This window comes from Ambystoma mexicanum, chromosome 11, assembly GCF_040938575.1.
Source record: "Ambystoma mexicanum isolate Mex_15411 chromosome 11, UKY_AmexF1_1, whole genome shotgun sequence".
NCBI lineage: Eukaryota > Metazoa > Chordata > Amphibia > Caudata > Ambystomatidae > Ambystoma > Ambystoma mexicanum.
Genome location: NC_090934.1, coordinates 910,570,768 through 911,724,200, shown reverse-complemented (window position 1 = coordinate 911,724,200; position 1,153,433 = coordinate 910,570,768). Strand labels below are relative to the sequence as shown.

Here is a 1,153,433-nt window from a genome sequence, read left to right as displayed (position 1 = left end):
CACGCTATGAAAAGCTATTAGTCTCAACATCCACCGGCATAGCTAAACGAAACATAGCGCAACTATGGAGTTCTGAGATCACTCCACAGTATGAACAATGGAAATCAGACATAGACGCAATTATCCCAATGGAACGACGGGTTTACCAAGCAAGAGGATGCCCGGGCAAAGCAGACAAAGTATGGGGGAAGTGGGAAGAGATGATGTGAAACCGGTACAATTTGAAATAATCCAGCTTGTAGTTTAACATCCTTGCCGCCTCTGGGCATGATAGCTAGGTCATTAAATCCTCTAGTCATCTGTAAGAACTGAACGTGAAATGTCAATGGACACTTGATATGGTTACTATCTACTGTATTCCTAACCTCACTTGTGTTTCTACATTGGTCCGCATATAGGCAGAGGTCCCTCATGTAGCTCTACCACATGTATGCACAGTTGTATGTTTGTACGTTTCTATGTTATTGTATTGTAACACGAAAAGACAATAAAACATGTTATCAAAAAACAATGCCAGTATAATTTCACTACCCCATTGGTTTGTAGCTCACACAGCATGTTAAAGCATGTCCCATTGAACTCTGAGGCATATAATTGCTTTGGCTTTTGTCTGCCACCCATCGGAGCCCATGCCATAGCCTGACACTCGATCGAAACACTAGAGGCAACCTTCACAGCATACCCCACTGCAGTGAATGCCTCAGTCCTTCTGGGTACATTTAACCACTTTGCCAAAGAACTATTGGATGACCGCAAACCCCTACATTCTAGTTGCACCAAAGTCAAGAGGTCTGCATCATGGTAGAAACCTGCACTTTCTGCCAACAAACGCAGAAGCAGATCCTCTGAAAAGCAGTGGCGCATGGACCGCAGACCAGAGGATCTTTCATCCCTCCATACCTGCACACCCAATGCAGACACATGATCTCTAAGGCTAAGTCAGATTACTACATTGCCACCATTTAGACAGCTTCTAACAGGAGAAACAACCTAATTTGAAGTAATTAAGCACTGTGACAAGCATATAATTCTCTCTAAAGTGCCAGATTCACACAAAAGAAAATTCAACCGTTTCAGTAACTTGTTCATTAACAAACTTGAAAAGATCAGAGGTCTCATTGATGCTTCTAAACCAGAAAGAGCCTCGCTATCCATCCCTGGGGCACAGACCTTCTGGACTGACTTCACCCTCCTTTTTCCTAAGGATCTCTCAGACACACCCTTTTCACTTTAACCTACCACTTACATGGACAACTTCCTACCTGTCCCTCATCATTTACTAACTCACTGTCCCAGCCCACAACACACTCCTTAGTGTAGTGAATGCCCCACTGAGCAAAGGTGCATGCACACCAGTCCAGCTTCCACCCCAAATGCAATACTCAGACTGCTTCCATCCAAGTGGATGAACGATGTGCTGCAAATCACTGACACAGTCTCTTAGTCCTCTTTTTCCCTGTTTGGGCTGTACCCCGGGGTGTCCCCATCCTCGATGTGTTTACTGAATCCAGCGCAGTGGCCTCCAACGAGGATAGACTGTAAGTGATTTCAATCCGGCACACACCCAAGTCACGCCCAGCATGTAGTGCACAAATGAAACCCTTATTTATTTGTATCTATAAGTTCAATATTCTGAACAATATAACACTCATTTCACACCCTTCCGCTGAGACCCCCGGTCACACTGAACCAGGAATCAGCCTACTTTGCAAAGGTAAATATTTATTTATGTATTTAGAATTTTAATCACAATATATTTTAATAGGTAAACAACAATCACCAATGGGGTGACAGAACACTGAATAATAACTTTAATGCACTAGGAATCAAGTAATGAGCACAAAAACAAATGCAGCACAGAAAAGAATATTTGTGGGTTGGTTTGGAACAGATGGCACTATGGTTAGGTGTTCCCCCTGCAAAACCCCTCAACCCCCCAATAGGCAATTAAATAGATGCGAGGAAAGAGCAAGTATTCAGGAATAGCACAAATCAAACAGAATATCACTCCCACCTTCCCCATTCAAACACAAGAGAAAAACAGAATTAACTTTTCAGCTGTCAGAATGGCTTTTAAATTGTCTGTGGAATTGGGTGAGCAAAAACACCAAATGTGGTCAAAAATACTTCAATTATTATAAATTCCTATGGGAGCCGCTTTGAACAGTTGCACACAATCCCAAACAATGATTTAGTCAAAAAAACCATTTGAAATCTCAAAGTCCAAGTGGGAAGCAGGTTAAAGCTAATTCACACGTGTAAAAACCTTTCAGAATTTCAATTTGCGGCAAACTTTTCCTTGTGCGATATTCGCTATAACGGGTGAATCGCACTGTTTTGTACTGCCGTTTTGGGTTCTATGGATAGCTAAGGATATTAGGTACAAGTAGGAGTTATAGAGGTTTTAGTAAAAGACGTTTTTGAAGAATAGGCGCGAGAATTCAAAACAGAAATGCACTTAGAAAATGAGAGATGGGTCGAATTACACTAGATTATGACTATGAAAAAGCGAATGCCACAGATGGATCTTACAGTCACGTGATCAGCGTAACCCGCCTGTTGTGGATAATCTACTTCTTTCTGGGATTTACTTTTCTTAAACAAATCAATAAGAAGTTAAGGTTTAATAACACAGATGAGAAAAGAGTCAGCGCAAAGACAGTTCTAGCAATAGTATGGTTCTGAATTAAAGATGGGATGGGTTTGAGATTGGGATCATACAATGCAGGTATATTATGGGTCACGGTTCTTCCTATTAATACTCACAGAATAAGTTATTAAATTGGACCGTCAGTTCTGGTCATGGATTGGATCTGTCAAGGAAGGACAGCACATCAGGCGCAGGACTGGATCAGCTAGGCCGGTCACCAAATTTGCACAGGATCTGCCCTTCTTGTTTGTGAGTATTTCTATCAACTGGATAGCGAGTTCCTCAGGCAAGCCTTGTGGTAGCAAGCCAGAGAGTTTCAGGATATTGGTTCAAAAGGCCTTCTCACACCACAGCAGTTCACTTGGTTGCAAGGATAAGTTTGAGATTCAGGCCTTGCTGAAAATCAATAGTTCTCTACTGCTGGCAAGAGTCTTGGCATCAAGATCTGGAAGGATGTTAAAGCTGGATGTAGAATGCGGGATCAGAGTGCTACGCCAAAATCAGGAAAGTGAGTGGATCAGTCAGTCCCTATGTGTTGTCAGCTGTCTCTATGTATCCTTTCAAATGACATCACAAAATGGGTGTATGGGCTGGCTTAACTAAGCTTGCCCCTGTGAGCTGGGATTGGATCCATACCTCATCTCCGCCTTGCATTTGAATGATTGGATCAAGGCCGGATGATGTCACATTTTATGGTTTGCTTTACAGTCCTTAGAAACCTCCCTTAGCCACTGGTCTCAAAATCGGATTTGATCCTAAATACATATTTCTACATTGGTCACTTCTACAAAAATCACACACAAAGATTCCATATTTTATGTAGTAGCTGTTCCTCAAAATCCCGCAGATGTTTGATCTTGTTTCACCTTTCTACAGAATGTTGTCCTTTTCGCCATGAACACAATTTCCAAACTTTCTGCAACTTTCCACAAATGTGTTTGTTTACCATAGGGATGTGTGTGTAAAGTTTTACAATTTTAGAATTAACACAGTTCACATAAAACCACATATATTGCGATTCCTGTCCACAATATGTTACACAGTACTACCACCTCTTAAAATTTACAGACAAAAATTAGACTAACAGATCTGTCCTTGGTATATTTTTCACCACTTTGAATCACAAGTTATGAGTCTTTAAAAATGATTCATTGCTCATGCTTAAAAGCAAATGGTCCTGCCCCTTTGTCTCTTCCTGCATTCCAGGAGCAGCCCCCTCACTTGGGGATTTCCTTGCAGGATATGTTTATGACCCCTTTCACACCTCCATTTCCTGGGCAGAAGCTCTGCCATTGTTCATTCTCTTTCTGTAGACAAAAGTCTGGGCTAACCCACAACTATCATCTACCAGTGAGTTTCTGCTGAGAGGATTTCCCCTCCCCTTGGAAGAAACCTGTTTTTCCACTTCCAAATGGTTGCAGCTCAGCCAGGCTAATTTATTCTTAATTCAAAATCCAGCAAAAACCAAACTTGTTGCATCAAACATGAATACATTACTTTCTGAGCTTTGAAATTGTGGGATCACAAACACAACTGAGATCTGTATTCCTTTTAGCAACAATCCTTTTATGTTTGCTAATCTGGCAGACTTTTAGTTTAAATACTTTGAAGTTTCCTCAGGAGCTCATCTGACAGCTGTCATTCACAGGTAGCCCAGGGTACTGCACACAGATTTTGACAGGGGCTGTCAGTTTACAGACAATCCAGTTTATCTGAGGGAATGTTTTGCTCTTTACACTTTAGAACTTTGTATATTCGCCATGCTTCATTAGATCACATGAATTTTAGCGCCAACAAGATTTTGAATGTTTGAGAAGTGTTGTGTAAAGGCATTTTGAGGTTTTTAGCAACAAAGCAAATGTCATTCATAGGCACATTTTGGAGTTTCATTTGCAAAGCGCTGCTTCTCTCTCTGCACTCTGTTTGCTGGTCATGGAGCCCACTGGCACATTTTCTGCAGGGTGTGCTCTATTCCGCCACATATGCACCATGGGTGGCAGGTTGTGCATCCATCTTTTTGTGCGTTTAAGATGCGGTTTTTGTAGGTTTTTGGCACCGCCATTGTTGCAGTTTCTTGCACCATAACTATCAGAGTGATGCTGCATAGACCTCATCTCCACTCCATCAGGAGGACTGCAAAAGAGAAAAAGAAAAACAAGAAGACAAAAGACATCTCATCCGACTCAGAAGGTGAGGACGTTAAATAGTCTAGGGTCAAAAGTGAGAACAACAGAAGATTCACAAGCACTCCTTTTCCTGCCACTCCCAGACCATCTAAAACTCAATTCCAACAGAGGATCAACATGCCCTCACAATCCTCCAGTGCATCAAAACACTAAAAATGTGGCTCTTTAAACAATATTTGTTAGATGAATAAAAATGACTGTCCCCCTACAAACAACAGTACAGTGTTACAGTATAAAATGCCAATCTGAAAGCTGGCACCCTCTTGCTGTAAAGCACTCTGCACTTTTCAAGCTACAGTCACACTGTAAGTAATAAAATAAAATACACCCATATAGGGATATGGCTTAGCAGGCAGATAGGCACAATGCCGGTATCCTGCAGATGGGGATGAGGTAAGTAATGTGCTTTCTATAAGCGCGGACACTGTCCAAGTGTGTCTGACATTAGAAAAATGAAAACCAAGCCAGATCTTCATAGACTTCACTTTTGTCTGGAGTGAGGGGTGCTCCTGTGATAAGGACCGGTAGTTATAGTTCAACACACAGCTTTCCCAAAAAAAGCTCCAGACTTGATCCGTCCCATGCAACCTCTCCTCTCATATACAGCACTTGCCCTTTCTCTTCGATTGCTATCCAAATGCACTGGTCTGGTATGCAGACCATCCTGAATGGGGCTATTTCTTGCCCAAGCTTGGCAGGCCAGACTTATCTCTCCAGGATCTCATGTTGGATAAGGATAAACTAAATCCAGATCAAGACCTTGTCTTTCCAATTGGCGGCTTGATCACAGTTAAGGCCCATCATGCATCCAATCACCTCTGGTCTCAACTTGTTTTACAATCAAAATGGCAATCATTAGACCAATTATTATACAAACACATTGAGACACCTAATTCCTCAAGAACTGACATACTGCACACTCATTGAACCAACATGCACCCACTCTACCCCAAAAATACCTTTTTCTGGCTAAACCCCTATCACCCTTCATACGATCTGTCTAATACTTTACCCGATGTTCCATCCCTTTTCTTATCCTTGCTCTTGCACTCTGAATGGAATGAGGTCTTATCATCCCTGGCGGGTATCCAATACACCTACTTTTGGACAAACAGGGCACTGTGACACTGTGTAAAAGCCCCATAACATAACATCATAGCATAACACTGTAATTATTTTTTAATATCAAATTTGTCTCCATGTTTCTACACTGCATTTTTTAACATTGGGCGGCATTACAAGTTCGGCAGTGCAGTAAAAATGTGCCAATTATTTTGCTACAACCTTTTTTATGGTGGTAATGGAATTACCATCACTTTTACAGTACCTCTGAATTACTAGTTTGACCTTGAAGTGGAGGAATTACTAACATCATGACGCTGGAGGTAAATCCTCCTGTCGGTGTGCCCCTATGCCCCCCGAGAGTGTCTGTGTTCCCCTATACCCCCCGAGAGTGTCTGTGTTCCCCTATACCCCCCGAGAGTGTCTGTTGTGCCCCCAATGCCCCCCAAGAGTGTCTGTGTGCCCCCATGCACCCCGAGAGTGTCTGTGTGCCCCCATGCCCACCCATGAGTGTCTGTGTGCCCCCTTGCCCCCCGTGAGTCTCTGTGCGCCCCTATGCCCCCGTGAGTGTCTGTGTGCCCCACTGCCCCCCCGTGAGTGTCTGTGTGCCCCTATGCCCCCCGTGAGGGTATTTGTGCCCCCATGCCCCCCATTAGGACTGTGGACCCCCTCTGCTCCCCCTGCACTGCCCTCTGCCCCCTCCACATATCCCTCTTCTTCTTTTGCCACCTTCCTACTCCTCTCCCCACTATATTTCTCCCTCCTCTCATACTTCCCCCCACTAGCACTTACTCTTATCATCTGTTCTTGTGACTTTTGATAGCAGCTTGTCAGTCTCTCCTCCTTCCCTCCTTGTCTTCTCCTCCCCCCACCCCTGCTCTATCAAATTGTCACTGACAAATTTGCACAGTAGTGTGTCTGTTCATCTCCCTCTCCCCACTCCTATTCCCCCTATCCCCACCTCCTACCCCTCCTCTTGTATACCTCTTGCACTACATCAATTGTCGTCAGGCATAGTAATGTTACTGCTTGTTTTGTTCTCCTTCTTTTCCCCTCCCTCTTTGCCTCATTTGTTCTATGCACTTGCACTATCAGAAATGTCAACAGGCCTATTGCGATAGTTATTTTTCACATTCTGTATTGTTTCAAGGACTTTAATCGAATGTAACTGTATTTTCCTATGTCTCCCTCCCTCCTTAAAGCGCTTTGAAACACATTGTGTATAGGCGCTATATAAATAAACAATCAATCAATCAATCAATCAAAAGGCTGAAAATTGGCAGTTTTATTACAGGGAATTATCACTCACAGTGTATCCACGAAAAATGGGGATTTACACTGGTATACTGTATATTTGTAATCCTGTGGAAATGCCAGAGGGCTGAGTGGCAGTAACTGTTATCAATTTTGGTGGTAAATAAGCTCTCAGGAGACCCATTATTTTCTCATTCAAGTGGAGGTGTGTATCTCGATGTTCTCGACATTATCATCATTTATTATTGTGGAAAGAGGATTATGCACGAGAGTTCATACACAGGCATATTTGAGGGCCTGTTGGGGTAAATGTCCCTGTTATGAGTCTCCACATAACAAAGAGAAAAGGGTGTTGTTCTATATCTTTTCATGGCTATTCGTTTGAAAAGAGAAAAAAAATGAAAACGTTGGCGAGAAGCATTTAAATGAGCATGTCTCTTTATTACAGATTTCCCTTAATGATTTGGTGTTTAAATGTTGCTCCCTTAGCCATGCACATTATTCCTGGATGTTCCAGGTATGTTGACACCCATTCATTGAAAGAGTGTTTTAAATGCTGACTCAGAGGCTCAGGATCAAACCCCCATGAAAAGTCAGGAGTGCCGTCACAGGGTCAGTGCCTCATTAATGTTTGGTGGTATCTCAGTGGTAACACCACTGAGATATCACCAAAAGGCATTACCGTTACCACCACTTGGTCTGGCAGTATTACAACCAGCAGTATTACTGCTGGTCGTATTACTGCTGGATTACAAGCGGTGGTAGGCAGTGTTAGTCCCCATTAATTGCAGTCCATAGGACTCCATGTGGATTTCGATGGTATTGCAATGAGCTGTAATACTGCCAAAATGGGTGCATTTTGGCAGTAAATTGGCAGAATTACCTCTAGGTTTTTCCTCCCCTTCCCCGCCAAAACCTGTAATTTGGCAGTGCGGTAATGCAGTGGTATTGCGATGGCAACAGAGTTACCTCTGCATTACTGCCACTTTTTCACACACTTCCAAACTTGCTTGAAGTGCTGGTTCCTCAGTGGCAATCTACTTTCTATGGGTTTTGCCAAGAAATTAGAATGTATGTTATCTATATGGAAGAGAAAAATATCTGATAGACTACAGCGCTCTGGGTCTGGTTATTCACTAATTTGGGAGTGTGACAGGGCTAAAGAGGAGATCTTAGTCATGGTTCAGTTACTGTTGACGTGCTACGGTCTGGACGTGTGGAATTCATATATTGTGGGTTTGTGTGAGTAGTGTCAGGAAGTAGGAGATCTTAGAGGGGAGTCAGTTAGCCTGAAAATGGGAGGAGTAGACATTACAAGGCAAAAAAAACACAACCTGCAATCCTACCCCTGGCCATTAGCATCTCTCTCTCTCTCTCTCTCTCTCTCTCTCTCTCTCTCTCTCTCTCTCTCTCTCTCTCTCTCTCTCTCTCTCTCTCTCTCTCCTCTCTCTCTCTCTCTCTCTCTCTCTCTCTCTCTCTCTCTCTCTCTCTCTCTCTCTCTCTCTCTCTCTCTCTCTCTCTCTCTCTCTCTCTCTCTCTCTCTCTCTCTCTCTCTCTCTCTCTCTCTCTCTCTCTCTCTCTCTCTCTCTCTCTCTCTCTCTCTCTCTCTCTCTCTCTCTCTCTCTCTCTCTCTCTCTCTCTCTCTCTCTCTCTCTCTCTCTCTCTCTCTCTCTCTCTCTCTCTCTCTCTCTCTCTCTCTCTCTCTCTCTCTCTCTCTCTCCAGGCTATGGGAGGCAATAACATTTGGTTCAGAGGAAGGTCTGCTTGAAATATGAGGACCGCAGTCACCCATTTCTCCTTCTGAAGTATCTTGCCTGGCAGGCTGAGAGATGCCTTAAACCTCACTCTGACATGTTCAGGTGCTATGCTCAGTGGCTGACTAGGACATTTGCCCCTCGAGGTCAGAGCCTGGCTTTTTGCCAGGCATTGATGGAGGAAGAAGGGGTACACATCCCTCCTCATTTCTCCAAAAGTGTGACCTGTTCTCTTCCACAAACCCCACGTTCTTCATACACAGTCCAAAATGAAATGTTCAGGCTTACTGAATGTCTGGCTCCACAGCGTCCTACATCCGTTTGGCTGCATTCTGCTTTGTTTCCATTATGCTCTTCTGCAAGGGATGTATGTGATTTTTACAAAACCGAAAATAACAAAAACATTTACAGTGAAGAAATTTTGTAAAAGAAATACTGTTCTTTTTGTTGGCCCCCAAGCCCACTGATTCCTTATATTAACAACCCCTCCACAATCACCTCCCCATCCGTTTTAACCCTTACCTCACCCTCATATGTATTTAAATAATATTAATTCTTTTTTTCAACCACATTGTTTCTCTGTAATTGTTTTTTGTTATTTTGTGTTCGCTAAAATCACTGGGTACCTTCTGTGGGCTGTGGGAATGTGAGCTCCATCTGTTGTCAGAATGTTGATTTTTTCTTTGATACACATACTCCAGACACTGACAAGGAATGCACTTTCTTTCCACCATGATTTTCCACGTATTATATTTTGTGTCCTCTCTTTTTGGGCACTTGGGAGGCTCACACATTAGAAACCCCCACTCCAGGGAGGTGTCAAAAAGGTTCACATGCAGTAAGCAAAGCATTGCATTTTCCCATATCATATTTGATGCACTCCCCACTCTGGCAGGTATCACTTAACTCCCCCAGGTTGCACGGGGCACGGTGAGGGCCCCTGAAGCGACACATAGCACTGAAGGACTATGGCTTTTTCTCTTTCTGAAGAAGCGCTGGTGCTCTCACTGGAAAGGGGATATGAGCAGTTTATTTTTTTTATCACCACACCTGATGTAGGCGATAAATGCTTTCAGCCTCTGCTCTGGGGTGAGGGCTGACTCTCTCTTCCTTTCCCACAGGGCGCACGGTTTCCTACTTACTTGGCACTGAGGCTATCAGATGAAGCGACCAGTGGTCTTCTGTGTGGTTCATTGCACCGGCTGCATGGATCTGGGCATTGGCCCACGGCTTAAGTGATCATTTCTCATTTTTTCCTTAGGGCAGCAGAGGAATGTTGTGTTCCCACAGAACACTGGGGCACTGCAGTGGGCAGCATAATATCGATGTCTATATTAGGTTTACTTTTTCTGATGGGCACAAGAAGGTCCTCTCCCCCCAGGTGGGAGGACAAGGCAACACCCTGGACAATGGCATTGGGCAGCAGAGACGTTTTCATGTGTCAGCAAATGGGGAACATGCCGAGGGCCCCATCCTAGGTTGTGGGCCCCATGGGTCCCCCACCTTAACGGAGGTCCCACACACCTGCCTACCATGGCTGCTTCGTTTTTCGTTTTGCATATAATTCATTGCTACGTTCCAGGAAAATATTGATTTGAAATCTGTATGCGTTTCCTGTCTCAGACAGTGTGCTTGGGTCCAGGGGAATGAAGATGTGTTCCTTCAGGCACGGGAGTGGCACCCTCACAAAAAAAATATGATGGATAGAACAGTATGATTGGTGATGGGCACCATCTACAAGTCAAAAAATACTAGTATGTTGCCTTTTTGAATTCATGGTGTAGAACAAGTTCTATGTTAGAAGGATTTAAACTCTGGCTGTCAAGATGCCAGGTGAGGACTTTTCCCACTAGACTACATGAACCATTCGTATCTGAATGTCTCATATTTGGATGTTGCTCTGCAAGTAAAATTTTAATACAAACTGTTTTTGTATAAATGTACATTTTATGTTTGAATGCAAAGTTACAGCAAAATCTCCCCTCTCGTTTTTCTTTTAGCTGTTGATAACTTTTGTGAAAGTCAAAGTATCAATTGTACTGTGTGCTTTTTTTTCGATTAGGAGAAACCAATTCAATGAATTTTACCTTTGCATGATATGAAACTTTAGATATGTCTGTTTCCTTCCTGTGACACTTCCCACTGCATACATTGGGGGTCATTCGGAGTTTGGAGGCAAGTAACGTCCCTTACCGGCATGGCGCAAATAGCGTGTCCATGCTGGCATCAGTCCGCTAATAAAGGACTATTACGACTTCGCGGGCACGAACTTTGCGCCATGCCGGTAAGGTACCTAGCGCCATGCCGTAAAAGGCTCCCAAAAAGCCCTTACCGGCATCAAGCTAGGCGCAGATTACACTACCGACATAGTCCAATGCGCCATTAGCGGTGACCGTAATTAGCAGACACTGCTATTTACGAACACCGCTAAATAGCAGAACTGGAAATAGCGTCATCGCACAGGAACGGGAAGGAGCACGGCGGCCATCTTTAAAAACACAATCCATTGCTATCCTCAGCACACAGGACCCCTGGGACACTGCTGATCGACTGAAAAGTACCTCTTACAAAACAAGAATGCCTAAAGCTCTGAAGAAGGGATCTGCCCCGCTAAGAAAGGAAAGATTCAATCAGGACGAACTCCAGATGCTAATGGACACTTTGCATGGGCATGCAGGCACAGTCTTCAGCAGCAACATGAGGAGAGAGGTAGTGCTGCGTAAAAAAGAGATCTGGGCATTTGTTGCCCAGAAGGTTAGTGCAGTGGGCAACACACCCCGCACGGTGAAAGACTGCTGTAAGCGGTGGGATGATCTGCGTCTAACAGTGCGCAACATATTATCGGTCAATCGCACCCAGGCCATGGAAACTGGAGGAGGACCTAGTTCACCCATAAAACTCACCCCGTGGGAGTATACATGTGCAAGCATGATTGGGTCTGAATCAATTGAAGGCATAGGTGAGGTGGAGTGTGGCGCCACAACATCTGCTGATGGAGGTGAGTGTCACAGTAAGCACTGCTAAGCCAAATCTGATGGAAGTCAATGCCAATGTCTGTCCAAAGAGTCATGCCATGGTCGGCCACACACACAAACTCCCTGTAAAGTAGGCTGAAGCAGCTGAGACACATGCTGATGCCTGCTGCAAGGCTATATCGTATATGACACATACCACACAAAGTAGGAAATTCCACGAGGCACACAGCGTGCATTACCAAAACAGTGAGCATGTCAGACAGCACTGTTCCTGGCCAACATGATTGACGCGGACATATGGCTGCATTTACCACCCATGTATGAAATGAGGTGCCCTTCCCAACACAAATGCCTATTACCCACAATTGTGTGCATGAGCAATTATCCCAATGTATGTATGATGCCTATCCAAACATCACTCATGCCGTCCCTCTCTTCCACCCCCACAGACAGTGAGCATGGCAGCGAAGAGCAGGACACCACCTCTGCACAGGCCACACCCATTAAGAGGTCTCAGGAGGACAGCAACCGCCCGTCAATCTCCAGGGGACAAGCCAGGGGGTGCCGTGTCCCAGAAACCAAGCCACTGCAGGTACACATTGCACCTGTACCACCAAGGCCCGTGGAGGGCACAACACCACCACCCCCCCACCCACTGTACTGCCTGCTTACACCTGTGAGACACCCCATTCAGAGGAGTCCAGTGTGGCTGGGGAGGTGGCAGCCACAGCACTCCTCACAGTGGAAGACAGCCAGGAGGACATCTGGGGCACCATGGAGGATGATACAATGGATGTGGTCCATACCGCAACCCAAATTCCATCCCCCCAGGTATCTACGAGCGATACCGTGAACACCAACACTCCAGAGCAGTTTGTCCATGACCACACCCAGGGACATATCAGTCCAGTATTCAGTGTTGGGGAGGATGAGCAGGCTGGGCATGCCAGCCAGATTCCCAGCACACCCACAGGTGCAGCTGCAGGACCACAGCGGGCTGACGTACTCACTGCACTCATCTGAGAATTTGTACAAGACAACCGTCAGGCCAGGGATGAGTAGCGTACAGAGTTGTCAGCACTGGGCCGTTCCTTTACAGACAACACCACCGCCTCTGCGAGGAGGTCTCAGCCCTTCCGGCAGGTGCTAGGGCGCATCGCTGATGCCTTGGAGGCAGGTCGTCCCACCCCACAACCTCAACAGGAGGCCGCACCATCCTCCAGCAGTTCAACCCAAACCAGCCCGCTCCGCCGGTCAGTCTGTGCACTGTGCCGACGGGACATGCCACCCCCTGGCTCTGGGAGTGCCAAGTGAATGTTATGGGAGCCTCATGTAGGCTTTGTGGACTCAAAGGAACTTGTGTGGGGGAGGGGGAGACGGGGAGGGTGTGTGGGGGAGTTGTGGGGGGAGGGGGGTGATGGTGTTTGGGGGAGTTGGGGGGAGGGGAAGGGGGAGAGGGTATGTGGGGGAGTTGGGGGGAGGGCGAGGGGGCTGAGGGTGGTGGAGGGTTTTGTCACTTACGTTAATATTGTTACATTCAATACACACCAGTTGTGTGAAAAAGAAGACCGAGTGGACATTCATCATTGCGCATGTGTCATTTAATCATTCACAGTGCATTGTGTACATTTACCCCCACACCCAGTGCCCTATGTCCAAACGTTATGTCACCCTCTGTTGACATGTGTGTCAGAAATATTGTGCAATCACTGACTGTCGCACAGCATGTCCCTCCTGTGAATCGGCACCGCGATGATGTCCTGCCACATCTGCCTCCTCCCCTTCATCATCATCAGGTGGTAGCAGTTCCATTTCAGAGGGCAGGGGCATGTTCCAGCAGATGCACATATTGTGCAGCATTACACATGCCATGGTGATCTTGGCCACCTTCTCGTGGCTGTAGAGGAGTGCCCCACCCGACCGGCTGAGGCAGCGAAATCGTGCCTTTAACAGACCAAAGGTCTGCTTGATGACCACACGTGTACGGGTATGGGAACGATTGTAGTCCTCCTCATGCCTGTTCTGTGGGATTCAGACAGGGGTGAGGAGCCACGGCTTCAAGGGATAGCCACTATCACCTGTATGAGAGAAAAATGAAGGTAAATGTCAGGGGAATCATGAAGGACAGCTGTACTAGTCAAACATGCCCGCAGGTTATGGTTGCCCATAGGCACTTGTCCCTGGATGCATTGCTGCCATTTACTGTCCCTCCATGTGTCCTGTGCCATGGTCTAATGGTGTGGGTTTCATCTTCAAGATGATGGTGTGCACTAAAGTCTAGTTGCACATGCATGGTGTATGCATACAGCTGTGTAAGTGTCAAAATAGTGAGGTGTTGTGTCCTGTGAGATTTGGCAGTAGTCTGTGCAATATTGGGCAATCAGCATTGGCATTCCCATGGTGACATGCAGCACTCCCGTGATTGTGACGTTTTGTGCCGGACAGTGGATTGCCTAGTAGGTTCAGTATGATGCACTCCCAGGGATGCTTGTCCTGTGTGATGATATGCTGGAGACATCAACATCACTGCATAGTGCAGGATGGCGTTATGGAGGGTCTGGGTCGCTAAGGTTTGATGTTAGTCATGTCATGATAGGTGTGGACCTTACTTCATTCATATGGGATTTTTTGTGTCTTGTACGGTATGTGATGGTTTGGGGCACAATGTTTGGTGATGTGCACATCGTGCAGTCTCATCAACATTGGCAGCATGGTGGTGTGTGCATCTCTCCCCCCTTTTCAATGCCATGTGCCAGTCCTGCTACTTACCAAGCAACCAGGCACGTCGTCCAGCATGTCGCTCCATGAAGCGTGGTGGCGTGGATTTCCGCTGGACCAAAGAGTCATGAGTTGATCCGGGATATCAGGCACAACAATGTGTGATGATCTTGCTGGCGTCACATACCATCTGCACATTGATGGAGTGGTATTGCTTGCGGTTGCGGTACACCACCTCCATGGCATGCGGGACCACCAACTCCACGTGGTTGCAGTCGACTGCACCTACACAATTTGGCATGCCTGCCAGTGCATGGAAGGCAACTTTTGTATCAAATATCTCCTGGGGAGTCCGCGGTAGGGATATGTAGTCCCTTGTGTGCTTGAGGAGGGCATCCAGCACTTGATTCAGGATCCGGGAAAATAAGGGTTGTGATATGCCTTGCATGTGCCCCACTGTGTGCTGGTAGGTGTCTGTGGCAAGGAAGTGCAGCACATACACTACCTTCAGTAGAGGGGGGATGGCGGTGCATATTTCAATGAGGCTCACTATGTCATCATGTATCAGGTCCACTATGGTGGTGATGGTTTCCCGGTCCAGACGGTACAGGGTGTGGATCTGCTCAGCGGTTAGGTTGAAGGGAGTGGCTCTGATGCGAGGGATTGGGGGCTGCCGGCGTGGTAACTGTGGCTGCACTGGTGGGGCCAGCTGGGCCTGTCTCACCCTCCTTCTCCTCCTGCGTCTCCTCTGTGGTGGCGGCTGTTGTTGTTGTTGATGTTGAGGCAATGCAAGCAAGTCCTCCAGCTCCAGTAATGCTACTACTATTGGAATCATCTTGGTGTGGGAGGGGGTGTGGGTGAGCTCCTTTTGTACTGGGCCTGACTCCATTGCCTCCACCTGTGCTGATTGTGCGCACCTGTGGCAGTTGGAAACACTGCTCAGGGCTCTTTAGGGCAGGTCAGCGATGCTGGTAATTACAGCATGCCGGTAGGCACTTTTTCCACCTTCATGAGGGCGTTATTTGCATGTCCGCCTCACTTGTGATCTACCCCGGTTTACAGCATGCCGCTAATGCCAGCATGGTGGGTCGCATGCGTGCGCCCGGCCCGCTATTAACGGCATCATACGTTATGGTGCCGTTAATAGCGGTCTGGTTGGTCAGAATAGCACGTAGCAGTAAGCGATGCCGGTAATCCTTTACCGGCATCGTTTTTCCCTTACCTCCAAACTCGGAATGACCCCCATTGAGTCCTTCCACTGTTTTTAGGAGTTTAGGACATTTTCCCTGGCTCTGTGAGTGGTTTTGGGTGAGCGTGGCTCCATGCACAACCCCTTGTGACAGGCAGAGCAGCAGTACCACATAAGACAAACCTACTCCCTCATCTGTGACCTGCCAAAGTCCCACCCTATTAAACTTCACTCAAGATGAGTGCTAACGGGAAATCCATACTATAGGAGAAAGGATATCTTGCATGTCTCCACTCCCGAAAAATCCCATTCTGGATAGCCTCTCCCATAATACATGACGTAACAATTTCGAGAAGGAATCCCAGCCCACAAGCATTCTCTAATCTAGAGTTTGGTATCAGTCACTGAATAGACAATAGCAAGAATGTCAGTCTTCTCAATATGTATGGGTCAGCAGCTGCACAGCAGGTATTTGATGAATGATATTACATATCTGCAGTACTCCGGTGAGAGCACGGCAAGAATCAGGGGATGCAGAAGCCCGGCCGGACTGAAGAAGCAGCCTGACGGGCATTTTTGAAGTTGAGCACGATGGTTGGATGGCAGGGTTAGGTACACAGTGTAACACATGGCAGGATCAGGTTATAGGGAGCACGTGTGACGTGGTGGGTCAGGCAGAGTAAAATTAAGTGCACAGTGGGAAATTACATTCCGGGGACGCAGCAGCAGTGTCTTTCAAATTTGTTGGTGTAGGGTGCCTTTGTAAGATGTGGGGCTTGCTTCAGGCATTGGTATTGGCATGTGGAAGGCCAGCATCATTGTGTGGGTGATTTCATGCATATGTAAGGTGTGGGAGCTAAGCCCAGGGCTGAGCGTGCTTCAAGGGCAACTAGGGAAGGTCTGCAGTGCAGCACTGCATGCACTGTGTAGAGATTACAGTCCTTTAACACACAAATCAGTCAGTGGGCTTTGCAAGCGTGTGCATCTGTGTGCCTGTACTTCATTATCAAAGGGTTCCAGGACAGCAGTAGCCACGAGTTTGCAATGGGCCTTTTACATTGCTTTCTCTTTTGATTGCCTGAATCATTAGTTTGGAGGAAGCATCACGGGCTTCACTGGGGTGCGATGGAGTGTACAAGCAGCACAAACACACATGCACTAGCACTCACACATACCATGCACACGTCTGTTCCCCTATACTAACACACCACACCTTGACTGACACTTTCTCCCTGAGGTGTGAAGGTTGCAGCATGCAAGCAGCACACACTTACAACCTCACACATGCTTGCACATCCACTTAACTCTCATATATAGACGCAGTCTACCTTCACTGACACACTCTTGCACCTAACACCACACTTCAATTCACACCTGCACTCATATCCACACTGTTTCCTACCTCCATGAGTGTGAATGTCCTTGCTCTGCCTGCTAAAAAGGCCAGTGTTGAACCTGGGCCACTTGAGTGGTCTGCTGCCGGCTGCATGATTTCAACAAGACAAACTTAACAGCACCATGTGATGTGCAGCATGTCGACCCTTAGTCATGCACGTTGCGTCCGGAATCCATTCTTGGCAACCCTACTGATTTAGGCGGTAGGATACTGCTTTTTAAGCAGTCCTACCGCCTACCGCTTTAGTGGCAACAAATACCGATTTAAAAAATATATATATATTTTTTTTAACATTTTCTTTTTGGCCTGGCTGCCTGAGGCCCGGCACAGCATGATCAGCATCCTCAGGTATAGGGGGGGCGAGCAGGGCGACCACCCGGGAACCATTAGCCCCCACCACGCCAGCTCGGGGGAGTCTTTCAAGGGCTCCCCCGAGCTGGCGTAGCGGGAGAAGGTGCGGCATGCAGGCTTTTGATGTAAAAGGTGCCCATGGCGGTGGTCTAAATGAGCCCCCCCCACTGCGGGTGCCTTTGACAAAAGGCGCCATTAGCCCCCCACCATGCACGCTTGGGGAGTCTTTCAAGGGCTCCCCCGAGGTGGCCTGGTGGCAGGCACCTCATTCAATGACAATGGGCTGCTGACGCGCCCTATTCCAATCATTACCTCCTCGCTGGACTATTTTTGAAACTTTAAGATTCCTACAGATTTTTGGTCACAGAATGTTGGCTTGGAATGTAGGTGGGCATCCACACACACAACCACTTTTACTGAGGCTGTACATTCAGTCATTTGCTGTGCGTGTTGACAAAAGCCCTTTATTCGTGCCCAAAGAAAAGAACTAGGACATGTTTGAGTTTCCTCAGACAAATGCTTCCTATATTTTACAAGTGCGAGTCAGTACAGACCACCATTCTTCGCAGGCCAATAAATGGAGTACCATTAACTTGGGTAGTAGCACGTATTTTAGTACAGCTGGGAAATCAGGTATGAAGCGGCATCACCATTACTTAAAAATGTGGTATTGTTACTGACATGGAAGCACTTTCAATTGATGTAACCTTTGGCCTGTACATAAATAATATTATTCTCCACCTTTTAGGTCATAAAGACATAGGAATTGTATGTAAAAGAAAACAATATAGATGTGTTATATCCTTATGTATTTCACGGTTCTTGGGTTTCTGTCTTTTTAGCTGGCACAACTTTTGATTCTGTTACCAATAGCTTAACTGTTTTCATTATGAAAATAGGAGTCACAACACGTACCAGAATGCAAACAGGAGGGAGCTCAAAAGTCAGTACTGTGTGAACATGTAACCCATGACATTCCTAGAACTCTGGAGATAGAGTTATCAATTCCTAAACAAGTGTGGACAGAATGCATGCTATACAGCTTGCCCCTTCTCTGGGCAAAGCCTCCTCTCACAAAAGGCCATGTGTTTATAAATTCTTTCAAGCAGTGATATTGAGCTCCTTGACCCTTGTTATATGGTCTCCATGATCTGGAAGAGTTATTATTGGACTAATGAAGTATCATGTGAGTGGGAGGAACGGGTGGACTAGGAACCAAAAGTGGCCCGGGAAATGATTTTCAAAGTGGCCCCCATTTTCCACCGAGCAAGAATAGCAAGTTAACCCAACTCACACTACTAGTACAACATGAACATAATGGTTCAAAAAAGTGAACTTTAAAGCAAATGTTTCCATGGCAGATATCGTGCCTCCTCATTCCAACATAAATCAGATACCTGATGTGGCAATTCTTTATAGATATGGCACAGTGAGGTCAAGTAATTTGCCCCGGATCACACAAAATGATAGGGTGGAGCTACGATTTAACCCCTTCTGCACTTCAGACAGTTAACCATATATCTTCACAGCTCTGGCTGACAAATATGTCACTGATTCCCAATGTTTACACAATGCATATAGAAAATAAAAATGCCTGGACCACCTCTCTCAGTCCCTGAAGGCCACCCTATCCGTATCCCTTACCCTCTGCAGTCCAGAACTGGAGATCATGCATGTGGCCAGGATTGGTGGCCGTCATCTCTTTGAGGTACTTACTTCCCCTTCCCCTCATCCTCTCAGCCTAGTTGCCCCTGGGACAACCAGAGGCTGAATGTTTTTAGAAGTGGCTCAGGGTCTCAGCTAGAGGCAGAGGCAACTATTGGTGTTGGTGGACGAGGTGGTTCCTGGAGGTGGAATGGCATTTTAAATGATTCAAAGTTAGTGGTGGCTGGTTAATAATTTAATTGGAGGCGCATTAACAGCTCCCCCAAATTAACATTAGCACCCAAGCATAGCAATGTATAGAAAATGCTAAATTTACTGCACCATTTTTCAAAATGAATTGGGGTATATAACTCACATGTGAATAACACAAATGCAAAAACATTGAATAGATGCCTGGTAACCAAGAGCATACAGAAGCATTTTGGAACATTTGATAGTGGGGATGAAAGTGTGAATTGATAATCTGCATACCCACCAAAGTGAAACATTAAAAGGAAATGCATGTTTATGGAAATTCAGTAGCAGAGCAGCTCTAAGTACCTTGTTATAACCAGGTGGTGGCAGGAAACCAGAGAGCTGCACTTTTCATACAGGACAGGTGCACTGCAGTGTGCTGCCATGACCTTGTTTCTCTTTGCAGCACTTTCCACAGAGTGTAAAACATTTAAATGTTTACACCTGTAGCTTATCTGGCACAGCAGAGGGTTGGATCCTTAAATCCTGCCTTAAAAACAATGCCAGCCTTTAGATGAGAGTCTCTCATTTTGTGCCATACCAAGTGTTTGTCTATGCCTACTGGGAATTCGGGGACATTTTGCTTGGCTCTTGAATTAAAGGCACCAATGATTTTTGGAGGGTGTGGTGACTTGAATGGCACTGGTAAAAAGCAGCAGTGCGGCATAAAGCATCTAGTAGTGTATTTCCACAACCCAAGTGTGCAGTTATTGCCCTAGGTTCAAGGATCCAACTATGACCACAGAGGTTGGGTAGTAAACTCACTGGCTATTTGCAGCCTTCGAACCAGCTTTGGTGACCAGTAGGCTTACACTATGTCGTAAAGCTGCTGCTCCCACTGAGCACTGCATAATGTAGGCTGTAAAATGTAGCTTGTTCCCAGTGAGTATCTGTTTTCTTCAAGTTAGGAACAGTGACGGTGCTAGGGGGGCAGAATGTGGCCCCCATGCCATCCAATTGCCTAAAAGCCAGGGGCTCTTGTGAATCCAATCTATTATACATCCTCCCTTTTCCAAGTGGAAACCTGTAGTAAATTCACTGAAAAGAGCAATAGGCATGATGGGAAGTAACTGAAATTACTAGGGGGAAAGTTGAAAGAAGAAAATGCACCATGCAAGCAAACCAAACTAGACTCAGGGATTGTGAAAATACTTTTTTATTGCTTTGAGCTTTCCTTATCTCTCACTTTCATTTATTTCGCCTAGTGCTCGCTGTGCAGTAAGATAGGGCAATAAGTTACGCATTCACCTGGGGCGTTTGTGTTCACCCTACAGGACGCAGGTTTGATTCCAGGCAGGGCTCTCTAAGGTCATGTGTGCTAAGACCACATGCTTATAGTCACTGTTTGTCAGTCTTGCAGATTGTCAATAAAAATGTGAAGAACAACGTGAAATTGTAGAAAACAAGCAAACTGATTTTTTTGTTCAATAACTGATGCTATGTTCTTTTTTTATACACGATTTCTGGTGCAGGTAAGTGGTTTTGTGGCACAGTAGATGTTACTAGCACTGACGTTAACTTACACAAGCTATCAACCTCAGAAGGAGAGGTCCTCTTGCTGGCTTTTGGTACTTTAATCTGGCATGTGAACTCAGATCTCTGCAACAAGTGATTAAGACACTGAACCAGGACCCAAAATGAGCACTTGCATGTAGTCATTGTCTACTGGTAAATGAAGCATGGAAAGTAAGAAATTATGTGTTTGTGTATGTGTATGTGGTGTGTAAGCTAGTAGCTTCCAACTTATAATGTTTACCCTTGCTCACAACTACATTGTAATCCATTGTGCCACATTCATTTTAACTTTGGTTATTTCACGTGATCAATGCAGTCGCCCAGGAAAGGAGAAAATGCTACTCAAGTTGTGATATAGCAAATTAACAAAGTATATCTGCAAGAGGCAGCCCACCTCATTTTGGACTACGACTCCCATGAGTACTCATCATTGGCAATTTACTCTATGGCAGATAGGAGTTGTAGTCCCAAACATCTGAAGAGCAACACTTGCAGATCCATGTACATTGAACACGTTATTAGGTTTAAAAGATAAGATTGGAATTTAGCTCCCAACAGTGGCCAGGAAGAAGGCGATGGCCTCAGTGCACTATGTATTATGACATGTGTAATTTATGTTTTGTAAAACATGTACAATGATGAATATCTTTCAAATAGCCAATTATCCCCAGGGCGGCACTCCATTGTAGGAGCCCCTTTTGTCCTCCCATAAAGACGTCACTGCGTATACTTCCCCTACCTTATTTGCACGTAGTTATGCTCTTACCTGTGCCCTTCTCCAAGACCCAACTCTTTTCTGCATACTAATCCATTGTTTACACTGCTGTGTGCCTCATTCCTCTGAACTAAATGATGATATGATGTAGATTTCCCCTTATATGCCAGCTATTGCCAAAGTAAGTTTGTCACTTTGATTTGGGGAGTGATGACTAAGTTTCATTGTGTTACAGGTTTTTCTGTATGGTCTAGTCTTAGTCGATCTGCTGACCCAATACCGCTGAAGGATATATTGCACTTTTCAGACTCCAACTACATAAACACATACATACATTCAGAATAACCTAACACCAGGCATTTGGGTCTTTCGGGTGGGTGGCCCCTTCATTTAGCCACTTAATACCCTCATATGCTAAATATTGACATGATATCCAGAGGACCTCCCATCATATGAACAGTAGCATCAAAGACATCATGAGGGCTGACAAATGGTTAAGACTCTGAAAGCAGGATGATGACAATCCAGGAATTCAACAACCATGAACAATTACGGTTCTCACCCATACCATTGTTATTTTTGACCAGAGTAATTGTAATTGGTTATTTATAATGCGCTTAATACCCAGAGGTTTCTAAGCATGGACCGGAGGATCGAACCTGTGTTTCTCCACTGTGACTTGTTTCTAAGGCAAGCGCGTTGCCCATGAGCTATCCTCCTGAGATGTTGGTGGTAATATTCACCTAGCTGGCATCGTCAACACCTTTGTCCGAACCTCTGGATATACTACATGACAGGAAATACAATACACAGATTGGGCCCTATGTCACCCAGTCTACTATAGCCAGAGCTCTTCACCCCTGAAGCCTATTACTTTGACTTGTAATTAGAGACCGATATAGCCGGACATTATTGGGTGAATGTTCCTCTGTTATTCACTGGCAACAGATGAACAGACTCTATGTTCAAACTGTAAACCAATGAAATATAACATATGGATAATTTTTCCAAAGGCCTGATTCTTCAAAGAAATGGAAAGCTCTGTAGGGAGTTTGAACATTCTTCAAATAACCAGGATAGGCACAAAAACTAGCACTGAAATAATATCCCCAGGGAAAAGGATGGAAGGCACTTTTCTTGGAGTGTGGAGCATTGTATCAAAAATATAAGCAAAACTTCCAGGCTGCATTTGCTGTTAAACACCAACCCACAGCTGTTAGGATGATTCTCTTTGCATTGTCCTTCAGGGTATGAAAGAATATTCCAATCTCAGGTAAATAGATAACTGGAAGTTTTCATTGGCTTAACTAATGGTTGCTCTGATTGAACAGTCAATGTCCAGGTCAACTTGGGGTGGATAACTATACAGTGTAACACAATATAACTTTGAGTAATGGAAGGTATACCCAAAGATATTAGGAGAATATATACGTTGTCTACAGTTTCTGGAAAATTAAGTTTGTAAAGATATAGAATGAGATGACTAGAAAGTCACGTTGAGGGTCTTGTTCGCATTAACCACGAAGGTACAGTTATCCAGAGGGCCTTGCTCGATGACCTGTTGATGAACCAACAATGGTCTCTAAGAAATGTATGTATATACATGTATGTATATCTGGAATTCATAAAGCACAATCGTAGCTGGGAAGTAATGAAGGGGTGTAGATAGGGTACAAACCCAGATGGTTACAAGTAAGGTGCAGGGGACGTAGAGGGGCTGTGATGTGTAGGGGGAGCAGGGTAGCTCTGGAGGTGGAAAGGCATAGGTGAGTGGAGAGATCAGCGATTGGTAAGGTGTTCTTTGAAGATTAGTGCCTTTAGGAACTTCATAGGATGTAGGATGCAGGGTGCCAATGCATTGGTAACAAGTTTCAGAAATGGGGTGAGTAGCAGGAAAATTAGAGGGTCATGGTGTTTTTCCTCTCATATTCTGTGTCTCCAGTCTAAGGATATCATGGCTTGTGGTGGTGTACTGGCCTTCATCCGAGGATGGTGATGTTCTTGGCCAGGTAGATTGCCGTTTTGGTTTTGTCTTCTTTGTAGGTGACCACATGATGCCGATTGAAGTGGTCGCCAGATCCGCCCCTTGATGATGGAGAAGATGTGGTTCAATTTTCTTAGTCCCATGATGTAGGGTGCTGAGCATGCTAGATGGGCATCAAAGGGGCCAAGTTAACACCTGGATCTCGTGTGAATAGGGTGTGAATAGAGCTTTGCTACCATGCAGGGGGAGATGATGAGAGCTTGTACGATAGTTATGAAATCTGCAACAGGGATAAAAGGCTTAACTTTGTAGAGGAGTGCAAGCTGATACCATGCTGCTTGGGACGCCTTGGCGATGTGTAGCTTGAAATTTCTTGGAGGTGATGGCACCAGTCCTGGTGTCTTTGCAGGCTCCACTCTGAATGTGCAATGTAAGATCAATGTACATAAGTGGCTAATTATTAAGTGTCTTTGTACAAATGCTCTTATCTGTTCATCATCAGGGCCAGTGCAGTGAAGAAGGCAATCAAGGCTCCAAGAGTGCACATGATTTAGATGCCCCAACTTGGGTTCTCTTATCCTTTTGTGATCACAAGCTGCACACTTTGCTGGTTTCGAGCACTCTTGGTTTCGGGTGCTTCTGCCTCTTAGTGACATATACATGCAGCAAAAAGCAGCAGGCCGTTGGGAAGCTAAGGTTCCTTGAGTTTGTGACTCACTGTTATTGCCAGGTCAATGGAAGTGAGTCTAACAATTTGGCCTCTTAGTCAAATAAAGAAGCCCAGTGTTTGCAAAGACGGGTACAGCTTTGTTGTCAGAAATGGTGTTCAAATGAATTGTTCTGTAAGAACTCCCACACAGTTTGTCTTTGGGTGGCTTCTTCATTCTTAACCATTCATCTCCAGGACTGGCAAATTATCAGTGAAGAAGCGTGGCTTAAGAAAGTGTGCGCCATCAAATAAAGATTTAGCTGGCTTCTTGATGGTTTTTGCTCAGGCCTGGATTAATGACTGAATCCAGGCACTATTGAACTAACAGCTATATTTGCCTCTGGCAACTGCAACCCTGACTCCTAAGGCAGGGCAAGATCATGATATGATATGATATGGCATTTATAATGTGCCTACACACAAGTGTTTTAAGGCGCAACGAGGCAAGGGAGGGAGAACAGAGGGAAGACATAGACAACAATCTTACTAGGCCAGGAGACATTGAGATTGCGCAAGTGCAGAGGAAGGGAGAAGGGGAAAAGTGCAGTACCTGGGATTAACAGTACAAATAAATAGAATAAATAAAAGCAATAAGTAAAAAGTGTGGCCAGCTGGTGGCAAGTGCAAATATAAGTGCAGATATCAGGTGTCAAGTGCTGGTAGGGGACTGTGGGGGTACAGAAAACAGTTGCCAAGTGCAGGGGTTGCCAGGGAGGCAGTGTAGGGGTGCAACTGGTGGGGGAGGGGACCTGGGCCAGAGAGCAGATGGTGGACAGGTGACAAGTGCAGTTTAAGTTTCAGCCAGGAGTTCAGCAGGGGAGAGGAGGAGAGAAAGCAGAAGCAAAGAGGAAGGTTTTAAGGTGGTTCCGGAACCGGAGATGGTTCTCCTCATGTTTCAGGGAGGCAGGGAGGCTGTTCCAGAGGGAGGCTCCAGCCAAAGAAAGAGATCTACCACCAACTCATTGCTTGGAGAAGCGACTGACCCTGAGGCAGTTGGAGGCAGATGAGTGAAGCGCTCAAGAAGGAAGATATTTAGGAAGAAATTGTTGAAGGTATTGAGGCTCCCGGGCCTCAGAAGGCCTGAGGAGGTGCAGCTGTCAGTGTGACTTCTTAGAGACGTCAGAGATGTGGGGAGAGAATGAGAGTGTGGAGTCAAAGATGACCCCAAGGTTTTTAGCCTCACAGGTGAGAGCAGGAAGAGGGCCAAGAGAGGCCGGCCAGAGAGTGACAGGAAAGGAGGGAGCAAGTGTGCCGATGAGGAGAATGTTGGTCTTGCTGGCATTAAGGCAGAGATCATTGGGAGCACACCACTCCTGGATAGCAGGCAGACAGTCAGAGATGTGAGAAGGAGAAGAAGTGGGGGAATGGAGCCTGAAAATGAGTTGAGTGTCATCCGCATAGCACAGAAAGTTGGGTCAGAGAGCGGCAATGCAGTGGGCAAGAAGTGCCAGGTATTAGTTGAAAAGCCAGGGAGTGAGGTTAGACCACTGTGGAGCACCACAGGTAGAGACAGAGATAGAGGAGAGGAAGGACCCAAGTTGATCATGATAATATATTGCAACAGCCTTTTCCCACTGTCTCTTTCTCGCAGGACACAGCACTGGGTTCCCTTCAGGAACATTTTCAGTATAAAGCCTGCACATACCTAATGTAATTATACAAAAAACCTGCCACCAATAGTGGAGTTTATTCAGTCACCTGTGCAAGGAGAGTCCTAAACGGAACAGGCTCATTCTGGACACTTTAACAGTCAATTGTATCAACGCAGGGCTTGAGAGGCAATATTGTGATATTGTTCTGTACAAACCAGGATAAAAGCAAAAAGTGAAACCAAGGTATTTGTATTTGTATTTGTTTAATATTTATATCGTGTACCAAACCCTGAGGTAGCTGGGCGCTTGAAAGCTTAGGTTACATACACTGCCCCATAGATACAGCAAGAAGAATGCAACTGATAATTGCAGAGAATGTTTCTTAGATTCAAAGCTAGTCTCTTTTGGGGTCATCACCTGTAGGCAACAAGTTAAACAACACTTTGCAAGTGAAGTGTTGAAGACAAAGTTACTCACAGTGCTCGCAAAGGCTGTCTTCCCCTAGGTAAACAGAACCATGTCCTTCCCAGTGCCAGTGGAGGTGGTTGTATAGTGGAGCACAATTTCTTCCCGAAACCTGAGGGACAGTGTGCAGCCAAGTAGCATGGTCTGTGTTCTGGAGTAACAATAGTGTTTATTGCTGGCAGCCATTTTAGTGTGGGCTATGCAAACATTTAATAGTTTGCCTCGACGTAAGTGGCTAACATGCACAATTGGTGAGAGTGACTGTGCCCAGTTCCCTATATTCACACCTTCTGTTTCTGCCACATCGCCACCATCAGAGGGTGGCCAGACTTTCACCAATATGTTCCCACATGTCACTCCTGCACACTTCTGAATACACTTGTGTGAAGGTTGTATTATGAGTATCTTCTGTGTCATGCCCATTTCAGACCTGCACTGCAGCTGTCTCCTGTGTCAGGCTCATGCTATTATACTCCTGCATTGATTCCCTCAGAAATTATATGTTATTTCTTCATTCATCAGGTACGAAAAAGAAACCAAACCAAGAGGATCCTCTGAATTCCATTAACCTCCACCCCCGCCCTCTTGACATGTATGAAGCATATACATTGTGTCTCAAATGGGAAATGTGGATTTGTTGTTATAAATTCTAAGGGTACCTGTTCTAATCAAAAGAACGGTGCCTTGGGGGAAGGCGCAGTGCTGTGACCACAAGGGGAGCGAAGCGGATGGTGGGAATAGCCAAGCAGCCTGTTCCCAAGATACCCGAGCCTGTGGTGGCGACAAGACACTGATGAGAGCAGAAACGCTCATACAGTGCCCTGCTTGTGGATCTAGGATACCCGCTTGCAGCCGCTTGCAGCCCAGAGCCTCCTATCCTACAGGCATGGCGGGAGGCGCTCACACGTGCCAGTGGCCCTGTTGGCACACTGCAGGAGTAGGCGCATCTGCTGCACCACGTGGACACCAGCTGTCAAGATGAGGGAGCCTGATAATAGAAGAAAATCTTTTTTGAACATTTAACAATTCACAAGACCACATAACAAAATACAGGCAAAATAACGCAGCGCTGCGCAGGATCTGGTTCTCAGTCATTCCAGGGCCAGGGGAAGAGACTTCACTCACAAAGATATGACCTAGCTTTCTGGACACACAGACTGTCTAACATTGCAGCATGTTGGAGGAAGATGTGCCAGCGACAGTGGACCTGATCACGGGTTGGGCGGTAGCCCTTAAATGCGGTGGTAACATTATTACCACTGCATTTAAGGGTCTGCCCAATCCTGAGTATGGACACATTTACCCCCAGCTCAGAGCTGGAGGTAAATGCATCAGCGGAATGGGCATTTTCTGCACTATTACCACCCCCTGCCCCATGGGTCCACTGGACGAATGGGGAATGGGCAGTAACCATTACCCTGCTACTTGTGATCTAACGCTAATAGCGCTGGACCAAGTAGGCTATTTGCCCTGGTAGTATCCCAGTGGTATTACCACCCGGATACCGCAAGACCCATGATCAGGCCCAGAGTAAAGTATGCTGATACGCCGAAATGGGCGCAATTATGACAAGGAATATGGGTGAGAATGAAGATCCTGTTGCTTATATTCAGGAGATTCAAGAATGTTGGCATCTTGAGATGAGGGAAGTATGGCATAAAACCGTAGCATTATTTTATCATATTTTATGTCATAGACTGCCCGAGCCAGTGCAAAGGCAGATGAAAAAATAGGCAGGGATGGAAACGAAGCCATGGCCAGAAAAACCATTTGACCATTGTAATTCATTGTCGGCTGTTACAAGAGAAGACTATGAAAAAAGCTGAGAATAGGAAGCTTGAGGAAGCAAAACTTGTCCAGAAACAGTTGTCACTATTTTTTACAGAAGGAGCAGTATTGACAAGCGTCAAATGAGTGGTTACACACAAGTTACAGCCTACACAGCCAATCAATGTAGGGTACCCCATACATCAGGGTGGGTACAATTTTTGGCCAGGAGTGTGGGGCGGGGGGGTGGGAGGGGTTAATGGAGGACAACCACAGCAGTGCTAGAATGGTGGGTGGATGGGACATTTTTACCAAGCATGTAGAATTAGAGGAGGTATTCAGCAGAATTGAGGGGGGACATGCCATTTTTCACTGTATAATAAATAACCACCAGAGTATTATGCCCAAGATCACAAGAGGTATCAGACAGGGGTTCTGCAAATGCAGCAAATGCAGCAGAATCTGCTGCAATCACATTTTCCATAAGGACAGCGACAGCAAGCACCTATGCAAACACAACAAGCACAGACACAAAAGGTAAGGATACCAAAATGGAATACGAATACGGGAGCCGCACAAACACCTTCCCCTCAGGATAGGGAGTGTGACAGTATTGGAAGGAAATCCTCTTATGGGTACAGGGATGAATTTATGTCCACAATAGGAGAGCCCGCAGAGTGACCTAATGTGTTCAGTACTATCAGTAATGCCAGACCCCCAAGATAAGCCGAGGGTAGGAGCAACGATAGGAGGCAAGAGATTTTTGTTTCTTGTAGACATAGGAGCGATTCTTTCCCGTGTTTAAGGGGGAAAGTATCCAGTGTCCAGCATCACCATGAATGCACAGAGATTCTCTGGGGCTATGTGTTTGGCTCGTTTTACCGATGAAATTCTAATTTCAAAAGGGGAACATAACATGTCTATGCCACTATTGTATTCTCAGCAGACAGTGACTTGATGACAAAACTTAACATGATGATAACTTTTACTGACAAGGGGATAATATGTTCCAGTCTAGGAATACATTATATGAATGTAAGAGAATGTATATTAGTATTTAGAGGCCAAAAGACATTACCAGGAGTTCCTTTAGACATAGAAGTATTTTTGTATGAAGTGAACATTTTGTTGACATGGCTTCCTGGATTGATAAGAAAATTACTGAGGATAACTGACGAATCTTTGTTTAGACCACAAATACCTATGGATGACGAGGAAGGACAGGTTATTCTCATAAAACTAGAGGCAGCAGTAGTAAGAGAGAAAAGGGTGGTTATTAATGGTACGAATGATGAAGGAAGAGCACAGAGAACAGTACAGGCTCTTTACGAAGGACATAGACTAACAGACTTGACAGACGAAGAGCTGTTCAGCTTTGAGAAGTCAGATGATGAACTAGTATTTTCAATACGCCTTACATATTGGATTACAACTGAGAATAGGGAAATATCACAGAGAATGGAGTTGGTCAAAATTAAACCATATTTTTTTCAGGAACATTTAGAAAAGGTGTCAAGCATTTTATGGACCAACAGTCCATATTACATGGGTCTATTGAGCAGGTGAAAAGGATTTCAATCAGGCAACGTACACCTTAGTCTCGGCCCAGTATGCAGCGCGTAATTGAAATGCTTATTTTAGATTATATTCAATATTGAGATGATATACCACTCATATCACACCCCTTTTCAAATACCCCCGGTCACAATGGACCATGAACCAGGCTGGTTGATAAAATATAATATTTATTTATTTATTTATTTGAAAATTAAAAGAAATCATAACATTTTTTATATGGGGCAGCAATCACCAATGGGGTGATAAGAACAATATGAATGTAAGCAATGCACTTAGTTTAACCTTCTATTGACACAACTATAAAACATCAGGAAATAGGAGCACTTTTTGATTTTAGGTAAGATAGCACTTGAGTTAGAATTTCCCCTGTCAAGGTTCCCTCAACCCACAAATAATACATTTTAAGTGGATAAACCTAATCAGCAGGTAATCAGGAATGACAGACAAGAAAAATAATTTAAATCCGTCCTTCCCTCCCCAAACAAGAGAGAGAGATTTTAAACCCTGGCAATGCTAAAAGGACACTCGGAAATGGATGAATAAATGAATGAATGTGTATAAAACTCTTGAAACAAAAACAATTCTTTACTGGAGCAACACTGGAAATATACCAGTAATCACGAGCAATGGATTGAGCAAAAGCATACAAATCGAAATGGAATGGACAATTGAAAACAGTTTATAATCAAAACGAGACGTTGGAAATTTAACACACTTTTGCAACTCCCGCCTGAATTTACCAAAATCATAAAAACGGGTGAAATATTGTGTTAGGGTGTAGCTATGGATCATAGGTACAATATGAAAGGGAAATTAGGTCTCTAGCTGTTAAATTGAGTGAGTTATGCAAGATCTAGTGAGGTGTGTTTTTGAGAAAATGAAGGTGCAAAAAAGGAAAAGAAATCAATTTTGACAAGGACAGTTTTACTCTACACTAGAGCTTTCAGACTAGGCTACCAGATTGAGACACAGTAATCTCCGGGTTGACTCGCGAGTTCAACCCTAGCACCTCCGCGCCAGCCCTGGCAGACCCAGTCCAATCTTTCCAAACAGGATTAATAGTTTAGGATTCTACAAGACAAAATTATTAACGATGTTGGCGCTAGCACAAGGAATCAAAGCAGGGTTTCAAGAATGTTTTTTGACAATATTACAGTTATCAGGATAAGGATGGGATGACTTAGAGATGGAGATGGAACAAAGCAAGGCAATAAAGGCTATGGTTTTCTATGATTCCTATTGATACTCACAGTCCACTTTTAGTTTTTGGATTTTTGACAGTCAGCACTCTGGATAACCACACAGATCTGGTCTAACACAGGGCAGCCAGACCAAATCAGCAGGCATGGACAGCTGGGCAGGACTGGATACCAAAGGATAGTTCTTCTGGACTGGCAATTCTGGTTACTGGGTACCATAGGTCACCAGGGTAGCAGGATGGCGGCAGCATGCAGTGAGTGGCAAGCCAGGTTAGTTCAGGATGCTTCCCAAAACACCACAGCATTTCCCTTGGTTATTGGGATTATTTTAGAATGGAAGCCTGGCCGAATCAGGATCAGCAATGCTAAGCCTTGTGGTTGTGATCTGGAATGTAGATGGATAAATGCAAGATGAAGACAGGAACATACAGGAACAGGATGCCGGCGTAGAAAATCAGGAATCAGTGTGTGTCTGTGTCTTGTCAGGGACCCTTATTTATAATACAAATTGACATCATCAAGGTAGAGGCTGGGCAGGATTAACTACGCCCCCCCCTAAACTACTTGGATTGGGCAGGGGAGCTAGTCTCCACCTCGCTCTCAGTTGGTTGGATTTCTAAGGGGATGATGTCCGCTTTATGAGGTGAGGTTTACAATCTCCCAACACTCCCACATTTACTTTATTTAAAATCCGATTTTGCCAAAAACATACATTTCTTCACTTGCAATCTCTTGGCAAATTATACACACAGCTCACCATTCTGGGGGTAATTCATAGAATTTAGCACACAAGTGGCGCACGCGGCTGGCGCACAGTGTGCGCGTGCGAATCCCTGCGCCAGCCGCGTGCGCTAAAATCCATTTCCGTGCACAGCATATTCATGGATTCCAGCTACCAAAACCAGCCGTGGCGCACAGTGGCGCAGCGACCCTGCAGCAGCGCCAGTTACGCCCCCAAGAACGCCTACCGCGCAGGGAAAAGCCATCAAAATCCCCAATCCAGCGCAAAGGGCTGCGCTAACCCTGTACCAGCACGGCAAGCGGGCTACGTGTATCACTGGGGTGCGCAGGAAGTACCTCACATCATTTCAGCTGGGTACGTGTATTTCAGGTGTGCGCTGGAAGTTCCACGCGCGATTCCATCAGGGTACGTGTACATCAGGGGTGCGCGGGAAGTTTCACATGTGAATTCAGCAGGGTACGTGTATATCAGGGGTGCGCGGGAAGTTCCACACGCGAATGTCCTGGCTACGTGTATCTTGGGGTGCGCGGAAAGTTTCACACGTGAATTCAGCAGGGTACGTGTATATCAGGGGTGCGCGGGAAGTTCCACACGCGAATGTCCTGGCTACGTGTATTTCGGGGTGCGCGGGAAGTTTCACACGCAATATCAGCAGGGTACGTGTATTCCGAGGGTGCGCTGGAAGTTCCACACGCGAATGTCCTGGCTACGTGTATCTTGGGGTGCGCGGGAAGTTTCACACGTGAATTCAGCAGGGTACGTGTATATCAGGGGTGCGCGGGAAGTTCCACACGCGAATGTCCTGGCTACGTGTATTTCGGGGTGCGCCGGAAGTATCACACGCAAAAACAGCAGGGTACGTGTATTCCAGGGGTGCACGGGAAGTATCACACGCAAAATCAGCAGGGTACGTGTATTTCAGCGGTGCGCGGAAAGTATCACACGCGATTCCATCAGGGTACGTGTATTCCAGGGGTGCGCGGGAAGTATCACACGCAAAAACAGCAGGGTACGTGTATTCCAGGGGTGCACGGGAAGTATCACATGCAAAATCAGCAGGGTACGTGTATTTCAGGGGTGCGCGGAAAGCATCACACGCGATTCCATCAGGGTACGTGTATTACAGGGGTGCGCGGGGAGCACCACACGTGAATTGCACATGTGGGTCCTCCCAGGTGTTCCCTCTACACCCTCCACGGCCCCTGCAGGTGGCCCACACCACAGGGGCCTAACCTGCACATGTCCTGCAGGCATCCCATCCACCATGGCCATGCCCCCCAGCCAACCCACATGTCACCTTGCACTACTGCCCACCAACGCATGTCCCCCTGCACCCCCAGCCACCAGGGGCAGCCTCCACCAGGCCCCCACCCATGTCTCCCATCACCCCCACCCCCCAGCCACCAGGGGCAGCCTCCACCAGGCCCCCACCCATGTCTACGACCACCCCCACCCCCCAGAAGTGCAGGGGCAGCCTCCACCAGGCCCCCAATCATGTCTCCCATCACTCCCACCCCCCAGCCACCAGGGGCATCCTCCACCAGGCCCCCACTCATGTCCCCTATCACCCCCACCCCCCAGCAGTGCAGGGGCAGCCTCCACCAGGCCCCCACCCATGTCTACCACCACCCCCACCCCCCAGCACTGTGGGGCACCTGCCAGCAGGCCCCCACTCATGTCCAACTCATGTTCCCCTGCACCCCCACCCCCCAACACTGTGGGGCACCTGCCAGCAGGCCCCAACTCATGTCCAACTCATGTTCCCCTGCACCCCCACCCCCAGCACTGTGGTGCACCCTCCACCAGGCCCCCGCCCATGTCTACCACCACCCCACCACCCAGCACTGTGGGGCACCTGCCAGCAGGCGCCCACTCATGTCCAACTCATGTTCCCCTGCACCCCCACCCCCCAGCACTGTGGTGCACCCTCCACCAGGCCCCCACCATGTCTCCCATCACCCCCACCCCCCATCAGTGCAGGGGCAGCCTCCACCAGGCCCCCACCCATGTCTACCCCCACCCCCCAGCAGTGCAGGGGCAGCCTCCACCAGGCCCCCACTCATGTCTCCCATCACCCCCACCCCCCAGCAGTGCAGGGGCAGCCTCCACCAGGCCCCCACCCATGTATACCACCACCCCCACCCCCCAGCACTGTGGTGCACCCTCCACCAGGCCCCAACTCATGTTCCCCAGCCAACATGTCATCACAATCTAGATCCCTGGTCCCTATGGTCAGCCTCCAAATGCAAAACACCCACCCGAGTATTGCATCCACCCACTTAGAAATGGCAATAACATGATAGAACACCAATTGCAAGTTTGGAAACGAACACATGTCCCTCACATACACTACACATTGAAGTTTGATCAAAAAATATGTATTAAATGAAACATAAATTGAATCAAAAATAAACAAACAGAAATGGGAATGTAAATAAATGAAAAGAAGCATGTCCGTGAAAAAAAGCAAAACCAAAAATCATAATCCAAAGGAATGGTGTCCAATGTCACAGTCCACAAAAGAAAATCCAATGGAAAATTATAATTGAAAGCCATTGCTCCATGGGTAAATTGTTAAATAAAAAGAAAATCCAACAGTGAACTATGTACAGATGAACAAGCCAGGGTCCATTATCCCAACAAAAGAAATGAAACCTATCTAACAACACTAACTAATAAAAAAAAACTATATACAAAAATGTGGCCCATTGTCCAAAAGGTCCAAAAAAAATTCAAAAACAAAGGAAACCTAACACTAACTACAGAACTAGTACAAGGGCAGCGGGCTAGTCCGACGGCTCACTTTTGGATGTCCCGGGCCAGGGCATCATCGAACTCCTGCTCAATGTCCCGGAGGCGGTCCTCCTCCATGGCCCCGAGGGTCCGCAGGGCCATCCACGTGTCCACCTCCAACCCCCTGCGGATTGCCTCGAGACACTCAGCCCACCTCAGGGCCCTCCGCATGGAGTTCTCCGCCCTGACCATCGTGAGCCGTGCCTCTTCCGCCCGCTGCCGCTCCGCATCTATGGCGTGGCCCAACCGCTGCCACACGGAAGACACTTTCTGTCCTGGGTCCTCCTGCCCTCCGGCCGATGCCTGCCCCTCCGATGTCGAAGGCCCAGAGCCTTCATGGCTCCCACCACGTTGCTGCTGCTGCTGTGCCTCTGCCCGTGCACTGCCTCCTGCTGCCTGCACATCCTCCCTGGCTGGGGTGCAATCGTTGATGTGGCCACCCCTGCTGGACGTCCGACTCCCGACTGTGGCAGGGATGCCTCCTCCACCAGCCTGGCCGCACCGTCAGAGGCAGCTCCACAGGGCACCCAGGTGACTGATGGGTGGGAAGATGCCACGGAGGACGACTGGCGCATAGGGGGTTCAGTTGAGGAGGGGGTTGCAGCAAGCCCCATCAAACGGAGGAATCCGGCCTGGGTGACCTGTCCCAGTAGGCCGACGCGGTCAACGAGCCATTCGAGATGACGTGCAGTCTCCTCATGAAAAGACTGCAGGTCACCTCCCATGGCCCGTTGACGCAATGCCACACCAGTCAGAACAGGCTCAACCCGGACCTGGATAGCCACGTCCGCAGGCAGAGGAAGGCCAGTTGTCGTGAGCTCATCCCCTGCCTGAAAACGGGTCTGGACGTAGGCATCCCTGCTGGTGCAAGATGATGCAGGGACAGGATCAGGGACAGGATTGCACACAGGCACCTCCGTGGAGGCCTGTTCTGCCTCCTGTCCCTGGTCCTGCACTGCACCACTAGCACCAGTGGAATCCCCACCTCCAGACCCCGTCTCTGTTGCTTGCATGGCCTCCTCCTTCACCAAACCCCCCACCAACCTGGATGACTCCGTGCCATCTTCCCCCGTTGGGCCCTGTGGGGTCCCAGCTGCCCCTTCTGCCGAGGAGTCCAACTCCAATCTCCGCCTCTTGGACCTCCCCCCGGCAGCTGCGGCCTGGGACGCGGCACCGGACTCCTCACTCCCCGACGCGATCACAACATGGGAGGGGAGCCGGGCCTTGCGTCTCCGGCTGGCGGTGGGATCCCCGCCTCTGTGCTCCACAGCACCTTCTCTGCCCTCTTCATCAGTTGACGCTGCAGACAGGGAGAAATAAAACACAGGCATCAGGGCACTGTACAATGGACACATACACACATGACAGTTGTACATGAGTGGCATTGGCAAACCTCAGACATGCCATCACAATCCCCAACACACATGTCATTTCAACTCGCACACATGAGCCATACCACAGCCATATCGCAACTGCCAGCACCATCCATACACATACAACAGCATGAGCAGGCAAAGCTGAGCCAGACATCACATGCAACACAGGAAGTGCACTACACATGTACACACACCACCACACTTGCATGCATGTGTACACCTCTGCCAAGTGTCGCAGTGTTCAGATGGGCATCCATGTCACATCTGCCAATCAGGCTTTCACATCCCGCTGTCACATGCATCCATGTTGCATCACTGTTGCACCCTTGTCAAATACACACAAATGCACATGTACACAGTGCTGATACATGCAGCTGAAAACAACATACATGCGTGACATCACAAACATGTCTACTTACATACACATTCATCCAAACATGTGTGCCCACACAACTGCATTTGGCATGCAAGCCTACACACACAAGCACCATCCATGTCTCACACATTACAGCCCTCGCATGTGTTAGCCTCATGGCCCTGTACACCCCCACCCATACTCGACCCCATACAAACAGATGTGCAACCTGCACACTACTGAAACATCACCACACGCACAGCTCACAATCATGATGCATGTACACTTACCGCTCGACTCCAGACGGGTCTGCCTCTCAAGGACCTGGATGTGGAGCGCTGGGGATATGCGTTCCAGGACCCTCATCTGATCTTCCGACAAGTGTCCCCGGCGCCCCTTAGCATCCGCTGCCTTCAAGAGGCGCCGGGCCTTGTTCAGGGTCCTGGACCTGAAGTCCTCCCAGCGCTTCTTGACATGTTGTAAGTCACGGACTGCCACCCCCTCCGCGTTGATGGCAGTCACGATGTCAGTCCAGATCCGAGTCCATCCTTCCTTGTCGGCGCAGGAACCTCCGAAGAGGGCATCATACTGCCCCAGGACTTGCTCCACCAGGACACCAACTTCCCTGGCACTGAAGCTGGTGCCCCTCTGCCTCTCTGGCCGGGGGTTGTCAGTGGTGCCAGATGTTGCAGTGCCTGACATGACAACCCCAGAGGCAGGAGTGGGTGGGCAACTGGGTCCTGGGGCTGGGCTGTGGAGCGATGGAATCCCAGTCGGGAGTCTTCGGTTCCTGCAGGGGTGGTCACAGCAACAGCACCCCTGGCTGATGTGCAGGCAGCAAATGGCAGGGCACGTGGGCAGCAGGCAGTCAGGCAGCAGCAGATGGCAGGTGGGAGCATGCTCGGGGCTCTGGGGGGCAGTAATTCGGCCTTCTGGGCAGGAGCGTGGTCTTCCGTGTGCTTACGCGTGGCCAGCTTGATACGGAGTGATTTGGCACGTGAAAATTCTGCACGTCAGCGTGTAATTCGAGGAAAGGCCCTTAGCGTGTAAGCGTGTCTGCACGCATACGCAATTTCATTGGACAGAAGGCCCCTCAAGCGCAAGCGCCCCTGTGACGTGACGCGCACAGGCGTGCATGGGCATTTGAGCGCACGTGAAAATCTGCACGTCCGCGTGTAATCCGAGGAAAGGGCCCATGCGCATAAGTGACGTGACGCGCGCGGGCGTTTCCCTCAGCACGGTTTAAAAGTGAGCGGGCCCAGCAGTTCGCTGTACGTGCCTTTCGTGGAGACCGACGTGTGTTGCTGCTTCCTGTTGTTTCGCGCGCCATCACAACTTCACAGCTATCAAGGACGTATCTCTTCTTTTGGTGGGGGTATTGGTTACGCATGTTTTTCTGCATCGCGCTAGTCAGACGGTGAGTCGCACACGCTCTTTTTCCCACTGCAGGTGCCCCTGTGTATCGCACCCATTTTCGATGTCATAGTAGCCTGCGTGTCCCACGCGTACGTGTTATTCGTGTTACTGGGTGCCACTGCGTACTGCGGGAGGTTGAATCCACACACGTAGGCTGCAGGGTTGCGTGCACGGTTTTACTGCAGTTTTGGGGTGCCTGAGCATTGCGTGACCCGTCACTACATCACCGGGGTCACATACAGCCTTGCAGGTGCAGGGGGGCTGTTAACATCTTGCTTCCCACCCCCTTCACCCCAATTGCCCAGGTCAATTGTGGTGTACACCTCCCATTGGCACCACTCCATCTGTGCCGGAACTACTACATCTGTACCATGGTTGAGAGGCCACCAAAGGTGAGGGGCGCCTCAGCTGGGCGTCCTCCTCGTGGCGGGCGTGGTCGGGGACGTGGCCGTGGTGACCAGGGAGTAGGGGGACTCCAGGGTGTCCAGGGCGGCCACAGAGGGGGAAGAGGCAGGGGTGCGCCACTTGAGCACAATGTTGTGCCATGTGTCGGTACAGTCATGCCACCACCCCCTGTGGTTCCGGGGGATGCAGCTTCTGCATCTGGCACTGGCGCCCGTGTGACCCGGCAGTCCGTTCCATCGACTGCCACGGGCCCAAGGGTAGTGGTAGCTGCAGGTGCAGCTGTGGACACCGCCACCCAGGCTCAGGCTCTGCCAGCACAGGCTGCGTTGGCACTTGAGGAGCCCTTGTTAGATCTCCAACAGGCCAGGAGGGAAACCATAGGGGCAGGCCGGGCTGCTCAGACCAAGACACGTGTCCCTGGGGCAGTCATGTCATCTGCTGCCCCGAACAGCCGGGTGTTGGCAAGTGCAGGGGCAGATGCACCCAACAACACCCCAGTTGTGAGTCTGCCAACCAGGACCGTTGCGGTAAATGACCCTGCCACAGCTGATGTTGCTGCGCAGGGTCCATTAGTGGGCACCCAGCTGCCACTGACACAAGTCAGGCCTTTGGTCATCCCTCCATCTGCCACTCCCTTGGCTCAATCCACCGAACCCACTGGCCATACTGGTCAGGGCGGCATTAGCCAGCCAGGGTCTGCGCCAAAGTCCAAGAGGAGGAAGGTTGCACCTGCAGCACAGGCTGGGACCCCACACACAGCCACGACCTCCTGCACGTCGAGGACGAAGCCTTTCTGCAAGCAGGAACTGGACTTCCTCGTGGACTACGTGCGGGGCCACAGCCGTGACATGCTAGTGGGTGCCAATAGTCAGACTACGGCTGCCCAACATGACACCCACTGGAAGCATGTTGCGGAACATGTCAGTTCATTCGGCCATGAGGTGCGCACGGCGCAAGAGTGCAAAAAGCGTTGGAATGACATCAAACGCAGCACTAAGGCTAAGCGTGCCTCTAATTACAACTTGACTCTGGTGACTGGCAGTGGGCCTGCACCAGAGGAGGAAGAGCTCACTCCGCATGAGGCACTCGTTGCGGAGTTCATACCACCTGAATTGGTCAAAGGAGTGGGAGAGATGCTGGACTTTGATGCCCAGTCCAGTGAGTGTTGATGCGTGTTTGTTGAGGACGTGTGTGTTTCACTTGTGGGATGTGTTGTGCATGATTGCCACTACATGTGACGTGTACATGGTTCTGATGTGTCAGTAATGCAATGCTTCCGTCATGCATGTCTCCTCTGCCTGCATGCGGGGACTCCATGTAGGCATGCTCCCTTGCCCCTCCTCCGCCACTCTGCACCCCAGTTCCACCTTTGCACTGGTGTTCTTCAATCTTGCCAATGTGTACTTTCTTGTTCATGCGTCCTGTGTAGATGCAAACTTCCAGCGTAGAATCTGCCAGACATATGCCGTGTGGTACAGCCTTAGTACTTGATGCAGGGTATCTCACTTGTACTGTGCATAGGTCAGATGTCCCGCAGGGACATGAGTGCCCATTCATGCTCCATGTGCATTGCACGCATGCCCCTATGTGTCCTTGACTGGATGATCACTGTAATACAAGTCCTTGGTTACATACATTGCCTGCCATCTCATCAGCCTTCCCATGTCAACTGTGGATCAGTCCTGCGTTGCACACATGTTTAGGGTCTGACAATCTGTGTGGCTCACAGGCCTCAGCCTGTTCAATGGCCAATGACTCTGTCCAACTGTTGTTGTGTCTTCTTCACACATGGGCGGAATCCAGAGTTTTCATAATGTGTCCTGCTTACTGTCCCAGCATCATTTGCATTGTTGTCACTTGAATCACATTAGGCTGTTGATGCCAGTCAACACTTCCTGTCAATACACAGGTGTATGGTCAGCCTTTTGATACCATGCTAGGCATCCCTGCTTTTGCACTTGGGTGGAGGGGTGCTTTTCTTGTAGATATGCTACCCATTGGATGCACATTGCACGTGATGCCTGAATTTGACCTTGCACTGCCTTCACATTTCCTGACAGACACCATGGAGTCCTTGTACATGTAGGTAGTGAGTGGCGTACACATTTTCTGCACTGCATAGACCCACTTCCATGGAAACTGCCACCTTTCAACAGGTCTGATCACAGAAGCAATTCAAAGTTGACCCAGCATGCATGCCAGGTTATATGTTGTGTGTCACATGTCTGCCTGATGCGTTTGCTGTCGGTGTGTGTGTGTGTTGTGTGCTTCTGACATGTGTAGTGACCTTTTTTCTCTCTATTTATCAGGTGATGGCGCAATGGAGGCGGAGGATGGTGTTGTCATGCCAGACACAGGGTTGTTACCACTACATCAACCCGGTACTAGTGGGGGTCGTGGGGTGGTAGGCCACGAAAACCCCCAAGTGCTACAGTCCATCTTGTCTCTGGCTGCCTATGAGTCCAGGCTTGATGACGACTCTGACGTCCATGTTGAGTTGGATGAGCATCAAGTCCATGTGTCAGGGGTGAGTGATTCTGATGTGGACACTCCTCTGTCTGCGACACCTGCACTGAGGGATCAGACAGTCTTGGTTCCTCCGCCCATGGTGGATCGGGACGCAGGGTCACCCTCCACACCAGTCACTGATGTGCCTGGGACATCACCTCGACGGGGGCATGTAGTCGTGCAGCCGCGGGCGGTGCCAACACAGTAAGGACCCCCGGTCCTTGGGTCCCGCAGGGGTCAAGCCCGGCAATGCGGTCGCCGCGTGCAACAGCAGTATACTGAGTGGGAGCAAGAAATGACTGCCAATTCAGAACAGCAGGGGGCAGCAATGGAGAACATCGCTGAGAGCATGGAGCATGTGGCCCGATCTGTGCTCCCCCCTGCTAGGCAGGTTCTTCTCCAGCAGCAGGCGGCACGGTCCACGGCCCGCTCGCTCAGGCTGGGCATGGCGGCCTCAGACAGGGCACGCCAGGCTGAAATGTCGTCTCTGCGTCAACAATTGCTGCTCACGCAGAGGCGCACATGGATGCCCTGAGGGAGGAGTATGCTTCCCTCAGATCCACTCTGGGTGTCCTTATGATGTCCCAGAGGCAGCAGGCAGAGGAGAGGTTTGCACAGCTTGAGCGTACCATCTCGGCTGAGCTACAGGCTTGCCGGGAGGTGCAGCGGTTGTCCAGCCAGGCCTTGCAGGAGGAACTCCGTGTTACACGTGCTACCTTGCAAGAGGAAGCACGTGTATCACGTGAGGTTCTGCATGCAGACCTACGTCACATCGCCACACAGAACCAGGCTCACCCGTCCGGCAGACTTGCTGCCAACGAGGGGCAAGCTGTGGCTAGGCGTGGCCAGGCTACTGTGCCACGTCCTCCTTTACAGGATGAGCCAGACTAGGACGACCATCTATCTCCCACATAGGTCGGGCTGTGCAGGCGTTGAGCCCATGGAGGTTTTTTTTTTTTGGCTCAGCATCATCGCATGTGGATGTTGAGCAGCACCCTGTACCTCCCCCCTCCTGGGTGCCTCCCCTCCCCCCCAGGTCATATGTGGCCATTTTTGATTTTTCTTTTAGTTTAGTTAGTTAAGTTTCTGTTTGATAGTTAGTTTAATTAGGTAATGTAGGTTTTTCATAGTTAGTGTAATTAGTTAATATAGTTTAAAATTGCTTGTCTATTGTGCTTTCATGTGACGGTGCGGTGCTTTGTGGCTTTTGACGGCATCCACTGTCTGTTCCAGCTGGGCCCTTCAGGCTTGTCTTGTGTATGTGTTTGCTGCTTGGGGTCCTTGACTCACATATGCCACTCCTGCCTCCCTTATCGATGGGCTCGCAAGGATGGTTCGGTGTCACAACCTTTTACACAAGGGCTTTGGACTGTCATATCTGTGGCATGTCTGGTGCTGTGTGACTTGTGTTTACACCCCTAGTGGGGATGATTTTGGTGTTATTGTCCACTGTTCAGCTTTTGCTAGATGGGGCGTTTCATGATTAATGTGTACATTCATTGCTATGCATTGTGTAGTATGTTTCTTATCTTTACTGTACATGTGCTTGTTGCAATTCATGCTGTAGATAGTGTCACACACTTTGGATGTGAAAGAGGGACTGATGGTGTGATTTATGATGTGACTCTCTGACATGGTCAAGTAATGAGATGCCTGAAGAGACACACACAGATGACTTTGAAGCATTAATCATGTGTTTCATGCCCTTTCTGCAGGGGGATGAGCCTCCAGAGCATCTTTGCCAGCAGACATGGCCCATTGGACGACGGAATTCTGGACACGTTTGTTGGTGCCCACATGCACATGTGTGCACAAGCAGAGGCACAAGGATTGCAGACCTACATCCTAGAACTGCTGACGTGTTCCAAGGAACTCCAGGCAAGGTGAGCAGCACAGGGGGGCCACAACACAGCAAAGCTTGCACCAGGCGAGTTGCACATGCAGGCTTAGTCACAGCACTGAGGGTGAGCTTGGACGAATATTGGTGTTGAAGCACACAATGCAGCTCAGATGTGTTGGTGGACTGATGGCTGTTGATTGTAAGGTTGTCTGGGACACCTGCAGGGGCAGTGGCACATACCCTCCGGTACACCAAGGTCCATCGAGGCACTTGTATCAACCAGGTAGCCTTCCGAGACATGGAAAGGGGCAGCTCACAGGGACATACAGCAAGGGACATACTCGGGTGCAGTGCATTTCATTTCCATGTACATTATGATAAATGCACTGCCAACTTTGTTTCGGTCATGGTGGTACACAACTTGCTCTGAAGTCATGGCTTGCTATATGGGTATGTCTGCTTACCCAGGGAACATTGCATGGTGTGTGAATTGTGACACATTGGTGTTCCATTTGCCACGCACCTACCGGCGGCTGACTTACTGCCTTGACTGTGTATGACCCATCACAGGGGTAATGTTATATATGGGTACGAAGCATCTACACCAGATTGTCTGTTTGTAGAGTAGTTTGTTGCTATGGGACATGTTTGGTGGTGTTTTTTGTGTAATTGGCACGTACAGGTTGTTGACTGTGGCTCTCTTTGCAGCAGTGCTCCTGTAACCGGACCTGAGAGTGCGCAGGCAGAAGGCCAGCACTCAAAACCAGAGCTAAGTGTCTTGTTGTTTTTCTTTCAAACTGCTCTGCATAGGCTTGCTGGGGGGTGCACTAATGCATGGATGTATGTGTAATTCAATTTGGTATGTTTTTTTCCCCCTAATCACCCGGACTCCTATGCAATTTTGAACCCTGTTCCCTCTACCCAGTGTTCCTGCTTCCCGTACCTATCCAAGCAACGTTCCCTAACCCTCTTTCCCCGCTGGGGTTGCAGATGCCTGTGTAAGCCCCAAACTTGCAGGCGCCAAAACCTTAGAGGGAGTGGTTGGTTTGTGCCACTCCTAAGCCTGGACTACAGAAGGCCATGACAATGATGTCCAAGTTTGTTTAGATTGTGTATGTGTTCATGCAGGTGGTACATTACGTGCATTCCTTACTTTCATGTGTCATTCCTCCTCCCCTCTCCTGCCACTCATTCCAGTTATCCAGTGTGCCAACACCTGTCCCGACTGCATATCCCTGAACCTCCTTCCCCACCAGGGTCTCAGGGACCTGTGTGAGTTTGACCTTGCAGGCACCCGGGACACGGTGGGGGTGGTTGTTTCGTGACACTCCCGCGCCTGTACACGGGACCTGTGACAGTACACATCCGTTCATGGTGCATCATTCTATGTTATGCACCACACATGGTTCACATCCTGTTGTGACATTGTTTTACTGTGCTACCTTGGTTGTTTCATCATTGTGGTAGTACTTGGCCTTTGTGAGGTACTGCTATGTCAAGTCACTACTGGAGGGTGTTCTGGTTCGTTGTTATGCCTTCGATTTTGTGATTTTGGAAATGAGTGTGGATTCTGAGGGTGCAGGCACCTTTTTACACACAAGGTGGGCTATGGTGACGAAGGGTAAAGGTGATCCTGTGGCCAGGTGGAATTGAGGGTTGAAGGCTCCATGACCCAGGTGCAGTTGTTCAGTGGGTCATGGTCATTTGTGAGGGAGGAGGGGGGTTGTTGTTGATAGTTGCCTTGCCCTGCAGTGTGATGGGAACCCTGACATTGTAATGGTGGTATCCTATGTACATGTTGTGTTCTGCTGATCAATTCCTGTTCATGTGTTGTGTTTACCTTTCAGGTGCGAGGGGATAGTTGTGGTTTGACATGCTGGGGTGTACACATGGTGAATGTTCACATGTGATGTGTAGAGAACACTGATGGTTACTTGATTGCACATGCATATGTTGAGTGCATGTCCTTGCTGACCCACACATTTGCACTCTGATGCACTACATGTACTACCACCCTTGCATATCCAAGTGTAAACTGTTTGCCTTCTGGTGCCCACTGTGTCCCTGCAGCACATGTTCTGTGACCAATTATGGATCCTGTACATGCCTAATTTGCTTTTTGATGTGGTCTGTCGCTTAGATGTGATGCTCAGGGTGTGCATCACACACAATGGCTGTTCACTGTGCTGTGCGCTGAGCAGTGTGTTGCAGGAGTAGGACACAGCACACAGAAGCTGCAGTGTTGATTTTGCAATGCACAATGTGCATGTAGACAGGCATTCATTGTTATGTTAAGTCTACAATTCTTGTATTGCATTTGGAAATGACTTTTTGTGGGTGGGAGGTTGTTGGTCAGTCATTTCATCTGATTCCAGGTCAGGCATCATTGTCTGATGCCACTGTACATTTTGGACATGGCAATGTGTACCTTATTGTTACTGTGTTGGTGTATGGGTATTGCTTGCCATGTCATGTTGTGGTTTGGGAGGGTTTGAGTGACATAACAGTGATGGCCATGGCCTGTTTTGCAGGTGTGTGTGATTCACACCTTGCATGTCAGGGTCATCCGCTTCTCAAAGAACTAGCTGGGGGTAGATCTCTCTCCGCGGCAGGGCCCTCCCTCTGGAACAGCCTTCCTGCCTCACTGGAACTTGAGGAGAACCATCTCTGGTTCGGGAAGCACCTCAAGACCTTCCTCTTTGCTTCTGCTTTCTCTCTGCCTCTCCCTTGCAAAATTCTTCACTGGAACTGCACTGGATCTGCAACTGGGCCACTCTCACCAACCTCGGTCCCTGGCCCAGCCACTCTCCACTTGCACTGCCTCCCTGGCATCCCCTGCACTGCGGTACTGTCTCTCTATCCCTACAGCCTCCCCTTCCCAGCACTTGTCTGCACTTACCTTTGCAGTTGCCACCAGCTGGCCTATGTATTTGTTTTTTGGTCTACTTACCCTGTACTGCACTCCCCCCCTACCCTTCCCCTTGTACTTTTCCCTTCCCCCTACCCCTGCACTTGCACAATCTAAATGACACCTGGCCTAGTAGTACCGTTGTCTGTCTTCCCTTGTTCCCCCCTCCCTGCCTCATCGCACCTTGAAATACTTGTGTCTAGGCCATATCATGTCATGTCATATGTGTGCCTTTTGGTCACACAGGATAGCTTGTGTTTAAGTAGCTAGGGATGCAGACAATGTGGCACTTCCATGGCAACTATCTCAGGGTGGTAGGGTTGTGACAGTTGACTGTCTCTTTGTCATCATCGATTGTCACCTGGTATGTGCCAGGCCTGTGTGCACTCCGCAGGGGTGGGAGTTTAGGTGAAAAATGTGGCCACAAGCTGGGTCCGGGCTTCCTCGCCACGTGCCCTGTCCCCTCCCATGGGCAGCGCCTGTGCCTGTGGTTGGGGATGTGGGGGCACCACCATGTCCACCGGGACGCCCTGCCGTGTTGCAACATTGTGCAGGACACATGCTGCCACAATGATCCTGCACACTACTGGTGGTGCATAGAGTAGCTGCCCGCCAGAGCAGTCAAGGGAGCGGAAACGTGACTTGAGCACTCCGAATGTGCGCTCCACTATGGCCCTGGTTGCAATATGGGCGGCGTTGTATCTTACCTGGGGTGGTGTGGTGGGGTTCCGGATTGGCGTCATCATGTTGTTGCTCAGAGGGTAGGCACTGTCCCCTGGGGAGGTGTAAATGGTTGTGATTATTGGGGTTTGTTTATTTGTGTGTGTGTGTGTGTGTGTGTGTGTGACATGCATGCATGTGCAAGGGCATTTGTACTCACCTAGGAGCCATGTGTCGCCATGCTGCCCAGCTTCCAGTGCCCGGCTCAGGGCGGACATTCTGTATATGAAACTGTCATGGGTGGAGCCAGGGTAGTTTGCATAGACAGAGGTGATGATTCCCTTTGCATCGCATACCACCTGTACATTGATGGAATGCCAGTGCTTGCGGTTTCGGTAGATGTGCTCAGTGGCCCTAGGTGGACGTAGGGCCACATGGGTGCAATCTATGGCACCGAGCACTTTGGGGAAGTGTGCCACCCTGAAAAAATCCAGGACAACGGCCTGCCTTTCTGCGGGTGTTCTGGGCATGTATATGTCCCTGCGGACTGAGGGGGGCGCTGTCATGATTGCCAGTACCTGGTATAGGCAGCGTGACTGCGTGGCCTGTGAGACCCCCCCCACTATGGCAGTAGTCCGCTGAAATGACCCAGTGGCCACAAAATGCAGGACATTGAGCAGTTTCTCCAAGGGGCTCAATGCTTGGGAGCAAAGGGTTTGGGATGTAAGGTCATCTTCCCACTCCCTGACCAGGTCTAGGATGATGTGGGGTGAAAACCTATACCTGCCATAGACCTGGTCGTCAGGCATCCCAAAAAGGCTTGTCCATGGTGCGAAAATGCGTGCCCTGGCTATTCTCCTCCTCATGCGGTGTCCCACGATCAGTGCTGCGACAAATGGGGCATTCATTGTAGCTGTATATACGTGTTTGTTGTTTGCGTGCACTTTTATACTGTGCGCGGGGGCGCTTCCGCCTGCCTTCGTGTGGCGGACGCATTGACGCCTGTGTGCGTCTTTTGCCATGCACGGGTTTCCCATATTCGAATCCATGAATACGTGTGGTTCACGTGCGTGTGGGCGTTCCGTCTGCTTCCCAGCAGTACATCCCAGTTATGCCCTTATTTTCGCGCGTTGTTCCCCATTCCGCGCGTTACGCCCCGTGTTCCGCCCCCTTTGTGGTGTGTGCGCCGAGGTTGTGCGCTTTCACTGTGCGTGTCGCGCACGCCGTTCGGGATGTTTCAGTGACGTGTGCGCCATGCACGGGTTTGGCGCACATCCCGAGGAAAACACGCGCAGGGACTTCCATGAATCGCACGTGTGCGCCTGTTTTTTTGCGCTTGCGCCTGCTTGCACCTGCTTGCGCATAGATTTTCGGCGCACGTTTGTTCCATGAATCGGCCCCTCTGTGTCTTCCATTGCAGCCCAATCCTCAGGTCTGTGCGACCTTGTTTCGCCTTTCTAATACATTTTGGTGGTTTTACAAATGAAAGATTTGGCCTAGAAATTACACAATTATAAACACAAATGTGAATTGTCCCCATGGATGTATGTACAAAATCTTATGTTTGCCACATTAATACTTTCCTTAGAATCTATCATATTTCAAAACTTCTGTTCCCCATGCAGCAATAAGTTCTACCAAGTTTTAAAAGATAGCCCGCAAAATTAGATTTAAAAACTGTGAACTTATAAATTTCTGCTAGTTCTTGCTACAGAAATAAAAGTCTGTTCTTTGTAACATAGTCTCTGGCACCAAATAACAGTCCCTTTGTTACTTGATCCTGTTTTTTTTTCTTCCTCCAGCTGCAAGCACCTGTCATTTCCTTCTGGGCAAGGGGTATCCAATCTTAATTGAAGGTATTGTTGCCCCTTCACACTTGACACGTGAGTGTCCCAGGACTGCTATTGTCCCAGCCTGGAGCACAGACGAATGTCTGATGAGCATGTGAACTTTCATTGTCCTGTCCCATACAAAGTTTTTCAAGCTGCCACTTTGCACCTATGTGTCCTGGATGTAGGGTGTATCCCCCTTCCTTGGAGGAGTTATATAGCTGGCAACTGGAATAACAGGTTTTCCTGATAGCTTACAACTCCAGCCTCTGTGTTTTAAACTGTTTAATTTCTTACTTTGGGTCTTGAATTAGACAAACCTATGACAGAAGATATCCTATGTGTGTATTATTACCCCTAATTTAATTCCTTTACATTGCTAAGTAAACAGGCTTTCATCAACAATTGAGATTTAAACAGGTCATTTTTTTTCTCTTCAGTCAGCACAGCCCATTTTTCCACATGTGTTAAAAACTGCTAGCATTTCTTTCTTTAATTCAGTTTGCAGCTCCTCAGATTGCCACTGTTTTAATAGCTGTAGTCATTTTCCTTTCAGCAAGACTCTTATCTAAACCATAGATACATTTATCCTTGACCTGGCTCAGTGAGTAAAAAGTCTCTTTGAACTGCTGCACCTCGATACATTTTGGCAAGAAACAAACACGTGTTTCCCGTGTGGGTGAAAAGAAAGTTGCTTGTTGATTTCGTTCAAATCTACTTTGACAGAACCTGTCATTCAGGAATTATGCCTCGTTTTTCTGAGGCACAGTGACTTATCCTAGGCCTGGCAGGGCCGTTTCCAACACAGTGGTTTCAGAATGCACATATGGAAATAGCATAACACAGCATTTTGAAAGGGTGAAAAAGGGTTTAATTTTGAAGGAGAATATTTGGCTTTTGCAGCAATACAGTGCTGCCGGTTCACTTGATTCCATGTATATGTCTCAGAACACACCACTGGTATACTTTTTCAATGTGTCCTTTTGTTCCATTTTGCCTGAAGTGTGTGAGGTCAGATGGTGCAATATATCCCACACAGGGCAGGAGCAGTTCAAATCAAGCTTATGCCAGGAGAACATTTACCACGAGCAAAATAGTACCCCAGTCCAGAGAAGCAGATGAAGGTATATTTGAGACTCTTTGCATTTTAGTGCAGCAGGGAATACTGGTACAATCAGACTACACATTTTACACGGGTGTGCCCAGTTAAGTAATCAATGGGGGGTCGTGGAGATTTATTCAGGATCTACACTCCCTAAAAAATATTGTCAAAGCAGAGTTTCCACTGGTTCTGAATCCTGCTATGGTATTATGTCAGACTCCACATTTTACACGGGTGTGCCCAGTTAAGAAATCAATGGGGTGTTCATGGGGATTTATTCAGGATCCACACTCCCTAAATAATATTGTCAAAGCAGAGTTTCCACTGGTTCTGAATCCTGCTATGGTATTATGTATATGATATTATGTAACATCCCAGCTACAGCTAAAGATTTTATAGGAGTAGATTTAAAAAATACTTTATTTTCAATTCCCCTTCATGAAGACTCTGAAGATTTGACCTCCTTTTCGTACAGAAATCAGCATTGGAAACATACAATATTACCATAGGGTTACTGTGAGTCCCTATCGATCTTTAATAGGGTCCTGCAGATGGACTCAGATAACGTACAACTTGAGAGCACAATAATTCAGTATGTAGATGTTAATGTGCAGAGGGACAGAAGAAAAATGCAGAGAAGATTCAGTCCAGTTAATGACAGTATTGGCAGAGAAAGGATTCAGGGTGGGCAGAGAAACTACAGTATTGCCAGGAGGAGGTACTGTTCATAGGACAGCTAATCCGTCAAGAGGGGAGAAAAGTGACACATGAGAGAGCAGAAGCAATCATGAAAACTCTAAGGCCTGAGAAAGTGAGAGACATGCCTATGTAATTATTGTAGGGCCTGGGTTTTTGACTACAGTACCTGTATTAGACCACTTTTGAAAGGAACTCAGGGAAGTACAGATACGTAAAGGTGCGATAATATGGACAGGCAAGATGACAGAAGGATTAGAAAAGTTAGAAAGGGCAATTTCTATAGACCCTGTGCTAGGGATTCCAAATTATAATGAGGAATTTTACTTTTTTCCGCATTCAAATGGAATGTGATGGCAGCAGTCCTTATGCAGAAGACAGCATTAGGACATGACCATAAACTATTGGCTAGCTTCCCCATAATTTTGCCTGGTGTGTCTAGTAGAGCAATTGATCTATAATTGCAAGGATTGTGGTGGTTACTTTTTTTACATATTGGAACAATTATGGATTGCCCATATTATCTTTTCCATACCAACTTGGGCTTTCTTTAGTGATTGCAGAAGTAGCTTAGTATATGTGGTTTAATTGAATACCCAGGCCCTGCATTAATGCATAAGCCTAGAAACTACCACTTTTGCCTCACTGTGTTTGGCTTTGGTGTCTTAATAATAGCCTCAGCTCTTCCAGGTGTCACTTTCTTTCCTTCATGCAAAATTAACTGATCTATGTACAACACTTCTTCCTGACAATAATGTAATTTCTTTTTGTCTACCTTCTATCCTTTGTATGCCAGTATAGTCATTAACTAAATAGAGTCTTCTTTACATTCATCCTCGGTTTTGCTGCAGACTAGTATCTCATCTACGTATTGAATTACTGCACTCTAGAGTTCAATGTTACCTAGATCCATCTGTAGGACCCTATTAAAGATCAATGGGGACTCACAATACCCCTAAGGTACATGAGTATGCTTAATCTCTTCTGTCTGAACGTAAAGGAAGTAAGGTCTTGTGAGCAACGGGATCGAGAAAAATGTGTTTTTCTATCACTGTGAATACTTAGCTTCAACTGGGATACTACACAATATTGTTGCAGGATTAGGAACAAATGGAAACTCTGCTTCTACAATCTGGTTAAGAGGCACAAATACAGGATAAATCTCCAGGACCCCCCTTTAGATTTTTTTATCGAATACACTGCAGTATTACACAGGTTTTCGATGGCACTAGGATTCCCTGATTCATGAGTGCTGAAATAGTCTTGAATATGCTTTCGTCAGCTTCTCAGGACATGTTTTGCTCGGGGTACTATCGCTCCTGGCTTAAGTTTTATTTTGACCTCTCCTATTCCCTTCAATAGGCCTATGTCATATGGGCCTGTAGTCCAAAGGACACTTGGCACTTTTTCTAGGTCTACCTGAAAGAATGCGGGATGTTGCTGCATTATTGCCATTCGCTGTGGGACTTCTCTTTTCTCAATCTTTATCCAGTATGTAATGCTTATAAAAAACACTACCTCATCATTGATACGTGCTTCTCTGAACATATCTTCATCTGTTATGTCAGTCAATCTGTATTCCTCTTCAAGAGCTATCACTGCTCTAAATGACCTGCCTTCGTCATTTACCACTTCAAGCATTGCTGTTTCTCCTCATACTATAGCTACTTCTTATTCTATAGGAATAGTTTGTCCTCCTTCCTCATCCAAAGGTATGTGTGGTCTAAATAAAATCTCATCAGGTATCCTCATACTCTTCCCTACCAGTCCAGGTAGCCATGTCAATAAAATTCTCATCCCATACGTTCCCCTATAGAAACAGGTAACTTATCAGTAAAATGAACTAAATTCGTAGCTCCTGAGAACCCTTGAGCATTTATGGCAATACCTGACATTGGATATTTTCCTTCCCATATACAAGAGCGAGTCGCCCCAGTATCTACTAGAAAAGAAATGGATTTTCCTCCTATCGTTACATCGAACCTTGGTTCTTCGTGGGGGTCTGGTGTCACAGATAGTACTGAAAATATGAAGTCACCCTGTGAGCTGTCCTATTGAGGTTATAAATTCACCTCTGTCCCTGTGAAAGGGTTTTCTCCTACCACTGTGACACCCCCTATCCTAGGTGTCAGTATCTGCCTTGTATTCACATTCTGTTCTGTTTGCATAGGTGCTTGTTGAGACTGCCCTTGCGGTGGGTGAATTTGCACCGGCCCCTGCTGTTGTGCCTGCTGTACTTGCAGCGCCTCTGCCTGATAGGATATGTGATTCTGGTCAACCCCCTCTCGTATTTGTGTACTGTATGGTGGTGGATACACTGTCCCCCCCTCTTGAAGGTTGTCTATTTTGTTGTGTGTTTCCTCGGCTTCTACATATGCGCACAATATGCCCTGTCATTCCACAATTCCAACATACTGGGGCTGGCCCTCTGGCAAACCCTCCTTTATTATATCCTTCCTGTGCATTCTGACTCCCATTCTGAGTGTTCTGAAATCGACCTTGGGTATTCTCAAATCCACATTGGGTGTTCTGAAATCTGCCTCCTCTTCCTCTAAAGCCTATACCTCTTCCTCGTGGCCAAAATCCATACCCACTTTGATCCATCGGGTGTGCTTTATTCACCTGTGTCGCACCCATTATTTCTTGCGTTCCTACTCCTTCTCCACTTGTCAATACTGCCCCTTCTATGGCAAACTTGTAAATTTTTGTTCTGAACTAACTTCGCTTCCTCAGTCTTTCTATTCTCATCCTTCTTTTTATTCTGCTCTTGTAGCAACCGACAATGATGCACAATAGTTAACTGTATCTCAGTCCATGGTTTCGCTTCCATCCCCACTTATTTTTTTATTTGTCTCTGGACCAGTTCTGGTAATCCCTGACACAAAATATGATAAAATAGTGTCACTGTTTTATCCGACGGCTCACACGTTTCAAGCTGCCATTTCTCTTGAATATCTTGATTATAAGCAATAGGGTCTTCATCTTCCTTCATTTTACGTGTCACAATTGTTCCCATATCTGATGTATCAGGATACTGTACCCTGAGAGCCTTCCAAACATCATCCCTGCAGTTATTAAATGGTGCTCCATCATGTCCAATGTTTTGTGCTGTCACACCCACATATCCCACTCATCTCCAAATGTCGTCAGCTCTCTCCCCAAGACTAGCTGCCAATAGACTCTTTATGTCTCCTATGGCAGGCATATTTCCTCGGGTCATCTTTTCTAGTTCATATATCAATTTCCTAGCCCCCGAAGGCAAACTAGGGAGTTTGCATTTTAATTTCGCCTTATCCATCTGGGGACATGGAACAATTGTGGCCTTGCTCCCGCCTTCACTAGCAAAGGGAATTGTGAGAACCCCATCCCATAATCAGATCCCAGTATTTGTTTACCTAAGACAGAAGTGATTGTTCCTATTTGTCTTTGTGCTGGTAATGACCTTAACCTATTCACATAAGGTGGAGATTCTTCTCTCAAACCACACAATCTTCTTCGGGGAATCTTAGGCTATGGTACAGGATATGGTGTTCTTTCCTTAAGGTGTTTCAGATCCGACCATCTTACCTATACACCCATCTGTAGACTTCCTAGGGGGATGCACATTGCCTCTCTCTCTGCTCCATGACTTGACCCTCTTTCTTCGTCTGACATTGCTAGACCCCAACTAGTGTGACTATCATCCTCCTCTTCCCTATCAAAATGTAATCTATTCAAGGATAATGCTCTGCATACAACACTAAACGTGTTTTCCTCCTCATCCCGTGGTTTAGGTACCGGGGATCAGTTCCATTCTCGCTATTCTGCCATAGATGCTGATATATTTTATCATTCCTTTCTCCAATATTTTTTGTGTCATATCTCTCAACTTCTAGTGCTACTCTAGGTGTTTCTAGCCTTATTCCTTTCAACAGGAGAATCTCTCTTATTTTATCCCATTGTTATTTCCTTGCCCTGCCTCATTTGTTCCTTAAGAGTAAGACTGGCATCTAGACCTCTCTGCTTCCTATTCTGTTTTATCTCTTCGTCCAATTCCCTTCGTTTTCTAGCATCCCTTCTTGCCCTCTCTTCTTCTTTCCTTTGTTCCTCCCTTCTTATTTCCTGTCTTCATTATTCTTCTTCTCTCCCTCTCTGTAATCTTGTGTCCTTCACTCTTTGTGCTTCTTCTGCTCTCTTTCTTTCCTTCCTGTTTCTTTCTTCTATCTCATTTTTTCTATTGTCATACTTCCTTTGTTCCTCTGCCCACTTTTCGTCATTTTCTCTATATATCTGTTCCCGTCTTTCCCTGATTTTTCTTCCTTGCTCATCCTCCCTTAATTCTTTTCTCGTTCTTGGTCCTTCTTTTCTTGTTTGTCCTTGTCTTCTCTCTGCCTAACCTCCTCAATGCTTTTCCTATCTATCTTGAGTAATATCTGTTCTACCATACATTTTTTCTGTATGAGTGTTACCTCATCAGCCCTATCATTCTCTCCTTTCCATTGTTTGATTTCTCTGTCTATATCTTATCTGTCGGTAGGTTTGATCTCTCATCCCTTTCTTCCTTATCTCATAAAGACTTAGAAGCATCTTCCTTCTGCTCTCTTCTGGGCTATCGTCACTACTGTAAGTGGAGGGTTCATACGTTGGATTACTATACCCCACCACTGCTTTTAATCCCTTTAAGGGATAAACTCCTATGTCTTCTATATTTATGCTTTTACTCTCAGACAAGGTAAGAGGAGCCGAGGACTAAATGCCCTCCCCTTTATGCAGATTAAGCATCCACTCCTCTGGGGGCCGGTCCTCTTTCTCCTCTTGGTACATTTTTCAAAGTTCTAAAACTGCCAATCTTTTCTTTAACTTCTTTCCTGTGTATGCAGCGTGCACATATGTGGTCATGTGTTGTAATACTGCTTTTGATAATGATACCCCTTGTGGCCATATCAGATGTACCCTTTACCCATTCCGCACTATACTGTTTGAGTTAGTCACATGTCTTGGTAGTATTTGGAAAGGTGCACAAGAGGAGTGTCCTCCATGATGAAAAGTCGCAATTGACTGTCGATACTTACCGGGTTGTTAATAAAATCTCTATTAAGACTAATCAGCCCTCACTTTTAATCTTAAAACAACAAATAAGGACAAGCACCATCAATCTGCGCTCAATCTTCTTTGGTTTCAACAACCTATCTGTCTTCTGATTGGCGCAAATCGTTTACTACACCTTTACTTCAAACAATGTCACTTCCTATCTTCTCAACTTATTGCTTCTTAACTCTGCACACAACAAATAAAACTGAAAACAATGACACAATACACATTAATAGCCCCTGTGATCACATTCAATTTTTTTATAACCATTTATAATAAGAGGTATGCTTCCAAAACCTGCAATTATATTACCTTACAAAGGGTTTAAGACCTCACCTTTCACAGTCCTAACTGTGCCTATTCTCTTTCTTAATATTCTGATTGGAGTTTGAGACGTCGTCTTCGATCTCCCTTGAAATAGGATTATTTAGGTGTTCCTTTATCTACACAAAATTTCCGGTTACTCAAAATATCACAATCACACCCCTTTATGTTGACATTACCCTTAGTCTACTTACATCCGTTAATCAGCTCGAGGCCTTCGGTATCGACTCCGCCTCCAATCCAACTACTTGGCCTTCCATCTGCAAAGCGCCTGTAGAAACCGAGCAGGGATTTCTTTAAAGAGGAACCTGTCCACCATCTCAGCTCTTCTTGCAAGTATATTTCTATTGACCACTCTCCACAGGAAACACTTGCAGCTAATGGCTGAGGATGCCCGATCATCCGTAACTCTGGAGATGAACTTGTTTGGATCTGAAACCATCCACACTGCTACCACGTGAGCTTATGACCCTTTTGACAGAATAATTTCAAGTCCAAATAACTGGACAAACTCAAGAATATGGCATGTTACTGTTTTATTAGCAATTGTCTAAAACAGGAAAAGTACAACGAACATCAACGGGTGGATGCTTACTCTCTCAATGATCTCCACATAAAATGTGATCCTGATACTCAAATATGCATCAGAGTGATGTCACACACCATGGCAATAGCACAAAACCTATCAAGGGTCGGGATTGGTTAAAGGAAACATCTAGATATACATTTCTATATGAGCTAGGATTGTTATTGACTGTCCAATATCAGGTGGACAACTTATGCCTACCTCTCAAAATATGCAATTTCAGAAACATTAGATATATAGTTTCTCATTGGTCTACAAACTATAAGGTCCTTCATTATACAGACTAATACAATTGGTTGGCATACTTGTGCCATGTCTGGAACATTTGGTTCATTTAGCAGCACCAAGGTGCAGAGAGATAGGACATGAAACTACCTCACCATCTAATTAGCCTTGCATCTCTCATCACTGATGCGTTCTGCCATGAAATTGTCTTTGTACTTGGCCTTGCAGAGTATTCTTGTCTTTGAGAATGCACTGGAGTGAGGGCACTCGCTATTGTTTCTGGAACTTCAAGTTCAAACTCTATTTCCATCCTTGGCTCACGTAACAGGAGACCACAATCTGGTCCATTTTGCAGCTTTTTAATGCTCTAAATGAATTACAACTTGTCATCTTTTGTGCTATTTCTTGCACCTTAACGTGAGAAGGTTCATCCTCTGCACACTTGTTCTTCTTCAGAGTAGATAGCTGACCTTAATTTCTAGGATTTTGACTTCAGGCCAGGCAGCCACGCTCGCAGCTCCATGAGCCGGCTATTCTGCTGTGACACAACTTTCCATTCTCCCGTCATGGTTTCTGGCTTACTTAATTCATGATACCAATGTCCAGTTACTATATAATGGCAACTTTGCCTGCATTCTATTTACTACTCATAGCTAGCTTCTATGATGACTTAATCTACCTTGCGTTTCAGCGTTTGTACATGTATTTGAACGTTTGTTTTCTGCAGCACTTTGTTAATGTGTAATCTACTTCTTTTACATTTGAGAATCCACTCGATCCCTTACTTCGTCATTAGCCCTCTAGGATCTATACATAATTTTCTGCCAATATCTTGAGACGCTGTGCACACTTTCTTTTGACGTCCATAATGAATTTTCTTTGCTCCTTTTCATATTCCTTCAGAGAGTTCCTCCTGTAGGCTGTCATCACTCCGAGATACATTCGATAGGGCTCTCTCAATGGATATCCCCTTCCAACTACTCATGGCGGTATTGGCACGACGGCTGGTGTCAGACACAGCATGGTCTGATGTCTTCAATACAGGGGAGGTAGGGGTGTGGGATCTCCTGCAGATGTATACAGTTGCTCCCCTACAATAGCACCTGGCAGTTTGTAGCTTAGAGGAGTAAGTAGAAGGGTATTGGCTCACTGCATTTTCTTGGGCATTGTTTCTACATGCCTTCACCAATAAGACACTGTGGAAGGCTCAAATTCCGAACACCACTGAGCCATAGACTTGCTTTGTTTCATTAAGCACTTTGCACAGAAGCACAATTGTAGGGTTTTGGTGTGCATGACAGGAACACACCCATAAAGAAATAAAAATAAAATGAGGTTGTTTTTAGTTGCTTGTTTTTCAGAGAGATGTTTTCAAATTTGGATTTCTGACATGACACCCCTCCTAAATGTTTTTCGGTGCCTATGAAAGTAAGTAAGTAGAAGGGCTTTGCTGTTCATGTTTTCTTGGGTATGGCTTTAACATGCCTTGGCTCACTATGAGATGAGTAAATTTCAGACATGCCCCATGGCATGGCAAGAACCTCTCTCCAACTGTCTCTCAATTCTGCAATTCTCCCCACAAAACACAGTTGAGTCGCACGATAAATGTGGTTCAATTGTATACATAGCTCCGCCACCTTTTCCTTCTCATGCCTTCCTGAGCCTCTTATCTGTCCTCTGCCCTCATCCCAACTATCTACCCCACTTTGCTCCTCCCAACCAATTCTGATTCATTATATTGTTGACTGTCCTATGTAAAGCGCTTTGTACAAAGGCGCTATATAAAACACAATAAATACAAATACAAAATACAAACCAATATGTTCTATCATAATCCTCCTTTGCCTTTCTGACATGCAATGCTCCTTTGATGCCATAACCCATGGCAGAAGTTGCTATACAAATGCAAGACAACATAACATATGCATGTGATACTTGCCATATAATGTGAGTATCTAGACATAAAATGGGATTAGATGGAAATTAGTGGGAGTACCTGCACATATGATTGGAATACCTGGCATGTTATGGCAATATATGGCAATTGATGCTGTTATCTGGGTAGTAGATTTCATAATCATCATCATGAAAGCTTAGATGATGATGATGGTAGTAGATTCCAAAATATGGCACGTGGTTTAAACACATAGGCATGTGATGCCACAAACCTGGTATACAGTGGAAGTACCTGGATGTATGATTTACATATGTGGCACATAGGGCCTCATTACGACCCAGGCGGTAAGGGGTTTACGGCGCCGTAAACAGCGCCGACCCTTACCGCCTGAGTACGAGGTCCCTTAGCGCCATGGCGAATTTAACACCTGCTTTTAGCAGGTGTTAAAATCCATGGCGCTAAGGGACCATGGAGTTAATTACGCCACCGTAATTTAGGTGGCGTAATTAACGCCTTCCCCACTCCCATTATGCCCTATGGGGCAAAAATGGGAACGGGGAAGGGTAAATGGGGATTGGGGACTTACCGCCCCGACAAGGTCCGAATGGGGCGGTAAGTCCGCCAACCACCATGGCGTAAACATAGTTTACGCCATGGTGGTAAAGTCACGGCCCAGGCGGTAACTTACCGCCTGGGTCGTGATGAGGCCCATAGTGTATACAGGCATGTGAGACAAATGCTATATGAGATGAGTACCAGAGAATGTGTTGGTGATCCTGGCAAATGATGATGATACCCAGGCATTTTATGGTAAAAGCTGGCAATTGGGGTGAATATCTATGAATATGCCACCAATGCATGGCCCATGATGTATCTGTTCATAACATTGTAATACCAGATCTAAGCAAAATTCCAAAATATTGGCTTTGCCACTGCTTGTTGAATATAGTATACATTTCCTGGAAGCGTAATGAACTTCAAAAAAAATTGATTTTTCTTTTGTCCAGCCCACCTGGGAACGCATCCTTCTAAAAGCAGGGTAGAGGTGCAAACTGGGCTATGCAAGTCGTATTCCGTTGGGTAACAAAAGCTGTAAATAAAAAAATAATTTACTTGGGCGAAAGATCTAGACAGGTAACAAACACATGAGATTGCAAATGTTGTTAAACAGCCCGTGTAAAAAGTGGAGTGCTCTAAGTGCAAACTTTCTTAATTATGTGTTTACGTTTAAAGGTTTCCGGTCCATCGAAAACAGGTGGTGCTTCTTTCAGATTGCGAGGTCACAGCTACTTTCCACTGGTGGCACAACACTGATATGATCGATTTGTTCTATGATAGAAACAACAACCTCACGGTTCACAGATATGCATTCGGCGACATTTCTTGGGGATAAACGTAAAGACGCCTGCACAAAAGCCGGTTTCACTGAATTCCAAAGAAAGAACATTTTCATAAAAAGGCACTGCAGATAGTAATCACACCCCCACCCGGGTAACCCAGAAGAAGGAAGATGGTTTACGAATTTGCATGTTGATATGTTCACTTGCACACGTCTCAGCGGGCCAAGTACTTTTGCCACAAGATATAAAAGGTTGGAACACGGCACGGGTGATGCGAACTTTTCCTCTTACTCCACTACGGTAACTACGAAGATGGAAGCGGGCAAGGGGGTCCGGATGCCCCCATGGCACCTCCTGACACTGGCGATCGCAGCTTTCCTGCAGAATGGTATGAGCCTCCTCACACGCCTCTGTCCCTTTAATAGCTGTGTTTGGCTATTGTTACTGAAGCAGACATGTGCTCCAACCCGTATTCGTTTATATGGTTAAATGTTTTAATTTCTCTGATGTGGGAAGCGGCACTTGGGCAGGGGCGCATTTTTGTTACTCGGACGTTGGATAAGGTCGTATGCTAGGGAGATGGGGCCTCATTACACGGTAGGCAGTAAGGGTTTACCGGTACCGGTATTTTACCGGTATCGGTAAATCCTTACCGCCTTACTACGAGGTCCCTTTGCGGGTTGGGGTATTTAACGCCTGCTTTTTGCAGGCGTTAAAAACCAACCCGCAAAGGGACCCAGGGAGCTAATTACGGTACCGCAATTTGCAGTGCCGTAATTAGCGCCTTCCCCATTCCCATTATGCCCTATGGGGCAAAAATGGGAATGGGGAAGGGCAATGGTGGAAGGGGGAATTACCGCCCCTCCAGCCTTGGAATGGGGCGGTAATTCCCCTTTCCACCAAGGCGGTGCCGGTATTTCACCGGCATGAACCATGGCGCTAATTACGCCATGGTCTCTAAATATTCTTAAAACCGGCTCATGCGGTAAGCGAATATGCTGGATGAGAGCGCTAGCGTAGAGGAAACACCCAAAGGTGCCAGAGCCGTTTTTTACTGACTGGTCTGGATGGGCACCGGGTAGAAGCAGATACGCAGAAAGATCTCGTTATCACAGGTTTGATTCCCCATGGGACCTCCTTGTTTTGGAGTTGATACAGCGGGTACCAATTAAGCTGAGCGTTAGGCACAGTTAATGAAGGGCGCTGTTTCCATCATCCCCGCTCAATCCAAGGGGATGCAGACAACTGTCTGTCCATGCGTTCACTCACTTATTGGGGGTCATTACGAGTCGGGCGGTAAGGGATACAGGGCACCGGTAAGGAGACCAGTGCCGGTAATCCTTTACCGCCCGATTCTGAGGTCCCTTGGAGGGAACCGTAAGGAACGTGTGGTCTGACCATTCGCGAGCCTGTTATTAGCGCCCTCCCCATTCCCATTGAGCCCTATGGGGGCTGTAATGGGAATGGGGAATGGTTTGTTCAATGGGGACTTACCAGTCCTGCCAGGGTCGGACTGCCCCGGTAAGTCCCCATTGAACAACACCGGTGCCGGACCCGGTATTGGAGGCAGCCATGGTGCAAATAGCACCATGGCTACCTCCAATCTCGGAATGAGGCCCATTCTCTTCAATTCGAACGCCATCTTGTAATCCTCTCACAATGGCCATATACCTAAAGCTGGATGCTGAAAGCAGGGGGTTATTTCAGTCGCAGAACCGAATGAAGACTGCAAGACATAGGAGCAATCACGTAGGGAAGGAGGGCTGGGTTTTTGCTTAGTTTCCCCTGTCGTCAGTAGCTTTGAACGTGTGTTCCTGTCCCATTTTCTGACCTCTGGCTCCAGAAGGACAATGGGCCTCATTACGAGTTTGACGGTAACCCCCGGTGCTGCGAGTGAGTTGTCGCCGAACTTGTAACACCGTTTCGGAACCTGATATCCCGGGGACCCGGGATGTCAGGCAGCGGAAAGTGTAAGTCCCCATTCCTGTTGAGTCCCGGGACTCCACAGGAATGGGAACATGGAAGCACCAGCACCGTTGCTAGCAGTGCCGGTGCTTCAGTGAAAACCATGTCCGCAGGGGCCGATGCCCCAGGCAGGTCAGACGTGCTGGGAGCAGCGGACCCTGCAGGTCCAGTTGTAGTTTGGCGGTCCGGAAAGGGGTCCCGGTACGTTGCTACCAGTACGCCTATTTCCGGACCACCAGACTTAGGGTGAGTCCCATTGTAATGAACCTCAGCTGCTTACATAATTCAGTAACACTATAAGGGTTATGCAAGGGTTGCAGCAACATGCAGTTTTCAATAGTGAGAACTACTCCCTTCCTCTCCTGATCCTGAGTGGGAATGTATTTTATTTGTTTAATTTTATGATAGAGTAGAGAGGTGAAAAAAGCATGATTCACATCATTCAATGGCCAGTTCTTCAAAGGCTGCTCAATAACCTACACATATTTATTTACACAAGGGATCACAAGATTAACAGAAGTTAAGGAAAGGTTATGAGTTTTACTCATAAATGGTGGACAGCTTACAACTGTTATAGTAGCATTATATGGAGAGGACCCTAGGTCCTTGACCACTTCACTAGAGTCAAACAGGCTAGAGCGCAATCTGTGAAGCAGAGCCATTGGCCTGAGAAATGGTAACCCAATTTAATTTCTTTATTCTGAATTAGGCAGTGATTCCTAGGCTTCTAAAGCTAGAACAAGAGCATTAGTTTCAGACAAATTAATAGGGGAACATTTTGCAGCTTCTGAAATGCCTCAGAGAAGGGAGTCAGTGCGAAGATATTATTATTAAGATCAATTACAATACACTTTTAGCTGACATTCTCCATTTAGATGAAATACTATTGACTCAAGATGGTGCTGCTTTGCCATCTAAAGGGAAATTAAGATTATCATGTTAGAGTTGATCAGAGATAAGTGTAGTGCCACAGGATTCACCACCGTGTATCCACTGGAACATGGGCTGACTCCCAATCTGATATCATTCCCAGTCAACTTTAGACAGCATATATTCTTACATTCTTTTGTCTGAAATAATTATATTCAGCACAGGTGTTTAGTGGGACCCTGCACATTCCAATAATTGTAAGAGTTTGTAGATTGTGAAAGGATAAGCGAATATTTGAGTCATTAAGACAACTGTATATTTAATCTAGTGCTCAAAGAGGGCATTCATGTGGTGGGGAACTTTGTTAATAAAGAGTGGGATTTGAAAAATGTAAAGTTTGTTTCAGAGTTTTAATGGGAGAAGAGAGAAGGCATTCATTTTGTCAGTGCTATCATTCTTGATAAGATTTGAGACCTCATGAATTAACTGAATGGAAAATTGACAGATTATTAATTTAAACAATTTTAAGTAACTTCAATCGGCATCCCCATTTACCTCCCTTAGAAAAAGCTTCCCCTACACTTACTGAGTCTAAATTCACTTTCAGCTGATAACCGCTTCTCGATTATCGGGTACAGCTTCGATGTACCCCCGTGATTTTATCTCTTAACTGCATTGGCGGGTTTGTAATCCAGATTTTGGATGAAATATCATTTGGATTTTATATGTTTATCCATTTGGAAGGACAGATGACTGTTTTTATGTTTATTCTTCTGTTTGTATATGATTCATATGTTCAATACAAGAAAGCTTGCACAGATTCAGCCCTGTTGGCAGACTTATGTCAGAAATGCATTGGCATCACAATATGAATCTGTTTGCCTTGCCTTCTTCTGTTGTTTTCAATACAATGTAATATAAATCATCGGTTATGTGGCCAGCATTTCTTTGGGTCAGGCCTTGGTTCAATGATCGTTAAATGTATATTATTATTATTGAGACCTATCGATTAACTTGAGTGTACAGCCTTTTATGACTTATTAGTTGAGTATGCAGCGCTAAGGGGGGCCATTTGGTGGCATTAGTATAGTTATAGAGCGTCCTTGAACCAGTGACGCATTCTCTGTAGCATTCCAAATTCTTAGCACTTATCAGGGTTTGTTGCAATACTTTATTAAGAATTGTGATCTTTTGTAAAATTCCATTTGTGGTGCTCACCCTTTGTCTCATTTTCTACCTTCACTTTTGACATACATTTGCTTTGTCATACATTTACTTCTCCATGCCTTTACTTCATCTGCATCTTCATATTGTGAAGAAGGCAATAGATGTAATTAAGGTTAGCTAAAGGTTAGGGTGAAGTTGATGCAGTGGGTAGAATATGGGGTAAACTAGAAGGGGAGGGTACAGGGTTCTCACCCCTGTAATTACAAAGTGAATGATGGGTGAAGTGAAAGAAAGGAGAAGTAAAGGTATGGAGAAGCAAATGTGACTAAGTGAATGTATGGCGAGGTGAATGCAGCCAAAGCAAAGACATACATCCCTTAAATCGCTCTGAGGAGGCTCTTTAAAAGTAATGAATAATCACATTAGGTTACGGGAATAGAATGCAGAAAAATGACTTGCAGGCCTTATAGTAACTCCAAACTTCTGTAATACATCAAAACTACTACGGGACAACAGTACTTGAAGGACTTGCCAGACTGAAATAGGGGAATGTCTTGACTTAATCTATAACCAACATGGGAAACAGACAGATGATGTAAGAAAACCTCTAGAGCTTAATGAGTGTGCCAGTTCGGCAAAGAAATCCTGGAAATTCAGGAACATCTAAGCTTTACTCTGTACCGTAAAATAGCATTTGGTTCCCTTTTCAAAATATGGTGCATGATATTCCACCAGCTAGATACATTCACAGGCTTTGGGCTAATCGCTGGTCTTTTCTATAGCAGGGACCTCTTGCAATGAATGGTAAGGGGGCGGGGTGATCAATACACCCTTGACAAAGCTGTTTGAATTTACCGGAGCAAAGGCTAATTTCCTTGTTCCTCTTAGAATGTATCAAGAGATTCTTTTGACCACCTTCTACAGAATGGGCCTCATACTAAGTGCCGGTATTCATGGATACGAGCAATTCACCGGACCGGCCGACTGTGGGTTTTCCAGGGGGGTACCTGAGTTACCTTCAGCTAAAGCCTGGAGGTAAGGCAGGCGCCCTACCGGCAACAAAGTCATCATTGGGCCGGTGCTGGTAATGACAGCAAATTACCTCATCGAGTCCTATGGGACTTCATGAATGAGGATTAAAACCGTCACTGCACCACTCGCAATCTGGCGGCAGTTCCACCAGACCGAGTGCCGGAAACGGTAATAGCCTTCATCTCGGAGAAGCACACATTATTTGCTTCTATGGGATTTCAAATTCTACACATTTTGTACCTTATTTTCAGATAAGGTTGGGTCGGTAAAACAAAGTAAATGCTGTCCATACCAAAATCGTTCTATCTCTCTATCCCTCTTTCTATCTCTGTATCCATCCATTTATCTAATCTGTCATAATCTGTCTACCTGCTTATCTGTGTACCTTTTTTCCCCCAGTCTCTGCCTTCCAGTTTATCTACCTATTGTTTAATCTGCCTTCAGCTGCATAGTTTAATAATTATTGAATACCCATATTACATAGCGGGCGATATAAATGCTGCTGCCTTAACTGTCAAAAAATACAACTAGTAGTAATGGCATTGCTATTACAGAAGAGCAAAATCATGTCCCCAACACAAATCTGTTCCACCCCGTCACTGGGACAGTAAATACTACCATGTGTAAATATGCAGCTGGCAGGATTTTGTTACCACCAGCAATTCTCATTATGGAACAAAATACAGCCAGGTGTTGATTACATGTATTCCTCAAAATAAGATCAGCGCTAAGCACATGTGATAATGTAGGAGGATTTTGGGCATTGGGAGTCATATGCCATGCATTCAAATGTAACTATCTGACCAGCTTGATATTTCCAACCAGCAGTCATAACCACTGGTGGTATTTACCCCAGCTGTATTTTTTTCGAACTGCTAGAAAAGATTCAAAATAAGTGTTCCACTGCATTTCTAAGATTATAACTATTTACCCCCAGCAGTATTTACCTCTAGTGGTAATGTGTAATTTCAAACTGCTAACAGTATTTACCAGCAGGCACTGATGGCAGTGGAGGGGTAATTTCCACTGGCTGTATTTTTAATGTAATATGGCCCTAAATATGTAATGTGTTTGTTCATAATGTATGTCAGCAAGGTCTTTGAAATGCATTTCTATCAGTCATATCAATACTCATTCAAATTTCAATTATTTGTGGACACGTGGTCCATTGATTGCACCAAGGTTGAGTGCAAGCTTATAGTGTTTCCTCTTTGGCTAGGTTCTCTGTTGGCGAATTTCTGGAGGTTTTTGGTTTTACTTATAGCCATAACAGCCCTTTAGCAAAGTTTTGTCATGAAATTTCATAGGTTTTTATTAGTGAAACCCAACCATTATGTCCCTTTAACAATGTTTTTTCACAGAATTCTCATATTTGTAAGAGTGCAATTTAACCATAACGCTGCTTTAAACATTTTTCTGTGAATTTCATAGGTTTTTATTAGTGAAACCCAACCATTATGTCCCTTTAACAATGTTTTTTCACAGAATTCTCATATTTGTAAGAGTGCAATTTAACCATAACGCTGCTTTAAACATTTTTCTGTGAATTTCATAGGTTTTTATGAGTGAAAATGTTTCATGATGTTACATAACTGTATGTAAGTTATTAATAATTCCTCTTTTAACATATATGAAAGAACTGTAAACCTCCTTTAACAAACCTAGTTTTGTAACGCATACTGATGTGTGTTGTTATCAGCAGCACATGATGGGGATGCAAGTAATGGTTTAATTGCCTAGGGCATGAGGCTCGAACATGACCCCAGTCCCATCAAACCACCCCGTTATCCACTGCACCAACCCTGCATCCTAGTTCAGTGTCCACTATAGCCTCATAATGTGATCAGTGAGCAGTGCTCATGGCTTGGAGCCATGGCCAGCCTCCACAATCTGCTGCATTCACCAATAGGCAAATCAGAGTAGACATTTGTCCTTGATGAGAGCCAGGCCCACTGCCCAGGCCGCAGTTATATCACTATTTCTTGTACTTATTTTTTGACACTTTCAAAAAAGTAAAACACAGGACAGATTGCAAAAGCATGCTTTCAGGTACTTGCTGATGATGCTCCTCACGCAAGTTTGCTACAATCCCGTCAAGCACTTCGGGCTGCAGCTGAAAGCAAATTTCTTTCCCCATTGAAACCTAGGGCTTTGCCCATGCCGCATGCCACGATAAGTAAATCAGAGCAGGCATTTGTCTTCGCCAAGAGTCAATCCCACTGTCAATTCACTAAAGTTACATCACTATTTCTTATATGTAGACACTTTGGAAAAATAAAACTCAAGACAAATGTGCAAAAGCATGCTTTCAGGTCCTTACTGATACTCCTTGTGCAACTTCACTCCAACATTTCAAGCTGGAACTACAAGCAGAAATCTTTTTTGCCAATTCAAACCTAGTGCTTCAGCCCTGCTGTACTCCCCAATAAGCAAATCAGAGTACACATTTGTCCTTGCTCAGGGCCAGGCACCAAGTTATATCACAATTTATTGTGCTTAAATTGTGACTCTTTAGAAAAAATAAAACACAGGGCAGATTTGCAAAACCATGCTTTGAAGTCTTTGCTGATGCTCCTTGCAAATGTTTTCTGTTATCCTGTCCAGCACTTCGGTCTTTAGCCACAAGCTGACATTTTTTGCCATTCGAACCTATCCCGATTTTGAAATCCCATTGCCACTTTAACCACATTGCCGGTCCCTTGTGTTCATGGCCAGTAGCCAGATTGTCCGGGTTATGACCAGAGACCTTGACCCAAACAATCTGGCCCCTGCCCATGGCCACAGGCTATACCGTCATTACGAGAAAGAATCAGGATGAGAGAACCACACAGTGGGAATCAGGGATTTACAAATTTAATCTCAAAATTTGAAGGTATTAGCCTCATAAAAGTGCAAAATCTCTCGATAACAGTTAAACATAGACTAACAAAACAAGAGTGACTGCTGCCCAGGACCACTGTTGGTCCGTGGGTATTGTCATAGATAACACAACAACAAGTGTGAATAGCTAAGTGTTCAATGGAGTTGTGTCATTGATCTGTTATCGAGAGATTTCGCACTTTTATGAGGCAAATACCCTCTACACCTAAGAGGGAGGTACATAGAGGTACCCCTAAGAAGCTAAATCTGTTATCTGACAAATAAGTGATTTGTACTATCACTATAATTTTGAGATTACATTTGTAAATCCCTAATTCCCGCTATGGTTCTCTCATCCTGATTCTTTCTCTTAATGACTATATACCCTCCTGGGCATATCAGGACTTAGCCAGGCGCCCTTTATTATTTATCCTCAAAGGCTACCTCAGTCACCAAAGATATATCACTATTTCTTGTACCTATATTATGACACTTTTCAAAAATTAAAACACAGACTAATTTGCGAAACCATTCTTTTGGGTCCTTGCCATTGCTCCTTGCACGTATTTGCTACAAATCTGTCCATGTTTTATTTTGTTTTAAGTGTCAAATGTATGTAAAAAATATAGTCAAATAACGTAGCCTACACCTGACAAAATCAATTCAGACTTTGCACAAACATTCAAGGTTGGGTCCACAATATTTCTGAAAACTTTTGTGCAGATTCGTCAAACAGCAACAAAGTTATAAACCCAACCACCCTCTAATTGGTCCCCTTCTTGACAAAATTCCACCACACATTCACATCTGGGTCTAAAATCATTTTTCAAACAGTACCAAATTTATAAGCTTTTCAAATACCCCCCCCCCTCTAATGTTGCCCCCTCTTAGTGAAACATCACCAAACTTTGCAAAACCATTCATGGTCATGTTGTCAATGGTATTGCCAATTTGCATGCAGTTTCATTGAGTGGAGCTAAATGCTATAAGCCATCCAAACACAGCTTTTCACAGACCCTGTAATGCAGAAATATGCATAGATGTCCCCGAACATCTGGGATGTTCACAGAATTCATAGAATAAAAAACACCCGGTTTTTGGCTTTTATGGCAATTTCCTATCCCATCCTCATCTCCCCTCATCTCCCCAGAGATTATTTTATACATTTTGACAAGTGCAATATTGTGTTTTTTTATATGTTTTTACCACAATGTCTGCGGACAGCGGCCAAAGTCCACAAATCCAAGATGGCAGACGTTTCCAAAAATCTGACGCACTTCACGCTTTTCACCATCCAATCAGTGGGGGTGTCCAATGTCCACAGACAGCACGTTGCCTTCTAAGCTAATCAGAGTCCGGTCGATTGACCGAACAGGGAAATGAGTCAGCGGACCGGACACAGATATCACTAATTTTATGGAACTACTTTTTGGTCATTTAAAAAAAAACTACTGGACGGATTTCCACCAAATTTATAAAAGCACGCTTTCGGGAACAAGCCGCTGCATCTGCCGCAAATCTGGTCAAAATCAGTCCAGCAGTTTGGCTGTAGGCGTGAGCAAAGGTTTTCTCCATTCAGTCTATGGAAAAAAAAAATTGGGACGCTCCCGATAACGGAGCGAAAATATAAGTCGCACAAATAGTGGTTTTCCTATGGGTTTAGCAACTTAACCATAACTACACGGCCAATACTGCAGCCGTGTAATTACATGGCCTGCAGTAGTGGCCATGTAGTTATGGTTAAGTTTCTAAACCCCTAGGAAGAGCGCTTTTTGGGTGGATTATAACTTTGCTAAAAATAGTCATATACCTTTGGTGACTGAGGTATAGCCTGTGGCCGTGGGCAGTAGCCAGATTGTCTGGGTCATGGCACAAGGTCATGACGTGGACAATCTGGCTACTGGCCATGACTGCTAGGGACAAAAAATGGTGTTAAAGTGGCTATGTCTATCTGGGACTTGCTATGTGGTAAAGTTATTCAAAGGTAGGATAGGTTTGAAAGGGAAAAAAGTGATGTCATCAATGACATTTGTGATGTCATCTTTTTTTTAACACTTTTTTTATTAGTGGTCCAGAAGATATATAACACAGTTACAACTTTACCTTACAGCTAGAAATAAACATGACAAAATAGAAGATCGGTACACATATCATACATCTCACCGAGGTGGTAAGTTTACATAGCTTCATCTTCGTCGGAGATCATATCACACAAAAACATTCTGAAGGGCCCCCAAATGTCTTTAGGTCTGCTCGCCGATGGGCGGGTGAGGACAAACTGTTCTTCAGCCTCATTTACATATGTCAATTCCAGGAGGAACTGCTTTACAGTGGGTGGCGCAGCATTCTTCCATTGTTGTAGAATACATTTTTTGGCAACTGCGCACGAGACATTAAACAGTCTTCTGATTTTATTCGGAGCACTTGCCTATATCTCCGAATAAATATTTCTGTGGGGTCAATGTCGGGGGGATTTGTGTAATTTCTTCAAGGATATCCGCCACCTCCCTCCAGAAGCCAGCCACCATCGGACAACTCTAGTACATGTGGAACGAATCCACCTGATCCGCCTTGCATTTGGGACATTTGCCCGGATTATCTGGAACAAAATTGGCTATTTTGGCCGGAGTGTAATGCAATTTGTTTATCATTTTAAACTGTATTAGGCGCAGTCCAGCTTTCAGGGAAACCCTCTTGGTAAGGGAACATTACTTGTCCCAGGTCTTGTCGTCTATAGGGATTCGGAGATCATTTTCCCATTTATCTTTGATAAGGTTAGTCGAGGGCGAGTGTGCCTGTATTACAGTGTACAGACTGGACACCCCCAACCGATCGCCAGCCGTTATCATCTGCACGCAGGGGTGCGTAGGGGGTTCATCGGGGAAAGACGCCCAGCACCTCTGGAAGGCTGATCTCATACGATAGTACTGCAGTGTCCTAAGTGGGCCCCTGCCAAACGCCCCCATAATCAGCTGAAGGGTCACAAACTTCCCATCAATAAACATATCTCCCAGTCTCATCTCTCCATCGGGATCCCAGGCCTCACTTAGGCTGGTGTCGTGTGTTGGTGGCATGTCATGGTAATTCCAAAGGGAAACCTCAGGATTATAGGGGGCCAGTACTCCCAGTCTTTTAAATATAGCTTTCCATGCACCAATCGTACCGCTCACCGGGTTGAAGTCGCATGTGTCCCTGTAGTGTGCATCAAAGATTACGGACTGTATGTTCGTGGGGGAAGTGGCGCGCTCCTCTACCTCCACATGGGGGGGACCCTCGTCTTTGGAATACCAATATTTCGAGAATTGGCCCTGTGAAACATAATATAGTTCAAAGTTAGGTGCTGCTAAGCCGCCTGAGGAGTATGGTTAAGTCAGTTTTTCCCACCCTATTCTGGGAGTCTTCCCATTCCAAAGAAAGGTCGTCGCCATTGACCTAAGTTTATTAAAGAAGGGTCTTCCCGGCCATATTGGGATGTTCAGGAATAGGTATAATAGCTTGGGCAGGACTATCATTTTAAGGACTGCTATCCTACCATGCAATGACATCGGCAGGCGGTCCCATAACAGCAATTTAGTCTTCAAGGCCTGTAGTGTGGAATTTAATTGTCTGTGTACAGCGTGTATTTCCCACGTGAGACAAGTATCCCCAGATATCGGATGGACTCCCCAGACCACTTCAGACCACACAGGGAGCCGGGGCTGCTGGCTGACGGGGAGAGGGGGAAAACCTCCAACTAGTCTCTGTTTATGGAAAACCCTGAGTGTGCATTGAATTCTTGAATCTCCGCCATAATATGTGCTGAGTTGTTTTCTGGTTCACGGATATATAAAAGCGTGTCGTCCGCGTATAGAGAGATTAGCTGAGTAGCTGGTTTATGGTTGATGCCCCTGTTGGAGTGTCGCAGTCGGACCGCTATAGCCATTGGCTCTATTGTCAAGGCAAATAGTATGGGCGAGAATGGGCAGCCTTGCCTAGTGCCCCTTCCCAATAGAAACAGATCCGAAATTGACTGGTTGGTCAATACCCGTGCCCCAGGTTCCGTGTAGAGTAGTTCCACGTATCTAATGAAGTTAGGGCCAACACCAAATGCCTCCAGTACTGCCAGCAAGTAGGCCCACGACACAGAATCGAAGGCCTTCTCCGCGTCTAATGATACGGCTACCACGTTTCTGCCCGGGTCTATTTGGGCCATAATACCAAAGAGCCTTCGCAGGTTAAGAGCCGTAGATCTAGTGGGGATAAACCCATTCTAGTCAGGGTGAACAAGTGTAGGAACTGCCGGCAGAAGCCTACTGGCCAGTACTTTGGCAAATATCTTAGCATCTGTGTTAATAAGAGATAGTGGCCTATATGACGACATGTCTTGGGGCGGGCGGCGCGGTTTAGGGAGAACAGTTATCAGGGCCTCTCTCATGGACGGGGGCAGTATTTTTCATTGGAGGGATTCCTCCCAAACGCGCAATAGCAATGGAACGAGTTCCGCACTAAAGTCCTTGTAAAACTCAGCACCCAGGCCATCTAGCCCTGGAGCTTTATTGGATGCCAAGTCCTTAATCGCCTCAGCAAGCTCGTCAGTAGTGGGAGGTTGGTCCATTGCCAGGCGGGTCTCTTCAGGGAGTTTCGGCATTGTCAGTGTCTCCAAGTATGCCCTGATTTCCGTGATCGTCTTAGTGTCTCTATTGCTATATAGCTGTTGATAAAATTTAGCAAACTCAACATTGATCTCACTCTCATTCAGTAAACTCTCTCCGCCAGACGTTTGTATGCTAGTAATTCGATTAGGGTGCCTGTCCTGTTTCAGCAAATTAGACAGAGTCCTTCCCGCTTTGTTGCCCTCACCATATTTACGAGCTTGGACCGGGGCCGCCATGTACTGTACTTCCCTAGCAGCTAGTTTGCCAAATTCCTGGAGATGTTGCTGTATTCCAGCTAGTATGGCCTTATCATGTGTACGAGTTTACTCGTCCTCCAGTTTCCCCAGTTTGTCTTCAGTCTGGGTCAGGTCAGCTCTAACCCCTTTCAGGAGACCCACTGATTTGGATAGCAGCGTTCCCCTAGCCCAGACCTTAATGGATTCCCATACCGTGGAACATCTATCAACTGAGCCCATGTTAATTTCGAGGAACTCTGCGATTTCAGTGTGTAGCCCCTCTACCACCCCAGGATCACTCAGCTCCATCTTCTGGGAGATGTAGGGCATTTTTGAAATGTAACCTCAAGTGTTATCGGGGAGTAGTCAGACAGTGTATGGGACAGTATCTCACACGACTTTGTTACAGCAAGCATAGCAGGGGAAACAAACCAATAGTCAATTCTGGACTCCGAATCGTGAACCGAAGAGTAGTATGTGTAGGCCTTTCCTCTCGGATGCATCACCCGCCAGGCATCTTCAAGGGAGAGCTGAGAAAGGACATGTCGCAAAGTGAGAACAGCCCTACTCGGTGATCTAACAACCTTGCTGGATCTGTCCAATCTAGGGTCCATAGCAATGTTGAAGTCCCGACCCCAGACTATAGTAGGAATATCAATGGCAGATAGCAATTGGTATATATTTGTATAAAAGGCGGGGTCATCAATGTTCGGGCCATATGTGTTAACCAGTAGCATCTGCTGTCCTGCAATCGAGCCCCACACCAGAGCATACCTACCAAGGGGATCTAATTTATGGCCATCGGGCCGGAATCCCAGATTTGGATGTATGAGCATGGCGACACCCCTGGACTGAGATGAATAGTTTGTACAGAACCTAGATTTGCCCCAGCCGGGCAGTATGCACTCATTACTAGTATCAACAGTATGCATTTCTTGTAGCATAACAATTTGAACGCCATGCCTGACAATATAATTTCCAACCTTCTTAGTCTTCAACTGATTATTCAGACCCCTTACATTCCATGACAATAGTTTAACCCTCAATGCGTGGTCCAAGTCTTACATCGAAATGTTCGAATAGCATCTCTAACCTCTTGGATGTATCTTTCAAATATCATGGATCGTGTCAGAATCTCACAGACCACTTGTTTAAACAGTAACCTATAACCAATTCCCCCGATAGCCCCCTCAGGACAAAGTGCCATAAGGTGGGGGGCCTTTCCCAATTCAAACCATGGGATATTATATTGACAACAACCCCATAACAAACCCACCTACCCCACCCACCACCCTCATCGTCACCCCCAACTTGATGATGTCTGTCCCTTAACTTGTGGAATATTCCCGGGGCTCCCAACCACCACCAAACACAGAAGATGGCCATCTTTTGTATCAGTTTACCAGGGACCCTGAAGTAAGGCCCATACTCGCTGCAACCAGATCAGAAAAGCATGTACATCTTAGTCTGCCGGCCGGGGTCTATTGTTCGGCACATGTCGTTCCCCTCTTGGAGGGAGGGGTATAGAGGACTCAATATAAGATAGAGCTTCAGGTGGGTTTTCAAAAAAGTGTGCCCTTCCTGCATGCTGAATTCTCATTTTGCCCGGGATCATCAAGGCGTACGTGATCTGCCGTGATCTAAGGAGTTTCTTAACCGGTTCATAAGAGCGTCTGCTTGCCTGGACAGAGGCGGAGAAATCTGGGTATATATGTATACGGTTTCCCTCATATTGCAATGTACCGGCCTCCCTTGCCAACCAAAGGATTGTATCCCTGTCTCTGTTGATGTCATCTTTGATGTCCTGGGTGTTAGTCTTAGCAGTGCACTGTGGTGGCGCGAGTAATGGTTGCTTAGCTTACCATAACTGGCACATTTCTGAGGTTTTTTGGTTTTACCTGTAACCATAACGTCCCTGTAACAATGTTTTTCCATTGAATTTCATAGGTTTTTATTAATGCAAATAAACCATAACATCCCCTTAACTAAGTTTTTTCAATGAATTTCACAGGTTTTATTAGTGCAACTTAACCATAACGTCCCTTTAACAAAATGTTTTCATTGAGTATATATATATATATATATATATATATATATATATATATATATATATATATATATATATATATATATTATTGTGCATTAGTCATTATCTCATATAAAACATCAAGACAAAGCAGAACAAAACTTGTCAATATATATAAAACACATAAAGCCAAAATTAATAACAAAACAAAAACACATAGGAAAGATCAATATAACTATCATCTTAACAACATTTTCAATCACAGTGATATTTTAATAAAATGCAGTTCATTTAAAAACTTTAGTAGAGCTATTGAGAGCAGAATCTCCTTCCCAGATGAGATTCAATGCCAAAAAGCTTGAGTGTAAAGCCATGAGGGATCATGAACGAAATGAATGAAATAGTTGACTCTCAGGGGGTAGGTAGCAGAACAAGATGTTAGCAGATGATGGCAATCTTGTTTGAAACCCTCACAGCAGAGAGAACATTCGGCAGCAGAGGGATGCAATTTCTTCCAAGTGCATTTCATTTGATTGGTGTTGATTATCGCACCAAGGATGTATTTGGAAAGCATCTGATACACGGGAGAACATAGTTACTGGGTTTCTTGCCTGGTGTATAGCTTTTGGTATATTTGGTATATTTCAGGGTACAAATGTGAATCCAATCTACATGCAATAATGCGTGTTTCACTTCATCTGGATTGTCTTTTAAGGATTAAGGTCTATACAATGCAAGAATCTTCCAGTGATAATATGACTTTAGGGAATAAAGACCCAACTCGTACCTTCATTTTGCGATTGGTAAAGACATAGGTAAAGATAACATTGTCTACCAAATATAGCCCTCTAAAGGATCCCAATATATTTTGTGAGCACATGGGTTACATTCCATGCCATACAAAATTGAGGGGAGAGTCTTACCTTTATAAAATCTTATGAGGGGCATGAGGGAGAATCTGGAAAATGATGAGAAATGTGTTTTCATCTGACAAGTAAATTGCAGGGCCTTGCTGTCCAATTCAATCATAAGATCTAACACTGATTGGTTTGTATGAATATTAAATCCTAGATACTTGGTCTTCTTCACTATCATAATTGTTTGCTAGATTAATGACCATTGTAGCTTTGGAGTTTTCCTACACGCTTTATCAAATAGCATGATAGCGGATTTAGTCAGATTAAAAACAAGCTCATTATTGCTTATGTACGACTCAAGGGCCAGGATATGGATTTTACTTTTGTCTATAAGAGGAGACACAAAGCTGAAGTTTTGAAGAAACGAAACCAAATCGGATAAGTACAAATTAAAAAGAAGGGCGGACAAGAGACAAACTTGCCTAACTGCTTTGGTTATGAGAATGGACGAAGAAAGTTCACCTGCTTCATTTAAATGGATCCTAATTGTTGTATTCGTATGTAATGCAATGATAATTTGGAACAGGTTTTCAGGGATTCTCCAGGAACTCAGTTTGAACCAAAGTTTGGACCTATTGACAAGGTTGAAAGTCTTAGATAGGTCAATTAGTGCAACAAAAGTAGGTTTCGCATTGTTCTTTCGTGATTGAGCCTTTAAAGTGTTAAATATTATACCATTAAGTAGCGTTGAGAGTCCTTTGCGAAAGCCAACCTAATATGTGCATCGTATTCCCTTATTGTGAAACCAAGCTTCAAGATCCTGCAATACGAACCTGGCAAAGATCTTACTATTGTAATCCATTAAAGCGATGGGTCGGTAGTTTGCAGGATCTGATCTGAGTCCCTTCTTATAAATTGGAACAATTATTGCTTGCTTACAAGAAGCTGGAATGTTTGAGTTTTAATTATCTGTCTGAATAGATTACCTAATATAACAGCCCAATTATCAGGTTCTGTTCTTGTTATTTGTTAGTCCGTTAGGAACAGCCGCACGAGATTTAGATACATGTACAATTATGCTCAGCAAATCTTCCTCACAAATCTTTAAGGACCATGATGTTTTATCGTAAAGAATGAGGACCGGAAATGTGACTACATGATCTTCATCAGCAAAATATGTTCCCATGTAGGTGAAGAGATGATGGATGTTTGCTGTGAACTTTGGGATTCATTTTTATCAAAGCCCAAAAGTTCTTTACATGTGATGGTAAAAGGGAGTCTAGCATATTTTGTCCATCATGAATATTCTGCAAAATTCTATGCCCACATGACCAATGTTTATAACTATTGGTTAGTTTAGACTTTCGTGCAAGAAAAGTCTTCCGATCAAGGTGTACTAATTTAAGGGCATGCACATTTTGCATTTTACATTACAATGTAATTTTCATGAGTCAGTTCATCAAAAGTATGTATATGAGTTTTTACATTGCTTCTTGGATTAAACCGAGAAGGATTTAAATGCCAGATAAAGTTCACAAATTCTTCTAGGGAACACAACCTCTCCAGATCGCGTTTATGACCATGAGTCACAATGGAGTCTAACTTGCCGTTCAACAACTGGCCATATTTTGCAAAAGAAACAAGGCGATTCCCTTGCACATTGACAGACAATTTAGAATCATGTAAGTCCATAGGTTCATGAGCAATAGTTGAAAAGGCATATTGTAAGGAAAAGTTGTCACTATGTGACATTGACACCACATGTAACCATTGACAATATTGATACAGTTGATTGCAGACAATTATGTAGTCTATTGTGGAAAAACTTGTGTTATTCAACCATGTCCAAGTAGGAGGGCAATGGACAATCAGATGGAATATTGCAATTAATGACAGTTACATTCCTTAAACAGCTGGTCCCACGTCTCCATGATGGTTGTTGAGCTTGGATTTAGAAGCACGTCTAACAAGAGTAGAACAGCAACATTTGATTTTAGAATTAATTCCACAATGTGTGTGTATGTTTCACATGGAAATTACAATCTGTCAATGTCTTTGGAGGAGAACAAGTAATGATCTGAAATGTGTTTGCTGTAAGAAAGAATGGCACTGTGATTTAATGCAGATTGCCCTTTTTTATTTAGTTGTTTAAGCCATAATCTTGGGGCAGCAAATGGCTTGCCCAATAGGAATGAATCGGTTTAAGAGTTTCTTGAGAAGGTGGTGAAAGACCATTTGAAGGTACTTCTGACACTGATGGAGTAGACGACAAAGGTATAGAGTCTGATGTTTTTGGGTCCTTTGTAGATTTGTCTGATGCCTTGCTTTATTTGGAAGAATATAGGAGATAATTCGATGGGTTTCACAACTGGAATAGGGTGAAATGATGGAAGATCAGTTTGAGAAGCAGTTGTGGATTTAGATCTCATATTGCTTGAGTCTGATTCTTTGGATGGGCTAATGTCCGATGCTGATAACTCGAAACACTGTACTTCAGCCACAGCCTTTTGAGAGGCTTTCTTCGTAGACATTTTTTTGCCTTGTGACTTTTTAGATTCTTTTGCAGTCTCTTGTGAAATGTGGTCAAGAGCTTTAAAAAAAATATTTTTTCCATTTGTTTTGCTTGCTGTTCTTAGAAGGGATTTAAGAATTTTGTAAAGGAGTTGCTTCCTCATTTTTTTTAACTTGTACTTGATTGGAATTTTTCTTTTTCGTCTTCCTTTTTTTCTGCATATTGGCATTAGAAGAAGGCTGCTCCTCTATTGGTGTCAAAACAGGTTGACCTAGAGAAGAGGAGCGAGAGATATCAGTGCTAGAGTCACCTATTTTCTCTTTTGGTTTGGCAGGGGCTTTAGAGATATGCAGTGATTCAGATAGACAGTCAATTTGAGCTCCATCAGATAGAGTTTGTTGGCCAACTGTTTGAGCCAAATGAATGAACTCCTCCATCACCGATGTGGACAAAGGTGTATCATCGTCAAAGGATGGTGATTGTGAGGGACAGAGCAACTGGAGAGGTTATTTCACAATTACTTTTGGGCAATAGTGAAGTTTTAATTTCAGCTCTTACAAGGTCATTGTTTTGTTTATAGGAGTTGTATACATTAGTCATATTGCTCATGGGTTCTGTGCGCGATTTTTCATGTGCTAAAACATGTGATGTAAGCTGCTAGAACTGATGAAATATAGCACTATTTAGACCAGTAAGTGCTGAATCAAAGTTACTAACCTATTTAGTGAGTTCCATGATGATACCTGAATAAGTATGTACTTCGCCTTTCAATGAGTTGAAGACATTCACTAAAGAGTTTAGCACAAAACTCAGAGCAGTCAATGTTGAATTGTGGGTGTTCAGAGAGTCGAATGCACTGTTTTTCTCTGACAAATTGACTCTAAAGCTGGAAATTACCTGAAGACTGAAGCTACAGACACCCTGACCTGAATCAGGTCAAGAACCAAGAAGTAGAGTTGGTGGAGTGGAGGAAGGAAGAGCATTAAGTTGTTCATCCACATGTTCTGGCTGCAGTATCTCTTGGTACTGATCAGTGGGATTTTGAAGTTCACAAGACAGATCCAAACATCTCTGAAGTTTATTAGAGTTTGGTTCGGGTAATAAGTTGGGCTGAATAGGACTCAATGTCCACGACATATTTGCCACTTCGTTCAAACTGCAGGACCATTGTTTTTTTTCCCGTACGATTTGGTTGATGTGGCTCTTCATAGAAGCGGGGGAAATAGTATAGTCCATAGACTATGGTAGTATGTTCTTTACAAGATGATTGTTTAATTGAGATTTATGGAGAGGGGCCACCAACACCCTCAAATCTGATGTAGAGGGAATGTTTATGCAAGGTTCAAACACATCACTTTGTGTGTGCACTATATCATCTGAAGTCGAGTGACCAGAGAATCGTCCATTTCAGGAGCCTGTAAATCGTCTCTGTGAATGGCACTCATTATACATGAATACGGCGGGAACAAAACACCAAAGCACCAGATGTAGTAGGCGCTTATGATTCTATATGAGGCTAAAGGCATCAAATACGGCCCTCAGTCGGCTAACCAATGCTCCAAAGCTCACTCAAGTTGCAAAATGGGAAGAAGATGAAGGTGTCAGTTTGCACGTTCCCGCGTAGCAGGAATAGTTTTTAAGTCATGTAACAATTCCTAATGAAAAACACAGTGGAGGCTCAAAGGCTAAGTAAGCATACATTTACCTCAACTGTTTTGAATATAAGCACTGTGCTGTAGACCCAAAAATAAGAACAGGCGACGCTCAAAGGCGATGAAGGCCCACAGTTACCTCGACTGTTCTGCTTACAAAGCAATGCTTTGTTAAAGCGACTGCAGCCGGCGCAGAAGGCAATGTTGACACGCACAAGAGTCAAAAGTGTTTAGTTTACTTGAAGGCGAAGTTTCTCTCCTACCTCGACGTCCTCGCCGAATGCAGCCAAACACTGCAAAACATTTCAACAATCAGGTCCTCATTACGCTCACTGGGAACTATGAGGAAGATGTAAAAAAAATTAAACGAGATATACCTTGAAATCCAAGCCTGGATGGCTACCCACAGCCTTTGTTTAAATGACGACAAGACAGAACTGCACATCGTTGGCTCCCAGTCCCATCTTAATAAACTTGACCCCAGGTATCAATCATTCATCATTGACGGTAACGTCATAAAAGTCTCAAAAGAAGTCAAAACACTGGGTGTGTATCTTGATTCCCCACTATCGCTCAAAAAACAAATAAATGCTACCATCTCATCCGCTGCCTATACGAATAAACTTATCAATGCTTGTAAGCCATTTTTATCGACGGCCAGTTGCCTTAACTTGGCCAGGGCCTTGGTACTATCTGGACTGGACTATTGCAACACTCACTTCATAGGCTCGACTAACCACAACTTAAACAGTCTACAGATTCTACAGAACAACGCCCTTAGATGTGCGCTTAACCTCACCCGCAAGGCCCACATCTCCACAATCAGAAAGGAGGTTCACTGGCTATCTATCCGCGATAGAATCAAACTACTCGCACTAGTCATTACTTATAAGTGCCTCTCCTTGACGGCCCCTCGCTACCTATCAGATAAATTCTCCAGACATAGCTCCTCTAGACCAACCAGATCCCTATATCTACACCAACTTAACATCCCAAAGTTCAACCTCAAAACAGCGGGGGGATCAAGCTTCCCTGTACTCACAGCTAAATGCTGGAATGCTCTTCCCTTGACAATCAGACCTCGTTTTGGTCGTTCAGAGCTAAGGTGAAAAATCTGCTCTTAACCCAGCATTAGCGAGCTGTTTACCCGCAGCATACTCTCTCACTCCTTAATACTGTACTATCTACAACTGCGGACCATTCTGTAACCTGTCAACTTCTTGCTTCCCTATTGTTATGGACCATACTGTAACCCGGTTCCACATGCTATTTATTTTATTGTACTGTCCTTGTTGTGCAACCTTCTGTAACCTATGCTGTTCTAAAAGACTAATGCGCCCAGTTACCTGAGGGTTTGGCTGCGCTATATAAATAAACAAACTAAACATTTTGCATATAAAATGCCTCAATATGCTTTAAAAATCTTCATTGTTCGCAGTTCTCTCTGAGAGACCATTTCTTTGCCTTTTTCAGAATTGCATTCTGGTATTTGTAGTCTCCCAGTCAAGATGGGGGTACTAATGCCACAACTGTACATTTTTTGCCTAACAGTTCTATAAAGTTTCATGTATTTGAATGACACTATACTATGTGTAGTTTTCAAGTTATCTTTATAAAGCAGAGTATTGGTGAACGCCAGACGTTGGGGTGAGGAGGGGAAATGATGAGGGAAATGATGAGAGGGAAAGTAAGTCATGAGTATTTGTCCATGATGTGGCAAGAGAGGTTGCAATCCTGGACACTGGTGCAGTTATTCTCCCCCGATTGTGGCTGCTTTTCAGGGCACAAGTAAAGGACATATGTGGGTGGACAGATTTTCAGAGGGCAGACGCGACCAGTTATTTATTTTTTGAGTTTGGGAAGCTTGCTCAAGTATTGGTCTGGTAGTATTCTAAAATATACAGTGGCCAGTAGTGCAGACAAAATCTATGCAATAACAAAACCCTTGAAATTCAAAGAAGAAATCTTCAGTTGTAGGGACGTTAAGGTGAGAACTTAACACAACAAAACCCCTGACCTACCTTAACTTCATGGCCCCTTTTTTACTGCCTTTGACCACAATGATGACATCACAGTTCACATCCCTCATGACATCAATTTTGACATCACTAATTACATCATCTATGTGATAGTATCAGACATAACATCACTTATGATTTAGCTAATGAATTTAACTAAATACTTTTAGGCCGTGGCCGTGGCCGTGGCCGTGGCCATGGCCTTTTCCATGGCCAGGGCTGTGGCCACTGGCCATGGCTGAAAGTCATGGATAGTGGCCCCTTAATAAGATAAAATATACAGTGGGCATGGCCAAAGGCTGTGACCCCTGGCTATGGCTGAAAGCCACAGCTAGAGACCAGTTAGTGTTGCAAAAAATATAGTGGGCATGGCCAAAGACCATGGCCACTGACAATGGCTGAAAGACATTGTTAGGGGTCTGTTAGTGTCTGAAAACATACAGTGAGCACGGCCAAAGGCCATGGCTATTGGTCCCTTAATTTGTTAAAATATACAGTGGGCATGGCCAAAGTCTGTATCCACTGGCCATGGACAGTTAGTATTATAATATCATCAGTGATTCAACTATGATTTCATCAATGATGTCTAAGATGAGGTAATTAGTGAAGTCACCAGTGATGTCACCATAAAGGGGAGAAAGCTGAAGTGTGTGTTGCCACTGACCAGGGCCAAGAGCGATGGCTAGTGGTTGGTTGATGTTGTGAAATATACAGAGGCCATGGATGAATGCAATGGCTAGTGGCACCTTATGTGTTAAAATATACAGTCGGCTTAGCAGAAGGACATGGACCGTGTTCAGTTACTGTTGTAAAATATACAGTGCCAATGAAAGGTGCATAGGCATCCTGCAAGTGAACTCCCCAACCTCGTCAAAAATCAAAGGAGCGAGCACATTCAAGTTTGTAGGTAGAGTACTTTAATACAAAATCCCCATGCCAAGGAATAACAAGTAAGCAGAGGTATAACGCACAAGTTGCTTGATCACATACCATATATATGTGTGTCGGATCAGATGTGAATTTAATGTTCTCAAAAGATTTCTAGCACATGCATCTCTAAGCTAGACATTTTTGCAAAAATGTGTCAAGTTAATAACACAAGCAAGCTGTTTCTGGTCTGCTCCCATTTGGTTTTGAGCAGAGAAAAGGGTGCTTCCATTGATGGCGAATGTGGTAGCCCCATGTAAAATAAATGTTCATTAATCTCCCATCGTGCATTGCCATCTTGTCTATTTCGTTGGGGCGAGCAATTTTCACAGTAGTTTTGTGGTAAACTTGCTTTAATTTTACTGTAGTATTGCAGTAAACTTACACATGATCGAAGGGAAACTCCCAAAAAACTATTTCTAAAATGTATGCTAAAACACCAAGCGAGTAATTTTATACAAAACTATGTTAATTGCATGCAGAGTACCACCAACTTTTGTAATCATGTGCTATTGCCTCCCCTGCTTGCAGTTGTAAACATTTAAAAAACAAGTTTAAAAATGCTTGCTGTGTTTTAACAAAAATGCAAATTCCACTTATTCTATGCAGACAACGTTTACAATGGAATCCTATGGAATCTGTATGCTTTTATCAGGTGATACATTTTAAATTTTACATGGAAATCCAGTGGTTCTTGTAGAAGATATAGCATAACATGTGTCATCTTTGATGTCCTGGGTGTTAGTCTTCAAAGTGCACGGTGGTGGCGCGAGTTATGGTTGCTTAGCTCACTATAACTGGCGAATTTCTGAGGTTTTTCGGTTTTACTTGCAACCATACCGTCCCTTTAACAAAGTTTTTTCATTGAATTTCATATGTTTTTATTAGTGCAACTTAACCATAATGCCACTTTAACAACGTTTTTTTCAGTGAATTGTATAGGTTTTTGTTAGTGCAACTTAACCAAAACGTCCCTAAAACAAAGGTTTTTCAGTGAATATAGATATATATACTTGCACACACTAGCAGGGCTTTGAACCCATTTTTTCAACTCATACTCTCAACAATGTGAGCCGTTACGTTTTAGTTCACTTACTGTTTCTTCCATATAGTGGCCTACCTTCATACCTTGGCATCACCTACCAACATGTTTACGTAGATCTGGACTTCTAGACCCTAGTTTACCAGTTCACCTGTTATCTCTTTACAGCCTGTGCACTGACCCATTACGTAGAAGAATATCCCAGCGGCTATGGCATCACCATGGACACGAACGTTCTGCAGGAACATCCGGGTAGGTGGCTCCTTTTTTCTACTCTGAATCTGAACCTGGTGTGACCTTATAAATCATGATTTGATAAGAACTCTAGCTGTTAGTGTATACCTAAAATACTCTTAAGATCATTCAATCGGGCACTATCATAAAACAATTGATCTTCACTGCTGTTAGAGACCCATGCCTTTCGTTTGGAGACGCTACTTTGGTCAGTAGTCAGTTATCAAATGATAGTGCACTTTAAAATGTTCATTTACATATTTCTAATTGCTCTAATAAAGGCTTACTTGTATAAGGTGAAAACATGGGAGGGAAAGAAGAAGTGTGAGTGAAGCACATGGCTATCACTGCTATTGGTATGGCCAATTTTACAAATAATGCCAGGTATGGAGATTATGGGGCAACGGGCGTGCAAGTCACCAGGGATGTGAAGGGAACATTGATCTTCTCACAACCTCTTTTGGGGAGGCCTCTTTCCCATACTTCCTGTCCTCGGGCTCTCCGCTATTCACAGCTTGCTGGTTTAGCTCCTTTTGGTCTCGAATGATATTGGCGAATGTGGGAAACTTGTGGACACAGCATGGCAGTTCAGCATGCCGGATGCCCATACCATGGCCACTATCTGATGATCCCCTAGTAAGGTGTTCACTTACACATCTGAAACAGAGCCACCGTCAGGACTGAGAATACTGAGAATGCTCAAATTATGTTTCTGTGGTCTATGTTGGCGAGAGTTTCTCTCGATCTGTGACAGAGTAAGTGAGTAATGGAGTGGTAATTTCACATTCGGTTGACAGCCCCTATCTTTAAACCTGTTTTCCCGCTAGCCCAACATATGGGTATGTGGATCTAATGAGTTATCAGGCATTATGTGTCCATCAGATAGGCATCCAACATGGGAGGGTGGCTGGTTTTGTTGTGTCCTTTTAGTGGCGGATCAGAAATGGGCAGCTGTGGCCTGTCCCGGCGGCCTCGTTTTCAACTTTGGAAACCTAGAATTGAGAGCATAGTCTGCAGGATGGGATGGGGCTCACAGCTGAGCCATCTTGGCAGACATCTTTCCTCCTTCCACAGTGGGAGAAATGGAATCTGGAGCTGATTTCCCCTGGAGTGTGGCCTTTATTGAGAAGCACAAGCAACTCTAATAAGAATGATAATTGAAATACATTGAGAGGCAATAGCTGTGCTACACCCAGAGCCAAGAAGCAGCCAGATGTATGTGCCAGGTTTTCATTATGCTGATGATTGTAAAATGGTGCACTATAAAATCTCAACGGCATTAGATTAAAAGTATAATAACCACTAGCTACGCATTCTCTGACACTGCTGCCAATAACTCATCACCCTGATGTAGGGACATTGTTGGATATGTTGGATATGATCAGTCTTTCCAGGAAAGAGGGGAGAGGCCGGGGAGAGGCAGGGAAGATGGCAGGCAAATAGATCACCTGCCCTGCTCTTCATCCCACTGTTATCCCACTGTTATTCATTGTGACCTGTGTAGAAGCCACTCATGTATACGTGTAAACCCTTGTTCATATCCATCACCTCGATCGACACAAACCCACAGTCCAAAAAGCGCTCAATCGTTTTGCTCAGGATGAGGAGTTCTAATTTGTGGGAGGATATTTACAAGGAAAGGGTGGTAAGAAGGAAAACTCCCCTTCAAGTTACTTCTCTTTGGCAGCCCAACCGAAGTGCACTAGTAAGAGTGAGTGGAATGTGGTTGTGTTACTGTAAGCAAGCATTGGCTGTTCTTGGAGCGTTTCACCCTTTCGCTGACTGGTGCAGTTTTCTTTCTGTCTCCTCCCAATAGGTCTTGTTGATTCAGAGACCCCTGCACCTGCCCAGAAAATACTGCTCATGCAAAGCACACCAATGACGCCAATAATGAGGTGTAAGTATGACCCATGAAATAATTAGATATCTATTTCTGCAGAAGTCAGTGACAAAATGGTTACTCTCAACACAGGACCGACCTTGAATGGCTCAGAGATCTAAATTGATTTCCCAACTAAGCACAGCCAAGGCATTGCTAAATGTTGAGGGAGCACATTTGACGTCAAAACAAACGTCAGAGAACAAATTACTAGGTCTACAGTGTAGATTTGTAATTGTAGGTAAACTCATTCAATTGCATTCAATTGCATATTCATTTATATGGCAAAACTTTGCAAACACATTTGTTAAAAGGTAAAATTTGGGAAACATACATTGGAAGTACATTTTCCTGCAAAAGTCATATTTCGCTGTATGCAAAAGAGTGATGATGAGAAGTAAAGGAACAGAAATCCGTGATAGTGAAAAAGACGAAAACAGTGACATTTTTGATGAGCAGGGGAGTATATGCAGCTTCCTATGCTTTGAATGAAGTACGAATGCTGCAGTAATGGTAACAGAAGTGATATGCGATGATCTAAGCCATTGAGGAACGCGTGCTTAGGACGGTAAACAATAAGACCAATGAGAAACTCCAGCAAAGTATAACTACGCCGAAACAGTAGGCGGAGCAATCTGGTCACAGGATAACAGTCTGCATTTCAATTCCAGCCATCAACACTCCTCACAATGGCCGCGTGTGCAGCACCTGGGGGAACTTCCACTTCAAAACCTTTGATGGGACTGTCTTCCACTTCCCGGGAACCTGCACCTATTTGCTCTCTGCCCACTGCAAGGGCAGCTACATGGACTTCGACATCCAGATGAGAAGAACCGTGGAGAACGGGGTGCCCACCATCAGCCACATCACCATGAAGATTGAAGGACTGGTCATTAAAATCAACAGCTCTGTATATTTTGAAGATACCATGTAAGTATTCTCCCATGTGGGGCTGATACTCCTACTGGATTCCACTGGCTTATAAATCACTCCAGAACAACACATGCATAATATCAAATTGTCTAATCCTGTCTTCTGTGAAGCCACTACATGGCATGGCCCATCTTTTCTTTATGTTGCTGTTCTAAGAACAACATTGGCAAATCCACACTTTTCATGGGCAGGGGGTGATGAGGAATAGCTGCATGCCAGGGTTTGAATCTACCTTATAATCCTGAAGGTTGTGTCCTGTAGAAGTAGTAGCATTAGCAGAAATGCTACTGTATGTTTGATTTTAGGGACCAGACAAGATGTATTTATTTGCATTTATAAAAGTGCTCATCCTGCCCAGGGGCATCGAGGCGCTGTTATATGAATATGTCTTAGTTGCAGAAGCGAGGTGGGCGATTGGTTACATTAGCCCGCATACATGTGATAATACAGTTTTGGTGAATTGCAAGGTTACAGTAGCCTTTCATCTTTCAAGAGTGGTTAACTCCTTGCAGTGTAGGTTTGGAAGAAGTAGATTCTGAAGAGGCACGGGTGGCTGATTTCTAAAGCGTTTTCCAGTGGGATTGTGCCGTTGTAACATGCTGTTGTAAATCAGGCCCATGGTCTCTTGACTGGCACCTTGTAGAGCGGTGAGTAAAGTGAATCACTGTCAAAATGTTGCTTTGGTACTCCAAAAAGCCCCGCATCCCAGTAGCGCAGTGGAACAGTTTTCTATGGTGCATGTGGCCACAATGCCCAATAGGTCCTATAGTTAAGTGCCTGGTATTTCACCCCATGCTCCAGAGGCATCGTTTTTTGCGTGTCTTTTACAGTTCAGAGATTGTTCAGTGGCTCTAAGGGACAGCTTCACAAAGCATCAGATATGTGCGTGCACTTTGATCTCACACCTCTGAAATCGGAGTTGTCGTATCGGAAGTCTCTGATGTATTTAGAGGATGCCGGCACAATGGACGTGGAGCCAGACTGTCCACGAAATGTTAAGCTTTGGGAGTGGTCTCGACACACGTGGCACCTGGAAACAGTTGTGTATAGGCGCCATACAAATGCCCAATACATTAAGAATACAATAAAAGTGTGTATGGATTGACTGACGTCACATTGGTGGGGAACTGGGATCAGTTACCCCCTGACATTTGATTAGTAACCACATTTCAGGTGATTTGCCGTACAAGGCAGATCAATGCAAATGCATCATTGTGCATGTTCACCTCTGCCTGAGATGGATACCCTCATATAAAGCATTCATTATTTATTTGGGGCATCTCAGTGCTTCTAGGGGTCTTTTTAGAACCCTGGCAGCAATGCTGTTTTCTCTTCTCTTTACCTGTGGCATACAATCCGTGCACGGCAGATAAGATGCATCACATTGTGAATCAGAGTGTGCTTGGGCTAATCGACCACAGTGAATCTGAATGCACAACTGTATTATAAGTGGTGTGATGAGTGCATTCTGAAGTGTCTATGGAGAGGGCCAGGGGAGCTATGGGGGCTGGTTATCCCATGCGCTATGTGGTAAGATCCCTGACGGTGGTATATGGGGGGATTCCCCAGAGTTCAACCACCCTCCTCTCTCCAGATCCATGGCAAGCCCTGCAGGCAGAAGAACAGGGAATCTCCCCCATTTTTAGACCATCAGATGTATGGAATGACAAGTTCAGAAGTGACCCCCATAATAGAGTATCAAGGATGGAATGCGGGTAGCGGGCCTAGTGACATTGTACCACAGCATGAGGGAGGAGTAGGAAGCATGGTCTGCTGCCCTCTTCTGATACAGTCCAAAGGACCACTCCTGAACCAGTTACATTCTCCTCAGCCCACTAAACATGTGAAGAAGGACGCGAGTTGAGCTCGGAGGGGAGTCTGGGCAGAGGCCGATGCTCGTGAACATGTGATAGTGAGGGAGACAGATGCGAGCAGCATAGTGAGCAGGTGTCAGAGTGAGTGACCCCAAAATGATGGCAACAGCATTTAAGTCTTTATACAGCATTATACGGAGCTGAGATCATGGATCCTATGTTTGATTGGGCTAAGATCGAAGCGTTATTGTGGCAGAAGTCCTTGTCCCTCCCTCAGGACATGCCTGCGGTGGTGTTTCGGCATGACTTTGGCCTATCATCCTACAGACCCGTGCTGATTGGAAGCTTTTGCAACTTAATGGCAAAGTACTCCCTCCACCTTCTGACAGTCTGTTTAAAAATGTGCATGGCGAATTGGGGCATAACTCCTGTAAGGTGCTGCAGTTATGGTGGATTAAATGTGATTCTCTATTTCTCTCTGTTAATTCCTCTCAGGAGGAATTCAGTTCTCTTCCAATAAAGGAAAACAAAATATTCTTTTTGATGTAGACTGGCTAGCTAACAGAGCATCACTAATAACATATATTTTTGTATCAATTTAGAAATGAAATTAAGCCTTTTAATATGAGTCCAAAGTATTTAGCAAAACATCCTTCGCGGACATTTAGAAATGAAGTTTTCAGAATGAAGTTTAATTTGTGTTCCACAAGAGAATTGTTAGGGGCAAGAGCTAACATAGTTAGTGCTGAGAGACTGAAGATATTGTGCATATAACACTTATTTATTGAATGTGCTCTTTTGATGAACTTTTACACCATAATGTTTGGAAATTGCTATATAATGTAGACACGTCATTCACAGAGTTTTAGTTTGGGCTATTGTATAGTAAATGGTCTAGCGATTTCGTTAAATATTGCTGCTATTATATTTTGAAAGACTGTTTGAATTTGACCTTTTTAATTTGATTATTATTCGATGGTAATTATTGTTAATTATGTTTTGTTGTGTGTCAAAAGTTTGTTTTAGCTATTGCATCCAATAAATAAATATATAATAAAACGTTTTAAACAGTTAAGTCATTAGCTCACTGAGCCATGATCAGTGAAGCCCTGAGTAAACATGACATTTAGGGAATGCTGAACACCTGAATCCAGTGTAAAAGAGAGAAGAAACACATGCACAATACGTGGGCCCACGAAGCACAAGCAAATAGCAAGGCACAAAGTAAAGGAGGAAAGGGCCCAGGCAATCCCTATCATTATTGAAAGTTTTGAATCCAGGAACACAGTATAAAAGAGGGGAGAAGGAAGCCATCGCTGAGGGAATGAGGATGGCGCACCTGAGGGTTGATGTGTTTTCAGAGAGAGTAGCAGTAGGAGACCAAAGTAGGCAACTAAGCCAGCTAGCACAGTCCCAGAAGCACCTTATAAGAGCAATTGATACAACAAGCCTACTGGGGGTTGTAACCTAGATCCTCCAGGCCAATGAGCATGTGATGGAACAGTATTAGCCTGCTGGGGACTATAGCACAGATCCTAGTGGTACTCCTAAGAACATCAGAGGAGAGAGTAAGAGATAAAAGCATTGGGGGGGCCGGTTCTGTGAACCGCGAGAGAGCCAATGGTTTGCTTAAGCCCAAGAGGGTGACCCTCGTCGTGCAGCTGATAATAACTGCATTAAGAAAATGACCCAGGTGTGGGGAGAAATACCTGCCCATACCGGCTGAGGCTGTCTGTAGGGCGAGATGGTGGAAGGACCTGGTCTTGCCCTGGTGGGAGTCCCTGGGACTTCTACTACAGAGTCCAGGAAGACAACTCATCGCTGGGGCTGGAGTCTGCCAGGACCTGCAGACCTTGTGAGAGCTTGTCGTGGGCTCAAGACCAAGAGGGCGACCCTTGACAGGAAGGTAATAATTACTGCATTTATTTAAAAATCACCCAGACAAGAAGGGAGAGTTTCCTGTGCATACCAATTGATTCTGACCTTAGGGCAACAGGGTGGAAGGTCAAGATCGTTCCCAGATGCGTGTGTGTGGGGACGTCAACCACGTGGTCCAGGAGGACAACCTATCCTTTGAAGCGACTGCCAAAGCAAAGAAAGAGGACGGTGGCAACAGGCAGATTCACTTTTCTGAAACACAGAATGCAGCCGTGTCGTTCACTTGTGTGTCAGCAAGGCACACACACGTGGATGCAACGTGTTCTTCATTGTGCCTGTAGAGTAAACATGTTGTTGTAACGTCTTCCAAAATGATACACAAGACGTTGTACCTTTTCATACGTTTATTTGTGAGAGAGAGTCCCCCACAGCCAATCGCGCCAACGGCAGCTACTTCTCGTATGGCTCCGAACATAGAACCATACAAGAAGAACACTCCAGAATAGAACTACAGCATCAAGTACACTAAGAAACGAAATCTACATCTGTAACATCTTCCCCCCTAAAACATTAATACATTGTATATAATAAATTAAATACAGTTAAAACACATTAACAGTTCCTTTTAGTATATTGCACCATAAAAGGATATGTACTGAGACCACTCAGCATTGTCGACAATGGAGTTATCTTATGATGGAGTGCCGCTGCACTTGAGTCTCAATAGTAAATAAAATCCTTTTTGAAATTACGTATGATTCTTCTGGGCCACATGGAAGACGCCTTATTATTACAAAATAATCTAGATGTTTCCAAATTATGAGGATTCTCCGCTATATCAACATCACTGGTTGAAGCGGATGTAGTGTGCCCATTAACATCACTGTTGATCACATCTCTACACCTCCACTTCCCTTGTGGAGTATGCATACTGGAACTGTTCTCAATACATCCTCCTCCTCTTTCTCTAGCAAAAATGACATCATCACATGACCACCTACCACCATCTTCCAAAATCAACGACTTCTTTGAGCATTTAACCACTCTTTGTGGAGAGCGAAATCTAGATTCACCCTTTTGAACTCTTCTGGGTTCTCTTACTTTGACCCAATCTCCACACTCAATGTTACTTTCTCTTACATGCTTCTGCCTATCATAATATCTATTATATTCTTCCTGTTTCCTTTTCACTTTCCTTACAATTTCCTCCATGTCAATATCCTTTCTTCTCTTAAGAATCATCCAAGCCGGTCTAAGTCTATTCGTAGCAACTCTCCCTCTCATCAGAGTAAATGGTTCCACTTCTGTCAATGAGTGTGGGGTAACCTTATGCGTATTTAATGCCTCCTTTAGCGTCTCTTTCCACGGGAGACTGTTGGCTACAGCTAACTGAATTGTGTCTTTTATAAAGCGATTCAATCTCACCACAAGACCATTACTCATAGGGTCATATAAGGCCGTTGTGCTATGTTTGATGGCTCTCTCCTTCAAAAAACATTGAATTTCTTGCGAAATGAATTGAGATCCATTGTCCGATATTAGCTCCTGTGGCTCACCTTCCCTACTGAAAATTTCCTCCAAAAATGTCTTCACTTTCACCGCTGAAACAGATTCCTCAACAATACCACACTCCACCAACTTAGATGTGTAGTCAATTAAAACAATGAAATACTTTTTCGTGGTTAATAAATGTCATACGGACCAGCAATGTCAATGGCTAATTTCGACCAAACTGATTCAGGTATGGTTACCGGTTGTAATGGCGTGTTCCTGTTAATCTTTCCTTTATCGCTCACTGCACATGCGGAGCAATCCTTAACCATGGTCTCCAACTCGCTCCACATATTGGGCCACCAGTAAACCTCTCTCACTCTTCCTTTGGTCAGACTTCTCCCTAGATGGCCCTCATGTGCAATCTCCATAATCCTTTCTCTTAGAGACTCAGGTGGAACAATACGATCTCCGCGGTAAATGCACACATTGTCACATGAAATCTCATCTTTTAAATGTTCCCACAATCCAGTGTTATTACCACATTTATCCTTCCAACCACTCTCTGCTCTTCTCAATTGCCCTTGTTCTTCATCTAGATTGGCAGCTACTATCCATTCTTCTTTGCTAAACCCAGGATGCACTTGAGCAATAATGCAATCAGTATCTTGCTCTTCAATCATTTCATCTCCTTCACTTGACTCTTTGTCCCCACAGGTGCAAGGTAGGCGGGAGAAACAATCTGCCACTTTATTCGTTTTTCCCGGAGTATACTTTATGTTCACATTATATTGCATGATGATGAGAATCCACCTCCTAATACGCAGAGATGTCAGATGTGGATTTTTCGTGTTCAGAATGTGTATGAGTGGCTTGTGATCCGTTCGGAGCTCAACAGGAATTCCCCAAATAAGCCCCTTAAAATTTTCTAGTATCCATTTGACCACTAGGGCTTCTTTTTCAATTGTCGAGTAATTTCTTTCAGCTCCCTTTAAAGTCCTAGAAGCAAAAACGATTGGAACTATGTATCCATTTTGAACTTGTTCCAAAACTCCTCCTAACCCCATGTTGCTAGCATCAACAGACACTATGGTCTTAGCATTACAATAAAACATTTTGACGGCAGGTGCTTTATTTATCAGGCTCTTGATCCTCTCCAATTCCTCTTTGCATCCTTCAGACCATTCAAATTTTGTGCCTTTATTCATCAGACCCCTCATTTGAGCTGTTCTATCTGCATAGTGATCCACGAATTTGGAATAGTACTCTGTGAGGCCCAACAAGCTCCGAAGATGATCTTTGTTGGTAGGATTGGGAAGTTTAAGAATGGTGTCCACCAAGGTTTCTTTAGGTCTTATCCCTTCCGCAATTAATACAATGGCCTAGGTATGTCATCTCTTTTTGCTTTATCCTGCACTTTTCTATTTTGAGAGTGAGGCCTTTTTGTTGTATTACCTGCAACACTCCCAGCAATTTGGCGCCGTGATCCTCTTCAGATTCAGCAGACACTAGTATGTCATCCTGAAAATAATAAACCCCATGTAGGCCGCTAAAAAGATGTTGCATTAGTCTCTGAAAAACAGAAGCAGCCGACTCCAGGCCAAAAGGCATCCTTTTGTATCTAAATGCCCCCAATGGAGTTATGAATGATGTACGATGTCTGGACTCTTCCTCCAACAGTATCTGATGATATGCAGAGGATAAATCTAAGGTAATGAAACATTTTGCAGGCTCCATGGTAGTAAGCATCTCCCCAATATTGGGTAGAGGATGGCGATCTATCCAAATGTTATTATTTAAGACTCTGAGATCAACGCACATCCTAATTGATCCTTCTGGCTTCCGTACAATCACTATCGGAGAGAGCCACTCTGAGCTCTCTATGGGCTCAATAATGTCCTGTGAACACAACTTCTCTAATTCTTTTTGTAGTGCCTCTCGAGTGCCAATCGGAATGTTTCTTACTTTGTGCACTACTGGTTTGGCACCTCTCTTAAGTATTATGCAATGCTTAAAGCCCTTTAAACTCCAATGCTATCATTAAAAACTTTAGGCAAGCTTCTAGCTAGGTTCATAGCAGAGTCACAACTGTTGTCTATGATGCTCAGGGTGGGCACATTTTCTCCTGGGTGAGTTTTAATCCTTAACGATGCTTGTTCCCACCAACCTACTATCGAGAATCCATTACGAGCCACATACAATTTGCAATAGGTTTTCCTCCCTTCAAAGTCCAAATGCACCCATGTATACCCCACAATGTCAATTGGCGTTTTACCATAGCCGTTCGCCTTAACTTTGGTCATATGTAGATCTTCCATTTTCTTTCTGAGTACTTTAAGGTATGTCTCCATGTCCACCATCGTATATGGAGAACCTGTATCAACCATAACACGTAGAGAAATGCCATTGATAGCCATGGACACCCATGGACCAGCAGCGCCCTCCTTTGAAGTGAGAGCCAATATCTGCACCTCCTCCTTATCAAATCCACTTGTGATTGCCACAAATTCATCTGAGCCTCTGATCTCTTCCAAAGCCCTTATACTGTTTGTAGCACCCCTTCCAAACTGAGTACTAGCCCTCGTCGTGTTGTACCGTGAATTGAATCTTCCTCTGCCTCTGAAGGTGCAACATACTTTACCAAAATGACCAAGTTGTCCACATTTGTAACATTCGGCTGAAACAGCAGGGCAATCTTTTTCTGGATTAACATTCTTATACCACCCACACTTGTAACATTTGCCTTGTGGCCTTTGGAATGCTTCCTTCTGTTGTCTAGTGTTAATGGCAAGGTCTGATTTTACTATTCTTTTCACCATGGCAACTAAAGCCTCTTCGTCTTTGCTAAATTCACCTTAGTTTACATTTTGAATTGACTTGATTTCAACCTGTTCTGGTTTATTCTGAACCTCCCTCATGCACTTCCCCAAGTTCAATTGATCTAGCTATTTCCAGTGCTTGATCCAGCGTTGGATTTTTGGCTTGCCACAATCATTGTTGGATCCTGGAGTCTGCCACATGTAGGACAAGCTGGTCCCTTAAATACTCGTCTGCCACACCTGTAAACTCACACGTGGAAATGAGACCTCTCAATGCAGCAATATAAGCGTCAATAGACTCACCGTTGTTTTGTTTCCTTGAGAAGAATCTATACCGTTCAAGAACAATATTCATTTTATTTCCAAAATGTTCAACTTGGACAATGCAGACTCATACTTCCTGGCGCTACCAGTGGAATCCCCAGAGCCTCCCTCAGTATCACTAGAGTCTGGTAATGTTCTGAATATTCGTAGTGCCTCAGATCCAATACAGTTTAACAAAGTGGCCTTCTTCAAGTCATTATTATACTTGGCGCCTCCTATTGCCCTCAAGTAGACCTGAAAATTGTCTAACCATTGTTCCCACGAACAAACTGGAATCCCAGGCTGTGCCAAGAATTTCACCGGTGCTAAAATATTCTGCATTTCTGTAATTTTTAGTTTTGTGTTTCACACTTTACATACAAAAAGTCCATATGTCTTCCTTTCACTATTTTCATATGGTGGTTGTGTTATGGTGTGAGGCCAGACATAAATTCTTTGCGTTAACATTTTTCATTCATATGACTTTTTTCACTTGCATTATATGTTGGCTGTGCCCTGTGTGTGGCCAGATTTAAATTCTTTACTTTAAAACTATTACGCATATTGAAGATCACCACATTGTATGTGAACGTGTGCTGTGTCTTTAATTATCCATTCCCTTTTCTACTTGTTGTGATAATACAACATGTATCATTGCAGTCTCTATTGTTTTCATCTGTTGCTGAGAGGTGAAAACACTTAATCTGTACACACGGCAAACTGTTCGTGTTGCTTCTACACTTAATCGTAACGTATTATCGGTGACACTGTTACAATGCGTAGCTTCGGCAACCATCAATCATCAAGATGGCGGCACGCAACACACGTCGCAGGGTGCACTACTCTAGTAACCCATTCATATCCTTGTATCCTGGTCATAGCGTGCTTATGCATAGGGTGCTTTCCTCTGACCTTTTCCCGTTGCGAAGGAGGCTCGCGCTGCTTTCATACAATGCACCTTCACACACGGCACAGTTTCTTTAACATATTCTTCCCTCGTCGGGCTCACGAAACATGTTGAACACACCTTCACTGTTGCTGAGGCCACAGCTTTATAAGACTCTCCTCGCAGCGGTGGGTTCAAATCGCCTGCCTCTCCCTTCATGCATCCCCAAACTTCCTCATGTCGGAGTCCTGGCAGTCAGACCCTCGGGGACTCTCTCAGATCCTCTTTGCCATTTGTTGTAACATCTTCCAAAATGATACAAAAGACGTTGTACCTTTTCATACGTTTATTTGTGAGAGTCCCCCACAGCCAATCACGGCAACGGCAGCTTCTTCTCGTATGGCTCCAAACAGGGGTTTGGAACCATACGAGAAGAACACTCCAGAATAGAACTACAGCATCAAGTACACTAAGAAACGAAATTTACATCTATAACACATGTCAAACGCTCCTTCAATAAGAAACATCATTCTGTTAACTCCTTTTAATATTCCATCTTCTTGTGTGTGACGCCCTTGCATACGTTTTCAACTGGCCTGATACTTGCTTCGAGCAGTATATGTATTCATTAAAAAATGTGCTTCTTCAACGGACACTGCCCTCACACAAACACAACCCTTAAATACATGCGGTCACACTTACATGATTTTTAAATACATCCGGTTATTTATACTAAAAAGCTCAAAAATGGCCTTCTTACAAATAGGTTCTATTTCTTGTTTTTACCAGTGTTTTACAGAGTTATGGCATGTTGCTTCAGAGCACCAGGTTGCTTGAGAGATGATGGAATGGGTCATTATCTGGCCCGCGTGCGTACATTCTATACTCTCCAGCACTGTACGTGTTCATTCTTCGAATGGTATTGAAGATCCATATGGAAGGCTCTGTCAAGTGCATTCTAGCTTTGATACCCCAGTAGTATATTGGAAGTGTAACCGAAGAGTAAAGAATTGACTTAAAAAACAAAATGTCTGCTGTCTTCCAGGGTTCAGCTTCCTTTCATTCAGCCGGCATTTCAGGTGGAGGAAAATGGCATCTATGTGAAAGTGACGGCAAAGGTCGGCCTGGTCATGATGTGGAACAAAGCTGACAACCTCTTAGTAAGTAGAGCCCATAGTACTCTGTCGCGATATCTAACCGTGGCGGCATGCTCTTTGACTCCATGATTATCCGCCCCCACCCATCTACAGGTAAGGCAACCATTTAAACTAAAGCCAACACGTCAGTGGGCATGTGCTATTACCCGAAATGTGCTCTTGATGTGTTTCATGAGCCAGGCAAATGGCACAGTCATTTGGTCAGAGTGCATCAACATGACAGCAACACTAGGGTGCTTCCCCCAAAAGAAGAAAAGCCATACTGTTTGATGCTCCTCTGCCACGCATGCTGATCTGCAGTGATGCACCAAGACACACAAGAAAGATAGGGCAGCTTTCTTCTCAAGCAAGATCGCAGAGCATACCTGTGAAGTGTAGCAAAAATGTCACTTCTGTTGCTTTCTTTAGCAACAAATTGTATGGAAATTGGTAGCAGAACGTATCATGTCAACATGTTGAAAAGATGATTCAATGACACCAGTGACCCAACCTAAGCTGGTATTTCTGACATTTGCATCAATGCATGTTTGGTATGTTCGTGATTTAAATGAATCAACTTCACCTAAAGGGGAAATCTTTGAATTGTTTTGTCTTCAATTCTTTTTTTTATTATGCGGGATAGACCCTCCACCCCATCTATGTTTTAAATTGTACCTGCTTACCTCACTAATCCTAAAAAAAGAATTAGGATTAGGTGAAATTGGATTCGGTAAAATGTACGGTTCCTGAAAGGACATGTTCTTGGCAATAGTATCATATTTGCCCAAATGATATTTCAACTTGCACCATTGCATTGCTTCCGATATGTGGACCGTAATATGCTTGCTCCAATCCTTCTCTACAAAAAACGTGAGGTTTGATTGGCTCGCCTCTCTTTCCTTTACAGTTGGAGATGGATGCAAAATACGCCAACCAAACCTGTGGCCTCTGTGCAAACTACAACGGAATTTCTGACGACGATTTGATCTATAATGGTGAATATGATTTACTCGAAGGTTTTAGCCAATTTCTGTGCAGTGACTCTTACCCCGCCCACAGAGGGCACGCCCATCAGTATGTTCCACATTATTAGCCCTGTAAGTGCTAAGGACGTATATTTTCGTCCTAAATTCCCATAGGAAATCTTTGTATGCTCCGCCCCCCCCCCCCCCACCATTATGATGACTGAAGATCTTGCTTTCATACACGCCCCAATGCCATGGGGACAGGGCTATGAATAGCTATGGGCCAACATGATAGTTTTGGAAACAACATGTTGGCACGCAACATCAGTTCAATCCCCCTAGAAGCTTGCAGGTTTGTTTGTTTGTTTGTTTTATTACTTGTATTGCGCACCAGACCCATAGGTATCAGGGCGCATTGCATAAGAGAACGTTCAGCTTAGTTACACAGAGCATAATCACATTTACAAATACAGTTAATTATACAACAAAAGAATCTAGATACATCAGATCTTATATGTGACATTATTGAGGATGTCATCCGTCAATATACTAGGGACACAGATAATGTAGACACAAATATGTACAAGAGTGTGAGGGTAGTCCAGGGTCATCCAGATCATGGCCTTACTAGTAAAGTATCTTACTTGTCAGAGTCTTTAAACCATTTTATGAGATTCTGACAGAACTTTAGGTAAGACTGCTCCTCTCGCATAGGAGGGGGTAGTGAGTTTCATAGTTGGGCCGCCTTGACCATGAAGCTACGGCTCCCCACTCTAGAGAGTTTCAATCTCTGGATTAGTAGGCAATTAGTGCTAGAAAGTCTGGTGGGTCTTGTGGGAACTTTCCTGGTAAATCTCTCGGTCAGATAACAGGGAGCAGCATTGTTCAAGCATGTATAAGTGAGAGAGGCGTCTTTAAGTTGTATTTTATCATGTGTTGTCAGCCAATTATTTAGTCTTCTGGTTTCAGAGAAAAGTTCTCTCCTGACAATACCAATGGCGGCTCTAAGAGCATTGTTCTGGAGGGATTGGATTTTTTTGATGATCTCCATATTTTCTCTGATGTACAGAGAATTACAATAATCCAATTTCGACAGAACGAGTGCTCTGGCCAGTGTCAAGCAGCTGTTGATTGACAGGAAGGGTTTGCTTGCTCTAATCAATTTGCAAGTGTATGCAGCGGCGGATGCCATCGCATTAAACTGCTTCTTTAAGCAGCGGGTGGAATCCAGGTAGAAACCCAGTGGGTTCACCTCACTAGCAACCGTGATAGGGTTATTATCAATGTTGAAGGTAGAATATGTAGGTCCCAGTTTTTTTAGGGTTGCAGGGGTCCCCAGGATGATGATCTAAGTATTATCGTCATTCAGGCATAGTCCATGGGTGGCTATCCATTCCTGGATGATGAGATAGACCTTGTTCACCAAGGCCAAATTCTTTCGTAATCCCCAGTAAGTGGAATGATAATCTGGGTATCATCGGCATAATTAGTGTAGGGGATACCAAGATTGTCCAGAGGGTCGAACAGGGGCTTCGTGAAAATATTATATAAGGTGGATGAGACATATAATCCTTGAGGCACCCCGCAAGTGATAGGGATGGGGTCTGCAGCCGCAGTAGTGGAGAAGACCCTCATAGTCCTGTTGTTGAGAAAAGAATGTAGCCAAATTATGGCTTCCTCAGAGAAGTGAAGAGCCAAGTCCAAGTGGCTGCAAAGGACCTTGTGGTTCACAAGGTCAAATGCAGCTGATAGGTCCAGAAGGAGGAGTAAGGCTGAGTTCCCCTTATCCCTAAGCTCATCAATCTGGGCCTTAAGGTCTATTAAGGCTGTTTTAGTACCATGCTGTGGTCGAAAGCCAGATTGGCGGGCTCCTAGCAAAAGGTTGGATTCCAGATGTTTCTTTATTTGGAGGTAGGCCATTTTATCTATGATTTTCAGGAGAAATGGCACTGTTGTGGTTGGTCGGTAGTTGGTGGGTATGGCCAGGTCTAGGGTCTGTTTTTTTAAGTAAGGGGAGCACCCATGATTCTTTGAGGTTGCTTGGTATAATGCCCGAAGAGAGTGAGGCATTAATGAGTTTGTAAATGAAGGGGGATAGATCTCTGGCTGCATCCTTTATCAGTTGGGCTGGGCATCGTTCACCCTGACAGTTGGATGGTTTGAGCGGGAGTATAATCTTTTCAGTCTCACTGATAGAGACTTTAGTGAACTTTAATCGGGGTGAGCAAGCAGTATTGTTAGGTAGATTGGTATTGTTGGAGATGTTAGGGGAAGTAGTTTTGGATAGTGATATTTTTTTGTGGCAATTGTATCTTGGAAATTTATGACTTTGTTAGTTAATGCTTGCTGTATATTAGCACACAAAGGTCTATCTCATACACTGTTGTCTGGCACTGGGATGGGAGCTTCTAATTCTTTTAAGATGACAAAGAGTTCCTGGGTACTTGAGTTGGCTTGTGCTATTCTATTATTATAGGTTTCACATTTGGCCAGGAGTATTTCATGCTTATAAAGTGCATTTATAGTCTTGAGGTTGATTTTGTCTTCCTCCGATGTTCGTAATCTCCAGGATACCTCGCATTGTCTTTTTTTGGTACAGATTGTTTTCAGGTGTGGTGTGTACCAAGAGTTAAAATGGGCTTTGGGTTTACTTTGTATGGCCCGATTAGGTCAAGGGAGGTGGATATAATTTTATTATATTCATTCACTAGTGTCTCTGGACCCAGGTTTTCCGGCAGAGAATTGAGTGTGGGGAGAATCAGGGGGAGTAATTTGTCAGGTGTAATATTGTTTTTATTTCTAGTTTGTATAGGTGGAGCCAACTGACTGGGTATAGCGGCATGTTTGTTAGTTGCTAAGGAGAATGCCCAAGGTGGTGGTCTGTCCAGAGCTGGAGGTAGATTGATGAGATAGAGGTGTTACAATTATAATCTGTCACCCATTCAAGTATTCTCCCTTTGATGTGGGTTGGGTGGAGCACTCTCTGAGTAAACCAGAGTTCAGTGACAGTATTGGCCACATTAGAGGCATGCAAATATCACGTGCTGAGGACATTAGAATAGGCTATTTCAAAATATACGAGGCAACAGTGAATAGGCCGGTTCAATATGAAAATACAGTAGTGAGTCAGGTATCGGGTGCAGGAAACAGTAAATTAGGCTGTTTTGAATTGCACGTGGCAGCAGTGAGTAGGCTAGTTCAATACACAAGGCAACATTGAGACAAGTATCAAGTTCAAGGAACAATGGAATAGGATATTTCGAAATACAAAGGCATCAGTAAATAGGCTAGTTCAATATGCAGGAAACAGGTTAAGTTCCAGGGTTAAGAAGCAGCAGATAAAGCTGTTTGAGATGCAAGGATCAGTGAGACTACGAAATCAATGTGCAAGGCAGCAGTAGGTTGGACCTAACCTGAGCAGCAACAAAATAAGTTGTTTCAATATTTGCGGCCAGTGAAAGGCAGTGTGGCAAATGGATTACAGAGAGCCACAAATACAGTGGTTTACTTTGTAGGACAAAAGTTGCAACGAGGAGAGGGAGCAAGTATCAAACTGTCATTAGAGGGCTCTGGAGTCTGAATTATAGAGATAGATGTTCGGTAAGTGGGTGAATAGCGTAGGCGCCAATAGTGATGTCCTGAAAGTTAATGGTTGGAGTATCTCGCTGAGCGACTCTATGTAGCCCTCAAGTCGGCGCGATCGAGGTGGTGGCCAGTTGTACACATACGCTAGTTCAATAAGGGATCCAAGTGTGATTCTCCCATGTAGGTACAATGGTAGGTGAAAGACTAGTTGATTGTGATGTGTGAGGGTTAGTCTTACCAGATAGTATTGGACTTTGGCTAGAGCATGTTGCGCACCAGCGTCACACAGAGCGCCAACAGGGGTGCTAACAGGGGCCTTTTCTCGCCGGGACATCGCGCGCCGGCGTCCGCCTGCCGGCGGAAGTGAGCAAATGAAACAATTACGCGTTGCTTGGCAACGGGATGCGAACCTCGCTTTGGTTCTTGGTAGCCGCCATTTTCAGGGCAGGCAAAACTGCACAAAAGGGCTGTGGGAGTAGGCGGATCCGATTCATCGGATCAGGGTCGGTGACTAGTAGTAAACTGCCCGGAGAGCATGAGATGAGGTAGATTGCCTCAGCCACTTGTATGAGAGAGCACCGTTGTGTGCTCTTCCGACGTTCTTTGGTGTGTGGCATTAAGCACCATGGGAATCGTCAATACAATGGTGCCTCTCTGCACTCGCCTCTCATAGGTTTTTTGTGAGTAAAAAGAATGGAACTCAGGGAAAATGTGTGTTGACAGATGAACACAGGACTGACATCAGGATTACAGGTACTTCTTACTCACATCGTTTTCACACTGACGTCAATGCAAGGAGGGGATTTTGTATAGATTCTTACATTTGCTTACCTGGGCTCAGAGATCTTCCTACATTCTAAACGTGGTTTCGACAATTGAATGAACATAGTATCTATAGTTCGATGAAAACAGACATGCAGAATCCTGAATCATCAAATGCATTTCTAATGCAAACACGTCTGTAAAAAGTGCAGTTTGATCATGTACAAACGACAGTGATTTCCAACAAGGGGGCGGGAAGCGAATGCACTTGTATTCTGTGTGTGCAGATTGTGCCACCAGCTTACACACAAATAGTTAAGACTCAATGGGCGTGATATACAGAATTATTAGCGCAGTGCAAGTTGTACTGCAGCAAATACCCTGATTTACAGAACAGTGCAAAGTGTATTTTTGCAGTGCAAAGTCACTATGCACCAAAAAAATCTGTAAATCAGGCCCAAAAAGTGTAAAGAATATCAACCGCCACTTACTCAAATTTGCATGTAGAAAATGGGAATGGTTTGGGACGTTAACATGGACATGTAATGTAACAGATGGGCACAACCCATTTTCTTCCATTTTCTTTCATAGATGCCCAGTAAAAAAATGACACGCCTGTCCCCTGGGTCCCGAGCTTCTCTCACACACACACACAATCAATGTGGTTATGTGTGCATGCCAGGCACTGGGGAACCAGGGGGCAGGGATGGTATTTTTTATTGGACAACTATAATAGATGTCCAGTAAAACAAAATACCATGACTTTCCTCTGGGCCCCACAGCACCAAGCACATGCACACAATCAACATTATTATGTGTGTATGCGAGGTGCGGGGGTGCCCTGTGGCCAGGCATGGTATTTTTGACTACACATCTATGAAAGATGTACAGTAAAAAAATGCCATCCCTGTCCCCTGGGCCCTTGAGCACCTTAGATGGAGAGCTGATTTTGGCCATTGTGGAGGGGGATTGTGCAGAAAAGGCATTTTAAAATGCTTTACCAAAGATGCCCAATATAAAATGTCATACCACAATAATAAATGGTGAAGGTGGGCACCCAACACGTGTCCTCACAATATGCAAAAATAAGATAACACACCCGGTCAGGGAATGAGACCAAAAGATAAGTTGCAAAGATAACAAAATTTAAATTAAATAAAGTATGCACGCAAAGAATTCTGCTGCCCGAGAGCACTCTGCCAAAAGGTACACTGGCAGCACATTATAAGAAACATTTTTGTCATTACTGACATCATCATATAATGTACAACATCATCGTGCGGATTTGAGGGGCCGTATAGCACCGCCTGTGCCATAGGGGTTGCAAGGCTGCGTTTGGCAGCTGCTTCCCAGTCGATCTGGTGGCACGTGGGTCAGCTGAACTCATCTCTGTGGTGAAGGTCAGGATAAATATGGCACATTTCTAACTGTCTAAGCTAAACAACAGGAACCGATAATAAGAGAATAATGTTGAACATAAAATTCTTGCATGAATGGGGGTACTTAGAGAAAATTGGTTAATATATTGGCATTCTGACTTCTACATTCAGGGCTTAATTGATACCGGGGTCCCGCTCCCAGGTGTCTCCCTCTGGGGGTTTGATCTACTATTTATGTTCCCTGATGCCTCATGACACTAACAGCCATGTTTTGATTTTAAGAGAATATACTGCTTCACAGGATTAAGTCTATGGTGGGTGTTCTGGAATGGTGAGTACGAGGGGGTCAGATGGGTATCAACATGAAAGAGAGTGGAGGGTCTATCATAGATGCCCAGTAACAAAATGACGCGTCTGTCCCTTGGGTCCCGAGCTTCTGACACAAACAATCAACGTGGTTATGTGTGCATGCCAGGCACTGGAGGTTCAGGGGGCGGGGACAGTATTTTTTACAGGACATCTATTATAGATGTCCAGGAAAAAAATACCATGCCTGTCCCCTGGGCCCCACAGCGCCAGGCACACGCACACAATCAGCATTATTACGTGTGCATGCAAGGTGTCGGGGTGCCCACTGGGTAGGCATGGTATTTTTTACTACACATCTATGAAAGATGTCCTGTAAAAAAAAATGCCATCCCTGTCCACTGGGACCCACAGCACCAAACACAGATACACAATGAAAGTGATTATCTGTGTATGCAAGGCAATGAACCAGGGGGGCAGGTATGGTGTTTTGTACTAGACAGCTATCAAAGATATCCAGTAATAAAATAGCATCCGTGTCCCCTAGGCCCCTGATCACCTCAGACGGAGAGCTGATTTTGGCCAGTGTGGATGGGGATTGGGCAACAAAGGCATTTTTAAAATGCCTTTGTTAAACAAACCTCCTACCCCCATTCGCCAAAATCAGCTCAGACCTACACAAACAACACACATACACACACACTCTTACATAACATACACACAGAAAGCACTTGCTGTCTCGGTCACACGAGCATCCATCATGACTTTTCTCATAACACAAACATACACGCATATATACACATATTTAAATAAATAAATGAACATACAAATGCACACAGTTAGACAATTTACACTCTGCAAGCACTCTCTGTCTCATTCACACGTGCAACCCTCATGCACTCACTCATAACCCAAGCATACACGCATCCATGCACATATTTAAATACTAAATAAATGAACATACAAACACACACACATTTACACACCATGCACACAGCAATCATGCTCTCATTCACACCAGCATCCATCACCATACATTCATTCTCCTAACAAAACAAGTATGCAGGAATCTGTACACATAATTTAAATTAAAAGAACATGAACTTAAAACAAATGTACCTTCTGCCGTGGGTCTTTCTTCTCCAGGCTCAGGCCTCTGCTAGCATGAACAGAAATCAGGAAGCTTCCTGGTTTATGCACATGCATGCAGGGGCCTGAGCATGGGGGACGAGGCGCCCCACTCCAGCCTGCTCTGTCTGTATGTGTGAGGAGGCACACAAGCGCGCTTTTTACATACAGGCATGCAGTTCCCCAATGAGCCTTGCAAGGCTGGGGAAGCAAAACACGACCCAGCCGTGTGTGGCTCATTGAGCTTGCATGGCAAAGGGAAACAGTGTTCCCCTTTAACAGTTAAGAGCGCTGCCTCAGCTCAAAGAAACAGCTGAGGGACTGTTCATATTTCACTAGGCTGGGTCCTCCATAATGGGTGAGAGGGGGACATGAACCGGTGCGTCGACGCCCCCTGGCACATTATGGGTGAGCCGCCCCTGGATTTGCTTCTTCTTTATGAATTATATTCAGCTGTGATTTGGTGCAGTGGTAATTCATCACTGTTCGTTTGGGATTCTTTGTAAATCTTGATATGTCTGCATCTGTGAGCTGACATAAGCGCGAATTGCGCTGGTAAAAGTTTGCTTTGTTCCTGCAGAACCCTTTCTGGATTGGGTCCACAGGGTGCTGTCTAATACTGCCCCAATCATGTGCCACTTGCCGTTCACTCTTTGTCACATCCTGATTTCTTTAACTCACGTTGGCCCAGTGCCTTTACAGTTCTGTATTCAACACGATATGCTGCTTGCTTGGTAACATCAACATACCACACACAACTTACCACTTCAAGTGGGGCTTGCTGACTGGCTAGCAAGGTTTGGATGCAGGTAAGGCGTATCAGGGCGCTCCAAGGGATTCATGGCTGTATCTCCAGAACGATTTCAGGATTCAGTGAAGGTTCATAAAAACAAGAAATCACTGGTTGCCCATTGAAAAATAAAAAAAAATGAAGAATTATTTCGTAATGACAAACTCAATTGTAATATGTAAATCTATGAAGGTAGGATATGTATGCCAGACTGAAGGACTCCCTGGACAGAAAACAATTCTATTGCCTCGTTTCAGGCATTCCAGTGAATGAGATCCAGTTTGGGAATCGACAGAAGGTCGAGGAGCCAACCGACCTGTGTGCAGACACAGACCTGAGCCTCCTGAACAACTGCACCATCTTTGTAAGTATCGGTCATTCCCCCAGAGGTAGTCTTCCACCTCGCCAGGGGGCGCCAAGTTAGACAGAAGAAAAACAGGGAAGGAGATTTCATATGAGACGGATGAAAGGGTGGCATTCATTGGAATCTACAGTACACAAAGAAACTCCGGAGCACACCGTCCAAATAGGGATGTGTAGCAGTCCGACCTATGCCCGGAAGAGCTATAATATATCAAAGAAGGATTTGGATTACAATCAGTCTCTTTTTGGCAGTATTGTGGGAGGAAAACCTACTATCGATGTATTCTGGTTTGGAGGAACAGCACAATAACGTCACTGCTTTTGCAATAAAAAAATCAATCACATTTTATTAGTTAATAACACAAAACTTGCTCTTAATTCATTTCACATAAAACCAACTTAAAAACAACATATCACAATTACAATTGCCTGTCTTGTGATCCCATGATTTGCATCCAAAGACTCGGGAACCTTATGGGCCCCTTTTGGTTCCCATGTATCACTGTTGTTATTGTTATTATTATTATTATTATTATTACTATAATTATTAATATAATTTAGGTATTTATTGAGCATGGACCTAGCTCAGGTTGCAACTGAGAACTTTACAATCATAAGCAGAAGAACACAGTGAGGGAAGCAGTGAAAAAGGGAGTGGGGCACTAAAAACGGAGGGCAAGGGGGTATCCAGTCAACTTATCTAAAACATTACAGAGTGGTACATTTCAGAGGGTATCAGGTAATATTATCCCCACCAATAATATCGCCATATATATGGTCCCCGGGAACAGCCATTAGTGATATTATTAGTGGGGATAATTTTTGAGCGTGGGCCCCCTGCCCATAAACAGAGAGTCTCTCTGTAACGTGCAGATAACAATGTCACGTGGCAGGACCTCACCCCCAAATGCTCAAACAGACAATGCGACACAAAGCCATGTTCAGGCAACTGAGGTTATTATACCAGCATGAGGTACATTATCAGATCCAGGAAAGAGCAAACGGAACCCCTCTGAAAATTGAATGCTTTTTTCGACACTGTGCTGGGAATACTAACATTTATCCTGGGCCTTTTTGTCTTGGCACAGAGAAGTGATTGTGAGGTCTTTCTGACTGCCCATGCGTTCGAAAACTGCAACTCGGTTCTTAACGTCGACGCCTATGTTGAAGCCTGTGTGCACGACCTGTGCCACTGCAACAGCTCTGACCCCTACAACTGCTTGTGCGAAACAATGGCAGAGTACTCAAGACAGTGCTCTCATGCCGGTGGAGCGCCTTCCAACTGGCGGACCCAAGAGTTCTGCCGTGAGTATCTACGAGTGAAACATGTGTAAACATCTATCAGAGGGAAATCCAAATGGTCCTGCCTGGGTATCTTTAGTCACGAGTAGGAGGGAAGGATAGCCCCGAGCTATTGCGTTGTTGTAGTCTTTGAAGTGTAGAGTGGCTCATCTGGAGCCAGAAATAGACCATACACTCACAGATGCACTACGGAGAGATGCACATTCAGGCAGGGGCTCATTAACACAGCAAATGTGCTAGAACTTGCATGAACCATATGGGGAATTGTGACAGGGAAAATGAGTGGACTACTCTTTAACGCGCTAAGCAATTTACACAAGTGGAATGCTGCACAATATTTAAATTATAGATTAAAAATATACACAAATGAAACATGTCTGTATTCTTTGGCAAGCATCTCAAGCTCATTCTTGTCATTGCGATTCAGAATTGCAGGCCCTCGGGATTTTGAGAGACTATGGGCCTCATTACGACCCCGGCGCTAAACCATGGTGCTTTTAGCACCATGGTCCATGCCGGGGTCCGCCATGGTGAATGGCGGAATTACCGCCCCATTCCAAGGTTGGCGGGGCGGTAATTCCCCATTCACCATGGGCCCTTCCCCATTCCCATTTTTGCCCCATAGGGCTCAATGGGAATGGGGAAGGCGCTAAGTACGGTGCCGCAAATTGCGGCACCGTACTTAGCACCAAGGTCCCTTTGCGGGTTGGATTTTAACGCCTGCAAAAAGCAGGCGTTAAAATCGCCAACCCGCAAAGGGACCTCGTAATCAGGCGTTAAGGGGTTAACGGCGCCGCCAACTTTGGTGGCGCCGTTAACGCCTTAACGCCAGGGTTGTAATGAGGCCCTATGTGTTATATTCAAGTCTGCACTCATTAGGTTAGGCTTTTATTGTGCTGTTAATTTGGATGGAACTCCTGGGTATGTACCTAAAAATGACGAATTGATGTTGCCATCCAATGCCAGTGACAGTGCACCCGCACTTTGGAATTAGTATCGGTCCAGATGCCATCCTGTCTTATTGGGTACAATGGTTGACATTCCACTGGATCAGAGAAGCCGTTACCTGCCATCTAATCAGGGCAGGTGAAATGTTCAGCCAATCGGGTTCCAGAACACATTGAAAGCCCTCATTGATCAGCATGCCCCGGATTCTAGGCAATCAGTTGGCTAGACTTTTTTGGCTCCTCTGATTGGGTGGAATGTTGGGCATTTCAATTATTCCATACACATCTGGGCCCCTACAAAATTGGCCAAAATATGCAGTCGGATTCTAGGAATTCCACTTCGCCCAGTGAGCCAGCATGCGGTGCATAATCCACTAATTCCTTCCTGCATGCAACATTTTGAATAACGCCTCTCCTGGGATGGCAGCCTTCAATAGGTAAAAGTAGTGTTTATCACTGAAGCTTCCACTAGGCCCCATAACAATACGCAGCTGCATGAGTGGTCTGGCCATTTTGGCTAGCTTAACAACATGGAGTATTTGTTCCAGAGAAAAATATACCTCCCTGATGTTTTTATTCCCCTCCCCCTTTGCACTGTTTGTCTAAGTGTGTTTTTAAGCTTCTTCTATTAATTTCACCTGAAGTTAGATTGTTTGATGGTTCCATTGGGAAACATGGCTTCATAATTTGCCCTGCTGTTATTTAAAAAAAAGAAGAAAAGAAGCTTCACCATGCAGTACAAAATATGCATCCCGTTCTAATCTGGAGTGACCGCAAACTTCAATGGATTGTGTATAGAGTGCCTAATATTATGATATAATCAATGCTATTATCCTGTCTCTTTTAACCGTTAGCCAAGGAGTGCCCTTTCAACATGGAGTACCAGGAGTGCGGATCATACTGCGTAAACACGTGTTCGAACCCCAGGGCTACTGAGACCTGTGAGGAGCACTGCATGGATGGCTGCTTCTGCCCCCCAGGTTAGCTCACACCTCCATCCACTGTCAACTATCTCCAGACCTCTGTCAATCACTGCTTTAATATTGAAATAATCTACCAGCGGACCCATGCTTTCATGGATCAAACCCTATCGATCAAAGGATAAGCTCTGAGCCAGGCTTCTGAGCATCATGATAATAAGCACAGCCGTATATAGAACACTTGATTGAAGATATTGGGGGTCATTACGACCCTGGCGTTAAGGGTTTAACAGCGCCGTAAAAAGGTGGTGGTGCCGTTAAACCCTTAACGCCTGATTACGAGGTCCCTTTGCGGGACCCGACCTTAACGGCTGGTCTAGACCAGCCGTTAAAGTAGGGACCCGCAAAGGGACCTTGGTGCTAAGTACGGTACCGCAATTTGCGGTACCGTACTTCGTGCCTTCCCCAGTCCCATTGAGCCCTATGGGGCGAAAATGGGAATGGGGAAGGGCCATGGTTCAATGGGGAATTAGCGCCCCGCCAACCTTGGAATAGGGTGGTATTTCCCCATTGAACCATGGCAGACCCGTTACAACACCGGCACCAACCATGGTGCTAATAGCGCCATGGTTTAGCGCCGGTGTTGTAATGAGGGCCATTGACCATCATTATCGTCATGGTCAATTTCACAGACAGCCCATTGTTCCATTGTTATTCACACTGCCTACAATGTCTAAGTCTCTGTTTCAAGCAATGTCAAAAGACTCATTGAGCGCTGCATGCCACTCTGGGCAGCTCTGTCAAGCCACTAGACATGATTGGAAGGGCTGACATGTTCTCCACCATGACCTTAGGTGCATAGTATCTGGCTGTTGCTGATAGCCATGACTATCCACACCTCTGTAATTTTGAACTCTAACTCAAAGATGCTGCCTTAGCATGGGCTTCTATGGGTCACTGAGAGCTGTGCCAATGCTTTGGCAGCATCATTCCACTTTCAACTGGTTACATGTGCATCAGAGTCAGCAGAGGCTCCGGCACTCTTTAGCAGTTTAAAGCCATACTATACCAATCTTAGATAAAACTACCGCGAACCAATTCCTCACCTGTCTCATTTTCTGCCATAGGGAATGTGCTGGATAACATCATGGCCAATGGCTGCATCCCTGTCGAAAAATGTGCCTGCCCCTACAAAGGAAAAGTATATGCTACGGGCGAATCATATTCAACTCCCTGTGGCTCTTGGTAAATCCAATTAATGCATTGAAATACCTCACGCTCAGTATGTCACTTGTTTGCAAAGGCGCTCTGAAAATACTACTACAGTGTTGAAAAAAACAACACTACCAATTAACTAAATTAACTCTTTGCAGTGTGTGTGTATGTCATTAGACTTTCTGTGTGGTTCCTTTTAGTTCTGCTCTAATTTTAAGCAATTGTTACACTACTAGTTGTCTCTGCTCCTTCCGGGAAGGATTTTGGGGATCTGCTCAATGTTTTGTTCACAATATTCTGCCAAAATGCGTTTTTGCTTATTCAAAAATGTCTGATGAATTCTGATGAAATAATATGATAAACAGGAATTTTTGAATGGGAATGAAGTAGATACTACAAGAATGCTGACGCTACATGTGCTTTCAGTACATGACATCCACGATCTGGATGACCTGTACACTCCCTGCGATTTCTTATTGTTGTTACTTTTCACAATGTTAGCATGTTGGGGGTTTGCTTTGGGGTACTAATAGCAATAATGCCTGCAATGGTGGGCAGGATCGTCCAGTAGCTTCACTACGGACCATCGCTACCAAACTATCCACCCTGCAGTGCTGTGTATTATTGTATTGTATTGTATGGGTATTTATAAAGCACAACAAAGACCTGGTGGCATCAAGGCACTAAGAAAACCAGAGAGGAGAGGGTAGCATCCCACATTTATTTTTTAAAAAAACAGTGTTTTGAGCTATTTGAGAAAAGATGAATAAAACAAGATTGCTCCTGTTATGAAAGGGAAGGGCATTTCACAAAGATGGGGCCAGCACAGAGAAAGCTCTGCCTCCCGCACAGGCACACCGAAAGCGGGGGACAGGCAGCAGAAACTGGTTGGAAGAACAAGGAGACCTCTTAGGTTGGTAAAGAGAGCTTAGCTTGGAGGAATTCTGCTCCACCAGAGTGAATAGCACGCTGAACCGTGCATGAGATCTTAAAGTTCACCCGGGCTCTGGCGGGCTGCCAATGAAGGCGCTGAAGAAGGTCATAAGAGTGGGACTGTCTTGGAGGGTTGAGAGCGAGCTTAGCTGCCGCCTTCTGAAGGTTCTGAAGGATCTGCAGGCGCTTCAGTAGTGCCTCTGGTTAACCAAGAAAAATGCTGTTGCAATAATCTATGACCCCGCTAATGGAGGTCTGTGCGGTCTGGGTGGGGGGTTATTCCATAGGGGCGTTAAGAAGGAAGAGAATCTAGGTGTCGTCGGCGTATATAAAGAAGTGTACACCAAAGCTAGAGATAAGTTTGGCCAGCGCAACCATGTATAGATTAAAAAGCACCGTAGAGAGAGCTTAGCCTTGCGGAACTCCGCAATAAAACACCATAGGAGGAGAGGTAAAAGAAGGAAGAGACACCACCTGAGTGCGATCAGAAAGGAAATATGAAAACCATTTTAAATGAACACCTGAAACTCCAGCATCTGAAAGGTACTTTAAAAGTCTCTGTTGGTTAATCGTGTCAAAGGCCGCGGAGAGATCGAGTAGAATGAGAATACTCGTCTCTCCGCAGTCCTGTAACATTGCAATATCGCCATGAAGTGCGTTTATTACTGATTCCGTGCCCATCCCTGGCCGGAAGCCAGCCTGAAGGGGGTGAAGAATGTTGTTGGCCTCAAAGTACGCCAAAAGTTGAGGGGTGATAAACTTCTTACTGGCAGGAAGGAGAGAGATAGGATGATAGTTTTCAGCCATTGCCTGGTCAAGATGGGGTTTATTGAGCAACAGAGAGACCATGGCATGTTTGAGGGGCTTAGCGGTGAATCCGGTGACGCACGAATATTCAAGTGCCTCTATAAAAGAGAAAACAAATTCATAGAGAGATCCTGATGAATATGAAGAGGAATAGGGTCAACAGGGTAGGCAGATTTCAGTTTAGATAAAGCACCAGTGACCAAAGTTTCAGTGACTGTTACAAAGTGAAAAGTACTAGAGCAGTGTTCCATCGAACGGATTGGGGAGAAGTAGATCTTTCCACACATATCTTCTCACATATAGTGCAAATCTTTTCTTGAAAAAAAGAAGCAATATCGTCACAGTGAGCTTGGGTGTGGATAGTCATATTGGGTGTGTTCAAGGGCAGTAACTAATGCGTTACAAATATTCATGCCATTATTTCTATTATGTTGAGTTATTGTTACAACAGAGTTACAAATTACATCAGTAGGGACCTTAGACCAACGTCGTAGAAAGGAGAGGGGGTTTGACTTGGGAAAAGCACAGGGAAAAGCAAACAGAATAAAAAAATGATCAGAAAGGGGTTGAGGGCTAGGAGGTGAGAGATGTTAGAGAAAATCATATCAAGCTGATTACCACCTTCATGCGTGGGACTGTGATTGCAGAGAGGGAAGCCATAGTCTGCAAGAGAGGTAACAAGTGTATGTGCTTGGGAATCAGAAGGCTGCTGAAGATGAAGGTTAAAGTCTCGCCAGTACAACTATCTTAGAGTAGATGAGAGCTAGGTCGGCTGTGGTTTGCACAAAATCAGCCTCAAACTGATTGGTGACATAACCCAGGGGGGCGATACACAATGAGAAAGTAAACAGAATTTTCTGAAGATACCTGCAATTTAATAAGAAGTAGCTCACATCCATGATTATGAACATATTGTATTAACGGACAATTGTATGCTTTCTCAACTACTACAAAGGCAACTCCACCGACAGTTTTGGGGGATGGCCGATCTAGTTGTAATATATCATAATTAGCAGGAAGTAGTTGAACAATGTCAGGGCTGGAGTGGATTGCTTAAAAACATTTAAAAGTACAGGGCTTCTTCTGTAAGATCCAATATCTAGGAGACTTGGTAGGTTGTCCAGGCCTTGTCAGCTCCCTTTAATATTTAATTTCCATACCGGACAAAAAGATGGCAAGGTTTGCATCCAGATCAGGCATCATTTGCTGTTTCCCACAGATGTGTGGTTTTGGGGACTCCACCTTCATCTAACTTCCTTCTCAGGAAATGTTGAGCGACCCTCTAAACATGGAGTAACACACACCATTCTGTGGAGTTCGGGTGAGCCATCCCGAAGGGATTGAACATCTGTTCCCCATATGGTCCACTACCTCGGAGGTCGCTGGATCTTCCTCTGCCAGATCTACCAGTCTTCACTGGGGTTCGTTCTAGGACTAACACTCAACATGGGAGAATCTGCTTTCCACCACTCACCCCCAGACAGAGAGCCTAGGGCTTAGAATCTGGCCCGCTTATGTGGAATTAAGTCTCCCCCACCACCCAGGGGCCAAACAGTGGCCTCAGTCACCCGCCACCGATGCTTCTCATAGCGTCACAGTCCTGAGGATGCTGGACTGACTGTCCCTAGACATGAAAGTTGATTGGCCATCTGGGACATAGCTATGTTTTTGCACCATCGTGTTTTGCCTGGAGTGTATCCCCACATCGTCATGCTGTCTAAAAGTACCCTCTTCAATAGATCCATCAGGCCTTGTACCGCCATAGACACAAAATCCTCAAAGCTAGCAACCAGGTCTGCTATTGCTTCCCTAATGACTGTGCCCACATTTGGCCCGAATGTCTCTTTACATGCCTGGGAAACAGATTAACTTATGATTAAAGGCAGCTGAGACTGCCACTCAGCAGATTCTACAGGCAGCTGCGTCTGAAAAGGGAGCGACTTGCCCATTTGTTTGTCCTTTCTCAAAAGCATCCTTCCTCTTTTAGTTACAAAAAGAAACACAAGTCCTCTGTCTATGATTATGAGGAATTCAACTACCTGTAGGGTAATTTCCTCTAAAACGGTAATGGGACGGTATCCTCAGCTCATCTACGCTATGCCTGAAAATAGAAGCTATTAACGAAGTCTCTGCAATGCTGACAATCCGGGCTGCTCCAGGTGTTTGGTATGGGCAAAAATGTACTTAGGTCCAAAGAACTACCGAAGGGTAGGTGGGGGAAGGGTGGTGCAATGCAGGTAAAAATGAACCACAATAATACCAACAGGGAAACAAGCACCGCCAAAAAGACAGCATTAAGATCCACTGCGCTACACACGCAGACCCCAATCCTCTCCAGCCAAAGTACAAGCCCAGAAACATCCCCTCAAAAACACTGTAAACAAAGCACTTATCCTGTTGGGAGTGGAAAGACTTGTGGACGTCAGTGCAGTAACAGGAGTCCCAAGTTAGCAGGTGATGTGGTGATTCGAGGAAGCAGAGAAGGTTGACAATACCTAAGCATGAGGGGAGCAGTAGTTATTTTCATTGTTTTTCTGTCTGCTTACAAAAAAAAAAGATAAGTGCATTATAGGAGCGTCAGTGCTGTGCCTTAGAATGACTGGCAACCGAGAGTCAAAGTTGGCCGCAGACACTCGTCAGGCTTAAGCACTGAAACCTTTTGTGAACTTATAGTGGAAACTCTTCAAAGTTCCAAAGTCAAGTAATGTTCACCTCCAACCGGGTGCACCCTTCAGCATACTACAATCACACTGATATTCAATTGAAATACATTGCAAGGCAATGCTTAGTCATAGCACGCCTAAACAACATGGAACCCAGAAGACGTTTAAGTGTAGCTCAGCAAACCAAACACTAGAAAAGGTTGATGGCATGAATAATCTGTGACTTGGGGATGGTATCATGGTTGGGGAAAACAAATAATGAGCATTCTTTATCTCCATGAAATAGATGCAGACATTCACCCCAAACCTCTCCCCTTCATATCTTTCAAGATTCTCCTCTTGAATCCCATATATCAAATGGTGATAAATCATCACAATGCTGAACGGAAGATACCTGAAAATAATGCCAGTACTTGTCATTTATATGACAATCATTCGACAAAATAATGCATTGAGTACCCCTATTGTACGTTAAAAGGTATTGCTATTCACCAAGGAATTTTGTGAGCAAATTGTGGGAAAAGGCTATAAACGGAGTTTCTCTTTAGGTTTGTTCCTTATGCTACATGGCTGAGATCATCATGTCCTGTAAGTCTACAGGCCCGATCACGAGTCTGGCAGTGTTTCCTCTGAAAGTACCACAAACTGGTAAAACTGTTTCCACACGTGGTAGACATGTGATTATTTGAATTGTCTGCAGGATTCGGATTCATGCAGATCCTTCAGGTATTACGAATGTTGGAGGCCTATAGCACTCTGTGGGCATAGGTAATTACCACTTGCAGTAAATACTGTATGTGGTACCACATATGGTATTTTTTTGTGGTAGTTATTTCCTCTTCTGGTAGAAATGAGTTAGGATTGAAACGTGTGGTTTGCCCGAGTGGTAAAACATCTGGCATTCAAAAGTACTGAATGCTTTACCACTACTTCTAAACGTTAAGCAATTTTCCAGTTGTTAAAAAATGTGGCCTCATTATGGGTCTGCTGGTAACCCGCCAGTAGTACTCGCGGGTTACTGGCAGACTCGCCGTACCGTTACCGGCGCCTGATTTCCTGGTGTTACTGGGATATTACGGGTCCCGGCAACGGCAGTAAGTTCCCATTCCATGGAGTTCCATAGTACTGCATGGGATGGGAACTACTGGAGCACCGGCACCGTTTTTAACGGTGCCGGTGCTTCAGTGATTACTCTGGCAGTAGGGGCCTGAACTCCCAGCAGGTCAGGCCTGCCGGTAGTTCACTGCCCCTACCGACAGACTCAGAGCATGCTAGTCTGGGAAAAATACCAGAGCCGGTAGTACCGCCCATTTCACTAGCATTATTCCAGGACCGGCTTCCTCCTAAAGACCCCCATAACCTATGTAGATTTTGTTCTGCAATAAAAAAAAATCTAATATGCAGTCACGTGTTGCACAAAATAATGTCCAGAAGTTCAATGCATTTAAAAGCTAAAAGCTGTGGGGTAAAACAAGTGATAGCTTGCTGTAAGTGATTTCAATCCGGCACACACCTAAGTCAATGCCTAGCGTGTAATGCACAACTGGAATCCTTATGTATTTGTGTCTAAAAGTTATTTTATTCGGAACGATGTATTACTCATATCACGCCCCTCTCCTGGAACCCCCCCACCCCCCGGTCACACTGAACCAGGAACCAGGCTGGTTGCAAAGTTAAAATATTTATTGATGTATTTACAAATGTATCAGAATATGTTTAATGGGTACACAATAATCACCAATGGGGTGATGTGACACTAAATAATCTCTTTAATACACAAGGAGTAATAGTGAGCAAAACAGTTCAGCACAGAAATAGTACTTTTGTGTGTGTTTTCAGATCAAATAACAGTGTGGTTACTAGTTCCCCCTGCACACCCCTCAACCCCCCAACAGGTAAAGTAAAGAGATAGGAGGAGAGACAAGACAAGAGAAAAACAGAATGAGAAAAACAGAATGGATTGGCAAGTGAGTGGTCAGAATGGTTTTAAAGTTATCTTGAGAATGGATTGGGTAAAAACACTAAATATGGTTTAAATTGCTGAAATTGTTTAAATTCTTATGGGAAGCGTTTGTATAGTTGCACACAAACACTAGTAATGATTTGATACTAAGTAACAATGTGAAATCTTAAAATTAAGGTTGGAAGCAATCAAAAAGCTGTTTTACACGTGTCAGAATTTCCCTAAACAAAATTTGCGTCAAACTTTTCAGTGCGCGATAATCGCGATTACGGGAGAACCGTATGGATTTGGGATGCGGTTTTAGATGCGAATTAAAGCTCTGGATGGTAGCTACAATCAGACGTTGGAATTTTGCAAGTTATGCACGTTTTAGTGGAGGTCGTTTTTTCAAGATAGGTGCAAGAATGGGAAAACAGGAATGTGCTTTTAAAATGACCAATGGGATTTCTTACACTAGGGGATGACTATGAAGAAACGAATACCACACAGAAGCAAAGCCACTTGATCATGGCGACTGCCTGCGGAGGAGCTAGCCTTCTCCAGATGAAATATATCAGCGCAAAGATAGTTTTAACAATACTAGTACAGGAGGAAGATAGGAGGAATAAGATAGAGAGTTTAGACAATTGAAAAATACTCCTAACAATGCAGGTTCTGAAGACAAGATAGGATGGATTTAAGATAGGGATTGACTATGGACAGTACATATGCTAGTGACACAGTCTATCTATACATACTGACGAGATATGTTTTTAAACGGAACCGTCAGGATTTTGGTCGGTCAAGATTTCTGGTCAGGGATTCTGTTTCTGGGACAGATTGCTGGGCAACTCGGACTGGACTGGGTCTGTTCACAGCACGACACAGGACTGGATCGGATCTGCAATGGTTCTGGTCACAGCACGGCACGGAACTGGGTTGGGTCTTTTGGTTCTGATGATAATTATTTTCAGCAGGCAAGCAGTACAGCACAGCCCAGCTGTCTTTTGGTTCCCCGTAGGTTTCTGGGGTTGGTTCTGGTTCTGGAAATTTAAGGCCTAGCTGAAAATGGTTCAGCTATGCAATGGGCCTTTCTGCTTTGCCAAGTTCCTGTAGTCTGGAGCAAGTAAGATGGATGGTTCTGCGACAGGGTGCTCCACCAGCAATCGAATACCGGGTGAATCTGTCTGGCTTTGCTGAGTGCTGAGCTGTCTCTATTTATGCTTATGATAAAGGGGTGTGTATGCTGGTTTAGCCTAAGCTTGCCCCTTTGACAGGGATTTGGCAAGGTCTCCCCCCTTCCTTGATAGGAGGAGAAAAACAGGATGTCACCTTTATGGTGTGGGTTTATGAGGCGCCTCTTGAACACAAAATCTATTATTTATACAATACATATTTTCAAATGTGCAACCTCTATAACAGGCATATATAAAGATTACATTTTGTTTAGCAGATACTCCTCCAAGTCCCATCGCCGTGAGATCTTGTGTCTGCTTTTGGCAGAATTTTGCCCTTTTCATCCAGAACACAATGTCCAATTTAGGAGCACATTTCTACAAATATGCACGTTGAACATGGGCATACGTGTATAAAGTCTCATACTTCTATCAGAAATACATTTTGTGTAATATCACTTTTCCTGCCGTTTCTTCCCAGAACATGTCACAGAGTTCTGGCACCTTTTCACCTGTGCATCCGAAAATTACTTTAACAATGCTGTTAATTATATATTTTGCACAATGTTACATAGGGAGTTATCAATCTTTTTAAAATGTGTCTTTTGTCCTTTTTAAGCAACAAATGGTAGTTTAGCTCCACTACTTTGGTCTTTTCCTGGGACCCAGGGACATCTCCTCCCTGTTTCTCCTGGGCAGAGGCCATTTATGACTCTTCACACTTCGGATTTCCTTTTAGCTGGAGGATGTCCATGTCTCCTTCCCCTGGCAGACCAAATTCTTCCCCCACCCTATAATCATCACATAGATGTGATTTCCTTCTGGAGAAGACTGGAGAGAGAGCTGTTATTCCAGTTTGGGTGGCTTTTAGCCAGGCTTACATTTAAATGTTACTTCTGTTGCATTTTCTTCTTGGTTTAAAACACTTGTGATTTCAAACTTGCAGCTAGAACACTTATTACAGATTCTAAACCATGGGCTCAAACAATTACAACATAGATTACTCTCAAGAACAGTTTGTACAAGTTTACAGTTTTAATGCAGGCTTTTGACAGCTGTCATTCAGGCGGCCGAGGGTACTGCGCCCAGATTTTTGACAGATTTCACAGGCAGGCAACTTTTGCAGTGGATGATTCTTCGATACTTTCAGCTTTTCCAGACATTGTGAGTTCACAATGATTTCTTAAACTAAGTGAATTGTAGCACCCAGTAAGAATTTTGGATGTTTAAGAGTGTTTTGTACTGGCATTCTGCAGTTTCAGCAACAAAGAAAAAGATTTAAAGCAAGATTTTGGGGTTTCCTTTGGCAGAGCACTGCTTTTCCATCTGTACTCCATTTTCACTTGTGGTGGAGCCCAGCGACATGTTTCAGGAGCGAGATCTCTGGTCCACCAGTGACAACATGCATGGCAGATTGGGCAACAATCTTTTTATGCTTTGCAGAGCGTGAATTTCAGAGGTTTTGGCGCGCACAAGGGTTTTGCTGCCATTTTGATGTTTCTGGCACCATCAGAAGACAGTGATGCCGCATGGCAGAGCAAAGTGGGTTGAACCATCCCAGATTGAAAATAGATGCTTTCTCTTCTGTGTTAAACTATACACACAAATAACAATATCAGTAAACGCCCCTTGCCAATTAGTGGTTGCAAAGTGTCCAATGAAATTATTTTAGAAAAAGGTATTCTGAAAAGCTGGCCATGACTTAAATTCAGTGTGCCAGTGGAGCTGGAACTCTGCTGAGCTGGCTCAAGCAGCAGCTATTGTGGCACCACAACCACCTGTAATATTTGCAGTATAATTGTCACATTATTTGTACTGTCTTCGATACAATGACTGTAGTCTGCCCTGTATCACGAATATTATAAAGCAATCCATACTAACAGATGTCTTACAGTAAGTAAAACTGTCTTAAATTGATCAACAATCTAAGCAATGAAAGAAATGAAACCGTCTGATTCATTGAGAATCCAGCTTAACATACTTTGATTGGGCTCTATTCCAAGAATAAACTAATGGTGTCTTCTCTGTTCAGCACTTGCACTGGAGGTGATTGGAGCTGCAAAAAACACCCATGCGCCGGAACGTGCTCTGTGGAAGGAGGTTCTCACATTACCACCTATGATGAGTCCCGCTACACCATCCATGGAGACTGTAACTATGTTCTGTCGAAGGTAAACTTGAGTGGTAGAAGTGTACCTAAATAAGTAGTGGAACTGTAACCCTGGCATGGGACAGAGTAGGCAGGAAGGGAGCACCATGCAACACATTTTCAAGGGTTGCAGACATGATGGTTGACAGCCAGTTGAGTGGAAACAGATTTAATTTTAGCTGTAACTGTTATCGGGTGGTAAAGTGGAGAAGTGTGCTTTAATTTCACAAAGAACAGTGCCGAAATGATGAAAATGGTTGCAAAAAGTAGTGGAACAGCTAAATGTAAAAAATACAAGTAGTGGAACACTGCTCCCGACGATTCCCGCTCACTTCGACCACTGGTAAACTTCAAGGCTACCATAACTAAGGGCAATGGATGCACTCAGTCCATTTAACCCACGTCACAGTGCAGACGAATCCTGACCAGTGTCACATATTCACTATTTGGTTAACATGCAGTGGAAACAAAGTGCTCATACAACATCTTTGGGGGCCTGCCTGAAGCCTTGAAACGCTACTAGATCTTCAGCAGTCTCTCTATCTAATACATGTTCATCGTTTGTACTACAGGACTGTGGAAGTGACCTGTTCACTGTTTTGGGAGAATTGCGCACATGCGGCCTGACAGACAGCGAGACTTGCCTGGAAGAGGTTGTCCTCCACCTGGACAAAGGGACAAACGTAAGTTCTTTTTTTTTTAGTTTAATACGTTTTTATTGAAATATCAGCAATAGTACCATTTGATGGCAACGCAGAGAACCATTAGAACAGGAAAAAGAAGAAAAGAATATCAAGATAAAATTCAGACCAATTCTAGATAAATTCTCAAACAGTGGTAATAAAATAGGGATCTGCGAAATGTTTCCGTCGTGGAAAAATCAGCGATGAAAAAGTTTGCAGGAGAAATGTGCGAACCACAAAAGGTTTGCACATATCCCATACGAACACGCATTCGAAACCCCTACATACCCACACCTCCACCCACACCCAAAACATACCCACAACACTCCCTCACCCACACCCTCAACACACCCCCAACATAAACAAGCCCTACTAACCTTTTTTACACGCTGAGTCCCAGCAGCACCAGTTCCCTTTCACTTCCATGATCGGGAACCGGCGCGACAGAAACCTCTTCTTTTTTTTTTTTGGGTGTGCTGCAGGGTTGTCCCCCGCAACACCAGGCTCACTATACCACACAGTAAAGTGAGTGGGGTGTTGCGGGGGACACCCCTGTAGTCTTTTTAAATTTTTTCATACTTACCTACAATGCTACCACCAAAGGTTCTAACTTTTGGTGTTCGAACCTTTGGTGGTAGCATTTTTCTGACTTTTTGTATGGTCGGACCTTTTTTTTCGGTCCGATCGTACAATTCCATAAAATAGATACATTAGCAGCAATTAATAATGAGAAGAGAAAAACATGACACAAACAGTTCAACCTGCAAAGAGAATATTAATGATTTGCTGACACAAACAAGGGGGACAGACAAAACACATACATGAAAAAAGAGGGAAGGAGATGGGGTGGTATATCAAAAAAAGAAACCCCAATATAATGTTCAATACAATTAGAATATAATAACAATGACAAAAAAAACATTCATAGCATTAGGTATAAGTCGAGTATACCTAGACAAGCTCAAGTACCGTCCGAAGATACATTAAAACAGTCCAAATAGTGAATGAAAAAAGACCACTTAGCATTATACTTGGGAATAGAGTCTTGATGATTAGCCATGCATAGTTCCAGTCTCAAACAGTTAAAAATGGTGGGGATACAAATTACACAGTAGGTGCTGGTTGAAGGTTGAGAGCGATGTATGGGAAGGAAGACAGAAGGCGAAAGGCATTATGGAATAACTGTATGCTGGTATTAGAAAAAATATGAGGCCTCATTACGAGTTTGAAGGTATTTTCATTGGGGCCAATAGAAGGTGCAACCTGCGGTGATATCATCTGGGTTTTTGGAAGATTGATCTAACTGCTCTCTCTCTTGCCTCTACAAGGTCATAAGGATTGCGGCCAGCGGCAGTGTGTTTGTGAATGGAATGAAAACACAAGTACCTTTCTCTGTCGGTAAGTATCCCATTAAGTGTCGCCACCGTGTCACTCCAAGAGGTCACGCCTCCCACCTTTTCCTTTATCTTCTCAGTAAGAAAAGAATTCAAATCTAAAGAGATTTTGGCCAACACGTGCTCACAGTTTTGCAAAAAAACTATGAACATTTAAGCTAACAGCCTGCAAACTGCAAGGAATGCCCTACTGTTTTGAAGCAGTAGTGACAGTGTAAACACGGGGACAGCTTTTACGGTTAATGGTGTAAGCTATATAATGCTCACATTTGGAACAGAAACTATATTAAATTCATATATATCCTTACATCACTGTATATCGCTAAATCCATATGTATGCCTGCATCAAAACAATGGCACTCAATATACTGGCAACATGTAAAGAAGCTGAGATTCTTGTGAGTAATGGTGAGAGTGAGGTGAGTGGGATCCTGGAAACTGGTATGCGGCAGATGCTGTGTCTTGTTGAAAGGAAACTCGATGGAGTGGTATTGAAATCTGGTGGATATCTTGCAAAACTTCATGAATATAATTAAGAGGAGCAGATGTGAGTGTAGCCGTGTCATATTTGCCCGAAAGTTCATTGGACAGATTGATTGAGTGACACAACATGTCAAGGACTCGAATGACTCACTAAGGAAGAGGTGTGTGAGAACGTGTTATTACCCAATTGTAAGCAACGTGAGATCTGAATAGTGCATAGGACTCAAAGTAAGGGAGTTGAACGCATAAAGTGATGAAGTTATAATTATGGTAAGCCTATATCTTGGGGGCACACATTGCAGAATGCGGGTCACCAAGGATGGACAATTTGGTGTACTTTTGTACCATTTTGTAATGCTGGGGCTGATTTCTCATAAAAGGTATGCTCTACTGTGTTTGCAGTGTTCTAAAACCTGATATGCTCTTTCTATTACCAGCCCAAGTCACCATCTTCAGTCCATCATCCTTCTTCATCATAGTGCAGGCTGAGGTGGGTCTCCAGCTGCAGGTCCAGATTGCACCCACTATGCAGGTCTACATGCATCTAGAGCCGGTCTACCGAGGGAAAACTTGTGGTAAGTAGTGTTAGCACCCAGTTGAAGCACTCTAGCCGGTCAGGTGGACAGGGAAGAGGGTGGAATGCCATAGTGACTGCTTGCATTCACATGATTAAGGCTATTAAGGTTGAAATGGTGTGGAGCATTGCATGCAGCATTCTAACATCTGTCGCATTGCAAGCTTGACTGATATCATTATCAATGAATTGTTTATTCCAGATTATTAGGCTGCATAGAATTTAGAATCTTGCACGCAGCATTTTTACATTTCCAATTTTGGTTGAAAACATTTATTTAGAACTCATTGGAACACTTTATGCATACTAAGATTTTAATCTTGGACTGTGTATGTACCAACCTACTAGGATGATTAATGGTATTTATTAAGGGACTTTCCTTTGATGCAATCCTTCCCCTTTTTTCTCCTTTTTGAACAGCAGCAGATTTTTCTTATGCTGCTCTTACCCCCAACTGCAGTGGGGGCTATTGGTTGACATGCACTTTAGTCTTGTGCATCTTATATGAGCTGTGAATTGATATGCAGTTTTATTATGTATTTTGTACTATTTTTCATGCGTTTTGATATGTGACTTATAAAATATGCTATTTTTGTACTATCCTTGATCTGGCCTATCCACTCTTTGGTTTCACTAATTGATGTCTAATTAACCCGCTTGATTCTTCTAGTTGGTTGTGCCGTGTGACCCACCCTTTCCTCCTTGCTTACTGCACTCACATGATTACACAAGGTTATTTCCCTGATGACTGCCATTTATTTTTGGCTGCCCCTGCCCACCTCCTTCTTTCCCCTTGTGGCCCAGATGGAATCCTGCAACCCAAATGCTCCCTACACATCCACACTTACCTGCTCTACTCTAGCCTGGTGTTGTCTCAGAGGCCCAACTCCCGCCATGAAAATGGATAAGAGACGTACTCCTTTTTATACTTTCCATGCTGGTGAACATCTTTGTTTTTTTTCCAAAGGAGATTGGGCATGTGCAATAGTGCAGAGAACCTCGTCAAATGAAATAAACAACTTGGAAGCTATTAGCACCACAGTTGAAGATAGGATGCTACTAGCCATAGACCCCACCATGGAAGGTTGCCAGAGCGGGAAAAGGCCAGCAATCACTTGCGAGGCCCTCGCTTCGCTCAGCCTTAACTCGCTCGGGCTGGTGATTACATGCTCTGCCCATCTCTATAGAAACCTTTTCCTATATTAACCTTCCTACCAGTGTTGGTGCCTTCCTTGCAAACAATGGAATGACTGAACCCAATATCTGCACAATTGACTTGTGGCTCCTTCTGTTTCCCCAAACAAGGTCTTTGTGGAAATTTCAACAGCAACCAGGCAGATGACTTCACAGCTATCAGTGGGCTCGTGGAAGAAAGTGCAGCCACCTTTGCCAATACCTGGAAGACTGCTGCCTACTGCAACAATGTAAAGAACACCTTTGACAAGCCGTGCACCCTAAGCGTTGAGAACGGTATGGCTCTCATCAGCAACAGTGCAATACTGTGCTATTTCAAGAAGTTAATTATGTTAGTGTATCATTTCCCCCACATCCTTCATTTGAAGATTAACAAACGCTGTAAATCATACAGCATTGTGATAGGAATGTGTGCATGGCCAGATAGACTCTGATCCGCCCACTAGCATGATGTGATATGATATTTTATTCATAGCGCGCCCATGCACACGTGTTTCAAAGAGCGACGAGGCATGGGAAGGGAACAAGGTGGAACAAGACAACGATCTTACTAGGCCCAGTGACATTGTGATTGCGCAAGTGCAGGGAGGGGAAAAGGGGAGAAGTGCCAGGGGAAGGGAAGGGGGAGAAGTGCAGGATATATGATCAACAAAACACAACCAAAGCAATAATAAAAACATAAAATAATAAGGAAGTGTGGACAGCAAGTGGCAGTGCAAAGGTTAAGTGCAGGCATCAGGTAATTGAAAGTGCCGGTAAGGGAACTATAGGGGAACAGATACAGCAACCAAAGTGCGATGTTGCCCGGCGGCAGTGCAGGTGTGCAACTGGGGGGCAGGGATTCATAAATAAATTGGGTAACAATGACTCCTGTCACTAAAGAACTCATACGCTTGAGGAATCCAGCAAGAAGCACTATATGAGTTCACAATTTGTTATAAGGACCAATATGTTGCAAGTCTAATGTAGGCGTATAGACCGAAGAAGGAGCCATGATTGCGGTATTCTCCTCTGCCCATAACTTGTAGGCAGTTCAATGTCCAAAGCAATAATGACCCCTGCCGAGGTCTAGAGGGCTATTTGCACAAAGGGGTAACAGCAATCATTGTTCTGGTGTTTTGGTGGTGAAGTTAAACACAGTGTAATAGTAACTGACATAATTAGAAAACAGTAAATTAAATTTTAGCTTTTAAATAACAATGTTTTCCTCAAAAAATGCAGCATTTAAATCACAAACCTGGTTGAACTGGAACTGCTTTAACGTGAGAATGCTTTAGGTGTAGTGTAAAATGAAACCGTTTCTATTCAAGAAGCTAAAAGCAGTTTCCCATTTTTAACTTTCTCTGTGGTCCATTAAATTGGATGTTGCATTGCAATATAGATCCTCCAGCTGGATTAGTGTCTTCTTGAAAGAATTCTTGCCTGGAAATTGCATTGTTGTTTCCCTGTCAGCTTTTAAAGTCAGAACGTTCAGAATGTAGCCAATGCCAGTAGTTTTTGATTGCAATCCAAATATTTTCTTTGGCTGAGACGATATCAATAACGGTCTCCATGTGCTAATAAGGCATATTGCTTTAAACCTTAACTGTTTTCCAATACACCACTTCCATATCATCCAACGAAGGCCATGTGGGCAGTCAGGGGTGTCCTATTCATTGTATCTGTTAGGTTATATATACTATACATGAGCACACTGGGTTATGGTATGTGAGGATTCTATTTTCTTGAAAAGGACTACAGGACTGGGATGGACTAAGATGGAAAGTTGTCTCCCTAAATCATTAATTTGGTGTCCAAGCATTAAACATTTTCAACGAGGCCTCATTTTCAGAAGAACATACCAGGATGTGTGTTTTAGACCACTCCTGTTGACTCTGCCATAGAAATATTGAATTGCATTTTGGGTGAGAGTAGGAAGAATGTTCTTGATGCAGCCATCCTAGAACATTGTGTCCACGACAGAGTTCCTCACATCTTCTATATTTCACAGTCTCAGTTGCAGAGTACATGCTGATCCTCATCTAAAGTTCTTATCGGTGATCCTGAATCTCCGGCCAGGACAGCATGAGATGAGAGGAAACATTCCCTGCACAAATCCTTGCTGTAGGTGCAGGATTTCACTAGAAGGAAATCATGCTACTTTTGCACTGTGTTCATGAGAGCTGTCCCCAAATCAGCATTTTAATTGCAATTGGTTCTCATAGTAGCAATTGCAGGATCCATTCAGGGGTGTTTCCCATTCTGTTTAAGGAACCGTGGACTTGTCGGAAGGAGAAGTCAGAATATGCGTAAGGTGGCCCAACCTAGACACAAGAAAATACTAAAAAATGCATAATTGCTCACATTATTTGCAACCATGTTGGCTAACATAAAAGTGGGCTTCACTTGTGTGCAACATGTGCGATTGATTTATGAAACTTCCTTAACTCATTCACCAACTAAGGGCGACATGATATGTCTCAATCTATTATTTCAGAGGACTACGCGAAGCACTGGTGTGGTTTGCTGACAGACCCAGCGGAAGCCTTTGCTAACTGTCACGGTGTGGTGTCGCCTGGCCCTTATCATACGGTAAGAATGACTTTTTAGAGCCCTGCATATCTAGAAGTCTTTCGAACACCCTACTGGAATGATGATGTCACATTGCTGCGTTTTAGACAGAGCTGCTTCCCAATTACTACTGATTGTGTTATGAAGTTAATTGAATTCTAGTAGCTCATCTGTTTTAATGTCTTCTTTGGAGACAGCCTGAGTTGCAGCCTGAGTTGCAGAGAACGTGGTGGGGGCTGCGTCACAGGACATTGTACAGAATATTGGAAGAGAGTCAGTATGTTAGCTAAAGGCAAAGACATGTATTACTTTATTGGTTGTATCCTGCTGGCTCTGGGTGTCAGAGAGCCTGGGAGCCTGAAAGTTAAGCAGAATTGGCTTGCAGGAGGGGCACGGATTTAACATCCAAATTAATGGTATTTAGTTTTTAGTTTTTTTAAAGCCTCTGTACTGTGCACAACCAGCTGACATTTCAAAAGCCTTAATTTTGGAAATGTCAATTGTTTGTGATATAATATGCTGAGTGTTGTATATGCTGAAAGCATGTGAGAATGTAACATTGTACATGTTGTGCTGCAAAAAGCTGCAAAACCAAAGGACCACAGTTTTTTTTTTGTTAAGTGCATTCCATTCCTGTAGGAGTGAAATTACTCCTTCTTCTGCAAGCATGTTTTGCTTAACTTCCAGGCTCTCAGCCATCTTGAGCCAGCAGAAGGGTAAGTGCCTTAGAAAGAATACCGAGATTCCGTCTTTTTTGTTTGTTTGTTGCAAACACACTATCTTTTTTATATTCTGTACAATTTGCTTTCAACAACCCCCATTTTCTCTCCAATTAATGTTGAAGCCTTGTCCTTGGTGTTGCAGCCTACAAATCATACATATGTTCCAATTCAACCTTCATATTATCTCAAATACTCAGCAAATACATTTCTGATTTCTATGTTTGCCATTCAGTGAAACGGGTGTATATTCAAAAATTATTATAACAAAAAGATGTTTTACTCTTCCTCCGAAAACAGATAAGCAAACTGGTTAAGATACAAAGACAATATACAATGTTCGTTCCTATCATTGCTTCGAAAAGCGTTTCATACAAATCATGCTGTTGGAATGTTTTTTTGTCGGGTTGCGTTGAGCATTATTGACAATGACTTTTGTCCCTTTCTGTATCCCTAGAACTGTATGTTTGATACCTGTAACTGCAAAAACAGTGAGGATTGCTTGTGTGCGGTCTTCTCTTCCTATGTCTGGGCTTGTGCGGCAAGAGGCGTCTCCATAACCGGATGGAGGACCACTATCTGTGGTAAATCAAGTCACCGGAAAACGTTTTTACCGTATTACATTGTTTGGGACTTTTTTTTACTTGTGAAAGTAAATGAATATAGTGGCTAGTAATTTATCAGAAGGCAGTATGCATTCGTTTAATATTCTTGATATCACAGTCTAGCATGTCGTTTAGTGTATCATTTAACGCGCAGTACATGTTATCCCCCCTTGCTTGTCCCATTTCAATGTTTTTATTGGGACATTCCAAAAAAACGAAAGCTCAAGGAAAGTCTAGCATACTGCTAAGCGAGTTACATTGAGCAATGATATGATATTATATGATATGATATGGCATTTATAACGCGCTTATACACAAGTGTTTCAAGGCGCGACGAGGCAAGGGAGGGGAATAGAGGGAAGATAGAGACAATGATCTTACTAGGCCAGGTGACATTGAGATCGTGCAAGTGCAGGGGAGGGGGGAAGGGGAAAAGTGTAGGGGGACAATACAATTGCCTCTTGCAGATCTTTTGATAGACATTTACATTCTTTATGTTGTAACATTAAAATGTCAGACCGTCACCGAGTGATGACTGGTGATGAGCCATGATGGCATTATGCCTGAGGATTTACAGGGTCTGACTGCTTGCTGCTCACTGTTATAAGGTGCTTATGCATCTCTTCTGATTAATGGACTATATAGCCTGATAAAAAAGTGGTCATGCAATATGCTTTCCTTGTAGACAAATACACCAAACAATGCCCCGGTTCCATGACGTACAGCTACTCCGTCACCTCGTGCCAGCCCACCTGCCGCTCGCTGAGTCAGCCGGATTTTGCCTGCAACATCACGTTCGTACCTGTGGATGGCTGCATATGCCAAACAGGGACGTACCTGAATGACGCTGGCACATGCGTTCCTGCTTCTGCTTGTCCCTGTCACTGGAAAGGCACCACTGTGCAATCTGGACAGAGTGTAAAAGATAATGGCGCCGAATGGTAAGCTGATTTAAGGTTTCTAATTGGGGCTGGACCCATCTAATCTCTGCATGAAGCAAACACTTTAGAATAACAGTCTTTGGCCAAGATGGACAATCTGTTTAGAATTAGCACTTCCACAAAAGATGTTCTAATGTCTGGTCAGGTTTACAGTCATTCCATCGAATTCTTACCATCGACAGACCATTCCATTGAAAAAAATTCATTGAAAAAATGTGCATCGAATGCATTTCTTTAATGGGGGATCCCCCTAACCTCCCTTTTTTACTCTTAAAAACCCATTAAAATTAAACTAAACCATTTACCTTCAAAAAAACATGCATTCAATGCTTTTTTCAATGCAATTTTTTAGATGGAAAGGCATTCAATGGTATTGCATTTGAGGCAATGACCAGATACGTTCTGGTCATACAGTAATTAAAATAAATCTATAGTTGTGTTAGCCATGAGCCCCAGCAGTGAATCCAAGTGGCTGTTGATCCTGTAATCCACAGGCTCCAGAATATGCCTCCGTCTTTCTTTCTAAGTGATCTCAATTTCTTCTATGCCTGGGAGATCAAACAGTTAGATCTCTAGCTATGTAATAAATAGCCCGTTCCTTTCTTCTACTTTTCTGGAATAGGGCGGCATACATGAATGAAGAGTGCAAAACATGCACAGAATTTTATATCACCGTTATCACATCATGCTCATTTGGTTCCCAATACATTGTTGGAGATGTTTGGGTTTTTCTTTCGTTCTTAATGCAGCTTAAATCACAACCTTGAATGTCAAGTACTGTCACATTCAAATATTAAGAGTATTCCCCCATCATTGTCTTATAGAGCAGGGATGCAGAGACAGATAATACTGGGATATGAAGCACCTGTATAAGCACTACATGATATCATTGTTCTAATATTCAAACACACATGTTGAGATAACAATGTCCTATCCATTGATTTCAAATGCATGTAAGTAGCATCTATCCTCTGCTTTATAATCATTTGCATAATTATTTTTAGCAGCAGGTATTATTGACACAATTACCTTTTAAAATGACTATGCAGAGTGACTACCTCTGGCAATCATAGAATCCCAATAAGAAAAGGGGAAGGGAGTTTTGTAAATGCCTCAGCTTATTAATATAGGAAAGGTTGTGCGTGGAGTGTAACAAGTATTTCTTTCCCGAAGGCTATATAACTCATTAAGATGGCTCGTGTCCCAGAGGCTGCCAATGCCAGCTTTTGCAGGTGCCCATCACTTCAGGGAACTAAGCACATGCTAGCTCTGGCTTTATGACGTTGTCTGGCAAAAGACAATTGCAGTAACAATATTACACTCGGGATAGGATCAGCCGCAACATGGCTCTTTGACAGTATTAAGACAATATTTATGAAGCAAAGCAAAGCCAGAATCACATTACTTTAACTTCAAAGAATCAAAATCAAAGCCACAGCAAGAGTTACCATTCTTTAACACTCAAAAGCATATAATTATTATACTGGTGGTGCCGTCTCATCTCAGGGGAAAAAACCTGCTGGGCTTTAGCCACATCCAAACTGATGGAAGTCGCGTTTATTAAAATCAACGCCCTCGGGCTTGGTTCAACTTTGCCCAACTCTTTGCCTTAATTGCCTCCTCTTGCTATGAGGCCAGCAATGGAAGTTCTTCACAAACATGACATCCGATGTCTACCTGACAGTAGACTGGAATTTTGATAACCAGAATCTGCACGTCATCTCTATGGACGATGTTAACCTTGTAAAAATCATTTATTTTAATTGTGCACAAGTAAATAAAAACAAATATAATAATAATAACTGGTTGTTTATAACTCACTTAATATCAAAGAGGTTTCTAAGTGCTTATCCTGGATTTGAACCTGTGTTGCTCTGCGTCCTTTTGCTTCCAGGACAAGTGAGGTATCAATGAGCTATCCTAGCCATGTCAAAGGGGCCTTTTCTGGCATAGTCTTGCATTAATGAGCATCAGTATTGCTGGTATTTATATTTCAAAATATTAAATGAGTGTGGTAAAAACTTTTGATACAATTCCAATGGGTCTCATTCCGTGTTTGGAGGTAATTCACCAGTAAATTTGCTGAATGACCTCCAAAATCAGTTACTGTGACCGTCACTTGGTCCTGTGCGTTTACCATGGTATTGCAAGTGGTGGTAGAGCAGTGTAATTCCCAAATTCTGGACTCCATCAGACAGCCATGGAGATTTTAGGTTATTTACCGCCGGTGAAATGACCATGTGCCAAATCTGCAGATTGTTTGTGGGAAGGTGCAAAATTACAGCGAACAACAAGCTGGCTGTGAATCCAAAGTTTTTCTCCAAAAATCAAATTATAGTTCTGTGATGAAGGAAAAACAGCAGTATTTCCGTTAACCTCCTAAGAAATGACAGTAAGGCAATTAACGTTATTGCCATGTTAACCAGACATTTTAGTATGATACATTACTACCACTGTATCACCAGCACCACAGTGCTAAGTTTACTTGTTTTGTTGTATTGTAACATGATGTGAAAAAGTGTGCAATCTATCTTGCAGGAGACATGCACCCAGCAACACAAGGAATGAATGGGACATGAAGGTTTTATATGAACAAGAAACTAAATGATGTGTAAGATACATATGTTGAGCACAGATCTAATAACTCACTTTCTTCTCCCAGCACGTGCATACTGGGGAAACTGAAGTGCATTGGATCTTCAAAGCTGGGTAAGGAAACCCTTTGGTTGCCTTCTTTGACTACATATTTGACATTGTTCCCATAGCATCCTTGCAGGATCTGATACCATCAGCAATGCAACAAGGCACTTTCCAGGCCTCAGTATAAGAAGGGAACTCACATGATTTACGCAACTAAGACAAAAAAACAATTACGCAACTAAAAGAATAACAAACAAAATAAAAATAAAAATTCTTGTAACAGCTCCTCGATGCCCGCGGGCTGTGGCAGTGCTTTGAAAAATGCAAAAATAAATAAAAAATGAATAAAATTAGTTGCAAAAATGGCTTGAATTTGCATTGGAAGGGGCAGGTGCATCACAGGAGCAGGTCAGACATCTGCCCCCATGTTTCGCCAACTCTTGCAGATTCTGAATCATCTTGGTGAGAGAGGGAGGTGGCCCCTCTGCAAATGGGCCTTTCAGGAAGTTCCCTGTACCAGAGCCGTCCGAATCTCAGGCTTCCAGCATGCAAAGATGTCTGTCTCATCCGCCATCTCTCCTTTCCTCCTTCTCAGATTGTGCTGAACCCATGGTCTACTTTGACTGCGCCAATGCCACTGTAGGGTCTACTGGGGCGGAGTGCCAGAAAAGCTGTCAAACACTTGACATGACATGTGTAAGTATCAAATGTTTTATTTTTTACAGTTGAAAGAGCTGAGGGATTCACCGGATGGCATGAAGACGCCACAGTGGTGAAGCTGCTGAGTTTTGGGAATACCCACTCAATTTAATGGTAGAACTTGTATATACATACACGATGGTGAAAGATGGGTTACGAAATGAACAGAACATTCTTGGGACGCTTTTGAGTAGCGAAAATGTAATATAGGTAGCCACAGTGTAGTACCTTAGTGCAGAAAGATCGTTTGAAAATGGAGCATTACATTGCATCTTAATATTCTGCAATCATTATTTTCAGTTGTGTGCCATATGAGCACATGTATTTAACTGAAAAAACATTTCAATGAAACAATGATAATGATTTGTTATTTATATACTACTTTCACCAAAATGCTATACATGTAAAAAAATAAAGCTCAATGGAGGGTACACAGTTACATTAAAAAATACACATTCACATTCGAATTTAAATGATAATACGGCGTAAGGTGGACATGAGGATGAAAGGGAAAAAAACAAAGAAATACAGCAAACACTCACTAAAGTAGGATAAGGTAAAGGCATGCAAGGAGTTAGATGTGGAAGAAAGGAGAGTCCTGGTGTTTCTGATGAATAATTACAGAAGAAAAACTATTTTAAAAATTAGGTGAAGTGGACTGATCTGAAATCTACATGAAAATACATTTTATTTTACCAAAGCACAGCGAAAGTAGTACATTGAGATTCATTTTGTTGGGGTATCCTGAGTTGACATGACCTAGGTGCATTTTATATTCCAAACAAAATGTAATTTTTTACTGTTCCTGTTGTGGGTGGCACAACATTTAAGATACAAGGTTCACCGTTTAGACCTTGGCCCACTGCAGGGCTTTTCAGTACAGAAATAAATGTGGGCCCATCACCTTAAGTATATTTTAAGTAGTAGGAACACTTGGTGCCAAAGCAGTCTCTTCACCCTGCAATCTTCACTCATGCACAATCCTTCTGCTATCCCTGTACAGTATAAAACCCAATGCATCTCTGGCTGTGTGTGCCCTGAAGCTCAGGTGTATGATGGAAATGGCGGCTGCATCGATAAGGAGGCTTGCCCATGCATGCACAATGGTGACATCTACAAACCTGGAGAAATCATCAAATCCAAATGCAGGACCTGGTAAGTGGGAATACTAGTTTTCCTTGAATTGTTGTTTTTCCCAAATGATCCTCTTCCCATTGCAATGTACAATTTCCCAATGTATTTGATTGGTAAGTGTTAGGATATTCTGTGGACCCCAGAGCCACAGGACTACCTGAAATTGTTCTTATATTGGGATCTTGAGCGGCAAGCAAAACAAACAGACTTGGTGTGCACTAGGATCACTTTTTCCATGTTGGTGATACATTATTTCATTGATGGTATTTTGATTGGTGGTATGAAATTCAGCATAGACTTACCAGGTCACTTGAAGACTGTAATATGGGAAATCAACTTTTTAGGATTTGCACCAGTTCACAGTGTTTTGGTGAATCTTGCTTTTTACTGCATGCGTTAAAAACAAATACCTCCTTAGCTTTATACTTATCTATATGCCCTCACAAGTAATAAGAATATGTAGACCAAAGCTGATGTAATTATTTTCAGTCACTTTATAAGTATAAGTTTATTATGGCATTATACAGAAATGAAAGCACACATCTTAAACTTGTGTTTCTCTTTTGCAGTGATAACAGATTATATGCTTCAGGCTAAACCATAACCACAAGCACATTTCATAGTAACTCCTTCCTCTCGATAAAAACCCCTCCACCATGAGCTTTAATCACACTTCTAGTGATAACTTTGTTATCTATTGACCTTGAAACATATCATTCAATTTAGCAGAGCCTTGAGCTTTTAATTTATATATTTGAGCACTGCTTCTTGGACAGAAGAGAAAACACCTGAAAATAGCTATGTACATTTGTACTTGTAAAAATACACACACCTCAATTGTACTTTATGCTCACCTAAAGAATGTTCAAAATATTCACAGCAGCGAAGTCAGTGGTGCATTGGTTCAGCCTGCCCTTGATCTCAGCACGGCTGTCTCCCCCTTGGCGCACCCTCCTTTCTCCTCTGATGCTCTTCCTTTCAGCAGGAAACTCGGTCAACACTCTTCCAAGAGACAGCCAGCCTGCTCACCCTCAGCAAATGCAGCACACTCCAAGAGACAGCCCTCTTGCTTTTTACAGCATTTCCCTTTTTAAGGTCTCACGCTGATCTGCCCATAAATGTATGCTTGCCTACAGAAAATGTGTGACATTGCCTGCCCCAGATTCGGATGTCATGTGCCAAACTAAACCACAGGCCAGTTGGCCAACCCGCTAGAAAGTTCCAGAGAGCATGTGTTTAGCCTGTCAACTTCGGACAGAGATTCAGGCAGCAAACGGATGTCAAAATGTTACATATCTATGCACTTCACATTCCTCAGCTCACATCTTCTCACATATTCCCAGGAAAATTATCTTAATTCTTCATGTTTATTTCTTGCATTTTTCTGTGCACATATTAGCCTCTGTTGGTACAATTTCATAAACTGAGCCAGCCTGTACCATTGTTCTGCAGCAATAGTTTACATCAAAGAGCTATGGACTGAGTTGCACTCCAGATTAGTGTCGGGATAAATTTGTAATTTGGGGGTGTTAGTGAGTAAGTGAATTGGTAGTCTTATATTTTAGCAATTCAGTCCATATTGAACCATGGTGAGGTGTCCAAATGACAACATCAGCTTGTATGTAATGTCAAATTCAAACCCCCTTTTACCTTGTATGTTGTCCATGCATTCACAGTACTGACTCACACCAGAATCACATCAGAGTCTCAAACAATATTCTCACACCAGAGTCTGAGTTTGCTAACATTCTGCCCCTGCTGAAATTCGGAGCCCCATTTTCCCTACATAAGGTAAGGGAAAATAGTCTTGAAAGCAGCCTTCTGACAATAATGTTAATTATATTCCCATCTAAGCAATGAATTATCTTGGAATTGGACACTTAAGGAGAATTATTGCAGACTGATTTGATTCGAGGATTGCATTATGGCCAGCAAGCATGCATACCTCAATATTTTCCAGATTATAAAAAAGAAGGAAGGCGAGTGGGTAGAGCTTTGTAGCTAGTTAAATTGGCTTAAATTTGCTTTTGTTTGCTGAGTATTGTAAATACAAATTCAAATAGTAATATATGGCTGAAGCAAATGCTGTAATCTTTAGACGAGGAAAACCCCTTAACTGTCAAAGAGATCCTATTATTTCGTCAAACACTCGCTGTTATTATGCTCCTAAAATGCAATCATGGTATTACATCAACAATAAACATCTGCAGATTGAAAACCCTGAATATGTACGCGACATGTTAGATGATCTTTAGACTTGAATTCTAGGCCAAAGGTCACATTACAGATATAACAAACTGTGGGGAACACAAAAATGAAGAAGACTGAGAAGATTCATCAGGCTGTGAGTGTCATGTTAGTAACCACTGATCCCCATGGTGGATTTTGGCTTCCATAGTAGAAAAACCCCACAGGCAACTGGAATGGCTTTGTTTAAATGAATTATAAGGTGAACTCACGGAATATTTTATGACAGTGAAATTGTTTTCATGGAAGTCAACATTAGAAACAGAGCATTTTCTATCTTCACTGACACTGTTTTGCTTGCCAAATTATATCAAGGAATTTCACCCTAGAGTCAAATACACTGGCAGATGTTTTCTTGTATTCAACAGCTCTTGTCTGAAACTAAGTTAGTGCTATTTTAAAAGTGACTATATAAGTCAAGAGTTGATATACCCAATAGATGTCCAATAATCATGTTTTAACCTGTTTACAGTCGTCAAATGGAAAAGTGCGCATTGTTCAATATTACAAGGCATTTTTGGACTGTTTAATCGATTTAATACAAGCAATAACGAATCAAAAACATAAGATGCGGTTGCAAACATTACATGTGATGTCTTCCTTTATAGCTCCTGTAAAAACCGCCATTGGGAGTGCAGTAATGACGTCTGCCTTGAGACGTGTGCAGTGTATGGTGACGGGCACTACATGACGTTTGATGGCAAGCAATACAGCTTCAATGGGAATTGTAGATATACACTGGCCCAGGTGAAGAACTGCGTTAAGAAGCTCTCCTAGTTTACTTTGAAGTGAACAAGGGCACTAGAGAAGCACATACCATGTCATTGCCAAGATACTCAATGTGCTTTCATTCCTCAGGACAACTGCGGCAAGGAGAACACAAGCAAGACCTTCCTTGTGATCACAGAGAACATCCCCTGTGGATCTACCGGAGCCACTTGTTCAAAAGCCATTAGAATCTTCCTAGGGGTGAGTAGACTCAGTCATCATCCTGTCCTACAGATGCTTTGAACACATCCCCTTTACTTTCTTTATTTCTCACGAGAAGCTCCAACTGAGCTGTTTTAACAGTCAGAGCAAACAATGATGCAAGCAGGCATGGGAATAATGCACTGTAAAAGTTTTCTAGTTATGAAAATTCAACAAGCAAATGCATGGCATAAGGAAATCACACAATAAAGTTGGATTGTACGCATTTGTGCAAGGCTCTTCCAAAGCTTTTCGATAACAGTAAGGAAGTTACATAGTGGAGGAAGAAGCTATGCCTTAAGCAGGAAGTTCTCTCAAGAATTGTATTCTTTTGAAAGATGGGTCATAATAAAAAATATACATACAAATATTTTTTACAAAAAGTTCATATGTAAAATGTTCGACAGATGAGCCTCAAAGTAATACATTTCAAGCACTAGGAGGCATCCATTTTGAATGCCGTTTTAACAGTCAGAGCAAACAATGATGCAAGCAGGCATGGGAATAATGCACTGTAAAAGTTTTCTAGTTATGAAAATTCAACAAGCAAATGCATGACATAAGGAATTCACACAATAAAGTTGGATTGTACACATTTGTGCAAGGCTCTTTGAAGATATTCTGGGAATTACTCAAGGTAGACTAATTTCTAAACTCAATCATCAGTCAATTAATCGGTTGATGACATACGGCTACAGCCAAGCAATTCTTAAGCAGAATCATGCAGCTGGTGTGAGTAAGGGATCTTCCAAAGCTTTTAGATAACAGTGAGGAAGTAACATAGTGGAGGAAGAAGCTATGCCTTAAGCAGGAAGTTCTCTCAATAATTGTATTCTTTTGAAAGATGGGTCATAATAAAAAATATACATACAAATATTTTTTACAAAAAGTTCATATGTAAAATGTTCGACAGATGAGCTTCAAAGTCATACATTTCAAGCACTAGGAGGCATCCATTTTGTGAAATGAATGAGCCTCCTGTGCTTATGTTAACGCTGCTTCACAGCAATAATCAAGCAAAAGCCCCCTACTGGGAGCTTTTGCTTATTGCTGAAGGAGAGCAGAGAATGCTGGAAGTCTGTATTGATAACTGCCAGTACTTTCTTTTTAAGTTTCCAGAGCTCCCTCTCCCCCCACGGGGGAGCCTTGGAAACTTAAAAAGAAAGTAACTGCAATTATTATTTTTCCGCCGCCCGCCACAATCACCTGGCAGCTTAGTCTTCATAATAGCCGATACTTTCTTTTTAAGTTTCCAAGGCTCCCCCAAGACACGGGAGCCCTAGAAACTTAAAAAGAAATTAACTGCAATTACCAATAAAATGCTGCCAGACTGCAGGCTGCCAGAATTCTCTGCTCTCTTGCAGCAATCAGCAAAAGCTCCCAGTAGGGTACTTTGCTTGATTATTGCCACAAGAGCAGAGTTAATATAAGCACAGGAGGCTCATTCATTTCACAAAATGGATGCCTCCTACTGCTGACTTTGAAGCTCATTTGCCGAAAGGTTTACACAGGAACCTTTTGCAAAAAATGTTTTTTATGTATATTTTTTATTATCTCCCATCATTTAAAAGAATGCCATTTTGAATGAACTCCCCCTTTAAGTGGGATGTATACTGCCAGGGACCCTTACATATTAAAATAAATATATATTTTATTTGGTGTGTGGCATAAATAGTGAAGGCTGAGCCCTAGTAAATGCGATTGATTTACAAATAAATCCTGACAATCCAATGTTCATGATTGTCTGATATTTATACAGCAGTCTGAATAAAACGTTTTTCTTCTAATTGCATAGCTGCCTTAATAACACATTTTCCTGCTGTTTGTCCTAGTGCCTTATAAATAACATGTGTTTTCTTCCATTTGCTGGCTTCCTAATAAGTAGCCCTCTGCCTCTTCTTTGTACTCATGCATTATAACTGCCAATGGTTTTCGCTATTTATTCAGCCTTTTCCAGCTTGAAATGCTACCAGTTGTTTAAAAAGAATATCAAGGACTCAAATATCTTTTTAAAAATTAAATAAGTTAAATATTAAAGTTGCGCTGTGCAGATAACAAAGTGGATAGACTCCATTTAGAGAACCAGTTAGGGAGTTTCAGGCTCAGGTTTTAATTATCTCGTGAATATCTCTATTGTTCTTCAGAGCCAATTAAATTAACAATTAAGTTAACTATGTCCTGGCTCCAACTGTCTGTCAGGCTCTGAATTGAAATGCAAATCAGCCCAGGTGCATTGTTTTCCTGTGACTCAAAGGCACTAGCCATGCAAAACAAATGTTCCCAGGAATGTCTGTGGTCCATGGGCTGGGTCTCACATTTCCAGCCAGGTGCAGACCCACCTGTGTTGCCATGCCTGGCTAAAAATGTGCATGCACTGAAGAAATCAAATCTGCCCAAAGCGTACTAGTCTGGGAAGCTCAGGGGAGCCGGGGAAGAGTCCCAGCTCCCGGGCAACTTTCAGAAACAGCCAGGTCTGTGCCCGGCTAGTACTGACTCATTTAAAGCACTAGGTTGATGGCACAGTGTCTGATTTACAAAAGCGTTTTAATATGGAAAAAACACATTAAAAAAGCTTTGTAATACAGGCCCGCAAAGTGCTAAAAATAGATATTAGTGAATCAAGAGGCTTTAATATACCTTTGGCTAAGTATTCAGTAGCCGAGCCTAGGCAAAGGTGCAGTGTGGAACGACGTTATGAGAAATGAACGAAACAACATAGTTAAAATTGTTTAATGAGATAAAGAGCATAACATTTAGTCAAAGGTATTTCTAAAATAATTTCCTAATCATTACCTACTGTTCTGTTTGAGTCATCTACAAATATGATAGAATTGGAATAACTATGCAATAGAATTGTAAGGATAATGTGGCCTAGACTATGTAGTGTAAAAAAAGGGAGTTGCTATGTTAGACCGGTTTAAAAAAACACAAATGTTTCAGTTTTATATCTTTTATTGAACTGGCTAAACCTATTTGGCTGAGAAGAAGTAATGCAGTAGCACAAATTCTGTGAGATTTCGAAAGCTAATGCATATTCTATCTCAGCATAATATGTTCCGCTAGTCCAATAAAAGGAATCCAAATCTCAGTTTAAAAGTATGTGGTATTAGAAAAAAATTGATGCTGTGATATTTTTCAGCGAGAGATGCTCAGAGTAACGCCAAGAAAGGATAGTTTACGAGGTCAGTGGGGACTATTGTACTGGCCAGTAGAATCAAGTTTCCATTACATTTAGCCGTGTTCATGGTGCTCGGTTTTCACATGTAGGATGAGGTCATAGGGGAGGTTTGAATTAGTCTTCATGTCCTTGCTTCTGCGCAACTGTACTCTGTCAGGTACAGGGGTTTCATCTTATGCTCTCTTTCCATCCCTGTGCTCCATTGAATGCTGTCATTCAGTGTTCACAATTCATATGGACATTTAATTTTCATAGGTTTCTGAGGTTCTTCCTTTTCAGCGTGCCCAAGGCACCAGAACAAGATCAGCGTCCTCACCCACTTTTGAATATGTTGCTAGGTTTCAGAAGCATTTATCTCCCGGCTTCTGGAGTTAAACTCTATGGTCATTCTGCCCGCAAATCCCCATTCATCAAACATTCGTCAAACATGGATTTGTGGGCAAAAGGGCATGTAAACCCCTGTTTTACACATGAATAATTCCATGAATCAGGACCTATGTCATCAAATGATAGAGCTGCATTCTGAAGTGGCCCTATGCCAACAATGGCATGCCGCACACTTCTCGTTTTCTGGATTTCTTTTGGAAGCTCTTAATGAAGGGCACCATGTAGCTTTGCCTCAGTCTTTTAATTATTATGAAATGCTAACCTTGACAGCCCCTTAACTGGAAGGACAGCTAAAATGCATCTAGAAGAAACATGCTGAAACTTTGCTGAAGGGGCAGTCCAAATGTTTCTGGAAACCATCCCACTGGCAAGTCTGTGGTTCTTACAAGGACTCTTACTATATGAGTGGAATTACGAGCCCAATGAAAGGTTCCAATAGAAGTATATGCCCTATCTAATTTAGTGCCATCAGTCAGACGTTTTTGAAAAGAAGCCAGGATCAACCCCTTTTCTGAATTTGTATAATGAGCAGATTCAAAATGGCTGCTTATGTGTACGCAAACTACTGAAGGCCTCAATCGTGTTCAAAGGGATTGCTGTATGCTAGCTCTGGTCAGTCGCTTTTGTTTTCTCCAGGAGCTGAAAGCCTTTGCTGTACATCACAATATAGCTATTTTTGCCTGCAGCTAAAGACTGAAAGTAGGGTGGACATGGGCATTAGCACAAACCCTCACCTAGCATTTCTTGTGTTGGGGTGTTATCAGATAGTATGCTTTGGACACCAGTTTCGGGTCACAGTTATTTGACATTTAAAGAAGCAGACCACGCATGACACAGACGCACATGACACAGAGGTCGACATTTCCCAGGTAGGTGCGTGTAGCCATGTCTTCACTGTAAGCTTTTAATTCGGTCTCAGAGAGCGTTCAGGAGGTTTTCTAAGCTCTGGGAAAAATCCAACAGGAGGCTATTGCTTTCAGGCTACTGAAGGAGTAATCTTGTCTCCATGAACATCTCGTTCTCTCTCAGCCAACCATTGTGTTTGTGATTGGTTGGACATCTACCCATAAAACGTTGGGTCACTCAAAACAACATCCATCTTAATCATACTCTGAAAAAGAATAGAGAAAATAAAAATCCCCAAACTCCAGAAAAACCTTTTGTCTGATACTTTGCATGAGATTGGTATAGCAGAGCTGCCATACATCACTCTGGAATTTTCCCTGTGTAAAATGTGATTGGACAGTGTTGAGCTGTGACCTCCCTGCACCATGCTGCATCTAAACTGGTGCAGCCTGCATGAGACAGAAGCATGATTCCCAAGGGTGATCCTATCACTATTGCCCATGTGATTGACACTGGAGTACCTTTATTAACAGTAGTATAATCTTCACTGCTATCAGGGGTTGGCAAACACAAAATTAGCACATATTCCACAGCTTTAGTAAAAACTAGCAAAAGTACCTGTTCTCTGAACGGGTTCTGTGGACAGACATGATAGCACTCTCATCAATGGTTGAAAATGAATGATCCTGTAGGTCGCTGTTCCGCCTCAACCTGGCGTGGTGCCGTTTGTTGTGCTGCATTGCGGTGCAAATATCTCAGAAACCATGCATTCTAGGGCTTCAAACTTGGGACTTCGGGTTTTGTTCCTTGTGTCGGGACCAGTTAAGAAACAACATTTCTTTTCCCTTCCCATTGCACATAGTTTACGGCTTCGTCGGCAGGCACCATCTTGCAAAAATCCTCTGGAAAACTAATTCACCTGATGCGGCAAACATTTTTACTTCCCTTCCCAGTGAACATGGTTTATGGCTTCATCAGGAGGCACCATCTCAGGTCCTTTTGCCTCTCATATATTGTTTGTTTCCCTTCCTGGTGAACAAGGTTTACGGATTCGTTTGCAGACTACAAAACCACAAGTTTGGACTTTTGTTTAAAGCCAGGGAAAGGGGTGAGGTGTCCAAATGTCATGTAGCCAGTAATGTCCAGATTGTCCTAACAGGTAAGTATGCAAAATATGGTGCAGATTAGTGAAAATGTGTGGAATTGTATAAGGAACAATGCTTCGCCAAGCCACAAACCCACAAACAAATTTTGACTTTTGCTGAAATCTGGAGAAAAGGGTGGGGTGTTCAAATGTCAAGTAGCCAGTAATGTCTGAGGTTCCTAACAGGTAACTATGCAAAATATGATTCAGATTGGTGAAATGGTGTGTAAATTGTATATGGAACAATGTTCTGTGCCACAAATCCACACACAACTTTTGGCCTTTATATATATAGATAGATAATCGCTAACATATTCTTCGGTGAAACAAGTGTATGGGCTATGATGACAAACTGTATGTAGATGTGGAAGTCTACAAAACCTACTTAAAACCAGAATTTGCAGTGACAGGTCATACAACACATCAGATGCGGACTAGCAAAACAAAGTAACATTGATAAGAACTGAAGTGCAGGAATGTTTCCCAACCTGGACCAGGCATCTTCTGTTTCACGTAGTTTGGAAGTGGGCAAATTCCTATCTTACCATTGTGCTTGTGTATCCTCTTTCAGAACAAGGAGTTGATCCTCAGCGATGAGAAATTTGAATCAGTCGAGTGGGGTGACGGAGTTGATGTGCCATACAAAGTCCACTACATGGGCATCTACCTGGTGATTGAGGCCAACAACGGACTGATATTCATGTGGGACAAGAAGACCAGCATCTTTATCAAACTCAGCTCAGACTTCAAGGTGAGAAATAAAAGAAGCCGGCCCTACTACCTGGCGAAAACGTGTTCTGCATTGCTGGACATTAACATGATATTATTTAGGTATCACTATTATTGTATGTGATTATATAGTGGTTAGTACTCTGCATTGTGCATAAAATTTGCATGACATCGGCTTTATACACCCAGCCCCACACACCGTGGGCTAGCTATCATGATACGTCCATACATTACCATCATGTTTCATTAAATACCCAGGTTACTCAAACCATATGACAGACATTGGGGGTCATTCCGAGTTTGGAGGCAGCCATGGTGCTATTAGCACCTTGGCTGCCTCCAAACCCGGGTCCGTGTCCAGTCTGGCTGAATGTGGATTTACCGGGTCATTCTGACCTTGGAGGACCCGCTAAGTCCCAATCAGTAAACCATTGCCCATTCCCATTTGAGCCCCGATAGGGCACAATGGGAATGGGGAAGGCACTAATTACGGGCCCACAAATAGCCGCCCCGTTATTAGAGCCCTGGTCCCTTAGCAGGACCCGCAAAGGACATTTGGTCAGACCACACGTCCTTTGCGGGTCCCGCTGATGGAACTCGGAATTGGGCAGTGAGGGTTTACCGGCACCGGCATCCTTACCGGTGCCCGTAAACCCTTACCGCCCAACTCGGAATGAGGCCCATTGTCATGATATTCCAGTGTTGGGCATAATATGCCCCAGTATTTACGTCATGGGTCAGCTACTGCTACCACAGACCATACTCTGGAAAATAACATTCATTGCATTCACAATGACAGGGTAGTTACAGTATAAAGAAACAGTCCACAGGCAGTCCAATAATTTTAGCAATAGGCCATAGGCCATAGAAGCTATATGTGGGATTGTGGTGTAAATCTGTGGTTAATGTTGGTATCATGGGGGTTTGAAATGGAGCATGACACCAGCGAGGTATTACGTAAGGATGTGCATGATGTTCAAAATGAATTTAAGTTGAACCTGTGATGACACTGACATGTATTGCAAGCATGCACTAGAAATTGCCATCATACACCCATATAAGGCCCTCATTTAACAGAGGCTGATATTGTAGGCCCATCTACTCAAATGATATGCCAGGTATTGGCATTATATGCCCAAGCACTTTCTGACTTTGGGATGTTCTTTCATTAATGCCAAGAAACTGACAGTCTTTCATACTTTTCTCAGGTGTTGTCATTATCATAGGAACTAACACTATTTGTTAGATATTGCTTTCATTAGGGCTTCTAGAAAACTGCCTCTCCTTAAAGGGACCTGCGAATATTTGCTGAGCACCACTTTAAAAAGTCTTTCAGACCCTATTTTTCACTGGTCACTTAAAGAGGGGAAAGGGGGGGGTCAACTTTGCTTAAACCATCATAAAAAGCAATGGAAACACCCTGCCCGCAATATGTTTGCCCATCCCAACTTGTCAACACTTTGCGTATGGGAAAAAGTTGCCATTTTCTCCAAAGCATATTGCAGTGTTAATTTCTAGTGTGGATTGGCCTGCCCGTGTCAGAACTGGAACCCAAAATGTGATGGGTGGGGGGTTGTGAATGCTGGACTCGTAACCTGAGGCATTACTTCTTTATTCTTTATTTAGCTTGTCTAAGAAGGGGTCCACCCATATGAAAGTCAGTCTTGACTCCGCAAATGTGCTAGAACTGGAAAATAAAGATATATTTGGATGGGCAACTACATTAGTACATACAATAGAAAACCTATTCTGACCTCCAGTCTGAGCGTGTCTGTTCACATTAGAAATAAAACCTTTGTTTCAATTTCTAGCAAAAGCAAGCCCGGTAGCCCTGAAAATAGGAACAGGCTGTTTCCATTCTCTTTCGTGCAGAGGGGCGTCCATGTTGGATCTAGAAATCCTGCACGAGTGTGATGGAAGTAGAACAAACAAGTTAGCATGCTCTGCTCCTGACAGAGCAGATGATATGTTTTAAGGCCCTGTCTGGAATGGCAGCTTACCCCCCTCCCACCCCCCATTTACAGGGTTCAGTCGTTAGTAACACAGAAACTATTTTGTCTGTAAACAACAGAATGTTGCAGGGACATCGAGCCACTAAAAATTGTTGTTGTTGAAATACTTTATTTCAGACAAGAGTTTTGTCCATATAAATACACGCATCTGCGTAAAAAAAACAATAACATGCAACACATTATCAACAATAATTAGCAAATAAAAAATACAGTCCATTGATCCAAGTAAACTAGTTATTACCACCAGATACTCAGGTGCTGACACCATGTGCAAAGTATTGCCATTATTTGTATGGGCAAAGTGCTGTTATCATATGCACACACACACACACACCCATTTACCAACTATTGTCATCACTGTGCACCCAATATTCGCCTGGTTTGACACCATGTGGTCTGTTACTCAGATCACATGGATGTTTTGACATCATTTACCCAGGTACTCACAATATATGCTCAAGTTTGCTAACAAATTAGCAGGGATGCATACAATTTGCCATGTATTTGCCATGTATGAACCTCCAGACAACTTCAAACAACTCTCATCTGGCTAAAATAATAGAAAAAAGTGGAACCCCCCAATTCACTAACTATAGTGAGAAGAATAACCACTCCCATGAGAATCAACCAGATGTCGGAGCTAGGAACCAGGGAGAGCATGTGTATGTTCATGAAACAACTCACACTAAAAACTCTCCTGTTGTGATAATACTACTTGACTTAATTGGTATCCTATGACACAGTAGACTACAAGCTATATTAAAATGCTTGCACACTTTAAGGGAACAGACTCAAACGTTTGTTATCTGCCTAAGCGGCCAATCAGCCAAAGTCGAACTTGACAACTTTGTGTTATTCGGGCAAGGATGAGTTTTAACAACCACTAAGAAGACAGGAAATACAATACTAAAATAATCTTCTTTTGCATTGCATCCCAATTAATCATTCACGTGTCCAAGTTCAATCCTCACCCTCCCTACATCTATCACACTGATGGAGAAAACCTGGGTGCTTTATTAATCAGGAATATGTCCCTTACTTGCAATGTAATGACGTCTCCCACAAATTCCACTTCGAACATCTCCTGCAAAGAATGATCCTCTTCCTTGAGTTAACCGACCATTTTTTTTATTAAAAAACTGGAGTCTTATTCTTATTCACTTTATACTATTGCAAAAGATTTTCACACAGCCGTGTGAAAGCAAGGCCTCAAACCCCACAACCATCTCTTCCAGACTTGAAGCCCCCAAATGGCTCCACATAGATGCCAAGATAACCCGGAAATGATGTGCCTTATAGATAAAAGGCTCCAATGAAAGAGACCCAATCTGGCCCATTCTTAAACCCACACCACCCAGAAAGAATGCTCACATGTTTCGATCTGAACACATTCACACCACCCAGATTTAAGAAGCAATGATTCAAAGACAGGACCTTCTCAGATATTCCCCCTAATGGCAGGAGTAACATCTCAAAAGACCTAAGACAGAAAGCTAACGACCCTAGATTGATGGCACATTTTAAACAATTTGTTTTTTAGATGAAGCTCTGCCTGTTTAATTGCTGAGAATTACTTCCCAGGCTCTGCCCCCCCCTCCCCCCCGGAATCACTTTTAGCATCCCCTGTGTCCCTCTGACTGTCCCGCCCTTCCTTCATTGTTGGATGTTTCAACACCTCAAGAGGTCATCTTCTCACCCATCCCCTTTATACATTGCCTAGTCCAATAGGCAGGCATAAGGGATAATTATGCCCTTTTACAAGCCTTTGCATTCATCTATTGTTAAATAAATTGTATCTCATAAATGTACTCCCTTTGAGCTATGCACTACCACTGTTTCGATTTTCCTTTCATTATCCATGTATCTTTACCAACGCTTTCCAACCTATTGAAACCCTGGCACTAAAGAAAACAACAATACCTTTTAAAAAACGTGGGTTGCCATAGGTTTCTTAGGTACTGGCCCCATGTTCCCTGTATTGTCATTTGTCACCCAGTTTCATACATCATTGCCAAGGCATTTTCATCATATATGAAAGTACTCAGACACCTGATCAGATATTGCCATTATGTGCCCAGGTACTCACACCATTTGCCAGCTATGGCCATGAAACTCACAGGGACTAAGACCATTTGCCAAGCATTTCCATAATTTACCCAGGTACTCACATCATTTCCAGTTATTTCCAACATGTTTCTCATGGACTCATACAATGTGTCATATATTGTCAGCATTTGCCCATGTCTACCACCATTTTATAGATATGTCCATCAATTGCCCAGTTATGCATATCTGCGGCTGTGCGCATGAGGGTAGCCCCCGCAAGAGTGAAGGTGGGCAACACAAAATGAGAATACACAAGAGAGAGAAACAAGAGAGATGCTGTGGTCATTTCCCTTTGCCAGCTCTGTTCCCTCGCTACCCGGCCCACCTCTCGGCCCCCACTGCAGAGGCAGTGTCGCCAAGCAGGCACTCATGGCAGAAGGGCAGCAGTACTTTTACTCGTGCCCCCTCTATGCCTCTTCACTGCCCGCACTGCCCATCCACCCGGCTGAAAGGAGCATGAAGTGCAGTGGAAAGCGATCACTGCAAATGCACTCCCATTGGTAGAACACTCTGATAGGTATTGTTTTCTCCAGCTGCAAAGGCCCACAGTAGCTTTTAGCAGTTGGGGAAACACTCTGTACAGGAAACTGGAATGAGTACCGGTCTATCAATCACTTCTTTCACAGAGAGGTTCTTGTAGGGCACAGACTATAAGACAGTAAAGAGAGCAAGTAAAACAGAAGACTGATTGAAATATTTCTGAAAGATAGCTAAGAGAAGTGGCACTCAGAGGATATGACACCAGGTACAGAGTAGGAATACCATGGCATTGCGTTTTCAATTGTGAGATAACATACTGGCAAACTCAGCATTGGTTAATAGAAATATTGACCATTCGCATATCTCGACATGATGCAAAATCCATCTTTTGATACCATATAACTGAAAATATTATGCTGAGATGGTAAAGTGCATTCGTTTTCAAAGTTCCATGGACGTCTTCATCTCAAGATGGTCATATAACTGAATGATCACCAACAAAACACACAGGACCGACCATCAATATTTAACTAGCATGGTGAGCTGAGGGATGTTTTCAAGGAAACCTCCTTTGTTGTAAAGAAGCAATCAAAATATCTAGCATTGTCCATGACCAGAATTGCATGCCTACCAGACCACGAAAAAATGTGTCAGCCAACATACTTGCGCATTGCTAGGAGGTGCAAAACCTTGCAACACATAAACCGACTCTGCTGCAACAAACCCACATATATGTTGTATAGATTCTGGCCTCCTGAGACTTCGAGCAGATGCTCATATATACTGTCTACTAAGTTCCGGATAATGTGCTAATACTCTGATGCCTGACTCTGCTGCTGGCAGTCACCACGCAGGCGGGGGCTGCACTCTGGGATGGGGATCGTGGCTTACCCCATTCTTGTTACTTGTAGAAACACTAACTCTATCCCAGGCTCAACTGAGCAGATTGAATGTCAGCCATGCCACATAAAAAAACATCGCTTTAAATAACTATTCTACTTGTGGCAGGTCTGCTGCAGACCATTCTGCTTATCCATTAGTAAGGCAGCTGTTAGTAGTTGGGTGAACTGCAGTCTAACATCAACATTTTCATTGTATCTTTTGCCTTAGGTTATTCATTGTGAGGCCATCTGTTGGTTATTTAGTGAAGTTCTGTCTTCATTATAATGATAAATATATCCCTTTGCTTTATGTGAGCTACTGTGAAGACATCTGTTAGCTATTTGGTAAACTGCTGACTATTCCCAGTGCTGCATCTTATCCATTGTGAAGAGATCTGCTTGCTGATTGGTGAACTTCAGCCCTCACTAGCCATTTACTTCATGAATGCATCCGTTCTTTGCACAAGTCAGCTGCGAGTAAAGACTCTGAGATCTTTTAAAAATGGAGCCCATTTTAAATTCTTTTTCAATTATGACTGCAACTGTACCTCTTTTCTTTGGGTCTATTTTATCCATTGAGCGGGACATCTGCTGGCTCTTTTGTGAACTGCAGCCTTCAATATCCATGTAATCTGTACATGCAGTGTCACTGTTTGTATGTGAGTCAGCTGCTGAAGGTACAGGTTTTAGGCATGTGTGACCATTTTAGAAGGCACCCAAGGGCCTATACTGCTTTAATGGAATCCTATGCATTGGGAGACTAGCTATTTTGTTATTAAACCACCTTCTAATGCAGCATGACAGTGAAAAACACCATCAATATACAAACAGCACAAAAACAAAACATTCCCTTAAGAGCATCATTCAACAATTCTCCCTGCAATATGTATTGCTCCATTCTCAGCCCAAAAGTGAAATAAATCTGTGTACAAAGATCAGGCATAGAAAACAAGCTCTTTAAAGCATGCATGATGCAGTGAATTTCTCCCAAGTGTAAATGGCTCAACTAGCCCTTTACAGAATGGCCACTGCTGTAACACAGATAGAGACATGATGCACTGAACAGGCATGACTGTGCAATACCTACCTTTATGTATCTTCATTAGCTGTTCCTGGTAGCAAGAAAAGCTATCCCTGGCCAGACCTAAATATAGCATCTGGTGCACTGTCTACTGGGGTGATGTGCCACTCGGCGGTGGGGGGCGACCCTGTTGGTAATGGCCTGCTTTTCAAGTTAAGGGGCGAATGAAGCGACAGGGTCGTACAGCCACCGAGGGGCATATTGCCATTAGCACCCGTGTTGTTTTCTACACGGGGTGCTAATGGTGTGTCTTAAAACATTTTTTAAAGAAACATACCTTTGCTGTGCTGTGCGGCACAGTGTCATGCCGTGGTTCTTAAGTCTGTTCAACGTTGATGATTGTGACGTCATCAACATTGAAAGCAGACTCGGAAAAGCACTGCGCAGCCTGGCGCTGACAGCAAAGGTGCGGTTCTTAAAAAAATAAAACACTCTTAGCACCCGCGTAGGAAACTACACAGGTGCTAAGAGGCAGGAGGCAGGTGAGGGAGGACAATGGCAGCACCCATGGTGCTCGGAAGGTGGTCTTGTACCAGGCAATGCAGCCCTCGTTCTGAGCATCCCGATTAACCAGCACCCCTTATAACCCACTAACTCCTATAGCCAAAATCGTGCCCAAATTCCATAGGCACTAATGCATAATTAAAGTGCCACTTGCAGCATAATATGTCACCGTGTGCCCTGGGCTTATACTCAGAACCTAGTTGAGATCCAGCAGCACGTGCATTACTAATGTGTACCCTACAAAAGACCCTGCATGGGCCCAACTACTACGTGTAGATCGATAAACATTTCAAAAGCAGACCGTTTATGTAAATATGATGAATATTTCAGGAATAGATATAATGTGTTAATGTAGAGGAAGATGATGTGGGACTAGAGATGAGCAAACTAGTTTGGACACAGCTTGTACCACCCTACTTTTGGATGTTTCAAGTCCTCAAACATTTAGAACTTTTCCTGAGATTCCTCTAGAGATTCCTCCAAAAAGGTTCAGTTCACTGAAGAATGTAAAGATGTATGGCCCTAAGAGGAAGGGCAGGCTACTGCCATCCCCTATGGAGCTCTGTAAAAAGTGTAACTGCCCTACCAGGGCTTGGGGGGCTCCTGAATCACATTGGGGCATGATACATTGTCTTTCTATTGCCACATTCATCCTCATAAAAGAGAAAACAGAATGTAACATTTTGTAAACTATGTGTACACCTTTCCTTGATGCTGGATGTGGTGTCCATAGGGAGCAGTCTGAGGGTCCGGTGGTGCTGGTCCACACTCCAAAATTGTCTTTGAAATTGTGTAGGTTATCAAACATTTTAATCAGTTAATCATATAACTTCATGGGTCACTTCTGGGGAGGTTTGCCCACTCTACAACAGACTTTAGGGTCCTAATGTTAGAGATATGGTCAGAGTTTTCACATGATATCTTATGCATTGGTGCCCACAACAGAAAATGTGTGACCATGCACCCCATCTCAAGCAGGTATGTGTTGAAGAGGCATGCTCCCTGATGTTACACGCACCTTCTTTCATCGACCTGCGTCAACATATCCATTGCTTTCTTCTTCTACAGGGCAATATCTGTGGACTCTGCGGTAACTTTGATGGGAACAGTAACAACGACTTTACCACACGGAGCCAGTCTGTGGTGACGGATGTGCTAGAATTTGGAAACAGCTGGAAGTCCGTTTACACCTGCCCAGATGCCATCGAGACAAGAAACCCATGTTCTGCCAACCCTTACAGGATGTCTTGGTCTCAGAAGAAGTGCAGCATCATCACCAGCGATGTATTCGCTGCGTGCCACGCTCGGGTACGAGGCACTGATACTGTGGGCGTTAGGTCATTGGCTGTGCGTTTACTTGTATTGAATAGAAAGACTCGTTTATGCTGCGTCACAACTCAGCGCATGCTCCTGACATTGCTGCAACTCTCAGTCTGTTTGGCAGAAATGCAGCAGTAGATTGGTCAGTAATCCCATGGCCCATGTGCCCAGCCAATCTGCTGCGGGCAAAACTCCAGCGTCGGGTCACGTCATGTGATCACCATCCTTTATCGCTCTTGCTGTCATGACTAAGGGTAGCCATTTTGACACTGCATTCTCTTCAGCATCGCTCTCACACAGCCACCTATGGAAACAAATGGCCGGACACCTAGACAGCCCTTGTTTCTATGTATGTCAGATTATCGTGCCACTCCATTTAAGCTACAAGGGGGTCAAGTCGTTTTTGTATACTTTTAAAATTGACGTGCTGAGTCCCGTCAAATGAGATAACTTTCACAGGTGTAAACATGTGTTATAAATCTCCTGATCGTCACCATCCCAGCATGCCCTTTATTGAAGAAGCAGTATTCTAGAAATGGAGAACTACTGGAGACATGTTTTTCCATATATGTATAGGCACACATAATGCAAAACCAAACATTCCATGCTCTTAAAGCAGCAAGAAAGAGGGCATACTGCCAGCCCTAGCAGATCATATATTGACAATACAGACACAAATGGTGGCGGTGGAAGATAAAACGCAGGGATTATCAGGGAACATGGGAGATGTAGTGTTTTCCATGTTTTTTTCTCCATGATTAAAGAAGACAAGATAAGTGCATAATAGGAGCCTCTGTGCCAGGCCACCGAATTTTTCTAAATGCCTAAAAACGTTATTATCGTAAGTGTTTTACGACCATTGTCTTACAGTAAAACATTGAATCAAGGAGGCCTGGAAGTGCTTTGAGAAGTCCAACTTTGCAGCTCGTCAAAGAGATTTCAGGGATGGCATTCAAAGTCAAAAGCATGTCTTCGTTGAACTTCCAAGGAAGCGTCACGTGAGAAATAGCGGTAGATGTCAACCAAGGGCCTGATTCATGGAATATTTGCCCGGTTCAAGGCACTTTGCACTGCTGAAAAGTGACTTTGCACTGATGACACAAACCCTGATTCATAGAACCGCGCAAAGAATATTTTTGCCATGCAAAGTCCGGGCAAAGTAATTTTGTACTGCAAAAATGACTATGTGCTGAATTTGCCTGGACTTTGCATGGCAAAAATACACTTTGAACGGTTCCATGAATCCGGGTTTGTGTTGGCAGTGCAAAGTCACTTTTCAGCAGTGCAAAGTCACTTTGAACCGTGCAGAAAATTCCATGAATCGGACCCTATGTTGATATCTATGATCATAGAGTTATTAGGTATTTCCAAATAGAAATGATGCTGTGTAAAACAGATTATTTGCACTAAAACGTAAATTGTGTTAAGGAAAATGTCACCTTTAGAAAAAATAACAGGATTAGTAAGGTGTAGGTGGTTGAGAATACTCAATTTCAGGTGTGCTTTTTTTCATTAAGCAGATAAATGGAAGAGGGCAATTGCTTTGCTCACTGTACATGGTAGTATTTACATTTTTCTGAAAATGGAAGACCAAGTTGTTTCCCCATTAGTTGCACAATTGACACTTGATGCATCATCAAATGTTTGCGTGCACAATAGCTACACTCCACTTCCAAGCACAAAACATACATATGGGTAACCCAGGATACTGCACACTTGGAAAGGAAAAGCAATCCCCTCTCATAAACACCTGGCCATGTTATGACTGGCTGCAGCGAACTAGGGTCGATTTATATGACCCACTTGGAAAAATGTGTCTGCCATTATGAGGTCATTCAGAGCAAAGACTTTTGGCGTAATTGTTTAAACTCTGGTCAGACCTCGTTACACATGGCTCTTTATTGAATATGAGTTGCGGAGGAAAAAAGGTTGAGTCTAGCAGAGAAATCTAATCCCATAGTTTCTTCATATTGCACTTTATTTGTCTAATTGATGAAGTTTTAGATGTTTTTTATGACATTGTAGAATTTGCTTTGTGTGATTAATGTTTGGTAAAATATAAATAATTCATGTGTATTTTTCTACTGCTGAAGTATATTTATGTATGTGAAAAGTTCCCTGTGAACTGAACACATTAAAATGAAAAATAAAATAAACTATTGAACCCTGAATGTAGGTGACGATGAAAAGACAGGTGGAAAAGTTGACTGTATATTTTCTTATTGAAATATACAAATTCACCCAATTTCTTCCCTCTCATTCCAAACCTAAAGCCTTAGAAGAAATACTCACTTCAGAACATTTTAAAAATAGTTTCCCCCCACTGAGTATCTCGGCTAAAGTGGCCGAATGATTGAGAGTCAGGAAAGAGGGACTCAGGGTGAGGCGCACCCGTTAGTCCCCTTCAGCGACGCGCCACACAATCTACAGTTTGGGTTGCACCAGTGTTATTCCAATGGCCTACACGTGGATGCCCAAGGTTGACATTCGCTGTAGCACACTCAGGGATTGCCAATAGCTGTTCATGTGGAGGGGTTGATCTCTACGGTATGATGGTTAGCTAGGTGCCCTGATTGGATGACAGTGTGAGTGGAAGCCTGCCTAGCTGTCAGGCTTTGCAGGCTTACCATAATGCTTTATCGCATGTCTATGCCCCAACAGGTCAATCCAATTCAATATTATGACGCCTGCGTGAGTGACTCCTGCGCCTGTGATGCTGGTGGGGACTGTGAATGTTTCTGCACAGCGGTGGCTGCCTACGCTCAGGCCTGCAGTGAATCCGGCACCTGTATTTCCTGGAGAACCCCAGCAATCTGCCGTGAGTATTACTCAAAGTGGAATGAGGATGGAAAAGGGACAAATAAATAGGGGTGCACTCGTAATGCCCATCTCTTCATGAAACACAGATTGTATCATTTAAAAATGCACTCCATCATTTTTGGAGTTAAACAGGCTGTACTGTGTTACAGCAAAATTCTCAGAGATCATGTCGGGGAATCCACAGGTTTTTACATCAACCATAATTGGTTACCACGACCTTGACTGTAGCAGGGCTGCCGGCCTGCCAGCTGCCTGTTTGGCCTAGTAGCTTTCCGAGCTTTCCAGGAGGGTTAATTGCAGAGTCCAATGTCCAGCCGGACGGTCCAACTCACATGCCTGGGCTTTATTTCCACCCAACGGGCAACCAGAAGAGCCACAAGCACCATCCTCGCCTGCTTGGCCTATTGGACATGCGTGGACCCCTCAACTCACAACCGGGGAAGCAACATCATAATGAATCTAGTTCGACGTTTGGAATTGCTTCGAACATTTCCATAATCCATTGTGTAGGCCCCCGTTAATAGTGCCAATAAATGTGGCGTGCTAATAATACACAATATAATTGCACATACAGTCTTCAAAACATGATTGTAAAATGATGGATAAACCAGTACATGGCTAAATCAACAATGTCACCATAAGGGGTTGGGAGGGTGGGTAAACGTCTTTTGGGTGCAGGCGGCGGGAAAGAGAATGACACCACGGCTCAGCACCTTTTTATGTGGTGGCCCAATGAATGCAGGTAAGGGCAACCACTCACCTTCCATCGCCATGCCCCATCCCTTTGTCCCCCTGGAAGTTCCAACTAACAGCAACAAAGGCCCCACCATGGCCCAGGAGCAGCCCCTAATGGCGCCGCTCTTGTATGACCATGGTGGTGCCTCCATAGGCATACACTCATGATGCCCATGTCTTCATGAAACACGCAATCTATTATACAAACATTCACTACATCATTTTTGGAGGTAAAGAGGCCACACTTTCTTACAGCAAAATTCTCAGTGATCATGACAGGGAACTCATGGGTTTTTACATCAACCATAAACGGTTACCATGACCTTGACCTTAGCAGTCGTGCCAACCCGCCATCTGCCTGTTTGGCCTACTAGCTGTCTGAGCTGTTCCAGGAATAATTGCAGAATCAAATGTCGAGCCAGACAGTGCAATGCCCACACCTGGGCTACATTGCCAATCAATGGGGAACCTGAGGGGCCACCAACCACTGCCCTGCCTGCCTAGCCTATTGGAAGAAAGTGGACCCCTCAACCCACAAACCGGGTATCAAAATCATAGTTCATCTAGTTCGGTATTTGGTCATGGTCCGAACATTTCCATAATCCATTGTATAAGTCCCGAGCAACAGCGCTGCAGGGCTGATTGGTCTACTGTCCCCCTCACCTCTTGTCCCCCCGGAAGTTCTAACTAACAGAAACAAAGGCCCGCCATGGCCCACGAGGCAGCCCCTAATGGCCCCTCATCGAGTCCCCGCTGAATCCGAGGCACTTTAGAAATGTCCTCTGATCCAGATCTGCTCAAGGTTTGATGTTTGGGAATGTTTACTTAGGTGACAATTCTCTACCTTTCAAAATGGGTTTCACCACTAGTGCAGTATGATCCCACCCACACTCTTGCCAAGGATTATCTCGTATGATTCGGAGCATTCTCTGATTGGCTTGTCACAGCCTTCTCTACACTGGAACTCTTTCTTCTCGTTAACACTACATTGTGCACACAACCTTATTTGTCTAATTCCTAACAGACCATCACACAATTGTGTTACCATTTAGATTTGGACAAGCCATAAACGCTATACAAGAAAGGCCTACAAAAACAATTATTAAATCATTTTGCACATGAACCTGCAGCACCATTCGATACTGAGTACCTGTATACATTTCCAACATCTACTAAAAAAATCCATCTCATAAATGGTTATGATTTGGCTACAATAAAATGAGCGACACCTGTCAAAAACAATTAGTACGTTTGTCCATTAATTGGCATTGACGTTTTTGGAAAACGATCTTTCGTTTCTCCCAAAAAATACACGTTTCTTTCAAACCTAAGCACACTGTTTCGAAGGCACTATTGAAATAAAACTGTTATTTGACTCCTTCGCTCTTCTTGGCCTATTCAACAAAAAGCCATAGTGCCTGATTTACAAAAATGTTTTAGCATGGGAAAATCCCATTGAAAACATTGTTGCATGTCAGGCCCATAATCTGCATTCACAATAGTAATGCAAATAAAATTACTTAAAAATAAATAAACAAGGGTATAGGGATACAATGTGCTCAGTTTCTTCGAGGGACAAGCCCACAAATATACCATGTTATTCCATCAAAAGGGGTTCGTGTCTGTTCATATCTGTTCCACAATGAATATGTTGATTTCTGACAATTCTTCAAGACCTTTTCATGGTGTTTTCATTATTGACATGCTCTCTGAAATAACTGCGAGGATTGAGCTCACTTAGACTCTAGAAGTACGCGTCTAAGGTGCAGTTACAATGCATTGATGAATGCAGAACTAATGTGCAGCTAAGTCTAGCATGTGTTTAGTAATTAGTACCCAACTGCCAGCTATTGCATAACATACACTGCTGGCTCTGAGGTGATAGTGTACTAAAAGTGTGACACACCAGTGATTGCCCAACAAAAAAGATGGAGTCTCATGCAGTTCAATAGAGACCAAGCTGTTAGGACCCAACATGAGCCCCCATTCATGGGCATTATGTACAGCCCTGCATTCCACATTTGGGCAATATTCAAGATTTAACAGACACAGTGAAAGGGGTCATTCCTGCGTCTCAACAGTTTCCAGTAGACTCAGCACACTGTTGACCCACGCGTTCTGAGTAACCAAAGGCAGTCGTGATGTTTATGTTACAAAATAATTACTAATTAGCTGTGAATCTGTGTGTTACACCTTTATTTGTGTTTGCTCATTAGTAAGCAGGTCTTACACAGTTTTGTTGCATATTCATTGTACATTCTTTCATAAGTGCACTCTGGCTGTAACTTTTTATAAAGTGATACCAACTTTATTGAGCAACAGTGCCCCTCAGTGGTTGGAAAAAGTTGATGTACTATTGAATTTTGCAAAGGCACAGAGCAATAGCAAAAGGAACAGAATTATATTGTTACCCTTGAATTTTCAACACAGTGCAGACAAGAAGATCCTAATCAAATCCAAAGCAATATTGGACCAGATGTAACCAATTTGTACATTTTACTTAAGCAATAAACCCCGAGCAAGGGGGTGGGGGGCATTACCAATCAAGGTAATGCCCCAGGGCCCATAGTTAGAGGCCAGAGAGAGGGGCTTATTGCTACTAGTACCCTGGCCCATAAGACCAGGTTACTAAAAGCATTTGTTTTCTGTTCTGAACCGCTCTGGCGTTTCGAAGCAGAAAAAAAAAGCCACAAAAATGCCTACCAGGGAAGGAAAAACGAAGTCTGTTTTCCCTTTCCATGGTGGCCATTGAAAACAATTTAAAAAAGTAAACAAACAAAATGGCAGCCATGGAAAGCCCCTTTCCATGGCGGCCATAAAAAAAAGGAAAAAAGGAAACAAAAAAATGGCTGCCTTGAAAAGGAGAGAAGGGACTACTAATAGACCCTTCTTCCTTTCCATGCTGGCCTGTCGCAGATCGGGAGAGGACGCGCTTTAGACAGAAGTGTTTCCAGCGTGTTCACTCCCGAAAAGCAGGTAATTGTGGGGGGGGGGGGTAGGGAGGGAAAATGTGGGGAAGCGGGAGGAGGGAGGGGCAAGAACGTGGTTAGAAGACTTACCTCATTCCCAGGCGAGGGGAGATGGCTGCAGCTATCCCTGAGGAGGCTCGGAGCGGTGGGATTACCATCTGGAAATGCCCACGTTCTGAGTCTTCCCATTGACTGGGAGGCTGCCACCACCCCCTCGCCAGGTACTAATATGAAATATACACTCTGTGACACAGACAGTACTAGACACATTTGCAAAGGACAGGGGAGGTTCCCAGAAGGTAGATAAAAGCTTTAGACAAGTAATCTCTTAGGTCCTTTGTCAGTGAAGGATTAAACACAAGCGATGGTTATAGACTAGATGAAGGGCAAATTCTCAAGGATGTAGCATGGATGGCCCGCAGTCTAGCGTTTTGACCCACAGAGACATTTGTTCAACAGTTTGTTCCTTGTTGAACTCACATTGCATCCCCTGCAGCCATTACTTTTTCACCTCTCAAAACCTTGCCTCACAATTGCCAAAACCCTGTATGATCTTTTCTACTTACCTTCACTAGTAATCAGTCCAACCATCTGTTTCCTTATGAAATGTTACTTTGTTCTCAAATCGTGCTTTAGACGACCTATTTTCACTAGCAGGCACTCCGTGCATTCGCCTTATATTTTTGCCATTTCTATGTCCAGGAATCTAGCATTTCTGTATGTTTGGGTTCTGCAACCCAGTTCATGACCGACTCACTTTTCCCCCATTTTCGTCTTTGTACATTCAAGAAAATGTTCCCCGATTTCACAATTGTGTCTCAACATATCCATCTTCCCATTTTGTGTTTCGATGTTCTCCATCGAGAAAACATGCAATTTTGTTCTCAATCTTGCCTAGTAGTTAAACCCACATATTTAGGTCCTCCCTCCCACTTTTCTCTTCAGCTGTGTGAATTGTGTGTTTCTCTTTTTCTTTGTGTGTTTTTTTTCTGCGTAGAAACACATCAAGAGTTCAACTGGAAGAGATTGAGAAAGGATCTAGGCTATCTAGAGCATGGCCACTCACTGTCCTGCTTTTCTTTCCACAGCTCTGTTCTGCGATTACTATAACCCCTCTGGACAGTGTGAGTGGCACTACAAGCCCTGTGGTACCTGCGTTAAGACTTGCAGGAACCCCAGTGGTAACTGCAGCAAAGATGTTCTGCCTGGACTGGAAGGTAAGGCACACGATGATCCGAGCTCCCTGATCTCCTACACTGGCAGCTTTTCTGCCCCTTTGCTTGACTGGGTATTGAACAATATTTGAATTGAGAAGCTACTTGAGGCCTTTTGTTTTAGGTTCATCTTCTGCCAACAAACCTGTATTCGTTGGTTTGTGCTTCATTATATCAAACTGCATAGTAATATCACAGAGAAGCAGACTGGGCCTCACCCTCCAGCCTGCAGGCGACCCCTTCCTGTCTGCAGTAGCTGTCAGTGTGGCGCCCACCTAGTGCTTCTCCTCTACAAGAACAGTATCGATGGAAGATGGCCCTAGCCACACGAAGCTCTGTGGCGATCAAGTTCTCTCTCTGTCCTGTCTGTCGTTTTGAGAAGAATGACAGGCTGGCTGGTGCCCTGATATTTCCTGGTGGCTTTAGCGCAGGGGTCTGCAACCTTTGGCTCCCCAGGTGTTTTGGACAACAACTCCCATCAGCTCTGGTCAACAAAGTAAATGGGGGGGGCGGTCATGGGAGTGGTAGTCCAAAACATCTGGAGAGCCGTAGATTACAGCCCCCTGGATTAGCGGATTATTAGCTTTGTGTCGCTTCCCAGATTCCAGCAAGTAGCCTCCATGACAGGGATTGTGTAGCGTCATTATTGTTCTTGTTCAATTTTGAATAACATGTCTGAATGTATATTATTCTGGGTTAAAAAAAAGCACTACAAAAGATGAGAATATAAAAAATTATATTGCGTGCCAGGAACAATCTATGTTGACATTTTTGCATAACTTGGTCTTGGCAGATCTACTTAGAATGAGTGCGAGGAGATATTCTCTCTTGACCTGGTCTTTGTGGATCTTCCCGCTTGCTCACACTGGATTCCCTCTAATGATTTCTCCCTCTGATGTAGGCTGCTACCCCAGCTGCCCTGATGACAAGCCCTACCTTGATGAGTTTACCATGACATGCACCGAGCACGTTTGCTGCGATGAGAATGGAGCACACTATGAGCTAGGAGAAAAAGTTACGACGTCGGAAATCTGCAAATCCTGGTAAGGCATCATTTCTTTACTTTATTCGATTTGTAGTGCAGAGCCACAAACCCGTAGGTGTGAGGGCGCAGACAAGCCAGACTAGACATAAAACATTCAAGGTCCTGTAAAGGCAGGTGATGGAAATCTCCACCAAGACCAAAGGTCCAAGGAAAAAGGTCTAATAGGCGAATTCCCGAGCAAATCGGAATGAAATCAAAGTTCCCGAGTGACATGTTGAGCTGATTACAAGCCCTTTCAACATAAGATGCGATTACATTTAAAGAGATCTTGCACACTTTAGCCTTTTACCTTTGACGTCCTTCAGTGCTTAGATGATCAGGCCATCGCAAGCAATAGACAGGTTGTTGGGTTTGTTAATGCATGAAGGTTCATCTTGGCCGACAATAAAGAAAGCCCTTGATGTACCTATTGCTCCTGTTTCAAAGGGCGGGCTGTGTGTCATTTCGCCTCTGCTCCTGCTATACGGTTGTGTTTCACTTTTTGCTTGTGGTGCTGCACACCGATGCACAGCACACAATGGAAACACTGACATTCGATATTAAGGGCACTGCCCCTAGGGAAGTAGTGTTGCACTTGTGCTCTGTGTTTGGCCCAATAATGCCATTTAAACGCCCTCAATGCGAGTTGGCACCGCAGAGAAAAATCTGCAGATTTGTAATTCTAGGCCGGCCTATGGTTTCCTAATAGCCTTGTCCAGCCAATAAGCAGTCATACCAGATCTTAAGCATAGCAAATCCAAATGACAAATATCTGCCATGCGCCCCAAAGTCCCCACCCTCCAAAGTCCAATATGTGCAAGTGGTTCTATAGGGACGGTTTGCAGAGTGTGTGTGTGTGTGTGTGTGTTCGCGCGCGCGTGTGTGTGTGCGCCGGCGCGCGCCCGGACGCGCGTTGCTCATTTTGCATTGTGCAAGCATGCCCACGAGCTCTTTGGCAGCAGAAAAGCTGTTTTCTCAAGTAAGATGTAATCTCTTTACTCATTTTTCAGCAATTGCACCATCGAAGGCATCCAGTGCACCGATGACGAAGGTAAGGCGCGTGTTTGTGAGTAATTTATGAATATTGATCCCACCCAATGTTTGCACATGTGCACAGCCTGCTCTGTTGGTCAATTGCAACCTTCTGCCCCTTTGTTAAATCCAGACTGCTGTGTATACGAAGGAAAGAAGTATCGGTACCTGGAAGAAATTCCCTACTCAAGTGGTGATCATCTCTGCCGCAAACGCTTATGTGGAGCCCATAAATATCCAGTCTGGAAAGATGTGTGTACACCAACAACCACTCCCTTCTATTCCAGCACCATAACCAGACCGACAGGTAGGGAAGAGCACTTTTGCAGCAGCCGTTGATGTTGTAATTTTTGCCACTAGATGCTGTTGCTGGGCTTCTGACAAGCGTCTCTTCATCCCGATAGGACACTTACAAATTTAGCCCACAGAGATTTCATAAAAGAAAGGGAGAATACTGTGGAATGTCCACCTAACTTCCAACAGGCTGGAGAGATGACAATGCAGTTCCTTAAGTGAATGCTGAAAGTGTGTGTAGGCATGCAGGATTGCTTTGCACTCACCTAGAGTGCCCCGCCAGAAGCGGCACGGGCGTTCCGTCCCTAACACCTAGTCCATTCCGTAACATGAGATGTTCCCACTGTCACATTTCTCTTGCTCTCATACCACAAACGGACAGAACCTTTACTCACTGTAAATACAATTCAGGGACTGGGGCCTAGGGTGGCACGTGCTACCCCAGGAATCTGATTGGCCACCACTGGTGCCACCCCATTATCCTAAACTATAATCTGTGTGTGTGTGTGTGTGTGTGTGCGCGCACGCACGCGCTCGCGCGCACCGTCGTACTTCATGCCACACCTGCATAAGGCCTGCATAAGGCAGTGCTCCAATTGGGCCACCCCAGTAAAAAGAGTCTGCACACGCCATTTTTCAGGGACCACCTCTGCCATGTTAGAGAGTGCCACAATCATTCGCTAGTTGTTACTCCTGTCATTCCAGGGTCATTTGGTTCCCTCCCTCTGCGGTCATGACAGAAGCAGCAGGTAGCCATTCTGACTGCAGCAAGGGGATAGCAGCTGCCCAAATCCCTTGCATGACTGTGTCAGCCCTTGCCAATTATTCAAAAATGCACAGTGCCAGTGGACCTTTTTATGATGGAATCCTAAGGCAGTAGCCAATACTCTTCGGAGTTCAACATTCTACGCAAGAATAGCAAGAAAAGAACGCCACAACTTTATTTAAATATTTAAGTTACATCCCAGGTCAAAATTACATGAACCTAGGTTTAAGATATTTTTCCTGTGTACTGAGATGGCAGTGCCCAACCTGTAAAGAGTGTGATAGTGGTAGTTAACACAGAGAAGCACCCAGCTGACACATAGTGTACATGGCTCATTAAAATAATTCCTCTACTGAAAGGCCTTCTGTTGCCCCACGAAGCTGGTATATCCGGAGAGGACCGATGTGTGCTCTAAACAGCTAGGATGTCTCCAGACTCTGGAGTCTAGAGGCAGCTGCATTGCTGCACTCTAAATAAATATAGAGTGGTTATCACTGTAAACATTTAAGTATAATGCTTTTTCAAGACAAAAATAACACTCTTTCCATATTTAGGTTACCTATTGTACCTGTCTTCTCTGCTGCCATCTGCCGATTACTATCGTGTAGGGTATTTATCTTACTATCGGTAAAGTGCTCTCATTTATCGTGGCTACTCCCACACATGCTCTAACTTGTAATAAGAAAAAAACAGGCAGACATTCTGTTCAAATGCTGCATGTTTAATGTACAATCGCCCATTATGGCTAATCTTTTGTTGCCGGGCAACGGCCCTAGTCATACAATCAATACTGTTCCACTATCGGTGCCTTCATGCCCTCTAATACATCAAAATCCGGACTCGGCCCGAGTCACAGAGCATTTTTCAATGGGGTTGCAACATTATAAAACGCTTCTTTGAATCAGGCCCTAAATATCTGTCGCATCCCCACTGAAATCATGTTGCATCAGGTCGGTTCCATGGACTCTGGTTTCCATCAGCTAATGGGCACTCCCATGGTCTCTGACCCTGACCGTGACATGCAGAAGGCCACTGATGCATACTCTAACGCATCAAATGGCTTATGTCAATCCTCCATTACCTCCCCTTTTGAGCCTGATCTCTGGATGGAACAGCCCATTGGATTGCTTCGTTGAGCTTCTCCCTACTCAATACACGCTAGCTGTTGCGGCATGGGGTGGAAATCCATGACTTTCTTACAGACTTTACCACAGACTTTCTTGCCATAAGTGAATCATGGTTGAACTAGGCAACTCCCTCTAACGCTACTCTGGCTATTGCCTCAGCGTACCAAATCATTCGTGCTGATCGTGCTATCTCAAGAGGTGGGGGAGTTTCCATTCTGTTTAATAAACAGGTTAATTTGCATGTTATTCTTCTTGAATGCCGCGATGATTGTGAAAACCTTCTGGCCAAAATAAAAATCAATGAAAATGTATCCTTAACCATTATTGTCATCTATTGACTGCCAAGAAATATGTCTTTCTTTGAGGAACAACTCCTCATTCTACTCAATAGCATTACAAAACTAAGCTCCTCTGTGATCGTTGTTTGTGATTTTAACCTTTGGGCTAATCAACCTCAGGATAGACCCGCATTGCCCCTTTTAACTGCCTTAGGGTCCATTGGGTTCTCGCAAAGAATTAGTGACCCAACCCATATATGAGGACACAAAATCAATTGGGTCCTGACGGTTCTACATTATTTCGCCGAGGTATTTTTCATCGCGCTTTTTGCATTGCCGTTTTGTTTCGAAAAACTCATTGGGTTTTTTTTTGGTTTTTTTTGGGGGGGTTACCCCTCCAAGCCCCCCTATTTTTTTTTTTTTATTCCCTTACACTCACAACCATATATTTAATTGTTTAGCCCCCCCAACAAAAAAAAAAACGCGATGAAAAATACCATGGTGAAATGCGTGTATACCGGTCCTAACACACCATTTAGTGCTTTTAGTGCTACTATTATGCCATGTCTCTAGTCTGATCACTCTACAGTTAACACTGTTGTCCTGCCCCCAGCTCTCCCTTTCAGGCGGGATGCTATTTCTAGACAGTTTAAAGTGACCAGAAATGTTATCATGCCTCAGAAATTGTCCAATGTCTCCTTGGACTTGTTAGCCCCTCTTCATTCTTTTGATAATTCTGATGATCTTGCCCTTCATCTGACTTTGGCCCTTAATCTTGCCATTGAAGTGCTTGCTCCCAAAAAATCTAAGCTAGTAAACCCCGGATCTCATAAAAACTTGTGGTTCAATGAAAATATTTTGAAATTTAAACACTCAAAAGGGACTGCAGAAAGAGACTGGCAGAAACATCCCTCTTCCCAGACGTTATCGCTATAAAAACAGTCTGTTAAAAAAATATAAATCAGCAATCATTGAAGCAAAATCAACTAGCTTCAACAATAGGATTACTCTTGCTAAGTCTAGCTCTCAGGAGCTTTTTTCTATTTTGAAGGAATTTGAGTGTAAATCTGCAAACAAACCAGCACCTAATAAAGACTCTGCATGGTGCCAAATGATTCATGATGAATTGTCCTCTAAAGTTATTAGCCACCAACAAGCTATCCAAACCCAAAAAGGGATGCTTCTGAATAGCAGGAACCTCCTTCATCACCTACCGGTCCCCAAGTCACCCACGAAAAAACATCACCTGCAAAATTTGAATTTAATAATTTTACTGAAGCACAAATTCGTAACACCATAGCTGGAATGAAACCAACCTCTTGCTTCAGTGACAGCTGCCTCTCTAATGTCTTTAAGGAGTGTATGGATGTTTTGGCACTGTGGGTCACTAAGCTGGCCAACCTTTCATTCACAGAAGGTAATGTTCCTCTTCTACTAACAGGAGCCTGGATTACTTCTCTTCATAAGAAGAACAATCTTGATCCATCAATAGCCACATTTTATCGCTTATTACAAATGTTCACTTTCTACTGAAGATCATGGACTGTGTAGCATATTTTCAATTTTCAAGAATGTATCAAAAGTAATGACATTCTCAGTTCTTGGAGTCAGGTTTCAGAGCCAATCATGGCACTGAGGCCACCATGCTGGACCTCAAATCTAATATTTCCAATATTGTCTACCAAGGTCAGCCTCATGTTACTTGATCTATCAGGGCCTTTGACCTGGTCGACCACTTGTTGCTGCTGACCAGGTTAGATGATCAGGTTCACTGTACCAGCGTAACCACACAATGGAGCTGGTCCTTCCTGGGTCCTTGGAATGCCAGAGTGGCTGTTGAGGGTGCCAGCGCTTTACCAACTGCCACTACCTGTTGGGTTGCTCATGGGTCATGTATGTCTCCAATGCTTTTCAACATCTATGTCATGTCCTTCCGCTCTCTTTTGGATGATCTGGGAGTTTAGTTCACCAAATATGCCTATGACAATATGATCATCCTTGAGTTGTCTGGCATTTAAGCCCAGGATGCTATTAAATCAATTAATGAGTCAATCCAGGCATGGATGATTACCAATTACCTTGCTCATAGCACAGATAAAACAGAACTGTTTATCATCCCCTCAGGGCAAAAACTTAAAAAACTCCATAGTAACTATGAAAGTTTTATCATCCCAGGCAGTACATTTCAGTGGATAAGTGTAAACTGTTACTTCATGTTGTGTTGCTCAAACTCAATAAACAGAGTTAAAAAAAAAAGAGTGTCAAGGCACTTGGCGTCATCCTTGATGCCAAACACACAATGGGATCACGGGTTGCTCATGTTCGTGCCACCTGTGAGTATGTTACAAAGCTCCTAAACCACATTCACCCTCACATCTCTTTTTGCAACAGATCTCTGCTCGGCCACATCTCTGGTGAACTCTCACCTAGATTATTGTAACAGTCTGCTGCTAGGCATCTCGCAAGCCAACATCAAGCCTCTTCAAGTTACTCAGAATGGAGCTGTTAGGGCAGTCTATGGGTTATCCCGCAGAGACCGTATCAGCAATGCCAGAAGGGAGCTCCACAAACTTCCCGTAAAACACATAATTACCCACAAACATGTGTCCCTGACAGATGTGTCAGAAAAACAAGGCACCCCAATAGCTTGCAGATCACCTTACAGTCTTTCAATCCACTCACAACCCATGATCCTTAAACTGACATAAGTTGGCACAGCCCACATTTGATGTCCAGGCTCCTTCAGCCTGCAATACGTTGCCTCTAGACTTGAGATCTGCAAAAACTCTGTAAGAATTTAAGAAATTGACAAAATCGCATCTTTTTAACCTTAAACCGGTCTAGATTATTTTCATAGGCACGTTTCAATCTCCTGGATACTCTCCCCCTTTTTGTGTTCGTTATTCCTGATTTTTGTTTCTTTATTGTGCTCTCTAAGGCCCATGGTCGTGTGGCGTGGTATAAAAATGATTAATATTAATAATAATAATTAGTAATATTATATGAACAAGAATAATACAAATCTGGACAGCGTTAATCAGAATACAACAATCATTGATCACAATGATAATAAGTAATACACAAGTGAATGCAAACTAAACACACTATAACCGGTTGGTTTTTGCTCAGATTAATGTGAGGCATTGTGGCCATATTTAAGAGATACTGCAAAGATTTATGAAACAATCTAATATATAAAATGCTACAGAACACAAATGTTTATAAGATTATGAATGTATTCATTTACAGTTATGATCAGGAACATGGGCACAGTGCTATAATTCCTGTGATGCATATGCAAGCTAGACAATGCAATAACAGGCACATTGTCAATTCAAATAAGGATGACATATTTCTCAAGCAATAGTGTTCTGATCGCTGCAGAGGTTCAGTGGGATTAACAAGTGAGATTAATGTTTGATCAATGTCAGGAATGGTGAATATATGAAGTGGAACGTTTGATCTGGCAAGGACAGGTCTATACAACAATGGGGAAGATCAGGGGTGGACTGGAAACCAAAAGAGTCCCTGCAAATAATGCCCAAAGTGGCCTCATACTACTCATTTACAACAAGCCCAACCTATGTCTTATAAGAATATATAAAAATTGTGCAGAGCCTTCCATGAAATCTCCAGAGTTCCCTTTAGGCCAGTCCACCCCTGGTGAAGATCAGGATAGGCATGTCAATTTCGGATGCAACATTGGGCAAGTTTGAGGGCACTAGGCAGCTTGTAACTTTCACCAATGCCCCTAGCCCAATGCCCTTTGCATTGGGCATATGCCACAGATGTTCACAAAAAGTCACATTATGGGTAATGCTGAACAGTTTTTAATGAAAAGTCACAGATTTCAGTTACTAAAAAGTATGGTACATTTTTTTGTGTATGGGCCTATATGATGTCTGGGGTCAACCCTGCCTTTTTGGAAAAACAGTGCAGCTAGTACGATAAAGGATTCAAAATGGTTGATAAAAACAACAAAAGGACTGGAATGGTTTAGGTATTTTGCTGCATTCCACAGAGGTAAATTAAGATTAATAAACATTTTAAATAGCAATTATGTGATCATGCATGTAAAATGTGGGTTTTCAAATGCTTCCATTAGGTGAAAATCTAACATCAGCAAATGTGCTATGTGTAAAGAAGTTGAATTTCTTCAAAATCATAATTGTGGTGCAAATGCATTCATAGAAACTATCAGAAAATGCTTGCGTTTCTTGGAGAGTTTTAGAACTATTGATCAGAGCATACATGTAGGTCTTGATTTACGAGAAATAATGAGTATGGCTTGTACGTAAAAGGCAAATTATATATTAATTATCACTTCTGTTTCCTGTACAGCGCCCACCACAACAGTATGTGTTCATCAGAAATGCAAATGGACAGAGTGGTACAATGTGAGCTACCCACAGGAGGGACTGGAAAATGGTGATAATGAAACCTTTGAGAATTTAAGAAATAAAGGAAAACAACTTTGTGAAATGCCAAACGGCATTGAGTGCAGAGCTCATCAATACCCCACACAGTCACTTTCCACGTTGAAACAAAAGGTGATATGTGAAAAATCAATTGGGCTGGAATGTAAGAATAAGGACCAGAGTCCGGTAGCAAAATGTTATGACTATGAAATAAGGATCCAGTGTTGTACATATGTGCATTGTGAACCCTCAACCACAACTCCTCAATCCACAACCACTACAGAAACTACAACAATTACACATCCAACAACCACTACACCACCTACATCTACTACAGAAATAACATCAACTACTGAGGTCACTACAACTGTTACTCCAACTTCTCCAGTTTCCACACAGACCTCTGCCACTTCCATCACAACTGTCTCTTCAACAACTGAAACTTCGACAGCATCAACATCCACACCAACCACAACACAATGTGTCCCAGAGATGAAATGCCTGTGGACAGAGTGGTACAATGTCGGCTACCCACAGGACGGACAGGAAAATGGCGATAATGAAACCTTTGAGAATTTAAGAGACAACAGAAAACAAATTTGTGAAAAGCCAAACGACATTGAGTGCAGAGCTCAGAAATACCCCACACAGTCACTTTCCATGCTGAAACAAAAAGTGACATGTGATAAATCAATCGGGCTGGAATGTAGGAATAAGGACCAGCGTCCGGTACCAAAATGTTACGACTATGAAATAAGGGTCCAGTGTTGTACATATGTGCACTGTGAACCCTCAACCACAACTCCACAATCGACAACCACTACAGAAACTACAACAATTACACATCCAACAACCACTACACCACCTACATCTACTACAGAAATAACATCAACTACTGAGGTCACTACAACTGTTACTCCAACTTCTCCAGTTTCCACACAGACCTCTGCCACTTCCATCACAACTGTCTCTTCAACAACTGAAACTTCAACAGTATCAACATCCACACCAACCACAACACAATGTGTCCCAGAGATGAAATGCCTGTGGACAGAGTGGTACAATGTCGGCTACCCACAGGACGGACAGGAAAATGGTGATAATGAAACCTTTGAGAATTTAAGAGACAACAGAAAACAAATTTGTGAAAAGCCAAACGACATTGAGTGCAGAGCTCAGAAATACCCCACACAGTCACTTTCCATGCTGAAACAAAAAGTGACATGTGATAAATCAATCGGGCTGGAATGTAGGAATAAGGACCAGCGTCCGGTACCAAAATGTTACGACTATGAAATAAGGGTCCAGTGTTGTACATATGTGCATTGTGAGCCCTCAACCACAACTCCCCAATCTACAACCACTATGGAAAGTACAACAATTACACATCCAACAACCACTACACAACCTACATCTACTACAGAAGTAACATCAACTACTGAGGTCACTACAACTGTTACTCCAACTTCTCCAGTTTCCACACAGACCTCTGCCACTTCCATCACAACTGTCTCTTCAACAACTGAAACTTCGACAGCATCAACATCCACACCAACCACAACACAATGTGTCCCAGAGATGAAATGCCTGTGGACAGAGTGGTACAATGTTGGCTACCCACAGGACGGACAGGAAAATGGCGATAATGAAACCTTTGAGAATTTAAGAGACAACAGAAAACAAATTTGTGAAAAGCCAAACGACATTGAGTGCAGAGCTCAGAAATACCCCACACAGTCACTTTCCATGCTGAAACAAAAAGTGACATGTGATAAATCAATCGGGCTGGAATGTAGGAATAAGGACCAGCGTCCGGTACCAAAATGTTACGACTATGAAATAAGGGTCCAGTGTTGTACATATGTGCATTGTGAACCCTCAACCACAACTCCACAATCGACAACCACTACAGAAACTACAACAATTACACACCCAACAACCACTACACCACCTACATCTACTACAGAAATAACATCAACTACTGAGGTCACTACAACTGTTACTCCAACTTCTCCAGTTTCCACACAGACCTCTGCCACTTCCATCACAACTGTCTCTTCAACAACTGAAACTTCAACAGTATCAACATCCACACCAACCACAACACAATGTGTCCCAGAGATGAAATGCCTGTGGACAGAGTGGTACAATGTCGGCTACCCACAGGACGGACAGGAAAATGGTGATAATGAAACCTTTCAGAATTTAAGAGACAACAGAAAACAAATTTGTGAAAAGCCAAACGACATTGAGTGCAGAGCTCAGAAATACCCCACACAGTCACTTTCCATGCTGAAACAAAAAGTGACATGTGATAAATCAATCGGGCTGGAATGTAGGAATAAGGACCAGCGTCCGGTACCAAAATGTTACGACTATGAAATAAGGGTCCAGTGTTGTACATATGTGCATTGTGAACCCTCAACCACAACTCCACAATCGACAACCACTACAGAAACTACAACAATTACACACCCAACAACCACTACACCACCTACATCTACTACAGAAATAACATCAACTACTGAGGTCACTACAACTGTTACTCCAACTTCTCCAGTTTCCACACAGACCTCTGCCACTTCCATCACAACTGTCTCTTCAACAACTGAAACTTCAACAGTATCAACATCCACACCAACCACAACACAATGTGTCCCAGAGATGAAATGCCTGTGGACAGAGTGGTACAATGTCGGCTACCCACAGGACGGACAGGAAAATGGTGATAATGAAACCTTTCAGAATTTAAGAGACAACAGAAAACAAATTTGTGAAAAGCCAAACGACATTGAGTGCAGAGCTCAGAAATACCCCACACAGTCACTTTCCGTGCTGAAACAAAAAGTGACATGTGATAAATCAATTGGGCTGGAATGTATGAATAAGGACCAGCGTCCGGTACCAAAATGTTACGACTATGAAATAAGGATCCAGTGTTGTACATATGTGCATTGTGAGCCCTCAACCACAACTCCACAATCTACAACCACTACGGAAACTACAACAATTACACATCCAACAACCACTACACAACCTACATCTACTACAGAAATAACATCAACTACTGAGGTCACTACAACTTTTACTCCAACTTCTCCAGTTTCCACACAGACCTCTGCCACTTCCACCACAACTGTTACTTCAACAACTGAAACTTCCACAGCATCAACATCCACACCAACCACAACACAATGTGTCCCAGAGATGAAATGCCTGTGGACAGAGTGGTACAATGTCGGCTACCCACAGGACGGACAGGAAAATGGCGATAATGAAACCTTTGAGAATTTAAGAGACAACAGAAAACAAATTTGTGAAAAGCCAAACGACATTGAGTGCAGAGCTCAGAAATACCCCACACAGTCACTTTCCATGCTGAAACAAAAAGTGACATGTGATAAATCAATCGGGCTGGAATGTAGGAATAAGGACCAGCGTCCGGTACCAAAATGTTACGACTATGAAATAAGGGTCCAGTGTTGTACCTATGTGCACTGTGAACCCTCAACCACAACTCCACAATCGACAACCACTACAGAAACTACAACAATTACACATCCAACAACCACTACACCACCTACATCTACTACAGAAATAACATCAACTACTGAGGTCACTACAACTGTTACTCCAACTTCTCCAGTTTCCACACAGACCTCTGCCACTTCCATCACAACTGTCTCTTCAACAACTGAAACTTCGACAGCATCAACATCCACACCAACCACAACACAATGTGTCCCAGAGATGAAATGCCTGTGGACAGAGTGGTACAATGTTGGCTACCCACAGGACGGACAGGAAAATGGCGATAATGAAACCTTTGAGAATTTAAGAGACAACGGAAAACAAATTTGTGAAAAGCCAAACGACATTGAGTGCAGAGCTCAGAAATACCCCACACAGTCACTTTCCATGCTGAAACAAAAAGTGACATGTGATAAATCAATCGGGCTGGAATGTATGAATAAGGACCAGCGTCCGGTACCAAAATGTTACGACTATGAAATAAGGATCCAGTGTTGTACATATGTGCATTGTGAGCCCTCAACCACAACTCCACAATCTACAACCACTACGGAAACTACAACAATTACACATCCAACAACCACTACACAACCTACATCTACTACAGAAATAACATCAACTACTGAGGTCACTACAACTTTTACTCCAACTTCTCCAGTTTCCACACAGACCTCTGCCACTTCCATCACAACTGTTACTTCAACAACTGAAACTTCCACAGCATCAACATCCACACCAACCACAACACAATGTGTCCCAGAGATGAAATGCCTGTGGACAGAGTGGTACAATGTCGGCTACCCACATGACGGACCGGAAAATGGCGATAATGAAACTTTTGAGAATTTAAGAGACAACAGCAAACAAATTTGTGAAAAGCCAATCGACATTGAGTGCAGAGCTCATAAATACCCCACACAGTCACTTTCCATGCTGAAACAAAAAGTGACATGTGATAAATCAATTGGGCTGGAATGTAAGAATAAGGACCAGCGTCCGGTACCAAAATGTTACGACTATGAAATAAGGATCCAGTGTTGTACATATGTGCACTGTGAACCCTCAACCACAACTCCACAAACGACAACCACTACAGAAACTACAACAATTACACATCCAACAACCACTACACCACCTACATCTACTACAGAAATAACATCAACTACTGAGGTCACTACAACTGTTACTCCAACTTCTCCAGTTTCCACACAGACCTCTGCCACTTCCATCACAACTGTCTCTTCAACAACTGAAACTTCAACAGCATCAACAACCACACCAACCACAACACAATGTGTCCCAGAGAAGAAATGCCTGTGGACAGAGTGGTACAATGTCGGCTACCCACATGACGGACCGGAAAATGGCGATAATGAAACTTTTGAGAATTTAAGAGACAACAGCAAACAAATTTGTGAAAAGCCAATCGACATTGAGTGCAGAGCTCATAAATACCCCACACAGTCACTTTCCATGCTGAAACAAAAAGTGACATGTGATAAATCAATTGGGCTGGAATGTAAGAATAAGGACCAGCGTCCGGTACCAAAATGTTACGACTATGAAATAAGGATCCAGTGTTGTACATATGTGCATTGTGAGCCCTCAACCACAACTCCCCAATCTACAACCACTATGGAAAGTACAACAATTACAAATCCAACAACAACTACACAACCTACATCTACTACAGAAATAACATCAACTACTGAGGTCACTACAACTGTTACTCCAACTTCTCCAGTTTCCACACAGACCTCTGCCACTTCCATCACAACTGTCTCTTCAACAACTGAAACTTCAACAGCATCAACATCCACACCAAGCACAACACAATGTATCCCAGAGAAGAAATGCCTGTGGACAGAGTGGTACAATGTCGGCTACCCACAGGACGGACAGGAAAATGGCGATAATGAAACCTTTGAGAATTTAAGAGACCAAAGAAAACAAATTTGTGAAAAGCCAAACAACATTGAGTGCAGAGCTCAGAAATACCCCACACTGTCACTTTCCATGCTGAAACAAAATGTGACATGTGATAAATCAATTGGGCTGGAATGTAAGAATAAGGACCAGAGTCCGGTACCAAAATGTTACGACTATGAAATAAGGATCCAGTGTTGTACATATGTGCATTGTGAGCCCTCAACCACAACTCCACAATCTACAACCACCACAGAACCAACAACCACTATGGAATCTACAACTACATATCCAACAACCACTACAGAACCTACAACCACCACACAACCTACATCAACTACAGAATTCTCATCTACTATGCAACCTACAACCACCTCTCAATCTACAATGCCTACATTATCTACAACCACTACTCTACCTACAACTACTACTGAGCAAACATCAACTACTGAGGTCACAACAAGTGTTACTCCAAGTTCAACAGTTACTACACAGACCTCTGCTTCCTCAACAACTGTATTTTCAACAACTGAAAGTTCAACATTGACATCTTGTATGCCAATTTGTAAGTGGACAACTTGGTTTGATATTGATAAGCCTGGTATTGGAAGTACAGAAGGAGACTATGAAACATTTAACAATATCAGAGCAGCTGGGCATACATTCTGTGCTAGACCTGTGGATATTGAATGCATTGCAGAAAAAAACTTGAATCAATCTATAAAACAGAATGATCCAACAGTGCAATGCGATGTTACATTTGGGCTTGTGTGTGAGAATGAAAAACAAACTGGAGACTTTAAGATGTGCCCAAACTATAAAGTCAGAGTGCATTGTTGTGACTGCGTCCCTGATACCAGTCCTACAACCACAATGAAATATTCTACCTCACCCCAAACTACTACAAATTTGCCAACATCCACAACTGCCATGAGTACCACTCCAAATTCAACCTTAACTCCAGCAACAACGCATACAATTCCTTGCTACTGCCTCCTCAATAACACAGTCTTCCACCCTAGTAAGTATACAGTACCTATTTATAAAAATGTGTGTTAGATTATTATGTATTGTATTTATTTGTATGTAATTGTATGTAATTTAAAGCACAGAAATTGCATAGGCTAAAGAAATCACTTACTTAAAAAGTCACACAGGCTAACATAATACTCACATACATATACCTTATGTTTTCCTCCTAAAATACACAGAGCTCAGAGACATTTCTAATTTAAAATACAAAGTTTGATCCTAAAATACACATAATTCTGAGACATTTCAAGTTTAACATTATTGAGCTATATACATTGCATACATTTCCCAAGAAATTCAAGACCGCCAACTTCAAGGACACTGATTTCTCACAGACCATGTTCAGCCAGATATAGTCCAACTGCACCAAATCAGTGTTAACTACAAACTTTTTAAAATGTGAGGTATGTTCGACCAGGAGAGCCGGGCACATTAATAGTAGATGATGAAGGGTTTCCTTTTCAGTGGTCACACGGCAATATCTACAAACTGAGGTCTCCTTCCCATCATGGTTTCTGATAGAAATAATCTCCTTAGTGAGGAGGACATTCAACGAAAACCGCATAAAGTTGTTTCTAAATGCTTTGAAGGGAAACAGGCTTAAATATGATTCGACAGCACCCAAGCTTTTGTGATGTAGACAAAGGTGCTTATACAGTGTGCACTTCACAACCTATTCCCTTGTTCTAATCCAGTCACTCAAGAGCATATTTTTCTTCACCTTGAAAGGGTTTGTAATTAACATTTCTAAACTACAATCTACGGAGAGCAACACGCTTGCGCACTGGGAAACAAAGGTTTTCATAGCATTGTTATTCAACCTCTCCAAATCCCTATAGATAGCATAAAATTGTTGATTGTCAGCAGTATGGAATTTCCTATAAAGTGCCAATTGTTTCCATCATGCAATGCTTTCCAGAGAGCTGATGCCTAATTCCAAGCGAAAGACTGACATGGAGGTACTGCTTGGTTGAAAGTAAAACGTTTTCCGCCATAGCATAATTTCATAATAACATAACTCTACAATCAGCCACTCTGGGAACAATTCCACTCCATAACTCAGCTTTTGAATCACGTTTCCATAACTGAATTTTAAAACTGGAAGTAGGGAACACCATCAGTATTTTTTGTCAATTCTGCACATTTGTGTCACCAACAAAAGTGCTTTCTGGTGGAGGTAGTTCTCATAAAAGGCCTTCGAGGGGTGGGAAACAATTGGGTAGCCTGCATTTTGCATGCTGTTACATAAGCTGACTTTACTCTTCTTTATATAATAATTGTAATTACATTTCTTTTTATTCCTTCAACATTTTAAGACTTCTGTCTTTTTAGGGTTAACCCTGAGCTTTATAAAGTTAATATAGTTAAAGAGGACAAAGTGGTCAGCGTAAGCCAACAAAGAGACATTTGCATTCCCAATCTTCAGTGGGACAAAAGACGCGTCCATAAGGCACCCCCCAGTGTCGGAGACGTACATTTCAAAAAGCCATGGGGCCAAGTTACAGCCTTGTCTTAGACCCATAGATGTTGGTATGGGAGAGGACATAGATCCCTAATTATTTAGTCGGACTTGCACAGAAGTCCCTTCGGGCAAATATACCATAATATTAAGTAAAACCTCTAAGAAGTAAAAATTCTAAAGTATCTCCTGATCAGAGCTAAGGATAGATCCATAGACATGGCATATACAAGCAGGGAATCTTCCCTCCATGCAAGGTTCTGTACATATGACATTAAAAAGGCCCCACAGTCAATGCAGACTTGTTTCTGGAAGCCTATGTGGGGTGTCTGCAGTATTTTCAATATGCGACCCCGATCCTCCAGTTTCTCTAAAATAAGGGATGCAAAGATTTTAGAGTCTGAGTCTAGAAGTGTTATTGGACGATATGATATGACATTTATAACGTGCCCATACACATGTGTTTCTTGGATCATGTGTCCCCTTTTTCATAAATAGCTATGATGTGGGCATGTTTCCAGGATGGAGGAGTGGATCTGGTGGTCATTGTATCCTGACACAACATGGAAAGATTACGAGCCCATAACTCTATATCACTCTTAAAAATGTTGTTGACCAGAGAGTTTGGCCTGCATGCGCTCGAGGCACTGGCCCTGTGTATAAGCCCTTCAATGTACTCTATTGGGCCCAGTTGGCAGTAGGGGCCCAACCTATTGCATTCATTTTGTCCCCACCATACAACTCCACAAAATGGGCAGTCCAGGTTACTTCAGAGATTGGGTTGTTTTGTGGGCCACCAGTATCCCCTCTCCATACTGTTGGTACAATCAATGTCTTTGACTTTTTAATTGATTTTTCAAATTTTGTTTAATTAGCCTAACTCTGCCAAAATGAACCTCAATATCCAAGTTTTAATCCTTTATTAACCCTCGTATCTTTTGGTGTGCAATTCTCTTTAGTGCACGCACATGCTCATCAATGTATATGGCTCCTCTTGATCTTATTACTCGAGCTACTTTGACAAACAGAGGCCATAATAGCTTCAATGTACTGTTTAAAAGATACTGATGAAAAAAATGACAGCTTGGACTCATAGGACAGCTTCATATTACATTTTACAATATTTCCCTCGTGCCAGCTTAATCTAGTACATTGTGTATTCACTGACAACAGTTGGAGGCTAGATTGGGGGACATGAACCATTGTTGGGCAAGTAAAATGAGCAACTAACATACTGTAAACACTGACGAGTTCAGTGTTATTTCAAACATCTTGCAAGTGTCCTAAAGGGCAGATGTGACAAAGATAAAGTCTATAACTGGTGTACAGTACCTCCAATACCATATCGGATTACCAATTCCCTTTTTCTCCAATATATCCTTCAGGACACGCAGGCCCAACAACTACAAAGTTCAGCACCATTTTTTTCCTTTTTCCTATTTTTCTACCTACAGCTTGCTTATTAGTACTTAGACAATGATCCATGTCAGGGAGCGGACAGTCCACATTAAAATTCCCACCAACTATGGCTTGCCCATTGGGGTAGGTAGTGAACCATTCTTCTAATACAAGGTTTACTTGCTGAAGGAAGCATGCAAGATCCGTTATGGGGTTCCAATATATATTCAGCAATAGAAGGTGTCGATAGGGGCAATCATTTGGTCCCTCAATAAAGACTGTTAATATGCCTCTTAGAGAGGCAACGTGCTGAGTAATGGAATACCCCAGATCATTTCGAACAAGAGACCCCCTGCTGGGCACCCCTGAGTCTCTCCCCTTTCCAAAGAGCCCTCACACAAATCCTACAACAATCTACACCTCAAGCCACGCTTGTGGGTTAGCTTACAGCGTAATAGTGCTTCAGTTTAATAAACAAACACTATAGTCAAGAAGATGTGAGGAAGCCAGATGGGCATCCTGTCCTGCATGTATCCTAGGCAAAGCATGAGCACAAATAAATGGCAACTTATTGGCTTCGTTCTAATAATGATGGATGAAACACAAATTAGACACACACATAACACGGAACATTCACAAACCACAAAACCCGTTGAGATGATTTCCCTGTTTAGAAATGTGATACTCACACACGTAGTAACTTCCGTTCAGTTAGGTATGACTATTTTTCTTGCTACAATATTTTTTTTGTTTTGTTTAAATGTTTTGTGTTATGTGTGTGTCTAATTTGTGTTTTGTCCATATTTGTTAGAAAGAAGCCTGCCCATCCCATATTTTGCTTGTATCCATGCTTGCACTGACGAAGGCTCAGCCCTTGTAATCATCCAGGTCTTACGCAGCTGAAACTCGAGTTGGCATTATTTTGTGCTCATGCTTTGCCCAGGAGGAATGTAAGACCAGAAAGTGCACAAAAGTACACAGGACCATTTGCCAAGGTAGTTTTACGGCAAGGGAAAGCAACAAGCAAGCAGTGACAGGAGGAAGGGAGGGCATAGGGTGTTTAAATGGGAGCTCCTCAGGATGACCTTGTGGGAGAGATTATAAACTCCCGTAGACGCCAGCCTATGGTGACAATCATGGACATGCCTCTCTACCATAATCCATACCATTCTAAGCTTTCTGCCTCCAGAATTTGGTGTGCCACTCCTATATTGCGCAAGTGTCCTAGAGTAAGAAGTGGACTAGACACTAAGGCGCAAGCTCATATCACAGAGCTGAGTTGTGAGAATGTATGTGTTGTTCCCTCAGCACATCTACACACTATCTGATTTTTAAACTGCTGTCAATCAAGCCTTCAGTGAAAATTGTGCACGTTAAATAATGTTATATCAAAGCTGAAAGGGATAGTTGTAAAATGAAATCCCCTCACTTTCAACCACTCATTTATGATATCAAATCAGTCACTGTACCTTCCTGTAATGTGAAAATTAATTGTTGCCACTGACTGCATACCCCAACATTGTGGTCAGCTCCCTGGGCTATCATTGAACTGTGTATGGTCCAGGTGCAGGCCTCTCTAACTCCTAGGTGGGGATTGTACTTCCTACCGGCACACCTCAAGATTGAGGTGAACCCTCTGGACCATTGCTGCAATCTGAACGATATTAAAACATGACTCACACCTAGCCACTCCAAGAAACTGATCCCTGCTGTTTAGTTGAGCACCCTGGACCTCTACTCACCATGTACCATCCAGGTATAGGGCTCCCCTTTTCTAAGTGCTGATTACTCTGCCTTCGACCACAGGTTCGAGGTGAGCCAACTGAATAATCGCTCATGTGCTCCGGCCAGATACAAGGCTGCCACGCCCCCCACTCCTAGATGTTGATTGCACTCCCTGCAGAGCATTGTGTGACGCGTGCTCCCTGAACCATTGCTATGTCGTACACCAACCAGGCATGGGGATCATTCTCCTCCCTCCAAGATGGTAATTGCACTGCCTACATACCCAGAGATTGAGATGGTCCCCCACAATAATTGCAGCTCTATCTACCCTCTGGGCATGGGGCTCCCTCCCTCCTCAAAAACAGTATTGTCCTACCTGCACACCGCACAATTGAAGTGAGCCGCATGGACCATGTTCCAGACAGGCACTGGGGTCCCCACATCAAAGATGCAGAATGCATTGTCCACACACCCCAAGGTTGAGGTGAGCACCCTTGACCGTCTCTGAACCATGTACGTTCCAGATAGTGGGCTCCTCCCTTCCCCCAAGACACTGATTACACTCTCTGCATGCCCCAAGATGGGCGTGATTCCCTTGGATCGCTGCTCTGTGATGTGCCATCTCGGCATGTTGCTCCATACCTTCTACATTCAATGATGTGACTGCCAGTTAGGAAGGGGCCAGGCTACAGTCATATCATCCCCAATCCAGCCCATGATGGTACTCCAATTGGCATGCAAAGAGTCAAATGATGCCCACAGTTGGCCAGGATAGGAATCACCCCATGCTGGTCAACAAACAACAAAGGGCTCCACTGGCTACATACTTCACCTGCTTGGCTCTGTATGAACCTGTTAGAGTCTATGGCTCTCTTCTCCTGCTCTTACCCGTATCCCCACCATCCTGGCATACTGGTGTTTCTCGTTTCCCCTTCATGCCCCCTTCCCATTCGATCTATTCCCTGACACCATAAACAGCAACCTGGTAATTCGCTTTGACCCCCCTCCACCCAATCCATACCAACCTTTGCTGCCTTACTCAGTCCCCATCCTCTTGTTCTCCTACCACAGTCATTCAGGGCCTCTGGACACTCTTTCCCACTGACCACGTTGACTCACATCTTCCCAAAGGTGAAGTTATGGATGCAACTGAAACATTGATATCCCCACATGACTCTTCCACTCTGGCTGCCCTAGGTAGAGACTTCACTATCTTCTCCAACTCCCCTTGATTGACTAATACAAGTGACGGTATTAGTCTGATGATAATTCAAGACAAATCATCTGCTCTTATTACCCTGTCGATATCTCCCTGTCCTTATTTGAACACAGTCTGCTAACCTTCATGCTCCCACCACCTCTAAATTCTTCCCATGTACTGAGTATCAGGAACAGTGAATCGCCTCTGCTGTGATCTTGCCATATGGCTTGAAACCATCTGAGATACCCTGCATTTATCACGGGCGAGTGCAGCGTGACAAAGTTGTCCAAGGCCCATCAAATACAGCTGGAACCCCCTCTGTCTGAACACAATCTAGTCAACCTTCACAACTCAAGACAACTCACTTGACCCCATATTCATTTCTCCCTCAAACTTGCATTCCATGTTCAGTACTGCACTGGCTCAACTCTTTGACATTACACTGTCTTGCTAGCTGGTTCACCCTCCTCTGGCATCGCCCCAACCATGGATCACCCTAACAATCTAACAGCTGGCGCCTCCACAAATCGCCACTTTTGTCAGTGGTGTAAAACGCACCCCCTGCCCTCCTCACAGCATGCAGAGACTCTGCTTGCCTTTACCACCGCTTTCAACTCAGCCAAATCCTCATATTACATCAAACATGCACTCTCCACTCACATCCAATCTGTACTTGTCCACACACTCTGCTCCGTGTCCTCCTCCTGGTCATTCGATCACTTCCCCTCAAAGATCGCAAAAACACATGACACTGTGCCCACCCTCTTATCTTTCTCCCTCTCTCCTCCTCTACCCACTCCCACTCTGTCTTCTCTGTCTACTTCATAGCATCTTGTCTTGCTAAACTGATTCCGATGCTCTGCTTTTGCAAACCATCCGTTGCCCTGTTGATCTCATTGCACTCCAAGCGATAAGGTATCTTGCTCCTGTTAATTGTCATCACTTCTTTCTCTTCAAACAACTTCGATGTTCTGGCATCTTTCTAGCGTGCTTTGTGTGTTACGTTTTTGCAATCTGTAAGGAGCATGGCCATCACGAGTGGTATCCTAGTGCCATTTGCACGAGGACTGTTTACACGTGGGGGAAAGCAACCAGATTTCCTAGTATGACATAACGCCTGCAACGTAGGGATAAATTTAAAAGAGGATGGGCGTGGTGGCGCGCGCCTGTAATCCCAGCATGAGTGGGGAGGCTGAGGTTGTGGATGGGGGTTCGCGGCTGCTGTTCGCATCCACTGGTGATCTGAGCTAGAGCTATCTTCAGTATATTCTGTGTAAAAGAGGAAGGCAGAGAACCCAATAGGGAGGAAGCAAGATCGGAGTAGGAGCAGCTTTGCGAAATCGCTACCACTTCATATTGCTGCTCCTTGTATTCAAATCGCATATGGGCATTGCTCCCAATACATTGCCGACTTCACCTCTCCCTTCTTTCCCTCTGGAGCACTGTGCTCTTCAACTCGCAACAATACATGTGTTCCTGTGCCACTGCAATGCTTTCCACCAAACCATGACAGAAATCCCATTTACGGAAACTACTCAAGAATAGGCTTGCATTCCATGTGCTATCATGTCCAACGATTCCTTTCCCATCCGACCGTCTGGCGTATTTTACCTGGATATGATACAAATAAATAAATATATATATATATATATATATATATATATATATATGCTGCGGCTCTAGTAAGACTGTCACAACGCATAAATATGCATCATATGTAAGTATTGTCTCTCTTTTACCAAATATCCCCTATCCCATTGCATACACTCCTCCACCGCCAAGCTCGTATTTACCTATACAATCAATGTAACTTTGTAATGACACACTGTCTAGGGACTGCCTTTCCTAGCTGTACTCTTGTCTTATGTGGAGAATTTCTAGTATGTCTGCAAAAATACAAATAGAAATCTAAAATCTGTAGGTTTTGGACCTCAAACATAGCCCATTGTTATTGCGCAGATTGCTTGTTCTTGGTTAATTTGTTTGAATTCTGCCTTCTATAGCTGAGCAAATGCATCAGGAAAATGACACGAATGGATGCACTGTTTACTGGGTTTGTAGTGACAGTTGTGGAGTTGACAGAATCGCAACAAACTGCACAACTGTAACAACGCCTCCCACAACGTCTCCCACAACGCCTCCCACAACGTCTCCCACAACGCCTCAGCACTTGGACTGTGATCCCTACAAGGTAAAAGAAAGTCGTGACAGGTCTATACTTTCTGAAACATGGAGAGTTTGAGTCTATCAGTGCAAAATTCTACATTGTATTTCATCTTGAGTTGATCTAAAAGGTATTGGCATTTTCTCTAAATGCAGGCCAGAATTAGGCTGAAGACACACGTCCATTGACCATAGATGAACATGGGTAATGCTGCCTGCTACGGAAAAGGAAGCACAAGGCTCCAGAGCAACTTACTGCACACCTAAACTAGGTCCATTGTGGCAAAGTGACCACCAGTATTTGCAGGGTAGTTTTGGTGCCCCTCACATTAAGCTTACATTTTCATTCAGTGACTTAAATCATCAGAGATCTGATGCTCGGAAAAGAGACCAACAACATAGCTTTTTCTGCATATGCCAAACGTCAAACAACATAGCTCTTTCTGCATATGCCAAACAACAAACAACATAGCTCTTTCTGCATATGCCAAACAACAAACAACATAGCTCTTTGTTCATATGCCAAACAACAACATACCTCTTTGTGCACATGCCAAACACCCTTCGAAGGAGTAAACCCGTTACAGAGAGTCCATCATAAGTCAATGTTCTTAATGTAACACATATCCAAAAGTATGTGTTCCTTAATAAACATGGCAACGACCCCTCCATTTGTGATGCTACTGCACAGAGGAGGAAACAGTTGTGAAAATAGTTGAAACGTGCATCCCTCTTTGAAACGATAGTGGGCCTCATTATAAGGGTGGCGCTCCCGTAATGAAGGGGGCCGGTACGGGACCGGCCGCCTTCCCATTGCGGGATCCGGATCGCACGCCTGGTAAAACCAGGCATGCTTCCCGGGTCCCGCGAGGGGAAGAGTGAGGCAATAACGGGCCAGATGTAATCTGCCCGTTATTATCACCCTCCCCATTCCCATTGAGCCCTATAGGGGCTCAATGGGAATGGGGATGGGTACCTGCAAGGAGGACTTACCGGGTCCTCCTATGTCGGAGTAACCCGGTAAGTCCCCATTGCAGGAACCCGGTAATGGAATCCGGAACGGAGGCAGCCATGGAGCTAATAGCTCCATGGCTATTTCCATTCTCGTATTGACCCCCAGTGTCTTCATAAGGTTAAGGGGATGTACTCAACTGCAAAGCAAGGCTGAAATATTCCATATTTCTGTGTTGTAAATGAAATAGCAGGTTATCAAGAGTGATAACCAATATAAAATGGTTTCAAACATTTAAGCAATCCCAAACTCAACAAGCACATGATTAGTTATTTTCAGTTGTAAGGGAAATGTAGTTAACAGTGAAAGCTTACAGAAAAAAAGAGAAACATAGCATTGGCTTGCTATTTACCATCACTTCAAAACAGTTACCTTACTTATGAAATTTGTTGATACAAAGTTTAAGAAAAAACACCTAACTATGCTACTCCATGTGCTGCCTGTTCACAAAATTGATTACGTGTTGAAAAATGTATCTATTGCTGCATTTGAAGTAATGATGCTCTTTCTCAAGATAATGTCACCATTATTAAATTAAGAAAAACACGGACCATTATAAAAGTGATATTTGAACCACATACATCTAAGTACTGTACATTGGTAAAATGAATACAAAAAGCTCTATTTCTGACTATTGAGTTATCAGTTATTATGTTTGAGTAGATGGTAGACTTTAAATAACAAAAAGATGTAATCCCGCACAAATATTGATTGCGGCATTTGTACATGCAATGTGCCTGTTACATCCCACAATAAAATCAGCCCTTGCTCAACATTCAGCCACATATTCAGTTTGGTATTGATATTTGAATGATATGAAATTGACTGTAGAATAGTAAGTCTTCATTTTATTGCGCAATTGTGTTGCAAGTAACTTGACAAGTGCCAAGGACGAGGTATCTCGTCCTTGGCACTTAAGGGGTTAATGAAGGAGAAAATGTTAGAAGGCTTTGCATGGTGAAATACTGAAATCACCAAAAAAGGCCTTGGCACTGGGGGGAAACCTTGACATTGTCAAATAGCCAAATCAACTAGGAGTATACTGGTACTCAAAAAAATATCATTATTAATACAAAAAGGTATTATTCATGGGAAAATGAAAGATTGGTTCCTTGTTGAAAGTAAAGGTTGACGCTTTCGTATTTTTAGTCATTTTGTGAGTTGATGTAGAATGTAAACACATTTGATTTATGTTGATAATGTTAACTTCAGAAACCAAATTGATTGCAAATACTGCATTAATCATCGTCAAATAAAGGAATCTAAAAATAATATTGATACAATGAATTAATTACCTTGAAGAATAAGAAAACATGGATGCAGTATGGCATTCCATGTGCCTCTAAATGGTACACACATTTGTTGGAAGTCTAGCAATGACTATGGAGGTCAACGTCACGCTTTTTCATGCACTTTACAATTGAAGGTATATGTTTTCCCCACTCTCCTCCATCCCTTGCCCCCTCTCTCTTGAGACGTACAATGAGACAGATATCCAGATTTGGGAACATACATTAAAAGGATCGTACCATGTTTTTAATTATTTATTTACAAATGGATAATGAACATGAAATGCACATTTTGGAATGATGTTACATTTTCCAATGTATTAAATGACTGAGGTGACAGTATTAATGCTTTTCCTTTTAAATACTGCAACTCACAATGGGATCGTGTTCATTTTCCCTCAGTGAACTGTTGGGAGAGGGTTCGATTCTGTGTCACCAGTTTCATCTGCCATTTTTAGAAGACGGTATAAAGAGCATTTCTTTGTTAAACATTGGATAAGTACAACTAGGTCCCTTTGTCTAGCTAACATGAAGCAGTGCTGACAATGTGCAAGTATAAGAATGCATATCCTCATGTTCATGTTTAGTTTATTGGTCATTGGCTGAGTGAGCTGCACTGCATCCTTATTGCAAATATGCAATAGTATTTTAACAATTCGTTAAAAAAACAGTAAGGGCATGTTTGTTTCAGCAATTTGTCATAAATTACAGCAGAACTCTCTAAAGTGTTTTGTTTAATTTGTCATGCTGCTGCAAGCATGCACTACATTTCATTCCATGCCTGATGCAAATTGATGTTACAGCCACGCCCCTCTTTTTCATTCCAGTCCTAATGTTGTTGTGAGGGCTGAAACGAATGCGAGTAACACTTGTGGCAATCGAGGTGCCCATGTCCTTCTTCCTCATCATAGTCATTACAATTACTGGTGGGGATGAGTGAGACTAGTGGAAATGAAGATTGACAGATGTACGTGAGGAAATCCTGGCCATCTGACAGATTATGGGATCCTGACTATGTATATGTTCTCCCCTTAACAGGAAAATGAAACTTGGAATGCTGGGAATTGCACTCTGGGAACCTGTCGTGGCAACAACATCGTCATCTTTGAGAAGGTGAAATGCCCAGAGGTGAAGCAATTAACCTGTGCAAACGGACTGGATCCCATCAAGATCACCAGTGACGATGGCTGCTGTTATCACTATGAATGTGAATGTAAGTTCTTCAGCCTAACAGCTGCCCCAGACAATATAGCCCTAAACATTTCTTCATCGTGTTCAGTAATGATAGCATAATATTAACATAACGTATGTGCATTTGATTAAAGCCTACGGTCTTACCAGAATTTCACAAGAAGAACATTGAGTATATATGGCATATAGAAGCTAGTTGAATGTCAATATTCTGGTTGATTTTCACACACAAGCAATTATTTTGAGGCGTATCTGGACAACAGTTTGAGCAAAGATTCACAAACCAGACCTTGGTAGGACAGAGTGAACTATCACAGACTTTTTCCAATGAGACGAATCCTGAGGTAGTGGCAATATCCCATGACTGAATAGCTGTCTACTGGCTTAGATCCACGATATTCTTCTTCTTCTCTCCAAAGGCAAGGACGAGGTAGGAGCTGATTGGTTAAGAGAATACAGGCTGTTAACGATGCTTGCTCTATATCAGCCAACCCACTTCAAATGCTGATGATGGAAAAAGTGTAAAAACTGTGCTCGTAAATGCTTTTTGCTCCATTGAATGCTAAGGCATCTGGCAGTGAAACTTATCGTGACCGGTGAACACCATGGATCAATAACGTGATTAAAAGGTGACACACAATACGGACCTCACTCCGTGTTTGGTGGTAGTTTGGTTGTAATTTCGCCAAATTACTGCCCAAATCATATACTGTAACTGCCACTTGGGATTATAAGTGGTGGGGTAGAGTGGTGTCATTCCCCATTTATACTCCATTGGGAATTTTGGGGGGAATTCCCCCCCTGCCGAATTACTGAGTGGTAGTTCTGCCAATATTTGGGTTGCTGGATGTAAATCCTCCAATTTTCTTCCAGAAATAGGCAGCATTATTACTCGGTAAATCCGCCAGTAGTAATTCCCCTAAAGCTTGTAATTTGGCAGTGCATGAAAAATCGAAGTTATACCGTTACAGCAAAAAAAATTGGTGGCAATGGAATAACCTCCACTTTTTTCCTGCACCACCAAACTCGGAATGCGGACCTAGTATTTATGCATGCAATATGAAGTCATCATTGTGTTCTCCAACTTCATACATTCTACGCTCTCTTTATGCCAGGTATGTGCTACGGGTGGGGGGATCCTCACTATACCACCTTTGATGGAACCTACTATACTTTCCTGGACAACTGTACTTACACCCTGGTGAAGCAGATCATTCCTCGTTATGGGAACTTCAGCATTCTCATTGACAACTACTTCTGTGGGGCAAGCGATGGAGTTTCCTGTCCACGTTCCCTTTACGTTTACTACGGCTCCGACGAGGTCATGCTGACCTGGATCGATTCTGATGGCAGGCAGGCTAACCAGGTGAGCTGTTCTCCCTTCTTCTTCAAAAGGATTCATATAGGAAAATGCTCGGCCTTAAACAGTGCTTTTAAAATATGTACACATGCACCTTGTCAAGAACACATTTAAGCAGAGGTCTTGCAAGCACCTTTCAATTAAAGAGACCGTTTAAGAAAACAGTCCAGGTATATTGGGCAGGAGTGAAAACTCAATGCTGAGCTTTGGGTCAATGCTTTTAGGTAGACAGATACAGTAGACCAAAAGGAAGAGGTCGAGTAGACCAAAAGGAAGAGGTCGAGGAGCACAGGGTGGTGCAAACTGGCATGGGTCAATATGCCACAAGGGCAAACAATAAAAAAGATAAGGACGAGGAAAAGCAAAACGAGCAAAGAATAGCAAACACAGAAACAACAGTGAGAATGTATGGAATCAACGTTTCAGGTAAACATTTAGCTAGGGATACAAATAGGGTTTTAACAATAGGCATGTGCTTTGCCCCTGCAGAGATTTTGATCTTGGTGCTACAAGAACAGATTTATTTAAACGAATTTGCAAGATTAGTTCAAAGAAGTAATTTTCAACCAGAGTGACAAGTGTCTATGCGCCCACTGTGCTAAAACTCCTAGTATTTTGACTATCATTTGTGCCAGTCCACTTGTCTGCTTTCAATAACTCTGAGTTAGTGGTAAACAGAGCAGTTGGTAGAGCCACTGATCATATGGAATCTAGTTCCTTTAATAATACATCCCTATTTTTCCACACATCATCGGCTGACCTGTGGATAGCTTCCATGAAAAATAGAGGCACAATCTATAGCATTACTGGCAGATAATGCTTCAAAACCAGTTAGATTGGAACTTAAGAGTTTCTAGAATACTAGAAGATGCCAAGATCACCATTTAAGTAGCAGCCAAGATGGTAACAGTTGTTGCTATGAATACTAAGCAATGATTAGAGAAGGCTTATCCACAACTACTGAATCTCAGTTTCTATGAAACTCTGCATACTAATCCTCATATATATTGCCTACCAAGGTAGACAAGAACATGAAGGTGCCACCAGGCATGATCAATACTGTTCCTATTGATTCTTTGTTTGATAAAACCATCACATATTTTGATAGATATTTTCAACCATTTGTTCCAAACCTGAGCAGTTATGTACATTATACCATACATGTACTTACCAAACTAGAGCATATTCCTTTGGAAAGGGAATATAACCATGTACCTTTGGATGTGATCCCCCATTATATATGAGTCATTCATGGAAACAGGTTGAAAGCGTGCTTCCACTTGCTAGCTGCAACATCCATACGCCACATGCAATGCTCAGAAATGGTCTTAGAAGTGCTAAAGGTCTGCCTACACAATAACACCTTTGTATTTAACCAAGACATGTTCAGGCAGATACAAGGCAGATTCAGAGGCGCCTTCATCAGCCCCTCCGTGTGCCAATCTTTTGTTTGGTTGGTGGAAGGAGAGCACATATTAGGATGAAACGCATTGTACGTTTGCCGGTATCCCGACAGTAATTCCATCAGGAACCAGTAAAGGGACCTACTGTTACCAGTGCCTGATATGCCAGAATTACCAGCATATTACAGGTGCCACCAATGGTAGGTAAATCCCCATTCCAGCGAGTCGTCAAGACTCCATGAGGGGATTGCTGGTATTACCGCCACTGGTAATGCCGGTGCCAGTAATAACGGCTGTTTTTTGCTGTTGTGGTGCCTGAGTGTCCTCCAGTTCTTGGGTGGAGGTAAATCAGGCAACCCCACTGGCAAACGATTACTCCGCCGGTAAATGTGATTACTGGCACATTAATTCTGGACTGGCAGAGTTGTAATGAGGCCCAATGTTTCCTAAAACCACTAGTGTTAACTCGGTAGGCTGTGCCCAAAGTTGTCATCATAAATAGCTCTAGCAAAGCATTGCTTACTGGGAGTTTATGAGAGGTAAGACACGTTTCTTAAATGACAGGGAGTTTAAAGAAGAGGCCTGCAATAAAGGTTATAGATTCGAACAAAGAGGTTATACCAGACTTGTGAGCAACAAGTGCTATGACAAAGCGATAGAGAAACCAAGACCATAGCGGCTCGCTGTGGTCAATATACCAAACATTAAAAGCAACACTGAGAGGAAATGACCTGAGGTCTAAGAAATCATTAGGATTTACCATAGTAAAACAAACGAATTTGACAGATAAGATCTATTCTGAAAATGTACAGGTCTACTTTGAGGTTGGAACTTGACATAGGGCATAGTATGGGTACAAACTCTACAGCGAATGTTTCCCAACTGCCTTCAACAAAAGAGTTCCTATTGCTCAGTCATTTCAAAGAGAGAGAACAAACCAATTTGCAGACATAAAACATTGACAGCGGAGGTCGTCTATACCTGTTACAAATGCAAATCCTGTTCAGTGTGTATAAACATGAAACAATTAACCTGTGGTTGTTTGAAGAACAGGAAATAGTGTATTACAAAGTTATTACCAGAACGACGATGTGTGTGTTTATGCCTTGTCCTGTCCATGTGGTTTGTCATACATTGGATCAAATATCTGTATGCCCAAGACAAGGATGTTACAGAATTTCAGAGCCATAAAGAAGAAAGACACACACTACCCAATTGTGGTGTATTTTGCAGAAAATCATAATAAAGACACATCATTATTACAATTCATTTCTATTGACCATGTGGTCATACCACCAAGAGGTGGACACTGGATTAGAATGCTTGGTAAACTGGAGGAATGGCACATCGCTGGGGTGAACACATCCCAGCTCAATGAGCACGACAGAGATAATAACTGCCTGTCATTATTGATAAAATGCAGCTCAATGTTTTAATGTATTTTCTAACCCTTTCTCCCTTGAAGGCATTAGGTGGCCCATGGACCCTGGCTATAAATCCAACTGGTTAAAAATAGGAATAAACCATCACTTGTATTCAGGGAGAGATATGCAAGTCACATAAAGCTCAATATTGTATCATTAAGGAGAATATTTACAGTTGGTGGCTCTCATACATTAGTGCTTTGTACATTGATATTGTGATACACTTACCATGATTGTGCATCATGCATATTTTGAAACAATTGTGGATACTAAGACCCTAAATGTTCCTTTTGATCTACCATCTAGCTTACACAATCTTATAAGGGTTAGAGTGTCACGCCAGATACAGCTAGACTAATTTATGTTTATGTTTATTGAATTTATATAGCGCTTACTAAACCCTTTATTGTATGCCACTGACTATCAGTTCAAAATTTCACTGGTTATAGAATGCCTAAGGATATAGTCTATGCATCACAAATTGGTGATGGCAGCTTAAACATGACTAATAAAAAGTAATTACTTTTTCATTAATTAACGTGTCGTATGTCTTAACACAAAACTTTTCACACAACCAAACAAAACAGATGATTCACCAATAAACAATTCAGTAATAAACAATTAAAACAAATCATGCGAATTTCATTTAAAATCACAGAAAAACACTGACAGCACCCTTGTGTACATCAACTATACTAAAAGATCAATACATTAGACGACAGAGCTTTTACGCTGGCCCATTACTCTATGACTCCCTCCTTTACAAAAATCACAGCAGGAATTCAGGAAAATGAACAAAACTAACCTTGTGCAGAAATACGCCAAACACATTATACCACAAGGTCTGACACCTGAACACAGGTAAAGGTGCTTCAAATGTTTCATTATCGTTTCATCTTTACATAACCTGCAGGCTCACCATTTTCATGGACCGCCCTGTTGTGGGGCCCCAATTTCAAGTTGTTCAGCTGGTTAAATTTGAATTGCATATAAATACTCCTGTTACACCTGTCACTAAAACGTTTTACATACTGCTGCGTAGACATCTAGAGTGGAACACTCTGATGCATTCTATGTCCAAGGCTTGGTAGTCTTAATTAAGAGCGTTGTTAAACAGGCCATGTAATAATTCTTTTTTCTTGCCATCTTTCAAAATGTGTTATTTATTTGATGTCCACTCACCGTGAGTACCGATATCCTGAATAATTAGGTGCTTTGGGGAATTGTATATATTCAGATAAAATACAAACCTCCTGAAAAAGTTATTAGGCCAGAATCTGACCAAACATATCGAATGGGTAGTCCTGAATAGAGATCAAAAATTGGTCTACAAAAATGTACCTGCAAGCAAGTAAACCAGGTGCTAACATTGTCAAGTCTAGTCTCAATCACAAACAAAACAGATGAGACCAATATTTGTTTGTAGGCATTGATTATTGAGCTAAAGAGAAACCTTTGATTGGAAGTCAGAGACCCTTAAAGCGTGCATTGTTCTTAGGGTGCCTGCTTGATGTATATTGTAAAGCTATTTAATATCAAAAAGGTTCCATGACAACACAAATGATGTATTATTTCCAAGGAAGCATTATCTAGTATCCATTATTTAAAAGCAATGTGTTCTCTGGCAGTAGAAAAACACATGATTCTTGAATTGTTGCATGTATCTACTAAGTGAGCTGCAGCGTAATCATTAAATGACATTCAGCTTCTCTGGTGATGAATGGGCATATGATCCAATAGACCTAAGTCACCAGCATAGGCCACAAAAGAAATATGATGATGTATTTATCCTACCTACTACACCCACATTGGCCACCTACAGGATGAACAACACAGGCACGAGAAAGTACTCCTGTTTTTACCCCCTTTGCATCCCAATGCTGTAAGTGTATAACTCTTGTACATCTTATGTAAATCTTACAAATGTAAGAGTTAGAACAGACAGGCGTTGGTCCACCATGTAACCTGTCTCCTCTGTGTAAACTATCTATTGACTAATCAAATGCCAATATAAAGGCCTTTCCAGCTAATGAAGACATTTAAAGAACATTGTGGTAGGTGGAAATAGAGTATCAAAAAACAGTTTTTCTCAATGGGATCTTAAAAACAAGCCCCAAATAAAATGTTGTCCAATTTGGTCCCAACATTTCCATTTGGCTTATATTAATGAACAACTGGTTTAGCAGGGACATCAAAAAGTCTGGAGTCTTTTTAAAAACAATATTGATCAGCTCTCATGGCCCAGGCACATGAGATGATATCAAATTAACTATCACTTTGCTAGCATCATCCACTGAAAATGCCCCTGGTCAGGTGTACTCTGGACTGACCATTGTATCATGATGTTTCATGTATCATCCCAAAAATGCTGATAATAATCTCTCCCAAACCTGTCCATGAATTGGGTTATGGTGGGACACATTTGACATAATGTCCGAATTATCTAACAGAGACCACCATATCTTGGAATCATGTTTCCCCCCAATACTTTGAGAAGGTTTTCTCATTGAAGCAGTAAATCCTTCTCTTTGTCCACCTTAAAGCCGATTCATGGAATTATCTGTGCAGACGGAAAAAAGGGTACTTGCACGAGCAAGTGCACGCAAATCTGACCTTCGTTGATTCATTGAACCGAATGCGCTGTACTTTCACTGGACTTGCATGGATTTTGCGCTAGCTATGCACGTCTGTGCGAGCCGTCGAGGGCCTTGCACAAGACTCCAAGCAGAAGGTGGGCGTGGCCTGCGCAGCGGGCTGGGAAGGGTGCAGAACACCAAAAATGGGGAAGAACTTGCGAAAAAGTCGGCATTCCAAGGGATGGCCTGCAGGCAGTCCCTTGCACACCCACTATTGCGCAGAATGCAACATATTCATGGATTTGATCGTGCAATGTCTCGGCTTGCAAATGGCCATGCAAGTCCTTCATACTGTAGGCTAGTGTAAGTACATTTGCGGGTAGGATTTTCTGCACGCAAGTGGGGGTGCATGTCGGATTTCGGGGTGCGTGTACTCAATCTGGGTTCAGATGTAACTTAGGGGGTGCCCCTTGTTTTTCTGAAGTTTCCTTTGTGACTGTTACTGGAGGGTAGCATGACTTTCATTCATTTGCTCTAATTCAATTATGGACCCTGTATCCAACTCCTAGTGCCAAGAGTAATTGTGAATACTAACACCGATTATAATATACAGTACGTGAACATGACCTTCTGTCCCAACTACATCTACATCTTGATTTGAGGAACCAAGCAAAGCTGGCCAAGCAGGGCCTTCGGAGGTGAGAGTACCAAATCAAAGCTTTTTTGGGGGGATACCTCTGCAGAAAAGGCCTTGTAATTTTATATTCCACCCAACTACATGTGTTATTAATACTATCTAAAGTACATCCATGTCCGCTAATTTCATTAACGAGCTGGTCAGAAAGCTTTACCAGTGATTTTTAAATGAGCTGTAAGGCTTGAAGGGAAGAAGGAGATGAAGTAGGTGACGTAGTTCCATCTTTTAAACCTTGTTCTCTGGAATCCAGAATTCTTGTATTTCCAAACAAGAAGCCATTTTTAGCTATGGACCCACCATACCTGGCTTTATTGACCACCAACCTCTCCTTCAACTCAACCTCCTCAGTGTTAGTTACTCCTACACAATCACCAAGTGAAATTATTCAATAATGTTTATTTCATTCTCAAGACTTACACATAAACTTAAGAGCACATTTTCATTTAATGTTTTGATGGTAAATCCATGCTCAAATCCAGTCTGCTCACTGTTCGGGAACTATTGAACAGACGTGGAGACATTGATAGTGAAGAACATATATGTGGTTGACTGGGCATATCTTATATAACGCAATTAATTGTGTTCCCAGCGTCGATAAAACAATGTCTTTGTTATTAAAAGGTGATCTGTTATCTTCGTGCTACCACTTGGTAATTTTAAAAGACTATTCACTTACTCAGACACTTTTTTGTATCAGGATGAGACAGCAACACTGCTACCCAAGAGCGAGAAGCCAGGCCTACTGTTAGAGATGTATTAATATCACAAGTTGACTTCAAGTGCACATTCTCTAATGAAATGAAGGATTTCTGGGGCAAATATTTTGATTCTTTTACTGGGCAGGTATTATTTGCTTCCTTTCCCAGTAAACAGAGGGATAGGATGGCAAACCAAGATTCTGCAAGGCTCTTAAATCCCTCCTCCACCAAAGAAAAAAGAACTGCATGTTATGAGATGGTGAATAATTTCTGAACACGGTACTCACTTGAACACCCCAGTGGCCCCGCAGTCAGACTGCACCTGGCGTAGAGGGACCGGGGACACAAAGCCTGTGTAACAACCTTTAAAAACAGTGGAAAAAACATAATCAAAGGAGCCAGAAAAAAAAAAAGTATCCAGAGGATTGGAATTCCTTTCATCCGCGAACTGGCCAGAAATACCCTGCGGATGCCGAGGCGCGAGCTGATAGGAGGAAGCACTGTTTTAGGCTGCGCAGAACATGTAACATCTATCACACTGTCTCAGCTGCATGCTCTGTAAGCCTTCTACTTCTAACCACATCCTCTGTCCCAACTGCTCGCTGCTGCAGTTTCATGCCCTGACACGTGGCAGTGATGTTTTTAACCATGTACCTGTAAAGCGTAGAACAACATCTCAGTTTCAGGCTCCTCTTGCCTCCAGCTTCTCACTACAACCACGCCGAAACTGCCTTGCTGCTGCGGCCCTTTATTTTCATTCCACTGAGTAGTGCCAGAGACCAATGGTTATGGGCCACACCATGCAAGTTCATTCACAACCTAGAGGGGCCCAGGCTTTTGAAATTAGCTCAAACGACCCTCAGGGATACATTCCTGGAAAAGCTATCGGCCACTATGTAAACATACCCTTCAGTAACAGCTACATTGGTACCAATAAATGTAATATGATTCAGTATTATCAGATCATGCTGTAACATGTGAATGCTCTACTATGTTAATTGATTTTTGAGGCATCTAACTGCATCTGAAGATTTACAGGGCAAGGTTGATGCAAAACCTGCAATTCTCTATGTGTTTCTTGTAGGCTTGGATGATGAGAGCAGTCCACAATCCTCAGATAGCCTGATGTTTTACCCTCCCCAGCTATGTTTAATTCTTTCAACGTACCGGAACATTCTGTATTTTTTCAGTTGTTCCTCAAATTGAGTCAACATAAACATACATGCCAGGTTGGAGCTTCCATTTAAAGTTGAACTTGATGCATAAGTAACTAGCAGAATTACCCGTCCGGATTTGCTTATCGTTTGATGTGCTTTTCACCCTGAAGTAAGCTGCACTGAGAATGGGTGTGTGTGGCTGGCTAACATACCCCAGAGCAGACATTGGGGAGAGGCGAGAGTTGGTGTGCTGCTGCATACTGGGGCCTTTGGTGCTCTCTCCCCACCTATCATCTCACCCTTGCGTGGCGCAGTTCATTGCGGTGCATTGCAGTGCAAATATCTTGGAAGCCATGCATCCTAGGGCATGGAGCTTGAGTTTTGTTCCTTGTGTCGGGACCGGTCATTCTACGACCACATTCATGTTTTGCGGATTTCAGGGAACCGTCTCATGTGTGAAGGTGCTGAAATCTGATGAAAGTGGTGGGGTGTCCAAATGTCATGTAGCTACTAATGTCTGGAGGGTCCTAACAGGTAACTATGCAACATTAGGTGCATATTGGTGAAACGTTGTGGAATTGTATAAGGAACAACGCTTCTCCAAGCCACAAACCCACAAACAAATTTTGACATGGGCTGAAATCTCGGGAATGGGGTGGGGTGGCCAAATGTCATGTAGCCAGAAATGTCTGCACGGTCCTGACAGGTAACTGTGCAAAATCTAGTGCAAATCAGTGAAACAGTGTGGAACTGTATGAGGAACAATGCTTCACTAAGCCACAAACCCACAAAAAAATGTTGACTTTAGGCTGAAATCCGGGGAAAGGGGTGGGGTGTCCAACTCTCATGTACCAGTAATGTCCGGAGGGTCCTAACCGTTAACTATGCAAACTTTGGGGCAGATTAGTGAAACGGTGTGGAATTGTATAAGGAATAATGCTTTGTCAAAAACCCACAAACGCATTTTGACTTTTGCTGAAATCTGGAGAAAGGGGTGTGGTGTCCATATTTCATGTAGTCAATAATGTCCGGATGGTCCTAACAGGCAAATATGCAAAATGTGGTACAGATTGGTGAAACATAAAGCACAATGCTTCGCCACAAATCCCACCACAAACAAACATATTTTGACTTTTATATATATATGGAAGATAGATTAAGATGTTATTGAGACAATGGGCCTCATTACACAGAAGGCGGAGAGGGTTAATGGCGCCGGTAGAGCTGCCAGTGCCGTTATCCCTCTACCGCCTCATTACGCGGTCAGCTCGCGGGTCCCGCAAAGGACGCCTGGTAAAACCAGGCATCCTTAGCGGGACCGGCAAGCAGACCAGGATGCTAACAACGGGCCCGTCATTAACGGGCCATTTTTAGCATCCTCCCCATTCACCTTGAGCCCTATGGGGGCTCAAATGGGAATGATGATGTACCGGGTCCGGGCTCCAGGAAAGGTAATTTCCAAGGCCGGAATGGGCCGGTAATTCCCCATTGCTGGAACCAGGACCCGGTACCCGGTTTGGGGTTAGCAATGCTGCTAAAAGTGGCATGGCTACCTCCATACTCGTAATGAGGCCCAATGTAAATATCAGTAAAGCTGGTGATGGATATTGAAGTTTTGTTTAGTATTAAAACACATCTCTGAAATGGGAAATCTAATCTGATTTATGTTTGTTGCGTTTACTACTGAAACAATTGTTTTCATTAAACACTTCAGGGTGGCGTTTGTTTAGGGGTTTGGGTTATATTGGCCTTTATCTGTGTTCATGGTTGAATCTATCCTTGAGAAAGTCTTACAAGGTTGAACGACAGCTGCAGCATCTTCTATGGCAACCATGTGGTGTCTAAGCGACCAGCCCATTCTTTCACGCCAATCTTCTCAGTGCATGAGTCTTTCGTTTGCTGTCATCTTAGTTTGGGGCCATGCAAAGTCAATCAGAAATACAGACGTAGAAATCATGAGCTCGGGCTGCTTTAAAAACAAAAGCACATTTACATTTGAAATCCATGTTCCAGTTTCAGAGGTTGTGGCCATCGACACAGGGGTTCGATGTATTTTAGAGACTGTCAACTATTTGCACCAGGCACTTGTCCAGAATGTTTTTGAACTGATCCTGAGGTATTTATCAGGCGTGTCTACTGTTCAAAGAGTTTCACATCATATTGACACGAATTTTGCACTCATAACTAGGCTTCAACCTGAAAGTCAACCACCCTTGCAGTCCAATTATATTTCTGTGAGAGTGGTGATGTGTTCTTAGCTAACAAAAGAGGCTAAGTGGGTTCTGTTGAAAATGTGTATGGTTATATGTACACATCATGTTACTCCAAATCATTGAAGGGGGAGATATAAAAATACTGTAGCCTGTCATCCTCAACGCATGGGCAATGGCGGCAGAAAATGTTTTTATAATGACTTGTCACATTCACAATAAGACTGTTGGTTCCACTTTGTTGTGTTATCTGTGCAGATAAAGTTCAACAATGAGTTGACGATCCCAAGCTTTACCAAAAATGGCATCACCGTTACCACGGATGGCATCGACATGACTGTTACAATTGCTGACATCAACGCCTACATTGTCTTCAGTGGCTTGCAGTTTTACGTGAAGCTCCCATTCAGCAAGTTCGGGTACAACACGGAAGGGCAGTGCGGTAAGTGTCAGAAGCCTGATAGCTGCACCCCCTAACATGGCTCCTCCTGGTGCCTTGTTTTGAATGTTGAATTTCTGCACTTATGATGCACGGTAGGCGAAGAACCAAGGCTGAAACACTGACATAGACATTCAAATTCAACGGATAGGAAATCGGGCTCAATGCCATCGATATTGAAATCCAAAAAGAATCCAAGCTTAGCTGGACGTATGTTTTCTTCATCAGTGTTTAATGCGCAATGGCATGCAGCAATTCATGAACACAATTCCTTACATGTAAAGATTGTGTTTTCCCTTCTGTCATTCAAGGATCACCAGATTTGATGGCTTGCTTGGATTTGCTCAGTATGCACAATTCCTTGGTGGTTTTCTTTCTAACAGAGCGATCACTCGGGAGTCTCCTTCTCAGCAGATCCTTCCAATCCACCGGACCCAAGAGATGCTTGGACTGCTCGCAGAACACAGGCTCAATTCCTTTTTGCATGAGTTTCATTTATCCTTTTTGGCCTAGATGCCAGTGTTCCCCCTTGCTTTCCTTATGGCCAGAGATATCCTCCTGCATAGAATGTAACGCTGCATGTCTCACTAACTAGTTTATTGATCGATAAGCCCTACTTAGGCCCAGGCCGATCTTGAAACAAACTATTTACACATAGGCACCTTCACGGCCACTAGTTGTCCAAGTAAATACTAGAATGTGTGTTTCCTGAAATATTATTCTAGTTGTGTTTCATCTACCTAGAAGGACTATCAGCAAGGTCATACTTGAGTTCTTCCTCCTTTCTGCCTTTCTAGGTACCTGCACCAACAATAGAATAGATGACTGTCGCATGCCCAACGGGACTGTTGTTGCCGACTGTTCGAAGATGGCACCTGAGTGGAAGGTCAACACGACGGGCCAGCTTTACTGCAAACAGACCACAATGCCTCCCAAAAACTGCACAGCAACTGCGCTCTGCCAAGTCATTCAGAGCAAGTACGTTGCGTGTGCTGCATGCCTAGGTTGGGAACCCAGGATGTATGGTACAGATATACGGCACAATTTAACACTGTCTCCTGAGTTTTTAAAATGATCGCTTTCCTCATTGCAGTATGCAAGGCCAATTTTCCTGCCTGTCTGTTTGGCTGTGTTTACGTTAGAACATTCAAGGGGAGCCACGTGGCTTACATTGTTTATTAATGGGGCTAGAGTGGGGAAACAAGGGGCCAAATAGAGATCGTATCATTGTGTGCAGTTTCATACTTGATGGTAATGGAGGGGATGAGTTCTGGCTGTCCCGGCTGGTAGTAATTCATCTCCGTTCTTGTGATACATGCAGAGTGTTTGCAGCCTGCCATGCCGTGGTGCCTTATAGAGACTACTATGAAGGCTGTGTTTTCGATGGCTGCCACGTGAGCAACGTGTCGGTGCAGTGTTCCAGCCTGGAGGCGTATGCCTCACGCTGTAGATCAAAGGGTGTCTGCATCGACTGGAGAAGCCAAGTGAAAGGCCAATGCCGTAAGTCTGTCAGAAGAATAACACCATTTTGTTTTCAATGTTCAAATACATTTTCGTATGATCTTGTTTCAGAAATACAAAACTACAGTCATGTTCATGCAGCCCCTGTTTTCTGTTCATAACCCAAGCCCGGGACCCTCCAATCCTGGCCTAGGTTAGGGACAGTCCCCATGGATAGCACCACCCCATCCCCTGGGCCCACAGGCAGGGTAGGGAGGAATTCTCCCAAGCCCGGCACCCTCCAATCCTGGCCTAGGTTAGGGACAGTCCCCATGGATAGCACCACCCCATCCCCTGGGCCCACAGGGTAGGGAGGAATTCTCCCAAGCCCGGGACCCTCCAATCTTGGCCTAGGTTAGGGACAGTCCCCATGGATAGCACCACCCCATTCCCTGGGCCCACAGGGTAGGGAGGAATTCTCGCAAGCCCGGGACCCTCCAATCCTGGCCTAGGTTAGGGACAGTCCCCATGGATAGCACCACCCCATTCCCTGGGCCCACAGGGTAGGGAGGAATTCTCCTGCCAAATAAAATCGCTATTAACAGGAGATGGGCTACACCCTGAGTTCTTAAATTACAGATGGACACAGACACCGGAGTGAATTGTATAGGGACCCCAAAGGGGTCCCCTCTTTATAAAAATACCTAAACTGCCTTTCCCTTTACAATTCCCTACGATTCCCCTGGTGTAAGCACCAACTAAATAGGGACTTGGTATGCCATCTCACCATTCCTTGGCAGGGTTGCGAGGACACTGAGTGGGACCCCGATGCAACAGACCCCTTACCTAAACTCAAGTACCACCCACATGGAGTGTGAGGTCAGAGGATGGCCTCTGTCGGTGTTCCCATCTCGTTAGGCGGCCTCAGGCAGACTGCCACACCACCCAGTGACCTCACGCTAGGGCACCCCCCTCTCTTATCTATTTAAAATCATTACATATACTTATCATCTTACCCCTACTTACCTTTTAAACCAACATACCATTTCCCTTCTATATAACCCCCATTCTACTTTTCCATACTTTAACATCCGAAAGCACCTCAAGACCTTCCTCTTCGCTTCTGCCTTTGCCCCTCTTCTCCCCTGTTGGTCTGTTCTCTCTCTCGGAACTGTGCACCTGGCCAACCTCTGTCCTTCAGGCACAGGTACCTGCTCACCCTGACACCCTCCTGCACTGCCTCTGGGCCACCCCTTGCACTGGGGTCTGTATCTGTACCCATACAGTCCCCCACCCACTTTTCTTCTGCACTTATCAGATATACCTTATCTGCTTAACCTAGCACTTACCATTTGCTGGCTGCACTACCACTGTTTATCGTCTTTATTTATTTATGTTACTTATGATTATTTATTTAGTTCTCTCCTCTGTTTCGCACTTTCTACCTCTCACCCCTTCCTTGCACTTTCCTCCTTTTCCCTTTCCCATGCACTTGCACGTTCTCAATTTCACTGGGCCTAGTAAGATTGTTGTTTTTGTTCTCCCCTGTTCACTTCACTTCACTTGGTCGCGCTCTGAAACACTTGTGTATGAGCGCGATATAAATAAAATATAATTTGTTTTCATCCTACTTAACATTTAATAATTAAATGCATACACATACATATAAACTTTAACATACAACAGCCCTCATTACAAGTCAGGCGTTAAGGGGTTAACGGCGCCATAAAGAGAGTTGGAGCCGTTAAACCCTTAACGCCTGATTACGTTAAAAATCCAACACGCAAAGGGACTTTGGAGCTAATTACGGCACCGTAATTTACGGTGCCGTAATTAGCGCCTTCCCCACTCCCATTATGCCCTATGGGGCAAAATGGGAATGGGTAAGGGCAAATGGTGAATGGGGAATTACCGCCCCCGCCAACTATGTGATGGGGCGGTAATTCCGCCATACACCATGCCGGAATCCGGCATGGACCATGGTGCTAATAGCACCATGGTCCACCGCCTGACTTGTAATGAGGGCCAACATATATACTACAAATAAACACTATGGCCCTCATTAGGACCCTGGCGGAGGACCATGGTGCAATTTGCACCATGGTCCATGGCGCTAAGCTGCCAACTCCGCCAAGGTCGTTGGCGGACTTACCGCCCCATGCCGACCTTAGCGGGGCGGTAAGTCCCCAATCCCCATTTTACCCTTCCCCATTCCCATTCTTGCCCCATAGGGTATAATGGGAGTGGGGAAGGCGTTAATTACGCCACCGTAAATTACGGTGGCGTAATTAACTACAAGTCCCGTAGCGCCATGGATTTTTCCGCCTGCAAAAAGCAGGCGTAAAAATCATCCATGGCGCTACGGGAACTCGTAGTCTGGCTGAGAGGTACGCCATGCACTACGCTGGCGTAAAACCCTCTCCGCCAGGGTCCTAATGAGGGCCTATGTCACAATGGGGTGCCTACTACAGTCAGTCACCCCATTCACAGTACCTTCCATGGATCTGTCTCTGGGGGTTCTGCGGGATTGGCTCCAGGGTTGGTTGCAGTGCTGTCTATGGCCTGGTTGTTTTTGTACCTTATTTATTTAGCCCTTGATTCCAAAGCTCTGCACAAAATTAGGCGGTGCAAATATACGAATAAAGTAACAGTTACATGAACTGTAAGATAACTGCATTGCCAGCAGAATACAATCAACACAAAGGAGACAAAATCAAGAGTAAAAGCAGTCTGCAAAAGATAAAGCAGGAGGCATTTCTTGAACTATTGATATTGATATTTTATTTCTATCGTGCTCATACACAAGTGTACACAACTGAATTAGGTTTCAACAAAAACTAATATTCAGAGCAAGGGAATTCCATATTTTGGGAGACAGAGGTGGAAAAGACTTAAAACAAGAAGATGCACATAGAAGAAGAGAAACCAAAAGCATCAAAAAGAGCACTAGGCAGATGGCATGAAGAAACCATCTCACAAAGATAACAAGGAACCAAGATATAAACACTTTTAAAGACAATGCAGAGAAAGTGAAACTGAAATCTACAGGAGCCGTGCAATCAATGGAAAGAGGCCAAAATCAGAGAGATCCAGAAGAGTTTAAGAAGAGCAGAATCCTCATCCTCACAGCCAAACGTAAATGCAAGCAAACTGGGAGAAGTGCATAATTAGGAAGGCCCGCTTAGAGAGAACAGCAATAATTGAAGCTTTATAAGACAATAGTCTGAAGCAAATATTTCTTGAAATTATAAAGATCAACCTGACATGACTGGACGATAGATGTAGTCTGGGCCTGTAAAACAAACAAAGTCAAAAATAATGCCTAGATTACGTGATTGATACCCATCTGGAATTTGAAGCAGAGGAATAGAAATTGAGCAAGGGGAATGCATATAAGGGGTGGCAGGAAAAAATGAAATGTCAGCCTTTTCAGGATTGAAATTGAAACAGAAACAAAGAAAAGACATCCATGACCTAGCAGCCATACGGCACTCAAATACATATTGATTACACTATGGATATCCTAAACCCTTAGCAGGGATATGGCAGTTCCAAGAACTAGTGTTAATAAAAGAATGTATGTGATCTGGCTGCAAACGTGTTGTTCGTGGGCAGATTGCCCGCAATAAAACTGCTCGGGCCCCTGTTTTGACCGTTCATTGAAAACGGGAGCCCAAGCACTTTTTGTCCCCCGTCTCCATTGTTAAGGATGCAGGGGTCACCCCTGCAACCCCTGAGGCGGCAGATTCTGAACATGGGGAGTGAGGGACACCTCCGCCATCCCCGCTCCTCACGTTCAGGTAAGAAGGTCACAAATGCAGAAGGTAAAAAAGTACATGTAAAAGTAGGTTAAAAAGGCAAAATGACCAAAAGAAAATGACCAAATTGGGTAATACCATAATGAAGTACAGGCAGGGCCTTTGCCCTATCTCTGGAGCTCACATTTCCAGAATGGTGAAGGGCTTAACAACCTGCACAGCGGAAGACTAATCAAATTGTGAAGGATGGCTCCAAATGTTCATCAATAAAATAATCAATATATCAAATTCATACTATATTGTGTATTGTCGAAGAAAAGGAATATAGGAAAAATGTAGGTTCTAAGATAATTGGCCAGACCCAAAGATTAGACCAGGTCATTATCGTCAATTTGCCTTCACAGAATGTGTAGAGAATATTTGGTATGGCCTTCAAAGACAAAAAAGCAGAATTAGAAAGCATCATAAAGAAAAAAGAGAAAGATTGTTGCATTAAAGCACACAGAAACGCGTAGTGCAAGTTAGTGAATTTCCTTATTCACAATTTGCTTGTGCCCTGTATCAAGACTATAATGGCAGACTGTTTTCAGGTGCTGTGTCGTTAATTGAATGCCAGGCTACAATGATTGCACAAACACACCAGCCAAATCCAGAACCATGGTGGAGAGGTTACGCACACAAACCTAACAATAAAGCAAGCCGTTGTGTCACAATGCTAGAGAAAGCAACGTGTTGAGCTGTACAAGTGGAAGTATAGCAGGTAAGGCAATGCTGAGAATACAAGCCACCAATCATACAGAGTTAATCTTCCAGCCTGTCCCCAAAACCCAGTAAGAGTCTTCCTGTCTGTTTGAACAACTGGGCATCTATATTGTCAATAAGGATTCGCTCATTCATTATGACCTGAGGAATTCCAAACAAGGATATGCATGTCATTTCATGGTGCACTAGGCTTTGTTATGTTGTCTTCCATCATGCAATGCAGTGCTGTGTTTTGCTATTAGGTCTCGTGCAGTGCAGCTTCTGCCATGATCGTGGTCTCTTTGCAATTCCACTCTTACAGCGGAATCGGTTGGGTTGGGGGTGTAGAATAAGAGGTTGAATTGGAAGATTCCTTTGCTCATGTGTTGATGCATGAGGATCAGACAGAACTGGGCTCTGTGTGCAGAAAAGGTTTCTAATTGTTCTAGGCATATTGCCCAGAGTGGCAGACCACGTGTGTTCACTCAGGTGGGGAGCAGGTTTGGTGTTTAAGGTACTGCTCTGGGGTGTCTGGTGAGACGAATTCGAGTTTAATAGTGATGGAGAGTGGTCAGTGTGTATTGGCATTAAGTGTGTGTTTGTGTGTTTTCTATATGCAGAATAAAGGCTTTGCAGTGATATAGGTCACTACCATTCCATAGCGTATTTGTGTGTTAGTGGTAGTAATAGCTTAGGACAAGGTAGCATCAAAGGGTAACTTTCAGAGTTGAGTTGACAGTTTGTGTGCTGATGTTCTTGCAGGTAGATCTGGTACCGGATATTTGCCCCATTACGAATATTGCGGTAAGGCAACAGCGGTGCCGGTAGTGCTACCGGCGCCGTTGTTGCCATGCCGCACCATTACGAGTTTGCTCGCGAGGGCTGCTCTGCACGCCTGGTCAGCACCCGCGAGCAGACCAGGATGGTAGCAACGGTACTGTTATGAATGATACCGCTGCTACCATCCACCATCCTCCCCCTTCCCTATGGGGGCTCAAATGTGAATGGAGACATACCAGGTCTGGGTCTCGTGAAAGGTAATTACCGGGCCCTCCAAGGTCGGAATGGCCCGGTAAATCCCCTTTTACTGGACCCAAACACGAGTTTGGGGGTAGCCATGCCCTTATTAAAGCCATGGCTACCTCCAAAATTTTAATAAGGCCCAGTGTCTGTTCTACAGCTTTGTAGTTGTTTTATTGGCCTTTTGTTTTGTTTAGACACTTGGGCCTCATTACAAGTATGGCGGTAAGGCAACAACCCCGCCGGTATTGATACCGACACCGTTGCTACCGTACCGCTATACTATGGGCATCATTACAAGCATGGCGGTCGGGGAACTACGGTACCAGTAAGCATGCCGGTACTGTAGTTCCTGGGCTGCCATACTACGGGCTGTGCTCACGGGTGCCTGACGGCCCGCCAGGTTTTTCCTGGAGGGCTAACCGGCACCCGCGAGCACAGCACGCCGGACACACCGGCAAAAATCTGGATGTGCCGGTGCATCTGACGTCCCCATCCCCATTCAGTCCTATGGGGCAGAATGGGGATGAGAAGGCCCTTGATTCTTGCACCCGAAAAAGTACTGGGTCCGCCTAACTCTTCATGACTCGGTTCTTGCCCATTCACGGGTGCCGGAAAAAATGCAACTCCGGCGGCAGCCGTGGCATTTTTAATGGCACGGCTACCGCCAGAGTTGTAATGAGGCCCTATGAGTTCTGCTCATGGGTGACCTTGTAGCCACCAGGTCTGACCTGGTGGCCATACCGGCACCGGCGAGCAGAGCACCGGTACCGTTATTAACGGTACCGGTGCTACCACCCTCCCCATTCCCATTCAGCCCATGGGGCCGAATGGGGATGGGGAGTCCATTATTACCGGCACCCGTGACTGGGCAATTACCAGGTCTGCCAAACTCGCCATGACCCGTTAATTGCCCATTCGCGGATGGCAGATTTTTTCGCAAGTTTGGAGGTAGCCTGCCTGTATTACAGGCAGGCTACCTCCAAACTTGTAATGAGACCCACTCTATCATTTTTTACTAATGGTCTACACAATCAGGAATTCACTGGTTCAACTGGGAACAATATATTGTAGTGTTAATATTAATGGGATGTTTCACACAAAAATGACACAGATTAAGGGCCTGATTCACAAAAGGGTTTTATAATGGTGCAACACGAATCAGGCCCTAAGTCTTATTTAATTTAAACGGGCTGTATTAACCTTTCAACTTTGTTTTTGATTCTGCATAATAAGATGGCCTGCATGATCCACTGGCGGGTAGCCCGTACCACCACAGACAAATACCAGGGCACTTCATGAAGTGCGCATTTGCTTCACCAAACAAAGATCATAAATTGCCACTCGGCATCAATGATAAGAGAAGTTTGTTTGTTTGTTTGTTTGTTTGTTTTATTTAGTATAGCGCTCCAGACCCAGGGGTAAATGGGCGCTTAAGGACAGGTTACATAGTTACAGTAAATAATCAGTTATACAATTGTGGCGTTAAGATGCCAAATATAATATGTACAGGCAGGTAGTATGAACATTTCAAAGTATGTACAATATATACAGTTGGTACTAATCTTAGTCAATCTATTCAAAGTATGTATAATAAATGCAGTAGGGACTGAGCTTAGTTTAGCTGAGGATTTCCTTCTCCAGAAGCCAACTAATGACTAATCTTCTGAACAATTGGAAGGATTTGGTCAATTTAATACTCAGTGGCAGGGTGTTCCAGAGTTGAGGGGCGAGGACAGTAAAGCTTGAGCCCCCCGCTCTTTTGGCGGAGAATCTGGGCACGGTGAGGCATAGAGTATTGGATGATCTGGTGCATCTTGTGTTGGGCTTGAGGGAGAGTTTGTTGGTGAGGTACTGGGGGGCACGGTGATTTAAGGCTTTATAGGTGAGGCAGAGGGTTTTCAGGTCGATTTTTTGTTGGATAGATAACCATTTACAAGATATTCTTATGTGGGAGATGTGCTCTCTCCTGGGAATATTTAGTGCTGCTCTCAGCGCATTATTCTGGAGGATCTTAAGTTTCTTGATTATAGCTTGGCTGGCACCAAGGTAGAGGCTGTTGCAATAATCAAGCTTCGATTGTATGAGGGCCCTCGCCAGAATGAGGGAGCTGTTTGTAGATAGAAAGGGTCTACAAGCCCTAATTAATTTTCCCATGTAGGCGGTAGCTGAGGCGGTCATATTAACTTGTTTGGAGAGGTTGGTATTGGCGTGAAGGTAGAAGCCTAAGGTTTTCACATGATTCACAACTGGAATGATGTTGCCATCTATGATGAATTTGGAGTAGTCAGGGCTGAGTTTCTGTAGGTTATTGGGGGACCCGACCAGGAGGAGCTCGGTCTTCTCATCATTCAGGCAGAGGCCGTGTGTGGCCATCCATGCCTGAATGATGGCGAAGATTTTGTTGATCCTGGTGGCGTCAGTGTTGTAGTTGCCAGTGATGGTGAGGAGTATCTGGGTGTCATCTGCGTAGTTGGTGTAGGTGACACCCAGATGGTCCAGTTTGTCAAAGAGGGGTTTAGTAAAGATATTGTAGAGGGTAGGGGAGACACAGGACCCTTGTGGGACACCGCATGTGATGGGGATGGGGTCTGCTGCAGCCACAGATGAGAAAACCCTCATGGTTCTGTTGGCTAGGAAGGATTGTATCCAAGTGACAGCAGAGGGTGAGAAGTGGGCAGCAGAAGAGAGGTGGTTGCAGAGTATTTTATGGTCAACCAGGTCAAAGGCTGCTGAGAGGTCTAGGAGGAGTAGGATGGCTGCTTTGTTTTTGTCCTTGATGTCATCAATCTGACTTTTGAGGTCAACAAGGGCCGTTTCTGTTCCGTGTTGAGGACGAAAGCCAGATTGACGCAGGCCTAACAGTTGATTGTTCTCCAGGTAATCTTGGATTTGCAGGTAGGCGACTCTGTCGAGGATTTTTAGCAGGAAAGGGACCGTAGTGATGGGCCTGTAATTGGTGGGTATGGCCGGGTCGAGAGATTGTTTTTTTAGGAGGGGGAGAACCCAGGACTGTTTCAGGTTGTTAGGTACAGAATTGGTTGAGAAAGATAGGTTTATTAGTTTGGAGATGAAGGGGGCTAGGTCTCGTGCAGCATCTTTGATGATCTGGGCGGGGCAGCTGTCCCCTTTACAGTTAAAAGGTTTAAGGGATGCTATGATTTTTTGGATTTCAGGTATAGTAACCGGTTTGAATGTAAAGCCGGAGGTGTTACTGGTCCGGGTGGGTGCGCTAGGAATGAGGGCATTGCTGTTTGAGAGTTGTAGTCTTTTGGCCTCAATTTTGTTTTGGAGACCAGTAATTTTGTTGGCCAGGGCATTTTGGATACTGGTGCACCAGGGCTTGTCCTTCACGCAGGTATCGGTAGGAGGGTTAGGGTTTTCTAATTCCTTCAGGATGGTGAAGAGTTCTTTAGCCGAAGATTGGGCATTATTTATTCTAGTATTGTAGGTTTCTTTTTTAGTGCGGATTATCTCTTTCTTATAGAAGGAGGAAATGGTTTTGAGATTAGATTTATTTTCTGCAGTGGGGTTGGATTTCCATAAGGTTTCCATCTTGGCTTTCTTTTTTCTTATAGGTTTGAGTTCTGGTGTGAACCAAGGGTTCAAGTGGGCTATGGGTTTACCTTTGCGTTCCTTTAGGGGTGCAACAGCATCAATGGCGCTGGTGAGGGCATCATTGTAGGTGTTGACTAGAAGGTTAAGGTCGGCGGTGGCAGGGAGTGTGTTTAGAGAGGGGAGGATCAGAGGTGTGAGGGTCTCCGCAGAGATATTGCGCTTGTTTCTAGACAGGCAGGCTGGTGCATAGGGGCGCTGCTTGGGGTTGGGATTATTTAGGTTGATTTCAAATGATATGAGGGAGTGGTCAGTCCATACAAGGGGTTGTGGGGCTTTGCAGGTGATATTGCAGTTGTGGGCTGCGACCCAATCTATAGTTCTACCTTTCTGGTGGGTGGGTAGTGTAACGACTTGAATGAAGTCGTGCTCGGATAAGGCGTTGGCCAGGGAAGCAGCTGGAGAGTCGTTAGGGTCATTGAATCCTAAATTGAAGTCTCCTAGAATGATATTTTGGGAGTGGGGTTTGGAGTTCTCTGCTATGAGAGTGGTAATGTCTTCCTCAAAGGATCCTGTGAGGCCTGGGGGCCTATATATTAGTGCATGGTAATGGTACTCTTAGGGTGGTTTGTACTTTGAAGGTGAGGTGCTCGCAGGACTTTAGCCGGGGGGAGGTGATATGTCTGAAGTCGAGTGAGAATTTGAAAATGATAGCTACACCTCCTCTGCGAGCATTAGGTCTGTCTGCTCTGAGGATAGAGTAGTTGTCGGGGACGGCAAGAGTGAGGTAGGGTCCTGCTGCTTCATGTAACCAGGTTTCTGTAGTAGCAAGGAAGTCGAGGTCTCCTGAGAGAATAATGTCAGCGATTTCGGTGGGGTGGGCTACTAGAGATCTAACATTGAGTAGTACACCTTTTAGAGAAGTTGCGTTAGTGGTCTTAGCGCTATCCTTAGTGGTTGAGGTCTTAGTCATAGGTTTGGTAGGCAATTTGCTAGATGTGGTGGGGAGTCTAGCGCCGAGTCTATTATTGCGGTCTTGGAGGGTGGGGTAGGTTGTGGGGCAGTGATCTAATGGGTTGGGAAGGAGAGGGTTGGAGGCAGTGTGGTTGGCATTTGTTGAGTTGGTACTGCTAGGTAGGATGTTGGCTGGTGTGGCCTTGCTTTTAGCGATGAGTTGTTGGTGAGGGGTGTGTGTAAGTTGTAGACATGAAATGCACAATATTTATACTCACGATACTGGATATTCACTCTGTGGGTATTGGAAGGATAAAACGTCAAGTTAGCCCATGCAGGGTTTAAATCTGCTAAGCAGCCATATTTCATGTTTCTTTTGTATTATGATGCCCCTTTTACACACTTCCTCATCCATGTGGGTGCAGAGTGTGGGAGTGGGCTTTTAGACGAGTTCTTGATGGCCCATTAACACCGGATGTTAGAATCTTGTATGGATCTACATGAATACTATGCATCCATGACCATGAAGGCGAAAATATAAAATTTTGTGCAACTATACAAAGATAAATGCGTCGGGCGGCGACCCACGCAGGCCCCCTGACCCCTACTTTAATGAGTACCCCAACAGGCCCCATCTAAATTTTCGCATGCATTTGTAGCTACCGATTCTATGTTTTCGGATTCACAGTAATGGTCTGTGAACTAATGGGGTAATGCCAAACACATTCCATGTACAACTGTTATCTATACGCCACAGAAGAAGTTGTGTCTTGCCATTTAAATAATAGATGCCATTTTTGCATGGCATTGGTAATAATTTCATCGACATCTGGAAAATGGGTGACTGAGTCAGCCATTGTTGCGATTGGAAACTGCGTGACCATCAGGCTACAGCTAGATCACAGCAGTGAAGACTGCAATCCTGTGCCATGTCACAGGCCCTCAAAAAAATGACAATGCGCCTCATTACGAGTCCGCCGGTAGCCGTGCTGGTGAAACCGGCAGGCTGCCGCCGGACTCATGATGATTTACTGCTGCCTGACTTCCCGGAAACACCGGTGCATTACAGCACCGGCGGTCCGGTAAGGCAGCGGTAATTGTTAGTCCCCATTCAATTTGAGTCCCATATGACTCACTGGGAATAGGGACCATGGAAGCTCCGGCAGCGTTAAAAACGGTGCCGGTGCTTCCATAAAAGTCTGCAGGCAAGGTGCCGTTCCGCCCGCCAGAGCAGACATGGCGGGCGGAAAGGCAACCCGCCCGCAGTCTTGTACTTTGCCGCGGTAAGCTTACTAGCACTGTTGTTTCCGGACCGGCAAAGTTGTAATGAGGGCCAATGACTTACACGCAAATTTGTCAGGTGTATTTACACAATTCCTAATGGGTGGGGGTTTGCACCAGGTCAGGTGCAATGGCATTTATTAAAAGGAATTTATAAAGTGACTGAATGAAGCACAATTCTATCCAGCATCTGAGCAGCCTCTCTTTTGTCCACTCTTACGCAGCATTCATTTGTAAAGAAGGCATGAAGTACAATGCATGTGGACCTGCTCAACCTTCCACCTGCGACCTCAGGTAAATGGAGCTTAACAACACCATAGCCACTATTATTCGATGCGCGTGTAGTTATCTAGCACTTGTTCATTCCTTCCTCAACAATATTCCTTTTTGCTTAGCATGTTCACTCATTCTTTCTCTTACCTTTTCCGCCAGAGTGCCGCCACTTACCTTCTCCCACTCAACCGCTTTTTCCATTTCAACTCTCACTGTCGTCCCCTTTTTTACAGTCTTCCGCTTCTTACCCTTTTCTCTGACTTCACTTCTACCTCCTATGAAGCACTTCAGATATTAGCTCTGGGATGTTACACTCCTCTATATGTAGGGCTGTACCCCATCACACCTTTGCCACCCTTCTTCTGAATAGCCTCTTCGGATCCAGTGAAATTCATTAACGTTTATATTCTCTACAATACATTTTCTGCACTCACCCTCCAATCCTTTCTCTTCATACCACCTCGTCCACTGCGTCCCAATATTTCTTCATCTCTTTCACTAACTCAGCTGCTATACATTTTAACCATGTCACTGCTGCCCATTTTCTGCCATTTAGCCTCTTCCCCCTCTGCATATGTTGCCTTTCCAAGTCCCCGTTCTGCAGTTATCCCTTATGCCCCTCCACATGTTCCCCACCAGACCTCTTTGCCTGTTTACTCCTTACACATCTTCCCTTTCCACCTACTGCACCGCTTCATATACGTTTCTATTACACATCTGCAGCTTTCTCCCATCACTCTCTCCAGTTCCTCCTATCAACTTCTTTTTTCTTCAATCTTCAGAATTCATGCTGCATTTGTGGAATTCTACAAGACTTCGCCCAAAACATCTAAAACTATGTTAACTTAATCATCAATGAAACAAGAAATGACCATGTCTCTCATTCTCTCTCTACAAAAGGGCTCCGGCTTCGCCCACCAAATTTTCCAAAGAAGGATGCTTCTGCCCGAACGGAACCATGCTCTTCAATTCATACACTAACCTCTGCGTTGCTAAATGCTGTAAGTGGCTAGTTATCTGTACTCCATTTCTATGTTAGTGGCTGTAGATGTTTGCTGCCATGGGCACAAATGTCACCACCACAAAAGTTATCATTTGGATAATAATATACAACTTGTATAAATAATGAAGACCAGGAGTAGCATTTATTTCACAAATAACCAAAGGAAACTATTTATCTAACACAGTCTGATCAGTGAAATGGAAGCAACATAGGTGAGCACTTTGCTAATTAACATAAGGACAATCCATTCCTGTCCAAAACAAGTGTGTGTTGAATATAAAACAATGAAGTATCATTTGTGAGTGCTAACATCAGGAGCTGAATCCCCTTCCATGCTACATGATTGGTACATGGAGCAGAAGTACCCAACTAAAGGATGCAGCAGCAATTCACTGTTCCCAATGCACCGGAGTCACTGAGGTTATCCTCCACTTCCGGGACAGTCTCTGTGAGATCATGGAGTGGATGTACTCTCTCGCATTCACATTGAATCCTTCGAGAAACTAAATGTCTCTTGGTTTGATCTGCCTCTCCCTCCACTGCACTTTTCCAAGAGTGGCTTGCACTAGACTTGTCTCTTGTGATTTCAGGCTCACTGGTGTCTTCCATTAAATCTCTTGGTGTTACTCTTTGTTCTAGTCTACATTTTAAATCACATATTTTCCATCTATCCCCGTTCTGGTTTATCAGTTGTCGCTAATTAGTAGAAATGAAAGGTTCTATTCCTCACTCAGACCTTCACCTAGCTGTGCAGGCATTAGTTCTTTCCTGCCTCAATGATGGTCATGCTGTTTTTATCGGACTGCCAGCTACCACTCTGATCCCTCAGGAGATTGTTTTATACTCTACCACCAATTTAATTTCTGGCGTACAATGGTTTGAGCACACAACTCCACACTAATTTCTCTCCATTGGCTCCAACTCAGACATAGAAACCTTTTGGAGGTGTTAACACAGCTGGCCTGTTTGGCAAATAAGTTGAACATTGCTGGTTGATCTAGAAATACCAGCAGTCGTGACCTCTTGGTTCCATATCATTTAATTGCTGGATGTTTTTTTCGCAGGTTTTTCTACAGCTGATTTTTTTCACGAAAAAACTTTTTTTGGGGGGGTTACCTCCCCAAACTCCCATCCACTTCATTTATTTTTATATCCCCATACACCCACACCCAATTTATATATTTTTCTAACCCCCTCCCCCAAAAGAAATTGGATGAGTTTTTTCGGCTAAAAATTTGCAGTAAAAAACCCAGCCAAAAAACATCCCGCGGTGAAAGGACTTTGTACCAACCTCTTATGCCAGGACATATCCTCTTGTAGGCTTTCCGGCCTCTCTGCTCAGGCATTTTTCACTGCTGTTCCTCCGGCTTGGAAGGTTCTGCCTCTCTCCATTCATTATTCGTGTTCAGGAAGACTTTAAAATCTCACTTGTTTAAATTAGCTTATACATCATTATGTGTTATTCTCTTTTCACTGAGCATTTTATAGGTTATTTTTTGTACTGAATTGATTGTAATGTTGCTCCATTGTGCAGTGCACTGCTACCTTCAGCTCAGGGGCATTGCACTCTATCAATAATAAAATAAATACATAAATAATATTATGCATTTCCACATGTCTGTGGGGCGTTTGTGGATGCACTGCAGTTTGAAAGTGCAGAAAATGTGTCAATGTTCAAACTAATATTGAACTGAACTTAGTTTGAACAAAGAGTGAGTGCAATCCCATGGAAAAGCGCTTTGTAAATCAGTCCCCGGCTCTCCATCAGAGGTTCCTAGTGGGTGAAATAAAAACAATACATGCAACCTTTGACCTCCTAACCCTCCTTGGGGCAATTATGGTACCTTCTGGTGCAGTTTTCATGCAGATCAGAGAGAGTAATGTCCTGCTCTTCTTTTTGTGATTTCAGCTTGTGTTGGGCCTGACGGACTGCCTAAAATGGTGAGTGTTGTGTAGTCCATGTATGTCTCTATCACTTTTTGTATATGACTTTTGAGCTGCACTCACTCCTACTCGCCACTGCTCAAATTCATTTCACATTTTGGGGAGCACAAACGAAAGAAGGGCAGAATTTAGTAACACTCACTAGGTGATGTGGACTAACTGTGTCCCATGAAATAACATTTGCATCGCAATGTGTGTGCTGACCAGTGTGTGTGTCGGCCAGTGTGTGATTTGCATCAGGACAAGGAAATACACTGGATGCTCCTGTGGAATAACTAGCGAATGTAAACACAATGCCATCAGAAATTACATTCTTTTAAATAGTTTAGGAGGAAGGTTAATGCTCAAAATAAACATTATATTCGACTCTATCGTCCAAAGCAAGACCATCAAATTTGCTGGCATCATTTGCCATGGTGATGCTTCTAAAGCCACTCTTGGGGTATCATCTGCCAGGGTTTTGACAATCTATAGCTTGTCATGTCACATGTTTTAGAGTGCCTCCAATACATGCAGAATGCTGTTCAATATGCCAGGGGCCTGTCAGTAAAATCGAGGTGCTCCTGAAATATATGAGAGTAAGAGAATGAGAGTGCTGCCAGGGTGCTCTCAGAAAGATGAGATTTGATAGTCATCCTAGTTGCCATCACTGAGGACCCTCAAATGTTGCCTCCTGACATCATTTACGTTTGCGTGCGCTTCAAGCTTTAGAAAAAAAGGCCTTGGCTTCCAGAGGCCTCACCTTGTTAACCTTAATGGTGCTGATGCACCTCGTAAAATGCCTGGCGAGGGATAGTGCCACCATTAAGGCTGAAAATATGTGGCACCGTCCCCTGCTAGGCATCCTTTCCAATAATAGATGCAGAGATCAGCACCCTCTCCTCACTGGGGGAGAGGGTGCTGATGTCTACAAAGGACTGCCTGGTGGAGGGCCTGTAGGGCATTAAGCAGGGACTTGTCAAGGGCGCGCGGCCTAACAAGCCGGCGGGCTACATCCGCCGTTAAGCCAATCCCCCTTGATGGGACCCCAGCTTGCTTTGTCATGGCACTTAAGCCACTGAGTGTAACTGATCTCTTTTGATACCAAAAGCCTCTACTATTCAGCAGAACAATTTGTTTCCTGTATATATTTTGATTTGTTCCATTTGCTAACTTCTGGACGTTGTTCCAATTCTTGCATGCTGCCTTGCAATGGCCTTGAGCGGTGTTTGCGCATTAGAACATCTTGTAAAATAAAAATAACTGGTTTGATTGTAGTGATGTCAGAGCACTCAGAATGTGGCACCTGTAAACATGTCGGGTTGGTAAGGTTTTTCAGTGCGGTTTCCAAAGCGACGCCTCTTTCCCATGCATGGTCTAGCAGCTCATGAAATGCCACACCATGTGACTAGAACATCAGAGAAAATGTGTGGCTTCCATAATGTGTGTGTCACAAAGATAGACATGGCAATTTTTCAAAAGGTGTAGCTTAGAACCTGGAAAAGCACAGTGAATGTGGATGCAGTACAGACAGAAGGTCTGTTTCATTTTTCAGCCTGGGGAGACGTGGTGGAGCAACTGTCAGTTTTGCACCTGTGAGAAGAATACCTTGATTGTCCAATGTGTGCCGGTCTCCAGAAGATCGCCATCTACTGTCACCTGCGATAAAGAAGGCTTTGAGCCAGTCCTTCTACCGAATGCAACAAACAACGGGTGCATGGATATGCAATGCCGTGAGTATCCTACTGCTCGCTCTGGTACAATGTATGCCTCTTTAGTGTAGTTGGCTTCAAGTCTAGATTCCTAAAAAGGATTACTACACTATGGCCCTCATTACGACCCTGGCGGAAATCGTGGTGCAATATGCACCATGGAGCACGGCGGAAAGCTGCCGATAGCGCCATGGGGGTTGGCGGATTTACCGCCCCATTCCGACCTTGGCGGGGCGGTAAATCCCCATTCCCCATTTTACCCTTCCCCATTCCCATTTTTGCCCCATAGGGTATAATGGGAGTGGGGAAGGCGTTAATTACGCCACCGTAAAATACGGTGGCGTAATTAACAACAAGGTCCCGTAGCGCAATGGATTTCTCCGCCCGGAAAAACCAGGCGGAAAACGCTCCATGGCGCTACGGGAACTCGTAGTAGGGCGGACGGGTCCGCCGCGAATACCGCTGGCGTAAACCCACTCCGCCAGGGTCGTAATGAGGGCCTATGTATTTTATTTCTTTATTTATTACATTTATCAGTCGCCCAGACCCGCAGTTATCACGGCGAAATTACAGGCATGTTATCACTTATTATACAGCGTTACAGTTATAGTCAAGAATTCAAGTAAAACCATTCTACACCGCGGTACAGTTGCATTCAAATAATTACTTTCTTATACTATGTTACAATGTGTCAATAGGGCAGGAATGGGACTAGCAGAGGTTAGTTAATATTTGTTGAATAACCAAGTTTTCAATGCTTTTTTAAAACCTAATAAGGTATCCTCATTTCTGATACTGAGAGGTAGTGCATTCCAGGGCAACGGAGCTAGGACCTTGAAACTGCTTCCTCCGGCTCTGCTGTATTTGTATTGTGGTACTTCCAAGAGGGCCAATGTATTGGATCTACGTGTCCTACGGGAGATTTCTTTCTTGATGGTATTGTTAAGGTAGATGGGCGCTTTGTTTGAGATGCATTTATAAACTACACTAAGTGTTTTGAAAATGATTCTGGCTTCAGTTGGCAGCCAGTGTTTTTCTGACCTGATGTTGGATATGTGATCGGATTTCTTTATACCTAGAGCCGCTCTAAGAGCTTTGTTCTGAAGTAATTGAATCTTATTTATGTTAGATTTGGATGTTCCTAGAAATAGGATATTGCAATAGTCCAATTTTGTTAAAATCAGCGCTCTGGCCAATGTAATACAGTTTTTGGGAGTAAGGAATTGGCGGCTGAGTGCAATAAGCTTAGCTGTGTAAGCTGTAGAAGAGGAGAGGGCTGATATTTGTTTGTGCATAGTGAGGTTGACATCAATGTATACCCCAAGAGTTTTGACTTGTTTGAGTACTGGGATCTGTGTGCCGTCAATGTTGATATGGGAGTAGTCAGGATGGAGGGCGCTTAATCTTTTTTGAGAGCCCGCAATGAGAACCTCTGTTTTCTCATCATTGAGGCAAAGGCTATTTAGGGCTATCCAGTTTTGAATTATGGCATATACTCTGTTGATGGTATATGTGTCATGGGCGTAATACCCTGTAATGCGGATGAGGATCTGGGTGTCATCTGCAAAGTTAGTGTAAATGACACCCATATCGTCAAGGGCTGAGCATAGGAGTTTAGTATATGCATTATAAAGGGTGGGGGACTCCTATGGGAACTGCAATAGGGTCAGCTGCATAGTTTCCGATGATAAATCTGGAAGTGCGGTCCGTTAAAAAGGATTTGATCCATATTGTGGTGTTATTTGAAAAAATAAAGTCTTTTTTTAGTGTGTCGCATAGTTTGTCATGGTCTACCAGGTCGAATACTGCTGATAGGTCCAACAGCAGTAGGGTAGCCAGTTTTCCTGAGTCTCTGATGGTGTCTAGTTGGATTTTCAGGTCCAAGAGGGCCGTCTCCGTACTGTGGTTGGGCCTAAAGCCGGATTGTCTAGCTCAGAGTAGGTTATTTTGTTCAAGGTGGGTTTGTAGTTTATTGTAGGCTATCTTGTCAATGATTTTTAGTAAGAAGGGGACTGTCGTTATGGGCCGGTAATTTGTAGGGGCTAGTGGATCTGATGTAGGTTTTTTAGTAGTGGGGTAGCCCATGCCTCTTTGATGCTAACTGGGACCAGATTGGAATTGAAAGAGGCATTCACAAAATTAGTAATTATAGGAGTAAGGGTGGGTGTGCGTAGTTTAACTAGGCGTGCTGGGAAATCTCCTTTACAGTTTGATGCTTTGAGTTTGGTTATGGTACTATGTACTATATCATGAGAAGTTGAAGGGAGGAGTAGTGTCTTCTTTGTAATTGGTGATTTGGTTAGACGCAGGATGTTTGTCAGACAGGAGATTTCTTTTGGAGATAATTTTGTTTTGTAGCAGTTTCATTTTTGTAGCAAGAGCATCTTGAATGGTGGTACACCATTCTTTACTTGGTTGGACCGGGTTAATAATAGGGATCGAATTCTCCAACTCCTTGAGAATGGTGAATAGCTCTTTAGTATCAGAGGAGGCATTTATGATTCTGCTATTAAGGGCATCTGCTTTGTGGGCAGTGATGGCTGCTTTGTATGTTTTATTTGCGATGTTGAATGCTTCCATGGCTTCTGGTGAGTGGGTTTTGTTTAGCCGGTGTTCAAGCGATCGTTTGATCTGTCTAAGAGAGACTAGTTTCTCATTAAACCAGAAGGAGGATTTTTTGTCCTTGCGTTTGGTTTTGTTGACACAGGGTGCTAGGGTATCAATTGTGGTGGTAAGTCATTCATGGTAGTTGTCAGCCAAGGTACAGGGGTTCTCATTATTGATACTTTTGTTATTGAGGGTGCTAGCTAACGATGGGTTCAGGATTTCTGTTGAGAGTTTATGGATATTTCTAGTTACATAAGATTCTGCTGTGATAATTTTAGGTGGGTCTGGTTCATTGCACAGGATAGAGAAGTTTATACTGTGATGGTCTGACCAGGGTACTATATCAATGGAATCTATGGATACTATGGTATTGAGTGGTAGTATCCAATCTAATTTTCTCCCTTTTGTATGGGTAGGGGCATTCACAAGTTGTGTGAATGACATGTCTTTGAGTGCACTGTGTAATACTTCTGCTTTATGGTCTTGGGTATCATTGAATCCAAGATTCAGATCACCAAGGACTATACATTTTGTGTTAGATTTAATGAATGGCGTTAGTAGTAATGGTATATCTAATTCTGACTGGGATTTGGTATTCGGTGCTCTATAGATAGTTATTATGTTTATAGTAGTCTTATGGTTGGTAGCTAGTTTAGCTAGCAGGATTTTGTAACCGTCTGGGTTCTCTATGGGGCAGGTTCTTATTTTGAGATGGTTTTTAGCGATAATAGCTACTCCCCCACCTAAAGACTTCCTTCTGTCCGTCCTAAGGATGGTGTAGTCTGGAGGAATGGCAATAGAAAGTGATGGTCCGGAGGCTTGGTGGAGCCAGGTTTCAGTCACTATAAGTAGGTCAAGTTGTTGCTCAGTAATGTAGTCATGTATCTCTGTGGCATGAGCAGGTATGGAGCGTGCATTAATGAGGGCTGCTTTGAGGTCTATAGGAGGTGGTAAAGCTAGGACTAGAAGAAGGGGCATGTGTTAGTGGTCCCTGTGACAATGGTTTGTTGTTTAGCTGTGGTGCTCCTCTTGGCGGATTTAGTTTGGGTCGCTGGTGGAGGTGTTCTCCCTAAGGTGGCAAAGGTGGCAGAGTCACGTGGACTAGTGCGGTTTATGAATCGGGATCCAAGTCTTTGGGTTCTTGTGAGGCCTTGTAGTGGGATCTGTATGATTTGTTTAACTTTAATAAGGTCCTTGATCGGGCACCAAGGAATGGTATGGGTCCGTGATCTAAGTCTGGAGTGTCTGAGTGCACTGAGGACTGGAGTAGTCATTTTATGCTATTTATTGGTAATGGATAAGTGTGGTTTGCTGGCACTATGTGGCTTTTGGGTCGCTATATAATCTGTTTGAGTGTTGATCAGATGGTGACACTGGGGAAAGGGGTTGGGAGTTGGCAGAAAGGGCGTGTGACAGGGGATGGGGTGGTGACGGGGGCATGCTGCTCTAGCTAGGCCATCATCCTGGATAATAAAGTGGGAGCCTGTACAAGGCAAGTCGTGAGGAACAATGCAGTAAGGAAACATTGTGAGTAGTAACCAACCTGCCATGTTTTAATTGAGTTTAGAGGGCTAGGCGCCTACTATCCTACTACCTAGAGGTAGCTCGAATGCAACACCTAATGAGAGGGTCTTGGGCAATGTTAAAGCAAGTAGGCTATTGAGTACTTTGGAAGATTGCAGGTGCAGATCTAGGCAGTGGCAGAGCAATAGTACTTACAGGCATGTATGTATTGCTCGGCGACTAAGCAACTATGGGCTAAAATAGGCTGGCAGAGGCAATGGGCTTAATACATTTTCAGGCAATCTAGATACGACTAAGCAACTATGGACTAAAATAGGTTGGCAGAGGCAATGGGCTTAATCCATTTTCAGGCAATCTAGATACGACTAAGCAACTATGGACTAAAATAGGTTGGCAGAGGCAATGGGCTTAATACATTTTCAGGCAATCTAGATATGACTAAGGAACTATGGACTAGAATAGGTTGTCAGAGGCAATGGGCATAATATATTTTAAGGCAATCTAGATACAACTAGGCAACTATGGACTAAAATAGTTTGGCAGAGGCAATGGGCTTAATACATTTTAGGCAATCTAGATATGACTAAGGAACTATGGACTAGAATAGGTTGTCAGAGGCAATGGGCTTAATACATTGTCAGGCAATCTAGATACAACTAGGCAACTATGGACTAAAATAGGTTGGCAGAGGCAATGGGCTTAATACATTTTCGGCAATCTAGATGTGACTAAGCACCTATGGACTAGAATAGGTTAGAAGAGGCAATGGGCTTATTACATTTTCAGGCAATCTAGATGCACCTAAGTAGCTATGGACTAAAACAGGTTGGCAGAGGCAATGGGCTTAATACATTTTCGGGCAATCTAGATGCAACTAAGCAACTATGGACTAAAATAGGTTGACAGAGGCAATGGGCTTAACACATTTTCGTGCAATCTAGATGCGACTGAGCACGTATGGACTAGAATAGGTTACCAGAGGCAATGAGCTTAATACCGTTTTCAGGCAATCTAGATACAACTAAGCAACTATGGACTAAAATAGGTTGGCAGAGGCAATGGGCTTAACACATTTTCCAACAGACTCAAAGTAATTATGCAATTCTGTGATAAAATGACTGTGCAGTGGCAGATTATTAAACATAGCAATGCAGTAGTACTCTATGGTGTGTAAGGCTGTTAGGAGCAAGTTGTGGGTTGTGGGCCATTGTGCACTCGGGTTTGTTTATTTGTTTGTTTGTTTGTTTATTTGTTATGCGCACCAAACCCGTAGGTAAGAGGGTGCAGCAGAATGAAGATGCAAGGCTTACACAGTTACAAAAATACACAGGTTGCAGAAATTGCATAATGGGTTATTAAACAGTTCAACACGTGGCGTGGAGCACAATGGGAAACCAGAAGGACGAGAATACAGTGCAAATAGTGTGCCGGGCTTAGCTAAAATGCATTGTGCGTAACAAGAAAATAAATGCTAAAGGTGCGGTTGAGACAACAGCTGGTGTAAGAGTACAAAGCTTGTAGCCAGGATATGCAAATATGAACAATTAGCATTGTCTCTAGAGAGAGTCTCACCGTAATGGCACAGGTGTTAGGAGAGATCGGAAGGGCCAGGCACGACCAAGGAGCTCAGATCTAGAGCATCCCGCAGCACGGCACGTTCGGTCAGCTCAGTCAGGTGCCTTTTTTCCTGTGCCTTCGTTCGTGGGCCGGCGCTCGCCTGCCAGCGCTATGGGATTGGCTAGTTGTGGATGCTAGCAACCAATCCTGGAGCTTCCTGGCTCAATGGCACCAGTGGGGAGGCTGCAGGAGGCAAGGGCGGTCATTGTTAAGTGTGCAGGGTCCTCGTGGTGATCAATGGCGGATGCCACTCGTTTTCAGCAAATAACTGAAAATCAGTGTTTCTTTGCGAAATGCTGTAAAAATGTTGCAGTGTAGCCAGGGATAAGAAAAAACATGTAGAAAGGTCGCGGGATGCAGTTGCGTCCACAATATTAGCTTGGGCTCTGTAAAATGCCCCAAGCCTTACCTTACCGAGCCTTACCTTACACAGTTTGTGGCATCTACCTAGACCCCGCAGGTACAGGAGTTCTCTAATATGTGTTACTGAATTCCCCCGATGTCCCATCAGCCTTTTCGGTGCAACCCTCACTCTGTCTGCCATCGAGGAGGACCGTCAACTTTCCTCAATAAAAGATCTTGTGCACAAGCACCTCCAGCATCATGTGACAATGGAAGTGGGCATGCACAGGCACTCAACAGTGGTGAGCCAGTGCCCAGCCTTCTGGTGCATCTTCATTGAAAAGTCACGGACGGCATGGTGTTTACTGGGGCAGAACAAAATGTGTTATGTAAAGTGCATGCACTACTTTGGCCTGTCTCCATGACATTGTACTTGCTCGGGGGTCTCTAGTCCTACCCTCAGAAGTCAAATCAAGATATTCACTTGAAATCCATGTGAATGGCGTGAATTAAATCAGAGAGTTATTTAAGTTGTCAGCCGGACCTGGTGTGTGTGGAGCTCTCGCAGACAGGACAACGCGGCCTCTGCCCCAGCTGGACTTTCACCTTAACTGCCAACATACAAAATGTATTTTCCCAGCTTGTGGTAGCCGTGCAGGAGACTAGTATTTTCTATAAGCACAAAGTAAAGCAGACGTGTACAAATATTGAGTGTCAGAAGCCAGCTTCGAGTATTTTACTTCTAAGGAGCCCTCTCTGCTGACCGGATGCTTACAGCCACTACTGCCCATCTGCCTCCTACACAGTCGATCAGCATCCCTGGATGATTTCCCTAACTCTGGTATGCATACAGCAGACATGGAACCCAAAGGGAAACCAGGTAACCAATCAGGAGCTCATGTTGGTCAATGGCGTAGCGTAATTGAGAGGTGTAAAAGCCTTGAGTAGGGAGTTAGCTTCTTTCAGTCTCACGATGCCACATTTTCAAGCATTTGATTGACGGAGAGGAGGGGCAAAACACAACTTGCGTTTCCACCACCTCCCTTCCTCTGCACCATACAAATGCTGCATTGCGGCGAAAATGCTGGAGATCCCTATGGGGTCCACCTGCTTTATGCACCGCCATAAAGAAGACAGGCCCCCATAGGGATCCATTGTACATGCAGGCATGCATGTTAGGCATCGTGTACAATTACAATTAAACCCTGCTTGCATGCCAGGCAGCATTTACACAGCGGAGTGCAAAAATGCAGAGCAAGAGGCCGCGTTTGCAGCTTTTTTTTTTACCTTGCACTTTTTCACTCTGCCGTGAGAATGACAAGAATTAGGCGGTGGGCAGCCGCCTCCGTGTATGTCAACACGTAATGGCTCCCTGCTGCCTAATTGCACTTTTGACAAACATGACCTCTTTAAAGTGCATGATCCCCACCCGGCACTTAGTTTGTCCATTCACGACCTTGCAGTTTTTCTTCAAGTGCTGTACTCCTTCACTACCACAGAAATAGTATACATCCAGAAGACACAGGTTTGAATACCTGACTGGGCATAACCAGCTCGGCCTCCTTAGGAGGTTTCTGAACTGAGTACCATGAGACACAGCAATAATAACCCCGTCCATTAAATCCCCTATAAGTGGGTGGTGCACAGCATGCAGTGCTACACAAACATGGGATTTTATTATTACATGTGTGGCTTCTTCTTTGTGTGTCATGTGGATAGAACTGGGATTGAACGAACTGGGAGAGAATGAACTGGTAGTGAATGAACAGGGAGTGAATAGACTGGGAGTGAATGAACTGGGAGTGAATTTTAGACAGTGGCATTGCTTTGTGTTGTGCTATTTCCAGGTACACAGTGGTGCCTCACCAGTTCATACACACTTGCCTTCTGTAACCTTTGAAGAATGGAAATCACTGCACTGTTCATGAAGTATTGCTTGTCTTACCCACCGTCTGTGTAATTCCTTTTTTCTTTCTTCGCTACAGGGTGCAACACCAGCCTCTGCTCCAAGAAAACGCTGACGTGCCCTCTGGGGTTCAAGAGCACACCATTCAAGCTGGCGGGAGATTGCTGTTTCAATTTCACCTGCGGTAAGTTTTCGGCACTGTACAGACTCTTTCTGGGTGAAACCGTTGCCTACTGGGCCAACAACTCCAAAGCATTTGAAGGCATGAGAGGGCCATGCATATGTTGGCGCATCAACATGATTGGGGTTTTAATCTATTATTTTATGACCTGGTTATCAATTGAGGTCAGCTCTCTTGGTGTGAGACTGTTTCTGAATGAAGTGGGTGATGTAGACAATCACCTGCCACGCTCTTCTTTGGCGCATAGGACAATGATCTATGTTATTTTCCCCACAGAGCCCCTACCTGTGTGCGTGTACAATGGTGCCATGTACGAGGTAAGAATGGTGGTTGTCTATAACTTGGGAAAAAATGCTCTCAAGCTGTCAGGGGGGCACAGCCTGAGGCGCTGCAGATGTTTTGGACTAAGACGCCAATAATCCCTCAGCATTGACTATGCTGGCTAGGGCCAATGGGGCACACAGCCTGAGTCATTTGGGGGGGCTGAAGATTTTGGACCCCTGTCCTGATCAATTCCAATGACCAACGAAGAAGAGGTTCACCCAGATGCTCAGAAATCAATTTCAATGACTTGTGATTTTAGCTGCACTACCTAAAGACTTGTCATAGTTTCTTGCAGTTGTACATGGATCAAATGTTTTCTTTAAAATGCTTACATATTTCCATTCTGCTTTGGGGTGACCTTACCCGTTTTTTAACAGTTAGAGACGTTGAATCATTTAGTTAAATTGTTAAATCACGCAGATTGATCTAGTTACACAATTCCGGTGGGCCCACATACCAATGCACAGACCTCAACTCAAAATACTGTTAAAATATTCCGTCCCAACTGCTGGCTATACACACTCTGTATAGCGCTCTGCTGCTCTCGAGTTAGGTTCTCACTTTAAATAATAGAATAAAATAAAAAAATAAATCTGCATTATAAAGGTAGATTACTTGCAGGTTTGCTGGACCACCGTCGCAGCGTTGCGTGCACTCTTCCCTTGATTCTCAATCGTGCCCCTCATGCACGTAGTTGCCTCGGTACAAGTTATCACCTCTTGTCTGGGACACTCACATGACACCTCCTCACCTAGGCTAGTCTTTTCTATAGTCTGTGGTGAAATGCATATTTAGTGTCAGTCAAGAGACTGGATTGAAAATATATTTGTAATGAAAATCAAGGTGTTTTCCTTTCTCTTCCCTCAGCCAGGAGCAATAATCCCACCGTTACCAGGTGTGTGTCAAAACTGCACCTGTGCAGTGAAGATAAACACAACTTCAGCGTTGCACCAGGTGGCGTGTGTTGACGCTGCCCCCAGCAAAGACTGTCCATTGGTGAGACCCTTAAACCTGCCGCTTCTCAGCGTCTCCCGTATGTTTGGTGATGCCAAAGATGCCCCCCTCATGCTCTAACCCTTTTCTCGTGTCCTCTGCAGGGTTACGCGTACAAGGACACACAAGGGAAATGCTGTGGTACCTGCGTCCAGGTGTCATGTACAGTGACGACAAAAGACAACATCACGCACGAAATAATGGTAAGTGGCCCTGGCAAACCCTCCAAAAGTGAAATCAATTGATGTGACTAAATGCTAAGCCTAGAGCAGCATGCAGGTATGTCAACATACCCCTCCCTGCAATTACAGCAGATTGCCAGTTGGATTTAATCTTTGACTAAATAGTCATTATTATTGTGCCAATGTAGTTTCCATTGTGTCGCCGGCATATGATATGATATGATATGATATGGCATTTGTAACGCACCTATGCACAAGTATTTCAAGGTGCAACGAGGCAAGGAAGGGGGAACAGAGGGAGAACAAAAACAACGATCTTACTGGGCCAAGTGACATTGAGATCACTTAAGTGCAGGGGAGGGGGAGGTGAAAAGTGCCAGGAGAAAGGGGAGAGGTCACTGCTGTACATGGGATCAAAACAATAACAAGAAGTGTGGCCAGCAGGTGGCAGGTGCAATGGTAAGTGCAGACAGCAGGTGTCCAAAATGGCAGGTAGGGGACTGTAGGGTTACAGATACAGACCAAAGTGCAAGGGTTGCTGGGAGGCAGTGCGGGTGTTCAACTAGGCGGGCAGGGACCTGGGCCCGAAATCAAAGGGTAGCCAGGTGACCAGTGGAGTATCAGACAGGAAATCAGCAGGGGAGAGGAAGAGAGGAGGCAGAAGCCTCCCATTGTGGAGTGAGAGCAGATCTCAGTTCATACACTGGGTCTTCTCTGTGCCCCTCTGTGCCCCTGTCTCCCCTTTCTAGGGCGGACACAGGAAATTAACTGTCTTGGCTCTGAACGACCCTCTAGCTATCTGTCAATAATACAAAGTATGTTAAGCATCAGGGTCTTTGCATCAGTGCAGAGCTATTTGGCACTGCATGTTCACCAGTGTAAACATTTCCCTGGTTTAACAATGAAATGAAACAGTACAGCATTTGCAGTTCTGCAATTGTTGCCTTTGGACTTGCATCTGTGCAAAGTGTATCTAACGCGCCCCGGTGATGGATCGCATAACGTCAGAGCAGGACTGGGCATTTAACGCTGCAGTCTTTATTCACAATATGTAGACCGGGATCATAGAGAATGTGGCAAATAAGTGTTGTCCCTATCCACATAATCTAAAAAGGTTTGCACAAGAGCAAAAGCGAATCAGATTTTCTTAACTGTGTTTGCTGTAAACACTGGCGTGTCGAGGGAGCGGCCTCTGGTGGCACATGCTACCCCTGGAATCTGATTGGTCACCCCAGATGCCACCCAATTATCCAAAATTTTGATCATTAAACTTTAAGCGCAGGAAAGTAAGACACTAATGTTCGTAATTGAAGTAGATATGGGTAGTGGAGACAAATAGTAAATGAATGTTATTCATACGTGTGTGTGTGTGTGTGTGTACATATATATATATATAAAAATATATATATATACTTCATGCCACTCCTGCATAAGTCAGTGCCCCACTTCGGCCACCCCAGTCAGAAGAGTCTGGACACGCCATTGGCTGAAAAACAACTACATTTTTTTCAAGTTAAGCAACAAACACAGTGAATCAAATTGCCTGCTTATTCTGGCCCAACCGCAAACATTTTCAGGTAATACAAATTGGGGATAAACCCGGGGCTGAACTGCCCGGCCCAACACCGGGACATCCCCCGGTAGGCGTTGGGGCATAGGGCCTCTTTGGCACATAGCGGAAGGATACAAAATTAAAGGGCGCAAAAGCCAGCCCTGGTGGTTCGCATTGAATTGCCCGCCATGCCTGGCTGTGCATTGCTATACACACATTGCTTTTCTGCAGGGCTGGGCTGATGGTGATGCTGGGTCACACCTGCACGCATGATGAGGGGCACTGGCCCGGGGAACTGCACGTGCCTGCAGTCAAGACTATTCTAACTTCTACACAATCTGGGCAGGCAGCAGGCAGCAGCCAAGCCTGTCTGCTTTCTGTATTCCAACAAGAAGCGATGAACGACCAGGTGAGAACAGAGCTGACTTGGAGTTGGTGGTGGTTCCATAATGGGGTTGTGAAAAAATGCATTTATTATACGTATCGACGTATAATAAATGCATTTTTTCACACCTTGCTTTCACATTGACACAAAAGAAGAATAAGAAAAAGATTGCATGCTGGTGGCGGTCATTCCGGTGGGTGGAGTCTGGGGGGGTGGATAGTGTAGTGTACTGTTGTTGGCTGGCTGGCTGCTGGGTTGGCCTGGGCTGGAGGCAGCAGCGGGCTGCCCAGATAGCTCCGAGCTGCTCGCTCGCCCCAGACTGCTGCAGTCACATTAATCAGGGGGAGCTCAGACTCCCGCTCAAAACCCCATTCCTCCTCTTTAGTAGATCACCAGTTTATCACGGGCTGCGCACACAGGGCTGCCCTGGTATGCTGCTTCTGCTGTTATAAATGTCCAGCGGCTCTGAAATAGCAGAAGGCTTGTGCGCTTCTGCTTCGTCCATAGTGAGGGACAGTGCTGCCTCCCAGAATGCCAGCCCCTTTTCATTGCACAGGTGCCAGCTATTTGCACTGAAGTCCCTCAGCGGGTCCTGTCCTTAACGTGTGGTCTAACCACACGTTAAGGACAGGACCCGCTGAGGTACCTCGTAGTAGGGCGGTGGGGATTACCAGCACCGGTGCCCTTACCGGTGCCGGTAATCCCCTATTGCCTTCTGTGTAATGAGGCCCAGTATCTGCTACAATGGTAGAACAGAGGCCATGGACCACGCACATATTCTTATCCCGAATCAGTCACAATGCACTAGGATTCAGGAACACACATCGCTGATATCTGCTGCACTCCTCTGCCTTAATGGCCCAACAGCAGTTCTCAAAAAGATATCCCTGGGCTGGAACTGTTACCGCATGACAAGAACCCAAGATGTTCAACCTTCTTGCATTGCTTTCTGTCCAGCTTCTAAAGCTGCCCATGCTGACCCACACATTTTCAATAATGTATCGCAACAGGACTGCCAGTGATGAAAGGCCAGTTCCTACATGTGATCACATCCACGTGACTCTGCATATCCCAATAACAACCAAACCCATAATCCCCAGCCCAAGATCTCTATTGGATGCCTAAACCCAATTATAGTGCTTTGTTTATGTTGTTGGCACATTCATTGGTGGTTTCTGTCCAGCCTGGGAGATGTCATCGGACACTGCCTCATCCACTGACAGGACCAGACTGCAGTCTTCCTTGGCCCACCCACACAACTATAAGTAATAACCACAAATCATCTCTGTGGGATGAAAACCATGGCACAGTGCAAATCCACCTTCAACCATCCATGGCCTCTGACACTGAAACTCTGCTAACTCCCCTATGGTGCAGCCCATGCCAGCATGAATAGAAAACAGGTAGCCTCCAGGCAGCCTCCAATATACGACGACTGGCAAGAAAACTATCACCCTGCAACCTAGAATGACACAACCTCTATAAGACTCAGCCCCACCACAACCGTATCTCTATGCACATAGCATCAGGGCATTACACAATACCTATCCCAGCTCACATCAGTGAGCACCTTTTGCCCAAGGGGAGTAAGAACAGCATTACCTATTTCACACAGACGACCACAGATAAGTCCAAAGCATTATAGATTCTGACTTCACTTACCACATCTAGTGCTCATCACTCACATCTCCTCTTCCAAATCCCTATCTGAGCCCCATATGTTAATGCCAGCCAGCATACAGCAAAGCCCTCCTCTTCTTCTTCTAATGGAAAACTGCCTTAAGTTATGAGACAACATCCAGCAGCCCTGCACTCTCCTCATACTGCCACCTGATCAGGGGTGGACTGCCCTATAGGGAACTCTGGAGATTTACTGTTAGGCCTCTGCACCTTTGGACCCTTTTGTGTGGTATTTCCAAATGTTCCCGTAAGAAGATGTCTGGGCTTACTGAAAATGTCAATATGGGGCCACTTTGAAAAATATTTCCAGGGCCTCTCTTGGTTCCCAGTCCAACCCTGGCTAAACCGGTTTGCTCCATTCTTTATTATCTAAGCAAGAAAATTGGTAGGGAATTCATTTGCTCCAAACTTTGATGATCTGGTCCTTAGTGCTGTCAGCAATACCGCTATTAATCTCTCGGAACTTTGATGCACATCTTTTGGCTTCTATACGCGCTCTTTGGAGTAACCCAGATCAGCATTAAGTGCACACATCGAAAAAACACCCGAGTGAAACAATAGGCATCACATGTCTATGCAGGGTTCCATGTCATTTAATCATGGATGTTTTTTCACAGGGTTTTGAACCGCGAATTCTTTATCGAAAAAACCCATCAAATTTTTTAACATTTATTTTTGGGGGGTCCCCCCAAACCCCATTCCCTTTCAGTTTTTATCTATTACCAAAAACCCACATCCCATATATATATTTTTAACCCTCCCCCAAAAAAAATTGAAGGACGTTGTACCCTGTGCAGATGGTGCCTGCCCAAGAAGAGTTAATGCTCGGATAGGAACAGCGCCCTGCGAAAGTGAGTGCCCGCCCCCACATGCACCAATCAGCTCCAAAAGAGTGTTCTGTCTCTTTAGGGCATGCCTTTCCTTCCAAGTAACATCTTCTAATGCCTGAACTCGATACGTATGGCTTTTTTAATAACTGTGTCGATAAGATTGGCCCCGCAGAGGCTGTCATTGCTGGCTGCAAAACACAATGAATCACTACCTTCAGTGGCATTGCACACGCCTTGCTTGTTGCACATCACAGAAGCAGTATAATCCTGTGTACCTATGCCACATAACAAAGGCTTGCTGCTGTTGTTTATGAAGGATGGGGCACGACAAAGCTGTGCCATCAATCAGTCCCCCAAGTGGAAACCAGATGAAACATGTTCTCTCTTTCAGATTAAAATGAAGGGGGCTGAATGCATAGAGTAACAATATAGTGTGAAATGACGAAAGTACAACTCAGTTGGTAAATGATCCATTGAAACGTATTGTGATGCAGGCCCATTGTGTTTAAAATGTAGATACAAAGTGTGAGTCGGGCCTGATTCACAGAAACGTTAAATGATGGCACAATCCCATAGGCAAATGTTCTGTGAATCAGGCCCTGTTTCAATGGAGTGTCTCCCCCTGAAAAACGCCTTGAGTCAAGAACTCCACTTATACTCTGACCACCAGAACCGCACCTTTCACTGACTTCTTATTCTTAATTATGCTTTTTAAATGAGCCACTTCTCCATTCCTGAATATGCTTTTTTGTAGGTTAGTTTTATTAGCAAACACGTGTTTCAAAAGGAATTTTCACCTACTACTTTGGAGCCGATTCTGCCGTTTATGCTCCCCAAAAGTTGATACAAAATATCTTTTATTTGACTGTGTAACAAATACATCTTTCATTTTCCACACTTTTCAAATGTGGTTCTTTGATGGCAAGTACTATATAAAACGAAATGATTTCACATTTTCCGATATTTAGCCACCCATGCTTGAGGAACAAAAAACACTTTTACTATAAATTGTATTTTATTGGTCATTTATTATGCGCCTATACACGTGTGTACGTTATTTCTAACGCATTTAATGCCGAGATCGCTTTTAAGCACGGATTCGGGATTCGAACCTGTGTTGCTCTGCGTGGTCTTGTTTCCAAGACTGGTACGTTGCCACGGAGCTATCCTCCCTTACAGATTATGTAATATTCGACTTCATGCTGTGTAGGAAAAAGGCTCAGAGACGTGCTGTGCTGCTCATAAGCTCAATATTAGGGGATTGGTGCTGCAACCTGTATTATGCACGCCTGTGTGCTCTGTGAGCTACACTGGCGTACTAACTCTTTGTCTTAGTACTTGGGGTGCTTCCTACCCCAGAGGGTTGCCTTCAGACCGGCGTTCACGGATGTACCATTCATTGGGCCTCATCACAGCAGGCGGCAGTAGTTCCGTTACTGCCACATTATCACCACACTGGCATACTGCACGCTTTTCGCGTTAAGGTGGAGGATATTCCTCCAGCAAATAGCTGCAGGTAAATCATCCACCCTACTTTCAAACTTGATAAGTATTACCACAGCAGAATTGCGGCTCGTGTTAATTCTGAAAAATTATAGGACTCCAAATATGGGCACTTACACCACCGTGCCACCACTTGTAACCGCAGGATAAGTCCATGGGACAGAAGGGAGGTAACGGTAGTTGATTTTGGTGGTAAATCGATGGATATGCCATCGATTTACTTTCAAACTTGTCATAAGGCCCATTGTATGGTAAGTGGCAAGCTCTGAGCTGCCTGACCCTCAATCATCCTTTAGGAGCGCGATGGATGAGTATGTAGCCCAATGCCTGTGGTTTGCGAGCTCTGCTGTAGAACTTTATAGAGGTTTTGGTGGATGCCTCCTTTTGAATAGAGTAGTGTGGTCTTTATCAATGAGGGGACAATTCTAGCTGTTTATAAAATTGTGTGTTTAATGACAGTCACAACAATTCACCAAAGCATCATGTACATGGACGAGTGCTGAGGGGATCGGATGTATTATTGAGCAAAGCATCCCAAAGATGTTGTGGTGTATGTATGCTTCTGTCTACAATGTGTTGCAATGCAAGAGGGTGTATGCAATGGGGGGAGAGAATGGATACCATGCAGGGGGGAGCATGTAGGGGATGCCACTCTCTTAGAGAACGTAGCAGTCCAAATACGCAGAAAGTAACAGGAAAGGGGCAAAACACCCCAGGTCTCTGCAAATATGAGCAACAGGCCTGTTGTGAAAAGGTGCCATGCACATAGATTCATAAAAACCCAAGGGGCACCCCACCCTGTTACAGTAGGTGGCATGGTTTCTTATAGCCACTGCACATGGTGTATAGTCAGCATACTGCCAGCATACTACCCTAACTGTATGTGTGTCTGTGATGAATTGCCATCTGTCAAGAATGTGAATGACCTGGCTTTTTTATTTTTATTAATGTTAATATGATGTGGGTAATTCCATCTCTGAAAGGGTAATCTGCTGATCAGAATCCCCTTTCATAAACTTCATGCCAAAGGCACAGTGTGTATCTTTGTCCTGCTGCATCCATATCTTAATTTGCAGTGCCTGCTCTACCATTGGCACATAGTAGGTTCAGAGGTCACAGCAGCCTATTTGACAGCTGCAGTGACAGCCAAGTCTCTGCAGCGCAGGGTCTGCATTTAAGATATATACCCCTGCACTAAAAGCATGATGATCATAAGTAGCCCAAGCTGGTGGCAGGGTAGACTCTAAATATAAGCTATGCCTGAGTTAAGGTCAGCTCCTTGTCAGCTCAGCTGTGGAAGCTAACATGTATTCTGGCCAGATGGGCTGAGCCTGCCAAATGACAGTACAGGAACCAGAATGGCCATGCCTCAGCTGCACAACAGGCGGATAGAACTTTGATTGGGCGTTCCTATTTTCTTTGCTGTTTGGATCACTACTGAATCACGTTTATACCCCTCTAAGGAGCATAGCCTCCACTCGGCCCACATTACCACAAAAGGAAAAACTGCCAAATCTTTTAACTGTGCCTGTTTTACCTTTATGATTGGATTGGCTCTCGGTTTATAGGAGTGTGATGGCAGAGTAGGAGATTTCGCCTCTACACATCCTTGTACTCCCACAGGGCAGAGTCCAATTTGTCACAGTCTCTTTTATACATAGTTAAGTCGCTCTACAGATTGGATCAATACAGTTTCAGAGACAATCATTCTTTGCACCAGGTTGGACCTCAGTACAATCTGTAACCAGCGTAATGGGAGACTTGATACGCAAGATATTGGAACTTGTAGTGTGTTACCCCTCTAGTTCTGGCCAAGCTGCAGCCATTGATCCACTGGCCTTGACACTTAGTGAATCCAGACAATATCGCATTATACCACACCGCATATGAGAGTCTTCAGGTCTTTACCATGAATGCCAGACAACATGAACGTATCGGTTGTAGGTGCAATTATATAAATTATTATTACTACCACGTAGCATACGGAAAGTATTTAACAAAGTGTAGCACTCTGATCAGATGGCACAGCCACCAGGCTATCAAATGTGCTGCATTTAGATGTTTTACTAAGTAGCCTGCCTCGGATGCTCTTCGTTACAGGGATTGTCATGCCAAACTGACAGCAAGTCACAGAACACCCAGCTGCAGTCACTCTGCTTGACCTCGACACTGCCTAGGGCATGGGATTCCCACCAGGGTATATTTCTATGATCCCAGGAGATATAAGAGTTTTAGAAAACCCTAGCAACTCTATTCCATTGAACACTGGCTGGTCGCTTTGGGGATTCCACGTGATTGGTCACCTCACTGAGGTCCCTCCTGATAAAGGTCTGCCATGGATAGCTTTCCTATCTCCATGGGCAGCACATTACTTGTGAATGTGTCGCTTAAGAACGTATATTCAACATCATTTGAACATCTTGTGGAGCTCCCTTCGATCAGGCTTATATTTTATATTGATTTAATGCTGAAATAGAGCACCCCTTTACTCTGGAGCTTGAGGACGAGAACGGATCCACACTCTGTAATGTGTATTTGAGTTGTTCAACAGTGAAGACAGGTGGAATTAAACATGCTTAATTAATTAAATAATTAAATCACAGCCTCCTTTGAATTCCTTTTTCAGGCTGGAGTCACCTGGACCTCACCGAATGACCAGTGTGCCTCTTATAACTGTAAAGAGAACAACGGTCACTTTGAGCTCATCACAGTGATGAAATCATGCCCTGCCCTTAATGAAGACGACTGTGTACAGGTACTTTTTTTCTAAATCTCTGGTGTACTCATTGCAAGAACAGCAGGAGCAGTAGTCGAAGTGGAGAAAAGGAACTAGTGGTACTCTGGCTGCATCCAAAATGGAATGTTTGAAATGGTGGGACGGGTGAGTAGAGAGGTTGTGGAGTGAAAGGGCGGGGTACGATGGGACTTGGTTGCCCATGAAAAGATTGAATAGAAATCACAGAGGCAGCACATGCCACATTTATTTATTTGAATTTTCGACTTGAAATGCAAGGGACACCCCCTGCAGCAACCCCCAACTCCCTGGATCATTCCCCCTACCAAAATATAAACCCTTACCCCAGTACGCATATATTCATTTGCTAAAAATTCAAAAAAATCAAGTACAAAAATTCAACATTTTTTTCCTCACTTCTTTTCGTTTGAATTTTTCTGCTGACACCACAGGACTTAGCCTTTGGTGGGCGATCTTGGCTTTTTGCATTGTAGCTAGAATAGACATTGCCTGGAATAATGAAACCAATGGCATTAGATTCGTCCTCAACAAAAGTGTTAAAAATGATATTTTAATGAATAGAATCCTTTGAATCAAATGTGCATTCAAATTAAACAAAACAATATTTGAGTGGCACACATATCTCTTTACAACATGTTTATTAGTGTTATCTGTAAATCATCGTTCACATTAAAACACACAATTACAAAAATAGCTTAAACATATTGTTATTGGCATTGAATTAGAGCTGCCTATGCTCTAAACTGGGTCAGTAGGTAAACATGTCATTTTAATGCATGCATAGTATTCCTTTATATTGACTATATTTTATTACGGTATCCCATTCTCTTCATACATATTCATAAGTAAACATTAATTGAGCGAAACTGACATTCAATACTCAGGGCAAGTCCACTTTATAGTTGCCAGTAACCTTCTGGCTGCAGTCACTTCCATTGAATGCAAGCTTTAACAAAGACAACACTTTGGGCTTTTGTGTAGGCATGGGATATGCATTTGCCAGCACTGCTATAGCGATATTACCTGGTCGTAGGGTGGCAACAGATGTAACTTGATGTGAATACCTGGCCATATACAAGGAGTGCCTGGCATTTGCCTACATAATACCTGTACACAAAACAAAACTGTTGACTTTGTCAGTGGTCGAAGTGTATGACAATAGGTAGTAAAACTATGTTCCCTGCTGGCCTGTCCCTGCTCCCTGAAAACACCATCATGACGCTTCCACCTCCCCATCCCAACATGCCATACAAACCCCTAAATAAATGTGTCTGCTGTTTAAGGGAACGTTCAGTGCAAGTTTCAACATCTTCCTACACTTTTATTTTAAAATGAAACCATTCCTGAACGTGTTCTTTTAAAAATTAAAGTATTGCAACAGTAAAACATAATTTCGAAAAATAGCGGAGCACCGCTCCCAACTTCCCACACCCGCTTCGACCACTTGACTTTGTCAAGGCTTATTTAAACCAGACCACATAGCAAGAAACAAATATAAATCAAGTGTCTGAAGGCACACTTTTTAAAGGCATTTTTATTATAGCAGTAACACATGTTCAGCTGCAATTCAGCCATTAGCACACTGCATAATATTTAGAAATAACAATAGCAGGGCAAGCCTTGATATTACTGCTTGATAGAGCCAGCTCAAAGAGAATCCGTCCACAGAGATGTGCTTGGCATTGCACAGTCAATGGTAAATGACCAAACAAATGCTCAAAGTTCGAATCTCCCTCCTCGCATTACTTCTCCCACCTGGCTGTGCTCCAGTGCAATCGTTTCAGAGTATAGGCAGCACTAAATCATCTAAGAAATAGAAGGAAATAAAACTAAGGTAAAAGCAATGCTTTCTGGTCTGTTGCCTCACTGGACCTGTGCTGTTCTGGTGAGTCACTCTCCTCTGCTCCTTAGCTGCCCTATGAATTGCTCCACTTGTCTATCACTCCTCCGGTCTTTGGCTCCCAGCTGAGTCACGGGCAATAACAAGTGGAAGCAAAACACTTCCTTTTTCTGTCTGCTGTTGCTGGCTAAAACGCACTTTAATATCCACACATTCACACGGTTGTCTGGTGGGTCTATGTAATCAAATTCAGCACTGAATGGAGAAAGCTATGGTAACAATAACCACTTCAAAATCATTTAACCACTTTACCTGACAACGCAGGTTACACAATGAACCACACACCATCGCAAGGCACATGTCTCCACTACATTTCCCTAAACTCCAAACTGACCCACCACAGGTACACCAAAACAACACGCACACTCCTTAGGCAAAGCACTTCTCACAGACCTGCATACAACCAAACAATCGCCTTAGCAACCTGGTGCAAGCATTGACCAATGCTCCAGGCAACTCACAAAATATATAAAATTTACACTGGCAGAAAGCCTTACCTTTGCAGATCTGCACACGTCAACACTGTAACAAAGCAACCTTGCATGCTCCCCCTGCGAGTACAATAATCCATTTCTCTGGCTTTTGCAGCTCCTGAAGGTCCCAAAATCTGTGAAAATGGCAGAAGGTGTGCTATAACAAAATGCACTAACATAGCATAATAAGGCATAGTGAAGTGTTTCACGCATTCTCGAGTGGGGCAGTACTCCAGATGGCCCAAGAAGCTTTGGTGAATGGCAGCCAAAGAGGAGGACATGAATGTCAGTTCTGCTGCAGTTAGTCTGCAAGACTAGAATCTCTGGGACACTGACTAGCTGGTGAGACTACGGATCTGCCAATCAAATCAAGTGATATTGGACTGTTCCAGGTGTTGGACTTGGGGGCCACTAATGTAGGCGCACAAGGATACACCATTTTGTAACTTCAATCATAACATTTTCCCCATTCTATGGGTGTCTTTTTTCAAAAAGTGTGCACTTAATTACTTATTATAAGGACTCCAAGTTGTACAGTTAAATCAGTGTAAGATTACATTGTTTGCCAAGGATCAGACAGTGAAAATGTGATTTTAACACTTGGAATCTGTGCGTCTTTCTTAACCTGGCTGTGGCTAGGGATATGGCCAATGCTTCATCATCAGAGCTTGACTATACATTTTGATCAGAAAAGGGAAGTGCATCAAAGACACTTTCCGTAACGCTTTCAGCTAAATGTAAGCACTTTATAAAACAAATGAACTAGTGATATACCATGCCATTGACTTATATTACAGTTCCATCTCTGGGCAGTAGCGACTACTAATCTCAAGGGAGGCTGGAGCCACGTGTGTCTCTTTTCCTCCCATCATTCACGTCTGCAGTTGCACTGGCCAAAGCATGCTTTTGGCACAAGTCATTGCCCAATATGTTCTTACTCCTACACCATGCATTCCATCGTGTATACTATTTCAACTTACATGAATATATGACTGTTAGTCACCAGATGTAAAATACACCTCATTTTGTGTTGCTTATGAAATGGAGTTAAGGCGCAGAGTCCCCACGTGTTGTACCCTGCTGTCAAGCCTCTGAGAAGACTGAGCAGGCCTTCTTCGTGCACAGCTGTTTAGTTTGAGCTATTAATTGGTGCTTTAGCTCCACCTATGTGCTGAAACTCTTAAATTAGAGTACAGCTAGGGAGAAATGGCATACGAAGAGGAACTCAAAACCTGTAGGTGTTGTTTGCTTACCCTCCCCTCCCCAATTGACTGGCCATGGCCATGCTAAACTCTATGGCCATTCCCCCCCAGTTCCTGCCCCTCCCATCCCAAAACACCTCCCTCTTTGTGCTCGCTTTATTCAAGCCTTACCATTAAACTTTGCACTGAAAATGCCTGCCAGTATTTTCTCAAAGCTGTCTTCTGAGAGGTAATGACTAAATTGGAGTAGTAAATGAGCCACTCATGTAATAAAAATGTCTTAACCAAGTATACCTCCAGCCAGTCAATTTATAAGCACTATGCATATCCTTTAATGAAGTCCCGTTAAAAACAAGCACTGGCAAAGCAGACAGTTTTAGCTTGTGTATAGGTATTACTGTAATTTGTCATTTGTATAGCGACTTTTCCCATTGGTATGCTCTCAAAGTGCTGTAGGTGAATGACCTCGGGGGACTGAAGTCCAAGGAGTGGGAACATTGTTCAGAGGAGTTTAGTATGTGTGTGCATTTTAGCCAAAGCGAAGTTGGGTAGGGGTGGTAAAGTCCCTACTAGCTCCCATATCGAGCTTGGAAATGGATGGGTGCTTTGAAGTCCTCTGGAGAGCATGCAAGAGTAGGAGACTCAATTATGGGTCCAGCTAGACTGAATTTTTGGCATGGGGGATAGCTGCATTCTGATGGCAGAGATGCTGTGCGATGTATCCTTGAGAATGGTGCATGATTGCAGGTGCGTGCGGGCCGGTGGCCTTGCCATTGGCTTTTCTCCATAAGCACGGAGTGTGATGTTAGATATTTGCCAGACACTGCTATTATATGCCCAAGTGCTCCCATCGTTTATCACCTGCTACCATCAATGGCAATTAATACCACTACTGCAGGGCCTGGCAAGTGCCTTTCCCATGCCTACACAAAAGCCCAACCTGTTGGCATTGCCAGTGGTTTTTCCATTTAATGTGATTTTCCAATCCCATTTCGAATTTGTACATGCTGATCACTTACTGCGTGCAAGATAGGGTACTGAGGAATAAATTGGCTGTAAAATGTGTGTGATATCTGCGGGTAACAGTTTGAAGTCTCAGCAGGGGGAACCCAGTGGTTTCTCTCTCATACAGCACTATCACAGTATCAAAGTGTTTGGGAAGTACAGTCTGAACTTTGGATGTTAAGCTCACTGTAAAGCAGTAGACAATGCACTCTTCCACATCTCACACACACACTTGCAAAAGTCTAGGCAAGAATTGGTACTTTATGCAAATGATGTTCTCGGTGAGCCAGGCAGAGGCTCTGCTGTAGATCTGCAGTCTCAAGTACCTGCCCTTTCCCAATCATAGTCCACGAGGGGCTGTGTTACAGTTTTCCTAGTCACAAGGGCGTGCCCTTTCATAATGTAACCCCTCCCATTCATAGTCTACCAAGGGCTGTGCTTGCAAAGATTAATCTGCACCCCGAACAAAGATCCACGTGAGCGCCTGAAGAGGAATGGTCGCCCCTGCAGAATGATGGATGGTTTCCGAGCTCATCCTAGGGTAGTCAGATGACAACAGCTGATTCCTCCCTTTTTTAAGAAACAACTGTATGAGGACCCTCACACTTAGGACTCAAGATAGCAGTGCAGTCTGATCTTCTCACCCCTGTCCTCATTCCTGGGTACCAATGCAGGCCGCTCCGACAAGCTTGCAGCCTACTAGGCTTCGCGCTCAGGCTTAGCTAATCGTTGAAACAAGTATAGTTCGTTTGGGTTGGTTCCCGAGGGCATTCAACCTACCAGCGCTTTGAGATCATACCAATGATACATAAGGCGCTATATAACTGCCAAATAACATAACCAAACATAACATATCCCCAGGCTTGTGTTGTAATGTCAGTGCCAGACACATGCAGTACTAGTGTCCAGGAAGAACACTCTTGGACCACCACCACTTGGGATCATCACACATTGTAACTCTTCAGCCAGTGAAAAGAACTCGTCGGAATCCAAAACTCATCATATTTTAGATCTCCCGGTATAAACACTGCCATCCACACATTGCTTCTCCGTCGCAGCATTACAATTATCACTTGGTCTTCTCCCGGGCTACTTTTCTCACCTCTCATTCTATGCATGTGGTCATCGTATGATGCAGTTTGCAAGCAAATGGCTAACCCACCCTACTCTGCATCTGTTCGAAAAATAACCCCACTCATTGTCATGTCTTCGTGCATTGTAGGGATCCATTCAACGCACCCCCGATGGCTGCTGTCAGACTTGCAAAGGTAAGTACGGGTACTCCGACACTGAGGGCTTATGACGACCATCGTGATATCAGTAAGTCAAATGTGAAATTCCTTTTCTTTTCACATTTAGCCAAGGAAGCCTGCGACCTTCGTAAGAATTCCACTATTCTCAACATCGGCGCATGCCGTTCAACCGCACCCGTGGAGCTGTCCTACTGTGATGGAACCTGCAACACCAACTCCATGTAAGTTTACCATGGGGGGGCTGAAGGTGTCAAACAGTTCTACCTAGCGCGGTCCTACACGGACAATGCTCTTCCATTTTCAGGCCATGCTCTTGAGTGGCATTCATTTCAGGGATAAAAAGTGTAGATCCAAGAGAGGTGACCTCTTCCTTTGCACATACAAAAGGAAATGGATTAACGGAGGGGGACGAATTATTATGCAATTTGAACGAAAGGTGCGGGGAGAGGTAACCGGTCAAATTATCCGATGGAAATTGAAGAGGAGCCGCTAAGAGGGGCAAACATCCACTATGTGATATTGCAGAGTAGATACAGATTTTTATTTTTAAGCAAAACTAAACTCATTTAATAACGTATGGTGTGGAAGAAGGAGAGCTGTGGAGAGGTTGCCAAGGACAAAAACATTGGCCCTCATTAGGAGGTTGGAGGTAACCATGCCGCATTTAGCGGCATGGTTGCCTCCTTACTGCATACCGGGCCCGGGTTCCTCAAATGAGGACTTACCGGGCCATCCCAACCTTGGCAGACCCGGTAAATCCTCGTCCGAGGAACGCGGACCCGGTATGCGGTAAGGAGGCAACCATCGGGCTCAATGGGAATGGGGAGGGGGCTAACAACGGGCCCGTTTATAATGGGCCCGTTGTTAGCTCCCTGGTCTCCTCGGGGGAAACGGTAAGGACGCCTGGTTTTACCAGGCGCCCTTTTCGGGTCCCGCGAGAGACCTTGTAATAGGGCGGAATGGGTTTACCGGCACCAGCACCATTACCGGTAAACCCATTCTGCCAAGCTCGTAATGAGGGCCATTGTCCCTTTGTCTCATTGAGGTAGGGAGTCAGTTCCAGAGATGGCCCACCTACACAGAGAAGGAGCTGCCACCAACGTAATTAATAGGAGGTGGATATGTGTGCACACTAATATTCTGGTGCTTCTTCTTTTGCTGTGAGACGCTTTGACATGTACATCACATTAGAGAATGCATGTAATAAATGGTGTATGATTAGTGACTATGTACTGGGGGCAACACATGGAAAGCTACCAGGCTGAGACTCTAGGCTGGGCCAAGGTGCTTTGCTGATGCCGCGCATGCTGCTTTCACCAGAGTGCGCGGAACCACACTGAAGTTGCCACCATTACACATGGATGTCGGAGCAGCTACTCCTGATGAACTCTAAAGACTGAAAGCAGGCCACAACCTGTCAGGAATCATGCAAAGTAACTCCTGCATGTTCATGTATAGCTTTTCCCCCTATTCATCCTTCATGTGATGTTCCACCTGAACATGGTTGAGGGTATCTAGCGTTTGCAAGTTCCTCCCACTTTTAGGCACTGTAGCAATGGGTATGTTTTTTTTATTGCCCAGTGTTAGGAGCACTCTTCCTTTTTAATGTAGTGGTCAAAAATCCTCTTTGCATTTTTAACATATAATTATTGTAACGATGGCCTGCGGCGACTGATATGGTGTGTGGGGAACCTTCGCATGTCGATGACTTTTCGGAGTGCGATAGGGCAATTCTCCTGTGTTGTATGAGCAGACTTGGTCGAAGGGGGCGGGGGGCTGCACAGCTCCCGCTGTATCTGCAACTCACATAACATGGGGGCTTCTCCGTTACTCACTGCGCTAAGACCCGACAAGTGGTGGACTGGGAAGTTAAGAGGCTCTGGAAATGTTGTTCAAAGTGGCCCCCTAATGTACCTTTTCAGCAAGCCCAGTCCTTTTGTTACCTTCCCTATAGGCCAGTCCACCCCTTGACCCGACACTCCCTGTCTCAGCATTGTATAGCTATGAGAACATGGACTCGCAAGTGAACGACATGACTAGCTACTATAGGCTTTAATGGTTGTCCCCTTTGAATGTTTGTCCTGGCAGGTATTCCACCGAGGCGAACACAATGACGCAGAAGTGCAGCTGCTGCAAGGAGCAGAAGACCATCCCGAAACAGGTGGACCTCACGTGCTTTAATGCAAGCAGCGTTGTCTACACCTATCCCTATGTGCTGACGTGTGGCTGCAGCAGCACAGCGTGTGGAGAGGAAGGAGGAGATTAAAATGTGCAGAACACCTGAGGAAAAACGATTGTCAAGCACCCAGCAGAAAGCCCAAGTCCCCATCAATACATACCAGTAGCCTAATGCAGGGCTGGACCGCCCCCTGCTTTTTTCCACCTCATCGGGGTGGAAATGTCACTGCCGCCGGCCGCATCTATACCTTTGGGACTGGGGCTGAACACGTGACTGACTCAATTGCTCGCCTATTCAGTCCACACTCCAGAGTGCCCGCACCCTGGGCATCCTTCTCTACGGTCTCCAGTTCCAAGGGCGCTTTCTCTTTCCATGTGGTTCCTGTTGTAATATCACGGCTCATTCTTTATTTGTCACCATGTCCCTGTCTTCTTTCTGCAACCCATCACACTTTTTCTCTGGCTGCTGTCCATCCTGCCATCAAGCAGGCCTGCATAGTCTTATTACCATCTTGCAGCTCAATGTTCACTTTCAATCTTGCCACTTACGTCAGTGTATTCTCCACGTCTTTGCAACCTTCGGCTTGTCCTGTCATTTTGATGCGGATGACACAGATGTGTGTGGCCTTTTTCACTTTCACTGACTCACTTCATTCAGTCATCTCTTCCTGTCTGTTATCTACTCAGCCTTGCATAGATTCACATTTTCTTCATCTGAATGTATCCAATACTGAAATCCTATTCTTCCTGCTTCCTCTGTTTCTCCTCGTTATTGTTCTGCTCCTATCTTTTTCCTGCCTCCCGCCAGTGCAATTCGTCATTTGGCTTGCAACCTTCTTTCCAGGACAGTATTTCTTATTGTCTTGCTCATGTCACTATCCTGTCTACAATATTCCTAAAGCTTGGCCCTTTATCTCTTTCTCTTCTCTTTCTGAACTACGGAACTCTTACTTACTTCTCCGGTCCTATCGGTATCTGGTCATTGCATCTAATGCCATTCCATCGAATGCCATTCCATCAAATTTTTTCCATCTACAAAATGTGCATCAAATGCATGCTTTTGGGCGGTAAAGGGTTAATTTTAGTTCAGGTGGATTTTAAAGGGTAAAAAATGTGGGTTTGGCGGTGGACCCCCCAAAAAGAATGCATTTGATGCACATTTTTTAGATGGAAAAAATGTGATGCAATGACCATATACCGTCCTATCTTGTTGCGATTACTGCTCAGTAATACTAATTGGTCTTCCTCACTCCAGACTCGCACCTCTAAAATCTATTTTCATTGTTGCTGTGTGCGCTCTTTTTTGTCTCTCTAATTGTACATCTATCCACTCTCCAATCCATTCTTACCTCGTAGTCATGCTTATGTTATCATGATTTCTTGTGCACCTTTTCCAAATGCATCCATCTCCTGGCCCCCTCTTACCTTGTGTCCCTTACCCCTATCCAGCTTATTCTCTCCGCTCTGAATTTCTTCATCTTCTCTCTGTCCCTAAGCGACCTTGTGCCTCCTCTCGCTTTTGTGCTTTCTCTTTATTGTACTCAAGCATTAGAGTTCTCTACCTTTATCTATTCAGTCCTTAACCACACTCTCTTAATGTTGTACTTCTCTTAAAACTTATCATCTCTCTTTGAATCGATAAGCATTGTTGTTTTCCAATGTTTTATTCCGTACCATTGTTTTCTTGTCAAGCGATTTGGCGCAAAGCACTATATACATTAATAAACACAATACCATACACGTGTATTAAACTTGCAGCGAAGTGTGAACATCTTTGGGGTATGCTACTTAAATATGTGATCACATGCAATTTGGTTAAGTGCAGTAGCTGGAACATACACGCACTTTAATGTCTTGCCAAATGTGACAGCACACATTGAGGGAAGAACAGACGTTTTAGCAACATGCTGGTTCAATGAATGAGGGCTGGTACATGACTTAGCTGAGCTCATAAAAATGACCACATAAACTTTGTTTCATTCTTATTATGACATCTTGAGGGCATGGCAAATGTCTTTGGGGACATGCACTTGAATGTCATCTGTAACAGCATCCTTTAAGAAAAGAGCAAATGTCTTTGGCTAAGTTTAGTGGATGGAACTCATGCTCAAGCCCAATAGCTGAGATGAGCATTTGATCTCTTTACAAATGTATTAGCACACTTTAAGGAAAGGGCATATATGTTTCGCCACACTGGTTAAGGGCATATATGTTTCACCACACTGGTTAATGGAGCCCATGTTCACTCACACATGACTTGGTTGATTGCAGTAGCAGACACACATGAGCACTTTATAATTATCATTGGTTATTTATACCACGCTTAATACCCTGAGGTTTCTAAGCGCAGACCCAGGGATCGAACCTGTGTTGCTCCGCATCGTCTTGCTTCCATGGCGAGTACGTTGTCCTTGAGCTATCCTCCCAAGACAACTTGAATAACTTGTCAAGTTTATTATCACACATTCAGGGTAGGAGGAAATGTCTTGGTAGACTGTATGATCACAACAAACTTGGCTAAGGTAGTAGGTGACACACGCAAACCCTTGCATTTCTTGTCAAAGCACACTGGTCAGGTTTAATAATCAATCTTACCCAGCATGCGCTCTGCAGAAGCGGCGTGTAATGTCCTCAGCTTCCCCTTTTGCCCTTCTCCCAGTCTAGAATGCTCTGCTTCTAAACTGAAAAGAAAGGGGCCAAAGTGAAAAGAGGAACTGGAACTTTGCCGCTGTCTTTTCCCAAATAGACTCTGAGACCTTCTGTGCTTTACTTCCTCTTATGCAAAATAAACACCCATACTCTAATGAACACACACATATAAAGATATCTTGCATTATTCAATATTCCCAGATGTTCAACAAATAAGAAAAACGGTACCCATTAATGTACCTACAAGAGTAAATCAAGGCGCCTTGCCATCCTCTAATCTTCAGCACAGGATCACAGCTTAAGAACGTTTTGTCACTTCCTCTGCAAAGCAGTTTGTTAATTTCGTTTCATGACCTTATTCTGCCCCATGTCTGTTAGAAACGCATTTAGTCAATAATAATTCCTTAGCAGGTTCTGAATAGGATGTGTCTCAGATCAATGCCTATTTTTAGAATGTCCAGGAATAGCTCCCTTGTGTTGGCTTTCGGTAAATACAAGTTCTCTGAGATGCCTGATAGCGTGATCTGTGTTCACACTGACTTGGTGCTAGGGTGCAAGGCCCTAGAGCACGACCATAAATCACGGAGCTTTGCCCTGCATTCATACAGAGCTGCAAGTACTAACGCATTGCCCATAGAGGCAGAGGCAGGCTGGATATCCCTCAGCCTGCTTCTGTTCGCACTGGAGCTGATTGCTTAAGAAGGGAGCACCCGATTGTTCTCTTGTTGTTCTCGTGAGATGTCCATTCAGGAGCAAGAATCAGAAAGCAAAGATGCTTTGCAGGTCTAGCTTGCCATGCTTCCCTTTTCTTAGTGTACATGTCTGATGTGGGAGCAGCTGTACGTGACTCTGAGCATGTTTCGTGTTCTCTCCATTTTGACTAGAACTCTGTAGCCATGGCAAACACTTTGAGGGAAGAGCAAACGTTTTTGGTCCATGTTGATTGAATGAAGGATACCACATACATTGGCTGATCTCATAAACATGAGCACATGAATTTATTTTCAAAAATATGAACACATTTTGGGGGAAAAGGCAAATGTCTTTGTGCGCTTGATTGATTGCAGTAGCTGACAAACATGAGCAATTGAACTACGTGTCAAATGTATAAGCATACATTCAGGGATGGCAAACATGGTTTGGGCATATTTGTTGAATGTGAAATGACACACACATTGGTTTAGAGCCGTTGCAGACATGCACAAGCATTTGTATTTCTTGTCAACCGTCACAGCATACTTTGACAGAAGCACAACATGTTTCAGGGTAAGCTGGTTGATTGAAAGCACACTCACACTCGACATGGTCAAGCTCATACACATGGCCACATTCATTTCTTTTTAAACTTCTAGAACATTTCGAGGGATGGTCAAATGTCATGTGGGCATACTGGTTGACTGAACACATTCTCACACATATCTCGATTGAGTGTGGTAGCTGACACACATGAGCAATTGAATGTCTTGCCAATGCGCAAGCACGTTTTGGTGGAAGAGCAGCCATCTTTGGAGAATGTTGATCGATTGAACGCTTGATCACTCACAACTTGGTTGAGTGCAGTAGCTGCCACATGGACACTTGAGTTTCTCAAATTTCGTAGCACATTTTGAGGTGAGGCAAAATGTCTTTGGAATGCACTGGTCGACTGAAGGATCAAACAATCCTGAATTTGCTTAGCGCAATAGCTGACACGCATACTTGAATTTGTTGTAAAATTGATTGGGGGTCATTCTGAGGTTGGAGGTAAGGGATTACCGGCGCCTGTAAGGGCACCGATGGCGGTAATCCCTTACCTCCGTATTCCGAGTTCCCTTTGCGGGTCCCTCTTTAACTCCTGCTTTTCGCAGGAGTAAATTACGGGACCCGCAAAGTGACCTTGGAGTAAATTACGGCACCGTAATTTACGGTGCCGTAATTACCTCCTTCCCCATTCCCATTGAGCCCTATGGGGGCAGAAATGGGGATGGGGAAGGGCTATGGTGAATGGGGAATTACCAGTCCATCCAACCTTGGAATGGACCGGAAATTACTCCATTCACCATGCCGGTATTCCATGGAGTAAATAGCTCCATGGTTACCAACCATGGAGCTATTTACTCCATGGTGTAGTCCTAACTCAGAATGAGGGCCATTAACATACCTGGAAGGAAGGACACATGACCTATGCACTCTGATTGATTGAACTTTCTCATGCATGATTTGGTTGAGCAAAGCTGACACATATGAGCCATTGAATTGCACAGCTTGGTTAAGGGCAGTAGAAGACACACATGAGCGTTTACATTTCTTGTAAAATGTATAGCAGACTTTGATGGAAGGGCAAACATCTGTAGCACATGTTGGTTGACATGACTTGGTTCAGCAAATGAGTATTTGAATCTCTATTAACATTTCTTAGCACATTATGAGGGAAAGGGAAATGTGTGCTCTCACAGTAATTGAGTGGATGCAGTATTTAACATCCATGAGCACATAAATGACCTGCCAAATTTATTAGCACACTTGGTTGGAAGGGTTAACGTATTGGCGAGCACTAGTTAATGGAACATGTGCTGAAGCACGATTTGGTTGTGCATAGAAGCTGACCTACATGAACACTTACATGTCTTGTCAATTCTATTAGAGCTGATTGAGGGAAAGGCAACAGGCCGCATTACGATGGAAATTCCACTGAATTTCCACCAAAATTGTTTACTGTTACCGTCACTTGGTCCTGTGGGCTTACCACAGGATTACAAGTGGCAGCAAGGTGGCAAAGTTCCCCATTTCTGAGTCCATCGTACACATGGGGATTTTTGGCATAGTTACAGCCGGCAGTATTACGGCATGGTAAAACTGCTGATATTTGGAGGTAAAGTAGAGGATTTAACTCCAGCAATGAGCTGGTGTATCTGCCACTTTTCCTCCAAAAATCAGCATATTGACAGCATGGTGTTAGTGCCAGTGGTAAATCCACCAAAACCTATAAATTGCTAGTACAGGGAAAACAGTGATATTTCCGTTCCCGCCCAAAATAGCGGACGAAACAGAATTACTGCCACTGATTTCTGCACTGCCAAACTTGTGATTAGTTTCAATGTCTTTTGGGAATGCTGATTACTGGCAGCGTGCTCAAGCATGACTTTGTTGAGTGCAATAGCTCAGATGAGCATGTCCATTTCTTTTCAAATATTTGACTACAATATAAGGGAAGACAAAACATTTTTAGGGCATGCTAGTTGATTGAACTCCTCCCCACACATATGACTTGGTTGAGAACAGTAATTGACATACATGAGCACTTGCATTTCTTGTTAACTTTACTACCTCACTTTGAGGGAAGGGCAGACATCACTGGGGTGCACTGTTTGAATGTACAATAGTAGATGACTTGTTTGAGCACAGTAGCTGGCACACATATATACACAATAGCTTGAATGTCTGGTGAACTGTAAGAGCACACTTTGAGTGGAGACCAAATATTTTGGGGGCATTCTGGTAATTAAACCCATGACTCACACACTACTCAGTTGATTGCAGCAGCTGACACACATGAGCACTTGAATTTCGTATCAAATGTATTACCAAACTTTAAGAGTAGAACACACCTCTTTGGGGCATGCTGTTTGATTGAATGTACACTCAAGCACGACTTTGTTGAGCTCAATTGATGACATGGGCACGTCACTTTCTTGGCACATTTATTAGCACACTTTTTGGGAAGGGAGAATATCTTTGATGCACACTGTTTGATTGAGTGTACAACCATACATGACTTGGTTATGTGCAGTAATTGACAAAGAAGAGGACTTCAATGTATTGTCAAATGTATTAGCACGCTTCAAGAGATGGGCACTTGGAGTGCCCTTAGTTGAACACAGTTGCTGATACATGCAAGCATTTGAATTTCTGGTCAAAGGTATCAATACATTTTGAAGACATGCCAAAGTTATTTGGGGCATGCTCATTGATTTAATGCATCCTCAATCAGGACTTGGTTGAGCAGAGGAACTGAAACACACAAGCAATTGATCTTCTTGTCAAATGTATGAGCACATTTAGTGGGACGGAGAAACTAATTTGTGATTTGCTGCTTGAATCAATGTGTTCTTACTCACATTCATTAGCACCTTTTGAGGGAAAGGCTAATGCCTTTTGGGTGTATTGTTTGACTGAATGTGCAATCATGCATGACTTTGCTGAGCGCAGTGATTGACACACATGAGCACTTGACATTCTTGTCAAATTTATTATGACATTTCTTTGGGGCATGCTGGTTGCTTAAACGCATGATCACACATCACTTGGATGAGTTTGATGCATGACAACCATGAGCACAAGAGTTTCATGTTAAATGTATTAGCATGTTTTGAGAGAAGAGCAAATGTCCATGAGACCTCCTTGTTGATAGAACCCATGTTCAAACATTACTGAGTTGAGAAATGTATCTGGCACATATGACCACTTTTCAAATTTCAAAGCACACTTTAATGGAGGAGTAAATATCCTTGATGCGCACTGATTAGATTAAAGTGTGAGCATGCACAATGCTTGAGCACTGCTGCTGGCATAGACGGGCACTTGGATTTCTTGCCAGATGTATTAGTGCACTTTGAAGGAAGGCCAAACATCTTTCATTATAAACATGCGTTTGATTCAACTTGCACTCGCACGTGACTTAAATGAGCTAAGTAGCTGACCCTCATGAGCACATGAATTTCTATTCAAACTTATTGGCTCATTTTGCAGGAAAGGTGAACATACTTGGTCATGCCGGTAGATTGAAGGCATACCCACACATGATTGGATTGAGCGAACTAGCCAACACACATGAACGCTTTAATTTCTTGTAAACTATGTATGCACACTTGACTGAAGGGCACGTTACTTTGTGCTCACTGCTTCATTGAGCGTGTGCTCACAGCTTTTACCATTAATGAAAGAGAAAATCTCCTTAAGGCACGCTGCTTGAATGCATGTGTGTGCATGCGCGACGTGGTTGAGCCGACAGTCAACACAAGCTTTATTTGGTAATGTACCATAAATACATACAAACTATATACAAAATAAAAAAATAACTGTGAAACAGATTTTTAAATAGTAATATGGCAAACAGTTACTTTCAGGAACATTCTGTGATAAAATCTACTATATAAAATCCCACCGCATCACAGAAAAGTAAGGTAATTCACATAATAAAGTGCAGATGCATAAGGGAAATACATTATATTTACGGAGCATAAATCACACCCCAATGTTATTTGCGTCACCTAAACCACATCCTCTTCTAGACAGCAAGTTCCCCAAATTAATTCTGGTGGTGTAAGTTCCTCATCAGCAATCGTCAGTCACAATCACCCCACTTATAATTCAACTATATATAACATAAACATATCATTCCTACTAGGGGGTAATCAAATTAAATACATTAAACAATCACATATAGCATCATTAATGAGACCTTGAAAGGGGATATTAAAAATACATATCATACTAAACACAGAGACATCTCGAATGAGCACCAAATTGTACCTCGTAATCCTCGCCCGATGTAGTTATTTAGAGACAAAAAAGACAGCATTTAAGTTTCCGGTGCTTTTGCAAAATCCCATCGCCAGTACTGTCTGTGGAATGTTATTCAGTCTAATATCGGGAGGTGGTACCTCATTCTGAAATCCCCATAACGTTTGCAGTAGGAAATGGATAAGTATTTCACCCGGAGCCCCACAGACTTGACACATAGAGCCATTCGAGTGTTTCCAGTTCACTCTGGTGGATGCCACTCTCACGGTATTAGTGCGAAGTTGAAAATAAAGGGCATGTGTAAACACAGGAAATAAACCATCTAGATGCGATTCAGAACCAGGGACATGCTTCGTTCTTATACACCGACGTCCAGTACTTAGAGACATGCATCCTGCTACCATTCATCATTGTGATGCCTATAAACTAGTGCTCTTAATGATTTCCTTTCATCTTGGATTCATTGCCTCAGGACATTCCCAAAAAGTATCCAACTGCAGCCTCATTAGCTCAGTGCACACGTGGTTAAAACCCCTTAAGTGCCGGGCTATTGTGCAAGTCTATGCAAAAAGGACGAGCATACTCGTCGTTGGCACTTACGGTTAAGCCAAAGAAGCGATCTTGATCCTGCCATATTTAATAAGTGTGTTGATGAATTTCTGTATCCGTATATATACATTTGGATTTGTCCAAATTCGTGCCCAATACCATAGGGGTTTTAAACTGACGGTGTCCGTAATGGGGCGTTGATTACATTTCCAGCATGTACTAGCTGAGGGAGCACCTGGGGTTGCATAAGCAGTGAGTTAATAAGTGTGTTATCTGATACACCTAATGAAGGAGCTCTCAAATGACCCCATATCTCTCCTTCGTAAATAGCAGAGGAGAGAGCCTGCATCCTGCATAAATGTACCGCAGGGTTATTGCGCCCAGCCATGAATGGAAAAGAACTTCCAGATCCCATTGGTACATTTATCAATGGTTACTGTAGCTTTCATCTGTTGCTGAGACCATAAGCAGTTCTGGGAGAATCCAACCCCCAGATAACCATATGTAAATACCAAAACAAAGGGGGGTCTGGGAATCTCTCTACCAGCACGAACACAGCCCAATGACTTGTTCTTGGGTGAATAACCCCTCGGAGAGACTCTACCAAGTCTTTAGCTCACTGTCCCTTTCACAGAGAAGAAATTTCCCTGCATATCAGCCTTTGTCCTGCCCAGGGGCAGTCCAGAGCCAAAATGCTAGGCAATTCTCCTCTGAACAAGAGTACCATCAGTAACCCCATACACGTGTTTCAGCCTTGTTGGGCATCATCAGTGAGGTGAAACTGTTGCCTCTCTAAGAACAGTGAGCAAGGGGTCCACGTCTGGATCGCCCTGTTAACTTACGGTGAAACCCAAAGTTAATTTATTCAAAACAAAGGGGGGTCTGGGAACCTCTCTACCAGCACGAACACAGCCCAATGACTTGTTCTTGGGTGAATAACCCCTGGGAGAGACTATACCAAGTCTTTAGCTCACTGCCCCTTTCACAGAGAAGAAATTTCCCTGCATATCAGCCTTTGGCCTGCCCAGGGGCAGTCCAGCGCCGAAATGCTAGGCAATTCTCCTCTGAACAAGAGTACCATCAGTAACCCCATACACGTGTTTCAGCCTTGTTGGGCATCATCAGTTAGGTGAAACTGTTGCCTCTCTAAGAACACCCTAAGTTACCAGGGGAATCCAGACATGGACCCCTTGCTCACTGTTCTTAGAGGGGCGCAGCTTCACCTCACTGATGATGCCCAACAAGGTTGAAACACGTGTATGGGGTTGCTGTGGTACTCTTGTTCAGAGGAGAATTGCCTAGCATTTCGGTGCTGGACTGCCCCTGGGCAGGACAAAGACTGATATGTGGGGAAATTTCTTCTCTGTGAAAAGAACAGTGAGCTAAAGACTTGGTTGGGACTCTCCCAGGGGCCATCCACCCAAGAACAAGTCAATGGGCTGTGTTCGTGCTGGTAGAGAGTTTCCCAGACCCCCCTCTGTTTTGCATATGTAAATACCTGCTCCAATTTAACACTGTCAATTTCAATGTCAAATTTAGTCCGCTAAGATAACCTGTGCCTAAATACCATCGTTTTAGTTTTTAGGTGTTTAACACAACTTACAATTATTAGCACGTCTTCTTAAAAATTGACAAATTATGATTTAGACCCACTGGAGTTGTTGACAAAATCACTGAATCATCAGTGATAAACAATGCTGTCGTTTTCTGAAGACCAAGTCTTGGTGAATCCAAACAGTGCTGCAGAAGATCTTCAATTATCTCATTAATATAAATACAAAAAAGGACGGAGGGCAGTACACACCCTTATCGTAGCCCTGTCTTCTCGTCAATATGGCGCCTGGAAACACTATTTGTTGTATAGGCGCCTTACAAATACACAATATATAAAATAAATAGGTTGTATTGTTACCCCACCCAACCCCGATCTAACTGAAGCCTTATTGTCCATATGAAGTAGCAAGAACGTGCCACAGTTGATGTCTAGGTACACAGTCAAATGCAGTTCTAAGGTCAACGAAGATTGCGTATAACTTCACCCGATTTAAGGAGATGTACTTCTCCAGGATCAAGTACAATCTAAAACTCTGGTCTATTGTGCTGATGCCCAGTTGGAATCCGGATGGAAAATTATTGATAATCTCGTGCTCATGAACCCAAGCCTGCAAATGACCCAGTAGCACCTTACCAAAAGATTTCCTGGCTGCATCCAGCAGGGTTATTGGTCTCTAGTTCCCCGGATGGCTCCTTTCACCCTTTTTGAAGATGGGTATAATTTCTGCTTCTTGCCAGGACTGCGTAATTATTCTGGTAGTTGTAACTGAATTAAATACACAACACAATACTGGCGCCCATGCTAGCTTCTTGTCCTTATAGAGGTCAATGGGATTTTATCTGGGCCGGGTGCCTTCTTGGTCCCTAATGCCTCAAGTGCTTTGTCGAACTCCTTGACAGATATCACATGTAGGCTTACACAAGTTGGGTATGCATCTGGGTAACTATCTTGTTGCTCTCTATAGAGCCCCCCAAAATGGGCTTTCCAGGTATCTGGTGCTATTCAGCATTGCAGAGCATTGGACTCGTTCAAATCCTTCCCCTCTATAAGCTTCCAGAAGGAGTGTGCATTTCCTTCTTTACCTGCATTCAACAAATCATCCCATCTATTTTTAACATAAGGGGCCTTTTGCTTCCGAATTATATCTTTATATGTTTATCTTAATGATCTCATAGACTGCTTGTCGACACGGGATCCATTCTTCAGGAGTAGCACCAATCTTTCTTTGGTTAGTTTGCAGTCTTCACTGTACCATCCCTTTGTCTCAAGAGAGACCCTTTTCACCCTTTTTGTTAGTTTGGTGAAGAAAGGAAATCCTTTTTCACTTTTTAATAATCCAGAATACACTGATCACGAGGCACTTCATTGCATATTGCAGCTATGTTGCTTTCCATTGCTCCATATATGTTAGCTTTTTGAATGGGAAGATCCTAAACTAGTGAATCAGATAAACTCCTGAAGATCCACTGGAGAAACAGTGGTGAAAAACCTTTAGACGTTTAAAAATTGTACTTGGGCGTTTGAGAACTGCACTCAGACGTTACTAAGAATAGGATGTTTTTAAGAATTGTACTCAAGAGGCTAAGAAGTATACTCAAGAGAACACACCAGCAGCAATCAGACTGGAAATATATATATTGAACTATTTATTTTTAAATTTGTTTATTGGCATTTATAAGCAATCAGTATTTCATTAATCACATTACAACAGGTATCAGTATGCCTTCCACCTACTAGGCACATCCTGCCACAATAAACAAACAATCAAACAAACATATTAAACAACAAAACGCATGACAACTAGGTCTTATCATTATCGACATCTCGATCAGGTCACATACGAAAATCAGTAACAGTCATCTTTTATGGTGGGCCCCAAAAATAAAAAAGAACTGAGTTGCACATAGTCTGACAACACCGGAGCCAGTGGCGGGGCAGAGTTCATAACGCAGCTTGCCAGTCTTATGATGCCTTGGATTGTGATGGGGTGTTCATGGTGGCATATCATCTGAGGGGTGAAACATATCCCATGAGTTGTAGGTAACCCCTGTAATCGCATCTAGGCACTGTGCCGACCATGCACACACTCTTGTCTCTGTCTCGGCCCATGTTTCAAAATCCCTTAGCCAACGTGTATATTGTGGCCCCCAAGTCGACTTCCATGCCATGCCAGGTCCATAAACCTAAAGATGTGTTTATGTTTACTGTTCCTCGGGTATGCACCCAGCAGACACTCCACTGGTTTCCAGGAGTACCTCATGCCCCAGCCCTCCTACATGCTTGTTCCACCAGGACCAGAGATTGCGCACCATAACACAATAACAAACATGTGCACCAGGTAAGCTCCATCATCCCGACACAAGCGGCATATTGGCTGTTTACCTTTATCAAATTTGGCCACTCTACTAGGAGTCATATAGATGCGGTATTGCACATTTAACTGTATCAATTGAAAGAGGGCATTCCTGAACACATACTTGGGAAACCTGAGAATGCCTTCTCACGCATGCACCCCAATTTCCACTCCCAAGTCTGATTCCCAACAAGCCTTTAGTGCAAGACTTTGGGGATTAGGTTGATCCGCAAAGGCACCATACAGTCGGGAAAACGGGAGCCAGCCATCCTCCAGAGAGAACCTCAAAACCGGCAGTGCGGTTGCCTCCGGTTCCTACGGTCAACCAGCCCATTTATGTTTAGCCAACCCCATTTTCAAACATATCACCCCAGGTAGATATCCCCCAGCATCTTGCCACCGTAAGCCCCTCTCTATTCCTGCACACAACGGTCACAATCGGGAGGTCAGGTGAGTACGGGCAGTCTAGTTTAATCAATTTCTAAGCTCTATGCCATACATTCCTGCTCAAGCTAATTAATAACGGTGTAGTCCCAAGGCAGTTTGATGGCAGCCATAATGCTTCTCTGAGGTGGGCAGGGGCCACCAGCCTCTGTAACGATACCAACTCAGATGTGACCTCATCTGACAGCCATTTTGATACGTAACTAAGTTGTGTCACCAAATAGTAACCCTGCAGGTTTGGGAGCTGTACACCACCTATATGGCAAACGCAGAGTTGCCAGGGCAATCCTATGCCGAGCTGTGCCCCAAAGGAAACCCCTCACCAGAGAATCCAATAATCGAAAGAAGAAGGCATTGAAGTAGAAATGAACATTGGTAAAAACGTACAAAAATCTAGGTAGAACAATCATCTTTACAATTGCCACCCTGCCCATTAATGAGAGTGGAACCTAAGACCAAAAGGACATTGACCTCCTCATCCCTGGCAATACCCTGTGTTATGTGTGTGCATGCCTTCAGGCGTGTGCATAATGTGTACTCCTAGATAGCGAAAGGCCACCACCTCCCAAGGGAGTCCCATATTAGGCAAAGCCCCAGTTTCGACCCTGCTGAGACCGGCCAGCGGGAAAATGTACAACTTCTACCTATTAAAGGATATCCCAGAGAATTTAGAGGTTATCCAGCATTTCCATGATTATTGGTAGGTTATGTTGCGGGTGCCCTATATACAGCAGGACATCATCCATGTACAGCGAAATTAAGTGACTAGTGCGCCAACCCAAAATACCTGCCCCCAGAAATTCTTGGCGTAGGTAGACTGCAAGCGGCTCCAGCGCCAGCACATACAACATGGGCGATAGCGGGCATCCCTGCTATGTTGAAATTAGCCCTGCATCTAATTTTGGGGACAGTGCATCACATGCAGATACGTTCTGTTGCCCAAAACCACATGAGCAGCCTGGCAAAACGATTCTGAAAACACAACACCTGAAAAAACAACATAACATCTTGCACAAGAAATTTGAGAGAGTTGGGACAAGGCGGGAGCATATGCACCCCAGGAAGAAGAGCATACACTCGAACAATAATTGTAGTGTCTTCTTGTACAATGTCCCAAGATTATCCAAGGGACAATATGAAAACAATGACTCACTAGCTAATAAAGTAGCAAGGTTCTGGATTAGAAGTGCCAGGGGCTCTGTTTCACTTATCAGAGAAGATATACTTACATGTACCAGAATCCAGATGCCCTTGGGTAGTACTAAATCCATCGAGCTGAGCTTGAGAGTAAATACCTGACTGATAGCCTCCTGTCAATTGAATAATGCTCGGATCCACCCAAAGCCTCAAATATCACATCTTTGATGTCTCTAAAAAGTAAAACTTCCTACTGCACCTCCTCAGAGGTACTCTGCCTTTCCTCTCCTTCCCCAGAAGCTCACTGTCTCCCGAGTCCTGGTTCGCTCTAGGTTGGACTATTGTAACAGCCTCTTTCTAAATCTACCTTCCTCTACTCTCTGCCCTTTACAACTCATCCAGAACAGGACTGCAAGACTTTTCCTTGACCTCAAGCCCTGGGATCGTATCTATCCAGCCTTGAAAGCTCTCCACTGGCTCCCAGTGGATGCAAGGATTACATTCAAAACCCTATGCATTGTCCACAAGGCGTTCTGGAACCTGGGTCCAAAATACCTTCAGCTATCCCTCCGTAAATACTTCCCCTCTCAAGCTCTTTGCTCCTCTACCTCTAACACCCTCAGTGTCAGTGGTTTTTCAAGGAAACAAGCTGGGGGTAGATCTCTGTCTTTGACTGGGGACAACCTCTGGAACAGCCTTCCTGCCACTCTGAAACTCGAGGAGAACCATCTCCGGTTCCGGAAGCACCTCAAGACTTTCCTCTTTGCTTATGCCTTCGCCCCGCCTCTCCCCTGCAGAACTTCTCTCTCTCGGCACCGTGAACCCGGCCTACCCTCTGTCTTCCAGGGCCAGGTACCTGCTCACCCTACCCCTCACCTGCACTGCCTCTGGGCAATCCCTTGCACTGGGGTCTGTATCTGTAACCATAAAGTCCACCCGTTTTTCTGCACTTATCAGCCATACTCTGTCTGCTGCCTTAAACCCAGCACTTGCCACTGGCATTTGTTGCCTTTTCTTATTTTTTGATTTTATTATTTATCTGTTTTTCCTTTGCTCTGCACTTTCACTTCTTCCCCCTTCCACGCACTTTTCCCCTTTCCCTTTTCCAATGCACTTGCGCATTCTCAAAGTCACTGGGCCTAGTAAGAGCATTGTTTTTGTTCTCCCTTGTTCCCCTCCCTTGCCTTGTCGTACTCTGAAGCACTTGTGTATGAGCGTGATACAAATAAAATATCAATATCAGGCCGGATCATATGCCCCCCAAGAAGAAGAGCATGCATTTGAACAATGATTGTGTTGTCTTCTTGTACAATGTCCCAAAATTATCCAAGGGACAATATGAAAACAATGACTCACTAGCTAATAAAGTAACACATTGGATTAGAAGTACTAGGGGCTGTGTACCCCTTATCAGAGAAGATATATTTATATGTCCCAGAGTCCAGATGCCCTTGGATGGCCTCCTGTCAATTGAATCGCGCTTGTATCCACCCAAAGGCTTTAATATCACAATAAGATCAACCCCAACAGAAGAATTACTGGAAACGCCCCAGTGAAGCAGACGGCTTCAACTAGTCAAGCACAAGCAGATTCTGGTCTGGATGAAGTGGATTGACTTTTACTGCCCAGAGTGCACTAGAAGTCCAAGTCCTCCATGTCATCAAAGTCCTTTTGTGAAAAATCGCAGGAGTAGGCAAACATAGGGTAGACCCCAGGGGAGAAACTTCATTCAGGGATTTGATCTAATTTGTCTGTAGGAGATATGGGTCTCTGAGCCTATTGATTTACAAGGTTATTTGGTCTACACAATACCCGTGACTAAGGGCGTAAGAGGCTGTCCAAGTGGAGGTCTGTTGACCTGAGTTAGCTCATCCCTTAGCTCGAAGCTGACCAAGTCTCCACTGATTAGTGGTCTTAAAACATATCAAATTCACCACCAAGAGGGGAACCAGAGTTCAATTGTTCAACATCTATCACAGAACTACGGGGATGTCACCACTACATAGCTTGGTATGGATGAATAAGATTATTGCAGTATGTGAGCCACCAGAGTGTTCTTCTGTTCTTCGCTACTAACTTTGGCATTTGGTGATTTGAACCTTCAATATGGGCCTCTTTGACTTGTCAATAATATGTGAGATGAACAGCACACTGCTTTCTGTCAAAAATGGCCGACTACCCCCCAAAAATCACATCCAATGGCCATTGAGGTGGCACGACTCCTAAATGACCTTACTTTCAGGGCATGCAGTGGCCGTGGTGTAATGGATCAACCCGCAAAGAACACCTTTCATGGGAACGGCTTGAGCAGAATAGACTATGCCATCAATGGAGCCAAAGACTATTATTGTTATAATTATTATTATAATTGTTCTTTTATAATGCACTTAATACCAGAAATTGGCTTCTAAGCGTGGGATTGGGATTCGGACCTGCGTTGCTCTGCGTTGTCTTGCTTCCAAGAAAAATGCATTGGCTCCTGAGCTATCCCCACTACCCGACGACTAGAGCCAGATCACATCATTTGAGGTACTGGGCCGCAGAGAGAGCAACCATAGACCAATTATTTGCTGTATCTCATCTGTTCTTGGTAATCTGGCTAAGGATGAATCCCTAAGAGCAGTCCCTATAGATATTTGTGGTCACTCAAGAAGGGTGGTGAAGTGGGCAGAGGTACTTAGCAAAGGTACGCTACCGTGCATCTACTACACTATTATTGGGTGTATCACACACATCCGTGATTTGACTGTTGGAATGCAAAAAGTAATGGATGACTATCTTGAAATAGTCACAGTCTTAGACTCCTCATTCACAAAACCATGCAAAAAGTGTACGCTTTGTGAACAAACTAGCCAGGGATGGTATGACAAGGAATGTCAATTGTGCAAGGAATATATCTCGACATGTCTCAAAGAGGGTTTAAGTGTAGATGTTTCTAACTTGAGGCTGATTAGAGCTATTCACAAATCTACTATTGAGAATAAGAAAAAGGTTTTCTATCAGGCAAGATGGGACACCATGCAGGAGGCTTGTAAAGTCAATGACGCACACACTTTTTACAAGCTCCTATTGGCCATGTCACCTAATGCCTCTCGTGACTTGCAATCTAGTATTGCACTGAATATCTGGTGCACCCACTTCTTGAATTTGTATGAGGACTCTGAGGGCCTTAACAATATACTGAATTTGGTTGCACCTAATGCACCACATGGGGACCTTGTAGTAAGTGTGGAAGAGGATGAGAAGGCTATGTGTGCTCTTGGGAGTGGGAAAGCTCTGGGCACGGTTTGCATACCTGTAGACTTCATTAAAAATGAACCAACAATATGGGGCCCGGTCTTAACACAAATGTTTAATGCTGTTATATAAATATGGGCTGTGTTCCCCCCACCTGGTGGGAGGCTATAAGCATACCCATATTCAAGAAGGGATCAAAAGACTCCTCAGAAAACTATCACCCCATCTCTTTGTTAGATGGGGCAGGGAAGTTATATGAGAAAGTTATACATGGCCGTCTTCAAGAATGGGTAGACTCAAGAGGGATAATTGGCCTCCTAGAGGTGAGATTCCAATAGGGAATGGTGATGCTGAAAGTCTAGACCTCATTGTCAAAAAATATACAAGCCTGAATGATAACAAACTATGCTGTGTTTTCTGATTTAAAATCTGCTTTTGACTCCATGCCCAGAAATCAGCTTTTGAGTGGCTATAATATCCCAGCTCACCTTTTGCCCATAATACAGGCCTTATATTCTAATAACAGGGCCTCTGTACGCTGGGGGCTTAGTGAAGAAGACACAGAGAAATACGAGGTGCAGCGCACAGTAAGACAGGGATCCTGTTTTGCATCTACATTAACACCTTTATAAAGGAGTTGGAGGCCAATAGCATGGACACACTAAAGATAAGCCATCTGCGCTTCCCTACCTTGTTTTTCTCAGACGATCTGGTGATGTTATCAACTGCTCCAATGGGCATAAAGCACACTATGGCTATTTTTGTGAATAAATGTGGTGACCTTTGCCTGGAAATCCACAAAAGCAAAACCAAAACCCTAGAACAGCCAAAACTGTTATTCGTAGCATAGAGGTAGAAGGTGTTACACTGAAGCAGGTTTCTGATTATAACTACCTAGGCTTGTGTTTTACTGAAAATGGTTCCTGGTGTGAAAAGGTATCTAAAGCAACCATGACTGTGAGGAAATATAACAGGGGTATTGGAAATTGTTTCAATCACACAGGAGGGCTGCCCTCGTACCCGCTCTTGATTACATGCTATCCCAGCAGCAATGTATGGAGCAGAGATTTGGGCATTCTCTAAATCAGTGGCTATGGGCGTGGCTCAAAACAATTTCTAAAAACCTTACTGATGCAGCCCAATAGCGTGTCTAATGCTATATTGCATCTTGAATGCGATTTATGTACCATTGAGCACTCTATATTAACTAAACTGCTCCTTTTTTTGGGTCAGCTTATGGCTACATATGTTTAAAGTAAAAGTGATTTTCATTTTTTAGTGCTGGAAGGCAGCCAAGGCTGAACAATTTAAAATTCTGTATCAAGAAATTAGGTCTTGGCTCATGTTGGGACCAACCAACTATTTCTACCTGTTACCTCTGTGTGTGACTTCGGCAAACACATGTGGTGCTTCAGTACTTCTATCGTAGCCTCCCCGTTTGAAGATGGCAGCCGTCCTCTTTGGCATCGGGTGCCCCTGAGGTCGACATTGACAACGGCACAGCGTGCGCCTGGTCGCTGGCCTGCCCTACTCACCCCTTCTTCAAACCAATGTGCTGCTGTTCTCTAGAGGCCTGTTGCCCCCCACCACAGAAGTAAGTCCCTCTGGCATCATCGTGCAGAGAATACGCTCAAGAATAATGTCTACTTCTGGTAGAAGATAGCCAGCATCTGCAGGGTATGGAAGACCGCATTGCCTGCACAACACCTGATGAGCACACATGATGCTTCATTACTTCCATCGTAGCGTCCCAGTTTGAAAATGACTGCCCTCCTCATCAGCATCGGGTGCCTCTGAGGTTGTCTTGACAACGGCAGAGCTTGTGTCTGATTCGTGGTGTGCAGCTTTTTCTGGACCTATCAGGAGCCAGCAGGCTTGAGATGGCCCCGACATGAAGGCCCACACAAAGGCCCCTGTCTGGCTGCCCTTATTTCTTTCTACCTGCGACATCTGTGTGTGCTGGTTGCTGGCCTGTCCCACTCCCCTCTCTTCTTCAAACTAACAGGCTGCTGTTCTCTGTTGTCATGCACGGCAGCCGCGGCCACTGGCGGCTGTGGAGACGCTGGCGCTGGAGCGGCCATTGTTAAGGCCGCTACGCAGCTGCACGTTCTCCAGCCGCAGTCTAGCCGCTGCCGCGGCCGCTGGCGGTGTTGGAGACGCTGGTGCGGAGCGGCCATTGCTACGGCCGCTACGCAGCTGCTCGTTCTCCCGCCGCGGTCTAGCTCTCCGCCGTCGGATCAGCGGCGCACTTTATTACGAGCGCCAACCCGGAAGCCCGCGCGTTGCAACCTATTCGCGTTAGGCTTCCGGGTTGGTACGCTCTAGTGTCTTTCTCCGTGCTTCTGTTCCTCTCTCGTTCTCTCTCCTGAGAACGTTCTGCTTTGCCATTTCATCCTCTTCCTTACCTCTCCGGCTCCCCTTCTCTCTGCAGTCCTTCTGTTTTGACAATCAACTAGGCATCAGCAGTTTTCCTGTTCTTTTCTACCTGTCGAGTTCCATCACCCCCATCCTACCTTCGTTCTGGAAGGAAGTTCGTTCCGTGTGGAATCCTTCACATCATTGCTGACCTGGCATCCTGTTATCCGATCCCATCGGAAGGGGTTTTTTGTGCCTTGTGGCTTTTTCCCCTTCATTGGTCTGCCCCGGTTCGGGGGCCCCCCTAGGCCCCGAGTCAAAGGGGCAGGGTGGCTTCCTCTCAAGGCAGACCCCATCTGCATTCCCGAGAAGAGGCCCTGAGAAGAAGGAGATTTGGACTCCAAACAGAAGAAGAGACAGCAGGTGAGCAGGAGGGCATAAGGGTCACGGTCACGGTGGATAGTGGTGAGGAGTCGAGTAAACCAGGGAGCCATTGTGACATCTGTAGGCCTGCCTACCCACATCATAGAAGTAAGCCCCTCGGGCATCATCGTGCAGTGAATGCGCTTGAAAATCATTTCTACTTCTGGCAGAAGATTGCCAGCATATGCAGGGCATGGAAGACCGGATTGTCTGCACAACACCTGATGAGCACACGTGGAGCTTCAATACTTCCATTGTAGTATCCCCGTTTGAAGATGTCAGCCCTCCTCATCGCCATCAGGTGCCTCCAAGGTCTCATTGACAACAGCACAGCTTGCGCCTGATTGGTGGTGTGGAGCTTGTTCTGAGCCTATCAGGAGCCGGCAGGCTTGAGCCGGCCCCCGACATAAAAGCCCACACAAAGACCCCTGTCTGGCTGCCCTTATTTCTTTCTACCTGCAACCTCTGTGTGTGCTGGGTGCTGGTCTGCCCCACTCCATACCCCTTCTTCAAACCAATGTGCTGCTGTTCTTTGGAGGCTTGCCGACACCCATCATGGAAGTAAGCCGCAAGAGCATCATCGCACAGTGAATGCGCTCAAAAATTAATTCTACTTCTGGCAGAAGATCGCCAGCATCTGCTGGGCGCAGAAGACCAAATTGCCACACAACACCTGATGAGCACACATAGTGCTTCATTACTTCAATCATAGTGTCCCTGTTTGAAGATGGTGGCTATCCTCATCAGCATTGTGTGCCTCTGATGTCATCATGACAACAGCACACCTTGCACCTGATTGGTGGTGTTGAGCTTCTGCTGGACCTATCAGGAGCCTGCAGGCTTGAGCCAGCCCCGAACATGAAGGCCCACACAAAGGTCCCGGTTTGGCCCTGTCCGACGCTCAAAGGCTCCCCCCATGCTGCCGCACATCAGATCCACCCATCAGAGCGTAAACTAACTGTTTCCTGCACCCAAGACCACGGACAATGTGCCATCACCATGCCCCGGTAAGCACACCGGATCACCTGCCTTGGGCATTAATCTCTCCACCTGTCTGCCCACTGACTCCTGACTCCTTTGGCTTACAGCCACACATCTAACAATGTCCTCCCCAAACTTGCAATGGTTACTTACTGAACATATTTTTTTTAGCTGCTTCTGTTCCCTAGTGTGCCTAACCCTTTTTAATGCTGCACTGCACTCTTTCCCTAAGTCAGTAAAATGTCGCAACATCCACTTTTTTGCTTTTTTAGTGCTTTTGTGCATGGTCAAATCTAGAAGTGTTTTTTAAATTGTCGCAAACTCCCCTTTTGTACCACCTCCTAACAAACACAAACAAAAAAGAAATAGTTAAGTTTCAAAACACATCTGGTGAAATACCAGATCAAGTATGTGTCTGTTGTTCGGGAACCTTTAATAAAAAGAGCACAAAACAGCAGATATGGCCTATAAAATAGAAGACAATGAAGATTTGCAATGGTTCCAATTAGCTTTCTATCTAACAGCAGAAAATAAATACAAAATAACTGACCCCTCAATACTTTGCAAATGCTGCAACACAAAGCTTGGCAATGACCAAATGCCATCACATGCTGTCACTAATAACTTCCACTTCCAAAGGCTCTCCAACAATTTAACTTGTATGAGAGCATTATAATCCAAGCAGTACACCCATTTCAAGCTATAATACGCCTTCAGCTGAAAACAGCCAAATTACCTCCATCTGAGTTACTAAAGTCCATCCATGGCAAAGTAGTATATTTGCCATTAAATCTTAAAGAAAATGTAGAAACTCTAGGAGTACAAAGACCAATAGACTAGTTAATGGTGTACCAACAAAAGACAAAACAATTTGGCAATAACTAGTTGACTTGAACAAAGTTAGACAGGCCCTACAATATCTAAAAGAAAACAATGAATACTACAAAGATATGAACATAGAGCAAAACTTAAATGAAACACCCAGCTAACAGAACATTCACCAGCAACTGGCCAATTTCAACGTGTAGATCCTGTTACTATAGCCAACTTTTAGACCAGCATACAATTTGCCCATTACACTCCAAAGATACAATTGACAATAAATGTGTCAAGCCAAAGCAACCCCAATGAGCATATGGGAAAAAAGTGTAAACGCACGTTTGTTTCATCTACTCTTTTCGACAGGAAAAGGAGGAAGATATGATGAAAGGTCCGTACAAATTAGTCCATCAGAATATCACTCTTTACAAATGTATTCTGAAGACCCCAGTTTCACACAAAATGTAGAATAGATTTTCCAACTCCTGTTTGAAAGTAAACTAGCAACTCTATGTTATGGAGTGGCATACACATTAAAAACAGGTTCACATTTTTTAAACCTGTCCGCTACCCAACTACTTCCAAAAATAAAAGACAAAGATAAAGTTTTTCAGTCAAGTATCACAAATATGTTGGCAAACATGCATGGTACAAAAGAATACTGGCTGCGACATCATGCTAATGTCAATTGTATGCTAAGGAACCCAGGCCCACTAAACATGATTTGTTACTTTAAGCTGTGCAGAGTACGCATAGGATGACTTGCACGACTTGTTACTCAATGCAGACCAAAATAAAGATGTAATAGATCTAAAAACACAAGGAGAATTCTTCTATCTTGACCCTTTCAATATATCAAGGTACTTTCACCATCGTTTCATTGCCATGCTGCACTTCATCTGCAATAAAAATACCCCTACGCTTGGAGAAGTGCAACACTTATTTTGGAGAAAAGAATATCTATATAATAATAATAATAATAATATTTATTATACATTTTAGTTCATAGAACATTTCCCTATACATATTTCCAATACACACATAATACACAAATAAAATGAGATACAATATAATACAATTAAATAAGTGTTTTACAATTCAGATTTGGTAACCTTCTTACATAATACATTTGTACAAATCTGAAATCTAAAATTTCCTAAATAATACAAACAATTTCAAGAGTTGTCCCTTTTTGTTTAAAGTGTTTTAATACTACAGGTCAGAAAAATGTCTTAATATTTAGCCAGATTTTGTATAGAGCAATATGCACTGATGTTGAGTTTGTATTCAGGCAAGCGACGCAAAAATCTTCATCCAAAATTGTCTCGTAGTTATGTACCACATGACCAAGGTGTGGCATATAAAGGTGGCCTTGTTTCTGACATTCTGTGAAGATGTGTTTCACTGTTTCTTTATTACTAGGATTTTTACAAATCCTACAAAACCGACTTTCCTGACTTAGTTTCAAGCGACCGCCCATTTATGTGCGTACCAGGAGTTGGTTTATCCTCGTCAGGAGTCGTAATCGTCTCACTTTGGAGTCAGAGTAAATCAAAAGATATAAATGAGGGCGCATAAACCAGTGGACCACTTTTGATACTTCAGTATATCTGTGCAATGTTTCCAAATGGATATAATTACACAACCAGTGTTGGGTTAATTTCCTTGAAAACACTGCTGCCTCGAGTAAAATCTATTTGCCAGCTTATTTTAATGAACAATTCCTTCACTGTTTTTATGTATTTGTCATGTTTATTAATCCCATCCGGGATGTACCCGGCTGCTCGGGCCATGAAAGAATCCTTGGAAGACATCTGTGTACAGATATACAATTCCCCTCTACGTTTCATAACCATTGCTTGAAGGGATAATAATCCCAACTCCAAATGCAGGTATTCTATGGGGGTACTTTGTGGTAACCCTAACATTTTGCGCCAGAAAAAATCCTCAACCCGCTTCAGCCATTCCCATCTGTATATCTCCAGGCCTTCCAGTCCATCCAGTCCATACAAAATGGTGGGGCGAAACCACTGTTTATATAACATTATATAACATTAGCGTCCCACTCAATGAAAATCCTACATTCCCCTTTGAGAATCAATTTATCAAATAGGTCAGCTGTTTCGCTTTTGAGACCTTAGTATTTATTATGTTTACATAATTGCCATTTTCTATCAGGTTTAATCCCAGATATTTGTAATGGGGGGCATATTCGATCTGTCCTATACTAAGATCAATACTTACCCTATTTATTTTTTTGTGGGTTACTTACATTACCTTTGTTTTAATGAGGTTTATTCTAACTCATTTGCCTTTGCATAGTCCACCAAATTCTTTAAGTGTTTTTATTCCTGTTACTGTATGACTCAAGAGCACCATGTCATATGCATATGAGATTGCTGTAATATACTTGTGACCAATCTTGGGGGACCAAATTCCGAGTGCCTCTAAGCAACGGATCAGGTCAGCAAGGTATAAGTTAAAAAGGATGGGTGCCAACATGCACCCCTGTTTAACGCCTCTGTCTATGCTGATCTCCCCCGAAAGATGGTTACTGCAACCCAGATGGAGCCTAGCAGTGGTTTTATTATGAAGAGCTATAACAATTTCGAGCAACCAGCCTGGGCATCCCCACTCTTGCATTTTGTCCCATAGGCGTTCCCTGTTAACTAAATCAAACGCGGATTTAAAATTCACGAGCGCTAACTACAGAGAAGGGTTTACTTTATCCTTTGCCAAATTGATTAGGCAGTCTACCACTCGCAGGTTTAAATTAGTGCTGCCACCTGACCGGAAACCAGTTTGCAATGGATGGAGAAGCTCATTTTCATCGGCCCATGCGTCTTGATGTTTTAACATGCAGGTGGCAAATACCTTACCCGTAGTGTCCAATAAGGACAGTAGTCGATAATTTTTCAGGCTCAGCCTGTCTCTGGCTTTATAAACTGGTACCAATATAGAACTTGTCCAGGATTGGGGTATCTTTTTATGAATACATACCTTAGCATTTAGATTACAAAGCAATCTGGCCCACCTTGTTGGATCTGCCTTCATCACTATGACGGATAGCCCATTTGGGCTGGGGGCCTTCAAGTTCTTGGCCTTTTTAATTATTTTCATGATGCAATCGCAATTGAAATGTAAAGCCCAAGGACCCATACCCTGCACTGTGGGACTGTCACTGTATCCCTACAGCCCCCTTCCCAGCACTTGCTCTGCACTTACCTCGCACTTGCCACCAGCTGGCCCTTTTATTTATTATTTATTATTTTATTACGCTACTTACCTTGTACTGCACTTCCCCCCCTCCTCCTCCCCCTGCACTTTCTCCTTTTCCCCTTACCTCTGCACTTGCGCGATCTGAATGACACCTGGCCTAGTAGGATCGTTTGTCTGTCTTCCCCTTGTTTCCCTCCCTCCCTGCCTCGTCGCGCCTTGAAACACTTGTGTATAGGCGCGTTACAAATACCATATCATATCATATCATATCATATCATATCATATCATATCATATGGTATTTATTAACTTTTTTGTTCACCATCATTTTGGATTCGATAAACCTTCGCCACATGTGCTCAGGGATGGGGTTAATCATGCGCTTTTCATTTTTGGGGTCTTTGGCGAGCGCCAAGGTCCGCCACATAGTTTTTGGGTTATGCGACAACATGGATTTCAATAGTTGTTGCCAATTTTTGTTCAAGTCTTGCAACTTTTGTTGCTTATGCCAGTTACGGTTCTGTATATTTGTCAATAGAACCAATATGGGGAGTACAGATATTTTTATAGCTTACCTTTCGCCAAAAGACCTCCCTATGAAATGCTTTTGTTTTTGTCCTCACCTAGCAATACCTTGGGCTTTACCAACATGGTCCCCACCCTGCTAATCATTTCTGTAATCCACAGTTCGATACAGTCACCATCCAAGTTTCCCAAAAGATCATCCTCATCCAACATGGTCTTCACCAGTAATCTACCTGCCCTTCTAATGTTGCTATCAGACCAGTGAATTCTATTACCTCCTTGGTTGAGCTCGATGTCAACCCGGACCCAATACAATCTTCTTTCTCCCCTTTACCTTAATATATGCTTCTAGTTTACGATGATCACTATATATCGTGGGCATCGTGCAAAACGATGTTACATGTTCAAGCAAGGGTCCATTCATACACACATAATCAATGGTGCTTTTCTTACTGGCCACAGACCAGGTTAGTTGCCCTGCAATGTCACTAGAAAGTCTCAGATTTAAAAGGGTCAATTCCCAACCTGCCCAGACTTTTTCCCATTCCCCTCCTTTCACATTCCTAGCTTTCGGTGTCATCTTATTTTTTTTGGGGTATGTGGTTGACAAGTGATTTTGCTGAAAAGTCCCAACACTTTGCGTTCACGTCCCCAAACAGGAGGATCATGTCATTCTCAGAATCTTCCAACCAGCTCACAAACAGACTGGGCATCATTCCGAGTAGGGCGGTAAGGGTTAACGGTCACCGGTAACGAGACCGGTGCCGCTAAACCCTTACGGCCCTACTAAGAGTTCCCTTTGCGGGTCCTTTCTTAACACCTGCTTTTAGCAGGCGTTAAGGACGGGACCCGCAAAGGGACTCCATGGTTAATAACGGTACCGTAATTTACGGTGCCGTTATTGCCGCCTTCCCCTTCCCATTGAGCCCTATGGTGGCTCAAATGGGAATGGGGAATGGCCCTGGTGAATGGGGAATTACCGGTCCCTCCGACCTCGGAATGGACGGGTAATTACTCCATTCACCAGGCTGGAGTTTGGACGAGTTCGGAGGCAGCCTTGCCGCAAATAGCAGCGTGGTTACCTCCGAACTCGGAATGAGGCCCACTGTCTAAATATCCAAAAATATTGTCAGATTTGTCATTTCCAGGGGGTCATATATGCATAAAACCAAGAGCTGTGTATTATCAAACACCTGACACAAACGGGTTTCCACCGCAATCACGTTCCTATAAAGGAATTACAATTGAAGAGAGTAGATTGTGCGAAATTCCTATAAGTAGAACCCCAGAGGGTCTTGCCATTGGTCCCTTTACAGCCATTGTTTGGTAAATTGCATACCCGTCCAAAGCAAAACTCTTCAACATCCATGTTTCTTGGAGTGTAAATATGTCCGATTTTATTATTAATGGCAGTGACCCCCCTCTAAGCAGAAGTGTGAGTGACCCCGAGTATCCCATGACAAAATTGTATTCAGTCATGCAAGACCACCATACCCGGGATCATGCTCTGTAAACACTTCCACCGCTGCATATTATCCAGGACTTGAATAGCAACCTTTTCTGAGGGCATGGACGGTACTTGTTTGTCATTTTTATTACAGTTTTTGCATTTATCACAAACACCATCGCCGGGGTTCAATTCCGGTTCACTGTCCAACTTATATGCCAAGAATTCCAGCGATTCACATTGTGCTCTAATTAAAGATGCCGTAGCAGGGAGAGCACAATGGATCCTGGACATGTCATTGTACCATGGGACAAAATCTAAATCGCTAGACTCCAGGATATGTAAAGAAGACACCTTTGTGAACAGTTTAAGAAGAGCTGGTCGATTTATAACAGTCCTTTTTATAATAGATGATGTTTGACACAGCGTCACTATCCGTTTATCAAGTTCCACCTTTGGCGGCCGCCCCAGTGCTAATGCAGTCCTCAATGGTGTGGGGCACACGATTTTTATAGGTTAGGCACATCTATCTACCAATGGATTTTCTGAAGATGAAATTCTGCTTAAACCCTCATTGGTATGTTCAGGGCCTGCTATCATTTCCACAGACTCTTGTAAGAGGGGTTTTTCTTTTAATAGCCAGCTTGTTAATGTGCCCTCACTTTGTAGTCTGCATTTTTTCCTTCTCGTTTCTTTCTGTTTAGATTTTTTTGTTATTTGAGGTCGAGGGAATGCTTTATCAATCATGGGGCCTCATTCCGAGTTGGGCGGTAGCTGCCTCCCATACCGGGTCCGGGTCCGGTCTGGTGGAATGGGGACTTACTGGGACATTCCGACCTAGGTGGACCCGGTAAGTCCCCATTCCAAATGCCATTCCCCATTCCCATTTTAGCCCCTATTGGGCTCAATGGGAAGGCACTAATAACAGGCCCGCTAATTGCGGGCCCGTTATTAGCTCCAAGGTCCCTTAACAGATCCTGTAAAGAACGTGTGGTCAAACCACACGTCCTTTACGGTTCCTGCTAAGGGACCCAGGAATTGGGCGGTAAGGGATTACTGGCACCGGCCTCCTTAACGGTGCCCGGTATCCCTTACGCCCAACTCAGAATGAGGTCCATGGAGTTCAAAGGTAAATCAGGCTCATTTGGCTGCACTTTACACAATGTATTCCTAGCCCTCTCAAATTTTGTAGACGCTTTCTTCTACATCTATCACGATGAGTGGGGTATCTCAGTGGGGATAGCTCTTCCTGAGGCATTTCCCAACTTACACCCTCCTGTGATTCAAGAATGATAGGTGGTGGTAACAGATGTTCTGGGGATGACCCAAGGATCTCTTCAGGCATGGTTGGGAGATGCAATTTCCTCAGGATCACCCCCAGTATGTTACCATGTTTACCCACCTCTTCATGGATGCGGCCATAGAGTTTCAAAATAACCTTCACTGCAAAATGTAGGACATTCTCTGCTGTTTGATTTAGAGATGTCTCATTCTGTGGGCTATTAGGTTGACACCCCAAGCAGCAGCGTGCCTACCGATGGATGCGTATCATCCATTACTATATTGGGTGTTCCGGATAACTATGGTAATGGGATTGAACCACTAGACCCCAACTGATTTCCACTTCCAGTGCCATCCTGCCTGCTTGGGGCCCTACAGTTTCATTAGCTTTATTATCGGACACCTTTGCAGGTCTCATGGAATTGCTTACAAGATAGCATACCTCCAATGATGAATTATTGTCAATTCCATCAAAAGTATAATTCCGGAGGGTTTTGTTGAGCACGGGTTCTTCTTGCCCTGCTACATCAGGCTCTGTTTGTCCAGCAGGTGAAATAGGCAACATATCCATTGTTTTTTCGGGAAAAAAAGGAACTCATTTCTTTATTTTTAACTGAGCCCCTTTTTGGTGGGGCCACTGGTGCTGATGTGTTTGTGGCCAGTGCTATGCTGATGACACTCAACTAATTTTCAGGCTGCCCTCTGCCACCTCCCCTCCCTCTCTCATCTCTGATTGCCTAACTGTCATTCAAGACTGGTGTGCCGCCAATGATCTTTTTCTGAATGCCAGCAAGACGGAACTCCTCCTTATCGGCACTCCTTCACCATCCTTTCCCCTCACTCTCTGGCCAGCCTCCCTTGGCCCTCCTCCTACCCCCACCTGCGAGGCTAAGAACCTCAGGGTCATCTTTGACTCCACACTTTCCTTCTCTGCCCAAATCTCTTAGGTCTCTAAAAAGTCAAATTTCCTACTGCACCTCCTCAGAGGTACTCTGCCTTTCCTCTCCTTCCCCCAGAAGCTCATGGTATCCCAAGCTCTGGTTCTCTCTAGCTTGGACTATTGTAACAGCCTCTTTCTAAATCTACCTGCCTCTACTCTCCGCGCTCTGCAACTAATCCAGAACAGGACTGCAAGACTTGTCCTTGGTCTCAAGCCCTGGGATCGTATCTCTCCAGCTGCGAAATCTCTCCATTGGCTCCCAGTGGATGCAAGGATTAAATTCAAAACCTTCTGCATTGTCGCCAGGGCTTTCTGGAGCCTGGGTCCAAAATACCTTCAGCTATCCCTCCACAAATACCTCCCCTCTTGAGCTCTTCGCTCCTCTACCTCCAACTCCCTCAATGTCAGTCCTTTTTCAAAGAAACGAGCTGGGAGTAGATCTCTGTCTTCGGCTGGGGCCTCCCTCTGGAACAGCCCCCTTGCCACTCCAAAACTTGAGGAGAACCATCTCTGGTTCCGGAAGCACCTAAAGACCTTCCTCTTTTCTTCTGCCTTCGCTCCCCCTCTCCCCTGCTGATCTGTTCTCTCTTGGCACCGTGCACCTGGCCACCCTCTGTCGTCTGGGCCCAGGTACCTGCTCACCCTGCCACCCTCCCGCACTTCCTCCGGGCCACCCCTTGCACTGTGGTCTGTATCTGTACCCATACAGCCCCCCTTTTTTCTTCCTGCACTTATCATACCATTTTCAGGCCTTAAACCTTAAACTTGCAAATTGCTGGCTGCACTACCACTGTTTTGTGCCTTTATTATTTATTTATTGTTATTTATCTGTTTCTCCTCTGCTTCTCACTTTCCACTTCTCCCCCTTCCATGCACTTTTCCCCTCCCCCTCTCCCATGCACTTGCACATTCTCAATGTCACTGGGCCTAGTAAGATCGCTGTTTTGTTCTCCCCTGTTCCCCTCCCTTGCCTTATCGTGCTCTGAAACACTTGTATACGAGCGCGATAGAAATAAAATATCAATATCAATATCAATGTTGAATTCAGCAAGGGTTCACAAGCTACCTCCTCTGTAATCCCCACAGTTGGAGCACGTCAATAGCCATTACTTTTCCCATATGGCTTCTGTTTCCTAAGATTGTAAATCCTAGGTTTAGGTGTAGATTTTCCCGGCATTTGTTTGTAGTATGCAATAGTAACAGTCTAACAAAGTCCTATCACAAATGAACCAGAGGGATTTGCACACCAACGAAGCTCTAAAAGGTTAACAGTGATCAAATAAATTGGGTAAATATTTCTGCCACTACCTTTGCCAACAAATTCCGTTACCAATTTTTACTTTAATCCACAGCCTCAAAGGGGTGCGTCCCCTACAATCCACAACGCAGATTAACAGGCTTCATCAGTTGCTCAGAGTTTTCCTTCTAGGCCAGTCGCCCTTTCAATTGCCGGTACATCAATTCAACATTAATCGATACTGCGGGCTCAAAGAGCAATATCCCCCACAATCGCTGCACGGATTCAAGTCAGGTATGTAAGTAGCTCCCGTCCAATGCTGCAAGCAGGATACAACTTGTTGATTTCACAGCGCAATAACTGATAGTATCAGCAGTGGACACACTGTGCACTTACTTGTGTTCCAATGGCTAATGGCTCTGTTCGGTTGGCCGCGCTGTCCTGGGGGTCAGCTCAACGCCACACAAAACACTCTGTTCATTCCGCTCGCTCTGTGGACACAGACTACCCAAACAGAAGTACTGCTTTGGAAAACATGTGCTTGTACGACATAGCCCAAAACTACCCCTACAAAAACAATGTCACATCAGATGAGACAACTAGCAAATATTCAGTCTCAACTTGCGAAGGAAGCCTAGAAAAATTTACCAAAACCAGCCTAATTAATCATATAAAGTTATTATTTAAACCTCTGCAACATAGCAAACTGTATTACATGGCCCTACTACAACCTTTTAAACCTTGTAGAAAAGAAGCATTATTAGGTGACTGTGGGCCTCATTAGACGGACGGCGGTGGACCAAGGTGCTATAGCACCTTGGTCCATGCCGGTAAAAGACCGGCACCGCCTTGGAGGAAAGGGGAATTACCGCCCTATTCCAAGGTTGTGGGGCGGTAATTCCCCCTTCCCCCATTGCCCTTTCCCATTCCCATTTTTGCCCCATAGGGCATAATGGGAATGGGGAAGGTGCTAATTACGGCACCGCAAATTGCGGTACCGTAATTAGCTCCCTGGTCCGTTTGCGGGTTGGTTTTTAACGTCTGCAAAAAGCAGGCGTTAAAGTCTCCAACCCGCAAAGAGACCTCGTAGTAAGGCGGTAAGGGTTAACGGTCACCGGTACCATTAACGGTGACCGTTAACCCTTACCGCCATCCGTGTAATTAGGTCCATATGACTCATTTGAAACTGCATGCAAAGCAAATGAAAGCAGTATAACAAATGCCAATTTTAAACAATACAATGAAATGTTGGACAATCAAATCCAACAAGAGGAGGAAATTGAAGCTCAACTAGATAAAGACACTCCTGAGGGCAGTCAACCTTCCCTTACATGAAGCTAAGAACAACTTGAAGAACCACTAATTCTAAATGAAGCAGAAATAGCCATGACTGAGTTAGAACATACCATGTGTCAATATAAACAATCTGAAGAAGACTTGTCAGTGCTCAAATCACAGTTAAATGATGAATAACTTACCATTTATCTAGAAGTCACAAAAGAAATTGGACATGGTTTTAAACATGCAACAAAAACATGTAGCTGTAAAAATTATAAACCTCTGCTCCTGTATGTAAGTGGTGAAGCTGGTTCTGGTAAAACATTCTTACAAGGTTTAGCTGTGTAACTTTACACCTACTCCTCCTCCTTCTAGTAGAACACCAATATAGATTAGAATACTCAAAATTATCAGCAGAAGTTGCTACTGAAGTGTGCAGAATTCTGAATCAAATTAAAGTGCTCCTAATAGATTAGGTCAGCATGGTTTCCAACCTCATGTTGGCTTTAATTTACTTCAGAGTGAAAGAAGTCCTAAAAACTGACTACGAAGAATAATTTGGACGAAAACATGTTGTTTTTGGAGAGCTCCTACAGTTGACACTAGTGAAGGATCAACCTATTTCCAGGACACAAACAATGTCACAACACACGCTGCAGCATTGGAAATATAAATCTCTGGCAACATTTTCAGTACAGAGAATTAACTCAAAACATGAGTCATTCTGCCGACCTCACCTATGCTAACATTTTTAAAATAATTAGAACTGGCTTGCTTACAAAAGATGCAAAATCCATCTTAAATGCTAGACAAATCCATGAGCTAAATGGGCAAAACACATCTGCTCCTGAGGTCAGGGAAAAATTAACTCGACAAAATCAAACATGCATGTCCTTAATGTCAACCCTTGCTGCTGCAGTCAATTCAACAAGACAATGTTAAAAAAGTAATGCAACCCATAATGCGTATCAGCCCCACAGACAAACTTAGAAGTGCATGGCATGACACTCTATGTGTCAACAAGCAAATGCACAACTAAATACCTTAGAAAAATCTAACCCCAACAAAGCTGAATTGGAGATTATATTAACTTTGTGCCTAAACAGTAGAGTAATTTTAAAATATAACCTTGATGTAGAACAAGGTATAGTTAATGGAGCAATTGGTACATTTGTTTGCTTCCAAACATATCCACATGACAACAGTATTCCACTTTGACAAACATGCAGAAGTTTAAAAAAATGGCCACACAATAGCATATTTCCTTCTTTTCAAATACATGTACATATGCAGAGAACTAGTTTCTCTATCTCTTGCATGCTGTCATGATGCATACCCACGGGCATCCAGACCACGTCCATCAGCCCCTGGAGCAGGCATCATGTCGCCTTGAGAAAAGCCAGCAACCCCTGCTAGGGGCTGTCTGGGATCAGTCCTGGCACCTATGGCGCCAGGCTCATATGGGACATCAGTCCTGGCGCCATAGGCGCCAGGCTCATAAGTGCACACTTACCTGATGTAGACCATACTGCAAGAAGATCCAAGCCCATGTGAGGCCTGGAAGGGACTACTTTACCTTAGGGACTATTTTGTTACTCGTATGTGGCCGGGGAGGAATACCTACCTGGGACTACTTTGGAGGCTATTTAAACCACGCCCGAAGAGCAGCACATGCTTCGCGTTATTCTGCATCCATCAGCGTAACGCTCACCGTGCCAGCAGCAGCATCCACCATTCTGCCACGCCCGCCTCGAACCTGGAGCACCTAGAAAGAAGGAAAGAAGCAAAGGTCAGAACAAGAGTATTACCTGATTTCTTACCTGATTCCGGATTCATCGCATCTTCAAACCAGAGGAAAGACTTTGTTTTAAACGCGTCGCATTGCCAGCAGTAATGCCGCGCCATACTCACCGTTCCACGCAGCATCTTTTTGATCCGGCGCTGTCTCCATCTTTACATCGACGAATCCCGGCACCTAAGAGGGACAAGAAACAACAAGGTGAGCAGAGAGAACAGACAGAGGCAATCTCTTTAGAGAACAGACAGAGACAATCTCTTTAGCCGCCATATGCTTACCTGATTTTACCGCCGGAGGTATAAATCATCAGCACACCACATCTTCTTATGCCGCACCTGTAAGATAAGGAGAAAGCCTCAAGTTTAACCCTTGGCATTATTTACCTGACAGTGTTGGGTAACACAGACTTTTACCGGAGCACTTTCAGCTGTCAATCTTCTTATTGGGTCAAAGCTGCAAGATAGAAGAGGAATTGGACAGGAGTGAATTCCAGACATTTTGAACTCTTACGAACTATATACTTACGGCTCTTCGCCAGGACCTTTTGGAGTCAGGATTCGCCTACAACTCTTCCAATATCTTCAGGCCATCGAAGTAACTGGTCATCAACGCGCCCCTGCGTGCTTCGCAGGATGAAGGGCTCATCCTTCAAGAATATAAGGTGAGATTGCTGAGAGGGCGCTTCAGAGGTGATTAGTGGGGAGGACAGTGGGGGTGCTATCACTTGAATCCACAAGTGGCTAAATCCATCTCTCCACTTGTAGGAGAATATTTCTACGGGCCAAGCAGACAAGATTAGGTCCAGATCCAGTCAGTCATCGCTGAACTACGCATCACGTGGGTGGAGGCCGCAGCAGTCCGGGTCCGACCAACGCCCCTGTGGGAGCCAGGTGAGCGTAACACATATGCTGTCACTATTCACAAATCGCAAGGTCTAACCGTAGATCATACATTGATTGATATTGGCAGCAGAGTCTTTAAAGAAGTTATGAGTTATGTAGCATGTTCACGTCTGCGTACACTCAATGGTCTATTCCTAGTTAACTTTGATGCAAAATCCTCCCACTCGATATGTACCCTGTACCTCAAAAAAGAAAACATTTAAAAAGAAAAGTAATGCAAACAGAATCTACAACAGATCTCCCAACAATACTGCGAAAGAAAGACCAACCAACTCCTTCTCCATCAAATAATACAATTGCAAAACTGTATACTACAAACTCAACTGTGCATCCATCAGAAAAGAAAGAAACAAATATCTCTTCTCCCAAAAAATCTGCAGGCCCATCAAACGATGCAGACACGCAACCCTCTGGTCCATTTAAATTCAGCAACAGAACGGGAGTAAATAGCCAAATATAACAATCAACATTCTGTTACAATTGCCACCAATTTTTCACAACATTTACTTAAACGGCTCGGACCAGTTGTGTTTGCAAATGCTCATCCTTCATAAAAATGCCACAAAAATCCTGACAACACTTACAGTGTCTCGAGTATAAGGCAAGAATTGAACTACTCGGCAGGAATGTCAAATTGACCATAAACACACAGGAAGATCCCCAAGAACTCCTAATATACTATTGCAAGTACTGGAATCAAAAAACATCCCTATAAATGAAATCTTCCATATTTCATACACGTGGAAACATACATGCACTCTCTGAAACCATATTTCACAAGAGCACATCCCCAATGAACGATTTGTATATGTATCCATAGTAATTTGTGAATTCAATCCGTTTCACCAGCTTCTATAGAATGCAAATCATGGCATATTATGCCATTTTTAAATTCAGACAATTGTTCCAGTATGCAAATCAACTCACATAGCCAATATGTCATATTAATGCTTCTTAGGTACAATGCAGATGGTACCAAAAAAACCTGTAAACTTACTGGCTTCACACACAACCAAGTATCTCTTGGCAAGAAAACCTTCATAACTGTAGGTGTGATATACCACACTGGTGGCACAACCACTTCAGGGCACTATACTGCATATGTAAAAACAATAAATGGTTGGTTTGAATGTAACAACAACTCTGTTACTCCAAAACATAGATTATCAGCCAATCTAACAAATGCCTACTTAATATTCCTTAAACCCAAATTTACTCACTAACCTGTAGCACAATAAACAGTTAGAATATGCTAACAATTATCTAACTACATCCATAATACTACAATAGTATTTTTAAAAGTCAAAATAATTAGAATATACCAACAGGCATCTAACTACTTTAAAAAAAAACTTCATTGCAATGCACTTGAAATACGCCATCATAATTCTTGTTACTACAAAAAGTAGTCTAAAGTCTAATGTAGCTAGAGCACGCCAACAAGTATCTAACTACTTTATACATTCCCTTAATAACAACACACTTCACACACAAATACTATTACACTTACACTCACATCATTGTAGCAGTTTTATTTAATCCTCTATGGATCTTTTTTTCTCACAATGACCCAATGATTATTGAAATCAATACAACAATGTACCACACATTAATGTTGTAACAAACACAGTGGGCCTCATTACGACCCTGGCGGTAAGGGGTTTACGCCAGCGTTAGCTGCGCCGACCCCTTACCGCCAATTACGAGGTCCCTTAGCGCCATGGCGCTTTTAACACCTGCTTTTAGCAGGTGTTAAAATCCATGGCGCTAAGGGACCATGGAGTTAATTACGCCACCGTAATTTACGGTGGCGTAATTAACGCCTTCCCCACTCCCATTATGCCCTATGGGGCAAAAATGGGAATGGGGAAGGGTAAATGGGGATTGGGGACTTACCGCCCCGCCTAGGTCGGAATGGGGCGGTAAGTCCGCCTACCACCATGGCGTAAACGTAGTTTACGCCATGGTGGTAAAGTCACGGCCCAGGCGGTAACTTACGGCCTGGGTCGTAATGAGGCCCAGTACATAGAATGTACTGTTTATGAGGGTCAGAAAAAGAGAATACATAAGTAAAATTCTATGCTATTAAACATTTTCAACTATCCTGATTAACATATTTTCTGTTCTTTTCTCACAGGAAACCACACCAACTGGAAACAAATACATATTCCATAAGCACTATCCTCAATTCTACTACAATCATAAATACTACATACTTTCTACTCACCCTACAGTCCCTATATTTACTATACACATATTACTATAATGGTTCTGGCGAGTGGTCAGATTCTTCAGGTCATGGCCTAAGGCCATACCCCCAAGAATCTGACCCCTGGCCACGACCACCACAATATAATTAAACCATACAACAAGTATATAAAATACACCTGCAAATAACAAAACTCTCCCTGAACCCCCAGCCAATGATTTGGTGCCCACGATCTCCGAAAGTTACCACAGACTCAGCGGCATCTGAAAAACTTATTTTCATCTATAAAAAAGCTACATATTGTACCTGGGACCAAAGAGAAGAGAAGAGGAAAGAGAAAAAAGCAGCCAGCTCTAAAACAAAAAGTTGTTTGCGGAAGCTTGATAATATGTGGTTGCTCCTAATATGGTACGGAAGAGCATTCCATAGTGACGGGGACAGCATGGAGAACGATCTACCTCCATCCCGAGCACGCTTAAAGCGGGGACAGAAAGCAGGAGTTGGTTGGAGGAGCGCATTGATCTTTTAGGTTTGCAGAGGGAAACCTTAGTTAGAAAAAATTTGGCTCCCATAGAGTGAATACCACGATGGACCATGCATCAGATCTTAAAATTCACCCGGGCTTTAACTGGCAACCAATGAAGGCATTGGAGAAAGTCATGTAAGTGGGATAGTCTAGGAGCATTGAGGGCAAGCCTTGCGGCCGCATTTTGCACAGTCTGGCACCTCTGAATTTTCATCTCTGGTTGGCCGAGATAGATGCCATTACAGTTATCTATTGCTCCCATGATGGAAGCAGTCACTGTCTTGACCCTAGCCTCATCAGGAAGAAAGGGGAGAACCTTCTTTTGAATCTTCAGTTTGACAAACCCAGTTAGGAAAACTGCAGAGATTTGAGCTTCTCGGGAGCCAGAGGCCATGACCTTAATGCCAAGGCTCTTGAGTACAGCAGAAGGAGTCGGGCACAGCCCCAGGCAGACTGGCCAGTAGTCAGAGGCCCAACAGGGATTGGCAGACTCCTGGCCAATCTCCAGTACCTCTGTCTTCTCTCTGTTCAGTTTTAACCAGTTTTCAGTCACCCACATCCCTACTGCCAATATCCAGTCTCTCAGAAGCTGGGTGGGCTTTCTTTAGGGGCATTAATACGAAAAAGAATTTTGTATTTTGTATTTGTATTTTATTGAAGTTACATAGCCTTATAATCCAAAGTGCTTTACATAAGAACAGGTAAAATACAACAAGCATAAGATGGTAAATGAATCATAAGATGAAAACAGTTTAAAGAACAATTTACAACATTGCAGAGGTGAGGAGGGAGTAGGGAGGGGCAGGGTGAGTGAGGGAAAGGAAGGAGTTAGTGGGGGTAGGAGCGGGAGAAGAGGGAATGTAAGGGTGAATGAGGAAGAGGAGAGGAAAAGAGTGGGACTATATGAGAGCAAGGGATGGGGAGGAGGGGGTAGAGAGGGAAGGGAAGAGCAGTGGTGTCATGATGCCTGCCCCCGGGAAACCAGACCAGGCCCAGCAACCCCAGAAGCAGCCATCATGCCATTTGGAGCAAGCCAAAAAACCCCAGCTAGGGGCTGTTTGGGTGCAGTCTCATAAGAATAGAGTCAGTCCTGGCGCCATGGGCGCCAGGCTCATAGTAGAAAACTTACCTGATGCAGACCATGCTGCAAACTTACCTGATGCAGACCATGCTGCAAGAAGCCACAAGCCAAATGAGGCTTAGGAGGGACTATTTTACCTAAGGGACTACTTTTTACTTGGGTGGGGCTGTGGAAGAATACTTACCTGGGACTACTTCCAAGGCTATTTAAACCACGCCCGGACAGCAGCACACTCTTCGCGTTATTCTGCATCCAGCAGCGTAACGCTCACCATGCCTGCAGCAGCTTCCAGTCTTCAGCCATGCCCGCCTCGAGTCCGGAGCTCCTGGAAACAAGAAGAAAGAAGGAGGAAAGGTCAGAACAGGAGTTTTACCTGTAATCCTTACCTGAATCCTGATCCATCACGCCACGGAGCTGGAGAAGAAGTCTTTAAAAACGCCTTACTTTGCATCCTGCAGCGCCGCGCTGTACTCACCTGCCTTGCAGCATTTCAATATTCCATCACGCTCTTCTCCATCTCGCGGCCGCTCTCCGACACCTAAGGAGACAAAAACAGCAATGTGAGCCAAGGGGATACTCTAAGACTGTACAAGCTACCCCCCAAGACTGACCTGATTTATCACAGGGGGTACTTACCTCATTTCGGGTCGACGCTGCCTCCGCTGCATCTCCGCCATGCCCCGGCCCTTATGGGGAAACAACAGAACAGAAAGGCGCAATAAGGGGAAACTGATTTTTTCCCAATAGACTTACCTGGTTTTACCACTGAAGGCATCAATCCCCAAGACCTCATACCACATAAGCGCCTAAATGGGGGAAAAGCCACATGTTATACATTGATACCATTTTATCGAACTGAGCCGGATAATATAAACCCTTACCTGCATCTTACCGATTGCCACGTGGAACTCTTCATAAGGGCAATACAGCAACCTAAAAGGAATTGGACAGAGTGAAGGTCAGACGTGTTTTGAACTCTTACGAACTACAGACTTACAGCGTCTTGCTGGCATTCTTTGAGTCAATACCATTCTGGAACTCCCCAACTCCTCCACGCCAATGAAGAAACTGGTCATCTACGCGTCCCTGCTCTCGAAGCAGGATGGAGAGCTCATCTTTCCAAACCATCAGGTGAGAGCATAGAGGGAATCCAAAAGTGACCTGTGGGAATAACTACGGGAGAGGGGAAGGTGGGGTTAGCGCTCGAACTCCACAGGTGGTTAATTCCCTTTCTCCATTACAGAAGGATATTCCTACGAGTCAAACAAACGAAGCTGGGTGGGCCAGCCCAGTCCATCATCTCGGCACTACGCATCTCACTGGTGGAATCAACAGCTGGCCAGTTCAGATCGACGCCCCCGTGGGAGCCAGGTGAGCGTAACAAGTGGTAGGAGGTGAGGAATGAAGGTGAGGGAGAAGGACGAGAAGAAACGAAGGGTGCTAGGGAGGTGAGTGAAAAAGGTAAGATTTGAGAGAAGAGCGAAAGGAAGGGAAGGAGGGCTGAGAGCGGATGTGAAGGGGGAGGCGGTTCCAGTGGAAGGGAGCAAGGAGTTGGAAAGATCGGAAGCGGGAGGAGGCACAGGGAGGTGGAAGAGGAGAGAGTAGGAAAGGATTAGCAGAACGGAGAGAACGAGAAGGGGTATAGAACATTAAAAGGGAGTAGAGATGGGGGGGCAAGACCATAGAGGGATTTGAAGACAAGACAGAGGAACTTGAATTTGAGATGAGAGTGAAATGGGAGCCAACCTAAAGAGTAGAGAACAGAGGAGATGGAATTGAGAGGTGAGAGAAGGCAGAGGGAGCAGATGGCAGAGTAGTAGATGGATTTGAGTGGGGAGAGATGAGAGGAGGGGAGTCCAAAGAGAAGGGAGGAACAGTCGAAGAGTCTGGAGAAGATGAGGGAGGTAATTAAAAGTTTAGTAGCATGAAAGGTAAGGAGGGGTCGAATTTTACGTATGTTGTAGCAGTGAAAGCGACAAGATTTGGCAGTAAGAGAAATGTGGTGGGATAGAGAGAGGTGAGAGTCAATATGGAGACCAAGGTTACGGGCATGGGGAGAGAAGGAGAGGTGGGAGGGGGGAAACAGAATGGATGCAGGAGGGGAGGGTGGAGGAAGAGAATTGGCAGGGAAGAAGAGGAGTTCAGTTTTTTCAGTATTAAGAGTAAGGAAGTGAGAGGACATCCAGGATTTGATAGCAGAAAGGCAAGAAGATAGTTTATCATGAATGTCGGGAGAGAAAGAGAAGGAGAAGAAAAGCTGGGTATCACCCGCATAGAAATGGTACGAGATGCCAAAGGAGGAGATGATAGGAGCTAAGAATGAAGTGTAGAGAGAGAAGTGAAAGGGGCCCAAGACAGAACCTTGGGGAACTCTGTGGTTAAGAGGATAGGAGGGGGAGGAAGAGCCACCCCAGGAGACTGAAAAAGAGTGGTTGGAGAGATAAGAGGAGAGCCAGTTAAGAACAGAGTCCTTGAAGCCAAATGAGGAGAGGGAGTTGAGAAGAAGAGGATGGTCAACATTATCAAAAGCGGCAGAAAGATCAAGGAGAATAAGAATGGAGGAGTGTTTTCAATAACGTGCAGAGAAGAGAGTTAAGAACAGAGGTGAGAGCAGTTTCAGTGGGAGTGCAGTGGGCAGAAGCCAGATTGGGTAGCGGGAAGGAGGGAGTGGTTAGAGATGAAGGAAGAGAGTTAAGAATAGACAATGTGTTCAAGAAGTTTGGGGAGGAATGGTAGGAGAGAGATGGGCCGATAGGTGGAAGCAAGATTGGGATTAGCAGAAGGTTGTTTGAGAATAGGGATGATGGTCGCATGTTTAAAAGGGGTAGGAAAACTGGAAGTTGAGAGACAGATGTTGAAGAAGGAGGTAAGGTAAGGTACCAGGAGGGGGTACATTTTAGGGATGAGGGGGGTAGGAATGGGGTCAGCAGGGGAAGCAGTGGGATGAGTATTGGTGAGGAGGAGGGTAACATCAGAATGAGTGACGGGAGAGAAGGAGGACATAGAAAAGGTCAGAGAGAAGAAGGAGGAGGAGGAGAGTAAGAGGGGGAAGAGAGAATAGTTTGACGAAGGTTGAGGACTTTGTTGGAAAAGAAGGAGGCATGATCAGTAGCAGAGAGAGAAGAAGGCGGTGGAGGGATCAGGAGTAGATGGAGAGAGAAGACGGGCTAAGGTTTGAAAAATGCGACAAGGGTGTCATCTGCATATATGATGAAATGCACACCAAAACTAAAAATAAGCTTGGCCAGTTCAACCATATACAGATTGAAGTGTAGTGGAGAAAGTACCAACCCTGTGGAACTTCGCAATCAATCACCATAGGTGGAAAGGGGGGAAAAGACATCACTGAACACCAGAAAGAAAAGATGAAAACCACTTCACGGGGACACCCCAGATACCCGAGTCTGAGAGACACTGCAGAAGTCTTTGATGGTCAATGGTGTCGAAGGCTGCAGAAAGATGGAGTAAGATAAGCGCACTTGTCTCTCCGCAGTCTTGTAACCCTGCTATGTCATCATGAAGGGCAATCATAATTGACTCTGTGTCCATCCCTGGGCGGAAACCTGCATGGAGAGGATGGATAATATTATTGGCCTAGAAGTAGTCATAGAGCTGGGGAATGATAATGGATTCCAGCAGTTTTGCCATTGCAAGAATTAAAGAGATTGGGTGATAATGTTCTGCCACTGCTGGATTGAGCTGGGATTTTTTCAGCAGTGGCGAGACAACAGCATGTTTAAGTGCTTTTGGAATGAATGTCGTGGTACAAGAATGATCAAGTGCTTCTGTGAGGAGGGGAACAAAACTCCCAGAAAGATCCTGGAGGATGTGAAGAGGGATAGGATCAATCGGAGAGGCAGATTTCAGTTTAGATAGTTCCTTAGTAACCAACGTTTCGGTGACTGTCACAAAATTAAAGATAATAGGACAGTGTTTGGCCGAGCAGTTCAGAGAATTCAGGATATTAAGTGAGGCAGATTTTTCCACACTGATCTTATCTCGGATAGTGCAAATATTGTTTCTTAGAAGAAAGAACCAATGAGATCACATTGGGCTTGGGTACGGATTATCGTAGAGGGAGATTGAGAAGGGGAAGACAGCTCTTTAGCTACCAGAAAAAGCTCCTTGGAGGAACATGGCACATTTAAAATACGATTGCATAATACTGGACTTTGGATGTTTTATAGATCATTGATAGTAAATCCTTGCTTTAATATAAGCCAATTTGGTAATGGGATCAGGTGAGAGACACCATATCATCTTCATTCTATCCAGTTACCCTTTCTATGCCATCTTTCATCAATCAAATAACCTCACATGTGTTTTCCAAGCTGCTAGTTCAGGGGGTTGTCCACGTCCACATTTTTCACCTAGCAAAACAGCCCCATATCACCTCTATTCCACTCTGCCACCCTTTCCAGGCCCTATTTCGGCCATCACAGAGAAACATGGCCTAAGGGGATTGGATCCTTCCTAGCTTTGAAACTAAGCAGGGCCGGTTCTGGTTACTGCATGTATGGGAGAAAGTCCACAGTCCTGAATGCTGTGTGCTTTCTTAGTTTTAAATATCTCATAACACACGGAATCCCCATTATTTCTATAGTCTTTTAAAGTTTTGCACTCAGAAACCATTTGTTTGCCGATTGCTGAATTGCATTCTGGTATTTGTAGTCTCACAGTCAAGATGGGGGGAATAATTTATTTATTTCTTTATTTTATTTATTTGGATTTATAAAGCGCCCATCGGCCCGGAGGCACCGTGGCGCTGTTACGGAATATTCACTTAACGCATGTTATGACTGTTGTTACAGAGGCAAATATAGACATTCAATGACAGTGTTGAAGATGTGTTCCGAGGTTACAGAGGAACAATGTAGGAGGCAGTGCAGTATGGTAATGGTTTAGTTAAACAGCTTTGTTTTTAATAATTTTCTGAACATTGTGAGGGATTCTGCCTTTCTTAAACTGAGCAGCAGCGAGTTCCAAGCTTTAGGGGTTAGTACTTCAAAGTTGGTTCCTCCAGCTTTGGCTCTGTTGAATGTTGGGACTGAGAGTTGGTGTGAGTATTGGTCATGTTTTGGTCTGTGGGTAGGAGCCTGGTGAATTCTTTCCACTAGATAGGCTGGGGCGGTCTGGGGAAGGCATCTGTGTGTGATTTTGAGGGCTTTAAATGTTATGCACTCTTTGATCGGAAGCCAGTGGGCATCTTTTCTTGCCTGGGAGATGTGCTCTCGCCTGGGGATACTGAGTGCAGCTCTAAGGGCGCTGTTTTGTGCAATTTGCAGTCTGTTGATGTTGTTTGCAGAGGTGCCTAGGAGTAGGATGTTACAGTAATCCAACTTTGCGCAGATTGTGGCTCTAGCGATGTTGAGGCAGTTCTTTGGTGATAGGTAGGTGTTTCACTGCCTCTTAAACACTCCCTTGTGCATCCTCTCCTCAAGAAATCCACTGCTGATCCGTCATGTCCGGCAAACTACCGCCCAATTTCCATTACTCCCTTTTTGGGCAAGCTCCTGGAAAAGCTGGCCATCTCTCAGCTTAATCTCCATTCTAACTCTGTTGGCTCCCTCCATGACCACCAATCTGGCTTCAGAGCTGCCAGAAGTACGGAAACTGATCTCCTGAACATCCGTGAAAACCTGCTCTCCAACCTCAACTCTAACATTCCTCTGTCCTCATCCTACTTGACCTCTCCTCTGCGTTTGACACGGTCAACCATTCCACCCTGCTCAATCGTCTTCGTGACAATCTCGGTATCACTGATCAGGCTCTGGCCCGGCTGACCTCTTTTCTCTCTGATCGACCCTCCCAGGTACAACTTGGGTCCTTCCTATCTTCTATCTCCCTCTCCACACGTGGTGTTCCCCAGGCGTCTATCCTCTCGCCTGGGCTTTTCAATCAATACCTGGCAACTCTCGCTTACTGCATCTCAATGTTCTGCTCAACTTTCCAGTGTTATGCTGACGACACCCAACTCATTTTCAGGCTTCCCTCAGCCTCCTCCACTCTTTGCCTCATCTCAGATTGTCTAATCGCCATTCAAAATTGGTGTGCCGCCAATGATCTATGTCTAAATGCCAACAAGACTGAGATCCTCCTTATTGATACACCATCTCCATCCTTTCCTCTCATTCTCTGGCCGGCCTCCCTTGGCCCTCCTCCCACCCCCACTTGCACGTCTAAGAACCTTGGGGTTATCTTTGACTCTATACTTTCCTTCTCCACACCATCTCTGATGTCTCCAAAAAATCTAACTTTTTACTTCACCTCCTTAGAGGTACTCTACCTTTCCTCACCTTCCCTCAAAAGCTCACGGTCTCCCAAGCTCTGGTTCTTTCCAAACTGGATTACTGCAACAGCCTCTTCCTAAATCTACCTGCCTCCACTCTCCGCCCTCTACAGCTAATCCAGAACAGGACTGCGAGACTTGTCCTTGGCCTCAAGCCCTGGGATCGTATCTCTCCAGCCTTGAAATCCCTTCATTGGCTCCCAGTGAATGCAAGGATTAAATTTAAAACCCTATGCATTGTCCACAAGGCTTTCTGGGGCCTGGGTCCAATATACCTTCAACTATCCCTCTGTAAATACCTCCCCTCTCGAGCCCTTCGCTCCTCTACTTCTAACTCCCTCAGGGTTAGTCGTTTTGCAAAAAAACGAGCTGGGGTAGATCTCTGTCTTCGGCTGGTGCCTCCCTTTGGAACAGCGTCCCGGCCACCTTGAAACTTGAGGAAAAACATCTTCAGTTCCGGAAACTTCTCAAGACCTTCCTCTTTGCCTCTGCCTTTGCCCCCCCCCTTCTCCCCTGCTGATCTGTTTCTTCTCATGGCATTGTGCACCTGGCCACCCTCTGTTCTTTCGGGCCCAGGTATCTGCTCACCCTGTCACCCTCCTGCACTGCCTCCAGGCCACCATCTGCACTAGGGTTCTGTATCTGTGCCCATACAGCCTCCCTTCCACGTTTCATCTGAACTTATCAGATATACCTTTCTGACTAACTTTCACCTGCCACTTACTGGCTGCACTACAATGGTTTAAAGCCCTTATTTATTATTTATTCTATTTAATATGTATTTGTTTTTCTCTCCTCTGCTTCGCACTTTTCCCCCATTTTCCTTTCCCATGCACTTGCGCTTTCTTAAATGTCACTGGGCCTAGTAAGATCGCTGTTTTTTCTGTTTTTTCTCTCCCTTGTTCCCCTCCCTTTTTGCCTAGTCACGCTCTGAAACACTTGTGTGCGAGCGCGATATAAATAAATATCATTTCATTTCATTTATAATTTTTGAGGTATATTGCCATAATTGTACACTTTTTGCCTAACATATTTTTATAAGGATTTATAGTTTTATAGAGTATTGTTGAAAGCCAGACATGGGGGTGAGGAGGGGAAATGATGAGAGGCCAAGTACGTCATGAGTATTTGACCACAATGTGGCAAGATAATTGGCAATTCTGGACACTGGTGCAGTTATATTCCCCTGATTGCGGCTCCTTTTCAGTGCACCAGTAAAGGACATTTGTGGGTGGACAGCATAACTTTTTTCAGAGGGTAGACGCAAAATGGGTTTTTTGAAGTTGGCAAGCTTGCTCAAGTATTTGAATACCAGGATTCTACTGATGTTGTCATGTTCCCACTGCAGACGCTTACCCACACAAGCACTTGTTTTGTAGTGGGATTTAATTTTCCATGCAATATTTCGCTACAGATTGCTGGGTTTAAAAGGTGAGCACCTTTTATAATTTGTCAGCAAATTTATTGGAAGATTTGCTCTCTCAGGTTATTTTTCTGCTGTTCACTACTTTTTTTTAAAAAAGTTCAATGCGCACTTTCTTCTAAGGAGGTCAATTGAACTAGATTTGCATATTTCACTTTATGATATATTCAGTGAAAAAACGTTGTTATAGGGACATTATGGTACAGTTACACTCGTAAAAACATGAAATTCAACGCAACTACGTTGTTACAGGGACGTTATGGTTACAGGTAAAACCAAAAAAAAACCAGAAATTCACCAGTTACGGTAACCTAAGCAACCCTAACTCATGCTACCACTGTGCACTGCAAGGACTAACACCCATGACATCAAAGATTACATCACAAATGTCATTGATGCCATCACTGTTCAATGAAAGTTCAGTAAAACTATGCAAGATTTCTGCATCCACACACATCCACATGGCCACCCATCACCACAAAGTAGAGGTATGAATAATTGTTCTGCAGTATGTTTACAACTCTGTTATAAGTGCCTCTGAGCACGGTATCTGCCACTGAACGTCCATCACATACTTAAAAAACATACTGTTTTTTCTCCCATCACCTACCATCAAGTGGAACTTTGATGGTATGTGCTTTCAAAGTTTTCATTTACCCATATCACCCCTTGTAATATCGAAACAGGGACTCTCTTCTTTCCTTCTGAAAATGCTAACCCATCTCCTACATAAATCGTAAAAATATTTCACCACTGAATGTATCTTACCATCCTAAACCAAGTTCCCAGAAGTTCACTGTCTCCACAGCTGTGGTTCTGTCTAGGCTGCATTATTGCAATAGCCTCTTTCTAAATCTGCATGCTTCTACTCTCCGCCCTCTGCAACTGATCCAGAACAGGACTGCACAACTTGTCCTTGGCCTCAAGGCCAGGGATCGTATCACTCTGGGACTGAAAAGTGTCCACTGGCTCCCAGTGGCCGTGAGGATGAAGGTCAACACCCTCTGCATTATCCACATGGCCCTCAATACATTCAAATCTCACTTCCAAAATGTCTCCCTGCTCAGGTTCTTCGCTCATCTGCCTCCAACTCCCTCATGGTCAGTCTGTTCTCCAAGTAACCAGTTGGTGGTAGATCTCTTTCTTAGGCTAGGGCTTCCCTCTGGAACAGCCTCCCTGCCTCCCTGAACCTTGAGGAGAACTTTCTCTGGTTCCAGAAGCAACTCAAACCTTTCTCTTTGCTTCTGCTTGTTCTCCTCCTCTCCCCTGCTGACTTCCTGGCTAAAACTGATTCTGCACTGGTTAATCAGCCACCCTGTGATCTTGGGCCCAGGCCACCTACCCCCACCAGTTGCACCCCTGCACTGCCTTTCTAGCAACCCCCGAAGTTGGGGACTGTTTTCTGTATCCCTAACAGTCCCACCACAACCTAATATCTGCACTTACCCTTGCCACCAGCGGGCCGTATTTTAACTTATTGTTATTTATTCTTCTTCCCATGTACTACACTTCTCCTTCCCCTACCCATGCACTTGCACAATCTGAGTGACACCTGGCCTAGAAGGATTGTTGTCTCTGTCTCCCCTCTGTTCCCCTCCCTTGCCTCATCGCGACATGAAACAGCATTATAAATGCCATATCATACCATATCATATAATATCATATCATACACACATTGCATGCATAACAGGATGCCTGCCACTTACCTTACACACTGCACTAATCCATTTCCTACAAAATTCGCAAAAATATTGCACAAAAGCAGCACTGAATGTATTTTAGCAACTTTAAACAAGTACATAAAATGCATGCATTCAAACAGGATGCCTTCCCCTTACCTTGTACACTTCAACCATAGCCTTCTACAGTTCTCTGTAGAAATAGACCTTCTGCCACATATTTTGCATACACACCACAACCAGAAACATTATTGAGCAATGCGTTAGCCTCCACAGTCCCATTTCTGTGCCTGCCATCCTGAAAAGGCACAGATGTGGCACGTGTAATCCTGAAACTACCACGCAATCCGCACAGGTATCGTGCTAGGAAGGGGAGAGGGAGAAAGACATTTGAAACAGGGTAGGGGATTGGGTCTGTAGTGGTGGCTCTGAAAAGATTTTCGTGTTTTTTTACATACTTGCAAACAACCTTTTTTTCTCTTTATATGAGTTTCTGTTTGCTTGTCCTCCTTACATTTTTAACGAATTCTGATCAACGCTTCTTACACAGTGTAAAAGAAAATAGCATTGCCAATGGCGATCAAAGAAATGCAATTTCTTGGAACCAGTGCATATTTTGCAACCTCATGATCTCATAGTGTGTGGAGAACATCCCAGCAGTGCGCATAAAATCACACATGCTTCTCTTTATAAGACACCTTCCAAGCTCTGGCTGGGCAAACATTACACCGAAATGGTTCCATAATCCTCTTGGTGTCATGCATGAGAAAACAACCGTGGCAGTGAGAGAAATCTTCATCACTGCATTCAGCAACTTCTTCAGGTGACGGAGCAAATGTCCACACAACATGTGACCCAAATATAGACTTCCATAACGCACCACAACAACATTAACGGTAGCCACAGATGCCACATATCTGCAAAGGCGAACCATCCCGTGGAAACTGCACTCATAGAGACTGCGCCACAAAGCGTCCACTCCTTCCAACCCAAAATGAGCAACAACGCCTCTTTGCACGGCACACCTGTGTAGATGTTGCACAAAGGTATCACCCACTGTCATGGTCATCGGGAATGAACGCAAACATTAAAGGGCCACATACACAGGGGGCCAGGATGGACACAGTCCTGGCACATTGGTCGCCAGTCTCATGAATAACAGTAAGCAAGAACATTCATTTGGGACAAGAATGCTTTTATTATGTACATAGCACCTCATTTTGGGTGCAAAGTGCATTTAACATGGGAACTGCTGCTATTGGGGTGCCTTGCATGTTCTGACTCTATAGGAGTGGCAGGGTGTGGCAGGCAAGCCAGGCCTAGTGGGTATGCCCATGATCGCAGCTATATAAACTGCTCCGATCCCTAAGGCAGACGCTTTGCGTTATTCTGCACTTCCATGCAGTGTAACGCTCACCACCGCCTGGGATCAGACCTACCTTTGGAAATCCTGCTTCGTGCCATCATACTTACAGCCTGGGGAAACCTGCTCTCATCTGTGTGCGTCTTTGTTGATCCTGGCATTCATCTTCAAGTCTCCTTGAACGCTGACATCTTCACCTTGGCACTGCAGTTCATCTTCAAGTGTTCCGGAATGCTGACATCTTCATCTTGGCACGGCAGCTCATCTTCAAATCTTCTGGAACGCTGAAATGTTCATCTTGGCACCGCAGCACGACGCGCTCTATCCACAACAGCAAGACCTGCAAAGTAAAAACAGAAGTCAAGTTTAGACACTTAAAAGACATTGGGCCTCATTCCGAGTCATGCCGGTAAGTATCGAAATTTTCCGGCATGGCGTAAAGTCCGACACCGTGCTGGTTGTAGGTCGAAAATTACGACCCATTCCGAGCTCTCGGAGACACGCTTTCCGCCATGCCGGAATAGGACCGCGCGACCTGCCGCAAAAACCCCCGAAAAGCCCCTACCGGCATGCAGCGACACGTAAAGTACAACACCGCCCTGTAAGCAAGTATAACGGTGACCGTAAATTACGGTGACCGTAATTTACGTTGACCGTAAATTACGGTAACTGAAAAAAAAAGGAACCGGAAATTACGACATCGCACAGGAACGGGAAGGGGAGCGGCGGCCATCTTTAAAAACACAATCCATTGCCATCCGCAGCTGCCAGCAGACCTGTGAGGGAAACAAAGTTGGGAACCGGACCAGGCACCGCAGGACATGTCGAAAGCACCAAAAAAGGCGGCGGATCGCATCCGCAAGCAGAGATTCTGCCCCGATGAACTCCAGGCCATGGTAGACCACCTGGCAGAGCATGCTGATGTAGTCTTCAGTGGCGACATGCGGAGGGAATCGACCCTCCGCAAGAAGACCATCTGGGCGGAACTGGCACAGAGGGTGAGCGCTGTTGGCAACACCCCCGCACCCTCCGGGACTGCCGCAAGCGGTGCGACGACCTGCGGGTGCGGGTGCGAGGCCTCCTATCCAGCAACCGCAGCTAGGCCCTGAAGACGGGAGGTGGGCCAAGCACCGCAGTACAACTCGAGCCCTGGGAGGAGACCTGTGCGGAGCTCATTGGCACAGAATCCATTGAGGGCGTGGGGACCATGGCGTGCGGGGGAACGACTTCTGGAGAAGGAGGTGAGTGTCGACAGTGTACACTGCCAATGTCCATTGCATGATGTAAACTGACCCAGGGGCCATCGAAGGCACCCTCTCGTGTTGCCCTCCTCCCATCCAACAAATGCTGAGGCAAGTGCCGCCTAATGCTGGGCCAAGTGCGAGTACATAACGCACATCTACCATAGTGCATTGACTTGCACAGGCCATCATGCACATTGTCCAGCGTGGTAGGCATAGTAGCAGCCAAAATGTACATGAACAGGGCACAATGAATCACTCCCAGACATGTGTATATGTCATCACCATGCACATGTACCACTGCTATAGCTACCCCCAAACAGAACAAACCGCAAATGACCGAAATGTCCATGCACCTATGTATGCAAATAGGACATTGCACATACACTAATGTTGTCCCTCTCTCCTACCCCCACAGGCACAGACCATGACAGCACAGAGCCCCAAGGAAGCCGCCCAAGCACCTCCGCGGGTACTGGCAGGGCCAGGCCAAAGCCAGCAGCCAAAAAAACCACCCCCCAGCCTACGGAAAGGCCACTTGAAGCTGGCAGACCAGCAACCCACACAGCATCGGCGGCAGAAACTGTGCAAACCCCTAGCTCAGCACAGTCGAGCGTCTCAGGGGAGGCTGCTGCTACCGCACCGGATGAGTGGGAGCCCAGCCCGCCACCCATCCAGGGGCCCATGTTGGAGGACGACCAGGACAGCATGCACATGCCGGATCCATGCCCTGTGACCCTTGCGTCATGCAGTGACTCCGGGGATGCACAATCACCTGTGCACAGTGTTGAACTTGACCCGCAGGGGTATGACGTCGTTCCCCCAAGTCCACCCATACCACCCCCTGCAGGGCATGCTGGTGCCAGTGGATCCTCAGATGGTCCCCCTTCCCATGACCAGCACCAAGTGCGCCAGTTGATCGATCTCATTGAGAACTATATTGAGGACAATCGCCAGGCCCAGGCTGAACTACATGAGGAACTAAATCAAATGCGACAGTCCCTCACTGACTGCACCACCAGATTGTGCGACTCCCTGACGGACAACACGACCCGGCTATGTGTCACGCTCACCTGATTCCCACGGAGGCGCAGGTCTGGCTTCGAGTGTTGATGCTTCTTCAATGGTGAAGCGCAGGACTCTGATGATGGACAGGAAGGGCCCCTCTACTCTGGCTTTTCTGGCTCGCAGGAATATTCCCCTGTGCGTGAAAAGGGAGTATTACCTACTGACGGAATAATGCTCAAGCCTCCCACTCCCTTCCAACCCTCCTCGATACCCTTCCATGATTCCCCGTGAAGTCTCACCTAGGGTCTGGAAGGATGAGTTCTCCATCCTGCTTCTGATGCAGGGGCGCGTTGAAACCCAGTTACTTCACTGGATTGAGGTTTGATGGGAGTTCAAAATAAGCTTGACTATTCAGGTGAAGCGCTGTAAGAGTTATGTTGCAAGTTCAAAAGTTCAAGCTTAGTAATAATGTTCATTGTCTTATTGCAGCAAGCGCTAATGCTTATGTCTTTTTCCCCTTAGGGGCCGGGGTTCGGAATGCCAGAGATATGGCGCCGACCCGAAGCGTAAGTTCTGGATGAGCGTTCAGGTAATGTCTTTGCATTCGCTCATTCAATGTCTTTGTCTTTTTTCCCCATTGGGGCCGGGGTCCGGAATTCCAGGAAGCAGCAGGACCCGAAATGAAATGGGAATGACCCAACAGGTAAGTCTTAGAAGGAAACTGAGCGTTTTCTATTTCCCTTCCTTCTCTCACCTTGTTTTCTTGTCTTTTCTCTCTAGGCTCTGGGAAGTGGGTGCGGATCCGGATGATCGCTGCTGAAGATGGAGGTGCCCCGGAAAGGTGAGTGAATTGCAGCACTGCAGCGATCGAAGCGAAATGCTTTTAAAATGATGTCTTCCCTTTCAGGATCGTCGGTGTGATGTCCCCGTGATGCAGCTTTAGCAGGTAAGGTCTTCTTTCTCCCCAATTCTCTCTTATCTCCCTTTGCAGGCAATCCAGGATGCTGACAGGCGTGGCTGAAGTCCAGGTGCAGGAGCTGACACGGTGAGCATCCAGCTGCGAGGAGCAGAACAACGCGAAGCGTGAGTTGCTGATCGGGCGTGGTTTAAATAGCTTTGGAAGAAGTTCCAGGGATGTATCCTTCCACCGATCAGGTATGTATCCTTCCCCGACCACACCCAGGTGGAAAGTAGTCCCACAGGTAAAGTAGTTCCATTCAGGCCTCAAGAGGGCCTGGATGTAGCAGCATGGTCTGCATCAGGTAAGTGCACATTAAAACACTTGAACACATGTCTAGCTTTATGAGCCTGGCGCCTAAGGCGCCAGGACAGGGGTCCAACATGAGCCTGGCGCCTAAGGTGCCAAGACTGTGTCCAAAGGGCCCCAGCTTGGGCCCGCTGGCACTTCCCTGGGGGGAATGATGCCTGCCTGTGGGGTTGCTGGGTCGGACCTGGCTCCTTGGAGGTAGGCATCATGACAGTACCCCCCTCAAGGCCCCTCCCAAGGTTGTTCCCTCCGGGGGTTTTGGCTTGTTCGGAAATCTCCGGTGGAACCTTTGTATTAATCGAGGTGCGTGAACATGGTTACTAGGCTCCCACGATCTCTCCTGAGGTCCATATCCCTTCCGGTCAACAAGATAGAAGAGTTTTGACTTTAACACCTTGGAGTCTAAAATGTCTTTAACTTCGAATTCTAATTCCCCTTCAATTTGAACTGGGTCTGGAGGCTTGGACATTCGGGTCCCTGGTTGTACTGGCTTCAAAAGTGATGCATGAAAAACTGGATGAATACGCATGTTAGACGGTAAATCCAGTTTAAAGGCCACGGGATTGATTATAGCCTTGCTGGGATAAGGTCCTATGAATCTGGGATTGAAGGTTCGCGGGCCCTTGAGGGGTAAATGTTTCGTTGCTAGCCATACCTGGTCTCCTACTTGGTAAGGAGGAGTTTTACTTCGGTGCAAATCAGCATTTTCTTTATACTTTTTCTTGGCTTGCTGTAAATGAGTTGCAGCTTCTTTGAAGGCTCGGGTTATTGTGGAATGCAGATGATTTACTGCGGGCATTTCCAGGGTCAGAGGTGGATCTAGGTCAGAGGTCCCAGGATGGTGACCATACAAAGTATAAAAAGGAGTTTGTCCGGTTCCAGAATGCACTGAATTGTTGTAAGCATATTCTGCGATCCAAAGGATGTCTTTCCAATTTAACTCGGATTGGTGTAACATGCACCGAAGATATTGCTCGAGAGTCTGATTGGTTCTCTCGGTTTGTCCGTCGGTCTGGGGGTGGTGGCTGGTGGATAACCGCACATCTATTTGTGCTAGTTGGCAACATTTCTTCCAAAAATGGGAGATAAATTGACTTCCACGATCCAAGACTAATATGGAAGGAAAACCATGTATGCGAACTATATTCTCCAGAAATTCCTTGGCCAAGGTGGAAGCTGAAGGCAAACCTTTTGAAGGGATAAAGTGGGCCATTTTGGAGAATAGATCCACAATTACAAGGATAGTGTTGTAACCAGCACAAGGAGGCAGGTCAGTTATAAAGTCCATTGACAAGGTGTGCCATGGTGCCGGTGGAATATCCAAGGGTTGAAGTAGGCCGGCTGGCCTTTTCTTTTGACCCTTGTTTTGGGCACAAATTCCGCAAGACAATACAAAAAACTTTATGTCTTTTCTCCAAGAAGGCCACCAGAAGTGGCGTTTGATTTTTTCCTCCGTTTTAGCGATACCAGGGTGTCCTTCCATTAATGATTCATGATGATGGGCAATAACAAGTTCTTGCAATTCTTTACTTGGCAGAAACAACCGCTCCTGGAAGTAGGCTAAATCATCCTTAACGGTGTAATGAGGACCCTTTTGACTCCATTCCAGTAAGGCTGAAGAGTCTAGAAGTTGTTTTACTTGCATTTGGATGTCCTCAATAGTTTGCAATGAAGTTAGGCCTAAGATTCTTTGTTCAGGTATGATTGGCACAGGTTCTAAACTCGAATTGGGTTCTTCCATGCCAATCCGGGATAAGGCGTCCGCTTTACCATTCTTGCAGACAGGGCGATAGGTAATTACAAAATCAAATTCCGCAAAGAATAGAGCCCATCGGAGTTGTCGTGAAGATTGAGCTTTGGCCGTCTTTAAATATTGTAAATTTCTGTGGTCCGTAATTACGGTGATGGTGTGTTTTGCCCCGAGAAGGTAGTGACGCCAAGCCTTGAAAGCAGATTTAATAGCCAGTAACTCCTTGTCGGTAATTGCGTAGTTGATTTCAGGAGGAGAAAATTTCCTGGACCAAAAGGCCACAGGGTGTAGTTGGTTAGTTTCTGGGTCTCTTTGCGACAGGACAGCTCCCATGGCCGAACTGGATGCGTCGGTTTCCACAATGTAAGGGAGATCTGGGTGCGGGTGCTTCAATACAGGTGCAGAGGTGAATTTGGTTTTCAGGTCCTGAAAGGCTTGTTCGGCCTCAAGAGTCCATTCAAAGCGTTTGTTTTTCTTTAGGAGAGCTGTGATGGGTTGGACTGTTCAGGAAAATTCCGGAATGAATCTTCGATAGAAATTGGCGAAGCCGAGCATGCTCTGAACTCCCTTCACCGAGCTAGGAGATGGCCATTTGAGGATGGCGTCCACCTTTCGCGAGTCCATTCGGACTCCTTGAGGTGTCAGGATGAATCCGAGAAACTCAACTTCTGTGGTATGAAAAACGCATTTTTCGAGCTTTGCAAATAGTCTGTGCTGGCGCAATTTCTCAAGAACTGCCCTAACATGTTTTCTGTGATCGGATTCTGAAGAAGAGTACACCAGGATGTCGTCAATATAAACAATGACACAGACATCGATAATTTCCCGAAGAACATCATTCATAAAGTACTGAAAGGCGGCAGGTGCATTGCACAAACCGAAGGGCATCACCTGATATTCGAAGAGCCCAAATTTGGTGCGGAATGCAGTCTTCCATTCGTCGCCTTCTTTTATACGCACCAGGTGATAAGCTCCTCGGTGATCTAACTTGGTGTACACACAAGCGTCTTTCACCTGGTTGATAAGCTCAGGGATCAGGGGCAGAGGATAACGATTCTTAATCGTTATTTGATTTAGGGCGCGATAGTCTATACATGTTCTAAGGTCGCCCTCTTTTTTCGGCACGAAGAACAGAGCTGAGGAGACAGGAGACTTGGACGGGCGAATAAAACCATTGGCTAGGTACTGATCTACATACTGACGCAAATGCAGGTTCTCAGGTTCCGTAAGAGCATAAATCCTACTACAAGGTAGTTGAGCATTGGGTACCAGATCGATTTGGCAATCATAAGACCGATGGGGAGGTAACGTGTTAGCCTGTTCCTTCTGAAAAACGTCTTGGAATTCTTGGTATTCTGACGGTAGCTGTACAGGGGTGGAAGTTGCTGAGGCTAGACCCATAACTGGATTTCTTGGATAACAAGTTGGTTCACAATCAGGAAAACTTATCTTCTTTGCTCGCCAGTCGATTCTGGGATTATATGTGTTTCTAACCAAGGAATTCCAAGAATTACTTGAAATTGTGGGGCCTTGATCACATCAAACACGATTGCTTCCCGATGTCCATCCTGACCCACCAGTGTCATTTCAACAGTGGAATGCGTTACAGGCCCTGAGGCTATTTCGGTTCCATCTACTGTAGTAATGACATCTTGGGTTACTTTCGGGCGGAGAGGGAGCTTAAACCTGGAAGCCAATTCACAGTCTATGTAGTTTCCAATAGCTCCACTGTCGATGTATGCTTTTACAGCATGCAACTGCTGAGGCTGTTTTGGGTCCACGAGCACCATTGGCATGACAAAATGCGAGGTCAAAGAGTTTGTTTTCAAGCTCGGCAAGCGGACCCCTACGCTTGTCGGGCTAGGTCGTTTCCCGAATCAGGTGTCAATAAATCGTTATCAGTGGCTCCAAGCACCTTCTTAGGTGGTTTAACCGGACAATTTCGAAGAAAGTGACCGGAAGTCCCGCAATACAGACAAAGTTGCATTTGCCGCCTTCTCTCTCGTTCCTTCTGGTATATTGGTCCTTTAACACCGCCAATTTGCATAGGTTCGGATACGTCGGTACTCTTGGAGTTAGCGTGGGTTTTGATCGGTACTCGGGTTTCGTACTTGAACCGATCTGCTTTTCTATTTTGAAGTCTGTGATCAAGTTGAACCACCAAGTCTATGTAGTCTGCGCAGACCTGGGGTGGATCTACTATCTGAGCTAGAACATCCTTAAGCTCTACGCGCAGTCCTCGATGAAACAATGTGATCCTTTTGTTTTCTGGCCATCCAGTTTCCACAACCAGTCTATTAAAGGTGGCAACGAAGGACAGGAGATCCTGATTACCTTGTCATAAGGATAGCAGTTCGTTATCAAGGGCCTGTCCTTGAGAGTGTCGAGCAAACAATCATTCCATGCTGGCCTGGAAACTCTGAAAATCCTGGAGAATGGGATCATCCTGATTTACCAATGGAATAGACCAATCGGCAGCACTGCCACTGAGTTAAGGTAGTATAAAGGCTACCTTGGTCTGGTCGTTAGGGAAGGCCCCGGGTCTGCATAGAAAGTGTAAACGACATTGGTTCATAAAGACGGCATATTTCTTGGGATCCCCCGCAAAACGTTCAGGCGGGGCCAAAGGCATGTGTCCCGGTAGATTGATTTGTACCTGGTTATTCAAACCCATTGATGTGGAAGTACCTCCGGAATTAGGTAAAGGAGTGTGCCCTGCCTGGGCCTGCAATAACCTTTTGGCCAGGTCATCAGTTCTTTCCTTGGATAGGATCAGTTCTATTTTGAGAGCGTTGGTCTCCTGGCAGGCTGAGTGCGCTTCTGCCCGTAATTCCCCCAAAAGCTGGGCCAGCTGATCTGTCTCGGAAGTCTCCATAGCGCCCGGGTGGGAAATTGTGGGTAGGCTTCGCGTTCTGTCACGCTCACCTGATTCCCACGGAGGCGCAGGTCTGGCTTCGTGTGCTGATGCTTCTTCAATGGTGAAGCGCAGGACTCTGATGATGGACAGGAAGGGCCCCTCTACTCTGGCTTTTCTGGCTCGCAGGAATATTCCCCTGTGCGTGAAAAGGGAGTATTACCTACTGACATAATAATGCTCAAGCCTCCCACTCCCTTCCAACCCTCCTCGATACCCTTCCACGATTCCCCGTGAAGTCTCACCTTAGGGTCTGGAAGGATGAGTTCTCCATCCTGCTTCTGATGCAGGGGCGCGTTGAAACCCAGTTACTTCACTGGATTGAGGTTTGATGGGAGTTCAAAATAAGCTTGACTATTCAGGTGAAGCGCTGTAAGAGTTCTTTTGCAAGTTCAAAAGTTCAAGCTTAATAATAATGTTCATTGTCTTATTGCAGCAAGCGCTAATGCTTATGTCTTTTTCCCCTTAGGGGCCGGGGTTCGGAATGCCGGAGATATGGCGCCGACCCGAAGTGTAAATTCTGGATGAGCGTTCAGGTAATGTCTTTGCATTCGCTCATTCAATGTCTTTGTCTTTTTTCCCCATTGGGGCCGGGGTCCGGAATGCCAGGAAGCGGCAGGACCCGAAATGAAATGGGAATGACCCAACAGATAAGTCTTAGAAGGAAACTGAGCTTTTCCTATTTCCCTTCCTTCTCTCACCTTGTTTTCTTGTCTTTTCTCTCTAGGCTCTGGGAAGTGGGTGCGGATCCGGATGTTCGCTGCTGAAGATGGAGGCGCCCCGGAAAGGTGAGTGAAATGCAGCGCTGCAGCGATCGAAGCAAAATGCTTTTAAAATGATGCCTTCCCTTTCAGGATCGTCGGTGTGATGTCCCCGTGATGCAGCTTTAGCAGGTAAGGTCTTCTTTCTCCCCAATTCTCTCTTATCTCCCTTTGCAGGCAACCCAGGATGCTGACAGGCGTGGCTGAAGTCCAGATGCAGGAGCTGACACGGTGAGCGTCCAGCTGCGAGGAGCAGAACAACGCGAAGCGGGAGTTGCTGATCGGGCGTGGTTTAAATAGCTTTGGAAGAAGTTCCAGGCATGTATCCTTCCACCGATCAGGTATGTATCCTTCCCCGACCACACCCAGGTGGAAAGTAGTCCCACAGGTAAAGTAGTTCCATTCAGGCCTCAAGAGGGCCTGGATGTAGCAGCATGGTCTGCATCAGGTAAGTGCACATTAAAACACTTAAACACATGTCTAGCTTTATGAGCCTGGCGCCTAAGGCGCCAGGACAGGGGTCCAACATGAGCCTGGCGCCTAAGGCGCCAGGGCTGTGTACAAAGGGCCCCAGCTTGGGCCCGCTGGCACTTCCCTGGGGGGAATGATGCCTGCCTCTGGGGTTGCTGGGTCGGACCTGGCTCCTTGGAGGTAGGCATCCTGACACTATGCCATGTCCTGAATCGCATAGCAAATGCCCTTGAGGCAGGCCAAAACAATACTGAGGAGGGCACATCCGCGACAAGTGAGGCCACGCAATTCAGCCCGGAGAGACGCACTCAGCGTTCCTTGCGTCACCACGATTTGCCTCCCCCAGACAAGGGGGGCAAGAGACATTAGCCATTCTCCAATCCTGCCACATGTGGGCCCCACACCCTACATGGGACGACTGCACTGGAGTTGGGGGGGAGGGGGGAGGTGGGTGATGGTTTGTTCTGGAGTTGGGGGGAGGGGGGAAGTGGGTGATGGTTTGTTCTGGAGTTGGGGGGAGGGGGGAGGGGGCATGGACAGTTGCTGATGGAAGCACTATTTTGTTTTCCTTTTTTTATCACAATACACAATTGGTGTTGCAAAGTTCAACCGTTGTGGACATTCATCATTGCACATTTGTTCATTGACTACTGCCAGTGCATGGTGTACAAGTATGCACGAATCCGTTGCCCTGTGTGCCCATGTCATCACACCCTCTACTGACTTGTATCCTGGAGACCTTGTCCACTGTAAGTACAGAGCATTACATGGCCCTCAAGTACACAGCCTCAATGGACCTTTGTTGGCACTTCACCCTCCGCCTTCACCGTATCGTCCTGTGGTTATAGCAGTACCATGTCAGGGGCGATAGCCACTCACGCAGGGATGCACTTTTTGTTCATCTGTACATATGGCATGGGCCCATTTGACACCAAATATCATTGGAGGGGTCAGCCACCAGTCCTGGTACGCCGGCATATATGTGCATCACGCAAGCCTGGTGACTGCTTCATCTACAAGCATGCACGTGTATGTCCATAGTCTGGTTGCCCCATGGCCCTGTTCAGGGGGTTCATGACAGGGGTCATGTGGCTTGCTGTCAAGGGACAGCCAACAACAGCTGCATGTGTCGCCAAATGAGGTTGGTGTGTGGACTGTCATGGTGGAGGACAGTACTCGGATGTAATGGCAGGGTTTCTATGATGTCCATCTGGACATGTCCATGGATGTATTGGGCACGGTCAGGGACACAAATATGTGTACGATGAAATGTAATACAGTGGGGTGTTGTCTCTACATGATGGTCCGTGAACGATGGTGTGGACATCGTGAGGTACATGTTCCTTTGTTGCATGTGTCAGGAATGGCACTCTGTCAAGAGTGGCACAGGGTACCCAGGTAGGGTTTGGGTGGCTGTGCTGAGGTAAGGGAGCAGATAAGCACAAACAGCAGGAAGTTCAACAAGAAAGAAGAGTAGGAAACAGTAGCTATGAGCCAAAAGGGGCAAAAGATACAAAGGTACAAACAAACTGGATTCCCTCTTGGGGTGTATGCTGAAATGGGAAAGAGTGTTCCACGAACCTTAGGAAAATCCAGCCTTCTGCACTGATTGCTATAACAGAGGCCCACGCTGTATGCTCATGGCTGGGAACAACTGCAGTGGGTGTCTGTAACACTGAAAACGGGACAAGGGAAGGGGCAGAGGTTGCCTGCCGGAAACCAACAGGCAAGCTCTGTACAAAGGGATTACATAAGACACATGAGAAGACAAGAACAGATATATCCAGTGAAAAGGAAGTCAATGAGCAATCTAGCAGAAGGAAATGAAGGAAAGGCAGTTAGACTAAAATACATAACCTAAGGTGGAGTACAGCGGACTCAAGGAAGAGAACAAGGAGCAGCAGTCAGGAAAACAGAAGGCTGCAAAGTAGGAAGCAGGTCTGCAGTCAAGAGTGGCACTAGGTGCAGGCAAACTGTATTGGACTGCAGAGGACTGTAGTAGGCTGAAAGGCAGGGAGTCCAGAAGAACAGGACAGAGAGAGATTAGTAGTAGGCGACAGACAGAGAGCCCAAAAGAATAGGGCCACTAGGTAGGGAGCCCAGAGGAGCAGGGCTTTAGGCAGCGAAGAGGTGCAGCTTGCAAGGCAGGAAGCCCAGAGGACAAGGGCTGTAGGTAGAAGGCAGCAGAGCGTGATCGGCTGCATGGCAAGGAGCCTGGAAAGGGCACTGGAACAAAACAGAATAAAGCAGCAACAGGAACAGCATACAAAGTAAAGGGTCAAGGCAAACAGGAGCGGGGAGAACTCAAGATGCAAGACACTGTGCTCCTGCAGGCAGCTGCTTCTATACAGCCCTGCCCTGTTCTGAGGCAGGCTAATTGACAGCACCTGTAGCAGCACACCTGAAGACAATCTGCCTCCTCCCTCTCTGGTCCTGAGCAGGTGGAAGCAGCACTGGCCGCTAGGGCTTCTGGGGATTGTGGTCCCAATAACGATGAATGAGAATAGCCAGGAATTGAGGACTGCATCCAGATGCATTATGGTAAATGTAGTTAATTGAATAAAATAAGGAAGAACCAAAGTTGAGCAAATGGAAATAAAAGATCAAGGCGTGAAAAGGAGTTGTTCAAGGAGTATTAGGAGGATAAATGAGTACCAAGTAGTCCATGATGGTTTCCAATGGTGCGCCAGCGGCGCGGGCATGACAGCATGCTGCTGTCCTGACGTCGGATCATTGTGGTGCTGTGTATTGTGTTTATTCTTATTTTGGTGTGATGGCTGTAGTCTGTGGAGCATGGTATTCATCCTGCTCTGATCCATTCTATGTTGATTCCCAACACTCCTATGGGGGTGCCATGCCAGTGACGTGTTATCATACCCCTGCTGCCCTCCGTGAATTCCACTCCCAGGGATGGGTGCAAGGATGGGGGATGCCACATTGTGCATGTGCAGTGTGTCCTCCGATATGCGCTTACGGTTGTGGTGTCCGCCAATGAGTGGTGCTGGTGTAGTGTGCTTAGCCCTTGTCAGTTGGTGGAGATGTAGTGTGATGTGGGTGCCCTGTTCTGGCAAAGTGGGAATCTGTTCACATGTGCCGTTGCACTGGTTCTGTAGCAGGTTTGTTGTCGGGGTGAACACCGTACAATGACTTTATCGTTTCAACGCAGTTGGTTCATTCAGGCACCCACCCCGTGGCACCAGTGCACTTGCATGACACAGTCAGACGACTCAACAGCCAGCCAGACATGTCGTCCTGCATGTTGGGCCATGTTGCGCGACGGCGTGGTGATCAGCTGGCCTTTTGAGTCATGTGTAGTTGTTTGGTGTCGGGCGCACCCATGTGTGCGGTTCTTGGTAGCGTTGCATTTCAACTGCACGTAGGGGGAGTGGTATTGTTTGCAGTTGCTGTCTGCAACGTGCATGCCAAGCTGGTCCACATACGACCTATGGGTGCTGTCAGGGGCACCATTGTCATTTGGCATGCCTCCATTTGCATTAGGTCCAGCTTTACTGTTGCGTATCTCATGGGTGGTCCATGCTGGGGATTGGTGGACCCTTGTGTGCTTGGGGAGGTGTAACGTCACTTGTATATGTGGCTGCATGAAGGACGGTTGTGACATGCCACTGTGTGCTGGTGGGTGCCTTTGGCATGGGTGTGGGGCACAGGCAACACCATCACTTGTGCCGGATTGGCACCTTACATTTGTATAGTGCTCGCTTTTCTTGTGTCTGTGGCGCAATATGGTGGTGACGGTGTCACAGTCTAGGTGGTCAGGGGTGTCTATCTGGTAGGACTTCTCCTAGAGCGACCGGACATGCTGCGTGTGCATGGGGGCTGCTGGAGTGGTAACGGAGGCTGCACTGGTGCTGCATGCAGGGTCTGTCTCCCCCTCCTTCTATTCCCTGTGTCTCCTCAGTGGGGGGGCGTGGTGTTGTTGTAGGGGTTTGTGTGGTTGTGGCCTTGCTTGTTCGATTGGTGTCGTCTTGGTGAGGGAGGGGGGTGGTGTGTGGGTGTGTTCCTTTTCTGCTGTGGCAGACTCCTGGCCTCTGTCTGTGTTGCATGTGTGCACCTGTGGCTCTGGATCCCACTGCTCAGGGTTCTTTACTCCTTCTCTGAGATGCCTGTATGTACTCCATGCCGGTAAGGTACTTTACGGCCTTGAGGAGGCCGTAATTTACGTGTGCTCCTTACATGGAATCAGCTCCGGTTTACGCCATGCCGTTAATTTCGCCATGGTGGGGCGCGTGCGCGACCCAGGAACGTAAATTACGGCATTGTAATTTACGGTGCCGTAATTTACGGTCTGTGGGGTTGGAATGGCATGGAGCGGAAAACCATGCCGGTAAATCATTACCGGCATGGTTTGGACCTTACCTCCATGCTCGGAATGACCCCCATTCAGTTTAAGGTCGCGCTACCACCAAATCTCGTGCTTTTCCTTAAACCATCACTTAAATGCTATCGAACATTGTGGTTTCATCCCTCTTCCAGCCGGCCGCATTCTGTGCCCCCGCAGCTGCTTTTGGGCTGCATTTCCACCTATTGGGAATAAAACAGAAGAGAAACATTATTCAGGAATTAACAACAATATTTAGAGCAATAATACAAAGACATAAAACGAGAAGAGCAAAGAGAAAACAGAAAGGGAAAGAGACAAGAGACATTGAGAGACACTTACTACCAACCAGGAGAAGCATAGTTGCAGCTGGACTGGACTATTACTTACCGGGGATCAGTGAAGGAACTAGGTCACATCGAAAAGCACCCCAGCCAGAAATAGCAGGACGGAGAGCTTGTCATCAATATTTAACAGGAGAAGTGTCACCAATTGCCGCCACTCACAGTTTATCCGCAGAGGGAGAGACCTTACGAGGGTGATCTAACTCCTTGGAGAGCTGCAGCAGTGCCCCAACGCCTCCGCAGGGACGAGGTGAGCGTAACACCCATGATCAGCACTGTGCGTCTCTCCATCTCTACCAACCTCACTGCACAGAGTATTGGAAAAAATGGTACCGCCCCTTCCTTTCAACCACACCCTGAACACCTGATTGGATTATCCCCACAGTTCCATTTCCATGCCCACCATGCTCAGAATGGCAGGATGTGGCACGTGCGCTTTCCCAGCTACAGCGAAGGACATGCCCCAGTAAAGCAGGGACAGTACTTCTTCCCTTTCCACTGTTCTTTTTCTAGGACTCCCTCATTGGGTACTCTGGAATATTCAGACACGCATGCACCAATGACATCCAAGACCTCTGCATCCAACACTATAATTTCTGTACACCACTCCATATTTACTGTTAAACTTTCTGAGTGCACGTCACGTGTGCTTCCAAAGCATTTCCAGTAGAAAGTTCTGCAAAAGAATCTGCGATTTCAGCATCCAAAATCATCCAGAGCCGCACCCATCATGACTTTGGCCATGCACACAAGAGTCTAGGCCTTGCACACACCCAGCAAAACATAATGGAGCCATGAATGCGAGCATGTGGCCAAATACCACAATCCACAGATGTAACATTGCCATCAGCACTTCTATCCAACCCCTGCACCATAACACAGCGATGCATGGAAACATGTAACAGTTAGCAGAATCTACAAACATAACACAGCCTCTGGCACCTCTATCCACTTTCATTCACATACTATGTTGTTACTGCCAACCAAACCAAAACATTCCACAACAGTAGACCTGCTCCCAACACTCTATTCACAAAACCAATACTTCACAGTGCAGTACAGTAGTCAGCACTCCGTGCAATGGGCAATACCCAAGCCCATAAAATATGCAGTTCTAACCTATCCACTTCTATGCACACACTATTAGAACATTGCATCCAGTTGCCACACTGCAGTATCCAATATAGAAGATGCACTTCAACTCTACCCTTTTCTATACTGACAGTATTCGACACTGCACCAAGTGGGCACACTGCAGGACTTGTCACTGCACCATCTCCAACCATACACCGAAAACTGTAGGATGTTCTAACAATGACCACACCCATGTTACCAACAATATACGCATGTCAGCTCACTTCTGGTGCTCCCATCAAAGCAACAAGGTATGCAATGCTGACAAACCACACACACAAGGCAACAATGTCAAACCTACTTGCAACCAGGGACCATAGTTGTCGATGCAAGGCCTCCAGCCATGCATGGAAGGGGCTACGGGTTTATCACACACAACACAACATAGCACACACTATGTTACCATGTTTATGTCATGTGTAATGCGATTCCCTTCTGCAATTGAGCTGCCACTAGTCACCACGGTAAGAGGTTGCGGCATGAGCTATCATTCCATAATGAAGGCGGCCTGCATTCTCCACACATGGTAGTCACCTTTGGAGGGACCTGTGAATTGGCGCAGTACACACAGATACTGCAGGCCCACCACCGTCTTCTTCCACCTAACAACATATCTCAGATGAACCACGTCTCACTCCCTCAACCTTTCCATCCCTTCTTCCCACCAGCACATAGCGTAAAGTATGTTTGCCAGACCCATTCGGTGCCACACTGTACTCTGATACACCATGGCAGCGTTCTCCAAAAATGTTGATGCCCAGCACGCTTCCCTTCAGCCAACCACTGGCCACGTGCAATGTTCGCCGACATCACGGTGTACTGCAAGCCAATGAGACTTTTGTTCGTGGAGCGAACAGGGAAATGGGTCAGCGCAGCCAGAAATCACACATTTTTTTAGACGTACATTTCAGTTCTTTGCAACAAAAGTACTGGTCGGATTTTCACCAATCACACAATAGCACGGTTTCGGAACCAAGCTCCCGCTCCTGCCGCAAATTTGGTTAAAAGTTCAGCAGCCTCCATATACTTTTTTGGCAAAGTTGTATCCAAATTTGTCCACAGGGAGCAACGTTATAAGCCGCCCAAAAAGTGGTCTTCTTGGGTTTAGCAACTTAACCATAACTACGCGGCCGCCACCGGTTAAGTTGCTCAACTCATATGAAGAGCACTTTTTGGGCAGCTTATATCTTTGCTCCCTGTGGACGAAACCTCAACAAACTTTGCAAAGAAAGTAGTTGGCCCACTCTGAATTTATTTGTCAAGTTTGGTGAGGTTTCATCAAGGGGAAAAAGTAGCAGGGAGGTCCCAAAATTGTTTTTTTTCCATAGACATAATGGGAAAAAACTTTGCTCACGCCTACAGCCCAAACCTCTGGTTGGAAGCGTGCTTTTGATAATTTGGTGTAAATCCATCCAGTAGTTTTTTAAAAAATGACCAAAATGTAAGTCAAAACAATTAGTGATATCTGTGTCCTGTCCGCAGACCCATTTCCCTGTTCGGTCCAAGGACAGGACTCTGATTGGCTTATAGGGCAATGTGGTGTCTGCAGACATCGGACGCGGCCACTGATTGGATGGTGAAAAGGGTGAAGTGCGTCAGGTTTTCTATATATCAATGAAAAATCTTAATTATGTTTGTACTAGCACACGTGTGTAGTAAGTCTTACATTGTTAGCTATTTATGACATGTTTAACATTACACAATCATCCCTGACATCTTGTTACCAACATAATAAAAACAACCCCTTGTAGGGACTTTTCATCAAAATTAATGTCACATGTGATGTCATCAGTGATGTCATCAATGATATTTGTGATGTCATCTTTGATGTCCTGGGTGTTAGTCTTAGCAGTGCAGGGTGGTGGCGTGAGTTATGGTTGCTTAGCTTGCCATAAATGGCGAATTTCTGAGGTTTTTCGGTTTTACCTGTAACCATAAGGTCCATTTAACAAAGATTATTAATTGAATTTCATAGGTTTTTACTAGTGCAACTTAACCATAACATCCCTTTAACAAACTTTTTTCATTGAATTGTATAGGTTTTTATTGGTGCAACTTAACCATAACATCTCTTTTACAAGGTTTTTTTCTCAGAGAATTCCATGGGTTTTTACCAGTGCATGCTATTTTCCTACAACTTACTAATATCATACTTACCCCATTATAGCAACATTTGTGTCCAATTTACCACATTTCAACTTAAAACCCTGCCATTTCCCACCATCTAGCATCATTTTTAAACTTATATACTTTTTCAAATGTGTTTGCTTTTGTCGGCATCCACGAACGTCTGACGTCACTGTGGACCTTCCGGACAGTGCCACATGACCATACATAGACTTAATACATTTTTCCAACATTTCCATTAGCATTTTTTGTTATGCAAATGGGAATAATGTGGCTTTCATCCCACGTTCCAGGGACTGCAACTTGGGATAACGGCCCGGCAGCCCAAGTGATTGGCCCAAGCGAAGTATGTCTGTGTGCACCCTGATGCCTAAGGGCTTTGGCGCATTATGAATCAATAAATAAATAACAAGCGCTCCAGACCATTATCCTCCATTGCTGCCCCTGCAATGGCAGATAAAGGCCATTAGCACCCCTGGTTCCGAAAGAGAGAACCCCTGGTGCTAAAAAATAGATTTTTCATCCTAAAGCGGGACGCCTTTAGCGTCCCGCTGTAGGAAGGAAAATCCTTTTTTCAAGATGGCCACCATGGAAAGAGAAGGTGGGTCTCAGTACAGAGCCCCTCTTCCCTATCCATGGCAGCATGCACAAGGCGAAGTCAGAACCTATGACCATATTACCACAAGCACATTTTTTTCACTTTCAAATCTATCCTACTATTGAATACCTTTATCACATAGCCGGTCCCAGATGGACATGGCCACTTTAACTCAATGTTTTAACCATCGCCGTCAAGCCCAGTAGCCAGATTGTCCTGGTCATGACCTTATATTATGACCCAGACAACCTGGCCACTGCCCATGGCCACAGGCTATACCTCAGCCACCAAAGGTATATCACCATTTTATGTCCCTACATTATGACACTTGTCAAAAAATAAAACACAAGCACGTTTGCAAAACCATGCTTTCAGGTCCTTGCCAATCCTCTTACATGAATTTGCTTGAAATCTGCCCATGCGTTTTTTTTTTCAAAAGTGTGAAAATGTATGTACATATATTAGTCATATAACTTAGCCCCCAACTTGACAAAATCCATTCAGACTTTACACAAACATTCAGGGTTGGGACTATAATCATTCTGAAAACGTATGTCCACATTCATCAAACAGCAACAAAGTTATAAACCATCTAAAAATGTTGAGACCCCCTCTAATTTAGCCTCCTCTTGAGAAAATCCCACCCAACTTTACAAAAACATTTATATCTAGATTTAAAATCTTTTTGCAAACTTTTGTGCAGCCTCGTCAAATGGCAACACATTTATAAGCCTTCAGAATATTTTGGGACCCCCATCTAATTTTTCCCCCTCTGTATGAACATATATATCTAGATTTAGATTTGTGATGCAATCTTTTGTGCAGATTAGTCAAATGGCACCACATTTATAAGCCTTTACATTATTTTGGGACCCCACCTCTAATTTTGCCCCCACTTTACTGAATCCCACCAAACTTTGCAAAGCCTTTCAGTATTAGGTCTAGAAGAGAATTCAAATTTCATGCAGTTTCATTGAGTGGCGCCAAAGTTATAAGCCATCCAAAAACTGCCAAAAAAATCTGAAGTGTTCACAGGACTTTCGCGGCAAAACTGTTTTTTTGCTTCTTGCAGCCATATCCCATCCTATCCTCATCACCCCTCACCTCCCCAAAGATTATTTGATAAGTTTGACAAGTAAATGTGTTTTTTTAATATGGTTTTACCGGTATGTCCACAGACATCAACCACTGCCCGCAAATCCAAGATGGTGGGTGCTTCAAAGATGATTTTCTATCATCTTTGATGTCCTGGGTGTAGTCTTAGCAGTGCACAGTGGTGGCGTGAGTTATGGTTGCTTAGCTTACCATAACTGGAGAATTTCAGGGGGTTTTTGGTTTTACTTGTAACCATAGCGTCCCTTTAACAATGGTTTTTCACTGAATATCATAGGTTTTTAGTAACGCAACTTAACCATAATGTCCCATTCACAATGTTTTTTCACTGGATTTCATAGGTTTTTTGGAGCGCAACCTAACGATAACATCCCTTTAACAATGTTTTTTCACTGAATTTCATAGGTTTTTTGGAGCGCAACTTAACCATAAGATCCATTTTTTCACTGAATATAGATATAGATAGCATGAATTTGATAGGTTTTTAGAAGGATTCCCTTATATACATGTAAAATAGAACATACTGAATCCCCTGTCCTACGCTAGTGGTTCTGATGCGCATGTCCACGGACGGACTCGGTTAACATCAACACTATCCAAAAACTAAGGGGGTATCTTACATTGTTGTATCATGCAATAAAAACACTAAACATGTTCAAAGAGCAGCATATAAATAAATTACATAAAAAAATAAATAAGAAGTGCAAACTGTATATGTAAGACACCAACTGTCAAATTACATAGCATATGGAACATAATGGAACATACCAAAAAAAATAACATATGCCTCCAGCAGAATTACCTCACAGAAACTGCACAGCAAAAATCAACAGCATACCTACGAAGCAGTAACAGCAAATCTAAAAAAAAAAAAACTGGTAAGAACACTACATTAATTCCTATATTTATAAACTTTCTGTAGTAGGGTACACTGAAAAATATATATATTTTTTTTTTTACACAGAAATGTCTAGTACTTTGGAATGGCTAGAAGAAAACGTTCCTCGGGACAAAATGAGTGAAAACAGTGATACTAATGGTAGACACTACACTTCTCTAAAAAAAACAATTAATAACCATTATTTTATGTGTACTTAACATATTTTCTTTAACAGAACATACAGACAATAAGAATAATACTGAAACAGACACCTTGGAAAATCATCTGCAGCGTTTAGAGCAAAAAATTGATCTATTAATGACCAATTTCATTATTTTGAAAAACTTTGTAGAGGACCATATAAAGGAAAAAATTAAATATCACTGTCCCACATGTACCTGTACCCCTTCTCCATGTCCCGGCCAACCATCCCCAAAAAATCCCCATCACGAAAAACGTTATGATGAGACTTCAATCCCTTCCTCCCCTAACATCCAACATGTACAAACCCCTAATTCCCCTGTATTTGTATCAATTTCTGCTTCCCCCTCTCTTTCATAATTTGTATATTTATATACAATATCAAAATATTATGTCTGCTGTTACTACATTCCTATGTGTCTTGTTTTTTTAAAAAGGCCTTTAGGGTGTCCGCGGACATTGCTTGTGTCCAGAATGTCCGCAATTAACCAAAATGGGGGTGTCCTAAGGAAATTACACCTGTTTGCACTGTCTGCAATCAAAAGGGAGGTGTTCGCAGGACACTAAATCCATCCGCATGTCCACGGCTATTCAAAATAAGGTGTCCTTAGGACATAACCCCTTTTGGCATTGTCCGCAACCAGAATGAATATGTCCGTAGAACGCATAGCCCGACCGCCTGTCCGCAAAGTTGTGACACACATTTAATTTGTTCGGGGACCTGAACACTGTCCGTAGAACACCCGCACACATGCGTATTACACCCCTCGGTCCTACGAACATCGTGCCTGTCCGTAATTGTCCGCCGCACATGTGTCACACTTTTAATTAATTCGGGGACACGAACACTGTCCGTAGAACACCCACACGCATATGTACACCCGACCCTGTGCATTTGGTGTCCTACGGACACCCGTCCCGTTTGCGAATGTGTCTGCGACGTCATCATGTGACCGCACCCACGCTAAGCGTGGGTCCTTGTTCGCGAACACAGTCAGGGCCCCTGGACACCTGAAAATAGCTTTTTTGAGCAATCCAAGGTATTTTCCTGTGAAAGTTCACCCTTGCACATGTCCCAGACAATGTCCCTAGTGATCTACATATTTTCTGGAACTTTCAGAGCCCTTTTTGGGTGTTCGAAGTGTTCACGGACAGCACAGGTGTCCGCAAAGCGCACCCCAGCAGCCCTATAAAAGGCCACACGCGAGAGCTGATCCTCATTCTGCTTTTGGATTTCCAAGCAAGACAGAGCATTGCTGGACATTGATCCTCTGTGGACCTGCTTTTGCTACTGCATTAATTCCTTTTGGAAAAATCCTGACAGCTGTCCTGGTGGCATCCATGGCTGCTGCTGGTGCTACCACTGTCTCAGCACCATCCCGAACCCCTCCACCACCATCACCTCCCCAAATGCCTGCAGAGGGGAACAGGCGTGAGGATGCAGTGGAGGATGAAGAGAATGACGAAGATTAGGTAGTGGAAGACCCTACTACTAGCACTCCCCATGCATCTTGGGTGTGGAGGTTGTTTGCCACTCTTGATGGAGTACCGAAAGCTCGTGCAAACAAGGTGTGCTGCACTCAGAGCCAGTTGGTACTGAGTCATGGCAAACCATGTTTGTACAGCTACGGTACCTCAATGAAGGGACACCTAAGGTTGTTCCATGGTGGGGCTATTTGTAAGGTTTTACTTTGCGATAAGCGTAGTAGGTTGAGTTCCTCTGCAACATCCTCCGTTTCTGCTCCTGCCACCACAAGAGGTACTCCTGTGGGGCAGCGCATCCCTCCAGCTGCCTCGCTGGCCATACGTGATGCTGTAGACCCTTGCCTTTCAAACGTCTCAGTATTGTATTTGTATTTGTATTTATTTTATTTGTATAGCGCAAACCAGGCCCAGAGGCTACCGGGTGCATATCTTCAAGCAGTGGTTACATAACAGTATGACATTACAAGTAGCATTTAAATTAAGCAGTGGTTACATAGCAGTATGACATTGCACAGAACAGTAAGTAAAGCAGTGGAATATGCTCGCAATACAGGTTAGGCATGCAGTACCACATAATCAGGTTTTCAGTGTCGATTAGTCGGCTAAGGTGACTAGCCAAAGTTTGGCTTTGTGTTTGAATAGTTTCAGGGAGGGCAAGTTTCTGATGGTGAGAGGCACAGAGTTCCACAATTTGGCTGCCAGAACTGGGAAGCTAACTCCTCCGGCTGTTTGGAGCTTGTATCGAGGGATAGGTAGGCTCTGGCATGTGGCAGACCTAAGTGACCGAGGTGGACTATATTGGGTGAACCGTGAAGAAAGGTAGGTAGGTGCCTGGTTATTCATACATTTATAGGTCAGGGTGAGCGATTTTAATGATATCCTTTGGGGGACTGACAGCCAGTGTAGATTCTTTCTAGTTTCAGAGATGTGAGCTGATCTGGGGATGTTAAGGGCTGCTCTGATAGCGTTATTTTGTATGATCTGGAGTTTGTCGAGATTACATTGGTTAGTGCCTTGGTACAGTGCGTTGCAGTAGTCCAGTTTGGACATGACCTGGGTCCTAGCAAGGGTTATGCAGTTTTGAGTAGAGAGGAACGGGCGACATGCTGTAATCAGCTTGCATGTGTAGGGAGATGCAGCTGCAACTGCATTTGTTTGTCTGTGTAGGGAGAGAGTAGAGTCAGGGTAGATTCGGAGGGTTTTAGTATCTTTGGAGACTTTTATGGAGTTTCCGTCGATATTGAAGGAGCTGAACAAAGGGGTCAGCTTATTAAGTCGTTGCTGTGTGCCTAGGATGAGGAGCTCTGTCTTGTCATCATTAAGACAGAGCTCATGTTGTGCCATCCAGGCTTGAATGACATAGTAAATGTCATTTAGGGATTTGGAGTCTACCGTGTAATCACCCGTGATGGGGATAAGTATCTGGGTGTCATCGGCATAATTGGTGTAGGTGACACCCAGATCATCAAGCACATCAAACAAAGGTTTAGTGAAAACATTATAGAGGGTAGGGGATACACACAAACCTTGGGGGACCCCACAAGGTACTGGTGCAGGGTCGGCTGAGGAGGTTGGGGAGAATAATCTCATATGTGTGTTGTCCAGGAATGATTTAATCCAGTTGGTAGCATTGTCAGAGAAGTGGGCTGCTGATTTCAGATGCTGACAGAGGATTTGGTGGTTGACCAGGTCAAAGGCAGCGGATAAGTCTAATAGTAGTAGCAAGGCTACTTTACCTTTGTCTTTAAGATCCTCAATTTGGGTTTTGAGGTCTAAAAGAGCTGTCTGCGTGCCGTGCTTGGGTCTGAAGCCAGATTGTCTAGTGCCTAAAAGGTTGTTTGTTTCCAAATAGTTCTGTATTTGTAAGTCTAAGATTTTTAGGAGAAACTGGACAGTGGTGATGGGCCTATAGTTGGTTGGGACCTCAGGATCTAGGGTGGTTTTTTTTAGAAGAGGGATGACCCAAGCATCCTTCAGATTGTTGGGGACCACTCCCGATTGGAATGAGGAGTTGATAAAGGTTGTTATGAAAGGAGCAAGGTTGTGGGCCAATTCCTTAATGATCGGGCTGGGCAAGAGTCCCCTTGGCAGTTGGAGGGTTTTAAGTTACAAATGATTTTTTCAACCTCAAGGATGGTGAGCGGCGTGAAGCTAAAAGACGATGGAGGGTCTGAGGTGGTTGTTTTTGGTGGCAAGGTTTTGCTTAGGAGGGAAGTGTGGAGAGAGATTGCAAAGTGGTTATTTTGTTGAGAAGAGCATTTTGTATGTTGTTACACCAGGTGCTGTCTTTAATGCATGTGTCCGGGGCAGGTGAAGGAGATTCTAATTCTTTGAGAATTCTGAATAATTCTTTAGTGTTAGATTCTGCTTGCGTAATGCGGAGGTTATACACCTCTTTTTTGGCTTGAAGGATGGCTTCCTTATAGTTGAGTGAAGTAATCAGGAGGGATGCTTTGTTAGTCATGCTAGGATGACTTTTCCAAAGAGCTTCGGCCTTGCGCTTTTCTTTACGCAGAGCGTTGAGCTGAGGGGTGAACCAAGAGTTCAGGTGGGAGTGTTGTTTGGCTTTTTTACAAATGTTTTGTGGGGCTAAGATCTCGATGGCTTTGAGCAAAGTGCTGTTGTAGATGTCAACTAGGACAGTAGGGTCCGTGTGCTGCACGGCACAAGTGTTTAACATAGGAAGGATGAGAGGAAGCAATTTCTCCCTGGTAATATCCTTTTTATTTCTAGTGGGTATAGCAGGTGCTAAAGTAGGCATAGTCTGAGGGTTAGTGGCTGGCAGGAGGAAGGTAATAACGTGGTGGTCAGACCAAGCACAGGTAGTGTTAGAGCAGACAGTGGTGTTGTAATTGAGGTCTGCTACCCAGTCGAGCGTTCTGCCCTTGTTGTGGGTAGGATCGCGAATGCGTTGCTGGAAGCCTAGGTTGGTGAGGATGGAGGCAACTTCGGTGGCCATGTGATCCTTCAGTTCGGAGAGGCCAAGGTTGAAGTCACCTAATAGCAGTACCTGGGAGTTAGGCTTAGTATTGGTAGACAAAGTAGCTGTAACCTCATCAGTGAATGAGCCCAGTGGTCCTGGGGGTCTATATATAAGGTGGATAGTTGCTGTGTTAGTCGGTGAGAGGGATAGTTTGACTGATAGGGATTCTGCAGAGCTGAATTGGGCATTAGCAATAGTTCTCATGGTGATCTTGTCACTATGTATGAAAGCGACTCCTCCTCCTTTTGACAAGTTGGATTGATGATCATTTCTGATGATGGTGTATCCCTTAGGTAGGGATAGGGCGAGAAGTGGGCCAGAAGCATCATGTAACCAAGTTTCCCGTAATGGCTAGGAAGTCTCAGTTTTGGTCGGTGATTAGGTCTGAGATGTCAAGGACGTGAGCCGTGAGTGATCTGGCATTGATGAGGGCGCCCTTGAGTGAGGAGATGGGTGTGGTGGAAGGGGGAGGGGTAGGTAGCGATGGTGGGATGAGTTGTGGATGGGCAGTGTGGCTGTGCTGAATGCAGGGAGGTCGGGGCAGTTTAGATCTAAGTCTGGAGTTCCTGGATTGTATTGAGCATGGGCGGTTTGGTGTGGGTTTAGTGGCAAAGTGCTTAAGCCACAGAGCTGGGTCATTGAGGTATGGATTAGAAGGGGGGATAATGGAGTGGAGCATGGTAGAGGGATGGGTGGAGTGAAGATCGTGAGTGTAGGTGTGGTGTGTCTTGGGAATGCTGGAAGGGGGAGTGCCTACAGTAAAGGATAGGAATCCTAAAACGGCTATGTGGTAGAGGCTGGTACAGGGCAACGACCACATGACGTGGCCTGGTATTTAACGAAATAGGTGTGGTGCCAAGGTGCAGGATTATGAATAGGGCGAGCAGAGGCAAGTTAAATAAGTCCCACAGAGTGGATCTGCATGTGCAAGATAGCAGATCCGTTAGTATCAAGGTTAAGCGGGAGTCTGAGTGCAGCTAGTACAGCAGGCTAAGTGCAGCTTTCAATGATAGGCTAGATGCAGTTTTCAAAGGCAGTTTTCAGAGGCAGGATGAATACAGCTAACACTTGCAGGCTAAACGCAACTTTCAAAGGCAGGCTTAGTATAGCTAAACGACAGGCTAGATGCAGTTTCCAAAGGCAGGCAAAGTATATGTACTGCCACACAGAACTCTGCAGGTGGCAGACCATTTGAAGTGTTTTTGAGGCTCCGGTCCGAAAGCATGAGAAGGACTGCGACCTACCCAATTAAGGCCCACCCTGCATCTTCCTCTCTCCATCTGACCTTTTTTATCCCAGTGGTTGGTGCCCCTTCCTTACCCTCCCTTCCCTTCCTTTCCTTATGTGTCATGTCTGAAAAACCAAAAAAAACAAACAAAACAACAAAAACCAAAAAAAAGGCTCTTTTCAGAGCCGCCTTTCACAGTTCAAAAATAGAAGTGCCAATGAAATTCTGTAGGGCCCTGTGCATTTTTAGAAGTCTGCGGACATTTAACATTTTTGGGGTGCTGCCCTATCAAAACCATTGCACTCTTCTCCGGAAGGAAGTGGTGGCTCTGAAAAGAGCCTTTTTTGGTGTTTTTTGAGTGTTTTTCGAAAACTTAAAGTGATCAACACCTACTGGAAAAAGGATTGCTATAATTACCAAAAGGGTTGCAATGCATTTTGTATATTTCGCAGAAAAATCTGATTGCCAGCATAAGTAAAATGTACTCCATCTCTGCGAAAAATGTGTGTTCTACGAAACATAATATTTTCATCATGAAAAGAGGACATGCCAACATCTCTCAAAAAGGCATAAACAGACTTGTTGACATTGCGGCTCACTTTTCTCCATTTGTGGACCAATTGAAGAAGAACACAGCCACATTTGTCTCTGCGCAATACGAGAACAAATTACTCGGGACTTTGGAAACATGTCCATGACTTTCCCAAGTCCTTCTTTCATTGCAAATTGCACAGAGATTCCAGAGACATGTCCTAAACTGTTCCCTCCACAATGAATAATAATAATGTCTGGATGACGCTGTGTCACAAAGAGGTACCAAATCCAGCCACTTCATTCCATGCACTCCATGCCAGTGCACTTCCACATGAGGGAATCCAAGATGTGCAGCCACTCCACAGCGATCTGCATGCACCTCCAACCAATTTATCCACGAGTCTCCAAAATCCAGACAATATGCCTTCTGAAAGACACAGCCATAGCTATATGCTCTCCTCTCAGGAAAAAGACTTTCTGACAAAGTCTCTTTTTACACATCACATCCAGTAAACCTTGATGACTAATACCTTGCCCTGCTAAGTCTCATTTGCATGCCACTCAGCCTCAAAATCCCTGCATGTAATACGCGCTGTCCGCTGACAAATTGTAAAATCTGAGAATGGGGAATGAACATTTAATAGTGTGCACCATTTCCCCTTTGAGGTTGGCTCTAAAAAGGGCATTTATTTAGGTTTTTTTTAAGATGCTCCTGAAACACCTTTTATTTTGTACTTTCTTTGTTTTTTCCTTATTTTCCTCCAAATTTTTTCAAAGCAATCCTTATATTTCAAAATGGCATGGCATTTCCCATGAAAGATAAAGGGGGTCATTATGAGTTGGGCGGTACGGGATACCGGGCACCGGTAAGGAGACCGGTGCCGGTAATCCCTTACCGCCAATTCTGAGGTCCCTTAGCGGGAACCGTAAAGGACGTGTGGTCTGACCACACCCCCTTTATGGCTCCTGCTAAGGGACCAGACAGGTAATAACGGGCCTGATACTCGGGGGCCCATTAATAGCGCCTTCCCCATTCACATTGAGCCCTATGGGGGCTCAAATGGGAATGTGGAATGGTAGGTTGAATGGGGATTTACCGGGTCTGCACAGGTCGTAATGTCCCGGTAAGCCCCCATTGAACCAGACCGGTGCCGGACCCGGTATTGGAGGCAGCCATGGATCTCGGAATGAGGGCCAAAGACATGCCATCTGCTTTAAAGTAAACAAAATTACCAGATTCAATGTTGTCATTATTGCAAAAGAACATCCCAGCTCTAATCATAAAAGCAAACATGCCTTGGTTAATTAAACACCTAGCAACATTTTGCTGAGGACAAAAAACAGAAGTATTGTCCCATACTGCCCTAAGACAAAGCAGAACAAATAACCTTGGCATTTGGAAGGGCTTCCATGACTGCCTGAACCAAGTTTTGCAGATCTTGCAACAAAGTAGGGGCACTGACATAGCCCAAATGCACAGCACCACAATGCAGAACAACAACATCTGGACTATTGAACCTATCTATATCCTGACAAACTTCCAGCATTGCCTGCAAATTAAAACCAGTCATAGTGCAACACATCACCTCCACTCCTTTTATGTCAAAATTGTTAGCCACATTCCTGGATTTAGCATACTTCTCCAAACCATTGACAAATATATCTCAAACCACCAACACCCTGACTTTCTCCACCTCTGCCATCTTCACTACACACAGCCTTTCTCATACAAAGCAGAACCTCAACACCTGATTGGCTAATCCCCAAAATACACTCCAATTTCATGCTCAGAAGCCCAAGATATGGCTCGCCCTGTCTGCGAACATCTGAAGTGTCCGCAGAACGTGTAACACTAGGGAAGCCCTTCTACCCTTTCCACTTCACTCTCTGCCCATTCCCCCATTGGCTACTGTTAAACAGTCACACAACCATCCACCAATCACACCCAAGCACTCTACATCTAACTCCATCACCATAGTTCATCACTTTAGATGTACTGTTGATCACTCTGAGTAAAATGGGGCTGTGATTGCAAAGCACCTACAGCAACAACTACTGTAAAACTACTGTAAAACTCTCCAAGATTTCTGCTTGCAGATTCATGCACATCCACATGCATGAACACAAACTACAGGTATGAATATTTTCTGCACAGTATATGTACAGCTCTTGTATAATATAAGCAGGGCAATTGCCACTTACCCTGTATAACCTGTAAAAAAGCTTACTGTCATTTCTCCCGCCTGCTATGATCAAGTGTCACTTGCAAGGCTGTCTGCTCTCCACATTTTTATTTACCCATATTACTAACTGTAATGTGCAAACTGTTATTCTCCTCATCAATTCTCATCAATTCTACCATTTGTGTAACCACTGTCACCTATTTATCCACATTTCAACCATAATAGCATTTAATGCCTTATAGTGCATAGGATGTACATACAATTTCCTTTCTATACAATATGGATACTCTACATTCAATCTATAATTTGAATTATCTTCTGGAATGATTTTAATTTAATAGTAATCACACATAACACACACAGCTGTCTAACAAAGTGTAATTTCATGGTAAAAGATAGTACAAATAACAGTATAATTGCGGGAAGAAGGCTTTGTATGGTGTTATAAAGTAACAAACAGCCAGGATGAGTACATGCATCTTTATTTGTGCACACAGATAGCCAATATCATTGGAAAGATTCCCAACCGAAACAGCACCACTGTGTCTGCAAATGTTCTTCCAATCTAGACAGCTCTCCCATTCCAGCTGGTTGCCCATCCCGTTCTAGAATTTACAACAGCATTCTACTATACACAGGTGCAGTCATGTCTATCACATCATGTACAACTATGTACAAACAGTGTAGTAAACCAACACATGTAACATCTCCCCCCTTTCCTTCAGTCTACAACGCAAGCACCAGAGCCTTCATTGAAACCCTTACTTTATTTCAGACTCTCCCATCTCCAAGCACCACAGGATCACCCAGTAGTTTGCTAATCACCTGCAATCTGGTAAACTTGCTTTGTCCCTTTGCCACTTTTCCAGGTTTTCTTATTTGAACCTTCTCCCCTACAACTATCCTGGAGAGTAATAAGCTGCTGAACCCATCCCATCCTTCTGCTTTATTTCCCACACCTTCACAAATGTATACATTGCATGCTTTTCCCCACAGTTCCTACTATTTACCCTGCATAAATAGCAAGAAAAGCATACGGTTATTTCTCCTATCTCCTAACATCCAATGACAGCGCCTTAAAATGCCAAGTGTGCTCTGTGTGCTTACTATTGTAATCATTTCTAAGGCAAGTTGAACTGACAGATTCTAAGTAAAACATACAGAATGCACATAGACAAAGGAAACTGCATCTACATGCTATGCACAGTTATCAGAAAGCACTACTACTGCAAAAACAAATTCATGTCTACATTAAGAACAGTGCTATGAACACACATATTTACTAACTTCTTCCTTTCACAATTGTAGTGAAGACCACTCTCCTGAAAACCAGCAGCGTCTGAAGTACGAACCAGAACTCAGAAGAAGAATGTGCAATACTGCTAACTGTTACTCAAACACTGTAGAATTCTAGTATTGTAGAACAAACAATTGTAGTAACCCTGCAGCATTAGATTCAATATTACTTCTTGCCCCTCAGCAGGTGCATACTTTGTATTGTCATTTGAACACCAGTATAGTAACACACAAATAAGGGAATAGCCTCTCCAACCTGAAGTAACAGCCCATTGCACAATCACACACCTTTACATACATGCATCATACTCAGATACTCATGGACAAAACACACATACACTGCACAACATCCCTACCCACACTTTCTTTTTTTCTCCAACAGACCCCAAAGAATACCTACCAAAAAGCAACTCTGTAGAAAGCAATGCAGAAGTAGACAAAATCAAACTAAAAGTGTCCAAAATAAGCATCCACCTCTAGCAGAATGTGTACAAAAAGTTCAAACAAAACAGTTAATACAGTCCGTAAGTGAAACAAAACCAGCTTCCAGCAAAGAAACGTTGCCTCCTCTTTCAAAATGTAAAACAAAACAGAAAATGATTAACAAGACTGCAGCTACCACTAGTGCTAACACTGCACCTATAAATCCCGATGTAGCCACAAGTAAGCATACCGAAAAAATTATTTTACAAATAAAATTCCACACAGAGTCCTTCAGAACCTTATAAAAACAGGAGAGAAATCACCCACAACCCTTAAAGCCTACCGTAGAAAATGTATCCTAGAAGCACTCATGGAAAGTGCAATCCTTCTCAAAAGGAAATTATTTATTTTAGTTTTAAACAGAATGAAACCACTAACAAACTAACTACTAAACTACAAAAAAGACTTCTCAATTAACAGAATATCAACAAAGATAGCTTTTCAAACATCTGTGGAGGTGAATAGAGTCACACTACCAGCACAGAACCATATTTCAATGAAGAAGCATACAAACAAAAGCAAAGAAACCCAATTGCCATACATAGCAGTGAACGAGGGTATAAAAAATGTAACAATGCCATTATGGAACAAGAAACACTGCTTACAAAAATATCCCCAGAAAACGTAGTATCAACTCTCCATTCCACTGAACCAATGCGTCGAGTCTACAAATGGCTGTGCACATCAATGTGTAACATAGGCAAAAAATCTTTCACATCTTTACGCCAGATCCTCAATCAGTATGTGAAAGGCAAAGACAAATTGAAAATAAAACTATTATCAACTCCTGTCCAGTGCGCAAATACACAGGACTACAAGGACATTCATTAGCCTGCATTTCAGGATCTATTTGCAAAAGGACCTTCCACCATATCAAAATGATATCAACACACCATTCAGCTATAAGAAATCTGGTTCATAAACTGTACTATGCCAAAAATCCTGCTTTAGCATTAGCCAATTTAAATAACAATTGTCTACATGGTACAGCTAAAGAACTACTCAAAGAAATAGAGCATATCCAGAGAAAATATTTTGGAAGTGAAAGCCACTTACAAAATGCCATAGCTTTACAACAGACTAGCAATAACTTTACAGATGGCAACATTCTAGTACAGACATACAAAAAAGAAATACTAAAGTTTAAAAGTACATCTGCTGAACTACCAAACCATGTGTGTGTGTGTGTTGCCGCAGGACTTCTTATAAGAATAGCACAAAAACTGTAAACATAATGTACAAAATAGAAGGCAATGAAGATTCCAAGTGGTTCCAATTAGCTCTCTATCTTATAGGCGAAAACAAATACGAAATTATTGACCCCTTAATACTTTGCAGTTACTGCACTGCAAAATTTGACCACAACCAAACACCTTCACGTGCTATCAGAAATAACTTGGAATTTTTCCCACTACCAAAACCCCTGCAACAATTTAGCTTGTATGAGAGCATCATAATTCAAACAGTGCACCCATTTCAAGCAATAATACACCTTCTACCAAAAACAGCAAAACTACCTCCCTCTGAATTACTGAAAGGCATTTGTGGCAAAGTAGTTTATTTGCCATTGGATCTCAAAGAAAATGTACATACTCTGGGAGTGCAACGTCCACTAGATCAATCTTTAATTATCTTAGTAAATGGCGTACCTACAAAAGACAAAAAAAATTGCCAACAACTCGTGGACTTACATAAAGTTAGACAAGCCCTGCAATATCTAAAAGACAACAATGAATACTACAAAGAAATAAAAATTGAAGAAAACCTGAGGGAAACCACCAAAACAATTCAAGACTCATCAGAAACTGGTCAGTTTCAACTTCTAGATCCTGCTACAGAATTCAATATTTTAGACCATTATACAATTCACCCATTACACTCTAAAGACACCATAGATGATGCACTGCAAACCTACCAAATGCGACAAGCCATAGGATCTCCAATCATCATATGGGAAAAATGTATAGAAGCACGTGTCTTTCCTCTACTCTTTCCTACTGGAAAAGGAGGAAGGTGCGATGAAATACCCATACAAATAACAGCATCAGAATACCGCTCTTTACAAATGTATTCTGAAGACCCCAGACTCAGAGAAAACGAGGAATACATGTTCCATCTTCTCTTTGAAAGTGAACTAGCCACTCTATGCTACAGAGTTCAAAACACATTAAAATCAGGTACCGATTTTCAAAATATGTCAGCTGTGCAATTACTACAAAAAGTGCAAGAAAAAGATGAGGTTTTACAGTCAAGCATTACAAATCTTTTAGCAAACATGCATGGTACAAAAAATACTGCTTACGACATCACAGAGATGTAGGCTATATGATAAAAAACCTTGGTCCACCCACTTGGTTTGTGACATTAAGTTGTGCAGAATATGCATGGGAAGATTTACATGATTTCCTATGCATTGCAAACAAAAACAAAACAAATATAGATATAAAAACACAAGGAGAACTCTGCTCTCTAGATCCTGTAAATGTATCAAGATATTTCCATCATCGCTTCATTTATTCGCTCCTTACCCCACAAGCTCATGGTATCCCAAGCTCTGGTTCTCTCTAGGATGGACTATTGTAACAGCCTCTTTCTAAATCTACCTGCCTCTACTCTCCGCCCTCTGCAACTAATCCAGAACAGGACTGTGAGACTTGTCATTGGCCTCAAGCCCTAGGATCATATCTCTCCAGCTCTGAAAGCTCTCAATTGGCTCCCAGTGGATGCAGGGATTCAATTCAAACCCCTCTGCATTGTCCACAAGGCTTTCTGGGGCCTGGGTCCAAAATACCTTCAGCTATCCCTCCGCAAATGCCTCCCCTCTCAAGCTCTTCACTCCTCTACCTCTAACTCCCTCAGAGTCAGTCATTTTTCAAAGAAACGAGGTGGGGTAGATCTCTGTCTTCGGCTGGGGCCTCCATCTGGAACAGCCTCCCTGCCACTCTAAAACTTTAGGAGAACCATCTCCGGTTCCGGAAGCACCTCAAGACCTTCGTCTTTTCTTCTGCCTTCGCTCCCCCTCTTCCCTGCTGATCTGTTCTCTCTTGGCACTGTGCACCTGGCCACCCTCTGTCCTCCGGGCACAGGTACCTGCTCACCGTGCCACCCTCCTGCACTGCCTCCGGGCCACCCCTTGCACTGGGGTCTATATCTGTACCCATACAGTCCCCCATTTTTCTTCCTGCACTTATCAGACTTACCCTGTCCGCTGCCTTAAACCTAGCACTTGCAAATTGCTTGCTGCATTACCACTGTTTGTTGCCTTTATTATTTGTTTATCACTATTTATCTGTTTCTCCTCTGCTTCACACTTTCCACTTCTCCCCACTTCCATGCACTTTTCCCCTCCCCCTCTCCCATGCACTTGCGTGTTTTCAATGTCACTGGGCCTAGTAAGGTCGCTGTTTTGTTCTCCCCTTTTCCCCTCCCATGCCTTGTCATGCTCTGAAACACTTGTGTACGAGCGCGATAGAAATAAAATATCAATATCAATATCAATTGCTATGCTACACTTCATTTGTAATAAAACTGTTCCTCCCCTTGGAGAAGTGCAACACTTCTTTTGGAGAAAAGAATGCCAAGCCAGAGAAGCACCACACATCCACATGCTTTTTGTGGATTAAAGATGCTCCGTAATTTGGTCAGGACAGTGATGCCACTGTTTTGCAGTTCATCCAAAAATATGTCACTTGTGAAATCCCTTCACAAATGACACATGGAGACCTTCATGCACACATTTTACAATTTCAAAGACACAAATGTGGGAAGTATTGTCGTTGCAAATAAAAAAACAAAGGGAAATACAAGACCAAATGCTGCTTTGGTTTCCCTAGACCAGTTTCAACATCAGGTCAAGTTAACAACTTCATGTCTTCAGTTAGACATAGTGTCAAAGGTAAATAACCTAAGAACACATATTACATAAAAAGAACAGAAGGATCAAAATACATCAATGCAATCATTGCCCTCCTGTGGAATGCAAATATAGATGTGCAGTACATTGCAGACAAATCCACTGCAGTTCCACGACATGTCACAGCCTACTTAACCGAAGCAGAAAAAACAGAGCTCCAAGACCTCTGGGATGACATATCATCTGACAAAACACTATCACAGAAACTGTACAGTTTAGGCAAATAAAATGCTCTCCTATAGATATGTGGCTGCTATGAAGCTGCAGACTGTTTAACTGGTACTGCCTTGTATGGAAAATCTGAAAATATAGTATGGCTAAGCCTTGGTCCTGATAAATCTAATCTAAATCTAAATAGGTCTCCAATCATATGAAGACATAGAAACAATAGACAAAAAATATCCCAACAGCCAAGACATTTTGAAAAACAACTTACCAGACAGATACTACCCAAACAGAAGTACCACTTTGGAAACCATGTGTCTATACCACATAGCCCAAAACCTCACATACAAAAATAATGTTAAACCAGATGAGAAGAAAGGTAGACACAGAATGGACAATTGTGAAGGCAGCTTAGTGAAACTTACCAAACGAAGCTTAATTAATCATATCAAATTGTCATTAAAAACTCATCAACATAAAGAACTGTATTACATGTCCCTGCTAAAACTTTTTAAACCATGGAGAAAAGAAGATTTGCTAGTTACCCATGAATCCTATGAAGACGCTTTCAAATCAAATGAAAGCACTATAACAGACGTAAACTTTACACAGCACAAAACAATGTTGCACAATGAACAGCAACAAGAAGAAGAACTCCAGTCGCAACTAGATGTGGACGCTCCTGACAGTAGTCAACCTTCTGTAACAGGAAGCAAAGAACCACTTGGACAGCCACTAATTTCAAATGAGGCAGAATTAGCCATGACTGAAGTAGAAAACACCATGTGTCAGTATGAGCAATCTCTTTGTGCTACTAAAATCACAACTAAACAATGAGCAGCGTAGCATTTTTCAAGAAATAACAAAACAATTTGAATATGGTATGCAGCATGAAAGTAAAAATTGTACTTGCCAAGACTACAAACCTATACTGCTATACGTGAGCGGTCAACCTGGTTCAAAATCAAAATCATCAGCAAGTTTCACCAACAATTGACAAACAACAAACTGCCAGCTGTTGTAACTGCCCCAAAGATGTAGCTAGCTGCCTACAACATAGGTGGTGTCACGTTACACCGATTACTACTCCTTCCAGTAGAACACCAAAACAAATTAGACTGTTACAAACTTTCTCCAGAAGCTGCAATGGAACTATGCAGAGTTTTCAAACAAATGAATAAGTGGCTAATAGATGAGGTAAGTATGGTTTCCAATCTCATGTTAGCCTTCATCCACCTCAGATAACAAGAGGTCCTGAAAACATACTATGAAGAACTCTTTGAAGGAAAACACATTATAGTTTTCGGAGATCTTCTTTAATTAACACCAGTTAAAGGTGAACCTATTTTTAAAACCTTAGGGCACAAACTATGCTGTAAAACTCTTGGCAGCATAGGAAATGTCAACCTTTGGCAACATTTCCAACACAAAGGATTAACTGAAAACATGTGTCAGTCTGCAGACCTCAAATACGCCAACATTTTAAAAATGATTAGCGTTGGTGTACTATCTCAAGAAGCACAATTTATATTGCACACAAAAATGTAAACTGTATGTCCTTGATGCCAACTCTTGCAAGCTGTTCAAAATTTAATGAAACAATGTTAAAAAAAGAAATGCTAAAATACTTCAAATTTGCTCAACAGACAAACTGGACGTACATGTTATGACACTACCCATGTGTCAACAAGCCACAACAAGGCTAAATACCTTAGAAAACTCTATCTCTAACACAGCTGGTTTGGAGAAAATATTAAACTTATCTTTAAACTGTAGAGTAATGCTTAAACGTAACCTTGACGTGGACCAAGGACTAGTCAGTGGAGTACTTGGTACAGTTGTTGGCTTTCAAACATACCCAAGTGAGAACAACATTCAGTTTGTCAATATTCTCTTTGACAAACTATCAGAAGTTAAAAGAATAGGAAGCTCAACAGCCTGCTTCCTTCTTTTCAAAGACATATATGTACGCAGAGAACACATTTCTCTAACTCTTAGCATACGCAGTCACCATTCACAAATCACAAGGTCTTACCCTAGGTAAAGCATTGATAGATATTAGTAGCACAGTGTTTAAAGAACGAATGAGCTATGTAGCACTATCACGCTTATGTACACTTGGCGGACTATTTCTAATCAACTTTGATGCAAGTAAAGTAAATGCTGATATTCCTTGCATTCTAGAATACAATAGACTCCATTCACTCTACACCCCATCTAAAAACCTATCCTGTTCCGTAAAAAGCAAGACTTTTTAAAAGAAAACTACTTCAGACTCAAATTATGCAGGATCTCACAGCAACTCCTCCAAAGAAATTAAGAGAAGCTAATACTTCATCAAGGACCACAACCAAAGAAGAATCTACTGCACAAACAAAGTCAACAAACTCTTCAAAGAAACAACGCGCACTCCGATCAAATGACTTGGACACAGAACTGTCAAGTCCATTCAAATTTTCAAATACAACTGGTATAAATTGCTATGCAAATGTACAATCAATATTCTATTCCAATTGCCCCTAATTATTGACAATATTTACTTACACGGGACAGACCAATTGTGTATGCAAATGTTAGTCCTTCACAGAAATGCAACCAACAATCCTGACAACACTTACAGTGTTTCTGGAATAAGGCAGTAATTGGACTACTGTGCTGGAATGGTCAAATTCATTATAAGATCCACAAGAACTTCTAATGTACGTACTGCAAGTACTAGAAAACAAATCATAGCTATAAATGAATTCTTCCAGATTTCCTACATGTGGAAACATACATGCACTCTTTGCAGCCATGTCGCACAAGAAGAAGTTCCTAATGAACGCTTTGTGTATGTATCCATACCTAACTGTGAATCCATTCCATTTCAGCAACTTGTACAAAATGCAAACCATGGCAGATTATGTACTACCTGTAATTCAGATAATCGCTCCACCTTACAAATACAAACACATAGTACATACGTAATAGTAATGCTTTTACTTTACAATGAGAATGGTACCAAAAACAACTGCAAGCTGACTAGATTGACACATGGACAAGTATCACTTGGTAAGAAAACCTTCACAACAATAGGTATAATCTACCACGCAGGAGACACAACCAATGCAGGTCACTACACTGCATATATAAAAAAGAATAGTGTATGGTTCAAATGTAATGATACTACCATTACTCTAAAACAGAGATTACCAGCAAATCTTGTAAATGCTTACTTAATATTCTTAAAACCAAAATTGAACAACTAACCTGTGTATGAACACCAACAAAACTTCAACTTCAAAACTATAATTAGAATACACCAACAGGTATTTAACTGCCCCAAGATTCTGCAACAAGTAAACAGATAAATGGATACCACTAAAATGAAACAAGAAATAAACAGTTAGAATACGCCAACAGCTATCTAACTGCCCCAAAATTCTCAACAAGCAAACACATAAAAAATACTGCAAAAAAGCAAAAAAAAAGAAACAGTTAGAATACGCCAACAGGTATCTAACTGCCCCAAAAATCTGCAACAAGCAAACAAATAGATGAATACCACTAAAATGGAAAAAGAAATAAACAATGAGAATACACCAACTGCTATCTAATTGCAATACTACCACCACTTTCAAATCAAAAACCATACACCCATTAAATTCCTCCTATTGAAATCAATGAAAGAAATACATTCTACCACAGCGTAGAACGTTTTTTTTTAATCCAGCATGGATTTTTTTTCCCACTGACCCAATGATTTAATGAACAAACACAGGAACTGAGAAAATTGCACAGTACACTGGTTTGAACTATAGTACTTCTAAAGTGCTAACTATGAGGGTCGACAAAATACAGAAATGCTACTATGCAATGCAATACTCATTATAAACTACCTACACTAACATGTGATCTTTTCTTTTATCACAGTGATTGAAAAAAAAATGGCTGCTCCAACTACCCATGTCATGAAAAAACTGCATATGCCCACATATAGTCAAACAGTAAGCATATAATGATTGGACTCACAAACACCACAGCATAACACACCCTTTCAAGCAAACACCTGACCATAGACCACAATCCAAAATGTTTGCTTCCATGGGTATTTTATGCTGCAGTGCTTTTTGCCAAACACTACAATCTTGACCGCATGGCTTGGCCAAAACTGTACATACAGCCTCAACAAAGGAAACAGTAAGTATATAATAATTAAACTTACGAACACCGCAACATAACACAGCCATGCAAACAAACAACCTCACTAATAAATACAACCCAAAATGCGTACAGTCTTCAATACCAACATTCTGAACACAATCCAACAAACAAACAAACAAACACACATCATCTCACTATCCTATAAACAGTATTACACTACTGTCAATCAGTACTCACATTTTTGAAAACATATCCCCTAAGCAGCCCACATATCACAGTCAAAATTTTTGGTAGCATTGGTATGTTATGCTGCAGTGGTTGTGGCCAGGGCCTAGAGTCTTAGGCCATGCACCCAAGACTCTAGGCCCTAGCCACAACCACTGCAGCATAACACACCCATAGAAGCAAACACCTACCAAATGATCACAACCCAAAAGCATAACACATCCACCTCAAAACCTATCCACTTCGATTAAAATTCTAAAATAATAACTACAACCAACGCACAAACTCTTCAATACATACCCTCTTCACCCACTGCTCTACTAAAGACCCAAAACCAACATCATAGTAAAGTAAAATAGCCAGTAGTGCGCCCAGTGTTTAGTATGTCGGCGGACAACCACGATGACCGCGGACACCGCGAAAACATCACAGCCTTCTCCCACCTAAAAAAATACAGCATTTGACCCATCTCTTACTCCCCCACCCTCTCCAAGCACTCTTACACAGCAACACAGTCCCCAAATTTGGATTTATGCTCACTTCCACGCCGCGCAGTAAATCCAATATGGCGGGTGCATCAAAAGAATGTGACACACCTCATGCTTCACCCCAACCAATCAGCGAACACATCATATCTCCGCAGACATGACGCAAGCCGATTATCCAATCATTGTCCTGTCCGCGGAGCGAACAGGGAAGTGTGTCAGTGGAACGGACATATATATCACTAATTTTTTTAGACCTACTTTTTGGTCATTTAAAAAAGAACTACTGGATGGATTTTCACCAAATTTACAAAAGCACGATTTTGGGACCAAGCGGCCGCTCCTGCTGCAAATTTGGTGAAAATCTATCCAGTGGTTTGAGCTGTATGCGTGATCAATTTTTTCTCCATTCAGTCTATGGGAAAAAAATGGGACTCTCCCTATAACTTTGCCCCCCCCCTTGATCACACCTCACCAAACTTTGCAAATAAATTCAGATGCGCCATATAATTTTTTTGCAAAGTTTGGTGGGATTCGTCCATGGGGGGCCAAGTTATAAGCCACCCAAAAAGTGCTCTTCCTATGGATTTAACAATTTAACCATAACTACATGGCCGCTACTGCAGACCATCCAACCATCCAATATATATATATATATATATATATATATATATATATATATATAGAGAGAGAGAGAGAGAGAGAGAGAGAGAGAGAGAGAGAGAGAGAGAGAGAGAGAGATTTGCCCAGATTAAATGAATTGTAAGTGATGTTTATAAATTACAATTGTTTTTTATATATAAAAATGTCATGAGTGTGTGTGTGTGTGTTATTATACCCATTATTTTTAAACCTGAGGTAGAGATATGGCAATGGCAGAATGTTTAATACCTAGGAGCGATATTAGGTGTATGCCACAAATAAAGGTAAAAAAAGTTATGATTTATGGCATTTTTTGTGAAATTAAATTTTAGCCATACATAATTATTTTTTTAGTTTAATAATGCAGATTGCTTTTTTAAAAAAATGAGTATAGGAAAGTTACAAACATAACTGCTAGCATGATTTTTTTCTTTCCCCTTGCTATTGTTATACAGTTTTCAAATCTATGAAAGGGGATTGTCAAGGGGTGGGGCTTCTAAAAAAATGTGCATGTGGCTGAAAGTCTGGCTTTTGCTTCAAACAAAGAGGTGCACCCTGACTTCATGCGCCCACACAAATATATCATGATTATGCTGATGTTGCAGGGTTTAGACTCAGGATTTCCGTTTTAGACACTGAAAAATCCGGGAATCTGAACCGAAAAAAAAGGCGAAGTAGATTTTACAAGGCAGATTTCCACCACTTTTTTCCCATTCGTTTCTGTGGTCTTGTTTTTGCAATTTCTCCAAGTCGAAAGGTCGATTGTAAACGACTCCAGTGCAATGTTCAGAAAAGCCGCCAGAGGGCACTTCAGCGTTACATATACTTGTACATTAAAACACTTGCGGGTTGTATTGTTTCAACCGAAAAATGAAACCATTTTTAACAGAGACACCAGCCACCATACGGACCTGATAGCAGCCATAAACGTCCGAGGTGTAGGGTAATGTAAGAAGAGTATAGCCGTATTCTTTAGAATAATCAACGGTATTTCTTGAAAGCGGGACTTCCACAATATTTTTTTTTTACTAAAAGAAGTAATGGTATTCAGCAAGCTCACTTTCGAGATTAAAGGAACATTTACTTTTGTTTTAGAGAGAATAAAAATCTGCTTCTTATTCACATAAGGGCTCATGTTCCATGGGGGCGTGGTGTTCATGTAAAGCGTAAAAGCTATAGGTACGGCTTTTACGCATTCCATTCATTTTCAGTCATTTGTATGGTGGAGAGGAGGTGTGGAATGCACATGCTGGAGATCCCTATGGGGTCCGCCTGCTTTATGAACCAGCATAAAGCAGGCAGATCTGAAGATGATCCATTTTACACTTTCGTGGTGCGGAGCTTGTACAGTTACAATTAAACCCTGCCCGGCATGATGGCGTGTCAGGGAGGGTTTAATTTCAAATGGATGGAAACACTGCTTACCGTGCGCGCATGGTAAGCAGTGCTCCCAGTTTAAATGAAACCCTTCCCGATGTGCAAGCATGTCGGGGAGGGTTTCATTTAATTTGTGAGCACCACTTTCCATGCGAGCATGGCAAGCAATGCTCCCAATGAAAACTAAACGCTGCCTGTCATGCCTGCATGCCACGCAGTGTTTACTCACGTTGCAGTGCAGAGTGCAAAACTGCAGGGCAAAATGCAGCGTACACACTTGTACACCGCCTTTTGCCCTCTACTGCAAAAGCTCCCCTCCTTCAAATTACGTTTTTATAGAAAATAAGCCCCATAGAATTTTCCTCAGATTCAACTTTGCATTGCAAAAATACACTTTGGCAGTGCAAAGTCACTTTGCACCGCGCAAAAGAATTCCATGAATCAGGTCCCAAGTGCAGTGTGTGCCCCTGTCGCTGCCTTAGAGAAGACCTCCATGGTGACCTGTGTTTGAATGTGCAACAGTATCTTAAAATATGTGGACAGTGCCAATGCATATCCAGCCTGTTAAGGTGATGCAATAAACAATGGGCCTCATTACGACCCGGGCGGTAAGGGATTACCGGTACCGGTAAGGGCACTGGTGCCGGTAATCTCTTACCGCCCAATTACGAGGTCCCTTTGCGGGTCCCTACCATAACGGCTGGCTTTACCAGCCGTTAAGGAAGGGACCCGCAAAGGGACCTTGGAGGTAATTACGGTACCGCAATTTGTGGTGCCGTAATTACCACCTTCCCCATTCCCATATCGGGGCAAGAATGGGAATGGGGAAGGGCCAATGGTGAATGGGGAATTACCGCCCAGCCAACCTTGGAATGGGGCGGTAATTCCGCCATTCATCATGGCGGAATCCGGCGTCAATCATGGCGCTAATAGCGCCATGGTTAACGCCTGGGTCGTAATGAGGCCCAATGTTGTCAAAATGGGGCTTTTTACAAATATGCCATATTCGTTCAAAATTAACCCCATTCCTATAGGTGTTAAAACAGAAAGATTACGAGTCGCAGGTTGGCAGCGTCAATCTTCATTCCTGAGGTTCCACAGGGATTTAGAGATGTATAGCAGATTGTAATTCTGCCTGCAAAGGGAGAACTGCCACCTTTTTTACCTGGGGGCCAGTACAAAATATGGCCCAATGATGAGGGACTCCAGCCCTAGGTTGGCAGCACAAAATCAACATTCAGTTTGTATGTTTCTTATTAAAGAAATACATGCAAAGTATAGAACCTAGGAAAAAATGGTTTAGTGCACTTTAACATAGCAAACTATTTTTAAGGAAAACAACACAGACAGATATCAGAGAAGACAGAACTTGTTACCTTTTACAAGCATGCAGGGGATTTTATCAGGGGTTTCCCTGAGCAGTAAACACATGACATATTTGTAACTGCACTAATTCACTACATTACAACTCGCCTACACTCCCCGATCCCTTGCACTCAGCCACATACAGAAAGGCCAACCCTCGCTAAAAGCCTGTATGTGTTAATGCAGTGCAACCACCAGCCATGCTCTTCCTGAACTGTGGCTGACACTCATACCAAGCGGCACCCCTGTGTCTGTGTCTATTTGATTTGTTCCGGCCCTGCTCCAGGCCCACAACACTCTTGCAACTAGGCGGGATCCTTGACGAAGTGTCCAAGAAAAGCAAAGAACAGCAGGTGACCGTCCTCCCCCGGCAGCCCCGAGTTAACTGAGTTCCTTGTGCATGTTATCATGGGCTGGGGAGCAAGAAAAAGAAAAGGAAAAAAAAGTCAACCACCTCGGACTCAGAAGTAAATGTGCTGCGCACCGCTGCGCCCCGTTCACATGGCAGGCACCCACACCAGCTGCCTCAATCAAGCTGGGCCCCTAGGCAACACTCCAACACCTGCACGACACATGGACAAAATAAAACAAAATATTTTTTTTCTTATTTGTCTTCTCAAAATAAGACCTGCTTCATAAACAACAGCACACGCTGGATCCAGACTGCGCATGGCACCACACAAACAGGCCTAATAGCGTGCATCCTCTAGCCGTGGCACAGGCAGAGCTGCCATTACATCAAGCAACCAACACAGGTGCCACACAATGCCATCCAAAAGGAAAAAGGGCGCCAGAATCGCCTACCACCCACCAACTCCCGGTGCACCCCACAAGTGGCTTCCAGGTAAACACTCTGCAAGAACAACCAAGCGCCAGCATGTGAATAGCACCACAGTGCCAAAGAACACACAAGCCACACAGGAAAAAAGCAGACACATCAGCAGCAGCCAAAAGACTCTCTCTCACACAGACCCAGCGACCACAAACCAGGCTGCACCCACCGGCAAGAGCATGTGCAAAGCCAAAGTCGACATGACAGACAACATCACTATGCCGCAGAGACTGCAGGGCTGCAACCCTGACACTAGCACGTGGCTAGACACCACACAAGGCATGTTCATGCAACCCTTCCAGCCATTCAGAGCTCGAACCGGTCTCTGGTGCGAACTGTGGATACAACAGTTTGAACTATCCCTCCACGCTTGCAAGATCAATGACGAAGAAATGAAGAGAGCATTCCTTATGCTCAACCTAGGCTCGATTGCCCTTCTCATCTTCAATGCCTTAGCAAACCGAGGCACTGACGACAATTATGCAACAGCCAAAGACGTTCTCACAAGGAAATTCAAGCCAAAAGCCAGCCACGATTTTGAGAGGTTCAAGATGAGACAGGAAAGACAACGCCCGCGGGAAAACATAGATGACTTTCACAGCCGCCTGAGGGAAATGGCACTGTCATGCGACTTTCTGGACGCAGAATTTTCGGTGAGGCAAAAAGTCATATATGGGCTGTCCTCAGAGAAACTAAGACGCGCCATCCTCACAGAGACAGACCTCCCGCTCGACACCATCCTGTCCATGGGACGACTACGAGAGAGAACGGATGAGTATGCAACGGAAATGGAGCAGATCATAAACCGCTTACCACTAGACACTGACCTTTCAAAAAAACAACGCCTCGACGATCAATGCCCTGAGACAACAGAAGCCACAGGCAGGACCACCTACCACTAGATCGAATTACTGCATATGGTGCGGAGGACAACACAGCAGAAAGGACCCATGCCTGGCATATGGCACCACGTGCCACAAATGTGGAAAAGAGAATCATTATGCGTCAGTGTGCCTAAGCTCCATACAACCCAAAGACGCTACTCACAGGGAGAATACCCCGTGACACAGAGACGATGCAGGAGCCCGAAGACCTCACAAAGGCACCCAGCGAGACAAGTTCATCATCAGAAGAGACAACTAGGCAGGACACGATACAGCAGAAATGGGCGCGCCAACGCTATCGATGGCGAAAACACAGACAGCTCCAGTATCAACAAAGACCAATGTCAAGAGAGCCATCTCCTGACCACAACAGGCGGCCCACACCCACAGGAAGGAGAGAGTGCACATGATCTCGGCTGTGAAACCAGGAAACAGCAACAACCATAGTGGAACCAGGTCACAACGATGCACCATATTAGCAGGAGATATTCCGCTGACCATGATTGATATACACAGGGGCCACCATGAACATCATGCCGGTCTCCAGAATTGCCAAACTCGATCCCAAGCCAACGTTTCGACAGCGATCAGTTCTACTATACGCCTACAGGTGCAAAAAGCCTCTCCCCGTAGCAGGGTACTTTAAAACAAAACTCTCGCACTGCGGCATCAGCTGCAAGACACAAATTCATGTTGTTGACGCCGGGACTGAAACTTTGTTCAGTTGCACAGCGGAACACCTAGAGGTCATCCAATTCAACCTCGCCATCCAGCCCGAAGACATCGAGCATCTGCTCAAGAAACACAAGAAACTCTTCACCGGCATTAGATGCCTCAAAGGCCGGTCAGTGAAACTCCACATCGACCAGGCCGTTGAACCCGGGGCAGTAAAGCCGAACTCAGCAAATTGGAAGACCTCAAAATCATTGAGAAGACGTCGGGACCCACCCCGTGGGTCTCCCCCATGGTAGTCACAGCCAAACCTAAACAACCAAATGCAGTTCGCATATGCATTGACATGCGTCTCCCCAATGCAGTGATAAGACGAGAAAGACATATCACACGAACAACAGACAAACTGATCGTTGTTCTAACAGGCGCAACTGTCTTCAGCAAGATTCAGCTCCGGTCAGGTTACCACCAGATCCGCCTTGCCAAGTAATCATGTTACCACCTTATCCTCACACCTGGGCCTTCGACGCTATGTTCGCCTCAACTTCGGCATCTCCTCTGCAGCAGAGGTTTTTCAGAATGAGATACACAGGGTGCTCCAGGATCTACCAGGAGTGACCAACGTCAGCGATGACAGCCTGGTCTATGGAAAAACAGAAGCTGAATATACTGCACGGCTAGCGGCGACCCTCCAGCAACTAGAAAAATCCGGGCTCACACTCTGCAAAGAGAAATGTGAGTTTGAAATCACTCAGTTGTTTTGGCTATGGATTCAACGAGCATGGAGTCTTCCCGACCACAGCAAAGTCAACGACATCAAAAATGCACAAGCTCCATCCACGGCGTCAGAAGTCAGAAGCATCCTAGGAATGGCCAACTACTGTGGTAGCTTCATTCCTGATCTAGCCACCACCGCTGCCCCTTTACGTGAACTCACAAAAGCGAAAGCTCCATGGCAGTGGGGCGTCAATCAAGAAAAGGCGTTCAGGAAGATCAAAGACTCCCTTTCAAGTGACGCCACCATGGTGTTCTTCGACATCAACCGCACCACTGAATTACTCGGCGACGCTAGCCCTATAGGATAAGGGGCTGCGTTGACACAGAGAGACAGTGAAGGAACAATATTCACTGTCGCATTCGCGAGCAGAGCACTCACACCAACGGAGAAAAACTACACCCATATCAAAAACGAGATGTTGGCAATCATTTGGGGGTGTAAACACTTCTATGTGTACATCTTGGGACACCCAGCGAAGGTGCTAACCGACCACAAACCGCTCATCCCTATCTTGGGAGGCTCAGCACCACACCCCCCCCCCCCCGCCAGGATTGAGCGCTGGCTACTACAAGTACAACAGTTCGACCTAGACGTCCAATACCAGGCAGCCGCTGACAACCCAGTGGACTTCCTGTCCCGCCACCCCCGCCCAGCCACCACGACTGAACACGAGGCAGCAAAAATCACAGAGGAACATGTCTGCCAGATAGTTGAATGTGCCAGACCAAAAACCATGACACTGGAGGAGATACATCTGTCAGGAGAATGGAAGACATTCCTGACAGCTGTCACCCGAAGAATGGCCCCAGCCCAGGAACACATACACGCACTTTTTGGGATACGCCATGAGTTGTCCATGTCAGTGGATGGCCTAAAAGGACACAGAATCGTGCTACCAATGTCTCTACACGGGAGGGCCCTCCAACTGACGCATGAGGGGCACCAAGGTATCGTAAAACCAGAAGCATACCTCAAATCACACTTATGGTTTCCCCAAATGCAGCGGAAAGTCATGGCCATCGTGGAAACCTGCTCTGCATGCCTGTCCACACGCCGACCAGGACCGCCGGAGCCCATGAAATGCCCACCCCGGAGCAACCGTCAGCATTGACTTTTGTACGATTGCAAACTAAACATACCTGCTCGTAGCGATTGATGAGCACACCAGGTATCCTGAGGTCAAACCTGTTTCCTCCACAGACACCACGTCTGTCACCACAGCGCTAGAAAAAATGTTCATGACACACGCATCCCGTCAGTGTCCGGAGAGACAACGGACTACCCTTCACAAGCAGGGGCTTCGGACGCTTCATGGACGACCTGGGAATGCGCCACCATCACGTGACCCCATACTGGCCACAAGCCAACAGAGACGCCGAAATTATTATTGGCATCTATTAACAAAACAGTGAGAATTGCCAAGGACAAAGGTCGCATGTGGCTCCCAGAGCTCTAAAGATTCCTACGCGCCTATCGGTTGACACCCCACTCCTCAACCCGGGTCAGCCCAGTGAACATGATGTTCCGTGTCCCCATCCAAGGGAGCCTACCTCTATACCACTCCTGGAGACCGGCCCCTGTTGACTTGGAAAGTGTGGAAGCCAGAAGGCGCAAGCACAATGCCAAAGAGGACCAAGTCAGAAGAGCAACACCCAATGATCTCCAAATCGGGGACACGGTACTGGTGAAGACCAGATTCCAGAAAGGAAAGATGTCATCCCCATACGAGTCAGCACCGTGCACAGTCTCCCATCGAGAGCACGGGCCTGGTGTCAGCCACCCGAGGGCACGAATCAGTGACCCAAAATGTCTCACACTTCCGGAAAGTCCTGCCGACCCTATGGGAAGAAGAGAAGGCAAGCAGCAGTCCCGCAGAGGACCAACTGCCACAGACATGTAGCCCAAGGGCGAGAGAAAGACTCGAAGAACTAACCCAGAGGCCTTCAGACCAAAATGAAGCAGAGAGAAACATGGCCACATCTCAAACTCCCCACCGAGAACGAGGAGAACACTACGTACTCCGGAAACGACCAGTGCCAACCACGAGGCTAAAAGGCTATGTCCTCAATGGCATCTACGTGCGCCCGAGAAACTGTGTGTTCCAGTTGTGATGACTTGAATATTGCTAATGTCCGTTAATGTTCCACATGTTGAATGTATATCTAAAGGTGATATGGGATGTGATGTCCACGTGACAGAGATCACTTGGGCAAAGGAATAAAGGGAAGTGAGAGCCGCCAAACGGCAGTTCCTGCTCCAGCCACTAACTATCCTGTGTCTGTGTCTATTTTATTTGTTCCGGCCCTGCTCCAGGCCCACACCACACCCAGATAGGAAGCATCCCAAACTGCTCCCCTCTCTTACCCAATTTTTGTTTTAAATACAGTTTCATGTTGTTTAGCAAACTACAAAGGCCCAAAGAATCAATATAGTTCAAACAGATAATGTGTGCAACATGAACCACTCCAAAAGACAATGAAAAAAATTAATTCTGCAGCATAAATCCTGGTAAATTATATTCCAACCTGAAGCTCATTTGGATAACTGTTGGTTTTGCTATTCATTATTTCAGTAGCGTGCCACAGTTCCAAAACTGAAATTCTCAGTCCACTGTTGTAAATCGTTATGAATGTTCAATGTTCTGTTATATTACTGTGATTTATACAGTGCGCTGACACCCTTTGTTCAGTCTTCTGGCGCTCTGTCGGGTCTGCCTGCCATGCTTTGATTGCAATCCAAAAAGCCTTGTCTTCCTTGCAATTTATAGCAGCAGCGCCACCATTCGTTAAGCCCGAACATTGCTGTAGACCAAACTGCCTGTGGGAGTTTTGTTTGAACCTGGGGATAAGCATCAGAGCTTGTGATACATCCTTTTGCGTTACATGCACCCTGGTCAGCATGCACGGCGTGCCCGAGACGTGCACCTGCTGCGCGTCGGCGTAGGAAAAGGGGGAGACAGGGGGAATAAATCCCCCCGCAACAGGGGGGATACAATAGGATTAATCCCCCCCCCCCCAGAATCTGGAGCAAATGAAAAGAAAGGCTGCTTAATTTTTCAATGGGGAAGCATTGCCTTTTTGTTAAAAACCTGCATTTCTTTTCCCAAGTGCTAGAAATGTAAAGAGGCTGTGCTTTCCTCCCTTTGAATTGCCCTGTAAGGTTAGCGTTCTGTAGAGTAGGGGGTAAGTGGTCACATAGCTGGGTGCTGTCGTACCCTCTTCCGCCTCCGTGTCAGAGGCTGGGGGGCAAATTCGAGAAATCAAAGTCATTCTTCGGAGCATCTTTTCAAAGATAGTGACACGATTTTAATGTTAAGCCCACAAAGTCACTAAGTAATACTTTTTCTTTTTTTCATTCAGGTTTTAAAAGATATTAATATTTAAATAGAATGGCTTTCATTTTGTAATGTATTAAAAGCGAATAAAAGCCATTTAACCCCTCCTCGTCCCACCGCATCCACTTGTCTGTGGCAAACGCACAGGTGGGGCATATTTGGAGTGTCAAATGATTTCAGATTGGCGTGCCCCCATTTACTGTTAAATTGCTTTATTTAGATTTAGCCAGGTGAGAATTGCTCTCCTGTGAAACACTTACTGATTATTTTTTGCATGTGATCAGTTGGAGAGGCCACCTGTGATTTTGCACCAGCAGGATGTAAAAACGTCATCTTGAAGAAAGAGGGTGCTTTACTAGCACTTCATGCTGAGAGCCTGATCAAAAATCTGTTGTAAAACTGATTTGTCACAGTTTGCCACAGAAGGAAGATGTGACAATTGTTACCAGAAGACACATATTTCCAAGAGGGCTGACTTTTCCTGACCATTTTGGTTGGGAGGGCAACATTTCCTCAACAAATCATAACCCAGGTACAGAAGGAAAGAACAGATAAAAGACTGATGCTTGAGTAAAACATCATTCACCACCTGAACAAGAGGAGTCTTGGCTGAGCTGCAGTTTCCCAACCTGGACCTGAAGGAGCGTTTCAGTCCCCAGCCCTGGAAACACTACTTATTGGTTTCATTTCCTACTGGGCCTACTTGCTTGCCCCTGGAGGAGAGATGCTGCCTGCTGACTTTGCGATTCACACGAGAGCATGGATGGCATCAGACCCTTTACATATTTTTCAGTTGAAATGTGCCATGGAGCTTTAGGGGCTGGGAGCAGGTGCCTAGAGTTGGAAGTCTTATGAAACAGAAAAAAACCTTTAATTTTGGACCTTAAGTGTGTGCAGTGTGCACATTGAAGACTGTCACCTCCTTCTGGCAATCTCTAGGAATGTTCTTAGCACCTTGTTGCCTTTTTATGCAGAATTTCCCTTCATTCACATCCTGCTGGCAAAGAGCATTTAATAGCTTGTCAGAGGACTTTTAGTGTTTCAGCCCCCTGCTGGCTGCCTTTCCTGTGATAATATGCAGCTATTAAACACCTCACTGCATTCTTTTAACTCTATTATAATTAAACACCCCACGTGTGCCTCTGACTGTTTTTACCAGTTGTAAGACAAAGGGGGCTCCCAAACATCATGCTGAAAATCCCCATATTCGTTGATACATCTTCAGCTGGCCCTGCCCCACAGACACCTGCCAGACTGACCCAAATTCTACAGAACGCAGCTTTGCTACTTTTCTCATAAACACATGTAAATGCACTCAGTAAATGTTTGTGTGCACAGTTTTGCTGGACATTTACTACATTGACATGATGTAGGTGGTACAAATAGATTAGTGGGTTGATGCACCAACTTTATCGCATTCCAAAGTGCTAGAAAGGCTTTTCTTTTCGATTTCTTTTAGGTAAACCGAAAGGAAATATGCTCTGAGATGTGTTCACCATTATAGACCAGCTTTAATTATAAAGCATGAAACAGGTACACAATTTGCCCAAGTATGCTTTGGCAATAAAAATTCCAGAACTGACTAGGGAGATCATAGCACTGCATATTCGCATGCACACACCAAACCCAGCTAACACAAGCCCCTAGCCACATACACACACAAACCTCCCCAGCATGTTGTATACACCAACCCACTACACTGCACATCCACATTGCCCCGCACTGCACATACACCCTACTCCATGGCACACCTGCACCACTTAGCACTGTGCATACACACCTCTCCAGTGCACTGCACACTCCACTGCCAAGCACAGTTCATACACACCAGCCACAAAGCACTGCCCATGCACACCGCTCTGACACTGACACATCCACTGCACTTCACACATGCACACAGCCCCACCACTGCTCTACATTCACATCACCCACATACATTCACATCATCCACACAATGAATTAATGTACACCGCCCCAACTCTGCTCGTCACACACTTCCTCCAACCATGCACTCACACCATCCCCAAACTGCATGCAGTCTTAAAGCCACAAAACTGCTTTGCGCACACTGACACACTATCTCCAGCACTCACATACAGGCTATTTCACTGTCAACATTATTGCATTGTCCACACAACTCAACCTCACCACCTCACACATTGTCCCCAGCTCTTCATTGTAGTGCACAAATACACTCTTACCCCAGCACTGTACACACACTGCCTCAGCACTGCACACAAAAACTGCTCCAGCATTGATTGCACACACACCAGTGCTTCAACATGGCCTAAGCACTAACAGGCATCCGCACACCACCAGCCCAGCACGTCACACACACACACACACACACACACACTGCCCGAGTACTGCACCAGCACCACTCACCGCCAAGGCTCTGTGCACACACCACCCTTAGAACTGCAGTGTGCACAGACACACACAACCTTCCAGCAGTGCACTCCACACATGTCTCCCTGCAGCTCACTCTGCCCCAGCACAACACATATTCATCCCACCGCACCAAACACGCACCTACAGGATATGTCTTTGACATACTAAGGCTTGGGCTTACTGTACTGGTGGTCATAATGGCATATTGTTTTATTGTGACAAATGCAAATAATCAGATTTGGCCTCACTGTGCTAACTTGGTTCATTTAAATCCACCATGGCTTTTGATAACTTGGCATTTTGATATCTGGCCGTTCGATGCAAAGTGGGCATAATGGAAGCTGCCATTGATGTCCAGGTTTAGTGCAATGGCATCTTTCACTGCTGTGCTATCTAGACATCAGGGAACCTGGCACTGCCTCCTAATTGGAATCATGGAGCTTGGCTCTGTTATACTTATTGTGCATAGTCTTGACAATCGGTTGGGTACCTGGGTAATGAAACTAACGGTGCATGAACTTGGTTTATTGAATGCTGTACCTGGTAATGGTATGCGCACCTTGCATTGTGATAAGGGCTCATGATGGAAATAGCTGGTAATAAGCATTAGTACCTAGAGTTATGATGACAATGCCTATACAATGGTTAAATATACTTGTTCTAAGTGGTATCTAATGTGTTACAGCAGGCATGGTAATAGGCAGATTAGGAATTGTATATGATATGATATGATATAAGTCATTTATAACGCGCCTGTACACAAGTGTTTCTAGGCGTGACAAGACAAGGGAGGGAAGACAGAGGGAGGACAAAACAAATGATCTTACTAGGCCTTGTGTCATTCAGATTGTGCAAGTGCGAACACAAAGTGCAGCGGGAAATGGGGAGGGGAAGTGCAAGGTGTCAGGAAGGGGTAAGTACAATCAGTACAGCATTGCTCTGAGTAAGTGCAGCCAGGGCAGCACAGCTGTGGGTAAGTGCAAGGAAGCAGGGGACTATAGGGTTCCAGATAAAGGCCCTAAGTGCATGGTAGGCCCAGAGGCAGTGCAGGGGCTACTGGTCATGGAGGAGCCTGGTACCCAGTGAGACTCTGAGGGTAGCCATGCAACCAGTCAGTGCAGCAGACAGGTAGGTCAGTAGGGGAGAGAGAGAAAGCAGAAGTGACAAGGAAGGTCTTGAGTTGCTTTTGGAACTTCAGGCGGTCCGGTTCAAGATTGAGAGGGCCAGGGAGGCCATTTCAGGGGGAGGCCCCTGCAGAAGAGAGAGATATTCCACCCACTCTCTGCCTGGAGAAGCGTAGGATCCTCAGAGCGTTGGAGGTGGCTGTTCGAAGGGCTTGAGAAGGAAGGTGTTTAGGAAGAGAGAGTTGGATGGAGTACGGGCCCTGGCCCCAGAATGCCTTGTGGACGATGCAGCGGGTCTTGAACTTGATCCTTGCCAGTGGAGAGATTTCAGGGCAGGATAGATATGGTCCCGGGGCTTGAGACCAAGGACAATTCTCCCAGACCTGTTCTGGATTAGTCTCAGAGGGTGGAGAGTAGAGGAAATCAGATTGAGAAAGAGGCTGTTGCAGTAGACCAGCCTCGAGAGAACCAGGGCTCTGTAGACAGTGAGCTTCTGGTGGAAAGTGATAAAAGGAAGAATAGCTCCGAGGAGGTGCAGCTGGTAGTGTGCCTTCCTGGTAAGGTCTGTGATTTCAGGAGAGAAGGAGAGAGTGGAGTCTAAGATGACCCCAAGATGTATTGCTTCACAGGAAGGCGAAGAAAGAGGACCCAAGGAGGACAGCCAGAGTGAGAGAGTGAAAGCGGGAGCCGGCATCCCAATGAGAAGGATTTAAGTCTTACTGTCACTAAGGGAGAGAGACTTGGAGGGGCACCACTCCTGAATCGTGGATAGACAGTCAGAAATGAGCAAGAGAGGAGAGGAGGCTGAGGGGAGGCTGAAGGAGAGCTGAGTGTCATCCGCATAACGCTGAAAGTTAGAAGAGAAGGTAGAAATAAGGTGAACCATGGGGAGAGGTAACTTGGGCCTGGTCCTGGGAGGGTTGGTCCAGGGAGAGGGTCAGCCAAGCCAGAGCATGATCAGTGATGCCCAGGTTCTCACAGAGAGGTTTGATCAAAATGGCATGATTGACTGTGTCAAAGCAGAGGATTGATCAAGGAGGATGAAGACAGAAGGAAGGATAGAATCGAGATTAGTGAGCAGATCTTCACGGGTGGTCAGGAGAGCATTTTCCGTGCCTTTGGCTGCTCTGAAGCCAGACCTATGGTCATGGAGACAACCAATAGATTCATTTTGGAGAGTAAGCTGGGAGATGGCCAGCTTTTCCAGGAGTTTGCCCAGGAAAGGAGCGATAGAGATCGGGCGGTAGTTTGCCAGACAGGAAGTATTGGCAGAAGACATTTTCAGGAGGGGGTGCACAAGGGAGTGCTTGAGGGGAGAGGGGAAAGTTCCAGTGGCAAAAGAGTGATTGCAGAAATTAGCCAAGGCTGGAGTGAGAGTTTCAATAAGGTCCTTAATGGTTCTGGAGGAGCACGGGAGCACCTGCTTGGGTGACATTTTCATAGATCGGACTTCTATAGAAACATCATCAAGTGTGGTTGGAGAGAAAGAGGAGAAAGGAGGAGGAGGAGAGGGAGAGGTGGTGCGAGGGAGAGGTGGCCAGAGGGGGGCCAAGAGAGGTAGAGGTAGAGAAAGAGGAGAGAGATGACAGGATGCCCTGAGTTTTAGTGGTGAAGTGAGAAGCAAGAGCCATACAGAGGGCGTGGGACAAAACAGGAGAGGTGGAGACTGCAGAAGGATAAGCCAGGTCCTTGCAGATTTTAGAAAATTTGGCTATCTTGTTAGAGGCCGCAGAGATGCAGGCTTGGATGTGGGCTCTCTTCTTGGACCAGACAGAGAGTCTGTGTTGCTGTTATGCTCACCTGGTCTCTGCGTGGACGTTGGGGCAAGGTTGCAGCCCTCCATGGAACTGGCTCCCCTGGGTCGGACTTCTTCCCCTGCTCCGGTGTTCTGAACTGCGCTGGTTGTTGGTACTGTCCCTGCAAGAATACGAGAGGCTGTGAGAATGCTCTGATATGGCTGTGGTCTCCCTCGAACTCTTCTTCCCAGAATGTGGTGAGCATGCGCCTACCTGTATAGTCTCACCTGTTAAATTATGATGGTGAGCTCTCCGTCCTACTTCTCACTGCAGGGGCGCCTTTAGATAGACCTAGTTTCTTCACTGGTCCATGTGCATGGCAGCCCAGACCGGCTGTGGATGAACCACTTTGAAGGTAAGTATCCTTCGATAATGATTATTGTCCGTATTATTTTGCAGTCTTTTTCCTTGATTAGTATCCCTATCTCTTGTAATATCTTTCCTTCTCCCCAGTAGGTCTTGTGAGGCCCAGCGGAATAGCGGTGCAAGAAGCAAGCCCCAATGGAGAAAAGAGGAGTTCACGATGTCCCAATAGGTGGTAAGTTTGGTTCTTAGGTCAAGCGCGAGGATTGGTTTGCGCGCAACCTTTGAGTAATGTCTTTATAGTTTTTCTAACCTTGCTTGTCCTTTTCTCTTGCAGGGATGGCCTGGTGAAGTCAGACTGGAGTGCTGTCATCCGAAGATCTTCCAGCGGGTGAAGAATACCTGGATCCGCGATGATGCTGGCCGAAGATGGACTCCCGAGTAAGTGTTGAGGCTGGCAGCCGGGATCAGGTAAGGATGCGCTCCGACTGCGGTTTCTGCTGGAATCAGGTAAGGATGTGCTCCGACTGCGGTTGCTGCTGGAATCAGGTAAGGGTGCGCTCCAACTGCGGTTGCTGCTGGAGTCAGGTAAGCATGCACTTCAGGCGATGGTTATTGCTGGAATCAGGTAAGATGCGCTTCAGGCGGCGGTGATTGCTGGGATCAGGTAAGATGTGCTTCAGGCGGCGGTGAGAGTTACGCTGCTATAAGCAGACAAACGCGAAGCACTTGCATGTGAGCGGGGCAGGCTTAAATAGCCTGGTCCCAGCCACGCCCACTTGTTCTGACTTGTGGCCCCACCCTGCCATTCCCAGAAGATGCTGCACGTGCAGCCCAATACACTCCTATGGCCACACCTGACCTGGAGGCACGTGGAGGCCCTGCAGGGGAGAAAATAGCACGTGCACCCGAATAAAAGTGTGCAGAGCACACTTTCTCATGAGCCTGGCGCCTAAGGTGCCCAGACTGGGTCCAACTTTATGTAGTGAAGCTTGTGGTTCTTGGCATGTGGCCATGACAGCTGCCTATGGAGCCAGTTTGTCAGAGGATGCGCCTGATGCCAACTTCCTCTCAGCCACCCTACTCTTGCATTTCAGGGTGGTGGGGTTGGAGTCATACCAAGTGTTGCACTTGGAGGTAGGCTTCAGACGGATTATAATGGCAGGGGCAAGGACATCCAGAATGTAGGAGAAAGAAAGATGCAGGTTAGAGAGGGGTGTGTCAGAGTGTGAGACAGCTGCAGGCATAGCAGGTGCAGAGAAAGTAGCAGCAAAGGCCTCCACTGACACATGCTTCATGAGCCGAATGACTGAGAAGGTAGGTGGCAGAGCTGGAGTTGGCTTCACCTGGGGGAGAGAGAGCTTCAGGTGAGAGGAAAGCAGAAAGTGGTCAGTCCACAAAGGAGGAGTGGTGAGATGGTTTGAGAGGGGATGTCTGAAGAGATGAGTGTAAAGACTGGACGGGGTGTCTGTACTCCTGCTCTCTATATGGCAGAGTGGAAGCACAGATTACCCCAGCCAACATTCTCTATTGGGGTAGCTATGGATGAGCAATCAAGGCTTTATCTCTCAGGAGGTGATGCAGTCTGGTTCTTAAGTACAGTGTAGTCCCCAAGCACCCACAAAGGAATGTCCACATACTATGTTAGTGAAAACACAGTTTCTTATATAAATAGGCTCAAGTTATGTACACAATCACAATATCACACTTTATGCTCAAGTTAATCTAAAATCATACATATATACCATTTCTATGTGGTACCACAATTACTCTTTGATTCCATTAAAATGCATTAACTGTACTTGGTTCAAATGTCATACAAATCAGTTAATAATGTGAATCAACAGTAGACATAGGAGGAAAGCAGGTTGGTTAAAACAATAGGCAGAACACTGGCCCCCTTAACCAAGACACAGTTCTGTGTAAGGATCCCCCCAACTGGGCAATCTGTAACCAAAGTTTTAATACATGCCCAGTCTTTATAGTGTTCAATATGTGTCTTATTTCCTTCTAAATAGTTCTACCACCCCAATGTACCTGGAATAGCAGAGTTCAACGTCGGGTCGTTGACGGATCCTTCTTGAGCGGCTCCCTTTAAAGCAGGAGTCACAGATTGTTGAGATCCCTTGAAGAAATGGTGAACAACGGTGTTGAGGCAGCAGCTGCGGTCCTGGCGGTGCTCGTCGATGATCGGTCATGGATGTCCTGCGAAGAGGAGGCGTGCGGTGCACCTCAACGACAGTAGTTCATTGCCGCAAAGAGTCACTGAAGAACTTAGGCCCAGCAAGGGCGCTGAGTCGTCGACATCTTCTGCGGTCTTCGGGTGGTGGGAAACCCACTGGCGGATGTTCCTCGGTGCGTCGGCGGCCTTGACTTTCTCCGGCATGACAAAGCGGTCAGCGATGCTGGCCAGAGCGTCCTTGAATTCAAAGTGTCTTAATCAATGTAGCGTTGCGGCTCTGGTCGTCGGCGGCTGAGCGTCAAGCGGTTCCCGCTTCTGGGCAACGCAGCTCCGATGGGCCTCCAGCGGTTAAAGCAAACCTGCAAACCCTGGTCTATGATGTTGGATAGCTGTCCAGTGCTTCTCTTCATTCTCCTCGGCGGTCCCCGTCTCCAGTTGACAGTCTTTCGAAGGCTGACTTCCAGGGCGCTTAGGCGAAAGTTAGCGGTGCACGATGATCCCTTGTAGCTAAGGAAGAGGTCTCCTAGCCAGGTCCTCTCTTGGATCAGTTTTGACGGCACGGCAGCTTTCGGATTGCGTTGAAGGTAACAGCGGTCAACTTTCTTCTTCGGGCTCGGCTTTGAGATTAAGCATCAGCTTTGACTTCAGCTTCTGAACTATTTTCATCAGTGAGCGGTCTCCAGATATATGGTTTGGTCTCTTAGTCACTCTGCTGGGTCACACTCAGGCAACCAATCACCCAGAAGGGTATTCATGCAGGCAGGCAGCCAATCAGGCTCACAGTGCATTCAGGCTATTCTCCTCCCTCCAGACACTCACAACAAGGAATGTGCATTGGGATAAGTACCCAGCCATTCAGCACTCCACACTGCATTCATACCAGTTTTCGGGCAGGGCTGTCTGAGTCTTTGTGTCACATACCAGAACCAGACAACCATAACAAGAAGTGCATATTGGTCATACACTCCATTCACCCAGGTCCCACCACAAGGGTGTACCCACGACATACAGTCACTGGGAAGGCTCCAGCCATTCTGACCTGGACTTCCCCACAATACCATATATGGAACTTCAACCCAACAGCCAGTCAGGGGAAAGTCACAGAGTGAGTACCTCCCAGGACTTTGGAAAAAACAAGTTAACAGACAATAGAAAGAAAGAGGCCACAGGGGCCACCTTGTCTCCTATTAGGAATCAACTGATTCCAATGGCAAGGCCTGGGTATCCCAAAATGGAGGATTCTCAGAGCATCTGTCAAATTCAGCATGGAGCTGCCACCAGCCCATACTCTGCTCTGTGGGCCACGCACAGGTGCCCCAAAATATTCACTAGGGGTACAGGGTTGTACCCCCACCCATGGGTGCCATAAGGGTATGCCAAGGGTCTGTACACCAAACCAAAAAGAGGAAGGGCTGCACTGCCAGGAGTCCCACGTGGACTCCTGGGCAGAAAATAACACAGAACATACACGAAAAAGCAATAAAGGACAATGGTACAGAGGCCTTGTCCCTCCAATGCATTTCTAGGATCACAGTCGCCCACCCCACCAGACTGAGGTTAGGGCATCTAATCTCCCACAAGATTGACACCCTTATCCAGATGGTCAACATAACCTTCTGGAAAGGACATCTGCATTATCATGACTATTCCCTGGTCTATGCTCTATGGTGAATTCTAGCCCTTGCAGGCTTATGGACCACCTGAGCAGTTTCGGGTTTTCACCCTTCATCTGCATAAGCCACTTCAGGTAGACCCTGTAAGGTAGGGCCTAAAATGCCTAACGCTCCAAACTATACTGAGTAGAACAAGAGAAAAGGTCCACCACTAACTCGGTGGACAAACACAGGAAACACTTATGTCGGACAGACGTCAGTGAATGTTACATCAATTTTAAAGCAAAAATAATATTTTATTTTATTTTAGTTGCTTTCCTTCAAGACAACTATTTCTACTAAATTTGACATTTCTAACCTAAAATGGTTAACATTTAAAGTACACTTTGTATGAAGTAAATACATTGTGCATAACAAAAGCAAAGAAATTCAGCAATTTATAATCATTATGAACAAACATAAAGATTTATGACATTAACAATATCTCAGTAAAAAACATGAGATTCAAATTCTCGCAAAGCAAATGTACGACGCGTTTCGGGACTAGCCCTTCTTCAGGTACAATTTTCAAGCTTTACTTTTCCTGTAGTTTAGAATAAAGATAAGAAAATATAGGGCTTGTGGTCAGTTGAGGAGTATATGTTGGATTTCGACAACAACCATTAAAGAATTCAAAAAATACACAACTGACCTGTGTTCATGGGGTGCCAATGATAACTGGACCAAATTAAGCGGGATCTAATGGCTGATAACGTCTTCTAGATGTTAGTTTATGTATCAGACTGATACCTAGTAGAGAAATACATATTTACAAAAACTAATCATGAGTCTTATATGTACAAAAACGGCGAGTGGGACCAAGTCGCTCTACAAAAGCGCTGGGTCCCACTCCATGGTTATTTCATCTGTTTTTTTAAAAACATAACATTCGGCTCACTGTGTTCCTATGTGATAGTTGATTCAGTATGAAGATTTCAGTGCAAAAAGCATCATTTGCAAATTTCGGCTACATATCAATGATGGTAATGTCCACGTTTGCCTTCCGATATTATCCACAACACCGCTCTGTAAATGGTGACAGTGAATATTGATTACAATATTATCTCAACCGATCCTAGCTTGTATTAAGGCTACTTTGCCGTGCAGTTGTAACCGTTTGATATACGGCCAACTTACTTGTGTTTCTTGATATTCCACAGACGACTAGGAGTTAAAATCGTCTTTGTGGCGCGTTCGCGATGTAACAGTAGATGTTTCACTGTCTACTCAAGCCCAGAGGGACCCCGTTCATTCTTCCTTGTTACCGCACTCTTTCTCGTAATTCTTTCGTATCCGGAGAAGACGCGTGAGTGTTTTCGCTGTCAATTCGAGTAACGCTGTTGGCTGGGCAACCGTGAGGGTTGTTGGGTAATTAGAACCTAACTGCAAACCCTGTCGATGCAGGGCGCCATTTTGGAGTGTCATGCCCCATAACGAAACTCAATGTGTTGTAGATGTTCGATTGCATTAATCTTAATAAGTCTCTCATAACCAGGACTAATGTCTGGCAGAGGGACTCCCAGGACCCCCCTTGTTAATTTGCATATTTAAGTAACTTTGGGTCTCACCCTAAGTTACTAGGGGAATCCAGACGTGGGCCCCTTGCTCACTATTCTTAGAGAGGCACAGCTCCTCCCTACTGATGAGGTCCAACCAGACCGAAACACGTGTCTGGGGATGCTGTTGATACTCTTGTTCAGAGGAGAATTGCCTAGCATTTCGGTGCTGGACTGCCCCAGGGCAGGACAAAGACTGATATGTTTGGGATATTTCTTCTCTGTGAAAGATAGTGAGCTAAAGACTCTGGGTAAGTCTCTCGTAACCAGGACTAATGTCTGGCAGAGGGACTCCCAGGACCCCCCTTGTTAATTTTGATAATTTGGGAGGCCCACCAGCTAACCTGGTAGTTCTCAGAGGAGCACCTACATAGAACCCTGGCTTAATCAGGGTCCTGTCCACCACTGTCATGCTTGCCCCAGTGTCTCTCTAACCAGTAGAAGGCTGGCCATTCAGGAGGACACTTCTAAAAAACCTACGGGTCTTCTGTGGGATTGTTGCCCGTACTTTTGTGTACTGGTCCCAGGCCCCAAGGGACACTAGGGACATTTCTACAGGAGCACCAAAGGTGATTCCTGTGGAGGAGGGGAGGACAGTGGTAAGGGTGGTCAGGCTGACAGTCTGGACTCCAAGTGCCTTACCTTTACACCTTGGGTCACCCTTCTTGTGGTGCAGAGCCACACAGTCACAACAAGTGCCAGGAATGTGGGGTATGGTACTGGGACTACTGAGAGCCTGCTTTGTAGCAGGTGGAACACTGCTCTTACTCATACCCACATAGGACTTATCCCCACTAGATTTTTGGGTCTTAGGAGAGGAGGGTTTTGGTTTACCCAACTGTGATTGCTTCTGGGACTCCTCAGATTTCTGAGAAGTCACATTTTCTTTGTCCTTGTCCTTCCCACTGGAGTCCTTAGGGGACTCACGTGGGAGACCCACTTGTCAGCCAGCCCTGCCAGTTTTAAAGGATCTAAAATGTTCTGGTCAGCAACATACTGATGCAATTCTGGTGAACAGGCTTCAGAAAAATGCTCAAAAAACAAAAGGTGGGACAATTAAACAAATGTTTTCACCTTGTATCCATTAATCCACCCCATCATGTTCACATGTGCAGCACTTACCCAGTCAACCCATGACACATTCTCTATTTTCTTAAATTCCCTGAACCTTTTAAGGTATTGGCTAGGTGTCTTGCCAAACATGGCAATCAAAGTAGACTTTGTGCACTCATACTGACCCCTTTCTTCCACACTCAGTTTCCGACTACAGCCCTATCCAGTCTGAGGCACTCTGCTTAACAAACACTTAGCCCAATCTCTTTTATCAACATCATGTATTCCACAAGCCATCTCAAATGCTTCAATCCATTGGAGGATATCAGAACCCTCCACATACACACCGACCAAATCCTTCATAAACTTGGGGGCTGGGGACCTGACAATCTCAAATGGTTTTGCTGAAGTCTCCACTCTAACTTTCTCTAGCTGGATTTTCTGACATTCAGTGTCCTTGTTTTTAAGTTCAAGATCCTTATCTTTGAGTATCACTTGTTGTGCCAACTCCTCTTTCTCAAGTTCAGCTTCAGGCATGCAATAACAACCCCAGGGGCAGGGGCCTCAATGGTTGAATCCCCTCCTTCAACAAAAGCTTCACCATCCTTCTGGTAGTCCGCCAGGGCAGCTATCAGATCAGCCATAGACTTATCCTCAAAGTCTACCTCCCTGGCTTCACAAGTACTCTGGAGAGCCTCTAAGCTCAAGATCAATTTACCATTTGCAATAGATTCCACTGCTTGTAATGTAATTATCTAGTACACAACTAATCCTTAATTTAATAAAGTGTAAATATTTTGTAAGTGGCAAGGTTGCACAGTGTTTCTTAAAATCATAAGCATTCCACTGCTGCCACCAGTGTAAAGGCTGGATGGGGTGGCTGTACTCCTGCTCTCTATATGGCAGAGTGAAAGCACAGAGTACCACAGCCAAGATTCTCTATACAGTAGCTATGGACGAGCAATCAAGGCTTAAGCTCTCAGGAGGTGATGCAGGCTGGTTCTTAAGTACAATGTAGTCCCAAAGCACCCACAAAGGAATGTCCACACACTTTGTTAGTGAAAACACAGTTATTTATATAAATAGGTTCAAGTTATGTACACAAACACAATAACAAACTTTGTGCTCAAGTTAATCTAAAATGGTAAATATATACAGTTTCTATATGATACCTCAATTACTCTTTGATTCCATTAAAATGCATTAACTTTACTGAGTTCAAATGTCATACAAATCAGATAATAATGTGAACCAACAATAGACATAGGAGGAAAGCAGGTTGGTTAAAACAATAGGCAGAATACTGGCCCTGTTACCTAGCACAGTTCTGTGCGAGGATCCCCCCCACCTGGGCAACCTGTAACCAAATATATAATACAAGCCCAGGCCATATATTGTTCAATATGAGACTTTTTCTACCACAAAATAACACAGTGCATACACACAAAAGCAATAAAGGACAATGAAACGGAGGCCCTGTCCCTCCAATGCATTTCCAGCATCACAATGAGAGCATGCAAGGTGTGCGCGGCTGAGTGTGATGGACCAGAGGGTAGAAAGGAAACAGAGAGAGTGTCATAGAGGTTGCAGAAGAGCCCCGAGGAGAGATCAGAAGCATCCAGGTAGATGTTGAAGTCCCAGAGGAGGAGAAGTTGAGAGGTAGAGGCAAGGAAAAAACAGGAGAGGCCAGCCCACTCTGAGAGGACGAGGGTGACCTGGCCAAGTGGCCTGCAAATGGTTGTTAGGAGAGATATAAGCCTGTAGACCAGGCATTCAAAGGAGGAATAGGCCTACCTAGGAATGACAGAAGCAAGGACCCACTCTGGAAATATCAGGGCTACTCCACCTCCGGGGTGGTTGGTTCTGGGTTCAGGGAGGATCTTGTAGCCATCAGGGAGGAAAGTGTCAAAACCTGTGACAGAGCTGGCCTGTGAACCATGTCTCGGTGAGCGAGGACATCCAGGTCAAGTTCTTCAAGGAGGTATCAGATGTCAGAGATGCGTTTGACAGCAGAGCGAGAGTTGAGAGTTGCCACATTTGAAAGACTTCCGTGGAGGGGTCCAGGCTTGAGTTACGCCCTGCAGAGGTGGTAGGGGGGCCCGAGAGTGGGCAGAAGAGGCAGCAGGAGGTGGCAAGGTCGCCAGAGAAGATTAGGAGGGTGGCAGAGAGTTTGCAGAAGAAGGAGGTGGTGGAGGAGCCAAAGAGGTGCTGTTTGGAGAGGTGTTGGTAGGAGAAGCAGGAGAAGGAAGGAAGTTGATAAGCCGTGGGAGAAGCCTACGAAAAGGAGGAGATATTGCTGAGGGCCCTGGACCTGGACGGTGCCATTCAGATAGACATTAATGATGGTCTTATAGGAGTGGAAGCAGGCCAAGAGGACCTCCCACCGAGTGCCACCATTAATGGGAGAGGGGGAGAAAGGAAATAGGACAGAAACCATAGGAGCGGTCCATAGGTCTAGAGAGCGAATGACAAAGAGGATGTTGGTAAGAGTCTGTCTGGAGGAAGCACCGGTGTAGGTATCAGCGATATGGAGGCCTGAATTGGAGACCAGGACATCCCTCTTGTACTTCTGACTTCCTGACTTAGTGAAAGGGATTGGATATGAGCTAAAGTAGCAGTTAGAGAAGATAGGGGAGATGGAAAGCACCATAGAGGGTGTGAGGAGGAAGTAGGAGGAGGGGGGAGTGGAAGAGAGAGAGGAGAGTTGCACTGCACAAGCCGCACAACACCGAATGCGCAGAGTGGGGAGGGGGTTCACAAAGTAAGGAATACACAGAAGGGGCAGACCATTATTGTGCTCATTACACAAAATTGGGTTTTTATATTGTGCTTCATGTTGGAGTTTAGCCTCTAAGCACAAGACCAGAGTTTGAACCTGAGCTGCTCGCCGGTGTCTTCCTTCCAAAACAATGCATTACCCCTGAGCTATCATCCCAACCCTAGCATCTGTGACTCCTCTCCCTCTCTCAAATGCTCCTCCACCCAGATCCTCTTCTTTTACCACCACTCTCACTCTAATTGCTTAACAACTCTCCTCCTATCTACTCCCTTCTTTCACTCTCCCCCACCCTCAACCTAACATTCTCTTCCATTCATTTCTTCCACCAACCTGTGAGAGGCTCTGAAATGATCAAATATTTCCTTCTCTCTGGACAATTAACAACCTTATCCAGCATCAACAAGTATTGTTCCGTCTCAAAACCGGTAGACCTTTTTCGGAAGGATCCTTCTGATTGATAGACCTTCCTTTGCACATTTGAAGCCACTGCAGATCTTCTTAACTGCTCCAGCTTTATCCAGCTAGGCTGATGGAAACTTCAGTGCTTGGTAACAAATGAAACCCTTGCTACATTCAACAATGTCTCAGACAAGACTGATTCATGTTGCTCTGTGCAATATGCATAAAGATAACATGGATCTGGAAGAAATAAAAGCAATCGCAAAAGAATTTGCCATGCATACTGAATGCCACAAAAAAATGTAACAAATATTCATGATCCTCACTGACTATGAAATAACTTTCCCTCTTTACTATGTGGCTATTCTTCCAAAGAGAGATGGTGAAGGAGAAGGCAAACAGCAGTCAAGGAGATGGGGCTGATCAGTCTAGATGGAATTTCATATTTATCCTATTTTTCATATTGAATGTATTTTATATAATTGTATTTCTGACTTATGTTTCTATATACCCTTGTAAATGAACCAGTGTGTGTTATGTAGTACATATGTATGAACAAAATATATATATTGTGAAACACAATCTATGTTGTGATTCAGGATTTTGTATATGGATGGGCGATATTTTATCAATGGGCAGATCAGCACACACCACCCGCTTAATGCTGCCTGTGAATGTTGGTGACGTCAATGGTGTATACATGTGAATGGTGTGAGGATGGGTCTGCCTTGAACTCCTCTCACTCACTATATGTTATCGCCAGCATTCTGAGTGAGCTTCCATCAGTAGTGTCCTGTTAGTTCTCTGGGGGCCTAAGACTCTGAAACTCCCCCAGAAGGGTCACCCCATGCAACAGAAATCAGACTATGTGCGTTCCTTCCAACTATGCCACCTTAGTGCTATAGGACACCAGCAGTGTGGCTTTCTCCACCAATGTATTGTCAGTGATATAAGGCTTCAAAGTAGTTTTTGTAGCAACAGCTCAAAGGCACATTACATAAAAACGCACCTGGCTTATTTGATTGTTGAATCTAATATAGCTTCTCCCTCCTGTGCCCAATGTTGCATCAGTGCAGAAACATATCTCTGAACTTTATTTTCTCATTTGGAGGAACCTCATTGGACTATTGATGTTTACCTTTTTTTTGCATAAAAGACAACCAATTATTGTGACCCTCTATAAAATATTATTCAAGTCCAACACATCAGTTTAACAATATAACAATATCAAATCCCCTCACCACAACTATGCTGAGATAGTCAAAGAGATTTAGAGAACTGTGTTTCCTTAAAATCGCTGTTGTTAGATTTGAACATTTGTTTTAGCAATGCACACATACTTTATTTCTTTTTGACACAAATTACAATCATCTTTACATTTTGTGCCATAGATGAGAAATATACAACGTATTTGAAGTGTATCTGTGTTCTTAAAACTGCCATTATTTGGTGTTCTTTCTTAAAATAAATCAGACACATACGTTTCTAGGGGCTTAACACTCCAGCACTTAGCCCTATGGCAGTTTTGGTTGCATCTGTAGCAAAGTACCCAAGGTGTCCCCTGTCCCCCCCAGATTTTGAGTGTCTCCTATGCTCCTGCTGCTGCTGCGTCAGCACGCACAGGTTATCAAACATAAAGAAAGTCCAGCACAAAATTTGTGTTGTATGCCTGATTTCTAAGCTCTCTCTGGCCACCTCACCCTACTTCCCCAAGGCGCCCCCACAAACACTGGCACTGCCCCTCATGAACTAGCCGTACGTTGTTCTGAAATCTCCACATCCTGCAAGGCTAGCATGGAACCCTACAGAGGAGCCTGACCCCAGGAAAGAGTAAGCTAAAACAAGTTTTGACAATGGCAACCATTTGGGATTTTTTGTAGCCATGGGAAAGGCACTTGCCAGGCACTGCCGTACTGGCATTAACTTGCCATTAATGATAGCAGGTGCAAAAAGGTGCGAGTACCTGGGGATCAAATTGCTGTGCCTGGCAAATTCCTATTACTTATGCACAAACCAAAACGGTTGGCTTTGCCAATGTTTGTTTTGCACACGACTTCAGTGAATGACACGCATAGTGGTTATACATCAAGTGGCTGAATGCAGACCTGGTTTAGCTATTTTAATTACACCAGTAGCTGTTCAAAGCTCCAATTAGGTCATGAACTCTCAGACGACCACTTTGAAATAATACCAGCAAGCTCTTCCACTTCAAATTTTGATGAAATGGTTTGATTAAAGCAAGCTGAAAGAGTTCCCAGGAGGAGGTGCATTGTGCGGGAGGGGAAATGACTGGGTGGGAAGGCCACAGGGATAGAATGAGACAATGGGGTGTGGGCAGGTACCACTCCAGTAATGCAGTTACAATATTTGATAGATCATTCATAGTGTCCTCCAGAAAACGGAGTGCTGCATTCTCTGAGAAAACCATGTACAAAACTAAGGGCCTAATTCACAGAAGGATTTGCGTAGCTGAAAGGGAAACGGTACACTTTATGCCGTACAAAACCTATGCTGCCAATTCATGGATCAGACTTCACACTGGTCTTTACCTACTTTGTACTGTGCTTAGCACTTTGCGCGACACACAGCGCAAAGTGTGGGAATGGCCAGAGTCGGAAAGTAAAAAAGCATAAAGAAAGCCAAAGTATCAAAGCACGCAATGCAACGCCATTCAATATATGACTACAACTGATGACGGACCCCACTTTAGTGGCACTGATCACACATCATGGAATAAGGAGGAGGAGGATGATAGGGAGGGCCCGAATCTTTCATCCTTGAACATCATTATTTGGAATGGCAGACACGCAGGTGTATTCAAGATACATATTTCCTCCCCATGTCATCCTTGACCACCTGGTCAGGGAGTAGAAGAATATACCTTGCATCACCCACCATCAGCTCTAATGCAATGACAACTCTGGAGAAGGTGCTAACAGCCCTACCTTTCCTGGCTACAGGATCATTCCAGCACACCTCAGCCATTGCCGGTGGCATATTACAGCCCAAGCAATCACAGTGCCTTCACCAGGTAGTTCCTGAATAATGGCATGTGTGAATAAACCCATATACATGCCAAAAGGGGAGATAGGTAAAGAACAACAACTGCCTACTGTGCCTGTCTGTATTAGTATACGTTAAGAGACCCGGCTGCTGGCATATGGAAAGTGGGTGGATAATGGGTGGATAATTGCCATTATCCACCAAGATTTAAGTGAAGCAAAGAGTATTCCAAATTATATATCTATATCTTATGTTTGGTCCAAACTTATCACAGTCGATAAATATTGTGACCTTGGCACTTTTGGTATTTCGGGTACTCTTAGCTTCACATAGGCAAGACACACACTGCAGGCAAGGCAGAGAGTGTGCCAGGAGTTTATGAGCACAGTTACCACGGATCCTGGTGGCCATCAACTGCACCCATGTAGCACTGCAGCTCCCTGAGAGATCAAGCACATCTTCCGCAACAGAAAACATTGGCAGTCCATCAATGCACAGGTCATTTGTGATACCAAGGGCAATATTATGCATGTGAATGCCAATTACCCCGGAAGCATGCATGATAGTTGCATTTGCCGCTGTTCCCTCCTATACCAGACCTGGCATCGGGAACCTTTGGGAACACCTCGCTCACCTGTGATTATCAACTATCATGCACATGCAAACATTCACATAACATACAGAAAAACAAGCCATGGCAATCAATTCTAACAGCAACCATTTCCACCTTTGCAGGGGACAGTGCCTAACCACTCTCACCATCGCAAACATTCCTGCTCACACCCTTCAAGAATCCTACCAACCCAGGTGAGATAAGGTATAACAAAGCACACATAGCCACTATGGGCATAGTGGATTGCATGTTCGGGTTGCTTAAGTCATGCTTCCGCTCCCTTGACCACTCAGGTGGCCTATTGCTATATGCCCTGCCAGTAGTATGCCAGAGAATCATGGCTTGTTCCTTCCCGCACAATATTGCCACATGTCGTGGCATATCAGTAGAGCTGCAGGAGGAACAATTCCCTCAATCACACACACACACCACCCATCCCCTTGGCAGGGCAAAGGGCACAGGGGCAGGAGGCATGCAATCAGGTCATACAAACATGCTTCACCTAAATTGCAGCCCCTGTGGAGCACACACAGTGAACGCACATCTCTGATGCCCTTCAATGATGGTTAATCCACCTTGCCCATAACAACACCATGAGAATGTGCATCTGGGAGAGGCAAACTGTGTGTGTCCATATCCAACAAATCAAGTGCACAACCCACTGACCTAGTCATAGCAAGAGGAAGCCACAGTATCCTTGTCGCTGACACAAAATCATACAAAACAATCAAAACATCCTGTTACCAGTTTGTCCTGCTCTCCACCAATTATTGTGCACTCAGACACCCAATAAGACACAGGAGACCTGCAGTTGAAAGGCACAGCATATAATGTAACCAGGAACCAATGCCTGGGAGAACTGCATTGCCGAACCTAGTCATATCTCACCCTAATATACAGGCTGAGCTACTCATTGTTCGCCAATAAAAGATCTCATAAAACAGACCTCCATATGAGGAGCGATACAGACATAGCAAAGTGCAAGTTGCGTTTAACAATAATGTCCTTGTCGCATGGCAGCTTTTGCCCTTGAGAGCCTCCTCCAGCTGTCCTCAGTCATACAGCAATGTACTTCTATGGAGGGACCGAAACCAGCACAGACTGCTTGAGGAGTGGTGTGCAGGCATTACACAGCCCTGTGACCTCGCTCAGCAGCAACCATATCCCCTTGTAGAATGCCCCAGAAGAAAGGAAAACACAAGGTTAGAGCATGTAACACACCCCTGCACACAATCATACCATACCATGTGCTCCCCTGCGTGCCATGCAACAACTGCAAGACATGACACACCTGCCTACCATCTTCATCAGGTCTTCCTTCGCACCATTGCAGCTGGACCTGCTCACCTCAGGCCAACCCACATGAATTCACCCAACACAGTGAACACATCCCGGCCACCAATGACACTGTACCCTGTGCTCCGTTGAGTGCCATGCAACAAGTCCAAGCAATGTCTCAACTGCCTCTTGTCATCATCAGATCTTCCTCCACACCATTGCAGCTGGACCTGCTCACCTCAGGCCAATGCACATTAATTCCCCCAACAAAGTAAACACATCCCGCCACCAATGGCACTGTACCCTGTGCTCCCATAAGTCCCATGCAGCAAGTCCAAGACAGGACTCACCTGCCTTCCATCTTCATCAGGTATTCCTTTGCACAATTTCAGATGGACCTGCTCACCATGTCCAATGCACTGAAAAATACCCCACACAGTGACTACATCCCTGCCCGAAAACATCACCATACCATGTGCTCTCCTGATTGCCATGCAACAAGTGGAAGAAATGTCTCACCTGGCTCACATCACTATCGGGGCTAAATCACCTTATCAGCTCGTATAGACAAGCAGTGCATGAAACAAAAACAATTGGACAGTCCTGAGGTATCTCATATGGAACAAGGAAACTTGACAGCTATGGTCTACCCGATGGGACCCAAGGGTGGGGTTGCACCCCTGGCCATCCGGGGCCCGGCTCTCGAAGCCTTTGAGTTTTGCCTTCCAGAGCAGGCTGGGACCCCCGTGAGGAACACTGCTGAGTAATGAGGCTGGTTCACTGCCTTATAGTCTGGTGCACAATGGCTAGGTCAGCACCCGTGAACACTTGGGGAACTGGCTGGGACACCTTTGAGCCAAGCCCTCTGAAGAAGCATGGGGCCCCTCACCACCTGGCTGAGCCCCAGTTGCATGTCCTTGGGACACCTACCCGAACCTGGTTCCCACCTGAGCCTTGAGCTGCTGGGCTTGCTTAGCCTTTCCCTCTGTGGCCAGGCCCATTGGTCCACACCTGCCCTGGGGACCCTGTACAAACTTGGAGGAACCTGTTCAGATCCTGTGACATATGTCTGTCTCACAGGGAGAACCTACCCACCTACTATCATGTACCCCGGCCATAGACACACATAGGAGACAGCTGCGACTCTGGCTATCTGGTCCAACCACTGCAGCCATATAGCAAGTTGGATCCTGTGGAAAGCCCAGATGGCCCAGGATTGTTCTCCCTGACCACATGGATATGTTACCATGAGGTCCTGCCTGCCTTAAGGCCACTGTGTAGGGTCTGGGGATAAAGCTGCTATCCGCAACTAAGGCCCAGCCTCTCTTCCCTGATTCCCATGGGCTGGATCCTGCCACTCTGCCACTGACTGGGCCAAGGACATCTGGTCTGCTAGACTCACCGCCCAGTCTGCATCCCCACCGGTGCACCCAGGGTGTGTGGGTGTTTCCCATGCATACAGTGGCACAGCTGGAGGAAGGATACAGACCCTTGTGGCACCAGAACCGCTGCAGCACCTTTTACAAAATTGGGCCTAAAATGATGACTCCCAATACATTGCAGCAAGGCGGTTACCCTGCTAAATACAAACCCCTGACCGAGAAGCAGGTCATCTACAAATGATTATGCACCACATTCCCCACAAACCTGTGGTGCACTATGAGTGTGAGAGGTTGCCCCCTTATGTCCACACTTGAGTCCTGAGGCAAACAGCTCTATACACAGGCACACAGGCTGGCTATCTGCATCCAACCAAGGCTCCATAGTGCTGTGTTGTCATCACAGTTTAGTGGGGCATACTGACTTGAAGGCCTTCAATCATAATCCCACAGATGGCTGCTTTGACCAATTGGCTGCTCAGCCATGTAAAGACTGAGAATAGTTTGAGATTGATTTGGCCCCAAGACCTCTAACCATTTGTCTCACCAGATTAAACTGGGGTATCAGAGCGCCATACTAAGTGAAATGTCAGAGAGAAACAGACACCTTATGGTTCGATTGGTCATCTGACCCTAAACCCAGATCGGACAAACAATTAGCATGACAGGACTGCTATGGACCTCCAACACAATGCCCTCTGGTTTCACCCTACACAGGCATACTGCACCATGTCTCTGGTCCTATCACACCCGCTCATGCAACACATTCCCAACAGAATGGACGAAAGGCGCTGGTGGTGTTCACAGTGCAATGGGACCACACCTCAACTGGCCCTCATCTCCATAGTGCCACAGAATTTGGCAGACTTCTGGCATCCTTTGTGGGTCTGCCACCTGGTGGTGCAACGTGGTTGGTCAGGGTACATGGAAGACAGCCCACCCCAGTTGACAGTCACACTGGGAGCAGGGGATTATGTTCCCTATCTCTGCCCCGGTAATTCTAGAGAGATGCTGAAACGGTTGATAGAGGAGGATGCACTTGTGGTAAATCTCTCTCTAACATGTGGACATGTTGAAAATGTAGCCTGGGGTCCTTAACACTTGCCCACTGTGTAACATTCCTACCCATTTAGCTCTTGATAGTCTCAATCCCTCTTTAACTCACTATTCAAAGTACACTTCATCTTTCACTTACGGTACTTGTTGACTATCAGTCTCACCACCATACTCATCCATGTGGTGTGCCCTCAACAGAAGAACTTGGGCCCCCTAAGTGATGCTGGGGAGTCAGTCTTCTGTTTTCCACATTTCCTGCACCCATCGCTGGATTCAGATGCAGCTCTGGGAGTGAAAGTGTGTTCTATCAGAATCCAAGGTGCATCCCAGGTTATTTACTGGGATAGATGCTGTGCATGGGGGAGACTAGGGAGGACGTCCAGGGTTAGATCGGTGGAAGAGGGCTGTTTTACTGCAGAACAGGATTTCAGTTTTACCAGGATTGAGGGGGCTGTGGTTACCTGTCATGAAGTGGTTTATTTCTGTGAGGCACAAGGTGAGGTCAGGATAGGGATAAGCCAGGGTCCTGGGGATCGTGAAGATAATCTGGGTGTCATCTGCGTAGTTGTAGCAGGTTAGGTCATGTGAATGGATAAGGGTAGGTGGCTCAGGTAGAGGTCAAAGAGTAGGGGGGATATGGAGTCACTCAGTGGGACCCCATTGGAGACAGGGTGGGGTAGGGGAAAGGTGGTAAAATGGTGATTTATGAACAGTCAGCGAAGTAAGTGGAGATACATCATTATACAGAGTCTGTGAGGATGCTGTGCTCGATAGTTTAATAGGTTAATAGGCCGCTGGTAGGTCAAAGAGGATAAGTGTGGCACAGACTTCTGAGTCTGCAGTTCTTTGTGGATGTGTAACCAGAAATCCAAAGCACATGCATGGCTGCTCAAGGAGACAAGCACACACATAGACATGTAGGCCAACTCACATCTTCAGGGACAGTAACCAAAACCCAAACATCACCAAATCACATCATCCATGCAAACCCTACATGTGCCACTGCATGCCACTTGTGCTACCTCCAACTAACACAGTACCTCTACAGTGTGGCATGAAGGGTCAGTGTCCAGCAGAGGGAATGTGGACTAGGGTGGAAAAAGGGTACTTGGTGGACCTCTCTGGGAGTACAGGCACTGGATGAGGCAAGATGCCTGTAACAACATAGGACACATACAGACTGCACATATGAGAATCAATGTAGAGTGTAATCTGCACCTGTATGTTGGAGGCTGTAGCAGTCCACAAAACTGAGGCTCTTAACTCCACTGTGCATGGCCACATGTCCAGTCCTCAAACTCAAAATGGCTCCAAGAGGGAAATGTTCCATGATATGAGGTAACCAAAAAAAAAGGAAAAAGAGTCCATCTTGGATGGGGATACAAATCAAATAAAGCCCACTCTGGACGAGGACAAAAAAAAAATAAGAAAAAATGTCCATCTTGAACGAGGTAAATAATAAAAAAAAGGTCCACCCTCAAGAGATGTGGGGGTGTCCTTATATGTGAACCAAAACATTACAAAAATAACAAATCATACCCACTCCACAGGCTCATGGGTACCAGGGCACAGGTAGAAGATGTAGTGTGGTTCACCTGGGACCGCCATCCTGTGGTGGATCCTGAGATGTTACACTCTGACCGCGCAGTGCTAAAACCTGGCCTTCATTGGCTACAGCCACTCATGAGACAGATGCATGAAGGAGGGTCTCAATTGTGATGAGGTCCTGATGCTCACTCATGAAGTCTCCAACTGTAGGGTAAGAGTTTGGGTTACTGTGTCTCTATGAAGGGATTCCTTCCAAGACACCATATCTGCCTGCAGGCTTTTGATGTGGGCTTCCTTGTCTTGACCGTGGGAGAGCCCTGAGGACTACATCTCTGCATGCAGTGTTTCCTTCAAGGTGTCCATCAACTTCCGCTGATGATCCCTGGAGGCAAAATACGGTGCATCCTATGCAGCTGTTGAGGAGATGACATGATCATTCAGGCGATGGAGATCCCTAGCTATCTCCTCTTGGACCTTGCCATGTTGGGTACTTGTTTGCAGAATCTGATGCTCCCACTCTGAGCATCCGGCAAGCACACATCCACCACACGTGCAGGGCCTATCAAGCTGGAATGTTGTAGCCCAGGACTGTCACAGTGAGTGAACGGTCATTGGCTTGTGGTTTGCAACCCTACATTGGACACCAGCCTCTGCTGCTATTTCTATCATGGGTGAAGACAATCTTGCAGACAAAGTATCCACCGTTAAAGCGAGGCTTCACACTGCCAGGCCCACGCTCTCCTGGTTCTCCTCCGCTGACGTAGCGGCCTCAAGTAACTCTTTGAGCTCCATGGCATCCAGACTACCGATTGGCAAACCCCCTCATGTCCCTCAGTATGTCCTCCACATCAGATTCAGCAGCATCATCTGAAGAGTGTGCAGTCCTGCTGAGGATTGACTGCAGCAGAAGGGAATTCTCACCCGGCACAGCACCCCAGGCTGCACACCCATCTGCTGCATCATCACCTGCACAAAGACAGACAACAACATACACAGGAATGAGTACCTGGCAGAGCACGCATAGGTGCATTACAATGCGTACAGACACAAAATGTCCAAACACACACACATCACACATTGTAAATGAGCACACTGGTACTTGTAAGGCACAGATGAATAGCATTCAATGACCTGTAAAATCATGTCAGGACATATTAGGCCATGCGACACGCCATGGTTTGTAAGATCAGGAGAACATACATAGACACAGACATGATTGAGAGCATGATTCCCACAAATGGATAGATGAAGGTCCAGGCATAAACAGTGTCTTCTTGCAACATGTGGAAGTCTGACCTGCATATCTGCTGACCTCAACTGCATGCAGGCATATGTGTTGCCATAATCTCCCTAGCGGCCATTGCCACATTTCTCTAGGCCAGATATGTGGTTAGTTAAGGTCACATGCATCTCAACCATGTATGAGGAGAGGGCAACTTGGAAATGACCAGTGCACGCTTGCATGGCCACTACTCCATTGACACTCCAAATGTAGAATGTACACCACTCAAACATCTATTGGCCATCCACTTCTACTTCTGCTTGGAAGACAGCCTCATACATTTTTGTACCAACATTGTCTTTCATCCATGTTCCCCCGGCAGCCAGAGACAGGGAATGGATGACAATGACATCATCCACACCTTGCTGTTATTCCCTGTGTGTCATGATTTGCACTCATAATGAACTATCATCGTGCATTACATTGTGAACATGTCCAATGAGATGTGTCTTGCATGCTATTGCCACACATAGGTGTATTGGCACAGCAGTGAAATCCTGTATACAGTGATGTGTACTGAGATCAGTGTGACCCGCATATAGACCCCTTGAATCCACCTCTCTGAATGCAAATCATGTGATGGAAGTGCACACAGTAGCAATTCTGCAGTACCCATGGATGGCTGAGGACAACTCCAGTCATCTCTACCACAACATTTGTGAGTGTATCATGTGAAAATGGAAGCACATATGAAATGCACACATGGGACTCACCTGATGTAGCTGCATGAGGGTCCACGCCTGCCATGCCAACCACCTGCTCGCTGCTGAGAGGTCCACTGGTGACCTTTTCAATTGGAGTCAGCTCCTCCTCCTGTGGTGAACCTCCTCCTCTTGTCTGGTCAGAGGCCAGATTCCCACCAAGCTTATCCTTGGTCCATAGCTAGAGGTCCCCCAACCTCTTTCTGGACCTGTCTTGCAGTGGGCCTCTCTACGCCACAGGCATTGATGAGGTCTGTGACCTGCCATATTCTCGTACGCTGGGTTGGAGTAGGGGTACAGCCAGCCGAAGAGTACAGCTCCACATAGTGCTCCTCCACAAAATCTGTGAGGATTTGAAGCTCCTCATTGGTGAAGGCCCCTTCACCTGTGCCTCTTCCCCATCTTGGCCCTAGTGGACCTGGTGGTCTAGGGGCACCTGCAGGCTCTGGCTATCAGGGGGCAGGTAGTTCGGCGAGTGAGGCTGGATGGACGGCTGCAGGCTGGACTACACGGAGGCTGGGGGTCAGGAATCATTGTCTCAGTGCTGGTTAGCATGTCAGAGCACTGGTCGAGAGGTCTCAGACACTATTAGCGACTGCATCATAACACATAACAACAGTCAGCGGTGCAGTCAGTTGCAGCTCGAGGGGCTCGAGTGGCTCAAAAGTGTCCTTTAAGGCAGAGGCTGGTTGATGCTTGTCAATGCACTCCTCCTAGCTTCTTCAGTGGGCATGTTCTGTCCTTTAAGGCAGACTGGCCAAATCTGAGGAGAGTGTTGCAGGCACCGGCCTTGTCTTGGGTTTGGTTCAGAGACTCTCTGGCACTTCCTACACTGGAAGCTTGCTTGCAGAGCCAAGCAGGGCATGTCGTGAGCTGGCTGGATGCCGGTTCTGGAGCTGCTGGAGGGTCCTCTGGATTCAGAATCTTCCTCTGTTCCCTGGGAGATGTTTAGGGGAGGTATCTTGCTTCCCTCTTTGGAAATCCTGGCCTTCCTTCAATGGCTGAAGCTGTAAGGCAGTCTGTACCTTCAGCCAGGGTCCAAATGAGTTATTATTGTTACTCCTTGCAAAGTCTTCAGACGATCTGCCCAAACGAGGATCTCGACCCTCTTTTAAAGCCAAATGGCCACAGTGATTGGTGTAGGCTAACTCTACCTTAATGAATCAATCCTGGGTCCCCACCAACAATCTTGTGTATGCATGAGGTCATAACCAGAGTGCTTTGCAAAAGAAAAGGTAAAGGGGTGAAAACCTGTAAAACTAAGTCCCACCCATCTTCCTGTCTGTTGTGGATCCGAGGGTCTCTCTGGTTAATTGAACTCTCTGTGGTTCCTGAATACAGCAGAGGTCTCCCTTGAAGCTTTGGCGAGACCAGACTTTTGGTCACTGCCAAACCACATACTGGTACCTTCTGAATGCAGGAATGACTACTGTAAATACATAGTCCCAGACATGACTGGTCACTGCCCTTGATACTGAGAGGCAGGACCTGGATTCAGGTTGACAGAGTGCATTTGAAAGGTTGTTGGGGATTTCTTGTCTTTTTTTTAACCTCTATAGCCAGGCCTCATGTGGGCCCATTTGAAGGATACTCCATTAGTATGTTAATTGCAGCCACCATCTGCAGAGGGTAGACAAATGGACAGGGCAGATAGATGAAGCCATTGATAGTTAATTTGGCAGGCTATGGCAGGAGGATGGTTTTAGCCCTCCAACTTCTGAGATGCATCAGGTACACGACCTGTTAGATCCCAACTAAATATGACAGGGAGGACTGCACCTGTAGGCGGTGTCCACCTAGAGTACACGGGTATATGTGTAAGTCATGCGGCGAGCATAGGAAAATGTGTGCGGGTTAGCACCACACATTGTCCAGAGCTTGATCTACCATCATTCAATTGCATATAACATTTCTGAAAAAGCAAAGGTGAGCACACACCAACCGTGCGGATGCTCGAATTCCTCACACAGGTGCTGTCAGCTGCTCTATCCTGGATAGCCAGATGGAGAATGACTAAAAGTAATGGTTGGGTCCCTTAAGAGGAACTGTCTGTGGACCGTGCACCTGTCTGCGGACTATTGAGTTGAAAATAGGCCATGAAAAATTGTAAAACTTTGACAGATCAACTAAGAATGGGTCTAGAAGCTTAGGAAGGGTACACTTTCTACTTGAAATGCCCTAGATTGGCTGAAATTGGTGACTTAACCATAGAGTCCCTTTAACAAAGTTATTTCACTGAATATGGTGAAAAATCTTTGTTAAAGGGACATTATGGTTAAGTTGCACTTATAAAAACCTATGAAATTCAGTGAAAAAACTTTATTAAAGGGAAATTATGGTTAAGTTGCACTAATAAAAAATTGTAAAACTTTGACAGATCAACTAAGAATGGGTCTAGAAGCTTAGGAAGGGTACACTTTCTACTTGAAATGCCCTAGATTGGCTGAAATTGGTGACTTAACCATAGCGTCCCTTTAACAAAGTTATTTCACTGAATATGGTGAAAAATCTTTGTTAAAGGGACATTATGGTTAAGTTGCACTAATAAAAACCTATGAAATTCAGTGAAAAAATATTGTTAGAGGGACTTTGTGGTTACGAGTAAAACCTAAAAAAAAGCAGAAATTCGCCAGTTATGGCAAGCTAATTAACCATAGCTCGCACCACCACCATACACTGCTACGACTAACACCCAGGACATCAAAGATGACATCACAAATGTCATTGATGACATCACTGATAACATCACATTTGAAATTAATTTTGATGATAAGCCCTTACAAGTGGTTTTGTTTATAATGTTGATAACAAGATTGTCCGCGGACATTGTGGCGCAGGTCAGCCCTTCTACCCTTTCTACGTTTATGTTTGTAACACTCCCTCATTGGCTGCTTTCAAAGTGTCACACATCCATCCACCAATCAAATCCAAAAACTCTAAACTTAATCCTTGCATCTCAGTTCAACACTTCAGATGTACACTTAAACTCTCAGAGGACATATCTCCTGTTAATCACAGCGATCTGCATCAAAGACTACTCTGTAACTCTCAAAGATGTCTATTTCCAGTTTCAACTACATCTTCATCTAATAATACATAGTACAGTTATGCTTCATTTCTAAAGTATGTTCTGCAACTCTTTTAATATATATATATACATATATATATATATATTACATGGACGCGGCATAGTACCTTTTCAATTTTTACTTCCTGACTGCTACTGAAGAAAACTATATGGCTTAGATATGTCAGTAAGTCAGTAAAGTAAAAAAAAGGAGAGCCAGCCATGTGATGTCATCAGTGATGTCATCAATGACATGTGTGATGTCATCTTTGATGTCCTGGGTGTTAGTGTTAGCAGTGCATGGTGGCGCAAGTTATGGTTGCTTATCTTACCATAACTGCCGAATTTCAGGGGTTTTCCGGTTTTACTTTGAACCATAACGTCCCTTTACCAAAGTTTTTTTACTGAATTTGATAGGTTTTTAGAAGCGCAATTTAACCATAACGTCCCTTTTAACAAAGTTTTTTCACTGAATATATATATATATATATATATATATATATATATATATATATATATATATATATATATATATATATATATATATATATATATATTACACAGCCACAATAGTGGCTGTGTAGTTATGCTAATAGGAAGAGCACTTTTTTGGGTGGCTTATAACTTCGCTCCCATGGACGAATCTTCACCAAATTTTGCAAAAAAAAGTATATGGCCCACTCTGAATTTTTTTGCAAATTTTAGTGAGGTTTGGTTCGGGGGGGGCAAAGTTATAGAGGGGGTCCAAAAATGTCTTTTTTTCCCAAAAACATAATAGGAAAACACTTTACGCATGCCTACAGCTCAAACCGCTGTATGGATTTCCACCAAATTTGCGGCAGGAGCAGTGGCTTAGTCCCAAAAGCTTTTGGTCATTTGGTGTAAATCCGTCCAGTAGTTTTTTTTAAAAAATGGACAAAACGTATAAGGCAAAAAAATTATTGATATCTATGTCTGCTCCGCGGACACACTTCCATGTTCGCTCCGTGGACAGGACACTGATTGGCTAACCAGCTTGCGTCATGTCCGCGGACATGCAACGTGTCCGCCCATTGGCTGGGGTGAGGCGTGAGGCGCGTCACATTGTTTCGATGCGCCCGCCATCTTGGATCCGCCGACAGCGCTGCGGCAAAGAGAGGCAAAATGCAATTTTGGGGAGTGTGTTGGTGTGCAGGAGTGCTTGGGGAGGGTTGAAGAGTAAGAGATGGGTCAAATACTGTATTTGTTTAGGTGGCAGGTGCCCTTGATGTGTTTGCCATGCCCGCGGTCATATCGGCTGTCCATGGACATAATGAATGCACTACTAGCTATTTTACTTTAGTATGATGTTGGTTTTGGGTTGTTAGTACAGCATTGATTATAATTAATATGATCTATAAACTGCCCACATACCACAGTCAAAATGTTTGGTATTATAGGTGTGTCATGCTGTGGTGGTTGTGGCCAGGGCCTACAGTCTTGGGTGCATTGCTGAAGTTTGTGTACTATTTCGTTTGTAGAGTTTGTATGTGAAGTTTTGGCTAGGTTATGCAGCTAAGATTGTAGAGTTTGTAACAAGGAGTGCAGTGTTTCTGAGTTTATTTATTGGATACTTACTGGTTGAGTTTTTTCTGGTTGTATGTTTTTTCATGACATGGGTAACTGGACCAGACATACGTTTTCGATCTCTATGATAAATGAAAAGATCATATGTTAGAGCAGGTAGTTCATAATTAGTTATTTCATTGCATAATAGACATTTCTGTATTTTTTTGACCCTCATATTTATTACTTTACAAGTAATATAGTTCAAACCAGTGTACTGCACAAAATGCTCTGTTTCTGTGTTTGATTTCTAAATCATTGGGAGTGTCGGAAAAAAAATCCATGCTGGATTAAAAAAAAAAAACTTCTATGGTGTGGTACAATACATTTCTTTCATTGGTTTACTGTTTATTTCTTGTTTCTTGCTAATCTTCTATCTTTGGCTTGTTGTAGATTTGTGGGGCAATTAGATACCTGTTGGCATATTCTAATTGTCTATTTTTACTTTTATGCTATTCATCTATCTGTTGGGTTGTTGCAGATTTTTTTGGGGTAGTTAGGTACCTGTTGGCGTATTCTAACTGTATATTTCTTGTTTGATTTTAGTAGTATTTGTTTATCTGTTTGCTTGTTGCAGATTTTTGGGGCAGTTAGATACCTACTGGCTTATTCTGACTGTATATTCCTCGTTTAATTTTAGTGGTATTTATTTATGTGTTTGCTTGTTGCAGAATCTTGGGGCAGTTAGATAGCTGTTGGTGTATTCTAACTGTTAATTCCTTGTTACATTTTAGTGGTATTTATTTATCTATTTGCTTGTTGCAGAATCTTGGGGCAGTTAGATACATGTTAGCGTATTCTAATTGTGCATAGTTTTGAAGTTGAAGTTTTGCTTATGTTCATATACAGATTACGTATTAAATTTTGGTTTTAAAAATATTAAGTAAGTGTTTACAAGATTTTCTGGTAATCTCTGCTTTAGAGTAATAGTACTATCATTACATTAAAATCATCCACAATTCTTTTTTATATATGCAGTGTAGTGACCTGCATTGGTTGTGGCTCCTGCGTGGTAGATTATACCTATTGTTGTGAAGGTTTTCTTACCAAGTGATACTTGACCATGACAATCCAGTCAGCTTACAGTTGTTTTTGGTACCATCTGCATTGTACCGTAAAAGCATTACTATTACGTATCTACTATGTATCTGTGTTTATAAGGTGGAGCGATTATCTGAATTGCAGGTAGTACATAATCTGCCATGGTTTGCATTTTGTACAAGTTGCTGAAATGGAAAGGATTCACAGTTAAGTATGGATACATACACAAAGCGTCCATTAGGGACTTCTTCCTGTGACACATGGTTGCAGAGAGTGCATGTGTGTTTCCACATGTATGAAATCTGAAAGATTACATTTATAGGTATGTTTTTGTTTTCCAGTACTTTTAGTAAGTACATTAGAAATCCTTGTGGATCTTCTTGTCAGATTTTTAGTGAATTTGACAATTCCAGCACAGTAGTCCAAGTGTTGTCAGGATTGTTGGTTGCATTTCTATGAAGGACTAACATTTCCAAATACAATTGGTCTGTACTGTCTAAGTACATGTTCTCAATAATTGGTGGCAATTGGAATAGAATATTTATTGCTACATTTGCATAGAAATTTACAGCAGTTATATTTGAAAATTTGAATGGATCTGATAGTTCTGTGTGGAAGTAATTTGTTTGGAGTTTGTGTTGCTTCTTTGAAGAAGTAGTTGAGTTACTTTGACCACTAGATTCTTGTTTAATTGTGGTACTTGATAAAGTATTAGTTTCTTTTTTTTTTCCTTTGGGGGAATTGTAGTGATATCCTGTATCGTTTCAGTTTGAAGTACTTTTCTTTTACAACGTTTTGCTTGTTGTGGAACATGATAGATTTTCAAATAAGGGGTGTGGAGTGAACATAGCCTATTGTATTCTAGAATGCAAGGAATATCAGCATTTACTTTACTTGCATCAAAGTTGATTAGAAATAGCCCGTCAAGTGTATGTAAGTGTGATAGTGCTATGTAGCTCATGCCTTCTTTAAAGACTGTGCTACCAATATCTATTAATGCTTTATCTAGGGTAAGACTTTGTGATTTGTGAATGGTCACTGCGTATGCTGGAGTGAAAATTGTTCTCTGCATACATATATGTCTTTGAAAAGAATGAAGCGTGCTGTTGAGCGTCCTATCCTTTTAACTTCTGATCGTTTATCAAAGAAAATATTGACAAACTGAATGTTGTTGTCACGTGGGTATGTTTGAAAGTCAACAACTGTAGCAAGTTCTGTTATGCTCACCTGGCTCCCTCAGGGGCGTCGGTCGGACCCGGACTGCTGCGGTCTCCACCAACGTGATGCGTAGTGCAGAGATGACTGACTGGACTGGCCCTCCTAATCTTGTCTGCTTGACCCGTAGAAGTATTCTATTGCAAGTGGAGGGATGGATTTAGCCACCCGTGGATTCAAGTGATGGCACCCCCCACAGTCCTCCCACTAATCACCTCCGAAGTGCCCTCTCAGCAATCTCACCTTATAATCTTGAAAGATGAGCTCTCCATCCTGCATGGATTGCAGGGGCGCGTCAATGCCAGTTACTTGACTGGTTTAAAGGCGTGGGAGAGTTCTGGAGAGTATTGACTCTGAGGTTCCTGGCGAGGAGCAGTAAGTATCAAGTTCATAGAGTTCAATATGTCCGATGTTCACTCTTGTTCCGCCCTTCCTTCCTTGTCTTGCAGTTGAGTTTGTGAGAAGATGCTCTAGTGGTAGATGGTGGCGCTCAGGTAAGAGTCTGTATTACCCGACACTGTCCGGTAAATGTTGCACGTATTTAACGTGTTGTTTTTCTCTCTCTTTGCAGGTGCGGCGCATGAAGATGTGGAGAGTTATAGAATAATGCCTCCGGTAGTAAATCAGGTAAGTCTATGGTGATAAGAGTTATATTTTTTGGTTTTCTCGGTTCACCTTGTTGTTTTCTTTTGTCCCCCAGTTGCCGGAGTTCGGCGAAGAAATGATGGAGGCAGTGCCGAATCGAAAGATGCTGCGAGGACTGGTGAGTATGGCGCGGCGCTGCAGCTGGAGATGCGACACGTACTGAAATGATGTTCTTTCCCGGTCCGGAGGCGAGATGGATCCGGAATCAGGTGAGGAATTTGAAAATAGTTTGTTTTCTAACCTTGTCCTTTTCTTTCTACTTTGTTTTAGGAGCTCCAGATTCGAGGCGGGCGTGGCAGAAGACTGGATGCTGACTGCAGGCACGGTGAGCGTTACGCTGCTGGATGCAGAATAACGCGAAGCGTGCGCTGCTGTTCGCTGTTTAAATAGCCTCCAAAGTAGTTCAAGGTAAGAAGTTCCCCAGAATCACGCCCGAGTAAAAAATAGTCCCTGCAATAAAATAGTCCCATCCAGGCCTCACATTGGCTTGGACTCACTTGCAGCATGGTCTGCATCAGGTAAGTAAAGTCTATGAGCCTGGCGCCTATGCCGCCAGGACTGATTTCTATGATGAGCCTGGCGCCTAAGGCGCCAGGACTGAACCCAAACAGCCCCCAGCCGGGGCTGTTGGGGTTTTGATAAATATCTGGATTCCTGCTTCTGGAGCTGATGGGCTTGGTCCTGAAGCCGGGGGTAGGCATCATGACAGCGCTCCATTAACTAGTCCTTGCTCCACGTCAAGGTTACGTTTAAGCATTCCTCTACAGTTTAAAGATAATTTTAATATGTTCTACAAACCAGCTGTGTTGGAGATACAGTTTTCTAGGGTATTAAGTCTTGTTGTGGCTTGTTGACACATGGGTAGTGTCATACCATGTACGTCCAGTTTATCTGTGGAGCAAATTTCAATTATTGGTTGCATTTCTTTTTTTAACATTGTTTCATTGAATTTGGAACAGCTTGCAAGAGTTGGTATCAAGGACATACAATTGACATTTTTGTGTGCTAATTGTTGCATGACATCAGTAGCACAAGAGTTATGGCCATAGAGTGCATGGATGTGCCTGGTTTTTAATATTGATTGTGTTTCTTGAGATAGTACACCAACTTTAATACTTTAAAAAATGTTGGCGTATGTGAGGTCTGCAGACTGGCACATGTTTTCAGTTAATTCTCTGTACTGGAAATGTTGCCAAAGGTTGACATTTCCTATGGTGTCATGAGTTCTACGGCACAGTTTGTGCCCTAAGGTTTTAAAAATAGGTTCAGCTTTCACTGGTGTTAATTGAAGAAGATATCTGAAAACAATAATGTGTTTTCCTGCAAAGAGCTGGTCGTAGTCTGTTTTGAAGATCTCTTGTAATCTGAGGTGAATCAAAGCCAAAATTCGTTTGGAGACCATGCTCACCTCATCTATTAGCAGCATTTTCATTTGTTTGAAAACTCTGCGTAGTTCCATTCCAGCTTCTTTGGAAAGTTTGTAATAGTCTAATTTGTTTTGGTGTTCTACTGGAAGGAGTAGTAATCGGTGTAAAGTGACACCGCATATGTTGTAGGCAGCTAAACCTTTGGGACAGTTACAACGCTGACAGTTTGTTGTTTGTCAATTGTTGAAGGAACTTGCTGATGATTTTGATTAAGAATGTTTTGCCTGAACCAGCATCACCACTCACGTATAGCAGTATAGGTGTGTAGTCTTGGCAGGTACAGTTTTTATTTTCATGTTCCACACCATGTTCAATTTGTTTTGTTATTTCTTGGAGAATGCTACGCTGCTCATTGTTCAGTTGTGATTTCAGTACAGTGAAGTCTTCTGTAGCTTGTTCATACTGACACATGGTGTTTTCTACTTCTGTCATGGCTAATTCTGCCTCATTTGCTATTAGTGGCTGTCCAAGTGGTTCTTGGCTTCCTGTTACAGAAGGTTGACTAGTGTCGGGAGTGTCCACTTGTAGTTGGGCCTGGAGTTCTTCTTGGTGCTGCTGTTCATTGTGCAACATTGGTACTGTGTAAAGTATCGTTCTGTTATAGTGCTTTCATTTGCTTCGAAAGCGTCTTCATAGGAGTCATATGTATCCAGTAACTCTTCTTCTTTTCTCCATGGTTTAAAAAGTTGTAACACGGACATGTAATACAGTTATTTATGTTGAGGAGTTTTTAATGACAATTTGATATGATTAATTAAGCTGCGTTTGATAAGTTTCACTAGGCTGCCTTCACAATTTACCACTCTGTATCTACCTTTCTTTTCATCTGGTTTAGCATTAATTTTGTATGTGAAGTTTTGGGCTACGTGGTAGAGACACATGGTTTCCAAAGTGGTACTCCTGTTTGGGTAGTATGTGTCTAGTAGACAGTTTTTCAAACTGTCTTGGCTGTTGGGATCATTTTTGGCTATTGTTTCTATGTCCTCATATGATTTGAGAACTCTTTTTCTAGAATTAGGAGGACCAAGACTTACACATACTATATTGCCAGATTTTCCATACAAGGCAGTACCCGTTAAACAGTCTGCAGCTTCATAGCAGCCACATTCTCTATGAGAGAGCATTTTTATGCCTAAGCTGTACAATTTCTGTGATAGTGTTTTGTCAGATGATATGCCATCCCAGAGGTCCTGAAGCTCTGTTTTCTCTGCTTTGGTTAAGTAGGCTGTGGCATATCGTGCAACTGCAGTGGAATTGTCTGCAATGTACTGCACATGTATGTTTGCATTCCATAGGAGGGCAATGATTGCATTGTAATCATTGATGTATTTAGTTTCTTCTGTTCTTTTAATGTAATATGTGTTCTTAGGTGATTTACCTTTGACACTATGGGCCTCATTACGACCCGGGCAGTAAGGGGTTAACGGTGCCGGTAGAGTTTCCGGCGCTGTTAACCCCCTACCGCCCCATTACGAGGTCTGCTTGCGGGACCAGCTAAGGATGCCTGGTAAAACCAGGCATCCATAGCAGGTCCCACGAGCAGACCAGGATGCTAACAACGAGCCTGTCATTAACGGGCCCGTTGTTAGCATCCTCTCCATTCCCATTGGCCCTATGGGGGCTCAAATGGGAATGGGGATGCATGGGCCTGGGTTCCCTGAATGGGGAAATACCGGGCCCTCCAAAGTCGGAATGGCCCGGTATTTCCCCAATCAAAGAACCCGGACCCGGTACCCGGTATGGTGGTAGCCATGTCGCTAAAAGCGGCATGCCTACGTCCATACTTGGAATGAGGCCCTATGTCTGACTGAAGACATGAAGTTGTTTACTTGACCTATTGCTGAAACTAGTCTAGGGAAACCAAATCGGCATTTGGTGTAGTATTTCCCTTTTTTTTATATTTGCGACGTCAATATTTCCCACATTTGTGTCTTTGAAATTGTAAAATTTGTGCATGAAGGTCACTCTGGGCCTCATTACATGGTAGGCGCTAAGAGATTACCGGTACCGTTAAGGTCACCGGTGCCGGTAATCCCTTAGCGCCCTACTACGAGGTCCCTCAGCGGGTCCCGTCCTTCAGAGCTAATAACGGTACTGCAAATTGCGGCACCGTTATTAGCTCCTTCCCCATTCCCATTGAGCCCTATGGGGGCTCGAATGGGAATGGGGAATGGTATTTGGCATGGGGACTTACCGGGTCCTCCAGGGTCGGAATGACCCGGTAAATCCGCATACTGCCTACCCGGACCCGGTATGCGGTAAGGGAGTAGCCATGCCGCTGATAGCGGCATGGTTACCTCCTACCGTGTAATGAGGCCCCATGTGTTGTTTGTGAAGGGATTTCACAAGTGACATATTTTTGGATGAACTGCAAAACAGTGGCATCACTGTCCTGACCAAATTTAGGAGCATCTTTAATCCATAATAGCATGTGGATGTGTGGTGCTCCTCTGGCTTGGTATTCTTTTCTCCAAAAGAAGTGTTCAACTTCTCCAAGGGGAGGAACAGTCTTATTACAAATAAAGTGTAGCATGGCAATGGAGCGATGATGGAAATATCTTGATACATTTACATGATCTAGAGAGCAGAGTTCTCCTGGTGTTTTTATATCTATGTTTGTTTTATTTTTGTTTGTTATGTTATGCGTAGGAAATCGTGTAAATCTTCCCATGCATATTCTGCACAACTTAATGTAACAAAACAAGTGGGTGGGACAAGGTTTCTTATCATACAGCGTGCATCTCCGTGACGTTGGAACCAGTATTTTTTTGTACCACGCATGTTTGCTAAAAGATTTGTAATACTTGACTGTAAAACCTCATCTTTTTCTTGAACTTTTTGTAATAATTGCATAGCTGACATATTTATTGAAAATGGGTACCTGATTTTAATGTGTGTGCAACTCCGTAGCATAGAGTTGCTAGTTCACTTTCAAAGAGAAGGTGGAATATGTATTCCACGTTTTGTCTGAATCTGGGGTCATCAGAATACATTTGTAGAGAGCAATATTCTGATGCTGTTATTTGAGTGGGTCTATCATGGTACTTTCCTCCTTTTCCAGTAGGAAAGAAAAGCGGAAAGGCCCTTGCTTCTATACTTTTTTCCCATATGCTGATTGGAGATCCTTTGGCTTGTCGCATTTGGTACATTTCCAATGCATCATCTATAGCGTCTTTAGAGTGTAGAGGATGAATTGTATAATGGTCTAAAATATTGGATTCTGTATCAGGATTTAGAAGTTCAAATTGACCAGTTTCTAGTTTCTGGTGACTCTTGAATAATTTCAATGGTTTCTCTCAGGTTTTCTTCAATATGAATTTCTTTGTAGTATTCATTGTTGTTTTTTAGATATTGCAGGGCTTGTCTAACTTTATGTAATTCCACGAGTTATTGCCAATTTCTTTTGTCTTGTGTAGGTATGCCATTTACTAAGACAATTAAAGATTGATCTATTGGCCGTTGCACTCCTAGAGTGTGTACATTTTCTGTGAAATCTAATGGTAAATAAACTACTTTGCCACAAATACCTTTGACCAATTCAGAGGGAGGTAATTTTGCTGTTTTTGGCTGGAGGCGTATTATTCCTTGAAATGGGAGCACTCTTTGAATTATGATGCTCTCATATAAATTTAGTTGTTGCAGTGGTTTTTGTAGTGGGAATAATTCCAAGTTATTTGTGATAGCACGTGAAGGCATTTGGTTGTTGTCAAATTTTGCAGTGCAGTAATTGCAAAGTATTAGGGGGTCAGTAATGTCGTATTTGTTTTCTGCTATAAGGTAGAGAGCTAATTGGAACCATTTCAAATCTTCATTGTCTTCTATTTTGTACGTTATGTCTATAGTTTTTGTGGTACTTTTATAAGAAATCCTACGGCAACACACGCACACATGATTTGGTATTTCAGCGGAGGTACTTTTAAACTTTAGTATTTCTTTTTTGCGTGTGTTTAATAGAAGGTTGCTATTTGTACAGTAATTGCTAGTTTGTGTATATGGTCTATTTCTTCAAGTAGTTGTTTGGCTGTACCATGCAGAAGATTGTTATTTAAGTTGGCTAGTGCTAAAGCTACTTTTAGCATAGTAGAGTTTTTGAACTGGATTTCTTATATGAATGATGTGTTGATATCATTTTGATATGATGGAAGGTGCTTTTGCAAATAGGTCCTGAAATGCCGGCTAATGAATGTCCTTGTAGCCCTATGTATTTGGGCATTGGACAGGCATCCATAGTTTGTAGTAATTTCATTTTGAATTTGTCTTTGCTTTTTACATACTGATTTCAGGAACTGGCGTAAAGATTTGAAAGATTTTTTGGCAATGTTACACATTGATGTGCACAGCCATTTATAGACTGGACATTTTGGTTCAGTAGATTGGGGAGGTAATACTGTGTTTTCTGGGGATATTTTTGTGAGCAGAGTTTCTTGTTTCATAATGGTCTTATTAAGTTTTTCATACCCTTGTCCACTGCTATGTATGGCAATAGGGTTTGTTTGCTTTTGTTTATATGCATCTTCATTAAAATATGGTTCTATGGTCGTGGTGTGACTCCATTCACCTCCACAGATGTTTAAGAAGCTATTTTTGGTGATATTCTGTTTATTGAGAAGTCTTTTTTGTAGTTTAGTAGTTAGTTTTTTTAGTGTTTTCATCCTGTTTAAAACTAAAATAAATAACTTCCTTTTGAGAAGGATTGCACTGTCTATCAGAGCTTCTAGGATACATTTTCTACGGTAGGTTTTAAGGGCTGTGTTTTTACAAGGTTCTGAAGGACTCTGTGGCGGAACATTTTTTGTAAAACATTTTTTTTTTTGTTGGTATGCTTACTTCCCACTAAATCAAGATTTAAAGGTCCAGTGTTAGCAGTAGTGGTAGTTGAAGTCTTGTTAATCACTTTCTGTTTGGTTTTACAATTTGTTAGAGGAGGGAAAGTTTCTGTACTGGAAGCTTGTTTTGTTTCGCTTAATGACTGTATTAGCTGTTTTGTTTGAACTTTTTGTACAAAATCTGCTGAATGCTTATTTTGGACACTTTTATTTTGATTTTTGGTAGGCATTCTTTGGGGTCTGTTGGAGAAAAAAAGAAAGTATGTGTTGCGCTGTTGTGCAGTGTATGCGTGCTTTGTGCATGAGTGTCAGAGTATGATGGTAAGTATGATTGTGGAGGTGAGTGATTGTGCAATGGGCAGGTACATCAAGTTGGAAGGCTATTCTTGTATTTGTGTGTTACTATACTGGGCATCAGATGACAATGTAAAGTATGTAGCTGGCAAGGGGAAGCACTAATACTACATCTAATGGTAAAGGGTTAATACATTTGTTTCTTCTACAACACTAAAAGGCTAGAGTGTTTGAGTAACAGTAAGAACATTATGTTAGTTTTGTACTTACTTTTTTGTATGGAAAGAGTAGGTTTCTTCTAAGTCCTTATTCGTACTTCAGACACTGCTGCTTTTCAGGAGAGTGGTGTTCACTAAAAGTGTAAAAGAAAGAAGTTAGTGTCATGAAGCACCGGACGCGTCCCTTCTGGACTTCGTGGTCCCTGACCCATAGGGGACTGAACTCAGCAGTACTCCCAACATGGCAGCTGAACGTGAAACGCTGTTTGCCAGTCTCCGCGTTGTACGCTCTGCGTTCTACAAAGCAGAGACACCCCCGCGGCTCGTACAGCGATTTCCACTGATTCCTGGTTCCCGGTCCCCAAATTTCCTCCTCCTTCATCCTCCCCTTTTTTGTCCTCACCTTGCATTCCTGGATCTCCTTCATACTCGACTTCCGAGTGCGCTCCTCACCATTTCCTGGACTTTTTTCCCGGACATCTGAATGCTCCCTGGAGACGGGACACGAACCGCACGCTGGAACCCAAGGACCCACGCACAGGATTATACAAGACCCGAACTGTGCTAAAGAAGACTTCATCGAAGAACTCAAACAAACAACACAGACATGTGAGAAGGGGGGAAACCTGTGACAGTTAGTGCATATGTGTGTTTATAGCACTTTTGTTAATGTAGACATTGGTTTGCACTTTCCTTTGCCTCTGTGCATCCTGTATATTTTGTTTAGAACCTGTTAGTTGAATATGTTTTTCGAATGAGTATAATAGTAAACGTAAAGAACACACTTGTTTTTTTAATGTTATGTTAATGGATGTTAAAAGATAAAAGAAATAATCATATGTATTTTGTGCTATTTTTACAGGGTAAATGGCAGAGATTGTACATAAAAGCATTCAATGTATGCCTTTGTGAAGGTGTGGGTAATAAAGCAGAAGAATTTGATATAGAGGCAGAGTTGTTGGATCTGGGAGCCTTTCTAATGATATTGTCTGTGTGTGGGCTTGAAAGAAGATGTATGTACTCATCCTGGCTGTGTGTAATTTTATAACACACGGGACAGTATTTTTCATAATTATACTGTTATTTTTCACATCTTATAATATGAAACAATATTGTTTTAGATAGGTGTGTGTGTGTAAACAAAAATGTGGGATTGGTCAATAAGGTTTACTGGGTGTGTTGTGTAAGGAGAGAGTTTGTCAGTAGTTATTTTTCCTGATCGAAGAGCAGATAGCTATGGCTTTGTGTTTCAGAGAGCAGATTGTTTGGATTTTGGGAGATTCATGGATAAATTGGTTGGAGGTGCATGCAGATCGCTGTGGAGTGGCTGTACATCTTGGATTCTCTCAAGTGGAAGTGCACTGGCATGGAATGCGTAGAATGAAGTGGGTGGATTTGGTACCTCTCTGTCCTTCTTTGGTGTCACAGCGTCATCCAAACATTATTATTATTCATTGTGGAGGCAACAGTTTAGGACATGTGTCTGGAATCTCTTTGCAATTTGCAATGAAAGAAGGACTTGGGAAAGTCACGGACATGTATCCAAACTCCAGAGTAATTTTTTCCCGTATTGCGCAGCGACAAATGTGGATGCGTTCTTTTTCATTTGGTCCACAAATGGAGAAAGCAAGGCACAATGTTAACAAGCCTGTTTGTACCTTTTTGAGAGATGTTAGTATGTCCTCTTTTCAGAATGAAAACATTATGTTTTGTAGCACACACATTTTTCGCAGAGATGGAGTACATCTTATTTATGCCGGCAATCAGATTTTTCTGCGAAATATACAAAATGCATTACAACCTTTTTTGGAATTAGAGCAACCATTTTGCAGTAGGTGTTGACCATTTGAAGTTTTCGAAACACCACAAAAAGGCTCTTTTCAGAGCCACCACTTCCTCCCAGAGAAAAGTGCAATGGTTGTGACAGGGCAGCACTGCACAGATTTTAGATGTCCGTGGACTTCTAAAAAATGCACAGGGCCCTGCACTATTCATTTGTCACTTCTGTTTTTAAACTGTGAAAGGTGGCTCTGAAAAGAGCCCTTTTTTTTAACACGACACACAAGGAAAGGAGGGGAAAGGAGGGTAAGGAAGGGACACCAACCACGTGGATAAGAAAGGGCAGGTGGAGAGAGAAAGATATAGGGTGGGCCTTATTCAGGTATGTCGCAGACCTTCTCATGCTCCTTGACCGCAGTCTCGAAAGCAGTCTGAAGGTTCTTCCCCCTGCAGAGTACTGCATCACAGTACATGCACAATATTGTTACCCTCGAAAGGTAAGAGTCAACAGCATCATGAATGGCCTGTGAGGCAGCTGGAGGGATGCACTGTCCCACAGGAGTGTCTTTTGTGGTGACAGGAGTAGAAATGGAGGATGATGCAGAGGAACTCAACCTACTATGTTTATCGCAAGGTTGTTACGAATAGTCCCAACGTGGAGTGACTTTAGGTGTCTCTTCATTGATGTAGTACCAAAGCTATACGAACCAGCCTTGCCACGACTCAGCACCATGTGGCACTGAGTGCAGATCACCTTGTTCACTTGAGCTTTTGACTTTCCATCAACGGTGGTAAATAACCGCCACACAATGAGTGCTAGTAGTAGGGACTTCCACTACCACATCCTCTTCATCCTCTTCATCTGTCTCCTCTGCATCCTCACGCCTGTTCTCCTCTGCAGGCCCTTGGGGATGTGGTGGTGGTGGAGGGGGTGGGGTTGCTGATGCCGAGGCAGGAGCAGCAGAAGCAATTTGGGATGCCATCTGGAAGGTTAATAACCAGGAACTAGGAACTAGGATCCAAGAACAGCAACTTGCACAATTGTCCTGTTGTAAATCTTGGAAATCCAAAAGCAGAATGAGGATTAGCTCTGGGGTGTGGCCTTTTATAGGGGTGCTGGGGAGTGCTTCGCGGACACCCACGCCGTCCCTGAACACTTTGAACACTAAGAACGGGTTCAAAAAGTACCAAAAAGTATGTAGATCAGTTGGCACATTGTCTGTAACATGTGCATTGGTGGAATTTTACTGTAAAATACCTTGGATTGATCAAAAAGCACTTTTTTAAATGTTCGGGGACCCAGACAGTGTCCTGAAATAAGGACAGATGCTCAGCGTGGGTGCGGTCACATGATGACATTGCAGACACGTTCGCAAATGGGACGGCTGTCCGCAGGACACCAAATGCGCAGTGCCAGTTTTGCGCATGTGTGCAGGTGTTCTACGGACAGATTTCGGGTCCCCGAACTAATTAAAAGTGCGACACACGTGCGGCGGACCGTTGCGGAGAGGCACAAAGTTTGTAGGACCCAAGTGTATGATGCACATGTGCGTGGGTGTTCTACTAACAATGTTGAACTCCCCAAATAAAATAAATGTGCGTCAAAACTTTGCGGACAGGTGGATGGGATATGTGTCCTACGGATATATTAATTCCGGTTGCGGACATTTCGAACTGCTAGTGTTATTAGGACACCCCTATTTTGGATGATTGCAGACAGGCAGACATCTTGTGCGTTCTAAGGACACCTCCATTTTAATTATGGACAGTACGAACATGTACTATGTCCTTAGGACACCCCCATGTTGGTTAATTGAGAACACCCCGGACAGCTGCGCTGTCTGCGGACACCCTGACTGCCTTTAAAAAAAAAAATGAGACACGGGAATATACTAATAACAGTAGAAAAATTAGGAAAGAGAGGGGGAAGCAGAAGCTGAAATAAATACAGGGGAATTAGGGGTTTGGACATGATGTATGGGAGGCGAGGAAGGGATAGAAGTTTCATTGTACTGTTTTTCTTGGTGGGAAGGGTTTGGGGATAGTTGGCTGGGACATGGAGAGGGGGAACAGGTACATGTGGGACAGTGGTATTTAATGTTTTCTTTAATGTGGGCCAAAATGCACTCTTTTAGTTGATTGAAGTGTTGTAGTAATAAATCCATTTTCAGTTCCATTCGTTTGAGAGGATCTTTATTATCTCTTTTGGTTTATTAGTTTTATTGGTTGTCTGGTCTGTTATAAAAAAAATGTGTTAAGTACATATAAAGTAATGGTTATTAATGGCTTATATAGAGAAATGTTGTGTCTTCCATTATTATCACTCTCTTCACTCATTTAATCTCGTGGGAAATTCTCTTCCAGCCATTCCAAAGTACTGGACATTTCTGTGTTAAATAAAAAATAATCATCACCATATTAAGTTTATTCGGAAGAAAATTATCCATAAACCATACACAAAATAGAACTGCATAGTAATGCAAAATCCAATTCAACATTTTGTTTTAAAAGTCCACGGTATAAGCTTACAAACATCACATATATAAAGAAAAAAATATTAAAATGTGCATGTGTGTAAATCAAGATAAAATCCACACGAAGCGTCCAAACGATTCAATAAACTTTTCAGGGTTCAATCATATTTTGGGCAGTGAATTTAGTTCTCCGATACCAGGCCCTTCTCAAGTAGTCCACCATGCCCCAGGCCACTAGCATCGTAGCGGCTGAAAGCAGAAAACATAAAGCAGGCCTAGCCTGAGACAAGCCAGCAGACCTAAGTAGTGGCAAAAGTGTTTTCCGTCTTAGGTCTGCGTAATGTGGGCAAAACAACACAAAATGTAGAAGGTCCTCCACTGGCCACAGACAGCAGGGGCAAGCTGTAGGTTGCACATTATGAGTCCAGCTTTTTGTTCATGCCCCTAGCCATAAGCAATCAAACTGGGCTCGGGTCAAGGCCCAGCGGTCTGCAGGATTATCACTGTGGAGCAAGTACGGCTGAATAGCGTCCGTAGATGTTAACACAATATGCCTTCTGTTTGCAAAAATGCCCAGGGCAGCGGGCTCCCTATTTGCCACCAAAATGGAATTAAACATTTGCTTGTATGCCCTGACCGCACAGGGGATCAAGAAGATTGAGGGGCAGACAAGATTAGCACAATTTAATTGTCTAATGCATTTCTGGATGTACATAAGCCAGGAGATTTTCTTTACAGCTGCGCTACTCACCAGGGCTCTTATGGTCTTATGTGAGAGAGTGGCTTTCTGGTTAGGCCATAGTGCCAGCCAGTGCGAGACTGGAGCCAATAGCCACTCATCGGCAATGTGTGGACATCCCAATTCCAAATGTGTCCCATAGTTTGGAGCAGACGGTGGTAGCCCAAGCAGTTTTTTAACAAAGGAGTTCTCCACATTTTCGATTTTTGGATATTAGTTTTAGTGTACATAATACAGAAAATGTATAAGTATATGAAATAAATGTAGTGTACTTACTACTTTTTTACAAACTTTTGCTGTTATTGGTGTGTAAGTATGCTCTTGCTTCTTGCTGTGCAGTTTCTGTGAGGTAATTCAGTTGGAGGCATATTTATTTTGTTTTGGTACATTCCATTATATTCCATTTGTGATGTCATCTTTGATGTCTTGGGTTTTAGTCTTAGCAATGCATGGTGGTGGCGCGAGTTATGGTTGCTTAGCATACAATAACCTGCGAATTTCAGGAGTTTTTCGGTTTTACTTCGAACCATAATGTCCCTTTAACAAAGTTTTTTACTGATTTTCATAGGTTTTTAGTAGCGCAACTTAACCATAATGTCCCTTTAACTAAGTTCTTTTCACTGAATAAATATATATATATATATATATAGGGTTCCTGCTACTTACACAAGCATATTCTCTTTTTTAAACACTCCAGCAAAATTCATACATACATAGCAGCTTTCAGCAACTGCTCACATCAAGCAACACATGCTTACAATGCTGTACATTTAAACATGTTTCTTTTTATGTGATCAAAGTAGAAAAATGAATATGTCCCTTTATAGCAGCATGTGTGTAACCTTTTTCTAACAGAAAGAAAATGCAGATGCAAAACATTTGTAAAACATTTAGTACTTAGTCTGTGTAAGTTTAATATGTTGGCAGTACCTGCCTACCTACCAGCATGGCCCATTCCGATCTATAATTGCAAACTTTGCATTATTTGACTTGTAATTCCATTTCTGCCACTACAAAACTCAGACTAAGTCCCAGAAAGCAAAGAAAAAAAGAGGACTGTAATGCAATATTCGAAAGTGTGACATTTATATGAAATGAAAAATATAAAACGCTGTGCGTTTTAAAATGTTTTTTAAGAGAATTTTCATGTAAGTTAAAAAATTCATATATGCATTTATGGTAGCAATGTATGTAACTTTTTCCCTAAAATAAAGACAGAGCAGATGCAAAACTTTTCTACAACATTTTTCAGTGGCACTTGATATGTGGAAGCGTCATATGTTGGCAGTGCCATCATACTTGCTAACATAACCCATTCCAATGTGTAGGTGCTATCCAGTCCCGTTTTTTTGTGCAATCTGGAACTTGCAGTCCAAGTTTTATAATGGTAAATGTGGAACTACAAGTGTAACGCTCAACTGATTCCCGCAGAGGCGCCGGTCTTGACTGGGTGAATGCTGTATCTTCAAAGGTGATGTGTAACACACGGTTGGCTCTTTGGGCTGGACCTCTGTGCACTGTATGTCTGACTCGAAGAGTAAGATGTCTGCAGATAGAAAATATGGGATTAATGGACTGGGGTTATTGGGTGCCTCTCTCCTCTTCCCTTTCTCTTCTCCTGTAGAACCCCAAAGGTTAACGCCCTCACCTTAGGTAAGTGAACGCCGAGCTCTCCATCTGCCTCGGGGCAGGGTGCCGTAACCAGTTTCTTCACTGGATAAGGGTGCAGGCCTCTTGACCTCAGAGGACTGCTGTCCGTCGTTAACTGCACGAACGGTAAGTTCTGGGCACTTCAAATGTCTTAAAAGTCTTTTGTAATGATATCTCTTGTTTTGCAGGGTTCCGGTGATGGCGGATGGCGGGCTGATGAGAGTTGAGGATCGAACCCGCGTGAGGAATAGAAGCGCCTGGAAGCACGTAAGTAAGCGCTTGTAGCCTGCTTCACGATGCGCACTGACTGTCCCTTTTATCTTGCAGGTACAAGTTCGGAGCTTTAGAGAAGCTGAAGGGTGCTGGAATACCCACTGGATTCGGCGTGGGAAGGAGTAATGGCACGTGAGTAATAAAGTTGCCCAATGTCTTTAAACGCACCTTCTTTTGTCTTTCAGATGCGGGATGCAGCGCCGAAGGCCTCCGGAGCGTGCGAAGAGCTGGTAAGCTTTTGTCTTTCAGATGCCGGAATGCAGTGCGAAGACCTCCGGAGCATGCGAAGAGTAGGTAAGCCTTTGTCTTTCAGATGCCGGAATGCAGCGCGAGGCGTTGGTGACAGCCGATGGACCAGGTAAGAGATGCGCTGCCACTGAAGACCGTAGTGCTAACCTGTTCTTTCTTTGTCTTTACAGGTGCTGCTGAAAACTGGATTCCAGGATGGTAAGCCTTTGTTCCCTTAGGCCCAGGATCAGAAGCAGAAGACACGATGAGCGTTCTGCTGCAGAGAATGCAGAATAACGCAAAGCAAGATTCATCCATCGGGTGTGGTTTAAATAGCCTCCTGTAGTGCTTAGGTGTCTCCTTCCACAGCCACGCCTAGGTAAGAAAAGAGTTCCTGCTTTCCAGAAGAGTTCCAGTGTTCTGAATCTAGGGAGTGGCTCCTGCCCCACCCACAAGGAAAAGTAGTCCCAAACAGAAGAGGATCAGGGGTTCAACTGGCAGGTAAGTAAGCAGCATGGTCTGCTGCAGGTAAGTCCACCCAAACATTATGAGCCCGGCGCTTCCAGCACTGGGACTGGGCATCTTTATGAGCCTGGTGCCACTGGCGCCAGGACAGGGTCCAAAAGGTCCCAATTGGGACTGGCTGGCACTCGGAACCGGGGTTATGGGTCTGCTTCCAAGGGAGTCGGACAAGTCCTGATCTTTTGGAAGCAGAGATCATGACAGCACCCCCTCTCAAGGCCCCTCCCAAACCGGGCTTCTCCGGGGGTTTGGGCTTGTTAGGAAATGTTCGATGAAATCTTTTGATTAGACGAGGCGCGTGGACATATTCTGCAGGTTCCCAGGATCTTTCTTGGGGACCGTAGCCTTTCCAGTCAATCAGGTAAAATAGTTTAGATTTGGAGATCTTGGAATCCAGGATGCTTTTGACTTCAAACTCGAGTTCTCCATCAACTAGAATAGGTTTTGCAGATGTAGTTAGTCGGGTTTGAGGTTGCACGGGTTTTAATAGAGAGACGTGGAAGACCGGATGTATCTTCATGTGAGGGGGCAAGTCCAACTTGACCGCTACTGGATTTACTATGGTAGTGATGGAATAGGGACCAAGGTGGGTTGAATATGCGTGGTCCTTTTAGAGGTAGATATTTGGTGGATAACCAGACTTGATCTCCTACTTGATATTGGGGGGCTTCCTTCCGATGTTGGTCTGCTCCTTTCTTGTATTGTTCTTTAGCCCTTTGAAGGTGAGAAACGGCTTCCTTAAAGGCTTGGGTGATTGTAGAATGCAGGTGGTCTACTGCTGGTGTTCCAAGATCTTGGAGTGGATCCAACTCCGAGGTTCGAGGGTGACTACCGTATAAAAGAAAAAACGGGGTCTTCCCAGTTCCTGAGTGGACAGAGTTATTGTAGGCATATTCGGCTATCCAAAGGATATCTTTCCAAGTTTTTTCAGTTTGTTGTAGCATGCAGCGCAAATACTGTTCCAGAGTTTGATTGGTCTTCTCGGTTTGTCCGTCGGTTTGAGGGTGGTGGCTGGTCGAAAGTCTCACATCAATTTGAGCCGACCGACAGCAACTTCGCCAAAAATGAGAAATAAATTGACTACCTCGATCCGACATTAGAACTGAAGGAAAACCGTGCGGTCAGACGATGTTTTCGAGAAATTCTCGGGCCAGAGTTGCTGCTGTTGGTAAGCCTTTGAGTGGAATGAAATGCGCCATCTTGGAGAATAGGTCCACGATTACTAGGATCGTATTGTATCCGGAGCATGGAGGTAGATCGGTGATGAAGTCCATAGAAAGCATATGCCAAGGGCGAGGCGGGATGTCAATAGGGCGTAAGAGGCCGGCTGGTTTTTCCTTTTGACTCTTGTTTTGGGCGCATACTCCACAGGACATTATAAAGTCTCTGATATCTTTTTTCCAAGACGGCCACCAGAAGTAGCGCTTGATCTTTTCCGAGGTCTTGGTCATACCGGGATGTCCTTCCATTAAAGAATCGTGATAACAAGAGATTACCTTTTTCTGTAAATCTGTGTTGGCCAGGTATAACCGTTCTTGGAAATATAATAGGTTGTCCTTCACCGTAAAGTCCTTTCCCTGCAGATGCCAATTCTGTATGTCTGCTGGAGTTACCAGTAGCCTGGCTTTATCCTTAACTTCCTCTATGGATTGTGTGGCGATTACACCTAGAATGCTTTGTTCGGGAATGATAGGTACAGGTTTAGGATTGATCAAATGTTCTTCCACTCCCATCCGAGAAAGGGCATCAGCTTTACCGTTTTTTGTACCAGGTCGATAGGTAATTATGAAGTCAAACTCGGCAAAGAATAGTGCCCAACGGAGTTGCCTAGAGGATTGAGCTTTTGCGTTTTCAAATATTGCAGGTTTCGGTGATCTGTAATCACAGTAACGGTGTGTCGGGCCCCCAGAAGATAATGCCGCCAAGCCTTAAAGGCGGACTTGATAGCTAGAAGTTCCTTATCAGTAATAGTGTAATTGATTTCAGGAGGCGAGAATTTGCGGGACCAAAATGCCACGGGATGCAACTGATTGGTTACTGGGTCCTTTTGTGATAGAACTGCCCCCATGGCAAGGCTCGAAGCATCAGTTTCAACGATGTAGGGGAGTTCTGGGCGAGGATGTTTTAAGATCGGTGTAGAGATAAATCTAGTCTTCAAATTCTGGAAAGCTTGTTCCGCCTCGGTAGACCATTCAAAACGTTTGTTTTTCTTTAACAAGGCGGTGATGGGCTGGACTATTCGAGAGAATTCGGGGATAAACCTGCGGTAAAAGTTAGCGAAGCCTAACATGCTTTGAACACCTTTTACGGAGGATGGCGATGGCCATTTGAGAATTGCATCGACCTTCTTTGAATCCATACGCACTCCGCTAGGTGATAATACGAATCCCAAGAATTCAACTTCAGTCACGTTGAAAACACATTTTTCCAACTTAGCGAAAAGTTTGTGTTGATGCAATCTCTCGAGGACCAATTTCACGTGTTTCCGATGTTCAGTTTCCGATGAAGAATAAACGAGCATGTCGTCAATGTAAACAACAACACACACATCTATGAGCTCTCTGAGGACATCGTTCATAAAATATTGAAAGGAGGCCGGGGCATTGCAAAGTCCGAAGGGCACGACCTGATATTCAAATAGCCCGTACTTGGTGCGGAAGGCCGTCTTCCATTCATCGCCCTCTTTTACTCGTACCAAGTGGTAGTCTCCTCTAAGATCCAGCTTTGTATATATGCATGCTTTTCTGACTTGGTCCAGGAGTTCAGGGATCAAAGGTAACGGATATCTATTCTCAACGGTGATCTGGTTCAGGGCGCGATATTCTATACAAGTTCTAAGGTCCCCTTCTTTTTTTGGAACGAAGAACAAAGCTGAGGAAGCAGGGGACTTGGAAGGACGAATAAACCCATTCGCTAGGTATTGATCCAGGTATTGTCGGAGGTGAAGATTCTCAGGCTCGGTGAAGGCATAAATTCTACTACAAGGAGGAGTAGATCCAGGTATCAGGTCTATCTGGCAGTCATAAGACCTATGAAGAGGTAGAGAGTTAGCCTGATCCTTCCGGAAAACATCCTGGAATTCTAGGTATTCAGGAGGTAACTGGGGAGCCTCCGAGGAAATTGCTGCCAGTGCAACACCAGGTCGAGGGTGACAAGTAGAGACACATTCTGGAAACTGAACCGTTCTTGCTCGCCAATCGATCTGAGGATTGTGCTTCTCTAACCAAGGAAATCCTAGAATAATCTGGAACTGAGGGGCCTTGATCACATCGAACACGATCTTCTCATGGTGTCCATCTTGACTTACTAGCGTCACTTCTTGGGTGGTATGCGTTACTGGTCCGGAGGCTATCTCCGTACCATCCACCGTAGTAATGACGTCCTTTACAGCCTTTGGACAAAGAGTCAGATTCATCCTCAAAACCATTTCATGATCCACATAATTGCCGATGGCACTGCTGTCGACGTAAGCTTCAATCGCATGTAATCGATCCGGATGTTCAGGGCTAATGAGGACCATAGGTATCACGAAATGCGAGGTCACGGAACTGGTTTTAACGCTCGGCAAGAGGACCTCTATTCTTGTCGGGCGAGGTTGTTTCCCTGCTCAGAGTTTGTGACCCTGGTAACTGCAGCTCCTACTGCCTTCTTGGCTGGTTTCACCGGACAGTCTCGAAGAAAGTGCCCCGTGTTTCCGCAATAGAGGCATAATTGCAGCTGTTTTCTCCTTTCCCGCTCCTTTTGTGTTAGTGGTCCTTTCAGGCCCCCTATTTGCATGGGTTCCCCGGAGTCTACTCCTTTGGTAGGAGTTGGTGGTTTGGAAAATACTCGAGCATCAAACTTGGAACGATCGGCCTTCCTGTTCTGCAGTCTGTGGTCAATTTGAACGACTAAGTCAATATAGTCCGAACAGTCTTGCGGGGGATTCACTACTTGGGCTAACACATCTTTGAGCTCTCCACTTAGACCTCTATAAAACAGCGTAATCCTTTTGTCCTCAGGCCATCGAGTTTCCACTATCAGTCTGTTGAAAGACACAATATAAGCCAAAAGGTCTTGATTACCCTGTCGCAATGAAAGGAGCTCATTGTCCAAGGCCTGCCCCTGTGAATGTCTTGCAAACAGTTTTTCCATACTGAGCTGAAAAGCTTGAAAATCATGGAGAACCGGATCATCTTGATTAACGAGAGGGATCGACCAGTCTGCCGCATTGCCACTAAGGTACGAAAGCACGAAAGCTACCTTAGCTTGATCAGTTGGAAAGGCTGCTGGCCGGCATAAGAAGTGCAACCGGCACTGATTAATAAATACTGCAAACCTCTTTGGGTCACCAGAAAATCGTTCGGGCGGAGCCAGAGGTACATTCCCAGGTAGGTTGATCTGCACTGGGTTCGTAGAGGATTTTGAAGGAAGATTTGCCCCTGATGCGGGTAACGGAGTTTGTCCGGCTTGTGACTGTAGCAATTGTCTAGCGAGATCGTCTGTTCGCTCCTTGGAAATAATCAGTTCCCTTCTTAGAGCATTCGTTTCCTAACGGGCTGCATGCACTTCTGCTCTTAGTTCCCCAAGTAACTGGGCTAGCTGGTCGGTATCCGAGGTTTCCATAGCGCCTGGGTGGGAGTTTTGCAGTAGGCTTTGCGTTCTGTAACGCTCACCTGATTCCCGCAGAGGCGCCGGTCTTGACTGGGTGAATGCTGTATCTTCAAAGGTGATGTGTAACACACGGTTGGCTCTTTGGGCTGGACCTCTGTGCACTGTATGTCTGACTCGAAGAGTAAGATGTCTGCAGATAGAAAATATGGGATTAATGGACTGGGGTTATTGGGTGCCTCTCTCCTCTTCCCTTTCTCTTCTCCTGTAGAACCCCAAAGGTTAACGCCCTCACCTTAGGTAAGTGAACGCCAAGCTCTCCATCTGCCTCGGGGCAGGGTGCCGTAACCAGTTTCTTCACTGGATAAGGGTGCAGGCCTCTTGACCTCAGAGGACTGCTGTCCGTCTTTAACTGCACGAACTGTAAGTTCTGGGCACTTCAAATGTCTTAAAAGTCTTTTGTAATGATATCTCTTGTTTTGTAGGGTTCTGGCGATGGCGGATGGCGGGCTGATGAGAGTTGAGGATCGAACCCGCGTGAGGAATAGAAGCGCCTGGAAGCACGTAAGTAAGCGCTTGTAGCCTGCTTCACGATGCGCACTGACTGTCCCTTTTATCTTGCAGGTACAAGTTCGGAGCTTTAGAGAAGCTGAAGGGTGCTGGAATACCCACTGGATTCGGCGTGGGAAGGAGTAATGGCACGTGAGTAATAAAGTTGCCCAATGTCTTTAAACGCACCTTCTTTTGTCTTTCAGATGCGGGATGCAGCGCCGAAGGCCTCCGGAGCGTGCGAAGAGCTGGTAAGCTTTTGTCTTTCAGATGCCGGAATGCAGTGCGAAGACCTCCGGAGCATGCGAAGAGTAGGTAAGCCTTTGTCTTTCAGATGCCGGAATGCAGCGCGAGGCGTTGGTGACAGCCGATGGACCAGGTAAGAGATGCGCTGCCACTGAAGACCATAGTGCTAACCTGTTCTTTCTTTGTCTTTACAGGTGCTGCTGAAAACTGGATTCCAGGATGGTAAGCCTTTGTTCCCTTAGGCCCAGGATCAGAAGCAGAAGACATGATGAGCGTTCTGCTGCAGAGAATGCAGAATAACGCAAAGCAAGATTCATCCATCGGGTGTGGTTTAAATAGCCTCCTGTAGTGCTTAGGTGTCTCCTTCCACAGCCACGCCTAGGTAAGAAAAGAGTTCCTGCTTTCCAGAAGAGTTCCAGTGTTCTGAACCTAGGGAGTGGCTCCTGCCCCACCCACAAGGAAAAGTAGTCCCCAACAGAAGAGGATCAGGGGTTCAACTGGCAGGTAAGTAAGCAGCATGGTCTGCTGCAGGTAAGTCCACCCAAACATTATGAGCCCGGCAATTCCAGCGCTGGGACTGGGCATCTTTATGAGCCTGGTGCCACTGGCGCCAGGACAGGGTCCAAAAGGTCCCAATTGGGACTGACTGGCACTCGGAACCGGGGTTATGGGTCTGCTTCCAAGGGAGTCGGGCAAGTCCTGATCTTTTGGAAGCAGAGATCATGACAGCAAGTCCCAAAAGACAAACAAAAAAACTACTAGGACTATATAAGTACCTACAGGTTGTAATAGATTATTGCTGGCAAGTATGCATGTGCAGCCAACATATTAAACTTACACACACCAAGTGCTACACATATTTTTCCATCTGCTTTTATTTTCTTTTACAAAACAAGTTGCACACAGAGCTCCTACAAATGCACATATGCATTTTATAACTTTCATGAAAATGCTCCTAAAAAGAAACATATGAAAACACTCAGCATTTTCCATTTTCCCTTCCATAAACTTGTCACAGTTTCCAACCTCACTAATTACATCCCTTGCACTGCCACCATTGTCCGCCTGCTCACAAATATGTGTATACCTCCAAAGTATCTATATAAAACACTTCACCTTACATATAAAGCACTCTTCTTTTGCAACCTCTACTATAAGGCACCAAATACTGCTGCAACAACAATCCACCATAGCATTACCACTAGGCCAAACTTTCCTTATTCTTTAAAAAACACTGCAACACATTACAAATAAATTGCCCCACAAGCACAGCTCTTCTTTCATTAAATTCAGCAGCACTAAAGAAACCTACACATGCACCTTTTTCTTACAACCATTTCTGCTGTCTTCTTTCTAATACCCCAAACACCAATACTTATATTCCAATTGTCCTAACAACATACGTAACATACTTAAGTATACCATGCATAACATAACTTTATTAACTCTTTTTCCCAACATCTCCTACCTCCATGAACAACAACCTCTCTTATTAAAAGTACTTGACCATTACAATATACCTACTTTTACAAGTACAGGAAAGAAGAATATTCCCAAACACAGCTAGCAAAAAAAAGAACACACTTCACATCCTACAAAGTAAGTACATTAATATAGTATTAGTATTCATCTCTCTATTATTGTAACAATGTAGTGTCACTATATATTAGCCTAGAATATTCTTTTCAAATCAACATTTATTTCAATCTTACTCATTATATTGTAACATTCACATCTCAACACCACCGGTCTAACACCTACTGTTCTCCTGAAAACATCACAATGTCCCTACTTATTCATTCGCACCACCACTCTCTTACTCACTAACCCAAGCCCATCACACCTGTACACCACAACTATCATCCCACTACACAATCACCCAACACACTATTCATCTCTACAATCACACCCATGCACAATAGATCAATATACATACCACAACCTTCATACCCAAACTGTTTGTTTTCCCAACGGACAAAACAAAATGCCTACTAAAAAGCAACTCTGTAGAAAAGAAAAAAATAAAGCAGATAAGAATGAAAGCAAGCCATATATTCATCCACCTCTAAAACAATTTATAGAAAACATTAAAACAAAACAGCTAGTAACCTCACTGAGAAATGTAAACCAACCACGACTAAAAAAAGTATAGCCCCCAAAAACTGAAAGTAAAAAAGATATACAGAGAAAAGCAGACCTACTAATGAACCTAACACTATTGTAATTGTAATTGGTTATTTGTAAAGCTCTTATATACAGGTGAAGTGCTTCAAAGCGCTTGTTAATATAACCACTATAAATCAATCCAAAAAATGAACGTTACAAGAAATGGTCCACTGTAGAGTTCTTCACAATCTTATAAAGAAACAGCTGGGAAGCCACGATCTAACCTTAAAAACTACCACAGGAGACTAATCCTTGAAGCTCTAATTGACAGCGCATTTCTACTAAAGAGAACATTGTTTATATTAATTTCAAACAGAATGAAACCACTAATTAAATTAATCAATACATTACAAAAAGTACTTCTAAACATGCACAATGTCAATATAGATACCTTTTCAAACTTCTGGGAAGGTGAATGGATTCACACAAGCAGAAAAGAACCATTTTTCCATAAAGAGACAAGAACAAAAAAAAATTGCCATAGACAATAATGGCATAAGGAATGAAATGGTAGGCGACAGCATTATGGAAAAAGAAACCCTTTTATAAAAAAAACTACCACAACAAACTTTCAACCAAATGTTCCTTTCGCCCAAAGAAATCATCCAGTGTACAAATGGACAAGCAGCTCAGTGTGTAACATATGGCAAAAATCCATCAAATATTTTGGACAATTCCTCAATCACTATGTCAAACTAAAAGACAAAAGTGCAATGAAAACTTTACAACCCATGGACTTCTTTCCACTGCGCAGCCACACTGGTCTACAAGGACATTTATTAGTCTACATTTCGGGAACTGCTTGCAAAATGACCTTCCACCAAATCAAAATGTTAGCAACACATCATTTCGCTATACGGAATATTGTACATAGACTATATATAATTAAGCAATATGCCCCAACGGCGGGAGCATTACCGACTAATGCGCCGGGGCCATAGTTATAGGCCCTGAGTGAAGCGAGGGCATTAACGAAGGCCCCGGGGCATTACCAGAGTCGGTAATGCCCCCACCGCGAGGGGCATATAGCTATTAGTACCCCGGCCTGCAAAAACTGCCTGACCGGGCACTAAAAGCTTTTTTTTCCATGGAGGCCATTGGGAGCGGACGCGCTGGGAACACAAGTGTCCCCAGCGCATCCGCTCCTGAAAAAGGATCAAAAAGAAGGTAAGTGGGGTTGGGAGGGCGGGAGCGGGATGGGGGAAGAAAAACTCATGTTGGGAACAACGCAGGAACAAGAAGGTAAGTTGGGGGGCGGGTGGGAGGGAGGGAAGGGAATAATAAAAATTTAAAAAGACTTACCCGAGTCCCCGGCGGGGGGCGAAGGCAGCCTCTCAGCCGCAGGGAGGCTCGGAGCGGGGATGGCCCCGCTTCGAGCCTCCTCATTGGCTGAGGGGCTGCCACGCCCACCACCGGGGACAAAGGCTGTGGAATCCCGACGGAGGGATTCCCGGCCTGGTATTGACTCGGCGAGGGCCAATCAGAATGGTTCTTTCATTCTTATTGCGCCCTCGCCGGGTACTAATGAGTAAAAAGTCCTACTCTAGAACTTCAAAATTTAAATAACTTCCTCCTACATTGAACAGCCAAATAACTCATTCAAAAAATAGACCATATCCAAAACAAGTACTTTGGCACTGAAGTTCAATGGGACAATTCAGTAACTACAGAAAACATTACATAAAACTTCACACACACCAGCACTTACAAAAAAGAAATTGGTAAGTTTCAAAACACATCTGATGAAATACCAAACCAGATATGTCTCTGTTGTCAGAGAACCTTTTATAAAAAGAGCACAAAAACAGTAGATATAGCCTTATAGAGTAGAGGACAATGAAGAATCCCAATGGTTACAATTAGCTTCATATCTAAAAGCAGAAAGTAAATGCAAAATATCTGACCTCTCAATAATTTGCACGTACTGCGACATGAAGCTTGACAATAACCAAATGCCACCACGGGCTATCACTAATAAATTAGAAATATTCCCACTTCCAAAGGCTCTCCAACTACTTACCTTGTATGAGAGCCTTATAATCTAAACAGTGCACTAATTTCAAGCTATAACATGCCTTCAGCCAAAAACAGTCAAATGACCTCCATCTGAGTTCCTAAAGGGCATGCATGGAAAATGAGTATATTTGCCATTAAATCGTAAAGAAAATGTAGAAACTCTAGGAGTACAACGACCAATAGATGAATGTTTGATTGTACTAGTTAATGGTGTACCAATAAAAGACACAAACGTTTTGCAACAACTAGTTGGCTTAAACAAAGTTAGACAAGCTCTACAACATCTAAAAGAAAACAATGAATACTACAAAGATATAAACATAGAGGAAAACTTTAAAAAACACACACAAATAATTCAAGATTCACCAGCAACTGGCCAATTTGAACATGTAGATCCTGTTACTGCAGTCAACATTTTAGACCAGTATACAATTCACCCACTACACTCCAAAGACACCATTAAAGATGCATCAGAAACATATGTTTATGTTTATTTAGTTTATATAGCGCTTTAAGCCAAAGCGCTTTACAATATAACAACAAAATACAATACTGATAGAAGCTGATTGGCAATCATGATACAAACCATTTAATATGTAGAACAGTTTCCTTGGAAGTGGAGGTGAGGGAACGGAGAGAAGGAAGGGAGAGGAGGTAAAAAGGAAGAGGGGCAATAAATTCAGATATGAGATAAAAGGTCAAGTGGATGTGAGAAGGGAGGGGAAGGGAAGGTATGAGGGACAGGGAGATGGAGAGGAGAAATGGTAGAAGATCAAGGGGGAGTGAAGAAGAAGGACTTTCAAGGAGGTGCGTAAGGAGGTGTAGGTGGGGATAGAGCAGATAGAGAGAGGTAAGGAGTTCCAGTGTAGGGGGGCCAAGAGCTGAAAGGAACGGAAGCGAGAGGCTACACATGGTGACGGGGGTACAGCGAGTAAGAAGAGGTCAGCAGAGCGGAGAGGACGAGAGATCAAGGAATTTATTAACTGTAAAACATTGTATGTTGTGTATGCATCGTTATGTATTTGTAATAAAATATATGTTGATAGTTCCATAAAGCCACTGAGAGTAAGAATAAGGGAACATATCTCTGCTATTGATAGCCAAGACCCCAGATCACCTTTGGTCGTTCATTGGCAGAAGGAACATCAAATGCAGGACTGATATGGAGAATTCTCAGAATGTGCTTATTTCCCTTCACCTTAGAGACCCCCAGCCACTTTGCTGGATTTTGAGGGCTTGTTTCTTGTCTCCCTGGAGAGTGTGTGAGCCATTTTCACCCTCTCCCAGGTATTTTTATGTGTGTTTTACTCATGTGTACTTTGGTTAGGAAGTTTCTGATAACCCCATAAGGCATCATCTTTTTATTGTTGTGTCACACAGCACTTTAAGTGCAGTGGCACAGGGGTGTCCCTTGGACTCCTCAAGGTTTAAATACCTTCTCTGGGATGAACTACTGTTCCCCAGAGAATGTAAAGTTAAATTGACTTTACTCGTTTTTTTAAATTGACAGACCCAGCACAAACTATCTTCCTATAGAGTGCTGGAGGGCCTGCCTAGTTCCCTATGTCTAAACACTCTTATAGCTGTCAAAAGCTACCCTTTTTCATTGAAATGGCTGGTGGCAGTGGTTTTATAACAAACTACCATGATTTCTCCCGGCGAACACCGGTAGCTAAAACTCAGGGGCGCTATGTTTTTTCAACATTGCGCCCAAGATCTCTCTGTAAAAACAGACTCCGGTCATCTTTTTTTGCCATTTCTTTGTGGAAAGGTCCTTCTGGTGTTTAACTCTCTGCGCCAAACCAGGTTTGGTCCCTTTGTTTGTGAGCCTTTGACGGGCTTCTGGACTGAAGTCCGGCCATGGTGTCTGAGTTTCTGGGGGGGGCAGAAAGTGAGGGAGGTGCCCGAAACTCCCTGTTCTTAGTCTCCTAGGAGACCCAAATGCACTCTGGCATGATTGGCTGGCTGACTGTCCGGCAAGGACAGCACTGCTGGGTGAGTGGCAGCTAGGCTGGAATGAATGGGAGAAAACTGTTTAAAAGGCGAGTGTCCAGGACTGCAAGGCAGAGTCGACCACTGGAACGAAAGAACCAAAGACGAGCTGGAAGAGGACGGCTGCTGGACCGTTGGTTTGCCTGTTGAAGCCCTGCTGCAAACCTGAATTGTCAGATCTCCAATCAACAGAGAAGCTCCTTCAAGGAAGGCTTCTCCCTTTGAGTTGGTGGGACCAATCAACTCAGCAAACGCCTCAATACCATTCTCCGAGCTGGTTAAGGTTAACCAGGGGGAAGGACACCAGTTTGTGTTTGGAAGCCACAGCTACTTGAGCAGAAGTGACTCCATTTTGTTTACTCCGATGACGATCCCATGCAGTGCAGGAGTCCCCAGACGTCCTCCCGGAAGCCTTGCCGGTAAAAGCGGCAAGCTGCCGCCAAACCTCCGAACATTTCCCAGCGCCCGCGAATGGGCAATTACCGGGTCATTACGCCCCTGCCAGACCCGGTAATTGCCCATTTGCAGGCGCTTGGACAAAGATGATCCCCATTGCCATTCGGCCCATTCGGCCATTATAACTGGTGCTGGTACATCTGACATGCTGTGCTCGTTGGTGCCTTTCAACCCGCCAGGTCCGACCTGGTGGGCAGAAAGGCACCCGCGAGCACAACTCTTAGTTTGCCAGTCCGGGAACTACAGTAGCGGCAAGTTTACTGGTACCGTAGTTCCTGGATCGGCAAACTTATAATGAGGCCCAATATCTGTGTTCATTCTCCTGCCATTTATCCAGCTTGGTTTACTTTTCTGCCAAGCGTTTGTCCTCTTGTGGACTCTCTTTATATCTCTCGGAGGCCCAGACCCTTATTCTTCGGCTTTCATATGGATGCAGGGCCCAGACTCACAATGTGCTCTAGCAATAGTTTGGTTTACTCTCCTGCCAAGCATGTGGTCCTTTCTGTAGTATTTCTGCTTTATTCAGGGTCACAGACATCCTTTCTCTCTCTCTCCTATGTGGGTGTGGGTCCCAGACTCGCAGTCCGCTGTTGCAATAACTTGATTTACTCTCCTACCAAGCATGTGCTACCTTCTGCACTTTGCCATCTTCCCTTAGGGTCCCAGACCCTCTCACTTTCTGATCTTCATATGGGTGCGGATCCCAGACTTGCACTGTATGGGTGCAACAGCTTGGTTTACTCTCCTGGCAAGCATATGCCCCCTTCTGTCCTCTCTCAGCTCCTCCCAGGTTCCCAGACCCCCTCACTAGCTCGTCCCTATTGCTCCCAGACACCTCCCGGATCCTCTGTACCTTCAGCTCTGCCCGGTTTCTCATTGGAGTCCACTCATGCAGTCCCCTCTAGCTTTGCGGGACAGGGATTCTCTTCCTGATGGATTCCCAGGCTTAGGGACAGCTGGTGGTTCATTCGGGCAGAATACAAAGGAGTTCATCCTACTTTGCCTGCTTTCACTCTCTGACTCAACTTCGTACACAGCACTCCTGCTTCAGTTATTGTTACACCGGGTCGATGTCTGCCCAACTTCCTCGCTCGAGAACTGCTCTCTCCATTGGCTTTTCCCTATACCTTTAGTATTTCTTTGGACCAGTCAAAAACGATGAAAAGCTAGACCACTCATTCCAGTTCACTGGAGTAATCATCATACGCCTGATCCTCTTCTTCGTCACAGTAGTCATGGTAGAGTTGCATGGGAAGCATTTGGTCTGTAGAGGATGAGTCAAGTTCCCCCACTAAAACTGCCCCACCTACATTACCTGAAACGTTTGAAACAAAATATGTGACGTATGCTGATCAGTTAAACCAACAAAGAAAAGAGAGAGGGCTCTGCGCAGTACCCATAAGAATACTGATACCTAAGAGAATATGGGAAGTAAAGTACCGAATGAGGAAACCTTACTTGCATCCAAGACAATATGATGGCCATTTGAAGGAGATTCCTGATGAAACAAAGAAACAGAATGACCTGGATGAATGGTAACGTCATACAAAATTGAATCTATACCTAAATAGAAAGATAACCAGACCAGAGAGGCCGACGATTATAAAGAACAAAGAAGTACCAATGATAAGTGACATCTTGGGATCAAGATGAAGAAACTTATGCCACAAACGTGATAAAGATATTTAGTTAGTTTAAACGTGTATAGATGCAATGAAGTGCAAGCAGCAAAGCAATCATGGAGCTAGCCACATGCTTAAATAGATTAGACTGCGGCAAGCGCCAACATATACATATGTAACTCATAGATACATATGGATTAAGTGAAGAATGAATGTTTCCACTAAGTATAAAGCAGTACTGAACAAATGCGAGAAGGCCTCATTTCAGTGTCACAGTTACAAAAAGCAATTGAATCCATGGTCTTATCAAACTAGAAGTTGGCTGACATTGGATACAAATAACGTGAAAGAACAGAAGCTCCTGTTCCAAAAGGTCAAGCAAAAACAAAAGACGTCAGAGGACTATTGAAGAATAAAATCAAATACACGAAAAGGCTCAATTCATGGTGTCCAGTCACGTGATGGAAGAAAGTTGGACGGACGAGATGGTCACACCCACGCACTTAAGCCGGATAGTCCCATACTCCTTAAAAATTCTCAGAGAATAGTACAGACGCAAGGCCAACTTCAAAAGTACTAATTGACACTGGACCACTGAGGTGATGATGGATCCCATTTTAATTGGAGGGAAGCTGGTATCAAGATGAGCTTATCTGCACCTAGTTGATACCATCGGCCATCGACATAAGTAATTTTAGAGTCTCTTCAATAACGCACAGTCTTAGCCATTCCGCTGACAGGATGTGAAGCTCCCCGTAGATAGTGGTTAGTATAGGAACAATCCCCGCAGGAAAAGTTTTGATGTGACCCCTATTTTGACATAGAAACCCCTCCCACATCTACGATAAGCGAATCAGAAAGTGGCTCGAAGAGGCGGCAATGAAGGCACTGATCCCGAGGGTACAAAGATGAAAAACATGTGAACAGTGAATAGACCAAAAAGTATGGCAAAGGGATGCATGCGTAGTAAATGACAGAGAGTAACGGAGAGAAGCGGGATAAAATATAATGCACGAGTAAGAGTGTAATATATATGTATATGGGAAATGAGATATTTATTGACTTGAGTATGATCAAGTAATATATGAAGAAAAATAGTTGTGAGTGTTGCCACACTGTCAAGGATGGCACTCTGTCAAGAGTGGCACAGGGCCCCCAGGTAGGGTTTGGGTGGCTGTGCTGATGTAAGGTGACAGATAAGTACACACAGCAGGAAACTCAACAAGAAAGAAAGTAGACAACTGTAGTTGTGAACAGAAAGGGGCAGGAAATACAAAGATACAAACAAACTGGATTCCCTCATGGGGTGTATGCAGAAATGGAAAAGAGTGGTCCACGGACCTTTGGAAACTCCAGCCTTCTGCACAGATTACTATTACAGGGGCCCACTCTGTCTGCTCAGCTGTGTGTGTCTGTAACACTGAAAATGCGACAAGGGAAGGGGCAGAGGTTGCCTGCTGGAAACCAACAGTCAAGCTCTGTACAAAGGATCAACATAAGACAGAAGAGAGACAAGAACAGAAATAACCATGGAAAAGGAAGTCTAAGAGAAATCTAGCAGAAGGGAATGAAGGGAAAAACAGTACAATAGAAATGGCTAAACTAAAGGGGAGGACAGAGGACTCAAGTAAGAGAAGGACATGGATCAAGAACAAGGGGTTGCAAACAAGGAAGAGAGCAAGGGAGCAGCAGCCAGGAAATAGTAGGCTGCAAACAAGGAAGCAGGGCTGCAGTAACGGATGGCACAAGGTGCAGAAAAACTGTAGTGGATTGCAGAGGACTGTAGTAGGCTGCAAGGCAGAGAGTCCAGAGGAGCAGGACTGAGAGCTGTAGTAGGCGGCAGACAGAGAGCCCAGAGGAGTAGGGCAGCAAGGAGTGAACCCAAAGGAACAGGGCGTCGAGGCAGGGAGACCAGAGGGTCAGGGCTGAAAGCAGAAGAGAGTAGCAGGCTGCAAAGCAGGGAGCCCAGAGGACCTGGGCTGTAGGCAGCAGAGGATTGCAGGCTGCAAGGCAGGGAGCCCAGAGGAGCAGGGCAGCGAGGCAGGGAGCCCGGAAGGCTATGGCTGTAGGCAGCGGAGTGTAACAGGCTGCAAGGCAGGGAGCCCAGAGGAGAAGGGCTGTGAGGCAGGGAGCCCAGAAGGCTAGGGCTGAAGGCAGCGGAGTGTAACAGGCTGCAAGACAGGGAGCCCAGAGGACCAGGGCTGTAGGCAGCGGAGGGTTGCAGGCTGCAAGGCTGGGAGCCCAGAGGAGCAGGGCTGTGAGGCAAGGAACCCAGAAGGCTAGGGCTGTAGGCAGCAGAGTGTAGCAGGCTTCAAGGCAGGCAGCCCCGAAAGAGCACTAGATCAAAGCAGGAAAATTCAGCAACAGGAACAGCATACATATTCGAGCCACAAGGCAAAAAGGGGCTGGGAGGACTCTTGATGCAAGAGACTGAGCTCCTGCAGGCAGCTGCTTAAATACAGCCCTGCCCTGTACTGAGGCAGGCTAATTGGCAGCACCTGGAGTAGCACACCTGAAGATAATCTGCCTCCTCCCTCTCTGGTCCTGAGATGGTGGAAGCAGAACTGATCGCTAGGGCTTCTGGGGATTGTGGTTCCAATACTGACGAATGGGAATGGCCAGGAATTGATAGCTGTAACAAGGTGCATTATGGTACATGTAGTTAGCTGAATAAAATAGGAAAGTACCAATGTCGTACAAATGGAAATTAAGGACCAAAATGTGAATAGGGGTTGTTGAAAGAGTATTATGAAGATAAACGAGTACCATATCGTCCATGATGGTTGCCAATGTGTGCGCCAGCGGCACAGGCATGACACACGCTATGATGAAACGCCCTGTTCCTAGACTTTAAAGAGTGCTAGCAGAAGCTTTAATTCAGAGACCCTTAGGCAGGACATATAGACGACACGACTACTTAAAGACAATCTTAAAGGAATTAGCTTAAGTTCCAATCGGAGCAGATCTGGAGGGTAAGACGAGTCTTAGAAGAAGATCGTAAGCAGTACGTACATGCGGCCGGTCAAGTGTGTATGTTTTGATTTATGTGGTTGTAAGGTGTGATGATGTCAGAGTTGAAAAAATAAATGTTTAAGTGATTAATGAACGCGAAGTTGAGACGCGAAAAGTGATTGTTTTAAGATTAAACATTGATGGTTGTTTTTTAGCAAGATTAAAGTAAAAAAATTGTATTGTGACGGGATTGGAGCTTGCAACTATTGGTGCTTGCTCATAAGTGTATGTTGAGTAAGACGTAAAATTGAAAATCTGTAACTAAAGCATAAGCAACTGGTAGCAAAGAGAAAAGTTAAGGTTACGAAATGGAAGAAGTTACGCCTTTAGTGCGTCTATGCAAACAGCTACCAAAGCATGTGCTTAAACAATACAGTGCAGAATGGGTTAAGTAACCACATATAAAATGGTTATGCCATGGCCACACGGTGGGTCATTATCAAGAGCAGTTCTGCAGCATATGACGACAAATTTGCATGCTGCGCACACAGGAAAAAAGTTAGAAAAGCGCCAAGAGAGTCTAGAGCTTTGGAAAATGTATGAACACGAGAAGGAGGAAGAGCCTCCTTTAGATTGGATTCTCAATATATGCACAGAGGGGGGTAAAGAGCCTTCTGCTCCGCCCACCCCATCTGAAATGGAAGACAAAATTAAGAAAGACGAAGGATTATACCCATTAAGAGAACTTAAAGCAGCGACGGGATATAGCAATCCGTCATATGAATCACTTACGCAAAGTAGTGACGAGGGCCCAGAAAAAGACACAGAGAAAGATATAACCTCCAAAGTCCCAAGGGACAAGGAGAGACGCGATAAGGAGAGAAATGATCGAGCAAGCACATCCCTAGACATAAGGAGAGAAATAAAGAGATGGAAAGGAGATAAGGATAACACTGATGAGATAGCGCTCTTATGGAACAAATGGTTAGGAGGTCAGATTCTACTTAAACTTGATGGCAAGAGTATTGAAGAGGTAAGACAAAGGGGACATCAAGACTACCAAGACAGAAAATACAAAGAGAGGGAGGAACGATTGAAAGATGAAGGAGCAAAAAGAAAAGATAGACAAAGACAAGAACGATTATGTCAAGATGAGCAAGCTAAAAAACAAGAGAGCAAAGAAAACGTGATAATAAAAGGAGAACAGCCGATGAACAGAAAAGGCTAGAAGGAAAAAGGATAGAAGATGATGAACTGAAAAGAATAAGAGAGAAAATAATACAAAGACGATGAGGTCAGGAAATACAAAGGGCATATGAATGAAGGAATATCAAAAAAGAGAAAGATCGAGTAACAGAAGAAGCGAGACAGCGCAGAGAATTCGATGATGACATGGAACGTAAAAGAAGACAAAGAGCACGAGATCTCAAGTATTTGGAAAGGGAAGTAAGAAATCCCAATCCACGGGTAGCATGGGAAGACATGCAGGAATTTTTTCCTGAGTCCGAGTCATTACCAGGCATGTCTAGAGCAAATCTAGAAGACGAGTTTGACTCAAGAAGCACTAGGACGCAATTGATAAAGTATACCATGAAATGCAAGCCCAGAAAGAATCACAAGGAAAAGGAAAAAAATATTGTCTCGAGAGCACTCATTTGTATGACACACAGGAAGCCTCCTGTATTGCAAGACATAAGGAGCTGTCTTTAGACAGACTATCGTTAAATAGAGATGATGAGGAGAGAAGTTGCACGAGTTGGGCACAAGAAGTATCAGACGAAGAAAGGGAAATCTTCCAGAGGGAAAAGAGAAGTGACATATGTGGTCCAGAGGGATGTTCGCCTATGGATAAGGGAGTAAGATGGTCAGATTCAGAAATACCTATGTCTAAGGCGCCAGAGCCACTGACACAGTCGGATTGACATATGAGGCAACCCCATGGACAGAGGGGGTAGTGCCCCAGCCTTATGTAAGCAGGCTAAAATCACTGCCAGGTAGACAGTGATGTGGGAATATTACCCCAACGGTAGATAGACAAATGATGAGAGATGAGAATGAGTTGGAGCGTCACAGTTCCCCTTGTTGGAAAAGGGAGGGACCAGGCCGCAATATATACCATGGCCCCGGATGGACAGAGAAAATTTAAAATGTTAACTCCCAAATGGATACATGAGTTAGAAAAAATGACAAGAGGGAACACATTAGCTATAGGGGATATTAAAAGGTCTTCTTATCGCCATACTTGGTGAGAGTGCTGATGACATGTGAACACGGGCAGGTTACCCTGGTGTGACTACAGTCAACACTGCGTATGATGGAGCGCTGTTTAATTACTATAGAGCAGAGATTTGGAAAGCGTTTCAAGTGCTATATCCAGACAAGTCCGATATTGGAGCTATAATGACGAGAAAAATGAGGGAAGGAGAGGATCTGTTGCTTTACATTGAAATTTTTCAAGACGCATGAGCGCTTGAAACACGGAAGGCTTGGGGGAAGTCCATACCTGTATTTTATCATATATTATGCCAAGGGCTGCCAGAGCAGGTACAGAAACAGCTCAAGAAATAAGTGGGGATTGAAGCTAAACCATGGTTGGAAATCCAGTTAACCATTGCAAATTATTGCAGACTCCTGCAGGAAAAGAATAGCAAAAAGGACAATGCACGAAAAGGTGAAGAAGCAAAATTAGTTCAGAAAAAGCTATCTAAGTATGCCATTGAAGGGGCAATGTTAACTAACGTAGGTGGATCAAATTTGCAGATTGCAGTGCACATGCCACAAGTAAATCACCAAAGACAGTTTGATCAGACAAATAATGGATTTGCACCACGACGAAGGGCATATCGAGGGAGAGGTTGGCAAGGAAACCAGTGTATGGGTAGAATAATCAGGGAGGGTTCCAGAATATGCAAAATGGTAATCAGAACATGAAATATGGGTAGATGGGGAGACAGCCGCTTGTATGTTGGACATGTGGAATGACAGGGCACAATACTTGTATGTGTAGACGCCAAGGGATGATACAGAATGATCAATTTTCAAGAGAGGGAATGCCAAATCCTCCTGCATATTCGCAGCTGGGCAGAAATGGATTTGCGCAAAATCAAACCGTGCAGCAGCAAGCGCCGAGAGTGCAGCAAGGCTTGCAATCACAGCAAGTAACAGGTAATCAACCGCAAGGACAATCGCAGCAATCTCCCATGCAACTTCAGCAGAACACAAACATAGAACCGTCTATGGCACATAGAATAGGAGGTGTTACTATTGATGGAGGAAATCCATTCACGGGTGATGGAGTGAGACTGTACCCGAAATAGGACAGCTCACTGGGAGACTTGATGTGTTCAGTTCTATCTATTACGCCGAATCCTCATGAGGAGCCAAGGGTAGACGCAATTATAGGTGGCAAAACTTTTTCCATTTTAGTGGACACAGGTGCCATGTGCTTGTGCATACGTGAGAGTAAATTTTGAATGTCTGGAGATGCGACGAATACTCAGGGTTTTACAGGAGCAACGAGTCGTGTTCCTTTTACAAAAGAATTACCATTCTCCATAGGAGAATGCGATATGACAGTGCCACTGCTTTATTCGAGCAAACACCTGTCAATATATTAGGACAAGATTTAATGACGAAAATGAATATGACCATTTCGTTAACAGATGATGGCATAGTATGCTCAACACAGGGAATGCATTATTTAAATGTATGCAAAATGATCAAGGCATATGCAGGGCAAGTAGCGCCTAGAGCGATACTGTTGGAACCCGAAGTGTTCCATTATGGGACATGTTTTGTTAACATGGATGCCAGGTCTAGTAGGCAGAACCATGAGAATACCAGATGAGTTTCTATTTAGACCTCAGCTACCAATGGACAAAGAGGAGGGGCACATTTTCCCCTTAGGCATAGAAGCAGCTATAGTTCAGGAAATATGGCTTTGCTTGATGCAACTGATGATAAAGGTAGACGATGGAGCACAAAAATTGCCATTGAGGAAGGTTGCAGAGTGACTGACGTCACTGATGAGAATTTGTTTGAAGATGACACATCTGACGATTTTGTGATATTTGAAATGTGCATTACTTATTGGATAAAGGCAATTAAGAGAGTAGTTCCGCAGAGAATGATGCTAGCAAAAAAGTGTCCTGAATATTGTGATGAAGATATGGCGAAAGTGGCAATTTCATTATGGACCACTGGCCCCTATGATGTAGGCTTAATAAAAGGAGTTGGGGAAGTAAAGATTAAATTGAAACCTGGAGCGATTTTACCTTGAGCACAACAATATCCCATGTCTCGAGAGACAGATGAAGGTATTTTCAAAACAATTTCTGCCATGATGGACCAAGGTATCTTAGTGACGTCAGAGTCACCATATAATACGTCAGTTTATCCTATCAAGAAATATAAGGAGGGATCATGGTGTTTAATACAAGACCTTCACCCAATAAACCAAATTGAAGAGGCTGAGTTCCCTCTAGTCCCTAACCCGTCTGAGATTTTATGTAATATACCTGTTGATTAACAATATTAGATGGTGATTGATTTGAAAAATGCATTTTTCTCAATCCCACAGCACAAAGACTAACACGATTTGACATTGTTTACTTTTAGACAAGTGCGATTAAAAAGCACAAGGCTGCCTCAGGCGGTACTTTGAGTCCCCATCAATTTTTAACAGAGTCCTCTAGATGGACTTGAGCAATATTGCTTTAGAGAGTGTTGTGCTGCAATACGTAGATGACATTCTAGTTTGCAGCACCACAGAGGAAGAGTGCAGACGCAATTCTGTTTTGCTGATTATTATACTTGCTGACAAAGGATATAAGGTTGACAAGGAAAAGTTACAATATTATCAACAAGAAGTGTTGTACATAGGCCAATTGATTTCACATGAGGGAAAGAAGGTCACCCCTGAAATAGCTGAGGCCATTTTAAAAACAGCCAAGTCACACACGATAAAACAAATGCAGAGTTTTCTAGGACTGTGTAATTATGTCAGAGCATGGGTCTTCGACTACAGCTCATATACGAGGCCCCTTTTACCTTGAAAAAAGCACAGGCATCAAAAGAATAAATTGTGTGAACTGAAGCAATGGAAGAAGGGTTTGATGAATTGAAAAAAGCAATCTGCACAGCCCCAGTTCTAGGGATCCCCAATCATGCAGATGAATTATTTTTATTTCCGCATACAGTTGGTACTTTTATGACCGGAGTACTCACACAGAGAACCACGTTGGGGTACAAGCCCCTTGTATATTACAGTGGAATTTTGGACCCAGTAATGAGAATTCCCTTTCTATGAGAACAAAGTTTGGCAGCTGCCGCATTCGCCATAGAAAAGGCTCCAAGCATAGTGTTGGGATGCTCCATGATGTTATTTGTTGAACACGCATTATTTGCCATTTTAGAAAAACCAAAAGGCACGTTGACTTCTCAAAGGGCTTCTGCCTATGAGGTTATCATATCAACTCCAGCGATTAAAATAGTTTGATGTAAAATAGTGAATCCAGCCATGTTTATAGCTGAGCCAATTACCGAAGGAGAGCCTATACACGATTGTGCAAAATATGAAGAATTCTGTGATGAGCTCCCTAGAGTAAAAGAGAATGCACTCGGAGGGGGAGACATTGGCCCTCATTACGACCCTGGCGGAATCCGGAAAACGATGGCGGAAATGCAATACCGCCATCGAATAGCGCTCGGTGCGACTATGACCCGTCACCGCAAAGTACGATGCCATTAGCGACACCGTAGTGAACGCCAACGCCAACTGCACCAAGCACGCGCGCGCCATGCCAAACCGTAAACACCACCATGGCGCAAGGGTACGCCAATTCCGACCCTAGCGGACATGTACCTAACGCCATCAAGCATGGCGGAATGCACCATTCCGCCATGGTGAGAAGTACGGCATCGCGAATCAACCGTAAACGGCCCCACTGAGTGCCCGTACACCGCTCCCTGCCCACAAAGTACAACTCCCCGTAGGTGCAATGAAGTCACAATGCAACCATTGAAATGTACAAGTCACCCATGCATGCCAACGAACAAAAGAAACACAACAGGGGCCAATGGGAGCTGCAGGGCACAGATGGCACGAATACAGAAGCCATCCCAATGGACATGACCACAGTCCCCCACCAAGAAACGCACGCAAACACAGGCACCTGTGACCAGCAATATTCCGAAAATCACATCATTCCACCAGTCCACCTGGCTGACCGGCATCTGGCACACAAAACCCAATCCCCCGCCCCTGAGCATGACAACATTCAAACTGTCATATTGGCAGCCCCCATCCCTGACCTCACGGGCTTCGTAGGCAAACGCGCCCAGTACAGTACCACGCAACTAAACTCCGAAGCTGGAACCCAGTGCAGATCTCCTCACAATACATCGCCCCCCAAATAGGCATATGCCACATCACTTGCAAAGAAGAACGCTACACGGGCCAAATCAGAATAGAAATTTAATGCACATCAAAATCACCAAGCCCATACAGCCATCAGGCCATGAACTCCAAAACACATTTCTCCATTGTGGGCTGCATCCGCAAGAAATGACCAGCCACTACTTGTGTGACGCCCTGTTCCCTCATGGTACACAGAGCCACATTCACGTACGAAAAGGCAACATGGAAGCGCACAGAACCGCAGGGCCGTCCCAATGGGGAGGCACTAGTCCAGCTGAAAGGCCGAAATGTTGCTCCGAGCCACCAGTACTGCGTAAGGGCATGTGGCCCATTGGCGACCGTCCCATAAGATCGTAATGCTGCTCCACTGATTAACACGAAGCAGCAGGTGTCGGGAGTAAAACCGATCTGCAGGAGTGGCATACAGATGGCAGTGGCAAAAGGGGAGGAGATACCTGTCAACCAAAAGAAAAGAAAAAGAACAGAATGGCCATCAGTACTACATTCCAACAACTCACTGCAATGATCACACTAAATCCACAGCCATATGCATGCTAGCCCACTCCAAAGGATCATCATCACCCCAAAACCACTTGCGACTCATAACTATCTATATCGAGGTGTAAACACCATCACAAACGAGTGTACCTGTGCATGCGTCTGTGAATACAGAATCCATCTGATGGGATTGGTAACGTGCATGGACACAAGTGTCTGAAGGCGCGTCGAGACAGGGAGGGCTCAACAAGGCCAGATAGACGATGGTCCCACTATGGCAGCCCTGCATCACATAGCGCAGGGGAGGCGGACAGATTCCAAGAAGCCCTGTACATGGCAAACTCTGTATCAAATCATCTGCCCATGCATCCATTCATCATTCCCTCATCCCGGTATAAAAACGCCTGAATATTTACTCACATAACATTAGAAATATCCATTGAGTCTGTGCGTTATGCAGCCTGCAAAATCCACAGTGCCCCAGCCCGTAATTCCAGTGTAGTGAAGTAACATGTATTTGGGAACGTCCGGCCTCATCGCCCACGTCGCTATTGCGCATCCCAAACCATTCATATCAATCATTGCATTCTCGCCATGGCCCCTGTCTCAAGGACATTGTACAATAGTACGTTATATTTGCAGTCAGACCTGTGGGCATTTCCTCGCCGCTAGCTGAAAACCGAAAGCGCCGCCCTCCGAATTCCTCATTTGCAACATCACGTCGAAAAGGCATCTGTGGCCGCTTGAAATCACAAATTAATCCATCTAGTGCGGCTGTGTGTGAAAATGGCAACTGCCTTCACTCACAAATGGCACGCCCCGCCCGTCGGTGAACCTCGGTACAGTGATGCATGAGGGTCCACCGTTACTCGAGTACTACGTTCCACTGACCCTTCACAACTCTGTTCGCGACTGCACAGATAGTATGTGAAACAATGGGACCACAGCAGAATGAACATATCAACCAATGTTACACGGCCATCGGGTACAAATACATGATTGCAATAGCAAGATGCCATTCCACGAATTGCAGCGTTGTGCGCGGGACGTGCTCGGCCAAAGGGGAGAGCAGTTTGCACAGGTGGAATGAATCACCACAGGTGGAGGCCATTCAGCCTGAAAACACATAAATTGCACAGCCAGTCTCCTCCCACAACCACACCGAAATGCTACCGCAGGACTCGCGATGTTGGCCCTGGGGGACCTGATAGCACTGCAAGTACTCCAACTCCAAGAAGAAGACGAACACCAACTACAACCGGCCGCACGGAGGAGACGCAGGAGGAGGAGGAGGCCAAGGCAGGGCCAGCAAGGGCCGCCAGCACAGCCACTACCACCACGCAGGCAGCCCGCAATCCCACGCCTCCGAGCACATCCGTTCAACCTCACTGATGAGCAGATCCACACCCTCTACCGTCTGGACCGGGACACCATAGCCGCCATTGTGGACATGACACAGGCTGACCTTGTCAGCATGATAGACAGCCCAACCGCCATCCCACCCCTACTGAAGGTGGTGTCTGTACTCCACTTCCTGGCCACAGGCACCTACCAGCACACAGTCGGACAGTTGCATGGCATTTCTCAGCCACTGTTCTCACGGACACTATTGCAAGTGCTCGATGCCCTCCTGCAGCACGCAGACGACTACATCTCCCTACCACGCTCGGAGCAGGAAATTACCAACACAAAAGTGGGATTCCATGCACTTGCCGGCATACCTGGTTGCATTGGTGCCATCGACTGCACCCATGTGGAATTGGTCGTCCCACATGCCATGGAGGCCCAGTACCGCAACCGAAAACAATTTCATTCTCTGAATGTACAAATGGTGTGTGACTCCAACAGGATCATTACACATTGTTGTGCCAGATTCCCTGGATCAACCCATGATTCTATGGTCTTGAGGAACTCTACAATACCACGCTACATGGAGCGACATGCAGGGAACAGATCCTGGCTACTCGGTGAGTCTCATTACATGCATGATAATGTGGGGTATGTGATTCGGCAATGACCTGGCAGGAAGGGGGGGGGGTGTGCGTACGTAGCAATGGCATTCCACATCATACGTTTCTCGTCCACATACAGGTGATGCTGGATATCCACTGAAGAGATGGCTCCTCACACCAGTCCGGAACCCACGGGACCAGCATGAGGAGGACTACAACCATGCCCACTCACGTACCCGTGTAGTCATTGAACAGGCATTCGGCCTACTGAAGACCCGTTTCCGGTGCCTCAGCAGGTCTGGCGGGGCACTCCTGTACCACCATGAGAAGGTTGCAAAGATGGTGATGGCATGTGTCATGCTCCACAACATGTGCGTACGTAGAAATGTGCCCATGCCCCCTGACGCAGAACTGCAAGCACCTGATGATGGTCATGATGAGGGTGGGGATGTGGCAGCACCTCAAGGAGTCTGCGAGGCACCGGAGGGCCGTGACATTCGTCAGCATCTCATTGATGTATGCTTCTAGCACTCACGCCTGGTGGCTGATACATGGACACGGGACTCGTGGCACTGTGTGTGTCTGGGACATGCACAATATGGACTGTATGCCTATGATGGCCTAGTACACAAAGATCAATGTCCACACATCTCATTGGTTGATCGTGCACTTTTTATGGCATATGTGATATCATGTTGTACACCCTATCGACCCGCCACCCAAGTGAGCCCAACACACCCCCTCCACCCTCCTACCTCCCCCCCGAACACCAGTGTCCGCAGATGCTCATTGTCAGTGGGCAGTCGCTATTGCAAGCCCCCTCTGCGGGTATCAGGGGCACCCCTGCCTGTGGAGCGCAGGTTCCTCCCAGATCTACGTTGGGGGCTGCCCTGGACGGAACTTGCAACGGATGATGTCTCTGCCTGCTCACGTCCATGCATGTCCCTAAGGGTTTGCGAGAGCTCAGTGAGCACACGGCGCACTGCGGCAAGTTCGGCACATACGTCCTTGGACGTCGCATGCAGTTCCCCCCTCAGGCTCTCGGTGCTTCTCTCCATTTGGACTCTCAAGCTCTCGGTGCTACTCTCCATTTGTGCCCTTAGTGTCTCTGTACTCCTCTCCATTTCTGCCCTAAGTGTCTCAGTTGATGTTTCTATGTCTGCCTTTGTGCCCCCACATTCATCGGCATGGTCCTTGAGGAGCGTGGCCAGTTGCTGCTGTTGCACGATTAACTGGTCGAGGGACTGTTGCCTCTGCTGGGCCATGGCCATTTGCGGTGGTGTCACAGAGGGGCTGTTGTCCTCATGTTGCCCTGCCACAGGGCTTGTGGGGGATGGCCAGTCGTCGTCTTGTGGGTGCCCCTGCGTGGTATCCTCATGTTGTACGGGATTGAAAAGACAGGGGGATTGGGACAGGTCATGGATGGATCTGACTTCGACATCCCCGTCTTCTGTGTCGGAGCATGCTGCCATCAATGGGGTGTCACCTATGGTGCTGCTGCCACCGGAGGCAGTGCCTTCTGTGGCATCCGTTGGGGGGACCTGTGGTGGTGGTGTTGTGGGCATGCTGGCTGCTGGGGTGCCTGTTGATGTTCCCTCCTCTGTGCTGCCACCTGATTTGTGCTGCTGCCGTGTCTTGATGCGTGCAGCTGAGGTGGAGGGTCTTTGGCCGTCGGTCTTGGCCCTCTTTGCAGGTGTGCTGGTAGGGGTGTCCTGGAGCTCGTCGTTTGGATCGGACCCTGTGGTGGAGTAAAGGAGGGCGAGGGTTATTGATGGGTCTGTGGGAATTGGAATGGCATTGTATCACATGCATTGGGGTGGTACCTGAGGGTGATTTGGGTCGGGGCCTTGGAGGTGCTCTCATTTGTGTGTGGAGTGAGGGTGCAGTTGTTTGGCAGCCTGCAGTTGGGGTGTGCCTGCTGCACGTGTAGTGCGTGTTTTAGGGGGTTTTAATTATTTATGTATTTATTGTGGGTTTTAACGTGCGCTATCAGGCCGATGTGTGTGGCCGTTCTCCTGGACATGTGTTTCTGTTGCACTATGTGGACGCATGGTACTTCACATGGATGGACTTTGTGGATTTGGCATTGTTTTATTTGGGCCACCTACCTGAATCTTCGGATGTCTGCACTCCTTTCTCCATCCCTCCGACTCCCTCTATGCTCTCCATTCCGATGGTGGAGGCACAGATTTCTTCCCAGGGGGTCAACTTGATGGGTGATTCAGGACCTCCCCCGGTGGCTGTGGCAATGTTGCGGTTGGCAGAGAGTATGCTGCGGACGCGTATCCGCAGGTCGTCCCATCGCTTACGCCATTGCTGTGGGGTGCGGGGTGCGGTCCCCACCGCACTTACCCGCTGTGCCACCAGAGCCCATATGGCCTTCTTGTTTGCAAGTGCCGTCCTGGTCATTTGCGTGCAGAAGACGACGGCAGCATTCTCCTGGAGGGTCTCTGTTAGCACGGTGAGTTCCTCACTGGAGAAGTGGACCTGCCGCTTGCGGTCGCACGCTTTCTTCGCTACTTTTCCCATTTTTCTTGGTTTCGCTAGGGTGGATGACGGGTTGGGGTGTGTCTCAGGGTAGTGATTTTAGTGGTTGTGTGGTTTTAGTGGTTTTATAGGTGTACGGCGGGATGTTTCCCGTTCCGGGCCCATGTTTTAACTTCCGTTTCCGTATATTTCCGGTCACCGTACTTTCCGGTAGGCGCACACTGCGGTGTCCGCTGTGATGGGTGGCGGTATTGCACCTAGGGCGCCGTACGGCGGCGGTGTGGGCCGTTTTGGGGTCATTTCCGCCATCGCGGACTTTGCACTTCCGCCATGCCGTGGTGCTCGTGCCCGATGGGTCGGAATGGGCCGCACTTTGCTCCTTCGTGCAATGGCGGAAACGCTATTTACGCTGTGGCGGTCCGGTCAGTCACTTTCCGCCAGGGTCGTAATGAGGGCCATTGTCTTCATTGACGGGTCTTCGAGAATCGATCAAAATGATGGGCAAAGATATACAGGCGCTGCAGTAGTGAAACATTTGCCAAATTGAGAATTTCAAGTGCTTGTGAGTACTCGATTGCCATCTCATTATTCAGTGCAAGCTACACAATTATTGGCATTGATACTCGCAATTGAGAATCACGCAGACCAGGAAATAACAGTGTGGAAATAACAGTGTACAGCGACTCCACTTATGTGACGTTGACGGTAAACGCAGGATTAGCACGCTGGAAACGTAGTGGGCTACCTCCGAGCGGGCGGCATGTCAGTGCAGCATGCAGCCTTATTGGATAGGCTCATTAAGGCACTAAAACTCCCGGTGGGCATAGCAGTTGTTAAAAGCGCAGCTCACACAAAAGGAACAGATTTTATCTCCTGCGGAAATCAAGCAGCAGACGCTGAGGCCAAGAGCATAGCAAATACAGATACAAGGAGAATGATATTGAAACCATTAACGTGAATAAAAGGATGACTGCGATGATGAGTGTTGATGAGGGATATAATCATATGTCTAAAACACAGATAGTGGAGCTTCAAAGAGAGGCACCGCAGAGGAAAAGTGTGGAAGCGAAGAGGGTGTTCTTTAAACCCCTCGGAAGCATTGTGGCGACAAGACAGCACTAGTAAACCAGTGATGCCTATAGCCTTATTAAGGGTGGGGCTAGAACAGCTACACTACCCAGCGCATACAACTAGGGAGAAACTTGCTGTAACCATTGCTGAGGATTGGTTCGAACTGAACCTAATGGAGCATGTTGCATTTTTTATGGTAAATTGTATTGTTTGCCAACAATTCATGGCTGGGCATACACTGCGCATAGTGAGGGGAGTCATCCCAAGACCTAATGGATCCTTTTCAGCACTTGCATATCGACTATGTCGACATGGTACAAGTTTTTAATGGATATAGATACCTATTTGTTGTAATATGTCCTTTCTCTAGATTGATAGAGGCAGGTCCATGCATGCACCCAGACTCTACCTGTGCAGCCAAGTTCTTAGTGCACAAAGTATTTCCCATATGTGAAGCGTGCGAAGAAATGAGATCAGATAATGGACCTCACTTTGTTAATACAGTTTTCGAGCCGATCACCTCGCTGCTTGATATAAAACAGAGGTTTTCTTCGGCTTATCATCTGCAAGGAAATGGTATCTGTGAAAAGCTCAATGGCCTATTAAAAGAAATAATAGCCAAGTTGAAGCTTACTTTGAAAAAAGGGTGGTTGCACTGCCTACCACTTGCATTGTATACATTGAGGAACCAACCAGGTTCTGACCACCATCTTATGACGCACGAGATTGTGACAGGCAGGTGAATGAGGATACCTTTAATGCCTCCATCCCGAGTTAGAAGTGATGCTCAGCCAATGTCAGAAATTCTAGGACTTGAATTGCAAAACTACTTGAACTGTTTAACATCTAGTTTTTCTGTGATTTCAGGACAGTTGCGGAGACAAGGGCGCAAGGCAGTACAGAACACAGAAGGAGATGCTTCAACAACCCAAACTCCCAAATTTCTATGTGCAAGAATCTACCCAGGAGATAAAATCCTAATTTGTAACCATACAAGGAAAAAGTGGGACGAGCCCCGTTTCAACTGACCTTTTGTCATTGAGGACGTGACACCATCTGCTGTCAAATTGCAGGGTAGACGAGCTTAGATTTTCCTGGGAGATACAAAGATCTACTCCAGAGAGACCCATCTGCCTGCACCCCACCACGATGAAACTACAAACATTGGGGAAGAACTCTGCACGTGCAGACGAGATCTATGACGAAGAAGAAGGACACATAACCCGACAAGTGGAAAGAAAGGAACCTACTAGTGGACTGTGGCTTAATTTGGACACTCCATTTTCAGATACAAATAAATGTGCATCTTAGTTGCAGGGTTAAGGGAAGATCTGCATTCTTGAAAGCCACAGTAGCTTATTGACTTTGGACTAAGGCAGACTTAAGCCTTGATAAGAATAAGGATATGCCAAATTTTGATCGTGGACACAGCAATTGAAAGAGGGTACAATACTCTGATTCATTTTACACAGAGTTCTTGTTTGGCTCTACTCATGGTGTTACCCGGTGATGACCTTTCTAGGTTCATACTCACGTATCTTGAGTGGGTGTTGCATTCTTATCCTACGTCGGTGTGGAGAACTTGCCGTATTCCAGCATACATCAAGGATCCTGACAATGAGGAACATATTAGAAGATTGCTCATAATCATCACTGAAGAGTTTTTAAAGTTGCCTGAGTTCAGTGAGGAAATTACAAATGCCCCTATCAACCGACGCAGCACATAGACTGGTCAGTGTGGTGTTCTTTCATCTAATTGAAGAATACCAGCATCTCGCTGAAAGACACACAGATGTAGTAACCTTCTTGAGAGATCCAAGAAATACTGCGAACTCGAATGTGATCCTGGAAGGAATTATCATCCAGGTGGCAATCTATTCTGAAAGAAATCACAGAGCTGTGTGGAAACTTTCCTCTGAGGGACAGATCAAGGAATTGAATGAAGGACAAAACTAATTGTTCATGCTGACAGGGAAGCAACATGTCATCTGGACTGAAGCAGATTCGAGGCATTGATTGGGAACTAATAAATGAAGCAGATTTCATAGAGGCTCACCGAGGACATGTTACTTCACGATAAAGGAACATTTGCATCCTGATTGGTAAATAACTGGTTCAAGAGAGAAAGATAAAGTCACTTCTTAAAGGCATCTAGAAAGCAGACAATTGATGAAGGATGAATGCTGAATGAAGACAACAGCTTCCAGAAACAATCTAAAGATGCAGAGCCATTAAAAAAATGTTCTCCTTCCTTAGCATCAAATGATCAAGATGGGGAATTTAAACAGCAACGTTGTGTTGCCTCATGACGACAGACATACAAATTGTCCAAGAAGTAGATGCTGTTGCATCACCTACAATTGTATTATTTACACATGCATTATATTCATACTCATATTACTTTCTCTGACAGTGAGAACTGCTTTCTATATAGGAGCACATGATGCAAAGATTCCTGTATATGCTTCTGAGCAGAAGGAAACAGTGAGTGTAGCAACTACAAAGCAGCCTAGACCCTATGTATTCTTGTCCCAAAAAAATGGGAAGATATCTGAGCTTGAGACGGATGTTGTCAGTAATAAATCACACACAACACTTGTTTCAAACACTGCCTTTAAATGCGGGAGACAGTGTCGGCGGGTTAGGCAAAATAAGGGATTGACAAAGGTTGGACCTACACAAATAATAAATACGGACACACCTAGTCCAGCAACGAAAGGCCCAAGCCCAGGTCCCACAGAAAGATCACGAGCAGAGATTATAGCAGAATTTATATAGCCTTTTTTTAGCTATTGCCAGAAAAAGACAGATGGATAAAGAAAGACTTTCTGAACTTTCTTCTACGCAGGGAACCCGGATGGATGATCCTTCAAATCGAGCAGTCAGAAGAAGCTATGCTGATGCATTCAAAGATGTAGTTATAAGTAACTACATGAAAACTTTGAAGACCAAAAGAAGCACTCAAGAAGATAATTATGAACTGAATGATTATTTGGACAGGACAGGACAATTGGGAAATAACATATGGTACCAACACATGAATGAAGTTGGAAGAAGGACGCCAGATGAAGAATGCTTTGTATGTGCACTCATGCCATACAGCATGGGGAAGTCAAAGATCTTCATAGCTATTGAAATAGATGTCCTAACTGCACACTGCATAGTGGACCTAGCTTTCTGTAGTCCCAGAGGCCAATTCATGGGTCAAACAACCTCTCTCAAATGGGCACCTGAAGTAACAGATCCAAATGAAGATGACTATGTTCAAGACGTAAAGACAAGAAACAATGGCGAAACAAAGTATATTGTGATCAGATATGAGAAACCTGGAGTAAAAGGAACTGGAGTAAGAAGAGAACTAAATAAATAACAGAATGTTCCAGGACACCCTACAGAAGACATCCGCAGATGGAAGAACAGAGGCCAGATACAGATTTGGGGAACTGTCTTATCACCAGATTGCTGGGAAGATGGAGTAGTGATCTGCAGAGACTAGGTAATAATGGGTCACTACCAACCAACAATCGAGAATGCACAAATGTTGTGTAAACCATTATGGCCAAAACTTGCTAAACTACTAACATGGGTCGAAGACAGAGCAGAAGCCCTGCAGATAGTACCATTGAATAGTTCTAATGTGTGCTTCAGGAACATTGGTCCAAGAAAACTGGGAGAAAATCAGAACTGTGGTTGAATCTTCGATGCACCAGGAATTAATATCGGGACAGCAGTAATCATGGATTATTATTGGGCATGTGGATCTAAGGCCTACATCAGACTGCCTAAAGACTGGGGAGGAATCTGGTGAATGTCCATGTTCCTGCATTAGTGATTCCTAAAGGTGACCTGAACATTGATAGTTTCCCGAAAGCAGATGCTCATCTAAGAAAGAAGAGATCTGTGGAACTAATACATCAAATAAAGAGGGAGAACTACTTTTCAGCTAAATCAATAGAAGCCTTTGATGCTATTCCATATGAACATAGACTGTTCAGCCAGACTTCTTCAGTGTTCACGTTGATTTTCATGGCAAGGATCGAGGTTGGAGCAAATATCAAGTGGCTTCAGATCACCAGATGGGAACTGCTACAGACGATTAATACTACCATGAAGTGATTCAATGCAACCAGAGAAGTGCTGAGATCTGTAAGATTGATGACCCTCCAGAACAGATATGTCCTGGATATGATCACAGCTATGGACGGAGGTATTTGTGCCAAAATTGGAGAATCATGTTGCACATTTATACCTTCTTATGATGACGAGAACATTGACAGAGGTGATAGATATGCTAACAAAGCTACATGGCCAGCTGATAGAAGATGTCGAAGACATTGCTGATGACAGCTGGTTTGGATCGCTCTTCTCATGGGTTCCACAATGGATGGCAGATATGTTCAAGTTTTCAGGAGCTTTATTATTAGTAGTAATGCTTGGATTCTGTGTGATCAAGATAATAATCTCACAATGCTAGAAAACAGCAAAGAAAGCCATAGGGATGAAGACCATGATTGGTGGTGAACCAGGATGGAAGCCTAAAGATCTGACTGATGAAGAAATCAGAGACTTTGTGAAGGCCAGTATCCATGCACCTGAGGGAACAAAGTTCCTGTGTCCAAAGGACCATAAGAAGTATGTGGGGAGATGGATCTACTGTAGTCCAAGTGGACAGTGCATGCTCATGACATGGAACAAGGATGAGCATGTGAAATCAGCTGGATGCTTGAAGGGGGTCATAAAGATATAGATCCCTAAAAAGCTTTTTTTCTGACCAGGATGTGTAGATACAGAATAAGATGTGAGAGTGGTCAATAAATCGCCCAGAGGGGGTAGTGTAGAGGAGGAGTCAAGTACCCCCACTTCGACTGCCCCGCCTACATTACCTGAAACGTATGAACCAAAATATGTGATGTATACTGAACAGTTAAACCAACAAAGAGAAGAGAGAGGGCTCTGTGCGGTTCCCATAACAATACAAATACCTAAGAGAATATGGGAAGTAAAGTACCCATTGAGGAAATCTTACTTGCAGCCAAGACAATATGATGACCATTTGAACAAGATTCCTGATGAAACAAAGAAACTGAATTACCTGGATGAATGGTGAGGTCATACAAAATTGAATCGACACCCAGATAGAAAGATAACCAGACCAAGAGGCAGACAATTATAAAGAACAAAGAAGTACCAAGGATAAGTGACATTTTGGGATCAAGATGAAGAAACTTATGCCACAAACGTGATGAAGATATTTAGTTAGTTTAAACGTAGATGCAATGAAATGCAAGCAGCAAAGCAATCATGAAGCTAGTCACATGCTTAAATAGATTAGACCGCGGCAAGCACCAACATATACCTATATACCTCATAGATACGTATGGATTAAGTGAAGAATGAATGTTTCCACTACTTAAAAAGCAATACTGAACAAACGCAAGAAGGCCTCATTTCAGTGTCACAGTTACAAAAAGAAATTGAATTAAACAGAATCCATTTCAGCTAAGGAGTTCACTGAGCCAAGAAAGCCATGGTCTTATCAAACTAGAAGTTGGCTGACATTGGATACAAATAACGTGAAAGAACAGAAGCTCCTGTTCCAAAAGGTCAAGCAAAAACAAAAGACGTCAGAGGACTATTGAAGAATAAAATCAAATACACGAAAATGCTCAATTCATGTTGTCCAGTCACAAGATGGAAGAAAGGTGGACGGACGAGATGGTCACACCTACGCACGGAAGCCGGATAGTACCCATACTGCTTCAAAATTCTCAGAGAACAGTAAAGACTCAAGGCCAACTTCAAAAGTACTAATTGACACTGGACCATTGAGGTGATGATGGATCCCATTTTAATTGGAGGATAGCTGGTATCAAGACGAGCATATCCGCACCTGGTTGTTCAGTCTGCGTGTTGGTCATGCGGATGGAAAAGTACTGATGGGGTTAGAAGCCAACCAATTGTAGGGGACCACGTAGTTGGGGGTCCTATAGTGTGTATAACCAGTGGGACATTGTACATTTAGTGACGTTCATAGTAGCCATCTTGGAGTGAGGAATTAGTTGCCCCGCTTGATGTTAGCTATCCTATTATCTTTCTCCGTTACTCCATACAGATAATTTACCTATGCTTAGTTATTCACTTTGACCCAATCCTGCTTCCCGATAAATTTCTAAAGTTTGCCACGTAGGATGACGTTGGTAATGACGCAGGTCAACACATCAGCTATGACCAATTATGGGTATACGTATCCAGCAATTGCTGATGTTCATTGTACTCCCTGTTTTAAGACTTGCATTAAAACAGATTAACTTTTGCCAAACTATTTGTGTCATCTTGATTATTGATGTATGAGTAGAATCTACATCCCCACCCATCTCCAGGGTATTGCTACTCATCCTAAAGGGCTGGAAATCTCCAGTTCAGGTCTTTCCAGGGTTGTTAGTCAGTTCTATCATATTAAGTGCTTTTGCCTTACCATAATAGATATTAACACTGCCTTGAGGAAGTTAGTGAAAACTTGATTTGGGGAAGGAGGGAGGATATGCTAAGGTTTTGGGATACCACATTCTCTAGGAAGGGTTGTCACAGTCCCATAAGGGGTTTCCTCTCCCATGTGATCTTCCTCTGATGCGCCACCCCCAGGGGGACTATTGTACTGTGGACGCATCACCCTCGCCTCATGGGAAAGGTCTCCCCGTAGGGGAGAATGGACAACATCCTCAGATTCATCACACAGCATTAACGCTGATGTATTAGTTGGAGTTGTAGTCATTTTCAATCGGCAGTCCTCAGGGATTGCTGCTGCGCCTCCCTCGATCGGGAATAGTACTGATTTACCCCAATTCATCTTTATTCTCCTCTGTTCCCCAAAGTCACAAATCAGTTCCATCTCGCTGGGACTGGAGTTCTTCGGGCCTCCAAGGTAGGTTAAAATGTCTTTGGCATACAGTGATATGCGGTCTTCTTCCCCCCTTGCACCCCGGAAGCCCTTTAATCTTTGGTCCTCTCTAATTCTCTCTGCCAACTGTGCAATCGCTAACAGGAACAACAGTGGTGAGCGTGGGCCCCCTTGGTGCATGCCCCTCTCTAGTGGAAATTCACCTGACATATACCCATTTACCCTGGCTTTAGCCAAGGGTTGAGCGTATAGAAGCTTAATGCATGAGTTATAATGTGGTCCAAACCCCGTTTTCCCCAGGACCGCCCAGAATCAAATGCCTTTTCTGAGCCTAGGGCTATGAGGGCATGAGGGCCATGCAAGCGGGAGCGCTTCCCCAGTGTGTTATACACTCTCCGTAGGTTCATTCTAGTTGACTTCCTGGGGACAAAACCACATTGGTCTGAGTGCATCAACTGACCAAATATTCTTATCAACCTGTTTGCCAGTATTTTGGTCTGCCAATTCAGGAGGGATATAGAGCAATATGCTGAATATGAAATTGGGAGTTTTCCTTCTTTTTAAATGACCACTATCGTGGCCAATCTCAAATCTTAAGGGCAATTCCCCCTTTTGGGAGCATTCTTGAATTTTTTTAACATAATGTTAATGTTAATGTTAAAGGTCATTTGTACCGCGCACTATCACCACCGGAGTGGTCCCCTGGCGCTCTGGCGGCTCTGAAAGAGGGGGGGGATGGTGGGTTAGTGGGTGGAGGCTGGAAAAGTGCAAGATTGCAGTGATGTGCTGTTGGCAGCCTCAGCCCGGTGGTTCCGTCGGCTGGGCCTGGGGTGTATGCGGCCGGTAGTCGTCGTGTGCTGATGTGCGAGTCTATGTGTTTTTTTTGTTTTGTTGTTGCAGTGTAGTGAAGTTCGTGCGGTTTGCTGCGCTAGAGGTTTGTGGTTGTGTTTGGTTTGGAGTTTGAGAGGTGTATGCAGAGAAGGAAATTGTTAGTGGTATTCGTTAGTCATCTCTATCCTGGACTGAACCGTGTAATCTTACCCGACGGGATGCTTGTACACCCTGAGCCTCATGAGGTATGTGCCCGATTTTCCATTCGAGGCCGTTTGAGGATCTAGCTGCCCCCTCCGCCCGCTCCCTTAATAACCTTGCATGCTCCTCCCCCCCTCCACATGACTAGCGCCGCTGCTAGTGTCCATACACCCGGTTGTGTGGTGATTGGTGGTATATTGTCTGTTCCACAGCCTCGTGGGACCTAGTTGTGGCTGTAAGGGCGGTGGGGGATGGTAAGGGTTGGCTGGAGTAGTTGTATCCATTTCTCTGTGTCTCGCGGGTGGACCCCTGTGTCCAGCGTCAGCCCTGTTGAGAAATACCTTCTCTCCTGCCTTTTTCCAGAGATCAGTTGGGAAGCAGTTTGGGCCAGAGGTGTTCCTTGATTAGATTTTTTTTTGGCCAGTCACAGTTTGTTATTCTTCTATGTTAATCGCAGCTTCTAATTCTGGTCTTGCCTCCTCCCCTACACTGAGCAGCTGGATTGCATCCAGATATTGTGTGCTACACTCTATGCTGCACCACCCCCCTGCCCTTGTAGAGTTTGCAGTAATACTGGGCATATGTCCCTGCAATCCTATCCCACTTCTGCAGTTCTTCTTATCCATATTGATTACATCTTTTTTTTCAACCATGCTAGCATTTTCCTCCTAGTTCGTATATTCTCGCTCTCCGTTCCCAATAGGCCCACTTTACCTCGTCTATAGCCAGAATCTTGTATTGAGTTGTTTCTTTTACTAACTCCCTTGTAGAATTCTCAGTATTATCCCTTATGTGGTCTTCTTCTTTCCTTCGGACTTCTCTTTCCAATTTGGCTAACTGCATTTGTCTCTCCTTTTGGTGTTGTCCTACTACTGTTTCCCCTCTTATCACTGTTTTATATGCTCCCCAAATAGTAGTGTGACTAGCACCATAACCTTGTGCAGTGAAAAATACTCCTCCGTCCGTGCCATTCGCATATCTATAATGTTGGGGTTTATTTTATTTATGTATTTATTTATTTATTGGATATTTATAAGGTGAACAATGCAGCAAAAAGGTGTTTCCAGGTGCCGTGCCACAAGACAAAAGAGCGGGGTACAAGGGAGATAGCAACAATAACGGTCGTACTAGGCCTTGTGACATTTGGATCATGCAAGTGCAGTAACAGGCCTGCAGAGGGAGGGAGAGGCGAGTGGGGTGGGAATGGCGGGGGGGGGGCAGGAGATAAGAGATGGACAGGGGAAGGGGAAAATTCCGGGTTGGAGGGGAGAAAGGGATATTCAACTGCTGGGTGGAGCCATAGGGAGCAAGTGCCAGGGGTAAGCCAGTGGAGGGTAACCGTCTAAGTGTGAGGACGGGGTGGACCATACTCAGGAGGGATGCCCAACCCACCATGTTGGTGTGCCGGGGATCACCTTGTAGAACTCACCAAAAATTACAAAAGTAGTCAAATAGGAGTGTACTCCAGTGCAAGAAGTAACACAAGTTCATTCAGGGCCCCAGACGCAGCTGGGACAGTAATTTCAAACAGACCGCAGAACAGAACTGCATGAAAGTGTGCTGTCAAAGAACCGCCTTCAAGATGAAAACTTTTCTAGAAAGAAAAATAATTTGCATTTTCATAGCAAAATTCTCCCCACACAAAAATGATTGTTCCGTGCACTTTGGACCCATAGAGAACTTCATATGTTACGATAGATCATTGGGTGCATGAACCTTGCCACACTGCCTTCAATTACAATGATGTGACATCACAATCCACCCCCAATTCCCACAACACAAATGTATATGATTGAAACATTTGAGACGACCAGTGCCTGGTCGCCTCTTACTGATTCTCATGGGAACAGCTACCATCACGACACCATCCGAGCCTTTACTTGTGGACATACTATTAAATCATTGTTGCATATTGGGAACATTCTAACCCTCTTCCCAGCGAAAATGGTCTGCAGGCGATTTGAAAACTGCCGTGGGTTTTGCCGGCTTCACTAGAAAATCACATTTCATAAATGATTTTGAATAAAAAAATGGTGATATATTCCTCTTTCACTGGCAGACCCTGTGCACACTATTCAGTTGACCTCGAAAAATAACAACCTCTGTGGGCTTCTCTGAATGCTTGCCTGGGGATTGCATGCTCTCTACTAATGAAATGGTGGCAGTGGCCTTTGCTGCGAACAAAATGCTTGCACACGTTTAAAGCAGAAGCAGTCTTTTGGGGCCTATTTTACTGCGCTTCATTCCACCAGTAGGCTTGATTATACTTACCTGTGCCCCAGGATTAATGGATTAATTTAATTAAGCTTTTAATTTCGAAAAAATCAGAAAGAGCCCCCATCCCCTTTTAGAGTGCTACTCTCTCAGCTGGTAAGTGTGTTCCTTCATATTGCGCTGGACTTGCATTTTGATTACACCGGTCGGGAAGGGTGGGCCAGAAGGGCAGTGCTGGTGCTGGTAAAAGACTGGCCAAAGAGGGCCTGGTACTCTGTAAGGCTCATAAGGGATAGGCGCCAGTCACAGTGACAGGTGAGGCATTAGCAAGGGAGGGGACATAATAGATGTTAAGCCTCCAAACCGTTTCCCCCTTCAGTGCCTGTCCTGCAAGTCTCATCTATAAGTGCACATGGTCTGAAATACCTCTTGTTAAATACTCCACCACAATCACTCTCGCAATTCATGTGCCGGGAATAAAAAGATAGTCTGACTGTAAGCATGATCTGTGGGCATGTGAAGCACCCTCCTTACGTTCCGGGAGGATAGCTCAGGGGCAACGTGTCTGTCTTGAAAGCAAAACGAAGCAGAGCAACACAGGTTCGATCCCAGGGTCCGCGCTTACAAACCTCTGGGTATTAAGCATGTTATAAACAACCTATCATATCCCTATTGCCTCTACACATGTTTTTAGATTTGTGTTTGTGGAGACCAGCCTTCCTTTATGTGTGGATCTATCGGTGTTAGGGAGAATTCTCCAGAATGGCAAATTTCCCTTACCTACTGAGTCCCTCAGCAGCTTTGCTGGATATCTAGGATTTATTTTTTTCACCTGATAACAGTATGAGCTTTTTTTTCCCACTCTTACATGTGTTTTGCTGTGTGTGTTTAACAGTTTTTTGTGTTCATGGACTGTGGAGCCTCACCTACTCCACAGGCATCATCTTTTCACTGTGTGTTACACAGCACCTTTGGTGCAGGGACACATGGTTGTCTTTTATTCTTCCCAACTCAGACTCCATTTTCTGGGACTGACTACTGTCTACCAGAACAGGAAAAGTTGCCATTGACTTTATTAGTCTCTTTAAATCCACAGACCCAGTACAAACTATCTTACATAGAGTACTGGAAAGGGTTAATACTTATCCCTTTTTGTCTGTATCTCTTGGAGCATTGTTTCGCTCTCTTTTCATTAAGACTTGGCTGGTGGCAGTGGTAACTACCCTATTTTTTCTACCGCGGTTATCTTAAATAACCCTTGTATTGTTTTAGGCTATCTTGGTAGCCTCGAACTTAAACCCGCTAGACCATATACCTTTTTATACGGTTCCTGCTGGGTTTATTTGCCATTTCTTTTTGAAAATGTCTTTCTCGTGTTTTACTCTGCACACCAAATCAAGTTTGGTTCCTTTGTTTGCCGACACAGAAGCCCTCCTTAGGCACCTGTATGTCTGGGGGGACAGGATGTGAGGGAGGGGTTTAGGGCTCCCTGCAGTGGGTCTCCTTGGAGACCCATGTCGCACTCTGATCTAATTGGCTGTGGTGACTGTCCCGGCGTGTGTGATTGACAGCTAGGCTGTGTGAATGGGGGAAAACTGCTTAAAAAGCAGGTCTCTGGAAAGGCAGAGTCGCCACTGGAACCCTACCACGACTGAACCGCCCGGTGAAGCCCTGCTGCAGGTTCGAAATTTCAGACTCCAACGACAGAGAAGATCTACCAGGAATCTTCTTCCCCTGAGCTGGTGGGACCAACCAGTTCACCCAACTCCAAGCCAGGCCTCCCTCCTCTGGTCGAATTTGCTGTACAGAACAACAGTGAAACGGATAGCCAGGAAGGTCGGACCCTGCTTGGGTTTTAAGCAGCGCACCTTTTATGGAGCGCACCTTTTATTTGTTGCTTTGCTCTGCTGCTGGTTTCTTCCCTGGGCAGTGCAGGACGCTCCAGTCTTCCTACTTCGTGTCAGTCCGACAGTCGCTTGAGGAACCGTGAGCCTGCAGGACCTGCCCGGAACGTCCGCCTCAGCTACAGCTGCTTCTCCATTTTAAGGTACTGTTCGAATACGGTTGTTTGTTTCGTCCAGCCGCGGTGAAGGTGTGTGAAACCTTTCTCCAATCCGAGGCCTTGTCCTTCTCTACTCTTTAAACTAACTTTTCTGCTGACCAACCCTGTCCGGAACTCTTGGCAAAGACTTTACCGTGAACTACCCTGAACTGTATGATCTTGAGCAAAAGACTTTTGTCCTATTGACTTTGGCCCTAAGCCTTTTTGATTTGATTCCCTCACTGTAGTTCCTTTTTCTAGATTGCCCTGCTTACTTACCTGTTGGTACTGCTCAATTTGTGTCTAACTTTGTCTTTCCCTCCCTTTTAAATTATTGGAGTGCCATTTTGCTCACACTTCATTTTTGAGCTTAACTCCAAAATCTATTGGGATTGGTGTGTATTAAGAGTGTGATTTCGCAACTGCTTTACTTTAGTGAAATGTTATACAACTGATGTGTAAATAAATGTATATTCTTTTACTCAGAAACCTTGAGTCAGTGTTTGTTTGAATCATAGTAATTGCTGTCCTTTGTGTAACTATTGAAACTGCTCACTTGCTCTTGAAATAAGTCTGGCTGCTCAGCCATCGCTACCACTTTACTGTGTAGTACAGGCTTGTACCAAAGGTGAATTTGTACTGTCACTTGTAGTCTTAATTGTGTGTGGCGTTCCCAAAGGGTACTGCATATAATTCTGCCTAACATTCGAGTTGCATGGTGTCGTTAAAATCACCCCCACCACTGTTATATCCTCCCCATGGTTTGTCAGTAGAGATGGTATTGTGTGTAGAATAGCCCCCTGCAGTGAGGGGGGCGTCTACATGTTTCGGATAGCCACTGATTCACCCCACAGTTCCCCAGTGACCAGGGTGCATCTCCCTGCCACATGGATTTTAACCTTAGCGATCTTCAGTGGCAGTGTGCATTTGATCATTATGGGCACCCCCTTGATCCACTGTAATACCCTGCATGTTCTACCACATTGTACAGTGTTCTCTCCAGAAAGCTTCACGCTGTCATATGAGTCTCTTGTAACATCATTATATCTGCCTTTCGTCTGCTGACGAATTTAATGACCAGGCCCCTCTTAATTGTATTATTAAGCCCATTCACATTCCAGGTCAGGCATTTTAGGGAAATCTTATCTCTGTTTTCCATTTCTATATCTGCTATGTATATTCCTACCCAGGGTTTTACCCCTGTTGTTAACCCTCCTTGCTGTGAAGTATACCTTTGGGGGCTCCTTAGGCCGATGGCTAGGGATATGCAAAAACGGAACTTTCAATGTTACACTACGAACACTATCCTCCCCATACTCCCCCCCCAACTAGAAGCCTGTAAAAAAAACTGAAAACCTTCACCATCACACATCGGTGAGAGTCTTGGGGGGTGGCGGCTAGAAACAGTCTGCCCTGCTACGACAGTCACTGGATTTCTTGACAACAAATGACAAAATGAGTGAATGAATGAATGAGTTTGCCTTCGTTGTATAAAGTGGTTGTCAGATTGTATGTTTCTTGATGTTTCCTACTGTTTATGTTTGTTCCATCGTAGTCACTATTCATCTCTGTGTGGCTTTGTCCCCGTCTCTCCTGCAGAGTCTTCTCTTCGTGATTCCAGGCCGTTGTCCCCAGCGTTCATGGGTTCTAAGGGGTGTATTTTGGTCGTTATTGCCCTTCTTATGTCGCAGTAAATCAGTTCAGTCCCATACCTCCACCAGATCAGTGAAAAATGGTTCTCCGCTTCGGCCTATCACCCCCAGCATAGCTGGGTACAGCATTGTGAACTGCAGTTCTCTATTTTGTAACTTCTGTTTCACCATTTTGCACGATTGACATACTTTCTGAACCACTTTTGTAAAGTCAGGGTAAATGGGTACCCTTGCGCCATTCACTTTCAGAACTCCTTTCTTCCATGCCGTCTGGATCTCTGTAGTTCAGTAGTTCAGCTATTATCGGCCTTGGAGAGCTCCCCAATGGTGATGCCTTGTCTGGTACTCTCTGCTCTCTCTCCACCGAGTAGAAGTTGGAAAGGCCATTCGGGCCCAACCAGTCCTTTATCCAGCCTTCCGGGCACAGTTCCACTGAGGGTCATACTGTGTTTTCAGCGAGGCCAGTTGTCCTTATGTTGCTGTGCCTACCCATAACTTCTGCATCCTCCATTCTGTCTTTCAGGAGCTGCGTTTTGAAGCGTACGCTTTGTACCTTCTGTTTTAGCAGACCTAGGTATCCTTTACTTCAGAAATACTCATCTCGCCTTCTCCCACTCTGGCAGATACCTAGTGCAGGTCTTGCCTTAGGAGGGCCATATCCAGTCCTATCACGTCTATTTTTTTTTCCAGTCTCTTCTTGGATTCCTGAATAGCTTTCAGGATTTCCTGTAGCGAGTGGTTAGGGAGAGGGCCTTCATGCAGGGCTGTTAGGGAGAATTCTCAATATGTGCTAATTTCCCTTACATTTTGAGACCACCAGCAACTTTGCTGGATTTCCAGGATTTTATTTTGTTACCTGGAAAGAGCGTGAGCCTTTTTTCCCCACTCTTTCATGGATTTTGATGTGTGTTTTACTTTTTTATTCTTTGGTTATGGAGTTTTAAAACAACTCCATAGGCATTGTATTTTTCTGTGTGTCACACAGCACCTTCAGTGCAGTGGCACAGGATTGTCTTTCAGACTTCCCAAGGTTTAAATACCTTCTCTGGGATTGACTACCTTCTCACAGAGCATGTAAAGTTATATTGACTTTACTAGTCTCTTTAAATTTACTGACCCAGCACACACTATCTTCCTATAGAGTGCTGGAAGGGTTGCCTAGCTTCCCCTGATTCAAAACACTCATGTAACAGTAAAATGTTACCCTTTCCTACTTTAAATGGCTGGTGGCAGTGGTTTAGATCAAACTACCATGGTGTTTCCCGACTGCTAACAACGGTAACTAAAAATCGGGTCAGCCATGTTTTTCAATATGGCGCCCAAGATCTATCTGTAAAAACAGACTCTGGTCATCTTTTTTCGCCATTTCTTTTAGGCAAGGTCCTTCTTGTGTTTTTCTCTGTACGCCAAACGAGATTTGGTCCCTTTGTTCATTGGCCTTTGGTGGGCTTCAATGCTGAAGCCCTCTTCTGGCGCCTGAGTGTCTGGGGTGGACAGGATGTGAGGGAGGTGCCCGAAACTCCCTGTGCTTAGTCTCCTAGGAGAACTGAATGCACTGTGGTGTGATGGGCCGGCTGGCTGTCCGGCAAGGACAGCCACCCTGCTGTGTGAGTGACAGCCAGGCTGGAATGAATGGGGGGAAAACTGTTTAAAAGCAGGTCTCTGGGACTTGAAAAGCAGAGTTGACCACTGAAAAGAAAGAACCGAAGAGGAGAGGAAGGAAGAGCACTGCTGCAACTCCTGGATGACCGGTGAAGCCCTGCTGCAGGTCCGAATTTCCTGAAACTCCAACGACAGAGAAGCCCTTCAAGGTTAACTTCTTCCCTTGAGTTTGGTGGGTAGAACCAACTCGCAAGCCACTTGGACACGGTCCCCATCTGGTCGAATTTTCATCAGAGTGCTGTTGAAAACCGGATAGCCAGAGGGAAGGAAACCAGCTCGTGGACTTTAAGGCACTCACACCTTAAACCGACATCTTGCTACAGCTTTTGGCCTCTTCCCTGGGCAGTGCAGGAACCTCACAACGTCCTCCTTCTTGTCCCCACGACTGAAGCTCAGGAACAGCGAGATCTGCTCGAACTGCCAGGAACAACTGCTTCAGCTACAGCTTTCTTCATTGATAAGATACTATGCAAACGCAGTCCGGAAATCTTTTCGGCCATCGAGAAAGTGCGTGAAACTTTCCTCAACTACGAAGGATTGTCCTTCCCATAACATTCGTCAAAATGGTCCTTTGCACAGGCCCTCGATGTGGGTGGTGTGCTGAACTAATCAATTTAGACTTGTAGCCTTGTCTATCTGTTCTTCTCTCTTTCTTTGGCCATTGAGCTGCGGTCTTCCTGCTGTCTCTCAGTTGTTCCGTGCACTGAAACACTTTTGCTAGAGCTCCATTTTGCGTCACTGGGGTATTTATGCATGAATATTCCTTCTATCTACACACATTATTCTTTCTTTTCAAAATTTGGGGATCCTGTAACCACTACTTTCTTTGTTATTCCTACTACTGTAGGGCCTTCCTTACTTTCCTGTACATGGGCTGGAATTTGTCCCCCGAATTCTTCTCTGGCTCAGTGATCTCTACTTGACCCCTTGTCCCCCTCCTTCTCCATGCACCGTTTCCTCTCCCACAGTGCAGCTGGTGCCGCTATTGTCCCAGGAGGCTCGGTAAAGGATCCAAGCCTTGTTATCCCCTCAAGCTTGTCAGGGAGGGCGACCTAGTCTCACTCCCCTTCTGCCTCTTGTCCCAGCAGTGATCCATGAAGCGTGGTACAGGCCGAGTGTCTGCCCGCCGCCCCCTATTCCTCAGAAAACCGCTCCAAGCTACATCCCTCCCCTCATCACCCCTCTGCTCTCACCTCCTCTTCCACTGGAGCCGTTTTCTCTCCTCTGCGTCTGGCTTTCAGTGTCCCATCCTCGGCAGGGGGTGGAGAGGGAGATGGCCCCCATACAGTCTGCCTCTGTCCCAAGAGTCGGGGGCCCTCAGAGATACCCCACCCCTCAACTGTACCACAGCCCAGGGTTCGTCTCTGCAACCCACCTCCCCATCCCTCTGACCCTCTAAACGGGTGGTCGAGATCAAGAGCCTCTTGATCATTTCGTTCGTCATTCATGAGAGTTTTTATTTTATTTTTTTTAATCTGTTTCTGCATTTTACACGTTTACTCGTTTGGTACAGCTCAGTTCGATATGGCCACGAGACACTCAGAAGCACTCACCCACCGCGTTCTCTCCCCCAAGGTGTTCAAACAACAGAACCCATTCCAAAATTCGTCCAGCATACACACAGGTGCATTGCACTACACAAGAAGTCCCCAGGAGGATATTTATGTTTCTGCATTTCATATTTGTCTTACTTTCATAAACTGTTCTTCTTAACAGAAAATTCAATTTCAAGTTTGCTTCACCTTAAACATGTATTTGTTTTATTAAAAAAAAGAAAAAAAGAAAGGATAGTCAGTAAACATCCTCTATTATTTTTGGCCAGAGTTTCATTGTGACCAAATGCCACCGTTTTTTTGTTCTACTTCCTTTTGCAACAGAGTATCAAGGAAGCCATCCTGTTGGCTCACTGCAAGTTTGATTGGACTATAGATTGATATCTTTTAGTTTTAAATTAGGTTGTTGGAAGGGAAGCACGAGAATCCTGTTTCCTGGTTTCGTTATGCATTTGCTCATGTAATCAATCTTTTCTTGTAAGTGTTAACCATACATCTTTCTGTCTTAGCTATAAGCTGTTAATGTTTTATGACAACGTAAATACGACAACTGGTCTTAAAGTACAGTCTATGGCCCTCATTACGACCCTGGCGGAAAGTGACTGACCGGACCGCCACAGCGTAAATAGCGTTTCCGCCATTGCACGATGGAGCAAAGTGCGGCCCATTCCGACCCATCGGGCACGAGCACCACGCCATGGCGGAAGTGCAAAGTCCGCGATGGCGGAAATGACCCCAAAACGGCCCACACCGCCGCCGTACGGCGCCCTAGGTGCAATACCGCCACCCATCATAGCGGACACCGCAGTGAGCGCCAACCGGAAAGTACGGCGACCGTAAATATACGGAAACGGAAGTAAAAACATGGGCCCGGAACGGGAAACAACACCCCGTACACCTATAAAACCACAAAATACACACAACCACTAAAAACACCACCCTGAGACACATCCCAACCCGTCATCCACCCTAGTGAAACCAAGAAAAATGGGAAAAGTAGCGAAGAAAGCGTGCGACCGCAAGCGGCAGGTCCACTTCTCCCGTGAGGAACTCACCGTGCTAACAGAGACCCTCCAGGAGAATGCCGCCGCCGTCTTCTCCACGCAAATGACCAGGACGGCACTTGCGAACAAGAAGGCCATATGGGCCCTGGTGGCACAGCGGGTAAGTGCGGTGGGGACCGCACCCCGCAACCCACAGCAATGCAGGAAGCGGTGGGACGACCTGCGGATACGCGTCCGTAGCATACTTTCTGCCAACCGCAACATTGCCACAGCCACCGGGGGAGGGTCGGAATCACCCATCAAGCTGACCCCCTGGGAAGAAATCTGTGCCTCCACCATCGGAATGGAGAGCATAGAGGGAGTCGGAGGGATGGAGAAAGGAGTGCAGACATCCGGAGAATCAGGTAGGTGGCCCAAATAAAACAATGCCAAAACCACAATGTACAATCATGTGAAGTACCACGTGCCCACATAGTGCAACAGAAACACATGGCCAGGAGAACGTCCACACACATTGGCCTGATAGCGCACTTTAAAACCACAATAAATACATAAATAATTAAAAACCCAAATAACACCCACTACACGTGCAGCAGGCACACCCTAACTGCAGGCTGCCAAACAACTGCACCCTCACTCCACACACAAATGAAAGCACCTCCAAGGCCCCGACGCAAATCACCCTCAGGTACCACCCCAATGCATGTGATACATTGCCATTCCAATTCCCACAGACCCATCAATAACGCTCGCCCTCCTTTACTCCACCACAGGGTCCGATCCAAACGACGAGCTCCAGGACACCCCTACCAGCACACCTGCAAAGAGGGCCAAGACCGACGGCCAAAGACCCTCCACCTCAGCTGCACGCATCAAGACACGGCAGCAGCACATATCAAGTGGCAGCACACAGGAGGGAACATCAACAGGCACCCCAGCAGCCAGCATGCCCACAACACCACCACCACAGGTCCCCCCAATGGATGCCACAGAAGGTACTGCCTCTGGTGGCAGCAGCACCATAGGTGACACCCCATTAATGGCAGCATGCTCCGACACAGAAGACGGGGATGTCGAAGTCAGATCCATCCATGACCTGTCCCAATCCCCCTGTCTGTTCCATCCCGTACACCATGAGGATACCACGCAGGGGCACCCACAAGACGACGACTGGCCATCCCCCACAAGCCCTGTGGCAGGGCAACATGAGGCGAACAGCCCCTCTGTGACACCACCGCAAATGGCCATGGCCCAGCAGAGGCAACAGTCCCTCGACCAGTTAATCGTGCAACAGCAGCAACTGGCCACGCTCCTCAAGGACCATGCCGATGGATGTGGGGGCACTAAGGCAGACATAGAAACATCAACTGAGACACTTAGGGCACAAATGGAGAGTAGCACCGAGAGCCTGAGAGTCCAAATGGAGAGTAGCACCGAGAGCCTGAGAGTCCAAATGGAGAGTAGCACCGAGAGCCTGAGAGTCCAAATGGAGAGAAGCACCGAGAGCCTGAGGGGGGAACTGCATGCGACGTCCAAAGACGTATGTGCCGAACTTGCCGCAGTGCGCCGTGTGCTCACTGAGCTCTCACAAACCCTTAGGGACATGCATGGACGTGAGCAGGCAGAGACATCATCCGTTGCAAGTTCCGTCCAGGGCAGCCCCCAATGTAGATCTGGGAGGAACCTGCGCTCCACAGGCAGGGGTGCCCCTGATACCCGCAGAGGGGGCTTGCAATAGCGACTGCCCACTGACAATGAGCATCTTTGGACACTGGTGTTCGGGGGGGAGGTAGGAGGGTGGAGGGGGTGTGTTGGGCTCACTTGGGTGGCGGGTCGATAGGGTATTCCACATGATATCACATATGCCATAAACAATGCACGATCAAACAATGAGATGTGTGGACAATGATCTTTGTGTACTAGGCCATCATAGGCGTACAGTCCATATTGTGCATGTACCAGACACACACAGTGCCACGAGTCCCGTGTCCATGTATCAGCCACCAGGCGTGAGTGCTAGAAGCATGCATCTATGAGATGCTGACGAATTTCACGGCCCTCCTGTGCCTCACAGACTCCTTGAGGTGCTGCCACATCCCCACCCTCATCATGACCATCTTCAGGTGCTTGCAGTTCTGCGTCAGGGGGCATGGGCACATTTCTACGTACGCACATGTTGTGGAGCATGACACATCCCATCACCATCTTTGCAACCTTCTCATGGCGGTACAGGAGTGCCCCGCCAGACCTGCTGAGGCACCGGAAACGGGTCTTCAGTAGGCCGAATGCCTGTTCAATGACTACACGGGTACGTGAGTGGGCATGGTTGTAGTCCTCCTCATGCTGGTCCCGTGGGTTCCGGACTGGTGTGAGGAGCCATCTCTTCAGTGGATATCCGGCATCACCTGTATGTGGACGATAAACGAATTATGTGGAATGCCATTGCTACGTACGCACCCCCCCCCCTTCCTGCCAGGTCATTGCCGCATCACATACCCCACATCATCATGCATGAAATGAGACTCACCGAGTAGCCAGGATCTGTTCCCTGCGTGTCGCTCCATGTAGCGTGGTATTGTAGAATTCCTCAAGACCATAGAATCATGGGTTGATCCAGGGAATCGGGCACAACAATGTGTAATGATCCTGTTGGAGTCACACACCATTTGTACATTCAGTGAATGAAATTGTTTTCGGTTGAGGTACTTGGCCTCCATGGCATGTGGGACGACCAATTCCACATGGGTGCAGTCGATGGCACCAATGCAACACGGTATGCCGCCAAGTGCATGGAATCCCACTTTTGTTTTGGTAATTTCCTGCTCCGAGCGTGGTAGAGAGATGTAGTCGTCTGCGTGCTGCAGGAGGGCATCGAGCACTTGCAATAGTGTCCGTGAGAACAGTGGCTGAGAAATGCCATGCAACTGTCCGACTGTGTGCTGGTAGGTGCCTGTGGCCAGGAAGTGGAGTACAGACACCACCTTCAGTAGGGGTGGGATGGCGGTTGGGCTATCTATCATGCTGACAAGGTCAGCCTGTGTCATGTCCACAATGGCGGCTATGGTGTCCCGGTCCAAACGGTAGAGGGTGTGGATCTGCTCATCAGTGAGGTTGAACGGATGTGCTCGGAGGCGTGGGATTGCGGGCTGCCTGCGTGGTGGTAGTGGCTGTGCTGGCGGCCCTTGCTGGCCATGCCTTGCCCTCCTCCTCCTCCTGCGTCTCCTCCGTGCGGCCGGTTGTAGTTGGTGTTCGTCTTCTTCTTGGAGTTGGAGTACTTGCAGTGCTATCAGGTCCCCCAGGGCCAACATCGCGAGTCCGGCCGGTAGCATTTCGGAGTGGTTGTGGGAGGAGACTGGGCGTGCAATTTATGTGTTTTCAGGCTGTATGGCCTCCACCTGTGGTGATTCATTCCACCTGTGCAAGCTGCTCTCCCCTTTGGGCGAGCACGTCCCGCACACAACGCTGCAATTCGAGGAATGGCATCTTGCTATTACAATCATGTATTAGTACCCGATGGCCGTGTAACATTGGTTGATATGTTCATTCGTCTATGGTCCCATTGTTTCACGTGCATTCTTTGCAGTCGCGAACAGACTTGTGAAGGGTCAGTGGAACGTAGTACTTGAGTAACGGTGGGCCCTCATGCATCACTGTACCGAGTTGCACCGACGGGCGGGGCGTTCCATTTGTGAGTGAAGGCAGTTGCCATTTTCACACACAGCCGCACTAGATGGATTAATTTGTGGTTTCAAGTGGCCACAGATGCCTTTTCGACGTGATGTTGCAAATGAGGAATTCGGAGGGCGGCGCTTTCGGTTTTCAGCTAGCGGCGAGGAGATGCCCACAGGTCTGACTGCAAATATAACGTTCTATTGTTCAGTGTCCTTGGGACAGGGGCCATGGCGAGGATGCAATGATTGATATGAATAGTTTGGGATGCGCAATAGCGAAGTGGATGATGAGGCCGGACGTTCCCAAATACATGTTACTTCACAACACTGGAATTACGGGCTGGGGCACAGTGGATTTTGCAGGCTGCATAACGCACAGACTCAATGGAATTCTCACATGTTATGTGAGTATGGAAACAGGCGTTATCATTACGGGATGAGGGAATGATGAATGGATGCATGGGCAGATGATTTGATACGGTGTTTGCCATGTACAGGGCTTCTTGGAATCTGTCCGCCTCCCCTGCGCTATGTGATGCAGGGCTGCCATAGTGGGACCATCGTCTATCTGGCCTTGTTGAGCCCTCCCTGTCTCGACGCGCCTTCAGACACTTGTGTCCATGCACGTTACCAATCCCATCTGATGGATTCTGTTTTCACAGACGCATGCACAGGTACACTCGTTTGTGATGGTGTTTTCACCTCGATATGGATAGTTATGAGTCGCAAGTGGTTTTGGGGTGGTGATGATCCTTTGGAGTGGGCTAGCATGCATATGGCTGTGGATCTAGTGTGATCATTGAAGTGAGTTGTTCGAATGTAGTTCTGATGGCCATTCTTTTCTTTTTCTTTTCTTTTGGTTGACAGGTATCTCCTCCCCTTTTGCCACTGCCATCTGTATGCCACTCCTGCAGATGGGTTTTACTCCCGACACCTGCTGCTTCGTGTTAATCAGTGGAGCAGCATTACGATCTTATGGGACGATCGCCAATGGGCCACATGCCCTTACGCAGTACTAGTGGCTCGGAGCAACATTTCGGCCTTTCAGCTGGACTAGTGCCTCCCTATTGGGACGGCCCTGCGGTTCTAGGCGCTTCCATGTTGCCTTTTCGTACGGAATGTAGCCCCTGTGTACCATGAGGGAACAGGGCGTCACACAGGAAGTAGCTGGTCATTTCTTGCGGATGCAGCCCACAATGGTGAAATGTGTTTTGGAGTTCATGGCCTAATGGCTGTATGGGCTTGGTGAATCTGTTGTGCATTAAATTTCTATTCTGATATGGGCCGTGTAGCGTTCTTCTTTGCAAGTGATGTGGCATATTCCTATTTGGGGAGCGATGTATTGTGAGGAGATCTGCATTGGGTTCCAGCTTCGGAGTATAGTTGCGTGGTACTGTGCTGGGCGCGTTTGCCTACGAAGCCCAGTGAGGTCAGGGGTGAGGGCTGCCAATATGACTGTTTGGATGATGTCATGCTCAGGGGCGGGGGGTAGGTTTTGTGTAACAGATGCCGGTCAGCCAGGTGGATTGGTGGAATGATGTGATTATCGGAATTATGCTGCCTGTGTTTGCGTGCGTTTCTTGGTGGGAGACTGAGGTCATGTCCATTGGTATAGCTTCTGTATTCGTGCCATCTGTGCCCTGCAGCTCCCATTGGCCCCTCTTGTGATTCTTTTGTTCGTTGGCATGCATGGGTGACTTGTACATTTCACTGGTTGCCTTGTGACTTCGTTGCACCTACGGGGAGTTGTACTATGTGGCCAGGAAGCGGTGTACAGGCACTCAGTGGGGCCGTTTACGGTTGATTCGCGATGCCGTACTTCTCACCATGGCGGAATGGTACTTTCCGCCGTGCTTGATGGCGTTAGGTACATGTCCGCTAGGGTCGGAATTCGCGTACCCTTGCGCCATGGTGCTAATTACGGTTTGGCATGGCGCGCGCGCGCGTACTTGGTGCAGTTAGCGTTGGCGTTCACTACGGTGTCGCTAATGGCATCGTACTTTACGGTGACGGGTCATAGTCGCACCGAGCGCTATTCGATGGCGGTATTGCATTTCCGCCATCGTTTTTCGCTTTCCGCCAGGGTCGTAATGAGGGCCTATGTGTTTTGGTCACTGCAATGCTGGTTGCAAATTCTGTGCATGGTATTATGCCCGTAAAGCCAGCCAACACCATGGGCAATCGCTAGAAATATTTTCTTCCATGCCCATTCACATGTGTATTTTCTACATTTTATTCAAGAATCGTAGATGTAATCCTTTCCTAGCTGCCATTTAGATGTGCAATACTGTAGATGTATAGTGGCCCTTGTCTGTTGGTGTGGCTGGGAGCCATCCTTCACCTTTTCGAACCTTTATGACCTTGCCATTCACAATGCACTGCCCCTTTTCCGTCGTTGCCAACCCTGATTTTCATTAGATTTGTTCCCCTTCTACATCACTCAGCAGGCTGGAAATCCTGGCAGGGAGCCTTTCCCAATAGGCTCTTAGAGGCACATTACTGTATACATCCGATGGACCTTGCCTGCTGTGAGACGCACATTACTGTATACTTCCGATGGACCTTGCCTGCTGTGAGACGCACATTACTGTATACATCCGATGGACCTTGCCTGCTATGAGACGCACATTACTGTATACATCCGATGGACCTTGCCTGCTGTGAGACGCACATTACTGTATACTTCCGATGGACCTTGCCTGCTGTGAGACGCACATTACTGTATACATCCGATGGACCTTGCCTGCTGTGAGACGCACATTACTGTATACATCCGATGGACCTTGCCTGCTATGAGCAGCCAGGAGCTGCCTGCCCTCTTTTCCGGGCCTTCATAACCTAGCTATTCAGGCTGGAATGCCCCTTTTGGATTGTGCCCAAGCATCGTTTTCCTTGTTTTTCCCCTTCAATAATCATGCATCAGGATAAAAAACGGTGGTTTGGGGGGTTGCCCAGAACATTTCTAGTGGTTATGATTACTTTATAACGTTCCCTCCACCAGCCAACATTAAACTTGCTTTCTTGCAGTAACATACTGGACAATAACAGCATGAAGTGGTGTCCTTACAGTGGCACGACTGACACGTATTGAGCACAGTTAGCATTACAATAGAGTGACAATACTAGCCTAGAATAGTCAGATACAAGCAACAAATGTTATTGACTGGCAATCCTGACCCACAATGGGCACGGTAAGCTTGAAAAAGTGATTTAAAGTGTCATTCTGGCATATACTGGGAACAGACAGCATGAACATGTCTTCTTACAGTGACAGAAGTGCAAATATTGGGTGTAGCAGTATGAACATGTGTTCTTATAGTAGCAACATTGGTATATATTGGGCCAAGCAAGGATGAAAATGTGTTCTTACCATTTTATTTGGCCTATTTTGAGCACAGCAAGCATGGATATATTAGACACATGAAGCATGAATATGTGTTATTAGAATGGCAATACAGGCATATGTTAGAGACAGTAAGCATGGAAATGTTGTCTTAGATGTCACACAGGTAAGTAGTGGGGCAGGAAGCATTGAATTTAACTGTGTTTTATTAAACTGAAATTATTTTATATAGTGAGCACAGATAGCAATAGCATGGCTTTTTTTCATTGACATGTCTGTCTATATTAATATGAAATACCATCATCATGAACTTGCATCCATACAGTGACAGGTTTGCCTATGTTGGAGACAAGCAGCATGAAAATTAGGGGTGCACCGAAATTCGGCTTTGAGTAAGTATTCAGCCTAATCCTGGCTGAAAATGAGATATTCGGCTTCGCTCGAATACTTAATTAAGTATCATTTGGAGCCGAATAGTTTGCCCTACAAAATACATTAAGCTATGCGTTGACTGCTGCCTAGAACCATTCAGCCGTCTCATGTTTATCCTTTAAAAGGATAATTAAACAAATAATGCTGTCACTTTTTTGACTGAGTACAGGCAGAGCAGAGGTGTGGAAGTGCAAACAAAGTCCCTGCCCTTCATGGGCTGGACAGACTCATCTTGGTGTTTGCTGTTTATGGGTGAGCTGAAGCAAAAATCTCCATATTTTGAATTTATCTCTGTTCCGCCCTCTATTTTGCATTTGAAAACCATTGAGCTGGAACAATAGTTAATGAAGTCGCAATTGGAAAAAGTTATTTTATGTAGGCGCTTATTGATTTGCTGATGACCTGTGTGCGAAATTGGAAAGTTACAGGTTCTAATCGCTCCAATTCCCAATCCAAATACTATAATTAAGTGGATTAATATTGATGTTGCAGACATCCCAGCAAATCCAAACTCTGAGTAAAATAGCTCAGGAGGTACTGTGCCATCTGCAAAGTACTGTATTAAGCGTGCAGGGCAAGGTTATAAAGCTAGTGAAATAGCTCAATGGAAATTGTGCCAGCTGCAGAGATGTGCTTGTATAATACAAATACATAGGTTACAATTCCTACCCTCCAACTTTCTCATGTTGCCAAAATCAGTCCCTTTGAATGGAGTAAAAGTGACAGATGTTAGTAAAGAAAGTGTCTATGTTTTTTTGTAACCAGCATGCCCCAATCTGTAGCTGCAGAAATATGCCCCACAACATTAGAGAGTTAGAAAAGATGTATTTGTGTGTAATAAATACAAGAAAATACAATTTTACAATTTAAAAACATTGGACCAAATGGATGTACAAGTGAACCAAATAAGTAAAATAAACATGCACATGCCAATTAAAGATCTGAAAATCAGCTCTGCCCCTTCCCTATAGGGTCACACGAGAAACATGGAGGAGTCAGCATTCCCTATATAGTTTTGTCTGGTGTCTTTTACCATGCCCCAAAACACCACAAAAATATCCCACCCGAAAAAGAAAGAAAAATACTATATATTAATGAAAAGACACTTTTCAAATGCCTCATCCCCACTCAGTACCACAGGTGGAAAGGACGGCTTTCGAATCCCAAAGGTTTGTATTCAGTAGCACTTCAGCAGTCTGCTAATTAATGTAATAACTCCTTTTGTGTTTCAGTGCTTTGCTGGAGCCAGACGGCTAAAGATGAGCAGGCCCAAAAGGAACATTGGAAAGCATTAGTAGACACATCCAAGTCTCCCCCCATAGTCATTGCATACATGCATACTATACGTTTGCGATAGCCTTAGTTACTTGAGCCCTGCTCAACAAGCTACATCTATGAATGCACAAATAAAAACAGTGCTGTCATTAAACAGTTTATTTTCTAATAATGTATTCCTTTCAAGATTTACACAAACATCTTCCGTAGACAGGCAAAGAAAAGAAATGCACAAATAAAATGATATACTTAAGCGTGTTTTTAATTTACAAAGGCGGTCATTCATAGAATTCGGTGCAGAAGCAGCACATGTGCCTGGCGCAGAGAGGGAGCGTGCGCCAGCCATGTGCGCTAAACAGCATTCTGGCACACCACGTATTCATGGATTTCCTAAGCCATTTTCAGCCATGGTGCAGCGAACATCCTGCAGCGCCAGTTATGCCCCCAAGAACACCCCTTGTGCAAGGGAAAGCCATCCAAATCCCCAATACGAGGCAAAGGGCCGCGCTAACCCTGGGCCAGCTAACAGGCCCGCTATACTGTAATTGCATGAAAAACTATGCGTACTCCGCTCACTGCAGCCAAAACGTGTGAAAATGTACTCGCGCACCCCCTTGAATATGGGTAACCCGCTCACGGCAGCGAAATTGCGTGTAAAAGTTCCCCGCCCCCTGGGAATACGCGAACCCGCTCGCACCAGCGAAATCGAGGGTAAAACTCCCTGCGCACCCCCGGAATACGCATACCCCGCTCGTGCCAGAAAAATCTCATATAAAAGTCCATGCGCACCCCTCGGAATACGCGTACCCCGCTCACGTCGATGCCTGCATGTCCTCCTCTTGCTGGGGTTCATTTGTTGGAGTGGCCACCCCTGCTGGACCTCCGACTCCTGACTGTGGCAGGGATTTGTCCTCCACCAGCCTGGCCGCTGGGTCAGGGGCAGCTCCACAGAGTGCCCAGGTGATACTTGGGCAGGAAGATGGCACAGAGGACGACTGGCGCATAGGGGGTTCAGTTGAGGAGGGGGTCGCTAGAAGATCCATCCTAGTAGGCTGACGCAGTCAATGAGGTATTCGAAATGATATGCATTGTCCACACAAGAACTCTGCACGTCATCCCGAGTACCACATTGATGCATCACCACCCCAGCTGGGACAAGCTCAATCTGGTCATGGATTTCCATGTCCGCAGGGAGAGGAAGGCCAGTTGTTGTTCGCGCATCCCCTCCCTGAAAACGGATCTGGAAGAAGGCATCCCTTTTGGTGCAGGTTGATGCAGTCACTGGATCGGTGACAGGATTACACACAGGCACCTCTGCGGCAGTCTGTGCTGCCTCCTGTCCCTGTCCCACACCACTAGCACCAGTGGAATCCCCCCCTCCAGGCCCTGTGCGTGTGCCTTCCACGGCCTCCTCCTCAACCAAACCTCCCACCAACCCGGATGACTCCGTGCCATCTTCCTTCATAGGCCCCTGTGGGGGCTCAGCTGCCCCTACTGCTGCTGAGGAGTCCACTTCCAACCTTCACCTCTTGGACCTTCCGTCAGCAGCTGCGGCCATGGACGCGGCACCAGACTCCTCACTCCCGGAAGAGATGACAACATGGGAGGAGAGCTGGGCCTTGCGTCTCTGGCTGGCGGTGGGGTCCCTGCCTCTGTGCTCCACAGCACCCTTTCCGCCCTCTTCATCAGTCGATGCTGCAGACAGGGAGAGACAGAACACAGGCATGAGGGCACTGTACAATGGTCAGATACACACATGACAATTGCACGAGTGGCATTGTTAAACTTCACACTCCCCAACACACATATCATTTGAACCCACACATATGCACAAATTGACAGGAATCGTGCAGCAGGCAGCAGCATCCATACACACACACCAGCATGAACACCTGAAGGATGGCATGATGTCACAAGCAACATGGGGTGTGCCGAACACATGCACACACGCCAACAGACAGACATGCATCTGTACATCTCCACTACCTGTCACAGTGCAATCATCAGCAACTATGTCAAATCTGCCAATCGGGTTCCTACATGTCCGTGTCACATGCATCCATGTTGTATCACTGTTGCACACGTGCAACCCACACATGCACACGTATGCCTTGCACATACATGAAGGTGGAACCAGCATCCATGTGCCACAACCCAACCATGCCATAGTACATACACAGAAATATCAACATGTGTGCATCTCCACATGCAGTTGTGCATCATGATTTAGAACACATACACCATCGATGTGCATCATTCATGACAGGACTCACATGCAGCATGGTCATGTCCCTGCACATACACATCCATACCTGGACCTTTTCAGACATATGTCCAAGCTCCTGGCACACTCCTGGCACACCTCAACATGCACTGCGTCCAACAGGTACGCATGGACACTTCCCGCTCGACTCCGGAACGGTCTCCCTCTCAAGGACCGGGCGGTGAAGCGTTGGGTTAATGTGTTCCAGGACCCTCATGTTGTTGGTGGTAAGGTGCTAACTGCATCTGCTGCTTCCAAAAGGCGCCGGGCCTTCCTGAGGGCCCTGGACCTCAAGTCATCCCAGCGCTTACAGACGTGTTGTATGTTGCGGGTTGCCACCCTCTCCCCATTGATAGCAACCATGATGTCCAGCCAGATCCTCTCCCGTCCATCCTTGTCGGCACGTCTTCTTCCGTAGAGGGCATCATAATGCACCACGACTTGCTCCACCAGGATGCCAACCTCTCCTGCTGTGAAGCTGGCAGCCCTCTGCCTCTCTGGCTGGGGGTTGCCAGTGGTGTCTTATGGTGTTTTCCCCGACATGGCAACCCCTGAGGCAGGTGTGGGTGGGCAACTGGGTCCTGGTGCTGGGCTGTGGAGCGATGGAACTTCAGTCGGGTGTCTTCTGTTCCAGCAGGGGTGGTCACTGCAACTAGACACCTGCAGATGGGTGACGTGCAGGCACCAAATGGCAGGGCATGTGGCTAGCAGGCAGGCACCAGCAGATGGCAGGTGGGAGTCTGCTCAGGGCTCTGGGTGCAGGAAAATGGCCTTCTGGGCAGGAGCGTGGTCTTCTGAGTATTGTCACGTGGCCAGCTTGATACGGAGTGATTTAGCACATGAAAAAACAGCACGTCAGCGTCTAATTCGAGGAAAGGCCCTTAGCACGTAAGCGCGTAAGTGACGTGATGCACTTGGGCATTTCCCTTGGCACGGGTGCATAGTGAATCCGCACGTGCAAAAACTGCACGTCCGGGTGTCACTGCGTGTAATTGGAGGAAAGGCCCTTAGTGCATAAGCGCGTAAGTGACATGACGCGCACAGGCGTTTCTGTAGGCAGGGTTAAAAAGTATGCGTAGGATGCCATTTTCTTGTACGTGCTTTTTGTGGAGAGCAAGCGGGTGATTCTTGTACTTCTTGTCGATTCACACGCGATTACTTCACAAAGGTTGCAGTTCGTACTCCTTGTTTACTCAGACAGCGTTCAATTATTCTTTTGGCGGGGGTGTTGCCAACGCGCACACATGTGTCTTTTTCATGTTCTTTTTCCAGGCAGACGGTGAGTCACGCATGTATTTTTCCACTGTGGTTGCCCCATGTGTCGCGTACCCCTTCAGAGGTCATTGTAGCCTGCATGTACCAAGCGCACGCTTATTTTTGTGTTTCTGGGTGACACAGCGTAGTGCGGGTCTTTTATTGCACGCACATGGGCTACCAGGGGTCACGTGCACATTAAATATTGTTTTCAGGGTGCCTGAGCATTTCGTGACCGTCATCTTCCCCCAGGGGTCACAGACAGCCTTGCTAGAGCACAGGGGTACGTATTCCATCTAGTACCCTGCCCCCTTCACCCCAATTGCCCAGGACAATTGTTTACTGCACCTTCCATTCACACAAGAACATCAGTGCCATGGTTGGGCGGCAACCAAGTGGTAAGGGAGGCAAAGGTGGCCGACCTCCAAGAGATGTCCGCGGTAGGGGACGTGGCCAGGAGGAGCAGGGTGGCCCAAGAGGCCAGTGTGTGGACGACAAATCAGGGACACCTATGCCCCCCCTCCCAATGGGAGGGGGAGATGCAGCTGACACCATCCCAGCTCAGGACCTGTTAACGCGGCCTGGATTGGTCACAGAACTGGCATGGGATGACTCACAGGCCAACTTCCGTGTCACAAAGTCAAAGCCACGTGTGGCGGTAAAAGTTGCTGTCACCAGGCCACGTGGATCTGGGGCAGTAATGTCATCTGCTGCCCCAAGTAGCCAGGGTGAGGAGGCTGCAGGGGCAGCTGCAGCTCAATTCACCCCGGCTCTGAGTCACCCAGTCGGGACAGTGTTGGTCCCAGACCATCACACCAAGGCAGTTGTGCCACTTGGTCCTGGCAACAGCACCCAGCAGCCAATCCCTGCCGTGAGACCTTTGGTCATCGTACCATTGCCTGCTTCCAGTGCCCAGTCGACCTGCGCTTCAGCCCCTACCGACCACAGCGGCGTAAGCCACTCTGGGTCCGCACCACCTCTGAAGAGGAAGAAGGATACTCTTGCAGAACAGTCTGGGACCCCCGAAACGGCTCGCCCCTCCGGCACGTCAAGGAAGCAGATTTCAATGATGTGGAACTAGACGCACTTGTGGGCTACGTGTCGGCCCATGGCCGCAAAATGCTGGTGACTGCAGGGTGCAAGACTACGACTGCTCAACATAGGGCCCACTGGCAGTGCATCGCGGACCAGATTAGTTCCCTTGGATTTGTGAGGCGCACAGCTGATGATTGCTCAAAGCGGTGGAATGACCTCAAACGCTGAGCAAAAAGCAAGCTGGCTTCCAATTATGCCTCTACTCTGGTGACTGGCAGTGGGTCTCCACCAGAGGAGGATGAACTGACAGAACATGAAGTAATCGCTGGAGAGTTCATCACAGAGGATCAGATCCAAGGCGTGGGAGACCTACCGGATCTTGAGGCAATGTCCGGTGAGTGGCCATGCATGTGTGTGCAAGCCATGTGTATGTTGCTTGTGTTCTGATTGAGTGCCAGGTCAGGCTGTGTAGTCATGACTGCTATAGGTCACCCATGTGGTTCCTCCAAGCCATCCCCTGCCCTTGGGTTTGGGTTTCCCAGTATCCCTTCTGACCGCAATATACACTTAGCACCTGATTACTGCACTTGCCCTTCAACTGGCATCATGCCACAACATTGTTAATACTGTTTTTCAGTTCATTCTGCCTGATTGATTGGATCATTTGTAAAACTGCATCTGGGCCACTCTCAGCAACCTCGGTCCAGGGCCCAGCCACTCTCCACTTGCACTGCCTCCCTGGCTCCCCCTGCACTGTGGGACTGTCACTGTATCCCTACAGCCCCCTTCCCAGCACTTGCTCTGCACTTACCTCGCACTTGCCACCAGCTGGCCCTTTTTATTTATTATTTATTATTTTTGACGCTACTTACCTTGTACTGCACTTCCCCCCCACCTCCTCCCCCTGCACTTCCTCCTTTTCCCCTTACCTCTGCACTTGCGCGATCTGAATGACACCTGGCCTAGTAGGATCGTTTGTCTGTCTTCCCCTTGTTTCCCTCCCTCCCTGCCTCGTCGCGCCTTGAAACACTTGTGTATAGGCGCGTTACAAATACCATATCATGTCATATCATATCATGATGAACACATTTTTGTGCTGTTCTGCCCCAAATTCACCCTACTTCAGACATAGATTTTACCCCACAATGCCCCAAAATTGTTTCCTTTTTATGGGAATGATTTCATCGACTTTTGTGCACCTACACATGCGGTGCACACAATCACTTTGGAGCCCTGTTTGAATGTTCAACATGACAACTGACTTGTGTCATGTCCAAGTGACCTACCTTTGATGTATCCATGTGCCTACCATCACTGAATTAGCAAACACTGGCTTTGCTGCAGCGTCTGACACATGTGTCTTTTGTCAGACTCTTTTGCATGTTCTATTTCATGATGTGCGTCTCACATGGATGGGGGACAGTACTAATTTACTACCATCTGGATGTCCTTGTCAATTCCGCCATGGCTATGCTATGTGCCATCTGTGTTCTGTAATGTGTCATGTTTGTGGATTGTCCATGCCACTCACAGGCTAGTGTGTGATGCAGGTGCTATGCACCTTGCAGCCCATGTGTTGATTTTCCATTTTGGAGTCCTCAGTGTCTGCTTTAAGGGTCAGCTTCCACTTCATTGCCAGTGCATGCATGCCACAGTTAGTGTCATGTGTCACATGTGTCATTAATGTATTCAATGTGTAAATTGTGATGTCTATGTGTGTAGGCTATGCTGTTCATGCCTGTCTTCATTTCTTTTTTTAATGTTTGTGCAGGTGATGAGGCACTAGATGCTGTTGAGGAGGAGGAGATGGCGCAGGGGCAGGGGTACTCAGAGCCCCAACTAGGCACCATTGTAGGAAGTGGGGTGCTGGTGCAGGAAAATCCATTAGTCCTATAGACCATCCTGTCCACGGGTGTCTCTGGTTACACCTCTGAAGACCTCTATGGCTCAGGTGCTGAATCTGACATTGAGACAAATGTCCCGTTGCAGGTGAGTGTTTCAGGCAGGGATGCTGATCTGTCCAACCCACCTGCACTAGGGGTAGGCCCCTCATTGGGGCATTCAGTGTTGGAATGCCCGCCTGTGGCAGTTACAGATGCAGGGTCACACTCCACTATATTTGCTCCTGTTCCTGGGCCAGCAGATCAAAGGAGGAATGCAGTCCTGCAGCCTCAGGCAGTGCCAGCACAGCAAGGTGCACATCACCTTGGTCCAAACAGGTGCGGTGCCCGCCAACGCGGTGGCCATGCGTCACCAGGCAATACTGTGTGGGAGAACTCCATGTATACTCTTGCAGCACAACAGGGGGCATCGTGTGAGATGATGGCTCAGGCCATGGATAGGGTGGCCACTTCCATTCTCCCCCCTGAAAGGCAGGTGGAGCTCCAGCAGCAGGCAACAGAGTCCATGTGCCACTCACACAGGGAGGACCTGTTGGCGTCCAACAGGACCGACGGGCTGAACTATAGACTCTGCGCACAGCCATATCTGCAGAGTCACAGGCCCACAGGGATGCCCTGAGGTTAGAACACAGGTCCCTTAGAGATACTCTGGGTGCACTTGAGGTGTCCCAGTGTACAAGGTCAGAACAGCAGCTGGAGCAGCTAACATGCACAATCTCAGCTGAGCTCCAGGCAACCCACGAGGAGATCCAGGCATCACGCGAGGCCTTGCAGGCCGAAGTCCGTGCTACCCGTGAGGTGCTGCATGGGAATCTCCGGACCATCATCCTGCAGAACCAAACCTTTCAGACCTGCATGCTTGCTGCCATGGAGGAGCATGCCAGGGCTTTGCGTGGTCTGCCTCCCATACCACGCACACCTTCTAATGTACCACCAGAGGGTGATGACAGTGATGGCAGTTCTCCCACTATAGGGTAGCCGTGCAGGCCATGAGCCCATGGAGGGTTTTTTGTTGGGGTGCACCCCTGTACCTCTTCCCTCCTGTGGCCCCCCCTGGTCAACACATGGCCATTTTTGATTTTTCTTTTTAATTTTTATTTTTGACAGTTTTGTTTTTTCTCATATTTGAATCAGATTTGAAATGTATGATTATAATTTATTTATTTTTAATGTTTTATTTTTATTTTTCAGTTTATTATTTTCATTTTCTTTTCATGTTTCATTTGATTTTTTCATTTTCTTTTTAATTTTATTATTTTTCTCATTTTAATTAGTATTTTAAATGTTCATTTTTTATTTTATTTGTTTTTTTCTTTTCATTTTCATTTTTTTTAAAGTTACATTTCCTTTTTTGTTGATAACTATTTTCTTTCAAATTGTACCTCCATGTAACAGTGTGTTGCTTTGTGTGGCTCCCGTAGGCATCCACTGTGTGTTCCAGCTGGGCACATGCAGGCTTGTCCTGTGTTTGGGTTTGAAACTTGGGTTCCTGACACATATGCCACTCCTGCTTCCCCTTTCCATGGGCTCGCAAGGGTGTAACCAAGTGACAGTAACTTACACAGCAGTATTGAGCTCCCATAAGTTGTGTGGGTAGTCTGTAGTCCAAACTGTGCATACACCCCTAGTGGGAATTGGTGATGATTTCTCAACTGCATGGTTGATTTGTATATTGTATTACATACAGGACATTTTGCATATTTGCATGTAGCGTCTTGATGTCTTAACGAGCCTGTCTCCATTGTAGATGCAGTTCATTTTGTATGCAGCACACTGCCACATTTACCAACCAGCAACACACTGGAGATTGAAAGGATTGATGTGCTGCCTTTGTCAGGTTGTAACACTTGCACTATTGTCATTGGTTACTGTCATACATTGCCACTGTTGGGTCCTGTATTGATGTTTTTGTATTTGTTCATTTGTGCTGTTTCTTTTTCATTAGTGAGAGGGAATTATCTCTGGCCTGTTTCCATTTCGGACGGTGCACTTTTTGACACTTGTCTCTTGTGTTGTGCATTCATTTGGTTGCTTTCACATAGCATGCCATGCCATGGTGTGTTGGGTAGCTGAGATGGGGTTAGGGAGGGGTTGGGTGACATGCCACTATTTGGGTGTACTATTTTGCAAGAGGGTAGTCCTTCATGCTGCATGAATGTGTGACTTTTACTGACACAGCATTGGGTCCGTTTAAGTAGCTAGGGTTACACACAATGAAGCACTTCCAGAAAAACAATCTCAGGGTGGTATGGTTGTGACAGTTGACTGTTCCTTTTGTCATCATCATCAATTGTCAGCTTGTATGTGCCAGACCTGTGTGCACTCCGCAGGGATGGGAGTTTAGGTGAAGAAATTTGCCACAAGCTGGGTACGGGCTGCCTCACCACGTGCCCTTTCCCCTCCCATGCGCAGCGACCGTGCATTTGGCTGTGGATGTGGGGCCACCACCATGTCCACCAGCAGGCCCAGTCGGGTTGCAACGTTGTGCAGGACACATGCTGCCACTATGATCCTGCACACTTCTGGGGGCGCAAATAGTAGCTGGCCACCAGAGCAGTCAAGGGAGCGAAAACGTGACTTCAGCACTCCAAATGTGCGCTCCACTATGCCCCGGGTTGCAATATGGGCTGTGTTGTATCTTACCTCGGGTGGTGTGGTGGGGTTCCGTATTGGCGTCATCATGTAGGTGCTCAGAGGGTAGGCACTGTCCCCTGGGGAGGTGATAATGGTTGTCATTAGTTGGGTTTTCCCATTTCTCAGTGTCAGAGGCATTTGTACTCATCAATGAGCCATGTGTCGCCATGCCTCCCAGCTTCCAGGTCCCGGTTTAGGGGTGAGATTCTGAATGTAAAACTATCATGGGTGGACCCCGGATAGTTGGCATATACTGAGGTGATGATTCCCGTGGCATCACATACAACCTGCACGTTGATGGAATGCCAGTACTTGCGGTTTTGATAGATGTGCTCAGTGGCCCTGGGAGGACGTAGAGCCACATGGGTGCAGTCAATGGCACCTAGCACTTTGGGGAAGTGTACCACCCCATAAAAGTCCTGGACCACGGCCTGCCTTTCTGCAGGTGTTCTGCGCATGTATATGTGCCTGCGGATTGAGGGGCGTGCAGTCATGATTGCCAACACCTGGTGTAAGCAGCGTGACTGCGTGGCCTGTGAGACACCCCCAACTATGGCACTTGTCCGCTGGAATGACCCAGTAACCAAGAAATGCAGTACATTGAGCACCTTTTACAAGGGACTCAGTGCTTGGGAGCACAGGGTGGGTGATATGAGATCATCCTCCCACTCAGCAACCAGTTCTAGGATTATTTGTGGTGGAAACCTGTACCTCCCATAGACCTGGTCATCAGGCATCCCAAAAAGGCTGGTCCTGGGTAAATAAATGCAGGGCCTGGCTATCCTCCTCCTCCTTCAGTGTCCCACGACCACTGCTGCGAGGAACGGTGTATTCATCGTAGCGTATGAGCGTATGAGCTTGTAGCGCGTCTTTTGTGGCACGTGGGTTTCCCCTGTTCGATTCCATGAATATGTGTTGTTAGCACGCGTGTGGGCGTTGCAAGGATTTAGCTGCGGTACTTCCCCTGTAACGCCCACATTTTCACGTGTTGTTCCGCATTCCGCGTGTTCCGCCACGTGTTCCGCCCCCTTTTGGTGTGTGCGATACACGTTGTGCGCTTTCACTGTGCACGTCGCGTACGGCGTTCTGTGACGTGTGCGCCCATGTGCGCCACCCACGGATTTGGGGCAAATCCCGGGAAAATCACGCACAGCGCATTTCATGAATCGACAAACGGCTGCATGCACGGCTTTGGCACGCGTGCGCTGCAATTTTCACGCTTGCGCTCCCCTTTTCAGCGCAAATTAATTCAATGAATTACCCTGAAAGTGTTTTTCTTGTTTACATAACTTTATTGAAAAGGCAACTATTCAGCTCGTATTCGGCTCTCGACCGAATACTGCAATCTACTATTCAATATGAAAAGGTCCTCTTAGATTCGTATGCCTGAATATATTGGGCACAGACAGCATACAAATGTGTTGTTTCAGTGGCAATACTGCATACATTGGGCACAGGCATCAGGAAAATATGTTTTCCAAGACAGTCCTTTCCTATATTGTTGGGCACCAGAGACATAAAAGTGTGTTTTATACGACAAAGTTGGTAAATATTGTGTTTTGTTTTTCTTTGACCACAGCCAGCATGACAGTGCATTCCAGAATGCTCATGCACACTGTTGATTAATGTAGCTGGCAGCTATTAGAGTGTGTCTTGTGTTTCCCTACATAACCAATTGTTCATTGTATTTCTTTAGACAATTTATTCAGCATTTGCTCTGTAATAGCCACAATTTCAACCCATTATTTAGCATGTTTTCGAGTAGAATGCCCAGCAAACCATCTAGGCGAATAAGTCTTGCTTTGGAACATTTAGGGAAATATTTATGCAACTCCTTCTGAAGGGTTTACTACCTGCCCGCAACTGACTGGACCCTAGATGTTCTGAGGACAAAGCTAGATCTAAAGAGCACTGAGGTGCCAAGAAACACTTGTCTTTAGTACATTAGTGCTTACAGTCTCGATTGATTTTCAGCGAATAATAGAGATCTCCATAAATGGGATGATTTTCAAACATGTTAATGCAGGTCTGAAGTTGAACCGGTTTGAGCTCCTTGCACCAGAAAGAATTTAAGAAGGAATTATGGCTCACCCCATTTACAGTAGGTCCTCTACCCCCCTAATGATATTTATTGGTCCTCTACTTCTACGTGCATCCAGAGAGAAAGGCAAAGCGTATTCACTTTACATGGATACCCAGGCTTGACTCCAGTGTTAGGACTGCAAGACCACTTCATTTTAGCACTGTACTCCCAAGCGAATGAGAAGCTTAATGCATGCTTAGATTTTATTTAAACACTTAGTTTGTCTTTAAAGGCAGCAGGCTCAATTAGGCTAAAGCAGGAGGGTTTCTTGGAAATGTAAGTTTAATTGAGGTTTGCACCAACACACTTACAAATTAATCAGCTCTGGTGACTTCTAAAGTTTAATTATTATTTACTTTGACATTGGCAAGACCGTGAAGGACGGAAAGGGACCGTAGGTGGGAACTGGCAATTGAAGGTTTCATTCCCATAAGAACGTAGGAAACTGGAGGAAACTGGACTTGTAGTATGATAGTATGGAAATCTGTGAAATGGCAAAGGGCAGTAATGGCTAAGTGTCTAGAGGAGGGGGCTGGCTACTACCTTCTAGAGTCATGTCAGAGAATGTATCCATTTGGCACATGATGAATGAAGCACACTGATTCTATAAGTAATTGGTATGATGGCTTTTCAAGCTGTGTTATTATATGTTCTTTATGGAATTACTATCCTGAACACATTTCTTATTGTGGCAATTACCGCGGAGCCGGCGGGCCATTACCGCCTAAGGTAATGCCTCCGGGGCCTGAAGTTACACTTAACGGTGGCCCCGGGGTCATTACCTTTAGGCGGTAATGGTCCGCTGGCGAGGCGGTTATTGCTATTAGTATTCCGGTGTCTGCAGGCTCAGGATACTAGTTTTCCCTAGTATGCAGCCCCGGAACACTATTGGCTGACAAAACCTTTTCAAGCAGCGAGTCCTTTGCCATTCGGCCGAGTAGACCGTGAAGCTCCCCGTAGCCAATGGTATCATAGACAAGAAAACTGCAGTAAGGGCCTGAAGAGACCCGTTTTCCCAAATATCCCTTCCCATTCCTACAGGCAGCTGAGCGAGAGAAAAACCAAAGAAGGCGGTAACAAAGGTGGTGATCCCGAGGGTCCAGAGAGGAACCATGAGAACGGTGAGTGAAGAAACAATTGAGTGCTTTGGCAAACAATGTATGCCTTAGAACAAGTAAAGGGAAAAGGTAACAGAGGGAGGAGGAAAAATAAAATAGTTAGAAGTAGAGAAGACTGTATATATATATAAGGGGATAATGACTCGAGAATAATAAAATAAATAAAGGTTACCGGGGTGGACACCCCTAGAAGAGAGAGGTTACCAGGGCAGACACCTGAGAAGTGAGAGGATTCGCCTTATTCCTGCGCTTTAATAAAGCGGCCAGAAGAAACGTGTACCCAAAGTCCCACATAATGGGGAATGAATAGGCTACCAAAACGTTTAAAGACGTCATGAAAGGGGTACGTTTACACTCCATGAAGGGGTAATGATTAGAGGCAGAGATATTTCTATCCAGCTGGTGTCCGTCTAGTCTGTTAAGCGTCTGTTTTACATGTTTTTGTGGTGACATCATATGTATTGAAAATTTTCTTGAGGAAGTTGAGTTCAAATTTCATGCGATTTGATAGCTGAGACAGAATCACACGCAAATTGATGTTTTTGAACAAATTGGAAGCATACAAATTTCGTACTTTTTTTTTTGGATTGGAGCTTGCGATATTTGGTGCTTGCTCATATTATTGGTAGTGTTGAATTTGCATGAAAGAATTGACAAGTGTTGTATGAGAGGATAGGAAACAGATTTAAGCATGGAAGACATTACTCCATTAGCACACCTATGCAAGCAATTGCCAAAACACGCACCCAAGTTAAAGAAATACAGTCCCGAGTGGGTTAAAGGTACCACCCACAAGATGTTTATGTCGTGGCCACAAAATGGGTCTTTATCCAAAGCCGTCTTACAGCATATGATGACATATTTGCATGCTACACATACAGGCAAGAAGTTAGAAAAACGCCTTGCTGTTCTCGAGTTGTGGAAAATGTACGAACTGGTAAAGGAGGAAGAGCCGCCACAGATTGAATACTTAATGTTTGCACAGAGGGGGGTGAGACGCCTACCGCGCCACCTGCCCCGCCCAAAACCAAAATCAAAGAAAGTAAGGGCGAGGGATTATACCTTTTATAGGAACTCAAAACATCCACTTGGTACAGCAACCCTGCCTATGAGTCACTTACACATATTAGTGATGACAATCAAGGGAGAGAAAAGGACAAGAATATTGAGATGCGATGAGGAAAGAAAAGGTCAGGCACAGACAAGTGCATCTCTCGACAAGGAGAGAGAAGGGAAGCGATGGAAAGGGAGCAAAGACAGAACTGATGAGATAGCATTCGCAAATGGATTGGATAACAAATTTTATTGAAACTCGATGGGAAAAGCATTGATGACGCGAGACAAAAGGAGAGGTTAGATGAGACACAGAGAAAAGGGAAAGAGAAGGAGTTAAGAGACAAAAGGATAAGAAGGAAATACAGACAAAGACGAGAACAGCTATATCACGAAGAGCAAGTAAAACAGCTCGATCGCAACCCAAGAGCGGCCTATGATCAAGACAAACAGAAAGGTTAGAAGAAGAGCAACGGGTATGTGAAAAAAGAATAAGGAGATGAAGAGATGAGGAAATTCGAAGGGCAGATAAACTTGGAAATGAAAAGAAAAAGGAAGAAGATAGGGTCAGAGAAGAGGCGAGGAAGCGCAATGAATTTGATGACGACATAGAACGTAAGCGAAGAGAGAGAGCACGCGATCTTGAATATCTGGGGAGAGGTTAAAAAACCCGCTCCAGTAGTAGATTGGGAAGACATCGAAGAATTCTTTCCTGCGTACGATTCAGTACCAGGCACGTCTAGGGCAAATATTGATGATGACTTCGACACCAGAAGCATCGGAGAAACGATCGATCGAATATATGATAAAATGGGGCTAGAACAAATACCCCAGGAGGAGGAGGAAGATGAGCGCCTGGAAAGCACTCAGCTGTATGACACTGAAGAGCTCACTCGAAGTAGTGGGAATAGAGAGTTGTCCCTAGATAAATTAGAAGTAATTTATACGAGAAGTTGCGTGAATTGGGGACAGACAATGTCCGACTCCGAAAGAGAAGAGCGCGAAGAAAATGAAGAAGGGAGGAGAAGTGAAAGGCGACTCCCAAGGGAAAAGGAAATAAGATGGTCAGATTCTAGTGAGTCTGCACCAAGAGCATCAGAGTCCGCCACGCAGCCTGACCGAAATGAAGAAGTATCTCACGGTCAGAGGGGGGTGCCTTCGCCACCCTATGTAGACAGGCTAAGGACATTTCCACGTAGACGGTGATGTGGGAATATTACCCCTGCAATAGAGAGGAGAACAATGAGATAAGAGAAAGAGGGCTAAGCATTCCAATTTCCGCTACAGGAGAAAGGGGGAGTAAGACCACAATATATTTCATGGCCACACATGGATCGAGAAAATTTGAAAAACAAGCTTCCAATGCTAACATCGGGAGCTGGAAAAGGGATACATGAGTTAGAACAAATGAAAGGGGGGCAACACGCTAGCTATAGGGGACAATAAAGGTCTCCTGATCGCCATGCTTGGTGAGAGAGCAGACGATGTGTGGGCACGAGCAGGCTACCCTGGTGTAACCACAATTAATACAGCGCATGACGGAGCACCATTTAACAATTGTAGAGCCGCAGTATGGAAAGCGCTCCGAGTACTTTACCAAGATACTTCCGATATGGGAGCTATAATGACTCGAAAAATGAAGGAGACGGAAGATCCGTTGATTTATATACAGAATTTCCAAATTTCCAAGACGCATGGGGACTCGAAATGCATGAATCTTGGAGGAAATCTATACCTGTGTTTTACCATATATTGTGCCAAGGATTGCCAGAACCAGTACAGAACCCACTCAAGAAATTGGTGGGAATCGAAGCTAAACCTTGGCCAGAAATACAGTTGACCATCGCACATTATTGTAGACTGTTGCAAGAAAAGAACTGCAAAAAAGAAGCAAATTGTAAGAGTGATAAAGCGAAGTTGGTGCAAAAAAAATTATCAAAGTATGCTCTTGAAGGAGCCATGATAACTAGTACAGCCGAATCAGGCATGCAGCAGGTGGCTAATCCACAGCAGAATAATCAGGGCAATACGGGATTCTATCCCAGGGGAAGAGGATTTAGGGGAAGAGGATAGCAGAGCAATCAGGGAGGTTTCCAAAATAATCAAGGAGGCTTTCAAAATATGTAGAATGGTAACCAAAATATGTCAAATGGGCAAATGATCCGACCACCGCCAGTTTGTTGGCTGTGTGGAATGACAGGGCATTTGGCGCGCACATGCAGAAGTCAAGGCATGATGCAGAACGGCCAAGGGAAAGGAACAGACATGGCAAATCCACCTGCAGTTTTACAGCAGGGTGGTATGCAAAATATCACACGGTGCAACAACAAGCACAAGGAACGCAACAAGGGGTGCAACCGCAAAACATGGGGAATTTTCCACAAGGACAATCCCAACAGGCACCGGCGCAACTGCCACAGACAATGAACCCTGGAATGGGAGGTAACAATGGGAATGGGGGAAATCCACTGGCACACGTTGGGCCGAATTTATATATGAGTTTGGACAGCTCACTGGGAACACTGATGTGCTCTATCCTATCAGTGACACCAGACCCTCATAGGGAACCTAGGGTGGATGTCGTTATAGGGGGTAAAGAATATTCCTTCCTAGTTGACATGGGTGCAACACGCTCGTGTATACGTGAAGGCAAGTTTTCCTTGTCCGGCGAGGCCATAGATACTCAGAGTTTTACAGGAGCTCACAGTCGAGTTCCCTTTACAGACGCACTCCCAGTCTCCATAGGAATGAGTGTACAAAATGAATGTACCTTTATTATATTCACGTCAGACCCCAGTAAAAACTTTGGGTCGAGACTTAATCACAAAGTTGAACATGACAATTTTGTTCACAGAGGAGGGCATAGTATGCTCCACTCTAGGAATGCACTATTCAAATGTATGTGAAATGGTTAGAGCATACTCAGGACACATAGCCATGAGGACCATAAAATTAGAGCCAGAAATGTTCGCATATGGCATGCGAGTGCTTATAGCGGGATTGCCAGGCCTTGCAGACAGGATCGTGAGAGCCTCTGATGAGTTTTTATTCAGACCAAGAATACCTATGCATGAGGAGGAGGGACAAGTATTTCCCTTGATGATAGACACAGCTGCAGTGCGAGGGAAAGTGGTCTTGGATGATGGTTACGATGATGATGGCAGGCAATGGTGCGCAATAATTGCTATTGAAGAAGGATATCGAGTGACTGACGTCACCGATGATGATTTGTTTGAAGAACCAGCAGACACGGGAGAGACAATGGTGGAAGTAAGTCTCACCTTTTGGGTAAAGATGATCAAAAGAGAAGTACCTCTGAGAATGATGTTGGCGCTAAAATGTCCTGAATATTTTGATGACGATATAGCTAAAGTGTCTGTCTCAGTGTGGACTACTGGACCCTATGATGTGGATCTCTTAAAGGGGGTTGGAGAAGTAAGGATCAAGCTGAAACCAGGAGCAATTCTACCAAGAGCTCGACAATATCCCATGTCCAGAGAGGCAGATGAAGGGATCTCTAAGACAATTTCTGCCATGATGGACCAGGGCATCTTAGTGACGTCAGAGTCACCATGTAATACGGCAGTGTATCCTGTCAAGGAATCGAAGGGGGTGTCTTGGAAGCTAATTCAAGATGTTAGACCGATAAACGATATTGTTGAGGCCGCGTTCCCTTTATTCCCGAAGCCAGCTACAATATTATGCAATATACCCGTCGAGGCAAATTATTTCACAGTGATTGACTTGAAAAATGCATTTTTCTCAATCCCGTTGCACTGTGACTCACAAGATCTGACGTCAATTTCGTTCAGACAAACGCATCTGAAAAGCACGAGGCTGCCACAGGGGTACTGTGAGTCCCCTTCTATTTTCAACAGAGTTCCGCAGATGGACCTAAGCAATATTGCATTAAAAAGTGTCGTCCTGCAGTACGTAGATGACATCTTCATTTGTAGCACCACAGAAGAGCAATGCAGGCACAATTCTATTCAACTATTGACTATACTTGCTGAGAAAAGATATAAGGTTGACAAGGAATAATTACAATATTGTCAACAGGAAGTGCTGTACATAAGCCAGCTGATATCACATGAAGGAAAGAAAGTGACCCCAGAAAGGGCTAAAGCCATATTGAACACAGCTAAGCCGCACACGTTAAAGCAGATGCAGAGCTTTTTGGGCCTATGCAACTATGTCAGGGCATGGGTCTTCGACTATAGCTCGTAAACTAAACCTTTACTTCAGGCCCTAAAGAAGGCCCAAGTGACGAAAGAAAAGATTGAATGGTCTGAGGCCATGGAGAAAGGGTTTGACAAACTCAATAGAGCCATTTGCACAGCTCCAGTTCTAGGGATTCCCAATTATGCAGAGGAATTCTACCTGTTTTCACACACAAATGGCAGCGTCATGACGGCAGTCTTCGCTCAAAGATCCTCGTTGGGGTACAAGCCCCTGACATATTACAGTGGGAATCTGAACCCAGTAATGAGAGGCCATTTCCCTTGCAAACAAAGTTTAGCTGCCTCAGCGTTTGCCAAAGAGAAAGTGACAACCATTGTAATGGGATGCTCAATGACATTGTACGTCAAGCACTCATTATTTGCCATTCTAGAGAAACCGAAAGGCACATTGACTTGAGCTTCTGCTTATAAAGTGCTCAAATCAACCCCATCGATTAAAGTAGTCCGATGTAAGATAGTGAACCCAGCAACCTTTATAGCAGGGCCAGTCACTGAGGGAGAGCCGATACTTGACTGCGCAAATTATAAAGAATTCTATGATAGAATCCCCAGGGTGAAAGAAAATGCATTGGCAAGAGGAGAGATCCTCTTTATTGATGGGTATTCGAGGATCGATCAAAGTGATGGGCAAAGATACACAGGCATCGCTGTGATGAAACAAATAGCAAATGGAGAATTTTGAGTACTTGTGCGTGAATACCATCTCAGAACTCAGCACAGGCTGCAGAATTATTGGCGTTGATACTAGCCATTGAGAATCACGCAGACTAGGAAGTAACGGTGTACAGCGACCCTTCCTATGTGACGTCAACAGTGCACACAGGCCTAGCACGCTGGAAAAGGAGGTGCTACCTCCAAGCAGACGCCATGCCAGTACAGCACGAGGCCTTATTGGACAGGCTGATTAAGGCACTACAGCTCCCAGTGGGAATAGCGGTCGTGAAATGCGCTGCCCACACGAAAGGGACAGATTTTGTCTCACACGGAAATCACACAGCAGACACGGAAGCCAACCGTATGGCATCCAAAAGTGAGACGTTTATGGAAGTGGAAGTCGTGTGCATCCATGAAAGAATGATGGTTGCACGAACAACATCTGAAGCCTTTTACGATCTTGGACAAACACAGTTAATGGAGCTGCAAGGGGAGGCACCGCAGGAAGAGAGAAACCTGTGGAAACGTCAAGGGCGTTCTTTAAACCCCTCTGACAGCTTGTGGTGACAAGACATCACTGGTAAACCAGTAATGCCTGTAGCCCTACTAGAAATAGCACTGGAGCAGTTACATTACCCAGCGCATATGACAAAGGAGAATCTAGCAGCAATGCTCGCGGAAGACTGGTTCATACCGAATTTAGCTGAGCATGTTACATTCTTTATGGTGAACTGCATAATCTGCCAGCAATTCACCACTGGGCACACATTAAAAGTTAGGAGAGGAGTCATCCACAGGCCAAATGGGCCTTTTCAGCACTTGCACGCCGATTACGTCAACATGATTCAAGTATGCGACGGGTACAGATACTTAATTGTTGTGGTGTGTCCATTCTCTAGATGGATAGAAGCATGTCCATGTACACACCCAAACGCTACCTTTGTGGCAACATTTTTAGTGAGGGAAGTGTTCCCAAGGTGGGGGGTGTGTGAGGTCATGAGATCAGATAATGGAGCCCACTTTGTTAATGCAGTCTTTGAGCAGTTTAGCTTGCTGCTTGGTATAAAGTACAAGTTCTCATCGGCGTATCATCCGCAAGGTAATGGGAACTGTGAGGAGCTCAACGGCTTGTTGAAAGAGAAAATAGCCAATTTGAAGCTTACTCTAAAGAGGGGATGGCTGCACTGCCTTCCACTGGCACTGTATGCACTTCAGAACCAACCAGGCACCGACCATCATCGTACGCCACACGAGATAGCCACAGGAAGAAGAATGAGAACTCCCCTAATGCCACAATATAGAGCTAGATGTGATGCCCAGTCAACAGGGGAGGTGTTAGGATCTGAAATGCAAAACTATCTGAACTGCATGACATCTTGCCTTACTGTAATTTCAGACCAGCTGCAGTGACAACGAAGAGGGTGCAGCGCAGCACAAGACACAGAAGGAGACTATAACTCTCACCTGGTATCCACGGGGACGCCACCCAGCCCTGGTTAGATGATTTGCACTATCGAACCCACTCCCCTTCCCTTGGTAAGGCCTCTGGTTTAAGATGGGTCTGCAATATAGGAGAGCACGATTTAATACCAGATTGTCTTAATGTTTTCCCACCTCCCTTCGCCTCAACTCCTTCCTCTCCCTTGGGCCCTCTCCTCAACTTAATATTGTAAAAGGTGGATTATCCGTCCTGCTCCTCATGGCAGGGGCACGTAGATGTAAGGGGCGAGCAGCGACCAAGTTACTTCACTGGTGCAAACCCCCCTGTGGGAATCCAGGGCTGCTGCGAATCCATAGGTTTGCTGCTTTACAGTCTTTATATGCAGTTCTTACGTTCCTCTTAGTTCGAATAATAATGTCTTGCTTCTTTCCTTTTCGGTATGGAAAGGTATTTTGGTGTTGTCATGCAGTTTGAAGATGAGCATGGGCCAGTAGGCGAAAGCGTGGTGTGCGCGATGCTGTCCGGTGAGTCATGTGCGATGTGCGGCGCTGTTTCACCTTTAATATTGCTAACCTGTGTCTTTTCTCTCCTTGCAGGTTGCGATGTTCCTCGCAGAGCGCCGTAATGTTCCAGCAATGATACTGTCCAGGAGATGACTACCAAGGTAAGAATTGTGTGGCTTTCTTCATTCGGGGGGAAACGTGAGTAAACGCTTACTAATGCTGTCTTTCTTTCTCCTCTGTCCAGGTTATGGTATTCCAGGATGCATGCAGTGTCGGATGATGGAGTTCATACCTTCAGGTGAGTGGAAATGAAGTTGGCGATGGATTGAAGACAGGATACTGTTCCAGGTAAGTTTCGTAGTGTTCTTTCTCTCTCTGCAGGTCCTTGGTTTCAGTTAAGCTGGCGTCAAAGAACTGGACACAGTGAGCGTTACGCTGCCCACAGCAGAATAACACAAAGCATGTTCTGCTGGGTGGGTGCAGTTTAAATAGTCTCAGGTAAAGTAGTCCAGGTAAAATAGTCCCAGGGCTGCCACACCCAAAGTAGTCCAGGTAAAGTCGTCCCAGGCCTGCCACACCAAAAGACTAGACCGCATAGCTCATTTCCTTGTAACTGAGCTATGTGTGTGCCTCCATGTTGGCTGAACCCCCCCCAAGTTAAGTAGTCCCAAGTAAATAGTCCCATTCTAATGTTGGTCTTCATGATGGATATGAGCCTGGCGCCAAAGGCACCAGTACTGACTCCAAGAGAGTCTTGTATGAGGTTTTAAGGCCTTTGACCTGGCTCTAAATGGAAGGCTGACTTGCCAGTGAGGGCCAAGGGCAAGGGTCATGACAGAGACACTGCAACAGACCCAGCTCAAGGTCTACATGTTCCACTCGTCTTCCCTGGAGACGCTTCTTCGTAAGGAATCACACAAGGAAAAGGTGGGACGAGCCAAGATTCAATGGTCCTTTTATCATAGAGGATTGCACTCCGTCCGCTGTGAAGCTACAGGGCAGGAGAGCATGGATTTTTCTGTGTGATATTAAACCCTACGTCAGAGAAGGCCCCCTGGCTGCACCCCAACGAGATGAATCGTCGACCAACGGGGAAGAACCACAGCACGTGCAGACGAGATCCATGACGAGGAAGAAGGACGCATGACCAGCGAAGTAAATACAAAGAACTTTTGCGAGTTGTGGCTTAACTTGGGAACTTCCTCTAAGCAAGAAAGGGGATAAGGACATAAGAAACGGACACTCTGTGCATCCTAGTTGCAGGGTGAAGAAGAAAATTCCTCAACATGCAATTTCCATAGTTTTACAGATGGGTCCTTGTGCGGCCTCAGATACCCATGTGTTCTTGGGTTTACAAGAACAAGCTACGCTCAGCCTTTTAAAACAAACATAAGCGCCATTTGCAATGTCCATGCACTGCAGATGGCACTGACATGAATCTGGTTTTGGTTTTTTGTCATTTTCGAATTGCTGTCTTGTTTTATATTTGTAAAAAGTTCTATGAACTATGAACCATAACAAAAAAGAAATCTGGTTTTTACATTGGCAAATCAGTACAGGCGGGGATGTGTGTGCATTTTCGCCCTGGAGCAGCTGGATCAGGCAGGTGTCGACCTTATGCATCGTTCCTACGTCTCACAGAACTGGCACACAAATTGCATGGTTTGTAATTTACTGGCTATCAACTTTTTTTCCGCTGGTACGTTTTCAAGGCTCCTTTTCTCAAAGGGAGAAAAACGAGCTAAGTGTGCACCATCTGGTGCAATTTAAAGTGCACAGTAGATATTTTGGCATTGCGGAAATGCAGTGCTTAAGGGCCTTAAGCAAATTACACAGAACATGTGTGATCTTAATTAGAAAGTTGTATTGCCTTTTACACAGATGTAATGTGGTAAAGTCCACTTTTCCAGCCCGTCCCAGCCCCCCCCCCAGAGTTAAGAGTCTAAAGACATTCCAACGACTGCATTTAGGCCAGATGGGAAAGAGTTGGAGCATAGCACATGGTATGGCTGCCCCCTCCACGGTTTTGACCCAAATGTTTTAGTTTTCTACTGATCCAATTGAGTCAAAGAACCGGTGGCGTGTCCAGGGAGTGGCCGGGGGTGGCACGTGCTACCCCGGGGATCGGATTGACCACCTCATGTGCCAGCCCATTATCCTAAACTATGATCATTATGCATGTGGGCACTCGTACTTCATGCCACCCCTGCATAAGTCAGGGCCCCACTTGGGCCACCCCAGTCAAAGGAGCCTGGACATACCACTGCTAGGAACACCAGATCTGTAGGGAACTTGGTGGTGTGATTTCCGGTGCAGACTGGGGCCAGTTACACAGGATTTATTTACAGCAACATTACATTAATGTGTGTGAATGCAGGTCCATGTCCAGGCACTACCTGTAATCAATTGCTTTTGAAAGCATAGCAGAAGTTAGCAGACAAGCAATCTGACAAGGATTTTAAGACGGTAGACTGTTTACCACTTTAGATGACAGAAAAAATATCCTGGCGATTAAACACACCATACATTCTGCAAAGAAGTTCTTAGCGGACCATAGGAAAAGGTCTCCGGAAAAGGAAGTGGTGTGTCAGATTAGTTTGGGGAGAGTGAAATGTGCGCATTGATTTAAAATGTACATGAATAGTAATGCACCAGTGCCTTTGAATATACATGGTTAATTGGTATCTGAAAACGGATACATCTGCATTAACAGTGGTGCAGTCTAAACCAGTCCATGCATCTTGCGAAAACTATTAGATGGACACCCCTGGTAAAGCTTGGTCCCCCACCACTTGCCATCATTCAGAAGCTATGCCTAGCCCTAACCCACTTGTGATGCTTCACTTCCACCTTATCCCTCTATAGCGAAATATGTTTTTGTTTCTTAGTCTGAAATGCTTTGCTAATGTTTCTCTTGTCTCTTCTTGGAATCTGAAGCATGGAGATGTTAGGGCTGTGTGGCCCTTGGAAATAACGACGCACACCAGGGAGGAAAGGATACGTTGTTCTTTATTCTTTTACAACAGGATACTGAATTCCCTTTCCTATTCCTCCTCCCTGCTCCCACGTCATTACCCACGTAACCCTGTCTCTGTCTTAAAGAGACAGGGCATGCTAACAACACCCCCAGACAAATGTCCTTTCTTCCCTCTAACATTCCTCAACCAAGCGAAGTGGCTTTCTGATGTTTCGTTGCAGCCGGGTAGCGGTGTCACCGCCCATACGGTTGTCAGGCTCTCCTTCTCAGCCTGCAAGTAGGCAGACTCAGGCGCGGGCAGTGCTCTGCTGGCATAGGCCACGATGTGCCTGGGGTGAGCGTCAATCCCATTTGTCTGAGCAAGTATAGCTCCCAGCCCCACCGGGCTTGCATGCACTACGATTTCGGAGTGCCAGTCCTGGTCAAAGTAGGCGAGCCTCCGGGCTTCCGCCAGGGCCTTCTTTATGGTGTCAAAGTCCCTTTGACTATTAGCTGACATTGCGAACGGCACATCCTTCTGCAGCAGTCTTCGTAGTGGCTCAGTGATAGAGGCGTAATGTGGGATATATCTTGGCAGTAGCCTACAATCCCCAGAAACTATTCACATCCGCTACTTGGATCGGGCCTGCAGCTGGTTCGATGATAACGTCGTCCAGTAGCTGATTGAGTTCGCTCGACACAGCAGCTTGCAGGTGAAAACTCACTCTCCTCAGGTGTTGGGGGAAAGGCTGGATCGATGTGTCTATGTGTAGTTTTATGGGGGGACCTTTCATCTTGCCTAGCCCTTTAAACAGCAGCAGGAATTTTTCTAGGGTCATGTCTTTCATGATGGGGCATCCGGGTGGATGCCCATCCCAGATGGTGCAGACTTGGTCCTTCGCATCGCTGGCGGGAGCACCCGAATGGATGGTGTCGCCTTCATGGATATAAATGTCAGTGAGACCCAGGCAAGACGCTGTGCGGTAGCTAGGTAGGCATCTCCCTTTGGTTGGACTCCGGATCACATGGATTATTGTGGTGGTAGCCAGCCCTCTGTGGAAGAGCCGGCACCTAAAATATCTGATGGAATGTAGGGTGAGGTCAGCTCCCCATTGGAAAATGTTGGACCCTCCTTGGCCTGTCAGGAATTTGGAGAAATTCTTTCCCCCCAATGATGTTCACAGTGACTCCTGAGTCGACCAGGAAGCAGAACTGCCTCCCGCATATCCCCATGGGTATCCTCTGTGCTTCTCTTGCTTCTCTCTCATTCATAATGAGGTTTACATATTCATCTTGGACATACTGGTCATACTGGTCATTCTCGTACTCCAGTCCTTGCGGTGCTGCCGCCTACTGATTTTGGCGTGACTGTGGTGGTCCATCATATTAATCTCTGACCCGTGGGCTCTGTTCATAGGTATCAAACTCTTGGGCGTCGTTTTCAGGGTAGTGGTCCTCTACTACCCTCACAAATCGTCTCAACCCTTGCTGGTATGAGCGGATCTGGTATGCCGGCTTCTGCGGGGTCCGATTATACACCCTGAGGGTGTCATGCGCGGTGTGGGGAAGGACATGCCTTCCCTACAGACTGATTGGAAATGGCCTTCTCTGCCACCGTTTCCACACCTCTGGGTGAGTGCGGGGCATGACTGAGTGGGGAAACGCCATCCTGCAGTGGTAAAATTGCCTCTGCGTTCTGGGGGCCGTCTGGTATCCCACTCTGAAGCTCTTATTCCCAGGTCTTGGGTTGCCTGGCTGGACCGCTGCAATAAGCTCACTCTTATCTTGCTTGGACCTTGCGCTTCTTGACAGTTGTGTTGATTGTACATCCACTTTCTTGAAGATTCTGCCATTTCGCTGACTTCATCGATGGAGAGCGGTTTCTTGAGCAGTTGTTTCTTGAGCGTTTGGGATATGCACCCCTCAATCACCCTGAAGCGAATGGCTTCATTCAGCGAGAAGGCATGGAACTGGCAGTGCGCCCCTTAAATCCTCAGACGAGGGATGAACTCATCACCTGTCTCGTCCCCTATCTGGGTACAATAAGTGAACATGTACCTCTCGTAATCTCTAGTGTGCTCAATCACGAGTCTTCTGTTGAGGGCTCTGTGATCAGTGCCGCGAAATCAGGCTGCTCAGCAGTGGGAATCGTCTTGGTGAGTGTCTTGACTTCACTGCAGGCTATGTTGAGGAGCATACTGCGTGAGTTTTCCTCACCTGCCGCCGTAATAAAGTTATTGAAGTCATGCAGCCATTCCAACCACCGCGGGCCTTTGACCGCCTGCGGGGTCATGGAGAACAGAGGTGGCATGTGCCATGCAGCAGCTGTCAATCTCATAGGAGGGCCTTGCCCAGCCTGGGGTTGCAGGCCAGGACCAGGTGGTGAGCTCATGGTGGCTGGATAATCAGGTTTTGCATCACTAAATGTTAGCTCCTCCATATTAAGTGGATGGCAGCAGTGGCAACAGGGCCCCAGTAGGTGACAAGTGGCTGGTGTGCAGGAGCAAATGTTCAGAAGCATGTGGAGAGATGGCAGCACCCCCAGGAGTGTGTGCGTGATGTTGTGCGCCTAATCACTCTGAGCCTGATGGTGGATGCCCAGGAAGGTCTGAACGTGGAGCCAGTCCCAGTCGCAAGGCTTTTGGAGGAGGGGCTGGCTCGGCCCACCTTAGAAGGACAGGCAGCAGGAGGGCAGTGTGTGTCCCTGGAGTCGCGTGGTGACTTGCAGGCTTTGTGGGACACAGAGAGTGAATGGGCCCACCCACCTGTGGTTGCACGTGCTCTAGCATGTGCGAGTGCCCCGGGCGCTGGTGGATTGCTGCGCGGCAAAAGGAGATGGCGCTCCTCTCCTTCTGTGCCACGTGCATAGGAAAACACATGCCACGTGCACTCGGGGAGGGGTAGCCCGGGATCGAATCACCCTGTGTCAGCGGGATCGTGGGAGCAGTGGCGGAGTGCAGCTGTGGACGCGGCTCATGGGTGGCCGCTGGAGTAGGCATGGTGCAGCGGGATCGCTCGCGTGCCAGGAGGAGGACTCTGGTGTGTGATGGAGTCAGCCTCGTCGCCAGTTGCTAGGGCTGTGTGGCCCTCGGAAATAAGGACGCACTCCAGGGAGTAAAGGATGCATCGTTCTTTATTCAGTTACAACAGGATACTGAATTCCCTTTCCCATTCCTCCTCCCCACTCCCACGTCATTACCCACATGAGCCTGTCTCTGTTTTAAAGAGACAGGGCATGCTAACAGGAGAAAGCGCTCACTATAAGCGGTTTGCCATGATATGCTAATGGTTCTTTCCCTTTCTTGGAATCAGAGGCACTGCAGAGACGCTCACTATAAGCGGTCTGCCATGTTGGGCTAATGGTTTCCTTCTTTTCTAAATCAGGGGCATTTCATGTGAATCCGTTTACCTGGTCTGCCACACTGTGCTAAGGCTCTCTTCTTGCTTCCTTAGAATCGGAGGAATGGAGGACATGCATGCTTTAAGCAATTAGCAAAACTGTGCAAATGGTATTTTTTTGCTTTTTTACAATCGAAGATATTGAGCTGGAGCCTGCAATGAGCACACTGTGCTGATGTTAGTAGAATATTCATACTAGTGATGCAGAGGGCACACAGCTTCACAAAGGAGTTTACGGCAACAATGATTTGTTCCTAACTACAGCAAGAAAATGTTAATGGAAGAAGACACAGACAGAGGGAAAGATACACAAGCGTAGAAATGTTACTAGAAAGGGTGATCACATTTTTGTGGGGAATGGAAGTGAAAGAGGTATAGTTACAGGGGCAAAGATCTGAGGTTGTGTGTTTAGAAATCATACCTTAACTTAGCACTATTTGAAAATGTATCCATTTTGTACTTGCTGTTGTTGGATAACTGTAGAGGAGCTGCTGTGTACATCTGCAGGCGATCCCGCTCCCCCTACCTCCCCTGTATTGGAGACATGAGATTGTGCCGTGCCAAACAACAGCCATAATACCAATACTGCAGCAAGTGTTTGAAAGAAGATACCTGTTGAGACAACCCTACCAAATGTACCCTCAACGTGATGATAACATACAGGAGGAAAACCCTGAAGGAGTATAAAAAGAACCTAAATGGGTGAATTGATGACATCATAAAGAAGTGTGCACGATGTCTCAAGAAAAGGAAGTATGACGAAGTATGAGTCCTAACGGACAAACAATGACGCACAAGATAGAATGAACTATCGACGTAGGCAAGAAGAAGACCACGTGGTAAATAAGATGTTGCAAAAAGCAGAAGGGCAATGCATGTACAGATGCTGAAATGCAAGGTAGATTAACTCATCATAGAGGCCAGCTATAAGTAGTAAATAGAATGCAGGTGAAGCCGACATTGTACAGAACTGGACATTGGTATCATGAAACAAGTAAGCCAGAAAACCATGAAGGGAGATGGAAAGTTGTGTCGCAGCAGAATAGCAGGCTCATGGAGCTGCGTGTCGAGGCTGTCTGGCCCAATGCCAAGACTGAAGAAATCAAGGTCAGCTATCTATTCTGAAAAGAGCAAGTGCAGGGAGGATGAATCCTCTCTTGTTAAGGTGGAAGAAAGAACACTGAGGATGGCAAGTTTTAATTCATTTAGAGCATTTAAAACCTACAAAAAGGACCATATTGTGGTCTCCTGACACGCGAGTCAAGGATGAAAATAGAGTTCGAACTTGGAGTCCCAGACACGGTAGCGAGTGCCCTCACTCCTGTCTATTCCCAAAGAATAGAATACTCTACAAGGCCAAGTACAAAGACAATTTCATGGCAGAAGGCCTGGGCGATGAGAGATGCTAGGCTAATTGGGTGGTGAGGTTGTATCATATCCTACCTCCCTGCACCTGGGTCTGGGCTTACCTGTTGCTAAATGAACCAAATGTTCCAGACATGGCACAAGCATGCCAACCAATTCTATTAGTCCATATAACGAAGGACTTTATAGTTTGTAGGACCAATGAGAAACTATGTATCCAATGTTTCTGACATGACATGTTTCTAGAAGTAGGCATAAGTTGTCCACTTGATATTGGACAGCCAGTAACAATCTTTGCTCCTATACAATTTAAGATCTAGATGTTTCCTCTAACTAATACTGACCCTTGATAGGGTTTTTCACTATTGCGTTCATTGAGAGACTAAGCGTACATCCGTTGATGTTTGTTGTAACCTCCCTGTTTTAGATAATTGTTAATAAATAAAGTACATTGGTTCCACATCATTGGACACATCATCATGCCGCGCGCAACAGCATGGTCACGTGGCACTGTCTGGAAGGTCCACGATGATGTCAGACGTTCGCAGACGTCGACAGACACAAAAATAGTGGGAAAAGTTGCAAAAAGTGTACTGAAATGTTAAAAATTATGCTAGAAGGTGGGAAATGGCAGAGTTTTCAGTTACCTTTGCTGCGCACTGCCAACCTCCTAACCTTAAAGGCAATGAGGCTATGGTTTGACCAGATCACTTTCTTAACTGAGGTAACCGCAATACTATCTACCACTGATAAAACCAATTCCGGAATCCCAACCTGAATGTGAGTAGGCTCGGCTATAGATTGATAGAGGCCCAGATCCAACAGTGCCTCGCAAAACTGGGCTAACGTGGGTGGAAGAGGGCAGTTTAATCACATATTAAAGTCTCCGAACACAACCAGATTCACATATTTGACCTAAAGAGCCGCCACCAGGTCTAAGAACGGATTCAAGAATGTTGCATACGGACCGGGTGGCGGTACACCACTAAACAAGTGGCAAACTAATAATGCTTCCATCTTCAGTTTATGATCTAGGGGAATTGCAGAAAACTGAAGGCTACTTCTAAAAATGACCGCAACTGCCCCACACGGTTCAAACAAATGATATTATAATCAGCCGGAATGGCCTGGACAAGAGCTGGGGCAGACACTTCTGATAGCCATGTTCCCATCACAAATCCTGCATCCCACAAGCTTTCTGACAGAAGGCCATGAATAAACATAGCATAAGCAGGTAAAGACTGCAAGCTCATAAGAAATTAGTGCAGTAGGCTATCCTTGGTGCATGCCGCAGTGCCATGTCCTAATGATGTTGTTGAAAAATGATTAGGCAAAATAATGCCTAAAGGTCATGGATCAAGCAAGGATTTCCTCGAGTACAATTTACCGGACAAGCCCACCAGCCCGTCTGACCCGTCCTTGTCCCGGATGGACCCAGATGGGTCTAACTTTGGCACAACTTCGGCATGACTGGCTCTCACCCGCTGCGCTCGACTGCTGTGCTGTCTGCTGAAACGACACATAAGATAAGATTTGTATTACCGGAGCTGGGGGTTCTGGTTGTTCTGGGGGACTTCAGCCTCCATCCAATGACCCCGCCGACGTTCAGGTGGCTCGCTTCATCATCATCGTTGGAAGAGCTGGGACTCCAGGTGTTTGTGGGGCCTACCCACCAGCAGGGAAACACCCTTGATCATATATTTTCACTAGCCACCTCCTTTGCCCACCTCCCTGTTTTTTGGTCTGATCATGAGATTATTCCATTTGCTGTAAATTCTCTCACCTGTCCCCATCCTCCAGTTCTTCCCCACCCCTCTAAAAGGCACTGGGGGAAGGTCAAGCACCCTGACATTGCGGCAGCAATTATTCAGCAGCATTTATCCGGCACTGCTGGGGACTTTCAGTCATTTACTGTGGCCCTTACTGCAGTCACAGACTTATTGGCTCCCATCAAGGCCAGTAAAACCTGTACTCAGCCTTCTGCACCTTGGTCTTCAGCTGACTTGGCCGAGCTGCGCCTCGCCCTTTGGCAAGCAGAACGTAAGTGGCATATATCATATTGTGACTCGTCCCACTTGGCTCTTCATCAAGCCACGGCCTCATCATGCTAGCCAAATGTGCATTTTTCGCAGCTCAGGTGGAAGCCTATGTAAACTCCTCTAAGGAGCTTTTTAAAGTAGTCCGATCTCTCTCTTCCTCACACGTCAATTCTGGGGCGGTCCCTTCTCAAGAGCTCTGTGACTCACTGTCCTTTTTCTTTGACAACAAAATTGTGATTATTTGCCAGAAAAATTCTGCTGCGGCCATCCTCTGCCCTCCTTTGGCCTGCCCTGAGGACCCGGCTCTGCCTCTTTCTGTTTGTCTACCTTTCCTGTCTTCACAGAGTCTGCCGTTATTGCAGCTGCGCTTTCACTTAAATCAACTTCCCCTGCCGACCTATTTCCTCCCAGCATCCTTAAGGATATCTGTCTTAACATCGTGCAGCCTCTTACGGCAGCGGTTAATGCTTTCTATTTGTAAGCTCACATTGTCAACTCTCTTAAGCATCCCCTTATTCTTCCCTTTCTCAAGAAACCTGGTCTTGATCCTTCCAAGCTCTCCAATTTCCATCCTACCTCCCTTCTTTCCCTATGAAGCTTCTTGAAGCTTTGGTTACTCCCCTTCTCTGTTCATTCGTTGAGGACTTTGGGTGCCTGGATCCCTTTTAATCCTGTTTCTGGCCTGGTCATGGCACATAGTCGGCTTTAGTTGCGGTGACTGATGATCTAGTGTAGATCGCTGATAAGCGGGGCTCTGCCACCATGATCATGCTAGATCATTCTGTTGCCTTCGACACTGTCGACCACGCCATTCTGCTTGACCGATTGTTGGAGGCCGATCTCTCTGGTCTGGTCTTGGAATGGTTTGCTTCCTTTCTTTCAGGTCGCTCCCAGTTTCTTCCTCTTCCTACTTTTCTTTCTGTGGCGAAACCTCTCAATTGTGGTGTCCCCCAAGACTGTGCTCTCTTCCCCCTCCTCTTTAATCTCAACATGAGTCCTTTGGTGAAGCTAATTCACTCTTTTGGGTTTCGATGTTTCTCATATGCTGAAGATACCGAAATCATGGTAGGGCTTGACCCATCCTCCCCGGCCTCTGCAGAACGCTGCTGTGTGCTCACCATTCACACCTGGATGGGCAGATACTGGCTTCGCCTTAATGGTGATAAAACCGAGGTTTTGGTGGTAGGGTCCCCCTCTGCCTCTTTTGGCTAGTCTTCAGCCTTCTGGCCTTCCATCCTTGGCCCACTGCCTTCACCCTCACTGGTGGTTAAAAACATGGTGGTGAAACTCTCTGATTTTCTTTCCATGCAGAGTCAGATTAGGGCAGTCTGCCAATCAGTCAGTTTTATGGTAAAGATCCTCAATTTCTGCAGGCCATATTTCGTCCTTATGCCCCCACTCGGCATCTGCATTCTGCTTCATCTCTTAGGATCACTGACCCGGTGCTTTAAAAGGAAAGTAAACTCATGAGCGAGTATTAAATAAAACATAAAGCAAAAAGATTAGCGTACTGCCACGAGCCGTACCTCGTAATCCAAAGTTTGCCGGGACTGAGGAGCCTTATATCTCCACTAGTGTCAATACGCTCCTACTGCGGCTAGACATTGCAATGCATGGATGTTCTGCCTCAATCAAAGGTCAACCCATGTCAAGACTCACATCGTCACATTTACCCCAAAACTCCAGGATTCAGCTGAACCGAAAGATTCTATATTACTAGTGGTTCTGTCTCTGTCCAGAGTCAGAGAGGGATCTATGTTGCCTCTTTTATGCTGGCAACACTTCTTTGTTGCTGCCATCAACACTTAAGGAGGTGCTGCACTAGCGTGCTCTAGTCTTTTTGGAGAGGTTGCAGATTACACTCACTTCTGCCCCCTGACAGCTTCACTATCTGGCAAGCAGAAATGCCACCACACCCATCATCAGACTGAGAGGTTGACACAGGTGCTGATGTGTTCCGACCGATCCTCCCTTCCATCATCACTCCCTTTGCAAGAAACAACTTGTTGCTATGCGTGCAGCAATGTGCAATGAAAATACATTGAAAAAGACAAACACATGGTTTGCACAACACTTACACAAAGGTAAAGGGCAGTCGCCAAATACAAACAGTAAGGATAAGGATGGTGATTGGGTATAGGAAGACTTCTCAAGTACACAGAAAACAAACAATGGGAAGGAAAGGTATTGTGACACTTTTTTGCCGGTATTACATTTTGTGGGTGAAACAAAGGGAAAAAGACCAAAGAAAAAAGTACAAGGGAACATTTACTGACTTTTACATTTTTTAAAAGGGCGTCATGGGAAAAAGGCAAGTTAAGAGTAGGGCCTAACACACACACAATACAACAGGGATCAGGAAACACAGAAAACATTAAACTAACAAACTCCTCCAAAACTCTCCTAAACTCACCAAAGCACACCAAAAATCATCCAACACACCTCCAAATTGTGAGCCCACCCTGTACTCTTCTCTTAATAGTCAAATAAAAACCAACAAAGTAAGCAAGAAATGAGATGAGCCTTTTTGTCACGCTCACCTGATTCCCACGGAGGCGCAGGTCTGGCTTCGAGTGCTGATGCTTCTTCAATGGTGAAGCGCAGGACTCTGAAGATGGACAGGAAGGGCCCCTCTACTCTGACTTCTCTGGCTCGCAGGAATATTCCCCTGTGCGTGAAAAGGGAGTATTACCTACTGACGGAATAATGCTCAAGCCTCCCACTCCCTTCCAACCCTCCACGATACCCTTCCACGATTCCCCGTGAAGTCTCACCTTAGGGTCTGGAAGGATGAGTTCTCCATCCTGCTTCTGATGCAGGGGCGCGTTGAAACCCAGTTACTTCACTGGATTGAGGTTTGATGGGAGTTCAAATAAGCTTGACTATTCAGGTAAGGCGCTGTAAGGGTTCTGTTGCAAGTTCAAAAGTTCAAGCTTAATAATAATGTTCATTGTCTTATTTCAGCAAGCGCTAACGCTTATGTCTTTTTCCCCTTAGGGGCCGGGGTTCGGAATGCCGGAGATATGGCGCCGACCCGAAGTGAAACGTGCAGTTCCAGTAAATGACAGGTAAGTTTTGGATGAGCGTTCGGGTAATATCTTTGCATTCGCTCATTCAATGTCTTTGGCCCTCATTACGACCCTGGCGGAAAGTGACTGACCGGACCGCCACAGCGTAAATAGCGTTTCCGCCATTGCACGATGGAGCAAAGTGCGGCCCATTCTGACCCATCGGGCACGAGCACCACGCCATGGCGGAAGTGCAAAGTCCGCGATGGCGGAAATGACCCCAAAACGGCCCACACCGCCGCCGTACGGCGCCCTAGGTGCAATACCGCCACCCATCATAGCGGACACCGCAGTGAGCGCCAACCGTAAAGTACGGCGACCGTAAACATACGGAAACGGAAGTAAAAACATGTGCCCGGAACGGGAAACAACACCCCGTACACCTATAAAACCACTAAATACACACAACCACTAAAAACACCACCCTGAGACACATCCCAACCCGTCATCCACCCTAGTGAAACCAAGAAAAATGGGAAAAGTAGCGAAGAAAGCGTGCGACCGCAAGCGGCAGGTCCACTTCTCCCGTGAGGAACTCACCGTGCTAACAGAGACCCTCCAGGAGAATGCCGCCGCCGTCTTCTCCACGCAAATGACCAGGACGGCACTTGCCAACAAGAAGGCCATATGGGCCCTGGTGGCACAGCGGGTAAGTGCGGTGGGGACCGCACCCCGCAACCCACAGCAATGCAGGAAGCGGTGGGACGACCTGCGGATACGCGTCCGTAGCATACTTTCTGCCAACCGCAACATTGCCACAGCCACCGGGGGAGGGTCGGAATCACCCATCAAGCTGACCCCCTGGGAAGAAATCTGTGCCTCCACCATCGGAATGGAGAGCATAGAGGGAGTCGGAGGGATGGAGAAAGGAGTGCAGACATCCGGAGAATCAGGTAGGTGGCCCAAATAAAACAATGCCAAAACCACAATGTACAATCATGTGAAGTACCACGTGCCCACATAGTGCAACAGAAACACATGGCCAGGAGAACGTCCACACACATTGGCCTGATAGCGCACTTTAAAACCACAATAAATACATAAATAATTAAAAACCCCAATAACACCCACTACACGTGCAGCAGGCACACCCTAACTGCAGGCTGCCAAACAACTGCACCCTCACTCCACACACAAATGAAAGCACCTCCAAGGCCCCGACCCAAATCACCCTCAGGTACCACCCCAATGCATGTGATACATTGCCATTCCAATTCCCACAGACCCATTAATAACGCTCGCCCTCCTTTACTCCACCACAGGGTCCGATCCAAACGACGAGCTCCAGGACACCCCTACCAGCACACCTGCAAAGAGGGCCAAGACCGACGGCCAAAGACCCTCCACCTCAGCTGCACGCATCAAGACACGGCAGCAGCACATATCAAGTGGCAGCACACAGGAGGGAACATCAACAGGCACCCCAGCAGCCAGCATGCCCACAACACCACCACCACAGGTCCCCCCAATGGATGCCACAGAAGGTACTGCCTCTGGTGGCAGCAGCACCATAGGTGACACCCCATTAATGGCAGCATGCTCCGACACAGAAGACGGGGATGTCGATGTCAGATCCATCCATGACCTGTCCCAATCCCCCTGTCTGTTCCATCCCGTACACCATGAGGATACCACGCAGGGGCACCCACAAGACGACGACTGGCCATCCCCCACAAGCCCTGTGGCAGGGCAACATGAGGCGAACAGCCCCTCTGTGACACCACCGCAAATGACCATGGCCCAGCAGAGGCAACAGTCCCTCGACCAGTTAATCGTGCAACAGCAGCAACTGGCCACGCTCCTCAAGGACCATGCCGATGGATGTGGGGGCACTAAGGCAGACATAGAAACATCAACTGAGACACTTAGGGCACAAATCGAGAGTAGCACCGAGAGCCTGAGAGTCCAAATGGAGAGAAGCACCGAGAGCCTGAGGGGGGAACTGCATGCGACGTCCAAAGACGTATGTGCCGAACTTGCCGCAGTGCGCCGTGTGCTCACTGAGCTCTCACAAACCCTTAGGGACATGCATGGACGTGAGCAGGCAGAGACATCATCCGTTGCAAGTTCCGTCCAGGGCAGCCCCCAACGTAGATCTGGGAGGAACCTGCGCTCCACAGGCAGGGGTGCCCCTGATACCCGCAGAGGGGGCTTGCAATAGCGACTGCCCACTGACAATGAGCATCTTTGGACACTGGTGTTCGGGGGTGAGGTGGGAGGGTGGAGGGGGTGTGTTGGGCTCACTTGGGTGGCGGGTCGATAGGGTGTTCCACATGATATCACATATGCCATAAACAATGCACGATCAAACAATGAGATGTGTGGACAATGATCTTTGTGTGCTAGGCCATCATAGGCGTACAGTCCATATTGTGCATGTACCAGACACACACAGTGCCACGAGTCCCGTGTCCATGTATCAGCCACCAGGCGTGAGTGCTAGAAGCATGCATCTATGAGATGCTGACGAATTTCACGGCCCTCCTGTGCCTCGCAGACTCCTTGAGGTGCTGCCACATCCCCACCCTCATCATGACCATCTTCAGGTGCTTGCAGTTCTGCGTCAGGGGGCATGGGCACATTTCTACGTACGCACATGTTGTGGAGCATGACACATGCCATCACCATCTTTGCAACCTTCTCATGGCGGTACAGGAGTGCCCCGCCAGACCTGCTGAGGCACCGGAAACGGGTCTTCAGTAGGCCGAATGCCTTTTCAATGACTACACGGGTACGTGAGTGGGCATGGTTGTAGTCCTCCTCATGCTGGTCCCGTGGGTTCCGGACTGGTGTGAGGAGCCATCTCTTCAGTGGATATCCGGCATCACCTGTATGTGGACGATAAACGAATTATGTGGAATGCCATTGCTACGTACGCAACCCCCCCCCCGTCCTGCCAGGTCATTGCCGCATCACCTACCCCACATCATCATGCATGAAATGAGACTCACCGAGTAGCCAGGATCTGTTCCCTGCGTGTCGCTCCATGTAGCGTGGTATTGTAGAGTTCCTCAAGACCATAGAATCATGGGTTGATCCAGGGAATCGGGCACAACAATGTGTAATGATCCTGTTGGAGTCACACACCATTTGTACATTCAGTGAATGAAATTGTTTTCGGTTGCGGTACTGGGCCTCCATGGCATGTGGGACGACCAATTCCACATGGGTGCAGTCGATGGCACCAATGCAACCCGGTATGCCGGCAAGTGCATGGAATCCCACTTTTGTGTTGGTAATCTCCTGCTCCGAGCGTGGTAGAGAGATGTAGTCGTCTGCATGCTGCAGGAGGGCATCGAGCACTTGCAATAGTGTCCGTGAGAACAGTGGCTGAGAAATGCCATGCAACTGTCCGACTGTGTGCTGGTAGGTGCCTGTGGCCAGGAAGTGGAGTACAGACACCACCTTCAGTAGGGGTGGGATGGCGGTTGGGCTATCTATCATGCTGACAAGGTCAGCCTGTGTCATGTCCACAATGGCGGCTATGGTGTCCCGGTCCAAACGGTAGAGGGTGTGGATCTGCTCATCAGTGAGGTTGAACGGATGTGCTCGGAGGCGTGGGATTGCGGGCTGCCTGCGTGGTGGTAGTGGCTGTGCTGGCGGCCCTTTCTGGCCATGCCTTGCCCTCCTCCTCCTCCTGCGTCTCCTCCGTGCGGCCGGTTGTAGTTGGTGTTCGTCTTCTTCTTGGAGTTGGAGTACTTGCAGTGCTATCAGGTCCCCCAGGGCCAACATCGCGAGTCCGGCCGGTAGCATTTCGGAGTGGTTGTGGGAGGAGACTGGGCGTGCAATTTATGTGTTTTCAGGCTGTATGGCCTCCACCTGTGGTGATTCATTCCACCTGTGCAAGCTGCTCTCCCCTTTGGGCGAGCACGTCCCGCACACAACGCTGCAATTCGAGGAATGGCATCTTGCTATTGCAATCATGTATTAGTACCCGATGGCCGTGTAACATTGGTTGATATGTTCATTCGGCCATGGTCCCATTGTTTCACGTGCATTCTTTGCAGTCGCGAACAGACTTGTGAAGGGTCAGTGGAACGTAGTACTCGAGTAACGGTGGGCCCTCATGCATCACTGTACCGAGTTGCACCGACGGGCGGGGCGTTCCATTTGTGAGTGAAGGCAGTTGCCATTTTCACACACAGCCGCACTAGATGGATTAATTTGTGGTTTCAAGCGGCCACAGATGCCTTTTCGACGTGATGTTGCAAATGAGGAATTCGGAGGGCGGCGCTTTCGGTTTTCAGCTAGCGGCGAGGAGATGCCCACAGGTCTGACTGCAAATATAACGTTCTATTGTTCAGTGTCCTTGGGACAGGGGCCATGGCGAGGAACAATGATTGATATGAATAGTTTGGGATGCGCAATAGCGAAGTGGATGATGAGGCCGGACGTTCCCAAATACATGTTACTTCACAACACTGGAATTACGGGCTGGGGCACAGTGGATTTTGCAGGCTGCATAACGCACAGATTCAATGGAATTCTCACATGTTATGTGAGTATGGAAACAGGCGTTCTCATTACGGGATGAGGGAATGATGCATGGATGCATGGGCAGATGATTTGATACGGTGTTTGCCATGTACAGGGCTTCTTGGAATCTGTCCGCCTCCCCTGCGCTATGTGATGCAGGGCTGCCATAGTGGGACCATCGTCTATCTGGCCTTGTTGAGCCCTCCCTGTCTCGACGCGCCTTCAGACACTTGTGTCCATGCACGTTACCAATCCCATCTGATGGATTCTGTTTTCACAGACGCATGCACAGGTACACTCGTTTGTGATGGTGTTTTCTCCTCGATATGGATAGTTATGAGTCGCAAGTGGTTTTGGGGTGGTGATGATCCTTTGGAGTGGGCTAGCATGCATATGGCTGTGGATCTAGTGTGATCATTGAAGTGAGTTGTTCGAATGTAGTTCTGATGGCCATTCTTTTCTTTTTCTTTTCTTTTGGTTGACAGGTATCTCCTCCCCTTTTGCCACTGCCATCTGTATGCCACTCCTGCAGATGGGTTTTACTCCCGACACCTGCTGCTTCGTGTTAATCAGTGGAGCAGCATTACGATCTTATGGGACGATCGCCAATGGGCCACATGCCTTTACGCAGTACTAGTGGCTCGGAGCAACATTTCGGCCTTTCAGCTGGACTAGTGCCTCCCTATTGGGACGGCCCTGCGGTTCTAGGCGCTTCCATGTTGCCTTTTCGTACGGAATGTAGCCCCTGTGTACCATGAGGGAACAGGGCGTCACACAGGAAGTAGCTGGTCATTTCTTGCGGATGCAGCCCACAATGGTGAAATGTGTTTTGGAGTTCATGGCCTAATGGCTGTATGGGCTTGGTGAATCTGTTGTGCATTAAATTTCTATTCTGATATGGGCCGTGTAGCGTTCTTCTTTGCAAGTGATGTGGCATATTCCTATTTGGGGAGCGATGTATTGTGAGGAGATCTGCATTGGGTTCCAGCTTCGGAGTATAGTTGCGTGGTACTGTGCTGGGCGCGTTTGCCTACGAAGCCCAGTGAGGTCAGGGGTGAGGGCTGCCAATATGACTGTTTGGATGATGTCATGCTCAGGGGCGGGGGGTAGGTTTTGTGTAACAGATGCCGGTCAGCCAGGTGGATTGGTGGAATGATGTGATTATCGGAATTATGCTGCCTGTGTTTGCGTGCGTTTCTTGGTGGGAGACTGAGGTCATGTCCATTGGTATAGCTTCTGTATTCGTGCCATCTGTGCCCTGCAGCTCCCATTGGCCCCTCTTGTGATTCTTTTGTTCGTTGGCATGCATGGGTGACTTGTACATTTCACTGGTTGCATTGTGACTTCGTTGCACCTACGGGGAGTTGTACTATGTGGCCAGGAAGCGGTGTACAGGCACTCAGTGGGGCCGTTTACGGTTGATTCGCGATGCCGTACTTCTCACCATGGCGGAATGGTACTTTCCGCCGTGCTTGATGGCGTTAGGTACATGTCCGCTAGGGTCGGAATTCGCGTACCCTTGCGCCATGGTGCTAATTACGGTTTGGCATGGCGCGCGCGCGCGTACTTGGTGCAGTTAGCGTTGGCGTTCACTACGGTGTCGCTAATGGCATCGTACTTTACGGTGACGGGTCATAGTCGCACCGAGCGCTATTCGATGGCGGTATTGCATTTCCGCCATCGTTTTTCGCTTTCCGCCAGGGTCGTAATGAGGGCCTTTGTCTTTTTTCCCCATAGGGGCCGGGGTCCGGAATGCCAGGAAGCGGCAGGACCCGAAATTAAATGGGAATGACCCAACAGGTAAGTCTTAGAAGGAAACTGAGCTTTTCCTATTCCCTTCCTTCTCTCACCTTGTGTTCTTGTCTTTTTCTCTCTAGGCTCTGGGAAGTGGCTGCGGATCCGGATGATCGCTGCTGAAGATGGAGGTGCCCAGGAAAGGTGAGTGAAATGCAGCGCTGCAGCGATCGAAGCGAAGTGCTTTTAAAAATGATGTCTTCCCTTTCAGGATCGTCGGTGTGATGTCTCCGTGATGCAGCTTTAGCAGGTAAGGTCTTCTTTCTCTCCAATTCTCTCTTATCTCCCTTTGCAGGTGACCCAGGATGCTGACAGGCGTGGCTGAAGTCCAGATGCAGGAGCTGACACGGTGAGCGTCCAGCTGCGAGGAGCAGAACAACGCGAAGCGTGAGTTGCTGATCGGGCGTGGTTTAAATAGCTTTGGAAGAAGTTCCAGATATGTATCCTTCCACCGATCAGGTATGTATCCTTCCCCGACCACACCCAGGTGGAAAGTAGTCCCACAGGTAAAGTAGTTCCATTCAGGCCTCAAGAGGGCCTGGGTGTAGCAGCATGGTCTGCATCAGGTAAGTGCACATTAAAACACTTGAACACATGTCTAGCTTTATGAGCCTGGCGCCTAAGGCGCCAGGACAGGGGTCCAACATGAGCCTGGTGCCTAAGGCGCCAGGACTGTGTCCAAAGGGCCCCAGCTTGGGCCCGCTGGCACTTCCCTGGGGGGAATTATGCCTGCCTCTGGGGTTGCTGGGTCGGACCTGGCTCCTTGGAGGTAGGCATCATGACAGTACCCCCCCTCAAGGCCCCTCCCAAGGTTGTTCCCTCCGGGGGTTTTGGCTTGTTCGGAAATCTCCGGTGGAACCTTTGTATTAATCGAGGTGCGTGAACATGGTTACTAGGCTCCCACGATCTCTCCTGAGGTCCATATCCATTCCAGTCAACAAGAAAGAAGAGTTTTGACTTTAACACCTTGGAGTCTAAAATGTCTTTAACTTCGAATTCTAATTCCCCTTCAATTTGAACTGGGTCTGGAGGCTTGCACAGTCGGGTCCCTGGTTGTACTGGCTTCAAAAGTGATGCATGAAAAACTGGATGAATACGCATGTTGGACGGTAAATCCAGTTTAAAGGCCACGGGATTGATTATAGCCTTGATGGGATAAGGTCCTATGAATCTGGGATTGAATGTTCGCGGGCCCTTGAGGGGTAAATGTTTCGTTGCTAGCCATACCTGGTCTCCTACTTGGTAAGGAGGAGTTTTACTTCGGTGCAAATCAGCGTTTTCTTTATACTTTTTCTTGGCTTGCTGTAAATGAGTTGCAGCTTCTTTGAAGGCTCGGGTTATTATGGAATGCAGATGATTTACTGCGGGCATTTCCAGGGTCAGAGGTGGATCTAGGTCAGAGGTCCGAGGATGGTGACCATACAAAGTATAAAAAGGAGTTTGTCCGGTTCCAGAATGCACTGAATTGTTGTATGTATATTCTGCGATCCAAAGGATGTCTTTCCAATTTAACTCGGATTGGTGTAACATGCACCGAAGATATTGCTCGAGAGTCTGATTGGTTCTCTCGGTTTCTCCGTCGGTCTGGGGGTGGTGGCTGGTGGATAACCGCATATCTATTTGTGCTAGTTGGCAACACTTCTTCCAAAAATGGGAGATAAATTGACTTCCACGATCCGAGACTAATATGGAAGGGAAACCATGTATGCGAACTATATTCTCCAGAAATTCTTTGGCCAAGGTGGAAGCTGAAGGCAAACCTTTTAAAGGGATAAAGTGGGCCATTTTGGAGAATAGATCCACAATTACAAGGATAGTGTTGTAACCAGCACAAGGAGGCAGGTCAGTTATAAAGTCCATTGACAAGGTGTGCCATGGTGCCGGTGGAATATCCAAGGGTTGAAGTAGGCCGGCTGGCCTTTTCTTTTGACCCTTGTTTTGGGCGCAAATTCCGCAAGACAATACAAAAGACTTTATGTCTTTTCTCCAAGAAGGCCACCAGAAGTGGCGTTTGATTTTTTCCTCCGTTTTAGCGATACCAGGGTGTCCTTCTATTAATGATTCATGATGATGGGCAATAACAAGTTCTTGCAATTCTTTACTTGGCAGAAACAACCGCTCCTGGAAGTAGGGTAAATCATCCTTAACGGTGTAATGAGGACCCTTTTGACTCCATTCCAGTAAGGCTGAAGAGTCTAGAAGTTGTTTTACTTGCGTTTGGATGTCCTCAATAGTTTGCAATGAAGTTAGGCCTAAGATTCTTTGTTCGGGTATGATTGGCACAGGTTCTAAACTCGAATTGGGTTTTTCCATGCCAATCCGGGATAAGGCGTCCGCTTTACCATTCTTGCAGCCAGGGCGATAGGTAATTACAAAATCAAATTCCGCAAAGAATAGAGCCCATCGGAGTTGTCGTGAAGATTGAGCTTTGGCCGTCTTTAAATACTGTAAATTTCTGTGGTCCGTAATTACGGTGATGGTGTGTCTTGCCCCGAGAAGGTAGTGACGCCAAGCCTTGAAAGCAGATTTAATAGCCAGTAACTCCTTGTCGGTAATTGCGTAGTTGATTTCAGGAGGAGAAAATTTCCTGGACCAAAAGGCCACAGGGTGTAGTTGGTTAGTTTCTGGGTCTCTTTGCGACAGGACAGCTCCCATGGCCGAACTGGATGCGTCGGTTTCCACAATGTAAGGGAGATCTGGGTGCGGGTGCTTCAATACAGGTGCAGAGGTGAATTTGGTTTTCAGGTCCTGAAAGGCTTGTTCGGCCTCAAGAGTCCATTCAAAGCGTTTGTTTTTCTTTAGGAGAGCTGTGATGGGTTGGACTGTTCGGGAAAATTCCGGGATGAATCTTCGATAGAAATTGGCGAAGCCGAGCATGCTCTGAACTCCCTTCACCGAGCTAGGAGATGGCCATCCAGGTTCCACAACCAGTCTATTAAAGGTGGCAACGTAGGACAGGAGATCCTGATTACCTTGTCGTAAGGATAGCAGTTCGTTATCAAGGGCCTGTCCTTGAGAGTGTCGAGCAAACAATCTTTCCATGCTGGCCTGGAAACCCTGAACATTCTGGAGAATGGGATCATCCTGATTTACCAATGGAATAGACCAATCGGCAGCACTGCCACTGAGGTAAGATAGTATAAAGGCTACCTTGGTCTGGTCGTTAGGGAAGGCCCCTGGTCTGCATAGAAAGTGTAAACGACATTGGTTCATAAAGACGGCATATTTCTTGGGATCCCCCGCAAAACGTTCAGGCGAGGCCAAAGGCATGTGTCCAGGTAGATTGATTTGTACCGGGTTATTCAAACCCATTGATGTGGAAGTACCTCCGGAATTAGATAAAGGAGTGTGCCCTGCCTGGGCCTGCAATAACCTTTTGGCCAGGTCATCTGTTCTTTCCTTGGATAGGATCAGTTCTATTTTGAGAGCGTTAGTCTCCTGGCGGGCTGAGTGCACTTCTGCCCGTAATTCCCCCAAAAGCTGGGCCAGCTGATCTGTCTCGGAAGTCTCCATAGCGCCCGGGTGGGAAATTGTGGGTAGGCTTCGTGTTCTGTCACGCTCACCTGATTCCCACGGAGGCGCAGGTCTGGCTTCGAGTGTTGATGCTTCTTCAATGGTGAAGCGCAGGACTCTGAAGATGGACAGGAAGGGCCCCTCTACTCTGACTTCTCTGGCTTGCAGGAATATTCCCCTGTGCGTGAAAAGGGAGTATTACCTACTGACGGAATAATGCTCAAGCCTCCCACTCCCTTCCAACCCTCCACAATACCCTTCCACGATTCCCCGTGAAGTCTCACCTTAGGGTCTGGAAGGATGAGTTCTCCATCCTGCTTCTGATTCAGGGGCGCGTTGAAACCCAGTTACTTCACTGGATTGAGGTTTGATGGGAGTTCAAATAAGCTTGACTATTCAGGTAAGGCGCTGTAAGGGTTCTGTTGCAAGTTCAAAAGTTCAAGCTTAATAATAATGTTCATTGTCTTATTTCAGCAAGCGCTAACGCTTATGTCTTTTTCCCCTTAGGGGCCGGGGTTCGGAATGCCGGAGATATGGCGCCGACCCGAAGTGAAACGTGCAGTTCCAGTAAATGACAGGTAAGTTTTGGATGAGCGTTCGGGTAATGTCTTTGCATTCGCTCATTCAATGTCTTTGTCTTTTTTCCCCATAGGGGCCGGGGTTCGGAATGCCAGGAAGCGGCAGGACCCGAAATTAAATGGGAATGACCCAACAGGTAAGTCTTAGAAGGAAACTGAGCTTTTCCTATTCCCTTCCTTCTCTCACCTTGTGTTCTTGTCTTTTTCTCTCTAGGCTCTGGGAAGTGGCTGCGGATCCGAATGATCGCTGCTGAAGATGGAGGTGCCCAGGAAAGGTGAGTGAAATGCAGCGCTGCAGCGATCGAAGCGAAGTGCTTTTAAAAATGATGTCTTCCCTTTCAGGATCGTCGGTGTGATATCTCCGTGATGCAGCTTTAGCAGGTAAGGTCTTCTTTCTCTCCAATTCTCTCTTATCTCCCTTTGCAGGTGACCCAGGATGCTGACAGGCGTGGCTGAAGTCCAGATGCAGGAGATGACACAGTGAGCGTGCAGCTGCGAGGAGCAGAACAACGCGAAGCGTGAGTTGCTGATCGGGCGTAGTTTAAATAGCTTTGGAAGAAGTTCCAGATATGTATCCTTCCACCGATCAGGTATGTATCCTTCCCTGACCACACCCAGGTGGAAAGTAGTCCCACAGGTAAAGTAGTTCCATTCAGGCCTCAAGAGGGCCTGGATGTAGCAGCATGGTCTGCATCAGGTAAGTGCACATTAAAACACTTGAACACATGTCTAGCTTTATGAGCCTGGCGCCTAAGGCGCCAGGACAGGGGTCCAACATGAGCCTGGCGCCTAAGGCGCCAGGACTGTGTCCAAAGGGCCCCAGCTTGGGCCCGCTGGCACTTCCCTGGGGGGAATGATGCCTGCCTCTGGGGTTGCTGGGTCGGACCTGGCTCCTTGGAGGTAGGCATCATGACACTTTTATAGATGTAATCACAAAAGTGATGGATGGAACGTTTTGAATGAATCTGAACCACTGGCATTGCTCTGGGCAACCTTCCACATCACCATTTTTTAGCCCGTCTTTGCCATTGCAAAAGGGATCCAGTCATATGCAAATCAGTCAGGTACTGCCACCATTTGTAGCAGCCCAGCCCAAATTGCTAGGCCAGGTCCCCTCTGAAAGGAAACGCAAGCAACCCCAGACATGTTTGGGCCTTGTTGGGCTTCGTCAATGAGGTGCAGCTTGGTTCCACGTCTGGGACCCACGTCTGGGCATACCCTCTCTTTTATAGCCCTCAAACCTCTTCTAGATGGCTCAAGTCCAATGATTGGCTGGTCGAACTTCGACCTTGGGGCTATGTCCTCCCATTTGGACCGAGGGACTCAAAGGCACCTTGAGACCCGAAACAAAGCTTGACCTGTAATAAATTCCATCGGAATCCCATGGCATGGGGTGTATACATCAAGAAAAACACAACATTTCCTCAATCTGAAGTTTGAGCCCCACTACATGTGGAAGATTTGCATCTATTTGGTATTCAAATCCACATCTGCAGCATTATTTCCGCACAGGGTTTTATATTCACTAATTATCACGCAATTTACAAAGCAATTCTAATAGTATGTTTTTGTTTTTGTAGCAATTTATGACTATAACCTGTAGTCTGCCGTCAAACAGACCCCATAAACGATAAGAAGTTTTTTGAGGCCAGTTGACCTCTGAAAAAGCTTCTTTTTGAAAGTTGTTGAAAGGATACTGTTTGATTCTTGATGATTTGAGCCCCTTCATTACACTGTCCATTGTTTCCCCTGTTTCCTACATGTTGAAAAAAAAATGTATTGATCATAATATACTTTTTTCTTCAGCATGATATGCCCTGCCTGTGCCGAAATTACTTTTGCCCTGCTGTAGTACATGGAAGAATAGTGGTTTCACCACCTACTCAGCCCTCATACCTCTACACTCCTACAAAACAAGAGTGATCCCAATCATAAATGTGAAACAGGCACAGGTAAGAGATAAACCTCATTTGCCTTTTGTGGGAAAGTGGGCCTTAGGCAGGCTATACTCTTAAGAGTGATGTCAATCTGACATTCTACTAACCAAAACAGCAATAGTACAAGAGTCAAAAATAAAGGAATGCCCAAACAAGGTTCTATATAAATATAGATACAAACACACCAATGTACAACTGACTTACAAACATTATCAAAAACCCACCCCTCTGAAGGAAGATAAAGCACTGCATAATATAAAGATGTGAGCACTCTGGATACCTGGCAGAAGGGAAAAAGGAACACAATACCATAATGATCACAAAGGATATGAGTCTTGAACAAAAGGTGTAAAAGGGGACTTGGTCAGTCTCTAGGTCCAGACAAATGGACTAGGGGGACTGTGGTTTTCTAACTGTAGCTTAATCAGTTCTTGGAATCCTGAAGACATTGAACCAGGCTTCTTATCGTTGTTCAAGCAGTTTGAATCAGGTTTGGCTGTGGCAAGTTACGACGATCTAGCTGGGGAACAGATCAAATCAGTTTTTAAGAGGGGCTCAGTGAGTTTCAAGGTGGCATTCCTTCGCCTGGTTCACAAATCTATTCACGGCAAGGCACCACTGTATCTATCCTCCTCTATCCAACTCTACAAGCCTTTGCGTAATTTCTGCTATGCCTCCTCGACTTCCCTTGTGGCTCCTTATGCTCCCTGTGCTTCTTCTCACTTCTGCTCTTTCTCTCTTCTTGCTCCACTTGCATGGAATTATCTTCGCCCAGACATCTGAGAAACAGTCCATGCGGCTTTTTTTCAAAACCAAACTAAAAGGCTACCTCCTTGCCTCCAGGTTAACTTCTTTACCTACCTTGCATTTGCCTGCTAGCTAACATGTTTCCCTCACTTCTAACTTGCCTCTGTCCCTCACTTCTTCTGCCTCCTATATAGCACTTCACCCATCAGCGTCACACCCCAAGCACAGCTGGCGGTACAGCCTACCTGCACTTAAACATTTCCAATGTTGGTTATCCTTGATCTGTGTATGTCCGCTTATGTATTCCCCCCAGTGACTGTTCCATTTACTCCCCTCTCTAACCTGGTCAGAATGTCCCTTAAACTCACCCCATTGTAAAAAGCTCACTGCTTCCCGTCAAATCATATTTCTTATCTATTGTACTTTTTTTTGCGATCAAGACACATTGATTCTCCTGCATATTCATAAATAAATAAATGCATTTCTAATGAAGCTGGTCAATGGGGCCACCAGCGTCAATTTGATTTTTGATCGCGAGTTGAAGTCCAAGATGTTGGGGACTTGAGGTACTTGGTGGAGATGCAGTGGTTTTAAGACTTCCCACAGCGGTGAGCATCTGGCTTGAGCTGAGGAAATGACACACTCAGCTTCCGGGTGCAGCAGCAAAATGGATCAAAGAGGCCGCTACACAAATTCAAAGATCAAGAGAGTGCCAACATCAGCACCGCCAGGTCCTGTTGGTTGCAACAGTGTTGAATGAGGTTTGAACACTCTTCAAAGTAGTTCAACAGTTAAGAAAGAGGAACCCTGGCTGTTCTGGTTATCAGAATGCTTTGAGTCACAATCCCGTGGATGAGGAACAAGATATGGGCCTCATTATGAGTTTGTTGGTATTCTGGTGGTAAATCTACCGAAACACTGGCAAATTCAATTGCTGTTACCGTCACAGGATTACAAGTAGTGGTAATTGGCAGATTTACCACCTACGGAATTACCACATGATAAATCCACCAATTTCTGGGGGGAAAGTAGAGTATTTACTCCCAACGTCTAGCTGGGGGAGAATACATCACATTCCCTCTGAAAATCAGCAAATTTACTGTGGGGTAACTCCGCCAGCGATAAATCCAAAACAAATTATAATTTGGCAGTGCAGGAAAAGTAGCAGTAAAGCAATTACTACCATTTCTTTCCTGCACTGCCAAACTTGTAATGAGGCTGAGTTCTTGTTCTCTCAACAGAAGAGAGGATGGAAAACACCTGCCAGTGTCCATCACCTCCAGTGTGGACCTAGGTTCCGGTGTAGGAGACAGAGAGGCATGTCTTGCTCCAGCAGCAGGTCACACCGATGTGCCCTGGGAGAGGTTAGGGAGCAGAGCTAGCCTCTCCATTGGAACACGCAATCTTCACCTCAATGGTGGAAGGTTCTGGAAAGGTCAACTCTCCAAAAAGAGGTCCAAATGAATCAGCCTTTCAGCCTACGAATGAATGAAAGAAGGGCTGGGAGACTCCAATTTTTAGAAGCAAATGCCCACAGGTGATTGGCCAAAAGTAAGCCTGCTTTAAAGGGTCCAAGCCTTGTTTTGTGACAAGTGGGCTTTGCCTTTTCGCATTTTACCTGTGAATGACTAAGGACCACCAGAGGGCATGGGGATAAGATTTGAGGGGTGAGGATTGTTATAAGGATTTGGGATATTACGAAATGGAAGGACTTTGGGGTATTGTACAAGCATGATGTGTCATTTGTGTATGAACCAGCCAGATTCTTTATTATTTTCTTTTGGTTTTAGCAAACATTGTTTAGGGAATACCCCTCCAGAGCACAAGCATGCTCTGTTTGACTACTGAGACAGCAATTTGGGAGCTCTCAGGGTTACTGGGTGTAGGCCACTTGGGCCTCCATCTTGGATCCAGCTAGTTTGGAGTAAACAAATCAATGGGACCTTATTCATAGTGAAGTATGTAAGAGGGTGGTGGCCCTATGCCCATTGTCTGAGGAGGTGAACACCGGATATCATCAGAGCGACAGACCCTGAAGGAAACAGTCACATGGGAAGGAGGATCCAGATGGAAACCGAGGACAGACTACTGTAAATAAATGATTGTGTTTTTGTGATGACAGGAGGGGTGGAAAGGTCAACTGGACATGATGTGAAAAGGATGGGGTCAGACCATGTGAGGATATAATTGAGAAGGCGAGTTGGAGGCGGGTTGGATTATATTGGGTGGTGGGATAATTGTGTACTGTTGTTTATTCGGTTTGTAAACCTAGTTACATCTTCTTGCATTGCCCATTCTCTTCCTGGCTATTGAGTCTCTTATTTACGAACCTTTTTTAAGGGGTCCAAGCCTTGTCTTTGTGACAAGTGAACTTTGCCTTTTTGGATCATATCCAAAGTGCTTTGTGCTAACGAAATTGGAGGAGACAGGACAGATGGAGAAGTACAGCGAGAAACAAAATATTGGAATCCTTCCCCAGCTGTGCTGAGCTCTCTCTGACTAAACTAACTCTGTCCGCTTCTCTGACCCATAACAACAAAGGCCCTTTGGTATGCATCACCTTGTTTGAGGCTAGTCCTTTTGTTTAGGGTGTTCCCTTTGATTTCTTTTTCTGAGGATAGCTTCTGTGGAGGGGATGTCCTGCTGGAGAGAGGTGTTATCCTACATCACAAAAATTCAAATGAGAGGCATAGTCTTTCAGGCTTTTGTTATGCTGGTTTACAGAGACAGGCTGACTGACTAGAATACACACAACCCTTCCACAGCTTACTTGGATTCACAGTGTTGACATGTGTATGATTCATATCATTAGATGTGGTTGCTAATAATTGTGTGAATACCAGCCACCATAGCCAAAACCCAGGTATGGCTTATGTTTATAGATTAAACTACCAGCAGGGTGGTAATTCCTCATATCTATGTGGATTTGGAAATGGGATATAGGCTCTAAATGCAGCCTCTCTGCTGAAGTGACTTGGCTGTCACAGCAGTTGTCGAAAGGGCACCTGTGAACCTTGAACCTGCTCTTTGCCACTGAAGTGAAGACACTGTAGATTAGGATACTGAAGCAGCAGAGCACAGAGGTTTACATTGATTTTACAATGGCTAACAATCAATTTCTTAAAAACCATTAGCCATCAGGCACATAGAAAATTCCATCTATGACCACAACATAAATCCGTGGCATACTGTTACAGCACAGGCTGCCATACTATATGGTAGCACAAGGGTGAAAACATTGGTCTCTTTTCCTAACAAATAGCAACAGATAACAATTACCTATATCCTTCCTTATAAGTGCATTGTGACCAACATACTACTGCACTAATGCCGGTCTAAACGCTCTGCATCTTGTCACTTCTCTTTCCTAGGTGGTCCACAGCACAACAACATGTGTGACCCACCGCACTCAACCACTCGTTTATTCTGAGCCTTAGTCACAAGTGTGACCTGTGAGTACCTTCCTTATATATGTGTATGCACTCACTGTTGTCCAAATATTCTATGAGATGAGCAACAACCGGATGCTAATTTAGCAACACCATTAGTGATACTCTTCCCTTGGATCTTTTACAGGGTGAGAGTGAATGTCTATTTAAAACATTTTGAGGAGAGATTGTTCCATTTTTACAATCGAAATACTGGATACACATCAGCAGTGACCAATACTAATTGTAGCCAACTCTGACAAGCAGAAAGTTCTTGCAAACAATATAGAAGGTGGCACTAACCACATAGTCCACCAAAACCGGTCGATGCATATGTGGTAATGGTAGGAGTACTCCTGCCGCATACTGTGCTACAGCCACAGGGGGACATAGAAACCTTGTTGTCTATCCCTCTGACTGAGTATTCATAGCATGTTGTTTTTAGCTTTCAGTTTAGAGTCAAGTTTTTTATTGGGGTATATTCACACTCAGTATTGGCCAATAAAGCAATATTTGCCATAATATTGACTGTAAATTAGTTACACCCCCCGTTTTAACTCCTAACAGATGTGAGGTTTCATGTACTGTCCATTCAATCTATACCACGATTCCTTACAAACAATACATTACTTGGGCTGTCAACTAACCAATTACCACAAAATTAGAGAAAACAATATCTGAAAATACAGTAATCTATCTTTTCCACTGTTAGACGGGTGGCACACCAGCAATGACCAGGGATAGTGTGAGAAGAGTCAGTGATTGATATGACCTTCTCTGTCCTTTTTGATCCTCTTGTTCATGATAGGTCAAGGTAATTAGTCTAAATTTACAGACAATCTAGGAAGTTATACCTTTCTTCCAGACACGTGACAGGATGGAAGCAGCCTTCCTTTCGCCTTGGGGCACCTTGACACATCATAGATCACAGGAACACTCACGCGCACGTTTTCTAAAGTGCCACTGTGGTAGAACTCCTGGTGGTATTGAATGATTAGGAATTGATTCAGCACATACACTGACAGTTATTTGAGATGATCACCATGCACAATTAATGAATGTGTTGGGGCTGCACAGCACATGACACATAACATTTGTGTCAACTCTATTTCACCCACCCAAACATTGTACTCCTAGTAATCATTTCAGCGACAACGTTATACCCAATCTTCTGAAAGCCTCAATAACAATTTTAATTAAAATAAAAATGCCATTTGATATAATATGGTATGATATGGTATGATAGTTTATTTATATAGCACCTATACACAATGGGCCTCATTACGCGGTAGGCGCTAAGGGATTACTGGCACCGGTGCCGGTAATCCCTTACCACCCTATTCCGAGGTCCCTTAGCGGGTCACTTCCTCAACGCCTGGTTTTACCAGGCGTTATGGGAGAGACCAGTTTAGGGACTTCAGAACTAATAACGGGCCCGCTAATAGCGGGCCCGTTATTAGTTTCATCCCCATTCCTATTGAGCCCTATGGGGGCTCGAATGGGAATGGGGAATGGTTTCCGGAATAGGGACTTACCGGGTCCTCCAAGGTCGGAATGACCCGGTAAGTCCCTATTCCGGGAACACGGACCCGGAATGCGGTAAGGGGGTAGCCATGGCGCTAATAGCACCATGGCTACCTCCTACCACGCAATGAGGCCCAATGTGTTTCAAAGCGCTTCAAGACACGGGAGGGAACACGGGAAAATACAATGACATTCTTACAGGCCATGAACAGTAAGGATGTGAAATTAACTATTGTACTCGGACTGACGACATTTCAGATAGTGCAAGAGCTAAGACATATATAAGGAAGGGAGGTGGAGAGTGGGAAGGAAGTGGGAAGGAAATGGAAAGAGACAGAGACTACCGAACTAGGCCTGACGACATTTCTGGTAGAGCCGGAGAAAAACAAAAGGTGAGGGAGAGGGGTGCAGAAAGGGAGGGGAGGAACAAAGCAAGCGACTATCATACCAGGCCTGATGACTTTTCAGATAGTGCTGGGGGGTGGAGGAACAAGTAGGGGGAGGAGACAGACACGGTTGCTATCATACTCGGTCCAGGGACAATTCTGATAGAGTAAGTGCATAGAAAAAAGTAAGGGGGGGGGAGGAGATAGGACAAGGGAGAAAGGGAGAAAGGTAGAAGAGGATAGAACAGAGAGTAAGCAGTCAAAAAGAGTGGGGTGGCATGAGGGGAGAGCAACTACAATTGCAGAAGTCAATAGTAACACATAATGTTGCAAGCCAGGATACAAGATGAAGATGGGAACAGCATGATTCAGGGACCCCATGAGTACAAGATTTAAATGAAGCCCAGCATGAGAGTTGAGAAAGGGTGACGCACCGTGAATCAATGAAGTCCATAGAAGTCAAATCCAGCTTTGGCCACAAGATGTTGATGGTGAAACCAGAATGTATCAGGACAGACTCCTGCATTCAGATGCTCACCATCCTGCATCACTCCTCGGGTAATATAAGGTAGAGGGCAGTACTTTCTTTGCCCACAGAAAGATGGCTGCTGCTCTTTACGATGATTGTGTGAGATCCTGATCCCACAACAGTGACATTGAAAGGCTCTGGAAGGTATCATCGTTGGCACTGGTATCACTTAAATTACTTTTAATTGGAAGGTCATTCTGCACTCCAACATGCCCTACAAAGCATGCAGCAGTTACCATGCGTCGCTGGGTGCTAGCGCAGTTTGGGGCTCATCCAGCAAAGTAGCATTTCAGTGCAGGTGGCACTACTGAACTACTTGCATATGGGGCAAACATGCAGTAACAAAATGACTACTGTTGTGCAGGAGTACAGGGATAGCTAGTGGCTAAACCACTGACGCAGCCCCACAATAGAAATAAACTAACAGTGATCCCAATTATAAAGGTGAAACATGCACAACCCAAAGTTATAACTCGCTTGCCTTGTGTTTTAACGCAGGCCGAGGGCATGCTATATCTTCAGAAGGGGTGTGAGGTGGTAACAGTAGCAAACCAAACAGCAATAATATAAAGACTCTAAAATAAAGGAATGTCCAAATAAAGTTTTATAATAATATAGACGTTTAATTAAACAATAAAAATTCAACTAACTAACTAAAAACACAAGCAAATCTCGCCACTGTAAAGAAACACATCAAATGCAAGTTGTTGTAGAATCACGCTCTCGGTAGATAAGCAGTGGTGTTCAAGCACTCAATTGTCACAATATCAATTTTCAATAAGGTGTCTTGTAAGAAAAGACAGCGAAGGGCAGTTTAAATGTCACTATTGACCCAAAAGTGGACCAGGGGACTGGACCTCTTCACACTAACTTATTTGTTGGTCTACCTTTTTGCAAACGTTTTTAAGTAAAATGGATTGTGGCAACAATTCTGCATTATCTAAACCGTGGCCAAATTTTTTGCACCGGTACAAATGTTAAATAAACTTGTCACAGAGGCCAGACTATCTAACATTCTCAGCGGTGATAAAAGTTAAGCAAATGCTTAGATAATACAGAATTGAGCCATCAGATAATGTCAAGATCCATGTTATCTAAAAAAATTTGATTTAGAGAAAACAGAAATCATAATATTTCAGTGCTCCTCCACTTTAACCGATAGGGAACAAGCGTACATTCTCAAGCACCTGCAGGAATACCAGGCCTTAGCACTCAGAGAAGTTAAATACATGGGTAACCTAGCCCAGATCGGCCAATACAAGGAGGAGAACTCACCTGGACGGGCGCTAGCAAAAGCGACCAGGATGGATAACCTAGAGGGCAGGCTCCGGGCCATAGTGGATGAGCAAGGACTCGACCGGTTCGAAGACGCTGAAATAGTGTGCCAATTCTTTAAATTTTATAGCCACTTGTATTCTTACCGGTCCAGCGTCACTCCGGCTGATATCGAAGGATACCTGGACCAGGTCGCTCTACACTGGTGCACGGATGACCAGAGGGAGCACCTGTTAAGCCGACCCCTGTCATTAACCGAGGTATTGCACGCCATATAATCCTTACCAAACGGGAAGTCGCCTGGACCTGATGGGTTCACAGTAGAATTCTACAAGCATTATGCAGACAAACTAGGCCCCTATTTGTTGGAAATGTACCAACATAGCCTTGAGGCAGAACATCTTCCCGAGACAATTAGAGAGGTGGTAGTGGTGGTGCTGAAGCAGGACAAACTCGGCAATGACTGCTCCTCCTACCGCCCGATCTCATTGATCAACATAGATAATAAAATATTTGCTAAGCTCCTGGCATCCCGCCTGGCTGCAATGATGTCATTGTTGGTGAATGCAGACCAGGCAGGCTTCATCCCGGGCCGGTCTACCTCATATGGACTCCGTAGAATGTTTGGGCTGATGGCGGCAGCAGTGCCAGAGGACCCGGTTGTAGCTGAACGCACAAAGGCGTTCGACTCAGTGTGTGGCCATTTGCATTCTCTGTGATGTGGCAGATGGGGATGGGTGAGCGATATATAGCCATGGTCAAACTACTGTACACCCAACCAGTAGCCCGAGTACGAGTAAACGCTCAACTAATGCCTATCATGGTGCTCGAAAGGGGTATGCGTCAGGGGTGCCCCCTCTCGCCGTTGCTCTTTGCGTTTACATTTCTATATTACAGACTGAAAGTGAGCCTGCAACAGGCGTTCAACACGCTCCCCGACCAACCCCAGGCCTCCCACATGTTAGACAAGCTACTTCGGAGTTCCATAGGGTGCTGGGTAACATCGGAACTAAACAACATGGGCATCCAATCCAGAGGGGGAACAGGCTGTGCACCCAAGGGGAAATGGGGGATAGCCCTAGGACGGGAGATATCAGAGGACACATGGAGATACTGCTGCATGGGAACCAGAAAGGGGGCAATCAATATGCTAATCAAACTCAAACATTTTAAATATATACACCAATATTATTATACGCCAGCCAAAGTAAAGGAATATTTCCCAGATGCATCTGGGAGATGCAATAGATGCAATGCGGAACGGGCGGACTTCCTAAATGTGGCCTGGGACTGCCCAACTATACATCAATACTGGGAACAGATGTTTGACACTGTCAGCGGCGTTACGCATTAAACAGTAGAACCAGACCCGCTGATAGGACTATTGGGATACACTAAAGGGATTGCTAAGAGCACCAGGAAACTGGTCAGCCTGCTACTCATACTGGCAAAAAGGCGGGTGTCAATGGACTGGAGTGGGGGGAGATGGAGTCCTAACATATCACAATGGCGAACTGATATACTGTACTGTATAGGCATGGAGAATGGGTGGCGCTCATTGACCCTGCACCGAAGCAATACCGCCAGCATGTGGGATGCATATATGCACTTTCTGATTCGCCAACCCGACGCTTCAGGAGCTATGTCTTCAGTACCCTTGGGTGAGGCGGGTGTGACCAGAGGGCAACCGTACAGCCGGAGTGCAAAAGTGAAATAGCGTTAGACCTGATTGGATATCACTAACCCACAACACTGGTGAAGTATCTCAATATGTGCCATGAGACTGACCAGAGACTTTATACGTGGGGTACGCTATAATGCACGAGAGTTTATCGGGGGAATGGGGGGTAGGGGATTGTTGGCACATGGTGCCGTGTATTTGCCTGTTTTTGAAATGCCAATTAAAATTTTTTTAAAAAATGTATATAGTTCAGTGCTATGTTTGCTGCATGACAAAACCGGAAATGTATATTTTCATTTTACTCAGCAAACATAGTAAATAAATTAGCCTGCTTCATTTTTGCCCGAGTGCAAACTTTATTGACTAAAAATAGATTGCATCTAAAGTTGTTTGATCCATTCCGTTATACCTAAGCAGTAAAACTGGTGCTAAATTAATTTGCTCCATGTTTTTACACAATGACAGTGTTTTGACAGTCTGGCCACTGGAGTCTTGCAGAAGGTGCCAGTCAATAAGCACACATTTTCTAGAGTTCTCTTTTAGTGCCTCTGGAGACCAACCCCCCCAATACAAACTCATACATATTCATTATTTTCAGACTCACAAAACTGTGCACCAGTACCCTGATATACTACTGAAGATGTACTTTTGCTTATGTGACACAACAAAATATTGCACTATATTGTACTGTATCTACTGACTGGACAAATCAAAGTTCGCAGCGGAGCCAAAAACAGTGTATGGTCCCTGAGCATACACTGCAAGGTGAAGAAGTAAACATGTTTAAAGTACATCATTGTGAAAGTGAGAAACATGGATTTGACTTCACAGTGCACAAACCATGAGGCACTGAAAGGTAAAACAAAATGGGGCTCATGTTTCACAAGAAGTAAAATTAAACAAATAATGCGAAAAGGTGATGTGTGTATAGCGCCTTTTCCCATTGCTATGGCCTCAAAGCGCTGTAGGTGAATGCCCTCGGAGGACCAAAGTCCAAGGTATGAGAATATTTGTCAGAGGAGTCTAAAATGTGTGTGTGCTTGTTTTGCCAATACGGAGGTCTGTAGAGGTGGCCAAGTCTCTACTAGCTATCCATGTAGTGCTGGCATGTGGATGGGTGCATAGTCTGAGGAGTATGTGAGTGCAGGAGACTCATTATTTGTCCAGCTAGACCACATTTATGTTATGGGGGATAGCTGTATTCTTTTTGCAGAGATGTTGTGCGATTTGTCTTAAAGTAATGTATGATGGAGAATATGTGCAGGAGGGGGGCCATGCCTTTGGCTATCTTCCATAAGCATGGAGTGTGCTATCTACCCATGTCTCCTGGCTGGTGTCTTGGTCTCGTAGATGTGGCATGAATTATGTCCTATGGTCTTCTGGAGTTTATTCTCTCCAGTGCTCAGTACATTTCATGGCGGGTTCATTGCTGCCCCGGCCTTCCTGAGAGGTGGTTAAAGAGCCCGAAGTGTGGCATGAGTTCGTCAGGAGGCGGGTGGTGAGAGAAACAAGGTTTTGAGGGCCCTCTTGAAGGCAAGGTGATCCTCTATGCGGTGGATGCTAAGGGGAATTGTGTTCCACATTGAGGGGGCTTGGACAGGGAAGGAGGATCCCCCTACTCTTGTCGATTTGAAGGGATGGATCACAAGGAAGAGTGCAGTGTCTGCTCACAGGTTTCTGTTGGGTCGGTTTCAGTTGAGTTTCAGTTGAATGTATTCTTGGCCTGTCTTGTGGAGGGCACTGTGGGTGAAGCACATTGCTTTGAAAGTGGCCCATCACCCAAAAGGGAGCCAGTGGAGGACATGGAGGGTGGGAGTCATGTGCTCTCTGGGGCTAAGAGCCAGGAGGAAACCTAGCTGAAGTGTTTTGGACCCGTTTCAGCTTTCTGAGCTGATATGCGGTGGTGCCCAGGTAATGGAAATTAGCGTACTTTAGTTGGGAGATGACGATTGCCATGATTGAAGTGACTCTCTAAGGGTTGGAATGGTAAGGGAAGATGTGTTTGAGAATGCAGAGGTGTAGATAGCTGGATTAAGACACAGAGTTGATGTGGTTTGAAAGTGTCAGATCAGCGTCCGTGGTGCATTTCAGTTTCTTTACCGCGTTGGATGAAGTGGGAAGAGGTCATAGGGAGGATGTCATAGTGATGGGTTGGTGGAAGAGAGCCGTCTTGCCGCAGATCAAGAGTTTGCTTTCTCCGGGGTTGAGGAGGATGTGATTTGTTCATCTTAGCAAGGAATGAGGAAATCCACCTTAGCCGTGTGTCTCTTATGCCGTGTGAGTGGAGTCTGTCAGTAAGGATCCTGTGGTCAATGATGTCAAAGGCCACTGACAGTTCATGGAGGATATGTGTTGCCTTCAGAGTCTGCTGTGCTTTTGAGGTCATCCCATGAGGTGACTAGGGATGGTACAGTTCTTTAGAGGGGTCTGAAGCCAGACTGGGAGGAGTCAAGGAGGAGGTTGGATTTTGTAAAGAGGCAATGCTGGGAGTAGGCTGTTTGGCTAAGAAGCAATTGTTAGAAATATGTCTGTAGTTGGCTGGAAGGAGGGGGTCAAGGGAGTTTTTTTGGGGGGAGGGGTTTATGCGGTGTCTTTACGGCTGCTGGGAATATGCCTGAGATGAGGGAGGAGTTAATGAGAGATATTGCGATACCCCCTGCACAGGTTGAAGAGAAGATTACTTTGAGGAGGGCCGGAGGGCATGGATCTCCTGGGGATCCACATGGGCAGCTGCTAGCAAGTAGCTTCACAAATTCATGATGAGAGATGGGAGAGAATGAGGAGAAGATACGGCCAGAGGGTTAGTGAGTTTGGACGGGGGTGCAGGCAATTGGGGTGCGGACGCAATAAGAGGAACTTGCGAGATAGTAGATGGGCTCAAAAGGTCCCAGATACCGAGTGTACAAATATCTATCACAAACTCCAGAAGCTCATTCTGGAATGTGGCCAAATCTGAAAAATATATAAGAAACACAGACTGGATAATACCATTTCCAACTAAAGTGTTTGTTGAAACCCTGAGAGAAAGCCATGCCGCCCAGCTCATGGAAAGGTACCCTACTTAGTTATTATTTCTAACTGGTAGGGCCAGATAGGTTTAGAGTCTTGAACAGAGGACGTTTTTGTTTTGACGACTGACAAGCATTATCTTATCTAGTTTGGTTAGGCAGGGACAATGCCGTAGTGATAAGGAAAGCTAGTCATTATATTTATTGATTTAATAAAAATACCATGCAAAGTCCAATTTGCACCGACTCCTTATTCTGGTTTTCTACATCTCCTGAAAAATACTTCTTTTGGGACCTGTGACTAAGAGCAGTAGCCTCCTTTTCTAGCTAGGGAAGGTCTTTTAAGAATGGTACCTTATTTCTAAGGTTTTATATGGTGTTTGTGCCAACTCCTTTAATCTCAACCTATTAGTTCTGAAAGTATTGATTACACATTTTACACATTATGTTTGTGTTACCTCTTATTTTATCACTCTGCATAAGCAAACCAAGTGGTTGTGGTATTTCATGAGCAGTGTGCATTAATCATCATACTATTTCTGTTATAGATGATGTCCATTCACTAGGACCTTCCTTTTCTATTTCAATAATTTTGTATTTCATTTCACACCCCATAGACTCATAACAAATATTAACAAAATCTCATGTATATTTATCTGATATGATACATTGAGTGCACACATTTCTTTTTCAATACAGTGCTACATGCTCATAGTGCATACAACAATACCTAACAAGAACATAAAATTGTACATATGAAATTCACATCTAAAAAAATTAAGACAGGGGGCCACCAGGGGGCGCGGAGATGTTCTAACGCATCTCCGTCAGTCTCCTCCCTAGGGTAGGTAAAAAGGGACTTGAGCCTCCCCTAACCGCCCCAAGAGAGTGACCTTTACCCCTTGAGCACCATCTGAGAAAAACCCTGGTGTTCAGGGGTGGTGTATGACCAGCGATCCAACCCTGTCTGTCTCAGAGGAGCGTATCCTGTCTCCCGGCCGCAGCTCCATGACTTCTATGCTTCTTCCGAGGTGGGGGAGGGGTCTGAGGCCTTCTCCTTGCCTATGTTACTGATCCCCCTCTGCCCCTCGTGGTAGGCCGTGAGCCCCCGTTCGCTGCCCTCCTCCCATCTCCACCGAGACTGTAGTTTTGCCTGTTTCCCCCGGCGGACCGAGGGACACGAAGCCTGAGCAAGGCAACCCTGCAAGTGTTCGTTGTGCAGCAGGAGACAGGCCGCAGCTGCTCTCTCCGTGGATCCAGACGGAGGGAGCCCATCTCCTGCTTGGCCCGCGGAGTCCCTTTCTTCCCTTTCCTGCCCTTGAGCCTACAGAAACGTGAACTAGAGGAGACGCCACTGTGCATGGGGCCCTTTGGACCCGCATCCCCCACGCCAAGACTCCCCCTACTGCCGTTGGAGTCTCCCACCATCCCGTGTGGTGTTCTGCTGATTAGCCTCTGCGGATCCTGACTGGGCCCGCAGTAGCCTCAATCCCCCAGCCCAGATTGCTGCCGGGAGCCTTGTCTGCGGGGCTGGGGGACTCTGCCATCAGGAGAACAACATCGTCATACTGAAGGGCAGTCGGCCCTCATCGAGCAAAAGGCCCCCCACCCTTTATCGCTCGGGGGGCTCACCTGGCCTCCTCGACACCTGCTGCCACTGGGGGGGGGGGGCCTGGGCCCAGGCGGCTGTCCCTCTGCCAGTTTTGGGGGCTCTTGCCTCCCCGCTGGAGTCACTTCTATAAAGGCGTGGAGAAGTCCACGTTGTGGGCAAACCTCAGTGTACCAATACCGCTATCAACGCAGGAGCACTGTGCCGCATGCCCTGGGATTCCCAGCGCTCACTACACTCCTGCACCACAGCCCCAGGGACCTGTGGGGCGTTTCCTACCCTTCAACCAGTTGGCCTGGATAACTTCTTCTCCTGTGCTCCTGCCTGCGGGGCTGAGCCCCTCGCCACCTCTTCCTCCCCGCTTGCTCTCTCTCCACCTGGCGATCTTCCCTCACTCAGCTACAGCCCCGTGAGAACTTTTAAGGTCGGGAAAGCTGTGTTCTTCATCCCTCCTCAGTCCAAGGGTCCTGTAAGAAGAATAGCGCCGGGTGCGCCTCACGCTTGCAGAGGAACCCCCTCAGAGGTGGCGTGATCACTGGTCCTCCTATCCTGCTTTTCCTGATGGTGTGGACACCCCTCCATTGGCCTGATCAGGCACTCCACACCGTTCACTCTCGCCAGCACCCAATAAAAGACCTGGTTTGCATTCTGAGCTGCTGGACCTTCCATGAGCTGGACTGAATCCCTTCAGAAGTTCTGCCGTACGCTAGCCTGTCCACCTCCACCCCCCAGTATGACGACCTCATTGCATTCAGAGCCAATGGACGCCAACTCAGTCGACAAGGGCATGGCAGCCCTTCTGGAGGAAATTTGCGGCTTTAGAGCGGACATCACTGGAAGGCTAGATACTCTGGACAAAAAGGTTGATGCCAGTGACGATCGGGTTCAAGCTCTGGAAGCAAACAGGCCATCCATCGATATACTTGAAACTCAGTTTGATATGCGTCTAGTGGAACTGGAGCAAAGGGAAGAGACATGCACGCTAAAGCTTGATTACCTAGAAAATAGGGAGCGCCGCTGTAGTCTACGATTCATGGGCTTTCAGGAGCGAGAAGGTGAGACGCAGTCAGACATTATCAGAACTGTCCACGCTGTTGTTAGGACACTCTTCGACAATGCTAACACTAATGAACCAACTATTGACAGAGCACACAGGGAAGGTGCTTCTATCAGGAGTCCCCGATCTATCCTGGTGTAGTTTAACTACTTCCCCGAGAAGAGTAGAATCTTGGAACTGGCACGGAGGAAGGGCCCGATTAGCTAGGAAAATGCACAAATTTCGATCTATCAAGATTTGTCAGCCTTTACCTTAGCGAGGTGCTAACTTTGTGCCCCACTGACAAAAATGCTCCAATCTAAGGGGGTGCGGTAGAGGTGGGGATACCCCTTCTCACTTTCTTTTGAACTGGAGGGCCACAAATATGCCTTGTAACATAGGACGACATACACAGAGTGTCTCAGAAGCTTCTGAGCAAACCCGGTGTGGAATCTGCTGAGGCTGGTCGGGAGAGGGAATTGACTGGACCCTGAAAGACTAATAACACCTCGGAGCGACGTAAGGTTCGGGGCCACAGAATGTTCAGTAGGGTCGCCCCAACATCTACAAGATCTTCTAATGATGGATGAGCTTATGGCTGCGGCCTGATTTACCTTACAGGGTTGAAGGACTCCTACCTGTACTTGGTTGGCCTGTTGACCTTTATAGGGTCCTTGCGACCTGACTCCTTCAAGCTCTCCCTGTTGAAGAAATTATATTTTTGCTCTTTCACCGTTGTGTGTTTATTTTTTTACAATGTGGCCCTCGGCCAGGATGGGAAAGGGGGTCTGATGAGTCTTTCTGTGTTAACTGATGAGGGGGGGCTCTCAATGATGTTATTGTGGAGCTGAGTAGCCTGAAGGGGGGGACGCAAGGGCCTGGCCTAGCAACAGTTATTGTGTCGCTTGGAACCCAGGCGCTCTGGGAAGGGGTGGGTGGGGGCGGGGATTTCTGCTCTGGTTAGTTTATTTATGTTGTGTTCTACTATTGCCAAGCCATAGAGGGTGTTGCGAGATTACAGGCTTTTTCAAATTTAATTATTACTCTTGGAAGCAGGAAGGGGTGAGGGATTTACTGTGCTCCTTATGTGGTACTTTAGGATGTTTTCTTCCAGCTGATGGTTGATTTGACTCACGCACTGACGGTGGGGTCATACGTACCTGGGCTAAACTCGTCTACCAAAAGGTTGATGGTGGTCAGAGAATTCAACAGGCTCCAACTGCACTTCCTTTTTTACAGGAGACACACTGGGTTAAGGGGAAGGAGTCAAAGCTTAGGGCTCAGTCTATACAGCATACATTTTTCTCACCATATGTAGCAAAGAAACATGGGGTTGCTCTCTTGGTATCTCCCAAAAGCTCACTTCACACCAAAAGCTCAACGTTCCGACCCCGAGGGGCGGTACATCATGGTTAAGGGGGAAGTGAGAGGTAGGTTGCTCACAGCAGTTTGTATATATGCCCCGAACGAGGCCCAGGATTATTTCTGGGAGGAAATGAAAGAGAAAATGAGGGCCTTTACGGAGGGTATCCTACTGGTGGGAGGGCATTTTGACATGGTTCTCAATCCAGAGAGAGATAGGAGGTCAGCGACCCCACATACTGATTCACGTCTCCAGAAGAGGTGGGCTGCCACATTCCAAAGGGTCAACGCGGAATTGGGTTTGTTCGACTCACACACGCCGAAGCAGGGACATGACCCTTATTTCACATTCTTCTCCAAGCCCCATCCAGCCTTCTCCAGGAAATATAATATATTTTAATTGACACTTTGCTTCGAGATCACATCTTCGATTTCAAGGTCGAAACTATCCCTTTGTCCGACCGTGACATGGTCAAGACCTAAATAGGTGACCCCCCCCACCCACAGATCGCGCTGGTCATGTAATGACCTCTTTCTGCAAGATAAAGAGCTGTCCCAGTCCCTCTTGGCCACCATAAATGAATATTTTGCCATTAACGGCGATGGAGAAGTGGGAGTAATGGGGGTCTGAGATGCGTTCAATGCCACAATCCGGGGCACCCTAATGGAGATGGGCTCGAGGAGGAAGAGGGAGAGGGACAGGGAGAAGAAAAAGTTGAGGGAGAACATAAGTGCTATTCAACCTGGTGGGAAATAAAAAATGTAAATGTTCCCTGGCAAGTGGGTACAGCTTCAACAGCTTAGGACTAAGCTTGCAGCCCTCCTTGTGGGCCAGATCGAAAGGAAGCTTGCCTTCCTAAAACAGAAGTGTATGGAGAAAGGGGAAAAGGCGGATAGGATATTAGCCTGGAGGTTGAGGGAACTTAGGAACAACAGGAGAGTAGACTCCATCCGCTCATCCGAGGGGGAGAAATTCGTAAGCAACACCTCGATTCTGGAACAATTCAGCCAATATTACTAGCACCTGTATACGTCCGGATACTCGGGAGACGGTTCAGACATTGACTACTTCTTGGACTCTCTGCCCATTCCCCGCCTCCCTCCCGAAACTGCTGACCAACTCGAACTCCCCATAACGCCACAGGAGTTAATAGATACCATTGCCACTCTGAAGGTGAGGCACCACGCCGGGAGATAATGGCTTCACAGTTCGCTTTTATAAATCCTTCCACTCTACCCTGGTCCCGTTCATGTCCAGAATGTTTAATGTAGCCCTTCAAACAGGAGCCCTCCCCTGCTCAATGATGTCGGCCCTTATTGTTGTGATTCCCAAGGAGGGAAAAGAACCCGCCCAGTGTCAATCCGATCACCCCATTTCACTCCTGAATACAGATGTCAATATTCTGGCCAAACTCCTCGCTAATAGACTAGCCAAACACCTTATGTCCTTGGGGCACGGGGATCAGGTCGGTTTCATCCTGTAAGGCAAGGTGCAGACAATGTATGAAAGACCCTGGACCTCATGCACAAGGTTTCTAACCATGACTTAGAGGCCTATCTCCTCTTGTTGGATTCGGAGAAGGCCTTCGACCATGTCAAATGGCCCTACATGCAAGGGTTTCGGTCAATGGCACTGCTTCCGCACCCGTATTTCTCTCTAGAGGTACCCGCCAGGGGTGTCCCATTTCTCCCCTCTTGTACGCCTTGGCGATGGAGCCCCTGGCCATTGCTATTAGGTCAGACCACAGAATTACCGGGGTTCAATGTGGCGAATATGACTTCAAATGTCGCTCTTTGCAGATGACATTCTGGCCTATTTGACCAATCTCTGTGACTCTCTCCCGCGGCTCCTAGATCTAATTCATACCTTTGGGGTCTTCTCTGGTCTCAAGATTAACCTATCTAAGTCGTGCATAATGCCTATGGGAATTAAGGACCACGAAACCAGAAGAAAATATTAACTGGGGGGAATGAGAATAGAGCATAGGGCCATCCCGTATTTGGGAGTATACATCCCTAGGGACCTAGGAACGCTATTTGAATCCAAAATCCCCCTGGCTATGGCGAAGATTAGTAAAGACCTCTTACGTTGGGCACCACTAACTCTCTCATGGTGTGGTTGCATGGTCATGGTTAAAATGAATTTTTTGCCCCGCCTCCTTTACCTTTTCTCCGCCCTTCCCATTATTATCCCAGAATCATTCTTTGCGACATTGCATGCTCAGGTTCAACGCTTTATCTGGGGTGGCAAAAGGGCAAGAATCAAACACTCGATCCTAACCTTATCAAAATCCTACAGGGATTTGGACTCCTTGACTTTGGGCTATATCAAAAGGCGGCCCAGCTTCGAGTGATGTTAGAGCACATGAGAGACGAAATGGTCACTTACTGGACCTACATTAAAGACAATCACTCCAATCCCCCAAAAATTAGAGACCTCTTGTGGGCCCCTCCCAAATCCCTACCCGCCGGCCTCAGAACTCACCCGACCCCAGCCAAGTTATGGGCGTCTTGGAAACCAGACAGGGATAATAAGTTCCTATCCTCCTGCCCGTCCCCCCTGACCTTTATCTGTGGGCCCCCTTCAACCTAGGAGCTAAGGGATTCCGCAATACCCAGTAGTTGTCAGACAAGGGCCTGGAGAGGGCAGCCCAACTCTTCCGCCAGTGTGCCTTCACTGAATATGACCAATTGTCTGATGCAATAGGGGACAATCCACCTACTGTGTTCGAATACCTGCGCCTTAACGTGATTCTCACTCATCCCAAATGGATGGCTGACTTGACCCGCCTTCTTATACCCTTTGAGAAAATCATGGTGGAATCAGTGACTATAAGGGGTCCCTCTCCAAGATATATAAAACGCTAGTTACTGGCAACCTAGAGGGTAGACATCCTTTCAAGCGAGTCTGGGAGGATAGACTGGGGTTGACCGTCGACGAGCAAACATGGAGGGCGATCTTTAGGTCTGTCTTTTCGGGGTCCCTCTACACCTCGGCTATGGAACATGGCTTTAAGATGCTTCACTCCTGGCATTGCTTTCCAGCTACCCTATCCAAGATGTTTGAGGGAATGTCCTCTCTGTCCTAGGAGGTACAATCAGCATGGAACCTGGTATCACATGTGGTGGGAGTGTCCGGTGGTTCAGGTCTATTGGTCCAAGCTACTTAGTTGGATCAAGGGAATTGTGGGCACTGGACCTTCCCTACACCCCTTGGAGGTTCTCTTGGGCACGCCAACCCCGGACTCCAACGTAAACGCATTCAAAAAATGGTTGAAGCGATGATGAGAGCTGGTAGACTGGCCCTCGCCCAAAAACGGAAGAGCTCCTCTAATCCCTCGAAAGCTTAGTGGCTCACTAAACTATGGGCCATTTTTACATACGACAAACTATCTGCAATAACTAACAACATAATGGACTCCTTACTGAACTGGTCTGTTGCTCCTGAGTGATGAATGTGGTCCTTTGAAGTTGTAGCTCTCCGGTGCTGAAGGAGTGAACGCATCTTTCCGGAATTGCATATTAATTGTAACCTACCTTATTCCGTGTTTTAATCCTTGATCTCACTTTGTCAATTATCTGCGATTGTCCTGCCCCATGGTTTGTTTTTCCACAATGCTTTCTGTTCGCAACACCTGGTTAGACTTGGTAATGTTATGAGCGGGGGGAGGGGAAGGAAGAGGTGGGGGTTGCAAATGAATGTTCAGCATTTTCGTACTGGTTTTGTTTATGGTTGTCGCCAGGTCCCTACTGTTTTTTTGGCTATCGAAATGCACAATAAAAATAAAGTACAAAAAAATAAATAAATAAAATTAATACATACTTTCAAAAATATACATTCAAATTAATGGCTGCCTCTTTTATTCTTTATTGTTCAGCAGTAATGAATCCTATCTTAACATCATGCTTCTCAAAACAAAGGCTTAGTCACTATTACCCTTAATGTCAATAATCAAATCTATATTATCTACCACAAGTGTACTATATTTAGATAGGAAACTTCCTATTCTATATTCCCTACATGTACATGTTTCTGTCTGATTTTAGCCACGACTGCACAGACATTCTTCAGGGACCCCTTTTGTGGTTCACATTCTATTCCAAAACTCTATAATGTGGGATGATAATTTAATCTTCCTTCTAAGGGCATCATCAAAGTATCACAATCATTTTCCTCTTTCTCATCTAGAAAGAATCACAACAGTGCATCATTTCCTGGATTTAGTGCCATAGTTTACATTATCCATGTTGTTATTGTATTATATTTTAAAAGAACGGGGCACTTACCCCTATCCCAGTTGACCTCTAATGACACAATTTGCTTGTATTTGTTAATGCACTCTCCAACATGACATGGGGTTATTTGCAGTTGAAATATTCAATTTCCTAGCGACAAAGGAATAGGACTATGGATATTGATACCTTTTATCAAAAAGCAGTTTAATGAAATCATGAACCTCTTATTGAATACCTGTATTATTTATTGCTTTCTTAAGGGCATTCTTCAGGTGATTCTCTATCCTCTTTATGTTTTGGTCAGATTTGATCTAATTAATAAAAGAATGTGGCATTGCTTTATTATTATGTGAAAATACTGTACAACTGTGTCTTCTAAAAAAATATTACTCTCTTTGAATTGTAAAGGATTCCTTGCTTTTTTTACTTGGCTATTCTATTTGAAATATCCACTTGTCTCTGGCTTCTTTGCCATTTAGTTCTTCTGGAGAAACCCAGCGTTTTTTGACGTGGCCCTTATATGGGCAACATTTCCCACTGTGATCCTTTAGAACTACCCATGTTCATGGGAGTTGAAGTACTGATCTAACCTGTGCATGCGCATATTATTCTGCAGCCCATCTGTAATGCTTTCTTTATTAATGAGATTTGTATTCCCTGTTGAGTACCATATATATCATCTTGCCAAACATCCATAGTATTCCCAATGGTCATGGGAATTGTAGTTGCATCTGTTTGCATTCCCCGGGGAACATGTTTATTTTACCCATTCTGCTTCTACTGGCCACAAAGCTAAATAATGATGACATTGAAAGACCAATTCACTTTTTCTATAATAGGTTAAGTTGTGGCTGTTTTACTATATGTACATGAAAGCAGTTAAACATATAGAGCTCTTCCTTGTGCAGTACGTTATTCCTATTGGTTGCTCCTATATAATCAACTGGTCTGGTGTAACGCTCACCTGGTTCCCACGGAGGCGCGGCGTCGAAGGCGCAGAACTCTGAAGATGGACAGGAAGGGCCCCTCTATTCTGGCTTCCCTGGCTCGTTGGATACACTCCTGTGCGTGAAAAGGGAGTATTACCAACTGTGGAACAATGCTCAAGCCTCCCACTCCCTTCCAACCCTCCACGATACCTCCTCCACGATTCCCCGTGAAGCCTCACCTTAGGGTTTGGAAGGATGAGCTCTCCATCCTGCTTCTGATGCAGGGGCGCGTTGAAACCCAGTTACTTCACTGGATTGAGGATTGATGGGAGTTCAGGTAAGCTTGACTGTTCAGGTAAGGCGCTGTAAAAGTTCTGTTCAAAAGTTCAAGCTTAATAATAATGTTCGTTGTCTAATTGCAGCAAGCGCTAATGCTTATGTCTTTTTCCCCTTAGGGGCCGGGGTTCGGAGTGCCGGAGATATGGCGCCGACCCGAAGTGAAACAGTTCTGGATGAGCGCTCAGGTAATGTCTTTGCATTCGCTCATTCAATGTCTTTGTCTTTTTTCCCCATAGGGGCCGGGGTCCGGAGATGCCAGGAAGCGGCAGGACCCGAAATGCAGTGGGAATAATCCAACAGGTAAGACTTAAAAGGAAACTGAGCTTTCCTTATTCCTTTTCTCCCTCTCACCTTTGTTCTTGTCTTTTTTCCTCTAGGCGCCGGGGCGTAGCTGAATCCGGAAGATCGCTGCTGAAGATGGAAGCGCCTTGCAAAGGTGAGTAAAAGGCAGCGCTGCAGCGATCGAAACGAAATGCCTTTAAAATGATGTCTTCCTTTTCAGGGCCGTTGGAGAAATGACTCCGGGATGCAGATTTAGCAGGTAAGGGCTTTTCTTCTCCTATTCTCTTCCTTTCTCCCCTTGCAGGTGTTCCAGGGTGCTGGCAGGCGTGGCTGAAGTCAGGATGCAGGAGCTGACACGGTGAGCGTCCAGCTGCTAGGGGCAGAACAATGCGAAGCATGTGTGGCTGTTCGGGTGGGGTTTAAATAGCCTTGGAAGAAGTTCCTGGTATGTATCCTTCCACCAATCAGGTATGTATCCTTTCCCGACCACACCCGGGTGGTGAAGTAGTCCTACAGGTTAAGTAGTCCCATTCAGGCCTCAAGAGGGCCTGGATGAAGCAGCAAGGTCTGCATCAGGTAAGTGTGCACCCAAGCACTTAAACACATATCCTCTTCTATGAGCCTGGCGCCTAAGGCGCCAGGACTGGGGTCCACTATGAGCCTGGCGCCTAAGGCGCCAGGACTGAGTCCAAAGGGCCCCGACTTGGGCCCGCTGAGACTTCCCTGGGGAAAATGATGTCTGCCTCTGGGGTTGCTGGGCCCGGCCTGGCTCCTTAGAGGTAGGCATCATGACAGTACCCCCCCTCAAGGCCCCTCCCAAGGTTTTTTCCTCCGGGGGTTTTGGTTTGTGTGGGAATCTTCGATGGAATCTTTGAATTAATCGTGGTGCGTGAACATAGTTACTGGGTTCCCAAGATCTTTCCTGAGGTCCATATCCTTTCCAATCAACAAGATAGAAGAGTTTCGACTTAACTATCTTGGAATCTAAAATGTCTTTCACTTCGAATTCTAATTCTCCATCAATTTGGACAGGGCCTGGGGGATCAGACAGTCTGGTTCCAGGTTGTACTGGTTTTAGAAGAGATGCGTGAAAAACGGGATGAATCCGCATGTTGGATGGTAAATCGAGTTTAAAGGCCACTGGGTTGATAATAGCTTTGATGGGGTAAGGCCCAATGAATCTGGGATTAAAAGTTCGCTGACCCTTGAGGGGTAGATGTTTAGTTGCTAGCCATACCTGATCTCCTACTTGGTAAGGAGGAGTTTTACTTCGTTGCAAATCAGCGTTTTCTTTATACTTTTTCTTGGCTTGCTGTAAGTGGGTTGTAGCTTCTTATGTAGGTGATTTACTGCAGGCATCTCCAGGGTCAGAGGTGGATCTAGGTCAGAGGTCCGAGGATGGTGACCATACAGGGTATAAAAAGGAGTCTGTCCGGTTCCAGAATGCACTGAATTGTTGTATGCATATTCTGCAATCCAAAGGATGTCCTTCCAATTCAACTCGGATTGGTGTAACATGCACCGCAGATATTGCTCAAGAGTCTGATTGGTTCTCTCGGTTTGTCCGTCGGTCTGGGGGTGGTGGCTGGTGGATAACCGCACGTCTATTTGTGCTAGTTGGCAACATTTCTTCCAAAAGTGGGAGATAAATTGACTTCCACGGTCTGAGACTAATATGGAAGGGAAACCATGGAACCGCACTATATTTTCCATAAATTCCTTGGCCAAGGTGGAAGCTGACGGCAATCCTTTTAAAGGGATAAAATGGGCCATTTTGGAGAATAGATCCACTATTACGAGAATCGTGTTGTAACCACCACAAGGAGGCAGGTCAGTAATAAAGTCCATTGACAAGGTGTGCCAAGGTGCTGGTGGAATGTCCAAAGGTTGAAGTAGGCCGGCTGGCCTTTTCTTTTGACTCTTATTTTGGGCACAGATTCTGCAAGACAACACAAATGACTTTATGTCTTTTCTCCAAGAAGGCCACCAGAAGTGGCGTTTGATCTTTTCTTCTGTTTTCGCGATACCGGGGTGTCCTTCCATTAATGATTCATGATGACGGGTAATGACAAGTTCCTGCAATTCTTTACTTGGCAGAAATAACCGCTCTTGGAAGTAGGGTAAATCATCCTTAACGGTGTAGTGAGGACCCTTCTGACTCCATTCCAGTAAGGCAGAAGAGTCAAAAAGCTGTTTTACTTGAGCTTGGATGTCCTCAATGGTTTGCAATGAAGTCAAGCCCAGAATTCTTTGTTCCGGTATGATTGGCACAGGTTCTAAACTCGAATTGGGTTCTTCCATGCCTATCCGGGATAAGGCATCTGCCTTACCATTCTTGCAGCCAGGTCGATAGGTAATTACAAAATCAAATTCCGCAAAGAATAAAGCCCATCGGAGTTGTCGCGAAGATTGATCTTTGGCCGTCTTTAAATACTGCAAATTTCTGTGGTCCGTAATTACGGTGATGGTGTGTCTTGCACCGAGAAGATAGTGACGCCAAGCCTTGAAAGCTGATTTAATAGCCAGTAGTTCTTTGTCGGTAATTGCGTAATTGAGTTCAGGTGGAGAGAATTTTCTGGACCAAAGGGCTACAGGGTGTAGTTGGTTAGTTTCTGGGTCTCTTTGCGACAGGACAGCTCCCATGGCCGAACTGGATGCATCGGTTTCCACGATGTAAGGGAGATCTGGGCGCGGGTGCTTCAATACAGGTGCAGAGGTGAATTTGGTTTTCAGGTCCTGAAAGGCTTGTTCAGCCTCAAGAGTCCATTCAAAGCGTTTGTTTTTCTTTAGGAGAGCTGTGATTGGTTGAACAGTTCGAGAAAATTCCGGGATGAACCTTCGATAGAAATTGGCAAAGCCAAGCATGCTTTGCACTCCCTTCACAGAGCTAGGAGATGGCCATTTGAGAATGGCGTCCACTTTCCGCGAGTCCATTCGGATTCCTTGAGGTGTCAGGATGAATCCGAGAAACTCCACTTCTGTGGTATGAAAAACGCATTTTTCGAGCTTGGCAAATAATTTGTGCTGGCGCAATTTCTCAAGAACTGCCCTAACATGGTTTCTGTGATCAGATTCTGAGGAGGAATACACCAGGATGTCGTCAATATAAACGATGACACAAACATCGATAAGTTCCCGAAGAACATCATTCATGAAGTACTGAAAGGCGGCAGGTGCGTTGCACAAACCGAAGGGCATTACTTGATATTCGAAGAGCCCAAATTTGGTGCGGAATGCAGTCTTCCACTCGTCGCCCTCTTTTATACGTACCAGGTGGTAAGCTCCTCGGAGATCTAGCTTGGTGTACACACGAGCATCTTTTACTTGGTCGATAAGCTCAGGTATCAGGGGCAAAGGGTAACGATTCTTAATCGTTATCTGATTTAGGGCGCGGTAGTCAATACAGGCCCTAAGGTCTCCTTCCTTTTTAGGTACGAAGAACAAAGCGGAAGAGACTGGTGACTTTGATGGGCGAATGAAACCATTGGCCAGGTATTGATCCAAATACTGGCGCAAATGCAGGTTCTTAGGTTCAGTAAGAGCATAAATCCTACTACAAGGTAGTTGTGCATTGGGTACCAAGTCGATTTGGCAATCGTAAGATCGATGGGGAGGTAAGGTGTTAGCCTGCTCTTTCTGAAAAACGTCTTGGAATTCTTGGTATTCAGATGGTAGCTGTACAGGGGTGGAAGTTACAGAGGCTAGACCCATAGCTGGATTCCTTGGGTAACAGGTTGGTTCACAATCAGGAAAAGTTATCTTCTTTGCTCCCCAGTCTATTCTCGGATTATGTGTTTCTAACCAAGGGATTCCAAGAAGTACTTGAAATTGTGGGGCCTTGATCACATCAAACACGATTGCTTCCCGATGTCCGTCCTGACCCACCAGAGTGATTTCAACTGTGGAATGCGTTACAGGCCCTGAGGCTATTTCGGTTCCATCAACTGTAGTAATTACATCTTGGGTTACTTTCGGGCGGAGAGGAAGCTTAATCCTGGAAGCCAATTCACGGTCTATGTAATTTCCAATAGCTCCACTGTCTATGTATGCTTTTATAGCATGCAACTGCTGAGGCTGTTTTGGGTTCACAAGCACCATTGGCATGACAAAATGCGAGGTCAAAGAGTTTGTTTTCAAGCTCGGCAAGCGGACCCCTACGCTTGTCGGGCTAGGTCGTTTCCCGAACCAGGTGTCAATAATTCGTTATCAGTGGCTCCAACCACCTTCTTGGGTGGTTTAACTGGACAACTTTGAAGAAAGTGACCGGAAGTTCCGCAATACAGACAAAGTTGCATTTGTCGCCTTCTCTCTCGTTCCTTCTGCGTTAATGGTCCTTTAACACTGCCAATTTGCATAGGTTCGGAAACGTCAGTACTCTTGGAGTTAACGTGGGTCTTGATAGGTACTCTGGTTTCATACTTGAGCCGATCTGCTTTTCTATTTTGAAGTCTGTGATCAAGTTAAACCACTAAGTCTATGTAGTCTGCGCAGGCCTGGGGTGGATCTACTATCTGAGCTATAACATCTTTAAGCTCTCCGCGCAGGCCTCGATGAAACAATGTGATCCTTTTATTTTCAGGCCATCCGGTTTCCACAACTAGTCTATTAAAGGTGGCGATATAGGACAAAAGATCCTGATTACCTTGTCGTAAGGATAGCAGTTCGTTGTCAAGGGCCTGTCCCTGCGAGTGTCGAGCGAACAATCTTTCCATGCTGGCCTGGAAGCCCTGGAAATCCCGGAGAATGGGATCATCCTGATTTACCAATGGAATAGACCAATCGGCAGCACAGCCCCTGAGGTAAGATAGTACAAAGGCTACTTTGGTCTGGTCGTTGGGGAAGGCCCCGGGCCTGCATAAAAAGTGTAAACGGCATTGGTTCATAAAAACGGCATATTTCTTGGGATCCCCCGCAAAACGTTCCGGCGGGGCCAAAGGCATGTGTCCAGGTAGATTGATTTGTACCGGGTTATTCGAACCCATTGTTGTAGAAATATCTCCGGAAACAGGTAAAGGAGTGTGCTCTGCCTGGCCCTGCAATAACCTTTTGGCCAGATCATCAGTTCTTTCCTTGGATAGGATTAGTTACCTTCTGAGAGCATTAGTCTCCTGGCGGGCTGAGTGCACTTCTGCCCGTAATTCCCCTAAAAGATGGGCCAGCTGATCTGTCTCGGAAGTCTCCATAGCGCCCAGGTGGGAAATTGTGGTAAGGCTTCGCGTTCTGTAACGCTCACCTGGTTCCCACGGAGGCGCGGCGTCGAAGGCGCAGAACTCTGAAGATGGACAGGAAGGGCCCCTCTATTCTGGCTTCCCTGGCTCGTTGGATACCCTCCTGTGCATGAAAAGGGAGTATTACCAAATGTGGAACAATGCTCAAGCCTCCCACTCCCTTCCAACCCTCCATTATACCTCCTCCACGATTCCCCGTGAAGCCTCACCTTAGGGTTTGGAAGGATGAGCTCTCCATCCTGCTTCTCTCCACGATGCAGGGGCGCGTTGAAACCCAGTTACTTCACTGGATTGAGGATTGATGGGAGTTCAGGTAAGCTTGACTGTTCAGGTAAGGCGCTGTAAAAGTTCTGTTCAAAAGTTCAAGCTTAATAATAATGTTCGTTGTCTAATTGCAGCAAGCGCTAATGCTTATGTCTTTTTCCCCTTAGGGGCCGGGGTTCGGAGTGCCGGAGATATGGCGCCGACCCGAAGTGAAACAGTTCTGGATGAGCGCTCAGGTAATGTCTTTGCATTCGCTCATTCAATGTCTTTGTCTTTTTTCCCCATAGGGGCCGGGGTCCGGAGATGCCAGGAAGCGGCAGGACCCGAAATGCAGTGGGAATAATCCAACAGGTAAGACTTAAAAGGAAACTGAGCTTTCCTTATCCCTTTTCTCCCTCTCACCTTTGTTCTTGTCTTTTTTCCTCTAGGCGCCGGGGCGTAGCTGAATCCGGAAGATCGCTGCTGAAGATGGAAGCGCCTTGCAAAGGTGAGTAAAATGCAGCGCTGCAGCGATCGAAACGAAATGCCTTTAAAATGATGTCTTCCTTTTCAGGGCCGTTGGAGAAATTACTCCGGGATGCAGATTTAGCAGGTAAGGGCTTTTCTTCTCCTATTCTCTTCCTTTCTCCCCTTGCAGGTGTTCCAGGGTGCTGGCAGGCGTGGCTGAAGTCAGGATGCAGGAGCTGACACGGTGAGCGTCCAGCTGCTAGGTGCAGAACAACGCGAAGCATGTGTGGCTGTTCGGGTGGGGTTTAAATAGCCTTGGAAGAAGTTCCTGGTATGTATCCTTCCACCAATCAGGTATGTATCCTTCCCCGACCACACCCGGGTGGTGAAGTAGTCCTACAGGTTAAGTAGTCCCATTCAGGCCTCAAGAGGGCCTGGATAAAGCAGCAAGGTTTGCATCAGGTAAGTGTGCACCCAAGCACTTAAACACATATCCTCTTCTATGAGCCTGGCGCCTAAGGCGCCAGGACTGGGGTCCGCTATGAGCCTGGCGCCTAAGGCGCCAGGACTGAGTCCAAAGGGCCCCGATTTGGGCCCTCTGAGACTTCCCTGGGGAAAATGATGTCTGCCTCTGGGGTTGCTGGGCCCGGCCTGGCTCCTTAGAGGTAGGCATCATGACATCTGGTAGAATATTATCGTACTTCGAATTTGAGTGGATTTGGTTACCTTTACATAGCTACATTATATAATTATTCCTAAATACCAGCCTTTTTCTAATGAAATCTGTTGCAATTGACTAGTCATCTCTATGAGAACTACTTCATTAGTTTATCATTTCATATCTGTCTGACAATCTACTGACATATCTATTGATTTTTTTAAGCATCTCACATTCAAAAATGTTATTCAGGCCATATTGGTCAGTGCATAATCAAATAATCATCTATTGTTCTTGTTCTATAAGGTGTTCTTTATTACTTTGGACATCTTGTCCCTGTATTTGTTGGAGGACTAGCCGTTTGAATTCTTCGGGTTTGTGTTCTGCCTCCACAAAAGGTTTCACCATCGGGGCTTCTGACACTCGTTTTTTAATACAACTTTTATGTTCTATCATTCTGCTTTTAACTTTCCTCTCTGTTTTGCTCTCATATTTTAAACCACATGGGCACTGCATCATACATATAAACACTTTTGGAGTTGCATTTTGCTAGACTACGCAATTCCCATTTTGTTCGTAATCGCAGAGCTATCTCATCTAGATTCATCGTTTGGACACACATTATGCAACCCCCACATGGGTAGTGTCCTTTTACCTCTGTCTCCCCATATTTGCGGTAGAGTGCGGTATTTTGATACCTGATCTCTAAAAGTTATTTGTAACCACTCTAATATCCGTGCTTCTTTTGAAAGTAAAAATAGGTTCCTGGAATCGTGATTTACCACTATTGAGTATTTTCCAGTTCTTCATGGTCAAATCTTTGATTTTGTATAACAGGTTGGTAAAGGGAGTAACACATGAAAGGCATTCTTTCTTCTGTTTATTGTTCTCTTATTTATCTCTATGCTCCAGTAGTACCTGTCTATTATTGCGTCCTGCCCATTTGGCCAATTTCCTTAGATTTCTTTCTTGATACCCTCTCTTTTTCAACTTAGAGATCAATTTTTTGCCTTCTTCTTTATTTGTGTTCTGAAAATTACTATTCCTGTTTAGCCTAAGGAATTGTCTGGAAGGCAAGTTCTCTTTTAAATATTTTGGATGAGGACTGTGCTCTTGCAATAATGCATTCCTATTTGTTATTGTGTCATATGGTTTCATTTTAAGAGTCCCTTTATAGAGGAAAGCAATCAAATCCAAAAAGTCTATGTGTTGTGAATTTTAGATGCATATTCTTTGAATTTAACCATTTGGTAAAATCTTCTGTCTTCAATTTTGGTGCCAGCCAGATTATTATTATATCATCTATAAAATGTTTGCACTCCAAGGTGTTGTTTTTAAATTGATTGTCTTTGCTTTAGATCACTCTTTCTTTAAAATAATTCACATACATATTGACAACACTGTGAGCCCTGTGGCCCCCAGGGTGGTACACTGTATTTGTTTAAAAAGATCACCTTTGAATTGGAAACAGTTTTCTGTTAACACTATTTCTGTACACCAGTAGATGAATTCCTCTGGTGTAAATGACATAGGGTCCTCTTTTTCCAGTGTGCCTCTCAACACTTCCAATGTGGCTTGTTGGAGAATGTTACTGTATAATGATGTTATGTCTAAGCTAATCATTAAATTAAGAATGTCATCAAAGGACATATCTTCCAATGTATTCAATAAATACATAGTCTCTTTTACATAAGATCTCATATCGGTAATATGTTTTTGTAGGAACACATCTGCATATTGTGTCAATAGTTCTTCAACTGATGACATTCCAGACACTATAGGGAATGTTACCCATGTTGATTGTGGAAAGTTTTTACTGAGGTAGAGTGTGATCAGGACTCATATTATTGTCGATGTGATGTAGTTATAAATTCACAGAATAGGCATCTAAAATGCACATCAAATACCAGCAAAGAACCCATAGACTTTTTAGATTTTACTATATAAGTCTATGTAGGGAATCTTAAGATGAAACCATACCACAACATAACAAACAGGAATGAGTTATTGCACAAACAGAGTCATCTTCCATTTCTGACATTTCCTTAAGTTAAAAAAGAATAGTAGTTTTCAGAACACATATCAAGAGGAGGCCAATAGATTGATCTCTAAATTGAAAGAGACAGGGTATCAAGAACAAAATCCAAGAAATTGGCCAAATGGGTAGGAAACAGTAATAGACAGGCACTACTGGAGCCCAGAGATAAACAAGAGCCCAATGAACAGAAGAAAGAACATTGTGTATGTGTTACTACCTTTACCAACCTATCGCACAAAATCAAAAATGTGATCAAGAAGAACTGGAAGATACTCAATAGAGGTAAATCACGATTCCGGAACCGATTTATTTTTAAATGCACAAATGCAAGTGATAGAGTGATTAGAAAGAACCTTAGAGATCAGGTATCAAAAGATCTCACCCTACCACAAATATGGTGATTACAGATGTAAAAGGACACTAGCTATGTGGGGCTGCATTATGTGAGCCCAAAGAATGAGGATAGATGAGGTAGACCTTGAAATATGAAAATAATGTATGATGCGTAGTCTATGAAACTGGAAGTCCAAAATGGTCATATACATGATTATGTGCCCCTGTGGATTAAAATATGTGAGCAAAACAGAGAGGAAAGTTAAAAGCAGGAGGATAGAACATAAAAGTTATATCAAATAAATTATTGATAGAATCCTTGATAGTGACACATTTTTATAGAGGCAGATATCAAACCCAAAGAATTCAAATGGATAATGTTCCAACAAATGCAGGGACAAGGTTTTAACGTAATAAGGAGCACCTTATAGAGCAAGAACAAAAGATGATTTTTCGATTATGCAGTGGCCAATATTGGCCCTCATTACAACCCAGCCGTTAAGGGGTTAACGGCGCCGTAAAAGGTGGCGGTGCCGTTAACCCCTTAATGCCTGATTACGTGGTCCCTTTGCGGGTTGGAGATTTTAACGCCTGCTTTTTACAGGCGTTAAAAACCAACCCGCAAAGGGACCTTGGTGCTAAGTACGGTGCCGCAATTTGCGGCACCGTACTTAGCGCCTTCCCCATTCCCATTGAGCCCTATGGGGCAAAAATGGGAATGGGGAAGGGCCATGGCGGCATAGGGAATTACCACCCCGCCAACCTCGGAATGGAGCGGTAATTCCCCATTCCGCCATGGCGGAGTCGGTAAGTTACCGGCATGGACCATGGTGCTATTAGCACCATTGTCCAACGCCAGGGTCGTAATGAGGGCCATTGTCTGAATGAAATATTGTATGGGAGATTCTTAAGAAAATCCATAGATAAGTCAATATATTGGCATTCAGATACAGAATGATGAGAAACGAATGCAGTAGTTCTCATAAGGATGATTAGTCAATTTCAAAGGATTTTATTTGAAAAGGTATAGTATTTGGTAATAATAATAAATTGCATCTATGGAAAAGTAACCAAATCAACTCAAATTTGAAGGACAATAATATTCTACCATACTGCTTGTTAATACAGGAGCAACCCATAGGAGTAATCCACTTCACAAGGAAGAGTTACATTTATAACTGTTGTCTTGTACATATAGTAAATAAGCCACAAAATAACACATTATATAAAATGTTCATTGGTCTTTAAATGTCATAATTATTTAGCTCTGCGGCTAGTAGAAGCATAATAGGTAAAATAAACATGTTTCCCGATGAATGCAACCAGATGTAACTACAATCCCCATGACCTTTGTGATTATCATAAAGGTGTGGTGAGATAATATATGCCAATACTCAATAGGAACTACAACTCCCATTGATAAAGGAAGCATTAGAAATGGGAAGGAATGATATGCGCCTGCAAAGGTTATGTGTGTACTTCAAATCCCATGAACATGGGTAATTCTAAAGGGTCAAGGTAGGAAACATTGCCCATATGAGTAGCACACCAAAAAATGGCAAGTTTCTCCAGAAGAACTAAATGGCAGGGGAGCCAGAGATGAGTGGCTATGTCAAATAGAAAAGGTCAAATAGACCTTTGGCATTATGATAGAGGTGTGGTGAGATAATATATGCCATTACTCCATAGGAACTACACCTCCCATTGATAAAGGAAGCATTAGAAATGGGCCGGAATGATATGTGCCTGTGAAGGTTATGTCTGTACTTCAAATCCCATGAACATGGGTAATTCTAAAGGTTCAAGGTAGGACACAAGGCCCATATAAGGAGCACACCAAAAAATTGCGAGTTTCTCCAGAAGAACTAAATGGCAGAGGAGCCAGAGATGAGTAGCTATGTCAAATAGAAAAGGTAATTCAAAAAATAAATTAATCCATTAAAATTAGAAAAGAGTAATTATTTGTTAGAAGAAACATTTGTAAAATATGTTCACATAATATTAAAGCGATGCCTCATTCTTTTATTAGATCGAATCTGACCAAAACATAAAGAGGCTAGAAAATCATCTGGAGAATGCCCTTTTGAAAGAGATAAAAAATACAGGTAATCAATAAGAGTTTAATGAGTTAAGCAAACTACATTTTGATGAAAAGCATCAATATCCAATGACAGAAGTCCTTTTCCTTTGTCCCTAGGAAATTGAATATGTCAACAAAAAATAACCCAGTGTTATGTTATAACCTGGAAAGTGCAATACAAAATACAAACAAATTGTGACATAAGAAGTCAACTAGAATGGGTGTAAGTGTCCCATTCATTAAAAATATAACATATTAAAAAACATGGATAATGTAAACTATGGCACTAAATCCAAGAAATTATCAAAAGTTGTCATTCTTTACAGATGACAAAGAGAAAAATTATGGTGATGATTTGAAGAAGCCTTTAGAAGGAATATAAAAAAATATCCTATATTATAGAGCTTTGGAATACAATGTGAAGCACAACAGGAGGCCCCTGAAGAATGTCTGTGCAGTAGAAGCTAAAATCAGACCGAAACATGTACAGGTAGGGCATATAGAATAGGAGGTTTCCTATCTAAATAGATTGCAATTATCCTAGATGTTGTAGACTTGATTATTAAGATTAAGGTTAATTGTGAATAGGGCTTTGTTTTGGAAAGCATGATGTTAAGATTTGATTCATTGATGCCGAACAACACAGATGTACTATAACACAGAATAGAAGAGGCAGTGACTAATTTAAATGTATATATTTGTAAATTTGCCTTACTGTTTTTAGATGTGAATTTCATATGTATAATTGTATGTTCTTGTTATGTAGCGTAGTATGCACAATGAGCATGTAGAACTTAATTGAAAAATAAATGTGTTCACGCATTGTGTGTTGTTTTTTAGGAGAAAAAATAACTGTAGATTAGCAGATAAATAAAAATGAGATTGTGCTAATATTTGGTATGAGATTATGGGATGTGAAGTTAAATAAATAATTGTTGTAATAGAGAAGGAAGGTCCTAGTGAAGGTGCATCACATACAAGAGAAATAGTATGATGATTAATGCACACCACTCATGAAAAACCACATCCTCTTGGTTTGCTTGTGCAGAGATGTGAATGAACCAGCAATGGATGTAAAGTAAGGCCGGTAGCTCCATATATTGGAAGTATACCTCTTATTTTATTGCATGTGCATGGCGGATAGAGGCATGCATCTGTCTCCCCCTTCCGCTCTGCCATACAAATAAGGCAGCATTATTCAAACATGGCAATTTCATGTTAGCACACATGCTGTGGATTCCATAGTACTCCATTGTCAACGTTACCTGACATGTGAAAATGGCAGGCAGCGTTTACTCACTTGTAACACCAAAATGTAAAGTATGCCAAATACTATTACATTTGCACCTAAGTGCAAACATAACAGGCCCCCTCCGTGTAATTTACACAGAATTGGAAAATGAGCCCCAAAGATATCTTCACATTGTGTTCAGTAGCAGACAGCGAAAATCGTTCATATAGTAGTTATTTTTGATTGTAAGGTTTCCACTGGCTTCGCATTTGTTTTGTGTCATCACTGATCTTTGCCAAAAGAATTATCTGAAGCCCATTAAAAGAACGTGTGCCTTTTTTTTAAAAAAGGTTATAACATATCTCCAGCTTTCTGAAGCTGACAATAAAGTGAATGACAAATGGTGTTTTAAAATAGGCTCACAAAACTATTATCTCCCTTTAACTAATGTACACAACTTTGGAGTGCTATGTGCAGTGAGGGTATAACTGTTGTTGTTTTTTGAATAATTGGTACTAAGGGAAGTCCTATGTGGCATACTGTCGCTTGGATTGTAAAGCGTGCTGGATTACTGCTGCTGCTAGAATGCCGAGGAGTGTGGCACACTTCAAGTATTCTATCCCTATCCACGGTTTTTGAGTAATATGGACATTTACCTTTAATCTTGTCCTTATGGTGTTGAGGAAAAATCCTGAGAACGTACTTTACTAATGAACCAGGCAAGCCCCCTTTCTGTTTCCAATCTGAGAAAGTCAGGAGCCAGACTACGTGGCATTGCAGGGAGGAGGCCATACAATGATGGTGTCATTTCGGATGTGGCCTGCAAGTGGAGGAAGGGGCTGTAAATAGGAAGGAGATGGAAGTGTGGGCCACCAAACGGGAAGGAGGAAGGCACAGGAGTGGCTGTCACTCATGCAGGGGAGGAAGTGGGGCGTAGGTTTGCAAATGGTGTATGCGACTACCCCCTAACCAAATTCAGTAGTGTTGTAAAGCAAGTGGTGACTAGGGGCAACAGATGGGGGGAAATTGGCAGGCAGGCGCAGTTTGTGAACATGTGTGGATGAGAGAAATTCGGCAAAGAGTTCCAGGAGAGAAGTCGGAACACAGTGTGAGAAATGAGCTGAGTGGGGAAATGAAAGATGATCCTTCAGTATGCGTTACCCAAACACAAACCACGCCTGCCTACTCTAATACCGCAACCAGTTTCCATATATGGGTGTTAGTGTGAAAGGTGTGATTGCGATATTATCATACGAATATGCCATTTCAAAAATAACTTAAGTAAGAGAGTTTGTTTATAACTAATTAATTGTTAATGTTGATGTTTTTTAAAATGTTTCCAACAAATTAAGAAAAACCTTTGTATGCTTGTGAGTTTTTTCACATGAACGAGGTGCTTTTTCAACAGATTGAAGTGCCCTTAAGTCCTTGTTTGTGTTAAATGAGTTTTGATATATGGAGACATTTGCTTTCTTCCTCTTGATTTTGTTTGCAAGTGTTGTTATCATTATGTGCTTTGGGTTATTTAAATGTATTTTGCTAACGTTTAGTTTCAGTTTTCGCCTTGTAATGCAATACACTCACTTCAGGGAGACCAGTTTTCTCATTATAAAATAATATAATATACGTTTTCTAGTTCTAAGAACCAGAAAGGTGACCAGTGCACGAGGCTGGAAACAGCAGAACAAATACGGTAGTAGCACCGTGGAAATGGCGCGCACAGAAGGGTAACTGAGGATCATTTCTTATATAACGTATTTATTTAATTTCGAGAAGTAATTGAGGAAGTGAAACATCTGCAGTAGCAGAATGTCAATAAGCCGCTCATTACAACTCAGGTGGCACTCAACATAAACGGAAGCAAACGTTGATTTTCAAGCAGCACAATGAATTCTGGCGTGAAATTAGGCCAGTCTTATTGATTTAACTAAATGACCAGGACATTTCACTTCCGTGTTTCGTGGTGTGTAACGTCTTCCTGCATCCTGGAATTAGGCAACTGCAGTACATCATGAATGCATGATGTGTGAAGGTGATGGCAAGAAGAGAGGCTGCTCCTTGAAGCAGGGCGCAGTCCACATGCAAGAGGCTGCGTGCGTTCTTTTGAGAATACACCCAACACAGTTTAAGAAGTTTATTTAGCCAATGTTTTTGCTATCCCAGCAATCCCATCCATGTTGAGCAACTCTACAGCAGTTATATATACAATGAGTACCTGCGACTGTAGTGAAAAATATATTGCTTCATGCTGGGCCTTTAGATCATACAGTTAAAACCTAACTTTGACCCAGACAAAAGCCTACTTTTCTTTTCTTTGCTTTATGGCAAACTGGCAACATACTTTTTTTATTTATTTATTTTGGTACTTGTAAAGCGCACAACGGCCAAGGGCATCTAGGTGCTGAGACTTAAGAAGATGGTTACAATTTTTAGGATCTTCGAGTAACCCTGGAGGAGATTAAGAACCCGAGCTCTTCTTCATTGTGTAAGGTTGCCTTCCATACATAGTGCTTGCACCCCAACACTTTCTTTTTGAAATGAGGGTGCACCGTCACCTCCACTATCAGACCTGGAAGAAACTACCTCCAAAAAATGTGTTTCACATTAACTGATGATTTTTATTTGAAAGACATGTGGTAAATAGTGTACCCAAAATGTCAGTTAATGCACTCAAGCAGATATTCACAAATGTTCCAGGTAAATGTTCTTGCAGTTAAGATCGTAGTGAGAGAATAAACAAATCCCAGGGTGACTTTGCATGCACAGGTAGACTCATTGGGGGCCTGTCTCCCTTCAGCCCTAAATGATTCAGAAGTGGCTCAAATCTTTCATCATCAGAGACGACTACCACATATTTCAACAACATCGGATCAATAAATCTGAATCAAAAGTCTCTCTCTCTCTCTAAATCACACAGACAGAATTAATGACCACTCTTCAACACACCCTACTCACTCAATTAGCACTCACACATGTCACGGATCTGCCTGCAAACATACCAGATTAACAAAGCAATGCCATTGTTCATTCCTCTAGCTTTATCATGCAAACTCCACACCAGCGGCTACCCACATCCCACACCGCTGACCTTAACTGATCAACCTTGGCCTTTCCCCTTTGGGAAAAACACATACACAAGTGTCTGTGCCACATCACTTCTTGGGTACTACCGTTCAGCAAGCACCAACAGAACAGGATTCTCCTCTGCCTTCCCCTCCCATTAACAATCCCCCCTCCTTTTTTTCTTGCAGGGCAATGAACATCAAGGCTACTAAAATGGCAGTGATGCACTGTTAATGACCACTTTACTTTAAATTACATTGCACAGATAAAGGATTTCGATCCAAGCAAAACAACCCACATGTAGCCAACAGGGCCATTTTAAGCACTTTTGGGGCCCTGGGCATGGACATCTTTGGGGCCCCCCTCCACCAAACCAAAGGAATTAAGTGATCAAGGATATCTGCCCCGCCCCCCGAACCGCTGCCACAATCACAACCCATAGGTTGATATACTGCCTCACAGCATTAAAAATAAGGATGTTTACTTGCTTTAAATCCCCTTACCCTCTTCATTCTAGCTCTAATGCTATGATATGATATCTTACACATGTGAAAATTCGCGCTATTACCGCCGGCGGGAAATCCGCTGGCGGTATTAGCGCAAAATTTCCCCATTGAGCCCAATGGGGAATGGGGCATTCCCAAATGGGCTCAATGGGGAATGAGGTTTGACATTACCGCCAAGTCGTAATGAGGCCCTTAATCTGGGTTGGACTTTTGAATTTTAAAGTTGTACTTAGTTCCAAAACACTGGCTTGTGAAATTGTCATTTATAAAAATGCAGAAAAACCTTTGTCTTTTACAAAAATACAAAGCGTGTTTCTGTGTCAAATGAGCAGAATTTAAAATATGCTTGCCTGAGTCCTGCACTGTATTGTCTGCTGGCAAAGCCACGATACAAGCATGAATGCTTTAGTTCCAAATTTGGATTCATCGCTTGAACTAAAAGTTATGCTCATTGTCGGAAGTGATTGCCTAGGATTTACAACACCCCGTCTAAACACACCAATTTTTAGACCAACACCATAAGGATGGCATGTTCGTTTTTATAGCAACCGCTATCCCGTGCAGGTACATTGCTGATAACAGCACTTGTTGTGCTGCAAGACCAAGTACATACGCAGGCAGGTTTATAAACTTCAGGAAATGTTCTATTCTAATCTTGCATAGGAACACATATCTCTGCAATGAGTGCTTAACACACTGAGCTAACTTCTGAACCATTGTGGCACTCAATTTCCCAAAATGCATTTCTTTTTTATTTTTTTTATTTATTTGTATTTAATCTTTTTAGATTTTTACAATAGTGTGTAGAGATGTGATTGTACATTCATTGTAAAGAGCTCCAATGAACGTTCTCAGCAAAAAGAAGGGAAGAAAGAAAGAAAAGCTCTGCTGTTAAATTGCCTTAATCTGTTCTAGGATGGCTAATCCTGTTGAGGTTGGACGGCCTTCTCCAGAGCGATGGTGAGGAGTTTAGTCGTTGCTATTAGCCATCTAGTTTGGGCTCCTGTAATAAGGCGGTTCCACCACGTATCTTCGTCATTGACATAAGAGTTTGTAACCAGGGGGCCGATGAAAGCTTTTCTTCTTGGTCAATTGTCTGACAGACCATCAAAAGATGTCGAATTGATTCTGTGGATTGTGGCTATTCCATATGATCAATATAATTCCACAGGAAGGAAAGAATGCTACAGCAGTTGTGCTGCAAGAAGCACACAAACTATATATACCACAGTGAAGAAAGAAAGAATTACATGATGAATTGATGGAGACAGAATGTACTTGCGAAAACAGACAGGCCATAGGTTTAGAGCCTCAGCACTGTGCAATACAATATCCCGTTGTGTGCTATTTAAGTCTGGCGAACAAAGAAATCTAACTTCCTTAGATCAGGCAGCCTTGTGCTCCCCCCCCCAAGTAGGGGCCCTGGGAAAGTGCCCATTTTGCCCTCCCATAAAAACGTCTCTGGTAGCCAACCCTATTTTCTTTTTCAATGTACACACATAAATATCTCGACCCTGACCGTTGCAGCCCTAAAATATTTTTCTTGGGTGGTTGTATTTGTATATGGGCTTATATGGTGCAAAATTAGCTAGAGCGCAAGAGTCATGCACAAAGTTGGTTGAAGATTACAGCAAAAGGGTAAGCTTTGGCTGTGAATCCGGGAGATCTGGACTAACAGTGGTGGCTTTCTCCTGGGGGGACGAACAGCTGAAAAGCAGGGTGTTCAGGCCATTCCTGGAACTGCAAGAGCATTGGGCCATCCTGTTAGCTACTGGATAGTGTTCCAATCGATTGGTGAGTTCTATGAACATGCTTGTTTTCTGTTTTTTTCATTTTGCACCATTTTTCACTCAAGTCTGGAAATAGTCTGACTCCTGGATGTGTGCATCTCACATGAACTGGTGAACGTTGCAGTAAGGTAGGTTGAGTGTCAGGGTAGTAGTTGCCTTATTTTTCATACAAGCTATCTTAAAGAGTATCCAGGCTGGGGTATACGTAAACACTTCACCGCTTGGAGGACAGGGCAGATGTGATCACATTTCTTATTCCTATTGTCATGAATGCAGTGGTATGTTTACCGAGCCCTACGGAGACTAGCTGTGTGGCCAAGACACTGGAAATGGGCGGGGTCACTCTGTTCCATTGTGAGATTACTGGAGCTTGGACAATGGTTCTGAAGATGTCTGCTGGGAGGAAGGTTATCATCTTCCAGAGGAATACTATTTGATGCTGGCAGGTGTTTTCGGTAATGTGCTGCCAGAAGGAGACGTCCATATTGAAAGGGAACCATGAGTTATCTGGTATTTGTGGAAAACTGGGGAGTGAATCCTTCAAGGTGCATGCCATTTAGCCACATTTGAATGGTCTCCTGTTTAGCTGGATGGCCTAATAGAAAGAATTCTGTTTTAGTAGAAGTTACATTCAGGTAAGTGCTTGTAATCCATGCTTGAGGAGCAGAAGGCTCTCTGAGACATGAGGTGTTTTGAGCACAGTTCAGCTTGAAGTATAACTGTGCATCGTCTGCATATTGGTAAAGTGAGGGGTTTGGGTTGGCTAGAAATGACCACAGAAGTGCAATATAGAGAATGAAGATCACTTGCGAGAGGAATGAGCCTTGTGGAAGACCTGGAAATGGTCTGACATGAAATTGCTGATCAGGATTGCATGATGTCTAGTTGAGAGGTAAGAGAAGGATCAGTGAAGAAGTGTTCTTGTGAACTCCATTATGTTATTGTGAAGGCTGATAAATGTGTGGGGGTCATCAATCTCGAGCACCACACATTCAGGATGTAAATAGATGCAACAGCTAATATTTAACCACAGAATTTACACTCTTTTCAACAACGGCCAATGCTATAACACTAATGAACTACAGAACACTAAGGGCAAAAAATAGGGTGAAACATATGATACATGCCATCTTGACTAAGTTTGCAATAAGGAAATTGATTGACTTCCAGAATAATGCATGCATTGGCTAAATGGCTGATATGACAGGATGAATGAAAACAACCGTAGCCCTATCTAAATCTGTTATATAGTTTATGAATAGTCCATGACAATTTTTAGATTGGATGACACATTTGCCAGGTTATTACAGATGCTGGAAAAATGGGGGAAGATTGCTTTTAACGCATCCCATGAAAATACAATTTCTATTGAAAGAGGAACACCATTCATCAATACAATCTTCGGACCCCATGCCCCATTTTCTGGTGTAGCCAGCTTAGAACTTTATTTCTCAAAGCTTCTCTGCGGTAATTTCTCACCACCTTCTCCACATTGGTAATGATTATATTCCTCTTAATCTGAAATAGTTCTCATATTTTGAAATGTACGATTGCTGGCATTTGAGCTTTTCTTAAGCAGAGATCCCTGAGCATAAAGGTCCTTTGCTTCTGACTAGCAGTTCTAGCTGGACTCGTATAAGGTTGTGCATGTCCACATAGATGGCCTGCCAAATTTGGCGATGAAAATTGCAGCATAGGCAGATTTAAAGGTAGACACTCCCCTTGACATTTCTCTCTGATTTCTCCTCTAGCCACATTATTGCCTCTGACTGCTGTTGATGCAGGAGGGTCTTTGATGGAACTCCTTCAGCCACATGTGGTGGGGGCTGTGGCAGAGTTTTCTCGCTTGTTCTTGTTATGACATCTGTAACTCCTAGCGTAACTCCTGCTGATGTAGTTCCCCTTTGTTCCCTTTGTTCTACAAAACTATCAACGTTTTTTCAGCAGTTATGAGGCTTCAAATTAGCTTTCCTAGAAGTCTTGATTAGCCCAGGTTCTTAGAAATAGTCAGGATCTGCTCTCGAATTTCTGGTGAATGAGCAGATTGTCCAGGGACGAAAGTGGTGGATTTTGAGAACTGGAACAAACTCCAGTTTCCTGACCCCATTATAACCTCTGGGATGCATCTCCGCTATGGCTTTTCCAACATCTGCCCAGTCTCCCACTCTCTGTACTCTTTGTCATTGTCTTATTCTTGCACTCCTCTCCAAAACCTCTGCGAGCCGACTTACTCTTGGTGATGAAGGGGTAGATGAAACAGTAGGCTTGAATGAAGGCTGTTTAGCCTCTCGTGAGCTTGAGGGTATTTGTCCCATGCAAATATGTCAGTAATCTTGGGCCGGAGAAGCATTAGACAAATCACCTCTCTCTCTCATATATGCATTTGAGCATGCAGATATCAGCTTCAGTTGGTGGGACCTTGTAGTAGGCGTTTTTTATTCAGAGATAAAATAATATCAAAATGACAAGCAATCCTGACAAATTGGATCACAATACAAATGGGGATAAGAGAGGAGCATTAGGCCACTCTCATTTCATGCTCTGCTATTGCATGGTCATGACACCAGCTAAACTGAGTGACACATAACGAGTGAGACCTGCCCCCTGCCTAAACCTGTGAATACCTTGACTCAGCCCTCTGTTAATGTGTCTCTTTACCAAACCTTCATGCCTCCCAGCTGAACCACCAAGAGAGACACCAACACCATACAGAGGAGACACAGCAGCTGGACATCAACCACTGAGAATGGGACTGCAAAAGTCCCACTGCTGCAACCAGGAAAATTGGCATACAGACCCTTCAATGAGGAGGACACAAATAGCCAAAGGTAGGACAGGGCAGGCTGGCAAACTGAACCATGGATGTTTATAGATGCTATGTGTGTGCTCCCTGAACTGCCGTTTCCACCGACATGCAGAAACTAGAATAGTTTTCCTTCTATCACCACTTTCATAAAAGATAACTGGTATTACTGCAGAGGTCAAGAAGGAGCAGCAGACAGTCATGTACTTTGTCCATGATCTAGAGGGAATTGTCTATACTTGGCTGCTCGCAGTTTCAGTGCTGCATCCACGTCTGCATCCTGATTTGTAAGTAATGGAGTATACCTGGTTCATGGAGCTGGTTGGTCACAGCTTTCTCAAAGATGTTTATGATGAACAGAAGGCTAGTGATTGGCCAGTAGTTGCTGAGGTATTCTGGTTCTAGTGTGGGGTTTGAGGAGTGGTTGGTTAGTCCTGCTTGTCAGCTGCTTGGAAAGATGCCTTGATTTAGTGAGACGGCAGTGCCCTTGACCTTTTTATTATGATGTCAACTGATAAAACTTTGTTCTTGTAAAAAGTAGGTATATGTTTCTCTAGAATGTCATTGAGGTCCTTAGTTGTGTGGGGCCTGAGGGCACGGCGTGATTGTGTTAACATCCTAGGATTGTGAGTGGTAAGGATGCAGTGATTTTGTCTATCATTATAACGGAGGAGTTATTGAGTGGGTTACATTTTTCTGTGGACCTTGGCATTACAGGTTCCTGAACTGAGTTGGATCAGTGTTTGAATGATGTCAACAGGGCTTTGCTCCGGTTAGCTGATGCTGCAATGGTTGTGGAGTAATGTGGGGCTTTCATATTAGGGTGTTTAGCTTGTGCGTCTGCAGGTCTTTAAGGTGAGGAGGGCATGCTGTTTGAGTGTAGTATATCAGTAGTTTTCTTGTGTTCAGATGATAAGTTTGAGAGGAGGGACCAATTTGGAAAATGTCCACAATGACAAAAAGCTGTTATCACAAGAATGGTGGAAGCCACAGTGTCTAACACTCACCTCCCAAAATTACAAAGTTGGTCACAACTTGACGAAACATCACCAAGTATTAGTAGTGCACTGCAAATGTACCTCCTTTACAAGTGGTTCTGTCAGAGTGTTTTCTATAAAGGTGCAGAATAGGCAGGTTTTCTGTGTTACGCAAATTGAAATAAAGGCTGATGCTTGCTACTTGATATTTACATCTAAATTGCTTAATTACATGTGGCCATTGGGTGTCTAAATACCAAAATAGTGATTTGCTTCCCCACTCGATCGATATGACTTTACAGTGGGGCCCCAAACCGGAGAAAATCGGTCAGTTGAGTCAAAGTTGTTTACAGTGAACCCTTAATAACCAGTATAAAGCCAAAAGTCAAATGATGATCCGCTGAGAAATAGGAAATGATCAGACTGAGGACCACAAACATTCTGTCCCACCACTAGCTCTGGCTTAACCCTTAGAAAGGAAAACATTTCACTGGGGACCCCAGAGACACCCTACAACAGCAGAGAACAACACAGTCTGAACCTGGACCATAGAGTTCTGAAACGAATGACAACCAAATATCCATTGGTTTAAGGAACAGGATATCTGAACTCACATCACATGCAATCTCCCTAGCACCCACGGTATTTACTGTGTCTTACAGTCCCTCATTGCATTTATTGTATATATTTGTCCTACAGCAGTGCATACTTTCCTCTGTATAAATTTCGCTCTGACTGTTGATCATGCACACAGCATTGAAACCATTGCTGTTTTTTATTATGTGTACCAATGTAACATAAGCTTAACAACCCTCTTTATGCCTCCGCGCCCTAATACCCTCGGGTCTGGTGCGCAATATAAATAATAAAACAAACAAACAAACAAACAACACAATAGGCATTTTCGTATTTGCTGTTTGGGCTGGTGCAAACCATGCTGGTAGCGGGAAAATCAATAGGCTGCGGAAATCAACCACAACGAATTCAGCTATCACAGACCGATCCTGCAATACCTTTAACAAAAATGTGTGTTAAGCTTATCTAGAGCTGGAAAAAGCCATATGGCTTTATTGCTAAATGGCAGCAAAGAATTTCTGATGGAACAGGTACTTAGTATGTGGAAGCTCCATGGTGGGTTCCCTTTCTGTCTACAAGATTCCTCAGCAAACAACCGAACATTAAATTACAACTGGAAATGTTGCTGCTAGAATTGGAGATGACCGTTATTGGCGCCCATATGCCTCCGGGCCCCTGGTTGCGCCTTATAAATGATGTAATGTAATGGAAGAGAAATGATGCTTGATTATAAACCTTGAAGTCAATAATGACTCCAATGGCCTGATTCTAAGAATCCAGGGTGCAGATCTACAATAGCCAATTTGCATGTGCAGTGAGTGTGTAGGGATGTGTGATATATGTCTATGTTATTATTAAGAACATTCCTCATATATAGGTATGAATAGACCCCCCGCCCCATTCTTTTATTGGTGGAAATCTGTATCCCTTAGATCAAAAGCACACAATTCCTTGGGGGGTGGGAATACATTTCAACGGATACATCTTAAAGAGACTATTTACATGCAGCATTTGAACTTAATGTATTGTCAACCCTTATGAAGAGGTACTTATCAATTATGTAGAGCAACACTGGTACAATGAGTTGACATTGATGTATAGGGATGTTTCTGAAAAGAGTTTCCTTTGCCCATTCTAAACCAGAGCACACACTTTGCTGTGAAAGGCTTGTTCAAAGCATAGGTCTGGAAATAACTCTCTTTACTTTGTGTATTTCTCTGTGTAGGTGAAGGCCAGTTATCAGTGCATACATGGGAATGCTTCTCTTCTTGAATAAAGCACGCATTTACAATTAGAATGGTCACCCCGCCCTCAATTTGTGGATCTGTACATTTTCTAAAATGCGTGCATGACCTCTCCTTCTCTCATCCTTTTCACAGAAGGCAATCTGCCTTCTCAGACAGATGTCCGTGGAAAATGTACATCATTTTCTCATGATCCCTAAAGGGATATAAGTCCCTTCCCTCTCTCTCTTGCCTCTTCATGTGTTTTATGTCTCAATGAGACAGCCACAATGTTTCCCGGGGTCAGGCTGTAGCCAGCTTCAACAATGTAATGGTAAGTATGGATCCAAAGGTTGTGTTATTTGCAGTGGCTTGTGCTCTCTCTGTCCCCACATTTCACTCTCCACCACTCCCTGTGGAGGCTGCGCTGTTGCAGATCTTTTTTCGGCAGAGTTTTGGGGTTCAGAGAGGTCTCCTGTTGCAATGTTACGGGTTGAATGGGTGTGGTCTGTCCTTTCATCTGGGAGGGCCATTCTCCCCTATTGGTACTGGGGCATTTACTAATTCCCAAGCGCTCTAGCGACAAAGTGGTTCTATGGCTTACGATTCCCATGTGAAGCCATGTCTCACGAAGCCCATGCGAGTCTTGCTGACCCATTAATTCTATCCATTAATTCTAACTGTTAAGTGGAATCTATTTATGGAACTGTAGGTTTCAGGTAACACAATATACTGTCCTTCTCAGGAGCAGACTGATCCAGGCTTTCATATTTTGGGCTTTCACTATTACTCCTTTAATGATAGGACATCTTCAAAGATCTGATCTCGCCAGGCCTCTCATGCTACCTTGAATCCCCCAAATAGATGGTCTTTTGTTAACAAGGTCTTCCAACTCACTGCCCCTCAGCTGTGAAAATGGTTTAGGCCCAGAGCACTCTTGATAGTCAGTATGTGTGTTTAATGTGTGTCCGGTTGGTCAAGTGTAATGTACATTGAGCCACTAATTATGTCAGTTTCATTCTATTCAGTTCATTTATTTGTTAAACAAAAATAGTTTCCAAACAGCAGTGCAAATTAAATTCTTAAAGCAAGTAAGAGTAAAAAATAGATCAAATATACCTCTAGCAAGCATACAACTGCGTCATACTCCTACCCCTTGTGATCCTGATTGGCCACGGTTTCCAAATATAGTGATCTACTAACTGCACAAACAAGCCCACTCCATTGCCTCCTGCAAAAACCTGATCCTACCCTTCTTTTGCACTGGTTTCAGCCATTTGCTCCTAAAGGTGGCACAAAATGGGCACAAAACATGCAATGTGCTGTTGCCTTACTTGAGAGATCACATACACAATGTGAATCGCATAAGTAAGATCCTTTCCACCTAACCACCACCTCAGCTAAGGGCAAAATACAAATGTGAAATCGAATATAAAAGGCCCGTGTGTTAGGATTTTGAATTCTGTCTAAATATTTTTCAGAACCTTATGATGTTTAAATTGCAGACAATATATTAGCAAAGGACACAAGCCTGTTGCTTGAGAATGCCTGTGTTACGTTACTCTATCGAGTTCACCAAAAATTGGATGTAGGTGGTCATGTAAAGAGTCTGGACGTGAGTCCTACATGAACCCAAACAAACATACATGAATACAAATACAAATGCATACACTAATAATTGTTCAATGCGAAAGAGATGGAATTCAACTGTGACGTCAATGGTACTGATCGGACGTACAAGTAAAATAATAATGATCAAATGCACAAATTGTTCATTTACTTCGAACAGCAAAATCTGAAAACACAATAAAAAGATACAATCAAACGATTAGGTACACACACCGTGGCTGCCTTTGGGAATAAAGCATAAAACAACACAAATGTAATGGAAAAATGGGAATCTTTTACATAATTAAAAAAGAAGAGACAAGAAGTCGAAACATTACTAAACGAAAATGCAGACTATAACCATGAAAACAAGCAAATGGTGAAGACCTATATTGAAATGTGAAGTGCAGCTTAATCACAAAAAATAATCTATCCACTGTATTTCAAGGAGCAACCTATTTAGTTGAAACACGAAATTCCATCAGAGTCAGGATGGGTAAAACAACCCCCAAAGTAGTCTGTCATCGTCGACTAAAGAGTTTCAGGCCAATACAAAAGTCCACATTCTAACCCGAAATTAAATAGGCCGTGCCCTCTTCAGGACTTATAAGGGACGAATCCAAGCAGCGTGCAATGGTGCGCGGTCCCGGATTGATTTACTTCCTCTGTGGTTCTCAGAACCAGTGGGTGCTGAAAAAGACAGATCAATAGAGTGGGGGTAAATGTACGGGCTCACTCCAATTACCAAATGTAAAAGAGACCAAAGGGTTATTTAGAATATAAATCAAGTACCTGAACAAAAGGTCTTCGCTCATTAAGTTCATTTTAGAAAGGTGGTAGCGGTTTGAATCATAGTACAATCCCACCATATGATTTGGAGATACCAGCAACCAGGGATTAGTCAGGTGAAGCTCCTGTAGGGCAATGGAGAGTTACACTGTGTCAGTGCTAACTACATATCACCTAGGAGTAAAGAACACGCCTATGTTTGAAACGTTGAGGCTTAGAGAAAATAAAAGTGGAAGGAATTCTTGTGATGTGTGACACACTAAGGTATGGAGCCAAACATAGTGTGCTGAATACGACTGAAAGAGACACTGACTGAGCATCACAACAGGTCCCAGTGGGTTGTACCACGGCCTGCACTGTGAGCACTGGTGAGGCCCTGTGCCTAAAACCAACATGTGTGCAGCAGTGTAAAATGTCCTGCGGAATGTTTCAAGTGCAATTAGTGCCGGAAACAACCCTTTTGCCGCGTGTGACCGACACCATGAGTGTCTTGCAAATGCTGAGCTGAGCTCGAAGCAGCTGCTGTTTTGTCAACATAACAATGTATGGGACTTACCTTGCACTGCGCATGCAGAAGCACTGCCGGCAGGCGAGTCACGCTGTTCCTAAATTGCAGATAATGACAGATTCTCTGGATTTCAGCTGCCTTGTCTAACAATTTGTTCTCTATGCCCTCCCAATACTTCACTTTAAGGTGCTCAGGTCTTGCTTTGTAATCATCATTGGATTTTCCCAAACAAAAGTGAGCCCGGCCAAGGGCTGCTAAACCTGTCCTGACCTTACTAAACCAGGTTAGATTTTCAGATCCTAGTTGGGCGTGAATCTCAGAGAGGTGAGTTGTAAATGTTGACAGAGCGAAATTAACCGATATCCTTACCAAGACCATCATAGGTTTTAGCACCAACCTCTCAGATACGGTTCTAATGTCTAATGCTTTCTGGATCAGGATCCATGATGTAACAGATGGAATCCTTAATAAGGATTTCAAAAAGGTATTCTCAGCTCGCTGAAGAGTGAGGTAATTTGCATGGCCCAGAGTTCACCGGCATACAAATCTCTGGCGACTGCTTTGTCTCTGTAATGGGGCACCAACAAAGTGGCCAACAAAGTAACGAAAAATACTGAGTATCCTTTCTGTTAGCTCTTTTAAAATTACAGTGCTTTTCTCCACCTGAGGCTTCCATGATCCATTGCAGGAAAATCTAATCCCCACATCGTCAAATGTCTTAACTTGTTCTAACGGAATGCCACCTAAGACTATCTTGGGGTGCGTTTGCTTTTGTTTTCCTATAATCATTATTTGAGTTTTTGCCCTGTTAATAGGTAGGCGCTTTTGGTGGCAAAACTGTTAAAAACCCACCAATAATTGCATCAGACCATTCTCTGTTTGGCAGAGAATTACAGCATCGTCCACAAAAAAGCTAATTCGGGACTGGTTTAGCACCCATTCTTGGTGGATCCTCCCCCTTACGCTGAAGCCAAAGAAGAACATTGGTAATAAAAAGATTACATAAAGTGGGAGCAAGGACGCAGCCTTGCCTCACTTCTTTAGCAATATGAAAGTCTTCTTATATTATATTAGATCCTGGTGGCCCAGATGAACCCTGACTCTTGATTAGATTAATAAGTACTGGCTCCATGCTTTGACCCCACAGTGAATCCCATACCATGGTCCTGTCAAGCATATCATAATCAGCCTTAAGGTGGGCACACCCCACATACAGGGATCCCTTATGAAGTGACACGTAGTTCATCCATAAAAGCTTTAGGTTGGAGTGTAAAGACTGGAGGGGTTATATGTACTTCTGCCCTCTATATGGTAGGGTAAAGACACAGAACACCCAGCAAGGCTCTCAGTTTGGTAGCAATCGATGAGCAGACAGGCTTAAGCTTTCAGGAAGTGATGCAGGCTATTTTTAAGTAAGTGTTTCCCCAAAGCCCCCACACAAAAAATGTCCACACACTATGTTAGGTGATAATACAAATTCTTTATATAAAATAAGGGTACAGGAATATATACACTTATACATAATAATACTTTGTACTTGGAATACTTATTCAAAGAATGGTAAATATATATACTCTATGTGGTACCACACATTACTTTAATCCAGTACTAGATGCACTAACTGCAGACAGTTTTAAACAGGCAGGTGGATTCTTAAGTTAGCTGTAACAGCATAGAATAGGAAAGAGGTTAGGTATTTACAGTGGCAGAATGCTTTCTTTACACTAGACAAGTCATTCTGAGTGAGTATCCCCCCACCTGGGCAACCTATAAGGGAAGAGTTAGGGAGTAACCTATGTTGTCTTTTACAGCCCAGTTCAATAATGATCAATAAACTTCTACTTTCTTCAAAAGATTATACTACCCCAAGGTACCTGAGAGGCCACAGTAGAACAGGATCCAAGCTGAATCTGGGACCACTGGGCGACTCCTGCGGCTAGAAGATGCTCTTCCTCGTCACAGTACCTTTGGTGCCTTGGCAGGCGAAGTAGCAGAGTTTCTCGGCTTTACTTGTTGATTCCCACGTTGGACCCCCATTTGGAAGAATGAGCCACTGATGCTGAGTCCAAGAATAAAAAGTAACCTAAGTCTTTTCTCCAACTGTAGAAGTCCTGTGAAGATGAAACTTTCTGTAGGCTTCTTAAAGACTTGGCAGATGAAAGTAAGATCCTGGGATCCTTCGATGACTTCTTCATTAACTTCTGGTGGTGAGAAACCCACTGGAGGACCTTCCACTGCTCCCAACGACTCTGGGCTCTCTCCGGTGGGAATAAGTGGTCAGTGGTGACGGCAAGCAAGTCCTTTCAAATGTTTGTAGGCAGTTTGGAACTTTTGCAGCTCCGGGTGTCCAGCAGAACAATGCTAGGGTACTCCCTCTTCTGGGTGGTAGGATGCAACTGCTTCCAGCGGTCACAAAACGATCCTCCGGACGCTGGGCAACACCAATGGACCTCTCTGGCTCGAGATGTCCGACACTCCTATTCTGGACCTCATAAACCCCTTCTCCAGGCAGCAGGCATGCAGCACCTGCTCCCAGGATACTTCGATGAAGAGCAGCAGCTTTGCACGATGGTACCTCGTAGCGCGGGGAGAGGTCTCCTTTGCAGGTCCTCTCTGGCTCAGTCCTTGGGAGCCATGACAGCTTTCGGATTGCATTGCATAAATGCAGCAGGAAACTTCTCTTCCAGCTGGTCTTCAAGGAACAGCTTCTTCTTCAGCTTTGGAACAAAATGGTAAGTGAGAGGTCCCTAGATATAAAAATGTGTGGTGTGCGTGCACAGCCTCCTCTTATCGAAAGATCCTTCTGTTTAAACCACTGCTCATTGGAATTCAAAATTGGGTGCAAACCCGCTGGAAAGGTGCCTCCGTGGACTGGCACACTACGAAAACAGGGGGTATGGACCAAGGCCGTGAAGCCAGCGGTGCGGGCTGCACTCCGAAACCACCCCTTAGGGTGTATAAGTTCAATGTAGTTCGAACTAAAAATAACAAATTTCCATTGGTTTACTGCAAAGTGTGATAGTTTAATGTTAAATTCTTTAATCGTGAATTTTGCATCTCGTTAACTGTACATCTTAAGAACAGCAGATGTGCTGGGTGAGCTATAAAAACATTAGTTTTGGCCAATGCATTTCGGAACCTTGTTCCTTCGTCAGGGCCAGCTCATTCTCAAATGCATCTGATCCGAATGCAAAATGATAAGCAATCGAATCTTGCTATGGTGGCAGAATGGACTGTGAATCGTAAGACGACGCTTTGAAGCTTGAGGCTTGTTGGAAGGCGTTCGGTGAACGTCTGCTGATTCTTATCTGAATGTTCAGATGTGGAAAATCGGCAGAACGCGGCTAAGGCTCCCTAGATATACACATCCATCTCTCATTCACTCTGGCTGAGCCAGGCTCAGTCAGCCAATCACACAGAAGGGCGTTCTTGCAGGCAGGCAGCCAATCACCACAGGTATTCAGGCCATTCATTCCACCCAGACACCCATAACAAAAGATGTGGATTGGCCCAAGTACCCAGCAATTCAGCACACAACACCGCATTCATGTCAGTTTCATTCATTGTGTCACACACACAGAAACCATACACCCATAACAGAGAATGTGAGTTGACTCCACCCCTAGGGTGTATCCACAACACACAACACCTGGGAAGGCGCCAGTAAGTGTGACAGGAAGAAGACCAAGAGCCATATATGGCATTTCCACTCAACAGTCAGTCTGGGGGAAGGGAACGACAGAGACATATATGGTGTTTCCACCCAACAGCCATTCAGGGGGAAGGGACAGAGTCAGGGCTTCCCAGGACTTTGGGAAACAAGGTAAAAGGCAACAGTGGCTTTCTTCCGGAATCCATTGATTCCTATGGCAGGGTCTGGGTGTCCCAAAAATGGAGGACACTCAGTGCCACTGCCAAGTCAGCATGTAGGTGCCACCAGCCCATACCCTGCTCTGTGGGCAACACAAGGGTCCCCAAAACACACATAAGGGATACAAGGGTGTACCCCCACCCATGGGTGCCATAAGGGTATCCCATGAGTGCTGTTCACCAAAAGATAAACATGAAGAGCTGCACTGCCAGAGGTCCAGGCAGGACGTCAGTGGCAGAAAACATAGAGAAAACACACAGAGAGAAGTGGTAGGACAAGAACAGGAGGCCCTGTCCCTCCATAAGGCATTTCCGACATCACACGGAGGCCCTGTTCAATAGGCCCACCCCACTGCGAAACGGCCCCAAGGCTGGAGTTAGGATATTACTATTACTCTCCCATTGCAGAATTCGGACCAGAACGCATTGGACATTTTTTTTTCCTGAGGCGTCTAGAAGAAAACAAATGCAGGTCAACACAGGTGTCACACTTAGAGCATTTATGCCTTATCATTTTTCAGCCTGCCCGTGACCCTTCAAGATAATTGCTGGTAACACGCTTTTGCAATTATAGCTGCTAAAGTCAGCCTTTGTAACACACAGTGGTTGTATGCAGGTATCCTTGATATTGCAATTAGTAGACTAATTGCTCTGGTGTCTGAAGAAATTGGTAGATATGTAATAAGACTCTGAAGGTAACTTGTCGATTGCGCTTAGAGAATCCCATTATCCCAATTTCAATGGCAGCCTTTCTGTCTGGCCTATAAGAACCTCTAGGACATCCAGTCTATTGCACTTGGTAAACTTAAGGTTAGCCTGTCCATTGTGCATAGAAAAGTCTACAAAGGTAGCTGGCTTTTAGTTCCTCACAGAAGATCAGATGACACAGCAACATCAAAGATAAGCTCCATCTGAGCTTAAGGTATGAATAAATGCACCATTCGGTGGACACCTGCCACAGGCATGTCTATCCATCCACCCACTTTAGAATGCAGCTACGCCTATCACAATTTCGGTCTAACTGGTCACATATCCGCTTGGACTGAAAAACCAGTCTTACCTCAATAAATGTGCCATTAGAATACAGCGACAACCTACGACAAATTCGGTCTAGCTGGGTACACATCGTTTCACCTGCACTAGCGCTGTGGCATGACCTCCCTCAGCACCCGTCCAGATGCCTAGCTTCCTGGGTTGCTTATTGGAGCCTAGTCAGCCCTCCTAGTTCCTAATCTTGACCAAATGTAGACATTATAACTTGCCCATACCTGGACTTCGATCCTCGAGGGCGTTCCTACCACAAAGTGCTTTGAGGCCATACAAAAGGGAAAAGGCGCTATATAAATTACTACTACAATACAATACAATACATCCAAAAGGTAAATAGGTATATAGTTGGCAAGATTCCCGGTTTTGAACATTCAGACTATTTCCAAAATCTTCTAGGAGTGGGTATGGCCCCTGTTGTTAAATTGAACCAGGAGCAGATGGTTTATACCCAGACCCTTATATCAGATTTACATGGGTTTGACAGAGCTCCATCTAAGCCCGGGACCTTCGTCAAGGCCTGAGTTGCCAGTGCCTTTCTGACCTCTTCAGGGGAAACATGGGGAACCCGAAACAGAATAACATCAGAAGCAACCTTTCGCTTTTTTTATTCCCGTGATAAAGTGTCTGATTTGTCCCTTTTTCCATACTACCAAAGACATTTCACTGGAAATATAGCTCACTTATTTCAGTAAATATTAAGTAAATTATCAGGACCCAAAATGACCATGTGTCCTTGGTCAAGATCACATGAGCCAAATCTCCCTAGGCTCTCTACACATGCTGGTTCTTCTTGTTACAAATAATCTATGTGCACTGTCTCTTTAATAAGCACACCAGCCTGTGATATGCTAGCGTCCTTATTGTCATCTTCCTGACTACACAAGACTATTTCCTATTCTTATTCCTGCATTCCTTACCAAATCACGAGAAACTCTGAGGTCCAAAATTCTTACATGGATTGATTGACCACGTAAAGACGTTATTGATGATTTGAAATGCCTCAATCACTGCATTATGTTTTTCTAAGCGGCATTCATCGTAATCCAACATACACTCTAAAAATTGCAATATAACAGAGTTCATAACTGGAAAGAGTTTTGGCATAATGTTTGCCCATCTCAGCCTATGTTTTTCCAGGACAACCACCATCCTATCACTATTTTCATTTTGTCTGGCCTGTACCAGATTCAGAGAGAGGGTGCAATGTGGAGCTAGTCGTGATTACTCAACACAATTGACCCCACCAAGGAGTTCCTAAACACGTCCCAGAGTTGGAAGGACAAAAAGCAATAGCAATTTGTCGAAGAGCCCTGGTGTGCACAAAATGTGTTTGATGATTGTGTGACCTTAGGGATCTTCCTTTAAGTGCTCTGATGTCTGCCTGCATCACCCTTTCTCTCATTAGACATCCTGTCATGTTTGTTAAATCCAAAGGGCAAGCCATTAGGGCAATCCCTACAAAAACTAAAAATTCAACAGTTCATCATCGTCTAACTCTCCCAGCATCACCCCATTGAAATCTCCAACAACAAGATGAACACCCCCTCCCCCACCCTCTTAATAGTTAAAGACAGGGAGCTGTTAGCATTTATAATTGCATTAAGTTGGGATAAAACTGGAGCATCAAAATCATTGACACAATTATAAATATTTACAAATGAAATTACACACAAAGAGTTTCCCAAACCCTTCATTACTCATCACAGAATGTGAGGGGGTCCGGGGTCTAATTGGCAAACATCTGTCTTCAACTTAGAGGACCCTAGACAACTAAAGACCCTCTGACCCCCAGGTGTGCACCTATGTACAGGTATTGTGGGGATGCAAAATGTAATGCAGCCTTCCATGTCAAGATTGGATTAGGACAATTGATGAAATGAGAAAGGCAAAATTATTGGCATCTAGCACCATAACGGAAAAACCAAGGTCCTTTCTTCCAATGTATTTGATTTTCTGATTAAGGCTCAACATTTTACCTACCTTAGAAATTCTGCACACAAGAGATAAGGATCTATATCCATCCTATATCTGTGATAAGTGTGCTGATAAGAAGCCACAGTCAGTTCAACATCTATTCTCTAGCTGTAAAGGCACATTAACGTAGAGGGTTGATACGTTCTCGAGGTTTCTATATGATGAATGTTTTCTTGGCTCATTTTGGTTTAGGCAAAGACTTTCGGCAGGAAATAAAGTCTACCTGATGACGGAGGTGGTTCGGTAACTAAAGGACTGGGTTGAGGGAAAATTGATACATATGTGATGTACTTTATTGTTTGTCTTTTATCGTAAAAAAAAGCTTAGGTTTTCTTCTGTGTTTTTATTTTTTATGTCTGTTGGTAAATTTGGTATTTTATTTAATTAATCTTTTTTTTGTACTTGTTTATTTTTAAACCAGCACACAGATGACAATTAGGTTACAGGGATTAGGTTATCAATCACCTCCAGATCAGTACTCTCGTAAGCCCCTGACCCCTCCCTCTTCTCCCACCCACTCAGCTGCTGTTGGGGTCCCATGCTGCAAGGGCAAGGACCGATTCCCCGCTGTCAGATTGAAGGGCTCTTGCCACTAGGCATGGATTATATGTTATTTAATATTTTTTTAAAATCTAATTTCTGTTTCTGTAGCTAAAAGGTTGTGAATGTATTGATTTTTCTTATTTTTTTTCTCTTTTCTGGTATTATGAAACGTGTTAAAAGTAAATTCTGTTTTTTTGTTGGCTATTGCACATTAAAAAAAAATGCAGCCTTCTTTATGATACAGATTAATGGTCCAGGTTTCTTTGAGAGCTATAATGTCTCCTTGGCGCAGGTAGAAACACAATTCTTTATCCCCAGTCTTGCCTTCAGTCAGCAATGTTCCAGCTAATGATGGGCAGAGGGGAGGTGGCATACTTGCTGCTTGAGCAAATCTGTGTCACATCAATATTTTGAAGGAGCAAAAGCAAAGTGGGAAAATAAGACACTGGTCAGTCAATAGAATCAAGTTGAGAGGATGACAATTAGTCTCTGCTTGGGTAGTTGTGACTGGCACCAATAGTTTACATGAGAAACAAGCCCTGTGAAGAATGCAATAACGGGAGGGCTTGGGTCATGGGTCCACCTCTAATATGATGTGGTACTGATGTACACAATGTTTCCCCCCTTGGTTGACACAAGCTACTCATAAGCTCTGTCAGTTCTTTCCTAAACTTGTGTTATCTACCTGTGAAACATCCAAGGATTGCTTTAGCAGATCGATGACAGAACACAAAGATTCCAACCCACTGTTGATTGTTCTGTCATGCTTAAAGATGTCTGTTGGATCGCATAAGATAAGATTCCTGGTTCAGGAGTACCTGCGCTAGCTGATTGTGAGGCAATTGTATGAAGCAAAGGTAAGCCAGTATGAGTAGAAGCAGAAACAGACTGATTTGTTTGGACAAGAATCGGTTTCAGAGAAGGTTTCCGGGACAGCTGCCATTGTCACTGCACTGGCAAAAAAAAAGCAAGGACAGAATATATATTGGATGTATAAATGACAAATTCACTGTCGAAAATTTACCAGAACTGGAGGAAGTTGACAAATCCACCAATGACAATCATAGAAAGTAGGTTGGGTTGAGCTGCTTCTGACAAGCTTTCTGACCAGTCAAGTTACCACCAAAGGAAAAGACCCAGTGATAGGTCATCAGGTCATAAAAGGCATGAATATCCAATCCTAGAATGATCCAGTGGTGCGAGTATGTTTTAGCTACTCTCTGTAGCCTGCGACCAATCTTCTGGCGGGCCTCCCTTTGTAATTCTACAAAATTGTTCACATTCATCCCTCTCAAAGGCTCTGTGTTACTAAATGTGAAGACAGGACTAGCACCACCATTAGGGCCTGCTCCTTTTGTGTGAGTAATATCTATTGTGTTGAGCACAGGGAGGCTGGGGTTAGGTCTGCATTGTTGATTCCCTCCTTCACATTAAGGGCAACATTGATCCCATGCAGGTGCCTTGTGCAGTCCAGGCCTCCAGAGGGGAAATAACTCCTTTCACTGAGTGGACCATTGACAACTGGCCCATGATTGTACTTGGTCTTCTTAAAGCCAGGACCACCCATGAGACCTCCCCAAGCCCCAGAAGAATGTTTGCCCCAATCCTTTTCCTTTTAAGAGAGGAAGCAACAGAGACCCATGAAGTGATATTCCGTGTCATGACAATTTAGCTACTGCTTTGTGCCAGCTTATATATACAGTAATTCGTTACTTAAGTTGCTTGAGTTGGAATGTCGAAAGAGCAAGCAACTAGTCAGCAGATGGAAAGCCACATAAAGTGACAGGGACTGGAGAAAACAACACACATAGCCATAGCGAACACCAGTCATATGTGTATTTCCTGTCTGAACTTTTCAATACAATCAGACAAAGTAAGAAACTAATAGAATGGCGTGGGGGAAAAGAATACAGGGACATCAAACCCTTCTCCCTAAACACTGTATACACTTGTCTACTTTTCACAGACCCTCACATTGCTTCTCATCCAGCCTGTAGCCTGTTGCAAAGGATGCAATGCTATTTGATGCTATCCAGGCTCTTGAAATATGAGGCTCCTCTTCGAAGTAAGGCGATTTCAGCTTTGCAATCCGCGATCTGTTCAAGGGCCTGTACCCAGACAGGGTGTAGTCTGGGTTGTACGGGGAAGGTCAGGGCAGAGCCAAGCACAAATGCCAGCTCTTCAAGCTTCTGGAAATTGAGGAAGTTCCAGGAATGAAACTGCTTATCTATGTCATCAAGCCGCAGCTCCTACAATAAGGTACTTCCAACGACCAAAGAATGACTAACTAATCATGTTTATAGCTTGAGGTTGTGGTGGTGGGCCCCGAGAACGAAGGGTGTCACCAACTCCCTGTCAAACCTTCTCATTTATTAGGTATATATTGTACCAATTGTCAAAATACCGGATGCCTTACTGATGCAGATGAAGGTATGTCTAAGTCACAGCAGCTGTGTACCAGGCCCAGGCCACTGAGTTTCAGTTAACAGTGGTGAACAGCTCTTAAGTCCTGTCAAGGAAAGAGTTCATTATCCTCTGTGCTAAATCTAGAAGCTGCAAAGGCATCATGCCTTTTCTGGATCCTTGTAGTTACAGTTGGGGAACCTTCAACAATGAAGCTGCACATCAAACGTTCAGTTCTGTTGTTGCAATTATCTTCTGTCAAGCACGTCATGGCTTCATGCCCTTCCAAGTCAGGTTACCTGGTTGCTTTTCTGTTGTGCTTTGCTGCTGTGTTTTTTAGGCAAGGTTGTGGTCTGACTGTCAGCAAGGTGTTATTTGTCTGTCTTTCATGTCCAATCCTCGCCGAGTATCTGCTGTTCGATTGAAGACAGGAGTTCCTGACTCCAATGGAGGGAACCACTCCAGACAGATTATGCCTCTTCTTCCCGGTGCAGGCATGTGGGTAAGTCTATCTGAAAAATTGTGCTACACCCTTCGGGCATGGCAGATGTCACCATCCTGATATCCACCTGAATAGCCTGTACCCCAGGTCTTGCACAATCAAACCATTGGAAATGTCATGATCGAATATGAGCCACCGCCTCGATACGGCTCCGAGAATGCTTGCCCCTGACATTCCTGTGAACACTAGCCTGGTGTCCAGTAATGGGCTCCAAGTTCCTATAGTAGGGGGTACCTGCAGCCATTTCAGGAAATGGCAATATGGACACATTATAGTAGCCTTGGTTTTGCCTTTCTGGTTCTGGGGCCACATCAGTGGAGTAGGGGTCCTGTGCTGCCACTGGAAGGCAAGGGGGCAGGGTTGTTCCCAAACCTTGTTGAATTCCCTTTTCTGCTGGGCTCCCTGATCCAACAGTGAAGGTGTGGTAGGCCTGGTGCTTCCAAACAATCTTCTGAATTTGACTAGCTCTCCTAACGGAGTCAAGGCTGGAGCAAGTTAATGGTGCAGGAGTTCGCTTTTAAACAGACCTCCTAAACAAGATTGCCTCCTACACAGGATCTCTGTTATCTTCAGGATGGGCTCCCAAAGATAGCACAGATGATTTTAGCTGGGACAGATGATGTGTTACTTTTGGCCTAAGATTCCTTCCTGACTATCAAGATTAGTAACTATTAGTCTAAGTTCAAGTCACTCTATACATTCCCAATTCGCCTAGTCCATTTTTCTCTGCACCAGATTGGTCTTCTCTTGTATAGTTACCCAGGTCAGTTGTATCTGCATCTGCTACATTTAAGGTTAGAAATGATGTACATGACCCTTCTCATATTCTGTCCTGTAGTTTAAGAATTTCAAATGGAATATTGGACTCCTGCTCTGATGTCTAACTGTCCTCCCTGGGATAGGGTTCTTAAGATTTCCTCTTCTTTCTGTTGTCATATCACACGTGTATCAGATGTGGCAAGGCACTGTTCATGATCACTGGACTGTGGTGTTTGGTTTATGTTTATCACAACTTTCACGGTGTATCTGTCTATGTGCTCTTGTCTTAGATCTGGATGAAAGATAACCGGGTTGGTGCCTGTTTGCAACGAGGGTTCGAAATTCAGTGGGTAGAGCTGCCCAATAATCTTTGTCCAGCTAAAAATGATTTATAGTAGCTGTTTCCCTTCCTCTTCCTCTACTAACGTCACCAGTGATGGGGTGTTTGTAGGGTGGCTTTGGGCAACTTTCTGGAAAACAGTCAAACTCTTTAGTTAAAAACATGGAAGCAGCATTGCCTCGGGTTGCTTTCAGTTGTTGGAAGTGTTTTCAGTTCAGTATGAGGCAAGGTTTGGTTTGCTGCAATGGTTGGAGCTGCCAAGGTGGCATCCATGTGTAGCTGATCCATCGTAACAGGTTGATACCTGCAATTGTTCTTAAATGTTGATTCTCTGTCATGTTTGGATGCACAAGGAATGTCCAATAAGATGGCATGCCTTTGACAGCTGCCCTGAAGGAAGAGGTGTGTTACAGTGTTACATGGGTAAGAACCCTTCACAAGAATATACAAATGGGATAGGGACGTTTGATTTAAACTGGATTAGCCTATCTGCTCCTTCAGATTAGCTCCCGTGTTCACCGACTGAGTCGATGCAGTGTCAATATTGCACCATTTGTTGGGATTTTGGTTGGGGACAGATCATAATACTGCTTGCTATTTCTTCATTACGCAAGGAATGTGACGAGGAAGGCAACATGCAATGTAACGCCAGATTGTTTATGGCAATCATCATTACTCCTAGTCCTAGTCCTCCTGATGTGCCAGATTCCATATGGCCCTCCCTCCACTCCCTGTCCGGTATCAACGGCCGTCGATGGTGGGAAGAAAACATAGGAAGAGACAGGGGAGGGAGGAGCTTATATCTCTCGTATGGATCATGGGAAAATTATGTCAAGTTCCTTGGCTATCTGTCTGGGAAGGCAGATTTCCTTCATTGTGTAAGGAATGGGACAAGTCAGGAGGACTAGGAGTAATGATTATCACCATACATAATGTGGCATTTCATGTGTACGTTTCACTTGTGCATTTCTGGATGTTGACATAATGTTAGTATTGTGAATCCAAAGCAAACACAAATCACAACTTTTTTAAACTTGCAAATGATCACAGTTCGTGCAAGTTTACAACCTCTTCATAATTAATGTTGATCATCTTTTCCCAAAAATGTGCTTGCTGTTAATTGGAAGGTCTGTGCCTTAATCTTCAACATCTTGATTTGAGGAAGCAAAGTATAGACATGTGTGCCTATGAATGGAGGGACCCTAGGCTATCCCCATAGCAGCACATTCTGCCAGGTCCTTGTTTACAGGAGCTGCTGTTCTCCCAGGTACCTCGAAGCTGAAATAAGCACTATTTAGTTATCAAAGTGTTCAGCTAGGAGGCTGTAACCTTTCCCATGCTATGCCAGAAAAAAAGATTAGCTGGTGCAATGACTTGAACTGCATTTTTAGCAATAAACAATACAATGTTGTGAAGGCATTTATAGCATACGGTCCTATGCTTTGCCATGCTGTATGTAGAGGTAAGGCACAGAATCTTCAGATTATATATGAGTTTGGAATCAAATGTATTGGACCATGTCGATTTCAGATTAGAATTTGAGCCATGAAAGTAAGCCATCATGTGTCATAAAATGTTGCACTCTTTCAGAACACTTTATCAAATACATTGGATACAGTTGTATAAATAAAAATAAAAGGCATCCGTCATAGTTACCATCGCTATATATATAAAAGGACAAATGTGTGTTTGTCTGTTCGAAATGTTCAGCATACTTCCCAACATGCTACAAACCTGAAGGTTGGCATGTGGGTAGGTTACATGGTGTAGACAATGTAAAAGTGTAAAATATATATTTTTTCAAGTGGTCTGCAATGATGACCCCTGCCATATGTGGATATGTGTGTGCGTGTGTCTGTTCAGAATGTTCAGCATACTACCCCACATGCTACAAACCTGAAATTTGGCATGTGGTTAGGTTCCATGGTGTAGATAAGGTAAAAAGTGTACAATATAAATGGTCTTATTTATTTGAAGCGGTCTGCAATGCTTACCCCTGCCATATTTGGATATGTTTGTGTGTGTGTGTCTGTTCGAAATGTTCATCATCCTCCCAACATGCTACAAACCTGAAATTTGGCATATGGGTAGGTTCCCTGGTGTAGACAATGCGAAATGTATAAAATATACATTTTTAGAATGGTTTTTTAAAGCGGTCTGCAATGCTTACCCTTGCCATATGTGGATATGTGTGTGCGTGTGTCTGTTCGAAATGTTCAGCATACTCCCCAACATGCTACAAACCTGACATTTGGCATGTGGGTAGGTTCCATGGTGTAGACAATGCAAAAAGTATAAGTATAAAAGATACACAGTCTGCAATACTTACCCCGCATGTGTGTGCGTGTGTCTGTTATTCAGCATAGTCCCCAACATGCTACAAACCTGGAATTTGGCATGTGTTTAGGTTCCATGGTGTAGAAAGTGTAAAAAGTATAAAATATACATTTTTCAGATTTACTTTTTTTAAGCGGTCTGCAATGCTTACCCTTGTCATATGTGGATATGTGTGTGTGTCTTTTGAAATGTTCAGCATTCTTCTCAACATGCTACAAACCTGCAATTGGGCATGTTGGTAGGTTTCATGGTGTAGACAATGTAAAACATATAAAATATACATTTTGCAAATGTTTGGGTTTTTTAAAGGGGTCTGCAATTCTAACCCCTGCCATATGTGGATATGTGTGTGCCTGTCTGTTCAAAATGTTCAGCATACTTTCTAACATGCTACAAACCTGAAATTCGGCATGCGTGTAGGTTCCATGGTGTAGACAATGTAAGAAGTATAACATTTACATTTTTAGAAACATTTTTTTAAGCGGTCTGCAATGCTTAATCCTGCCATATGTGGATGGTTCTATGTAATTACAGAGAATACATAACAGAGAATGCTTTTTCAGCGAAAACAATAACAGTGAAAAAATATTGTTTTTTTGGGGGAGTCCTCCCAAAACCCCTGTTTCTCTATGGGCTTACACCAACCCAAACCCCATTCCTACCCATTTTACCCCATTACCCAACCCCATATCTATATTTAAACATGTTCTCTGTTTTTTTCTCTGTTTTTGTTTCTTTGTTATAGGATTCTCAGTAATTGTATTCTCTATTATTACTGGATACCTATGTGGATATGTGTGTGTGTCTGTTCAAAATGTATGTGTGTGTGTCTGTTCAAAATGTTCAGCTTACTTTCCAATATGCTACAAACCTGAGATTTGGCATCTGGCTAGGTTTCATGGTGTAGACAATGTAAAAAGTATAAAATATACATTTTTAGATTTTTTTTTTCTTAAAGCGGTCTATATTGCTTACCCCGTCATATGTGGATATGAGTGTGTGTCTGTTTGAAATGTTCAGCATACTTCCCAACATGCTACAAACCTGAAACCATGTTTAGACAAAGTATCAATCATACATTTTTCAATAGTATCCGCAATGACATTGTCCATCACATCAGTGCCCTGATTCATGGATTATTTGCGCCGAAAAAAACGAGATTTGTGCGCCATTCTGCCCGCAATTCCCTGTTTAACAAATGGGGATTTGCGGGAAGAATTGTGCCCAAATCCCGTTTTTTTCGGCACAAATAATCCATGAACCAGGGCACAAGGCAAATCTCTCATGATAATTACAGAAACTTAATTTCCCACGCAAGTTGATGAATGTTTGCTCTCTCAGCAGTCTGAAGCTTACATGCTTCAGCCATACACATTCAGCACTTAAAGCTTACACAATTCAGCCCTAAATGTACGGCACTTAAGTTGAGATTGATGCTGCCTCGGCTGTAGATCGAGACACCAATAATGTTGCTGCACAATCTCAACACTCCAACTCAAAGTGCTGGAATCGATTCACGGGATTCATGCTTTTCTCATGGTCAGCTTTATGTGGCTTACTCCAGAGTTACAAACAAAGACAGTTCTTGGCTGCAGAGAAGCATTGATTTAGGTCATTAAATACAATTCAAACTAGGACTGAAGTAGGAATTACTGTGTGAAGCACAGGTACACCTGCTAGTGATGTATAAAAGAAAGGGGGAAAACTGTACACATAAACTGTAGACATGATGGGTAGGTAAAAATGGAGAAAAGCTTGTGAAAAACAACAATATTTATGTATTTATTTATTTCCATTTATAAAGTGCACCTCGGGCATCGAGGCGCTGTTACAGAATATTCACTCCTATACAGGTAGAACATAGGTACAGTATTTTAGGTGCCGGTTATACGGTTAGGTACATACAGTACTCATGTTCCATGGTTACAGGGGGACAGCGGAGCAGGTGCAGTCTACTTGAATAGTTTGGTTTTCAGTGCCTTTCTGAAAGCCATGAGAGAAGTTTCTGTTCTAAGTTTGAGTGTTAGTGAATTACAGGATTTTGGCGCTAATACTTCAAAACTGGACCCACCGGCTTTGGCTCTGTTAAAAGCAGGAATTGTGCGTTGGTGTGAGTATATGTCACATTTAGTTCTGAGTGTTTGAACTTGGTGTATTCGTTCCACTAGGTAGGGGGGTGCTGATTGAGAAAAGCATCTTTGTGTGATTGTGAGTGTCTTGAACAATATGTGCTCTTTGGCCGGGCGCCAGTTGGCCTCTTGTCTTGCCTGAGAGATGTGCTCTCTCCTGGGGATACTGAGAGCTGCTCTCAGCGCATTGATTTGTGCAATTTGTAATCTGTTAATGTTTTTAGTGGCAGTGCCGAGTAGGAGGACATTACAGTAGTCCAATTTTGCTCCTATGGTGGCCCTAGAAATGTTGAGGCAATTCTTAGCAGAGAGGTGGGATTTTACTGCATTGATAATTTTAGTTGTAAGTGCTGCTCAAGAGGAGATATAGCTAACTTGTCTGTCCATAGACAAGGTTGAGTGCAGGTAAACTCCCAGAGTTTTTACAGCAGCCGAGACTGTGATTAGTGTTCTCTATTTTGAAGTTGCAGTAGTTGCTGACTAGTTTTTTGAGGGTTTCCTTGGGGCCAACCAGTAACATTTCTGTTTTGTCCCCATTGAGACAGAGGCCATTTGCTGTCCTCCATGCCTGGATGATAGGATATGTGTTTTGTAGGGTTTTGAGGTCCTGCTCATAATCACCAGATAATGGGAGAAGAATTTGTGTATCATCAGCATAATTGGTGAACGTTATGCCGAATTCTTCAAGGTCATTGATTAGTGGTAGGGTGAAGAGGTTATACAGCGTAGGGGAGGTGCATGAACCTTGTGGTACGCCACAACCGATGGGGGATGAAGTGGCTGAAGCCTGGTCTGAGAAGACCCTCATAGCTCAGCCCTCCACGAAGGATGTTATCCAAGTGGTTACCTCATGAGAGAAGTGGGCAGAGTCTGTGAGGTGTTTCCCTAAGATCTTTTGGTTAACCAAGTCGAACGCTGCTGATAGGTTGAGGAGCAGAAGAAGCACAGATTTGCCCTTGTCCATGTTTTCTAGTAGTTGATTTTTAAGTTGAGCAGGGCTGACTCAGTTCCATGCCGGGGACGAAAACCAGATTGCCTCTTTCCCAAGATGTTGTGCAATTCCAGGTATGATTGGATCTGCAAATATGCAGCCTTGTCAATCATTTTCAACAGGAATGGCACAGTGGTGATTGGCCTATAGTTGGTTGGGGAGTCAGGGTCCAGTGTGGGCTTTTTTAGTAGCGGCCGGATCCATGCTTCCTCAAGGGAGGAGGGTACAATGCCAGAGGCGAATGAAGCATTAATAAAAGCTGTAATGAAGGGCTCTAGTGTTATAGCACAGTCTTGAATTATGCTTGCTGGACAGATGTCACTTTTGCATAGCGATGGTTTTATATGCTTCATGATTAATAAGACTTCAGGAGTGGTTACTTTTCTGAAGGTAAAAGGTGGCGGGGGCTTGGAGCCGAGAAGGTTAGGGGGATCTGGTTCAGGAGCAGTGTGTGTTGGGGGGGCACCCTTGGGAAGGTTGTTGAAGTTGGCTTCTATGTTTTCTTGGAGTAAATTGATGTTGTCCAACATAGCATGTTGGATGTCATTACACTATTTCTCATCCTTTATGGTGGTTTGATGTGTGGACGTGGAGGGGACAACCAACTCATTGAAAATGGTGAACAGTTCCCTGGATTGGGATTTAGCATTGTCAATTTTGATGTTGTAGGCAGCGGCTTTCGCTGTGGCGATGGTGTTTTTATATTGCTTGGCAATTGAGAGGTAGGAGTCATGCGTGGAGGCAGAGGGGCAGGATTGCCATTTGTTCAGGGCTTCTGTTTTGAGTACTTTTAAGTCGAGAAGGTCTTGATTATACCAGGAGTTGGCGTGTTTGATACTTTTTGCTCTTTTTTTTCTCAGTGAGGAAATGGTGTCAACTGCTTCTTTAAGAATGGTCTTGTAGAGATCGGCCAATTCTGTGGGGTTGTTAGGGAGTGGTAGTGCTAGTGCTGATGCTTCTAAGAGGGGGAGTATTCTTTCTTTGGTGAGCAATTATTTTGACCTTGCTATGGCTTCTGGCATGGGAGGGTTTTGTTGGGTTGCAACTCTTGTTGGTATGAGGAAGTGGATGAGAGAGTGGTCAGTCCATGGGCATGGGGTGTTGGAGCTGATGTCAACACCGCAGTTGGGGTCAGCTAACCAATCTAGTATGCATACTTTGATGTGGGTGGGTGAGTCCACTTTTTGAATGAATTCTAAATCAAGGAGAGATTTAGCAAAGTCTTTACTTTGTCTTTTGTATCCTTGAAACCGGGGTTGAAATCTCCTAGGAGGATGGCTCTGGTGTTAGATTTAAGGTTATTGCATATGAGGTGTAAAAGATTGGCTTGGAAGTCCAATAGGGGTGCTGGGGGACGTTATATTAGGTGCATCGTCATGGTGTTGTTGGGAGAGAAAAGATTTTTACAGACAGAGCGTCAAAATGATCTGAGGTAGCAGACTTGATTTGTCTGGCCTTGAGAGTTTCTTTGACAATAAGGGCAACCCCTCCGCCTTTGTGTGTAGGTCTATCCTGGTGGAGGATAGTCTAACCAGGAGGTAGGGACTGGCATATGGCTGCTCCGGAGGCTTTGTGTAACCATGTTTCTGTAATATCTAGTGCGTTGAGCTCCAGGTCAGTGATCAGGTCTTTGATTTCTGTAGCGTGGGCTTGCATTGACCTTGGATTGATGAGTGCAAGTTGAATTTGCGTGGTCGTGTTGTTACTAGGTTTGGGTTTAACAGTGGTAAAGGGGCATGCGGTACTTGGTTCCTGAGTTCTTGTCGTTGTGGTAGTTGTGGGAGGGAGTGCATGTTTTTCTTTAGCTGAGAATTTGTGCTTGGTGACGGATGCCCTCAGAGAGCGGGATCCTAGTCTTTGGTTTCTAAGGTCGAAAGGTGGCGGGAGAGTGTGGGTCTGAGCTCCTAGTGTTGGCTGGAATAGGGCAGTGTTTGACAGCTGAGGTGTGGTGACCTTGGAGGGGGCAAGATAGGGCTCACCTATAGTGAGAGCGGGGAGGAATGGTATAGGGAGAATCTTTTGTGAGCAAAGTGGTATGATAGGCTGGTGTGTGTCCATGTTAATGGGTGGTTGCATAGTATTGGGTGGTGTGACGGATTGGTATAGTAGGTTGTGGGCGCAAGGCTGTGGCAGGATTAATCACAGTGGTGGCACACTAATGTGCACGTTCACAGCTAATGTGTACGTTCTGGTGCCATAAAGCTAGAGTGAGTAAGAATAAACACAATAGTGGCACAGTTAATGGGCACGTTCTGGAACTATAAGGCTATTGCAAGCAAGCATAAACACAATAGTGGTACAGTTAATGGGCACATTCTGGTGCTATAAAGCTAGAGCGAGCATAAAAACAATAGTGGAACAGTTAATGGGCACGTTCTGGTGCTATAAAGCTAGAGTGAGCAAGCATAAACACAATAGTGGCACAGTTGATGGGCACGTTCTGGTACTATAAGGCTATTGCGAGCGTGCTTAGATGCATAGAGCAGACCATTGTTCAGAACGCACATGGACAGGTTAAATATTTAGGTTCGATAGGTAGTACCTTGGTGCCAGGCTAGGTTGATGTGCAAGTGGGGTCAGTTTAATGAGTAACACAGTGATTAGGCAGAGTACCTGCTGGGCATTGGCGACTTGATAGGTTGTTCAGTGTCCTACTCACGTCTGCGCTGGGAACAGTCAGGCAAATTAAAGCAGTTCAGTGTCAGCAGTGGTTTTTCTTTCACCAATGAATAATTTGTCTGTCTAATATCAAGGGGAGCCCCTTGCGCCCTGTGGTGAACAGGGGCAAACAGGGCCTTATCTCTATGTTATTTAATATTTTAATTGATTCTTTTATGAGACACAAAAGATGTTAATAGGATATACACAATTTCAGTAGGCTGGACATCAGAACATCTGGATGAACCTTTGAAGAATTACTGGGTATTGAACATGTGCCAGTGTTGTATAGGTCAGATAACATAGTTTTTAGGATACAACAAAGGGAAGACTCTTGGATCCACCAAATATGCAGCTGTAGTTCAGGATTAAGCATCAGGTCAGAGTGAACAGTGTTCTTAGGCACACAGTGAAAATAAAAATACACAAGAGCTATGAATTTGTAGATAATCAATTCTGTAAACGCTTACATCATTTAACCAAAACCAAATGATAAAAAGCTTTCTGTTCAAACATATATTTATAAAACATGGATTGCTTGATAGTCCCATTGAAATTGTATAGGATGAAAATGTGCATTTATTTCAAAATCTGTTCTTGCTAACAAAATTACAAAATACAGCACCATTACACCTCCCAGTGACAAGAGGTTTCTAATGCATCTTTCTGAGCTTCACCCCTCACCAACTGAGAAAAAAAGAATCTCTTCAAAAATAGTACCTTCATCACAGAATGTGCAGTAACTAGATTGTTCAAAAACTGTTAAGAAAAATGTCCTTTCACTTTGATGATATTAAGAATTAGTAGGCTTAAGCAGTATGCAGTGATTTAAACAAACAGAAAATAACAAACAACATTTATATCTAAACATTTATAACAAAATGTATAAAATACAGAGATGTTTAAAATATATATGTGGGGTTGAGTTAAGGTGTTAAAACGGGTGGGGAGGATGTTGGGGTGGGATTATAAATGAGGGACACCGGGAGCTTGGGTGGGGCACGAAAAATTGGTATTTATTTTGTTAAAAAATATTTCGATAAAAAAGTGTTTATCTGTTTGTTAAAATCTTAAGCCACTTTAAAGACTGCACACCAATGAGAAAACACTTAAGAAATGAAGGTACAACTCTAACAAATAAGAACATCAATATAAAAAAACGAATTGTAATTCCAACGACAAATGTTCTAAGTAGAGCACATTCATATTATTATTATTATTATTATCAGGGAATATAATAAGCGGAGACCTAACTTCGGGAAGCAATAGTATGCTTTGCATATGAGGAAGTACACAGTGAGGGAAGCAGAGAAACAATGGAGCAGGAAATGTGACAGCAAGGGATCTACAAGCAACAAGTCGAGGAAACGGAGCCGAGCCAATCACCCAATTTCCAGTTAGGTGGGGGGTGGAGGGGGTGGGTTCCTAGGAGTTAGGCAGGTGGCATTTGAGACACAGGTGCCCAGTTAGAAAACCACTGCTACAACTTTAAATGAAAATAAAATATTCCACATGTGACTGAGAGGGTTCCTAGTGATTGTTTCGAATGGCAAAGTTTCGAAAAGAAATGCATCGAAAAAATGCATTTTTTAAAATATTTTTTAATGGGGTCGGGGTCCCCCCCAACCTCTGTTTTTTTACCCCTTAACACCCATTTTAGTAAAGAAAAACCTTTACCTACAAAAAAAAGCATTTTTTCGATGCATTTTTTTCGAAACTTTGGCATTCGAAACTATATATTAGAAACAATGCCTGGATACAGACTGAGAGACAGCTGACTTTGATCAATATTAGGGGTGTTATTTTCTATGAGGTTGTGCATTAAATGGAGGTATTTAGAGGAGTAAAGGTGATTTCGACTTGTTTTTTTTCTTCACAATTACACTCTGCTTTGTAAATGATGAAATATACATGCACATAAGTATTAACGTTAGTGATCCCATGCATGCAATTTGCATTTTCTTTAAAATGACCCACGAACAAAAGTCAGGGAATGAGCTCAGGAAGCAAATGCATCAAATTCATGTGCGTGAATAAAGGAATTTTTGAACAATAATGTTGTCATTTATAAACATGTATGATAATTACAATGTAGTAATTGATATTTACGAGAGAAGCGTTTGCTGTCAAAGCATTATCATTAATATGACTTTTGTTTACACAAAGAAAAGTAGACACTGCAACAAAAATAAAAACTCATTCACAAAGCAATTTCGTTGCAATTCACATATTTCATCATCATCTATTAGCATATCCAGCCCTCTTCCTCAAACAATTACAGATGAAGGTGCTCTGTCTTCACGGCAGTGATTCCCAAAAATTGCTCCTCCCATTTCATTTTAAGTCACATCCACCATAATGAGTGGGCACATGCCTAGAACCTGTGTTCTGTCCTATGGACAGCTATTTGGAAAGGCTGTTGGGCTTATTTATTTATTTTATGCATTTATAGCATTTGTTAAACGCCAAACCCAACGGTATCACAGTGTTAGTCAGCATACGAACAGAAAACAAGTGTGCTTACTCGTATTTGTCAAAAAAGCCAGGTTTTGATCCATTTTTAAAAGAGGGGAATGATCATTTCTTATAGATGCAGGTAAAGCGTTCCACATTGTGGGGGCTACAATTGAGAAGCTGGCACCTCCCACCCTTTTGCTGTTATACCGTATATTCAGAAAAATAGTGCTACTAGATCATTGAGATCGTTGTGATGATTTTAGACTGACAGAGTCATTGAGATATTTGGGTGCCTCACTGTGAATGCACTTGTGGGTCAGCATGAGCCTCTTGAAGAGAATCCTTGCTTTTATGGGCAGCCAATGAGCTTCTCGTCCGGTTGCAGAGATGTGACCACTGCGTTTTAATCCTAGGGCGGCTTGCAGGGCTTTGTTCTGCAATAGTTTCAGTTTTGATGGGTTTGTAGCTGAGGTACCCAGAAGGAGCACATTGCAATAGTCCAATTTGGATATAATCAGAGCTCATACTAGGGTCAAGCAGTTAGAAGGTAACAAGAATTGTCTGCTTATCGAGATCAATTTAGAGGTACATGCCGTGGAAGAGGCCAATGCGCTGATGTTCCTGGCTATTGAGATATCAGCTTCTAGGTATACTCCCAGTTTTAATACTTGTTTCGAAACAGGGATGAATGTGCCGTTAATGAGTATTGACGAGTAGTTGTTATCAAGAGATTTCAGCCGAGCAGGGGAGCCCACAATGAGGAGCTCGATTTTGTAGTCTTTGAGGCACAGGCTATTCACAGCCATCCAATTTTGGATGGTGATGTATACTTTCCTGATTGGTGTCATCTGCAAATTTTGTTTATGTGATACCCAGGGAGTCCAGGATAGTAAACAGGGGTTTAGTATAAGTGTTGTAGAGTGTCAGGGAGAGGCCTTGAGCAATCCCGAGAGGTGTGGTTATGGGATCTGCAGTCTCTTCTCCAATTAAAACTCTGGCGGTGCACTCTGATGAAAATAATTTCACCCAGAGTGTGACTTCTGGGAAGAAATGAAAGTTTTCACTGAGGGAATTGCAGAGTTTTTCTTGGTCAACTAAGTCGAAAGCAGCCGAGAGGTCAAGCAGGAGTAGGATGCTTAGGTTGCCAGCATCACAGATGCTGTTCATCTGGATTTTGAGGTCCAGTAAGGCAGTTTCCGTGCTATGCTTGGGGCAAAAACCTGATTGTCTAACTCCAAGAAGGTGGTTGCTCTCTAGGAAGAGTTGGATTTGGGAATAGGCTACCCAATCTATTGTCTTCAATAGAAAAGGAACGGTAGTGATGGGTCAGTAGTTGGCTGGAATTGTGAGGTCAAGGGTGGGTTTTTTGAGTAATGAGTTTATCCATGCTGCTTCGATGTTGGGGGGAACTGAATTGGAGGAGAACTAGGCATTAATGAAATTGGTGATGATGGGGTAGAGAAGGACGCAGAGTTTCACAAGTCGGGTAGGGCAGGTGTCTCCCTTGCAGTTGGAGGGTTTGAGTGCAAGGATGGTCGATAGTGTCTGCTCTTGGGTGACTTTATTGGAATCAAATCAGGGCAAACTATGTCGAGGGTTGGGGTTGGCAGTGTCTGCTGTGATCAGTATAGTAGGTTTGGAGGCAAGGCATCCCTTTTGGCTTTAATTGTATCCTGGAGGGAGTGAATTATTTGTGTCAGCGCATTTTGAATGGTTGTACACCATGTTTTATCTACTTGCCTGGGTGAGACAGTGGGAATAGGTGATTCCAATTCTCGGAGTATTGAGAAAAGCTCTTTGGTGTTAGACCCTGCATTGGAGATGCGGGTATTGTAAGGGTTGGATTTGTGTGACACTCAAGCCAATTTGTAATTTGTGGTAGCTATGGCAAGTGCCTTATAATTAATCACAGAGGGGTTCTTGTTGTGCAGGTGTTATAGGGCTTGTTTCTTACGAAATAAGTTGATGAGTTCCTCATCAAACCACGGGCTGGCAGGTTTGTGTACTTTAGGAATTTTTGCAACAATAGAAGCATGTGTGTCTAGAGTATATTGAAGGCATGAGTGGTAGAGGTTGGCAATGTCACTGGGATTGGTATGGGTGGGATCATGGTTTAAAAGTGACACTGTGAGCGTGGGATTGAGACTTTTGAGTGTGAGTTTGCGGGAGTTTTCTAACAATTATAGGTTTGGGAGTGTGTCTCGTAATGGCCTGTAAGTTGTTGATGGCAAGTTTGAAGGTAATCAGGAAGTGATCACTCGAAGGTACTTCAGAGATGGATTCGATGTTGATGGTGGAGTTGGAAGTGAGAATCCAGTCAAGAATTCTACCTTTGTTGTGTGTGGGTGTATCGATGAGTTGGGAGAAGTGTATGTCTGACTCTCTCTCTATGCAGAACCAGATCAATGCAGTTTGCCAGGCTGTTCATTTTAAGCTTTGCATGATGCAGAAAGTTCTCTTGTATCTTGCCTCCCACCTTTGATCGCTGGTCCTGTCTTCCCTCACATCCGGCTCTTTAGACTATTGTAATGTGCTAAATCTTGCTCAGCCGGCCTACCTCCTTCAGCGGCTGCAGGTGCTGCAAAATACAGCAAGTGGCTAGCCATAGGAACATATCGGTTCTGCCCTACTTCTTCAATTCTGATAAAGCTGCATTGGCTCCCTCTGTGTGGTCCATCATGCTTTCTACGGTGGAGGCCCAGCATTTGCTCAGGCTAAATTTCATCCTTACATCCCAGCATGCACCTTGCGTTCTGCTTCCTCTTTCAGGATCACGGTTCCCCGTTTTAAGCTCACTCATGTGGGTGGCCACTCATGTTCAGTCGCAGTGGCACTGCTATGGAACACTACCCCCCTCTCTTTGCGAGCAACAGTTGACCATTTCTCTTTCCGTCGGGCTTTGAAGACCTATTTTTTTACAGCCTAATTCCTGTCCCTTTTCTTTTTCCATCCTTTTCTTAGTTCCTCGACTTCATAGCACCATGATGCCCTAGCTGGTGTAGGTGCACTTTATACATTCTCTTTACATTACATTACATAACAACAAGGTGTAAGCTAAGTAGAAGAGAATGGTGGCTGGCAGTCGCGCTATGCTTGGGCATTCTCAGCACCATCTCAGCAATTCTACCTCCCATGCATGAAGTTCTAGGCCCCAGTGGACTAGCCGGCAAGGGCTGGGAAGCCACCCAACCTCTTCCCCTTACCCTTGACACACAACTAACACCTGTAGGATAATGTCCTTTGCTGCACCCATGTGATGCAGGAGGTGGGGGATGTTGCTTGTCCCATTAGCCTCCTGCACCCTAAAAAGTCTGGTTGCGTCCTGTTTTAGTGATTCCACCTTCACTGCTCTCTGGCCATCTCCACAAAGTCTGCAGCCATGGCGGCGGTGAAACCAGGTGACCAACAGCTGCTTCTGTCCTTTGTCGCTTCCTACAGAATGTGTTCGGTACACTAACGGCACCAGGTCCACCGTTGCAGAGCATCAGGCACAATGGTGTCCCTGCGCCTTGCCTCAGAGGCACTGGTACAGGAAGCAAAAAAGGGATGAGTGGTACCACATTTCTCATGCAGCCACCTCAACTCCCCTCAAAGAAAATGAATGGCTGAGTCTTGTGTAGAACAAGGTTGAGCATGAGGTTTCCATAATACCTACACACCTCCCTGGCAACCTCCTCCATAGCAGAAAATCCTGGTCAATGAATTTGCTTGTCTGATGCTCCTTAATACTTCCAGATGCAACTTGAAGCTAACATTAGTCTTTAAGCCCCCTGTAGTCGTGAATACTGAATGGATTGTGCTGTGCATTTTTAAAATGGCCACTGCATTGTTTGCTCTATTGCCCGTGGGGGGAGAATTTGACTGCGTGCGTCCTTCCATCCTTAACACTTCATAATGAAGTTGTAGGGACCTGACAATTCGGAATTAATTGGGTAGTGTGTTTTTGTACTACTACACATGCAGCATTTTTATTACAGCAGAATTTCTAATTTATCGCATGCTTTTAATGCTTTTGCAGCTGTGAATTCACTATTAGTTTGTGCTATTTAGAACACTTAGGCTGTGATCGTAATTATTACATTTGATATTTTAATGAGGAATGGCAAACTCGTCATGACGAACATGGAACAAAAGAATGTCCATACTTGTGAATTGCTTGATGTCAATGTACCGTAAGAAAAGGAAATTAACCACGCCCTAGAAACTTGGATTTTTCCAATTTATTTCAATTTAACCTCTACCAACTCACTTTGGTGCTGCCAATAATTTTAGGTCATTGCTGGGCCAGAAAAGAGCAACCCAATTTAGGTCTGGCTGGATAGCATGCTTACCCTGGCACTGATAATTATATGGATCTACATCATGCCACATGTTTAGCTTAGAGGTGTACTTTGGTGCCACCTCTGGCAACACTATTTGTAGAAGTACAGAGAAGGGAAGATGGCAATTAAATGTGCCCGCTCCACAATTTTAACAATGTCCTGCGCTGTTACCTGTCGTGGATGATGTTGCATTGGTGTCCTTTGCTGTCATACAAAGAGCAATGTTCACCTCTGCAAAGGCTCTTCTAATTTCTTAAAGCATAAATCCTGTTTTCTCACTGTTTGTCACAGTGAGATGGATTACAGACAGCAAATGGGCTGAAGACATGGCCACATTAGTTACTTTGGTGGGTCATGCAGCCTCCTTAAAAACGAATTCATCTGTCCCAAAGAAAAATGCATTGTACATTTCCATCAGCGAAATGGAAATGAGGATTAGCAAAGCCAACATGTGGCTGTAGTATGTGAGTTAAATGACAAACTGGCACCAAAGATTTTTGAATAGATGAGGTGGTGAACTTCGAACATGTGTTTTTACTTTTTATTTTTGTAGTCAATATATGATCAACAAACATATGCACCACAGTGTTACATACTATAATGTATTGTTTTGGTTTCTAAAACGGTGCATTTTGTACATTTGATGGTGTTATAGATGTGTATAGGCATGGATGGATGTGTATTGGTAGTCGGATATGTTATATGACAACAATATGGGAACGGTGAAACACGTTTAGGGCATGCATTTTTTTCTATCATAGAGTGTGTACCTCTTTTACCAGTTCTAGCTTTATTATTTAAAATATCATGGCGTTCCCTCATTCGAGCTTTTGAAGAATGAATGGCCGAGTGGCACCCAAGGGAAGTCTTGCCTCCACAGGGCATGGCACACACACAATTCAGCAACATGTATTGCACATACAGCTGTATGTTAAAGGCAAACAACATGTCGTGCCATATGACTATTGTGTCAAAGCTCTCTCATCTACAGATTACTATAATGATGTTCATTCCTATCTTCTATCTCCCTCTCCTCATGTGGCGTCCCCCAGGGGCCCAACCTCTCGCACTGGCTTTTCAACCAATAACTGGCAACTCTCGCCTACTGCAGTTCCATTTTCTGCTCAAATTTCCAGTGATATGCTGATGACACACAACTCATTTTCAAGTTTCCTTCAGCCACCTCCTCTCCTTCCCTCATATCTCACTGTCTAATCGCCATTCAAAATTGGTGTGCCACCAACGATCTTTGTTTAAATGCCAACAATATTGAGAGCGTCCTCACTGGTACACCTTCTCCATCCTTTCCCCTCACTCTCTGGCTGGCCTCCCTTGGCCCTCCTGCTACCCCCACCTGCGAGGTTAAGAACCTCCGGGTAATCTTTGACTCCACACTTTCCTTCTCCGCACACATCTCTGCCGTCTCCAAAAAGTCAAACTTTGTATTGCACCTCCTTAGAGGTACTCTGCCTTTCTTCTCCTTCCCTCAAAAGCTCACTGTCTCCCAAGCTCTGGGTCTCTCTAGGCTGGATTACTGTAACAGCCTCTTTATAAATCTACCTGCCTCCACCTCTCCGCCCTTTACAACTAATCCAGAACAGGACTGCATGACTTGTCCTTGGCCTCAAGCCCTGGGATTGTATCTCTCCAGCCTTGGAATCCTTTTTCGGCTCCCTGTCGATGCGAGGATTACAATTAAAACCCTCTGCATTGTCCACAAGACTTTCTGGTGCCTGGGTCCAAAATACCTTCAACTATGCCTCCGTAAATACCCATACTCTTGAGCCCTTCGCATCTATACCTCTAACTCTGTAAGGGTTAATCGTTATACAAAGAAACAAGCTTGAAGTAGATCTCTGTCTTCAGCTAGGGCCTCCCTTTGGCCAACCTTGAAACTTGAGGACGAACATCTCCGGTTACGGAAGCACCTCAAGACCTTCCTCTTTGCCGATGCCTTTGCCCCTCTTCTCCCCTGTCGATCTCTTTTCTCTCTTGGCATCGAGCACCTGGCCACCCTCTGTCATTCAGGCACAGGTACCTGCTCACCCTGCTACCCACCTGCACTGCCTCCGGGCCACCCATTGCACTGGGGTTCTGTATCTGTACCCATAAAGTCCCCCTCCGACTTTTCTCCTGCGCTTATCAGATATACCCTATCTGAGTAAACTATCACCTGCCACCTGCGGGTTGCACTACCATGGTTTATCACCTTTATTTATTTATTTATTTATTTATGTATTTATTTGATTTAGTATTTATTTTGTTCTCTCCTCTGTTCTGCACTTTCCACTTCTCCCCCCTTCCATGCACTTTCCCCCTTTTTCCCTTTTCCATGCACTTGCGCTTTCTTAGCGTCACTGAGCCTAGTAAGATCGCTGTATTTTGTTGTTCTCCCTTGTTCCCCTCCCTGTTGCCTGTCACGCTCTGAACTACTTGTGTATGAGCGCGATATAAATAAAATATCATTTCATTTCATTGCTTTAGTGTGAAGGCCACTCTAAGTATTGATATGTTAAGTGCCAAAAATGGCTTTAATCACTATACATGCCCTGCCCCCTCACAGAAGTGGCACCCTCTTGCATTGCACAGACAGAGAAAAGTGGACAGAACAGTGCCAATCTGCCTAAAGTTGATCTAGCTGAAGTCGGGTCCTGGATGCACATGTATAAAGTTACCGTTTGTGCATTCAGGCTTAACTTTAAAAAGTTATTTCTAGTCCACAGGATCAAGGTTGTTGCCTTATTAAAGTGTGCTTCATGTTTTATGGTTTCATTTTCATACAATGCTAGAATACCACCAACGTAGCAACTCTACCCACTCTAAAAATCCACTTCTAAAGGAATTGTGGGCACCTGTAGACAGCTCTTTAACTTATTCAGGGAGGCGTTTACCTGAGAAAGACTCGTCTCTTAATGGGTCTACATTGGATGCAATGGACGGCAGGTCTAACGATGTTTGCTGCTGCAATTGATGAAGCCCTGCCTCCCACTCTTAGTAAACACTTAGATTTGAACCGCCAGGTGGTGGTGTAACAAGTGAACCTACGACGGAGTAATTGACATGCCACCCTGCCTGAAATGTCAACACTTTTATTCTACAGCACCAGGTGCACATTGTGATGCACGTGAACACTCCATGTCCCATTCTGAATACAATGGTGTGAGACACAACTGCCAGTCATGTTAGTACCTATAACCTGAGCATATAGGGGGAGAAAGCCTGGCCTATGACCTGCTACATCTGTTCATCTAACAATTACATGGCCTAGCCCTCATAATTGTATTGTATGATGTATTATGTGATATATCTGATCACAGGTCACTGCCTTACTGTAACCCAAGGCACAACCTGCTCACATTGTAACTAAGTCTTCCTTGCAAGTAACAGTGCCACAATGCCCCTGGGCTGCCTGCGCGCTATATAAATTTAATAAATAAATAAATAAATACATAAGCTCTGTATATGGTCGTATTTTATTTATTTTTATTTATTTATTTATTGAGCATTTGTAAGGAGCTTATACATCAAGTAAATAGTGTTTCAAAGCGGCCACAGGAAAACATGGAGGGGACATGGGAATGAAGACAAATACAACAACAAAAGATAGAGCCAGACCCACTAGGCCTTTTTAGTATTTAGAACTTGCAAGTGCAGAGAGAGAGAAGGGATGAGGGAGTGGGGTGGTAAGTGCCTGGTGTATTCAAAGGGAAGTGCTATGGAGTGAGCAGCTGTAAGTGCCCAGGTGGAGTGGTGACCCACCAGTAAACAAATAAGTGCCCACCTGTGGTTGCATAGGCCAGTGGGTGTCAAGGCAAAGTGCTGGATGGGTAGGGGCTGTAGGCTTTGGGTGTGGAGGCCAGGACCCGGGAGTACACATAAGGGCCCTGGTCACCAATCTCAGCACTGGTGGGATTTAACAGAGGAGGGAGGGAGGGAAGGAGGAGGTCAAAAGGAAAGACTTGAGAAGTTTCTGGAATTTGAGGAGCTACATCTCAAGACAAAGAGGAAGTAGGAGGCTATTCCATAGGAGGGAGCCTGCTGAGGAAAGAGATTGGCCACCAGTTTGCTGTTTAGTTAAGCGCTTAACACACATACAGTTGGTGCCGGAGGAACGTAAAGATCTGAAAGGAGAGTATTTAGTGAGAGCAAGTTGTAGATAGCCTGGTCCCCGGCCCCAGACAGCCTTGTGGGTGATGCAGAAGGATTCAAATTTGATCCTTGCCGCAATTGGGAGCCAGTTGGGAGTTTTTAGGGCTGGAGAGATGCGGTCCCTGGGTTTGAGGCCAAGGATAAGTCTTGCAGCCCTATTCTGGATTAGCTGGAGGGGTTGAGGAGAAGAAGAGGGTAGATTAAGGAAAATGCAATTGCGGTAGTCTAGCCTAGAGAGAACCAGAGCTCTAGAGACATTGAGCTTTTGGGGGAAAGTGAGAAAAGAAAGAATTCCTTTGAGGAGGTGGAGTTGAAAGTGGGACTTCTTGGCAAGGTCCTGAATGTGAAGGATGAAGGAAAGAGAGGAGTCGAAGATGACTCCAAGGTTTCTGGCTTCAGATGAAGGAGGTGGGCTAGAGCCCATAGAAGATGGCCATAGTGAGGGACAGAGAGAGGGAGCAGGAGTCCCAATAGGAAGGGTCTCAATCTTGCTGGCGTTGAGGAAGAGATCATTGGAAGTACACCAGGAATGGATGGCAGATTGGCAGTCAGGCATGATGGAGGAAGTAAGAAAAGGATCAGAGGGAAGTTTGAAGAATAGTTATGCGTCATCTGCATAACACTGGAAGTTTGGGGAGCAGGTGGAATTGAGGTGTGCAAGCGGAGCACAGTAATCGTTGAAGAGCCAGAGAGAAAGGTTGGAGCCCTGGGGTATGGAGCAGGTGGAGATAGAGGTGGGGGAGGAAAAAGAGCTCAGCATGAACTGGGCGGACGGCCATGAAGGAAGGAGGTCAGCCAGTCCAGTGTCAGCTCCGAGATACCTAGGGTATCGTTGAGTCGTCTTATGAGGATGGAGTGGTTGACCGTATCAGATGCAGAGGAGAGATCAAGTACAATGCAAACAGCTGGAGAGTTGGAATCAAGAGATGCGAGAAGTTCCTCACGGTTGTTCAGAAGAGCAGTTTCCATGCCTCTGGATGATCGGAATCCAGATTGGTGGTCGTTGGTGCAACCAACAAGTTCAGTGTACTGGGTCAGTTGGTAGAAGACCAACTTCTCCAGGAGTTTCCCAAGGAAGGGGATGACAGATATGGGATGGTAGTTGGCTGGACAAGAAGGTTCTGCAGAGGGTTTTTTTCAGGAGGGGGCTCACAAGGGAGTGCTTGAGGGGGGAGGGGAAAGATCAGTAGCAAAAGAGTGGTTGCAGGAAATCAGCGAGTGCCGGGGCAAGAGAGACAATATTGTCCTTAATAGTTCTGGAGGAGAAGGGGGAAACCTGTTTGGAGGAGACCTTCATGGAGTGGACAACTCTGATGACCACATTAGGTGTGATAGGAGAGAAAGAGGACAGATAGGCAGAGGGAGGATGGGAGGCTATAGGAGGCACAGTGGTGGGTAACAGCGAGGGGGAGAGGGACGCAGGGTGCTCAGGATGTCCTGAGCCTTTGCAGTGAAGTGTGTGACCAGTGCTTTGCAGAGGGCCTGACAGGGAAGAGGTGAGGAGGAGACTGCAGAGGGTTTGGCAAGCTCCCTGCAGATTCTAAAGAGTTCAGCCGTGTTGTTGAATGCACTAGAGATGCAGGTCTGGATGTGGGCCCTTTTTTTGGTGCGGATGGAGAATCTGTATTGCCTTTGGAGCAGGCAAATGGCCAGTTTGTCAGAGGGACAGAGAGAGGGGGTCTGCCACTTCCATTCCGTAGCTCTGCACTTGCGTTTCAGGGCTGCAAGTTCGGAGTCGTACCAACTGTTACGCTTAGAGGCATGTTTCAGGCAGATCCTCATGACTGGGGCAAGAATGTCAAAGTTATTTGTAATGGCAAGATGGAGGTTGCTGAGAGTGGAGTCAGAGGTAGAGTCTGTAGTGGGGAGAGACGAGGGGTGAAGGTAGATGTGAAGGCAGCAGCTGACACTTGTTTCATCGGATGGATGTTCGAGAATGAGATTGGCATTGCTGGGGGAGGTGTGGTCAGAGGGCCGATAGGACCCACGTGAGAGGAGAGGGTGGTCTGGCCAGGAGAGTGGGGTGGTTAGCGGGGAGGAGAGTGAAAGATCAGTGTGGATGAAGGCATCAAGAGTGTGTCCAGCCAAGTGAGTAGGACCAGAAGGGAAAATGGAGAGGGAGAGTGGGGTGCAGAGGTCATGACAGTGCATGGCAAATGAGATTCTCCCTGGCTGTAAGGTCTACAACAGGCATGAAGTGCCAGGGTATATGATGGCAAAACATGTCAAGTGCCTATTCTATCCTCATATGAAATCCAAGACTGTTAGCTTTGACAGTGCTGGTTTCAACTGAAATGCATTCATCAATCATGCTACATTTTTGCTCACTTGCATTACTTTAAATGGGTGGAACCTTTACAGTCCTATTCTTTGTCTACCTGACATCTATGTCCACAGTTGATTTATATTTTTTTAAAAAAATCCTGGAAACTGTTTAGTTTTATGTTTTTATTTTCAGTAGCTTAAACTTTTGTGAATGTTTTTAGGTGAACTACATTTAGTCCATTTACGTTCTATGAAATGAAAGATGACATTGCACGCTTCCAACTGCTTACAGAAAATACATTTTTTTAAAAGAAAATGGAATGGCTTTCTGCCGATCAGCCGCTATACTAAACTATCAGGAAGTAGCAGCTTTCCCTGCTTCCCTAAACGTGCACCTGCTGGGCATGTGCAAGTGTCAGAGCCCCGCCCCTTCAGCAGCACGTGCGCACCATTTAGAAGCTGCTATAAAGAGACGAGATGGAGCTACAAGCGCACGGACACCGAGAGATCTGCAGCCGTGCATCTTGCTGCCAATCTCCGCGAGATGGGTGGGGGTCAGCGAGCCCACGTGCCAATATGGACCCTGGTCATGCTGGTCACCCAGTGCAGACAGAACGGTAATATTGTTTCCTGTTTCCAGTACGATAATGATTGAGAACGAATATTGGTGTACTACTAAATACGTGTGCGAAATTAGGCTTTCAGGGGGGACTGCCACATCATCCAGCAGCTACAATTCCTATCCATCATTTCTGACCATGCGTGAGTATAGGGCACTTCCTAACAAGTGTGGCCCAGGCGACTACTGCATGCTGACCAGTTGTACGTTATTCCCCTTGCAACTAATATAAAAACAATGGGCAAGGACTATTGCAGGACATGAGACGCATTTCCTTTGAAGGGCAAACGGGCGTAGCTCTCATTCTCTTTCCAAAGCTGGTGGCTATTGGCACACTGGGTATTTCGCTGTACTGTTAACCAGCCCTTCCTACAAGCATCTTCCGGATCTCTGAGTGGGGCTGCAGGGCATTCTGCACCATACATCCCATTATATCATTTGGCATTCCAAGTTCTTGGCGCACAGCAAAACTGCGCAGCTCGCAGTGTGGCACTGACGTGCTTGCGTTGTTGCACTACCAAATACACCCAGAACTTTGTGTTTTTTTATTATCTTTAATTTAGGTTACACAACAGAAACCTGATCACCGTCAGGCGTGAACATAAACTATTGATGCAGGGGTCAAAGTGAACAAAACAAGTAGCAGAACTATAATGCTAATATGCCCAGCGGGCGACGAGCCTCCCTTCCCACAACCTTACTCCCCATGAACTCCATTTGCACCCTTCCCCTCGCCCACCTAATGCAAACCTTGGTCCTGAATGCCCTATACTCCATAAATTAGCACTGTGTTTTGCAAGAAACATAAAGAAAATGAGCAGCATTACATTAAGCATTGCACCCCGAAGCATGCAGCTGGATGCACTTTCTTCTTGTTTGACACAACTGTAGGGGTGGGGCATTGGTGCAGCCACCAAAATGTGTGTTGCACACTGATTTCTATTATAATTCGTCCAGCATACATACTTTCTATTAGCACACAGTGATAATTATTGACCTCCTCTCAGCCAATCAGAATGTTTAGAGTACAGTCAATAACTACTGGTATTGACTGCGTTCTGAACATGCTGTCTTCAAAAGCAGATAGAGAAACAACAATGCACTTTCCAGGCAACATTTCTTTTAGCAGGGCTCTTCCACTGAGGGAAGACCTATTTCCCCTGCAACATCCTATTTAAAGCACCAAAGAGAAAGCTAAAACATGGGAAAATCGTTTCACTTTCTTATAGAGAAACTGTATCTACAACATCTAACACATGCTCATGTTGTAATTTAACCACGTGTCAATTAAAAATTTAAATGCATAATTCATGAAGCCCGACTTGTTTTTTTAAATACTACAAAATAAAAGTACATTGAATTTGCTAAGATAGTTTGGCTATTTACTTTACTAATTATTAAAGGAAAGTTTGTCTCAACAACAAAACTCCAATACATGTAGTGCTACTACCACTATGGGATAACGACCCTTCCCCTCGAGCCACAACTTGGTGACAGGTGATCATATCGTGATAATGATCCCTCCCTCGGTCTATAAGGTTATAGTGGGATGTTAGGGTCATCCACTACAATCTAAATCATTTTGATGTTGCTTCTCATAAGTGAAACAAATATAAAATCCCTCCTTGTGAAGCTGCCCCTATGACAGTGAAAACAAGTTAAGGATCAGGCGGCATCTCCTTTTGAATGAAAATATGGTGTAACCTAGCAACAAGAAATACTGATGTAAAAAATATGATATGATAAGTAATTTATAACTCGCCTGTGCACAAGTGTTTTTAGGCACGACAAGACAAGGCATGGAAGACGGACAGAGGACAAACAACGATCTTACTAAGCATTGTGCCATTCAAGTGCGATAACGCAATGTGCAGGGGGGAGTGCCAGCGAAAGGGAAAGGGGAAGTGCAATAAGTGCATTGTAAACTTTTGAACGACTGCATCTCCATTTACAGCTGGCACATTGCAATCAATTTCCAATTTCTACAATATGACACATATAAGAATTAATGTTTTTAAATTAGATCCTATTCCTTCTTTTTCAATGAGCCAAGTAGTAAGAACTTCAGTAACTTCACCAACTATCCAACTGGGGCACGGCTACATTAAATACAATTTTAATATGTTGCAGCAACTTCTTGAATCTGCAGAAGAATTTAACATGCTCTTGGATCTTGAGATAATCTGGGGAACATCGGTTTTATACATATTCCAACATACGTGCTTAGGGAAGGAGGCTCATGGGCTTTCACACAAGGTCGATCGTGGGGGCGCTTCAATTATTATATTATATATTCTCAGATTTACCGACTAGAGAGTTTGAGAAGGTTGGTCTCCTTTAGGCTAAAGTTCACAATGTTATGGCAAAAACAGCCTTCGTCACCACCGCCTCTTATATGTGTTTCTGGATATATCCATGACAGTGCTGGAGGTGTTCAATAAGGAACAGGATTGTATGCTGACTTGGATAATTTGAGGATGGAGAGGTTCTAGGATCACATTGTCTTTGTTATTACGAGTGGGGTTTTATGTGTCCATGGTTTTCAGACCTGCTACAGGGCAGAGGTAATGGTTTGAGGACATTCATTGTATTGCATTTTATGGACTTCCAATGATGAACTAACTGAACAAATCAACTGATGGTGTATTTCCGACTGCTGGTTGGGTCCGTGTCAATTAGTGTATAGATGGATCCAGGTTTTAGTTATTGAAAACAATAAAAAATAAACAATAAAAAATATTACCTTTACAAGTATAAAACTACACATTATGTATCTGCTGCTCATATTCGGGTAGGTCATCATTAGTCTAGTAGTCTAGGGGAGCTACTTGATGCACCTGAATGTCATCAGACTAAACATGTACACTTGGCTAGTTGAATCCTTCCCACGTGACTGATGTTCATAGGAGACATGGACATTGTACCCAATTTTCTCCATTTATCAAATATATGTCCCACCTAGATGATCAATGCGTTTTACCTTTTATTTCTTGCAACTTTGCTATTCTGCAGTCCAAGATGCTGCTACGGCCCCATTTCATAATAACCAACCCCGTCCCACGGCTGCACTGATTTATATGTGGCTACCCTCTGAGTGTTTGGATTGTCATGGTAGCATCTCGACGTCTCCCTGCCGGTTGCCAAGTTCCCTGCATGACAATTCGAGCCAATTGCATGCTGGAACTTACAGTTTCGTTTTTCCCATTGTAAGGGTGGGCCTAAAAGTCCCGACATGCAGTGTGAAAAAACAGGACTGGCTCAAAGATTCTGCATGGAACTGTGAAACTTGGCAGCTTTGCCTATGACCTTATATTGAAGGGCAGTACATAGTGCTCAATGGTTATGGGCACACCTTGCTCATGGGCAGTTTGGCATGGGTCCAGTGCCACACAGTGTTGAGAGTGGAAAGGTACCTTTTTTTCCAGCAATATCGATGAAATATGTCATAGAGGGTACACCAAGGTGCCAGGCATCGTAGTGTTGACCGATATTAGAAATGTAGATAACAAATGCTGTAACGTTCATGGCTCGTTTTCAAAATGAACCTCCTTCACCACAATGATATCCGGCAGTGCTTTGTGTCCCATACATACAGCTTTTGACTGTACCCACTGTATATTTTACAACAGTAAACGGACACTAATCATTGCCTTCAGCTATGCCCCCTGTATATTTTAACACATTAAGGGGCCCCTAGCCAAGGCCTTTATCCATGGCCAGTGGCCACAGCCTTTGGCCATGCCCACTGTATATTTCACAAAACTAACCAGTCACTAGCATGGCCAGTGGCAACACCCTTCTGCCACCCTCCTGTATATTATAACACATTAAGGGGCAGTAGCCATGGCGTTCAGCCATGGCTAGAGTCCAATGCCTTCGGCCGTGCTCACTGTATATTTTCAAACACTAACAGACAACTAGCTAGGACCTTTGGCCATATACGGTGGTCCTATCCTTCGGCTGTATCCGCTGTATGTTGTAACACATTAAGGGGCCACTATCTATGGCCTTCGTCCTTGGCCAGTGGCTACGCCCTTCGGCCATGCTCACTGTGTATTGTACAACACTAACCAGCAATGGCCTAAATTGGTATTTAGTTAATCAAAGCTTTTATTAGCTTAGTCATATATATTATGTCTGATTGTCATAAATAATTTAATTAGTGATGTCACCAGTGGGAGGATAGCTCAGGAGCAACATGCTTGCCTTGGAAGCAAGACGACACAAAAGCAACACAGGTTTGATCCCCAGGTCTACGCTTGGAAACCTCTAGGTATTAAGCGCGTTATAAATAACCTATCATATCATATCTGTGATGTCATCAGGGACGCCATCATTGTGTTCATAGGCTACACAACAAGGGGTGGGAATGTAAGGTGGCTTTAGCTGAATTTCTGGGGTTTTATTGCGTTAAGTTTCATCCTTGCAAGTTATTCCATAGATTTTGTCCGCACCACCAGCCATGGCCTGACCACTGCCTTTGGCCATGCCCCCTGCCCATTTTAGAACACTACCAGGCCACTAGCCATGACCTCCGATCATGCCCACAGTATATTTTAGAACACTACCAGACCCACCTCTCTGAACCTTAGGCGCCTCTTCAACATACTTAACAGAATTCACCCCGAGACACAAGCGGTGGCTGCCATTCTCGACATGCAAAAGGCGTTTGACTCCGTCTCATGGCGGTATCTGTGGCGGGTCCTGGTGAACTGTAAATTTGGTCCCTCATTTCTCTCATGGGTTAAATTGCTGTACTCGGCTCCTGTGGCTAGGGTCCGCTCTGACGACCGTTGTTCCCCTCTCTTTGAGATCGCCAGGGGGACGAGACAGGGTTGCCCTTTTTCTCCCCTGATCTTCGCCATAGCGATAGAGCCCTTCGCTGATATGCTCCGCCAATTTCACGCACATAGAGGTCTTCGTACCGCGGGCCACGCGGACATAGTGTCACTATACGCGGACGATGCATTGCTGTTTATACGTTCTCCCTCTTCCAATTTAGCCCCAATATTGGAAGACGTCAGGCTCTTTGGCCGAATCTCGGGCCTTAAGGTGAATTGTTCGAAATCCACACTTTTCCCACTTACAGAATGCACCCTCCCCCCTCCTGACACCCAGGGGTTCACATGGGCCCAGTCTACTGTTACTTACTTGGGGATTGAGGTGACACTCCACCGAGCCTCGACTTTTCACGAAAACTACCAGAAATATCTTACACACCTGTCATCCAAAGTTCGGATCTGGAACAAACTCCCGATATCCCATGCAGGCAGAATAGGCCTACTGAAAATGGTGGTGTTGCCCCAGCTACTATACAGGTTCACCAACATTCCCGTGTGGCCAGGAGGGGACTTCTTCAGCGAATTGACTCGTACAATCAACACATTTCTCTGGCACTCGGGCGTGGTCCGTCTTAAACTCGAAACCTTGTCCACCCCTATGATATAGGGGGGCTTTGGTGCTCCTGATTTCCTGAAATACTGGCTGGTTTCCCAAATTCAATACGCATCCCACTGGTTTAGCATAGAGGACTCCCCCCCACACGTCAAGCTCGAGAAGCTTGCGGTCTGCGACCGCGATATCCGCTCCTTGGTGATACAACCCGTCCCCCTGGCGCTGGACTCACAGAGCCCGGTCACTTGCACATCCTTGGCATTAGCAAAAACATGGAAGCTGTCTGGCACTGTTTATACCTTCCACGGCAACCTCCCTCTCTGGAACTTCTTACCCGGGGTCCTACGGGTATCACCTGCTATGGTTCGACGCTGGGCCGGGGCGGGATACGAGCTGATGCGCGATGTGTTTGACCAGGGTATATTTATTGAATGGCCCGACCTCCCATTGCCCTTGAGAACTGGCCAGTGCGTATGGCTCCAATACTCATCCCTTCGCAGGTTCCTCAAACGCCACTACCAGATGTTTCCAGCACTACCACCTGACGACCCTATCATTGAGGAACTCACCTCCCCCTCACCCACTAGAGTTAAAATATCCAGATTATACACTATGCTGCAGTCAAGATCCATCCCAGATTTCTCTAAACTGAAGCGAGCATGGGAGGCGGACCTGGGTGTTGAAATGTTCGACGAGCGCTGGGCACACCTCTGTGACCGCATACATCGTGTGTCTTTCAACTCTCGTTTCAAGCTGATTCAGTTTAAAGTTTTACACAGGTTTCACTTCACCCCGGTCAGATTGCACCGCATATCCAATGTTAACCAGTCTAGCTGCCCCAGATGCGGTCAAGACTCAGCTGATTACATCCACATGATTTGGTCCTGTCCCCGCATCTCACAGTTTTGGGAGGCAGTCTGCTCGACGATGTCTGCTATGCTCGACCACCCCATCAGTCCCTCCCCGATGGTCTGTCTCTTTCACGACCTCCCAGGCCTCCCCCGGAATTCCAGGAAACTTGCCGGCCTCTGCATGCTTCTCGCAGTACGTTCCATCCTACTTTGCTGGCTTCGCCCCTCACCTCCCACACATGCCCAATGGCTAAGGGCGGTCACATGGGCCTCGGACACAGAGGAAGCCTGGTCTCACCTACAGCCTACCCACTCCAGGCCCAGGAATATCTGGCTTAGATTCCGATCCTACATGTCGGATCTGAGTACGACATCGGACACGTCCTCCCCAGCAGCTTCTCCTCGCCTTCACGGGGCCTCACCCCTCACATAGCACCCGGCCATTTCGCTCATGTCCTCAAAAATGCCTAATGTTTATGTTTATATCGTAATGTAACTATTGTATGTCTGTTTTGCATATAATGAGCTTACACTGTATTTTCCTGGCGCTGTTCGCCCATGTTTTGCTGCCACGCTAAATGAATAAAAAGTTTAAAAAAAAAAAAAAAAGAACACTACCAGACCATTAGCCATGGCCTTCGGCCATGCCTACTGTCCATTTTAAAACACTACCAGACCACTAACCATGGCCTTTTGCCATGTCCAGTGGGCAGGGCCTTTGGCCGTCCCAACTCTATATTTGAAAACACTTGCAACCCATCGTTCAAAGACGTTCATCAATCACAGACTGATTTTTACCTGTTTTGACAGTGGTATTGTTATGTATAAAAATTGCAGGCTTTGAGAATTTTTTAGGCAGTGCACAGTGAGTTAAAATTATTTGCCAAGGATCACACACTTTGGTTAAGCACCATGCTACAAGCCCCTTGTTTTCTAGCCAGTCTCTTGGTGACGTGACTGTTGTGATACATCACACAACCCCAACCAACTGCATTTAAGCAGTACGGAAAAGGGAAAAGAATTACGGGCTGCATAACATATGCCTGGTTACTTCAAGAATAACATATGCCCCAATACCTTTGCCACCATAGCGAATATCAAAAGCTGTCACTCATCAATGTACGCACAGTAAGTGAACATATATCATAAAATGCAATATACAAATGTAGTTCAATTGACCTTCCCCTTAGAAGAAATTGCACAAGACAAAATAACATTGGACTTTAAAAAAAAGTAATGAACGCCTGCAAAATAACCTGAGAGAGGAAATGTTCCAATAAATATGCAGGTAGAGTATAAAAGGTGCTCACCTTTTAAACCCAGAAATCTGAAATTAAATATTCCCTGAACAGCTACTGTGACAACGGGGTGAAAAATCACTGGCTCTGGCCTCCCATCCATGCTGCAGTAACTGGGACCGGCCCTGCTTAGCTTCAAAGCAAGGAAGGGGCCAGCACCCGCAGGCCATGTTGCTCTAAGTGGTCTTGTAATGTGTGCTAATTTATTAAGTCACATGGTCTGCAGGGGCTAGCCTCTTCCTCGCTTTGAAGCTAAGAGTGGCAGTGATTTTTCACCCCCAACGTCACCATAGCTGTAAAAATATCTGCGGGTACAGAACTAGAGATACCCTTGGCTATCTGTAGTCATTATACCTACGGTTATCAGGAAAAACTATGAAACCCCAAAATGCTTCCTTGCAGCCCCAGGCCCTCACCAAGTGCCCCCCTACCTTGTGCCTGCCCCCACATACCCATGATGGCCTCCTAACCTCCCCTGCTCTCTCCCCTTCCCCCACAACACTCACTGTTTCTGTGAGGCAGTTTGCTATGAAATGTTGGCTAATTGTGGCTATTCTGCCCAATAGCCGAGGTTACAGAAAAGCTTTGTTTTGCTAATTCAGTGCCTAGACCCCATACAACTCCCAAATTTCCCCTGGTTTCCTCTCGCTTGCCTCCCCTCCGCCTCTAAACCTGATGATATTTGCATGTGTTTTTGACCGCAAAAGCTTTTTTTCTGCGTTTGATTTTCCGATCGAAAAAAAAAAAGCCGGTGGCTGTTTCATATATAAACACCCGGTTTCTTGCTAATTTACCCGAGATATAGCTATCTATTTTGGAGAATGGAGCACCCCCTTTTCCATAAAATATTATAGGAACTACTGGACGGAATAACCCCTAATCACAAAAGGGGCGTGAGTCAACACTTCATGCCCTAAGTTGTTTCGCACATGGTTTCTAGCGGTTTGGACTGTGCGGTCTGGCAAAAATTGACCTTTTTTTGGTTATGGGAAAATTAATTGGGAGTAGGCTGCAACTTCATGTTTATTTTTTTGTTTTCTTAATAACTTTTTAATTTTTTTTATTTTGTAACAAATCTTTCCCAAAATATGCAGTCTGGGGCGCATACCTAGTTATCTTCAGAAATTCAACCAATTCCGTCACACGAGTCAAAAGGTATTAGCAATTCATTTTTTCAGGTTTCCTATGGGAGTCCGACTCAACCTAACTATAAGGCACTGACTGCCACCCTATAATATTAATTGAAAAAATAATGATAGGTAAACATCAAAACATCAATTTTTCGTTAATATATAGAGAAGGTGATCAGATTTAACGCACCAAAAGCTTTGAAATGCAGCAGTCACATTTCAAGCAAGTCCACCTTAACTTTGTACCCCCTGTTGCGCAATGTATGATCACAATGATGACATCACAGATGACATCACTGGTGGCATCACTAATTACATTTTACGTGACATTATTGATGACATCACTGATGGTGTCACTAATGATATCATACATGACTTCACTGATATCACTGTGCCAGTAGCCATGGTCTTTGGCCGTGTGCACTGTACATGTTGCACCAATAGGTTTCTTTGTCCCACTAGCTGTAGACTTCGGCAATGGCCTTTGGCCTTGGTCAATGTACATACTACACCAAAACGTTCCGTTGGGGGCCACTAGCCATGGTCTTTGGCCATGCCCAGTGCACATACTGCACCAATAGGTTTCTTTGAGGGCCAGTAACCATGGCCTTAAGCCATGGCCACTGTACATGTTTGTATTTGTATTTTATTGTATTTTATATAGTGCCTTAAACCAAAGCGCTGTACATTTTTAAAACAGGGTACGGTACAAAAATAATGATAGGTAAACATCAAAACATCAATTCTGATAGCAGGCAATCAGGGGCTGTGAAGAAGATGATTTTTCAAAGAGAGACAAAAAAGAGAATAAACAGTAATAGAGCGTATAGACAGTGGGAGAGCATTCCAATGTAAAGGAGCAAGAAGCTGAAAATATCGGAACCAGGACTGGGCACATGGAGGACGGGGAACGTTCAGTCTAAAGAGACAGGAAGAGCGAAGTGAACGAGAAGGAGTGTAGAAAGATAAGAGTGCAGAAAGATAGCCAGGTGCGAGCCCATATAGGGATTTGAAGACTTATCAAAGAAAATAAAATGTTAGTTGGGAGTGAAAAGGTAACCATTCAAGTGAGGCAAGTGAAGAGGAGATAGGATCGTAGAATTGTAGATTGATTTCAAGGGAGCAAGACGAGAGCACGGAAACCAAAAAGAGTGTTAGGGCAGTAAAAAAGTTGAGAAAGGATTAGGGAGGAAATAAGAAGTTGAGTAGCTTGAAAGGTGTGGAAAGGACAAACTTTACGAATATTATAAAGATGGAAGTGACAGAAACGAAAAGTAAGAGAAATATGGTGAGCAAAAGAAAGATTAGAATCAAAAGTAGAGGCCAAGATTGCGAACTGTGGGAGAAATAGAGAGACTAGAGGGGGAAAGGATATGAGATGAGGTGGTGGATGAGGGGGAAGAGTGTTAGCGGGGAAGAATAAAACCTCAGTCTTCCTAGCGTTTATAGTGAGGAAGTGAAAGGCCATCCAAGATTTGATAGCAGAAAGACAGGCTGTAAGGGTGTGGTGGACTTCGGAAGTGAAGGACGAGAAGGATAGAAAAAGTTGTGTATCGTTGGCGTAGAAGAGAGACCATAGGAAGAAATAATAGCCACAAGTTGAGAAGGGTAAAGGGACAAGAGAAAAGGACCCACGACTGATCCTTGGGAAACTCCATGTTCAAGGGGGAAAGGTGAGGAATCTTGCCAGCCCAGGTGTAACGCTCACCTGATTCTCGCAGAGGCGCCGGTCTTGACTGGGCGACTACCGTATCTTCAAAGGTGATGTGTAGCACCCGGTTGGCTCTTTGGGCTGGACCTCTGTGCACTGTATGCCTGACGTGTAGAGTAAGATGTCTGCAGATAGAAAATATGGGGTTAATGAATTGGGGTTATTGGGGTGTCCCTATCTCTTTCCTCTTCTCCTCTCCTGTAGACCCCCAAAGGTTAACGCTCTCACCTTAGGTAAGTGAATGCCGAGCTCTCCATCTGCCTCGTGGCAGGGTGCTGTAAGCAGTTTCTTCACTGGATAGGTAGCGCAGGCCTCTTGACTTCAGAGGACTGCTGTCCGTCGTTTACTGCACGAACGGTAAGTTTCGAGTCATTCAAATGTCTTTAAAGTCTTTAGTAATGATGTCTCTTGTTTTGCAGGGTTCCGGCGATGGCGGATGACGGGCTGAAGTGAGTTGAAGATGGAGCCCGTGTGATGAATAGAAGCGCCTGGAAGCACGTAAGTAAGCGCTTGTTGCCTGCTTCACGATGCGCTCTAACTGTCTTTTTATTTTGCAGGTACGAGTTCGGAGCGGCTGCAGGGTGCCGGAATACCCACTGGATTAGATGTGGAAAGGAGCAATGGCACGTGAGTATTAAAGTTCCCCAATGTCTTTAAATGCACCTTGTTTTGTCTTTCAGATGCGGGATGCAGCGCCGAAGGCCTCCGGAGCGTGCGAAGAGTTGGTAAGCTTTTGTCTTTCAGATGCCGGAATGCAGTGTGAAGACCTCCGGAGCGCACGAAGAGTAGGTAAGCCTTTGCCTTTCAGATGCCGGAATGCTAACCTGTTCTTTCTTGTCTTTATAGGTGTTGCTGAAGACTGGATTCAGGATGGTAAGCCTTTGCCTTTCAGATGCCGGAATGCTAACCTGTTCTTTCTTGTCTTTATAGGTGTTGCTGAAGACTGGATTCAGGATGGTAAGCCTTTTTCCTTAGGCCCAGGACCGGATGCAGAAGACACGATGAGCGTTCTGCTGCAGAGGTTGCAGAATAACGCAAAGCAAGATTCATCCACCGGGTGTGGTTTAAATAGCCTCCTGTAGTGCTTCAGTGTCTCCTTCCACAGCCACGCCTAGGTAAGAAAAGAGTTCCTGCTTTCCAGAAGAGTTCCAGTGTTCTGAATCTAGGGAGTGGCTCCAGCCCCACCCAACAGGAAAAGTAGTTCCAAACAGAAGGGGATCAGAGGCTCAACTGGCAGGCAAGTAAGCAGCATGGTCTGCTGCAGGTAAGTCCACCCAAGCATTATGAGCCCGGCGCTTCCAGCGCTGGGACTGGGCATATTTATGAGCCTGGTGCCACTGGCGCCAGGACTGGGTCCAAAAGGTCCCAATTGGGACTGGTTGGCACTCGGAACCTGGGTTATGGATCTGCTTCCAAGGGAGTTGGGAAAACCCTGACCTTTTGGAAGCAGAGATCATGACACCAGGAGATGGGGAAAGTTATATTAGATAGATAAGAAGAGAACCAGGAAAGAACAGAACCCCTAAAACCAAAGAAAGAGAGAGATTCCAAGAGCAAAGAATGATCCACAATGTCAAAAGCAGCAGATAAGTCAAGAAGACAAAGAAAAGGAGAGTGTTTAGAATAGCGAGCTGAGAGAAGAGATTTAAGCACAGAGATCAGAACAGTCTCAGTAGAGTGACAAGGACGGAAACCATACTGAAAACAAGGAAGAAGAGATAGATCAGTGACAAAGGATGAAATCTGAGAGTACACAAGACGCTCTAAGAGTTGCACCAATAGGGTCCTTTGGGCTCACTAGCCATAGCCTTCGGCCATGGCCAATGCACACAGTGTTTGGCCTTGGCCACTGTACACACTGAACCAATATGTTTATTTGGGGCACAGTAGCCATGACCTTTGGCTGTGGCCACTCTTCATGTTGCACCACAATAGATTTCTTTGGGGCCGTCGCCTTTGTACATATTGCACTAGTAGGTTCCTGCTGGCCAAGTAGCCATGGTTTTCGGCAGTGGCCACTGTACATGTTGCATTATGTTTCCTTGGGGCACAATAGCAATGGCCTTCGGCCTTGGCCTCTTTACATGTTGCACCAATATGTTTCTTTGGGGCCCAGTAGCCATGGCCTTTGGCTGTGGCCACTCTACATGTTACACCAATAGATTTCTTTGGGGCCCAATAGCCATGGCCTTTGGCTGTGGCCACTCTGCTTGTTGGACCAATAGGTTTCTTTGGGGATCACAAGCCATGGCCTTTGGCCTTGTCCAGGTTATATGTTGCACCAATTTTTTGGGGTCTCAGTAGCCATGACCTTTAGCTGTGGCCACTCTACATTTTGCACCAATAGAGTTCATTGGGTCCCAGTAGCCATGGCCTTCGACAGTGGCCACTGTACATGTTGCAGAAATATGTTTCTTTGTGGCCCACTAGCCATGGCCTTCGGCCTTGCCCACTGTACATGTTGCACCAAAATGTTTCTTTGGGGGCCCTTAGCCATGGTCTTTGGCCATGGCAACTGTAAATGATGCACCAATAGGTTTCTTAGGGGAACACTAGCCCTGGCCTTTGGACATAGCCAGTAGCCTTGGTCTTTGGCCATGCCCACTGTACATATTTCAACAATAGGCTCTTTTGGGCCCACTAGCCATAGCCTTCGACCACGGTCAATGGCCACAACCATTGGCCTTGGCCACTGTATATGTTGCACCAATACGTTTCTTTGGGGCCCAGTAGCCATGGCCTTTGACTGTGGCCACTCTACATGCTACAGCAATAGATTTCTTCGGAGCCCACTAGCCATGGCCTTCATCCTTGACAACTTTAAATGTTGCACCAATACATTTCTTTTGGGCCCAGTAGCCGTGACCTTTGGTTGTGACCACTCTACATGTTGCACCAATAGATTTCTTTGGGGCCCACTAGCCATGGCCTTTGGCTGTGACCACTCTTCATGTTGCACCAATATGTTTATTTGGGGCTCACTAGCTATGGTCTTCAGCCCTGGCCACTGTACTTTTGGCATCAGTAGATTTATTTGGGGCCCAGTAGCCATGTCCTTTGGCCGTGGCCACTGTACATGTTGCACAAATATGTTTGTTTGGAGCCCACTAGCCGATATCCGGTCATTGCATCTAAAACAAAGCATTGACAAACCATACCATTGGAAAAAAAACATCCAAACAAAAACATTGAATGCATTTTCTTCAATGGTAAAGGGTTTAGTTTAGTAAAAATGGGTTTTAAACCATTACAAATGGGGGTTGGGGGAACCCCCCCCTTAAATAAAATGCATTCAATGTTTTTTGTAGATGCTTTGGTGTCAATGGTATGGTTTGTCGATGCTTTGACTGTCGATGCAATCACTAGGAACCCCACTAGCCATGGCCTTCGGCCTTCCCCACTGTACATGTTGCACCAAAAAGATTCTTTGGGGCCCACTAGCCATGGTCTTCGGCCATGGCCACTATACATGTTGCACCAATAGATGTCTTCTGGGACCACTAGCCCTGTCCTTTGGACATGGCCAGTGGCCACGGTCTGTGGCTGTGCACAATGTACATGTTGCACCAATATATTTCTTTGGGGCCCACTAGCCATGGTCTTTGGCTGTGACCACTCTGCATGTTACACCAATAGATTTCTTTGGGTCCCAGTAGCCATGGCCTGCAGCCATGGCTACTGTATATGTTGCACCAATAGGTTTGCTTGGGGCCCGCTTGCCATGGTCTTCAGTCATAGTGACTGCACATGTAACAACAATGGGTTTATTTGGGGCCCACTAGCCCTGGCCTTCAGACATGAAAGGTGGCAACAGGTGTTGTCTGGAGATGTGGTTGCTGCACTCCTGCACAATTGTTTTTCTATTATTAAATTATTGACAATATCGGTTAATAGTATAATGCCATCTTTATTGCTCTTGATATAATCAGTGGATTGTAATCTGTGTTGTATGGTAATTCACCTATTTATTGTATCTGCTTTTTTCATTTGCGATAATATTATAGACAGTGCCTGTTCTTTTCTGATCAAGTGTTCCAGATCTACTGCAATACTTAAACTGATCATATTAAAGGCATGGTTGGCGCAAGATGAATTTGGAGTATTGCTCCTTCCTGAAAAAGTGTGTAACGAGTCAAGCTCATTTTTGTCAATTTAGCTTATAAAGCATGAAACAAAAACTTGCACTGAATCAAGGCAGCCCCCAAATGGGAAAGCAGGTTCTCCCAGATCAAAACTGAGGGACACAAGTGTTGAAAGCACATCTGCCTGAATTTAAAAGAACTTGCAAAACACAAGTCCCCTAGAGAGACAAACATCTAACACCATCCTCATTGGGATGGTGTCGCATGTGTTGGAGTAATGGTCACCTCCAAACTATCCTCATGCCTTCCATAGGTTTCAGTGGTATTACTCTTCCATCAAACGTTCATCGCTCCCCACAAATATTTTTCCTTTCGATAGAGTTCCATGGGATTACTAACCAAGAACATCTGACTTCACGTGAATGGGAGACCCATTAGGCTGAGAGTCATGCAGAGAACCCTCAAAGATGAGACCTCTTCCTGAACCCCATGGAAGCCACAATGTGAAAAGCACAGGTCACTCTGGACACAGTAGAGCTTTCCAGGGGTAAGCAAATGTACCCCGAACCACAGGCAGTCCCCAAAGATGGGACAGCGTCACCATGACCTACAACACTCCCTAGGTGTCAGAGAATCATCTCCCTGAATACAAGAGAGGATTCAGTCTAAAAAGCTCAGGTCTCAATGAATTGCAGGGATCTCAAGAAAGTATAGATAAGAGTTGTCCATACATTTCTTTGATTCTATTGAAAAGTGGGCATACTACCAACAGAAGTGGCATGACGTGCTGTCATGAAGCTGATCAAGATCACAATATGGTGGACATCGAAATGTAACCTTCAAAGATACTAGTTTATTAAGGATTGTTACAATGGGGGGGCAAGTAATACGTAATACAAAATGCAACTCAACAACAGGATATCTTCTTCTTAAAGGTCAAAGAATAAGGTTTCTGTAAAAATATCTGGTTTGAACAAAAATCTTGGTGTTCAAAAAAAGTGTCTGGGTTTAATGATCCTTAAATCAGGAATCCCTTCCTGAGATATATTTTCCTATCATCAGTCACTCACAGCCTTAGTCGTTAGAGTGTCCCCACGCTTCTTTTTATGGTCTTCGATTTGTAGATTCTGGTTATCTGCAACTCCTCCTCAACTCCTGGGAGACCCCTTGTCTGGGTCTCAGGCTGTGCTTGGCTCTTGCACATTTGGTCTGGATAGCTGTGGAGGCAAAGCTTGGGTGAGATAGAAGTGAGCTGCATAGATTCCACCAAAGGGCTGTGCACCTCAACCTCTCCACGGGTTGCGTCGGAGAAATCTATGCCTGGAGCTCCTATTTCTACTTCTCAGAATTCCGTCATCATCCAAATCCTTGACAGGTCACAACGGTCTCATACCTAATGGGACCTATCCTACGCCACCTAACTCTCCTATCTAACCCTTGTCCTCCATTTCCTTGATGCCTCACCAGAAGCTCAAGCATACACCCCTAAACTTTATTACCCTTTTGTCTTCACCTCCCACCTCCTCCTGCTCTCCTCTCCAAATATATCCACCACCCTCATCTTGTATACATTTCTCCTTTCATCTGTCGGGGCCTTCCCCAACTTCCTCCTGACTCTCCTCCATCCTCCTAGTGTCCCATTTCGCAACCTCTTTTTTTTCTCCTTCAACTCCTCACTCATCCAGTTATTCTTCCTCGCCACTTCCTTATTGTTCTTCCCCTCCTCTTTATTCCTTCTGATATTCCTCCTAACCATGTTCCTATCTGTTTTTTACCTCCTACTCACTTCACCTGATATTCCTCTGCACTGCCTTCTTGTACTTGCACATTCTCCTCTTTTGCCCCCTGGCCACCTTCTCTTTGTTATTTCTGTCACACCTTCTGCTCTTGCCTCCAACTCCATCCAAAGCCACTCTTACTCCACCTCCAAATCCCCAAATCATCCAAAGCCACCCTTTCCCACCTCCAAACAGTTCTGCACTCATGAACTCGTTTTATATCCTGTCCTTCGATCTGGCCCCCATAAAGCTCAGTTGCTGGGATTCCTTGTAGTTCTTACTCCGGAGAGGAAGCCTTCAAATAGGCCATATTCATTTTCAACCTCCTTCCTGAATCTTCTTCCTGGTGCATGGGTTACAAGTGCTTTCCTGTCTCCCTGCCTGTTGCTGGAGGGTTCTCCCCTCTGGATTTTGTTGTGGCTCAACTCTGTGACCAGCAGGTCAGAGTATGTACTCTGAACCAGTTTTGAGGAGTTGTGAGGCTCAGAAAATGTTTCTCTTACAAATTGATTAGTTTGGATGTTTTTTTCAATTTCTTTAATGATAGGCGTGTCAGCAGGGAACACTCTCCAAAGTGCAGGTTCCCCATGATTGTCCTTTTAGAGGGTGGTAAGCGATTCTGTGGAGACCGAGGTCCATTCCAAAGTCTCCCTGCTGCTGATTCCCTAAGTATGTTTCCCTAGTCAGGCTCATGTTTTTCCTCTGTAAGAGGGTGGGATTATGAGAAATGTAGCTCTTATCAGGGTGGTTGTTAGCTGAGTCCATATAGCTTTGCCTTGGACCATTATCAATATCTCTCCTGGCCTCAGAAACCTTCCTAGGGATTCTCCATAGTCTACCTCCTAAACCCAGTGTTGACTCTCCTGGATGTTCTTCCCTCTAACAGGGGGCAATTCTGGGGGATGTAGTCCCTGAATGATGGGTTTCCCAAACTAGGCCACGGTGATGTCCTGTGAATAAATATTTCTAAGTAAGAGCTGGTTTCACAGATTCAGGGGACCAGAGTCTCCATAGCATTTCTATGTGGATACTCACTTTCACTGCTGGTTGATCATCTCATACACAGCAGTATAACATTTGTAAACGATCGCTCCGAGTTGCAATCTTTAATGAGGTGCAGAAGTCTAGCAAGCCATAGTATTATCTAAAATAGAGTACAGGTATTAGCTGAAGCTAGGATGCTTTATTCTGTAATCAAGCAAATAAATTGCCAGGGATGGGGTGGAAGGGGTTGCGGGACATATCATGAAGTCACTTGGCACCTCTCTCACTCCACATGAGGAGACATTTCCATGCCCTTTGCAATTATGAACAATCACTACAAACACTCTACATGTTTAAGAGTCACATCTTTAAGAGGACCCCTGGGAATCATTGACAACTAGACAGATAAATTAGCCATATCGACGTATATTATAAATAAGGTTTGAGTAAATCTTAAAATATGCTTTGTAAATATCCTATCTACTGAAGTATGTCTAATTTATGATTTCTGTTGGTGCAACAACATTTGGCATTTACATATTGTGTTGTTCTTCCCTTAGATTTTGTTATCGCCTCACAACCATCGTCAATGACAATGATGTCGCCATTATCAATGATGCCAGTAGTAAAACGTAAGTTAAAATAAGTAGGCACTTGCCTTCTTAGTCTTTATTTTTTTGTTGGTGTTTATGTGTGTTGGTTCTTGAAATGACAGGCTGCTCAGCTGAGATTAATGAAGGATGTGTTTGAAAGAAAGGCACTAGAGTGTTACATCATCACATGTGGAGTTGCTATTTATTCAGAGATCACACACTATCATTTAATGAAATTACCAGGGTATACATGTATTTTTGAGTAAGTATAAACTGTCTTGGGGGTCTGCATATGATTAGAGAATGTTTTTCCATACACATAGGGTTAAGATGTACTAGATGTAGCAAATGATCACGCTGCCTTGGTTTTACTGGAGAATACAGTGGATGTGGTAAGTTGTCAACTAAAACCCCAGAGAAAGCCAGATTTGACCTGAGAAGAGCCAGGCAAAGAGAAGGACTCCCCTCATCTCCATGCCCAAGAATAAGGTGAAATGTGGATGCACCACAACCAGCTTTCAGTGAAGAAAATTAATTGTTAATGGTAGACTAAAAGCAAGGGTACAGCCAATCGGAAGTGGGTATTTTGAACTCTGTCATATAGAAATCCATCACCTCCACATTTCTAATGAGTGGGAAGGATACAGTTGTGTCTTCATTTTGATTCAGGTGCGTGTGTGTCGTCCTTGCAAACTTTTTGGAGGCAGTGGTAATCAGGTCAGTGAGTCAGGCCATAATCGGCTTCTTTAAAAAGATGCTTAAGTTTTTGATCTGAGCATTGTCTCCTGCCCATTATCATCTCTCAAAGCACAAACCCCATTTCCCCATTTCCTCTCCTTCTAATAATGTTTCCATTGTTGTTTCCCATCACAGCACAGGGTGAAGTGGTGGGGGATGGGCTAGACGGGGGGTTTAAGGGCAGACCCCCCATTTAAAAAACAAATTAGACCAAAATGACCATGGGGAAACATGCACGAGTAATGTACAAACGAGGAAACTGACCACGCTAAAAACATGTACAACCCTAGTAAACATGCCTGCCATATACATTTCCGCTAATGGCACTAGATCCATGCAAATAATTTCAAAATTGATCCGTGAATCTATCCAAGCTCACTGGTTAGGGTTTGTAAGTGATTTCAATCCGCCACTTCACCTAAATCAATGCCTAGCGTGTAATGCACAACTGAAACCCTTATTTATTTTGTGTTTAAAAGTTCTTTGATTCTGAACGATGTACCACTTATATCATGCCCCTCTCTTGGAACCCCCACACCCCCGGTCTCACTGAACCTAGAATCAGGCTGGTTTGCAAAATTAAAATATTTATTTATATAGTTCACAATATAATCACACTATATTTAATGGGTATACAATGATCACCAATGGGGTGATGTCACACTAAGCAATCTCTTTAGTCACAAGGAGTAATAAGGAGCAAAAACAATGCAGCACAGCAAAAATACTTTTGTGGGTGTGTGTTCAAATCAACTTGAAACGTGGTTACTCTTTCCCCCTGCACACCCCTCAACCACCCCAATATGCAATGAAGAGAGATAGGAGGAGAGAGAACAGGTTTCAGGAATGCAGAATTCAAACAAAGGTCAATCCGAACCCCCCCCCAGCAAACACAAGAGAGAAACAGAATTGATTGGCAAACTGTCAAAATGGTTTTAAAGTTGTCTTTGAATTAAAGGGGTAAATATGGCTTAAATCAATTAAATTGTTTAAATTCTAATGGGAGCCGCTTTATATGGTTGCAAACAAATACTAGCAATGACTTGACACTAAAAATCAATGTTCAAACTGAAAATTGATGTCGGGTGCAATTGAAAGCTGTTTTACACGTTATAGAAATGTCCTAAAACAAAATTTGTGGCAAACCTTTCCACGTGCGGTAATCGTGATCGCGGGAGAACTATATGGATTTGGAGTGCGATTTTTGGTTCTATGGAAAGCGTAGGATGTTTTGTTTCTAGCATACAATTTGAAGACGTTATGGACGTTTTACTGGAGGTCGTTTTCTTTTCAATATACACCAAAATGAGAAAACAGGGATGCGCTTTCAAAAGACAAACAGGATTTCTTTACACTAGGGGTTGACTATGAAGAAGCGAATACCACACGGAAGCACAGCCACCAGACCAGGGCGCCCAGACCAGGTTTTTGCCTGCCGAGGAGCTTGCCTTCTTTAGATGAAATATATCAGCGCAAAGATATGATTAACACTACTATTACAGAAGGAAGATGGTAGGGATAAGATAAAGAGTTCAGGCAATTCAAAAATATTTCTAACAATGCAGTTCTGAAGACAAGATAGGATGGATTTGGATAGGGATTGCTATGGACAGTACATAGGCTAGTGACAGTCCTATACTATGGATACTCACTATATAGGTTTGAACAGAACCGTCAGGAATTCTGGTACGTCAAGATGAGGGATTCTGCTCATAAATTCTACTGGGCACACCGGACTGGGACAGACTGCAGGGCACACCGGACTGGACTGGATTGGCAATGGCTCTGGTCACAGCTATCTGGTCATAGCACAGCACAGCACTACTGGATTGGGTCTTTGGATTCTGGTAATAATTCTTTAGCAGGAAAGCAGTTACAGCACAGCCTGGCTGTTCTTTGGTTTCCCTTAGAGGTCTGGGGTAAATTCGGGTTTCTGGAATTTTAAGGCCAAGCTGAGAATGGTTCAGCTATAGAATGGGCCTTTCTGCTTGCCAAGTTTCTGGAGTCTGGAGCAAGGAAACTGTCTGGTCCTCTCGCAGGGTGCTCCGCCAGCAATCGGTTAGTGGGTGAATCTGTGCGTCTTCTCTAAGTCCTCAGCTTTCTCTATTTATGCATTTGATAAAGGGGTGTGTGTGCTGGATTTTCTTAAGCACACCCCCTTCCAGGCTATTGGCTAAAGTCTCCTCTCTCCCTTGATTGGAGGAGAAAACAGGGTGTCACCATGATGATGTGGGTTTATGAGTCAGAGAATCCTCCCCTTGGCTTTTGAACATGAAATATACTTTTAGTATAATACATATTTACAATTTTGCAAACTTTATAACAATAACATATCTAGATCTCATATTTTGTGCAGCAAATGCTCTTCCAAGCCCCGTCGTTGTAGGATCTTGTGTCTGCGTTTGACAGAATTCTGCCTTTTTGGGCCGGAACACAATATCTAATTTATCCAAAAATGTGTACAACTGTGCGCATTGCATATGGGCATAAGCGTGTGAAGTTTTATGCTTTTGACATAAATACATTTGCTGCAAAACCATCATTTTCAGTTACTTCCCAAAACGTAGCACAGAGTTCTGGCTCCTCTTAAAATGCGCAGCCAAAATTAGGTTCAGAAGTCCGGGGTTTACATATTTTCCACAATTGTACACAGTAAATTATCAGTCTTTTTAGAAATGTGTTTTTTGTCCATTGTGAATCAACAAAATGTTGTCTGTCCCTGCCTCCTTCTCCTTCTTGCAGCTCAGAAGCAATCTCTGCCCCCTTCCTTCTGGTAGAGGCCATTTACGATCCTTCCTGATTAACATCTCCTTGCCTTGGAGGAAGCCCATTGTGCTCTTCCCACAGCAGCCCAAGTTCTCCTCCCCTCTTAATCAACACATGGGTGTGAGTTCCTGGTCTAGAAAGCAGAAGGGAGGTGCCTGGCCCTGTGAGGGAAGTTGTTCTACTGGTTTTGGCTTGGAGTCAGGCTTAATTTAAATGTCATTTGTTACATTTTTTCTTGGTTTAAATAAACTTTTAATTTTAAAACAAGCAGCTAGATTCCAGACTCTAAACCATGAAGTTTAAATAATTACAACTTAGGTTACTCTTGATAACAGGTCACTTAGATTTCAGACATTAGATTTAGACATTAGATTTCAATGGTACAAGTTTGCAGTTTTAATGGAGGCTTTTGAAACACGCGCGAGGGAAGGTGAGGGTTGCGGGAGGGCAAGGCACGCGCGCCTACGCTCTGCCGAACCCTGCTCCCCGGTAGCGCGCGCGAGGGGGCGCGCCTGCGCAGCAGCGGCGTGTCCACGAGCATCCGCGCACAGGAGCGAAGGTGGGAGCGCGCGTGCGCTGTGCTCCCCGCGTCAGTCAGTCAGTCGGGGCAGCGCGAGCTGGGCGCGCGGGCAGTCAGTGGCAGCGGGCGGATCCCTGAGCGCGGATCCGAGGAGGCGGGACATGGACTCCCTGGCTGTGGAGGTGCGAGGCTCCAACGGGGCCTTCTATAAGGTTACAATTTTGTGGACAATTTAACAGCGACGAAGAATATGTAAACAATCTCTTCAACCACGCAGGAGTAGTGGCATGGCGTAATAGCTGGAATCAGGTTCATGGTTACCAAAGAACCATTTATAGAACAGGATCAGACTTATTGAAAGAGGTCGGAGGGCATTTGGGTGCACTGAGTTACACCTACACTGCAGCAATCCTACTTGTGAGGAGTACGGTTTGAAGAGTACTTTTGGGGCCCTGGATTACATGGTGGAGAAAAAATTAAAAGTGTCTTCCCCTGAAGAAGGTTCATGCATTTGGTGCCAAGAGGAACTGAAACATGTCGGGACTGTTTATTCTGAGTTAATAACACTCAGTGATTGGAAATGTTTAAATCATTATATAAATTTTATATGTTGATGTATTGTATTGTCATGTTACAGGAATGGATGTGAGTGAAACTAGTAATTTGTATTGTAAATGTATCCACTGTATGTTGTGTTGTGGGGTCCTTTTTACTGAAAACACTGTTTTAGAGTTAGTTTTATAAAAGAAAATAAACTATTTTTGATATTATAAAAAAACAAATAAGTACTAGGTCTATTTTTTCAAGACTATTGGTATAAATAGGGTTTTTCAGCATCACACGATATGTAAAGATCACTGTTGAGTGGGGAATGTATTTTCTGTCTCCTTTATATGATGATTATGTTGGTTATCCCCTAACCGTGTGAGAGAGGGAATGTTAAAACAAGGGGAACGGTAGACCTTTGTATAGATAGGCTTTTGAAACAGTCATTCAGGCGGCCGCTGGTACTGCGCCTAGATTTTGACAGATCCCACAGGCAGGCAAACTTGTGCTGTGGGTGTTTTGATGACCAATTCAGCTTTCCAGGATATTACAATTTCACAATGATTTCTTGAATTCAGTAAAATGTGACACCCAGCAAGACTATTGGATGTTTGTGGTTGTTTTGTACCGGCATTTTTCAGTTTCAGCAACCAAGAAAAAGGATTTAAATGCAAGATTTCGGATTTCTTTCAGTAACGCACTGCTTTTCATCTGTCCCCCATTTTAATGGTTGGGCAGCCCAATGACATGTTTCAGAAGTGAGGTCTCCGTTCCACCACTGACAACATGCATGGTAGATTTGGCAGTCATCTTTTTGTGCTTTGGAGAGAACCATTTTCATAGGTTTTGGCACGCCCAGGGGTTTTGCAGCCATTTTGATAATTCTGGCACCACCAGGACACAGTAATGCCGCAGGGCAGAGCATACGTTTGTTAATACATCCCACAAGTTTGTGGGAACCCTCAGAGTTCATTGGATCACTCAAACATCTATGGCAAATTTCGCAAGATCTGGAAGACTGACATTAGGACTTGAATGTTGCTGTCACACAAGTAGCTCCACAACTTTCTGTTTCCTTTATGTGCTTAGTTAGGCCTGCAGGAAGGTAGGGCAGGGCAGGAAAAGCTTAATTGTATTATTTCCTTGGAGAAACCATGTACACAATGTTGGAGAACCCTTCTTTTTAGGGCTTTATTTAGAGAAACTTTGCTTGTTTTACTTTTAGTTAAGAAAGCTTTATTTGAAGTTTTTTGTTTTTTTAGAACACAATATGTGTTTGTGCTTTCATTTATGCTAGGAACTCATACTTAGTTTGTTTGCCAGTGAAAGTATTTTGCACCATTTAAATGTGTTTTTATGGTTCATTATCAGTGCCACCTGTTTTTGCCATAATGCGTTTATGTTTTTTGGTTAAATGTCAAAACAAGATGATATGGTAGTGTACATCAGCAGCCAAAGTGATTTTAACTGGTAGGGGTATGTAGATGTTGAACTGCTCTCCTACCCAGAATCAGAAGAGGGAGATCCTGATTCTACTACGTGTTGATGAAGCATATGAAGATCTTCCTTCGACAGATGATGATGCAGCTAGGATTGATGGGGTTCATGATAGGGATGATAATCCGGTGGGGTCTGATGGAAGCATGTGATGAAAGAGCCAGTTATGCTTGAGCTAAAACATGGCGCTGGTGCACAGTGCATTCTGGGGGCACTCAGAGCCATAATGGATATTTATTCCATGCCTCAGTGAAAAGCTGTACTTACTTTGCTGAGAGCTGAATTTGCTTTGCTGAAAAAACATGCTTTCCAAACCTGGTATGCAGCCAGTCAAGGACATTCTGCTGGGAAAGCTGTTTTTTTATGTCTTGCTATGAGTTATGGAACTGTTTTCCGTGGTGTTTGTTCTTAGGAGAGGAGGGAAGCGCTTTGCTCTTTGAGGTTACTGTCGGTTGACCCAGCTGGCAACCAACGGTCACTTATCAATGCGCAAGCGCATTGCTAGAAGGTTCGAGAAATTGCCACCCCTGTTTGAAGAGTGCATATATGCGGAACCCCTCAGCGGTCTGACGAGATAAGCACAAAGACCTCAGTCGGAAGGGGGATGCCTTTGTCCAACATACCTGTGGGCTGTTGTGCTCTCGGCCTGGCTGTTACCGGGGTCTTCCAGCCGCTTCTGGCGAGATGAGGAATTCAGTTACGCCCGCGGTGATGTATTGTCTTTTGAATTCTCTGTCTTTTCTGTGATTTATTTCTGTGTTATCACTTGTTGCTTCCAAGCTATGAATAAATAGCCGTATAAGTGCTCATTATTTCACTAACTGTGTATTTGGCTGTGAGTTATTGCTTCGCTTACCTGCGTTCCAATTAATTTTCTTTGCTCTACACATGTACTGGTGATGAAGTGTCCGTGCACATTTGGAGAGCAAAATAGAGCCGTAGGGGACAGTGATCCTTGAAGAACGTAATGCAGGTCAACATTTTATTTAAGAAAAAAAAGAAGACTAGATTGAATATTCCATTTGCCATAAACCTTCTTCAAGATGCTTGAGAGGAATGAAGCAACCAAAGCTAAAACTGACATGTATAGGATGACGGATGACATACGGAGTGTGAAAACTCCCAACCAACCTTTCTATGCACACCAAAGCCAACCAGCAGTGCTGACACTAGGAAATGTGTTTGTTTATTTTGGTAATGCGCTCCAAACCCTTAGGTAGCCGGGCGCAGTCGAACACAGGAAATCTTATAGTTTAGTTACAGTACGTGGGCACCGGTAAGTACATTGGATGCATAAATAGGTGAAGAGTACAAATACAGATCATATCCTTGGTAAGTCAAGGAGACAGTGATATGTGTAACTATCAATGCACCCATACAACCATACAACATCAAATATCTGTAAACATATACAACATTATAAATAGTCATGCGTGCACTTGCCTAGAGTGTGTAGTGAATCAACAGGTGCCAGGGTTAGGTAAGGGCCCGAGTAGTAGCAGATGAGTAAGTCATGTTAGGTGTTGTTAATGCGCAACCATTTGAGTACCTTACATCTGAATTTAGGGTAAGGTTGTTCAAGTCTGAGGTCAAGAGGAAGCTTGTTCCAACATTGCGCCGCTTTAACAGGGAAGCTCGTTCCTCCCGCTGTTGAGCGTTTGAACATAGGAGTCTCCAGCATGAATGTGTTAGCAGATCTCGTAGGGTGGGTGGCTATTCTCCTAGAGATGTTTTCCATTAAATATGGAGGAGCTAAGTTGTTTAGGCATTTAGAGGTGAGAGAGGTTGTTTTAAGGAGGATTCTATCCGTTATTTTCAGCTATATATTCAGGAAAGCTAGTGCGCCTCTTTCCTGAATTTAGTAATGTACTCTCTGTAGGGGATATCCAACGCGGCTCTCAAGGCATTATTTTGCAATCTTTGCAGTTTATCTGTGATATATTTATTCGCTCCTGAGTACAGGGCATTCAAATAATCTAATCTTGACATGATAAGAGCATTGGCAAGTATGATACAGCTAGCGCTGGAGAGGTACGGTCTGGGTGCACGGATTAGTTTGCAAGTGTGAGTTGTAAAAGAGGCAAGGGAATTAACTTGTTTTTTGAGTGTGAGAGAGGAGTCCAAGTAGAATCCTAGAGTTTTAACCACAGGCAGCACCTTGATAGAGTTGTTATAAATGTTGAAAGATGCGTATTTTGGGCTGAGTTTTTGGATGTTAGCTTCTGAACCTAGGATTAGTATCTCCATTTTACTAGGTATGATATGTCTTTTTTTCACTCTCTTCCGATTTCTGTGGAATTCCCTCATTACTCCCCCGATAATGTCAATGAACTTGTGCGGGAGGGCTCGAGGAAGCAGAAAGAGGGAGCAGGGAGGAAAGGGGAGAGAAACAGAGGGCTCCGGGGGCTTTGGCAATGTGTGTTTGCTATAAAATATGGATTAAAATGGGAGCCGCTCACAGAGCTGGCACACACTCACCTGATAACGTCCCAAGGAAAACAGACGGCCAAAACTAACACGGGTTGCTAGACCCGGAGAGTTGCACGGATTTAGCCAATTGAGACACGGGGCGGGCTGGGAGGCGGGAGGACTCAAGAAAGCAGGAAGAGGGAGCGGGGAGGAAAGGGGAGAGAAACAGGGGGCTCCGGGGGCTTTGGCAACGTGTGTTTGCTATAAAATATAGATTAAAATGGGGGCAGCTCACAGACCTGGCACACACACATCTGGTCACTTCGCAAGGAAAACAAAGGGACCTATTGGTGCAATTTGTACAGTGTCCACAGCCGAAGGCCATGGCAAGTGGGCACCAAAGAAACCTATTGGTGCAACATGTACAGTTGCCACAGTCGAAGGCCATGGCTAGTGGATTCCAAAGAAACCTATTGGTGCAACTTGTACAGTGGCCATGAAGGAAGGCCATGGCTAGTGAGCCCCAAAGAAAGCTATTAGTGCAATATGTACAGTGGACATGGCCACATGCCATGACTAGTGGATCCCAAAGAAACCTATTTGTGGAACATGTACTATGGCCATGGACGAAGGGAATGACTAAATTGCCCAAAGAAAACTATTGGTGCAATATCTACAGTGGACATGGCCGGAGGCCATGGCTAGTGGACCCCAAATAAACCTATTTTTGTAACACGTGCAGAGGCCATGGCCAATGGCCATGACCAGTGGGCTTGAAAGAAACCAAGTGTTATAAAATATACAGGATGCATGGCCAAAGGCCGTGCTCACTGACTAAGGCTGAAGACCATGGCTAGTGGACCACAAGGAAACCTATTAGTGCAACATGTACAGTGGCCATGGATAAAGGCCGTGGCTAGTGGCCCTTGAATCAACTATGGCATAACAAAAGCCTTGAAATTCAGTGAACATTTTTTAGTTAAGAGACAGTTAAGGTGATCAGCTTAACGCAACAAAACTCTTGAAATTCAGCAGATGTGTGAAGTGATGATCATCTTAACTCAGTGCCCCCCTTGTTGCAAAGCCCATGAACACATACATAACAGATGGGATTCCCAATGACAATCAAAATTATAGGCCAGAAAGACAGCTTTGTGGGTTCAGCACTCGCTTCTGCAATCTGTGTTGATCTGCAGATCATAGGTCCGAAGGCCAACTCAACCTTTCATCCTTCCGAGTTCATAAATGAGTACCAACTCCCGTTGACTGATAGTGTATGTATATGTGTTCTATGTACACCGCTTAAGCATAAGCGCTATATAAATTACACATCATTAGTTCCTAGGGGGTCATCAACGGGCGGACACCACGTTAAGTGGATCATCACTTCCCACATCCGCTGAACTTCAAGGGTTTTGTTGCATTAAATCTGATTCCCTTAACTAAATATTTTTCTGTGAAAACGTGTTGTGCTTTCTTTGATACTAACAAGCAGTGATAGTTTGAATGTTCATATTGGAGAAGATCATATTGGAGAAGATTGCATATTTTTGTCTTGAATAGATATCCATGCTTGTTTTTATGCAATTGTAGGTTTGTGTGCATTATAAATGTAAAATATTAGCGAGATGACAGTCAAGCTACGTTTCTTTTCTGTAGACAAACTGCCTGAGCTTGTGTGGAATATAATGTGTGGCTACCCCAGCATTTAAAGTTAGGGGATCATCTTTCATTTTGAATTATTATATTGAATAAATATATTCAGATTAAAAACGGAAGGTTTCTTATCCCAATATTTTGGAGCGGTATCGCTGTAGTTAGGGTGTTTGATAAGGGGATGCTTCTCTGCAAACAGAATTTACAAAAAATAGATATGTTCAATAGATTAAAGTAATTACAGTTTACCACATATGAAAGGAGCTACTGATGACAGGAAATGGCCGAAACAAGTTTTGTGTGGAGAGAGCCTTCCAGCAGCAGACAAGGAGTGAGAGCAGCATCTATTACTCACTCATCAGACAGAACATTCTAGAATGTGTTGCAAGATGGTGGCTGGCGTGTTTCAAAATGTCCTATAGGGAGACAGATCTACACAGCCCCTGCAAATGTGCATGATCAGACCTGTCAGTTGACCCGTTCCATCCAGTCAGAGGGCAGCTGTTCAGCACAAGTCCTATATAAGCGAAAGATCCCAATCTGGTGCTGTTGGAAGGATCAGGAGGGTTGTTTTTGTATAAGGCTAGAGAGACCTGGAGAGATAGAGATGAGACTGCTGAGATGGAGGAGTGTGGTGAGGTGGCAGCTGTGACAGTAGCGGAGAGAAGGAGGTGGTGGCTATACCTGAGGTAAAGAAAAATGATGTTGTAGTTGGAGGAGATAAGGAAGCTAAGAAGGAACCGACCAACTGAGATCAGTAGAGTGGGAGGATTTATAGTGACAGTAGTGATGCATTTGGCAGTGGACCAGGTGGAGGTGGGCACAAACGTGCTGGGTCTGGAGTGGAAAGGGTTGGTAGACGAACACGAGAAGGCGGCCATGGAATTAGTTGGGGTTGATTTGGCGGAGGTTGTGCAACAAAAAGGGGGATTCAGGACCAATTTTCATCTACATTAATGGGGACTCAGTCTGTTGTGATTATTGCAGCTGCTTTTGCAATCTGCAATGTCGTCACAAATGTAATAGAGACATAATAGTGTCTATATGTTTAATTACTAAGTTTATTATTATTATTTTTTAATGTAAAATTCAATAAAAACTATGTTTCTATGATGCTGACATTTTATATTTGTATGATTTTAATATGTTAGTTTTAATTGTGTGATTGCTTTTAAGGAGATTTTAAAAATTAAGTTTCATCGCAATATTTAATGTTGTTCATATAAAAATGTGCTTAAAGTTTATTTGTAAGTAAACTAATGCACAATAAATTTAAAGAAGGGTGATTCAGCACGGAGTAACAGATGAGGAAGTGTTACTGCTAGAAAGAGGTTACCATTGTACCACCCAAAGGGGTTGGTGACAGCCCAGGTGTAGGAATGAAGATAACCGGAGGAGTTGGGATGCATTACTGTTGGTTGCTGTTATTGTCCGAAGGAAGGAGGTCTACACATATTGATAGCCTTTATAGAATTTACTCAAGCCTTTGACCGAGTAGACAGATCCCGTCTATGGACAAAACTAGCGGCTTGGAACTGCCCGCCGGGTCTTCTTGACCCCATCAAAGCCCTCTACACCGATACCAGCTAGATAGTCCGTCTAATCACCATGGGGTCATATCAGCAGAGATCCCAACATTTAGAGGTGTGAAGCAAAGGTGTCCACTTGCTGCAGCACTCTTCTTGGCATACTTAGGCGACCTCAAGGATTCAGAGGCAGCAGTGCGAGCATTTCCCCCAAAGCTAAATAAAACACTGATCACCCGTCTATTGTACGCCAATGACTTGATTTTACTTGATCACACGCCAATCGGCTTACAACGCCAATTTAACAACTTACAGCAATATATTCAGACAAACAATTTAGAAATCATTGAAAAAAAGACCAAGTTTATGATGCTGGAAAGAACAAGGAAGAAACAAGAGAAAATCCGGCTTACTTTAGACGGGAAACCCATCGAAAAAGTATAAGACTTCAAATACCTGGGGGTCATACTGGACAGCACAAAGAATGATACATCAATGCAAGAGGCATTAAGGGCAAAAACAAACCAACTGGCGACGCAAGGCAAGGCCATAAATAGGAAGTTTGGCCGTTACTCCATGGTGCCAGTGCTGGAATTCTACAAAAAAGAAGGTGGTCCCCTCACTATCATACGGGGCCGAAGCAATGCCGAACATCCCCATGGCCACTTGGCCAAAACCTGAAGCCCTATTTTGGAGAAAAGTCCTTGGCTTGCCAAATTCAACATCGGTGGTATCAATTTGCCGAGAATGAAGCCTCTTCTCATTACAAGGCACAGTGCGATACGCTACCCTGATGCTCTACAGAAAATGCCAGATGGAGGTTTCCCCCACCAATTTACAACCTGATTAAGGCAGGAAATAGAGAACTCTAACAGCAAAATACTCACCTCCTGGAAAAATGCTAACATTGCAGTACTAAATTCAGTCGAGTGTGACAAAGAGATGTTGCTGCACAATCCTGTGAGAATCCCAAAAAAAAACTTAAGGCGCTAGACTGGATAAGTACGCTGGAGGTAGCGGCCGCCAATGAATTGACGAATCACCTTCCAAGCAACATAAAAAATTTAAATGAGCTGCAGAGTTACATCAAGAGATTCCCAAGCAGACAGGGCCGTGATCTCCTTTTACGAGCCTGGCTAAACTAGCTACTAACCAACGAAATCCTGGCAATCAGAGGCCTCTCAACCAACAGCCTCTGCCGCTTTTGTAATACAACCTCGGAAAAAGAAAAAATTCGACACCTCCTTCTTCACTGTCCTGGGAACCAACAGATAAGAGCACACTACTTGAAACATATATTTTCATACTGCACACTGACGGACAAACCCACATGCTGGGCCCGATTGATCAGTGGAGATAAAACGAGTTGGTTACTAGCGACCTACAAAATTCTTCACCATGTTAAGTTTCCGAACATCCAACCTGGCCCTCATTGACTAATGAAGACTTCAGAGCCCACCTTTAGGGTGTGTCTTCGAGAAGCAGAGACTTTCTTTTACTTCTCCTTTCTTTTGACCTTCCTTCGTCACAGCTACAGATAAAAGAAATCTTCTCTTGTTTTGTAAAAATCATGTTGAGTGAATACAAATAATACATTTTAAAAAAAAGGAGCCATAGTATTATACCTGGAGTTGATGGCAATAGTCAGTGTAAAAAGAGAAATCCTTGTAAATGGTGCTGCGTCTCAAACTTGTCTTCAGCATAATGTTGATATTCCAAAATGAAGGGCTGAGGCAATCCAAACATAAATGTGGCCCTCTACCACTGCTTTCAGAAGAAGACAGACATGGCATCCCTGATCACCATCTGCATTCCTCCGAATTGATTGCGCTGCCGAATCCTCAAATAGAGGAAACTAACTACTTACTTGATGGCAAGCCGGAGGATACATAAAACAAGCAATTCTGTGGAGTGCCTGGCATGTTTTAGTTAGGGATAATTTTGGCAGATTACTGGGCAAGGCACCTATGCCGTCCCCATTGTAAAACAGGGTCCCATTGGTGGTTTGGCCAGGTATCTGACAAAATAATGAGTCTCAGATGAAATGGCAAAAACATGTGGGATATCTTTTTAGCTTTGTACTATTATGATCCTTTTAGCAATCTCTGCTTCATGTATACAATGCTTCTTTTTCACATTGAGTTTTGGACATTAACTTTAGCGCAAAGCTAATATTTGAAACAGTGCGCAATGACAATGTTTGTTTGAAGTGAACAATATATTTTTCTGTTTGAACATGTTTTGAATAAATATACAGTTTGAAAGATTAGTTTGCGTATTGAAAGCACAGAGCAGAACTTGCAAGCTTTGGCTCTTGAGTAAATAAGCACCTTAAGCCTGGTCTATAGCCAAAGAATGTGTTAATGATATGTGACGATAGGGGATGAGCTGGTGGGAGCAAATCACTTCACTATCCACAAGTTGTTCTGCCGATGGCCATAACATTCCACAATTTTAATCAGAATCCAATAATGTTGCCCATCATTATCTTCCTGTTGGATTAAGGTAAATGCAGGCTGAATGAGTTCTGTTACAAAATAGAGCAGAATATACTGAGCAAAGGATGAGTGTAACCAGGCCTCCAGATAAGGTGCGTACTAGGCCTTTTTATACATGAAAATCTTGCAAATACGACAGCTTTATTATTTTCCTGCGTACATTTACACACAGGTTTAGAGCAGAGGGCATTGCAAAGGTCAGGTTACTTGACAGAAACCAGAAGGCTTCTTTTGATTTTTATCTACATGGATGTAATTGCAAGCCACCTCTGAAACAGAATGTATTTCTCTGAAACCGGCTAGGTTTTTGGGATTTCAACATTTAAATATATACAGGAGAGATCAAATGGCCAGACCTTAGAGAAATAATAAAAGGTGTATTCTGCCACAATCCAGAAAGCTGCCCTACGGTAAGGATTTCCATACAGTTTTGCATGCGCCGCTGGATGTCACATACATTTTACTCTCTTGCAAAGGAGAAAAGTCATTTTTACTCTCTTAAAATCCCATTTACTCTCAAATTTGAAAAATCATGCATAAAATACTCTCACCTCAAAATCTTATCTGGAGCACTGAGTGTAACAAACCTAAAAATAGCATCCAAGAAGGGCATGAGTTGAGCTGTGCCTACATACCTAGACCTTGCCAGTAGTCTCAGGTACTGGTCCTGTCTACAATCAAATCCCTATATATGGCTTTTCTTCTCCGAATGCACTCCACCAAGATAGTTACAGTGATAGATAGTAGTCTCATGCTGAGCCTGTGGCAGTGATTCTGGGTTGGGAAGAAACCAGAATTCCATAGGACTAAGACTTTGGGAGATAGGATAATATCTCTGAATTCATTAGCAAATGTCAATAATGACTCAGACTGGAACCAGAGGCTTAAGGTATTGCATAGGTTGGAATGGAACATAATGAACATGGGCTCCAAAAGTGGCCCACTTGTTGCAACTAGTGTAGAATGCAACACAAGTTCAAGTGAAACTTCAGTTATAATGATTCTAACAAAGGGTTTATGTAGATCTGTTCCTAAGCAGGCACTCCACATGGCTTGAGGTTAAATACATTCTAATTTGACTGAACTGTATAAGTTCATCATCAGAAGAAAATGAAACGTTTTACTAGATTGGTTGGGCCTAGACTACCAATGCTAATAGAGAACAAGTTGTGTATGTGTGTATGCCCTCCATCATTGAAATATTTCTCACCCTCTAGATGGCCAATGTTCTTTTCCTTTTGTCTCACAGAACCACTGACCATTGACATACATGTGTAGTCTTTATTCCACTATACCATGACATTATCTCAAAACATCTATATCCAAGTTCTTAATCATATGACACCACTATGACATATGAAACCACTATGACACCACTACAAATAGTATTTTATCTCATTCTAACAATAATCGTGGTGTTAAACACAATACTTTGCTGTGGTAATTAACATCCCAAAACATCCTATCTGCTTCTGAAAGTGACCCAGTTGCAGCAGCTCTTATGGGCCTCCCCCTTCTTCGAAAACCATCCAATTAAGCTTTAGTGTCTTCACTAGGGCAATTTGCCGCTCATATATCCCCCTACTCTGAACGATCTTACAGTGATCTGAGTGCTTTGATTATCATGGCCATATTACCCAGTCCTAGGCCTTTATTTTTCCATCAATTGCATTTTGGGATTTACAGATAATCTGACATGGAGGTTGTAAGATACATGACAAGAGCAGCAGTAACCTTATTGTCATGTGCACCCATGGTGGTTATTTAGACAATTCCTGGGCTGCTATGCTATATTTGGTTAGAATATTTTAAAATCTGATCCCTCTAGATGACCAAGGCTCTTGGATGCACCACAGCGTAAGGTCAGTTTGGAAAATCTGAGCTACAGCCATACACGATGATGGGTGTCTTAGAATATTACTGTCACTTGTTGCTACTGTTTCTACTCATTGATTTCCTTCTTTTGGTACTGTTGCCCTAGCAGTGGGTATTAGCCCTCTCAATGAAAGCAGTAAAAGCACATTATGACCCCCACAACTAGATGCAGTGCCTCATATCAGAGGCATTGGCCAGCTTTGGGAAAAACTACTAGGGTCAGAAAAACCAATGCCTCTCTATGCACTGCAGTAAAATGTGAGAAAAACATCATCAGAGATCTACCCGTCCCTGAAAGAGAAAATCATCTTGACCGATCACTCATGAAAAGTTCACACCAAGATGTATAATTACTATGACCGGCTTTCAATATTTGATTTGTGAAATACATTCTGTGAGGAGCCAGGAATAAGATGTGGACACAGGGGTTTCATGGTTTTGGTTGAAGACTTATTAAAATAAAAGGGGGTTGTGAAATGCCTCTCTTTCCCTGCTCTAAGCGGTGTTTCCCTACTTAAAACCAAAACTAAGGGTCTGTCCAATGGCAGAATGTCCAAAGCAAAGCCCCCTTTGTCCAAAGTGCCATTCTGACCCTCACATTCAAAAAATCAACACTAAGGTGAAAAGGGAAAATATCTGTGGCCTTTAGTAGTCTACAAATGTTCAAAAAGTAAATGGGTAACTTCAACACAATACGTTCCTGAAGGATAGAATTCCTTATTCCAAAGGGTTGTTCCCTTCCCATGGATTTCTCTTCACTCTGTTTTATACTTTAAACAAATATCGGATCATGAGGTTTCTCTTGAGCAACAACAAAACTGGTATACAAAACAACTTGTATGTTAGTTTGTATCTTGGTAGGATACCTGGTGTACTCTCCTGCCATATTTTCACTCCTCTTTAATAAGTTTACACATCTTTCTGCTAGTACTTATATATCCTTATCAGGACTTCCTTAGATAATGTGTATTACACACAGTTCAACCTTACCTTCTCTGGTGTGCTTGCTTACCAGGGCTTTCTTATTTCAACACACTTGCATCTGCCTGGTATAATCTTCTGCCAGGGATTTTCTCATGTGAGCACTGAGCACACTTACAGACTTTATAGTCTCTTATATGTGTTCTGTCCTGTCTTGAATCCACCTAGTATACTATCCTGCCAGGGCTTCTTTTATAGGTATAGTGCATGCACTCACAAACTTGACAGTCTCCTATGTTTCCTTCATTCTGTCTCTTTAAATAATATTGACCTGCCCGCTCTTTTTCATATTCATGGTTATTCGTTTTTGGCGGGGTTGCCAATACATCCCAGTGTCCCGGATTCCCTTGGGTGGACTCACCGGCTCTTGCTGTGGTATGTTGGTCTTCCCACTGCAAGCCTGTAGCAGCCCTGCAGCCTTCTTCTCCCTATCGCGACCTCTGCCTCTATGCATCTTGCGGCGCCACTCATCTGTTCTGTGTCTTTTCGGTCTTACGTGGTGTGGAGGCTGTCTTCCAATACCTGCAAAAACCCAGAAGCCTTTTATCTGCTTCTGGCATCATCACATCATAATCTCGCCTGCAGTCAGCTCTCCACTTCCTTGTTGGTTAGCCGGTTGGCTCCACGGACCTCGCACCAGTCCCACGGTCCCTCAGTCAACACAGAGAGAAGTAGTGTTCTCCAGCCAGTGTTTCTCTGTCAGCTGGTCTGCCTGTTTAAATCTCCCAGCATCAAGTATGTTCCTGCAACAAATAGATCACAGGGTATGCTCCTAGTTTTCAGTGATCTTCATTACTTGGCCCATCCTCTTTGTCACAGCATTTTTGTATTTAGGGCAATGGAAGTATGTTTCTGATAACTTGTATGCAAAGTCTGGGAAAGGGTTTTCAGGAGTCTTGAAATGCAAGTCAGTTTTTGATGACTTATATGCAGATCCTGTGAAAGTGTTTTCAGTACCCTTCCTAGGTGGGTGAGGGCAAGAATGACAATATGCCATTAAGACATCGGGAATGGCAGAGGTTTCCTCAAAGGAAAAAGGGGGATACCAAGTCTTGTCCGATGATGTCATGACACTTCCCCCAGGACTGCCTCCCCCGATGTGATCCTCCCTCATATAGCCACCCCAGGATCAGGTAGTGGCTGACATCCCCTGAGCACATGTGGAGAGGTCACCGCCCGGATAGACGTGATGACACCATCAGATTCATCACATAACATTCCCCTAATGCTGCTGGTTCTCTTAGTATCTATTGGGAAACAGGAAAGGAAGTATACATTTACCCGTTCTCTTCCTATTCGGTGTTCTACCATGAAGCAAAAGGCTGCATGTCTAAGAACCAGCGCATTACCCGTTCATTGGTGTCCTTGCGGAAGCTCATCCATGTTAATGGAGAGTGATCTGTGACCAATCTAAATTTTCTGCCAATGAGGTAGTATTTGATGTACGACACTGCCCACTTTATAGCTAAGGCCTGCAGCTCAACTGTGGCATACTTTCTTTCTCAGGGGTATAGTTTCTTACTGATATAAAGAATTGGATATTCAATGCCATCATGATCTTGTGAAAGGACATCCCCCAACTCGACATGTGAAGGGTCTTTCTGTAAAATTATCTCTTTTTTCAAATCTGCCACCTTTAACACTGGTTCACTGCACAGAATATTCTTGAGTTTATCAAAACAAAGTTGGTCCTCATCTCTCCCCTTCATCTTTTGGGGTTCTGCAAGTTTATCAGTGAGGCAAGACATGATGGAAGAATAACTGGGGGTGAATTGTCTATAATATCCCACTAAACCCACAAAGGCGCTTAGATCTTTCTTGGTTCTGGGCACTGGAGTTTCCTGGAGAGCATTCACCTTTTGACTTTGGTGTTGAACCAATCTATTATACACAATAAATCTAAGATACTTGATTGCTGATTGTGTCAACTGACATTTTCTTGGGTTTGCTGTGAGCCCAGATTTTCTGAAGGCCCACGTAACTAGGTATAGGTAGTGTAGGTGTTCTTCCTATGTACTAGTATGAATGATTATATCATCGATGTAAGCCCTGCAGAAAGAGGAGTAAGGCTGGAGGATTTGGTCTATTAGCCTTTGAAAGGTGGCCGGGGCCCCCTGTAGTCCAAAAGGTAATACTTTGAACTGGAATAGTCCAATAGAGGTTGAGGAAGCTGTTTTCTTCTTGTCGTCTGGATTAACAGGAATTTACCAGTACAGGGCTCACAAAATCTACTAGCCCACTATACAAGTAGACTTTTTGAAGGGTGAGTATAATTTGCATGGTATTCAACCTTGCTTACAAATATGAGGATGTTTGAAACTTTTACTTGACATTTTCTGCAAAACAACCTTGTTTGCAGTAACTGGCAAATAAAATGTTCAGTGTGCATGGTTTGGCCTTTTCGGTGGCATCATTGCACTAAATTTGAAGTGTGCTTATGGTAACATTCTCCATTTTACAGAAAACATTGGTAAATATCTCCTCACCTGCCACCATGGGGCAAGTGTGTTTCTCTTAGGCCGAGCATGTAAATTAAGGAAACCACCCTGCAGGTTTAGTGGGATTTTTACAAATTTGCAAGGCCTGCAGTATCCCTTTGTCAGATCAATTGTGTAGAGGAAAACAACGGTCCCCAATCAATCAATCAGATCGTCTATCCTTGGCATAGGGTAACTGTCAAATTGGGATACAGCATTCACCTTTCTGAAGTCAATGCATAACCTCCATGATTGATCTGGCTTGGCAACAAGTACCTTCAGAGGGTACCAAGGGCTCTGAGAGGGTTCGATGATATCAGATTTGAGCATATTCTCCACCTCCTCTATAACTATTCATTTTCTGGCTTCTGGGATTCGGAAGGGTTTTAAATGGACCACTTTCCCTGGGGGTGTACAGATTTAGTGAAAAAAAACCTTTACTCTTCAGAAACTCTAGCAGATCTTCTCTCCGATTCTGGGATAGGTGGTAAGGTATTTTTCTCTGATTCTTCGGTTAATAGACTGATTAATACTAATGTAGTGTTCTCAATGGGATCCTCTCTCCACTCCTTGAGGAGATTTATGTGATAGATATGGGTCTTCATTCTGCTAACGGATTAAGAGGCTTGATAATCATATGGCCCTGTTGGCTCTATCACCTCTTAAGGACTGTGCCATTTGGACAACGGCTTATTCTCAGATGATGGGAGGAGAACGAGAACCTTTTGTGCAATGGAAAAGGACCTAAGAAAAGCTTTCTTATCATGGTAGTCCCTTTGGTTTTCTTGCACTTTAACCATGTGGGCTTGAACTGTTGTTCTGACAGTAGCCATATGTTGTTTTAACCGTTGGGCTCTTTGGGAAAGTGGCAAGATGGCTTTCTCCCATTCTTTCCAAGTCTCCTCTAACATCTCAAAGACATTCCATAGCCTTCTGCCATATAATATTTCAATTGGAGAACATCTCATTGAAGATTGTGGTGTTTTTCGGACAGGCCCAAGGTGTCATGATATCCCAGTTTTTGCCGTCTGCCTCAACTAATTTCTTAAGAACATGCTTGAAGGTTGTATTGAATCGTTCCACTAATCCATCATTTTGTGGTTGATACATGGAAGTCCTGAGAGATTTTATATGTAGGATTCCCTTCACTTCTGCCATTAGCTGACTCATGAAGGTAGTCCCCTGGTCCGTTAGGCTCTCCACCGGGAACCCAACTCGTGAGAAAAATGGGAGCAGGTGTTTGAAGATTTGTTAGGCCAATGTATTGCATAATGGGAATGCTTCCAAATATCGAGTTGCATAATCCACAATTACCAATATATATTGGTTGCCCAATTTTGATGGTTGAAGGGGCCCAACTATATCCATGCCTATAGGGGAAAAGCGTACATAAATGATTGGTAAAGGTTGTGGTGGAGCTGGAGGAGGCCCCTTCCTAGGTGAGATAAATTACAGTATGCCAGTTAGGCACAGGGAATGGCAGGGGTTTCCTCAAAAGAAAAAGGGGGATACCATATCTCGTCCAATGATGTTATGACACTTCTCAAGGGCTGCCTCCCCAAATGTGATCCTGCCTCATATAGCCATCCCCAGGGTCAGGATCAGGGAGTGGCTGCCTTCCACTGGCCACATGGGTCACCACCGGGAAAGGAGTGATGACACCATCGGATTTATCACAATTCATAGCAAAAAAAATAAATGTACAATTAGAAAAGTAGAGTACCGTCAGGGAGGTTCAACAGAAGTCTGTTCCTTTTTTTAAAGATGTCTGATCTTCTACAACATCAATGCAAAGCTTACAGAGCAAACACAAGCCCATATAAACGTAAACACAACATTTCACCTCAGTAAGGGGCAGATAAACCATGCTATGTTCCTTCAGTTTTATAGAATTCAGGCAATCTGTTTAAAAATATAATCATACATTTCAATCAAATAGTATATTTCAATTTTGGCAGTACTGTGGCCAACTCAATGACGTCTGGAATGCCTCAATTTTAATACAAGCCTTCATCCCATGAACGCCACACCAAAACCAGTGACATTGTTTTGGAACTTCAAGGTACTTATAGAAGACCAACTTGCTCTTCCCTCCTAGATACATGAATTGCCCAACTGGGCTCTATCTTTTCTCATTCAGTCTCCATGTGACCATCATGAATGCCTATGCCTCCTTGAGGATAGATAATTGCAACTCAGCCTATTTGGGTCTGCCCAATAACTCTATAAAATAGTTGCAAATAATCCACAATTTGACAGCTGAAAGTCTCCTCAAAATCCCCAGAAGTATTCATTTATCACCTGCTCTGACCCATCTACACCAATTAACAGTGGAAACGTGAATTATCTCAAAAGCATTTGCTGTGTCTGAAAGAGCTTCTAACATCCTAGATATAAAAGTCCTGACTGGAATTAATCTGAGTTACACTCCAAGCCACACTCTTCTCTCTCTACAACACCAGTTGCAAACAGCTATGTAAATTGTAGTCCATAGCTCTTCTGTTGAAGCCCTCATTCTGTGGAATGATCTACCTCAATTGCCTAAATGACTTGCACAATCATACAATCATTTAATTTTCTGCAGATGATTAAAATGTTTCTTTACTCTTACATCAATCTTAATACAATCCATTACTTTGTTTTACTGCGTTTTAAAACAATGTGCACCATGGTGCCCTTCTGGTCATATGTCTATGCTCTATAAATTATATAGCATAGCATAATACCTAGCAGTTTACATTTAATAACAAGCTTCCACACTGACAGAGAGGTTTGTACTCTGCTTACAAGACAGCTTCCAAAAGTGCCATGTACTAAAGGACACCTCACGTTAGCCGATGCACAGTATGTCATGCCTTACCCCCAACACCTCCATATTTTTCGATTCTTTTTTTTTTGGCAGAATATGTTCCACAAAAAGTGGTGCAAGTAATGGCCGATGGAGGAACGTCGTACCCCTGGCAGACTGCAATAAGGAGTCAGCTGGTCACAAGACCAGGCCCTGATTAAATAGGTGGTGGTCAAAGCAACTGAGTGGCCTCAGTTGCTTTGACCACCACCTATTTAATCAGTCCTCCTTAGGCGTCTTCATCACTGAGTCCTCAGCAAAGGATGGACAAAGACAAGGACCTCGCTTGTTTGTGCATGTTCAGGCCTGGTAGGGCCAAGTCCACCATCCTGCATTTTACCTACAAAGTAGTCCCTACTATCATCACCATAAAAGACATCACCATGTGTCTCCTCCCTCCTCATCCTATCCCCATCCTCTCTAGGGTTTGCATGGCCAAATATCCTGGGCAGCCCAATCAAACCACCTTAGCGAACCTCATCAAGATCACCCTTGCCCCCATCCAACCCCCTCAGACCACTCGTCTTATGCTGATCAATGTGCTCTGCAGTCACTCACGCCGCATATTGCCATCCCCACCTTGTATAGCAACCATGATGCCCTCTTCATCACAGAAGCTTGTTTGTATCACTCACCTTCCACCTCACCTACAGTCCACTTCACAAGAGTGACTCTTTTATTGCCAACATCCTCATCGTATTACCCTCTGCCAAATTGGCACACACGAGTTCCCATTAGATATATTGGAGACGTGCTATGAACCAACAGAGGTAGCACTCAGAAATGACAGGACACCAGATTATGAAGTTGCACTTAATGCTTTTGTAGTAAATGATTTAGGAATATTTGAATCACTCTTTCAATAAGAAAACGTGTTTTTATTTTTTTCCATATCCGGTGTGTTCCTCCCCTGCTCCCATTCCTTTTCTCTCTGTCTAATAATGGACCATACTTTGTTTTTATTATTATGGGAATTTATTAATTTGGGTAAATTGTGTCCTCATTTGTGACTTGTTCTCTATGCACATATTCAACTAACTGTTATTGTGATATTTAATATTAATATCAACCCTGTTTTGAAGAAGGCCCAAAGAGAGACGGAACACGTGTCACAATAAAGGGCAATTATTTTTATGTTCAAATCAACAATCTCTGACTTATTGAGTGATATTCCACTGATTGTCTACCATTATAGCGAGTCGAACGTCTGGTGCTTCGCCTAGGGTGCCCAGTGTGTCTTTGTCATAAACGCTAGAATATATAAAGTTTAACACTGCACAGCAGTTCACTATGCACAATGCACCCATTCCCTTTTCTTCATCTTCATCTTGTACAACTCAGTCAAGTTGTTTAAAATAAAAATGATCACATATTTCAATGAAATAATGCATAGTGTTTTTATACCATGACAGTTTATACATATATATTTTTAAAGTAGAGTACTGGTGGTTAACCAAACTCGCAAGACTTCCCCCTTTCTTTAAAGTATTGTACTCATTCCTCTACTATCTCAGCACTCTGGTTATGAAGTGCATAAAAGCGTATCTAAGTTGAAACACAGCATGGTTTGTGGGATGTTATTCATTGTCTACAATGCAGGACAGGACCTATTGTGACTTGATGGATACGTCTAAACCTCTCACTTGGGCAGTGGTTGTTTTATTTGGTGCTGCACTGTAGAAAGATGGAGATGTGCAGTTAGTTTTCTTTAAGGTATATTGACGATGTTTGAACAAATATTACACCCATGCTGCAACAAGCTGTACCACAGAAATACTGCATTCTTTTACTGATAAAGAGAAAACATTAAAGCTATATTTTGTATTTAAATCTCATCACTTTCTCGACAGACATTTGTTTTGAATGATGTAACTTTTTCTATTCCCTCTATCCTCTTCATACCTATCAGGGTAAAATTATATATTGGTGGAAGCATTGCGCCTGAGTTATTTGAAGTTGCATGTTACCCTATCTAGTAGGGAACATTTCTGATCGGCAGGTATGGGGGGTCCTGCAGTTGAGGCTCTGCTCCTGTGACATCACGAAGATGGCCAGCTAGTAAGAGCATCATATGGGGACTGTGTTCCTGAATGGGTTAACATTCTATTTTCTCTGCACGACCCCCTTCATGGCAATCCCAAATGCAGCTAAAGGAGGTGACTGGGCTGTACGGCTCACGGAGCGGGTGACACCAGCTATTGCTCTTTTCACATGAAGAATTTGCAGAGATTGTCGGAAACTTAGAGGGAGGTTGATGCTGCCCCGGTATACAAAAGGAGTGCTGCTCTGTACTAGTTCAACATATACATTGCTCCCTGACTCAAATCTCCTCATATTGTGATACCTCAGTGATACTGGCAGAAGAAGTATGCTCTTAGCCCAAAATCAAGTGGATCCAACTCCCTATCTCTTGCCAGAAGTTCAATACCGCTCGAATGTAAATGTCCATGAGCATTTTAAAATCAATCTGTTCAGCCTTGATTTTCTGGTTCTCTTGTAATCGGTTTTCTCTTGCCCCAACTTTTCTCTTGCTCATACCATAATCTTCCCTTGCAATTTTCTTCACTCGCCCATCTTTCTACTCACTCCCGACTTCCCCATATTTCTCCTCCCTTGTTCCTGATTTGAACAAGTCCCCCAGCTGCATTAATCTGCCATAAATGCTCTATAAGTAAAAAATAAACAAATGATTATTGTCTGAAGTCATGATGTGCAATAGACATTATACTTGTCAGCTATGCATATATGCACCATTAATAAATGCAATTAGCACTTTATCTACATTGAACAGCAGAATATTATTTATAATATTATGCATCTCTTTCATTTGATGCCAATATATATAACATACAGTTCCAAATGCTGTTATTTAATATATACAACATCACACAACTTGTGACGTGATGGCAGTGAATAGGTATTTTCTCTGTTTACCAAGGGTGTCTTAGACCTGATGGGAAGTGGACGGGGTTGGGTGCCTTGTCCCATTGCCATATTTTCTGTTTTAGTGACAGACTTACTGCTAGACACATCACGCTCTCTCTCTTTCTCTCTCTCTCTCTCTCTCTCTCTCTCTCTCTCTGTCTCTCTCTCTCTCTCTCTGTCTCTATCTGTCTGTCTACTCATGATGTTTCAGGGAGCAGCACTGCACACAGAAGTTTGCCTTTTACTTTGAGCGAGGTGGAGAGGGTGGTTGAACACTCCGAGTTGTTTGTATTTGGGTGGGAGGACACACAAGAAGGATGGGGGAGCATGGTAACAGTGAAGGCATATTTTATGTGTGGCCATATTTGTGCATGTGAGAGGATGGTAGCAGGACAGCATGTTGTTTTTATGTTGTTTGTGGTTGCAGTAAATTACCCATCTTAATTCCCCAGCATGGATGGTGCATGGGCAAAGATCAGGTCAGGTCATGGCAAAAAGACGCAGGGAGGGCCACATGTAAAGTGAAACACTAGGTACGCATCACCATGACAACACGTGTGAATTTATAGGTGGAAAACCTACCGATTGTTGGCAGCTACAGCTCTACAATTAAATATTCAGTAAATACTGGAGCAATACCTTGTCTGAAGATGAATCACTTTATGTTTGATATGGATACGAATGTCAGATTTATTATCATGAGGGTAAAAACATCAACATTTGTGCATCTTCTGAGAATCTGTTTTGCTTCACCAGCAATGACAAGTTCCCACAACGGCCAGGTGTGCAGCACATGGGGCAATTTTCACTTCAAGACCTTTGATGGTGATATCTTCCGCTTCCCTGGAAAATGCAACTACGTCTATTCCTCCCATTGTAAGAGCCATTACGAAGACTTCAACATCCAGATGAGGCGCTCACTGATAAACAATGAACCAAAAATCCAAAGAGTTAGCATGAAGATTGATGGAGTGGTCATTGAAATTGCCAACAACTCAATTGTGGTGGACGGAAAGCTGTAAGTACATGATACAATAATGCTCATATCCATACACACATCAGCCTATTGCACCCAACCATTTCAATGTTTGTTGATAGCACCCTATTTGACAATGAAGCCTAAGCCATACAATGATACAGTATCTTCACCTATATTAATAGAAAAAGTAAGGCAGTGCACATTTCAGACATTAGTGCATCTGTCATTCTGCCCCAAATTCTCACGTTGCGTCTAAACATTTTCTAATCAGCTCAGAATCTGTTAAAAGATCTCTAGTATGAATGGAATGGCATCAGAGATATACAGTTGCTGGAGTGAAAGCATAATATTCTAGATTCAAACACAAACAGATAATACAAATGTATTCAAAGTTTAAAACCACAGTCCCTGATATTGATGCTAGCTCTCACTGTATTATTTTGTGTAAGAGTTTGGAAGCCAGAACTTGCTTGACTCATGTGGGTTGGCTGCATAGCTAGATAGTGAGCGCTTTAGACCATCATGCAAAGCATGTGAATTTGAATCCTTCGTCTGCTGAGGGCTGAGTGAGGGTGTTTCTTAAGCAGCCCTGAGGCCCATGGCAAGACCAAAGCAGAGGGAAGTAATGTTAATGTCATTTATGCCCGAGTACAAAGGCACACATGTTCTGAAGATATCACACTGATGGATTAAAAACTAAAACGTGTGGTTAATCAATGATCGAATGTTAAAAGTCATAGTTGTAATATTTGCAATACCATTCATGCTTTCTGAGCCTCTCCTCATGACAGGCCTCACCGGAGCACTTAGACCTGTCCTTTTCAGGACCGATAAGTGTAAACATGGCATTGCCCATCACTGTTAAAGTCCATTGTTTGGTTGCAGGATTCATGAGCTGTCTTCCAGCCACTCCAGAGTCACAGTTGATAAAGACGAACGTCAAATGAAAGTGTCTGCGAAGATAGGTCTGATATTCGTATGGCATGATGACGGCAGCATTGGGGTAAGAACACATTTTGAACTTTAACCCTGAAACCTACATTATTTCTTCTGATATTTCCAAGACATCCTAGAGGGCTACTCCATGGGAAAGAGTCTGATTATCTGCATGAAGCTGGTGGGTTCTTTCAGGCTATTCTAATCCATTACCACGCTTGGCATGTGTAGAGCATCTCTGGGTTATGGGTTCTATTCCCCGTATGCAATCATTGAATCCGGGGAGACCGACACCATGCACTCACATTCACAGTGGAGATCTGCATTTGTGTTTGCCTTTATTACAAATGGGGCCACCATTGTGTCAACTAAATATTTTGATTGCACAGAAACAACATGCAAATTAACAAAGGGGGTCCTGGGAGTCCTTCTACCAGACATTAGTCCACCCATCTGGGGATGCTGTTTGTACTCTTGTTCAGAGGAGAATTGCCTAGCATTTCGGTGCTGGACTGCCCCAGGGCAGGACAAAGACTGATATGTTTGGGATATTTCTTCTCTGTGAAAGATAGTGAGCTAAAGACTCTGGGTAAATCCCTCGTAATCAGGAATAATGTCTGGCAGAGGGACTCCCAGGACCCCCTTGTCAATTTACAGAAACAACATGTACAGTCAGTGCAGTTGGAAAGTTGCATGCACAGGCACCCAACGTGCATCGACAGTCTGCATCGACAGTCTGTATGATTATGCTGCCAGGCCCTGGGGCAAATGTGTGCATGCATACACAATAGAACAATATGTTAGTGTTTCTCCTGAGTGACCTTCTACTATTCTGCCTGGCCATTTTTATGCGAGCTCATTTTGCAAGTCCCTTGGATCATTAAAGGAGTTAAGACATTTATGTATGTCTTACACCAGTCTTAACGCCAACCTTAACAAAAACATGGGATTTTAATTTTGTTTGGAAATGGAGTGGAACACAGTATAGAATAAAAACTGTCCATCATGTTTCCCTGCTGTATCTCAGAACAGCACGTTGTTTAATTTGTATGTGTATTTTAACGCTGCTGTTAAATCAATAGAGTCCAATGGAATCCACCTGACTTTTACACCTGGTAAAAGAAAGCAGATTCCATAGGAATCTGTTGTAAATGGAAGATGTGTTGACATTTTTTCACAAACATAATAGAAAAGTATGGTATAACCCCTGTTTTTTTTACACTTTAATTTTGCATTATGTAGTGGAAAAAAAGACATTTTGCAGTCAACCTTTTGCACATATCCATTTGCACACAAGTGTAAATGGATATGGTCCCTTCCAGTGGGACTCGTGTTCAGTTTAGCCATAACATTAATGCAAGGCATAAAAGCCTTCTATAAGGCTTTTACGAGTCCATTGACGCCACGGCTCATTTTAATTAATTTGTATGGTGGAGAGAAGGGGCGGAGAGCAACTTGCATTTCCGCCGCCTCTCTTCCTCTGCACCAAACAAATGCTCAAAAATTTGCCCGCATGGATTTTCATGCCGACTTAAATTCTGGAGATCCCTATGGGGTCCTCAACCTCTATGCATCAGCGTCAAGCAGGCGGACCCCATATGGATCAATTTTACAAGCTTGCTGCCTTCCGAGCAAGGCAGGGGGTGTGTACAATTGAAATGAAACAATCCCTGACATACTAGCCTGGCAAGTAGTGATCACAATGAAAACAATCTTGTATGCTGCCTTTTGCCCTTTGTATTTGGACCCCGCTGAGCAAATAACAAACATTTGTGGCGCGAACTCGGCTACACCTGAGTGCAAATATACCAAGTCCCCACTGCCAAATTACACTCAGGAGCAACATGAGCTCCAGTGAAATTACATTATTTTATAATGACCCATATGGTCTTCAAGACGGTGTATGGAAAAATATCCCAGTGCACATCTTTGGGAGATCTTTGACTCTTACTAAGACCACTGTGTTTAAAAGGAAAAGAAAGAAGTATCAGTTTTGACTTCGTAATGGAAACTGGATGTCTTTTCCCCTATTTTGAAATGGAGATATTGTATACAAATGTTGAGTAATTTTCATATACAGATGCCTATTGAAAAAACTATCACAATTGTGATTGCTAGATGTGTATGAGAATCTACGGCAATAAAATCACTGCACAGATTGACAGACAGTGCAAGGAAATACTGGACAACCCCTGACCTGCTTGGTAGAAACTGTGGAAGTCATTCATTTTATTTTATTTATTGAGCATTTGTATGGTGCCTATACAGCAAAAGGTGTTTTCAGGCGACACAAGACAAGGGTGTGGGGGCACAGAGGAGAGAAAACAATGCCGGTTCTACTAGGCCTTGTGACATTCAGATCGTGCAAGTGCTGTAATAGGAAGTGGAGGGGGAGGAGGCAGGTCAGGGAGAAAACTATGGGATAAGGGAAGGGGGGAGAGGGAAGTGCAGGAGGGAGGCGGCCCCACGGACTGGGTAAGTGCTAAGGGAGACCAAGAGGGCAAGTGCTTGGGGAAACCCAGGGTGAGGGTCAACAAGAGCGAGCACTGGGATGGACCAATCTCAGTAGGCTAGTCAGGGAAGGGTGCTTGAGGGTAAGTGCTGGATCACAGGGGGCCTGGGGGAGACTGGTCGAGGAGGGGCATGGCCCCTGAAAGACTCATAAGAGACCAGGAAACCAGTCGCAGCGACGGGATAATTAGCAAGGGAAGGGGAAAGGGAGGGGGAGAGGGAAGGAAGAGGAGAAAAGGAAAGTTTTGAGAAGCTTCTGGAACTTAAGTAGATCCAGCTCAAGTCTGAGAGGGGCAGGGAGGCCGTTCCAGGGGGAGGCTCCTGCCGAAGAAAGAGATCTGCCCTACACTCTCTGCTTGGAGAAACGTTTGATCTGCAGAGAGCTGAAGCTAGAGGACCTAAAGGACTCAGCATTTAGGAAGTTAGGAAGAAATATTTGGATGTAAATCTAATACCAGCGTAAACATGAGATCCCTACTCAGTGAAGTCAAGTGAAGTGAAGCGAAGTGTTACAATGCACTCTTGGAATCATTTCTGAATACATCTAAATATGTCAGCACCTCTCAAAATTAGAACTCTTAGAGAGCACCCCAGTCATCAAAATTGTTTCACACCGGATCTAACTCTTATTAAACAGAAAAAAAGACAAGCTGAGCATAACTGGACCAATGCAAAAAAAAACCTGGAAAATGAAAATGTCTGGAAGCTCATTGAGAAGGAATATCAATGTAAAATTACGGAGGCCAAAAAATCCTTGAAATTAACAAATGATAAAAGCAGGAAATTAAACAAAGGGGTTATTTAAACTATTCAAATCTCTGGAAAAACGGAATGCCTTAAATCGCCCTTTGAATCCTGATAGAGAGGCTTTTATTGATGTTCAGAAAGCCATTTCAGAGAAAATCTCCAAGGATCATACTAGAATTTGCTCTGCTCTAGAAACACAATCCCATTCGGAACTCCCCACAAATACAGACCAGGAACTGGGCCATGAATCACAGGGGCTTTTTAACTTTCTCCCTGTGACAAACAGTGATGTAACTGATTTATTGAAAGGTATGCATTCAACCAGTTGTCCCGGGGATCTCCTCCCATTAAAAATCATTTTGGAAAACAGGGATATGTTTGTGCGTTTTTTTAAGAAGATTTATCAATGCCTCTTTCACGCAGTGTACTGTCCCGGCGGCTATTAAAGATGTAGCTTTGACACCATTACTGAAGAAACTGGGTTGAGATCCTATCCTTAGGCCAATAACAAATACCCCTTTTCTATTGAAAATTACTGACCAAATGGCCACCGTTCAGATGTAGCACCTTCTGGAGACTAATGGGCTCCTTCATAGGAAGTAATCTGGTTTTCGTACAATTTACGGAACCGAGAGTGCCCTTCTGGAATTACGCACCCATATGTTAGCTGTATTGGAAAGGAGGCCTGGTGATATTATTGGACTTATCAGCAGCTTTCAACATTCTAGATCATAAACGGCTGTTAAAGACATTGGGCCTCATTATGAGTGAGCCGGACCGGAAACAATGGTGCCGGTAAGCCTACCTGCACCGTTGTTTCCAGACCGGCACACTACAACACTGCGGGCGGGTGCCGGCCCACCCGGCAGGGTCAGACCTGGCAGATGGAATGGCACCCGCCCGCAGAGTTTCACGGATGCACGGAACTGTTGTTAACGATGCCGGTTCTTCCGTGGTCCCCATTCCCATGGAGTCCTATGGAACTCCATGGCAATGGGGACTTACAAAATCACTAGGCTGCCTGACTTCCCGGCCGCCGGGGTTGTAATACCCTGGCGTTACCGGCAAGTCAGGTGCCAGTAATTTATTATGGGTCCAGCAGCAAGCTGCCGGTATCACTGGCAGGCTTACCGCCAGACCTGTAATGAGGCCCATTGACTCACACAGGTTGCTTCTCCGATGAAGTCACAGTATAGATGGAGTCTTTCCAGTGTGGTCGCAATTCTATGGTTTGTTGGGGGGATGCAACATCTGACTCTGCGCCAATCTGGCGTGGGGTGCCACAGGAGGTATGTTTATCCCCGTTGTTGTTTAATCTCTACATCACGCCCCTATGTGTTGAAATAAAAACACTGGGGTCTGTTTTGCAAATTATGCTGACGATTTCCAGCTAGCTATGGAGCAGAGTGGTAATTACGAAGCAGGTCAGGAGAATCTGGACAAAATCTACAATCTTATTAAAGAGTGGATTACTGCAAATTGGCTATGCTTGAGTGCGGCCATGATGGAACTTATGGTCTACGGATCAAAACGGGCAAGAGAAAAATTGGGCCCGGTTTATGAGAGTTTTAATATAGATAGGGGCTGCATCACTGTCGTTGACAAAGTCAAAACCTTGGGCATATATATGGAGGCTTCACTAAATGCGGATGCCCATGTCAATTATGTAGTTAAAAACTCAAACTACTACTTGAGGGTACTGAGACCGGTCTGTCCCTTGGTAACCCAGAAAAAATTTGAAACATTAGTCTGTGTAGTTGCTTTACCGGGATTAGATTACTGTAATTCCCTACTGGGTGGGGCAAGCAAGGACTGTTTAGGCAAAAGATAGAGAACTTCACTGGCTCCCTGTCACTGCCAGAATCCATTTTAAAATACTGTCGCTGGGCTACAAATGTCTGTTCTGAAATGCACCTTCCTACCTGAAGGAGAAATTGGAAGTCTACAGACCTACGCACAATCTCCGATCCTCTGACAGACTCCCTCACTATCCCACGCTTCAAGAGAAGTAAGGGAAAAGGTCGATCTTTCCCCGTCTTGATGGCTCAAGCCTGGAATGAACTGACTGAATGTCTGTGGAAAGAAAACATCCATCTTGCTTTCAGGAAAAAGCTGAAAACTAAGCTATTTGTTTAGGTAAGCTTTCTCTCCCTTTCTCTCTTTCTCTTTTTTGTTTTAGTTTGTCTGGTTTCTGTTTCCATGTAGCGCCCTGGTGCGTATGGGCTTTGGCGCTCAATAAACACATAGATAGATAGATAGATAAATAGATAGATAGATAGATAGATAGATAGATAGATAGATAGATAGATAGATAGATAGATAGATAGATAGATAGATAGATAGATATAGCGAGGTCCCAGGCCCCAGAAAGCCTTGAGGATGTTGCAGAGGAGAGAATTTAGAGATGGAGAGATGCCTTGCCTGGGTTTGAGGCCAAGGATAAATCTTGCAGTCTTATTCTGGATTAGATGAAGAGGGCGGAGGGTTTAGAGGGGGAAGAGAACTGAAGGAGAGTTGGAGTTGAGGTCTGAGAGCAAGTCATCAAGGGTGTTCAGAACACCAGTTTCCTTGCCTCTGGTGCTCTGAAGCCAGACTGGTGGTCGTGAAGACAGCCAACAGTTTCAGTGTTCGGGATCAGTTGGGAAATGACCAGCTTCTTCAAGAGTTAGCCCAAAAAGTGGGTAGTGGCGATAGGGTGGTAGTTAGCTGGACAGGAAGGGGCCACAGACAGCTTTTTTAGGAAGGGGTGCACAAGGGAGTGCTTGAGGGGTAGTGGGGAGGATCCACTGGCAAAGGAGTGGTTTCAGAACTCAGCCAAGGAGGGAGCCAGGGAGGCAATGTTGTTCTTGATAGTTCTCGAGAAGCAGGGAAGCGCCTGTTTGGAGGAGACTTTCAAAGACCAGACTGTCTTGGTGACCTCATTCTGTGCTATGGTTGAGTTGGAGGACAGTAGAAGGGAAGGAGGGAGGGGGTTAAGGGGGATATGAGAGCAGTTGGGGAGGAGGGAAGGGGTAGAGGGGAGTGAGGACAGGATGCCCTAAGTTCTGGATTTGAAATTGGAGGCCAAAGCTGTGCAGAGGGCCTGAGAAAGAAGAGAAGCAGAGACGGCAGTAGGATTGGCAAGTCCCTTACCGATTTTGAAAAGTTCCCCTGTTGTTGGTGGCACCAGAGCGGATGGAGTATCTGTATTGCCTTTGGAGCAGGCGACAGGCCAATTTGTCAGAGGATGTGCTAGAAGTCAACCACTTCCGTTCCACAACTCTGAACTTGCTTTTCAGCAAGGAAAGGACAGAATCATACTATTGCACTTGGAAGCAGGCTTCCTACAGTTCCTCATGGCAGGGGCAAGGGTGTCAAGGGTGTTGGAGATGGAAAGGTGAAGGTTAGAGAGCGGTAAGTCGATGGGCGAATCAATAGCATGGGTGGGAGGGGGAATGAAAGAGGCGGCAAAAGCAGCTACTGACACTCGCTTCATCAGTCGAATGATGGAGAAGGCCACTTGCAGTGTGGGCAGAGGCATAGCCGTGGAGCCCAGGAGCTCAAGATGAGAGGAGAGCATGGTCAGACCAAGAGACAGGTGTAGTGAGAGGGTAGAGAAAGGGATGTCTGCTGAGATAAGCGCATCCAGGATGTGCCCTGCTGAGTGGGTCAGACCGGAGGGAAGAATTGTGAGGGAAAGAGAGTCTTAGAGGTTGCGGAAGTGTAAAGCAGCCGCATCAGGAGAGTCAAGATGAATATTGAAGTCTCTGAGGAATAGAACCTTAGATGTGGAAGTTAGGAGAGAAGAGGCGAGGTCGGCCCACTCACAAAGGAAGAGGGAGACCGCTCCAAGGGTCCTGTAGATGGTGGCGAGAGGGTAGGAGAGATTCAAAGTTTTCAGACAAGGCATTGAGTGGGTATCATAAAAGCAGGGATCCATTCAGGGATGACAACGTCCACTCCGATGCCAGACCGGTTAGGTCTGACTGTGGAGAGGATCTTGTAGCCCTCAGGAAGGAGAGTGTCAAAAGCAGTGACAGAGTTGGCATTGAACCACATCTCAGTGAGGGAGAGGGTGTCAAGGTCAAAGTCTTCAAGAAGTTGACAGATGTCAGAGGAGTGTTTAACAGCACAGCGAGAATTGAGACTAGCTAAGTGAAGTTGGTTGACACCTTTAAAGTTCTTCCGAGGAGGGGTACAGGTACGAGGTACACTCTTCGGTGGGGGCGAAGAGGCCAGAGGGGTGGCAAACAGGATTGGCAGGAGAAGGGAGGAAGTTGATGAGAGATGGAAGATGCCTGTCAAGAAGGAGGAGGTTTGGCTGAGAGCCCTGGGCCATGATAGTGCCATTTTGGTAGACATTAATGATACACCTGGATTATGGGAAGTGTCCCAAGTGCACTTCCCATCTGGTTCCACCAATACTGAGCGAGGACGAGAAAGGAGAGAGGACTGAGACCATATGGGGGGTTCATAGGTCCGTAGAGGGGACGACAAAGAGGACGGCTGTAATAGTCTGGCTGGAGAAAGCATTAACATATGTGTCGGCAATGGACAGTCCTGCGTTAGAGACCAGGTGACCCTACTTACATGTTTTCCTTCCAAGCTTCGAGAGAGAAGGAGGATAGGAAATAGAGTAGCAATTAGAATAGATAGGGGAGATGGAGAACACCATAGGGGAAATGGGGAAGAGAGATACCCATGGGAGAGAGAGAGACTGAGAACTGCACAGTGCACGAAAAGAAGTCACCAGGCGACCTAGCAGCAGAACAATCACAAGTGAATCAAGTGCAGGTACACATTTGACAAGGGTAGCAGATGAAAAAACAGCCAGATTTGAATTTCCAGAATACAAGAAAAATGCCAACATTTAAACAAAGGCAGCAGATTTCTTTTAAAACATTTACTTTTTAATTTTCAAAATACAGGAAAAATGCCAGCATTTAGACATGGTCAGCAGATCTAAAAACATCCAGATTAGATTGTCCAAAGTAGAGGGAAAAGGATAGAATCAAGAAGCTAAAACGTGGCAGCAATTGTTGGAGCAAGCAGATTTAACTTTCTTGATAGGTGGGTAAAGGCATACTTTTCAAGAGCAAACTAGAATTTACAGGTTGGCAGAAGGGACTTTCAAGCAGGTTAGTAAAAGCATACTATCCAGGTACAGACCAAAATGTATAGTTAGGTTTAGCTTTCCAAAACAGGGTGGTAACAACATACATTTGAAGCACAACAGGTAATTGCAGAGTACATCCTTACAGATACGTGGTATACTGAGGACCGTCACAGGAATACCTGAATGACGGGGGTGAGATGCAACTGTTGAATGAATGCAGGAGGAGCAGGGTACCAGATTCGGTCGATGACCAGTGAGGAGGCAGTCTATAAAATGAAGATAGAGGCTGCCAAGAATGGCCCGTGGCGAGAGCAGAGGTGAAGTCAGTGAAAGAGCTACACCGGCTCATATGAAGGAGCATGAAGAATGGAGGAGTGAGGCAGTAAGTAGGACAGAAGGGAGGCTTACCAGCTCCAGTGTGCGCTTAGAATGGGAAGGGATAGTTGGTGTCGGGGTATGGAAGGTACAGGCCCCTCTGTCTCCTCCAGAGCCCGGACAAGCCCAGGCGGGGCCGGCAAAGGTCCTTGAAAAGTGGTCCTTGAATGGGGGCCATCATCGACTGCCGGCTCCCAGGACCAGCAGCAAGATGGTCAGCTGCCTGGCCAATCAGGTGATGTTCCGGCCACAGATGCCAATCAGATGAAGTTCCAGGTCACAAAGGAGGATGCAGTGCTCGACGGCCATGTTAGAGAGTCCTCGTCGGGTATTATAGACAATGTAGCACCATGCAGGCACCAGGCTTGGAGGAGAAGATACCAAGCCCAGGTGCAAGAGTTGAATGGGTCCAGACAGGATCTACAAAGGTCCTTAAAAAGTGGTCCTTGAATGGGGGCCTGTGTCGCCTGCTGGTTCCCAGGACCAGCAGCAAGATGGTAAGTTACCTGGCCAATCAGGTGATGTTCTGGGCAACAGCGGACAATCAGACACAGTTCGAGGCCACAGCGTAGTGAGTGGCCTGGATGCAGTGCTCAGCGGCCATGTTAGAGATGCCTTGTCGGGTATTATCGGCAATGCAGCACCATGCGGGCACCAGGCTCAGAGGAGAAGATGCCAGCTCCAGTTGCAGGCTTTGAATGGGCCCAGGCAGGATCTGCAAAGGTCCTTAAAAAGTGATCCTTAAATGGGGGCCAGTGTTGCCTGCTGGCTCCCAAGGCAAGCAGCAAGATGGTACGTTGCCTGGCCAATCAGGCGGTGTTCCAGGCCACAGAGGTCAATCACAGGAAATTCCAGGCAACAAAGGAGTGAGTGGCCTGGATGCAGTGCCCAGTGGCCATGTTAGAGAGGCCTTGCCGGCTATTATAGGCAATGCAGCACCATGCGGGCACCGGGCTCGGAGGAGAAGATGCCAACCCCAGGTTCAAGAGTTGAATGGGCCCAGACAGGATCTGCGAAGGTCCTTAAAAAGTGATCCTAAAATGGGGGCCGGTGTCGCCTGGCGGCTCCCAAGACAAGCAGCAAGATGGTAAGTTGCCTGGCCAATCAGGTGATGTTCCGTGCGACAGAGGCCAATCAGACAAAGTTCAATGCCGCAAAGGAGTGATTCAGTGCTCAGCAGCCATGTTAGAGAGGCCTTGCCAGGTATTTTAGGCAATGCAGCACCATAAGGGCACTGGGCTCAGAGGATAAGATACCAGCCTCAGGTGCAATAGTTGAATGGGCCTCATTTGATGAAAATTCTTGAAGAAAGCCCTGATTCTTCAAAAATAATTTGTCACAGTGGCACCTGCATGTGAAATGTCTTACATTAAGTATCTTACATAGGCATGACCGATTTTCTGGTTCTGGAACATTCAAGTAGACTTTCTTTAAAGTCACAGGTGTTGGGTTTATGTCAGCTCCAGAAGTCAAAGAAAGAAGTTGGTGAAGAAGGTAAATGGGGTACTTGCTCAACACATTGACTTCGCCATCACAGTGGCATTTCCGCCTAGGACAAAAAACGCAACCATATACAAATATGTTTACGCCACAAGGAAAATAGATGTAACCTAGTCAGAAGCAGCCACGATTTCCTTATCCAGCCTCTGAACAGTTTGGGAAGAGAGAGCAAAGACTGTATACCTTCTCAAACACTGTTAATGCATACTGATCATAAGTTGAGAAGCTATCAGCAGGTCATGGATCAGTGCCGACACTACTCAGTAGGGCAGCTATATGTGCACTGGCAAAGATTGGTGCTTCCCAGCACAGTTAAAGCATGTAACAATAGTTGCACTTTATAAATACATAAATACATTTAATGTAGGTTTACTATATTTGATGCCATCCCCTCCTCATTCCTGGTGCATCACTGATTAATATCCAAGTACAACTGAGAATCTTGTGTGTATGGTTGAACCCACTGATGATGGTTATCAAGAGAGAGATCAAGCCAGCCCAAAACCAACTTCCAAAGCCAATCTTGTTTTTCAAGGGGTTAAACAGTGTTTCCTGTTCAATTGTGTCATATCTAATAATACCCGCGGACTGGCACCGCCATTATTCAGCAGCCAGCGATAATCATCCATAATCTGCAGGGTTACCCACTCTTTACTGTAGCCAGATCTAAAACCACGTTAACTGGTTGCTAGAAGTCTGATTTTTTGGTTATAATTATGACAGTTGATAGCTAACACTGTAGTTAATTAGCTAGTTTCTAAACACCAAATCTGCAAATGTAAGCAAAGTAATATCATGCACAGTAGCACAGGAGCTTAAATATACATTTTTGAATAGTACAAACTAAACTCAGTTGACCACTAACAGGTTTTCTTTTATTAATTTTTTAGCTGGAATTGGATACAAAATACCGCAACCAGACCTGTGGCCTTTGTGGAGACTTCAATGGGATACCTAAATATACAGAGTTTGTTTCAGACGGTAAGATCTTCAGCAGTGTGTGAATGAGCAGTAGATTTTAGATTGTATGCAAGTGAGTGAAAATCCTGTGTGAGTTGGGGAATTAAGCCAACAGTCATTTTCTGCTGGGAAGTGTGGGAATGATTTGCAGTTTGTCGTCAATCGTTTACTATTGGCAGGAACAAAGCAGCATAGGGTTTAGGCGATAAAAAACTTGCTCGGCTAAATCCTTCATCCCAGCAGCTACTGTATAAACCTCTTCACTGTGGCGTCTAGTTCCCTACTGTGGAAATAAAGACAAATGTCCAGATTATTAGACACTCTGGCATATGAGATGGTAATGTAAATTTAAAAGTTAGGTTCTCTTGACTTTTTCTAAAGATATATGAATCTTTATTTAATGAATCAATTCATGTGTCAATGGAGATTATATTGTTTTGGGCGACCAAATCTTATTAACATGCCACACTACATGCACGTGTTTCAGTGTCCATGGACCATCCTCATGTGGCTGCATTTGAACTTCGGTTAATTCCTTCTTCCTCCTCTCCAGATACTGTAGTGCTGCTTCTCCACATATTATCTCTCTGGCTTCCAGCCCTCCAGGCAGGTGTGTCTGTGGCAGGTACACCTCAGCTATGGGCTCGGAAGGAGCCAACCATTTGAAAAGAAGGGAAGAGAACATCCCTTACAGCCAGTAGAACTTTCATGGAGTCAATAACTAATTTAATGATGGTAACACGTCATGTTGTGGATAGGTGATGGCTTTGAGGTGTGCTCACAGGTACTTGATAGGTGCTGGGGCTACTAACCAGTTAATCCTATTGAATTCCCTCCTGCTGATAGCCAGAGGGTGTTCTTGTAAAACTGAATAAGCTGACAGAGATGTCAGAGTCAGACATTTGCTTTGTGCGGAATGAGTGCTGAGGACATGAAAGGAGAGATTGACAAAAGGATCCCCCCACCCGAGCCATGCCAGATTGCACTTGAGCACCTTTGTATGTAATGAATCATGAAACAAAGTACTGGAGTGCATACTTAGTGAATTACATCAAAGCTAAGGTTTTTAAATAATACATGGCAGGCTAGTTATGTCAAAGGAGACATTCACATTAAAGGCTACACTCTAGGTGTGTCACTGTCCATTAAAAGCGATTCATGCAGAGGATGTTTGGTACTTTAATCATTGGCTTTGAGGCGTTGATGCACTGCCTATGTGTATTCAAGGCATTCCCAAAGGAACTGGAGAGCACATATTCTTCTACTTACTCCCTAGGCATAGAACAGACAGGAACAGTGAGACTCTGTGGACAGGAAAGCTGGGAGGAGCTATGGGCACTCCTAAACATGGGTGTCTTTTAATCTGTAGAACCACTCGGACCAAGTCCCTTGACCAGGCTGCATGAAAGTTCTTTATGCCTGATAGGCCTCATGTATGCGTGTGATTTGTAAATTACTTTTAGCAAGTTAGCATTGTAATTGTAGAAAGTGATTGTAGGAGGATAAGAAGGGGTGTTGGTTGTCTGCCTTTTGGATCGCATTGTATTAGCCAGGAATCTACGTTTTTCAAAAGTCTCACAATATACCATGTAGAATTATTGAGATCCACCTCTCCCAGTAGGCCTTGCTGCCGCCAACTTATTTCCAGTGGCAGCGCGTTAGCGCTGGTGCGTTTGTGCTGACCTGCACTGGTCCTCGTCTGAACACGTAATTTCAGTGAGTAGACGTGGTGATTGTGGCGATAGGAGTGTGTTGACATACGTTTAGGGAATTCTGAACTTCACTCCTCAGGCTCTGCTGTTGGAGTTTTATGGTGGGCAACATGCAGGCTAGCATGTATGACCCAGAGGACTTAAATAATGATTATGCTAAAAGCGCAGAAAGCGTACAACGCTATTTATCCCAGGCATTGATACCAACAGCAGAGTTACAACTTTCAGCATATATGGGAATAGCAGGAGGGCTCAGCAGGACTGAGCATGGGCAGGTGCAAGCAGGGTTTTCAAAATCCCTGGAGATTGCCTATGTAAACGAAGCAAGGGGCAGCCATGGGTGGCCAATGTATATTCTTTTTCTCCCAAATCCGACCTTTGATACATTTCTTTAAGATTATGATCTAGACTTCGTAGTTTCTCTTGGGTCCATCTTAATCTATAACCCCCATTTTTGACTACGACATCTGATATATTTGTATTCTTCCACAATATTAGATGGGACTTCCTGATTTGCAGTGATAACTTTAATTTGTTGTAGTCACTTAAATCAGTCTGTATACTTTTTGGACACATTTGTTGGCTTTTACATTGATGTAGACATAATCTATTATGGCCAGCTGTGCGCCTCTTTGCCAGGTGGCTTGGGCGGGGGTATCTCACATTACCATTCAGCATCAAAAAGATGCTCTCTGCCATAATTGTGGACCAAATCAGCTCATCACCTACTAGTTCTGACCCTCCATCTATAATTAGATGAAGGTTAAGATCACCTAATATTATGATGTGTGACAGTCCAGTCTCTAGGGCTAGGAAATCCAATATTTTCACCAGTTGGTGAAAAAAGGCCTCTGACTTTAGCGTGGAGGAGCACCAATAAATATTCATAATTACTATGTTGTTATACCTTTTAGATAATTTAACCACTTGGAATGTTGGAGAAGGGGATTGATAGATTTTCAATTGGAAGCCATTTGTTTTCTTGACCGCCAATAGTAGGCCTCCTTTGGGCCTACCTAAATGACCTTTCTCGGCAACTGTAAAAACAATGACATGCGAGTCCCAAATGGTGGGTAGTAGGAGCCAGGTTTCCTGGAGGGCTAGGATATCGGTGTCGATCAGATCACCAGTAGATGTTGAATTAAGGTGTCGGTGCCCTCTAGTATTCCAGGAAACCAAACTTAATGTTTTCATATCTGTGCATAGTTATGCAAACCTTACATGATCTTGAAAGCCTGGCGGAGGTGGACTGTTCCGAGTTGAAGTAAAAATCCGAGTCATATGGCCTTGCAGTACTGGGGGATCAGATAAGGTTTCTTGTATTAAACTGAACCCCATGTCAAACAATGCCATTCAGGCTTGCCAAAGAGTCTCGGCCACCAAGGATGATCGAATGTATAACCGGGCCGAGGACAGATCAGTGTGATCCATGAATTCAATCTGCGCAATATCCCCCGATGATATGGCAGATAATGCTGGAATTTCCGCACATATATTAAGGACACTAGACCGGTTCAAGGCATATGTTTTGAATGGCTTGTCTCGGCACTTGATAATGAAACGATGGCGAATTTGTTCTTTCTTTTCCTTATTCTGAGCAGTTCGTTCTCTTGTTTGATTTAACAAACTTGGTGAAGACTGGGCCCACCACTCCTGATGACTAAGAGAAGCTAATTGAGGACCCTTTAGCAAGGGTTTGAGTGAAGGGAACCCTTTATCTGTTACAATATTTTGATTTATAGTCTTTGACTGCTGCACAAAGGCTTCAATAGAAGCTTTAATCTCATCCCGGATCTCTTGTCGTGAGACTGGCACCGGATGTGGAGTTGGGGTCGACCTCAGTGTCGTTGTTTGCTGGCTTTGATTATGAACTGGGTTAGCTTCAGCGTTCAATGCGAAATACAACTCAACTGAGGACCTAATCTCTTCCTGTAAACTCTTTGCGGGATTGTCAGTGTTCTGAAGAGCTTTGGTGTTTACTGTGCTCTGTACTAAGAGCTGATTCATATTTATATTTTGCACAGGATTAGATTTTGAGCTATGGGCTGGGGCCTGAAGAGCTGATGTTATTGGTAGTTGTGATTCATACTGCTCGTCTATTGGCATCTGTGCTGACAGGCTTGGTCGGAGCTTTATGTATGACTCAATAGAACTTTGGATCTGATTCTGGATAGCAACCAAGTTAGACATACCCTGAGTAGTGGATTCCAATTCCTGGGGCTCCCTTGTGGTTGTCGCCATCAACGCGGAGGTCATTGGTACAATAACATGTGGCAAGCTTATCCGCGCGGCTCTCTGATTTTCAAGGCTTTCCACCATCTGCGCCAGATCATCTAATGGTTTATGTTGTTATAAATGAACCATGTTCTGTTGAGCCTCCTGCATTTGATTGGTGGAGTCAGAGGAGATTGGACACGCCTCTGCAGGGGAGCTATCCATTAGATTTTTCCGTTTGGACCTTGTAGATGGTTTTGGATCAGATATCTGTGATTTGGCCCTCAACACTTTTCGTTTTTTGAATTGGTCGTAAACTGCTGGATTTGGTTGCTACTGAGGTCAATACATCGAACACGTTTGTAGAGGCTGGGGCTTGAGAAGGCTGGTATTTCTTAGATTGAGTTTTAGGCGTCAAGGTGGTGACATCTGGGGGAAGGGTCGAGGTCATGTCAGAAACAGATGAACTAATTTCTGGTGTCTCCAAGGGATTAACACTCAAATTGGTCTCCTTCATGCCATTAACAACTTGTTCTGCGGGCTCATCATTCGGAGGCATTGGCACGGGGCAGTATAATCAGTTTCTACTGTTTGTGTAAAAATTGACTGTGGCCGTTTGTCATTATCCAAATCCGAAGATTGTCGAACCCCTTTGAGCTGAGAATCGAGGTTTGGCATTTTTTGAAATAACTGCTCGATATATGTGGTTTGCTTGGAAATTTCCAGATCCAAGGCCTTGTATAATTTTGCAATGGCCAATGGAGCTATATTCATGGCCGCTAAGGTGTTATTCAAGGCCGGAGCCTCCGGAAAGGAACTCCTCTCTTTATAATGGGGTTCAGAAAAAAATCAGAAACTCGTGCCCCCTGATCAAATGGAGGTTGTCTCGGCGTGGGGGCTATAAACGAGACTGATTCATCAATCGATTCAATGGGTGGATTTGCATTATTTATGGCCGAGGTTATTGAGTCTATTACTGCTTTTTCTCCCTGGGACAATACAGTTGATAAGGTTTCAATATTATCACTGGAGCAACTTTTATTACTTGCTTCTAGTTGAATTAAATCACCTGTATTTGAACAACTATATTGCGCTTCTTTGGCTTCTTCGTCAATTTTACTTGTGATGTTCATGAACTCAAAATCCTCCTCTACAATTTCTCCTACCATTGTCAAGTGGGCATAGGCTTGCCTCAATTTTTGTTGGGCCCCAACAGAACATGATGTAGGTTGAGGTGTCTTATCTCCTGATAAATCAGATGACACGGCATGCATGTCATCAGGGAGACAAGCAGCCATTATCGTTGTATCCATAGGGGCACCATTTACACTACTTCTGACATTAGTCGACTCGTAGTCACCCCTTTGGCTGGATCAGAGATCCTGCTATCAGGGGGCTGTGCTACGGGACATGCTATCTCTAGGCCTAATTGGGTAGTGTAAAGTGCCTGTCCAGTACTGCCCTCCCCATCAAGAATTATTCTCTCGCTTTGGGATGATTTAGTATCATCCCCCACTGAGAGTGAGCGCTTGGAGTTTGTGCGTCCAGCACTAGGTAACAGAGTCGTAAGGCGATTCTGATAAAGTATTTTTCTAGAGGCAATATTGGAACTCAACCCATCCAGTTTTGCTTCCAATTCTGAGATGGGTGGCATGCTGGTAGTCAAAGTAGTCAAAGTATAATGTATCATTCAAAAAATAATAATAACTTGCAATAAAAGTAAATAAATTAAAATAAATATATTAACAACAGCACTTTGATAAATAAATCAGGCAATGGTCCCCACAGCACCCACCTTCGTGCTAAGGGAGCGGGTCAGAAAACCCGACCAAGATATTGCAATTGCGCCCGGCGACCCACGAACAGCAAACAGTACTTATTTGTACTTGCTGGTGCGCGGCGCGGGTGCACCAGGAAATGAGGTTAAATGGAGGTTGGGGGGGCTGTCTCACGTTAGTGGTGGGCGGAGTCTCTCTCCCTCACGTGAGGAACCTCCTATTTACGATGAACGAGGTTCAGGCAGTGTGCAAACATAAAAATTGATATGAGGCTGGGAAGCCCAAAAGAAACACACCAACACAGGTTACAAAGGACATACAAGTGCTTTATTAAAAAGCTACAACAGTTACCAAAAGTCAATTGACAAACGGATAGCTATTCGGCTCTCAGAGTAACGTAACGAACTTCAACGAGGGTTCGATGCATTAGTAGAGAGACCGTACATTCGGAATACTTGGGCTTTTATATCCTTTATCCAGCCCTTGGCCAACCCCCTCGCGGGTTAACCATTCTTGGGATCAGGCCTAGGGTTCCTTGCCAGGTCAATCCTATAATGTATGCATCTTGATCAGTTCCGCTGATACAGTTGTTCATTTACACATAGGTCAGTAATAGGACAAGGTCTCAGTTCGCGACCCCGACAAGTTGCCTGCAGGCATATTAATTATTCGTGTGTGCGGAGGTCACAACGGCCAGAATCTCACTCAGAATGTTATTCAGCCTCCATTTTGATGTTCAGGGTGACTTCCACATTACAAGAGAACCTAAAATGGCGGCTAAATCCAAGATGGCGATTTACATTACTTTTCGTTAAGGTCAAGACCTTGCCGCGGAGTCTATTTACATGATATTTTAGACAGCTTCGCGTAAGCCAATACACATTCAATTACTGCGATAGGAGGCATAATATTATTTCAATTCCAACATCAGGCTCGGTGCGACTGCGTAAGACGTCCTCCTGGGGTTTGCAGTTCCAAGCACCACACCGCTTCGGAGGAAATCAGCTGGTTAGATCCACTGCACTTCGACTGCGTATCCGATAGCAAGACAAACAACGATCAACAGCAAACAGTACTTATTTGTGCACCAGATCAAGTTTATGCTTTTAAATACCAGATTAATGGTGAAACATGTGCCTGAAATAGCACAGTATGATGTAATTCCAAACAATATTGATATAGGTGCCCTGCCAGAGACATGGCTGCATAATCCGGCTGGCCCGTCGCTCTGACTGGAAATTCCTGAAGGTTATTATCTATTTCAGGCAGATTGGCTGAATAGGATAGCAGGTGGGGTAGCATCTATATATAGATTGGACCTACAGGTCTGAGAAGTGGAAACTCTGGGACTGCAAGGGTGTGAGAAAATGCATATCAAAGTCCTTACAGATCCAAACACCAAATTCAATCGTATTATGCTATCTACACCACTTAAACCCATGCTGGAGTTTGCTGAGCAATTGGCTAAGATGTCACTCCCTCTATTGAAACCCACATCCATGTTCATTCTTATGAGCGACTTTAATGTGTGGCTTAGTGATGTCTCGGATCAGGCTTCTATGAGGGTTGACTCACTACTTAAAGAACTGGGCTTTAATCAGTAGATGCATAAACCCACTCATAATAAAGGCAATACATTGGATTGTGTTGTAACACTGAATACATTAATTAATGAGCTGACCGTGTCTTCTTGCCCATGGTCAGACTACAATTTTGTCATTTTTGACATTGTGCTACCTAGGCGACTCAGTAGGCCTAAAAGGACTAGAACTATGATAACGTGAAGAAATGTCTGGAAACTCTGCAGAGGCTATGGAGGTCTTTTTATTGCTACTAGCACATAATATAACTAATGCTAACGTATGTATCAGGATGCTGGATCAAAAGCTGTCAACGCTATTACTCCATCCAAGACGATAGTAGTGCCAGAGAAAAAAGTGAATGCATGGTTCTCGCCGGAATTACAGAGGATGAAAGCAAAAAAAGGAAACCTTTTGATATCTGATTTAAATCGAAAGCACTAGGAGATAAGAAGGCCTACCTAAGAGCAGCCAAAATATATAAAATGGCAATCATCAAAGTAAAAAAATCTATGTTTAACACCAGGATGACTCGCAAGAAATGTTTAAAATCTTGAAGGAGCTGGAGAACCCATGTCTAAAAAGAACTCGGGGGTCTCTAGAGATAATGCATGTGTGCATCAATTCAAGAGGTCATGTTTGACAAACTAAACAGGATTAAAAAAGGTATCAATATCAAATGTGGTCTGCTAGACTCAGGGGATGAATCAGAAGGAGCTCCAGACAAAACTGTAGAGGCATCGCGGAAGACAGGTCAGACTGTGTTTACTTTTAGATCAGTAACAGAGGTGGAGATGGTAGAAATAATTGGGAAGCTTAAGCCTCCTAGGGATCTATGTGATCACTATGACCCCAGTATTCCGACAGCCGAAAATGCCAACTTTTTAAACCCCCGCACCTCCATACTACTATTATATCCCATACACCCCTGCATATATATGTGGTGTAAGGGGGGTCTAAACAAAAATAAAAGTTGGAATTTCAGGAGTAAGAATTCTGAGGGCGACATTTTGGGCCATTACCCCTACTAGCTGTGAGGGAGATGTTTGTCCCGCGATTACAGTAAAGGCATGTCTTCCCTCACTAATCACTACTATAATAAAATGTGTCAACTTGTCGTTTAAAGAGTGTCATGTACCGGAATGCATTAAGAGCGTATGGATGTTATGTTATGTTAAAGTTATTTATAGAGCACACAATCACCTGAGGGCATTTTAGCGCTAGACCAGAGCATGTGCTAGAGAGAAGAACAATTTTAAACAGGACAGTTTTCAGTAGGCGATGGAACTAACATTGATTTTCAATACTCCTCAGCGAGAGTGGCAGGTCATTCCACAACTGAGCATCCGCAATTGAAAAGGCGCGTTCACCAACCTGAGATAGATGAAACCTAGGGACTTTGAGAAGGCGTGCATCCATGGAATGAAGGGAACAGCTCGGAACATACAAAGCAAACTTCTCTCGAAGGTATTCCGGACCGTGTCCATAGAAAGGATGATGTAAAATGCATGCAGGCTTAAACATCACCCACTTATCAAATGGAAGCCAGTGCAGAGCTTGCAGTGCTGGAGAGATGTGGGCCCCATAAGGGGATCCCGTCGCCACAAAGGCTGCTCAGTTTTGGAGCAATTGCAACTGATGTATAAGAAAGAGAGATTGGGCCAGGAAGAGAGCATTGCAGTAATCAATACAACTCAGCTCTAAGGCGGCCACTACCCGAGGCCGTAGTTGGGCCGGAAGATAACCAAGGACTTTCCCGAGGATTCTTAAATGGTAGTGTCCAGTCTGACATATGTGCCTAATTGGTGCCTCCATAGGAAGGGAAGCAGAAATCTTAACTCCCAGATTTCAAAATTCTAAGACCGGAACAGAAGTAGTCCCCAACACGGGATGCCAAAAGGAAGAAGAAAGCAGGAGAGACAGAAGCAGGGCCTACTATCAATAGCTCCATATGACTCTCGACATTATTAAAAAAAAACAGGTCTTGACACTCTTCTTCCGGCCAATTATCGGCCAACCATGAATATGCCATTCCGGTTAAAACAAGTGAGTGGGTTTCAGGCCAGGCCACGGCACTGAGACAGCCTTGCTGGATTTGAAGTCAAATATCTTACAATCTTTTGACAGTGGGCAATTGGTATTGCTCATGTTGTTAGATGTGTTAGCAGCCTTTGACCTAGTTGACCATGCCTTGCTGACAGATAGACTTTAGAACGTGGCCGCTTTTTCCATCTCAGGCTGCCAAGGTGAAATCCTTTTGGGAGAATCGGTCAGCAAGGGATTGTAGTAGTATCGCAGATGCATCCCCAGTTAAGGTTCCATATGGGGTCCCACAAGAAGTCTGCCTTTCACCATCACTTGATAACATCTTCACTCTACCACCATTTTATCGGTTTGAGGACAAAGGGAGTTAAGTTTACAAACTACGCAGATGACACTCGTAATTCCCTTGTCCGGGGTGTATGAAGAGAACCTGAGGAATATCAACACAATGTACTCATTGATTAATTCCTGGATGGTTAAGAATGGGCTTGCCCTTAATGATGATAAGACCGAGCTCATGATTGCTGGTACTGGGGCTAGGCTATGAAAACTAGGTCCGGAATATCAGCATTTCATGATTGCGGCGTGTAGGATTGCTACGCAAGCTAAGGTTAAAACACTTGTGTTTATTTGGACAAAACCATGGGTATGCAGCCCAGGTGAATAGCCAGGTCTCCACCTCAGCATACTATATTAAGTTGTTGATACAGATGCAGCCAAATCAAATTGTATCACTGTGGCCAGGGCTATCATTGAATCAAAAATGGACTATTGTAGCAGCCTGCTCATGGACTATTGCAGCAGCCTCCTGGTGGACATTAATAAGGGTGATTCTCCAATGGAAGCCAGATCTCGCATTTACTGCTAACAATCACTCATAAGTGACTGTGGGGCACCAGTCCTGGGTACTTGGCAGAAAGTCTGGCCAAAAGACCTACTCACAGAGCATTAAGATCGAATGATACCAACCTGCTCACTGTGCCAAGGACTAAACTGTCTACATTAGCTAAACATGCATTCTACACCAGAGCACTCAGGGCGTGGAATGCCCTACCCCCTGATCTGAGAGGTATCAAATCATTGGAGATTTTTTAAGTGGAGGCTAAAGACATACCTTGTCATTTGATAATCTGCCTTTGGTAGCCTGTAGTCAGACAGCTTCCTCTTCACACTGGGTGCATATGTAGGTTTGTGATTGCTTTTGTATTTGTGTCCATTGGTTGGGTTTAGTGCCCTCATGCCTTTGGGCCTTTTTGGAGCGATATAAATAGATTACATTAAATTAGATTAAATTAGATTGAAATAGGCGCTTTATGAGGATGCTAGTGGTGGTGTGGGGGTTGGATTCATTTTACATTTGCAAGTTGACACTGAGTCCTTTTTCATGCACTTAGTGCTTCTATGACCTGGGCCAGAAGGCTGTTCCTGAGTTGGTGGAGAAAGGGGCAGAAATCAGCCATGGCATTGCTGGCCTATAGCACAGTGCATTGAGAAATCCCTGATACATTATTTTCAGAAAAGAGGTTGAGGGACTCCACATATGTTTCTGGGATCTGGTTGTTCCTAAACAGTCTGACACCTGACACAGTAAGAGGACCTATGGGTACCAGGCACTGGTGCCTGCCAGTAACATCTAGGAGGAGCAACATTAAAACCCATTGAGCTTTATCCTTCCAATAAAAGATCTAGACTAAGAAGAAGTGTTTGTGAGCACTGCAAAGAAATCCACTGACTATAAGAGACTGTTTGTTTCACACAGGACAGACCCCACACTAATAATGATGGTGACAGACTCAGGACTATGATCCTAAAGGAAGAAGAGGTCCAACCAGAATCACGGTCATTCATGTTAATCCTAAATAAACCACTATTTTGTTCAATTAGCCCTTCCCTGAGCACAAGACTAAAAGATACTAGAGAATGCTCCTTGTTCTCAAATTGTGCATTGATCCTTCATTTTACATTCATGGTGCCAGAAGTGGGACCTGAAATAAGGGTCCTGACATGCCCATTGCCTTCTCCCTTAAGGTGTTTAGGGTAATGGACAAAGCTAAACTCCTTTATTTGGCCATGCTGTACGCTAACAGATTGAATTTGTACTGTTCTGCAGGCATGGTCATTCTGGTCTGAGACGGAGCACCGATCTCCAAGGACATGAACATTCAAAATTCAGCTTCTTGAACCCGTGGGAGGATAGCCCAAAATCAATGGCAATGATGTAGGAGCTGGAGTCATGGATAGAGGCTATCAAAGGTGGTGATGGTGCCTCAAATTGACCACTCCACAAAGAATAATAACAGAGAGGTGGCAGGCGGACATCTGTTACTCTCACCTGGTATCCATGGGAGCGCCACACGATACTGGATGGAGGTCTAAGCATTATCCCGGACCCCCCCTGCTTGGTTATGTGCCAGATGTCGGGTAGTGCCTATAACAAGAGAATGGATGGTAATGATACTAGTTCTGTGATGGGTGGACTCCCACCTCCCTCTGGTCCAAATCCCCTCCCTCGGGGTTATTGCTCACCTTAGGTTTTTATACGTTGAACTCTCTGTCCTGCGTCTCTGTGCAGGGGCACATGGTTGGTGCGGGCATTCCGTGGACCTAGTTGCTTCACTGGTCTGTGTGCCCTTATGTCGGGTCCAGACCGGCTGTGACTCTGACTCTGCTTGCTGTATTCCGGGTGAGTTGTAATGTCTTTTCCGTCTTTATTCTGTCTCTTTCTTTCCCTAAGTTTTCTCTGTCTTCTTGGCGTCTTGCTCCACTAGGCTGTTCCCTAACAATGTCTCTTTTTGTTTTCACAGGGATGGTTGCGATCTCAGTTGCCGTGCTGATGGTGAAGACCACGGTGAGTTATTGATGCGCGGAGCTCTGCGCTGTTTATTGGTGTTAATTGCTAACCTGTGTTCTCTTCCCTTCTTTGTACAGGTTGCAGTGATGTTCCGGAGTGATGAGCGATCAAACCGTTGCTTGCCCAGGTAAGTGCTTTGTTAATGCTGAACTTGTTCCTTCTCCCTTGCAGGTTGCAATGAAACCCGGAGATGGGCGTGGTAAGATAAGCACAGGTTGCTGCCAGGACTCGCTGCTTGCCCAGCTAAGAATTGTTATTAATGCTGTCTTTGTTTCTTTACCTTTGCAGGTTGCGATGAACTCCGGAGATGGGCGAGGTAAGCGAAGCGCAAGATGGATTCAAGACCGGTTACTTCACAGGTAAGTGTTCTTGCTCGCTAATGCTGTTCTTGATCTTCCAGGTTATTTATGGAATCCAGAACTAGAGCTTCAGGAGCGGGCCGCCGGAGAAGCAGATGAGCAGGAGCTGGACACGGTGAGTGTTAAGATGCAGGAGTGCAGAATAACGCAAAGCCTGTTCTGCTGATTGGGTGTGGTTTAAATAGCCCAGGTAAAGTAGTTCCAGGCCAAGTAGTTCCAGGCCCAGCCACACCCAAAACACTAGACCGCATGGCTTGGCTCTAAAGAACTGAGCTGTGTAAATAGGCCTCCACGTTGGATTAAGGTTCAAAACTGGTATTGCTTTATTCCTGATAATGAGCCTGGCACCAAAGGTGCCAGGGCTGACTCCATGTATGTTTCTGATGGTGTTTTAAGTCCCTTGGGGCTAGTGTGAAGGGCTCTAGCCCCACTGCTGCCAGGGGGCTGTGATACCTGAGGGGGTCAGGGGCATGGATCGTGACAACATCCTGATATAGCTGAGTCCTTTTTCATGTCTCACCTTATGGCACCTCCATATTCCACCACTGAATGCATAGTCTAGTGTAGAGATGTTATAAGACCTTAAAGAGCCTTCTATGGAAGATGGTGGATGAAGATGAAGAAAACTGTTAATACCTGCCTTCTTCTTTGGGCCTTGTTTGTCATTCAAAAAACGCTGTAAACTGTGACCTGATTCTCACTCTTCAAACTCATGCATGGAAGAGAACATTATGAAGTTCAGCAGAAGCTGAAAAAAATGGGAAAGCCACAAATTGTAGTCCTAAATCTTTTAACCAGCAAACCCCCAAAAGGTTGTCCTTGGCCCGGGAAAGCATATACCAGCATATGCAGCGAGCTCAGAATAAGCAAAATAGGCACCACAATTGACTTGCTCAGCTACATATATTCAAGAAGGGATATGAAGTCCTGATCTTACTTCCTACATAAGATTTTATGCAACTTGCCCAATGGCATGGAACGTACATCATTAAGAAAGTCACCAGTAACTTAAATGACCAAGTACAACAGACAGATAGATGGGAGCCTTCCTAAGTATATCACATGAATTGGCAGAAGGAGTAGAAGAACTGTACACATCTGGCTGTGGTGGCCCCTTCCAAGAAGAGGTACTATGACCCCAACTCCAGGGGAAAATCCTGACATAACCCCTGAGACAGGCAGAAGTCTCTCTGGGAGGACACACTACATGGCAGTTGTGCAGAGCAGCTCGCGTGGCACCTTAGCTGCCAGAGGATGGTGCAAATGCAGCAACAGAAACAAAGCTCGGTGCCCAGTACAGCAGTTCTAGAGCACCAGAACTTCTGAACTCAAAAGCAGGAAAAGGCAGGGAGTGTGAGAATGACTTGGATGGCCCCCACTCCAGGGGAAAATCCTGACATATCCCCTGAGACAGGTATAAGGGTCTCTGGGAGGCCGTACTGCATGGCAGTTGTGCACAGCAGCTCGTGTGGCACCTCGGCTGCCCAAGGGTGGCACAAACGCAACAACCGAAACAGAGCTCTTTGGCCAGTACAGCAGTTCTGGAGCACCAGAACTTCTGAACTCAAAAGCAGGAAAAGGTAGGAAGTGTGAGAAATACTGGTGGGAGGCTCGACATAGACAGGGGAAACCAAGCCCTGAACCACAATGTGGAGCTCAAAGTGCAGAGACATGAGACCAACAGTGACTGAATCCATATTAGGCTGTGATAAAATTCAGCAATTCCGGATAGGCCACAGCTCCATACATAAACAGCCTCAGTGCTGACTTACCATTAAAGCAGGAGATGAATCACTGAAACTCTGATAACAAACATAGTGTCACACTACCCACAGCCCGTAAAGGCAGAAAGCACAAAGGGCCTCATCACGAGTTGAGCTGTAGCCCTTAAAAGCGGCGGTAATGGTATTACCTCCACATTTAAGGGCTGGCCCTACCACGAGTTGGGCATAAATGGGCTGTTTTACCTCCAGATTTTTCCTGGAGCTGAAAATCCCATTTAGCACCCTGTATTACCACTGGCTGTATTAGCGGCCAGTATTAGCGCTGAAGATTCCCCATTGGGTATCAAGGACCCAATGGGGAATAGGGATTTACAGTTAACGCCCAACCCGTGATCCAGCAGTAATACCGCCAGACCGGTGGGTGCTAGCGCTATTACAGTTGGCTAGTATTACAGTCGGGATACCGCCCAACTCTTCATGAGGCCCTAAAGAGTCAAAACCTGGTTTAGGTTACAGTATACTGCTGGTTGCTGCATGTCTTGCCCAAATCCAAAATCAGCAACGTGCACAAAAAGTTAAATCTTTGCTTTTGCGCAAGCAATCATTTCCAGCTCTAGAACAAACATGGCCTTGAGATTGGCAAACACAGGAACCAAAATGGTCACACTACAGGAGATTATTGAGTTTATGGCCCTTTGGAATGTGCATATGTAATGGATGGGATTACACTACAGTAACTGAGTCCAAATAACCGGACAAACTCAAGAAGATGGCAAGTTGCAGTTTTATTAACAATTAGCTAAAACAGGGCGATTACAACAAACATCAAAGGATGTACGTTCAGTCTCTCAATGATTTCCACAAAAAATATACTTTATATACTCAATTATGCCTCAGAGTGATGTCATACTACGTGGCAATAGTGCAAAACCTATCAAGGTTCGGGATTGGTTAAGGGAAACATCTAGATATATGATCATATAGGAGCTAGGATTGTTATTGGCTGTCAGGTGGACAACTTATGCCTACCTCTTCAAACATGTCATTTTAGAAACACTATTTACATTGTGTTTGATTGGTCTTCTAAACTATAAGGTCCTTTGTTATATGGACTAATACAATTGGTTGGCATGCTTGGGCCATGTCTGGAACATTCAGTTCATTTAGCAGCATGTAAGCCCAGACCCGGGTTCAAGGAGATAGGACATGAAGCTACCTCACCACCCAATTAGCCCTGCATCTCTCATCACTCATGCCGTCTGCCATGAAATTGTCTTTGTACTTGGCCTTGCAGAGGAATCTTGTCTTGGAAATGCACGGGAGTGAGGGCACTCGCTATTGTGTCTGGAACTCCAAGTTCAAGCTCTATTTCCATCCTTGGCTCACGTGACAAGAGACCACGATCTGGTCCATTTTTCAGTTTTTAAAAGCTCTAAATGAATTAAAAAGTGGCATCCTTTGTGTTCTTTCTTGCACCTTAACTTGAGAAGATTGATCCTCTGCACCCTAGTTCTTCTTCAGAGTAGATAGCTGACCTCGATTTCTAAGAACTCCACTAGCCTGCTCTTCTGCTGCAGCACAGCTTTTCATTCCCCCTTTATGGTTTCTGGCTTATTTATTTCATGATACCAATGTCCATTTTCTGTACAATGGTGACTCTGCCTGCATTCTATTCACTACTCATAGCTAGTTTATAAAATTGGCTTCATTACAGGTTTGGTGGTAGGCTTGCCGGTAAAACCAGCAGGCTGCCGCCAAACTTTTGAATTATTCGGGCGCCCGGGAATAGGCAATTACCGGGTCATTATGGCCCTCCCGGACCCGGTAATTGCCCATTCGTGGGCACCGGAATTAAATGCTCCCCAATCCCATTTGAGCCCCATAGGGCTCAATGTGAATGGGGAGGTTGGATGCACCGTCACCATTCAGAATCTTGCCGGTGCATCCGGCATGCTCTGCTCGCAGGTGCTGGTACGCCCGCCAGCAGAACTCGTAGTTTGCCGGTCCGGTAACTACAGTACTGGCAAGCTTACCGGTACCGTAGTTACCGGACCAGCAAACTTATAATGAGGCCCAATGACTTTATCTACCTTGCGTTTCAGCATCTGTACATATATTGGACTCCTGTTTTCTGCAGCACTTGGTGAACGTGTAATCTTCTTCTTTTCCACATTGATAGTTCACTCGATTCTTTACTTTGTCATTTGTCCTCTAGAATCTGTACATGTGGGGTCATTACAAGATTCACGGTAGGAGGTTAACAGGGCTGGTAATGCTGCCGGCCCTGTTCACCCCCTACCGCCTCATTGCGACTTCAGCTCGCGGGACCTGCTAAGGACGCCTGGTTTTATCAGGCGCCCTTAGCGGGTCCCGCAAGCGGTCCAGCATGCTAACAACGGGCCCATTAATAACGGGCCTGTTGTTAGCATGCTCCCTATTCCCATTGAGCCCTATGGGGGCTCGAATGGGAATGGGTTCCTGAAATAGGGAAATACCGGGCCCTCCAAGGTCGGAATGGCCCAGTATTTCCCCATTCCAGGAACCCTGACCCAGTACCCGGAATGGGGGTAGCCATGCCGCAAATAGCGGCATGGCTACCTCCAAGGTCGTAATGACCTCCATTGTCTTCAATCAGTATCTCGGGACTTCATGCAAACTTTCTTATGACATCATTAGTTAATTTGCTTTGCTCTTTCTCATCTTCAGGGAGCTTCTCCTGGAGGTTGTCATCACTTCGAAGGTATGTTCGATAGGGTTGTCTAAATTGGTATCTCCTTCTAAATACTCGCTGTGGTATTGGCACGGTAGCTGGTGTCAGGCAAGGCACGGTCTTGTGTCCCCAATACAAAGGAGGTAGGGGGGCAGGATCTCCTGCGTATGTATACATCTGCTACTCTACATTATAGTAAAACTAAATTACAGCCACACTAAGCTCTCAACTCAAATGAATGGCATTGGCTCATTAGTTGATGACATCCAACACAGACTGTCAGAACGAACTGGGTGAATCCATGAGACAACAAGCATATTAGCTCTGATGTGGATAGAACTCTAGGATTATCCAAAACTACTCGATTAATGCCAATACTGTGACAGTGTTGTCACTAATAATGACTCCAACTGTATGATGCTATTGGTGATTACTTAAAGGACCAAACCACTATAATTGCCATTTTACACTCAAAAATGATTTTTGTTGAAGGGTTCGTAACAGCAGTTCAAGGAACACCAGACAAGAACAAAGAAGAAACAACAAATTTATGAGACCAGATTTTGGACCAAACTATTGAAGAAAAAGGGCTGAGACGCCACCTCTGTGAGAGAGGGGATACAAGTATAGAAGGCCCAACAGAAACATACTCCCAGCTACGATCCTGGTCAAATCTGGACTGTAATTCCTACGACCAGGTGAGCCGGCCATCTATTAATGGGGTTGGAGAGAAGGGTGCTATCTCCCTGAAGTTTCAAAGGAAACTACCAAACTTGGACAAATGATTCCTGTTTTTGACAATGATAAAGAGATAGGTAGCACATCCAGAAAGGAACTGAAGGATGAAGGAGTACTGGAAGAATAGGATAACGAAGGGGAAGGTTGCATCCTGCAAAATTCTGACACAAGCCCACCCCTGGGATGCCTTGCCAACTAAAACTATTACGGATTACCCAATGTTTGTAAAGCTGAAAAAGCAATTAAGAATACAAGAACAAAACCTGAAGACCAGAAGGAAAACAAAAAAAAAGACAACTATAAAGGGGACGTTGCATACCTTAATATTAAATCGAAATCGAAAGGGAAGGCGATGGAAGTCACAAAGTACCCCCAAACAAAGCAAACTGAGGATGATTCATTGGGAGGGGATAGGATGTTGGAACAGCTCCTAGACCTCTCTACATACTCCGATGAAATTGAGAGAGAAGACTCATGTGATTTAGCCACCTGTGTAGCAGATGATGATGAGGGGCGGGGGGGCTCTGAGGAGCTTGCTTCCCTCTGTGGATGCCACTGGCCAGGCACCGTTCAGAATGGTGCCCCCAAAGGAGTTTATGACATTGCAGCAAAATCACCTGGCTGTGGCACCAAATAGAGGTCTGCTGAGGCATGCAACACCAGATCGAAGCATACTGACAAAACCTGCTCCTTTGAAGAACTTAGAGACAGTCAAGTTTTACAGAACACAGGAAGGAACAAGGGTCATAAAAAAGACCATTCAGGAGGTCCCCCCAAAGAAAACATCTCAAAACGGGACCCAAGTTTTATCCTGGAAAGGATTATTTATATAAATGATGGCCTGATTTTGAATAGAGCAAATGTTCTGTGAATGATGCAGCGGATACCAAAACTACAGTGAATTACCACAAACGGCATTGCAAGAGTGGCTTTCCCTTGTTAGGAAAGCTTGGACAAAGTTGTGGTCTAATTGGAAGATGACTTAGCAAATGAAGCAATTTTGGAAGAAGTGTCGCACATTTCTTCAATGGATTACGCCCTACTGGAAAACACAGATCTGTTAAGAAAAAAAGGGATATGATTAACATCGGTCAGGCAATGAGACAGTCCGATGATGCGAGAGAACTTAAAACCACGCCAAGATCGGAAAGAAGCCAAAAAACACCTCCAAGGAGGAAAAGAGTGAGTTGGAGGGACGAGGACACGTCTCCCCTGTGCACCTGTGTGGGAAACTGCTAGGGCTAAAAGGAGAGTAACTTTACATCACAATAAGGCTGCTGACTATGACAGGGAAGAAACGTTTGAGTGGTTGGTTGAAGCCCTGGTGGTTTGAAAAATAAAATGAACCTAACTATCCCACTATATTCACCAGACAGGTGGGTTATAGGCAGCTGAAATACCAGGGGCTGTGAGCACTTCTTTAGTAAAGAGGAGATAATGTGGGATAACTTTGAGCTTGTTTGTCTCCAGGAAACCTGGCTAAGATCCTCTCCAGTACTCAATGGCTTTGCTATACTTCTCAATCCTGCCTTCAAAGGACGTAAGGCAAGACCAGCTTCTGGGTTATTAACCTAATTAACCCTAATAAAAAATGGAGACTTGGTCGGTGTCACAGAAACCTGGAACCTAAACCCCTATACGCAAGTTACACAGATCAAACGTTTGGGGATAAGGACAAATAAGCCCTAATGGCTAATCTTGTGTAACACCTACTGGAACTCCGCAGGGATCGAGGATTCATTATTCATAAAGGAGATCATTGAGCTGCTCCAAAAACTAGTTGAATCAGTAAAGGACTCACTTATTGGTATATGTGGCGACTTTAATATGGCAGCACTGAAGGAATACCCCAATTCTAGCTTTGAGGAATTGGCGCATCAGACAGTTGCTGGAGTAAATGGCTTGCAATGGGTAGAAGAATCTGAATCCCGTGACCTGCACTTGGTAAATGGCCAAACCAAGAGGGACATTCCCGCTTGTCCAACATGGGGACAGGGTGACTCATCCAAGGTACTGGAATTCGTTTTTCTTTCAGGAAATCTATTACTTTGGGTAGCAGCCATTCCATCGCCCTTAAGTGACCATAACGTAATCAAACCAACATGCATTGGTCTGTCTCGATCTCCAGCTGAATACTTTCACTGTCCGAAGGTGATCGCCAAAGGCCGTAATCGACTACAAATAGACGTCTCATGAATTATGAAGTTAACTAAACAATTCAATGACCTGGCAACCATTGAGAATGGGAATAGAAGCACTATCTTGGAGTACCCAAAACTCCTCATGGATTTTGAAGAATAAAGAAGGATGGTACCAAAAATTGTCTTTGCTCATTAACATTGGTTTGCTATAGACATAGTGACTGAGAGGAGAAAAATGAGACGAGATATAAAAAAGTAAAGAGCGAGAAATAGTCTGACAATTGTTGACCTGATCAAATCTAGGAAACAACATTACAAAAACTGGGTAAAAGCCAGTAAGTATAAAATGATCCAGGAACATGCTGAACAAATGTTGGACAATGTTTTTAAAAAGCAAATGGAAGAAATCTCCAAATTCCTGAACTCAACAAACACCCTGATAGCTTCATTACAAACCAACGCAGTAGCGTAAGAGGAATGGGTTAACCAATTTACGAAAGTGTTTAATAAGGAAGAAGAGGTGGCATGTATTAAGGCCCCTAGTCATGGTCCTGAGTTTACATTCTCTACCAAGGAAGCAGAGATTTGGCTGTTCATCAAAAAAGCCATTAATTCAAGAGCTGAGGAATCCAATGGATTGACAAATGCCATACTAAAGGATGATCCAGAAATGTGGGCAAAGTTTCTGGGGACAATATTTGAGTGTGTTAAGAAGTTAAAGCAGGTTCCGTCCTCCTGGAAAAAGTCCATAGTGGTCTCAATATTTAAGAAGCACGACAGGACGAATCCTATTAACTATCTCCCCGTCGTACTTCTGGACGTGGTCGGAAAAGTGTTTGCCAAACTAGTTTTGGCAGACTTGGATTCATGGACATTGGCAGCCGGACTGTTGGACACCTCGCAGTCAGGCTTTGTTTGGGGAACGTGTTCCTAATTAACTTTTTGAAAAAGTGGTTTATCAACTCTAATAGGAAGACATACCTGGCCTTTATCGACCTAACACAGGCCTTTGATTCAATAAATCAAAATAAGCTTTGGATTAAATTGGCCAAATGGGGTTGCCCATGGGACATATTGCTAGCTATCAAAGATCTGCACACAGAAACAAAGCTGCAGATAAAGCTGCACCAAATGGGTACCCTGTCTTTCTTAATAACAACATCAAGAGGAATAAAACAGGGTTGCCCTCTAGTGCCAGCTTTGTTCAATGTGTTCTTATCGGACCTTTTAGCTACTCTGAGAAAAATAAGGAGTTTTCCACCCAATATTGACGGGGTACCAATCAACCACTTACTGTAAGTGGACGATTTGGTCCTAATCAAACACTGGTGCGCTTGCAACACCAACTAAACACCCTGTGCTCCTACGTACAAGAAAACAGCCTGAATGTAAACATAAAGAAATCAAGGATTTTGACAAGTGTCAAAAAAGTGTGCAATATATACGAACTAAAGGCTGATGGAAGTCACATTATTTATATATCTAGGGAGCTGCATATGCACGCCTTGAGAGACGCACCACAAGTAAAAATGCTGTTGACCAAAATAAAAACATTTGCGAATCAATGAAGAATGATCCCAAAATAATTGGGGACATTTTTGATTTTCCCTGTATTAACCTTGCATAAAATGAAGGTAGTGGCAAGAGTAACTTTCGGGGCTGAAACCTTTGTGGCAATTCCAGTAAAAACATGGGATACCCCTGAAGGCAAGTTCTGGAAAAAAGTGCTGAATCTTCCAAATTGTGTCCCCACTTCAGTGCTAAAACAAGAGTTGGGTTTAATCTCTATGCATGCATAGATCACCCGGAAAAATGTGTTCTTGCTTCGGAAATGTATCTTGGGTGCCCGAGTAAGAGGCTTAGGTATACAAAAAGAGGTAATCCAGGGTGGTCGTGACTAAAACCTACTGGAATGGAGAAGATCATGCTTCGACACATTGAGAAACCTAGCTATGACAGAAGCTCGGCTATTAACAGGCTCTGTCTCGATAAAGTCAAGTTGTGGAGACCAGTGGCGTAACACAAGATGTGGGGGCCCCCCTGCGAGCCATGCTGAGGGGGCCCCCCAACTCAGCAACAAATCAAGGGTCGTGCCACACTCTGGGCCAGCCTAGATTATCACACTTGCGCAATACGCACAAACGTGCTGCTGAACGGATATGCCGCACACTGCACTAGAAGAAAGATATACATATGTGTTTTAATATAACATACAGCACACTGTCTGAGAAAAATTGGCTAAACAGCCAGAGTGTTTGCAATTGTTTTGTAGGGTAACACCAATCCAATAGATGCAAGTCACCAACAGAGCACAGGAACATTAAAGCTTTGCTATTAAAAATGCCATGCCACAATGAAAACATGTCCAACTGGCTGCACAAGGTAGACCGGTGTCGACATGTAATAACAATATAGTAAAGCTTGCCAGGCCACATTTAGACATATCTAGACTGGTTGCACCAAAATGGCATTCGAAGCATTAACACTCATTAAGAATACAACACACATTCGAGCCTGTGTCTCTGTGGCCTCTAACAACACGGCCAAACTCTTTAAAATCTGAAAAAAACTGGTCAATCCTGTTGAGGTCTTTACATCTCCTGTTCCCTCCCAGGGCCTCTGTATGGCTCTGTCATCTCACTTCTACGCTAAAACTCAGGACATCCTGTCCTCCATCTCCTCTTCCTCTCCCTCTTCCTCTCTCGGCCCCCCCTTTGGCCATCTCTACCTCTCTTCCTCCTTTCTCCTCTTTCTCTCTGACAACACCTGACAAGGTTTCTTGACAAGTTCGATCTATGAAAGTGTCATCCAAACAGGTGCTCTCCTGCTCCACTAGAACCATCAAGAACCATATTGACACCCTCGCTCCAGCCTTGACCGATTTCTGTACTCACTCTTTCCTCTCTTCCGTTAAGCACTCCCTTATGCACACACTCCTCAAGAAGCGTTCTGCCGATCCTGCCTGCCCGGCAAACTATCGCCCAATCCCCATCACCCCTTTCCTGGGCAAACTGTTGAAAAAGCTGGCCATCTCCCAGCTTACTCTCCACACGGAATCTGTTGGTTGTCTCCATGACCATCATCCTGGCTTCAGTGCCAGAGACACGGAAACTGCTGTCCTGAACACCGGTGAAGTTCTGCTCTCTAACCTTGATTCCAGCATTCCTTCTGTCCTCATCCTCCTTGATCTTTCCTGTGCTTTCGACACGGTCAACCATGCCATCCTGATCAATCGACTCCATGTCCATGGGCATCACGGATCAGGCCCTTGAGTGGCTGACCTCCTTCCTCTTGGACTGCCCTCCCCCCCCAGGTCCAACTTGGTCCCTTTCTCCCTGCTCCATCCTCTCACTCTGGTTTTTCAACCTCGATGTGGCCCCTTTGACCCACCTGATCTCTACATTCTCCTCTAACTTTCATTGTTATGCGGATGACACTCTGCTTTCCTTCAGGCTCCCCTCACACTCCTCTCATCTCTCGCTCATTCCGTACTGTCTATCCGCGATTCAGGATTGGTGTGCCTCCAACTATCGCTGCCTTAATGTCAGTAAGATGGAGATCCTTCTCATTTGGACTCCTGCCCCTGCTTTCCCTCTCTCACTCTGGCTGCCCGCCTTGGGCCCTCTTCCTTCACCTTCCTGTGAGGCAAACAACACTGGTGTCATCTTTGACTCCACTCTCTTTCTCTCCTCACATCTCAGACGTTGCCAAGAAGTCCCACTGCCAGCTGCTCCTCCTCAAAGGGACTCTTCCCTTTCTCACTTTCCCCAGAAGCTCACTGTCTGCAGAGCCCTGGTTCTCTCTAGGCTGGACTACTGCAACAGCCTCTTTCTCAATCTGCCTACCTCTACTATCCAGCCCCTGCAACTAATCCAGAAAAGGACTGCAAGACTTATCCTTGGCCTCAAGCACAGGGATCGTATCTCTCCAGCCCTGAAATCTCTCCACTGGCTCCCAGTTGCTGCAAGGATTAAGTTCAAGACCCTTTGCATTGTCCACAAGGCTTTCTGGGCCTGGCGCCTGCACTACATCCAACGCTCTCTTCCAAAATATCTTCCTTCTCAAGCCCTTCGCTCAGCTACCTACAGCTCTCTAAGGGTTAGACGCTACTCCAGGAAGAGAGTGGGGGGTAGATCTCTCTCCTCTACAGGTGCCTCCCTCTGTAATAGCCTCCCTGCCCCTCTCAAGCATTAGCAGACCACCTGAAGTTCTGTAAGCAGTTCAAAACTTTCCTCGTCTCCTCTGCTTTCTCTCTCTCCCTCCCCTGCTGGCCTACCTGACCTACCTGTCTGCTGTACCGACTGGTTGCTTGGCTACCCTCAGAGTCTCACTGAGTCCAGACTCTTTCTTGATCAGTCACCCTTGCACTGCCTCTGGCCTACCACGCACTTAGGGGCTGTAACTGTAACCCTACAGTCCCTTGTTCTCCTTGCACTACCCAGAGCTGTGCTGCCCTGACAGCACTTACTCAGAGCATTGCTGCCCTGTTTTTCCCGTCCCCTCTCCCTTGCACTTCCCCCATCCCTTTCCCCTTGCGCTTCTCGTTATCGCACTTGCACGATCTGAATGACACAAGGCCCAGTAAGATCGTTTGTCTTGTCCTCCCTCTATCTTCCATCCCTTGTCTTGTCGCGCCTAGAAGCACTTGTGTGCAGGTGCGTTATAAATTACTTATATCATCTCATTTGATCACAGATGCCCAGAAAAATATGCAATGCTGCAGTAAGAAATGGCTGACTGCCAGCATCCAAATGGCAATCTAGCCAGGTAATTCACTTAGCAGGACTGCTTTATCATAAATGCCCCATTAAAAAAAAGTCATACCAAACTGAGGAATGACTAGACTGGCTGCACCAAAATGCCTCTCTGCCACTAATACCACATATCAAGCCTGCTTAGCCTGGACATGGACAGCCATTATAATTTGTCGTATAATCCTGCCCCCTCCACAACACATCCCCTCTCTCTCCCACCTCAACCTCCAAAATCAGCTCCTTGGCCCAGAATTACCTCCACGTCCCTCTTCCTTGCCCCAGAGCTTACGGTTGAGGCTCCTTGCCTCATAGGTAAGTAAAGGGATGAGGAAGGGTGGGACTAGGAGTAATGAAGATTACAGGTAGCTAAATAAAGCATTACTTCCATGTACCTCTACCTCATCCCAGTACTTGTGTATGTGGCAGAGTGCCTTATTCACAAGTACTGTCTCATACACACTGGGACGAGGAGGAATAGGGCTAGGAGTAATGAAGATTACCAATAAGTAATCCAGGCATTAAACACAAGTATTGGTGCAACACCATTGAGTTGACTGGGATTCAGCACTCCCCCCTGAAATGTTGGGCTATGTTGACCAGACCTGGCTGACCTTCAGAGCAGTTGCTAGACAGAAAAGGACACAGATGTTAAATGGCACCTGGGTTTCTCTGTTAACAAGAACCCACCAATTACTAACATAAAGCAATTCACTGTTAGTACCTGCATTCAAATGCCACATTTTCTAGGCAATTGAAATCGTGATGTGGGTTTAATATTTGCATGCCAGGGGAGTGATTGAAAGGGTAGAGAGGGAACAGGAGACCACTCATTCTCACAGCAGTCCATAAGTGGGTGCTTTAAACCTTAAAGGAGAGAGTTAACTGCCTGTAACATTGAAGCTGCACTAGAATAGTCTCATAAAAATGCATAAAGAAATTAGATGACCCAAACAAATATGTTTGCCCCTCCCCCACCGCCCATGAAGTTGGCACCCCTCCCAACATTTGAAGGGTTAGCCCCCAAAATGTAGGTTTTGTTGCGCCCCTGAATGCAAGCACACACACCATACACCATATACACACACGCACACCCAGCCATCCATACATTTAAGTGTGCATTCTTTCACCATACTGGCACACCCAGGCAGTCATCCATACATTTAAGTGTGCACCCTTTCACCATACAGGCACACCCAGGCAGCCACCCATAAAATTACGTGTGCACCCTTTCACCATACAGGCACACACACCCAGGCACCCACCCATACATTTAAGTGTGCACCCTTTCACCATACACTCACACAGGCAGCCACCTATACATTTAAGTGTGCACCCTTTCACCATACAGGCACACCCAGGCAGCCACCCGTATATTAACGTGTGCACCCTTTCACCATACACTCGCACAGGCAGCCACCTATACATTTAAGTGTGAACCCTTTCAACAAACACTCACACACGCACACGCACACGTCATGGGGTTGAGGGGAGCCCTAACACTTAAAAAAGAAATTGGGCCTCATTACAACTATGCCGGACTGTAAACAACGATGCTGGTAAGCTCACCGGCACTGTTGTTTCCGGGCTGACATATTACAGTGGCACAACGGCACCCACCAGAAGTGTTCACGGAAGGACTGGCACCGTTATTAACGGTGCCGGTGCTTCTATGGTCCCCATTCCCATAGAGTCCGATAGGACTTTATGGAAATTGGGACTTACCAGTTGCCGGCGCCTGACTTCCCAGACCGCCGGGGTTGTAATCCCCCGGTGTTACCGGAAAGTCGGGTGCCGGTAAATCATTACGGGTCTGGCGGCAACCTGCTGGTAGCAATGGCACGGTTGCCGCCAAACCCGTAATGAGGCCCATCGTTTCTTTTTGAAGTCACTCTGACTTCATAAAGGAATTATTTATGTTACAGAAATAATTTCTTTATAAATGCAGACGGAATTCAAAAAGAAAAAAAAAAGTGTTTTTTCTACAAGTGGGGGCCCCTCCCAGGACATGTGCTGGCGGGGCCCCCCGCACCTCGGGGGCTGCGGGGGCCCCTGTTACGCCAGTGGTGGATTGAATTTCAATGCAAGAAAAAGCCAGCTGAGTGATTCTTTGCCCTCAGGATGTCATTGTGTGCATGCCCCACAATGTTCTTCTGAGATATCTGACAATGTGTCCAAGCAGTTGGAATAGATCTAAATATATGCTATTTCACCTGGACTTGTATCCCACCTTTGAAATCTTGGCTCTTAGGGACAAAGATAACAAAAAGACTGATAGTTGTAGATTGTGCAAAGCAAAGAATGAGAAAGAAACCCCTAAACATATCATCCTGTTTTGCAAGGCTGAGGTGCTGGGAGCCTTCTTCAAAGAGTTTAAAACTCGCTGCTCTGATGATTGGTGGAACATTTGTATGCAAGGGGATAGGGTGTCGTTAATCATCACTCTGGTTACCTACTTAGAGAAAGTGTTTAAATGTACTAATGAAACAGTGACATTTCTGTGAGGCTAAAGTGATTGAGAAGGGAAAACAATTTAGCAAGAAAGCTTGTCAGGAACTTCTCATGTTGTGAAGGTTAAAGACTTATGATAAAGTTATAATACCTTTTAAATACATTTTTCTTCAAAACAACCATAATTAGAACAATAGTATATCTTTCGAGGAACTCTTTCGGTGGGGTTATCCTGTTGCTGGACCTCAACGCCCTTGGTTATATTGCTGGTATGACTTTTCAGGGTCGCATGGAAAAGTTACAACGGAGTACTTGGTTCCTCTCCTCCGTTTTGAAAAATGAAACTCTTTGGGGTGTTACATTAGCTTATTCCCAAGCGCCCACAGATAACTGAAAAGGATGACAAATGACTCCCTTTACAGTATTCAGAAACCCCACATCTTGTGGTTTATTATGAGATATTCTGGTGCCCTTTGTGATTACACGTGTTTCGATGACTAAATCAACTTTTTCAAATCAGGGCTATTAGTATTACATAGACATTTTTAATTTTATAATTTACACATGTTAAGCTAGTTGCACTGTTTCCCACTAGTATTCTTAATGTCTTGTGAATACCATGGAATTATTCACAAGACATTAAAAATGTCTATGTAATACTAATAGCCCTGATTTGAAAAAGATGATTTAGTCATCGAAACACGTGTAATCACGAAGGGCACCAGAATATCTCATAATAAACCACAAGATGTGGAGTTTCTGAACACTGTAAAGGGAGTCATTTGTCATCCTTTTCAGTTATCTGTGGGCGCTTGGGAATAAGCTAATGTAACACCCCAAAGAGTAGAACAAAATGACTCATGAATACAGGAGAAGTTGAAGGACTTAGACAGCAGATCACTGCGTGATAAAATATGCAGACTTAAGCTCCTCAGAGAAGGTGCAGAAATGGGAAAGATGGAGTTATATCTCGAAGATCTAGTGCCACACCTTCGGCCAGGAATCAAATTGTTGCCTCATTTTCTGACAGAGAGAACACACAGATGCCTAGGCCCATGCCAAACACACAGAGCTCCCACTTGCCCATCATAATTAAACTGTTAAACTACTAAGATTGACAGGCAATCCTAACAGCTGCCAGGGACGTGATGGAGGTCAGGTTTAAAAATACAGTGTTCAGATTGCTCACAGATTTTAGCAAGGGTGTACAGAGAGCTTGCAGGCAATACAAAATGACATAAAACCTGAAATTAGAGAAAAGCATGCAGCACTCCAGGATCTATCAAGCTATATTGCGTATCATACATGATGGAAAAGCTGTCTTTGCAGACCCTAAAGCTGCCCCAGATTCAGATGCGGTCTAGAAACACTGGCCAAATCTAAGATCGCAACCAAGGGATCCACTGCACGAAATGGGGCACCACTAGAAAGACACAATAACAACATAACTAATCTGGTGAAAACTGAAGATTAGTAAAATATTAGCACCCAACAACAAGACAACTTCCAAGAACTATATGTAATGCTTTGCACTATGATGTGGACCCATGGAGTGAGCCCATGATATGTGGCTGTTGAAGGTTTTGGAAACACTCAAGTTATACGCCTTGGGTTTAGGATATTTCACTGGTAAATTGGGGGTGGTCAGTGTGATCCTGCCAAGAAGTTGAAAGGCATGAAATGTTAAGAACAATTTTGGTACTCAGCACCTTGGTGTGCGGCTAGTCCTTTTGGAATAAGTGTGCCCTTTGATGCCTGTTTCCCAGGACAGCTCCTGCACGGAGGCTGCCCTGCTGGGGAGGGGCGTTTTGAGAACTCACAAAGGATCAATGTAGAGGCCCAGGCATTCAGTCTTCTGCCCTGCAAGCTGGCAGGGCCAGGCTGTCTCACCAGAATGCATATAACCCTTCCAAAGCAGAGCTGGGCTTACAGTGCAGACACATGTTAGATATTAAGTTGATGTGGCTTTAATAAGTATGAGACATACTAGCCACCATACCTTAAACTCAGGTACGGCTTAAATTTAAAGTTTACAACTGCCACAGGATACTGACTCTTATAATTATGTGGTTTGTGAACAAAGATGTATATCTTACAGACAGCACCTGCGCTGAGATGATTTGACTTGGTTTGTCAAGAGGGCACATGCGGCCCCTGAAGCTGCTCTGTGGCACTGGAAAGCAGCTGCTGTAGATCAGAATCCTGATTCAGCTGGGCACAGGTGTACACTATGCTTTTTGCATGTAGGTTCTGAGAGGTGGGCGTGGTTAGCAGACTACCCTTTCTAAAACAGAATTACCTGCATCATCGTATTAATAAATAACATTCATAACAGCTCGGGCTTCAACACCCTTGCCAAATGGCAATCCTTCACATCACACTCTGCAAAGCATCCCTGGTCTGCATCCAAGGGTTTAGGAGTGGCACCCCGACCCCCCACCCTCCAGGGCACTCATTCTCTGCTCTGGGGAATACAATCACCAGCTGAAATCCATCACAATGAGGCACAGATCATATTGGTCTGTGGCAACAATGGTGGATCAACAACTAGATGGACAACATCAAAGATAAAAAGGAGAAGGAAAGGAAATACATACCCTTGATGCCCCAGGACTTTGTTTCAAGGCTTTACTAACCACTCTCTGCATGAAAGGGAGCCATGAACAATACCTATGGTTCAAATGAAGCCATATAGACCTCTTAGTTGTCCCTGAATTTTTCATTATATCCACAAAGCCAAGCCTGATGCTTTAATTCTACTTTATTCAAAAGTGTTTCATATTTTAGTCCCCCCTCTGAAAATCCCTTAATAGCCCTTAAATCAATTCCTTGAATTTGTGAGTGTATCTAATCTTTTGATTCCAAACACTGGCATGACAACAGTCAAGTAAGCAACTGTTTGTCTCATATTCCCCACATAGGTTCAAACCTAATACATACAAGTTCTGTGAAGGAAGTATGAATTCTTCTCTTTGCGCCCCCTGTTCTTTATGAAAGTACCTTAGCCCCAATTGCCTTTATGGGGAGGTTTCCTATCTTGCCTTCAATGGTATCCAACTAACCCCCTGATAACACTTAGTATTTGCAACCATCTGAAATTATGAAATTCCCTGTATGAATCCATTTTCATAATAAAGGAGTTTTTCTTCATTTTTTTATTTTTATTTTACAAATAACAGCAATACACCTAACTGTATGTCATTTCTACGTGGATCGTGTCTTACGCTATTAGAAGAATAACTGGGCTTTTCTGCTTGTCCTGGTACTCGTAGAACCAGGAGAAAAACCTAACTGTAGCGTTATTTCTTAATCATACGCTAGCAGATATTAGTAGGATGACAGCATGGAGAGCCACTCTTACTGATGTAATTATTTTCTGGAAAATATACCAACTTATGGCAAATATCCTTGAGAATTCTCTTATGCCTTCTCTGAGGCTGAAACTGCCTTATGGAAGGACAGGGCATCCTATCCTTGTCCTACCACTTCTCTGTGTGTGTTTCCCTTATGTTTTCTGACACTGAGGTCCAGCCTGGAACTCTGGCAGTGCAGCTCTTCATTTTATCTTTTGGTGAACAACACCCATGGTATACCCTTATGGCACCCATGGGTGGGGGTACCCCCTTCCCTTGTATCTCTTATATGTGTTTTTGAGCACCTGTGTGATGCCCACAGATCAGGGTATGGGCTGGTGGCTGCTGCATGCTGACCTGGCAGTTGCTCAAAGTGTCCTTAATGTTTTGGGACACCCATGCCCTGCCATAGGAATCAATGGATTCCTGATAGAAGGCAAAATGGCCTGTGAGGCCTCTTGGTTTCTATTGCATTTTACCTTGTTTCCCAAAGTCCTGGGAAGCCCTGACTCTGTCCCTTCCTCTTGAATGGCTGTTGGGTGGAAACACCATATATGTCTCTGTTGTTCCCGTTCCTCCTGACTGGCTGTTGGGTAGAAATGCCATATATGGCTCTGGGGATGCCTCCTGTCAGACTGACTGGAGCCTCACAGGTGTTGTGTGCTGTGGGTACACCCTAGGGCTGGGACCTATGTGAATAGAGTTGGGAGTCATCTGACATTCTGTGGTGTGGGTGTCTGGATTCTGTGTGTGTGACACAATGAATGAGACAGCCCTGACGGAAACTGACATGAATGCAGTGTAGTTTGCTGAAAGACTAGGAATTTACCCCAATCCACATTCTCTGTTATGTGTGTCTGTGTGGAGTGAATGGCCTGAATGCCTGTGAGCCTAATTGGCTGCCTGCCAGCATGAATGCCCTTCTGTGTGATTGGCTAACTGAGCCTGGCTCAGTCAGTGTGAATGAGGGACAGATGTGTATATCTGGGGACCTCTCACTTTCCAATTTGTTCAGAAGCTGAAGTCGAAGCTGAAGCAAGAAGAAGCTGTTCCTTGAATCCCAACTGGAAGAGAAGTCTGCTACTGCATTTCTTCAAGGTAATCCGAAAGCTGTTGTGTCTCCAAAGGACTGATCCAGAGAGGACCTGCAAAGGAGACCTCTCCCGAGCTATGAGGGACCATTGTGCAAAAAAGATGTTCTTCATCGAAAGTGCCCTCAAGCCAGTCCTGTGTGCCTGCCATCCGGGTAAGGGGTCTTTGTGAGTCCTGAAGAGCAGTGCTGGACATCTCGAGGCGAAGAAGTCCATTGGTGTCACCCAGGGTCTGGAGGTGCGTTTCGTGACCGCTGGAAGCCGTTGCTTTCTACCGCCCAGAAGAGGGGGTACACTGGCATAGTGCTGCTGGACACCCAGAGCCGTCAAAAGTTCCAAACTGCATAAGAACATTTCAAAGGACATCCTTGCCGTCACCATTGAGCACTTTTCCCGCCGCAGAGAGTCCAGAGTCGTTGGGTGCAGTGGAAGGTCCACCAGTGGTTTTCCTGCCACCAGAAGCTAACAAAGATGTCCTCAGGATCCAGACTTGGTGAGGGTCCATGGTCCACTCCAGTGATCGAGTCCAGGTTGCCAGAAGCCATCCAGAGATCCATGCTGTGGCTACAGCACCGAAGAACCGAAAGTCGGAAAACCACAATATTCCAAAATTCAACACCAAAAGTGACCTATGCACACGTCGCCGCCAGAAGTCATCGAAGGGACCAGGGGTCTTACTCTCATCTGCCGAGGGTTTAAGGAGCCCACAGCAAATTTTATCTTTACAGGACTCTTACAGTCAGAGAAATCATTGACCCACTGCAAAGAGTAAAATTGCGGCACTTGAAGACTTTGGTTCAATTTTTTTCATGGACTCAGCATCCCAATGTCTCCTTCTTCCAAGGGGGGGTCCATCCTCAGGGGGAATCGTTGCTTGAAACTGAGAAACTCAGCCACTTTGCCTGCCAAGGCACCAAAGGTACTGTTACGAGGTAGTGCATCTTCTAGCCTCAGGAGTCACCCAGGGATCCGAGATTCATCTTGAATTCTGTTCTCCTGAGGCCGCTCAGCTACATTGGGGTGGAATAACCTTTAAAAGAAAGCACAAGGTTATTGAACATTATTGAACTGGGCTGTAAAAGACAACATAAGTTACTCGCTAACTTTTCCATTACAGGTTTCCCAGGTGGAGGGATCATCACTCAGAATTGCTTGTCTAGTCTAAAAAAAGCATTCTGCAACTGTTCATACCTAACCTGGCTTTCTTCACTATTCTATGCTGTTATAACTCACTTAATTCACATGTCTACTTTAAAACTGTGTAGTTAGTGCATCTATTACTGAAAATAAGTGTTGTGTGGTACCACATAGAGTGTATATATTTGCCATTATTTGAATAAGTATTCCAAGTACAAAGTGTTATTATTTTTATGTCTATCTGGTAGTGGTATAAATCCTATTTTATATAAAGAAGCTGTGTTATCACCTAACATAGTGCGTGGACATTCCTTTGTGGGGGCTTTGGGGAAACACTATACTTAAGAACCAGCCTGCATCACCTCCTGAACGCTGAAGCCTGACTGCTCGTCCACTGTTACCAAATTGAGAGACTTCCTGGGGTATTTTGTTCTTTTGCCCTACTATATAGAGGGCAGAAGTACAGATAACCCCCTCCAGTCTTTACACCTTCTCACCCAACTCCTCCAATTTGGAGAACACTACTATGATTATGAATCTGGAGAGGATTCCTTGCTGGAGAAATAAGTTACTTGTATAAAAAAGTCGCCAGCACTGTTTCCCCTCAATATTCATTAGCATTCCTCTCTTGCTTGTGGGTGATAATCGAATCGAGTTGGCTGTGCAAGCTGGTAAAACTGAACTGAAGCATAGAAACAGTGAGCACTCCGACAAGCTGAAAAATATTTCAAGGAAAATACCGTGTGTTGCAATGAATACCACATGTGCAATATTTTTCTTTATTTTCAATGCACTTTCTTCAAAAAATGATATATATATATATATGGAAATGAAAGCAAACACGGACCGCATGGTCCTGTTTCTTTGGAAGCTGCACTCCCATCAAACAAACGAAATCCAGAAATATCCTGCAACAATTGCTAGCCCAAGGGTCCAATCAGGGATAAACAGCAGCGAACGACTCCACAGCAACAGTTTGCTTTTTCTAAAAAGTTCAAATTTTAATTCAATAATCTTTACAATAAAAAACGGCTTCCCAGTAGCAGGGAGGCTAGCTAACGCGTTTCGCCACACACTTGTGGCTTGTTCACAGTAACTCCGCCCTGTTTTGGTAGTTCTTTTAACCCATGACACATCAGTGAACACAGAAAAGGTGACTTACAAAGATACGATTATTTACATTCAGCCATCTTGGAAAGTGCAAGGTGCAAATATCTCATACTGCCTTCATGGATAGCATTCATGCAAACCTCTATTACTTTTCACAGAAGAATCTCTAACTTATATACAATGTAAGTTAAATTACAATTTCATCAAAAAGATTATTTTAATGATCTAAAACTTCCATGCGGCCAACATGGTCAATTCGAGCAGTAGTTATACTATTGACGTCATAGTGACGCTCTATATGATGGTATAAACATGGATAAAATCTGATAACTCTGGTTAAAAACGAGACCAAAATTATTATATGATGGTATAGGGCAATAGTATGACATTTTGTAGTCCTATATGTAGAAACAATTTTGTAATAAAGTGCTAGTGCATAGTGCAAACATTATAGCAGCATAATGCAATGGCCAAAATTATATTATAGTCATCAACTAAAGTGCAAGTGCTTTACTAAAACCATGTTTCTACATAACACAACATTACCCTTAGTAAACCAGAGCTCGAAAGCCTTTTAAGCCCACAATCGGATCACCATGATTGATATATATTGGCATATGGAAGAAATAACATCAAAGTACATTTTGATTCAAATACTCAATTATAAACTGTGTAAATGGGTGTCATCTGGGAAAAGAATGATAAGGTTAAAATAAAAATCAACCCACAGAAAACCATTGCGGTAAGAAAGGCAAGAAAGGAGAAACAAATTCAGGAAAGAGAAATAGTCAGCATGAGAGTTCAAAGCACAAACAGTGAGTTTCTCTAATCCATGGAAAACGAGAGTAGAACAGCAAACCAATGTAATGGCTAGCTTGGACCAAACTGCATGTAGAGCAGAGGTTCGTACTGAGCTCAATGGGTCATAGTATGGGGAGCAAATTGTCATATCTTAAGTTCCCAAAAACGTACACAGTTCCTCATCCACATTATGGCCCGTCGGGTTTTTGCTCTCAAAGTCTATGATGTATCTGGTCTCCTCCTGTCATAGACGTTTTCCATTTTTGCCTCCTCTCGGGCCGCTGGTAATTTTATGGACACCAAAAAACCTCAAAGTACTAGGGTCACCATTGTGAAACTCCGTAAAATGTTTTGTCATGGGATATGCGTGGTCCTTATTGACGATTGCTCTAATGTGTTGCAAAATACGTATTTTTAATTTGCACTTGGTGCTGCCCACATACCATTTTAGGCATGGGCACTTCAGGACATATACCACAAATTCTGATTCACAGGTGATTTTACTGGTAATCTGTATTTGTGTCAGCAGAATAGGATGAGTATAACTCTTGCAGTTGAACGCATATTTACATGCTTTACATTTACAACATTTGTAAAAGCCTTTTTGTCCGCCTGAGAGCCAATTTCTGCTTGTGGATGTCTCTTCAGAAGCCATATAGCTTTGGACCACTAAGTCTTTAATGGCCAAACTCTTACGAAAAGTAATGTCTGGTCGTTCATTCAACATGTTACCTAGGTCTTTATCCACTTTAAGAACCTTCCAGTACTTCGTAATGATGTTTCTCATGATAGATGAATGGCTTCCAAATGTCAGTATTAGCCTGGTGGTATCCTTACTTGTACTGTCCCGAAGATTAGATTGAGATGTCGTCAGTAAGGTTTGTCGATTCATATCCCTGACCTTCAGATATATATATGTTATTCCCTCATAGTGTGGATCTCCTTATCCTTCTCATTGGGTGGAAGAGATGCCACTCTACATTCCAATAGAGCAGCTCACCTCTCAATCATTTGTGGATATGGAGGTGGCATTGCACTTTGGAACTATCACAAGAGACATTATTACATCACCAGAACCTAATGATACTCTGAAGATTATTGATACAAATACAGTTCTAAACACGGTATTCATGTGCTTCGTTGCAGATATCCATCTGACTTCCTTACAGTTTGGAAATTTGCAGAAGCTGGATGGTCCAACTGAACAGTGTGAGAACCCAAGTCCTGAAGCACATAATAATTGCACACATTTGGTGAGTAACTGATTGCTCACTATTTTATTTGATGATGGTATGCGTTGCTCCTTTACATTTGGAATCACTTTATTGGAAAATTGTATAGAAGGGATACATATTTCTTTAAAATACCCAGCAATGCATCATGGCAAGACAATCTCACTGTGTCTAAAATTTAAAATAAGCACTAAATGCAAATAGAATCAGAAATAATCTTGGAAAATGCTATAAACTGGCTAAGCAGGGAACGCTAGACACACTTACATGTACGAAGATGCTCCACCTTGGTTGACTTTTGTCTCAACCCACTTGGGAGCTAGAAGCCTGTTATTGACAGCCTTACTCCGCAATTACAGTTTTAAGCAGGATGTCCTTTCTCCACATAAACCATCTGGAAACCCATACAAACAAATGCTTCCTGCAACAGCATCTCTATACACAAGACAGCTCACTGAAAATGGCGTGCCCATTTTCAGTTAAAGGGAACGTTTTTTGGATGAGGATAGTTTGAGTTCAGATCCGGTAACAGGTGCCTTCGGCTATCCTCAAGCGTATTTGGCCATGTGCAGTATAATTAGCTAGGGAATTACTTATTTCCCATGTTGCCCTAAAGCTTCCAGTGTTACCAACTGCTGTAGAAGGCATCATACATATTAGGATCCTCCAATAGATGTCCTGATGGCAAGCAATAGGCTGTTCACTGGACTACATTTGTAAGGCGAGGGTCCATGAATCAGCAGGTCTTAAATCAGGATTGGGTGTGGCCCATTGTCCCTCTGATTCATTTGGGCATATCAAACATACATGTGCTGTTGCAAAGGATGTGCAGATACATACAATTGCATTTGCTGATTGAGCAGGCCATGGCCCAGAAAATGGCATAAAAAACTGTACTGAAGACTTGGCGTTTCCCATCTTCTCCACTCGTACAAAGGCACACATAGGTGCCCCTATCTATTACCTCTGGCATGCAATTGTGCAGTATAAAAAGATCTGTAAAGTACTAGCATTTTGTCTTGTAAAATTCCTTCCAGCATATAATCTATGGGTCAGATGTCACGCTGATTCATCACTTTTTTAACAGTAAAAGTCAAACAAATTCATCATTACAAATCAAAAGAAATGTTCTTTTTTGAAAATGTTAAACTTCTGAGAGACACATTCTAACAGATGTGTATGTAATTTGTGGTTGTAATGTGCAGTTATCTTTAAAAGATACACAGGGCATTTTGTGGGTCTAGTCCTGAATGTACACTCTTTGCAGCTCCTTTGAAAATCATATTCATCTTTATAATATGGCTAAAGGATACCTTGTTGCAGTGTGTTCTGCATGCAAGCTCTCGCTGTGTGGTGTTCATTTAAATTTAAAGAATGTATTGCATGGATGTGATTGCTTATGTTTGCATGTCTATGCAAAAGCTCGTACCGGTGCAATGTTACCCTTTTCTACCGCAATGAAATGTGAGGGTAGTTAATGTACTGCATTTAATTACATTGCGATGAATCAGAGAATATACAAGGTATTGCATTTAGATGAATTTCCAGGGCCGCCATTGTATTGAACTTTGATAAATGTTAGAGTTGCACCCCTCTCCCTCTGCGACCCCCACATTAGGGGGCATGGAGGAGAGGAGGCAAGCAGTGGAGTACCTTTGCTGAAAATGTTGGGGGGGACATGACATCTGCTGAAAAGTTTCCCCAGCTAAATGAATGGGGATAAAATGGTGTACCATGAAAGTTGGGGGGGACAAACACCCCTGTCCCACCTAAAATTACGACCATGGAGGCAAGCGGGGGACTGAAACTGCTCTGCTCTCGCCTCTGGCTGTGTTACCCTCGCCCGTCATGCGATCTTCGTATTTCCCTGGTAGGTGCCAGTGCCGTTTGAGAGTAGGTAGGAAGGGCGTCTGGGGGACAGGGGTGGCAGCGCCATGCGGGTCATGTATTTTTGTTGAATTTTTGCTTTTTTAAAATCTCCTCTCCTTTTTTCCCCAACCCATATTTCTGACCCTTTTTTGCATGGGGTGTTTCCCACCAACCCCAACCTTTTCACATGGCTCAGTTTAACTCTTTGCATGTGGTGTTTGCCATGTTTACGCTTTTTTTGGGGTGCATTTTTACTTTTTTAAAACCGTTTGCAATGTTTCGACAGGTTCAGGCTTCTTTTCTCGATGGATCGTTTTGTAGTGCCCAAAGATGGTAGGGATCTGAAACGTAAAGCGGAAGGAGAGGTGGGAACAGACAAAAGAAATCCCAAAACACGGAAATATGATCACTCTTATTTGGACTTTGGGTTCACATGCATCACAGTTGCTGGGGAAGTGAAGCCGCAGTGTGTGATTTGTGGTGCTACATTAGCAAATGACAGCCTGAAGCCAACAAAATTAAGGCGGCATTTGGAAACCAAACATGCCGATTTAGCAAAAAAGACCAGGGATTTCTTTGTACGGCAGCTGCAAGGCATGAAAAAGCAAAAGGAGACTGTTAAAAGTGTGGCATCTGTACCTGTAAATGCTTTGAAAGCATCTTACCACATTGCGTACTTTCTTGGCAAAAACAAGAAGCCTTTTACAGATGCTGAGAAAGTGATTCTCCCAACCATTCTCGCTGTCAACTGGGTAATGCTTGGTGAAAGTGCAGCAGAGAAATGCAAAAGTATCCCTATGTCAGACACAACAATTTGCCGCCGTATTGCTGACCTGTCCTCTGATATCAGTACAGAATTGATATCGCGCTTGAAAGACAGCCAGTTTAGAATAGAGCATGGGTGCAGGATAGTCTAGAGTCTAGACTATCCTGCACCCATGCTCTATTCTAAAGCACTGCGCACAGCACCTCTGCCTTTAGAATGCAGCTATCTGGCCTAGCTGCTCACATAACTGCACACTCTCCAGACGACCTATGCGCACCCACACACTTGCCAGCTCAACATGGGTGACTTACAGGTACTTGGCCACCCCTACCTCCCGTTGTATTGGCTAAAATGCACACACGCATTCTAACTCTCTGACAAATTTCCCATATCTGGACTTCGGTCCCTAAGGGCGTTCAACCTACAGCACGTTGATATCATACCAATGGTGAATGGCCCTATACAAATGCCCATTACATAGTGTTAATAAACCTTCAAACGGGTGAAAATGCCTTAATACCTTTATTTTCACACAGGTTTGGGAAGAAGTGTAAATGTCTCTCGGAATTAACAATTGTAGGTGACATTCACAATGGATTACCATCATGTAATCGCCCTACTTTCTCCAGCTGTAAAGATCAGGCAGAACCCACAGGAATACATTAGTTTCATGATAGCATGAACATGTATTCTGGCATTAAACGGTGTGTTGAAGGCACAAGAGATACATGACGATCATGGTTGGTTTATTTAGTGCCCCCACTCTGCCTTAAAACAAAAATAAAATCCTCTGTTAAACAATAAATGTGTAAAGACAGTGTATTAATAACTTTTTCTGATCCTGGTGACTTCCAAAATGATCTCTTGTCTCTCTAATCTGTTCTATTCTAACCTTTTAAAAGCATATCAATCAATGTGTGGCCTTGGAAAATAGTTCCCACCTACTGTGATGTGGTAACGTAGCGATTGGCACTTGTAAGAGGTCAATGTGTATGGAAATTTTCGCCTTTCGCCAGTGATTTTAATATCTTCTTTGTTTTCTACCTTAGTTGCTTCATATTTGTATAATTATTAACAATTTTGTATGGTGTGTATGACTTCTAGTTACATACTCTGACCCATGGGCAAGAGCAGTTTGTCCTGTGTCTCATTTTGCAAGCTTGCTTGCTATAGGTATACATTGTGTAAGATTTCCCTCTAAACATACAGTCCCATTTCATCAAAATGTTAAAATGCATGTATGTGCAAGAGATTGCTCTTAGAAGGGGCTTGCAAAATATGCCCTTTTGTTGCCATTTGTGTGATTCAAACCCACTAATTTGTTTTCGGTCCCTGAATAGGTGAATGCATGCATGTTTCAGTATGCTGTAGGTTATAGTCTCTATAATAGGATTTCCACCCCAGTGTGACTCGAGCACAATTTTGAAAGGTCAACCTAAACTCATCTTTATCACCTGATTGCTTCACTGGAACTTCCTAGTTCTGAGAGTCCAGTGGCTGTTCACATGTGTGTGATTCTGGATTAGGTAAACTGGAGTTTGCTTTTAGTAAAAGACACAACAGCTCTCTGACAGCTTACTGGCTCTCCCCATCCCTTTCTCTTTGACTATCATATGCTCATGCCTGTTCTCCTCTATCCTGACCCTCGGACATCTTATTTTTCACTTTCTATCTTCCCTACTTCCTCATTTTTAAATTCCCTTTGCACCCTCTGTCCACAGTGTTTGGTCTCTCTTCCATAGCAGCTTTCTATTGTCCTGCACACTCAACATGCCTGTTTTTATCTCACTCGTCCTCTCTCCTACAGTAAATCGTTCAGTATACATGTAGCGGCAGGAGATTGGGACCGGTGGGAGGGTCAATGGGAGTCTGTAATTTTACCACCTTGAGAGGTGGGGTTTAGATAGCCTGCCTGGGAGCTTAGCCCAGTGAAACAAAACAAAGAACTTGAGTGGGTGGTTTTTGGCAGAAGATTTACAGCTGTGATGAAAACAGGTTTCTGATAGGAACGTAGTGGGTGGCCAGCACCAGATACTATTCAGTGCCCTTTTTTTGTGCATGGTGCATAGGGTTTTGATTTTAATTCTCAAGTTTACAGAAAGCTAGTGTAATGCTTTAAGGGTATGCTTAATGTGGCCATTTTCTTCTGGTCACCATTAGTCGGTTTTTAGAGAGACCAACGTATGCCACATTTAAACAGTTAAGACTATTAAAAGATTGTAAGTTAACCCCACCTGGACATTTGCTTGAAAGTTGGATAGAGTTGTTTCAAGTAGGGATAGCTGAAAATGTATTCCAATGACAACTGCATTGATCTGCTGTGTGAAACTAGGCCTCGAATCTAAAGTCACTCTCAGATTCTTGGCCTTCAGTATTAGTGTGGGTGCTGCTCTTAGCATCGAGGGCCATTTATTTGCAAGTCTTTCAGATCTAAGGTTTGAACCTGCTGAGGCAGAGGAAACATTCTCTTAACCGGAAAAATATGTGACCGTGTCAACTCGAAAGCCTGGCCTGTTTCTACCCTTAGATGTCTAATCAAATATGGATTTTAGTGCCATTTATGTGCATCTGGAACTCTTGTTATTGGATCTTGAGTAGTTGGGCCACTGACAGCATGTATACATTGAAATGCTGGGGTAAAGAGAAGGTTTCTCAGGGTCTGCAGGCAGCACCAGCTGAAAGTATGATCCTGTGGTCTCCATAGTTAATTCCAGGGCAGAACTTGATGCTCACATCCAATCTTCTAGTTGCTGAATCAAAATGTTATGATCTGCACTCTCATATGTTAATGGCAGACCTTGGAGGATAAGAGCTGACAGTTTCTTTCATTCATCCACCCACTAAAGTTCTTTGCATATATTTGTTACCAGCATTTCAGTTGCCATCATTCAGCCATTTATTTGCAACATTTTGAAAACAGTTCATCTGCAGCCCAACCAATCACTCAGAGACACATAACTTAGGATTGCCTGGAAAATTAGGATGCTATCTGGCCAGCGGATGGTAACAGCTGGCAAGTGGTGTGAGTATCAGAGCATGTGTTGGGCGTACCTGGCAAAAGTCCAACCAATAGCCACGACTGTTGGCTTTTATTAAATTTATATGCATTTGGTTTAAAATCAAACCTTACACACTAAAAGTCTGAAACAAATAGTTGAGACTAAAAACCGTTCAGAACAATTCATCACATTATATACAATTCATAGCTCAATAAAAATCTTCTACAGTTAAACAGTTAAGAACATTTAATCGCACTTTATACAGTTCATACTCAATAGAAAACTTAGAATATAATTCAATGCAGGATGTAAATCTTCAATATTGAATACACATTCACAATAATTGAGTAAAGCTAAAATCAGCAAAACCTGTTTACCATTCATTAACCGCTAACAGAAGAAGCCGGTTTCTAGGAAAGATTAATCATTTATGAACTGTCGGGCATAATATGACCTTACATAACGTACACACAGACATTCAGCACGCATAAGTTTCATAGTTTCAATTACTTCCTCCAAACTACGCTAACGCTAGGTAAGATTCCAACATAATAGCCTGCTCGGCTCCCTTGATTTCTCCTATGGAGTATAGGTTAAGAGGAGAATACATGTAAAGTCTGGCATAATGCCAGGCTGGAAACATATCACATATGGCTGTGCGATCAATGAATTTGGGGGGAAAATAGCACACTCTTTTGATGATTTGTTGTTCACCAAAAGTAGTATATTTGAATTCCAATCTTTTTCTTAAAATCACTAAACAGTTGTAGTATTTAAATAAAGAATATTCCACTACTCGCAATAAATCTACACAATCCATATAAAACTCAAACAGATACTTATTCTTAGCCCTCCTAAACAAATGTATCACCTGAGCTAGAATCATGTCTGGCCCAGCTATTTGAATTTTGAAGAAAAATATCAATTTACAAAGCATACATCTCAAGGATATTGATAAAGGGCCAGGTTCTGTTATTATTGCTTGCTTCAGGGTCCAAATAAACCTTTCCAAATTTGTCCCTACAATACACTCACATTCTTTTATGGACCGCAGGCTTTTTCTCTCCACCAAAGTGAAATGTTGGCAAAATGTTTTGCAAATATAGTGTCATTAAGGTTAACGTAAATCTACCATATTTAAAGTTTAACCTTTTTACTAAACTTGCCATGGGTGGGATTTCTTCCTCTTTTTAACTTTTAGCATGAAACTGTTTACATGACAATTAAATGCATACTTGTTTAGTAGAACATTATTTCGGCCCGTTAGACCGGAATCATCCTGTCTAAGAAGGGTGGTCAGATAGGTATGGAATAGTATGCTTACTAAACTGCATATAAGTGAGGGCTACAGCCCCGACACACCCTTGCGAGTGGATGCCAATGTGGCAGCATTTATAAAAGATATGGGCGACACCAGATGTGCATCGGTAGGGTGTCACACTGTGATGCTGGAAAGGCATTGGAGGGACAGGGCCTCCGTATACTTGTCCTTTACTGCCTTTTTATCGTGTGTTCTGTCGTGTTTTCCACGCAGGAGTTCATGTGGGACTCCTGGCGGTGAAGCTCTCTCTTTTGGTTTTGGTGAACAGACCCATGGGATACCCTTATGGCACCCGTGGGTAGGGGTACAACCGTGTGCCCCTAGTGTATGTTTTTGGGCACCTGTGTGTAGCCCACAGAGCAGGGTACGGGCTGGTGGCAGCTCCGTGCTGAATTGACTGGTGCCCTGAGCGTCCTCCATTTCGGGATGCCCAGGCCCTGTCATTGGAATCGGTAGATTCCTGATGGAGACAAGATGGCTCCCGGGGCCTCTTGCCTTCCATCGCCTGTTACATTGACCTTCCCGAAGTCCCGGGAAGCCATGACTCTGTCCCTTTCCCCTAACTGGCTGTTGGGTGGAAGTTCCATATATGGTAGTGTGGGGAAGTGCTGACCAGACTGGCTGGAGCCTTCCCAACGACCGTATGTTGTGGGTACGCCTATGGGTGGGACCTGGGTCAATGGAGTGTGTGACGAATACGCATTCTGTGTTGTGGGTGTCTAGTATCTGGTGTTTGACACAATGACTGAGACAGCCCTGCCCGAAACTGTTATGAATTCAGTGTGGAGAGTTGAATGGCTAGGTACTTGTCCCAATACACATAACTTGTTGTGAGTGTCTGGAGAGAAGTGAATGGCCTGAATGCACTGTGTGCCTGAATGGTTGCCTTTGTGCCTGAATGCCCTTCGCCGTGATTGGATGCTTCAGTATGACCCAGCGGAATGAATGGGAGATCAACAGTATATCTGGGGACCTCTCACTGCTAGGAATCGTGTTCAGAAGCTGAAGTCCACTACCATGAGTAACTGGACTGAAACTGAAGCTTGACCTTGAAGCCCTGCTGGACGAGAAGAATTGCTGTTGCTCTCCTTGACAAGCTGAAAGCTGCTGTGTCTCCACGGACTGACCTAGAGAGGACCTGGTAAGGCGCCCTCTTCCTGAGCTACGAGGGACCATCGTGCACCAGCTGACCTTTGCCAAAGGTCCCTGGTAGACAGACCTTCGACAGGCTGCCGACCCGAGACGGGGACTGGCGTGGAATCCCAAAGAGAAGCGCCCGGACTGTTGTCCGCCACTGTCGACGACCGCTGTCGCTGACCGGAGCCACCGTGCTCCCGTTTGCCTAAGAACTTTCGAATCCAAGGACGCTCTCGTCTGCATCATCGCAGCTGTATCCCGCTGGAGAAGGCCTGACCGTCGACGCACAAAGGAGCATCCGCCGGTGGGTTTCCCGCCACCCAAAGACCACAGAGACGCCGACGACACAGTTCTTCAAACTCTTTGCGGTCCAGAACTATCGACACTGAGGTGCCCCGCAAGCCTCTTCTTTGCAGGACGTTTACGCTTCCCCGTCAACAAGCACAGCTAGGAACGAAGCTGCCACTTCACCGTCGTAGCTCAACCTGTTCTCCGTCAGACGTTTGACGACCCGTGACTCCTGCCTTAAAGGGAGGGAAGGGCCGTCGATTCCCCGACGAGGAACGCTACAACGCCAGGTACTTTGGGGTTGCAGAACTGTTGGGAAGTCTCTTGTGAACAATATATGGACTGGGCTTGTATCTTCATTCTACAGGTTGCCCAGGTGGGGGGATCTGCACACAGAACTGTACGGTTCAGAACTTAACGATAGTGACCAGTATTTCTGCCAATTGTTCTTACCAACTGCTTTCCTCTTACCTCTATTGTTGGTTTCCTCTACAAACTGATTTGTGTGCCATTTAACCGTACAGTTGATGCACTTTAAAGATATCTAATAGTAATTGTGGTACCACGTAGAACTGTATATTTGCCGTTATAGATCACTGGGCACAAAGTGAGTTATCGTGATATTGTACATAACCTTGAATATTAATTATATAAAGACTGTGTTTTAACCGATACAGTGTGCAGACATTTCTTTGTGGGGGCTTGGGGACTACACTGTACTTAAGAACCAGCCTGCATCACCTCCTGAGAAGCTCGGCCTTAATTGCTCGTCCATTGCTACCTTATTGAGAATCTTGGCAGGGGTCCTCTGTGCCTCTCCTCTACCAAATAGAGATCGGAAGTACAGATCCCCCCTCCGGTCCCTCACACATACGGTCAGAGATTTCTTTGAGGGAAGGAACCTGTTGAAATGTACAGAGTGGGATGCAAGATTTTAGATGCTCAGGGAACAGTTCCTGAACTTTTCACGGCTAACAAAGGCCTTCGCGTTCAAGTGGACGATCATACCAGAAGAAACCACAACTACGCTGACCCTGCGTAGACTACGAAGACTTCTGGTACAACATCATTACTAGAATAAACAAAAAATGAGGGGGCCTATTTGAATGCTCTCCGAAGGTCCGTTTACTGGTTGTCCTGCCAGGAGGGAAGAAGAGGGGATACAGGAAGATGATGACTGCTTTCTTACTGCTGTTAGCGCGACAAAGAATGGAATTGCTCGAAAGGCCTCTTGCTGGTACCATGGCTACTAGATTTACAAAGCTGGATGGCAGCAGAGAAACAGATAACATAATAATTGGGGAGAAATGAAGGAAACAATGTGATGGGGTTGGCATGGAACACCCTCCTTAATGACCTGCAAACCGCCCCGTAACCTACCGTCCTGATTCATGCGACCGGTGCTGCTGCTGGTAGATGCCTTGGGGACCACTATGGACGGATGCCACAGGATAGAATGGTATTATATGTCACATTGTCTTTTTACACAGCAATGCTGTTTGGTTGGACACACATATGATTTTATACGAGCACCAAGTTAAAACAGGGGTGGGAAGGGGTATATGTTGGATAGAGGGATTTATTCTTCCTTGATTTGTTCTTTGTTCTTTGGTTTCAAAATGCTAATAAACAGATTGCTTTTTTAAAAGAACATTATTTTGGGTATTGCATTATATAAGATTTCTGTGATAATTTCCAGATCATTCTCAACAGCAAGTTCCCACTTGACGTTGAAGTCTTAGTATTATTTAGGTCTTATACAACCTGATTAGATCATCAGCGTAAGCTAACTATGCACAATCAAGCCTCCCCAGTTTAGGTGGACATTTTCAGACTCCTGATAGGTATAAATCAATGACGGCCAAATATAAATTAAACGAATATGGGGCTAAAACATAGCCTTGATTGAGGCCTACTGTAGCATAAATTCTTTCAGATAAAAAAAAAAAAACATCCGGTCTCACTTTAACAGCCATAAATGCATGGAACATAACATGGAGTTACAATAGGCCAGTAGGGATTCCCCATATGTCCCCATTCCCCAACATTTTCCACAATGTGGATTGATTAAGTTTGTTAAAAGCACTTCTAAAAACTAAAAGTACTACATATAAATGTTTCCCTGTTCCTGATGTTTGAATATATTCTTGAAAAAGCCATTAACCGGAGCAAATGACCCTTTAATAATTCCAATTTGGTGAATGGGAATAATTCAGTCAGTTCTAGACCATTACTGCAATTCAATCAACAACAGTGCACAAAAGACCTCACTGGTGACATCTAGAAAGTCTATTAGCCTTGTAATTTGCTAGAGAGTCTTGACTGTCATTTATAAACTGGGATCATATAAGATTTTCTCCATGTTGCCAGAAATTGAGATCTTAAGATGACCACAAACTATCTTGACAAGACGCATGGACAGTCATATTGCATCTTCTTTAAGAACTGGATTTGACAGTTTGCTAGGCCCAGATGCATCCAGCTCTTCAATTTTGTAATTACCATTTCAATTTTCGAACAACAAAATATTCGCTCCATCATGTTCAACGGATAGCAGGCTATCTCTGAAGTGTAATCACCTTCTTTGGTACAAAGTCTATTTCCGACATGATTATTTGCTTACCAGTTGTGCTGAAACTTCTTTTCTCTGCTATAGGATTACCTTGCAGAGCAGATGGTGAAACATTGGCCATTATAAAAGCCTAAAAAACCCTCAAATCACGTGCGTCGATAATGTGATATGATATGATATGATATTTTATTTGTATCGTGCTCATACACAAGTGTTTCAGAGCACAAGATCATCTGAATGTGCAGCATTCGTTGCCATTCAGATGATATCGTTGCCCACTTATGCGCAATCAACCAGTTTGTATAGCGTTGTAAAATTACCTCCAGCCCAGTGACCAGTTTTCACTAATTGTTTCATCTCTGCATGTAATTGACTTTTCCTTTTGGCAATTACATTATCAAAGTAACTTGCGGACGAGACTTTAAATAAAGGAACAAGTGTTTAAGACTTGGGTATCATGTCACAAATCAGTCCATTAATATAATCTGTGAATGTTTCCACTATTATGACATTTAAAAAAAAATAGATTTCCTACTAAGCCTCAGTAATTCATTTAATCGTCTTGTTATGCTGATCGCGTTGATACAGGTTCAACTTATTCACATACCAGAATTGTTAACTATAACTCTCTGTAAATATAATTCATGTAAGTGTAAACCATCCGCTTGTAAAAAACATACTGTGAAGTAAGCATGATCGCTAACCATATTGCTCTGAATATTCATAGCATGCAATAAATCAAATAAGCTCACTGATACAAATATGAAATCTTAGGTGGATTTTGCTTTCCCTTTCGTCCAAGTAAAATTGGCTTGGATGTCTTTCTTGGTTTCGGCCATAAAGAGAAATCAAGCCTCGGGTTGACAACAGGTCAACCCATTTTGCTCCTTAATCTTTAATCTTCATTTGATATGATATATGATATGATATGATATGGCATTTGTAACGCGCCTATACACAAGTGTTTCAATTTGAGGGAAACTATATTATGAAATATGAGACAAGTTCATGTGTTCCTTATTCTCAACCTGCTTATTAAAACAGGGACCATTAAAGTCTTCTACAATTACTGTTATTATTAAAACCCATATCCATCCACAATTTATTTATTTATTTGCATGTTTAAAGCGCTCACACAGCTCGGGGGCATCGAGGCGCTGTTACAGGAATATGTCTCTTAGTTGCTTATTTATAACCCGCTTAATACCCAGATGTTTGTAAGTGCGGACCCGGGGATCGAACCTGTGTTGCTTCATGTCGTCTTGTTTTCAAGGCGAATAGTTGAGATAATTCCCCAAAGATTGGTGGGCTAAAGGGTTTTATAAAAACCATGCTTGTTTATAACATGAGAACTTCCACTGCACCTTCAAATGTAACAGACTCATCTTCTCTGTGCCACTGCCGATGAAAGATATAGTAAATTCTACAACAGCACTTGATACTACCATGTAATCTTCCAGTTGTTAAATCAAAATAATATGATCTGCACTATCATGGGTTGCAGACAGGCCATGGAGGATAAGTGCTGACAGTTGGCTTGCATCAATCGACTAAAGTTTTATGCATATGTTTGTTACCTGGATTTCAGTTGCCATCATTTGGCCATTTTTCACATTTAGAAAATAATGGTTCTGCAGCCTGCTCAATCACCCAGAGATAAATCACTTGGGATTGCTTGAAAAATGTTAATCTTCTGGCAGGAACATGCTACCAGATGGTAAATGGTGTGAGTACAAGAGGATATGATGGTAGAGCCAGCAAATGCCAATCCAATAGCCAAAACTGTTGACTTTGACAAATCCTTGTTTAGGATCTGAGAGAACATCTACTGATGGTGTCTGAGAAATCTCTTTGCAGTTTTTGACAATCTGTCCATTCTCTCCAATTAACCCAAATATCATGGACATTTGGGTTTAGACTTAACAAATCAATACCGTTTCATTATAGGTTTTTTGTATGGTCGGGTGGTTCATCATTTCTGTGCAAAAACTGCAAATATAAATTGGATGCTGATCAAACAGTGGTTGGAGCAGATGATTGACATAACTGTGAAGTGTTCATTGACTCAGTTCCTCTAAGGTATGACCTTACATTAAAGCTTTGTCAGATTACCAGTTGTTTTTCACAATTCGTGACTGACAAACTGCCTGGCCTGTAGTGGACTGATGTGGGGTCTGGAATGTAGGTGTTGGTTTTGGCTGGTTGCAGGCTTTCGGATTGATTGGTCCGTAGAACCATCCACAGAGTTTATATTGGCCAGCACACATATGGTCTAGCCCACCTGCATTATGTGGTAACTCACAGAATATGTAATGGGTGCCCTGACAAGCATATTAATGATGAGAGATTTTGCTTCAGAAATTAATAGAAAATGTCCTTTCTGAAGCCAAACTTAATTTTTCTATCAACTGCAAACACATGTCTCTGCTTATCATTTAGCTGTTGCAATATTTTGCTGCTATGACATTGAGTTTTCATGTGGAAATAGCATACTATCACTAACAAACTTCTTGGTCTTCATTTATGGCAAATTATGTTCTTTTCTTTTATTGTAAGGTATGTTATGTTATTGGGCTTTATATCCAGGCACTCATGGGGAATTAAAGAGTCAATTGGGAGAGATCAGTAGGGAATTTGAGGAAAAAATTGGTTCATTTTATAGACTTGTGGATCATACATGTGTAAAATAAAATGGTAGCTGCTAGGATCTTCATCACTAGTTATCGCTGCTGAGATGTTTTTTAATCAGACTTTCTTACCTTTATTCTGGTTTCGGTGTCATTGCAAAAATGTTGGTTGACAGGTTTGTGGTCGCTGTCTAAAAAGTGTTCAGCAACTATTAGTTCAAGGTATTGATGGACTGCGCTTGAGTGGCATGCTAGTACAAAAAGCACATTGAGTAAGTGCTGTTTGGGTTTTCGTGTAGTTTTTTTTGTTATCCGTTTGTTCCTTGTGTTCTTTCCGGTGGGATTATTTGCTTTTTGGCCGATGATCACTCCCCCTCTTACGACACTGCCTTCTTGCCTTTGGGTATTTTTATTTTATTTTACTATAGCTCAGGGGCAACGCGGTTGTCTTGGAAGCAGGACAACGCAGCGCGACAGTGGTTCGAATCCCGATCCCGCGCTTGGAAACCACTCACTGGCATAAGCGTGTTATAAATGTTGATGTTATGTTCATGTTAAAGTTATTTATATAGCGCACCGACACCAACGGAAATGGTCTCCAGGCGCTCAGGCAGATCTGCAAACAAGGAGGTGTGGGTGGGTTAGTGGGGTGAAGAGGGCGTAGGAAAGTGAGGGGTAGTGTCCTGTTTGCAGCTTCAGTTCGGTTTTCACTGTGCGCTGGGCTTGGGTGTGAATATCGGGACTATGTGAGTTCTCGTGTGCTGTTGGTGCGACTTAAGTGTTTATTGTTTGTTGTTATGGTGTGGTGAAGTGCGTGCGGTTTGCTGTGCGAGAAGTGGTTGTATGGGTTTTTGTGTGAGTTAAGTATGCAGAAATTTGAGCTTTGGGTTAGTAGGTTATATGTCTCTTAATCCTTGTAATTCTTGTTCTATGTATCTGGTTGTCATACAGGGTAGCTATATTCATTCTCTTTTCTTTCCTGGCTGTCTAGTTTCTAGGGCGATGGTGGGGCTGGTTCCCAGCTATGTTACTGAGCTTGGTACACCCAGTTGGGCGAGCATTATCCCCCACTCTGATAATGGTGATGTATTTACATTCACCCGCTCCCTTCCTATCTATTTACTATCGGTGGTCCATTGCTACCTGTGATTACACAGTGGGCCAAGGTGTTATTGATAGGTTATCCTTACCTTTCATCCCGATCGATCTGTGGTCATTCTTTGGTATGATTCTAGGTTGTCTATCTTTCAATTGGTAAGTGGATATGTTGTAGATTGATATATCCTTTACTTCTGTTGGGGTCAATGGCTTAGGGAATAGGTGATTTGTTTCCTCTCTCAGCATAGTTCCAGCTGTGTATTACCCCTATAGTCAATCTTTCTAGTTGTGGGATGAAGAGCCAGGATTTGAGGAGGTTCCTGAATAGGAGGTGATCGCATGTGTTATGTATGTTCTTTGGTAGTCATTCCAGGTTTTTGGTGCGGGGTGAGAGAAAGAGGATACTCGTAGTTTTCTTTTGATGTATGGTTTTGGTTCCAAACGGATGTTGCTACTGGATCTGAGTGGCCTTGTTTGGGCCTTGGTCGTGGATTGCTCTGTGTTTTATGCCCACTTATTTTAACTTGATTAGCTGTTTAATGATAGGCCAGTGTAAGGTTTTCAGCGCTGGTGTGATGTTTTCTCTTTTAGGTAGTTTAAGGAGCAGTCTGGCCGCTGCATTTTGTATGGTCGTTCAGGCATGCCTAGATATAAGCTATTGCCGTAGTCTAATCTTGACATGACATGAGCGATGACAGTAATTGTTTTGTTAGTGAATGACAGGCATGGTATGATCCTTTTTACTGCTCGCAGGAGAAAGAAGCATTTCTTGATTAGGGCATTTACTTGTGGCTCTCAGGTTTTTTACAATTGATGATGGGGCTTGGGTTTCACCAAGGTATGTTGGCCAGGGGATGTAGTGGTTGTCTCCTATGTTTTTTTTAAATATCATTATTTCTATTTTGCCTGGGTTGAGTTTGAGGTAGTTTGAGTTCATCCAGTTGTATATTTCACAAAGGTAGTTCTCTAATGTTGAGTTTTCTTCTTGTGACTCTTGTATTTTATAGACTGTGTGTGTCGTCAGTATAGTTCAAACAGGTGAGGTTGTGTCTTTTGATGATTTTGAGTAGTTGAGACAGGTAGATGTTGAATAGTAGTGGGCAGAAGGATACTCCTTGTGGGACTCTGCATGACGATTCTCTTGGGTCTGATTTGAAAGGTTTCATCCATATTGTTTCTGTTCTGTTTGTTAGGAAGGATTTAATCCATAGTAAGGCGTTGTCAGTGATTCCAAATTCTTCCAGTCTCATTTGTATTTGAATTTTTTTATTTGTAAAGCGCAACCAAGCCCTGAGGCATCTGGGCACTAATATTACAAGTTACACACGCACGAAGATACAGTAATAACATAAGTAATGCCGTCGATATTGAATGATGTGAATAAAGTACCTAATTTATTCAATTTGGCTGTTGACCCAAGGAGGAGAAGTTCGGTCTTGTCGTCGTTCATGATGAGGATGTCGTAGTTGACTGTGTCGAATGCCTCAGAGAGGTCTTGAAGTATCAAAGCTGTGCTGTTGTCTGAGTCTGCGTTTGCTTTTAGGTCATCCCAGATTGAGAGAAGTGCTGTTTCTGTTCCTCTCATCGGTCAAAAGCCTACTTGTGCCGGGTTTAATAGGCAGTGTTCTTCTGTGAATTCTTGGGGTGTTCTAAATATGTGTGTTTCCAGGAGTTTAGCTAGGTACGGGATGCTGGAGATGGGTCTGTATTTGGAGAGGTCCTCTACGTTTCCTGCTGTAACCTTGAGGAGCGGGTTGATGTATGCTGATTTAAATGATTGTGGCACTTTCCCTGTTGAGATAGATTGGTTTGAAAATGTTCCTTTAGTATTTCATGGTCTGTTCCTTGTGAGAGGTTTGATTTTTGATTTGTAAATGTCAGGCGGGCAGGGATCCACGGGGGAACCTGATATGTTGCTTTGATTTACCAGTTTAACAAATGTGTCCACTGATATATGCGGGAAGCTTCAGAGTTTGTTCCGGCGTTCCTCGTAGCGGTGTGTGTCTTCAATATTGTGTTTGCATGGTCTGTTTTCTATGGTTTGTTGAATGGTCATGATTTTGTTTTTTTAAATGGTCTGCAAGGTCATTCCATAGTTTCTTTGATGATATTCGAGCGTTGTTGCAGGCGGTGGGTATTTTATTTCGTTTATGATTTGAAGAGTTCTTTTGGGGTGTTTGGTGCTTTGAAGATTCTGTTGTCGTAACATTTCCTTTTTGTATTCGCTTTTTGTATGAGCGGGTATATTGTTGAAGTTTGAATTTCTTTCCGCAGTCTTTATTGATCCTCCAATTTCCTTTTCATGGCGCCGAGTAGTGGGGGGAACCCTTTTGCCGTTGCTCTTTTTAGGGATGGACGAAAAGGTTTTTCTTTGGCTATCTCTTCTATTGTTGTTGTGATCCAGTTACAGAGTAAATCTATTTTAGTGCCCAGGTCAGCTTTGTTCATAGTTGTCGCTTGTGGTTTTGTGATCTCCAGTAGTTCCGTTAAGTTTGGAGTTTTTTTTATGGTTCTCCAGTTTCTTTTCATGATGATCAGAAACTTTCTCTGTAGCTTGGTTATTGGGGTGGACAGCGTGATTAGAAGGGGATGATGAGGTGGTCGCTCCAGAGGATCTGAATTGGTGGTGCCGTGGTAATGAGTCTTTTGTTGGTGAAGATTGCGTCTAGTGTATGTCCTGCCATGCGGGTTGCTCCTTTGACTAGCTGATGTAGTTTTATTATTGCTAGTTGGCTGGCAAGAGATGTTTGTGTGGTTGTGGTTTCTTCATCGAACCAGATGTTGAAGTCTCTGAGGATAATCAGGTGGTTATGCTCGATAGCTAGGTTGGTGATTGCTTCCGTGAAGGTGTCTACGAAGGCTGCATCATAAGTTGGCGGTCTGCATACCAGTATGAATTTCATGTTTGTTCTGGGGTTTGTTGACAGGTGGAGGATTAAAGATTCACATTTATCAATGTTTAATGGGTCTTCCACTTTCTTTTCCAGGTGTTCCTTGTGGATGATTGCCAGTCCACCGCCTCTTTTGGTTTTCCTGTTTGCTTGGATGCACTTGAAGGTATCAGGCAGGCAGGTGTTGAGAGTGATTTTGTAGTTGTCATCTAGCCATGTTTCAGTTACAAATGGGATGTCGATGCCTCTGTCACTTAGGAGGTCGTAGATTTCGGTGGCATGTTTGGACTTTGACCATGCGTTAATTAGGTTGCAGTGTATCTTTTTGGTGTGGTTTGATTTATTTTTTGTTCCCTGTTTTGATTTGTGGGTGTTCAATTGGAGTGCTTCCATGTTGACTCTGGTTGGTTAAGGTTCCATGGAGGCTACTTTGTCATTGAATTGGTCTGTTAGATTGATAATTGGGTTGCTGATTTCTACTGCTTCGTCATCTCCTGTCATTTGATGTGGGTAGCGATAGTGCCCTTCTGTTCTTGTGATTTAAGGAGTTAGGGGATTGGCGTCATCCCATTCACTTCTTGGGTCCTCCCGTCTTTTGTTTCGTTGTTCGGGGGAGTTATTTGTCCCTCTGGAGATATTGGTGTCGTTGAAGTATCTAGGTTCTTCGGTTCATGCGAGGTACGGTGTAAAGTATAATGATTTATCTCTTACGATGTTTGTTCTGTTGATTGTTTTATTTGGCGGTGTGTTTTGTATTGAAGGCATCCTCTACTTCGGGCAGTTGAGCTTGTGTATCCGTATTATTTGTACTGTATTCCTGCTGTTTTTGTCAGCGTCCAATTCTATGTCTGGCATTTTGGGTCCTCGGTTGTAGGAGTTGGTTTGGGTGTTGAGTTTAGGGGGCTGTTGCCTAACTGTTGTGCCTTGTGCTAGGTTAGTGTAGAGTTGAATCCTTTTGTGTTCTGATGTCTGGATGCTCTCCAAGGGTGTCTCTTTTTTCAGTCGGTTTGTTAGGGGTGTTCTCCTTACAACAGGAGGGCTATGCCAGGGAGTGCCGGAAGTTAGATGGATGGGACGGTTGGTTATGGGGCTGTGGGGTGCAGGTTAACTAGGGTGGAGATTATGGTTGTAATTAATGGCTTTGGTGGCTGCTGGGTATTGTAGGGTGTCGGGTTCCTAGGTCTCAATGTGGCAGGTACTGAATGTCCAGAGGTTGAGAGGACAGGAGGAGGGGAGCCTAGGTTTCCCTGGTGGGTTATAATGAGATAATACTCTTGGATGTAGGATATCAGATGATGGAAAGGAATCAAGGTTTACCATATATGTTGAAAAATAACTATAGGTCTGTGTGATGTTCAGTAGCTGGACTCCTTCCGAGTCTACAGAGCTACCACATAGCGGCACAGTTAGCCCATACTCTTGGCTAATGACCTCTGGGCGTCCTAGATGGGTAGAGATGGAACAATCTCGTCTGCCGCTTCCCCTGCGTTTTCTCCCATATATCTCACCCCCGCTGCAGCAGAATTGGAACAACCTGCTATTGTCTACCAAACACACCCTGAGCGCTTGGGACTGGCTCTTCAACGCAAGGGGATTCCGAGAGGCCTGGGCCACTGCTCTCTGGTTTTCAAGAACCTGTCTTTCTCCCCCGGAACTAACCCCCACAAATTTAGAAATTGGATTGCGGGAGGCCTCGAATCACTGGGCCAGCTCTTTGTGGAGGGTCGCCTCGTATCTTCGAACAATGCAAAGAAACCTTTCAGCTTGAGGAATCAGACATATTTTCCTACTTTCAGCTTCGTCACTGGTGTTCCCACGCCCAAACTCTCCAAGCAGCAACACGCACCCCCACCTCCCTCGAATTGACCATGCAAGAACTTCTGGATTGGGGGAGGATTTCTGGTTTATACAAACGCTTCCTGGGTGACTTCCTTGCTTCCAAGACGCATGCCATGGCGCAATGGGAAGCAGACCTAGGGCACCCAATGACAGACCAAAATTGGTTCGACATATGTACACAAACCCACTCATCAGCTTCCTGCATTACAAACAGGGAATGCGCATACAAACTTTTGTTGCGTTGGTATTACCCCCCCTGCGGCTCCACCACATGAACCAGGCCCTAAATCCAACTTGCTGGAGACTCTGCGGTCAACCCGGCTCCTTCTTCCACATGTGGTGGTCATACCCGAAGATACAACTCTTTTGGAAACACTGCTTATCCACTATTGAAGATATCACCCATGCAGTAATGCCACTGGAACCTGAACCCATCCTCCTGGGATCTCCGGCCCCAGGGAGCTACCCCAGACTGGGAAGGAGAGCTAAGCTACTGACCCAATGTTTGCTAGCGGTGAGAATTGTGGTCGCCCGCCCATGGAAATCCACTGAAGGACCCCTTATGACACTGTGGTGGGGAAAGATGTGGGACATCCTGACTGCGGAAAAGGTATCTGCGGCCAGAGCCGGACTTCTGCATCGCTTTCAGGATGTCTGGTCTCCATTCATGTATTATGATAGGAAGTTCCTGGCTTTAACCTACAAACCCCGTAATACCAAGAGGTTCCTAGAGGGAACGGAAACCTCACGAGAGGAGGAAGGTGCCAATTCAGAAACGGGAACTTCAAGCTCTTGAAACTCTGTGGGGGGCATGAACGCGGGTGGGGTTGGGGGGGAGACGGGGAGATACGGTAAACTGTATACTATGTTTTAAGGATAATTAATCTGTTGTCACTCTGTTCTGTTTTTTTCGTGGGAAAGAGATTGAGAGTCCTATATAGTGGGAGAGAGGCCTAGGCTTCACAATGCAGTATGGTACAGGAGAACAAACCTAGATTTAAGAGTCCTGTATAGTGGGAGAGAGGCCTATGCTTCACAATGCAGTTTGGTACAGAAGGACACACCTAGATTGAGAGTCCTGTATAGTGGGAGAGAGGCCTAGGCTTAACAGTGCAGTTAGGTACAGGAGAACACACCTAGATATGACAGTCCTGCCTGGTGGGAGAGAGGCTTAGGGTTCACAGTGCAGTTTAGTACAGGAGAACACACTTCGATTGAGAGTCCTGTAGAGTAGGAGAGAGGCCTAGGCTTCACAGTGTAGTTAGGTACAGGAGAACACACCTAGATTTGACAGTCCTGTATATTATGAGAGAGGTCTAGGCTTCACAATGCAGTCAGGTACAGGAGAACACACCTACATTTAAGAGTCCTTTATAGTGGTAGAGAGGCCTAAGTTTTGTATGACAGTGTCTGTATATGTTGTGAATTGTTTCTACCTTATGCATTGATGCTGGTTGATGGCACCCTGTTCGTCGTGTGTCATGCCAGGGTACTGTGGCTGGCTGCAAATGCTGGTTTGGGTGGGGATGCCTTTCCAACCACTACTTGTTGGCTGTTCTTGTGGGGCGCTTGTTGCTCTGTCTGGGGACTTAGGTGGGGCACTGTGGGTTCAGTGCGTAAGGCTAACTGGGTGGAAGGACATGCTTATACGTGGATAAGTGCCACTGGAGAAGGGGAATGTAGGTTTTAGGGCTTGGTGAATGTTAGTGGCTGGCCCCTGGCCTCCCCTGCTGACACCTATTAACACTGTCTTGAGCTGCTGCTTTGGAGCCACCCTTTGCCTTGGGGCCCTTAGCCACCGGGCTGCGCGGGCATAGGGCTGCCCTGGGATGCTGTGTTAAAAGTGGCGAAGGACCAATCAGCGGAGGAGGTGGGAGGAACCAGGGCCAGGCTGGAAAGCAGGGGAAGGGAAAAAGGGATTACACGTGCACAGGTGTGCTGGATTAATTTAAAGGCTGCATACGAATTCAATTATTAAATGTAATAGGGCCTAAACAAGCTCTCTCTTACCTTCAGGAACCAGTGGAAATGTCTGGAAGCGGACCGCGTGGGGCTTGGGCCTCATTTTTTAATGAACAATTTTAAAAAAAATGTGAGCTTACCCTCGTACCTAGAGATTTTATAATGTTCTACACTAATATCTGAAATGAACTGTATAATTTGGGCCTCCACATATGTATTACTTATTCATAAACATTCACAGAAATTCAATAAGAGCAGTTTTGCTAATATTCATCCCTCTGAACAGGAACACATCTGCGCATCAATATGGAGTGACCCTGCATTTGACAGCTGCCAAGGGCTGGTGGGAATCAAGCCATATATCGAAGCTTGCACCCAGGACCTCTGCCAGGGCGTGGGAGATGTCTCATTCTGCCTGTGTGCTACTGTGACTGAATACTCGAGGCAGTGCACCCATGCAGGTGGGAGACCTAAGAATTGGAGACGGCCAGACCTATGCTGTAAGTATCTCTGGATAATGATTTAATGTGGACACGATAGATCTGTCCAACAGGCACACCTCTGACATTTTCAGCAGACCAAAATACTGCACAGCATTGTAATGAATAGTGTTTCATTAATATCCCACATGAAACATGCAGGAATTGTTCATAATGCTCACAGTTCTCACTAGCAAACACATCCATCTAGATGATGTCTCACTGACATACAATAGGTGTGAAATAAGATAATTTTATGCATAATGAAAAGTCCTTTATAACATTTTCACCTATCAGTAGATCATTTTTAAGAACCAAACTGCTAATTTCAGAAGATTAAGTTAACTTTGATAATGTGTTTCTGTGTATGCAGTCTCATTTGAATGGTTATTTGAATGATGATTAAGTTGATCCAAAGTTAGGACCAGGAGAGCATAGTATTCTTGGCTGTCTAGTGTATATATGAACTTGACATTCAAGTTGGTTTGATTGGTGTGTGCAGGTAGTTCTTGTCTATGCTCAGACAGAAGGTACTTTGAAGACACTTGAAGCTTTTTTGATGCATTCCAGGTTGAGTTTGCATATGGCTATTCCAGTGGGTAATGGTGCAAACCAATGACGAGCCATTCTATTTGTGTAGCTTCCATGTGTGTTGCACTTGTTGAATTAATAGCATAGTTTGGTCTCGGTCGAAACCCCCAGAACACTACAGCTAAAGAGCAAAGGATATGGGATTGATATTCCCCTTTTAATTTGTGCAGATCATTGCAGTTGTACTGTCAAACAGCAGGACAAATTTGGACTGGAAAGTTGAGAGAAAATATTCATAAGCCATCAAATGTTTAAATTCTAAATTCTCAGGTGCAGGACATTTCCTTCAGCATGCGCAAAATGTATATAGATGGTATGTCTTAGAAGCGGAATGTACACAGTGCGGCTTGAAACGGAACATGCTTGTGTGTATGCGCATATGTGACATCATGGGCGGAGAATGAGGTTGACAGTGGCATTTTCACAGCACTATATGCAAAAGGGCACCAAGCAGCAGGGTTATTTTTGAGCTGCTGTGTTGCCAGCCTGCCAACTCGGGAGAACTAATTGAGATACACTGGTAGAACTAGAACTCAGAGAGCTGGAAGTCTGAAACTGGATACAGGCACCTTCTACTGGTGAAGTAATACCATGCTGAAAGCACTAGTTGTGAATGGTGAGCACATTTTATTTTCATCTGCATTCACCCGAGTATCATGGCCTGTGGCCGAAGTTGGAAGAGATTTTGGATGTGAATGATCTGAGATTCACTTCTGTGTGATACCACTTTTTTAATAAACTTAAAATACCTCTAAAATCCTCTGTCCTTTTTCACAAATCTCCCACCATTGTGCAACTAACTCAACCCCAATTTTGATTTTGCCAGAGCCTCCTTGCAGAGGTTCTCTCTCTCTATTAAATACCAGATGCCCAGTTATGACAATCAAGTAGAAGATAACATGTGGATCACTGTCTAGTACTATCTTACGTTTTTGATCCCCTTGAACCTACTAGGACCTCATTTTATTAGTGCATTGTCAGGGTTTCTACTTTTGTGTTCTCGCTTCCGCAATTTCATTGGAGTCAGTTGTACTGGTAGGTGCTGGCTAAGTAACTGGGACACAGTCGAGAAATGTTGAGTGTGGCATATTGAGCATTTTGCCTGAGTTGAGAGACTTGAGTAGAACTCAAGTATAACATCTCGGTTCATAGAACATACTTGCATACCTTAATCATCCCAACCGAAGTTCTCCTTTATCAACATTGGAAGGTTGAAAGGGATTCAGACCTGCGATCTGCATATCACACATAGATCAACCAATTGAGCTATCTTACTGGTCTTAAATGAAGGTAAACAAACCTCTGAGCTATATCTTGTGCAACAAGAATAAAAACATTCTCACAGGGAGTGAACTGACCACTAGTATTACCAAAACCACTGAAACAGAGATTGATGTGATGCTCTGTGAAGAGGTGTTTCTTACATCCATAACAAAGGACAAATGTAACAATATGAGACATTTGCAGGTGCAAAACTAGAAGAACAAGATAGCATATTTCAATAAACAATTGTCACCACATGATTAAAGTAACACAGTGATGAAACACAATAACTTTTGGGAGAGGAAGTCCAAAACATTTGATGATTATCTGCCTCACAGATGCCATCAGAGGTAGTGAGAGATGTATGAACAATGTAGCCTTATAGACCGACTGATGTGTCATAATCGCCGAATTGTGACCCATCACTACATTAAGGTCTATAAGGCTATTAGCACATGGTGTTTTGGAGTTTTGGTGGTGAAAACGTTATTTTAAGTGAATAAAGTAAATAGCCAAACTCAGTAAATTAAATGTGGTTTAATTTGGAAAGATTAGATAACAAAGTTACCTTCACAAGTTAAGTATTTTAATTACACTGTTTACTTTTATATGATGCCTAATGCATGCTCATGTTAAACCAACTCCAGTTTAACTAAGAAAGTGAATCATGTTTAGCTATCTCTTTGGCGTGTTAATTAGGGAGTTGCCGTGAAAAAATACCCCCCAGAGAGGTATTGTCTTGTTGAAAGTCATGAGGCATGGAAATGTCATTGTGGGTTCCCTGTCCGTTTATGAAATCAGAATGTTCAGAGGTCAGTACATAGCAGTAGTTATTGGCTGTGCTCTCAACATTCTGAGGTTATGAGGAGGTTGATAACGAACTCCATGCGCTAATAAAGAATGAGTGCATGATTAAAGCTTATTTTTTCTATCAATATGAAAACATTTTCCCAAAAGAACTGACCCGCTCAAGTGAGCAACATCTGTCCACATCTGCATCACTCTAAGCTCTTCATCTAGTCTTAAATTCACTAGTAAGACTGTTTGAACCAATTTCACAGATGTGCCAGCAATATTGTTATAATACACAAAACCAGGAACTAACATTGAACATTACAAGTTAGAATAAATGCAGCCTCTGCCAGACACCTGAATAACATCTACTCATCATTCTTCCAGGAGAGGTCTTACAACCTCTGGTAAAACAAACAATAGTGAGGGGATAAACAAGTCTTTGGTGCAGGTTGTGGGGAATATGTTTCATATACTATATAATGGCAAAATGGATCTAACTGGTAGTAGAACTCTGGGAATACAAAATATATTTTTTAAAGATAGTAAAGTAAAATAAATGGACCCACCCATGAGGACCAATAGCAGGCTAGAAAAATTAGCACACCCTGTGGAGACATTAGTATCACAAAAGACAAAGCGAAACATAACTTATTAATTATTATTATTATTATGATTATTATTAGTATTATTATAGGAGTATTTATTGAGCACAGACCTAGCTTTGGGAAGCAACAGACGGATTTACCATCATAGGGGGAAGAACACGTTGGGGCAAGCAGTGAAACAAGGCAACGGGGAGCTAACAACAGGAGACGGCGGGAAATGTGGCAGCAAGGGATCTACAAGCATCCAGGGGAGGAAACAGTTGGGAGCAGATCACCCAGTCTCAGGTACTGTTGGGAGTAGAGGGAGTGGAGACCTAGGTGCTGGGGATGATCAATCCCTTAAGGATGAGGGTCTTACGCTCCTTCCTTAACTGTAGAAGCAAGGAGCTGAGTCTGATTTTGGTGGAGAATATGTTCTAAAGTCTGAAACCCTCTTCAAGCCTACCTTCTCTCCCTGGATATTCTAACTCAACCCTTTTCCCAAGCCAGCTGACTTTCAAGGAACTCTGGTATGCAGCACCCTGGTGTGAGGCTGATTTTGTTATGTCATTGCAGCCTTTGAAGCACTGACTCCCAGGGGATTACCTGTTGGCAGGTCCTGTGCTTTGAGGGTAGATGTTACCCTTCCTCCCTGGGAACAAAGATGCAGCATACTGGCTATTTCCTCACTAGCAGGAGTGGAGATATCCAGCATAACTGTGAATACATATTGTCCTGACATAGTTGGCCCTGGGCTTACAGAGTTGACACATTCACGATATCAGATTGTTGCAGCTTACATAATTGTACCTCATCATACCACAGCCAAGCATTTTTTGTAGAGATTTAATTGCCACCAGACTGATTAAGGCAGACAAGTATTAGAATTTATATTAAAAGTGCAGAAGTTAGAATGCTACCTCTGCCTGCAAGGACTTGGGGTCCAGCAGGTGTTAGGGATTCATATGTGACCTTTGAACGCCCACTGTGTCGGGAGACATGGATGGCAGGAAACCGGTGCAGCAAAGGTACATGTATGCACTATGCTTTCGGCATCTGCTATCCAGACCCCTGTTTTATTAAATCTGGATAGCAGACCACCATTTCAGAAACAGAATTACCTGCATCATTGTATATTCATAAAAATAAAAAAAGGCTAGGGCATTCACACCTGTACCAGATGGCAGGCCCTCTTCATCTCCCCTGATATCCTCATACCCTCTTCTTCTGATCTGTTTTCTAATATGTTTCCTTATCTAAAGTTGCACCAATGATACACTGTCCACCTACTTTCGTCCCATACTCCTTTCCTTTCTCCTCTCTTCCTTCTGTGGTTTATTTACCAACCTCTTCCAATGCCACCTTTTCTTGTGTCTCATCCTCCTTCGCTCTTATCTCTCTTTTTTAAATGTCCTCCTTCCCCTCCAATACTTTCTTTCCAACATTCTCCACTACATATGTCTGGTGCTTTTCATTCTCATCTACTCCTCCTTGATACTGTAACCATTCTTTTGTCTTTCTCCTCTTTCCGCCTTTGTGTTTCCAGTTCTTTCAACTCTCCACGTCCTTGTCTCACTTTCCTCCTCCTCATCCATCCTCTACTCTTCCTCCAGCTCCCTCTTCTCCCTTTCATCCACTTCATCTCCCCTCCTGTTTGCTTCCTGCCACTCTCTGTTCCTTGTCAGTCCTGCACAACACCACCTTCCTCCCACAAAACATCTCATCGAGCATTCATTGAATGCTGCACATTGTTATACCTTTGTGGACTAGCCTGCAGAGCACTGGAATCCTTCATCTCGCTCCATTGTGCAGCTCAACCCATTAAGCACAGTGATTTCTTCACAGCATTCAATCTGATCATTCTCCTTGTATCGGATTGGCCCAATTGTCCCAGTGCAGATCCTTGGAACCAACATTGAAGAGGTTCTTCTGCCATCTTGATTAGTACAAGCTTGAAGCCTTGGTTTAACACTTGCCCTTATTCTTTCACACCCACAAGCACTCTCGATCCCAGCTCACCATCAGACATGAAAGCCAGTAGAGTTGCCCTGTCCACTTTCAGCTATTCTTAAATTGTTAATGGGCTACAAGGCAGAACCTTATGTTCTCCTAGATTCACATGGGTTCCATTGCTCTTGCAGGCTATTCACCATAGGAATATGGAAATGCATACAACCCACTCTATGGATACCTGGGAATGCACATGCATGCAATGTGAAGAACGATGTCATGATCCAGGGGTTATAGTTCTTATTCCTTACCAACAAGGTGAGGGAAGCCTGGTCAATAATGAGCCAGGATTGAGCCAGGATTGTCAGCATCCACACACTGAATGGCCCGGTACTTAAACTCTATATTAGCATAATTATTTTCATACTGTGTGTTTTTCACCCTCCCTGTTTATGTGACAATACTGGTCATACGCCCACCCCAGAAGAACCTGTCTGTGAAATAAAGGGCATAGGGATGTCAGACATAATTACGTTTTTGTGCTCTCATGAAAATCTGATACCAATTTAATGACCCCAGATAACAATTGTCTTCTCTCGGGGTTTACCAAAACGGATCCAAAAAATGGGCACTGGTTGGCAGCACAGACCTGCATTTTTGCTTACTGACAAGCAGCAGACTCTAATGGACAGCTTTTGCTATTTACTTCTGAACAAAAGTATTTACTGCCCTCTGGAAAGTGGGAAAATGCATTGGGGATTAGATCTAGGGGATGTATGGTCATATGGAGGACGTTTCAGTTGGTCAGGATGTTAAAGTTACAGTCCCAACACTGCTGTGCTGTCAGCACCTTAACTTGTGTACGACAATTATTTATTTGAACTATGTCTCTGTTATCAGTACAGTTATCTGTATCTGTGAATATTTAGGTGATTAGAACTTTGATGGGGTGTTTCCTTCTTTAAGGCCACACAAAGCTCTAGCTACAAAGTCTGACTTTTTCCAAGACAATTGACACTTGCTTGATATTTTTGGTGTCTGCTATATTGACACACACAATAAATGATTCACTGTTTTGTGAATATTCAAATTTTCTTAAGATCATGCATGACAAAAAGCTGGAAGGTTGTGCAAAACAATTACTATAGGCAGTAGCCTTATGACAGAATGCCATCTATTGCATGTCTTTATCTGCAAAAAAGTGAGGTGGCATAAAATAGAGAATGTTGGACAACAAACTATTTTTCATTCAGGTACTTTCAATATTCTTTTTAGAATATGAACAATTGATGTTTTTTTTTTTAATTCATGTTTTTATTTATTAACGTGTCAATTGGTTAGTTAAAACCTTATGCACGAAAAATAAAATATCAATTATCTTAACATATAATATATATATATATATACATACAGACATACAATAATAACATAGAATACAAATTCATCATATAAATCCTAATACAAAATGAATCCTCATAAAATCACAATATTAAAATACAGTCATCATTAATCTTGACACATCATGTAAAAGCTCTTTTCCAAACATAATATGCGGCCCAACATACATCAGTGTTTTAGCTGAGAAAATAGCAGTCCAAAATAAAATTGATCCGAAGAATCCGTCATAAAATCACAGACTAAGTTCTTATATCCCCTATGATAATAGTCCTGCAAACAATAGGATGAGGTTAAAATGTGTCTAGCTGTTTATATTTTGCACTTGCAAAATTTACATTTTCTACCTTCGCATGGTACAGATGTCCAAGCCCCTGTATACTCATAACAAGGTTAAATGTTAAATAATAAATCTTTTAAAATCCTGAATACAAAATTTGAATAGATACGTACAAGGTTTCACTATCTTAAAACTTTGCCTAATATAAAGTGCATATTGTTTCTTGTTACTTAAAATCCCCACAGTATTGATTATGTCCCCCTCTAATTCCTTCCTTTTCAGCTGATTAAAAAACTAGGGCTATATGAATTTTCCTGTGGAATAGTCAAACAAATATCCTGCAAAAAGGTCTGTACCGTTGATTGCAACATCAACATTAAATGGTTGTTTTGTCCACCATTGGTAACCCTGGCTATGATTCCAAAAATACTTTCCTGCTTCATTTGAGAATTGTTGGGTATTTTGTGGAGATTTGGGGCCTGACGGTATTTTATTACCGCTGAAAAATAACTTAGCAATAATCACTCTTTGTATTCAGATTTGGCCATGTGCAACAATAATACAATGGACATGCATTATTTCAGCACCCAGACCTGCATATTTGGTATACGTGGTTGGTGGTATTTTGGTGAGCATAATTCTCTTGTTTTATTTGTGGCCCCAATGTCCAGAATCCCTTATCTTTGCTTAGATTTTTCGTGTGATCACTAGAGAGACCTCAGACCTGCATTCTAGGAATACCACATTTCCAGTGATAGTGTTGGTGTGCCACCATGGGCGAACTCACTGACTTATTTACGACAGAGAGCTATATGTGGTAGTCTTGTGGTAATTTCCACTACCTTATATACGGTAGGGAGCTATGTTCAGAGAGTCTCTCTTCCCGTTGGCTCATGTACCTCCAACAAGTTATGCTACAGTCACTCACAATTATTCATACTGATTCTGACATGCACACATCTGTCTTAAAATGACCATTGCACTGTTTAAAAATCTCCCCACATCATCGGCATTGTAATGGTAAATAGAAAATAAAACACCCATCTGTTTTCAAATATTTTCTGTATTATAAAAGCTGCATTTAGACACGATCTCATTCTTTACAGAAATAAATAAAATGGTACAGTCAAAGCATTGTCTATGACACACTGCAAAGAGCGTGGCGGAGAACAGAATTCAAATTGCAACATTGGTATTTGATTAAGACACGCACAGGAATCCTACACTGACTGCATATTACCGTACACACTCAGCTCCCACACTTCTCATTACCTTATCTTTTTAGTTGTTCTCTTTGTGAATGTGGCTCTCTTGGATTAACTCCAGCAAAAAGGAACGCTTGCCTTCTCAAGCCGGGGTCATTGCCTGGAATTCTCAGCTTTTTCAGATAGGAATGCCTCAGCCAGTGGAAAGGTTTTTCTTTCAGCTCTCCCCAATCTCGACTGCAGCAGGACACAGGAATCTGCATTCAGTCAGGACCCCACAGCCAGGTCTTCTCCCCAGTAGTGCAGAAAGATGTCTGCCTGTCTTTTTCCCTGATACTGCCCACTAAAACTTTCCTCTCAGCCCTCTGTATGACGTGTCCCAATGAAATCCATCATCTCTCATCCTCCTACTCTTCAACAATAGCTTCGCTTATACATTTGCAATTGTTGCAAATCTGACTTCCTTCTCCTGCAGTTACTGTGCACAAAAACACGGAGAATCAGGCAGAGAAGAGAAGAGAAAAAAATCTGCACACACATTTAAATGGTTTTCAGAGTATGCCTAATTCTGCAGTGGAGAACACATTTTATTAGTGGGTTATATTAAAATAAGGTTTTATTAGTCAGGTTAATGGTTAATAGGTTAGCTGTTAATTTTCAAATGTGTCTCTAGCAATATAGGCATTTCAGGTGAAAAATAGTGTGCATTTTTAAATGAACACGTGTGCTTTTAACTGTAAAAATAGATTTGCATCTTATATGTTAAAATCGTTTTTGACTGAATAGCCTGTCTTTCCTTGTTAATCTGGCAACCCATATAGCAATGCACCGCACCCTTGTGGTGGTGGTGCTGCAAAAAAAAATTTTGCTACTTGTGCAGTATTGCTGTACTCTGTACTGTAACACGCCAAATATCCTTACATATACCCTCCTTTTGTTTTTAGAACTTGGCTATAATCCAAGCCAATTCCTAAAAACAACTTGTTCTATTTTTTTTTACAATATAGCAATCCAACAAAATGAATATTCATGTGCATCAATGAAAATTTGCAATCAACATTTCATCTGAGTCCATCAGTTCATAAAATGTTCCACATTTGCCTTCTCAGTGGAAGTGGCATTACTTTAAGTTTAAATTTTCCAAGTCAATTAAAAACAATGAAATAAAACAACTAACTAAAACAAATAAGTAATATAACAAGTTAAAATAAATAATTAAAATAATAAATACGTGGAACTTCATATGCCGGAACTTTTGTTTTGTCTCTTTTGGTATGTCCCGACCAGCGATGTTATTCGGTTCATTCGAGTACTCTTTCATCTTGGCAATCTTGAATCCACAGTAGTCATCTCTTTTGGCATTCCGGTTATTTTGTCTTCACATCCACCTGGAGGCAGGCATCTTTTGGTTTTCATCCAGGGGACTCCAGGACTCCATCGTCTCCCGTGGCCTCTGATCCCGGAACCTCCGACCAAATAATGTTAATTGTCTAAATCAAAATAGAAAATAAACAGATTAAGTACATAGCACAATACTAACTTCATCCTTTTGCCAAAAATAAAACATGCTTGGTAAAAATATTTCTTTTCTTTTTTTTTTTCTGAAATTAAACACAAGTTAAAAGAAAACAAACACATATAAAACAGCATTCAATATTTAATACACTTTCTCTCTGCACACCAACCACGAGCTTCCGTTATATGTGCATTTATTTATTTATGTATTTATTTATTTATTTTATATATTTTTACATATATTACAGTGTTTATGTGCCATCATAACAATCAACTTTTTTTAACTTCTTTGTCACTGCCTCCTGATTACACCCATTTATTTTCTCAAGGGACTCTATCCGTTTCCACATGCTCAAGCTGCCTGATCTCATGTCTGGGATGGCATGGTTTGATTTGATTTACATGGACAAACTGCTCTATTGCTGTTTCACCTTCATTTTTCAAAATTTTATACACTACAGGAGAGACTTTATCTATAATTCGAAATGGCCCCTGCCAGGCTGCTAGAAATTTAGAATTTTTCTGTTTACTTTTTCCAAAATGAAACTTGTACACCTGATCCCCTACATTGTATTCCTTTACTGATGTCTTTTTGTCATAATATGACTTAGCACTGTCAGCAGCTCTTTCCAGATTTCTCTGCACAAAAGCAAATGCATGTTGCAAATGCCTCCTCAGTTCATCAATATATTCATGAACCGTGGATGCACTCACTAGAGTTTGCTCATGTGTTCTGTATAGTAGGTGTTGTGGTAACACCATTTTCCTACCTGTTAAGACCTCATGGGGGCTAACACCTGTTGCTTTGGCAGGAGTCGACCTGATTGCCATCAGAACCAATGGTAAACGCAAATCCCAGCTGGAACCTGCTTCTGCCACAAATTTCTTTAAAATAACCACAACAGACCTATTGCTTCTTTCAACTGTACCTGAAGATGCCGCCCGATATGCGATATGTAGTTTCCTTTTCACACCTAGTATTTGCCATACCTTGCTCATTAGAGTACTTGTGAAATGACTTCCTCTGTCTGACTCAATTCTTTGCGGCAACCCAAACCTTGAGAACACATGGTTCACCAGTAATGTGGCTGCTGTTTGCGCACTACAATCTGGTGCAGGAATGCACTCAATCCACTTTGACATCAAACATACCACACTCAAAATATAACGGTGTCCCCTGCTCGACCTTTTTAAAGGACCTACATAGTCTATTTGCAAATCTGACCATGGGAGAGTTAGGCCTCTTTTCATCAATGGTGCTCTATGCATTGGTGAAGCAGGTTTAAATTGGGCGCATACTAGACATCCTCTAGTATATAATTCCACATCTTGGGACATATGAGGCCAGTAAGCATAATCTTTTAGTATTTCTAATGTTTTTTGTGAACCTCTATGGCCTGCAGTTATGGCATCATGTGCATGGTGTAGCATTAGTCCTCTGAATGAAAGGGGTACTACCCACTGTATTTGCCCTGTTATGGACTCTCTAATCATGAGCCCATCCTGTAATCTAATTCGTGTTTTGTTCTTTACTAACACCCTCAACTCTTCTTTTCCCATACAATCTTTTTCTGTTACAGGATTTTGTTCAGGATCTATCAAATGATTATAATAGATTCCCAAAATTTGATCATTCTTTTGTGCCTCAATCAAATCTTGGTCTGGCGTGTCATGACTCCACTGCACCACCGGTTGATCTACCTCCTTTGGTGCTTTAGAACGTGTGACTGCATCAATTTGTATTTCACCCATTAAATAATCAATAGGTAGCAATTCTCCCATCACAGCCCCAATCTTAGCCAGATGGTCTGCCTTATCATTTCCCTCCTTATCCTCTCCTGGTGTTTTTAAATGCCCACGAATTTTTCTCCAGTATATTGTTAAATTATTTTCTGACACCAATTTGTCTATGGCTTGTATCATTTTTCCATGTTTAAGTGGCTTTTTGTTGTATGTAACCATGCCTCTTGCTTTCCAACCAGGCAAATACTCCACAAAGCTATTCCGTGCATAGTCAGAATCAGTCACCAGGACAATTTCACTGAACTTTTTATCAACTGCAGTAGCAATTGCTTTATAGATGGCTGCCAATTCCGCCACCTGACTGCTCCTATCTCCAATCCTCATCCCTATACTAGGAACGCCTTCACATTTCAACCAGACATTTCCTATTCCTGCCACTAATTGTTTATTACTGTCATTTTCAATGTGAAAAGCACAACCATCCACATATACAGTTGGCAAATCCTTGCATGTTTTTTCATCAAAAGCTTTGTGTGGTGATTGTTCAAATTCCTGTAAACTAGCTTCCACTTCCATTTCATTTGGTATTTGTTCAGCTGCACAGTCATGTAAGTCAGCTAACCCTTGAGCAATTGGGCTCTTTTTATTTTGTCCATATCTTACTTCTACGGGAAAACCTTGTAATGCCAGCGTCCATGAAGTGATTCTGGATTGCGCTAGATTGCCTGATCTAATTCTTTTACTCTCTAAAAATTGCAAAGGTTGATGATTTGTTTCAATAATCACCTTTTCTCCCTGAACAATGGGGCGAAAATGTTGTAGCGCCCACACAGTGGTTAATAGGGCCTTCTCACATTCATTAAATTTCATTTCAACTTGGGAAAATGCCTTACTTGCATATGCAATGGTTTTGTGATTCAAATCGTGTTTTTGTGATAACACTGCTGACATACAATGTTCAGAAAAGCCTATTTCTATAAAGAAATCCCTGTCCTTTATGGGGTATGCTAAACATGGTGCCTTTACAAGACATTCCTTCAATCTAGCCACTGCATCAGACTGCTCTCTTTCCCATCTCCAGGGAGTATTTAGTTTAAGCAGTTTAGTCAATGGTTGAGTGATTTCTGCATAATTCTCAATGAACTTTCTGTTATAGCCTGTCATCCCTAATAAACTTTTTACTCCTTTCACATTTTTAGGATCTTTTAATCTTTGTATGGCCTCTATTTTCTTCCTTTGTGGATTTAGCCCATGTTCAGTCACTTCATGCCCTAGAAAGTTCACTTTTTTCTTGCACCATTGTGCTTTTTGCAAAGATACTTTGGCGCCTGCTTTCTGCAATTGGCCAAGCACATGTCTTATTTCATCAAAATGACTTTTAAGGTTTTCATTTTTTATCAGGACATCATCCACATAAACTATTGTTCCTCTTTCCGCTGCATCTGGCATGGCCTTTCTCAAAAATATGCCAAATTCACTCCCACTATTGATGTACCCGAACGGAGCTCTAAGCCAGGCATATTGAGTCCTGTCAAATGTAAAGGAAAATAGGTGTTGTATCTCCTCTGCCAATGGCACACACCAATATCCAGATGTGAGATCTAATGTGGTAAATACATTTGAACCATGTATCTGAGCTAGGCCCTGATCAATTAATGGTAGTGGCCATCTAGATACTGGTACTCTTTTATTTAACTCTCTTAAGTCTGCACACAGCCGCCATTGACCATTTGGCTTTAACACACCTAAAATAGGCGTATTGGATGTGCTATGAATGGGCCTAATTATTCCCCGTGATTCCAAATTTTTAATAATCTCTGCCAATGATTCTAAACATGCCAGCGGTAGTCTATACTGGCGTACAAACACTGGATTTCTGCTACAACCTTCTGGTAGTGTGGCCACATGTAAATCAGTTAAACCACAATCATAAGCATCTTTTGCAAATACATCCTTAAACTCCATAAATATTTCCCTCAGGTCGTTTCGATCCCCATCGCTGTCACATGCATCCGCTAAGGAGATCTGCTCTTCTACCATTCTGGAAAATTCTGGAAACTCTTCTGGTAAAGGAATCTCAGCGCTTTCCTCTAACTGTGTGGCTGTGTCTTTGTGTAGAGCTGCCACTTTCAAATATTTTGGCATATCAGCTTCCACTTCAATGGGCTGATTTCCTGTTTCATTTTCATTTAAATTAAATATTATGCAATCCTCTTGATGGCAGCACACTGTCTCATTTGAATCATAAGGATACACAGAATGAATTTTAAATATTCCTTTGGGCTGAGAGTCCAGATGTTCTGGCAACTCGCCCTTGGCATCTACATATTTTTCAGGAATATTCCCAATCACCATGTTATTTAAATCTGCCGTATAATGTGATTTTTGTATGGCCATTCCTAATGGGGAGTTTTCCTCTAAATGAATATTCTGACAACCTTTATTATTTACCATGATTTTTACAGATCCCTCACCAATGTCTACCAATGGAATGTATTCATAATCCAGGCCTTGCTGTTTTATGGATTCATTCAGGCATACAAATGCATCAGAGCCTTTCATCTGCTGTCCATTTTTGCATTTCAGTGTTATTGCAAACTGTTTTGTAAATGCAGGAACAATAGTATTTTTCCTCATTTGTAATTCGACTGCATAAGGAACTAGTTGTGCACAATGATAAGCCCTTCTTTTGTCTTCAAATTCAGGTGCCGGACCACCTAGGCGTGACCATATTTTTTTGATTAAGGAAATCTAACACCATACACATTCTGTGCATGATGTCATTGCCCATGTAAAATTCATTTTGTGCTCCACTCACTATCCATACATTATGGTAAATTATTTTCTGCCCAATGCTAATTTTAAGCATGCATCTGCCTGCAATTCGGTTTTCAAAGTCTGGACTGTCCAACCCAGAAACATATTGGTTTTTAATCCTAAATTTCGGGATTTCTTCCCTCTCCATAATTTTTTGCAACAATTTCTCATTAATGAAACTCCTTTCATGTTCAAGCGCTAAAGTGGCTTTTATTGTTTTAAGATAATCATTTATACCAACGTGAACCCATGGTTGCTCATCTTCCATGTGTATTTCTGCCAGAGTGGTAATGTGTTTTTCTGAATCTGTTTTAGGAACAATATTCTGTTTGCATGTTTTCTCTTTTAAATAGAAACGTAATGTGTGTTCGTCTATGGCAGTCCGCCAATCTTTCCTTGGGTCCAAGTATATTTGTACAGGTAGTTTTTCATTGTCGCTCTGATCTTTGTCTTGACACATTAATATAACAGTGACACTAGGTATGCAGCTATTCTGGAGATATACCTCCACAGCATCATTTGTTTTGGCAACGGTGTGACATTCTTTTATATTGCTGTTTTGTGATTTTAGTTTCTTAGGCCTCAATGGTTTTTTGGTTAAGGACCACAGCACTCCATTCACCCCATCTATGAGAGGAGACAATCTTTTCAGGCAATCTGTCCCCATCAGAAATGGAATTTCACAAATAGATGTGATCAATACCTCTTGTTTCATTCTGTGCTTTCCTATTTTTATGTCAACCTCAGTTACACCTATGATGGGCACCTCCTCCCCATTAAAGTTATGCACTGGGCCTTGATTTGCCTTCACTGTGATCTGACTCTGTGGAGGCCTCCCTTCATTGATACTCTTTACCAGCTCCTTGGACATAATTGTGGCCTGTGCGCCAGTGTCAATCATAGCGAAGGTGTGGCATTTTTCTTCTACAGTGATGGGTGCATAATATCTGTCCTCAACTTCCTCTAATACACATAAGAAATGTGAATTCTTACTGATTTCAGGGCTCACCTTTCTCAGGTCTTTTTCACTTTTGGCTAAGCACATTGGTAAATGAAAAGACATTTTTCCCTCCTTTTTACCCATTTCTGTGCGAGATATTTTATTCATTTCTCCATGTTCAGAGGTTTTTTGGAGTGTGGCCACTGTTCGCCCATCCATCTGGGTAACATCAGAGACCACATTACAACCTCCCAACTGAACATGTGTAACAACATCATTCAGCAATTTGTCATTTTTTAATTCTGTGCATTTGTGATCATTTAGTGTAATACCAGCCCTTGCAGCCTCTTCAAGAATATGTGGCTCAAAGAATTCTTCAGGTGATTGACTTGTACCCTCCTTGTGAGTATTTCCTTTTTCTGTCTGTGTTTGGTCATTGTTTTGCTTGCCCAGGGAAGGAGCTATGGCATCCCCACTTACTCCCTGTTCACTGGTATTCCCCATGCATGAGTCATTTTTCTTAAATCTGTCCCTTTGTTCTTTTGGAATTCCTAATGTTTCTTTTTCATTTGTGTAAATCTTTACTGTTTTATTTAGCTCTAAGTTAAACCGTACCTCTTTTTTAGAAGTATTTGCACTTTCTATCACAATTTCATTTACTGGTACTTTCATTTTTAATCCATTAGGCATCTCAGAGTCGTTCTGCAAAATTATATCAGAGCAATCTGTCATTTTGGCACTGCAGTTATCATGAGTACTTAGTCACTTTTCGGAAGCCCCCCGGTCATTGCTATGGCCATCAGCCCCCTCTTTGGAAGGTTGTTTTTGCGCTGTATAGAGCTTTCCTATTTGCTCAGCTAACATTTTCACTTGGGCCTCAAGGCACTGGAACCTTTCCATCTCTCTAGGATCCTCTTTCTGTGGCCTAGGTCGATATTGGTTGTTTTCCCCCTGATTGGATCTATTCTGATACCTCTCAGGTGATTGATACCGGTTGGGATGGTTTCTGAACTCTTGATTCATTTGTGGAGGGGAGCGGGTTGCACCCATCCTTTGATTATAGTCCCCTGGTGGGGAATCATTGTACTGGCGTGGACTGTAGTTCACGTTTTGCCTCATGTCCTGTCTCTCAGATTGTGGGTACTGGCCCCTATGTTGATTTCCATTATCAGTAAATCGATCCACATATCGGGGCCTATCCTGATTACCATATATCATGGTGTTGGGATCAAACCTACTCTGTGTCCCCAATGACTGGTAGGGACCATCATTTCTTTGATCTTGATTTTGTCTCTGGTTATTGTTCATACCTGCCATATCAGGCCGATATCTTACCCGGGGTCTATCCCCTAAATATCTAGGGCTGATGTAGCTCTCTCTATTACTAGGATCATGTGTTTGGAACATTGGTACAGGAAATGGCGATCTTTGTTGATTACCCCTTTGTTCAGGTGTCACATTATTTTTACCTTGGCTTTGAGCAGACTCAAGGGACATTTTGGCTGACCTGATTTCCATTACTGTGGCTGAGGGTTCTTTAGATTTAGGCCTAGTATCTTTCATTTTATCACTTTCTCTACCCTGACAATAGAGTACCTCATATAGCTTTGTGCTTTGATGTACAATCCATTCAAGGGACTTGTCACGGTCAAATTCACGGACCAATTGGGATATGATGTCTTTCTGTAGCCCATAGAAGTATGCAGTTTTAAACTCATTGGAATTTGAGTCAAAAGATACATCAAAGCGAGAGAATGCTCTTCTTAAGTCTTGTAAAAATTGGCGAGGGGATGTATTAGGTCCAGCAGTAATTGTGTACGCGACTTTCTTTGCCTCCTGCAATGACTGAAAAGGAGAAAAATGACGCCTAATTTCTTTTTCAAACTCCAGCCATGTCATATTCTGCTGTTCATTTAATCCCCTTATGATGCTGGCCGTCGGGGCATCTAAAGTTAAATGAAAATATTGTCTGTACTGTTCCTTAGGTATCTGGAGTGCTTTAAAAATGTCATGCACCGCTTCTAAGTGATCCTCAATGCAGCATTCACCTCCCTTTTTAAATGGTTTGATCAGGGCTTTAATGGATTTCATTATTTTTATGGGGCTACTTGTTGCAATACATGGAATTGCACTATTTTGTGAGTCAATCCTGTTTTCAGGTGTATGAGATTGGTGACTGCCCCCAATGGGAGTATCAAATCCCCCAAGGGCGCTGCAACCAAGTTCAGTCACCGGCCCAGTCACTGGGGCACTAGCTCTTTGTGCAGAGCTAGAATTCACCTCCACTCCATTGAATGTGGTACCCTGCCGCCTCTCCTGGGACCTGGGAATGCACATTTGCTGTTCTAAGTCCTTACACTTTTTAAGGAGTCTAGTTGCTTCATTCTGCAAATAATTATTTTCATCGCTCATTTTATTAATCGCCTCCTGCATGTCGCACATTTGCATTTGGCATTCATTGAACTCTTTATTTCTTTTGTCTCTTTCTTGAATCATTTTAATCATTTCTTGTTCTGCACTCTGGAGATCACCTTCTTTTTCACAATGTTCTTTTTGTAAAATCTGCATTTCTGAAACAACCTCATCTTTATCCTGCCTAATGTGATCCACTAAGGCTTTTAAGTGTGTCAATTCTTGCTCACTATCTTCAAATTGTTTCTTGCTTTTGGATAACTGAATATCAAAGTCTCTGCATTTTAATTGCATGTCTTTTTGTCATACATCCAATTCTGCTCTCAACATTTCCTGATTTTTACTTGCCCCCTCTAATTCAGTCTTTAACGTGTTAATTAGCTGAGTATCATTCTCTTGCATTCGCAGGGATTTGTTTAAAATAAACCATATTTTGCCGCATAGCCGTATTAAACAGTCTTTCTCTGCACTTTTATCGGCTGCATTCAATAATCTTGTAAGGCAGACCTGAATTATGCTGCCTTCTGCAAAAATATTGTCTAGTTTTTCTTTCTGCACCTCACCCTGAATGCGGTTACTCCATTCTAACGTGCTATTCGAAGACCAATTCCCATGTGCAAATAACTTTGCCTCTAAATATTGCACTAGATCTGAGAATGTGGTTTCCCTTTGTGACATTCTGAAATTCGTTTTTAGTGGCACACTGCTATTATAAAATGGGTTCCCTTTAATGTGCAAATGGCAGTGTGAGACACGCTTGCCACGCCCAGTAGGTACTCTATGATCACTTTCCCGGCCTGCAACGCACCATAAATATGTTGGGTATTTTGTGGAGATTTGGGGCCTGACGGTATTTTATTACCGCCGAAAAATAACTTAGCAATAATCACTCTTTGTATTCAGATTTGGCCATGTGCAACAATAATACAATGGACATGCATTATTTCAGCACCCAGACCTGCATATTTGGTATACGTGGTTGGTGGTATTTTGGTGAGCATAATTCCCTTGTTTTATTTGTGGCCCCAATGTCCAGAATCCCTTATCTTTGCTTAGATTTTTCATGTGATCACTAGAGAGACCTCAGACCTACATTCTAGGAATACCACATTTCCAGTGATAGTGTTGGTGTGCCACCATGGGCGAACTCACTGACTTATTTACGACAGAGAGCTATATGTGGTAGTCTTGTGGTAATTTCCACTACCTTATATACGGTAGGGAGCTATGTTCAGAGAGTCTCTCTTCCCGTTGGCTCATGTACCTCCAACAAGTTATGCTACAGTCACTCACAATTATTCATACTGATTCTGACATGCACACATCTGTCTTAAAATGACCATTGCACTGTTTAAAAATCTCCCCACATCATCGGCATTGTAATGGTAAATAGAAAATAAAACACCCGTCTGTTTTCAAATATTTTCTGTATTATAAAAGCTGCATTTAGACACGATCTCATTCTTTACAGAAATAAATAAAATGGTACAGTCAAAGCATTGTCTATGACACACTGCAAAGAGCGTGGCGGAGAACAGAATTCAAATTGCAACATTGGTATTTGATTAAGACACGCACAGGAATCCTACACTGACTGCATATTACCGTACACACTCAGCTCCCACACTTCTCATTACCTTATCTTTTTAGTTGTTCTCTTTGTGAATGTGGCTCTCTTGGATTAACTCCAGCAAAAAGGAACGCTTGCCTTCTCAAGCCGGGGTCATTGCCTGGAATTCTCAGCTTTTTCAGATAGGAATGCCTCAGCCAGTGGAAAGGTTTTTCTTTCAGCTCTCCCCAATCTCGACTGCAGCAGGACACAGGAATCTGCATTCAGTCAGGACCCCACAGCCAGGTCTTCTCCCCAGTAGTGCAGAAAGATGTCTGCCTGTCTTTTTCCCTGATACTGCCCACTAAAACTTTCCTCTCAGCCCTCTGTATGACGTGTCCCAATGAAATCCATCATCTCTCATCCTCCTACTCTTCAACAATAGCTTCGCTTATACATTTGCAATTGTTGCAAATCTGACTTCCTTCTCCTGCAGTTACTGTGCACAAAAACACGGAGAATCAGGCAGAGAAGAGAAGAGAAAAAAATCTGCACACACATTTAAATGGTTTTCAGAGTATGCCTAATTCTGCAGTGCAGAACACATTTTATTAGTGGGTTATATTAAAATAAGGTTTTATTAGTCAGGTTAATGGTTAATAGGTTAGCTGTTAATTTTCAAATGTGTCTCTAGCAATATAGGCATTTCAGGTGAAAAATAGTGTGCATTTTTAAATGAACACGTGTGCTTTTAACTGTAAAAATAGATTTGCATCTTATATGTTAAAATCGTTTTTGACTGAATAGCCTGTCTTTCCTTGTTAATCTGGCAACCCATATAGCAATGCACCGCACCCTTGTGGTGGTGGTGCTGCAAAAAAAAATTTTGCTACTTGTGCAGTATTGCTGTACTCTGTACTGTAACACGCCAAATATCCTTACAGAATGCATTATCTTAGTATACAATTTCCTGCATCATATCTTCCACGAAGTAGAAAGGGAAACACAACCTATTTCAATTCTAATGGCTTCCATAGGGATCGCCTTAGGTAGTCTTAAAACGGTTCTCCAAAGTTTCCCTTCTAATTTGTCAAACCATGACACATATTTTACCCCTAACATTTCAAAAGCATATAAAATTCCAGGTACAATGCTACTTTTATAGATCTCGAAAAATGCTTCAATGGAGTAGCCACCTCTTTTTGCCAGGTATCTCCTAATCACATTCCATTTGCTTATCATTTGATCAATTACTGTGTTTTCATAGAATAATATTAAAGGTTGATTCACAATAGGTATGCCTAGATAAGGGTAAATATCCAGCCACTTCCAATAGCTCATTGTTAACCCTCTAGGAGAAAGGAAATATTATTTTCTTGTGTGCCTGAGCTCCATTTATCTTAGCCTTGCTTATTTTAATATTATTAATAAGCTTGTTCCCTCTGATGGATTTGTACAGGGAGTTTAGCAACCTATGTGGTCCAATACGCGTCTTATCCATTATGACAGTATCCTCTGCATATGTCATACATCTAATCCCTGTATCTCCAATCTTAGGTGGAAAACAGTGTACATTACTCTAGATGACATTCATATCGGCAACAAAAAGGTTATACAATACTGGGGAGATTATTCATCCCTGTTTAAATCCTTTATTAGTAATGACCGGGGATGTAATAGTCCCCCCCCCCTATTCAAATGGATAGGCACAGACGAGGTTCTTATAAAATGCAGCACTTTGGGGAAAATCCCCAAACGCTGCATTTTACCCCAGAGCCTATCCCTATCAACACAGTCAAAGGCTCCAGAGTAAACAATGTAATACAAATACAAACTGCGTTCCTTACAACGAAGGGTGTCAGATATTATGTAATTTAAAGTAAACACATTATCTAAAGTACTAAACCCTGGCCTAAACCCATCTCGCTGCAGGCAAAGAAGATTATTATCCCTAATGATATGATATGATAAGCCATTTATAACCCGCCTGTACACAAGTGTTTCTAGGCGCGACAAAACAGGGGAGGGAAGAAGGAGGGAGGACGAGACAAACAATCTTACTTGGCCATGTGATAATGCAAGTGCGAGAATGAGAAGCGCAAGAGGAAAGGAAGAAGTGCAAGGGAGAGGGGAGGGGAACACAGGGCAGCAATGCTCTGAGTAAGTGCAGCCAGGGCAGCACAGCACTGGGTAGTGCAAGGAGGACAATGGACTGTAGGGTTACCATTACAGCCCCTAAGTGCGTGGTCTGTCAGAGGCAGTGCAAGGGTGACTGCTCAAGAAAGAGCCTGGTACCCAGTGAGACTCTGAGTGTAGCCAAGCAACCAGTTGGTACAGCAGGCAGGTAGGTCAGGTAGGTCAGCAGGGGAGGGAGAGAGATAAAACAGAGGAAAAGAGGAACGTTTTGAGCTGCCTCCGTAACTTCAGGTGGTCCGGCTCAAGTTTGAGAGGGGCAGGGACGCCATTCCAGAGGGAGGCACATGTAGAGGAGAGAGCTCTACCCTCCTCTCTCTGCCTGGAGAAGCATCTAACCCTTCGAAAGTTGGAGGTAACTGAGCGAAGGGCTCGAGAAGATAGGTATTTTGGAAGAGAGAGTTGGATGTAGTGCGGGCCCCAACCCAACAAAGCCTTGTAGACAATGCAAAGGGTTGTGATCTTGATCCTTGCAGCCACCGGGTGCAAGTGGAGAGATTTCAGGGCTGGAGAGGTACAGTCCCTGGGCTTGAGGCCAAGGAAAAGTCTTGCAGTCTTGTTTCTTGATTAGTTGCAGAGGGCAGAGAGTAGAGGAAGGCAGATTGAGAAATAGGCTGTTGCAGTAGTGCAGCTGTAACGCTCACCTGATTCCCACGGAGGCGCAGGTCTGGCTTCGAGTGCTGATGCTTCTTCAATGGTGAAGCGCAGGACTCTGAAGATGGACAGGAAGGGCCCTCTACTCTGGCTTCTCCGGCTCGCAGGAATATTCCCCTGTGCGTGAAAAGGGAGTATTACCTACTGACTGAGTTATGCTCAAGCCTCCCACTCTCTTCCAACCCTCCACGATACCCTTCCACGATTCCCCGTGAAGTCTCACCTTAGGGTCTGAAAGGACGAGCTCTCCATCCTGCCTCTGACGCAGGGGCGCGTTGAACCCAGTTACTTCACTGGATTGAGGTTGGATGGGAGTTCAGGTAAGCTTGATTATACTGGTAAGGCGCTGTAAAAGTTCTGTTGCAAGTTCAAAAGTTCAAGCTTTAAATAATAATGTTCATTGTCTTTTTTCAGGTGATGAATGAAGATTCCTTTGGAGACTTCTTGCAACAAAGCGCTGATGTTGATGTCTTTTCCCCATAGGGGCCGGGGTTCGGAATGCCGGAGATATGGCGCCGACCCGAAGTGAAACGTGCAGTTCCAGTAAAGATCTGGTAAATCCTAGATGAGCGCTCAGGTAATGTTTTTGCATTCGCTCATCTAATGTCTTTGTCTTTTTTCCCCATAGGGGCCGGGGTCCTGCTTGGAAGCAGCAAGACCCGAAATGAAATGGGAATGACCCAACAGGTAAGTCTTAGAAGGAAACTGAGCTTTTCCTATTCCCTTCCTTCTCTCACCTCTTATTCTTGACTTTTTCTCTAGGCTCTGGGAAGTGGCTGTGTACCCGGATGATCGCTGCTGAAGATGGAGGAACCCAGGAAAGGTGAGTGAAATGCAGCGCTGCAGCGATCGTAACGAAATGCTTTTAAAAATGATGTCTTCCCTTTCAGGATCGTCGGTGATGTCTCCGTGGTGCAGATTAGCTGGTAGGTCTCTTGTCTCCCTTTGCAGGTGACCCAGGATGCTGACAGGCGTGGCTGAAGTCCAGATGCAGGAGCTGACACGGTGAGCGTCCAGCTGCGAGGAGCAGAACAACGCTGATCGGGTGTGGTTTAAATAGCTTTGGAAGAAGTTCCAAGTGTGTATCCTTCCTCCGATCAGGTATGTATCCTTCCCCGACCACACCCGGGTGGAGTGTAGTCCCACAGGTAAAGTAGTTCCTATTCAGGCCTCAAGAGGGCCTGAATGTGGCAGCATGGTCTGCATCAGGTTAGTGCACATTAAAACACTTGAACACATGTCTAGCTTTATGAGCCTGGCGCCTAAGGCGCCAGGACAGAGGTCCAACAGGCGCCAGGACTGCGTCCAAAGGGCCCCAGCTTGGGCCCGCTGGCACTCCCCTGGGGGAAATGATGCCTGCCTCTGGGGTTGCTGGGTTGGACCTGGCTCCTTGGAGGTAGGCATCATGACAGCAGCCTAGAGAGAACCAGAGCTCTGGAGACAGTGATCTTCTGGGGGAAAGTGAGAAAGGGAAGAGTCCCTTTGAGGAGGTGCAGCTGGTAGTGGGACTTCTTGGTGACATCCGAGATGTGAGGAGAGAAAGAGAAGTCGAAGATGACACCAAGGGTTTTTGCCTTGCGGGAAGGTAAAGGAAGAGGGCCCAAGGTGGGTGGCTAGAGTGAGAGAGGGAAAACAGGGACAGGGGTCCCAGTGAGAAGGATCTTCGTCATACTGGCATTAAGGCAGAGATTGTTGGAGGCGCACCAATCCTGAATCATGGATGGACAGTCAGGAATGAGCGAGAGAGGAGAGGAGGCTGAGGGGAGCCTAAAGGAAAGCTGGGTGTCATCTGCATAACACTGACAGAGGAGAGGGTAGACATCACGTGGGCCAAAGGGGCCAAGTAGAGGTTGAAAAACTAGGGTGAGACGATGAAGCCCTGGGGAACACCACAGGTAGAGAGAGAGTGGTGGAGAGAAAGAGACCAAGTTGGTTCTGGGAGGGGTGGTCCAAGAGGAAGGAGGTCAGCCACTCCATGACCTGATCTGTGATGACCAGATTCTCACAGAGTCGATTGATCAGGATGGCGTGGTTGACGGTGTCGAAATCAGAGGAAAGATCACAGAGGATGCGGATAGAAGGAATGCTGGAATCAAGGTTAGAGAGCAGATATTCATGGATGTTCAGGAGAGCAGTTTCTGTGCCTCTGGCAGTTCTGAAGCCAGACTGATGGTCGTGGAGACAACCAATAGATTCAGTGTGGAGAGTAAGCTGGAAGATGGCAGCTTTTCCAAGAATTATCCCAGGAAGGGGTGATGGAGATTGGGCTATAGTTTGCCGGGCAGGTAGGATCGGCAGATGGCTTCTTGAGGAGGGGGTGCACAAGGGAGTGCTTAAGGGGAGAGGGGAAAGTTCCAGTAGCAAAAGAGTGATTACAGTGATCTGCCAATGCTAGAGTGAGGGTGTTAATATGGTCCTTGATTGTTCTGGAGGAGCAGGGGAGCACCTGTTTGGACAGCACTTTCATAGATCAGACTTGTCTAAAATCCTTGTCAGGTTCGGTCAGAGAAAAAGGGGGGAAAGGAGGAGGAGAGGGAGAGATGGTCAAAGGGGGGCCGAGAGAGGAAGAGGGAGAGGAAGATGAGATTGAGGACAGGACATCCTGAGTTTTAGCGGAGAATTGAGAGGCCAGAGCCATACAGAGGGCCTGGGAGGAACAGGAGAGGTAGATTGCAACAGGATTGGCAGATTATAAAGAGTTTGGCCATGTTGTTGGAGGCCGCACAGATGCAGGTTTCAATGTGTGCTCTCTTCTTGGACAGTACAGAGTCTGTATTGATGTTTGGATCAGGCAGCAGGCCAGTTTGTCAGAGGATACACCCGGCACCCTCGACTTCCTCTCATCCACCCTGCACTTGCATGTCAGGACAGCGAAGTCGGAATCATACCAAGAGTTTCACTTGGAGGAAGGCTTCAGCTGGATTCTCATGACAGGGGCAATGATGTCCAGGGTGTTGGAAATAGAAAGATGCAGATTAGAAAGGGATGTGTCAGGTTGTGAGTCAGCCTCAGGAGTAGGAAGAACAGAGGATGAAGAGGCAAAGGCATCCACTGACACGCTTAATGGGCCAAATGACCGAGAAGGTAGGTGGCAGTTCTCAGAGGTGTGGGGGGGCTTTGTCTGAGGGATTGGAGTTTCAGATGAGAGGAGAGTAGAAAGTGGTTAGTCCAAGAGAAAGGAGTGGTGAGGGGGTTAGAGAGGGGGATGTCTGTGGTAATGAGAACATCCCAAGGATGTCCGGCAGAGTGTGTCAGAGCAGAAGGCAGAATAGAAAGAGAGAGAGAGTGTTGCAGATGTTGTAGAAAAGCCCAGAGGAGGGATAAGAAGCATCCAGGTGGATGTTGAGATCTCTGAGGAGAAGATGAGAAGTAGAGGCTAGGAGAGAAGAGGGCAGGTCGGCCCATTCAGAGAGGAAGAGGGTGCCTGACCAGGTGGCCTGTAGATGGTGCCCACAGTTAGAGAGAGGACCAGTTGTTCTAAGGAAAAGTAGGCTTGCATAGGGATGACAGAGGCTGGGACCCACTCCGGAAAGTTCAGGGCTACTCCACCTCCAGGTCAGTTAGTTCTGGGTTTGAAGAGGATCTTGTAGCCCACAGGGAGGAGAGTGTCAAAATCCATGACAGAACTGGCCGTAAGCCATGCCTCGGTGACAGCAGGGACATATAGGATGAGTTCTTCGAGGAGGTGACAGATGTCAGAGGAGTGATTGACAGAAGAATGAGAGTTGATAGTAGTGACGTGGATCAGGTTGCCACTTTGAAAGACTTCTGTGGAGGGGTAGAGGCTTGAGGTACACCCTGACGAGGTGTTAGAGGGGCCCGAGGGTGGGCAGAGGAGGGTACCAGAGTAGTGTCGGAAGGAGTAGCAGAAGTAGGGAGGGCGTTGATAAGATGCAGGAAACACCTATCAAAAAGGAGATAATTGGGCTGAGGGCCAGGAACCAAGACAGTGCCATTCAGATAGACATTAGTGATGATCTTGGGGGAGTGGAAGGGGGCCAAGAGGAGCTCCCACCTAATCCACCTGTAATAATACACGACAGCATTGTGCAAAGAATCTTACAGGATGAATCAGTCATGACCAGTAACTGATAATTAGAAGGAGAAGAACGTACACCTTTTTTTAAAATCGGAATCAAAATGGATTTATGTCAACTATCAGGTATTTCACCACTTATCCAGATAATGGTAAACAATTTCAATAACAATTTTGCCCCTTTGTCTGGGTTGCGTTTGATAACTGCATTTGAGAACCCATCAGGTCCCAGTGCTCAAGAGGCTTTCAAGCTTTTGATGGTCCTCAAAATGTCTTCATAATCAAATATAAATTCGATCGAATTATCCAACAAGGGGATTTTAGTCATCAAATGTTCATTATATTCTACAAAATATAATTGACAAGCATATTTAGTCCATTTGTTAGCAGATATAACATTTGCATCTTTATGATCATCATCAACTAAACACTGTCTGTACATGAACCAATATTTTTTAGAGTCATTGGTCCTAAATAGTTTGAAAATATTCCTCCAATTAGCATTGTTAAAATCACATCTATGAGCCTGAGACCAATTCTTAAACTTCATACGTATAGAAGGAATTATGAGTTCTTTCCGCCCAGCTCAAGACTGAATAACATTTTATTCTCCTAATTTTTTTAATCCATCATTCTTTTCCTATTATGTACCTCGCTATCATAAGTGTTTTCATGTTTTTTCCCATGTGTTTTGTATTACACTTATTCAAAGCCATCAAAGCAGAATTGAGCATGTCAGCAATAAAAAGCATGCTCATATGAGCCAAATCCCGTGTTTCAGAGGGAAAAGATGCAAACATCCATCTAATTCCACAAGATTGCTATCAGTCCAAAATATCCTATTACACCCAATATTGACCTGAACATCCTTCAACTCAGTTTGGCAGCATTGTTTATCCACTTCCTGTAAAGTGCATTTTAATACTGTATGGTCACTAAGAGAAGTGTGTACATGATCAAACTGTTTCATACACTTACTTATGCTATGGCTAACAAATACATAGTCCACACGGGAGGCATTCACCCCATTTTTGCAAGTCTTACATTGTTGCAGAGTATCTGTGGGGATAGGATTAAGAAATTCCACCCCAAAACTTAAAAACAACCTAAGCCATCGTATGCCATTACTTAGTTGAATAGTAGTGGTGCTGTAATTCCCACTTTTTACCAATTCCGGAGGAAGGGTTACCACAAATATTCCACACGTTTCATCTCAATCATCCATAGTATTAGAGGCAAGATGGTAGTAAGAATTAAAATCTCCCACAACCCAACTCAAGAGCTAGGAAACTCCTCTCTCCATCCTTCTATAGAGTCTGCAACTGATGTAACATATAGGACCCACTAGGATGAGAGTATACATTAATTAACAAACACTCCCCAACATTACCCAGTCCTGATACAATGGCACTTAAAACAAAAGTTGAACTGCCAAATTTGCCATACTCTATAATTGTCAAGGAGCTCTTAGCTTCAATGCAGAACCCTCCAGTAGGTCGTCCTACCCCCATACAAGCCCTAGGTCATACTGGTATGTTAAATTTGTCACCAGGATATTCCCACTAACCCAGGTCTCTTGTAATGCAAAAATATCACAATTAGCTACTATATTACTACCTACAGGGCTCAAAAAGGAACTGAACCCCCTGGTACTCCAAGAGATAATGACAGGAACATGCTCCACAACCAAAACTCATTGGGCCTCATTACGAGGTATGCCGGTAAGGGAAAAATGATGCCGGTATGTAAATACCGGCATCATTCAACGTTCCGTAGCATTCTGACCCACAAACCCGGTATTAACGGCACCGTTATTTACTGTGCCGCAAATAGTGGCATAGGCGCGTACACGCGCCTCTTCGGGCAGAAAATACCGGCATGCCGGTAATAGGTGCCAATAACAACCCACGCAAACATGCAAATACCGGCATCGCGAACCCGGTAATAACGGGCTGAATGATGCCGGCAAAACAGGCATCGCGGACCACCCGCAAACAGCAACCAAGATACAAGGCAGCTGCCACAGGTGCACACAATCCCCACAGGTGGAGTCAAAGGAGGCTGTGCCAGTATGAACTGAGCACACCCACACACCGCAACCCCCCCACAGGTGTAGGCAATGTAGAGTGGCCCAGTACAAAAGGAGCACACCTACACACCACACCCCTTCCTACACCAAAATGCTACCACTAGCATTTGCAATCATGGTGCAGGAGGACTTGCCTATACTCCTACAACTACAGCAACAACAACAACAACTACAGCAGCAGCAGCAAGAACAGGCAGCACAGAGGAGACGCAGGAGGAGAAGGAGGGTGAGACAAGGCCAGCAATTACCACCAGTGCAGCCACCAGTGCCTCGTAGGCAGCCACCAATCCCTCGCACCAGACCCAGCCCATTCAATCTAACCCCTGAGCAGATCCACACCCTGTACCGGATGGACCGTGACACCATCACCACCATAGTGGACATGATGCAGAACGACATTGCCAGCCACATACAAATACGCACTGCCATCCCCCCACTACTAAAGGTGGTGTCTGTGCTACACTTCCTGGCCACAGGCACCTACCAACACACAGTGGGCCAGCTGCATGGCATTTCACAACCACTATTCTCACGCATGCTGAACCAAGTGCTGGATGCCCTCCTGAAACACGCAAGCACCCACATATCCCTACCACGGACTGCCCAGGAGATAGCCGAAACCAAAGTAGGCTTCCATGCACTGGCAGCCATGCCCAATTGTGTTGGTGCCATCGACTGCACCCATGTGGAATTGGTAGTCCCCCATGCCATAGAGGCGGTGTACCGCAATCGCAAGCAATACCACTCCATCAATGTGCAAATGGTATGTGACTCCAGCAAGATCATCACCCATTGCTGCGCCCGATTTCCTGAATCCACACATAATGCCATGGTACTGCGCAACTCCACGCTACCCCGTCACATGGAGCGACATGCCAGACCACGTGCCTGGCTGCTCGGTGAGTTGCACAACAGGCCCATGGCCATGCTGTGGGGTACTCATGTGTGCGGATGCAGAAGGGGGCGCTACTGCACCTGGGTGGGAAGGGGGGGGTACTTCACCAGGGTGGGAAAGGGGTGGGTGCTTCACCAGGGTGGGAAAGGGGGGTTAATAGTACACCTGGGTGGCAATAGCCAGTGAGTGGAGAATGAATGCAGACCTAAACACTCCTCACTTGACCCAGCCAAACGGTACATGACACTTCACTGGGCCACATATCACAAATAATGCATATCGATGAGAACAAGTAAGAGGCACAACCAGGACACCCTGGTGATGGCAAGCAATGCATGAATGAACAGGATGGCAAGTGTGGCAATGTGGGCAGTGTGACCATGCATAGTAAATAATGAACAGCATGAATTGGAGTCAAAACATTGTTGCACTACCACAGCATATCTGCCTCAGCATGCATGATTACACCCTGCATCATCTATTGAACGCCATCCAGACTACCACACCTCATGACAGTATAGATTGCACCTAGATAACATTTTTCCATGCTTACAGGGACATATGCATGGCCACACCAAATAGCTGCCGCCATGACTGTGCTCCCTGAATGTGGCAGTTCAGAGTGACACACACCTATTTGAATCTGCTTGCAGGTGATGGAGGATATCCCTTGAGGCCGTGGCTACTCACCCCTGTGCGTAACCCGGAGAACATCCATGAGGAGGAGTACAATCGTGTGCACACCCATACCCGTGTTGTGATTGAGCAGACCTTTGGCCTGTTGAAGGGACGGTTCCGCTGCCTCAGCAGGTCTGGTGGGGCACTCCTATATAGGCCTGAGAAGGTGGCAAAGATCACCATGGCCTGTGTCATGCTGCACAACATGTGCGTCTGGAGAAATGTACCACTGCCACCTGACATTGACATGCATGTGCCGGGTGAGGATGATGAGGTTGGAGACGGAGGTGAAGTAGCCCCCCTGCCAGTACGTGATGCACGGGATGGCTATGCTGTACGCCAAGCACTAATTCACGAATACTTCTGAAATACAGGGACTATGAAAGACTCGTGTCAGTCAGACAGTGGGCCAATGTGGAAATGCACACAGGGAATGTTGGGATTTGGGCACTGAACACCGTACCACATTAAATGGATGCACACAAAAATAACAATGTCCAGCCATGGATTTTTCTTATCACAACGTGTGTATTATTTACAACAGCAAAAATGTGCCCACTCCCCCCTCCCAGACTCCCCCAACAAACTCCCTGACCCCCCCAACAAACTCCCTGACCCCCCAACAAACTCCCTGACCCCCCAACAAACTCCCAGTCCCCCCCAACAAACTCCATGACCCCCCCCAACAAACACCAACACCCCCAATAGACTCCACAAGATGCACCCCTTCACGCCCAACCTTGTGTCCCACTACCATTGTCCCCCCCACACTACTTCCGGGACTTCTTCCTGTCCTGAGGCGGCATTTCAGTGTGCCTTGCACTCCTACGTGTGTGGCGCACTGGGCTGGTGGGGACAGATGAAGCTGGTGTGGAGGTAGTAGGTGATTCGCTGGCAGGTTCCACACCTCCTGCAAGCCGTGGCCGCTGCATATGAAGCAGCATTGAGGTCAGCACCTGTGTCACCACCCCCAGGCAGTCCCTCATTAGCCGAGCCGATGCATTGACAGCGGCTGTGTTTGCTTCAATGGCCGCTGTGGTCCCTGCAATTGCTGTGGCAATACCCCGCCTGGTTTCCTCCCCGTCTGCTATGTACTGGCGGAGTAGGTCTAACATGGCCTCCTGTTGGGCCTCCACCATCGACAATCGTGTCTCCAGGGTTCTGGAGGGGGCTGGAGTGGTGGGTTGTGCAGTCACGTGGATGACATTTTCAGGACTGGACTCCTCAGAGGTGGGTAGGTCACAGTCACGGAGGCAGGGATCAACTTCAGTGCAGGTGGGTGACTGCAGGTGTTGGGCCGAGGGGGTGGGCACGGGGCGCGGGGTGGCCGGGCATGTCACCTCAGTGTCTCCCTCAGGCTCCACACTGGCATCAGGTTCTTCCCCAGTGGAGGCGGGTGCTTCCAGGGACTCCCCTTGGAGAGGTGTGGGTGTGGCCTGCTTGTCTCCAGCGGAGGTGGTGGTGGTGGTTGCCCTCTTCTTACGGTGTGAGGTGGATGCCCTCGCAGTTGTCTCCTGGGTTGCTTCTTCCTCATCAGTGCCTGGGGGGGTAGAAGAGATGCAGGGCATCAGCGATGGTGTGACATGGCAGTGGCGGTGCTGTTCATTATTCATTTGATCATGCTTTCATGTCTTACAGGTGTGTCACGCAGGGTATTCAGAGGGGGCATGTAAGCATTCACTGCATGGCAGGTGGCATGCCATTGATTTTGGGTATCACATGGGCAAGCTCCAGGTGTGTTGGCTGTGTGTTGGTTAAGGTATGGGCACTCAGCATGCATTATAGTGTGGCAGCGTTTGGCCCGCCATCTGTATTTGGGTATGGTCATGTGGGTGTTGGGACATGCATTGCCTTGCCTAGACTCTCTACCACTTCACTGTTAGGTCAGTTTTTCTGAAGTCCAACTAAGGGCCTCTTCAAAACCATTCAACTGAGGCAGTACAAGACTCCACTCTTAGTATAAGACCGTACCACCTGAGTACATGGTAGCGTAGGCAGAGCAGCCAGGCTTATCTTAGGAGGGAGAGAGGGCAGTAGATACAGTACAAGTGAAAATTGTAATACAAATGATCCAAAGAAACACTGAAACACTATGTATTATAAAAATAAAGGATTTATTTAAATACAAGTTGGCCCAGATAAATCTAGGGGTTAAGCAAATACTGAAACATTATATGAAATCACAATATAAACACAACACTATACTTGAAAGTACACAGACCCAAGTATAGACCTTATTTGGAACACCTAACAGTAGTTCTAGGGAAGTCAAAACCTTGTTATACACATTTAGTATAGGTCAAGCCTATTCTTTGGGAGTGAAAGACCAATGGTTACTTTTAGATTACTTTTGGTAATACAAGGACAGTAGGCCCTTCCAGTTGTACAGTGACTCTTGGAACAAATCACATAAACAGTCAACTGGACAATATACTTTTGGTGAATAGTGAAACACTTATTCTAGGTGCAGTAAAAACCTATAACTACTTTTGCCATAACACACAGTTATACCAGGTGAGTAATACCTATGGATGTAATGTACAATCACAGCTAACACAAGGTAAGTAAAACCCACTTACTTTAACTTCACAATTGAAGGGGAAAGTAAAACCCAATGTCACACTTTACTGAATAGATATTCTAGGTAGGCAACAACCTAATGTAGACTTATTAAAGACAGGCTAGCAGCAAGTCAGGGGAAGCAAGACCCAGTTGGGGGACACTCATACAGTTATCCTAGCAGGACTAACCTGGTGATACCAACAGTTGGAGGACACTCATACAATTACCCTTCAGGAATAATCTGGTGAAACCAACACATTACTTTTGTAAAGAGGCACAACCTAATCACAGGAGAGTAAAATACCTTCACATCTACTTTCTTTTAGACTGGCAAAACAGTGGCTAAGGAAGGAAAGATGTTAACCATACTTTTAAGAATAGTGCATCACACATCCAAGATCAGTAAGAACTTTTGTAACTGCTCACTCTTAGAATTACAGTTACCAACCAACTCTTTACAAGTAAGTAAAAACACTTGATTTCTTTTCTAGGCAGAAGTCCCAATCCCTTCAAAGTCTTTTCCCTTAGAGCATGAGTGTTCTCAGTGGCAGAAGGGGGGGACACTAGGACTAGTGACCAACAGGCAGTGTTAGAATAAGTTTTTTAGTAGCAAAAGTCAGAGTTTCCTTAGGAAAACTGGGCAAACAAGTGAGTACTTTACTTCTAGGGTTAGAAGAGGTTCCAGGGGCTTCACAGAAGACACCCCAGCAGGATTCTAGCAGTGGGACTGGGTGTACTGGACGAGGGACCTCCCAATCACAGAAAACACCCCAGGACTACACAGAAATCCCAACAGGCTTAAGGTAAGTATATACCCAAGCCAACACAGTACCTCAGCAATGAAGAAGAGATTGCAGCAGGAGAACTTCAGGGACTGCGGCCAAATACCCGGTCACTAGATTCCTTGCCCTGGAGACTGAACACAAGACCTCAGAAGGGACTTTGCAACAGGGATCGATGAAGAAGGCTCTAGGCAAGATTTCTCTCGTGGCTGAATGCGGTTCTGCGGGTTTGGCGCCTTTTCAAGGAGCACAGAAGAAGACAGAAAATCGCGGTTGAATTCTCGTCGTTTAAAAGGTCCAGCACTCTTGTGAGGGGACTTTTTGGACTCGATTCGTGTCTCTGGAGATAGACCAGGATGCCCAGGAAGTTTCAGCGAGATTCGGAATTCGGAAGACCGTGCACTGCACAGTGGCAGGAGGTCCCAGGGTATTGGGGTATTGCAAGAACGCAAGGTCGCAGCAACCCGTGGGATGGCTCAAAATGCAGGTCGTCTTGAGTCTAGTGGGTCTCACCAGGCTCTGGGTTCGGGTCGTCGTTTTCGGAGACCCCAGGTCGATCGGAAGGAAGGGCTGCAGCAGGCTCCGGTTACAAAGCAGGCTCTCCGGCCGCTGGAAATCATTCCCGCCGCTTTTCCTTCGTCATCCTCTTCGGTTTTCTGTTCAAGTGGTCGACATGACTTCAGCTTCCAGGTTTCCAGTATTTATTAGGAACTGCAACACAACCTCTGCATTCTCTCCCCGCATTTTACAAGAAAGGGGCGTCTGGCTGTCCAATCAGGACAGCCAACCCCCCACTGGGATTTGGCCCAGTTGAAGGAAGACCTAAGACAAAGGAGGGGGAAGTTTGGGACCCCTCCCCCACTTTCTGTGCTCACAGACTGACTGGAGCCTGGGCGGGGTGTCCAGGGGCGCTCCCGCCGAAGACAAAACACAAACAAAGGATTTTCCCGCCCTGGATGTCAGGGGAAGGAACAAGAAAAGACAAGAAACACTGAAATGGCAGAAAAAGAAGACAGGGGCCATTTTGATAAAAATGAGCACCCTTAGGTGCCTTTACTGCAGCTGTGATTACAGCACGCGGTAAAGGTGCACCAAATTAGTAAAAGGTATCACTGCCACCAGCCATTAAAGGTAAGCTTGTCACTGTAACAGAATTGTTACAGTTTACATGTGAAAGGGGATACATTGTATCTCCCCAGCACTCCACATAAGGTGGGGTGTGCTGGTTTCACAGAAGTAAATGTAAAAGGGATCCAAAGATCCTTTCTACCCTTGGGAACTGTAGTTCACTCAAGGTTAGCACAAGAAAGTTAAAGGGGGAGCCCCTAGGGCAACCCAGCAACAACAGGCACTTATTGCCAATAAGTTGTTAGACATGATAACTTTAAAAAGACACTATGGAGAGTCTTAAAAATGACACCCATAAAAAGAGTTAAAGACAGGTGAGTGTGGAAAAAGGTTCCCACTCACTGAGGTATTAATGGAAAATATCTCACTAGAAAAGCAAAAAGTTCTGGAGTTGAACCAGGCAAGGAAGATTTACCAGCCCTGTGGAAATCTTACCTAACACTCGTCCCCCCCAGACTAAGGAACAGGGGAAGCTAATCCTCACCTGGATAGATCTCTTGTTTCTAGTCGGTTAAACTGTTTGCTGAGTCAACTAGCAATCTTTTTGTAACCCTTGCTGTGATACTTTTTCTTATATTAGTTATCATTTGCAAACTATATGACCTACAAGTAGTGTTGGGCACTTTACTCTTGTCTAAGATATAGGGGATCTGTTTAAACAGTCCCTCAGAAGTTGTGACAACCTCTGAACCTACAATAGGCTTTTTAAAGGGGTTCTTATAAAGAAATGCCATAGACCTAGAGGGGTCTCCATGATTCCTCACCACCTCTCTCACATGAGCAGGTTGGGTCTCAGGTATCCTAGTTGGAGGGGTTGTGGCAAAGCATTGTACATCCTTCCACTTCCTCTTAGATCTGTTTTTACCTTGGTTAGGGTTTTCCCTTCTAACTCTAGGATTTACAAGGGGGTCTTCAGCAGAAGAGCCCACAATGTCAAGGGGTTTAGCCTTAGACATATCTTTTCTGGATTTCCACCAGCTTTGAGGTTTACCAGTCCTCAAAGGCCCAGTTAGGTTTCCATCTTGTCTATCCACCCCTTCCTCAGAAGTAGTGTGGCTCAAAGACTTTAGAATTGGAACTGAAATGGTAGAGCATGGTTTGTGCTCCCATTTCCCTAATAGTCTAGATTTTGATTTGCCTTTGTTAGAGGTTGCCCTGCTAACATTAGGACTTACAGTAGGATTCGCTATAGAGGATCCTATTGGTTTAGAGTGGTCTCTTGAAACAGAGACCCTAGCCTTGTCAGAACACCTATCCATCTCTCCTGTAGGAGTAGTTGGAGTCACAGGCTTTTTATTAGAAGGCCTAGTAAGAAAGCTACTCTTAGGTTTCTTATAACTCTTTTTGGTGTTCAGTTTTTCAGGCCTAGAAGTTACATTCTGGGCACTCTGAACTAACGGAGAAAACTCAATTCCTACCTTGGGGTCAAGGAAACTCCTTGCCCTCTTAGGGTTGTTAAAAACACCTAAGCTTTGTACATCCATCTGGATAACCTCCACTGTAAGTGGGTTTTCAGGCGTATCCATGTTTAGAGTTTTAGGAACCATTTCCACTGTAAGTGGGTTTTCAAATGTTTCAGCCACTACAGGTTTAACTGAAGGGGCCTTTATTCTAAAGGACATACACCACACAGGGTGTGTGACATGAACACTAAGGTTCTTGTCAGGTTCAACAAAGTTTTTAGACAGTGTTAGAGATTGGACAGGAATATATAAGTTTCTATCCACAGGGCGAACCACTTCCACTCTAGGTGGGTTTTCAAGAGGTTCTATAAACTCAGTGTTAACTGAAGGTGGGGTCACAACAGTGACCTGGTTAATGGTATTACACCATATTGGTACTAGGACAGAAGTTTTTAAGTTTCTGGGAACTAGTTGAACCACTTCCACTACATGTGGTTTTTCAAGAGGCTCTATCACCTTAGCAGCAGCTAAAGGTGGGGTCACAGGAGTGACCTCTAGCTTTGTGGGCCTAGGGGCTTTGTCCCTATTTGAAGTTATGGGTGCTACACCCAAGTGCCCTTCAGAGTGGCAGTTAATGCCTTTTATCTCTAAAGAGGGGTCTCCTAAGGGGACCTCTCTTACTTCAAGGTTAAGAGCCTCAGCCTTTTTACAAGGGGGCTCAGCTGAGTCTAAGACCACAGCTTTTCTGCTATACTCAGTATTGACAGATTTCTTAAGGGATGAGGAGACAGCACTTTTTGACCTACCTCTATTCTCAGAGTCCCTTAAGGAGTGTAGATATGTAGAAGCTTTTTTCTTATATCTATCCATGAGAGCTGTTTTTACCCTATCCCAGTTACCTATTTCTACTTCAGGTAAATCCAAGAGCACATGGTAGACCCTCTTGGGAAGTCTAAAAAGAACCCAGGGTATTCTATCACTCTCACACAGACCAAACCTTTTACAAGTGAGGTCAAAAGTTTTCAGCCATACAACAATGTCACACTTCAGATCATACTGACTCACCAATTCTGGAAACCTGGAAGCTGTAGACACAGAAGAACTGGAAAAAGAAGAGGGGTGCAGAAAATGGTCTTCTACAGACCTGTTATACTTTTTCTCATATTCCCACATCTTCATATTGTTTTCCCACAGGAATTTTCTTATATTCAGTTCCTTAGATATCTCAGAGCACATGGTAGGCAGTAAGGTAGAGGCAGGAGAAGGAGAGGGGGGTGAACTAACATCCTCCTCTGAGGAGTTTGGACAGCTGTCTGAACCCTCATCATCCTCACTCCCAGCAATATTGTAAGAAGTGGACACAGGTTCACTGGAACCATGCATATGGTCCCATAACCTTTGTAATAATTCAAGCTTACTTCCTTCACAATTGAGGCCCTTCTCTATACACATTGTGACCACAGTTTCCATTGCAACATAAGAGAAGTCCTCAGGCCTAAAGCAGGCCATGGTGTTCTTGTGTTAAATACAATAAGTACTCTTTACCTTGGCTAAACCAAACCTACTGGATGGTTTCCTTTGGACACAAAGTATATCAATAATCAATGTAATGCAATCCACCTTGATCCCAGCGCATGCCAACAGTGTTAGGTCAGTTTTTCTGAAGTCCAACTAAGGGCCTCTTCAAAACCATTCAACTGAGGCAGTACAAGACTCCACTCTTAGTATAAGACCGTACGACCTGAGTACATGGTAGCGTAGGCAGAGCAGCCAGGCTTATCTTAGGAGGGAGAGAGGGCAGTAGATACAGTACAAGTGAAAATTGTAATACAAATGATCCAAAGAAACACTGAAACACTATGTATTATAAAAATAAAGGATTTATTTAAATACAAGTAGGCCCAGATAAATCTATGGGTTAAGCAAATACTGAAACATTATATGAAATCACAATATAAACACAACACTATACTTGAAAGTACACAGACCCAAGTATAGACCTTATTTGGAACACCTAACAGTAGTTCTAGGGAAGTCAAAACCTTGTTATACACATTTAGTATAGGTCAAGCCTATTCTTTGGGAGTGAAAGACCAATGGTTACTTTTAGATTACTTTTGGTAATACAAGGACAGTAGGCCCTTCCAGTTGTACAGTGACTCTTGGAACAAATCACATAAACAGTCAACTGGACAATATACTTTTGGTGAATAGTGAAACACTTATTCTAGGTGCAGTAAAAACCTATAACTACTTTTGTCATAACACACAGTTATACCAGGTGAGTGATACCTATGGATGTAATGTACAATTACAGATGCTTTGGAAATCAGGGAACCCCAGATTGAGGTAAGCAATAACTCTTGTAACTTGTTTTGGATGGCACACAGCTAACACAAGGTAAGTAAAACCCACTTACTTTAACTTCACAATTGAAGGGGAAAGTAAAACCCAATGTCACACTTTACTGAATAGATATTCTAGGTAGGCAACAACCTAATGTAGACTTATTAAAGACAGGCTAGCAGCAAGTCAGGGGAAGCAAGACCCAGTTGGGGGACACTCATACAGTTATCCTAGCAGGACTAACCTGGTGATACCAACAGTTGGAGGACACTCATACAATTACCCTTCAGGAATAATCTGGTGAAACCAACACATTACTTTTGTAAAGAGGCACACCCTAATCACAGGAGAGTAAAATACCTTCACATCTACTTTCTTTTAGACTGGCAAAACAGTGGCTAAGGAAGGAAAGATGTTAACCATACTTTTAAGAATAGTGCATCACACATCCAAGATCAGTAAGAACTTTTGTAACTGTTCACTCTTAGAATTACAGTTACCAACCAACTCTTTACAAGTAAGTAAAAACACTTGATTTCTTTTCTAGGCAGAAGTCCCAATCCCTTCAAAGTCTTTTCCCTTAGAGCATGAGTGTTCTCAGTGGCAGAAGGGGGGGTCACTAGGACTAGTGACCAACAGACAGTGTTAGAATAAGTTCTTTAGTAGCAAAAGTCAGAGTTTCCTTAGGAAAACTGGGCAAACAAGTGAGTACTTTACTTCTAGGGTTAGAAGAGGTTCCAGGGGCTTCACAGAAGACACCCCAGCAGGATTCTAGCAGTGGGACTGGGTGTACTGGACGAGGGACCTCCCAATCACAGAAAACACCCCAGGACTACACAGAAATCCCAACAGGCTTAAGGTAAGTATATACCCAAGCCAACACAGTACCTCAGCAATGAAGAAGAGATTGCAGCAGGAGAACTTCAGGGACTGCGGCCAAATACCCGGTCACTGGATTCCTTGTCCTGGAGACTGAACACAAGACCTCAGAAGAGACTTTGCAGCAGGGATCGATGAAGAAGGCTCTAGGCAAGATTTCTCTCGCGGCTGAATGCGGTTCTCCGGGTTTGGCGCCTTTTCAAGGAGCACAGAAGAAGACAGAAAATCGCGGTTGAATTCTCGTCGTTTAAAAGGTCCAGCACTCTTGTGAGGGGACTTTTTGGACTCGATTCGTGTCTCTGGAGATAGACCAGGATGCCCACGAAGTTTCAGCGAGATTCGGAATTCGGAAGACCGTGCACTGCACAGTGGCAGGAGGTCCCAGGGTATTGGGGTATTGCAAGAACGCAAGGTCGCAGCAACCCGTGGGATGGCTCAAAATGCAGGTCGTCTTGAGTCTAGTGGGTCTCACCAGGCTCTGGGTTCGGGTCGTCGTTTTCGGAGATCCCAGGTCGATCGGAAGGAAGGGCTGCAGCAGGCTCCGGTTACAAAGCAGGCTCTCCGGCCGCTGGAAATCATTCCCGCTGCTTTTCCTTCGTCATCCTCTTCGGTTTTCTGTTCCAGTGGTCGACATGACTTCAGCTTCCAGGTTTCCAGTATTTATTAGGAACTGCAACACAACCTCTGCATTCTCTCCCCGCATTTTACAAGAAAGGGGCGTCTGGCTGTCCAATCAGGACAGCCAACCCCCCACTGGGATTTGGCCCAGTTGAAGGAAGACCTAAGACAAAGGAGGGGGAAGTTTGGGACCCCTCCCCCACTTTCTGTGCTCACAGACTGACTGGAGCCTGGGCGGGGTGTCCAGGGGCGCTCCCGCCGAAGACAAAACACAAACAAAGGATTTTCCCGCCCTGGATGTCAGGGGAAGGAACAAGAAAAGACAAGAAACACTGAAATGGCAGAAAAAGAAGACAGGGGCCATTTTGATAAAAATGAGCACCCTTAGGTGCCTTTACTGCAGCTGTGATTACAGCACGCGGTAAAGGTGCACCAAATTAGTAAAAGGTATCACTGCCACCAGCCATTAAAGGTAAGCTTGTCACTGTAACAGAATTGTTACAGTTTACATGTGAAAGGGGATACATTGTATCTCCCCAGCACTCCACATAAGGTGGGGTGTGCTGGTTTCACAGAAGTAAATGTAAAAGGGATCCAAAGATCCTTTCTACCCTTGGGAACTGTAGTTCACTCAAGGTTAGCACAAGAAAGTTAAAGGGGGAGCCCCTAGGGCAACCCAGCAACAACAGGCACTTATTGCCAATAAGTTGTTAGACATGATAACTTTAAAAAGACACTATGGAGAGTCTTAAAAATGACACCCATAAAATGAGTTAAAGACAGGTGAGTGTGGAAAAAGGTTCCCACTCACTGAGGTATTAATGGAAAATATCTCACTAGAAAAGCAAAAAGTTCTGGAGTTGAACCAGGCAAGGAAGATTTACCAGCCCTGTGCAAATCTTACCTAACACTCGTCCCCCCCAGACTAAGGAACAGGGGAAGCTAATCCTCACCTGGATAGATCTCTTGTTTCTAGTCGGTTAAACTGTTTGCTGAGTCAACTAGCAATCTTTTTGTAACCCTTGCTGTGATACTTTTTCTTATATTAGTTATCATTTGCAAACTATATGACCTACAAGTAGTGTTGGGCACTTTACTCTTGTCTAAGATATAGGGGATCTGTTTAAACAGTCCCTCAGAAGTTGTGACAACCTCTGAACCTACAATAGGCTTTTTAAAGGGGTTCTTATAAAGAAATGCCATAGACCTAGAGGGGTCTCCATGATTCCTCACCACCTCTCTCACATGAGCAGGTTGGGTCTCAGGTATCCTAGTTGGAGGGGTTGTGGCAAAGCATTGTACATCCTTCCACTTCCTCTTAGATCTGTTTTTACCTTGGTTAGGGTTTTCCCTTCTAACTCTAGGATTTACAAGGGGGTCTTCAGCAGAAGAGCCCACAATGTCAAGGGGTTTAGCCTTAGACATATCTTTTCTGGATTTCCACCAGCTTTGAGGTTTACCAGTCCTCAAAGGCCCAGTTAGGTTTCCATCTTGTCTATCCACCCCTTCCTCAGAAGTAGTGTGGCTCAAAGACTTTAGAATTGGAACTGAAATGGTAGAGCATGGTTTGTGCTCCCATTTCCCTAATAGTCTAGATTTTGATTTGCCTTTGTTAGAGGTTGCCCTGCTAACATTAGGACTTACAGTAGGATTCGCTATAGAGGATCCTATTGGTTTAGAGTGGTCTCTTGAAACAGAGACCCTAGCCTTGTCAGAACACCTATCCATCTCTCCTGTAGGAGTAGTTGGAGTCACAGGCTTTTTATTAGAAGGCCTAGTAAGAAAGCTACTCTTAGGTTTCTTATAACTCTTTTTGGTGTTCAGTTTTTCAGGCCTAGAAGTTACATTCTGGGCACTCTGAACTAAAGGAGAAAACTCAATTCCTACCTTGGGGTCAAGGAAACTCCTTGCCCTCTTAGGGTTGTTAAAAACACCTAAGCTTTGTACATCCATCTGGATAACCTCCACTGTAAGTGGGTTTTCAGGCGTATCCATGTTTAGAGTTTTAGGAACCATTTCCACTGTAAGTGGGTTTTCAAATGTTTCAGCCACTACAGGTTTAACTGAAGGGGCCTTTATTCTAAAGGACATACACCACACAGGGTGTGTGACATGAACACTAAGGTTCTTGTCAGGTTCAACAAAGTTTTTAGACAGTGTTAGAGATTGGACAGGAATATATAAGTTTCTATCCACAGGGCGAACCACTTCCACTCTAGGTGGGTTTTCAAGAGGTTCTATAAACTCAGTGTTAACTGAAGGTGGGGTCACAACAGTGACCTGGTTAATGGTATTACACCATATTGGTACTAGGACAGAAGTTTTTAAGTTTCTGGGAACTAGTTGAACCACTTCCACTACATGTGGTTTTTCAAGAGGCTCTATCACCTTAGCAGCAGCTAAAGGTGGGGTCACAGGAGTGACCTCTAGCTTTGTGGGCCTAGGGGCTTTGTCCCTATTTGAAGTTATGGGTGCTACACCCAAGTGCCCTTCAGAGTGGCAGTTAATGCCTTTTATCTCTAAAGAGGGGTCTCCTAAGGGGACCTCTCTTACTTCAAGGTTAAGAGCCTCAGCCTTTTTACAAGGGGGCTCAGCTGAGTCTAAGACCACAGCTTTTCTGCTATACTCAGTATTGACAGATTTCTTAAGGGATGAGGAGACAGCACTTTTTGACCTACCTCTATTCTCAGAGTCCCTTAAGGAGTGTAGATATGTAGAAGCTTTTTTCTTATATCTATCCATGAGAGCTGTTTTTACCCTATCCCAGTTACCTATTTCTACTTCAGGTAAATCCAAGAGCACATGGTAGACCCTCTTGGGAAGTCTAAAAAGAACCCAGGGTATTCTATCACTCTCACACAGACCAAACCTTTTACAAGTGAGGTCAAAAGTTTTCAGCCATACAACAATGTCACACTTCAGATCATACTGACTCACCAATTCTGGAAACCTGGAAGCTGTAGACACAGAAGAACTGGAAAAAGAAGAGGGGTGCAGAAAATGGTCTTCTACAGACCTGTTATACTTTTTCTCATATTCCCACATCTTCATATTGTTTTCCCACAGGAATTTTCTTATATTCAGTTCCTTAGATATCTCAGAGCACATGGTAGGCAGTAAGGTAGAGGCAGGAGAAGGAGAGGGGGGTGAACTAACATCCTCCTCTGAGGAGTTTGGACAGCTGTCTGAACCCTCATCATCCTCACTCCCAGCAATATTGTAAGAAGTGGACACAGGTTCACTGGAACCATGCATATGGTCCCATAACCTTTGTAATAATTCAAGCTTACTTCCTTCACAATTGAGGCCCTTCTCTATACACATTGTGACCACAGTTTCCATTGCAACATAAGAGAAGTCCTCAGGCCTAAAGCAGGCCATGGTGTTCTTGTGTTAAATACAATAAGTACTCTTTACCTTGGCTAAACCAAACCTACTGGATGGTTTCCTTTGGACACAAAGTATATCAATAATCAATGTAATGCAATCCACCTTGATCCCAGCGCATGCCAACAGTGTTAGGTCAGTTTTTCTGAAGTCCAACTAAGGGCCTCTTCAAAACCATTCAACTGAGGCAGTACAAGACTCCACTCTTAGTATAAGACCGTACGACCTGAGTACATGGTAGCGTAGGCAGAGCAGCCAGGCTTATCTTAGGAGGGAGAGAGGGCAGTAGATACAGTACAAGTGAAAATTGTAATACAAATGATCCAAAGAAACACTGAAACACTATGTATTATAAAAATAAAGGATTTATTTAAATACAAGTAGGCCCAGATAAATCTATGGGTTAAGCAAATACTGAAACATTATATGAAATCACAATATAAACACAACACTATACTTGAAAGTACACAGACCCAAGTATAGACCTTATTTGGAACACCTAACAGTAGTTCTAGGGAAGTCAAAACCTTGTTATACACATTTAGTATAGGTCAAGCCTATTCTTTGGGAGTGAAAGACCAATGGTTACTTTTAGATTACTTTTGGTAATACAAGGACAGTAGGCCCTTCCAGTTGTACAGTGACTCTTGGAACAAATCACATAAACAGTCAACTGGACAATATACTTTTGGTGAATAGTGAAACACTTATTCTAGGTGCAGTAAAAACCTATAACTACTTTTGTCATAACACACAGTTATACCAGGTGAGTGATACCTATGGATGTAATGTACAATTACAGATGCTTTGGAAATCAGGGAACCCCAGATTGAGGTAAGCAATAACTCTTGTAACTTGTTTTGGATGGCACACAGCTAACACAAGGTAAGTAAAACCCACTTACTTTAACTTCACAATTGAAGGGGAAAGTAAAACCCAATGTCACACTTTACTGAATAGATATTCTAGGTAGGCAACAACCTAATGTAGACTTATTAAAGACAGGCTAGCAGCAAGTCAGGGGAAGCAAGACCCAGTTGGGGGACACTCATACAGTTATCCTAGCAGGACTAACCTGGTGATACCAACAGTTGGAGGACACTCATACAATTACCCTTCAGGAATAATCTGGTGAAACCAACACATTACTTTTGTAAAGAGGCACACCCTAATCACAGGAGAGTAAAATACCTTCACATCTACTTTCTTTTAGACTGGCAAAACAGTGGCTAAGGAAGGAAAGATGTTAACCATACTTTTAAGAATAGTGCATCACACATCCAAGATCAGTAAGAACTTTTGTAACTGTTCACTCTTAGAATTACAGTTACCAACCAACTCTTTACAAGTAAGTAAAAACACTTGATTTCTTTTCTAGGCAGAAGTCCCAATCCCTTCAAAGTCTTTTCCCTTAGAGCATGAGTGTTCTCAGTGGCAGAAGGGGGGGTCACTAGGACTAGTGACCAACAGACAGTGTTAGAATAAGTTCTTTAGTAGCAAAAGTCAGAGTTTCCTTAGGAAAACTGGGCAAACAAGTGAGTACTTTACTTCTAGGGTTAGAAGAGGTTCCAGGGGCTTCACAGAAGACACCCCAGCAGGATTCTAGCAGTGGGACTGGGTGTACTGGACGAGGGACCTCCCAATCACAGAAAACACCCCAGGACTACACAGAAATCCCAACAGGCTTAAGGTAAGTATATACCCAAGCCAACACAGTACCTCAGCAATGAAGAAGAGATTGCAGCAGGAGAACTTCAGGGACTGCGGCCAAATACCCGGTCACTGGATTCCTTGTCCTGGAGACTGAACACAAGACCTCAGAAGAGACTTTGCAGCAGGGATCGATGAAGAAGGCTCTAGGCAAGATTTCTCTCGCGGCTGAATGCGGTTCTCCGGGTTTGGCGCCTTTTCAAGGAGCACAGAAGAAGACAGAAAATCGCGGTTGAATTCTCGTCGTTTAAAAGGTCCAGCACTCTTGTGAGGGGACTTTTTGGACTCGATTCGTGTCTCTGGAGATAGACCAGGATGCCCACGAAGTTTCAGCGAGATTCGGAATTCGGAAGACCGTGCACTGCACAGTGGCAGGAGGTCCCAGGGTATTGGGGTATTGCAAGAACGCAAGGTCGCAGCAACCCGTGGGATGGCTCAAAATGCAGGTCGTCTTGAGTCTAGTGGGTCTCACCAGGCTCTGGGTTCGGGTCGTCGTTTTCGGAGATCCCAGGTCGATCGGAAGGAAGGGCTGCAGCAGGCTCCGGTTACAAAGCAGGCTCTCCGGCCGCTGGAAATCATTCCCGCTGCTTTTCCTTCGTCATCCTCTTCGGTTTTCTGTTCCAGTGGTCGACATGACTTCAGCTTCCAGGTTTCCAGTATTTATTAGGAACTGCAACACAACCTCTGCATTCTCTCCCCGCATTTTACAAGAAAGGGGCGTCTGGCTGTCCAATCAGGACAGCCAACCCCCCATTGGGATTTGGCCCAGTTGAAGGAAGACCTAAGACAAAGGAGGGGGAAGTTTGGGACCCCTCCCCCACTTCCTGTGCTTACAGACTGACTGGAGCCTGGGCGGGGTGTCCAGGGGACTCCCGCCGTAGACAAAACACAAACAAAGGATTTTCCCGCCCTGGATGTCAGGGGAAGGAACAAGAAACGACAAGAAACACTGAAATGGCAGAAAAAGAAGACGGGCCATTTTGGTAAAAATGAGCACCCTTAGGTGCCTTTACTGCAGCTGTGATTACAGCACGCGGTAAAGGTGCACCAAATTAGTAAAAGGTATCACTGCCACCAGCCATTAAAGGTAAGCTTGTCACTGTAACAGAATTGTTACAGTTCAAATGTGAAAGGGGATACATTGTATCTCCCCAGCACTCCACATAAGGTGGGGTGTGCTGGTTTCACAGAAGTAAATGTAAAAGGGATCCAAAGATCCTTTCTACCCTTGGGAACTGTAGTTCACTCAAGGTTAGCACAAGAAAGTTAAAGGGGGAGCCCCTAGGGCAACCCAGCAACAACAGGCACTTATTGCCAATAAGTTGTTAGACATGATAACTTTAAAAAGACACTATGGAGAGTCTTAAAAATGACACCCATAAAAAGAGTTAAAGACAGGTGAGTGTGGAAAAAGGTTCCCACTCACTGAGGTATTAATGGAAAATATCTCACTAGAAAAGCAAACAGTTCTGGAGTTGAACCAGGCAAGGAAGATTTACCAGCCCTGTGGAAATCTTACCTAACATTCACTTGTGCTACTTCATGGTCTCCCCTACAGGGATCTGCAGGGTCACTCACCTCCTTCCGCGGTTGATGCCGCACCCGTCTCCATCTCGCATAATCCCTCGATGGACTCAGGACTGATGAATCTGCTGGCCGTCTCCTCCCAGGGCATCAATTTGGCAGGGGGTGGGCATCCCCGCCTGTGGCCATGGCCTCCCTCCGATTGATGGCCATGATATTGCGTACCCTCAACCGGAGGTCATCCCACCGCTTCCTGCAGTCCCTCACACTGCGCGGGGTGGCACCTACGGCTGATACCTTGCGGGCTACCTCCTGCCAGATTTGCCACTTTTGTTGCTACACCTCCCGCTTCTTGTCGTGGGATTGTATTGTCTCTGCATGTGCAGCTAGAGTGTCCACTAATATGGTGAGCTCTGCGTCTGAGTAACGCTGTTTACGCAGCCGGGGGGTGGTCTTCCTGGTAGCCTTTGACATCCTCTATGGATTTCCACTGTGCTCGCCGAGTATCGGCTGGTGGTTATGGAGGATGGCAATGGATTGTGTTTTTAAAGATGGCCGCTAGCCCATTTCCCGTTCCTGCGCGATGACGTAATTTCCGGGTCAGTTTTTTTGCGAACACGGTATTACCATGCCGGTATTACCATGCCGGTATTTAGGGGTTGGTATGAGGCGGTACCGCTATGGGCGGGTCCCGCGATGCCGGTATAGGGGAGCTGGAGTCCCTTTAGCAGCATGGCGGTATTGCCACTACCGGCATGGGGAGACGCGCGTGCTCGCACACTCGTAATCACCCGCTATTAGCGGGTTCATACGAGCACGGACCCGCTCATTCCGGCATGCCGGTAATGAACCCGGTTTTACCGGGCAACTCGTAATGAGGCCCATTGTGTATTATAATGTAATGTTTCAGGAACCCACAATTCACCTATCCCTTTCCACCCTTGCGGCCAACATGTAATCCCTATTTTACAACAAACTGGATCTCTCCGTGTGGTTACGATTTTGAACACCTGATATATTTGTCAGTCTTGGCAATTGGTGTAGGGCCTTTGCACTCGTCATTTTTTTTTAATATAAATAACGATTATAAACCCCATCCTCATAAAAGGTTCTGAATGTAACCTAACCATTTCAACTGTGATGGGTAACACAAACTGAATGATTACCCAATTGTCTTGGCAATACAAATCTGGTAATTCCATATCTGCAGATGATATTCTACAAAGTTGTGGGACTACATGTAACAATTCAAGAACCTACTTCCGATTTAAAAAAGGGCTTTCATAGTTTTAGCCAACATTGGCTCCTTACAAAAATGTTCACTAGATTTATACCAAGGTAATTCATTGCATAATTTATTAATATTACACACAGCAAGCCTTTCCATTTCACTGTGGTAAGCTCCTTTGCCTTTGAAGGTAAGGATTCAATCGCTTTATTTGTCACTGCTAACCTGTCCACAAACACCCAAATCATCAGAAGGACCATATCCTCAATTAGTCTCTGGCATAGGTAGAATCTCATTGGTTCTAATTTGTTTACCCTTTAGCCACATATCCAAAGAGCCACAATTCTTATCAATATTTTATTTAGGTGCAGCTGCCAATTCAAACCTATTACCTTTATTAACACATATAACATCCTTCAATTGCAATTCTGCCAGTGACCCACTATTCTTTTTAGGAGATTTCAAGTTACTAGCACTACCATTTTTGCTCCTCTTCTTTGCCCATTTTTTATTGTTGCGTTTCAGTCGGGTACGCTTTCTATTCCCATAGGAGGAAACATCCTCTAATACTGAATTAGTATTAGAGTTTATCGTAGGCTTTTTATTGGATTTGTCTGGAGTATTACCAATATCATGAACCTCAACCAATGTAGTTACATGCAATTCATCCAATGTATCCTCTGCAGTAGCTGTACATAAATCACTCTATGTTGCGTCAGATTGACATTCACTTCCACTATTAGCAGAGGTATAATTATCCAGATCTCTACTATTATATATTATTTTATCCAGCACAGTATTTTATCCAGCACAGTATTGTGCTCACTGTGTTCCTTCATAGTGGAGGGTAACTGCAATAGCCTCCAATTTACTAGATGAATGTATCGTCTCTTCGTGGGCCAAAAAAGAGCTTTCCAATGAGGAGCAATTATCATTCGAAGGGATAGATTCTGCTGCAATTCGTGCCAGATCAGGAGTAACCGATAATAATATTGTCAAAACCCCTAGTGCTTTGATCTATCGGTACTGGCTCAATCATTGGCAAAACACTTAAAGATTTCTGCCTAAATTCATAACTCAGATAAAGTAAGGAGTTGCTATCCACCATTACATTTCCTCCACTGTTATCTAATGTTATAATCGCTCCATCATCGAGGATGTTAGGTGCCGATTCACTGTGAACCTGACGGTTAGCAACCAAAAACTGTGTAATTTTTGGTTGCTCTTTATCCTTTTCCTCTTTCGCTTCGGTTTTTCGTGCTGACACAGGTTTTAATGTATAAATACCTTTATGTTTTTTCTTCGATTGCACACATATAGGGGAGCAATGTGAATTTGTGGAATCCAAACTGCTGTTTCTCTTCTAACTTCAAAGATTATGCGAGCGAAGCTTGGAAGGCATAGTTATTCAGCCAAAAGTATAGTCAGTGTGCCACCAGTAAATGTCTGTATTACAAACTATGTAATGAAGCATGCGGAACTCAAAACCAATGTATCTCCACAAAGCAGAACAGAGTCAAAGTGGGAGTTGAACCATATAGGGGACTCACTGACACCTAAACTCCCGTACCACCAAACTGTCAGGTTTCATGTCTTTGTGCATGCGTTTGTGCTATTTTAGGGGCTTTTTGTGAAAGTGATCACAGGTTGTAGACTACCCAAGCCGAGCACCGAGCTCCCAGGCTTGTGTAGTGGAGTATAGAAAATGCGAGCCGCTCACTCAACAAAGCAAAGACCGCTGCCAAACTGTCATGGTTCACTTATCGTTCACTTTCTGTTCGTATAGGGATACTTAATGTGTATGGGAAAACACTGATTACTACAGATTCTGGAATGTTTTGAAAACATTGCAAAAATACAGCAGAATTAAAATAATATAAACACTTAAAACTGGAACCCCTAGTCATAGTTAAGAAAGGCAGGTAGCACTTTTTCAATGGACTCATCAAAAGCCCTTTGACTCGCTTGGACCATTGAGTGCTGCCTTGTTTGTAGGTCCTTAGGTGAACAGTCGCTGGTCTGGAAATAGAATAATGCATAGGATAATCATTTTGCAGTAGCCCTTTAAGACCAGAAATGTTCTGAGTTCTTTCTTAGTGGTTGGTTGGGAGAGTTGCTGTATGGCCTCTATTTATTCTTCCTGTGGCAAAACTAGATCTTTTCCAACTTGGAGGTAAAGTGGGCCAGGTCACATTTGTTGGGATTGGCTTTTAGTCCGATCTTCCAGAGAATTTGCTTCACTAAAAATGGGTGTGTTCTCCCATGAGCGATTGTGTACCACAATATCTTCCAAATAGGGTCTAGCATAGTCTTAAAGAGGCTGGATGATCTGATCCATGATATGCTGAAAGTTGCCTGGGACTGTATGTAAGCCAAAAGGAAGAATGGGGCTCTGAAACACCTATCTGGTGTTCAAAATGGCGTCTTTACTTTATCTTCTGGTGCCAAGTGAATTTGCCAGTATCCCTTAGTTTAGTCAAAGATTTTTATGTGGGAAGAGGTTTCAATCCTTTCAATCAATTCATCAATAATTGGTAGGGGAAAAGTCTCAAAGTCAGGGCCTCATTACACTATTGCCGTTCCAGAAACAAGGGTGCTGGTGCACTCACCGGTACCCTTGTTTCCAGACTGGCAAATTACAAGTTTGCCGGTCGGGGCAGCTGTGCCCAACAGGTCTAACCCTGCCAGGCGCAGCGGCCACAGTAGGCAGACTCTTCATGGAAGCACTGGCACCGTTAGCAACGGTGCAGACGTTTCTGTGAACCCATTCCCACGGAGTCCTATGAGATTCGAGGAAATGGGAAACAACATTTACCAGCACCTAGCTTGCTGGTCCCGACGGGACTTACAAGATTGCATAAGTTGCTGAATGCCCTGGGCGTATACGCAAAACTAAATGGGTTGACAGTTAATATTGAGAAAAGTAAAACAATGGTCTTTGCAGGTAAGCAGGTGTTCCCTAAACTGCAACAATGGACCTTTGAGGGCCCCTCCCTTCAACAAGTAGAGGTCTATAAATACCTTGGTATACATGTTGACCAAAAACTATACTGGCACACCCATTGGAGTGAAATTAAATCAAAATGCCCGAAAGCAGTAAATGCAATAAGTGCATTTATAGGAGAAAATGTAGGATATTCAGCGCAAACTATTATATGGTTATACAAGGCAAAAATAAAACAGTTATTACTTTACAGAGTGGAAGTATGGGGCCATGGATATCTGTGTGACTTAAAAAAGTTTGAGGCTATTATCTTGCGTAAATTATTTAGGCTGCCACACAATGTAGCTGTTGAATTCCTACTACTTGAATATGATTTAAATGGGATAACAGCGGATGTCAACTACAAAACTGTCATGTGCTACGAAAGGTTGAGGCATCTTAGTGATGCGACGACCGCTGTCAATTACATCCATGCGTTTCAGAAAATTGACAAATGTGATAAGATGGGCACCTCGGGTAAAATCCTAACCTTGCATAAGAAATGGTCAGTAGGTTATGACGATAGTCGGAAGTCTAGGACAAGAGATGTTTTCAAGAGATGGCTGAGAGCTAAAATAAGAGATCATAGCGAACAAAAAAATAAGGTGTTGCTATCCGCATTGAGTAATAGCGGCTGTTATCTTCATTACAGAATGGTGAGTAAGTCTATACCACGATACATAATGGCATAACCTTGTCCTCAGATATTTCGACAATATGTATTATTGAAGTTCAATATCTGTGAGGCCTTGATCATTAAAGGTGCAAAACTTGGTATTAAACGTCAAGATAAAATGTGCCGCTTGTTTGGGGAAAGATAAACTGGAATATCTTACCCACCTATTAGTGGAGTGTGCAAGTCTAACCATGATAAGGACACTTTAAAAAAAAATCATATGACAATCAATATGACTGTAATAATGTATCTATGATTTGGGAAAGTGTTATGCAAGGAGATGATATGAATTTTATGTATTTTATGGTAAAGTTTTATTGGAAGTGTATTGAAATTTTAAATTTACTGTCTAACGGAGTGTATTTTTAAGCATGTATTTAGTTGTTCAGAGTTTTAATTGGTGCACTGATGTCTTTTATTGTTTTATGGTTGTTTGTATGTGTTTTTAGATTGTATATACAAAGCAGTGTGGCTACAAGTATATTAACAGAAATACATAGATAATGATTTAAGAGGGTTCAATGACCTTCATTTCCAGCATCTTCTAAACCTCCTCCTGTAAAATCTGTCGATGGCCCTCTGGCAAGAAATATGGTTAGAGATATATGGTGTTCTCTAAAGGTGTCTGGATGATAGAAATATTTCAGCCTTCCAGGTTTTTCAGAAAGAAAGAAAATGTCTAGAAAATAATGTATAAGTTCATGTAGATGCTGCATTTGGTAAGGCTTCAGTCTTTCAGAAAGCATTTTATTCACAACATCCAAGAGAATGTTCATTGGGCAATGTCCACATGAGCGTCTATTCCTGGATCATCTGAGTTCTTCGAAACCTCTTTCCAGATCATGTGGTATTTCTGGGATGGTTTACTTTCAAGAGGGTGCTGGGCCCGGCCATTAAAGTCACTTAATACCCCCATGACTAGATATAACCAATACGAACAAGCCAAAACTTCTTTCACTGATGTTAGTAAAAATACTCAGACTTTGTCACGCATTTGTACATTCAAAAATGGGCTTTCTATGCTTGTCCTCAGCTTCCCACAGGTGTTTGTTGACTAACTCTCAAAACCATGTCCTTCTTCTTTATGTTTGTTGGACAAAATGCGCTGCGTTCATGCTGGTGTCCTCATGTTGAAGACATCCTGCAGTTCTCTACCGTATGCCAGCTGAAAGGGAGAAAAGCCACTGGAGGCTTGGGATTGTGTAGATAGTGAATAAGGCCCAGGGCAACAAATCATCTCAGTTTACCTGATCTTCATCCACAAATGTTCACAAAAGATTTTTCATGGTTTGTTTAAAGTATTCTACCAAGCCATCAGTGTTTTACTTATAGGTGGTCCCTGGAGTTTTCTTTTACAAACGATGTCAAAATGTGCAAAGATCATTTGTTCCAGTGTTAAAACTGTATGTAAGGATGCATATCAACATTTGATTACATTTTAATTCTGCATTACATTATCCACAATTACACAGTGCTGGAGAAATTCTCGCTCTACATGGTGCTTCTTCCTTTTTACCAAGATGTTGATTCATTAAACAGAAAAGTTGTGTTCCTATAAAAGGATTCTCCATGCTAAAATACTGAAATTGCAGTTATTTGTATTATCAACAGCTCAGGCCAGATAATAATTATAATAATGTGTTTTTTATACAGTGCTTTTATCGAAAGTGTTTTACATATTTACATACATTATTATTATGCAATCAAAATTGGTACTCACTTTACTGACCTCTGATGGATGAAAGTCTGAGTTTGCCTTTCTGGAATTTGAACCTGTGACCTGAAGATCAAAGACAGATCACAGCAATGAGCACTCAACCCACTAACTATCTTACCAGCTTACCTAAAGATGTAGGATAAGAGGGTTGCTGACTCCAACGTTTCATAGTGACACTGTCTGTGAGAGCCCATTTGGGAAGCAGCAGTGGGCTCTTTCCGCCGCCTCCCCTCAATATGACCACTTACAATCTTACAATGGCATTTTAAGGATCCCTTAGAGCCTGCCTTTCCTCCCCAAAATCAGGTGACAAGTAATAGCCAGAAAGTGCATGCAACAAAGACAGACATGCTGTCAAGGTATTTGACCCACGTGCTGGGAATGCACGCACAGCAGAGGGAAGAGAGCAGGAAATACAGGCATGCACAGGAGATTATATGAGCAGCCGAAAGGGCCTGCTTCATTGAGCGAGGATATTCTCACTTCTGGTCCAGAACAGGCATGTGAGACCTGGGGTCCACTTAGACACAGGAAGTTCTCAGAAAATTGTTTACTAGTAGGAGGTTTGCAGAAAATAGTTTACCAGCAGTGAATGGAAGGAGGCACCAAGCCATAATGCTTCAGTGACCTTTTCACATGAACCTTTCGTGGGGAGATGGATATCTGAGCCCTTGGCCATGGATTCACTGGAAATGAATGTATTATTTTTTTAAGTGCACAGCGCTATATCAAGCCTTTGCATTACATATAAAATGTAACACATGTATACAAAAATATTTTTTTACAATCAGTTAACACAAATTTAGTTAGGAAAGAATAATCAATTTGGAATTTAAAATACTATCAAAATAATGATACAACTTTTTGATAAACATTACCTATTCAAGTCATCGGACTTACTAAGTCTATGCGTGGACCAATTTAGTCAATGTGACTTTCCATACGTAGTATGGTGCATCTGTAATCACAATTGAGTTGGTTGAATAAAGGCTGGTCCAGAATTGGTTGGTTCTAACTTTTTCCAAATTGCAACAAAAGGGACCATATCCTTGTAAGTATTGATTAGTAAATTGAAGGCAATTTGTTAATATATGTCTAATAGACTCAATGTACGTGTTGCATAAGCCTTCCTTTTGACTAATGGGATGTTATTCCAAGCTACTGTGTACTCGTATACAGGTAAGATATTTAATTGCAAATAAAGAATAAAACAATTGATCAAGTTATATGGGTGTGGGGGGGCCTAGAACACATGGCAACAACAAGAAAGAAAGGTTAAAACATTATTTGATCACATAAGACATGCTGGACAGCAAAAGGGGCTATGGCAAACCAGATGATAATAGAGATGGGACAGTGGTACAGAGGATTCAAGCAGTGGAAGATGGAGTTAAGATGAAGGTGAGGTGGCCAAGCTTACTGAGAGCTATAACTGAGTCCTTGGTATGAGTTAGATAAAGCAGGGAGCATGCTGTAAACAACCTGTGGAATGCTACACCCAAATCTTGTCCAGGTCCAGTGATCGCCAAGGAGTAGAGTGTTACTGCCAGCCGGCTTGAGGTAATAACATGCAACCAAGCTGATGCCTTTGAGTGCAAGAAGAATGTGGGCACTTCAACTGTCTGAGGGCTAGATCTCAAAGTCTGGACAGGCTCAGAAAACAATCAATGCGTAAAGGGTTACATTTCAAGCCTGCTATGTTGATATAGCCCAGAACCTGGTAGAAGTCTGCAATTGCCAAAAAGAGAGAAGAGTTGCTTCTAGCCAGCCCAGGGCTATAACCGAGACTGTGGCAATAGGCAGATCCACGAAGAGAGAAAAAACCCTTGACTGGTGTGGGCCCCAGCTAGGGTGACTGGTGGATGGGAATAACTTCAGTCTCACTTGCACCCAGGTGGGTGAGGATTCCTACTTATTAGTCTTGGGTATCCAATAAGGCAAGAAGGAATAATACATTTGTTCTGGTACGCATGTGACACTATAAGCTTCAAGAGTATTTGAGGGTCTCCTGCAGTCAGGGGACAAAGACAAAAGCAAGAGGCATCCGCACAGGTGATCTAGAACCCCTGTGCAAGGAAATTTGAACCTGTAAATGGCTCCTATTTGAGATTAAGAACGTTGGTGCTGGGGCGTTGGGTCCTCATTTGAGACTACAGGAATTGAACTTTAACTAATTCTAAGTCCTGGGTGGGAAACACCAGTTTATCTAGTTTGTTACTCCTCCATCCTAACATATTTTCTCTTGGAGCTATCATTTATGAGGTAGTTAAGCCCACGCCATATCATTTCTTGGAAACTCAAATTACATAACTGGGCATGTCACATATTAAATAGAGAAAAAGAGGATTCCAGTCTCTCTTCTGCAGTTATACGTATCCCCTTTTCATCTGGGGGAGGGAGGACTGCATGCTTAGCAGAGACAGGGTAGCTTTGTTGATGATACTTTCCCTGTCCCCTGTAGGCCTTCATCCATCTGATCCATTTGTGCAAATACAATCACTGAACTTGAACCTAAGTTGATCCCAAACCATCACAAAGCCCAAAACCTTAGCCAAGCAGGTCCACTTGCTAGCACTGTCACACTTCAGTTTGTGTACTAGCAATTTATAGAAACTCTACAGAAAGTGATCCAGAATATGCTAAAGGTAAGTGAAAGGAGAATTCCTCATTATGCATGTATACGATTTGGTAATTCTAGTGGCATATATTCCCCATGTCTGCCCATGTTAGTCATGCTTAAAACGGCATGTGGTCTGAGCTGCAGACCAGGCATTCTTACTAAATGCACAGTGCAATGAATACACTTTCATATTTAGAGAAATGAAAGCCACGAGATTTTCTTTTGCATGTTGCGATATGAATGTACAATGTAATACGTTTTTTCCAATAGTCCGCGCTGCGCGCCAACGTCCTTAACCAGGTTCATCGCACTCTTATTGCGTAAACAATGCCGTTAACTGCTATGTATGCTTTTTCTGGGATGGCGGCCTATGTTTTTGCAAATTACAAAACATAGATAACAGCCAACACTGCAAACTACAAAAGTAAGTCCTTTTTGTAGTTTTATTCTGTAGTTTGAAACAGGATTATTCTGTAGTTCGCTGACTTTTGTTGGAAGGATTTCTAGTGTCGAATTATGAAATTGTCGTAGGCTTATAGTTACACAAGAAAATGTGCTGTCCACGCCACATTTTGTTGGAACGATTCTTAGTAGCAAATGATGCTTGTGTCCCTGATATTTTTGTTTAGAACATTTTGCAGTGCTGGATGAATTTTGGTGATTGTAGGTATAGAATAGGGATATCGCTAAAAAGGTAGAAATGGAGTAAGCTCAGCCCCTGCTTACAGCTGTTTGGGGCCGGCAGAGCTATAAAACCAAGAGGCAGATAGCTGGAAGGAGAGGAAGAGTAGTGAGGTTTTCCAGATGGAAGGGGTCATCTCCCTCCTAATTCTGTATCTGGATTTCTGATGCTCCAAGCTTGATTCTGGCTATTTTGAAACATTTATATGCAGAACTTGAATTCTTTTTGAGATGCTTGGGGAAAGATCGTTGCTTTTTCCCCCCAAGGTGCATCAGCTCACAGTCTAAGAGCAGACACCTTATTCTGTATTGGCCATATTCTGGCACCAATAAATCCAATGGATATTTCATTATTTCTGAAGCATTTTATCCTATTTTTGATGCATTTTTGATGGAAAATTCATGGAGCAGTGATAGGTGGCATTTGGGATTTCTTTCCAATTATCTTCATTTTTTCAATGTTTCCAATTTCCCTTGAATTGTTGATTTTTCCAGGCGTCCAATTCTGTTCAGCCCTCATCTCTATATCCTCTACAGCTAGTGAAAATGAGGTTTTTTGTTTTGCCCTTCATTTAATATCACATTGACAGAGGTATTTATGTATTGATTGAAGCAGATGCTTCTATGCGATTGCTTATCATGATTTGGTGAGGCAGGTGCTAGTTTGCCAAGCATGATTTCTTGAAGAAGGTTAATCAGTCTTAGTCTTGATTTGAAGTGGAGGCAATGACAATGATGTCAGCCTTTTTATTAATACATTTGTGCATTTTAAGTGTGCAGTGTATAGTGATGACAATAATGGCAATGTTTCTTTATCATCAATTACCCATAATGCATGGTTGATTTTTTACATGAGACTGTAAGAAGTATTCACTGAGTGTTCATTACTGAGTGACAAGTATTTGAACATGAATATTGTGTGGAGCATCTATTTGAACTTCTGTGTATTGATGTGTTATATATGGTACATGTTTTTAACACACATATGAAGGGTTACTGGATGGTGTGAGCAGTGCACTATCAATACAAATATGTCACATTGGTAAACCTCTCGCGTGTTGGAAATTGAATGCAGCCGCCTACTGCAGGGGTTGTTTCCTGCTCTCTTGACTTTTGCAGAGTAACATGTACATGCTTTTCCCTACCCCTACTCCTAGCACAGCCCCTGCTTTTTCATGGAAACTCATCTTGGGGTGGAGGAAACGGCTCTGGAGATAGGGGTGATACGAATCACATCACTGGTGAGACCAGGAAATGCACTTCAGTTCTTAATAGATCAATTAACTAAATAATATATGAAATTAGGATTTAAGAGGATGTTATGTTTTGTCATGGTATGGATTTGGGTTTTGTAAATTGCGTGTTTCATTCATAGGCATCTTGACACAATCTAGGCAGGCAAATATATAGTCAACAGGTTTTTTTTTAATCAAATTTATTAGGATTTTAGTCAAATAACACCAAACATCATCGAAATATTCCATAACATCCCTTTTGAACAATCCCCCCTGACCTCATGCCATGCATTTCCAATCTTAAGTTCAGTCCTGAATTTGGACAGTTCAGTTATACTCCCATCCTGAGTCCGAGTTCTGTCACAAGGCACACCTGAACACAAGGGTCTTACATCCCCATTTCCATCAACTTCAGGGATTGCCCCTCAGCCAGCATCGCCCACTCATTACGAAATCTCCCTCTTCCCCATTCAGACCTCCTTCCGTTACTCAGCCCCTCTGGCCCAGCCGCCCATATTTCTCAAAAAAGGGGAGCCAAACTACCTCGATATTAACCCTAGATTCTGCCAAAAGATTGGTAAAACAGGAGAAGAATTTAAGTGCTGAAATGATCAGGTCTTTACTTTCCTTCTAAATACCAATAAATTGGACTCCAGGTGTAGAAGCAGTGATAATGCATTCATTGTGATTGTGCCGTTGTGTGCTAAAGATGCAATTGGTGATTGAGGACAGTCTGTCTGTTGCAATAGATGGCACTATGCCCATAACAGAGGAGCCATGTATAGCCCTCTTTTTCTAACTGTCAACTAGTGCATCTTCCAAATTATCCTGGCTGCAGCATCATGGACCCTCTTGAATCAGGATAGTTGTCTAACAAGGAGGTCCAAATGACTGCTGTTCCCCAAATCAAGGTGGATCAAAAAACATGTGCATGTCCGCAACCTTAATAGAAACAAGAAGAGGTAAAGCATCATGGCTTACGGACTATAAAGTGGCTAAGCAAATGTAAATTGTTACTTCATAAATGGATTCCAACTGGAAAAAGTGAAAACGTCCCCATATGGTGGTGTTAATATCTTAGAAGCTGCAGGCTAGAACGCGCACCTCAAACAAGTTGCAATAAAATCACAGGTAGTGTCAACAGGCATAGTTTTATCTTCCAGGAAGGTTGGAGCAGGTACGTCATCACACCAAATCTTTCAAATAAAACACAGAGCCATTACGAAGTGTGGGCCCAAAATGTGTTGATCGTCAAACAAACAAATCAATATCACTCAAATCTAACTCAATTTTTTACAAAGAACATCCTATAGGTTGCTCATAATACTCAAAGACATTGTGGAAAAAACTTACATGGATTCTGGGGATCAGCAAAGGGTTATGCATTGAAAAGAAATAAAGTTACAACAGACAAACTGACAGAAGTGTTGAAAGGAAGCTCTAAAGACAATACAAAAACATCTGTTGTGTTTTCAGATATATCAAAAGTAGGACCATTTAGCAAACACATTTTGTAGCACCAAAAAATAATTAATAATTAATGAAACAAGAAAAGTTGAATGTTACCCACCCCTCCACTCCATGTGTTTCACCAAGCAGAACTCCCAGTTACTGGAGATCAGGAAAGCACTTCTCGAGTATCCTATGCCATTTTATCATTGGATATTGCGTTTCTATATATGCGACTTTCAATTTTTAATTGTTGACTCAAAAGCTGTTCAGTTTTGCCTCTCTTCTAGCATATGGAATATAAACCCACGTTTAAGAGGTGTATTTTATGTTCTGGGCACTTCTTAGTGGCTGATCTTCACTGAGGATGCGCATCTTTTCTTGGAAAGTTCAATCCGAAAAGCAGCAACATCTTCTGTGCAAGTATGGCGGTACACTGAGAATAGTTCGTCCAGTAGGTAAAGCTCTAACTACCAAGACTGAACTTTATGTAGAATTTGATGACATCTACAATTCCGATATGGCCACAAAGGTACCAGAGAGGGATTGTCGTGCGTCAACAGTCAGCCATACAAGCTTGGGATGCCCGGTATCAGGTAATAATGTCCCCATACATAGTGACCCCATAGATAATGGGAAAGCCATTGGTGACATTATATATGGTGACATTATGTATTGGGACGGGTTGCGAGGATGTCCCCTGGCCCCTTGTAAAAAAAAGAAAACCTGCATGTTCAATGTAATGATGTCTCTGCAAAAAACTGCAACTTTTTCGTCAGGTGACATTTTTGCGGGGACATTATTACATGGAACCTTCATGCACTAGACAGGCAGCTCTGGGATGAAAAAGCTGCACTGGTGGGCATTGCTGTGACAAAAGTACTATCATTAGTGGCAGAGTAAGCATGCCTCCAGATGCCCATTGCAAACAGCTAGTGGTTTCTAATGCTTGTAAAAGTGTTAAAAACGTTTTCCCATTCTGTGAATATGGTCCCAGGCCCTACTTCACCTCGCTATTGTTCCCAACTGAATTACAAAAACATCAAAGGAGAACACAAAAATAGAAGAGAATATTTAAGCATTCTGTTTCTGAACATGACGGGAAGTAAAACATTTCTCATCTGCTTCTGGTCAGATTCTTAGGTCTTTTGTCTCCTTCCATGTCTTAATAATGTGAAACAAAATAAACCTTACCTTACTGTCACCCTCATATTATGAAAAGTCTAAATATTGAATTTCCATTAAATACATTGAACCTGGCGCACTATTCAATGTACCCTGTTCACTTCTTTGCAGGTTAACATTTGGCACTGCCTCAGTTTTATTGTACTTCAACTAGCTTGTTGGTTCAGAATTAATGGTGGCTTATCTCCCATATGCCACATTTGCTTGAAGCTCCCTTATTCACACCTCCCGCCTTCATCTCTGTCCCTTGAAAGCCAATATTGTTTTACTGTATCTTTGGGCTCCTTATTTTGAACAATTTCATATTTTAAACTCTTTATTTTGACCTACTTGTTCCACCCAATATGTTGACATCTCACCGTTTCCACACAATGTGCCTCCTTACAAGCTGGGCAGTGCAGGTAAAATGCTATGATATTACCGTATACTGCCACATCACTGCATCTCCCAATCATGAGTTGGGCGGAAAGTTCGAGACTTCACTTCCAGCTATGAGCTGGTGGCAAATCCGCCAACTTTCTGTCTGATTTTGGTAGAATTACTGCCGGTGGAATTGCCACTGTGGTAATTCTGCCAAAATGCTGCACAGAGTCCTATGGACTCAAAATAAATGGGGACTAACACAGCCACTGCCACTTGAAATACCGCTGGACAAAGTTGCAATAACGGTAATACAGTTTGGTGGTATCTCAGCAGGTTTTCCGTTGAGATACCACCCAACTTATGACGAGGCCCACTGTTTTGACATGTTACTGACTTGCTCCAGGGAATGGCTCCATTGCATAGTGATCATTACTGAAAAGTAAACCCATCAATTTATAAGACTTGTCATAGTACTTTTCTGTTCCTTCGGAGCAAGTGCTTGGAATAACAATGAAAAAAGTAACACCATCACAGCACTTTTCCCCAACTGGCATGCGAATACACTCACCTGTAAAATGTCCTCTCTTTGGACCTCCTCCTCAAGCTCTGGCTCAACATTGTCTCTTTATTTACTGTGATGAATCTGATGATGTCATCACTCGTCTTTCGGTAATTGCCTCTCCCCATGTGGCTAGGGGACCGCAGCCGCTACCTGATCATGACCCCGGGGGGCAGCTATTTGAGGGAGGACCACATATGGGTGTGCAACAATCGGAATGACATGACATCAGGTGAGACATGGTGTCCCCCACTCCCTTTTAGAGATATTCCCTCCATTCCTCATGGCATACTGCCATCATCCACTTCGGCAACTTGGCAAGTCTCCTGACAGTAGTGCTCAATATCAGATCACAAACAAAGTGACAAAAACTGAGACGAGGAGCAATGATGATGGCTACAAGGAGAACCAAAACCAGCAGTATAGTAGCTGTAAAATCCAATTGGACCAAAACGGTTTAAAACCATGCCGGGAAGAGAAGTATGGAGTTTGGCGTCTTCTGTGTGGTGAGGACGGCCGAGCAGCGGGACTTGAAGTACAGCAGCTGGTGGCAGCGCAGGAGGCGGAGTGGTTAGGCAGAGCGAGAAGGCAGCCCAGTGAGCGACGTGCCCAGTAAAGCTCCATGGAGGCATTGGTGACTTCTCAAAAGGCTTTTCAAAGACATTTGCCTACTTTGGAAATGTGTAGTCTTGCCAGACGCATGTGACACTTCACATGCTTCTTTAGGCATTACTCTTTATTTATTTATTCTAGAATTCTTTTTATTTTTTTGGCTATAGGTTCTTTATAGTATATTTGCTTTAACCAGGTTGGCCTATGCTGTCACCCCCATCCTATTGCTTTGGGATATATTGGTAACCCGCCGGTGTCCCCTACCCCGAAACACTCTTTCCGGCGCCTGACTTCCCAGTGCCGACGGGACATTGTCCCAGCGGCGCGGGAAGTCAGCCGACGAATTTGATAGGCTGCAAATGGGCCAGTGCTTCCATGACAACTCTATCTACTGGGCAATTGCACCCGGCAGGGTCAGCCCTAGACAGACTTGTATTGTGGCGGACCGGAAATATTTTTGGGCTGCCACACTCGTAATGAGGTCCATTGCCTGGTCACCAAACAGTTAGGAAGCATGGAGAGCAAAAAGAAATAGTACAGAAAAATCATCTTTAAGGTGATTTAGCTACTCACAATACTGACACTCTTTCATTCATAACATTCAACATGCCATCCCCTTTCAGCATGTGCTGTAAACCATAATAATATAAGGGTAAAGGTGTATGAAACTGCATGGTAGTTGGTGAAAAACATACAGATTTTGCTGGCACATTGTAAAGACTGGAGGGGGTGTCTGTACTCCTGCTCTCTAAATGGTAGAGGCACAGAGGACCCCAGCCAAGGTTCTCTATTCGGTAGCTGTGGTCGAGCAACAAAGGCATAAGCTCTCAGGAGGTGATGCAGGCTGGTTCTTAAGTACAGTGTAGTCCCCAAGCACCCGCAAAGGAATGTCCACACACTGTATTAGTGAAAACACAGTCTTTATATAATTAAGATTCAAGGTTATATACACAATCACAATAACTCACTTTGTGCTCAGTTAATCTACAATGGCAAATACATATACAGTTCTACGTGGTACCACAATTACTGTTAGATTTCATTAAAGTGCATCAACTGTACTTAGTTTAAATGTCACACAAATCGAGTAATAAAGAGAACCGACAATAGACATAGGAGGAAAGCAGTTGGTTAGAACAATAGGCAGAATAGTGCCCCGTTACCTTGGGAAACCTGTAAATAAAGATATATCATACAAGCCCAGTCCATATATTGTTCACAAGAGTCTTAGTTCCTTCTAAATAGCTCTAAAACCCCAATGTACTGGGAATAGCAAAGTTCGATGTCGGGTCGTTGACGGATCCTTCTTGATCAGCTCCCTTCCTTTTAGGCAGGAGCCACGGATCGTCGAGAGCCCACAAGGAAAAAGGGTGAACACTGTTGTTGCGGCAGCAGCTTTGGTTTTTGTGGTGCTTGTTGACGATGGGCCGAAAACGTCCTGCAAGCTGAGGCGTGCGGTGCACCTCGTCGACGAGTGTTTGTTGCCGCAAAGAGTCAATGAAGAACTTTGGCCCAGCAAGGGCGTCTGTTTGTCGGCGAACGGGACGTGACCACGGCTGGCTTCAGTAGCTTTGTCTGTGTCTCTGAGGTCTTCGGGTGGTGGGAAACCCACTGGCGGTTTCTCCTCGGTCGTCGCCGGCCTTCACTTTCTCCGGCAGGATGAAAGCGGTCGATGGTGATGAACAAGGGAGCCCTTGGATCAAAATGTTCTTAGGCAAAGGGAGCACTGCGGCTCCGGTCGGCTACGGTGGACGGCTGTCCAGTGCTTCTCTTTGTTCTCGTTGGCGGTCCCCTTCTCCGGTCGGCAGCCTTTCGTAGGTCTGTCTACCAGGGAGCTTTGATAAAGATCAGCTGGTGCACGATGGTCCCTGGTAGCTCGGGAAGAGGTCTCCTAACCAGGTCCTCTCTTGGATCAGTTCCTTGAAGGCACAGCAGCTTTCAGATTCACAAAGTACAGCAGCAGCAGTTCTTCTTCTACCAGTGGGCTTCAAAGTTAAGCATCAGTTTCAACTTCAGCTCCTGTACAATTTCTAGCAGTGAGAGGCCCCCAGATATACTGTTGATCTGCCATTCACTCTGCTGGGTCACACTCAGGCAACCAGTCACTCAGAATGGCATTCAGGCAGTCGGGCAGCCAATCAAGTGCACGGTGCATTCAGACCATTCTTCTCCATCCAGACACAACACAGAATCTGGATTCGGACAAGCACTCTGCCATTCAGCACTACACACTGCCTTCATAATAGTTTCGGGCAGGTCTGGCTCAGTCATTGTGTCAAACATCAGATACTAGACACCCATAACACGGAATGCATATTTGTCATACACTCCATTCACCCAGGTCCCACCCCACAGGCTTACCCACAACATACAGTCATTTGGAAGGCTCCAGCCGGTCTGGCCTGGACTTCTCCACAACACCATATATGGAACTTCCAACCAACAGCCAGTCAGGAGGAAGGGACAGAGTCAGGGCTTCCCGAAACTTCGGGAAAAGTGAGGTAACAGACGATAAAAAGCAAGAGGCCACAGTGGCCATCTTGTTTCCTATCAGGAATACACTGATTCCTATGGTCTGGGCCAAAATGAAGGACGCTCAGGGCACCTGTCAATTCAGCACAGAGCTGCCACCAGCCCGTACCCTGCTCTGTGGGCCACATACAGGTGCCCAAAACATACACTAGGAGTACAGGGTCGTACTCCCACCCATGGGTGCCATAAGTGTATCCCAAGGATCTGTTCACCAAACCAAAAAGAGCAAGAGCCGCACTGCCAGGAGTCCCACATGAACTCCTGCGTGGAAAACAAGACAGAACATACATGATAAAGCAGTAAAGGACAAGGATACAGAGGCCCTGTCCCTCCGATGTATTTCCAGCATCACACACATGGATGGACTTAGCATGCACATGTCTTCTGTTAAGCATCTTAGATAGGCAACATATCATTTAGAATTAATTTGTCAGCCCTGTCACTGATGAAAGCTATTATCGCCAGCATTCCAAGGAACTTGATAGGCTGAGAGCCTCACAAGATTCACTTTAGTGTGTTAATCAACTTTAGCACCCACTGGGGAGGAGCAAGGCAGGAATTGTTGCTTTATTCACCAGGAAAAACCTGTGATACAAGCGTGCTGCAGGATCCTCCGCATTTTGACCTCCATTTGCCTCACTGCCCACCTCTCTCTTCACCGTATGTGTCTTCCCACTACCTCGTATACTGCTTTCTGCCTTGCCTTCCACCTCCTCCCATTCCTAGCCTCTAGCACCTCCCCCATAAAAAATAAACATACCTCCAGTCAGACTAATTGGTGTCTCCTTCACCACTCCAAAGATTCAGATGCATTGGAATTCCTTTTATATTTTTATATTTTACATGAAAAGCAGCTTGTTATTTATTTTGGCATGTGTTTGGCATGTGTTTACTGCGCAGATGGTGAGCAGGTGCAAGTGGATCTAGGTCACCTGGCCTTAGCCCTGTCCACCTGGTGCCTTCTTGCTTGCCGCTCTTTTTCACCACTTAGTAAGCCCCGCCCACCTGGTGCCTTCCTGCTGGCCGCTCTTTTACACCACTTAGCAAGACCTGCCAACCTGGTGCCTTCCTGCTTGCTGCTCTTTTTCACCACTTAGCAAGCCCCGCCCACCTGGTGCCTTCCTGCTTGCCACTCTGTTTCCCTACTTAAGGAGCCCTCCAGCCTCTTTTCCTTTGCAGATGGGGAGCAGGTGCAAATGGATCTAGGTCACCTGGCCTAAGCCCCGCCCACCTGGTGCCTTCCTGCCTGCCGCTCTTTTTCACCACTTAGCAAGCCCCACCCACCTGGTGCCTTCCTGCTTCCCGCTCTTTTTCACCAGTTAGCAAGCCACACCCACCTGGTGCCTTCCTGCTTGCCGCTCTGTTTCCCTACTTAAGGAGCCCTCCAGCTTCTTTTCCTTTGCAGATGGGGAGCAGGTGCAAGTGGATCTATGTCACCTGGCCTAAACCCCACCCACCTGGTGCCTTCCTGCCTGCCGCTCTTTTTCACCACTTAGCAAGCCCCGCCCAACTGGTGCCTTCCTCCTTGCTGCTCCTTTTCACCACTTAGAAAGCCCCGCCTACCTGGTACCTTCCTGCTTCCCGCTCTTTTTCCCCACTTAGCAAGCCACACCCACCTGGTGCCTTCCTGCTTGCCGCTCTGTTTCCCTACTTAAGGAACCCTCCAGCTTCTTTTCCTTTGCAGATGGGGAGCAGGTGCAAGTGGATGTAGGTCACCTGGCCTAAGCCCCGCCCACCTGGTACCTTCCTGCCTGCTGCTCTTTTTCACCACTTAGCAAGCCCTGCCCACCTGGTGCCTTCCTTCACCATCACTGTCTTGTGGCCAATGCTGGATTTGACTTTTATGGACTTCATTCATTCACAGTGCGTCACTCTTTCTCAACTCTCATGCCGGACTTCCTTTGAATCTTGTACTCATGGTGGCCCTGAATCATGCTGTTTCCATCTTCATCTTGTATCCTGGCTTGCAACATTATGTGTTACTACTGACTTCTGTAATTTTATTCGCTCTCCACTCTTGCTTCTCCACTCTTTTTGACTGTTTACTCTCTTTTCTCTCCTCCTTTCCTTTCTCCCTTTTCCTATCTCCTCCCCTTACTTTCTTCTATGCATTTACTCTATCAGAATTGTCCATGGACCTAATATGATAGCAACCTCGTCTGTTTCCTCCATCCTCCCATTACTGTTTTTTTCCTCCCCACCACCGCTCCGGCACTATCTGAAATGTCGTCAGGCCTAGTATGATAGTTGCTTGTTTTGTTCCTCCCCTCCCTTTCTGCACCCCTCTCCCTCACCTTTTGTTTTTCTCCGGCTCTACCAGAAATGTTGTCAGGCCTAGTACGGTAGCAGCTTGTCTGTTTCCATTTCCTTCCCACTCTCCCTCTCCCTTCCTTATCTAGGTCTTAGTTCTTGCACTATCTGAAATGTCGTCAGGCCGAGTACGATAGTTAATTTCACATCCTTACTGTTCATGGCCTATAAGAATGTGGTTGTATTTTCCCTTGTTCCCTCCTTTGCCTTGAAGCGCTTTGAAACACATTGTGTATAGGCGCTATATAAATAAACGATCATATCATAACGATCATATCACTAAACCCATGGGAATCAAGGCGTTGGTTACAGTCACAAAGATTACAGTGGAACATCAAACAATAATTAAGAAGTCAGTAAATTGCAGGAGACATGACTATGGTTTTGGTAAACTGTGCTTGGAGGCTGACACGGATTTACAGTTCTTGTGAGAATACCCACGTTTTGAGGTGCTTACGGAAGGCCCGGTCAGAGTGCTCTGATCTCAATGGTAATGGGACGGCATTCCAATTCTTGGTGGCTCTACCCGGCAAGCTGAGACATCCTGCTCTTTGACGTCTGAATCTCTGGGCAGTAAGCAGATGCTTTTAAGTAGAGTGGATGGGTCTGGCAGACTATTCTTTACTAAACTCTAGAGACGAGTATCTTGGGGCAGTGTTCGAGAGACATGTGTGTTGGATAACGTTTTGAACAGAATGCTCCTCGAATTTGCCACCAGTGTGCCTTTCTTCTAGCTGAGGAGATGTGATCTTTTTCTAAATGTTCAGGGCGACTCTTAGCACATTGTTCTGTAAGATCTTGCGATTGGGATGCAGCTGTCAGAGGAAAGGAACGGCATTCATCATTTTGGTGGTGTAGGTCGCGGATGAGGCGATTGCACTTACTTGCCTCAATAACGACACACTGGAGTCCAGATAGACCCCGAGAGTTTTGACTTCCTTTAAGACTGGTATGGCGATACCCTTTATGTTGAAGGATTTCTAGGCTCCGTCGAGTTCATTCAGAAGACGTTGCGATCTGACCAATAGCAGCTCTGTTTTGTCGTCATTCAGGCATAAAGAATGTAGCCCATGCAAGCCTGGATGGTTTGTTAAACCACTCCCAGTGTGTTAGCGTCAGTGAAGAAGTTTCCTGTGATGGGTAGAAGGATCTGGGTATCATCTGCATAATTGGTGTAGGAAATACCCTGGGTGTCGAGGAGGTCAAAGAGAGTTTTCGTGAAGATAGTGTAAAGGTGGGCGAGACACATGAGCCCTTGGGGAAACCGCATGTGACAGGGGCCAATGGCGCCGAGGCAGATGAAGAGAACAATGTCATAGTTCTGCTGACGAAAGGTATTGTCAGAGATTGTGATATACCAAATGAAAAGCAAGCAAGAGGTCAAGCAGGAGGAGAGCCTCCTTGCACTTTGAGCTCATCCATTTGGTTCTTTACGTCTATTAATGCTGATTCTATGCTGTGTCCAGGCCAGAACCCTGATTGCCGTAAGCCCAGGAGGTTATTCAATTCTAGGTACGTCTGGATCTGTAAGTATGCTGCTCTGTCCAACATTTTGAAGAGGAATTGGACCGTCGTGATGGGGTGGTGGTTTGTGGGGATATTGGGGTATAGGGTGTTTTTTTTAATAGTGACAAGACTAGGATTGCTGTTACTGTGCCGGAGGAGAATGAGGTATTGATAAGCGAAGCAATGACATGACTGAAGCAGGGCAGATATCCCCTTGGCATCTAGAGGGCTTGAGACCTTTGATGATTTTGATTACTTCCAGTTCTGTGACAGGTTTGAAATCGAAGCGGTGCATGTTATGTTGAGTGGGTGAAGATAACTTATTGGATAGGACATGTGATGTGATCAGTGTTTTTTTCTTTAATAGGATCTTTTTTTGAAGGAAAGAGATTTTGTCAAGCAAAGCATTTTATATGTGTGTACACCAATTGTCATTTTTGGTACAGTTAAAAGGGGGTGCTGGGGATTCTAGTTCCCGTAGTATGGCAAAGAGTTCTCAGGTACAGAAATTGGCTTTGGCAATTCTTGCATTGTTATGTGTAGCTTTCGGCTTCGAGTATTACCTATTAATAGGATTTTGATAAGGCGATGAAGTGAGCTTTGTTCAAAACGGTCGGGTCATTCCTTCCGGAGGTATCTGCGGCACATTTAGCTATGCAGAGTACTTTGAGGTCTGGAGTGAACCAAGTGTTGAGATGGGCAGCTGGTTTGACTTTGTGTATACCCATAGGTGCAACAGAGTCAATGGTGTGCATTAGCAATTGGTTGTATGTATCCACCATCGAGGTAGGCTAAGGCTTGATGCTCAGTGAATGCCTTAAGCAAGGGAAAGATATGAGCAGGGGTGATATTCCTGGAGTTTCTAGTTAGGGTGGCAGGCAGCGGAGTCAGCAAGTTATGTGAAAGGTTGCATGTAGGTATACTAATGGACATGATGTTTGGATCTGACCATGGGCAGGGCACAATGGACACGATCAAGATGCAACAGTTGAGGTAAGCCAACCAGTCTAGGATGCAGATGTTATCATGATTAGGGCTTGTGACATGTTGTGTGAGGCCTAGAGCCTTGATGGCGTTTGCTAGAGTGAGGTCGTTGGTGTCTGTGTTGTCATTAAATCCTAGATTTACGTCACCCAAGAGGAGGATTTTGGAGGATGGCTCACCTCCATTGAGAGGAGATGTGTGATGGCAATGAAGGATAGTGGGGGGGCCAGGTGGACGATAGTTCAAATTCAAGGTTATAGTAGCAGTGTTAGAAAGGGTCCGTTTGATAGCCAGTAGTTCCCCAGATTGGATGGGAAGGTTATTGATTTCCCTAATAGCTAAGGAGTCTTTGGTGACAATAGACACCCTCCCCAACCCCTCTTTGGTATCCGATCTGTCTTTGTGAAAGATTGAGTAATTGTTAGGGACCGTAAGGGATAGGGTGGGCCCTAAGGCATCATGCAGCCAAGTTTCTGTTATGGCAAATAGGTCGAGGTTGTTGGTTGTGATCAGGTCGATGATGTGAACTGCATGAGCCGTGAGAGATCTGGAATTGGTCAGGGTTCCTTTGAGAGGTATATCTGCATCCTGGCTATGCTTGGTCAGTTGGTTGCATTGTGAAGCCAAGGGCAAGTCTCAAGTTTGTGTGGATGGGGCGATCATAGTGGTGCTCATAGCTCTGTGTGCTCCATTTATCATGACAAAGAAACATAATCCTTACCATCTGAGACATTTGCATCACTGTTAATTTCAATAATTGCCTCTGCAGTGGGCAATACTTGGTGGTAGCTGTCCTTAATCCCTGTTAAAGGGTTGGAGACCACTATCACCTGGTACAGCCCACTGCAGAGGAGATTATTGCCTGAATAATACCTTCTTACTGTCGAATTGTGACATCAGGACCGATGCTGCTAGAGCCAGCACAGAGTGTGAAATTAGCTCCTTGGACAGAATACTAGCTGAAATTAAAAGTATAACTAGATTTCCAGATTCCTTTGCTTTGATATAACATGCTCAGGCAATTCATAAGCATTAGCTGATAAGGAAACATTTATAACTGTATGTTTACTGCTCTTCTCTTTTTTAACACTTAATTGCATTGGCTTTTGAACATAGCAGGTGCACGTAATATTCTAAAAAAAAAACAGTTAATATTTTCTAAAAAGAGGACAAATGTAGGGATAAGAAAAAGAAAAAAGGAGAAAGAAAAATGGTTGTGATACAATGGAACAAAACTAGCATTATAAGGCAAATAAGAAGTAAAATGTATAACTTCATTATTCTTTCACTAGAATTTGATTTCCACTGTTAAGATACAATCTAAAAACTGTGTTATAGCTTTCATAAGTGCTAGTCTAGCTGTTGAGAATAAAACCCGCCAAATTTCATCATCACTTTTATCACTGTACATGCAAACCAAGTTCTTAAAGTATATCATTCTCTGTGGAAGTAGTTTTGGACATCTTATTATTAGATGTTGCAACGTTTCTTTAACTGTAGTTATTTGACAAAAACGACAGTAGTTCAGGTTTGATGGAATTTTCTTTCGATGTGTTAAGATTTCTCGTGTAGGCCACAGATTTAGCCTAAACCTTAGAAACTTTTGCCTCAGGGTTTTAGAAGGGCATTTTAGCAGGTACGAGGTCATAACCCGCAGCTTTTTGTGACAAAACCAGTGTCAAAATCTTTGTAAGTCATGCAGATGGATTCATTTTGGATCCAGTCCCACTGATGCAATTTCACTTTAGCGCGAGAGGGATTCTCTAATAATAGAGTCAGAGTTATGTCGACTTTAGCCATGGCTTCTAAAGCATTTTCACGCCATTTCTTTGGGAAATTATTCTTAGAAGTTATAAGGTAATGGGCTGTTGTGCCTAGAATGTTATTATCCTCAAGGCCCAGTAGACATTTACGAAATAAATTACACATACGCCAGCTTAAGCAAGCTGCCTTGACACTAAACCCAATTCATAGCGAATTATCGGCAATGACGTGGAATTGGGTAAATGCAAGATTGTTTTCCAGAAACAGCCTTCAAGAGTATTCCATACTTTTGTATGAATGTTTAATTTTGATTCTGCTCCATATAGCAGTATAGGGATGACTTTCAGCTTGTAGAATAATACCACATGTTTGCAGATTTATAATTCAGAATTCAGAATCTTAGCTTGAGATATTAGATTATTCATCTTGATGTTAAGGGTATCATGGTACAGCATGTGTGAAGGGTTATTATAAACAATAGTTCCTAAATATTTATACTCATTAACAACCTTGAGCGGAACATCTTGCAGATACCATACATGATTAGACTGTCCACGTCTTTTAGAATTTTTACAAGCAAGAACCTGTGTTTTTTCCAAATTGATGGTCAAATTATTTGATTTGACAAAGTCAGTTAATGCATTTAATAGATTCTGCAAGCCAGTTGGAGTGTGAGACATTAATATTAGGACATCAGCGTATAGCATCCACGGGATACGCTGGGACCCTAGTTTAGGAGGGTCTGATGTGATTTGAAAAAAGAACAAGCCCATGTCAAGGATGAAAAGATTACAGAGTATAGAAGCCAAGATACATCCTTGTTTTAGGCCACAAAGTTCTAAAAGCCGCTGACAATAGGCCTTCATATGTAAGCCTAATTCTCATAGTGGTATCCGTGTGTAGTAGTCTGATCAAGGTTAATAAAGACGATGGACATCCATAAGATTCTAGTTTGGTATTTAATAGGTTTCTGTCAACTGAATCGAAAGCCATTCGGAAGGCTATGAAAGCCAAATATAACGGCTGTTTTCTTGTGGTACTTTGGTCTTGTATCATGCTTAAGGCAATCATGTTGGGCACCGTGCCAAGCCCACTCACAAACCCTGATTGTAGAGGATCTCTCTTCCCTTCATGTAATGACCATTTATTTAATTCCTTTAGTATGTTGCGTCCAAAGATTTTACTAGGAGCATCAAGAAGTGATATTGGTCGGTAGCTGGCTGGGTTTGCACGATCACCCTTCTTAGAAATTGGTATGGTGCTTGAACCAGTCCAGGAATTTGGGATGAGCTGAGTGAGTAATATATTATCAAACATGATTTTAAGAATGTCGGCCCAAATATCTGGATATTGTTTCAAAGTTGCATTAGATAAACCATCAGGGCCAGGGGCCCTGGAATGGCTGCTTTTATTTATGTAATATAAAATGTCATCACGCTCATAATTGAGCTCGAAGGGTCTCTCCTCTGTTTGGGTTCTCTGAAATAAGACAGAGACTGGAAGACTGTATATTTTTTTATAATAGTCAATCCAGTCTTGTTCTTTGATTATATTCGCTTGAACTGCCACCTGTGTTCCAGAAGTTGCTTGATTTATCAGTGCCCAAATTTGAGATGCATTTTTACTAGACAAATTCCTAAGCATTTGGTTCCCATCCTCCTGGTACAACTTGGATTTTGTACCTTTTATCCAATTTTTATAGTTTGTGTTAATTCTTGTTGGGACTTTGACTCGCTCCTCTATGGATAGACTCATGGCTTTGCGTTTGAGGTATCTCACGTATGTTTTCATACGTTGAACTTCATGATTGTGAACATGCAAATGAGGTGTTTGTTTAGTTTCCATCTGGATGGATTTAGATTGAAACTGTTGATTAGTTCTGGATAAATCAAACTAGATGTGTGTTCTTCTTGTCTCACTCGCACAACTTCTGAAGCATAACATATCTTGAACGCATTCAATGATGGTTCTGACCATCTAAGTCTGTTCCTGGCAGTGTTAACCTCTATTTGCCCTGGATGAGTTTCACAAGGGGATGTCTTCTCCATGTTCCTATGGATCCACGACAAGCTTAACTTGTTGTGGTCGCTTAAGTCAGAGTGTATTACATTAAAGGAGGTTAATTGGGAGAATAATATCACATCCACATATACAAATCAATAACAGCCAAACTGGTTCCTCTGTGCCAGGTGGGAACGGGAGGAATATCTGACGACCAGGCACCATTGAGCATAAACAAGTTTCTGGATTTGGTTAGATTGTTCCATTTTAATAGTCTAGAGTGTTCTAAGAAGCGCTTTGAATCTATACAATGTAGATTCAGGTCACCAGCTAATATTGTATGACAGTAATGTTTTTCTTGAGCAATCAAATCCAGAGTTTCGGTTATGGATTCTAGGAACCTGTCGTCGTCTATTCCTTCCGGATTCCAATACACATTTATAACTGCCTAGGTTGTTTGATTTCTCGATAGTTTGACCATTTGAATGAAGGAATTTGGAGAGAACAAGTTTGTCAAGGCAATTCGAGTGCTCTTTTTGATAGCTATTAGGAGCCCTGAAGTGGGACGACCTAGTTTGGCTTTTTTCGCTGGAACATATAAGATGTCGTAATTGTTCCAGATAGGAGAGGAAAGTAACCAGGTTTCTTGCAATAAGATGATATCGTAATTTATCAACATAGAATCCCGGCTATTAATCAGATGTTTGAAGCCCCTGGAATTCCAACTAACTAGGGACCAACTTAGTAAATCGATATCATTTAGCTAATTTTGGTTCTTGAGTGTACTGCAATTGCAGTGAGTGGTTAATGTAGATTGGGATTTGAATTTATCATTTGTTACAGAAGACACTTGAGGAGACTCTTGAGGTGTTTGGATTGCAGAGGAAGAAAGGGATGATGATATTTCAAAACCCAATTCCAAAAGTTGGGATTTGACCATCCATAAGGTATTGAGGACAACTTTAGAGTTTATCCATAAAATGACAGCCGTTCTATTTAATGGATTTATAAATTCGACCAGCTCCAAGTCAACAGTACTAATATCGTCCAGTGCTGGTAGTTCACTGAAGATTTGTAGGACAGAAGATCTATTCAAACTGTATTGGGTACATGGAGCTGGACAACATTTTAGGACAAGAGAGTGTATAGCTGGTCTTTTGGGGGTTTGTTTCGGTTTATTTTGATGATTTATATTCATTGCCGAAGGCGACTTTAATAGTTTTTTTGGGATAATCATTTCCTCCATCAGCTGTGAGACGGTTGTTTTAATGAGCAATTTTAAGTCTGATTCTATTATCACTTTGCTTTTTGTAGGTTCAGAGTTTGATTTAGTAAGATCATTATTGGTTAATTGCTCGCACGCTGGTACAAGCACTGCTGAACTCTGTACGTCAGGTCACAAGTTTGAATTGGTTTTAGGAAGAGGTGCACGTAATATATGACATGGCAGCAAAGATATGAGGGTAGTGGTGGGGAGGAATGTCAAAGGTTAGTGAGGGATGGGGGAAAAGCAAAGGGCAGGGGAATATAGTAAAGAATACCAGGAGAGGAGAGGGCTGAATCAAAAAGTGCAGTGTCGTAGAGAGTTGGGTGAAGCTTCCTGCTTCTGTTGATAAAAGGACAGATAAAATGTTAGAAAATGATATAAGTGATGACTGACTAGCAAAAAACATCTCTTTTCTCAAACACCACCAAAGCAGGGACAGGAGAGTGACAGATTGGTTACGCATTGTAGAGTTGCAAAACGGTACACCACATCTTGTTGAACGAGTCATTGTCATTCACTCTGCATGACAGCCTTCATAGAGATGTCCATGAGCCCATATCCATCAGCTATTCGTCAACTTTCAGATTATACTTGGACTCCAAAGACCCTAACACTTCTTTATTTGCTTGCCTCAAGCTTGACTAAATATCTGGTTAGAGATGGAAGAGAAGAGAGTGTGCTCAAAAGGACCAGGTCGGGATTTAGCCTGACCAACAAGCCTACAGATACAGATATGTACTCCTAAATATCTTTCAACAAGACTGTCAGGTCATATAGGCACATGCCCAATGCATGTACAGGAGCATGGCGTTAGGGCAGATGCTTCTCCAATACATATAATTGCAAAGGATATGGAAACTATAGAGCTTTTCCATGCTCTGGTAGATTCTACCCAGTATTGTCTGCTGACTTTAGAATGATTGTAGATTATAGATGAGTTTTCAAACCTTAAAAAAAAGTAGGGCATCCACACATTTTCCGGGTTTGCTCCCCTCAGCTCAGTTTTGCAACCCGCCCTTGCTTGTTCAAAGAGGATTGGAGGTGTTGGAAAACAGTCACTTGTAGATCTTAGCGGAGGCACTGTAAAAGTCAAGAGACAAGTCTAGAGGAATGTCCAGCTTTAGTTGAGAGTTCCGATGAAAGCCAGGCCCAACCAGGTGATTTTGAATGCAAGTCTTGACCTCCTTGAAAGAGTCTTCCTAAGAAGGTGGAAAGCGAAATTCTTCCTGCAGTTAGCCTAATGTTTTCAACAGATTATTTTTCAACATTTATTTCTCCACACCATGTGTCGACCAACATGCCTCCATGTGCCCACCATTGCGGATGGCGAGCCATTTATCATACTATAGGTTGGCTTCACAGGCCAAGTTCAGATATATGTTCATTTTGTTGCACACATTTTTGAATGTCATACTTGTTGGTCTTACAGGGTCAAGATGTGTCCCATTATGGGTGATTTGGCACGTGAAAAATGTGTGGGGTGGTTGAGGTACCCAAATGCCAAATGTTCATTAAACACCTACTTGCGACACATCCAACTTTACAAGCAGTTCACAGTTGAAGACTGGTGCTAGCCTTTCAATCACTAAAAGCCAAAGCCACCGGAGAGCAGTGATAGTCTAATGTTGTCTTGAACCATGAACTGCTTTGAATTCAGATGTCAGATGAAGTTCTTCATGACACATTCAATGCTGGTAACAAGCGCAGGTTAACTCTAGAGCCAGCCACCTCTCCAAACCGATCTGCAAAGTAAAGAAGAGCTGGAGAGGTTCTTTGAGGAGAGGAGGGTCTAAGACACATGTGTTCAGCTAAACGATTTTGGATTTAGATCACAAATCTTCTTAATGAAGGAATACAGGACTTTCTCTGGATGTTACAACTCATTTAATCCATATTAAAATAACTAAAACAAGGTTAGCAATATTTTTGGAGCTGTGCATTTGTTTTGTTATTACTACCCCACAGTTCTACTTATATCCTACATGTTCCTAACTGGAAGATGTCTCGAATGAGAAGGAGCAAGAGAACAAGTATAGTAGGGTTCCTTGTGCCACCTTGTATTATAACAAAAAAACACTCCAAAATGTACATAAAAAGGAGATTACAAATCACCTCGAAATGTTCTGTCCCCATTAAGGCACTCACTGTGCAGGCTCATGCCTCCTTGGGGTCAGAGAACTCCTCAATGATCTGCAATATCTATATAATGTGCAATTGGATGTGCTTTATGCCATACATAATACTTAGAGATTGTTTGGGTATAATGTCACTATGTATGTTAATACCCATGTGCAATAAGTATATTTTATGTCTACCCACCTGTGACGACTCATTACAGGTGTGTAGGGATGTAATAGTATACTTTCTAGCACAGGTAAAATGCTTTGAATGATTTTACTTCCAGCCTTGCAGGACAGTTGTTACAAAAACGAGGCATGAGTCGTTGTAGGTCTGAAAGTCCAAAGCTGCAACTCTTGTGCAAGGCTCCTCTATTTTTGGCTGTTCTCTTGCCTGGTACAGCAAGCTTGATCCAATCAGTCATCATCAAGGCCATCATCAGGGAAGCAACACTAAAAGTGCCCCCTACTTGGTATTAAATCTAGCAACAAATCACCTTGCACAACTGGTTGTGTGGGTTCTGCCGGCTGATTGCAGAACTTTTCAATGATTCTAGTCAGGTACAGCCTTCTGTACTCTGCAGTGTCCCTACAGGAAACCCCTGTGTGAATCACGTATTAAGTCCAGCATCCTAACTTTGTTGTCCTGCAAGAGAGAGTAGGACACCCAGATGTGTCATATTTGGTTGTGATCTCTGCGAGCCTCAGAGAACAAGGTCACAGTTGCTTGAATCAGGTACGGCTGGATGCGCTACTGGCATGTGGAACTCACTTCAATTCCACACCTGAGTGAAATCCCAAGAAGATGCTAAGGAACATTTGAATATTTGGGTGGTTACCAAATGTGTGAATGTATGCAACCATGCACTGATGCAGAAGACCACAAAATAAATCAAAGAAACATGTATAGATTACTAGAAGATATACCCAGCATTGCCTAGGCTAAAACACAAACCAAACTTTTGACATCCTTCTCCGCTGGTGAACAAAGATACATAAAAATTGTCCAAATAGTTCTGTAGTCTTTATCAATGCATAGTCCTACAGGTACATACTTAGGATTGATTAGCTTTGTCGCTGAATAGTACCATTGCTCAATAACTCAGTATACACAATGTTGCATGTTGTTTCAGTAAACAAACAGATTACCACAACTTGACTGGCAAATTAAATGTAGAGTCTTGTTTGACTTGATCTGGTGTCTCTTGCTGTTGTTTTGAAGCTTGACGAGCTGCATCTAGCTGCGATCATTTGTGTCTTGTATGTAGGGTCTTCAGATGTATTTGTGCTGTCTGTCTGACTGCATCAGCCTGTTTTTTTCTTTTGTTTTGGGGTCTCTTGCTGTCTTTGTGCTGTCTGTTTGGATGCATAAGACTTGTCTCTGTTCTGGTGTCTCCAAAATTAGATCATCTCTTGGGTGGCATGATGATTGAATTACAGGTTTTTTGTCACTGAGAGGTGTGATTTTTGACTGTCAAGAAGAGTAATTACCCTTTTTTCTTCTACTAAACTTTAGCGCATTTTGAGCTTTTATTATGGTCGTTTGTTGAGCACATTATTAGCTTTTGTTGCGGTTGTATGTCAAGCAAAATAGCTACGGTCGATTGTTAAGCAAAATAAGCATTATTTCTAAGTTAATCCACCAGGGGCACCACTTCATCAACTTTAAATTAAGCAAAAAGATCATTAGTTCTAATTTTGGCCCCCAGAGGCTTCTCTGTAACAGCTTTCAACCAGACCATTAGATTCCTTGTAAAAGGTTACCCCTGTTGGGCCCATTTGGAGCCCTCCTAATAGTTGCCCACTCAATTTCTATAGCAGACAGGCATACACACTTACTTTAAATATATATTATAGGCAGTAGGACACTGGCTTCTTTAAAAATACACATTGTGTTACTGGCTTGTGAACATCCTTTGGCTGTGGAATTATACTACACATTCTAGAAGCAGTCTGGTGTATGGCCTGTAAGACTCACGCAGCACATGATATCCCCATGGTGTTTCTGAAGAACCCTGTTTTGGGTGCAAACACATACAGAGTTCTTGTTCAAGTCTCTGCTTGGAGATTACGTTGGGAATGGGAGCTGAGCATGGAACAATGATGATGTAATTGTTGGAAGACTTGCACATTTGGTGTTCAACACTTGAAATAGAGGGAACCTTTGAATTCTTTGATAATTTGCAGTGAACATCAGAAGTCACTAGCATGGCCAATCAATGACTTTTGATGGTAGGCTTAACAACAAAGACAAAGTTGCAAAGTTTCATTAGTTTGTACCAACATTGTAAAATATTTCTAATTCCTACCTTTTGAAGCAGATCATAATTTGCCAATGGCAGATCATGCCTTCGTCCACTATTCAACATGCATGTTTGCACTATGGCTTTCTCAAAACCTTGACAGTACTATTTGACATGGACTGAAAAAATAAAATGTGTTTTGCCATTTCCAAATCCCCTACCAATCAATAACCTTATTTTCTCCTTGTTATAATTGCAGTCAAGCAGTGCCCTGCGACGATGCAGTACAAGGAGTGTGGCTCTCCCTGTCAGAATGCCTGTTCCAACCGTGAGCGGACCCAGCTGTGCGAGCAGCACTGCATGCATGGGTGCTTCTGCCCTGCAGGTTAGCATAGGCTTTAAAATAATGTGCACTTCTACCACCCTCATCAGAATTTGACTGCAGACACCCATCATAAAGTGGTACTTGTTCCTTGTGTCACCAAACCAGTTATAACATGATTGCTAAATCTGTGCATGGCAAAACATGTGTTGTGAATTTTTCATCTTCATAATTCATCAGATGTAACAGTAATCAATAATCCAATGAATATGAAATAAATTATTAATGTCCTTAATACTTGGCAATAGGGCATGAATGATCGGTAATAATCCTGTGGCATTCTGCAAACACAATGTTTTAGAATATCTGCAACTGTCCATTTTGTGCAGAGGATACCAAAGGAATGCAATACACATAATTTACAATGAACACCATGGGAGTACTTGACACAGACTAAAAACATTCGCCTATATTTGGATAGCTTCCTAAGAATTGACAGCTGACAATTTTTGGAAGCTCCATTCACAAATACTTTTCATTGTCAAACAGTCTCTACATTGCGGTTTGTGCTGCATTTCATTTAAATTGACACGATACATAGTGCTTAGACATGGGGTCGTTTATTTATTTAAACATGACATTTCCCTAACTTGCACTAATTCAGTCAAACTTTCGTTGTAACTCAGATAGGTTTGTTTGACCAAGTCCAGTTTTGAAGTTATAAAAGATACAGACTGTTGTCGTTTGTGGTCTGTCCTGTAGGCAAAGGAATAGGCAGACAGTTGTTAGCGTGATTTTGGACTGCTTATGATTTTGGCGAGGTAAAGATTTAGCCATCACTAGTAGTGCTACCTTTTATTTTTACTGGTACAATGGAGGAAGTACTACCCTTTATTTAGACATTGAGAGACATTGTTCTTCTACTGGAACACATATGTTTAGAATACCTCTACTTTCTGGGATGCACATGTAGCGGTGTGATGTATTACAAACTTTATTTGGAGATAGGTGTAGGGGGGCATACCATTTATATATTATGCCTTACTTATAACATGGCCCTCCTCTTACCTGTCTCCAAATCCCTTTCTCCCGGGTTCAAGATCACCCCGGTGAGCCCCGCTGGGAAGGTGGTGATGATAGGGTAAATTAGGAGGTTATGGCAGGGTCACCCACTACCCTATAGGAGAAAGATACACAGTAAAAGTAATTGTCACAAAAAGGCAAAGGCAGACAAAGGAATGCTGCTGTATGGTTCTTTATTTGTTATAAGTTGACCTACACTTTTTCTCTTCCGGTACACCAGCAGGGTTTTGTGAGTTTGCATACAAAAAGAGTCCTTTAAATATTAAAAAATATAAAAGAGTCTTTAAAAATATATATATATAGGTCTAGACAATGCACTGTATGTACAAATATATATAAAGTCTTACTTCCAAGACAATACTGGCCAGGCATGTCTCAAGGTAATTTCTGCTTCTCTCTCGATGATCCTCTCTCTCTATGCTCTCCTGTGATGGCTAGGTTGACAGTAGGTAGCAGGCAGCAGCAGCAATAGCAACATTGTGTGGGGCACCAAAACTCTTCTACATGGCTGGGCTCTGTGTGTCAGATGCAGCACAGCACTCAGCGACCGTGTGGACAGCCCACCACAATGCTACTCAACCTGGGCCTCATCTGCCTGGTATGGCCCAGGGAGTCATGTTGAGCAGCCTAGCAAAGGGGGGTGGCCTCTTCAGTTATAACCAGCCCACCTGGGCTAAACATGTTGGACGCTCCCCTTTTGTGGGGAGCGCCATTAATTTGACCTGCCCCGGGGACTACTGCCGTAATTATAGGCCACCTCGGGGGTGACAGCGTGTTCTGTGCTTCCCAGCCTGTCAGTGCAGTGCTTACAGGGCCCGGACAGCAGCAGTGATGGCAACCGAGCTGATCCGTTTGAAGGGTGTTTTCGGTTGTCCGCCCAGCTCTCTGCTAATGCTCCCAATATTTTTCTTTTTCAGAGTAACGGATAGGCATGCGCGAGGGTCCCTTGCATATTTTTTTCATTGACTGGTCCCCAGCATGGCTCTCGTGCTGGCGATCCGATTCATTTTGCTTTCATTTTGGTATCCCTGGCACAGTTTCATGTGTTAAGGATCTTTTTTCTCATTCTTCGCACGAGGGTTACAGATATATTCACAAAAAATGAATCTGTAGAACTATACAGAAGTGGACATGTATTCACAGTGCATTATTGACATGTCCACTAAGGCCTGTCATTAAAATATGTTCACTTTCCCACCTGAGTAGGCTGCTGACCTGAGCTTAGTGAACCAATTTATACCTAGACAGCCAGAATTTGCCCGACACCTAGATAAGCCAAAGGGTCCATGGGACCTCTGTGCCTACAGCCAGCCCACATATAATATGGTTTTGTTGTTGTGAACTAGTGACATATGTGGTGGAGAACAGCAGGCTCAAAGACACAAAGGGCAAACCACCTCTTAAATTCTGTTCCCCAGTTTCTTTGTGAATCTGGCCCAAGAAGCAACAATCGATAAGTGCAATAACTTTATTTTATTTATTTTTTATTTTTATTTATTGTGCATCAGCTAGTAAAATATGATTTTTCACACAGTTCTTAATAAATGATCTAATAGAAATTACACAAAACAGCCCAAAATGAGATAAATAAGAAGGAAAAAAGAAAAATTGAAAGAAAACCAATGTATCTAATGAAAACTATTTTCATAAAACTATAGGCTTACTAATAGGTGCCATTTTTTATACACAAGATTGAGTTCTTTCAGGACTGATACCACCTCAGATGTAAGAAAAGCTTAATTCCCTGAAATTAATCTGTCCCACATATATCTGAACAGAGGAAAAGAGGGTCATGGACAAAACGCTGAAATCTCAATGCTACAGGGGCCAAGTTCCAAAGCATTCAATCAGTAGATGATGAGTAGTCTGCGTTACATTTGCATTGCATTTGTCACAGGTGTCATTTTGATAGATGTCCCCATACCGAACATGGAGAATTTCCAGGGTTGGTTACAGGTTTAGTCTTAACCTTAGGAAGTCCAACCGTGTTACTGGATGCGGACATTTCTTTAGATATTGAGGCACACAGGATCTGGGTTTATCAATCAACATTGGAGGTGATGATAGTTTAGAGTAGTTCTGATCCAATCCATGCGGTGCAGTTTTTCCTTAGTTTTCAACAGATTTTGTATAAGGGTGTCAATGTCAGTATCCGAGAGAGCCAGTAACTCATCACATCTAGATCTCAATTTGTTAAGTAGGAGGTTTGTTGATTTATACAAGGAGACTGCACCTTCCTCATACAGAGGGGACTTAGGAAGATCCAGAATAAGTCTATAGGTCGAAACCAATTTCCACTCCCATCTAGCCACTTAATGAGGTTAGACCCAATTCAAATCTTATGCAGGAGATGGGGACACAGTATGGGAGCCCTAAAGATCTTTTCCAAATTTTAATTTCAATCTTACCCCAGTCAATGTCAAAAGCCAACAGGTTACACTCCATACCAAAGGTAATCACCGGGATCACCTTCCCAACATAGAATTTTAGGAGAGGCAACAAAGAAAATGTACAGTATTGAAGACGAATTTTCTTCATTTGCGCCACCAAGTTAACTATTTTCAAGTCAATGGCTGTAAGAAGATCGGACCTGGTGGGAAAAGCTGTTATTTTAGAGCCCAAATAGATAACCTCTTTACAGATGGAAATAAGAGAGTTATCCAGCTGCATGTAAATGGTTTCAACTTCCTTAAGGGATGTTTAAAAACGACAATTTTAGATTTATTAGGATTGATTTTTAGTTTTTTTTCTTTGGCATATCCAGAAAGGGCAGTAAGTAAGCGTTGCAGACCGACTTGCGTGTAGTCGAAGACTACAAGATCGTCATCGTACGCTAACCAATTGATTTTCATGTCACCCAATTTAGGTCCCACCAGCTCGCCCTTCTCCAGCCATTGCAAAAGATCAGACAAATATAAAATAAAGAGAAAGTGTGCAATTAAGCACCCTTGACGCACCCCTCTCTTTATGTGGATGGACTGTGAGACTGTGAGAGGACGCCTGATTTGGATAGACGGACTCTGAATGAAGATCTTTCGTGCAACTCTATCAAGATGGACAATAATGGACAATAAGTGGTCTGGGAGCCCCTACGATTTTTATTTAGTCCATAGTCTATTTCTAGTCCATTTTCTATTTCTATTTATGGAGTCAAAGGCCTGGGAAAGGTCAACCCAGGCTCCGAACAGGGGGGTCCTTCCCTTTCTAAGGTAGTGTGAGTTAAGACACCCAAGAATCAAGGTATTGAGAGACGTGAATAGTCTTTTCCTAAAACATGTCTGTTGCTTGGGGATGATGCCTTTATCCTCTGCCCATTTCTCTAGTTCACCCAGTATAAGATCGGTCGGCATCTAATAGTGACATAGGTCGATAGTTCGATGGAACTAAACAGTCGTCTTTTTTGTAGATGAGAATAATGATCGAGATGCTCCATGACTCTGGGATTGTTTTTACTAAGAATGATATTATCAAACAGAAGCGTTAGAACTTTAGACCATAGTTCAGGATTTAATTTAAGGACTACATTACTCACACTGTTTGGCCCTGCAGCCCTAGAGTTGGATGATTTTTTTATTAAGGTTTCAATGTCCTCTCGAGTGTAATTGAGGGACCACAAAGGGCACAGTTCCAATTTAAATTCCTGAGAGTCTATGGAGCCATATACACTAGAGAAATGTTCGATCCAGGCATTTTCCTGTATAACAGTTTCTTGGAGATCAGTGGTTAGTCCATTTATCGAGCCCACGATCGACCAAAAGTTTCTTGACTTTCTAGCACAGACAGCCTTCCACATTACCTACCCTTCTATCTGTTTCCCTGTGAAGTTTTAAGATCTCAACCAGTTTCTATTGATGTTATTAAGGGATCTCAATTCAGTCTCCAGGACTTTAGTTTTCTTTAGAAGTGATCTTTGCCATAGTTTGACCTTTTTTCTTTGATACATATTTTTATCAAAATGATATTTATGGACCCAGTTGATAAAGTGGGACCAGAGAGGGGAGAGTTTAATTCCCAAAGAAATTCACTAAATCTATACAATAACTCCTGAGTTGTTTCACTGAGCGATCGTTGGTAGCTATTTCTAATTGATTTGTGAGGGTCTGACCACCCCTTTCAAACCTTACCAGCCTATTTCCAGCAGTGTTTACAGTCAAACCCTGGGAAGAGACAAGGACCTCTTTTCTTTGGCTCAACTTAAGAGTGTCCTTTACCATACAGTGATCATCTGGATTTCCCTCTGTTATCCTACATTCAAATTGCTTTAGAGGCAAAGATGTAATCAATTGTTGAGTACGAAGAGCCTCTTTGCCAGGTATGTCTGCTAAGAATATCACCCCGCATACTATCATTGAACATCCCCAAATCCCAAAATGACATAAAGTTACACCATGCATGGCCATTGGAATTTATTTTCTTATTAGGGAGACTATTCTGTGAGGTCTTAATGCACTGAGAGTTGAGATCACCCATTATAATGATCTCATATTCTGGAAATTGAGCTGAAAACCCCAACAAAAGATCAGAGAGGTCTCCTAAGAAATCGACCAGAAGATACAATGCCGGGTTCCAGTACAGATTAAATATAATCCAACTGGGGCTCGTCTCCTCCTCTCTTTTTTTCATTCTTGTCACCAGAATACCATTGACATCATTAGATAAGAGAATGGAGGCAGCAAAAATCAAATTGCTGCATAAAGTGATTAGGCCTCCACTAGGACCCCCTTTGGGCCCTCCTAGTGCCATCTGTTGATATGTAGTGAAACCAGCCAATCCCAAAGCATCAGAACACAGAGTTTCCTGGAAAGAGATCACATGAAAGTTCTGCAGAATGTAACACTTTTTGGCATCTTCTAAAAAAGGTCTAAAGCCTCTGGTATTCCAGGATAAACATCTCACTACATCTGTCACTAGAGCTTTTGCTCAGGTATTCCTAACTTAAGAAAGACCTGAGACATAATTTCAGAGACACGTTCCCATATACTTGAGAGTGACGAAGGTAAGTTTTCACCATTGGGCTTAGATTTTGGAGTTTGTTTGGAGGTCAGCTCGTCAGCCTTAGATTTAATCAGTTCAGGTAGGGTTGTTGATATTTGAAAGCCTTTAATTAGCCAGTCTTCCTTAGCCCCAAGAATTGTTTCAAAAGCCAGTTTGGAGTTCATCCGGACAAAGAGGAAAACTCAATTGCTGGATATCCCCCGTAGAGAGAAATTTTAGAGCCGGAATAGTGCTCATTTCTTTTAGAACTCTCGAGCGATTTAGGGATTGGAAATTCCCGGTAATTCTTGGACTTGTTTGAGAGGATAATTTTGAGCCCTGAATGGGTGTCCAAATGGGCCTTATTTGATTGTAGCAGACTTGGGTTTTTAATCATGGAAAATGTTCGTGGGAGAAAAGCACTCTTTTTCCCCAACTCCTGCTCTTCCCCTCTCATAGCGTTATCATCAAGCAATAGATCTCTCGTAGGCAAATTTAAATGGGATTGATTGCCTAGCAAGGCCTCAGCAGAGAGGCCTTCATTTTGGATGGAGACAAAGATGTAGCCACATGGGAAGCATTCAAGAAGATTGGAGCAATTTTCATTTTTGATGGTAATGTCTTTGCTTGTTTTTTTAAATAAAAATAAAATAGGGGCGACCTTCCTTGTCTATACTTTATTGTCTAGATGGACGATAAGACTATGGTGTGAGGAAGGGCACTTTTCTGAATCAAGCTGTGCATAAACACCTAACAGACCATTGAAATCACTTTGCTGTCCATGGCAGGCGTATCAATGTTGTATGAGAATTAAATTAATTTCTAATCCCCGATATCATATTGCCACCATTCACAATATCCATTACCTTTAAATATATATATGCTAGCATGCAAAACACATCTCATTGATGTGAATGAGGCAGGGCTGCTGATGACAACATGTTTTGTGCCATACAGATTTCAAATATCCCCTTAGTGACTCATGAATCACACTGTATGTTCCCCTTGTAAAAATGTTATGGTTATATGACTGCAAGAAAGCCCCTTTTCATCTATTGTTCATAATGAAACCCTAAAGTTATACAAAATAGTGTAGGTTCAAATCACACCAGTCCATTTACTAATTCAAAGAGATATTTCTCAACAGCGTATATTAATCATAAGGTACTCACAATTGACTTTTACTAGTATCCCTGCCTCCAGATTTGTGGAATATTCGTTGAATGTTGTAGGAGTCTATAATATTCCAAAACAGCATGAGAAAAGAATAGCAAAGTTAAATGGAAGATGGGCACATGTGTGCATCCACCAAACACAGACCCACCACTTTTTTCTGGCTTCTCCTCCCTAGTGAAAAAAAACTAGAGGTATCATTTTGTAACTTCACAGTATTTCTTATCAACATTTGTAACCTGATACATGATGTGTCCTTTGCCATGAACATATCGCCCAAAGAGAAATAACTGTATTTGTCGCTTGCCACACTACTCTGCCAAAAGAAGAGGTTATGTGGCTGCCGTGACTGATCGGCTTCTGTAGCTAATGGACTGCTTTTGTGGAGTTTGCAGGATATTGATTGGGGATCCAGTCCCACTGACTTTATGTACCTCCTTATCCATACCATACCTCTGCCTTCCTGTGCAGCGTGCTGGTAGTGGCCCCTTTTTTCCCGGCTTATGAACACTGACCTAGTTGTTGTTTCAAAAGTATCATGCAACTCCTGTTGTTCTCCTCAGGCTTCTTCTTTGACACTGGTCTATGGCTGCTCTGCTTTCCATACAGGCATGGTGGAGCTACATTTGTAACAATATCCTTAAAGGCACATGTTGGTTTACAGATTGTTTTCCTACCACAGTTTCTTCTTGCTGCATCTATACATGCTTTGATTTGTTTTATTATCTTATTCTCATTATCTTGTAAACATCATGACATTCTTTCATTCTTTACATGATCAGTTTTCCACCAAGACGTCCTATCTGTGGGGAATGTGTGTTCTGTACAAAATGAATTATATACAATGATTTCTGTTTCAGATATTTGATAAAATCCCCTTGAGAGCATATTTTTAAACAAACTTCAAATCAACCACGTTTAGATTACTCAAGTAATCTGAATAACGTATTAAATGCTAATATTCTCTCACAATGCTACCCTCCACTAAAATGCATTTATTCAACTTGATCACTTGAAACAGAATAATTCAAGATAATAGGTGTCTCCGGAGTAAAACTAGGATCAAGGTTTTGTCATTTTTCACTTAATAATTAGTGCATAGTACGATATCCATTTAAGTAGTAACAAGGATCACCGTACTGCAACAAAAAGATTCTCACAGTAAGTCCAGTCTAATGCGTTTCTGGCAAAAGTAAGGTCTTTGTCAAGGCACCTTTCACTCCTGCCACCTTAAATATAATGACATTCTTGTTTCCTTGTAACTGGCCTTTGTAACTTGTAATAGGTTGTTGTATAAGCTGTGAAGTTATTGGGTGAAAAAGACTTGTCAGTACTGTCTACAGTCAGGTTGCCAAGATTGTTGGAAATATCTTACTTTCAGTATATAGTATACAGGTAAGTGATGATATGACCAAAGATTATTGTATTCATTGCTGTTCCATTCCCATGTAATATAGTGCTGGCTGCTAATAGCATAAAAGCTGGGAGCCGCTGTAATGTAATAGCTTACTTGTTCAGCCTGAGAAGCATTGGCGCTAGAGTTTCTGCATACAGTATGCCTTATACAACTCAGAGGCAAGCCCATCACTTCCACAATCATATTCCTCTTGTAGATTTTAAGATGTCATATCCTGGAAATAATTGCCTCCTATAAAAAACCACCCGCACATCCACAGTGTTTTTCCTACACTGAAGTTATCAGTGTCTTTGCTCTAGACAGACAAGCAATAATTTCCTTCAATATTCAAGCCACCTGAATAATACAAATTACACTAATGTAAATCGTTATGGTCTCCTAAACTGTAGCCAGCAAATATGCACTTGAAAAATTAAGGGGTTTTCTTGCAGCATCTCTGCTTTGAAAAATGTGGCTTTCAATTTGATTTGATTTTCTGCAGTCCTCAAGAAAAAGATACCCATGTCAGTAAATACAAATTCAGAGGGAAAGTCAGAAGATATGTGGGGCGAAAATGTAACCAGTAGCCACTTAAATTACATGCGGGTCAGCGAATGAAATGAGTCCTTTAGCATTAGGGTGAGAACCCCATCATACATTTACCATGTAATCTAAAAAGTCCTGATCTGCTCTCTATGTCTCATATGGCCTACAACGTGATCTGGAGGTCCTGACATTAAACCATCCAACAATCAGATTGAGGTTACCAAACCAGATTATGTTACAAACATACAGTAAAGCAACAAGTCCCATTTCTAGTTTTGAACTCATAAACCTTTTATGACAAATTGATGCTTGACCAGTACCTTTTAGATAACACTTTGTGCCCACAAAAAGCCGAAATTCCCTTTCAACTATTTATATAATTTCTCTGAAATATTTTCATACAAATGAGAATCCACTCTGGGAATGAGATGTCAAAGTTGGGGCCATTTGGGGAAATATGTACCAAGTCACATTAGGGTGACAGATGCTATAGATTGTCTTTTTCCCTGGCCACCCTGAAATATGCATGTCTGTTCCTTTACTTGAGTAATGCATTGGGGGGATCACCAGCTGGATCGCTGTGCAAGTCCTCAAATTTCCCTGTTTGCTGATGCGTCCATATGACATTACCAGTGACTTTCTCCAGTTTGGTGTGTCTCAGAAAATCTTGGCCAGCATCGTTCTGAGCTATGCCTTTACATTCTCAAAAGCCAACCTCATCTTCCACACCAGTGCTTATGATGGGTGATCTCTAGTGTTTGTGCGATTAAAGGATGAATTGCCAGTAGTGGGGCAGTGGAACATGAGAGAGCATCTCAGGCATTTTGTGTAAATGAAACTACTGTTATTTCAGCATATTCAGCATATTCCTTCTTGTCATCCTGAAGTCTCAAAAGACAGTTAAAATTCCCATCATGGTGTACTACTTACCACTAACATAGATGAAACTGAATTTGGCTGGTTAAGAGACTCGTTTTCTATTTGACAGCTCAAAATCCAGAGACTTCCCTACTCAGTAAACACAGGTGCCAGACCAGTAGAGTATACCATGTTCTTCATTTGACTCCAGCATGGAGCCTTGAGTGGGATAATATTACTAAATGGCCATCTTGCAACCAGGATTGATGTGTGGGTCACTTCCCAGCTACTTCCCAATCACTACATGCTTCAAACTTCACAGCATGTATGAATTTTACTGTATTGATTAAATGCCAAACCTAGCTCAAAATCGAGAGCTTTACAAAAGGGGCGACAGAATTGGGCTTTACATTTTATAAAGGAGCACAGTATTTTTGGTGGAAGGAGAGAGGGTTTTGTTATCCGTCCAGCAGGTATTGTTGAAAGAGGCACATTTTTCTGTGCTTTGCGGAACTGGAGGATGACAGAGGCATTTCAAACCTCTGTCGTGGGTTGAGTTCTAGAGGATCAGGGTGTGGCAGGAGCAAGATTGCTTGCAAGTGTTCTCATAATAGGCTAGTTTAGTCACCACCCTTTTGATAATTTTGCGAGATGAGGTATCAGATCCTCCAGATCTGTGGAGTTTAGCTGCCACTTATGTTGGTGTTTCTTTTGAAACTGCTTTTTAGGTGATACATGAAGTTTTGAATATTAACCTGATGTGGGTGTGAGCCAGTAAGCTCAGGCAGTGTTGGAGGGATATGATTACATTTGCAGGCACCTGTAAAGAGGCGGGCTGTGGTGTGGGTTGGGCTACCTTGAGGGGGCCCAGGTGTGTGGATGTAAGCCCAGTTACGAGGTTGTTTTCCCTATTGATGTGTGAAAATATGAGGACTTGGACCACTGGGCAGAGGGCACTCAGTGTTGAAGTGTGTATCTCTGAAACCACATAGGTTGCACCTTTTTGACTATCCTTAAGAACACTGCCAAGTCAACACCCGGTACTCAAATGATTCCACAGCACTCCCGACTTAGTTACACAAGCCTCAGTATATCATGAGAGAAAACATGATGGTCTTCTGTCCGCTAGCAGCCTTGCCTCCAGTTACAGTAAACACTGGAAGCGCCATGCAGATCAAAAGTGGATCAAGGAGCACACGCAGTTCAACCAGAGGCAGCCCCTGCACAGGGATGCAAAAAATGGCTAGACATCCAGACATGATGAACAGGGTATCATGCAGAGCCAGATAGCCTGACAATCTCACAGACACAGCAGCATGTTCCCTTTACTCTCCAAAGCCAACATTCACACACCATGGGGACAGAGGGGGAAAGCCACAAGCTCACTGGGCTGGGCTAGACTCCCTGCAAGGCCTGATCCTCTGCAGCATAAAGGCCCATTTGGAGTCACTAGATGTATGACATTGGGGCCACAACTTGGGGATCAGGGTCGATGAGAATCAAATTTGGATTCATCCTTCTAGTGCTCAGGTTAGGCATGCATCTTTATTGGCAGCAAGCCACACCCCACATTTGTATTTTTTAATGTGTTTGCAATTTACTTTTACAAAAAATCTTTCTTTTTATTCTCTGAACTTTTTCATCCTGTCATTTTAGCGATGACTATTGAAGATATGTTTTAATACTTCAGTTTCAAACTTTATTTTAATGTTTACTTCTGTATCAGGGTGCAAAAACTCAAGTAGCAAGATACTAGCCAGCCACCTCAATTCAATTCCTACACACAGCACACCCTTTCTTAGTCACCGAGACTCAAATATCACTAACACGTGGCTAGTGGTGCGTGCAAATCCTGCACTTTGACTCTATGATTGTTTAAAATCCCTAGTTGTATTGCTCACACTCAAAACACCTGCGGATCATTTGCAGTGTTTCCTTTTGCCACAACGTTGTTTCAAGGCCTCCATCAGCTTCATGAGGTTCTCGCGTCCCGATTATTATTCCCACAAATAAAGCAAAGCAACTCATTGAGCACAGATATCAGAATCACATTACTTCAGTATCCCTAAAAGTGCCAGACAAAATGCATATGAATGCAACACATACAAAAACTAAAAACATGAAAGATCTGCAATTGTTTTTTTGTTTTTGTTTTGCTATCGGAATGGCGATTAACTTATTTGGCAAACTTCCAAAAGCTACTCTATATTTGTATTTAGCTAATACCCATTGCCGCTGCTGCTGAAACTCAATTTTCCCTGGTAGGGCCTTCCCTCATCTACACCTTACTCCACAATCTGCCTAACTGTTATCCAGAGAACAGGTTAGCCCAACATTTAGGATTCACATTTTTTTCCATCCTTCATGAAGGTCAGGTTGTCACTTGTGCCCCACATTTGACAGACTCAATCACCTCTGCTAGACCTTATTGTCTAGTCTCTCACATTTTCTGATTAACAGGCCAAGTTGTAAGAAGCTTCTATAAATGGAACATGTCCTTCTCAGTTGGTTATACGTCCTAAGATGATATGCATTTCTTGCCCTAGGAACTATCCTGGATGACATAGATAACCGTGGTTGCATCCCTCATGATCAGTGCTCCTGCACTTACAATGGAGATACCTACCACCCCGGGATGTCTTACACTACCCCATGTCGAAGCTGGTAAGTTGTCATGTCTTTAGTATCTGATTTCCACATGCCATTGAGAATTAATGTACTGTTTTTGCTTTCTTTAACATGTTCAAATGATGTATACCAGAAATGGATGGCGTGATCTTTGTGTTGGTCTTCTGAAAGCAACAAGATGAGATCTACATCTAACCATGAGGATCATAGTGAATTCACTAACCAGGCACATGACAATACGACAGTGACTGCAGGAACATAACCATTGTTATTGGCCACAATGTTCAATCCCTGTAATGCTTGTAACATTGTATTGCATATGGATATTTCAGCTGCATTGGTAAACTTATTTTTGACATCTGCATCAGACCTTTTGAAATGTTTTTTTTTCTTGTGAAAGCTTGGTGAGAGTCTCTTCACCAGGGAAGCCTTGTTTGATTGATAATACATATCAGATAGCATTCCTCCATAAAGTAAACCAGGTGAATTGTAAATGAATGTGAAGTAGTAGCACATTTTGTCACCGAGGAATGTTGCACGATGGACCATTGTTACGATTGTGTATTACTTGCTCCGAGGGTGACTAACATGGTGACTATTGGATAAGGACAACCTACTTGTGCTACTTGCATGCAACCCACAAGGAACAAATCTCTCTTAATGTTATGTTATGTTATGTTACTTGGCCTTACATATCATTGGTATGACCTCAAAGCGCTGGTAGGTTGAACGCCCTTGGGAACCGTAGTTCAGGTTAGTAAAGAGAGATAGTGTTGTATGGTGCGTGGGTGCACTGGATATGTGTGCAGCTGGTGTAGTTGTCAGATGATAGCTGCTTCCTATCGATATGTGTTTTGCTGAAGATATCAGTTGGATGTGTGCATTTTGGTGGGTGGACACCCAGACTGGGTTCTGGCTGCTTTAGGCCTGAGGACAATCTAACAGGACAATGACAATTTAATGTGCCTCTTTTATCACCTGTCCATCGTGAAGCACCCAATGTAAGTTACCTAGATTGGTCACTGGGACACAGGAGGAAAAGCACTCTAGTTTGACTTCTTAGCTAAGTAAATACATGGGCTTTCAATATTAAATAAAACCTCAATGAATGTTTTTAGAAACTGAAAACTGAAAAACTAAGCCCTGATCCTAAAGCGCATTATCAAATTGTGTAATTAAATAATTAAATGGTCACATTGACTGCATTCTATTAAAAGAAGCAAACATAAGCTGAGTCTGGTTTCCAAGATGCACTGCTTCCAGAAAAGGCTTACAATCCAGCACCATTAAAAAATAAGATGGAAGCAATAACTAACTATTATGTTCTTTTGTACCCATTAGCACCTGTGTTGGTGGGCGGTGGAACTGTGTGGACATTCCTTGTTCTGGGATGTGCTTCATTGAAGGAGGTTCTCATATCACTACATATGATGACAATCGCTACAGATTCCATGGAGATTGTACTTATGTACTATCAAAGGTAACAAAAGATGTTTCTTTTAATCTTAGAGCCCAAAGTTATCAAATAATAATTGGTACTTGAGTAAATATGATTTTTCTTTTAAATCAAATTTTATTAGGTTTCGCACCTGTGTTACAACAATGCAGAGCATATTTAAACATGAATAAACAGGAAACCAGTTATAACCCCTCGCCCCCCACCCCTTCCCACCCACCAACCCCCCACCAGTTCAAGTTCTCAATAATTGCGTATTTGTCGGGTTCCGAAAAGAGCATAGCAAAGTCTACATGTTGTGCACTTGGCATGCCGAAGTCATGGGCCGAGCTTTGAAGGACTCGGAGTTGGACCAGTGAACACTGGCCTGATGCCCCCAGAGGGGAGTTCTCCGGGTCCGGAGCCTAAGATTACACTGTGCGGCCGTATTTTTCGAAGAAGGGGAGCCATATTTCCTCGATGTTGGATCTAGATTCGTCAAGTAAATGCGTGAAGAATTCCATGTCGTAAATGGCCCGTACCTTGGTTACCCATGCTTTTTCCCCGGGCATTCCGGGGTTCTTCCATTTTTGTGCCAGGCAGCACCTGGCCACCACCAACATGACCTGGAGCATGTGGTCATGGGTATTTTCATGATCGTCCCCAATGTCAATTCCGAAAAGGAGAAGCCAAGGGCAGGAAGGCCGCTCCACCCCATCTATCCCCTTAATCCATGTCAAAACCTCCTCCCAGTACTTTTGGACCACCGGGCACCTCCACCACATGTGAAAATAATCCCCCCTTTCGGTCCTACACTTCCAGCAATGTGGGTCGTACCCTGGCCTCATTCTAGCAATCCTCTGCGGGGGGTAGTGCCAGCGATGCAATACCTTGAGGGCCTGGTGGCGATACTGGAGTGAGGCTGTGGAGCGGTTGGCCCGCCTACACATCTCCCTGCTCTCGTCGTCGATATCCTCACCCAGGTCCTTTCCCCATTGTGTGCGTGCAGGTGGGGGGTCTCGCGGGACAGAAAAGAGGAAGAGCTTGTAGAGGCAGGATATTATTCCCTTGGAGCCCCTCGCCGATAGGAGGAGTTTTTCAAAGTCTGTAAGGTCTCTCCTGAGGGTGTCCCCCCAGGATGGTTCGGTCAGGACTCCCTTAAGCTGGAGATAGCGAAAGGGGGACAGGGTACCTATCCCCAGGGCCTCTTCCAGATCTTTCAGGGGTAAGAAAGAGCCCCCCACCCAGAGGTGACCAGTCCTGCTAAGGCCTGCCTCGAACCATGTCTGATACACCGCTGGCTCCGCTATCTTGGCCAGGAAGCGCGGGGCCCAAATGCAGCTCAAAGGGGAGGGCCAGGTTGTGAGCCAGCGGTAGTAACCCTCTCCCCCTTTCCATAGGGACCACAACACTTTTAGGACTGGGTGATACAAGACACTTCTGGGGATCTTTTTCCTCGGGACCCAGAGCCATTCCTCTGTGGTGACGGCCGTGAGAGGCCGTTGTCCATGGCTACCCATTGTTTTTTCGTCCCCGGGGCAAAGTGGTCGACCAGGACCCTCAGTTGGGAGGCCCTATGGTATGTTTCAAGGTCAGGGTATCCCATCCCTCCATCCTCCTTCGGTCTGGCAGCACCTCGTAGGAGATTCAATGTTTCTTCCCTGACCAGAGAAAGTTGAGGAGGACTCGCTTCGTTTCCTTGAAAAACGTTTTGGGGATCAGCACCGGGCGCATTTGGAAGAGAAATAAAAACTTGGGAAGAATTACCATTTTTATGAGGTTGAGACGTGCCATCCAGGAGAGCCCCGACCCTGACCATCGCTCTATGTCTTTCCGAATTGCTGACCAGGGGGGGGGGGAATTGGCCGGCTATAGGCCCTCGGGGTCACGGGTCACCTGGACTCCAAGGTACCTGAATCCGTCGTCTCTCAGCCTGAAGGGGAGCCTGTTAACAAAAGTCATCTCTGAGTCTGGTAAATTACCCCCTACGAACGCCACCGATTTCTCCAGATTAACTTTGTACCCCGATAGGTCCTGCAGCATTCGGGGGACTGTTTGGGATGGATTTGTGATATAGAGCAGTGCATCGTCAGCAAAAAGGCAGACTTTGCACTGCATCTCTCCGACCTGTACTCCCCTGATGGCCGCATTGTTGCAGATCGAGATTGCCCATGGTTCCATCACGAGCGCGTAAATTAGGGGGGACAAAGGACATCCCTGCCGTGTACCATGCTCGAGGGGGAATGTCCTCGACTCGGTCCCATTTGCCACCACTCTAATGGAGGGGGAGGAGTAGAGCGCGGAGATCCAACCCAGCCACCTCAGGCCCATACCCAGGGTTGTGAATACCTCCCTCATAAAGGCCCAGCTGACCCTGTCAAAGGCCTTCTCCGCGTCAAGGGCCAGTAGAAGCGCGCCTTCGTCACGGACCCCTCTCGAGGCAAGCACATGGAGCGTCTTCCGCATATTATCAGAACCCTGCCTGTTCAAGACAAATCCCGCAAGATCGGGGTGTACCAGGCGCGGGAGGCAGCCCTCAAGTCTGGTGGCCAGGATTCTGGCAAAGATCTTATTGTCCAGATTGAGTAGTGAGATGGGTCTATAAGACCCGCATTCCGTCTGGTCCTTGCCGGGTTTGGGTATAACAGTGATGAGGGCCTGCAAAAATGTCGGTGGGATGGACTCCCGGTTCCTGATCTGGTTAAACAATTTGGCCAGGGGCTTCAGCAGGACGGGTTGGGTCTGCTTGTAAAAGTCGGCTGTATAGCCGTCTTCTCCCGGTGCCTTTCCCACCTTCAGTCTTTTGATGGCGCCCTCCACCTCCTTCCACGATATCTCTCTCTCCAGGACCTCTAGCTCCACATCGGACAGCCTAGGCAGAGGGTGTTCTGCCAGGTAGGCACGGATGTCCTCCAGTGATTAGCCTGCCTTTTTGGAATAGAGTTTGCTGTAATAGTCAGCGAAACACTCCACTATTTCCTTGCGGCCCCCGTGAATCCCGCCCACTCCATCCCTGAGACGAGTGACTCCCCTCTCAACCCTGCAGCCCCGAGCCCTCTGCACCAGTAGGGTCCGCCCTTATCTCCCCGTTCGTAGTACCTCTGCTTAGTGTATCTCATTTTCTTGATGACTTCCCCCATGAGGACCATATGGAGTTCCTGTCTTTTGCCCTGCATCTCCTCCAGGAGAGCCCCTCAATCCACCCCCGGGAGGCCCAGTCTGGCTCGCAGAGCGCCCAACTCTGCGTGGAGTTTACCCTCGATTTAGGCCCCTCTCCCATTTATGTCTCAAACCCTCCGCTATGAGAAGGCCCCTGAAAGTGGCTTTTGCGGCATCCCACACCATGGACATATCCGTCTCACCGGTGTCGTTTGTCTCAAAATAGGCCAGCATTTCCTGCATCATGAAATCACAAAATAATGGGTCCCTGAGGAGTGTATCATTGCAACGCCATCGGGAAGATCTTGGGGAGATGGGCAGTGACCAATTCGCTATGAGGAGTTCGTGGTCCGACCAAGTTATGGCTTCCACCTTCGGCTGTTGTGCCACCCCGTTCCCTTCTTCCGAGATTAACAAAAGGTCGATTCTGGTGTAGGTGCAATGAGGGGGCGAAAAAAAGGTGTACCCACCCTGGTTCGGGTTTGCTGTTCGCCAGATGTCCACCCAATAGCGCTCTCTCAGGAGGGCCTGCAGGGCCAGATTGTCCTTGGAGATGCCCCTGGGTGTCCCCCCTCTCGCGGACCACCAGTCAAGCCTCGGGTCCATTATAAGGTTGAAGTCCCCCCCCAGTATCATGGCTCCCTCTGCCCACTCATCCATGACATGAAAGACCTGGGTGAGGAAGTGTATTTGTTTTGAGTTGGGCACGTATAGAGTGGCCAGGGTAACACACTCTCCCTCACAGGTTCCCTTAATGCCCAAAAAACGACCACCAAAACCCCTCTTGGTTTCTATGTCTGTAAGATGGAACGCCCTGCTCAGGAGGATTCCCACCCCTTCCTTCTTAGAACTTCTGTGTGAGGCCCAGTAATTACACCCAATGTCTTTCCCCTTGATCTTCGATTCCTTGCCTTGCCTGTAATGTGTCTCCTGTAGGAAAAGAGTCCAAAGAAAGAATAGAGTGGGCACTACGTTGTAAGTTAATTCAGTAATTTAAACTTAGTAAAGTATTTGGTCCTGTCGCCAGATTCCTCCCCGTTGCAAAGGGAGGTATGAAATAATGTTACGCTGTCGACTGGTTAAATTGCACCAGTCTGCTGGAAGGACCTTTGTGAATATCTCACTAATTTGCTTTAAGTAAATGTTCAAAATTTTCCAAGAATTCTTCAAAAATAATAATAAGTTCAATTAGTTGTAACCAAAAAATCTTTTATTTAGAAATCTGCATTTGTCTGAGGCCTTTATCAAGCATTATATTGTCCAATGCATTTCGGTCTGTGCTAGACCTTCTTCAGGGACTATTAGTGATCAAAAGATAAAGAATAAAAAATAAAGATCATGTTATCTAATATGTTAATAACAGTATACATTTTCATTTAATCTAATGCAACATTTTACATTGTACTTAAAGTTTGCTCCAAAATGTACCTGTATTAAACGATGCTTCTAATCTTAGGCCTGTTTGTATTCAATTCCTTATTGGAGAATTATCCAACTCTGCTTCACTCAAACATGCTTGTTTATATTTTGTTATATGCCCTTTGTGCAGCTTGCTTCTGTTCTTGATAATCTAAATGATAACCAATGTATACTTTAAATTTCAGCAAATATCTAGTCACAAATGGTTAGATCAACCAGAGTTTCACTTGTTCTCAAAAAGAGTCTTACCTGTAGTAAACAGATGTAGAAGCAGCCGGGCACCTTGCTCGCGTGAAAACGCGTTGCTTGTTGCTCGGGCTGCTTTTATAGTGCAGAAAATGGCGCCGGCGCGCAACGTGATGACGTCATCAACGTGATGACGTCATCGTGTGCCGGCGGCCATTTTGAAATGTAAAAAAAAAAAAAAAAAAAAAAAAAAACTTCAATTGGATGTCGACTGTTCCTTTGTGTGTACCAATGTACATATACAAACTTATGATGTGTTTAACTTCTGGGGTATTAGATCTTTTTTAGTTTCACACATAATTGGTTTCTTAGAGTATTAACTCTATATTCCTGAACAAAGTAAAACCAGCTACAATTCACATGTTCCATATTATGGTATAATTGCCACACATAAATTGTTATATTATTAGTTATTTTCTCATATGAATTATTGCTGTTGTAATTCCACATGAAGTTCTGTATATGTTGTTTCAGGTACATGTAACGCGACTATCAACACTTTAACTTACTTAATATGAACACCCAATGATACGAACCAATTATTTACTGATATGCTCCTGGTTGCTATATACTTCAACTTTGTATACATATTTTGGACATTTAATAATTAACAGCATACTCACATTCATGTGTTGGTACCTAATTTCAACGTAATTTCATTTCATTAAATTTACTTTAAAGAAAACATGCAAAGTTACATTCCTCATTGAGGCCATCCGGATGCATAGAGTTGAGTTTTTCAATCCAGTAGGTTTCCTTCTGATTTAGAAGTCTGTTAATGTCAACTCTCTGTCCTTGAGTAACTTCCAATACATCCAAAATTTGAAATTTAATTTGCGCTATTTGATGATTAGCTTCTCTAAAATGTCTTGCTACTGGAGATTTGATGTTTCCTGTACGAATATTTGAACGATGTTCGTTCCATCTTGTTTTCGCTTTACGGGCGGTTTGTCCCACGTAGTACTTGCCACATGGGCACTTGATACTGTATATAACATTCATAGTGTCACATGTTGCGAATTTCGTCAAGTAGATTTTGCGGCCTGTGTTTGGGTGGAACACAACGTCCCCTTTCTGAACCATGTTACAATTTGAGCAGTTCAAACATGGAAATGTTCCCTTTCTTGTTGTTCTTGATTTTTGTGTTTGAATGTCACTCCTTATCAACATATCTTTAATATTCCTGCTTCTGGTGTAGGCAAACATTGGAGGAGTGGTATAGAGGTGTCCCAGTATTCTGTCCTCTGATAGAAAATGCCAATGTTTCAAAACAATTTTCTTAACTTTATTACTCTCTGTAGAATATTTAGTCACATAGATAAATGGTATTTCTTTAACTGACGTAGATTTGGTTAATACCTCTTGTCTATCCATGGTTATCACTTTGGAAATAGAATCATTGATCTCTTGTATAGGATAACCTCTTTATAAAAATCTCTTTGCCATATCTTGTATTTGCTTACCACATTCCACTTCATCTTGCACTATTTTCTTAACCCTTAACATCTGGCTGTAAGGGAGACTTCTAAGAGTATTTTGAGGGTGAAAACTTAAACGATGCAGCAGATTATTACGATCGCTCGATTTTCGGTACAAGGTAGTGGTAAGTTTGAGATCCTGATTTGACACAGTGACATCCAGAAAGTTAACTTCTTTTTTACTATAAGTTGTTGTGAATTGTATATGTGTGTCGATTGTGTTCAGGAATCTTGTAAATTGTACGAACTGTTCTTCACTTCCTTGCCAAATTCCGAATACATCGTCGATGTATCTTCCCCAGTATTGGAGATGATGTTTCCAAATGTCATGATTCAGTATATTCTCTGTTTCGAATTTATACATAAAACTATTGGCGTAACTGGGTGCCATTGTGGCTCCCATAGAAGTTCCACTCGTCTGTAAATAGTACTGTTGTTGGTATCTAAAGTATGAATTTTGTGAAATGAAATCCAAGAGAATCATTAAAAATTCCTTAGATGCTTCTACCCCTCTAGTATTTAGTAACAACCATTCCACCGCTTCTTGTCCTTGATTATGAGGAATTGAGGTATACAAACTACGTACATCTGCGGTAAATAAAATACTGTTCTCATTCATAGTAATGTTCGTGAGAATATTCAAAAAATAAGTGGTATCCTTAATGTACGTGTTAGTATTTTGTATTATAGGTTGCAAAAAATAATCCAAATATGTACCTAGAGGTTGTAAAATGCTGTTAGTGGCTGATACAATAGGTCTGCCTGGTGGTTTTTCTAATGTTTTATGAATGTGACTAAATATTCTACAGAGAGTAATAAAGTTAAGAAAATTGTTTTGAAACATTGGCATTTTCTATCAGAGGACAGAATACTGGGACACCTCTATACCACTCCTCCAATGTTTGCCTACACCAGAAGCAGGAATATTAAAGATATGTTGATAAGGAGTGACATTCAAACACAAAAAACAAGAACAACAAGAAAGGGAACATTTCCATGTTTGAACTGCTCAAATTGTAACATGGTTCAGAAAGGGGACGTTGTGTTCCACCCAAACAAAGGCCGCAAAATCTACTTGACGAAATTCGCAACATGTGACACTATGAATGTTATATACAGTATCAAGTGCCCATGTGGCAAGTACTACGTGGGACAAACCGCCCGTAAAGCGAAAACAAGATGGAACGAACATCGTTCAAATATTCGTACAGGAAACATCAAATCTCCAGTAGCAAGACATTTTAGAGAAGCTAATCATCAAATAGCGCAAATTAAATTTCAAATTTTGGATGTATTGGAAGTTACTCAAGGACAGAGAGTTGACATTAACAGACTTCTAAATCAGAAGGAAACCTACTGGATTGAAAAACTCAACTCTATGCATCCGGATGGCCTCAATGAGGAATGTAACTTTGCATGTTTTCTTTAAAGTAAATTTAATGAAATGAAATTACGTTGAAATTAGGTACCAACACATGAATGTGAGTATGCTGTTAATTATTAAATGTCCAAAATATGTATACAAAGTTGAAGTATATAGCAACCAGGAGCATATCAGTAAATAATTGGTTCGTATCATTGGGTGTTCATATTAAGTAAGTTAAAGTGTTGATAGTCGCGTTACATGTACCTGAAACAACATATACAGAACTTCATGTGGAATTACAACAGCAATAATTCATATGAGAAAATAACTAATAATATAACAATTTATGTGTGGCAATTATACCATAATATGGAACATGTGAATTGTAGCTGGTTTTACTTTGTTCAGGAATATAGAGTTAATACTCTAAGAAACCAATTATGTGTGAAACTAAAAAAGATCTAATACCCCAGAAGTTAAACACATCATAAGTTTGTATATGTACATTGGTACACACAAAGGAACAGTCGACATCCAATTGAAGTTTTTTTTTTTTTTTTTTTTTTTACATTTCAAAATGGCCGCCGGCACGCGATGACGTCATCACGTTGATGACGTCATCACGTTGCGCGCCGGCGCCATTTTCTGCACTATAAAAGCAGCCCGAGCAACAAGCAACGCGTTTTCACGCGAGCAAGGTGCCCGGCTGCTTCTACATCTGTTTACTACAGGTAAGACTCTTTTTGAGAACAAGTGAAACTCTGGTTGATAGAACCATTTGTGACTAGATATTTGCTGAAATTTAAAGTATACATTGGTTATCATTTAGATTATCAAGAACAGAAGCAAGCTGCACAAAGGGCATATAACAAAATATAAACAAGCATGTTTGAGTGAAGCAGAGTTGGATAATTCTCCAATAAGGAATTGAATACAAACAGGCCTAAGATTAGAAGCATCGTTTAATACAGGTACATTTTGGAGCAAACTTTAAGTACAATGTAAAATGTTGCATTAGATTAAATGAAAATGTATACTGTTATTAACATATTAGATAACATGATCTTTATTTTTTATTCTTTATCTTTTGATCACTAATAGTCCCTGAAGAAGGTCTAGCACAGACCGAAATGCATTGGACAATATAATGCTTGATAAAGGCCTCAGACAAATGCAGATTTCTAAATAAAAGATTTTTTGGTTACAACTAATTGAACTTATTATTATTTTTGAAGAATTCTTGGAAAATTTTGAACATTTACTTAAAGCAAATTAGTGAGATATTCACAAAGGTCCTTCCAGCAGACTGGTCCTGTAGGAAAAGAACCGTTAGGTGTTGATTACGGAACATGTTGCTCGTGAGAGATCTCTTATTCTGGGAGTTAAGGCCCTTGACGTTCAACGTGCCTATCTTTGCTTCAATCATTGTCATTTTTTGTTACGCGCACTGAAATCGCCTCTAAGTGTCTGCTACTCGGAGCCCGTTGCAAAAAAAGTGTCCATAGTTTGAGCTGGTTTGCCCTTTCCCATCGAGCCCCACGGGGGGCAACCCCCCCCTTACCCGTTTTGTGGGGCGTTCGCCGCCGGGTCCCCGGGTGGGGATGTGACTGGCAACGAACCACCAGGGTCGCTTCCCTGGCCCCGGGAAAATATTTTCTTAGGTGTAGCGCTTTCCCACATGTCTCTCTTCGTTAAGTACCGGCCCTTTCTGATCCGCGTGGGGAACTGGCTGTAGCGACTCCCGAGCCAGCCCCCCCCCAGCCCTGGTACCTGGTCGTGTCCCCTTTGCCCCTGGCGGGGCGTGTCACGGCATGAGGCCTGGAGAGGCGCCAGCCGTTGTCCGTGTGGAGTCGCCGTGCAACTTCCTATGAAACCATACAACAGCCTCTAAATGGGCAACACTTCAACCCTGACCGAAGTCGATTACACAAAGAACTCCCCACAGGTCGTGGGGCGAGAACACTATGAACGGCGGGCTCCATGAATCGTCGCGTGCTCCAGTGGGGTGTGGATCAGGCCTTCTGTGCAGAAAGGCGAGCCTTGGTTGCTGCTCGTACGCTCATATAGGGTCTCCTCGGTCTGTGGGTGGATGTTTGGTTTTTCGGAATTTACGTGAGCCTTTGACCTTTAGCTTCCCCTGGGAGAGGTCTGGGCCTCGAGGGGCACGAGGGCGGTCTCTGTTGGTTTCGTCCTGATTTTCTGATGGTCCCCAGATGTCGCCTGTGAGATCCTCGGTGGCCCTTCGGATTTCCGCCTCCGTGACTAGTTGGTACCTCTGGCCCCGTCCATTCAAATGCTAGGTGGAATGGGTGGCCCCAGCGATAGCGTGTCCCCTTTTCTTGTAGCCACCTGGTGATAGTGCCGCATTTCTTTCGCATCTGGAGAGTGAGGGCCGGGAGATCCTGGTAAATCGTCACCCTGGAGTTACCATGTTGAATATCCCGTAGGGTTCTAGCCCTCTTCAATATCCTAGCCTTGTCCTTATAGTAGTGAAATCTTGCAAGAACTGAGTGTGGACCTCTACCCCCCCCGCTGGACCGATGGACTCTATCAAGCAGGAGAGTCTCCCCCGAGTCCAACCCCAGGACAATCCTGATGATGTCTTGGATTTTGCTTTCAAGTCCAACCGGGGTCTCTCCCTCTGTCTCCTCAAGGCCAAAAATTCTCAAGTTGTTTCTCCTCTCCCGGTTCTCCATGTCGTCGACCTTGAGCTGGAGGTCCTCCTCGCGGCGGTGCAGTTCCGGAAATCTAGTTTCCATTTGTGCCTCGAGGATGTCCGTCGATGCCTTGTTGCACTCGACCCCTTCTATCCGACCCTCCAGCGTTGAAACCTTGGCCATGAGGTCCGCCAACTTGGCCCCCATGTCTGTCCTCATACCCCTAATCTCTTCTAGGATCGTTTGGATGTTGCTCTGTATGGCATTCATGTCCGGGGGTTGCGAGGCGGCAGGGCCGGTCTCCATTTCGAGGGACCCAGGCGTGTATTGGTATTGCGCAAGGGTCTCCCTCCAGTTCATGGGGCATCGATCGCACCAAGCTATAGGGTTCTCCTGAGGTTTCTGCTGGGTAGTGGGGTGGCCCAGGCGCGCTACCGCGACGGCCTGAGCCTTCTCCGGTGGTGGGGTGGGTGCCTCTGCCACTGATCCGGAGCCCCGTGGGGGCTGTGGGGAGGAAGGCCGTTGGGGCGGTGGTCAGGTGTGGAAACGTGGGCCATTGAGATGGTTCTGCGGTGCGCCGCCGTGTCGGCCCGGGCACAGACGAATCACTGGTGGTGAGAGCGGTGGGGGGAGCGCAGGTCCCCCGGCCCCTCGGACCGGTGTAGGTGTGGCGGTGGTGCCCCCGTATCCCCAATGATGGATGGGCCAGTCGCCGGCGGCTGTTGGAACTTCTCAGAAGGCCCGCCCGGCGTTGGGCCCTGAGTGTTGGTCGCACGGGCCGTTACTCCTCTCTGGTGGGGTCGTTTGACCCGCTGCATCCGGCGTGGGGGCTCCTCTGAGATGTCCGGAGAGGTGGGGGCTGTCAGCCGTGTGGCCTACGCCGCTGAAGGGGATCTCTGCAGGGCCCGTCCGAGCCGTCGAGAGCACCTCAGGTCTCGGTGCACGAGGCAGAGCGGGTGGGGAATTCGACTCCTCCCACCACTACGCAGCTAGGCGATGTGCGGCTCCCGCCCGGGGGCCTTCCCTCAGGTGCAGGGGGGTCGCCGTTCACAGGTCGTTATCTCGGGAACGGGGGCATCTCCGAAGTCCGGACCAGCTTCTGGGTAGTCCAAAGCGGTTCCCCTTCTCAACGATCGCTGATAGATGGGGTTAAAAAGCACTTAAGGCATGTTTTTCCGTGGGTTTCCCGGGGCCATGCGGGGAGGTGGAGATTCAGGCGGCCATCTTGCCCGTGCCCCCTGGTGGCCTCCAGTAAATATGATTTTTGATTGTAAACCTCAGATAAAAGAAGACATTGATAGTGTAATTCCATAATAATATAGATAGACAGTCGTGGCTAAAGAATATTGAGATGTATGTAATCTGTGATCAAAAGTGAAACATTGATCTTTCTAATTAGGTTGTTGACAACAAAAATGTGCCTCATCACAAGTTGGGCGGTAGACCTTAAATGCAGTGGTAATGCTATTGCCACTGCATTTAAGGGTCTGCCGAATCACGAGTCTGGCAGCATTTACCCCGAGCTCTAAGATGGGGTTAAATGCGCCAGTTTAATGCCCATTTTCATGCACTAATAGTGCCGAAAATGTCCCATAGAATACCCATTACTGCCGAACCCTTGATCCGGCGCTAATAGTGCTGGACCTGGTGGCAGTAACGCTATTAGCCCGGGTGGTATCCCGGCGGGATACCACCCAACTAGTGATGAGGCGCATTATTTTTTCTGAATGTTCCATTATCTGTTAATTTACAACTACAAATATTAGTATAAATAATGCCTTGTGTCAAAGGTTAGACCAATTAAACAATAGTATGAGGTAATTGTGCATGAGATTTGAATGTGTAGTCACGTTACAGTGGAGTCTAGGGTAAAATGCTGCTGTTCTCAGAAAGGGAAAGGACAATGAAATGTGATGAGTTGTGAGAAAGATGGGGGAGTGTTACGAAGAGCAGGACGAGGAAGGGCACACCATCACACTGCAGTAATAGAATGTAAGGGTAAGAAGACTAGAGAAGAAATTCTAGACTCAAAAAACGTTATAGTGAAACACTAATCATGATCACAGATGTTAGAAATTGATCAAGTAAGTAGAAATAGTGATTCAAACTGTCAGATCACACAAAGACACAACATTGTGAAGCAGCTGAATCGTACACATTCTCAATTATCATTTACAAACGTGTGCCAGGACCTTTCACATTCAAATTCTTCAAATTCACATCTGCTCAAAGGCATCCCGAAAACCCTTTTCTCTAAATCAAGAGGGAAAAGGTTGTGACTCTTGCTATTTTCACGGTCAGAGAAAAGGACAGAACACACTAATGACATGTATTATTTTAATTTTATTTAATGTTATACAGTTATACAAATAACCTTTCACAAATTTAGACAGACAAAAATAGACTGAAACTCCAGGAAATAAATTTCACAGAAGTAGACTTGATGTCAAACCCATCAAGAGTGAAAAGAAAACTAGGAACATTTGACTGGATTCACACTCTCGATGTTGTTTCTACCTATCATCTAACTGCAAACTTACCAACAACCGGCATTAAAATAAATCAGAATGCAGGCTGTTTGGTAAAGTTCCCTAGCAGATTACATTGCTACACAGTTTCTTAGGACGCAACTAAACCTGCTGCCCACCAATCAGATCATGGAAATACGAGGGAAATCTGACCAGAATAAATGTTGCTTCTCTAAGGGCCCAGAAGTGGTTGAAACAGTGAGACATTTGCTATTACTGTGCCCATGGCTAACGGAGGAGAGAAATACCCTTTTAGGCCAGCCTCTGTTAAAGTACCAGTCATATAACGAAGAAGATTGGTGGACCATATTGATGAGTGGAGAGCAAACAACTCTTGTGATAGCAGTGGCCTCCTTTTTCATTAGAATCTTTCCACGAGTAGACAAATAACGTTATGGAAATTAAACGATAGAGACTATGTCCTAATTAAATATGCAGGAACCGACCGCAAGAAAATATTGAAGAAAATTGAAGAAGTTGAGAAGAATCTGACTGAGCTATCCGAAAGTGAAGAGGGAAAGAAATTGAAGAAAAATATTGAAAAAAATCTGTTGGGATATGAGGAAGAAATTAAACAACGCAAACAGCGCACATTTTTGCGTGATAAGGAAGATTACGAGAGGGGAAGTGTTTACACGTTTGCCCGAAGGTTTGATCAATTGAGACAGAACTTTTATGAAAAAAACATTAACACCCGAAGAAGTAAGTGGGAAAGGAAGCAATTTGGAGACGTCTGCATCAGAGTCAGATGCTACAATGAGTGAGAGTGATGAACCAACTATACGTCTAAATGTTTTAGACGAAATGAGACTTTTATGCCAAGATGGCAAAAAACAAAAACAATCAAGAGGAGGAAAACAAGGTCGGGGACAAAGCAGAGGCAGCCAGGCAAAACAAGGAGGGGGCAGAGGGGCAACCAATACGGCCAGCAATATCCCGGACAGATTGCTGCGCTCTGGGAAATAGATGATATGCCTAAGGATGAAGGTCTGAGAATCATCAATCTGTCCAACCATACCCTTACCGAACATCAAGAGAAGGTTTTGAGCCTCAGATTGAATTTTTGCCCAACCACCCATTTCAATTATGTTGAAACCCGCATCGACTTTGACCACTTTGTGCGCAAGTTACGTTTAAAAAAATGTTTTGCCACTACAGAATGTGCTAATAGGCGTACACCAAAAGAAGGCGGAAAAACAGAAATGACTATCAGGGATCTGGAAGCTCTAACAGACCTAGCTGAAATAGAGAGAGAGGCACACTCAGATGTCACGGATGTGACCAATGTAGTGGACCTTGGAGATTATGACATCAGAACTGATTGGACAGCGAAAAGTAAACTTAAACCGAAGTCCAAATTCAACCCTGTTAGCAATCTAGGGAACAATATCGAAGCCTTCCAGACATTGGTCATCGAAGATCTCAAGCAGTATCGTAAGAAAAAGAAAGTTAGATACAAAGACAACCTGACAATGATGGAAAGAATGGCAGTTGAAGAACTACAGACCCTCAGCAATTGCATAATAAAGCCCTCGGATAAAGGTCAAAACATTGTTCTGATGAACAGAGAAGACTACATCAAGAGTGCTTATAAACAATTGCATGACAAAAAATGCTATGAAAAAATTGAAGGTAATCCAACTAAAACCCTGGAAAATAAAGTAAGGGACTTCCTCAGAATATGGGTAGAAAGAGGGATCCTCACTGAGGATAACTGCAAGTTCCTGAAGACGACAAACTCAGTGATTCCGATAATATACTTTCTTCCGAAAATCCACAAGGATATTAAGAAACCTCCAGTCAGACCAATAGTTTCTTCAATGGGCTCCGCCCTTGAAAATATGTCTAAGTACATAGACAAAACACTTTTTCCCTTTGTGTCCTCTCTCCCATCTTATATCAAAGATACAATTGATTTCTTGACGCACATTGAAAATATGCCCTGGCAAACCAATTATATCATGGCCACTATGGATGTAGTTTCTCTGTACACATCCATAGGGCATGAATATGGGAAAAAGGCCTGTGAAAGCTTTCTGAACACAAGATCTCTAAATTTTTTAGAACACACGAAGATGATTCTTGAGATGATCGATTTGTGTCTGACGAATAATGTTTTCATCTTCAATAATGAGTATTACAGACAAGTGCAAGGCACAGCTATGGGCACAACGTTTGCCCCAATCTACGCGAATCTGACAATGGGAGCATGGGAGGCTTCGGATGTGTGGACAGAAGAAAAACATACAACTACCGATAACATCGTCCTGTGGCTCAGGTACATTGACAACCTTTTTATAAAATGGAAAGGGTCAGAGAAAGCATGGACAACATTTGTAAAGCTCCTAAATGACAATGTCCACAACCTGAGGTTCACAGAAACACATAGTAAAACTTTCCTAACCTTTTTGGATGTGAATCTCCGAATTGTGGACGAAACATTGAACAAGGAATTACATAGGAAACCTACTGGTACGAATACACCTCTGCATGCAACCATTGGCCATTCCAAAAATCTAATATGGAGCATTCCGTATGGTGAATTTATAAGGATCAGGAGGAATTGCTCAACTTTGAAGGCCTATGACAATGACAGCAAAACTGCAGCAAAGGGTTTCCTGAATCAATGTTATCCAAAGAAGGTCATTGCCAAAGCTTACATAAAAGCGAGGAAGAAAGAGTGATCTGACCTGTTGACAGGAACACGCTTGGCAAATGAGTCCACGAAAGACAATGATGCAACAAGATTAATTCTGACCTACAACAATGAAACATCCGAAATCAAACGCATACTACAAAGACACTGGAAGATTTTACGAGCGGACAAAGACCTTGCACCCATTTTGAAAACTTATCCAGAAATCAGTCTCAGACGCAACTGCTCTCTCAAAGATTCCCTGGTTCAGAGCTTTCTAGCACAGGAAACAAGGTCTGCACAAGAGACATGGCTGACGAAACAGAAGCCAGGTTTCCGGAAATGTACAAGATGCAACATTTGCAAATATGCCAAGAACTGTTCAGATTACATATACGCGATTTTAGGTGACTCAATCAAGATTATAGATAGAATCACGTGAGACTGAATATGTGGTGTATGTACTTTCATGTACATGCCAAAAATGGTACATAGGCAGCACCAAATGTAAACTGAAAATAAGAATTCAGCAACATGTGAGGGCCATTTTACATCAAGATCCGAATTATCCAATGGCCAAACATTTTTATGACTATCATCATTGCAATCTGGAGGATTTTCATTTTTTTACATTCATAAAATTGAGCAAAACATGAGACACGGAGATAGAGAAAAGACACTCCGTCAGAAAGAGACATGTTGCATTTTAGACTTTGAGACCAAGTACCCTAAAGGACATAATATAGATGAAGAGATGTACACCTTTTTAGGTGACACATCTAATGAAACTATATGTCAAGAGTGTCATCAATCAATCTATTCATCTTGTATTTTTGAATTTGTGTATTTACCTATATGTTTTTTCTGTTTTTTCTGATTTCTCTGTTTCTCCAAAGCATAAGGATTCATGTTTTCCCATTAAGTTTGGACATTTATTTAGTAAGATTCTGATCCTGTATGGACAATTCCCATGAAAAAATGAACTGTTCTCTTGTACTTACAACCTTTCAGATTTCCTTAGGCCATTCACCCCAAGGGTGTGATTTGGTCAGAACTTCTTTAGTCTCAGTTAGGGTTACAAATGATGGTGCTAATTTTGGTGTTTTTGGTGTTTTTAGGACCCAAGTTGGGGGTTCAATTTTTATAGTAGTACACTTTTGGTGAAATTTTAACTAATTCTGGTGAATTTTTACATGTGTATGGTGAAGACAGGCTATGATGAGGAGAAGTGTCGATATATTTCTTATTTTCACTTTGTTATGGACTATTAACTAAGAAACCAGCTATGGCCACTGGAATTGCCAAATCCCTAAACTGTGGATCCTCTGTTTTAAATCGGTTTTAAAATGGATTGTTGCAGGCTTTTAATCAGTATTTATATCAGAGTAACAATTGACATTGTTTGTGTAAATGATATGTCTATATATGAGTGTGCCCTATGGCTAATAACACGAGGCACTTTAACTCATGGACATAGGAACATTTGAAGCACAACGCACTTTAATGTATATACATAGGAATATCTGGCATCAGATTACTATGCTGCACTTTATAGGCACTATGCACTTTATTGGAACTGCACTATGCACTTTATTTTACAAATGAAGTCAAGGGCAACTTAGCTGCCAAGACACAAAAAATGTCACAGATGATACTACTGAAAGTAAAAAGCATGAATCAATATTAATGGCAACATATTGCTTTTTATGTATTCCTGCACAATGCATTTTCCCACTAACTAATTGTTTAAGCATTAAGCTATTATTGTACATGTTAGGGGTAACCAACGAAAATTATAACCACATCAGAGGTTTCACAGAAATGGATGGAGGATAGTTGGGCAAATAGTTGCAATTGTGGTTAATTAGTCCCTCCTTTATGTCTATGTTTGGGATTTGCCTATTCAGAGATGGCCGAAAATCGGTGACCACACGCTAAAGTCATTCCTCTTTCTATGCCTAAAACCATGCCACATGAGCTATTTTAAAGTTTTGGTAACAGGGATCACCTGTTGTGATCAAGCGGTGAGGAAACCGCGAAACGCGTCATTTCTGCTATGCAAGGGCCATATGTTTTGGGAGAACCACGATGTTAGTGGATTTTTATGAGCCATATGCTGCGCATTTTTAACTAATAAAGAATACCCTTTTGGGCACAGAACACCTAAAGTGCTATAGTCATGCTGGATGTTTCCACCTGTAAAGAATTCAAAAAGTCAGTTACTGCTCGCACTGCTGAAGTAGTAGACTGGCTAAACCATAATCCCAGACCATTTCCTCCTCACATAGACTGAACACATTTTGAATGTTTTTTAAAATAGATTGTTCGCTTTCCTTGCACAACATTGCACAATATAACCAAGTGTTTCAAGGATTCCATTGTGCCTTTTTTGTTTAAGGAATCTGCATTCAGATGACTCTTGTGATATCAAACCGTATATAACTATGCCTATCCTAGTTAAGACCAAATTCCACTTAAATCACAAAAAACACTGCTGAATCTTCTTGTCTGGATACATTGCAAAATAAGGTGGTAATATGCCTGCTCTTTTATATTCAGAACCAAGATGTTTCAAAGAATCGTACCCATGCATTTCCTCCTTGGTTACAGCCCAGTCAGTTTCATAACGAATCTTCTTCACTCTCCCAGAATTCTCCCTCAAATCAAAACTTGAGAAACCAATTTCCCTGAGACTGTTGGTACTGAAGGCATAAACAACGTAGGTACTGTTCGATGGTAGCATTAGTTGTCTCAGTCTGCCCATCCATTTGAGGGTGGTAAGCCGAGGAGTACCTGTCCTCAATACCAAGAGAAGCTGTAAGAGCCTTCCAGAATCGTGATGTAAATTGTGTGCCACGATCGCAAACAATAACCGAGGGTAAACCAAAGAAACGAAACACATTCGTCAAGAACAGTCTCGCCAGTTCTGGAGCTGCAGGCAAACCGGAGCAAGGTATGAACAATGCATATTTAGTGAAATAATCAACGATTACCCAAATAGTGTCATAGCCCTGAACATCAGGAAGTTCCACAATGAAATCCATTGACAGCATCTGCCAAGGTTTGTACGGCACAGGAAGAGGTTGTAACAAACCGACTGGTTTGGCTCTAGAAGTTTTACACTGAGTGCATATGGAACAAGTCAAAATGTAATTCTTTACATCACGAACCATGGAAGGCCACCAAGCCCAACGCCGTAAGGCTTCAAGAGTTTTTTGACTTCCTGGATGTGCAGCAATCAAAGAATCGTGAGACCACTGAAGCGCCAAATCTCTAGCTTGACCTGAGGGTATATAGATGCGCCCTTGAATGAATGGCATACCCTCAATAATTTCCAGGTTGAGGTCAGTGATCTCTTTTGGATGGTTTGAAACCCAATCAAGGATGATTGAACGCAAAGAGGGCTGAAACGATCAACCACAAACAACTTTGTTCAGTAGAAGAGGAAGTGCTTCGACCTGTTGAGACTGGCCATCCGCATGTAAGCGAGAGAGAGTATCAGCCAAAACTTGAGCTTTAGCAGGACGGTGTCATGCCCGCGCCGCTGGCGCACGCATTGGCAACCATCATGGACTACTTGGTACTCATTATCCTCCTAATACTCCTTGAACAACTCCTTTTCATGCCTTGGTCTTTTATTTCCATTTGCTCAACTTTGGTTCTTTCTTATTTTATTCAATTAACTACATTTACCATAATGCACCTGGCTGCAGTCCTCAATTCCTGGCTATTCTCATTCATCGTTATTGGGACCACAATCCCCAGAAGCCCTAGCGGCCAGTGCTGCTTCCACCTGCTCAGGACCAGAGAGGGAGGAGGCAGATTGTCTTCAGGTGTGCTGCTCCAGGTGCTGTCAATTAGCCTGCCTCAGAACAGGGCAGGGCTGTATATAAGCAGCTGCCTGCAGGAGCACGGTGTCTTGCATCTTGAGATCTCCCCGCTCCTGTTTGCCTTGACCCTTTACTTTGTATGCTGTTCCTGTTGCTGCATTATCCTGTTTTGATCCAGTGCCCTTTCCGGGCTCCCTGCCTTGCAGCCGATCACGCTCCGCTGCCTTCTACCTACAGCCCTTGTCCTCTGGGCTTCCTGCCTTGCAGCCTATTACAGTCCTCTGCAGCCCTCTACAGTCAGCGGCCCTGCTCCTCTGGGCTCACTCCTTGCTGCCCTGCTCTTCTGGGCTCCTTGCCTTGCAGCCTGCCTCACACCGGCTGCCTACAGTCCTTGTCCTCTGGGCCCCCTGCCCTGCAGCCTGCCTCACTCCGGCTGCCTACGGTCCTTGTCCTCTGGGCTCCCTGCCCTGCAGCCTGCCTCACTCCGGCTGCCTACGGTCCTTGTCCTCTGGGCTCCTTGCCCTGCAGCCTTCCTCACTCTGGCTGCCTACAGTCCTTGTCCTCTGGGCTCCCTGCCCGGCAGCCTGCCTCACTCCGGCTGCCTACAGTCCTTGTCCTCTGGGCTCCCTGCCCGGCAGCCTGCCTCACTCCGGCTGCCTACAGCCCTTGTCCTCCGGGCTCCCTGCCTTGCAGCCTGCACCTCTTCGCTGCCTACAGCCATGGGCTCCTTCCTTGTAGCCTGCTCCCTCCGCTGCCTACAGCCCTGCTCCTCTGGGCTCCCTACCTCGCGGCCCTATTCTTTTGGGCTCTCTGTCGCCTCCTACTAATCTCTCTCTGTCCTGTTCTTCTGGACTCCCTGCCTTGCAGCCTACTACAGTCCTACGCAGTCCACTACAGTTTGCCTGCATCTAGTCCCACTCTTGACTGCAGACCTGCTTCCTACTTTGCAGCCCTTCTGTTTTCCTGACTGCTGCTCCCTTGTTCTCTTCCTTGAGTCCTCTGTACTCCACCTTAGGTTATCTACTTCAGTCTAACTGTCTTTCCTTCATTCCCTTCTGCTAGATTGCTCATTGACTTCCTTTTCGCTGGATATATCGGTTCTTGTCTTCTCATGTGTCTTATGTAATTCCTTTGCACAGAGCTTGCCTGTTGGTTTCCGGCAGGCAACCTCTGCCCTTTCCCTTGTCGCGTTTTCAGTGTTACAGACACCCACTGCTGTTGTTCCCAGCCATGAGCATACAGCGTGGGCCTCTGTTATAGCAATCTGTGCAGAAGGCTGGAGTTTCCTAAGGTTCGTGGAACACTCTTTCCCATTTCAGCATACACCCCAAGAGGGAATCCAGTTTGTTTGTACCTTTGTATCTTTTGCCCCTTTTGGCTCACAGCTACAGTTTCCTACTCTTCTTTCTTTTGAACTTCCTGCTGTGTGTGCTTATCTGCTACCTTACTTCAGCACAGCCACCCAAAATCTACCTGGGTACCCTGTGCCACTCTTGACAGAGTGCCATTCCTGATAGAATGCAAGACCAAAAAGATTATTGTTCCATAGGCAGGAAGGGCACACACAGACCAAAGATGCTTTCTTTTCGGTTCAAGAAACCTCTACAAAAATCTAAAGTTTTCCTAAGGACAGCAAACAAAAACCCTAGTTTAAAAGACAGACCGCCCTAGTAAACAAAGGTTTACAAGCACAGTACTACACTCACTGGCTCTCTGACCCTTCTATGTATAACTACTATGACATTTGCATATATGATCCGCAGTCTCTATCTGTAGAAGAACTACAGGAAGAAAATGAATTCCTGCAGATTTTGTTAGCCCAACCAGTGGAAAACACTCATGCGGTTTCTGGCATTTCTTCTGACACTACATTCGACATTCAGCCGGTACACGAACCTTGTATTCCTTTATCCCAGGCTACCCTGTCTCAGGACCAATGTCGTCACACTGCTACAGCCAAGGATATTGCACTCATTGTGGCAGACTCTCAACCAGAGTACGCTGTTGCCAAAGTGATATGCTCAAGATCAGCTTGGCAAGCTACACAACCTCCCCTGACTGCTGTAAACACTCACTTAACCGGACAAGGCATTCAGTTTCCTGAGGTTAGTGCAGCTGGTCCTGGGTACAAAAGACCAATACTGACCATCGGTTGTCTTAATGCTTCCCCAGTAACTACTAACCATGATAACTCTAAGGTCAGTCTTCCTATTGCAACACCCACATTTTCTGCTAAACCAGATTCTGAAGCTGTAGAACAGGCTAATGGAACATACCTGCTACAAGAACAACTATTAAGCCTTAAAAGACAAACCGAAGACCTCTATGATGAATTTGTCTATCTGCATTATAAGAATCTAGCTAAGGGACACAATTTACCAGACCATCTGACACTATGTCCAACACCCAACATTCTGTCTTTAGAGTTTAACAGATTAAGGCCTGTACTGGTAACACAGAAGAGGATACAGACTTATACAGAGCAGTTGGAAGACCTGAACTTGGCATATACATACCAGTTAAAGCTTGACACCGCTCATTCACTTACTAGCCACAGTAACACAGGCTGTCGTTCAGATAGTGAAGAATGGACTCCTCCAGTGGGCCAGATCGCTCACACGGCCATTACACCAAAGATCAAGTGTAATCATCTGACTGGACATTCCGCTGAGTCAAAGGATTGTTCCATTCTTGCCCTTGATGTCAGTCCTTTACTCCCACTTACAGCCTCTACTGAAGTGACCAGATCTGAGATGTACTCTGCTTCTATGAACATTGGCACTCCTGACCATGAGTCCGATCCTGAAACATACCCAGTACCTGTCTGGAATCCAACTTTGCCTACTGTCAATAACCCAGATCCATGTATCAACTTGGGCACACAAGACTTTGCAGGCCAGCCTTCGGAAGGCTTACCCTTTCCTGGTCCTACATCCACCATGCTACTTGTTACAAGATCTGCTAGCCCAATCTCTGCTGCTCCCCCTGCTAGTACTCCTGAATCTGCTACTGATGCCTCATCTCAGATCACTCCTACTGCAGTCGAAGCACCCCCTTCCTCTCTGCCTGCAAGGACAGTACCTGTTGCAAAGCCTGTTAAAAGTTCTCCTATTAAGGCTACAGCTCCGGTAGATCCTGTTGGTGCCTCTGCAGCACCTAAACTACCAGTCACGACGCCATCAGTCTCAGTTGCGTCCCTGTCGGCTGGTGCTCCTGTGACACCTATACTTCCAGCTGTTACAGCATATGAACTTCCTACTGCCATTCCTGATCTTCCTGCAACTCATGGTGTTCCTGCAACATTTGTTACTCTTGAAGTCTCTGTCGTAAATCTTCATGTTGCCATTGCTGCTTCTGACTATTTGGACGACCGTCCTAGAGCAACCAATTCAGTTGAATCTCTGGTTCCACCTTTCAGCACTGTACCATTGCCAGTCCTTAGGAAGACCACTTCTTTCAAAGCAATATATGCCATGGAGCCTGCAGCACATATCCACAGTTCCTCAGTTCATGAACGCACTGTTGGGTTTTGGGTCCCGAAGAAGTTGTCTTTTCTGAACTCTACCTCAAAGGTTCAAAACATTGGTATTGTCTCCTCCCTTCAAGACTCTCACCTTGCAGCATTAAAGAATTTTTGGTGCTTCATGATGTGCCTTTTTGGTATAAGACTCTCTCGCGGTGTAACAGGCCTTGGACATGCTCTTCTTGTTGGTCAGTCTTCAGGGGGCCTGGAGAGGGGCATGGAGAGGGGCATACTGTCATGCCCGCGCCGCTGGCGCACGCATTGGCAACCATCATGGACTACTTGGTACTCATTTATCCTCCTAATACTCCTTGAACAACTCCTTTTCACTCCTTGGTCTTTTATTTCCATTTGCTCAACTTTGGTTCTTTCTTATTTTATTCAATTAACTACATTTACCATAATGCACCTGGCTGCAGTCCTCAATTCCTGGCTATTCTCATTCATCGTTATTGGGACCACAATCCCCAGAAGCCCTAGCGGCCAGTGCTGCTTCCACCTGCTCAGGACCAGAGAGGGAGAAGGCAGATTGTCTTCAGGTGTGCTGCTCCAGGTGCTGTCAATTAGCCTGCCTCAGAACAGGGCAGGGCTGTATATAAGCAGCTGCCTGCAGGAGCACGGTGTCTTGCATCTTGAGATCTCCCCGCTCCTGTTTGCCTTGACCCTTTACTTTGTATGCTGTTCCTGTTGCTGCATTATCCTGTTTTGATCCAGTGCCCTTTCCGGGCTCCCTGCCTTGCAGCCGATCACGCTCCGCTGCCTTCTACCTACAGCCCTTGTCCTCTGGGCTTCCTGCCTTGCAGCCTATTACAGTCCTCTGCAGCCCTCTACAGTCAGCGGCCCTGCTCCTCTGGGCTCACTCCTTGCTGCCCTGCTCTTCTGGGCTCCTTGCCTTGCAGCCTGCCTCACAACGGCTGCCTACAGTCCTTGTCCTCTGGGCCCCCTGCCCTGCAGCCTGCCTCACTCCGGCTGCCTACAGTCCTTGTCCTCTGGGCTCCCTGCCCTGCAGCCTGCCTCAATCCGGCTGCCTACGGTCCTTGTCCTCTGGGCTCCCTGCCCTGCAGCCTGCCTGACTTCGGCTGCCTACAGTCCTTGTCCTCTGGGCTCCCTGCCCGGCAGCCTGCCTCGCTCCGGCTGCCTACAGCCCTTGTCCTCTGGGCTCCCTACCTTGCAGCTTGCAACCCTCTGCTGTCGTCTCCAAGCCCTTGTCCTCCGGGCTCCCTACCTTGCAGCCTGCACCTCTTCGCTGCCTACAGCCCTGGGCTCCTTCCTTGTAGCCTGCTCCCTCTGCTGCCTACAGCCCTGCTTCTCTGGGCTCCCTACCTCGCGGCCCTATTCCTTTGGGCTCTCTGTCTGTCGCCTCCTGCTAATCTCTCTCTGTCCTGTTCTTCTGGACTACCTGCCTTGCAGCCTACTACAGTCCTCCGCAGTCCACTACAGTTTGCCCGCACCTAGTCCCACTCTTGACTGCAGACCTGCTTCCTACTTTGCAGCCCTTCTGTTTTCCTGACTGCTGCTCCCTTGTTCTCTTCCTTGAGTCCTCTGTACTACACCTTAGGTTATCTACTTCAGTCTAAGTGTCTTTCCTTCATTTCCTTCTACTAGATTGCTCATTGACTTCCTTTTCACTGGATATATCTGTTCTTGTCTTCTCATGTGTCTTATGTAATTCTTTTGTACAGAGCTTGCCTGTTGGTTTCCGGCAGGCAACCTCTGCCCTTTCCCTTGTCACGTTTTCAGGGTTACAGACACCCACTGCTGTTGTTCCCAGCCATGAGCATACAGCGTGGGCCTCTGTTATAGCAATCTGTGCAGAAGGCTGGAGTTTCCTAAGGTTCGTGGAACACTCTTTCCCATTTCAGCATACACCCCATGAGGGAATCCAGTTTGTTTGTACCTTTGTATCTTTTGCCCCTTTTGGCTCACAGCTACAGTTTCCTACTCTTCTTTCTTTTGAACTTCCTGCTGTGTGTGCTTATCTGCTACCTTACTTCAGCACAGCCACCCAAAATCTACCTGGGTACCCTGTGCCACTCTTGACAGAGTGCCATTCCTGATAGACGGTATGTGATAACAAATTGGTATTGTGAAAAGAATAAATGCCACCGCGCCTGTCTAGCTGTAAGACATTTCATAGATTTGAAGGCTAACAGGCTGCAGTGATCTTAGTATACAGTTACAAGGTGTTTGGCCCCCAGAAGGTGATGCCGCCATTCCAAGAATGCGTCTCTGATGGCTAAAAGTTTGTGTTCTGTGATGGAATAATTTCTTTCGTAAGCTGTCAATTTATGAGAGAAGTAGGCAACAGGATGAATCTCTCCCAAATGAGGACAGGTTTGAGACAACACCGCCCCAAGAGCATAACCTGAAGCTTCTGCTTCAACAAAAAAAGGAAGCTCGAGATCAGGATGTTTGAGGACAGGGGCGGAAGTGAAGGCTGATTTTAATTGATCAAAAGCTCTCTGAGCTTCTGAAGACCATACAAATGGCACCTTGGCACTTGTCAGAGAGGTAAGAGGTGCAGAGATTTCAGAAAATCCATTGATGAAGCGTCTATAAAAGTTTGCAAATCCCAGGAATGATTGTAAAGATTTGACTGAATTGGGCACAGGCCATTCCAGGATCGCACTAATTTTGGACTGACTCATGCGCACTCCATTGTTAGTAAGGTCATATCCCAAAAATTCCACCTCTGAGGCAAGAAATATGCACTTTTTTCGGCTTTTACAAACAATCTATGTTCTCTCAGGCGTTGGAGTACTGTTTTGACATGTTTTTCGTGGTCTTCCTGGTTTTGTGAATAAATCAAAATGTCATCCAGGTAGACAACAACAAATTGATCAAGAATGTCGTAAAACAGATAGTTCATGAGGTGGCCGGGGCATTACATAACCCAAAGGGCATGACAAGATACTCAAATAGACCGTAACGTGTTTTAAATGCGGTCTTCCATTCGTCCCCCTCTCTCATGCGGACGAGATTGTAAGCTCCTCTGAGATCAAGCTTAGTAAATATTTTGGAAGAACCCAATTAATCAAGGAAGACAGAAATCAGAGGAAGAGGGTACTGTTTTTTTATGGTTGCTGCATTCAAAGCATGATAATCAATACAAGGACGTAGATCCTCTTCCTTCTTAGGAACAAAGAAAAGTGGTGATGAAATTGGTGATTTGGAAGGACGAATGAATCCCATGGTCAAAGCCTTGTCTATGTAATCTTTAAGGACCTCATCTTCTTTGAGAGTGAAGGAGTACACTCTGCCGGATGGTATCTTTACTCCCGGTATTAGGTCTATTGGGCAATCATAGGCTCTATGTGGGGGTAGAGTCTCCACCATCCCTTTGTCAAAAACATCTGTGTAATCTGCATATTGAGAAGGCATCACCGAGACAACATTTTTAGAGACATCTCCAATATGCATAGTAGGAGAAACTAGCACCCTGACTGGACTATTCTGGGTAATACCGAGTAATGTAGTACATTGAGTATTGCATATATTGGAATGGAACTGAATCTGAGATGTCGACCAGTCGATGGCAGGATTATGAAGTTTCAACCATGAAATGCCCAGAATGACTTTGTAAACTGGTGCTTTAATGATATTGAATGATATGTCTTCAGTATGGCCTTCATCAGTACTCATATGCAGTGGAACTGTTTGGTGAGTTACCATTCCTGAGACAAGAATTGACCAGTCCACTGCATTCACTGTTTCAGGTATAGTTTTGCGAACCAGTGGTATTCTTGACATGGAGGCAAAGCATTGATCAACATAATTACCTGTTGCACCTGAATCAATCACGGCTGTGATCTAAGGAAAATGTAACAGGTAGGCAGACTAAATGACTCGGATTCTGTATTGTAGAGTCCAAAGGTGAATTTCCCGACATAGGGACTCTGTCTACTGTCGGGATTTGGCGTTTCCCGTCTTTCTTTTAGGTTTTTTGGAACACTCAGGCAATAAGCGATCAGAGGCCCCACAGTACATGCAGAGATTGTGTGATCTACGATATTCTTGTTGAGCAGGGGTAAGTGGTCCCCTAACCACACCAATCTGCATAGGTTCAGGCGCAGGAAGTGAAGAAGACGAGGCCTCTGCTGAAACCGTGCAAAACAATGCTGTTTTCTTTTCGCCACGTCTTTCGGATTTACGGGCATCAATCTGAAGGACTAAATCTAGCAGTTCCCCGAATGCCGCTAAATCTAGCAGTTCCCCGAATGCCGTGGGAACTACAAGAACAGTGGAGAGGATGTCCTTTAGTTCATCTGAGAGGCCTTGAAAGAAGACGGCTGTCTTCTTTTCTTCAGGCGAGTCAGTTTCTGCTGCCAACTGATTGAACCGGGCCAAATAAACCAATTAAGAATTGTTCCCTTGTCGATGCTTTAAAAGTTCCAGGTCAGTAGCTTGAGTAGTATAACGTGTATCAAATACTTTACTCATCATAGCAAGAAGGGCATCACAATTGTAGAGAACATGACTATTGGATTCAAACAATGGGTTAGCCCATGCTGCTGCAGTGCCTCCTAAATGAGACAAAACAAAAGCCGCTTTAGTTATAGAGGTGGGAAAGGAAGCGGGGCGACACAGAAAATGTAATTTGCATTGGTTAATGAAGGTTCGATATTGTTTAGGGTCGCCTAGAAAGCGTTCAGGAGGAGCTAGAGGGAACTGGTTTGTAAGCATGATCGGGTTTGATTCCTGCTGTGGAAGTGGAAACCCTGAACCTGATGCTGTAGCACCAGCACCGGCCATCTGAGACGCTGGTGTGGTAACCAAAGCCTGAATGGCGTCCATACGTTGGCGCAGTGCTTCTTGTGCATTGGTCAAGTCGGTACGTAGATCCGTGACCATTTGCACGATTTGATTCAAAGCATCACTGGCCTCCGTGGACATTTTTCGTGGCTGCTAATTCTGTTACTCACCACTCCGAAATAGGCCGAAGATGCAGAGAAGTGACCTTGGAGATGTTGGTGGTATAAGAATCGATATTCAGCCTTCCATCCCAGCTCCCCTGAGTACAAGACTCAGGCTTCCTCAAAGAGGTGCTCTTTTCCACAATGTACCTCTCTGCTGTTTCAGTTGGAACAGACAGAGGTGCCAATTGAATAAAAGAGCGGGGAGAACACACACCGCCAATACCAATGCTGCAAAGGAATACAAAGATATTAGACAGTGTTGAGGTTTATACAAGTGATTAGAACAGTTGAAGTAATTGGGCAACTACCTAGATAGATATTGGAGTGGAGCTTCCCCGGGGTGATCTACAAGGAATAACACAAATGAGTGGAAATGGTATGAATCAATATCGGTTCCAACTATAGATATAGAATTGATAACAACTGACCTGAGTAAGGATATATTGAGGAAAAGGATCCAGGATTCTGAAGACAACGACAGGAGAAAATAACAAACAGGAATGTTAGTATAGGGAAGTAGCCCCGAAAGGCACGAGGGACGCACTAGTGCCGGGTTGGTGCAGTTTCAGGAAAGCGTTTATATGCACTTAAGAGCAATCTCACAGGAAAGTCACTCAATGTCCCAGAATCCAACAGAAGACAAATATCCAAACAAGTCGTGGAAGTAACCAATAGCAGAGATGGGGATAGTCAATTAAGTATGTACCTGAATACACGAGTATAGCTGAGTAGCTGTAGAAATGATCCGAATAGTAGACAGCAATTTGGTTCTGAGTGCAGAGCGGCAACCAGGAACAAGTACCGCAAGAGACAGAAGGGAGCCGGATCCAGTAGCGTTCCGAGTCGAACAACCAACAACCAGACAAGCACGACAGGAATAAAGGAGGAGGCGAGGCAATCCAGAAATCAGGCAAAGGTCAAAACCAGGAGTTCAGATGAGGAATCGTGTAGGAAGACACGAAGAGGAAACGGACGAAACCGCGTGTAGCTTGTAACGCTAATTTGCAGCAACGAGCCCCTTGGAAGACGGTGGTTTTATAGTCGTAAGAGGGGCATGGCTTGCTGTACGTCTTCCACGTACAAGACGTGTCAGGTGACCTGGAGTCCGTCGACGTTTGTACAGACGCCATGGTAGCCTGTACCTGGTCCATAGAGGAGCTTGCAAAGAAGTCGTATTCTGCAAGGAGGCCCGCGGGGATGCCTGAAGTGTAACATCAGTGCATTTGTTTCCTTAGGCTGTTGCTCAGAGTTCTTTTGGTTTACCATGCAGGACTCTCTGGTCTAGGTACAGCAATTAGACCATAAGGTCCACCCATTACAGGTCACGCTACCAGGGCCCCAGGATTCCTTGGAACCCACACACAGGTTTACTTGCCATTTGCTCCTGTGCACCAAGCCACCTTCACTTGGCTCCGTTTGTTGGCCTCTTGGCTTTGGGGTTATTCTTGCACTTCCTTGGCTTCTCCTTATTGGGCTTGTGGCCCTGCCACCATGTATTCCCCCCTACCTCCTGCCAAACTGTGGCCTTGTTCCTTTTGTTGGCCTCTTGACTTTGGGTGATCATCTGACACTTCCTTTGCTTCTCCTTATTGGCCTCATGGCCCTGCCACCATGCGTTCCTCACCCCCTTCCAAGCTCTAGCCTTGCCACACTGTATTCACTCACAAAAGGTTCCCTGTCTTCAAAAGTGCACTTGTATTGTTTAAGTTTAAAGTTCTTTTGAATTCACGATTCAATGTGCACCTTTTAGTTTCAATGTGTAAGTGTCCCTTTTGGCCATTAATCAGAGAGCCTTTAGTTGTGCAAAGTAAAGTTTTTCTTTAGCTCGGTATTCAATGTGCATTTAATGGTTCACAGTAAAGTTTTTATTTAGCTTGGTAGTCAATGAGCTTTTAATTGGTCAAAGTAAAGTTTTTCTTTAGCGCGACATTCAATGAGCATTTAATTGTTCAATGTAAAGTTTTTCTTTAGCTCGGCATTCAATGAACATTTAATTGTTCAAAGTAAGGTTTCTTGTTAGCTCTGTATTCAAAAATCATATTGCGGTTTCTATACTGTAGACCAGAGTTTCTTTGCAGTCTTGTTGGAATGCCCCGGAGCCTCTCTGCCCTGCTGACACTCACTGGTCTTCTGTAAATTACTGGTGCGAGCCCAGCTCACCGGTCTTGTGCTACTAACCCACACGTGGGCAGCATCAGTGCCTCGGTGAGCATGTGGGCAGCGTCCTCTCTGCTGTGGCTTTACGACAGCTCCTGCTGTGCTCTCGGGGGTCTGGAAGCTCCCAGGCTTGGGGAAGTCACACGGCTTGCTTCAGGTCCTCCAAGTCTGATGGGTGCCTTGCCAGTGTCCTGGCTTGTACTGCTCCAGTTCCACCTTGGCTGCCTCTTGCCACGTTGCTCCCTGTGTCGTGCTCCTTCCCTCTCCTTCTGGCTGCTTGATTTCCATTTATACACCTGCAGCCCCTTGACAGGTAGCAGGTGTGGCTGTCTCATTAGTCCTGCCTGACCATAATCAGAGGGAAATGCCTCACATCTCTTAGTAGGCATCTTCCTTGTCCCAGTACCAAAGTGGTGAAAAGAGAAAATCTTCACTGCTCTTGATGGTCTCTTCTTCTTCTCAGCACTGTCAAGTGTTACATGTGGACGAATGTGGAGAATTGGCTTTTCTGATGCTTGTTAATCTGCTTAGAATCACATGCTGTGCATATGGTCCGACATCCAGTGGTAACCGCAGAGTATTGCATCTTGTCTTTCGGGAGACCGAAAGGGGACGTCGGCATAGGCGTGTCTGAAACACTATCCCTATCGTGATGTGTGTAGTACCCAAAATCCCTCACGCACCGAGGTCCCTCAGATTGTTTTTTTCCGCCCAGATAACAGGTCGCCCTATAGCGGAGCTCTTCATGAGACATTGTTTATCTTACCGAATTGTCGGTTTAATCCCCGTTAAGTCACTTCGCCTATCAAGAACATCTTCGACGAAGACTACGGGGGTACCGTCTACGGCTGTGGATTCCGGCACCTAAGATCCGGCGTTCGGACCTCCACGTGGTCGGGCCTTCTGGCCGGCCTACACAGTAGGGAGAGTGGGCTCGGGGTTTGCCATACTGCTATGATGTCTTTCCTCTTTTCCACTTCTTTCCTTTTTGGTCTGGTCACCCTTCCCTTCTGCTATGGAAAGGGCTCCATTTAGATTCTGCCCTCTGTGAAGGGTCAGATATCTGTGGAAAGACGAGCACATTTCGTGTACGCTTTTCTCCCCCTAAAGCACTAAAGCAGTGTTCGGCGTTAAACTCCTAACATAATCCCTTAAGGAGCGCCGGTCGAAGCGGTGGGCCGCGTACGGTATGTCACGTGTGGAGCCTCCCTCCCCTGCCGCGACACCAGCCGAGAATGACGGGGGCGCATCGGATGACCAAACGTCCAACGCGGACGTTGTAGACCTTGAGGCGGACGATTCTAGAGCCGCCACGCCCATCCCCGACCCTTCCAGGCTCGACTCCGGTCTTGCTACAGGGACCACACCCGGTGACAGTGGCGTACAATCGCACCGCACAAAACACACAACCCAAGCGCCCTCCTCGACGACCTCATTGAATAAGGCGCAAGTGCATCGGATCGATCTGATCCGAAGCCTTCCCCGCATCCGCAGCAGCACATGACAACTGGGCTTAATAGACATAACAAAGGCGCTACTCCCCAAACTACACACGCCAGAGTTTCTGAACAAGAAACTTCGAAGAGTTTCAAGGTTTCCAAGGCCCGTGCAAGCCCGAAAACTATGAGTAGGCCTCTAACTACGAGTAGGCCCCTAACTACGAGTAGGCCCCTAACTACGAGTAGGCCTCTACCCGAGAAGCCATCATCGGAGGCGTTGTCCCCTGAAGATTCGGTAACTATCAGTAAGAGCATCAATAGGATTGCTACGGCGGTGGGCCTAGTACCGGTTTCGCCCACGGTTATGGGCCAATCCGCCGAAAGGTTTTCCACGGATTTGGAAGACGATCCTGAGGACTCTTACGAAGAGAGCCAGGTACCCCTCTCTAGCACCCTGACGAGATCCTCTGAATGCCTTAGGGCGGAGGACCCTGTTCCTGCTCAGCTGGGTCCATTTGGGTCATCCAAGTGGACCACTGAACAATTTGAGGGGTATATGGATCGGCTGGAGCAGCTTTTCGGGGTTTATGATCAACCTCCGCCGAAGAAAGCTCGGGTAGACCCTAACCCTCATACACAAGTTGCCCAACACCTAGATGTTCAACACTATGTTGATTATCAAGAAGTGGTCCAGAAGGGCACGTATAGAGACAGAAGAAGAGGAGACTTCTTTTCTGGACAATTATGGGGAAGATCAAGGTGCAACGGACAACTGGGAGGACACCCAGCAGAACGATCACAATTCTGATATCGTTTGCCTCGACTCTCCCCCAGCCACACTGGGTCGGCAAACTCCCCCAGTGGATTATCAAATGGCTTTCAACAACACGTTGAAAAAAGCAGCGGAATTCTTTAAAATTACCACGCTTGAGGCATTGCCTGAACAGGATTTTGCGGAAAACATTATTAATGACAAGCCTCCGGCAAGCCAGTCTATCCCTCTCTTGAGTTCGATAAAGAGACGGCTGGCCCCTTCTTTACTCACACCCGCTTAGACTAGGGCTGTGAACCCAAGGGTCGAAAAACTCTTCCGGCCCTCCCCCACCCACCCGCTTTATATCAAAGGGCACGCAATCCCAGATTCGCTGGTGGTGACCAACACTCGCAAGAGAGCAGGGGTTCCCCTTGCCACGGGAGAGTCACCCCCGGACAAGGAGTCCAAAATGTTGTATGCCTGAGGCAAACGGGTCACGTCGGCGGCTGCTTATACCGTCCGGATTGCCAATAACACGACGTTACTGGCAAGCTACGTCGACGCTCAATTGAACCTACTCCAGGAAGGCCTCCAGGAGGTTCCGGAACCAACCAGAGCCAAGCTTCTCGCCATTGTCTCGGAGGGCAAACTTGCCAATCAAAATGTTGTAAAGAATACCCTGGACTCCGCAGAGACAGCAGGCAGGTCTCTCGCACAGGGTACTCTCCTAAAGAGACACGCGTGGCTGCGCACGTCGGGTTTCAGGCCTCAAACCCAAGCATCCATCATCAATAAACCCATAGAAGAAACAAACCTCTTCGGGAAGGCGGTAGACAATGCGTTGGAGACAGCCAAGAAGGAGCATGAGACTATTAAGTCGCTGCACCAGATTTCCCAAAAACCCTCTTCACAGAGGGGCAGCAATTCTCGGTGGTCCTTTCGAGGACAAGCCCGCGCCGCTCGAAATAATTTCGGCACGGGCAACTTCAACGCAAGTCAACCGGCTGCAAGCCCCACTTACTACCCCCAGAGGGGTCAGAAGCGCAGAAAAAATAGAGGCAGAGGCTCCAATTCCAGAGGTGCGTCAACCTCGGGTCAGAAATGACCATCAAGTTCAGGTCCCCTCCCATGTCTCCCCGGTCGGGGGGTGATTGACATCTTTCCTCAAGGCATGGGAGGGGATAACTTCAGACCAGTGGGTATTAAAGACAGTCGGCCACGGTTATTGCGTGGAATTGGCCTGACCCCCACAGTTCAGACCGCTAAAACATCGACACCTTTCACCGGAACATCTGCAGATCCTGGTCCAAGAAGTGGAAGCGCTGCTGGGAAAGGACGCCATAGAAGCCGTCCCGATTCTTCAGGTAAACAAGGGTATTTATTCAATATACTTCCTTGTACCCAAAAAGGATCTCACCATGCGTCCTGAGTTTCGCATGGTAACACTTCAAGAGGTGATCCCATTGCTAAAACAAGGGGACTTCATGACAACTCTGGATATGAAAGATGCATACTTTCATATTTCAATGCTGCCAGCGCACAGAAAATTCCTAAGATTCGTGATTCAGGACAAACACTACCAGTTCAAAGTACTCCCCTTCCGCATAGCCTCAGCGCCAAGGGTGTTTACCAATGTCCTGGCAGTGGCAGCAGCACACCTGCGCAGACTTTCAGTTCCAGTTTACCCTAACCTCGACGATTGGCTCCTCACGGGGGACTCGTTTGACGTTTGTTTTTCGAACACCCAAAAGACAGTAGACCTACTGTTCAGCCTGGGATTTTCTATCAACGAAAAGAAATCCAGCTTAGTTCCCAGCCAAGTAAAACAGTTCCTGGGGGCTCTAATTCGCACGGAAGACGGTCTAGTCTTCCCTTCCAGCGAGAGGGTTCAGAACATGCTCTCTCAAGTTCCTCAGTATGTAGCCAGTCGGGAGGTGACAGTACGCAAAGCTATGCGTTTGATAGGAATGATGGCGTCATGCATATACTTGGTCCCCCACGCGCGGCTGCGCATGCGTCCCATGCAAGAGTGGCTCAACAGCCAGTGGTGTCAGGCCAGCGGACAATGGGAAGATCTGTTAGTTGTCTCGCCAGCCCTCGTTCCTTCTCTGCAGTGGTGGTCGAGCGAGAACCTCTTGAAGGGGAAAACCTTCACCACCCCTGCAGTGGAAGCCACTTTCACGACAGACACATCTCTCACAGGGTGGGGGGCTCACCTGCTTCAACAGACAGCACACGGAGGGTGGTCCCCTCAGGTAGTGTCCAACCATATAAACCTACTGGAGCTACTAGCAGTGTTCAAAGCATTGAAAGCCTTTCAGGTGCAACTGCAAGGGAAGACAGTGCTGGTCCTAACCAACAGCACAACAGCAATGTATTATCTGAACAAGCAGGGGGGCACTCACTCTCCAGGGCTATCCAAGTTGTCCCAAAACATCTGGATATGAGCTCTTAAACACAAGATGTTCCTGATATCCCAACATGTTCCAGGGGAACTCAATCTTCTGGCAGACGTACTCAGCAGAGATTTTCCTCTGCCAGAAGAATACGAATGGCGTCTGCACGAAGACATTGTATCCAACGTCTTCGCAGAATGGGGGTTTCCAGAGATCGATCTGTTCGCTACTCAGAAGAACGCCCAATGCCCAGATTACGCCTCCAGGTACCCCCAGAACCGATCCAAGGGGAACGGTCTCTGGATAACTTGGTCGGGGAAATTTGTTTATGCTTTTCCCCCGACTCCCCTTCCGAACAAGATAGTGCACAAGATGCCCCAGGAACCAGTCACCATGATTCTGGTGGCTCCCATGTGGGCCCGCCAACCCTGGTTCGCGCACCTGATGGAAATGTCCCTCTCCCCACCAGTCAAGCTGCCCTGCCCGTACAACATGTTGTCTCAGGACAGGGGGGAGACTCTGCACCCATGCCCACAAACTCTGAATTTAGCAGCCTGGCTCCTGAAGTCATAGAGTTTGGACATCTGCAACTCCCTCAAAGATGCATGGACATACTGAGGGAGGCAAGAAGGCCTAACACACGTTATTGCTATGCCAGCAAATGGAAACGTTTTGTCATTTGGTGCAGTTCCAAAGGCGTCAAGTCCCATCTGTTGGACTCTGGGTTAGTCTTCAATTCCTTAAAGGTTCACCTAGCGGCGTTGTCAGCCTACACCACGTCACAGCAGAAGGTGTCGTGGTGGAAAATACCTGTGATTAAAGCCTTTATGTAAGGGGTTAAAATAATGTATCCCCCCACCACTCACCCAGCCCCTGGGTGGGATCTTAATGTGGTTTTAACTAGGCTCATGGGACCCCCTTTTGAGCCTATGCATAAAGCTAGTCTGAAAGACCTGACTTACAAGACAGCCTTTCTATTAGCTATCACTTCTATCAGAAGAGTTAGCGAACTACAGGCCCTCTCGGTCTTGGACCCCTTTGTTACAGTCTACAAAGATAAAGTAGTTCTGCGCACTCATCCCAGATTTGCGCCGAAATTTATTTCGAAGTTCCATGTGAACTACCCACGTTCTTCCAGAGACCTACTAACATGGCCGAAAGAAGCCTTCACACACTAGATGTGCGCAGGGCAGTCATGTTCTACATGGATAGAACTAAACCACTTTGTTTCAGTAGCAGCTGGTAGAGAAGGGGACCCTGTGTCTAAATCAGCAATATCAAGGTGGATTGTTAAGTGCATCACACTATGTTACACTCTTGCAAAGAGAGAACTGCCCTTCAAGCCTAGAGCACATTCTACTCGAGGCACTGGGGCATCCATAGCATTCATTGCAAATGTTCCCCTAGAGTCCATTTGCAAAGCGGCAACCTGGAGTTCTGTACACACCTTTACAAAACACTATTGCCTAGACACTCATTCTAGGTCTGATTCTCAGGTGGGACAAGTAGTACTAAGACATCTTTTTTCTACTGCTCGCTAGTCTATGCACAGCATGTGATTCTAAGCAGATTAACAAGCATCAGAAGACATGCATTACTTACCGTAAAAGCATTTCTGATGATTGTATCTGCTTAGATTCACATGCGCCCTCCCTGCCTCCCCGCTCGGGGTGGAAGGAACATAGACTTCTTACTACTTTCTCTCTTCATGTACTCACTCACTATAGCCCTGGGCTCCCTTATGGCAATAAAAATACAATCGGAGGGGCCTCGGCGCGTGAGGGATTTTGGGTACTACACACGTCACGATAAGGATAGTGTTTCAGACACGCCTATGCCGACGTCCCCTTTCTGTCCCCGAAAGACAAGATGCAATACTCTGCGGGTACCACTGGATGTCGGACCATATGCACAGCATGTGAATCTAAGCAGATACAATCATCAGAAATGCTTTTACGGTAAGTAATGCATGTCATAATAGCCCATAAAGGTCGGGAAAGGGTTAGGTTGGCTGTTATATTTTTTAAAAAGGGGGGATACCTTATCTCGCCCAATGGCACCCCACTCCCAATCCTCAAGGACCCTCCACCCAGGTGATCCTCCCTCACTTGTCTGTCCCCAGGGTCAGGATCCAAAAGCAGTGGCCTTTCCCTGGGCACCTGCATAGAGGATCCAAGGTGAGTAGGAGTGAGAACACCCTCATCTGATTCGAGAGGACTATTGCACAGATTTTCAGCCATTCTTTAACATGCAATGTTTGAGGTTTGGCGATGATGGAGAAGCGAATTTAGACAAAGCTCTCCACCCTCTCCAGGGCACCCAGGCCATCTCGCCATTGAAACGTGGTTAATTCTTTTCAATTTTGTACAATGCATCACTTTGTTTTTAAGGAATTACATTTAAAACAGCGAGACAAGGCACATCTTGTAAAAGCAGTGAACAGATTCTACAAACCTATCTGTGTGCAGTGAAATATCAAAATGTCATCCACGTACGCCATCCATATTGGTTTCAATTTGTGGATTTTAAAGGGTGGCACATGCAGCAGGCTCTACATAATCTCCAATGTTTTACATATGGAGATGAAACAGGCAGGGTGCCAAAACTCACCCCTGCCTGACTCCTCTAAAGGTAGGAACATTGTGAGACAGAGACCCCCTTTGATCCAGCCAAATTTGAACATTGGACTCTTCATACAAGGTTGCCAGTCATTTGGTCGAAAACAATTGGTCGACTGGACAACTGGTCGAATCAATTTGGACGAAAACCAAATGGTCGAATTTTTTTTTTTTTTTTTTACCCCTTTGTTGGTTTTTTTTGGGGGGGGTCCCCCCCAACCCCCTTTTTTTTCTTTCTTTTTTTTTTTCTACACGAAAACCCACAAAACACATATATAAATAAAAAATAAAAAATTCGACCATTTGGTTTTCGACCAAATGAAGTCGACCAAATTGCAGTCGACCAGTTTGTAGTCGACCAAATGACTGGACAGCTTCATACAATCCAGTTTTATCTACAATAGACCACGATCCACTGCATCAAATGTGGCACAAAGGTAGATAGGCGCAAAAAACACAGATTCATATTTCAGTTATAAGATGTGCCTAAATGCTTTTGAAAGCCAGTCTGCCATTTCTTTATCTTGCCTAAGTCATTTTGCCATTTCTCAAGATGATTCAACAGCAAGGCCACAAAGACCTTGCTGTCGGCATCGAGTATAGCGGTTGGGCGATAATGATTTGGCTCAGAAAGGAGACCTTTTTAAAATAAAGGCACTATATATGCTGTAGACTAGGTTTTAGGAAAACAGTATTAGTAAGCCACATTCTCAAATAACAGGGTCAGAGACCTATGCCCATGCCGAGGGATTCCCCTTAATCAAGAAATTCAACAAATTGTTGGTTCCCGAGGCTCAAGAAGTACTAATACTCCTGATTATTTCTTCAATGTGTTCTGGATCCACAAATATTTTCCAATCTTCATCTTGGAGCTCTGCTATACCCCAGTGGTACCCTTCCGATGCTAAAGGTAATGCAAACAACTCCTGAAAATGTGTCATCCCGGCCTGCTCAGAAAGTGCATTTGTCTGGCAGGTAGACTGGACTGTTTCAAGAACATTGATTAATCTCCAAAAGACTTGCACGTTTTTATTACGCAGTACCTGGAGCATACATTCTGCATCTCTCTGACTCCTAAGGGCACATCTTCCTCGTAACTCATTCTTAAAAGTCTGCTTCACTGCTTTAGTTCTCTGGCACAATTCCCACAGTAAGATCCCAACCACATTTCTTAGTGTTTTGATCTGCGGTCTCGTATCCTTTTTTTCTTGCCATGTCAGCATCATAAGCATGTGTTTTTTTTTGTATTATGTCACAATTTTGACCTTTCGCAACTACTGCACTAACCTCTATGAGATCTTCCCCACCCTCCGAACCCCTAAACACACTATAGATCTGGTTAGGTTGCTTCCCAGATCATCCCTTTCCCAATTGTCCAGTACTTTTGTTCATTTGCCAAGCACCATGCTGTGAATTACTATCAAGGAGTGGAGCATTTCCTACCACAGGGTTCCTTACCCAACCTGCAGATACCCAGTGAAGGGGTACGATTCTGAAACTGGCATGCCACATCCATACATTTGGAGTGAGATTTTATCACAATTTGCGTTCAAACGTAAGGCATGGCAATGTGTTCTTTCCTCTTGGTCCTGCAAATATGTATGCACAGAATTGGACACAAGTAATTTACGCACTCTTATCATGGGGTGACTTGTTTAGAATCACACAGTCCACCACCAAATCCACCAGCTCCACCACCCCACTCACAGATTCCATAAGCAACCAAGGTCCAAACCGCTCCTCTCTCAAGTAGCGCCTTCACAGATGGTTGATTCAACAATGTATTAACACACTTCTTGGAAGCCTGCTTATTAAAATTCTGCAAAAGGGTTATTAGGTTTTTTAGACCGTCTTCCAAGTTGTTTCCTTAGATTTGTTGCAGTGTCTTTAATAAGGGCCAAACAGATTACTATTAACCATAGGAACCACTTCACCGATCACACCACTTGGCTGGTTGGAAATGTCCAATACAGATACATTTGCAGGAGGGTCAAGAGTGTTCTCGGCCACAAGGTCAACAACTTCAATAAGGGCTACATGCCAATAAACATTCAATATCAAGACATCAGTGACATACGGGATAATTATCTTAACATGAGTGGCAAGTACTCCAAAACAGACATTTGTGGATTTAATGTATTTATTTATTTATTGGTCACTTATAGAGCGCCTATACACTCAAACAAGCATTCAAAGCACTCCAACGCAAGGAGGTTGTGAGCAAGAAGATTAATATTCTTAATAAGCATTGGTATATTCAGAATGGGCAAGTGCTGTGCGTATAGTGGTACAACATAGGACAGTAGAAAATACAGACTGTTACAAGACGTATGACAAAGATATTGCACGTGCCCGACGGTCGTTACAATAATGCAAGAGCTTTACATGGAGAAAGGAGGGGGGCTATGAGGAAAGACGAACAGAGCAAATAAGTGCGAGAGACACAAAGAGGGAAGGGAGGGGGAGGATCACTATGCAAATCCAGCCCAAATGGCCACAGATGAAAAAACAGCAAAATTCAGAGTTAAAGCAAGGCACACTAAACACAGGTAAACCATAGGAAGCTACAGATGATAAACGTCTTAATTCGATTTTAAAGCAAGGCACAATAAATACAGGTGAACCATAGGAATCTGCAGATGATAAACGCCTACATTTTATTTTAAAGCAAGGCACACTAAACACAGGCAAACCATAGGAAGCTGCAGATGTAAAGTCCTGGTGTGATGAAAATTAGGTGAGCTGCCTACTCACATGTAAGACTGCATGTTTACCTTGAGTTCAGATGGGCGAGCGTGAGATCACAGGCAGCACCCAAGTCCAGGAAGACTCCAACTCGATGTGCCAGGGTAGGAATTAATAGGGGACCACCCAGTCCGGCCAGGCCCAGACAGGAAGAGACAGGAGCATTAAAAAGGAGGCCTTAGGAGTAGGGCTGGCATTGCCTGCCAGCTAAAGCCCTCCAATCGGTTTTGAGGTTATGCCCAGCCAATCAAGGGGCAGGGAGGCAGTCTTCAGACCTCCTCAGTGCCTGAAGCAGCACCCGATGCAACCTGGCGGCCACGTTGGAAAGCCCATGCTGGGATGGAAATAGAGGGAGCAGGAGCCCTCCCTAGCTTGGATCTTGAATGATTCTCCCAGGCAAGAAAAAGGGAAAAGACAATTGGAATAATAGACAATTCCCTGCATGATCTCACCAAAGTTAATAGGGCACTGGAGGAGCGACCCTGTATACACTGTTTAGCATGATGAAATCTGGTCAGAATGCCATTCAATGAGAGCATCTTTAAAAGCCACATTTCCAGTGAGGAAATAACCGTATGGGCTTTCAACATCACTCCTACTGCCTGGTTGGTAGTTAGAAAATTGTGTGTGCGAAAAATTACACGAAAGAAAGGTCAAGGACCAAACAGGGCAGCCTGCACTAGGGAGAACAAGATATCTGGCCAAGGTTCATCCTGCAGAAGGTGCCAGCTAGCCAAGACAAGTCCTTAACTTGCTCCATAAAATTCAACCCATTCTTTAGAACATGAAGGTCCCTTGCAGGACCCTTACCAGGTTCCAATGAGACCACAATCTCACTAGGCAACGTAAGGCTCTGACTTCCATCGTCCATTATTGTTTGATTAGAATCCTGGGAATCCTCGGTAAAGAAAAAATCAGTATCAGTTTCGTTTCTGATCTGTCTTTCTTAGTAGTAGGGTCAGAGATGTGCTGCAGAAGATGGAACAAGTTACTTACCTGTAACTGTTGTTCTCCAGCATGGGTCTGGCATGGATTCACATGCTCATGAATATTCCCCGTCGTCAGGCTGGGAATCCTCGGTAAAGAAAAAATCACTATCAGTTTTGTTTCTGATCTGTCTTTCTTAGTAGTAACCAATCACTGGTCTATGGGTCCTACTGCCCCCAGCCAATGACTGCCCTCTCCCTAAGCCCCGCCCCTGGCAGCCATCCTCAGATTTGGTAGCACGTAAAATGGCAGTATGACCAAGTGAAGAGCCGCAGAGGGGTAGGAGGGAGGGTTTGCATGTGAATCCATGCCAGACCCATGCTGGAGAACAACAGTTACAGGTAAGTGACTTGTTCCTTCTCCAGCATGGGGTCTGGCATGGATCCACATGCTCATGAATATAAGAATACATAGCAGTATACACATGCACAACCACGGGAGGTGGCAAGGCTCAACATTAAGCATTACATAAACTCAACATTAAGCAACTCTTACCTCCTCGCCAGGCCCACCTTCAGGCGAACAGGTTGCGCAGCACTGCTTGGCCGACCCTGGACTCGAGGATTCCCAGCCTGACGACGGGGAATATTCATGAGCATGTGAATCCATGCCAGACCCATGCTGGAGAACAACAGTTACATGTAAGTAACTTGTCCTTCTCCCCTCCTCTAGGAGCAACACAGGCAAAGTATAACATTTAGTGGAAAAAAGGTTCTTCTTATGGTTCCTGATTAGTATACTTGACAAAAAGACAATAATGTTTTACTTTCTCTAGTGAAACCACTCACAATACTTTGCTATGTTGTCACTCACTGACTAGAGAATATGTTTTCTGCAGACATCCTTCACTGACATGTAGATACTATCATCATTTCAAGAGAGTTAGAGAAATAAAGTTCACACAAGCCCCAAAAAATATTTGATATATTTCTCCTAAAACACATATTTCTTTCCATCTCAGAGTGCTAGCAGGTTTCCACATTTATCAGACATTCTTCCTGATTGTTTTTTTTTTTTGCTGGCCCCTCCACTCCAGCAGAACACATTTTTGTTGTGGGGGGCCCTCACGGACTCTTTGCACAGCACAAAAGAATTAGAAAAACTAAAGAACCATGTGTTAATTACGTTTCCATGGACACCCCTTTTCCCTTAAAAACATTTAATAGCTGGATATAATGTGTCCTGTCTGTTACTCACCACTCCGAAATAGGCCGAAGATGTGGAGGAGTGACCTTGGAGATGATGGTGGTACAAGAATCGATATTCAGCCTTCCATCCCAGCTCCCCTGAGTACAAGACTCAGGCTACCTCAACGAGGGGCTCTTTTCTACAATGTACCTCTCTGCTGTTTCAGTTGGGACAGACAGAGGTGTCAATTGAATAAAAGAGCGGAGAGAACACACACCGCCAATACCAATGCTGCAAAGGAATACAAAGATATTGGACAGTGTTGACGTTAAAGCAAGTAATCAGAACAGTTGAATTTAATGGGAAACTACCCAGGTAAGTATTGGAGTGGAGCTTCCCCGGGGTGGATCTACAAGAAATATAACACAATGAGTGGGAATATTCTAAAGAGCCTTTTAAAGTATCAGTCCCAACTTATATATCTAACTGGTAACAACTAACCTGAATAAGGATATTTTGAGGAAAGGAATCCAGGAAACAGAAGACAACGAAAGGAGAAAATAACAAATAGGAATGTTAGTATAGGGAAGTAACCCCGAACGGCACGGGTTGGTGCAGTTTCAGCAGAGCGTTTATATGCACTTGAAGACAAGTTCACAAGATAGTCACTCAATGTCCCAGAATCCAACAGAAGACAAATATCCAAACATAGTCGTGGAGAGAAAATAGTAGCAGAGACGGGATTTGCCAATTAAGTATGTACCTGAGCACACATGCATCCAGAGTAGGTGTACAAAAGTTCCGGATAGTTGACAGCAAGTCCTCTGCTTTGGTTCCGTGTGCAGAAGCGGCAACCTGGAATGAAGTACCGCAAGAGACAGAAGGGAGCCGGATCCAATAATGTTCCGAGTCAAATAACCAGACGAGCACGACAGGAATAAAGGAGGAGGCAAGCCAGTCCAGTAGTCAGGCAAGGGTCAAAACCAGGAAATCAGATGAGGAATCGTGTGGAGAAGACACGAAGTAGTAACGGACGTAACCTCTTGTAGCTTGTAACGCTAATTAGCAGCAACAAGCCCCTCGAAAGACGGTGGTTTTATAGCCGTAAGGGGGCGTGTCTTGCCATACGTCTTCCGCGTACAGGATGTGTCAGCTGACCCGGAGTCCGTCGTAGTCTGTACATGCGCCATGGCAACCTGTATCTGGTCCACAGAGGAGCTTGTAAAGAAGTCGTATTCTGCAAGGAGGCCCGCGGGGAAGCCCGAAGTGTAACAGCATCCTCCCCCAAAGACTCCGGCAACCCCCTGGCGGAATGGAAACTCCTCAGAAGATCCGGAAAATGTAAATTGGAGAGAGGCTCCCAGGTACGGTCCTCAGGGCCATAACCCTTCCAATCCACAAGGTAGAACAACGTACCCCTAGACAACCTGCAGTCCAGGATACGCAAGACCTCATACTCCTCCTCTCCATCCACCAAGATTGGCGAAGGACGTGTAGGCAGACGAGTCCCCTGGATGAAAGGCTTGATCAGGGAGACGTGAAAGACTGGATGTATCCGCCATTGGCACGGCGGGGAGAGCTTGACTGCCACGGGATTGATAACATCAGTAATGGCATAGGGTCCCACGTATTTAGGCAGAAGCAAACGTTTGCCCGCAATTCTTAAATTACGGGACGACAGCCACACCTTCATGCCACTGCAATAGACTGGTGCAGGGGATCGATGCACATCGGCATACTTCTTGGCACGATCTTGAGCTCCGAGTAAATGACAGCGTACATCCCGATGAATCTTATCGAGATCTCTTATGCAGTCTCTTGCTGCTGGATTGACAGCCGGCAATACCGGATCAAGTGGGAGTGCCCTAGGATGACCATCATACAGGGCTAAAAAGGGAGATACCCCAGTTGATGTATGCATAGAGTTGTTATATGCAAACTCTGCATAAGGCAGAAAAGTAAACCAAGACTGTTGGAACTGAAGGCATAAACAGCGTAGGTAGGTTCGATAGTAGCGTTAGTTCTCTCAGTCTGCCCATCCGTCTGAGGATGGTAAGCCGAGAAGTACCTGTCCTCAATACCCAGAGAAGCTGTAAGAGCCTTCCAGAATCGTGACGTAAATTGTGTACCACGGTCGGAAACAATAACAAAGGGGAATCCAAAGAAACGAAACACATTCGTCAAGAACAGTCTCGACAATTCTGGAGCCGCAGGCAAGCCAGAGCAAGGTATGAACAATGCATATTTTGTGAAATAATCAACAATCACCCAAATGGTGTCATGGCCCTGAACGTCAGGAAGTTCCACAATGAAATCCATTGACAGCATCTGCCAAGGTTTGTACGGAACAGGAAGAGGTTGTAAGAACCCTAGTGGTTTGGCTCTAGAGGTTTTACACGGAGTGCATATGGAACAAGTCAAAATGTAGTCATTTACATCACGAACCAATGAAGCCCACCAAGCCCAACGCCGTAAGGCTTCAAGAGTCTTTTGACTTCCTGGATGTGCTGCAATCAAAGAATCGTGAGACCACTGGAGCGCCAAAGCTCTAGCTTGACCTGAGGGTATATAGACACGCCCTTGAATGAATGGCATACCCTGAAAACTTCCAGGTTGAAGTCAGTGATCTCTTTTGGATGGGTTGAGACCCAATCAAGGATGATTGAACGCAAAGAGGGCTGAACCGAACAACCACAAACAACTTTGTTCGGTAGGAGAGGAAGTGCTTCGACCTGTTAGGACTGGCCATCCGCATGTAGGCGAGAGAGAGTATAAGCCGAAACTTGCGCGTTAGCAGGACGGTATGTGATAACAAATTGATACTGTGAAAAGAACAAATGCCACTGCGCCTGTCTAGCTGTAAGGCATTTCATAGATTTGAAGGCTAACAGACTGCGGTGATCCGAGTATACCGTTACCAGGTGTTTGGCCCCCAGAAGGTGATGTCCCCATTCCAAGAATGCGTCTCTGATGGCTAAGAGTTCGCGTTCCGTGATGGAATAGTTCCTTTCGTAAGCTGTCAATTTACGAGAGAAGTAGGCAACAGGATGAACCTTGCCCGAATGAGGACAAGTTTGTGACAACACCGCCCCAAGAGCATAACCCGAAGCGTCAGCTTCAAAAAAAAAAGGAAGCTCGGGATCGGGATATTTGAGGACAGGGGCGGAAGTGAAGGCTGATTTTAATTGATCAAAGGCTTTCTGAGCTTCTGAAGACCATACAAATGGCCCCTTGGCACTTGTCAGAGAGGTAAGAGGTGCAGAGATTTCAGAAAAGCCATTGATGAAGCGTCTATAAAAGTTTGCAAATCCCAGGAATGATTGTAAAGATTTGACTGAATTGGGCACAGGCCATTCCAGGATAGCACTAATTGTGGACTGACTCATGCGCACCCCATTGTTAGTAAGATCATATCCCAAAAAATCCACCTCTTAGGAGTGAAATATGCACTTTTCGGCTTTTACAAACAATTTGTGATCTCTCAGACGTTGGAGCACTGTTTTGACATGTATTTCGTGGTCTTCCTGGTTTTGTGAATAGATCAAAATGTCATCCAGGTAGACAACAACAAACTGATCAAGGATGTCATAAAACAAATCGTTCATGAATGCCTGAAAGGTGGCCGGGGCATTAAATAGCCCAAAGGGCAGGACAAGGTATTCAAATAGACCGTAACGTGTTTTGAAAGCGGTCTTCCATTCGTCCCCATCTCTCATACGGACCAGATTATAAGCTCCTCTGAGATCGAGCTTAGTAAATACTTTGGAAGATCCCAATTGATCAAGGAGGACAGAGATCAGAGGAAGAGGGTACTGTTTTTTTATGGTTGCTGCCTTCAAAGCACGATAATCTATACAGGGACGTAAATCCCCTTCCTTCTTAGGAACAAAGAATAGTGGTGATGCAATTGGTGATTTGGATGGACGAATGAATCCCATGGCCAAGGCCTTGTCTATATAATATTTAAGGACTTCATCTTCTTTGAGAGTGAGGGAATACACTCTGCCGGATGGTATTTTTACTCCCGGGATTAGGTCTATTGGGCAATCATAGGCTCTATGAGGAGGTAGAGTCTCTGCCATCCCTTTGTCGAAAACATCTGCGTAATCTGCATATTGAGAAGGTACCATAGAGACAACATTATTAGAAACAGCTCCAATATGCATAGTAGGAGAAACCAGTGCCCTAACCGGACTATCCTGTGTAATTCCAAGTAATGTAGTGCATCGTGTATTGCATATATAGGAAGGGAACTGAATCTGAGATGTCGACCAGTCGATGGCAGGGTTATGAAGCTTCAACCATGGAATACCCAGAATGACTCTGTAGGCCGGTCCTTTGATGTTATGGAATGATATCTCTTCAGTATAGCCTTCATCGGTACTCATATGTAGTGGAACCGTTTGGTGAGTTACCATTCCTGATACAAGAATTGAACCGTCCACTGCATTCACTGTTTCAGGTATAGCTTTGCGAATCAGTGGTATTCTTGACATAGAGGCAAAGCATTGATCAACATAATTACCTGTTGCACCTGACTCAATCACGTCTGTTGTCTGGAATGAAACACTGTGATTCAGGGAAAATGTAACAGGTAGGCGAACTAGATGACTCGGATTTTGTAATGTAGAGTCCAAAGGTGAATTTCCCGACATAGGGACTCTGTCTACTGTCGGGATTTGGCGTTTCCCGCCTTTCTTTTGGGTTTTTTGGGACATTCAGGCAATAAGTGGTCAGAAGCCCCACAGTACATGCAGAGATTGTGTGATCTACGATATTCTTGTTGAGCAGGGGTAATTGGTCCCCTAACCACACCAATCTGCATAGGTTCTGGTGCAGGAAGTGAAGAAGACGAGGCCTCTGCTGAAACCGTGCTGAACAATGCTGGTTTCTTTTCACCACATCTTTCGGATTTACGGGCATCAATCTGAAGGACTAAATCTAGCAGTTCCCCGAATGCCATGGGGACGACAGGAACATTGGAGAGGATGTCCTTTAACTCATCTGAGAGGCCTTGATAGAAGACGGCGGTTTTCTTTTCTTCAGGCCAGTCAGTTTTTGCTGCCAACTGATTGAACCGGGCCAAATAGACCAATAGAGAATTGTTCCCTTGTCGATGCTTAAAGAGTTCCAGGTCAGTAGCTTGAGTAGTATAACGTGTATCAAATACTTTACTCATCATAGCAAGAAGGGCATCACAATTGTAGAGAACATGACTGTTGGATTCTAACAATGGGTTAGCCCATGCGGCTGCAGTGCCTCCTAAATGTGACAAGACAAAAGCCGCTTTAGTTGTAGAAGTTGTAAATGAAGCGGGACGACACGAAAAATGCAGTTTGCATTGGTTAATGAATGTTCGGTATTGTTTAGGATCGCCTAGGAAGCGTTCAGGAGGAGCTAGAGGGAATTGGGTTGTAAGCATGATCGGGTTTGATTCCTGCTGCGGAGGTGGAAACCCTGATCCTGACACTGTAGCAACAGAAGACAAATATCCAAACATAGTCGTGGAGAGAAAATAGTAGCAGAGACGGGATTTGCCAATTAAGTATGTACCTGAGCACACATGCATCCAGAGTAGGTGTAGAAAAGTTCTGGATAGTTGACAGCAAGTCCTCTGCTTTGGTTCCGTGTGCAGAAACGGCAACCTGGAATGAAGTACCGCAAGAGACAGAAGGGAGCCGGATCCAATAACGTTCCGAGTCAAATAACCAGACGAGCACGACAGGAATAAAGGAGGAGGCAAGCCAATCCAGTAGTCAGGCAAGGGTCAAAACCAGGAAATCAGATGAGGAATCGTGTGGAGAAGACACGAAGTAGTAACGGACGTAACCTCTTGTAGCTTGTAACGCTAATTAGCAGCAACAAGCCCCTCGAAAGACGGTGGTTTTATAGCCGTAAGGGGGCGTGTCTTGCCATACGTCTTCCGCGTACAGGATGTGTCAGCTGACCCGGAGTCCGTCGTACTCTGTACATGCGCCATGGCAACCTGTATCTGGTCCACAGAGGAGCTTGTAAAGAAGTCGTATTCTGCAAGGAGGCCCGCGGGGAAGCCCGAAGTGTAACAGCATCCTCCCCCAAAGACTCCGGCAACCCCCTGGCGGAATGGAAACTCCTCAGAAGATCCGGAAAATGTAAATTGGAGAGAGGCTCCCAGGTACGGTCCTCAGGGCCATAACCCTTCCAATCCACAAGGTAGAACAACGTACCCCTAGACACCCTGCAGTCCAGGATACGCAAGACCTCATACTCCTCCTCTCCATCCACCAAGATTGGCGAAGGACGTGTAGGCAGACGAGTCCCCTGGATGAAAGGCTTGATCAGGGAGACGTGAAAGACTGGATGTATCCGCCATTGGCACGGCGGGGAGAGCTTGACTGCCACGGGATTGATAACATCAGTAATGGCATAGGGTCCCACGTATTTAGGCAGAAGCAAACGTTTGCCCGCAATTCTTAAATTACGGGACGACAGCCACACCTTCATGCCACTGCAATAGACTGGTGCAGGGGATCGATGCACATCGGCATACTTCTTGGCACGATCTTGAGCTCCGAGTAAATGACAGCGTACATCCCGATGAATCTTATCGAGATCTCTTATGCAGTCTCTTGCTGCTGGATTGACAGCCGGCAATACCGGATCAAGTGGGAGTGCCCTAGGATGACCACCGTACAGGGGTAAAAAGGGAGATACCCCAGTTGATGTATGCATAGAGTTGTTATATGCAAACTCTGCATAAGGCAGAAAAGTAAACCAAGACTGTTGGAACTGAAGGCATAAACAGCGTAGGTACGGTTCGATAGTAGCGTTAGTTCTCTCAGTCTGCCCATCCGTCTGAGGATGGTAAGCCGAGAAGTACCTGTCCTCAATACCCAGAGAAGCTGTAAGAGCCTTCCAGAATCGTGACGTAAATTGTGTACCACGGTCGGAAACAATAACAAAGGGGAATCCAAAGAAACGAAACACATTCGTCAAGAACAGTCTCGACAATTCTGGAGCCGCAGGCAAGCCAGAGCAAGGTATGAACAATGCATATTTTGTGAAATAATCAACAATCACCCAAATGGTGTCATGGCCCTGAACGTCAGGAAGTTCCACAATGAAATCCATTGACAGCATCTGCCAAGGTTTGTACGGAACAGGAAGAGGTTGTAAGAAACCTAGTGGTTTGGCTCTAGAGGTTTTACACGGAGTGCATATGGAACAAGTCAAAATGTAGTCATTTACATCACGAACCAATGAAGCCCACCAAGCCCAACGCCGTAAGGCTTCAAGAGTCTTTTGACTTCCTGGATGTGCTGCAATCAAAGAATCGTGAGACCACTGGAGCGCCAAAGCTCTAGCTTGACCTGAGGGTATATAGACACGCCCTTGAATGAATGGCATACCCTGAAAACTTCCAGGTTGAAGTCAGTGATCTCTTTTGGATGGGTTGAGACCCAATCAAGGATGATTGAACGCAAAGAGGGCTGAACCGAACAACCACAAACAACTTTGTTCGGTAGGAGAGGAAGTGCTTCGACCTGTTAGGACTGGCCATCCGCATGTAGGCGAGAGAGAGTATAAGCCGAAACTTGCGCGTTAGCAGGACGGTATGTGATAACAAATTGATACTGTGAAAAGAACAAATGCCACTGTGCCTGTCTAGCTGTAAGGCATTTCATAGATTTGAAGGCTAACAGACTGCAGTGATCCGAGTATACCGTTACAAGGTGTTTGGCCCCCAGAAGGTGATGTCCCCATTCCAAGAATGCCTCTCTGATGGCTAAGAGTCCGCGTTCCGTGATGGAATAGTTCCTTTCGTAAGCTGTCAATTTACGAGAGAAGTAGGCAACAGGATGAACCTTGCCCGAATGAGGACAAGTTTGTGACAACACTGCCCCAAGAGCATAACCCGAAGCGTCAGCTTCAACAAAAAAAGGAAGCTCGGGATCGGAATATTTGAGGACAGGGGCGGAAGTGAAGGCTGATTTTAATTGATCAAAGGCTTTCTGAGCTTCTGAAGACCATACAAATGGCCCCTTGGCACTTGTCAGAGAGGTAAGAGGTGCAGAGATTTCAGAAAAGCCATTGATGAAGCGTCTATAAAAGTTTGCAAATCCCAGGAATGATTGTAAAGATTTGACTGAATTGGGCACAGGCCATTCCAGGATAGCACTAATTGTGGACTGACTCATGCGCACCCCATTGTTAGTAAGATCATATCCCAAAAAATCCACCTCTGAGGAGTGAAATATGCACTTTTCGGCTTTTACAAACAATTTGTGATCTCTCAGACGTTGGAGCACTGTTTTGACATGTATTTCGTGGTCTTCCTGGTTTTGTGAATAGATCAAAATGTCATCCAGGTAGACAACAACAAACTGATCAAGGATGTCATAAAACAAATCGTTCATGAATGCCTGAAAGGTGGCCGGGGCATTAAAAAGCCCAAAGGGCAGGACAAGGTATTCAAATAGACGGTAACGTGTTTTGAAAGCGGTCTTCCATTCGTCCCCATCTCTCATACGGACCAGATTATAAGCTCCTCTGAGATCGAGCTTAGTAAATACTTTGGAAGATCCCAATTGAACAAGGAGGACAGAGATCAGAGGAAGAGGGTACTGTTTTTTTATGGTTGCTGCCTTCAAAGCACGATAATCAATACAGGGACGTAAATCCCCTTCCTTCTTAGGAACAAAGAAAAGTGGTGATGCAATTGGTGATTTGGATGGACGAATGAATCCCATGGCCAAGGCCTTGTCTATATAATATTTAAGGACTTCATCTTCTTTGAGAGTGAGGGAATACACTCTGCCGGATGGTATTTTTACTCCCGGGATTAGGTCTATTGGGCAATCATAGGCTCTATGAGGAGGTAGAGTCTCTGCCATCCCTTTGTCGAAAACATCTGCGTAATCTGCATATTGAGAAGGTACCATAGAGACAACATTATTAGAAACAGCTCCAATATGCATAGTAGGAGAAACCAGTGCCCTAACCGGACTATCCTGTGTAATTCCAAGTAATGTAGTGCATCGTGTATTGCATATATTGGAAGGGAACTGAATCTGAGATGTCGACCAGTCGATGGCAGGGTTATGAAGCTTCAACCATGGAATACCCAGAATGACTCTGTAGGCCGGTCCTTTGATGTTATGGAATGATATCTCTTCAGTATAGCCTTCATCGGTACTCATATGTAGTCGAACCGTTTGGTGAGTTACCATTCCTGATACAAGAATTGAACCGTCCACTGCATTCACTGTTTCAGGTATAGCTTTGCGAATCAGTGGTATTCTTGACATAGAGGCAAAGCATTGATCAACATAATTACCTGTTGCACCTGACTCAATCACGTCTGTTGTCTGGAATGAAACACTGTGATTCAGGGAAAATGTAACAGGTAAGCGAACTAGATGACTCGGATTTTGTAATGTAGAGTCCAAAGGTGAATTTCCTGACATAGGGACTCTGTCTACTGTTGGGATTTGGTGTTTCCCGCCTTTCTTTTGGGTTTTTTGGGACATTCAGGCAATAAGTGGTCAGAAGCCCCACAGTACATGCAGAGATTGTGTGATCTACGATATTCTTGTTGAGCAGGGGTAATTGGTCCCCTAACCACACCAATCTGCATAGGTTCTGGTGCAGGAAGTGAAGAAGACGAGGCCTCTGCTGAAACCGTGCTGAACAATGCTGGTTTCTTTTCACCACATCTTTCGGATTTACGGGCATCAATCTGAAGGACTAAATCTAGCAGTTCCCCGAATGCCATGGGGACGACAGGAACATTGGAGAGGATGTCCTTTAACTCATCTGAGAGGCCTTGATAGAAGACGGCGGTTTTCTTTTCTTCAGGCCAGTCAGTTTTTGCTGCCAACTGATTGAACCGGGCCAAATAGACCAATAGAGAATTGTTCCCTTGTCGATGCTTAAAGAGTTCCAGGTCAGTAGCTTGAGTAGTATAACGTGTATCAAATACTTTACTCATCATAGCAAGAAGGGCATCACAATTGTAGAGAACATGACTGTTGGATTCTAACAATGGGTTAGCCCATGCGGCTGCAGTGCCTCCTAAATGTGACAAGACAAAAGCCGCTTTAGTTGTAGAAGTTGTAAATGAAGCGGGACGACACGAAAAATGCAGTTTGCATTGGTTAATGAATGTTCGGTATTGTTTAGGATCGCCTAGGAAGCGTTCAGGAGGAGCTAGAGGGAACTGGGTTGTAAGCATGATCGGGTTTGATTCCTGCTGCGGAGGTGGAAACCCTGATCCTGACACTGTAGCAACAGAAGACAAATATCCAAACAAAGTCGTGGAGAGAAAATAGTAGCAGAGACGGGATTTGCCAATTAAGTATGTACCTGAGCACACATGCATCCAGAGTAGGTGTAGAAAAGTTCTGGATAGTTGACAGCAAGTCCTCTGCTTTGGTTCCGTGTGCAGAAACGGCAACCTGGAATGAAGTACCGCAAGAGACAGAAGGGAGCCGGATCCAATAACGTTCCGAGTCAAATAACCAGACGAGCACGACAGGAATAAAGGAGGAGGCAAGCCAATCCAGTAGTCAGGCAATGGTCAAAACCAAGAAATCAGATGAGGAATCGTGTGGAGAAGACACGAAGTAGTAACGGACGTAACCGCTTGTAGCTTGTAACGCTAATTAGCAGCAACGAGCCCCTTGAAAGACGGTGGTTTTATAGCAGTAAGGAGCCGTGTCTTGCCATACGTCTTCCACGTACAGGACGTGTCAGCTGACCCGGAGTCCGTCGTAGTTTGTACATGCGCCATGGCAACCTGTATCTAGTCCACAGAGGAGCTTGTAAAGAAGTCGTATTCTGCAAGGAGGCCCGCAGGGAAGCCCGAAGTGTAACACTGTCTTATACATTGCTAACAGAAAACATGCAGACATCTTGAAAGTAAACTTAAAGCATTAAAGCACATTCCACCAGCGGAATGGCATATGCTCTGCACTTTTAAGAAATATCACAATTGGAGAAGTTTGCAGAATGCCACATGGATAAAATGTGCAGAAGTCATTATTCATCGATTTAGACTTACTGGCCAATACCGAAGAGGGACAAAAAAAGTATTTTTTTTAAAAAACTGAAATGGCCAAATTTCATAATTTTTACGACAGTTTTGGCCTGTTAGGATGGAGTTGTTTGATTGGTGCTGGTAACCATCCTCTTAATTAATCGGGGATGCTTTCCACCCTCATTATGTTTAAATTTCAAAGCTATTATGATTAGTAATGCATGTCCAATGACGGAGAAGGAATGAAAGTTTGCTTACTTGCAACCCCATTTCTCCATTTTGGGTCTATTCTTGATTACCATACAAAGACTGTACCCTGCACGCCTTCATGTCAGGGGTAATTACTACGAGCTTTTTCTAAATGTGACAGTTGTATCTGAGAAGTTTATGGAAACAGACGATTCACTAGATTTAGACCATAAAACAGACAAACATGAATCTGTTTTTATTAGGTTTGATGCATAAGGTGGCGCGTGCACAACCTATGTGGCAAAGCATTGTTAACACATGAAAGAAGCATGGGTGTCCAGTAGCAGAGTATCTGCTTGACATGGTAACTGGAAATGCTCAGGCATGAATTTGTCACAGCAGAAAATATTATGTTGTGTATCCCTGGACCATTTAGAACAACCTGTGGTTGTTTTTTTCGTGATTCTCCAAATCAGGAGTCCTGTTGGAAAGCACATGCTTAATCCTGTACTGGTGTAGTGATCCTTACTTTGAGTGCTCCTCCCTCATCTGTATGTGTGTGTGAACTCCCTCCCATTAAGGGTTGGGCACAGGTAGTATAGCTCAGTGGTGACGTGCTCATCTTCGAAACAAGATGACGCAGAGCAACACAGGTTCGAATCCCAGGTCTGCCCTTAGAAACCTCTTCAGTATTAAGCGCATTATAAATAACCAATTATACATTATACATATTGGGATATTTCCAACAAAATTGAGCTATTCAAAAAACATTTGTGCAGGAACTTATGGGAGTGTGTGGGTGGGTTTTATGTGACTATTTTGAGCTACTTGTCACAACAGTGTATTTGGAATAAATTGTTCACATGAATCCAGGATTGAAATGTAAAACAGTGAATTCAAATTTTGCATCTTTGCTTCAGATGCTCAAAAAAAAGAATCCTGGGTGCATTTTTTTCTAAATAAAGAATCAGCTAGGCATCTTAGCAAGCACTACCATTTCCAAATAAGAGCCTGGCCGAGACGCACACACAGCATCTTGGCTCTCAGTCCAGCAGCTTAACCACGCAAACACATATTTTATGTTATCGGCTGCATAGTCGTGCGTGATAGGAGATTTCCAAATTAGAGACAGGAAAGCAGATCCAGTTATCTTGCAAATCTGTGCCCACATCAAAATCAGTTAAAGTGAGTGACAGAATAAAGCTGTATTTTAAAGATTTGTTTATACCCATGATTTATATAGATTGATGTATAAAAAAAGATTTTCATTTGTCCATGGTCAAATATTCTTAACCTCATACATAACAACGAGCCGGGAGACTCTCAGGATAATTTCATAATCACAATGCTTGTAAGATTGTTTGAATTAGAAAACAAAATCCAAGTATCTTAAAATGTGATCACATTTGTTTCAGTCTTGTTCAGACAACACCTTCACAGTCCTGGGAGAACTGCGCAAATGTGGCTTGACTGACAGTGAGACGTGCTTGAAAGGTGTCCAGCTCCAGCTTCTTGGAGGACAGACTGTAAGTATTCATTAATGTTTTTTTTTTAATGAAGATGACATATGAGGATGGATTTGTGTCATTTGGCTATGTGTCCTACCCATTTAACACTCATCTCTAAGTCAAATCTATATGATTTTCCTCACATTGCCACCCATCTTCCCTCAAACCACACCCCTTTGTGCACTCTTTTACCTGCATTTGTATTGTATGCTGAATTTGTCAGCCATTTATACTTCCAAAATGGTGGCTGCCATGTGTTACTGTTAATAAAAAGTTATTTGACTTGATTGATGCTTTAAAACATGTTTACTGAAGCTTTTAAGTTATGTTACATATTTGAATGTATGTTGTAAAAATAAACAAGTTACTGTTATAGTTACATTTTGTTATAAAATGGCTCTCAAAATGTCCATCTACTTGCTTGTGGGTGTCTAGTGTTTTCTGCTGTAAGCAGTGCCTGACTGGATATGCAGTTAGTGATGTGATTGGATCGCCAGTCTGTGTTTGTAAGTCTCTCTCAGACCAACGTAGTCTTGTGCATTTGTGCATAAGTGTTTAAGGATGTGAACACTGCAGTGCCTCTTATCAATCTGCAATCACTCTTTGTTTCAACATTCCACACTTCTTACGCTCTGTAATGCGGGCATTTGCTTAAATAGGCCGAATGGTTGCTGCAGCGCACATACTGCTGGAAATTCTGTAGCTTCCTCTAGGCTACAGATCAGTGAGATTTGCAAGAGTAATTGTAACGCTTACCTGAACTCTGCGGGGACACCGTAGTGGGGAACTGCTGGGCACAAGTCTGGGACACTGGAGTGGAAACTGCTGGGCACAATTCTTCCCTTCTACCTTGCTAGCAAGGGGTCCCTGCATAAAACACCAAAGATTCCTTAGTGTGTGTAAAGTGCTCAAAATCTTGGATTCTAAGAGAATTCTCCTTAAAATTCTTACCTAGGTTATTTTTGAAGCGAGCTATCCATCCTGCATCTGTGCAGGGGCTCTAGTTCTGCAGAGGGACATCCAGATGAATACAGTGGGGTGGAAAGGGAGCAAAAGTGACAGAAGGGAAAATTCCTACTATGCTAGTGGAGCCCCACTGGGCATGTAGTGAAAAATAGGTTACAACCCACTCAGAAGAAATGTGTTTCACACCCCAAAAGCTTCTTCTTCCTAAGTATGTGTGTATAACAGGATGAACTGAACTGGCACAAAAACCAACGTGCAGCTGCACGTAATAACAACAATGGGCAAAACCTTTCAATAAATGCCTTAACTGTGGAGTAGAAAACCTTCGTGTAAATACAAGCCCAAACGCACTTCACTGTAAGGAGTAACAATGCCTTTCACTCAAAAGACTGTAGCAGGTGAAGAGCGGGAAAAATGCTTGGTAGCAATGCCTGCCAAATGCACTTCTAAATAAACGCCGCAATGTCTTTCCCTCAGAAGCCTAAAGCTAGCGAGGAGCGGGACACGCGCTCAGTAGCAATGCCTGCCAAATGCACTTAACACTAACATGGCAATGTCTGTCACAGGAGATAGTTCGTCAGCGGAGAGCGGGAACTCGTTTTACCGAATGCTGACTGAACGCTCTTCACAAGAGCATGTCTTTATCACTCTGCAATAAATAAAGTCAATAAACACAAGAGCAAGCCGCTTGCAAAGAAAAAGAAAACAGATACTTGCAATGTGTAGCGCTGACAGGAACAATAAATACTTATGCCGCTGACAGGAACGAGTGCATATTAGAATGCAGCCGTGCGGAAAATGAAACTAAATGACTGAAGTTATTTTGTGCTAAAGGACAGGCTGGGGAGGTGAAGGAAAATACGAAAAGGGATTAGAATATGGGACCGTTGAACCAATGAAGCGAAAAACTAAAGTTGACAGGACAGCTGACTGGAACTGCGGTAAGCGTCAATTGAAGGCAATGATGACGCGAAGCAGGGAACTCTCGAGGGGAGGGGCTTAAATAGGAGCAGGATGACAACCACTAGACAAACACTGCTCACCTCCCAGAATAAGCTAGACGGCCATGTGTAAAAGTCAGGAAGTGACATCAATTCCCCTCCAGTGCTCCGAGTTGTTTTTTTGTGGACCAAGAATTATACATGGAAGACCACTTCCTTTTAGAGTCAATTAGGGAACCTTTTCCTGTGATCATGACAGTATTCCCCCCCAAGGTCCCCCCTTTTCCAGGTTTGCTAGGGTTATTCAAATGGAAGGATTTTATCAAGCGGGGTGCATGAATATTTTCAAAAGGCTCCCAAGTTCTATCCTGTGGCCCATACCCCTTCCAGTCCACTAAGTAGTACAACTTTTTACGAACTACCTTAGAGTCCAGGATGGCCTTTACTTCATACTCTGGTTGGTCTTTTTCCACAACTATGGGAGCTGGGGAATCTTGAATTCGGGTATTAGGACTCACTGCTTTCAACAAGGACACATGAAACACTGGATGAATCTTCATATTCTTGGGAAGCGTTAACTTCATAGCCACTGGATTGATAACCTTTTCTATATTAAAAGGACCCAAAAATCTTGGAAGGAACTTCCGGGACCCTCTCAATCTCAAGTTCTTTGTAGCCAACCACACAGTGTCTCCCACCTTATACTCCGGGGAGTTTCTTCGTTTTTTATCAGCAAACTTCTTCTGAGCTTCTTTTGCTAAGTACAGCTGTTTTTTTGCTTGGTCCACTGCAGTAGTGATATTGTCGTGCAAGGTTTTGATTGCAGGCATTTCCAAGGATTCAGGTGGATCATGAACAGAGGTTCGGGGATGCCTTCCATAAATAGTGAAAAATGGAGTCAATCCAGTGGATGAGTGGACTGAATTATTGTAAGCGTATTCTGCAATCCACAAAACCTTGAGCCAGGAGTCTTCAGTCTGATGGAGCATGCACCTCAGATACTGCTCCAATGTTTGGTTTGTGCGTTCGGTTTGCCCATCCGTTTGTGGATGGTAACTGGTGGACAAACGTACTTCAATTTTAGCCATTTTACAACATCTCTTCCAGAATTCCGAGACAAACTGACTTCCTCGATCAGACACGACTATGGAAGGAAAACCATGTATCCTCACAATGTTCTCCAAAAAGATTTTGGCCAGAACTGATGCAGTTGGTAGACCTTTCAGGGCTACAAAATGCGCCATCTTGGAAAAAAGGTCTACCACCACCAGGATGGTGTCGAATCCGTCCCTCTTAGGTAAATCTGTAATAAAGTCTAGCGAGAGGGTATGCCAAGGAAGAGGTGGAACATCCAATGGCTTGAGAAACCCGGCAGGTTTCATTTTCTGAGATTTGTTTTGTGCACAGATTCCACATGTCTTAATAAATTGAATCACATCTTTTCGCCAGGTAGGCCACCAGAAAGATCTCTTGACCTTTTCCAACGTTTTTGTAACTCCAGGATGTCCTTCCACCAAAGCACTGTGGTAGTCAGCAATCACTTGTTCTCGCAACTTTTGAGTAGGTAAGAAGAGCCTTCCATTATAAAATGGCAACCCTTCCTGGACACAACAATGTTCCTTCTCAGACTCCCACTTTAGCAATTCTGCCGTGCTAATATTTGCTTGGATTTCTTCTCGCAGCTCTTCAAACAATGAATCTGTGGTATTCATAACTCCAAGCACTTTCTCTGCAGAAATTATTTCCACTGGGGTTGTGGCAATGTAAGCCTCTTCACCCTTACCCAGTCTGGACAGAGCATCAGCCTTTCCATTACGGATACCAGGCCGAAAAGTGATAATGAAGTCGTACTCCGCAAAGAAAAGGGCCCATCTTAACTGTCGCGAAGATTGTGCCTTTGCAGAGCGTAAATACTGCAAATTCCGATGGTCAGTGAAAATGGTGACAGTGTGCATAGCCCCAAGTAGGTGATGCCTCCATTCCTTCAATGCACATTTTATTGCCAACAACTCTTTATCAGTGACAGTATAATTCAATTCAGCCGCAGAAAACTTTTTGGACCAAAAGGCCACTGGGTGCATCTTTTGCGATATTGGATCACGCTGTGATAAGACTGCACCCATGGCCACATTGGACGCATCGGTTTCCACCACAAAGGGAAGATCCGGTCTGGGATGTTGAAGAACTGGAGCCACTGTGAACTTCTCCTTCAGCTTCTGGAAGGCCTCATCCGCCTCCTGTGTCCAATTGAAGGTTTTGTTCTTTCGCAGCAAGGACGTGATGGGATGAACCAGTTGAGAAAAGTCTGATACAAATCGTCGATAAAAGTTGGCAAACCCCAGAAAACTTTGGACTCCTTTCACAGAAGTTGGAGCTGGCCAGGAAAGGATGGCGTCAACCTTTCTGTTGTCCATTTTTACCCCCTGCGAAGACAACATGAATCCCAGGAATTCAACTTCAGGAACATGGAATTGACATTTCTCCAACTTCACGTACAAGGAGTTTTCTTTGAGGATCTGAAGAACGGCAGTGACATGTGTAAAATGCTCCAGAGGATTGGCTGAAAAGATCAAGATGTCATCGACATACACCACTACACAAATATCCAGTAACTCGCGAAATATGTCATTCATAAAAGACTGGAATGCAGCTGGTGCATTACATAGCCCAAAGGGCATAACCTGGTATTCAAATAGTCCATAGCGAGTGCGGAAGGCCGTTTTCCATTCATCTCCAGGTTTTATGCGAATGAGATGGTATGCCCCTCGAAGATCAAGCTTGGTGAAGATCTTGGCTCTCTTTACTTGGTCCAATAGGGTAGAAATGAGAGGCAGGGGGTATCGGTTCTTCACAGTGATTTGATTCAGGGCTCTATAATCGATGCATGTTCTCAAATGTCCTTCTTTTTTGGGCACGAAGAACAGAGGTGATGCAGCAGGGGACTTAGATGGTCTAATAAATCCATTGGCCAAATATTGATCAAGGTAAGCTTTCAGATGAAGGTTTTCCTTTTCCGTTAATGCATAAATGCGATGACAAGGAAGCTGAGCTCCTGGAATCAGATCTATCTGACAATCATAAGGCCTATGGGGGGTAAAATTTCGACTTGCTTTTCTTCTTGAAAAACATCCTGAAATCTTTGATATTCTGAGGGCAATGAACCAATGAGGCCCAACATGATCTCAGTATTCTTTGTTGGTTGCTCTAGGCCCGTAGAAGGTTCAGAGAGACTACAATTCTCAGAACATTCAGAGCTAAACATCAAGGTCCGTGCACGCCAATCAATAACAGGATTATGTTTTTCCAACCAAGGCATTCCTAGGATGATTTGAAATTGTGGTGCTTGAATTAGGTCAAAGGAAATCCCCTCCTTATGTCCTTCCTGGCAGAGCATGATGAGATTGTTTGTTAACTGAGTCACCGGGCCTGACACTAGAGGGGTGCCATATATGCCAGTAGATCTTGATTGCCCTGTCGCAGCGATAACAACTCATTATCTAGGGCTTGACCCTGAGTGTGACGCACAAATAACTTTTCCAGTTCCCGCTGAAACTCCTGAAAATTTCGTAACAAAGGATCATCTCTGTTGACAAGGGGAATAGACCAGTCGGCTGCATATCCACCAAGATATGACAACACAAATGCCACCTTAGACTGGTCCGTGGGAAAAACTCCTGGTCTACATAGAAAATGTAGTCTACATTGGTTTAAAAACACTGCAAACTTCTTTGGGTCTCCATTGAAACGCTCCGGGGGAGCTAAGGGAATATTTCCTGGTACAACCACTTGAACTGGAACAGCTGATGCAGATGGGGCTGGAACTTGTGGATTACCCTGAGGCAAGGGAACCTGTTCAGCTTGAGACTGCAATAGTTGGCGGGCCAATTCTTCGGTCCTATCCCTGTTTACCACTAACTCCCTCCTCAGAGCGTTGGTTTCTGAACGAGCTGCATGAACCTCAGCTCTCAATTCCCCCAACAATTGGACCAACTGATCCACCTCTGGAGTTCCCATGATGTCCAGGCAGAGTATGTTTCAGTACGGCTTCGCGTTCTGTAACGCTTACCTGAACTCTGCGGGGACACCGTAGTGGGGAACTGCTGGGCACAAGTCTGGGACACTGGAGTGGAAACTGCTGGGCACAATTCTTCCCTTCTACCTTGCTAGCAAGGGGTCCCTGCATAAAACACCAAAGATTCCTTAGTGTGTGTAAAGTGCTCAAAATCTTGGATTCTAAGAGAATTCTCCTTAAAATTCTTACCTAGGTTATTTTTGAAGCGAGCTATCCATCCTGCATCTGTGCAGGGGCTCTAGTTCTGCAGAGGGACATCCAGATGAATACAGTGGGGTGGAAAGGGAGCAAAAGTGACAGAAGGGAAAATTCCTACTATGCTAGTGGAGCCCCACTGGGCATGTAGTGAAAAATAGGTTACAACCCACTCAGAAGAAATGTGTTTCACACCCCAAAAGCTTCTTCTTCCTAAGTATGTGTGTATAACAGGATGAACTGAACTGGCACAAAAACCAACGTGCAGCTGCACGTAATAACAACAATGGGCAAAACCTTTCAATAAATGCCTTAACTGTGGAGTAGAAAACCTTCGTGTAAATACAAGCCCAAACGCACTTCACTGTAAGGAGTAACAATGCCTTTCACTCAAAAGACTGTAGCAGGTAAAGAGCGGGAAAAATGCTCGGTAGCAATGCCTGCCAAATGCACTTCTAAATAAACGCTGCAATGTCTTTCCCTCAGAAGCCTAAAGCTAGCGAGGAGCGGGACACGCGCTCAGTAGCAATGCCTGCCAAATGCACTTAACACTAACATGGCAATGTCTGTCACAGGAGATAGTTCGTCAGCGGAGAGCGGGAACTCGTTTTACCGAATGCTGACTGAACGCTCTTCACAAGAGCATGTCTTTATCACTCTGCAATAAATAAAGTCAATAAACACAAGAGCAAGCCGCTCGCAAAGAAAAAGAAAACAGATACTTGCAATGTGTAGCGCTGACAGGAACAATAAATACTTATGCCGCTGACAGGAACGAGTGCATATTAGAATGCAGCCGTGCGGAAAATGAAACTAAATGACTGAAGTTATTTTGTGCTAAAGGACAGGCTGGGGAGGTGAAGGAAAATACGAAAAGGGATTAGAATATGGGACCGTTGAACCAATGAAGCGAAAAACTAAAGTTGACAGGACAGCTGACTGGAACTGCGGTAAGCGTCAATTGAAGGCAATGATGACGCGAAGCAGGGAACTCTCGAGGGGAGGGGCTTAAATAGGAGCAGGATGACAACCACTAGACAAACACTGCTCACCTCCCAGAATAAGCTAGACGGCCATGTGTAAAAGTCAGGAAGTGACATCAATTCCCCTCCAGTGCTCCGAGTTGTTTTTTTGTGGCCCAAGAATTATACATGGAAGACCACTTCCTTTTAGAGTCAATTAGGGAACCTTTTCCTGTGATCATGACAGTAATGCTTATAAAATAGAAGCTCAATAATGGCTCCTGTTTGCAAGACGTCACACTGCACAGGAGTGGGGATGCCCCACATAAGTGTTATTTAAGCTGGGTTTACAATGAAGGGGAAACACACTAACAAAGCAGCAATTTGGCGTAGTTGTGCAGAAAGAGCTGCAAACCTTCCAGTGCTGGCTAGAGGGTAAGTAGGGGATAATAGGCAGCTTCCAGACCTTCCACCGTGGGCCGTTGGGTTGCAGTTTCCCTGTTCCCCTCCTATCCCTGTGCTCACTCTGGGTTTTTCGTTTCCAGCGATCACTGTTTTCCCCTTTCCCCGTGCTGCTCTGACTGTCCTTTCCCCCTACCTCCTGCCACATTGCTTTACAGTCAGCCAGCAAGTTTTGCTCTCTGCCCCTTTTGTATCCCATTATGCAATAGGCCGCTGATTCCCTTGCGTTCAGCCAGTGCATGGCCGCATTACCCTATTCCCTGCCACAATGTTCCTTTTCAAGAGTTTCCATTACTTCCTTTGGGCAGTGGTGACTTTTTCCTCCTGCCAGGCTTCCTTCTCCTTGGTTCACTGTTTCCAGTTGCCTTCATGCTCGGTCTGGTGATTAGCTAGCCGGCCGATATAGCCCGCTCTCTAATAGACTCTGCTATCTCCCTGCCCTGTTACTGTTTGTCGTGGCACTTCCGTTTGCTAAGTAGTGTTCTTGGACTTTTTGCATTTTAACAGGCAAGTAGCGCCAAATAGAAATTAGCATAGCCCAGTGGGGTAATGTGCCTGTTCAATGTGAGGATTGAATTGCTCAGATCTGATTTATAGGCAGATTTTGTTCCACAAATACATGGTCAATTACATTTTCCTTGGTCTTATGTCCAATACTGAGCGTGGCCGAAATGCTGTAAATGGCTATGTTTATGTATCACGTGCCAGTGTCACACTGTTGCAGTGGCAAATCATGGCCAATGAATCAGGCTAAATTGAATTCAGCTACCCTCACACCAGTGGAAGCATCAAGCGCAACAGTTTAAAATAATTAAACTCAACTCTATTCAATAGTAAAATTCTGAGCGCAATGAACATGCAATATGTACTTGGTTGTATGTTAATTTATTAATGCATGTGCTGTTACAGTGACTCCGCTCACACTTTTCTGAGACACCCCCTCTTGGTCATGTGTGGCCTATTCTGTGTTTGCATAGATATTCTTCATACACCCGTCATAAGGCCTGTGTGTATCGTCTTAAACACGAAGGATGGGCAGCATGGCGTAAATCATTTGGAAAGAGTTGCTGAATATATTATAATTCAGCGCTAGAATTTTTTCCATTGAATTTATTTGAAGACATACAGTGAGTACAGTATTATGTCCAGTTTTGTTACACTTTGGAAGGTGTGTATATTTTGCGGCCCGACTGTGAGCTGTTATAAAGGCTTTAGGGATTAATGTTGTATTGATGAGATTTCTCTCAGACCTCATTGCTTTGCCTTTAACGGCTTCCCTTTTATTCTCTGTATACAGTCCACTGTCTGACAGAACTTCATTTACTTTTGAGTGTTATAATGGTGGGCCTCCCTCCTTTGTGATGAGAAGTGGAAAGATACCAAGCTGTTTGACATTGGGCCCCATCTTTCTACTTTGTACTATTAATAATGAATGTTCAGTTTGTGCCTCTTCACAGTTCTGCTGAGGAAACAGCAGACTCAGCTCCTTCGAGCCGCGACTACTGTTTGTTCTTCCCCAAATTCATGTTCATTTCTACTGTTTATGTGTTAATTAATAACCATTATTTGAAACATCTTCTGATTTCCAAGGCTGAGAGGCTTTAAGATGTATACATACTTTAAGTAGGTATCTCTTTAGCATCATCAATAACTCCTCCCCAAAACTTTATTTTGGTGCAACGTAATGATTGTGGTTTTACACTGGACTTGTACCGACTACGGTCTAATATGGAACCATTATTTAAATGCTCAGATAAGAATGGGGTGGAATAGGAAAGTGCATTCATACACCTACTCACCTACTCATGCCAACTGGGACACTGTTCGAGTTAAGGAACATTGCACACAATTTAAAGACCAGTGATAAATAAGGTTTTTAAGCCCTGGAGCAAACGGATTGTTCCACAAGGAAGGATCGCCATTATTTTTGATGGAGGCGAAGGACAGGTGTGTAAATGTTGTATTTGTAACATGTTTAGCGAATCCCCACTCTACTGTTGAATACTTATTAAAACCAACACGAGCATGATCACACCAGCCCCACAAACCTGAATTAATTGCTGTGAGGGGAGAGGAGGCTGGCAATAAAAGCCCCCCTCTCACCAGCATTCTTACATGCACCCTCATCATTGTCTCTCACTCTCACCTTTCCTTGCACCCATACATTCCCTAGCAGGCTTCCTCTCACACCCTCACTCTTACCATCCTGCTATCAAGCCTTTTCTACCCTGGCTAGCACCATCTCTCACACTTTTCTCTCTCTCCCTCGCACACTGTCTCTCCCTCCTCCCACTCACTCTTATCACTCTCGATCTCTTTCCTCATATCCTCTGTCCTTGTCTGATTCCCCTCTTTCCTTCTTGTCGCATCTGGATGGGTCTGTGAAGGTTGGCAAGTCCCACACTTAAAGATGTGAATGTCAGCGTGTGCCACACTTGGATAGAATTGTGAACGTTGGCCTGCGTCGCATCTAGATAGGAGTGTGAATGTCAGCAAGTACCGCACTCAGATGGAATTTCGAATGATAGCAAGCTCACGCTTGGATGGAATTGTGAAGCTTAGCAAGTGCCACACTTATATGGCATTGCGAATGTTGGCAAGTGCCACACTTAGAGATGTGAATGGCGGCATGTACCACAACTGTATAGAACTGTGAACGTTAGCCTGCGTCTCATCTGGATGGGACTGTGGGAGCTGGAAGGTGCCGCACCTGGATGGAATTGGGAATGTTAGCAAGCCCCACACCTTTGTTAATGTTGGCGTGATGTAGCCGAATCCAGGTGTAGCCTCCATCACTGCCTATCATATGCAGAAACCCATTTACGGTGGAAACGGGGCCTTTGCCCCACCCTACAGGATTCTCAACTCTGGGTGTGGCCTCCATCCTTGTCTATTGTATGGTGGAGCGTGGTGTATTGTGAGACCTGGGCTTCTGCCTCACCACACAGGATTCTTAACTCTCGGCACTCAGCCAAACTGTGAGGGTCAGCTTCGAGACATATAACCCACTAACCAAAAAAGTTCAAATTCTGCATACCTAACTCATACAGAAACCTACAGAACCAACTCTCGCACAGCAAGACACACGCACTTCACCACACCGCAACAACAAACACCACATAAGCCGCACCAACAGCACACAAGGCCTGACTTCAATCCGACACACGCACCAAAGCTCAGCACATTGTGTATACCAAACTAAAGCCGCCAACAGGGCACCACTTCTCTCACTATTCTACTCCCTCTTTACCCTACTAACCCAACCCGCCTTCTCGTTTGCAGATCCGCCTGAGCGCCTGGGGACCAACTCCATTGGTGACGGTGCGCTATACAAATACCTTTAACATAACATAACATTCTCCTCTCTTCACACACTCTTACCCTCTCAATAGCACCCTAGCATGCATCGTCATCACACTTCTTTTACCCTCAATTTTCTTGGGCCCATGCTTTCTGCACCATCCTACCTCCTCATACCCTTGCTCTTACATTCCTGCTTTCACCCTCTCGTGCGCAACTCCTCTTTCTCACCGGGCTAGCACCATCTCTCACTCTCATCGCTCTTCTCCCTCTCTCTCTCGGCATGAGGCATCCCTGTATGTCGCCCCAGCCTCCTGATTTCCAGGACATCAGTCATATAAAATGTTAGGAACAAATATTGCCTGATCAGATTGCAGTAGGGGAATGCCGCAATATAGACAGGCCTCGAGCCCCGCTCTTGGAGGTTAGTAATGAAAGGACCACTATTTGATTCGGTTGCTAATTTTACAAGGTGATTCTCCTAGCAATATCTATAAAGTTTTATCTTTCAACCTAGCTTGAAGAGTTAAAACAGAGATTCTTGTTACAGAGCTTGCTCCAGACTGCCATTTGCTTTATAATATAGCTTTTTTGCTGATCGTGCCTAAGGACTTACAATTCTCCAAACGTTGATAAGACTCGTTGTATTTTACCATCATCCTGTTGTTGTCAAGCACACACAATTTCAGCCAACACATATTAGATCTTTGGATGAACAGCTTGAAAATTCCAGGTTGTTCCAATTCTAAGTTCAAGTATTCAATAGACAGGGATGGTGGCATATGAAATAGTTTCTGCATCAATTTTGCCTAAAATGTCACCAGCTCAGGGCCATATTTTGCCTAAAATGTCACCAGCTCAGGGCCATACGCATGCCCCCAAATTTTAATACCATACATGAGGACAGGGATTATTTTCAAATTATAAAGCAGTAAGACAGTCTGAACTGACAACTCATCATTCTTCCCAATAAATACACTAATTGTATTAGCCATAACTGCACATTTTGCTTTCGTTTCGATCCAATGTGTTTTCCATTTGAGATCACTATCAATACAAACACCTAAATTTGTATAGCTTGTAACTGTCTCTAATTTTACACCATTCAGTGTCCAAACAGATCAACCTCTTTTCTTTTTGTTAGCTGGAAATATCATAGCTTTGATTTTTTATATATTTACAGTGAGACCATTTTAGGCAGCATACACTCCTAATGACTCAATCAACGCCTGTAGACCCCCGGGAGTGTGGTCTAATAATACTAGGTCATCGGCGTATGCTAGCCAACTTTTACATTTGGAACCGACCTTCACTGGGCACTGCTTGTCGACCTTTAATTCTCCAGCATGGGGTCTTGCATGCATTCACATACTCATGAATATTCCCTGTTGTCAGGCTGGTATTCCTCAGTAAAAGAAAAAATCAGTTTCAGTTTCATTTCTGAACTGTCTTTCTCCTAACAACTAATCACTGAGCTCTGGGTCATACTGCCCCCAGCCAATGACTGCCCTCTATCTAAGCCCCTCCTCAGGCAGCCATCTTCAGATTTTTACCGCACGCTCAAGTGTTGGGACACATTGTGCTTAGCTCTCGAGCTTTTACTGCGTGTTTTGCTTTTTTGGAAGAGTTCACTCTGTTTTCCAGTCAATACAGCCCGCGTGCTCCATCGTTCTTCCTTCCGATTAACGGGGACCCGTTTTTCTGATTCTTCAGTGCCCTTGAAGGGCAGATTTAGAATTTCTTTTTGGAAGCTTCCAGAAGAGTCTTCAGGTCTTCACTGCGTGGATCATGTCAGACGAGAGGAAAGATTCCCCTTCCCTTTTAAAGCTTTGTTCCGACTGCGGTTTGCTGACACGGACGGTAAGCATTCCCGATGCCTGTACTGCCTGTACCCAAAGCATAAGGAGGAGCATTGTGCGTTTTGCTGTGAACTCCCGAAACGCACATTGAAGGATTGGTGTAAACGGCTGGAACAATGGCTGCAGGCCCAGGCCTCTCAAGGCCTCTGCACCGGGGGTTCCCAGGAGCATGCCTCTCCCGGATCTGGGAAAGCTGAGCATTCTTCTAAGTCCTTTGAGGGCGCCCTTCCCACGGGGGTCCAACAAAAGCCCAAGCACCGCAAGTCCGCTACCATCATGAGCACGCTGCGGAAGGCTCTTCGAACGGAAGGCCGCCTTCGACATCTTCGGCTGCATTGGTTTCCAGTCAACGCTCTGGATCTTCATCGAAGAGAAAGTTGAATCACCTGGGCAAGCTGAAAGTGGCCCCAGAGATGACCAAGGAGAAGACCAAAAAGGGTACGACGTCTGGCCTACCCATGACGGATAAGGCCAAAGGGGAGCGAGGGCCCGACTCAACCCCTATGGAGAAGGCCAAGCAGGAAAAGGTGTCCACGGTAGCCATGAAGGCCAAGCACGGATGAAGGCCAAGCACGAAAAAGGGTCCGGCCTGACCGTGAAGGCCCAGGTGCACCAGACGAAGGCGTCGCCTTCCATCGAGGTGGTGGTAGCGTCCCTTTCAAAGGCTGCAGGGGCGTACCCACAGGGTGCCCCTCCGACGGCAAGGGTGTCCCTTCCTCCCAGGAGGGAGACTTCATTTAAGCCCATTGAGAAAAAAGGATGCCTGTCACCTCCCCGAGACCGCCCCCTCTGGACGCGAAGAAATGTGGGGGGGGGGTGTTGAGGCCCTCCAGGGCACAGACATCTCCTCTGCCAATAAGGAGGAACTTGTTTACTTTCAGACCATCCAGGAGGGCGATGGCGACGAGGGAGACGCCGGAGACATGCCCTACGACGAGGGCGGCAACGAGGATCCTGTCATGGAGCCTCAGGACGACGAGGGCTCTAGCCCTGCTCCCGCACCCCATTAGCCTATCCCTGCTCCTCAGTTGCCCCTAAGAGACCTTTCAATGGACATTCTCTATACCCTTCATACGTTGGTATCCGAGATACAGAGGAGGGTGCCGGTGATGCCGCCACCGCCCCCCCCAGCGGCGCCTACCGGCCACCCCGCTGACGATGGGCGAACCGCCAGCAAAGAAGAGGAAGAGGCACCCACTGCCCCCTTGTCACCCTTTGCCTCCTTCTCTGCCACCCCACGCAGGTGAGACAGGATCGAACACAGCGAATGATGACGGGCACGGATGACGACGGCGGGATGGCGACCTCCCATCGCCACCACCCAGATCCTCTCTGCCGGACGAGATAGGATTGTTCCATGCGATGATCTCCAGAGCATCGGAGCTTTTCCAGCTCACGCTGGAAAAGGAAAAGGAGGGTTTCTTATACCAACGCCGAAAGGCAAAGAGGAAGACAATCCTTTCAGTCCCACTCCTGGATGACATTTGGGATGAAGGACTGATGCTTTAGAAGAACCCTTCTACAGCCCCAGCGGCGAGGGACCACCTAGAGAAGACAAACAGGGTGCCAGACTCTGCACCTAAGTGCTTGCTGGCCAACTGCCACCGGACTCAGTGGTTTCTGCAGCAGCCAAGAAGAAGTCATCAGGCTCGACGTCTTCTGCAGCGTCCACCCCTCCTGACAACAAGGGGAAGAAGTTGGATGCGATGGGTAGGAGAGTTATCTACCCAGACGTGATTTGTGACCCCCTGGTGCCTGTTCTGAACAAGTGCAGGGTGAAGACTCTTGTTTCTTTGTATTTTAAAACACATCCCATTTGAGAATTAGGGATGCCCTTTGAAATGCTTACAAATGCCCCCTTATTTGCACACATACATAAAGTGGGGAAAAGGACATCTGAATGAGCACATCTAAGATGTGCTCATTCAGATGACCTTTGTGAATTGGGCTGCCACTTTTTTTGGCGCAAGTGAGGTGATGCGCTAGTGCAGGCGACTCTACCTGACCCTTCACCCAGACATGCAAGCATCCCCACGTGACTGATCACGTGACCATATTTCAGGGAATGATCCACAGAACCCTGTGTTGCCTGAAAACCGCAGAGTTTCCATCCGGCTCCAGACTTGGTGCTACCTGTTGGTGGTCATCTGCTGCCTGACTGCCATCCTCCTGGGAGAGGAGCTGTTTTCTCCTTCTTTGCTGGCCACATCACCACTGCAGTCGTGTGTGACTCTACATGACCTGCCCCCAAGATGTGCAAGCAGCGGTCATGTGACTGATCATGTGACCACATTTCAGGAAGTGCCCCTATGCCATCCTCATCACTGGGCATCCTCTTAAAGGGCACTGGCCGGAGGGAATCATCTCCGCCTATAAGGCCTTTTTGTGACTGTTTCCAGACTCCAAAGACATCCTAATACACAGTCGGCCACTGTGTTGCTTCCCTGCCTCCTATGTCATTGCAACTACCCTTTCATATGGGTCTTTTGTTCCATTTTCTGACAATTTGGTTTATCCTGCTTTTCCTGCTGTTTTCTGCTCTCTACTATGCTTTTCTGTCCTCTCCTCAGTCCTCTTTTCCCTCTCCATTTCCCCCTTTTTGGTCAGCCTTTAGTATTTCCAGTCTCGTCAATGCAACTTCATCTATGTCCCTATGTTCCCTATGTCGACTTTCTAACTCTTCTAAGTCTATCTCTGTTGGGTTACTAAATGCCTGCTCAGTATGTAACAAGTCTCATTCCATACCAGACACTTTTTTTCCATCTTAATTTCCAGTTTCTGTGTATCACCAAAATATGTATTTGTCTTTCAGATTCTATTACCCTGGCCTCTTTCTCTGCCACCGGCCCTTTGGTTGGGGTGGCGGGACTGGTATCCAATACCACTCTTCATATACTCCTGCCTTCTGCTTGCTGACTTTACCCATCTTCGCCTCATTTGAATTCCAGTTAATCTCCTTCTCCAAACCTCAATCTCCTGCCTCATCAGCTACTGCCCTCTCGGGTGCCTTTCCTCCTTTTGCGATGATATTGACTCTCTTCTCTCTTTTCTCCTTCCTTCTCCCTCTTCCTTCTTTCTCTTGGTAGATTTAATTCTCCACTTCTCATTTACTCACTCGTCGTCACCTTGTCCCCCTTTACTGGACTCCTATGATCGCTCCCAGTTCTCTTCTCCCCATCACAAAGCTTAGACTCCTCTCTGGACCAAATGTTCTCCTCTCGCCCTCATTTCCTTTCTTACTGCTCCTACTTCTGACCATCTGCTCCTCTTTTGTTCTGATCCCGCTTCTTCACCCTACTCTAATCCATCCTATTCTAGCTTTCTTTTGTCACCTCACAATCTTTCAGCGCTCAAACCCTCTGCTTTCGTCCCCCTCACCCCTAACTTATATGTCTCTTTCTTCTTTTTCCTTATGATGTGCTGTCCTTTTTTAATCTCACTCTTCAAGTTACCCTTGGCTTATTTTACCCTTCAAGACAGTTTCAGCCTTTGCGCAGGCCCCCTCAGCCTTGTATGTGTCCTCCACTCCTCTCCCTTCGCTGCCCCTTGTGTTGTGCAAAGTGGAACTGTATTAAATACCCATCACTGCCTAACTTTTCTCATCTTCTTTGTATTCCTCCTACAATTCATCCCTATCTATTCCAAGCAAAAAAGGTCCTTCTGTTCCAATCTGATTTTTTCATATTCCCTGCCTCCTCATCATCTCTTTCGACTCCCTAATCAAATCCTTTCCCCCCTCTCCTGGCTCCTTCCTGTCCTCCTCTTTATCCCCTTCTGACTGTGCCATGTTCTTCTCTGACAAAGTCTCAGAGCTTTGTACCTCTTTATCCCCCACCACTCTTTCTGCTTTCCTTCTGTTCATGCTGCCTCCTCACTTTCTTCTTTCTCTCTTCTCTCAGACTTGGATACTGCTCAATTCCTGGCTTGTGCTCACCCAACTGCTTCTCCCTTAGATCCTATTCCTTCTGCTCTTATTCCCAAAATCTCTCCTCTCCCCTTACCTTTTTGACCTCGGTTGTCAACTATTCCCTCTTCTCTGCTACATTTCCCTCATCGTTTCAGTTGGCTACCATCATTCCTATTCTAAAAATACCTTTACTTGACACTTCTTCTCCTTCCAACTATCGTCCTATTGCTCTCCTCCTGTTTCTTTTTTAAGATATTTGAACAGGGGGTTTATACCAAGTCTCCTCGTATCTTGACTCTAATTCTCAACTTTCTCCTTTTCAATCGTGTTTTGCCCTTATCATTGCACAGAAACTGCCTTACTAAGCGCTTCTAACTCTCTTCTTTTGACCTGACGCTTTCAGCTTTCTTCAATGGTGATTTTTCTTGATCTATCTGCCGGTTTTGACACTGTGGATCATCCAAATCTTCTTTCAACTCTTTTTTTTACTGGTTCTGTCCTACACTTTTTCTTCCTACCTTAATGACTGTTCTTTATTAGTCTCAGTCTCTTGGTCTGGCAAGCCATCTCCCACCTATCCCATTCTTCAGGGTGTCCCAAAAGGCTCTGTTCTGGTCCCTCTTCTTTTTATCTCTCTATACCACACACCAACCCATCTCTTCCTTTGGGTTATCTTCCCACTTCTATGGAGATTATTTCCCAAATCTGTCTTTCTTTTTCCTCTTTTTCTGACTGTGCTCGACTATCTCATCCTGTCTTCCTGCTGTCCAGTCCTGGATGAATAACCACTTCCTCTACCTTAATGCTGCTAAAACTGAAGTTCTTTTCTTTCCATCTTCCTCTTCCCCCCTCCCATGCCCCCTCCCTGTATCTCCTTCCCCCTTCTTGCCTTTCTTTCACTCTCTCTGCCTGTAACTTGGGAGTTACTTTCAACTCTGTTCTGTCCTTTGCCTGACATGTCTCCGCCATTGCTAAGACTTGTCGCTTTCAGCTTCATATCATCCGCAAAGCCCGGATCTTTCTAACCTTTCATGCGACTAAACTTCTCACCTCTACTCTTATATTCTCTCAGCTTAATTACTGCTCCCCCCTTCTCCTTGGTCTTCCTTCCTATCGTCCTGTACCATTGCATTCCATCTTCAACTCTGCTATCCGTACTCTCTGTCTACTCTCTCCTCGTTCCTCCGTTTCATCTTCTCCCCTCTCCCTTGCTTGGCTTTCCTTTCACAATCGAATACTGTTTGACTTTCTTGCCAATGTCTATAAAAGCACCCATGGTCCCGCTGCTCTCTATCTCTCTTCTCTACTATCATTACATATACCTTCTAGGTGTCTTCACTCTGCCAACCAGTTCCCACTATCTGTTCATAAACCACACTGTGCACAGTCTCCTTTCCGCTCCTTTTCTTTGCTGCCTCCTGAGCTCTGGATTTCTCTCCCCCCTGATATTAGATCTTCCCCGTCTCTTTATCTTTTTCGCTCTCATCTTAAATCTTTCTTGCTTTGCTCTGATGTTTAGCTCTTACTTTTAATGCTATCATAATGTTTTAATTGTTTATTCATTGATTTGTGTATCGCCTTGTTTGTGCAGCGCTTTGTCAAACAGGCTTTATACATTTAATAAAAGGCAAAATTCGAACAATCTAATTTGAGCAAAAACAAAATTGGATAATGTGGCCCAGGGTGTTTAGGGATGACAATAATTCTAACATCAGGAATGAGAGTCACAATAATAAACATGACACATGAGGTGCCATCTGGAATCACCCCTTCAAAGAAAAGTGGGTTTAATGAATACTTTTGGCCATAAATCGGCGGGTGACCTAGAAACATCTGTTCAAAATTGTCAAGCATTTCACTCCACCGACAAAATGCTGCAACTCAGTCAGTCATATTACAGAATGTGGAATGTCCTGAAGGAACTTGGGACATAGCTCAAATTAATAGGATGGGATAATTGGATTACATGAACATGGAGTCTGAAGACACATATTGAATGTGTTTGGTGACATTTCCTTAAGGAGGATTAAACTGCCTTTAATTGTGGTCCTGGTATATCAATTAGAATGAACATAACATCACTAGAAAACACATTCAGAAGAAAGGAATTCTTCCAAGAGCTAGTGACTGACAATAGAATACATTTGGTCACCGCAAGGGTTGATTAATACATATGATAGAAGACAACTTATGAAGAAGCTGGCTCTCCCCTTCAGGATCCTCATAGACTTAGCCCATTTCCTGTGTAAACTATTACTCACCCCTGATGGGAATAAGCGGGCACCTGATAAGTCGGCAAAGTAGGACATTGCTGTCCCCAGAGGATTCCCTCTTACATCTAGCCACGTTTAATACTCACTCTGCCATCAAACACTCAGCCAACATCTGTCTCCTCCTTGAAGTCCTTGACTTCGATGTCTTTGCTCTTGAGACGTGGTTCAAGGCCAGCTCAATTACTGCTTCTGACTTTCTTCTCCCTGATGGCTATAAGATCATCTCCAAGCCTTCCTTGCACTGCCGTGCTGGCAGTGTGGTTGCTCTGATCTTTCCTGAGTGGGTCCCTTCTTCCCTCATACCCATCCAGCCTTACTTTTCCTTTCAGTGCCTGGTCTGCAAACTGGTCATCTCTCCCACCTCGTCTTTGCCCATTGCCACTATCTACAGGCCATCCGGCTATACCACCCTGTTCCTCTCTGAATGGACTGATTTCTCATCCTCTACTCACAACCACCTCTAAACACCTCATTGTGGGTGATTTCAACATCCACCTTGTCTCTTCAATCACAGCACCCACTCTCTTCCGTGACCTCTGCTCCTCGCTCTCCTTCTCCATTCTTCCTTATGATCCTACCCACATGGCTGGACACACACTTGACACCTTCATCCACACTGATCTTTCACTCACATCCCCACTGATCACCCTACTCTCCTGGTCAGACCACTTCCTCCTCTCTTCTCACATGGGTCCTCTCGGCCTTCTGACAGCACTTCTGCAAGCCCTGTCAACCTCATTCACGAACATCCAGCCCATGAAACGAGTGTCAGCTGCTGCTTTCGCATTTACCTTCATCTCCCCCCTCTCCCCACTACAGACTCTACCTGGTACAACTCTGAACTTGCAGCCTTGAAACGCAAGTGCAGAGCTGTGGAACGGAAGTGGCAGACCCCAGGCTCACCCTGTGACAAACTGGCCTGTCGCTTGCTCCAAAGGCAATACATACTCTCCATCCGCACCAAAAAAAGGGCCCACATTCAGGCTTGTGTCTCTGGTGCAACCAACAACACAGCTGAACTCTTTAAAATCTGCAGGAAACTAGCCAACCCTTCCGCAGTCTTGCCTCTTTCCTCCCAGGCCCACTGCAATGCACTGGCCGCGCACTTCACTGGAAAAACTCAGGACATCCCTGAGCACCCTTCCGTCCCTCTCCCCCTCCTCTTCCCCATCCCACTGCCTCCTGTAGCCTCCCATCCTCCATCTGACTTTCTCATCTCCTTCTCTCCTATCACACCTGATGAGGTCACCAGAGTTGTCTGCTCCAAACAGTTTTCGCCCTGCTCCTCCAGATCCACTAAGGACAATATTGGCTCCTTTGCCCCTGCACTTGCTGATTTCTCCAACCACTCTTTTGCTACTGGATCGTTCCCCTCCTCCCTCAAGCACTCCCTTGTGCACCCCCTCCTGAAAAAACCTTCTGCAGATCCATCTTGCCCAGCCAACTACCGGCCCATATCTATCACCCCCCTTCCTTGGGAAACTCTTGGAAAAGCTGGTGTTCCCCCAATTTACCCAGCACACTGAACTTGTTGGCTGCCTCCACGACCATCAATCTGGATTCTGAGCATCCAGCGGCACGGAAACTGTTCTTCTGAACACCCGTGAGGAACTGCTCGCATCTCTTGATCCAACTCTCCAGATGTTCTCATTCTACTTGATCTCTTCTCTGCATTTGATACAGTGAACCACTCTATCCTCATAAAATGGCTCCATGACATCATATGTATCTTGGAGGAGGCACTGCACTAGCTGACCTCCTTCCTCAAAGACCTTCTGTCCTAGGTTATTCTGGGCTCTTTCTCCTCCCCCACCTCTATCTCCACCCACTGTGTCCCCCAGGGCTCCAACCTCTCTCCCTGGCTCTTTAACATCTATCTTGCCCACTTACATTCCTCATCTCCACCTTCTCTCCTAACTGCCAGTGTTAAGCAGATGACGCACAACTCTTCTTCAAACTTCCCTCTGACCCTCTCCGTACTTCCTCCATCATTCCTGACTGCCTATTTGCCATCCAGTCCTGGTGCACTTCCAGTGATCTCTGCCTCAACACCAGCAAGACTGAGATCCTTCCTATTGAGACCCTGCTCCCTCTTTCTTCCCCTCACTCTGGCCATCTTCAATGGGATCTCCCCATTCTTCATCTGAAGCCAGAAACCTGGGACTCATCTTCGACTCCTATCTTTCCTTCCTCCCTCACATTCTGCATCTTGCCAAAAAGGCCCACTTTCAACTCTACCTCCTCAAAGGAATTCTTCCTTTACTCACTTTCCCCCAAAGCTCAATGTCTCTAGAGCTCTGGTTCTCTCTAGGCTAGATTACTGCAATAGCATTTTCCTTAATCTACCCTCTTCCTCCCTACAACCCCTCCAGCTAATCCAGAACAGAGCTGCAAGACTTATACTTGGCCTCAAGCCCAGGGACCGCATCTCGCCAGCTGTAAAATCTCTCCACTTGCTCCCCATTGCTACAAGGATCAAATTCAAATCCATCTGCAACATCCGTAAGGGGTCAGGGGGGCAAACTATGTACAACTTGCTCCCTAAATAATCTCCCTCCAGATCTTTACGTTCCTCTGGCACCAAATCTCTCTGTGTTACACAGCAAACAGCAAGCTGGTGGCTGATCTCTTTCCTCTGCAGGCTCCCTTCTGTGGGACAACCTCCCCCTCCTCTTCATCTTGAGCCAGATCCCCTCAAATTCCGGAAGCTCCTCAAGACTTTCCTTTTCACCTCCTCCATCCCTTGCTCCCTCCTCTGCTACACCCCACAGTTGCTGAGATTGGTGACCAGGGCCCTTATGTGTCCTTTTGCGCCCTGGCCTCCCACACCTAATCGCCTTAAGCCCCTGCCCGATCCCAGTACTTGCTTTGGCATTCACTGGCCAATGCCACCACAGGCATGCACTCATTTATTAGCAGCTGACCACTCACCTATGCACTTACAGCTGCTCACTCCCTAGCACTTCCTTCCCGGGACACCTTGCCCTTATCCACCCAACCCCTCATCCCTTCTCTCTATGCACTTGCACTTTCTGAATCATCACAAGGCCTAGTATGTCCGCCTCTATCTTTCATTGTTGTATTTGATTTTCACTCCCATGCTCCCTCCCTGTTGCCTTGTGGTTGCTTTGAAACATAATTTACTGGATGTATAAACATCTTACAAATGCACAATAAATAACAAAATAAAAAAATGCTTCTCAGTCAAGGCCTTTATGATAAGCTCCGCAAGACCATACCTAACTAGGTGTCAGTCTTTCATCACTGCAATGTCAAGCACTATCACAACGGCTCTCCCACATCCATACATCTGCAATAAACACGCAAAATTCGGTCGAGCTATTCCCTGGATAAATTACTCTCATGATAACTATGGGCTGCTCTTAAGTACTGAGCCACCCATACCTACCTTTGTGCTGGCTTAAAATACACACACACATTTTAGAAATCCTTTCTTCACCTGTCACAACTCTGACTATGGTCTTCGGAAGGGTGTTCAACCCCACAGCGCTTCGAGGCCATAAATAGGCACTATATTTATTTGATTTATTGTGCATTTGTAAGGAGCTAATACATCAAGTAAATTGTGTTCAGAGCGCTATGCAAATCATAACATAACTCAGAATTCCGAGGCTTTGTATGACAATACAATGGACAACAGTGATGGGCACAGCACCTGACATCTGTAAGTGATGTCACAAGTGCAACACCAAGGAAGTCACATGAGGAGACAGGAGATGGTGAGACCTAGAGACACCGGGCATCATTATAAGTGTGGCGGTCCGGAAACAAGGTTGCGCAGCAGCACCGGTAGGCACATTCATCACGGAAGCACCGACACTGTTAGCAGTGGCGACAGTGCTTCCGTCTCCCTACTCCTATGGGACTCCATGGGAATGGGGACTTACAGAATCTGGTGCCTGATATCCCGTGACGCTGGGACCTGAAATGCACCGGTGGCACCGGGACGTCAGGCCCCCCCAGAGTCAGTGTTATGGTGTTGGTGGCAGCCCATTGGTTGCACCGTTGGGTTACCACCAACCTTGTAATGCGGCCAGACCTTTTTGAAATGGGGATAATTATTTCATGTATCACTTGTGAAATTAGAGTTTGAACTGCAATGACAGTCCCAGTAACATGGAGGAGCATCACACTTCAGTCCTTGAAGAAGAAGTAAGAAGATCTAGGCTTCACAACTGGAAGTTCTATCAATCTATGCCCTCTCCTACTAGGCTGCTTTTTCACTGCCTGCCTGTGCCTTGAATTACATGTGCACGTGAGAAAAACTGGATGGATGAGTGAAACAGAGATGAGACAGGAGAAGGGCATGCAGCACCTACCTGCATGGAGCCTGTATGTATCCGATAAACCAACAGTAAGCAATTCAAATAAAACATTTTGTCAATGAGGATAGTGTTGCCAAAGAATCTAGTTTTCAAGTGAAGTCATTTACTAGTGACCACACAACACAACATTGCTTAACTGTGGTGTCTTCCTTTAAATGGATGGAGGGTCTGAAGCTGTGAATGTGTGGTGTGTCCTTCAGAGATTCATGATTACAGCCTAGGATTTAAGAGTAACTGCTTATTATTAACATGTTATCCTGTCAGAAGATAACTTTAGGATTATCTGGACCGACAGGAAAATCACAATATGAAATGAGTGTACATAAGTGACTAGGGATGTTATTTATTTATCAATGCAATCCTGACCCCTGACAACTCTTGTCTATGCAATTTATTTGGAAAGGGCCTAACAGATTTAGAGGCAATTTGTGTGGAACAATGCTGGCTTTGTTTGTGTAAGTCCTATCAGCAAGAAGGATGAGAACATCCTAGGCCAGGTCTATGTCAGAATTGTTGACAAGGTCATTAAAGACCCCCCTACATGCTTCCCAAGAATTTTGTCTGAAATAGACGATTAGTGAATTGACATTTTAGTTTACTTGTTTAAGGGTGTCGAAGAAGGAAGCTGACACAAAGGTGGCATGGTTTTGGTTATAGACTTTTATTTCTGTATACAAAGTCCCTCTCTATCCCCTTTTCTAAAAGGGATTTCCCTGCATCAAAACTAATACTAAAGGGTCTGTCAGAATGTCTGTCCAATCACACACCACAGTCTTGTGTCATGACCTACTTCACCACTCACACTACAACTAAAGGCTAATCTAAAAGAACATTCCTTCTCCATTAAAATGTCTCCCTTCTCCTCATGCTTGGATAGTGTTCAAAAGAATGTTCTCTTGCAACAAAAATATGCCAGAGGGAATGACTCCCTTCCTGTGGTTGGCAGGTTTCATACAGCCTTCATATGATTCCATATCCAGGCGAATGGATCCCTTCTACTAGTGTAGATCGATAGTTTCCAATAAAACCAGAGGGAATGACTCCCTTACCCGGGTGGCTCTACAACTCTCAGTTTTGTATCATGAGAATGATTCTCTTCTCCTGGTATTGCTTGGCACAGTTCACAGCAAGGCCAGTGAGAATGACTCCCTTCCCCTGGCATCTTCAGAGTATTTTCCAAGAGCATTGGTCCCTTTCCCAGGAGAATTCTCCCTTCTGGAGTCTCAAAAGTTCCTCCTCACAGCCCTCAGCTTGATTTATACTTTGCCACTCTGTTTTATTGTTAGCAAAGTCTCAAATCCTTCTTTGCTGATCACTGGACTCGGCCACCACTGCGATGAAGAAGTTCTCCTTGCTTGCTCAGTTCCCCTTTGTTGGGATCTCAGAGCCTTCTCTAGTGGTTAGTGGGCCTATAACTGCCACTGCAATGAGATAACTCTCTTTGGATGCTTGGTTTATGCAGTTTTGGGTCTCCAATCCTTCTCTGGTGGTCAGGGGGCTCATGGTCGACACTGCAAGGAGGAGGTTCTCCTCGGATGCTTGGTTTATGCTGGTTAGGGTCTCCGACCATGGTCGCCACTGCAATCCGGAAGTTCTCATCGGATGCTTGGCTTATATCAGTTAGGGTCTCCAACCCTTCTATGGTGGTCAGTGGGATTATGGTTGCCACTGTGATGAGGAGGTTCTACTTGGATGCTTGGTTGTGTTGGCTTAGGTCTCTGACCATTTTCTGGTGGTCCGTGGGCTTATGGTCACCACGGCGGTTAGGAAGTTCTCCTCGGATCCTTCGTATGACAGTGTTAGGCTCCCTGACCCATCTAGCTTCCACCTGTGTGTCCTCTCCGGGGTCTCCTACATCCCGTTACCTTCTAAGGTATTTTGGCATGCTACTGGGACTTCCTGGGACTGGGGTTCTTCCCTTCGCTGCACCAGTCTTGTTTCCACAGCATTGCAGCAGCTTTGTGGTCTGATCTGCTGCCCGGCTCTTCGCTCCTGCTTCGCGTTCGGGTCAGCTGGACCAATGGAGAACTTCTTCCTTGCCTCAATGGCATCCTCTGCTCTTCTCCGACTGGTCTACCCACAGCGTTTGAAACTCCCGCTGGTTTCCATGCCTGTTGCCTCTTCTGGCTGGGTTTGACACGTTGGTTAATCCATCATCCATAATTATACAATGTTGCCAGTCCTGCCTTGGTGGATTGTAAAAGTCCTTTGTTCTTAATGATAACTTTATCTTCATGCTTCCTCAGGCCACCACGTACCAGTACTAGCACAGTCAATGACCTTCATGTTTCCTGTGCTCTTCTCCTTCCTAGTATTTTTGGCTTTAGCTTTATGCCTTTCGTGACAGCAGTGCATAGGTTTACCTTCAATAAAATGGTTCTGAACAGTGGGGAAGGCTAGGGAATGTTGGGGAGTGACAATGTTCAAGGGGCTGCACCACAGATGATCGTCCTTGTCCCCAGAGGGGAGTCCATCCCCATGATGTCCTCGCACATTAAACCACCCCTAGGGGGACTATTGGGTAGCAGCCGCACCTCCCTAGCCTTATGAAAAAGAGCTCCACCTGGGGAGAAGTGACAACACCTTGTGAATTGTCGCACTTTCCTGTACTTTATACCAAAACTGTTGATATAATTTTACACAATACTCTTCTTTAGATGAACCCGAGCTGCAAATGTGGGCTACAGTAAACAAAAAAAAAGAATCTTTGCTATGGGTTACTTGCAATTGTTTTTCACCAAGCAGTCTTTTTTTGCAATACCTGTTACCGTTTTTTATTTTTTTTAAACTTTTGTGATTCAAAACTCAAGGAGAAGTTCAAAAGTTCAAACAGATATCCCAGCACTGACATCAAAGGATAGTTTTTTAAAGCAGTGGTTGAAACCAAATAGTTTTACTTGGTGTTTGCTTGAATGAGTTGGTTGGTAAAATAAGAACCCGTTTTGATCATATTCGATTTCATATACTCTTTCAATTACTTACTGGTATGGTAATTCTGATGTGCAACTTACCTCCTGGCACAGTTTGCAGGTGTTTAGTAAAGTCCTCCTGGTTGACATTTATTTCCTGGGGCAGCCCTTATGAAGAACAATAGGTATCCTGTTGCACACATTCTAATGGTCATTAAGTACTCTTGTGTGGATATTCTGTTGCCCATTTTCTATCGCTCCACAGTGGTATTTCTGATGCAGATCCCGCATTTTGACACATTCATTTGGATTTGGATTGCATTACCTGGTACTCTAGTGGTCTTTTTGTCTACTTGGTTTGTCCTCATGATGAGCATTGCATATCTTGTGGATCCCCCTTGAATGGACATCACACATCCTGCCACTGTCCGTTAGTTGGATATTTTCAATTCTGCACCACTTTACCCAAGCAGGACATTCTACTACATGGGTGCGTGTTTGTCAATCTATGGGACTACCCTACTAGGTCACATGTATTAATCAGATATATTCTTAATACATTATCTATCTTCTCAATGATTCTGCAGGTCAACCTTAATATAGCTGTATGAGACCAATACATGTATAATGTTTTTGCTGTGCCTCTTGAAGTCTGTATATTTTGTTTCCCTACCAGGTCATTGTAATCAAACCAGATGGAAGTGTATTTATGAACTCGATCCACACCCGCCCACCCATATCAGCAGGTGAGTTCCCTACTCAGTGCACATTACCTCTTCATTCTTCCTCCACTCTGCCTCAGCCACTGTGCATTTAAGGTCCTTGGTCCTTTTCTGGGGATCTGCAGCTGTGGTGCAGTCTATAAGCAATCTATAAAGTTATGAGTATCTGTTTTGTCTCCTGAAATATGGCGCTTAACAAGGAGTGCTTGTGCAAATAGATCAACCTGATCTACAATGCTATTCTAGTCAGAGGAGGCTTAATACTTATGGTGCCTCTCTCAGCAGCCAGGTAATATCAGCCAAATGGCTTCTGCCTGAGCTCTCAAATATATTCCCAGGCTTTCACTCACGTGTGGATTCAAAAATGAATCATCCAGACACCATTCAAGCTTTCAGCAGTTCTGGCATCTCCAGCCTTTAATCTGAAAGGAAGGTAGGGGCATTGACCATATATGGCAATTTCTGTATCTCACTAACTCTCACAGGACAAAACATTAGACTGTTAGGCTCTGCACCAGATTAATACAAGGTGTCCAGATAGGGGCATCTGCAGGATACAGAAAGTTGTATCATACTTTTGTTCAGAATAGCTGACAGCAACAAGTGGAGCCAACACATCTATTTGGGTGCGGAAACCTGCACAATGGAGAAGGCAGAAGGCATTTTTGGGTGCCCTAATCCTGAATGGTTTAAAACTTTACTGGGGAAGGTTTCAATGTCTCATGGTTGGTGAAGCAGCGAGAGCATTTGATCTAGCGACAAGAAGCTAGTGGAGCTATGGTCAAATTTCACATCCCCCAAGGCATTTTGGAATTTATTTTGATGCTTTTGTTTTGATGGTTTCAAGTAATTCAAATGAAAAAGACCACAATAATAAAAGGAATACTGATATTTGGAGCAACGACAGACAAATACACTATTAGGGAGTACATTATAGATGCTTGAAGCAGAAATTAGAATCCTAACTTGGTTAGTGAAGGGCTTCTGTGCACTGAACTGCTAGGTGGAGGTAGACTCTCCATATATCAAAATCTCCAAGGTGGTTTAAAATAATCCCTCCAAGTATCAAATAGCTCAGATTTGTAATTGCTTGACAGCCAACAATGTTTTTTGTTCTGTTTTTGTGTAAATTATTAGTAATCATAATGGTTTCTGTATATTGTTACATCTTTATTCAAATGTGCACTATAGTTTGGGTAGACTCTGTTCATTTTTTACCCTCCTAGGAGTACCTTTCAATGTTGGGTTTTGGTGATGTTGGTTGAGAGCACATCACTCATGTGAAGATGCTAACTTCCTGCAGTGTGTTTGATACGGCCTCTGGCTTATTGCAATGTATTTGCACCTTTTCATATAGGACTTAGTTGATGTCAGGTGTAAATGACTGGGGAAGGGGGGTGAGCAAGGAGAACTTTTGTTGAACACTGCTTTGAACAATGTGGTCGGATTGGGAGTTCATCAACAAATGTAGCCCATAGTAGATTGCTTCTCTTTGAGTTGCATAGTAGGGTGCCCATCCTTTTTCTGAAGTATTTTCACAGACAATTTTTTATGGTACATTTATTGCCGTATTTTTCCTGCAAAATGTAAATAGTTGGTTTGTTTGAGGCAATATTTTATGGGCATAGGCAAGGGCGTTTGTGGGAGGATTAAGGTGGGAATTTTCTCCCCACATTTTGTTGATGAAATGCTGTAAACATGAGTGATAAAATAATCCCTTTGAAAAATTGTTTAGTAAAATGCATGAAACCATATTGTTGTACATATTAATGTGTCCCATAAATTCAATATGTATAGGAAAAACAGGAGGGGGAAACAAAATGAATACAAACAAGTATCAATAAACGCTGCACACATTCTATTTACAGTGATTTATTCCCGCACCCCATCATCAGTATATAAAAAATTGAGTTGGGGGAAGAAATCGGCAAATACTGGAAATGTTTTGGATGGAAGAATGGCGCATATGGGATTTCCCCTGGTGCAAGGATAGTGACAAGCAATCAGTTAAAAAGGGATAGGTTATAAAGTGAGAGAGAAATAGATGAAAAATAAAAAATAAAATATGCCATAACTGCATGGATCGGTTGGTATGTAAGTTATCCCATTGTGCTCTGTAAAATCGTTGAAAGCGTTATGTGTATTTCATCATAAAAATCTTGCAATAGAATAACATCTTCACAAATACATAAAGCCAAAGTTATGTGGTGGCTGTATTTACTTTTCCCATGTTAGTGATTGAAGCAGAGGATGCGTCAGAGCAAAACATTACAGATCACATCCAAGAAAACCAGCTTGAAGTGATCCCTTGTAGTTTCAGCTATCACCACGTATATATAATGTATACTGCATATTATTCACCACCTCCAGTGAACCCTAGATGCCATCAATCAGATCAACATAATCAGAGTTTCTGCATGCACTGAATCTATCGCAATTTGAACTGAGAGAAATTCATTCATTTTGATGCCTTTTGTGTCCATAGCCAACGTTACCATCATTCAACCTTCTTCCTTGTTCATTATTGTGCATCTAAACCTGGGTCTACAGCTTCATGTACAGCTGAAGCCCATCATGCAGCTCTCCATCATCCTTGATCAATCCTTCAGAGGAAACACCTGTGGTAAGAGGCAACTGTCTCGCAAAAGAAAATGTCTGTTGTTTTGTTTGTAGAAAACTCTCACTGTCTGTCTTTGTTCCTCTTAAAAAAAGGTCTCTGTGGGAATTTCAACAATGTCCAGGTTGATGACTTCACAGCTGTTAGTGGTGTGCTTGAAGGATCTTCGGCTGCTTTTGGAAACACCTGGAAGACTACTGCTGACTGCCCAAACGTCAAGAACATCTATGAGCATCCATGTGCCCTCAGCATAGAAAACGGTTGGTATATATTTACATCATTGCAATCATGATATTACTGAGCCACTTTGTGGAGGCTAGAATTCGGGGCCCTATGCTCACTTGGTTCCATTTATTCCATCTTCCTTTTCTCGTTCATACCTTTTCTTCACACTTGTGGAATTCCACAGGAGCTTTTACTGTCCCCAAACTATTTTTAATGTCCATCCTATTGTGCTGCTGTAATGATCTTTAGGTCCGCATTTGTATTCTGAGGCAGATGACTCCTAGATACTTCAGTATATGGCTCTGGATCTATTTGCTCCAGGCTGGCAATGTAGGGATCACCTGGAAGCCCCTATATGAGTACTGGGGCAAAAGTGGCCTTACTTTAACACCACAAGTGATGGTGGATATTGGCAGCAGAGAGTTCTTTGGAACCTCCTGCTAGTGTGTTTAAGGGGTTCTCACCTGTACCCTTTCAGTTAAGAAAACAAAATGGGTTCTAAATTAGATTCCAACATGTCCTGTGTTCTGCTGGCTCATGCAGTTGCACAATTCTGTTTTTAATGCCTCATAGTTTGTTGAAAAATCATTCTCTTCTACCCCAAGCTGGAGTTGAGTATTGGAGCTTCCATTTTATTTAGACTGGGTATATGGTAATCGTATGTGTTTTTTGAATGCAGGTCTTTATGTTAAAAACTAACAGAGTGGGGAGAGTGCTGTCAGATCATTCTCCACTGGTGGCAACCCTGCCTAAACCAAGAATTAGGCCACCAGTCTCGTTGTGGAGAGTAAACGGCTGCACCCTGACAGGTGTCACCTTTAGTAGAAGATCGCAGGGGGAAATCTCATCCCTTGAACTGAGTTAGGGCTCAGTGGAGCAATTAGGGGCGCAATGGGAGGTGTTCAAATTTTGTATGAGAGGCATGTGTACAGCAAAAATGACAGGGGTGTCAAAACACTGCAAGACTGGAAAACTGAGGTGGAGATCACATGGCTGGAGATGGAACTAGCGGGAGAAGCGCAGGTGGAGGAATAGCTAGCGTTGGCACTGAAACAACATCAGGAGTCTCTATAGAAATTTGAATGGTATCAATATAACGTAAGGGTTCACAGCAAGGGGTATAAATCAGGATGCCTCTTAGTGTGGTCAATATGGCAGAAACTACCTAAATCGGTGATAAGTCGAGTTGCTATTACAACAGGGGAAATGGTGGCTATGCAACAGGATAGGGGCATTGCAGCAATATTATGAACAACTATATACTGGCAGAGATGCATACTCAGAGGGTGAAGCATCTGATCTGTTGGAGCTAGTGAGGCTAACTAAATTGAAGGAGAAACTTTATGAGGGCTTGCAGGCACCAATAGAGGAAGTGGATATTGTACATGCTATCAAGACTATGCAAAGAAATAAAACACTAGGGGGATGGGTTTCCCATTGAATTCTACCTCAGGTTCTCAGATATACTGGTAACACAACTAAAAAGGAATGGTCACACTTTTGAAGTGGGAATCTTTCCGGAAACAATGAGGGAAGCATTGATTATAGTACCCCTGAGAAAGACAAGAACACACATCACTGTGAGTCGTACTGCCCCGTCTCACTGCAGAATTTGGATACGAAAATTATGGAGAAGATCCTAGCAGCAACACTCTAGAGGGTAGCCCCATGCTTGATACATTATGATCAGTGCGGTTTTGTGGGGGCCATTAAACGACAATTAATTTTCAGTTTCTCCATCACCTGATGGATCCGGTGAAGCGGTCCACCGCAGACCTGTCATTGGCCTCATTAGATGTGCCCAAGGAGTTTGATTTGCTGGAGTGGGCATGGCTGTTTAGAGTATTAGAAACATTCAAAATAGGTACCGGGATGATGAGGTGGTTGAAACATCTATATAATGGACCGATAGCCCGGGTAAAAACAGGATCCTGGGTATCTGAGCAGTGGTCCTTGGGGAAAGGCACACGGCAGGGCTGCTCAGTTTCACCAATACTATATGCCATGGCACTGGAGACACTGGCATGTTATTTTAGGAAATATATACTAGAGACTGGGATAGTAAAGGGCGGCATGATACACAATATATAATTATATGTCAACAATATATTGCTATACCTTATTAACCCGTTGATCAACATGCCGATTATTTGGGATGGGCTGGATAATTTCGAAAGGGTGTCAGGATTCTTAATCATCAAAGAAAAAACAGTGCTGTTCCCATTGGGGGCGGGGGAGTCTACAGACTTAGGATATGAGGTTCCTACCAGACTGGGGTGTAAAATGGGAGACCGACTCATTTAATTATCTGGTGATTCAGATTTTCCGTGAGATGGAGGAAACATGTGTTTACAACACAGGCAGGGCGCTATCACGCATAGGGGATGCAGTGAAATTCTGGAAAAGCTTACTGCTCACTTTGATGGGAAGAGTTGCCCTGTGTGAAATGGTAATCCTCCCGAGGCTGCTGTATATTTTTACGAATATCATTTTGGGATCAAAAAAGTATTTTTTTAGATTTTGGATGTGAAAATTGGGGATTTGCAGTGCAATAAGGGGCAAAGCAGAGTAGCCATGAAAACGCTGCATTCTATGTACCAGGATGGGGGCTCAACCTCCCGGACTTTGAGCTCTACTTCATCGCAGTGCAATTACATGTGATGGAAACATGGGGGGCCATGAGGGAAGGGGAGGTTTCTATGCTGTTGGGCAACATTTCGAGGTACAGGCAAAGGGTTGAATTGTTATGGGCTCCAGTGGGGAGTAAAGTTTTCACAAACATCTTCCAAGTTCTACGGTGGATATGGAAGAAGTGGCTTAGGACGCTCAAAACTAAGGGGTTGCATAGCACAGGATTACCACTAAGATGTGATGCGACCATTCAAGCGGCAATGAAACAAATAGGATTAGCGACCCTGCAGCAAAAGGGGTGCACTACGCTGGGACATTTATTTGTGGACAGGATCTTGATGATATTCGATCAGTGGAGAACGACTTATGGCAGCTCAAAGTGGCACTTTCTCTCCTATGGGAGGATGGTTAGACAACTTGCTAATTTATGGTAATGCATACCTGAGGAACCGGAAGAAAGCCTGCTGATGACCCTAATTCTGTCTGGGTGGGCAGGATGGGGTAGGGTTTTACAGCTATATAGAGTGACTCGGCTTTGGGAACAGGTCAAGAAGGTGTCCCGTAATGCGAGATTTCATAAAACAGCATTTTTTTCCTACACAGGGTATATATGACCCCAGTGAAATTACATGCCATTAACCCCTCCTTGTCACACGGATGCCCACACTGTGGCGGTTCCATGTGTTAAAATCGCAGCAAAAATGGCTATTTACACAAAAAATCCTGGCAAAAAGGCTGTGGTTTTGTAGCCACAATCCATGTAATGGCTGTGGGGGAAACCCCCGGAACCCTTGGAACCATTATACCATTTAAGGGGAGCGGGAGACACCATGCAATCCTCAAACCACAGCATTTTTGCCATTATTTATTTTACCGATAACTTTTTTGCTCCGATTTTATTACTGCACACCACTGTGGTGAAGGACTGTAGGGATACAGGCACATGGTGTGGAAATGCCCTACAATAATCATGTACAGGAAGGAGGTAATAACCCACAGGAATACACTGTTGAGATGCTGCCACACCCGGATTCCATCTATATGTTTATGGGGACCGATCTCGGGGGGGGGGGGGGGGGGGGGGGGGACTTGAGAGACACAAAACCCAGAGGAGAATAGCACAATTCTTACTGTTATTAGCTAAATGATGCATAGCCATATCTTGGAAGAGCCCACAAGGCCCACAGATCCCATAGTGGTTGAAAGATGTTCACCGATGGAGGTTGGCAGAAGCAGAGATCAAACGTAAAAACAAGGGCCTGGTGTAGATGGGGATGGCTTTAGACTGGGGTTGAACTGGCCTCCTTCATGATTTGAAACCCCTGTGATACAGTAAAGGAGTGCCCAAGCTATGAATGAAAGAGTTGAGGTGACGAGGCAGACAGAAGGGTTTCAACTGCAATTAAAACAGGAGGCTGGGCTCAGTTGTAGGGACCAGAAGGAAAGAGAGGGCACTACTACAGGGAGTTTGCAATGGTTGAATGGGGAATTGACAGCCATGTATTTGCTTATCTAGAAAATGTTTGTAATTTGGAAAAACGGTTTGGTTAAACGATTTTTTTTAAAAAGACTACACAATGCTCTCATTTTCTTATCATTGGGTTTCCAAGCTGTACCTGCTTCACAGGTTTCCTGTTGAATGACTGTGTCATGTCAAATCTACAGTACAATAGGTGCATGGCCTACAGATTGCTGCATTAAATTGGAACTCGATAAGCTGCAGAACTGTGTACATACATGCTCTCTTGATTATAATTCACTGGAAATAGTTCTGGTGCCCTCATTCAAGAAAAATAAAATCAGCACAGGCATTTTCCTTTCCGGTTTATATTTCTTAATAAAATAGGACAACCAGTATAGCAGATGTTTTAGCAAAGCCATCAAGACTAGGGGCCTGATTCATTGAAGTGTTTTATAATGGCGCAATCCCATAGGAAAATGTTCCATGAATCAGGCCCAAGGTGTTTCCTTCAATAGCACCAAGAGTCAGTATGCAGCTTACAAAAGCTCCAATCCAAAAGGCCTGCAGGTGATCATGCTCTCTTCTGGTGTCATAAACATACATATAATACATGGAAGACTGCAATATCTGTATACAAACTTGTATAAATATATCTTATTACAGTCTAGTTTTGACATCATTTCTTAACTGTAACATATGAATGGCACCATTATTAAACTTTAACAATGTATTACAGTTGAGTTGTGGCGTCACAAAGACTACTGCTTGAAAATCCACATTGCAAATGTCAAATTATCAATAAATCGAAGGCTTGCTCAGCTTTTCTGATTGTTCTGATGGCATTCATCTGAACTATTTATAATTGACAGCTGTTAGTGGATATATAAACATATATGATAGTATGTTTATTTAGTACGGTGGTGTTGTTTATTCTATGGGGTTGCCACTTATTGTAAACCACAAAATTGGCTTTGAAAAGTTCTTTGTTCGATATATTTAGAATATTTGTTTGCAAAAGATCACAATCTGGGTTTTGGTGTATTTTAAGCCAATCTTAACAGTCTCTACATGTATTCTGCATAGGGACATTTGGAAGATATTTTTTGTAGTGGAACTATAAATTGACTTGGAAGCAGGATGTGATGTTAAGTATGCCATCAATCACATCAACATAATCAGAGTTTCTGCATGCACTGTTAAGTAGAACACGGGCAGGTGACGCAATACTTAAGGGGGTCATTACCTAAAATCGGCTGCCATAAGGATGGTAATGTGCATACTGAGGAGATTGTCAAACAGTCCAGCATTATATAATGGGCTGTGAACAGTTTGCGGTGCCAAGACATACATTGTTCTAAGTCTCATTGGGATTAGGGAAAAAGTTATCAACTGTAATTGATGTTTTTTGGATGGAGGACAGTAAAACGTACAAGACAAACAAGATTTTATAGTCTGATGAAAAGGTTCCATGAAGCATTAACAAGAACAAAACTATTCACCCAAATATGGTTATGGGCATATCACCACTAATTAATATCAGACCATAAATCGACAGTGGGGGGGTCACATGGTTTATTAACCAATGTATATTAAAACACTGTTTTGTGCATGTTCAGCCTGTTTTAATTTCCCTGTGGTCATAGATAGCAAAAGAACCACTATATAGTGTAAAGAAACCTTCTGCAAAGACTCATTGGTGCATATCTCAGAAGCCAACGCTGCACACTGTATTTGTGCCTTTCATTGTATTCCTTCTGGACTGTAATCTAGATAACTGTTGATTCATTTATATTGCTCATTCTTAATACCTTTCCTGCCTCACAACTGTGTCACAGACCCCAGAACCTAGTGACAGCATGACAGAATAACCCTCCCTGTTTTTCTCCATCTACTAGAAAAGTATGCTCAGCACTGGTGTGCGCTGCTGACAGACCCCAATGGAGTGTTCTCTGAATGCCACGGAGTGTTGAATCCAGCACTATACCACATGGTAACATGTTTCTGCTATCTGCTCCACCTCTTTAATGTGGTTGTCACTATCTTTCATTTTCTCAATACTGTGTGTTTTTACTGCTCTCGCTGACTCTTTATATACCCTTTCCGACTGCCTCAGAATCTCATTCCTTCTTCCCTGCCATCCACATTTGTATTCTTGAACTCTGTTGACATCCAGCTTCTGCTTTATTATCGTTTCTTTCTGTTTGTGCTCCTTCTATTTCATTCTCTTTTCACTCATTATGCGTGCCATTTCCTTCTCTTCTTTTCCTATTCTATTCTCTTTACATTTCTCAGTGCAGAACATCACTCTGTAGCACTCATTTCTGTAATGTATGTTAATCTATATAACATCAATCAACATCTTTTCAGCCACAGGTCAGCATAGCATTAAAGTAAACGTCACAATGGCTAACTGACCAGGTCCAGCTTGAGCTGTATTCTGCATAAAAGGCAATCATTTTGGCTTACCATTAGATCCATTCCTAGTCAACTAATTTACATTTCTTACTGTTTGATGTTTTGCACACACAATGCTGTTGTGTCTTGAAACATGTATACATGCTCCAAAGCAAAGCATCCACACTGAAGCATCCATTAATATTCATACAGAAAGGCTGTTTCTCAAAGAGAATATGCAGAGGTTGGAGGCAGCTTCTAATACTAATAAAGTCTCTTAGCCTGTTGTGTCATCCTCCTCCTCCTCTGTATCACTGCTTTCCAGAAGCAAAGGAAGGAAGTTCATCTCTGATCGCTAAAAAATCATAATTTTTGTCATGATTATCAACCATGCCATCCTTGTCATCTTTCTTGTCGGGTGTTTCAGTGAATGAGGGTGGAGGAGATAGAGACTTGGAATTTTCACTCTCCTTCTGATGTTCAACTACACCATGTGTTGTTGCTCCATGATCTTCGGTAGATTGGACGTGAAACCCTAATTCCCCAATATGCCTTTGATAGTTGAAGGAGCTGGAAAGGTAAGCTCTCCTGTCAGTCTTGGTGGATGTTCATCATTGTGTTGCAATACCCACGCATGTGCCTGTCTGCTGCATGAACCTCAGAGATAATTGTGGCCAGGGTTTGGAATGTGACAACTTCAACTGACTGCAACTCGTAGTGTCTACAGCAAGTACTGCTATAGATGTGAAACTACCTCAAGCAGCACCTCCTGCCTGTCTGGCTCATTTGGGCATTGGCATGTTGTCCCAATGTGGCGTTCCCTCATTGGCTGGTGTATCACATGCATCCCAGAATCTCTGCTGCTTTCAGCCACAAAAATCATGCAGGCATGAGCCTCGCACTATCTATCCTAAGCGATTCAGTGCTACTCCTCCCAGGCTTTACCCAATGAAAGTTGTTTAGCTCTGTCACCTCAGAGGAACGACACTGACTGGTACATTACCAGCCTCCCTGAATCTCTGCTGCTTCCTCACAAAAATCAAGCAAGCATAAATCTTTCCCAAGATATGCTCAGGAATTCTCTTCTGCTCGTACAAGTTGTCAATTAATGGCACATGTCTTGTCCACTTACGTAAAGTGGCAAACACAGACTAGCGTTTCACCCTCCTCCATAAATCTTTGCAATTTCCTCCCAGCAAAAGCATGTGAGCATGAGTCTAAACACAAGCTGCCCTAAGGGATTCCATGCTCCTCCCTAGCATGAAGCAAAGGCTGGAAACAGTTTTTTAATTTCTCATTTAATGCGTGTCACTTGCAGTCATTTAGACATGGAATGCCTGGTTTCCACTCCTGCCTCCAACAATCACTGCTATTTTCTCCAGACCTTCCAGAAGCAGCACACCCAATCAAGTCACATGCATGGGTCTCCTGCGGTCACCCAAGCTACCTTCCCTCAGAGGTTTCCTCTCCCTAAACCCAATCCAGATGGTAATTATGTTGTTATCTCATTTCAAATCACTGAATGTGTCGCACAATGTTGCGTGAGCAAAACGTACCCTAAATCTACCTGTTGGACAGATTTCTCTGTCACCATAACCTGCCTCTACACTTGTTCCAACTCAACTCTTCTAGCTACACTCCAGTATATTAATCCTTCCCAGCATTTCCTAAACTTGTCTCCAGCAGGAACTGCCCGCACCATGTGTGTCCCTTTATAGGCGATGTGGTCAAACTCAGTCGAACCACTTAAAAAGTTCCATCAAACTGGAAGGGTTTCAAAGCGTTAGCTACCTTGATCTAAAATATATGTTTTTTTTGTATTGTGATTTTGCTTGAGACTCATGTCAAATGGACAAATGCCTTAAGGCTTGCCAGTTTCTAACTCTGCCCTCTTTCTCACATTTTTCGGTTCATGGTGTGATGTCCTCACCTGCCAGAAGATCCGTCTTTGCATCACGCTGTGCAACTACAGTTATTCCTGTAATGTCTGCAGGACATGCCTGGAATACTGGTATAGCTCATAAATGCACCCAGCTAATGATCCCACAGACAGCCCTAAAGAGATGAATTATCGTACTCATTAGTGGCATTTCAAAGTATTAACCTATTCGGGTGCTTATTCTGGTACCTTCCAGAGCTAATAGCCGGGAAGAACAAACATTGAACATAGTAAGACATTGCTTTGAACAGTTCCCGAATTAGCTACTTACTAACCAAGGATCTTCTTTTCATCTTCTCCTCTCTCTAGAACTGTATGTTTGACACCTGCAACTGTGAAAAGAGTGAGGATTGCCTGTGTGCAGCCCTCTCGTCTTATGTTCGGGGCTGCGCCTTCCGAGGGGTCATGTTGACTGATTGGAGAGTTGACATTTGCAGTAAGTACAGTGACTGTGCACATTTTGATTTGTATTGGCTACAGATGTGTTTCAACCTCAACATTTTAACAGTAGCTCAAGAAAAGAAAGTTATTTTTGTTGAAAATAATTCAGAAGTTTGCTCTCTTGTTCTAATTTATGGTGCTGATTCACAGAGATATGATCAGGTTAAGTATCATATGCAAAAGCACGAGTTACACCATACAAACGGTGAAACTGAAATGAGCATGAGGTACTTACAACTATATGATAAACATATAAATGAGTAAACTATGCACGCATAACTCGCTATCTGATTTTAAAAGTGGGTTGTCAGTCTATCGCACAAAAGCTAGCGACCATAATCTGCTATCTATGACACTGAAGTCAGTATGGACTCCAAAAGATTTCTATCCATTTGATTTAGAGGTTTCAAGTAACCTTTCGCGAATACAACTCTCAGCATCAAATATCATAGACATTGCTCGGAAATTTGATGAGGTAGATGACAAAAATACTTCCTCACAAACCAGGCCAAATTATCTGCCGTTATTTGAGAAATACAGGAAAAAGCAAAGAACCCAAAATTCATCAAATGACAACAGATCTCATGAATTCGATTCTCAATTAGTACTGAGAAGAAGAGAACTCCGCAAACTGAGGCGTATGGCTAAAGTCTCTGACAATGACAAGCAAAAAGAATCTGCTATAGCCGCCGCAAAATCCTACAAAGCATGGCTGAAACACCACAAAGGAGTCATGTATCAGAACGATGCCGAAAAAATGCTTAAAACCTTGATGACAAAAAAATCGAAAGATTTCTGGGCGCTGATCAAAAACAAAAGCAATGAGAAAGCTAACCAACTATCTAATGTGATACCAGAATCGACTTGGACATCCTTCTTTTCTGCTCAATTTGCATCTCTGCCTGAATCAGAACCATCTGCTCTACCGATAACGACCACATGGGCAGATCTAGCTGATCGAGACGAAATTTTGTCCGCAATTCTTAAACTGAAAACGTCTAGGGCACCGGGCCCCGACGGTTTAACAAATATGGACTTAAAGCAACATCCCAAAGAATGGTCCTTACTAATATCCAAAATTTTCAACGAATGCCAGGTAAAGAAACAGATCCCCAGAACATGGACGGAAGCACTGATAGTGCCCATCTTCAAAAAGGGAAGCAGAGACAATCCAGCGAATTATAGACCAATAGCCCTGTTAGACATCATGGGCAAGATCTTCGCAACTCTTCTCCTCTCGCGCTTCCACGGGTGGGCAAGAACTGCACCATGCCTCGACGAACTTCAAACAGGCTTTGTGAAAAACGCGAGTACAAGTATAAACATTATGATACTGAATATCATAAAGGAAAACGTGAAGAACGGTGCACCGAAAGTATTCATAGCATTCGTTGATCTGACGCAGGCTTTCGACAGAATTGGGCGACGGAAGCTCTGGTCAAAATTATCAAACTGGAATTGCCTGGAAGAAATCTTAGGACCGATGATCGCTCTACATACGAACACAAAGCTGAGAGTTCGCCTCAATAAACAAGGCCTGATGTCAGCGCAATTTCCATCGGAACGAGGCGTGAAGCAGGGATGCCCGCTTGCCCCAGCCCTCTTCATAGCATTTTTGGGTGATTACCAACACACCCAAACGGCGTTAAGAGTCTTTCCGCCGAAAGTAGGAAACATTGCAATATCTAGACTACTCTACGCGGACGATCTAATCCTTATGGATCAGACACAAATTGGGCTCCAGCGTCAACTTAACAATCTGGCCAAATATGTTGAGGAGAACGATTTGGAAATAAACATCGCCAAATCTAAGATGCTGATCATGGGGAAAACCCGCCAATCTACACGCAGCAACGATCGCTGGTTTCTGAACAACAAGAAGATTGAAACAGTCCCTAGTATAAAATACTTAGGAATAATGTTCGATGCAACGCGGTCAGAAAAAGCCGCACGTCTGGCCTTGTGGCTGAAAATAAAATCATTAACCACTCAGACCAAACTTGTTGATCGGAAATATGGAAAATTTTCTCTTCTGCCAGCGATACAATTCTATAAACAGAAGGTGGTCCCATCAATGACCTATGCAATGGATTCAGCACTAAACATCCAAGACTCGATATGGCCGAAATTGGAGGGCTTTTTGTGGAAGGCAGTATTGGGCCTTCCAAAATCAACATCTATCTCAGCTATCAAGCGGGATTTGGGCCTCCTATCGATGAAAGCGTCGGTCAAGCAAAGCCGAATGAGACTTCTGTGCAAAATAATTTCTCCAGACGCTTTACCTTTATTTAAAGCAATTCATAATGAACTTACCCAAGGCCACTGCATCGCCCTGAAGAAATGGGAGCGAGAATTACAGGAAAATCTAGCTGATTTGGCTTGTACATCAGAAGACCTAATTCACAATCCTGCCAAGCTAAAGAGAAAAATTGCCCAGGAGGACTGGATACAAACATGCGAGGCAGCTACGGCAAATAAATTACTCACCCACTTGCCGCCAACTACAAACAAGCTGAATAGACCGCTGAATTATTGCATAAAATTCCCTGACAAAAGGCTACAGAAGAACTTCATGAAATTGAGGCTAAATCTCATGCTAACTCAGGAAATTAAAGCGATCCGGTCAAAATCCACCATAAAAACATGCAGACTATGCTCAGAGTCCAAAGTGGAGGAAACTGTAAAACACTTACTTTTAAATTGTGCGAATACAGCATATTTACGTGAAGCTTTTATGCTACCACTAATGCATGACGCGCCACTTCGAGAAGAAGAAACATGGTGGTGTAGACTGGTTGCAGGCGAAAAAACTAAATGGGCAACCGCGGCGGTAAACATTTTGGAGGCAGCTCTTAAGCGAGCATCAGAGAGTGGTTCCGCATTTGGTTCCACTTAACAAAACCTCCACGATGCAGTCGGACATTTCATCTCTTCTTCCCTTCATGTTGCACTGTCTTCTTCCTCTTCTTCTTCTTCTTTCATTCTGATCTTACCTGTTCTGCAATTTAACAGTTCTAATGATCTATTCATATCTGAGATATGAGATGTGATCTCTTGTAAAAATCAAACTTTTCTGTTGATTATAGACAAGTAAATAAAAAAAAAAAAAAAAAAAAAAAGTGGGTTGTCAAGGGAGTTTGATGGAGGAAAAAGTGTTGGGAAGTGTTAATGCTGGTGAACACCCAACAAGCCATAATTTAGGTACCATAAAGTGCCATGAGGATGTTGCCTATATGCTTTACTTTACAATGATCCAAAATCAATTACAAAAAATAAAATAAATATATATGGATATTTGAGATGGATGTGCCATAGCTACATGAACAACTCATTTACATCTGAGTGATCTGTTTGGTGCAATAACTATGTGAAAGTATAGCAAGTGCTGTCAAATTGTCAGCTGGACAGAGACACACTAATGGGAAATATTTTGCACTGAGGAGGAAAATAGAATTAAAAAGTATGACAAACAATCACCAAAGTCCAGCAACAGCACATAACCCAATAACCCAAACCTGTGGTGACCTTTCCAAAGAATACATTGCAGAAATTAAAGATGAGTAGAAACATGCAAAATGCCAATTTTTATGTTAGGATAACTTTTTTTTTATCATAATAGCATTTAAAATGTGTAACAAAACAAGATAGCAGATATTATTGAAAATGGTAGTATTACAAATATGTTTTGAGACTTTGCTTCAGAGCCTCATCCTTGAGGTGGCGAGGGGGTAATAATGTAATGTGAGTCTGTACATTTGAGGCATCTTCGGGCAGCAGCCAAGGGTACGAAAGAAACAGTACAGCAACAAACCATGAGCCAGACTTGTCCTTCTACATATCGAAGAGTATGTAGGATCATTCTAATCTCACTTCATCCAGGGAAAACCCAAAATGGCTTGAAACCTTGCAGCATTTTCAAAGAGCAGAAATGCCTTTCAACAATTCAGAACATTTCTACAGTCTACACATACAAACCTCAGTAGTTTCATTTTTAGAATCGTAAGAATACTACCTACACCACTGATTCTACTGCTTGGCATGGGAGCACCGTACCTCAAACCTTCAGTGAGTATATTAATCAAATGAAATAAAACTATAGAGTGGACAATAAGCACCAACCCCACACCTATAAGCCCTTTCTAATGTGTGTGAAGTTAAGCAATGTTAACATCCCTAACCAAAGTGGGAGATTAAACTTCCCAGTACTTAAGTAGTGTCTGAATCAATCCTCGACTAGAAGCATTTCACATCATATCTTTTCCATTATGTCAGTGGCTTTCTCAGAAATCAATTTTAATAATTCCTCGGCGCCACATCCCAAGAACTGTATTCTTTGTCTTTTCCAGGAGAGCCTTAATTTAGCCGGTCTGAAAATTCCTGCCTTGACCGCTCAAGCAAAGACCGATTTCTCCTGAATATTCAGTCTGCTTCTTCTTTTCTTGGTTGCAGGTGCCAAGTCAGGGAAAAGTAGAATATTATGCTGCTGGAACATCAAATTCGCTGCAGATTTCAAGAGTCCCCCTCTGTCTCAGGCATCCCCTAGTGAGTGTTGGGCCTGATGGTATTCTCTGTTGTATGGCAGATGTACTGTACATGTCTTAACCTGAAAGCACTACTCCTACGTCTCGTCCCCTTTCCTCCATAGTGTATGGGCATCCCTAGTTAGGGATGGGAGATGGAACATTTTTCACCAGAAAAAAATCTTCTTCCCCTTTAAATTGAGAGATGCGCTGGGGCACCGCCCCGGGAGCATGCGTGCCCCTGACTCTGCCCATCGGTGCCACTCCCCAGTCCTCCTTTCCGCATCAGCGGGAGCGTACTGCTTTCACCAGCACTCCTGGGTTTGACTTCGGCCTTGTAATTCCATGCTCTCTTCCCCGGATACTGTCTTTTGTCTTTAGTCTTTTGGTCTTTAATCAGGTACTTGGTCCTCTCGCGCCACGCTCCTCCCCGGCGCATATCGAGATTAGCGGGCTTCAGCAGGTGTCCAACCTGTGAGGGGCTCTTCCCTATGTCCGACCCCCATGCTCTTTGCCTCTGCTGCCTTGGCCCTGATCACGGTTGGGAGGGTTGTACCGTGTGCGACACGCTTACACTGCACCCTCTGAATAACAGGTTAGCTAGGTGGAGAGAGCTTTTCGAACGATCATCAGCAGAGGACTTGAAAACCTTTGTCAAGAAAAAGTCAAGGCCCAAGGTAGGGCCACGTTTTATGTTCATCTGCACTCCGCAATGGTGACTCCTTCCCACACTCGTCCAAGTGGGAGAGACTGTTCAGGTTCTGAATCCTGCACAGGTACTGAGGATGCTTCAGCTACTGGCAGCCAGGCCGAGGGGTCACTAGATCCTGCCGGTGAGGTCACTGAGGGACTGCAAGGTTTGTTTACCGGGTGTCTACCCAAGGGGCTACGCCCTGCTACCGGACAAATGTCTGAGGGGACGCCTGTACGCAGCACTACCGGCGACACAGCCGAGGGCAGTATGCCTACCAGGCCTCGTCCTGAGGTTGCGGATAGGCCTCAAGCTCCACTGCCAAGAGTTCAGGAGGAGGCCCGGGCCCAGCGGGGCAAGCACCACACCGCAGGAGCGTGGCATGCAGCCTGACAAAATGGCTGCAGCACTAGAAAAAATGGCCGCCCGTCCGACACCACCCCCGTTTGGGGAGCAGGTAGAAGAACAAGTGTCCAGGTGATACTGGTCCTTCAAATACTACTCCCAGTTCTTTTCCCGTCTGCTTCACTGTCAGAATCGTCTCAGTGCATTTTCGGTATTACTCCGTCATCCTTTGTTCCAAAGTAGAAGTTCTAGAATCCAAAGGTGTTACCTTTTGTGACAATTCATCACATTTATTCCCAGATGAGACATTCATCATGATTTCCCATGATGGGGAAGAGGATATGGACTCATGTTGGTCAGTTTGCCTACCTGGCAGGCCATGTAGATTAAAGAAGTCAGAATAAGTTATCTTATTCTTTTTCTTGGTCTTTACCACAGTAATTACCTTTCCAGTCTATATATATATATATATATATATATATATATATGGATATATATATGGATATAATGGATATATATATATATATATATATCTTAATTCAGCTGTCGTTTCCGCAGTTGGTGGAGGAGCACTCCTTGGTCCCAAGTGAATTCACAAAATCAGAAACCAAAATGCAAAATTGTTCCACTTTATTTAGGAATAAAAAAAATTCCATAAAATCATTGCACATCCTCATGTGCATATATATATATATATATATATATATATATATATATATATATATATATATATATATATATATATATATATATATATGGGCAATATGCACAATTATACACATATACGCCTGGTTAACTTGCTAATTCTGTTAAATGAAGGAGTTAAATCAACTTGCCTGCATCCAACTCACTTGCCTAAAGCCACCCCCACTCCGGTTTCATAATTCACTAGCAAGTGATAATGTGCCCAGAGTTTAAAGACCGAGCGAGAGGACAAGCTCTGTGGGTAGCTGTTGCACCTTTACATCGCTGGTACCGTATTCAAGCCATGGGATTCAAACACCCACCAGACAATGATTTTACAATCTGGAGGACCTACTCACCCTCTCGTTCCCTCCAGAAACTACAGGTAGGTGTTAGCCTATGGCCGGCTCCACATTAGGCTTTTATTCTCCAATGAACCACTTCAGAGACAATTTCAGGAAGTCCCTAACTGTACGGAGCATCATACAGCCGTACCCACATAGCGTTCAGTGAAGAGAATATAATCTACCCTCCTCTTTGACAGCAACAAACTGGACATGCAGCAGGAACATATCAGTGGGAGATCACTCGTCCTATGCTCTCTAATTCGTTATACAACACCTCAGCTTGATTGGTCTCCATTTGTCAAAATCCAGGTAGAAATCAACAGACCTAACGTCATTTATATAAAACATCTGGCCCTGAACAGACAGCCTGCCCTACGGTAAAGTTGCAGTGTCTGATGGACAATGTAAAGTGCAGCCTTTTTCCTGGAATGCTAAGTCACACCGCCCACAAAAAATGAAAAGGACAAAGATGGAAGAGAAATATAATGTGGAATAGAAAATACCCAGAAAATGAGAAGAAGAGTAGGGTGAGACAAGCAGAATAATCTAGCAGAACTCAGTGGCACTCGGACGTAAAGGCAAACTCGAAAAAAGGTGTTTTCAAAGCCTTGCAAAATAATACACAATTTTGGTGCACCCTGTGTAGAGTGCACACGGAGAAGATTCTATCAAGGTGGAGATGCTGCTGCAAAAGTATTTGGTGACAGTTAAGCATGCAAGAACTTGAGACATTTCCGATAGAGAATGTCTGTGACAATACAGCCTCCAGACACCTGCTGCTTGTGGGCCAAAGAGGTTGGATATTTCACCACACACGCCTTGAAGGTGTTTTAGAAATGTTTGAAAAGCATGTTATTGTGCAGCAGGCTGTAAAAAGGATCAAGGATGCTACTATATACTCAAACGTTCGGCTTCTTGTTTATGCAACACAGTGAATAACAGTTTTTGGAGGGATTGAGCAACAAAAGAATTCACTGAGCATTGCACTTCAGGCATCCATTCGGCAATGTACAGTTCCAGAACTGTGTTCCTAAAATAAGAAATGAATACGAAGAGTTCAAAATCATTTTGAAAAGTAATGGAACTTGCAGGATTTATTAAGTTTAGTTTAATGATATGGCAATTGCTATTCAGAGAATTAATAATTTTTGGACATCCAAAGTTCATTAATGTACCCCGTTGTGCACATCATGAATTCACTGTGAAAGTTAAAAGACAAACCCATCCATTTTGGCAATATGATATTTAATAAAAATGGAAGGCAATTGGCGATTGGTTGTAAAAATGTAGCAGACATCATGAAGTGATTAATCCTTCAGGTAAAATGTGTGTCATCAACGTGTCTTTTGATAGGGATATCCAGTTTGGACATCTTCAATAGTTTCATGTAGACGTGAAAAATCTCATGCAGTTGGCTAAGAAGGAGAACAATTCCAGTTTTTGCCCAAATCAATTAACTTAAGGCTTGTTTCTGTGATGTTAACAGATATATTTAATCTGCAAATAAATAGTAATTCAACAATTATCCACCAACAAGCAGTTAATTCTGCAGTGAACACTTTATGATTGATCACCCCACTCACTCCGAGCAGAATTTCTATCCATTGTACCATTCCATGCAGATGTAGTAACTTATTGACTCCCAAAACAAATCTGTATTTTTTCACAATAACAGTTTTAAGTCAGCTTTCTAATTGCAGGATAGCTACGTATTTAGAGTTGTTTTTATTGCACCAGCCACCAATTTAATGGTCTAACATTGCTGAGGTTTTTCCGGAGAGAGGCACATTATGCTCTTGCCAGGTGTATCCAGATCTTGATCTGCAAGGGAACATAAAAGTGCAGCAGAAGTAGGAAAAGAGGCAAGGATCAGAATGTTTAAATATATATTAATGGTGTTTACAGCTAAGAAAGGACATGACGAGTATGGATCAGCTATGTGATATTGTATGCCCATAGAATCATTGTAGAGCAATCATAGTGCTGACCCGAAAAAGAGCAACTGCTTAATATTCCTGTGAACATGTGTGCGGGTACTTAAATGGAAGTACTGAAATTAGCCCGTGAATGATGGACTTGGGATGTGCTCATGCACATGCTTGTAGTATGGAGACTTATTTGTCTGTAGGTGGCACTGTAACATTAAAGACCCCAGAGTGATAAATAGGGGATTGTGCAGCTGACCAGTGGACTATGGACTGTGTAGAAGAGGAATGAGATGGGCACATAGGCGAAGGAAAATAGTTGTGTAGGCCCTTCCTTATGGGGCCATGCTTGCATTTAAATTGGCCAAAATCATGAATTTATATTTTAAATATAATCTGAAAGTCAACAGTTCCAGTGTTCATTCAATCACAAGGTTCATATTAAAAAAATGTGCTTACACTGAAACCTAACTCTGAACTTGGAAACCATTAGGCCCGATGAGGATTTCCCATCTGTTCCATTATGCAGCCTATTCAATTGATCTGTTGTTCAAGACAGGATTTCTGCTGACATTGATTTAGCCAACAACAGAATAAATGAAAGACAAGTCCTTTTTAAAATGTGTACTAGTTGACTTTGAAACAATTGTTCTGATTCGAAAAATGGCTGCAGCTCTAGATTCAATAGAAAAACATGGATCACTGCATATTAAATGATATATTTAAAATATAAAGTTAATTAATCATTTGCATATTTTTATTAACTCTGTTATGGATGAAGCTAAAGAAACATATCTGATATCTGCGGATTCAGAACATCCTTACAAAAATGGTTCTAAACATCATATGTCCATGTAGAGAAGTAGTTGAAAAATAAATTTGGCAGTTCTATAGTCATTTAATTTGACGTGAAAGGAGCCTAATTTGTGGCGAACCCGTTCACTTATGAAACCTAGAAACTAGGAGGTGGTTGAGGGGATGTGAAAAGGGGAAGGACCTTATCACAGGCTTTGCCCAATCTAAAATGCCATGTCAAATGATGCTGTGTGGATAGACTTTGCTGGGTTTTTTTTAACTCAAAAACATATGGCGAGGAGGGGGATTATTTGGGAAGACAGAAGAACTACAGAGGCTGTCGGACAAAAACATAGCAGATTTGGATTCCAAAGGGATATACGGAAGTGGAAGCCTCCTTAACATTGACTTTTCCTACACATGACCGAATGCAGAGGCATTTACCAAAGCAGGAGCAGGTTACCACAGATGGATTTTGGGAGCAGGTGAACAAACTGAATGGAAGAGCTCATCTGGTAGGGCTGCCTGAAGCCAGCTGCTGTAACTATCTGTACTGCGCCTCTGACAGACAGAGAAAAAATGTGTATTGTGACAGCAGAAAGAAGGCATTTTTCACAAGAACTATTTAAAACCCAGATGGTAATAACATTTAGTTTAAAAGCCGTAACACCACAACAGGGATATATAGAACATTTTATGTGCTTTATAATTTGTAATTACATTTGAAACTCTAATAGGGGACTTCCTCCAGCAATTTAGAATTTCTGGTGGCCTTAGTTAAATAAACCATAATGACTTGATTCCTGAAGTACAGACAGCCAGTAACCTGGACAGCAGATAATCCCTGATATCAGGAAAACCCCCCTGAGAATATTACTCCCCTCTGCCTGAGGTATACAGGAAACAGAGAGAGGCAAACCCCCCGGAGAAACCCTCTGGGGCGGAAAACCCTGTTCAGGACTCGGGAGCGAAGACTGCAATGGATCCTGGATCTTTGGTCTCTGTTCTTGGAACCCTCTAGGTCGATGGCCAGGCTCTGGTCTAATATGATAAAAGAAAAGGTAAGTAGTGAATGAAGGATAGAATAGAGTGTAGGTAGGAGAGAGAACAGAATAGTACCTGAAACAAGTACAACCAGGCTCTACCAGTAGCAGTAGCGGTTACAGATGTGGTTTGCAAAGAACAGTCACGGTAGCAGGAAAAGATTGGAATATTTCCCCAGGACTGAAGTGTGACTTCTATATGGGTAAGAACGAGACAGTAAACACTAGCGCTTCTAGTTTCCCGGTTTGGATTCCCTCTACCCTTGACACCTACTTAGTCTCGTGTACTGGGGGGTCCTCAAATGCCTAGCGGAGCAGCAGGAACCTTGAAGAGGTGGGTCTGTACTAAGAACAGGACTGAAAAGAGATTAGTGTTAGTGATCCGCTTTCGTAGAGATAGATCGGAAAGAAATAGATGTAAAGAATTCCTATCCCGACTGGAAGTTTCCAAAGAGAGAATGGCTATGAAGTTTACAAGTAGCGATAGTAGAGGATTTGCGCCGGACCGTGCTGGACGTCGAACCCGGAAGTGAGCCGAGTGTGTGAGAAGCCGCGGGAGGAGAATGCCTGAAAAGGGAAAGACAGTTTAGCAGAAATGTAATGAGGATCGGAACAAAGTGTCTCCTAGTGTACAAACTTACAAAGCGTCTTTGGAAAGAGTAGCAACGCATAGGAACCCATGCTTCCGGGGTTGATAAGCAGTCACCTGACCGCCAGAAGGCAGAGCCTTCTCGAATGCTAAAACTGGAGGCAGAATCCTTCTTGTGCGGCGCACATCACCCGCCATCTTGGGAGGCCACATATGAGTGGAACCACTGGGACAAAGTACACATGCACTAATATAACGAAGGCGGCCTCGACGCCACCAAGACCAGCGGCTGTAGGGGATGTGACACTTAGACATCTCAAATTGAAATGTGGAATGACAAGCTTTTTCATTGCTGTCTGCCATAGTCAATCAATAATGTAATTAAAATATATTCCTTAATTAATACATTGATCAAAGAGAGAGTTAGCCCTTGATGTCCCCTCACTCCAGAAGAAAGCGAACTTTGAAGACATCTAAGCCTTTACAATTATTTTCAACCAAACCAAAATTACAACAGATGCCAAATATATTGATGCTCAATCTGTGAACCAATAGTTTGTCAAGATAGTGTCCAGCTCTTTAAATTTGAATCAGTCCCAGAATTGGTGAAATTTATTGTAAAGAAATAAATATCTCTAATGCCAATATCTGTCAGTGATTTCTTAGAAACACTAAATAACATTTTTTTTTCCAATTTAATATGAGAACTACTTCCCCTTTAGATATCAAGTGGGAGGTGGCTTATGTTAATATATGTGTCCACATTGTAAAGTAACCATGGCATACATATCTTTTTTCAATGTATGGATGTTTTTTAAAATGTCTGTGAAAAACAGTAAGATAACAGCAGGCAGGATGCATTTTCCTTTTTGTAGACACGCTGCCTGTACTCATTTGAACTATTCTTGGTGAGATCCCCAGAGTTGTCTATAGGGGGCCAACCTTTAAATATAACAGATTCTGATTAAAATAGCCTGTTTTTGTCTCTTTGTGGGGTGGAAATGTTCAGCTGGTGGGAGGATTACATTGGAGATGTCCCTCTGTAAAGTGAACCACTAAAGATTAGATATTATACTTCATAGCCAGATCTCACTAAATGATGGATGGGTGCAGTGCGTAGGAACAGTGTAATATTCTAATAATGTAGTCTAATGTGGTGTAGTTGCTGCTCTGATCAGTGCTCCTGTACAGGGGGATGTGTGTGTTACATGGCTGTCACCACATAAGGTTATGTGACATACTTGTTGCTTGTATATTGCTTTATGGCACAGTAAGGCCATCATGTAGCACTAGTGCTGAAGAGCTGGTGGGGAGCCCTTTTAGTTGCAGGTGACCAGTATTATCCCCCATGTACCTAAAGTTTCTGCATTGCAGGGCCTCTCAACCCCTAATGGTCACACACAGTCAGTTCTATAATAGGGGTCAGTTGGTGACTTTGAAGACACTTCCATGTTAGAGTGGCCATCAGTATGTAGGTTCCTTGCTGAGACTACATTTTCTGAGGCTTCTTTCCAAGCTATCATCAGGCACTGGTACCAAACCTATGAATAATCCTTGGGGTTTTTGGTGACTGCCCCCTCTCAGACAGTTGCTGAGCTCCTCTGGGAATAACCAGCATGTATGCTGCCACCCCTTCTCTATCCACTGTCCTGCAATGCATTGCCTAGTAAGGTTAATAGGTGTCACTAGTGAAATGGGGCAAATGTGAGATTGGGAAATGGTTTGTTGGGACAGGGAAGGACACCTACTAGTTAATATCAATCCTGTAGGTAGTACATGGTGGGTCCCTTATTCCTAGCCTCTATCTAGCAACTCCCCTCTAGAGGCAGGAGTGCACTCGTCTATAAAGGGCTCTCAGCTTGCATGAACCCAAATTGGGGCCTGCAAGCCCAAACCTTTAATGTATTGGATTGTGAACTGCCTCTAACCGAGAGTGCAGTGACGTCATTGAGGCAGCTAGGACCTCAAATTCTAGACGTGTAAAGCGGGAGAGACCCACAGTGGTGATATAGAGAGCATGGTCAAATCAGGATATCACCATGAGATGACTGCCTGATTGCAAAATCGTTGTGACAGATCAACTTCTGGGGTACCAGCGGTCCAGGGACCATCAATCAACCTCACACCTCTTGCACATCAGAAGGGATTCGAACAGATTGGAATACAAGTGGACTGTAAGACCTTCTTGTCCAATTTTTGGTAATGTGGACGGAAAGGCAGGCTTATTTCTTCAAGGTTGTGGATCGTTGGTTAGTCGCAACACAGCAAAAATACAATTATTACCCAATGATAAAAGGGGCTGTCCAGTCAAGGTTGTATACAAATATCTACTTTATTATTACTACAACAGACAGTTCTAGCACACTACAATTACAACCCACTCTGTAAAGGAACACAGATGGCAGACAGTTTCACAAAAGAAAGGGATACACTCTGGATACTGACCGGAGGGTAGTTGGTTAAGCAATGAGTCTTACTGTTCAAGGTTAATTGGGTTCAACACCTGTCACGATTCATGCCCCTGGTCATCATGGCCAAACCAGCCTTTCGGTTGGGGCCAGGTTACAGGCTTCCATTGTGGCCTCAAGGGCCACAAAACACCATCAGGGACTCTCTTGGAGCCAGTCCTGGCGCCTTTGGCGTTATTCTCATACTGTTATGTGAAGGACAACATTTGGATTGGGACTTCAGTCAACATGGAGGCGCTCACATAGCTCGGTTCCAAAGAACTGAGCTATGCGGTCTAGTGTTTCGGGTGTGGCTGGGCCTGGGACTACTTTGCCTGGAACTACTTTACTTGGGCTATATAAGCCACATCCAAACAGCAGCACATGCTTCGCGTTATTCTGCATTTAGCAGCGTAACGCTCACCGTGTCCCGCTCTGATCTCCAGTGTTTCTTGCATCCTGCCACGTGCTGAATCCTCTATCTGGAAGAAGAAGAACACCATTATTCAGTGCTTACTTGTAAGTAGCAGCTTGGCTTTGGTCTTGAATCTTCCATCTTCAAACTACCACCAGCTGCTCACCTGAATCCACGTGATCTGGAGATTCTTGATCACGACGCCGCATCCATCTTCGGAACGCTGCAGCAACCTGAAAAAGACAAAAAGAGATATTATTAGTGAGCGCTCACTCACGGCCACGCAAGGACAACGAAAACCACTTACCAGGTGTAGTCTCTCCTTGATCTCGGAACATCACAGCTGCCTGGAACATCATAACGACCTGCAAAGGAAGAGGCACAGGCACAGCTCAGCAAAAAGAAAAGGCAAGCAAGCGCTACGCACCGCGCATTCACTCACCTTGCTGGGATTCTCATCCTATACAGCACGGCAAAGCCAAAACTCTCCAACTCATCTGAGGGAAAGAAACTAGAGACATTAATAACAACAAAAAGGCAAAAGAGGAAAAGATAAAAGACTGTAAAACAGTAGTACCTACCGCATCAAGCAAATCAGAGTCACAGCAGGCCTGGACCCGAACACGGGGCAACACACCATTGAAGCAACTAGGTCGCAGAACGCCCACACCTTTAACGCGCCTCTGCACAGAGACACAGGACGGAGAGCACACCATAACTAATATTAAGGTCAGGAGAGAGACTAGATTTAAGGGAGGAATTTGAGGCTGAGGGAGGTGGGAATTAATCCAAGCGAGACATTAAAGCCTTACATCCAGTTCTCCTCTATTGCAGGCGCTATCCACGTCCAACACACTATCAAGGGAGAGGGTTTGAGAATGCCAATCTTCCACCCAGGGCTGAGTGGCGTCCCTGTGGATATCAGGTGAACGTAACAGACCAAGGAGAAAGGGTCCTAACTGTCTCTATGGGCCTTCAGAGAAGGACCAGGGGGGCAGAACCACAATGTACCCTGTGCTGAAGAAGTCCTTGGTGGTCAACAGCGTTGAGGCGGTTCCAGGGCACTTTCCAGCCCGTGAGACAGAGTTAGTGGTGGGAGACAGCTTCTGGTACCAGGTGGCAGGTAGTTCGGCAAGCAAGGCTGGATGAACATCTGCAGGTTGTCCGGCGCAGCGGCTCAGGGCCAAGAATCATTGTCTCTATGCTGGTTGGTGGATCTGGAATGCTGGTCAAGGCGCCCCAGATGGCTCTGGCGACTGCGGCATGACAACAGTCAGCGGTGCAGCTGGATGCAGTTCGAGGACTTGACTGTCCTTTAAAAGAGGAATGCTGGATGATGTTTGTGTGACACTCCTTGCTTCTTCGCAGGGCTTGTGTCCTATCAAGGCGGACGGCCCAAAGCTCAGGAGGGTGTTAGCAGGCAATGGCCTTGCCCTATATCCAGAGACTCTCTGGCACTACCCACCTAGGATGCTTGCTGTCAGAACCTATTAGGGAACGCTATGTGCTGGCTGGGTACCGGTTCTGGAGCTTGTGAACAGGTCCTCTGAGTCCGGAATCTCCCTCTGTTCCCTAGGAGATGTTTAGGGGAGGGATCTTGCTTCTCTCTTGGAACTCCTGCCCTTCCTTCATTGGCAGAAGATGTAAGGTAGACTGTACCTTCGGCTTGGGTCCAAATGAGTCCTTCTTCTTACTCCTTGCAAAGTCTTCAGATGATCTGATCCGTGAGAGTCTCAGCCCTCATTTAAAGTCAAATGAGGCCAGGGATTGGTGTAGGCCAATTAATTAATTAATTAATTAATTAATTAATTTGGATCCATACTGAGCATTTGGTGGAATTTGCAAACTTACCAAAGACACTTAAGAACACTTGCCCTTGTCTGAGACAAGGAGAAAGAAGTAGGGAGCCATTGTCTGAGTCGGGGTGGGTTTGGGAAGTCCATCAAATATGCAAAAAACCGCTTGCCTAACAGTTCAGAGCCAATGGATGGCAAACCAGAAGCTCCCTGGGTGCGGAATTCTAAATAGAAGAAGCTGAGCCTGTCGGAGGCGCTTGTGAGACAAACCCAGAAACAGAGAAGAGTGGCAGAAGCCCATACCAGTAATCAGACCCACAAAGAAACGGTCATTGGTGGTCAGATGTAATGACGATGGCCAGTAAAACGACAGAGGACAGGAAGAAAAGTAATCGCCTCTCAGTGGCAACTAAGCAAATATGGCAGAGTAGAGCCAACCATTGCTCAGCAATTGATATTGCACTGACTCATCTCAGCTGGAGGAGACTAGTGTATAATGAAGCTCTCCGGAACCGAGGTTCCAAGACATCAAGAGACTTGCAGGCCGATTCATGGAATTGATGTGCGCCGAAAAAACGGCGCACGCGTGCGAAAACGTGTGATTTGCAGTGAAATAGCAAAAATCGCAGGGCAAGTGCGATTATCGCACAGAAAACATCGCACATCTATTCATGGAAGTCCGTGCACGTGCAAAATGTGGGATGTGCGCTGAAAAAGTGCGCGGCGCACGCTGGCGCACAGGTCATCGAACGCCGTGCGATAAGGCCACAGCGAATTCGCACATAGCGCGGCGCACATAACAAAAGTAGGCGTAACACGGGGCGTCACACGCAGAATGGGGAACAACTCGTGAAAATGTGGGCTTCACGGGGGAAGTACAGGAGGCAAGTGCGCAGAACGCCCACACGCTCGCCTACAACACGTATTCATGGAATCGAATAGGGAAAAACAGCGCACGGCCAAAGACGCGCACAGGCCCATACATGTCCGCCACACAAAAGCAATCGGTAGCGTCCCTGCGCAGGAAAAAAATGTGCGCCAAAGTGCTACATGCGCGAGAAGGCCCACACGCGATCGGGCCTGGGGGAGCGTGTGCGTGTATCTCAGAGGTGCGCGAGAAGTTTCACACGCGATCGGGCCTGCAGGACTGTGTGCGTGTATTTCAGAGGTGCGCAAGATGTTTCACATGCGATCAGGCCTGGGGGAGCGTGTGCGTGTATTTCAGAGGTACGCGAGAAGTTTCACACGCAATTGGGCCTGGGGGAGCGTGTGCATGTATTCCAGAGGTGCGCGAGAAGTTTCTCACACGCGATTGGCCTGGGCGCGTGTATTTCAGAGGTGCGCGAGAAGTTCCACATGCGATCGGGCCTGGGGGAGCATGTGCGTGTATTTCAGAGGTGCGCGAGAAGTTTCACACGCGATTGGCCTGGGCGCGTGTATTTCAGAGGTGCGCGAGAAGTTTCACACGCGATCGGGCCTGGGGGAGCCTGTGCGTGTATTCCAGAGGTGCGCGAGAAGTTTCTCACACGCGATTTGCCTGGGCGTGTGTATTTCAGAGGTGCGCGAGAAGTTCCACACGCGATCGGGCCTGGGGGAGCGTGTGCGTGTATTTCAGAGGTGCGCGTGAAGTTCCACACGCGATTGGCCTGGGCGCGTGTATTTCAGAGGTGCGCGAGAAGTTCCACACGCGATTGGCCTGGGTGCGTGTATTTCAGAGGTGCGCGAGAAGTTCCACACGCGATTGCCCTGGGCGTGTGTATTTCAGGGGTGCGCGAGAAGTTCCACACGCGATTGCCCTGGGCACGTGTATTCCAGAGGTGCGCGAGAAGTTCCACACGCGATTGCCCTGGGCGCGTGTATTTCAGGGGTGCGCGAGAAGTACCACACGCGATTGGCCTGGGCGCGTGTATTTCAGAGGTGCGCGAGAAGTTCCACACGCGATTGGCCTGGGCGCGTGTATTTCAGGGGCTCGCGGGTGGTTTTATGAGCAATCAGGCCTGGGGGAGCGGGGTACGTGTATTTCTGGGGCTTGCGGGTGGTTTCACACGCGATCGGGCCTGGGGGAGCAGGGTACCACTCACCCATCTGCCTTGCGTGTAGAAGAACACGTAGCCAACACCCACCCGCTGTGAAGTGATAGCGTGTGAACCCCAACGCCTGCAAAACACACGCACCTCACCCCACGAAAAGCAACGCCCGTGCGCGATACGTCACAGACGCGCATACGCACTAAGGGCCTTTGGTCCAATGGAATCGCGTATGCGTGCTGACGCGCTTACGCGCTAAGGGCCTTTCCTCGAATTACACGCTGACGTGCAGAATTTTCACGTGCCAAATCACTCCGTATCAAGCTGGCCACGCGTAAGCACACGGAAGACCACGCTCCTGCCCAGAAGGCCGAACTACTGCCCCCCAGAGCCCCGAGCACGCTCCCACCTGCCATCTGCTGCTGCCTGACTGCCTGCTGCCCACGTGCCCTGCCATTTGCTGCCTGCACATCAGCCAGGGGTGCTGTTGCTGTGACCACCCCTGCTGGAACCGAAGACTCCCGACTGGGATTCCATCGCTCCACAGCCCAGCCCCAGGACCCAGTTTCCCACCCACTCCTGCCTCTGGGGTTGTCATGTCGGGCACTGCAACATCTGGCACCACTGACAACCCCCGGCCAGAGAGGCAGAGGGGCCCCAGCTTCAGTGCCACCGAAGTTGGTGTCCTGGTGGAGCAAGTCCTGGGGCAGTATGATGCCCTCTTCGGAAGTTCCCGCGCCGACAAGGAAGGACGAACTCGGATCTGGACTGACATCAACGCGGAGGGGGTGGCAGTCCGCGACTTCCAACATGTCAAGAAGCGCTGGGAGGACTTCAGGTCCAGGACCCTGAACAAGGCCCGGCGCCTGTTGAAGGCAGCGGATGCCAAGGGGCGCCGGGGCCACTTGTCAGAAGATCAGATGAAGGTCCTGGAACGCATATCCCCAGCGCTCCACGTCCAGGTCCTTGAGAGGGAGACCCGTCTGGAGTCGAGCAGTAAGTGTACATGCATCCTGATTGTGAGCTGTGCGTGTGGTGATGTTTCAGTAGTGTGCAGGTTGCACATCTGTTTGTATGGGGTCAAGTATGGGTGGGGGTGTACAGGGCCGTGGGGCTAACACATGCGAGGGCTGTAATGTGTGAGGCATGGATGGTGCTTGTGTTTGTAGGCTTGCATGCCAAATGCAGTTGTGTGGGCACACATGTTTGGATGAATGTGTATGTAAGTAGACATGTCCGTGATGTCACGCATGTATGTTGTTTTCAGCTGCATGTATCAGCACTGTGTACATGTGCATTGGTGTGTATTTGACAAGGGTGCAACAGTGATGCAACAGATGTGACATGGATGCCCATCTGAACACTGCGACACTTGGCAGAGGTGTACACATGCATGCAAGTGTGGTGGTGTGTGTACATGTGTGGTGCACTTCCTGTGTTGCATGTGATGTCTGGCTCAGCTTTGCCTGCTCATGCTGTTGTATGGGTATGGATGGTGCTGGCAGTTGCGATATGGCTGTGGTATGGCTCATGTGTGCGAGTTGAAATGACATGTGTGTTGGGGATTGTGATGGCATGTCTGAGGTTTGCCAATGCCACTCATGTACAACTGTCATGTGTGTATGTGTCCATTCTACAGTGCCCTGATGCCTGTGTTTTATTTCTCCCTGTCTGCAGCGTCAACTGATGAAGAGGGCGGAGAAGGTGCTGTGGAGCACAGCGGCGGGGATCCCACCGCCAGCCGGAGACTCAAGGCCCGGCTCCCCTCCCATGTTGCCATCTCGTCGGGGAGTGAGGAGACTGGTGCCGCGTCCCAGGCCGCAGCTGCCGGGGGGAGGTCCAAGAGGCGGAGGTTGGAGTTGGACTCCTCGGCAGCAGAAGGGGCAGCTGGGACCCCACAGGGCCCAATGGGGGAAGATGGCACGGAGTCATCCAGGTTGGTGGGGGGTTTGGTGGAGGAGGAGGCCGTGCAAGCAACAGAGATGGGGTCTGGAGGTGGGGATCCCACTGCTGCTAGTGGTGCAGTGCAGGACCAGGGACAGGAGGCAGCACAGGCCGCCGCGGAGGTGCCTGTGTGCAATCCTGTCCCTGATCCTGTCCCTGCATCATCTTGCACCAGCAGGGATGCCTACGTCCAGACCCGTTTTCAGGCAGGGGGTGAGCAAACGACAACTGGCCTTCCTCTGCCTTCGGACGTGGGTCCGGGTTGAGCCTATCCTGACTGGTGTGGCGTTGCGTCAACGGGCCATGCGAGGTGACCTGCAGTCTTTTCATGAGGAGACTGCACATGATCTCAAATGGCTCGTTGACCACGTCAGCCTGCTGGGACAGGTCACCCAGGCAGGATTCCTCCGTTTGATGGGGCTTGCTACGACCCCCTCCTCAACTGAACCCCCATACGCGCCAGTCGTCCTCCGTGCCATCTTCCCACCCATCAGTCACCTGGGTGCCCTGTGGAGCTGCCTCTGACGGTGCGGCCAGGCTGGTGGAGGAGGCATCCCTGCCCCCGCCGGGGGGTGGAACTTCTCGCGCACCCCTGAGATACACGCGCCCAGGCCAATCGCGTGTGGAACATCTCGCGCACCCCTGCGATACACGCGCCCAGGCAAATCGCGTGTGGAACTTCTCGCGCACCCCTGTAATACACGCGCCCAGGCCAATCGCGTGTGGAACTTCTCGCGCACCCCTGAAATACACGCGCCCAGGGCAACCGCGTGTTGAACTTCTCGCGCACCTCTGAAATACACGCGCCCAGGCCAATCGCGTGTGGTACTTCTCGCGCATCCCTGAAATACACGCGCCCAGGACAACCGCGTGTGGAACTTCTCGCGCACCTCTGAAATACACGCGCCCAGGCCAATCGCGTGTGGAACTTCTCGCGCACCCCTGAAATACACGCGCCCAGGGCAATCACGTGTGGAACTTCTCGCGCACCCCTGAAATACACGCGCCCAGGCCAATCGCGTGTGGAACTTCTCGCGCACCTCTGAAATACACGCACCCAGGCCAATCGCGTGTGGAACTTCTCGCGCACCCCTGAAATACACGCGCCCAGGCCAATCGCGTGTGGAACTTCTCGCGCACCCCTGAAATACACGTGCCCAGGCCATTCGTGTGTAGAACTTCTCGCGCACCCCTGAAATACACGCGCCCAGGCCATTCGCGTGTAGAACTTCTCGCGCACCCCTGAAATACACGCGCCCAGGCCATTCGCGTGTGGAACTTCTCGCGCACCCCTGAAATACACGCACCCAGGCCATTCGCGTGTAATACTTCTCGCGCACCCCTGAAATACATGCACACGCTCCCCCAGGCCAGATCGCGTGTGAAAATTCTTGCGCACGTGTGTTCCCGGCACCCGTAATACGCGTTCCCCGCTTTGCGTTTGCTGTTTGCCAGTCCAGTAAACTGGTACAGGGTTGGCGCAGCCCTTTGCGATGGTTTTGCGATCTTGATGGCTTTTCCTTGCGCGAGGGCGTTCTTGGGGGCGTAACTGGCGCTGCTGCAGGGTTGCTGCGCCACTCTGCGCCTCGTCTGCTTTTGGAGGCGAGAATCCACGAATACGCTGTGCGCGGAAATTGATTTTATCGTGCGACACTTTTGTGAGGAATTACATGAATCGACCTGATGGTTGGTATTCAGGTTATCAGTGATCCAGAATAAAGGAACCATGGGTGGTTTTTGTTTATGGTCTCAATCCATGTCTGCCTTCCTCACTACAAATTGTTGTTGTAATTGAACTCAGGGGACAAAGACTTAAGCAGAGCTGTATGAGTATTCAGTACCCTTATTTAGTTCTCTTGCCATTCACCATCTTTCAAAGAGAAGCATCCATTCTGATTTGAGCTGCTCCTTAGCCCAAGTCAATTTGTTGAACAATAAAACCATACTTATTTTGACAATTTCATCTCAAGGTCTCTGCTCGATCACACTCTGTGTGACAGAATTCTGATAACTTTGGGGAAACAGCTCTATGATTTGGATACATCTATAGAGCCCAGAGCTGTACAATCAAAGGTGCAGGAGGATGAGAGATGAAAGAGGAAAGGGGAAAAGAAAGTACAATGAGGTTGAAGTGGGCCAAAACCCATGTGCCAAACTTTATTGCCCACCATCTGAAAATAGATAGATCCCTGGAATGGCTGTGGTATGTTCATATGAATCAATATGTAAATGCTGGGCAGGATTGGAATCTTCTGTTCTTAGTTGTCTAACCTCTGGAATTCAGGTTTATATAAATATAATTAATTTCTGCTTCATTAAAAGACAAATACACCAGCAACTGCCCAGAATCCCAGACGTACCGCTACATCATCAGCAGCAGTCAGGCTACCTGTCGATCCCGCAGCGAGCGTGATATCACATCCAGCATCAAATTTGTTCCTGTGGATGGCTGCACCTGCCAAGATGGGGCCTTGATGGATGACACTGGCAAATGTGTGCCCTTAGGTTCTTGTCCTTGCTACTACAAGATGTCTGCCATGCCGTCCGGGGAGGTCATTCGAGAAAGTGGCATAATGTGGTAAGTCCCCAGGAAGGGAATGATGACATTTTTCTGTTTACTTTTGCTACAGTTTTCTTCAATACAGACTATTTTCCTGCATGGCCATTAAGAGAATACGTTTTTTACAGATCGAAGAAAAAATAATAGTTACATTTCATGGCGTGAAGCAGAAAGACATAGGGCCTCATTACGAGGAGGGCGGTAAGGGGTTAAAGGTGCCGGTAAAGGTGCTGGAGCCGTCAACCCCTTACCGCCCTATTATGAGTCTGCTCACGGGAACCCGCTAAGGATGCCTGATAAAACCGTTATTAACAGGCCCATTGTTAGCATCCTCTCCATTCCCATTGAGCCCTATGGGGGCTCAAATGGGGAGGGGTTCCTTGAATGAGGAATTACAGGGCCCTCCAAGGTCGTAATAGCCTGGCAATTCGTCATTCAAGGAATCCAGACCCGGTACCCGGTAAGGGGGTAGCCATGCCATGACCCCCATAGTTTGCTAGTGTTGAATGCTGGTGGAATGTGGCTACAGTAAACTATGTATAAACATTGTTTAGGGATTGTAGGTAATAAGACGTTATCCCGTAAGAGATAACCAGGTACAGTTTGAAAAGATGTTTTTGAGTCTGTATTGGCATGATATGTATTTTATATTTTTACTCCATCTATTCTAAGGCGGGAAATATAACACTGAAATGCAGAAGAGCTCTGTCCAATAAATGCAGAAGCCTATGTATTAGGGGCATGTCATCCATAAGGGAGGGAGTTGAGCCGCAGTTCCTCTCAATTTGAAAAAACGTAAGGTCACACTACATTAGAAAATAGCACATGATCTCCTGAATTCACCTTAAGTTGCCAGTGCTGTGGCTTCTCCAGCCGCAGTGACCGGTGGTGTCCCACAAGCCTCTTGTATGTCCCCCACACTGTACAATCTATTCACCAAGCCCTATTTGACCTGCTTGACGACAAAGGCATTTCCTATACCAAGTATGCGGATGACACGCAAATCCTTCTGCCTCTGACAGGAAACTACACAACAGATTTAGCCAACCTACATTCTTCCATATTGTCCGGCATGGATGGCTACCCACCATCTTTATCTTAAACGACCAAAAGACCGAAATACTGTTATTACAGAACTCACTCGGCAAACTCGACCAGTTTTACAAATCCTTCGCCATAGATGGCTTCACCATCCAAACCTCCAGTAATGTCAAGACACTGGGCGTCTACCTCAATGCCACTGTTTCCTTATCCAGACAAGTCAACGCCATTGCCTCATCCACTGTGCATACGTCCAAGTTAATCAACACCTGTAAACCCTCACTATCCACAGAAAGTTGTATCACCATAGCGAGAGCTCTCATAGTCTCTAGGCTTAACTACTGCAATGCTCTATTCACTGAAACGTCCTCTCGTAACATTAAAAAATGCAACTCAAACAAAACAATGCCCTCAGAGCTGCCCTCAACATCCACAAAAGGGACCACATTTCAGCAGCAAGAAATAGGGTAGATTGGCTGCCAGTCCGTGAACACATCGGGCCTCATTACACGGATGGCGGTAGGGATTTACCGGTACCGGTAAAATACCGGTACCGGTAAATCCCTACCGCCTTACTACGAGGTCCCTTTGCGGGTTGGGGGATTTAACGCCTGCTTTTTGCAGGCGTTAAAATCCAACCCGCTAAGGGACCTCAGAGCTAATTACGGCACCGCAAAATTGCAGTGCCGTAATTAGCGCCTTCCCCATTCCCATAGAGCCCTATGGGGCAGAAATGGGAATGGGGAAAGCCAATGGCGGAAGGGGGATTTACCGCCCCTCCAACCTTGGAATGGGGCGGTAAATTCCCTTTCCGCCAAGACGGTGCCGGTATTTTACCGGCATGAGCCATGGCGCTAATAGCGCCTGGCTCACCGCCTACCGGGTAATGAGGCCCATCATCTTCAAATCCCTTGCTATCATGCACAAATGCCTCACTAACTCGCCCCCCCAAGAAACCTCTCTCAGCAATGTGCAAAATCACACTCCTATAGGCCAACCTACTCCAAATACTCTCATCAACTCTGTATACTTCAAGCCACAAATAGCTGAACGCCATAATTGTATTATAATTACACTGTCTCTCTTATGTCTTCTGTAACCATCGCCCTGATGCTCCTGTGCCTGGCACGCTTAACAAATGCACAAATAAATACATAAATAAATGTGCTTGTACACATCTTTATTTGCAAGAAAAGGGAACCCTCCACACTGGCGGCTAATGGTGGACTTGGATTTGAGAGGTTTGCTGATCCTATCCAGAGCTTGATGATGCTAGAAGATTCGGGGGTAGTGAAGGGATGACAACAATGTCAGCAAGATCTTGATAGTTTCACACTGTACATGACATATCATTGCCCGCAGTAAATCACCAGGCCATTTTCACAACACAAATAATATTTCCTCCAAACCCCTTTATCCACTTTTTACATCTTTAGAACCTGTGTTTTAATGCTCTAATGCTGTGGGTGTATGGAATATAATCCAATAACTACTATGCACTTTGATAGGTGTGAATTTTCACACCCTTAGATTCCAGCCCTAACCTATGTGATCTAGTCATTTTATTTATTATATTTCATACATGTTTGTATTTTATTATAAATCTTAAATTATTTTTAAAATGTCACCTTTAAATGAAGCAGTTCTTTCCACTGCATTATTCAAATGTGCTGATTATAATATTATAGCATATTGCTCTATCATATCAGCACTTCGATCCATGGATCGTGCTTGGCATTTATCACAAAATGCCTGCAAACAAATAACACTGTAGTCATTAAACTCTTTTGAAAAACGTATTTACATTTCACAATTTCTTAAATTAGTGTATCATTGTGGGGAGGCAGCCTTACGAGATTATGGCCTGTGCCGTGATCTCGCAAGACTGCTATGCGGATGTAGGAGGTTTCCCGCGTGAAGCGCAGGGAGAGAAGGGAGTGACTGCCGGAGGAACAAGACATTTCCCGGCGCTCCTCCTTAGTGAAGGCTTCTGCATTCCTGATTATAAGGCTGCAGTATAAAGACCAACATTTAAATAACATTGTCTTCCCTGTAGTGAAGCAACTATAGAACATAGACTGATGGACAATTCGCAGAATTGTGAAAAGATTTTCAAGTAAAGAGAATATAGTGCTGCACCGACTGAAGTTTTATACCAGGAGACAAGAAAATGCTGAGCCAGTTGATGATTATGTCACCTGCATAAGAGAATTAGCTACATTGTGTGGGTTTGGCGACAATATGGAGAACATGATTTGTAACATGTTGGTGGTAAATATCAACTGCAGGAAGGTGCCGGACAAATATATTCTAGAAAAAGAGTTGAACTTAGAAAAGGCCATCCAAGTCAACAGAGCAGAGGAAGAGACTTTGTGCAAGCACAAGGAAATGGCGGGAACTGCGCTGGGCACAGATCTAATGGGCAGTGTGACAAATCCAGAAGAGACTTCTTTGACAACAGAGGGGGAAAGAAGAGAGAGGAACTGAAATGTCACAGATGTACGAGCACACTACACCTAGCTAATGACAAGGAATGTCCTGCAAGTAGCAAAGAATGCTCGAACTGCAGGAGATTCAGTCACTTTGCGATAGCCTGCAAATGGAGGGGAAAGAAGGCCACCTACATTGAAGGTGAGGGCCAATACGAGCAGAGATGAGGATGATAGGCCCACTGTCATCATGGTAAACAGCTCAAGAGTAAGAAGGGAGAAACCACATTGCATAATAAAGTGGACGCTAAGGAGACTTGAGTGATGACGTACTTGGGATCTGATTTGACCATCCTGCCCATTCAAACATACAAAGACATGGTGGGACGGTGTCAAGGAGAGGTCAGAAGAAACAGGCACAAACCCACAGTGTTTGGTGGAGCGTCGGTGGACCTCACAGTGTTTGGTGGAGCGTCGGTAGACCTCTTGGATCCCAGCACCGACGTTCAAGTACTCTCGATTAAATATGGAGTAGGGTCAGTCTCGAGAGAGAATTTCACAGCCCTGTTTTCTGAAGTGCCAGGCAAAATAAAAAAACTATGTCCACAAAATCCACGTGAAGCCTAATGCAGCTCCGGTTAAACACAAAGTAAGGCCTGTACCAGCAACTGCAAGAAGAGCTTTGCAAGCTCAACTACTCAACTAATGAAAATGTTTAAGAAGGTACATAGAGACACTGGAATCCTCTGAGTGGCAGAGCCCATGGTACTGATCAAGAAACAGCAATCCAATGATATCCGAGTATGCATCGACCTCTGCAGCCTGAACATGGGGGTGATAACGGACAGTGACCCACTGGGCAGTATTAACAAACTCATTCTTATGATGAAAGAAGCTAATTTGTTCTCGAAAGTAGATGGGATACATATCACCAGATAAGTCTACACAGAGAGTCCAGACCTCTTACAGCATTCATCATGCCCTTAGGCACTTATCAATACACCTGCATGCACTTTTGGGTTGTCATCAACTGCGTCAGCATTCCAAAGGATGATGGACTCCCTATTGTGCTCCTTGGTAAACGTGTCATACTTTAAGGATGACATCCTTACCTATGCAGAAGAGGCTGAGATCCACGCTAGAGTTTTGAGGGCAGTGCTGTAGAAACTTCAAGATGCAGGAATATGCCTGAGATATGAAAAAAGTGTAAGATAAATGTACAGGATGTTGAGTATCTGGGGTACAAAATTTCAAAGGATGGTGTCAGTCCCAAGAAGAATCTGTTACGAGCCATAGTTAAGAGTACTATGCGAAGTATGTACCGCACTTTTCAGAGAAAACGGCCCCATTTAGAGCTACTTAGGAAAGGGGCAGTTTACGAATGGTGTGAAGAACATAAGACGGCTTTTGAAGAGGTTAAGAGGAGGATAGTAAATGCTCCCTGTCTTAAACCGTTCAACTGAAAGTGTGAAACGTATATCACCACTGATGCCATTGCCTACGGGTTGGAAGCCACACTGATCAGAAGAAAGGGGATGTCAAGCCAGTGGTGGCATTTGCATCTAAAGCACTCTCTGAAGCTGAAGAAAATTACTGCACTGTCAAAAAAAGAGATGCTAGCATGTGCATGGGCGGTTGAGTATTTTCGGATATACGTGTGGGGTACGAAGTTTCACCTGGTCACAGACCATAAACCCATAATTCACATGTTGAACCCAGGGGGTATGAAGACGTCCACTGGCTAGGATAGCTGCCAAACTGCAAGAATACACCTATGAATAATGCATATAGCTAGATGTAAGAATCCGCAAGCAGGCTGCACATCGCGCCTGGTGGAGCATGGAGAGCCAGTCTCTACGTTCCTTCAAGATGAATGTGCAGTAGCATCAGTGGGTGATCTGAGAAGCTGTGAATTCTTAGAAAGGAGCGAAAGCCACTGGAGGGAAGAACTAGTCAAAGATGCGACCATGGGAAAAGTTGCTGACTAGGCTAGGAATGGGTGGCCCAGTGAAAGGACGATTCCCGAAGGACTGAGACCATAATGGAAAGTGAGTGAAGACATTTGTGAAGCCGAGGGGTTATTGAAGAGAGGGTAGCAAGCAATACTTCCCATGGGTATGCAGAAAGTAATTCTATGCAGGGCACACTCAGGACATCTTGGCGGAAATAAGACCGGTGAAGAGTGTGAGAATCGTATCAGTGGCCGTACATGGATCAGGACACCAAGATAATGACTGAAAGTTGCAACAAGTGCATGAACAGTCACAAGAGGCTCAAAGTGCGGCAAGCGCTGTTGATTCCCACCAAGATTCCTGCAGGTGTGTTGCACAAGTTAGGCCTGGATTTCATTGGTCCCCTTGAGTCGATGTCACCTGACCCCATATATGGAGTGTTGATGGTAGACTACCTGTCCAAGTGGGTAGAGGTAGAATTCGTACCCAACATCACCACGGCTACCATCATAGAAGTATTGAACGAGATCTTTCAGAGGTAAGGCCTACCTAAAGAGATAGTACCAGGCAACCGTGTCCAGCTCATTTCAAGAGAAATTGAAGAATTCCTGCTTGATCATAATATCAGGCAAATCAAGGCTCGCCTCTATCATCCCCAGGCTAATGGATTTGTCGAAAGGACAAATAGGTTCATAAAAGGAGCCTTACTATTAGCTAAGGCCTTAGGGATGGACCCTTACAAAACAGCCAAAGAAGTGAAAGCATCTCATCTCCTAACCCCGAATGCAGTTACCAAGGTGTCGCCCTTTCAGCTACTGAGGGGGAGGAGGGCCGCTTTCACTGTGGTGCCCCCTTGTTTATCCAAGGTGAAACAGGATGACATTGTCAACATGAAAGATGTTGTCTGGAGAATCCAGAAGAGTAAAGACCCGATGAAAATACAAATGGACACCTGCAGAGCGGTCCGGAGAACAGGGTAAATGAAGGGGACATAGTGAAAATAAAATTGCCTCACAAACAACAGGATCCGGGTACAGCGTTCCAGTGGTGGTCAGAGAAAAGTGTACATTCAGGAAGCGACGTGCCAAGTTGGACGAACAGATCACTACAGAACCATTGTCAGAAGTTCCAGAACTGCAACAAGATCAAAAGACTGTGGATAGAGAGAGCAGTCCATGAGAGAGTTGGGAGGAGAGAGATACCAGAACTACCGTCCAGAAAGAAAGAGAAATGCAGGGTGAAATAGCCTTGTCACTGCCTCCAGAGGAAGAAGTGGAACAGAGACTAGACACCTAAGACCGGTGCTGGGTGAGAGCCGTCCCCAGCGTGAAAAGAGAAAGCCAACAAGGTATCAAGACTTTGTGATGGTGTAGTACCAGACTGCTCAACTGAAGGAGGTATTTGGGGACACAGCATTGCGAGATCACAGCGAGTCTGCTATGCAGATGTAGGAGGTTTCCCACACGAGTGCAGGGAGAGAATCAAGCGACCGCCGGAGGAACAAGATGCTTCCTGGCACTCCTCTTGAGTGAAGGCTTCTGCCTTCCCGATTATAAGGATACAGTTACAAGTCATGGACTGATGAACAATTATACTTATGGTAAAAGTGTTGATTTATGTGCTTGATTGTGAAGCAACAATAACTCACTTCACTCATCATGCTGTGTTGTGTTATAAGTGTAGCCTCAACAATCATGTTGTGGCTTTGTAATATATACTCAAATTTCTCACTAGTTTTTAATTCCTGTAACTCAATTTAATTCGATGACAAGTAATATTTGTGCTCTGTGACCTAAAGAAAACAAAAGTCTGGTGAGCGTGTTAATACGCCATTGTCTCTGTGCTTTCTTCCTACGTTATCTAGGTTTGTATCTACCATCTTGGAATTGTTCTAATTTCACATTACATTTTAGTCTTTTGTTATGCACCATTTGCTATTTATATCCCAGTATCCTGTCTGATTGGGGTAGTCTTGGGAGCCTAGTGCCAGAAGGGGTTGATTAGCTTGGGTGTGAGTTGGCAAATTCAACCACATAGCAGAGCTAGCTATGGACATATTTAAATACAAGGGAAATTCATTTGAATACAGAGTCATTTAGCAGCCTGCGTGTTAGGTGGGGAACAGTTAGGCAAGGATTATTTAATTTTGTAGAGTGTGGGTAGCACATTTCTGTGCAATGTTAAAAAGAGCACAGGTGTGGAGTAGGGAGTACCAGTAGGAGGATAGAGAAATAAACTAGTGTATGGCGGACCAGTTCTGATCCACACTTACAGGTAAGCCAGTACTTTTTCTCTAAAATTCACTTCATTTGAGTTCCTAACAAATCTAGCATGGCACAGATGTATTTTTAATGCACATGATACCTTCTAATTAGTGACTGTAAAATATATGCAATGTACATGCCCATGATCAAATATCTACTTCATAAACAGGAGTGTGGTTCTTTATCAACGTGGGCCATCTAAACGCTTCTAGAACTAAGTGCATCTAACAATTCGGCTGAACTCTTTAAAATCTGCAAGGAGCTGGCCAACCCTGCTGCAGTCTATACCTCTCCTGTCTCCTCCCAGGCCCTCTGTAGGGCACTGGCCTCTCACTTCATTTCTAAAACTCAGGACATCCTGTCCTCACTCTCCTCCCATCACCTCCCCCCCTCTATTCCCTGCCCATCCTCTGGCCCTTCTGCAGCCATCCCTCCTCTCTCCTTCTCTGCCTTTCCCCTTTTTTCCGCTGATGAGGTTTTGAGACAAGTCCGATCTATGAAAGTCTCGTCAGCACACGTCCACCCCTGCTCCTCCAAAACTATTAAGGACCACATCGACTCCTTGGCTCCTGCCCTTGCTGACTTCTGCAATCACTCCTTCGCCTCTGGAGTCTTCCCATCCCCTCTCAAGCACTCCCTTGTGCATCCCCTTCTTAAGAAACCCTCTTCCGACTCGTCATGCCCAGCTAACTATCGCCCTATCTCTATCACTCCTTTCCTGGGCAAGCTCCTGGCATAATGTGGTAAGTCCTCAGGAAGGGTATGATGACATTTCTGTTTAGTTTTGCTACAGTTTTCTTCAATACAGACTATTTTCCTGCATGGCCATTAAGAGCATAAGTTTTTTACAGATCGAAGAAAAAATAATAGTTACATTTCATGGCGTGAAGCAGAAAGACATAGGGCCTCATTACGAGGAGGGCGGTAAGGGGTTAAAGGCGCCGGTAAAGGTGCCGGAGCCGTCAACCCCTTACCGCCCTATTATGAGTCTGCTCACGGGAACCCGCTAAGGATGCCTGGTAAAACCGTTATTAACAGGCCCATTGTTAGCATCCTCTCCATTCCCACTGAGCCCTATGGGGGCTCAAATGGGGAGGGGTTCCTTGAATGAGGAATTACAGGGCCCTCCAAGGTCATAATAGCCTGGCAATTCCTCATTCAAGGAATCCAGACCCGGTACCCGGTAAGGGGGTAGCCATGCCATGACCCCCATAGCTTGCTAGTGTTGAATGCTGGTGGAATGTGGCTACAGTAAACTATGTATAAACATTGTTTAGGGATTGTAGGTAATAAGACGTCATACCGTAAGAGATAACCAGGTACAGTTTGAAAAGATGTTTTTGAGTCTGTATTGGCATGATATGTATTTTATATTTTTACTCCATCTATTCTAAGGCGGGAAATATAACACTGAAATGCAGAAGAGCTCTGTCCAATAAATGCAGAAGCCTATGTATTAGGGGCATGTCATCCATAAGGGAGGGAGTTGAGCCGCAGTTCCTCTCAATTTGAAAAAAACGTAAGGTCACACTACATTAGAAAATAGCACATGATCTCCTGAATTCACCTTAAGTTGCCAGAGCTGTGGCTTCTCCAGCCGCAGTGACCGGTGGTGTCCCACAAGCCTCTTGTATGTCCCCCACACTGTACAATCTATTCACCAAGCCCTATTTGACCTGCTTGACGACAAAGGCATTTCCTATACCAAGTATGCGGATGACACGCAAATCCTTCTGCCTCTGACAGGAAACTACACAACAGATTTAGCCAACCTACATTCTTCCATATTGTCCGGCATGGATGGCTACCCACCATCTTTGTCTTAAACGACCAAAAGACCGAAATACTGTTATTACAGAACTCACTCGGCAAACTCGACCAGTTTTACAAATCCTTCACCATAGATGGCTTCACCATCCAAACCTCCAGTAATGTCAAGACACTGGGCGTCTACCTCAATGCCACTGTTTCCTTATCCAGACAAGTCAACGCCATTGCCTCATCCACTGTGGATACGTCCAAGTTAATCAACGCCTGTAAACCCTCACTATCCACAGAAAGTTGTATCACCATAGCGAGAGCTCTCATAGTCTCTAGGCTTAACTACTGCAATGCTCTATTCACTGAAACGTCCTCTCGTAACATTAAAAGATGTAACTCATACAAAACAATGCCCTCAGAGCTGCCCTCAACATCCACAAAAGGGACCACATTTCAGCAGCAAGAAATAGGGTAGATTGGCTGCCAGTCCGTGAACACATCGGGCCTCATTACACGGATGGCGGTAGGGATTTACCGGTACCGGTAAAATACCGGTACCGGTAAATCCCTACCGCCTTACTACGAGGTACCTTTGCGGGTTGGGGGATTTAACGCCTGCTTTTTGCAGGCGTTAAAATCCAACCCGCTAAGGGACCTCAGAGCTAATTACGGCACCGCAAAATTGCTGTGCCGTAATTAGCGCCTTCCCCATTCCCATAGAGCCCTATGGGGCAGAAATGGGAATGGGGAAGGGCAATGGCGGAAGGGGGATTTACCGCCCCTCCAAGCTTGGAATGGGGCAGTAAATCCCCTTTCCGCCAAGACGGTGCCGGTATTTTACCGGCATGAGCCATGGCGCTAATAGCACCTGGCTCACCGCCTACCGGGTAATGAGGCCCATCATCTTCAAATCCCTTGCTATCATGCACAAATGCCTCACTAACTCGCCCCCAAGAAACCTCTCTCAGCAATGTGCAAAATCACCCTCCTATAGGCCAACCTACTCCAAATACTCTCATCAACTCTGTATACTTCAAGCCACAAATAGCTGAACGCCATAATTGTATTATAATTACACTGTCTCTCTTATGTCTTCTGTAACCATCGCCCTGATGCTCCTGTGCCTGGCACGCTTAACAAATGCACAAATAAATACATAAATAAATGTGCTTGTACACATCTTTATTTGCAAGAAAAGGGAACCCTCCACACTGGCGGCTAATGGTGGACTTGGATTTGAGAGGTTTGCTGATCCTATCCAGAGCTTGATGATGCTAGAAGATTCGGGGGTGGTGAAGGGATGACAACAATGTCAGCAGGATCTTGATAGTTTCACACTGTACATGACATATCATTGCCCGCAGTAAATCACCAGGCCATTTTCACAACACAAATAATATTTCCTCCAAACCCCTTTATCCACTTTTTACATCTTTAGAACCTGTGTTTTAATGCTCTAGTGCTGTGGGTGTATGGAATATAATCCAATAACTACTATGCACTTTGATAGGTGTGAATTTTCACACCCTTAGATTCCAGCCCTAACCTATGTGATCTAGTCATTTTATTTATTATATTTCATACATGTTTGTATTTTATTATAAATCTTAAATTATTTTCAAAATGTCACCTTTAAATGAAGCAGTTCTTTCCACTGCATTATTCAAATGTGCTGATTATAATATTATAGCATATTGCTCTATCATATCAGCACTTCGATCCATGGATCGTGCTTGGCATTTATCACAAAATGCCTGCAAACAAATAACACTGTAGTCATTAAACTCTTTTGAAAAACGTATTTACATTTCACAATTTCTTAAATTAGTGTATCATTGTGGGGAGGCAGCCTTACGAGATTATGGCCTGTGCCGTGATCTCGCAAGACTGCTATGCGGATGTAGGAGGTTTCCCGCGTGAAGCGCAGGGAGAGAAGGGAGTGACTGCCGGAGGAACAAGACATTTCCCGGCGCTCCTCCTTAGTGAAGGCTTCTGCCTTCCTGATTATAAGGCTGCAGTATAAAGACCAACATTTAAATAACATTGTCTTCCCTGTAGTGAAGCAACTATAGAACATAGACTGATGGACAATTCGCAGAATTGTGAAAAGATTTTCAAGTAAAGAGAATATAGTGCTGCACCGACTGAAGTTTTATACCAGGAAACAAGAAAATGCTGAGCCAGTTGATGATTATGTCACCTGCATAAGAGAATAAGCTACATTGTGTGGGTTTGGCGACAATATGGAGAACATGATTTGTAACATGTTGGTGGTAAATATCAACTGCAGGAAGGTGCCGGACAAATATATTCTAGAAAAAGAGTTGAACTTAGAAAAGGCCATCCAAGTCAACAGAGCAGAGGAAGAGACTTTGTGCAAGCACAAGGAAATGGCGGGAACTGCGCTGGGCACAGATCTAATGGGCAGTGTGACAAATCCAGAAGAGACTTCTTTGACAACAGAGGGGGAAAGAAGAGAGAGGAACTGAAATGTCACAGATGTACGAGCACACTACACCTAGCTAATGACAAGGAATGTCCTGCAAGTAGCAAAGAATGCTCGAACTGCAGGAGATTCAGTCACTTTGCGATAGCCTGCAAATGGAGGGGAAAGAAGGCCACCTACATTGAAGGTGAGGGCCAATACGAGCAGAGATGAGGATGATAGGCCCACTGTCATCATGGTAAACAGCTCAAGAGTAAGAAGGGAGAAACCACATTGCATAATAAAGTGGACGCTAAGGAGACTTGAGTGATGACGTACTTGGGATCTGATTTGACAATCCTGCCCATTCAAACATACAAAGACATGGTGGGACGGTGTCAAGGAGAGGTCAGAAGAAACAGGCACAAACCCACAGTGTTTGGTGGAGCGTCGGTGGACCTCACAGTGTTTGGTGGAGCGTCGGTAGACCTCTTGGATCCCAGCACCGACGTTCAAGTACTCTCGATTAAATATGGAGTAGGGTCAGTCTCGAGAGAGAATTTCACAGCCCTGTTTTCTGAAGTGCCAGGCAAAATAAAAAAACTATGTCCACAAAATCCACGTGAAGCCTAATGCAGCTCCGGTTAAACACAAAGTAAGGCCTGTACCAGCAACTGCAAGAAGAGCTTTGCAAGCTCAACTACTCAACTAATGAAAATGTTTAAGAAGGTACATAGAGACACTGGAATCCTCTGAGTGGCAGAGCCCATGGTACTGATCAAGAAACAGCAATCCAATGATATCCGAGTGTGCATCGACCTCTGCAGCCTGAACATGGGGGTGATAACGGACAGTGACCCACTGGGCAGTATTAACAAACTCATTCTTATGATGAAAGAAGCTAATTTGTTCTCGAAAGTAGATGGGATACATATCACCAGATAAGTCTACACAGAGAGTCCAGACCTCTTAAGCATTCATCATGCCCTTAGGCACTTATCAATACACCTGCATGCACTTTTGGGTTGTCATCAACTGCGTCAGCATTCCAAAGGATGATGGACTCCCTATTGTGCTCCTTGGTAAACGTGTCATACTTTAAGGATGACATCCTTACCTATGCAGAAGAGGCTGAGATCCACGCTAGAGTTTTGAGGGCAGTGCTGTAGAAACTTCAAGATGCAGGAATATGCCTGAGATATGAAAAAAGTGTAAGATAAATGTACAGGATGTTGAGTATCTGGGGTACAAAATTTCAAAGGATGGTGTCCGTCCCAAGAAGAATCTGTTACGAGCCATAGTTAAGAGTACTATGCGAAGTATGTACCGCACTTTTCAGAGAAAACGGCCCCATTTAGAGCTACTTAGGAAAGGGGCAGTTTACGAATGGTGTGAAGAACAGAAGACGGCTTTTGAAGAGGTTAAGAGGAGGATAGTAAATGCTCCCTGTCTTAAACCGTTCAACCGAAAGTGTGAAACGTATATCACCACTGATGCCATTGCCTACGGGTTGGAAGCCACACTGATCAGAAGAAAGGGGATGTCAAGCCAGTGGTGGCATTTGCATCTAAAGCACTCTCTGAAGCTGAAGAAAATTACTGCACTGTCAAAAAAAGAGATGCTAGCATGTGCATGGGCGGTTGAGTATTTTCGGATATACGTGTGGGGTACGAAGTTTCACCTGGTCACAGACCATAAACCCATAATTCACATGTTGAACCCAGGGGGTATGAAGACGTCCACTGGCTAGGATAGCTGCCAAACTGCAAGAATACACCTATGAATAATGCATATAGCTAGATGTAAGAATCCGCAAGCAGGCTGCACATCGTGCCTGGTGGAGCATGGAGAGCCAGTCTCTACGTTCCTTCAAGATGAATGTGCAGTAGCATCAGTGGGTGATCTGAGAAGCTGTGAATTCTTAGAAAGGAGCGAAAGCCACTGGAGGGAAGAACTAGTCAAAGATGCGACCATGGGAAAAGTTGCCGACTAGGCTAGGAATGGGTGGCCCAGTGAAAGGACGATTCCCGAAGGACTGAGACCATAATGGAAAGTGAGTGAAGACATTTGTGAAGCCGAGGAGTTATTGAAGAGAGGGTAGCAAGCAATACTTCCCATGGGTATGCAGAAAGTAATTCTATGCAGGGCACACTCAGGACATCTTGGCGGAAATAAGACCAGGTGAAGAGTGTGAGAATCGTATCAGTGGCTGTGCATGGATCAGGACACCAAGATAATGACTGAAAGTTGCAACAAGTGCATGAACAGTCACAAGAGGCTCAAAGTGCGGCAAGGGCTGTTGATTCCCACCAAGATTCCTGCAGGTGTGTTGCACAAGTTAGGCCTGGATTTCATTGGTCCCCTTGAGTCGATGTCACCTGACCCCATATATGGAGTGTTGATGGTAGACTACCTGTCCAAGTGGGTAGAGGTAGAATTCGTACCCAACATCACCACGGCTACCATCATAGAAGTATTGAACGAGATCTTTCAGAGGTAAGGCCTACCTAAAGAGATAGTACCAGGCAACAGTATCCAGCTCATTTCAAGAGAATTTGAAGAATTCCTGCTTGATCATAATATCAGGCAAATCAAGGCTCGCCTCTATCATCCCCAGGCTAATGGATTAGTCGAAAGTACAAATAGGTTCATAAAAGGAGCCTTACTATTAGCTAAGGCCTTAGGGATGGACCCTTACAAAACAGCCAAAGAAGTGAAAGCATCTCATCTCCTAACCCCGAATGCAGTTACCAAGGTGTCGCCCTTTGAGCTACTGAGGGGGAGGAGGGCCGCTTTCACTGTGGTGCCCCCATGGTTATCCAAGGTGAAACAGGATGACATTGTCAACATGAAAGATGATGTCTGGAGAATCCAGAATGGACACCTGCAGAGCGGTCCGGAGAACAGGGTAAATGAAGGGGACATAGTGAAAATAAAATTGCCTCACAAACAACAGGATCCGGGTACAGCGTTCCAGTGGTGGTCAGAGAAAAGGGTACATTCAGGAAGCGACGTGCCAAGTTGGACGAACAGATCACTACAGAACCATTGTCAGAAGTTCCAGAACTGCAACAAGATCAAAAGACTGTGGATAGAGAGAGCAGTCCATGAGAGAGTTGGGAGGAGAGAGATACCAGAACTACCGTCCAGAAAGAAAGAGAAATGCAGGGTGAAATAGCCTTGTCACTGCCTCCAGAGGAAGAAGTGGAACAGAGACTAGACACCTAAGACCGGTGCTGGGCGAGAGCCGTCCCCAGCGTGAAAAGAGAAAGCCAACAAGGTATCAAGACTTTGTGATGGTGTAGTACCAGACTGCTCAACTGAAGGAGGTATTTGGGGACACAGCATTGCGAGATCACAGCGAGTCTGCTATGCAGATGTAGGAGGTTTCCCACACGAGTGCAGGGAGAGAATCAAGTGACCGCCGGAGGAACAAGATGCTTCCTGGCACTCCTCTTGAGTGAAGGCTTCTGCCTTCCCGATTATAAAGATACAGTTACAAGTCATGGACTGATGAACAATTATACTTATGGTAAAACTGTTGATTTATGTGCTTGATTGTGAAGCAACAATAATTCACTTCACTCATCATGCTGTGTTGTGTTATAAGTGTAGCCACAACAATCATGTTGTGGCTTTGTAATATATACTCAATTTCTCACTAGTTTTTAATTCCTGTAACTCAATTTAATTCGATGACAAGTAATATTTGTGCTCTGTGACCTAAAGAAAACAAAAGTCTGGTGAGCGTGTTAATACGCCATTGTCTCTGTGCTCTCTTCCTACGTTATCTAGGTTTGTATCAACCATCTTGGAATTGTTCTAATTTCACATTACATGTTAGTCTTTTGTTATGCACCATTTGCTATTTATATCCCAGTATCCTGTCTGATTGGGGTAGTCTTGGGAGCCTAGTGCCAGAAGGGGTTGATTAGCTTGGGTGTGAGTTGGCAAATTCAACCACATAGCAGAGCTAGCTATGGACATATTTAAATACAAGGGAAATTCATTTGAATACAGAGTCATTTAGCAGCCTGCGCGTTAGGTGGGGAACAGAGTTAGGCAAGGATTATTTAATTTTGTAGAGTGTGGGTAGCACATTTCTGTGCAATGTTAAAAAGAGCACAGGTGTGGAGTAGGGAGTACCAGTAGGAGGATAGTGAAATAAACTAGTGTATGGCGGACCAGTTCTGATCCACACTTACAGGTAAGCCAGTACTTTTACTCTAAAATTCACTTCATTTGAGTTCCTAACAAATCTAGCATGGCACAGATGTATTTTTAATGCACATGATACCTTCTAATTAGTGACAGTGGCCCTCATTACGACCCTGGCGGAATTCGCGGTGCTAAATGCACCGCGGAGCACGGCGGAAAGCTGCCGATAGCGCCATGGGGGTTGGCGGATTTTCCACCCCATGCCGACCTTGGCGGAGCGGTAAATCCCCAATCCCCATTTTGCCCTTCCCCATTCCCATTCTTGCCCCATAGGGTATAATGGGAGTGGGGAAGGCGTTAATTACGCCACCGTAAAGTACGGTGGCGTAATTAACAACGAGGTCCCTTAGCGCCATGGATTTCTCCGCCCGGTAAAACCAGGCGGAGAAAGGCTCCATGGCGCTACGGGAACTCGTAGTAGGGCGGACGGGTCCGCCACGATTACCGCTGGCGGTAACCCACTCCGCCAGGGTCGTAATGAGGGCCAGTAAAATATATGCAATGTACATGCCCATGATCAAATATCTACTTCATAAACAGGAGTGTGGTTCTTTATCAACGTGGGCCATCTAAACGCTTCTAGAACTAAGTGCATCTAACAATTCGGCTGAACTCTTCAAAATCTGCAAGGAGCTGGCCAACCCTGCTGCAGTCTATACCTCTCCTGTACCCTCCCAGGCCCTCTGTACGGCACTGGCCTCTCACTTCATTTCTAAAACTCAGGACATCCTGTCCTCACTCTCCTCCCATCACCTCCCCCCCTCTATTCCCTGCCCATCCTCTGGCCCTTCTGCAGCCATCCCTCCTCTCTCCTTCTCTGCCTTTCCCCTTTTTTCCGCTAATGAGGTTTTGAGACAAGTCCGATCTATGAAAGTCTCGTCAGCACAGGTCCACCCCTGCTCCTCCAAAACTATTAAGGACCACATCGACTCCTTGGCTCCTGCCCTTGCTGACTTCTGCAATCACTCCTTCGCCTCTGGAGTCTTCCCATCCCCTCTCAAGCACTCCCTTGTGCATCCCCTTCTTAAGAAACCCTCTTCCGACCCGTCATGCCCAGCTAACTATCGCCCTATCTCTATCACTCCTTTCCTGGGCAAGCTCCTGGAGAAACTTGCCATCTCCCAGCTTAATCTCCATGCTGAATCTGTTGGTAGCCTTCACGACCATCAGTCTGGCTTCAGAGCTGCCAGAGGCATGGAAACTGCTCTCCTGAACATCCGTGAGGAACTGCTCTCAAACCTTGACTCTAATATTCCATGTGTTCTCATTTTACTTGACCTCTCTTCTGCCTTTGATACTGTCAACCATACCATCCTGCTCAACCGTCTCCGTGATAACCTGGGTATCACTGGTCTGGCTCTGGCTTGGCTGACCTCTTTCCTCTCTAATCGACCCTCCCAGGTCCAACTGGGGTCTTTCCTGTCTGATATCTTTTTCTCTACCTGTGGTGTCCCCCAGGGTTCTAACCTCTCCCCCTGGCTGTTTAACCAGTATCTGGCACTTCTCGCCCACCGCATCGCTGCTCTCTGCCCCCACTTTCAGTGCCATGCGGATGATACCCAGCTCATTTTCAGGCTACCCTCGGCCTCCTCTTCTCCTTCCCTCATCTCTGACTGTCTCTCTGCTATCCAGGAATGGTGTGCCGCCAACGACCTCTGCCTTAATGCCAGTAAGACTGAGATTCTACTCATCGGCACACCCACTCCCTCCTTCCCTGCAGCTCTCTGGCCGGCCTCTCTTGGCCCTCCTCCTGTTCCTACCTGCAAGGCAAAAAACCTCGGGGTCATCTTCGACTCCACACTCTCCTTCTCTCCTCACATTTCTGACGTTTCTAAGAAGTCACACTACCAGCTGCACCTCCTCAGAGGTATCCTTCCTTTCCTGTCCTTCCCCCAGAAGCTCACTGTCTCCAGAGCCCTGGTTCTCTCGAAGCTGGACTTCTGTAACAGCCTCTATCTAAATCTGCCTGCCTCTACTCTCCGCCCTCTGCAACTTATCCAGAACAGGACTGCGAGACTTGTCCTTGGCCTCAAGCCCAAGGAGCGTATCTCTCCAGGACTGAAAGCGCTACACTGGCTCTCTGTGGCTGCGAGGATTAAGTTCAAAACCCTCTGCATTGTACACAAGGCCTTCTGGGGCCTGGGGCCAAAATACCTTCAACTCTCCCTTCCTAAATATCTTCCTTCTCGAGCACTTTGCTCTTCCACCTCCAACTCCCTCAGGGTCAGCCGCTTCTCCAAGCAACGAGTTGGGGGGAGATCTCTCTCCGCAGCAGGGGCCTCCCTCTGGAACAGCCTTCCTGCCTCCCTGAAACTTGAGGAGAACCATCTCCGGTTCCGGAAGCACCTCAAAACCTTCCTCTTTGCTTCTGCTTTCTCTCCCCCTCTCCCCTGCAAAACCACTGATACTGTACTGAATCAGCAACTGGGCCACTCACTAACCCTGGTCCTTGGCCCAGCCACTCTCCCCTGCACTGCCTTCCTTGCTACCCCTGCACTGCGGGACTGTCTCTGTATCCCTACACCCCCCCCCAGCACTTGTTCTGCACTTATCTTGCACTTGCAACTAGCTGGCCCTCTTTCATTACTAACCCTGTATTGCACTTTCCCCTCTCCCTTCCCCCTTGCACTTTTCCCGTCCCCCCCCACCCATGCACTTGCGCGGTCTGAATGACACCTGGCCTAGTAGGATCGTTGTCTGTCTCCCCTTGTTCCCCCCTCCCTGCCTCGTTGCGCCTTGAAACACTTGTGTATAGGCGCGTTACAAATGCCATATCATATCATATCATATCATCATAAGTTAAATAAGTTAAATAAATTACTATTTACAGTGTGCTGTTGATGGGCCTAATGTATTGCTGGAAAGACCAATTGTAAACAATGTTAGGTTTATATTGATATATAATGTAACTTTAGACATTTCTGAATATCTATATGGATAATACAGAATATCATAATAATATCCACCAGTTTATTCTGCTCATACTTCAGGGAAAAAGCACAAGGCTTGAAATATACATTGTGCAGGTACTGAGTATTAACTATGGGCTCTCTTTCCCTTACAGCACCTGCACACAGGGAAAGCTGAGCTGCATAGGGGAGCACAACAGAGAACCAGGTAAAAACAACAATTCTTCCATCACCATTGCCAGCTCTTGATCAGTAACTGAGTCACAAGGGACAGAGGCAAGAACCTGGACATAGCACTCGCTCAGGTCCTAGGCCTCACATTGAGATTCCAGTTGGCCATCCATATTCCATAAGACGAGCCGTCTAGGCAGTGTTTTAGTCACTTTCCTTTTCACTTCACTCATCCACGGAACCCCATTTGCTCCCCATTTCAAGTGTTTTGAACTTTGATTTTGACTCCAGCTGGTTTCATAGATGTATTCTCACTCCCTCACCTGCCATCAGGTCTCACTCACTCCCTGTATCTCGTCTCTTATGGATGACATTTGACTTACACTTAGCATGTATAGCCTCATACGTGGATTCTTGCAACCCCCTTATACCTGGATTCATTCATGAAGTCTATAGGATCACTCTCCTCTGTATCACTTGTCTTATACAGGGGACCTGCTTGACAACCACTACATGCTTGTTGCTAATACATCTCGGCAGAGCACAATGGAGATGTCTTACATTTTTTTTACAGAATGCTTTGCTCCAATGATTTATTTTGACTGCGCCAAGGCCACTGTGGGCACCAGAGGGTCAGCGTGCCAGAAGAGCTGCCAAACGCTTGACATGGAGTGTGTAAGTGTCTATCATTCGAGAGAATGCTTAATTTCCTACAAGTCCTTCTTTCTTTTTACAAGCACTGATGCACTGTTTAGTAAGATTTAACTTGTGGGTCACAAAATCAACAATTCTCAATTTTTCCTGAAAGAAATGTATGGGAACGCAATCGAGCGAGAAAATAAATTACAGTTGAAATGACATATATTTCTTTGACCCTGATACCTTGCTGTAACTGTGACCCATGGCCTTTTCCTCTCTATCTCTATGATATGTCATCTGGCTAAATCTCCCACTATCGTTTCTTTCCTGTATTTGACACCAACGTCCTAATTGCAGCTTTTGAGATAATGGTAAGGCAGGTGGTATTTGCCAAACAATGACACTCAATACAGACATGGAAGTATTTTTATATGGTGGTATTCCAAGATAATAGGAAAAATACCACACTATCACAAGGTGGTATTTTGCTTAGAAAATCTGCATTATTTTACCTCCACCTTTAATGGTTAAGGTATAAAATTGCAAAAAGTCTCAAGAATGTTTTAAAATATTTTGTTCAGTACAAGCGGCAATAACAAGTGTTTCTCTTCAATACAGTAAAGAAATGTTTTGAACGGGGACATTAGAAGGGGTGAAACAGTGGGCAAATCTCATGCCCGTGGTGCCATAACCTTTGCCATGCAATGGAAACAAGTGTCAAACCGACCCTTTTCTGCATTAACACACCTGTACAGTTGTGGTATTAACCACTTTTATGTTCTATAGATGTCCACCTCCAATAAAATGATGGAAATGAATAATGCAATTTCTTTGAAAACATCCAGTTCGGCTTTCTATAATACCACTGGAGGAATATAAGGAAAGCACTAATCTTGCCATCGTGCCCATGGTAATGTTGTGATTAGGCATTACTACTCAGATTAGCAACTGATTTTCTGTAGGGAATTCCTTGAATGCTGCGATAGGACCGTAATTCTGGGTTGTGTCCAACACCCACCATTTCTGTACAATTTCTGTCACACCCACCCATTCCTGAATCCGTGTCGTTTAGCTTAAAGTGTATGTCTGACAACTAGCCTTACCTGTATCTGTGACACACAAACAATTTATGTATCTGTAACATTTCACCATTCCCATGTGTGTGACACCAGACCTTGACATTCCTATAACTGAAACACTCCTGCTTTGGAACAACTTCTGTTGCTTATTCTACTCGCGCGCAACGCTGCCTGCAGGACGTGACGGAGCCCTCCTTCGGTAGCAGGCTGGCTGCTAATGTTTACAGCTTCCTGATTTCGTACACCAGTGCGTTCCGCTTCTGTTAACCCAGGCCTGCTAAGCTGACCAATGTCCTTTGCCCGTACCCTGGGCCCAGCAGAGTCCACTATTATGGGCATCATTAAGCACAGCTTTGCTGTTCTGACAGCCAATGGACAGCCCTAGCTCTCTGCAGGGCGTTTTTTCCAGCATATACACCTCGTTCATTTATTGTGCCAGTGCCTGGCTCACTATGTGAGTCTTCTGTTCCATACCTCCTGATGAAGACTTTGTACAATAGACATACCACGTCGAAACCGGTTGAGTCTTGCCTCCAAGGGATGTGATCTACACTACATGTTCATCTCTAGTTCTGCCCTTCATATAGATTGTTTTAATAACTTTTTCTATTGTGTGTTTTTCTACTTTCATAAAACCAACAAAAATGTATTAAAATCATCAAATGGGAGGCGAGGATTTTGCTCGCTCCCTAGTATGAATTAACTTTGTCATTTATTAGCTTGTGTTGTTTGGATGATTGTCACGTTGAATGTTGTATGGGTCAAATGCTGCACTATGAATGGGTTGTGTGATGGACTAAATTTTTTGCCATGTTTTATATGTACCTCCATTGTTGTGATATGAAATGACATGTTCTTTAAAGTACTGTGTCATTAATTGATCATTTTTCAAATGCCTGTATCATGACTAAATAAAATTGATACAATTTGTAAGCAACACAGTTTTGTTCTCTGGACAACCTTTCCGGATTTCTGTGGTACAATAATACTCTGATCCAGAGTATAGAGTTTCCCTGCTCTCTTCTGTTTTTGTGGCTTATTCTACTGTCAACCCAAAGGCTACGGTCTGGGCATTGTCCGTCACCATTGCTGCGTTATGTAGTAATAAAACATTGTTACAGCTCTTGGAAGTGGGAAGCATATTTTAAAATATGCTATTTAAAAATGTGATATTACTATAATCATTTTCATCACTTTCACTTTAGCAGAGTATGTATTGGGCTAACATCCCGAAAGTCAGGTGTGCTACGTTTAGTAATGCAAATTATGATAGTTGTATTCAGTACAGGGCTCAGGTTCATCTAACGGTTTATTTCTAAAAAAAAGTAAAGATATATGTCCCCCAATCTGTGAAATCTTTATATTACTCCTTCTTTATTTTAAGGTCCCAGGATACCAGATGGAGGCCTACATGGCTTGAAGGACTAGTAATATTCAGCAGTCTTGTGCACACTGTGAGGGGTCAGAAGAAGGAGCCAGACATTTTAAGGACATTTTAAGGGTTCTTTAATTTAAACTATAAGAAAAAGGCTTATCTTTTCCTATTCACTAGTGGGATTAGCCTGCCTTTCTAAATGAACTAAATGTGTCTGCCTGTCACCAGGAAGTTCCAAAGAAAATATTATCCTCCATCCAAATCTAATTCTCCCAAATCCTATCACTAATACAACCCACTTAAACAATACCAAGAAAATGGCTTAAGTCCCTTGTGTTCTATTATCTTCTGGTAGTACTTTTATATAAGTGTCTCTCTTTTTTATGTTCGTTGCATATCATGATTTTCTATAATAGTCTCTTGGTATCTCCTTGATTAATTCTTGTAGCTCTTCCACAATATTCTTAGGACTTGTACACTCTATAGTGATGTGTCTGTGACACCCTTCCTTGTGATACTTGCTCACATGTGTTTGAAGTTGTAGATGTCTCACAATCTGTTAATCCAGGCTTTCTCAGCGTGCATGTGGTTTTATCTAATTTGGTACCTCTCCCCTCTCTCTCTGTAACTGTCTTGTTCACTTGATAGTCATATCTCCTATCCTATATTACAACATTGTATGCTGTACTTTCTCTATTCTTCACCTTTGAACTCATGAGGTATATTCCCTTCTTTCACTAGTCTCTGTTCCCAGTCGGTATCTACTTCCCACACAGGGTTATTCGCTCTTCTCTTTATATGCAGTTCACACTTTTATATTTAGTATCTTGTGGTTATTACTGGGACGAGTTTCACCTTTAGTATAATGTTGCCTCGACGGCCTCCCTCCTCTCCCGTTCTCCCAGTTACCTCTCTGAAGGGGAACCATGGCATGGCATTCGCTCGGGTGCTCCTGTTCTCTGATGTTTGCCTTCTCGTTCCTCAATTTTGCCAGTCTCCCTCTCTCGTCTTCCCTTCAGGCTGCTGTCGTATACGGTTTGTGCTCCCTTTTCTGATGGTCTTGGAGTAGTTTGTTGGGTGGCCTGCCCACCACGATATTGACATGGTCATGCCACCACCTGCTACATGATTCCACTTTACTGCTACAAAACAGTTTCTCCATTGCTGAATGTGCTGGACCTCCAGCGTATCAGACTGTCAGTGTTTTCCTTCTCGAAAGCTACAGGCTCCGTGTCTCATCTCAGGTCCACCTCTCCAAGGCATGATCACGTCAGGGGACTCCCCCTGCGAGCAGTACTCTCTGCTTCTCCTTGATACTCCACTCATCTCAGTTAAGTACAAATCTCTTATTAAAGAGACATCTTTCTTTCCTTTTTTAGGCTTGTTTGCTTCAGTATTGCCTTCAGCCAAATATGCAGAGCACACAGTATTCTTCGTAGCAGATAGTCCCATATATGTAACTATGGTGTGTGGCTTAGGGAGTTCCTCCGAGTAAGGTCCCACCTGCCCAGATCCCTAAGAAAGGTCTTGCTTAGTGGGCTCACCTCCTTAGCCTTAAAGGGGGAGGATCCCTCCTGGGGAGAAGGGCCGAACACCTGTGATTCATTACAGCACCCAGTTCCTACTTAATTTGTATGCCACTTGTGGCACAGAGAAGATGATCCTGTTTAACAATATTCAAACACTATTTATCAAATGGGCATGTCCACACTGAGTACTATTCGTGCCCACCTGCACAGCACAATTTATGTTGAGCAGATCTGTGATTAATTCATATTCTGGATAGAATTAGTACAAGGTTGGGAAAAGACTTCTACACACTATGCTGAATCTTTTACCACAACTTGGCGCAGAAGTGTTTCAGTCATAAAAATAAACAGACAGAGGAGATGGTAGATCTTTTTTGCCATTGGTAGCGTGAGAGGAGGACACGCTTGACTCTTCAGAGAGATAAGTCATCTGTAGAATATACCAATCAGCAAAAATAGGGTTACGTGTTCAAATAAAATTAATGTCTAGGTAAAGCTTTATAAAAATACAGTCTTTCCCAAAACAAAATGAGAGTTCATTTTCCAAGTCCCCAGTAGGTAAATAAAGCTGCTAATGACAGGTGCCTGCCTTAACAACTTTACTTACATTCTGGGGCAATTGTGTTGTGTTTGTAGGCCAATAGCCCATGAAATGGGAGTTAAATACCCATCCCTCCCCTTTTAAATACGCCACCAAAAATAATTGATTTTACACAAGCAAGTGGTTTTCATTTTGGCGCATAATCAGTGGATATTTATTGAATCCGCCTGCGTTTTACACCAGAAAAAAAAAGTCTGATTCCATAGGAATCAATTACAAATGATGGCGGCCAAGTGTAAATGGCAGGCAGCTTTTGCACAGATTGCACTAAAAAATGCAAAAGGGAGCCGTAAAGGAGATTTCTCAACCATTTTACATATCCCTGTTTTGGACTTTGCAATAAAATGATGTATATTGCCTGGAGCTGACTTTTTTGGCACCTAAGAGGAAACCTAACAGGTACTCTCCAGGTAAATTATGTGTGGGAGCAGCATGAGATCCACAGTGTGATTAAAACACTAATAAGCTAGTCCTGCAGTGGGAAAATACCCAAGCTAAGTATATATACTTAGGTATATATACTTAAACACAGGCTGCATAACTGGGAATTAGACCACAGAGTGTATTGAAAAGTCAATACACAAAACTATGTCCTTAAAATATCTTTGGTCAGGGAAGTCACTGTTGACATAACCAGCCTTGAGGGATCAAGGTAAACCCATGGGGGTAACATTCTGTAGGATACCTGGGACAGACACCTAGCCCACATGATAGTCTCAGTGCCAATATTGAATGATACTGGTGCATCAGACAACTTCATGCACTCATCTCAATTTGACAAGCTAAGGCCTGGCAACCCCAAAGATTAGAATTCCCAATTATGGCAGATCAAAACCATTACCCCTGAAAGGGTCATTCCATACAATAGTCAGTCACGATAGATTATCCATACACTCCACCTTCTATGTGATGATGGATGCAAATGATATGCTGCTTAGACTTAGGCCTAGTCCTTTTAGCTTTTGACGTTTATCAGACCGATGTCAAAAACTTCACTCTGAGTTATCAGAATCTCTTTCAAGTGCAGGGCTGCTTCAACAAGGAGGAGATATAATTGCATGTTGATTCCACGATACAACTGGTAGCTCAGTGGCATGGAAGAATACCTTTACACCTCCCTAGGAAAGTTGAACTGGAAATGGAAAAGCTACAAGCTGTCGACATAATTGAAGTGGACATTGGGCCTTCTCCTTGGTTGTCACCCATGGTGGTTGCATCCAAGCCCAAACAAGCAGAGGAAGTCTAAATATGCATGGCCATGAGGCTCCCAAATTGAGCCATCAGCTGAGAGGCACCCAGCACCCACACTAGATGACACTGTAACCTCCAATAGGCATCTGGATTCTTAACAATTGATCTGAGGCCTTGATATCACCAGCCAGCTATCCCTCCACAAAGAGTCCAGGTCGAACAGAGTGCTCTTGTCTCATGTGGGCCTCTTCCATTACAAAACACTTATTTTTGGGGTCTCCTCAACAGCCGAGGTCTTCCAACACACCATTTGGGGTGTGCCAATGGCCCTGGACGATGTTCAAAATGAGAGTGATGATGTTGTCGTATACTCACAAAATCAGAAGGTCTGCCAATAAAAGGTAAAATAAGTGTTTCCTCAGCTTTACCAATGCAGCCTCATGCTGAATGAGAAAAAGTGTACATTTCTAGAACCAAAGTTAACTTCTTCGATTTGTTTTCCAAGGTTCCCAATACTGGCAGATTCAAGCAAAATAACAGACATCAAGGCGTTTGCTCACCCTACCACAGCATCAGAAATACAAAGCTTCTTAAACATGGTGAACTTTTCCCAGAGGTTCATGCCGAACCTAGCTACCCACACTGAAATTCTGTGCAGCCTAATAAAAAAAACATGCCTCGAATTGAATACTTAGAGATCACATCACGTTTAAAAACACAAAAATGGGGTTTATAGACATAATTTCGAAATCAAAAATTTCGGAAGTTAAAAAGTCGAAAAAAAAATGTCCCCAAAAATTATTTCGAATTTATTTTTTATGACGTTTTTTTTTCGAAATGGGGGGGTTCCCCCCCGGCGTTCCCCTCCAAGCCTCCCTTTATTTTTTTTATTTTTTTTACCTATTTTTTTTATATAAACTAGAGCCAAAAAAAAAATATCAAAAAAAATAATAATTCGACATTTTTATTTTCGACATTTTTGATTCGACTTTTTTGACATTCGACATTTTTGATTCAATATTATGACTGGACACCCAAAAATGGCTCTCTCAGAATAGACCACAATGCCCTTTTTCTCTCCATAAAGTGAATCTGAATTAATGTTAGACACCAGCTCCGTCGGGCTGGAAGCTTTATTGGTATAACTGTACAAATGGGGAGTTCACCATCCCATAGCATTTGTGAGAAAGGCCCTCACACAGATGGAGCAGCATTGTTCCCAAATCGAGAGGGAGGCTATGGTAGTGCTGTGGGGGTGAAAAGAAGTTCTCCTATACATGTCTGGTAATCCCATTACCGTTACCATGGACAACAAACCCTCATTCTTATAATGGAAGGGTCTGCCCCCCGACCGCCAATCTGGTTAGAAAGATGGCTCTTGTGATTGCAGGATTATGTGGTCAACCTCCAGTTTGGAACAGGAAGTAATAAACCTGCGTGCTACTTATTCTGTCACCCTGAGATCCAGGTGGAATTCAGAAAGGAAATGGCAAAGGGATCTAATATGGCCACCCATATGATTACAAGGATGACTGTCCCCAAGACCATGTCACTGAAGGATATCATTGAAGTTACCAATGCTCCTGGTGGCACAAAGAAGGCAGTGAAACTATTTTAAGTAGGACAATGGAAGTCATTCCTCACAAATCAAGCACAATGCACTGTAAAAACAAGGTCATTTCTACAAGGCTTGTAGCACGTCAGGAATGAATTATCCGTGGGCATGGAGGGAACCCTACTGAGAGTAACCAGGCTTGTCATCCCTAGTGCAGAGACTGGTGCTATTTGCACTAAAAGGACATCGGTCGGGCAACAAGAAAAATACAAACCTCAGGGAAAAGATGTGGTTTCAGAACTAGAAATAAATGTGCACTCCCTCCGGGCCAGTTGTCTGGTTTGGTTCCAAGCCACATTAGTACCATTCAAGCCTCCTCAAGTGAAATCTACAAAAAGGACTCAGAATAGTAAGTTTTCAGCATTGACTTTGTCACAATTCAACAAAGCAAACATTTAATTGTCATATTCGACAAATACTCCTGATATCCTGGCGTGCGCTTCATGCAGTCCACATCAACAGATACTGCATTCCCATCCTGAAGAACCACTTTACAGCATAACCATCTCCAAATCAATCAGTTACAACAACGGGCCTTTGTTCCAAGGCTAGGAATTAGCAGAATTAACAAGGGTTTCATGACATCCACCACCTCTGGATTAAACCCTACTAGCTTCTGTCAAACCGGTACACAGAAAGATTCATGCATAAGCAGTCTGTGGCCCGAATTTAGCCTAGCTAGGCATGGTTACGTACCTGTCACCTGAGGGAAATATTGAAATAAAGACACAGACACCAGGGTGTGATAGTTTATGTAATGTGTTTTGTATAAAATGTGTTATCTAGTTTTTTGGTAGACATATCTGAACTGAGCCATCCAGCTCACCACGAGGCTATATGGAATGTGAAGGAAAAAACAGATAAAATAACAAAGGATAGAGCTCCCCTGCCTAAGAGTCGGCTGTGCAGCGAAGAGTAAACATTCCAGGATAAAACAGTAGGAAGGAAAAACCATCGGGGGAAGGAAAAAGAGGAAAGAAGCAAGACATATCAGTTCTCTGGGGGGCTGTGGTCTCGAGTAGTCACCCAGGGCCTAATTACTTAACTGAACTAGGCCGTGTGGGGCGGCTCACCATGTACCACGGCTGGGGCTGTGTGACTGAGGCAGTGTGGACACCTTTGGGGCCTTGAGGGCTGTTGGCCTGCTCGAGGGCCAGACTGGACAAGTCTCCTATGAAAGGTCTAGGACTGCATGTGTGGGGTGGTCTGGGATGAAAATGAGAGACACTCAGTTTGGTCCACGTGCGTGGGGCGGCCCAAACCAGGCGACCTGGCCATGCCCCCCGACAAATTGCCCCGAGGTTGTCCCAGAAGATAAGTCCTCCCAGACCACATATGCCAAGTGCAGTTTAGGAGGTGAAAGGGAGGAGGAGGTGTCCGAAGTCCTTCCTGCCACATCGGTCAGGGAAGTGAAGTCAAGTTTCAGGCCATCAGGCCATCACATCTATGCAGCTCATCTGAAGGAGAGCTCTGGCATACTGGGAGGAGCTCCTGGAAGATGAGCAGGCCCTCCCATTGCACTGCACAGGAACAGACCATTTTGATTCAGGCCATACCGTCTGAGTACAGTATTTTCCTCATTAACAGAAACTTCGTCCACCCATGTGGAGATGGAGCTGTTGTCATGCACTTTACTTACGTTCCAGCATGATGTTCTAATGGAGGTATTAGGTGATTTTAACCTTCTGTCTTTAAAAATTACACCTGATAAGATTGAACGTTTCTTACAGTCAATGAAAGATTTAGATCTTCTGCAGCACATCTCTGACCCTACTCGTATACAGGGCAACAGGCTAGATCTTGCCTTCTCGGCTTCCACACTGATCACCACTTTTCCTTCCTATATGGTTTTGTGGAGAGACCATTTTGTGCTTCCTTTTTTTATGGTTTTTTCCTCCCTGCTCGTATTACTCAACCTTCATCACTTAAGCGGAGATGGACTGCTACTTCTCCCACTACCATCTCGGCGAAGGTGTTCTATCTTTGTAATAGGGGGAATACTAATTAGTCTGAATTGGTATCTGTTTTTTAATATCACTGCAGATCTTTTGGCTCCATTAAAGGCCTCTATGTCTCATGCGTGTGCCTCTGAGCCATGGTTCTCTTCCCATTTGGCAGAGGGCAACTCGTAGCTATCAACACCCCTTTGTAGAAGCTAAACATTCCTACTTTTCAGCCAAATTACACATGCCCTTAACCAACCCAGAGAACTTTTCAGGATTTTTAAGTCTCTATCAGTTTCACCCTCTTCTCCTAGTAGTACTCCTCCTACCGAATCTTTGTGTGATTCATTATCCATTTTCTTTGTTGACAAAATTAATCTCATTTGTCAGACCATATTGACATCATTACCCAGGTTGCATGCTGATAGCACTGCTCAAATAGCAGTTTCTACTACTCTCTCATCATGGTCTGTCTTTCCTTTGATGGACTTGGACAACCTAATTCAAGCTACTTTGAAGCTTAAGTCATTTTCTCCTCTGGACCCCATCCCTCTTGTAATTTTGAAACAAGTGATACCCGACATTGCACCCTTTGTTGCCTCGGCTGTTAATCTTTTCTTTCTAATTCCATTCCTGTTATGTTAGACATTTTGGCAGGGGTATCTTGGTGCTGAAACATCAAAGTGTCAGACCACATTGCCATATGCCTGGAAAAGGAATGTCTTCAGAGCACACCTGAACTCAAGGTGGCTGGAAACACACCTCAGTGCAGTTGTAAGGCATTACATAGTCTGGCTTCGGCCACTGAGAAATCCCGACCACCAACCTTGTTAAGCCAAATAGTAGGAACCGAGAGTAAGCAGGCGGACCGTGAGTGAAGCTCACGGCAAGGGAGGTAGCTAACACATTTGTCCTGCAGATAGTTGTCTCATTGGGCATGCAATGCATAGTGAACCAAGCAGAGAGACTTTAACTCAATGTGTCTGGCCACTGGAAGCCTCTGTAAAGACCGCAGAATTGGGGTGATGCAAACTCCATAAGCACACCCTGGTGATCCCACTCCTAAAAAAGTTTTCACTTGATACTTTACTGCCATCTAGTTATCGTCCTATATCTTTGGTTTCCCATTTATAGAAGCTGATGCAAACAATAGTTATAGTTACACCTATAGCTTGCTCGTTTTTGGAAAGCTCTCCTTTTTTAAACCCATTCCATTCAGGCTTCATGCCTGGTCAGGGCAGCAAATTGGTTTGGGTTTCGGTTATGGGCGACCTTGCAAGGCTGGCTGATCTGGGGAAGGAGGTGTGTTGATTTTGTCAGATCTGACGTCTGCCTTCAGCACCATAGATCATGGCATTGTCTGGGGCCTGCCCTGTCGCCATTCTTTTCAACATGTATGTCCAGCCTCTTACTCATTGTTTTGAATCATTTGGTCTGCGTTGTTATATGTACGCCGATGCCACGCAGATCATAGTTACCCTCAAACTGGACAATCTGTCTGGGGCTGTCAATTTCAACAATTGTCTAAAGTCTGTTGGGGATTGAATGCACCGGAATTGTCTCAAATTGAACGGCAAAACAACTGAGGTTTTGATTATCGGCCCTCCATCTGCCTCTTCCCTCTGGATGCCAGATTACTGGCCTTCAGCCATATGCCCTTTTCCTCAGCCAGTGCTACCCGTGAAAAACCTGGGCCTCAACATATCAGCCTCCCACTCCATGGAGCTGCAGTGCAATTCAGTCCGTCAACAAGGCCACTTTAAATTCAAGAGTTCTGCTTAAAAAGTACTCCTGTTTCTTTCTACTCCTTTATGGGCTCCTCTGGTGGCTTTGCTGATTTTGAGCACATACTGCAATGCACTTTACTTGTCTCAGCCAGCTTTTCTACTGGTTCGATTGCAGGTGTTGCAAAGCACGGCAGCATGGGCCATCCGTAGGCTCTCCTTCCGCAATCATATCATATTGCGCCTGAGCTGTGTAGCCTTCATTAGCTCCCGTGAGCAAGTTGAGTCGAGTTTAAGGCACTATGTTTGGTCCACCTTGCCTTTAATAACCAAGGCGCAGACTATCTGCAGCTAAAGTTCTGTTGCTATGTGACAGCTCAACCGCTCCGTTCTTATTTGGACTTTCGATTTCAGTGCCTAGAGTTCGTTGAGCCAGGATAGGCATCCGAGTTTTCTCCATTGCGGCCTGCTCAAATATGGAACAAGCTTCCTTTTAATCTTCGTAAAATTGCAGACTCCCTGGCCTTTCGGCGCCATCTCAAATCCTTCTTATTCCTGTAATCTTTGAACTTTCTGTTTCTGTTTTTCTGTGGATTTCCATAACACCATGATGTCCCAGGGTGTAAGCTGCGCTATACAATTGTTTTAACATAACATAACATAGGGGGCAGGCTACATTGAAGATGGGCCCCAGGAATGCAGTGAATGATGGCAGCATCCCCATGACAATGGTGATGCTACATGAAGAGACAATGCGCCACGGGGTGCGTGATGTTGTAGGTGGCCCCTCATGTCATTGGGCAGGCAAAGAGCATCAGTGTGTCGTGGGGCCATGCCAATTATCAGTCCCCCTGCCCCAGGGCTTTTCTGGCCACCGGCTACCTGATGCACCACTGAGAGAGGCAGCATGGTTGCATGCAGCCGAATGAGCTGGAGCAGCACGAATGGCGGCAGAAGGCCAGGCAAAGCCGGAGGAGGATGTTGATGGCTGGGATGCAAGTGGCAAGGCGGAGGCAAGCAGTCATACTGTGCACACCCCGGGCCCTGATAGATGGGGAGATAGTCCAAGAACTGCTGACCATAAAACAGGGCCGCATAAAGAGCAGGATTGGCATCCAGACAGTCATACCACTGCCATTGAATCTGGTGTTGGTCCTGCACTTCCTAGCCACAGGCATGTACCAGCACTCTGTTTCACATTTCAAGTGCCTATACTGGCCCGGGGGCACTTATGTACAGGCTAGAGAAGGTGGGGCGGCAGATAGTACTGGCCTGTGCACTCTTGCATAATATCTGCATAAGGTGAAACATACCCCTGCCCCCAGACCTCGACATGTCACCACCGGAGCGCAGAGATGTTGATGGTGCTAGGCATGGCATGTGCACATGGACGCCAGGGACGGGTGTATTATATCACAAGAAATAATAGACGACTTCTTCTAAGTTCCCCTCACTGCACCACCCATGATATGTCCCTGTATTAAATGTGCACACTCAATACATTTAATACACATGAATAACGGCTATCCACTCATTATTGCAAGTGAATATATGAATGTATTAAACAGTACTACATACTACAGGTCAAACACCCTGCCCGCCACCCCCTCCCCACACACCCGCACAGCCTCCCCACACATCCGCCACCCCTCCCCACACAACATAACTATGAAGTGTAGTTTTTTCCAGTCCACTGTCTCACGCCCTGTGCCTTTTGCCATGAGGACCCTTGTCACGGGCAGGTGCCACTAAATGTCTCTTGGAGCGGCACCTGGGGCTGCTCTGCACTGAGCTCGGTGGGGTGGCCATTCTGCAGGTGCAGCCTGACCATTGTGTGCCCATGTCCTCCTTGTTTGCCCACACAGACAAAGCCATGGACTCTGCCAGTGCCGACACTCCATCATTCCCCTCACGGACCCGTGATAGACTGTATGGCCTCCCCAATCAGCTGGGCTTCTTTTATCTGCTGCCATTGGTTTCCAACCATCTCCTCATGGTGGTCCTCCATCTGACGTATGGGCTCGTCCATCACCCTGATAGATGGCAATGGTGGTTGTGGTGGGCTGTGGAGGGTGGATGGACGTTAGGTGGGAGAGGGATAGGTGGAACACTATGGTGTATCGTCTGTGTCTTGCCCACCATCTGCCGCCTCAGCCTCATCAGAGGTGGTGCCGTGTGAGGTGGGGCCCGGATGGCTGATGGGTGCTCTAAATGGCCGCCATTGGTGTGCCACTGCCTGGTCCTGTGGAGCAGGCTGCTGTTCTGCTGCAGCTGGCTGGGCTTGCGGTTGTGGCTGGACTTGCAGTGGTGGCTGCTCCTCCTGGGCAGTTGGCTGGCCTTGCTGTGGTGGGTGCACCTCCCAGGCATCTGGCTGGCTGATGCTGCCACAGATGTTGTACGGGTGAGCTGTTGGGCAGCTTTACTGGGTATTCTATGGCCTGCAGACAGACCTGTGCCATTGCTGTTAGTGGATGTGCCTGTTTGGGTGAGAATACTTTGCAGTTAGAAGACTGTGTGCGTGACATTGATGCACTTGCATTATGCTACTTGTACAATGCATGTACACTGGCCTGGCCAAGATGTGTGGGGATGGATTGTGCTCTGATGCGTGCGTGCATGCATGCATGTTTGGGGTCTGTCCGTGTTGGTTGGAGTTATGGCACTGTGGTGTGTTTTTATGTGTACTTTGGGAAGTGCTAAGTGTCCAGTCATGCCATGCTTGTTGGGTAAAATGGTATTGCATGAGTTACATTGGGACTGACCCCTGTCATCTATGTGTGCACAGGAACTTTAAATGTTGATGTCACTAATACTACCCCTTTCCTTGTGCACGTTTCCCTGGACTATTTTGTGTGCACCTTTTGTGTGGTGCAGGGAATCCTGGTGTGTCGTGTTGTATTCACTGCCATCCCTTTTGGTCCCAGCTCTGGCCTCTGCTCCACCGACGCCCTTGATGCCCTCCAGATTCATGATAGAGCTGCAATGCTCTTCCCAGGGCATCAGTCTGATGGGAGAGACCGTCCCGCCTCCACTAGCCATTGACTCATGGTGGTGGGTTGCCAGCAGGTTCCACACCCCCAGCTGCAAGTCATCCCACCGCTGGCGGCAGTCCGTCGATGTTCTTGGGATGGACCCCACCGCAGTGACTCTACTGGCCACCTCCAGCCATGTGGCCAATTTGCGTCATTGGCAGGTGCAGCGGTTGTCCCTGCCAAATTGTGTGGCAGCATTGACAGTTCGGCCTCCAAAAAGCGGGGCTGACCTAGGAAGCCCCAATAGTCTCTTTAAAAATGTGTTCTCCATCACCTGAATGCACTCCACCTTGCCATAACCCCCACAACTCCATAGCGTACGCAGCAACAGAGGTGGCTTTGCCATTATAAACTTTGAGCACAAGCTCAATTAGCTTTGTTTTGAACATGTTGTAATAGTTTTTGACTGTATTTTTTGTGGTGGTATTTCTGGTTGGTGGTATTTTTGGCTGGTGGTATTTCTGGTATTTCATGGTATAATTGTGAGCCTAACTTTAGAGTACCGCCTGATCATTGTTCTTATACCGGGATCACTAACGGTAAGCAAATACTGGATGCAGTACACTCTAAACAATGAACTTATCCCCTTTGCAGTATTTTATTTACAATACCACATTATGCCCTTTTGACTTGCATCTTAGAATGCATTTACCATGTAAATGAAACACGAACATTCATTCACAGCCTATCAGAGTAACACAATGTACAGTAACTAACTTTGCTTTTATATGTTACCAAAGGTTCTGCATCTAGCTGTATGCCAACCCAATAAATCGGAGCACAGAATGAGTACACTGAGGCTAATTCACCTTTTCCGAATTGTAATTCTTTATCAGAAGTTAGAAATATGCCAGTTACACAGAATGACATGTACAATGCACGACATCAACATTGTATTTCAAACATAAACTAAACCTTTCCTTCAATCTGTTTCAAAATATTCTATTTGCGATAATGCCCAGAGTTCTGCCAACATTGGCCCTGAACGTCAAAACAAAACTTGGCAGAGCACAGGCTTTTGTCACATCTGAGTTTTATTGCATTAATGTAGAAACATGGACACAGTTATGCATGTTTAAAATGTCACTGTGCAGCACCTAAAAATGAAATGATTTACCCACTCTACACTATATAATTTCAAACATTCACTCGTTAGCACGCTCCTCAAATGAACTGAACTTACCAAAATACTCTTTAATCGTGTGTGTGTGTGTCCTGAACTGCTCGCGACCCCAGTCTAGTTGTCGGACAGAAGAACTCTTTATCTAGTCCACTCGCTTTTCACCTGGAACAAACCATCTACCAGCCTTTCTGCCACATGCTTCTCCCGAAGTCAGCGAAGAGGGTAAGTGTGCCTGGTACAGCAAGCTCTCCTTAGACAGCTAACAGCTCCCGAGCCAGTGAGTGAGAGAGAAAGCCCAAGCCCTTTCCTGACCAGCCTTTTTAAGTCTTTTTCTCAGACCTACTTTAGTACACGTTAGTCTCATGTTTTTATTTTAATGCAACTCAGTACACAACTGTGGTGTCGTGGTGCAAAGTGATAACACCTTGTAATGCAATGCACGATTCAAAACCTTTTTTTTTAGCATGTGTTCTGTGCATTCCCAATATTAACATCTACTAGATTCAGCCTGAGTCTCACACTCTTGCTCACCCGAACTGGGCCCAATCTTTTACTCCTGTTGAAATGCGGAGTCCTAGTTGAAATTCAGTCTACATCTCCCTACAGTACTCAACGCTCTAGCAACCCCACCATTAGCCTGTTTAAATCTTATGGTCTGCTTATTAACATGCACTTCAGCCCCGAAATTCAATGAGAATCTGACCCCCAGATAATCAAAATTGTCCACTCTAGGGATTAGCTCACCCTTGCTAAATATTGGCCAACATTTCGGAGGATGCTTCCCCCTGCAGCAGACCATAACAGCTGATTTCTGGGCATTTATTTGCAGGTCCAATGAATCCATGAATCAAGTGTAATCATCAACGAGGCACTGTAGGACTCTAGCAGTACGGGCTAATAAGACTGTATCATCTGCATAAGCAAATAATGGCAGACGTCTATTGGCCAGCCTTGATATGTCTGGCATAGATTTCAGTAAATGGTCATATAGGCGGTTTATATATTGACAAAAGAGCAGAGGGGCCAATACACAGCCCTGTCTCACCCCGCATTCCACCTGGAAAATGTGGTGCAATGTCCATATACCCCACTCCTCACACACACACGACCATTGAGAGATGTAACCTCTCCAGCATGTCCACAAGAGCACCTGGTCAATTCATGGATCTGAGCACACTCCACAACTGTCACAATTTACCTTGCCGAATGCAGTGCTTCAATCCATGAAAGCCAGGAAAATAGGCTCCTCCTTGATATATAGAGAATGGGCCACCACCAAATACAGATTCAAGGCCTGTTCTGCGGTTCCAAAACCCGGCCCAAACCCCAGCTGAATAGGGGGGAGGATATTACTACTCTCCTCCCAAGACTCCATCCTCTCCAGTAGAGCCCTCCTCAAGATCTTAAACACTGAATCCAAAAGTGAAATTAGGAAATGATTAAGGAGTTATCTTGTGGTTTTATAAATAAAGAGGGGTTCCCATTGGCAACCCTAAAAATCCCACCTTGGTATCTGTGTCCCATTTGAAGGAACCAGGTAATAACTCAGAGTGTAGCCTATCTTCTGTTTTAACATTGATTTTAATTGCAGGTTGCTCAGCGCCCTTTGTATGCTGCTGGACTGTGGGCTTGAGTGAGCAGTCCCAGTGAGGACTGCATCTTGCCTGGGGTAAAGTAGGTGTACACTCTTGCCCCAGACCAGGGCTAGAAAACAGGGGCTACATGTACATTGAACAAGGCCTTCCACATTTTCTATGATAAGGTCACATGGATTGAAGAGGCTCTGACAACATTCCTAATGGCAGATCTCATGTTGCTGCATAATTCAGCAGGGGTCTTATCTGCAGAAGCATTTATGGGCAGAAAAATACTGTGCATGGCACTGCAACATATATTGAGGGTAACAACGAAAGATGATATACAGTTGACATGACAAAAACCCCAAACAAGTGCTCAACAAAGAGAAACTGTCAGTGAGAAGGTTAATACAATCGCAGGTAGGAGATCAAGCACTCCTATGCGATCGCCATCCGGCACATAAATTGTGCCTTCCTCATTTATTTTATTGGACGTTTTTATGGCGCCTATACACAAGTGTTTCCAGGTGCCACAAGACAAATGTGGGGAGGAGACATAAGAAAAGAAAATAAAACTGCAAAACAACAATAACATTTATATTGGCCTTGTGACAATCCTACCATGCATGTACAAGACAACAGTGTAAGTGCGGGGGACATTAGTGCAGGAGTGGGCTGCTCAAAAAGGGGGCGGGAGGTGAGCAAGTGCTGGGGGGCCAAGAAGGCAAGTGCCAGGAAGAGAGAGGGGGAATGGAGGATATGTGCGATGGACAGGATGGACCAGGTTGGGCTAGCCCGGGAAAGGTGCTCAAGGGCAAGTGCTGGCAAGGGATGCTGGCAAGACTGGTAGGGGGTGGTCTGGCTCATGTAAAACTCAGAAGGGACCAGGCCTCAGTCACAGTGGCAGAGAGAAGTTAACATGGAAGAGGGAGAGGGAAGGAAGAGGAGAAAAGGTAAGTTTCCTGGAAGTTAAAAAGATCCAGCTCAAATTTGAGGGGGGCAGGGAGGCTGTTCCAGAGGGAGGAACCTGCTGAGGAGAGACATCTATCTCCCATTCTCTGCTGGGAGAAACATTTGACCTGCAGAGAGTTGGATCTAGAGGATCGAAGAACTCTAGCAGGGAGGTATTTAAAGAGGGGAAGCTGGATGTAGAGAGGTCCCAGGTCCCAGACAGCGTTGCGGATGATGCAAATGGTCTTAAATATGATCCTTGCGGTCACCGAGAGTCTATCAAGAGATTTTAGCGCTGGAGAAATGCGGTCCCTGGGCATAATGCCAAGGAGAAGTCTTGCAGTCCTATTCTGGATTAGTTGAAGGGGGCGAAGGGAGGAAAGAGGCAGATTGAGGAAGAGGCTGTTGCAGTAGTACAGTCTGGAGAGAACCAGGGCTCTCGAGATGTTGAGCTTCTGGGGGAAGGGGAGAAAATGTAGAAGGCCTCTAAGGCGGTGGAGCTGACAGTTGGACTTCTTGGCAAGGTCAGTGATGTGTGGAGAGAAAGAGAAGAGTCAAAGATAACCCCAAGGGGGGCCCGGAGAGGGTGGCCAGAGAGTGGGGGGAGGACAAGGTGCAGGTGTCCCAATGAGAAGGATATCTGTATTACTGGCATTAAGGCAGAGGTCATTGGCAGAGCACCATGCCTGAATAGCAGTCAGGTATGAGAGAGGAAGGGTAAGAGGTAAAGGATGGCAGCTTGAAGGAGCTGTGTGTTGTATGCATAACACGGAAAAAGAGGGGGGAAGGTGGAGATCAAGTGGGCCAGAGGGGCAAGGTAGATTTTGACAAGCCATGGCAATAGGATAGAGCCCTGAGGGATACCACAGGTAGAGAGAGAGGTGGAGGAAAGGAAACAACCCATTTGCACTTGGGAGGATCTGTTTGAAAGGAAGGAGGACAGCCATGCCAGTGTCGGTCCATGATGCCAAGGGTATCATGGAGACGATTTAAGAGGATGGAGTGGTTGACTGTATCAAAGGCAGAAGAAAGATCAAGGGGGTTCAGAACAGAGTGTGTGTTAGAGTCCATGTTTAAGAACAGGTCTTCACAGGTGATCAGGGGTGCAGTTTCTGTGCCTCTGGATGCCCTAAAACTGGACCAGTGGTCTTGAATCCCAACCCTTGACAGTGGTGGGCAGGAAAGGGTCAATGATCATAGTAAGGAACATCCAATAAGAGATGAACAGAAACTGCAGCTGGCTCAGAAAATTCGCACTCCACGATGACAGTGGGCAGGAGGAGAACAACCATGCTGGAAATGCGAGGCAACTCAGTGGGTCTGCCAGGGTCCTCAAAAAAGGATAGATGCTCCAGAACTGAAGATGTGCAGCCAGGGTGCAAGGTTGAGGATTCATCATCTAGAACCTCATGCACTGCATCCCAGGGACTACAGCTTTGCCCCACTGCAGGTTCGGTCCGCACAGCCACAACCATCTGCGATACACACTGTTTGACTGAACTCACCCTAAACAAACATCACCCTCGGCCCAAATGACACCTCCCATAGAATACAGCTGAGTCCCTTGCAGAATTCAGTGCAGCCGTTCATATAACCTGACTCTTATGAACCCTCTGACAATTTGGTGCAGCACTTGTCCTTACACCTGATAATTGTGGGCTGCTGTTAGGGACCTAGCCACTCCCTAACTGCCTTTGTCATGGCTATAAATGCACACATGCATTTTACAACTCTTTTCATCACTTCTCAATCCTCTGATTACGGTCTTCCAAAGGGCGTTCCTCCTCACAACTCTTCGAGGCCATACAATATACAAATACCAGATAACATACCATTCTCCTCTGTCTTGAAGATACTCTTGCAGTGAGCAGAGAAGAGAACCAAACAGGCCCGAAGAATATGCATTTAAGAGGTAAATGAATCATTTCTAGTTAATAGAGCCAGTATTTGAACGTTAAGTTATTATGGTTAACAGGTTTGTTGAAATTGATGCCTGAGAACATTAAATGGGACTGCACCTTTCCTTTGTAAGCAAGCCGCTCTTCATTGCACAATCAGCACTGCTCGACCTGGTGAGGCATACTTCCCTGCACATTACAACATTCAGGTAAGCAATCCGATCACCCCGAACCCTTCTGGAGGCCAGTACATTTTTAACTTGGGGTTGTTGGTATGGGGGTGGAAGGAAAGGGAGCATGATAAGGGGAATGGGGACTCTTCAGGAGTTCGGACCTGTAGCATTGTGCGTGGTCACCAAGCTCAGTGACTTGCGGCGGCGTGCCAAGCCTGGTCCCCTGACCAAAGTTAATGTGGGCACGCGTGACGTGCTAATAAAGCAGTACAGTTTTAATCTTGATGCTGGGTGATCGTGTGTTAATTCACTGTCATGCATAGGCCTGCGTCCCCTGTTAGCTCAGGTCGAAGATCTGATACTGGCGACAAGGTGGTAAGACTCACAGGTGCCTCCCGTGCACCTAGACTGAGCAGCTCCGTACGTCTCCAGTTGAGGAGACATCCTCCCTCCTCGACCGCACATGAAGGAGGGCCCAGCCACCAGGATTACCCAGCAGGCCCGAAGGATAACAAAAGCCTCCTGCAGACCCAGGGATGATAAAGGGCCCCGAAGAACACTGATTATAACCCGCCAAAACCCTGGGATCATACCAAGTGTAGATAAAGTTGGGTCCAAATTGCCAGAAGGGAAAAGTTAAGAGATAACACGTGCCCCAGGTAAACAACAGACGGTAGAATACCCCAGCCTGCCACCAGCAACATGTCTGACCCTGCACCGGATCAAGGCCCTGCTGTGCTGACGCTGCAAGGGGGGGATGCATTCCCACTGCCATCCCTGCTCCCCTTTAACACCACAGACACCACCAGCATAGATCCAAGGTCGAAGAGGTGGATGAAAGAGTTTGACGCTTACCTTGATGCCCTCAGCCTGTTAGTCCAAAAATATGAGGCTACTGCAAAGAAATGAAGACACACCAGTCACGAGGAACAAATAATTAAACAACAGTTTATTATCGCTTAAGCGGACCCAAGTTCGTCATTGCATGTGTACAGGCATAGAGAAGGTGCGCTAAGACATGGGGGAGTGAGCATACTTTATACGCTTTAGAACACCATGGTGAATTTGTGCTAACCCATCACGTGATGAAGGTTCATGACCTACAGACGTGGGCATTTTACCACAGCAATATATGCTGGAACACTCTGCGTGACCTCGCAGACAATTTACTGTCTGGGAAGCAGAGCAGAGTGGGGTGTAGGAGTAAATTTCTAACACAAGGTAACATTCCTCACTCTACATTATCTATATTATTTCTAGACTAAGGTCAGTCTGTATTTCAACCCAGTAGCTCGGTCTTTCAGAATAACATATGACATGAATTGTGCTTCATTTTAATAGTCTAGATGCACATTCACAATTAGCTGCGGAACGGGCTAGAGAGCCCATGAAGACAGGAAGGCACCTAATTTACAGATTAGCTACATTTGTGCCAGTACTTTAAGGCCCTGAGTTAAAGACAAACAATGTGCTCAGCAGATGTAGCATTCCTGTCAAGGGCATGTTTTGAGAAGCTCCCGAAGCGGTGACTGCATTTAGAATGAACATTTGGGAATGAGAGATAAACGACCAAGATGGCGTTTTTGGAAAACCGCTATAGTGCGGTTCAATTTTGTACGTGCTTAGGCCAATATTATAATGCAAACTGGATATGTTTTTACAGGCCCACAAGAGGACAAACATGTCCGAGGGTTGCTCACCCTAGCTGACTCAGAAGTGCGGCACACAGGAACATAGACTACGAGAGACACGTGTTCCACGCCACAATGCAGCTTCCTGGTGAGAGCATGGATACATTTGTCACACGCCTCAGATCTAAAGTAAAACACTGAGTTTCACCTCTACACCAATGAGGAAGCCATCAAATCACAAGTATCAGTGGGATGTGGATCGATACCGTTAAAAAGAAAAAAACTGCTGCAAGTACCACACACACTAGCAGACATTCTCATCCTAGTGAGGGCAATTTCAGAGCTAGACCTACAGATCTCCACCCTGAGCAAACCTGACATTTCTGCAGCGCCCGCATTAAAAGAAGAAGCCATAAACAAACTCATGACCCACCAAAACTCCACACAAGATGCAAGCCTGGAGAAACGTCAATGCTTCTCATGTGGTTACAACCTACTGCCCAGCCATCGGCCAAATATTATCAGACTGTGAGACAGAGGACCACTACTTCTGAGCACTGTGCCGGAACCCCAAGGCCTCTAGATCTAGTACACCAGATCAAAAATCGCAACAACACAAGTCCCCACCACGCCATTTCCATAACGAAAGGCCCAGAGCCTCAGAGAGACGCCACCACAGAGAGGGGCATCCCACTCGGAGGAAGAACTCCCCGACCACCGTCGGAAAGGAAGGAGGAGAATTCATCACATACACACAAACACGCCCCAGACTAAAAAAGGCACAAGTAGCCATCCACGCATATGGGGAACCATTCCAATACCTACAATCCTTCACAACCTCCTGCTGACACAAAGACAAGCAAGACTGCATACTCATCCACGACCTGGCCGCAGAGGTCACTAGTGGGTGTGTACTGAGTTTTAAATCAGCTATTTAGATGGGACTCATCCATATACTATACCAAGTAATGGCGGACACATACATCTCGCGACCGCCGCCAAGATATTGACGAACTTCCCCAAACTCTTCAAAGGGGTCTGAAAGCTAAAAGGGCAGAAAATCCAGTTGCACGTTGGTAAACCTGTGAAGCCAATAGCACAACACTTCCGCGGCATCCCATTCAACATCTGGTTGAAAAGGAACTACTCACTATCGTTGAAGCTGACATAATAGAACCAGCATCTGGCCCGACTCCATGTTTCTCCCTGGTGGCACCAGTGCCAAAAAAAGGTCCAGAAGAAAAAAATAGAACTGTGCGTGGAAATGTGCGCACCAAATCAAGACATATTTAGGGAATCATCAATCCCTGCGCATCACTGATATGATGCATCTGCTTAACGGGGCTAAAGTCTTCTCCCATTTAGACCTTTATAAGGGGAACCATCAAATCGAACTCTGTGAAGGATTGTGGTACATTACAACTTTCACCCCAACTTCATGTTATTACAGGCCCTTGCTGCTATTGTTGAGCCCCAGGACGATTAGCTGCAACAGTCTCTACAATGTTAAGTCATTACATGATCTGGCGTCCCGTAAGCCTTTTTCATTGTTTACCTACATACTTTTAATGCCTTGATTGTCCTTACATCAATTATGAGTTGCTATATATAGTATACACCAACCTTGGCTGTGAACTTGGCATTAGCCTATATCTGCCTTACTACTATATGTGACTGCTTAGCCTTCACCCACCTCTCTACCTGAATGCTGCATTAGCCTCTATTATCACTATTTAGCGCTGCATGGGCTGCTTTAACTTTATTACCAAGTGCTGCAGTTGCCAGTGGCCAGTTGCATACTGATAGTAGCCTACATATGCAATTGTTTCTAGCCTGATACTAGTCTATATGTGCAATTGAGTCTAGCCTGATACTAGTCTATATGTGCAATTGATTCTAGCCTGATATTAGTCTATATGTGCAATTGAGTCTAGCCTGATACTAGTCTATATGTGCAATTGATTCTAGCCTATATGTGCAATTGATTCTAGCCTGATACTAGTCTACATGTGCAATTGATTCTAGCCTGATACTAGTCTATACGTGCAATTGATTGTAGCCTGATACTAGTCTACATGTGCAATTGATTCTAGCTTATATGTGCAATTGACTCTAGCCTGTTACTAGTCTACATGTGCAATTGATTCTAGCCTGATACTAGTCTATATGTGCAATTGAGTCTAGCCTGATACTAGTCTATGGGCCTCATTAGGACCCAGGCGGTAAGGGGTTTACGGCGGCGTAAACAGCGCCGACCCTTACCGCCTGATTCCGAGGTCCCTAAGCGCCATGGAGGTTTTAACACCTGCTTTTAGCAGGTGTTAAAATCGATGGCGCTAAGGGACCTTGTTGTTAATTACGCCACCGTAATTTACGGTGGCGTAATTAACGCCTTCCCCACTCCCATTATGCCCTATGGGACAAAAATGGGAATGGGGAAGGGTAAATGGGTTAATGGGGACTTACCGCCCCACTCACCTCGGAATGGGGCGGTAAGTCCGCCAACCACCATGGCGTAAACGTAGTTTACGCCATGGTGGTAAAGGTACGACCCAGGCGGTAACTTACTGCCTGGGTCGTAATGAGGCCCTATATGTGCAATTGAGTCTAGCCTGATACTAGTCTACATATGCAATTGATTCTAGCCTGATACTAGTATATATGTGCAATTGAGTCTAGCCTGATACTAGTATATATGTGCAATTGCGTCTAGCCTGATACTAGTCTATGGCCCTCATTACAACCTTGGCGGAGGACCATGGTGCTATTAGCACCATGGTCCATGCTGCTAAGGTTACGATTCCGCCATGGTGGATGGCGGAATTACCGCCCCATTCCAAGGTGAGTGGGGCGGTAATTCCCCATTTACCATTTGCCCTTCCCCATTCCCATTTTTGCCCCCATAGGGCATAATGGGAATGGGGAAGGCGCTAATTACGGCACCGTAAATTACGGTGCCGTAATTAGCTCCAAAGTCCCTTTGCGGGTTGGATTTTTAACGTCTGCTAAAAGCAGGCGTTAAACACCAACCCGCAAAGGGACACTTGTAAAAAAAGGGGTTACGGGTTAACGGCGCCGACGGCGCCGTTAAACCCTTAACGCCTCAGTTGTAATGAGGGCCTATATGTGCAATTGAATCTAGCCTGATACTAGCCATATGTGCAATTTGATTCTAGGCTGACACTTGTCCTTATGCACAACTGATCTAGTCTGATACCAGTCTAGATACAACGGTGCAGCCTATTCAATATGTTTGACAACCAGAGTACCCAACCCTTAGTACTTGTACTTAGTTTCCTAGCAATTATGGCTCGGACCACCTCCCTAACATGCCCTCCTCAGGACAGAAATATAAGACTCAGATCCAGACTGTCCCGTCTCTATGAACCTAAAAATACAAACACAAATAACCGAACACTGATGCCCAATCCTAATAACCGGAACCCTTCACGTGCAGTTACTAAAAACTCTGTAAGCCCCAACAAATTAGCAACTAAACCTCCATCCAATTCCACAACTAAGGGCACATTGACTCTATCTGGATCTCTCATCATCGCCAGATCTAGAGAGAATCTAGACCTACTGGCCTTAACTGAAACCTGGCTCCATGAGGCAGCAGGACCAGCCCTTATAGTGGCGACACCTGATAGCTATCAGATATACAGGCCCAACTCTAGAGGCGGTGGCCTAGCCATTATCTCTAAAACTAAACTTCCCATCAGACTGGCCACTTCACCGCCATGACCGTCATGTGAGGTGCTCACGGCTAAACGTCTTTTATCTAACAACCGTACATTAACTATCTACCTAGTATACAGACCCCCTTGCCCACTCGGAACCTTTGAGGAGCACCTAACTAACCTCATAGCCAACAATACTAAAGACCACTCACAAACTCTGCTGCTGGGGGACTTTAACCTTGGCTTCAACGAGGTCGGCAACAAACATACTCAATCTATAGCCGCGCTTCTTAAAGACCATGGACTTTTACAAAAAGTCCTCTCCCCCACCCATATCAAAGGTAGGACCCTCGACTGGGTGTTCGATTTGAACTGTAACATTACTATTACAGATAATGTACTGCAATCATGGACTGACCATCACCTCATTACTTTCTCCGCCACGCTTGACCTCCTTAGTCCCAAAACTACTGATATGGCACCTCCAATCCCCACCAGAAGTAAAAAGGATATTACAGCAGAAAAACTACTCTGTCACCTCCTCCCATCTCTTAACAACACTACCAATAATGCTGACCTTAAATCATTAGTAGAGATTTTTAATAATGCCATGACCAAGGCCTTGGACACTACTGCCCCGCTTAAAATGCGCAAAGCTAGACAGAAATCTCACCTCAATGCCTGGTTCACGCCTCAATTTAAAGAATTAAGATTACAGAAAAGAAAGCTACAATCTGGCGCCATTCCCCTACCACTGACAATAAGGCTAAATTAACAGAACTGTCCAAACATTACAAAAAAGAAATAATCAATACTAAAAAGAATATATTCAGTGAGAGAATTGCAAAGGCCAGATTTTTCACCAAGGAACTTTTCACTATCTTTCGTGAAATGGAATCCCCAACCCCGCAGGTAGACACTGTCCTAAAGGACAAGCCATGGTGCACTGCAATTCAAAATGCCCTCTCTAATAAAATTACATCGCTACATCAGAAAATAACGATCAAAAAGGCCTTGCTGCCTCCCTCAGAGCAACAACCTTCCCCTCACACTGGGAACAATTCGACACTACCATTTACTTTCAAAGAAATCTCCATCCTTGACACAGAGGAAATCATACTATCTCTAAAACCATCAAATTGCAAGGGTGACAGCTGCCCTGCCCAAATTATAAAATACCTAGAAGCTAATCATCTGCTAGGATCACGACAATCTGACTTCCACCCACTTCACGGAACGGAAACTGCCCTGCTAGACCTTAAGACCCAAATTGACGAGTTGAAGGGCAATGGACAAATAACTATGCTACTTCTCCTGGACCTCTCTGCAGCTTTCGACCTAGTGGATCATGCAGTCTTATGCAACCACCTTAGGTCGGCGGCTCACTTTTCAGGGGAAGCTATCGCCTGGGTCCATTCCTTCCTGGCCAACAGGACAATGCAAGTCTTTTCCCCATCAGCGGCGGCTGACCCAATTCAAATATCATGTGGAGTACCCCAAGGATCCTGTGTCTCACCCACTATGTATAACATTTTTACTAAGCCTCTGTTTGACAAATTGGACAGACTGGGTATCAATCACCTACACAAATTATGCAGATGATACCCAGATCCTCATCCCCCTTTCGGGCAATTCTTCAGAAGACACAGCCTTAGTAAACAGGGTATACCACCTCATTCAGGCATGGATGGCATCTCATGGCCTCTGCCTGAACAACGATAAAACTGAGATACTAATCCTAGGCTCTGAAACCAATATTAAAAAACTCAGCCCTAGCTATACCGCCTTCAGTATCGACAACAATCTCATTAGGTGATGCCTGTGGTCAAGACATTAGGCTTCTATCTTGACACCACCCTCTCCTTTAAGAAGCAAGTTAACTCCCTTGCTCTTCAACAGCCTACACCATAAGCTCATCCGAGCATGTAGACCGTTCCTCTCTACCTCGAGTTGTATCACCCTGGCCAATGCCCTCGTAATGTCTAGATTAGACTGTTGTAATGCCCTGTACTCAGGTGCCAACAAATATGTCACTGATAAAATTCAAAGAATGCAAAACAATGCCCTAAGAGCAGCTCTGAATTCCCCTACCAAAGAACACATTTCCAATGCTAGAAGAGAGGTTCATTGGTTAAACATATCTGACAGGATCCTCTTGAAAACAGTCTCTCTTACCTCCAAATGCCTGAACAACTTAGCACCACCTGCTGAGAGGATAAACGAGAGCCGCCAATGCCCGCACTCTAGAGATGCCCAGATTCAAACGAGTCATAGCTGGTGGATCTAGCTTTCCAGTTATAGCGGCACAAACTTGGAATGCACTCCCACCTGACCTCAGAAAGGAACAACCATATCCCAAATTCAGTCTTAATGTACTTAAATGGCTACAAACCAATGACCGATAGCTTGCCCTATCCGTACCCTGCAGTACCACGGTTCTTGACTCTAACTATGCCTCACTGTCTGTATTTTGTCATATTTATATACAAAACTGTAATGTACCATTCCACTGTAACCGGACTGGCAGTAACCCTCTATCTGTATGTATATGTATTCATTGTACACATTCTGTAAATGTATATGTATTCATTGTACACATTCTGTAAACTAAGCTCTAGTTATCTTATCCTCCTGTACCCAGCTAGCCAAGGGTTTGGCGCGCAATACTAAATAAACAAACAAACAAACAAACAAACAAACCATCCATCCATCTGGGACGACCTTTGCTATAAACGCTTGAACTTGGGAATATCTCCGGCAGCAGAGATATTCCAAGAGGGTATCTGCAAAATCATCTGCCTGTATTAATTACAGCGATGATATCCTGATCTTCGGCCAGTCAGAGGAGGCCCACGGTGCGACACTGATGAAAGTCTGCTCGGCCCTCAACAACGTGAACCTCACGATAAACAAAGAGAAATGCGCCTTCAACAAGGCAACACTCAAATTCTTTGGACACATCTTTTCTGAAAAGGGCATCCAGCCAGACCCTGACAAGATTTGTGCATTAAAAGAAGCCCCTTGCCCGACGAACGTTGCACAAGTGAGATCCTTTCTACGGCTGGCAAGCTACTGCACTTGTTTGTCGCTGGATTTTGTGTCTACAATTGCCCCACTGCTGCCGCTAACAAAACAGCATCATCTCTTTGAGTGGAGGCTGACACCACAGATGTCTTTCGAGAATATCCCCAGAGACATTGCTTCGGCCGTCTGCATGTCATTCTTCGACCCCAACATGCACATCGAAGTGACTGTAGACACAGGCGCTGTGGGCCTCTGAGCTATTCTCGCCCAACATTCGGTCAGTGATCATGCACAGCAACGGATAGTGTCATACGCCAGCAAGAGCCTCACCGAGGCAGAACAGCGAGTCTCACAAGCTCAGAAAGAGGCCCTAGTATGGGTCTGGGCCTACAAGCATTTCCACCTGTTTCTATACGGCAAGCCGTTCACTATCATCACCACCAAGCTCTTAACACCATTTAGGGGAAACCGAATGTTCAAATGCCACCCAGGATATCGAGATGGGCTTCCTATCCCATCACCCACTGGCTGGTCCCCAGTCGTCGAATAACCAGGCGGGCGGATACATCAATTTCATAATCCATCATGTGGTACCACAAGCCATTGAGATGGCAGAACTAGCAAGGAGTACTGGAGATGACGCGACCCTGGCCCTCGCAACCTCATGCATCCTGAATTGACGATGGAAGTCGTCCGAGCCATATGTACAGAAAAACCAGAATCAGAATGCCCAGAGAAGTGATAAGCAGACAAGACTTCCTTACTTGTGGACCAGAATCTTATAGATCATTCAGCCTTCTCAGTAGGTCCATGAATGTAATTTAACTTTGTAGTTAGTCTTCTCAACCCTAAGATTCTTGAACAAGGTCTTCAAATAAGTTTTAGGAAGTTCTTTTAAGTTCTTCTATTTGTTTTTAATATTTTCTTTGTAGAGTGTCTTTTTCTCAGGAACGAATTTAACTTGCGATGGAATCTTCACGTGGAAAGCCAGCACACGCGCTAAAATCCAAAACCGCGGGAAAAAAAAATCACACGCGCTTTTCTCCAAATCGCGGGAAATACGCACACGCGCTGACAATTCAATTCGCGGGTAAAACGCACTTGCGCTAAAGTCCAAGACGCGATAAAAATTACACGCGCTTTCCTCCAAGTCGCGGGAAATACGCACACGCGCTGACAATTCAATTTGCGGGTAAAACGCACTCGCGCTAAAGTCCAACTCACGAATAAATAAGCACACGTGCAAATAACCAAATCGCGAGAAAAAACACACGCGCTTTTTTTATCACGCAGAAAAACGCTCGCGTAAACGAACAGTAAACGCGAGTCCAAAGTTCACGCTCGCGCTTCACTCTCACGTGCAGAGACACACACTCGGGCTCAAAGTAACGGGAAAAAACTCACGCGCTAGTTTGAATTGACACGTAGCGATAAAAACAAACGTACGCGCTTCAATCTTTTTAGATACAGATTTGCGATTTCAATCCCTTAGATAATTATAACCTTTTTACAAAGTTCAACAAAACTGGAAGGTCACTTATCTTGTGAATAAGACTTGAAAACTTCTTTTCTCAGAAAAAATTGAAGTTTCTGACTCCTGTCCTGTGTCTCCACCAAACTCCAAACACGACTCCTGTTATACTTTCAGATCTTCCGCTCAACTGCTAGAAACTTGTCACCCTTGACAAAGTTAAGCAGGAGCAACAAGGCACACGACCTCTCAGCTGGCAAGGACGATGAAAGGCAGTTTAGAATGTTCATTGTCCTCCCTATAAACAATCCCCAGCCAATCAGAATTTAGACTGAGAACCTCCATCTTGGCTTGGGGCAATTTCCATAGACTGCAATGAAGGTTAAGGGCAAAATTGGCTGTTTAAAAATATAACCCATAATAACTTCCTAAAACCTTTCTATGCTAAATATGTGTCTCCCCTGACCAAATGTAAATGAGTATATGATACTGTATGTAAAGAATATGTCACTCCAACCTGACAGTACCTGACAGTCATGCGGCGGTGCGCCAAGCCTGGTCACGTGACCAACGTTAATGTGAGCACACGTGACTTGCTAATAAAGCAATAGTGTTAACCTTGATCCTGGGTGAACGTGTGTTTATTTACTGGCACGCGTGATAGGACCGTAAGAGTTAAGTGCTGGGACGAGGAAGAGGGAAGCGTAGGCAATACTTTTTTGAGAAACTATCCAGGGAATAGATTATCCATGACCATGCATCCACTAACCGGAATTTCCTCTGTCTTTGAGGTGACAGGGTCTTTGTATTATCTATCATTCTGTGATTTTGTTAATATATTTCACCTTTTCGTGCCCCAAATTTAGCATGAGCAAAGCGTATTATCAATTGTGCTTTGTAGGGGCGTTAACATGATTTGCTGTGCTAGAAAGTTCAAAATCGTGGGCAAAAGTGTCCTCTGTATTATGTAGAGGAGACATGTATTGATGCGTTTGCAGGTGGTGCAATATGTACCGTAGGAAACGGTAAACAATGTGATGTTTTGAGGTTTGCCCCCAGGACCCCCATGGCCAGGCCTTGTCCCCCGTACCTGGAAGGGGGTGTGGGACACAGGTCTTGTCTCTTGTGGTTCCTGCACGAACTAGTGGGCTCGGGTACACCAACTTTATTTAATACACATGCGCAACGGCGAATGCTGCCATCGCGCTCACGTGACACCATCACATCCCTCCTTTTCCATAACAAAAACCAACACAGCCATTCGGCATAACTTGCTGTCAACATGACAGACACATATGTAACAACACATCAGCATACAGTGTGCCCAAAGTGGGCAATGCAGGGAGACGCAGGTTGGTCTCAACTCGGGTCCATGAGGTAGTCCTTGAATCGCACAGGACACTGACGACCTTCTCGGCGGGGGTAACGTCCCTGAATCGCAGTCTTTCCTCACCCTCTTGCCAGGTCACCCTGTCCGAGTTCTGGGTCCGCAGTATCCTCTTCCAGGGGCTGTTCCCTGTCCACAGTCCGGGCCGGGGATGCTTCTCCTTGTGGATCTCTCTGCTTCTCCCCATCTCCAATCTTCTGAAAGAAACAAGCATTTCTTGTTACCGCTCTTCTCTGATCAGCAGCGGTCACCATGGACCCTTTTACTTGGGTTACTCCCATGGGCATAGGTTCATAATAGATGGACAGCTTTACTTCTGGACGGCGGTTCCTCACCAGGACCGTGTCACCCACCTCAATGTCTGGTGGTTTTAGCCGGTGTCTGGCATTCTCCCTCTCGGTGTGCGCTCACCAGTCCTCTGACGTCATCTGGTAGTCGATGATGCCTGGCGGCCGGCCTTCTGTCTCTGGAATGAGCCCACCTCAGGCACCTGTTGAAAAGGGCTTCCACAGGGGATACCCCTGTGAATTGGTGGGGGGTGGTCCGGTATTACCTGAGGAACTAGTACAGGGTTCTTTTCAGTTCTCCTCCTTGTCCTTGGGCTATGCAGAATATCTTATTGAGCGTTCGCATGAAATGCTCAGCCTCACCGTTGCAGGCATCACTTTTCTGTGCGCAATGCTGCAGTCTACCATGAATTCTTTGAAATTCCCTCCCTGAAATGGTGGCCCATTGTCGGAGCAGATTACTTGTTCAATCCCATCGGTGGCAAACACCTTTTCCATCACTTGGATAATCTGTTCGCAGGATGTCGACTCTACCAGCTCTACCTCCAGGTACCTTGACCACTTGTCGATCATTACCAGAAAGTGCATTCCTCTCCCTGTCAAACCAAAGTCCACATGCACTGTGTCCCAGGGGTTGTTGCTTCTCGCCATAGACTCGATGCTGGGCTCCTTGTCTAAAGGTGCAGCCGCTTGGCACCAGATACACCTGCCGACATACACGTCCACCCTTCTCGCCAGCCCTGGGAATCATACCTTGGGGCGTAGTCTCGCCTTCATCTTCGCTATGCCCTGGTGGCTACAGTGGGCTAGTTCCACCACTCTCCCTACCAATGTTCTCGGAACTACAATTTGGCGGCCCTGTAGTAGCAGCCCTTCCCCAGTCACTGAGAGTTTGTGTCGGACTCGCCACAGCTGTTCCAGTTCACGTTGAGTTTCCTTGTCTCTGCGAGTGGCGTTCAACAGCACTGATCTCCAATCGCCACCCACGATGGCCTCTTGAATTAACTGGAAACATTCATCCTCCCTCGAGGCCCTGCTATCTCGTCAAGTTTCAGGGCCACAGGCTTCACTGCGTCCACCACCAGGCTGACATGCTCCTCACAGTCCACAGTCGCTGTCGCCTCCCGATCACTGCCACCTCTGGGATGCCATGACAAATAATCTGCCGGGTTGTTGGCTCCTGGTCTGTAGTTCAGTCTGACTCTGGGTTCCATGAGAGCTAGCATCCACCGCTCTATCCTGGGGGGTGGTTTTGATGAGGAGCCTGCCAGGATGGGAATCAATGGCTTGTGATCCGTGATCACACATATGGGCTTACCCAGAATGTAAATAGGGAAGTGCCGACAACCCCACACTCTGTGAGTACGTTTGTTCTGTTGCCCGAGTGCCTTGCTGGCATAGACAATGGGTTTTATTTGCCCCTGGGTGTCTGGCTGGAGGAGCACTGCCCCTAGCCCAGCTGGGCTGGCGTCAACAATTATTCCGGATTCCTTTCCCGGATTGAAAAATGCCATTGTTTCATCACCCGTGAGCGCTTCCTTAATGGTGTCAAACATCTTTTGCTCAGCTTCCACCCAGGCGGTGTCCTTCCTGGTCAGGATCCAGAGAGGCTCTGAGAGGGTTGCCAGGTTCGGAATGAATCTTCCGCAGTAGGTCACCATGCCGAGGAAACTCCTGATGGACTATGCTTGGCATTACTTGTACATAGTATTAGAACAACAGATATTCAGACAGCTAGAATGCTTCTCACACAATCTGCATCCTTTCCAGGTTTTCAGACTTGCATTGAGTATAGACCATGACAAATGATATGGTAACTCGCTGCTATAGAAAAACTGTTTCACTGAGCCGTTGTATAACCTACAGAACAATATTAGGGCAGGGTATGTCGTAAACAATCTTGCATGCACTGCAAAATAATTGTGTACATGCAGAATTGTTACATTTTGTTAAACTGCACTTAATATCATGGGGAGGTTTTAAATATGTTTTGCTTGCAAAGTATTGTGGTTATGCAAATATCACAGTGAGTGTTTTACTGCTATAAATCCTCACATTTTACAAAGCACTGTCAACCAGTATTGAAGGCTAGTACATGGGCCGAGGAGAGGTACGAGTGGAAGGGGGTTTGGAGAGGAGGACACAGGAGGATGAAGATGAACTCAGCAACTTTCAAAATCCAAGTCAGACATTTCAGCAGTACAGTACAGTGAAGGAAGTATATTTGTTTGCTAAACTAAATAAAACTATACTAACCTTCTAGGAAAGGGCACCTTCTGTTTCTTTCTGCTCAGCTGTTGAGGGCTTTCAAATATAATCATGTGTTCTGTGTTTATTGCCTTGAGCATCCCCAGGCATCTTGTTTAACGGATACAGTGAATTGCAGAAGAGGGGTCCCTAGTTACAGAAGAAGGCACTCAATCTGATGTACCTCTGAGCATTGCTGCTATTAACTTAAACTGCAAATATATGTAATTTTCTTCAACAGCCCCATAAGAAACCTCAGTAAGGTTCTTGGTGAATTCTTTGTAGGCTGTGGTGAGGAAGGATGGACAACACTATAGGCTGTATTATGTGCCCTGTCATTTCACTTCCTATGTCTGGGTTACAAGCAGGTCTCTGATAAGATTTTACTCCCTACTTGGAATCAAATGATTTTTCAGGGAGCAATAAAGTAACTAGCTTTACCAGTATGGATACTTTATGCTTCTTAAACGTTCTTTCCTCTTAAAATGCCTCTTGAATTTGGGCAGTAATAATATTAGAGTTCCTTCCTATGCAACTGCTATGCTGGTCCCTGACTAGAAAATATCAATGGAGCTTTGCGGGTAGAAGCAGGTGGTAGACACCTTTTATGTTCATTGTTTTGCGTCTTTGTTGAGCACATTTTCCTGTTTTTATGGAGCATAAATTGATGGTGTATATACGCCTCTTAGCTGACTTTGGGTAAGTGTTGTCACAGCTCTGTTCAAAGAACAATATGATGTTGATTGTTAGCAGAGAAACAAGGATTTCAGATCCTAATATTCTGTGGAGCAGTTATTCTGATTTAGTTATCATCCTTACACTAATTATGAGAAGCATGTTCTCCTGGATCTTGAATTACTTCATTAAAGTGGTGCATAAGCTCCTATTGACATGTTTTCTGACACATTCCTTTTAGTTGTCGTTATTCCTTTTGCAAACTTTGTATCCAGTAATTGTTTTTTGACAGCCACCTCAGTTATGACAAGTGATATTTATTTTTTGTAATACATTGGAGGGTTTTCTCCAATGACAAACACAATTCTGCATTGCCTCTGAGCAGTGTCGACAAATGAATAGCCACAACTAAACCAATTGTTTATACTGAGCATACAATGCTTTTTTGTGCACTTATTTTTCTCTGCGTAGATTCTGTGGCAGACATTGAAGTCTTGGACTGGTTGATGAACACTCTCTTTATAATCGCATATGAAATATTTGTTTTTTTGTAGCCTATATGTTCGGGAAAAGTGTTTAGGATGCACCTTTTACACTTAGTTATAAAGGATTACAGTGGTTGGGTGTGGAAATTCCCTTCCAAACTTTCTTCGGTTATGATAGCTCACTAACTGCGCATGCTCACAAAGTTACTTACCTCATTAGTGAGTTGCACTCATGGAAAATAATGTGTGCACGAAAGCCAACCATTTCCGCACTTAGAGAAAAATAATTAGAGGGAATGTTGCTCCTGTCCTCCGAGATGTTTTCTGGAGGTTTCACATCTTGAATGTCTCTGACCTGCTGTGGATCTGGGATAATTCCCTTGGCATGAAAAACGAACCCAAAGAATTCTATACTGTCTTTGAGGAACTCGCACTTATCACGGTGCAATGTCAATCCTAGCTTTCTGATCCCCTCCAGTGTCTTCTCGAGACGAGTCATGTGTTCGATCTCTGATGTCACATATACCAAGATGTTATCACTCAAATTAATCACACTCTTCAGACCAGCAAGGGCACCCCTGATAACATTTTGAAAACCTCGGCCGCTGAGGAGACTCCGAAGCTTAGGTGCTTATATTGATACAACCCATGATGGGTCGTGAAGGTCGTTATATAGTCCGGGTGTAGTTCTAACTGGTGGCTCCCGGACCGCAGATCAAGTTTGGAGAACATCTTGGTCCCTTGTAGTTCCCCCACCACATCATCTAGTGTTGGGATGATATGTCTCTCACGTTTGATGGCAATTTGCTTTGGTTTGGCTGCTATGATGATGGGGGACACCCACGCGGTGGGGCCTTCCACCTTTTCAATTATATATAAGTCAACCACGTTCTGTAGCTCTTTTTCCACTTGCTCCCTCAGGTGGAAGGGTATGCGCCGTTGTTTTAGCGCACTTAGGCACACAGTCTCATTAATATGTAGCTTGATGGGCTCACCCTTGAGCTTCCCGTCCCCTTGGAACAGTTTGGCAAACCTCTCCAACATGTTGTTGATGTCTTCTGCATGCACTGTGAGTGCAAAATGTATGATTCCCAGCGCCTCTGATGCAGCACACCTTAAGAGTGAGTGTGGACTAATGTCTGTCATAAAGAATCTCGCTCGGATGGCCTTGTCTGCATGGGTAACTTGAGCTACGAACACGCCTCGGAGGGGTAGTGGTTGAGTCCCTCCAAATGAAAATATTTTGGCACGTGCCTTTTCTAGCACCGGAGGCTGTAGGAGTGCCTCATATTGGCGGGCCACTAGTGCACACACGAATGCCCCTGTGTCCACCAGCACTAGAATCAATGTCCCACATACCGCCACTGTGCACTTGGGTTGCCTCCTTTTCTTATTCACTGAGTCTATGCTTGATATAAAAAAAAGACCTCTTACTCCTCCTTCTCTTCTTTGGCTATTTCCAGGCTCTGCATCTCCTGTTCAACTGCGGCCACCTGTCTTTGACGCTGCGGCATGTCACTGACCATTCTGCTTGCCTCCTGGGAATGGTGACTGGGGCAACAGCAGGGCACATTCTTGCAGAGTGTCCTGTGGTCCCATATTGCCCACACACTCTCCCCTTCGCCGGACAGTCACCTGCATGGGGGAGATCGTAGCCACATTTGGGGCATGGCTGTGATGGCTCGGATTTCCTTCTGGGCCATCTGGGTCATTGGCTGGCGCTTGATGGTCACGCATTTGCACATACTTCTTCTGCCTTTAGAGACTTGACTGCAGCGCCCATCTGAGCAGCGCAACTATCTGCAAGTTCATGGAACCTCCCCATATCGAGAATGTGGGCCAGTGTGAGTCCTGGCTCAAGGCAGACTTGTCTTCATAGTTTTCCTGAACTGCACCCCTGCAGTAGCTGGTTGCAGACCATGCTCTCTTAATTTTCCAATTGGCACATGCTCACTAATTGACAGCCTCCCACAAAAATGGTTGCGTGACTCCTCTTCCTGCTGCTTCTCGTTGCACATTACAAATCTTTTCTAAATCTTGATTTGCCAGTCCTTCACCACCTGGTATGAGTTGTCGGTAGGAGCAAGCGATTCAAAAATGCTGCGTAGATGAGAGTCACCACCTTTGCTTCATCGTCAGTCTCACCGGTTGCTTTAAGGTACATTTTGACCCACCTTGAGGGGGCCCCTGATGTGTCAAACTCTCTGGCATCGGGGCCAGTGTGCCTTGCTGCCTGGGTGCTCTCCTACCTTGCGGGGCACCATCAGCACCGTGAGCGGCACCAGCGGCGTTGCTCATGTCAGCAGATCGCACAGGCACCCCTCGCGCACTTGGAGACCGTAAATCTGCATCTTTCTATGGACTTCTGAAGCGTCACCACCGCACAGGCACCCTCACGAGGGCCACGGTGTGCACTTCTAGCAGTAGCTCGCCGGTGTGGACTTGTGCTGGGTTCCCACTTCAGGAAGACGATAGCTGCCCCATGGGAGGAGGTACTCTCTCTCTTGGAAATTGAGAGAAAATGGAAAAAGAGAAAAAAAAAATGTTTCTTTTTTTTTTTAAAGGGGGGCCCACCGGCCACCTTCTGTTGTTGCCCCTGTGGCCTTAGCAGGAAAGTGTTCCCTTTTGGGCTCCAAAAATGGATCCTATGGTGCATGAGCACTCCACGTGTGGAGCCGCGTCCATAGATCACACAAAATGGCAGTGGAATCGTCGTTGCGATGTTGAACGCTCCTGGCAGGCATCAGAGAATAATGCCGATGCAGTATCAGACGTTGGATTGTTAGCATCCTTCCCAGAGCCACCCTCGTCGCCAGTGTGATGTTCAAGCTTTGCCCTCCGGACCCCCATGGTCAGGTCTTGCCCCCCCCCCTACCTGGAAGGAAATGCGGGGCACAGGTCTTGACTCTTCAGGTTCCCGGCGCGCACTAGTGAGCTTGAGTACGCCCACTTTATTTAATACACATGCACAATGGCGAACACTGCCATCGCGCTCACGTGGCACAATCACAATCAAGACATTTTACAGGGTGTTTTGAGAGTACATGAAATGTGCTTAGCATCCTCAATACCTGCGTTATGAGCAGCGTAATGGACATCTGCCAGGCAAGTTTGTCTGTGCTGTTCAGTACTGTTACGTCCAAACAAGTGAATAGGGTTGATTAAATAAAGGGCATGTGATGCATGTCTCCAAGAAACGTTGTACGTCTCCTTACAAGTGCAGCTTTTACATAGCGGAGCATGTTCCAACACGTTTCACAGCTGCTTTTGTACAGCTGCTGTTGTAAGCATATCACGGTAAGGTTATATTGATGTGATAAATCCAGAAACGCATCCCTACCGAGGCAGCGGAAGTAATACGTGTTGGTTGGTGAATGGAATTTCCTAGGTACTTGATTTCCAAGTTCTTTAAAAACGTTATGTACATTTTCTAAATTACTTACTCGGTGCTGAACACAGACATACATATGTGCATGTGCGCTTTGCCTGTAGTTCTATAGCATTCATGTCTATGTTAAGCATAAAAAATAACACAAGTGGAAACATTGTAAACAAAATCGCCCTTTCCAAATTGGATGACAGATTTCGATCAACACCTCTATTGTGTAAGGTTTTCATGCCTTCCATTGACGCTATGGCTCATTTTCATTCGTTTGTATGGTGAAGAGGAGGGGCGGAATGCAACTTGCTTTTCTGCCGCCTCGCTTCCTCTTCATCATACAAATTCCCCAACATTTGCGTCCACAGGCATTTTCATGCCGGTGCAAATGCCGGTGATCCATTTGGAGCCCACCGGTTTTATATGTCAGCAAAGTTGTCTATCCCTGGCCTGGATATGTGCACACATTTATTTTCTCACAACTAAGAAATAGACCACACTGGAACCACCCCACCCTCCCACCAGCTGGCAGGGAAGGGGTGCTGAGCAACCTGCAATGCAAACGATATTAGGACAGGGGTGGGCCACAAACCTGAGTTCTGGATGGCAAATTCGACACAGTAAAGAGGGGGGAGTTATTAAACCCTCGCGGACACTTATATTGTTAAACAGAACAGACTCAAATTAAAAGTAGTTTTCATACCACAGCCTGCTTTCTTCCCTTTCCTCACTCGCGGGTTGCCCCTTTATTAATGAGGGTAATAGATACCCCTTCTGGACAAACCCCAAATCATATGGACCTTAGGTAGGCTTCTAATCACGCCTTTTCCCAGGCCACTCTTTTAAAATAGTAGTTTGTTGTTTTTAAGCTCGGACTTAGCTCGAGAGCAGCAGAGCGCTGTACAATGTGGCTAACCAGCATTTGGGCTGGCATCTTTTAATAGTAGTGCAGTACTATGAGATGGGGTCTCTGCATCAGTGTGTGCATCGATTGGAGTTAGACCTTGGTCAAGTGTTGTTGAAAAGAACATGTTTTGACAGATTTGCAAAATGTGCGAATTGTGGGAGCATTCCGAGCCGACACTGGTATCGGGTTCCAGAGGGTTGGTGTGTGATAAGAAAAGGATTGTTTGTGGCTCCTCTCTTTGCAGATGAGTTGTGATTTAAGCCAGTTGTCAATTTGCTGTGCGTAGAGCATGTGCCACCAGATATGTGGAGCTTAGCCACCAGGTACACTGATGTGCTACTCGTGACTGCGTTGTAGGTGATACATGCAGTCCTGAACAGTATCCTGGCCTGGAGAGGACGCCAATGTAGTTTCCATAGGATGGGGGTGATTCAGTCTGATTTCTCCCATAGTAATACATGTTGAAGCATGGTGGACTTATTTTAGGGGAGCCAAGGGAGCAGCTGGGAGCCCTGCCAGGAGAGCATTTTCCCCATTGAAATGCGAGACCACAAGGGCCTGCACTATGGTCCAGAAGTCTTGCAGCGTGATAAAGGGTTTGATTTTGCAAAGGATGAAGATTCATAGCTGGGATTTTTGGGCCTTCTTGGCTATGGGCTTCTGGAACGACAAGCTGCTGTCAATGCTGAAGCCTTTCATATCATTGAACCATTGTTGGATAAGTGGTTTCTTAGTGAGCGGACTGATGAGTATGAATTCAGTATTGGCTGGGTTTAGTTTGAGGTAGGCAGTCAACATCCAGGATTGGATGATGACTAGGTATCACAGAGATGGATGATGCCCTGCATGCTATTTACTCTCATGTTTAACTACGTTTTGTCTGCGTATTGGTGGATGCTATATTGGGATATTTGAGGAGAGCTCCCAAAGGCTCCATGTAAAGTGGAGAACAGATTGGTGAGAGGATGCAGCCTTTGGGGACTCCACAGAACCTAGAGTCAGTCAGAAAGCAACAAGTTCATCTGGACGGCCTAGTATCTGACAGAGAGGTAGTAGGTAAACCAATTCGGAACAGTGCCAGAGAATCACATCCTGTTGTCAAGGAGGGAGAGGGGGATGCAGTAGTCAACTGTGTCAAATGAAGCTCAGAGGTCAAGGAAGAGGAGGAGGCATGAGTCACCTTTATCCATGATTTAGAGTGCATGGTGGCTACCTCACTGCTACACTTGGGGCGAAACTCTGACTGATAGTCATTTGGGTTTTGAAGTTGTTCGATTCTTGCAAGTAGTTTTGTAGCAACTACTTTTTCCAAGATATTGCAAATAAACTGGAGGTTCATAATGGGCCAGTAGTTGGCCAGATCGTCTGGATCTCTGTTGGTTTTTGTCAGCAGAGGTCATATAAGACCAGTCTTGAGGGTGTCTGGGAATAACTCTTCACTGAGGAAGGCATTAATGATGCTAAGGAGCGTGTTGAGTGCTGGAACCGTCGATTGTTTAATGATGGAGGGCAGGAGTATATCGTCAGAGTAAGAAGTAGGTTTCCAGGGTGGCAATCGTTTTTAGGAGAGCATGAGGAGAGAGAGGAGTGAATTCAGTCCAGAATGGCAGTGTGCTTGCCAGGGTGAGGACAGTACTAATGCTGTGGAAGTTTGAATCATTGGTCTCTCTGATTTTGTCTATAATGTGTTGATACTGTTTATTTTTTCTGAGTTACTGGTACTTCACGGACAGGTGAGGGTTTGTCACAATGCTTTACTACTTTCAAGAGGGCTTTTGTCCTGTTAGAGGCGGGCATCAGAATCCTACGGTTGGCACAGAAAGATTTGAGGTTGTTAAGGTCTCCAGGGTTACGATTTTTGTGTCACCGTTTCTCTAGGCTTCTGATTGAGCGTTTGTTTGGCGGCGAGTTTCAGGGTGTATCAAGAGGCAGAGAGATTAGGCTTACCATGGCTTGTTTTTAGGAGGGCGTGAGTGTCCAACAGCACCAATTCCCCTTTTTCTTACTGAACATGCTTACCTGAATAACACTGGCAGCTCCAGTCTGCCTTACTCATGAATCTAATTTTAAATGTGTCAGTCTCAATCTGTATATACATATTTCCTTGTCCATTTACAGTATTTATGTTGTCTTGAACTGCAGTCCTTCATCCTTATATGGAATTCAACCCCCAATCTGATAGAGGTGAGTACCACAGGTTAGCTCTCCTGTCTCACCCAGGCAAATGGATTCTGGTGATCAAGTTATAGTGTTATTGTTCTCCTTTCCTTTTCCTCCATGACTGCACAGTTCATATTGCCCCCACGGCAGTGCAGTTCTTATTTCCGCCGTCTTTGGCTTAATCTGTCTCGGGACTGTAGCAGCCCACATTTCCTCAGTGGATGTATCTTAACTTGGCTGGGCTCGCTTTAGTTCACCATGCCTGACTGAGCGAGGTCCCCACTTGGCCCCGTTCTCCACCGTCACATTGGACTCTGCGGCTTGGGACTCTGGGTAAATTGCTTTTGCGCTGCCCTTCCCATTTGGCCCCGGGGAGGGCAGAGGCTTTTCAGATCCCTCATCTGTGCAGTGCGACCCTGTGCCTTTGAGGAAGACAACATTGTCATTGCCCGCTCTATCTGGCACCGGGCAGGCAGATTTTTCCTGCAGGCCATGCTACCTTCATTGCCTTTGGCTCAATTCTCTCCTGGCCCATCCAGTGTGTCCCCTGGGTGGGCTGTATGTCTCCCAGGCTGTGCCACTTGCTTGGGGCCTCTGTGATGACAAGGCCACAGCCTGGGGTGCTTCTTCACCCGGGCCACCACACTAAACGTGGCCTGGGATTTGTCCTCAGTCGGGTGGACCTACAGCTTCTCAGGCCAAGCTGGAGTCTATGCTGCTGCCAACATGCAGCCCTGGCTGTAATCACCACTAAGCCGCTGCTGGCATACGTGGCCCAGCTATCATTGATCCATAAAACCCTCCAGGCCGCTCGAGACCACAAGCCCTCAGGGAACACACATTTTACTTTGCTCTCTCTTCCTCCAAGTGTTTTTTGCTCAACCGTCCGTGTTTTCAACTCATCTTCTGAAATGTCCATTGTTATTAGCAGGGGAGTCCAGTCCATTGTCATCAACCTAAAGATTTTATGTGTCCTCTATGTTGGGGAAGCTTTTGTACAGTCAGATAAGCCTAACAAACAGCCAAAACATATTCACTTGAATAGCGCATGTTTCATAACCCATTTGCAGTCTCTCTTTGTCTTTTCTTGTCTAACCTATTGTTTGCCTTAACACTCCACTATCTATGGAGTCTGCCCATATTTCACTCCATACCTGAAAAGGTCCCCATTTGGGCCAAGGGTTAATCAATGGTAGCCTCCAAGACAGAAATCCTTCCAAATCTTTCTTTCTGTTCCCTTTGGGCTCCATTCCTTAATGTGTACGGCATAAAGCCCCACAGCTACCATCATGGCCCAGTTATTTGCCTCCTGTCTGCAGGCAGGGATCCTGGCATGCTGCATGACTTTATGCTGCAACAAAATGCGCTTATTGCTGGGCTCTGGAGGGCCAATGTGGCATCTATGCATGCCCTCGGTCTGCTGCTGAGAAGCAGATCAAGCCTCTAAAATAAAGCTTCCAGGCCTCCCTTCCAAGCAAGGGGGCACTGATGAGGGCAGCTACATACATATTATTTTACTGTTTAAACCGCAGACCTAACTCAAGAGCAGCAGAGCGCTTTACAGGTTATGGGTTGTCAGCGTTTTTACTGCTGGCATCTTAACAGTGATGCATTTCTGTCATTTGTGGCATGTGCGTACCTTGGGATTAGTAATTGGTCTAATCAGCTGACAGAGTCAGCTCAGACATTACAGAGCAAAGGGGAGCCACGTCAGCTGGATCTGGCAAAGTATGATCCTGAGGAGAGCAACCAGAGCAGGCTGCCTCAATCACCATTAAGGTAAGGAGCAAGGGAGGCAGGATAATAGTATACCGCTATTCTCCCTTTTCATGGTATAGCAAGTTTGCGCTTAAGATTGGAGGAGACATGTTGAATGAGGATAGTGCCGGTGCATGTGTGAAGTGTGACATGTTTAAATGCCTGAGATCACATGGGGGTAAGAATTGAGCCTCATTATGAGTTTGGTGCTAATTTGAGGTAATTCTACAAAATTACTACCAAATTTGGTAGCCGCTACCACCACTTGGTCCTATGAAATTACCACAGTATTAAAGTGGTGGTAGGGAGTGTTTATCCCCATTTTCTGGAGCTCATAGGACTCCATGAGGATTTTGGCTGAGTTTCGGTCTCAGTAATTCAACCACTGTAATTCCACAGATTTTTGGTTTTAAAATGGAGGATTATAATCCCAAACATGATTCTGGAAGTAAATCTTCCAATTCAATACCAAACTTGGAATTTGGCTGAGTGGTCAAAATGGTGGCAATTCTGTTACTACCAAAATAAGTGTTGGACATTGAATTATTGTCACTTTTTTACCACTCCGCCAAATCCCTGTGACTAAGATGGGACAAGTGACATGCAAGAGGAAACATTTAGAAGACATATCTTCCGACAGTCATACATCTGCCTCCCCTGAAAGCAAGAGATGCAAACAGGAAGATGAAAATGTCACAGAAAAGAGAACAGGAGCTCCTGTGATTCCTTACGAAAGCCTTGAGAGTGGAGGATAAGGAAGAAGAGAACTCCTACTTTCTTTTCATCCGGTATCTCTGAATCTTCATCCTAAACATTTATCTCTTCATTGTCTTCTCCTCTGCGAGAGGGGTATGACAAAGGCAAGCTTTTGGACAGGAAGCTACCACCAGTGGCATCTCAGAAATTTGGTAGTTTTATGTGATTCCAGTAAGACTAGGCTGTTCCAGAGGGAGGCCCCAGCCGAAGAAAGAGATCTACCTCCAACTCATTGCTTGGAGAAACGACTGACCCTGAGGGAGTTGGAGGTGGACGAGCAAAGAGCTTGAGTAGGAAGGTATTTCCGTAGGGAGAGTTGGAGGTATTGCGGACCAAGGCCACAGAAGGCCTTGTGGACAATGCAAAGGGTTTTGAATTTACTCATTGCAGCCACAGTGGGCCTGTGAAGAGATTTCAGGGCTGGAGAGATATGATCCCTGGGCTCAAGGCCAAGGACAAGTCATGCAGTCCTGTTCTGGATGAATTGCAGAGGGCCAAAAGTAGTAGCAGGCAGATTTAGGATGAGGCTGATGCAGTAGTCTAGCCTAGAGAGAACAAGCGCTCTAGAGACAGTGAGCTCCTGGGGGAAGGACAGGAAAGGAAGAATACCTCTGAGGAGGTGCAGTTGGAAGTTTGACTTCTTAAAGACATCAGAGATGTGTGGAGAAAAAGTAAGCGTGGAGTCGAAGATGACCCCGAGATTCTTAGCCTGACAGGTGGGTGCAGGGAGAGGGCCAAGGGAGGCCGACCAGAGAGTGACAGGAAAGGAAGGTGCAGGAGTGCCGATGAGGAGGATCTCTGTCATTAGGATACTGGCATTATGGCAGAGGTTGTTGGTGGCACACCACTCCTGGATTACAGACAGACAGTCAGATGAGAGGAGGAGAAGAGGTGGCAGAGAGGATCCTGAAAAACATTCTCATTGCACTGAAAATTGGAGTAGATAGCAGCAATGCGGTGGGCGAGGGGTGCCATGTATTGGTTGAAAAGCCAGGGAGAGAGGTTAGACCCCTTGGGAACACCACAAGTGGCGACTGCGATAGTTGAAAGGAAGGACCCAAGTTGGACCTTGGATGGTAGGTTGGAGAGGAAGGTCAGCCAGGCCAGGGCCTGATCAGTGATACTGAGATTATCACGGAGGTGGTTATGCAGAATGGCATGGTTGACCGTATCAAAGGCAGAAGACAGTTCGAGTAGGATGAGGACAGAGGGGAGATTAGAATCAAGGTTGGAAAGCAGGTCTTCACGGATGTTCAGGAGAGCAGTTTCCATGCTTCTGGCTGCTCTGAAGCCAGATTGAGTCATGGAGGCAGCCGGCAGAGTCAATGTGAAGATTAAGCTAGTAGATGGACAGATCGTCAGGAGGTTACCCAGGAAAGGAGTGATAGAGATTGGGCGATAGTTAGCCTGACAGGAGGGATCAGCAGTGGGTTTCTTTAGAAGATGGTGCACAAGAGAGTGCTTCAGAGGGTAGGGGAAGGCTCCAGTGGCAGGAGCGAGGGTGTCAATATGGTCCTTTATGGTTTTGGACGAACAGAGAAGAACCTGTTTTGATGAGACTTTCATAGATCGGACTTGTCTGGAAATCTCGTCAGGGGAGAAAAAAGGAAAGGAAGAGAAAGAGGTAGGAGAGGTGGCTGCAGCGGGGTAGGAGGTGGCAGAGAGAGGAGTGGCGGAAGAGAGGACGAGAGGGTGGACAGGATTTCCTGGGTTTTAGAGATAAAATGAGAGGCCAGAGCCTTGCACAGGGCCTAAGAGGGGACAGGAGAAGTAGAAACTGCAGTAGAATTGGCCAGCTTCTTGCAGATTTTAAAGAGTTCGGCCGAGCTGTTGGCTGCCACAAGACGCTGGGTTGGATGTGGGCTCTCTTCTTATTGCGATCAGAGAGCCGGTATTGCCTTTGGAGCAGGCAGCAGGCCAGTTTGTCAGAGGATGCACAAGATGCACGTCAATTCCTCTCAGCCACCCTAAACTTGCATTTAAGGGTTACCAGGTCAGCGTCTTACCAAGAGTTGCACTTGGCTTTGGGCTTCAAGCAGATCCTCATGACAGGGGCAAGAACATTGAGAGTATCTGAGATAGCAGAGTGGAGCTTGGAAAGGGTAGTGTCAGGATGAGAGTTGGTCAGGGGTGGAGGAGGGGGAGAGAAAGTGGCCACAAAAGCCTCAACTGACACACGCTTCATGGGTCAGATGACCGAGAAGTTATGTGGCAGTGCTGGAGCAGGCTTGGCCTGCAGGGTAGAGATGGGGAGAAAGGAGAAAGTGATCACTCCAGGAGAGAGGAGTGGTGACAATATTGGAAAGGGGGTCAGAGGAGAAGAGAACATCCAGAGTGTGCCCTGCGGAGTAAGTCGGGCCAGAGGGAAGTATAGAAAGAGAGAGAAGGAGGAAGGAAGTTGATGAGGCGTGGGAAGCATATATCAAAGAGGAGGAGGTTGGCTTCGGGGCCTTGGACCAGGACGGTACTATTCAGGTAGACATTAATGATTACTGTAGAGGAGTAGAAGGGGTCCAGGAGGGCCTCCCAATGGGTGCCACCATTAATGGGTGAACAAGAGAAGGGAGAGAGCACAGAGACCATATGAAGAGTCCAAAGGTCTGATGAAGAAACGACAAAGAGGATGACGGTGAGAGTCTGTTTAAAGGATGTTTTGGTGTAGGTATCAGCGATAGGGAAACCAGGGTTACAGACCAGGATATGCTTTTTGAACTTCTTCCTACCAGACTTAGTGAGAAGGGAAGGATAGTCAATGGAGAAACAGTTAGAAAAGATAGGAGAAACAGAGAGCGCCATAAGTGAAGCACAGGAGGATGAGTAGGAGAGAGTGGGGGGTGGAAACCGGAACAGCAGGACACGGTAGCATAAGGTAGTCACTGGGCACAGCCAAAGTCAAAACACAATGCAGCCACATAGCACAGATACATTCAAATTGGTAGCAGTAGGTGAAAGCATAGCTAAATTCAAACTGGTAGCAGTAGGTGAAAACACAGCTAAATTGAAATTGGTAGCAGTAGGTGAAAACACAGCTAAATTTAAATAAATTGGTAGCAGTAGGTGGAAACACAGCTAAATACAAATTGCTAGCAGTAGGTGAAAACACAGTGCAATCGCAGGCAGTTAGATTGGAAATCCAGATGAGATGGGGTGAGGGAGTGAAAGTCAGAGTTGTAGGCGTATGTCCAGCTAGAGGCGACTAACCCATTGTTGTAGGGGTGAGAATGTCACGCTAGTTCAGGTTCCAGTGAAGAGTGTGGGAGCAACAACCTCAGCGCTCTTGTGAGGGGGTGCAAGAAAACCTCACGCAACAAACAACCAGCAGCGGACAGGGAACAGGCAAAGGCCTTAGGAGAGGGCCTTTGGTGAGGGGGCCGGCTAAAGCCTGCCGGCCCATAATAGGATGTTTTCAGTTAAGAAGCACCCAATGGGTGATTACTCAGGCAGGGCACACATTGTGCACAAAGGCAGCGGCCATCTTGGAAATGCCTCGAGATGGCAATGGAGAATCACACAAGTGAAGAACAGATTACCCCAGGGCTCCAAGAGGTATTAGGGCACATGAGGCAATGCAGGAAGCACAAAGAGCTTGCAGGAATGCATAAGATCATTATGTAATCAAAATCTGAAATGCTTTTCTTTTTCTTTTTTTTCCGTTTTACAAACAAAAAAAGAGAGGATGTTGCAGTGGAGTCTCCAATCTGACTCCTGACTCAGTGCAGGAGTTGTGATCCAGGCGTGCGATCAGCTGGTAAGGGAGCACATGTTGCAGGCTCAGTTGGTGTGCGATGAAACAGCCAGTTGAGAGGGACCCAGGAGTGGGCCTTTGGTGAGGGGGGCAGTGTAAACTCCCCGTTGCACCAGTACAAACTCAGAGAACAGGTTGCAAGTTAACAAGTCTTTATATAAAATTGGCATCCAGAGAACTCTGCTGTCTCGAGAGCGCTCTGGCAAACATTACAATTACACAGGATTATAAAGCGAAATATTGTCATCACAATATAGGTTACAATGCTGCCACATGACTGGCTGGAGAGTGATGTCCCATATGGCTCTGTAGGCGCTGCTTCCTCAGGATAGGCTGCCCAGTTGGCGGGAGGGTGTGTGTCACGAGATCCAGCTAACTGTGTCTGGTTGGAATGAGGGTTAGGTCACGGCGAGATAGAGTTGCAACTAACTAAGCTGGCATGAGAAACTACAGCTAGACATATAATAAACAACAATCATTGGTATACCTTTGAGTAAATCTTGCAAACCTATACATTTCATACACATGATTACATCATCTTTCATTGGGACTTTTATGAGGTACAGGGCTTAGAGGGCTTATCCTCCGTTATAACTTGGGTGACTGGGTGGCTCTTAGCACATCAAAGCAAGTGGGGAGTATAATGACATATGTTAGTTTTAGGACACAATATACTGTGACAGGATGCCTGGATTTAGTGGGGGCACTCTGGGGTGGGCTGCACAGCAGGGTCACACTTCTGGTACATCAATAGAATACCTTAGGAGGGCACAGGGTTACATTGGCAGTCATTTTCCAACAGCAGGGGTAAGAGGGCAGGAGAAGGTTTGTGGAAATGGATGAGCTACAAGTCATGGCTCGAGCCAGTTCACACACACGGCAGTGATCTCAGAGGAAGAGTGAGAAGATAGATTTTGTTATTTGTTTCAGTTATCTGCAGTGCATCCATGAGAAAGGGATTTGTGAAGCTTCAGACAGTGGAAGAAAAGGTGGGGGCCATGAGCGTGCTGTGCGCGGCGCTGCAGAGAGGAGAGAAGCTTTTTCGTCGTATCGGAGTGCGGCCTAGTCCAAAGATGGAGTCAAGGGCATACAAAATGGAAGCCAAGTGTATCTCGCAATAGCCCCATGTATGCTGATGTTAGCATAAGGGCAATGGAGGCGTCTCCTGCTAGTGCGTGAGCAAGTGGTCCATTTCGTATAGATTGTACAGGGGGGAAAACGGCCCTTCACTCCCTCACATTCCCCCCTTTCATTACATCTAAAGTAACAAACTAATCCTTACGATTATTTTCATTCCGATAGTACTCTGCTTCCTGCACTGCTTCGTCCCATGCTGGCGTCCCTTTTATTGGCATCCAAGCCCTACAAACACTTCGTAAGCTCTAGCATATTCATCAGGTGCACATGTCATAGATATTCCCCCATCTCCATCTAGGTCCACCACAGCTCTCTATACCATTGTAATTCTCGTGGCTCTTTGATTGTGGTGTGATATAAATTATCCACCCTATCCCCAGGATAGCGGTACACAGCTGTATTTCGATACTTAGAGGGTCCAGACTCCCCAGTTTGGATCTGCGCGCATCTTTCATATTTTGTACCTTTGTCGATTTGCTCAGTGTTACCATCATCATTGTTGAACTAGGCATTGATTTGATTTTGCACAACATCGAATTCCCACCTGACACACACAGAAAAATAGCAACATAAAAACGATGAGTGGGACAAAAATTTTCATTAGCACGCTGAACCAAGATGTTATCCAGTTAGAGAAGTCGTCAATCCAGTTGCTTGGCTCTATTCCTCCTTCCTTCCGCATTCTTTCCCCCAAATTATGCACCGCCGAGATGACATGGCAGAGGGTCCCATTGTCCGCGTCTTCAGAAGGTACAAATGTCCAGCAGGCACTCACAATTTTTTGGCAAACACTGCCGTCTATCGCTGTGAGGAGATCCAGGATGTACCAGTTCTGCATGGTCATCAACCGCAGGGCGCAGAGCTCCACCTTGATCACATTAAATCCTTATTCACTGTCATTGGCCAGTTGGATCAGCTCCCAGTGGATGATTTGCAGCCATTTGGCGTTTGTTCGTGCTTGAAGTCCTGGCCCCATAAGGGAGGCAAAGAATGTCTCGGCGGAGTTGAAGAGCTTGTATTTATCCGGAATTTCAGCCAAGGGTTCTGATGACCTTCTTTTGCGGGGCACTCTGTGTTGTAGCTCATTTTCAGACAGAATGTCGTAAGTGGACAGCTCTGACGTCGCTGGTTGTGGTGCTGCCGATATGTCAGCCGAATTTTTCCCCCTTTGGATATGGCTTTCTGGAATCATCATTGAGGCCGAATGCAGTGTAGCCTGGCACACGTACCCCTCCACGATGGTGGGAGATGCAGGAATGCTTCATTGCCACATACCCAGTGTCCATTAGTGCTGCTGTCCCTTTTTTCATATCCGGAATGATAATTGTTTTGTTGTACTGGTTGTACTTAGAACCCATCTGTACTTTCCCTTCGCCATGCAAACAAAGTTCATGTGCAATTTCTTTCATGTTTTGATGGTTATTTTGAGAGCTGTAACCCATGTGAGCTTTGCAATGTGTTGGGACCAGACAGGGTGCATGTCTCTTTGACCCATTGAAAGTTCTCTTCAGTTAGACCTTGCATTGCCTCTGCTTTACACGTGATTGTCTCGTCGTGCCATTTGTTTTCTGTGAACCGTGTCCCTTTGATAACAAAACATGGTTCCTTGATGCAGATCACTACTTGCGGCTTTCTCGTGCCGGTTTTCCCGTTCCACAGCATTTCGATTGTAACTGTGTTTGACTGGAAGTTGCTCCGAATCCTACACAATACTAGATGAACCAAACACTGGGCATCCGACATGGGCACTTCTTGGCGTATAAGATCTTTGGGTGTGCCAGAGGCATGAGGAATGAGAGAGCAAAGATAACAGCTCTCATTCATTGCTTATTTAGCTGTTGCGCTCATGTCTGAGTACCATTTGTTAGACTGATCTGGGTGGCGGGGCTCTTCGATCTCATCTAATCCCCGGCCATGGTATGCATCATAACCCTTCCCTCCTGCCCCCTTTTTCACCTCTTGCTCCCCCCTTGATCATTATGTAGCATTTTTACTTTTGTGGTATTTTATAGGAAAAATATTTTCCGATGTTTAATCGTTCTGTTCATTAGTATTTTGCAGGACTGTGGTACTAAAAGATCTTGGGTGGTTGGGGCATTGGGACTAAAGTGCAGTGCCATGTGAGATAGGCTCTTTGGTTGCGTGTGTGCATCCTGTATGGCAAGTCAGGTGTACCGAACAGGGAATAATCACCATCGTAATCACTGGTTGCATCATCAAATCGTACCCCATAGCAGCATATGTAAGAACAGGGGTTTTGACAGTTCAGTTGTCATACAGTGTTGTAAGATTAGCATTCTGGGAGGCATTATGTGACCAAATGGTCTTAACTAAGGCTTGATCCTTCTTGGATCAGGTGTACCCCACTCCCCCCCTCTTTCATATCACCCAATATGAAAGAACCAGTATGTGTTTGTGTATATATATATATATATATGTATATTTTCTTTTTCCTTTAGATCACATACATCAGCCTTTACACATTTTTCCACCAGTAATCGTTTAGTAGTTATGAAAAACTTTTTAATAGGCGTTAAGCGAATTTATCTGAAATTGATGTTATTTTCACTATTTTAACTCGCAGTAAAATAAAGGAAGATAAAGAGAAATCTAAGTAGAAAGAAAGAAAAAGAGAGAGAGAGAGAGAGAGAGAGAGAGAGAGAGAGACTACATGATCATTTAAAACATTTTATGTACATTACTCATATTTGTTTTTGCATGCACGTTTTCAGTTTGTTTTTCACCTTTCTCATCTGTGTCCTATGTTCCTTTTTTCTATTTGGGGATAACAGCATCTTCGCTCTGTTGTTGTTCGCTTTGGGGTGTTGTACTATCGTGCGCTCTTCTCACATCAGAAAGATGCACCCAGTATTTCAACCCCTTAACTTTCACAGCGGCGGGCATGCAATAAATCACTTCGCAAGGGCCATGAAATCGCGGGAAGTTCCATCTATGCACAAACTGCGCACATATACATTCTCTCCTGGCATTAGCTGTCTTGTGGGGCTGTCTTGTGCTGGCGTTATTGTATCTGTTTCACTGTCTTGTGTGAATGGGGGTGCTATTTGTTTTGCTGTACTTCGCACTGCACATGTCAATTGGGTAAGGTATTCCTTAAATTCGTCCCCTAGACTGTGGCAGCTCTGTGAGTGTCTGAGGCTCTTCTTACTGGGGATAGTGGCGTATGTATGCGCCGTCCTGTCACTATTTCATGCAGGCTCAGAGAGTGGTCCTTACTTGGCTGTGTCCTGAGTTGTAACAGTGCTAGAAACAAGCAATACACCCAGTTCTTTTTAAGTGTTTGGCATAGCTTGGACAATTTACTCTTGAGCAGGCCATTGATTTTTTCTACCAATTCCGTTAGCTTGCAGGTGATAAATCGAACAGTTTATGTTTTACCCCTAACAAGGTAGTCACTTCCTTGAAGAGGTTGTTTACAAAATGGGTGCCATTATACTTCCCTCACCAAAAACCTTGCTGCGCACTTTTCATCTGGGTGGGTACAGGGTCCAGTTTCCACCCACCGTGAAAAGGGGCATACTATTACAATGAGGTATCTCGCCCCGTTACATCTTTCCCCCATATCAGCATAGTCTATGTGGAGCTCCCTGAAGGGCCCTATAGGGCGTGGCAGTGTTCCTCGTAATGTTCTGAATGTCATACTGGAACTGTATGTTTGGCATTTTGTGCATTCTATTGTTAGTTTCAAGTGCTCCTGTAAATTGGGGACAAACCACTCTTCTTGAATGTCTGCTGCAATATGTTGCTTGGTTATATTCGTTGCAAAATGTAGTTGTTGAAATGCAGTATGTAATAACTCTATGGGCATTACTACCTTTCCTGTCAATTATTGTTGCCATATTAAATCTGTTGGCGATTGTTTACACCCACTTTCCCTGTAATTCTTGTTCTTCAGAGGGTGCACGTCTTTGTAACTCTATTATCTGTAGTATGGGGGTGCAGTTATACCCTTCCTCTTGCGCTTCTTGGATGGGTGTTTTCACAACACATTCTATTGGTTGAGGGACGTTAAAGTATGCTGCTTCTTTCATGGCAGCGTCCGCTACCGCTTTTCCGAGTGAGATCGCGTCTGTGTTGTTGCTGTGTGCTTGGCACTTTACCAACGCTGCCACTGATGGTTCTGCTAGTGCCTTAATCAAATCATTCAATATTGCTGCATGTTGTACAGGCAAGCCATCTGCCCTCCTAAACCCTCTTCTTCGCCAGCGTGACAACCCGGAATGCACTGTCGTCGTCACGTATGCCGAGTCAGAATATATTGTCACTGCAAATCCTTTAGCTGTGTGTAGTGCCTCAATTAGTGCAATCAATTCTGCTGCTTGTGCTGAATAGTGTGATGGGAGGCATTTCTGCACTATTACTTCATACTCTTCCCCTTCTATTCTTACCACAGCTGCACCTACATGTTTTTCTCCTGTCTCACTGTCAACCTGACGCTGACCCATCCACAAAGTATATCTCCCCTCCTTCGAGGGCATTTTCTCTTGCTTTTGGAATGTCATCTTCTTCTCCCTCGAATGTGGCACAATTGTGTGCTTGCATGATTTCTACTGTGCATAGCTCTGTAATGATTGTGGCAGGGTTTACAGTTCTGCTTCTAACCACATGGATGTTTGGGCTTGATAATATGATCTCATATGCTGTTGCTCTTTGTGTTGTAAGTGTCGATTTGGATCTTTCCAGAATGGCAAACAGTGAGTGTTTCGCATACAGGGTGACATCGCAACCCATCACAATGGTGGCGCTTTGCTCTATCCCGAAGGCCGCTGCTGCGAGAGCTTGTTTGCACGTAAAGTGGCCCTGCATCACTGAGTCTAATGTGCTGCTGTAGTAGGCCAATGGCTTGTGACCTATCAATGTGTCAATGTGTCAAAACTGCTGTCATCAATATTCCATTGCAGTGTGAAAAAGGTTAGGACTCCCGGTCATAAGCGTGGTTCGCTAAAACTGGCATGCGTGTGATGAGGTCTTTCAATTTAAAATACTGTGTCATCATTTCTTGGGTTCATTTTATTGGGCCACTGTTCTTTTATGCTTCTTTTAACCCTTGGAGTAGTGGGCGTGTTTAGGCAGCATAGTCCAGTATCCATGCACGGCAGTAACTACATATGCCAAGAAATGTCTGCATGTCCTTCACTGTCTTGAGTATTGTTGTGTGACATATTGCTGCTGCTCTGTCCGGTATAATTTGTTTACCATCTTTTGAAATCAACTGCCCCAGGTATAATACCTCTGCTAGGCAGTATTGGAGTTTGCCCTTATCCACCTTGTACCCCTTTGTAGCTAGTACATTTAGCAATGTTATGGAATCTGCTCTGCACTGTTCCTCACTCTCACCACAGATGAGGAGATCATCCACGTATTGGATTATTGTGCTTTTTACATCCACATTACCAAGGTCTTCATGCAAAATCCTATTGAAAATACTGGGGCTCTCACAGTAACCTTGTGGGAATCTACAATGTTCATATCTGTTTCACCCCAAGGTGAATGCCATGAGATACTGACAACTGGGGTCAAGTGGCACTGAGAAAAATGCGTTTTTCAAAACTACAACCGTGAAGCATGTTGCTTCCTTTGTAATACTACACAAGATAGACTCTGGGTTAGGCACTAGAGGACATTTCTTTTGTATGACATCATTAAGTGGGCGTAGGTCCTGTATCATTCTCCAAGCCCCGCCCCTTGCTTTCTTGATCGGGTAAATCACTGTATTACAAGGTGAATTTGATGGTACTATTATACCTTATAGTAATAATGCATTTATAGTTTCTTTTATTCCTTCGTCTGCCTCTCTTGATAATGGGTATTGCTTCACTCTGGGTGGAATGGCACCTGGTTTTATTTTTATGGGCGTGACCTCTTGCAAAAACCCTACATTGTGTGGGCCTGTTGTCTATAATTCTGGCAACACCTTTTCCATATCTTCATCGAATATAGTGGGTTGTGCACTGACGCTGGTCATGAGGGGGTTGTGTATTTCTCTGTGCTGAATTATTATGTCACATGGTACACTTATTTCCATTATAATTTCCCCATCAGTATCATTGTCAGTGAACAACTCTTCATCAGTCAAATCACGCAAAGCTATGTTTGGATCTATGCACAACACTGTTCTCCATTCACATCCATGTGTGTCCAGTCCTATCACTGTAATACGTTTGCTTGAAATCTGTACCCCTTCCAAATCAATAGACAGGATCATGCCGGGTACAACATCTGAGGTTACAATGGGGCAGAACACAAAATCAGATGGCAATCTCCACTCCTTTTGTGTTATCTCAGGCACCACTCTAGCAAGGACTCGTATCCCATAAATGAACATGTCAATATCTATGGGCACTCCTCTTACTGCAATTTTGTTTGTCATAGTGCTCATCATTAACAATACTCTTACTGGACATACCCCTGGAGTGGAGCATAGTATCCCTCTTTCCGTGAAGGAGATGGTCATATTCAGTTTACTCAGGAGATCCCTTCCTAACAAATTTATAGGCGAGTCTTCATGATATAGTAGAGGTGCTTGCACTGTTTCCCCCCCACTGTTATGTCTAAATCTTTTGTGTAAGGAACTTTCAAAATAGCCCCAGAAAACCCCTGCATTTCCAAATTTTTTCCTGAAAGCGGGAACCGTCCTTCCATGAGGCAAGATTTTTCAGCTCCCGAGTGAAGATCAACTGTTTGTTGCCTGTCTCTGCACACACCAGTGGTTCCTCTTCTGCACGTAGGGTAGTTGATAGGACTGGAAACGCAGGTGTTTTCGGTGGGCTGTCCTAATCTGGGTATGTGTCTGTTCCGGAGACTGAAAAGACATTGGGGGTCATTACGACCCTGGAGATAGCAATGCCGCTATTTGCGGCATAGTTACCCCCATTCCGGGTACTGGGTCCAGGTTCCTGGAATGGGGAAGTACCGGGCCATTCCGTCTTTGCAGGGCCTGGTATTTCCACATTCCAGGAACCCATCCCCATTCCCATTGAGCCCCCATAGGGCTCAATGGGAATGGGGAGCGTGCTAACAATGGGCCCGTTAATGGCAGGCCTGTTGTTAGCATGCTGGTTTGTTCGCTGGACCTGCTAAGGACGCTGGGTAAATGCAGGCCTCCTTAGTGGGTCCCATGAGAAGACCTCATAATGAGGCGGTAGGGGGTTAATGGGGCCGGCAGCTCTACCGGCCCTGTTAACCCCCTACCGCCAGGGTCGTAATGACCCCCATTGTCTCCAACCACGGCTGTCCTGCGAATCGGGGCCGGTGCACCATTTGCAGTTGTTTGCGAAAATGTTAGTGTGTGTGTTTCCCATCGTATTCTGGCGTGCTATCTGTGGTTGCATACCTTGCTGCTGGGGTTGCTGTCTGGGTGGCATTTGTTGTGTTCTCTGCGGGTACTCATTATAGCACTATTGGTGTTGCCCACTCCCAGCCATTGGTAACCCATAGGGACTGCCTGGATGTGGGTGGGCAAATTGCTGTTCGTTTCCCATGAGAGGGGGGCCTTGGTAATATCCCATCGGTCGCATTCGACATTCTCTAGAATAATTTACCCACCTCCCACAATTCCAACATGACCCTTGGGGTCCTCCCCTTGTCCTTCAAACCCTCTATTTACCGTTCCCCTGAATCCTCCTCTTTGCCCCCTGTACCCACCTCGTCCTCTTGCGGTGTCTGCCCTGCCATTGGGGTCCTTCGTATTGCTCCTCTCCCGCCCATTGCTGCTGTCCGTTTGCAGATTAAGTTGCTGCCATCCTCGCTGGTGTATTTCCTGACCCCTCCACCCCTTCTCCCTGTCTTTCTGTGGGTAGGGCTGAATTGATTGTCGCAACCTTCTCTAACTTATTCTGAACCAACTTTGCTTCGTCTGCCAACCTTCTCTGTGCTATATCCTTTTCCCTCTCTTTGATCCTCCTACAATGGTGAACTATTATACTCTGAATCTACGGCCAGCCTTTGGCTTCTATCCCAGCAATTTTATCCAAGGCCTTCTGTACCTCCTTTGGGAGCCCTCGCTTAATTATAAAGTAAAACAGGGAGGTGGATTGGTCCCACGCCGTGCCCGTTTTTGATCTCCACAAGTCCTGCACCCAAAGGATGAATTGCGCAGCCTCTTCCTCCTCTCCCATAGTACATTGAATTACTAAGTGTAAATCTGGGGTGTCTGGGAAGGTTCACCGCAATGCATTCCACACTTGTGCCCTCACATTGTTAAATGATGACCGATCATAATGGTCACAGTTTATTGTTACTCCCGGGAAACCAGCCTTCACCCACACCCCATCTGCTTAGTCTCCAACTGCAGAAACTAATAAACTTTTTACATCCCATATAGTCAAGGGCACCCGTGCCGTGTTCTTTTTGAATGTGTGTATCCACTTCCCTGGCCCACCTGAAAACAGAGGGAGGAGTTTCAACAAGTTGTTTTTGTCGATCTGTGCCCATGGTATGTAATGGGGCCTCCCCGCCCCCTTATGTATCAAGGGCATCTGTAGTTTGGCCTTACCTCCTTTTTTACTTACCGTTACTTTCTTTGCTTTGCTTAATGACATGTTTTCTAACCTCTGCCTTAGTCTCCCTTGCCATCTTAGTAGCTCTCCCCCTTCCTCTGGGTCTTCCCGTAATGGGAGCGATAAGCCTGCCGCTGCTGCTCCTTCTTCATATTCATCTAGATCATTCCAAACTTCATATATCTCTCTATCTGACTCCCCACCTCCTTGTCCGTCTCCTGCCCGGCCGTCTGTGGGTTCTGCTTGCACGATTCTTATTGGCTTGTCATTCAAATGGAAGAAAAACTCTCCTGATTGCCACTCATTTTCCGGTCCTTTGGGTATATTTCCCTCTGGTGGAGGGGAAGGTGTAGACCCTCCCGCTACACTGGGTGGGGGCGTCAAATCACCGGCTACACTGGGTGGTGTCTCCCCTCCTACGGGCCACATCTGTCCCCTATCACACAGAGCCCTTAATCGTGTTAGCTCCATTTGTATACTGGAGAGTTGCCTTTCTAAATCCCCAGTAAACTGTGCTATGTTTACCGGAGGGGCACTAGTGGGCCGTATAGGCCTCTTGGATCATAAGGTGGCGGGGCTGTGGCAGCTGGGGTCGTCGGGTCGCTTGGTGCAGGCACTGTATCCTGCATCGGGCCTAGTTAATAATAGGTAAAGCCTGGTGAGGTCATTTTCTCCTGTTTTTACTGTACACTCTTCTTCTGTAACTCCCTCCTCCCCCATCAGGGCTGTTGGCCCTTCCGAGAACACGTCCTTATTTGCGTCACTGCTAGGGGATGTTTCTTCGAACATCCTCCATAAATCTAATATTTCACGTCTGTTTTGCAGTTGTTTACCTCAATGCTTTGCTAACAGATGGGTTGTTACGAGATCTAATACTCTTTTCTCAAAGGACCCACCTTCCGGCCGTATTTGGGACGGGTCTTCTCCCTTTATCTCTGCGAGCCACTGTTCATTGCATTTCTGTATTTTTTCACTGTACAGGGGGAGGTGTTGACAAATATGAGCTAGCAGAGTATTTCCTCCCATGGTTCCCCTCTTCATTTTTTGTGTTCTCACTCTTCTACTTGGTATGTCACACAATACAACTGAGAAGACACTTTTGGGTACTTTTATCAACACCTCCTGTCCCACACCGGACTAAATCTCTTTCCTTTCACCTTTTTCAGGAACCACAAAATACACTTTTCATCAATACTTATTCCATAAATAACATAATTACACACATGCTTAATCGACAGACCAACACAATTAACTTAAACAACATTGAACATGTAACATGTACTGCCCTCTGGTGTGAATCACCCCTTTGTTTTATTCTAATCTCTTATTTCTTATTCTTATTTTCTCATTCACTCCCCACCTCTGAGTCCCCTCAGGCTGCCTTCTAAAAGAATTCTGCTCACACGGAAAAAGAATATTCTATATTACTACTCCGAGCCTACTAAATATATGAGACTCCAATGTTTTTTCTTTATCTCCACTTATACCCTGCACTGGTCAAGACTTCTACCCCCCCCTTCAGAGCTAGGATCCTGTATTCCTTTACCATTTTGTCCACAATTACCTAATGGCCATATAAAGAATAGATAAGAAAAAGCCTATCAGTTTCACTCATGTAGTCCCTAAGCCCTAAAATCTACCTCCCACTATTCTGTCAACATTATGCTTACACCAATTTATTTAGCAATTTTTTCCCTCTGCTTGGGAATCTCGCAAACAGTACTCACGTGTCCGGGGTGGTCCGAGAGCCTCTGTTCACGGTCTGTCCACAATCGGGGCCACAACCCAACCAAGCCCTGACCCCCCTCAGCGTGCAGTTGGGTATTTGCAAAGATGACGGGGACCCTTGGAACCTTTAGTTTTTGTGTGCACACTGGTCGGCCGCGGAGGCAATGGTTTTGCTGGGGGCGTCCCGGATCTCGCCTCACGGCACATTGCCTCTCTTGGCACACTCTTCTCAATCACGTCGCGAGGGTCACCAAAAGTAAAGGCTCACTCCCCGTTGCACCAATACAAACTCATAATAAATAACACATCCCAGTAGGGAATGAGACTAAGACAACAGGTTTCAAGTTAACAAGTCTTTATATAAAATTGGCATCCAGAGAACTCTGCTGCCTCGAGAGCGCTCTGGCAAACATTATGATTACACAGGATTATAAAGCGAAATATCGTCATCACAATATAGGTTACAATGCTGGCACATGATTGGCTGGAGAGTGATGTCCCATATGGCTCTGTAGGCGCTGCTTCCTCAGAATAGGCTGCCCAGTTGGCGGGAGGGTGTGTGCCACGAGGTCGAGCTGCCTGTGTCCGGATGGGGTGAGGGTTAGGTTATGGCGAGATAGAGTTGACACTAACTAAGCTGGCATGAGAAACTACCACTAGACATATAATAAACAACAATCATTGGTATACCTTTGAGTAAATCCTGCAAACCTATACATTTCATACACATGGTTACATCATCTTTCATTGGGACTTTTATGAGGTACAGGGCTTGGGGGGGCTTGTCCTCCGTGATAACCTGTGTGACTGGGTGGCTCTTAGCACATCAAGGCAAGTGGAGAGTATAATGACATATGTTAGTTTTAGGACACAATATACTGCGCCAGAGGTCTGGATTTAGTAGGGGCACTCTGGGGTGGGCTGCACAGCAGTGTCACACTTCTGGTACATCAAGAGAATACCTCAGGAGGGCACAGGGTTACATTGGCAGTCATTTTCCAACAGCGGGGGTAAGAGGGCAGGAGCAGGTTTGTGGAGATGGATGAGCTACAAGTCATGGCTCGAGCCAGTACACTCACACAGGGCAGTGATCTCAGATGAAGGGTGAGAAGATACATTTTGTTATTTGTTTCAGTTATCACCGGCGCATCCGTGAGAAAGGGATTTGTGAAGCTTAAGACAGTGGAAGAAAAGGTGGGGGCCATGAGCGCGCTGCACGTGGCGCTGCAGAGAGGAGAGAAGCTTTTTCGTAATATCGAAGTGCGGCCTAGTCCAAAGCGGGAGTTGAGGGCTCACAAAATGGAAGCCAAGTGTATCTCGCAATAGCTCCACCTATGCTGATGTTAGCATAAGGGCAATGGAGGTGTCCCCACTAGTGTGTGAGCAAGTGGTCCATTTTGTATAGAATGTACAGGGGAGGCCCAAATGGCCCTTCACTCCATCACACCGGCTAAAGCCTGCTGGTCCCCAATAGAATGCTTGCATAACAGGCATAACTGTTCATTATTGTAAAAGCACTGTGCTGCTTGCCTCTGAGCAGGGTTGTGTCCCCTGCTATGTTTTTTTTTCTTTTATCAATACAGAGGTGTAGTGCACAATAATAAGTCTGTTGGGGCGTAGGAGTGCTGGCCAGCTGCCTTACATTATTGTGCAGCTAGCGTATGCCATGCTGACTAACAGGAGAGGAGTCCTCCCCTTTCAGTCAGCGATCTATTCATGGGGCAGGTCTTCCAATCAGGGCTCATAGTTTTGGCGTGCATGAGGTGTGAGCAAGAGGTAAGTGAAGATGTTTATGTGCATGTTTTGTAGTGTGTTTGTAGGTTTGTCTGCATGCAAGTGGGGTTGTCTGACTGTGTGTCAATTAGAAAGCCTGTGAATGTGTGTATTTTTGTTTTTATGTGTGTGTGTATGTAAGGCGTGTATGAGGGCGCTATGAATGTGTGGGTGGATGAGATGGTGTATGTTGTGTGCATGGAGAGGAAGCAGGCCTCTAATTTTAGGGGAGGGGCTACTGGTGGCCTGCATGTTATTTATACCGGCCATCAATTGTAAAGCAAACATGAGTGCCATTAAGCCATTATACTGGTTTACTTGGGTGCAGCCAGTCTAGATACTAACTTTCTCGGGCCTGGTATTTTTTACTGAGCATTAATGGTAAAACAAACAAGACGACGTGGAGCAACACAGGTTCGATCCCCGGGTCTGCGCTTAGAAACCTCTGGGTGTTAAGCGTGTTATAAATAATTACAATTACAATGATGAGTGATATTACATAGCTAGGCTAGACTGTAATACTTTGGTGCAGCCAGTCTTGCTATATGTTCTTAATGTGGCATGGCATTTACACTGGGCATCAATGGTAAAAGGAACATAATCAGTGTTATAACGTATGTAGACTGGAATACTGTGATGCAGCCAATCTAGCAATACGTTCTTACTGCGGAATGGCTGTTCTTTACTGAGCATCAAACGTAAAGTAAATATGACTGCTTTTATGTAGCTAAACTGGCATACTTTGGTGCAACACTTATAGCTACATTTCTTTATTAGGGCATGGTATTTATACTGGGCATGAAGGGTGAAGCAAACATGATGAATGCTAATACATATCTAGACTGGCTTTCCTTGGCCCTCCCCTTTTCACCGTGCTGCCCTTCATCTAGCTACACCCAAGCCCAGATCACTCAAGCCCAGGCAGGAAAGGGCAGGAGTGTTCAGCTCTGCCGGTGTTCTGCAACCGAGGTAAAAGCGGTGAACACTTTCATACATTAACCCACGTTCAAGTCACCCGTGCAGAATGGAATAGAAGTTGTACGGTAATTTAGAAATAGTGTTTACCTGGGCTCCACTTACTTTAGCTGACTCTTTCTGATGTTATCACATCGATGTGTTGACCCTGACTCTATATCTATGCTGAAGTTCCCCGGAGCCTCCTGTTTATTCCTTGAGGTGTCACTGCCAATTGTGTCAAATTGTGCTGCCCCATGATGTGCAACTGTGGGGAGTGAGCATTGCTGCAGGTGCGCAGGAGTACATTACGGTAAGCCCAGTGGGGAGGTAGGCAACTGCTTATCTTTGGTGGCCCCGGATTTTGGCTCGTACTTGAGTAACATCCTTGAGCAGCATTAGCAATACGTTAAGGTTTTTCTTATGCTGAGCGGAATGTTAAAACCCACCAACAGTGTACACTCAATAACATAACAACATTGGAACATGGGGGAGGGGAGTTTGACTATGGATGCCCCTCAAGCCAGTCGTGTGTGCCCCACACACTTCTGAGTAACAGGTGATTGTTATACGTGTTATATGTGAGATCAAATAAAATATTAAGAACTAAGCCAGCAGATATTGAGCGTCATGTAAAGGGTGACAGACACAATTTGTTTAATTGAACAAGCTTTCTTTAACTGGTGTATTCTAAGTGTTTTATATGAGTTATTTTTTGATGAAGGTTACATACGTTTTTTAACTAACCGAGTTACTTGCATTTACATTTTCTGTTTTATCTAAGGAGGTATTTTATATGGTAGTCTAGTAATTTGTTTGCTTATTTGCACCTTGGTAAATAGCATTTCATTGAAACACAGTGCTGCAAGAGGTGGGATATTGGGCCCTTTGGAATTATAGACTAAACAGGAGTGCACAGTATACCAGGTAAAGTGGGTGCTTGGCTCAGGAAGGCGATGGAAACTACACTCAATGGTTGCTTGACATATGCAGATGATGGCACAGCTAGGCAACACCTGAATAGCAGATTACTACAGAGAACTATGTGTGTGCCAAAATCAATGTGCTTAAGCAGATATTAATTCTTTGCAAGATGAGTAATCAAAATAAGCAAGATAGCACTTGTCCAACGAATTCGGCAATTTATTCAGCCTTGTCTTGCCCTTTTTTGCCAACTCCTGTTTCGACCTTTGTGGTCTTTTTCAAGGCAATTGTATAGGGTGAGCGTCTAATACAGAAAAGAACATTAAAACATATCAAATTCATTGGTAAAAAAATAATAAATCATAGTATTTTCATAAAATCTTAATAAAAACCAAATGAATAATAATATTACTAGCGTGCCCCCCCCAACATGGGGCGCCACGATCAGTAAATCAGTATCACAGATACTACATTCCATGTAACACATCAACAAAAGATAATTGTGGAATTAGACCAATCAATAAAATGGGAGAGAAGATGGGGAAAGGAGGGGACAAAACATTAAAAAGATAAAGAATCTTTAGTAAGTGCACATTCCATTGATATGGCAACAAAATAAAACACAAATATATATGTATTAAATGACCTCACTAGATCAATGAGTTGTCTTATCCCCATACTTGACCTTCCGGAGCCCCAAGCCAGAACCTCTTACTGTAATATGGATCATGGTTCCTAAAGTACTCACCCCTCGGGGGACTGCGTAATGCCTGAGAATGCAGTTTCGCCACTCAAATGTATCCAATTTATATTTTCATAAACATTGTGCTGCAAACCATATATTCTGCATTTGAGATGAGCATTTGTATCATGGAATGCAAGAGACAAACATGTGTGATGATTCCCAGTAAAGGTACACGCATTCAGTGTCTTTCAGATAGCACACGTTGCATTCCTTGCTTGTATGAAGTCTAACTCACTAGAGGTGATCCTTTGGGATTATAGATTAACGTGCGGCTGCAGCGATTGTGTAATATTGTGGCAACCACACATATTTGAGCCAATGGGGTGGGGTTAACATATTAAAACTCAAAATAGCCAAAAGGAATGCAGAAAGCCTGATTTCCATAGAGGATAGACAATGAAAATATCATGCATGTTTAAACCTATATCAATGAGGTGAACACCATAATCTCAGAAATTAGGGGTTACTCTTTGACATAGATGGTATCGATGTCACTAACAAATACCCCTCGACAGATGGCTGGATGAGGAGGGGCAAATTGGTACATACCAGAAATAGCGGTTCCAACTGTGTTCTTACAATTGATGATAGTGCATTTTCCATATCTCCACTTGAATCCCAACCAGAGAATAACAGAAGTTCGGCCCCTGTTAGTAGGCACTGTTCGGCTGAAGACCCATTATCAATCTTTGCAGCTAGTCAGAATCTGGGACAAGAGGGGGTATGGATTATATTCTGCCTGCGAAAAGCTCTGGGGCCAAGGAGGGGAATACAGCGCCAAATATAATTGATATGTACCTGCATAAGGAGGTACCAAACATAAGTGAATAAAGTGAAGGTACTGTGAGGGTGGAAGCGGAGGAGAAAATGGCCAGCGCTATGCATTAAGCACAGGAAAAGGGAACAAGAGGTGGCAGGTTTAATTTCACAGGCCATCCCCTCGGTCCGACTCTCAAATTGATTTGATCCCCTTTTACATATGGGCTCAGCGCCTTGTGATACTGGAAATGGTCCCAGACAACCGTGGAAGAAGAAAGGAAGGTGGTCATGCTTCAGTGTAAAGAGGGTGGATAGAAGGCTGGCCCTACACAGAACTTGTGTCACTAGGAATTTCACTTGCCAAACTGCTCTACCACGAACTCCTTGCTACCTGCAGCAAGAACCCTGTAGGCCAAGCCTAAAGGCTGAAGAAACTCTTTATGAAATTAAAGACCTAATAGGTGGAAAAATAGAGAGTTGGCTAAGGGAGCTAGTTGGTGAAAAAAAGACACTTAAAGATAAGGTGGCTTAACGACCACTGGTGTCCCTCCTCAAAGCTGCTGGGCCCTCAAAAGAAAGACATTAATATGAATAAGGAAAAACTCATTATCCAGCTCTGGCAACCCTGCTGCAGCATATGTGAGCCAGGGGGAGGAGGAAGCCTGCTACAAGACCCCTACTGAGCCCTAGAGCCATGCACAGGCAGCCTCTAATTAGTCCCAGCATGCCGCTATCAGGCCCGAATTTAAGCTCAGTGAGATGTGCTGATGACCATTACTCAATATTTGGTCTTAAAAGTGAATGTCTAATTAAAAAGAGTAGACAAGGTTGCCCCTCTGTAAATATGGCCAATGTCTTTCGCCTATCTGGCAATACATGTGAGGTCCATGATGTTTTAGTAAATAAATGCACACTCTGGCTCAGACATTCTAAGGGGTGCCTCTCAATTATCATGGAGGACATTGTCAGATGTATCAGGCCCCTAAGCCCTAACACTGTGACAAATTACATCCAGGTGTTTTTGAGATCTTAGGACCTGGTGGATGGGTTTTTGGGTATTAGCCTTAAGGAACGCCTTTCCCCCCAGAGAATGTAAAAATCACACATATACCAACAGAATGCTTTTAGACTTAATTACTAACCCCGTAAACTTAACATCAGGTTCTATCAGTAATGTTAGGGGGAGGTGCCCAGAAACATCTAGAGTGGGGTGGGAGAATGGCCGGGAGCCATGTGACCTTGAAGGCGTAGATTGACTGGATCCTGGTAATGGCAGTTAATTTAAGTTACTGGGATACAAGCCTTTGTCGTGGAACATAGCAGGGCTGGCAGAGGTTTTTTGAGGATGCTGAATGGAACACCTTCATTAAAGGCCATCAGTTGGTCCTCTTACAGGAATCATAGGCCAACAGCCCTAAATGCAGGCCACGCGTGGGCCTATTAGTATGGCTAGATGTTATTCTAGGCTGGCAAGTGGCAGAATTCCAGACAAACACTCCTGACATTCGGCATCTGTCCATACAAACAAACGAGGGAGAAGCTCAATTGTTGTACAATCTCTACAAAAGGCCCTCCAGGACATGGGTTTGCAATGTTGGAAAAAAAGAAGGAACTAGTACTCTGCCAGGACAAACAAAACACCCCAAATCAGTACACTGTAGTTACAGGCGATGAACAGTGACCCACTTCTTTCTGATATCCATTATGACTCTTAAACTGAGAAATATCTATCTGAGACCAATTGTAAGGATGGCCAGGGTTGCACTGTTAATGAAGCTATGAAAGTCCTCATATATTTGTTGATGCCACATGTAGTCTTTGCCACAGATTGTTACTTCCATAGAGCTTGGATGCAAAGAAACAGGGCTATAAAGCAGGCAACTCTTAAAAGTGTGGACCAGGAAGGCACACAATATTAAGATTCCCTTATCCCCAGATGGCCACTTTGCTAAGAACATGCTCTCCATGCACATTTATGTGTGATTATTGCATATCGTTGCTGTCTGTGACTTCTGCTTGTATTAATGAATTGTTGTATAATACTCCTTTTCCCTTTAAGTTTTACAAATTACCACAGTTTTTATTTTTAACTTATTAACCCCACAGGAAATGGAAATGAATTGAATTCTTTTGTATGTGTTGTCCTTTGTACTGGAAGGTTTTATACCTATAAAAGTTGTTTGAATAACTGACGGTAAAGTAAATACGATAAGGGCTATTAGGTGGCTAGACGGGTATACTTCGGTGCAGTCAGTCTAGTTATGATTTCTTATAGTTGCATGGGAATTTTTTTATGGTATGAAAAGTAAAGCTAGCATGATGAGTGTTATTATGTTTATAGACTAGCTTTCATTGGTCCTGCAGGCATGTGGCTAAACCTGCCTCCATTGATGGTGTCAATCTGGCAATATATTCTCACAGTATCATGGCATTTTTGTTATTGGGCATCAAATGTAAAGCAAACATAAAGTGTTATTACATGGCTAGACTGTCCTACATTAGTGCATCCAATATGAACATGTTTTCTTACTGTGACCTGCCATTTTCTTTAGTAAGGGGAACATGAGTATGTTTTTTATATGATAGTAATTCCATATATTGGTGCATTTCCTGGATGATCTTATCAGGAACTGGGATCCAGAGTCCCAGGACTTAAAAGCCATGATACTGATGTACAGGTGATGAGAATCAAGTGGTGGCAGCACATTGACAATTTACTATAAGTTTTTCCCCTGTCCCTCAGAATTGGGGGGAGACAGCTCTGGGGGATCTCCAAGCGCAGGGCTGTTGGACAGCTCAGGATGCCTCTGAGTTATCCAATTGTAGGAGTTACGGGGCATCCAAAGAACACTACTGGCATTCAAGCTACTTAGCAGGGGAAGCCCGTCCAGATAACAGCAGACAAAAGTATGGCCATGGCATCACCTGATGGGCACACACTGAGGTCCTGAATCAGCTATCAGAGGATATAGATAATTCTTCTAAAGACTTGTTATCTGTCAGAGATGCCTACATCATCGGGTGGGGAGTGAACAACTTCAGAGGGGACAGTCTGATCCATCCACTTTCTGGCAATGCAGTTTGGGGGCATTCCTCCAGATATGCATGAGGTTTGGTTGTTCAGTAGTGCACTCATTTAGCTCTCTTCTGAATAGAAAATATCCCAGCTCCTTCTCCACGTGTCCAGACCAAAGTGGGTGAGGAGTGGCTGCCATGACATTGCAGTGGTCACCAGGCCTTCCACCCTCTGGCTTTCCTTCGTAAAGCATTAGTAAGAATCAGGAACCCAAAGGCAGATGCCATTATAAATGCACCAGTTTGGCTAGGGAAATCCTTGTTTCCTCTAAGGCTGGGTCTTGCCACAGAGCCTATGTTCCTGTTTCTAAGGATTGTGAACCGATTTCTAGGGACAGGCGTCCTGGTCTGGCAAGACACCAAACTAATTCATTTGGCTACCATCTTTCAGAATGCCAGAAAATCTTCCATGCAGAAGGCGTATGATAGGCATTGTAAAGAATATTCTGGTTGGTGCGAAAGGCATGCTAATACTCATGCTGATTGCCTAGTCCTGGTTATTCCACAATTCCTACATGGGGCGTTTGACTTAGCTTTATCAGTATCCTCATTGAGAGCCAGGTGGGCAGCTCTCAAGGCAATTAGAAAACTAAGGGTGCTGAGTTCAGTGGGGGAGGGACTGGTCAAAATGTTCCTGAAGAGTTTCACTCATTCACTACCATCTGCGCCCTTATGGGTATCTTCCCGGAACCTGAAATGTGTCCTAAGGGTCCTCTATGGACCCCTTTCAAGCATTAGAGTCAAAACAACTTCAAATACTTGACTAAGAAAGTCGTTTTTCTGGTTGCCATAACCTCAGCTCCTAGGTTGGGAGAGATTGGAGCCCACTTGTGCATGGCTCTGTTTCTTCAGGTTCTACATGAGGCCATATTATTGCACAGTGATCCAAAATGTGTTCCCAAAGTTTCAACCAAATTTCATTCGGTGCTTGGGGGCAATTTTTTGGCACATTTGGAAAGGGCAAAGTAGTTTCCAAATGTTGTCAGTCTATTTTTCAGCTTTGCTGAAGCAGCTCCAGGCAGAAAAGCATCATTATCACTGCAACATACCAGAGATAGTTCCGGAACATTTGAAACGTGGGTGTTGAGTGCAGTATCTGAACAGTGAGATTTTGTGAATTACAATAAAGATGTTGTCTATTAGGAACATCCATTGTCGGAGATGTTCTTGATCCATCCAGCATATGCTTGGGCATTACTCATAGAATACGTACTGGGACAAGGAAGAGAGATGAGGAGGTAATGCTTGGATTACTCAGTAATCTCAGTAGTTAGGCCCACCTCTCCCACCCAATGGGAATTTTGGGGTCTAAAATAAATGGAGATATTGAACTGGGGCAAGATGAGAGCAGTAGTGCCATGCACAGAAAAGGGCAGAACCCAAGTAAAAGCGAAAGAAAGATTTGGAAGGGTTTTTGTCGCGGAGCCTAACACCCAATAGAATAAGTACTATGACCAGGAAAAAGCATAACTAGGAGTAATGGCAATTACCGGTAAGTAATCTGAACATTACCAGTCACGTTTTGCAGCAAACATAGTAAATAAAACAGTGTGAACCATTTTTGCCGTAGTGAAAATAATTTCAGATAATATGATAGGTTATTTATAATGCGCTTCATACCCAGAGGTTTCTAAGCACGTGCCTGGGGATCGAACCTGTTTTGCTCCATGTTGTCTTGCTTGCCAGGCGAGCATGTTGCCCCTGAGCTATCCTCCCGAGAGGGATCAGGGAAAAATGTTAGCTCTGTTCTCTATTATCTCAGCACCAAAATTAGTGCTAAATTAGTTTGCTCCATTTTTTTTGCACAAGAGCAACGTTTTGATAATCTAGCCCCTAATGTGATTGCAATCTGTGAACTGCATCTTCGAAAATTCGGCCCCAGGTAGCGGGCCTCTTCCCTTCGTACTTCTAATGTTCAGGAAGGAGAGAGAGTGCGCTGTGGCTGAAGGACCAGTTACAGATCCTTCAGTCCTACGGCACTGTGGCTGCTTCCTCTGCCTTATAGAAGTCCTCCAGTGCATTGTCTCATTGGCATAGTTGTACAATTTAAGTACGTTTTGTGAACTAACCACACAGCTTTCAAGATCAGGACATCGAGCAGGGTTATTTGCTTAGTCTCTTTTTAGCTCTAATGTGCTTCTAGTGGGCATTTCCTAGTGGCCCTAAGGAGACAAAAGCTTAGTCTGATTTCTGGGATTCAAGGATGTTGTGGATATGCCTAGGAAAGGGGAATTTACAGAGAGGCAAGACAAACATGCACATTCACAAACAGGGCATTTATTTGCCCAGAGAGCGCTTTGATAGTGAAACTATGGTTCACTCGCACGCAGAAATAAATCTCAACATCCGTACACATTTATATGCAATACTAACTACTAATACACATTGCTTTAAGTGGGTTAAGAAATCGTGGGACTGCTCTAGCGATTGCTAAAAACAATATTTATGGGTGGCGACTGGGAAGAGACCGGTGCAGCCTTAACAATCACAAATAGCCAAGTATCTTTTAAAAGACATATAACCTATGCAACTACAGAAGTAGCCCTTCAGACAGGTTTGAATTTTCATAGTTGGCATGAAAGAGTGAAATCTATTTTAAAAGGTGTGTTAAGTAACCAGCGATCCCAACATTGAGTAAAATAAAAAATGTCAAACATGAAAGTAAGGAAGCCATCTTCCCAGTTCCTGGCGCAGCATGGAGTGCCGCTGTGAATAAGGATAGTGTTACACAGTGCTACAGTGGGACCTAGAAGGCTGGAGCCATCATTGAGGAAGAGGAACCCTCACAACAAGAGTCATGGGAAAAGAACAGCGGTATTCCATGTTGCGCCAACAACTGGGAAGTTGACTTCATTACGAAGGAAGATAAACTCTTATAAAATGGGTTTTCAAGCCACGAGAGTGATGGGATCACAGCAGAATCTTCCATTTGCAGAGTAGTAGCAACGGAGGAAATATTTTAGTGATATACACAGGCAGATCTTTGAAAAAGGACATTTGGCCCCATTATAAGTCTGGCGGTCTGGAAATAAGGGTGTCGGTAGCAAAGTACCGGCACCCTTTCTCGACCGCCAGACTCCGAGAATGCCTGCAGGGCTCCTGCCGTGAACACTGGCCCTTGCAGGCATGATTTTCATGGAAGCACCAGCACCGTTAGCATTGGTGGCGGTGCTTCTGTATCCCCTTTCCCATGGAGTCCTATGGGACTCCAATGGGACTCTCTGGGAATGGGGACTTAAAGTTCCCACCGCCTGATATCCTGGGCCGCTGGGACTTGTAATATCCTGGTGGCACTGGGATATCAGGCGGCAGAAATGGTGTTGCAAGGTCAGCGACAACCCGCCAGCTGCAAAGCTGGGTTACCGCCAACCTCGTAATGAGGCCCAATTTGTCCAAAATGTATCAGATCTTCGTACAATAGAAGCCTGTTCTCTTTAAAATAAAGAAAAATGAAGAATTTGGTTAAAATACTTCACTGCTACATAATGTAGTTTAAACCTATGGTTAATAGATAGTGTATGTTATAGACAAAGCTACTAGGCTAGTCCAGTGGATGGTTCACCCAGTTTCTGACAGATCCCGTGTTAGAATTTGTGTGTGCCTGTTGATAACCTTAGATTGTTTTACAAAGGTAGCGGGCGCCCCTCTCTCGCAAGAACAGACATGATAACCTGTTCAGTGGTTATTAACCACTTGAGAGTTCGCAGCCACTGCTTTTACTCACTGTGCCTTTCACAGATGGGAAATATCCATTTGCATATCAGTCTTTGTCCTGCCCTGGGGCAGTCCAGCACCGAAATACAATGGCAATTCCAATCTGAACGAGAGTACCACCAGCAACCCCATACACGTGTTTCACCCTTGTTGGGGATCATCAGTGAGGTGAAGCTGATGCCTCTCTGAGCACAGTGAGAGGGAGACCACGTCTGGTTGCCCCCAGGAGACCTAGGGTTACCAATCCCAGGTTCCTTAAAAAATTGTTTTACAAAGGTAGCGGGCGCCCCTCTCTCGCAAGAACAGACATGATAACCTGTTCAGTGGTTATTAACCACTTGAGAGTTCGCAGCCACTGCTTTTACTCACTGTGCCTTTCACAGATGGGAAATATCCATTTGCATATCAGTCTTTGTCCTGCCCTGGGGCAGTCCAGCACCGAAATACAATGGCAATTCCAATCTGAACGAGAGTACCACCAGCAACCCCATACACGTGTTTCACCCTTGTTGGGGATCATCAGTGAGGTGAAGCTGATGCCTCTCTGAGCACAGTGAGAGGGAGACCACGTCTGGTTGCCCCCAGGAGACCTAGGGTTACCAATCCCAGGTTCCTTAAAAAATTGTTTTACAAAGGTAGCGGGCGCCCCTCTCTCGCAAGAACAGACATGATAACCTGTTCAGTGGTTATTAACCACTTGAGAGTTCGCAGCCACTGCTTTTACTCACTGTGCCTTTCACAGATGGGGTTGCTGGTGGTACTCTCGTTCAGATTGGAGTTGCCATTGTATTTCGGTGCTGGACTGCCCCTGGGCAGGACAAAGACTGATATGCAAATGGATATTTCCCATCTGTGAAAGGCACAGTGAGTAAAAGCAGTGGCTGCGAACTCTCAAGTGGTTAATAACCACTGAACAGGTTATCATGTCTGTTCTTGCGAGAGAGGGGCGCCCGCTACCTTTGTAAAACTATTTTTTAAGGAACCTGGGATTGGTAACCCTAGGTCTCCTGGGGGCAACCAGACGTGGTCTCCCTCTCACTGTGCTTAGAGAGGCATCAGCTTCACCTCACTGATGATCCCCAACAAGGGTGAAACACGTGTATGGGGTTGCTGGTGGTACTCTTGTTCAGATTGGAGTTGCCATTGTATTTCGGTGCTGGACTGCCCCTGGGCAGGACAAAGACTGATATGCAAATGGATATTTCCCATCTGTGAAAGGCACAGTGAGTTAAAGCAGTGGCTGCGAACTCTCAAGTGGTTAATAACCACTGAACAGGTTATCATGTCTGTTCTTGCGAGAGAGGGGCGCCTGCTACCTTTGTAAAACTGATAACCTTAGATGCATGTAAGTTTCCAGTGTGGACCTAATAACTTTGACAGAGTATTATATAAGAAAACTTTGCAAGTATCCTATCAGTGGTGCCCATTTCACACAAACCACAAAGGCAGTGTAAATTCCCATTTTTGGAGTCCATAGCAATCCTAGGAGATTTGGGCAGAATTATTGAGAGCAGTGATTATGCCAATGATTCACTTCCAACATATTGCTGGAAATTAATCATCCACTTTACCTCCAAATTCAGCATTCGGCAGTCTGGTAAAGTATTGGTAATTCTATTAATGCCAAATAAGTGGTGAATTACCACCACTTTTTTACTGCACTGCGCAACTCATAATTATGCCCTTTTTACTCTTGAATCCAGTAAAAAAAACCTTCTCGTAGATGTCAATTTGAAGTTTCACTAGCAGGAGCTGCTCACTGCTGGCACAATATCTGTTGGGATAACCCGACACTGCCGCAAACAGCCTTTTCTGTCTCAGGTTTGTTACTAGAACGCTGGGTATCCGGATATTCCATTTGGTTATTCCCAATTTGTTGCTACAGGATCTAGTTCCTCACGTACACATTTTTGTACATCTCTTGAACTGCTATGAGGAACGATTTCGTAGTGACCTTTGTTCATCCCTTTGCATTGCACTTGCCCAAAGCTGATACCCTCAGTCAGTGCCATGTATGCTTCACTCTTTTCACCAATATTCACCACTCCCTTTTACTTACACCTCCATACATTTGATCCATGGTATGCCTTTTGCTTGTGATTTGATTATACATTTCTTTTGTTGATTGAATTGTTTTACTCACAGTCTTTTTGATAGAAAGCCAGGGGTGAACTACTACCCACCACCCTCTCCCTACTTCTGCACTCCTCCCACGCCCACCAAAAATGCCTAATCCTAATTTATCTTCACGTTTTGGGGGAAAGTCAAGCAGAAAAATGTGAGCACACATTATTCTATCAAAACAATTCATTCAGTAGATCGCCTTCCATGTTTACCCTCGCAACCCCTATTTCCCTTACCCCCTTGCTCCTCACAGATTATCTTTGCAACACCAATAAGAAATAAAAAAATATTGACTTTACGAAAGTTTCCTTCATTTTTATGCAGCACTTCTAACTTGGTTGTTGTGTTATGTGTGCCCCTTTTTTCCACTTAAGTGGACTGAGGCACAGAGAGAGAAGGCATTATGCCCATGATCATAGGATTTGGGTGTTATGGAGAATCCAGGTATCCTGGTTCCAAACTGTACAGCTGCATTTACAATAATTCGACACAACTCTGAATTGCCCAAAAAATAAGCCCAAAATATATTTGTCATATGGAGCAACGTTACCCATTCTCCCCCACAATCTTTATTGTGCATTAAGTAGAAATGCTTAGAATAGCTTGGTTTAAACTGAGGAAATAAACACATCTGCCATATATTTGAGTTATGTTTCAGAGACCCATATACCAGTGAATCTCCCCAGCCATCATTTTCTTGACTTCTTTTGTTGCGATACCTGGCACAATACGAGCAGTTGGTGTAGAAACATGTTGGACAAAACAAGCATGGTTCACTTTTAGGGAAAAGTGAGTGCAAGATCAAATATAAAGGCAAAACAATAAAAGATGTGGATTAAAAAATAAAACAAATGTATCTGTTTTATTCTACCAAGTGCAATGTGAAAAGCAAGGAAGGAAACATGCTGTGAAGTAAGATTTGAGAAATTGAAACTCTAATGAAACAAGCATATGTGCAGATTTCAATTCAGATTGTAATTTGTTTACATATGATCTACCTGTGGCTATGTGGTAAGGTACATAATTGTCCCCCGAAAATTGGTGACAAACATTGTTCAGTCTTTGCTTACGCAGATGACTTAGTGTTATTAGATCACACACTCAGCGGCCTGCGGAGATCTGCAGAAGCCCTATGGCTCTATGCCAATATCAATGGACTAACAATAAACTTACAGAAAACACAAGTGATGCTATTCACTAACAAAAAGGTCGCACGCACCAGCTTAAAGGTACAGAAGCTGGAGATTCTTTACACCCCAAACTAAAGATACTTGGCAATTGATATTGAAACACAGGGGGATTACCTCCAGTGTAAACAGAACAGAAAGATCAGGGCTGCCCAAATCTCTTCTCTTGTATAATGCTTCACTATTATCCAAGCTGGCTTCACTATATAGGGGCTTGACTATATGGGCTGCACGATTGTTATACCAATAGGTTCTAGTCCCGATGATGACGTATGGCCTTGAAACCCTACAAAACATGGACCTTTATTGGTTGCAGGTTGTGGAAGGCAAATATTGGAGAAAGATCTTAGGCCTCCCAACCTGCATAACGATGGCCATCATTAGGCTGGAATTAGGACTGATTTTATTAAAATCTCAGGTTCTTAAGAAAATGGCCGAACTATACCTGTTGATGCTGAGTAATTCAGGCAATCCACTCATTGATATCCTGAGGGTTGAATCTTCTAAACAATCTTGACATTTTTTCCTGAAAAACAAGGTTAATATATACTTGAAAGAAATTGGCTGGAGTATTACGTGTTGAGGGGTTTACTTAAAGGTCCAGAGATGCCCTCTCCAAAAAAGCGGATCTGTGGGATTGGATAGGAAACTATGCACATTTGGAGAATCTTAAGATCTATCAATTTATCAAGTATATGTTATACTCGTATAAAGAACCTCAGTTCTATCTCAATCTGTGTCAAGCAGTTAGGCTGAGGCGCTTTATACTGTTGCTTAGGATGAACTATTTGCCGGTTCTGGCGTGCATTGGGGCTATAAATCAGATACCCCATGTTGAACGTTACTGCCGACTATGTAAGAATCAGTCAATAGCAGAAACTGGGAAACATGTGTTAACAAACTGCCCTAAATTATCCATAACCTATCAGATCCAATATGGTAGATAATTCACAGTCCTGACTTTATAGCAGAACTAGCCTTCTGGTAGAGTAGCATCAATTCTTTGAACATAAGCCGCTTGATTTCAATGTATAATGTTTGGTTAGTAGTTGAGAGTCTATTGGGAATGTCCATTTGAAACAATTCTATGCGGATCCTGAGACGTCAATATTTACTTGTGTGCTGTTCCTCAGGAACTCTCTGGTTACTGATAGTAGAAAGGCCTATGACTCTCTCTTGTATTGTCGTTCATGGGTAATTCTTAATCTGTGAGCTATTGCTCTTAAGACCGGACACTTATAACAGATCTATGTTTATAGTTCGCAGTAGTTGAGTTATTAGTAATATGCTCTAGTTAAGTATTGTAATATGTAAGAAATTAATGTATATACTTTATGTCTATTTTATCTGTATATTTTATGTGCTTTTCATGTGTAAAGTTTATTTATAAACTATATCACATTAAAATAAAATAAATATGTGCAGATTTGAATTGAGATTGCCCTTTCAAAAGCCTGCTACATTCACACAGAGTTGGCCTCTTGGAAGCTTCATACCATATAATTGTGCCTGCTAGTTTAATGAAAATGAGTGAGAATGGCGACTCAACAGTGCAGCATTCAGGCTGTTAGGCATTTAAAAAGAAATCAACAAATGGATCGAGGGAGTGAAGGGATTAGCAGCTCTAGGCAACATTTCGGATTCTGCCACCTTGACCTTCTTCCAGGCCAACCGTGCTTAAGGCCGGCTCTGGGGCACACACACATCAGATCCTTTATCTGCCTCTCCATGAGACTGGCAGTTCTGCTTCACCAGTGCACTTTAATTTAACACAGTTTGACAACACTAATGTAGTTTGATGCACAGATTTAATCTCAATAGAAACAAACAGGCTGCACAGTGTGAAAACCATTAGAGTACACCTACCTGAGAACAGTAGTGTGCTCCCATCAGCTCAAGTAAACCAGTTGGAAATGTTTGAACAAATGATGTGTATGGATAGATTTTATTGCATCCCAATCTTTCACCTTTCGAGGGGATTAAAGTGTCTTTACTGATTCTGAGGTAGGTATGGTATGCATAAATACTCGAAGCATACAACCTTCTGTATGAACCGGACTGGATCTCCACTGAAAATCACACTTAATACCAAGCATACTGTCACAGTTCGCCGAAAGAACTCTCCAACTCCCAGAGATGGTTCAACAGTTTTTATTGAACTAGCAGCACTGCTCACTCCTAGGTCTAGATGAAGCATTTTCCTCCCTAGGTCTGGCTTTCCTATTCCCCACTTTTCTATATAGAGCTTATTGACCCCTGTTACCTATAGTCTTCCTTGCTTTCTGTGAGGTCCGAAAGTCTATTGACTTATCTATTGATGCTCTCTTCAGAACTTTCTAATATGTGCCTACACTAACATCATTAGTTCTATAAGGAATGTAGGGTTTGCCCTACAGACAATCAAGCCTCACTCTGGCATTTTCATCTCACACCCTGATGTTCCTTTCCCTATCGCTTCCTCTCCTCCAACGTCACTCCTCCCTCCATCTCCTCTCCTAGCACTCATTCTGTCTTTTCCCCCAGTGTGTATTACTCCCCTTCTACATTCTGCCTCCAACCTTCAATGTTAATCTCTCCTACTTCCTCTCTCTACAGTACTCCTTCCTCCTCCACACTACCACTCTCTCCTACACATTACTACTACTTCCTCCGCACTACACTCGAACCACACCTTCTCCCACAGTCACCCTCCTTTCACTCTTCTTTCACTCTCTCAAACACCACTCACTCTTTACATTCCTTCTAACACCCCTACTCATGTAGCATATTTACACATTCACCACACAGTACAACTTGCTCTCACCAATGAATACCTAACCTTTTCTTCCAAATGGCCCCAAAGTCTAGTCCACCATCCACTGTCTTTCTTAATGCAGTTCTCTTGGTCTGCCGCCTTCTCTTCCTCCGACCTCACATGAAAAACTATCTGCCACCTGTCCCTCTTCTTATACTTCCCCTCCTTCTCTGATTGGACTTCTGTCCCTGACAATCTAACCCTGTCTGTCCACTCTGGAGGTGTTACAACAGTCTCAGTGCCTGGATTTAGATGTGGGGAGGTGGTTCATTTTTCAGAGAAGAGGAAGGGTTGATCTCCTCGAGCATCCACCTTGCCCACTGAATGAGGACAGGCGGGGAATCGCGGCGTGAGGAGTCTTGACCTGCAGGAGTAAACACACAATGATGTCAAGACGGCAACCAGAAAGTGGCGTGGAGGGAGAATGCTGTACAGGCAAATGGAAGACAGAAATTAAGACCTTGAGTTACTAGTCACTCTTTCTGTTACAGGAACGCTGTTTCTCTGTCTTCACTTCCTCATTCTTTCTCTGTGCTATCCCTCTCAGTGTTCATCTCCAGATCCTATTGATTTTCCTGTCCTTGCTGGGCTTCAGTTCCTCTGACTGCACCGCCCCTTCTCTGCTGTTGTTCCTCACTCTCCGGACTACCTCATTGCCTTTGGTTCTCCAGACAGCTGCATCTATTCATGATTGATTCCTGCCTCGCCACAGCCTTCTACATCCCTGAGGTGCTGCAGCACAAGCGCCATGTTGGGAAGGTGTATGAGAGACCTTAGCATGCTATCTTAGACTGGCTTCAAAGAGTGCCATCACACACCAAGGTCAGTGTAACCAACAGTCAATTGTTACAAATAGAGGGATAAACCATGCACGCCAATCTTGGGAGGCAGTGGTTGGTTGCTGTCTTGGGTTCTGTCCTTTCTTCAGTTGACTCTTGAATGGGTCTGCAAGAAAAAAGAAACACACTGGCCAGCATGCTTCTGGAGAGGTATTGGGTGGTCCAAAGTGTCACATTCATCGTGGACAAAACTATTGAATCAGTTTGTTGTGCAGCAGATTATAAACATGTGCTTCAGGGTTCACTACCATCTTAATCTACAATCATTGCATCTACCTTTTCCATTTCTTCCATCCCTGAGGCACTGTGTTAACCCATAGGGCCTCATTCCGAGTATGGTGGTAAGGGATACCGGTCACCGTTAAGGAGACCGGTGCCGGTAATCCCTTACCGCCACATTCCGCTTGCTTTTAGCAGGCGTTAGGGACGAGGGCGGAAAGGGGCTTTTTAGCCAGTAACGGTGACCGTAAAGTACGATCACCGTTATTTGCAATTTCCCCATTCCCACTGAGTCCTATGGGGGCTCATTTGGGAATGAGGAAGAGCCCTGGGGAATGGGAAATTACCGCCCTGGTCAACTCGGAATAGGGCGGTAATTTCCCATTCCACCAGGGCGGTGCCGGTACAGGTCCGGTGCCGACCAAGGCGCTACTACCGCCATTGGTTAGCGCTGGACTCGGAATGAGGCCCATTGTCTCCTAGCAAATTGGTTGAGGGATTAAGATTCTCATGATCTGCTTCTGCATACACCATCCAATCTCTAAATACAGGGGTCTGCAACATTTTACTTTCCAGATGTTTTGAACTACATTTACCTTCAGCACTAGCTAGCATAAGCAATAGTGATGGCTCTTGGGAGTCATAGACAAACAGCTGGATAACCACAGATTGACGGCCCCTGCATTGTACAGTTAGCCACACGCCATATTTCCAAAGAAATCAGAACACCCTGATAACGCCTAAAGAAGGTAAATGGTTTTGGTGTGTTTTTCTTAAATAAATAACAATATTTCTGAGGCTTGTTGAATCTGCTTAGATCACATGATGTGCATAGGCCAACATCTAGTGGAAGCTGCGGAGTATTACCGTTTGATATCCGAACTCGAAAATGGGCGTCGACATAGGGCGTGCCAGTAATACTATCCCTAGTGTGATGTCCACTGTACCCATGATCCCTCACGCATGTAGGACCCTCAGATTGTTTTTTTCCGACATACCTGTCAGAAGCATTGTGCGGAGTTCCCTGGATTTCAGCCATTTTGCAAAACACCATATATATATTTCCCTGTTCTTTCACTCCCACGTCGAGAACCGAAGATCGACGCCAGTCAGAAGAACAAACAACCGTCGAAACTGCACAACAGACTTTGGGCCTCGGAAGGCCTCCGGCCCCGGCCCGGGCCTCGGAAGGCCTCCGGCCTCAGCCCGGGCCTCGGAAGGCCTCCGGCCTCGGCCCAGCAAGCAGGGAGAGTGGGGGGTGGAAACATACTCACACTCGTTATTATTTCCTACATACACTAGCCCGCTGCCTTAAGGTGACATATGGAGAGTACCCCATTTAAATTTTGCCCTAAGTCCAACCGCAAGTACCCTTGGGTTGACAAACATGCCAACTGTAATCTCTGTTTGCCTAGGGACCACCCCGAAGCTAACTGCAGAGCGTGCAGCCTTTTTAAGGCGAAAACACTAAAGGACCACTCCACTAAACGTTGGGCCCACCACGCCAGGCAGCTCGAGGTCATGGAAACGGTGGATGCCTTCAGTGATAACAGCGACGCAGCCCTTTCGGACGGCGAGGGCACAGGGGCATTGAAAGACACCCAAGCGCTAGTCCCCGACCTCAGAGAATTGTCCGGCAGGGCAGTTATGGGGACCACACCCAGCGACACGAACGCTACCCTAACTACTACACCTAAACACACTAATCCCAACCGGGACTCAACACGCGTGTCAAGTTCTCGCAAAAAGGAGGCACGTAGAGAGCAGTCCACGGAATCGGTGTCCTCTGGGCATTCCAGGTCGAGATTGCCTCACGACACAAGGCAACCGTCCACAGTTGCGAAGAGTGCCTCGCTCCCCAAAAAACGAAACCGACCTCCATCGCCAAGCTGCATGCTTACAGTCGGCTCCGGCAGCCCGTTCGGCGTCTGCCGCCGAAAGTCGATGTGCACACTTGAAAGATTCTGAGAGTACCCTACACACCCCCGAATCTCGAGGCCAGGCGTCGAAAGGTGCAGAGAAGGTGAAAACATCATGAAAACACTCTTCTACTCAAGCGGAAGGGGACAAACAGCAGAAAAAGTCATCACACTACTTCTGCACCCCAGGTACACAAAGACATTCACAGTTCTTCAGATAAAGATACATCCAAGAACCCTGTCCCTGTCAGTAAACCTAAAGTTATCCTTCCCACTCTAAAGGATATGGGGGGAATAGGAGAGAAGCCTCAACAGGAGGTGGTCATCCCCAGCCCCAGGGAATGGAGCTCTGAAGACATCGACAGGGTGATGAGAAGGATGTCTTTTATGGCTGATTTCTACGAAAAAAACCTGATTATTTTCTTAGTTATCAGAGTGCCCCTGACAACTCTGCTCCTTCAGGATCCAGAGACCCCCAGCCTCCTAATAAGAGACCTCTGTTTGAAACTCCAACTCAGGGCCTGATTTCAGACCCTTACTACATCCAACCTTACCAGCAGTATGGTGAGGGGCCAGACATAGAAATATTGGACGACCAAACAGGAGCCGATTATTATGGAGATGACGAGGGCCAAGGTGAGGAGGAAGAAGATGAGGGAGAAGTCTACAATATAGACTCGCCTGTTCGCAAAGAACCACAGGTTACTGACTCCCCAGTAGATAACCAGCCCCTTCTTAATGAGGTCTTAGCTAGAGCTGCAGAGCACTTCCACATAGATACTCAAGGGGCACAAGAGGAGAGGGTCTTTGCAGAGGAGATCATGGGGGACAAGAAACCCATTGCCCAAGCCATTCCAATTCTGAAATCCATACAACGTAGAATTGATCCTTCCCTCCTCACCCCTAATCTCACCAGGGCTGTAAACCCCAGAATTGAGAAGATGTTCAGAGCTGCCCAGTCAGACCCACTTTACATAAGGGGTCAACTTAAGCCTGACTCGCTAGTAGTCACTAACACCAGGAAAAGGGCGGGTACACCTCTATCAGCATCTGAGGCTCCCCCAGACAAGGAGAGCAAGAGAATTTATGGATTAGGAAGAAAAGTGGCCTCCACTTCTGCTTACCCAGCAAGAATCGCCAATACCACCACTCTGCTGGCAAGTTATAATTGCCACCAGTGGGAGCAGGTAGCTGCTCTCATTGGCTCTGCACCTGAACCAGTAAAGGGCCAGTTAGCCCAGATCACATTGGAGGGTAGAGCCGTGTCCGGATGCATTCTAAAGACGACCTTTGACGCTGCAGATAATGTAGGCCGGCTCATAGCAGAGAGCACCGTCATTAAGAGGCACGCTTGGCTTAGACAATCAGGGTTTAAGCCCGAGACCCAAGCTACCCTTATCGACATGCCGGTGGAACCGAATGTCTTGTTTGGCAAAGCAGTTGAGGAAGCACTCAAAACTGCCAAGGGCGAGTACGATACCCTTAAATCCCTGGGACAGTTGACTAATAAGCCCAAGAACCAAAGAGGGAATAGTAATTTTCGTCGCTCATGTGGCCGAAATTCCCAGAGGGGCTCCAATTACGCACAGGGGCAGGGTACATCGTGGGGTGGCAACCAACAGACTACCCAGAGTTACGGCAGAGGTAATAAAAGGAGTCGTGGTAGAGGAAGAGGCAGCCCAGCCAGAGGCGGTATGCCTGCTGGAAAACAGTGACGTTCCGCTCAGGGTCCCTTCCCATGCATCCCCAGTAGGGGGGCACATTTCCAGCTTCACCCAGGCATGGGAAGCGATCACATCAGACAGATGGGTGCTGTCCACAGTGTCCGCAGGATACTGCATCAAGCTACTGGAGCGCCCCTGCAACCACCCTCCACGACATAAAATGCACTCCCTGGACCACCAGAAGATCCTCCTTGCGGGAAATCGTCAATCTTCTCGCAAAGGACGCAATAGAACTCGTCCTGGGCAACCAGGTAACCAAGGGTATTTCTTCAACTTACTTCCTTGTACCAAAAAAAGATTTAACAATGCGCCTAGTATTAGACTTACGCCCTGCAAACTAGTATGTCAAGCCCCAAACATTTGACATGACTACGCTCCAAGAGGTAATCCCACTCCTAAAAAAGGGAGATTACATGGCAACATTGGACATGAAAGATGCTTATGTTCATATTTCCATGTTCCCAGCGCACAGAAGATTCTTGCACTTCAAGGTGGACAGTCAGCACTACCAGTTCAAGGTGCTGCCCTTCGGTATAGCCTCGGCTCCAAGGGTATTCACCAAGGTACTGGCGGTGGTGGCGGCACACCTACGCAGGGAGGCAATCCCAGTGTACCCTTACCTGGATGGCTGGCTCATCACGGGGGAGACCCCTGTAATTTGCAGATCCAACATGCAAAGAACGATCGACCTCCTCTTCGAATTGGGGTTCTCAGTCAATGAGAAAAAATCAAGCCTGGTGCCAAGCACCTCCAAACAGTTCCTAGGAGCTATCTTGAACACCCAAGAGGGGTTGGCCTTTCCATCAGAGGAAAGAATTCGTAACTTACTACTGCAAATTCCTCAATATCAACCCGGTCGCCAGATAAGGGTGCGCAAAGTGATGTGTTTGCTAGGCATGATGGCGTTGTCTATTTACTTGGTTCCCCACGCGCGCCTGCGCATGCGACCCATGTAGGAATGGTTGGCGAAACAGTGGTCTCAGGCAAGTGGTCAGTGGGACGATCTAGTGGTCATTTCGCCAACACTAGTACAAAGTCTTCACTGGTGGACAAGAGAAAACCTGACAAAGGGGAAACCCTTTTACGATCCAGAGGTACAGGCGGTGGTCACTACGGACGCGTCCCTATCAGGGTGGGGAGCACACCTCCTCCACCACACAGCTCAGGGTCTCTGGTCTCACACAGTGGCCAAGAATCACATCAATCTGATAGAGCTTCTGGCAGTCCTCAGAGCACTTCAAGTGTTCAAACCCCACCTGTACAATCTGCCAGTGCAGATCCTAACGGACAGCACGACAGCAATGTTTTACATAAACAAACAGGGAGGGACTCATTCGCCAAATCTGTCCAAGCTTACCCAGAAAATTTGGAAATGGGCGCTGAGACGGTACATTTACCTGTTATCTCAACATGTTCCAGGGGATCTCAATTCACTAGCGGACGCCTTGAGCAGAGATCCCCTCCCAGAAGAACACGAGTGGTGTCTACACGAAGAAGTCGTAGGAGACCTCTTCTCAAAGTGGGGTTTCCCCACTATAGACCTATTTGAGAAAACAGACAATGCCCAGGATTCGCATCCAGGTTCCCCCAGCCAGGCTCCAGGGGGAACGCCCTGTGGATGAACTGGTCAGGGATGTTTGGCTACGCTTTTCCACCCACTCCTCTGATGAGGAAGTTGGTCAACAAGATGCACAGGGAATCGATGACGCAAATCCTAGTTGGTCCCATGTGGGTGAGACAACCGTGGTTCCCACACCTGCGCAGACTGGCAGTGTGCAAACCCATCAAACTCCCGTGCTGGCACAACCTACTATCCCAGCATGGAGGACAAACAGTGCATCCTCAACCCAGCTCGATGAACTTGGCAGCATAGCTCCTGAAGTCATAGAGTTTGGCCATCTCAATCTACCTCAGAGATGCATGGATATCCTAAGAGAATCTAGGAAACCAAACACAAGACACTGTTACTTTGATAAATGGAAAAGATTAGTTATTTGATTTGGTACCAGAATAAACAGATCAACCCAGTTGATTGTATTCCTTCCAATATCGTCACCTACATGCTCCACCTGCTAGACACAGGGTTGGTATTTAATTCACTCAAGGTACACTTGGCGGCGCTATCAGCCTACACCACCTCCCATAACAAGGTGTCGTGGTCAAAAGTACCAGAGGTTAAAGCATTCATGGAAGGGGTTAAGAGACTCCGCCCTCCAATTTCTAACCCACCATCAGGATGGGACCTTAATGTGGTGCTTGCTAAACTCATTGGGCCCCCGTTTGAACCCATGCATAAAGCCAGTCTCAAACACCTGACCTATAAAACTGCCTTCTTAGTAGCTATTACATCCATAAGAAGGGTCAGTGAAATTCAGACTCTGTCAGTGCAGGATCCTTTCTTTACTGTTTATAAGGATAAACTGGTTCTACGAACTCATCCTAGGTTCTCACCTAAGTTCATTTCTAAATTCCACGTTAACCAGTCCATTGAGCTACCAGCCTTCTTCCAAGAACTTAAAAGCTCTGCTGAGGTGAAACTACACACTCTAGATGTGGGAAGAGCGGTCCTCTACTATGTAGACAAGACCAGACTGCTAAGAAAAACTGACCAACTGTTTGTTTCCGTAGCTAGAGGCAGAGAGGGAGATTGCGTCTCTAAAGGTGCCACCTCAAAATGGATAGTCAACTGTATCCAGCTGTGTTACTCCCTTTCTCAAAAGACTCTGCCTTTTACGCCAAGAGCCCACTCTACAAGAGGCACTGGGGCCACTCTGGCTTTCATTGCAAATGGGCCCCTTGACACCATTTGCAAAGCAGCTACATGGAGCTCTATTCACACTTTTACTCAGCACTACTGCATTGACACATATTCCAAGACAGATACTCAAGTGGGACAAGCGGTTCCAAGACATCTGTTTGCTCATGACCCTTCTCACATCCCACCTCCTTCTAACACTGCTCACTAATCTATGCACAGCAGATTCAACAAGCCTCAGAAGGGATACATTACTCACCGTAATCGTATTTCTGATGCTTGTATCTGCTTAGATTCACATACACCCATCCTTCCTCCCCTCTGAGAGAAGGTGCATGGATGCTTGTAGTCTTATCTATCTATCTATCTGCTTGGATAATCTGTACTCACGCTACTCCTCATGCCACCTCATGCCAGAAAAAATACAATCTGAGGGTCCTACACGTGTGACGGATCAAGGGTACAGTGGACGTCACACTAGGGATAGTATTACTGGCACGCCCTATGTCGACGCCCATTTTCGAGTTCGAAAAACAAACTGTAATACTCTGCAGCTTCCACTAGATGTCGGCCTATGCACAGCATGTGAATCTAAGCACATACAAGCATCAGAAATACGATTACGGCGAGTTATGTATCCCATATTTGCAAAGAGCTCTGATGCAACAACAGTTTGCGACATGTTCTTTAAGAGGAAACAGAGAAAACTATTCAGCATATATAAAACTACAAAGTCCAGCACACGATGAACATCAAAAATTGACTATGTCAACAGCATGTACCACAGCATTCATTATCACCTGATAACGAAATGTTAAAAAATGCTAGACACAGCTACAAGATAGTTGTTGATAGACAAAAGAGGTCATATCACACCTGCTCTAAGAATGCTCCACTGTTTATCGATCAGGAAAATAATATATTGCAAGGCATTCTGCATAACCCGCTTCAGGGCAGTGGAGTTGAATTCATCTAAGGGAAGAACTTCTCATATCACTGGCGAAGGCCTTATGGATCCAGTAGGAAGTGCAATGTAAAGCTTAACAATCCTGCAATACCTTAGAAAGGAGCACAGTGCATAAGCCATCGCTCGTATAACAGCCAATATATTGCACTTATGTCCAAGGGTAATTAGCACAATCCAGCATCACCTTTCCTTCTGGAAAACTCTAAAAGCATGACTATTCATCAAACTTTAACAAGTCACGGCCCCACCATTAAGATGGCATCGAACCAAAGGCAGTGCGGCTACATACTAACATATGATACTGCCTACAAGTTGTAACCTTAGGATGCCACAGAGCCTGAATGTGGGGATGGGGCCACCACTCTGAACACATAATCAATCACCTGACAGCTAAAACCTCATGCTGCAATGTTTCCATGGCAGGTCTGTGAGGGACTCAACCTCAGTCTACCTGATTAAAGAACAAACAGAGGATGTCAATCCACACTGTTTCCAAACTCTAGACTTGCATGCCAAAGGCACTGCCATTACTGGAGAACACCCATAGATGCGGCAAATAGATCCAAGATGTAGGGCAAGTCAAAAGTGCTCCCACTGCAATTTCATCTCACTGTATTTTTTCCACCAAGTGCCCAACTGTGATGTTGCTCCTTCTAGTCACAATGTGATGTTTAACCCATTGTAAATCAGCTCTGAGGAGTCCCACTATGAATTTGCCCCACTGCAATTTGCGCCTGGGTGTGCATATTGTGATTTTCCCCAGCGATTTCACTCCACTGCTGACCTACTCCTGTATGTCTTCCACATCTTTCCCAGTTGTTATTCAGAACCTGGTGCTAAACAGTGTTAATTACTGGGATTTCCAGCCCACACTCTGATGCCACAGGACTTCCAGTTAACCACTTCCAACATAAAATGCTCTTCAGGGTCTCCTATACTATTTCAATATGCATACCATATAAGCCACCCACACATGACAACTTAATACCCCTAATAAGAAATGTCAAAAATCATAATGCTTCGCATGTCTAACCAACCTAAATTTCCCAAACAAACCACGGGCTATCGTGTATTTTTCCTGCCTCGCCATTAACCAAACCCCCCACTACTCTTTTTTCAGGTCCGCCAAACCACCAAGAAGCTATGCAAATGGCAGCACAGCACAACATACAATCCACATACAATCCAATAACATTAGGATAACATGAACAAGAAGTACTGAAAAACACGGACACATAAATATATATAAAACATCTCAAAGATTTTTTCATGTTGTATTCATGTTGAATACTGTACCTGAGAGCAACATTTGGACATGTCACTCTTTCTCACCCATGTCTTCAACACATTCTACCACTATTTAAATTGTCCCTCAGATGCTGCTGCTGATATAGCTGATTGTGGCACTTTCTGTTGTGCCACCAGTAAGTCCCTCCTTCTCTAGTGACAAGGGTAATCTTGCCTACACCTGCATACTTTAATTGACAGAGCACTGGTGGACCAGGCGTTAGAACATGCAGTCAAAGTAGACGTTCCCTTTCTGTCCCACAGAAATGTGGCTATCGCTATTAGCATCCTGGTGCTCCCTCTGGGAAGCTCATTTTTTTTTTCTCCAGGGCAAATTGGAGCCATGACTTTTGTGCACTCAGTTTTCTTTTAAAAAATCTGCAAGCTAAAATGCCCACAATTACAAATAGTAAAGGCATTAAGACCTTTTTTCCCCCATGAGGAAGAAAAAGGGGACCAGAACAGCAATAGCAGGTAAATGGATGAAAGAGGCAGGGATCAGCAGAATTTCGAGGGGCTTACAGACCGAGTTGATGTATCAAAGGGAAAGGTGTTGAGGGGGTTAGGGACTCAGGGTTCTGTGGCCAAAAACAAGATAGCGAACACCCGTGAGAGGTGCACAGGTGGCCGAGAGAACTTGGGGAGGGCCAATAATGGGCTGCACGCTCTGTCCCTGACACTAATGATTCATATAACCTGCAGATTTTCTGATGAGAATGCTAAGTCAGCATTCCAAAAGTTATAATTAAGCGATAAACCATGGGCCCAAATTAACTTAAGCCCAGGTACGGTATGATGGGCATTTCTCAACTTAAAATAAAACTAAAAAGCAAGATGACAGGCATGGGGAAGTCTCTTCTCCCTTTTTCGTGTTGGCAATTTCCACGGTGGGGAAGTGGCGGAACATCAAGTGTTCCAGGATCCTGTGAGGGACAAGAGAGGATGCACATGCTTGCTTGCCTGTTGCCCGGCAGGCCAAATGGTTGCCTGCCGCTGCTATGAGGCTTGGAACACTGGAAATACTATGCAATATAGACACATTCCAAGCTCCCTGATTGTTTGGGAGGTCAGATGACACCCCCTCTGGGTTCTAATAATTGTTAACAATGTGTCCGCAGCTGAACTGTGACAGAGCTGCTCTACTGCCTACAAATAAGACAAAAGTGAAGCCTACAGTCTTGTTAATTGTTGCTCAATTTTATTTGTACAACTTGTGTCAATGAGAACCTATTATTTTATACAAGATTCTGGTCTTATTACTATTAGATTGAGCCTACTAATTGAAACAATTCTTTAATATGACCCTGTGGATTCGATCGATAAGGAGAACTGCCACAGGTATCGAAATAGGCCCTCTATCAGTCACAGTTAGTGTTGAAGTTTGGTCCCCTAGATGATCAATGTTCTTTTTCTTTTTTCCTTTTGTTTCCTTTTGTTGTTGTCAACTCTCCCCTTGTTTTGCTGTATTCAGTTGTTTATGTTATGGGGATTGACAGAAGAAGATTGTATGGATTAACCGAACTAGATAGGAATGGGCCACTGCTTGTCCTTTTTAATGTGTTGCTTGTTGAGATGTCTTCCATGATAGTATGAGGTGTATTGGGAGGAGCAGTATCATACATCATCCTGCGTGATGTCACGGAATGTTGTTGTGGCATTGTTCTGTTTACATTCTAATGTTGTCAGTTGGAGCCAAGGGCTGAATGAGGAGGAGCCTCTTAATGCTGGGGGTCTCCTTCCCTCCTTGTATCCAGAAAAACTGAAATAAATATCTTTGAACCCTTACCTGTCTCCGCCTGCCATCTTCATAACAATGGCGACGAGGATGGGATGGTGAGGCTATCAGAGACAGATCGGCGGAGACCTCCAGCAACCGACCGCGTCCGCTCGGCGTTGAGCGACGGTCGACGAGCAGCAGCGATTTTCTCTCGTGGGCAGACCGTGGAGTCAGCGACACCGCTTGAACAGGCCCCGCTCGCATCCGCCGTGGGCTGCTCCGCCTCCTGCATCGAGCGGCCCACATCCACCTGGAAAGGCGATCGCTGCGACTGCCGTGGGCAGCTCCGCTGCCTGCGTTGAGCGGCCCGCAATCCACACGAAGAAGATCCCTACTGGTGACGTCCATTGGAGTGGCTTCCTGCGGGTGTAACGCCGGGCGTAGGAGGAGCAGCCCCGGCTGGCTGCTCCGTTTGTCTGGCGCTGAGCGGCCGCTAACGTCTGACCGGCATCCGGCACCTTCGGATCTCCCAACAAGTAAGTGCTGCCCATTGGTTATGCGCCGCTTTCAGCAGCTGTCCGGCAGAGGGTTTGGACTCTCGTATTACCAAGGCTGAGGATTACCTGCGTGTACCGGGGGGGTGGAGCCATTCTTCCTACCGCATTACGCCTAAAAGAAGAGGATTAAGGAAGCTACCAGGGGATCAAGCAAGAGGTTGCAGGAGCTACCGCATTGACTGTGAAAGGGGGGGATGCAAATTGTGTGAAGTGCCCATACGCTTGGCAAGGCAGTCACTGTAGTGCACAGAAGAGGGGCACATTCCATGTAGAACACACTACACGCTGTAGTGTGCTACGCAGGTGACACTGCCATTTGTTGTTCTGTGGAAAAAAAAAAATCTCAGAACCCACTGTCACGGTTTAATTTAAAGAAAATTGCAAACAGAAGCCAGAAGGAGAGATTTGAAGTTCTAAGAAATTCAGAGGGGTTATTATTGTCCAAACCAAGTTTTATTTGCGTAAACACTGAATAATGGCAGCCTTACCTGGCATATCAGGCCCACCCATTTTCATGCCTGCTCCTGGAGCAGCGAAGATTGCGTGGCCTCAATGGCGCAAAGGGTTTATGCATTATATGAAAGCTGCTGGGGGAAGAGCTTATTCCAGCGAGAGGAAACTAGCACTATTGCTGCATTTTTTAGGTTATGAGGGCCAAAGGATTTTTGAAACTCTTCCCCAGCTAGTGAGCGATGGAAGCGGTGATGAATTAAATGAATTTGAATCAGCATTGCTAAAACTTGATAAGCACTTCAACCCAAAGAGGAGCACAATTTTAGAACGCTACAATTTACGTATGCGCCCACAAGCTCAGGGTGAATCCGTTGAGGACTATGTGACTGCATTGCGACATCTGGCTCTGACATGTAAGTTTCAAGGTAGTTTCGATGAACACATTCGAGATCAATTTATGACACATTGCCGATCAAACAAGATTCGAGAGGAACTATGGCTGAAGGATGAGCCGAATTTAGATGAGGTATTAGACTTAGCCAAACGTGTGGAACATACCTTGGCATGTGTGGCCAAACTCTCCAAAACCGAAGGAGGAGAGTCCAAAGAAAATAAGGCGGAAGTATTAAATGTGTCTGAAGGAAAGAACAAAAGGAGAGGAAGAAACAAACAGTCAGGGAGAAGCAACCCGGAAGAAAAGAGAAACCAAGAATTAATGCAGAGAAGTGATAAGAAGGAGGACAGAAAGGAAGAGAGACTATGTTATCGATGCGCTAGTGCGACACATTTTGCATCTTCAGTAATATGCCTGGGGCGGAAGAGCATTTGCACCAAGTGCAAAAGAAGAGGACATTTGGCTACATGCTGCAAGAACTATCAATTTGGACAATCAAGCCAAAGAAAGGTTCTTTACATAAATGAGGAAGAAGATGGGAGGTCATCAGATGACGAAGTTGTGATGCCAGTGCAAAATATTATCGTTAATACCGTTAATGTGGTCACAAATAGTGGAGAGATGGATGATTGTGAGCGTCCCTATGCTGAGTTAACGGTGAATGGGTGTAGGATATCCATGATGGCTGATTCAGGATCGAAAGTAACCCTTGTGTCCAGAAGTGTATTTGAGGGTGATATGAAAGGGGTTGTCTCAGCATTGTCAGAGCCTGACATATGTCCAGGGGGATACAACCAAGATCGGATTGAGCTACTGGGTTATGTATGGAGTATGTTCGAATTCAAGGGACGCAGCTCAGAAGGGAAGGTGTATGTTACCAAGAAGGGACAATCCTTGTTGGGATGGAGAGAGCAAAAGAATTTGGGAATCAAACTTGATCCAAATCACCCAGAGCAAGTATTGCAAGTTGCTGAAGTGTCATCGACGCATGGCAGATATGTGTCAGAGTATTGGAAGGTGTTTCATGAGAAATTGGGAAAAGTGAGGGGGTTTCAGCACCAGATTGTATTGAAAAAGGGGAGTGTACCCATTGTGGCAAACCTCAGGCCAGTGCCTTTTGCTTTAAGGGACAGTGTGAAGAATGAGTTGCAGAAGTTATTAAGGTCAGGAGTGATTGAGAGAGCTGGGGGGTTGAGTGGGTCTCCCCAGTCGTGATTGTGAAGAAAGGTTTAGGGGATCTGAGATTATGCATTGACATGCGCGAGTTGAATAAGTGTGTGTTGGTAGACAGGCACCCTCTGCCCAACATGGGTGAGCTATTGACCATGGTGGGTGGGGGAAAATACTTCTCTAAATTGGACATGACTTCAGCCTATCATCAAGTCGAACTGGAGGAGGCTTGTAGGAAAGTTACGGCGTTTGTGACACATGAAGGTGTGTTTCAATTTAGGAGGATGCCATTTGGCTTGGCATCTGCCTCTTCAGTGTTTCAGAAGATCATGGATCGATTGTTGAGAAGAGTGAAGGGGGTGTTCTGTTTTCAAGATGGTGTGTTGGTGAGTGGAGAGACCTTGGAAGAGCATGACAGGAATTTGAGTGAAGTTTTGAAGATATTTGAGGAGAGAGGTATTACTTTGAGAGGAGAGAAATGTAAGTTTCGGGTGACAAAGGTGGACTATCTAGGTCATGAAGTCTCGGGGGATGGAGTTAGGCCCAAAGAAGACATGGTGAATACCATAAAGAGTATTGAAAAACCAAAAAACAAGAGTGAGCTGCAATCTTTTCTGGGATTGACGGAATAAATTTGTGGTAAACTACGCTGATAAAGTGCAGGAATTGAGAAAGATTCTGAGAAAGGGAGCTGACTTTGTGTGGAATAGCAAATGTGATATGGAGTTTACCAGAATAAAGGAGGAAATAAATATGGCTCGTCCATTAGGTTGTTTTGATACGAGGAAGCCATCCATCATCACAGTGGACGTTAGTGAAACTGGTCTGGGAGCTGTGTTGTCCCAGAGGCAGAGTGACGGATCTGAAGTGGTGATAGCCCATGCCTCGAGAGGTCTCAAGGGGGCGTAGTTGAGGTATTCTGTTCTAGAAAATGAGGCCCTGGCTTGTTTTTGGGCTGTGGAACATTTCAGAAATTTTGTGTGGGGTGTAGATTTTGTAGTTCGGACTGATCATAAACCCCTGAAATCTATTTTTGAGAATAAGGGCTTAGACAAAGTTTCACGCAGAGTGGCAGGTTGGGTCACCACGATGCAGACACACTGTTTTAGGATGGAAGTTATACCCGGGAGGGAAAATGTTTTGGCCGACAGTTTGTCGAGAGTAAGGGTGACAAACCATGAGATTGTGGAGAATGAGGACATGGAACTAGTGTTTGTCAACACAGATGGTATTGCATCCAAACAGGAGTGGTTGGAGGAAATTGAAAGAGATGATATCATAAAGAGGGTAATTCCCTATGTTGTGTCTGCGGCATGGCCAAACAAGGTGGAATTGGCGGAGGGCATGAAGCCATTTTGGGAGGGAAGGATGAATTATCGGTAAATGAAGGTATTTTGTTTAGATGGGGTAGGGCAGTGGTCCCGATTGGTTTAAGGAAGAAAGTGATAGATCTGGCACATAGTGGTCATATTGGTGTTACCAAAACCAAAGGAGTACTAAGAGAAGACTTTTGGTGGCCGGGTTTTGATAAGGAGATAGAAAATTGTTTGGAAAACTGTCAGTTTTGTGCCAAGAGTGGGAAGGGGGTAGTGGCCAAAAAGCAGCCATTGGTGGATGTCGGTCTCCCATCCAGGATATGGAGTGATCTTGCCATGGACATACTAGGTCCCGTGGAGCTGGGTTACGCCCGTGGAAAATACATTGTTTTGGTTGTAGATTTGTTTTCCAGATGGGTGGATTTTAAAGTGGTAAGAGACATTACTGGTGAGAATATGATAAAGGTCCTACAGGAGATTTTTGTGAATGAAGGTTTACCTGAAACCGTCTTGACGGACAATGGTCCCCAGTTTATAGGGGAAAACTTCACAAAATATTTGAGGAAATGTGGAGTTGGCCACAAAAGGACTTCATTATATCATCCCAAGTCTAATGGGGTGGTCAAAAGGATGAATAGATGTGTGATGGAGAGTGTACGTATGGGAGAGGAGTGTGGTTTGGACAAGCTGGTCATGATACAGAATAGAATTTGGGCTTTGAGGATGGCACCTCATTCTACAACCGGTTCGTGTCCGTTTGAACTTATGAGGGGCAGGAAGCCGTATTCCATGGCATGTCCACCATGGCTTCGTAGGAGCAGGGAGACGGATCTAGTCATTGATGAAGTGAGAAAGTCATTGATGAAAAAGAAGACATAGTGGGTCACGCGCGAGAATTTGAGGAGAGGAAAGAAAGAGCTTTGTGTGGAGTGTAGAGATTGGGTCAGGATAAGGAAGGGTCTGGTCAAGAAGAAAGGGGATTCTTTATATTCCGATCCTGTCAGAGTTGTGGCAGTCATGAGCGGGGCTGTGCGAGTGACTGGTGGACAGGTGTGGAACAAAGACAGAATAGCCACCGTGAGGAGAGGCCATGTGTGAGGTGGTGTCCGTACAAGTTGTTGAAGCCAAGGTGGTGTTTAGTTGATAAATATATAGTGATAGATTAAGTTAAAAAAAAGGGGGAAGATGTGTTGAGATGTCTTCCATGATAGTATGAGGTGTATTGAGAGGAGCAGTATCATACATCATCCTGCTTGATGTCACGGAATGTTATTGTGGCATTGTTCTGTTTACATTCTAATGTTGTCAGTTGGAGCCAAGGGCTGAATGAGGAGGAGCCTCTTAATGCTGGGGGTCTCCTTCCCTCCTAGTATCCAGAAAAACTGAAATAAATATCTTTGAACCCTTACCTGTCTCCGCCTGCCATCTTCATAACATTGCTCTTCATATATTTTGTTTTATTATGTGATTGGGAACTCTGGTTAAAAACACTAACACTGACTTCTGTAAGACAGTGGCCCTCATCACAAGTTGGGGGGTAGATATTACCGCTGCATTTAAGGGTCCGCCCAATCACGAGTCTGGCTGCATTTACCCCGAGCTTTAAGCTTTAAATTGGGGGTAAATGCGCCAACATAACGGCCATTTTTGGGCGCAATTAGCGAAACACTACTAGTGTGCGCTAATTGCGCCAAAAATGCCCTATTGTGTCCAATGGACCCACTGGGGAATGGGGAATACCAATTACCACCCAACCCTTGATACCGGGTGGCGGTAACGCTATTAGCCCGGGCAGTATCTCGGTATTACCGCTGGGATACCGCCCAACTAGTGATGAGGTCTAGTGTGTTTTACTGTACACTGTTTTAGGTTATAAAAGTTCATTTTTTAAAAATACATGAATTTACATAGCCATTACTTGTTTTTCTTTGTTTTTTTGCCTTTCCTACACAATAGCAATGTTAGCAATGTTCTGGCTATGAAGCACATTCAAGCATATATAAGCTTGAACACAGCATGGTAAAGCACTTTGCTCTGGGAATAATTTTGGAAACAGAATTCAGTATCTGCACTTCAGGACAATTTATAATCTGACATGTTGGGTGTTAGGGAGAATTCTCCAGAATGGCTAATTTCCCTTAACTACTGAGTCCCTCAGCAGCTTTGTTGGATTTCTAGGATTTTTTTTTGTTTCACCTGGTAAGAGTGTGAGCCTTTTTTCCCACTCTTACATGTGTTTTGCTGTGTGTGTTTAACATTTTCTTGTGTTCATAAACTGTCATAGACTGTGGAGCCTCACCTACTCCATGTGAATCATCTTTTTACTGTGTGTTACACAGCATCTTCAGTGCAGTGACACGGGGTTGTCTTTTCGACTTCCCAACTCCGACTCCATTTTCTGGGGCTGACTACTGTCGCCCAGAACATGTAAATTTGCCATTGACTTTATTAGTCCCTTTTAAAAACTCACAGACCCAGTACAAACCATCTTAAATAGAGTTCTGGAAAGGGTTGCTACTTATCCCTTTTTGTCTGTTTCTCTTGGAGCATTGCTTTGCTCCCTTTTCATTAAGACTTGGCTGGTGGCAGTGGTAACTACCCTATTTTTCCTACTGCAGTTATCTTAAATAACCCTAGTATAGTTTTAGGATATCTTGGTAGCCTCGAACTTAAACCCGCTATACCATATACGTTTTTATATGGTTGGGTTAATTCACCATTTGTTTTTGGAAAAGTCTTTCTCGTGTTTTCCTCTGCGCGCCAAACAAGGTTTGGTTCCTTTGTTCGCTGTCCTTTTGCGGGCTTCTACACAGAAGCCCTCCTTAGGCACCTGTATGTGTGGGGAGGACAGGATATGAGGGAGGGGTTTAGGACTCCCTGCACAGGGTCTCCTTGGAGACCCATGTCGCACTCTGATCTGATTGGCTGTGGTGACTGTCCTGGCGGGACAGCCACCCTGCTGTGTGATTGACAGCCAGGCTGTGTGAATGGGGGAAAAATGCATAAAAAGCAGGTCTCTGGGGCTGGAAAGGCAGAGTCGCCACTGGAACGAGAGAACTGAAGAGGAGCTGACAGAAGAGGACCCCTACCACGACTGAACCGCCCAGTGAAGCCCTGCTGCAGGTCGGAATCTTCATACTCCAACGAAGGAAGGAATATTCTCCCCTTGAGCTGGTGGGAACAACCAGTTACCAAACTGCTCGCCAGGCCTCCCTTCTCTGGTCGAATTTCGCTGTACAGAGCTACAGTGAACCGGATTGCCAGGAGGAACGGACCCTGCTTGCGTTTTAAGGAGTGCACCTTTTATTTATTGCTTTGCTCTGCTGCTTGTTTCTTCCCTGGGCAGTGCAAGACCCTCCAGTCTTCCTACTTCCTGTCAGTCCGACAGTCGCTTCAGGAACCGTGAGCCTGCAGGACCTGCCAGGAATGTCCGCCTCAGCCACAGCCTTCTTCTACCTTTAAGGTACTGTTCAAATCCGGTTGTTTCTTTTCGTCCAGCCGCGGTGAAAGCGTGTGAAACCTTTTGCCAATTCGAGGGCTTGTCCTTCTCCATTCTTTAAGCTACATTTTCTGCCGACCCACTTCGTCCTGAACTCTTGGCAAAGACTTAACCGCGAACTACCCTGAACTGTGTGATCTTGAGCAAAGATTTTGGTCCCTTGACTTTGGGTTAGGCCCCTTTAATCTGATTTCCTCACTGTAGTTCCTTTTTTCTAGATTGCCCTGCTTACTTACTTGTTGGTACTGCTTAATTCTGCCTAACTTTGTCTTTCCCTCCCTCTTTCCCTCCCTTTTAAATTGCTGGAGTGCCATTTTGCTCACACATCATTTTGAGCCTAACTTGTCCAGAATCTATTGGGTGCGGTGTAGTGTATTAAGAGTGTGATTTTTCAACTGCTATACTTTAGTGAAATGTTTTACAATTGATGTGTAAATAAATGTATATTCTTTTACTCAGAAACCTTGAGTCAGTGTTTGTTTGAATCATAGTAATTGCTGTCCTTTGGGTAACTATTGATACTGCTCACTTACTTTTGAGATAAGTCTGGCTGCTCAGCCATCACTACCACTTTACTGTGTAGTGCAGGCTTGGACCAAAGGTGAATTTGTACTGTCACTTGTAGTCCTAATTGTGTGCGGTGTTCCCAGAGGGTACTGCATATATTTCTGCCTAACATTGGGTAAGGCTGAAATTTAAGCCTGGGCAGTGAGATTTGCATCTTGCTCAAGGGACCTCAACCGTTGACTCTCCCGATGTATTGCAGTAAAACTTCCAGTATTGCCAATGGTGAGGTATCATGAAAGTTGCAGTCCAAAAAACATGGAGAGCCCCAAGTTGCAGACCCCTGATGTCCATCCGACTCTGTATAGCGTGGAAATGTGTAGTTAGTTTTCATTTAGAGACGTTGACAGTGAGGAAAAAGAAACAAATGTGTTATGTGAAATGGCTAGCCGAGATGCAGAATATCTTAGCGCAATGGGTACACTGCGTGGCAGCAGAGATTACACATGACAATGACAAGTATTGTACATTCAAAATTAGATATCAACATCATTCTCTAAGTATACAGTTTTATACATAATAAAAACAACCAAAGGTAAACACACTTCGTGGGGATAACTATTGTAAATTCAAATAGTGCATTATTCATGTGCGACATTCATCACTACCACCAATAAAATGTGTATTTAGTTTTTTGAAGGAATACATCTGATAACAAATTGCTGGCATGCACATGACATGTTGATGCTTCACAAGAAAATATGATAGATTGTGTTGTATTCATTATGTATATAAATGTAACATTTTGTTAATGTTCTATTTTCATGGGTACAGAACGTGAAACATCTTTTGGGATATATATTTTTGTGTATGCTTTTGCAATGTGCACAATGCTACTTGTTCGGTATGATTCAGCATGTGCTGAACATTGTTGTAATAGTTTTGTGAATTGTTTTCTCTCAGAGATCATACATTGAATATACGTCAAGCTCAGCTCCTGTTTGGAACTACAGGCCCCCAGCCTTATGATATGATATGATATGGTATTTGTAACGCGCCTATACACAGGTGTTTCAAGGCGCGACGAGGCAGGGAGGGGAGGGCCAAGGGGAGACAGACAACGATCCTACTAGGCCAGGTGGGGGAGGGGGAAAAGTGCAAGGGGAAGGGGAGGGGGGGAAGTGCAGTACAAGGTAAGTGGCGTAAAGTAATAAATAAATAAATAGGGCCAGCTGGTGGCAAGTGCGAGGTAAGTGCAGAGCAAGTGCTGGGGAAGGGGGTGGGCTGTAGGGATACAGAGACAGTCCCGCAGTGCAAGGGGTTCCAGGGCATCAGTGCAAGTGGAGAGTGGCTGGGCCCAGGACCGAGGCCGTTTAGAGTGGTCCAGTTGCAGGATCAGTGCAGTTTCAGTGAAGAATTAATTAGCTGTTCAGCAGGGGAGAGGGAGAGAGAAAGCAGAAGCAAAGAGGAAGGTTTTGAGGTGCTTCCGGAACCGGAGATGGTTCTCCTCAAGTTTCAGGGAGGCAGGAAGGCTGTTCCAGAGGGAGGCCCCTGCCGCGGAGAGAGATCTACCCCCAGCTCGATGCTTCGAGAAGCGGCTAACCCTGAGGGAATTGGAGGCGGATGAGCGAAGGGCTCGGGAAGGAAGATATTTGGGAAGAGAGAGTTGAAGGTATTTAGGACCCAGGCCCCAGAAGGCCTTGTGGACAATGCAGAGGGTTTTGAACTTTATCCTCGCAGCCACTGGGAGCCAGTGTAGAGATTTCAGTCCTGGAGAGATACGGTCCCTGGGCTTGAGGCCAAGGACAAGTCTCGCAGTTCTGTTCTGGATGAGTTGCAGAGGGCGGAGAGTGGAGGCAAGCAGGTTAAGATAGAGGCTGTTACAGTAGTCCAGCTTCGAGAGAACCAGGGCTCGGGAGACAGTGAGCTTCTGGGGGAAGGAGAGGAAGGGAAGAATACCTCTGAGGAGGTGTAGCTGGTAGTGTGACCTCTTGGCGACGTCAGAAATATGAGGAGAGAAGGAGAGTGTGGAGTCGAAGATGACCCCAAGGTTTTTTGCCTTGCCGGTAGGAGCAGGGAGGGGGCCAAGGGAGGCAGGCCAGAGAGCTGCAGGGAAGGAGGGAGTGGGAGTACCGATGAGTAGAATCTCAGTCTTACTGGCATTAAGGCAGAGGTCATTGGCGGCACACCATTCTTGGATAGCAGACAGACAGTCAGAGATGAGGGAAGGAGAGGGGGAGGCTGAGGGTAGCCTGAAAATGAGCTGGGTATCGTCCGCATAGCACTGGAAATTAGGGCAGAGAGCGGCGATGCGGTGGGCCTTATAATGAAAACATATTTTTCCTTGGTTGTCTTGCCTTCTATAAGTCGGACTTGTCTTGGCCCTTTCAGCAGTTTAGGCCATGGTCTGTTAGGAAATGATTCAATGTCCTTGTATGCCAGACTATCACTGACTCACCATTTCTGTAGCAGAGTTAATTACTGAATATTTTCATGCCCAGAACTACTGCTTATTCTGAAATGAAATCCCTTAGTTACTGAATGCAGAGGTTTCTGTGGGGGAGATGATCACTGAGGCAGAATGTCTTCTGTTTCATATCGGAGAAGACTGTCCCTTGGCTCCCATACCCATTGAGGTTGTTTGCTGCTTTGAGCTTCCTTGCTCTCAAAGTATGTCAGAAAAACCACTCCTACTAGACTAACTTTAAGTCTTGTTAGGAGTTGGACTAATGCAAATGGGCAATGTTTCTTTTTCAAAATAGTAGAAGTTAAGTCCAGAAGAAGGTGCAAATCCCAACAAATAAATGGTATCTCTTTCTCCCTTGCAGTACAGCACCCAGTGTATCTCCGGCTGTGTGTGCCCACATGGCCTGGTGTCAGATGGCAGAGGTAACTGTATCCATGAAGACAACTGTCCTTGCATGCACAATGAGGAACCCTATCAGTCGGGAGACAAGATCCAGGTCAACTGCAACACATGGTATGCATGGTGTAGATGTTTTACAGTCTTAAATGCCACCAGTGCTGCTGCAAATTTGTAAAAAGTAATTGCTAAGTAAGAAATCATCACTGACAGTGAGGCTGTCCTTGAGTCCTCATTATGGGATTTAGCTCGGCTGAAGTCAGCATGGAATGAAATGTGCAGAGCCAGCACCACTGAAATAAATAAAAGTACTTAAGAATAGAACTTGAAAACTCAGGTTATCTGGACCGTACCAGATGCCTCTACTGCACTCTGATAACCACTGAAAAACGTCAGAAATCAGGCACTCTTTCATCAAATACTGGGTGCTCCCATGTGGACTTCCCATTTCAACCTATTAAATGATCAATATCATTGAAAAATCCACTGTTCCGCTGTTGAGTTTGGAATATATATATAAGATAAGTTCTTGAAGAGCAAGCACACATTTAAATTTTAGAGGGATGTTGCTCCAATGCATTTCATAGATCAATCCTTCATCAGAAAAAAGAACATCTGCCTGGCTAAACTGTGTCAGCACTTTTGCAAGTGAACTGGTCCTAAACCTCCTTAGAAAGAATAAACTCGAATTGCATGTCTCTCTTGTGCATGACTCTCTTGTGCATTTCAGTTATCATGAGGAAACAAAGTACAATTACCTTTGTCTTGGATTGTGAGAGAGAATCTATATAGCAAATGGTATGAAATGTGCATACACCTGAACCAGTGACTAAACCACTGCAAAACAGTGCTGGTTGGCTCACCCTGACTTGGTAAACAGTAGAGGTGTACATGCCTCTGGGTATATTTGATTAATTCCTGACAGGCAGTTATTACCTTTTAAGTTGCCTTTAGTTGAGGCCAGAATAGACGAGTAGTTGACCAGCTACCAGCCCAGGACCTTAGATGCTATGTTAATTCCCAGGTATCGTATCCCCGTGGGCTCCAGATAAATGGCGAGGCTGCCTTCAGTTCCTCCACTTCTTTCCTCTTCACTGTGAGGTTCAGCAATTCTGACTTAGATACATTGATCCTCAAGCCCGAGACTCCCCCAAACCACGTTAGCGCACTCCTGCAAGCCCCTACCGACTCCCCAGGCCTTGTGAGTGTAAGTAACATGTCATCGGCAAAGGCTGCAGCTTTGTGTTGGACCCCTCCAAAAGGTATCCCATGTACCTTGTTAGACTCCCACAGAAACTGTAGCAAAGGCTCTAAGTATATGGCTTAGGGAAGGGGGGATAGGAGGCAGACCTCTTTGGGTCCTCTGCTTAAATTGAAGCACCTGGATAAGTATCCATTGATGGAAATACACACCAATGGGTTGTTATAATTGGCCTGAACCATATGGATGAAGTCCCTCCCCAGACCCATCCTCTACACCATTTTAAAGATAAATGACCATTCCACATGTTTGTAGGCCTTCTCGGTGTGAAGAGGGAGGAGGACTACTGGAAGCACTTTCTTATGTGCCTTCTCCCCCAGGTGTGCTATGTGCCCGATATTGCTGAATGTTTCTTGCCCCATCAGGAACCCTGACTGATCCGCGTGACTCAAATGTGGGAGATGCCCCTCCAACTGTGGGCTAGGATTTTAGTATAGATTTTGGCATCTATATTAATTAATGCTATCGACCTATAGGAGCTATACCTGGTGGTGTCCTTGTTTGGTTTGGAAATGAGGATCATTTTCACCTCCTCCATCGTCGCAGAGAAACGGCCTGATTCCCAAAAGTGATTATAGAGTCTTGTAAGGTGGGGGAGTAGATTTTCCCAAAGATTTTGTAGAAGTCCGCGGAATACCCATCTGGCCCAGGCAATTTATTGGCGGTGGGGCACTGAAATAACCTTCCTTACTTCGTCCTCTGTTATTTCCTGTTGCAAGACTTTGCTAGCCTCGTCTCCCACTTTAGTTAGTTGGATACCGATAAGATAGACATCCTGCAGCTACCCTGGTGGGAGGTGGGTCTCCTGAAGTGCCAGAATATCAAGACCTGATTTCCTTGTAAACAACTTCTTCCTTTTGAGGGGTGAGTTGAGTTTGCTCACGTTATGTGTCACCCACTTGAATGTTCATGCTACCAGAACTGCCCACCCCCTCCTCCTGCCTTCCCTGTTCCGTTGATCTCCTCCTCTGCAAACCTCCCTCAAGTTAAAACATTGCCCCTATACCTACCCCTAAAGTCCCTCCTGTCTCCCTGTCCCGATAATTGTCCCCAACCTCTGGTACCTCCCCACTCTCCCCTTTACCTGTCCCCTATCCCTCCCCATCCCAAACCCCAACTCCAGGCAGTCCCCTCACCCCCTCTCCTGCTCCCCCTAACCTCCCCCCAAAACCTCCCGCTGGGTGCTTCCGCCCTCACGGTAATCAAGATGGAACATCCTCACATGCTCCCACCGCCCTAATGCATCCTGTTGTTTCCCACCACCCCTTCAGTTGCTGCTATTACCAGCAGTTATCCCTCGCAAGCTCCAATATTCTTTCCCCTGGTCTCATCCCCCCCACCACCCCAGTTGAGGGCCTGCAGGATGGGCTCTCCTTTTACGGCGTTCTCCCTCTGTTGACCACCCCCATCGTCGTGTCCTTGCGCAGCTCTTGTGTTGTGAAGGGCGGCCACCCCCCCCCCCGGCAGGCTCATCCCCTAGGTCAGCTGCAGCAAGTCGGCCCCTTCCTGGGTAGAAGTAATGCGTTTCTGATTGCCCTTCTATTTAAAAAACAGTCGAAACGGAAAACTCCATCTGTAGCGTATCCCTCTGAGGGCCAGCTTCTTGACCATCGGGCCCATCTGCCTTCTCTTGTGCGTTTACTGCCGGCCAGATCTTGGAATATTTGGATTGGGGACCCCTGATACATCACTGGTTCTTTCGCTCTTGCTGGATGCAAGACCTCCTTCTTCTGCGTTTAGTGCGTGAAAGCAGCCAGGACGGTTTGCGGCCTTGATTTGGGTCCCCTTGAAAGCCTCTCTGTCCTGTGGGTACGACCCAGACCTATTCTTCCTGGGGCCATGTTTTCCAAGAGCCCCGCAAATATCTGCTGGTCTTGAGCCTTTAAGCCCATATCGGCCATCAATTCCGGCAAGTTTTTAATCTGTATGTTAATCCTCCTTGAGCGATTTTCCATGTCCTCCATCTGTAGCTCCAGGTTTTGGGTGGCCAGGTTCAACCGTTCTATTGCCTCCCCATGCTCTCTCGTGTCTTTCTCCACTTTCTGGAGGATTCTTTCACTCCTCTCTCCGAGCTGGCCCACTTCCTGCCTTATTTCTGCCAGCCCTGAATTGAGGTCCGCTCTCATCAATTGAAATTGTTAATTTAAAGATTTAGTTAATGTTGACTGGAGGCTTGACATTTCACTATGCAGGTCTTCCCGGCATAGGGGCATGCCCGTGCCCTCACGGTCTACTCCCCCTTGTCCGCCATTTCAGAAACTGCCTTGTTCAGCCCCTTTGCCTCAGCGCCCTTATTGTGGGGAGGGTGCCTGCTGGTTCTCCGGCCCCCACTGCCTGCCTTTGGCCATTTGCCTTTGCCTTCGACATGTGCCCAGCCTCTCTGGGCTCCAGGACTCCCAGTATCTGTGATTACGGGGACCAGCACCCCACCGGCTCTTGCCCACATCCCCTGGCATAGCTCTCGAGCCACTGCCTCTTATCTTCCAGGTTCAGGGAATCAGTGGGGAGGGCAGTGGATACACCGACCCACCCAACGCAGGCCTTTTTGCTAATTACTGCTTCAATAAAACCTCAGGGGAGAGACACCCAACTCTGGCGCTCTGCCGGAGTCCCTCCAGCCACCTCTTACCTCAGATGTTGTTGCAGTGTGGCTATCCCTGCGGACGGTAGTTTCGGGCGGGGAGCTGTGTTCCCGGGTATTCACAGCTGGGCACCTTGCCACAGCATTCTCTCACCTCTCCTCACTCCTCGGGCTGCATCTGGGTGCCCTCCTGCACAGCCCCCAAGTTCGTGTAGAGCGGGGTGGCGTTCTCCACAGCTTGCGATGTCGCACTGCACCTTTTTTGAACTGACCCGCCTCAGGGAACTCAAAGCGAGATATGACCCCCCCCCCCACCTCTCCACATCAGGATGCACATCAGTGGGCTGCTGCAGCTCTCTGTCTCAGGCTGCTCGAGCCACAGTTTGATTGAGTGGGTGGGTCCCCTTCTCTCCCAATTTTACTTCTAGCTTGCAGCAATGTGCCTCCTCTTCCCCGGGGGTCCACACAATGGTCCTAGGGAGGTGGGAAACACTGTGAAGACCTTTGGGGGTGGGCATGTGGTTGCAAACTGTGTTCCTACAACATCAAGTGCGTTGTTTGGTGTGCTCATTTGATTCATTCTCTTCATTAAGGGATTATTGGACTGGTATGCTTCAAAAAAAAAAGAGAGAACACTGGCCAGAATTAGTACTAGGATGTATACGGTGACAGAAGGTGGTACCGTTAATGACGTTCATGGCACATGAGTGGGTCGGGGGAGTTAAAGACAGAGCTTTCTCCCTAACTCCCACCTCTCGGACCTCTCAGACAGGGCTAGCTTATGTCCCCCAGTCCTAGGTCCGTAGGCATACTAGGTCCCCGCTGACAGGGACCTCTGACCCTGTCACATCTTCTAATGGAGAACATTGTCTTGCACCCATGGAGAAGCTACAACTAAATTACAGTTGGCATCAGTTTACTGCCTAAATCCAATGGGGGTTAAGTAAAAAACAAAAAAACACCCATGGCCGAGGAGCTAAATGGACTAACAAGGGATGATACACTAGAAAGGGCTGCAGTGGCAAGAGGACTTCAGTATTATAAGTCCCTATGACCACAAAACATAGGTTGGAGATTCTAAACTAAATAAGGGGGAAAGGAAACAAACTTAAGTTTAGAGCTCACTAAAAGGGGAGATTAGAACTCCCAAAAATTGAGCTCTGCCTAAACAAATATGTTGCCGGATTGTATCTATATTGTTGATGACAAAATTGTTAATTGTGTTATGGTTTCCTGCATACTATGGTATTGCTGGGTCAGTCAGTGGGTTCGAGCAGTGTTTGATTGACACAAAGAGGGCTTTACCTCTGTCATAAGCTGCTGCAATTGTTGTTAAATAAAATGCAGCTTTGGCGTCAGTGGTGAGTGCCTGGTGAGAACTTAGTAATACCTTTTAGGGGTGAAGGTCCACATTTTTGTGTTTTGCGCCATCATTTTTCCTGTGTTTGGCTAGTGTGTTTATTGTCAGTATATTAAGGGTCAGAGTTTTTAACGCTGCAGCTACACTGTTTCAGTTGGGCATGTACACTCCTTTATGGTTTGGTTAAGGGTTGACACAAAAGCATCTGCGTTGATGTCGGAAGGTTTGGCTATCATTGCAAGACTCTGTTCTAGTGGTTTCATAGGGGAAGTCCTTAAAGAACTGTCAGCAAGGGATAGTGGGCTTCACCTGCACCTTATTAGTTTAGGGATTATGGATAATGAGGATACGATGGCACTGTGGTCTGTCTGATCAAGAACGATCTGGTTGAGACATTTTACCAGAGGAGAGATGGAGAGGTTGAGTTTGAGTATGTTTTTCCTGATGTGCGTATGGTTCTGTACATGTTGTTTATGCTGATGAACTCCATGAGATAATTGAGAGCATCCCTGGTGCTTTTAGGCGCTTGGATTCTTAATGAGTTAAGATCATCGAGGTATATGAATGAGTATGATGTTCACCCTAAGTGATGAGATTGGAGAAATCATCAAGGAACAACCCACACTTGACTTTGGTGATAGTGAGAAGTGGCAAGTGATGATCTCCAAGGAGTACATAGGCACCCAGTTCAGCAAGGTGCAGCCCCTGCTGGATATGTAGATGGCTGCCATGCCTATGCCTAACCTTCCCCATGCTTTCATCATTTCATTTGCTGGATTGGGTTGGGGTGAGGCTGTCAAGGACGTTGAAAAGAAGTTGGGGGAGCCATATTTTAGTGATAAATACTGCATCGGGCTTGCTTGTGGAAATTAGGTCAGCAATGCTGGTGGCTTGAAGGATGCTCAAGTGAGCAGTGTCTAGCAACAGGCTTCCTGAGAGCAGCAGTGGCGGGAGTTGGGTAGTGATGGGAAGGATGTGGATGTGGATGAGGTTCCGAGGAGCATGGATTATGTCAGTGTTTGTGGATTTCTACCCTTGAGAGTATAGGAATTGTATGTGAATGTAGAAGACACACTGTAATGTCTTCAAGATGGATTTACCCCTTTGTCCTGTCCAGGCCCGCGGCAGTAAAGTGTATTTGGATTCTAACAATCTATCGCACTTATAAAAAACATTAGTTCATCATAAAATAAATAAATTAAAACTTTTTACACTTCATAAAATGTATACTGAGGAACACAGAGAACATTTACAAGGTTAAAATCATGATGCACCACAACTAAACCGTAAAAATCAAAACATCGAGCAGCACATACAGGACAAGAGGGCTATACACTACGGGGCGTAGATCTGCAGGCCCAGCCCCCTTTCAAGTAGTTGACCCTGAATTCTACCAGCGTTTCCGTCCTGATGAAGGCCTACCACATGCCAGCCTTACTAAAGAGCGCACAACTAGCTGAAATACAGTAGTGTCGACTACCTATTTGTTTTTATAGTGTGTACTGTTTACACTGTCAATTGAGCACTGTTTTTTTCTGTACTTCACATACATGTCATTTTACTGTACCCTTTCCTCATATAAGGGACAATACATCTTTTTCCTGTATTTGAATACAGCCAATTGAACTGGACAAAAAAGTTAATGTATTATGTACAAAGTTTATGTTACTAGTGTGTGTCCTACCCTATAAATTCAATCGTTAAAATAATTTTGCATGCATTAATAAACATTGGGGCAAAACATCGGTTTTTGCCTACAATCTCACCAAGCACAATATCTTCTTTTGGCCTGGGCAACGTGATAAATATGTGTTGTTCTAAGTCACTCTGATCCCTTCAATATATAGTTATAAGTCCACCTGGGCAGATCGGGCTCAGCCAGGAGCCCTTTCTTACTCTCTCTAATGTCATATCAGCCATTGACTGCACCCATTTTGCGTTGATGGCGTCACGGGCCCATGAGGGCGTATACAGGAACCGGAAGCACTAACACTCCCTCAACATGCAGGTAACTTGCTGGCCTGACCGCATCATCACTCACTGCTGTGCCCGCTACCCAAGTTCCACCCACAACTCCATGGTCCTACGCAACAGCAAACTTCCAGGATACATGGAGAGGCACAGAGGACAACAGACCTGTATAGTAGGGGAGTACAATCCCTGCCACATATGATATGATATACGTGCCTGTATAAAAGTGTTTCTAGGCGCAACAAGACAAGGAGGGGGAGACAAGATAGGACAAAACAACTATCTTACTAGGCCTGTGTCATTCAAATTGCTCAAGTGTGGGGAAAAGGGAAGGAGCGAAGTGCAGGGGGCGAGCCAAAGGGGGAAGTGCAGTTAACTCACAAGTGCAGCAAGCGGGTGGCTCCTAAGTGCAGAGACAAGGTACTGTAGGGTTGCAGATACAGAGCCTTAATTGCTGGGGAGCCCAGAAGCAGTGTGGGAGCAACTGAACATGCAGGAGCCTTTGCACCAGTTCGGTGGTTGACCAGTGTGCTGAGCAGTCAGGTGCATCAGCAGGGGAGAGGAAGAGAGAAAGCTGAACCAGAGGTGTTTCTGCTCACGTTTGAGAGAGGCAGGGAGGCTGTTCCAGAGGGAAGCCCCAGCCGAGGATATAGATCTGCCCCAAACGCTCTGCTTGGAGAAGCGTCTGACCCTCAGAGAGTTGGAGGTGGATGAGCATAGAGCTCGAGAAGGAAGATGTTTTGGAAGAGAAAGTTGGAGGTAGCGTGGTCCCAGACCCCAGAAAGCATTTCAGACGATGCAGAGTCTTGAACTTGATCCTTGCAGTCACAGGGAGCCAGTGAAGAGATTTCAGAGCTCGAGAGATATGAGTCTTGCAGTCCTGTTCTGGATAAATTGTAAAGGTCAAAGAATAGAGGCAGGAAGATTTAGAAATAGGCTGTTGCAATAGTCCAGCCTAGAGAGGACCAGAGCTCTGTAGACAGTGAGCTTCTGGAAGAAAGTGAGAAAAGGAAAAATACCTCTGAGGAGGTGCAACTGATTTGAGGTTTGACTTCTTAGAGACATCAGACATCAGAGATGTGAGGAGAGAAGGACAGGGTGGACTCGGAATATGACACCAAGGTCCTTAGCTTCACAGAAAAAGAGCAGGAAGTGGGCAGCCAGAGAGAGAGAGAGAGAGAGGAAAGGAGGCAGTGGGTGTCCCATTGAGGAGGATCTCAGTCTTACTGGAATTAAGGCAGAAATAATTGGTGTCACACCATTCCTGAATTTCAGCTAGACAGTCTGGTATGAGAGTAGAAGCAGAGGTGGCTGAGAAGAGCCTGAAAGAGAGCTGAGTGTCATCCGCATAACATTGAAAATTGGAGCAGAAGTAGCAATGCAGTGGGCAAGTGGTACCGAGTAGTGGTTGAAGAGCCAGGGAGAGAGGTTAGACCCCTGGGGAACACCACAAGTAGAGAGATATAGATAGACAAGAGGAAAGACCCCAGTTGGACTTCAGAGGTCCGTTCAGTGAGAAAGGAGTTCAACCAGGCTAGGGCCTGATCAGTGACGATGTGAGCCCTAATTTAGATAGCGTGTCATGCAGGTGAATAGGAACAGAATAACTCTGTGCTACAATAATCAGCCCGACTCAGGAAGAAGGGAAAGTCTTTTGACTGTTTTAAAATCAATTATCTAAAACAGTTACAACTCACATCAACGGACGTCACACAGTGTTCTATCTCAAAGCATTTCATAAAAAACAGTACTTATATAGTAAAAACTCATCATACGTGACATTATACTACATGGCAAATAAGAAAAACCTATGGGGGATTGTGGTTGGCTCAAGGGCAACATCTAAATATACTTTCTATAGGGCCTGGGATTGTGATGTTCTCAGTGGGTACCTTTTCTCGAAGACGCGATGCGGAATAGTCACAACTGCTGGTGTCAAACATGCCACTATTTCATGCTTCCAGTATACAGGTAGTAGGGGTGCGGGACTTCCTGAAGAGGCAGTTGGCTGCTCCTCTACACTACCCCATCTGGTTGATTCATCAACCGCATCTTCATTCATTTCTGTACCTTGATTTCTTCTCTTGAAGAAGTGCTTCTTCGGGTTCCAAATCTTCAACACTCCTTTCAGGGATCCTGCTGATTTTACACTTTCATCAACGCTCCAAGTCATGTAACTGCACTGTACATTTGGATTACAATAGATCCAGCGTCCCACGTACTTCTTGTGATTCTTCGGATGCAGAAACTTTGTTCCCTCAGGTGCTGGCCTCTGTATATTTGGATATTTTCATCTGTCAACTCCTTGGGTTTAAACCCTGATTCGATATCGATCATGATCTTCATTCCTACCTTCTTTTTTGCTGTTTTCTTGCACTGTGTAATTATTGTACTGATCACACAGAATCCAAACATCACCATCACCAACATTGCTCCAAGAAACTTGAAGATGTTCGCCATCCACTGTGGGACCCATGAGAAAATGGACGCAAACCATCCATCATCTATTATGTCTTCTGTCTCGTCTTCCATCTCGCTGTGCCAGTTTGTCAGCAACGTTATGACCTCTGTCAAGGTCGCATTCTCATCATGATGAGAAGGTATGAAAGTGCAATGTGATGGCCCGATTTTGGCGCAAACTCATACTTCCATCGCTGTGATCATGTTGAGTACATATCTATTCTGTAGGGTCATTAATCTTAGGGATCTCAGCTCTTCCCTGATAGCATTGAATCCCTTTATGGCAATGCTGATGGTCTTCAGAAGTTCCCATCTGGTAATCTGCAACCATTTGGCACTGGCCATCGTCTGGATCCCAGGCATGAAAATAGTCGTGAATGTTGAAGCAGTCTTGCTAAACAACCTGTGCTCATATGGGATAGCATCAAAGGCTTCTATTGATTTTGCTGTGAAGTAATTCCCTCTCCTTGTTCTACTGAGAAATTCAAGTGATCTTCTGCATCTCAAATGAGCATCTGCTTTTGGAAATTCACCAATGTTCAGGTCACTCTGAGGAATCACTAGCACTGGAACATGGATGAGTACCAAGGAACACATTCCTCTCCACTCCTTGGGAAGCTTCATGCAGGCTCTGGAGCCACAAGCCCAATAATGATCCATCCGGACGGCTGTCCTTTCCTTCATAACTGGTACATCAAAAATTCACCCACACTGGAGATTCTCTCCAACCTTCTTCATACCATTATTTCTGAAACATAAGGGCGCATCCTTCAGGGGTAGTATCTGCAATGGTCCTCCTTTGTCGTCGAACCATGTCAACAATCTTACAATCTTTGACCACTGATCTTTGCATTCTTTTTCTGCATTTGCCAGAACTGCTTCCCACTTCCCTGTCAATGCTGCTGCTTTGCACACAACCAATCCATCAGCCCATCCTTCGTGAGTAAGCACTGTTCTTTTATTGTGTAGTTGACCTCTTTCCCAACATTCTCGTATTTCCTTCTCATTCTTATCTTTGCATTGCAGAATCTTGTTATCTTCAATCTTGATTGTAGCTCCATTTATTCCAGGCTGCTCATATATTATTATTTGATTCCATGTTTCTGGCTTCTCTCTTCTCTTTAAATCTTGCACATAATTGTCATCTCTTTAAGATGTTGCTTTAGTCATCCACACTATGGATGCTGTTCTGCCTTGGAAATGTCTTCTTGTCAGGCAATGGGCTTTTTTCACTGATACATCTGATGCTATACATATTCTGGAAGTCTCCAAAGCATAAGGTATTAGGGAACCCACGTAGCAACCCTCCTTAGCAGTTTTTTCTCCCACTTTTCTCATGTGCTGATACCACATGTTATTTCCCGTGTGTGCTACATTGTCTAGATAAGTATTTATCCCTTCATTATTCTCGTGTGTCTTATTACTACAAGGTGAGTACTTGCATAATAATCATGAAGCCAATTAAAAAGAGTCCTTTCTTTGGGGAGAACCACAGGGGCCTCTATCTTAGTGGAAGTAAGTGAATCAAAAGCAGTTCCTGCAGTCGGAGAAATCATAGTGGCCTGTATCTTAACAGGACAAAAACAAAACTATGTATCACTACACAGTGGCCCAGAATGCACTCCTAAGGTGACAAACGTCCCTGTGTTAGTTTGTGTGGCTAGCTATACAGTGACCACATTGAGATTCGAGATTAAATGTTCACTTGAAGTCTTTCATGGTTTCAGTGTGTACAAAACATATTTGATTAAGCAAAGTCGCACAATTTTCATATTTGTGATTGCACAAAGAGGAATCCCATTAGTTTTTATTTAGACAAAAGAATTCATTAAGTCGAACCACCCACATGCTTTGTGTCAGCACCTTGAAAGGTCAGTGCCACATTTAAGTAGGTGGAATCAAACGTATAAATAATCAAAATATTTCTCAAAATAAGCGTGTATTTGAATTCCAGTGTTTACAACATTCACACTGGAATTTGGTTAAATGTCATACAGTAATTACAACATCACATAGCTCCTTATTGATGTTTCAATAACCAACATGTTTCGGATTAAAAATCCATCTCCAGGGTATGATCTATATGTTCCTATCCCTTACAATTCATGTGTTAAGCCCTACAGGGTAATAAAGATATGGGTATCAGTATTAAATTAAGGTATTAAATTGTTAAGAGGATACATTTGAAAGGACTAACCTCCATGTTCCTAAATCTGGAACCACAGACCAAGTAACCTGTTGGGGTCAATAGAAACAATAAATAAGATGTAGGAAAGACCAAAACAGTTCTTAAATTGAAACACTGTTTGCTTCGTGACTCACCCAGCCTTGGAAAGGTGGTCAAGGGACGCTGGGCATAGGAAGAAAGTGGTTCACAGAGGAATCTCTATAAGATTAAAAGGTAGAGGACAAAGGGATTAGTCTGGACCTCCGAGACTAATCATAAAACAATGCCAAGTAGAGTACCCGCTCAGCACAGGAGGCACTAGTCTTAAATATAAATACTTCAGAATCCATGCTACAGAACTCGCAAAGTGAGGACAGTTGTCCTGATGTTCATGTGGCGATTATACTCGGGGACAGTACCCTGGCATGTGTGCGTATGCACCCCACAGAAGGTAAAGTGCTATGACTCAAACATTTTTTATAATTTTCTTAAAGATATAGTGAGACTTGTATCGTACATTGTCCACAGCGGTATCCATGCTACAGACCTCGCTAAGTGAATCAATAAGGACGATTGTCCTGATGTTCATGTGCCGGTTATACTCGGGGACAGTACACTGGCATGTGTCCGTATGCACACCACGGAAGGTGAGAGTGCTACAACTCGAAAATTTGATTATAATGTCCTAAGAGATACGGTGAGACCTGCATCGTGCACCGTCAAAGTGATATCCAAGATCATACTTTGTGGCCGCTCGCCCCCCCAAATGAGTCGAATGGGTGAAATTGTAAGAATCTATAAGGAAAACTATCGAGCAGCGAGTCAGCTAACTCTGTCTGTCTTACCTGTGTGCTAGGAGTGCTCTGTCGGGCCGACCGCTAGTACGCGAGCGGCTTGCAAATCGTTCTATTTGTAGTGTTGGACCTTCACTGCTGAGGGGGTTATGTTTTCAAAGATAAAGGGGCCATTGAAACGTGGCTTAATCAGAACAGTGTCACCAATACACAATGTAGGTGCCGATGAAAGTTCAGTTGATCCAGTTGCTGGATGGTTTTCATCTGTGTTCTGAGACTGTCCCCTCTGGCACTTGAGTTGATCTGAAATGAGAGAGATGTTAGAGGTCATACATGTCAAATATTTATGCAGCTCATCACTTAACAGTTTCGCTGTACTCTGGCCATCACTTCTACTCCTCGATGGAGGTGTAAGAGCCATTCTCATTTGCCTCTCAGTCACTAGTTCATGGGGGGTGAGGTGGTGGTCTGAACCAGGCTGATTCCTAAGGGCATATAAAGCTAAGGGCAGGCAATGTAGCCATCCCTTCTTCAAAGTTAGCTTGATTTTGGCAAGCCTTTCTTTAAGGAGGCCGTTGCGTATCTCACATATCCTGATTGCTTGCAGGTGATAAACAGAAATAAACGCATGCTTAATACTCAATAATAGTCCTATCTGTTTGAACACTTCATTAACAAAATGTTTCCCATTATCGGATCTCAGCGCTTCAAACACACCATCTTGGAAAGACTTAATGTACTAAAACCTTGCTGCGCAAGTTGTGTCATAGTGTGTGCACGGACCTGCCTCAATCCACCGAGAGAAGGGACACACCACCACTATCAGTTACCTGTATCCATTAAATACCTGCAGCATCTAAACATAATCAATATGTAAATGCTGAAAAGGACCATTTGGTCAAAGTATTACTCCTCTAATCATTCTCAGTGTATGCCCAGCAGTAATCTTTTGACAAACATTGCAATTCATTACAAAGAATGCAACATGTTCTAACAAATTTGGACCAAACCAATCTTGTGCAATCGTTGCAGCAAGACTTTACCTAGTTACATGCGTGGGGTAGTGCAGCTGTTCTGGTGATACCTTTAACAATACTACTGATATCCTGTCGCCATAATGCTTCTGTGGGGGATAAAGAACACCCCTTTGTTTCCATATCTCCTGCTCTTCCTGTGATGCACTACCTTGGTTCTCCATTAATTGGGTCTTCGGCAAATGGTTAAACACCTCTTGTATTACCATAATTATGAATACTTTCTCTTTGATATTTGGAGTGTCAAACCTTGAGATATCTGGTGAATAGGCAACACTTTTTTTGGCTTCTGCATCTGCAGCTTTGTTCCCGTAAGAAATAAAATCTGTTTGATTAATGTGAGCGGGGCATTTAACGACCGCCATGGCTTCTGGGAGTTGTAGTGCCTTAATACGCCTGTCCATTAAGGATGCGTGCTGCGCTGGAGTGCCATCCGCTCTGAGGTTGCCCCTCCTTTTCCAACATGCCAGTCCTGTGTTTACGGTCAACGTCACATAGGCAGAGTCACTATACACCGTCACTTCCTGCCCTTCGTGTTTCTCCAGCTCGACAGTGAGCTCTACCAATTCTGCCACTTGCACTGAAAAGTGAGACGTAGTCTAGCACTTGCTGCAATTTCAAACTTGCCATTTGCTCTGTGCCTCAATACAGGTGCGCCAGAATGCCTTTCTCCACTAGTCTGATCAATATTCTGAGAACCATCAATAAAGAGAATTTCCCCTTGTGGCAAAGCATTTTCTTTCACACAAGGTATATCATCAAGGTATATCATCATAAAATTCAACATAATTTGCACAGCCATACACATGATCGCCGTCAGCTATTGGCTCAGCTACAAGTGTGGCAGGATTCACTATTTTACATCTGACAATTTTGATCTTTGTGTTCCAAATCATTACTTCATAAGCTAAGGCTCTCTGAGATGTCAATGTAAATTTGGGTTTCTCTAAAACGACAAACAGAGAATGCTCCACGAAGAGGATCATAGAGCAGCCCATAACAATACTTATAGACTTCTCAATTGCGAATGCTGCCACTGTTGACAAGGAAAGTGTCCTTTTTACCTGAGTCTACAATCCTACTCTAATACGCTAGAGACGTGTAGCCCAATGTAGTCCTCTGTGTAAGCACTGCTGTCATGACTGTCCCATTTGTGTGCAAAAATCAATAGAATTCCTCAGCATAATTTGGAATTCCTAAAACAGGGGCTGTACAAATCGCTTTCTTCAATTCCTCAAATCCTTCCTCCATCTCCTCATTCCATTCTATGTTAACCTTATGCACCTGTGCTTCTCTGATGTCTGCAAAAAGGGGTCTTGTGTATGAACTGTAGTCAAACTCTCAGACTCTAACATAATTGCATAGTTCCAAAAATTGTTGCATCTGTTTTACTGTGTGCGGTTTTGCAGTTTTCATAATCGCCTCAGCTTCTTCAGGTGTCACCTTTTTTGCCTCATGTGAAATCAACTGTCCTATTTATAACACCTCTTCTTGACAATATTGTAACTTCTCCTTGTCTACCTTGTATCCTTTGTCTGCTAAGATAGTCATCAACTGTAGTGCTACAAATTAAAATGTCATCGGTGTACTGTATCAGTGCACTTTTAAATCGACATTGCCTAGGTCCTTCTCGAGGACCTTGTTAAAGATTGATGGAGAATCGCAGTACCGCTGTGGCAAACAAGGGTGTTTTAGATGAGTTTGGTTAAACGTAAATTAAGTAAGGTCTTGTGAGCCCTTGTGCAACAGGATTGAGAAATCGATCACCAGGAAATATGGTGCTTCCACCGGGGTACTGCAAAGTATCATCACTGAGTTAGGAACTAGAGGAAACTCTGCTTCTACAATCCGGTCTCATGTATTGTATGAATCTCCACAGCCCTCCCTTTGATTTCTTGATAGAATACACTGTGGTATTGCATGAGGATTCTGATGGCACCAGAATACCTTGTTTCATCAGTGCTGAAATGGTCTGAAATATACCCTCATCAGCCTCTTGAGACATGGGGTACTGTCTTGCTCAAAGTAACATTGCTCCTGGCTTCAACTTTATTTTAACATCCCCTATTCCCTTTAATAATCCTACATCATTAGGGCCTGTAGTCTATAGGACTCTGGGCACTTTCTCCAAGTCCTCTTCAAAAATGCTGGATGCTGCCGCATTATTGACATTCGTCATGGGATTTCCCTTTTTTCTATTCTAATCCAATATGTAATGCTCATAAAGAACACTATTTTCATCGTCTGTTGGGTCATCTCTAAACATATCATCAGTAATGTCAGTCAACCTGTACCCTTCTTCGAGAGATATTACTGTTTTCCATGGTCTACCCTCATCATCCGTTCCTTTAAGCATCGCCATTTCACTTCGTACTATGGCTGCTTCTAACTATAGAGAGATAGTCTTTCCCTCCTCTTCGTCCATGGGTATCTGTGATCTGAACAAGAATTTGTCAGGTATCGACACAGTCTTCCCCACTAACTCAGGTAGCCATGTTAAAATGCTCACCCCATAAAGAAAAACCTCTGGCTCTACTGGAACGCCTCACAGAGCCATTTGCCCTGTGAACGCTAGTATGAATTCACCCCCATTTAAGTAGTGGCACACACTATTCCTTCTTCAGTGAATGAAATTGTCCTGTTAAATTTTGTCATCAAGTCTCTTCCCAAAATGTTAACTGTTGTCTGTGGTGAATACAGCAATGGAACAGACATGTCACCTTCTCCTATAGAGACTGGTAATTCATCAGTAAAAGAAACTAGACTCGTTACTCCTTTAGCATGCATGTCAATTTCCAACATTGGATATTTTCCCTCTGGTATACATGAATGAGTAGCCCCAGTGTCTACTAGAAAAGAAAAAGATTTGCATCTTATAGTCACATCGATCCTTGGTTCCTCCTGGGGGTCTGGTGTCACTGATAGTACTGAACACATCAAGTCGCCCTGTTAGCTGTCCTATTGTGGGTACATGCATACCCTCGTACCTGTGAAAGGATTCCCTCCTACCAAAGTAGCACTTCCTATTCTAGGTGTCAGTAATTGTCCCATGTTTGCATAATGCTGTGTCTGCATGGGGGTGTGCTGTGACTGCCCTTGCTGTTGATTTATTTGCACTTGCTCTGGTTGCTGTGTCTGTTGCATTCACAGCCTTTGTTTGTGTGGATAAACTGTTGATCATGGGCCAACCATTCCCTAGGTTGTGTGCTATATGATGGAGTATAAGCTGTCCCCACACTTGAGAATTGGCCATTCTGCACATTCCCTTGGCTACCACATGCACGTGCAATGTGTTCTATCATCCTAGAAGTTCAAATACTGGGGGAGGCCGCCTGACTAGTCTTCCTTGGTTGAATCCCCCTTGCACATTCTGATTCTCATTCTGCAAATTTTGAAACCCACCTTGATTGTTTTGGAATCCACTGCTTCCTCTATATTCCGTCTCACTGCCCCGTCGCATGAACCCATTGCCTCCTTGGTCCATCTGGCGCTGATTATTCACCTATGATGCACCCACTGCTTGCTGCATTCCCAGTCCTTCTCCACTGGTCAATACCACCCCTTCTATGGCAATTTTCGACAGCTTCTTCTGAACTAATTTGGCTTCCTCTATTCTCCTAGCCTCATCTTTCTTCTTGTTTTTCTCCTGCAACAGCCGTCAATGATGCACTATCGTCAACTGTATTTCAGCCTATGGCTTCGCTTCCATTCCCACTTGTTTCTTCAGTTGCCTCTGTACTGTCTTGGGCATTCCCTGACCTAAAATGTGGTAAAATACTGCCGCTGTTTTTCTGCACGGTTCCCGTGTTTCAAGTTGCCAACACTCTTGAATATCCTGAATGTAGGCAAGAGGGTCTTCATCTTCCTTCATCTTATGTGTCATAATTGCACCTGTGTGTTGGGATATTGCACACAGAGAGCCCTCCAAACATCTGCTTTCCAATTATTGAATGGCGTTCCATTGTACGCTGTGTTTTGTTATGTCACACTTAAATAGCCTGCTCTGCTCCATATGTCATCAGCTCTTTCCCCAAGAATAGCTGCCAAGAGATCCTTAATGTCCCCTATGGCCAGCATGTTTCCTCCTGTCATTCTTTCTAACTGATATATCCATTTCACAGCACCCAATGTCAAACTCGGGAGCTTGCACCTTAAATTATCCCTATCCATCTGCGGCCATGGAATATACTGTGGTCTCCTTCCCCCTTTTTCCAATAAGGGAAACTGTGTAAATCCTCACCCGCAGTCAGCTCCCATCATCTGCCTATTCATGGCATGGACAATCGCCCCTGTCCTTCTTTCTCACTGGTAGATATCTCAACCTGCTCACATATGGCAGTGATTCTCCCCTCTCATCATATGATCGTTCTCTGGGACGCTCTAGATATGCTATGGGATCTGGCATCCTATCCTTAGGTTTTTCTAGATTGGACCATCTTACTTCCTTCTCCATCTGCAGGCTTCCCTCGGGGGCACATGTGCTCCCTCACTCTTCCCCAAGGAAGGATTTTCTTTCCTCATCTGACATGTCTAATACCCAAGTAGTATGACTCTTATCCCCTTCTCCCTTATCTAAGTCCAGTCTGCTTATGGATAAGGCTCTGTGCTCAAGGCTGAATGGATTTTCTTTTTCCTTTCGTGTTTGGAAACTAGGTCTCCTATACTTCCTATATCAGAATTCTCTACTATTGCTACTCTAGATGCCCCTGATGCTGTTCCATTTAACGGAAGAAACTTTTATTTTGTCCCATCGTATTGCTTTGCTTGGCTCTACTTGTTCCTTATGAACAAGGCTAATCTCAAAGTCCCTCTGTTTCCTTCTTCGTTCTAACTCTTCATCTAATTCTCTTCATTTTCTTGTCTCCCTTCTAATACTTTTCTCTTCTTGTCTTCTCTCCTTCTGCTCTTCTTTCCTCCTCTTCTCTTCATCTCTATATCCTTTGTCCATTAATATCTGCGTTTCGTCCTCCTCTCTCTTCCTTTCTTTTCTATTCCTATCTTCTATTGTTCTCTGCCTATTGTCATACTTTCTTTGCTCCTCTGCCTGTTCCTGTTTCTTATCTTGCTCCTCCTGATACATCTGTTCTCGCCAATCCTTGCTCTTTCATTTGTGCTCATCTTCCTTCAAACTTTGCTCTTGTTCTCTGTCTTTTCTATCTCGTTTGTCCTTATCTTCCCTTTGCTTTACTTCCTTGATGATTTTCCCATCTATCTTGAATAATATTTGTCATCCCATTCATTCGTTCTGCACGAGTGTTACCTCGTCAACTTTGTCCTTTTCCCCTTTCCATCTCCTAATCTGTCTTTCTATTTCCGTCGATATGTTCGACCGCTCACTCTTCTCTTCTTTACTTTGTATGATCTTAAAGATCTCTTCTTTCCTCTTACTCTCCTCTGGACTATCATCACTCCTATAAGCAGGCAGTTCGTATATCAGAGTACTATACCCCGTCCCTGCTTGGAGTTCCTTTAAAGGACACAACCCTACTTCTTCCGTACTAGTGCCTTTCACTTCAGGCGAGGCAAGGGGAGCTGAAGACTCAACACTTTCCTCCTTACACTGATTAAGCATCCACTCCTTAGGTGGTGGATCTTCCTTTTCTTCCTGGTACTTTTTCCAAAGCTCTAAAATGGCTAACCTTTTCTCTAATTTTCCCCCCTTGTAAACCTCATGCAAGCATGTGGTCATGTGTTGCAATACAGCTTTTGACAATGATCCCTTTTTGGGCCACAGCATGAACAACTTATCTGCCGTGCCTTTCACCCATTCCGCACTATACTGTTTGAGCTTGGACATGTGCTTTGGCAATGTCTTACATAAATGCATCAGAGGAGTGTCTCCTATTTTGACAAGTCTCAATTGACTGTGAATACGTACCAGGTTTTATAAAATACTTTCATCATATTCACTATTCTTAAAACAACAAATATGAGCACGCTCCAACAATCGCCGCTTAAGCCTCTGTCTATCTCTGGATCGGTTCGAACCACTTGTTCCTTAAGATCCTTAACTTTGTTTCAATTCATTTTCAACATATATCAATTTTCAACACCTTAACTCAACACAAACACAGACAGACTAGTCGACATTATACTTTTATTGAAAAATACTGCGTGATCACCTTTTTTCTCCTTGTCGCTAATAAATATCCTGTCACAGGATTTAGCTTATCTCCTTATGTAAACCTGTTTACACGTAGCCTAGGGACTCCGACTGGAGTGTGAGACAACCTCTTCTAGACCCCCTTGGGTCAGGCATCTGGGTGCTTTTTTTATCTCTCTCTCTACTCAATTTTTCCTATTACTTTTAAATTACCACAATCCTGTCCCCTTAATTTGCCATTTCCTTCAATCTAATCACCATTCGGTCTTTTAACGTCTCCTCCTCCAACCGACCACTTTTGCCTTCCATGCGCAAAGCGCTTTTAGAAACAAGGTAGGGATTTCATCAAAGAGGGATCCTGCCCACTTTCTCGGTTTTCTTGCAAGTTTTCATCTTTGGCCGCTCTCCACAGGAAACCCTGCAATCTTCCGGCTAGATGGTGCAGAAAGTCTGATCGTCTGAAAATCTAGAGCTAACAGGTCAATGGGTCTGAACCATCCTATCATTGCTACCACACGACTATGTGGGCCTTAATTTAGTTAGCGTGTCATGTAGGTGGATGGGAACAGAATAACTCCATACTCTAATAATCAGACCAACTCAGGAAGAAGGCAATGGGCCTCATTACAACTCAGGCGGTCCGGAAATAAAGGTGGCGGTAAACCCGCCGCCATCGTTGTTTCCGGACCGCCTGATCCCGACTCCTGCAGGTCTGACCTGGCGGGTTTAACACCGCCCGCCTGCAGGCGGACGAGGAAACACCGGCAGCATTACGAGATGCTATATAATGGCGGATTTGCCTGCAGTCTATTCACTACGTATAGCCAGCTTCTATGATCACTTATTCTACCTGCGTTGCTGCATCTGTACATTTATTAAACAGCTTGCATTTTCTGCAGTGCTTTTCACATGTGCAATCTTTGCACATGAAAGTTTACACGATTGTTTACTTCGTCATCAGTTTCTATAAGGTCCATACATTTTCATCGTCAGCCAGTCTTCTCATTGCGTCATGCTCGTTTCTTATGACATCAACAACTCCTCTTTCTCTCTTTTTCATATTCCTTCAGGTATCTCCTCCAAGAGATTATTGCTGCTTCGGGAATACATTTTATAGAGTTTACTCAGTGGGTACATTTTCTTGAAGACAATGCAGAATAGTCACAACTGCTGGTGTCAAACATAGCACTATTTCAGGCTTCCAGTATACAGGTAGTAGGGGGGCAGGACTTCCTGCAGAGACAATTGGCTGCTCCTCTACATCAGTAATACTAAGGTTTGACTGGAGACAATTAAGCAGGATGGCCTGTTTGACTGTGTCAAAAGCAGAGGATAGATCAAGGAGAATAAGGCTGGAAGGGAGATTAGAGTCAAGATTGGAGAGCAAGTGTTCACAGGTGTTCTGGAGAGCAGTTTCCATGCTTCTGAAAGCTCTAAAGCCAGGCTGGTCTTCATGGGGGCAACCAACAGATTTAGTATGTAGATTAACCTGGGAGATGGCCAGCTTTTATAAGAGTTTGCCCAGGAAAGGAGTAATGGAGATCGGACGATAGCCAGAGAGGAAGGATTGGTGCGTAAGGGGGTGCGTAAGAGAGTGCTTAAAGGGGAGGGGAAAGTTCCAGTGGCAAAGGAGTGATTGCAGAGTTTCCAATACCCAGAGAATTTTTGAGCCGGATGTGGAAGTAACGCTACACAAATCACTACAGGAGTTGAATTGTACAGTGTGAAGAATTGCTTTGTGGAACGAACATTTTCCAGCCTGCTGCTGCTGCATGTAAACCAGCGCTTGGAGTTACCAAGAACTCGCGCTGAACAACGCTCGCTTCCAGGAGTATGCGGAGCTGTGGTGTTGCGGTCACGTGATTGACCACGTGACCTTCCCTCGGCACAAAGCACAGCACAATCCACCCTTGCGGCGTTAAGCCCGTCGGGGTAAAGGGTGCAGGCTGTTGTATGGCTGTTTGGTGGCGCAAAGAAGGGGTCCTTGGTGGTTACATGTAAACTTTGGTGTCCAGGCACCATCTCCCCGTGGGAACAGCTTTAGTGACACATGCCTGAGTGATGCGCAGAGGAACCATCCGTGCAGTAACTGCAACATCTAAGAGAGGAAAAGGAAAAACCAACGTATCCTCATAGTGCATTGTGACACCCACAAAGACTGATAACAGGCCTGACTAGTCTCTATCTAGAGAGCAAAAATCCTAGCGGGAAGCAAGCACCTACGCCTCTGGATACAATACAACAACATTCTGGTGGAGACTGTGGGCCTATACGGCCTTTGATCCACACTTTTCCAAACGGCACCAACAAAAACGCGGATTCAAGCACATATCAAGACATCCTCAGCCTAACCTTGCACACAGATGGAGACTGCGGGCCATCTTGGCCACCTTCTTGCAAGCGACTATACTTACAACGCACAATATAGCTCCAATTCATCTACTATTAGACCAGGAAATGACCCCCCCACAAACCAGACTGCAAACAAAGAACACGGGCACTCCTAATATGAAGAGTAAAGGCAGCAGAAAACAGGGCAAAAGCCACGGAGAAGCAAGTGACGATTCAGCAATGGAATTTGGCATAACAGATAAGGAATGCTAAAATAAGGACTGTAAACAAAATACGACACCAAAGTCCAATGACAAGAATTCCACTAAAAGCATATACAAAGGAAACGAAAGAGCTAGAGCACAGCCCATAACAGAGGAAATCACCCCTGCATTAACCGAAAAAAGTGATACAAATAGAGACATTGGAATAAACAAACATGATGAACAGGAATATAACAATACAGAGGAGAAAAGAGACCTAATAGAGCAGAGACAAGAAACAGCAATCGAAAACAGGAAATCAGATTACAAAGCTAAACCTACAACAACTGAGGAGCAAAATAATCCTACGCCCACAAACAGCGAAGCTAAAATGGACATAGAAAGCGACAGACAAGAAAAGGAAATAAAAGCCACAGCCGAGGACCAGAAAGATGGAAAAGAAATACAGAAACGTAAGATGACACAAGAGGACGAAGAGGACGAATTAACACAGCAACAGAAAGCCAAAAAGGCAAGAAGAAAATGGCAATCACTCTATGAGAGCAGAAGACAATCACAACTGATGCTGAACAAAGAAAACCACGGAAATCGAAAATCTTATGAAGAGCCATGAAAAAAGGAAAGAGGTATTTGGCAACAAGCAGCAGCACAATCCAATAGTTGCAAACAACCCCAATGCACAAGAAACACAAGAAAGCAGGAAAAGAATGGAGAAGGAACGCAAAGATCATAAGATTAAAGGCAGTCCCTTTACAGAGGAACCCTTTAGAAAAAATAACATGTCATTTTATCCGGAGGAATCATCCACACCAAACATATGTGGATGCGAGAAAGGCCATAACAATGAAATGGCAAATCCATCAATGCTGGACCTCCAAAATATGCTAATTACGACAACAACCCAATCACTAATTCCATACATGAAACTGCAAGAAGCTCTAACTGAGACAATAAAGGACCAAGCAACCTTACTGGCACTAATACACTCGAAACAAATACATCAAGACGCATATATGAAGAAACTGCAGGAACGGCTGGACATAGAAGCAAATGCCAGCCAGTTATGGCAAGCAAGGTTAATCGATATTGCAAGGAGTGAACGCGCTGGAAAATCTGATCTAACGCCCGCGCTGATCACGATGATGACCGAAAGAAGCTCTCCGAGGAAACAAAGAACGAGTGAACAAAAGAACAAATATGCAACCAACCGAACAACAAAGAGCAAAAAGAAGCAGAGAATACAGCTCCAGATGATGAGGCAGAAACAAATAAACAAAATAATTCACACAACAACCAAGTGGGAAACCTAATTGATTTGACCGAGCCTTCAAATCCAACAGAGAAGTCCACAAAAGACAACTGGGAAAAACCCAAAACTTACGACATCTTCAGCAAAGGAAGTAAAATGAAGACCGGAGAAGACAAAACAAAAACAAGTACCCACGGAAAAAACAAAAGAAAAGCAGGCTCACGCGCGTTCCTGAGAAACCTAAAAATCCCCGGGATAGAAAGTGCAGGGAAAAAACCAAAAGAAACGCCAAAGTTAAAGTCTGCGCAAAAAATGGTAAATGGGGAAATGACAAAGAAAATAGAACCACCAAGGATTGAAATCAAAAGCGAAGAAAAACTAATGGAAGAACTGATGGAGATGTCAGTACACGAGGATGAATTTGTTGACCTATCAGAAGAGGCACAAATTCAAATGACCCAAGATTCAACGATCACCATAGATCACTATGACGAAAACCACCTGCATGATTCAAAACTATTTGATTTCTCCCTCGAAGAAATATCAAATGAGGAAATACAGGATATAACCAAATCACAAGAAGATTCAGAAATTTAATCAAGAGAAATAAGAGGAAAATTGACGTATGATTAAAAAAGCAGCTCCGATGAATATGAAACTCCAACTGAACAGAAGAGAAAGAGAAGAGAAGGACGAGAGGCGACAGAGAGAGAAGCGGAAACAAAAATACAACTGCCGACATTCATAGACCCATATGAAAAACAAAAAGTCCCCAACACAAGATAAAACTGCAAAGAATAACGAAACAGAATGACAACTTGATTTTGAATCGTACAAACATACTAAGACTGCTGCATGTGATACCGGACATGAAAGACTTATCAACCAGAGACATTCATACCATTGAATTCACTGATGACATAACAACAGACCAAGTATGGATTGAATTTACGAACCAAAAAGCCTTAACAAAGATGACACAAAATGAGATGATTGTAAAACAACTAGGCCTTTTACCTAGCACCACCAGAACAGAAAGAGACCAAATATGAGAAACACCAAACGAAGCCCGCTAATCAAGAAATGTTGCCACAGAAAAACAAAGACTACAACAGTGGAAAGGAAAATAGAAACACACCAAAAGAGACGCATACAAGGAACAAGAGAGATGCCAACAGAACAGAGGAAGAAATCCAGCGGAAGTGGCAGGATTCAAGGAGAGAAAAAAGAATAAGGAGACAATTAGATGATTCAGATGCAAGTGAACAGGAAAGCCACAACAGCCAAAGATAACAACGAAAGAACCAGAGAACAGAACCGCTCTCAATAGGCTCCTGGAATACACGTGGACATAGGCACTTATTTAGAGACACAGGAGAAATACTAAACGACTGTGATATATTATGTATACAGGAATCCTGGATAACGACTCAACCTATATGCGACGGATTCACGACACTGATGAATCCGGCGATACAAAGGGAAAAGGGCCGGCCATCAGCAGGACTACTGACTATGATAAAGTTCACAGCTAATATGGAAATAATAAACTCAGAAAACATCTTACCATGGGTACAGGCGACCACAATAAAAATTACCAATACTCAAGTCAAAAATAACTCTGATAGAGGTGCGGGGAAAAACCTCTTTTGGTGCATAGTCAATGTATATTGGAATCCCATTGCAATAGAAGAAGAAATCTTCATAGATAGTGTATTTTCAACAATTGACCAAGCCAAAATAACACACCCAGGTATAGAATTTATCATCTGCGGCGACCTAAATATACATCTGTTTAACAGCGAAGGCTGTGCATTAAACAAGAATGCATTAGTAAATAGAGCAAGGAAATGGAACAAAGAAATTGCAAACCGACAACTGCTCAGATCAGATTGTATGGACAACACAGGGAGACGCATGATTGAAACCTGGGCAAATGGGGAAAAAAACTGCAATAATATTCTATATCTACATGTCGAAAGAGATACACAAAGAGATAAAAGCTGCCAACAATCTCAAAAACTTGAACAGCGACCATTACATATTGAAAAGAGTCTTGAACATTGTGCCCATGAAGAAAGCAACCTGTCTTCTACCTAGTATGGAGATAAACAAAGGAATGAGCAGACTAAGGATCAGCCAGCAGAATGTGGGAAAACTTCCAGACATTATGACCAAATATAACTTAGAAGACAAACAAAAATTGAACTATGCTTGGATCCTCCTCCCATACAAGAAAGAGACACAAAGAACCCAAAAAGTATGCAATACCATCAACATGCATACAATACGAAAGTTGCACAAAAAAAGAAAGACCTGAGAAATATAATAAAGAGAATGTAAAAGATCCAGCAAGCAGAGTCAAATGGGCTAAACAACAACATAGAAACTGGATGAAGAATAATAAGGCGATGATGATGCAAGCAGATGCTGAAAGCATGCTACATGCCATGAGTAACCGGAACGCAAGACAGCTATGGACATTACTTAATGCACAGCCCTGGACACAAGATGCAATGACAATAAATGTACCAGAAGCAAGCTGGATAAAATATTACAGGGAATTATATGGAGAAAAGACACTGAACAAAAAGAATGAAAAACAGCCAAAGAACCCTACATGGCAGTTTGAGTGGGACATGGATGATATCAATGAAGCAATAAAGGGATTGAACACGTCAAGATCACCAGGGCCTGATGGTTTGACTAACATGATAATCAAACAAAACCCGGAAGCCTGGGGCGCAATATGCAACAGCATATTCAATCTCATCCAGAAAACCAAACACATACCAAAAACGTGGCAGCAAGCCACTATAATTCTAATCTACAAAAGTGGCCCAGTGGGAGAACCCTGCAATTACCGCCCTTTGGCCTTACTAGACCCGTTAGGGAAAGTATTTGGCAAAATTCTCCTCAACTAAGGAAAAAAAATATGCAAAGAAACAGACTGGATTCATAAGAAATATAGGAACCATTATCAACCTTTTTATCCTGAACCTGCTAAAACAACAAGCCATACAATCTAAGACACAAATCTATGCGGGATTCATAGATCTAAAACTCGCATTCAAGACAGTCAACAGAAATCTCCTTTGGAAAAAACTCAGGGATTGGGAATGTCCAAGCAACATCCTGTAACCAATCAAGTTATTGTACCAGAATACCTCAATAAAGATAAGAATGAGCAAAGAAGGTACACTCTCTGGCAACATAAAAACAACTAAGGGACTAAAACAGGACTGCCCCTTAGCTGCCACTCTATTCCACCTCTACACAGCGGACCTAGAAGAATGCATCTACACGCCCCGGATTAACCCACCGAAACTGAATGGCACAACAATAACATGCATCTTGTAAGCAGATGACATCGTTGTACTTGCCAAAACACCAAGGGGCCTGCAGATAGCGTTAGAAAATATACAATCCTACATGGACAAAAACCAACTGGTAATAAACGTGAAGAAAACGAAAATTATGACTTTGAAGAAACAACATTGCAAGAAAAGACCAAAATATGCATTCTTCATTGGAAAGGAAAAAATAGAGGAAGTCACTAAAGTAAAATATCTGGGAATATGGCTAAATCAATCGGCAATAGAAGCAGAATCAATTGCACTCCTCAAAGGCAAAGCACTTGCGCTAGCACACCAAGCAAAGGTACTACACGCAAAATACAGGAAATTCTCCATGACACCAGTCACAACCTTCTACAAACAGAAAGTGATGGCAATACTTACATATGGCACAGAGACAATGCTGAATATAAAAAAACGTATGGCAACAAATAGAAGGTCTGTTCTGGCGCAAAGTCTTAAATCTACCAACATCATTCCCCATGCCACGCATCCGAGCAGAACTAGCTCTACAATCTCTACAATCTCTTGTCTGCTGGAAGCAAATAGATATGTACAGAAATATAATAAGCGAGAACCACCCCACGCCAATAGAAATTATACAAGACCAAAGCAGTGGGATGATAGCTCAACCCCTCGAAATCTGGAAAAACTTAATAAAAGCAAACTGTGAAGCACATGGAATATCACGAGACCAACTCGTAAATAGACCACAGAGAGCAAAAAAAAAGACTAAAAGAAAATGATTGGATAAAGACAATCAAGGACAGGTCTAATTACGCAATGGATATCCTGAGCACAACAGACATCAGACCAATTAATAAACTACCAGAATACCTAAAATACTTTCCATCAGCAAAAATCAGAGACACCTTCATGAGGATGAGACTGAATATCCTGCATACACGAAAAGTCACGGCTGCGCGGAAAATAATACCAGAGCACGAAAAATTCTGCAGATTTTGCAGCGATGGAGCAACAACAGTTTAGTTTAGTTTAGTTTATTTATTTGTAATGCACGCCAGACCCAAGGGTAACCGGGCGCAGTGAAGAGAATATGCAAAGCTTACATAGAATTACAGTGTTACAAAGAATTACAATGTTACATAATTTACAGTGATAGAGAGATAGGTATGTACAGACTTAGCAGGAAGCAGATCTGATCAAGAGATAGAGGCATTGCTATAAAGCGAGGCGGTCAGTTATATACAATGTTACTATAATTATTTACATTTGCGATAGATCTCTAATAATACATATATACATTCAGATAAAGTAGCATAACACAAGTGTCTAGCAGTGCATTACATATTTTTGTCATTGAGGTGTTTGATAAGATTCATTCTAAAGTGTAAGAATGGTTGGTCTGTTCTCAAGTTGTGTGGCAGGGCATTCCACCATTTAGCGGCTAGCACGGGGAAACTGGTGCCGCCAATTTTAGCAAGTTTAAATCTAGGAATTACCAAGCAGTTGGAGTTGGGAGTTCTTGTAGGCCTACTGGAGATTTTTCTTTTTATTTTGTCCATCAGGTAGCTGGGAGCAGCGTTATTGAGGGCTTTGTGCGTCAAGGAGATCATTTTTAGATGGGTTTTATTGTCGGTGGAGAGCCATCTGTATTGGTGTCTGATAGAGGAGATAGGTTCCCTTATATTTATGCCTAGAGCAGCTCTGAGGGCATTGGTTTGTAAGATTTGTAGCCTTTGGGTGATAGTTTTGTTAGCACCACTGTAAAGGGCATTACAATAATCAAGTCGGGATAATATTAAGGCTCTCGCTAGGATCATGCAACTATCGTTAGATAAGAAGGGTTTACCTGCTCTTATTAGTTTACAGGTATAAGCTGTAGTGGAAGATAAGGAGTTAACTTGTTTAGTGAAATACATAGTGGAATCAAGATAGAACCTAGTGTTTTTACTTCTCTCGAAACCTTAATGCTATTGCCATCTATGTTAAACATGGAGTAGTCCTCGCCTAACTTGTTGATATTGGCCTGCGTGCCCAGGATAATCAGCTTGGTCTTATCATCATTCAGGCAGAGGCCATGGGATGCCATCCATGCCTGAATAATAAGGTACACCCTATTCACCAACTCCCTCTCCTTACTGTGATCCCCAGAAAGCGGGAGGAGAATCTGTGTATCATCTGCATAATTAGTGTAGGTGATACCTAGAAGGTCCAGATCATCGAAGAGGGGTTTAGTGAATATGTTGTATAGGGTCGGTGAGACACAAGAGCCTTGAGGGACTCCGCATATGATTGGTGAAGGGTCGGCTGCTGCCGAAGGGGAGAAGACTCATTTTTCTCTCGCTCAAAAAGGATTCAATCCATTTACTGGCATGGGTGGAGAAGTGTGCAGCAATGTCCAAGTGTTTGCAAAGGACCTTGTGGTCCACTAGATCGAAAGCAGCTGAGAGATCAAGTAGAAGGAGGAGTGCTGTCTTACCTTGGTCTCTCAGTTCATCTATTTGGGTCTTTAAATCAATGAGGGCAGTTTCGGTTCCATGGAGTGGACGGAAACCAGATTGTCTAGATCCCAATATATTATGTAATTCAAGGTGTCTTTGAATTTGTGTATAGGCAATCTTGTCTAGTATTTTCAGTAGTAATGGGCCGATAGTTGGTGGGGATGAGGGGGTCTAGAGTCTGCTTCTCGAGAAGCGGGAGCACCCATGATTGTTTTAGATTAGCCGGGATGTTACCTGTGGCGAAAGAGGCGTTTATTAGTTTGGAAATGAACGGTGAGAGGTCTCTAGCAGCGTCTTTTATTAGTTGCGCTGGGCAGATGTCACCTTTGCAATTCGAGGGTTTGAGGGAAAGGATAGTTTTCTCTACCTCTAAGGTGGTAGTTTTAGTGAAGGAGAATTTGTTGGTATGGTCATTGGTGGTGTCATTGAGTGGCGGCTTATTTGGGAGGTTTAAGGATTCTTTTTTTAGTTGGATTTTGTTTTGCAGCGTGGTAATTTTATTTGCTAGGGCAGTTTGGATATCTGTACACCAGGTCTGGTCCTTAATACAGGTATCTGGTATGGCAATGGGAGACTCAAGTTCTTTCAGGATGGAGAAGAGTTCCTTCATGCTTGAGTTAGAGTTTGCAATGCGAGCATTGTAAGAGTTACGCTTTGCTAGGCAGATTTCATTTTTGTAGTGCCGAGAGGTGTTGGTTAAGTTGACTTTGTTCTCCTCATTTGGACAGAGTTTCCAGTCTGATTCGCATTTTCTTTTGGTTAAGCGCAGGGCTTTAAGTTCTGGTGTGAACCACTTGTTTAAATGTGCCTTGGGTTTGCTTGTTCGCATTTTGAGTGGGGCAACTTTGTCCATAGTAGTACGCATGATATTATTGTATTCGTTGACCAATGCACTAGGGTCGAGGTTGTCTGGCAGTGCATTTAAGGTTGGAAGGATCAGGGGAATAATCTTATCCACTGTAATATTCTTTTTGTTTCTTGTGGGGCAGGGTGGAGCCACCTGTAGGACAGGAATGGGTGGTTTAGTGGTTAGTAGTTTAAAAGACACCAGGGAGTGGTCGGTCCAGGATAGGGGCGTAATAGAGGAGACTATGGCTGAGCAGTTGGAATCAGCGATCCAGTCAAGTATTCTGCCCTTCACATGGGTAGGGATGTTAACTTTTATGGGTTAGTCCTAAGGTGTTAAGGGTATTGGCAATAGTTGATGCATGAGCATCTGCTTGGTCATTGAAGCCAAGGTTAAAGTCCTCTAGTACCAGCAATTGTGAGGTAGTTTTGGTATTGTTGGACAGAAGGCTGTGCAGATCCTCCTCAAAGGTTCCAAGTGGACCCGGTGGTCTGTAAATTAGGTGAATAGATAGAGTTTGGGTATTGTTTATGGGGATTTTCGCAGTGAGAGTTTCACAAGATTGCATGGTTGTGGCAAGGTCTAATCGTAATGATAGGTTTATTTTGGATATACTGGCGATTCCACCTCCACGGGAGCCTTCTCGGTCCTGCCTGGATATGGTGTAACCGTCGGGAATGGCCAACATGAGTGATGGATCTGCCGCATTGTGTAACCAGGTCTCGGTTATAGCAATTAAGTCTAGATTGGCTTCTATAATTAGGTCAGCTGTGTCGATGGCGTGTGCCACTAGGGATCTTACATTAAGGCGTGCTCCCTTAAAGGAATGTCCTTCAGGGTCCATTTTAGTTAGGGCAGTATTTGATGAGTTAGAATTTGTCTTGAGCTTGAAAGTTTGGATATTTATGTTCACTGGTAGGGAGTGAGGGGGATTGGGACCATTACATATCTTGGTATGTTGGGCTTTCATTGTACGCTTTATAGCGGGAAGGGATCTTCTAAGTGGTTCATAGAGTTTATTGAGTCTGGCGCGTAATTTGAGGTTTCTCTCGTGAGTTGGAATAGGCTGAGAGGTATAGGCTAGTTGGCCTGGCATGGCCTGGTGCATGGGGCTGGTGTGGCCAGAGTAGTTGAGTACCTTGGGAGTGATGGGTGGGAGAGGAGGCGCGAGAACTGACTTGCATGGGGGGACTTCAGTATGGCACTTCTGGGTACTGGGGGCATAAAGCGTGGCCACAACAGAAAGTCTATACCACATAATAATGACATGCACAGTTCTAAACGAGAAAATAAATCTTTCCGTCGGATGGTTCATCCAGAACCAAACAACACTCTCGTCTGAAGACAGATGGGCTTCAATCTTAGCTGGGAAGGAAAGAAAAAGGACATACGCTGTGGTTTCATACTGGAATAACATCATGGAACAGGCACAGATGGGTTGACAAGAAAGGATGAAAAGAATTGCTGAACTGGACAGGATACGATATATTAACTAGTATGCCACAAAATCTGGAGAAAGAAAGAAAGAAAGAGTCTGAAGATATACAGATAAAATGAAAGGTTTGAAAAGTAAAACAAACATTTTTAATAAAAAATAAAAAAAAAATGCAGAGTTCGGCCAAAGCTGGATCAAGGGTGTCGATGTGTTCCTTGATAGCTCTGGATGAGCAGGGGAGAACCTGATTTGATGAGACTCTTATAGATCAGACTTACCTAGAAACATCGTCAGGGGTGAACAGGTGATAGAAGGAGAAAGGAGAAGGAGAGACGGCCTCAGACGGGCCAGGAGTAGTGTAGGAGGAGGAAAAGGAGGTAGGGGAAGAGAGGGTGGATAGGATGTCCTGAGTTTTAGTAGTGCAATGAAAAGCCAAGGCTGTACCGAGGGCCTGGGAAGGAACAGGAGAGGTAGAGACTGCAGCAGAATTGGCTAGCTCCTTGCAGATTTTGAAACGTCCGGCCGAGTTGCGGCTTGGATGTAGGCTCTCTTCTTAGAGAGGACAGAGAGTCTGTACTGCATTTGGAGCAGGCGGCAGGCAGTTTGTCAGAGGGTGCGCCCGAGGCCCTCCACTTACTCTCCGCCGTCCTTCACTTGCATTTAAGGGCGGCAAGGTCAGAATATGCACAGTGAAGCAAAAAGGGTTGAGGGGGTGGCAACACTGAAACGAAGCATGGCATGACATATGGATGCACTGGCAGCACCTGCACCAGCGACAGGAGGCATTCAAGGGAGGCATTCAAGGGAGAGTACATGTCGGACACACCTGGACACATACGCTGATGTACACACTGCTGCCATCACAATGACACATTAGACCACATGTACCACAATCCATCAGGAATGTGGCACTGCGTAGATCCACACAGCAGCACCCAACAGCATGTCCACCCATGCCACAATCCTGTGCCCACGTGCAGTCACCTGGGACATGCCACAGAGCACCCGCCACATTGCCACAGGGTGCATGCACAGGCAAAGTTATGCATGACACCATTTACACAAAGGCTGCACAGACATCACACATACACATTGCATGGGTGGGGTTCACACGTGCACGGACACAGCCAACAATGCCACACTATGTTGTGATAGCAGACCCATGTATGAGACAACTGACTGATGTTTGATAGCCACACCATGCAGGAGACTCTGGATATTCGCAGCCTGGCATGGCTGATGTGCGTGACCCATGCACACTGCATGAGACCACCTATAACCATGCCCACAGCCGGATCCGTGTATGCATTGAGCGCACCTTTGGACTCCTCAAGGCATGATTCCGTTGCCTAGATCGCACTAGTGGAGCCCTGATGTATGCCCCTGATAAAGTTGGGAAAATTGTTCTGGTTTGTGCAATGCTACATAACATTTGCTTAAGGAGGAATGTGCCACTATCCCCCTATGTGGACAGGCCACACCCAGAGGAAGAGCCAGATGAACAGCATGAAGCAGGAGCCAGAGCAGCCACTCCCAAGGATGACGTGAGGGAAGGAAGACTGGTCCGGCAGGCACTAATAGACAATTCTTTTCTAGTATATTACCCTGGCTCAGTACACTGCCAGCACTGTGAATAAACTGCACATGAACACAATCGGGAATGTCCATGCATTATTAATGTCCAACAAAGTTTTATATAACATTTTGCACCAACTATCCCCCCTCCCCACCACCAACACCTCAGCACACAATCCCCATTGCCCCCGCCCACCACCAACACCCCAGCACCAAATCCCCCTTCCCCCTGGCCACCACCAAAACCCCAGCACAAAATCCCCCCTCCCACCAACAAAACACCCAGGATCACAAGCCATTCCCCCACCACCAACACCCCAGCACTCAATGCCCCCACCCACCACCGACACCCCAGAACACAATCCCCTTGCCCACCTCCAACACCCTGGCACACAATCCCCCCTCCCCTGGGCCATCACCAACACCCCAGCACACAATCCCCACTCCCCCTGCCCACCACCAACACCCCAACACACAATACCCCCACCCCCACCCACCACCAACACCCCAGCACACAAGCACTCCACCTACCACCAACACCCCAGCACACAATTGCCCTGCCCACCACTAACACCCCAGCACACAATCCCCCTGCCCACAACCAGCACGCAATCCCCCCTCCCACTCACCCTCCAAGAGTCCATGGCATGGGCACGCGGGCCAACAGTAATCATGCCAATCACTATGGCAGTTGCCTCTTTCCCTGACTACCAGCAGCTGGTGATCTGGTGCACATCTGGTGCAGGGATTGGCACCTAGGGGTGCTTTGCTGGGAAACCTTTGTAGGTGTAGTAGAAAGGGAAGAGATTGAGCCTTCCCCCTGGAGTTGTTGTCGTTGGAGCTCATTGCTCTAACAGATGGCCTCTGCAAGAGCACAGACGCCCTCCGTCATTTCACTCACCATTTGGCCAAATGCCATCAGTGCTGGCGTTAGTGCCCTCTGGGTCCTGGCATTCTCCTGCGTCACCCTGCGTGTTGCACCCTGAATTGCATCATGTATCGCCTGCATATGCCCGGATTGGGTGTGGCCAATGTCCTCCATCTCCCATTGCTGCTGATCCATATTCCTCAGCCTCTACATCAACATACCCAATGTAGCCGTGAGCTGTGGTGGTGAGTGGGGGTGTTGTCGGTGTGGTGAGCCAATGGAGAGTGTGTCTGTGTCTGGCTCTGGCGTTTGCAAGCTCCGGCGGTGTGGTGGGCTCTCTGGTGTGGCAGAGGCCTGTTGGCAGAACCTTCGCCTAGGGGTTGCTGGCACTGCTGCATGATCAGACTCACTGCTGCTGTCACCCTGTGCCTCCAATGTCATGGGACTTGGTGGCTTGTCCTTCGTGGCGGTGTCCACTGTGGTAGAGGTGTTGTCACATGAAATTGGGCTGCTCCTAGAGGGCTGGACAGTGGGAATGGGTCTGCTCCTGCTGCGAGACAGAGTGGCTTGCTGTGTCTTCCGCCAATGTGTGGCAGGACTGCCCCTTTCCGGGGGGAGTGGTGGTGGTGGTGATGTCTGTGTGGCGGGACTGAGCACTCACAGATGGGTCAGATGCCTCTTTGTCCTCTGTTGCCTCTGGCGTTGCTTATGTGCATCATAGGTGATGGCATTAGGTCTCATTCCACCATGCGTTTTGGCATGCATGGCATTGAATACACAATGACAAGTGGGACACCGGCTATTGAGATGATGGACAGGCCTGCTCAGGAGCATTTGCAAGTGGATTTACAATGATGGAAACAGGTGCAGATATGTGGAGGGACACATAGGGACTTTGCATTTGGCCAGTGTGGGGATGGCAAGATGTTGGTGCTGGAGCATCTGTTATCTGGCTTGCATGCTTCTGTTCCCCATGCACCCATGTTGCCCCTGCACGTATTATTTGGTGGGGGGGTGGGGTACATGGCACTGGCAGGTCCCTATGGGACACTGCTGTGCACCCACCATGGGTATGTGGTGCATGGCACGTGGATAGGTCCCTTGGCTATCCTCAACACTGCTCTGACTCATAGGGGTGGCCTTGGTGCACCGGAACATGGATGCTGTGGTAGGTGGCTGATGTGGCACCCACTCACTGCACCCTGTTGCAATGCTGATTTCATGGGTCTGTCAACTGGGGCATGCTGTTTTAGTCATTGTTGCATGCACATGGGTTAGGGGGCTGACTCACATTCTGCCTCCTGGCTTCCCGGGACCCACCTCCGCACCTCCAATGCCCTCGATGCCCCCATGTCCAACACAGAACTGCACTTGTCATCCCATGCTGTTAGTGCAAGTGGCAGCACAGTCCCTCCACTAGTGGCCATCCTCTCCTGCCAGTGCTGTGACAGCAGTCCCCGGACCCGCAGGTCGTTCCAACGTTTCCTGCAGTTTTCGCTGTCCCGGGGAATGCTGGACACTGCTGTAAGCTTCTGGATCACCATGTGCCAGATGGTTGTGTGGCGTTGTGCGGAGGTTTTCCGCTGCCTCGACCCGTATAGCTCATTGTGTTTTGCCACTGCCTCATCGGCAAGCACCACCAGCTCACCCTCACTCGATTTTGGCTTTCTGATGCAATCTTGGGCTGCCTTGGCCCTGACCCTCTCCTGAAACATTCTAGCTGGTTTGCTGGTGTGGATGGCTGCAGGGAGCGCTGATATTTGATGGATTGTGATTTTCAAAAAGGTTGCCGCAGTGCTTCCAATTCCGGTGGTGACACGTTTCCAGCCAGCGCTAATTGCACTGGTGCTGATTGCAGCGCCAACAGGCGTTAGCGCTACTAGAACAGCATTTTTCGGCAGTAGCCCATTTATAGATGCTATTTCCAAAGGGTGCAATTAACGTCACCGCTGGTGCCCTATGGTCGTGCTCGCATTGTTGTGATGCAGTGTTATTTGGGCCATGGGGCACGGCGGTAATGCTACTTCTGCTCGGTAGAATTAGCGCCTGCTTAACTCCCAACTCGTGATGAGGCCCATCTTCAGAAAAAGACAAGCCCTTAAATAGTCACTGTTTTGTGGGAAAAGCTGAAGGAGGTGGAGTTTCATGCCTGCTGGAAGAGCACTGCAAGGAAGGGAAAAAATCCAATGCCTTAAGTAGTCAAATTGTCAGGAAAAGCTTGAGAAGGCAGAGCTGATGATGTGATCGGACACTCTCTTCTGAGCCTGGTTGAAGAGCACTGTCTTACATGTCATATTAAGCAGACCCTATTCAATCACCACATGAATCCTCAAGCATGGGATTAAGTGAGGGATGAGATGGGAGGAGAATATGCACAATGATCTCTCTTCTGCATCTTCCATCTGTTTAAACATGCCCCCGTAAAAGAATAGCCATAGACTATTCAGATTGAGCAACTACTTCTACATCATCACCATTCATTGAAATCCCTCCTATTACTTTCCTCTATCTTGCTCTCGAACCAAAACCCAGCTTAACCATGACTCTGTTTTGTAAATGTGCGGGTCCAAACTGCATCAAGAGCCCGTCATTATTTTGTTGTGTGTTCTACTATTATTGTTCTGTTAGGCTATTGGACCTAAATGCTAAATTTCTCTGGGATGCTCAGCCCCACATAACTGAACTGCTTATTTTAAAAATTCCTTTAAAGACTTTGTGCAGTGCTCAGAAATGACAAGGCTGATGGTCCATGGATTCTTAGTGAGTTGAGATCATCAAGGTAGATGATTGAGTGTGAAATTGGCCCTCAGTGATGAGATTGGAGATATCATCAAGGAACAACCGATACCTGTGAGTTTGGCGATAGATGAGCTCAAAAGTGGCTGTCTGTTTGTGTGATAGTGGAAAGTGGCAAGTGAGGATCTCCATGGAGATCAGAGGCACCTGGTTGAGAAAGGTGCAGGGACTGTTGGATATGTAGATAGCTTCCCCATGTGGTTGGCATTTCAATTGCTGTAATTGGTTGGGATGAGGCTGTCGAGGACGTTGTGAGTGGTTGGGGTAAGCCATGTTTTAGTGATAAATACTGCATCAGGCTCGTTTGTGGAAATTAGGTCACCAAAGTCGGTGGCTTGAAGCATGGACATGTGAGCCGATCCTATTCAATCACCCCGTGAATCCTGAAGCAGGGGGTTAAGTGGGGGATGCTATATTTCTCTGGAATGCTCAACCCCACATTACTAAAGAGCTTATTAAGAAAATTCCTTTTAGTCATTATGGGGTGCTCAGAATTGACCAGGTTGATGCTGCCGTGCATCACTGATGAGACTTCCTTAGTAGGTATCCTATTTTCAAGAAAGAAAATCTCAGTCTTTACATTGTGGTAGCTCATGCTTGATCAGCTGTCCCCCTAAAGGCTTAGCTTGTCAGGGGCCACTTTTCACCAACCAGAATCAAATTATGCTCCATAATTCCATGGATTTCTGAAATCACATCAAGAACGGCCTTTCACTATGTATGTATGTATTTCTGTCACCCTTCTGATGTTTGCCATTGAGTCATATCATATAAGAGAAGAATCTAGATAAACATTATGTGAAAGGGCCTTTCACTCCACACCCTATCACGCATATGCCTTTTAGTTCATAGCAAATCCTCAACTTGATTATAATTCAGTGGAATACTCGTATAATTAAGCTGCTGTCTTTCTTTCCACCGTGTAGTTATCAGTTTGGGCTCCATTTGGTTTCTGATGCTGCCGCACCCTGACAGCACTCATTTTGTACCACACTAGGCTCTTGGATCATCACATTATTATCCTCACTTGGCTCATCTCTATGGCAGATACAGGTGTATCATCTCATCACTCAGGCTGCAGACACAAAACATATCACATTTGTTGGCCACATCATGGCAAAGTCTATCAGCCAAAACCCGGCTCTGCAAACACTTTAGTCTACATTCAGGCACAGTCCATTATTTATTAAAAGAGTAACCTCTTTCAAACCAGTCTCCTTAGGCTGACTCAAGGGCCAGAACCACTTTAAGGGCCTCACCAGAGGGTATCAGGTAATATTATCCCCACCAATAATATTGCCATATATATGTCATGGGGTAAGGCCATAGGCAATATTATTAGTGGGGATAATATATGGGGTTATTGGGACCGGCGTTTGCGGGGGTGTCCTCCGCTCCATTAAAACATTTAAAACAATTATGGGGGGTGCAGGGTTGTCCCCCACAGGTCCCATGGCTTAATATCGATATTTCTGTATGGCAATATTTTTGAGGGGATATTAACGCATGGAACTCAGAGAAGCCCTTCACAGAGCTCCCAAGAGACACATCCTTCCTGCACTCATCTTGCTTTCACCCCAGAAATATACATTTGAGCACTACTCACCTTTTACTTCAACACAAGGACATTTCTGGAAGCAGGACTGCAGTAAACTGTACAAAGGATGTGAATCATGAAACATCATTCACAAAAACATTGTTAAACTAGTAAATCAACACTACAGTGTGGCAAAAACGTTTCACAATGTTTTTTCCTTTGTACTCCACAGCACCTGTAAGAACCGGATGTGGCACTGTACCAAAAAGGTCTGTTTAGGAACCTGCATTGTGTATGGGGACGGACACTATGTCACATTTGATGGCAAGCGCTACAACTTCAATGGGGACTGCGAGTACACTTTAGCTCAGGTAAGAAATCCTGCTAGTCTAGGGAGGACTGTTGAGCAACATGTATTTCTTAGATTCTGTCTAATGTACCGTTTCACCATTCTTTTTCAGGACCACTGTGGGAGTGATGGCAATAATGGTACTTTCAGAGTAATCACTGAGAACATCCCATGTGGGTCTGCTGGGACCACTTGCTCCAAGGCTCTGAAAATCTTCATGCTTGTGAGTATGATTGGACAAGCCTAACTATATTAGAAGGATTGAAGGTGGCTTAATATCATGGTTGTGTAAAAATTAAGACGTTTACCAACTGCCGGTGGAGCTACTCAGTATTTTCATACATAGGTGGCTATTTTGTAATCAAACTGTGGCAAATTTGAGAAAGATAACTTATGTGACTAACTTGTCATATGAAAAAACAGTTCTTACATCCTCTTACAAAATGCTCAATTAATTTAAGATCTAGTCCCATCATATTTAGTTTTGACAGAGAAGCAATGTGAGACTACACAGTATAGCTTTACAACCCAAACCAAAGTTTAACAGTGCAATCCAAGGTCAAGACAGGCACCTGAAGGTAGAAAAAGAAGGTTGCATATACTAAACAAATCAGATATTTACTGGTTAGGCCTCACTTCGTGGGAATGTGTTCTTATCACTGATTCAACAGGGATTCTGTAGTAAGACCCAACTAAAAAGGAAAAGTATCTTACTCGTACACCTTATTCTCCTTTACATGTAATGGCATTACATTTATTAACACAGAGGCCAATTCTTTAAAAAAACGGGCCATCTAAAAATGATACTTTGGATGTTTGATGCTCTAATTTATGTTAAAACGGATCTCTCAGCATTTCATAACTTTCTACAGACACTCAAAAGCTTTGTTTGTGGCGTAATCTCATGATTGTCATTCGGCCCCTTGTAAAATGTTTGTTGGGCCTCCTGTGTTTGCCGGTAACCCGCCGGTAATTCCGGCGGGTTATGGGCAAACCCGCCTTACAGTCTCTGCACCCAATATCCCGGTATTAATCCAATGTTAAAGGTGCCAGAGCGACGGTAAGTTCCCAAAGGACTCCATGGGATGGGATTTCCGGAATCCCTGGTACGGGTAGTACCAGTGTTGGTGAGTCCAGCATTTTTCTGCCGGTAGTGGCCTCAACTACTGGCAACTCAGGCTTGCCAGTAGATCAGTGCCCCTACCGGCAGACTTGTGCTTTGCCGGTCTGGAAAAAATGCTGATGCTGGAATTACTGCAGATTTTTTCAGCATTTTGTTCAAGTTGCAATGAGTGCTAGGGAGAATTTTCAGTTTCTGTGGTAATTCCCTTTAACCTTAGAGGCCCCCAGCCCTTTGCTGGAATCTGGGACCTTTTTGATTTTAACCTCCTGAGTGAGTGGGTCTTTTTGCCACCTACTCATGCCTTCTGCCTCCAACTAAGATTTTGTGTTTCTTATGTTTTCATGGAGTCTGGTAAACTCTGTAGGCATCTTCTTTTTATATAGTAACATGCAGCACCCTTTGTGCAGTGCCATAGAGGAGTCCCTTGGACTCCTCTAAATGTTTAAATACATTTTCTCGTGTGAACTACAGTTCCCAAGAATAGTAGGACAACGTTTGTCTTACCTTTTTCCTTTGTGGGCCCAGCACGCACCATCTTATGTGGATTGCTGGGGGTGGGTACTTAGTAACTCCTTATCCCACTTCTCATGTAACTATTTGTTACACTAACTAACTTGAATGGCTGTTCGCAGTGGTTTGTCTTCACTACCTTTTGTGCAATTTATCTGTTGGCTGATTTCTCAGCAGCAGTACAGCACCCTGGGGTGACCATTTTACCAAAATGGCGCCTGTCTTCTTTTTTCGCCATTTCTTGCTTGTAAGTTCCTTCTGGACATTTACTCTGTTGGTTAGATCACATTTGAGTCCATGTTGGGTTTGGCCTTTGGCAGGCTTCAGCTCTGAAGCCCACCCAGGCTCCAGTGTGTCTGGGAATGCAGGATGTGATGGAGGAGCCCTAAACCTCACTAGCCATTGTTTGTAGGCATGCCTGGCCAGAACCAGTTCGAACTGGGCAGGTGGCTCTCCTAGACTACCCCCCCCCCGTGTGATTGACAGCTTAGTGCTGTGAAACAATGAGATTTCGCATATGAGGCGAGGGTTTTGGGACTACAGGCAGGGTCGACCACTGGGAACATCAAATCCCAAAAAGAAGACACAGAAGAAGCTAGCAGCCCCTTCCAGGGGCGTTTAAGCACTGATGAAGTCATGCAGCTGTGCTGACCCCGTTTTCCCATCAACATGGAAGCTCCGCCAAGGAAGACCTCTTCCCTTAGGCTGGTGGGAACAACAAGCGTCAAGACCTGCTTCGTTCTGAGCCAACCCCTGTGTCTCTGCAACCTTCCTGGGCTGCAATTGTGTAATACCTGGGGCACTCAAGTGCAACGTCTTTAGAAAGGAGAATCGGGCTGAAACTTCGCAGGCAACTGCATGAGTCTACAGAAGCACGAAATCTTTTCCCAGAGTCCCCTCATAGAGCTCAGGACAGAGGGACCGAGAAAATTCCAACCAGGGATATTTCGTTCCTCTTTGGCGCTGAGAAAATGCACCAAAACCATGAAGAGCTGCTGAAATTAGTGGAATTCATTGCTCTAGAGTCGCTCTCAAGAGTGCTGCTGCAGAAGCCCGCCTGCCGTCCTCCCTTTCATCACCATGACTAAGGTTCAGGAACAAGGGTCTGCATCAAGAAGCAAGTCAGCTGCAACATCTTCTTCAATCAATTCTAAGGTGCTGCAGGGCTTTGGGTTTAACCACCTTTAGCCAAATCTAGTGCTTACTAGCTTGGGGAGTGCTTCTTTCTATCCTTTTGAATTACTTAAATTCACTTGTGCAGGCCTAACAGCTTGTGCACATCAGGTAGGCTCTCTTGAGCTCCTGGATTTTTCTTCAAAGAACTAATGGCTGTTCATCCTACTTTTTCTAAGAAGATTGCATCAATACTAGAACTGCCCTATTGACTTTGGCTGTTCTGGCTCCCTAAAGGCACCCCTTCTGAGCCCTTCTGGTTTTGGCAGTGCTTGTTCCCTATAAAGGTTTGAATTGTTTTACATTCTTATTGCTGGGGAAAATACTTCCTACCTCCTTCTGGGAGAAAATACTATTGTTACATTGCTACAGTGTTCTATTCTACTCTAACACCTTGTCCCTCCAAACTCAATATTGCATGGTGAACCATAAGTGCTAATACTGACCTTGATTGATGTCACTCTGTCTGCTAGAAATGTTTTAGTACGAAAATAAATTACTCACCTGCATTATTGCTGCTTGACTATCTTAATTCTGAAATTCCATTGAACATTACAATTAGATGCTGCCTATTTAGTGTTACTCATTTGGTTTTTTATATATAAAAATATGTTATGTAACTTTTTACTTGAATACTTGTATTTACAGATTTCATTGTACTGCTCTACAGCTCACAGTACCCCTTCTAAGATGAGCCTGGCTGCTCAGCCACTCTACCGATTTGTGTAGTACAGGCCTATGCTAAAAGTTGGGTCACTAACACCAAGCAGATAAGTCTTTCAAAGTCCCACACCAGTTGAAGTCTACAAAATCTTACCTAACAATGAGCCCCATTATCTGACAAATGTATTACTGTTTCAGGCAGTGTCTACAAGGGACGCACATTATATGCACCAAAAGTTCATGTGTCCATGTTTTTTCTTTCTTCCACAAATGCAACACTTATCAAACAGTCGTGACTTTATGCCTCAAAAAGCAAGACAGGATAGAAGTCTTTGTTGCCCAAAATAATTGAAAAGCCCACTTCTTTGAAAGGCTAGTTGCTGAGAAAAGACAGTAAAGGTCATAAATAACCATGGAAAAACAGATTTTACGAAGAAAAGAAAATCTGAAAAGCTTGAGCATGTGTCCATAGATCTTGTCTTTACAGATGGAAAAGTGAGCTGTGCTCCAATTGTTGCTATTGTGCATCGTGAATTTGGAGAAACCAGGTTCATGCATCAATTTGGGGTAATGACAAACGAGACAGATTTATTTGTTGACTTGAAAGACCAGTTCAGCATCCTTTGACTATCTTAGTGGTGGTCCCTCTTGCTGTCACAACAAAGTAGCTTTCAAGGCCTTTATTTGTGAACTTAATTACATTTTGATTTTCATCTGTGCATTCATTTCTTTATCTAATTAATTTGTTTAATTAAAAACATCATTAGTCATTATAGTTAAAAACATGTCCGCAAATCTGTTAAAAGAACAGAGAAAAGTATCAAACTCAAGGCAATGATAACTAAAGCGTTTTCCCTGACACTTTCATTGAGAGAACAGATGAAATCAGTTGTGTTCCATACTACTTGCCAGCAAAAACGTAAGCAACGGAGTTGGATGCCTACCTCAGGTATTCCTGCTGTTCCTCTCTCAATTGCCAATATTTTCCTTTGGGACAGGATGGCAAAAAGGGGATTCGGGCTGCTGCAGTGGGGAGGAGAAACCAGTCCAACCCTGATCCCCTGGTGAGGGCTCTGACATAACACAATGTGAAGGAGAAAAGAGGGAAGTGGGTGGGCACCAATTGTGATGAAACTACGGCAATGGACACAGCTGAATGCAACATGAGAGTTGCTTGGCACCTGCTTCAGTCATTCTCTTTTTATGTTCTTTAGTCAGCAATTGTTCTATGTCAAAGCAGCGTACAGTCTTGGGATGGCGTGGCATCTTCTGTTATATATAGAGCATACAATAACATCTGAATGGGGGGCACAAGGTGGCATTCTGATGTGCTACCAGGAATGCTTGTTTCTCTTAATAAAATTGTATTTCTGACACGTGCAACTTCATTTTAACCCCATACATTTTCTCTACCTGTGTAATTCTAACAAATTGTCAAATCTCTGAGGAATCATACTGGTCAAATTCTGCTTGAATATAGGGTTCAATCTAACTACTTTGGTTCTTTCGGTAGGCAAGAATATGTTAAGTTACCACGTATCTTAATACAAATATAGTTGTATGTAGCACACGGAGTCTTTGAGTAACTTTCATGCGTTTATTCGAAGGAGAGTTCCCCCAACAGCCACAGCTCCGGTGCCGTCCTCTTCCCGTGTGTTCTCCGTTCTCGAATCACACGGAAAGAGACGTCACCAAGACCCGAGACATGAAGGTTCTAATAACCACAAGATCATAACATCTCCCTTCTTTAATGTTACCAAAAGAACAAAACAAATATAACTATTTACAACCTACAATTTGTTAAAACACACCAGTATTAAATTTCAATAAAGAAATACATGTTGAAATAGATAATATAAACCAAAAATGATACATGTTGACGCTTGTTCTTGCATCCAGTGAATTCATGACTGTTCATATACTAAAATCCGATCAATAATATATAAAATTCTTTTTATATGAGGCACCCCTCTTCTGGATCTCAAACCAGTAGTATCATTGTCCACTGTATCTGCATGAGTTATGGGTTTACACAATGATGGTGTATCTTTTTTAAACACATCACTACAATACACCTTGCCTGCATCATTGGAACTTTGTCTCTCTCTCTCACTTGTTTTGACAATGTCATTACATGACCACTTGCCGCCATCCTCCAATGTCACAGATTTTTCAGAACGGCTCACCACTCTTTGTGGTGGATGATATTTGGACTCTCCCTTCATGACTCTTCTAGGCTCCTTCACTCTGATCCAATCTCCTTCCATTACTTCGCTTTTCTTCACATGCTTTTGACTGTCATAATATTTTTTATAATCTTCTTGTTTCTTTTTTACTCTTTTTACAACTGCTTCCATGTCTATGTTCTTGTTCTTTTTCAATGTCAACCAAGCAGGTCTGAGTCTGTTGGTGGCAATTCTTCCCCTCATCAGGGTAAAAGGTTCCACTTCCGTTGTAGAATGTGGGGTAACTTTATAAGTACTCAAAGCCTCTTTGAGAGTCTCCCTCCATGGTAGATTGTTCGCCACAGCCAACTGAATGACATCCTTTATAAAGCGGTTCATTCTTTCTACAAGTCCATTACTCATGGGATGATATAAGGCTGTCGTCTTATGCTTGATAGCTCTTTCTTTGAGAAACATTTGTATGTCTTGTGACATGAATTGTGCACCATTGTCCGATAACAATTCTTGAGGCTCACCCTCTCTATTGAAAATTTCTTCCAAACATTTTTTAACTTTCATTGCAGACACTGACTCTTCTACAATACCACACTCTACCCACTTTAAGGTGTAATCAGCCAAAACAATGATGTAAACTTTGTGCGGCTCCAATATCTCATATGGACCTGATATATCAATGGCCAACTTTGTCCAAACTGAATCTGGTATCTCTATGGGTAGTAGTGGTGTGGCTCTCGTAACCTTTCCTTTATCACTTACTGCGCACGCAGAACACTCCTTCACAATGTTTTCCAGCTCGCTCAACATGTTGGGCCACCAGAATGTTTCTCTTACTCTTCTTTTTGTTAGGCTTCTCCCTATGTGCCCTTCATGCATAATTTCCATGATCCTTTCCCTTAAACTTGCAGGCGGAACGATGCAATCTCCACGATAAATGCTAATTGGATCACATGACATTTCATCTTTCATCTTTTCCCAAGATGACATATCTTCTGTTACCTCCTTCCAATCACTGTTGACTGCTCTCCTTAGCTGTTCTTGTTCCACATCCATCCTTGTGGCTTCAACCCACTCTTCCTTGGAGAAAGTGGGATGTATTTGTGCTATCACAGTGTCCGTTTCCATTTCCTCAACACTTACATCTTCATTATTTGAACAGCATGGCAAACGAGAAAAACAATCAGCAACTTTGTTCATTCTTCCCGGAGTGAAACTGATGGCCACATTGTATTGCATTATGATTAATATCCACCTTCTAATCCGTGGAGATGTTAAGTGTGGGTTCTTTGGATTTAAAATATGAATGAGCGGTTTATGGTCAGTCTTAAGTTCAGTGGGAATTCCCCATATTAGCCCTTTGAAATGCTCCAATATCCACATCACAGCCAAAGCCTCTTTTTCTATTGTGGAATAATTTTTTTCTGCGCCCCTTAATGTCCTAGAGGCAAATGCAATCGGGACCACATTCCCATCTTGAACTTGCTCCAGCACACCTCCCCAACCTATGTTGCTCGCATCAACCGATATAATGGTTTTTGCACTGCAGTCGAACATTTTTAATGCAGGAGCTTTGTTTATCAAGCATTTAATTGTCTCCAACACGTTCTTGCATTATTGTGACCATTCAAATTTGACACCTTTGCCCATCAAATTTCTCATATGGGTCATTTTATCAGCATAATGGTCAATACATTTGGAATAATATTCAGTAAGACCCAACAAACTCCTCAGTTGATCTTTGTTGGACGGACCGGGAAGTTTGAGAATCGTATTCACCAGAGTTTCTTTAGGTTTGATCCCATCAGCATTAATGCAATGCCCCAGATAGGTTACTTCACTTTTCTTTATTTTGCATTTCTCAATCTTTAAAGTAAGACCTTTCTGTTGTAAAATCTGCAACACCCCCAGAAGCTTGGCATCATGGTCCTCCTCTGACATGGCAGATATCAGAATATCATCCTGGAAATAATATACTCCACGTAAGCCTTCAAATAAGTGCTGCATTAATCTTTGAAAAACAGCGGCCGCTGATGCCAAACCGAATGGCATTCTTTTAAACTGGAAGGCCCCCAAAGGTGTTATGAATGACGTAAGATGTTTTGACTCCTCTTCTAATACAACTTGATGATATGCAGAGGATAGATCGAGTGTGGTAAAATATCTGGCAGGTTCAATGGTGGTAAGCATCTCTCCTATGTTGGGAAGTGGGTGACGATCTATCCATATGCTGTTGTTGAGATCTCTTAGATCAACACACATCCTGATTGACCCTTCTGGTTTTCTTACAATGACAATTGATGAAAGCCATTCAGAGCTCTCTATAGGCTCAATAATGTCCTGAGAACATAACTTTTCTAATTCTCTTTTCAATGGTTCGCGAGTGCCAACAGGTATGTTTCTCAACCTATGTACAACATGTTTCGCTCCTCTCTTCAATACAATGCGATGCTTAAAACCTTTAAGCATGCCTATATTGTTATTAAAAATGTTCGGAAAACTTTGAACTAAGCTGGCAGCAGAATCACAATATTTGTGCATGACACACAAAATGGGATTATCTTCGCCTGGATGAATTCTAATCTTCAGGGCGGCCTGCTCCCACCAGCCAACAATTGCAAAGCCTTCACGGGCCACATACAATTTGCAATATGTTTGCCTTCCTTCAAAAGTCAAATGGACCCACACATAGCCCACAATGTAAATAGGAGACTTGCCATATCCCGTTGCTATGATTTTAGCTACATATAGATCTTCAGGTTTTTTCTTCAAGACTCCTTGAAATGTGCCCATGTCCACTATGGTATACGGGGATCCTGTATCAACCATAACTTGAAGGTTGACTCCATCAAAAATCATTGACACCCACGGGCCCACTGTTCTATCTGTTGAAGAGAGAGCTAGAATTTGTACTTCTTCCTCAAATTCAGTTGTTATTGCCACTACTTGATCTGAATCAGGATTTTCCTCGACAGCTCTCACTCCCAAACTGGCACTTCTATACTGCTAGTGATAACCTCTGCCATTGTTTCCACGTGCATTAACTCTTCCTATCCCTCTAATATTCCGACACACTTTGCCAAAATGTCCCACTTGACCACATCGGAAACACTCCGAATTGATTGCCGGGCAGTCTTTGTCCGGATCAGCATGCTTGTACCACCCACATTTGTAGCATTTATTTTGGGATCTGGAAAACATTTCTCTGTTCTGTCTGGGACTCATACCTAAATCAGATCTCACAATCTTCCTCACCATGGCAACTAAAGTCTCTTCATCTTTATTTCTTTCTGTGCAGTTCACAGCTTGAACATACTTCCCATCCAGAAACTCTTGTTTACTCTGTACCTCCCTCATACACTTATCACCCAGCTCAATAGATCTTGCAATTTCCAATGTCTGTTCCAAAGTTGGATTTTTTGCTTGCCAAAGTCTTTGTTGAATCTTGGAATCAGCAACATGTAAAACAACTTGATCCCTTAAATATTCATCTGCCAGTCCAGTGAATTCACATGTTGCTATGAGCCCCCTCAGAGCTGCAACATATACATCAATAGATTCATGTTTTAGTTGTTTTCTAGTAAATAATCTGTATCTTTCCAGGACAATGTTTGTTTTGTTCCCAAAATGTTTGTTTAACTTCAATATCGCAGAGTCATATTTTCTAGAACTGGACGTGGAATCACCCGATCCACTCGCACCATCACCATCTCCTGGTAGAGTTCGAAATATCCTTAATGCCTCAGCTCCTACACAAGTCAGTAGGGCGGCCTCTTTTAAATCGTCATTGAATTTTGCGCCACCAATGGCTCTCATATAAACTTGAAAATTGTCCAACCACTGTTCCCACGAAGAAACAGGGTTTCCTGGTTGAGCCAGAAATTTGACAGGAGCTGCTATGCTTTGCATGTTGACGTGTGATTGTTTATTTGTTTCCTTCTTGTTGTGACTGCTCTTGTTATTTTTTTTTGTTTTTTTTTATCAATATTGCTGCTTCTTATATGTGACTCAAATGTTTCTATGTATCCAACTTTGAATCTTCTTTCATTTATACGTTTCTAAAAAACCTGAGTTGTCCCTTTAAGGATAGTGCTTCAAAATGTATTTATGTTTTCTTTCTTAATGAGCTCTGCTTATGCATGTACAGTTCAGTTACTGGCAACATACATCCGTCGTTCACTTTATTGTTTATCTGTATTGGCCCCTTTAAGTGATGTCAGTTTCATTGTCGCTCGGCGTCGCACATCGCTTATCTTTCAGCCATCAATCACCGGACTTGAAGGAAAGTCAGATATTCCAATTAAATACAATGTGGCAGCCTCGATTAACGAACGTATGTTCGTATTGCTTAACGTCGTCGTGTAATGTGTTCCCAAAATGGCGGCACGTAAAACACGTCCTAGGGTGCTTTACTCAGATATTTTCTGTGACATCACTGTGCGTATCGAGGCCAACGTGTATATCCGTTGCAGTCAATGTAGCTCGCGCAGCACTTGATTAATGCAACACCCAGCGAGCCTTAACAGTACTTATTTTCGCTTTCAAAAGACAGTTCGTATAAATTGGGGCTACAATACCTCAATTTAAGTCGTGGGTTCCACTCGGCCGTCCTCTTGCTGTTGCTAAAGTTGCTCATTGCTTAACACTCTGGGGAACTCTCCATTAAAGATCAGACGGCATCCTCGTCGCCATATGTTAAGTTACCACGTATCTTTATACAAATATAGTTGTATGTAGCACACGGAGTCTTTGAGTAACTTTCATGCGTTTGTTCGAAGGAGAGTTCCCCCAACAGCCACAGCTCTGGTGCCGTCCTCTTCCCGTGTGTTCTCCGTTCTCGAATCACACGGAAAGAGACGTCACCAAGACCCGAGACATGAAGGTTCTAATAACCACAAGATCATAACAAAGAATACATTGTGTTTTCTGGTACTGGTATTTAGCATAAAGTAGATATCTATGGATCTTTGTGACACCGTTTCTATAGAACTACTATTTTACTGAAGAAAAATTATTTATTGAAGAATTATACTTTCATCCCTATCTCCCATTAACACTATCTGACCTCAAGATAACTTGCTAAGATATTATAGCTGTGTCGGCTAAGGGCACTATAATAATCAATTTGTGCCTAATCATATCCATAAATCAGGATTTGTTCCTGGGGCAGGGGGTAAGTTTCAACCTGGGCTTCTAGGAGGTCTCACCTCCAATGCTTCACTATGCAGTTGCAGTCCACCCAGGCACTGCAACAATTTGACCTATCGAGGTCTATACACCATTGAGCGGGTCCTTAACCTGAAAGATGCATCTCTGTCTTCGTCATCTCCAGCTGCTATATTTCTATAGGTTTCTCCATAGCCAACGATCTTCTCGGATACCGGAATCGTTGCCAAGTCCTCGTGGCAAGATCTGGTGAATACACACCCTCTCAGATTTCTATGAGCTGGCTGCTCAGGAAATCGTGCACAAATCCCACTTCATAGCTGCTCTAGAAGCTGCAATTCCATCAATGAGCTGGTGCAGAACATCTCTTGTTATAGAGCTGAGAGCGGCCATCACTCAGGGCTCACTAATGTAGGCATCTGTGTTCATGATCTGTGCCCCAGAAGTAAGTTCTGTTGCTCACACTAGGTGACTTAATCGGTCACTAAGTGACAGGATGGTATACACACCCCATGCTACAAGGGCTGTATCTGCTATATCCCATACTGTATCAGAGAATTATTGTCCCTAATTTTGCATTTACACTTGCAACTGCTGCTCTAGCCTGATAGCTGCTCTGCTTGAGCAATTTGGAAACGAAGAGGTTACTTGAAAAGCAGACAGAGGGATGGTGAAGGAAACAGTACCTAACAATGCATTTGCAATACCATATATATACCCCAACCTATCTATATCCCTATCCATATTGTACCAGATGGATTGAGGTGTTATCCTAGTGATGTTCTGAACATTATATGGAAAAATGATGTTTGGATAATAGAACATGAGCAATTTCCGTCAACATCCAGACGTCACCAAAACAGACTTGATTCATTTATGTATAACCTGTTCATTAGCGTCACATTAATTGAATTCAGTTGTGTTACTAAGAAACAGAAATTGTAATTATATTTTTTCATTTCACCGTCTCTCTCTATTTTTTCCTTAGCAATAGTGCCACCATGTACACTGCCTACGGAAGATCTATACTCCTATGGGTCCTATGGCTACTTGATTGGGGTGTTGTAATTTTCCACATACCATTCCTTTATCATACTACAACAACCTTTCTCTCCATATTCTAAGCACCATCTACAAAATACAGAGTAGAAAAACAATAAGACAGCAAATTAGACTAATGCAACATTTCAAGCCAAAACAGTTCATCTGGGGTAATTGAGTCAGTGGCAGAAACGATTCTGGTTTGGACTGCTGAATTTGGGGTCACTGGCTGCTTTTTTGCCACCAGTGCTTTTATGTAATTCGTATCTGATATCCCAATTGGGGAGGGCCTGACAAGGATAATGGCAAGGGCAAGAGTAAGGGATTTAACCTGGTTGACATTCTGTCATGTCTCGCTGGCGCCGCGGCTCCCTTTGGCGGCGCTGGAGAATGCGGACTTTGTCCTTGTTTCCTTCTCCCAGCATGGCTCCTGTTACTACGGGTAGCGTTGCAGTGTTCCCGTCTTCGGTCAGACGTCCTCTGACGTCACCGCGCTGTTCCAAGGATCCCGGATATGGTGCTGCAGAACCACAGCTCAGCGCGTCGCTTCTCTCCTCAGACGCTACGTAAGTTCGCAGCTAGGGTGCATGTTACCTACATCCTTGTCCTTAAACTTACCTTTTCTCTTTACCTACCTATCTACATTTCTACAGACTTGTGTCCGTCTCCAGCCTCCCTCTCCCGACCTCCGAGACTCCTCAAGACTCCTCCTCCATCCAACCCGCTCGGTACTGCTCTTTTCTCACTTCTATCTGTTTTCTCCGTGATAATATTTCAGCTCATACCCTGTTTGTTTAAATTAGAATACAGAAGCAGACAGAGTCCTGCAAATAGAATCCTTCCCACGTTGAAGATCGACGTACCGAGGACGATTGGATCCATCTCCGTTCCGGCAGGGTTTTCTCCCCTAGGAGGGTTTCCCTGGGATCCCTTACACCACCACTTGTTTCCTAATCAGGAGAGGGGAGGTGTCAGGGTCCCTAGGGGGCTCCCCAACTGCCTCGTTGATTGCTGCACCAGCAGGTTAGTGTTTGAAAACCTCACAGCAAGCGACGCCCGTAAAGAAGAAAGATAAATTTCTGATCATGACAACGCTGCAAGCAGCGTTAGACCAGGTGCAGCAATTAACGACTGTGGTACAAGGTTTGTCCCATGAGGTACAAGCCTTGAAACATGAGAACGCTTATCTGAAACAGCAAATGTCAGTGAAGCCTCCCACAAGTTCGGAAATCCCTCCGGGTCCATTACCAGGAGGGAAATATGACGGAAATCCTCAATCACTAAGGGAATTTCTGGACGCTTGCACAGTGCAATTTGCTTTTAAAACATCTTTTTTTCCCTCAGATAGAGATAGGGTAGGATACATGATTACCCATCTAACAGGACCTGTTCTAGCTTGGGCCACCCCTATTGTAACTTCTAATAACGCCATTCTTGATTCAGTGCCCGCTTTTACTGCCAGCCTGAAGGCTATGTTTTCAAGAAAGGAGTACCATGTCTCCACTCAGGAGAAATTGCTAGATATCAAGCAAGGATCCTTAGGTATTCTGGAATACATCACTCGATTCAAACAAATGGCGGCCGGCACCTCTTGGGCCGATGACGCTCTGATAACTTTGTTCAGAAGGGGGCTTCATGAAGAGTTAAAAGACGAACTCGCGCGGATCTCTAGGCCCAATACTCTTGCGGAATTGGTCTCCCTCACCATGCAGTTAGACTATCGGCTACAAGAACGACAAGCGGAAAGGAAGAAAGGGAGAAGTCACCACTTTGGGCCAGACATAGTTTCAGTTACTAAAACCACTAATTCAGATGAACCTATGCAAGTGGGAATTACTCGGGGACCTCTTACTCCAGAGGAACGGGCTCGCAGGAAAAACCAAGGGCTATGTATGTACTGCGGCTCTTCCTCTCATACAGTACAAGAATGCCCTATTGCTCCTCTTAGACGGCAAGCACGTTCGGGAAACGCCAGACCCCAACCGCAAAGGGAACAACGGTCGGGGCAGCGGGTGCTGGTTCCCACTCTCCAACCCTGATTCCTCCATCATTGGACATGGTAGTTTTACGGGTCTCTCTATCCTTACCAGATAGAACCGTAGTAACGGTACCCGCCTTGATAGATTGCGGTGCAGCGGGATTGTTCATAGACGATTTGTGGGCTAAATCACAGAATTTACCTCGCTCTCCCAAAGCCTTTGCCATACCTGTTGAAGGGGTGGATGGCACGCCTCTAGTTTCAGGACCTATACGGGAACAAACGTTCGCCTTAAAGATGTCTATCGGTTCCCACAGAGAAGAGATCATATTCGACATTATTAAGGCCGCCCACTATCCCGTCATTTTGGGATTACCCTGGTTAAAGCTACACAATCCATTCATAAATTGGTCAGCTGGTTCTATCTTTTTGGGGTCAGAACACTGTGTTCAACACTGTCTGGCTGACAGCTCTGTAGGATTCTTTACTCCTCCTTCACCTCCTGAAAGATCCCAGAAAATAGTGGACCAGATCAGTCTTCTTCCTCCCGAATATGAGGAGTTCCAGGACATTTTTTCTTCTTCTCAGTTCTCGGACCTTCCGCCTCATAGAAGAGACGATTGTTCGATTCGACTTGAATCTTCACAACCCATACCCTTCGGTAAAATGTACATCCTTTCGGAGAAGGAAAAATCGGTCTTAAGACAGTATCTGGATACCAACCTCAAGAACGGTCTGATAACGGAATCAATCTCTCCGGCAGGGGCATCGTTGTTTTTCATAGCGAAGAAGGACACAGAAGAATTAAGGCCCTGCATAGATTATCGGGGTCTTAACAAAATCACCATTCCGGATCGTTATCCGATGCCACTCATCCCTGATATTTTGGAGGCCGTAAAGGGAGCCACAATCTACACTAAACTAGATCTCAGAGGAGCCTATCACCTCATCAGGATTAAGGAGGGGGATGAGTGGAAAACAGCCTTTCGCACCCCTTTTGGTCATTTCGAGTACCGGGTGATGCCCTTTGGTTTATCAAATGCTCCTGCTGTTTTCCAGAGATTCATCGACCATATATTTTCTGATCTCCTTCTCCACACAACAGTCGTATATCTCGATGACATCCTGGTGTACTCTAAGGACCCAAAAGAACATCACCAACATGTGAGTCAAGTCTTACACAGATTACGGAACAACCACCTATTCTGTAAACCAGAAAAGTGCAAATTTCATCAGACTACAGTTACTTATCTAGGGTTCGTCCTGTCCTCCTCTGGGATTTCAATGGATCCCAGCAAAGTAACAGCAATTCTAGAATGGTCTCCACCTCGTACCGTCAGAGAACTCCAAAGTTTTCTGGGATTCTCAAACTTTTACAGGAAGTTTATTGCAGGGTTTTCTTCTGTTGTTTTACCTCTAACAAGGCTGCTTAAGAAGGGGAAGACTTTCGAATGGACAATAGAAGCTCAGTCTGCCTTTGACACTTTGAAAACTCTTTTTACGTCAGCCCCAATCTTACGAACTCCAGACCAGAGCCTACCCTTTATTGTAGAAACAGACGCCTCTCACTTCGCCTTGGGAGCCGTATTGAAACAGACTCAGGCACTTGGATTAGAACATCCTGTGGCCTATCTTTCTAAAACCTTCTCTCCCTCGGAAATCAACTACACAGTATTAGAGAAGGAACTATTGGCCATAAAACGAGCATTTCAGGAATGGAGACATCTCCTATTGGGTTCCCAACATCTTATCGAAGTACGCACGGATCATCAAAATCTTAAAAGCCTCCAGTACGCAGAAACCCGTAACAGTCGGCAAGCTAGATGGGCACATTTCTTTTCTCCCTACAACATAACATTCACAATCATTCCGGGCAACACCAATCTACAAGCCGATGCATTATCACGCAGAGATCCAACATGCAAACCTGGTTTTCAGACCGAAAAACTGTTTCCTCGGGCTACATTTATTGCGGGAGTCCAAGATTTCCTTCACTCAATTGCATCCCAAACCTGTCTCATCAAGGATTCTATCAGTCTTCAAATGGGAAAGTGGGGTCTCTCCTTTGAAGGCGGATGCTATTATCAGAACCATCGAGTCTATGTCCCTACTCTCCAACTCCGTACTGAAGTGATGCATATGTGTCATGATTCTGTCATGGCCGGACATCGCGGGATAGCCAGTACTCGGGAGCTTGTTTTAAGGCATTTTTGGTGGGAAACCCTGGGAAAGGACGTGAAAGACTATGTTTCATCATGCATGGTTTGCCTCCAAGCCAAAACCCCTCGCAGCAAACCGTTTGGGAAACTGGCAACAGTACAAATACCTACCCGTCCCTGGCAACTGATTTCTACGGACTTCATTGTCGACTTGCCTACGTCTAAAGGTTGTACCACCATTATGGTAACGGTCGATTATTTTACCAAATTGGCCCATTTTCTGGCTTTGCCCTCCTTACCAACTGCCTCACAAATGGCCAGACGCTTCATCAATACCATATTTTCTCAGCATGGTCTTCCAGACAGTATAGTGTCCGATCGAGGTTCGCAGTATATCTCCCGATACTGGAAGCAGGTCTGTTCCGCTTTGGGGATTAAAAGAGCTTTAAGTTCAGGCTACCATCCTCAAACTAACGGACAGACCGAACGTCTGAATCAAACCCTGGAAACTTATCTGCGTTGCTTTGTGTCTGCGGCTCAAGATAACTGGATGGAACTGTTACCCTTGGCAGAGTTTGCCTATAACAACGCTCCTCATGCATCCATTAAGACAAGTCCATTTCATTGTACCTATGGATACCATCCCTCCTGTTCTCCTTCCTCCCTTCTCAAAACTTCGGCATTTCCAGATGCCGACGCCCTTATGGGGGACATCCATCAGGGACATCATTTGGCCAGGACTGCTTTGCTAGAAGCTCAGGAAAGCTCCAAACGCTTTGCGGATTTGCATCGTTCACCATCACCCAAGATTACTCCGGGGGATCTGGTTTGGCTCTCGGCAAGATTCCTTCCTAGACACCTGATTCCGTCTAAATTGTCTCCTAAATTCTTTGGACCTTTTACTGTTTTAAGGTCGAAGGGCTCGCTAGCCTTTGAATTGCAACTTCCTCCATCTTGGTCCCGGATTCACCCAGTATTTCATGTGTCCCAACTCAAGCTCCATGTTCCAGATCGATTCGGTCGTTCTACGGACTGTCCTCCACCTGTGTCAACTGAAGATGGTCCCGAATTCGAAGTCTCCGGTGTTTGTGATTCTCGTTATCATCATGGTCGACTTCAATATCTGATCCACTGGAAGGGGTATACTATAGCGGACCGTTCGTGGGAACCAGCCTCTGATGTCCACGCACCTTTGCTTGTTCGCCGCTTTCATAGGTTGCACCCCGACAAACCCGGTGGGGGGATCCTTGGAGGGGGGCATACTGTCATGTCTCGCTGGCGCCGCGGCTCCCTTTGGCGGCGCTGGAGAATGCGGACTTTGTCCTTGTTTCCTTCTCCCAGCATGGCTCCTGTTACTACGGGTAGCGTTGCAGTGTTCCCGTCTTCGGTCAGACGTCCTCTGACGTCACCGCGCTGTTCCAAGGATCCCGGATATGGTGCTGCAGAACCACAGCTCAGCGCGTCGCTTCTCTCCTCAGACGCTACGTAAGTTCGCAGCTAGGGTGCATGTTACCTACATCCTTGTCCTTAAACTTACCTTTTCTCTTTACCTACCTATCTACATTTCTACAGACTTGTGTCCGTCTCCAGCCTCCCTCTCCCGACCTCCGAGACTCCTCAAGACTCCTCCTCCATCCAACCCGCTCGGTACTGCTCTTTTCTCACTTCTATCTGTTTTCTCCGTGATAATATTTCAGCTCATACCCTGTTTGTTTAAATTAGAATACAGAAGCAGACAGAGTCCTGCAAATAGAATCCTTCCCACGTTGAAGATCGACGTACCGAGGACGATTGGATCCATCTCCGTTCCGGCAGGGTTTTCTCCCCCAGGAGGGTTTCCCTGGGATCCCTTACACCACCACTTGTTTCCTAATCAGGAGAGGGGAGGTGTCAGGGTCCCTAGGGGGCTCCCCAACTGCCTCGTTGATTGCTGCACCAGCAGGTTAGTGTTTGAAAACCTCACACATTCAGCTGAATTTTGAACAATCCCATAAAGATATCTATTCCACAGTTCCAATCTGAACAAATTGAATTTCCACTACATATTAACAAAAATGCCTATTTAGAACATATTGAACAAATAATGAGCTTTATTCCTGAATATATACAAATTCAAATGACATTAATACAAATTGGATTTATTGATGCTCGTTGCTATCTAACTAAATACTTCACAGAGGCAAAGCTTGTAAAAGAAACTGTAAAAGAGCCCTAGTACAATCAGAAAAGCCCCCCCACTAAAAATAGCTAAGCCCCCCAATATTGGCTCAAGCCACTCAGTCGTAGCACAGGCTTTATAGTGCTATGTCTTATTACACACTAGCTGGGGGGAAAAAATAACAAATCTCTAACAGTTGAAAACAAATCTGCATATTGTCCCAACACTAACTTCCCGGGAAATCTAATAGTGTGTCAATCTTTCTTAAGCGTCTTTGAGAAAAGTTTTTTTTTTAAACATTGAGAAGACTAAACAGCCAAAGCACTTTAGAGATCGCTTGTCACATTGAGTCTCTAGATAAATCCCTCCAAAACTGCAAATAGTTATTTTAAGAAAGCTAACAAAACCAGGGTGAGGGTAATTCGTTCTCCCAAGATCAGCTTTAACCGTCAAGGTAGTTGTTTGTTCGACAAATTTCCCCAACTTCTTTGATCTCAAAGGTCCCAGCCCTGGGCATATTAGAATCAAATGATAGGGAGTTTCTCTTTTACAGTCACACATTCTGCACTGGAAGTTACGTTGCTCCTTTTTCTTTCTCACTTCCAGAACTTTCTTTGTCGGAAACAAATTCAAACGGAAGCGCATGAATTGACTGCAACTGGAACGACAGGGGAATATGATCAGATAGGGCTGCGGATTACCCCTAGCACTTATATCTGGGCATTTAGATCCATATACTTTGGAGTTTTGCCTAAAGTCCAATGTCTATATCCATTCTAAATCATACAATATTCTTTTCACTTGAGTTAGATTTCCCACAAGAGTTAATTCTGTTTTGTTCAGTTCATTCAAAATGTTAACACGCACCTCTCTCCAGGCCATTAAATGGATGTCTGTGGAGCCAGCCATTGCCTTTCTAATAGCTGCTTGCCCTCCCTCGTAGGTCTCAATACAACATTTCCAAAAAAGGTTAAAGTTTCCACACTGTCTGGGCATATAGCGAAGTTAAGCCCAATTCCGCCCTTAAAACCTGCATGGGAACACAGTTGGGAATCATTAGGACTATTCTCCAGAAAATGCCCTCCAATTTTATTCAGACGGCAGCAGACAAAGTAAATGAAGCCTCAGCCCTGTCTGTCAATATGGGTGTGACCTTCAGTCGATAGAAGTCAATTATTGGGACCAAAGAGAATTTACAATAACTTGCGCTGATCAACCTGGCCTGGGCTGTCAGATTCTAAGCCTTAGATCATAACAGATCTTCCCTCTGGGCATCAACCGCACTGTCATTGAGTCACATGCCCAGATGCGTTAGAGATCTTACTTCAAGAATCCTTTCCCGTTTAAGGTACGATGCTTTGGTTTTCTTTTGTCCTTTTTTTCCCATGACCAAAAATGAGAATTCTTGACTTCTGCACATTAATTATTAGGCCATTTCAGTTCACATAACCATCTAATGCATCCAATTGCCTTTGATCAAATGGATCTGCATAAGGAGACGACTCACCGATATACCAGCCAGTCGAGGCGGGAAGCATCTTACTAAGTCAAGGGCCTTATTGATATGCAAAAATGAATACATTGAATATGGCAGGTGCCAATCAACATCCCTGCTTAAGGCCGTTAAGTGTAGAGATGGAATTAGACAGGTTGCCTTTCTGGTCCAATCTCACTCGTAAAGTAGTATCTTCATGGAGCAGTTACAGCGACTCCCTTATATCTCCCGGGCAGTCCCAGGCCTTGAGTTTCGCCCATAGAAGTTGTATGTCTATGGTATCAAAGGCCTGGGCTAGATCGATCGAAGCCAGAAATTGTTTGGGCACCTTTCTTCTTTTTCACTCTAGCTTTGAGGATGTTAATCAATGCAGGTTGAGGGATGTCCCCAAACCCCTTACATACCCTGCTTGCCAGGGATCCAAATGCCTTGTGGCTTTAATCCAAGATGTTAATGCTTCTAGAATTAATGCACCAAAGATCTTCCCTGTCGCATCCAGCAAGGCTATAAGCATATACTTGTTTGGGTTAGACCCATTGTCTTTCTTGAAGATTGGAACGATTATTGAGCTGGTCCAGGATTTGGGAATTTTCTTCGACCTTTTGATTTCTTTAAACAGGTTACACATACTATCTGCCCAGTACTGCGGATCTTGTTTCAACGTTAGATTAGAGATGCTGTCTGGGCCAACAGCCCTGGAGTTACTTGCCTTATGGTTCAGGTTTATAATGTCACTCCTCTGTGTCAGAAAAGTCCACTCTCCTTTTATAAGCTCATTCTTACTAGACACATGACTAGTAGTGGTTGAAAAAACAAAGTTCAGAAGTGTAGTTCCTAAACCTCAGATGGTACTGGATTAGATATTAAAGACGCCTTGGGTGCGTAAACAGACGTCACCACATTCCACATCTCAGCTGTATTTTTGGTGGACACTATACTCAGCATCTTTTCGGCATCCTGTTGATACATGATGAATGCATGGCCTTTTAGCCAGTTTTTGAACCTTTGTTTCAAGACCTTAGAGTATTCAATAGAGTCTTGCATATTTTTTCCGGAGTTCAATGCTCTATTCAGGGCCTTTTTACATTTTGCTACTTCTGCGTCATAATGATGGCGAGAGCTGAAATCTGGTTTACTGTCGGTTTTTGTCACTTCCGCAGAACATTGAGGTGTGAGGGGTCTCCAGCCAGGCAAATGTAAGAGCCTTCCCCGTCTTCAGACGTGCAAAAAGAATAAACGAGACACCCCCTGATGGGGAATAAGGCTAAAAGAACCGGTTGCAAAGTTAAACAAATATCTTTATCTAAATGGCATCCAAAGAACTCTGCTGCCCGAGAGCGCTCTGACAAATATAACAATTACATCACATTATAAAGAGAAAAATCGTCATATGTGAGGCAATTAACATAGGGTATTGAGTTGGTGCAGGATTGGACAGTCATTATAGTACTATATGGCTGTGGCGTCACTGTTCCAACCGGATTGGTCGCTCCTTTGGCGGGAGGATGGACATCGCATGATCCAGTTGTCAGCGTCCAGGAGGGGTGAAGGTCAGGTTGCCGTGAAGCTGGGTTACCACTAACTAAGCTAACATAATGCATCTTTGTGAAGCATGCACTAAATAATGATCATTTGCAATTCGTTTGAACACATTGTTTTAAACCTATAAACTTCATACATGTATTTACATTATTATATATGGCATCAGGTTTAATGGTTTTGACCATCATGATAACGTTTATTGAAGCTAGGATCTGGACTCATAAAAGATCCAAGGCATATTGGCATTTGTTAGCAGTGGGAGACGATATACTATGACAGGGGTCTAATGTTAGTTGGGGGCCTGCTTGGTGGGCATCATGGCGAGGTTGCATATCTGGTACATCAAGAGAATACCTTGCAGGGACACCGGTTTACACTGGCAGTAATTTTCCAAAGGCGAGGGCGAGTGGGCATGGACAGATTTGTGGAGATGAATGAGCTACATCCCTTGGCTCAAGCCGGTTCACACGCAGGGCAGTGATCTCAGAGGAAGAGTGAGATGTTACATTTGTTCTTTGTTGCAATTACCTCCGGCTTCAGCGTGAGAATGGGGCTGCAGAGTTTTCCAGACCCAGGTAGAGAAAAGGTGGGGGCCATGTGTGCTGTGTGCGCAGCGCTGCAAAAGGGGAGAGAAGCCTTTTCGTATTATCGTAGAGAGGCCTAGTTACCAAGATGGAGCCAAGGGGATACAAAATGCATGCCCTGTGTCCTGCGCAATGGCCCAATCTACACAAGCTGATACTGGCATCACATAAGGGCAACGGGGGTAGTCCCCACCACTGGAGGCACATGGTCCAAGTTTGTACTAGGGGAAGGAGAGACGGGGGGCCTACGGGCCTCTCACTCCCACACACAAACTCTGTCTGATGAATCTCCTGTGCCAGAGGGAACTGGCTGCAACCTTAACCTGTTTTTTACCTGAATCCATGATTGATGGTGCGGACGATTTCGTGACTTTAGTCTCACTCCATGCCTTAATAGATAATTTGACAATGTTATGATCGCTTTAGTTCATATCCTGTACCACTAAATTACCCAGATGCTCATAAAGGTTGTCTGACACAAAAATGTAATCCAGAATAGATGAGTCCAGACCTCTTTTCCACATCGGTTTAGGTGGGCAGTCTCCTGGTATGTGTCCTTTAATCAAAAGGATGTTCCTGTTAGCTAAATCCTTCTGCAATTGCAAGCCTCTCAGAACTTGGGAATTAGCTGATGCAGTATGGTCTTCAATCAGGTTAAAGTTGGCATCAAAACATTGGATGTTCAGATCACCAAGATGATTTCAAGCATAGGCCAGGCTCCCATTGCCTCATCAATAATAGCTAGTGTTTGCCCAACAAAGGGCTTTGCTGCTAGAGAAGCCTGGTTCCAGTACAAGTTCAGTAACAGGACCATCTTCTCAGGTCTACCTGCATGTGCTTCCAATTTTAAAGTCAAAGGGCCTCATTACACGGAAGGCGGTGGTCCAGGGTGCTATTAGTACCCTGGACCATGCCGGTAAAATACCGGCACCGCCTTGGCGGAAAGGGGATTTACCGCCCCATTCCAAGGTTGGAGGGGCGGTAAATCCGCTTTCCGCCATTGCCCTTCCCCATTCCCATTTCTGCCCCATAGGGCTCTATGGGACTGGGGAAGGCGCTAATTACGGCACCGCAATTTTGCGGTGCCGTAATTAGCTCCGAGGTCCCTTAGCGGGTTGGTATTTAACGCCTGCAAAAAGCAGGCGTTAAAACTCCAACCCGCTAAGGGACCCCGTAGTACGGCGGTAAGGGTTAACGGTCACCGTTGCCATTAACGGTGACCGTTAACCCTTACCGCCGTCCGTGTAATGAGGCCCAAAGTCTGAATGAGTGGCGACGGGGTGCTATTAGAGATCACTTTATAGCCCCTACCATTTTTTAGTGCTATCGACAGACTGCCCATTGGTCTACCCATATGGCCTTTAACCGCTGGGTTGAAATAAATGGCAAAACCATTTAAGGGAGTGGTGGGGGAATACTGAATCCAGGTCCCCTGTAGGCAACCAATGTCAAAATCATCAAAATCGAAGCATCCCTTGCCAAACAGGTGCGCAAATCCTCTAGTGTTCCAGCTGCCATAATAAGTCAATTGAGGGGGAGCATTCCTTGTTCTCCCCTCCAACTGCATCGGGAGCTACGTTCTCAAAGTTCCTGCCACAAGGGCCCCCGCCAACCATTCCTAGCTATCCTCTTCCAAGTCCCACTGTTGGGCTCCAACAGTCTCTGTGTATGCATTTATCGGGTTAGAGTTGCCAACAACAATAAGAATCTGTTGGTGACCTAGAGGTGGCCCCAACGTTAAGTCAAACCTATCCTTATAGTGGTGTTTCTGTGATCTTGTTTGTTGACCAACCTGTTTTTCATCATTCAAGCTCCTACTAAACGGCTCTCATTGTGGTCCATAGTACCTCTAGAAGGTGGTAACTCTTTTGTGTCATATTCTGAGATCAAAAAGCCCATGGAAAGAAAGCACCCCTTTTCTCGCAGGAGAGCATTCTTCTTCTTTTCTGAGGATAGGTGCAGGATCACTCTGTCCAAACACTCTTCCTCCGTGAACTCCAACAAGTGGAAGTCACTAGAATTTTAAGAGTACCCTGCAATCTCATATGCAAGCCTTTTACACTATCGTGGTTCAATGCGCTAGAAATATGTTGTCTAACGGAAAAGTGTAGTTGATTATGTATAGCTCTGGGGAAGCGTTGTCCCTGGAAACTGGATTCGATTATAAGAAAATGTGAATAGAAAGTGGTTTTCCTGATGTATTGGGACAGTAATGAAAGCAGAACATAGATCTACAACCTTAAAGTGGGAAGCATTTGGTCGAAAACACGATTATAGTTGCTGGCTTGGCTACCACTGAGAAACCGGGAATAACAATTGAATTCAAAGCTCTTAAACCTTGTACAAATCTATATCTAGTCTTTACTGGTTTCTTGGCAGGCAGGTGGACTTTGGTACTATAATCCCTTGCTTCAATAGGGTTTCTATCACTGGCGCTAAGCCCTATTCAGTTTCTGGCCGCAAGGTGTACTGGGGAATATGCAGCAACCTCCTACACTGATCTGTCTTAATCTTAACATGGGCTGTATTTGCAATAGAGCCTAATTCACTGGAGCTTTCTGCCCATATGGATTTGGTATCTGTGTCAATCAAATCTTGTACTTGCCAAAATTCTGCTTCAGCTTAGCTCCTCTGCATTCTTACTTGGTATACTCAAACAAATTCAGCCTGGAATACAATAGATCGTACAGTTGTGTACACACCAGGTCTCACCCTAACAGGTTAAAGTGTGCTGAAGGACTGAAGAGAAAAGCATGTGTGTTGGTGATTGGATCCAATGTAATTGTAACTGGCAACTGGCTTAGACACATGAGTAGGGACTGGAATATTGAGGATGTACACTGCCTTTACTGTCTCAGAGGACAGGGGAATGTCAGGGAGCCAGTCAGTCCTAATTGCTGACTGTCAGGCTCCCGTCAACCAAGCAAGAGATAGTGTGTCTGTTCACGTCTAACTGTACCCACGATCCATCTATATATAAAACCACGTATAAGGTTTAAACCAAGTCATTTCAGACACAAGGGTATCCTGTAAATGATTTGCAAAAAACAAAACAACCCTCCCTGTCAGAGTTCACGTCATGAGGTATTTCATATGACACAAATAGTATGTGTGATAAAACGACAATCTGTCATGGTCATGAAGTCAGGGGCACAGGCATGCAGGGGTCGCATGCACAGGAGACCTGGGTGGACACTGTCCTGGCGCCTTTGGGCCAGGCTCATGAACAAAAGTAAACAAGAACCTCCATTTAACACCAGAAAGCTTTTATTATGAACATAGCCTGAACATTCCATCCATTAAGCAGGATGCATTAACCTTGAACATTCCATCCATAAAGCAGCCCCAAGTGTATTCTTGGGTGTGACTGCTAATGGATTGCCTTTGCACGTGCTCACTCTCTAGCCGTGGCAGGGTGTGGCTGGTAAGCCGGCCCTAATGGGCGTGCCCACGATCTCAGCTATATAAACTGCCCCGATCCTCAAGACAGACGCTTCGCGTTATTCTGCACTTGCAAGCAGTGTAACGCTCACCGTCGCCTGAGGTCAGACTTACCTTTGAAGATCCTGCTTCCTGGACATCCTGATTCCTGCCAGTATACTTACCAACTGGGGGAAGCTGTTCTTACCTGTACGTCTCTTCGGCGAACCAAGTATTCATCGTTACACTTTGCAGAACGCCAAAATCTTCATTTTGGCACCGCAGCATGACACGCTCCATCTATTTATTTATTTATTTATTTATTTATTTATTTATTGCATTTGTTACTCGCCCAAACCCTTAGGTACCACGGCGATGTTACAGACAGCTTAGTTAAAACATTTCTTGGAAATTGCCAGTCGGGCGCAGTGCATGTGAATACAAAATAATCATACATGAAAACTTTAAATGCAGGGCTTAAATACAGTGATATTTCCTGAAGCATGGAAGAGGCTTTTAGTCTTGGTTAAATAGCCACGTTTTCAGAGATTTCTTGAAGCCTGCGAACGTTTGCTCATTTTTGATGGGGAGGGGAAGAGTGTTCCAATATGTGGGTGCGAGATATTGGAAACTACTGCCTCCTGCCTTGGTAGTCTTGTATCGGGGGATGGCTAGGAGTAGTTGACTGTTAGATCTGAGGGTTCTCTTTGATACTTTTTTGGTGATGGCGTGGTTGAGGTAGATGGGGACATATGAGTGGATGCATTTGTATGTGACGCAAAGGGCTTTGAATGTGACCCCGGTTTTGATGGGGAGCCAGTGATGGTTTCTTCTAATATTTGAGATATGATCTGACTTCCTTATTCCAAGGGCCGCCCGAAGGGCTTTATTCTGAATAAGCTGTAGTTTGTTTAGATTGGCTTTTGAGGTACCCAGGTAGAGTACGTTGCAGTAGTCGAGTCTGGATAAGATTAAAGCTCTTGCCAGCGTGATACAGTTAGTGGGTGTCAAGAATTGGCGACTGTGAGCAATAAGTTTAGCGGTGTAGGAAGTAGAGGAGGAAAGGGCGTTAATGTGCTTGGTCATGGTGAGGTTGGCATCAAGGTAGACACCTAGTGTTTTGACTTGTTTGAGTACTGATATGTTTGTGCCATCAATGTTGAAGGATGAGTAATCAGGATGTAAGGCTTCTATTTTGGATTGGGAGCCCACAATGAGAACCTCGGTCTTCTCATCATTGAGGCAGAGGCTATTTAGTGCCATCCAATTTTGGATTATGGCATATATTTTATTGATAGTGTCGGTGTCTTGAGTGTAATCTCCCGATAGAGGGATGAGGATCTGGGTGTCATCTGCAAAGTTGGTGTAGATGACACCCATGTCGTCTAGCGCTGAGAAGAGGAGTTTAGTGTATGCATTGTATAATGTTGGTGAGAGACAGGACCCTTGGGGGACACCAATGGGTACTATGATTGGGTTGGCGGCTTCTTTACCTATGGCGACCCTGGAGGTGTGGTCAGCAAGAAAAGATTTGATCCAGGTAGTAGCTTCGGTGGAGAAGTTAAAGTCTTTCGCTAGCGTGGCACACAGTTTATTATGGTCTACTAAATCAAACGCTGCGGAGAGATCGAGTAGGAGGAGGATGCAGAGTTTTCCTGAGTCTCTGATGGTATCCATCTGGATTTTTAAGTCAAGGAGCGCCGTTTCTGTGCTATGGTTGGGGCGGAAACCTGATTTCCTCGTGCCAAGGAGGTGGTTTTGTTCGAGGTGAGTTTGGACTTGGTTGTATGCTAGTTTGTCCAATATTTTGAGGAGAAATGGGACAGTTGTTATTGGCCTGTAATTAGTGGGCACCGTAGGGTCTAGGGTAGGTTTTTTCAGGAGAGGGGTGACCCAGGCTTCTTTGATGCTAGCTGGTACTAGGTTGGCATTGAAGGAAGCGTTCACGAAGTTGGTGATAATAGGGGTGAGGGTGTGGGCACAGGATTTGACTACTGATGCGGGGACAGAATCGCCTTTGCAATTGGAGGCTTTAAGTTTGGTGATGGTGTCAAACACTACGTTTTGGGATACTGGTGTGAACTGGAATGGGGAGCTGGTGAATTCCTGGTGTGGTCGATTTAGATTAAGGAGGGCAGGTTTATGGGCTAGTGATTGTTTTTTAGATGTGATTTTTATTTGGAGTAGTTCAATTTTGGCTGTTAGTGCGTCTTGAATAGTGGTGCACCATTCCTTGCTGGGGATGGTTGGGTTTATGGCTGGGGTGGGGTTTTCCAATTCTTTTAAAATGGCAAATAATTCCTTGGTGTCTGAGGTGGCATTGTTGATCCTATTATTGTACGCATTAGATTTATAAGTAATAGTAGCTGTTTTATAGGTTTTGTTTATTTCTTGGTAGGCTTTTTCTGCCTCTGCAGTAGGATGCTTTCTGTAGGTATGTTCACGCACGCGTTTGGTTCTTCTGAGGGCGATAAGGTCCTCATTGAACCAGAAGCTAGATCGCTTGTCTGAGCGTTTTGCCTTGGTGGTGAGCGGTGCTATGGCATTAATGGTTTCAGTGAGGCAGTTGTGATATATGTCAGCTAGGAGACAGGGGTTGTCACTAGTGATCGAGGTGGAATCTAGGATTTTTGAAAGAGGAGGCGTGAGGTTTTCTGGCGTGAGTTTGCGGGCGTTTCTAGTTTCATAGGTAATCATGGTTTTAGGTTTCTTTTGTATGGGTTCGGAGGGATTGATAGTAAATACAATATTATGGTGATCGGACCAAGTGAGAGGGGAGATGGCCTCAATGGTTATGGGTGTATTAAGGGAGAGGATCCAGTCAAGGGTCCTGCCTTTGATATGTGTGGGTGCATTAACTAGTTGGCTGAAACCCATGTCCTTCAGGGCGGAATGAAGTGATTCTGCTTTGGCATCTTGGCTATCATTGAAACCTAGGTTGAGGTCACCCAGGATGATGTATTTCGAGTTGGGTTTTATTAGTGGAGCTAATAGCAACGGAATTTCAGTCTCTGGGTGGTTGTTAGGGCTAGGTGCTCTATAAATTACTATTAAATTAATAGTAGTTTTAGCATTTATGGGAAATTTTACGAGTAGTGTTTCATACCCTTCTATACTTTCGATGGGACAAGATCTAAGCTGTAATTTAGTCTTGACTATAATAGCGACACCTCCTCCTTGTGACTGGGTCCTATCTGTTCTAAATATGGTGTAGTCGGGTGGGATTGCCAGAGTTAGTAGGGGACCGATGCTTGATGGAGCCAGGGGTCTGTGATTACTAGTATGTCGAGCTGTGATTCCATAATGAGGTCGTGCACTTCTATAGCATGTGCCCCTAAGGAACGGGCATTGATGAGCGCTCCTTTGAAGGTGGATAGTGATTTGTTGGGGGTGTCTGGAGCTGGTTTGGAAGTAGTGTTGGGTTTCTGGCTAGGAGTATGGTTTTGATGAGGGGAAGAGCTCTGGGCCTAGTTTGTTTGGGAGGTGTGTGTTCATATTTGACTGGGTTGGGGTGGTTGAAGGTACGAGACCTTAATCGGAAGTGTCTTGCTACACCTATCACGGGGTTAGAGAATTTTTCAGTATGGCTGTGGTGAGGTGACTCTGAAATGGGCAGTATGTGTGAGCTTGTATTCTGATAGGTCCTAGGGGTGAGACTTGCGTTATTTGGGAATGGGGGAGTAGAGGGAAGGAATGGTGTAGGACAAGGGATAGGGTGATGCCGGGGGCATGCCGGCTTGCTGAGACCGTTATTATGGGGCCGGTAGTAGTGGCCCAAGCAGGGTGTGAGGCTGGGGAGAATGCAAAACGGGAACATGATGAGGGGCAACCAAATTTGCATATTGGATTAGTGTCAGGGCGAGCTGCGATCATAAGGTGCCGCGCTAGCTCCTCAAAGTGGTCTGTAGGCGACCAAGGGGCACAATACAGCAGTCTAATGGTCTGTGGGCGACCAAAGCACAATACAGCAGTCTAGGTGGTCTGTAGGCGACCAAAGGGCACAATACAGCAGTCTAGATGGTCTGTAGGCGACCAAAGGGCACAATACAGCAGTCTAATGGTCTGTGGGCGACCAAAGCACAATACAGCAGTCTAGATGGTCTGTAGGCGACCACAGGGCACAATACAGCAGTCTAGATGGTCTGTAGGCGACCAAAGGGCACAATACAGCAGTCTAATGGTCTGTGGGCGACCAAAGCACAATACAGCAGTCTAGATGGTCTGTAGGCGACCAAAGGGCACAATACAGCAGTCTAGATGGTCTGTAGGCGACCAAAGGGCACAATACAGCAGTCTAATATGGTCTGTAGACGACCAAAGCACAATACAGCAGTCTAGATAGTCTGTAGGCGACCAAAGGGCACAATACAGCAGTCTAATATGGTCTGTAGACGACCAAAGCACAATACAGCAGTCTAGATGGTCTGTAGGCGACCAAAGGGCACAATACAGCAGTCTAATATGGTCTGTAGACGACCAAAGCACAATACAGCAGTCTAGATGGTCTGTAGGCGACCAAAGGGCACAATACAGCAGTCTAATATGGTCTGTAGACGACCAAAGCACAATACAGCAGTCTAGATGGTCTGTAGGCGACCAAAGGGCAGAATACAGCAGTCTAATATGGTCTGTAGACGACCAAAGGGCACAATACAGCAGTCTAGATGGTCTGTAGACGACCAAAGGGCACAATACATCAATCTAGAAGGTCTGTAGACGACTAGTGTTAGAGACTGGGAGCACATTTCAATAGAATCGGTTAGGATTATAAGCATACAGTAGTGTCTCCGGTGCTGGCGTGTACTTACAGTACGTTTTCATTGTCCGGGTGGTAGTCTATCGGTTGGAGAGTGGAAAAATTGTGCAGGGGGGGTGGCCACGCCGCGCTTCCATGCGCGTAACAGGCGCAGGAACAGGCCTTTGTGTGGCCTTAGTGCTGGCCACCAGCGGTTCCGCCTACCGGCGGATGGATGCAGGTTTAGACTGCATCAAGCGAGGATCAGCCTCGCTTTCGTGCTGCGCGGCGCCCGGCATGCGGGAGTCAGGCACCTTTAGAGACAGGGTCAGGCAGGCCCTTCGGCGATGGTGCTGCATGCACTCCGTGTGCGTGGGCAGCTTCAGGGATGGGAGGGGGGGCTCCTGCCCTCTACCCTCGGCGAGGCTTACAGGAATGGGGCACAGGCGCAGGAACAGGCCTTTGTGTGGCCTTAGTGCTGGCCACCGGCGGTTCCGCCTACCGGCGGATGGATGCAGGTTTAGACTGCATCAAGCGAGGATCAGCCTCGCTTTCGTGCCGCGCGGCGCCCGGCATGCGGGAGTCAGGCACCTTTAGAGACAGGGTCAGGCAGGCCCTTCGGCGATGGTGCTGCATGCACTCCGTGTGCGTGGGCAGCTTCAGGGATGGGAGGGGGGGCTCCTGCCCTCTACCCTCGGCGAGGCTTACAGGAATGTCGACAGTAGTGCCTGCAAGGAAAAACAGAAGACAAGGTAAGACATTGAAAAAACAGTCAGTTTAAGGTTGCGCTTCGCCATACTTCGTGCTTTTCCTTAATCCATCACTTACCTGCTGTGGAACATTGCGGTAGCATCCATCGTCCATCCAGCTGCATCTCGCGTCCCACAGCTGCATTGAGGCCGCATTTCCATCTAAGGGAAGAAAACCGAAGAGAGACATTATTGCACGCATAAATAGGAGCAACATATAAAGACATTAAACAGAACGAACAGCATAACAAGAGCTCAAGAAAGACTTACCAATCATATCGAGAAGCATAGTCGCAGCTGGACTGGACTAATCCTTATCAGGGATCAGTGAAGGAACTAGATCCCATTCGACGTGCCCCTGCCAGACGTAGCAGGACGGAGATCTTATCTTCCATAATTCGCAGGTGAGCTTTATGGGCCGGCGTATGCTCACAGAAACCGTACTTTGGGGTGAAGGGTTCGATAGGTACAACAATCACAGATTGGCGCACTCACACACGGTTATCTCCACGCAGGAGAAGTATGCAGTATCACCACATACCACCGCTCACAGCATTTCTACTGAGGGAGAGGCCTGAAGGGGGGATTTAAGTTTAGGGAGGGCTGCAACCGTGCCCCAACGCCTCCGCAGAGACCAGGTGAGAGTAACACAATCTGAAAAAAAACACTATACAACAAATGAGACATTAAAGATCAACCTACAAACACCTATGTTTAAATTCATCTCTGGATCCAATTTGAGCAGACCAAACACATTTATAGAGACAATGTAGGACAGAATACATAAAGAGTATGAATCAATAGTTCCATATCCAACACATGAACAAAACTGTGGCACTTGATGTTTCAATGCCCTTTCAGGTGTGGGATTTTCATCAGTGGCATAAAAGGATGAATGTGTGCTCCTCAAGAAATCTAAAACAAAAAAACATAAAAGAGGTATAAACTGAAGTGAAACTATGAGGAAGACTATTAATCTAAACAAAGAAAAACATATGAATTTTATTTACCTTTATCGACCAATCCTAAATTTGCGTATTTCAATATTTGTGATGCCCTTCCCACAATTTTTCTGATGATAAGCACAGGTAGGCAGAACTAGGGAAGATAAACAGATGGGGGAATTATTTAATTCCTATTATTTCACAATTAATCAGTGTTTTCCAAATGTTTTCCAAATAAATGACATCCTCACACTCGCCTCAGTTGTCCTACTCTTACTACTGTATCCCTCCTCCTGGCTCCTCTTGCTAATTTTCTGTCCCTCTGGTCTTTCACTCCTCCTAGTTACTGCCTCCACCCTTCAATTTCAACTCTCCTTCTGCTCCACTTCACTCCACCACCTTGTTTCATTACTACTCTCCTCCTTCCACTGCTACTCTCCTCAAACCAATAGTATTCTCCTCCACCCACTACTACTCTTCTCGTGCCTCTACTAATCTCCTCCTCTTACTATTACTGTTGTCCTCCCACCACTACTCTCTTGCTTCTCCCACTATTACTCCCTTCCCTCCCCTAGTACTCAAACCCCTATATTTCACCTAGTATGATTCACTTGACATCGACTCCATACACTAAATTCTACCCATTCACTACAAAAACACACACACTCACACTGCAGAACCACTATCACTCCTGAGGGAATACCTCACCTGCTCCAACAATCTCCTTCCTTCCTCCTGCTGGTTTCTTGGTCCTCCACCACCAACTTCCCTGATCTCACCAGGATAACCCACACATCGACTTACTGTGGACCCTGATATAGCCCACCCCCTTTCTGGAATGGTTCTCTTTCTCTGGCCAATCTGTGCCCTCCTTACCCCATCCGGGAAGGGTTGTATGCAGTGAAACATTATGCATAGGGCACTAAGCTCCGGCCACTTCTTCCAGGCAGGCTCGCGCGGAACAGCAACAATGGCAGCCCGGAAGGTTTGGTGTTACAGTTTGTGTTTGGGGGCTTGTGTTTGTGTGCCACAAAGGTGAGTCCTTGTTGCATTGTGGTTAATGTCCCTTGTAGCAGTTCCTGGTATTAGCAGCATTGCGGGTTTGGCGCAACTGACATGAGCCTTTGCATGGCTTTCCTGCCTCACATGTAATGGTGGCACTGCAGCTGTTTTTACGTTGCACTTCCTTTGCTGGTCGTAGGCTTCAGAGGAACAGTAGGCTGCTAGTCGGGTTGTGGTTTGTTGGTGGTGGGATGCTGGATTATGGATCATTCTTCAGTGTCTTTCATTGGGCTTCGCCTGGATATTACTGCAAGAAAACAGACAACTCTGAGACATATTGTGCTTTTGAGGCATGGCCTGAGTGAAAGGTGGTCTGCACAATTGCATACTGGCACTACATAGGGATGGGGAAAATGATACCTCTTCTGATGTGGTTGTCTCCCTGAGATAGGTCTCCTAAGGGCTCCCTGGTTGGGCTCTCGATCTTAGTTGAGAGGGGCTGAAATGTCATCCTTAAATGAAATCTGTGAAAACAGGAGATATATATTCAGGCACAAGATGCAAGTGTGGACATTTTGGCTTTTGCAGCAATGGTTTTGGTGAGCGGAATCCCCTTTTTACAATGAAAAAACTGAACCAGATATACAGTGAATTTCACTGACTCATGCTTGCAAATATGTTTATAATACCCTCACATCTGAACAAGCCTTACCAATCCAATGTCTGGGAAGGTCACTTCTGCTCAGGCACAAGACATCATAAGTGAGATGTCAGTAAATATTGAAATTTTGTTTGTTACCCGATGGACCACTGTAAATTAGGGAACTGTGTGTCACAAAGCCACTTGGGACCAACAACAAGTAGGCACACATAATATATATTTAAAATAAGGGTTATTAAGAATATTCATAAGGCTGAGACAATTGTGCAACCTAAATAATTGAGAACATTCTTCCATGGATCTCCATTGTTGGGCTTGTTACTGATCTGTGGCCATCGGAATCAGCATTTGCACAGTAGGGTGAAGGAGCTGTTGAACAAACCATTGCAAATTATGAGGTAATTTCCTGATGAAGTGTTACATTCGAAATTAGATTCTGGTGCCTTCCTCTTGTTATTTCCAAAGCCACTTTCTAGTTTATGCTATATTCAGTATACCATCTGTCGGAGTCATTCACAATTACTCACAGTCACATGGCGTTTTACATGTCCCTGACACCTTTTTACTGTCTACTGGTATGGAGAGGTGTGGTCATCTGTTTCTCATCCTGGATATGAAGGAATAATCCCTCTCTTGGACAAGCAACTCCATGCGTCCTTGCACAGTATGCCATTGGCAGACTGAGGCTGTAATTTCATCATGCTGGGAAGTCCTTAAATTATCCACAGTGGAATTGCTAGCCTATTCTCACTTGCTATATCTGGGATGTTATATATCTGCCCTAGGTTTCATGCTCCATTCTCTGACATTACAAAAACTGGATCCCGTAAATAGGGAACCCCCGTCCCCTGCACTCTATATTTGGCAGGAATAGCCCAATTACTTAATATGGTAATTATATTTAGTTTTTACCTGGAAATTAATAATATGATACATTCTCAGATTTGCATTAAACTGATTAACCTTGTTCAGGAGCAAATAGTAGTCAATCTGTGAAATTAATAATAATGAGAACTTATCAGTGCTTGTACTTTTAAATGTATTTTATAATACACAATCAAGCAAAAGAAGTTCGATCATGTACCTCATGTCATGCATGAGAATGCACTTGGGGTAAACCATTATTCATGACGCTATGTCTGATGCGTCCCACTAAAAGGAGAATTTTTATAGTGGCTATTTGTAAAAAAACAAACGGGTTTTTGTAAGATCAATGTTGTTCTGAAAGTCAAGAAAGCAATATTGATAATGATGTGTGGATGGACCTTTAATCCCCTTAACCCATGCAGGCCCACCACTTAAGAAGCGAGAGCACGTTTGTACGTCAGGCAAGTTTATTGTACAACTGTCTGAAGACGAGCTAGATGACATTGAAAAGTCAAATTAACCCAAGTCTCCCCAAACCACATAAGTGGACACGTTATATATATTTTTGCAACAGTTAAACCACTCCCATATATTTTATTACAATCCACCCCCGCAAATGTTTGGACAACAACTTTACAAAGAAATCCCATCTTTCTCCAATTCTTCCGTTTTTATTGGTCACTTATAATCTTAACTGCCATCTTTGGATCATATTCATAGCACACCCCTTCTAGGGATTCATCCGTGGTAGGTCATGACATCATCACACATTTAAACATTTGTGTACAAACATAATTCTTTACAAGTAACTACTGGCCTGTGCCCTTTAAACTTAATTGTAATTGCACATGGGTTGCATGGATACTTCATCAACATGAGGAAAGTAGAAAAAATAAGCTCCCTTTGAACTGGCGATAACCATCTCATCCACATCAACTTTTACTGGCATTGTGGGGCATTCTATGCTAAATGACTACCATTTCAACATGCCCTGCACATCACTTTAGCCATGGGGATTAGTGCACCCCATGTTTACTGCTTATCAAAACAAATGGGCGGGTCCCTCTGCAAAACAGCAATACACTTAAAGAGATGACATCTGCCTCCTGCAGAACTACCAAGCCATAAACATCATGTTCTTTTCAAAGGTTGAACATCTGCTTGGTTAATCATTAGTGTTCCCACAGCCCTAATCCTGAATAACTAGATTTTCCCAGCCACCAGAAATTCACTGCCCAAACCTATAGCTGCAGAGACTAAATTAATTAGTACAAGCTCATTAAATACAGATTCATAAATTCCTGTTGTATGTACCTCAGGGTGCATGCATGCTTAATAGATATTATCTCTCCTTTACAGTGGGTTATTCAGGTCAGGCACCTCTTCCTTGCATGCACATTACAAAACGCCCTGTCACTCAGTTTCTATGCACTTCGTAGCACCCTATGTTTGAATCGCGATTATATTTAATTTGGCAGTTTTAGCATATTATCTTTCTGTACGCATGCAAATCTATTATGTATCAATTTAAATGAAAAGTTACATTAAAGTAACATATCCCATTCACATTTAACTACACTGGATACATATGAAATTGCAACACCGCGCTGATTTTCCTCAAACCACGTGCAACATGAACAATGAGTATATAAACTGATGTAAGATCCACTAGGTATTGCATACAAATTAAAATCCACATACAGTGGATAGCAAGGGGGCAAATCAATTGAAAGTGTAAAATAATTGGACTCTAGGAGAGATGAATAAAACACAATCTGAAAATAACTAAACTATTGTTAATATATCAGCAAATAACCAACCATAATAAAAGCAGGATTCCAAATGTTTGGAAGTCAGTGGGCCTCATTCCGAGGCTGGCGCTATCCATGGAGTAAATAGCACCATGGTAAGCAACCATGGAGCCATTTACTCCATGGAAATCCGGCATGGTGAATGGAGTAATTACCGGTCCATTCCAAGGTTGGAGGGACCAGTAATTCCCCATTCACCATACCGGTTCCCCATCCCCATTCCTGCCCCCATAGGGCTCAATGGGAATGGGGAAGGAGTAAATTACGGCACCGTAAATTACGGTGCCGTAATTTACTCCAAGGTCTCTTTGCGGGTTGGATTTTTAACGCCTGCTAAAAGCAGGCGTTAAATGCCAACCTGCAAAAGGGAACTCGGAATATGGTGGTAAGTGTTAACGGTCACCGTTGCCATTAACGGTGACCGTTAACCCTTACCTCCAGCCTCGGAATGAGGCCCAGTATCAGTATACACATACCTTTAGAATTAGATAGACTGGACCAGGTCAACAATTAGGTCTATTTGAAAGTTCTACAATAAATGAAAGCGGAGACCATATATTATAAAAATGTATGAGATAAATTGTTGTCGTTAGCACTTAAGGAGTTAAAATCCTAAAAATGAGATCCAATTATCTTGCTAAACCCAGGATCAAATACTTATCGTGTGCAGAGTGCTGCCTCCAGAAGTGCCCTGTGCATACTGGGACGCTATAATCAGCATGGCCACGCAAGATGGCTGCTGTTTACAGCGCAATCATATGGAGCGTGAGGATGTGATGACGTCATTGCGTTTCTGTATTGTACTCATTTTACATCCTGTTATGAGCGACCCACTCGACAATGTCATTAAGTGACTATTCATGAACAAAGTATATAAATCATAAATGTCTAAGAGGCCCTCGGTTAAATTCTCATGTATGTCATGAGGTAAATTATCAAACTTCTTTTGCTTGATTATCTATTATAAACAACACATAAAAGTACGAACACTGATAAGTTCTTGTTCTTCTTAGAATTTCAATCTTATCTATTCATTTTACAGATTGAATACTATATGCTCCTGACAAAGGGACCAAAGTCCCGAAACGCATTGAGTTTGTATTTGGTAATGAAAATATTGCTTGATACAAAGAAGAAATGAAGAATCTGTTTAATGTAAATCTGAGGATTTATCATATTCTTAATTTCCAGATGAAAAGTGTGAATATACTTACCTTATTAAGTGATTGGACTATTCATGGCAAATATAGAGTGAAGGGGACAGGGCTCCCTATCTATGGGATCCAGTTTTTGCTGTATTAAGTTCTGGTCTATATGTCAGGACTGGTGATTTCTCCCCTGCACCTGAAGTGTTATATCAATAATTCTATTTACAAAAGACCATGTACTGCTTTTATAGGTTTCTCAGAACTTAGGCGTGTGGTTGGGCATCTTCCTTTTGCATCTTATCCATTTTCTGACATCCCAGCCTTTCCTACTTTATCAATGGGCCTCATTCCGAGTCCGGCGGTAAGTAATAGTAATTACCGCCATGGCGTAAATACCATGTACGATGTGGTCGGAAGGCGCTATTGCCACCATATTCCGACTTCGCGTGCACGAGTATTCCGCCATGGCGGTAAACTCCCTTGCGGCATAGCGCAAAAGGTCCCGTCAAACCCCTTACCGCCATAAGCCTAGACGCATTTAACACCACCGCCTTCGATCGAATCCGTAATTAGCGGTGCCCGTAAGTTACGCTGACCGTAAATTACGGCCACCGTTAAATACCGGAAACGGAAATAACGTCATCGCACAGGAACGGGAAGCATCACGGCGGCCATATTTAAAATCACAATCCATTGCAATCCTCACCATACAGGACATACAGGACTCCATACAGGACTCAGATCGACCAAATATACAACAGAGAAGATCATCATGCCAAAAGTTCTGAAAAAGGGCGCTGCGCGCATCCGAAAAGAAAAATTCACCCAGGATGAGTTACAGGTCCTGGTCGACACCCTGCATGAACATGCAGATATCGTATTCTGCGGCGACATGCGTAGGCCCACCATCCTCAGAAAGAAGGAGATATGGGAGTTGGTCGCACAGAGGGTGAGCGCCGTTGGAAACACCCCCCGCAGCACAACGCATTGCCGCAAACGGTGGGATGACCTTCGTCTCAGGGTGCGGGCCATCATGTCAGCAAACCGTCAGCAGGCCCTGGAGACAGGAGGAGGCCCAGGCTCACCCATTAAAATGATGCCCTGGGAGGAAACATGTGCGGAGATGATGGGCACAGAAGCCATCGAAGGTGTGGGCGAAATGGATTGCGGTGACCCCTCATCCGCTGATGCAGGTGAGTGTCATGAGTCCAAACAGTACATGCATCCTTAATTTAATTCACCGCAAAGGGCCGCCGAAAGAGTCACATCATGTTTGCTTCGTAGCCCCCCCCCCCCCGCAACCATGTCGTAACAAGTGGGACCCAGGATGATGTCAGGTGCAAGGCAGACACCCATATTGGCCATTCCACACAGAAAGCTGGCCAATGTCACTCACCACTGTACTCCACCAACATGATTGACCCCGCCAACAGTATGCTTTTACCATCCAAGCCAAGTTCTCTCACCAACCAAAATATCACCAAGACGCTGCTCTCCCAATGTGTTACCATAGGCTTGTAGTCATGATGACCCCCAGATCATTGATCATGCTGTCTCTCTCCCTCTTGCCCCCCACAGGTAGCGGACATGAAAGTGAGGAGCAGGAAGGCTCCCGGCCAAGTACCTCCCGGGACAGGGGCAGGGTACAGCGCATACCTGCTGGCAGACATAAGGCCCATTCCACGCCACCTGCTCCAGCAACCCCCATGGAGGGTACACAACCCCCACCCGCGCACCTGGACATGGCTGCAGTTCCGCAGGAAACATGCCCCACGCTGCACCCTGAGGAATCCAGCATGTCAGGGGAGAATGCTGCCATGTGCCTCCTTAGTGTGCCAGACAGCCCCACATCCCATTCCGGGGTCAACGTGGAGGAGACCAACGTCTGCAGCCCTGAGTCACCATCATACAGCCAGGTTGCACACAGCGACTCCGGGTCGAGTGATGGGCCAGGCCTCACAGGCGAAGGGGCAACACCTGTCTCACATCAGCCCACATCCCCTGGCGCAACACCTGAGAGGCCTGCAGGCACAATACCGAGCCTGCAAACCACATCCCCCACAACGGCCGCAGAAGCTGTGCACTCCCAGAACCTCACGGCCATGATTGAGGAGTTTCTCCGGGACAACCGGGAATCAGGGTTGGTGCATCACAATGACCTGCAGGCTCTGGGCGAGGTCATCACTACATCAACAAACCGGCTCTGTGAGGTGCTCGGCAGGATTGCTGATGCCCTGGAGGCAGCTACCCCCAGACCTCAGCCCCAGCAGGAGGAACCACCCTCCCAGTGCTCCTCCACGCAGACCAGCCCGGTCCGCAGGTCACAACGCACAATGCGTAAATGATTCCTCATGCTCGGGGCGTGCCCATTGACTATGAAGCCACACACATGTGGCCTATGTAGTATTGATGGGACCATTGTGGGGCTGTTGTGGGGGGAGGGTGAGGGGGGTGAGGGTGTGCGTGGGAGTTGGGGGGGAGGGGGGTGAGGGTGTGCGTGGGAGTTGGGGGGGAGGGGGGTGAGGGTGTGCGTGGGAGTTGGGGGGGAGGGGGGTGAGGGTGTGCGTGGGAGTTGGGGGGGAGGGGGGTGAGGGTGGAGGATTATTTGTACACGTTTTCACATGATTGTAAAATACACAGTTTGGTGTTTCCTTGAAAACAGAGTGGACATTGATCATTGTGCATGTGTCTTTTAATGTCTCACAGTGCATGTAGTACACGTATCCCCACACCCAGTGCCCAATGTCCTGTCATCCTCACCCCCTCAGCTGACTTGTGACTCAGAAATATTGGTCAATCAATGCTTGTCGCACGTGACGTCCCTCCTGTGCATCGGCCCCGTGATGCTGTCCTGCCATTCCTACCTCCTCCTCCTCCTCCTCCTCCTCTGGTGGGAGCAGACCCACGTCAGGGGGCAGTGGCACGTTCCGATGGATGCACATGTTGTGCAGCATTGCACATGCCATGGTGATCTTGGACACCTTCTCGTGGCTGTAGATGAGGGCCCCACCTGACCGGCTGAGGCAACGAAATCGTGCCTTCAGAAGTCCGAAGGTCTGCTCTATCACCACCCGTGTACGGGTATGAGATCTATTGTAGTCCTCCTGGTGCCTGTTTTGTGGGTTGCGGACGGGGGTCATGAGCCATGCCTTCAATGGGTAGCCAGCATCACCTGCATGAGAGTGGAATGAAGGTAAGTGTTCGTGCAATCATGGTGGAGAAATGGGCTAATCTGACATTGCAGCAGGTGTTCACTGGCCATGCACACATGTCCCAGGATACAGTGACCCCATTACATCGTACAATGGCGTTGACTGCCCCAACCTTATGCATCTCTCTACCCCACCCTTTACCACCCTGGTGGAGTATGCTGGCAGCCTACTCACAGCCCCAATGGACTGCCATGGCCCATTCCGGTTACTCACCAAGCAGCCAGGTACGTCGTTCAGCATGTCGCTCCATGTAGCGTGGTAGTGTAGAGTTGCGCAGGACCAAGGAGTCATGAGTTGATCCGGGGTATCGGGCATTGCATTGTGTGATGGTTTTACTTGCATTACACACCATCTGGACGTTGATGGAGTGATATTGCTTGCGGTTGCGATACGGCACCTCCATGGCATGGGGCACCACCAATTCTACGTGGGTGCAGTCGATGGCACCTATGCAATTTGGCATGCCTGCAAGTGCATGGAAAGCAGCTTTGGTATCATATGTCTCCTGGGGAGTCCGGGGGAGGCATATGTAGTCCCTTCTGTGCTTGATGAGGGCATCGAGCACTTGGTTGAGTATCCGGGAAAATATGGGCTGTGAAATGCCATGCATGTGCCCCACTGTATGCTGGTAGGTCCCTGTGGCAAGGAAGTGGAGCACAGACACTACCTTTAGTAGAGGGGGGATGGCAGTGCTGATTTCTATTAGGCTCACTATGTCGTTATGTATCAGGGCCACTATGGTGGTTATCGTGTCCCGGTCAAGGCGGTACAGGGTGTGTATCTGCTCTGGTGTGAGGTTGAAGGGGGTGGGTCTGATGCGTGGGATTGGGGGTTGACGGCGTGGTAATTGTGGCTGCACCGGTAGGGCATGCTGGCCCTGTCTCTGCCTCCTTCTCCTCCTGTGTATCCTCTGTGGTGGGGGCTGTGGTTGCTGTGGTTGCTGTGGTTGCTGTTGTTGATGTTGTCGTCGTTGCTGCCTTGCAAGCAGGGCCTCCAGCTCCATGAATGCTGCCAGAATTGGTATCATCTTGGTGTGGGAGGGGGTGTGGTGTGTGGGTGTGCTCCTTTTGTGCTGTGCCTGACTCTATGGACTCCACCTGTGCTGATTGGGTGCACCTGTTCCTCTTTCTGGCACTGTTCAGGGTTGTTAACACCTTCTCTGCGATGCCGGTAATTACGCCATGGCGTTAAGGTACTTTGCGCCCTTGTGGAGGCCGTTTTTACCGTGTCCGCTTTACTTGGGATCAGCACTGGTTTACGCCTTGGCGTTATTTCCGACGTGGTGTGTCGGGCGCGCGACACTGGTACGCTATTTACGGCGTCGTACTTTACGGTGGCGGTAATTACGGTGTGAAGGGTCGGAATAGTCCACGGCGGTAAATGATGGCGGAATTACTTTACCGCCATCGTTTTTCCATTAGCGCCGTACTCGGAATGAGGCCCAATGATTTGTAGCATTCCCTTTCATTAGAGAGACTTTCTATCTTGTCCTAAATCCTCTTTTTCATTCTTTCTTCTTTGCTACTCCCTAGGTTATTTTCCTCCTTCTCTGCTTGGTGTCCCCTGTCCACTTTGGTATATGTTTATTTATCACCTTCCTTTCAGTTCCCTAACACTTCCTCCTTTATACTCCTTTCCACCTTCTTCTTAATAATCCACCGCCCCGCCACCTTTGTTGTCTTTAATCCTTCTGCCTCCCAACTCCTTTCAACCATCACCTCACACCTCCTCTTAATCTCCTTTCTGGAATTCTTTGAACCACTATCCTCACAACTGCACTGCACCTCCAACAGGTGCTCCTTCCATCCTTCATAGAAATCCTGGACACTTCTTCTCTGGTGCAGTATCCACTACTCTCCTCACATCTCCTAGGTACCTCTTCTGTGGTACCCTATCCACCACCCTGCTAATATCTCCTTGATACAGCTTCTTCGTTCCTCCTACTTTCTCCTTCCTCATCACTCAGTGTCATCGCTACAACACAATCCTCACAGCTACTTTCAATGTTGTGTCTTCATTGTTTCCTCCAACATTCTTCCTGGTAGCGTCTCAGCCACATTCCAGCTGCATGCACACAGTTTTATTTCTCCTTCCACCTCCTTCCTGGTCCCTTCTATAGACTCTTCTCCTGTCCCGTGATCTCTGTATTTCTCTTGTCGTCTCCTTACTTCCAGAGTGAGGCTTCATAGATTGTGGCTTTTACTAAGTCCCATCTCCTCTGATGTGTTGTCTCCATCCTAAACAGGTGCACCTTTGGGTAATAGTCATTTGGCGTTTTTTGGGTGAATGCAAAACCTTGGTTTAGGACACCTGTAACTATTCTCACCACACTGGACCGCAGTCAGATGATTCAAATAGTCTGTACACCATCTTGTGCTCTCGGCACGTTACTGGGTGCATGGCCTATGTGCAGCACTCCAATGACTTCTTGCTGTGGTGCCTCTGCTTGCCCACTCAGGGCCCAAAACATCCCTGGCAATCTCTTTACCAAAGTAAGTCTCACTCTCACTCATCTTGCCTGTTTGCGAGCTGAAAAGGAAGCACTGCATTACTATTAGAAATTAAAGGACAGCACGCCGATAGTTCTCTGGGGCATTGCTTAAAGGGACTTGCATTGCATGGGCTTATACCTTGTGACAGTGTTGTGCAAAAGAGCTGAGACGGTTTGGTTTGTCTCTGCACCAGGCCCAGCATCCTGCTGTGGGTGGTGTCACCTAGACCCTGAGAGCAGCAGCACCCACAGTGAAAGGCAGGGGACTGTGTCACTCCTACGTATTGATCTAAACCAGCTGCTTGATAGCGTCAGAAAATCAAAATGACAGAATGGGAATCAATGGCTTTTGACACAAAAAGGCTCAGGGAGGGTCCAATTCACACTAACACATTTCATTTAACACTATTAAAGGTTTCATTTTTTTTCAAGTGCTTCCTTTAAGTCAAGATCCAGCACTGTCATCAGTCCAACTTGGCATCCATCATCATCTAGACTTCCAGCACTCGCCTGATATTGACCCATGCTATGCTCATGAACCAGGACTGTTCTGGGTGAATATGTTGACAACTCTTGCCTCAATTCTGTTTCGTTTAACTTTGGGAATATTTTATAATTTATTATTAAAAACTAAATTCTGAACAAGTGGCAGAGATCCCTGAGCCTATGTGGTTTGTGAAACGAAAGGCTGTGCTAATCATCTGCAACCACTCCGGTGTGATAGTGAAACCATTGATCAAACCTTAATAGATTCCCCTTAGCAAAAGAGGGGCCAATGTATCCTTCAGGTTTGTTTTTTTATTCTGTGAAAAATTCACTGTGCCTCTGTCTCTTGCCCATTTTCATGCCTTTGAAGACTCTTTGATGTATTTGGCTCACTTCTGTTGTGGCATTGCTGAATGCTGGAGGTGTGGATGGATAGAGATGTCAAGGGATGGTAGATAGGCATGTTGTCTTGGGTAATGCTGTTGGTAAATTCTCTGGCTGCTGTTGGAGGATTCCACCAACATGATGCAAACCTGAGGACAGGATCTGTGGAATGGATGTTATGAAGCCTAAAGAGAGGCAGGGGTGAAGGATTCCTGGAAAGCTCTAGGTGCCAGGCGACTGTTGGTTCTGGACAACATGTTTATTCCTGCACTTCTCCCTGATGCTTTTCTCCCTCATCTCCTCAGATTTACACAAGGTACAGTATGGGAAGCAACCTCATCTAGCCTGTTATAAAATATAAAACCTTTCTGAGGGCAGATGGGTAACTACTGAACCTCAGGAGGTCAGCTTGCTTGATGTTGTCCATATCACTGTTCCAGAGTATTACATCAGGCCTTTTTTCCTCGTTCCTACTGGACTTTTTCCCAGTGTGTACAAAGGTAGACACCAGACTATCTAGAAGCCTGATACAACTTCACCTTGAGTCTTTATTAAAATATGAGTTATTGCCTTGCTCTGCTCTTTCATGCTTTTCTTTTGTAATCTGTTGTAATCTGTTCATTTCTCTTTACCTCTTTATCCAGTACCAAGAGGCAATAAATACATTTTTTTATTATTTATTTTTGCTGATGGCTTCCATGAAAGCCTAACACAATTTTTAAAAAGATTTTAGAAACATACAAAAGACACCATACTTCAAAATTAAAAAAGAAAAAAGAGGAAAAAGATATCCGATACACATAAGTTAAAAGGAGCATACGTTCATATGTAATTAAAATGCATGTCCTTATAAATAAATACAATACTATACAAAGTAATACAATGCCCTTTTGAGTTTCTCAAAAGGGCTTGAGGGTTGAGACAAAAAGGATGGTCGTAAGATATTCTTCAGTGTGCAGATTTTTGGCTAAATACCTTGAACCAAATCCTGCAATAACATTTAGCAGAGCACCGACACTGAAGAATATCTTATGCCCATCCTTTTTGTCTCAACCCTCAAGTGGGGGGACATGGCTCTCACAAGGTAGGGACAAAGGTTTCCACAAATGTGGAAGCTGCAATATGTGCATGCATACTTGGGAGACTGAGACTGTTGATTTTGGAATTACTGGTAAACATGTAATTAATACTTTTATTAATTGCAACTCGAAATTCGTAGTTTATTGCATCATCTGCATTTGTGGTCAAATGTATATTGGCAGCACAATAAGAACCCTTAAAATTTGCATTCGCGAGCACTTTTCGACTTTGTCAAAACAAGATTCTAAATATCCGCTGGCAAATCATTGGCAATCCTGTCATCAAATGGATAATACTAAGGATATTAGATCTACAGGACTACATCAGGTCTCTCTGTCCAAGAGAGGGGCCAATAGTGAATTTAAGCTTAGACAACTTGAAGCACGTCTCATTGGTAAACATAGAATGGTTACTAGAGGCCTTAATTCAGATCATGAGTTTCATGTATTTTTGTGACAGACATATAAGTGATACAAATGTTGATGCCTCCTTTCTTCTATTTCTTTTTCTTTTTCTTTATCTTTTATGGCGTTGCCTTAGGTAATCACTACAGTATGTAACCGATTTCGGTATCAAGTGATTTATGGTTATGTTTCTTGTGTAATGGTTATCTCAGCTTTACCAAAATGATGAGTTAACACACTTATGGCCAGGGACAAGTCCGAATTGGTAGTGCTATTTGCTGTACACTAAGTTTTCAGTTATATGTAGCATGCACTATTTACAATTGAGTGGCTAGGCACTCATGGCGAACACTGCGCAAAGGACCTTGGTCTCTTAATAATTAGGCAATTCTTTAAGAATTGTTTACATCAAGACAAGATTACAAGTGTAGCGGTTCCATATGCCCGCGGGGCGGCATCGCTTTCTCCCAAAAATGTGGGCCTTTAATAATTAAACGATTTTAAAGAATTGATTACATCTAGATAAGATTACTAGTGCAGCGGTTCCACATGCCCGTAGGAGGGCACCGCTTTCTTTCCCCCAAAATTATTTTCTGTAAAAAAAATGTCATTTGAATTATGCCTCATGCCAATTTTCTCTGTTAGCCTACTATATCAGGCTTAATGATATTTTATTTTTTCAATAAAACAGTCGTGCTCTAGATTTTGGAATGACCCTTTTTTCAAAAAAACAGGATTGGGTGCAAAATGACTGCACCGCGACCCTCCTAAAATGGCGGCGTCAGTGCGCCGTACGCGTTGCAGCGGTACACTACAGTTGTTAGATATAGAGTCCTGGAGATGCGGCAGCGCGCACTCCCTAGGACTCACTTTTCAGCCGCCCGGCAGGTAAGCAGGATGGCAAACCTGCACACGATCCCTGATGGAACTTATTGGCTTCAATTGACAATAATACAACCTGTATGCTAATCAGGCAATAGCCATTTATCTAATTTTGTTTTCATAATTGACGCACATTGGATTTTCGGAATCTCCCCATTGTGCCTTGCTGACAGCTTGTTGACCTCTAATTCCTCATACGGCATTTTGGAATTGCTGCAGCCCGCAGAGTTAATTTAGAATGACAACTGCAAGTTAATTAAGGTAACATGATTATGACTCTCAATTAATATTATAAGTCTCCGGTTGGTGGAGAGTATGCAATTCTAGCGTATATGTGTCATTTTTCTTCCAGTTACGTTTTTTGATTCCCGTTTTTGATTCATTCAACCCATTTTATTGGTAAGTGATATTATTTGGTTGCACTATTGAGATTTACCATCTCGTATTGGGCTTTTCTTGGCTCTTGATCAATACATATTTTCTCCTTTCTCCTGTTTACAATTAGTGGTTCAATTTGGACAAGAATATTGTGGTAAATAGGAAAAAAAATTTTCTGGCACATGCTATAGAAATTATAATTAATGGTCATTGCGCAGACCTTTTCCACGACTGCCTATCTACCAATTTAGGTAATTGTAGGTTTTGTTCTATTTTTCTCTCCTTCCTTGTTTTGGATAACCTTGATGCCATCCCTGATTGGGTAATTTGAATATTTTGTATTGTTTCTTTTTTGAATGGCACATGAATACTCTTTGCTATATGCATATTTATTTTTTCAAATTTGTATGATGTATGTTGATATCTGATATTTGCAAATTGTGTTTTTGCTGACTATACACTATGCTGACAACCTGTTGCCCACCAATATCTGGCCCATGCATTTCGAATGGTTTTGCAAAATTATCATGTACAATTTTATATATGGATGGTTTTATGAACTTTAACAGCCTCAGAGGAAGAGCTACGCTCGAAACACGTGTCAGGCTGTTCATATCATGGATTAAATAACTGTACACCTGTACTTTGTGACAGAAATGTCTTGTGTGTGGCGCAGACCGATTGTTATACCTGTTCTAATTCATTTACAAACACCGTCAGGGTTGGGAACATCTCAGCTGGTCCCCGAAGTTGGGTCCCCTGAAACCCACACTGTATGTATAGCAAATGATCTGACAGATGCTGAAATACTGGAAGTGACAAGGGCGATCCATTACAGGCTTCCTTGCAAACGGCACCCTCATGCCGACACAGTGATGGTCAGGCTGTTATGTGTTGCACTAAGGTAATGCCCAGTCGAGACACTCCCCTGAGGAAACGCGCAAGATTGGCCTCTCCGGTATCAGCAGTTCTCCTGGGTCCACTCCACACTTCGGCAGTCTTAGATAACAGTCTTCCTTATCCTCCCCAGAAGTCTCCATCCTCACTAATAACTACCCCCCAACCGTATCGGAAAGAAATGGTAGGACCGGAGGAAAGAGGCCCTGCTCAGAGCCCGGACAGGAGACTGCATGGCTCAAGTACATTTCACAAGCCTATTTTCGACCTGCGGCCTTCAGGAGTCTTGACACTCTGCTGCAGGTCTCCGCAAAGTAAGCTCGACTTTGTCAGGTACATCTCACTTGACACCGCCACGGAATCCAACCTGGAGGCAAGCAACCTTAGTAACAGATCACCGAGCCTATCTGACAACGAATGGCGCCTGAAAGCTGGGAGTGGACATACAACTAAACACAGTGACCCCCAAGGCAAAGACAAACAGCCAGTGGACTCCCATGCCTACTCTAACAACACCACTAAACAACAGAAATTGCCAAAACAGGATCCATTTGCACAGATGTCAGATGTTACAATAGCTATGGCTCTGTTTGTGAAGCTGTATGAAGCCATCCACGAGACCTTAGCTGATCATGCCACTTTGTTAGCAATGATCCACACAAAACTGATATATATGGAAGGCTACATCACAGCCAAGGAATCTCCGCTGAGACAGTGAGAGCCTGCTCTTTCTCTTGCGCCTGTCCCCTTAATAGACGATTGCGTAGGGCTAGCCCTGCAGTATGCCCCTACGGTGTCTGTGTCAAGGACTCTGAAAAATTGACCAACCTTACCCAGAGGTAACGATGAAATGATCAGTTAATGTTAATGTTAATGTTCAAGGTCATTTGTACCGCGCACTATCACCACCGGAGTGGTCCCTGGCGCTCGGTGAAGAAACTCTTCTCTCCTACGGGAACCGCAAACTCTGGTGCTGTGCCTAGACTTTCAAATAACACCAAGCAAAATCGTGAATTGGATATGTCCATAATAACTTTGCGAAACAAGTAGTGAAGATCAGACATACCCCCTCTTTGGGAAACCTTGGGAATCCAACTGCCTGACAAAAGGAAGCCTAAAATTACAACAAAGAAAGAGAGAGGCAGTAAAATCAGCCATTAACATACCTGTGCTACCCAAAACTCTCAGATAAACGAAGTCGGCAGTCAAACTTTTTGTCTAGGAACGGCCCTGAACCCAAAGCTCAACAACGGGACAAATCCAATTTGGACCTCCTAGACTTATCAGTCTACTCAGTAGATGTCGACGAAGCAGATATACCCTCGCATGAGTCTTTACCTTATCCACAGGAGGGAATTCGGGGCAAGGTACCGCAGGTTTATCCCACACCCCCTTCTTTACCCTCCCCTGATGATGTTGACCACCCCACATACGTCAAGAGGTCACCCTTCCTGACCTTATCTGAAAAACGACAAAGGCTAATTTCAAATCTCGCAAAACAACAACAGGAGAGTCATGATCTAAAAAAATCAAGGGGTTCAGGGTCTCAGTTCAGGGAACCTATGAGACTCCGATCTCAAAGCTCCAGTAGCCTCAAGCAAAAACAACACCAAGCTAACACCGACAAAAGACAGGGGGAAGGTACACAACAAGATCACGGAAGTCAATGCAAGACCCCATTTTCAAAAAGTCGGGTCAGTTTACCCATGACCTACATTGGGGTGAATTAAACTCAGACACTACAAAATCATCCAAGTTACAGTGGCCTTCTTAGAAGAAAGATCATCACAGGTGCCTTAGACTAGAGAGAGTCATCGACAAAGGTGATGGTCTTATCGTCAACAGCAAAAACATAGTTGGTTCATACCACTTGATCCCACGATTGAAAAACATGATAACGGACGACATTGCAATCATTGAATTTTAAAGGGAGCCACAAGCAGACCATATCCACATAGATTTTCAGTGCGGATAAAAAACCTCATCCTATCGGTGGCTCCAAAACTCTTGGCAATGGAATTTGATATTATGGAACTATCTATGAACCCCCCAACCTCGGAAAACCGAAAAGCGAACAATGGAGATGCTGCCTCAAGAACCAAAAGCGGTTTTAGGGTGATGCCAGCAACTACGGATAAGACCACTAAAAAAGACACCTCAAAGGTTAATCCAAGCAGGAAGGATAAAATGATGGACTCTGGAAAAGCTCTATCCCCTAAGAAACCGAAAACCAACTTTGTCTTAACGATTGAGAGAGAGGAGAAACAGCAACGGCTTCCGCCAATCCATGACAACCTGGTGTCAGCAAGCGGTGCAACTACATTAGACCATTGCGCATGGCTCCCAGTGGCCTTAGCTGCCAAAAAGGAGATATAGCCAAGAAAGGACAAAACCGGGGTTAACAAAACGCAATCCCTGGTTTTGTGGAATACAAGTGGTTTTGTCCACTTAACCCAACAGAACTCCTCACCGTTGTCCAATCGTGCTAAAATGTGTCTACAGGAGATATAGTTGCGAGAAAAACACACTCTCAATGGCTTTACAGTCCTGATCAACCCAGCGAGCAGAGGCCCAACGGCAAGAGCAAGGGCTGATATCTCTGATAAATGCACAAGCTGGGTATGAGATCATGCAAAGCAGTAATCCATTTCCCTTTATCCAACAAACAATCTTGCAAAAAACAGATACATTGGGTAAAAAAGGTTATTTGGGTCAGACACACTTATCCATAATTAAAATCTATTGGAATTACCAGTACATCAATCCCCAAGCTTTCTTGGAAAAAATGGCGGACTCCTGCGACGTGGGCTCCATTTATGAAAATACCTCACTATCATCTGTGGAAACTTTAACATGACTGCATGTGATACACGCACACCACTCTAGCGGAACAACTGCCCACACCCGACATGAAAGACAAAATAAGACTTTGGAATGGCTTTTTGTGTTAAACCAGGATTTGCACATGGCCAATGGCCATTTTGAGAAAGACAATCTGTGTCATGCAACTTGGAAGAGGGATGGCATGTCGTCAGTAATCAATTACATTTATGTTTCTCGAGAGATGACTCTGTAAATATTGACCCTGGAGGTGATGCCAATTGATAAAAGTGACCACAACTGGTTAAAGCTCAGTTGGCCCACCTTCTACTCAACCTGCGAGGCCGAAAATCGAAGAAGCTGCAGAAAACTTGGGCAAGGCAATTAGAATCTCTCAGACGGATAAGCTTGAAGAAATAGTGGACTATACACAACAGTTGTCATGTTATAGAGTCCAAAATAAACAACCATCAGATATAGATAAGAGGCAATCACAGCACACCTACGACTTAACACTCGTACAGAAACGTTACGGAATGAGTAGAGCCATTCGACTAACAAAAGCCCTCCCACCCACACTGCAAAAATACCAGCAGAACCGGATCAAATCATCTACATACAGAGCCTGGTGTAAAAATCATGAAGCCACCCTCATACAAAAGGACGCAGAAACACTATTGAAAGCAGTTAAGGAGAAATCATTTGTTGACATATGGTCACTTTTTAAAAAAGCCCCCTTTAAAACTCAGCAGTGCCTCCAGGCAGCAGGCGTTACGGAAGCTGTGTGGTTCAAACTCTATCAGAAGCTCTATGAGACCCATCCAGGGACACAGGTAAGAACCCAGAGCTCTTGACAAATGGACATTGTCATACGATCATGAGTCTTCAGTGGTGATGATTCAAAAGCTAAACTCCTCAAGTGTTCCGGGGCCTGACGGGATTTCAAATCAAATGTTAAAATGATATCCGGCCCAATGGGCCCAATTCCTGGACAAGATACTGCAAGAAGTTCTGAAGAAACAAAAAAAACCCGATGTCATGGAAGACCGCCAACATTATTCCAATTTTCAAAAAGGGGGTTAGATCTGACCCGATTAACTATATAACTATAGGCCCATATCCCTCCTAGCTGTCATGTGGAAATGATATGCCTCCTTCCTGTTAAAACGATTGACCCAATGGCTAGAAGTTACATTTTACAGGACAAATTCCAAGCAGGGTTAGTAAAAGCTCTGAGAACAATACTCCCGGCATTCATCATCTCTCTACTGAAAACAATAGTTCTGACATCCAACGCAAAATCCATCTAGCCTTTGTAGACTTCTCCCAGGCCTTTGATTACCTTGATAGACCATTGTTTTGGCATAAATTGAGGACGAAGAACTGCCCTACAGACCTTCTGGAACAATTAATAGGTCTATACTCGAATACCACCATTGAGTGCAGCTCACAACAGCAGGCCATTTGAGTGCAAATATTGAAACACAACGAGGAGTGAAACAAGGGTGTGCTCTGGCAGCAGCATTATATAACTTTTACATTTCAGATTTTGACCACAAAATGGAACATGTCCGATGCTTCCCACCTAATCTGGGCAAGACAGTCATAACACACATACTTAAAGTTGACAACCTCGTACTTCTAGACCTCACGGAAATAGGTCTCCAACAGCAATGTGATGGACTTAAAAAATGTGCTACACAGAACCATCTAAAGATCAATACAAAAAAACCTAAAATAATGACACTGAAGAACCCCGGAAGAGAGACAGGAAGATCTTTAAATGGTATCTAAATAAAGAAGAGATCCTGAGTCCTTTACCTATCTAGGAATAACAATCTCTTGTAGTAGGGTGGAATCATCAGCTTTGGAGTCGTTAGGTTTTTAAAGTTAGATCTCTGACAAGTCGGGCATTGGTTCTAAAAAGAAAATATTGTAAATTCTCTTTGATCCCGATACTTGAATTCTATCAAGGAAAAGTTGTGCCAACTTTGACCTATGGTTCTGAGGTCCTCATCAACCAACAAGGTAAGTGGTGGCCTAGAGTGGAGGGTCACTTTTGGAAAAAAGCATTAGGGCTCCCGCAAACAACTCCGATCCAGTTGATAAGAAAAAAATTAGATTTAAATTTGCTGAGAATGGACGAAACTTACTTTGCACGCTGAATGTCTGGCAGTCGTATCATCACCAATGCTGTAAGCATTGAGACAGGAACTAACAAGCAGATCTAACACTCTAACCACTAGTTGGGAAAATGACTGCATTAGCCTATAGAATCACTGGAATCACATCAGTGAAAAAAAACTAAGAGCCAAAGATTGGGTAACATCTATGGACGAGATTGCCAAACTAAAACTCCACCAGGATTTAGCAGCAGAATCGAGAAAAAGAGGATCCCCTTACCCATATATATTCAAATATTCTGAACCAGAAATCAGGAGAATCTTTATGAGGATTCGTTTTAATCTGTGTCAAACAGGAGAAATCATGGCTGCTCGAGTTTCATACGACCAAATTAACTTTAATTGACGTTTTTGTTTGAAGGAAGGAGTCAAAGAATCTCTTAAGCACCTCTTTACATTATGTCCATATTTCACAGACCAAAGGACAATGTTTTTCGGTCATTTCTTGTCAGAATTCAGGACAATCACTCAGGAACTATGGTGGAAATTCATATTGAAAGGGGAGAACATCTCTTTAACTATAGCTACAGTGGCTTTCTACAGATCAATATTGGAAAAAGAACTGCAGATGAAACTTCCTGTTAAAGGATAAAAAAGATTTTACTTTAAAGAAACTGGTAATGCCTGGCTAGACAAGAATTCATGGTTCGGCTATAAAAGTTTATCTTTGAAACTAAATAACTATAAATTAAAAAAAAAAAAAAATATATATATATATATATATCTCAAAACCTCAAGATGTTACAGATGTGAACATTGGTATTTAGATTCTTCTTCAAAAATAGAGAAACACGTCTTTTACCATTTACCAAAGATCCACTTAAGGGAGGTCGAAAGGGGGTGAATTTTGTTTCTGAAGGATACCCATATCTCACAAACCAAAGATGTTAGAAAAGTAAAAACTTGACATTTAAAATCTTCATTACAAAGTATGTTTCCGAACTGCTTCTTAAAATTAGTAACGGAAACCATCCCATTTTTTTGAGCAAACTAGTCATCCTTTCCAACCTAGGCACAGTCATCAATTTCCTAGCAGACCTCACATCCAAAATGTACCCTGACATACAAAATCTAATGGAGAAATCTACAGAATGCTTATCTGAGCATGTCATTTTAACGCCAAAGAACAGCATGGCTGCTGTAATCAATAAGATACTTATTAATTATTTCGGAGGAGTTCAAATGGAGTACAAATCCGTAAACACAGTGGTTCAAAGTGATAACGCAGTCCACAGCCCCATTCAGTTCTTGAACACTTTAAATCCTCCTGGTCATCCCAAACACAAATACCTCTTATAACTATGACTTCAGTACCGCTTAAAGTTTTGTTTCGCCATGACCATCTACAAATCTCAGGGGCAGACTTTAAAGGTTGCAGGGACTGACCTAAGGGAAGAATGTTTCTTGCATGGGCAATTTTACGTGGCCTGTTCGAGGGTGAGCTCACCTAACTCTCTAGTAATCCTAGAACCTGAAGGGAAAACCACTAATATAGTTTACAAAGAAGTACTGAAATTATTTTTTTGTTTTTTTGATGCAGATGTCAAATGAGTAATTTTCATTTTTTGTCTGTCTCATTGGGCCTCATTACGACCCAGGCGCTAAGTGGTTAACGGCGCCATAAAAGGCTGCAGTGCTGTTAACCACTTAGTGCCTTACTACGAGGTCTCTTTGCGGGACCCGACCTGAACAGCTGGTCTGGACCAGCCGTTAAAGTAGGGACCCACAAAGGGACCTCGCAGGCAATTACGGTACCGCAATTTGCAGTACCGTAATTGCCGCCTTCCCCATTCATATTGAGCCCTATGGGGCATAAATGGGAATGGGGAAGGGCCATGGTGAAATGGGGAAATACCGCCCCGCCAACCTTGGAATGGGGCGGTATTTCCCCATTTCAGCATGGCGGACTCGTTACAACACTGGCATCAACCATGGTGCTAATAGCGCCATGGTTTAGCGCTGGTGTTGTAATGAGAGCCATTGTCTGTTTGTAATTACAAAACAAAAAAATGTCTTGACGCACATCAATGGAACAATTATCTTTGTTTTGTGGCCAATATGCCCCGACTAAAGTCTGCAAGAAACATTGCTTATTACGTTAAGACATCAACCTGTGAATTATTTTTTGTATAGTTTGAACAAAAAAATCATGTGTCTCTTAAAACAATTGTACCAAATCCCAAAATCCACATGAGCGAAACCGCAGCCAACGGCTGGTAAAATACATAATAAAAAAGGAATAACAAAATCGTTAACCAGCTCAGCAGTCACTAACATGATTCCAATTTCATTGATATCATTTTCCAGACCAAGAAAGCCATGTATGTCATGAATCTTGAATGAGCACCCACTCTTGTGGACCAAAACTGATCCAATCTAATATCCTCAATGTGAGTTTAATATTATTTTAGTGGGACTCACAAATCATGCAAACAGTTACATTGAGTCAGTAAGTGTCTGCTCATCTCCAAGAAACTATGACAAAGGCAGCATCTCTGTTTGTCCTAGGGATCGGCTTTCTTTCTCTGAGCACCATAAAGGTGGGCAATAAGTTAAAATACAAAATCATGATAAAACGTCTTCGACCCTGATCATAAATTAAATAATCAGCCGGTTTGGAAATGAGAAAACCCTGCGTGGCTTATTTAGTGTATGATAACTTGCTACTCAAATAATCAATAGACTGATCCCCATCCCAAAGGGTGGCCTTATCAATTAATAAGGGTCTGGGCAACGCGGAATGAAAATGATCACCGTCAGGCCCTTCCCAGATAATCGCCCAATAAAAATCCTAACAAACAGTCTTCATGTTTTTTAAAAGGACTAGAAAGGCAACGATGAACAACATTAATCAAAGAATGGTGCCAAGAAAGAATAGTCCTTTCCTCATCTTGGAGGATTCTGAATAGCAGGAGGGATCTTTTAATCTTGACTTGGGTAAGTAGTGGCACAAGGCCCATTTCCAAGTGGAGAGCAGCCACTGAAACCGATTGAGGGAGCCCAAGATTGTGACGCAACAGTTTATCCTCTAAGACATTCAACAAATATAGTTGGTTCTCTGTGTAGATCTCCAATCCGTAAAGAAGGCCCGGAGCAACACTCAGGTTATAGCTCATAATAAGGCCCTCAATTGAGAACCCAACTTTTTGTTGTGTAAAGGTCCTAGCTACCACACATCTGGACATGGCCTTAGGTATAACTTAAGTTTGGAACAGCTTAGAAGAGAGAGTGGAAGTTAGCAAGGTACCCAGATATACATAAGAGTTGACTTGATCCAAGATATGACCTCCTACCTCCATCTATATCTCTGTACCTGTCTCTTATTATTCACTATCATAGATTTTGACTTTGCAGCATTTATCACCAGGCGGTTGTCCAAATAATAGACATGCAAAGCAATAAGTGACGTTTGAAGGCCAATGGACGTTTCTCGGTAGAAAGTTGTTACAAGAGTCAAATACACACGCCATATCTGAAGTGTAGAGATTATACAGAAGAGGCAGGAGAACACAATCCTGTTTCAGGCTGTCAGCGGTAGCAATAAGAGAACCGTCTCTTTGTAGCCTCACTACAGAGGTGTCTGTAAAGAAGCCCTTGATAAGGTCCAATAAGGGTAGACTAATCATATTCACCATTACTTGAACAGATGTGGTACTGTGAAAAGCAAGAGATGTAACGGCCCATAATATTATGGAAGGGAAGGATAATAATAAAGATGATATGATAAGAAAAACTGTACTGGAGATAGTGAGATTAGGTCAACATCTTTTAGAAATATCCAGCTTTCTAATTTTAAGGAGTTTACCACTGACACAGAGATGCAAAAACCCATAGATATAACTAATAAGGAACCTTTAACTAACTGCATTCGATCTGATGGAGAGGATAATTCTTTGGTTAAAAATGGCAAACATGGGAGTAACTGCTGGCCTGTTAAAATGGCTAAACCGATTTGACAACCATGAAGGTTTGTGTCAAGGGTGTGTATTAGCTCTCATACTTATGAATAGCTATATCAATGCATTGCAGAATAACATGGAGGAAGCCATGCCTGTCATGACCCTTGAAAGGGGGCAGAAGAATTCTAATACTGGCCTATGTGGATGAAGCAGTCTTACACGTAAGAACTCCACAGGCACTCCAGCACTTAGACACCTACACAGCATTCATGGACAAATGATAGGTACAAATGATCATGCATTGTGGTAATGTGAAAGACAAACACAAAAGTTTGAACCTTTAAAATAGATGCGATTCCATTAAACAATGTTCCATCATTTAATTAATTGAGAATAATTTTACACCCAACTTGAGAGAATTACAGCACATCAAACAAAAGAGGCTCTCCTAATGACACACTCATTAGAAGGTATAATAAAGGTTCATGAATTATTTTTTAAAAACCCGGTAGACGTTCTTTTAAAAATCTACAAAATCACTTGTGCTAGGATTATATTGGGATTTGCGTGCCCAAATCGGCTGTAAAACATTGAAAATAAATGTTGCCATACAAATTTGGCATATATATATTTTTTATTATGTTTATGGATTGCAACGTGGGGAAACTCACACAGTAATTAAGACATTTTAAATTGTAATAGTCATCAAAAATACAATGGCTAGCCCGTGTGAAGAGCAAATTCACAATCATTGGAATAAACACATGGTTCCACAATCCGGATGCAATTGCAAGATGTACCAGTTTTCTAGTAAAACAGCATGTCCATGTTAAACTGTTAAAATCAAGTGAAATACAAGAACTCATAAAACAATCAAATATGGCATATTTGAAGATTTCTTAATAAATGGACCGGCCTCTGTTAACCTGTCTGTGTGTTACAGTTATAAACATTTCACACAGCATGTTTAAAATATAAAATACAATAAAACCACAAAACATCAATTCTTAAAATTCTGAAACCTATACACAGTTATCCATCAACATATCATGTACAAGATTGCAATACGCCATTCCTCAAAACAATTTTAGCCAGTACAAACACCACATGCCAGTCACCCTAAATCAATTAATCCAACTGAGCTAATTGCCTTTGTTTGACAACAAGATATCAACAGCCTTCCGTACTTGTCCAATTGCTATGGTCATGCCTAAACCAAAACCTGAAACACTTGTCAACAAAGACCCTGTGTATAGCAGGGCATGCTGTTAAAACATGTCCTATGGTCTTGACTTGATTTTGATCTACGCACAACCTGCAAGTGTGATTGCGCCGAGGGATGCCCAACTAGGCACCCCTATTAGCCAAGACTTGTATTAAATCTAAGTAACATGAACAGCCTTCTTATATTTGCTGAGGGAATTTGACATATGTAGTACTTTGGTTTCTTAAATGGGAAGCCCATCTGGGATACAGTGATGGGTTTCTTTTTTTTCTAGCTATTTCTAGCTATTTTCTCAAGGCTCATCGCCCAATCCAAATTTTCTGAAAGGTTACAGAATAATTTCATCACAATACCTTTACCATAATCCGATGCTGGGTCCCACCCAATGAGTTGGAAGAAGGACTTATTTATAGACCAACAATATAGTGCTGATTCAATAATGCATTCTTCACAACATGCAATAACAGGCCCTTTTCTGTGAATATAATATTTATAAAAAGCTTTCCACAATTGATCTTAATCAAAGTTGGGAGGATGATCAAGCCCAACTCCAATCTCAATAATCTCAATTCTTCCATAGAAGTGGAGATTGTCAAACCCAAGACTTTCAGCCAGACAACCCCTCTGGTCTGTTCGCCCAGTCCGTATAATCTCTATAAGAGGTCTCAATAGCATAGAGGATTGCAGAGACTCATTTCTGCTTGTAAATATGAATAATACCGATGAGGTGTACCCAGCGGTGCATCTGGCAAATTGCCTAATTGCTGCCATAATAGTCAATACGTAAGTACGTTTTTTTCCGCAGGAGGAGAACAACACCTTTTTTGGATGAGATCTCAAAACCCAGATAGCAATAGTTATCAAATCGATCAATAACTCCTTCTGTGCGCTTTATACAGACACTTACAAATCTCCTCCTTCCAAAGTCCATATACTGTGTCTTTCTCATAATGACCCTTAGACCATTATTTTCGGCATATGACAGGATGGCCTGGGCACTTTGACAAATTCCCATGAAGGTACGATCAAAAACAACAAAGTCATGGGCGTGCTCAAGCCACCCAATCGCTGCAAACCCCAGGATGCAGGGAGCATTATTGATCTCTATAAGAGAAGTCCCCAGGTCGGAGACATACAAGTTAAACTGAAGAGGGCAAGTACACAACCTTGTCTCACTCCCACTGATAAGAACAGGAGTACACCCAGACCATTCATTCTTATGCAAGCTATATTATTGTGATATAAAAGTTGGCAAGCATAAATAAGATATGTGGGCATGCCAAGATCTTGCAGCATTTTCTATCAATGTTGTTATATCTGGTACTTTTTAACCTTTTAATTCTTAATTCAGTAACTGGCAAACAGTGATGCAGTGATATGGCTGATGAATTCAGTCCATGTTGCCATTCTTATTCCTTTCCCCACAGTGTAGTGACATATGGAGACATACGTTAATCATGGTCCTGAAAGAATGACAGTGCTAGTGCAGGTTACTAACGGGAAACAACATTTTAACTTTGCCATTGAATTTGGTTTATAACGGTTATTCAATAAAAGAAAGAAAATTGTTATAAATCAAAGTTCTTCAAACATCAGATGATAGCGCAAACTAGCCTTATGAGTAGATCATAAGAATTCCTACCTATTTACATGTTTATATGTCAGAGAACTGGAGATTTTAGGAATTATTAATATTAATTAGTTAAATTAAATTCCTCTTTTCTTCTGCCTTCACTCCCCCGGCCCCCTGCTGATCTGTTCTCTCTTGGCACCGTGCACCTGGCCACCCTCTGTCCTCCGGGCCCAAGTACCTGCTGACCCTGCAACCCTCTCGCACTGCCTCCAGGCCATCCCTTGCACTGTGGTCTGTATCTGTACCCATACAGCCCCCGCCCTTTTTCTTCCTCCACTTATCAGACCTACCCTGCCTGCTGCCTTAAACCTAGCACTTGCAAATTGCTGGCTGCACTACCACTGTTTGTTGCCTTTATTATTTATTTATTGTTATTTATCTGTTTCTCCTCTACTTCGCACTTTCCACTTCTCCCCCCTTCCATGCACTTTTCCCCTCCCTATCTCCCATGCACTTACACGTACTCAATGTCACTGGGCCTAGTAAGATTGCTGTTTTGTTCTCCCCCTGCTCCCCTCCCTTCACTTGTCGTGCTCTGATACACTTGTGTACGAGCGTGATAGAAATAAAATAGCAATATCAATAAATACTTATAAAAATAATGAAACAACCTAAAGCGATTGATGATAGTTTCATTACAACATGGAGTACTTAATTATCTCATTGCTTCTAACATATGTTGCATTCAATTGTAAACAGTTATATCTAATTGATTTATATCTTTGATGTTATGGAGGCTTTGTGGTACAGTAGATCTTAGGAATTATGAAAATTATTTAACTAACTGAAGTACTGAATTGACCCTGAAAGATATTGCAATGACTCATTATTATTGAGTACTTAATTATTTTATTTTCTTAGCATATGTTCTATCAAATTCTAAGCAATGTATGTAATTGTTTTATACTTGTTATGTTTTATGGTCCTTGTATACGAATAAATGTATTTATTGATTTATATTATATTGGGTTGATGTATGGGCGATTTCATACTGATTTCAGTGTGTGCAACCCTATTTCTTGCTGACCAGGATTTTGGGCCCTTTTTGCTGCCCTGAGGCATTGGCATGTATCTGTCCTTTTTTTGGCATAGATTTGAAGATTCAGATTGATCATAGGTCCATTGCCTTCCCTTCTTGTTTGGGGGTCGTCGATGTGAGGACTCTTTCTAGCAATTGGGGGAGATAGGACGGGGAAGAACCAAACCCCAACTATCAGTGGGTCCTCGGTAACCAACTGAAGCCTCTTTGAGTACCACACCTCCAAGCACAACCATTTTACGCATATGCCCTGCTCACCAAAGCCCTGCAATCCACCCCACCCTCTCCATAAATGCTGCCAACTAGGACCCTTAGACCCTCTTCTGCCCACCCCCATACACCCAGCGAGTCTTTCTTACCTAAAGCCCCATCCAGTATTCAAACCACAGGAAGGGATAGGATAGCAGTGACCCCTCACTGGCCTGTCTTCAAAAGATGATGAATTTCGTGGTAGTGAACTCAGATGATCAGATGCTCTACGCGTTTCGGGGAATAACCCCTTCTTCAGGAGCAAAGTAATCTGAAAATGTATGCATCCAAAGTACAACATCAGTATTTTGATTCACAATGTTAAAACAAGGATGTACACAAAGATTGAGCAATCCAACACCGCTAAGTGCAAGAGTACAATGATTTTAGCTAATTGACAAAAGTACATGAAAATCCACATTAAGGTACACATAGGTGATCAAGATATAAAGATCGATTTAACCAAGGGTGTGACTCCAAAAAGAGATGGGAAAATGAGTGGGCTCAAAAAAAGCAAATACCTGAAATAAACACGGGCGTACTGAATCTGATGTACAGCGGTGCTGTGTGGAGAAGAATCCACAAACTGCTGAGGTGCAAATAAACTTTTTTCAAGGTCATAAACCTGGTGTAAAAAATAAATGAATATGTATAGCCACTTGTGTGAGACAAAAACCTTTTAGGTCAAAGAAAATTAAAACCTGCTGGAGAGACAGTTAACAATCGAGCTGCTTACCGCAAAATTGAGCTGCAGTCGCTTCATTGTATTAAGATATTCGGGGTTACAGCTGAAGCAATCAGGAAAGGTCCAGCTTCAATCCTAGACACTTCAAGAGTCAATCGAGGAAGTACCCAAGTAATGCTAATCTTGTGCGGAAGACTACAAGTACAGTACTACATGTACTAAAAAAGAAAAAGAAACAAGAATTACCACTAAGCTAACCTAAGCATCTAACTATAGCAAAAACTCTTGGGCTATCACTCTAGAAATGTGCCATACAGGTAAACAAACAAAGAACAAACCAAAGAAGACGCGTGAGGCAGGTAATGCACATGGAGTGCACACCCAAGATAATTACCAAAAAATGAGCAAGGAAAACGTGGTCCAAGGTACATTCATTCAAAGCACCAAGTGGCAAAAAGTAAAGAAGAAGCCTTAAACTTGGCGCACGGATGAAAGTGCCCCACATAAATAACAAAGCCTAAATAGAACTTCCAAACTCACTGTGGAAAAACGCAAAGAACATCCGCGCACGTCACCGCTCCAGTAGCTCTGCACGCTGATGCCGGACGTGTATTAAGTAGTAATGACTCATAATGAGTCATATGACAAAGAGATGTCACATGACCCCCAGGGTTGTGGACGGAACGTTCTAATCGCGGAGGCATAGGCGGAACAAACGGTAGCTGTGCACCACTGAATGCACAGTATACCGTTAGTCAAGAGTAATAGTAAAGATAAAAAGAAACACTTACATTTAGAGGAGGGAACAAATATAAACTGAAATACGGCGCCATATATGGAGAACTAAGTCAAGAGAGCCAAAAAATAAATCTAAAGCGTGAACTAGCACCCATTTAATGGAAGTGAATCCACAACACCGGTGCAAAACAGATGCTGAAGGGAAATAGGTGAGAAAGGCAGCGGATAACTAAAAAGATAAATGAGCAAAAATTCCAAACCAATTACTAAAACTAAACAAGCGAATAAACGTACTGCGTGAACAATGAAACAAATGTAACCCCGTGTGCACAGTAAAACAAATAAAATAGTGAAACAGAAATAACTAATAAAGTGAAAAAAGATGCTCAACACAAGTTAACAGAATAAGAAAAAAATAGAGAGATAAACACTACTAATTGAAGTCACATGTAGGTAGATCAACCTGCCAGAGGAAGATCAGATTCAAACAAAGCAGTTAAGTGAAAACTCCTCATTTAATCCTCTAGGTGAAATAGTGTCAAGCAAGTCAATCCAAAACATCTCTCTTTGGGTGAGTATTCTCATAAAGTCCCCTCCCCTGGTGGGATGCTTAACAACTTCCAAAATTGTAAACCTAATCTGGGCTATGGTGTGGCGAGCTGATGTGAAATGTCTCGAGACTGGAGATTTGTTATTCTTGCAGCGAATATTTGATTTGTGCTCGGTCCACCTCTCTCGGGCTGAACGGGCGGTCTGCCCAACATAGATTAAACCGCATGGGCATTTGATGCAGTAAATGACACCAGTAGATCGACAAGTTGTGAAATGTCGTAATTGAATCTTTTTCCCCGTGTCGGGGTGTGAAATAGATTCACCCTTAGATATATTGTTAAAGTGACTGCAGGATAAGCAAGGAAATGTACCTTTTTCCTTTGTGGATAGTGTCAACTGAGTTTCCTTAAGTGTGCGTTCTGCCTTTACAACTTTGTCTCGGATGTTGACTCCTCGTTTGTGTACCATCATTGGTGGTTCAGGAAACAGCTCGCCTAGAGTTGGATCATAATGCAGAATGGACCAATGTTTTTGGATAATTCGTTTAATGTGGAATGATTGTCTAGAGAATTTAGAAATATGGAGGATAGCCGTATTCTCTTTTTTGGTTGTAACGGTCAATAGTTGTTCTCTGGTCATCGGGAGTGACTTTGCCTGTGCTTCTTCTACTAATTCCACTGGATACCCTCTTGAGGTAAATCGCTTAGACAAATTCACACACTCCTCTTGAAAAACATCACAATCAGTGATGATTCTTTTCAGACGTAACGTTTGGCTATATGGCAGACTCGCCATCATTGCCTTAGGGTGGAAACTAGCGTAATGTAATAAACTGTTGACGTCAGTAGCTTTGTGGTATACAGATGTTTTAATTTGATTTTTCACAATTTCTAGTTGTACGTCTAGAAAATGCAGAGAAGGTTCCCCAATGTCTAAAGTGAATTTAATTCTTGGATGAACAGAATTAAGATAGTTAAGAAAATCTTCCAGTTCTTTTTTGGAGCCACACCACACACCAAAAATATCGTCTATGTACCTTTTCCATATAATAATCTTTGACGACCATTCCATGTTGTCCAGTACAAATCTTTTCTCAAACCAATACATGTATATATTAGCATATGCTGGGGCCATCGCTGACCCCATCGCTGTACCAGATATTTGAGCGTAATAATCGCGTTGGTATCGAAAAAAACTGTTGTGAAGGATGATCGTGATAAATTGAATGATTAATTGTGGATCACATTTAACATTTCTTGCTTGCAATAATAACCATTCTACTGCCTGTATACCCTCCTGATGGGGAATAGAGGTATATAGGCTGCATACATCCATTGAAAAAAGAATACATTCAGATGACAGGCAAGAAAATTCATTAACATTCAACAAAAAGTCCATGGTGTCTCTCAAATACGTTGGTATAGATTGAACAATTGGTTGTAAAATACGATCAACATATTTGGATAAGGGATCAAAAATGCTCTCAGTACAGGCAACAATTGGTCTCAATGGGGGGTGGTCTTTATTTTTGTGGATTTTTGGCAAACCATACAGTACTGGCATAATAGTCTGGAAGCGCCCGAGCGGCGTATTGTTGTGCTTCTGCAAGTGTTGGAACACGAAGCGCAGACGTTTTTACTGCACTGCTCCACACGGCATTGCGAGCCGTAGCTCTTGCCGTACCGCTTCCTGGAGGAGGCGTGTCTTCAGCGCTCCACGTGACCAAGCACGTGACTAGCCCACGGGCATTTAATAAGTCTGGAAGCGCCCGAGCGGCGTATTGTTGTGCTTCTGCAAGTGTTGGAACACGAAGCGCAGACGTGTTTACTGCACTGCTCCACACGGCATTGCGAGCCGTAGCTCTTGCCGTACCGCTTCCTGGAGGAGGCGTGTCTTCAGCGCTCCACGTGACCAAGCACGTGACTAGCCCACGGGCTTTTAATAAGTCTGGAAGCGCCCGAACGGCGTATTGTTGTGCTTCTGCAAGTGTTGGAACACAAAGCGCAGACGTTTTTACTGCACTGCTCCACACGGCATTGCGAGCCGTAGCTCTTACCGTACCGCTTCCTGGAGGAGGCGTGTCTTCAGCGCTCCACGTGACCAAGCACGTGACTAGCCCACGGGCTTTTAATAAGTCTGGAAGCACCCTTGCAGCGTTAAGCCCGGCGGTGACCAGGCTGCTAACTGTGCTGTTGTGCGGCTGTTGGCGGAGGGTGGTGAGGTGACTCTGCTAGATATTGGTAATATTTGCTATAATTCCAATCTCACAGAACCATTTACGAGACTCTGTTTAATCCAACTTTAGCTCATCTTTCAACCTATGTTATTAATATTCTATATTTCAGTGTCTAATTCACAATAAGGGAAAAGTTGTACAACTTTAAATTTCTTTACCTGATTCATCCAAATGTTCACTTTGAAAACAGGCATGCCTTCTGATGCTACTAGAGATTTAATGGTGAACCCGCCAAATGATATGCCAAGTTCGTCGGATCATGAACCTCTCCCACAAACTCCCTTAAATAAGAACACTCCTAAAATACAGGATAAGTCTAAAAGTGGGACGCGCATCTCAAAGAAAAACATCATTTTAACTCCAATTAATAAAACTCCTAGCCAACATGATTTTCGTAATTTTTATGAAAAATTGCAAAGTGGTAGAGCTATGACCGACACGACCGACTTGGCTTCTCTTGCGACTACTTTAATTAATTTGCCCGTAGCTAAATGTGTTCCAAGTGATCCAAGTTCACCGAAAATCCTTCTCTTAAATAATGATATCCTTGTTCCCCCCTTAAGTGTTACTATTTCCGATCAAACTTTACTAACCATATCACATTCTCCAATCAAAAAAACCAAACTCGTTCAAACATTTGCCACAGTCATTGAAGAATCTATGCAAGAGTCTGTAAATATAATAAATGAAGGTCATACTTCAGCACGAGAAACATCTATCTTGAATGGCTCGATGCCATCTGTAATTATTGAAAATGTAGGGCAAGTTAGCCCAATTAAGTCTCTTTCACCCCCATGCCCCACCTCTTCTGAATGTAGGGACTTAGAAAGTTCGAGGGCTTCAGTCATGACTGATTATGCACAACCATGCTCCATGGATTCGACAAGACAGGATGAGGTCTCTTTTTTACAACCTACACCTCGCCGATGTCTAACTACTGACAGAAAAAAACAAGCCACTCTGTCTTTACCCAATCCTGCCCTCATAGAAATCACTTTGGGGGCCATTAATACCACTATATCTAGCCTATTTAAGCTCTTTGATTCTTTGGACCAGAAAATAATTGCTCAAACAAGTAAGCTAGACTATATTAGTGAGTGGATGAGAGACAATACAGTTAAATCTAATAAAAGTTTCTCACTAGAAAACTTGGAGCAAAGAATCAGCCTCCTTGAAACACACATATTATCTCAGCAGGGTTTGGTTGAAAATTCTGGTGTGCCTATCATGCAACGTCTTCGAACCTTAGAAGCTACAAGACAAGCATCTTATATCACTAACTCAGTATTACCAACATTTTCCAAAATTATTCGACCAATTGAGTGTGTCGAAGAAGTTATGACCACAAAAAACAATGAGTCTTGGATTAGTGTAGACTCCCCGGCGATGACTGTCGATCAACCTACTGTTAATCCTAATCCTCGTGGTTGTCGTAAGCAAAATCCATCAAAAAATAGCTGCACAGCCGTGAATAATAGGAAATTAAAAGCTGTGCCAGCTAAGATTGGTATAAAAAAACAGTCCCAAATTAATCCTATGATAGAAGCCCCAAAAATTAATAATTGCATTCCATCTACCCCCATAATTAGTGGTGGTGAAATCACAAACAGAGACACGGTTGCTACGTCCAGTGATCTCCCAGTTGCGTCATGTAATTCATTTCTTCCACAAGTTGTTTTTAAGGAGGATCTAGCCTCTTCGGTTGATTATAACCCTCTGATTGAGTTGGTAAATTTATTAACATCAAATTAGCAAGACAAGTATCGCCTGCTGCACAAACGACTCCCGCACATTATCAAACAACTTCAATTGGTGAAGTCAAGCAAGCACAGAAAGTCGTCCCCATAACAGGCGTTGATGATCGTCTAAGCTCATTAAGAGATGCAGTAGATTCTTATTTATTAAAAAGAATCTCAGAGGTTCTGCCTGAAGTCTCAAATAGTAATGGTCAGCCGCCTCATAGTCAAAAGCCACACATTGATAGCGTAATTGAGGTACCTGCCTGTAAAAACAGACCGGTTACCTGTTCAATTCTGAAACCACTTCCATGCAATAGTCGTCATAAACAAGATTTTACAAAACAAAACACCGGAAAGAATTCAGAAACTAGCAAAGCTGGTATAAAATCTCATATAAATGATGCCAGTGCTGCCTTGTCAAAGAAATTTAATTCATTCCATACTTTAATCTTGAAGTGTCGAGACGGGCCCTTCCCAAAATACGACTTATGTCGAGCTAGTGTCTTCAACATTTTTGGAGATATTGAAGGTTTGGATGCTATTTCTTCCACCGATATAGATCAAATAGAGTTTTTGTGTGACAAGAACCTTTCCATAATTAGATTATGGATAAAATCGGGAATTGTCCACAACACCCTATGGAATGCTAGAATGGACCTTTTTAATCTTGGTTTCTTACTAGCACAAGATCCAGCACGACAACCTTTCAAGGAGTCTAACACCAATGAGTCCTCTGTTGGTAATAATCTTCAACCATTGTGTGATTGTAACTATTGTTTGAATTAATCACTTTCAGATCTCGTGGCTCCTGCCAATCCTTGTTTATAACCACGAGCAAATTCTTCCATTACTGAAATTTCACTTGCTTGTTGGAACACCCGAGGCTCCTCTCACTTGCAATGGACATTAAATAACCAGCTGAATACATATGATATAGTAGTACTACAGGAAACATGGTTACTAAAGCCGCCTACATGGGATGACCATGAGCTTATTCTTCTTCCAGCAGAACATAGTGGCAAAGGTAGACCTACTGCTGGTTTGTTAGTAGCGGTGAAAGTGAGTAAGGGTTATAAAATCTCGCCCTGGCAAGCACCAAACAAATGTATACAAATGGTTAAGATTTCTTTCAACACACAAATATATGCTCTTATCAATGTGTATCGAAATCCTGTAGGTATTACTGATGATAGTTTTTATACTGCTCTATCGTCCCTCTTTGAATTGATCTCTGCTCAGGGCAATATCTCTGGAATTCTAGTAATGGGTGATTTAAATTTCTCTTGTGTTGAGTCTGATACAAGGAGCAAAAATCGCGATGGTGTAAGATGGTTATCTTTTATGAAAGATCTGGATTTAAAAATTGCAAATGGTGCAATCACAGGAGACATCCCTTCAATGAATACTTGGGAGCGAGGTAACTCAAAAACCACAATTGATTACATTTTTATGTCCAACAACATCTTTATGAATACTACCAAATGTGTTATTGTAAAACAAACAGCTAGTGATCATCATCTTTTATCGTTATATTGGTCAGTCGAAATGACAAACTGTTTAAAAATTGTACGTCGTTATGAACAGACTTTGTTAGTTAACAATGGCAAAAATCGATTTAAATGGTCCATTAACAAATTACTAGCATTGAATGGAGAAATTTTAAATAACCAATGTTCTCAAGAGTTTGCATCCTATATAGACGTATTAAGCACCTTTGCAAATCTCCAGCCTGTTCAGAATAGGCCACCCAGGAGTCACGTTCATGGGTTTGATTTGGCTCTCTGTGAGAGAAAGAAAGCTTACAGAAGGGAAATCAGAAAACTTCGGAAACTACCATTAAATGATCAGATTAAAGTGATTAGATCTGCCAAGTCAAGATATCGAAATTGGGTACGGTCAAGGAAGGCTGCATTATACCAACTAGATAGTGAAAACTTTCTACGAGCATGTCGTAATAAAAACTCTGCTCTGGTCTGGGAACTGCTAAATAAATGTAGCACAGCACCACAAGTATATCTCCAACTTAATGGTGTCTCAGAATCTGCGTGGGTTACACATTTTTCCACACTATATGATGATCCCGAGATGAGATGTTACAAATATAATGGCAGTTCTGCAAAATGTTGGAATTTGCAATGTACAAGAAATATCATTCAGTCCTTCATTAAAACATCGTCCTCGTCAAGAGCAGCAGGCCCTGACGGACTCTCAAACTGGATGTTTAAACAAAATATAAATGAATGGGCATTAATCTTGAACAACACATTTCATTACATTTTGCAAACTAAATGTATACCAGACTCCTGGCGTTCATCTGTGATTATCCCGATCTATAAAAAGGGTGATCGCATGGACGCCAAAAGTTATCGTCCAATAGCGCTATTGGATGCTCCAGGGAAGATTTTCATTAAGTTGGTATTAAGAGATTTCAACCTTTGGTCATCAACAGCTAGTCAACGTGACCCAGCACAAACTGGTTTTGTGGCTGGCCTGGGTACTGGTGTTAACTTACTCACTCTAAATGCCATCAGACAACAAGCACAGAGTAAGAGACAGCCTAGATACTTTGCTTTTGTGGATCTTCACTCCGCCTTTGATTCGGTATCACGACCAAAACTCATTGATAAATTAATCAAGGCGGAGTGTCCCTCTACTCTTATTGATATCATTTTTGCTCTTCATTCAAAAACCAAGGTCTTTGTAAGATTAAATGCTGAGGGCCTGCTAACATCTCCAGTTTACACGCATAGAGGGTTGAAGCAGGGGTGCAGTTTAGCGTCAGCCCTGTTTAACTTTTTTTATTAATGACGTACGCTGGAAATTTAGCCAAATAATGGCTGATGCACCGAAACTAAACGGTGTCAAAACCAATGCATTATGGTATGCGGATGATCTTGTCCTAGTGTCAAAAACACCCAGTGGCTTACGCAATCTGTTGTCAGTACTTTGCTGCTACTTCAAAGAAAATGAATTAGTAGTAAATACTGCTAAAACACAGATTGTTACGTTTGTCCCTAAAGGTCAACGCAAGCATTTGTTAGAATGGCAAATAGGGGGAACGCCCAGAAAGATAGTTCCAAACTATGTTTATTTGGGCGTCAATTTTGACGGTTGTCCCACATTAGAGTCGCAGCTGAATAAGATCAAACAGAAGCTAACTCTGGCAATCTGTCAAACACGAATAATTGTTGCCAAATATGGCAAATTTTCAATTAAAGCAGCTCTCGTATATTGGAATCAAAATGTTGTCCCAACTATTCTTTATGGCTTAGAAACGCAAATTGTTCCCTCTGGATTTCTTAATTTAATAGAATCCAAATTCTGGCGTGACATTTTGCGTCTACCACAATGTATTACCGGGGTGATGATGCGATATGAATTGGGCCTAATTTCATTATCTGCCCTACATAATTGGCGCTTATGCGCCTTATTACGCAAATGCTTGCTTTCCACACGAGACACCTCTACATTGTCATCTATTTCTAGTTATTTACTTGAATCATCAGAAGAGTTTCCCAAACATTGGTCCACAAATGTCCTCGCCATTATGGTGAATGCCGATATATCGCTTGATCTTTTAATGGTTCATCCGGAGCGAGCAAAGAAGAAAGTATACATGATGGACTGGATTGACACTCGAGCAAAATGCTTAACTTATAAAGATTTTGACTTGGCAATATTTGGACCTAAATGCTATAAAGATACTGCATCCTACTTGTGTTTAGCCCCTTCTGCTGCTATTAGATCTAACATTCTACGGTTGCGATTCAATATTTGGCCCACTCGGGAGGTTAAATCAAGAAGAAAGCAAATATCATCAGATCTCAATTGGTGTAGGTTTTGTCAAAATGCAGCTATTGTTGAGACTCTGCAACACTTATTATTGGAATGTTCAGCCCTCTCGAGTTTAAGAAGTATTCATTTCGTCAACTATCTCTCGTATTTTGCACAAATGGACCCTAGTAATAGATGGGTGGCTCTAGCGGCAACAGAATGTACAGGCATAAGGGTTGCTACCATTAACTTTTTAAAAGCCTTGAATATGGAATGAAAATGTTTTACTTGAAGATGTCTGTCTGTAAATGTATATTAATGTTTGTTACATTGTTCATACTTTTTGAAAATTTGGATTTTTTATGTATAAATTGAAAAAGTTGTAATTTCAACTATATTCAATAATAATAAAAAAAAATAAAAAAAATAGGGAATTTTTTCAAAAGGAAAGACCTAGTTTTTACAGAGATCCAATCATTCTCAAGTGCATCGTTAACACAATTTTCAATGATTACCTTGATTTTATGTGTTGGGTCGCCGGCATCCCCTCAAAATTTAGAGAATAGTACAGTTGCATCTAATCCTGTAGGTGTATCCATTGAGCCTCCTTTTTTAGAAAAAAGACCCGACGTGGGCACAAGATCAAAAAAGAAAAACAAGTAAAGGATTCAATTGTGGTGAATATCTCAAGTAAGACACTGTCATCTAGCCAATTGGACATTCTGAACATGGGACTCTCTTTTGTCCCGACCTCTAATTCTACCCTCTTTGATGAGAAAGTTAATTTACACATATTACTCCGGAAAATCAAACTTAAACTATTTTTCGCATCGCAAGTTGATGAGTTAGAACGGGAAGATTCAGGAGACTCATTGGAAATGAAATCCAAAAGCTCCTTTGATCCGCCAATTGACAATCCAGTTTTGAATATGTTTAAATTGAAGGTTGAGGATGACCTTAAGAAAATAAATTTTCACTTAAAATCTCCAGTGAACTTGAAAGATTTTCAACTGAAAGAGTTGGAATCCTTAGCCAGAGATCTTGATCTCACGATCAAACCAGCAGATAAGGGAGGTGCGGTAGTGGTTATGGATTCTACCTTTTACCATGCCCAGTGTACCACTATGTTGGAGGACACCACCACATATTTAAAGTTGAACGGCGACCCAACACATAAAATCAAGGTAATCATTGAAAATTGTGTTAACGATGCACTTGAGAATGATTGGATCTCTGTAAAAACTAGGTCTTTCCTTTTGAAAAAATTCCCTATTATGCCAGTACTGTATGGTTTGCCAAAAATCCACAAAAATAAAGACCACCCCCCATTGAGACCAATTGTTGCCTGTACTGAGAGCATTTTTGATCCCTTATCCAAATATGTTGATCGTATTTTACAACCAATTGTTCAATCTATACCAACGTATTTGAGAGACACCACGGGCTTTTTGTTGAATGTTAATGAATTTTCTTGCCTGTCATCTGAATGTATTCTTTTTTCAATGGATGTATGCAGCCTATATACCTCTATTCCCCATCAGGAGGGTATACAGGCAGTAGAATGGTTATTATTGCAAGCAAGAAATGTTAAATGTGATCCAAAATTAATCACGATCATCCTTCACAACAGTTTTTTTCGATACCAACGCGATTATTACGCTCAAATATCTGGTACAGCGATGGGGTCAGCGATGGCCCCAGCATATGCTAATATATACATGTATTGGTTTGAGAAAAGATTTGTACTGGACAACATGGAATGGTCATCAAAGATTATTATGTGGAAAAGGTACATAGACGATATTTTTGGTGTGTGGTGTGGCTCCAAAAAAGAACTGGAAGATTTTCTTAACTATCTTAATTCTGTTCATCCAAGAATTAAATTCACTTTAGACATTGGGGAACCTTCTCTCCATTTTCTAGACGTACAACTAGAAATTGTGAACAATCAAATTAAAACATCTGTATACCACAAAGCTACTGACGTCAACAGTTTATTACATTACGCTAGTTTCCACCCTAAGGCAATGATGGCGAGTCTGCCATATAGCCAAACGTTACGTCTAAAGAGAATCATCACTGATTGTGATGTTTTTCAAGAGGAGTGTCTGAATTTGTCTAAGCGATTTACCTCAAGAGGGTATCCAGTGGAATTAGTAGAAGAAGCACAGGCAAAGTCACTCCCGATGACCAGAGAACAACTATTGACCGTTACAACCAAAAAAGAGAATACGGCTATCCTCCATATTTCTAAATTCTCTAGACAATCATTCCACATTAAACGAATTATCCAAAAACATTGGTCCATTCTGCATTATGATCCAACTCTAGGCAAGCTGTTTCCTGAACCACCAATGATGGTATACAAACGAGGAGTCAACATCCGAGACAAAGTTGTAAAGGCAGAACGCACACTTAAGGAAACTCAGTTGACACTATCCACAAAGGAAAAAGGTACATTTCCTTGCTTATCCTGCAGTCACTGTAACAATATATCTAAGGGTGAATCTATTTCACACCCCCACACGGGGAAAAAGATCAAATTACGACATTTCGCAACTTGTCGATCTACTGGTGTCATTTACTGCATCAAATGCCCATGCGGTTTAATCTATGTTGGGCAGACCGCCCGTTCAGCCCGAGAGAGGTGGACCGAGCACAAATCAAATATTCGCTGCAAGAATAACAAATCTCCGGTCTCGAGACATTTCACATCAGCTCGCCACACCATAGCCCAGATTAGGTTTACCATTTTGGAAGTTGTTAAGCATCCCACCAGGGGAGGGGACTTTATGAGAATACTCACCCAAAGAGAGATGTTTTGGATTGACTTGCTTGACACTATTTCACCTAGAGGATTAAATGAGGAGTTTTCACTTAACTGCTTTGTTTGAATCTGATCTTCCTCTGGCAGGTTGATCTACCTACATGTGACTTCAATTAGTAGTGTTTATCTCTCTATTTTTTTCTCATTCTGTTAACTTGTGCTGAGCATCTTTTTTCACTTTATTTGTTATTTCTGTTTCGCTATTTTATTTGTTTTACTGTGCACACGGGGTTACATTTGTTTCATTGTTCACGCAGTACGTTTATTCGCTTGTTTAGTTTTAGTAATTGGTTTGGAATTTTTGCCCATTTATCTTTTTATTTATCCGCTGCCTTTCTCACCTATTTCCCTTCAGCATCTGTTTTGCACCGGTGTTGTGGATTCACTTCCATTAAATGGGTGCTAGTTCACGCTTTAGATTTATTTTTTGGCTCTCTTCACTTAGTTCTCCATATATGGCGCCGTATTTCAGTTTGTATTTGTTCCCTCCTCTAAATGTAAGTGTTTCTTTTTATCTTTACTATTACTCTTGACTAACGGTATACTGTGCATTCAGTGGTGCACAGCTACCGTTTGTTCCGCCTATGCCTCCGCGATTAGAACGTTCCGTCCACAACCCTGGGGGTCATGTGACATCTCTTTGTCATATGACTCATTATGAGTCATTACTACTTAATACACGTCCGGCATCAGCGTGCAGAGCTACTGGAGCGGTGACGTGCGCGGATGTTCTTTGCGTTTTTCCACGGTGAGTTTGGAAGTTCTATTTAGGCTTTGTTATTTATGTGGGGCACTTTCATCCGTGCGCCAAGTTTAAGGCTTCTTCTTTACTTTTTGCCACTTGGTGCTTTGAATGAATGTACCTTGGACCACGTTTTCCTTGCTCAGTTTTTGGTAATTATCTTGGGTGTGCACTCCATGTGCATTACCTGCCTCACGCGTCTTCTTTGGTTTGTTCTTTGTTTGTTTACCTGTATGGCACATTTCTAGAGTGATAGCCCAAGAATTTTTTCTATAGTTAGATGCTTAGGTTAGCTTAGTGGTAATTCTTGTTTCTTTTTCTTTTTTAGTACATGTAGTACTGTACTTGTAGTCTTCCGCACAAGATTGGCATTACTTGGGTACTTCCTTGATTGACTTTTGAAGTGTCTAGGATTGAAGCTGGACCTTTCCTGATTGCTTCAGCTGTAACCCCGAATATCTTAATACAATTAAGCGACTGCAGCTCAATTTTGCAGTAAGCAGCTCGATTGTTAACTGTCTCTCCAGCAGGTTTTAATTTTCTTTGACCTAAAAGGTTTTTGTCTCACACAAGTGGCTATACATATTCATTTATTTTTTACACCAGGTTTATGACCTTGAAAAAAGTTTATTTGCACCTCAGCAGTTTGTGGATTCTTCTCCACACAGCACCGCTGTACATCAGATTCAGTACGCCCGTGTTTATTTCAGGTATTTGCTTTTTTTGAGCCCACTCATTTTCCCATCTCTTTTTGGAGTCACACCCTTGGTTAAATCGATCTTTATATCTTGATCACCTATGTGTACCTTAATGTGGATTTTCATGTACTTTTGTCAATTAGCTAAAATCATTGTACTCTTGCACTTAGCGGTGTTGGATTGCTCAATCTTTGTGTACATCCTTGTTTTAACATTGTGAATCAAAATACTGATGTTGTACTTTTGATGCATACATTTTCAGATTACTTTGCTCCTGAAGAAGGGATTATTCCCCGAAACGCGTAGAGCATCTGATCATCTGAGTTCACTACCACGAAATTCATCATTTGAAAATTTGGATTGTATTTTATTATTTCAGTTGCTAATTTGTATGTATTCTTCTCATGATCAATGGCTTATTTCTATGTATTGAATGCCTTTATTCCTTTATGTTGATTTGAAGTGATTTTTACAGTACTTAGAACTGTTTGCTTTGATTAAAGTCTGACTTATTAGAAGATTACACTCTTTTTTCATTATTATTGACTGATAGTGTATCAGTATCAATGGTGTGCAGGGGACGGGAGTGTCTCTAGATGAAGACACTTTTCCTTGTTTCAGTTTTTGCACAAACCCCATGTCAGGGTTTGTATTCCTCCCCAGCACCCGTACTTTCTGAAGTTGTTCAATCTTTAATGTACATTTGTTAATTTGGTGTGCACCTATCCAAACCCTTTGTTGCTGTCTTCAAAAAGCCCTATGTGGGTGAGTGATTGGTCTTGTCCCCTTCAAGGGGTGGTGAGCACAATGGTCCATAGTGACTGACCTGGATAAAGATGAATGATGTGTGGATTCTTCTGCCCCTCTTCATGTGGGCCTGTGATTGGGAACATGGGTGCCACATAGAAGAGCTTGTTCTGTTCACCCTATGGCTGTTTGTCTTTTTTTGGTTTCCATTTCTGCTGTTGCTTCCCTCCACTTGGCTGATCTGCTACACTTTGGCAAGATCTCAGGTTGGGTGTACTAGTTATATCTGGAGGAAGCCTCCTTCTTGCTGGCTCTGCATCCTTTAACCCCTTCCGCTTGGCAGTGTGTTCACTGACGACCTTGCACTGTATGCTGATTGTGGCCACCCCAACCTGAAGGCCTCTGCTCCATGTCACCTCACAGTTTAATAACATGCAGTGGGTTCCACACATGTTTGGTATTGTGATCATTTGTGTGAATATCTGAAGTTTAACTTTTATATGGCCATAATGAGTCATGGCTCTTTGACACCTGTTTTTATAACTTCTCATTCATATATGTGTCTTGAGGGATCATAATTCAAGGGTTTATTGTAAATGTGTTTGTATTAGTATGGCCCAAAAGAGCTCCTTGTTAACACACTATCTGAAAATCACTTGTGCCAAGGAAGCATTTTATGTATTCGGATTGGCATTGATTTCAGCTCCAGTCCTCTACAGCTATGTACAGGACAGAACCTCAAGATACCCAAATGGAATATACATGAGATACATCTTTTCGTTACATTCATATACAAATAATGAAAATAGAAATCATTTATATAGTCAGTCGTTACCTTTAAAACCAATTTAGCTGGAACATCAAAAGCTGGACTTCGCTATGTATCCATTTAAAAACACTGCACAAGTCCAAGTGAGGCTAATACTAATTTTAGTGTAGAAGTGTCTATTGAGGAGGTGTTGTACATTTTGTGTTATGACAAAACGTTTGACGTTGGTGTATATTCCCAGCACCACATTTGTTAAATCTTTTCACAGATACATTTTAGAAGTTACCATAATATCACGCACATAACTAGTGAGTCTTTATCTGTCAGTAATTAGAAGTAGAACAAAAGGAAATAGAAATAATAATACCAATAGACAGCGACCCTCTACATCTTTGCATCTCCAATCATAGACTTAAAGTATTGTGCAAATGTGCAGAATAACTTTCACTTTTTCAGAAGTCACATCGGGTCTCCTCTCCAACAGAGTCCTACATTTGTTATTCACATCCATCATAATGTTCATATTCACTTTCAGGGATATGAGATGAAGCTCAGTGACCGGCACTTTGATGTTGTGCAGCGGGGAATTGGACAGGATGTGCCGTATAAAATCCGTCATATGGGAATCTACATGGTGATTGAGAACAATGATGGACTTGTGGTTATTTGGGATATGACAAACAGTATCATCATCAAGCTCAGTCCAAGTTTTAAGGTAAGTAGTGTCATAAACTATTCTCAAGAATTAGCAATAATGATAAGAGTGCTGAACGGTATTACCCAAATTGACCTTTTACAATTGACCTTTTGCACAATTGATCTAATTATAGTGGTCCTAATTGACCTTCTGCACAATTGACCTTTATATTATTTTAGTTATTATATGTATGTATTGGATTGGTTTTGGATTATAAATAATATAAGGGGATTGGGTGGGGGGTGGCGGGGGTTTTTAGATGTGGTGGGGGGGTTGCGGGGGGTTTCCCCCTGCATATATGTCCTAATTGACCTTCTAAATTAGGTCAATTCTCCCGAGGTCAATTCTCCCGAGGTCAATTGTGAAAAGGTCAATTAGTATACAACCTGCTGAACAGCCCACAGGGACTCACCTGTACACCATACATAAATCATATGCATGGCCTATATGTAGCTTTGGTGGTGTTTCATAACGTGATAAAGGCAAAAGGGTTCCAGTTCAGTCTGACCTGGAGAAAATGGGGGGATTGGAAGGTGAATAGAGCAGAAGCGTAGGAAAGGGAGCTGTGCAAAAGAATGGGGGTAAAAAGATCACTTCTTTCCAATCAGGATTAAATGTCACATTCTTGATGATGCAGTATGTTAATACGTTTAAGGAACCATAACCAATGCAGCCTAATGTACTATAACATATGTTGGTGGTATAAGGTGGGGGAAGGGCCATTGTAGCTGTCCCATTATCTAAAGTCAAGAGGTATACCCAAGATTACAGGAATGGAAAAGCCTTTGCATTTCTTTTGTTTGGCATGACAATAGGAACCCTTAGTTATATGAGAGATGTCAAGCAATAGTGTTCAGGATTACACCAATGCACCACATACATTTACCAACTGTTTAAAAAAGTAGAAGAATTGTCTTCTGACCCACCTCTAACTTGCCATAGGACTCTGACAGTAAATGATGTAGTCATACACCAACTGTCCACAGCAACCCGATATGCAACAAAGACCTCCTCAAACTACAACTCACACAGGCCTAACGATTATGAGACGTTAAAGTAAAGGTCTTTATCAGGGGGTTATGCATCTCTGCGAGTTTTGGGATTGGTAGGGTCCTTACCTAGGAAGTTAAGAATCTGGAACTGAAGGTGGTGAGTCTGGAACAGGAACTGGTCATGGGAGCGGTATCACTCGGTGTGTTGGCATATACGGAAGGTGAGTTGAATGGGGCAAGGGAGTGATTGGATACACATAGATATGCCGGCCATGTGACCCAACAACACTCTGCGGGCAATAAGGCTTAAGCTGCTGGCTTGGGTAGTCAGGAAAGAATGGGAGCAACATCGGTGTGAGGGACTTTGAGGCCCAGGTGGGGCAGTCATCACAGATAAGGAAAGGATATGTGCTGAGTTTGCGGACTTTTTTGCTGCTCTATGAGGAGAAGGAAGGCTTTGACGCCCAACTGGCAGTCCAATTGATAGATGAGGCTTCTCTGGTGGTATTGTATGGGAAGTAGCGGGAACGACTGGGTGAGAATGTAAATGTGCATGAGGTGATAAGAGTGAATAAAAGCCTATCTCAGGGTAAGACACTGGGGACAGATGGTTTCTCAGTGGAGGTGTACAGAGAGTTTGTGGATATCCTGCCACCCAAGCTGCTTGAAGTGTTTTCTTGAAACCAGGGAGAGAGGTGGATTCCCTGGTTCCATGCTGGAAGCACAGGTAATAACCCTGCCAAAGGAGGGGAGGGGCCTGGCTGAGTGTGGGCCATATCGCCCCTTATTCATGCTTAATGTGGATGTAAAAGTTATGTGTAAAGTGTTGACAGGCGGGTTTTCACCACTCATACAGAGTCTGGTTCAATCTGACCGGACCGGATTCATTCCAGTAAGATCCACAATTCATAATCTGAGTTGGCTACCTTTGGCCCTAGACAAGTATAGACAGCTTGTGGAGAGGTTAGAAGTTATCAGACTAAACTTGTATAAGGCATTTGATTCTGTCTCCTAGGGTTTTTCAGGGAGTGGTATTGGAGAGAATGAGACTTGGGGTACGCTTCATTGAGTGGGTTAAACTGCTGTACGGGGTTCAGCCTCCAGGGTGCATGTTAATGGGTGATATCTCCTCCATTGCAGGTAATGCGGGGTACAAGGCAGGGGTGTGCACTCGCTCCTTTGATATATGCGGTAGTCGTTGTGCCCCTGGATCGGGTGTATCGGAATAGACATGAGGCTACAGGTCTCTGGATGTGGGGGGGGCAGACATTGCAAATCTATGTATGCGGATGATATGCTAATGTACATACAGAAACGTAGGGTGAATTTGCAACAAGTTATGGACACAGTTAATGTATTTGGAAAGCTATTGGGTTGGTTATTAACAAGTCTAAGTCAGCCATTTATGTGTTACCTGCTGAATCTGGCCGTGATTTGGTTCAATTTGGGATGAAGATTATGGTTGAAGGATTTAAATATATGGGCATGCTAATTGGGACGGACTGGGATTGGATGTATTTCCAGAATGTGAGGAAGTCTATTAATGCGTTTGAGAGGCTTACCAAATTCTGGATGCAGTTTCCCATTTCCTTGATGGGGCGGATGGGGTTGGTTAAGACGATTATGTTAGCCAGGCTATTGTACATGTTTCAGTTGATGCCAATGGTTCTAAAGGTTGATTGTTTTCTATCGCTTCATGGAACCTTATCCAGGTTGCTATCGAAGGGGGGGTACTCTGAGGATAGCCCGGGATTTTTGCAATTACCGGCAGTTAAAGGAGATATACAGGTGCTGGACTTCAAATCATAATATTGGGCATTGATACTACAGCACATGGTCAGTTGGTTTATTCAACTGGATAGAAATCGCAACACTGTTTGGATTATGAAGGAATCAGAGCCGTATCAGGTACTGGAACTGCTTGGGGGACTGCAGTTGGAGCCTGGGATTCTCCTGACCCCAGTGAGTACTATTATTTGGGTCTGGTGCAAGGCCATTAAGGATGTGGGACAGAGATTTCCCTTCCTTTCCGGCGGTGCCTTTGGGTTGTAGCAGGTTGAGACGAGTAATGGGTGAGAAGAAGGGTGGTGCGATTGGACGGTTGGGATGGGGAGGTGTTGTTGATGATTTATAATTCGAGGACAAGGCCATCACCTACTCAGAATTTAATATTACCCATCTGTCGGTTTGCCTCAACGTCCTGGAGTTTTCAAACTTGATGGCTGGGGTAAGAGAAGCCTGGGTTCACCTGCACCGATCGTCGTTGAGAGGGCAGGAGCCCTCTCCCTCTGAATCCGGAGCAACCTTCTACCGAGAAGCAGCCCGCACAGCAGCTCGCATTGGGGTGAAGTCTGAAGAAGTTCAGCTCTACTCGCATGTTTTATCAGCTCACTCTTGAATTACTGCTGAAATATTGCCTCCATCTACAAAGGCGAGCGCACACGAGGTCGGCGCAGCCTGATCCAGTGTTCATTGCCTGCATACAACATCCCCCGTATCTCGCATTACTTTTTGAAAATGGGCGCATTATTTACTGCCAGGCCACGTAGCTTGTTGCTATAGTTACGCATTTCCTGGATTTGTCTCATTGGCCGGCCGCACCCAGAAAAGCCAATGACAGCGACCGGCATGCATAAACCGGCCCTCATCTTTTAGGCATTTTCTACAAGGCCTATTGGTGCCTGTCCGGGCCTCGCCGGAGCCGCGGGTTGTGCAACGCTGCCGGATTCAGCTCCGGATTGTCTGCTCATGGTACACCTATACAGAGTAAGCACGATCCTCATCATTTGTTTCTGCGCACCTCGAAACATTTAACTCCACTAAGCTTAACCTCTATACCCACTACTATCGCAGCCCTATCTTACTGTGGTCAACAGCCCTATTGCACTACTTCCATACTTAATGCTTTGCCGGCTACAATTCTGACATTCAGCATAAGCCAAATATACAAGCACTCTTTACTAACTTTATATGATCTACACCTGCATTGGTAGCTGCAACACAAGGATTAACTCTTCAGCCCTCCTACAACTGAGACTGACACGTGCCTCAGACTTGCACATACCCGCGATACCGGTCCTAATCATGATCTGTAACGTGTTTATCTCACAATATTTCTGCCTGTCTATATATTGTAACAAGTTATGTCTCTCAATATCACTCTGCATTCTTTCTAAGCCTGATCAACGTTGTTACCCACTGTATGCTGTTTTCCTGGCTACCATCGCTATTATTGCTTACATCTGCCCCCCAGTGTACCTACTTGCCAGATCCAACTCTTTATGTATGTTTATGCTCTGTATGTTCTTCGGTCGGATGTTAACACCCGCCCTTCAGCGTATGTACTTGCTTTCCGACTAATTGCTCCTGCCTTAGCAACGCCTGGAATATGTATAACTACCTGATACATCAAGGACTTGACATAGACTTTGCCTGTCTGCACAACGTTATTGGTGTCTAACCGTGTCACTGCTGTGCAACCTGAGCAAGGACTGGCTCATTTTGTATGTTTATGCTCTTTAGGTTCTTCGGTCGTATGTTAAATAACCATGACTATCCACTTGTATAACCTCACTTAACGTGATGCTTGGTCAACATAGTGATTTGCCTAGTCTCTTGTCCAGTCTCCACTTACAAGTACACTTGTGACCACTGCCATCCCACTCTCTAACTCATGACCTACTAGCCTACCTGAGAACCCACCCTGCTAAACGGTTCGCACTGTGCAGTACCTTAGAACATAACTGTCCACTAGCTAGACACACACACTGATTAGTCATGTTCATGTCTTCTCTATATATTGGGCTTACACTAACTATACTTAGTGCCAGTGTTAGCAACCTATTCTTGATAACAATGGCCACTACAGTTTTGAGCAATGACTTCACACTACCTACTATGAACCTCTCTCATACACCTAGTATGCATAGCATCTCACTATCCATGTCTCTGACACTAACCTGGTCAGACAACATACCACCAACCACTTTCCTTCCGCCCTGTCTACCGGCAACAACCAAAACCAAGTGTCCCTTGCCCCCTGGATTTCGCATTTTGCCTCCACTCACTCCCGCCCAATGTATCAACTGTTATGCCACCAAGCCTACGCCAAACCAACCTTGTCCTACAAAATCTAGAAACCAAAGACTTGGATCCAGATTCATGCCTTTACTGCCCACTCTGAATCCTAACCTAAATACAAGTGCTAAAGGTCAAACTACCACCAACCAATCTATAGCAAGAACTAAGGCTATACCCACCACTAGTACTATACCTAAGAATGTACCCACCACTAATGAAACTACTAATAATAAAACTACTAAGTCTCATAACCCTACCACTCTGATTAAGGAGACTTTGATAAATGCCAGATCCTTACTAGCCTATGCATTTGACATTGCTGATATCATAACCACTAATGACCTGGACTTCCAGCCGTTACAGAGACTTGGCTACATGCCGCGGCAGGACTGTCTCTCACCCTCGCCATCCCAGATGGGTACTCCATCACACAAACCAACAGAGAAGCCACTAAAGGCGGTTGTGTCGCTTGTATTGCTAAATCAACTCTCTGCATTAGGCCTTTACCCAACCAAACATTCCTTTCAGGGGAATTATTATCCTTCATATTACCACTCTCAGCCTCCCAAACGCTCACCAGTCACCTCCTACACAAACCTACTGGTCCACTCTCCACCTTCAAAGATGACATTTCTTTTCTCCTCACTAACAAGACTAAACCTAGCTCACAGGTTCTACTACTAGGCGACCTTAACTTTGGTTTTCAAGACCCCAAAGACGATAAAACAGTAGCTCTTGCAAACACTATCCCAGAGCTTAGTTTCACACACTGTATCACCAAACCTACTCACAACAAAGGAAGGATACTAGGCTGGCTGGCCGACCTCAATCGGGACATCAACATTCTATCTAACACTCCATGCGCCTGGTCGGACCACAACCTCATTACTTTCACTTTAAGGGAAGATTATCATACAAGCCACATACTGCCTTTTGCCCCCCCTTGTGTACTGGAAACAACCGTAACATAACTGCGGAGAAACCCGACTTTTACCAATTCCGACCCTACGGAGCTAGTAGACCTTTACACCAGGACTATGCTTAATGCTATCAACACCATTGCACCACTTAAAATTCGCAAAGCCAAACCTTGTGCGCACCTAAACTCATGTTTTACTCCACACATTAGATCCCTACGCAAAATAAAGAGAACCGCAGAATCTGCTTGGAAGAACAACCCTTCAACCACTAATAAAAATAACTTTCCAATACCATCTTCCAATTACAAAGAAGCCATCATTCAGTCCAAAAAAAACATATACAATGAACAAATCTACAATGCGAAATCCAGCACTAAAGAATTATTTAACATACTTAGAGAGATGGAATCGCATTCCTCAACCCCAGACACCTGCACCAAAGATACCAGAAGCCCTATTAGATAAAATAATGACGCTACAGGCGAAAATAGAATCTAAAAAAACATAGCCCCTTCCAGGATACTGACCAACCCCCACCATTAACATCACAGCCTGACAACGTTGAATTATTCCACTTCTCACCTCTCTCCACTAACATCACAGCCTGACAACATTAAATTATTCCACTTCTCACCTCTCTCCACTATGGAGGTTGAGGACATAATCATGCATCTGAAACCTTCAATATGCCAGGGTGACATATGCCGCGTCCCCATTATCGAAGAGGCTGACAAGGAACTGGCTGCCTTCATCACTACCCTAATTAACTCCTATTTCAAAAGAAGCATAGTCCCAACTAACCTGACAGACACATGGGTCTGGCCACTAGTAAAAAAACAACCTTAGACCCTAACATCCCCCCGAACTTTAGACCCATTACGACAGTACCCTTTCTCTTGAAAATTCTGGATAGAGCGGCCTACCTGCAAATCCAGGAACACCTAGAAAAAAACAAACTCTTAGGCCTTAGACAATCAGGCTTCAGACCTAGACACGGGACTGAAACAGCTTTAATTGACTTAAAGACACAAATGGACAACTTAAAAGACAACGGAAAACTAGCCCTCCTCCTACTATTAGACCTCTCGGCTGCGTTCGATTTAGTAAATCATAAGATTTTATGCAATCACCTTTCTACTGCAGCACATTTCTCAAAGCTAACCCCTGGATTCAATCGTTTTTAAATAGTAGATCTATGAGGGTCTTCTCAAATTTAGCTTCCGTTGAGCCTGCACCTGTCACCTGTGTAGTTCCACAGGGCTCTTGCGTATCACCTACGCTCTATAATGTGTTCACTAACCCTTTTATTGATGATCTGGACTATTTGGGCGTCACCTACACAAACTACGCACATGACACCAAAATACTCATCCCTATCACTAGTGACTACAATACAGACTCTAAAGTGCTCAATGGCATTTACCTTATAATACAAGCATGGATGACAAAGCATGGTCTCTGCCTTAACGACGATAAGACAGAGCTACTCTGGCTAGGCTCCCATACTAGACTGAACAAACTTGACCAACAATTCACATCATTGAATATTGATGGCAATAACATAAATGTTTCTAAAGACGTGAAAACGCTATGCTTCTATCTGGACTCTGCTCTCACCTTGACAAGACAAATTAATGTGACAGCTTCCTCTACTGCGTACACTTGTAAGTTAATTAATGCCTGCAGACTCTTCTTCTAGACGACCAACTGCATTTCTATCGCCAGAGCACTAGTTCCCTCAAAACTAGATTATTGTAACACGCTCTACCTAGGAACTAGCCAGCGCGACCTGAATAAACTGCAAGTTATCCAGAATAATGCGCTTAGAGCAGAGCTTAACCTCCCCAGAACATAACATATATCTGAAATAAGATGTAACACACTGTGGCTATCTGTCAAACAAAGGACTGCACACAAATCCTCGTCACTTACACACAAGTGCCTAGCTAACCTCGCACTGAGTTACTTGACAGACACATTTTCCCGTGATACCTCTGACCGACCAACAAGATCCTCACATGCACACAGCCTAAAGATTCCTAGGTTCAAGATCCAGAAGGCTGGAGGAAGTAGTTTCCCCGTGCTAGCAGCTAAACTGTGGAACACTATGCCTCCAGCCCTAAGGTCTGAACCGTCCTTCTCCTCTCTCAAGAAACTTAAGACCGTTCTTCATGCACTTCTTGTACTGTATTTTTCTTTCTAACTGTATTCACTGTTACATTCTTGTGATCCATCTTGTTGTCACTTTTTTGTATTTGTATCTTTGAAACATATGTTCTGTAAGTAATGCGCCCAGATGCCTTTTCGCTTGGTGCGCTAAATAAGTAAGTAACTAAATAAATAAATGGGTTGGCTTTCCTGAGAAACTGCGCACTCATGGGATGAATGTAACTCTTTTGCAAATGGCAGAAGGGGGAAGAATGTTTCAGAATTATATGCAGCAGAAAGGGACGAATGTAATACCAAGGCAGGAGACTTAAGACTTAAATGGGAAACTGGAATAGGGTACTCAAGTACGTGAAGCAGGTTTCTATGAACATTAGATTTCAATAGATATAAGTAAAGAAAGTGCCGGAGAGCTTATATCGCCCCCATCAGAGTGGTCAAAATGGTGGCGGCGGATCCAAATTGCTGAAGATATAGGATGTAGGAGGTAGGAGATCCATTGATACTTTTTTGCGCATGTGATGGGGATGTGACCGGGTGAAAGGGTTTTGGGAAGCAGTTTGCTTAGAATTACTTAGGTTGGCTACGGTGATGGTTCAACCTTTGGTTAAGCACTGCATGTTAGGGCTATTGCCTCGAGGGACGTGCAGACAGGCAAAAAAAGTGACTGAAGTTCTGGCATTGGGGCACTTGTTTGCTTAATGCATGATTGGTATGGCATGGAAAGCGCAGAGTAGACCCGGGAGAGGAGACTGGCACAGGGCAATGCTCAAATGGGTGAGGGCTGAAATGGATTTTAAGTGACCAGATGGGGCCAGCGAGAGGAGCTGACTCATGATAGACAGTGTGGCATGAGGTCTGGGACAAATTGGAGGTAGTCTCGGATCTGTGTCCAGCATAGGGTGGCAGGCTGAATAGAATATTGTTATTGATCAGCGAGAATGGTAGGATGTGGGAATTGCAGAGCAATGCCATCAAGATATATTAGGGGATTGGGGATTGCTAACTGTTCTTTATATTGTACCTGAAAACGCTGTAATGAACAGAGCGCTATCACACATTATGTTTGTGAATCCAGATGTAAAATCTATGACAAGTTTTTATTTGTTAAGTAAATGAAAAAAAAAAGTGTTAAAAAAGACATCCACAAACTATTTAGTGGAAGCCACCAATACACCAACAGATCAAAACAATGGTCTACAGAAACCCATAAATAAATCACAGATCCATCTGTTGTGCTCAGCAAAGCCAACAGCTGTCTATAGGAGACCTTTGATAGACCACAAACATATGACACTACTACCCACCACCCAAAAATATGTCAGAGAAATCCACCAGCAATTAACAAGCACAAAACAAGACATCACTGCATTACAGACAATTAGCAGCTATCCACAGGAGCCCACCATTACATCACAGTCAACTACTGTCAAAAGGCATTCAGTCGCACGCCAAAGGTGTTGGCCATCTGCCCAAAGGAAAACTTTCATATCCTGTAGACATCTGGCAATTTTCCACAGCAACTGAACAATAATCTTCATTGGCCAACTGTTTACAGGAGCCTGCATTTATTCCACATCAATTGATCAACTGGCTGCAGGAATCCTAAAGTACACCAAAAGCTGCTATAAAGCTTTTACAAGCATGCAGTTACACTACATCATCAATGTATGTCCACCATCCACAGGAGCCTGCCACTACACAACAGCATCCACCAACTGCCCCGTGCAATCTGTCAATACACACACTCCTCCATTTCTTGTGCTCAAGCTCCATTCACCATAGGGTGCCACGCTCTGATAATATGAAAACATAAATTAACGTCACATTAGCTGTCACACACTGCCTGATTTGACAAGATCACTATCCCTGCAAGAATCATTTTCGCAGATACCTATGAATGCATCAGCCACCACATCATAGTACGCGGTGATTATGGTTCATAAAATATTGCTAGACATCACAGATGTTATCCTAGTCTCCAGCATATGTCACACTCTATAACAACATCCCCAAGACCATGACTGCTTGCATGAACTCGGTCACTGTGACAAACATTCACTTCTGGTACGTTTGTAGGTATTATATGCAGTGACAAAATCTGCAGTGTCATAATATAGGGAACATTGTGTGCATCAGAAATAACATTCTGTAATTCTCCCACATAGAATTTACTCCATCCCAATAACTCTGAAACATCCATCTACGCAACAAACTACTCAATCAGTGGTCTAGTGCAGTGCTGCCAGGTTCAACAAAATTACTGTGAGTTAATTATCATGGCAAGTGTGCACTGAATAAATGACAGGTGTGTACTACATCAGTGACAGTAAGATAATGCAACATGTGTAAAGAATGGAACAGTACTTCACAAACATCAAGCAACTGTTTGTTTCCAAGACACCACTAGTAAATGAGAGACATGCACAGTTCTGCCAACCACATACTAAAAGGGCTTTGTATGTTGTAAAAAAGTACCAATGATGAAAATATGCATCAGGCTCCCCGCATCCCCCCGCATCCCTCCACAGCACGTCGTAGGGCAGCATCTCTAATACCATAGTCTCCTATAGCAGTTTCACAACGAACAGATGTTTTTTGAAAATTGTAAAAGATGGCTATGGAATCAATTTTTCTGCTTCTCCATGAAACATCCTGCCTCCATCCACTGCACATGAACCAGATGATCCAAAATGTCAACACCCTGCGTTTCAAGAACACAGTGGAAAGAGGTCCGCAACAAGGGCAAGGCATCTACACAACGTACATCCTCAACTAAAAGAAAGGCACATATCATTTCATGACAATTCTCAATCTGAACGTTCCAAACACATGACTAAATAATGAAACATTCAGAATGAAAGCATTACACCAGATTTTACCCAGATTAGCTATGCACCTTTGCCCTCCAGGGTGCATAATTTCCCATTAAAATTCCTTTCAGCATTACAAATTTCGGAGGTTTATCATTAAAAATAAAACACGTTCCATTTAAAGTCCTACCATTCTGGCTAAACCTGGCCACAAATGTATTTTAGAAAGGCATGGTGGTTTTGGTATATCGTAGTGTCCACCCATACCCTGAAGACTGGCTGATGGTGTCCAGTCATTATCTCGAAAACAAAATGTCGAATTTCAATAATGTCGAAACAATAATGTCGAAAACAAAAATGTCGAATTGTTTTTTTTTTTAATTTACATGTTTTTATGGGGTTCCGGTGGTAAAAAAAAAGGGGTAAAACATAAAAAAAAAAATAAAAAAGGGGGGTCAGGGGGGAACCCCCCCATTTCGAATAAAAATCAACAAAAAAAAGAAATTCGACATTTTTGTTTTCGACTTTATTTTTTCGACATTATGACTTTCGACATTTTTGTATTCGAGATTATGACTATAAACCCTGGCTGATTACAGCAAGTGCATTTGAGAAAGTAATATAAGATTTTACAGATGATGTGTCTCACTCTTCCAGAGCTCAGGCTGCATGTAATTCTTCAGATACATCTTCCACTCCAAACAAAGTCATCAAAACGTAGGTGCAGTTCTGGACACTATTACAGTAAAAGTGTCTCCTTTAGAGGAACACATTGTGATGTTTGTGATTTACAAAAATGTGTCTCAGTTTGACCTCATCACCAGGTAGCATGCCGAGTGTCATGGCTCCTGGGCTCCCTGGCATCAGGATCCTTCATTGCCCCAATCATATGACTATGCATGAAACATTAAAAGCGATGTGTGGTTGATCAGTGTTATCAGAAGTAAGATCCATTGGAAGTGAAACGTCCGTCAATAACTAATTTTTTTGGTGGTACAAGAGGTTGAATCTGTTTAAAGGAATTCCTTTTCGGATGGTTATGCCAAGTCAGCTATTGATGAATGGATGCCTTCTTGTAAGCGCGGGGGTCCCACTTAGGAAGACTAGCTACACAGGGTCTTTGGTCCAGAAAAATTAAACCTTTCCACATTAATATTCTGCAGCTAAGAGCAGTCTACCTAGCCCTCAAAGCTCCCATCTATAAGTAGGAACTCCTTGCTCATACAAACAGACTACTACTATGTCTCAACAAGCAGAGAGTATTGAGGTCAAGGGCTGCTGGCCAAGAACATAGCATTAACGTTAGTACACTTACCAGGGGTGCAGAATACCTGGGTGGATGCACCAATCAAATCCTATCTGTAAGCCCAGCCGTGCAACCCAAAAAAGTCACAGAAGTGTTAGCTTCCTTGTGGAGTATGCCAGGCATAGACCCGTTTGCCACCATGGAGAACACAAAATGCCCAAGCGTCACATGCAGGTAAGGTGAGATAGAGTCAATGGTTAGTGTTCTGTTCATGGGCTAGTTCGGTGAAGTTCCAATACACTTTTATACCAATACCTTTGATACCCAAGTTGATCACCAAACTGATACAGTAAAGATAGACAATAATGATCCTTCTAATCACTCCATCATGACCTCTGACATCTGCGTTTTCCTTTGTGGGCAGTAAGCAAGGAGAGGGTATGACCTGATAGGTCAAACACTGTGTTTCACATTGATCCGTCTCTTTCCCAAGCACTCAAGACAGTGTACCAAACCCCTCCTAAGAGGGCAAACTTGAGTGTTAATAAGACATTGTTCATAAGAATGCATTGAAAAAAGAACAAAAACATATAATGATGTTAATATCACATACTTCACAATATAAAACTGCAAGCTGCACAGTTCTCCATTTCGCACGCAGTAAATGCATCAAAGCTCCCTCCCTTGATGCACGGACCCATCCTGACCTGCCTATAAGAAGGGGGCTCCTTTAAGCCCCTATCGCCAGGATCCACAAAGCGAGGAGTTATACCCATCATTTGCCTCCCCTTCCAACACTCCCTCATCCTAACCCACTACAAACCCCTGTCACAAGTCATTTACCTTTCTCTCCTGCCACAGTGCTTTCATATTCTTCCACTCCTGTACCGCTCGTCATGCCACACCCCCAAGCCCCACAGCCACCTGCTCCTACCTCCTCTTAAATGGAAACAAGAATGCCTCTCCCCAGCGACACAGTTTTTTACTGTGCTTCAAGTGCAGTGTGGTAAAGACCTGCGCTGCACTTGCAGCACGAAAAAGACAGGTCACCAGCGGCAAATATTTACTTACAGCTCCTCCATTGGCCCTAAAGAACAAGATCATCCACATACACCAGGAACTTCCACCAGAAATCCACGTATAATTACAATTTGCCAAATGTAATGCACAGATACTGTTCATCAAAAGATGTTGAGTATATGCAGAAGCTAGTGTGGGAGGAAGACCTAGAGTGAGTGGAAGATTGTGGATGGGAGCCATTCTGTTGTAAGGTATGACATGTTGATGTAGAACACGATAACAAAAATGAATCCAGCCTGTTTAGATTACAGCATTTGTTTGGGGTGGTAACATTTTTTCCTGCAGAACTTAATAGATGAAATGTCTCCTCCCCCTTTTTTAATCTAGTGGAGAAACACTTTCACACATCCTCTCTGTTTTGCTGCCGCAGGTTGAGAACCAGTCCAATGAACATTTCAACCAATTTGGAGGCTAAAAGGTTCTGTATACTCTCACTGTTGGAATTTCAAGCATTTCCAATTGGATTTTGCAACACATTCTGGTTTTCTGATTAGCCCACATAACCACATACCCTGTTGGCCAGAATTATCACACTCTCATATTGGATGGAATGTTGCCCAATCTGAGAAGCCATTGGGGTAAAAATCTCCATTCTGCCTCCTGGGTGTAATAGAAGAAGGGTGGATTCTGCACCCAAACCACCAATCAAACCTACAGTTCAGGAAACAATATGTTTGCCCAGCTTTTCACATTAGTTTCTCACACTAAAAGTCTGACTCTAGCAACTCTTATGCAACAGTGTGTGAATTTACCACAGTAACATCAAACTTTAGTGAATAACCTTGTTACCGCAGTAATGTTTTTGTTCTCTTCCCAGGGACGCATCTGTGGCCTGTGCGGGAATTATGATGGAAACAGCAAGAATGACTTTGCTACCAGGAGCCACGCTGTTGTAGGGGATGTGACAGAATTCGCCAACAGTTGGAAATTCTCTACAACCTGCCCAGATGTGGGATATGCCAACGATCCTTGCTCCGTCAACCCATACAGGAGGTCCTGGGCCCAGAAACAGTGCAGCATCATCACAAGCAAAGCTTTCACAGCTTGCCATGCTCAGGTAACAGATGGATAGTCAATGATAGGCACCAAAGTCATTCCTAGTGAGAGGCTGTGCAAGGTGTCAAATGCTAGGACCAACAAAAAATTACATTTTGCAATAATTTGACTACACTTTGAGGTATAATGAAACAAATGAAAAACAGACTTGTTTTCATCACTCTCACCCCTCAGGAATATTTCCTAATTATACCACATTTACCCAGATCATCTGAGACTTTTCTGGGATGCATTAGAAAATCTTTGTACTAGGCACAACATTCTACTTGTTTTATCTTCATTTTAAGGTTCATGCAGATTCATTTATGTAGTGTTGATAGAAATTGGCGAGTGTAACGTTCCTTCTTAACCTTTTAATTAATATTTGTTGTTTATTTTATTAAATGTAATCTTTTCATGTTATTTTGTTGTAGCTGTTCTGATGCGCTCATTCTAATCAGTCATCACATGTCTGCCTTATTCTTGGGGCAGAAGCAAGAGAACAACCACATGGGCTGCTGCTGTGCCCTCCGCCTCTCTGCCTGCCATCCAGGAAGTCAATGCTTTTTGCAGTTTTTATTTTTAGGTGGTATGTAGTGTCATGAAACTGAGTGGGATCAAAACACAGATATCATCTTACGGTCTTTACTTGTCTCATTATTCTGGATAGTCCTCGCATATTCATCAGGTTGTGTGCAGAACTTGTTCGCTACTTCCATACCAAGATTCACTCTCTTCTTACCTTTTTCTCGAAGCCAAGGAACTTCCATGATAACTTTGTCAGGCTTTAAAAGCAATACAAAGCAACAATTAGTATATTGTCTTGGCCAAATGTTTTCCCAGACAGTTTCTATGTGCTGGGTTATTGGGACAAATGGACACCAAACACAGATAAAAAGCAGAAATGTAAAGAAACCTTAGGATGTTTTCTAGAAAGTCTTCAATTATTTGCGGGTCTTGTCCTGGGCCCATCTCAGTCACTTACAGTTTGGGGGGGGTTAACTGAAACCACATTCTATCCTTGACTCCTGGTCTTGGCATTGCTTCTCAACCGGCTTTCTCTACTGCTTCACCTACTTGTTTTCCCAGGCTCTCCTCAGTATTGAGGCCAGGGTGCTGTTCATCTCGTTATCAGGAAATAGGTGCAGCTGCACCCTTGGCAAAGGCAGCAGCAGAACGAAAGGATGCCTGCCCCCAGGCAAAACATCACAGTTTCCACCAAAGACAGGGACACTGAAGCTTGATATAGCTTGTTAGAGAGGCTGGGTGTCATATTTCACTTCCTCTTTCTGTCTGGTGGACATGTCACTGTTCCACAATGGCCCACTTTCCTTTGCCTCGTCACTTTGCCTGTATAATCCATTTGCTAAGGGAAAACGTACTATAATTGCTCTTCTTGGTCTCACCCTCCCCCCTTGTTGTTTATTCACCTTTTATGGCACATACTTGACAATGTGTGATGGTCTAATAACAGAAGAGTCCTCCTTTCCCCCTTTGCCTCTTCCTATCACTCTGATCCTCCCTGTCTTCTCCTGACACCCACTTGACACCTTAACAACTGCACTGATCCACCAGGTGTGTGAACACCTGGGCCTCTTTCCTGAGCCTTCCTTGGCTGTCCTTACTCTCCTCCACTTTTCCCATTGACCTTTTTCTGCCCTCCTCAGTATGCCCCTCCACCACTTTCCTTGTGAGGTCTCTATGCACCTCCAGTTTGTTATAGTCCACTTATTGGGTTTCTTCCCACTACAAGGTCCTCCTCCACCACTTGGCCTTCCTCTCTCACTTAATCTTATCTGTCTCCTTATTTCTTTCTAACTCCTTCTCCTCAGTTGTTACTTCCTCTATATTAACCATGATTTCCTCCTGTCGTCTTTCACCCTCCTATCTTACCTCCTTTCTCCTGTGTCCCCTTCCCCATCTTCACCTTCCCCTGTGACACAACCTTCTATTGGCTTCTTTGCCCCTCTTCTCTAACCTCCTTCCTCTAGCCCCCTCTACTCTCCAGGCTTTCTCACACCAGCATCCTACTCTCCACCCCAACTCGTTCTGCTTCCGGACCGCCAATGCTGCACACCTCTCTGGACCACCACACCCTTCTGACAATTTTATTTTAATGTGTGCATTTGGTTATACAATATACCTTTTACACATAATCATTAAAACATTCCACTATAAAGTTTACAACATCCAAATTCATACATAACATTCACATTAATGATCAAGCAAGTCAAATTCATTTAATTGCATATGCACAACATTGTATATAAAATTCTAAAAAAAGAAAACAATCTGAAAACCACCTTCACTAGCTATATTTGAAACCAAAATCTAAATTTGTTTCCAAATGTGATGTGGAGCCGACATAATGACCAGGGATTCTCCATGTATAAGGTGCTCCGTAATTGATCTAACTCTTTGAGCTCTAGATCTCTTATGTACTCCATATACCCTTTTTATATAGCTCGTATCAACGCGAGCAGCCTGTTAACACATGCTTAGGTGGTTTCAATCTTATCGCAGATCCTACATTTCCGTTGTTCATATGGAATTTTTCCTCAAGCTCCCAAGTTCTCGCGAGTATTTACCAAGTTAAATCTTAGCTACATAATACATTTCCTCCATTTCTTATCCTACTTTTTAACAATATAACGGGAACAGGAATGGGAAGCCTTGTCTGGCATACTCACAATATTTCACTTTTTTCCCTTATGCAGGCCCAAATTAAGGGGAGATTCCATTTTAAAATCATCATCATATAGTGAAAATTATGAACTTCCTTCATAAATTTCTCACACTCCTGTGGTTTCTCAACACCCTTTATTATCAGGGCGAAAAAGACACAATAATGTGTCTGCATTCATACCTTCTCCTAAAATGTTCATGTAGAAAGAGCTGCGATTAACATAAAATGCTTCAAGCCCATATAGTATACTCAGCGTGAAACTAGCTTTATATCATTTAATGAATCCCTCAATCGAGTATCCACCTACTACGTAATAAAGGATTTGAATAGCCTTGTTTTCTTTAAAAAATGTGATTTAATAAATCCTGGCAAATGTTTGCATGCCAGACGTGAACTAATAGGGACTCCCAGGTATGCATATTCAACCACATTTTCCACAGGTGTCACAACAATCTTCCAAGTATATTTTGGAGCACCATTTTTCCCTTGCCAATGATCATAACTTTCGTTCTCCACTTGTTTATGGATATCCTATTGCCCCTTGAGTATTCCACCATGGCATAAATACTGTGCTCTAAGCCAATAACAGTTCTATCCAAGAGGATTGTGTCATCAGTATATGCAAGCCTGGACAGCGCATAGCCACCACTGTGAGAAGGGAAGTTCCTGCAAAGCAGTTAAACATTTTTCCATGTCACTTACATAGAGATTGTATAGCAAAGGTGCTAACACGCAGCCCTGCTTTTACCCCATAGTTAGTATTTTAGAAGAAATACGTCCCTCCATATCATGTCTAATACTAACCATTGTACTTTGATACAGTTGTTTAATACAATTTTATATGGACTTTTCGCAGTGCCAGGCTTCCAGTTTTTCCCATAGTCAAGGGCGAGACAATGAATCGAAAGCCGTTGAATGGTCCACATAACAGGTGTATAATTTGGATCCTTTTTTCACAAGAGTAATTTTTATTAGATAGAGCAGTGTCCATATATTATGTAATGTTCCAAGACCTCTTCTAAACCCAATTTGCTTTCAAGGCCTCTTCTGCCACCCATTGATTTAATTTCATTAGCAAACAGCTTGCAAATATCTTAGATATAGGGGGTCATTCCGAGTTGGGCGGTAAAGGAAAAACGATGCTGTAAAGGATTACCAGCATTGTTTCCCTTTACGGCCCATTCTGACCCACCAGACCGTTATTTACGGCGCCGTAAATTACGAGGCCATAAATAGTGGTTTAGTGGCGCGCGCCCGACACTCCATACCGAAAATAGCGCCATGGCGTAAACCGGAGCTGATCCAAAGTAAAGCGGACATGGAAAAAACGGCCTCCACAAGGCCGCAAAGTACCTTACCGCCATGGAGTAAATACCGGCATCACCGAGAAGGTGTTAAGAACCATGAGCAGTGTTTCAAAGAGGTACGGTGCACTCAATCAGCACAGGTGGAGGCAATGGAGTCTGTCACAGCACAAAAGGAGCACACCCACACACCACACCCCCACCCACACCAAGATGATACCAATTGTAGCAGCATTCCTGGAGCTGGAGGCCCTGCTTGCAAGGCAGCAACTACAACAACAGCAACAACAACAACCACAGCCCCCACCACAGAGGATACACAGGAGGAGAAGGAGGATGAGACAGGCCCAGCATGCCCTACCGGTGCAGCCACCATTACCACGCCGGCAGCCCCCAATCCCCCGCATCAGAGCCACCCCCTTCAACCTCACACCAGAGCAGATCCACACCCTGTACCGGCTTGACCGGGACACCATTACCACCATAGTGACCTGATACATGACGACATAGTGAGCCGCATAGAAATCTGCACTGCCACCCCCCTCTACTGAAGGTAGTGTCTGTGCTCCACTTCTTTGCCACAGGCACCTACCAGCATACAGTGGGGCACATGCATGGCATTTCACAGCCCATATTTTCCCGGATACTCAACCAAGTGCTGGATGCCCTCCTCAACCACACATGGGACTACATATCCCTACCACGCTATTTACGGTCACCGCTGATTACTCCATGTCAGCAGTGTTATGTACGGTGCATTTGTTGGCGGTAAGGGCTTTGGGGGCACTTTTGCGGCATGGCGCTAACGTTCATTACCGGCATGGCGGTAAGCGCATGCTCGCGAAGTCAGAATAGGCCGATTTTTACGGTCTAGTGCCAGCACGGAAACACTCTTAACGCCATGCCGGTATTCCCCTATACTTACCGCCCAACTGGGAATGACCCCCATAGTGTCCGTTAATGCTAATAATCAGACATTTTTCAGATGTTCTATTGTGCTATTCTTAAATATGGAACTAGATTGGCTTTCTTCCAGGTCCCAGGAATTCTACCCCTATTGACTATTTATGTAAATAGATCTTGAAGAAAGTTGGCCGAGAATATTGGTGCAGCGGTTATTGCCACATTAGCGATGCCATCAGGCCCCGGGGCCATAGATCATTTCAGTTTATTTATGATAGATTGCAGAGCTTCCACATGGAAGTAATCCCAGCTACCCATGGAATCATACACAAGTTCCTCCGGTGCAATGTCCACTTCGTCCGCCAGATTAATTTGCTCTTCTTTATAAAACTGCCCCTAATATGGGCTTCCCAGTCACTCTCAGCAACGGGATTCATTTGAAGGTTTCCTTTTCTCTCATGTGTTTACGGGCATAATGCCAGAATTTCCGGCTATCTCTACGTCGAATGGCAGTGAAAAGAATATGCTAATTGGTACTATGCATTGAAATCTTATGAGCTCTAGCCAATTCCTATATTTGATGCATCGCATTTTTACCTATTACAGCTTCATTATAGTGTTGTTGGTCCACTTCTTAATGTATCTAATATGTGCTCTATGTTCTCTTTTTTTTAGCAACAATTATAGTGTCGTAAACCAGCTGCACATTAGATTTCCTTTAAGTTTGCCTTTATCAAGCATCCTTAATTTGATTAATCATCCTCTCAAATGTTTCAAAGACCTTGTCAGGTTCCCATTCATAGTATGGCGTTAAATTCAAACATTCCTTATCATTAATGGGAAACCCTTCATGCAGCAATTTATTAAAATCATCAGTATTATGTGCTGACCAGTGCAGTCTATTGCCTTGCATGGTACTCTCCACCTGCCCTAACATTTCATTCTGCTTTGTTTCAATATGCATATTCAAAGAGCATATAATTTTCATTCTGTATGCTCCCAGTGCCTTGCTAAAAAAATTGAATTTAGACGACCTCACATGTTCGCTGCCATTTTAGTTTTTCATGCTAACAGTGCCTTGATAAATTGAATTTTGGCGACCTCACAGGTTTTCAGCCATTTTCGTTGTGTATGCTCCTAGTGCCTTGCTAAGAAAAATCTAGGTTAGGGTGCCCTCACATGTATACAGCCAACTCTTCTCGCTTTATGTGTGTCAGGCCCTACACCACCCCGCTGATCCACAAACCTTGAGGCTTATTATTAGTAGATAATGTGATTATCTCCTATGCAATTTGAATCCAGCTGCTTCCAACCCTGCTATTACTCCTCAGCCAGTCAATAACACCACTTGCTATGGGAATCTACACACCCTTGATACCACTATGCTCATGGTGGAACAGTACACCTAGGCCACCCCCGCTGAGCCCACATCCACCAGGCCACATCCACCAGGCTAAGTCTAATCAAGGTAGTCTCTCCTCCCAAATTCACCCAAGAACCGAAATGTAATGCTGCCCCCCACTAAAGGCCTACACATTTATTTATTTATTTATATAGCACACCTAACCCAAAGGTATCTGGGCGCATTCTTCATATGAACAGTTCCAGTACAGTTATACTTTCTGGTACATCAAGATTCATTACATCATTACCATACAGAGTGCAACAGTTACCATAGTTACTGTACAGGTTCAGAGCAAGTCACAGTATTTACAATAGTGTCAGGTAATACCGATGTAGGTGAGAGTGAAGATATATAGGGGCTTAATCTGTTTGCGAGAAAAGCCAAGTTTTTAGTTTCTTCCTGAAAGGCCAGTAGGACGGTTCTGCTCTTAATGACAAAGGCATGGCATTCCAGAGTTTCGCTGCTTAGACTGGGAAACTGTTACCTCCTGATTTTTGTATTTTGAACCTAGGTGTGTTTAGGAGGTGAGCATGGGTGGAACGGGTAGGTCTAAGGTTGGAGTGCTTGGTGAATTTGTTGGCTAGGTATTTTGGCGCAACATTGGCTAGGCACTTGTGGGTCAGTGATAGTGTTTTGAACACATTTGTGTCCTGCACTGGGAGCCAGTGGGCATTACGCCTGGCCGCTGAGATATGGTTTTTTTAGGGATGTTAGGAGCGACTATTAGTCCCAACGTAGAGTGCATTGCAATAATCCAGTCTGGACACTATAAGGGCCCGAGCCAGAGTAACGCAACTGTCAGGTGAAAGGAAGGGTCTGCATGCATTTATACGTTTTGAAGTGTAGGCGGCCGCTGAGGTGGTTGCATTTATTTTTTTGGTAAGAGTGAGGGCTGAATCTAGATACATGCCCAGTTTTTTTTACTTTTTTCGAAACCATAATGGTTATATTATCGACCTTAAAGGATTTAAATTGGTCAACTAATTTTTTTAGTTGATTCTGTGAGCCGACGAGGAGTAGCTTGGTTTTGTCATCATTAAGAGAGAGGCCATGGGTGTCCATCCATGCCTGAACGATTTGATAGATCTCGTTGAGTCTATTGGTGTCCACGTCATAGGACCCTGTGATAGGGATGAGGATTTGGGTGTCATCTGCATAATTAGTATAGGAGACACCCAAATTGTCCAAGTGGTTGAATAGCGGCTTCGTAAAAATGTTGTACAGGGTTGGGGAGACACATGAGCCTTGTGGGACACTACATTCAAATGGGGCAGGTTCTGCTGTGGCCGATGGTTCAAAGACTCTCGTGGTGCTGTTTGAAAGGAAGGATTGAATCCATGCAGAGGCTTTGTTAGAGAAGTGGGTGGCCGAGGTCAGATAATTACATAAGACCTTATGGTCTACCAAGTCAAAAGCCTCTGATAAGTCTAGCAAGAGTAGGAGAGCTAGGTTGCCTTTATCTTTTATTTCATCCATTTGTACTTTAAGGTCAATCAATGCTGATTCAGTTCTGTGTCCTGGTCTGAAGCCTGATTGGCGTAGAACTAATAGATTGTTTGATTCTACATATTTTTGTATTTGCAGATAGGCTGCTCTCTCCAGGATCTTAAGTAAGAATGGCATGATCGTGATGGGTCGGTAGTTTGTGGTCGTGTTAGGGTCGGGTGTGGTTTTTTTTAGTAGGGGGAGGACACAGACATCTTTAAGGTTCGTCAGGACAATACTGGTTTCGAAGGATGCTTTTATTAGTGAGGTAATGAAAGAGGCAAGTTCATCCACTACATCTTTAACTACTGCAGCTGGGCAGATGTCACCTTGCCATGGCTTGAGGCCATAGTTGTTTTTTTTAACTTCTGTTACCGATACCAGTGTGAATTCAAATGGGGAGATTTGTTTGGGTGGGAATCCAGTTAGTTTGCTAAGTTGCATATTAGGTGGTAGGCTCAGTTTTTTTTTTAGATTTTTGCTTGAAGAAGTTTGATTTTGCCCAGTAAGGCCTTCTGAATGTTCGTGCACCAGGTTTTATGTTTGGTTCAGAATTCTTGTGGAGGCACTGGAGATTCTAATTCATTGAGGATGGCAAATAGTTCCTTGGTGCCAGAATTAGCATTCCAAATGTGTTCATTATAAGTGGAGCTTTTGGTTTGTAGGATGGTTGTTTTGTAACTATTAGAGGCAGTGTCAGATTTTTCTTTGTTTCGGACTGTTGGGTTTCTTTTCCAATGCATTTCGCTGCTCTTTTTTTTGCTACGCACAGTCTATTTAGGTGTACGAGCGGTTTTGCGCACGATGAGCGGGGCTATTTTGTCTAATATTGTACAGCTCAACCATGGCGGATGGATCTAGCTTGTTGATGTTGGTAGTGCTAGTGATTGGGAGCAGAAGAGGTAATAACCTTTTGGCTGTGATATTACGTTTACTCCTGGTGGCTATTGGAGGTCCTTTACTAACGCCGAAAGTCTATTAGGGGTTTATCATGGATGGTAAAGCAAATGACACAATGGTCTGACCAGGCACAGGGCATGTTGGACAGTATCGTGGTGTCGGAGTTAAGATCAGCTAACCAATCTAATGTTCTGCCTTTGCTATGAGTAGGGCTGGTAATCCGGTGTGAGAAGCCAAGTTCTGAGTATTGGCTAAAGCTAAGGCATTCTCGTCTTTAGTGTCATTAAATCCTAGGTTTAGGTCACCCAACATCATGATTTGGGAGCCTGGTTTGGTGTTCTGACTGAGGAGGTGTGTGAAATCATCCTCAAAGGGTGTTGTGGGACCAGGTGGTCTATAAATGAGGTGTATTGTTATGGTGCAGGAGGCGGTGAGGTGAAGTTTGAGAGATAAAAGTTCTCCTGTTGGGAACAGTTGGTTGGGTAGTTCTCTCAGTCCTAGTTGGGTCTTAGCAATAATGGCAATCCCTCCAACCTTAGTATTTTCTCTGTCAGTTCTAAGGATGGTATAGTTGTCAGGGACATAATGCCTGGTTCTACCCCTACATGGCCCTGTCAAGCCATTGGCAGACAGGAGCCAACAGACACCATACCAGCTTTCTGTTACATGCCACCACGAACTACAACCGCACAGTCACCTTAAAAATGCCACATAATCTGCCTACTCACATGACATCCCCCCTTCACACTTCCTGCCCACGGCATGGCCGCCCAACACCACCTCAAGCCGGCCGGCCACTAAACACATGTCTGCCCTAAGCCTTAGTAAACCATGCTCCATCAACAATCGGAACAGGAGACTAACACCTTGCATAGCTATGTGCCGGCTCACATGCAGAAATGCGTGACGAAGATCTATAGCCATGTCCCCTGCACTACGAGTGCTCAACAACATCCCTTTCCATCCCTAAACTGTAAACACAACATGAAAACAATAGGTGTTTCTGAGCCCAATGCCCTCAATGGTGATGCTGTCACAGGCAAGATAATTACCCCAGCAATTATCTACACCACCTTCTCCCTAGAAGCAGCACCCACACCGCGTGCCAAAATCTTTGTGATACCCAAACCGCCTACCCCTCTCGCCCGGAACACTTACCGAAGAAGCCTACCCCTGTTGCTGACCCAAAAGGAGATTCCACAGCACACCTCAAGGGAGCGCTCATCAATGCCAGATCCCTCCTTGCCCATGCTCTCGACATATCTGACCTCATCACATCCAACAACCTTGATTTCCTAGCAATCACGGAAACTTTGCTGCATTTAGCTCCTAGCCCCTCCCTATCCCCGGTCATCTCAGATGGATACACTTTTATCAGGAAAGACAGTCTGGCATCTAAAGGAGGTGGAGTAGCTTTTATCACCAAAAATCACTTACCCATTAGAGAAAGCCCCAACCAAACTATCCACTGATGCGAGCTGCTCTCAGTCAGAATCTCTGTATCGACTACAGCTAACCTTACGATCCACTTAATTTACAGACCCCCAGGCCTGCTGCTTTCCTTTGAGCAAGGCACTGCGCAACTCCTCTCTACCAACACATAGCCTTCTTCTAAAATCATTCTTTTGAGAGATGTTACCCTAGGTCTTAACGACCCCTCTGATCCTCATGAACATTCCCTAGGCAATACCATTGAAGCCCTAGGTTTCTCCCATCATATCTGAAGCCCCATTCATGATAAAGGCCACACACTAGATTAGTTAGCAGATCCCAACTGCAACACCAACATACTAGACAACATCCCTTGCCCCTGGTCTGACCACAATGTTATCACTTTCACTATTACCGAGTTGGTACAATCAGATGACTTGATCCAACCAGCAATGGCTTCTTCCTCGAGAAACTCACGTAACATTTCTCCAGCCAACCTACTCCCCCTGTTGAGACCACTAACAGCCTACTCACATACAAGCACTGACCCTAACTCCATGGTCGAGTTTTATAACTAAACTCTCCTAGAAGCCCTTAACAAGGTAGCACTTTAGAGCAAGCGTAAACCCAAACCAAGAGCCCACCTGAATTCTTGGTAAACCCCCGAGCTTAAAGCCGTGCAATCCACTAAAAGAGCAGCAGAGACTGCCTGGAAAAAAATACCCTCTGACGTGAACAAACAACACTTCACAAACCTCTCCAAAAAATACAAATAGGCAATTCTTCATACTAAAAGTGTTACTTATAACAAAATAATTGAAAAAGCAAATTCAGGCACAAGAGGCCTCTTCACTATCTTACGTGAACTTGAAACTCCAGCTACCACACCAGATAACTGCATTAAAGACCTTCCAAAATGCACAACCCGGCAAAATCTCTCTTCTTCAAAGCAAAATCACAGCTAGAAAAACCAAACTCTTGTCAGCTGACCATCTCTTAGACCAGCAGCCACTACCCACTATCTGCACTCCCTGGTTTGAATTCACCCCAGTCACAACCACGAAACTACCAAAACTATTAAAGGCTTAAAACCATCCAGATGCCAGGGAGACATATGTCTGGCCTCTTTTATAAAAAAACTGTGCCAAAGAGCTTGCCCCTTTGATCACGACACTGATCAATAACTCCTTCTCAACTGACAATGTTCCAGAGAATCTAAAAAAGGCCTGGGTACTCTACATTAGACACCAATGTTCCCACTAACTACCGCCCTATCACGAAGAACCATTCCTCCTGAAGATACTTGACAGAGCAGCATATCTGTCCCCCCCCCCCCCCGCCCCGGACATGAAATGAAATCTGCCATCCAGCGGCCTTTGACTTGGTCAATCACAAAATCATCTGCCAACACCTCTCCTCAGCTGCCCATTTCTCACCTAAAACCATGGCCTGGATAGAGTCCTTCTTATCTAACTGCACTATGAGAGTGTTGTCCACCCCGGTGGCAGCCCACCCAGCACCAATCACCTGCAGAGTGCCACAAGGCTCATGTGTCTCACTGACACTATACAAGATCTTTACTAAACCCTTTCTTTGATCTCCTAGTGACTTGGGTATCACCTACACTAACTACACAGATAACACCAAAATCATCCTACCTATTCTCGCTAATTATGACGCTGACTCCCACGCACTAAGCAAAATATACCAAACCATTCAGACCTGGATGGCACAAAACAGACTTCGCCTAAATGATGAGAAGACTGAACTCCTCATTGGCACACAATCTCGGCTTAACAAACTCAACGACTCCTACAAATTCTGTATTATCGATGGGAACATCTTCACCGTTGCTAAAGAGATAAAAACCTTGGGAGTATACCTACACTCTGAGTTATCACTAAAGAGACAGTAAACACCATTACATCAGCAGCAGCATACATTTCCAAAACTGATCAATGCCTACAGGCTTTTCCTGGCAACTGATAGCTGCACCAAACTTGCCAAAGACCTTATACTATCCAGGATTGATTACTGCAATGCACTCTTTGCAGTAATCGTAATTTTAAAAAACTGCAAATCATCCAGAATAACACCATAAGAGCTGCGCTTAACATTTGTAAAAAAAGACCACATGTCCACAACTAGATGAAATATC

At 44.5% G+C, this 1,153,433-nt stretch overlaps 2 protein-coding genes across 2 annotated transcripts; both read left to right on the top strand.

Annotated features, from left to right (window-relative positions):
* The first annotated feature begins 83,037 nt into the window (after window positions 1–83,037).
* On the top strand, window positions 83,038–243,402 carry LOC138505068 (mucin-5AC-like). Its single transcript, XM_069625391.1, has 47 exons — window positions 83,038–83,079; window positions 85,566–85,852; window positions 96,089–96,224; window positions 97,108–97,195; window positions 105,373–105,479; window positions 106,567–106,783; window positions 108,582–108,707; window positions 109,775–109,892; window positions 119,415–119,553; window positions 120,104–120,214; window positions 121,543–121,612; window positions 122,529–122,666; window positions 123,971–124,135; window positions 126,336–126,430; window positions 127,586–127,712; window positions 128,419–128,674; window positions 131,337–131,383; window positions 131,910–132,010; window positions 133,017–133,168; window positions 136,003–136,141; window positions 136,253–136,363; window positions 142,490–142,669; window positions 150,780–151,019; window positions 153,693–153,849; window positions 158,644–158,772; window positions 159,671–159,812; window positions 160,804–160,844; window positions 160,959–161,132; window positions 167,632–174,186; window positions 181,984–182,171; window positions 185,483–185,657; window positions 186,751–187,001; window positions 197,419–197,602; window positions 198,397–198,577; window positions 198,921–199,099; window positions 210,573–210,642; window positions 211,522–211,622; window positions 213,534–213,565; window positions 215,103–215,280; window positions 223,335–223,439; window positions 223,713–223,753; window positions 224,628–224,756; window positions 224,858–224,956; window positions 233,512–233,640; window positions 239,443–239,488; window positions 239,580–239,694; window positions 241,562–243,402. The coding sequence occupies exons 1-47, from the start codon at window positions 83,038–83,040 to the stop codon at window positions 241,737–241,739; spliced, it is 12,771 nt and encodes a 4,256-aa protein (XP_069481492.1). The 3' UTR covers window positions 241,740–243,402.
* A 419,333-nt stretch (window positions 243,403–662,735) lies between these two features.
* On the top strand, window positions 662,736–1,153,190 carry LOC138505067 (mucin-5B-like). The gene is made up of 21 exons (XM_069625390.1): window positions 662,736–663,020; window positions 684,655–684,868; window positions 763,062–763,187; window positions 775,701–775,818; window positions 777,124–777,262; window positions 831,820–831,930; window positions 858,781–858,850; window positions 861,312–861,449; window positions 861,539–861,703; window positions 867,657–867,751; window positions 870,404–870,530; window positions 892,426–892,681; window positions 911,818–911,870; window positions 912,408–912,508; window positions 1,011,457–1,011,608; window positions 1,050,138–1,050,276; window positions 1,050,367–1,050,477; window positions 1,126,668–1,126,847; window positions 1,140,944–1,141,183; window positions 1,149,044–1,149,069; window positions 1,152,881–1,153,190. Exons 1-21 carry the CDS (start codon window positions 662,736–662,738, stop codon window positions 1,153,188–1,153,190), a joined length of 3,156 nt encoding a protein of 1,051 aa, XP_069481491.1.
* Window positions 1,153,191–1,153,433: the final 243 nt, after the last annotated feature.

Excerpts from the sequence above, each read along its gene's own strand:
- LOC138505067 (XM_069625390.1), top strand. The coding sequence starts at position 662,736 with ATGCCACTCTACATTCCAATAGAGCAGCTCACCTCTCAATCATTTGTG. Across the intron at positions 861,450-861,538 it reads CTTCAGAGGAAACACCTGTG|GTCTCTGTGGGAATTTCAAC; the intron begins GTAAGAGGCAAC and ends TCTTAAAAAAAG. Across the intron at positions 1,011,609-1,050,137 it reads CAGGTCAACTGCAACACATG|CACCTGTAAGAACCGGATGT; the intron begins GTATGCATGGTG and ends TGTACTCCACAG.
- LOC138505068 (XM_069625391.1), top strand. The coding sequence starts at position 83,038 with ATGGCATCACCATGGACACGAACGTTCTGCAGGAACATCCGG. Across the intron at positions 109,893-119,414 it reads TCAACTCCCTGTGGCTCTTG|CACTTGCACTGGAGGTGATT; the intron begins GTAAATCCAATT and ends TTCTCTGTTCAG. Across the intron at positions 215,281-223,334 it reads GTGCATGGATATGCAATGCC|GGTGCAACACCAGCCTCTGC; the intron begins GTGAGTATCCTA and ends TCTTCGCTACAG.